The sequence below is a fragment of the Channa argus genome, chromosome 11 (genome assembly GCF_033026475.1).
Source record: "Channa argus isolate prfri chromosome 11, Channa argus male v1.0, whole genome shotgun sequence".
Classification (NCBI taxonomy): domain Eukaryota; kingdom Metazoa; phylum Chordata; class Actinopteri; order Anabantiformes; family Channidae; genus Channa; species Channa argus.
Genome location: NC_090207.1, coordinates 15,044,218 through 16,037,500, shown reverse-complemented (window position 1 = coordinate 16,037,500; position 993,283 = coordinate 15,044,218). Strand labels below are relative to the sequence as shown.

Below are 993,283 nucleotides of genomic sequence, written 5' to 3'. Positions count from 1 at the left end.
AACAGGAAAATAGTTGCTCTAAAGAATCTGATATAGCCTTGTTTAATCAATCGCACAAATCAAAATGTAAAGTATTTAAATCTTTTGACTTCTACAGAGAGAAAAGCCTGTATGCTTGTTTAGAGAAGTGAAGGTCATTTTGAATTTGAGCTATGGGTATTAATCTGGGTCTAGGGAGTTAATATTTTAACCACTTCTCCATTTTTGTTTACAAAGAGAACCATGCTTTCTTTTTAGTATTTTAATGTAACTATTGAAAACGTTTTGCTCATGTTGTGTTACTGGCTGCATTATTATTACAAACAAAAACAGTCTTAAGACAAGGGCCACTGTGTTTCAGGTCAAAAGGGTTTGTTTCCTTGGGACCAGTAATGTGCTCAGTAAATTTCAGAGAATTCACAACTAGACTTTCTTTAAGTGGAACATTCTACCTAATGGTAAAGTCAGAGGTGCAAAAAAGTATGATATTCAGTACATTTGTCGACCATAGAAATGTTTCTCAACATGCCAACTCACACAGCAAAATTTTTCACAGGCAACATCTAGGGATCAAATACTAGCCGGGCGAAAACGGCAGCATTACAACAAAATCTATTTTACCATTTATCTCATTATATTGACAAGGAATTGGCAACAGAACCAGTAGAGGCAGTTGTAAAACATTTGCACTATATAATCAGTTATGTATTTGTAGTTTAAATGTCGCTCTGATTTACTGTGTAGCAAGCTAAACAAAATTCCTCATAACCAGTAATCACTAACGTCTATGCAGTACCGTTTTGAATTTAAGTTTTGAGACCTCATCCCTGGTCAAAGATCAGTGGTTTTTGTCCCTTCCGGGGTCGCCACAGCGGAAAGTTTCCACACACTGATTTGGCATGAGTTTTAGCCAGATGCCCTTCCTGCAGCAACCTTCTCATTTTAGGCAGGCTCGAACTGGCACCAAGGTGACCCTTGGTGGCTGGGCGGGGCCACACCAACCCAATGTCTACCACTGCGTCACCAGGCCCCCTTAGACATTATCCCTGGTGCTAGCTGGAAAGTATGTAGTGTTGTCTAATAACAAGTTTGACTGTAGAGGTCACATTTAAACAGTTTGGTGGGACCCAGGAGCATTTGCAATCAAGTTGTGACGATATTAGTAGGAAATGTCAGACTTAGAAATTGATTAAGAGTCAAGAAGACTTTTCAGTATGTATTAGTCTGTATACACCTACACCTTTTATTTGAAACTGCTTTATGACATGTATAATTACTACTTAAATGTCTTTTTAAACCCAATCTTATTTTCACAGGGTGTGATCGGTGTGCAGCTGGTGGTTACTATGGTAATGGCCAGTGTAATTCAGAAAATCATACCTCATTATTCCTTTGCAAGATGGCTACTCTGCAGTGGCAGGTAATGTAGGATCTTGTACATGCTGTTTCAGCTAGTTAGTCATAGTGCTACAGTTGCATTTCCTCAGTTTTCTTGCCTTCTTAGATGTTTGTTCGACAATGGAGATCAAAATGTTTACTTAGACAGTGATGTTTTTTTGTTTTTTTAAAATAGAAGAAGAAAAAGAATCATTAAACTCTGCAAAGATTTAAAGGGCATCAAAACATTGGTATAACCCTAGAGGATGGTGAATAAAACTGTGGCCGCCTAATTTCCTCTAATTAGTGCCACACATGTTTTTCAGTAAACATCTTCTTGGAACACATTTAATAATGCATTTTTTTAGGGCACACATTTTTTTTTTTGCACAACTTTACCCTAAGCAGGAAGCCTGTAGCACCCCTACAGAATATTTTGTAATTAAGTTTCCATAATGAATAATATACAAGGAAAAAAAAGAAGCTGTCCTCCTATCTCCTCTACCACACAGCGTGCTTCTAAAGATGCTCTGGCAAAGGGTTTCTAAACAAAGTTAAAGAAGGTGGCTGAAATCTTCAAAGGATGGTCTTAAATTAGCTCTTATTTCAAGCTCAGTCCTTAAGGACCGATAGCCTTGCTGTTGTAAAGCCTCTTAGGTGCTTTTTTAGATGTTTATCAAAGTTGCTGGTGTAAAGTAAAGCTCTGGGAAATGTGTGTTGTATGAGAGTTAATCATAAATCTAAGAGCTGTAAGAGACTGTTAGATTCTTGGAATGAAGTCTTAATGCCACTGCTTTCAAGAGCATTTTTCAATAAGATTTTAGAAATTATTGCCTTTATGGAGTGATGTAAAGGCAATTGAAGCCTTTAAATGTAAGTCAATTTTCTTTATTCTTACTAGATATGCAGAATATTTCTTAAACACTGTTAAGGCCAGATCACTCATTTTTTTCATCTCCTCTTTCCATATATAGCAGTATCAACATAATAAATCATTTTATACTTTAGTACAACTAATGAATCCTTAAGCTATATTTTTTCTGCTGGTCCACAACTTTAAAATATCAGGTTATTGTGGCTGTGCCTGTCTTTCCTCGTTCTCACTCTTTCTTCCATGTTTTTGTATGAACCAAATATCACATCTCCTTCCTTTTCTTTGTCCACAGTTTGCGGTGGTATCAGCACCCCACGGAAGAGGAGTTGAGAAGCTTAGCTGGGAAACAAAAAGGACCCAAAAGGAAAGACAGGTAGGTTGGGGGGTGGAATGAGGCAGGGTTCAGAAATGAAGCAGGTCTATTGTTTTGGGGCTGGGGAGTGTAGTGGCAAAGAGGAGGTACGAAAGGCACCCCTTTCATCAGAGAGAAAAAGAGATGAGAAGCAAGACATTTGAGATGGATGGAGACCACAGGCCCGTCAGCGAAGAGATGATGTGTTTATGTGGCTCATTTAAGACTTGTTTGAAGTAAGGAGACAAAAGTCTGTTTTTGTTGTTTACTCCCTTTTATAGCTTTCCATCGGGGTTTAGAGCAACTCAGCTTAGAAGTGCCCCTGTCTGGTGGATATGAGGAAAGTTGGTACTGTTTTGTGGAGCCATTACTTTTTAGGCTATTTTCGGGGATGGCAGTTGGATTGTATCCATTCTAAAATCAAAGTATCCCAAACAGCATTATGACTTCAAAGTGGTCAGGTGTCAAGCTTTGATTCTGGAAGTTGATTTTCCTTCAAGGGCACTTTGCTATTGGGAAAAAAGACTGTTCACTTTTCTGACCTGCAGGTGAAAGTTGAACCATATGTTGAATTCAGTGCTCTTTTCTTTTGTACTCTCCTTTTATAAAAGTGAATTGAAATTGAAATCAAAGTTAATCCTTACCATGTCTGGCTCCTAACTTAAGACGGTTTTGTAGCACAGCCGTTTCTCTGACCCTGTATGAGGCAGGTTAAGGCTTTCTACCACCACATGTTCAATAATCCCTTAAAGAAAAAGATGGACCACTGTCCTTTTGCCAGCTCGTGCCATGCAGCTAAATTCGCTTTTGTTAAGCGTCTGACTCCCTCGGTGAGGGGTGAAGCTGAGCCCCTTTTTCTCCTGTCAGGTGCCTCAGAGATGAAATCTGTCCGGGGCATGTTTGGTCCTAGAGTCTTACAGTTGTATTGTCCTGTGAATCCAGCGCACCCACAAGGCTGAACAAACAAAGCCCAGAACTGAGGAGCACACCAGACACTTCAAGCCTAAAGAACAGCCCTTCACTCGCCTGCTGTTAGTGGTTTAGCACTGCCGATGTATTGCCCTCATTGGTCATGGATGAGCCCTAGTGAGTTACTAGTAATAAAAATAAATAGATGTCTGCCAACCACAAATTTGAGCCATATTTACCTAAACTTGTGGTTTTAATTACATGCGGTCTATGCTGTTACTCTATTGTACTCAGGTAATGGTCTAAAGGGTGTTGTATGTTAGAGTTCCTGCTTTGTTTTCTGACTCTAGCTTCTCTTTTCTCTTTTCTTACTAGAAAATACAATGGTCACATAGACAATAAGCTTTTGACAGTTCCCAAGGACATAGACTTACAGCTGGAGACAAAATGCATCACAGAAGTCGACACATTAGGTACAAATCTGAGATGTCTTTTAAACTTAATGCTAACTTCTCAAATAAACAGTGGTAACATTTCTTGCACTGTGCTAAAAAATACTGTATTTGATTAAAATATACTTGGATTTCATTAGTTTCTCTGCCCCCCCCCAGCTTTGCACTACTTCCCAGAGTTCCAGTGGCTGGTGGATTTCACAGTAGCAGCAACTGTGGTCTATCTGATAACGGAACTGTACTACAGTGTGGCTCAGCCCTCAGGAGAGATGAACATCAGCGTGGTCTGGTGCCTGCTGGTACTTGCATTTGTCATGTATCCTTACATCAGTCACACTTTACATATTGATTATTCTGGTTTGTTTGCCATGGTTTTAAATCTCATCAGTCAGTGTTAAATAAGTGTTTATCACAACTTAATGTACATCAACTTATTGATGCTGTACATACTGCACTCACACATTTGACTATGCATTGTTTACTTCCATCTTATAAATATTGTAAGTTAACATGTCTTAGTCTGCAAAAGAGACTAAATCAATCCGGATTGATTGTGTGAATGCAGTAGTGCTGGTGAGAAGCTATAAAACGAACTGCTAAAGCTTCTACTAGTTTGATTGTCTGCACCTTTATGCGCCACGGCTACCTGCTATTTTGCTACGCTGAATGATGGTTAAATAATATGCATTATCCCTGCCACCAACCACAGGGATCAATCTTTCCAGTACTCCCGGTTGGGCCCAGCTCACTACGGTCGTATGGTGTGTCATTTCCTGCCTACCTCTGAGATTGGAGACCCAATTTTCACAGCCCAACAGACTGATGTGCTTGGGGGGAGGACAAGCTTGGGGAACCAATGAAATGGGACTACGAAGATGAGGGAATATGCTGGCTCAATATATGTTTTAATGGGACACTTGATTTCAGTTTTCCTATTTCAGCTGTGATGACATGTTAAGGAACAGCTGTAATTCAGCTCTATTGCTCTGTTAACCTTTTACTGATGAACCAGGACCAACATGCTCCCCTTGCCCCACCCCCCTTTTACTAGAACGTATAAATGTGATTGCGTATCCTCATCTTTGGCCTGTGTTAACAGGTGGTATACTAATTGTAGGCACACACTCCATGATCAGCCTCCTGCTGGCTCTAACTTGTCTGGAGTTTATACAGCTGTCTTCACAGCACTGAATAAAGGTTAGAGGAAGAAAGAGGACTCCATTGGATTGAATACTGTTCTTGAAATGGACTGAAAGGGAGTGAAAAATTGGCACACTGTCACCTAAAATGGTGCAGGAACTGAGAGTGTCATCTCCGGAGCGACCAGAGTTCACTTTAGAAACATCCTCTGTCCGTGGCCTCCTGGGCAGTGTCGATTGGGGCAGAGTAAAATAGTATTACGACGACACGATGGTACACAGTGGTGCCAAAGACCCAAACGTTTGTAGCCACACATGATGGATAGAAGGGTTAAGGGGTTGAAGGTTCACAGGGGCTTGTAAGTATGCACATGCTTGTATAAAGATGAAAAACATTCTGTGCAGTGAATAGCCGTGTGTTTTTTGTATTGTTGATAACTGAGGCTCGCTTCTGTGTCCCTGGGAACCTGTAAAAAGCAGTAAAATGTTTCTGTGGTTCAGATTTGCTTTATTTGCCTGTGTGCTTCTAGACATGTTTTTCCTTGACTCTGTCCCTACAGTAAGACCCTTTTCTCTCTAACGGCCCACTACTTTAAACTAGAGGAAGGAGGCGAGCGCTCACTCTGTATTACTTTTGCATTTTTCTTTTTTGTCAAAGCCATGGCCATTCTCATAGTCACTGAAAACTACCTGGAGTTTGGTTTGGAGACAGGTGAGTGTTCCATTGTGTTTTTTTTGTTGTTCTTTTTTTTTTTTTTTTTTTACAAATGACCCGTTAATAGGAACCAAACTTTATTACTTTTAGCATCAGTGAGTGAATCCCTGTAAAACATTTCCTCATATTTTAGGTTTTGCAAACTTCTCTGACAGCGCGCTACAGTTTGTTGTTCACCAGGGCTTAGAGTCCCAGTAAGTACAATATCAGTATTCTCATGGTATCATTTTTGTTTTCTCTGCCTTCATGAATTCTTTATGACTCATGAAACTACAGTAGTATCACACTGTTTTTCTCTTTCACAGGGGTCCTATATCGAAACTCACCTTCAAGCTGATCCTAGCCCTGCTCTGCTCTCTCATTGGAGCATTTTTAACTTTCCCTGGTCTGCGATTGGCCCAGATGCATCTGGATGCACTCAATTTGACCACAACCAAATTTACACAGTGAGTCGCCTATAGTAATTGTCTTCAGTGTTAACTCATGTTTATTTTAGATAATAGATTTTTTTTTTCCCTTTATCTTTAATAACAAGGATGGAGAAGTTTTAATGTCACCACAGCCTTTTTGGAAACATGACCTTTTAGGATCAGTTCTGATATGTGTATGTTATCTTACATATTTTGCTAGCATGTTTATCTAAAATAAAAGCATGTATATTTCATTTCATCCGAAAGCCTGACTTTCTGTCCCTTGGAGTACCATGAATGAGTATATTGCATACTATTCGGTGTGCGTCAGATATGAGAGACCACCCTGTGAGTCGGATGAAGACTTTCTTAGTTGGGGCAGATTTCTATTTCAGAACTCCCTAGGTGGCATGTATCCAACCATGATAGGGGGTGCAGTGCAGGGAGCAGGTTGCATCCCGATAATCCACTTTGGCATAGCATAGTCTCCAAAATGGCCTCCTCTTCCATTCCCCCCTTAACTGTCATGGGCTTACATCCTCAGACCCTGTCACTTGCAGGGATTATCTCCAAGCCCCTCAACATCTGTGCTTTGGTTATCTTCTCACTACTCTCAGTGAAAGTTGCACTGATAAAGTTGACCCTATTTCTCACTCTTAACTTCATGTTGAGATTAGAAAGTAAAGGTATCTGTAAGCTACTCAGTTTTCTGTGTAAATGTATACTTTTGAGTAAATGTTGTTAGATTTTACACTTCTTCTTCACCTTTCCTTTCATGCAGAACTTTACTTCATATCAACTTCCTGTCCCCTTTTATAATGGTCCTGCTGTGGGTGAAGCCCATCGCCAAGGACTACATAATGAACCCCACTCTTGGAAAGGAGAGTCTGCCTTTGTAAGTTGAAGTAATTGTCTGGCTGTGAAAATTTTTTAAATGTCTTGTCCAGGTGTATAGTACATGCACTTCTGTTTCAAATACTAATTATGTATAACATTTTCTCCTGCTCATAAATGCTCTGTTGTAGTTGTTAATTGCCACTGAAACCCTTCCATTCTTGTTGAATATACCATTTATAAGATTATATGTAGTTACATTGTAAAAGTTAACTCCAGACTAAAATGCTGCAGCACATGTGTAAGATTGTCAATGGTGTATATGCCCACACCTCTTCTGTCCTTCATAGGCAAGTCAGTTAAAGTCCCTTGATTTATAATGCACCACACAGATAGGAAGGATAACACAACATTACCAAGCTCTGAAAATAAAACTAATGTGGTTTTGTGTTGAAAAAAAGATGCAAGTTTTACAACAGGACTTATGAAAATTAAATTCAAAACAGTTCAGTGTGCAGATGAATTAACAGCAATAGTCATGTTTTCTACTTGGGTTAAATTAGGACCATAATAATTTTTACCATTTACCTAAGAGAAATCTGTTCTGTCTCCAACTGTTGTCACTTGTTGGGTGATTATTCATTCAAAGAAGTTTGAATTCATGGGTCTTCTGCTAACCATGACTTTGATAGCATCAAGGCCAACTTGACTGAGTCTGATTCCATGTTGCTTTTATCTCCATTTCACTCTCTCTTCCTTTTTTCTGAGGTGTTTATGGCTCTTTTGTTCTCACTGTCTTTACTTTATGTCTCATCTCTGCTTACCATCCAGAGGATGGAATGAATGCCTTATGTGTTGAGCAGTTGAGGAAAACCCTCATCTCTTTATCATCTCTCTCTCACTCTTGTCTTGCTATTATATTCAGAATGACTGAGCAGACGTATGATACATTGCGGTTATGGGCCATCATATTGATGTGTATGCTCCGGCTCGCCATGATGAGACATCATCTGCAGGCCTACCTCAACCTAGCCCAAAAGGGTGTGGACCAGATGAAGAAGGAGGCGGGGCGGATAAGTACCGTTGACCTGCAGAAGATGGTGTGTAAAATAACTTCAAATATTGACCCTGATTGTACAGAGCTGACTCAATGAAAGGGCTGTGCTCTGCGGAAGAAGAAAAAAAACAAAAAGAATGTCTATAATAGTGCCATTAATCACAAGTAGTCACATTTAAGTAGCCTGTTCAATCCATTTTTGGTCCCCTATTAAAATGTACCTTTACTGAGTTTAATTACATTACCAGTGTGATGGTTGCATGAACTGACATAACCTAATATCACTGTTATTGGTAAGTAGCCTGAGACCCATGTTATGCTGTATCTCTGCACTAGATGTTTGAAGAGATTCTTTCAAAGAAATAAAAAGCAGCTGTCAGTTATAACTCCCAAGTCTCGCAAGATGGTCGCTTTGTCGTAGCTCCTACTAACATTGTTTCTTTAATTTCATCCAGGTTGCACGTGTTTTTTACTACTTGTGTGTCATCGCACTACAGTATGTGGCACCACTGGTAATGCTGCTGCATACAACTTTGCTGCTAAAAACCTTAGGTGAGTCATGGATTTCACAATAATTGTTCAGTTTAGAAGCTCTTTATATTCCGTAGGTTCTGGTTACTTCATTTATTTTGCTCTCTCTATCGCAGGTGGACACTCCTGGTGGGTCTATCCTGAAGAAGAACTACCTTGCATCCATGAAATGAACTCTGACTCTGTGATGGGGGCAGCACCCACAGCAGCCCCTACACCAGCTTCAGTGGTAGAAACAGGAGCCCGGGCCTCAGTTGCACAGCTCTCAGTGGCCCTTGGAGGCTTGCGGACTGTTTTCAGCCCCTTGCTTTTCCGTGGCCTCTTCTCCTTCTTTGCTTGGTGGATTGCTGCCTGCCTCTTCTCCACATCCCTATTTGGCCTCTTCTACCATCAGTATCTCATGGCAGCATAGCATCAGCAGCCCATCAGTGACAGTGACAGCAAGGCTCCCACAGAATTACTGTGTATGCAGCCTGATCAGAAATGACTGGTTGCGGGCAATGGAATCCTTTTATGACTTTGCTCAACACCTCCTCCTTCGTTTCCTCCCTCCCTTTAACCCCTCAATAACTGACTATATCATTTAAGCCTCCTGTGCTTCCTCAACAGATGACTCTGTGAAATCATTGTTTCTACTACCATGACCACTAAATTTTATTTGGAGAAAAAGGTTTCCAAATCCTAATGAGATACTAAAGACTACAGTATGAATTAAAAGAAGAATAGGCATTGGTCAAGCAGTGGTCTGTTGGCATAATAATGAAAAACTTCCCAATGTGCTGTATGAAATTTGAATGAGGTAAAATAATGTACCTTATGCTGGTTATAAATAATAGTATATGACAGAACATGGTGTGGCAGTCCTGCTACTTTCCACCTACATTAGGGGAGCTGGTGGGCAGAGCATAATTTATGTGCTTTTTAACACTTGTTCACAACACATCATGCAATGAGTTTGCATCATCTTCAGATTCATGATGTCTTTTATTTTATACAAGTGCAGCCTCTGAACTTTATTGGGTGACACGTATGTGCATAGCCTTGATATTAAGTCACCCAAGACTTAGTTTATATCAGTAGGACTAAATATTAGAAAAAGATCCTTTCTGTGTAGTTCAGTACAGTTGAGGAGCTGCACAAAGTACTTTCACTAAAATTACCAAACTCAGCTCTAAAAAGACAAAAACTTTAAATTATTGCCTTCATGACCATGAGATTTATTGTACACTGTTATGTTAGATTTCATTTGTTTTAGTGAGATGTATTGCATAAGTGTGTATCTCAATCTGTATCCATCTAATGCGTTGCTAATTTCCTTTTGATACACAGTACATTTGTGCCAAAGAATATCATTTAATCTGGAGATGTTCATGGAAACAAGTGTGGGACTTCTTGTTGGCCTAAAATCACTTTAACTTACTATTTCTTAACATGTTCCTAAAATTAAACTGACATCTGCCACACCTGAGTCATACACTTGGCCTTTGATTAAACCTTTTGAAATTTGTCTTCGAGGAAAAACACATTTCTAAATTCCATTGCCACAGATCACAAAAGATTTTAAAAGTCTTAAAGTGTTGCAGCAACTACTAATAGGTCTGTTTAGAAGAAAAGGAGGGAGGGGCAGCCAATCGATATTCCCACAATTCTTAATTGTGAAGAGCTGTGAGCTGATCGTGGTTAGAGAGTGATTAACGACAAAGAGTTGTACCTGCTGAGGAGCAAGAGGGGACACATTTTGGTGACTTGAAGCGGATGTATTTAAATATGTCTAATTGAATTTATCATTGAGGACAAGGTTTTAAAATTGCATTTGTATCACTAGACAGTGATGTTTAATTTGCTTTGTATCCTCATTGGTTTTACCTGAGCCATTTATAAAGCAACAAGAGAATTCAATGCTCCTTTTGAGCAGCAGTGATTATTCAAAGGGAGGACAGCATTTAGGGCTCAATCAAGGTTTGTGCTTGTGTCCTTTTGTCTGTCAACATGTATACGATCTCTGCTGTAGGTCAGCTGTAATCTGAAAGGGCATTGTGATTAAGAGGAGATGTCAACTACTGTTGATAAGCTATTGCCTTTGTGTTCTGCTTACCTTTTTTGTACTTTACCCATCTGTTGCTTTTGAAGTCATTCAAGAGCAGTCTCTCATTTTTGTAGTGGATCAAATTGTGGATTTTTAAAATGGTGCCAAGTGAGTCTGTTTCCCCTGTCCCAGTGGCTGTAGATTGGGTGTCTGCTAATGTTTGAAACTACAACAGAGCTACAACTATATGGCCTTTTGTTTTCTGTCGATCCATCTTGATAAAGAGGGAACTAGTTTTGATTCACAACAACATATAATGGTGTTTACAGTGACTGCACACTGTAATTCTTTGTTGGGTAAATGTTCGCACAAGCAGTCACTGTGCTGATGGTGCACTGGGCCAACTTGATTGCCCAGTGTATTCAGGAATGTAGGGTACATGGTGCCAGATTACAGATCACACAGCCTTGTGGTTTTCTGGCATATCATACTGTCGAGCTGTACTTCAAAAAGTCCAGCTCAGATTTATGTACAGAAAACATTTTACAAAGTCAAGCAACACCATATCACAATTTAAGCTCTTTATGTTGAAAGTCTTAGCTTCAGTTTGTGTCCGTTTCAATGATGGGGAATATGCACATAATGAATGTATTGATCCAGCCTAATTATTAGATTGTTTTCATAAAAATTATTTGTATGGTAAGTTGATTTAACACCCCCACCATCCTGTACCTCCTGAACTCTTTCAATTTGTTAATTCTACTTGTCATACTAAATTTAAAATGTTCTAATGACTATATTTGATTTTTATCTTGATTTCTTTTCTTTTTTTTTTTTTATTATGCATTTCAAGGCCTGTAAACATTTTTAATATTAATGGTAGACACTTTAGTTTGTTATTGGAGTGCATAATGGCTTCAATCACTTTTAAGACTGTTTGACAAATCAGTTACAGAACAATTTGTTGGTTTTTTTTTTTTTTTTTTTTTTTTTTTTTTTTTTTTAATTATCTGGTCTTTTCAGTTGAGAGTAGCTGAGATGCTTTCAGAATTCATTGGTCTTCTGTTTGTTACCACTGAAAGTGTTTATTATTCATTGTTGGGCTCAGAGTAAATCACACACATTGTTGTCCATTAATGTATTTATTTCTGCTTTAGAATTTGTCTTTAATAAATTGTGTTCTTTACTCTGTTTTTTATTTGTTTTGTTTTTTTATTTAACCGCTATGCACTTCTGCCTTCTGCCTCAGTCGCCTTATACACACATCAGGCACAACATTAAAGCTGCTTGTCTAATATTAGGCCCCTGTTGTGTAATCAAAACAGCACTGACATTTCTAGGCATTGACCCCCATAAGACCTCTAATGCTGTCCTCTTGTATCTGGCACCAAGATGTCAGAAGCATATGCTTAACATTTGCTTTGCCAAGGCAACGCTTTGAACTCTTTCTCATATTCCTCAAAATATTCTCAAACAACATCTGCAATGTTGCACAGGGTGCATTGTTTTGCTGAAAGAAGCCATTGCAATTTGTTCTGCATCAGTATTTAGTTGGGTGGTACACATCAAATTAACATTCACATGAAAGCCAGGACCCAAGGTTTCCCACATTGCCCAGAGCATAACACTACCTCTGCCAGCTTGTCTTCTTCCCATATTGCTTACTCTTTCCCCTGGCAAATGATGCACATGCAACCAGACTTCCACATTATGTGGGGGGAAAAAAGTGATTTATCACACCAGGTCACTTTCCTCCGTTGCTCCATGGTCCAGTTCTGAAGAGTCTACAATAGCCAGTCTACAACTACCACATTTGTATTGGGTGAAGACCACCGGAGATGGTCTAGCCATCATAATTTGGCCCTTATCAAAGTTTTTGCCGTGTAAAATACCCCATCTCTTGTAAGACAGTCAGTGGTGTTGGAGAGCCAACTCCCGTCAAGGATGTAGACGGACGGGAATTTATTTTGATGGGTACACCATGTGGCCAATCACATGTGAGGACAGACTAGGATCATGCCAATATGTGAAAGAAGGAAGGAGGGCAGACATTTCATAATGTTAAGTCTTTGGTCTTAAGTCTTTTATTTATTTGATTTATTTGCTGTTTTTTCTCTCCACTGTTGCCTAGGGCTTGCTCAGGGGGGAATTGTTGGGTTCTCTCTATACATCTTTATAGTCTTGACTTTATTCTGTAAAGTGCCTTGAGATGACTTTGTTGTGAATTGGCGCTATATAAATAAAGTTGAATTGAATTGAATTGAATTGAATAAAAAATTGCTTATCAACACACAAACCATTCATAATTGCTGAATTATGCTAAAATATAAGGCTCCAAGTGATACTAAATTAAAAGCCATTTGGGAGCCATAAGCCTCTGCTCCTTTGGGGGAGCCGAGCCAAAAGAACCAAATCTTTGAAAAGAGCTGGAACTCGCATCACTACTATGAATGTTTTTAGCGCCAGCATAACATGCATATTTCAGATAGCTGCAAATGGAACTGGAGATCAAACCAACGACTGTGGGATTGATGGACAACACACACAGTCACCCCCACTATGTCAATTTAAATATTTAATACATCCATATTCATGTTGATGAAGAAAATTTGAGTGTGGAAAAGTGTTAAATAACTTTATTAAAGTAGTGATTTTTTTTACCTTTTTAAAAAAAGAAGTTTTTAGTGCTTTGGCCTTGCCAAGCCATTTGTGCTTGCATATTATATTCAAGCACAATATCGGAACATTATGATATGATATGATATGATATGATATGATATGATATCAAATGCACTTGAGACTACAAGCACATAATGTCTTCTTTATGCCAATGCTACCATTGCTGTGGATGTTTTCTCTATATTTACAGTGGCTTCTTTTTGGGTATTCAAGGTCTCAGGCTCAGGGATTTTATATCGTGTCTTTTATGATGGTGCTTAGTATATTGTAATTGTATCTGCTTCCATGTACTTGTGGAATATGTCCTCGCGTAAATAGGCATTGATTTAGGCATTCAGTGGCAATCGATTTGCTTTTCTTAGTTTGGCATCTCTATTCTTGTGGGAAAGGTTAGAAGAGTTGATAGAGGGATGCAATGACAGACTCTCCCAAACCCCTTATAATGCACACTATTCTCTGGGAATAGCACTGGGAATAACATTGGGACAGTTAATACAGGCCTTAAGTGCCATTGTCCACATCAGCTAGAAAACTGGGCCAGTGCATTCATTCATAGGTAGACAGATCAATAAGACAGCTTCCAAAACAAACCAGTGGAGAGGTTTCTTTATTCCTCTTGAGTGGGGCCTATTCACGGATGTCCCTTCTCTACAGAACGTCTTGGAGCTCCACTTTAGGAAGGGGAGCTGAGACCCTCCCACCTCTCTGTCCACAACACAACCAGAAGAACTGAGAAGCTTCTGGAGCAGTGAGGCTATAATATTGAACTCTCTGTCTGACACACAATGGTAATCCCACCCTCATGTCAATTGTGAGAAGCAGTAGCCATACTTCATTGCTGACCTGACCTTGTAAAGAGAACTCTTTACATTGCTTGAACTCTTCTGACCTGTTTTCTTTTATATATATATATATATATATATATATATATATATATATATATATATATATATATATATATATATATTTTTTTTTTTTTTTTTTTTTTTTACAAGGATACCTCTAAACAATACCAAGGACGAGAAAAACAGAATCGACTACTTATTACAGATTGGTTGACTAAGTTCAGCATCAGGCATTAATACACAGAATTATCATATTTTTGTTACCATGACAACCAACAAAAAGGTAGCACAAAATATTTAAGGCGTCTTTACATGCAGCAAGCAAGCAGGCTTTTTGAAAAACTGAACTGAAAAAATTATATAATAGTTTAAAGCTTTAATAGTTCATGCATGTCTCCAAAATGCTAAATTGTTTGAATTTTATAAAGCAAAACCAAAACGAGCATGTATTGACAGAATTCTTATTTAATAGACAAAAAAATTATGTATACTGTGGTAAATGCAGTAACATTCCACAGTGTATTCAAGCTTTCTTCAGATAACACTCAGAGAAATCAAGACACAATTAAATTGCATTAAAACACAATCATTACATTTACTGATGACCAATAAAGAAATAAGACAAATTATGTAAGATTTTAGGAGACTTTGTTTAAATTACACTGTCTCACCTATATGAATGTGGTGTCAGGATCATAACATAATGCACCGAAGGGGTCACATTAAAACGCATTGTGAAAAATCATTTGTATTTTTATATTTGTTCAGGTTATCCCACGACATACGTACAAATTTTTATTGTTCGTCATTCACATACCCCTATTTTGAAAAATGTCCTGTATTGATAAAGTTATCTGTGCGTTTCAACTTAATTGAGTTAAATATGCACGAGTGCAAAACAGATAACGAAAAATCAGTGAGGAGGGGGAAAAAAGAGATAGGCATTTCACCATGCAAGGAAAATGTAAATCTCGTCATGGTTAAAATTTGAGCTCCACTGCCTCGTGCTAGAAATATGAAATGGCTGACTGCCTTTGTGGTAATCACTGCTGCTCTTACATGAATTTATCTCCAGATGAACATTGTTCCTTTGGGGTTTCCATGCTTCATTGTTTTAGGCCCTTTAATTAGCAGCCTCTTGATAGACACTATAGCACAGACACAGCACTAAGCACGCTTGATTGTGTATGTGTGTGCATGGTGTAGCCACATGTTTAGTTCCTAAATTAACTGGTGCTCTTTGAAGCTCTTTTTTAATGTAACATATAATAAATTAAGTATTATTATTTCTAATACATATTGTCATTTCTATAATATTGAAAATTAAACTGGGGTGACGGTGCAGCTCTTCATTCTCTCAAGCATCACCACCAAGACAATTGTTTTTTATATTCTGTGTATTGTATATTTAATCTTTGATTTACTAAAACCTTGCTGAACTGTTCCACAGATTCATTCTAAATGAATTGGCAATCTGTGTACGGCTTAATTTCTTTCTTATATTTTGTTGGTAAAAGGCATCAGGCTTACAGAAACCACATAATTGATTAAATAAATTATATATGTATGCGTGTGTCCCATTTCTCTTGATGAAAATCATACTGTAAATGGCTTTCAACAATAAGAACCAACAGAGTGGACTGCCCCCTAGTGCCACCAACTGAGTGTGACAGTGTATGGAGGGGGAGGGGGGGAACTGGCTTGCTTTGAGCATTAGCAGAATGCCAGCTTTTCAGTGTCTTCCAATCAGAGAGCACCTTGGTAACGCCTTCATACATCCAATGGAACTAGGTGGTGAATGCAAATTCTCCAAGATCAAGGTTTCTCCTTGGCAATGGTGCAACACTTGTTTCTCTCCTTTTATGTCCGAATGATGATGGTGATAATAAGAGGGGAGGACAGGCCTAAGATTGAGCCAAAAGAGGAATGAGCATCGATGAGATCTTTGATATGGAATGCTGCATCATGTGATATTAGTGTCATTCATGCAGTAGGTTGATTGACAGTTTATTAGGAAAATTGTGAGAAGAGCACCACTGTCTTCATCCATTTTTCATGTTTCAATTGCTGACACTTTGATGCACTTTGGCAAATATGGTGCTCAAACTAGGACAAACGTGCTGCATTTTCTTCTCAGGGTTTTCCTCCTTTCTGTTCCAAAGAAAGAATAGATACAGTAACAAACATTTTTCTGTAATTGCTTTCTTTGCAGTTTACACTGTAGCAAATGCACTTGTATGAACACGCATACACAGACAGCTGAAACCTGCACCATTTTTGCTTTAGGAATCCTGTTGATCTGCGTGCCTCATGTCCTACAGACTTAATTTTCTGTTCTGTGTTTTATTAGGTAAATGACGCACATTGCATTCAGAGAGTACTTCAACCCCCAGGTCTTCTCACACATTGCTGTAAAGCCAGGCTATGATCCTAATCAGAACAATGTAACTCTGCATTGTTTAGAGGAAATGTAAAAGCAAATTCAATGAAGACAGCAAATTCTGAACATTAGTCTTGATAAAATAATTAATTTATGTGATAAATGGATTCTGCATGATTGTATATACTTTCCTTATAGATCGATTTTTAGGAAATTAAGATGGGAATTTGAAAATATTTTTAACCATGCACAATCACAGAACAGTATATCTTTAGTCTGTATACTACCAAACTTGATTGGCAAAATTACAGGGTTGTAAATTTTGGTTTCCTGTATTCCCTAAAAACAAATTTTATCAGGGCTTTTTTAATGTGTTGTTGGATTTGTCAGTAATGACAGAAATGACCATCATTATGTCAAAGATTAAATAAACATGAGTAATGTAATTTCCATAACATTTGTCATCAAAATTCTAAACATGACCTTTTTCAGACAGCTCATATCCATTTGATCCTGTTTGTGTGTGAGAAGGTCACATATTGACACCCTGTTGCTTAAAATGACCTCTGACCCCTCTGTGTGACCCACTGGTCACAGGTCTTTTAGAGGAGTCTCAAGGGAAATTGATCCCTGGACACAGGCCCCCAGATTCTCTTAGAGCAGAAGACACATACTGTAGCTCCAGTCTCTTCTACTACACTGTGTACACGCAAAAAGAGAGATAGCTGTTTGTGCCTGAGACATGGCATACATATTTATGCCATATGCATCAAGAGTGAATGTTTTGTCAAAAGATGTTGCAAAATGCAAAACTGTTTGTGTGTGAGTTCGTGTCTGTGTGTGTGGGTGTGTGTGTGTGTGTGTGTGTGTGTGTGTGTGTGTGTGTGTGTGTGTGTGTGTGTGTGTGTGTGTGAAGCTCTATATATACTCAGGAGACATACCTATTGTAAAAGAAAAAAACCTGGCAATATTTCACTGAAGAATAAGAAAAGGGAACAGTTAGAGAAAAGCATACTTTCTTTGTTATCAATTTTGTTTCTAATGAAAGACTGAGTATTATATATCACCTTTATCACATTAGTGAATATAACATAAAAATGCTCAATTCCTTTTGAAGGTATTTCATTTATTCTTCCTACAAAAAGACTATTACCTGCAGTGACAAATGCATATTAAGCAAGAAAAGAAACTATCATTCATCTCCTACCATGCAAAGCTGTAAATTATGGCATTATCTCTGCTGGCAAAAAAGTGGAAGAAGAAAGAAGAGCCAAGGTAAAGATGGGGGAGGGTTGGAGAAAATAAAGAAAAAAGGGCTAACCCATACACAAAAACACACTCTTCAGCTTGAAGTCAATGAGAAAGATTTGGCTTTGGCTTATCAAACAGGGTCTGTCAAATTTATTTCAAACATCAAGAGACTCTCCTGTTTCCAGTGACATCCATCAGTGCCCTGTTTGGGTTCCTGTGTGGTCAGAGTCCTGGACACAGGCTGAGAGTGGAGAGCTAAAGGACACAGGACTTTGTGCATGTGTGTGTGTGTCTGTGTCTATGTTGGAGAGAGGGATATCTGAAAGAGGAGTGGTTGCCAGGGCACACGGGCCGATGGCATTCTCCAATGTCTGGCATCCTAGGGTGCAATGGGAGCACTAGTCCTCGGTAAGTCATCAGTGGAGGTGAAAAGCACTGTCACAGAGATGAAAGAGGGCTTCCCCCCGTCTTCTGATCTGTGAAAGAAAAATGAAAAAGACGAATATGTGGAGAGAGCAAGGGAAAAGGAGCGAGCTGGAGAGAGTTTAGAGAGCGTAAAATCTCTCTCACTGTATTTCATGTCAATATGTCTCACATTTGAAATCCTTATTATAGATTGGGTGTGGAAAAAGGGATGTGCTTTCATTGTTCAGTGACATGTCCCCTAACACACACACACACACACACATACACATACACACACACACACACAGACACACTATTCCTCACCCGGGCGCCTGTGCCACACCACCCACCCCTGTCGTTCTGCACGATGTAACCTAGCAACTATTTAATTAAAATAGCATCAGCAAGGATAGAAGCTTTTTTCCCTCCCTTGCAAGGATTTCCTCCAATCTCAGTCCCTCTCAGCACACCATGAATCAAAACTGACACCATGTCTGCAACTGTATTGTACCACTTACATCTTCTTTTTTGTCTTTGGTTATTTCCACAATCCATATAGCCTGCATCATTGAGACCTGATTGGTAGAATACACCTGATGTCATACACTGTATCGAGTGTACTGGCACTATATCTGTGCTTTAACTGGCCAGAGATTTAATGCAGCACATTATTATGCCACAGAGTTGTACAAACAAGGCCATCACCTCTCTGTCCTTCAGCGTAGTTTATTAGGAATAGTCCTTCAAGCTCCTCTCCTCCTGCTCTTACACTTTTTCTTTCCCCATGCCTCCTTTTCTCTTTGTATGCCAAATCACAGCACCCTCTGTTTTGACCTAAAAAGAGGTGCCTTTTACCAGGCTCTACATATGTGCCAAGCTTGGGCAATGCAGAGCAATTAGAGGAAATGTGAAGCAGCTCCACATGTCAGCGTACATTGGACTCACTGTCAGTCAAACCACATCCATGACTCCTCTGCTCTGAGAAACAAACAATGGAGCAATATTCTGGTTCAGGACTGTCAAAATAGAAGGCCCCATCTCTGTTCCTCTCTCTGTCTTTTTTCTCTCTCTCTCCCGTGTGCTTTCTGCAGCTAATGGATACCCTGATGTGTCATAGAGCGGGGAAGTTATCTGGCCTTGATTTTACGTAATATAACATCCTGTATAAGACATGTGCAGCAGAAGGATACACATAGCTATTTCTCTCGATAGGGGGACCTCTGTCATTATTTAAGTCATTGTAAATGGCTTTAATGATCCTCTCTCCAAATGGATACAATATATGGCTGACCTCTTCTTCAGGTACATTTATGCTTTCCACCAAAATGACATGATATTTCTGCCTGTTATGTCCTTCTTTCCCTCTTTTCTCATGCACACTATTTCCATTTCTGTCGACCTGCAAAACCACTCCATATATTGCAATTCAAACAGACATTTAAGGCCAGTAAAAAAAGGAACAGTTAGGAAATATGAAAGGATAAAATCACATATGCACTTCTATCTAATAGTAACTGAGAAATTCACTTTAAACCCAGTTTAAGGGGTTGCTGGCACTGGACCATTTAGTATTATCTGTTCAATAAAAAGTATCAATGGATAAAAATCCTCTTCACTTGAAGAATATATTCAGAATCCCAGCATGTGTCTGATTGACTTCAATAGGACTGGAGACCAAACTGATTTGGATTTAATCATACTCTTTTTTTCATCAAACCCTGATTTAAAAAGTGATTAATATGGGGATTGTTAAAATTATATTTTCTGGCCAAAAATGTTTTAAGTATATAGACAAATTAACAATGAACAAATGCTTCTTTTTAAGTAGAAGAAACCTACTGCGGTAATCATTTTTTTCACAAGAAAAACAAAACAATTATGTTTATAAAAATGACACATGTTAATGCGGTAATTGTGTTTATTATTGAGGGGCAGGTGTGAAATATTCCTTCATTTTCATAAATGTACATACACAATATGGATCTCTAAGATTAATTCTGTTACTGTCTGAATTTAGCATTGCCTATAGCCCATTGAGTATGTAAATCTTTGAGAGTGTGTGTTCACACAGTGATTTGCATAATGGCACATGATTTTGACGAGCAGGACGAGAGTGAGGGACCTCTTGACATTTTTATAATGGCACTTTACAGGGTGGACAAGGTTGGGGGTAGGGTGGGATATGAGAGGCTGCACTGGTGGAACAAAATATAGGACCTCCACTGTGTCTAGCACTCATGAAGCAAGACAGTGTCCTACAGTGTGTTCTGTTATTGAACACACTGTGCTTCACACAGAGCTGCCTTGAAAATGGTCCCTCGAAAAATGGAAAAAACAAAACTGCATACAGGATGATGCCACCAGTAACTTGGCGTTTGTATTTAAAAATGAAAAGAAAGAACAGTTTTATATGCACCTCCTGTAAATATTACTCAACTATTCAATCAAACCTTAATTATTGACTTTGTGATTAGATTTGTGTCACGGATGAGACCTTAAACTGCACAGCCTGTACAAACACGCTGTTTAATATTGTATATAAGCTGCCTGACAGAAAAGTAGAGCATTTTTCATTAGTTTACCGCATTTTTACTGGGTCACATCCTCTGAGATACTCATGTTGATGCGCTAAAAATAATTTCAAATTTTCAGAGATGACAGTTTCACATTTCTGACATAGTAATTAGTAATAGCTTATATCTTAATTTGTCTCAAATCCCCATTGTGAAAATAATATTTTCATATGTTTATTAAGAAAGCATTTTATGCCAAAAATCTACTTATGGATGTTCCTCCTGGGTTGGATCAGTCAAAGTAAATCTAGCAAACATATCCCTTGTCAATACAGATGAGATAGATAGAGTCCCAAATCACAGAATGGGGCCATGTACGGCCGACACAGAGGCCTGTGGGAGAGGCCACCAGCAAATTAAAAGGTCATGGACTTTGATGGCTCTCCCTTTGCACTGACACACGCCCCTATGTCTTCTCTGAGTGACACGTGCAACAATGCAAACAGCTCAGACAAAGCTGCGGCCTAGGGCCATATGCTGCGCCTGTGGCCGTCCACAAGTCCCCCATCCATTCGTCCGTGGGAACGTGGTGTAGACAGAAAGGGTTGTCTGGGGTGAGGCCCTTAACAGATTTCCAACAATAATTTTTTGTCAGGTAGTCTGAAATGTGACATGAGAGTAGTAAATGTGATGTAGCTAGTCCTGAGAAAGTAAATGAGCCAGGATTGTTTCCAGTGCACAGTGATGGATATGTTGAAGGTTGCAGCTTAGATTTTATGCATTAATACCAGTAATAATAAAGCAAATTCATCACTGTTGTTGGCCAGTTTAAATGAATGTTGAAATATGTCATCTGTATGCTTTTGGAGCTTATAGCAAGTGCAGATTCTACAGTAGCCATGGTACACTGTTTTATATACTTTGGTGATTAAAAAAAATTTAGCACCGCTAAGACTGCGTCCTAATCTCAGGACATTGCTGGCAAATTATTTCTACACTATTCCTAGATGCATCTGTTATTGTGTGCACTCTTGAGTCCCTATTTTTCAACCTGGTCGCACACCCCTCTTACTCCATCCTTCAAATCCCTGTCATCTTGACATGCATACACACTCTCAAATGTACACAGACACCTCATTAAAATGCATAAAACCCTCACACACACCCCTACCACATGCATTAATTAGCACGCTGGTAACAAGCTAGCCTCTCCATTCACACCCTGAGCCTCTTTCATTAGCATGACAGTAGCTAGCAGTGGCCAGCGGTCCATAGGCTGCAAGGGTTTCTCCTCAGGGCCCCTGATTAAAGAGAGGACCCCTAGGACGCAAAGCTCTCGATTCCTTTCATCATTGCACCCATGCAGCGTCTCTTGGATGATCCCCGGTCTGTAAACTGTCAAGCATACCTGTTTCTATAGGCTCGACCCCCTCTCTTTGACTCTCCTCTCCATCTCTCCACACTCCTTGCTCCCTCAACTCACTTTGACCCACTCCAGTGTACTTTCTTCCATCTCAATCTAATTGTCACCTCCTATCTCTCTACAGAAGATCCTTATGGGCATTTTTTTTCCAATATAGCTTCTCTTTACACATAGATGCAGATCACACAGGAGTACTATTTCAGGCTGCCTCTTGGATTCACAATGGCCGCCCCAGATGACCCAAAGAAGGGTACTCATTCCATAAAGACATATTTCTCACTCCTATAGAATCCACCTTTCTTCTTAGCCGTGAGAGAACTGGACAGCCTTACACCTGATGTACAGGGTGGCTATCATCTCCAAGCCTCACTCATCAGGGTCTCCCTCCACCCAGCCTAGAACTCAAGGCAAAACGTCTCATTATCTGTGGTCCTTGGAAGAGAGGCACTCAATTGCAAATTCAGTTACACATTCCCTTTGAAGGGAACTAGGAGGCAAAGAGAGGAGAGGAAGGAGAGAAAGAAGGCATAGGCGACGGTTTTAGTCGTAGGCTGAGGCCTTGGACCCAGAGGGAGGGTGAGCAGAGAGGGAAATAAGGTCTGCTGAGGCAGCCATAATTTCATGGCATCATTACCTCTATGGGCTGGAGATTTATGCTAATGCCATTTCAGGGAAGACATGCTGGACAAAACGGGTTTAGGGGGTCAAAAGGAAGCTCTGTAGTTGCTTGGCCATGGAATAGGCTGTTTTTTTCTAGCACTGAACATTTATGTCAGTGTCTGGTTTTCAATTTGTTCAATTTGTATTACAGATCCCTTTAATTTAATTTTCATACTTACTCGCAGTTGAGCAAGAATACTACTATGTACGAACGGTGCAAGGTTCTGGTTGCCGCTCTTTTGTCCGTGTCTTAAATATATAGCGTGGCAGCATTCCACGAGACTCAGTACCTTACCTCAGCTGACTCCTGACATCCATTTTGTGACTCCCATGACACTGCACTTCTCAAGCCAGTCAAAACTCCATCATAACTTCACACCAGTCTAGACAGAGGTGAAAATCAGATTTGGTTCAACTGGGTGATACTTTCTGCTTCCCCCACAAAGCTGAGAGCTAAGGTGGATGTCTTGCTAAGCTCTATGGTGGATTCAAGATTGCTCTAAGTTGAGTGGTGTAAGATTCGTGTTCTGGACCCCATACAGCTCCAGGATAGCCTCCTGGAGCTCAGGAATGCTGGTCTGAGAAACTTGCAGTGTGGCAGCCTAAGACAGCACTGTCACTCACTAATGATGGTTGTATGACAGTGGCTACATGCAGCAGGGGGCGAGCTGACTTTCTCCTAACGAGGAACTGTCTCACAGAGACAGGTCAGGGGTGTGAGGGCCAAGCAGATATTGTAACATAACGCATGACACACAGATGAAGAAAATGTCATTGTCTGTCCCTACTGCCAGAACAGAACTAATAATTAGGAATAGTTGATGTTACTAAAAGCAGGCAGGGGTGTTGACATCCAGCAGGGTTTCATAGGTAATGGCCAACACGCAACAGCATAGAGGTTGAGGTGCAATAATGTGGGAATTGATTGGCGCTGACCTTTCACTGATTCTGCATTCTGACCTATTGATCATGACACCTATTGATCTACCTTTCTGCTGGGTTCTGTTGCAACTGTGGACATCAGAGGTGAGATCAGTGGTTCAGACTTGCAGCCTGTTGAGATGGAAAGGGGTGGATAGATAGTTATCATCAAGACCACCTGTCATTCCTCGTGCTCCCTCAACAACCTCATCAGAACTCCTGATAAACACCACAGGAGGTCAGGCTGTGGTAATAATAAACCAGTTGAGAGGATAAGGACACAGACAGAAAGGAAATAGGCTATGACAGATTTCACAGTGAAATGTAAAAGCACATATGACACTATCAAGTGAATGCAATTCCCCCATCTGATTATTTCATTGGATCAGCTACACCTTGACAGTAAATTTTGATCATGAAAGTGTAAAGGCGTTTTTGCCGTACAATCAATCCAGCTGAATAAAAACTGTAGCTATATTTAACCCCAGCAGTACAAATTTAAATATTTCAGCTTCAAAAACTAGGAACCACTTGTTTTAACATGTTTCTGGGTATTGACCACAATACAGCAGACTATGGTTTTAACAGCCCGACTGTGTAATTTGATTTCATTCCAACATTTTCAGAAATGGTAAGAAATCAAGGAGAGTGCTGAGTTTCTCAGAAGAGTAGTGTCATATGCTTCCATAATGAAGGGCTTAAGTTTGTTTTTAAGAGGTGACATGAGAATAAACAACAGCTGAATGCATCTAGGGCAAACCTAGGTGTCAGGAAGGGACGATGAGGTGATGTGATGTAGGCCAAAGTAAAAGGTACATTTTCACATAAAATTCTTGTTAATACTGTCACATAATTTACAAGAAAATTTGCTTCAGACTTTATGTAAACACAGCAAGAGCTTAGATAATTTCCCTCAGTGTTTATTTTAACTGACACATGCGGCTACTGAATAAAGCTATTCATGTCAGACAGTTCTCTCTAATTCATTTACCATCAAATTTGATTGCTTTGGCATCATATGTGTCTGCACTCTTCACGTTTTCAATCAAAACACGACATCGTACTTCATTTTAAGCATGTTTCACTTACTGTGTTTTTTAACTTTTGCTAAGAAGTGCCAATCAAGATGAGGCCATACATTAAGTAGATGATTTGACTTTCATGCAGGAGTGTGCTCTTCACCTCCAGACACTGATACAAATTTGTGAAAGTGTGCATACTTTAATATAATGGCTGTCAAAAGTCAATTTCTTCCTCCTTAAGCCATCTCTCATTGCTGCAAATTGAACTGTGCCACGCAGATACAAAGTGTAGAAAGGGTCGCACACAAATGGTGAGAGCAAGGAGGAAACTGTGTGTCTGTATAGTAGGGTGAGCACTTGTGCCCTACGGCACACTGCAGGGGCTAAAACGTTCCTCCACATCAATGCAGGCAGCTAAGAGACTGGAGGCATACATGGGATTACATCCTGTGCTATTGCCCTAGGCAGTCACCGGGAGAGGTCCTCACACATACAGTAAAAGTGCATACACAAACACATGCAGCATAGTGGCTCTGAGGTGCAACTACATGCATAGAAACAAAATAAAAGATTGTGTGCTTATTGTATTTTCTCAAATACTAAGATGCATTACAAAGAAATATCTAATATTTCTGGCTTCTTTTGGTCACTAATGGAAAACTTTATACCTCTCTCTTTTCCTGAGGCAGTCAGCAGGTGAGTATCTTAAGAAAACAAACAAAAAAAAGCAATGAACTCTGGAGTTTTCTAGAGGTTTATCTTGATCTGGGGAACCGTTGATTCAGAGTGCAAACAATCATTCAAGACTAAGTTTCAAATTAGGAATAGTATACTATCTGTAATACAATAGGTGGCATATCTAAGTCTTTTACTCCACCGATCAACACCACAGACACAAACACACATGCAAATAAGTCGTCTCTCAATTTCTCTCTCCCAAACACACACACGCACACACACACACACACACACACACACACACACACACACACACACACACACACACACACACACACACACACACACACCTACACACACACACACGCACACCATAAATGCACAGCAGGTTCTCTGTGGTGAGCAGATGAAAGTATTTTGCCTGCTCTCTTCTTTGCACTGTGCAGTAGGACCCAGGGGGTGTTCTCAACAGTTCTCAACACTCCCCAGATAAACAGCCAATTGCACATACACACACAGTAATGTGTAATGTGTGTCGCAAGTACGTAAAAACTTGGTAAGTACTGACAGGTCAAATAAGGGCAAGAATGTGCTCCAGTTAGTAGTTTAGTCTAAAGAGAAATGCAGTTCCATTTAAAACATATAATCATTATATAGGCAACTGTTCTCAGCAGACCATAAGATTAAAATCTAACATGAAGTTTAAGTTTTTGGCTGTGATTTCAGGTACAGTTAAATATTACACATCTTTGAAATAAATCCCTATTCAGGTCTGGGTTAGTTTATGTTTCACCTTACACCTTTTGATGTGTTCTCATCTCAGCTCAAAGAGATATATAAAAAAAAATGTCAGAAACATTTCTCTTACTCTTTCAACCCTTGAGCCCATTAATAGTTAGTGCTTGCAGTAATTGTGATTTGAATGTAACCCCAAATCTGGTTAATGAGAGCAGTGATCCATGAAGGGAGCACAGGTAAAGTGCTTTTAACGAGAGGGCCCTTATTTCACCAGCAGAGAGAGGAGCAGAGAGGAACGGAGCTGCTATTTCACATTCAGCTTCAAAGCAGCGCTTCAAATTGTGCCGGCGAGACTTCATTTCCTCTTATCTGCCTAGTGTATAGGTCCTCCAGAGTGAGAGTGCACAGAGTGAAAATGTGAGGGAATGATGGGTGAAGATGTATAGAGCACACAGCGCCACAGAGAGACGGTAAGACTCAAATTAGCTGAATATGAGAAGGAGAAATGGAGGAAGTTGTTAGACATTACAGCTGTGCGCTCGGGAGTGTGGGCTCGATAGTTATGTCCTCCTCCAGACAGACCTTGAAAGATATTTCATAGTGAGGAAAGTCCACGCTATTTATTTCACAGGGACTCTGCTTGCACTTGTATCTACATAGATGTCATATCATCACTGCCTTGGCTCAGGGCTCGGCTTTGAGTTTCAGGCTAATAAGCCTCCTAATAAACATGTTTTGTGTGTTCATTGGATATTTTGAAGTGAAGGCTCAAGGAGGTGGTGCTAAAAAATAAAACTGTATAACTACCTTCCTTTGAAGTAAATGTTAAAGTGAAGACAAATTTAAAGCCTAAAGGGAAACATATACAATCACCAGAACTCAAATGGGTTACCAAGCCTTTACTAGTCAGAAGCATTCGACTTCAACATTATTGTACATCTAAAATTGTGTAAATTATGGTTCGACTGAAACCGACATATTTGCTACATTTTAACTGAGCTCACAAAGATTCATTTTGCTTTTATGTTCTGCTCATACTGGTGTCATATACAGCTCTGGCTGAAAGGTCGAAGCCCTCATTTAAGAAAAACAGGTTTTTCTTTTCTTTTCTTTTCTTCTACTCTGACAAATCTGTCTGATCCAGTATGACAAGATGTTCAATGTATATAACCCCTGTTCAAATGAAAAACCTTTGGTGGGATTAGTGGCAATAACCCCAGACAATTAGAGATCGGTATGCATTTCTTTCGTTTTGTTATCATTTTATTTGGGAAGCTCAGTGCTTTACCTTCCTTGAAAAAGATGTCAATCCGGACGGCAGCAAATGTTCTTCAAAAACCTGTACACAGCATTAATGGTGGCAACAAATGTGCTGGTTACCTGTGTGGTAAGTTTTTTTGCACCCTCACACCATCTCAGATGCTGGCATTTAAACTGTGAGCTGGGTAGAAAAGGCAAAAATGATTCCTAAAAAGAATTTCAAAACTCAACTCACCAGACCACAGGACAGTTTTCTACTTCACCTCAGTCCAGCTCAGTGACGATGGCTTGGATCTCAGATGGTAAACTTCCAACTGGGATGCAGAGGCAAACTGTGTTTACTAACAATGGTTTTCAGAGGTGTTCCCATACCCTAGTGCTTTCCATGATGAATTGTGCCTGTTTTTCAGGCAGTGCCTCCAGAGACCCAACAGAGAGAATACCGGGAAAGCACCAGGACCAGATGGAATTCCAGTGTGAGTCCTAAGAGCCCATGCTAACCAGCTAGCATCTGTGTTCACAGTAATATTCAACCTCCTCTTTATCCCAAATAATTACTCCCACATGTTTTAAAGTCCAGGTGAGTCCATTATTGTTCCTATCCCTAGGAAACCCTATCCTCCTTCCCTTAATGATACTCCCCTGAATACTGCCCTGTAGGCCTGACCTCAGTAGTAATAAAGTGCTTTGAACTTTGACTCACCCATCATCTCCTCACTACCTGACATACTGGACCCATTCAGTTTGGTTATCGTTCGACTGATGATGCCATCTCTCACCCCCTTCATCAGCATTTAATTCTATAATTCTCTTCACACTCACAACCAAGCTGGAGCCCCTTGGACTTAGCCCATCTCTTTGTCAGTGAATTTCCAACTTCCTAACTGTCTCAGCCTCCCTTACCCTCAACACTGGAGCCCCCCAGGTTGTGTCCTGGGGGGCTCCAGTGTTGAGTCCACTGCTGTACTCACTGTACACATATGTCTGCATGGCCACCACCAACTCCACCACTATCATCAAGTTTGCTGACGACACTGTTGTGGTGGACTAAATAAATGACAACAATGAGAAGGCCTACTTGAGAGATGAGATTAGAAACCTGGAGATCTGGTACCAGAGGAAAAACCTCCTCCTGAACGTCAGAAAGACTAAGGAGTTGATACTGGACTTCAGTTGAATGTGTGAATGCAAATACCCAAGTCTGTTGGCCCTGACATTATTCGGATTTTACCCAACCAGCCCTAGTGGAAAGTCCGGATTATCTCCAACTGAGCTCATTTGTGAATAGAGGAGGTAAGAATTCATCATTACTGAGTCGGCATGTTGATGACGTCCATTTACGCAGGTGAAGAACTCATTCATTCATACAAACACAACAACAATGTTCAACTGGAGGGACAACAAAATTCGTGAACTTCTGTCGGTAAGGGCAGATCTTGAAATTGTCAAACAAGGAACAGAACAAGATTCTGTGGTATTTGACCAGATTACAAAGCAAAACACTATCACTTCCGCAGCTTTGTTTTTGCATCATGTCAGGTCAGAACCTGATCCTCCAGACATTCTCTAGAGTTCATGTCTGAAACAAACTTTGGTCAGAATCTCAAGTGAACCTGTAAATATATTTTCTCCAGTATCAATAGTAATAGCCACAAAAACTTTGTAAAAACAATCAATTGAAGTACCAAATCCTGATTGTAAATGTATAAGTATCATCATAGTATGAATGGGAATGCTGCATTCATTTAAACATTAAGAAATTAAAGTTTAACTATGAGCTGGGCCATCTTTTATAAAATGGAAGACAAAAAATGTAATGCAAATAAAAGCCAGTATTATACAACACTGACAACCTAACCTTTATTGGCAATATAGCCTTCTTTCCACTGCTAGTGTTAATAATGAAAGGAAATTTTTTTTAATTTTTATTGAATTTTAAGTGTTTATCTACTAGCCATGTCCTGACAGCTACTATCCTATCTAACTAAATTAACATAATTATTTAGCACATTAAAGGCGGCTGTAGCTCAGTTGGTAAAGGCAGTTGTCTACAGACAACAGGGTCAGTGGTTCGATAGCTGGTCAAAGTGTCTCTGGGCAAGACACTGAACCCCTAACAGCCCATTCCCCTCCCCAGCTGTGCAGTGCCAGTCCAAGCCCAGTAGAAATTGGGGTCAGGAAGGGCATCCGGCGTAAAAACTGTGCCAAATCAGCATGCGGACAATGATCTGCTGCTGCGACCCTGAACTCATGGGATAAGCCGAAAGGACAAAAAATAAATAAATAAAAATTAGCACATTAAGGGAAGTAGGGGATCTTCTTACTAGCTCCATCATTTTGGGGGCCAAATAACAAATCAATCTTTCCACATTTTTTTATTTTCACAATTAAATTCCTAGAAATTGAACACTGTTGTATTTAACTGCAATCAAAAAAAGTGTGGCTTCTTTCCTATGGTTGGAGTCTCTCTTTTACAAATTGTGTTTGGCACAGTGGAATGTGATGAGATTTCATGCTTTAATCATAACAGGTCACTGGGTAGTGAAGATTTTGTGAGGAAAGTATACACATTCAGTCACAGTGTTAAGACAAGCACTGAAAACAACAATCAATATCAAGTTTTGTTTGTGTGTGTGTGTATGTGTGTTGAGAGGGAGTCTGTTCGTATCATCAAATGTTCTTCAGCACATCTTTGTGTTTCTGACTTTAGAAATGGAACTAAACTGGAGCAATCTACACATTGAGGACTGTGCTTCAGGCAAGGCACATATAAAAATATATATTTTGTCAGTAACATCTCCTGGTGTTCCATTACGCAGTGAAAGAAATCCTAGTGGGGAACTACAGCCAACTTGAATACCCCCCCTCCATACAACAAAGTATCTTGGACTAGAGAAATACTGCTGGAAACCTTTGAGGTTGGATTGAATGAATGAAAAAAGAGAAAATGTCACCAATTCCGTCTTCGAAGATTTCAGATAGCGAGTCTGACAATGAAAGTACATCAAAGGGAAATGCAGACCCCACAGTCTTCAAAAGGCACTGTGAGCAGCACATTCAGGGTTATTAAATAGATGAATATTGACAGGGTTTTTCCTATTTGAGGTTAACAGCACCTTGGCTATCTCCACAGATCCAACAGGACCAGAGAGATGGCAAGCACAACCAGGCACTCTCCACCTCCCAGTTATTCACAGCAGCCTTAATTGACAGGCAAAACCCTACAATGGCTCTTTCTTCTCCCTCTCACCTTCGTGCTGCTAACTTTGCCCACTGGACCAAGCTGTTGCTGAGCCAATCAGGGGAGGTTTTGTTTGCTGAACTCCAATATGTCCTTCAGCACTTTGGCCCCATTCATCTCGCCAAACAATCCCCCTAAGAATTTAACTGGTGGGCAAACACACAGCACATGGGTAATGATGGGGGCACCTTGGCAGTCTGTATGAATATTTACCCTGTCATCAAAGGAGGAGCATGCATATAAAGGTATACCTACACTCCCAAGTTCAGGTTCAGGCTTTGGAAATGTAAGAGCGAAAGAAAGAAGTGCATAGTCCTCAGCTCACACAGCCTATGGAACATGATAGAGCCTTAAATCTATGGAATATGGTAGAAAATTAGCTTGGTTTGTTAACTGTGCAGGCACAAAGAGGTTGTTAAAAATGTCAGATCTATGAATAAATCCATTCGAAAATAAATGACACCCACCCACAAGTCACAGCTATTCAACAAGAGATATATGAAAATGTTGTAGTGCATCCAAAGTACCCAGGACTTCTTTTTTTAATCTAAAGGATTATTGCCCTCTTTCCACAATGAAATTGAAACAAAGTTTGGTTTGGAGTTGAGTAAAAAAAATTGACCTAACAATATTCTTCTCTGATTAACATCTAAACCATCCCTACTCCATTGTTCAACACCTGATAAACTCAATGCATAAGGGCAGGGAAACAATTCTGCTACAGAGGGAAGCAAGAAAATAGCTGCGATCAGCCACTGGATTGCAATGTTTAGTCTGTGATTTGGAAGAATGGAGAGATTCTATTAGGCTAGTTCTTGTGACTGATGTGCTACTGGTAATATGTTCAGCCCAGGTAAACTTTTGAAGGCATGAATAGATATTTATTGGAACCTCTACATATAGCATTCAGGAGCTAGCGTGGTCTATTGGAAACAAACAAACCATGATTCACCATTTTTTCCCTGTCTAAAAATTATCATCTTTGCCAAAGTCTTTTGTTTTTTATTCAACCATAAGCAGATTGTAACTATGTATATTACTGTTAAGAAAAAAAATCTACAACAAAAAAAAAAACAAAAAAAAAAATCATTAAAATACACAATTGTTTGTCAGTTGTTCTCCACAGGCATGTTTCCCTCTACACAACACATAAAACGCAAGTACTGGAATAGTAAAACTAATTATAATAAACCTTCTTTAAAGAGTGAAAAAAATTAAAGGTGTGTGGATTTTATTGATATTTAACTCAGGGATAATGTCAAAACAATGTAAAGATGTTTTTATGCTGTTTTTATGTAAAGCTAATAAAGGTTTATTAGCCATCCAACTTCAAAAATTATTAAAAAGTTATACATTAAAAATGATAAGCATTAACTTTAACACTTTTCAGTGTCAACAGAACTTGAAACATTATGATCAACACAGATCAGGTTTACTTGAGCATTAATTAACAATACGATTGAATTTTAGACTGAAAGCACCAACACCATCCAACCTGAGATATATTTTTTCCCACTGAATTTTCATCCTCGATTTAAAAATGTTATTCTGTTTTATTCAAATTTTGGACTAAATACAGCCATCATCAGCATAACATATTACTTAAGGTAAATTGTCAGGAACTGCTGCAGCAAAATGACCTAATCTAACCAAATGTAGTGTGCTGTGTGATAGGGAAGACTTTTACAACCCCCAAGGACCCCCCCCATAGAACTGCCCCTGGCTGTATGCACCCAAATACACACACACACACACACTGGAACAACAGGCAGACACTAAGTCATTCAAGAAAAAAAGTTAAATTAAGTTAACTGACATTACCAACACACTGGGCAAACTCTTCAAATGTTTATATGCGAACATGTCAGGGGCCAGCTTTAGCTAATGAGGAGAGCAAAGCTCACTTTAGACAACAGCTGGACTGTTGAAGTCAAACGTGCTGGACATATTGTTTTTAAATTGCGAAGAATAAAAAACACAGAAATTTGTGTTAAAATGTACGGACTAAACAGATGTCAATAAAATAAATACTCAAGTAAAGTACAGACGCTAACTGTAAGTACAGTAACAAACTATTTGTACGTCATACCTCTGCATGCAACCCGCAAGCTTTTCTTTTCACGGAGAATGATATATTGTGTGTGTGTGTGTGTGAGTGTGTTCGCCCTCACCTCTGAAAGCTTGCGAGCAAGCTTCCCTCTTAGATCAGCAGAGCCCTAGTCACACGTTACTGTACATGTTGATTCCTTTGCACAACCAGACTCCTGTAAACCTGTCAGAGACCCTGTAGATACAAGCGGGCTAGCATGAAGATAAGGCTGACCTTATTATAAGTAGGAACATGGGTTATATTTCTGGCATGTAAACAGAGAAAAAGGTGATTATGGCAGAATGATAAGTTTTATTTATTCATTTTGCTGATGTCTATTTATTATTCAATAGTTCAGCTTCAAATGACATTATAGGACTAGAACAGGCAAAATGTACATGCAGATCAACTTGAGGAAAGGTGCAAGGAAGATGGAATATGTGTGTTAACATTGCAATATGAGCTGCGACATACATAAACATAATGCATCTTTACTAAATTACTAAGTAACTAAAACATACACAAGAATTGTAAAGGAATTGCAATCAGAATACTTAATGCAAGAGTGTTTTCTTTATGAGCAGTTTTCAGTGAAATGGGTCCCACTGTAGTGATTAAAAATATCAATAAATCATATTTTAATAAGTAAATATTTAAAGTGCTCTAATTGTGCCTCACATTGCAAAATTAGGATTAATATTCAGTGACCACTGAAATCACTTCAGATTATTATTATTATTATTATTATTATTATCATCTTTCAACTTTTATGCCTACAAGTAACATATTTGTATTATTTATATGGAAAGCACATTACAATCCATATTATTGGTTAAGAATAGCTAGCATGATTACAAACCCTATATCTTTTTATGATACACCTTGGTAAATTTTTTGTTCTTTTTGTTTGTTTGTTTTTACAACATGTACTGCTGCCCCTGCACCACTAAAATTTAAAAAATCTTTTGTAGCGAACGTGTAAAAATATTCTGATACTTACACAAACCTACTGAGGTGGGTAGTGAGTGGGTCACACATCTTTCTCTCTCTCTCTCGCTCTCTCTCACACACACACACACTCACACACACACACACATACACACACACAGACAAAGCCCTTTGTACCGTCTTCCACACCACCACTCCTCCAGGGGCCAATACTGTGCTCCAAAGCCCTTTAGAAGAGCAGCAAGCTGGAAAATGACCCCATGCTGTCTCCGCTCGCCTCAGCCCCGCCTGGTTACGCCCGTTTCTCAGGGACCCGCTGAGAGTCCAATACCCCTAGGCCTCCCTCTCACGCCACACCATCTCCCAGGGCCAAACGTTAACGGGGGCTCCTCACTGCGGACAAAGGGAGCCGGGAAACGTGGGAAAGAAATGTCACAAGGCTCTCTGACAACCAAAGTTCGACCCCCTGACCTCCAGGGCTGGTCCCACTGGGCCTCTTTATGTAAACACAGAGCGTCCAAACAAAAGCAAACTCTCTGTTAATCAGATTCATAACCCACGTGAGAAGACGTATAGAAGCTAAGGTGTTGAAGATTTGAACTGGTAGCTCCTTTTTAATTTTAATGAAAAAATAATTTATTGAATATATATTTATGCTGACGGCAGAGCAGTATAAATGCATATCTGTTTTCATTGTGTCTATAGTTTATAATCTAAAACTGCTACTGAAAGATACTGAAAGAGATTGAACAGATCTATTATACTTTATTATTACATAAATTAATATTATTTACTACTTGGGATTCATTATGGTCTTGATGTAGTGATTAACCAGACAAAGACTGGACAAGTGTCTGCTGTTTCAACTCCCCACAGCCTTGTAAACTGTCCTGGTCATTTAACCTCTAACCTTCCAGCAGTGTCTCTTCCCAATCCATTCTCTCTCCATATGGGAGATGTAGGTCAAACAAGGATATGGTCAGACACGGCGCACCCTCCAAGGGGTCGAGGGGGAGTTATTAAGCAATGTTAGAAGGACAATTTGTTGTGGAGTGTGGGGTTAATGAAGAAATTAGTGTCACTAAGCAATGTTTGGCTTAGGCCCAGAGTAATAATTTGCTATCTGCTATATAAGAACTACAAAGTAATATATAAATGTTTTGTACAAAATTAGCATGTATTATAATAAATACTACTATTAATACTACTATTTCTACTAACAATAATAATATTAATTTTAAATACAAGTGCTTCCATTAAATGAGTATCAGTAACCACTTGAGGTCTAAATAAACTAGTTTTTGTGCATAGATCACATGATGATAGTGTTGGGCAGTGAGGCAGCTGGTCATCTTACTTACAAACAATGGGCCTAAACTGTTTGCTCAAGGCTTTTGATAAGGTCCCATTGATGACCTCATCAGTACAAGTTTCTGTCAGACCACTGTGGTCACTAGAGGTCAGAGTTTGCAAACCAATCACCATGACCCCATTCCCAGGAGACTATTACTGACAGACTCCTGTGCTAGTTAGTGGACATCATTAAGGACTTAGGCTGGACAAGTGAAGGATTAATGACCCTTGACACAATGAGTTGTTAATGCTACTTTTCTCAACATAACCTTGCATTTAGAAGTGGGTTCTAAATGGAAATCATGCAATACTGATTGCAAATAATCACGAGGATGTAGTAATGGTCCCATGTGTTAAAGCTTTGTGTGTAACAATGACATCACACCAGTTGTACAAGTCTATTGTCAATATCAATTTAAACCACCACTGAACTTGATATACTGTGAGGATATAGTAAAAACAAATACAGTTTTTTAATGCAGGGGATGAATAAAACCACATAGACGTCACTGAATTTTCTGTTCAACACCTGACAACATAAAGCACCGTGATAGAAAGCATTTTAGTTTGAAAGGGGGGCAAAATATGCATGTCAAGTCATTAACAATGCAGAGCTGTGAGTGGAAAACAATAATTAACTCTCTAGATGGGGTCTTTAGAGGGAAATTCTTTGAGGATTGTATTTTCCAGCGTTGATCTCGAGGTTAAGTATTCTGCATGGAAATAGGGGGCTAGAGGTACAGCATTTCCTGACCACAAGTTACATTCAGGATTAGCATGTTAATATGTGTTTTGTATTATATGGGAGCATTTGAGCATTTCCATGGTAGTTTTCATATGAATTAGCCCCATCACTTGGGTTCTATTTTCCATCCAAACGCATCACAACTACAACTTCTTGCGTAACAGCTCACTTGCTGCCCTGTCCTAACTAATCCCAGCCTCCCCATATTTCTCCACCTCCTCCTCATCGTCGCCATCATCACCACCATCATGAATGATACAAACCGCAAACCTACACAACTGTCCCATTTATATGATTATAGATGAGATTCTGCATTGTCCTACATCTCCTTGTAACCCCCATGAACATAAATCTGCCTGCATGGTCTGTGATCATTTATGAGCACTTTACATGAAGATCACTCTCACAAACAACGCCCTTCAGCCAGTGATGAAAGCCAAGCATCAAAGTTGAAAATCAATGTCAGGTTATGAGACTCGTGACAGGGCCTGTTTTTATGTATATGATCACATACTGTGTGTAAAGAAGATCTCCAAGGCTTCTGGGTAGGAACACTGTGAGAGACAGTTCAATCCATTAAGGCGATTGAGATTTTTCGCTACTAGATACTCAAGTAATGGTACAGTACATCGACAACTTTTTGAACTGACCTTCAGGTTCAAATAGACATTTAAAAAGGGAGATAGCGAGGATTAAGGACAAATCTTGTTATTTTACAAATCTAATTTAAGGTCATCTTCGCTTTTTCCAGTCCACAGAAAAAACTTGAGTGATGAAGAATGTAAGATGCAGGTTCAGGTTTCTTTAGGTCTAGGCACAAAAATGGAAACAACCAGCAGTCTCTGGTGTTAATGTCTGATGTTCTGTTGAACTATCTATCAACTATCTTCAATGACTTTCTCCTTTGCTCTCATCATAATTACTACACTTGACAAAGGACTTTGTTACTTGAACATAAACATATTGTATTTGAATTTGGGACACTTGCAGAATTGATTCTGTCACTTTTCCAGACAATCAGGAAAAAACAGTAGAAAAGAAATCATAGTAAACTTGACAATCACCACAGGGTTACTACAGGGTTATTCTCCTTCCTCTGCCGCCTTCACGCCTTCAATGCCTGGCCTTGACCTGGTGCTGTGACTAGACCTGGACCTGGCGGTGCCCAACCAAGTGCCAGCTCAGATCAACACCCCACTCTCTGGCTTGGGCCAAAGATTAAAACACATCTCCCCTTTGCCTACTTACATCTACAGCCAGCTGTCTAGCCAAGCATACCCTATGCGTCCTCTTATCCTCTTCCTCCTCCTGCCTCTGCTTTCTCTCTCATGCAGGGGACCAAGTGTGGCATGCAGGGACAAACCTGAGACTTAAAAAAAAAGAAGAAAACTGGAGGGGAGGGACATCGTGGGGTGGGGATAGTGAGTAAGAAAAGAGGCAAGGAAAAAAAGAGAAACGCATATTGTACTTTTCAAATGGATGGGAAATGATTCGCTGGGATTTGCTGACAATTATACGGTGGGGTTTAATCAATTCGGACCATTCAGAGTGTGGAGAGGGCTGATCCCCAAGTACAAAGGGGCAGACAGTGGGAGGGCGGTACCTGAGAAAGCGCCGGCCTGGTGTAAGTAACATGAGGCAACACTCCCCTCCCTGCACATTGCACTGCAGCATATGGCCCCTCTCTGAACTTATTAGCTGGTGGATTAAGGCCAATCGCAGAGACCCAAGGGCCTGTTGCTGGCTCCATCACACTCTCCCTTCTCCCACTTCACACCCAGAAATGAAGTTGAGTGACAAGGGGCATTGTGTTGGGCACGTAGATCACCACACCCCTCACTTACTCTGTCATGCGGTGCAGTTTGATGAGGTTATTTGGAAGAGAGAACAAAATCTGACTATAAACCTTAAAACCACAGAACACACACACACACACACACACACACACACACACACATATATATATATATATATATATATATATATATATATATATATATATATATATATGCTTAAAAATTACTGCTTTGTGTTACATCAGAACAGCTCCCTTCAAACATATCTACAGCATATTATTTCATGAGATAATTTCAGCCTTTTCCTCAGACCACTATGGTAAAATACCTGCAAATTAGCAAGATGCTCGTCTATGGAGTGGATTAAAAGCACCTGAATGTGAACACACAGATTAGCCCTGTAGATATGAAGTCTAATTAGCATCTCATTGCAACACGACATGCAAGCTCAACATGAGTGCAGACACGCTGAGAGAAAATGCTCCATTGGCCAGAGGTTGATTATAGGCCCATTATGCACACAGTACTTAGTGATGGGATGAGAGTAGGAATTAAGAGCTTGATGGCTACTGCGAGGGGACCTGGGCTGAAGTACAGGGGTGTTAGCAGTCAACAGGGTCTTGGGTCTACAGGAGGGCAAGACTCTCAGATGCCATACTGTAGTTTGTGGCTTTTCTGAGTATTTGTAGGGGGAGATTTGACAAGAGAGAAGCCCCCCATTTAAGCCTTCATTTGATCTGGCAAGCGGCAGGTGATCTTCTGCCTCTTTTTGTGCAAGACCACGGGGGTTTGCCGACCCCTCATGACCTGTCTTACCTGTTGCCCTTCAGGATACCTCATTTAGAAAGGAAGAGAGAACCTAATTCAGTCCTGGGTATCCACCCATTGTGGATCTCCACCTGGCCACAGGGTTGCAGGGTCAGCTCCACACTGAGGCAGCAGGGATGCTTGAGGCCTGTTTTGCTAATCCCCTCACATACTGGGAGTTGGTGGAGGACCCAAAGGTCAGAAATGGAGCAGAGGATCCTTCTTCTTGGCTTTTTTTAAAACAGGATTAGAGGCTCAGCAGGAGCGGGTTTTAAGGAGCGAGGCCTCACACTTGGACATCTTGAATGCATTTCTCAGAAGAAGGCAGTCCATCTTCTATCTGGTCTACTTCTCTCCTGAGACCACCTGTGACCTATAACGTGACCCAGCCACAACTTATCCTGACGTGCACGGGAGCTGTGAGTTTAGTAGAGGTACATAGTTGACATCATGCAAATTCCCCAATAATGGAAAAGCTCTTTTCCTTTTTATAGTATTCTCCAAGTGTTTGTTTGGTTGCTTTCAAGAAGGCGTTCTCGTTAGGTAGGAGATGAACAGTTGATCTTTAATGAGAGGTGAAATCTTCTCCTCTTTTTCCCTGCAGGGTGGTTTGCTATGCCTGATTGTGAATACCCCCCACTCCCTTTGTTAGCTTTCATGTGTGTCTCATCACTCGTGGGTGACTGACTACTCATCAAGAAGAGACTCTATCTTCAAGAACCAATGATTAATGCTGTTTTCATACTAAGGAACAGACCTTGGTTTTCCCTATACAAACAATAATGCCACAGAGGAAATGTAGGTAAGATAAACCCACAGGCTGGTGGCTCTTTATAGGTATAAATATAAGTCAACATTCTAATAAATACATCTATTTTAAAGTTCTCCAGATACACCCTACATGGCCCAATCTAACCTGCACTTTGTTTGTCACCATTTCTGATTTTTTCTTCCAACCTTTCCTCACAACAAAAAAGCCACACAAAACCTTTTTTAAGAGTGAATAAATATAGCAATAAAACAATGAATGAACATAAATATTCTATGGGACAAAATGCAAAGCATTAAACCATTAACAAAAAACATTTGGACTTCATGCATGTGGCTCATATTTGACTTCCTTCCTTTAGTGAAAATAATAATAAACATTAGTGACATGTCAGTACAATCTTACTAATGATGCTTGTCATGCTCAAGAGCATTTAGCAGAGGGTATTAGATAACCATGGTGATAAAATCTAGAATAGCCTCAATGCAAGGGCAACTGTTAACATTTCAGATTAGCTGGACGCTGAACCTTGGGGTTCATTTGGCTGCATTTACTTCCATTATCAAGTGAATAAGCAGATCCAGCTGGCAGAGATCCATTTCGCCCCCTACACTGTAGCACTCTATCTCTGTCTGAGCCCACTCAAATCACATTAGCCAGTCAAATCAGGTTAGCTCCTTTTTAGCGTCAAACGCACTTTTAATTCAAAGCATCACTTCATTGACATCAGACGTGTTGGCACGCCAGAGCCTGAGTGCCAGTGCCAGTGCCGCTGCACTGATCCACATCCACTGGGGTCAGACAGATAAGGATATTGAGGCTTCCTGCATGTGTGTGTTTGTGTGTATGTGGATATTTAGGCTTGGATGAGAAGAGTTACTGACAATCTGGCAGTTCTTCACACTGATGTGTGTTTGATGGTACACACCGCCCGTCATCGGCTTCTATGACCTAGTGGGTCAAGTGTGTGACAATGTGCTGGTTTTGTGCAGCTGAGAACCACAGTTTGTTGGGAACGGGCTGGTGGGGGTAAGGACAAGAGTGGGGTTGGAGCTGAGGACAGGTGTTGTGTCCAGGATGCCAATCTTGCTGGTTGTTGTAGGGCATGAAAAAAAAGACACCTAGCACAATGTTTTCCCTTTGTTTTATCTTTACATTGATTTTCAGATTTATTTTAATAATTTCTCTGTATTTTTAGATGAATGCCTGTCAAAAAGCAAATTCTTTCTTTATCAAAAAAAGTATAAAATTGATGGTTCCTATCCATATGTTTCTTATTTATTTCTGACCCACTACAAAACTCATGTAAAACCCAGGCAAAAGTAACACCGTGTCCTATCTATAATAAATTAGGGAGATGAATGCAGCACAAGAGAACATAGAATCAGTATGTTGCAGCTTTTCACTGCAAGGGCTTGGTGCAGACATTGTTAGAATCCAGCAAGAAACGAAGAGGGATTAATCAACAGACAGCTCATCTTATCCCCCTTACTGTCTGTCCATTTCTATAATCAAAAAGTTCCAAGGAGTAAGGCTTTGTACAATGTGCAAATAAGAAAGCGATCGACATCTTAGAGGGAATTTTCTCAAGGCCCCACACTAAATAAAATTCCCTGACCATACAATATATCAAATACAAAAAAACAGAGATGCAAACGGTTTACGTTGCAAGAACCCATGGATTTATTTTTAAAAAATCATACTGTGTTTTTCTTCACCATATTGGAGATATTAAAGTTTATGTGATACTTCACTATTTAAGACATTCTACTAATACCTTTTAGATCTCTAAAATCTTTTTCCTGTGTATCTTCTCGTATTCTGCAGTGCCAACTTGTTTCATGCCGTAAATATGTAACAATTATGCCCTTGAAAAAATCTAAGACTCGAAGGTTATTATGATTCGTATACATGCCAGGAGGTGGAGTCACGTAGTTTGATCGTCTGTGGGAAACAGTAGAGTGGGTGGAAGAGGTGCACAGGAGAGAAGTTAAAAAGGCTAAAAGGCTTGCAATGTAAATGTGTGAGTGTATGTGTGTTTGTGACGCGTTAGCTCAGGTCGTGGGGGTAAAAAGAAAGTCCCTATATCATAAGTCATTACATATTAGGATGAAGACTTGGGTTTAACTTAGAGTAAATCTACAGGGAATGAATAGAAGACTATGTAATGTCCCCTGAAGTGATTAGGACAGTTGTGTGTGCATCTGTGTGTATACTGGGGTAGTGAAGATGGAGACACAGTGTGGTTTGCTAACCCTATTCTGATAAACGTGTGGGATGTGACGATTGTTTTGGAGCCCCAGAGCTAATCCACCCAGGACCCTCACTGCAGCCCGTGGGCCTCCTAAGTGCCTTCCTCTACCTGTCTGTCTCTATTTTTCTCTCTTCTGCTATTCAAACACTCCATGACTGCCTGAATAAAATGTTGTTGTTTTTTTTCAATGTGTGAATGTGATTATTTTGTAGAAAATCCCACAGGTTAAGATTAAGGTTAGAATTAGCCTTGACATGAAAAAGTATGAGCAAAAAAATAAATTTGATTTGATATGTGTTGCACATACTTTACTACAGACAGCACATGAAAATTCTCCAAATCAAATTCATACCTGACTGTTACCCGGTCAACCATTAGAAAAATGTGTTTTTAATTAGTTAAAAAAAACAAAACATTATCACCATAATTTTGCTCACAAGTCCATCATTTAGTCACCCGCAATAAATCAAATGCACCATGTCCTCCTCTGCTGAAACTGAAAATTAGCTGCTACGTTACAGTACAGAGAGAAGAAATACGACAATCACTCTGCTGCAACACTGTAATAAATGTGCTGAGCATCAACAAACAGACATTACAAAATGTGTGAAATATAGATGACACAAACACTTTGTAAATGAAAATTTTGCATTTGAACTGATGAGTGTTGCAGTATGCAGAGCTGGAATCAAATAAAGATTGTGCTAGAGGAAGAAAAGTGTGATGCAGAATCCGAGTGTGATCGAGCTGAGCAGCAGACGGAATAAGGTGGTTTTGATCAGGAGTTTCTCTGGGATAATTGTCAGAATCTGCTGTTTGGAAGATGACTGACAAAAGGAAAAATATGACAGTGAAATTTGTTGAGGAAACATGAAAATGTGTCAAACATCCATCAAACAAAGGAATGCAATATTTATGGATCCTTGAAGAACCTCTCTCTCAAATTCACACACATGCACTCAGACACACATGCATATTGTCAGGCTGCATATGCATATTGTTAAAGTCTTCTCAGTGTCTCCTCTACAAATCATTTCCCATATTGTCATGTGTCCCTGTAACATTCTTTCATAAAAGGATTAACATGCAAAACAGCCTGTTTACATAACAATGACAAGAGTGTTAAAAAAAATCCATGCTGGAAAAATGATTGGGATAAGCATATGAAAGTTTTAGGACATTTCAAGCAGATGAGAGAAGATTTTTTTCCACAATAATATAGATGACACCATGTTGTGGATTACTACGGGTAAAGAAAAATACACTGACCATTTAAAATATGGAGTATTTATTAGGTTTCGGCAATTGAGTTCACATATGCATATTTAAAAGCACACATATTTTGCACTTCTGTATTTTTTCCTTTTCATTTCTATTATATTTTATACAGATTCTGACAATGTAGTAGAATTTAATTGAATTACATATGTTTTTGCATATCAATTTAAAGTAAACAGAAAGAAAGAAAGAAAGAAAGAAAGAAAGAAAGAAAGAAAGAAAGAAAGAAAGAAAGAGAGAAAGAAAGAAGAAAAAGTCTTGCACCTTTTTTTAAAGATAAGGCCCACTGATTAATTACAGCTATCTGTCTAAAAACATCCTAGTATGGTTAGACAACCTTTTGTCCCTAGCCTTGTCCTTCTTTCTGTCTCTTTCTTTCTTTAACACATACATACTCACTCCCAAACACACACTCACACACCTACTAAGAAAACAAAACCCCACTAATCATTTGAAGCCTGTGCTTTGTAGGTGGGGCCCAGTCATTATAAGGCCTCAGCAGTGTGGTTTTTTGTTGGTTTTAGCTTTGCATCCTCAATCAATCGCTAACAGGAAGAGCTTTAATAAGGGTTTTAATGCAGCTGTACAAGAGGTGGGCTGGCCCATTGTCTGGGTCTGAAAGGCTGATCGGAGGGGAGTCCTCTCGCGTTTCTTTACATTCACCTTCTGGGCCCTATTGGGTCTCTTTCTGAAAGAAAAGCACAAGGGAAATGAATAAGGAACACAGGCAAAGTGTGGGTACGCTCAGCCAGCCTATGGGTTAATCAAGGAGCTACTTGTCATCTTCACAGAGCCTCACAGTTCTGGCGGTTAAGCTTTCCTCTTCTTTTTCCCATGCCAATTCAGACACACTGAGGAGCTGTGCTGGGACAAACAACAGTGGGCCATAACACAACCATGAGCTAATGATATGCTACTCTCAAATGAATGTATGAAGGGGGCAAGCAAGGGTGCTGGGAAAGGAGAAAGACAGTGAAAAACTTTATGAGTTGAAAGGAAACACAATTTTGAGAGTCTGAATGCATGGAAAATGAACAAAATGAAATCTAAAACAGATTCAAACATTTATTGCACTGAACAAAAAATTTGTTTTTTAGGAAGTTATATTGTTTAATACAAATACTAGTTACACACAAGCACCACTGCAGCCTTGCACAAATTGCTGTATACAGCAGAGGCTCCGATTCAGCTATGAAACTCAAACGCTTCCTTCAGAGATTTAACACATGCACAACTTGCTGAGGTGATGTAACTTCAGACCTCAGCAAGACCTTGGATTTCTAAACAAAATTTTTAAGTACATTTTCATCAAGAAAATGGTATTTGCAGATGTACGCGGAGCCAATGCACAGTTTCTATTAAACCTATTAAGTGATGCTCTTACCCCATCTAGTGTAAAGATAGAGTAATTCACATCATCAACACAAGTGATTGAGTGTGTATGTGTGTCTGTCATTTAGACATTTAGAAACTTTAATAATACAACAATGTAATATTCTGATTAAGACAAAAACAGAAAAAACTGGAGATGTGTTCAATGATTGGAAACACAATTTGTATCATTATTATTATTATTATTTACCTGTATTGGTAAAATTTCTAAATGACAATAAATATTATTTTATAGTTAAAAATCCGGTATATAAATCAGGTAGTGTAAATTCAGAAATGCAATGTTGCCTTCAGAATTAGAATTTTAAAAGAAAAAAATTAAATTCTTAAAAATTGCAAACAATTAAATATTTTTATTATTATACTTTCTACTGGCATTCATTTGTTTAAATCAGATTTAACTTACCAACATGTGTTCTGTAAAAAAGTTCAACCCAGCATTTATGACATTTCCAGGATTAAACGTTTGCAATTTGTGCAGCACACAGAGTGCTTTGGAATTATGCGTGTACTTTAAACATCAGATTTGTCAGAGACAATGTAGACTGGTGACTAATGGTTGATCCACCTGACAGGGCTTTTTGTTGAAGTCCACAGGAAGTCTACAGGAAGCCTTCAGCCCCTCTCCAGCAGCGATTGATGCACTTATAAGAATGCCCTCCAACAAAAGGGATGGTGGCAATTAGGAAAACAAAAGAGGGGAGGGTGCCAGCGATTATAGCAGGGGCACTTCAACAGCCAATACCCGTCAGAAAATATCCCTTCTAGTGGTTAATCCATGAAAAACATGTTTCAGTGAAAGGTCTGTTATTATTATTAACGGAAATATGAATAAAACATTATTCATTAAAAATGTGGATGTGTATATGTTTGTTGTACTAAATGTGATGTTATTTTTATATAATAAACATGAAAAAGATATGTTTTGGCATTTTTCTTTTGTCTGTTATTATATTTGTCTGTCAATATATTTAGTTTTGTTTCTTGGAATGAATGAGGCATGAAAAATGTGAACCTGTGTGAGTAGAAAATGGAAAATAACCACTGTTAAATTCATAATGACTGCATTTAGACGCGTTTGAGTGCGCACAATAAACTAAATTCTAAATGAAAAAAAAAAAACACTGTATGCACATGCAAATTTATTTTCAGACACACTGTTGTTTTCGAGCTTGTGTACATTCAAAAGCTTATTTTGTCTTATTTGCAGTGTTTGTGTGTCGATTTTTCTTAGACACTTACTGCAGAAGGTCACAAAATTCACCTTTAAGTCCTGAAAATACCCTGCCTAATTTTTGCTGTCCTTCAGGAGCAGCTTGGCTGCCTCCTTTGCATTTTAATGTAGACAAGCTGGTTATTAAATCTTAGATGGCTTTTTTGTCTGAAATAAATGGTTTAGGTTGCTGGGCAACCTGACTTGATCAAACACAGTTCCCCTCCCCATTTTAAAGCTCATAATTCTTCGTCTATATTCAGGCATAGTTCTTAATTAGATTAAGATGCATAACCCCCACTGCAATCACATTTACACTGATGCATGAATTTCTGCCTCCCTTTCACTCTCTATCCCACTCTGTCTCTCTCTTATACACACACACACACACACACTAATAAAAACTGTAGCAATCAGGGCAAAAGTAATGACTTTTGGGGGGGTTGTTTTTAAAATTAAGAGTGTGTTTGTAAAGCAAATAGAATTTATTTTAAATGTAAAATTTAGGCCAGATGTTGTGTACAATTCACTGTAATAATGATTACTTTGTTATCAAAATTGGAACCCTACCATTGCAATTATGACAGAAATTAGACAAATATTTTGAGAATAAATTAAACATTTCAAAAGAAAAAAATCTGCCATACCATTATGGCACACAACAAAGAGCCCAAGTACATTCAACGTGAAATATGCAAACACACTTCACTTTTTGGTCAAAAAAAAAAAAAAAAAAACAGAAGAAAGATCAACGCCAACAAACTGGCCATACATCACTCTAGTTGCATTATGCATACACGTTACACCTAAAGGGACTGGCTATTTCGATTTGCAAGGACATTGTACAGCGATGTGCAAAGGGTTATTTGAAGGACTTGGAACTTTGCACTGTGCAGGACTAGATTTTCAACTGAATGGCTGCACCTAAAAATCACTCTGTCTGTCCTTTTCTACACTCCACTCAACACCAAGGTGCTTCGAACGATGGAGCACAATGCATGTTTTTCACTCCCCACTGATTTAAATCATAGCACCCATTTACAAATAAGCATGTGTTACTTTGTGTTCTAAATAAAACATTTCCATCTAACCTCAGTGAGGTAAAAAAAATGAAAAAGATTTCCGCACTCGTCTTCAAGGTAAAATTAAAATGGGTCATCAAATTTCATCCAATTCTCACTGGTCTGACTGTGGAGGATGAAGTTGTATGCATATAGCAAACCAAGGACAGTTGGATTTGCCATAAAGAGCATGCCATTTTTGCTCTCCCTAGAGCTATGGCTTTGATTGAATCCTGAAATGAGTTGAAATGTCACAAATCCCTGCCAATATACTAGAAATGAAAATTTGCCTTGGGGTTTTAAGGTTCCCATTAAGGGTGTGCTTAACATGTTCTGTTAAGTGTGGCTGGAGTGCATCAAAAATACAACATAATTACGTCTCTCCGTGCACTCAAGCAAATCGTCCCTAAAATTCCTCGATGCGGAGCAAGTCTCATTGGTGAAGTGCAAGCGAGCTCGGGATCAGGCCTTGACAGGACTGATGAGAAAGAGAAGCCAAGGGCCAGCTGGACCCAAATCCGAGTGGCAATATTTGTGCAAAACGTGAGCAATTCTCATGTCCGACTGGTACAAATAAAGCTTGATAAATCCTGTATTTTCCTGCAGAACAATTGTGATATGAGTAGAATCACCCCCCCGAAAACACACACCCAAAATACCTTCTTCAATTTCTTGTTTTATTAAAAATAATAAACTCTGCCTGTATATCAGTATCTCCTTTCACACTGGTAATGCCTGTCTTGCACTGATTTGAAACAACTGCCTCCTTCTTCTCTATTCCTCATCTCTCAGGTTGTATTTTCAGGAAAGAGGAAAATGATTCTCCTCACTGCTTAGTATTCACGTCACGTAAAGTGGGTCTGTGTTCCTCATTTAGTTCTGTACTGTACAGCTGGGGAGCTGTCCGGCGCACGGCGGCAGTATGCAAATGAGTCTGGATTTGAATGGAGATGGAGGTAGACACAAAGCTCAATTAGAGACAGACAGAGAGAGAGAGATGGTGGGGGAGTGTTGAGTGTCTGGAGGGGAGGGGGAGGGGAAAGAAAAACCCTGGGCTGCTTAATGCCAACCTGAGGAAACCAATGTACGGACACATTCAAATACAAAGGCACACACAGATTCAAATGCACTTAAATAACCAGACAGATTTCTAAATTCTTCAGACAGGCAGCTGATCTCTGAGGGGCTCAGACAGCTCAGCTCTGTGATGCGTCTCGGTCACATCAATCACACCGAGAAGATCCCACATCAACCATATCACACATATACCGTGAAAACAAAAAGGTATCAGGCATGCACAGGGGCACTTCCACTTCCCCAATGTGGCAAAAGATTGTAAGGTGCACGGCGGCCATTTTGTTGTTAGGTGCTACTCGGTGCCCAGCAGCAGTCCATATCACCTGACCCAACGCCTGCATGAGTGTCCTTGGAGGAGTGTCTGACATCAGTGCTGCCACCCATGGTTGCCATGGCAACCACTGCACAATGTGGGATAGGGGGGGTTGCATTTGTGCACGATAGAGGGCAGAGTAATTAATATGCACATATAGGGAGTTTAAATCAGGATTTAATTGCATTTGTTGGTGTGTGAAGCCCAAAAGGATGGAACACGGCAGCGACAATAAGGACTATCAAGGGAAAAAAGAGTAAAAAAAGAGAACTCATTGGTCAGAAAAATAATTTCCATCATTGTCAAGGTTATTTATAAATGATTTTCTTTCATACAACAAAGTAACTAGATGAAACAGTAGAGAGGTGGGCCACAGGCTGACGCTCAGGCTTTTCCCCTCTCTCCTCAATATTATCAACATCAATTTCCAATGCTGTGTACAGCCAAGATGATACATCAGTCTGTCAGTCAACTCCTGAATTTTAGCTCACTTTATGCCATTACAAGCCATTCATCATAGCTGGAAAACTTTTCATATGAAGCTGAAATGTAACTGTCAGGAGTGCAGAATTACTCGGGGAAGATGAGACTAACTTGATCAGGGAGGCTCAAAGATCATTCAACTGATCAGGTGATGCAACAAAATCATCAGTCTGATTTCCCATAAAATACTGCCTGTCGGTTTATGTAGGCACATGTTTTACTCAGTGACACACATGTCTGACCCCTCACACACATTCATATACAGCCACTCTTACTTGCTACCTCACTATCAATAGCATCCAAGCGTTTCTTGTGGAAGACAGCAAGCTGCACTAAGGCTCATTAAAGTCAAAAATAGGAATAAAAAACAAGATAAATAAAAGAAAAATCTTGTTTAGGTTATTCAAATATGAAATGAAAACAGAAATATAATCCATCTGCGCCACACAGCAGAAATGTAAAATTGCAAGAGGAAGGTGTTTGGTTTAAAGTGACAACACAAAACCGACGTGCACACGTTCTCGTGCACGCACGGCAGCATTATTTATACACCCTTCCAGCGCGCGCACGCACGCGGGCCCACATACAGTAAACGTTGCAGTGGTCTCATCAATAATGCATCGACGCTTCATGTTTATGCAATCTACGGGGTAAGACTGAGCGATGGATAGCCTCCAAGAGCCAGGCGCTTTGCCAGCCTATCACACTGAGACCCCAGACATGGAAATAAAAGCCTTGTCCGCCTGTAAAAAAGAGGTTCAAATAATAAGACAGTTGTCAGCACATACCTTTGCGAGATTTAGATTTCTTTGATTCTGGTTTAGGTTGTGCAGGCTTGAAGGACTTCATGATAACGCTGCACTAAGGAAATAAAACTGTAGCTGTGGTGATATGCAAATTACCGGCTCCCGCTGAATGCACGGGCATTTATTATTCATACATTACTCATGTTTATGCAAATTACGGTATACAGAAACACTGGTGGGGGTTGAGTGTCTCCGTCTAAACATACTGTGTGATTCAATTTCTGTTATGCTTTTCCATTTGAAATGATCCAAATCCAGGCATTTGAGCAACATAGTCATGAAACAGCTCAGTTATCGTGAAGTTTAAAAGTAGTCAGAAAATAAATAAAGGAATAAAGAAAACGAAAAAAAATTCATAATTGGTTTTGGTTGTTGTGTATAACTCCATAAAGGAGTATTTGCACACCTGTGTGCGAATTGTTGACGCGCAGACAAAAAAAAAAGCCTCACGACTAAGGAAAACAAGCACAGTCTGTGAAATATTTATTGGTGACCTTAAGTACATTAGGTATAATTATCACTTAATGTTATTTTTACCGGGCTGTATTTCAGCCAGCTAGGTTGGTATTTTAATTGTTTATTTAGCTTATTTTAAATCATGTTTGTAATGAATGAATCGGTGTCTTCTGCCAAGGCGTATACAATCTCGTTCAACAAAGTGAGATATTTCATTTTAGATTGGGTATTTCTGATGTATTTCTAAGGTGTAATCAATAAAATAGCCAAAAAAATATGCTTTTCTTAGACTTTGCGTGTGTGTGTGTGTGTGTGTGTGTGTGTGTGTGTGTGTGTGCGTGCCTCTGCGTGAGCGTGAGAGAGAATGTCCTTGCGCTGTCTGCAATTACGGTAGCACATACGTCATCAAATGCCGACGACGGTGATGTAAAGCAGAGGCGACGCTCTTCCTTTTTATATCAGTGTTTTGAAATCAAACAGGCTGTTGCTAACTACTATTCTCTGTCGTGGATGGACTAACGTATTTTTATACATAAACATGTAAGTTACTGCAAACCTTTCAGACTATGATCAGTAACTTATCACGTTACTAATCCGTGTCCTCTTGCATTCTTGTAATTGTTTTCTCCCACTGTTTTTGGACATTTTAGCTGTCATTTACCCGCAAAAGAAGTCATGTTCCACAACAGCTCACAGAGAAAATACTGGATTTTCAAAAGCGAAGACGAACTAGAGCATATGAGACGCAAGGCCAACCAGAAATTCCGCAACAAGATACTAGAAAGTGGGAAGGTAAGTTATGCGTGGTACATAGAAAACTATGAAATAACTAAAAATACAGTTGACAGTTTGCCTCCTTCCATCTCCCCGTGTTACTCAGCATGGGGTGAGCGAGACCATGTTCTTGGAGCGCCATGAGGAAGACGTTTTGTTGAGACACTATGAGAAGAGGATGCTGGACTTCTGCAACGCTTTTAAGCCTGCAATGCCCAAGTCTGTGGTGGTATGCACAAAAAGTGTTTTTTCTCAATCTTTACCGGTGCAGTGTGACCTCAGTGGCTGTAAACATGTGAACCATTTGTGTCTGACCTGTTCAGGGTACGGCCATCATGTACTTCAGAAGATTCTACCTGAACAACTCTATTATGGAGTTCCACCCTAGGATTATTATGTGAGTAGAGCTGATCATGGCAAAACTAAGCAGCAATATACAATTTTTAATGGGAATGTACAATCAGAAAAAGCAGTGCTTTGTACAGTGTAGTGGTAGTATATTCACAATGCTTAGTCATTAATATCTTTCATCTGGTCCTTTGAGAAACCTAGTACAAAGTGTGAATTATGTACTTGCTCTGTCCTGAATTTTCAGAAGGATTTAAAGCGGGCGAAATTGCACATTGACTCGATTGCCATAAAGTGGGTTTTTTTTAATGCACGGCTCAGATGTGCTGTAAACAAACACTGTTTTCTGCATCCTTTTAGTTTTTTAGTATGCAACGTATTTCAAACTCACCTTTCTATTTTAGGCTGACATGTGTATACTTATCCTGTAAAGTGGATGAGTTCAATGTGTCCAGCACCCAGTTTGTGGGCAACCTTCAACAGGAGACTCCAGCAGGACAGGAACGGGTCCTGGAGCAAATCCTGGAATATGAGCTGCTGCTAATCCAACAGCTAAATTTCCATCTTGTGGTCCACAACCCCTACAGACCCATGGAGGGCCTGCTTATTGACCTCAAGGTGGGTGGACTTGTGGAGAGCAGTTCACTTTCACATTACCATTAGTCTTTTCTCTTAAAATGTTTGAGTGCTCTTACCTTTCATTTTCAGACAAGATTCCCTACCCTGGAGAACCCAGAGTCACTGAGGAAGAGTGCTGATGACTTTCTGACACAGGCAACAATGACAGACGCAGGGCTGCTATTTTCTCCCTCCCAGATTGCTTTGACTGCTATTCTAAACAGCGCCACAAGAGCCAGTCTCAGCATTGAGAGGTGGGTCACTTGTACTCAAGTTACATTATATCAGTAGTTGAAATTAGGCACATTCCCATACAGAGTTGCTATTAGATACATTTGGAACCCTCTAACGCTCTACCTTCCTGCGACTATAGAGTGGTCCTCAAACAATCCCCCAGTTGTTGCTCACATGTCATAGTCTCCTTGAGCAAGACACTGAACCCCAACTTTGTTGCTCCTGGTGATTGTTGGCCAGCTTCATAGCAGCTCCCACATCGTTGTGTGAGTGAGTGTGCGTGCGTGGATGAATGATTGTGAGTGTGAATGGGTGAATGAGAAGCAGTGTAAAGTGCTTTGAGACCAATAGGTAGAAAAGCGCTATATAAGTGCAAACCATCTACCATTTGAAATATTAGGTAATATTTAGCTCAATTTAAAAGTGTCATGTTTTCAAATTAAAATTTAATGTGGGAAAAGGAGAATTCTGAGAACAGACTGGTAGTTCAGTTAACTATTGGTACAGTAATTAAAGCAAAATTACAAGAAAAATTAGCATTCTTAATGGAAAACTACCCTTTTTATTACTTCAAATGTCCAGCTACCTGACTGAATGCTTGGCATTAAGAGATGACAAGGAGACCCTCTCAAAGATGTATGACTCCATGAGACGTGAGTAAACTGCACATTCAGTCTGACACCACAAGATGGTGATATTAAGCTTGGTTTTGGGTTTCACTCTTATTATGTTACAAAGAACTAGTCACTTCTAAGATTTAAGTAAATGTTTTCTCCGTTTGTGCAGGGATGAAAACACTACTAAAGAAATATGAGTTTCCTAAACTGGATGTTGTAAATGTTTACAAACAGAAGTTGGAGAGGATCCATGTTGAATTTACCATTTCAAGCAAGTAAGGAATAAAAGTACTTTTTTCCCTATGGAATACTAGTGTGCAACAGCACATTTGCACATTAAATATATTTTGTGGAGGTGAGAAATCTTAAGAACATTTAAAGAACGTTTCTTTATTGTTGTATGAAATTATTATTTTAGTGTAATTTATTACAATTGTTTGTTTCAGTATAATGGTTTAAGTTTTAGTGTGTAACTTTTGTAATCTTTGATTTAATGTCGATACCCTACACCCAAGTGATCAACTCCAGGTTTCCGCTGTCAAAACAAACACACAGGCTGTCATATGTAATAACAGTTTTATTTTTGCTAGGTTGTATCTAAGATGCAAAAGGTTCAAGGTTCAGTATCAGGTAGAAAAAATAAAAAGGAACACATCAGCTGTATGAAATACAGAAAGGAAGTACAACAGCACGCCAGATTTCTACCTACATCACCCATATACCACATAGCACATATTGGTATCGCTGATGAGGAGACTTTTAGGCTCATTCATTATCACTGATCTGTTAACACTTGGTGAGGTTGGTGAGGTCTGTGGTATTGTAAGTGCAACTACAGTAAACATTTTGGTAAACTCTTGAGCTATGACAGGCACAGATTCAGACTTTGCAGCTGCTCAGCTGCCAGGAGGCACATTAGGCCAACCATAATTACTTTGAAGTTGATAAATCTGTGCATGGCATGACTTCTCATGAAGAATCTATATGAGAACAGTCGGTGCACCACCTGTGATGGCAGGAAGGAGAGACTGCAAATGCGTGAAAACTTTTGTTCACATCCCCAAGGCATAAAGGGAGTTCAGGTCATGTTTGTTAGAGCAGCATATACAGTATGTAGGCCCACACAATATAGCAGGATCCATTCATAATTAACACATGCACAGGACAGGTTACAGATACCTCCTACAAACTCCTAAGACTATCTCTCAGGTCTGTTCAGCTATATCATCCACAAAACACATTTTACTTCTAAGTATAATATTGAGAAACAAAGCAGCATATAAAAATGTAACAAGTGGCTGCAGTGCTGCGTGATAATTCATACAAAGACAATGGAAGTTAATGGTTTGAAGGAAGAGCTTATCATAAAATCAGGTGAATGTGGGCAAAAGGATGCAGTGAAAAACTCCAGTTAAGGCTTGTGTCATTTTAGAGAGAGGTGCTATGTTTAAATTCCCTGATGACAGCAGAACTTTGTACTTCAATGCTTTGTATCGCCTTCCCTCTAATGTCCTCAATAGCTGGTTGGCCCAGGTTATGAGTGGCTGTCAGTGCACCCCATGTCTGTCACCAATCAAATGTCTGAGGGAGTGGCAGGCATACTAGGATAAAAGTTCACATATTTCTGCAGTTGACTGTAACTCAGGTCCATCTTCATAGTAATAATCTCTTCAAGTTCTTATGTGACAAGGTTTCTTGTCAAAGTTGGATCAGCTCAACACACACCGTCGGTGTCTGAAGCTGTTTGGGAAGGGCTTTGGACGGACACTATTCAGATATGCAGCAAGTGGTTTCCCATATTGCATCCAAACTGCCAGAAATTGAGGCCACATTCTTATAAATACAGACTTCTTCAGTCCTGCACCTCACTTGAGGAGGCCTCACTTTGGCTGGCTGAGTAGTCCCGGCTACCACACTAATTCTCATGTGGAAATCCGCAAAATTTACATTACCTGGATGGCAGCAGCCAATGACATGATGGTGCACTCTGTCCTGTAAGATAAAGTGAATAAGTTTGTGAAAGGTAAAAGATTTTGTTTATTAGGTCTGTCAAAGTCTGTCTTAATCCTCACATGGTTTAAACTAGTCTAAAGTGATGAAGACAAAATGAAACTACAACTACTAAAGATGAGGTCACAGTTTACCTAAATGAATAGTGATCATGGCCAGAGGGGGTTGGTTACATAAACACTGAAGATATGGATCAGATTTCACCAACTAATTATGGCTTGCAAAGACGACGTGTGTGAAGTGTGTCGCTGACATTTTTGTATTGTAGCAAACGAAAGAGAGGATATGAAGATGATGGCCATGTAGCGAAAGAACCCCGTTTAACAGAAGAGGTGAGACAATAATGGCAGCTACATGCTAACATGTAGGCAAACTTTACTCCAAAGGGAAACTACGTGTTTTATGTCGGGTTCTTCCAAAATCAACTCAACTTTGTTATATTTCAGGAATGGACTGATGAAGACCTGATGTGACGCTCCAAGTGATTGTGGAATCAAAGATTATTTTTAAGTTATTATACAACTTAATTCCAATAATAAACTGTGACAAAAGACCAACCATGGAGTGTAAAACAGTTCGACTGTGTACATATTGACTTTTAACATGACATTGCAGTTAATATTAGGTTATGCCTTTGTTCTGTGGAAAGAATAAAATATTTTTCTACATATTGTGTCATGTTTCTGTGTTTTAAAAACAGAAAACTTGCATACATTTGTCAGGGAGAATGAACGACTCCATAATCTACTTTACAAAAACGGTTTAATAAGTGCATGCATGTCTGATACAGTCTGAACTATTCCAAAGTACTGCTGTAAACACTTTCATTTTACTTGGTTTCACTGATTATATGTCAGGTTTGGCATTGATGTTTCCAAAAAAAAGACTTAACCAAATAATAAAAAAAATAGCTGATACAATTAGAGGGAGAAAAAAAAAATTCAGCTCATCTTACTTATATACTCATGATTCCAGCAAGAGAATTTATTCTTTATATAAAATAACCATACTTTTCTGAAAGAGTTTGTTCCAATCTAGAAAACAGAAAGATATAGAAATGGTTGTTTCAGGACTTTGCAGATATTGTCAAAACCTTGAAATAAATCAGTCGCTAATTAAAGTATAAAAAGCATATCAGCACTCAGAATCCAGTTACCAGAAAAAGGGGCAAAGAAAATTAGCTTCTTCATGTCAGTTTCCTCATAGTCAGCAGGAAGGTGAAGGTGTGTATGTGTGTGTGTGTGAATAGACTTTGGCAACCTGTGCTGTCAAAACACATAGTGGGTACAAAAAAACACCTTTTTTTTTTTAATGGCCCTCATGTGAAACAGACTGAAACCCAAGTCAGAATCATGAACACAGTTTAGGAGGGAAAAATATTTTTCCTTTGCATACAGCTATCAGTCTCTGGTGCAAGTTTTTCCTTTTTTTGATTTATAATTTTTTTAAGTACTGTGTTGGTTGTTGAACACGACTGCTGTTGTTGCATAGCTCTCTTGTGAACGAGACAAGATGACAGGTGGGTGGGGAGTGGCAGGATTATCGGAGGAGGACATGGTGGTGGTGGTGGTGGTGAGGTTGCCATGGTGATGAGGGCAGAACATGCTAGGTCTCCTCTGTTCTCTACTCCAGTGGAGGAGAATTGACGGAGGATGGGAAGATGGGAGGACAGGTGGTGTGCAGTACTACCTGTTGCTGTTAGACATGGCATACTGAGCCTGCTTCTGCTGGAGGAGCTCTGTGATGGCCAGCAGCTTTTTCAACACATGCTGCCAAGAGGAAACAGGAATTAGATAATCCTCCTAAGGTAGGACAGCATAAAATGTCCCGTGTGTGCAAAACTGTGATATCGTTAGTCTCTGACCTGCTGTGCCCCTCTCTCATTGCTCAATGTCCGGAGCTCGTCTGAGTGTGCGGCACAGAGCTCATGCAGTGCAGCCAGGTCCCGGGACAGATCCGTCCTAAAGTGCTCTGTGGCTTCAGGTAGGTCAGGTACGTTCTAGAAACACAATCAATGATATTTCTAAACTGATACATATTTTGGTTTCTCTTTTTGATTACAAAATGTAACAGTAAAAAAATGTTCATCGGAATTCCACAGAGGCTGCTTTATTTCCTTGCTTTAGTTGACCGTTAGTCCAAAACCCAAGATACTGAGGGTATTCCCCAACATGACAGAAATGCATCAAATCCCCACATTTAACAAGCAGAAACCAAAGAAGGTTTGTCAATTTTGTATTCAAAAATTATAAAAACAAATCATTTTGAACACACTTTATAAATTTCAGTCAATCAAATTGTCATCTTCTCAGCTATAAATACTTAACCAAAAAGCACCAAATGTGACTTACCCCTAACTCATCCAGAAACATGATCATTCTGTGTTTGTTGTTTTTGATAAATGGGTTCACACCCTCCATGTACGGTTCCTGTGCAAAATGAGAACCCAAGCTGTCACATACCAACAATGTTCCAAAAGAACTGCTGAGATGTGAACTATTAAAACATTTAGGAAAGAAGGGTTTATACCTTAGCACCAAATTCTACCAGGTTGGCCAGGTTCTGAACAGACTTGGCCACCAGTGTGAGGGTTCTGCCTGCTGTTGAAGATGGAGGGTCTGTGACAAGATACGATGGTGAAAAACAAACATAACTGTCATATGGCAAGTGGGAGTATGTTCTAAGTACTTCTGTATTAATGCTTACCAGCAATAATGTTGAATGTTCTGGGGTTGAGGATGGCTGGGCAGATCAATCTTAAAAAAACAAAGCCACTGGAACAAGAAAAGACAGCAGACAGTTTTACAATAAGGTTCAGTTGCAGACAAAATGATATGTTGAGAACATGATAACTCCTATAAGAAGTTTGTCCAACTTTAATTATTATTAACTGTTTACCTCACAACTCTCGTCCGCATAGTGTTATTAGTGGGCCATTTCTGTTGCACAGACTTTTGCAGACAGCCATAGATGAATCTCAATGTCCTGGATTGATCATAGAGAACCGATTTAAGTGATCTACCCGCAAAACAAAAAGATTCAGTGAGTATATGAGTGTTTGTGCTTACGGTGGTAGGATCTCAGCAGCCATGAAGATCTTCTCCACAAGCTCAGACAGTATGTTCAGGAGATGAATCAAGTTCAAGTTCACATCCTCATTCTTCTCCAGTTTGGAAGGGTTCAACTTAAAACAAACATATGAAAAGACAAAATGCAATGAATGAAATGTATAACATTGTTGGGAACTCTGAGAAACATTTCATCTTCCTTTACAGTAACCACCGCAAAGTATATTGTAAATATATGGTAACCGCTAAATGCATTTGTCATATCTGCTATGTTTAAACTGAAGCAGCACATTAGATGTTAAAAAACCGAAACAAAAAAACTAATATAGATTATTAGATGTTAAATTTGTCACAGCAATTGCACAAACGCATTGAAATTTCCACAAGAACACAACAGCACCCTTGGGACCTAACCCATGTTGATGCTGTGTCACGATTGTTCTAAGCATCTGCATAAGTATCTTCTGCAACTGAACCTTTGGGGAAAAGCATCTGCAAAATTACAAAATATAATCTAAGTGCAATGCTGTGTGTGGGTGTGGGTGTGTGTGTGAGAGAAAGACGGAAACCTTTTGCAGGTCTTTACCTCACATGACTGTTTGCTCTCCATGATCTTGAGGATGGTGTCTTTGAGAGCATGGTTCACAAAGGGTGTAGCTGTGGCCTTCATGTACTGGTCCATCAGTGTACTGGCCAGTGTGGTTGCTCTGAACAATGTTGTGGCTTCATCTGGTAAAAGCGCACAAGCAGAGGAGATTATGCAAATGTTTGGACATGTGGTTGCACGCGTTTCTCAACAAACTAGCCAAAATAATAAATAATAGGCGAAACCCCACAAAACACTGCTGACTAGGTAGAGTTACAGCACATGTTAATCCAGAATAAGTTCCAGAGGAAAATGTACAAATTACTCTTTAAAGTTTGTTTTTTACCCTCCATATTAATCTCTCGGTCATTGAGTGTCCTTAGTAGGGGTGCCTCAGCGTTCTCGTGTCTAAAGATCCGCAGAAGCAGACTTGCCAGTAAGCCACGGTCCTGACCACACACATGAGCCAGAGCATAGATAACATGGAACTCTTTCTGCAAGATCATCTGCAGAGGAAACAAAGCAATGACATCATTGACATTTTAGGTGAAAAACAGAGCAGACAGTTAATGGAGACTGCAATGAAAACCACTTTTCAGTGAATCAGACCTCTTTGAACTCAAAGTACTCCTCTTCAGGCATGATCTTCTCCATGGAGTAGCGGGCACGTACACGTAAAGACCCAGGCTCGATGCCCTTCAGAGGCACATGGGAGCTGAGGGGGAACCACTCATCAATCATCTGACCCTTTTGCAAGCGATTCAGCTGGCAACGCATAAACACTGAGTGGGAAAGCGATCCAAGTGTGGAGAAAGACAAAAAGAAAAGGTGTGAGTCATAGAATGCGCCAAAAAGAAAGAGGTGAATGTAGAGACTTTCACCAGCTCTATTTTATTTTTTTATTTTATTTGGAATATACAGAGATACATACAGATGTCACTTTCTTTGCTCTTTTTTGTTTTGTTGCTGAGGCTGATTTCAAATCTGTTGATTTCGCTCGACAAGTCACTGAAACAACAGATACATTTTGTATTTCACTAAACAAGAGGAAAAAGAGTTAACCTTTACAACCCCAATTCAAAAAAAGTTGGGACGATGTGTAAAACGTAAATAAAAACAGAATCCAATGATTTGCAAATCTAATCAAACCACATCTTATTTACAATAGAACATAAACAACAAACAGATGTTGAAACTAAGAAAGTTTACTATTTCATGGAACAATATTAGCTTATAAATCTTAGTTTTTACGTATTTTATATACGTCCCGAATTTTTTCAAATTCGGATTGTATACTATATACTACTACTGCTACTACTACTACATACTTTATTGTATACAACTATAGTTATATCCATTTTACATTTTCAGCCAACTAGAGTGGGAAAAAAATTAAATAAACACAGGCAGAGACTTACTCAAAGTTGAACTCTTCAGTAAAGACGGGGTTTTGCCCCTCCCTGGGGTGCGTCTTAGCCACCTGCACGCTGTTCAAGTAGATATTACAGTAGGGGTTGGTGAAATACTTCACTGGCAGCTTGTGGGCCTCCTCCACCCACAGCATCAGGCTGCTCACCTGAGAAAAACATGCGAGTTCCCCAAAGCAAAATAGACACAAGCAGGGATAGATTGTAATAAATATTCAGCCCTATTTACAGTTTTTTTAAAACAATAAACGCTTCCCTTTGTTAAATCGTGTTAAGATATTTTAGCCTATTGCCTAATGATGAAAAACAGGTGATGTCCAACAGTTACAAGAACTAGTCCCTCTTTACTTCTGCAGGGTTTTCAGCCACTGCTACCCCCACCTCATAAGCTGTCTTCCCACTCTGGAGGATCAGACTGCTCTAATTATATAAAACCTGTCTGTCTCATCAAAAAGGAAATATGATAAAGAGTTCTTCTAATATTTAAAAACTTTTTTTTAAAATAAAACAAATCTTATGTACTTTTGCAACTAATAAATATGAGTGATGTGAAAGCCTCAAAACAAAACTTACCGTCCAGCCACATATGGGTTTATGCTCAAGCAGCAGTGACTTGTCTTACAGTTACACAATGTACATTTTAGTCTTTCGATATTAAAAAATAATGCTGCTGTTTCAGATAGGAACTTGAGCCCTTTAAAACAACAAATTAACATTGAGAGGGACAAGTCTTTCAAATCATGTGGCCATGTGGTTAAGTATTGTTAACATAAAATGTTTACTCCTTGCAATATTTTTTACATGATTGTTGGATGTGTTACTACTGCTGCACTTTAGCTACAGGAACACACACTGGCTAATGGTATTTGTACCTGTCTAAGCCTTTTGTTGGTGGTGGGCTGAGTGGTTTTCCTTAAGTTGCTGCAGAAGCTTTGTAGGCATTTCATCCAATCCTGCAAAAACAGAACACAACATGGTCACAACACTTCTAATAAAATATTTGTTGTCACTGTAAGAACTTGGAACGATGTTCACCGTTCGCATTATAGTTGTTTAATATCATAAATAACACAATTTGCTCTTTGTCAAATACAGAGGTCCTGATTAACTCTTTACCCAACAACGTAGGGGATCCTCAGTATCTAACAAAGAATCAGAAGTAGAGCTGCAAACATTTTATTCAGATAAATGAGACAAACAGTTCACAGCACTGCACCTGCTTTTCTTAGTTTTATATTGCTTAAACATATGTGCATGTGTTTCTACCCCGATGAATAAAACAGTTACAGTATAAATGACAGAGAGGTGGTGCTTTCTTATCACCTGTGCCTGCTCTGGAGCCTCTCCAGCAAAGTAGAATATGTACTGTTCCTCACTAAAGTGCTGGACAACAATCTGGAAACAGTTTGGCCTGAAAAAGAAAAATACGACACATTGCAAATTATGTTTTTTTGCACATGGTGCCACAACACGTAAACATTGAAAATAGACAATATTTTGGCATCTCACCTGCCAAACAGACTGTCATGCACACAATACACAGAGCACACACTTAGGTCAATCAGCCCTTTGGGTTTGGTGGCTCTCTTCTCACTCTCAAAATAGATAAGCTGGGCATCGTTGCCCTCAAGAATGAAGTAAAGGTTCTTCCACCGTTTGCCTTTGCCTGAAGGGGAGAGGAACCAAAATAACCTTAATTATAATGGTAGATCCTGACCAACCTGAGCAACACTGACAAATGCTATACAAGCTCAACGTTACATGTACCTTTGTTGAACAGGAGGTAGCCTTTCTTAACAATGTTTTTGTAGAAAGCATCTTTTGTTTTGCGTCTGATAGTGTTATAAATTTCTCTCCCATCCACTGTGTCAGTGAGTACTTGTTCTTGTTGCTACAGGAAAGATAAAAACAAATTAAGCCATCACATAATCACAAATGCAAAACTCAGTCCTATTCCAATAACTGTATTTGTTATATTACATTGCTTCTGTTGCTCTATCTGATGCAATATATTTTCTACAGAAAGTCAATTTTTGCAGTGAAATTTGGACCAGCATTTCCTTTTCATTCATTATTAGTCATTAGTTAGTTTTCATTTATGCGTTCAAGAATTTTCAATCCCCTCATATTGTCAAATGTCATCCTACTAATTCTAACAAACACAATCACACAGGCTCAATGATGGCAGTATACAACTGTACCTGAACCGAAACTGGGTCTTTGAGGTTATAGCCCTCAACAATCTGTTCTTTCTTGTAATGATCAATGATGTCTTCAACACTGTCAAAGAGAAAGAGCAGACAAGATACCATGCATCAGTAACTGCAATTCAAGACAGTAAGCATCAGTAGTCTCATTGTAAGTCAGACTATACTGCAACCCATACCTGTTATAGTACCTCCCTCCCATCATGTACTGATTGTTAGGGGTGGGGGAAATTTTAAACCTTTGGATGTTTTCATTGGTGCGAAAAAAGAGTGAGTAGTCTCCAGGGGTGTTGTCTGATGGCCGGACTAGAAAGCTGCACACTTGACCAACTATGAAATAAGACAGAGCAAAAGAATAAAAGAAAAGGACAAATTTTAATCCGGGTTAAGCAGTGTATTTCAATAAACTGACTTTGGTTGAATTTCTGACAAAATAGTATCAGTGAAAATACCATTGATAACAGGAACTTAAGCCTAAAAAGAAAAAGAAAGAAAAATAATACCTGTCATCAGCAGGTTGTAGGCCTCTTGTTTGGTGATCTTTCCATGATACCACCTGTAATAAATCCAAAAAGGAGCGAAAAGACAGAATTAGCACAAACTCCAAAAACTACTATTTCTTTACATTTTCTATTCTCTTAAAAGAAGACAGAGGGATGCTCACACTACTTGTTAATTTGAATGGTATGGTTAAGGGTAGAAAAATTAGTTATATACATGCCATTTAGCTCATTAAAGAAAATGCAAAATGTAATTAATATCCTAAGGGCAAAGTTAACTAGGTTGTGTAATTAGGGTAAAGGGAAACGCTGAACTAACAAGAGTGGATATCTAATGATATATTTTCTCAAATATACAAGGACTTCCTAAAATTAAGCTGAGCAATACCACTGCATCATTCTATTGAAATACATTTTTGTGAACGTACTACTTCAAGATTTTCCTATTTTTTAGATATTAAACAGTGCAATAAAACATACACTTTTCCCTCATGTGGATCCTCCTCACGCCCCTGAAAAATACCAGACACAGAAATATGTCAAGATGTCCATTCCGACTGAACCAAAAGCTTAGATTTTTGTCACTAACTGTCTGTTATCACATCACTGCCCAAGTTAAAGCCATTTTGCATATTACCACATTATACAATGTTTACTATACAGACACCACTAAAAGTTTTATTATTCTATCTATTTGCTTTCATGTTTTGAAACACATTTCGAAAAAAATTCTACGACTTTGCACTGTACTTACCACTTCCTCCACCAGATCCTCTACAATGAGGCCTTGCTCCTCTGTGCGAACATTGGTCACCCACATCCAGCCATCATCCAGTTCATTGTGAACAATAAACATGTCCCCTTTTAGGAAGCTGAAAATTCATTGAGTCAAAATGGGTTTGAAGAGAAACGTTTATTATCGTGACATTGTGCATTGCACAAATGCAAAAATACATTTGTAAAACACAGACGATGTTATAAGAAATGTGATCTTAAAGACATTTTGAAATCAGGAGATCCATAACCTGATCCTTCCAAACGAGAAACTATAGTGATTTTATTGTCGACTGTAATATCAAAACCCTACCAGTAGGTGTCTCCTCTGACTCATAATGTTTAAGGTATATACTACATGTCTATAAACTCAGTTAACCCTGTGACTCACTAGCAGATTCAGGGTTAGAGGTTGACTTCAGACAGATGTTTATCAGATTTAGGAAATCAGGGATAGCTAGGGTCATCAGTATGTGTGTCTACTGCAGCTTAATGACAGGGACAAGGCTGTTTTTAATGAACAAGTCAGATGATGACCATTAAATGATGCATTGAAAGGAAGCGCAGGCCTGTGGAATACAATTTTTTCACTCCAGGCCTTAAAAATTACAGATTTTATTTATCCGACAGCACCTAATTTCAATATGAAAATGTTATACTACAAGTGTAACACCAAAAAAGTATTTTTTGAGCAGATGTGAACAGGTACTTACCTGATCTCATCAGTATCTGGCACTTTGGTGTATGGAAGTATGGCCCTGACTCTCCTCCTGTCTTCTACAGGCTGTGGAAAAACATGCACCCAAAAATAAAACCACAACCCTGTTATGCCTATTCTACCACAACTGTCTGTTGCTGAAAACAAAACAAAAAAAAAAACATTTAATTCCAGAAAGTTAGCAGGTTGACTTTAAGTTAACTCAGAAATGTATCAGAGTTTAAAGATGTGTAGAAAAATATACATTACATCAAATAAAGTTCATTTTAAATACATTACTGTTTATTCTCAATATTAAAAATGTGTGATCACTGGGTAAAGTTCTAAGTTAGAACAACTAGCTACAAATCATATTTTATGATGGTGCATCAAAATGCTACTATCAAGCTAGCAAGATTTTTTGCTTATAAGAAGCAAACCATGTTTGTGCATGCTGACAGAAAAAAATTGCACAATTTAAGCCTGTATCAGGCGTCTTTAGCCTACTGGGGAAAATTAGGACAAGGTGCATTTCTCATTATTTACAAAAAACCCTAATAAAAAGCAAATATCAAGTATTGTCATTTATTGTAAAGAGTTTAGAATAATGCAAACATTTCAAGAAATGCTGCAAAACTTCAAACATACTGAAAGTGCCTTTTAAAACACTAATATTAGTATAACAGTATTTTGAATCTACTGTATACCATAAAGTCAGTTTTACCTCCGGGGGCGCCACTGGTGATAGAAGCTTCTCTCCTTTCAGTAGGCAAGACACATAGCTGTAGTAACCAATAAGGTCTGATAGAGAAGAGAAGCGCCGCCCACCGATGTAATAGTCCCCACACATGGCAATTATCCTTTTAGAAAAAACAACAACAACAACAAATATTAAATAAATGCTCGTTTATGTGCAGACAAGGTAATATAAATACAAATACAAACTTTTCTAACATTTAAATTCGGATTTGACAGTACATTTCTCCGTTTGGCCTTCATCAACATTGTTTTTCATCGCATTTCTTACATTTACATTAAGTCATTTAGCAGACGCTTTTATCCAAAGCGACTTACAAGTCAGGTACAAGGCAGCAAAAATCTAAGTCAAGGTGAAAACATCAAAGTCCTATCAGAAAAGTCTTGACAGTTCGCGAGATGCAAGTGTGAGAAAGAGCAGATAGGATTTTTTTTTTAATAGAGAGATTTAAGTGAATAAGAAGATGCATATACCAGCTCAAACAAAATATCCTAGAATTAGAAATATTCATAGTATAAGAAAGTAGAAAGCTATCTACATTGGATTTCAGACAGAAACAAAAGAATGCTAGTCTGCCCTGATGAATTGAAATATCATAGAAAATTATATTGTGACCAAAATTAAAACCTGTAAACCATTAAAGCGATTGACTAGTGTAATGCACAGAAAAAGTAATGCACAGAACTGGACCATTCTTAGGCCCCTAAGAATACTTGTCTGCTCATCAGTTCAGTCAATGTCGATTAAGGATAAAAATGTAAAATGCTAAGATTCATATGCTGAATATATAATATAAGAACAACAGCTATTAAAGTGCAAGTATCACGTAATTCACTTTATGGTTATAAGTCCCTCCGTCATTTAAGCATTAATAAGATCACGGCCCAACACTAAACTGATATGGGTGCTTGTTGCTTTCAAGTTTTGTTACCTAATTAAAAAAATGCATTTCTGGAAAAAAAATGTCTGCAATGTGAATTTTCTTAAGCTACAACCCTTATATTTACTAAGGTGTAACATTAGCACTTGCATGTTAGGCATGAGCAGAAAATACAAAAAGAATCTACAGACTCTAGTTCACCGTTTTATTTACTGTAAGGTTGCAAGTACTGCTGCTAACAAATGCACTGTCCTCTTTCTTTAACTGGAAGTCCACCCACACACACTGCATGAAAGTAACGCACATGAAAGTAATGCACACAGTTTCCCACAGCATATTTTTTCTATCCTGTTGTTCCCCCTACATGCTCTGGCAAGCCACCACCCCTCATCGAAATCATGCAGGCTCTTGCAGGGATTACAGACTGAGACCTTCAATGCTTGTTGCATGTTTTATGTCATACCTGAAGTGGTTGACCACATTGGTCATGCTAAGAAAAGACAGGACAAAGGAACCGGGCCGGCGGTCACTCTCCCTGATGAGGTAGCTGCCAGGGTTTCGAGCCTGGCGGAGCCGCTCCTCAGCAATGGTTCTGTCTAGCTTGCCATGGTACCACCTGTGAGAAAGACAAGAAGGACTAATTAGCAAAGCACAGTACAGCCAATTGATTTATTGGCTAAATCATTGTACTGCTGGGAAAAATGGCTGAAAAATACTATTACAATTAATTAAAAAACACATCATATTATAACAATCTAAACAATACAATACACTGTGTTGTATTTCTGTTGAATGATTAGTTTCTCAAAATGGAATTTAAATAGAACACTTACATCTAACACAATAAATGTGGCAAACAACAACCTTCTTAGGTAACCATAATGGGAGGAGGACATCATTTGTTCTTTTGAGAGGTCAACACTCTCGTAAAAAACACATAAGTCAGTTATTACCCAGAAAACATGAGTGTAACACATAGGAAATGACATGACATCTTGAAAGATAATGACACAGAGCAACAAATCCTTTGAAGCTCTTCGCAGTCCAGTTCTAGAAAACAACAAGGAATGAAAATTGTATTTAATAGCAAGCAGAAAACACAATATCTGAATTGTAACAAATACTTGAGACACACCACACAGACAAACAAACGCTTTCATAGGAGTACAACCTAGTCATGGGGATGTTCTTCAACAAATGAAAGGGGAAGCACTTATGGGCTTAAGTTCAAAATCTTTTATTTTTCAGTTTGCTGCCTTTTGAATTAAACAGAAGCCTTAAGAACAACACTGGTTAAAGTTTCAGCAAGTGAGGGTGAACTTGACAAGGCCTGCCAGCTGAGGTACAAAACTAACACACTATTTTCCAAATTTAGGCCACTGGTGACTGGTGAATGGAGGGCTGTGCCTGGAAAAACATCAAGTGCTGAGAAGATAACCGAGGTAGCCTAGCACTTCTTTTCAAATGAGACCCTCTGGTTAACGTGAGTAGAGGTACAGAACGTGTAATGATATGTGTTCTATCATGGAGTAAGCTGGAGAAGGTTAGCTTAAAAGGACAGAGTTAAGTGTATGTGAAGAGGCTTTGGGGGGATTTGGGTTAGAGGAGAATTGAAGAGGCCGATTGAGAGCAGTTGGGAGGCCAAACAACCTGACTGGATCCTACTGCAACTAATCCTGAACAAGCCACAATATATAGGATGTCTCAGAACAAAGTTCCGCAAACCAAAAAGTCTACATAAATTGTTCGGCAATATAGGAAAATAGAAGTGATATAACAAGAAGAACCATCTGAGGGCCAGTTACTGTTATAATTGTGATAAGCCAGCCATGCAAATGCAGCATGTTAGGCTGTTGTGCTCATGTCAAACTGATTCTGGTCTGTTTAGAGCTGCTAACAATAGTAACATATGCTATTTACCATGACTCAAAAAAGAGCTATCCACCACAGAGTCTAACCAAGACAAACTACGTATAGAAGCTCTGTGTTAAACATGAGTGCATCACTGTTTAATGTGCAAAAAATAAAAAATAAAAATGAGAAAAGTGGTGAATTTAGTTTAGTGGTGAAGTTTTTGTAAAGCATAAAAACTGCTGGTTTTGAGCCTTTTTGTAAAGTGAAAATCATTTACTAGATGGACAAAGTAAAATTAAACACAAAACTAATAATATTTGTTATAACACTATATCAAAATGAAGAATTGCTATTGTGCTGTATTATTTCAATCAAGATAGCCACAGTTATGCAAAGTTCTCTCTGCCTCCTAACAATTGTCCTAAATATCTACATATCTATTGCCTACAACCATTAGATGACATATAGCAGCTATGGTGAAGAAAGCAAAAGGGAAAAATAATTCACTGTGCAACTTTCCGTCAAATGAAACAAAGATTGTTGGAAAAAGATGCAGAAAGAGCGAGCAATAAAGAGTAATCTCAGCAGCAATGCATCCAGAAAGCAGCCAAGTCAAAAAAAAAAAAGAAAAAACCTAAAAAATAAAAAGCAGAGGAAGTGGATGATCAGCTGCAAACGATAAACACACCCATCAATCTATTCATCGAGACTGGTAGGTCAGGTTGTGTAACATTCAAGCTTCACGCTGAAGTATCAAATTCTGTACTCTGGGGCCTAAGCACATTAATTAGTTGACTGCTAAAAATGCAACAGAGAGTGCTTGTCTGTTACTAAAATTACTGAATTTAAAATAAAAACGTTATGTGACCAATGATGGATGTTATTAAAACTTTGGTTGAACCCAAAAATATGATCAAAATGAAAATTTATTGGAAAATGGAAAACTTTTAAAACCTAACATTACACAAATGAAATGTGACTTTTCTCTATACGCAGCCTCTTATATATGACTCAGAAATAAACAAACAACCAGTTACACACTTGCTGACCTCAATACAGTTATTGCAGAATCTTTCAAGCAGAACACTGATACAACATTCTGTTACGCATTGGGCTGTTGAATTTAGCATGTTAATAAAATGCATAAACCAGTCTTGTCTCTCAGGCTTATTATAATTAGTATTGATTATTAGCATTCAGCACAAACTGCACTGGATAACATGATGGTCAAGGCTGCTTTGCTGTATTTTCTGTGTAGGCTGCTGTTCATCACCATCAAGCACAATTTACAGTGTTTCGTTTTCCTGACTTAATTCAGTGCTGTACCATGATTTCGATATGATTTCGCTGCTGCCATATCAACCTCTGCCATATGTATTTGTTCAAGTACAGTGCCTAAAGGTCATCATGCATCAATATTGCAGCCTTGTGGATGGACATGACCTGTGGTTGTGTGTTTAACAAGTTTTTGGTAGTGTGAAATATGCTTTGCATTGATAGTGTACACCACCACCATATATAGATTTGGAAACAAAAATAGATCCAGAAGAGTAGCCTGCAACTTTGTATATGAGCTACTTTTATACTTAACTGCCTGTGATGAAACGATGATCTGAGTGGGTAAATCAGACAGGAAGAGTGTTATGATAAACACACTATGAGCACAAGTTATGACAGTGGTGATAGGATACAGTTCTACTATTAGCTTGAGGAATGCCCTGTCATGCCAGAACATGAAAAGCAAGCAGCACAGTGACATCCTGGTTCTCTCGTCTACTGGCGATAACCTCAGGATAAGGCATTTATTTCTATGCATAGGGTCCTTCCATTGTCAAATGAAACAACGAATATTTTATGGTTAGAAATGAACAATTTATTAATCCTAGAGCATGGCATTGTGACAACTCATAATCTTTGGAAAACAAATGTGCTGACTACACTAATCAAGTCACAAATATCTGGTAATGACATCACACCAAAACATAAAACATCTGGTGAAGTGAGTGAGCAGCCAGAGTCATCTTTGGTAGAGGCCCTCAGAACCCCACCGGCCTCATCCAGAACCTTTCAAACAGGTCCCCCATTTAGTAATTTGATCACAAGACACGAAAAAGTTAACTCTTTCAGATGTTCCAGGGAACATGCAAAGTATTGGATGGACATGCATGTCCACCTATATGTGTCATGCTGTCAGAAAAAATATAACAGCACACAACTGAAAACATGCCCAAGCCTAGTGAGCTTGGGCAAGATGACAAAATATAGGGCTTAGGCTGTAGCAAGCACAGCAGTATGATTTATTGTTTAGACAATCTTTCTTGCTGTGAATGCTTCAAATCTCCTGCATCACAAGAGCTCCGTCAGGACAGGCGTGACATACCGTTTGTAGATGTATATTGCACTGACCCACATAAACTTTCACAACTGTAGTTTTCCCACCGTTTATAGCTTTTATCTAGTAAAAAGCAACATGTGGCACAATGCAGTTAGAGGAAGAACACAGAGTGAGTATATATATACTTTTCTTCCTGTGCCGATATTTAAGTCAGGAAGAGAAATTACATAAAAATATGGCCACAAATGACCGATATACCAAAGAAAATATTTGCAAAATAAGATCTAGAAGATTCACAGGATTTAACCTGTGACCATTTACAAACCATTTACAAAGTAGTAGACTAAAACTGAAAAAAAAAAAAAAAAGTAGTTTGAGACACGTGTTCGAGGGGCAGCCAAATATGTCAGTTCATTTATAGATCCCATCTATCCACCCGTGTCCCTTTTGGACCTCTGGACACAACAGAGACAATATGAAAATCAGATAAGATTTAGCTACAGCATGCAAATTAGGCTTACTCTAGTTTGAGACTCAAAACCAATCTTATGTGCTCTGACCAGTCCTCCCCCTCTTACCCCAAGTTGCTCCTGTTGGGTCAGGTGAGCAGCATGCATGGCAGCTGCCTTCATCGGTGTGTGAGTGTGTGTGAATGGGTGATTGAGAAGCAACATTGTGAAGTAACACTGTAGCGCTTTGGATAAGAGCATTATATAAGCAGGCCATATAATTTACTAAAAACTTGGTCTTCTCTGATTAGTGAGAAAGGCTTACTCAAAGCATTTAGAAGAGACTATTTCGGCACTATTGCCAGTGATGTTCATTGCGTCTGTGTCCATATGTGGCTTTGGCAGTGCTCCTCCACATTAAAAATCAGTTATGGAGCAAATCTCTATTGAAAAATATTTCATCAAGATCCTACATGTATTTATACACTACGGTGGTAGTGACCCGTGGCAAATCTTGAGTTTTGCTGCTCCAAGTACTGAAGGTACTGACAGAACTCTAAGTTGCTCCAATAGATCTATTGAAATCACAGGAATAAAACTGTTCTGAGGGACTGTAAAACTGATTTGAGTCCATCTGATGGTTTTACTGGAGAATAGGTTCAAGTTGTTTAACAAAATCATCTAAGCAGCAGCAGAGAGATAACAAGAAAGCCTCAGGTGAAGCTGATGTTCGTATAAAACATTTTGATACCGAAACTGATACCTTGACTTTAATAATGCTTCCAGATCAATGCTTTTGGAAGGAAATTATATCATGTTATCTTTGATATATTTTATATTTTTTATCACCTTGGCATTTCACACTTAGTCTTACAGTAAACCTATTTACTACAAATTAAAGTTGTCTGCTATTATATCAATGATAAAAAAACGTATGAAGGATGGCTAACATACCACTTGAACCACTTACACTCTGACAAAAATTATGACAAAAACTTTAGAACAAAATGTAAACAATACAAATATTTTAAATCCAGCATCATGTCACTATCGGATGCTGCATGCTTATTGGCTTACTGATGCTGATGAGATAGTATTAAAGTGATTCAGTCAGTGCCATAAAAGTATTTAGAGTTCAGTACTCAGCCCAGGACGTACATCACTTACACTGACACAGGTGCGCTGATATTTGTCTCATCATCTTTGGAAGAGAAGTAGACAGCTCCCGCTAAAATTTCACCTGAAAATGTAGCTTTATCTTTTAGATTTTTGAGGGAACTGTCTTAAGGCCTATTTTTAAATGTGCAACTTAAGTTAGTTTTTTCATTTATTTCACTTGCGAAATGGAATACAAAACTCCATTGCCAAGATATAATTGATTTATTTTAAATAAATGGGCACCAAAAATGTTTAATACATACCAGTATAACCACTTTGTATATCCCCACAAGAGGAGTGTGCGCAATTACTTATAGATGAATAATAACAATTATATTAATTGAATGATTGTAGGAAAAATATGGGATACTTATACTCTCTGGGGAGAACGGCGTCATCCCACGGTGGAATCATTGCTGAAATACTACAGATGTGGGAGCAATGACAAGCTAATAATAAATGTAAAAAAAACTGAGCTCAAAATGAGAACAGCACATACTCTGCTGACCAAAATCATTCAACCATAACTATTTTTAAAAAGTAATGATACCCAGAGTATGATGGGTAGGACTTAACCATTTATTAAGCCTCAATTAATGGATTGCTGAAGCAGCTGTACACAACCTATTCTTTTAACATATACTACACTAAATACTAAACACAGTAAAACTAACGCTTTGTACCTATATGTTACAACATGATGTAAAAAAATATACCCATCTGTCTCCTGGAATCATGTCTCTAGGCAGTAATACTAACAGGACAGACACAGATTGCCGGGACTTGAGTTGGAACTTCTCTCCGTCAGTCCCTTATTAAGCTCCTATGTGACCTCTTTCTCTCCAGTTTCTGTCTCTTTTTCATCTTCTTCTATCTTGATGGATGTGGCTGCGCTGAAATTTGTCCCTCATTAGTATCAAATAGTAATGAAACATTGCATTACTGTACTGTGCTGTAGGAATTTGTGGAGCTACCAACTTTCTAAATAAAGCAATTCTACACACAAATTAAACACCCAACTAAATTCTTAAACAGAAGTAGTGTGCTCAGTTAGGTTGTTTTGACCATGACCATATTTTTAACATTTAATTACATATGTAATATGACCTCTTCTGACTTCTGTGTGTCACATCTGTCACAGTTATGTGATAAGACAAGATTGGAACTTTGTAAGTGTTTTACTATGCAGTGAATACTTTTACAAACACAAGTAAGGAAACAAAAAGAAAATAAACTTGACACAGAAATGCACAAAGGATATTCCTATTTTAAACAAACAATACTAAAAAAAAAAAAAAAGAAAACTACAATAACACTGATTCCTATAACAAAAACATTGCCTAGTTGTCAGCCGTTTATACCAGTCCATTGTTGGACAGGCATGGTAAGAGCTGCTGGGTGATTTTATGCTCCACTTACGCCGAATTCGCCCTCTGCTGCATTTCCCTCCTCTGTCCCGTGGTCTCACAAGGTGCACCGACTCCACTGATACTGCTGCTGGCCAGTCAAAAGCTGTGAACTCCGATGTGAAAAGAAAAGCAAAGAGGTCTCTAAATCCGTACAAACCATGATGATGCGACCCTGCTGCCACCCTGATACAGTCATCTCCTGTCATTAAGGTCAACAAGCAACATCCATTGAAGTAAATGAACAGAAGGTCACCGAGATGCAAACCTACACCCGGCATGCAGTCACTTGTGAAACTAATTACAGTGAAACTAGATGTCTGGTTTTTGTGCCCTGCTTAGAAAGTCACAAATGCTGATCTTTCAGAGACTGTGGTACAGCCAGACTGTACCACTGTAGTCTTGCTCCTTCTTCATCCTCCCCTGACTTTCTCTTACTCCCCTGTTTCTCTCTCAAAAAGCCACACATCATGAGCATGCTTCCTATTGGTTTTTGATGCAGCAAGGGTAAGGAGTGGCATCCCTGCATACACTTAAAAGACTATGTGAAAACACATAGTCTGGGCTGCACGTTAACATTCAAATACACAGACATTCATTAGTAGACAACAGCCACAGTATCTTGTGACCCCCACAGTTCTTAAGAGACTTGTTGATACACGGCTGCCTTCAAACAGTGTTCAAAATCAAAATGCACAGTGGTGTAAAGCTTGTTTACTCTGAAAAAAAAAGTCAGATTTCCACAGCAAACTAATATTTATTTTAACAAAGGAAAGTAGACAGCTGTTGATGACTTACAGCAGCTGTGAATTTGTTTTGGGGCCATGACTCATCAAGCCAACGTCGAAGGACCTAGCACCAACAAAGACAAACTGCTGCATTGGGTCATGCCATCTTCATTTTGGCAAACAAGTGATGCTATAACACACTGCAAAGACTGAAGCTGATGGGCATGTAGCACTGCACTTTCTGGGCTTGCGTGAAAGGAAGAGAAGGTGGATGACCTGGGACCGCATTTATACGACAAATTGATAGTTTTCCATCTTCACCACTCTGTCTTACCACAGATATATAACTACGTCTAATCAAGAATATGTCTGAAAGGTAGATACAAAACAGCATAAGTCGTATTGGCATTAATATCATATTCTCCTCTGGCACAGTAATTTGATAAGCTGAACAGCCAATCAGAGTGGTCTCAGTCACACATTGGTCAATGGTCAATTTCACACATGGGGCCGCACCACAAAGATTAGACAGACTTGCACTCCCAGAAAGCCCAATGATGACTGACTGTCGGCTTGGTGTCCCAGCTCTTACACGTGAGATATTACCCCAGCTTGTTACTTAGGATAGGACAGTGTCACCACATAGGGGCTGACATAACTCATGCAGATGGAAAGATGGGAAAGCACCATCAATGCATCTTTGGCTTTACTCAGACTGGATGCTAACCATCCATCATCATTTTAATGCCTAGCCAGGCAAAATGGTACCGAAGTCAACATCTGAGCTTTGCTGTAGTGAATCAGCCTCCCTGAAATTACATTATTACATCAGGGATAATAGGCTTCACCTTCATCTACACATAAAGAACTCCCTTGTGAGTTTTTGATTTGTACTAGCATGGGTGCCCATCTAAGGCCTGCAGAAATAAAGACACAAAAAGTGTTGGAACACTGAAAAAGTAGCTGTGTGACAAAATGCAAACACAGTTTAAAATTGCGTCATGTCTACCACCTTAAACAAGAGGCAATTAGGTAACACAGAAGTGTTTCCACAGCCAAAGGCTAAATCTGGTAAACTCATTCACAAACACAGATCTACAAATCCAACTTTTGTTTGTTCCCCCTTGTTTCCCTTCCTCCTACCACCACCTCCTCAGGGAAACCCTTTATGGCTTAAAATCCTCTCTAATCTTCGTGGCAACTCAAAATCGGCGACTCATTTCCCAACATGTTTTGTGTAAGCTGAGGGACTGAGCCTGAGGTTTGTAAAAGTAACGAGAATTTGTACTGTTGGGGCCTCCTGATGTCTTTGCTCGTCTCTTCTTTATAGCACTAGCATGAATTCTTAATGCAGTGCTGTAGCCATTGTTTATGAATGACAAACTGGATTATGTAGGTGTGAATGAATGTGTCTGCTGTTTGCCTCACTCACTCTCAAATGTTTTTTTTTTTTACACTAGAGTACTCTGCAACCATGCCAAGTTTAGCTTTCACATTCACTGTGCAACACACCGTGGGGCTAATTCCAAATGTGTGGAGGTTTTCCACCATCATTCTTCCAACACAGACTTTGCAGGTTGCTAACATACCTCAAAGGAATACAAGATCAGTCTTGGTGTGAGCCACAGGTGTGAGCCACAGGTTAGGGCAGAAGTATACAATCTAAATTTTGCACATATGCAAAGACATGCAGAATATGTTTGGAGATTTTGAAGCGAGTGTTTCTGTTATGCTTGTACGGCAAATGTTTGTGCCCACAAGGGGGCAGTGTCGCATTTAGCAAACCATTATTTACTGAAGATGTACAATTAAACACGAAGTAGAAAGTAAAGTTACGCCAGTTTAAGCAAAATCTACTGTTAGAAATAATTACTTTCTCAACATAGGTTAAGTCCACCAGAAATCTTAACTAACACAAAGTACCTTGTAGAACTTTAAAGAACTCACTTTCCCTCACAGATTTTTTTAAATTGAAAAAGTTCAAGCTGTTGGACCAGCTGTCTCCCCAGCTCTGTCACCCTAATGCGACACAAACACACACACAAAACGAAACTTCAGAACGCAGCATTTTCTGTCACTATACAGTTAAAATCTTTGCACCAGGCTTTCTAAATAAGTCAGAAGTTGAAGAGAAATCCGATAACTCTTCTGTTATATGTATACACAGGTTTCCAGTAACCACGTTAATAAGTACATGTAAATGCCATTCTCTAATTACTCTAGAAAGCTGATTTCTCAATGTATTCTGATTATTTAAGTGCATGTAAACGCAGTCAGTGATTGAAGACTGTGACACACCACGCTGACGTCAAAGAAGTAGCCCCAGTGAAGAACAACTGCAGCATCAGCTCGCATTGCCTTTGTCTGTGCCAACAAGTGGCGTTAGAACACACTGCCAAGAGAGCCAATGAGTATGATACCATCATCGATGTACTTACAGTCAGCAACTAAACTAAACCTCTTTTTCTAGCTGTTTGCTAGGTACATTTGTTTGATTAACTATTCAAGATTTTGGAAGTCAGTACATCATAAGCACAATTGTTGTCACAATCCTTCTACATATCTTAACTCTTTGCTAGATTAATTTGTTTGAGCTTGTCAAAGTCAATCACTATAAATTCCTAAAGGTAGCTCTTTCTTTAATAAATATGATCATATGTTTCAAAACATCTACAGGCAAATTTGATGTGGCCTCATTTGTAACATTTCCTTCTAATAATACCTAGAATCTCTGAAGAAATGTGACCAAGCTTTATGGTCCATTCATCACCACTACAAGCAATTCATCAAAACCACAAACCCCCAAAAAAGAGGAAATGCTTGTGTTTTGTTGCCTATATGCTTTGCAGTCATGGAAAATATCTTACAGTAGGCCACTGAAAGAGAATAAATAGATTTCATTTTGACTCCATGTCTAAAGTTATGTGTGTTAGTGAACATGAAAGATAAACATCTGACTAAAGTCACTCATTGTGAAACAAGCAAGCCCAAAGAAAATCAATGTCATTCATGAAAAATTGACAACTGTTCCACTGACTCATTGTCAACTTTGCAAGCTAATAAAGTGGAATGCATAAGCAAAGACATGAATAAGTAGGACAATATGTAAAAACTTGGAAATTAGCGCATATTTAATTAATTGCACTGAGTGTTGTTCACTACCAGTACAGGCAAGACAGGCAGAATAATGGCCTTCTCCTTCCTCTTTAATCTGACAGGGAGATATAAGGTGATTCCTAAAATAACAGCTGAATCCACACTTTAGATACAGTCACTTCCATATCTCACAGTATGAGGGTCAGAAATGACAAAGCTCAGCAGTTCTCTAATGAGACTAACAAATGGAAGTGCTGTATTTAGGTTATTACAACACCAGCACACACGGTTTTGGACATGTGCTTCGGTATATGCTGGCGAAATTCATAAAAATGGCTATAATTAGAGATGTTATTCTATAATGGAATGCATAGGATGCACTATACATGTTACAATGGAGAAACATTTTTAACTAGCTTCACTTTAATCTCAAACGATATATTCCTAAAAGGATTGGTGCTGGCTTTACGTAAACCAGAAGAGTAAAAACAATATTTTTCTTTAATCCAATTTCTAGTTTCCGTTGGCTAGATATAGAATTTAACTGAGAATAGGCTACTATTGCCGTGACACACTAACAGGTGTTTTATGGGGCTGTTGACAAGGCAGTGTTTGTGAATACCCTGATTATCAGGCGATCCATGCATATTGCCGGCAGCTTCATTCAAGCTTGACTCCATATAGTTGTAAGCAAAGACCATGCCCATGATGAAGGCATGACACCTGGATTTTGATACAACAGGTAAGGCATAGATATTGACGGCACCTACTTATATACTGACCCTATTCAGGCCTAAGAGAGCAGTTGCGTCCTACAAGTCTGATCAGAGTTCTTTATGGTGAGAAGACGCCACAATTATAAGGTGGATGTGCTCATATCATTGAAAAAGAACCAACAATACTTAATAACAGTGCCTCTTATATTCATTACATTATAAAGAGATAGTATTCATCGTGGTGTTTGGATTTATTATTTGCATATTTACTTATTACTACCCAAGTTGTGCAGTGGAAATATCTTGTCTGTTTACATTCAGCTTTCCCTGTAGAATAAGATGCATATCAATATATTCCACAAAACGCCTTTGTATTTTGTGTGTGAATTACTTATGGATTAAGTGGAAAGTTGTCAACAAAGAAAAATACTTAAATTGCGCTTTTACTCTAAATAGTCTGATTTTAAGAGTCATGAAACAAACATGAATACCGTCTTGTGGGTGTCATTTTGAACTGAGATATTTTCATAGTCATATCTCTTTGGGTATTAGGTTTATTGAATCCAGATAGCATACAGAGGCATAGTATACAGAGAATTATTCCTGGGGAGAAATGTATATCATAACTGATTACAACTGACTAAGTTACTATTGAATCTGCAGGTGTCAACACCAAGTCAGATTCAGACCACAAATTCATGACAGCAGGAAGGAAGTGAACCTAACAAAAAAAGCACAGGATGCTTAAATATGTTGATGCCTAGGTGTCAATGAACACCATGTAATTTTTCTTGGTAGTACACTTACTGGTTTGTGGGAGGCGCAGAGAGGGGGAACACAACCTCTTCTTCCTCATATTCCGGTCCATCCTGCATGTCGCTTTCATCCATATTGCCGCCGAGCACCCCACAGCCTGGAGAGGGAGGAGGAGGTGGTGGCAGTGGGGGGAAGACTGTGGACCCATCCGGGGCGGTTGATGTGGGTGAAACCCGACTAGCTGGACCCTCCGATGTGGGAGAGTAGCCCATGCTGCCCACGGTCCCTGAGCTTGTTCCTTGGAAAAGTGAATGTCCGCCTCCTGCTCCGCCACTCCCTGCTGCGGAGTGCAATAGTCCGGTCACATCCCCAGAAGGCATGGGATACATCATACTCATGTCGGGAAGTGAGTCCGGTGAGGTGTTTGAATGTTGGCGCAGGGGTTGTGTTGGTCCTTGTCCAAAATCACCAACTCGCACTCTGCTCGACACGGGATAGCAGGGGAAAGGGGCCGTCTCCGGGCCTCCTCCGCCTGCCACCCCTGTCCCTGTCGTGACCGAGCCAGTATCCTCACTGCTGACCTCGGCAGCCATCATCTTAGAAAAACACGTAGAGGGGAAAAGTCCAGAAGGGAACCTGCCCTTCCCCTCTGTTGTTACAATACTCCTTCAGTGTTTGTGCTCCGGGGAAACAACAGCAAAAGTTTCTCAATAACGCGTTTCGCTAGCCAGCTAGCGTTAGCCGACAAGCTAACTTAGCTTACTTGGCTGCACTAGCAGGCGTTAGCTTTACCTCGCAGTCGCTCACTGCAGGATAGCCACGCCAACGCTAGTGGGATGGCTAGCAGCTTCGAGACACTTGATGAGCTCTTGCTTGCTATGTCTTCATTGTTTCCTGAGTTTAAAGTTCACAGGGGAACACTTTCTGGGAACTAGCATTTAAAATGATTTACATGAAATATCAATTCACCAATATATCCTGTTTTTCGGTCGGACTTCACCCTCGGCACCAGGCAGATCACTTGTCGGGGAGCGTTGTTTTATTGTCACTGTTGTGTGTAATCCCCGTCTTTTTTCCAGTGTTGTTGTTTTCTTTTCTTCTGAGTTTCCAGCCGTTTCGAGTAAAGTCCAAAAGCGACCCAGTTTTATTGCCTACATCTCCTGAACGACAGGCTGCTCTTTGCAAACTACCATGGGGTAAAGATCAAAACATTTTTTTTATTACGTATACCAGCGGAGTTCGCCTTTATTTCTGGATTTCAGGGTTGCTGGCTGGTCCGCTGCTGCGCTGCTTTTTCTCCCCTCCCTCTCTCACTGCTCTTCAGTCAGCGAGCAGACACAGCCAAGTGAACACCGAGCGGCACCGGTTCCATCCATGATATCTTCAATCAATATTCAGAGAAAACAGATTTGTACCATAGGTTACATTAAAAAAGATTAAAAGTGATATATAGATTTAGAAGAATTTATTTTTCACGGGCAGTACAATAAAGAAACAGATTTCTAGCTGATAATCAGCAAAACGCAGCGCAGCTTTTGGTCAAACCAGACTTCTACACAATTTTATTTTCCCACGTGTCTATATTCGGTACATGTTTTAATTGCTTTGAAGGCAATCAACCATAAAGGTCACTTTTTCTAGGCATAGATATAAAATATGGGCTGTAAAAATGGACAACAGAATCCCACTTTTTTCTTGACTGTCCTCCCTAATCTGCTGCAGTCTTTCTCATGGCAATGTATGCTGCTTCGGCTAAAGATTGTCAGTGGTTTTGGCTGATATCATTCAGCTTTTCACTGCCTAGGAATAGATAGTAGTCATTCTTTGTTTCTGACTGATGATGACTAAATTAAATATGCATGGTCTAGTATGGGGTTGTAATTACCATTTTGATACAGTGATGAAGATAATCTGAATATAGCTCTGACTTTGTGACAAATTCTGTCCTTTCATTCTGTTCATTTTAAGTAAAGGCTGTTTCATAGTGATTCAACTCATTTGGCCACGGCAGCCTGTTGGATAGACTTTACCAAGTAGCAGTACAGGTAGAAACTCAAACTAAAGACCAGACTAAAGACAAAAAATACTTAAGTGGCCAAGTGCAGAGCAGCATGACCAGGAAAAGCACCCTAAAATAACTGTACTTCGTTGTTTGCCTAATGTTTTATAAAAAAACAAAAATTGCAAGAGCAAATATGGAAATTTGGTAGTGTGTTATTTTTATTTTTCTAGACTTGAACATGAGTTGTATGAGTATGAGCTTGTGAACATATAATGAGGGACAATTACATTAGAAGTTATATCAAGGTATTAGCAGCTGGATCACTGGCATTACTTTGAGAAAATGTAAGGTTGTTTTATTATTTCACTCTTAGCGTTTGACTTGACATAGCATAGTTTGATAACACCAACAAAATATGTGTAATATGACACATTAACCTAGATAACTAACCTGATAAGAAAAATCAGCAGACATAAACCAACCCAATGACATGTAGATCGAGCACAGTGAACTTCTTCTTTTTCACGAACTTATAATGTGGGCTTTTAAATACCCCTAAAAACATTCCTAAGTCAATTAAAGGCTGGTAAGTTGATTGATAAGCTTTAATAAATTAGCATTGGGGCTAATCCTTCCCCTGTGGAGCTTACATGTTATTGAGCAGCTACAGCAGTGGGTCACTGTTGTTCTCTGCTTACCATCTCCTCTCATGCCCACGGGGCAGCTGCCATCACCGGTCCACCTCTATACTGATCTCTCTCAGAGAAACCAACACTGTAAAACATGCCGTCTGGATGTGTCTTTTAATTTATTGTTGTTCAAAAGAGGTTTACTTCCTAAGGCCTTTTTTTTAATTATTTTTAACCCCTCAAGCACTTTTATTTTCATCATGTGATTTAAAAATGTTCTTCATAGATATAGTTGTTCCAAACCTGTGTATCCAAACTATTGCTGATTTACAGTGTTTTCTGATCTAATGTGTCAGACAATCTATCAGTGACCCTCTCCTTCACTCTCCCTGATTTTCTGAGTGCCCCTCTCATGATTAATGTCTCCTGACACACGCTATGACAGAAGTAGAAAGACCAGGGCGTGAAAATGCTATACTGCCGCTGAAGAGGATGAGTACATTGTTTTCCCTTGGGTCACTTGGGGAACACTACATTATAAGCAATGGTTTTCTTTCAGTCATCGGACACGGAAGGTCTGTGAACTGTGAAATCTCAAGACTGAGATTGACTTGACATGTAAGAGCTTCTCCACATGAAGCAGGCAAATACTTAGCTGTAACATGCAAACAAACATGCACCACTAGTTGTGGTCGTACTCTCAGTCATGCTCATTAAGCACATAGAGAGCTTCAGTTTAAGTGAGCTCCTGAAGTTGCACAACATCCTGGTCCCTTTTTTAATGAAGACATAACTGCCTTTGCATTTACTGTATATCATCATTTGACCTTTTATATTGGAGTAATCTGGAGAACTGGGGTCATTTTCAGTATCTGTCACAGTGTAACTGCATCCTGTGGATCCTCCTGCATTGAAAGAGGATGTGGCTAATGCTTTTTTTCCAGGCAGACAGATGATGTGAGAGAACCAGATTCATACCTGCAGAGAGTTGGACTAACCATTGTCCAACTATGTTTGACATCAATCACTGACTCTATGTGTATAAAATAAGTTTTCTTACAAATAGAGGTTAAATAATTGAGTCTAAACTCCAACTGAGTCTAACTTCACACAATAATTAATGTATATATTAAAATACAAAACAGTGTAAAGTCCAACTGATGCATGCATGTGTAGTGTTTAATTACATCTTTGACGTGAACTGTGTATAAGTGCATGTGATGTGTTACAAAAGTGGCACTGACAGACTGCTAAAGTGAAAGAATAGTGTGTAAAGGAGAACTGCAGGGCAGCCTGACTGTTCTGCTCTGTTTCACCAATCTGCAGTGTCAGATATGATGATGAGCACCGTGGGAGCCCGAATTGGTGTCTGCAGAGGGCTCCCATCCATATTTATTATGAGTTCATTGCCCTCAGAGAGATAGCACATGGGAGGATCTCCATATTTGAAGGCCTCTGAAGATAATGACGTATGTTTGCATTTACTGATAATGTGACATTGCTGTGATAGGAGAAGCACTGCACCTTTGAATGTACAGTAATTTATATGATAAGCTCTGTTGCTATGACAATAACCAGCCCACAATGTTAAATATTATTGAATTATCTAGAGCATATAGCTGTTGTTTCTTGTCTCTGTTAGTTTGAGTAACACATTATTTTATTCTGAACTCAGAAAAGGTCTCATATGTGAGCAGACTGCATCAATAAGCATGGTTTGAGCATGCATGAGTTTTTCATCCTCTGCAGTTAGTATATAGAAGGTAAATGTCATGCATTAGATACAGCTGAAATGCATCAGTGGGTGTCACATGCAATATATGCATTTAGACTTCCTTTCTCAGTTTTTTTTTTCTGGTTTCCTCCTTACACGTTTGTGTTTAGCAAAGTCTTCATAATATGTGTTTACCAGCTCATACCTCGATGTCATAGCTGAGGTGAGTGAGGTGACAACCGCACATTAGCAACCATGTTCGAAGTCCCTCCTTTAGTGCAAGAGCCAACTAATCTTCTTCATGTCCATCAAAGGGTATTTGTAGGCACATCCGGACTCATGTGAATATTTCATTAGATTAACATGAAATTTTAAAAAAGAGAGTGAGTGACACATGGATGGATAGCGTGAGCAAAGGCCTCCAGGAGTAGGGGACTACATTTACAAAATTACTTCTATGGGATTTATGAACACCATGTCGTGTACAATCTTAACCACATCCTCAAAGTTTAATTAAGAGTGTGATTGAAAGAAGTGATATGAAACTTAAAGTAGTTAAAAAAATAACTCCAGTGAGCATGTTTCTCAGAACATCTTAGATTGCGCTAGAATGGTTTTTGCTTAAAACACTTCAGCTTGTGGTAAAATCCACACTTATCATTCACAACAATAACACCCCATGGTGGTTTTGATGTTGTGGTGGACAGGGTTCAGCATGGGAAAAATTTGATGTTCAACAGGTGTCAGAACACAGACCGAATAGGGCTGCAGAGCTGTAGGCTGGTCACTGGTTTCACATGCTGAGAACACTGTCAAATATATCTATACTTTGTACATTTCATGTTATCAGTACACCGTGATGATAGCAATCCACACCATTCACAGTAAGTTCCTCCTTTGCATAAGATGGGTCCTTCTGTCGCTGAACAGAGTGTGAAAGAGACAGAGACAGAGGCCTGTTAAATATGTGTATGTGTGTGTGTGCAGCATACTCTTGCATTTGTTACCCTGCCCACTTGTCTTGTAATATATTTTCATTGGTGCCTGATGAATCTTACACCGCTGTTGTCTTAATATGTGCAGTATGTGCCTACCCAGTCTCTGTGTGTTGTCTGCTCTATACCTCCTGCATTTCCCAAAGGGAGGTGAAGAAGGCAGATGGGGAGGCCACAGCAATGCTCTATTAGTGCATAACTGCAGGTTATGTGTGTGGTGGTGTGAGCACATCCGCAATAATTAATGTATATATTAATATACAAAAGAGTGTAAAATAAAAAAAATTGTTTAGAGACAAATGTTGATAACAGTCAATAGAAACTACTGGTTCAGTGTTTGCTGCCTTTTCTCTGTCATGTTTTGTTTTTTGTTGACACATAGTGGAGGCCAGACATAATCTAACCAGGACAGCGCTCCTTCACCCGCTGTGGTGTACAGGCCTGTTTTTCACTTTCTTTTTTTCAGAGGGCAAGCGGGGGAGTTTGCAGCTGCCACTCGAATGCACAGATGGGCAGAGTGTGTTTGTGTGCGTGGACGTGTGTGTTGGGGTGTGGGGGTGGGGTCGGTGGGCATGAAAGCACATTGGAACGCCTTTGCAGGCAGGCACAACTTTTCTCATTTAGTATGTGAGGGCAACTCAGACAAAGGTGAAGGAATTAGAAGAAAATTTACAATTACATACAACACATTTGACTACTTGAACTTTGTGATATGGACTCAAATTAAGTAGCTGGAGTATTTCTGAACAATCTGCACTGGTACTAATACACTTTCCACATTATTCATCTCATGTTTACCGATACAGAAGCACAAGCAATGATTTCTACTCTAAATGCCATGGTGTCTGAGAAAACATAACGTTATGAGGGAACTATGGTACACCGTATATCTGGAAAGAAACATGTTCATATTTTCTCTTTTTTTATGTTAAAAGCTGCAAAAAGAACAAAAACATTGTCTTTGTCTCTCCTTCCAACATCCACAAGCATTCAGAAAATCCTTTTAGAATTTAAATTATTTTCAAAGATGCATATTGTCAAAAATGACAATATGCATTGTATTCCCCTGTGGCCTTAAGCATATACACTAACTGGCCAAGTCATGAGGTAAACCTGTACAATCTAATGCAATTCAATACAGCAGGCCTGCCATAAACTCTACATGTACAAGTTTAAAATATCTCAGTTTTTAAATTGAAACTGCAAGAAAGGTCCTAATTCTTATATGTGTTTTAATGGCAGGGCTGCTGCATTGGATTGCATAAGACTGCACAGGTGTACCTAATGAAATGGCCAGTGAGTGGACTGTAAATAGTTTTTTAATGGTGTTCTTCAGTGAGAGAAGAAAAGGCTTGGGTTGTCATCAATAGCTATTTTGGCAAAGAGCACAAGTCCTCTGCTGTTCATTTATGTGTTTAGTATTTAATCGTTTTACATGCTGTATCGATCTATCTCATTGAGATTATTTGTGGGTTTGTGCATTAGGACGTCATTACTTCATTAGATAAACACACTGTGGCTTATTTGGGAATATAGATGTTGATTCAGGAATAACTCAAAAAACTGTGAATTTTCAGCTTATGTGATGTCTGCCTACAAATTTTGCATTATAGTGCCTTGTCATATTGTTTAAAAAGATGCTCTTCCAGATGGGCTCTGGAGGGAATAAAGAGCACTTAAGCACAAGTAGAATGACAATTGATACTCCACAGACAGACTACTATTACAACTAATGGACTGCATCAATAAGAGAAGATACATTCAGCTTGAGGTTTAAAAAAAATATTTTACTGATTCAAGTTAATAAGCCTAATTTACTTGGCTCCTATTCAGACATATGATGCCCACAACTTCCCATTTTATATGACAAACCAATTTCACTTGTTTTGCAGGATCAATATTTGCAGAAAAAAAGGCACACAATATAAAAGGAGAAGGTGAAGGATGAAGCCCTTCCACTATATGAAATGCATTATGTGGCTCAGCGCCCATGTTTGAGGTTGATGATCAGATGATATCACCCGGGCACCAATGGTCTGGGCGGATCCTTTTCCCGTCTGGGGTTTCCATGAGAGATGGACAGCAATTCCCTGGGGGCCAATGAAAGGGCTGTCATTAGAGGCACTTCCTGTAAAAACTTACTTACAAATATCGGACTCATAAAACACATAAGTGTGTGTAAGCTTTTGTGTGAGTGTGAGAGAGAAAGACATAAAAGCATGATCTTGTTCAGCAAATAGCCATTGTATCTGAGACATAACACAGAGTCCACTTGTTGGGTTAAGCCTGAGACAAATGGACAGACTGTATATAGTAAAGTGTAAAATTCCACATTCCTGTGACCTTTATATTAATGAAAAAGATTTTATTACTTCCCAAAAACTGGAAGAGTTTTGCCCGAGTATTTTATCGCCTATACAGCTCCGGTGTATTGGTTTGCTGCATCAGGTGATGAGTCACAGCCCAAATGAGGCTATTCCACCCATGCGGACATGCAGGCTGACATTTGGACAACAGCTGAGACATCATACACCCCACTCTGCATGACATCATCTGCACTCTTTTATTTTATATGCCTAAGTAAGGGGGGAATATCTCTCTGGCTAAATTAAGAGAGCTGTTGCTCATCTAACTAGTCTGTCCCATAACAATCAGCCAAGAGAATTTCTGTCAATTCTGTTTGCTCTTTTTTACACCTGTCTTCATCTTTTTCCCTGTTGTGTTTTCATTCTACTTTTTATTCAACAAAATATATTTGCACTACTCTGTCATCTCTTTGTGTCCCCTTGGGGTCCTTCCCTCCTGCCTCACCTCCCTACAGCACCTCAGGCCGTGGTGATGTGTATTGCAATCTGCAGCCACAGTTGTCTCCTGTCTCCCCAGGCCTCCCCATCACCCGGTACCCTCCCCTTGTGCTTTTAGGCCCTTCTGTTTAATTCATGAGCTTCCTGTGGCTCCTGTCATGTTTTATCGGGGCCACAGGAAGGCGGAGTGTAAATAATGGAGCATCCCAAAGACATGTTCAACCATGTGCTCCCACAGAGAGGACAGGACGACTGTCTGTGTTTCTGTGCTTCTCTGACACAGAAACACTAACATTATTTTTACACATACTGTATGGTGAACAGAAAATATACTAGGACATGCTGCACAAAGGGAGCACAGCACATGCTGTGTTGATGTACCACAGGTCACTAGACATCTTATTCTTTGCACATCATACACACATGCTTATTTAAGCTAATTAAAATGTGAAGAAATATTACTTTATTTACAAATTTAGCTTTATGCAGAGATCTAAATTGCATTGTCAAGTATGTTTTTCTTTTATTTCTAATTTTAAACAAGTATGGTTTGCAATGTATGTGGTGTGTATTTATATTATTCTGCTGTTTCAATGGACTGCATGGTTGTAGATAATTTTCTTCTTAAAAAACAAGCTAAGGTTCATTTATCCAACCCAAAAAACATTCCACCACTACCACCATCTTCATCATTGATCTCCTTTTATTGGGATTGTTCATATCAGAGGTGGTTTCAAAGCAACATACCCTCAATGATCTTCTGTGGAATCCTCCCTTTAACACCCTAAGAGAATGTAGCAATCAATGTGAGACAAGATGAAAAATCAGGCTGGCAGTAAGGAGGCAAGGCCCTCATGTAATTCTCATAGGGCAGTCTTTGGACACAAGTATTTAAGATGATCTGTTTGTTAAACATAGCTGAGCAATTTCTCAAACACATCAAAATCCCTTCCCCGCTCAAATATGGACCTTTAGGGTATTTGTTCTGTGTACATCAATAAACGATGGATCAGTGTAAGAGAACTTGACTCTGGATATTATAGTAAAACTCCAGGAGCCAAACAAAGTGTCCTTGTAATTTGTTTCTTTTTTTTCCAACATCATTACTCACTCAGCAGGATTTCTGTGTTATCGGTTTTCAGGGCTAAAGGGAAGGTTCACAACTTATTATGAATTGGACAAACAAGTGAGTGATGTATAGGGGCTCAATGCTGTGCATTTACAGAAAAAAATTTAAAAACCAAAACTTTTTCTCAGTTGCAGAACAGTAAGGGCATTTGTTAAAATAATTTGCACAAACAGCACCACAGAATGGATTACCTGCAAAAATGCTTAGCTTGCTCAAAAACCTGCTTAAAAAAAACACCTCAGTAAAAAGATTTAGGTCATACTCAGGCATGGCTGTGTTGTACCGTGCCCAAGAACAATTCTCCTCTTCCTCCCGTCTTTCCTACTGGCCTGCCCTCACATCAGAGTGGTCTCTCTCAGTGACAGGACCAGTGTAGTACATTTTGATCAGCATCACATAAATAACCAGTAAAAATGTAAACAACCAACACTTGTACCTAACCATTAACATGAATGTGCAAAAGCATTTACCATTTGTTGAAGAGAATTAAGAAAAAGAAATTACTTATACTGTATGATGTTCACATGTGAGTAACTAAACTGTTATTCTGAGGATATTTATCTAGGATATTTCTTTATCTCTATAGAATGATCCAGAGTAGGAGAGGTGCATGTGTGCAGATTTACAGTGGGCATTGGTCATATTTAGCCAGTGAGGATGTTTTTACCATCCCACTCATACAATCCATGCAGACAAAAATGTGACACGGTCTGAGGTAATTAATGCGGTGTCAGCTTCCTCAGAGTAATGTCCTCCCACATGTGTACATATCAGAAGGGCCTGTCCTGTGTGCATGTATGTGTGTACTGTGTATATGTTTATATTAGGAACAGAGTGAGACACAGATGTAAAAGTCATGACAGAAGGATAAAAATCAACACAGGAAATATCCTCAGAATAAAAGTGTAGTTACCCACCATGTCCTCTCTGACCTATGCTATGTTCAGCAAATCTTCTACTTGCTGCCTGTGCTTCACAATAACCCGTGTTACCCCCCACACCCACTTCCCACTGTTATACACGGAGGTGTATTTTGTTTAATTCTGCTTGATCTGGCTCCCTGTGACTATTGATCCATTTAATGTTTGCCAGGCATCACTGGAAAAGTAGTTGCTTCGGGATTTTAACTGGTCAAATTAAAGGTTTTTTTGTGTGTATGTGTGTACATAAACTTGTGGTAAAGGTAAGCCCTTATTTTTTGTATTTAAAATATTTTTTATGTGTAAAGAGAAAACAAAAGTTGCAATCAAGTGTTTGGCACAATAAGTATGGAAACAGCCAGGCATTTATTGTAGGCAGTGTACACAAGTAAGACAAAATAATATAGCTCATGTCTTATGAATTACATTTATCAACGCTACAGTTTCCTTGTGAAGCTCTTTAGATTATCCAGTGGTTTGACAACAAGCAAATTATCCCTCTGAAAAAAGTACCATCACACATGAATAATGTGTGACAACTTTATATTATGGAATAGATTAAATTATAAATCAACAGATAGTGTTTAGCGACATAAGGTGAGTGTTTGCGATGTATTTGGCATAATCCTCTCCCTGGAATGGAAGCCATAAAAAGTGTGTTGCTCACAATGTGATAAAGCTGGGACTCAACAGAGCATCTCCCATGGGCTTCCAAGAGTAACACTGTAGGAGGCTGTTTCTTGTGTTAAGTGGAGGACTGATAGTGGATTAGACAGCTCTGTGAAAAATAAGGGTACTGCAGGTGGGGAAATCTAGGACAGAGCCATTAGAAGAGGAGAGATATTTATCTTATGCACTTAATCCTTGTGTTTCAGCAAAAATACACTAAGCACCTTTGTTTAATATAAAATGGCTTCTACAGCTATTACATTGCCCCTTGCCAGGATTAGCTTAATTTTCCCAATAGAAAATTATATTAGGTATAGTGCATACAGTATAACCATACTACACCATATACTACTTGTTTTTGATTAAGGAAGCCACTTAGCTGAACCTGTAGCCTCTCTGGCAGTCATTGTAAAGATCTTGATGCTCATGTTTAGACAGGTCTCAGTTTGACTGGAAAAGGCCCTAAAGCAAGGTGTGTGTGTTTCACCAGCGGCAATCTTCACTAGAAACCTGGAGCCAGCAGAGGTTTTTGCTTGAGGGTAAAACTTGCTCTACAATTAATTAAAGAGTATTTTATCCCCTGCTTTTCCTAGCGAATGTTCTTACCACCCACATATAAAAGCACACACTCACAGCCTCAGAAGCGTCCTTGCACCTTGCATGGATTAACTGCAATCACAATATATAAATTTTCCCTCCCTGATGTAAGACTTTGCTGCATTTTTAAGATACTGAAAATATAGCAGTTCTTCTGACACACCTTGGGATTTAGAGATCAAAAATAAGGGCTCAAGACAATGCAAAGAACCACTCCCTGTGGACCTCAGTGGTGTTTTTTCTGGATAATAGAATAGACAAGAAGTTCTTGATGTTGCTCGAGGCTTTTTGTCTTCAAAGGAGATGCAATCCTTTCCTTCACCCTCTATCAAAACACTGCAAATATGCCTCAGTATGCCAACTGCAGTACAACGAACGAAACTGTTTGTGGCTGTTCATCCTCCCTTGTTTTCTACCATAATGGCGGCTTATGAGGATCCTAATCCAGGAATGTGTGAACACAGTGCATGCACACACTCCTGTTCCTGTACAGAGTGTAAACAAAGGATATGCTCTCTCTTACTATCTCATACTTCGATCATGCAATTATAATTATATATCATACAGAATTTAGTGGGTGTATTTTTGAATGTGATGTTAATGTTTATAGGATTCTGTGAGTGTGTGTAAACTGCTAATGACACTGAACATAAGTGAAAGATGCCCACATGTAAATGGAGACACCTTAAGAGAAAATAATGGCTATGGCCCTCGGATAGATAGATAGACAGATAAACAGATAGACAGATAGATAGATAGATAGATAGATAGATAGATAGATAGATAGATAGATAGATAGATAGATAGATAGATAGATAGATAGATAGATAGATAGATAGATAGATAGATAGATAGATAGATAGATAGATAGATAGATAGATAGATTTAGTTTTCATTAAGGGAAAGTCTGTCTTTTATCTCTGTGCTATGTTTATCTTATAACTGGCAAACCCAGACTCGCTAATCTTGTTCTCTTCTTTCCTCCATCTGCCTCTTTATTATCCCCTCTCTCTTTTTATTTTCCTCCATGGACCTCCCCAGGCCAGTGGCATCCAAAAGCCTCTTTATGAGGGCCATAATGAGAAGTAAAGCTCTGCATTCACTCTCAGTGCCTCAGGGGCCTGTTGCCTTTCTGAGCTTAGTTTCATGTCCCATCCCATTCAGAAGGGTTGACGAAAGAGCATGGTGCACCAAAAAGAAGAAAGCAAACAGCAGACAATTCCTAAAAAAGCCAGGACACAGCCTGTGATGTGAAGTGAAAGAGATACAAATTGATCTACAGATGAAGCTGTTACCACTAACAGTAAACAGTATTACTTCTAAATAGATATTATAAGTGATATAGTTATAGTCATGTTATATAATGATATTATAGTAGATGCACTGGTGTACAAGAACTTTTAAAATTTCACCTATTTGTTTAACATGACTCTTTTTAAGTCATGTAAAGAAGCAGAAATCTACACCGGTCAGCCAAAAACAATATCACTGTTCTTAAAAATGAAGGAGAATGGTCACAATGGCACAGTGTTCAGCTACACAGCCCCATACACATCAAAATGTGCAACACTTTGTGCAGAGGTGGTAGAAGTATACAAACTCCTTACTCATGCAAATAATGACCTAAAACTTCTTCACTACGAGTACTCTTTTACTTGAGTAAAGATACTAGGCAGATCTTTACGTGCTAATTGCTGTCCCACAATGAAACATCAGTATTTATTAGTAAATAATATTTTATAAAAACATACCTTTTTCTATATTAAAACCACAAGGTGGTATTTATGTTGTGGCTGATTTGTGTTTTGAGCCATTTTATCTGTAGGAAATATGTGGATAAAGCACACTCTACTGGTCAGATGTAGCAAAACAACCTAAACAATCTAAAACAAGAAATATTTTGTCTGAAGAATGTACCATTCTTCTGCAAAAAATCTAACGGAATCTATTCAAAAATATTAATCTTAGTATTAATTAAAGCAAAAATTCAACAACAAAAATTGCACATAAAGCACAAGATGCATTTAAGAGATTATTATGATTTTTGACTCTTGCCTCACAATATTGCCCATAATAATGAGACTCACGTCCCACTGGAAAGACAACAATGCCAACAGTCACAGAGCTGTGTCTTTGTAAGTCTGCCAAACAGCAGAGAGCCTGCACACACACACACACACACACACACACACACACACACACACACACACACACACACACACACACACACACACACAGAGACAGAGACATAGGAAGAGTTGTCAGAAAGAGAAGGAGCCTTTGTTGCTGGTAAACCAAACAGTCATGGCGCACAAAATCACATGTTTTGATTTATTATGTGTGTGAACAACCCGTCAACCATAGGACGTTATATACAGACCAGTAGATGGCACTGTAACATCAAACCTTCAGCAACTGTCCTCAGTATTTCAGTAGTAAACAAACAGGAAAATATATCTCCTTTATGGGACATGTCCACTCCACATTTCCTCTCAAATTAGGGAGAAGATTGATGAGAGTGGAAAAATTAAATGAAACACATGTAGATTAAAAAAAGACAGTGATAAGAGAATTTGCTTATAGGTTTTTAGAACAGTTTGACAAAAGTAGGGCATCTTTAAATAGCAAAAATACTGGCCAATTACATCTCAAAACTAAACACATGGCTGACGGTGACTTACAAAACAGCTTTTCAAATTCAAACACACGAAGCAGTAATTTGTTATAAATGCAAATGTGCCAAGCAAAACGTGTAGCCCACATAATGAGTGTTCTTATATCTTGGGAGCAATGAGAAGTAAAGTAGAGAAATTACGACCTTTGTGTTTGGCTCACGCTATGACTTCCCTATTGCCTGCTTCATGCAGCAGTAAATAAAGGTAAGTGTACAAAAGCTTAATTAAATGACATAAATCCTGTTTATGACATCTGGGCTTTACTGAGCCACTAAATTGTAGGGAGTAGAGGCCTGTGGTGTATATATGTGTTTCTGTGTACACCCCTCTATTCAGCCATTTCCAAACACACAAACACACACTCTGCCACTCTATGCATGCAGAACATAAACCCTCGTCCCTTCTCTACAAGGAACAGCTTTATTGTGGCTCTTTGCTAACGTCACTTTCCCCAAAACTGTGAACAGTCAGAGCAATAATTCATCTGTTTCATTAGAGCTGAGTGTGTATGTGTGTGTCTGAATAGGACTCACACAGACACACCACAGACAGCTGAGACAGCTCCAGTCAATGTCCATGACCCTGCAACCATAAGAGAAAGCATATAATGAGCACAGACAACAAATATATTTATGTAAAGCTAAACAGCCTTCAAAGATGTGGGTTACATGTTGTAAAACCTGGTGCACTGCAAATACAGGATTTAGGGGACATTTACTCAGTTCCTCAATATAGAATATATAGTAGCTACTGTGTCTGCCACCACCAGGACCTGCCTCCTTCTCTCTGTCTCAGCAGTTTCATCCAACAAGCACAATTTCTCATGATTGATTGATATTAGATTGAAGTGGTTGGCTGTTGTTTCAGCACCATTGATTTCAGCAGGAGCTGCAGCCGAAGATTACAACACTGATTGCAATTTTTTAATGGAAAGTGCCAGAATATCCTAAATTCTTTCTGGTGAGTTCACGCAGAGTGTTTTTGCACCATTAGCAACCCTCACAAAGACAAATTGGTCACATTACCACCTGCCTAATGTTCATTTATTATTTGTAATAATAAAGTGGCATGTTTTTGTGCTCTCCTGAAATTAATCATATTGTACAGCACATACCCTTTAGAGAAGATAATCGGAACCTTTGTGCCAGTTATTAACGTGCATATGTGTTGAGGTGCCGCGGAATCAACTAGGCCTGCTCCTGTTGGTTTCAGTGGAACAAGTAATAAAACATGGATCCACTGTATGTGCCGTAATAGCAGGCCACCTCCTGCCCAATCAACTGTGGACCATTACACCTAGATTAGCTGTGTAATTGATAGATATTCCCTACATATTGAATGGGTATGCAAGGCAGGGATGATGAATCAGGAGCAGTGAGGGGCTGCAGTGTCTGGTAAAAGTTAAAGATTGTATCGATTCACCAAGAAATAAAATGAGATTGAGAAAGGAATGAGGATGAAAAGTAAAAGTGGCAAGCAAGTGGCAAGAAAGTATCGCCTGAAAATACAAACACTTACCTACATGCCGTAAGGTAACCTTTTCTAATATGGTGCTCCAAGGTGGGCACATAGGATAAGAGAAAGCTCTGTTAAAAGCATGCGTGACCGAGGTGACTGTTTGATATTACAGGTGAAAGTGAATCAAGCAATCCAGAGAAAGATCTAAATCCTAACTACACTAGTGGAACAAATGAATAATTCACAAGCAGAAAACGTTCTGTTCCCACCAATATATTTTCAGATTTCTCAGACCATAGTGAAGCAGCCCATAATTGCTCAGGGCATGAAGTAGTACTTAAAGCTCAGAACGATGTAGATCAGAATTCAGTGCACACTACAGTGACAGGCACCACCAGTAACCGGTCCATTATGCTAACCTCCAGGAGACAGGGTTGCACTGTAGCAGATGAAAAAGTTAAGAGCCCATAATGCTTTAGCGCTGCTCTCACGTCGCTGCGGGCTATATCCTACATGTACTGTATGGCAAAAAGTGCAAAGAAGAGCTTTTGAATCAAAGGCATGAGAATTATTGCGCTAGTTAGAATTTAATGGAGACACATAAAGTGTGTAGCTCAGTGTTCAAGACCTCAGTGAACTGCTAGCTAGAAGGAGAAATGCAGCAAAAAAGCACAGAAGGGGAGAGTTTGATCCAGCTAGAGCAAATCTTTAAATTGATTTAACCATCGCACTGCACTGTGGCATCCTGGTTAGCCTCAAACTGAGAAAAATGAATTCTCACACAATCACCAGGGCTCCAAGACAAAGAGATCAAACACGAACAAACATGCACAGGAGGGCTCAGTCCTCCATCCTTCCATTCTTATCTTTTCTTCTTCAGCATTATGTCGGAAGTGTGATTCTCCGTAGTGAAAGTGAAAACTCCAATTTTGGGTCCAGCTCAACTCCCCCACCCCTCTTAGTGGATTATTACTGTATGTATCTATTCTCTCAAAGGTCAAGAGAAGAGATTTGTCTGTCTATTGCTCTATACTGTCTCTCACACTAAATCCCATTGGTGTCTGGGCAGAGATGATAGAGGAGTCTGGCCCTTCCCTCCCTTACTCTCTTCCTTCCTCCTCCCCCACTCCAGACATTTCTCCCTCAATTGGTCATTCTCTCACTCAGTCACTCAATCAGTCTTTTACCCTGTCTTTTCACCCTCATTTACAAGAGGGCACAGTAAGCATGTTTTTGTATTGTTTCATGAAGTTTTAGTTGTTGTAATCGTCTCATGATAATCAGCCCGAGCTACAGTCATGCATGTTTTATAAAACACAAGAAAGAGAAAAGTAAGTTAAGCAATTATTTGAATCCTATTTTGCAAGTTTGAGTGTCTCTCCTCTATTGAGAAGCCTTGGCATACCAACGTCTGTGCATTGTTTTCTCACTACATCAAAAGCAGGTCCTCTCTTCTGCTTATTCGTTAATTTTTTTTTGTTCCCAGGCCACCACATCTTACTTTTCTCCTTTTGCAGCTGGTAGTGCAGATTTGATTCAGCATTTCCAGAGTTCCCAAACTCCCTGTTGCGTATTCCCTTTGCTTTGCTCACAGATGGCTGCTGAGGGGGCTCCAGGGAAGCTGGGCTTGCATGGACAGATTGGCTGGATACTCAGCTATAATGTGTATTAACCAAACCCAACAGACTCTCAATTGTTTTGCTTGTTCTGTTCTTGTGCCTGTCCCTTTCCTCACCCCGAGCTTCTGAGTCATGTGCTCTCAGAAGATATGTTGGAACTTTTCATCTTATTTGTTATGAGCTTCACTAAAGTGTTAGACTGTAGTTTCTTTAACTACTGGATGTTTAACAAATATTTAACTTAAATTTTGGAGACTGTAATTGCCTCAATGTGACAACCCCAGGTTAAGGATCAGGCCTTTCTTGAGGGTGAGCCCACAACACATTAAAACACTCAGAGGTTAAATAAAAGTGGTGGGCGGCATAGTTTAATTAGACCATCTTTTCTTGCTCCGTAAGCCAGGCCATTCACCTTCACTTTAGCAGACCTTTTTGGAATCTGCGAAGGAAAGTAAATTAATGAAGCATTGAAATTTCCAGCCAAGTAAAAGAGGAGTGCTTAAGAGTGAAATTCAGGAAGAGCAAAAGACCAATTCACTAACAATCAAAGAGACCCAAACTAAAACGCTTCCACATTTCATTAGCGAATGCATAGACTTTTGCTATAACTCAATACGTTCAAAAATACAAAAGTATTAATTTCATCTTGCCGTGAGGTATTTGACAACAGGGCAGCCTGTGTGTGGCAATATAAGCTAGGTGCCATAAATGCCTGTTTTATACTGCTGAACAACAGCTGCTGAAAATGCAATTAACTTCTAAGAATAGACATTCAGAACAAAGACACTTCAGAACGAAATCACATTTAAAGTCAAAGAACTAAGCTTAATTGTGTTACCAGGCTTTGAAGGTAGGTGAAATTCAATTTCAAACTCTAAAGGACCATAGCTGCATCAAATTAAGCCAACATACCTTATCCAACTTATTCCTGCAAAAATTACACCACAGTAATGAAATATTATGATATAGCCACAGGCTAAGCTTTTCAAGGATAGATGAAAACATTTATTCAGAATGAGGGCACTCTATGATATGATGACATTGCATCAAGATAATACTGCTGAGAACGCCTTCTTTAAGAGCTTAACGATAGGTTAGATCTCCACTGAAAGTGATGAAACAACAGTGAAATGCTGGAAATTTGTGGCTAAAGTTCTGTGAGGATCAAACAAATAATATCTTTGACTTTCATATATTACTTTATTACCTGTTCTTTCTAAGGTTAGCATTGCTTAAATTGTTGAAAAGGAAAAAACAACTATATATATATACATATATATATATATATGTATATATATATGATTTACTTCATCCACTTTCCTTGAATATTTTTCTTTTCTTCACTTTTGCAATGCACCATTCAAGAAGCTCTGGAGTCTTGGAACCCTCAGGAGCCAAAGGGCTACATGTTCTATTCAGAGTCACTTTTCTCAAAGTTTGAAAAGAAGTCTGCTTGCCGTAAGTTTGGATAAATAAACCAAAGTGTGAAAGATGTGATGGAGATAGCAGGACCCAGGGTGAGAGAGAGAGAGAGAGAGAGAGAGAGAGAGAGAGAGCGAGAGAGAGAAAAAAGACAGGTGACAGGAATGTTTCTCAGTTGGTTGAGACAAAATTGGCGTCAGTGTCTGTGCATGAATTTAGGAAGCCCATATTTGCTTCAGTGTCGTCCGTGGGTGCTTGTCAGTCCTAGTGAGGTGTGTATTTATACTTTATTTTGGCATTATCTATGAGTCCTTTGTGCAAGCTCCGGATTTCTTTTGCAGAGTGGAGAGTCACTTGCTTCCTACGTAGAGTCAAGTGTGATACTTTTGATTGTGTTTCCATGAGAGTATTCTGAAATAGGAAGAGCCACATGTCACATCAAATAGCTGTTCCCTTCGTGTCCATTGGCTCTGGACAAGGGAGAAAAAAAATTGTTGTTTAACATTGGTTAAACCATGATTTCTGATAAAAATGGAAATATGGAATGTCAGACTTTATGCACATACACTCCTTCCTCAAATGCAGTAAAACCTGCAGTGGACTTATCTAGCTGTGATGCTGCATAAGTTTTGTTTTGGTATTTGTTGTACACATGGCTTCCTCCTGAAGTGGTTTGATCCTTCCCATTACAGATTCAGCAAATGTTTTTGTTCAGTCAGCTTCCTCATTTGCCATGCAAGCAGAGCTGTCAGGAGGCCACAATCTTTCCCTCAGTCAGTCCTTATCATGCCTCCTCTCATCCATCCGTTTTCCTTCCCCTTGCTTTTCCCTAAGTGGCCACTCACCCTTGCCATGCCTTTGTTCATTAAATTAACCTAGGCACCACTCTGATTGGACCAGCCAGTGGAAAGTCAACCTTAACCTCACTTACTAATTGGATATCTTGGCCTCTTCTGGCAGAGTGAACAGGCTTTTTGTTTGTGTGGACCTCCTCTCACATTAATATCAGCCAGTAACAGTCTGACCTGTGAAGAGGCTTTTCACTCTGCGTCTTCCATCTTTATAATTGCAAAAAGGAATAGGATAATTGTGTGTTTCTCATCTGATTAGCCTGCATCATAAAAGCTGAAAGATCTAATAAGATGAACAAAATACAAAACTCTGCATCGGTCTGAATCTTAGTATCATAATTAAATAATAATAATAATTAAATAATAAAACATGAAACAAAGCTTTAAGTGTCTTAAACGATGCTGAGAAAGATTTATATCTGCCGGTTATTTTATCATTTGAAAGTACCAGAGCGATTACTTGTTATTCAGTGGTACATTTAAAAATATCGAATTTGTACAACAAATATTTTATTTATTTAGGATTCAAACACATAAAAAATAATAATAGAGGTATTTGATTTGTTTGAAATATTGAGTTAGTCTTGTGAGGCTTTGTGGCTGAGGTCCTGTGCGCCATGTGGTTCAGTGGGGCTTTGAAAGGCATCATTCACAGACCCAACTGAACTCAAGCCAATCCGAATTGTGCCTGCTCGTTTCATCCAAGCATCTGTGGTGTCCAAAGAACATCCTGGAAGAGACCAGTCTGCAGAGAAACAAACATTCTGAGCACCCCGTGCTCTCCTCTGCACCAGTTATCGCTTTCTGTCTCTGCAAGACACAATCCTTTCATTCATATTTCTCCAGCACAGTCAGCACAAGCCTTTGTGACTTGTATTGTATCTCTGTTGGTCCTCTGTTCCCTCCGTCAAAGAAAACAATTATTGTTGCATCTCTCCGTCTGAACAAACACTCTCACTACGACTATGTGAGATCAAATTGTGTTTTTATGGACTCTTACTGTTCTGCTTTGAGCTTTATTCAATGAGTTTGTCAAAGTTTGACCTGCCCCGTGTTATGCTATTAATATAAATGTATGTCAATCAGAGGAAATGTGTCCAGGAGAGAATAAAACAACTAAAAACTTGTTTAAACTATTACATTTGCTGATTGCAGCAGAGCCATTATGTCATCACGTAGCAGCTGTGACCTTGACACTGACAAGTATTTCAACTCCCCTAGTGCTTTTAAATCACCACAGCCTATTAGTTTGTCTTTCTTTGTCCAGATGGGGGCGCTATCAGGCTACTCAACAACACCACAACAGTACACCATTACACAGCTTCTCTATCTCGGGAGACTGCTGCAGAACTACATCAGAAATCTTGCAAATATAGTAAACAGAGTTGCAAAAAAGTATTAAAGTGCTGACTCTGAGACTCTAGGACAGTGTTTGCTCCCAATGGGAAACAATTGTAGAAATGCTTCCAGAACCTTCCTTCAGCCATTTTTGGATATATCCATTAATAACTCTCTGTTGTCTTATTTCAATCCAGCTGTCTGTTAGGTGACAAAACATGGAAGATGTATCTAAGTGTGCTCTGTCTATGTGTATAAAATGAAGTCGGTAATTGCGTGATTACTAGCCTGCATATATGACACAATTTAATTAAGTCTGCTCAGTTTCTTTTTTCAAATTATGCGACCATAGTTAAGAAAGATGTCCCAGAAATTGGCTGCCACAACAAAATGACACATTGTTTTTTTTTTTTCTGAAAATGCCTTTGGACTTGTGTGTGAATACTGTATACATATTTTAGCAGTGTTCTTGTGGACGTACTTGAACAATGTTTGTGCATCTGTTTTGGGGGCTTATGAGTGTGCAAATGTGCATGCAAGTATGCAGGCTTTATGGGGGATGCCTCTCAGTGTGTGAAATGCCGTGGGTTGAATGTCTCCAGAGAGAGAAACGAGGGAGAGAGAGACCACTGGAGAGCAACAGACACATTTCTGGCCCAGAAAAGGTTCAAATATTTCTCTATCTGTGGGAGGAAAGAAAGCCATGGCAGAGAAAACAACAACAAATGATCAACTGCACCTATATTTTTTCCTGCCATCCCCTCTCACTTTCCATCTCAAGTAGTCTCACATTGTCAGATCTTATTCTCACACTACATTTGCACTGTTCCGTCACAGCAGAAAGCGTCATTACAGAAAAAAGATATCTTCACCGTTGCTTTTTGTCTTCATGTAGATAACTTAACAACCAACTCAGTCCTGGTGAAACTGAGAGCATTTTATTACAATTAATAGTCCAACTGACATTTATATATAGCACCTACTGTTTGTGCATAACATATACTCCTTCATGAAAAACAATAAATAGGCAGGTAAAAGAGCTTAACAACACGATTAATGTTTTAGCGAGGTATCACGAGCGGCAGAAAAAATACTGAATGGAAAATGTAAATAATTAAGCACTCAGTTCTAGTTCATATAAAATTATTCGGAGTGAAAAGGGCAAAATTTAAAATGCACTATATATTGAATGAGTTAACAGATAAATGCACATCTATCCAAATCTGGCCCCCCAGAGGCATTAACATAGGGCTTAAAGTGGGCCTAAAGTGGACATGACTATTTAAAATGAAAAGTTTTTCACCCCAAAACTTACTACTATTAATTCTGGCAGCGTGTAATGTGTGTTACATTATTGAACCGAAGACTTTTCTGGGGTATAAAGTAAGCTGGAGGGGATGTAGAGATTGTGCTGGTTTTAGATCTCAACCTGGGTCCCTGCCGAGACTTTGCATGCTTTATTTTCGTTTTAAAATCACTCTACAAAAGACCTGGAGTAAAACATTTTTGCTTTACATTTGCGATATATAAGCGTGTCTGTGTGAGTGTGTGTGTGTGTGTTTAAAATTTTATGAAATTTTATAATTTTCCTGTTTTACATTTTTCGAAGACGGATTATTAAATGGCATTGAAGTCTCTTGCACCCAAGTGAGTTGACTTAGTACCCTATCAGCATTCATCCCCTTTTGAATAAGATATTCTGGACTAATCGTGAGGAGTTGTAGCTGAGACTGTAAAGCTCTACTCTGAAGAAGTGGTTATAGTGGTAAAAAAGGATGACATTGTGGATTGTAAAATGCCAAGGCAAATTTGTGTTTGGATTTAATGATTGTAAGGATGAATGACATGTATTGTTATTCTCTTAATATACTATTTGTATTTTTTTACAATTCTTTTTATATGTTCTTAGATCTCTCTTGCAAAGGAGATTTTGATTTCAATTGGATTTACTGATATAATAAAGCTTAACTAATTTATACACTTTATCTTCCTGCACTGACAGCTCTACACTTCTCCTCAAGTCAGCATCTTTGAAGAAGAGAGTGGTAAACAAAGAAGGTAGGAGAAGAGGATGGGCTTAGCAGAAAGCATGGGAGTTTGGGAGTTCAGCATGTCCTTGAAACTTCACTGACTGACACTTCATTGTCAGTGTTTTTCAGCAGCTGCTTTCACCTCACCGTGACATCATGCTGATATGATGGGTAGGCCACATCGAGGGCTTCCCCGGTAGTGGATGCAATACATTGATTGGGTGGTACAATGAAATGCAGCTGTGCATGGTGTTTACAACAATGCGCTGATTAGAACTCATCTGACTCTACCAGAGGGGTGATTTATTCTGTAGAGTATTTGTCAAGCACCCAATAAGTAAATGTTTATATAACTGTTAGTCACTATTGAGTCCACTCACATCAACTTTATAAACATAAAGTTATAAACATAATTGTTTGACTGTAATACTGTGGCTTGATGTGAAATCTGCCTCTTACTGAGGACATTCAATAAAACGTCAAGTCATTTTATAAGATGGCTGCATATGCCTTCCACCAAGCTAAGCCCACTATCTTCTCCTGTGAAGTGCAAATGAGTCTATAATTAGATTCTAAAATTGAGATGCAGTAAAGTCTATTATTGAACAATATACAGAGGCTGCAATGAATGGCCAAAAATACAGCAAATAGGCTGATTTCAATATGTGTAAGAGAATATTCAACTATACTGTTGTTATATTTTCATGACTAAAAGGGGAAATAAAAAACAGTGCAAGTGTGGCATAAGGCTTTCACCTTTAAAATTGTATGCAATGCAGCAAGCAATCTTAACCTATTCATTTTATTAGTATGCATCTGTATGATGTTAAACAATAACTTAATGGCGATGAGCTGATATGGAATTGATCTTTAATGACTACACTTTGTTTTAATATGTGCCTGTACACCAGGGAATGTGAAGCATTTGGAAGAACAATTACATGAATGAATATACAATATATGAAGATATAAACTCTGGCAAGCAACACACACACACACACACAAAGCATATGTACACACAATAGCACTCCCTGTTTTGTTTTTTGTTTTTCCATTTTCTTCCACACTTACATTCTAAATGCAGAATGACAAACTCCTGCATGAGACTGTGTACATAATCTTCCTGTAATGTATTCTTTTTCTTTCTCCCCCTGCTCCTTTCTTGCAACTCCAAGTGCCATGCAGTGAAGATATGCCAAGCCCATATAAAATCTGTGATCGAAACACTGTGGGCACCGCAGGGTCTCTCCTGCAACTTGGCTTTGCCAACACACCCCAATGTACTTTTTCCTAAGTCACCAGCACTGCACTGCAGCTTGGTCCATGGCCAGGTAACACCATTGTGTCTAATTGGTCCTCACTGCTGGAGCCTGGCATCAACTAGGACTCTTAAAAAGCCAATTTAGAGAGCTTAAAGAAAGAGAATGGATCAAACATTTATGATAAAAAAGGGCCCAGTGCTTAATTCATGTTTTTTACTCTGGGACGACCAGAAAATCTGACATCCTCTCAGACCTGATCTCTCAAAGTGTCAGTGCCGGTCTAAATTTGTACTCACGGCAGGAGCAAAAGTGTGTCTTGCTATAGTCTTTTTTCCCAAAGAGGTCCAAATGTTGCGGACAATCCTAAAGCACTCTAAGATCTCGAGTGTACTGCAGCACCCAAGCTTTTGGAATATTGAAAGTGCTAGCAGTTCTGTTCATACTGCCACAGTTCAGAGAATGAACGTAGAGCTTTTACATGTTTACTACTGGAAATAGCACACTGGACAGAATTATCTAATTTTTAGAAAACAAAGTGACTCTGGACATTGATTGCTGCTGTTGATTAATTGACATGCGGGATATGAATAAGGAATATAACTTTATACACTTTCAAGCCAAGATGAGTGCTGATAATCAAAAGGCGTCCTTTGGATAGAGTATCACTACAGTGTCACTAATGGCATTTGAAAGCTTTTTTTATGTGAACAGCAGAGTGATCTTTGAAATGCATTCAAAAGAGTTAACAAATATATATACAGGCTTGCACACTTTGTGATGGTTCATTATATTCTGATAAAGACCATTTTGGGTAAAGATCATTGTTTGATAAGATAGGTGAAACATTTTCCATGGTAAACAGAAAATAAAACTATAGACATCACTGAGCTAAATGAAAATTACATGCATTAGGTGGCATTGATGATTTCCCATTTCCCACCTTAATTTCTTAAAAGGAACTTGATGCTCCAGCTGTATTATCACCTCAAGGTGTGTCTAAACAATAGGATGAAGAACTTGAACTTGAAGATTAAAAAATGTGTGGCATTTGTGTGCACTGCTTATGAAGTTTAATATGCTGTAATAGTGTCATGATTTAAATAATAAATACATTTCCATCTACCCTTGAGCTACCAACAAAGGTCAACATAGTATAAGAGCCAATGATACAACCTACCTAGAGTATGAAATATTGGCTGTCAGTTGTCGACCCCAATAAATGGCCGATAACTTTATTGCCACCGAGCAAGAGCTGAATGACCTGGATATTCCTCCATTCAGGCAGGCCAGAGGCACAGCCAGCAGAGCTTCATTATAAATGTAAGAGAACACAAAACCACCTGACAGGTTTACAAGTTCCAAGATGTGTGTTTGTGTGTGAGTGCACACAATCAGCGAGGGGGTTTCATAGGGTAAACGCCAGGTTCTTTCTCAAGTTTAAAGATGGACCCTTAAGGTCTTTTCTTATTTCTTCAGAGAAACCCAGGCACCTCTTTTATATGCAGTATGCCTTAACAATAATAATAAAAAAAATAACTAACCTTAACTGATTTATAAAACTGACTTCAGGCACAAAGTATACCCAAACACAGATACACAAAAAACTTTTACATTATCCTTCCTCGCAAATTGAGCATCCACACCTTTCTTTTTTAATACCTTGTCCTTGGATAATTATAGCTAGAAGCACAGGGTTAATTGAACTGAAAAAGGTTATTCAGTAGAGTTCAGCTGAAGAGCTAAGCAATAGAGAGGGGGAACAATACCTATCAGAGTTGTAAGGACTGAATACTTCAGTGCAAGGCCTCTCCCATAGACTTTCAATTTCCACTTTATTCGTCTGCTAGAGGTTCTGCAACAAAGGATTTAAACTTACAAAATTATGGGCTCACCTAACTTTTACAATATGTTATCTTTATGTCATCAGGCCAATCGTACACAAACGCATATTAGGATGCGCCAAGTACTTGAATATAGATAATATAGGTTGAAGATAGATAATTATTTTACAATTAGAGACCCTATTCATGAATCTCATCACTTCCACTAAACATGAGATTAACAAACTATCATTGTGACAAAAAAAATGTTGGGTTTAAAATCGCTTATTTGTGTTAATGTATGTTATGTGTTTTTTCATGTAAGAAAAAAAAAGAATAAATAGGACATGTTCATATTTGAGGAAGTTTTATTTACAAAGACATTTAGGGGATTCCCATTTTTTGCCCAGACAGAACTCCGATGGATAAATATGCTCCAGCTGAAAACCTACAGAGAGAAAAAGAGAGAAAGGCATAAAGTGATAAGCTGACTTTTACAGATCTGATGACAGAAAAGGTTCTGAGTAAACACCAGTGAAGGTAAATGTGACAACACCTGCTCAACCGGCTCTCATCTGATACACATTAATGTCTGCTATAAACTGTCATTAACTGCAAGCTTATCTAAACAACATTAGCAGCAATGTGAACCTGCATGACATTTGTTATGTCACTTTCAGACATACAGGTAATTTATTTAAGATACGCCACTGAGCAAAAAGCTAAAGATGTTCAGTGAAGAACTGCTGGCATTTTAATCAAGGCTGAACTAAATGTCACATCATCCTGACATTTTAATGAAGGAAGATATGCTAGATATGGCAGTCACAATTACCTTCAAGGCTCCATAATAGCACTAGGCCGTTTTATTTCTTCAGGATCTGATGTCTAACGACAATGAAGGGGAATGCAAAGCCACTGCCGAAGAACACCACCATCATGCCCAGCAGACGCCACTTGTTCTCAATAGAAAATGGCAGGTTCTGTTGAGAATAATTTGATTAATAAGACTAAAACTTATCTCAACATATGACGACGTCCTTAATCTTTTCATTAACCAATAACAAGTTTTTAGTGTGTCCAGAAATGTATTCTGATAACAAGTGACTTTTAAGAGATAAACGTCTGTTATAGTACATGTAATAGGTGAGTGAGACAACGGTTATACACTGACCACTGTGCGGGATTGGTTATTTCAAGTATTTTTGTGTGCAACAAAGAACAACATGCTAAAACAGAGGGTTTTTTTCCCCCCTCATGATTAAAAGCATTAGTACTTGTATTATCCAGGATGCAGCTGTGACCTTACAGCAATCAGCCGGAAGTAACTTTACAAAACAAATCGGCTGAAATTTTATGTACATTACTTTTAGATTCGATTTTTTCCCCCAACTTTTTAAAAATTAAGGTCTGAACCACATTTAGGGTATGCAAACATTAGAGTAATTGTGTATGTCCTTATTCTGACGTGTGCTGCTTGCTGCAGCTAACGCTAACTAGTTAGCAAAAATGAACCATCTCTTAGTCATAAGGCTAAACTAGTCACCAGGGTGTCCCAGTCTACCAGTCAACAAATAAACATAGGTTATCCCACTATTTAAAATGCTTTTCCGCCTCGTAACTTAGAAGAGAAAATACTGCCTGTGGACAGCTGTCCTAACTTAACAATCACTCTCAATCCACGTACATGACCTCCAAGTAGCTAATGCTAACTTGACGCTAGGCTGAGGGTACATACACAGACAAGGCCGCGACGGAAAACATCATACACACAAAATACATTTTATACATAAGCGGTGCTCTTACTTTCCCCGGTCCTTCAGCATAGTGTGAAGAACGAATGGCGGATGTTGTAAATCGTCTTACAGCTTGTCCCAGCATGATTTCTTCTATTACTCTCTACAGCAATGCTATGTGCGACCTTGTTCCTGCGAGCGGTTGAGCGACGCCTAGGATTGTGGGAAATAAAATTGCCGCTATAACACATGGTAGATGTAGTTTTAAAGCACCAAAGACCGACAGACTCTCTTCATTAGCTTTCTAATGAACCTTTCATTACTATTCCACTTCAGACCGCGTAATGTATTAAGTGCATGTCTGGTATCTGGTATCTGGTATCTATTCCAGGTGTAGATTTATATTTGCCATGTAGTGGAAAGACTTTGAGGTTAGACACGATGCTGTTGAAGTCCCTCAGTAGATATGTTTGGAAGTTTCACCTTCATCTGTCATCGTCAGACTTCAAGCTGATCAATTCGCACTCTATTTATATATCTTTTCGGATGAGCTGTGAAGAACTGAGGGGTGGCTGTTCCTCAGAAATCAGAATAAATTAACCAATAAGGCTAAATGACTTCGAGTGGAGAATTGGTGGAGATTGAAATGGGCTTAGCGGATGTGAAGACAACAGATATATCCCTGTTTCATCTCTAAACACTGCTAAGCAGAGATCTGGAATTACAGGCCTGACTCATATTTTGAAACACATGTCCTTGTGGGCTTCATTAGAGTAAAAACTATTGTTTGACTATGTATCTGCATTTTCCAGCCTTCATTGCAGATACATCACTGCTATGGAAATTGAGCAGATATAATGACTGATGACCCTACCTTAGAATAGCTACTGTTAGCTTTTCATTGCTAAATGCTAGTGGGCTTTACGATATGTAACTGTAGAGAATATAATTTTTTTTTTTATGATGTAGAGTGCTGATTATTTAGAATTCAAACAGATGAATATGTTTCACTGTCATGACTTGTTTTTCTAAAGACCCTCAGGGTGAAAATGAAACTAGAAATTTGTTTATTAGGTGGTGTGTGTACACTGTATTGTTAATATAATATATTCATCTGCTACCTTTCACCTGAGTTGCTTCTCATTTGTCATGTCCTCATGTTTGCCCACATCATCTTATTGTTCTATATTCCCTTCTAGAGAGTTTGTGTTTGGCATCACCACTTTCGGTTTGCATTCACCTGCGTGTTTGCTTTGACATGTAAAGCATGAAGAACGTCTCTCGTATTCTACTGGGTGAGGAAGAGTTCAGTTCATCAATTTAATGCAAATGCCCACTCCTAGTTTTGGGCACTGTCACTCATAAGCATGAGTTGAACACTGGTTTGACATTTTAATGGTTTCAAATACGATTTATTATACGATTTGTAATGTTTTCAGAAAGAAGACCCCAGATGACAAGTGCACCATATGGTGAGAGAAATTTAGAAAAAGACATTGACCGCGACATGAGCATGGTATCATTACCTGATCCTGATTCTGGAATTATCCTCAACTTTGTCCCAAAATTAGCAACATATTCTTTTAAATGTGCACATGCCGAACATACATTTGTTGTTACTCTTTCTTTATTTGTTTTTCTGCTGGCATTTATTTTGTAATATTGTGTGGGATCAGATATATCTACTTTTCTTGATGGTGGAAAAGCTTTATTAGCAAGAAGGCCGTCTCAGATTGATAAAAAAAGACATTCATTTTATTCCTTTTGATAACCTGGGTTAAAATTCCCTTTCTAAAATCCCCTTGCCCTTATATGCTCCAGACTGTTGTCTTAATGGTCTTCTTTCTTTTTCATTTTAACACATTATTTGCTCACAGCAACATAGGAAATTAGGCATTTGAAAAAAAATAAATTTAATTTCAAAACAATCAATTTACTTCTTTTGTTTGAAAGCAACTGGGAGTGTTATGAAAAATACATAAACAATTTCTTTTACTAATAATAATGAGCCCAAAGTTATTTCTATCCTTTTTTTGTATGAATCATTTTAATATTATCTGCATCTGATGGCCTGAAAACATTTTTGCAATGCAGTCAGTATTTTATTGCAGAAAGAGGGGAGGAGTACTCTTTGTTATGAATGAGGAAAATACACAAATCATGTCTGAGCAACTTAAAGTAATTGTTCACTAAATTAAACTCTGGGTTTGCTGACTTTTTGAAGTCGACCTTGGGAACACCTTCAAAAGCGCTGTTCTGAGTATTTTGAAAAAAGAGTAAATTAACTCTGTGATGCTTTCTCTTATCACACAGTATATGAAATGCTGTGAGTCTGGGGTGAATAAAAACATTTAAATGCAATTTATGCATCCATTCATGATGAACACAGCCTTTAATACATAACACTGCTGTACAGTAATAGCAGTTTCCTGTAACCTTGACCTCATGTCAAATCATGTATTGTTATGTATTATGTGAGCTCCACGCTCAGTGCTAGCAGGATCATGTCTTAGTACAAAGTAAGTGTCAGTGTTGTCAGCTAGTAAAACGCTGTACTCCTGACAAGTCAGTGGGGGAGCTCTGACATTGTCTGCTATGATGCCGACAGTAACGGTAAGCTGGTTACCCCTTGTCATATCCATCAGCCGGGTCATCATCTGGCCTTCCGCCACGTGTCTGTGCTTTATTGCCAAAGCAATCTGTTAAAACGCAATGAAGGATTGGGAATCTTCCCAGCGCCTGGTGCCCACGACAAGCAATGTCATCAGACCCTACTATAAATATTGATATTATTATTTGTCATAAGGCGGGTGGCACAGTCCTTAAAATACATCCTGCTTCACGTTCTCAGATTCATCCATCCTGCCTGTCTGCAGTGTTTGTTATTTTTGTTGACTGTCTTAATTTCCCTGCTATTGACTTTTCTTGGCTTATGAGCAAGGCTGTTTTAACAGGAGTACTCTGTCAATAGCCATATGACTGGAAAAAGGAGTGCAAACATAGTGTGTACACAAATACACAAGGCTGCCATCTTAAATAATAGCACACATTCTCATTTAAGTCGGCAAACTGGCATTCAGTGAAACCCGGGCTTGCTCTTTTGTTCTATAAACAAAGCATGCACATCACTTTGCATGACAATTTAGGATTGTCTGTGTATACTTATAATACATCAGTATTTGGATTCAGAGATCCTTATAAAAATGTGTGGCAATATCATATAAATATCTAACTTTTAGATAACTGCTTTTTGTAGTCACCAACCAATCTGCTAGAGTATATGATGAATAACGGACTACACTGCCAAGGTAAACAGCATTTCTTTTCTTCTGTATCTCTTTCCCTCTCTCTGTGTGTGGATTTTTACTAACTTTCACAAATGAGTGGAGAGGTAATGGCCAATCTTAATCAATGAGGACAGTTCCTTTTGGCAGCAGCACTCTCGGGTTTAAGGTTTCTTGCATCATTGACGCTGACAAGAGCTGATTTGCACAATTACAGTGTTTGTGAGATGTGAGCGAGAATAGAAAATTCTTATTTGGAGGGAAACATTATGGGTTTTTTTTGTTTCCGTGGGCAGTGACAAAAGACAGCATTTCATCAGATATTCAGTTCAGCCTGGACAGGTGCATCAGTTCTTCAAGAGACTGAAAGGAAAGACTGATTGCACAACTCTTCAGCTTCCTTCTATTTCATTGCTCTGCTTTTTAATTCTCTAGATATGTGCCTCTGTCACTCTTTTTTTAGGTTCACAAGATTGTATTGTGTAGGTGGGATTCCTTTTTGCATTCAAACTACAAAGCATGCATCTGTATACACAGAAACAACTTTACTCACTAGCCGTTTATAGGATGCACAGGATGGCATGATTTGGCATTCGTCTTCAAAGTGGATTAAGGACAAAAGTGAATAGATTATCACGGACTTAGCAAACCATGAGCTTAAGTATCACAGACTGAACCCAGATATATTGTTTTGAGGAGACAAAGACAGTTTCCTCCTAGTTTTTTAAAACTGGGGGAAAATGTTTGACTCCACTTTTGGCGTCAGATGTACATATAAATGTAGTCACTATGTTGAAAAAAATTCATTCAGCAGGTGAAGAATAGAAACCAAAGTTGTTTCTTTTTACTGTTATTATATTCTGCTATGCTTGATTTCAGCCTAAATGAGTATTTAGAATTGCATTTATACATGTATAATTATGCAAAAGATGATTCTGTTATACAGAAACTCCAAGCAGAGTAGATGTTTAAAAAAAAACCTTTACAAGGTCAGTCTTTTTCACTGTTTGGCTGCATTCACTTTATTTTTCCTTTGGTCTGCTTCCACTTTTTAGCTATTTGCCTGCACAAGATTCTCAGTGACTGAATAACTTGTAAGTTCTGTTCCATTTTACCCTTGAGGCATTGCAAAAACTTCAAAAGGTGTGTTGGAAAAATCATTTAACTTTCATTCAGTTTAGCAGAATTCTTGTGCCTCTGGCACAGAGTTCTTTTTTTCAGCTGGTGAAGAGTAAAAGTGGGAACTGAACTTTGCTTTGTGCCTCTGCAAATCACAATAGCTACAGTAAAAAGTAAAAATTGTGTCCAAAGTGAACAAGTGGAACAGAACACTTTCACCATGGGAGTGTATGAGCTTTGTGTGTTTAGTGAGTGTTTTAGAAGCTTTGTAAAGGAATATGGGTCAACCCCTTGGCAGAGTGGTAAGCTCTCCCACCTCACAGCTAAAAGGTGGCAGTATCATAACCCTGGCCAACCTTGGCCTCTCTGTGTGGAGTTTGCATGTTCTCACGGTGCTTGCCCTATGATGGCTGGCATTAGCTCCAGCCCCCTGTGTGACCCTACACAGAATAAGTGGTTACAGATAATTGATGGATGGAAATGAATATTTTGTGCACTTGTGAAAGTTAAAACTGCTGTAATTATGCCTGATATTACACATCTGTGTGAATTTGTTTCTCTCTTCTCCTTTTTTACATTATTCTTACTGTGTTGTATTTGTGGTTACACATTTGTAAAGCCTTCACAATTCATTAATTATACTTTGTTAACCATGTCTATGAAATATCTGTTGTCCTTGGCAATTCCAGCCAGTCTATTGAAGATGAGCTGTTGCTTTGCCACCCTGTCAAACATGAGACAGAGTGCCACAAAGCCACCTGTCAGCAGGCCGTTAAGCGAAGCTCCAGGCTGACCAAGGACTGACCGGGAGCATCTGTGCCACTGTTTGTGTCTAATACGCTAATGAGAGCTGTCAAGCTGTCGAATTTACTCCCGTTGCCCTCCGGCACTAACAATGGCACCTTCAATTTGGCTGTCTTGAGTGACATTAACAAACACAGCCACAAAGAGAACAGACGTGTGCTAGTGACGCATTATACTGACATGTTTCTAAACAAATAAAAAAGGCACAAACACAAAAACACACACACACACAAATACAAGCCTGAACACACAGGAAAAGAGAGGGAGAAAGAGAGAGATTTGTTATTTTTAATAATGGAGTCGGGTTTTTCGCCTGCAGTTACTCAAGGTAACTATTGCTCCTCTTGCAGACTATAGAGGCCAGTGTTGCTCATTCACCATCAGAGAAGCTCCCATCCACTTTAAATGAATTAAACAAATCTGGAAAGACCTAATAATGCATTTATTCCAGAGTAAATCCCTAAAAAAAAAAAATTATCCCTTAACATATCATTACATTCACATCACATTAGCATTCTTCATTGATACCATGCACCCAACTCTGCAGCCCTCTACCACCTCTAGCAAAGAGTAGTACATGTCAGCTAGTAGCAGACAGTGCGTATGTGTGTGTGTGTGTGTGTGTGTGTGTGTGTGTGCGTGCGTGCGTGCGTGCGTGTGTGTGTGTGTGTGTGTGTGTGTGTGTGTGTGTGTGTGTGAGAGAGAGAGAGAGAGAGAGAGAGATAGATGGAGAGAAAGAGGTCTTAAGGCGCTCCACTCTAAACCTGCCAACCATCCATCAAACACACTCTGCTTCCTCTCAGCTCACTTAACATGTTTCCCCCTGCAGTATACTGGACTCTGACCTTGTTCCACAACAACAAAATCTTCCTGGCAAAAATAAATAAATAAATACAAAACACACAAAAAAGAATCAGTTGGGAAAACAAAGATTCACTCTGGGAAGCTGGCTGAATACTGCCCGCACTCTCTACACTCTTCTGTTAGTAAACATGAAATAAGTAAGGCTCATGAAAGACTATCACATGCTGGAAGTGTATTGTGCTTTTCCATTTAAGAAGAAAAAGTGTTTTACAAGAATATTATTGCATCCAAATGTGCTGGCCTAGTAATTGGTTTAACACCTAGAGTTCACAGTCAATTTGCATACAAACTCTTCGCAGAAGCATATTAATAACACAATGTCAGTCTGATGTGTTATCAACAGCAACATGTCCTCAAACTGCATATCAGTTTGTTGACATTTCTCTTCTTTTATCTTAAATCTACAGTATCATACAGATTGTAAGGCCCCTTCAGCGAATGTATGATGTGTGCTGTTGACCCAAAAAATTTAAATAGGATTTGATCAGAAGTAAAGCTAGTCTCCCATGCTTTACCACTTGAAAAACACCGGACTTGATGATACCATGGCTTTTCCACACTTGAAAATAAATACATGTTCTATATCTGTATATAATATTTTAAAACATCCAAAACTTCATGTCCTTGTGTAAGTATAAAAAGAGCAAAATACAGAGACTTCTAAACGTTACAGTATGATTTTATGGTGGATTCAAATATTGCCAGATGTCAGGCAGTGATAATGAATCTTATGTGTGCAGATGTGTATGCAGATGTAATGTGCGCACACGGTAGAACAGCATAACTGATGCATTTAAATTCTACCAAATGCTGCTCATGTTACAATATGTGGTGAGTTTTTTCCTGTTGTTATAACTTTAAGTGAAATTGAAAAAAAATGTACAGGATTCAATTTTTTAATTCCATCTCAACAGCTTTCTCCAGTGTGTTTTTATGTAAGCTGCATGTAAATAGGGTGGAAATCTGGTTTATGGTTTAACATATTAAACATCACATATGTCCTACAGTGCTTTTGACAGACGTTCAGCTCATAAAATGCATTTTGCAGATTTATAGTATGAATCACTCTAGGCTGTTTGATGTAATGAGTGGAAACAGTAGGGTGGCTGTTTTTCAATGTAGGCCTATTCAAAAAGTTGCTTCTCTTTACAGCTGAGGTCGTGGAAGTTCATACTGGTGGAGAAATTTTGGACCTTAGCTTCAAGTGAATATTATTCGCTTTTTATCTTTGTTGTAGCCCCTTTAAAATCCCTTTGACATTATTCACAGTATTTCTTTTGAGGATAGTCTCCTTTCAGTGCAACGGCAAAATGCCAGTGAAAAAAATCTGCCTAATAAAGAAATGAAATGTGTTCCCTGAATAATTAATAATACAAGAATTATAATGTTTGCATGTGACAAAACAAAACAAATGTGTGTTTTGATTTCACTTAATTTCCAACACTTTCTAGTCCTCTTTCTAGTGAAAAGTGTAAACATGGAAGTCCTTTGAAATTTTCAGATTAAAAACAGCTGTCCTCAACAGGGTGACTGGAAACCATTTTTTAAAAACCTCCAAGCCACCCCCCTGTCAGCATCACCACGGGAGAGCATGTGGGTGTTCTGGGAGTCTGATTCTTTGGAGAGCTCCAGTGTGCCAGCAGCTGACAGACCCTTTTTATTCTGCCAGAGATCAGACTTTATATCTGGGCATGTGAAAGAGAAGCAAATGCCTGGTGAAACACAGGTGGAACTGTCACACACCTGCTTTGGCACTGATTTTGATTCGTTTGCCTTGTTTAGCTTGGTTTGGGAGATTCAGAGCACTTGACATATGGCTGGGACAGGTGCATCGGAGACAACGTGGGTGAAAAGCAACTGCTGAGATCCTCTTTGCTCCTTTAATGATGCTTGGTTGACATTCAAAATTCTTTCATGAAACATATTAGCATCTTCTGCACTTATGACTCACGAGCTGCTAATGGTGTAATCTATCTCACAAACCCAGTTAAGCTTCTAGTTTGGCTGCGATTTCACTAAATGGAAGTCAAAGTGAATCCTATACGTCCTTTATAATCCACAAGCAACCACAGCCAGCAATTAAGCTCCTTTTGCAGCAATTTGTTAACAGCACTGACAAATATGGGAAAATAATTTAAAAATTCCCAACAACATGCAAATGTAATACTTGATCCATGTTTATCTGTTCAGTGTAAAGGACTAAGACACAAGGCAAATGATTTCCAGCTGCAACAGCATACTTCAAAGAGTCCAGGATTGTTGTAATTAAAGCAGGCATAGAATTCATTATTATGCTCATAAATCTTCCCTTGATTTCCCCTTGCTCACCACGAATAGGCACAGTTGTTACTCGGTTTCCTCATTGCTGACTTAAAGTTAAATATCAAACCATGTAGTATATACACTGTGCTTTTGTTTATCTGTAGTGCTTGTAATAATTACATTAATATAAACTTTCATTCAAACTTTCATTTTTTTTCATTCTGTTGCCTTTGTATGAACATGATGGTCAGTAAGTGGTTTTCTAATCTCAGCTCAAAATGTCTGACAAATGTGTCATGACAAATTGTCTTCAAAAGAATCACATCAATAACATATTTATAATTTATTCTCAGCCACAGGCGAGGAAGTATTGTTTACTTAGTTTGTAAAATAGTAAATTATAGTTTAATGCTGTCTTAGCCCAATTACATATGGGCTATCGCTTTTTCCATCCATCCAATATTTGGGTGGACAGTGCTGATGTTACAAAAAAACATTTGGTCAGCATTTATTCTGGGATTTATGTTCATCTGCCACGTCCATTTGTCATTTTGAATGTACGTTCAGTGGCCGGGCTTTTCTCCATCCTCAGGGCCTGATGGATTGTTGACCTTCATCAGTGACTTTCTGTCACTGCAGATGTCTGCAGCATTCCATTCAACTCAGGGCAACTTTCCGAGAGGGGACAGAGGGGCACTGAGTCATTCAGCCAATGTAAGCACTGTGTTGCTTGACTGGGAAAGACACAAATATTTGATGAGTCCCCCAGCAAGCACTACATTAAAGATGCAGCACCGTGTCTGACACAAACTCTGCAGCAGCTTAAGGACCAGTTTACTCTGACTTGGCTGTGATCAGTGCTCTCAAAAACAGAGCACAAAACAAAGCTAAAGAATTGTCTGAGCAATTCATACTCGACTCAAATGTGAGAGAAGTGTGGGTTCATCTTCTGGCCTAAGTCTTAAACAACAGAAAGTTTAGAAAGTGGAAACATTCTGGACAATGGACATAAGGGCATGGTGTCTTTCCTTGGATTACTGTAGATCATCATCACTGTTCATCAGGAGCAGCTCACTATTGCTATTGCCATTTAAGTGACACGTAGTCTTTCCAACCTCCTGTCAAAACCTTGGCTTTGGGTCTACAGCTGTAATGTGTCTGACCTGCCATATACAGGGGGTGGGGCTGTCTTGGGTCCCTCGCCTCTTTCCAAGTAAATCAAAGGTGCCCCAATCAGCATTAAATAATAGTCATATTGTGGCCAGTAATATTTAATATATATATTAATATATATATATATAATATATATTTATTTTTTAATATATATTTAATATATGGTATATATGGTATATATTATATATATTTAAGTCCTCTGGTTAACCCTGCAATTTTGAGTAATAACTATGGACTGTAACTTCTTTATGTTGTAACTCATTCCTATTTATCAGTAGTTGGTTAAATCAGGCAATTGCATGGTGGTCTTACCCCAGCGTAGTAAGCCTAAGATGATATAATAAAGTGTGAAATAATTTAGACTAAGTCGCTAAAAGCATTTTAAGATGCTGTGCGGGGGATGAGGCAGCTTTGCAAAAAGAAAAAGATCACGGCTGCAGAATTAGGATGAGACAAAGTCCTTATCTGCAAACGGGGAGGAGAAAAAGAAGAAAAAAAAGAAATTTACACCCATATTCTGAACCTGTGCTGTATTTCATTTCACACAATTATGCCCAACCATTTGCCTGCAGTTACATTCATTGAAAATCCATCCCTGCGTTAATGGAATCATAATGATGTAGTGTATGCCGTGGCACCTAATCAAATGGAATTGATTTAAGTTGCTTTTTGGCCCAGGGCCCTTCCAGCTCAAGGGCTCTGCTTGTGTCTTCTGTTTCTCTGATGGTCCCTGGCTTTAGGGAACAGACTCGATAGACTGAGAGTATGTGCAGACCGGCACGTGTGTGTAGCAGAGACTGTTAGCAATTTTCTTACAGTGTACTGCTGGGTTTGACCCTATAAGTTTATAACACACTGTGTGTAGATGCTGGGAGGTGTGTTGGTCTAGCAGTCATACAAGTTAGCGGAAATGTGGAGGACTACGACACAGATAGAAAGACGTTGGCTGATGGTTGAACTAGGCAGCCTATGCATGATGCAGATTAATCTTTATATATCCATTTATGCATGGACTTCATCTTGCAAAGTCCCTCAATTCAAAAACAAAAAAACAAACACTCAGTCAAGCTAATAGCTGTGAGGATGTGCTTAGATACAGTTCAACGCTGAAATACTGATGATGACTTGTGGGTTTTGGAATGTTGGTGGAAGTAGAGGAGACAAACCTCCTTTGCTGCCCCTAAAGACAACAAACAAAAGTGCCCACTAGGTGCAGTCACATTAAAGCAAAATGATTAAATGTCCTCCAAGGTGCCAAAATAAAGAGAAAACTAACTACGAATGTTTTTAATGTCTGTTTCAATTGTGGGAAAGCCAGAAAATAAAATGACTTATTTGTTATCATATGTGACAATCTGAAATGATAGGATACATCATGCCCTTGGTGCCCTTGCAGTGAAGTGTCTTTATAGAAAAAAGTGTCTTGGGCTATGAGGAATTCAGCATTATGTTGATCTTAACAAAAGCCCAACAGAGGGTGTACTTCCTGTTGCATACTTCTATCATTACATCAGGGAAGGGGCAGGAAAAATGACTGCAGACCCCTTACATCATGGACACAGCCTGTTCAAATTCCTCCTATCTGGCAGATGCTACACAACCTCCATACAAAAAGACTGAAGCCAACCAGCAATTCAAACCAGTGCTCTGAGGTGGCAGTGCTAATCACCCCACCACAGTGCTTTTTTGATAAAAAAAAAAAAGAAAAAAAGAATTTCTTACATTCTTAGCTTTCCAGAACTGTGAAGGAAATCTGTGGACTGTAAGCGAGGTTTACCTATCAAACAACAAACTTCAGCTGAGCACTGTCCACCTCAATGCTCACAAAACTGCTCTGCAAGCCAATTTTTACATAGCAAGGGCACAGGTTGCATTCAGCACACTGACTAGGCTTTTGTGAAATGGCTGCCAGTCTGACGACTCTTTCACAGGGGCTTCTCCTCTGAAAGAGAAAAAGCACTGTCAATTAAAGATGTTCTTTAAAAAAAGTAAATATCTTCTTCAATTAGATTCCCATTCAGCATGGACACAAAATAGCTGCAGATTTCAAGAGCTGCAGAATTCAAGACTGAATTGAATCAGCAAAGCATACAGCAAAGTGTATTAGAATATGTGAATAAGTTGGTGCTTGAGGTGGAGTTGGCCAAAAAGAAAAGGCAAACACAGACAAAATGTACTGTGGATAGAGGGAGAGTTCTGCACATCCACAAAAGCTCATTCCAGCAATTCTGCAATCAGATTCTCTGAGTCCTCAGTGATGAGGTGGAATCAGATAAAGCGCAGACCTTACATGAAAACACAACGTTTTTCCTCTGCTCTGTGAAAGCAGGCAGTCAATTGTGTATGACAAATTGAGAGCACTTTGCAATGCCCTTTGCCAAGCTGGTGCAAAATTAGTTTCCCTGCCTTTTTTCTCCTGTCTCCCGATCGTGGACACCCGAGTCTCCCATTTCTTGCACACCTTGCAAACACAAAGAGAAAGTAGTGACATTTATTGGGCCCAGGATTATTTGTATTCCATCTCTTCCTTCACTACATGTCGGCTTTTATGAGCTCACTCAGGCGAAACATTAAAGAAGCTCATTTTTTATTAATCCTCACAATGACAATTCAAAGCTTCCAACACGCAGACTTTACCGTGTGTGCTTGCACTTTCTACTTTGAGAAATCAGGTTACTGTCATTATTTTTTAAACATCCCTTGGTCGTTTATAAAGTTTTGCAACATTTGGGCTTTTCGTTTTGTCAGACGGGACAAATAAGAATTATTGTACATGGAGAGATGAAATAAGTTGTTTCTACATATAATGTATTATTATCTTGCTTTACATACTGTTGCATAAGAGTCTGCTCTCACTTGGGGGTTTAACCTTGTTATGTTGGCACTGCAGATCATCCTGTCAACTTGGAATCAACTTGGAATTAATTAACAACAGATGAACATGAGCAGGTTTTCCCCCATTTTTAGTGTTTAGCTTTTTAGTTTTTAATAAACAATATACATCTGACCCAATACTTATTTAGTCCACTTTGCATTTTGAAGCTGCCTGAGGTCTGTTTAACAGTTCATCATCTGTAAAAACCCTGAGGAGCGATGCCAAGACCCAGTCAGATATTACACTGCTAATCTGCTGGAGGGGGGCATTTAAGCAGTTGTGAGGTCACATTCTGATGTACGTAACATTACGGCATCGTTTTATCACTTGATGTTGTATTTCAAAATTCAAACATGTTCACAATCAATACTGGGACCAGATTATCATTTAGACAATGATGTCAGAAGTTTATTTAGTCTTTTCACATTCAACCCCACATTCAACATGTAGCATCAATGCATTTGGAGGTTATTAAAGATTCATTCAATAATAAAGATTCATTTTCTACATTTAGTAGAGTTTAGAAACATCAGCAAATTTTAAAAAATAGGATTTGCTGGCATTATTGTGTACCTTATACAGATATACACATTGTGTGTCTTTACACTAAATTAAAACAGATGTTAATTGCTGCAACCTCTCATTTAAAATTAGTATTTATTAACACACCAGAAAAAGGAGATGTGACAAGCACACTGTAAACGTACCCACCACAGCTCTACAGCTAGTGAAAACATCTGCTACTGATAAAACAAACTGCATTAATTTCATTGTCAACCTATAATCACGACAAACAAACAGATCAATGTTCATAGGTTTTAAACAAGCCCACATGCTGATGACAGACATCTGACATCTTTTGAATGCTTCTTTGCAATCTTGATTCAGCTTTGAGGAAGCTGGAGCCTCTCAAAACAGTCATTGTCTTTCTCTGAAAAACGTCTGCATTGGGCAATCAGATAATAATCTGTGTAAAATCTGCTTCCAAATATTGTTTTGTTGTTTTTTCCAGCCGTATCAAATAACAACCCAATTTATGACTTGACTATGAAGCTACTGACAACTTCTGATGTACAAATCTAGCTTTACTTTTGTTCAAGCAGATGCTAACACTTGTCCATCACATTTGATTTTTTAATTTCTTTTCGGCAAACTGCAAAAGGGACATTTGTGATTAAGGGAGAGCCGTTTCATTTGAGCATCAGTGAAAAGCATCAAATGTTTCTTGGACAAATAAGACTCCATTCTGAAAGGGTGGGAAGCGGACAACAGCGGAGAGATAAAAAGTTTTAAAATATCAAAAAAATTGGGACTGAGATCTGAGAAAGTTAAGAGAAAAACTAAATACTACAGGAAAGGGGAGGAACGCTCTGTCATCATCGACAAAGTAACAAGAAAGAATTAAAATACTAATTCCGAAAATGAAAATACTCTTTAAACTGCACACACAGTTGTTACATTGTGTGTTAGTTCAAAAACAAGGAAACACAGTAACAGTGGAAAATGTTCAGTACAATTTAAACTTTCACTGAGAAGCTCATGCTACTTTTAGTGTTTCAATAAATTTGGGTGATAATTCAATACATGCAGAATAGGGTGTGGGGAGGGGGTGATGGGTTGTAGCAGCCACTACTTCAAGACATAATGATGGATTATGACCAAACCAGGCTGCACGTGGAAGTGCACAATCAGCTGAACGTAAGCCACAGGCTGAGAGTTTCATAAATATGTATGACATCTTACATATTGTTAACCTCCTGCAGTGAATTACAGGTCTGCATTATCAATTCAGAAATGCATAATTCTGCTGAGGTACATTTGAAAAGCAGCTCACTTGAGCTGCAAATTTGACAAAATAGTCTCACTGAGCAGAAGGACCTTAAGTGCCTCACTTGACTTTCAGGTGGATACAGAATGAGATCAAGTGACATTTTATCCCCGGAGTTTTTTACCTATCAAAGTACAATTTTAAGAATCCTCATGGGAGACTTTTTACACCGTGATAAAGAACTTGTAGAAAAAAGTTAGCAAAGTCCAGACCTGGTGATAGGGAGGGTGGGAAAGAACTGCAGAACAATATCTGTGGCAGTCCCTCTAACAATCTCGTTTTCACTTTCTGAAGCAATCACGGGCCAGCAGAGCACAACTGCACTGCAATTAAGCTGTCTGTGATTTTTAATTAAAACTAAGAGGCGTGATCCGTCTAAAACTTTGTTTGCCTTTCAGGCAATACAAGTTATCATCTTCATAATGGATACGATTATAATGCTGTATGAAAAATGATCCCATTACTATTCACACTTTCAAATAATATAGAGCAGGCAGAGAGAGACAAAATAAGTTCCTTTCTCCTTCCTTGCAGTTTGCCATCCAAACATTGTTACAATTAGGACAATAATTGTAATAGAGACATGAATTATTCAAAGGTGTGAAGCAGTTTCATCTGTACCTAGTAGGCACAATCAATACGCTGTCTGACACCCTCACCAAAGCAAAGTCCATTACAAGTTCTAATGCATCTGAGTAGCTTCTGAACCAAAAAGCAATTTAATGTTGATAACTCCGGGGACTGCACAAGAGAAGTTGAGAAAGACAAATAAAAAAAATAAACAGCACAACAGCGGGGACACATAGCCCTCAGGGAATCAAGCCTTTACTGTACAAAACAGTTGACTCTCAAAACTGTGGCTGTTTTAAGGTTTAGTCACAGGATAAAAGAATGTGCGAAAAAGAAGAAAAAGCTGAAAGAGAAAAAGAGTCAGACCCATAAAACAAAGTGGCGTTCTACAGTCTTTTGCAGAAAAACAGGATACATGGACCTTTGACAGGCTTGCCTCTACATCAGTTTGTCCCATTTTTCATGTTTAGCTGGGGGTTTATTCGGACATGTCGGATGAGCTGTGCACTAATTTATGTGAATGGTTTATTTCACATCAGTAAATATAACATTGTTGGGTTATTGGTTATGCCAAAAAGGAAAACCAACTAGGGAAGCATTATAAAGAGGAAAGAGCAGTTATTAACTGCATGTTACTTAATTTTTTCTTTTTCTTCCAATTGAGCTCCACTCCAATTTTATTTTTCATTCGGCCAGCCCCGGGATTGAACCAGCAACGTTTTGCTCACAAGCTGACTTCTCCAATCTTTAAACCACCACAGCCTCGTCATATGACATTGTTAATATGACCGTATTGATCACTGGTCGGAAATTTGCGCTGGCAAGCTTGAAGCAAGCCAGCAGCATGTAAAGTAATTCAAATTTGAATTATTGGATTCAAAACATGTGGTCATCCACTCAGCATATAAAGTCAATAAAGGTAACGCTATCATGGCATCATCACATGATCATCACATCATCACAAACATATTAACATATTAATTTGCTAATACCCAAACAATGTTATATTTACTGATGTGAATAAACCATTCTGCATAAAGAGCACTTTGACTTTTAGTAAGTATGTTTTGGAGCTTATACTTTTGTACTTTAACATTTTGAATGCAGGAATTTTACTTGTAAGTGTTTCTATAAGTTGGTATTGATACTTCAATTTAGGTGAAAGCTTTTAAGTAGCGCTTCCATGTGTCGTATCACAGAGTGGAGTGTTAGAGTCTAAAATCGAGCTCTTATGCACTATAGTGCAATCGCTCTCAGAGGTCCCATAGAAATGTTCTCTCCTTCCCAAGAGAATTCCAAATCAAAGTGTCCCCACTGTCTTTTTTTCCTCCTGGTCTTTTCAGTTGACTTTACCTTTACCAAACAGAAAAGTGTGTGATTCTGTTCCTTCACTGTATGGGACCAGTCTGATACCTTCAGGGGCTGGTGCTGATGGATTGCTGCTGCTTCAATGGATCAGAGAGGTGTCTTAGAGTACATACATGTAGGAAATGACCATGTAGGTAGATAGATCATCAACATTTACACAAACATGTGCTGCTCCTTGCACAACAAATACAATTTTTTAAATGTATTATATAAGTGATATTGGTATTTGGTATTTATGGATATGTGTTTTCATAGAAGACTGCTCCAGGTATTGTATTCTCTGTAGGTGATGACCCACAGTAGTTACTGTAGCTAGAAAATGCCCCATGGTATATGTTGGTATTTACAAGGGACTTTCATTATGACTGATTTCTTTTTTGCACATTCAGTGCAGTTTGCATTAGCTTATGTCAGCAAATGACTTCCATTTGATCCAAAACACCCAAGATCGATTTACTCTGCAAAGAGGAATAGCCCTATTTGAAATATTCTAATGCAAGTTCTGCCCTGGAGTTAAAACAATCAAACAGATGTATTAGTCAGTGCTACCTCTCTATTCCTGCCAGTCTGAATACTTCACTCTCTCCCTTCTTATTTCCTTTTAATTCTCTAGGACTGTTGGTCTTCATTGGCCCTTTAGCTTCAGTCTGTTGTGGGTATTAGAAACATGTTAACAGAGAGATGAAATGTAATTCATCAGGGCTGACACCAAATCTCCAGAATGACAAGGCTTCGGCAGGATCTTAGACTTTATTGGCCAGGAGATGAATGGACCAGAGGAGTAATTCAAAGTGAAAAATCAGTCCTTTGAGAAATAGATCCTCTTATTCCAGGCACTGTGAAAAATTCCTATTAGAAAATAGAGCAGTTTTTCTCCACCACCCTAATTTACAGTTGGCAGTTAGGCGACACACTATACCTTAACTGTGCAATCCAATTGCTTGGAACCAGATTGATTTCGAAGGTAGAAAATAACAATGATAATTCCTTTACTTTCTAGGCAAGTGTTGTGTCCCTTGCACACATCTCTCGAGACATTTAAGCCAAAATCTTTAATTAGATAACATACGTTTTAGCTAAGTTTACGGAGAAAATATTTGAAGACATGCAATTTCAATAATTATGACCTGAAACTTAGGACTTGTAAATAACAAATAGTCCTTCTCCGTGATGAAGAGGTATTCACGTTAGTAGCTTTTTACAATATTCATGTCATACTTTTGAAAGTTTGTAGTAATTTACAGCAAACACTTAAACTTTCAAATCCAGAAATTATTATCGGTACTGTTATTGCTTGTTCAGTGTTTGAAATCAAAAAAATTTAAAATGGACTTCAGGGAAAACTAATTTTAATTAGTGTAACTTACCTTAAGTTTCCCAGCCTTGTCTGTTTCTGTCACCATCTCTGCTCACTGACATGGTTTTGCAAACCAGAGCTCAAGTTCAACTAGAAGAGACGTCGCCACTAAGAATTTGCGATGAACATTTATCCATTATCTGTAGCCGCTGAGCAGGAGATGAGGTACAACCTGGACAGGTCACCAGTTTTGCTCAGGACAAACACAGAGAGAGACATATGCAGATATACAACCATTCACACTCATAATCACACCTACAGGCAATTTAGAGTCACCAATTAACCTACCATGCATGTCTTTGGACTGTGGGAGGCAGGAGGAAACCCACAAATGCACAGAGAAAATGCACACAGAAAGGCTGCAGCCAGCCAGGATTCAAACCTGGGACCTTCTAGCCGTGAGGTTGGAGTGGTAACCACTCCACGACTGTGCTGCCCTGCAATGAACGTGATTTATATTAATAATGTTTTGGCACAGACTCAGATGATGGTGCATCTAAGGCTGAAGCAGATCCCGGCTCAGCATTCTGCAGGAAGATGTCTGGGAGTCTGGCCCAGTCAGGAGACTTGAGCCTTCTGCTGAGTGGAGTTGGGATGGTGGAAAAGCAAGAAAGATAATAGGGAAAAGGGGAGTTTCTAAATGAGAAGAGACACAATAAAGGGACTGAATGTGTGCAGTGATTGGATGAAAAATGAAATGGACAGAAAAGAGTGACTAAACCAGAGAGGTGTGTGTGCATCTGGCTCAGCTTTAGAGCTGAATGACAGGAAGGTTCTGTTAGTTATATTGGACACGTACTGAGTGGAAGTCAGTTGTATATCGGTTTCCTTTATATCACAAACACAAACTCAGAAATTAACTTAGAATACAGACACGTTGCCAGGTAAAATTTTTTATTCTTTAATAACTTAATCTCTATCATGATCTATCATCTAACAGTCCACTCCATATGATTTTTGGTGATAACACAATAAAGAAAATTTTGATTAATTTCCTCTGTAGACAACATGATCTTTTGTCTTTGACAAAGGTTAAGCTTTCATCCTTATATCAATAATTAGATTTGTAATGGGAAAAATATTGTGAGTAAGGGGAACGTCTCTGTGGTCTCTGTGGTTAGGTGAGCAATGGATGTTTCACTTTGCCCTGCTACAGCAGTAGAGCAGCACAGCAGTAGAGAGATTTTCATTCCTCAACACTGAGATTTTTAGGTTGATGGTCCAGAGCATAATGTTCCGCATTGTATTCAGGGTGAATAAAAGCAAGTCATATTTTTCTTCTAAGCACAGGACATAAACAAACCATTGTCCCAGCTCAGATACAACATGCAGGACAGCTGGTGTAAAAATGATTCATAGTGTTAGTTCATAATTTGTACCACCTGTTCCTAAAAAAAAAACTGAAATTATGTTTGACAGTCCTATAAAATATCCAGTAATATTGTCAAAATCTCATATTGGTGCCTTATACAATACAGTACATGCCTGAACACAACCAAATACAAGAATTATTGTCTGAATTATAATACAGTGGCTTTAAAAAGGTTTTGGTTTAATTTGGGTCCCCACATGATACTGCACTGAAGTAAGGTGAGGATGCTTTTCAGTAAATTGTGTCAGAAATACATTTTTTCGTTTACTAATCAATTTCATCCAAAGTTCAGATAAAAATAAAATCCTTCTTTGAAAATAACAACCAAAGTGGTTGTTGCAGGCATCTTGGAGGACTTCCTGATGTTCTTCCATGGATTTAGGCTGTCTCAGGAATCTCAGACTGGTTCTGTTGTTTGATCAGACCTCTGTGGGAGCCTTAGCATCCATTACTGGCCTTCTTGTTTTTCTTGTTGCTGAAAATAGTTCTTTGTGACTCTAGCTGTATTGTCAGGGTTGTTGCCATCCTGAAGAATTAATCTGGGACTAATCAGACAGATCCCTGATGATGCTGAGTGATGGTTAGGAATTTAAAAATCTAAAGGGAGTTTAATGTTAGCAGTACTGCATGTGGTGATATATATGAAACCCACATTAACATGCTGCATATTACACTAAAATTAAAAAGCCAGCAACTATGAAGTGAATATAGACATCTCTTTATCTAAGTCAATTCATTTTACACAACAACAACAATGATAATAATTATAATAATTATTTGTGTCATCAAATTATTCTAAGAGGACTTAAAATTGTTGACTTTTACACATGGTTCTGAAATGATCCTGGAGACATCAAAGAACTAATAACATTCACATTTATTTTTATCACGGTATGTAAAATGATACAAAAAAAAAAGATTTGTGTCCTCTTATCACCATGGCATTTTCTAAAGCGAGTCATCACACAGCAACTGAGCTCCTGTCTGACACAGTATGGCTTAATTTAACATGGACAGAAATTCAAAATATCAGGAAAGGCAAATTCAGATTGACTGAAGATTCTTAGTGTCTCTTGGCACTTCAGTGACATGTTAGCTGCCGTTTTTTTTTTTGTTTTTTTTTTGAGGATCAAATGGTCATCATCAGTTCGTATTACTCTGTGGCATTTAGGAAACAGGAGGACATAATCTTCCTATGCTGCATCTCCTTGTAATCACCTTCTCCCCAAGATTAATGATAGGAAATGGGTCTTTAGACAGAGATGAGTCACCCAGGAAGATCAGCCAAGTGGGAGAACATGAAAATGTCATTTTTAAAAAACTGGAAATCATAGCTGCCATCTACAGTATGTGTTTCTATTTTCAAACAGCTATTAAGCACAGAGGGCAGAGAGGGTTGGACTTTAAACACCCTGTGTCCTCTAGTATTCCAGTTAAATAGCAGATATATGTTACCTGCTGTGGAGATACAGTGATGCTTGTAATAGGTACACGAACCTCCTGCTGAAGTGACCTGCTTGTCCTCTTGGGCACCTCCATTGTCGGATAGTTTTTTCACTCTTTTATTCATTATACCATGGCCAATATTCTCCCCAGGCCCCCATAAAGGTGGATAAAACCTTCTATTACTGGAAAGAAAAACATGCAGCTAGTTGAATTGGTTTCTTTGCAGGTGTTTCTGTGCTAATGTTTGTTTCTGGAAACAGGCCCAATAGATAGTTTAGAAGAAATTGGAGAATTTTTTTATACATTCAGTTTTAGTTGCAGGTCTGGGGACATATTGTGCCCCACTGGAAAAAAAAAATTGGTATATATATTGGGAGATTATATGTTTCTCTCTCCTCCTCTCCTCTCTTTGAATGTGATGGACAAATGCAGATGTATAATGCAATGTTCATTTTCTATTTTCCATTTCATTTAAGTGAACTGTCAAAATGTGAAAAAGGTGTCAACTCCTTCTGGTTAACAAAATGAGACAAGATCAAGATGAGCCTGGAGGAAGATACATGTGATAGATCTCTTTATGTTTTAGATCCAATGAGACTAACCTGTGACAGATGCAGTCTCTTTGCGTTTCCCTCTGTCTGTGTCAAGCTAAATGTATTAAAAACCATTGGAGTGTTTTTTGCATCAACACTGTGTCATATCACATTAGCAATAAGCCCTCAGTCTCTCATGTATCCTTGTGAGGGAAGTTCAGTTTATGTGTGAATTTATATTGTCTGCCCATCAGTGATTCATTTCATATAACCTCTGTGTGTCTCTCACTGTAATCACTAATGCTGGACACACTGGCCTGAAGATGTGATGACAGGAAAGCTGCAGTGTGTTCTACTTGGGGCTGGAGGACAAAATGACTCTGCTGTTCCATAGTGGATTACTATGCTTTCCTTTCACATTACAAGACTGTTTTAGCTTTGTCCCTGAAAGGTTTAAAGCTGTTTTGTGAAATAATGATAGCTGGCTTGAGACTGAAAAATTACTCCCAGATTACTGGTTAAAGAAGAAGAATTACAAATATGAACAAGGCTCTTCCGTTACTCATAGTTTAACTTTTAAAATGCATAGTTTAAACTTTTAAAATTAGACGAGTCAATACAAGAGACAAGATGCTGATTTTGCACTTTCACCTCGCTAGTTCTAATAAAGTTGTGTCAAGTCTGTGCAAGGTGATACACACCTCTACACCAGCACAAAGCAACAGCACAGTGCAAATAATGAAGTTGTGAAATATTTGCCTCAAATAACATAAAAAAAATCTTAGACACTGAATTATGTAATTATGATCAATTACCATTTTTAATTGCTGTAAAAGTGTATTAAGTTTGCTTTTTAACATTATTCTCTGGGGAAAAATATAATAATATTACACTCACTTCTACTTACACACTAATATTGCAACTAATAAAATCACCAAGCTTAAACTACACTTTGGCTTTTGTACCTGTCAGACACATCCTAGAGTATGTTATGGGACAGTTTCCTTATCTGGCTTAAAAAAACTACCAGTTGAACCTGTACTGGCCTTTCCTTGTCTTTTTTTCAGATCGAGCCAGTAATATTCTGAATATTGTGTCAGGCAGCAGGTAAAACATTGTTGGAGGTGACACCCTGCATAACACACAATCCCTTCAAACAAACAAGTAAAAAATGAAAAAATAAACAAACAAACCAGGACATGATATATATACTGTATTTAAGCATATCAGATCAAGCACACACCTGCAGAAATCCAACAAAACTCAACTGATCACTGTGGGTGTCACCCTGACTATAAACTGCCAGATGAATGATTATTATTGATGGTGCTCTAATAGTGCAGTAAAAATCTAAATGAACATTAGGCACTGGCTCACAAAATTGGAACTGTTGTTAATTTATTTTGCTAATCTCCTCTCTACATAACAAGAATGATTGCAATGTCACTTTGACAGGCGTGCTAACAGATCAGCTTACGGCTGATCAATAATATTGTGGTAAAGTCATGCTCTCGTAATGTAATGCAACATGTACTGTAAATTGTTTTCACTACCACTGGACCTTTCCAGGGTTACTGCCTGAAAACATGCGTAAAACAATTTTAATTGGGATGGTTTGTATCACATGCTGCACAAATTCACAGGAAAAAATGCTGGTAAGTGAATTAAAACCCAGCTCTTCCACAGTTGGGACTTGTCAAACAAACAAGGTGAAAGCAATCACGGTAGGAGTCAGATGGGTTCATTAACTTTCATATTTGTTCGGATTTTTTGGGAAAAAAAATCAACCATGTCAAGCTCTTAAAACACAGTTGGCTAATTGCAAATTGTGCATTATCCACAGGCAGGATGCTTTTCTGCCATCATCCGTATTGTTTCAGTTTTCACAACCAACAAACAACACAAACAATGTTTATTTTGTGACTTTGTTTTTGCTCCTGCCTCCCCCAAACGCACACACACAAATTTACTCCCGCATTCACATGATTTAATAGGATTGTGTCATACCGTGTCGCTGATGTAAGATGTATCTAAATGTTTATGTGGTGCCAGGTCAGCAAGGCCAGTGGTACAAATTGAGAGCCAATGAAAGGAAATGTCATCTGCATGACTCTCACATCACATCGCATCACGCTGCTCACAGCATGACAGCTTTTTAGATATGTTGATTTTTTTGCAGCCAATTTACTCAAGCAAACCAACTCAGAGTCCTTTGGGTTTGGAAATATCAAATGCCTGTAACCATGGAAACAATATTGAACAGAAAATAAGAGTCAGCTGTTGATAATGCTGCACAGTCAAGATTAGACTTTAAGTTTTTTTAGAAATAGTTTAGGTTTTGTGCACTTTTTCACATTAGGAACCATTTAATATGATAAAAACAAAATATTTACAGGGTGTGCATTCATAATATTATGAAAAACTGCATACAACACAATTTTCTCCAGCCACTTTGTCTGACTGCGGTTTTGAAGTTGACATGGTTATTTTTAGGGATTCACAGCACGTTAAGAGAAGATTGTCTGGCTTAATACAGAACAAAAGGAAGTGGAGTATGTCTAGTAGATTCAACAATTTTAGAAATTTTAGAAATTTACAAGTTACGAGTTAACCCTACAGTCAATTTTGATGATGATGGATTTTTTTTACTACCTGAAATTAAAATTTTAATTCCAGACAGAATTAATGAAAGAATAAATACAAAATAACACAAAATAATCAAATCTGTTCACATTGAATAATTGTTCTTGATTTTTCTACTTAGATTTTCTTTAAATGACAACAATATACTTACATATTTTAGTTGTCACACACAACACATAGCACTTACTAAAATATATAAAACATCTTTATTTTCTATTCCTCTTCCACCTTCTGGGTAAAAGTCAATGCCTGAGTCAAACACTTAGGGGGTGGCTGTATCTCAGCTCGTAAGGCAGTCGTCCCCGGAAGATATTGCATCAGGAAGGGCATCTGGCATAAAATCTGTGCCAAATCAACATGCAGACAATGATCTGCTGTGGTGACCATGAACTAGGCAGAGGAGAGAACTTGTGCCCCATCCACCGCACGACCCTGATTGTTTTGAGCTGGTTAGCATTTTTCAGAAACACAGACAGCTTTTGCTTTTTTACTGGCTGTGACCAGCAACAGCTGACTTAATTTTGAGAAACCCCTAAACACGGACTGGCCACCGCGAGGGGCACTCCTATAAACAACACTTTCCCCCAGGGTGCAGGCCAGCACGTACACCTTGTACAACATAACAAAAACACCTAACAGAACCAGAATATTTAAACACACCTCGAATTGTCAACATAACACAAATTACACACATTCAACACTTCAAAAACACAGAACTAGTTACACGCCTCTACCCATAGTGCCCCAGGTCCAACTATGCCAGTCCGCTAGCTGGTTAGCTAGCCAGGCCATTAGAATATATTTTTATGCCGTATGTCAACCTAGACATAAAAATGTTCAAATATATATCCAATTTAAAAGCAAGTGCTCATTTATTTCAAGAAGAAATATTCATTGATTTTCCCACAAAGTAGGCTGTACATTCCGCTTCTGAAATCTAGCTCTAAGAACCTTTTAATCAGCGGCTCCATCTGTACTGGGATTAATTACATTCTTAATGAAAAAGAGGAGAAAAGTGGCCTCCCACGTCTCTTCTTCCTGAATTACCATTTTCTGGTGTAGCACTATTAAAGATGTGGATTTGAGGAATTCTGGGCATTTGAGATAAATTTAGCTGTTTTATATTATGTTTTAGTCCCGTTTAGCTAAATACATATTTGTGTGATCCATGAAAGTAAATGCATGTTTTTTGCTGAAATCCGTAGGGAAGATCAGTTATTTGTGTCGTTCATTTTGTCCTCATATAAACTGCCTGTCATATTTCATTTTCAAAGCTGAGGTTGAATGCCACAAGATGCACAATGTGGCTAACAACAGAAACAGAAGATTAACATTTAATACAAAATGTCAGAATTCACTTATCCTTGATTCAGAGTTCACTTAGTAAACAGCAGCCTAAGGACCTCAGGTGAGTTTGAATTTCACCATGATCAACAGTGGCTTAATTTGCCATCACCTTAATCTTCATTTTGGATGTCTGAATACTGTAAATAAAAACCCACCCAAGGAGGAAGGGCTCCAGGGAAGTTTATTGTAAATATGTTCTGTTTTCCCAGGATGTTATCTATACGATGAATGTAGACATTCAGTAGACATTTTTACAAGGTTTGAAATGAAAGTCTGACATGGTTTTTAGGATGTCTTGTTAGATAATAAACGTCACATTATATGTCGGATATTTTAACAAAGCCAACATGAGTTACATGTGAAGATGCTAAAGGCCAGTTCACTAAGGAACAGAGAAAGAGTTTCTTCATTTGCATAGTCAATTTGAACCATTTCTGGATGACTACAATTGGTTCTAGAAAGATGTGGACATATGAAACCTGTACAGGACAATGGTGGAGAAATGTTCAAACTAAGTCTTAATTTGATGTTCAGACATATAAGTGATTTTTAAAATTGAAACAAATGTCCAGGTTCCTAAACCTGAAATGAAAATCAAGATCAAGATTCTGTCTCATGTAGATGTTTAGATAATGAATTTAGGACCATTTTATATGTCTGATAGTTTAAATTCAAAGTTCACAAAACAGGCCTTGACATTAGAATAAAATAGCATAAAATATAACAAAGATACACAGTAACATCTAGAGTGTGTTTCTTTCAGACCTCCACCTTCAACCTTTTCTTTTCTCAAGACATAGAAACCAACTGTTGAAGCAAGGACGATACCTAAATCTGGATATCTATTAATATCTATTAATAATTGGTTTTGTGGATGAACGTCCAGAGGCTTTCTTGCACATTCATAGGCCTCCTGATGGTCTTAAAGACATGTCCTTGTATTGCCTTTTCTTGTATGGCACTGGAAATCTGAAATAGGTCTTCATAGAATGTCCAAATACTGTACCCATTACCTACATCCACAGATAGATTCCAGAGATAAATAATGTGGGGATTACGATAAGTGGAGGTCTGCACTCACCTTGATGTGCTTTAAAACATTAGACATGAAACAATTGAGCCTATACAACTGCACAACATCCTTCCATCATCTGTACCTGCTTATCTTATTTAGGAAGGCAGGGTACATTCTGCACAGGTCACCAGTCTATCTCAGGGCTAACACAGAGAGACATACACAGACAGACAACCATTCACACTCACATTTGCATGCAATTTAGAGTCACCAATTAAGCTAACTAGTAAACTGGAGAACCTGGAAAATAAACGCAAGCAAACTCCAAACAGAAGGGATGTATGAGGCCAGGGGGGCCTTCTAGCTGTGAGGAGGCAGCACTAACCACTTCACCTCCTTGCTGTGCTACTGCACAATATAAAAGGATTTATTTCAAAAGAAACACCAAGCACCCCCCAGCATAGTCCAGTATTGTAATTATTTACGTAATTATTGTTAAAATAATCATTTGCTAAACACATTTTTTTGCAAGCTTGTGGGTGGGTGTTTTAATTTTGGTATGAGTTTAGACTAGAATTTCTACAATTTTTAACCCTCTATTGGGCAAAGGGGCCTTGTATTGTAACTTAAAAACATCACCCTCGCATCTGTAAAACTGCTTACCATTACAAAAAAGGACTGGAATTGATTTTAACAGGTGATCAGAGTCGTCTTGTTTGAAAGCAGTTTTCTAACATGATTACATTACTTATTTGTTTACAATGTTTACATTAGGTTTGAAATGATTCTCACAATGTTTTGGGGTTTCATGCAGTGAGTTATTGCACTAGTTTTTGCACTTTATTGTGAGCAAAAACAGCTTTATTGTGATTTTTTTTAACCCTATGGAGTCGAGGAACCGTTTATGTTAGCTTCTTTGACTTTGATTTCCTGTCTAAACATTATATCCATGAATAAGCCTTCAGGATTTCAATTTAAAATGTCCAAGTATTTTAAGGAGTGCCCTATAAAGGGTTAAACTGAAGAAAAACCCAAATATATTCCTATATCATTTTTCTAAAAAAGCCGGAGCCCCAAAACCTAAAAAAAGTTTTTATGTAAAATTCATCTGAACCCTTCTAATCATTGAGGAGAAGTTTGAGGCTGGTGGGTTAGTGCTGACCTGTAAATCACAGCTAGGCAATTATAAAAAGGAGCTGGGGCCATTAGGAGAGAGGAGGTGTGTGAGTCCATGTGTCATTTTGACTTGTGGAGATTTTATCTCCTTCCTACTAAACTTACCTAAAGCTGCTACTTTTGAGGAGGGAGGAAACAGGCATGTTTCCTGAGAATAAACTTGGAGTTTATTGACTCAGGCATTGATTTTTACCCAGAAGGTAGAAGAGGAGTAGAAAATAAAGAATTACCCCTTTCTATACACAGAAGTCTGTTTTCATAAACTAGTTGTTCCCTCCTCATTCATGCGACAGCTGTATAAAAGTGATATAATTTAGTGTATAATGAGGGCAAATCAAATACGCCAACATAGAGTATTCAAACAAAAGCCTGTTTGTGTTTGGGACACAACCTTTTCTTCATATCATGTACAATGCACCTCTGGGTGAGTAAGTGGTTCAAGTCTAGATACTCCTCCAACAACAAACTGCACTACATGACTGCGACTAACACATTCTCTGCCTCAATTTTTCATCATTAAGGGTAGGTCACATTTTCCACTGGTCAACACTGAAACGATAAAACCCTGCCAGAGGAAAATGCTACATTGCCAGTGCAGAGACACTAACACTGGACTATAACAACTGCCAAACCCCTAATGTGTACTATTGCAGCATACTATAGAAATATCTTACAAACTTTTCAGATGGTCCAATTCCTAACATTCTTGAGACATTGCTAGTTAGTAATGCTCAGTTATCTTTTTATTGCATGTATTTAAGGCCATTTTCTTCCATGTTTCTCATCTGGTAGCCTTTCCCATAATCACTTGCAAAAAAAAAAAAAAAAGAAGAAATACACAAAAGCGAAGTCATTAAGATGTATGAATATTGTGTTGATGAAAACGATTGTGTGTTGGACAGAAGGTGGACAAAATAAAAAACTAATGTGCTTTTTAAGAACTTATTGAGTTAGCCTTGTAACTGATAGAAACCAAAACATTTTATGTATGATCTGAAAGGTTTTCTTTTACTGCTCTTTTTTCCTTTTACGAAGGCAAAGTTTTGGCTGGTCAGTTGGACACAAGTATGAATCTACACAATGTATGAAAGGGCAATGTGTCCATCGCTTTCACAGCCTGCTGTGCTTTGTTCTGACACAGAACCAGTCTATTACCTGGACAAGCATCTGTTAGGTAGAGAAGATAAATGATGTACTAGTACAAGAGCAGGCCCAACTTTTCAATCAGAGACACCTTGAAACCGTTGAATCTAGAGTAGAATGCACTGCACTCATGCTCTACACGTGTCCCACAATGAAGCTCTTTAGGCAACTGATTTCCTATTGGTCATGAATCTCTTTTCAGTAAAGCATCATTTAAGAATAAAATCACAGAAACTGTATGTTTACAGAATTCACTGGCAAATGTCACTGACCCAGGTGGACAAGTGAAACAGAGCACAAATCTGACCACATCTAAACCCCGTCTGTCAGTCATTCTGCGTGTAGTGAAATCCGACCAACTTTCTAAGTCTGAGCTCCACCAAAGCCTGATTTTCTGCATGGTGTTGTTAAATGATGTTTAATGATTAAATAAAAATGTATATAATTTTTAGCAAACTGGCTTATTAAACTCACATTTCACGTCATGTTTCAGGACATGTAAATGTAAGTGCAGTATTAGCTTTAACTCTGTGTTGGTCTCTGATAATGATACACTACAGCTGCCCACTTCAGATTAAAATGTCACAATACAACCAGTAAGAATGAATCAGAGCAACGACATTGAGATCTTTGAAACCAACAACTAGTGAAAGGAAGAATTACTAAAGAAACTAAAGAGTCAGCCCAACTGTACATTATGTGCTTGTATTTATCACTGTGGGTGATCCCATTTCAAATTATACATAGAAATATGAACCATTAATAGTGTGAATGGAAGTCCTAAAATATTTTCAATTCGGAAATAGCAATTACTAGGTATACAGAACTTTAGTTGTGCAAATGTAAAAATCTAATCAGTAAAGACTCATACTCAAACAATAATTTATCCATTAAATATGCCTGAGTAGAACATACAGTATGTAACCCAGAGTGTACTGCATGAAACAGATTTGTTCTTCTCCCTTTGTTCTTGTATTTGCAGGATTCATCAGATCTACACGTGTGACTGCATAGACATATTTTGGTGTAAGTAATTCACCTCTGCTATTTAACTCACAATTAAAGGAGGCTTGTTCTTTTGGGCCAATCATTAATTCCTGTTGTGCACATTTAACCAATTTGATTTTGACTTGACTTGATAGTAGTCTTCTCTTTAACATGTACAATAGTATGTACTTAAATCATTCTTTACTGCAAATGCATTTGGAAGACATCACAGAACATGTTTTATACTTTAAAAACATTTATCTTTGAGGTATAGTTAAATAGAACATATAATAGTGTGTTCTTGTTAAGAGATGTGATTGTATTATGTGTGATATGAAAGATCAACATGATAAAAGTTTTTGCCAAAGGTTGTGAGTAAGGAAGAAAGAATGAGCATGTGATGTCTATAAGATATTGTATCATGGGTAAAGAATGGCTATGGTCTGTTATCTCACAACAACCTCATTCTTGGCTTTATGCACACCCCACTGCTGAGCCTGAGCTGAAAAAAGACAGGGATGAGGGAGACAGATAACAGTAGATAACAGTAATTAATTACTTATCCCTAATGGTTCAGTGGTTTATGTAGTCGTGTAAAGAAAACAAATGGAACCAATTTGATATGAATTAAAATAAAAGGTGATCTTGCACTTTGATTAAAAAAAAAAAGAAAAGAAATCTGGACTGAATCAACCAACTGTCTGTGGTGGATGTGTCACTCTGTGGCAAGAGACCCACTCCTGCTGTTTCTGGGAGGCACAGGCAGCTTTTCTCTCAATTCCTCCGCCTGCCTGGTGATACCAGCAGGTTACATTGCCACCTCTTAAACTTGGCTCCAACCCTGAACCTTTAAGGTCTGTCCTCTCACATGAGCACCACAAACAGGAGAGCAAGCAGTCTCAAAGATGCAGATGCAGTTGCAAAGATGCAACTTACAAATACTGGACATTTTGTAACAAAAATCAAAAGTAGTCCAAAGCCTTGTTAATAGTTACAACTTTTGATATTTACTGCAGGCCTCCAAAAAAGAGGTGGGATCTGTCCTAAGGCTACTTCATAAAGTTAGACAGAATTTGCCAAAGACATGCTCACAGCAGCCAGGGGCATGATCTGTATCATCTCTGTAGCTCTTCTGTAACCATGATCATGATGGGGTCTGAGTCATGTGCTTGGCCTCAATTAAGTCACCACAACTGTTAAAACGTAATTACTTCCTATGTAAAAACAGAGATGCAATTCTTACCTAGATACTATCCTATAGGAGAGGACAATGGTTGCCCTAAAGTGCCTGACTGTAGAACATGTAGTAGTGTATAAGTGAAGACATATTTTCCATTTTGTGTTTTGTAAAGCCAAGGTTTGAAAAGTGCAAAGCAAACTTCAAGACTATGTCAGTCAACACCAAAGTTCACCTTGGTGGATGCAGTTATGCAGTCAGATCCCTAATTAACCAAAATGCTGCAAATAGAGAATAATTTAATGCGACTGGCCTTGAGGTGTACAATGGCATTTACGTAAAATCTTAAAGTGCTTTCAGGACACAATAGATATTTTCTGCTCTCCTGGAAAGGAAGTATGGCATTAAGAGATTAGTACATGACATATTCTTTAATTCCTTTGTGCTGCAGCTGGCTCTTGGCACATCATGTAATCAGCCCCATTATATCGACATGTGCAATCAGCTGCACAGCTGGAGTTTTTCATGACCTTCTACCACAGTTTATCAAGACAAAACTGCCACAGCACTTTTTTCGTAACATTTAAGGCTGATTGTGATTGCCAATGCACCCTTGTCTTGATTGGGTATGATTACATTTCACTATTACATTTATGAAAATCCAATAACCTACAATTAGTGCAACAATTAAAAAAACGCTGACTTGTTGTTTAAACAAACCTTATCTAGTGAAGCAAAAGCACTGTCCTTATCAGCCACGCACGGTAAAGCATTGACTCCACTTTATAGTTTTGGCATTTTACTTACTAGATATGTGACATGAAACTCCCCATTGCATGTTTGATGCAAGTCTGGTGGGTAAATTCATGTGAATTGTATTTGCACCTGCTGGTGTTATTATCTTATTGAAACCCCTACATCAGTAAGGACTGAGAGAGGACATGACTCTATCCTATTTTCCAGCATCAATGCTCTGATGTTCCAGAAAAGCATCATTTTCTTCCCAATACTCATTCTCTTAATTGGCACATCGAGGCTACTGCATTTGGACTTTATGTTGTGAGAGTGAGTTTTCTTCAGTGTGTTGTAGCTGTTGTCTTGAAGTGAAAGATGAAACGCAAAACAACTAAAGAAATTGTTTATGCAAAAAAATAAATGAAGGAGCCTAAAGGGCCACCATCTCATTAAGTCATTTCCATTACAGAAACACACAAACATTCTGTTGTAACAAAACCTAAAACAATTCTTGTCCAACTTCCATGAAGAACACGAAATACGAACACAACGTGGCCTTGCAAAACTTTACACTGGGTATGAAAAACTTTTGCCTCTATCATCTGAGTGATGTCTTCAATAAAATTTTTAAATTGGTTATTGACCGTTTACCACCATGGTGCAAACTAAATGAACAGTTAAAAGGCTGGCATGAAACATATCCTTGAATCGAGCCACGATTACAAAAATGTAGCCCTGAGGGCTCAAATTTCCACCGTATTGACCAACTGACTTTCAAACCAATTTCATATTTATCTTCTTTGGGTTTAATTTGAGGTGAAGTGAACAGCTGATCACATGGCCCATGCTGCCTTCGATGTGGTCTCCTTATCATGGGCAACATCCTGGCACAATAGGTTACTTTTGCTTATATTTTGAAAATCCAGCTTTGTGCTACTCCAATATACATACACTCAGTATTCCCTCACTCAGTGTTTAAGAAAGAAATAATGCACCATTTACGATCAGTATTCTGCCCCGCAAAAAGTGAAATAAAATAATCAAGTATTAAAGATGATGTCCGGAATATCGGCTACATATTTACATAAATATCAAATTGTTCTTCTTCATGTCTTGTATTATGTAATTGAAATATTCTCATTGCACATGGCCTACTTAATTGGAGATGCATGAGTTGAGTTTCTGTTGCAGGACCACATCTTTCACACTTCCTTTGTTAACTCCTTACATTGCTATCTTGTCTGTTTTATGTATTGGACTCCCATAAACGAAGCTCGACAAATTAAAGGCACCACAAGGACAGCTTGCCTATTCTTCATGCATGAAGAAGAGCAACGTGGAAGCCCACAAAGTATATTGTAATTTACACCCTAGAATGTTCTGCAGACATTCACTCACAGACACTTAATGCTTAGCTGTCCCGATTTTAGACTTGGACCCAGATGCAGAGCATAGGGAACAGTTCAGTGTGTGATAAATGAGGCTTAGTATAGAAATATTATGACATTAGCTATGATTGGGCAAGAAAGCCTTTGTGATCTTTAAACCTGTTTCATGAAATGACCTACATGAAGACTTGGAACCTTTGAAGTAGTTCCTACCTCTGTCTCTATATGATTATAAAGCTTTAGATACTGGAAGATTAAACTCCAGGGAATTGGTATTACTTTAAAAAAGTTCATTCTTACTTTTTGTGCTTCACAGTGGTTGCTGAATCCACAGCATACTTTTAATTGTGTGTGTGCGAGTATATCTGTGTGTGTGTGTGCGCGCGTGTGTGTGTCTGTGTCTGTGTGTATGTGTGTGTGCATGTCTCTGATCTCCCCCACCAACTGGATTATAGGACAGTGGAAAATCGTTTTGGAAATGTGACACCTCCCGTGGTTAGCCTGGCATTTTCTAAAAATGCTTTCAGCAATTTACTACCTTTCCTGGTATTGCGTTTATCATTACTCGAGGTAACACTGATATTGCTACTACAGTTACTGTAGAATGTTCTGGCTACACCATAGAAAAATATACATTCAACATTTAATTATTTTGCAGCTTGAAAAAAATCCTTTAGTACACATTTTTTTCAAAAATATTGAAAGAAATTTGTAGTAAAGGACATTGTTGTAAATCTGAACTTGGATTGCTACTTTGTCCAGTCCATTTGATTTGGGGCTCAAGATGATACTTTATTTAAGTTAATTTTTCAAATAAGTTTCAATTTACACGTCTGGACTAGATAAAACACATACAGCAAATATAATTAATGAATTAAAAATGTTCATGTATATGGCATCTAGCTTTAGGCCAGATTATTGCATCTTAATTTTTTACTTTGACAAAATTTTTGTAATTTTTTATTACTTTTTTTTTACTGTACTTTATAAGTTACATTCTGTGTCTGAGCTAAAATCTAATGTGGGCATGCTCACATGATCATGATGTTTATATCTGTTGTGTTCAACATCTTAGTTTATCATGTGATGATCAAAATGTGCAAGCAGTGAACTTTGGTGTGAATGATTACAAGTCTACCTCCATATTTGGACCTGACTCAGAGAAATAACGTTTCATATTTGAACGCAGTTGTTTAACAATACACCAGGTTTACCCTTGGTGGGGTGGGACTTCAACCCACGGCCTTTTGTATCCCAACCAAATTCTGTACCACTGAGCCACCAGGCCCACCTTCTGCTGTTCTTACACACAGCGGTGTTTGTTTCTGGAGGAAAAGTGTCCTTATAGTTTCAGCTTTTAGGTCAGTGCTGAGTTCAAGGTTCCGTAAACTCTTCACGTTTCCGACCTACGATGAAATCTCAGTCTTCTCAGCGGCTTGTGGTTAAGACCTCATTGTACGCAGCCCTGATCATGTCGAGTTCTTCTTTCATAGCCTTGTCTTACATGACAGGAAGACAGGGGGCACTGTCCTTTACGTTACTTTCTTTTATTTGGCACAGCTCTCCAGTCCAGCCCTCTTACATGTACTGTGTTTGTTTATAATTTTCTGGTGAGGACAATAAAGTATGCAGCGGCAACTTCTGACTCCTTGACTCCTTTGGTTGTTTAGTGTATTGCCTCCCCCACCCTCTGGGCAAAGCCCGACTTGCCCGGGGGGGGACATCTTGTTTTTGTGTTTCTCTAGCTGGAACTCAGTTGTGAATTTCTCCTGGCTATATGTGCAACTTGCAACTCCTCATAATCTTTCTGAAAAAGTTTTTTCTTCTTTTGCTTGTGTTCCTTTACCTTAACGCTGATCTTTGAGGCACTGAGGGTCACAGCATTAGAATACTTATCCAACCCCTCCAAATCCAACAGGTCATTAAGCTTCATGTTTTCTTGATGAAGTGGATTATACACCATCTGGTGCTGATTGTGGTCATTTCTACCTGCTATAATTCCCACCTGATGGGTAATTCTCTTCCTCACAGTTCAGCGGTAAGTTTTAAAATGTCTGATAAAATAAGATTACATGAATGGACTTAGTCACTTGATGATCCCACAGAATTTGTTGTTAGATCTTCAAACTTCTATTTCTGCATGCTTACATTCAGAATCTGAAATTTAAGTGTAAACATATATCTTGCCATTCAAAACTGTATAAACTTGAACTAAAAAATAACTTGTAGGATTTATATTTAATTTGAATTTTTTGAAAACCTTGACAATTTGCCCTATGCATGTTTAAGTAAATCTTACTGCTGAAATATCAAGTACAAGTTACTTACCAATATTAAGCAAATGTACTAATCACAATCTGTGACATTTATGAAATGTTTAAGTAAATTCTCCTTAATTATATTTAAGTTACTTGTTAAATTCATTTTAACTGCTCAAGTAGTCAGATATGTTCAGAAGTATCTGTATCATCAATATAACAAGCAAACCCTACTATTTAATGTTATGAAGGAAATAAGTAGATTTCAGTATATTTTTATGTTGCCTTTCTGACTGTTAAATGCTGTAGTAGTTACTAAATGTTTCTACAAATGAAGTAAACTGTGAATTTGTTTGGCCTATTTTTCAGCTTTGGATAAATACAGGTATGGGTTAGCAATGAGTATTCAGCAGTAGTTGTTAATGCAACATAACTCTTTGTGAAGGAACTTAAAAAAGAAATAACTGCGGTGAGAAAGGCTTCTAAAGTGAGTCAGTCAGGATACTCATAAAATGGGATGCAAAAAGTTCAAGATTTTCATATGCTTCATATGCATGCATTCACAAAATGACTTGTAAGAGCACGGAAAGGGGGTTGGATTGACTGCTACTCTGCATTGCAACACATTTCAAGCTTGGTGCAATCGAATACAGCAGCTCTGCCATGAATTCTACTTTTACAAGGTTACAATGATTTCTCGGTTTTTAGGTTGAAACTGTCAGAAATGTGATATTTATTACTGAGGTCATAGTGGTTAGTAGAGTCGCACCGTAGTGCATTATAAGAAGAGGTGGTTCTAATGCTTTGGCCCCCTCATTCATTTTAAATAGGGTTAAGCCCAAAACCCTAAAAAAAACATGTAAAAAGTGGCTTTACTGTATATTAGATTGGTCCTTAGGTGTGGCAGGTTAGGGTTGGGCAATGGTATTGCATGTCTTGCAGATTTATGACTGCATGTCCTCATCTCCCCGTGGGTCCCTGTGATAGGTCAGGACATCTTTTATCATAAATACTGGGCTTTATAGGAATGCTGATAACTGCCACTTCCAAAAATATGAGAAAAATGTGAGCTATGAAACCTGAGATTATTGTGCTTGTGTGTTGTGATTGCATAGGGTTGTGTAGCTTGATAGACCAAAAACAAGCTGCAATTCAGCATCTGACAAATTCTTTAAGCGCCCTAAGGCCTATGTTTTAAATGACACTCTGCGTGTTCATTAAAACATTAAGGACATGTGAATTTAACTGATGGTGCTCCAGCCATTGTAAACACTGCTTTTGCGCGATGCATGAAACTCTCGTACAAGGTGCCCTTCACATTGTTATCTGATTGGCTGGCTTGCTCTCTTTTAGCCAGTAGCTCTAAGGTTATTATGTAGTGCACTGTAATGAAATAAGGTATACTTTATACTGCTGCAAATGGTGACACACCTGTGATAAATTGCCACTGTCCTGTAGATGTCCTCTTTGTGGATATGGCCTAGATGACATAAAAAAATAATTTCATTACCAGTACCTGTCGTACATGTGCGGTGGACAAAAACAAAGCGCTACATCAGGAAATTCAACTCTTGCAAATCTGACATGTATTATTTGTAATCTCTGTTCATCTTATCTTTGTCTTTCAGCCTTACTGATTGGTCAGGTACAGAAACATGGTTTTATCATGTCTGTATAGCTGGTAGGGAGAATTGCATTTAAAGCTGTGCTTTTAAAGGTTTATTTAAAACAACACAGTAGCTTCACACATTAAACACTCTTTTAAAAAATCAATTCAGCACAATTTATCTACGAATGGGCATCGCTCTCTATTTAACATTCACTTTGAACATTCCCAAGGGCAACTGTTTGAGTGACAAGCATTCTGCTCCTATAATGTTTCTAAGCAGGCTGGTATCCCATATGATCTTTCAAAGAACATTACTTTAATTCAGGAAAGGAAAATGGGCTGTTGTCTGCGATTCAGAGTTGTGGGGTAAATTATCCCAAGAGGGTTTCTCTGAACTCATCAAAGCTCTTTCCATAGTTGTCTGCACTCTAATTGGGCAATGCTGAGATGGATTACTAAAATACGGCACCGTATACAGGTTCCTAATCGGAGTAGTAGGAGAAAAAAAAGTCATGTTCTCTCTAGCCTTCCTTGTTTCTGGCCAAGTTTGTTCCCAGAAATGATAGCTCAGCATACAATAGATAGTCTCAACATTGTGATGTTTTATTGTGAGAATAATGCTCCAGATTGCCTTTGGGGTGGTTCTGCCAACTGTATCTGATATTGGGGAAAATATTAAGTATTGCAATTATGCTTTCTGGTTGAGATAGGCCCTTGTACCTATTTTTTTTCCCAGTCGAATTGCTTACTTTGGGATAATTAGTAATCGTTAAGAGATAGGCAATAGGGCATTTATGCACTGTCACGATGCACTGTACCAGACATCCAAGTATTAAGTGGTGCATCATTAGCTGAGAGGTCAGCAGAACTAGAGCCCCTCAGAGAGTCCCACCAGTAAACTATACCTCTGTTAGCATCCAGAGGAAAGAGGGCGCAGTGCTGATGTCAAAGCTTTTCTGTTGCTCCCTTATAAATTACATTTCACAATTTAAGATGATCCATATCAACTGTAGATAGTTAGAAATCTTAATCACAAAAGTTTTACAAGAATTAGAATAAATTGTGGATAACAATGAGGGAAAGTTTCACAATATTTCTGTAACATGACTTATACTCACACTTATAGTTAGATCAAGTTATTTTTACAATAAAAAAAAATTGTATATATTTTAGTAGATCTTATCATAAGTGGTGAATATTTTTATATCTCACTTGTCAGAGTGTCAAACTCAATCACTTTCATTTCTTTGATCTGCCAGATCAGATTTGGCCAGTAGCTGTACAACTTTTGCCTGTAAACTTGTTTGTATGCACATTTGGGGAACAGCATCGTGGCCCATGACGCGATGTCTGTGTTGATTAATGTAAGTGCATTGCCACGGGGTTCGGCAAACATTCCCCTGCACAGCTTAATCGTTAGCAAGACATTTTACCTGTGGTAGTTAGACCATTAGAGATGGCACATGGTGTAATGATGTCTGTACACTTTAGTGTACCTTGAAAAAGGTCACTTGACTGCAAAGGTTGTTGGACTGAACTCTGTAAAAAGTGAGAGTTTCCGCATACTTACTAGACCTGTTACATACACAATACTAAATAAGAAAGAAGAGCTGTTATTTTCACAGAATACAACTTAAAGCATATTAGTATGGGAAAGTAGTTCCTTGCTTATTGAATTATATAACTTCTGTATGTCTTTTTGTTATCCCACCTTTAACAATGTTATGTAAGGATGAAGGTTGAGGTTAATTGGAAGCAAATTGTCTACATCAATATCTGCCAAAAGAAAATGGCTTTAGAGTGAAGCACCTCACCTTGTGCATTGGATCATATGCTTTTTCATTATGTAATGATTTAGTCAAAAAGCTGGCAAATGCAAGGACAGATGGAAATATTTTAAGTCCAATGAAAGATTTTAAGGATCCAATCATGTGAGTCAGTTAAGAAGCATAAGTGCTGCTGCAGTCAACTAGCTTTATGGGAGTGTCCAAGGAGTAGCAGGGCTGCAGTACGTACATTTTCCTGCACACATATCATGTGATATTGGATTTTTATCTGCACAGTTTTAGGTAAAGTGCCAATAGGAAATAAATTAAAAAATGTTCTCACATGCCACTGAAGTTGAGGTTTAAAATGTATTTGCATGTGATATCTTTGCAAATGCAGGGCAGTTGCACCAGGGAGATTGAGGGCGACCTGAGGGAGTCTGCCATGGGGTCTGTGAAGTTACTTTAATATTATGATCTAAACTATTGCCTGAGGCAATTTTATATCTCACCAGTGCCCCTGCTCACCATCCTCTCCTGTCTGAGGACCAGAGGGCCTGTGTCAAATTGTGTATGTGTGGTTCTTGATGGGGTGTGTGTTTTTAAATGCACACCAGCAAGTGTGAAGAGGGGTCTACATGTCATCCCCGCTGCTGTAAGGGATCTTACATGTTCATTCAGTCAGCATAAAATCCTCACTAACACTAGCAAGTGGGTGTGCCCCATACAGCCCAGGGGGACAAGGAAACCTGAGTCCATTCAATAAAAATGAAACAGATAAAAGACCCAAGCTACTGCGGGTAAAATGCAAGCAAAGCAGGAGCTGTCTGATCCTGCCAGCTCCGCTAAGGTCATGAAGACCTTGGTGGTCGAAGCTTTAATTTGAAATAAAGGAAGAATGAAGCGATTTGGAAGCCTCAGGGGTTGGAGGTGGCTGTGTAGGAAGTTCTACAAGAAAGAGGACAATTTTGTTTAACCATAATAAAATTGATGTTAAAACAGCCACACAATGGCACTGAAAGAATGGGGAGATCAGGGTTTTTCTGGTATCTCCATCAGAAGGAAAAGGAATAAGAATTATAGTTAGTCATCTTTGTGGTAAATAGCAAAGAAAAATCTTAAGAAAATCTTTCACATTTCATGTGACCTTTGGGATCATGAACAACACTATAAACTATTTCCTTCTCAAATATCAAAACTAAGTTCTTGAGGCTATGGAAAAAAAAATACTATCAACTATGAATTATGAACATACTATGAACCTAAATGGAAAAGTAGAATGTGGCTAGAAGTCTCATGATAAACTGAAAGAAAATGTTAAGTTAGCAATTAAATCTTTTAGGCAGTCTGATTAAAATCTTAATATGGCACATAATGAAAAAAAAACATTAAACATCTCCTGTCTAATGTTCATTTTAATGGTCATTTAGCTGAAGCCAACTTTCAGATCTTCAAACACAAAATTCAGGCATCTGAGTGAATTTTACATCTGTGGTAAACTTTCAAGTTTTTGTGCCAAAATTGCAAAAAATAGCTGAATGACAGGTACTACTTTGGGTATGAAGTCTTCATGCGACATCAGCAATTACAGATTGAGGGATTGATATTATAGAGGAGGAGAGTCTTCACATGTTTAGGAAATTCTAATTCAAACTATACAGAAACTGAGAGCTTAGATCTTTAGAGAGGTCTTCATCTTTGATCTAAGAGGGTGATTTTTGATCATGTAATACATTGGCAAGAGTTCGACCTGGTGTTTTTTTCTCTTATCTATACACACACACACACACACACACACACATACATAATACAGAAACTGGATATGTGCATAATTTTCAAGCTGGCAGGTTTATAGGGAAATCTGACATTTTGCTTTAAAGTATTACATTGTCAGGCCTTGGGAGGGGATGTTCCTCACATATGTAGGCAATATCAGCTATCACAGGAGTAGTAAATTAATTGCATGGTCTATTAAAGAAGCTAGTGAAGAACTGAGGGACGTGAAAAACCACATAGTGAACAGGCTAGCAGCAGTTGATTTTGAAAACAGAAAGGGAATGAGAGGAAGATTTATCCAAGTGTGACTATCGGGAGCTAAAAGAGAAACACCTGACAGAACAAAATGATAACCAGGCGCGATATTTTTTATCCAGGTTTTATTTCTTGAGTGACACATATTCCCTGCACATGTTTCATTGCATTCCCTTTGCCTGTTACATGGTGAGATGAACATGGAATTAGTCAGATGCCTCGGAAGTAGGCCAAGACCTGTAGAGCACCTGTCCTTTTGAGTGAGTGAGTAATGCAAAGTGATCCATGAATATATATGCATGCACCTACTTGCACACGTGCACAGTCATACACACACAAGAAAGTAATGGACCCGCTGCTGAAACCTGAATAAACGATTGCCCTTTGATACAGTTGTAGCTGTCAGAAGCTAGGCGGCATCATTGATGCAATGGCGAGAAATCCCAGCAGTTTGAGTTTTATTTGTTTTGGAGTTGGTGACAGCACAAGCCAGAGAAATTAATTTGTTTCATCAGAGAATGTGTCTAAACCAATGCACAGCTGCCACCAGTTACTGTTTTTTCATCACGCCCCTGTGAACAGGACATCACTTCAAGCAACAAAGTTCACTTAATTGAAACACTTGTAAACAGAACAGTAATGAAAATAGAAGAACTGTACTCCTAAATGTCATTTCATTCACTGAAGTCCACTTCCAAGAGTTTGTCAAAGTGAAAAAATCAATTTGAACTTTCTTTCTCTTACTCACACACACACAACATTTCCACACAGAAGCATAGCCCACTTGCTTCCAAGCCACAGCTCGTGCCTTCCACTGTGGGGCTTCCTGGAGTATGGGTAATCTGAAACATTAAATCACCATTGACAGAGCAAGTAAGAGGCAGATAGACTGGAAATGTTACAGGACACTGAAGGCACATTTTGTCATATTACACCTTGGAGCTCTACATGCCATTTGAGCAATCAATAACTGGATATAAAACCACAGGGGAAACGCTTCTTGTTTGAGACGACTGCTAAATTAACTGGTTTGTGACAAAGAAAAAAAAAGTAGTGTAGTTTAAAATGAGATAACGTTGAAATGTTGTAACCCCTGCAGACAGTATCATTTACAGTCAAGATAATATTAAGTCTTTATGGTGCAGATACATACATATACTTTTTTTTAAACAGCATCCTACATTTATATATGGATTGAGTAGACATTATTGAAGGTGCGTGGAAGTAGTGATACATTTGTGGTGTTGCCACCAAGCTTATTGGCATTCTGTAAGCTTGCAAGACAGGGGATAATGCACACACAGACAGATGAGTACCAGTGAGAAAGGAGAAGTCTGCACTGCTCAGGACTCCTGGTAAAGAGGAAGAAATATGAAGTAAGTGGTGGTGAGGGGGTTAATAGTTTGGCAAGACCAGATGAAAACGGGAGAGAACAGAAGGGAAATATTTAGTGGCATTGTGTTACTGTGGAGGCCAGTTGGGAATGTCCCAACACAGGGATTGGCATTTAAATTTAGTGCAATGTGAAAGAGGTGAGGTCATTTTGTGTCTGGGAAAGGGTTGTTAGCACAGAGCATGAAGATAAATTACAAAGAGAGCCATTAGATTGGATGGGAAATAAATCACAAGGTGTGACTGTATGTCCAGTGAAAAGTATATTATGCACTTACACAGCACAAATGGACAAATGCAGTTACCAAATTTTTACTGCTCACACTGTCAATAGTCTTGCTAGTGATCTTCTCATATATATATATATATATATATATATATGAAGTGTGATAACATTTTATTTATATATATATATATATATATATATATATATATATATATATATATATATATATATATATATATATATATATATATATATATATATATATATATATCAAACTGATTAGTTTGTTAGAAAATGATGTTGCACTAAATGCCAAACAATTGATGGAAGTCGATCTCATTATTTTGAAGTGGCAAAAAGAGTAAAACAAAGTTTAAAAAGATATATAACAATTGCATAATCAGCCAACAAAAAACTTTCATTCATCATCAGAGGTAACAAAAATGCTAATGGACATCAACGTGCTGAAAATGCACTAAATGTGAAATTTGTATTAAATATGAAAATATATGAATGCCAGTTTTTTGCACCCAACTGTATATATTTAAAATGACTGTTTTGTAGATCCATCCATTATCTGTAGCTGTGTATCCTGTTTAGGGTCACAGGGAGGATGGAGCCTGTCCCAGAGGCTACATTCAGCGAGGGACGCGAACCCACAATCTTCTAGCTGTGACACAGCAGTGCTAACCACCCAACCTGCGGGATTTAAAATTAAATCAGCAACACAGTAAATTTATAGAAGGTGCCTGAATACTTTCTAAATCCACTAAATATTGTATGTAGTGCTGGAAAAATAGGAGTTAGAAGACTGGGTTGGGTACATGATAAAATAAGACAGACAGAGGGGAAATTGCAGAGATAGCCAATCGCTGGGAGAAGCGTGATAACATCTTTCATAACCATTCAAAATAGACACATTGTTTCAGACATTTTTTCACAATATGATATACAGTGAGATACTGTGCTGCTTTGTATGGCTTTTTAGGTCATTTTTTTCCAGTAACTGTAGTGATTTCACTTCCCTAGACAAAATTAATGATGTCTGAGGGAAAGATGAGGTCAAGTCAACACTTTATGTGACAGGCATCCTTACAGGTCAATTAGCTGCACTTATAGTAAAGGGTGTCATATTAACAACAATGTTGAATGTCCTCTTTAGTACCACCTACTATAGGCCTGGTCTGATTTTGCAAAGCATCCGAGAAGCAGAAAATAACTAATTCTGTCACATAACCCAATTTTTCAAAGACCTTGCACCATGGGGAAAGAAAAAATGGGAAGAATAGAAAAGCTACCCCTTACCACCAACAAGGAGTGATTTTTCGTTCTAACGGATGAGAAGGGAGCATATTTCCATTCCAAATGGGCTCAGAGTTATTAGTCATGTTAGTGGGTGTTTGTCACAGCCATAAGCACAGCAAGAATTAATTGTTGAAATCGTGCCCCACAAGCCAATTTGTGGTGTGCAAATGACATTTTGTTAACCTGAGAACCTTAATCAAAAGCACTGAGATGGGGCACACCTAGCAAGTGTGTTTAAGCAATGCCAACAGGTGCAGGCTGACTAATTTGGAAAGCCCGCCAGCTAAAGTAAATGATAAGATTGATGAGAAGATTTACCATTTACCATGTCCACTGGCAAATTGCTAAAACACACCCACAGAATCAGAGCTGTTATATATGCATGCATTTCAACTCAAACCAGTATATTCAATATGTTGTGGAAAAAATTCAAAGCCTTTTCACAGTGCATCAGTAAGATATAACAGGCCCACTTAAAATCACAACAGGTGTTGACTTGAGTGTGGGCGGAACATTTTGCATTGCCCTTCCATTCACAACAAATTTAATCATGTGCTTAATTAACAATTGTAAACACTTAATTGCCAATATTAGTTCGGAGCCTGTGCCTGAATGACTTTCACACTTGATAAATAGTTGTGTGAAATACGATAAGTTGGGTGAAGTGGAACATAAAAAACTAATTTGATGCTCATGAATACAATCCAATTAACCTCCTTCAGGCTTTTTTATATTTACAGCAGGGGATAAATAACATGATTCATGACCTCAGGGGGGAAAAAAGCCTGCAGTGACTAAAAGCAGTCAGGGAACTCAGCAATCCCTAGAGAAGGCTGATGCAATTTGCTTTTCTAAAAGAAATGGCGAAGATATTAATGTGCTGATTAAACATTGGTCATTATATGGTTTAAAAAGTAGGGCTCTACTAATTGTTATGTCTCAATTGTATTTCAATATAAGAAAAGCACAAGGGGATGTGTAATCATCAAAGTGTCCTGCTCATAACTCCTACTGAGGACTTATTTTAGTAACAGCTAATTTTTACTGAAACCCATTTTTCCCCACTCAGTGAGACTAAAGTCCTTTTCAGGTCTGGACACTGCGCAGAGTTGTAACACTCAGTGGGAGACGGTCCGAGTTGGAAGCGTTTCCCGTTGGGAGAAACTCTGCTTGATTTCACTGAGGGATGGTGTCTGGCCAGAGAGGGCAGGAGGCAAAGATACGTAGAAGTAGTCCGCTGCTGGAAACACAGAGTTTGTTAAGAGCACACTGAGGCTGAGGAGTCACCTGATAGAAATGCATTAAATTCTCCTGACATTGAGGACAGTCCAGCATGGCCCACACACAGGCTCACTTACATCATCCAGACTTTGTAGGTGTGCAGGATGCAGTCTAGCTAATGTCTGGATCGTCCGTCTCGGACCTTTGCTTTCTCACATGCAGCTCTCTGGGTAAAGCCTGGAGAAGTTCAGAGTGGCAGTGCAGCTTAATTGACCTCCCCCCCCTTTTTTTTCTCGCACCCTTCTCCCTCTATCACTGGCCTTGTCTGGAGGGGTAAATAATTTATGCCTCTCTTCTGGCATTGTGAGAAATTTATGAATAGAAGAAGCAGAGGAATGGTTGTATTTTTTCTTCCTACTTCTCAGTACCCTTTTCTCAGACTTATCTATATATCCTCACCAAGGTCAAAATAAGTGTATATTTTATAAAGATGGATCACTCTAGCAAAACTCTTATATTCAGACCTGGCCAGTGCTCTCCATGCCAAGATGCACTCTGGCCTTACACTGAGCCCCAGGACACCCATTTCTCACTGTACACACTTGTGTGTCTCTGTGTGCATGCATGCCTTTGACTACAAAATATGGAGCATTAACCCCTGATTTATGCCATAAGCTTACCAAACCAACAAGTGCTAAGAAGGCATATGGGTATAAATACAAATCTGAATAAAACATGCATTTGAAACACAGCACTGGGATTTACAGTGAAAGGTCATAATGAGAATCAGTACTGTCTGTTAACATAGTGCACTCTTTCCACAGCTTACATTTGAGCAACTCCAAACTCCATCCAATTATTGTGATGTACACTGAAATAAGACAATAGGAAAAAAATACATTCCCTCATTATATTCAGAAATATATTTCGAAAGGCTTCTGTAAACTGTGCTTGGCATGATATTCATTCACACTTAGCAACACACAGGGAAATGAGGATATCCCCGTCTGCTATCTGCTAACATCTGTCAGCTCATGTGTATATTTAAGCCTATAGCTGTACAAAATCCATTCCAGCACAAAGAAAAAAGTAAGGATCCCCACCGAGACTCAGAATAGACAAAATCCTGAGACACTATAATTTAGATTCATTATCATTTTTGTTGTAAAAAAAAATATTAGAGTAAAATTTATTTTTTAATTGCTGCATTAGAAGAATAGTGTACTGGTGGACCTTTTAACAGAATGGGTGATGAATTAACTTCCCAACAAAATAATGCTCTTTAATAAGAGTCAGCGTCGCATAATTTTAAGATGGTATTACTGCTGGAAAAAATTCAAGCCTACTGTACACTGAAAAAATAGGAGTGTTGGCAGAAGTGTTTAGGGACAAAATTAAAATACACTGGGATAACAACAATTACATACATAACTGTAAAAGCTGGGTGCAAACGTTTACATGTCCTCTTTTTGAAATGGCAAAAATGTAAAACAAGCATTGTTTCTTCCATCAACATAATATTAATGCACATTCAGCTAGTGCAATTCTTCCTTCATCCCCTTTAGTCCATTTACCAGGAGGGTTGAAATCTTTTGCACCCGGCCGTAAGTGCATTTCACCAACAGTAACATTGTGAGGCTAAATACATCCGCCTGCGTTTTCAAGTGTTATCTATTTGGATGAAACCCAAACATGTCTTCAAAATAGAAAGATTGGAATGGTAACAGACAGGAACTATTTCACAGGCAGTCTGCAGATAAACATGAGAGATGTATGTCTAGAAACATGAAACATATGGATTTGTATCTTTCTGTCTGGATAGAATGGATCTGACAGCAGCAGGGTCAAATGGCCAAAATGAACAGGTAATAACTCCGAAACAAGTTTCATTGGGAATATTATACTATTTTCATTGACTGATCTTTTTTTTTTTTTTTTTTTTTTACAAATTAAATTTCACTTTCTATAAATATGTATGTCTTGTTCCAAAAACTCAAAATTATGTTTTTATTAATTGTTGTGCAACATGACTTTTTGCTTGGTTAATGTGAAATAGTCAATAGCATCTTAGCACTAATATACAATATCCACTGTGCCTGGGTCTGACAGTTTTCATAGAGATTTGCAGAAACTCTGGAAAAATTATTCCAATGGTCCCTAGTTTCAACCAAGACTAAATCTAATGAAGTTTCATATTAATTAAATGGGCCTACATATAAGAAAGACGCATAAAGGAAGTGGGAAAAAAGAACTGACAGCTTAATTTATTTGTCTATCTACAATGAAAACAAAAAGTAGAAAAAAAATTTGTATTAGGTTACTTTCTTGTCAACATGAGTTAATTAAAGACAAATATCCTCCTTACAACCTCTCCACATGCTCCTCACCCACTTCCTCCCTCTCCTGTCATCCTCAACTAATTCGCCCAGCGCCCAAGTGTCAGGGGCCCTAAGTCGTATATTGGTTAATGAAGCATGTAACCTGCATTTCTCCTTCCTCCACTTCCTGCCCTGGGTGACATGTGCTGCTCTTCTGTGCTCTTCACTCCATACAGCATCAAGGGCAGTAGCACTGGGAGGCAGCTTAGTGTTCTCTGCCTGTCTCAACAGTTCTTTTCAAGCCCTGCCAAAATGCTCCTTGGGTACTGTATGCAACATTGCTCGGTGGCCAAACACAGTTTATGGAGGGCACGTCCACACTGACATACTGTCTGTCAGCACAGCTTTGTCATACAGATTCATTGTGTCTGAAATTTTGATGGGTCAATTCACAGATCATCTATTTTTTTCTGAATACATATCTGAGAGTAAACATCCTTGGCTGTTTTGAAAAGGACTTACATGAAAACAAATTTTAAATTAATTTGAAGTCTTAGCCAGAAGAACGGAAATTAATGTCATTATTTGTCTGCATTACTGCTTGCATTTGTGCCAGACCTTTGATATAAAGACGTGTTTACGTTGAGTTGTTAAACCTGTCAACCTGGAGCTCATTAATCCTTGAGGATTTACCTGCAAACAAAATGGATTTCAAGTTGTTTGAGCAGCAAAGACACACAAACAGAGAGCACACACCCACGTAAATGCAACTCAAGTCAAATTACACACGAAATTCTAAAATTGCATTTATGCAATCATACACATATTCATAATTACTGATTAAAATAACCCCCCCACACACACTGTGTATGTTTTTACACACATATTCATATCAGCCACATATTAAAAAAAATATAAATTATAACCATATTTGTGCAGACATTTTGTAAATGTTATGATTCAAAGTTTTACTTTCCCTCTTACTCTTTGGTATGGCTCATTTTTACTGACTTGTTTACTGTTTTGAAGTCTGTGCCCCCTTGCTAAAAGGTCAGCGCACTTTACTATTACGTTCTGTGAGCATGAAATTCCATTTTACCATCAGAGTCAGCCCCACTCATCACTCAAGCCTGATCTTAACTCCAGATTAGATCTTAAAGTTATGGTGTGCATTGTACTCACACCAGTGTTTTAAATATTCTGACAAAAGTAGTCCTGGCACATATGTGCCTGTGTCCACACAAATGTGGATACTGTACATGTTGACTGGTTTTGTCTTTAATGCATTCAGTGACCCTCTAGAAGCAGCTGAGGTGTGATCAGTAAACCTTTCTTACTCAATTGGACACATTCACTATAAAAAGTACAACACCAATTCAAAAAAAGGTGGGGTAATGTGTGAACATAATTAATCAAAGAATCAAATGATTTGAATTTGAAACTGAGATATTTTAACATTTCATGAAAAATGTATGTAAATGTAATCTTTTTGAATTTGATGGGAGCAACACATATCAAAAACGTTATAAGAGGGTGATGTTTACCATTGTGTAGCTTCCCCTCTTCTTTTAACAACTGTCTGTAAACAAATGGGAAGTGAGGAGACCAGTAGCTGGAGTTTAGGAGAGGAATGTTGTTCCCATTCTTGTCTGATGCAGGATTCTAGCTGCTCAGGAGTGCTGGGCCTTTGTAGCTGGATTTTCTTGTTTTATGACGCGTCAAATGCAGATTCTTTAGCTGCACACACACGCACGCACGCACACACACACACACACACACACACACACACACACACACGCACACACACACAAACACACAAACACACAAATTGTAATTCCAAGGTCTATTATCCCAGGTAGCAATTTCCTGTAAAGTATGACCCACTGACCACTTGATCCTTTTCAGGAGCTAAAAGTGAAATTCAATTACTGTTTTTAAGTTTTATTTTCAACATTAGAAGCAAACGTCAGACCTAGTCATTTCAATTAAACTCTGGCTTATTGAACTATAACTGCATTCTATTAACTTTATCTTAATTACTTCTTAGTGTCCTCTGTAACCTTGGGGTTGGCAATGCAGTCCAGTGGCTATGAAGTGTTAGAGGTAGAGGTTTACAAGAAATCACAGCTTACGTGGGTTTTTATATCTGTAATATAACCCAGTTCTCTCTTTAAGATCAATGGACTAATTCAATTTATACTTTTAATGTAGGGCCCCTTGGGAAATGTTGGGTGCTGTGCAGACTTTTCTGTTGCTGAGTAGGTTTTGGACACTGTAATGATTTGTAAGTCAAGTCAAGGCAGAGAAGTTATAGTCTATCTGAGGTGAAATACACAAACTGCTTGGATCTCATTGATCTCAAGGCAGCAGAGATCAGCACTGTAGCTTCTTTTTCTCTGCTGATGTAGAGGCCATGAACTTGTAACCTTTTGCTGTGTCAGCCTGTGTGGGTTTAATTCTCAGCAATCTGCAGGGTCATAAATGATGCTGGCTTAGCAATGTCATTGGTATGTTACACTATTTTAAATTACAATAATTCTCACCACAATGCAAATAACTTATAACACTAAAACATAGTTTATTTTAGATGATAAGAGAAGCATCCTTAATTAAGAATATACAGCTGTGTATCAGACAGTATTGTAAATTGATGTCATTTGTGTCTTTCCTGGCTGCCTGATGTCTTCTCCTTGTTTTGTCAACCTTTGTTTTTGCTTTTCTATTTTGTTTGTGAAATGAATGAATTATGCATTTAGGAGGTCCAGTTTGCATATTGAATTGTGTTTTTAAACAAAGATGATACTGTTCACTATATTAAAATATGCATCACAATTTCTATTAGAATGATTAAAATTTTGTTTTCTCTTGTCTATATGTGGGTTTTATGCCTAGTTGTTTCTGAATTTTGATTACTCTTTTAGAGAAATTTGTATCATCAAGTATTTATTCCCTCAATCGCCCTCTCTCTCTCTCTTTCTCTCCCTGCCGGTCCTTACCGCCCATGCATGAATATACTTACACCTGAGTAAGCATGCTATCATTCATAACACCCTCAGTCTGGGCAGAGATAAATAATAAACCGGGCACAACTGTATAGGCCTCATTTCATATGCCATTTCCATTTTCTTATCAATCACTTTCCTGACTCTTTTGTGGACTATCATTCAATTAAACACCATTATCTGTTTGTATGCTGGGGGAATTTTGCACACCTAAACTGCCCCACAGGGCTCAACCTTTAATCTAAAGCAAAAACATAATTAATCAGAGGAATCACTATTATGGAAAACAAACCAGTTAGGAAGACGGACTTTATCAATTTTCTTTAATTAAAGAAATTACTTCAAGGGAATGTGATGTAATTTTTAATTCACAAAAACAGTACTGAGGTACAGAGTGGAGGGACTTTGAAACATCACTGAAAGGTGTTAAGCAGCAGGGTTTAGCCTGGAGTGTGTTGATGAGGATTTAATTTAAGAGGGATCAGATGACATGTTTGCTCAACCTCTTTTTATCCTGCAGTGCTTATGAATACATGACTGCAACTCATATAAATAATCACTGGGATTGTTTAAAAATTACCGTTAATTTTACAAGAGGAAAGAATAAATGTCAGCTTATGGCATGTTTTTAGAATGTATTCATTACTGGTAAATACCTTGTGAAGAAAACTTGTTAATTCAGTAATAATGTATGATCTAAGTTAAAATTGTTGTCACCAATGTCAATGCATGTGTGAATGACACACTGCAAGGCCTCAGGGCCTTTTCCACCCCGTTGTGATTCCCAAGGCATCAACATCCGTTCCTCAGTTTCTCTTCCAGTCCTTTGGCGTTACATATTGATACTAAAGGTGTCACAGCTGTGAAGCTGACTCATGTTGCCCTGGTGATCCGCAGTCTCTTCTCCCTGCTCTGATTTCCTCCCTCCTCTCGTCTTTCTCCTGGTCCCTAATGAGCGTTCACCTGTTGTCCCCCCCTATATATGCCTCATTCACCTGTCCCTCTTTGCCAGAACGTCTTCCTGCTTTTCCTTAGTAATCTGCGAATCGCTGATCTAAGTACTTCATCTGGTAATATTTTGCACAAGCCAGAAGAGTTAAGAGTTTGATTTTCCTTCTTCTCTGGATTTTTGGTTAATACTTTCTGCTTGTTTCTTACTTTGGTTTTTTGTTGTTAGTTGGTTGGCTTGCTGTGTTTTTGTCTCCCTGTTTTTTTTTTCCCAAGCACTTTTAGTTGTCCCGCACCCTTTTGGTCTCCACTGCAGCACTGCCGCTTCCCACCCTGGTGAATAAGAGATCTAGTTCCTCAGATTATTCCCGTGCCATAGACTATTATTCACCTCTGTCTCTTCTCCTCTTTCAGATCGCCCTACCGCTTTCCGGACACCTCCACCACGCACTCCTGCCCTGAATCGCCACCCCCGGCTGTCCCATCCATTACACATCACCCCCCTCCCCCCTCAATAAAACTCTTATTGCCTTCTACTCCTGTTTTGCTCCATTTTGGGTCCTACTAATCCCTAAAACCTGATAAAAGGTATCAGTTTGGGTCAGTATGAGATGCACAGTGATGTCAGCCAATTATAATAGTAACCCTAGAGCATTGAGCACTAAACTTCTTCTTCTTTTCCTTTCGGCTGCTCCCTTTCAGGGGTCGCCACAGCGAATCATGTGCCTCCATCTAACTCTATCCTCTGCATCCTCTTCACTCACACCAACTAACTTCATGTCCTCCCTCACTACATCCATAAATCTCCTCTTTGGTCTTCCTCTAGACCTCCTGCCTGGCAGCTCCAACCTCAGCATCCTTCTACCGATATATTCACAGTTTCTCCTCTGAACATGTCCAAACCACCTCAATCTGGCCTCTCTGACTTTATCTCCAAAACATCTAACATGAGCTGTCCCTCTGATGTACTCATTCCTGATCCTGTCCATCCTCGTCACTCCCAAAGAGAACCTCAACATCTTAAGCTCTGCTACCTCCAGCTCTGCCTCCTGTCTTTTCTTCAGTGCCACTGTCTCTAAGCCGAACAACATTGCTGGTCTCACCACCGTCTTGAACACCTTTCCTTTCATTCTCGCTGATACTCTTTTATCACACAACACACCTGACACTTTTCTCCACCCGTTCCAACCTGCCTGCACTCGCCTCTTCACCTCTTTTCCACACTCACCGTTGCTCTGAACCGTTGACCCTAAGTACTTAAAGTCCTGCACCTACTTCACCTCTGCTCCCTGTAACCTCACCATTCCACCTGGGTCCCTCTCATTGACACACATGTATTCTGTCTTGCTGCGGCTAAGCTTCATTCCTCTGTTTTCCAGAGCAGACCTCCACCTCTCTAGATTTTCCTCCACCTGCTCCCTGCTCTCACTACAAATAACAATGTCATCTGCAAACATCATAGTCCAGGGAGATTCTTGTCTAACCTCATCTGTCAGTCTGTCCATCACCAGAGCAAACAAGAAGGGGCTCAAAGCCGATCCTTGATGCAGACCCACCTCCACCTTAAACTCCTCTGTCACACCTACAGCACACCTCACCACTGTCTTACAGCTCTCATACATGTCCTGCACCACTCTAACATACTTCTCTGCCACTCCAGACGTCCTCATACAATACCACAGCTCCTCTCTCGGCACCCTGTCATACGCTTTTTCTAAATCTACGAAGACACAATGCAACTCCCTATGACCCTCTCTGTACTTCTCCATCAGCGTCCTCAAAGCAAATACTGCATCTGTTGTACTCTTTCTAGGCATGAAACCATATTGCTGCTCACAAATGCTCACCTCTGCCCTTAGCCGAGCTTCCACTACTCTTTCCCACAACTTCATTGTGTGACTCATCAGCTTTATTCCTCTGTAGTTGCCACAGCTCTGCACATCTCCCTTGTTCTTAAAAATTGGTACCAGTACACTTTTCCTCCAGTCCTCTGGCATCCTCTCAGTCTCCAAGATCTTGTTAAACAAACTAGTCAAAAACTCTACTGCCACCTCTCCTAGACACTTCCATACCTCCACAGGTATGTCATCAGGACCAACTGCTTTTCCGCTCTTCATCCTCTTCAATGTCCTCCTCACTTCACTCTTACTAATCTTTGCTACTTCCTGCTCCACACCAGTCACCTCTTCTACTCTTCGTTCCCTTTCATTTTCCTCGTTCATCAACTCTTCAAAGTACTCCTTCCATCTTCCCATCACACTCCTGGCACCTGTCAATACATTTCCATCCTTATCTTTAATCACTCTAACCTGCTGCACATCCTTTCTATCTCTATCTCTTTGTCTGGCCAACCTGTACAAATCCACCTCTCCCTCTTTAGTGTCCAACCTAGCATACAAGTCCTCATATGCTCTTTGTTTGGCCTTTGCCACCTCTATCTTCACCTTACGCTGTATCTCCCTGTACTCCTGTCTACTCTCTTCAGTCCTCTCAGTGTCCCACTTCTTCTTAGCTAACCTCTTTCTCTGTATACACTCCTGAACTTCCTCGTTCCACCACCAAGTCTCCTTGTCCGCTTTCCTCTTTCCAGATGACACACCGAGTACCCTCCTACCTGTCTCCCTGATCAAATTAGCTGTAGTAGTCCAGTCATCTGGAAGCACCTCCAAACCACCCAGAGTCTGTCTCAGCAAATCCCTGAAAACTAAACGACATTCTTCCTTTTTCAACTTCCACCACTTCGTCCTCTGCTCTGCCTTAGTCCTCCTTATCTTCCTCACCACCAGCATCATTTTACACACCACCATCCTGTGTTGTCTGGCTACACTCTCCCCTACCAATGCTTTACAGTCACTGATCTCTTTCAGATTACAACGTCTACACAAGATGTAGTCTACCTGAGTGCTTCTCCCTCCGCTCTTGTACGTCACCCTATGTTCCTGCCTCTTCTGAAAGAAAGTGTTTACTACAGCCATTTCCATCCTCTTTGCAAAGTCAACCACCATCTGACCTTCTGCGTTCCTGTCCTGAACACCAAACCTGCCCATAACAGTCTCATCACCTCTGTTCCCTTCACCTACATGCCCATTGAAATCTGCACCAATGACAACTCTCTCACCTCTGGGGATGCTCTGCATCACTTCATCTAACTCACTCCAGAATTTCTCCTTCTCTTCTAACTCACATCCTACCTGTGGGGCATAACCACTCACAACATTGAACATCACCCCTTCAACTTCTAGCTTCAGACTCATCAACCTGTCTGATACTCTTTTCACCTCTAGAACATTCCTCACAAAATCCTCTTTCAATATAACTCCTACTCCATTTCTCTTCCTATCTGACCCATGGTAAAACAACTTAAACCCTGCTCCTAAGCTTCTAGCCTTGCTGCCTTTCCACCTGGTCTCCTGGACACACAGTATGTCCACCTTCCTTCTCTGCATCATGTCGATCAACTCCCTAGCCTTCCCTGTCATAGTACCAACATTCAAAGTCCCTACTGTCAGTCCTACATTCTTAGCTTTCCTCTTCTCTCTCTGCCTACGAACACACCTTCCTCCTCTTCTTCTTCGTCTTCGACCAACAGTAGTCCAATTTCCACCGGTACCCTGTAGGTCAACAGCACCGGTGGCGGTCGTTGTTAACCCGGGCCCCGACCGATCCGGTATGGAAGTCTTTGTCACGATTCGCATGTTTGATTTGGCATGTGTTTTACACCCTTCCTGCCACAACCCTCTGCATTTATCCAGACTTGGGACTGGCACAAGAAGACACTGGCTTGTGCCCCCTTGCGGTTGCATTAGCATTGAGCACTAAACTAATTAGCATATAAAGCTGAAAGTCCTCATAGTGAGGTGATGAAGGGTGTGACAGGCAGGCCCTTTTTTTTTTAAAGCATGATGGGTATCAATTTTAATTTGACACCTTTGGAAATATGTTTTTAAAAATAAGCATTTTTTTTTGTTTATTCACCAGTGTAATTATAGTTTGATAATTTTTTTGTTTACTTTATATTATATTTATGTTGAAAAAGGCAAAGATCTGCTAGTTTAAATGTTGATTCCTTGAGGAAGGCCATGGATTTTGAAAACATGATTCAGAAGTATTTCAGTGATTTCCAGTTTCCAGTATTTACTTGATGGCAGAAGGAATGACACCAATCTAGTACCTTGGAACTGAGCTGACCAGGAACAAATAGAAGTCCACTGGGACAAGCAGAGGGAACTGGAACATTAGGCTGGGCTCAGGACACCTCTTCTTCAATCACCAGCCAGGTGAGAACAAAATGGACAGATGATGGTTAGATGAAATTAGGTTACTCATGAGCAGGGGAAGCATCAAAGGTACCGGACAGGGCATCAGCTTTCGTGTTTTTGTGACCTGGTTGATAGCTAAGTTAAACTGAAAGTGAGTGATTTAAGAAATATCAAATATCAAATATCTTCGTTTTTGCACAAAATCCTCTTCTAATTCTTAATAAAGTAATCGTAGTCCAACAATGTTCAACTTAAAGTCACTTACTGCGAAGTAAAGACCTTATACTGATAATTAAATACAAACATAATAATGATTCACACAAATTGGCCCTTAAGTTTGGCAGCAGAATATGATAAATCTGTGAGATATAAATTAACGTTGATTAATTTATTTTTCTTGATTGTTCAAATTGATTCTAACAAAAGCTGTTTGAATGCAGGTTTTTTTGTTAGACAGATATCAGAATGAGCTTGATTTCCACTTAAGTAGGACAAGTAGGGGTCATTCACTGCTTCGGTGATAGAAAAATTCAAAGACATTAACTCAAAAGAGAAAGATGTCTGGATAACCTTTGGTTAGATAATATTTAACTTTAGTTTTAAATGTACAACATCCAATATTAGTTATTTTAATATGAAGAGGTATTTGACATCTGACATTTTACATCCTTTAAAATAAAATGAGGCGAATCAAAAAAATTAACTTAAATAACTTTTTTTTATTTTTCACACTTCCCAATTTTTAAACAGAAGTAGCAGAGAACAGGCTGCTTAAATTCAGTTGTAAGTCATTACATAGGAAAAATTGCAAAATTTAAAAACTTGCATCCTGTTTTTCGATGAAAAAACAGACAAACTTTCGCTCTTTTCCAAAATATCCAAAACAATTTTTAAAAATGGCTGTGGGCAATTAGGTGAGAAGAACAACAAAGTTTTAAGGTGCAAAGAGGTAGCCACGTACGTTTGTAGTAAGCACTTCATTCTGTATCATTATATCAAAGCAGGCAGCATTTTGCTCATAAACAGAGTTGTCACATGCCGCTTTTTGTGGAACAACTTTGTCGCACCACAGAAACAGGATATTGTCTATGAAAGGCAAAGTAAACATTTAGCAATGGAGGAAACAGTCTCCTCTTTGTCCGGTGTAAGTGTGGAAGCTGCCACTAACAACTAGACCTCGATTATGTTTCCCCCCCACCACAGGTAAGAAAGATTAACATAAATTATGTATAACGTCAGTTGTGATGCAATATAAATGGCTATTATGGCGGAACTTTAATCCATTTTCACTTTCAGTCTATTTTGTTGGCTCTGATTTAAAGCTAACCAACTTAGCCTGTAAGTCACATATTACTAAGCCATTGCTTATAACAGTAATACTGTTTACTTGTGTGAGATACCACATTACATAACAGGTTAAGTGCTGTCTTGATGTGTTCAGGGAAATTATCAAATGTAGATCACATAATGCAGTCCAGGCTGTTTGGAAGCATCGAGAACCCAATATGCAGTTCCTACAGATAGGCCTGACTTTTTAGTGTTACTCCTTATAATTTTTACAATACATGTAAACAGTTGGCTAATGCTACCGTTTCTACTGAGACATGGGTCTTACAAGGCTACTTTAGTTAGCCATAGTGTATAGATGCTGTAAGCTTAGGTCAGAGTACAGTTGTTAATGGACTGCAGGAGAGAGGGTGTACTGCCAGGTTGTGCTTACCTGTTGAGAGTTACATGCATGTATTTCCCTTGAGTTAACTTGTGTTTAGGGTCAGGGCAAGGTTGGGCTTAGGTTAAAGTCAGGGGATACAATTCTTCTAGGCATGCAATACTTCAATTGTGATTGAAATAGACTCTATAAAGTAGTACTTGGCCATGTACCATTTGTGCACGGTTAATGCTGATTAAACACAAGATGTAAACCATCCTATCCTTTTTTGTTATACAGCACAAACTCATTCTACAGGTAAAAGCACCTGGCCAGTAAATCTTTAAAGACTGTGACTATAAAATATAAGAGTTGGTGGGATATTGTGGCATAGAAAAGATGTTAATGTTTCTCAGGATCCTCTTACCTTTTTTCCTTTTTAGTGCCCGCCCCCCTCTTTGTGGAAGATGACATTGCCTTTTGTGGCATCACCCATTGCTTCAAGGCAAGTTTGAATAAATTATTGAATGCACCTCAGGAAAAGCGTTTATTGACTGAAAAGTATTCAGACAACATAGCAATCAAACTGAGCTTAGCCTAAGGATATTTCCATATTCTTTTCCTTAGTGGATGGTTGAAGAGTACTTGCAGATTAAGAAAAGAATCAGGAGCTGCAATATATTAGAAAACTGATCAAGGTCAACTGTTTTGCAAATAGATGTTTACATTTTTTGATGCTCAATTTGCTGCCAGAAGAACAGAACTTCTGGGAGAAATGTCTGTGTTAATATGGAGAAAAATGTATGAATGTGAAGGAGAATGCTGGTGAATATAAATTCAATGCAACAAAATAAAAAAACATAATGAGGCAGTTAGTGAAAGTCCCAGGTGATTATCAGTCATCATCATCAAATGTAGCAGAATTTCATTGTTATATGCAGTTGCATTTGCCCCACATCTTAAAATTCTGTGCATTGGCAAAATGTACAAACTAAAAATAAATATGTATTTAAATAGCTCAACACAACTAATGCTGCAAGTGGTTCCTTTAAAGTCAAAACAAACTACAACTTGTAATGAGTTCTGCAGTCAATTATTCAACCTCCTGAACAGAATCCCTCATAACATCAGAGGTATTGTCTCAAGCACATCTGATGCAACTATTTGAGGGCTTCATTAGTTCCACCAGATGTGCTTCAGATACAACACATCAAATGCCTGAACTAGCTTGTTTGTGTGTCATGTTTGACTGCATGTTAGAAATATGGCTCCATTAAAGGAATTGTCAGAAAAAGCAGATCAGAGAAGAGAACATTTTGTGAGAGGCTGCTAAAGGAACAGTGGCTACCTGGAGGTGGCAGAAAATTTAAGCTTTCAATGGCTGCAACCAGATTTCTAAGCAAGAAGTCGAAGGAAAATCCTTAAGCGATTGAAAAAGACCTGCAGCAAGACTTGTGTCAACAGGCATCAAGGTTTCTTACTAAAATTCTGAGATGTGTACTACTATTGACCTAAAAGCACGTGAAAAGTTGGGTCTGATATGATCAAAATTACATAAATAAGTCATAGAAATTTTAGGATTCTCTTCTGTGGAGCAATGAAACAAAACTGGAGCTTTTCAGGACTATAGATCAGTGGTATGTTTGGAGGAAGAAGAAGCATGTGGGCAAAAGACCACCATGCATAAAGTGAAGCATGGTGGTCGCTCGGAGATGCCCTGGGGCTGCTTTCCATTCTCTGGCACTGGAAACCTGCAGTATGTGGAAGGAAAGATGTATTCAACGATATCAAGCATACTTCTAAATCCTCCAAGACTTGCTTACAGTAGTCTTGGAAGCTTCGAGAGTGGTCGTCACTGTCACCTGAATTAAAAATCTCTTGTGGGATTAAAAGAAGGTGTTTCCACCGCATAAACCCCAAAATATAAGTGAACTGGAGTTAATTGTAAGGGATGGACTCAGAACCCTCTAAAACTAAAACTCATCATCTGTGCTACAGCACTCCTAGTTGAGTGCTAGAAGAACCCCTATTGATTTACTTTATGTCTGAATGAGATACAACTGAAAGACCTGCAGCATTAGACTGTAAAGACATCCTTGTGCTTTGATAGGTCATAATTTAATATCGGGATTTAATCCTGTAATCACGCTAAACTGTCAGAAATTTAGTCAATCCCAAATTCGGCACATCTAGGATTCACCTAATAGCGACTTGCACGCCGGCCACTGCAGTTTGACCAATGCTGCAGTTGTACAGGCATTTCCTTCTAGACTGAAGCTTTGTATTAAAACAAACCCTTCCAGCTCTGTCTACAGTTTAGCTAAAACTGGTAAAATGAAATAAAACATTAACCTGTTTCTTTTTATCAGGTCTGCGAAAGAAAACATACAAACAAACACAACTCTTGCCAATGGATGAGCCAACACATTTTTCTCTCCCCTCTATCCACACAGACCTATTTCTAAAATAACAGCAGTTCACTTATCAGTGTGGGGAAATTAACCTTACTTTTCCTGTTTTATCATCAAATAGCGTGTCAGTCTTGTGTTTATGAGATTTAAAAGTATGAGGCATTAATTTCAAGTATCCAAGATAATTATTATCTTTTTTTTATGTACCTTTGCTTTAGAACTGGTGTATCTCAACACCCTGCACTGTGAAAAGAGGTGTTATCACATACACAGCGGATTTCAAACCTTTAGAGTTATCGGTTTGACTGCACAAAGTGTTTTGGAGAACTGCCCCTTCTAAGCTCCTCTGATCCCATTTTAAATTGCTAAGTGGGTTTTTTCAGACTGTTGTGTGGAAAGATTCCAACTGCTGTGTAACTGCTGCCAATAGAAATGTTCGAAATGAGGAAAGAAATTATTTGTATAAATCACATTACTGAAGTAGGCTACATATAAAATTATTTAGCTCTGCAATGCTTCTATAAAGTAAGGTATGTTTGGAGTTATACATTGATAAAGAGAGAGGAAATACCAAAACTGAATAAAAATGACTGAATTGGTTTATGGTGATGCATGTCAGTCTAACTGCATGTCAGCAAGTCAGTTTCAGAGTCAGTGAATGAGTTGATAAATTAGACCTGGGTTTAGAAATCAAGGAAGGAAAGGAAAAACAGAGCTGGGCATACAGAGAGAATGATGAGGAGCAGTGTGGATTTTAGGTATTTGCACTAGGCTTAGCCTTGGTTAGGGAACTAATACCTCAATTCAGGCCAGTATAACACTCCCATTTCACATATTCATCTCTGACATGCAGACAGCCCTTAAGGTGTGTGTGTGAGAGAGAGAGTAATGCTCATGAGCCTAGTTTTATTTTAGCCCCCATGAGGCTCTGCTGAATTTGTCATACTGCGAAGTTGAATTCTTGACAGCTTCAGAAAGCCACGGAGTTGGGTTTTACATTGGTATATTCGATACTTTTAGCCCCTTGGTGACGGTTTATGAGTTTTCCTCTGAGACAATATCAAACATCAAAGTGAATGAGGGGAGCAGTGTAAAAAGGTGAGACAACTGTCAGAACTGATTATCTGTAAATGTGAGGATGGATTTTAACTGTTTTTTTTTTTCAAAATGTAATGAATTTGTAATACTTTAATTGGTCTTGATGTCACCAAAATTCAAATGTTGCATACCATGTTGTGTATCCTGTTGTCCAATTTAAACACGAATCACTTTAGTCCCATGATATGCTCTCTCTCTGCGAGTCTCTTTCTATTTCTGTCACTCTGTCTTTAAATATCCTCTGGTCTATTTTAAAGGCACAGTGGTCTCTTGCCAGCTTAAGCACCGTAAGCAGCGGTTTTAGAAAATTCCACTGAGGTCCAAATTCACCAAGATTGCACTTCATGGGCAATTGACACATTTTTACAACTTGGCTCCTTCAAGTCAGAGCACTGAGTCGTCATCTTTTTCAATAAGAACTTTATGTAAATTGAGTCTGGTAAGTGACTCAAGAGTTTGCCGTGATTCATTTCTTCCTGCTCTATCCACAAAACCAGGGAAAGGGAAGCATCTGGCAATAGAGCCGCTGCTGCTTTGTGTACCATCCAAATCTTTATAGAACTCCCAATGTAGTTTCTGAGTTTGCCATCCACTAATTTAATAGACAACAGTGCAAACAGACATACAAATGTTTTCACTCAGCGCTCACCATACACTGCCCCTACTTCATATACATGCTGTGCATCACATACTAACCATCTCACAGGAGGCTTTAGTGATGTGTGCTATATAAATGCAAATGATGCAGGACACACACTTATTCCCTTGGTTCTCAGGAAAAGAAAAGCAAGCAAAACTGCATTTGTTTTTTTTAACTAATGTCAAACTCATACCACTTTTGTGTTTGTCTTTTTTGTTTGTTTTTTTTTGTCTTTTTTGTGTTTGTGTCTTGCGTTTTGTGGTAGACATAAAAGGCGGAGAAAGGTGGAGAGCCGCCGCTCTCACAGGTCATTAACAGCTGTCGGGCAGTAACACATGACATTCTGTGTCATTTCTGAAAGGTCACACAAAGACAAGGCTGCTGCTGGGAAATTAAAATGTAATTCATGTTCCCATAATAGTGTTTGAGAGAGGTATAGTTCTGTTGTCATGTGAGAAGCTTAAATTACAAGCACCTAGAGGTAACACAAAATTATAATTAAGATGCTATCACCTAAAATTTTGTCGAATGAACTGAAGGAAGCGTTAAATATCTGCTGTAGAAGGATTTTATTCTGAGTGTATTTTTAAAAGTTACATTTTAATTGTACATGGAGTAAGACAATGCTGGTTAATACTGATTACAGCACCCGATTCAACATGTGTGCTCCCTAAAGTAGTACAAATACCAATACTGCAATATCCACACAATTGCCAATAATACTGAAATTTATCTATTAAGTACAACACTAGACATTTAGTACAGATAATTGCAACCTACAAGCTTGGTGTAAAAATCATAATCAAACCTCAAACCATCTTAACACAACCAGACATGGATGTATAAATATGTAAAATGAGTAAAGAACATCATTGTTGCCTCGTCAAATAGCTTCTCGTATACTAATTTGTTGATTTGGCTTATCTTTAGATAATGTCAGTATTATAGAAATTAGAAGTTGAGGTTTGGTTTACACTGAAGGTAGCAGGCAGGTAGCAGTAAGGTTTGATAGTATTAGTTTACTTTTAAGTTTATTTTATCTTCTAGTGTAATATGTGGAAACCAGATATCATTTACAAAATGGCAATACACAATAAGAAATTATGAATATGTAGCAAATGTAGCAAATATCATCACATCGAAAATGGAAAAGGTTTCATTTGCCATTATGAATAATCATCGTTGCTCTTATTGTACAGTATGTACTGTTTAGTAAATCTGCAGCTCTGTACCACAGCTGCACGTGCTGATCTCTACACTTCACTACATTATGTCTTCTAACTTTGATAGCAAAGGTATAGTTTAAGTTAGTGAACACAAACTGCCAATTTTATTACTAAAGACAACATTTCATTTTCTCCAAAGACTATCAAAAGCTGTATCAGGGTACAGAGTTAAAATCAATTTAGAACAGCATGCCACTTCATGAAATGATATGACTTGTCTCTTCGCCAATCTGAGGAAGCCTAAGGAGAATGTGGGGGCCTAGGGAGCAATAAACCACTCTTAGCATGACCGAGAGAGAATTTAATGATCCAAGAGAGAAATGGAAGGAAGGCTGGGTGTCTCCTGCTCTGTATGCTTGACAGAGCCCCACAAATGAGATTTATTCCCATCAAGCCATTCAGTCACCAACTTAAAACAATCACAAAAAGCCTATATTGGATGAGTGCTCTTGCCAAAATACACATCCCACATTCCCAGCCTTAACAGTTATTTTATACCTCTATCAGCCAGGTGAATCATAATATAAATTCTCTGGCCAACTGCCCATGGATTTAACCCCACTGGCAATAATAACTCTACTATATCAAATTCACATGAGGAACATGTGGACTGTCATATATCTAGGTTCAGTTTCAGCAGGATTGTAGTCTCGACTGAAGTGATATAGGCCTGAAGCCTGACTGTTGTAGCTCTGTGTGAAAATATTTGTCACAGCCTCAAGCTTTGGAGGAGATAAGTTATCTTATTGCAGAACTTTTACCTGAATTTATTTTTTACTGACACAAAATGAATGCTTTTAGGGAACACTACCAAAATCTCACAATACAATATATTTTTTTAATCAATACAAAACATGTTTAATTCTTTTTCTTTAAATGTTAAGCAATTCTTTAAATGTTCTTTAAAAATAATGATTGTAATGGATGGTTTAAGGTGCGTACAAAACATTTATGTGACTTGAGAGTCTAGCCTCTTTGATTGCCATAGCGGTTAAGTATCCTTATCTGTGACAACTACATAGGTTGTGCCCTCCCTGAACAGCCGACAATGCAGCAAAATAGCCATGTGATATCCTGAGAGATGTGATTACAGTCCAATGACATTGAGCTTTCCCTTCTTTCATGATATTGCAAATACCTATATGAATGTATGTAATGTGTGTATTTTGCAGCACCAGCTGTTACAGTATTTTTGACCTCGTGTTCTACTGATGCCTTTATTACACTGTGAGTTTCCAAACTTGGACATGTACTCTATCATGGCTCCAGTTATCAGCAGATGGTCAAAGATTCAGGAGGACAAAGGCCACCTACAGTAGCTGTACTATGCGACTATTAGAGTGCACAGGGAGTACTTAGATGAGACAAACATACCAATTCAATTTTGTATGTTTGCAAATTTATCCTGTCTTTAATCATATTAAGAAATGTAAATTGATTTTTCTGGTAAAAGATTGACAGCTTGGAGTGTTTTACACAGTCACTTGTTAAGCTAAATGTCAAAAGCGCCTGCTGAAAAGCAAGATGCACAATTTTTCTGACCTAAAAAAAATAATGTCAACTATTAAGTGGAATTTGCAGTGTTAACTACAGAATACTTCAGATTGACTGCAAGTTGTGCATGATTTGGTTTGCCATCAACAGCCTTAAGCATTCAGAGGCAATCTTTTAAATGCCCAGCTTTGGAATTGTGGAACAAAAGGCAGCGTAAGTGGATGGAGCTATGCTGTCACTTGATGAACCCATTCAGATGCTCATTCCCCTTTTGAGCACACACTGGTTTTGAGTGATGTTTGTTTCTAATCACAGTCGGAGGGATAAAATGGAAGTGCAACAAAATTTAATAACCAGCTCATATAACACAACTGAAGCTTTCCCAAGCTTTTTTGATCTGAATATATACATATATCCAAGGATGGGGGAAATTTACTGCAAGGATAAAATGAGACTTGGTTTAGTAGGCTGATCCCACTAGTTACTGTTTTCCTCTAACCAAATTACCCCAGTGCACATGTTGTCCATTTGTCTGTAGGCAATAAAACAATACCTCTAAAAACAAAAACATGCCTACATGAGTAGAAGTAAATCAGACAGAGCATTACCTGCTCCGATTACCCATTGTTTTACCTTACTTCATATGGTGTGTCCTTCAGGCAAACTCACATTTCCCTTCTTCCTGTATGCTTGTACATACACAACTTGAAGCATAAAATCCTTGTTCCACTCCGTGCCGCAGTCACAATAGCCTGCATATGCAGCTATATTTGTGTTATTTGGATTATTTATTTTGGAATCTATTATTTATTCTTGGTGTGTACCCTTTTTTCCTTGGCTATGTTTTGTTTTTCTCTGGGACTTTCACTGGTTATTGTACACCACTCACATTGTTTCTTTACTCGTGTCCTGTTTGATTTTTGATGGAATATCAAATCCGCTATTCTCGAAACTGATCTTCAAAATTAAATATGAATACAGCTGAAAAGCGATGCTCGATGAAGGGGATGAAACGGGGATTTGTTTTCTGAATGTGAAAGAATTTGACTTTAAACTGTCCCATTGCCTGAGGAGAGGAAAAGCTGGTGTTTGAAATGCCTCCACCATACTACAGTTGGTGGGGTGGTAACACAGCCTCCACAGCCAGCAGTATCAACACAGTCAACTTTCTGTCTCTTACATCTACATGGTAGATTCTTGTCCTCATTTACACATCAGTATCTGTTTGATCACCATCAGTCATCCAAGTTAAAAGTGGCAGCCTTGCATTTAGGCCATGGATGAAGATACAGCGATGTTTTAAGCCCATGCATACACACATCATTATCCTTTCCCTTTCCTTCTAATTAGTCAATTGAAAGGACATCTGTGTAACATCTACAACACATTAGTGTTTCCCAGTAGATTTGCTCTGGTACTAGTACCATGTCAGTCCACTGTAGCCTCTTTTGAGCAATTACTGAAAATTCTGTTTTAACTTCATCTTTAATTTCATGGATCATGTCCACAGTTTATGATTAATCCACTGTCATATGACTAAAAGTTCTTTTTTCTTGCACATTATAAGATGTGCCACAGCACCTGTTTTGTGGGGACCCTCTGACAACCGGTAAGGCAGCTGTACCTGAAGGTTTCTTTTAGTTTCTCTCACACCAAGTCATTTCATTTCTTTCCCCCTACTACCTCAGTGCATTTGATATAGATTTTGTTGTGAGTTCCAATCAATACCTTCATGCAAGATTTGTGTTAGCTGCTTAAGCCAAGCAATATGCTAAGCAAGTAGAAAAGAGCAAAGGCTGCAGAATGGCTTTGATAAATAACTAACATTTGTTACAATAAAACATTAAAAAATATTTGGCCTAAATACAACCCCAAATAAAGTCACTGTTATTTGGAAACACTTTTGATTTAATTTCTCATTTGCAGAAAATGTTATTAAGCAGTATGGGTCTTATGGTTGTAGTGCTTACTAATATTTTATTGGGGGGTATTATGTTTGCTTTTGTCCATCTCCATTATTCCTTCTCTTTTTCATCATATCGGCAGAAAGATGCTCTTCTAACTAACAGCCAAAAGGTATGATAGCAGGAAATGCATTCTGGGACACAGTGACACCCCAATTATCTGCTGGCAACAGCAGGGTTTGCTCCTTGTAGTGTTCTTGGGTTGTGATATTTTCTTTTTCAGCTCCCCCTCAGATATACTGGAATGAGAGGGGTTGCTGAGCAGGGCACTTTATAAACACCTCCTCTCGATTACTGTGACCACCACCCCTGGGCAGCTGAATGGAGCTGGGATGGCTTCATCACTTGAGATCCAATGCTGTAGATCAAGTCCCCAAATGGCCATCTTAACTCAGCTATCAATCTCTGTTATTGCCTTCCACTGACGCCAGTGTACAGGAAAAATACAATGTGCTGCCATCTAATCAGTGTGGTGCCGATAACCAGATGGTAAACATGAAACAATAGCTCTTGTGTTCCCCGATTTAGGTTTGTGTTCAGACAGAAGGGTGTTATTGGTGATCAGTGTTGTATGTTGTTCAGTGTTAGCATTCAGACTGTGTGCATACGTTCTTAAACATGAGACTGTGCCTGAAACAAATTTACCATCTAATGAGACTCCGGGTTTATTCCTGATATGCAATGCACTTTTAACTGTACACTTTGCTAACTGTCATTACGAGAGGGAGATGACTACGACAAAAGTAAATTAAACTGTAATTGTGACAGTTACTAAAACCAGTGACTTTTTACTGGACAATTAAGCAGAGATCAGTTTGTACATAGTAGTTTTTCAGTGTCTAGAGATAATGCCATTAAATGTGTAAGGCATGAGTCTGCAGAGCACAGTGAGATATTACATACAGTATGTGGGTGCTTACAAAAAGACACATTTCTGAGTGCATTATATCAGTTCATTGCCCCTTTAGCTTGAAAAACTCGCCTTGCCATCAATAGAAAGTGTTTGCTTTTTGTTAGAGGCCCTGCACACACCCACACATGTCCGTATTAATTTATTCTGACCAGAACCCCTTTTAGGTTGATGTTTTGCAGAACTATGTTAGGGCCTTGCTAAGGTTACCAAACTTTGTAATAACGAAGGAAGGATAACTGACATTCTAAAACAGGAGCAATACAACTGATAGATAAAGTCCGAGCATCTGTACACACTCACAGTCTCAAGAGGACGCCGCTAATCAGCCAGTAAATTAATGCAACTATGTGGGTGCACTGTAGCATCAGTTGGTGGGGATTTTAACATACAACTTACACATGTACAGTAAACTCTTCTACAACACTATTTTAGTGGTGTAAAAAGATATAAGGGCAGACTCCAGTGTCAAATCTTGTGTTACTTTTATATTGTGGGCTTCCAAAATGTACACTTTTTTATTTATTTTTGAAGTATTTCTCTGACAAGAGCTTCAAGCTCCAGGGACAAAGAGGTTCTGAGCAGATAATTACTCTTGTAAACACACGTTTTTCTGTTATTGCACCTATGCATTATTTACAGAGCTAACAATACAATGTTAAACACCAGTTAAGTTTGTTTAGGCCTACAGGCTTTTTACACTCGCAATGGGAGAAGGCGCAATCTGTCAGCATAGCCTTGGTTTATTTTAGTTACAAAAATGAAAGCAAGGATGGTTGAAGATCTTGCAAATCTTATTTTTGACAAGTTAATCACATTTTATCCTAAAATGTTTTGAGTGATCTATTGTTCCAAATACACACATGGATGCAGTTTTCCTTCCTTAACCCATAAACACATGTAATAAAGAAATGGACGCTTGTACAGCTCTTTTACCAAAAGCTCACCTGGCCCACCAGGAGCAACCTGGGGTTCAGTGCCTTGCCCAAGGACACTTCGACACATCGCGAAGGGGGTCCAGTGAATCAAACCCCTGCCTTACCAACTGAGCTATAAAGCTATGCATGTACCATCTATATGAAGGTATTTAAATGTATATATGTCATAGCTTAACCTGAGGTTATGTTATTGCTTAAGTCATAAAAAGCAGACAGCTCATTTGTAGATTCTTGTGCACTGTGCTAGTAATGGCTGATGTGACCTCAGCCGGCTAGCCTCAAGCAAGCATGAAACATGAGCTTCAGTGGTTGTTTTAGCGCACTTCTTTCTAACTGCACATCTCTAGATTTTTTTTCGGTTAGAAAATTGACAGCACATCACCTGGGGCAATTTATCAGATTCAGATCAATTCTTTTTTTTCTTTTTTTCACATAACTAGTGTTTTTTTACAAACCTGTAAACAGACTTTGATGTGCAAAAATCACTGGAGTTTCCTTTTAAATCTAAAGCCAAAAGAAATATAAATATCTGAGAGTATGATTCCCCGAGTATCATACTCTCAGATATTTAATAATTATAAATTATTGAACATATATAATATATAACAAAAAACGTCCATTCATCATTACACTTTACAATTCTCTTCCATCTTCGATTTCTATATAGTTTTCTTTGCTTGTAGAATATTTCCAAACTAATTGCAACTTGTTAATATAGCCCATCACAAGTTTAGTTATGCTTCACTGAACACTCAGTGTCATAATATAGTTATGAGATTGCCTTTCTTGGGCTGTTTGAGTCTCTGAAAAACAACACAAGAAAATTTGCTTTCACGTTTCAAAATCAACCAAAATGGGCTCATCTGCTTAATGTTGAATGTCATAAAAAAGTAAAAGGTCATACATCTGTCACAATTGTTTCTCAAATGATTAATGCTTTGTATTTCAACCAAAGAAACCAAGATGGCATGCTTTCTGATTTTCCAAAACCAAAGTGGCAGATGAAAGAATATTTCACGCGTTTGGGTTTAACCTTTTCCGTCTGTAAGCATTGAGAATGCCCTGTCATTAACATACAATGTAATCCCAATGCCAGTTTACCGAGCTTCATTTCAATTCATCTGATCCCTTTATGTAGTGACCTACATGTGAGTCCAAATTGGCTCCTTCATTAGAAGGACACAGGCTGCCCATGATGTTGACGTGGAACAGCATTGTGATTTTGTTTCACCTGTTGCTCAGTATTAATTGATGGCTCTACTTTTAGCCATGTAATACTGTTCAGTAGATGGTAAAATCGACTTTTTCTGTATATTAATAGTCTGTCCAACAGTTTATAACTGACTGCTACACTGCAAAAACAGCTCCAGTAGGAACTAGAAAAATATACTTAAATGTGGTCAAAATATCTTGCTGATGTGGTATGCAAATGTTGCTTGGTTGGAATGTCTTAAAACACGCATAAAAATCTAGTTTAAGGCCCATTAGGACAAATTGGGTCATAAAAAAGCCCACATTTCTACAGTTTGTGCTTATTACAAGCAATGAAACCCCAGTTATTAAAAATAGAACTACTTAAACTGAGCATTTCATCTGAGCTGACTTTAAGAATTTATATTTTATTCTAACATTTAAAATGGAAAATAAAAACATTTTCTCAAAAAACAAACAACCAAAACCATATATATTTTTTTTGTTTTGTTTTGTTTTGTTTTGTTTTGTTTTGTTTTGTTTTGTTTTGTTTTGTTTTGTTTTGTTTTGTTTTGTTTTGTTTTGTTTTTTATTATATTTAACATGCATTTTGGTGTTGGAGTGATTGTGGTCTTTTTGTATGGTTTGGATGTTCTCCCACAGTCTAAACACATACATGTTAGGTTAACTGGTTACTAAATTGAATGCTTTTTCTGACTTTGTATGTCTTTCTGTGTTGGCCGTGAGACAGACTGGCAACCTGTCCAGAGTGTATCCTGCCTCTCGCCCTATGAAAGGTGGGATAGGCTCCAGCCCCCTCTGTGACCCTACACAGGAACACATGTGAACAATACAAACTCTTCAAGCTCAACACGTGTAACACACTTAAAAGGCTTCATTCATAGTGACAGTCACTCGGACTAGAGATTTGAGTTAGAGTCTCTGATTATTGTGTAATCTCAGTTTGTTCGTCTAAGCAGATAAACAAATACACCTTTGTCTTAACTTATGAAGTAAGGAAGTTAGTTGTATCCAAATGAGAATGGCAACTCACAAAGGTAGAATACAGTAACTATAGCTGCTACTGCTACAGAGCTAATCAGAGCCACAGCAGCTGCAGACCCACAAACATCTCTTACTACAACCTCCAGCTGCTGTAGCTCCATCACAATAACAGCATTGGTTTGAAACTACTTTCTAAGCTAAAATCTTGTTCCAGTTCAATATTAGCAGAATATCCTATTAGGAAAAGTTAAATCCAAAAAAGTTATATACCATGCTTGAGGAGATTCTTCTATCTTTAAGAGAGAAAATACAACTTTGCTTATTAGACGTAGCTTATTTTACTTTCTTTAAAATTTTTGCTGTGTACTGTATGTGGTGTAGATAGACAGAACTCAAAAGGACAAATTTGAATGAGTTTTGACCCTGAACATTTCATATGGTGCCACTAGTAGCACAAAACTTCCACTTGTCCAACACTTCATTTCATGGCAGGATTCCAGTCATCTCTTTTTCTAAACTCTGTAACTTGCTCCTGAGTGACTACAGGTCTTCAGCTGCACTCTTGCCAAGCATACATTAGTTGAAAGGTAGGGTAACACCTCTATACTGTACATACTGTACTATATGTCTGTGAAAATGCTAACACAGACAAAAACTTGACAGGGCTAACACAGACAAAAACCTGACAAAATTAATAAGACAAAAACTTGACGGGAATAACACAGACAGAACTTGTCTCCTACTGACAAGTTCAAGACCTTATCTTTGTGCTTTTAGATTGTTGAAGAAAAAGAGCTCCCAGAAAAAAGCCAACTAAAATAAGACTCTTCTGCCTGTGAGGCCACATATCTAATTACTGTGTCATTTCTGATTTGTTTCTGGTAAATAATGACCATGGCAGCCTCATAGACCATTAGAATGACTATACATTTTTATTCTTATAACAGCTTTTGAGTCCTGGCTTTTTGCAGTACACTGACAAACACTTATTAAACGGCCACACTCATAGAAATAGGGTAAGTTATGAATTCTGACTGGGAAAACTCAGTATATTACACCTTATGCCACAATGTCTGGGCAGCAGAAGTCTAGTAATAAAATATTGACCCTTTGTGTAAACAACAGTGCAGACATCTGCAGAACATTATCTGGACATTTTGTGTGACAATTGTTCATTTTGAACAGTTTATTCCAATAAACTATACTGTTCCTTAATCTTAGTTTGAATGAATTTGCATCTGCATGTACATGACCTTTAGGGGGTTATACTTCTGAACATGCTACAGCATCTGCAGTGAATAGGGATGAAAAGATGCAGTGTTTATGCACAAACTATTTTCAAGATGCCAAAGGAAATACACACGCACACACACACACACAAACACTGTATATGCGCAGAGGAGACCAGAAACAAGCACTGAAATACTCACACACAGTTGTGTACAGTACAATGGAGCAGTGCCCTAAGACATGAGTGTAAATTTACTAAACAAGGTTTAATTTTGTTACCTTGCTTACATGGGGGCAATTACAATTATGTGATTTTCAGTCACCTACTTTCCCAGTAATATCTGTATTACAAAAGAAAATTCAGAGATTGGCTTAAGTTTTTCTTTAAACCTTCCCTTCAGCAACTTCAGATATTAAGTCTCTCTGTGAATGAGCTTTGGCTTTGTTTTGTTTGGAGAAAACCACTTAAAATCCAAAAGAGTTTTAAGTGGGTAAAACCTAGCCCTGGTTAACTGAACTGAACATGGTGTTTTTAGAGGAGGGTCTACTGTACACTGTCTCTGGCACAATTTCACCGCAGCTTCATCTTAACTATAAAAAGTAATGGCGTCTGAATCGACTAAAACTATACGAAGGGAAAGATAAATAGTACATTTATGGCTTTGAAACTTCCAAAACAGCCTCCTGAGAGCAGTTCATAGCCACTGTATTCCTACATGGATATCTAAACATATTGCAATACCCAAGGTTGAATTTCAGGAATCTCACTGCTGTGTCTTCGGATGAAAATAATAGTAGATGCTCTGTGATTCTTGGACATTCAGTTCTTCTGTCTGGGTTTGTGGGCAACATGATGTGTGTTATCACTTAGTATGTGGGATGAGGATCCTGAGCTATGTCTGGTTTCACATGGACACAGAGAAGAGTAATAGCCAGATAGTTCTGTAAACTGCAAACAGCTATGACATTGCTTTGAAATAAGGAGGACATTTAGCACTGTCATTTTGTAGAAAAGAAATGGTAAATTAATAGCAATAGTAATGACATTACAGTCTTCTTGTCTTGCTTGTATATGCTCCTTGGTAACAGGACTGCGTCTGCAAGCAGAAGGCGAGGAGAGAGATGAGCCTGTGTGTCACATCCAGGAGCATGAGTCATTTTCTTACCAACATGTAGCAATGAAGCAGCATTTGTTATTTAGCCTGTTACACAAACAACACACGGAGCCACAGATGGAGGATCATAATGACTAAACCTGATTTTCTTGTAAACCCATGACATACATTACAGCACAAGGGTTGATATTTCATAGATTGGTGTTCTTTGCATTGTTCAAGGCTGACAGACTTGACTGGGGCATTCTGATCAAAGGCTAAATATGAAAAATGACACATGCACAGAAGTGCAGAGAGGTAAAAGATCTCCTAATGTACATAATTAGAAAATAGATTTGTAAAGGCAGACGTGTGTTTTGAGCAGGGACTTGAGGGACCGTGCATTCAATAAACAGAAAAAGCCTTCACTGAAGATGTATTAGGTTTAGACCTCGAGTGGTGGTGGGCTGCCAGCTGGTGTCCAATAACACAGTATATGAGACACTGAAGGTATGGGCTGGTTAAAGGGTTTGAAATAAAAGCAGTTTTAGTGCTTTTATATTTTAAAACATCTAATAACATTAAAATCAGACTTTTTTCTTTTTTTTGTATGTAAGCAATGGTCAGGGTGGAAATAAACTCAATTTATATAAATAGCTAAGTCGACTAGACTCAACAACTAGATTTAGTTTCCTCCAGTCTGACTGGTGTTTAAAGAACAACAGACAGCAGAGAGCAGCAGCACACTCATCATGTGATAAATGCCGGGAGCAGGCCTTTCGTGTCAGCACCGGTTCAGGTCACCTGGCCAGAAACAGGAGCTCACTAACTTTGATTAATACAGTGTGTGTTTATGGATCAGAATGCCAGTATTTAAATATATCAGTCTTTCATTATTCTAGTTTTCCTCAAAACATCTGCCAGTGCACAGTCCACATGATGTATATCACCCTGTGCAGGTGCAGCAAAGCTTTATTTTATACCTGGAAGAAATCCTTGTGTGACTGGGGCTACACTAAACTACACCAGTTAACAGAGAAAATCTATTTTTTCACCCCACTGTTGATCTTTTTCTTACCCTGGGGATGAGGGATGAAAAGACTAGTAGTGACAGTTGTGTGCACTTGTCTCATCATTTTTCTGAGTGACACAGAGCAAGGAGAGACCCAGCAAGCAGTGAGAATGCTAACAGCATGGGGAAACAACCAAAATAAGATTTTATGCAAACCTTCGTCAGGATGTAGTTCATCACGTTCATAAACACCATGCAGGCATTTGGCCACCCTATTTAAAATGAATAAGGTGGCCAAAACATTAGAGGCACCTCTCCTTACAATGCGCTCCAGTACGACTCCACCACACACTTTGACCTTGTTAATAAACACATATCAGAAGTATCATCTTTCTGACAGTTTCAACCTAAAAACGGAAATTATAACCTTGTAAAAGTAGGATTTCACTGTATTGCATTGCATTTAGTTGCACAGGTGGTCATACTGTTGTGACCGAGCAGTGTAAAAGATAAACCAATACATTTAGTAAAAATTGGTGCACTTCTACAACATATTGTTGTAGTGCACTTTTTTGAAGGTAACTTAGATGCAGTTCTTGTTTTGAACAAACAAAATTGGTATAAATGACCAAAGAGGCAGTGGTCAATCACACACTGGAGGAAAATGTCAACTCCTTAGAAATAGGAAATGTTTCCTTAATCTCATATTTCACATCTACTAGCCTCTATTGATTTTCCACAGCTGAGCTGATGGCACATAATAGTGACTGTTGTCCTGCCTGGGCTTGCACATTAAGATTGACAGAGATTTCATGCGGTCAGACAGCCCAGAAGGGGACAGAATTAAACAACTGGACATTAGTCAGTATATTTCCCAAATAGAAAAGAGCAGAAAATAGAGAAAATGAAAGAATGTCCAAGTAAACCACTAAGCTTGTTAAAGTTCTGACAGCTCACCTGGTGGGTGTCAGAGGCCCTAAATCCATTCAATAAAATGAACAAAAGCACTCCCAGTTGTTTGTCTTTCACAGAGAATCCATTAAAAAGTTCCCTCTTCCTTGGTTTACAGTGCATTCTGCTTGTACCCAATAAATCATGCCTCTGTCTTGGGCTTTTGCCTGCTGTGTGCTTCCATTTGTACTGCACCACTTTAACAATGTGTCTGGTACACACTTATCATATGTTGCACAGAGTGATGATGGTAAACATCAATCAAAAAACAATTTAAAAATCAGTCATTGATTATTGCTGTCAAGCATTTTAGGGCAAGTGTCAAGTTAAGCTGATGCTTTAAGCTTTCCAGGAAGAACAAACTATATAACAAATGGAAAATACAATTTGGGCAGTGTTGCAAAAAATGAAAAAATAATGTTCATGTCTGTAAATCATTAAAACATGCAAACAACAAATTCAATGTACTGAATACACGATCTGACCAATGTATATTCTGTAATTTCAATGATTCGGTCCTTTTTCCATGATCTTATTTAAATAAGTGTTTCCAAAATCACTTTGGGAAGATGCCTGTAACACACTCAAAAGACGATTTATGTAAAACTTAGGAGTCAGCAGTTACCAGACACAAAACAATCAGCCAAGATTTTGTAATAACATGAAAATAGATTTTAAAACCCATCTTTGCAAAAACATTTATCTTCTTGTCAAAACGTACTGTCCTGGGTGCAAAGTTTCCAGTGACTTATTTAACTTTCAGAAAAGACATGACTTGCCAAAAAAAAAAAAAAAAGCCTTAGCCCAACTCCATTCTGAAAATCTAATGAGGACAGTGAATTTGGATGAGTAAGTATTCAATTTCAGAATCACCAGCGATCCACCATCTCACTGACTACAGTGGCATCAATTTGCTGCCTCACATATTTTGTACCCGCAGGGCAGAGATTAAATGCGAAATTATTGGACATCTGTCATATTAAAGAAAGTTGAAATGTCCCTGGGTCTTTTGAGACTGCAGGAAATGAAATTACAATGACATGACAAAATGAAAGCAGGTGAGGCAGTCGTGAAATTTGACAGTGCTGCAATATCAGAAGCATTAAATCAGATGTTTTACATCAAATTTCCCTTTTTCTTTTTGACTCTACATCTCACTCTTACTGTCTGACTTTGGCTCACTCAAATATACTTCTGAGTCTTTCTGTTGTCTCTCTTTCTCTGTCTTGTTAATTCTGTCAGAAATCATCCTGTGGCACAGACAGAACTGTTTCGATTGTGATCTTGCAGCTTCTTTGTTTGATAGTGTTTAGCCCTTTGCGCTGAACATACATCATTCCTTCTTTTCTGCAAATGCTGAACACGGGCTTTTAAATGGTTAAAAGTGTAGCAGCTGCAAAAGTTTTAACAAATATCTACTTTACTTCCTTTCTTTCTTTTTTTTGGTTTCCTTCCTCAATTACTTAGAACTGTTCGTCACTCTGATGTGGAGGTGCTGCCTTGAGGATCAGCAACCTGATTAATTACATCTGCAAGAGGCTCTACCTCAGGGGGTACTGGAATAGTCTGCTTGGGATGGTCTTGATTTAAGCTGTAGCAGCATTTTACCCATAATAGTACGAGGAAGGTCAATGAACAGGAGTCCTCAGAGGGAGGGGGCAAGAGAATGAAGGACTTAACATCAGATGATGGATGCAGGTGGTAACACTACAACATTCCCACAGGAACAAGGAGCTTGGCCTTAAAATAGAAGAAAATAAGTAAATACACATTATCTAATGAGAGAGACAAATCAAGTCATCAACTTTGAACTCTGTTGGCAACAAAAGTCTAAATGACTGAGATGTATAAATGTATAGTATAGTATGTACGGTATGTGCAGGCAAGTAGTGGCCAGGGTGTAAGAGCATATGTCAATTCTTAAAGCTCCAAATAATCCTACAATTGAATAAGGCTTGGACAGTAGCACAGAGCCATGGCAGCTGAAACGAAAAAAATTTACTTTGGCTCTTGGATTTACTAAAAGCACCGAGATAGAGCACAGGTTTAGAGGGTAACAATACACACACTGGCAAAAAACTCATTTCTGGATTTGTTGCTCATCTTTTCAAAACTCAAAACTCAAACAATGGAAAAGTGAGAATGTGCTTCCAAAAGTTTTTTTTTAGTACATTTTAGTACATTTTGTGGGAAATGTATTAAAAATAGCTTTTTGGATAATGCTGCCTGACAAAACTTTTCCAGCCGTGCTACATTGAAGTTCGGTGTAGTGGGTGTTTCACACAGAAGACTTTAACAATGAAGTCTAAAGATGTGACATGTGTCCTAAGTGTGTTTAGGCAAAGGTTTCAAAAGTACACACATTCTTTACTTAGTACAGATACTTATATTAAGGCTCTAGTAAAGGCCCAAAGTACTGTTTCAACTTTTTTACTCAAGTAAAAATGAAAAAGGAAGGAAATGTAACTATCATATAAAAGTAAAAAGTAAATGTCTACCAGCTGTTTCTGTTCAAAGCTAACTGGACCTTGTGTCATATTAATCTATTGTGTGAATCAGTTTTCAATGTCTGCACCACCACCACTCAATCTGCAAGGCTTTATTTTATTCAATGGTTTTCGGGTTGTCCCTTCAGCTGTCAGCACAGCTGAACATGTTCCGCACATTGATTTGACATGTGTTTTTAGGCCAGATGCCCTTCCTTCTGCAACCCTCCCATTTTATGCGGGCTCGGGACCGGCACCAGGGTCACCTATGGGTGGGGCCACACTTTGTTGTCAATCCTGTCAATCTTAAGAGATGTAACTTTTCAGATAATTTATAAGCAAACCTGTAGGAAGCCTTTTCAGTATTTACAATTTTACGAAAAAAGCTTCAGAGGCAGCATTCTTTTTATTTCAAACTTTTTCACCTTTCATGTTTATTTAGAATTGAACCATTTTATTTAGCCTTGTCTTGTAAAAGACATTTTGTCTTTCAGTACAAGGGTAACAGTGTGATCCGTTTTTCCAAAGCCTAACTACACCTCTATGAGCTGTCAACTAGTTGCACAATGAAACTCTTCAATCAAACTGATCATGAAACCTCTGATCTTGGAGAATTATGAAACATCCATGAACATGCAGTAACACGTTGAGCCATGTTACCTTCAAGCTTACAAAGATTGTGTGTAAAACTATCCCCCGCCCATTTGTACTTTGCACCTTATTAAAACGTCCAGGGCTCTTACCATCACTGGGGCTAATAGCTAATTCTACTTTATGAGCTTACTGGGAGCTCGCCTTCTTGAAATAATGAACATTTTCCACTCATTACTTTTGTAATTGATGTGGCTTAAAGCACAAAACCAACTCCTCATGTAGATCTCCTCCCAAACGTTAAATAGGTCTTTGGGAAATACTATGAACTGGACGACCGAGATCTCCATGAACAATGTAATTCATGGGATAGTTGCCAATCGGCTAATTTTCACAAATTCTTCACCCAGATAGGGTCTTGGGGCGACTGTGGTGCAGGAAGGTAGAGCGGTTGTCCACCAATCTCACAGTTGTTGGTTCAATCCCTGGCTCCTCCAGGTCACATGTCGAAGTGTCCTTGAGCAAGACACCAACCCCAACTTAGTTGCTCCCGGTGAGCGTTGGCCAGCTGCATAGCAGCTCCCCCCATCTGTGTTATGAGTGTGTGTATGATTGTGAGTGTGAATGGGTGAATAAGAAGCAGTGTAAAGCGCTTTGAGTGCCAATAGGTAGAAAAGCGCTATATAAGTGCAGTCCATTTAAGAATGCAGAAGAAGCGCTGGAACAAACAAGCCCAGACTGTGTGTCTATGTTACTTTTTAAAGATGCATGTTGTACAGAATGACACAGCCAGTTCTGTAATAGTCCCTATATATGACATCATCTACAGTGCAAGGACAGTGTGTCTCTGCATTTCTAATCTTTAGTCTTACACATTGAGAGGGGAAAGTGTTCTGAGAGGCCCCTTTAAACCAAAATTGCAAGGACTCACTGTGCAGTACATCTTGATAAGTGATGATTTATTTGGATGCATACAGTATGTAACCTACAAGCTTCAAATAGCCTATGCGCAGATAAGATAGCTGCGTTTACACTTGCTAAAGGGAAGCAGTACACAGATAATTCATCATTATTTTGACACACAAGAAAGAAAATAGAGTGGGAGGGAGGCAAAGCTGATGAAAAGAACTAAAAAATGCACTTTGCCTTTTAAAGAGGCTCTTTTGAGCTCATACAGTAGCAGCCAATTTTTAGGCTTTCTTTGCTCTGTATTATTAAAATTAGACATATTTTTGTAGAGCCAAGTTGTTATTGAAATATTACAACTATTAGTTTGTGTCTAAAAAAGCACAGAGAACATTTAATAATTTAGCTCACACATCTTCCTCTATATTCACAAACCAATCAGTCCCCTACTTCACCTGCCCCAGGGATCTGCTCCATCACCCACCCTCAGCCTTTCCCCTCTCACTTCTCAGTATTTTTAACAGCAATCAGGCAAAATTAGTTCTTGAAATTTATGAGTGATTGCTGAGTGAAACAACAACATTCCCTGTAATGACTTGTACTCATTTATAATAGCTTTCCAGTCGATTTTTAAAACACAGCCACTTCAGTGATGCTGATGATGCTGAGTCAGACACCTGTCAGAAACTTTTGCACCTAAAGTGTTAAAAACATGTAAAGGTTTTAGGGAGTTTAAATGGAAAACAAACAAACAAACAAACAAACAAAAACACTCACCACTTCACAATATACTTGACTTATTTATTTGCAAAAAAAAGGTCTATGAATGAAAAATTAGAGTCTGTATTACCTGCTGATTGCATCAGCAGTCTATGTTTATCACCCCATTTAATCCTTCCAAAGGTTTAATAGGAAATTCACAGGGAAAATTGCACGGACGATTTGAGTGAGTTTTGTTATATAATTAAATTAATAAATAAATGACGTTTTCTGCTTCACTGATGAGACAATGAGTAAATTTCTCCACCTTTGCATACCATTAATTCTCTGATTCAGGGATATATGCAATGAGAATTATTCCACGTCGGTGCGTGCCAGTAGAAAACCATGAAAACTCTCTGGTTGTGAGGTTAGCTAATAGGCCCTCCTTGGAATTCAAATGGCAATTGTAAATTGTTCGCTGATAGAATTCATCATTACAGCTATGCCTCCAAGAAACTGGCACGTTTTGCTTTTTTTCTGTGTGCAAATAACAACAAAAGCTGATCTTTAGTCCCACAGAGCAAAGATTGTTAGATGATTAGCACTTGTGTATATTAGAGTCATGGGAGAGGAAGTATCACCGTGGTAAAGTGTCATCCAGATCATACAGACGATTAAGCTTCTGCCTCATGTTCATTATCAGTTGCTTTTCTAACTCATTGGTGCCAATGCCATTTTAAAAGACACAGAGGGGGTGACTTTAACCATACATTTATTGTGCAATTAAAATGATTGGTGAGATTTTTATTTTTCCCACATTGATACTTTTACACCACACCCACCTTAAATTAAACTAATTATCCACAGCAAAACAACTGCAAAATGTCCCATTTGTCATTTTACTCAGTGCACATTTTTATTTCCAAACTTCCCAAAGGACTCTGAATCAATTGGTGCCAAACCATGTTCAAAGTCCAGTTTCCTCGAAACATTCCCCGAAAACTTTTAACTGCACCAAAGTGAGACAAAGAGACAAATACAGCTCAAAGACATGCACAGTTTTCCCCCATCTTACAGTGAGTCAGGCTTATTTCTGTTTACAATATCATCTCAAAAGGAGCTAGAACCAACACAGCAGAAACACTTAATGGAGGAAGCGAGCCAGCGTGCTGCAGCAGACATGGCCACCCGAGTGCCTCAAAGTATACAATGTCTGTATTTTAATTGCTTCCACAGATGGTCTGTGGGAGCAGCAAGAGAAGTATTTACCTGCTAAAACCCCCTTATTAACACACTGGATAAAATGGTCAGCAGTGTGGCCGAGAAAATTAGTGGAATATCAGTTTACAGGAGGCGTGATCGGTGTTGGATTTTTCTCAAGCTGAGAATACATTACTAAGGGTCAGAACAATTTATTTGTGCAGCGGTTTGTTGTAGGAAAGTCACAAATGACTCTACAGAGAAAACATAACACAGAAATAAGAGGGGTACAGGGAAATAACACTGAGGTACTGTATAATGAATCACACAATCACAGGTGAAAGCAAACTAAGACCTAACTTGTCGGCACCTCAGATCATTAAGAACCTCCGAACCAAACAACAAGTCACACCAACAATACAAGTTGCATTAGCATTGTTACAGTAACACCAAGGTTTCTTCACTGATTTGATAAGATAACAGCCCCTCACACTCGTCGCACTCACAGAGTGCCAAGGGTGCAGGACACACCCGAGCGAAGAGGCCGACAGACGCCCCTTGAGAATCCCAACTCCAGCCGACAGTTGGCTTGGTGGGTCCCAGCCTTAACAAGAAGATAAAGAGCCATCTACTTTGGGTGCTTTTATAAATAGGAAAACCAGTTTACTTTGATTCTTTTGGTGTGAAACTGTCATATAAGCATGAATTCTAACATATGTGGAGATGACATATCGATTCATTACATTACATATGACTTTGTAATGTAAGTATGAGTTTTTAGTGCATTGATATTAGTGTTTGTTGTCCTAGCAGGAAACAAAAAGTTAACTAACATGGACTAAGCTTTTACTTAACTTCTTCTTCTTTATTTTAATATCCAGTTTATTTAGGAATATTTATTAGTCTGTGAAATTCTACACTTTATTAACAAACAAAATAAAACACGAAAATATACAAAATATGATATATTCAGATTTATGCAAGACAATTCCTTGCAAATAGTGTTGGTTTTAAAATAAATATTTATTACTATGCAAAAATATTGTTTATATTATTTTTGTATTGTCCTTTTTTGAGAAAATGATCAAAAAACAGAAGAAAATGTAGTGTTTTCTGCAGGTTTTTGTCTGAGATAGGATTAAATAATTCACAACCTTTTGGTAAGTGATTTTTTTTTTGCAAAGGTTATGCTTGTAGGGAACAGATTGTACACAATTGCTGCAGGGAAGAAGAATTTAAATGAACAGAAGAAGAACACACTGTCTGGATTTGAAGCTCCTCAGCTTGGGCCACTGAGTATTTTTTATTTTTTTTTTTCAGCATCAGAGTTGTGCTTGCATTCACAAATCTGATGAGGATATAATGCAGGGACAATTCAGACATTTTAATTTGGGGTGGCCAGAGCGGGGCTTATGCTCAAAATAGGGTGACACATTTTGAAATCATTTAAAAGGTTTAAACTCAAAATTGAAAACCTTTTTTTGAATTATAAACCGTACATTAATAGGCTAATAGTGTGTTTATTTAGTAAGTGTTTGCTCAGTGTCAGAGATGCCAAATATATAACTAATATCTATGTAAATATCTATTGTATCTACTAACTCCAAATATTCATAAACAAAAAGAAGTAGAGAGAAGCAAAAATCCATCTTTTGTAAGGATAATCTGCCTGGTTTAAATTGCTACAAAATGTTTTTGTTACATTTACTCTAATGTAATATTTAAAATAACCTTAAATGTACATAATAAAAGAAAAAAAATTATTAAGTAATTTATCTAATTTTTCCAATGGCAAATCTTTAAAGGATAATTTGTTGTGCCTGCTCCATGCTTTCATCTAAAGATCTGTTGGAAAGACATTCAAACAAAAAAGCAGGGGCGGAAATAGAAACATTTCTCTGCAAGCCCATATTGTGAGAGAAGCCCTCATAGTCTTTTTCATCCCTCTCCCTCCCTGGAGGTCACCCGGGAACAATTTGTCAAGCTATTTTTCCATGTCATAGCCTCCAAAGCTATAATTTCCTCCTGACAGTGGAGCAGCGCGCTGATGGGCTGGTATATCTATGTGTTGAGATTTGCTGTTGGACCAGGTCAGAGCTGAAATGCTTGCTCATGCAGTGCTCCAGGTACTAGACCTGTAGAAACTGGTTAGTAAATTTTTACCTAAAGCTCCAATAAAAGCCAATGTTTCTCATGCAGCGTTAGAACAGCTCAGATTAGATTTGTTCAGGAATCTAAATACTTCTGACTCATTGGCTAAACAGAATATTTTAACAGCCGGTATTTTACAAGCTATTAAAGCAAAAGTAATGGTTTGACGATTGTCATCAGATTTTTTCTCTAGTTTAAATGTTATGTTTATATATTTTTTTAAATTTCTTTGTAATTTTTTACATCTCCATAAGTTTCTGACCATGCTTTGGTTATGGGCATATTTGACATTTGTGAGACTTGTGTGCTAGAAATTAATATCTATGGAAGAGAATCCAATCACTCATTGATACTTGAGCTATCAATGGTGGAAATTATTCTCTGTACAAAGGGATGTGCTATTAATCGACAACCCTGATGACCCTGCTTCTTCTTTTATGCTGTGGGTCACCAAAAATGTTGTAGTTCCCATTGAAATGGAAAAGAAACCTTGAATTTGTTAACTGAAGAGAGTCTTCTTTGCAGATTATGATACTGCAGATACTTCATCTCTGTAGTTGGAACAGAACAGCAAGCTTCATCTTGTGTGTACCCTGAGGTGCTCCTGTAATTCCGCATTGTGTTTCTCCAACCACTGCAAAACTTCACAATGATAAATTTTGTGTTCTTTACAATACAAATGTGCTAGCAAAGAAAAAACAGTGAATCCCGAAATGAATGTGTATCTATATTACTTGTGCCATGGATGTTATAGTTAATGTAAATTTAATGTATCATTAGGATTAAAGCAGCCACCAGAAAAGACCTAATCTGTCTCAGTATGTAAATACTGTATACATCGACATGTGTAATGGAAGTGGAGAAAAGTCACCCATGCCAAAGGCTTGATCCCAAAATGGTAAAAAGAACTGTTGGCCCTGCGAGCTTCTTTATGGCTTATGAGCTTTGCCTTATCAGTAGACTGGAACTCCTGGAGTGTGAGATTTATAATGCAGCTGGGAGAGTGTGGGTAGAGGAAGGCATCGTAGCTCAGGGCTAACACCTGATAGATCTGTCATATATGCACACAGAAGCACACCATCACACAGGTGTACAAGAAAAGCCAAACTGTTTTGAAGATGACAAAAGCTCATGTATTGTACAGTAAATATGGTCTTCGTGGTTGTCCAGTTGAAAACAAAACAGGAATGAAATAAGTGCTCAGCTTGAATTTAGCCACTTCTAACCCATGTACAGTTAAAACCCGAGTAGAGGCAACTTGTGTGCTGTCACAGGTGTAAGCACATTAGCCAAACAATATGCTCTGTTAATCTAAAAGCCACAGGAGGCTTTTTCCTCTCAACAGCATCGCGGCGGTTGTCACATACAATCCGCAGGTCTATAACATTCAGTGTATTTGACATGTACAAAGGTGAAACCCTGACTCTGCACTTTTCCCTGGCTCCTGCTTAATATTTCAAATGCTGCAATCTCACGTCGTTGGACAGAGGGCAGGCCTGCCAGCAGAGTGCAGGACCCCAAACAGACTTGAGCAATGACTGACACCCTAGAGCTGCCTGCTGCAGTACGCCCAGCCAGCCCAGAGCTGATCGATCACATATTTAGCTACAGCAGCACTGGTTTGCCACTTTTACAAATACCAGAGAAGAGAGATGGATACTTCCCCTGTGTTCACTATTTCCTTGATGAATTGTTTCCTGGCAGTTTTCTCCCACATTCTTTATTTTGGTACATTTTTTAAATATCCAGCACAGCTGAATACCTGTGTGTGCATTTTGAAAGACGATGAACAAGGGATCTGTCTAAACTGTATTTTATAGTGGCGACACAGCCATTGGTTTGGTATTATATAAGAGTGAGTCGATGAGCCACATAAACAGCATTGGGAACAGTTTGTTCAATAAAAAAGAACCTCAGAAGGATTCTTTGCTCAAACAAATGCAATGATTGAAATGAGCAGATGATGGTAACAAACCAAAGAGGACTCAGCTACTCTAAGGCAACTTTCTTCATCACAGTCAAATGTAATAAACCAGTTTTGGATTTTTTGTATGCAGTGAAAATTAGCCGGTCATCAGTTTAGCATGGTGACTGACTCCACCCAGCAACAAGGTCATGAGTTAGATAAGTTCTTCTGTGTGGGCCTTTCAGTTTGCAACAGTTCCCTCGAGGTCCAGACTGATTCCCACGGTCCAGACGTGAAGACCAGGGGATGTAGAAACTCTAAATTGCCTCTAGGTGTGAACGTGCTGGCCTGTGTACCCGCTCTGATGCACTGACAACCTGTCTACTCGTTATCTCTGCATTTCACCCAACATGTGCTGGGTAAATCCATCAAATCCATTGTGGTGTCAGCAGGAACAAGCAGGTTAAGAAGATGGATGGAAAATGTGCTGTTCAGAAAACATTATTACACTCTTTGTTCAGCATCAATTTGTCATCATGGTGAATTTAACTTATTTTTAAAACAGGTTTTATGTGAAGTATCTAAAACCTTAGAAAAAGGTTTTCATGTTTAGAGCACAACGTTTACTGGTTGTGGAAATTAGTAAGACACAGGTTCACAGGACCTATTATTGCAAACTGTCAACATTTATGCGAGGGTTGTCTCTCAGTTAGCATGCAGGCAATAATTCTCTACATGCAGTATACTGTTAAAACGGAACATATGAATAACTGGAATATTACACAGGCATGGGTATTTGTGTAAAAACATAAAACTAGTAAAGGTTGAGTAAATACTGTAGGTGAGATTAATATTCAGCTAAAGGTATCAAAGGTCTCAAATCATCAAAACATTAACAAGAATTCATTGTTTTAGGATTTAAATGTGTTTATTTTAAGCTCAGTAATTCAATGATTTCTATGTGTAAAGACATCCTGTGCTTGCCAGTCTCTGCCCATCGCTTTTCACAGTTGCTTTCTGTGCAGGTTATTTTCACACATTTCCAAACTGATAAGTAAATAGTGGCATAAATGAGTGTTGTAGCTATATTTATTCAGACAGTAGGCTGCCATATTATTTCAGTTCCTGAATTGAGTTTGCTCCAAGGATTAAAGGTGTTGCATTTGCTTATAGATTGAACATCAGACTGTTGTTGATTGATGCTACTTGGCCCCTGATAGACAACAAATAGTCGCCTGTTCTCCAGTGAGCTGAAGTGCATTATGTCTGTCTGCCTGCCACAGTCAACGTTCACATTAGATTAGATTACTATATAAATTAATTGTTGACAGAATCCCAATATCTACCTTGCCGTGAAATGACATGAGATAGACAGTGAAACGTACATTGACTGGGGCTCTCAGTTAAATTGTATCTTTTCTAATTTCTGTAAAGCCGATGTTCAGACTTTGGAAAATGACATTACGGTCATATTTGTAATATTTATGTTAAATAATACACTATATATATAATATATATAAAATGTAAAAATCTGATACAGGAAGCCTAAAGAAATTATAATTAACTGAATATAGTTTTAGGTGAATAGTCTAATGGTATAGTAGATGAAAACAATTAAATAGTTTAATGTTTAAACTGATGCAAAGTGCTTCTACCGCTCGCTGTTAAACAAAGCTTTCTAGACAAAGGCCAAATGATTGTTATTGGTCCCAGCAGTGATGAGAGCTTTAATGTAAAGTGCCATAACAACACAGACCCTTGAAGCTAGTTTTCACAGCTGAAAGCAACTTCCTGCTGTTCAAACCCATTCTGTTTTTGATTTATCAACAGAGCGGTGTGTTATGTTGTAAGTTAGATCATAGCCAGCACAGCAGTATAATCCACACCTGCAGCTTCCAAGGTCAAAGTTCAGAAGAGTCCATAACTTTCACATTATTATCTGATTTGGGGTTGAGCTCATCCTTCACACTTAATTTTGCTGACCCACACCAGATGAGTGATTATCGTCCTATTAGGTTCAGTTCTATATTTACTGTACTGTAAGCAAAAGTGGATGTTATTCTAAAGCTCATTTGTATGAGTTGCAGGTGATAAGAACATATTACATTCTCATGCATTCATTAGAGATGAGGTCAGATGAAATTTTACCAACTATAAATCCAGTTCTGAATCCAATTCATGTACACAAACCCTCGGTTACTCTAATCAGTTACTTTATGAAAGGTCTATTTCATTTATTTCAGTGCAGTACCAAAATAAATGAACCTTTTTTTTGGTATAACAAAACCTTTTACAATGAATATCCGTCCAGTAAATATTTGATGTTTGTTGCAAAATGCACTTACTTACCTTAAGCTGAACTGGTTGTTGTATTACCACATGTCACAGAATCTGATGACTGACAGAACACAGGCTAACCCCGGTGGTGGGGTAGGACTTATACAATGATTACTTTAATACATGGGTTGCTAGAAAAATATTTAGCTCCCTAAGATGAAGTTATGGGGTATCAAATTAAATGACAAAATCTTTAATTCTGCAGCCGTTGTGTTAACTTTGTAACATTCAATCTCTTCTGCCATGTTTGTTGTTAACAGAATTATTACAAGGTTGTTAAAGTCTTTAGTCTTTTTTTTTTCCTACACTGAGACCAAATAAGGTGTGAATAAAAGATTCAATAATGGATTTGTTTGACCACAGAGCTTAACAAATCTGGGTATTTTGCCAAGTTAAAATAAAATTCAAAATAATCAGCTATTAGACCTCATTCTTTGAACAATGGCACTAAAATCAATGTTTTCCAATCTTTGTATGTGAATATTTAAATATGTGAGTAATAAATCCACAATATTTTTCTGTTCTTTGTTTTTGGGTAGAAAAGTCTAATGTATTTTTTTTTCTTTTGCAAGTAAGGGCAGACTCTAAGCAGTTGCATTGAGCAAGAAAACCTCATACTACAGTATGCCTGAAACATCCTCCAAAGGAAATAAAAACAAAACAACTACACCCTTGGGCAACAAGTCATGCATAAACAAGTGTATGATAAATTATGCACCATTCATAAATGATTAAAGAAAAACTCCAAAACATATGGCTAACCTACGTTAGCCCTTCCGGGTCCGAAAATGATTCTAAAACTCTATCAAGCAACATGCAGCTACAGTTAAAAACAGTTCAAAGACCACCGCACACAATGAAAAGACATTTTCTACTCATAAAGAAAATGGCAAATGAAAACAAATTGCTCTCAGTCCCTGGGCTAACTTTCAGCACAAATTTATAAAATTAACCCGTAATCGCAGGGATAAATCAAATGATTTTGCTTCTAAGTGAAAGATAATAACAGTCTAAATGAAACTGAGAACAATAGTAATGAAACGCTAGACCCAGAAACATTTTTTTAATTAGTCTAAGCTCATCCACGTTCTGTGAACAACTTTGTCTTTATCCTTTGAATTGAACTGTTCATTATTTTTAAATGAATAACACTCCAAGTCTCCTGGATAGTGTTTATAAACACTATGTGTTTTACGAAATGGTTTCTAACATAGTCTAATGAAGTTTTGGGATAGTTCCTACTGATCTATAGACATTAGACATTATACACATAGGTGTTTCTGCATGTATCTTTCTTTAGTAGCAGCGAATACATTTCCACAAAGTTTTAAAAAGACCAAATGAAAAATTGCATTCAACTCAGGAAACGTAAAGGATTAAAATGAAAGACCAGACTGTGTAAAAACTGCAGAGCAGTGAGTCTTGAACGAAGGTTCCTGCTGGGTGTCTGAGGGGTTGGCTGCCCCATGTTCAAAATGCCTCTTTTGTCTAGTTCTTCCCCACTGATTTGTCAGGTCAGACAGTCTATCTTGATTAGACACATTGGAGCAGAAAGAATTAATCTCTTCAGAAAATACTCAGAATGATAATTACAGGTTGTCACTATTCACCCTGTTCATTCAAGTGACTAGTGTAATTGGTTGGAGGGAATCCAACCGTCTAACACATACTCAGCCTGAGGAGACAGTGAAAGACACTGAAGTTTACTCTCAGGAGACCCGAGCTGTAGTGGGTCAAATATCCCCAGAATAACCCCCTTGTATTTGCATGCAACAAATTTAGGCCAAAACAATAAAAAACAAATTGTTGTTATTTTGTTTAAGTTCTATAATAGGTGAATATATCATTTGGTTTTTATTCCTCACCGTTACACAAAATTACAGATATACATAATAAAAAACTGTGATTGCAATTAGATTACCTGTATAAATAAGACTTCCCCCTGTTCTAAACTCAAGTGGCAGGGTTTTAACTGACTCCAGGTGTGCTTGGTTTTATTTAGTGTAGATGGTTAGTCAAATATTTAAAACGTTTAACAAAGGTAGCTAAGATCCAGTTTGACTGTCAAGCCCCTCAGGCTTAGCAAATTTGGGCTAGACATGTATTCAGAGCTAAGAACAAGTAGGGAGCTCGGTTGGTTTAATTTGGTCCTAGTGAATCAAAAATAGTAACAGATCCAGAATCTTTAACAGATTCATCAAACTGAACTCTTAACAGATATTGTGCAGTGGTTTGCATTTGTATCAGGAACCACCGCGGCAGTTAAGATACATGCTTCATCTGTCAACACACCAAAAACCCAGTGAATTAAGACACTGTTGGTAAGGTTTTGTTTACACCTTGACAATTTCATCTCAGAAACAACTGTCAGCAGGGATGATGCTGCAAGTACCTTCATACAGGGAAAAAAATCCAACCCCTGTCGTTCACTGTCAAGTCATCCTCCTGTCCACTGTGTCTGTGTGACTAAATGATTCGGTCAAGTAGCAGCTCTGTCTTTTATTGCTTTGTGAAATGGTACTCAGCAGTTGCCCTGTGAGTGATAGCCGGTTTCTCTTTCTGTTCCCCTTGTCCTTCAGACCACTGGGCCTCTAAGACGATCTGTCTCAGAAGATGGCGTGTTTGTGTGTGTGTGTGTCTGTGTGTGTGTGAGTGAGTGTCTGAGAAACTAAGTGTGAGGACTGATTACCTAACGGGACTCTGGTACATTCAGATGGTGCCCCTGTGGTCTGTGATGGACTAGCCAACCTCCTTCACTGTTTATCACTGTGTTTGTGATAAGCTACTATAGTTGTTGTTGCAGGACTTGAAAATGCCAATCTGAGCAGTGATGGATTTTGGGGGTCTGTCAGTTTGATAATATTGTATGGCCAGACGTAGATAAGAGGCACAAATGTCATAAGTCAATAGTTCACAATATAAATTGCCCCCATCAGGAGATTATTAACTGAGGGAGCATTTAGTGAAGTGAAACGTTCAATAAATCCATTCATTTTAGTTATGGGTGTTTGACTCGTGTTTGTTTTATCTAATGTGTTCGCAGTAATTTCATATGTTCATATCATATTATTTTCCAACACATTTTGTAGCATATCATATATGCTATACTGTATGTACAGGCTATCTACAGAGTCTTATTGATTCCAGGCAGACACACTTATCATTGGTATTCATGCCTAAGATATTGATGAAGTTTTCCGTCCACTGCCGAGGTGATTTGCATTTAAAATCTCATTTTTATGAAGGTCAGGATAATTTATTTTTTTGCGGAATAGACACTCTTTATGTATTTGTTTAATGGAATATGAATCACTTCACACCTGAGAAATGAATAGATTCAGTAGTGACATTTCCAAGATCTGTTCTTGTGGTAATAGCATAATTTGGAATTGATAAATGGTCAGGACTTTTAATGGAGTTAAAATAAGGTCAAAAACAACTTGAGCATCATTAACTATTTTCTCATTTTAATTGTCACATATGGTTTTCTAAATGATTAATAATTAATTGTCACTGAGTTGTTTGCTTAGGCAGTCACCACTGCAGAAAAACACTGAGTCTAGAAGACTAACAACTCACTAATTCATTATCAATTATGTAAGATAATTGTAGTGTAAAGCTGCATAAAGACAAGAATATTAAATTGTCAGTGTGATGTTCAGAATTATTTTGGTGGCAGACTTTTGTCAGCACCCACAGACACATTATATGCAATAAGCAACTGAAGCTAATGCTCAGACTTAATTAATCCACCCCCTCTCCCTGCTCTTACACACACAGCCTTTGTTACAAAATTGCAGTAAATGAATATACTCTGCTTGGTCAAAAGGGCAAGATTAACTCCAAACTTTTAGGAATCAGGTATCTAAGATAAGATTAGACATTAGGATTTTGGAGCATTTCTAGAAAAACAAATTATTTTAAAAAGTTCCAAACTGTATATTTACCATGACCCTGTCTTGTTAGAAATAACGTGAGAAAAATAAAAGATATGTTTGATAGAAGCACCTGTGTATGATATAATCAGTCCACAGCACAAGTCAATGATTAGTTTTCTTTGTCTAATTGATGCAATAACAAAATAATTAGATTGTACACACTGTCCCTTTACCTATCAATTACATTTTTCCAGTGTATCACCACGTTTCCTCACAAGAAACAGAAAACATTACCATCTCAATAACATGAAGTTGACTGTACAAAGTAACTCAAATGATGACCACACGTCCTCATACTCATAGGACCTTACTGTTTATCAAATTTTAAAAAGTCTTTTTCATCATCCTTGCCACTAAAGCAATATAGAGCAATATAAAACAATATAAAATGTGTTTAGCTGTAAAAAACAAATCATAAAATTGGTTATTAGATGTATGGCAGAAGAGAGATAAAACAACACTCACTTTTGCAGGATGGTGGATTAGATTCTGTCACAAGAAGCTGAAATGATGAAGGTAACAAGTCTTCATTGCACAGCAAATGAAAGTACTATGGAATTCATTTATACAGTTTAATATATGTTTAGACAAAGGTAGAGGTGCATTTCATGATACATACATGTGGTATTATTGATACAAGAAATCAATACATACATGCAGTGTACTCTGCAGCCTTGGAGCCAGACAATTACAGAATAATCTGTAGGCCAATGACATTAAATGGGATTGTAGCAGATTATGCAAAAACATAAAGGAGGGAGTAAAACACATTATGTGCAGATTATAGTAAACCCCATAATCTGTTTGTCCTAAATGGGCTTTGTTCACTGAAAGCCACAATCCATCTGTCCCTTTGGGGCATTGTTTCCTTGATGCCATCTCCAACTGTTCAGCAAATCTAACACTATGCATTTTCACTGCACCAGCTCCGTACTTTGTCAGTGTAAAAAATATCATGTGACCGTCCACAGCTATCATGGTAAACACGAAAGGCTCAAAGCCAATTAGCATGTGGCTCAGTCAGGACTTGATGCCAGTCCGCTGCTAAAAATATGCAGACCTGCAGCTGAAGAAAACATAACTCAATTTGTGAAAAAGCTACTTAACCACTTATAGCAATTTGTGGAGCGTTTGCTGATTGACTAAATGAGGTAATCCACAGTTTTAGTTCTCGGCAGGTTGCTTAATGCGTGTTCAGTGGGTATGTTTCGTTTTGTGTCAGGTGTTCCTTTCTTCAGATGTTACAAATAACAAAATATTGGGGAAAAAAGTGTCCCCCGTGTCTTTCACATTTATGCTTATGGCCAATAAAAAGCTATATTTTTGTTTTAAACTGTATATGTTTTTGTGCCCTTGTTAATTAGAGTGTTTGTATAAATTTTATAATGCCGTAATCTGCAATTTTGCAAGTGACATGGGAAAAATATAGTTGCATGGTTTCAAGCTACTGCCTAAACATAAAAGAGTCTGTCCTCTACTAAAAATACGATTAGTCCACATTGTGACAGCTGCGTGCTCACAGATCAACATAGCTACAGTAGCTATTGTAGTTAGTGACCTCTAATGGCCAATTGTAATAAGAATTTGGGTGATTTAGAGCAAGAACTTTTAAGAATGGATCAGTATACAGATGGATCAGAAAAAGACTTTATAACAGCAATTATAGCAATTAGCAATTATAGACATAAAACAGTACATATAAGAATACATTAAAATAAAAGAACTGTTAAGTGAGGGACGGGTTTTTAGGGAAGCAGTGTAAAAAATGTATTTTGTGTTATACCATAACACAAATTTTAGTTAGTTCAGGTTCTTACCCACAAGATGGTATGAGTTAGTCAGTGATATTGATTTGATGCATTGGCGTCATTTCCTGTGTCTAAAGATTTTCCGAGAAGCCACATACAGTTGGAGCCACTCAGACAGTGGAGTCCTCCCTCACCTGCTGTTGAAATAGTTTATCATCTCACCGTGGTTGGGTTTTTTTGAAAATTCCAGACAGCTAAGGCAGTCACAGCTGTAATCACCCACTGCATTAATGTTGTGGAACCTTGTGGGTGTGCACTTCACAGACATCACCACACTTCTGTGTGAGTGATGAGAGAAATCATTATCATACAGTCTGCCTCCTATTAACAAACAAAGTGAAAATTATGACTCATTGTTGTGATAATCTGCGAGATATTCACACCGCTTACACATCGGTGACGTGTAATATTGAACATGGCAAACTGAGCAATGCACTTTTTTAACGTTGCAGAGATGTTAATATTTTTAACAAGTAAAGAAATGAGAGCATGAACTCTGTTATGCTTTTCACCTGCTTTGTGTCACCCAGTGGACACCTACAGAGAGCAGCTTCCATATCTAGTACTGACTGGCAAATAGCTGGTGAGTACTCTTAAGCAAGGCACTGAACCATTAAACTATTGCAGGGACATTATAAAGTGCTGCTACAGGACTGATTACATTTGCATATGTACAATTGTAATACTGTTTAATGTAAAGGTGCACAATGAAACACCAGTGAACATGGTGCTAGACTGCATAGATCATAACAAAGCACACTGGCAAACACTTCAAAAATAAGAGCTTTAACAGGCAGGAGTGAGTGTCATATCACGCTGCACTGTATGCAGACAATAGCTCTCTGAAGAAAAACACCATTAGCAATTGGCTGCTCTTCAGCAGGGTTGTGGGTTCAAGGAGAGGCAGGCTAATGCCAACAGGCTGATGGGTAATGTAACATGACAATATTATTGTGTAGGAGGGCACACTTGGCACTTTTCCCCGACCATCTCTGCTCCACCCATCTCTGCTCCATTACCACGCACAACACAAAGATGGTTCTCTTTGTGAATGTTTCCATCAAACGGGCCTACTGTAGACATAGTGATAAACACATGAAAGACAGAGAAAGATAGCAGCAAAAAGTCCGAATTAACAGGCAGAGAACTCGCTAATGCATTTTCTCTTATAGGTTATTTTAGCTTGGCAGGCTGTTAAGAAATGAACTTATACTGTGCTATTTAGCTGACTTCAGTCAATAAATGAATGTTGGCATAATATATTTGAATTTTTGAATATATTTTGCTTGTCCTTGCTTTTTGTTTTTTATCTAGCTCAAAATACTCCTGATCACAAGAACAGAGGCCAAAGCTATTATGTTCATTTACATGATGTTCGGATTTTACAGTAAACAATTTTCTGCCAATTCAGTCCAAGTCACTCTTCTGTGGATGCTCTTTAAAAGGATTTGTAAAGAATACTTAGAAGGATATTGAATAATAAAAAGTGAAACATACTTGTCTTATGTTAAGATTAATGCAATGATATAAAGAGAGTAAATTACTCATTTAAATAACCTTGCTTAAAATAGTGTAGAGCTTCATTAATCTTCATGCCATTTCCAAGGATAAATGGTAGAAGTAATTAGAGCTAATATGAATTTCATTTCCCCTCTATTTTGTGAAGTTATTATTCACTATCTGTCTGTAATATAAAAAAAGGGGAATGCGGGATTTAATATAAATAGTAGTGGTATATAGACTGAGGTTCTTATGTGTTTTATCCTATAGTTTTTGAATCTAAAACAAAAATCTTCCCTTCCAAAACTACAGTGCTTAGTACAGTAGCAGATTATCTACATTAGTACTTAAAGTACAAAAGTAAAAGTATTCCACTAAAAAACACACTATTTTAAACAGTAACAATTATAGAAATAATGGTTAAACATGTACAGTAATTAATAATAAAATAAGATTCAAAGATCAATGTCAGGAGCTGTTTTTATCCAATTTTATTTTATTTATCCAATTTTTGTTTTCACAGGTGGTTAACACATAATAATACAGCCTTTATTAGTTCATAATATGTTATGATGATATGATGATAACATGATATGAAAAACATATAATTTATTATTAAAACCATGGCTGATTTGTTTCTAATTTTTTAATATTGCAATTATGAATTTAGCTTTAACATTGTAAACAGAGTGATACTAAACATTTAAAGATCAATAATCATAATTTATAGACCTTAAAGCTATTTTGTTGATACACAAACCTAAACAAACACATTACATGTTCAAACATTAACATACATAATAACATACTGTGATTCTAATCACACACATATACACGTGTGTGTGTGTGTGTGTGTGTGTGTGTGTGTGTGTGTGTGTGTGTGTGTGTGTGTGTGTGTGTGTGTGTGTGTGTGTGTGTGTCTGTGTGTCTGTGTGTCTGTGTGTGTGTGTGTGTGTGGAGGGTCTCTGTGTCATTAAAACATGACAACCTGTGGGTCTTAAAAATGTGGTTGTTGGTAATAAACATGTCTGATGCTTTTATGATGATCTATTTTTAGTTGGATTTTGTGGTGTATCATTTAGGAGTTTGTCGGAGGCCTCATGAAACGTAAAGTTGGTGCCATCTACTGTAGTGGTATGTTTGCAAAATTGTCAGATAGTTTTAATTTTAAGCACAGGAATTGAATTGGAAGTGAATTTCGCATCAATTGGAAAGTTTTTTGGTGCCAGCTGCACAGAGGAGCTGCAGAAGGTGTTTCCCAGAAATCCAACAGGACAGGTGACAAATAGGTAAGAGTGACAAAACCAATTAGAATCACAGTATGTTATTCTGCTAGAAAAAACATTCTGCTAGAATATGTTTCATATTCTATATGAAACATCAAATTGATATCATTGGTAATTGTGATACCTGGTTTGTACTGACACTGTAGTGGTTGTACTGGTGAAAAATTGTGATATGGAGACAACACTGCAAGGGCACGTTGTGTTGCACCCTTCGTCAAACCCCTGTTTTGTGTTTTGTGTTGGAGGATTTAATTCAGACTGTTCCTACTTTTGTTTTCTGCCTTCAGAGTCCGTCAAGTGCCAAACGCTACTGGTAATTTAACACACAGGACAAGGCAAGAATCCTATATACCTTATAATAATTCTAAGGATGTTTGTCAAGCCTCACATGCTCATGGTTGTGCACACATTGCTGCTGGAAAAAAAAACAATCCTAGGGGAGACACTGAGAGAAATGTCTTTGTAAGGTTGGGTTTAGAATCCTTGATCAGCTTTGAGTATCTGATCTTGGACACTGAACAAGCCACAGTCTCTATGAGCTCACTGGCTACTCCACAGATGCCGTTGAGCCACACATTTAACCTCCAGCTTCTCAAGCAGGGCTGCTCAGTAGCCAGCTGTTAAAGGTTTGCATTTATATCAGGCTCCTTCCAGGTGTCAATAAACATTACGGTGCTGAGTGAATGTTGAAGCAGGCTGTGTGCTTTCATCAGACAATCTTCAACCTTTCACCTAAAAGGCATTTGGACTTGCCTATGGTCCAGAAATAACAAGAATAAACTAAGCATAAGTTTGATGAAATAATATTGCATTGAAAGTCCAAATAGCATGATATTACTGCAATAGTCCTCACTTGACAATCTACACAAACAATATCAAGGTGTATGTAAATAGTTTTATTGTTTCGTGGAGAGATGTGTGCAGGAGATTAATGTTGAACCTGCCACAAAATGATGGAATATAGTCATCAAAATGTCGTTTATGCTTGTGTAAAAGAAAACTGCTCTGCCACCTGTGCCCCAGTTGTAGTCAACAACAAGTGACACACCTTTTCCATAAACAAAACCAGCATTTGTATGTTGTGTGATTATCAGTTGCTACAGATTTTTGGACACACAAATATGATCAGTAAATATCTATTATGTTGAAAGATTTCTGTAAAACAATTTGTCTATTTTCTGTGTGGGCCAGGACCATTACGTTTGATTTTTTTGATCATTTTGACAACTGAAAGACTCTTAAGCAGTGTTGCAAATGACTTTTTTCATTTCTTTTTGTGTTTTCAGCCAATTACGGAAGCTCTGGAATGACCCAGGTTTGGTACAGACATTGAAAGATGAAGACTGTGACACCACTGTTACCTGTGCAGTTTTAATTGCACTGAGGCAAATTACACATTCCTGTGAAGTTGTTAATTTCGTTTTTATGATTCCAATGGATCATTCACCTAAAAGCATAAAATGGAGAGAAATTTTCCAACAGGGTTCTGTCACACTAATAAGCACAGATAATGGAAATAGAAGTATGCAGCCCACCAAATAAGCAGCTAAACAAGATATTTGAGTGTAGTCCACATTTAGAGCCACTCTGCTTGAGACCTTTTTCTGTCACCTGTTTACTTGTATTTGCAAAAAACTGTTGTTGAAATCATGGCACAAGCAAACTCCCACAGAACAGTGTAGGAGTTTGTCAGTGTAGGACCCCAGTGTCCAGTTTCCATCCATCACCTGACTTGAAAAGAAAATTCTTTATTTACCTCGAGATACTCAATAATAAATGCCCTTAATTCGTGAGGTCATGTATTATATCATTTTCAAGGCTTTGATTTAAAAAAAGCCATTATCATCATAAAGTAATTTAAATGTTTGTTCTTTTAACTGTCATTGGGCATCATTAAATTAGACTGATACAGTACTATTATTAAAATTGAAAGCGATAGATGTGCATATGGCAGCCTCAAAACGAAAGGCTGCTGAATGCTAAACCATCATTTAATATACTCATCTGCAACTTCTGCCAAAACAAATGTGAATGCAACAATCCTGTTTTCTCTTTATAGTGGTGAGATGTCATGAGCAGTTTCAGCTCTGGTTGGTCAGGAACATATGTTTTGCACGAGGGAGTTGAGAAGCGATGTATTAGTACAGTACATTTACAGAGGGAACTGTACATCTGCTGAAGAAGTGTTTGTGAGCAAGAACACAGAACTCATACATAACTGATGTCCCATCATCAATCTCAGTTTTAACACGCAATCTGAAGCTGGAATATGTCTTTTGTTGCCAGCTGATGCATGTCTTGTGTGGCAAGATTGTTGCTTGTGTAAAGCAATGTCTCCCTCTGAGCTGAGTATTTTATCTCTTTGATAATATCTGTTAAAAATGAACACGTTAATAACAAAAATTAAAGCCACAGTCAAAGGAAAGATCTGCACTCTGCACTGATACTGATCCCAGCAAATATTGGAGCAACATTACATTTTAACAAAAATCTTTGTCAGGTATTGGCAACCGAACACCAGAAAGCAGATTAGCCAGTACAAGGACGCAACAAACCCACTGCGCAGGTGGTTGTGACCAAGGTCATAATAATAACCTGAAAGTAAAATTTAAATTTAAATTGAAGCTGTGGCACTTGGTGTTGTTTTTGTAAACTACAAATCTAAAACTGAGAGTATACTGAAACCATCAACAGAAATCTAAATAATAACACAGTGGTGTTCCCACGCAATAGGAGAAGCAGGCAAACATAGAATGATACATAAAAAATAACTGACAAATGCACATTACATATACTATAGTGCATAAAATTTTAGATATTCAATCAGACTTTATAATTTTTACATCTCTACATACCATATAATTTCAAATATGTACAGTAGGGATTAAGAGACAGGTGGCTGTGGCGCATATGTTAGTCTGTTGTCCACTAATTGCATGGTTGGTGGTTTGATCCCAGTCCATTTGCTGAACCCCATTGGGCCGGCTGACAGTTGTAAAGTGCTTTGCCTGTTGTTAACACTTAAGTGTACCTCACTTTTCACTGTTTATCTTCGGATCTCAAAATGGGCATTTAGGAGAAACGTATGAGCACTAAAGCTCCTTTTTTTTTTTTTTTTTTTTTTTGGCTTCTTCAGTTCCAGGTGTAATCTCCTTCAAAATAAGCTGATGTTTTGTCCATGTTTAAGAGTAACAGTCTGGAAAAGTTTCCGATTCAGCACACTCAAAATAGGAATGTGATTTACTTCTTCGGAGACTAAAGAGAGACAATTACGTTCCACTGGGCTGACATTAAAGATCAAAAGCCTTCTGTGACAGTGTATAAGTATTTTTGCTCTCCTTAAAATGTGCATAAGCTTCTTTGAGCTGCCCGTGCATCTGTACAGCTGCACTGAGGAAATATTCCCTGCCAATACATCTAAGCCACTTTGCTCACCTCGGCAGGGTGGAAGAGAGAGAGAGAGAGAGAGAAAAGGAGATAAGCACTGTTAAGAATTTCATCCAGTAAAAGATTAGACCACATTCAGCCACACTGAAGACATGATGTGAGGAAAAGAATTTTTCTGAATATACTGTAAAGCAAAACTGTCAGAACTGACTTGAAACATCTTAAAATAAACTGGAAATAAACAGAATATCTTTTTTTTTTTTAAGAACCATTTGTGAAATAAATCTGTCTGGTAATGCACATTAACTGAGTTCCTATTGAGGGTTTTCACAATGCAGCCGACGTCCACTCTTTAAACTGTCGACCACTTGTTATAAATGTACTGAATCTCCATCCATGATGCTGAAAGTCTTGCTGCAGGATTCAGCCCTGTTATGCATTTAGACTGCCTTCTTACATAAGTATTACCACACTATGCTGTGAAAAGACGAACAATAGCTTGGCTTAATGAGCAGTGAATATTTGTGTGCGCTTGAATTTAAGCCACTCTAGACAGCTTTACAGTTGATGGGATTCTTTTTAGCATACTCAGCAATATGTTGATGCCTTTTTCTCCCTGCTCTTTTTTCCCTCCACTCTCTTCCCTCAACTGCACATAGAGCTTGGGTTGTGCCGCTGCCTTAAAGGTGCTTGAAATGCATGGTTCTGCAGCACACCGCCGCAGTTAGACCACAGAGAATCTTCATCAGGGTTCACTCAAGGGCAGACAGCATTCATCAGTGAAGTGCTCTGATGTGAGATTTGAGCCGCTGTAGCTGTCATTATGGGTCACAAACCTCTTGACAGTATTGGAGTACAAAGTTGCTTTGACCACAGAAGACATAAAACAATAGTATCAATATGGCAGTTCTTTGTTGTGTGACAGTGAGCCAGCAAAGCAACCAAAAAACTATTGAGGAAGTCCATTATGAAACTTGAAATTGGTTCTGTCTGGCTGCTTGACCGTTTGACTTTCTTTTCAGTTTTCAGAAAGTCCCAGACAGTGCAGACAGGCAGGCTGGGTTTTATTTTTCTAATGTGGGTATACTGCATGCCTTCACAGTCTTCTTGTTACTGTGAGAGCCTTGGATGCCAATAAAGATAAACAGAAATGAGCGTTAACCTCTGCCACAGAGGTTATGTTTTTCATCAGATTAGTCTGACTGTTCGTTATTACAGTATCTCAAAAAATACTCTTTAGCAGTCAGTACTAATTAGAGGAGCATTAAGTTGTGGATCAGGAAGGAAATCAATAATTCATTTAAAAAATCTTTTTCATAGCTTTTGATCAAATTTGTGTTGTCTCTCTTTCATCACATTCTCTGCTTCTTGACTTTAGTCAAGTGAAAAATAAAAATTAAAAAAACAAGTTTACCTGAGTCTCCTTGTGAGATAAAAACAAAAGACAAATGTTCATCCAGAGCATTTGTGTCAAACTCTTTATATTTATTAAATTAAATTAATTAATTAATGTATTCATTTATTTTTTACAATACATGAAAGGGAAAAAAGAAAAACCTAAGTAGGATGTCTAGACTGAGAGCTTATAATATCTTGATCTCATAGCATCAATCCACCCACATCAAGGTCTTCTTCCCATTTCTGTCAAAACCATTTTTAATCTGTTGCTTTCTTTTCTTTCTGAATTTCATCTTCACAAATGACACAGTTTTAATGGGCTGCTGTTCTCCTGCTACCCCAGTTGAAGGAAACGCCTTAATTTATAAGACTCTTGATTCTCCCATATTTGTATATATATTTTTGATGTTCAGACTGACAATTTTTGGAGACAAATTCAGGACATCAGATGAAGTTATCTGTTATTCAGAAATCAGGCTACAGATAATGGTTTTTGCTACGTTTTGTTATATAACCCCAGAGAAAGGGAAACCTGTTGTTTTCTCTTTACCCGCGATGTTCTCATTTCATTTGCACTGCATATATTTGCATGGCATACATGAGTCATACTTTTTTCACATTTGTTTCGTGTTAATAAACAAGAAGGAATTATTATACGACACTCTTTGAGATACAGTAACTAAAATAGATATTTTATTGATAGTGGATTTGCAGCTCAAGATTTGTATCATTGTGAGAACAAGATGTGTTTCTTGTAGTTGAGATAAAATATAACTTGTGTTTATTGCATTTCCTTACATTTCCCCTGACATGTTAAAGAGGCTAATCTATTTGCCACAACCAACCAACTATTACTACCCTTCCAGGTGGTGACAGCACCAACTTTGCTAGTTGAGGTCTGGCTTTGAGCCTTAATGGCTACAGTGTTTCTCCTCTGTGCCACCAACAGAAGATTTTCAGTTAAAACACCAAGCAAGGTGTTTTAACTGAAAAGGTGTTTTAACTCAGGTGTGTGTGTGAGTAGGCCGCGATTTGTTAGAGTTTAAGATGTGTTGTAGGGCTGAGAGATAATGTAACATTGTCTCGAGAACTTAAACCCGAAAAATAAAAGCATCTTTCATACAGTAGCTGTGGAAGGTATCATTCCTCTGTTCTAATTAACTGTATGACAGCTATGCCAAAAATAAACACAAGGACTGATTTGTTTCAGGCATGTGTAGATGGGGAAAATGATTTTCAGATAGAACACCCAAGTCTGTGGGGAGTGAGACCCTAAAAACTTGCATAAATTACTGCAGTGCATTGTACACAGAAATCTCTCATTTCTCTGTGTAATGTGACCTAATTTTTTATACCTGGGGGACGCGGTAGCATCTTTAACGCCCCCTCTTTCTCTCATTCTAACACTTATGCAGAGGGAATGCGTTGCAGCAGAGCACAAAACAAGGACAACGGGGACTTTGATGGCCTGAGGGAAAATGCAGGTCAGCACAGGTCAAAATCTGTTCTGTGTGTGGTGAAACTGTGAAGTCATTAGGGAGCTGTAGCTTTAGCTGTAGTCTAGCTTTTTTCCTCATTGCCACTTTCCCATAAAGGTTTGACAGTTGAAGAAGCTGGGCAAGTACAGTCTCTCCCTTCTCAGCTGCAGGATCATAGGTGTCATGGTGGCCTCCCTCACCAGTCTCCTTCCTGCGCACTCACTTCTTGATGACAGCCTGCTCTAGGCACATTTACGCCTGTGCCATTTTGCTTCCATTTCAATCTGATGGATATTACTGTACTCCAAGGGATATTCAGTGACTTGTCCATTCCCAGACCAGAACCTCTTTGCAGTGTAGTGCACTTTCACCTTCAGGATGTAGTTATTGGGCAGGATTACTGACTTACCAATATTTTTAGATAATTTACTTTAAATGTTAGAGACATGTTTCCACTTTGACATTAGGGATTCTTTGACCCTCTCTGTTGATCTGTGTAAAAATTTGCATATTATATGGACCATAATTCAGTGTGATTCAAATAATGTATAAATTTCACAATGTAATATTTCTCAAGAGCTACATTGTGCTGTTTGTGATCTTACTGAACTTGAAGATGAGTTGTTTTTTTTTTTGCATGTGCATGTCAGGAGTCATCTTGCTGTTGACACTACGTTGATGAGCTGAGTTTGCTTTTTAATGAGGACATACAGCAGCCTCCTTGCTTTGGTAAGATTTGTTGAAATGCATGGCAACTAAGAAAGATTATCTATTATCTATAGGTTTGTTCATGCTGTTACTGAAAGTTTTAAGTTGATGGGACTGCATGTACATTACCTCATAGCCATGTTACAGTAGACGTTTATTGTTGTGTCTGCTAATTACAGTAGCCCATATGGACCCTGGAACCAAATAAATCCAGTGAATTAAAAAAAGTAATGTTGTTGGAAGTGATATGTTGATGTTTAGAGTTTGTTGTTCTGCCTAGTGCCCTCGAGCGGCCAAAAATCTGTTACTTTTAACGGATTTTTAAAATTTTTAGCAACGTTAAACCCTTTATTTAAAAGTGGTTTTAAAACTGTTGTAATTAGGCTAAGAGTGAGGAGGCTAAAGGCGAAGGGATCAATAGTGCATAATCTGGAGCTCAGTGTTTCTGCAGAACTATTGTCGCTCTGAAAGCAGGGATAGTTCCACTTAACAACTTCAAACCAAATAGAAGGAGGGTTTATGGATGAAGAGCTGATATGCAAACAGGGATGGCAGGGCAACAGCAAGCAATAAACATGCTAATTTAGGACAGTGTAACAGTCACTTATCTGCAGCTGAAAAAAAAAGTCACATCAAAAATGGCTCATTCTCTACACCTCTGCAACAAACAGAGGCAAGAAGTTTGCAGTCACAGCATACATTATGGCATGGGGTTGAGTGCTCCAGCCCCTGTTTGTTTTCTAACTTCCACCCAAAACTTATCAAATATTAAAGGGGGATTTTGATTAGAATAACATAATCATCACTTGGCATTTACATATAAAGTGTATGCATTCAGAGGAATAATGCTTCTGCTCAATGATGGGATAATATTGTTCATAGGAAAAGTCCAGAGCCTTACATTTCTCTTGGCCCTCACTGGTGTGCGTGTGTGTGACTGTGTTTGCGAGTTTACAGTGGGTGTTTCTGTGACTCAATGAATTTAAACATCTGAAAAACAAAATATACCTCAGTTCATTTCAGCATTTTAGTATAAAAAAGTGTAATTTTTCTAATGCATTTTAAATATGCACTCCAAGGCTACATCTTTACCTTGTTACCTTGTTACATTGACCATAGTTCGAGGTTTTCTCGTTTCTCACAAGGTTAGTGAAAACGGCTGTTACTGTGTTCACACACATTCCATTATCTGTTTTGATTGCTTTGCAAGTATTTATATACTTTTTACGTGTCTTGTTTAATTGTCAGTTCTTTAGCAAACTGGTAACTGGTTATTGAATGAGATTAATACATTAATATTGCAATGATGTCTATACACCTGTCATTTACATTAGTCTTTATTCATTCACAGCAAATGTACTCAGTCCTCATTTTCAAAGTTCAGTTTTCATCTAGATATTATCTAGTTTGATGAAATGAACAGTGAAGTGAAATGTATGTGTTTAATCTGAACTGTGTGCTGCCTCAAAGTGCTTTGTACAGTATACAGTACTGTACAAAGTACTGTGTAATATTTACAGCTGAGAGTGTGGTAATGCCTTGTTCTCTTATATTTTGCATCAGCTCCTTGTTCATTTCTTTTGTAGAGTGACCAGCCCCCTTTTAATTCAGCTATCAACAAAAGTAAAACGTCTGTGGTGGGTATTTAAAATGAGATTTCTCACCACATTTTCATTACAGTACAATTTTATTATCTTGCAAGATAATGGAAGCACATTTTATAAAGCCTCTGGTGGTTCTGCACTGTTCTAAGGTGTGATGCTTTTACTCCATGATGAATTTCTGTCTTGATGGAAATGGTGTTTTCCATGATGACAGTGTCCCTTTTCACCTGGTGATTTAAAAAAGCATGACAGAGATGTTACAGAATCTCATCAACAAGCAGAAATAATGGCAGATGAATTGTGGGCGATTCTAAAAAGGGCATTAAAAATGATAGAGTGCCAAGATGATAGCTCACTATCATTTTGTGTTCTGCTGCTAACTTTGGTGTTGCCCTTGACGAAATAGATGAACCCAGAATACACCAAAAGACACACAGAATTATGATATAGATGTATTTTTTGACAGTGTTGTCCATCTACCCTTCTCTGATGAAGCTTACAGAGCATCGCCTGAAGACTTCCTGAATTAAAGATGTGCTGAAGTTCCAATTCTGGAAGTTCTGACTCAGAACATCAATGTGTGAGCCAAGTGTCTTTTGTGTGAGTTAAAGAGTGTGAAAACAGGCTTTATTCCTTGTACAGAAAATTGGGTAATTGTGACCTTGCATGTTATTTCATAGATTCTAAAATCATTCACTTGAATTACTTAAAGTAATTTCCTCAAGTTAACAGTGTTGCATTACCAGCAATCCTTGTGCCATCAGCAGTCTGGCACGGATCTGTCTGAGTGTAATTCCATTTGTTTTGGCTGAGGGCTTACAGTATTCTCTTAGTTTCATATATACTATACAGTTAATGTATGTCATGTTTAATCCTTGCCAGCTTAAATGTCACAAAATTTAGATCATCATACAAGTCAAGTCTTAAAATATTTTCTAATACCACAGTGCAAACATGTGTACATACAATTTACAGTGTATTCAATGCCCTGTGGTGTTGACACACATAAAATATTTAGCATATCTTTAGCTGACAAATGTTTGTATCTCATGAGATTTCTTGCTTTTGTCTATTTTTTCTCTTAATATTACCTTTGTCTTTTAACTATATTTCACTGCAGCTCCCTGCCTTCATACCCATCTGTCCATCTGTCATCATTCCTCATTTCCAGTCAAATGTTGAACCATGGGAATCTATGAAGTCATCCCAAATCTCACTTCTGTAGCAGGTGCCAGGCACACACTGTCTATTTGATAAGCACTTAGATTTCCAGCTAAGATTCCTTCATCAAAAATCTCCAGGGGGGTAAATTCAATTTTCATTTTAAAGTATTTCAGGTGTTTTGCAATAAGCAGGCCCAGGTGCCAATGTAATGTAAGGAGCCATCTCTACATGTGTCACATTTATGTTGATTATTTGGTCGGTTTAGGATAATTCCACGATCGTTAACAATTGTAGTGATGCTTTATTGTAATATGCTTTATTGTACCTAGTGGGGAGGACGCCACTGGGAAGTTTCTCTCGAGCACACACATGCACACATACAGTGTGTGTATATATATATATATATATATATATATATATATATATATATATATATATATGTGTGTGTGTGTGTGTGTGTGTGTGTGTGTGTGTGTGTGTGTGTGTGTATGTATGTGTGTGTGCATGTGTGCATGTGTCCGGTGTGGTATACTATGATATAAAGTATTATATTTTGGTTCCCCAGCATGAGGCATGAGGGTTGAGGGGTGAGGTAAGGATGCTGCTTGGGGTGAAAGGTACAGATGCATGCAGATCTCCTGGAAAGAATTGAAAGTTACCGTAGTTTAAACTACTGATGTGACTTATGCTTTATGTGGATATTGTGATGTGTGTTTGTTCATTTACTCACTCGCAGCATGTCTGGCTTTTCCGATGCTTCGAAAGACACCTCACAGTATGATGATACAGAGGAGTGATCCTCTGACAGGAAACTCCATCATCTAATGTTGTCAGTGCAGTCAACAGAGATCTCAGTGGGGCTGCCAAGATAATGCATAAATCCATAATTACTTATCGGTAAAATATTGAAAATCAATCCAGTGTTTCCTGAAAAGTATCTGAAAGGAAGTGTGTACTGTATCATCTGAAAAGCATTTGAGTTCTGTTATTGAAGATTTTTGGATTAGAGCTAAACAAACTTCCTGCCACTTCATGTCTGCATCTGTGTTCATTCACTTGAAGCTGAACTACACAATTTAAGTTGACAAATAGGTGTTTCACAAGAACATTACAAAGTAAAAGTACATATTTCTAGTGATTATAGTTTTTGGCATGAGCTTCAACATGAATTTGTAATGGTCTGGAGGTGGACAAAATGTGTGCACACAGACAACCATTGCGAAGATGTTGCACTATTAAAATGGATGTATTTCATTGTTGGGGTAGGATTAAACATCCAGGATGCCTTTATAATCCACTCTTCTTAACTAGACTAGCATCAGTTTTGTATTGCAATGGATGGCGGCACCTAACCCAACATGACTCTTATTGGTTTTGAATTTTCTTGCAAAGTCTGAATCTAACTTTTACAGAAAACAATTACAACGTTGTCGAAGTGCTGATTTTTATGGTGGGGTATTGGAGTTTTTATTAAGCTCCACTTTGCTGTGCTCACTTGTATAAGTGCATTTTGTGTGATATAATGCAAAATTTGTTGCTCATTTAAACATTAGTTTTATAAATATTCCCAAATCCTAAACAATCCAGTCTTTTGATGGTGTAAGTCCATGTCTCTTATAGTGTAGCTATTCAAAAATACATAATGCCATAATCAAATAGAGAGAACAAAGCTCATGTCACATATCACTGTTGTAATTTCACAGCATCATTGGCTATCCGACCTCCCTGTTATCACAAATAATATAAATGTGAGTGTCTGCCCATAATAAAATGTGCTGATACAAAAGTGCCGCATGAATTATTAAGTAGAATGAGTAGGAACATGGTTTCAGACTGGAAACAGTGATTTTATGATCATATGAGTGGTGGTATAATTTGAGGGAAATAACAGGGGGAGATTATTTTTGTTTTTTTATTATTATTAAAAAATGTAGCATGTTTTGATTGGGTGTCTGATTTATTTAATCAGTTACAAATAAGCTCCAATTTGCTCAGTAAAAGCATGCATTTTCATTTATAAATAACAATTTTGAGGAGCATATGTTATTTACTTAATCTGTTTTGGCAATATGTAAATGAATTCACATTTTCAATTTTGTGGCTCAAGCAATCAGTAATTATTTCCAAAATGGAGCTTCTCTTCCCTTGATAAATATCTACAGTTTAATTTTTTCCCATTTTCGGAGCTATTAGGCAATATTTTTAATTCTGTTTATGATCACTGTGTGCAAAACAATGTATCACATCATTTATTCACTTAATTGTGTTGGAGTCAGTCGGACTGAGGAACTGTAGTGTATTGTATTGAATCCGCTGGCTCTAATATAATGTAAGTCGCACTGGTGAAACAATGAAATGTTGGCTTGGCACAGTAATGTTTTATTAGGAAGTGAAGTATTGAAAATCTGTTCAGACATGATAAGTAGGTTTCCTCACACTGCTTCTGCCTAAGCCAATCATCGTTCATTCATGTAGTGTTTGGTTACTTTTCTGCCAGTGTCCCAGGACCTGGCAGAGCACCAAAAATTGGTGACTTGATTTCCACTTAGAAATACATTCAAGGCTCACAGATGGCAGAGCATGGAGCAGTACAAATCAGCAAATTTGCATCACAGGAGTTTTGGAGTGTGTGTGTGTGTGTGTGTGTGTGTGTGTGTGTGTGTGTGTGTGTGTGTGTGTGTGTGTGTGTGTGTGTGTGTGTGTGTGTGTGTGTGTGTGTGCTCCCATTGACCAACTTTAAATTGGTCAGGAACATTAGCTGCATGTGTCTTGCTATAATCTGTCTATTTTAAATACAAATATCCTTAAAATGAGTATTTTTAAAGGTTTCTATACCTGCCAACACTCTAGGCCAAAATCTAACATAACATTCATTGAGGTCTTTTTTCAACGCATTTGTTTTGGCAAAGCATCATCCTTGAAGTTAACATTGAAGTAGTTATTTCTAGCACACGATAAAATATGTCTATGGATAATGTTTGGCTCTCATACACATTCCCTTTATTGAAATACAGACAACAAAGTGGGTCAGAAAAGGTAAATTATTGCTCTGCTAAATCTGTAATGGGAGAATGTGGTTGGTATAAAGGCCTTAATTCAGCATAAACTGGGGAATTATGTACAGTGCTGCTGCTCCATTCTAAATTTAGCATTACATCTTCTGCAATCAACAAAACATCAATCTCTGTCTCGGTGTTGTATGCAGACAGTGTGTGTGTTTGTGTGTCTGTGTCAACATCGGTGTGATGTTCCCCCATGGAGGTTAATAGTAGGTATCAACCTCCTCTGACTGACATCCTCTTGCACCAGATGATAAACAGAACAATATGCCTTTGGCATGTTTAGCCAGAGGAAGAAAAATAATTTGTGAAAAAAATAAGAAACACATCCGTTTTACAGTCTTTCCGTCATAGACATACAGTAGTTTTTTTTTCCTCTCTCTATTTGTAAAGTTGATTTTGACTTACTGGTTGCAGTCTGGAAGTGACCCTGTGAGGTGGTCATGATAAATCAGTTCAGAGTGAGACAGTCACATAATTGTATCAGGGGAAGAGAGATGAAGTTTCAGAGGTTTAGAGGTTTATGTTTACCAGGGCTAGAGAAATAAGTACAGAACCTCTGACAAGATGTCTCTGAGTTGGGCTGCCAGTGCCCAAACAAAATCCTAAAAGTGTTTTATAAGACCATAGTCAAAAGTGAATGTTAGCCTGCAAGATTGGATATTTTGTCAGAGAATTTTTGTTATTTGGGTAATAACTGTTATTGATGTGGTTAATATAAATGTATTTGTGACAATTATGCTAAATATCAGCAAATCCTCATGATGGTAATAAAAAACATTTAATCCGCTTGCAATTACAGAGAACAGTGTTTTTTCTCCTTTATTTTTATATAGTTCACATCTTGAGGCTATTGCTGACTTTTTAAAGGCAGAAGGTAAGCATGGAATACTGTATAACTGACCTCACACTGACTTGAATTTCAATCAAGTAAAATGGATTTTTCTAAATAAAAACACCAGTATTCCCCAGTGCAGTTTTCTTTGCTCTCGGAAAACCAGAATCGCTATTACTATACACTGCAAAATACATTTGCATGCATCACATATAAACTAGAGTTCATAAAACATTTACAAGCATGCCTTCTTTCTGTCAGTTTTATGAACTTGGTTCATTTTTCCATCTGGGCTCTTTTCATCCTGACTGTGTGACATCTTACAGTTAATCAGAGTCTTTACTCTGTTTCAGCACTGCCTGTGACGGATAAAATTACTCTCATATCCTGAGGAATTTGCCCGGTGAGTGTTAGGTTGTAAATTCCTGTAAAATTCCCTTTAAGAATCAATAGGATCATATCTTTCCCCCAAGTTCCTGTATTTAATATAAACCATCTCAGTAGGTGGAGAGCTGTGTTACATGGGATGGGCAGTGGTTCAACAGGAGTCATGTTGGATGCTTTGATCACAGATATTGTCTTACTTTCAGGTCTAGTCAGCATCAGCCATGTTATGTTCTTTAAAAAGCTGGTATGATCAACAGTCATATAACGGGCAACTAAACAGGTCAGACAGACCCATGCAGCCTTGAGGGTGAATAATAATAGCACACTGGTCTGAGTGGTTGTGTTGTGATAGCTTTTAAAGTGGTCTTCATCTGTTTACGGTGAAGTCATATTAGTAACACTGTATCATACCAACATCTACCTAAATATTCATGTCACGCCTCAAGGGAACATCATTTTAACAGTGATGCTCTTCAGCAGTTTATCAGAATTGTTTTTAAATTATTGTAAGTGTGATTCATTTTCCCAGTGTTTTCAAGTTTTTTTGAAGATACCTGCTTTATATCATAGACGAGAGGAAGTAAGAGTCATGATAATGCATATGAAACCTGAAACCACATTATGATGTACAGTTTTTTACCAACAAGTTTCCAAAGAGTTATTTATTTCATTGTGACATGTTATTTATAACTACTCTGGCAGCCACTCAGCCTTTGATATCTCCAGGCACCGTTTCCTATTAATCTGAAGGGATCCTAAATTTACTTATTATGATCATCCATTCAGCACTGCCTCAAGAACTACCCAATCTGCACAAATGCCAAAGCCATAAAGAGAGATCCTAAAGTCTCAAATTCTATGCAAATAAAATCAGTTGCTGCTGCAAATGTAAGACATCAATGGCTCAGCCACATCTGATTATATATTGGGTTCATTTTATAGCCCCCTTTGATAGAGCAACTGTCTGCAGCAGTTGGAGAGCTAATTCCCACTGTAACATGCTTGCATGAGCACAAACCCCCAGAAACCCCATTCATTCAAGCTCCTTCTCTACTCTGCCCAAGACATAGAGAATCATCTCTAATGATATACAACCAGGGATGAGGGGAGCACACCAAAGACAAAGTCATTTACATATCCTACATGTTCTGTTTGCACTGCTTCCATTTATCACCACAGACATCTTTATGGATAGGTTTTTCCGTAGGTGAGTGATATTAATCAAGCACAGATCCAACATGGAAACAGAGAAATCAGAAGCCAGAGGTTAGCATCTTCTCCACTGTGTGGTGAAAGCCCATGTCTTGGGTATAATATTGCATGCAGATAAACTGTACGAGTAAGCAGAAATGCCAACGCAAGGGAGCACAGTTTGTGGAAAGCAGGTTTCTTGGACTCAGCATTTTGGCTTTGCCCGATGTCCTGGATTATACAGTCCCCTGTTTTGTTGTAGGCGACACAGTGATATGTTTGCAAGAGGCAATGTTAGTTTTAATTTTATGGTCCGGGGCAATGGTCAACACTAAAGAATAAAAATGAAAAAGAAAACTGTGCTAGTAGCAGAACACACATGTGCGCGCCATAAAGCCAGCTTTTAACAACCATCATCGCTAAGCCTCGGGCTCTATGCTGTAGTCATGAGAAAAGGGGAAGAAATTTGTTATGTTGGTTTACAATAGTTCCAGTATGAGTGAAATCACACAGGCTACTCTTGATATTCACATCACAGGTTCTGTGATAAAATACACAACAGCAGGGGCCACTTGCTGTTGAGATCGATCCTTAAAGGACAATTTCACCATTTTCAACTTTATGGTGTAAAAGCACAACAATGCTTTTAAATGTCCCTCTGACTCCAATGTATTAAAATATTTCTCTGATTCTACCTGAAAAACTCTTTTTCATCATTAGGCATTCAGATGATGTCATCTGGAGCGGTTCTGGAAAAGGAGGTTGACCACGTTTACAAACTCCGTAGTAAGTGCGACAAGATGACATGATCTGAATTTAATTTTCCTCCAAGTGATTTCATCTGGAGGCATTTTTCAGTGAGAAGTACAGAGATATTTTGAAAGTTAGGTTATTAGGAAAGTCAGAGGGTAGTTCAATGGCATTTATGTACATGTACTACCCAAACTAGAACCAAAAGAAACAACTTCAAAATCAGTGAAGGCTTTCTTTAAGGTTCAAGGTGAGACAAGTTTGCAGGACTCTGAAAGAACAACTGCACACTAAATCTGCTGTAGAGGGAAGACAAATGTTCCCCTGACCTCTGTGGGTTAAAAGATTCAACTGTATTACACCAAACATCACAGTTGGTTGCCAACTATAATTCCACTTTGTGACACAATACCACTTGACTTTTGCACTACAGTAGGTGTGAATACAGCTACTGTTTCATAAAAATACATGTAAAACATTTTCATCCTCAAATATGTTTCACTCAGTGGTCCAAGACCAAAATAATAAGCTTACAATAATTGGCTATATTTCACATTTTGCTTGAAAAATGCCAATAGTCCCAATTTCTACCTCTACTGTACCTTTCCAAAAAGCAAATAATGTCTACATTAATAATAAGCAATTACACATTTAGGGAACTGTAGTCACTGCACATACTGTCATGTATGTGCATTGATTAAACACACACATACACGCACATACACACACCTACACAATAATTAACATAGCCATGCTTAGCAGACACACCACATTGTGACACATTCATGTTTGCAGAATTTTTGAATGTGTTGTCTCAGTTGACATGTCATTGATATGAACAATGAAGACACATCAGGACCACACACATAAGCACCTACAGGGACACTGTACACATCAGGAGTCAGGCTCTCCTGACACCCACTGCCAGTTTGTTGTGGTGTTCACAGTGAGAAGCTGCAAGGAGGGAGTGACGATGCAAACACACTGTTCCGAGGGAGAGTGATTGCATTGCACCATGAAAGTTGTCCAGTAACAATGCCACATTTGTTTCTTCAAGGTCTAAAACATTAAAAGACAATGACATAATTGGTTTTCACATCCACAGAAGAAGGTGGCATTTATCCGTCAACAAGTTATAGCATTTGAAGGTCAATTAGGGATAGCACAGACCATCTGCAAGATTTACACATGAACTCACTGAGTGACTGCATCTCACATTTTTTACTTTTATAATGTTCAATTTAGGTTCAAGTGCTTTAACTTGCATTTAACACATTAATTACTATATGTGTGTGGAGCCGTGGGCTCCACCCTATTAGAAGGTTCAGTTAGTTTCTGCCTCAGATGCTGTAATTACATGTAATTAACAGGGACTGCCGGAGGACAGCTTCACACAGGTTTATCATTAAAGTGACGTTGAAAGCTTTAGCCAAAGCATAACAGTGAATTACACACTGTAGCGTGCAGTATTTTCACAGTTCTATCAGAAAAAGCTAAGTTAAACAATAGTACACAGCTTAAGCTTGTCTTTACTTCAGAACAGTACCTTCATAAATGACATTAGAGTCGTAGTTCTCTTCTCATCTTTTTTATAAAGGTGCTGGTTTGTAGGTTTTGTTACCTTTATCTGATAGTGGTATTCAGACCTTACTCTCAACATGAAAGCAGATATTCCAAAAATGTCAAGTCATTACTTTTAACCATCTTAAAAAAAAGCCGATAGACATTTCATTTTAGGACCAACAAGAACGTCTGTAATCTGATGACATACACTCAAAGGTCAGCAGCAAAAAAAGATCAAATGTCACTTAATCATGGTCCCCGACAGTTACCATGTGGGCTGGTATTGCTGACAACTCTGTCTCCACAGGAGGTAAAATCATCAACGCAGTTGGATGTAACTGTGTATAGGTAGAGCATTAATAATCCCAAATACTCAAACTTCTAAATGTTCTGTAATACTTATTGCAGCACAATTAAGCCTCCACATTTTTTTGAAGTGAATTTTACTCTATGGAACCACGTAGTGCAAAGAGTCAACGCTGTTCACGATATTGTTCATCAACAACCGTGTTTGTCTGTCAAATGATTTTACTGTCATGTCTTATTTGTTAATCTGTCCTTGCCTACCTGGCATGTACTACCAAAGGGAGTTTCGTTTCCTGAGTTGAGCCTCTCAGGCATCTGCAGTCTCAGTCTTCATTTAGGCCAAGAAAGTCCCTCTGATGCATTAACTGCTGTATCCGCAAAGCCCCAAAAGGCATGACTGGCACCTGACGAGATAAAAATGCAATTAAAAAAAAAAAACTTTTTGCTCACTGCATTAACTTTGGAAGAACTAAATATAGATAAGCATTCGACCAAACTAGCCTTGTTCCAGCCCTTAACCCGCATGGCCACTTTTCAAATTTCTCAAGTAATTTGGGGGTCTGGTGTTCTTGTTCTTATGTGAAGAAGAAATCAAGCCACAAACTACCTGTGAGAATGAGACTGGAGCTAGCGACTTATCAATCTGTGTCAGAGACAGAAAATGGGAGCTGGATATTCCAACATGCTCAGGCAGTGATGTGACATTATGCATGCAGACCTCCTAACATGAACCACCCATACTAAAGATGAAGTGGGCAGGAAAACGCCAGTTACCAGGGTTTGAAGTGGCACTCAGTGGTAAGTGCCACTTTATACCCATTGACAAGCCTTCTTGAAGCGGTCTACAGATTTTTCTGCCAGATCCAGTGTTGGCATTGGATTGAAGTAGATACAGAGATGCATTATAGAATGAATGAGGTAGAAAACAGATTCTGATGTGTAAAATCAGTGAGAGTTTCCCATTAACATAACTTTTACATATGCATTAGCAAAAAATATATATTTTCTTTCATGTCCATTCTTCCTGTTGAACTCTAGAGACTCTAAAGAGACATACAGTAACACGTTACTTACATTTTTCCCACTGATCTTAAAGTCTCCATTGCAGATGTGCACAGTTTGCTGATGTTTGCAGCCAGATTTGACTATGTGAACATGGTTGTGCTTTTTTAATACCTTTCCCTTCCTTTTATTTATTTTGTTGTTTGTTAGTGATATTAATATTCAACAGAGTACACAACCACTGCTGTACTCGGTCAGTTTTTTAGCTCATCTCTTTAACTAAGCAGACATTGACAGCACCACAAATAACACATAAATCATAATAATTGAAATGCATCTATTGTTGCATTAACTAATTTGCACTGTATTTGTGAATAAATGATAGCTCGGGTACCTTTAGCACACAGCGTTACTGAACACAGTTTTAAACCAGTATTTTTAAATGTAGAGTGGTTTAGATGATGGATGGATAGACTTCTAAAGCAGCTAATCCCTTCAAAATATACTATGAGATTTGAATTTATTTTACATGACTTATTCTGGCACAGTTCTTGAAAATCCCATAATACTCCAGGTGGGATTAAGCTAAACTGCAGCAAGACAAAAGGCTGAGAGAATGAACTGTAGTCTCTCTCTTGTACGGTTTCCTTTCATTTTCACCTCAGATGAACTTCATCCTTTGCCCCAAGTATTTTCATCCATTATACAGAATCCCTGTGTGATCCTGTGGTTTGGAAAGTGAATGATGTTTGATATTTACATTTTAAAGTGGTACATGCTCATGTTCAATGTGACCCACAACATTTGCAGAAACTCTCTCTTGAGTGACAAAAACACTTCAGAGAGAGGCTGTGACAGGAAACCAGAAAAAGGGTTTGACTGAATGTAGTATTTGTTTGTGTGTTCTCTATTGTTTATGTGGGTGTTCTCTATTTGTGTGTGAGGAAGGAAAGACAGAGGATCAGTCAAACAGAAATCCACTCTGGGAAAATGAGAAGGTCAAACTTATTGGCTAGTCGTGAGCAATGAGCTTTATTTTAGAGAAACGATGATCGTTCAAAGTGACGGGTTCAGCTGAGACAGGCAAACCGAACGGTTACTCATCAGTTGTAGTGACAGTGAGATGCTGTGTGTGCAACAGGGAATTCATTTTCTCCAAAGTGCTTTGGTGAATTTGGCTATTAAACACGCCCTTTGGGGTCTCTGATGTGCTCAAAATAGCTTTATGCTGTCAAAATAATTGTCATTAAAAACAGCCCTTTATGCTATTTCAGTTTTATAAAGATTACTTGTAAACTTAGTTTACACACTTAGTAGTTAGCAGTGAATATAAAACGTTTAAATACAACAGAATGTGTAGCACTGTAATGACCTGGGAAGATATACATCTCCTGTGGGCGACTGTGGCGCAGGAAGGTAGAGCGGTTGTCCACCAATCTCGCAGTTGGTGGTTCAATCCGCAGCTCTTCTGGTCACATGTCAAAGTGTCCTTGAGCAAGACACTGAACCCCAACTTGTTTGCTCCCGGTGAGTGTTGGCCAGTTGCATAGCAGCTCCCCCATCGGTGTGTGATTGTGAGTGTGAATGGGTGAATAAGAAGCAGTGTAAAGCGCTTTGAGTGCCAATAGGTAGAAAAGGGCTATATAAGTGCAGACCATTTACCATTTATCCTATGTGTACTATTATCCACACACACACAGCCACAAACTCACTCACAATGCCAGTGCCAAATGTAAATTGTACATTTTCACAAGCAAGTAAGTTCACATTTATATCAAAAACAGTTCTTCAGACAGTACAAAAACTGTAACTTTCCAAACATTAGTTCATGAGCGCTGCCAACACCTACTGAAAACACACAAGCGATATCCAAACAAGTGGTGTCAGTATCATTTTGTCACATGGGAGCTGTGCTTTGTCTCAGGTCAGTGGTTCTGTACAGTGCTTCTGCATGCATGAGTGCATCTAAATGCTGTGATTTTTAACTTTTTTATTCATTTTGTTTTTCTTTTAGTTCAGTTGAAAATGTAATTGGGGTTAACTTTTTTTTATGATTTTCAACATGCCAAAAAAAAATAAAACTCACCAAAGACAAGTTAAACCAGAAGTTCAACTTGCCTGCAATTTGCAGCATTATAGGATGCAAAAAATGATAGAATTCAGTTTAGTTTGGTAAAATGTTCACATCTATTAGCAATAACATCAGACTACAACCGAGTACCATAAGGGAAACTGCATGGTGACACACAACTCATATTTTTAACCAGATATTAGAAAACAGAGAAGAGAGCATAGAATATTTGTAGATCTGTTTTGAGAAATGCCATTTTTGAAGTATACAAATCAATATCTGGGGACAAAAAGGGAGAATCATTTAGGGAGAATCCATTGGATGTAAACAACCCTCACCATCCACCTACATGGAATCTTTGGTGGGTTTGGCCAAGGCAGAGGTACTATTACAAGGACCATAAAATCGGTCTTGGAGCAAAAAAACTGAAGATGCCACTTACTCATTCGCCCTGAACCCTGAGCACTGTTCAAGCCCCTGTTTAAACCTAAACTTACAATGACAGTGATTTCAAAGTCAAACCGGATCTAGGCGGCCACCAAAGTTCTCAGGTTGTTAACCAATGGAATCTGTGCTCTTCTGTTGGAAACTCTTCCACTCTCCACTGTGAATCTTAGTTAGTTTATCTTATTCCAAATGACATTAACAAAGTGAGTAGATTTTAAATTAAACTTTAAATAAATTTTTACTCAGTTCAGTGCTCTCTTTCAATCACATAATTTGTCCACTTATGTATGAAATGAAGTTGGCCTGTTTGTTGTCTCTGGGGGAAAAAAAGATGAGCATGAATTCAGTAATATGCAGTAATATCTCTGTTGGATATGTGTATACGCAGGTTTTATTGAGCTTTAAGTTGACTGGCCACATTCTTTCAAATTTGAAAGAATTCTTTCAATTATATTCAATTTGTGTGTATGAAGAGGAGGCACAATTAAAATGCTGAAAAAAATATGACAGGAAGAATATAATTGTTTGCTGCGTCATGGAAGCATACTGTTGAAGAATTTACTGTAGAATTTTCATGAAATGGTAAAATCTTCTTATCGATGAGGAAAAGTAGACTTTGTATCACCGGCTTCGCTTAAGCCTGCAGTGTGCTAATTACCCCATGGCTTCCTTGGTTCCCACAGCTGTTACCTAAATCTCTAAGCAAAAAAAAATATTTTTGGAAGGCTTGTGCTGTTCAAGGATGGATTTGGAATTGAAACGGAAAAATGTCAACTGTTTTTCTTTGTTAAGACGGGGTGTGAGAACACTGAAAATCCTCCAGCTAGCAGAGAGTTACTTACTGCCTCACAGGGGCAGCCAAGACAATCACTATGCATAACCTCTGAATTATTTACATATACCGATGGCAGTGCCTAAACACTGCTGTTACATGCCTGACAGGGCAAGAATGGACATCAACATCTTTTGGCAGCTACCGTATCATTTTACAGTGTTCATCCTCAGCCCATGTGATGGTGGAAATGAGCTACAGTATCAGCCACCAGGCCCGATATATTGATCAGAGCCCCAGGGACAGAAGGTGCTGTCATGTCAGTGGACATCTCGGCTCAGCTTAACATATTGATCATTTAATAGTTTTTGCCAAGGCAGTCAATGTCGATGCAGAGATTAATCATTAACATCTACCTTCTCCTAGTCTTTAGGAGTAGCCCTGCAGCATACATCTTTTAAAGGCACAGCATTGTTTGTATCAACTAAAGTTTGATTAAAAAACAAACCTTTTTTTTGTCATTTGATTACCTAACATGAAAATGCAGAGCTTAAGAAATGCTAGTCTCCAAGGCTCTGTTGTCTATCAACACGAGTTAAATGAATATCTCTGTATAGCTTACTAATACAAGGGCATTGGATTGTTAAACATACCCAGATGCCTGTTTCTATAATAAATGAGTTGTACATGCACAAAAAAGAAGAAATATCCCTAGATTGTTCTTTGCCCATGTCTTAAAGTAGCTTCTTTTCTTTCTTTTTTTTTTGGCCACGTGCATCACAGCTGTCTTTGCTGAGTATTGACCTATTAATTCTATGTTTTCCATAATCATCCATTAATATCATTTAAAGTGTACATTACTCATTATGTTGCTTGGAAATTTATCTGAACTGAATTTTTGCCCACAAATTATTAAACGATACATTTAAACTTACATTTCCAGCAGAACTTACCTTTCCTTATCTGTGACATTTGCTGTCACCACAGTTTGTCAGCAGCTTCCTCTAGATAGTTAATAATTCAACACAGGATAAAAAAGAAGTTTTTACGTGTGAATAGGTAAACACTGGAATACTGTTGTTTACTCACCATAAATGGAAGCTTGATGTAAAGTGTCAGCTCTTGTTTCGCTCCTTCATCTCCTTCTTTTCCACCCACACTGCCTGTGACTGCCTGTGCTTTGGTTTAAGATGTATCATCATCATCATCATCATCATCATCATCGTCGTCATCATGGTGCCTGGGCTGTGGGGGGAAGAAACAACAGCTGTTGGAGTTCAGAGGCACAGAAACATTTACTCACACTTTAAATCCGTGGTTTAAATTTCCACCGGAAAACAATGACTTACTGTAATTTCCACACAACTGAAAAATAAATGTTGTCTGACAGACTAAAGCCACATGGCAACTAGCTTATTATCTCCAAATAGTTTTTTTTTTTTTCTTGACTTTTAAATCCATGCAAACCATGATTGTGAAAAGTCCTTTCCATTTGCTAACAGCCAGTAAAGTTTAAGGTAGTTCAAGGATAGGGTCCTATTTTAAAAAAACAGTTAGGTACCCAGAGGCCTAGGACCCAGGCCTCAAGAGATCCATCCAAAAGATGTAGCCTATGTAAATGATGGAGGTCAAAATCACAGTCCTGCATTAGGTCAAGAATGTATATAAATGTTTATCTGAAGGCAATAGAAGGCTTCAGCCTTCTTAATCACTGATAGTAGGTGAATCTCTTCCAAAGTTAAAAATTTTTTAAGTACAGAATTCCCTGTTTATGTTACTTTTCTTTTAGGGCAACTCAACAGGGTTGGAGGAAGCACAGGAATGCAGAGGCTCTCCTGTAAAATAAAACTAAAATAAAACATGACCAAAAGATAACATATGATGTCACATTGTATTTAGACCTGTAAGTAATAGCACAAGGACAGTGGATGTTTGTCCCCATCATTTCATCTGAAAAGTGTTTAGGACACAATTTTGACATGTTACAGGTGGAGCCGGAAATCAACCCAACAACCGTTGACTGCTCTTCATATAACTTCTCTCAGTCTCAGTCACCACACAAACAAGTAATTCATACACACGTACACAACAAGCAATAAACACACAAATGTGAGACTGTCCTTTAAAGAATGACCTTTATACAAAAGGTCACCTGTACTAGCACCCTAGTACAAACAGCACATTTTTATTGCTCTGTGATTTTAAGTCACTCTAATGATCATGAGGATTTCAGGTGACATATAAAATAACTGAGTCTACATAGAAAAGGGCTTGAGGTTAATAGATTGGACTTGAACACAGTGGACCCCTGTCGTTTTCCACTGCCAACCAACAGTCAGTGCTCTTCTTTTAGCCATGACCATGTCACAGCCTTAAGCACTGTTGTATTATTGTCACCACTCTGATGAAGGCCTAGTGGGCATCCTGCTGGTTCACTCCTACTGTATGAGTCATATCCGAAAGCAGGGACAAACAGCCTCTGGGGTCATTTATGTTGGAGGACTTGTTGCAAACACACATTATGTGATTCCCAAATCCATTTTGTTTGCAGCCTGATAATATGTGAGACCCTCTGGGTCACAGTAAATACTTTCATGGTTCCACTGGCCTTAAGTAGCCTCAGTAAATGGTTTTATAAGCCATTCACTCAAGCATGATCTCTCCTTACCTGAAAACCTATACCATTATCCCTCACATATTACCAGTGATACAATTTATTTCAGGCTATTGTGGCACAGACCAATGATTTCCTTGATTGATTCTATTTTTTAACACTAAATGTCTGCCCTCACTCTTCAAAGAGAGAGAGTCACCCATGTGTCTATGTCCTTTAGACATGGATTTTACTGCAAAGCTCTAAGAACTCTTACATTAGGAAAATCTAAATCAAGTCCAATTTCCTTATGACTCAAGTTTTCTATTTTTGATCTTGGCTGAATAGATTTTTAGAGGTTTGTCTAGACTGAGGTTAGTACAGAGGGCAAACAAGGGGCAGCTGCCTCTGCTTATGGCTAGAAGCAATCTTCAAAAAGCATTTGTCATCACTGACACTGAGAAAATACTGTCATTAAACATTCTTGTCAAATAGAATGTACATTCCCATTTACGCTTCATAATTGACCATACAGAAATGTAAATCACAAATTAGCTTTTTAAAGGAAAGAAGTGCCAACAGCCACATTATACTGAATACTTAATTTGATCAACCTGTCAGCAAGGAAGCAGCTGATTAATTGTTTGATTGATTGATTGACAAGATCTTAAAATCAAGCTCCATAAATTACAACTTAATTCTCAACATCTATTCAGAACAAGTTTAAACATTTAATCAGTAAAGACTCCTCTTGGTATTTAGCACAGTGCCCATTTGAACGTTTCAACCTATTTTTAGTTCTTTTTTAGTTTCTTTTTTTTTTTTTACAACAATTCCATTTGTCTTTTTTTTTTTTTTGGCTAAAATAAAAATAACAGTAAAAGACTAAATCATTTAGAAGTAAAAACACATATCTACATATCTAAATTATCTAAATAAATGTAAAAATATATAAAGTAAATGCATTTTAATTTATAAAATAGAAATGAGAAAATTTGTGTTTTCATCATCCTTTGAAGTGACTCATGTAAGTCATCACTGATGTAGCCAGCGGGTTGGTTAACCTGAGAGCAGTGCTTAACTCGTATAAATGCACCTGTATCTGGAACTGGAAAGTATAATCACTTTCCTGGCATAGAACTACACGATGAAGACAAAAATACATGCCAGCAACTCTGCAACAAGTTTATTGAAAAGCATGAGTCAGGGCATGGATACAAGAACATTTCCAAGTCCATGAATATCTTTTGGAGCATAGTTAAATCCATCATTAAGAAAACTTCCAGGGAAAAACTCCCAAAAACTCTATTTTAGTGTGCTTTTTCTGGTTCTAGCAACTTCACTAAACTCAACAACATAAAGTGGGTGACACCAGGAAGGAATGGGGATTTTGGGGTAGTGGTGGGGGCAATGGATGAGGGGGGCTTCCTCATATCTCAGTTTCTTACATCATAAATCCTGCTGTCTCATGCAGATGAGCAGTATATTGATCCTTTGCTGATATGTGGCACGGTGGGTTGGAAAATGAGTTTCAAAGATCTTTCGGAAGAAGATCAAACTCACCGGCTATAGATAGCAGAAACACTCCACTGCACTTGTGCTGCTGCAGCTGGTTTTTTATTTGTTTGTATAAAAGTATTACAGTGGTTGCAGTGCGTGACATGTAGCAGCATTTATGCAGACTTTGAAGTTAATTCCTCAATAAGAAGTTGAGTGTCGTGTTTATATATTGTTCTTGCCCCAAGCCTCAGCCAGTTAAAGAAAATATCAGCACAGTCTGAAAGAGAAAACTGAGAGTGAAAATTGTTTAACTTGATGGTTGTTAAAGTAAATCTGTAATCTTAGACGTAACTGTATATAATGTGAGCAAAATATATTTGTGTTAAGACTTAAAGGATACCGTCAGACAAACTATAAAAAAAAATGGAACTGGATAATGTGAATAAAGAAATTCATTTGTAAGTAGAGGCTGCGAGCCCAACAGGAAATTTATTTCCAGTAAAATAACACCATGTTAAGTGCTCTTGATTTGAGGAATTTCTGAGTTTAGTTAAAATGAGCCATGCTGAGCTAAACAAAGAATAAGTGTTAGCTTGAAACACTTGTTTTCATATCCAAATGTTGATGTGTTTTTGTATCTCCAGCTGTCTGAAATGAAATTACTTTGGGACATTGAGTGGCTGTACTGAATTAAAGACTTAGAAGGAGTGAAAGCATACTATTAAATCAGAACTGTGTTACTTGCATACTACGAATTAAGTCAATTCTGTCAGATGTTTGACGTTTAAAATGACTCAAACTAATTTCTTGACTAATTGCGCAATATGTCATAAAACTGAAAGTTTAGGATATCATGAAAGAACATGTCATTTAGTTAAACGTGATATACTTTACATCACTTTATAATACATTCAGCCTAACTGACAAACACTGTAAAGTGGCACATCATTGAAGCATAGCTGACTACCCAGCAAACTCAGACAAATATTATGATTTCCAACCGTATTTAAAATAGAGAGAAGGAAATGCAGGTTTCTTGATGTGGGAGCTCAGGCCAGTGTTTCAGGCAACTATCACATTACCAATGGGATGCAGTGCACAGTGGCAGATCATTGTTATTATGGTCACACAGTAGGGGCAAGTTCTGGATAATGTTCCTTGTGTGGCAGTGTATCTCAGCTCATTCACTTTGGGAAACTTAAAAATAAAGAAATGAATGACATTTTAGTACCCAAATAGGGACACTATGTTGGGAGCAGATTTTTTTATTATTAACATTATTATTTTTTTAGAGATAGAATACAAAGTGGAATTAAAGCAATTGTGCAATTTGCCCGTTATTCGATGACAAAACCCAAAATACCCAAGTAGATTTATAATGAAAAATCACAATCACGGCTCAATCAAATCCTCATTTCTGGTGCATTTGTAAAGCAGTGTATTTGCAGCAGGAAAAAAAGTATAATAATAAGCAGAATGACAAAGAAGGGGAAGGTATTCACTGATGCCAATGGTATCAAGGGCCTGGGACTAGCAGAAAAGAGAGGAGCGTAATAAAGAAGCCTGCTGGGGGAATATAACTCTGCTCTATGTCCCAGTGCTAAGAGAGGAAGGGAAAAGAAGATACAATGCAGTATTCTCTTTGGAATTAATTCACTGTCTCTTCTCCAAGAGCGTCTAATTTAGTGTTGCTTGCCTTCCTTACTGTCTCATTGTGTCCCTCACTTTCTCTTTCTCTCCCATTTTCTTCATCCATCTCCTTTACCATCTTGCTGTTTCCATCCTGCTCTGTGCCTCCACCACCTCCATCACCCTTCTACCCACCACCACCTCCTCTTTCCCTTCACTGTCTCTCATCCTCTCTTTCTCTGCCTTAGGCCTTTGTTAGACTGTCTTTGTGATGAGTGCAGACAGAAAAGAGGGAGGCCTTGAACACGACTCAAGCAGTCTGATTGCGAAGGAGAGCATGAGAACCTGGAGACATGGGGGATGAGAGAAGGAGAGAGTGGATATGAAAAGCCTCTTCTCCCCCTGCGAGAGACAGAGGGAATAGGAGAGGGAGCGTACAGAGAGAAACACAGACAGGCAAGGAAAAAAAATTGGTTATCCCCTTATCCACTGTTTTAAAGAGCTTCACCTCATTAAAGTTGTGGTTATGAAAATGCTGAGAGGATGAGAGATAATAAATCCTCATGCTAATAAAACACGCTCAGTCTGAATTCATACATTTTTAAACCATCAGGTTTGAATTTGAGATTATTGCTTCATCATAAAGGTGCTTGGCCTCCTGTGTCTGTTTGGATGACATGATAAATTTTTGAGCACTTCAAGGTTTGGGTCATTACTGGGAGAGAAATAGTAGCCACTTGTAACTGTGTAACTTTACTAAAAATAAAAACACCCTTTTAGTGTCTGGAATAAAAACAGCAGTAAATGAGTCACATATGAGAAGGTCACTGTGTTTTCCAGCCCGTTGCTCATCCTAAATACGTCCTCGTGGTCTAAATGAGGAGCGATGCATGCTGAAGAGGATTCACTGGTCTGAGCTCAGCCACTCAACAAGCCAAGGGAAAGACAAGGGTGAAAAGAGCAAAAGCCGCTCAGTTTAAAGGAAGACAAGCAGTGGTGAAGTTTAGATACACTAGTGTGGATTTATAGGATCCAGTTGTAGGAGCTGTGTTCAGGGTGTAGTTTGGCTCCAGGAACTGGTAGGAGGTCAAGTGGCCTGTGCTTAGTGCACAGATTTACCAGCAAGCCTCTGTGCTGGTGGCAATTTCTCTCATCTCTTTGTTGTTTGGTTTTCGTCCTCTCTCTCTTTTGCTCTTCGGGACAAATGGGACTGAAGGAAGGAATTTTGTGGATTTTTTTTTTTATTGTGCACTAGTCAGTCCGATAAAAAGGTGAGCTGATTTTAGGAATAGTTTTCTAATCCAACTTGGAACAAAAAATAATACCACCTAAAATAACACAAACTTCCAATGTATATCTTTAAAACAGGTTTAGCGTAAGTCGTACTAAATGTTTTTTAAGACTTTTCAATGCAGAGATGTTCCTTCTACTTAGTAATAATAATTCTTACTTATGGCACATACAAGATCACTATACCAACAAGAATGGTCACCTAGAAGGCACAGCATGGAGATCTGCAACAATTGCAGGTGCCATGATCACACAATCATCTCATTAATATGAAACTACAGATGATTTATTAGTCTTGACCGGGTGCAGATATGGGTCTCTATCAACATTAAAACATGAGACACTTAATATCTTTCATGATTCACAATGAGGAACTTGGGAACACCTCAAGGACAAATGTAGGATGTTGGATGATAACATAAGCCTAAAATATCTGTCTCTGTTCTTCCTTCAGCTGCAGGAAATTCTAAAATGTAGAAATAAAAATATAGTTCATCAGTATGGTGCTAAACAGGATGCATAATGACCTTAAAAATATGCATTCCTGCCGACCAGTTATTGACCTAATGTAAATGTCACCTGAGAAGAAAAAATCAATGATTGAATGTCCTTGCAAGCAAAAAATTCTTACAGTATCAGCATTTTAAGGTTTTGCACAGAGCAAAGACACTACACTTTCTGTCTTCGAAATCAAATTGTGTCACAATTTTTTTGTCCTTTTGGCTTATCCCGTGAGTTCAGGGTCGCAACTGCGAATCATTGTCTGCATGTTGATTTGGCACAGTTTTTACTCCGGATGCCCATCCTGACGCAACTCCCCAATTTCCACGGGGCTTGCACCGACACTGCAGAGCTGGTGATGTGAATGGGCTGTTAGAACATCAGTGTCTTGCCCAGAGACACTTTGACATATAGCTGGGACCGGGGACTGAACCACTGACCCTGTGGTCTGAGGATGACTGCCTTACCAACTGAGCAACAGCCGCCCCCCCAGTTGTGTTACAATTAATATGCTAATTATATTGAACAAAATAGCAATTATTTGCCCTACGTCCACAATTGGTTAACCAGGGATGATTTGAGCTTGCCAAAGAGCAATTGTCAAATTCATTTATCCACAAGTTTCATCAAAATCAAGTCAGTGGACTCTGAAATGTCACATATGGCACATGGAAGATCAGTGTGGCCCCACCCTGGTGTAAAGTATTTTAAAAATGTCATAGGTCTATAGCTTCAGCAGTTTACATATTAGTTCCATCAGTATCTTGTTAGTAGTGTCTGAATGAATGGACCTGAAGTGACCTTTCAACTGGAAAAGCACAATCTACGCCATGGAATTTTCTACCCTACACTGGTGCTGCTGTCATCCATGGAGTCATATGTAACGCCCACACTTTGCCGTTTATATTCTCGGAATTCAAGTAACTTGTGTGTTGTTGAACTGGCCATCACATAGTGCTAAATGCTAATTACTACCTACCCTTGAATAAATGTTGATGTGGACTATGTGCTTCTAGCCACAGTACAGTTGGGGGGATTTGTAATAAGTGGTTTGAAGACATGTTTCACACATGCACTATAAAAACACGATGAAAACGGTGAAAAATAGAGCAACTTTATTTTTGTACTTCTTTATGTTGTTTAGCCAAACATAACAAAAAATCAGTAGGGACCTATCTTTTGTTTTTTTCATATAATGTAGAATTTAGTGCTGTATTTTAAGGTCATAGTCTCTTACTGAAGAATTTTCATGCCCTACTTTTACTCCACAAGGAAAATGGTGCTTGTAGTGGGTAACTTCTTTATGCAAATTGCTCTTTTACTTGAATATTAAGCTGTTGTGCTTCTCCCAACTTTGATTGTACAAAATCTAGAGTGATTTTCAGGTGGAGAGGGGGGTGGAGGACTAGTTTCCATCGGCAGACAGCTCGCCAGGAGTTTCTGCTGTGACTGGTTGACTGACCTGCAAACTGCATTAGGTCACAGGCTTATTTTTGTTATTTTCATGGTACTGTCAAAAGCACAAAGCATTTTTTTAATTTAGTTAATAAATGGATAGCTTCTGAAATGTTTATATTTAATAATGAAAACAAAAACAAAATAATTACAGCGAGGCGTCATAGAGGTGGCATTGTTATTGTTTGCAGTGCTGATTGATATTGTCTCCAGAAAAAGGTCATGAATTCCTACTCAAATTAACACTTGTTCGAACAGTTTTAGGGTTTTATTTTGGAAATCTGGGCCGGAAGGCTTCTAAATCTGGGGATCTTGACAGGACTTTTCCGGGAGCATTAGGCGCGCGCGTCCCCTCTCTCCACTACATCGTACCACTGCGGTAGTAGCGGGGAAGGCAGCAGCGGAGGGGGGACCTGGGAGCCACACTTCTCTTGTTCCCGCACTGTAGATTGAGGAAAACCCAGGTGGCGGTGCTCTCTCTGCCGACTTTATCACCGAGGAGGACTTTACCTGAGAGGACATAAAACCAGAGCTCTGCCAGCGCGAACGAGGGTGAACTTTTGGCTAGTGCTTGGTGTTTTACCACATCTCCGTAACCTTGGGAGTCGAACCTGTTTATTGTGAGACAGAGAGAGAGAGAAAGAGGATGTTACGGTTCCTCCTTTCCATCGCCCTGTGTTTGGGCGCAGCTGTCCCGCAGCACGTGAAAGGTGAGTGGAAAAGTCACTGTTGTTTGTTGGCGATGTCAAAAACATTTTTCACGAGTCGCTCTTTGCCGTGGGAGTAACCCCAGCCACGATCAGTAGCGCTCGGAGCGCCTGCACATGATAAAAGTGGCCAAGTCCGTAGATTTGAACACGCGAACAGCTGAGCAAAGACGTAATGTGCGTCTAAGAAGAGCCTGGGTTATACCTGGGAACACGAGCAGCCTGACGCACGCTTTGCCAACAGGAAACTACGGATTGTAATGTGTGCACGACTCGTTAGTTAATTCGGTTACTTGTGTTTAAAGACACTTGTTTGAGTGGAATAAGCAGATTATTTCCCCCCCATGCATTATATGCCTGCGATGTGGCATCTAATCAGTCTGTGCACCAGGCGCGCACATTTTTTTTAGGTAGAAATGCGCTCTGCTCCAGGATGTTGTGCGTTCTCACGGCGCTAATGCTCGGAATAAAAAGGAGCTGCGCGGCCAGGTATGGTCCCAGTCGATTAAGACAACAAGGACGTCACCCCCCCCCCCCCGAAAAACCAGAAATGGAAAGATTTCTGGCTTGTGGTTTTCTCATAGACCCAGATGCTATCATTTAGGTGAGATATGTTATGATGATCAACCTGTATTAGTAGCGTGGGGGCTCCAGAACTTACTAGAATAACATCAGGAGAAGGTCAGTTGCGCATTGCAAGCCTAATCAAAAACTGTCAGACTGCCTTATGTAGAGAGGAAGTTGTTGAAAGCTCATAGATTTACTTAATCATATCATTTAGGACCGCTGTGGTTATCTACTGATAATATTTTAGCTTTTGCACATCGTCTTCTTTTCCATGAACAGTGCAGAAAATGTGGGATATGTGTAAAAAAAAAAAAAGCAGTGTAGCCTTCGTGGAAGTGGGTCATACCAGCCTCCCTGTCTCTATTCATTTAGCGACATACTTGCCTCAGGAGTCACACATGTCAGACAGACCTCAGTCTCAACACCAGGAGTTTGCCCTAAGCAGAGTTTCTAAGGCTCCCTAAGCCTCACAGTGTCAACTCAGAGTCAGCCCCTTACAAGACATAATACTCCCCGGTAGGCTGGAATAATGAATGCAGTGGAAACACAGGGATGCTGTAGGTCGAGTTGCTTCAAGCTTGCATGAGTTAAAAATACACACTACTCAATTAATCATATCCCTGTTAAATTTGTGGCATTGTTATGGGATTTTTGCCCATCTGTTACCAAAGCGAGTACAGCTGTAGCCCCATCCACAGTGAGGGGCTGGTTTGAGAAGCAGATGGAGGTGGATGCAGGGTGATAACACTATTTAATCTCTATGTGAGCATCCCTATACTTAATGTAGCCGTAATGGTCACCCTGGTAGCTATTTTAGCATAACAACTGCTTCATTGTCTGACCCTGGGATGTTTGGAAACAGGAGAATGTTCCAGAGTCAGACTGAAAAGGGCTTCAAAGGTTTCAAACTCCCCGTCATGAACAGAGAGAACAATTTTGATTGTTGTTATTTTGTATTTTACCAGTTTTGTCATTCTTACATTCCACTTTGCTTTTCTCATTGCTCAAAGGCAGCAGGTGTCTTAGGAGACAGCTCCTAACAAACACTATTGAGGATGTCACAGGACGCCTCTGTCCACTAAAACAAATTGATGGGGTAGAAACACTAACCTTCAGGTAAAAGCGACTGCATTGTTCCAAGCCAGTGTGCAATACATCACTTCCTCTGGTTGGTTACTGGTGCTGACTCTCACACATTGTTTGGGATTCTGCCTGTCTGGACAAAGCATACGACTGCACCCATGGGCCCTGTGTGTGGAAACGCAAAATGCTTTTGAACTTGTTTTGAGAGCCAGTTTTAATCAGTTTTATGCATCTTAATTTTACTCTCAGTGTTTTGATAATGGCTGGGAAATTAGAGACTTTTAGTTAAATAGAAAACCATCTGGAGAGGCAGTGTGATTGTGTGCCATTGGTGCATTGTGATTAGTGTTTATTTGGTGGTCACTGCTCATTTTGCATAAATATTTCACCTGTTTAACGCAGTAAAAGACGATTGTCATGCAACGCGCTGATGTCGAAACACTGTCAGTTCCAGAAGGATTGTGGGATAGGTTTGGCTTGCTGAGCTACTCATTACACTCAACGACAGTCGATTTATTGGTTTAAAACTTGAGGGAAAGACTGACAGAAGGCTACTTCCTTGCTAGCAGGAATGGCATCTTATCCATTTGGTTAAATATTAGACCTGGATGGAAATGAGGCGGATGCAAACATTGGCTGAATATAACACCTACAAAACTGAACTGATTAAATTACTTGGATGCTCCCTGGATGCTTTGTTTTACTACAGTATACATGCAGTATAGGGCATACTTGTCATCACTGCAGATGTATAGGCTACTGTAACATCAGGTAAGCAAGGTGCCACATGCAAGCGCTAATATCTAGTTATGCAATAATTAACGGAATGAGAGAAGAATAATCAGAAACTATTTGTTAAGATTTATGAAAGTCTAAACATTCAAAGTTGTATAGACAATGTCATTTATCCAGAAAATAATTGGCATATCAATTTATATGAGCTTTAATTTTGGCCTTAAAATCTATAACAGTCCTATTCAAATATCTTTACCCTTAGAGATGTACATGAATACACAACTACTGTAGTTTTCTCTCTGCAGAATATTAACGGAAGAGTCTGTGTTAGCCAACAGTTGGAGATAGATGGGAGGTGTTCTCCTTAATGTATGCGCTGCTATGCAGATCTGTCTGTCTATAAGCTTATTACATGCTCGGGATAATGAAGGTTATGGTTGATGTGACTTTTTCTAACAATGACTTACAACCTAGCAGAAAAGCGCCCTCCACTCTGGTTTCAAATGGCACAGTCATCAGTCATCAGAAAGAGGTCAGACCTCTGTCAGATCAGCAGCCATGATAACTAAGCGAATGGAAGCAAGTCACCGGACGACACCCGTAAGGTACATAAGGAGTTGCAGCATGGGATATCAGAACATTAATATTAGACTTTCCATAAAACCCTTTTGCTGCTGTTCCTGTAAAATTGGCTCCTGTCTTTACGGTTTCCGTGTTTGCAGAACCTGATTGGACTAGTCACAGTCAGTGCAGATGCTTCTTAATCCTATTAATATTTCAAGGAGAGTTCATTTGTCTCCTCTGCTGACAGGTTAATGTATACTGTGCTCATTTTCTTTGATGTAGTCAGGCCTCTGTTGTCCTGCCTACATTTCATGCTTGACTTATTGAGAGGGCACTTGAGGGACAGTTATAGAGGTTACAAGGACATGTGCTTTCCAAAGAACTTGAAAATGGCCCTGAAATGAGGATAGACAGCACTTTTTATACATATCTCTTTTTCACATCTGTGTTTTTCCTTGATTTGGTCTGACTAGTTATAACTGGTGACTCACTGGAAATATTTGTGTTCATACATCAGAAAGTGATAATGAGCAGTCTTAAGACACATCATTTGGAAAACAAAAGTCCAACGATAAAAAAATAAAATATCCTCTTTTTCACACAATGCTGTGCCTGTTTTTCCTTAAGTCTTGAATCAATGTCTGATGTTTCTATTTACAAAACATCGACTCTGAATTTTCGCAGACATGTTGAGGTCTACCTTTCACTAAACGCAGCATCCAGCCTCATAAAAGCTGGCTTAAACAGTTATATTTTGGGCTTTCTATCAATGTCAGTGATTGTTTCATGAATTAAAGGCACAAAGATCCACTGAAAGAGTAACATGATTATTTGAAGAGCTGAAGAGACAATTTTTTTCCACTTTTTGTGCAACAGGTCATCCTTTCCTAGTCTGCATCCGGGTTAGATGATGTGACAATCTGTAATGTGTGAATGAAACTCATCATCTGGGTTGAAAGATACTGAAGCACCTTAGCATCGACACCGTTGTTTAAAGCCAAAGATTGTGGATGAGTTAAGAGGTATTGTTCTAAACAAGCAGGGTCTACTGTCTCTGTAGTTTCAAATCAAAAAGAGTGAAATGTCTTCTGTTGTAAAACCATAAGCTGATCTCAGGTCAGTTTCAGAATCGATCCAATAAAATTATATTCATATCACATCAATAGATAAATAGAAACTATTGGTTCTGAATCAGGACCTTCAGGGTTTAAATGAAGTAGCCATAAGATGGCTCAAAGCCATTGCTCTTACTGTGGAAATACAGTCAAAAACCATGCAAACAAGATTTGATATTCTGCTGCTAGGTATAAAGTATGTGGATTTTCTCTGATTTACACTGGACACAAACATTTAATAGACACAGACTAAATAAGCAAATTAATTATACAGTCCTTCAATATTTCAACGATTTGATTTGTCTGTGGCCTCAGAGCTTGGTGTCATTTGGTACTTACTTTCTTTATTTTTGAGCAAGAATATTGTCATCATGTTTTTGACTTTCATCATTTTGCACATTTACAACAGAATGAAATAGCCTAACATGATAAATTATTATGGTGATTGCTTCATTGGCTGTTTCTAATCCTGTCTCGCAAGATCACAATCTAGATCATGGATCATGATTCTGTTTAGAAAGATCATGAAATGATCTTTTAGCCGCATCGCCCACCCCTAGTCTGAATGTGGACATGCTAGTTTTAAGTACTCCCACTGGGTCAAGATTAATGACTCAACTCTCAGAGGCATGAGCAGGCCTACAGACACAGTAACACAGACACACACACACATACACACACACACACACACACACACACACACACACACACACACACACACACACACACACACACACACACACACACACACACACACACACACACTGTGTGTGTGCCAGAAAATGTTTAGGAATCATTTATGAATTTGCTCATAAAGACTCATAGAGACTCAGAACTGTCTTATCTTTGGCCTTTTAAAAAGTATAAAACATTCTATTATTTAACATAATAATGTAGTTATTGGCAATACACAGCACTATAAGATTTGTCTTATGCAGGTAGTCACCTGGCAGGAGTGCACGTAAGATACATACGTGAGATATAGTTCTGAAATTAGTACAGCTTAAAAAAAAAGATGTGCAATGTGCATTTTTAAAAGTGCATTTTACATGCAGCACACAGCAATGACCTACAGCATATCTTATATACTGTAGGTTCTATTTTTCCCTTATGGGAAGTGGTCAGAGTTCATTGTGCATTGCATTAGAAAGCATTACTCCTGAACAATCCATCATCAAATGTGTTGTACATTTGTTAAAATCACAGCTCAAATAAGATTAGAGCTCTTAGTCTAAGAGTTCAAAGAATTGTAGATTTTAGGCATTTTCTTTTAGCTGCTTTCCTCCAATCCTCACATTGGTTCTTATTTTTGCACATAAAAAGGAAAAGCACACATTTTAACATTCTCTCTTCTTGTTAACTTATACTGTATAATCGCTTTGCGGAAACCTAATGACTTTTTGGGATTCAAAGTAAAACACTGCAGTTTGATAGTTTAATTGAGAAACGTCTGACATTTGTGTGAAAGAAGATATTTGTGTGTCTGTCTGCGTGCGTGCATATGTGTGTTTTTAATACCTGGTCAGTGAGTCAGCTTATTAAGATATTGCTAGAAAGCTACGAAGTATGTCTTTTTGTGTGTGGGGGGGGGGGGGGGAAGGGAGATGGGAGGCAGGAATGAAAACCTGACAAGCATCAAGGTGGATCATTATTGCATTCCTTATGTGAGCATGGTGCAATATTTGTATTATAGTGGGGAGTGGCTACTGAGCTACTGAGCACTCTGGACCGAGTCATTTTGTCTGGGCGGTGTCAGAACAGCATCAGCCATTTATTATCAGTGTTGGCCTTGAGTGAAAGAGTCCACCTTTCCACAGCAGATCAATAAACAGAATAAATTATCTTGGATGAAGTGTAATACTGCATTGAGGATAGACGAGCAGTTGTCAGCTAGTTTAACCTTTATTCTGGTTACAGATTCACCAGAGCTGTAACATTTTCAAAGTTTTAAACATGAACATGGATATATGAATGATACACACAGTAGATCTGAATGTTTTATCTTTTCACCAAACACCAGCCCTTGATACATTTTTTGCTTGTTATTTATATAATGTTTTCGATTTTTTTCAATGCTTTCAGTTTCATAGCATTGACAGATGTGTGCAGACCATCCTGCTTCACACTGTGGTTGTCATGGGATGACATTTAATTATTCAAATAAACCCAAAGCTTGCATTGGACAAACATGCTTTAGTTGGTGCAGGCTGAAGTTAAGCCTGCTTAACTCAAAATTAGATTGAGGAGTTAAAGCAATGAGCTTTGCTTTGGTTTGATAAAGTCTCTCCATTTAGTTTTGGAATGGCACTGCATTTTCACTAAGTCCAATCTACTTATTTGAGATCAGATGGGTGCAGACGGGTTAAGTTGTTACTTCAGACAAGCCCTAAGGAGATGTGGCCTACTCATTCTTATTCTAGAGAGATATTTTGCTTATAAGCCCCACATTATAAAGTCCCTAAACCCTCTTTTGCATCATATATACTGTAATAAAGTAAATACTGCCACAGAAGCTATGCAGAAGATGCATGTTCATCTGAATAATTAAAAAGTCTGTCATTAGTTGACAATCAATGATCAGCTCTATCATTTTACTTCTCTGTCCATCCAGCTGTCATTCGGAATGTGTTTCCATAATGTGTAGTAAACACAGGCGTTGTTTGAGGATTTCTTTGTGTACTTTATCTCATTCTCACACTCATCAGCTTTGTAGTTTACAGCATTTTTAACTTATATTTGAATATGTCAGTAACTCTACTGACTATGCAATGTGCTTTACTGTGTGCTTGTATGCACAGATGTGTGTGGGTTTCTGTGCTTGGCGAGGTAACCCAGAAATGTCATCACACAAAGTCTAGGCAGCGATTCTGGCTCTTTTTCTCAGTGTGGATGTGCATCCAGACTTCACTCATCTGCCAAAAAGCAAAACAGCACTGCTTTATTTAGAGTGCTTTTACACCAAATTGTGCTGAATGCCAGCGAAGGGGGTGTTTGGTGAGTGACTGAAAACAAGAAGAAGCGACTATAGGATGAAACTGTAAAAATAGTCTTGATGTGTTCTTTGCATGAATCAGTCTATACACGACAGCCTGTTTAACTGTTGCCAATTGCTTTTCACAAGAATGGTATAAAATATTTCCTATACGTTCAATCATTTAAAGTGGAATTTCATCAGTCCAGATGTTTGAGATTACCCTTTGGTCATGTAATGTCAAATGAGAGATCGGGAGAGGAAAAAAAGATGAAAATCCCTTTTAATGTGAAGTTAAATGAACAGTAACCACTCGCCGTCAGGGTAAAGCCCATTAGAAAAAGGAAAAGGACCGTCTTCTCTTCAGTCCATTATCTCATTCATATATATATATAAAATATGTGTGTGTATATGTTTTTATGGGTGTAAGGGTAACCAAAGAGGAACTGGAGCCCCATTAAATTTAAGCATGTACTGTGGTTCCTCCGTGTTTTAGGCGGCAACAATAAAGTGACACATCAGCCTTTAGTTACTAGACACAGTAGGCCTTGAAAGATGAGGAGTAACAAAGGGCGCCCTGATAAAAATACATAGTTATGAACCAAATGCCAGTATGCAGTGATGCTGTGTAGTAATGGACAGCATTCAGCTTGTTTTACTTTGCTAAAGCTCCTTTTCTTTAGTTCAGTAATGAAACAGAGGTCAAACTGATTGCTGGTCACTGTCTATTTATAGGGACATCAATAGGATGGAGTGTCACAAATTTGGTTAGTCACACCCCGTGCCTAGCTGCAACTGATACTGATCCCATGCGATCACGCCAGGTAGTTAATTCACTCAGTAAGAACACTCGCTGACAGATTTTGGGAACTCAAGCCACTAGCTTTAAACACCAAGTTTGTTACTAAAACCTCTAAGCAAACAGGATCCTGGAATATGTATGATGAATTAAAAGATATAGATATCTCTGTGAAACAGTTTATCGGAATCACGGCTACAGTTAAGTTGGTTTTCCTGAAAGTCTTAACAAAATACAGCTACTCTAGATGTGTGGGATTGAGGGATCATCTATGATCATGACACCATAGTGTACTGTGGATGGATGGATGGAAAAATCACTGCTCACATTTTGTTTCGTTCCCAAGTTGCACATCCAGACTCATCCCACTGACATCTTTCAGCAAGCTGAACATTGTCTTAGTTCTATTTTGATTCTAAACCAGGTAGTCTGTCAGTATGGTCTTTGTATTATTCACCACTGTTTGAAGTATCTGAAATATTTACCACTGTGTGCTTTTAAACCTGACTTAGCTGTTCTAGTTAGTTGTGCTCTATTGCAAATGCAAGTGCAATCAGACTAAAGCAGAGTGTGACCACTTCGTTTATAAATTGTGCATTGCATCTTGAGTAGAGGCTTTAAAGTGTGGGACCAGCGAAATTAGCAGCTGACAAAGTTCAGATATGTAAATCACAGAGTGTATTTTTAACCAGGATCACTGCATTAAAGAGGATCCTTTGTGGGATATCTCAGCCTTTCTCCTTCTGCCTCCCTCTCTCTCTCTCACACACACGCATTTAGAAGTTATTATTATAACACATCAAACCACGGTAGTTAGGTGCCTGGTGCAGCTGGGCAATGATTGGGTTTAACATTATGAATAAGACTATGGAATCAGTTCTGCCTATGCTATGCACTCCTATCTTTGTAATTTGGATCACATGCTTATTTCTCTGACACGTGTCTGTATGTATACATGGAAATATGTGTTTGATAATATATGTGTCAAATATGTTTGATGCTGAAATTCGGTTATCAGTTTTTCATTCATAGTATGTGTGTAAGGACATAAATCTAAGTGTTTTATAGTTTATTTGCTTTGTCCTGCTCAATATTTCTTTATTCAAAGAGGCACAAAATAATCGCTGCAGTATAACATGTTGCTGCCCTGTAATCACCCGTGACTTTATCGTCACTGATAAAGATACTGTACACAGAGCCGTGTTTTGTGCAACACTGGGGCTCTTTAAATAAGTAGCGGCCGCTACATGAAATTCACTGACCAAGGGGTAAACAGGATGAAAAAATTCAATTTATCTGCCCTTTTCAGTTTTCACAATGCACAGCTTAGGCCAGCGGTTTTGAAGTAAGAGTGGAAAAAGGATCAAAAGATATTTTGTAACTACTTTGTGTTATTCTAACATGCATACAGTATGGTGTGGTAGAGAACCCTGACATGCAGCTTCACGGTTTAAATTGCCTCTCTGACCTTAACCACATAAGCAATAGTACATAGAATGTGAAAGACCTGCTATGCAGTGAGACACTGAACGAAGTTTGCAGAGGTGACCCATCTTTTCTCCGTTTCAGAATAATGTGACTTGAATTAACTAGAGCGATTGCTAAGATAAATCTGTGATGATCCATATTTAAGTACAGGACTATTTAAAGAAGGCTTATTTTCTCCAAAATAAACTCACTGTTTTAGCAAGTCAAATTGCAGATTGTGCTGCTTTTATTTCCACAAACTAGAAGTAAGATGAGAATTAGTGAGATTCATAAGTTTTAAAGCAGGTTTGTTTGCATTCAGAGAAGACTACAGTACTTGTTTCCACTTTTTTTACTAGGCAAAACATTTGCCGGCTCAAGTCACTGTACATATTGAATGGAAAAATATGAGAGTGGCATTGATCTTCTTAGCTTTTGCTTAAACAACAAACAAGCATATTTTTCCACACATGCTGCCTTTAATATAATCATCAAGAAGCAAAAATCTGGAAATAATTTTAATTAAACAATTCTTCCACAATCATCAACCTAATGATTGGTTCTTTGAAGCTGTCTGTGTTTTCCTGTCTCTCACATTTACTCATAAAAAAAAAAAAAAACTGCATAAAATGTTGTACTAGCGGATCCTTTGTGAATTTTTGAATAAGAGGGTTGCTCTGTCACACAGTGTATTTGTGTGGCATAATTTCCCTTTCATCCAAAATGCCACATCGAAAACATGATGACAACAAGAGGGCTAATAAGGTAAACATTTAATGAACAGGGTCACTGAAATGCCTTCATGTGTTGTTGAATATGCATTAATCCTTTGAATTAGTGACACAGTTTTCGTCTAAAATGCATTTTCCCTTCACCCATTTTTCTTTTCTCACATGTTAATCTGCAGTGGCACTTTCCATCTCTCTCTCTCACACACACACACACACACACACACACACACACACACACACACACACACACACACACACCTTCCTCCTCAGCGGTTAGTGTGAAGATTCAGATGAGATGTGAGGTTCACTTCTTTATACATGTTTGATGAATCTTTTTATGCTACTTCTGAGATACAAGCGTGAGTGTGGGAGATCGTGTCTGGGAAAAAGGTACAAAAGATGGGAGGTGTCCAAGTTTGTAATGAGGCTAGCGAGGCTCTCCTGGCTCACGAGCAAACTAGGGCATCTGTAATGAGCGTGCAAAAATATGATGGTTGGGGGGGGGCAGAGAAGAGGGACAGAGGCATGTTCCAAAGCAGAACTGAGCCATAAAGTGTAGCATCAGCTGCCCAGTGGATGTTGAAGAAGGAGGTTTCGACAGCGCTCCCACTCAACAGGAGATCCTGAATAACTTTCATAATTACCACTCGCTTCAGCCCTGAAGTATGTCTTTTCCAAGAAGGTCAGCTAGAGATCTAGACAGCTAGATTTTTAACAAGGCACATATAATTTTACAAGAATTTTTAGACAGATGATGTAAAACCCAACTGTGCCAGCTGGTTGAAGAAAGCACTGACTCTATTGTAAACAGGAAGTCCAAGGAACATTTGAAGAAATGTTAGTAAAACTAGGGTTTGTTGAACACAGCTCTCCAATAGCATTAATGTGTTTTTGTTACGTCACCTTAAAGTGTAGACCAGCTATACCCCTAAATGTATACAATAATACCATTGCATTATAAGCAAGACAGTTCTAGTGCAATAGCAGTATTAAAAATAATATTGTTCATTCAGTAAAAAGCTTAATGTCTGTGGCGGATATGGATAATCCGACTTGCTGAGAAGCAAACTGCTTAAAATCAAGTCCAGTTGCCACTGAACATGCACTTTTGGGAGAATAAAATGTTAACTAAACAAATGAGCTTTGCTGGCTTTTAATTAGCAACAACCTGATGTTTATGAGTTATATTAATTAACACAATCCATCATAGGGCCTTAATATTGTGATTCTCCGCCTGTGATTTACAACACAGAGGGGATTTAGACTCTATTTAATTTGGCTCTTTGTTTTTAGTTAAATACGATTGACATGAGACATATGGCTCATCATATTTTATTGTCTGCTCGAAACACAGGTAAGTGTTTATGTGATGATTTAAAGGGATGTTTGCTTTAAACATCTCAATTTAGTTTGGTATTATCATTATTGTTGTTAGTATTATTATTGGTATTAATGTTGTTATTGTTGTTTTTTATTTTGTCATTAAGTTGTAGATGAGTTATATTTTAACTTAGTATTTCCTGTGTCAAAACCCTGATTAATTACTATACTACGTGCCTGAAGGTATAGTAAACATAAAAGTGCCTCAGCAGTTAACTTGCCCCTGAATCGTTTTTAACATTTATCTGCCAAGAGCATCACATCAAATAAATTGATTTAGAATGTTAGACCAGCTATGGACAGTCAAAGGCTGGTTAACTTAAGGCTGAACTTGTGTTGGTGGTGGTGTTGTGGCCAGAGACTTTGATCATAGTATATTTTATTTAGCCAAGAGTGTCACGGCATATGAAAGAAAACTCTTGTGTTGGATCTCCAAGACCACCCGCGCTTTGCCCTGTGGACGTTTTGTGCTGAAGGTTGCCAAATATTTTTTTTAATACCAGATGAATAAGGCATTCATGAAAAGGGGCAGGTAATTAATATTTATTTCTGTAACATTTATATTAGGGAATGCTGCTGCATCATATTGTGTTTTATAGTGGCTTATGGTTGAGCAGCATGTTACAGCAACTCTTTTTATATTCTATATTATGAACTTTAGGCAAATGGAATGTCATCGAAATTTTTATTTATATTTTTGAAATTTTTAGTCCATAGTGATTTCAGGATTTATATAGGTAATGGTTTCACATCAAAAACACTAGAGTCTTTGGTTGCTGAATATTTTAGTGGATCCTCCAGTCCCAGGGCATTATTGCTGCTCTTGCCGAATCATGAGGAGAGGTATTGATCTTATCCTTGGACGAAAGCCTTCCACGCACCTCTGCTTGCCTTGTAGTTGGCTGAGGCATCATGTACAGCAATGAAAGCAACAGAGAACAATGGGTGATCCTCTTATTTCTTTATACTAAAGAAAAGGAACAAAAGTTAGTTAAGCATTTTTTTGTTTTCATTGAACTCCTCCCTTTCGGCTGTGCTCTGTTCTATCTGAGCACAGTTTACGTCTTTACATCACCATGCACTGTAACCTTGATGTTCTTATCTGGTATTTAGGACTCCTGTGGGATTATATTGGAGCACAGTTTGAAAAGTATATTTAGTTTACTCCCTATATGAAGTCAGAGGAGCTGTAGTGGTGGTCTTATACGATTAAATGAATTTCTCAGAGAAAACCCTTTGAGCTTACTCTGACATAAGAGGGTAGGATACCTCTGGTGGGGAAGATAGATCCCCATTCCTTTGAGTTTCATGGTTGAAGGATTTTGTGGCAGCAGAAGTTGTTTTTATGACAAGGCCTCCAAAGAGAAGACTTTCTCTGTGCAAGCCTTTGAGGTGGAGATTGTGTTGGGGGGAGCATCTAACCTCACAGTGGCCAAAGCTGGACCACAACATACTGATTATGGGTGCTGATTCTTGCCCAGGACTGCTGTAGGATTTTGTTTGGCTTGTGCAGAGTGTACACCATATTGTGTGGTAGAGTTGTAATGGACTTGAATCAATAGATTGTTTTAACAACAGATAAATAATATTAACTTAAAAAAAACAGCTTTTATTTGTGTGTGAACAGACCAGAAACCAAAAATTCTATCTAGTCAATAGGTGGTGCCTGAAGCAATCTGACATTGTGTCTTCTCTGTTACTAGTTACACTTTTTGAATGACATAAGGTTTGTCGTTCTGAAAATTACACCATGTCTATACGAATGGGTTGAGTAATATATTGGCTTAGCATGAACAATAAAAACAGGTAGCCTGGTTCTGTTCAAAGGCAATGCACCTTCTAAACTTTACATGTGGTTTTATGTGCTAAAAAACCCTGACCAGTCCTACCAGTCCTTGTGCCAAGCTACATTATACCTGCGGACCCACCTGAGGACTGAACTGTCCAGTCTTTTAAGTTTTTTTCTAAAGTCTGTGTCCATCAACTGTCACAAACTTAAAGCCTCTCCCCCTGAAAGGGCACACTTGACGACAAGTAAACTGTGGGCAACACACCACTGGTAGTTCTGTAGGTAGACAAACCTGGGAGGACAGCAGTTCTTGCATATCCTTGTGATGAAACCAACAATGGCAGCAACTGGTAATTTTTACTTTTTGGGAACTGTAAAGTACGAGTAAGAAAGAGGATCAAATAAATAAATAAATAAATAAATAAATAAAAAAACGCGACAAGATCCTGATACAGACGAGAGGACAAAGCTGCTCCAAATAAGTCTCCCTCTGTTGCAGATGTTGATTGTAAATATTGAACATTAAAAATCTTTGGTTAGGTCTTAGGTGTAAAGACTAGAATCTATACACAGCACACACTTTAAGATTTTCTCTGCTGGCTCTCTGCCCTACACACTGGCATCACTTTAGACCAGGGGTCACGAACCTTTTTGAAACTGAGAGCTACTTTTTGGGTATTAATTAATGTGAAGGGCTACAAGTTTGATACTCACTTTTGAAATAACAAATTTGCTCAATTTACCTTTTAATTAAATGTTATTATTAATAAATAATTAAATTAATTATATTCATCTATCTGAAGTCACTGATCATGTTAATGATTTTTCACAATAACTATCAAATGTGATTTTAAAAGAAGAATAGCAACAACAAATTAAGATGCAGCTCACTGGTAAGTGGCGCTATAGTGAGCTATTTTTTAGAACAGGCCCTCGGGCGACTTGTGTTCCTTGCGGGCGACCTGGTGCCCACGGGCACCATGTTGGTGACTCCTGCACTAGACCAAATAGAGCCGACCACTGGTACGACCGCATCACATTCATAAGTGTGTGCCAGCCTTAACTTGCCAAGATATTTATTTTCTTAGCACTTAAGGTTAGATGACATTGAATGATTCTACAAGACTATTATTAAACTTTGTCTAATTTTTGACTCTCTGAGCAGCACTGTCAAGACAATTTGCATTTGGTTAAGAGCTTAAATTTGCATGTCAAGTTGACCAAAGTTGAGATGACAAGCTGAACTGACTGCAGTTTGAAATTCCCCAGTTACAATTTCTGGTCTGACTGAGCCCTCAGGTTTCGATCTGTTTTGAAACAAGGACATCAATAGCTGGACCTCCCTAAATATTAATATCGTCCCATTCGGCTTCAGTTCTACTAGCTGTATAAATTGGTTTAACTCAATAAGGGGGCAGTTTAAAGGACTGCCCCTAGCAATTGACGGACTTCACAGAAGCAACCAAGGTTTGTCTCCTCTTCAAATGTCCCTGCTACGAACACATAGGTCTGTTTTTACTGCACCAGGTCCTCTCAAAAGCTTTCACAGTCTTAGAGGCCAGTGTACAGCTTTTCACATCCCCTCTCTTCTGTCTCCCTCTTCTCTGGCACCTTTTAATTCCAGTTCACATTCCTGTGTGTTGGGGTTCTTTTTCTCCTTTGTGAAGTATCTGTATTTTAACCGTGGGCTGTGTATATGTTCAGCTTACTTGGACCACACTGTCTGCCTTTCTGCTATTCCATGGATGTTTAGCATTTTCAGCCCTCTCTAAACATCTTCTGTCGCTTTTCCCTCCCCAAGGACGGAGTGAGATTATTCCCTCTAGCTATTACATCCAATTAGGAGGAGGGAGAGTTTCACCACTCTTTTTTTTTTCTGCACTAACGATGTGGAATACAGTAGAATGAGTCAGGATTTTCTCTCCTCTTCTTTGATGTCAACTAATTACACTTCATATACGCACTTGGCAAGGAAACAAAGCTTCAAGTTTAATTCTTTGTCATTTGCTGAACAACAACATGCAGGATGGAAGAAAATCACTTGGGATTGGTGACTTCTTTAATTTCAACTTAAAAATGAGAACTTGAACAATAACTTTACAAATATGTTTATATATGCCGTTGCTGTACTGCTCACAACCGCTGATCATTTCCCTGCCACTCCATGAACTCCAGCAGCTGTGTTGGCCGTGACAGTTATGCTTGGTTTTAAGCAGGGTTTTGTTTGATGTTTTTACATATATTTTACATTATACTGTAAGTTCAAGTAGTGAAGTCCGAAATAGAGTGGTATTCACATAGCTTAATTTTTAGCACATTGTATTCATTGTATGCTCTCAGGAGCAGATAATGATTAAAAAATGTGAAAAAATGTTAATCTTCACAAATTTATAAAAAAATACAGCTACAGTAAAAATACAAAACTATGGTCAGATGAACTCTGGTTGCTATAGTTTACACTGAGATGTGTCTAATACTTTTTTTGGCATGCACCTGTGACAAATGCACTTGGCTCTGTATATAAAGACAAAATGTATATCTGGATAAACCCAAGCCATGAAGTCTTGAAGAACTTTCTGTAAATCTCTGTGATCAAATCAAAAAAATCTAATTGTGAAATAGATGGAGATCTGGAGTTCCTAGAGTTGGCTTTCTGGCCAAACAGAGTAAGTTGGCAAGAAGGGTCTTGGTCAAGGAGTTGTCCAAGAACCCAAAAGGCCTCTGCTGAGATGGAAGAATGTTCTGGAAGGATGATTCTCTCAGTAACACTACATCAATTACAATCAAAGACAGTCAAACAGCATTTAGGTGACTCTAAGAGCATGAGATGACAGTGACCTGAAAGATCTAGCCAAAAAGCAAAAATTGCTGCAGCAAAGGTTTTAAACTATCCCTGAATGGCCGAACTAAAAGCCAAGAGATGAGCCCTAAAGAACATCTTTGCAGAGACTTGAAAACTGGAGTTCAGACACTTTTCATCTAGTCTGATAGATCTGCAAAGAAGAATAATATAAATTCAGGTGTGCAAACCTTGTAGAGACTAACCCAAGGAGACTTGAGGATGTAATTGCTGCCAAAGAAGCTTCTGAAAAGTCCTGAATCAATGATCAGAATACTTCTATAATTGTGAGGCTTCAGTTTTGAATTTAATCAATACATTTGCAACAAAGATCTGTAAACATGTTTTCACTTTGTTTTGCAGTTTTTTTGTCATTTAAAAAAAATTTACAACATCCCAACATTGCAACGCCCAAAGTGAGAAGAAGCATGAATAATTTGTAAAGTGACTGAAAATTGTCTGATGCAGCTCTGATAGGTGTTTGCAGCAAATGCATCCAGAGCCCATGACAACGACAAAGCTGCAGAGCATGTTTGACTAACAGTTCTGTGTACAATCCAATGTGTTTACAGTTGAAGAAATTGAGTAAAATAAGAATCCTTACTATTTCAGTAAAACCCGTATATAGATATTTTTTTAAAATAGGTGTTAACCTTTAGAGATTCGTGTCAGATATTTGAAGCAAACTGGTTTGCGATCCAAAAGGGGCAGAAAATTACCATGACATTTCTGAAAACAGCTTGTGCTGCATAATGGGGTCAGTGTGCTCTAGCACTCTGGGAGCTTATTTGCGTTTGTTTATTGGTCATAAACACATTGGCAGAGTTTGGCTTAAATACATGAGGGTGAAGGAAGCAATTCATTTAGATGTTAACTGTTTCTTTAAGATGGTGGCAGTCTGTCTCTTAAGGAGGCTCTTGCTCCCTGCTAGTCTGCTTTTTCTTCCTCCTTTCTTTTTCCTTTTTCACTACCTACCTCCTCCATTTATCATCTTCTTGGCACTGTTGCAATTATAATCCCTACTTGCATTATCCATTAGACTACACAGATTAAATAAATATACATCTTCTCTGAATTCCCTTACATTCTATCTATCTATCTATCTATCTATCTATCTATCTATCTATCTATCTATCTATCTATCTATCTATCTATCTATCTATCTATCTATCTATCTATCTATCTATCTATCTATCTATCTATCTATCTATCTATCTATCTATCTATCTATCTATCTATCTATCTATCTATCTATCTATCTATCTATCTATCTATCTATCTATCTATCTATCTATCTATCTATCTATCTATCTATCTATCTATCTATCTATCTATGTCTGCAGTGCATGTACAAGCACTGGGATCTGACCACATGTTCATACTGCATTTTTGTTGTGTAAAAATGTGTAACTGTTAATGTGGATTACTCCTTTTACCCCAAATGTGTACTAGTTTCAAACACTACTTATTCCACCTGTGTGCGTAAGCTGCCAGGTTTAAGACATTAACACATGGGTTATAACATTGCTGGCGCACAATAGGACACAGAAAAAACATGGGGCAAAAACATGCCTTAGAAACAACATCTCCCTGCTGAAAAGGAATGCTCGTACATGCACTGCCATGCATATCAGCATCTTTGCCAAGGCATCTGGTCGTCACTCATTAAACAGAGCAATAGCCATTATTCAGTTTGGAATTATTTCTGGAAGAATAGCAATAATTAATCTGTAAATGAATAGTTTTGTTATCCGACTAAATGACATGCAACATGTTTTAATTTTCTATCTGTCTGATGAATCTCTAAAGCTCGAATTTGTGCACAGCTAAAGTTACCAGCCTCAGTGACTGGATTTTACTACAAATGTGTCGGCTTCTGTATTCTTGTGATAACCTCCTATAGGGTATATGGACAATCAATATTGACCATATCACTATTGAGAACATATTATTATAGATGTTATTTGCTGACACTTGGTTTTGCACACTGACACTGAAGAACAGACTTCAAAAAACATATTGATTCTGTGTCGAAAACAAAGTATGAGTCAGGACTTGGGTATGTTATGCTTGGAATAGCAATTTGATGCTCTATTTGACTCAACGTTCCCTCCACGAGGGATCATGTACAGTATACAGTCTGGGACTTTGTGAATGTGAAGCCGTTTTACTTTTAATTTCATTTCACTCACTCACTGTCAAAGGAAGATGACTATGAAAGCACTGCTTTGTTTTAGCCCTGATAAATACATTGTGTTAAATAATAATGTTGTGACCGATCAGTTTTCTTTGAATGGACTGTATTTTAATTTTGTTGTTGAGGGTTTTAGATTCACTGGCTGTGTGAAACTAACAAATCAAAACGCAAATAAATGTGTTTGTGTCATACACATTTAAATATATACACTAAGGTTATATATTACAATTGGCAAATTCATTTTGCCTGTTACTAGATTTCCAAGCAAGTGTGAAGCATGGCAGATTGAATTACACAGAAAAAAGCTGCAAGATGTTTTTTTTTTTTCATATTGTGGAGCCCAGTTGCCAAAATGTTCTCTTTTTCATGTATTATTACATACTTAAGAGTGGTTGAAATGGCATGTAAAGTATTCCTTGAAGCCAAATGAGTTGCAAGGGAAAGAAAATCCCTGATGTTATTTTAGAATGTGGTGTTTTTTCCCCTTTCTAAACCACATGTCAAATAGTCAGTAGCTAATGGAGTACTTCACCCTGTACTCCTGCTTCACTGACAAAAATGTAAAACAAGGATGGATGACTTATTTACTGACGAGATGGTGTTTACCTTCCCACTTGATATAAATAGGTGAGCTACTGCACTTCCTTATCATTAGTTTGAAGAACATCAACAATGCCTTCCTAATTATTGTTGGTATTGTGTTTGTGAGTCAGTTCACTGTTAGCCACCCACTCCATAGCAATATGATTTAATGTTAATAAGCCCCGCTATGGTGGAACAAACACTTTTAAGGGTGATGTTATGTGGGAGATAGATGTGTAATGAGCATCTGCTGGGGGTTGGAGAGTAAGCGTGTGTGTGTGGGCAGAGGGTACAAGGAAAGGTGATATCTGTACACAGATTGCCATATGTGCCACCGTGCAGCTAACTAAATCTTTATTTACAACAAACACCCTTAGACAGTTTCCCTTCTTTTAGAAGAAGTAAAAATGGTGGTCGGCAACTTTCAGCAAACTGTGTTCACACACTTTCACCAGTTTCCAGTCTGCATTTCCAAATCAGTAAGTGAGTTTGTGTCACTTACATTGATAATCTAAAGTATCTAACCCACATTTGCCATTTAGTGTATATAGCAAGTTATTTCAATATTATTCCACAGCTGCCAGACAATGTTGTTAATTACTACTACTCATTTATACAGTAGCTGAAACCACGTGGAACATATTAAACTGAAATTACTTGACTCATAGACTAATTAAACAATGTGGCAACTTGTGAACTTGGTTTGTTTAATAATTTTATAGATTTTTGTTTACTACTGTATCCTGTCACTGGCATATGCTGAGAAAGAAACATCAAAACTCCAATAAAAGTTTCACTGCTTAAGATGAATGGTGTGGGACACGTTAAAGACACAAACAGGATTTGTCAGCCCCAGCGAGTGTTGTCTGGGCTGCCAGCATCGGCTGTGACAGCAGACTGTCATTCTTGATGTTACACTACTAAATGGAAATACAATCCATTATCCAGATTATTTTGGCTTTGTCATGGACCTACTGGCCATGGAGGCCACGGTCGAATCAAACCAAGTTCGGGTTTACTGCTGCCCAGCTATTGTATTCATATTGATTATTTTGCCAGTATTGTAAATAGTTAAAAGGAACTGAAAACTCGTAGTGAAAAACTAGTAGTGACATGAAATGTCACTACTAGTAACTTAGGTGGTAATTCATCTGGATATTTATTTGTGCAGACAATTGGACTGGTTAATTTAAAAAGTCCTCTTCAAAAGAACATTTATCTAGCTGTGCGAAATATCTGTGATCATGACACACAGTGCAGAAATATTATCCGCTGCAGTATAACCTCCTATCTTACACAAAGTGACAGCATCAAAGATCAGAAATATGTTACTACTGGACATCTCTACAGTATAAACGACTGTCATAAGCAACTACTGATCCAACACGCACCATCTAATGGTCAGCGAAAAGCTTGTTGTAAAAAACACCTAAAAAAGTTCCTCCTCATTTCAAGGGTACAATCCAGCCACTAGTCAGTGTCATTAAACACTATAACACTGATGCTGGCTCCCACGACTGTAATGGACGCTTTCATAATTACAGTTATTGCAAACATTGTGTTGACCTCCATCTAGACAAATGTTGATACATCAAAACAATACTGGCGTGTCTATTATGAAGCCCTTATAAGGTTATAGGGTTAATGCTAATGCTAAGCAAACAACACTGAAAAAAATGAACATAACATATTCTATGCAACCTCATCCCACTCAGATGAGCAGCACATTAATCCTAGTGGGCTGTTATTTCTTAATCATTTCGGGGGGGGGTCGCTGCTGTATGAGTGCTCTTGTCATTGTTCACACTATCATCACCCTTCATTAAATCTTTGTTGGTCAAACTTTTTGTCATCTAAAGTAATGCTGACAGAAAAGCACACATGTTGCGGTATGTATATACTGTTAGCAAAATCACGCAGCAACTTTAGCTGTCAAATAATGTTAAGAATTGAAACTTTCACTTGTTAAAATTTAAACTTGCCACATTAAAGAGTAAAAGTATGAGCACAGACCAGATGAAACGCTTTATTAGCAAAATCTTAAACAGAATTTCTCTCGTAAAACCATTGACTATCCCATTTGATTTTATTTTCTTTGTACTAATTCATTGTTTATTTGGCCCATGTGCTGCATACAGAACAGTGAGCTCCATGGTTACAGTGCTATATGGGCTCGTGTTTAGGTTTTTCTTAATCTTTCTACTTTCCCTCTCTCACCTTCTCTGATTCCATTTCTAGGTGTCTGTCAGCTTGCGAAACTGTGATCACATGGTTTTGTGAGAGTTGATCCAAAGTGCATTTCACACTCCAACTCACTTGAAGTTTTCCACTTTCATCTTGGTACCTCATATATAAATATATAAATCCTACCATCTACACTATAAATCCTCTAAATCCTAATGATGCTTTACACAAAAATTTATATTAGAAGCTTGGCTTAACAAACTATGATCTGTGCCTGGCTGATCAGCTTTAATAAAGCTGTGATGTTCTAGGCCTTACTACAGCCTGCTATTAAAAGTAACTATATATTGCGACTTTGTACATGATTGCAGTAAAACATCCATGACATGTTTGTTTTGTTAGTGTAACTCTGATCTTTACACTGAAGCAGATACTGTTGATCTAAAGTGAAACCAGATGATCTTTGTGTTTCATGCACACGGCAAATCCATTCCAGGGCTGCCTCACCTCACAGTCTGTCTAACAAACATCATCAAACATCTCATCTCAATTGCAGCTCTTGCAGCTGGCAAAATGTTCACTGTTGCAACAAGCCACTTTACACATTTTCTCTAATTTATCAAAAATTATAACCCTCTATGTGTGACTTCACCTTTAACAACAACCACTTCTCCTCCATGATGTAAAACTCAACGAATAAGCTGATTTCTACACACATTGCTGTTCATTGATTGATTTATTTATGGTTTACGAGAGAAAGTTACACACTAAAGACAGTGAAAAATAGTTTCTGTATGTTCAAAATTAATGAGATCAGATTTTTTTTCACCTTAGGTTTTTGCGTGTTTTATAAATGAAGACCAAGGCCACTACAGAGGGAGAAAAGCATACAGTAGGCTGATATTTGAGTGATGGTTAGATATATGATTTATAGATTTTATGTGATATAGAGTACAGTAGACTTGCACTTAAACAAAATATATGTTTTGTTTCTATGTATCTATGTTCTATGTTCTACAAGTTCTGTTGAGAATCAGTGGACTTCCATCACACTTAAAGTAATTGGTCAAAAATATGTCTAATTTTGAAGGTAATATTACATCAATGCATTTCTCCAACCCCCACCTGTGATGTTAGATCTATTTATGTGAATATCTTTAATGTACTGTATGTATGTGTGTCCTTCACTCTATACTGTATGTGTGTGTTAACTCCAGGTGGGTTTTGTGTATGAGTTTTGCACTTCACCTGTACACTGACTCCTCAATCTCCACTGAACACCTTTAGGTCACATCAGCCATGTGCTGGACTGTCTGGCTCCCTGGTTCCCATTTAGATTATGGATGATTACTCCTCCCTCCATGGCTGTCAGATTCCACCAATATGTGTCAGGATGGAGCTTATTTTGCATCAGGGAGGTTCTTCTCCAGGGAAGAAAGATTTAAATAAGTCATCTCCAAAAACATGTGTTTTATACATTTATGAGTGCTGTCTCAAGATATAACCGCATGTCAACTGTTTCTTGTACATGATGGTACAATTACAGCCTAATGTGTAGATGGCTTTTGGTGTTCGCCACTCTAGAATGACATTCATGGCCCCACTGCTAAAGAAAATATATGACAACTTATTTTGAGAAGAAAAAATTAAAGATATATTTGATTTGCAATTATTTTTAAACAGAAACATTTAATAGCCAAATGTATACATACCAGCACCATTCGACTAGCCTACTTTTCTAGTTTGGATACCTTTTTGTTGCAGTGGCTGCAACAGCAGAGTGGTTCAAAAGGAGCCTGTAAAGCCGGCTTAGTAGAAGCAGTATCATCTTTGCATCATTCCTAAAGGCATGACGCAATAATATTAATGTGAATAAACAGAAACCCATGTGGCAGTTACAGAAAATCCACCCCTCAAGAAAGATAAGATAGACAGGTGAAACTTTAACTGAAATATTAGACAGTCTGGATTGTAAACTATACTTGCATGTGTTAGTAACCCAACTATCCACTCTTATTTTATCATAACAATGGCACAAAATGAATATCTAGTTTGGCTTCTTAGAGGAAAAGCCATACTCTGAGGTAGATTTATTAACATTAACAGGAAAGTATAAACATCAGTCACTGGCCTCTAATACTGCTGAGTTGTCTACTACCATATGTCACATGGATCTGTGTGACATTAGGCCAGTTTTCCCTGCAGCTAACTTGGAAATTAAACCAGTGTTGATGACTGGTTGAGTAGTTGCAAGTTTTCTAAATCCCCACTTCTGCACAAGTCTGATGTGCTCTTTGCTTCTATTTATGAAATTTGGAATAGGTTTTTGCTTGACAGATAGTAATTGATAGCTAGTGATGTTCATTTCCATAGGATGTGCACTAACTGCTGGCATGTGGTGTTTTGACTCACTTAGGGATAGACATAAGACAAAAATTGTTCCAGCCCAGCATATTGTGGAACCCTCAGTATTGTTTGAACTCTTATGATTCAACACTTGGGAACAAAAACAAAATCCTTTTATGTATTTCCATCTTCCCAGCATGTGTATTTATGTGTGGGTGTGAGTAGTTGTCTGCATTTGGAGGCATGTTTTTTTTTTTTCCTTTTCGATTTCTATTCTGTGTGTGTGTGTGTGTGTGTGTGTGTGTGTGTGTGTGTGTGTGTGTGTGTGTGTGTGTGTGTGTGTGTGTGTGTGTGTGTGTGTGTGTGTGTGTGTGTGTGTGTGTGTGTGTGTGTGTGTGTGTGTGTGTGTGTGTGTGTGTGTGTGTGTGTGTGTATGCACTCTATACAGCATGCATCTTTGGGTCTGGATGTGTTTCTTAACCCTTGTGGTAAAAGAAGAGAGAAAATCGGAAAAAGAAAGCCACACTGAGTGAACTGTGGAATGTGCTTGGTTTGGGGTTTCCATTGGTCTGTGTGGATGGGGAGACACAAAGGAGGGGATCTTCTGTTGCCAGACAGATGAGCAGTTGCAAGACAGCTTGGCTTTGGTGCTTTGTGAAGCTTTCTCTCACATTAAAACCAGTGTTAGAGGTTTTTGGTGACTCTTTAATTTAGTCTGTTTATTACAATGGTGTCTATGTGAAGCACTTCCCTCTTCAATTTGCAGACACTGAGAAAAGATGAATCCATGTGAATTTAAATCATGTGTTCCAATGACATCCTAAGTTTGTGAAAGGAGTCAGCTCAGCTTGACTTGCTAAACATTTAGTAGCTACAGTGCATCCAGAAGTGAAGATGAACTTTTTCCACATTTTGTTATGTTACAGCCTTATTCCAAAATGGATTAAATTCATTATTTTCCTCAAAATTCTACAAACAATATCCCATGATGACGATGTGAAAGAAGTTTGTTTGAAATCTTTGCAAATTTATTAATGAAAAAAGAATGGGAGAAACTGCCCAGAAATAGTTGTGTCAAGATTGTGGCATCATACTCAAAAAGACTTCAGTCTGTAATTGGTGCTAAAGGTGCTTTAACAAAGTATTAAGCAAAGCCATGAATACTTATGTAGATGTGATTCATTAGCAAAGATTTCAAACAAACTTTTTTTACTTTGTCAGTATGGGGTATTGTTTGTAGAATTTAGAGGACAATAATGAATTTAATCCATTTTTGGATTAAGGCTGTAACATAACAAAATGTGGAAAAAGTTAAGCGCTGTGAATACTTTCTGGATGCACTGCACACTTAAACCCCTGAAATAAGGTACCACATTCAATTAGATTGGCAATATAAAAGTTTTTAAAACCCTCTGAGAGTGCTTTGTGAAGTGATTTTATTTTCTCAGCCAAAACAACCACAGGGAGCAGAGGCTGACAGAGCACTGATGTTTGGTTTGTGAAGAGGAGAAAAATCTGCTCTGGTGATGTTTTTCTGTTGTGATTGCAAATGAGACTTGATTCGTTTTCAAAGATGGATTTGAGTACATTTCAGCTACATAAAGTGTTGGCATCCATAATTGTCTCTGTGTCTGCCTCATGATATATGTGGCCTTCACTCTCCATATGCTAATATCTAGTTAGTATTCAATGCTCTGGACAAACGCATGCACATGACATTGAATCATACATCGATCAAGTGAGAATGCTCATTTGTAGCTAGTTACCTGCTTACCTGGTGAAATAACTGACATTTACATATTTTCTATCTATCTATCTGTCTATCTATCTTCTTCTTCTTCTTCTTTTCCTTTCGGCTGCTCCTGTTTCAGGGGTCGCCACAGCGAATCATGTGCCTCCATCTAACTCTATCCTCTGCATCCTCTTCACTCACACCAACTAACTTCATGTCCTCCCTCACTACATCCATAAATCTCCTCTTTGGTCTTCCTCTAGACCTCCTGCCTGGCAGCTCCAACCTCAGCATCCTTCTACCGATATATTCACAGTTTCTCCTCTGAACATGTCCAAACCACCTCAATCTGGCCTCTCTGACTTTATCTCCAAAACATCTAACATGAGCTGTTCCTCTGATGTACTCATTCCTGATCCTGTCCATCCTCGTCACTCCCAAAGAGAACCTCAACATCTTAAGCTCTGCTACCTCCAGCTCTGCCTCCTGTCTTTTCTTCAGTGCCACTGTCTCTAAGCCGAACAACATTGCTGGTCTCACCACCGTCTTGAACACCTTTCCTTTCATTCTCGCTGATACTCTTTTATCACACAACACACCTGACACTTTTCCAACCTGCCTGCACTCGCCTCTTCACCCCTTTTCCACACTCACCATTGCTCTGAACCGTTGACCCTAAATACTTAAAGTCCTGCACCTTCTTCACCTCTGCTCCCTGTAACCTCACCATTCCACCTGGGTCCCTCTCATTGACACACATGTATTCTGTCTTGCTGCGGCTAAGCTTCATTCCTCTGTTTTCCAGAGCAGACCTCCACCTCTCTAGATTTTCCTCCACCTGCTCCCTGCTCTCACTACAAATAACAATGTCATCTGCAAACATCATAGTCCAGGGAGATTCTTGTCTAACCTCATCTGTCAGCCTGTCCATCACCAGAGCAAACAAGAAGGGGCTCAAAGCCAATCCTTGATGCAGACCCACCTCCACCTTGAACTCCTCTGTCACACCTACAGCACACCTCACCACTGTCTTACAGCTCTCATACATGTCCTGCACCACTCTAACATACTTCTCTGCCACTCCAGACGTCCTCATACAATACCACAGCTCGTCTCTCGGCACCCTGTCATACGCTTTTTCTAAATCTACGAAGACACAATGCAACTCCCTATGACCCTCTCTGTACTTCTCCATTAGCGTCCTCAAAGCAAATACTGCATCTGTTGTACTCTTTCTAGGCATTAAACCATATTGCTGCTCACAAATACTCACCTCTGCCCTTAGCCGAGCTTCCACTACTCTTTCCCACAACTTCATTGTGTGACTCATCAGCTTTATTCCTCTGTAGTTGCCACAGCTCTGCACATCTCCCTTGTTCTTAAAAATTGGTACCAGTACACTTTTCCTCCAGTCCTCTGGCATCCTCTCACTCTCCAAGATCTTGTTAAACAAACTAGTCAAAAACTCTACTGCCACCTCTCCTAGACACTTCCATACCTCCACAGGTATGTCATCAGGACCAACTGCCTTTCCGCTCTTCATCCTCTTCAATGTCCTCCTCACTTCACTCTTACTAATCTTTGCTACTTCCTGCTCCACACCAGTCACCTCTTCTACTCTTCGTTCCCTTTCATTTTCCTTGTTCATCAACTCTTCAAAGTACTCCTTCCATCTTCCCATCACACTCCTGGCACCTGTCAATACATTTCCATCCTTATCTTTAATCACCCTAAGCTGCTGCACATCCTTTCCATCTCTATCTCTTTGTCTGGCCAACCTGTACAAATCCACCTCTCCCTCTTTAGTGTCCAACCTAGCATACAAGTCCTCATATGCTCTTTGTTTGGCCTTTGCCACCTCTATCTTCACCTTACGCTGTATCTCCCTGTACTCCTGTCTACTCTCTTCAGTCCTCTCAGTGTCCCACTTCTTCTTAGCTAACCTCTTTCTATGTATACACTCCTGAACTTCCTCGTTCCACCACCAAGTCTCCTTGTCCGCTTTCCTCTTTCCAGATGACACACCGAGTACCCTCCTACCTGTCTCCCTGATCAAATTAGCTGTAGTAGTCCAGTCATCTGGAAGCACCTCCAAACCACCCAGAGTCTGTCTCAGCTCCTCCCTGAAAACTAAACGACATTCTTCCTTTTTCAACTTCCACCACTTCGTCCTCTGCTCTGCCTTAGTCCTCCTTATCTTCCTCACCACCAGCATCATTTTACACACCACCATCCTGTGTTGTCTGGCTACACTCTCCCCTACCAATGCTTTACAGTCACTGATCTCTTTCAGATTACAACGTCTACACAAGATGTAGTCTACCTGAGTGCTTCTACCTCTGCTCTTGTACGTCACCCTATGTTCCTGCCTCTTCTGAAAGAAAGTGTTTACTACAGCCATTTCCATCCTCTTTGCAAAGTCAACCACCATCTGACCTTCTGCGTTCCTGTCCTGAACACCAAACCTGCCCATAACAGTCTCATCACCTCTGTTCCCTTCACCTACATGCATTGAAATCTGCACCAATGACCACTCTCTCACCTCTGGGGATGCTCTGCATCACTTCATCTAACTCACTCCAGAATTTCTCCTTCTCTTCTAACTCACATCCTACCTGTGGGGCATAACCACTCACAACATTGAACATCACCCCTTCAAATTCCAGCTTCAGACTCATCAACCTGTCTGATACTCTTTTCACCTCTAGAACATTCCTCACAAAATCCTCTTTCAATATAACTCCTACTCCATTTCTCTTCCTATCTGACCCATGGTAAAACAACTTGAACCCTGCTCCTAAGCTTCTAGCCTTGCTACCTTTCCACCTGGTCTCCTGGACACACAGTATGTCCACCTTCCTTCTCTGCATCATGTCGATCAACTCCCTAGCCTTCCCTGTCATAGTACCAACATTCAAAGTCCCTACTGTCAGTCCTACATTCTTAGCTTTCCTCTTCTCTCTCTGCCTACGAACACACCTTCCTCCTCTTCTTCTTCGTCTTCGACCAACAGTAGTCCAATTTCCACCGGTACCCTGTAGGTCAACAGCACCGGTGGCGGTCGTTGTTAACCTGGGCCCCGACCGATCCGGTATGGAAGTCTTTGTCACGATTCGCATGTTTGATTTGGCATGTGTTTTACGTCGGATGCCCTTCCTGCCACAACCCTCTGCATTTATCCAGACTTGGGACTGGCACAAGAAGACACTGGCTTGTGCCCCCTTGCGGTTGCATTATCTGTCTATCTATCTATCTATCTATATATAAAGCAGTGTTTTATTTATTTATATATATATATATATATATATATATATATATATATATATATATATATATATATAGAGAGAGAGAGAGAGAGAGAGAGAGAGAGAGAGAGAGATGTGTGTATGTTTGTATGGAAAGTGGTTCATGTTTTAACATATTTCTGACCATCCCTAACAAAAGAATGTGAGTCCTGTTTGTCATCCCATGTGTTTCATGCCCTTGATATTGTGCCTCTGTAACTTTGTTCAGCTTTCAGGTGCATTTTTTGAGCAATTTTACAAGTGATGATGGAGATCGAGGGTTGTGGTAATGATGGTAGACAGACCAAATCTCAGCCATGGTGCTGAAGTGGGGCCTGGGAGCCAGGGATGCAGTAAGCGAGTTATGTATGCCACAGGGGTTAGTCCTACGCTGGTCCAGAATGATGAAAAAACATTGGTCAAAGGGCTAGAATATACATGGGGGAGGGGGTCTAACACAGTGCCACGTTGTGTTTCATGGTGGCAGTGTTTCTGTGCCCCTGTTGGTTACACAACAGGTAGCAGGTGTGTCTGGTTTTATACTTTATGCTCCCTTAAATTACACGTCAAACATTACTGCACATATGGTTGTGCACAGTGCGATTAATAATGTAGTTGAATCAGCAGTGTTAAATGCAGCTGCAGCACTGAATACTGTGACATATTTGTGATAAAGCTAATGTAATTTCCCTCTCTCCCCCTCCTCTCTTTTTTCCTTTTCTGTGTCTCAACAGCAGCAGATGGTGAGGAACCAACTTCAGCAGGTGGGAAATTTTTGTGCTTGGTGGTAACACGATTTCCCTTAATTTGTGTGTGTGTGTGTGATTAGGCAGAGGGAGGGAGAGAGAGCTCCTTTAGTTTCTAAATCCTGGCCAAACTCCTTCCTTCCTTCATTACTACGACTCCAATTTCTATATCGACTCACTGATCACGCCCGGTCGGCAGCACTTATGATTATATCAATTGTTAGTTCCATTCATAAGACAGCCCTTTTAAACCTTTACTAATAGTGTGACTCAGAAGAAATACATCATCTTTGTCTGTTACAGAGGTTTTAGATCGCTTTCAGAACCTCACAGTCCAATACAGTCCAATGATTGCTTTGGATTGATTGCTTTCCTTTTAGTCAAGGTTTCTGAAAACCTGAGTATTTAGACTCATTTCTTTTGGCTACTTTAAAACTCATTCTTATTCTATTTGAGCATTGATTTTTATAACCCATTAGAGAGGCATTAATTTAAAGCAATTTCTATATTTCACAATCTCACTAGCTTTTATCTCTGATTGTACAGTGTGCCCAGTCCCCGAGGAGTGCACTGAGTGGGGTTTGTGCTGCTTTTAGTGGTTGCATGTATTGAGTAGGAAAGTAAAGATCTGTGAAACTTCTGAATACCGTACTTTGTATTCAGAAGTACTGTTTGTCATTGTTGAAAGATCTGATGTAGCAAGTGTTTTATTACAAAACTAAGACCACAGAGGACAACAGTAAACAAGAACCGGATTTATCTTCATTACTGATGTAATTAAAATGTCACATCCTGAGGAAGTACTGTGACTGAATACAAACCTAGCTCTAAGTGCATCCTCATCATTTAATTGTCTTATTATCATTGTATTATTTTTCTTCTAATAATATTAATCTATGCTGTTTTAATAAGAGTGGCTTATTTACTGTAGGTAAGACATGATGTTGTAGAAATCAATGCAGTTTAATTGAGCAATGCTAAATTTAGTTTAATCTCAGACTCAGACTCAAAATATAGACACACACAAGTTTACATGTGCATGCACACTTACACAGATATCCAGTGTATATACATACAGTATGTAGATATGGACAGTATACTAGCTCATTTTTTTAAATTAACCTGAGTGTGAATATTGTAGAGTGTATGCTGTCAAGTTCAGTAAAAATTATAAACAGTATTCAGATTATAATTTTTTTTTTTACAAAAGTCAGAGCACATAATTTGAATGTAATTGTGTGGTGGAATAAATGTCACACCAAAGGCAGGGTTTAGAGATGAAATTTTGCATCATAAAGGGAACGTGAATATCAGTGACTATTCCATCTGCATATTCACCCCAATGTTATTCTTTTTAGATTTTTAAACTATGTTTGCCTACTCTTAATATCCTGTTGCATTTTTTATAATGTACTAAAATTCAACTTGTATTAAATCCTTTGTATGAATACACGTAGCTTTAACGTCTGTAAAGTCCTGTTTGCAGCTAGCAAGAGTAACTGTGATAAATGTACTGTACACTTGGCAGTTAATATGGAAAATGGCGCAAGAAATAATTATCAAATCTGAAAATGACCCAAATTAGTTGTTATTGTGACCACTGACCTAGAACTGGACTTGGAGAGAAAATAGGACAGCGTGACATGAAAGACCAAATTACTCATGACAGGTTTGAAGAATTTAGCATATTGGCTCCTATTTCACAGATTTTTCAACTGCATACTCACAGTTTTGTCTGGGCTGATACAAAGAGGACTACAGCACATTTGGCCTCTATTGTTTTTGGTCCTGTGTTTATGTCTGTCTATGTTCCTACTGATTTGATTGCACAAGTCTGTAAACATTTGACCAGTTACAAGGAATTTGGAGCTACTACTAGAATTTAAAATTTGAGGTTGAGAGATGTTGATATTTTAAGAGGTGGTCTCATAAAAATACAAAAAAACTTTGATGCCAAAGATTTACATTTCTGCTGTTGGAAGTCCAATGAAACATGCTGAGTCTGACCCTTTTGTTGTGTTTTATGGAATAGTTATTTTGCGTATCACAAAAATAAGCCCTGTGTTTATTTTAGATTCATTATTCAATTAAATATTGATTGTCAGTGTGTTAAATGAGCATCATTCTCTTAATGTAGACTGATTTAGTAAAAAATGTATCTTTATTATAAGTGCTTTCAATAAGGACAGGAAATGAGGGATTATAATGGACACTGCTATTTTTTATCATTCATTCATTATAATACTCAAATATCCACAATAAGAAAAAAACACGTGTACACTCAGAATATCACATCGTCAAAGCTCTTTAGGGGCTTTCAGCACCAATACTAGATGAGCTCTTCATGTGCATAACAGTGTCTCAAGTAGTGTCTTAATATTCGTTTGTCTCAATGTAGCATGTGGGTGTAAACATGAGAAAGAGAGAAAACATTGCGCACCTTTTTATTGAGCTGTATTTTTAATAAAACTCATTGCCCATTTTTTAAGGATTGATATGTTGGGAAATTCTATTGTTATTATATATTCCAAAACACATTTATGCCTTGTGTGCACACTGTATGTTAACTTGCCGTTGGACTGAATTTGTGGCATCCACACACATTGTAAATTTACACAGAATGAAGGACTGACAGACTTCTTTACTATGTAATAGTTTGCATGAAGTGGCATAAAATTAAGGATGTTTTTGTCATGGCTTTTTTTGTGTGTGAAATGTGTTGCATGCAGGCATGCATTGTGGCAATGTTGGGTCTAATGTCAGTTCCATAGATTCACACTGTTTCTGGTATTGATTAAATTAAAGTCAATTTTACACTTACAGTGGCTTTACAACTTTACAAAGACATTTACAGCTCATATACGGTAAATGCATGTGTCATTTCATTCCACAATTCGTGTACACAAACACAAATGTGAAAAGCCCGTAGTCTCTGTATGTATGCTCAAAATACTGTGGGTTTCACAGAGAGCATAATTGAGCTTTAAGTTTAGGTGGATAATGAGCAGCCTCCATGCTGAACAGTAGTCCAGTAGTCAACTGCTGTCTGGTTGATTAGGTTACAGCTACTTTGTTTAACCATGCATTGTACAATTTTGCATTACTCACAATGCAAATCAGGGAAATGCATTTTTGGAGAAGACCTTTGGCAGACAGGGACATGGCTTTGACATTTCCCTGACATTTAGTGTCTGACAAGACAACCTCCATTGCTGCTTTTCTGTGGGTCACCCCTGGAATTGTGCTGAACTTACCATGTGAATATTTAGCTTACATATGCTAGACCATTTAGTTTCTGCATGATTTTTTTTAACTACTTTAAACTCCAAGTGCATTTGTCTGACAATGTCAAATGCTGATGGTTGTAAATGGCAGAATGGCAAGAGCACAGGAGAGTAGGACTCCAAGGTCTCACTAAAAGCATGAATCTATGGAGGTGCACGCTGAGAGCAACTTCCATCAGTCGAGGTGAAGGATGCAATGACCATGAGGCTGTGAACCGGTGAAGCCAACATAGAAGAAAAGGCTGGGTTTAAATAGATTTGACACAATCAGCTCATGTCAGATGTGTCAGTGATGTGGCTGGGCCCACATTCAGTGCTGAGGAGCTTCATTGTAAATTTCACACTCGATGCAAGTCAAATGTGTTTTAGATTTTATAAAAAGTTAACAAGGTTGTTTATGGACCTGCTTCCTTTAACTCCATGTAAGATGTAGAAATTAGAACCAAAATTCAGTTTCATTTTTAGGGGTTGGTCTTTAGTTGCACAGTTTAGATACGTCCTGTATCGCCTTAAAATAAAGGTTTTAGTAAAGGTAGTGGATGTAACCGGGGGAGTGTTTCTCACTGGAGCTGTCAGTAGAAGATCAAGACTCCTTCAGTGCTGCTGTACACTTTAGCATCATGGGGGTCCACAGCCTGAACCCCTTCACTGGCATCAGCAGAAAACTTTATCAAGGAATAGTCGGTAAAGCTTTCTTACTTCCACCTCTTTGTCGTACAAAAACAGTTATTTTAAAGTCAGTGCAGGCAATACCAAGACTTCTGTCTTTTTTGGCATTTAAAGTGCCTTGCAAAAGTATTCATACCCCTTGAAATTTTCCACATTTTGTCACGTTACAACTACAAATGTAAATGTGTTTAATTGGGATTTTATGTGATAGACCAACACAAAGTGGTACATAATTGTGAAGCGAAATGAAAATGACAAATGATTTTATTTTTTACAAAGACATATCTGAAAAGTGTGGCGTGCATTTGTATTCAGCCCCCTTTACTCTGATACCCCTAACTAAAATCCAAAATTAAGATTTCATATGAAAAGTATGAATACTTTTGCAAGGCACTGTAATTGTCATTAGAACATTGGTAATACAGTTTATTGCCCACATTTATAGAGGAATGTTTTCTTTGGGTATCTGGAATAGACAAACACAGTGAACTAGAGAGTGTTTAATTAAATCCCGCTTACAAAGTCAAGTCCCTCTTACTGTAACTCCAAATTCTGCTTTAAATTAATGTAATGACATTAGTGCGTGCAAATGTGGAAGGAGCCAATGTTTGTGGCAGCTGCCAGCCAAGATGTAAGAGCACATAGTGTATGTTGCCTTAATACTGAAAATGTCACGCCTTCAGTGATTGATCTGCAAGGAAACAAAGGATGCTTTCCTGTGTTTAACAATCGGTCAGGTTTTCACAGCTGATTGATTGGCCTCTCTTTGCAGCCACAAAAGAAATCACAGCACTCGTGCCGGACACAGCACAGGCTCACATCAATCACTGAGCGAGTGTCAGCTTGTAGAGAGGAGCAGCAGCTGACATTCACACAAGAAACCTGCCAACTCTTCCTCCAGACATGTATCACACAGACACGCATCACACAACTTGCACCCAGAGTGAAGAGAGCATCCACTGACAGCTAGATGAGATCTTCTCAGATGACACACAGTGTCTACTTCTTTGCCTTTTCTGCAAAAGTTGCTTGTTCTTTCATAGATGTGTTGTGCCCCTTCCTGTCATTCATACATGTATCCAAGTCAATCGATGAATGGAGAATTTAGAGAAAATAGCACTTTAGTCCCTAAAATTAATGGAAACTATTGTGCTAGCATGCAGTCAGAAACAGACCGCAGCCACAGAGGTAATGTATATATTCATTATGTTTTTCTTTATTTTCCTAAAAACTAGTATAAATGTCAACCAACTAAGGGCACGATAGTAGCAATAGCAATTAGACACTGTTTTCCTTTTGGCAAGGTTAGTTTGCATCCCCTCTGTGGAATAATTTGATTTAATATTCTCAGTGGAAATCTATTTTTGTGCTGTGTTAATGTGACTGTGGCCTCTGATCTTGAACATTTTAGCGGTCTATCAGTTTTCAACATCGGGTGTACAGCTATGCAGAGTTTCCGTCACCTTGAAGTATTCTTTGTTTACAATTGTCATCCAGCTTCATAAATCACAGCGTCAGTGCATCAATCTTTTTGAAATATTGCTTTGTCATGTTTTTGGAACCTTTTATTTCAAAAAAATAACCCATTTCTGACTCAAAAGTAGCTGTCTTAGAGAAGACATTGTCTCTGTATCTCTCTCACATGCTCACTTTGACTCTCTCTCCCTTTCCTCACTATGCCCCTCTGCCTCTTTCCCTTCATGCTCTTTTCTGCTTTATGCACTCTCCATTAGAGAGGCTGTCAGTATGCCTTGGTGCAACTATAGATCGACGCGTCAAAACAGCCCTGAAACATGTCACCCCCCTTTCTCCCTCAGAGAGCAGGGCTTCTGTAAAAGCTATTATACGTTCCTCTGTTCAACTGATTAGCCACCACTCTCATTATTACTGATACAGGTCCTGGATTTGAAATGGCGTGACTTCGATAGGATTACCTCGTTTGTAATTCATATCCAGAGGCCTGCTAATTCCAACGAGAGAACAATAATAAGATTGCCAGTGGTGTTTATTTATTTATTTTCTTGACTGAGTTCATTTTAAGCCTACACATATTCTGTGTTGGGGCTGGTCTTAAATGGTTGAGCAGATGATGTAGTGTACGATTCAAGGCCGCATGCATTTACTTGACATTGTCAAATTTGGTGCTCGTGCCTGTTCATTTGTCAAATTGACTTGAGGGGGCATCATGGTTTCACCCTTGAGACTTTTTCTTGTTGCTTATCACTTTAAATGAAATAAGAGGCCTGTCAAAGCACAGTTTACCTGTCAGTGGTAAGATATGACTGCAAAACAACTAGAATAGAAATTATAGACTATTGAAAGACAGGAAGCATTTTTTTCCCCAAAAAGGCCCATTGAAGCAAATTTGTTTTAGTTATTCTGTCAGACTACAAGCTTTGGACTGGCCATATGTTATCACATAAACCGCTAGACTTACTTTTCACATCAATCCTTTAATGTTCAACATGCTGAGCTTTAGCCAAGTTTGCATTAATATCCAGTGGGAGACTTCTGAAGTTCCCCCATCCAATTTCAATCCACAAACTTTTGACAGGCTCTGTGCAATTGAACAGCTCTATGTATAAAAGATGAGACAGCTATCGACAGGCCCTTGAGTTATGAAACCAATAACTGCGTAAAGGCCTCATCATTTACATTTTGCCCCTCACTGCAGGTTAGTCCATGGGAGATTTTAGATGGCAGTAACGTGGCACCATGCTGTGGATACTGTCAGTGAAGCATTACATTGCTGCGTGGTATACATTTAGGTGTAATGACTTTGGTTCCAAGTTCCAACCCTTACTTATTATTATTGGTGCCAAAGAGACAAAATAGTGAGGAGAATGGATTAAAAAAGTATAAAAACAAAAAAGTGAAGTAAAAGTGCTCTGACTATGTCATTAATCATTTCCACCATAGCTCTAGGACATTTTTTGAATGATTGTCTTTTTTTGTTGTTGTTGTTCAGAGTTTGAATTCACTAGCAGCTGCAAAAGGTCCCAGTGTTTGCCACACCCAGATCTTTAGGAGAACAATGGCAATGATGAATAGGCTGCTGGATACACACTGTCAGTGTAGGTGTCAGTACAGAGTGGGAGCACCCTGTGATTTACAGTAGAAATACTAAACTGTTTCTGACATTGTGGTGGTGAAATGACAACATGTAGGCTTTTACAAAGGGGGCCAGTTTTCAAAGTGAGAGGAGGTATAAGCACATCGAGGCAGTAACCAAGCAAACAAACCAACAAAAGCATCAAATATTTATAGATTTAGAGATACAGTATCTAAATATAGAAACATTTAGATATTATTCATACTTACAGATACTGATACATTCATTTATGACTGCAGTCCGTGCATTTTAAGAGGCAAGTTATCTTAGTAAACATATTACAATATTGAGTGTATGTGTTTGGGAAGTTTCTCATTGGCAACATTGAATAACCACACATCTCTCTGTATATTGCAGAGTTCAGTTTACACTGAACATACACAAAAATGTCTTCTACACCTGCTGGTATTTTGGAAGTTAAAAAGATTAATAAAACAAACTTAAATTGATCTTTTTCTTATTAAATGTTGAACCATGTATCTGTTAAGACTAGCTACCAAAAGAGATCAAAGATAGATGTGATATATCTCTGTAGTGTCCAGGGACTTTAGCAATACTGGTTGCAACTTAATACAGCACCCGCTGTTATTTAAAGAGTAAATAGCAACACCAATGGGAGAAGGTCAGTTATTAATTATCCAGTGAGACTGTGCTTCATATCTAGTGAACAAGGAAAAGCCAATACTATCACTCAGGAAAACACTTTTTCAGCTGCAAATGATTTGCAGTGTGGAACATAAATACGAAACACAAATTATTTAATAATTGGCTTTTTAAACAAAGATGCAGTGGACAACACTCACAATTATGTATTTCATTGTACTTATTAGTAATTAGGAGATTCTGTTTTTGCTTTGGCATTGTTGATATCAGATTTTTATTTAACAATTGTACTTGTTCCACTCAATGTTCAGCAGTTTACTTTAATGTGTGTACAATGTATGTCTACTGGTCTGAATACATTTCACTGAAATACAAAGTTTGTGGTACCTCACAGCTAGTCGATGCTCTCCACTTAGAACTGTAAGATGAGGTGTTTTCATCCTGGAGGGGACATATTCACTGATTTTAAGACGGTGCCTTGGGCTGCCCTCCAGACCACAGTGACCAGAAGCAGTCACTGGATGCTAGTCTCTCCCTGCTCTGCTGTCATCCTCAGTTTCACCTGTCAAACTGGGCCAACTCAGTGTAATTCACAGCCAATGCACACTTTAGATTTGTCTATTTCAATAGCCAGTGTGTAAGAATGGTTTTGTGACAGTTGGCGTGGTGTTTTTTTTTTTTCATGTACACACAGAAATCAGTGTGCCACACCAGAGTAAGTGGATTACATCCCAAATTATGTTCACAAACACAGAAAACGTAAAAAGGAAAACAATAATCGGGTTCTCACATTATTAACATACTGTTTTAAAATTGGGTAAAAACAGACTTCACTGTTCACAAAACGCTTGTCTCTTCTTTTTCCACTCAGGCCCTTGCCATCCAAACCCTTGCCACAACAGAGGAACATGTGAGGTCAGTGAGACCTACAGGGGCGACACCTTCATCGGTTACGTCTGCAAATGTCCACCAGGCTTCAGTGGAGTTCACTGCCAACACAGTAAGTTGGAACTTAAGAGCTGTGAAACACTTTAAACCTTTGTGTCTCCTTTTATACATTCCCACTGAGTATGATTTGTCTGTATGATTCAAAGATTTTCCCACACAAATAACGACCTTGAGCAGCCATAAATGTTTAACAGCTGACATGAAGTAAATCGCTCTTAAAAGGACGAGTTCAGTAAAACAATAGCGGGTTTGGTAGAGAAAGGAAATACTGAACCTGCTTTCTTTTGTTGCACATGCTCTCAATAATGGTTTTTGCGATTTATGTCATCAAAGTTTATGTTAGAACAACCAGGTTGTTCCTAACCCCAACCCAATTTATGCTCCACCTCTGAACTCTAACCGTGAAACTAAACACAAGTGTAACAAAATGTGAGGCGCACCAACCCCAGGAACTGTAAAATTGTTGAAAATGATTTACTTTATTTAATTTGATAAAGTATTGTGTGGCAAGTTTAAATAACAAACATGAATACATGAATGGTGGCCTATGGATGCAAACATCAACAGTGTTTGCATCCATAGGCCAAAGCTACCAAAGCCAAAAAGCTACGACCTTTGCAGCCACTAGATCTCAGCCTGTTTTAACACCTACATGTATGGAAGACATTGGACTGACATGTTACACACTGTCCCTCCATTTTCATTAAATAAAACAAACATCAAATGAGGAAGGATTACAAGAAGGAATCTGCACTGAGGTTGTTCTGTCTGCATGTGGTGGACCAACGTCAGGTAATTTGTCCTAACTTATTAAGTTATTTTACTTAACACAACAAAACATGTATTAATTATTGCTGAAAATCTTTCTCCAGCACTTCTAAACTTCCACAACTGACACTAGAGCTGTTTAGTTGCTATAAGCAGTTATGAAATCAGAGTGAGTTGTTGTTGTTTTGACGTTTTCAAAAGTTAAGTTACTGTTTTTCTGAAGCAGTCTGTTTCACTTTTAGGTACTGTCAGCAGTAGTCGCTGTTCTCAGCAGTTTTAAAGTCAATTTCACAGAAAATATTAGATGGTGTCAAGGCTTGAAGCTCCATTTACCATGTGTAAAGTCTGTTTTTGACTGTCAGAAAGTGAAACCTAGTTAACATGTCAATTTATTTGAAAAAGAAAGGATGTCATACTGCATGTGGAATCAACACCAGCTAGCCAGCAGCTACAAATATACAAGTGCAACATCAAACCTACACACATATCCTGCATTTTGAACAGATCCAAGGAAGTAGTATGTAGCTTTGTTTGTAAGTCCTAAATCTTTCTAAATCCTGCAGTATGATATATAGGCCAAGTCATGTGGCTGCCCCGCCTGGGTGTGTGCTTGGCTGAGCATTGCATTAGCCTGCACAGCACTAGTTGTTCTTCATTGCTGGTGTGCCTGTGAGTACTGGATTTAATGTATCATGGTGCAGACAGTTGGGTGAGATGGATTCATATTGGTTTAAAAGGTAAAGAGACTTAACCCTCTAAGACTCAAGGCAAATGTTTATTCTGACATTTGCGCCAAGGTTAAAGCCTGTTTACTGTTGTCAGTCATTCTGTGTGTTTCTGTTTTAATAAAACACACAAAACTTAAAAGGAAATGGAACAACTTACTGAATCAACAGTATGTCATTGTATTTGTCTCCAGCCAGAATTGTGAGCAATTGGCTAGTATTCATGTCATAATTCAGTTATTGTTTCCTATTAAGCCCTCAGAGTGCTGAGAAACTGATTTGATATGGACTGAATACACATTAATGTCTGCCAATTTTCCACATGGTCATTACAGAATGGAAGAGAACGGATGACGAGGGGAATTCTGTATTTGAAAGCATTAATAATCAAATCTAGTGTGTGGATAAGCCCTTCAATTAAATGATAAAGGCACATAAATTCCTTTTACAATCACAGTGTTGCTGTCTTTGTTAGTATGCTGTCGGGATAATGAGCTTAATGAGAAGGATAAAAGTGAGAAAAAATATTGGCTGGGAATTCTATAGGATAGGAAAAACAGCACAAAAAAAAAGGATGTTTTAGTCTTGATCAACAGTCTGTCGTACCACGTGTGTTAGTTTAATGAATATCACCCTAATTTAATGGATAGATAACGATGTGCCCCTATTCACTGCTAATGGCAGTTCACACCAGTACATAACTTTTAAATACTGCATCTGTCAATTCGAAATGAATCAATATATTAGTCTTAGTTTTAATAAGCTCACAGCTGCTGCAAAGCAAACGGATGTCTGATTCTGATTCTGTCTGATTCTCAGCATATTTACACTATGTTTTTTTTTATGTTAGATTCAGGATTGTATTGTATTATAAGAATGCCTATTCTGGTTATTTGAACCAGCACTGGTCCAGACTGATGTTTAGCTTTGTATATTGTGTGCTATACAGATGTAGCATGAAATATGTGTATGCCAACCCCGGCTTTTTACTTGCTGCTCCTACTATCTCCTTGCTCTGTCAGAGCCAAATCCAATTTCACACCTTTGAACATTATCCTAAATACATGCACTACATATCCCTGCTTGTTAGACCAGTTTTATGAAGCACAGCCAGGAATGATGTCTCACAGGGACAGCTGGGATAAGTACGAGCTATTTTAAACTTATTTGATGGGCAGATACTTTATGTTGTGTTTTTTTTTTTTTAAGAACGCAGCATTCAGTCACACAGCTTTCTACTTTTAGGACAGACGTCAGACACACAGCTGAAGGTTATGGCATTGTGTTTCACAGTTTCATTTTACTCAGCTTCTTTATATGCAACTTGTTTGCATATGTAACTAAATCTTACTGTGTGTTAATTTTTTTTTCCGTTTGAATTGCTACATAACCTCTGTTAGATACCATTATATGCAGTTTTATTAATAAAAATGTATTCATTATTTTCAAGTCTTTGTAACTTTCGACATACCTAAGGAAGCCAGGGTTAGCTTTGCCTTAGCAGGAAGTGATTTTATTAGCGCTCCTATTAACACAAAGTCATTCATTTTTTGAACAGTGTGACATCATGTGCCTGTGGTGACAAGAGAACAAGTGCCACGTTATTGGGCTAGTAGCCAAAGGCTGTAATGAACTGTCACTGTGTGAAGATTGGGACTGATTGCCTTAGTCATCATAAGGTTGCAGATCATTTTTAGGGCACTCTTTCTCATGCTATCAAGGACAAATGAAGAATAAACTAGGTGGATTTTCAATTGTGAAAAGTTTTTTTTCCCTGCACTGAATTTTATTCTTTCACCATAAGCTGTCTAATAGAGGCCCATCTCATGTTGAGATTGTGAAGCTTGTTCACACAATCCTTTTCCTTCCTTTTAACTGTTGGTTTAGTTGCTTTTAATTTCTCACTAATTTTATGTGGAGCTCACTGCACTGCACTAGGAGAGAAACAGTTTCAGGCCAGAGATTATTTATGCATAAACTTCATTTGGCTAAGTAGACTGTTAGATAACTGGTGTTCATTTTCAAACTCTTTCCATCCTTCTGTGGCCTGAATTTTCAAACTCTTTCCATCCTTCTGTGGCCTGAAAGTCTTTTGAGCAGGTTCCATATTGGTCTTTGATCAATACATGTCTTTGCTTTTGTGTTTGAAACACACCAGCAAGGCAGGATTGATTCAGGCTAAATGTAGGCTTTTTTTTTCCAGAATGTGGCCCTGCATTTGATCTTGTACTGTATTGACAGTTGCTATCATTTATTATTAGCCCTGTTGCCTCCACAGCTTTTTGCCACAGTATAATCAGCCAGTGTTTATGGCTGTGGACTGACAAAGCCACAAGGAGCCATTACTGTTAGTCACCTGGGCCAGATCACAGGCTGCCTTTTATTAGCACAAGAGAAAGCAAGAGACTCCATGCTCACTCTTTGGTACCACATTTAGAAACTGAATTAGAATTTCTCAGCCAGTAAAAAGGTGTCCGGAAGCAGGTTTTTGTTTTTTTTACTTTATAAGATTTGACCAAGCACTCTGACTCTTCGCCTTCATGTTGACTTTTGTTGAGAGTAAACAAGAGAAATAAAAGCCAGACTTATTTTCCACTCATATCTGTTTGTTGTGCACAATATAGTGCTTAAGAACAAGGTGAATGCATAGCCTGAGGAAGCAGGAATGTGTATCAAGACACCTTAACTCCTAAACATTTGATTTTGACTATAGCAATAACTACGACAATTTGTCAGGCAAAGGCAGAGGTCCGACAGCTTTTCCCAGCATCCCTTTTGTTCCTGTGAACATCAACCACTTTACTTTGCTATCGCCCCTCTGAGTGGTTACCTGCACCTCTTCAAGCGAAAAATTACTTGCCCTTCTCAAACCTAACACTGCATCACAGGAGGTGACTTGGCAGCAGAATATCTACGGTATGTTGTATTGGCAGGAGGAGGGAGGGAGGGGGCTCTTGTTAGGCAGCATGTCCTACACTCCTCTCATTGAGGCCACCAAGACAGGACAGTGGGTGTGGTCGGCTCTCAGCATGATTGAGGCAGTTGTTGTCTCTTTTTACCTTTAAGGCTGCACAGTTAAAGTCACTCCAGCAAAGATCACAATGAACCATGAAATGTTCCTTCCCCTTTTGTAGGTGTTTTTAAATGTTAATGGAATTCCATAAGGCCCTACAAACTCCCAAATGCTTAGAGTTAAAAATAGAAATTTTCTCTTTTAACAAACAATACTGGGATGAACAGTGCTTCTGTCCTTTAAACATAGACGTGTTGACCTTTAAACAGAAAACATTTAAATTAATAAATGGTTACAATAATATATAAGCGTGCATTAAGATCAAACGTTATGCCACCTTTATAACCTCATTCAGGATGTTCTCACTGCTGCTTCTCTGATGGTACTAATGCCAAAGTTGAGGTCTAAGTGAATGTTTGCTCCTGTTGTCCAGATTTAATGTTTAACCTTATGAACCAGAACAGCCATATTTTACCAAATTAGCTTGCAAAGTATCCACTGTTTACCAAAAAGAAAAAAAAAAGTTTCCTATTAATCTCAGAGGTGAACTTCCACAAAGTGCTATTGCCGTTTTGTTTATAGCTCTGGGGCAGAGTTGCTCATGTACAGAAAATCTTTTAACTGTCTTAGATCATATGAGCAATATAGCTGAATTTTGTTTTAGGTTGGATTTTTACTTTGAGTTTAAAAAAAAATTAAGTTTTGGGGGCAGGATTAGCTAAATGGATTAAGATTGATTTAAGTGCAAAAAAAAGTTAGCGATAAAGTTCTCTCAAAACTTTCTCATGGTACAGAAGGGATATTTTGTCACAGAAAGTTAACATATTTCCAAAATAAACAGGAGGGATTGGTTTAGCCATAGTGCCTGAGGTCTGCTCTTGTAAGAATAAGTATGTCTCATCTTAATGGCCTCTGGGTTACAAGAGTTGGAAAGTTGTACTAAAATTATGTTAATCTGCACAGCATTAGCATGATTACACCAGTTTGTTTTCTCCGAATAATGAAACACTTGCATGGACTCATAACACATGATCATGTTGGAATATAACCATTTTAAAAATAACAACATTTTATACTTTGACATTATTTAGGTTAGTCACCCAAGATTCTCCAATGTATTTTACAGTACTTCGCAGTGTCATATTTTGTGAAATTCTCCCCTGCTGGAGTTCTCCCAGGTCATCATTGTATCACAGGTAAAAAAATGTGTCTCACTATACGTGAAGTGGCCTCAGATCTGTTGTGAACACTGGCAGCCCGAAGGCTCTCCCCACTGCTCCATTACTGTGATGTAGAGCTGTGTGGAGGACGTGACTGTTTCCAGACATCCTCTCAACATTATATTCACAATCCCACAGCCCACCCACTGCTCTCAGTCTGTGGCTAGAAAGACGCATTTACAGCAAGAGATGAGTTTAGGAAATCCTGTGGGAAGGTTCCATAGTCCACCAAACATCCAAAGAAGCCACCACAATCACAGAGCCTACCCGACAGATGCCAATGATCAACAACTCCTGGAGAGATAGAGTGTGTCTGCACTCTCTTTTCTTTCTCCCAGGAGTCTCTGCAGATCAAAATGGGCCAGCAGTTGTGTTGTTTTAGCTCACTGCACTTTTGGTCTTTTCTTCCTTCAAAGGAGCACGTATTTCTGTCTCTGGAAACAAAAGTTAACCAATTGATGTGGTGGTTCAGCTAGAATCTGGTTAGTCAATCCAACCTCAAAATGTCTTTTTATGTTGTCATTTTATGTTGATGTTCTTAACATGTGTGTGTGTGTGTGTGTGTGTGTGTGTGTGTGTGTGTGTGTGTGTGTGTGTGTGTGTGTGTGTGTGTGTGTGTGTGTGTGCATACATATTGGTATCTTTCACTTCATGCAGTATTTCAAAACAAAACCTCAGCATCCACATTTACTATACACACTTTTTGTATTGCCATTCATTTTGAGGAAGGAAATGACAGGCCATGGCAGAATATAGGAAAGACCAACATAAGTTGTTAACATGTTGTGAATGGCTTCCTTTCATTGTGGTTTTTACATAATTTCTCAGATGCATAAACTAATTTAAACGAAGCAGCCTGTGTTTAAATCTATAATAGATTTTATCTCTCTTTGACTTACTGAGTGCTACAGCTGTTTCTCAGATTGGCTGATTGTCTCCTGGTGAGTTAGGGCTTCTGTGAAAATGGTTTAGTAAACATAGATGTCTGCTATTTGTAACTTGACAGGTGCATAATTATTTCCATTGTTCGGCTGGTGAAGACATACTCGACACTAACCTGGGGTTCGCATTCTGCTGGTAAGGGAGCTCCAAATTTACAGTCAAAATCCCAGCGGGGATGCTCTTGCCCACACGGTCTCCCATTTGTTTACAGTGATCAGTTCCTTTCTAGCTCAGAGGCCCTAATATAGGTGTATCTGCCACATTTCCATGACCAGGGGATAAATGCTGCAAGCACAGAGGTTTTAGGTTCAAAGACCTTAATTTCTGTGCTAGATTCTAGAGGTTATGCAGCAGGTTTGTGTGAGTGTTCAGGTGCTCCTGCAGGTGAGGGTTTTATTTTCCTTGTGTTTTCCCGCTTTTATCAAGATATGCTGTGGGGCCATTTTTTTCTGTCTCATATACATTTGCACTCCATTTCTAATGTTTTATTGTATCTGCAGGAGTCTACTTTGAGAAGGGCATGCTGAATCAGTGGTCACAGATGAGAGATCCTTTTCCAGTCAGATACATAAAGCGTGTTAGCATGTGCAGCCTCTTTATTTGAATTAATTCCTCTGACTGTATGATCATTCAGGAAGATGTAGTTTTGAATTGTATTTAGTTAGACTGAAGGGTGTTTTATTTTTAGCAGTGGGCAGTGATGCTAGGCTCAATAACAGACACACCTGTCAGCGTAATGCCGCACCGACAGCCTCGGGTGATCTTACAGTTATATCAACCCATCTCTAAAACATTTCGAACACAGACTGTACATGATCACCTACATAATCATAGGTTTACTTGAAGGACTGCTGTCTTACATATTTCTAACAACCTTTTTGGACAAGTGTATTTACACTAGTGTTTATTTTTGGAACGGGTTGTTGCTAACATGCTAATGGTTGTTTTTTTTTACCTTTTGTTTTCTTCACTTGGTGCGAGTTGTAGTCATGGTATATTCTTAAAGAATACCCATCATGCTTCTCTGCTGGAAAAGCAACACTGTTCATTCCTCCCTGCAGCGTCTCTTAAATGGGCCTCCATACGGCACATAGATTATGTATAGATTATGGATTATATAGGGTCATATACTCATTTCTAAGCACTGATAACACTCCCATTTTTTAGTAACCAGGATCTGTGTTTGAATCAGGCTAAAAATGGTACTGTGCAAAGAAAGTTATTAGTTAGTAGCTGTTTAAAGAGGCTCACCTATAAATTGTGTTTACAATACAGTAAGAATACTATGATAACAGTATATGTTAATATTAATATTTCTGTCAGCTACTGTATACATGGTTGGTGTGTATTGCTTTTTGCACCTGTGCCTCTTTGTATTTATATGTGTCCACAAAGTGATAGAAACCCTGTCAAAGATCAATGTTGTACCAGTGTCTTTTTTTCTTTGGGAACCCTGCTTGCGCCTTTCTCTATCCCAGGAGGAGTTGACCCCATCTAACCTCTGTCTGGGGGCATTTTGGATAACAAGCTGGGGAAACGAGCTGGAATCAAGTTGTTCAGGGCCATTTGCTTTCTTACACTGACATTGATATTATATTTAGCCTTTATAGATGGAGCATTTAGTTTGACATACTGACATTGACATTTTATTTCCTGTTAACTTTATTAAGTACAATGAATGATAACAGACATTGTTTACCAGGATCCCTCTGTGCTTGGAGCTGATCTTGTTGGTGCTTTATGCATGTTCCTATATCCTCATCTGTCAGTGCTCTGGCCTATCATTGATAATATAAAAGTGATATGTCACCTTCTCTATATGCCCTCAGTAAGCACTGAGTTTTGCAAACCTTGCCAAATAAAAACTGCTGTAGAAACATACTTTAAGTAAGATGACCTTTCTTCTTTGGCAAGGTGGTGCTTTGCTAGCAAAATTACAGGCGAAGCAGTTTTTTCTTCTTATTTTTTTCCACAAGCAACATTGCTGTTAAACCCAAATGTAATGGCATAGAATGCCTCGAGGATGTATAAAATGGTCAGCACTGTGGCTCAAAGTGCAGTCTTGGTAGCGAAACACAATCTTCTATGGAAAGGCCAGCACTTTTGAAAGGAAGTGAATGTGTAGAAGCTTCAGAAGAGGTTGTGCCATAGCCTGGATTGCATCATTTCTCTTGTTGAGAATGAAAGAGAAAATGACAAGAAACAAACGCCTTCAGAAAATGCACTTTGATGTTATGAATAAAAGCACCAAGAAAATAATGAGAATTGTCAAAAAGAAGCCTATTTGTTCGCTGCTGTGTTTTATTTCTCTCCTTTTTTCCCAATCCCCGAGCATCTATTCACCTGGTTTATCCTTCCTGTGGAGGAGCTGTAGGGAACAAGCTGTTACCAGGGCCTAATTATGTAAGGCCCCCCTCTCTCACTTGAGCTGTGCTATCACCTCCTGGCCTCTGCTGTAAGGATGAACCTCTTGGCAGATGGCCAAAACATAAATAAAGATGCAATTCCAACTCCCAGGTGGCAGAAAATAGTTCAACTCCGTCCTGCCCAGGGATTTTGGCTGGTACTGCAAGCTAAAACCAAACACTGATAAATGTTCAGCTTGGCTACATGGAGTTTCATTAACTCAGAATGGTCAGTGCATGGTCTCATTAGTATCAGCATTGTTTTATTACACACTGAGTTTATTCAGTTTTTGATAGTCATGAGAATGTGGAGTTTGTAAAGCATATCATAGGATTTAGATTGATGTCTAAAATAGAAATCTTATTGTATATTTTTTTTTATTTATAAAGATGACTTTCCCAAAAGTCTTTCATGGGGATGATGGCACTTTTTAGCTAAAGCAATCATAGACTGTCCTCTTGTGTTCATTAGACACAAAAAAAGGTAGTTCAGACAGAGGGTCAGAAATGAAATAAATAATAAAATCAGTGTGAAATTACTCCCTACTGAAAGCACTGATGCATCTTAATTTGGTACCACTATCTGTTAAATTCTGCCCAAGTCATTCACAATCTCACCCTTATCAAGACCGTCTCCTCTTTAGTGCATACAAATGTAGTATTTAGTCATGATACAACTTCTTTCTTTAGATCTTTTAAACTAGCCTTACTATTATACACCTTAATTCAAAGTGGTAAATATACTGTAGATTATATATATATATATCGCACTTTGCCCAACATCTTTCAACAATTTCTCTCTGCATCTTACCCCATTTAAATATTCTTGTAAGTGTAGCTTGGTGATGTTAAATAGCTTTTGGATCATCCTCTGTTGTTCCGAGTTAGTATTCCCCTCACACACCTGCTGTGGAGGCTCCATCTGTAAGCTTAAAATGACACTTAAGGCTTTCCTCCGAGCGTCATTTTGCCTCTGAGCCGAGGGCTCTTCACATTCTGCACATGCCAGCTTCAGCGAAGCCTCCCGGTCTGCATGTCTTCAAAATGATGAGTTTTTGCTTCCCAGATACTAAAACCTCTCTGGAATGCATCCTGAGATACCTTTTCAAGGGCTTCAGGAGTGCTGCTGTGAATAACTTCTCAGAGGGCTAATCCCACTTCAAAAAACGTATCTTTGGAATACACTATTCTTAATCCTGCATTCACAGCTTCATGCATCATCATATCCCTTGAAACATACGCTACCACTGCAAAAACTAACCTGGATATTAGATGAGATTGAAGAAACTGGGCAAAGGAGATCAATGGAATCAATACTTATACTAAGCCCAGATCCATATGACTAAGGCGTATATATATCACTGTTAATACACATTTCAAGGGTAAATTAGGTGATGTGGAATATATCCTTAAACTGGTTGTGAGCTTCATCAGACCCCAAACTGGGAATCCTATCATATGTGATGATGGTTAAGGTAAGGACAGGTTGACAGAATAGAGTTTAGAGACAGGCACTTCCTTCTTCTTACAGTATATCTCTGACTCCACTTGGAGAGACAGGGCTTGTCCTGGCTTTGTGTAGTGTGAACTCGACACTTTTCACTGTAACTGGACCTGTCAGACACAACATCCAAGACTGATTGCCTATGTACAAAAATGCAGTGCTGAGGACATGTACAGTAAGCATTTCTTGGAGTACGGTAGCAACACAGAGCTATCTATGCTGGAATTCATGTAGGCAAGCAATAATTTTGTCAACCCGAATACTGTATGTACATTATATACATATCAAGGTGTACTGCATCTACTGTACTGTAATGTGTGAGCATTCAGTCATGAAAAATGAACAGACTCACAGGAGATGCAGTATGAGGTTAGATATGACAAGTGATGCATCTTAACTTTTAGGGGTAATAAAACCTTCACTGCTTCCCAACAAGATATGTGCAGATGGCTCTTTTATCTTCACCTACTACAAGTGGGTTCTGCCTTACATCAAGACTACCAGCAATTAGTGGGGAAAATAAAAATTCACAAAAGAAAACAGAAGCACAACATAGATTAACACTGATTACACAGTACATGTGCTTTATTGGCAGAACATGTGCCTATATATTTTAATATGATATGCAGAGAGGAACATAACATACTTTGAGATTTCTGTGCTTGTTTGAGCATATAAAGCAACCATAGTCTATTTAAATTTCTGCTCTTATGTACAGTATTAACCTATAACTTATGTTAATTACATCCTTGTGCTTGACCCAATAAATCTTCCTTGATAAAGTGGTCTGTCACAGAGCTAATGAGATAATGCTATACATTCTTCCTGATCACACTATCATCCAAGTTGGAAATCACTAGTGTGGTCTTTTTCCTTTTGTTTGCAAACTTTTTTCCGTATTAATCCCAACACCTGCATGATCAGTATTAATCACAAGGCATGATCAGCTTTTTCCAGGGGAACCCTCACAACCAGGAAAATAGGATGATTGCTTCTAAGGAAGTGTTCAAGTGCAGGGGTTAATTATGTGGCAGGCATAAACAACCAGTTGTCTACTTCATTCCTGTTGATCTCTGACCACAAATGTCAAACCACTGCTGTCTGCCTAGATGGTGAGGTCGAGAGGATCAGCTGGTAGTTGTGTGACTGTTAGCTTTGGGACTTAAAAGAGATAAGATGAAACCTCCCCAGGGAAAACTGTGCATGAGTGCTGAACTGAGTCCAAATGCACAGATGAAACACAATAGGGCATATCCTCATGAAAGCACAGTCTTGACTAACCACCAATTGTGTGCCTTACAGTGTCTTGGCAAAGGAAAAAAGAAGGCTTTAACCAATGTTGCCCAACATCTGACTCCGATTTATTGGAGGAACTGGATAAGATACTGCAGGGACTTTACCTTTCGTTCTGCTAATTAAGTTTCAGGGCTTTACAAGTGTGAGAGGATTACAAGCTATTAGCAGGCATTTATTTCAATTATTTGTGTTGTTTTTGGGGGGCTAGTTTAAGCTGCTGTTAATACTGTTGCATATATCCAACTGCAATTAAAATGCTTATATTAAAAAATCTGCATAGAAAATAAAATTGCCTCTCTGCTCTATTGAGAATTACAAACATTATAAACATAACCATGTTTGCAAACTTTTTGTTGTATTTTTAACTGAATTTGTATAAAGCATTACCAATCTCTATGAACCACAGGAGGCTTTCTAGCTGTATTGTGTACCTCTTACAGAATCCATAAGCACGGACATCTCTTGGCTGACACTTCTTGGAGCAGGCAAACAAGTTAGAAGTGTAAAGTAACTTTGGATTATTAGCTCTAGCAGTTTGAACGTGTATAAATGAAGCCACAATCACCAGTCATTTTGCATGTTAGAATATTAATTACTACTACTAACATCATACTGTCCATTCATTTTTGTCCACAAGTATTTTTTCTGTTCACAAGTTTTTAGACCAAGTCTGGTTAGTAAGTCTCACCTGGGCAGCTTGGAAGTTGGTGTTTTCTTATTTTTCAAACAAAATACAAAGGAAAAAAATGCCCAGTGACTTACTTTATTGCCCACAGTGGTTGTTTGTACTGTACCTGCTCTCATACAGTATGAGCCAATAAACCATTTGTGAAGCTAGCGCCACCGTGTCGGAACACAGGGGCCCTTTTTGGCATCACACAAAGAAATTACAGATATAACTTCTTACAATGGAGTCAAAGTGGTAGTCAGTTTTATATGAGATTGAAACTGTTCAGACACAATAATTTGGTGAGGCACAAAAACATCAGTGGTAGGTTAGGTTATGGTTAGGCAATAAATAATTGTCATGTCACTGATGAATCCTCCATGCAGACAAAGGTTAGTTATGGAGTTCCACAAGGCTCTGTGTTGGGACCATTACTTTTTACTTTACATAAGTCTGTATTAGGCAACATTATTTGAAATCATTCCATAAATTCCCATTGCTTTGCTGATGATACCCAGCTATATCTATGGAACCACATGAGAAAAATCAATTATTCAAGCTTTAAGCATCACTAGAAGACATAAAAGCCTGTATGTCCCACAGTTTCCCACTTCTAAGCTCAGACAAAATTGAAGTCATAGTATTTGGCCTAACAATCTCAGAAATATGCTGTCCAACCATACCGTTATTCTAGATGGCATAACCCTGGCCTCCAATACTAGTGCAAGGAACCTTGGAGTTATTTTTGACCAAGATTTGTCCTTTACTTCACATATAAAACAAATCTCTAGAACAGCCTTCTTCAACCTACAGAAAATTGCCAAAATTAGGAGCATCCTCTCTCAAGTGATGCCAAAAAACTAGTCCATGCATGGAATTACCAAGAGATCATATTTCAACTTCACTAGCTTCTCTTCATTGGCTTTCCATTAAATCTAGAATAGAATTTAAAACGCTGGTTCTTACATATAAAGCTCCAAACGGTCAAGCTCCATCATCATCCCAATAGACCACTTCTATTTTGGAATGCAGGCCTACTTGTGGTTCCCAGAATTTCCAAAGATAGAATGGGAGGCAGAGCCTTTAGATGTCAAGCTCTTCTCCTGTGGAACCAGCTCCCAGGTCAGACACCCTTGTTACTTTTAAATCTAGGCTTAAAACCTTCCTCTTTGATAAAGCTTATACTTAGTTATAGTCATGCTGCTATAGGCTTAGACTAATGGGGGACCCCCCCCCTGCCTCGATGCACTGAGCTCCTTTCCTCCTCTTGTACGTCTCACCTCTCCTCTCACCCCACATTTATTTTTCACCACTGTATGACATTAACTTTGTGTGTTCTTTCCTCTGTAGTTGTCTTTTTCCTTCCCTTTCTCACTATCTCTGTCTTTTTCTGTAGGTGTCCCCAGTGTGCAGCTACTGGTCCTACCAACCTGCCCAATGTTTTTTTGTTGCTTTATGTTGCTCTTTTCTTTTCTCTTTCCACTTTCCACCCAACCGGTCAAGGTAGATGGCTGCCCACCCAGAGCCTGGTTCTGCTGGAGGTTTCTTCTGTTGAAGGGAGTTTTGCCTCTCAACTGTTGCCTAGGGCTTGTTCAAGGGGGATTTGTTGGGTTTTCTCTATACATCTTTATAGTCTTGACTTTATTCTGTAAAGTGCCTTGAGATGACTTTGATGTGAATTGGCACTATCGATTGCCAATTGATAATCTCTATCTCTTGGTGATTTTTACAAACAGCCTACTGTGTCCTATATTACAGGATGCCAGTCTCCAAAAATGATCAGTTCTATAACTTGATTAGCATCAGTTCTGTAAGCTATTATCCTATTAGCCTCTCCCCACCTGTTACTGCACAATTATCGCCACAAAGGTAGGCACATAAGGTTAACTTGGAATTTCAAAATTTTTTGTTTAATCTTTGTTCTACATTTATGTCGTCTATAACCTTCCTTTTTGTTAGATTGTGTACAACACATCTACTGTTGAATGAACTGGAACTGTAGCAGTTGCTGTGGAGGTCAGTGCAGCCCAGTGGGGCAGAGGTGAACGCTTCCCTTTGCAAGCCTTGCTCCTGCTCCCAGGACACACCATAGCCAATTTAGTGCTCACAGACAGTATTAGTTCCTGACACATAGCACTATTCATTGCTCTCGTTATTGCCCAACTGAGACACTTTTTAGGGAGCAGTAAAAGAGCAGAGTCAGGGAGCAAGATGATCCAGTGGACCAAAGAGAGTCTGACCAGGGACTTAAGAAATATATTTTGAGGTTGAGTGCCTTAGTTTTAGGATTGACTGAGTTGATTTGTAGAAAGTGACAAAAAAGCATGAACACCTTTGAAAATATCTAAATGTACTTATTTAGATAGCAGTTTAAAAAACAACAACATTAAACTGATATTTCTGGAGAAGGGTGTTGTCTGGCAGCTTGATTTTTTCCATATACTGTAGAAATCTTTACTTCAGAATGTCTCATTAAATTGTTAAACGACGACTGTACCATCATAAAAATGAAGACATCAGTTGCTGTAGTTGTTGGAAATGTTTAAGGCTTTAAAAAGATGTTTAAATATAAAACGGTATATTTAAACTATTATCAATTGCTTTAACTGCCTGGATGCATGCCTGTAACTGCGCAAACAGTTTATTTGTCTGACCACTGAACCAGCACACCTTCCTCTATTTTTATCTGCTTAGCTTTTCTATCTTCTGTCCTCTCCATGCTTCTCTTTACCCCTCTTCACTAATTTTTACCAGGTGGATTAGCTGCAGTCCTTAGCGTAATCCCCTTTCTCTTACATGATATACTAGCAATACAGCACTTTAAGTGTCACTTTTCCAATGCTGATCTCCCAGAGGCTGATGGCCTCTCATAAAAGGGAGGCAAATCATAAGATGGTCTACTATGTTTTGCTGTCGCAGTGTATCGCTCCAGTCTATTTGAGTGGCTTGCCCACTTGGCTCACCTCTGTATTTGAACCCACTGTATGAACATAAGTAGAGTAACACTGTTGTTAAGTATGTGGCTTGATAACAAGGGGTTAGTGATAGTAGTCCAAGCTAAGGATTGTTGATTTTATTTCCTCCTCCTGTGAAATTTAGGCACATGTTACTGTTTCCTTTACACTTATTATACTAAAGAATAAGCTGTATATTACACGTTTTTGGTATCATTTGCGAACATATTCATGTTCATGCCACTCCATTTATTCACAGTTTCAGTAAATGGATTCAGTAGAAGCTTTAAATTGATTATATTGCAGTGCTCAGAAGTATAAAGGCACATTTCCCCATGTGTGTTGCACTGAGGCAGTTAGTAAAGACTAAATATTCCCAGTGCAAATTTCTCTGCTCTGAAATACATTCGTTTGTCATGTAGGCATGTGGTACCATTTATTATTAACTGCATTGTTGTTGTCACACTTGCTAACAATTAATGTCTCTTAAGGATTACATGCATTAAATTTAACAGAAAGGCTGAATGTTTGAATGAAGATTGGCCATTGTGGTTTTTAATAGGACAAGTTCTTAACAGGATCGTAAGGACCCTCAAACTGGAATTAATTAAAGCATAATTCCCCTTGATTTCAGTAACCTCCCATAATCAAGATGTTTCCTTCTTCCTGACAAGTGCTTGTTTGTTCATCTCTGTACTAATAATGGGTTGTCAGTAGGAGGCTAGTTTCTGGTATTAGTCATGATGGCTATGTTTGGAATTTGTAATTATCTCACATTGTCCTGTAATAACTCATTAAAACACACTTGCAGCCAATCCTGAAGCATAAGAGAAACAGCATAGGTAAACATGTGGAAACTAGTTTTAAGCATGATTTTCAGTCCATTAACGACTCATTACTGTATAGGCTGCATGTGATCTCTACGAAGCAGTTAGAAGACTGCAATTCATCCACTACCCCATTAATGACAAACCGGAATCTTTGAGTGATTCTCCTGCTTAAAGGCACCGATCAGGCAGGATTTAGAACATAACAGCTGACCTTGAACATTTTTCATCCAGATTTATGAAATAACATACATCAGATAAATCAGATTTGCTTTATGTTCATTTTTTCCTTTGTATTCGTGATTATGCCAATAATTTAGTAAGATTGGTTTTCCTAATTAAACTAATGCAGCACATGTCCCCAGTCGACTCATACAGGTTGAGTCTTTGTGATACAAACCATCTAGACTCAGCTACAAGGTCCCAGCAGACTGTAGACAACATTTCATCTCTAACCCTGATGTAATTTAGAGAGAAGTGGAATGTGCACACAGTGTGAACTGGGGCTTTAATGGCTTTGTATTAAATGGTTTTGAAAATGTCTTGGGGAACAGACGCTAAAAAACAGCTAAACATTGACGTCCACAAACAAATAGACAATTACAAACCAAGTGTGCAATGGCAAAATGCAAATGTAAGACTACACCCTAATAAAAAAAGTTGTATCTACAAATATTCACAGCTTGACAGGGAAAATAATTGGGTGAATATATTGTACTTCACTCTGTTATAATTTTGGCAAACTTACAGTTTGTACAAACAAAACAATACATACAAAATTATATAATAATTTATAATAACTTTTATAAAATTGTTGAATTGTAGTGTCATTAATAGAGTGAATACAAACATTAGAATTTATTCAAACTACTAAACCCTAAAACCTTAATTTTTAAGTTAAACATAAATTTAACAAAAACAAAACATAAGTAATTTATGATGATATACTATAAGGATAGGTTTTGGCCCTTTAATATCTCATAAACACATTTATGGTCAACTGAATGTCCTCCTGCCCCACACATTGAAAACAGATATTCAAGGAGTCTCAGCCACAAACGAGAATATTTACTGACATTTGTTCTTGACATTCCTTCAGAAAAATGGCTAGAGTGGGCCCCAAATGTTGCTAGTTACTGTTTTTGACAAAACATCACTAAGGGGCTCTGAAAAGTTATGTTTTATCCAACACTGTGCACACAGAAAAGACATATGACTGTAGTAGCTTCACTACCTAAACAGAGACTGACTGGTCTTTGCTTTATTATAAGACTAGATAATGAGCCAATTCCAGCCAAACAGCGAATATATTGTCACGTTCACACACATAAACATTTATTTAACTGAACTACAGCCTTTTACAGTTTACAGTATAATTGCGCAGTAGTAGTGTAGTGCTGTGAAAGTCTGCTCTTTTGAGAATAGACAACATACTATTCATCACGCACTCTCATCAGCCAGGATGCAAATATACATGTTGAGTCACATCAAATTTGTACCATTATTTCCACACAGTACATTTGAGTTATCACCTACTGTATTTCCCTCTACAGTAATGGTTGAGGCAAGACATTTGTAAATGGAAAAAAATGAAATAAATGTAAAGAAATCAAAAAACCTGGAATTAGTTTACATTATAGGAAGCAATATAAATGCTGTGACCATTGTCTAGTAACTGATGATCATATTTACTGTAGATTTGAGTAAATCATTGTATTAGTATTGTATAGTACTCACACTGAGAAGCAAACTAAGTAAATAATTTTTTCTACAAAGAAAGTACACAAGGTGAATCATTCTTAACATTTCAAATTCTGGGTCCATTAATCTCCTAAACTGAATGTGATTCATTAGTTTCAAGGTACCAGTGTCTTTGTGAGACAGAATCAAGTAACAAAGGGAAAATTCAATATATTCTCTATACCAATGAATTCTAATGAGGATGAGGTCTTTCTAATGGCCTATATGTCTGCTGCAAATAAATTAATGCACCTCTTTTTGTTTCTTGGCTTTTTCAGATATTAATGAATGTGAAAGGGATCCATGCAAGAATGGGGGCGTTTGCACAGATCTGATTGCCAACTATTCTTGCGAATGCCCGGGGGAGTACATGGGCAGGAACTGTCAATATAGTAAGTGCTTGTGTTTCTTTTTTAATGTTTGTCTTTTACCTTTTTTACAACTTCCTATTGATTTTTAACAGTTCACCTAATGCTGCAGGTAATTGCACAGCGGCCTGTATTAGCCGAGTAAATTGATTGTTCAAAGACAGTTTGCTACTAATTCCTATAAGGAACATCTCTGCTTTAGTGGATGGTACACCAACCTTTGATGAAATCTTTTCAGAGGTTATGAAGAGTTGAGAGTCTCAAAATCTCAAGTGTTCACGTTTCACAAATTTTTTGTTTTCTAAATTAAATTTATATCTTGACATCCATCCAGATCAGCTTAAAAGAATCTTTAATTCTATTTAACGAAACGTAATGGAGGGCAGCATGTCGGTGGAATGGTTGGCACTGCCGCCTCACCGTTTAAGGTGTGTAAGTTTCCTCCTGGAATTCCAGTTTCCTCCCATAGTTCAAAGACATGTATGTTAGGTTGGTTGGTGTCTAAATTGCTCGCAGGTGTGAATGTGATTGTGAATGGTTATCTGTTTGTGTATGTCTCTCTGGGGGGCCCTGATATACACTGGGGACCTGTCCAGGGTGTACCCCGCCTCTCGCCCCATATTAGCTGGGGTAGGCTCCATCCCCCATGTGGCCCTGAACGGGATAAGTGGTTACAGATAATGTATGGATAGATGAATGAAAAAATGGAGGATTAGATGTACTGTAAGCTACACAAGATATGCAGAAGTATGCACAGCTCATTTATTTGTATTTCATTTAACATCATAAAAAAATCAAATCATCTCTTTCTATTGTTTTTATAAGAAACATGAATAACAATAATGAACTCTGCACTTTCAGAAACAAAGAAAACTTTAAAGAACGTTAATACAATCCTTTCATTGCTGAGAAGATACAAACACTTTGTTCTTGCAAGCTTTCCTTTCATTTTATTAATTCATTTTATTGCCCAGTGGCTGTATTGAAAGAAAGAGAGAAGTTCTGTTTTATAGCAAGTAGTTTCCTTTTTGCAAGATGCCAAAGTGCTCAGAGGGACTTCATGTGTTTATTATGCTATTGTGAGAATTTTGTCTTCTCATTTTAGTAACATGCTAGGATAAAAGCATCAGTGGTCTTGGAGCCCCCGGCCACGCCCACACTATTACTCACAAATTAATTCATCACATTGTTTACCTTAGATGCAGCAAAGTTGTTCTGCAACACACTCAACTCATTAGAGTCAGGAGTTTTGAACAAGTCTGTATTTGTGAATAGATAGGAGTGAAGAGGCAGAGCCTTACTTATTACCTTTATGAAGTGAGTGGAAAACTGAAGGATAGGAGAGGGGAGTAACAAAAGATGAACATATGCTAAGCTGGATTACTTGTTTATTTCCACCACCCCCGCCCAATTACATTTACCGTTTGCACAGTATATTATACAAAAATGGATTCATTCTATTATTTACAAAGTTTGTAAAAGTTACAAATTCTTATTATATGTTTTTTAGGGTCTCAAACACATTTTATTTGACATGAAACGATAACCATGAGATGAAAGTGCTGACCTTGGCCTTTAATTTTATAGTTTTTACAGCTACAGCAGATGAAAGGTGTAGAAACTCAATTTTTATACATATGCCCCAAGGGTATATGGGACCATAAGTCCAACAGAGCTCAAATAATTTATAAATGTAAACAACCCCAAACACCCCTGCAGCTAAAAACCAAAGCTATAACAATTTTTTTTTCCTTTTTGAAATCAATTGTTCTGGAATAAGGCCAAACATATCACAAACCTGTCAAAGAGAAGTTTTTTGTTTTTTTTTTAAATAATATGAATAATAACAAATAGGTTTTACATTGTACTGTAAATGACTATCACCGTCCATTAGAGGCTTTAGATACTAAGCCACTTGTGCTGTCGAGGCTGCTGAATTCAGGGCAAAATAGCTTTTCAAATTTTGTTACCACCCTGTGATAAATCTGTAGTAATAAAATACTGTGGATGAAAACTTTCTTTGATCTTGCAGTTACAATTAGACATTTAGCAGAAGCTTTTATCCAAAGCAGCTTACAAGTGAGTAGAAGACACTAGGGACAACATTAGGGATCAGTGTCTCACCCACCTAATGTAGCAAGGAGGACCAGGAGTTAAACCACTGACCCTGGGGTTTGTGGACAATGGCTCAATGGACTGAGCTACAGGTGCAATTAAATCTTTATGTTGTTGTTTTAATTAAAAAAACTAATAGGTTTGGAGCTCCGTATTGGACAGCTTTAGAGGGAAAAATATCTAGGGTTAATTGTCAAAACACACATGGCCTGTGTACTTGAATAGAAATCTGATTCCATGATATGCATTTCCTGCCAAGTTATCTCATTTAACATGGATGGAATTCAGACATAGTTGCGTCTCAGTTTTGACTATTGTGTGTGGCTGTATGCTTCATCTCTATTGTCCCCCAGCTATTTGTCACAGCATGCAGCAGTCAAAATTCAGCTAAATAATCCTTTGACTTCTGTGCACGTGCAAGGCCGCAAATTGGTGCGTTTCCATGTGCACTTTTCTCAGAGCAGCAAGATGCTGCTGTAGCACAGAACAACCTATTGGATATAATGGGTTTCGGAGGGCAGTGGTGCCATTGTCATGTTGTGTCTAAAAGCCCAATTAGTCTCTCTTAGGAAGAATTAGTAGCACTAATGTTGAAAAAACTAAAGGGTTGCTCCAGCAGTTTGGGTATGCAATTTTCATACATTTAGGGGACATGTGAGTTGACACAGTTGGCAGTTTATTTATTTTTATACCCACATGTTTTGCTGCAATTCTTTTGGCGAGTAAACTAATTCTGAGTAAAAAAAAAGTGGAAGGCCCCTTCAAATTAAAAACATTTTATACACCTTCTATATTGTAATTAATTATGTACTTTTTTTAGTCGTAGGCAATGCCAGGTCTTCAGTGAGCATAGTGTTCATAGGAAAAAGGCAGAATGCCTGGAATGCACTTCTATACAAGGACTCATCATCTTCTCTGAGTTGTGCCTTCAGCCCACGTTGTGTGTGTGGGCAAGTCCCACACACTGACTGGTGCAGGTTAAGCAGTTCTGGCTGTACCAGAAATCAGGATGAAATATTAATCGAATCTATTGGGATTGTGGGATTGACCTATGTCTTTGTGTTCAATGATTATCCTGTCATAAGGAAATTATTTTCGTTCCAGTATCAACTTTCATAAACCAATGGAAAGTGAAAAGTATCCAATCTATAGCTTACCGACATGAATCCACAAGGAGGTGTAACATATAGTAGAATAACACTTAGCAAAAGCTTCCTCACCCTTTCTCTTGGAAGATGTTTGATTAATGTAGGTTAAATGGTCACAGAAAGGTCCATTACTGAAGAAAGCAGGTAACTGATCACAAGCATTGTAAGGGTAAGATGATTATAGAAATATCTGCTTTGATTGGAAGCAAGAGATATTTCAGAATTTCATGGAAAATATCAGCTCATTTTGAATTTGATGGCAGCAACTCAAAAAGTTAAGAGGGGCAGCAACAGGCTAAAAAATGAATTGCCCCAAATCAAAAACAAATGGAGGAGCTTTTGACAACTAATCTGCTTAATTGGCAACAGGTCAGTAATATAACTTAGTATAAAAGGACCATTTCATAGCTACAGAATGTCTCAAATGTAAAGAAGGGCAGAGGTTCAGCAATTTGCGACAAACTGCACCAAAAAATTGTGGAACAATTTCAGAAAACATTTCCTCAACGTAAATTTGTGCAGACTTTGAAGATCCCACCATCTACAGTATATAACATCATCAAAATATTTGGAGAATCAGGAAGAATCTCTGTGCGCAAGGAATAAGGCCAAAGGTCAAAACTGGATACGTGTGATCTTTATGACTTCAGGCAGCACTGCATTAAAAACATGCCTTATTCTCTACTGGACATCACTGCATGGGCTAACGAACACTTCCAGAAATCACTGTCTGTTAACACAGTTCAATCTAAAAAAGTAAGTTAAAGCTGTATCATGGAAAGAAGAAGTCATACGTGAACACAATCCAGAAACACCACCGTGTTGTCTGCGCCAATGTTCATTTAAAATGGTCTGAGGCAAAATGGAAAACTGTTCTCTGGTCAGATCAATCAAAATTTTTTATTGTTTTTGGAAACCATGGATGTTGTGTGCTGCGGACTAAAGAGGTATGGGACCAACCATGTTGTTATCAGTGGACAGTTAAAAAACCTGCATCTCTGATGGTATGGGGGGGCATTCGTGCCTATGGCGTGGGCAGCTTACACATCTGGAAAGGCTCCATCAATGCTGAAAAGTACATAGAGGTTTTACAGCAACATATGCTCCCATCCAGACAACTTCTCTTTCAGGGAAGTCCTTGCATATTTCAGCAAGACAATGCTAAACCACATGCTGCATCCATCACAACAGCAGGGCTTCACAGGAGATGAGTCCACATTTTATATAGGAGAGTTGAGACAATGTGCACTTTACTTTGTTTTTTTGTTTTTTCTTTCAAAGCCTGTCCCCATACAAGAAAAGTGAGAATTATATATGGTCTTGTATCTTTGTTTATTTGATCACATCATTTTAAATCATATGCGTCATTTCCAAGTAAAAACTGGTTTTACTGTATATCTCGATATTATGACCTCGAAATCACCTAATAAATCTGAATTTAACTCTTTGAATAACAATCTTACCAGTATGAAGGCTCTAGTAATCCCTGCAACAAGTCTGCATTAAAAGATTCTTGTTTATGTTAATTAATGGTTTTTATTGGAACATGTTTCAAACATGCATGTAAAAAGAGGGACATCACAACCAATACATACAGGGGAAACACTGCCAGGTGTTTTTTTCATTAGAAAAAAACGTTACGTTTGGCTCCTCCAAACGTAACAAAAATGCCAGGGCCAATAGTTTTGTTTTTGCTAAACACAGAAGACATTTGGTTTTAAGATCAAAATATAGATATCAATTGAAAGTTCCGAATTTCAGCTTTCATTTGATGGCATTTACAGTAGAACTCAGTAGAACCATAGCACATTTTGTAAGATTCAAACTTAAAGTGAACAAACATTTTGGAAAATGCGAATGACAATAAATAGTTCTACTACACTTAGTTGCAGCTATACCCATGATCGTATTACCTTTTTTATTAGATGACCCGAAAGTTTATCTCTTCAAAAGTATTGGGACAGATAGTTTTACAGTAAATGCTAGATGAATAGAGCTTTTTTAAAAAAAAAAAAACAAAACTGCATCATGGGGGTGCTCCCTTTAATCTCCCTTCAGTTTTTTTCTTAGCAGCTAAAATGCATTTTTATTCGGGCTGTCGATTGACTTGGCCAGTTTAAAATGTGCCACTCTGGTGAAGTCCTTTGTTCACTTGGCTGTAGGTTTCAGATCATTGTCCAAGTTAGTTTTAAGGCATTTTTTTCTGTAAATTATTACCTCAGTATTTGTCCTGTTGCTATCATCATGAGTTATACTATCAGTAGGGAGCCATGCAAGCCCAATATGGTTTTGATAATACCCTTTCACCCTTCAAATGTTTTCAATACTTTGGGAGATATTCATGTTGATTTCATAAGTCTATTAAACTTTGTTTCAGATCTTGTGTGTTCCTCATTACAACAGTGGTTTATTTCTTTTTTTGGACATTCCAAGTTGTTGTATTGGTTATATCCAATGTTTGTGCAATGCTTTTTATTGTTTGTTTTTTTCCTCTTGTCATTTTGATCCTGAGAAAAGTGTTTTTCCCATAGTCAGCTCTTTACAATTGATGTTAATATATCCTTTTTAACAACAAACTAAAACTAAGGGAAAACCAACTAAAACTAAGACTAAAACAACATGACACTCCTGGGTAACAAGAAACACCTGTCAGTAGCATTTGCCAAAGTTTTTGCTTAAATAACATTTGGTTCATCTGAAACCATGATGCTATGATCTTCATTGTTTACCATATCAAGGTTTACATTTTCAAAGGTTTAAATGCCATCAAATGAAAGCTGAGTTTCTCAAATTTTTTTTCAATATCCTTCTTTCAATGCATGTCTTCAGTGTACTACAAAAACAAACCAATCGACCCTGCCAGTGCAATACTTTTCAAGGGTTCTGTATATTAGCACATTTAAACACCCAGGTTCTGCACTGTATCTGTATTAAATATTTTCCCGATCCTGCCTTTTCACTACATGCTCATTAGTATTGGTGTGCTGGCATTAATTTCAGTATGGATCTAATTTGTTTTGGCTGTAGGTAGGGCTTGTGGGAGACGGTTTCAGCTGTCACATCATGGTAGTGGTAGTGTTAGTGATGTGTGTTGTCACACAGCTGATTTATGCTCAGGGGCCAATAGGCCAAGGCCCGGGGGCTCACTGCCTCTGCAGCTTTGATGGACGAGTGGCAGGCAGCTCATTAAGAGTGGCCCATCATCGCCACAAGGTGAGAAGGACCACATCTGTCCTGCCAAACGTACACATAGAATATCTTACCAAAGAACTGCCCAACAGGTGCATCTGGACATATGATTTTGAGTGGCAGTAAATTTGTACCTTAGTCCTAATATCAGGTCGTAACAAGGAAAAAAATACATTTGTCCCTGTTCGAGAATAGCCCCTGTAACTCTGTATCCATAAATTGAAGGACGATATTGGTTCACGCTGTCCACAATCTTTACATTTGGTTTTGAGAAATCTGCCTTAACTCAACTAAGGCTCTTCAGATATGCATTTGATTTAATCCAAATTAAAGTATCTCAGCAACTACTGTATTTCATGGAAAAACATGACATTTTGTCCATGCCTTCATGGTTCCCAACCAACAAATCCAAACAACTTCTGGTTCCCTGACCTGTAGAGAACAACCTCTGTAGATGTCCTGATTGCATTTGTAAGTTGTTTTTAGTGCTAGGGAACTAAATGTTTAAGGCCATTAGGCATTATTTGGTTAAAGGATAACTTGGTTATTTTTCAAAATGAATTGTACTCCGCACAATCACCTTATAGACACTAAAGCCAAAACTGAATTGTCTCTACTCACATTTTGTTAATTGTAAGCCTGCAGCGTTTGCTCATTTGTTTATGGTATAGACCCCAGCCAGTTAAACTACTCATATCATGTTTTTATATTAAACCACTGGGTGGTATCGTGACTGACCACTTTATATTCTGATCAATTGCTTGTATGTCTGTGTCCAATTGTGTGGACTTTTGCTTTTTTTTTAAGCAGTGAAAATCGATAAAATATACATATATTGATTATCACTGATTTCTAAGGATTATGACTATAAAGCTAAAATGCAAATGTGGCTGGTATTGAGCAATTTCCCTGTGCGTCCATTACACTTTTTAAAAAGAGCAACTCTCATGTTCTCGCTTTCCAAGCCGTTGGCTTAAATGTATTTGCCTTGTTTTAAGGTAAAAGCTGTATATCCTCAGCAAGACTTTTTTTTAAGATGACTGAGTTAAGTTATCTATCAAATATTGGAAATTCAGAAGCTTCTCCATTTGGCTTCAGCAGTAGTAGCATCCACCCACACCGTCCTCTCATCAGTCAGGAGCGGTGAGTCACACACAAGGAAAAACTAGTCAAGCGAGAGTGATTTACCATACTGGAATATATAAACACATCTCTCTCAGTACACACGCACACACAAAGACATACTCTTTGCTCTTTGCCAGCCTCAAGTCTGTCCCCCCGGACTGTCCTCAGACATTACTCATTGTCTCCCTAGCTCCGTGTTGCCTGGAATCTCACTGTCTTTACAGCTGGATAAATCATGCTAGGCTTTTCTTTTATGTCCCACTCTTCTCTGACTTCTGGCTTTCTTATGTGGTGAAAGTATTCTCTCAGTTCTCAGTGCTGCCAGTTTGTTTTCTGCCGGTATGCATGTGCCTTGTCTTTCTGAGTGTCACTGCTGATTTTGAAATGCTAAGGTGTTTGCTTAAATAAGGGAGATGGCATCAAAGCCTTCTGGTGACCATAGCTCCAGGCTTCCCCTGAAGGCTAGTTTACATGGACACTTACACTTTAGCGGCATGAGGAAGCAGTGCCTCTGGCTGAACTCTTCTCTTGAAATGTCCACATTCATTTGGGATGCTTCCACTTCCTTCAGCTTTCCGTATTTCGGTTTTTAGCCACTTCTGCACAGCTGTTCAATCATCTGTGACCAGAGACATGCTCACAGGTGGAATCGAATGGGCTGATTACATTTTAATCTGATCCTCCACTGTTCTCAAAAACAAGTACAGTACAATACATTTGGTGTCCTATGTTTTATTGATCTAATCACTTTTAACCCTGTTGCCATTAGAAATAAACAACAGGAAAACGGTAGAAGGAATCGCACTCTGATTACAGCAGTTACACAATAAAAAGGGTTTGGGAAATAAATTCAGTTTTGCCAGACATGTGAGGTTTCTACTCAGCCTCATCACTTTAAACTCTGATGGAGAATTAATTGCCTCAAACTGTAATTTCAGGTAGTTTCCCTGTTTAAAACACTTCATTTCCTTTAAAGAGGATGTGAAAACATCCAGTGAACACCTAATAATGCTCTTCAGACTTGTCAAACAATTTAGCTAATGTTGGCTAGTGCTCACTAAAAAGTATCTTCAGCATATTTGGTGCTGGATTTTCAGGTTTTTGGGGTCAGACTATAGATAACAATAGGACTATAAATAAACTAAAGTACTGTCAAGCCACTTTTCCTTGTACCATGAAAATATAATACAGTAATTGAGAGGGTGGTACCTGTAGAATAGAGTATTATTTTGGAAATGTATTTTAAAGGAAAAAAAAGCTCTGCTGTAATTCTTGGTCACAAAGTTAACCAAAAATGTTCTATTAATTAAAACGTAAGCATCTGCCATGCTTCATTCTGCAACTTCAGTATGGCTGTGCCGCTTTTTATGCTTGAGAGAGTGTGGGCTCAAGGAAATGTAATGATGCAGGGTCTTTGCATCCAGACTGTTGAGCTGAAATATTTTTGTCACCTCTCCATAGCACATCTCAGGGAACTGCTTTCTAACTATTTCTAAAAGAATGAGTTGCATATTACAACTTTAAATTACCAAAAATGAAGAGGATTTATTTACAGCTGCGCTACTCTGTAACATAATTTATTCATACTGAAGGATTCTGACCTGGTGCAACATCTGACTCGTCATTGGCAATATGAAACAACAACCCAGCTGCAGTTAAAGTGTGTAGGTTTTTGGCAAACCTGAGTCTTCAGTAATGATGTCTGAGCTGCTTTATAATTATGGAGGCAAACTATATAATTTCCATCCATATCATATCTTGTCTGATGTGTTTTGATAGAGACCCTTATTTTTTGTGTGTTAGTAAGTGAGCAATTGGGAAAACGTCAATGGAACATTAGTGGTAACATCTTTAGACTAGGATTTTATACAGTGTAAGTGTATCTGTGGTATGTGCTATGTTGGTTTTGTGGAGGCTGCTTTTTCCATCCGTTTCAACATGAGGTTTCTTTTTGCAGTTGTTGGATTCCTTAATAGGGGAATGGAAGCACAGAGAAGTACTTGTTTTATTTTAACAGTAAATTCTCTATTGGATAAATATGCCAGAATTCCTTTCCACCACAGGTATGTCCATTAAAATGCTCTTGGTGTGGCTGGGCATCCTGATTGGAATAAGAAAGAAAACAGACTGCTTAAAGATTAGAGAAAAGGACATTTGTCTAAAGCTATGGCTGTTTAACTTGCCACTTTAATGCTGCAGCATGTAGGGTATTTAAAGCTGTTCCAAATGTTGACTTTGGGCATATTGAGATGTAATCGCAACTCCTTGGGAGGAAGCCAGAGGGCACTGTTACTGATGGAAGACATGAAGGAGCAATCTGTTAGGTCTTCAAATGTGGAAAGCATGAAGGACACATCCAGCTGACAGCTGTAATTCAAAAGCATTTTTTTATAATGAAAACATTAGGAATTTTTGGTTTGACAAATCAAAGCAACATTTATAGTAAGAGGGACCCAAACCAGGGTGAACAAATCTCTGTTGACAAAGTAAAAAAAAATAGTCTCCATAGGAGTTGGCAGCAAAGACATAGCAGAGAGTTAAAAACAAGTTGCAGTCCTAATGACTTTCACCAGTTGTAGTGTAAGTACAGAGGACCAATATTTTTTTGTCTCTGATACAGTGAAAAACAAGGATTTTAGCCTTTGTGTTGAGACTGTAAAGAGAAAAATAAAATGTGAACGACCGAGTCACTGACATTACAAATGCTGTCTGGTGGTATTTTAAAATATCCGTACATGTTTTATACACTAATTGTGCTACAATTACACAAATGTGCCTCTTTCTCCCTCTTTTCATACAGAATGCTCTGGACCACTGGGCATGGAGGGTGGTATAATCTCCAACCAACAGATAACAGCCTCTTCTACCCACCGTGCTCTCTTTGGCTTGCAGAAGTGGTACCCATACTTTGCGCGCCTCAACAAGAAGGGGCTGGTCAATGCTTGGACTGCGGCCGAAAATGACAGATGGCCATGGATCCAGGTAAAGAAACAGGAGGGCTGGCACGCAAAGCAGGGCCACAGCCACATACAAATGATTTAAGATACAGACCCACTCTTAATTATACAGTTGATACACTTTTTTGTGTTGGTATTTCTTGATTTGAAACATTTTGTTTGACTTACATTTTAAAGTCCCCTGCTACCTAATCTGACCTAGTTATAGTTGATGGTTTATAGAATATGTTGACTGTGAAAATACAACAGTTTAAACTTTGGAGGTAAATATATTTACTGTAAAACTGAAAGCTCACTTACTGGTAATAAAGAGACATAAAAAGCTGGGAGTACAGGTACAGGTATATTCAAGTGTGCAAAACAATATGAAAGAGCTTAAGTGTTTTCAGCTAGTGACTGGTCCGCCTCATTTTATGGTGATGATTTGCTAATACTAAACTTTGCCAGTTCATGTTTTGACATTTAGTTGTGGCATGGTGACTGTCATTGCTGTATTTTTTGTTCCTGAGGTTCCCTAGCAACAAAAACATTTCCACGGCATTGTAATCATTTCATGTGTTGACAGTTTCTCTTTATTGTGTCTTTTGAACATTGTGATTAACAAATTGCTGTGCTATCAGAACAAGATTTGATTTACAATTTTACACAACACATTAGTTATATTAACAGCAGTTTCTTAGTATTCTTAAAAAAGCACTGAATGTGCTGTAGTTTAACAATTTTTTTTTTTGCTTTTATAAAGTGCTTCTATGACCACCTAAGGCCCTTCATTTATAACAAAACTATGAATAAGAAAATTTTTTTGTCAGCGTCTAAGCAATATTACATACAACTCTCACCTTCATGCTGTGCCATTAGTCAGTGCTTATTGTCAGACAGATCGATGCGATAGATCGCCTGGTGCTTCTGATTTATTTCTGTACATCACATTTCAAATTTCTGTTCTCACTAAGCTTGTCCCACCTCGGCCCCGATGTCTAGGTAATCAATCTAAATAATAATTTCCTATGTGTAATCGTTCAAGATTACTATAACCTGTGTAGTATGTCTCATTACAGTAGATGCATTAGATTTAGGTGATACTGTGGAATCTTCTGCACTTGCCTTACCTTCAGTGATGTGGCTTCAGTATATGAACAGAGACCTATGTAGAGTTGATTTTCTGGATTTATATCAAGCAGCTAGTCATACATCAAGGCCCTGAGCTAAAGGTCTGACAACTGTCAGGTGATGTATAGCTATGTTATATAAATTTGCCTCTCATCTCCAGGTCTCTTTTTTAAGGCTTTGTTCAGTCCCACAGACTCTACAGCATTAGCAGAAAGACAAGATAAACAATGGCTTGTGGCTTGTCCCTTTAGGGGTTACCACAGAGCACACTGCCCTTCTTGCCGCAACCTTCCTTTTTTATCCGGGCATGCCACCGGCACCAAGGTGGCTCTTGGTGGCTGGGCAGGGCCACATCAGGTACGGTGGAATTTGAACCCACGCCCTTCTGGATATAAAACCACTGGGCCACCAGGCCCCTAGTAGAAAGACAAGATGATACAAAGTAATAGTAAGAAATGACTTAGCTAGTTAAACTATTAACTGTTATAAAATATATATATTTTGTATTTTTTCAACATTTCCCTCACCCTAAATGCGTGAAATGAATGAAGCGTGTTGTTATCACATATAGGATAGACAGACAGTGAACCATGAACAAAATATAATAGAAAAAACTACTGTACTCTGTGGAGCGTGGTGGAGAAAGTAAAACAGGGCAAAAATTGATTGGTAAAAAAGAGAAAAAAGATTAAGTAGAGTGAGAGTCAAAATAAAACAAAAAAAAAACCCAGCCAATGTGAGTGAGAGAAGAGGAGCCTGGCACATGGAGAGGGTGAGGAGAACGAAACATGAAACATTCAGCCAGTTTGTTTGACTTTAATGATGCCATGTGGGATGTTGCGCAGGATGCTGTAGGCATTGTGAGTTTCTACAGAGGGCCTGGATAATTGGGACTGACTATACAGGTCTACAGTCATGTCAGAGTTTGGGGATTATGCTAAGAAGACAGAGGTGCTTTTACAGCACAGAGTGATGTGGCATGACTTTGCATGTTTGTCACATGAAACAAGTTACATTAAGAGATGACAAGGACATCAGGATAGGAATCAGATGTGTTTGACAATTTTTAAGGATCTTTTTGGTGCAGTATGTATTTGTGAATGTCAGACAGCTTCAGCCCCCCCACACCTCAACAAATAAATCAAACATCAAACATTGAGCATTCTACTTTGAATAATACATCACAGAGCTGCAGACAAAACATGCAAACGATGTGTTTGTTTATGTGAAAATGTCGTGTGTGTGTGTGTGTGTGTGTGTGTGCGTGCAAGTTAGCTACTGTTCACACATCTATGTACTGTGAGCATATCAGTTTTCAGCCTCACCATGACTAGCTCACACATAAAATTGCATTTGAGCACTCAAGGGAAATATGCTGCTGGTCTGACCAATATCAACAAAATATAGCTCCAGCCGACTGTAGCAGAAGAATGACACAATTCAAATCACTTGTGAGGGCTAAGAGGGTCTATACATAATTTAATGCAACAGTTAATGACATAATGATGCAGCTCCCCATCAGTGTGCTCACTTTTGCTGGTATGTGCCAATATTTACAAATAAAAATAGCCTAGACTCTAATTCTTTGTCTGTCAGGGGAGAATAAATGGCCACCAGTGATGTTAGCGAATACATCACAGTGTAACCTATTTATTGAAACATTCTACAGTCTGTTAGTTTGTTGAAACAATCCTGATGATGTTTTCCCATTACCCCTTATATTACCATCACAGCATGATAGCAATAATAATAACATCAACAGTAATTGAATGCATACTTGGATACATGCACTACAGTACATAGTGTGATCTTTATTTTTATTTGTTTTTATATTTGGAGAAAAGTTTTTGAATCATGCTCTTAATAGAACTTATGCTTAGATAATACTGAGCTGGATTCTCCAGCCTAAAGTTACTGCAGCTCAGTGTTAAGCGGATGTCTCCTGTGAGTTTCTAAGATTGCCATGGTGGCCATCTATTCCCAGGCAGGCCTTCCTTAAATCAGTGACAGTGGTGGGTGGGCCTGTCTATTTCTGCTCCTACTGTCACGGTCATCACGATACCTTATATTTAAACACAGTTGTTAGTAAAAAAGATGGTCGTTTGTCTAGGGGGTAGGTACCCATGATTTCGCAAATGTTCTTACCTTTAAGACTGGGCTCCAGCCCAGCTGTCTGCACAAGTAAGGTTGTGAGCCTACCTCCAACTTTCAGTCTGTCATTAAATGTAACTAGTCACTAGTGAGATGCTGGACCCCTGGCATCTGGCCTGAAGCTTGTTTGTTTCTGCACCGCGTTTTCTGTGTGGTCTGCGTCACTCCTCTCTCTTGCTGGTCCTGGCATTCCTGCTTTTTGCTCCGGGTCTTCTCCTGCATGTTTGTTTATTTAGTGTAACAGGAACATACGACACGAAACACAAAGTCTTAGAGGAAGGTCAAAAACTCCATTGATCCCAAATCAAACGTGGAAGGTTCTTTTTTGTCTGCCTCCTCTCTGTCATCTCTCTTGCACTCTGCATCCGACAAGTGCACAGATAGACCCCAAGTGGTCCTCAAGGACCTGCCTTTTTAATTCCACAAGTGCCATTTTTGTGGGACAGTTTTGTTCTATTAAGTGTATAAGTGTTTTACTATTTTTATATATTTTGGCTCATGGTATGAAATTCAACTAAAGCTTATCATAACTCAATGTGAAATAACAGTGTGAATAAGAGAGAGAGAGAGAGAGAATGCTGTGTTGCAATGCTATCTCTCTCTACTTCTGTCATTTCACTGCTATAGGGCTGTCAGTTCAGTTCTACAGCTTTACTGACCTGCTCACCTCATACTCACTCACTAATACTGCCTCAATTCCCTTAACGGTTTCGATCTTAGTGTGTAATCACACTGGTTATCTTTTCACTTTTTTTGCTCTTGACCTTTGGATGTGCGTGCTTGTGAGGTTTGTTGCTATGTTTGAAAATTTGGAACTGAGTAGTCAGTTTCATTTTCACCCGGAGGTTGCTGCTGTAAATAAATGTTTTTGCCAGTTTAAATATGGCCTAATGAGCTCTGGAGAGCAATTAATAGTGTATAGAGTATAATTACATTCAGCAGCCCTACAGGACAAAAAAAATGTTAACTCACAAATCACATCTTGAAAACCTTTACATTTGAGCCTATTATTTTGGTCTAAACTGTCTAAAATTTGTAATAGTTCAAGTCATTTGCCATAATTCATAATTCTTGAGCTTTTTTGTTTTTTTGTCTTTGATTTTACTTAAAAATACCACATTCAAAAATGTTTACCATTGAGCCATTCATGTGACTCCAGAGGGCTTAACATTGTTATGATGCATAACTTAGATTTGCTTCTTACATGAATTTCCTACAGTAATGAGCTTTAGATAGAGATAAATGCAACAACAAAAACAATGTAATAAGCATCTATCTAATTGTGACTTCTACTTGGTTCTCTAGAACAAAAGCCTGCCTTGTAACAAGCTTCATAAATGATTCCTAGAGAACAAATATGAAATCAGTAGTACCTTGACCTAAAATAATTCATCATTTCCTAATAAATACTGCAGAAAAGTCTGTTCCAGGATGTCTAAGGGTTACATACTTTTCAAAGAAGTGAATGTTTTTCAGAGAGAAAATCGGTTAAATCACACCATGGAAACAAGTGGAATTTTCTTTGTGTTGCAAATGAAGTTTGAGAATGGAAATGATTTGATGTAGAAGTTTTATTTTTTGAGGCTTGTGCATTTTACTCGAGGGTACTCAGTACACTAGATACTGTGTGTTTCTGTAAAAGGGAAAGGGTGAAATGGTGAAAGGTTAGGAGTTCATTCTTACTTTGTCTTCTAAAGTGTTCCTTCTAGTTCTATTTTAAACAAAGTTATCTAAACCAAACCTGAGCTTGCATACATCTGGTAATAACACACAATTCTGTAACAATTTTTCAAAGCAAAGGTTTACACACAGAAAAAATACAGTTGAGGTTGAAAATGTGTATACACCTTGGCTTAGTTTTTAATTCATCTCAACAGTTCATTAGATATTCCCTTTATTTAATCCTGTCCAAAAATGATGCATTTATACAGCTAAACTGCGAATGCAAATACATTACTATATATATATTTATATGTACATTACTATATATATATATATATATATATATATATATATATATATTGATATAATATAATATGATATGCAGTTCAAGCAACTTAAGTGTCTCTCACACTGAGGCATTTCCAATAATGCCATAATCAAACAAATAAATGCATCACTATTAGTGGCAGAGTGACAGAGGTGTGTTTCTGAGCAGTCATTTAAAATGTGAAGGATCACCCCAATTACCCCAGCAGTGGCCTTTTAGTGACAGGGCTTTTAATTAGTGTAAGAAGTATCTATCTCTATGGAGAAAACTGAGAAGAGTGAAGAAATGCTGTGAATGAGAAAGAGTGGGTCATTGCAGCTATTTGGTTTTAAGAGGGCTCCTTATGTATAATTAACTTGTTATATTGGTTTTAGTATGGAGAAGAAAACGTGTAATTTAGTCATATCTCCACAAATGGAAATTGGAAAGGAAATACATGCAGCAATAGAATTATTATAGCATACCCAATTAGTTTTTGACAGTTCAGAAAAGGTTGGTGAACATAAACAGTTGTTTTCTCGTCTTGGATTTGTGTACTATATACTCTAATCTCCAGTGTTGTCAGGAGACACACGTTGGTGGACTTGATCTTCTGTCTGTTTGAGCTTTTGCCTTATTTCATAGCAATGCTAACGTTTTTACACTGGAAATGAGCTTTAGTCCCTAGAATACAATCCTGACTGTTATCACATTCTCAGGGTTTAACTTGCATTTGGATTAACTTTAACTAAAATGGTTTGGGTTCAATTAAACTGCTTAGGTTTCACAAATATATACTTATGTGTATGCAAAACTACACTCAGATAAGGATATTGGTAGAACTCATGACTTAGAAGTGATTCAAACTCTGTTATAGTCTGCCTTTCTTTTTTTAGGTTTGGCCCTCGCAATGTAATGGCCCTTTTCTTAGTGCTCAGTCAATTCTGTGTTTCCACTGTGTTTTCGTTCTGCAGCAATAGAAAATTGGACAGCTGCGTTTTTATATTTTGTGAGAGGGTGAGCTAGTTCAGCCCAAGTGTCTTTATTTCTTAAAAATGAAACAGGTTGGCATTAATGTAATGCCAAAATGATTAATGAATAATTGTCACCATTTATTTGCTTTATCACATTTCTCAGACTGTCACAAGTACGTTACAGTCATATAACACTGACATTTTCCTCTGCTATCCAGCCCCTATTTTATCAGTATTAAAATTCACTGGATAAGAGGCAGTGTGTGTATGTGTATGTGTGCCTGTGCATGTACAGTGCATGAATAACCCACCAAAGCACCACTCTTTAGTCACTGTGGGCTTTTCATGTTGTCACAGTAAAGACAGTTGTCATCGGCTGTCATCAGCTGTTAAGAAAAATAGCAGAGTAACTCTGGAGACTTTTCTCATTCTAATTCACTAGAATTACAGTGTGAGTGATGCACCTTTGTAGTCAACCAACAATGACGAGAGAAAGACATTGACTATAGCAAAACATGGCATGCGTAACATTACTCATACAGTAGGTCTCTGAAGCTTGCTGTACGCCTGTGAATTGAGGCAAGCTATTGAAATGCTGGTAAAAGTGAGGGATGGGACTCCAAAAGCCCCAGCCATCATGAGAGTTATAGGTGGAAACACCTGTCAATCAAAAAACAATTCTCTGAAGTTGATTATTCTTTAATGATTTACATTTCTTGAATCGCGACCAATATGTCCTTAGAAGATTTAAAGCAACACTAAAACTGTCTGCTTTCCTCCATTGCTGTAGTTTCTGCCCCCACGGCTCCTGTGTTGAATAGAATTTCATGGACATGTACCACCTCACAAGACACACACAATCAATGCTTCAAAGTAGCACGTGTTAGTGAATTATGTGGTTAAAGTAAATATAGCAGCAGCTCTAAATTGATGTGTAACGTCGATCATGCTTTGGTAATAATGAGGCTGCTTTGTTTGTGCTAGGCAGGATCTATTGAAGCATTCATCACCTTCCTCTAGTTCTCCTTTCCTCCTGGCTGCTTGTCATTGGCATTATATTGACAGTCTGTGAAGGGTTGACACACTGGATCTAGAGCGGGGGCATTGATTAAATGTTCAATTTGATCATATATATCCTAAATAAGAAGGATGGTCCTGACAGAAAAGATACAGCGGGGGACAGTCATTCCCATGCTTGTACACTGGTCACTTATACACATTTATAATGTGTAAAAATTAAAATATAATGTTTTTTTGGGTGGCTCCACAGATAAACCTGCTGAGAAGAATGAGGGTCACAGGCCTGATTACCCAAGGTGCAAAGCGTATTGGCAGCCCAGAGTACGTCAAATCTTACAAAGTAGCCTACAGTGATGACGGGAAGACCTGGAGAACATACAAAGTCAAGGGCAAAGACGAGGATATGGTGAGACACACATTGGCACACAAGCATGCACATTCATTGTCATCTCTCCAGTCTTTCCCTTCAGCTTCTCACTCTAATACACCAAGACACACACTTATACACTTGCACACAGTGACTAGACGCAATGCACTCCGTCAAGGGCAGGTTGGAGGACATGATGAGATGGCTTTTTAATTAGCTAACACACACCGGGCCCATCTTGCTGCCCCTTACCCCCCTCCACTTTTATGACTTCTAGATTGAATTTTTATACTATTTGGGGATGAAAAGCCACCAAATAGGCAACACAGCATTCTATCATTCCTGACAGCAAACCATGGCTGTCCTCCATTTGGCCAAGCTCTGAATGACCCCAACATCAAAACTTCTTCTCAAATTTATAACACAGAACAATAGGTCTGAACTTCAATATTTGGTGATATGAACTTTGTTCCTTTACTGTCTTTTATATTACAGAAAGCAAGAATGTGCTTGTTTTGTGTAAATTAATGGTACACTAAGCAGACTGAAAATACCTGTTCATGGGACCTGTCATTGAGATTGAAATAGTTGCCCTGATTATTGACCTTTATATATATATATATTTTACCTGCCATGCTGTGGCAACTCCTCCCTTCGTTGCATGAAAACACACTGCTCTATCTTTCTTGCTTGCTCTGTGTACCTAATACTTGCAGCCCATCAGTCACTCAGAGAATTTGTGTAATACCATTTAGGGTCATTTGGATAAACCACTCCAAAAAGATATGGCAATACAATTCGAGCACTAATTTAAAAACACCACTGTTCTTACAAATTACGGGCTTAAATGGTGCGAGAAATTGTCTATTTTTCCCTGTAATTCTAGCTCATTGACCTTGAATGACAGCAATTTGTTGAGTGTGAAGTAGACACTAGAGACAGCACCAGATAGACTGCTCCATTATGGCAAAACTGATCCTTCCTGCCCCCTTGTGCTGCTATTTCATCCTTTGTAACAGATTTTTCGAGGAAATGTCGATAACAACGGTCCGTCAGCCAACTCTTTCACCCCTCCCATTGAAGCTCAGTACGTGCGTGTTTACCCCCAAGTCTGCAGGAGGCACTGCACTTTACGCATGGAACTACTTGGTTGCGAGATAACAGGTAAGTGAGCTGAGCTTATTTGATCTGTTTCATTCAATTGCATATCCAAATTAATCATAATATGAAAGTTACAACAAACAAATGTGTTACTTTGTTGTAACCAGGCTGTTCTGAACCTCTGGGAATGAAGTCCGGCCATATCCAGGACTACCAGGTTACGGCCTCTAGTATCTTCAGAACGCTAAACATGGACATGTTCACTTGGGAGCCTGGGAAGGCCCGTTTGGACAAACAGGGCAAAGTTAATGCTTGGACAGCAGGACACAGTGACCAATCACAGTGGCTACAGGTAGGACGTTATCTGAGCTAAATGTGTTATCTCTTGCAGCTACTGTCAGGGTTAGATCAATGTATTTGATGGCAAATGAACAAGAGACAGCCGGGTTCTTGTAGATAGCTTGATTTTATTCTGTTGAACGATTGGTTTGATGGTTTGTGGTGAACAAGCCCATGGATTTAATTATACAGTCATATTGAAAGTCTTAATTTAAAGACTTTATTTATTTATTCACCCCTCCCCCCCCCCCCCCCCCCTTTTTTTTTTTTTTTTTTTAAATCCAGCACCCAAGCTTTTTAGTCTTAGGTTGCAGCCTACTCTTTCTTTCTGTATCTAGGCAGTCATTTGTTTTTATTACAATAACTGATGACTGAAAATGTCTCCTGAAAGGAGGAAGTTTAAGATTCATATCAATCAGGCTTAATCATGGCCAAATTGGCCTCACATGGCCTCATAAATTGGATTTGTTTTATAATCTTGAAAGGCAGTAAATGCTCTTTACTTTCAAACTGAGGAACCACATCTTATTTGAAGCCATAAAAGGGATAGTATAAAACAAATTGTGATGTGGATCATCGTCTCTGGGAATTGAAGATCAGAGCGATTTCTTTGATTTCTTGGCCTTTCTCTTGCTCTCTGTCCATGCTAACCACCTCCCTAGCAATGACGTAGTTAGCGCTCTGTAGTCACACTGACTTGCCTGGCCATTATTAGATTGCTTGGGTCTTGACACAGATATGTTTTTTATTACACTGAAAGCTTTTTGCCAAGAGCGAGGGTATGCTGGGCTGTGTGTCGGAGGAGACAGCTACTTAGGCAGGCCCCATCCAGGCCAGTAAGCTAGGCTAAGCAGAATTGATTGCTGTGGGTAAAGAAAAACTTGTGGTCTCATATTACATGCTGTGTCTGCAGGAAAAGGAAGATGGTCTACAGGGCCAGTGAGAAAATCAATGGCTTTTACTGCCATGGACTATTTCTGCACATACAGGCATATATAATAACTTGCCTCTGAAAAGTAGGCATTATCAATTATATACTGAAGAGTAATGTTTTACATTACTATTTGTATTACTATTACCATACTTAGTGATGGTCGTTTTCATTTTCTAAACTTCCACAGTCAGTGTCTTCTTTATACTGGTTGCCATGGAAAATAATTGATTCTCAGTGACATTACTGAATGACTTTAAACCTTACAGATTAATGGACTTAATCAGCCTTAATGACAAATTAAGTATTCCTATTAATCAAGACAACTGCTCTGCTGTGAAGTGGAAGAAGTGGGAAACTTTACACACACCAAATATTACACTTGCTGGAATAGCAAACTATGGTGTCGTTAGCCGATATACTAATTGTGCTTTTTAGTCTTATATTTTGTAGGACTTTTTTTGTGGTGTATGCATTTTATTTATTTGGTTTTTAATAATTTTCATTCATCATTATGTTGAGAACATTGCTCTCAGCTGTATAATTACCTAAGAATTAAGGTTTTTTTTCTTATAAAATGCTGTACAATATAATCAAAGAACTGGACCAAGGAAAATTGGAATATGCCAAAGCTAAAGATATTCTAGTTTTGGCAAGAGATGAAATTACACAGTGGGAGATCGAACCAGAATCTTTCAAGATGTTTTTAAGAGACGAGCTGAACCTGACTGAGCTGCCAAGTGTTACAGCTGTCATAAGCTGATTGGTTAATTATGCACATTACATTGCATTACATTGTCCACGTAGCAAAAAGAATAGAGAATGGCTTATTTTCCCAGCTAATCCATCATATGCACTGCAAATTTATTGTACCATACTGTTGTGGTATTCTGTGAAAGTTTATTTTGTTTGTTTTGATTCCTTGTTGCCTTTTTTATTTTTGATGGATTTTTTGTAAAATTCATCAAAACTTATGACTTATGTTTTGCTGTAGTTAACAACAAAGGATCATATTGATACATGATCTTTGTCATAAAACTCTTACATAAAATATGTAGCAGAGACCTGTGACACCAACAGCATGTGGGTATACATGTACTGTAGGTATTTGCAGATTGAAGTAACATTTAAAGAAAAGGACAAACTATGTTTAGGGAATAAGTACCCCTGGACAGAGTTGCATACAGAACATGAGTTTTAATTAATGTCATCATATAATGTAATTGTCCTTCTCTTCTTATTAGGACATTCGTTATTAGTTATTAGAAATGAAGCAAACTGGAGTTTGGCTGACCAACCACTGTGTAATGTTATTGAAAATAAGCTGATGACAGATCTAAGACCTGAGAAACGTGTGTAGCTTGTTTTTGTACCTCATAACTTAAAAAATCCCCGTGGCAATGCAGTAGAATGATTGTTGTGATTGTTGAATTTTAGTGTCACCTTTGTGTACAAGATTGAGAAAAATCCAAATAAATTGGTTTAGCTACATTAGAATTGGCACTGTTCACTTAAAACTGCTTTGCTTGTTTTCTCTCTTATCAAGCCATGGTATGTTGCATATGTTTGTGGTAGATTGGTTCATAAAAAAGATAAACGGAAGTGTTTGTAATACTGCCAGACATATTTGACATCACTGCAGCTTATGTTTGTTTGTTTATTTATTTATTCATCCCACCTTTTACTTCAGAATTTGGAAGTTCAGATGTAAGGTATGTTAGACCAATAACCCTCACTTTTTTTTTGCGAGGCCAGCCATGTATGTGTATTCTTTAGGCAGAAACACTGTAGCATAAACATCCATCCATCCATTATCTGTAACCGCTTATCCTAATTAGAAATATGGGGAGCTGGACACTTTCCCAGCTGCGCTAGGGTTAAAATGTAACTGTAGTGTAATAAAATACCCTACGGTGTAGATGCAGTACCTGGACATGTTTGTCGCTAGAGAAATTAATGACAAGTGTAGGTGTTTTGTGATATGGTGTTGTGTCTTATATAGACATTGATAGTCCCAAATGCATCATTTAAACTGTAATTTGTTAAATTTATTTGTACCCGGTAAAGGTTAGAAAATACACTATGAAAGTAATTCAGTTCTTGTGGTTCATTTTTTATCCCCCGTCTCCAAGGTTTTCACACCCAATTATCTCTTTAAAGTGATAAATATGTGTAGTATGTAGCTCTGGCACCCCGATAATCACCTTTGCCTCTGATGATGCAGAGTGAGCTAAAACCTGTTTGTGTGAAAACTTTGAAGCTACTACAGTAGCACCTGGTACGTTGGTGCTAATGTTAAATTCAAAATACACAGATGTCAGTGCACACCTTAACTAATATGGTAATGTACAATCGCCTGCAATTTAATTATGTGATTCCCTACTCTTCCTGTCACATGTTGATGTGTCCTTTAACACCGAAGTTGGTGTGTGATTGTGAAAATGAATGGGTGAATGAGAAGCAGCATAAAGCACTTTGGGCACCAAGGTAGCAAGGAACTATATGAGTACAGAGATTTCATCATTTACAACCTTGCTAGTACTAAGGTGGCTTCCCCTTCAGCCCTGTCTTCAGAACTGCCCCAAATCTTTATGACATGTATTCAACAAAGTTCTAGAAACAGTCTAATATAAAGCATGATTGCATTCAACAGTCTATCTATCTATCTATCTATCTATCTATCTATCTATCTATCTATCTATCTATCTATCTATCTATCTATCTATCTATCTATCTATCTATCTATCTATCTATCTATCTATCTATCTATCTATCTATCTATCTATCTATCTATCTATCTATCTATCTATCTATCTCCATAAGACAAATGTCTGAATTTGGAAATAAATGTTTCTTAGTCTTTATATATGTATTTTTAAAAAGAATTTGAATATTATGCAAATTTTTTTACCTTATGTGGGGGTGGAACCATATATGGTAACTTCTTGACTTTGATTTCCTGTCTAAATCAGAAAAAAAAATAAAGTTATTAAAAAAGAAAAAATGTCCTCCTATACCCGCCACTAACACTCCAGGATTGAAATTTTGCAAGTATTTCAAAGAGTGCCCTATAAAGGGTTAATAAAAACATTGTATTTCATATTTGATTTGGTCAGTTCTGCTTGTGCTAAAAGCTCTACAACAGGTATCTGCAACCTCGTTACTCTGGCAGTGGGTGGCACCTAGGAGAAGAGGAGATATTGGGGGTGGCCAGTGCAACACTAGGCCATTCCTCTGGGTCCACCCCTGAATACTCAGGTAGGCTGCTGCATTTCAACAATGCTCAGTTGGTACTCTCCTGCTGGTGGCGGTGCACACGGTGCACTATTAATACAAGGCAGGGTTCTCTTGGTTCTCTTCACAACGTAGAGAAATCAGTAATCATTTATACTATTACCCTCCTTCCTATTAGATAGACCCTGCGACCCTGTTATACACACATGAATTTTTGGTTCTATATAATTACAGTATGTGTATGTGTATCAGTATTTATAATTAAGGATGCTGTTACCTTGTATTTAGACTGCATATGGCAGATGTACACAAATGTTGTTTTCACTGTTTGAAGCATGGTTGGACCCAAAAGAAAACATGCAGCTGCAGGCTGTTTTCTTAATCAAAGGTAGTAAAATCAAGCAATCTAAGCAGCTTGAGAAAATGTAGTCAAACATATGCAGAGCTGAGCACACATAACAATTAAGCAAATGACTACTGAGAGAGTGGAGGTTTGCATAGACAGATGATGATGTAAACAGTGGCAGCATAGCAGGTAACACACTACAAGCACATGGGAACATGCTGCTGGAACACACAGGCCCACAGAGAAAGCACAGAAGGAGACAAATAAAAGGAAGACAGAGGCAAGAGGCAAAACACAAGTCAAATAACCTATCACAGTCACAGCTGTAATAACACTGGCAGGAACACCCGACAGGCTCCTGTCCACCGGTGACAGCTGGTTGGAGTGGCATGCAAAGAAAAGGAGCTTCTGATTATTGAGAAAATTGTGACACTCTTATATTGAATGACTACAATGATGGTCAGGGGGATCAGTATAAAGTAGTGCTGAAGATTAGCGTAACATGGCCATTTGTTTCCTGTAATCCATCTGTTTACATCTAACAATGTTAACATGTCAAGGTTAACATTAACAAGGGACCTGCGGTAAACTGTAGCATTATACAAACACACTGTGTTGAAACACTGAAGTGACATTCGTTTAAAAGCTACACCCACATGCAAAAGTCAACATGGTGGTGTCCTGCAGGAGCTTAGCATTGGAAAGATTCATGGCCAGGATACTGGTTATTGATGTTTATGGTGTTTAAACCTAAATGGAGCGGAACTCATTATGCCATGGTCAGACTAGCCTCCTTACCATTAACATTAACACCCTACGCAATCCACGATTTCTCTAAAAAATAAATAAAAATAAAATTAAGTGTGTTTCTTGATTATTTTTTTACAAATTCTATCACAAATTGCTAACTACAGAACAAGACTTGTCCACATCCATAAAACTCAGTCATTATGTCGCTGTTCTAGCTGTAGTCCCCCAGGGTTTAGCCCTCTCTGTCCTGATGTTACTATAGACATGTCTGTAGTTGCTGCAACCCTTTTACTCAGCATGGACTCACTGATGAGCTGTGACTTTGAGGCTGCCACCACCTAGGGCTCATGGGGAGTTTTGTTCTCAAAAGTCCAAAATTAGATATTAGAAAAAAAGTGGTACTAGATTGTTCTTTGAAAGCCTGCCCTACTAATCTTAACACATCAAGGAAATTACACAACATGCTGTTTAAAAAGTCTGGGTTCCAAGGGTGGATTTTTTGTTTTTAACAATTTTAGAAATATCCAGAGGACTTAAATGGGGTTTTCTTATTTCTGAAACTCAACATTTAAGATCTGGATTCTTTTCATCTTCATTTTATAAGTGCATGTCTTGAAAGATGTCTGTCCTTATCCTGTGTTCGGACCAGGCCAGCAGAATGGGAAGGATGAATAGTTCCCAAGCAAATGACTCAGGAGCATAGATGAGGTTGTCCAAAGTTGTGGAAAGAGGTGAAAAAGTGAAACAGCTGAGAAAGAAGTGTACCAATCCATAAATATTGTGCATCCAATGCAGCTGAATCTCTCTTTACCCAAGTGAATCTATTTAATTTGAAGCCCAAACTTCTAGAAATGAAGCAATGCTCTGATCTGAAGTCTGGTAACACAAAGTGGGTAGGATTGGTTATACCAGAGGAGCTTTCCAGCTGGATGAAATGTCAGAGTATATTCTGGTCATGTTCAGGCTGGACACAATACAGGCAGTTCTTTAAATTTATGCAACCCAACATTTGATTTGGAATGATGAATAATCTTGAACTTTTCGTATCACTGATATGACCAAGCTCTTTGTGTCTCATTAATCTAATTAATAAATAAAATCAATTTCTCTATCTGATTAGAACAGAATTTTGTGACTGACTGGCTTCAAACCTAAGTATGAACAATGAATGTCTTTGAAACAGTTTTTTAAACAATCAGTAAAATACATGAATTCCGACTTGACTAAATCCAGATGGTGTCTGGTCATCAGGGACTTCCTCTGTTGAAGTAAAGCATTCAGAGATTGAAGCTGAATTTAGGGCATTTAAGTACCTAAAAATTTGCCACAGCTTTTACAGAGCATTTTATTTGAAGAAAAATATGCCATGTCAAATAAATGTACAATTTTTGTAGTGTAGGGTGCAAGGGGTCTTAATCTTTGTTATGTGCATAAAAATTTTACCTGTCCATTTTATCATTTAGATTTATTCAAACTTCCATTATTATTGAGTTAAGGTAGCTGTTAGATTAATTCTAAATTAAAATGATAGGGTGAGATTTCAGGTTAAAAACAAAATAGGTAAATGTGTTAAAACAAGTACTTCATAAAATATAGTAATTTATATCTAAGATACAGGATCAATTTAAGTGTACTCAGTGGCTCTTTTTTATATTTTGAATAATTTGATTTTCTATTGGTTTTAATTGTTTTAGAATATACTCCTCACAGTCTAGTTGCTTTGAAGTTCTTTATAATTTGTAAATATCCTTATGAATTACAATTGCATTAAAATAATGAAGAAGCACCACTACATGCTAACACTTAACTAAGAGCATTGTCTAAACTAGAGTGGAGGCTAGAAGGAACAATAAGTAGATGTAATGCAAGACAGATTCCTGCTCAGTGCCTGTGAGTATGCATATGTAGTAATCAAACTGGGTATTGTCATTACAACAATTTTGCTGAGCACAGCTTCTGTAATCAAATCGCTACCTCAAATACGACACTGCTGACAACAAACTCTATTTCTTTTAATCAATAGAATTAGCTGGGTGTTTGTTTCATCCATCCACTGAGGAGAATGGCTTTAATTTGCCCCATTGAAACTCTCATCTGCTCGAGTGTTTATGCAGCAAAGATTAAGTGTGTCGCTTTTAAAAACAGACAAGCTTCCTCTGAGGGAGTAAAGGCATTGTAGCATGAAAGGATTTAAGATGGATTACGTCATTTTATATAATCTGGAATGCCAACAATCATGTCTTTATTTCGTGAACAAGAGACCAGTACTTTTTGTATTTACTCATACGGAAAAAACAGGACTGAACGGTGAGAATTTATTGAGAAGGTTGAACTCTCTCTTCTGTCCTTCAAATGTGATCCCCCAATGGAAAAGACAGCCATTACAAGTATGAATTGTTAGGCACAGAGTATCCTAGTAAATTCTGTGGTTTTATTACTGTCATGCTGTATCGATTTGGGTTAAATAAGATACAGGCCCCTGTCCCTGCAGATCTAACCATTGAAAGTTCTAATCACATTAAATACATCCTTTATTTTACCTGCTGCTCAGCTTTTTATCATTATTTGTTCTACTACTCTACACACAGCAACTGAATCAATAGGAACAGCACCTGCAGCCAAGTATTCCTGCTGAACTAATTAAAGAACCAGAATGTTAGAGGGACAACATCTCCAGGTGGTTTCTCTTGCAATCAGTGAGAAGCACACAACCATTTATCCACAGCTGTCATACGGTAAAAAAGAGTCAAGTTTGAAATGTACGAACGCTGGCTTCAGCATACTTTCTCATCAGGCTGCATCTACACTTCTCCGCATGCAAATTCTATCTTGATTCAACCTTCACAGGAGTCAACCAGACAGTATTCATTATCCAACACTGCACTGGTAGGATTACATATTTTCAACTTAGCCAACAATTTGTCAGTGTAAATACAAACACTTAACAGTTTTGTAGTTTTAACACCAACTCCTACTACTGTTTTCAGATATACAGCTATCCGACATATCACCTGCATTGCATCTTGTTTGTTTGCGTTTTCCACCATTTGTTGACAAGATCTTGGCTGTGACACTAACCACTGATACAAAGCTTCCAAGCCAGAATAACAGATGTAACTATGACTGCAAATTGCTCAGCCAACACTTGCTTTTGCAGATGTGCCAACCCAGTTTCAGAAAGGCTAAAACGATAAAAGAAAGGCAAAAATATAAAATTTGCACCATGTACCATGTGTGGAGGAATATAACACTTGGCAAGGTTTTAAATGTGGAGGATCCTCTTAAGGGGATCTGTTTTCACTTGGGCTGATTATACTACACTTTGATTATGTTCCAGATTCAGAACTGTGTTTATTAATTACAGACACTAACACAAACACTTTAATGCCTAATCAGCAAATAGTATTTTCTGGGTTTACTGATGCTAGTGTGCTTTAGCCCTTGTTTTACCATACAGTAACACGGGCTTGGAACCAACTGAAAAAAATGTGAACCTTAAGTTTCTATCTGCTAAGTTAAAGACCACGAGCCCAAATACTGTACAAGCATGAGCTGGAGTGACACTACATCACATTGTAACACTGTAGTATAAGGGAATGTGGTAATTTAAATCTTTTTTTATTGGGTCTAACTTGCTCCAGCAGTTGCATTTTCTTCATCTGATAATGAGGCCACTCTCCCTTCTCTGTTTTCCTTTTTGTCTTTACTGTTCCTCTTCCCTTAATGTTGTTGTTGTTGTTGTTGTGTTTAGTTGGTGTGTGAAACGCTGAATCAATAATTGATCTTACAAAAAGGGGATTATTCTGGGTCAGACAATGTCAGATATGAACCATCTGATACCAGATAAAATACCCAATTAAAAGTTTGATTTAATTAAAACATTTAATACATTAAATACACTATGCAGGTTCAAAAGTGTTACACACTTCTATTACAAATTAATCTTGAACATTATTAAAAAATTCAAAAGGAATCCTAGAGAGCATCTGCACTAATTTGAAAACATGGATGATGTAAATTTTGTTAAGACATTATCATCACAGCCTCATTGTAATCCTTTTCAATGTAGCTCTTTCTTTGCTCTTTTTTACTCAATTTCCCTGAAGCTAATATGTGATTCAATTAGCTTCCAAATGAAGCTACTGGAGAGATGGTAAATCCATCTGCTCCCCTGATTTAATTGGATAGTTTTTACTGTCGCCTCTCTTTAAAAGTACAGGTCTGTTTGGGACTGAGTTGTTATTATCCAGGGAGGCCATCTTGTCCTTCAACACCGCTTACTGATCTCCATCTCCCTTTGTCTACTTTTGCCTCTCTCCCTCCCTCTATGTTGGAACCATTTATCTGTTTTATCTTTGGATGCTATCATGGGTTGGCCTGCTACAATCGGGGGATCTGCAGGAACTGTCAGAAGGGGAGGTGCCAGAGCCAAAATCAGTGCCTCAGAGAGCGGGTCCAATGTGTTCTGCATGTTTATCTTCTGGTTTCAGACGATATCACTTGCTTCCATATGTTTATATCAGACATCTTTGTTGTATGCACCCAGAAGTTTTTGGAGAGTACCTAACAGTAAACTTTTGGCAAGCTAGTATGAGACTTTAAATCAACCACCCAGGGGGTCAAATACTGAGGCTGTGTCAAAGCCATGGAAAGTAAGACACGAGCAAGGTATCGTAACATCAGATTGGTACTGTACAGTATGTGACTCTCAGGGTTTGGCCTATTCTGACTAAAGGACAATCCTCACCTAAAACCCGTTAGAAGCAAGCATTGACTTTACCTTTGTTCAGTATATTAGAGAGCATATCTCTACTAAAAATATTTGGAAAAGCAACACACTGTAGCTTTAAGCAGCATTGGTACAATATGAACCACAGTATTATAAATAAATCAACATAAAAATCATTGAGCACTGTCTTATAGAGGCCATTACTGTATGTTCATAAATCTAGTTTGTATTTTCATGGCTGCCTTTTTATTGCGTGCAAAGCCTGCCATATTTTTGTTTTTGTTTTTGTTTTGTTTTTTCCTTTGGATGCAGAGCTTAAGTACAGTATGTGTATGTGTACACATGTGAAAATTTAATATAAATATTTTACATCTCGTGTGAGAAGCACGAGAAGGGAGAGAGGAGGTATGAACCATTGGCTCACTCAGAAGACGGCATTGTAGAATGTTTATTTTCACATCCTCTATTTTATAGGGGCTTTAAAACCCAACATATTCATTGTCAGCATTGTTAAATAGGAACACCAAGTCCTTTTACATATTACACTTGGTTGATATCCCATAAGAAAGCTTTTTTTTTCTTCTGGCATGAACTACAAATTTGATTCCAGACAAGATCACAGAAGGAAACTGACTACTTTAGATTTTAACAGTGAGTAAGTGTCTACCTTTTGTCTAGTCACAATGAACATTAAACAGACGGTGAAACTTCTTTGAAAGTCTTTTACTAGGTCTGTGTCAAGGTCATTTTTTTTACTCGCATGGATCTGAGTCACTCTCTTCACTCATAGAGAAACAATATGCAATTCACTGGTTCTGCAGATGCTGTTCTCCTTGCTGTAATAGTTCTAAATGATCGGGACCACCATGCCTGATTCCCTTCCTCGGTTCCTGCAACCATTTAGACTTAACTTGACACACATCACTGAGGATTCAACTGTTTTATGGCTGTGTGTTCAGAGTAGCATATTAGAATTTTAGGTAGTGATGTTTATGCTTAATGCACTGGGTTATGATGAAAGGCTGACTTTGTTTTAGAGGAAAATGTAGGATTCAAATAATTATTCTCTAAAGGTGCACCTTTTGATTTTGAAGCAGTTGTGTTACTTTGACAAATTATAAACTGAAAAGTGGTGTTAGAGAAAAGTTAGTTAAAGATGTGGGTCATTTTTTAGTACAGACTAACATAAAAAATATTTGCATTCATAATCAAACATCACACAGCCTCATCGACACTGAAAAAAGTAAGAAGCTCATGAAGTAGTCATATGACAATATGTTACAGCCGTCCATTCTGTAAGCTGACTAGAGCTAACACAGCTGAGGTTGGTGCAGAAATTTAGTCATAAGCCAAAATAGTCCAAAAATGAAATTCAAACCAACATTGTTACAATTCATTCTTAAACAAATACTACAATGTCACAACAGTCCATCTAGAAGTTTCAAAGTATTACTATAAAAACTTTGTAGCTTGAGAGTAAACGTATCACTGGATCAAAGTCATCAGAATATAGACATTAAGATATTTAATTTGATACATGAACATTTTTAGGACTCATACTCAAAGAATGAGACTCTAGAGTCATGGAAGAAGACCTAGAGTTTGGCTAAAAATGTTTGACTAAGCATGAACCTGTTTTTGAAAATATGTTCATGTCCTTACATATTGTTTATTGATATATGGTGTCATGCATAACAAGGCTATCAGGCATATGTTGAAGAGAGACAAAACTGTAGATCCTTATAAAGACAATAAATATTTAATTTAAACTACATGAAACACTGCTTCATGCAGGTGTAATGCTACGAAGACTCGAGTAAAGTGGAGGGGGTAGGAATTCATGCATAGCAATTTTTATGCCACGAAAGAAAATGGCATAAAAATGTGTGCGCTTGCCACCGTTTTGCAATTTAGTGTGACTCACTGCACGGTCCTTTTCCCTTATTTATATCCCCAAAATTTTGGCTGTAAGACGTGCTTTGACCAGCCAACCAGCTGACTCTCATAATGTATTGCCAGAACAAGCCATCTTACTTCATGTCAGGACAGCTCATTCCACATGTTACTTTTCAGCAAATTGTGTTTGACTCACATTCCACATTAGGCATTTCAAAAACAACATTGTTTGCAAATCAAATACCAAGAAAGAGATAATGTTTTAGTTTACGCTGCAATGTGACCTGACCAGTCTAAGGCAATATGAGGTTTTCTCTCTCTGACATTACTTTTACTATCCTCAGTGCTCCAAGGTAACTGAGTCACACACTTCTGACTGTCTGAACCCCTTCCTTTCACTGTGTGAGCACACAGCAGGCATTTATTCCATCTGACATCCCACCACCCCATGTGGAAAAATTGGTCACCAAATGTGTCAGAAAGGAGATGCACTGTGTGTGTTTGTGAGGGTGTTGGTGTTTTATATGTTTGCAGCACGTTTGTTACATGAGTGTCACAGTTAAGATTAAATAGAGACATAATATTAACAGCAAACATTGGTTTATGAATGTGTTTTGCTGCAAGGACCCTGTTCACATGTAAAAGTTGACAACAGCAACAGCGTGACGCAGCATATTACACATGTACAGTACTCGGTCATGCAACAGAAGGTATGAAGGGTTATTCAGGATGTTCAAGTCTGTCGTTCCTAGCTCAAACTTTTTTTTTAATACAAACTTTTTTCTTTTCTTTTTTCTTTTTTTTGACCTGCAGCTATTTATAAATAGCACCATAAATTTAAATAATTAATAAGTCATTAGTATTTTTTTGTCCAACAGTATGAGTTTATGAAGGTCTACAGGCTATTTGTTTGCTACAGTAATGAACAAAACAAACAAAATGAATAAAAACAATTTTTGGTCCAATTTCTTTTATGCTGCACAGCATTTTATATCGGTTTGTGTATTACTTTCATGATACTTGGACAGTGTGCAATCACAAAGAAAAAAACATACATTACAACTGTACAAACTCAGACCCACATTTATTGATTCCAAATTAGATTAGTTAGCTTAGCATTGTGTGACACAAATTGTTTTTTTTTTCTTTGCACTCAGTAGAAACTCAGTCAATTATCTGAGTGGAAATTGTCTGCCTTCAGCCTCATCCCTTATTCTGTTATTCTGTTTGCTTTTTGGGTCAAGGGGGTTTTCTAAAGAGCAATGTGTTTTGACATGTGACATCTAAACTGTGCTCATATAGCAGGCAGATCTTATTTCTTAACTGAAAAGTCTTAGGTAACCTGTGTGGATCTAAACACACTGAGGGGCTATGATGGATCCCACTTTTCCCAGATAGTCACAAACACTCAGTGTCTTCAGAGGCTGATAACAGCTTCTATTGCATAATTAACACAAACTACATCAGTTTAGTACTTCACCTATGTAAAGGTGGGGTCACAAAAGATTAAAAATGGAAATGTAAAACAAAAAGCAGCGGAGCCCAGCACATCTTTACAACCTGCCTTGTGTAGTCCCGTTCAGGCATACTATGGTATGTTTTCGTCTGAACACTGCAATCACATTTATGTTTGAATAAAACAACCACGCTGATCCCCTTTACTGGATGTGGTCTCAATATGTTCCCAAGGAATGTGGATCCACTTTGATTCAGCTAAATCAACAGGTTTTTGCTAGTTTTTCATTTTTTTATGTTGCTCATACAATCGCCCCCGTTCAGAGCAAATGTAAACTCTGCAGTTTTTCCATGTTGCAGAGCAATTTTTTTACTCATAGGAATATTCACTGGTAAAGAACCATACTGTACATCCATGTATAGAATGTGATCTTCTTCCTGCATTTACTTTCTTGTTCCTACTCACAATTTTCCGTGACTTGTAGTGAGGATTTTGGTTAGCCTGGAATTTTCTATGTGCAAAAGGAAACCAAAACTGATGGGAAAATGAAATTAAGTTTTTAAATGATTGGTCCGATGGTTCAGACCAGAGCAAAGGAATCTAAAAAAAAAATGAGTTTTTAATTCACCCAAGTATCTATTATGGATCTTTAAATGCTGGACCTTTAATTTCCTTGTTGCATTTAGCCTAACAATGACTACAACAACAAACAGCAATAATAGATGAAATTTACATTATAAAGATTTGTGCACATCCTGACTTCATTGTATGATAAAGAAAATGTCTTGCTATGGGTTTTGCAGTGCCCCCTATTAAGAAAAGAGCTGTGAAACAGGATGCTTTTTAAGCTCTCATATCAGCTTTAAGCTTTAATAACTGCCCTTTTGTGGGTGTGATGAACCTCAGCACTATCCTCCTCATTGTTCTGTCTGTTTTGTGCACACAAATTCTGATTTCTGCCCTGTGACCTGGGAGAAAAATAGAAAGCGTGGATCACACACCCTTGTATTTTCTGCAGGCTCTGTAGAATAATAAGCCTTCAACACATAGTTAAAATAGCACACTTAGAGGGAGAATGTCTGCAGGATGCTCTTTGCATGTGCTGTATTCATAGAATAGGTAACTGGGCCTCGTGTAGCTCTTTGTAAAGTGGTGCCTCACTGCATTAATCTCACTATCCTGCAATGGCAAAGACACTTGAAACAGGGACATGCTAACTCTCATCTTATGAACAGGGAAGATGAGTGTTTGTCTGGCAGAAGTGCCCAAACGATCCTTCTTCAAGCGGTGCCACCAAAGGGAAGTGCAAATAAGTAACTGACCCTGTCTACCTTTCGATATGCAGTTGTGTTATTGGTAAAACTGGATGCTTAGATGAGAGCTCCATTAATCTTTTTATTTAATCTCACACGCAGCAAGCAAAACCCAAAAATTCATTCTCTTGTTTTATTGCTTTGGAACATCTATGCCACTAGCATTCAAAGATTTCACACACCCCTAGTTTGTCTGGGTTAACAGCTCATAGAGGAGGGATTGGGATTGAGAGCGCGATGGAGGAAAGAACAGAAGGTGGGGGCTGCAAGACGTGCCTTGCTTTAACAAGCTTATCTCGCTCCCTAATTCAGTTTGGGCCATCAAAGTGTTGAGAGCTGGCATCGCTAGGGGCGGTCGTATTTTTTGACCGCTACTTGTGACAGCAATTACAGGTTCCCCTTCAAACGTGCCTTTGTTTTGGTGGCAGACTTGAGTACTTGGGTAGAACAAGATTACCTCAATGTTCTACAACTGGAGCATAATCAAAGTCTCACAATGTGAGGTGTCATGCCCCCTCTAAATCAACCAAGCAGCCCTTGCCACTGTTTCTTTCTGGCCTCTTTATCCAGGGGGTTGTTGTGACATTATTGCCATTATTACAGGTATTCATTTAAAGGCATTCATATAAATCACAGGAAAATATGCCACAGTGCTGTGACAGCTGCATTCAGGGAAGCACAGGCAACTTCCATTTCAAGGAGAAAAGTCATGAATAGTGTATTCACAACAAATGAAGCATGCCTTGGTAGTGTGCAGCATCTGCATAATTGCTTACCTGTGACCACAGCATTGGTAAGAAGTAAATCATGCCTGGGCGCAAACTTCAAGGCTTTTTTGTCATACTTTCATTACCTTAACATTTTACAAATGGAGAATTGGGAGTTTATCCACTTGGATGGCTTTTAGAGAGCAAAAAAACTGCTTTGTAGTTGCTAAGACGTGGTTTTGTCTACAAATGTCAGGACCCAGGCCTATGTCTGCTTACTTATACAGCTTGAGGTCTGCATTTAAGAAGGCCCCTCTCATGGAGAGCAATCCTCAATCTTGAAGTGGCTAAGAAATAAGAGAAGCTCTTGAGAAGTGTTGAACCCTTAGAAGAGAGAAAATCTCTGAGTGAGCTTATTCGACATAGTGCTCAACAAATAGAATTGTATCAGGGTTGGTAACGTATTGCAAGCAGTAAAAATGTGGTGTGATGTGCAATGTGGTGCTCAGCAAAGTGTCAAGACTAGAAGATGGAACAAAACTGAGCCATAACTCATGCATTACTTCAGTTTGTTTGCTTATTTGTTTCATCTGCACAAGAGCATCCAGAGCAGTAGTACACAGTTATACATGGGCCTATGACCAGAACAATTAATGTGATGTATGGCTGCTTCAGTGTTGTGTATATTCAACAGAAGAAAGAAATTTGCATGATTATATTTCTGGTTTTACTTCTAAAATTTACCATTATCTTTCCGTATTACAGCAAAATGCACCCTGTTTTTCACCCTGTATTGACTGCATAATGCCTCATAGATCTTTGAGCAAAGACAGACCATTTTAAACTGACATTTATGCTATTAGAAATGGTAATGCTATCAATTATTCACATTGCTTTACATTAAATATAAAACTAAATCCTCATTTAAAGAATGAGAATCAGATAGGAATTAATGGATAATATTATATTATAATAATAGAATATATATTAATGTGTCATTTTTGGATTTTTAAAAGCAGTAAAGGTGTGTTGTGGTGTACAAAACAGTAACCAATCTGTTTAATGGGATACAGAGATGCATTTTTGTACAGTTTCCATTATGTGTAATGAAAATTACACAACACCCTCTGCTTTATGCTTATGAAAGAACAGTGGGAGTGAATTTTTTATTAAACACTACCCTTGATATTTCATTACAATAACTAGTCATACACAACGGCTTCCTCTTCTTTTTAAGATTGTGGATTCACATTCATTATTAATTTAACATAATTAACTGACTAGAAAAATCTTAGAAGAAGCTTGACCCGTTTTAGGCATAACTGCAGAATATTTTCTGTGGAGCAGAATGAGCTGCTGTAGGTACAGTAAATGTAGTAAAGCACTTGTGCATTTTAGGGTTCATCTGAAATAAAATGTCAATAAAAGTAAGTTTGCATACCTCCTGCTTAACACCCTGCACTTTAAATTGTTTCCAACAATTTAGAATCTATTAAAAATTAACCCAAATGGAGCAGTCTAGCTCTGAAAAGCTGCTGCAGCGTGCAATTTCTGTTTTGCTGAGGCGAGGCTGTGGACTTCGACTTGTTGTTCAATATTCTGTGAATATTTGAAACTGACTTCTTGTGCTCAGTGACTTTATACAGTAAATCCTCTGATAACATCAAAAGAAAAATAAAGATGCTGGCAAATTTACCATCCTTAACACTAAGGACATTTATTATCATTCTCTTCCTCTCTGTTTCTCTGATCTTGTGGCCTATGCTACTCTTAGGTGGACTTGCTTGTGCCGACCAAGGTCACAGGTATCATCACCCAAGGAGCTAAAGACTTTGGCCATGTCCAGTTTGTTGGCTCATACAAAGTTGCTTACAGTAATGATGGAGAGCGGTGGAAAGTCTATCAAGATGAGAAGCAACGGAAAGACAAGGTAAGTAGCTCTGACACACCATTGCTCATTTAACACAAGTTAAACAGGCTTTAACAATGTCTGAAAACATATTAACCAACAAGTATGCATATCCTCATAAAACACTGTATGTAATGTCGTGTGCACAATGTAGACATATCGAACTATTTTATAAAATCAGAAATGCAAGTCGGTTCTGTGTACTGTAGGTACTGTGAGTACTAATGTTTTTTGTATTAAATGTATCAACGCACCAAGCAAAGGGGCATTCTGTAGTAAGAGAAAAGCATCAACAGAAACAAAAACATAGAAGAAACCAGAAAAAGACAAAAAACACAAAGCAGCAGCTGTCAAAGGGACAGGTATTAAGTTGGAAAATGTCCATTTTGGGACCCTTGTGTTTTCTCCTTTTCACTTCCCTTCAGCATCTCCTTATCTGTGGCTCTGAGCTCTGAGTGTGCCTGGTCTTTCCTATTCCCTCTCTCTGGTTTGGGATCAGATAAGACCGTGCTGTCAACCTGGCCCGGCCAGTGCAATGCTGAAAGTCTTGTTTACGGCCCTTCAACAGAGTACACATGTCCATTCCAATTGCCCATGACAACAGAGACAGTCCAGGGCTGCAGCAGCCTCTCTGCACATATCAGGAGAGCTGCAGGCACCAGGTTACAGCTAAGGCTGAAGGCCCTTGTCTTTTAGATACTAGTGGCAAGAGAGGTTGTGATTACTTGTTGCTGTTCACTTGCTGTGTTATTAAAAGACAAGCCTTATTCTTTTGCTTTTTTGTGTATTGGAGATATGTTGACTATGGAAAATTAAGAAGCCAAAATCTAGTAGAATTCATATATATATATTAGACAAAAAAGCAAACATTTTAGAGGTGCTTAAAATTACTACATTTTGCAATAATTGCTGTATGATCAATTATGTAAAGATTCTTTTATAATCTGCAGCATAAATCAGATCATCGTGTCTTGAATATAATCTAACAATTCAGATCATATAAACAATGCTTTATTCTGTATTTAGTTACCATGCTTAACATGAATTAGACACATGAACAAATAATGTGTTAGTCATAAATATCCATATTTTTTGTGAATGTGATAAAGTTTTTTTAGACCTTTATTTGTAGATGATTGGAAATTGAAGCTTGATGGGCTTTATTAGAATGATCTTTAATACACATTGACAATCAGTTGTCAATACAAAGTGTTTGTGGGTTATTTTCTAATGACTTTAGGTCACAAGTTTGCCGTCATAGAGGAAATATGCCATCATATTTGATACTTATCACTTTATCTTAGTTAAAGTTCATGATGTCTGGCATTCTCTTAAAGACTTTTTGGACAGTATGCATGTGATAACCTAAACTGCTTTTTCTACATATTTATAAATTTTTTGTTTCAGAGCGATGGATCTAAAGCAGAAATATGACAGCGTCTTGTTTTAGTAAATAACACCCCTCAGTCGCTACATATCAATTCATGTCCTTATCCTTGTTGTGGAGCCAGAGCTGCAGCCGATGCCCAGAAATATTTTTCCATCTCTGCAGTTCAAATCCCGTGCTTGAGGAGTTTATAATTTCAACACCCATGATGATCTTTGGATACGGGCCACTGCATGCTCAGCAGGATTTTTGCTCACGCAATCCCAATGCTGAGCACTGGATCCTGTCCAACGGCCTGGCAAGCATCATCTGAGATAGCAATGGGAATGGGAGAAAAACATGGGTGATATCTCAGCAACCTATTATGGTTATTATGTTTAATTTTTTCGCCTTATTTTGAGAAGAAAAACTACCCAGTGGAGCACAGCACTTTTTATACCAGATACAAGTCATTTCTGTAATCATCTAAAGCCTTTCCTGCGTTGTTAATGTTGTATAATACAGAGCAGAACCAAGGATAGGCAGTCAGTCTGATTGTGTGCGCTCTGTATTAGAGGGCAGGTGTGTTAAGCAGGGCTTCTGAGAATGTCAATCAGTTTGTCCCTAGACGGAGCCAGGAGTCTGTTCTGATGTATGATTTTTCAAGGTGTTTTCCCCCTTCAGTCAGCTGAAGCAGCCATTAATGCTAGAGGACACATTTGGCTGCTGGACTCCTGAGGCTCCTCCTGCCACACCACAATGCTTGGCTTGGCAGGGATATACTGTGTTTGTGTGGATGTGCATGTGTGTGTGTTTCTGGGTGTGTGTTTTTGAGTGTCTGGCTCAGGCACATTGGTAGAGCCTTGTAAGTATTCTTCTCAGCTCCCCCCTCCAGCTCCTGTGTGGCAGAGGCTGCAGGCAGCTAGATCTAGATTGAGAGAGGAGACTCTGTCGGAATACAGATGTTGTCAAAGCAGAGCACAGTGGCACTGCCTTTATTTATTTATTTTTTTTAACACAAATCCCAAAGACATGTGTATTGCACTCGGACCTGAGTAACAATGCAGTCCATTGTTAAAATATGATTAAACTGGGATGCGTTCCATAGTTAATCATATTGGCATCGCTGAATTCCCACATGAACACACTTTTCCACACCTGGGTCACCACTGCTCTTTTCTGAGTGCCAATATTTACACAGTTGATGGGGGACATCAGGCAGAAAAGTAATTGATTTATGTTTAATACTGTTTTATATGGGTGACACAGGGTTAATTAGACATAAGTGCCTTCAATTCCCTCCAGATCAGGGGGTAACTGAGTGTTAGATAGCCAAGAATACAGTCATCTTAACATTAACCGAATAGACATTTTGTTTTTCTTTTGTTTTAAATATTGTCTGTAATATTTATATCGGCTCGAGAGGGCAAAAAAAAACATACACCTTGCAATAAAGCAGTAATAAAAACATACTGCCAGTTTGCTGGAGGGTTGCTGCCTCTTCTAAGCCTGGCATGTCACCTTTGACCTTTCAATAAAGACATTGCTGACTTTTCCTAGTATCACCACTGCCGGTTCAGGAAATGTGAGGGCAGAGAGCAAAGAGATCCAAGCGACCGGCTCACTTGATCTGTGTAGCAGGTTTAAATAATGAAGTATGGGGGGTGTTGTATGCACACAAGCCCTTCCTTAGTGCTTACCTGTCATTCTACGAGCCTGGAAAATCAATAGTTGGTAGCAGAGGAGTGACTCCTGGGTCAGTCTGAGACACAAACAGAAAAATCTATGCCTGTGCTCTAATACTATTATACTTGTGCTTGATGAAGTGAGACCAGTACACTTAACTACATATAAAAAAAAAGACTTTAATCGTAAAATATGTAAAACAAAAAATAAGTGTGATTATGAGTTGCTAAAGAATTTTTGGAGATAATAAATACTTCAAAGTGAAAACTATAACACTGTTGAAGTACTTGAGTTATAAGTAGTTGGCAACTGACACACATACTGACCACTCCACCTGTCTGATGGTGGTTGCTCTTTCTCTGTTGCTCTGGGGTCAGACAGGCCGACCACAGGTCAGACACAGCGAATTAAGCAGTAAGTATCTCATCAATGCTCAGCCAAAGCCCTAATTCAACCTACCTCTTTTTTGAATGAAACACAATTTATCAAGATATATTAATATTAAAATTACCATTGATGACGTCTGTACATGACGTACAGTGTGGCAACAAACATTGTTTAAAACATTTCTCTCATCACCTTGTTCATGTCTTTTCTACATCCCTTCCTAACATTACCAGTCACTTTATTTATGATTCCTTACATATCCCGGTCCAGACACTTTGTTTTAGAGACATTTCGAAACTTTGCCAGTGCCTTTTTATATTGCGCTGTCATGTGCTTTGGTTGTCACATTACAGTTGTGGCTGGATCTAAAAGCAAATAATTCCATTATAGGCAAATATTACATATTTAATACATTTAGGTTGGATTATTGAGCATTTTAATAGAGATTTAAACCGTATAAAATGAATAAAAGCTAGACTGCAAGGCAGAGGAACAGGGAGAAATGACAGAGGGCAGAATGTGATGTAGGTATATTTGCTCTTCTGCAGATGCAAAGCTTTGCTGACTACAGTTTAAGCACCATGATTCAGTATAGATGAGAACACACACACGCTTTTCAAGTCATTGGATATTGATCTGGGACAATTGCATCTTACGCCTTATAACAAAATGCAACGTGAGATAATTCATTGCAGCTTTGTGTTATGTTACAGCTTGTCTGCAATAAACATATTGTATCCATATTGAGAGATGTGCAATTATAACATTCATTGAGATTTATATTGAACAGTTTTAGAACAAGTGACATTAAACTCAAAATAAAATAGCAACAATAGATTTTCAGTTATATTGTTTTCAGGTTTTCATAACCACAAACATCGAGCTTGAGTGGCCTAAAAATCCATTAGAGCAATTTAACATGGTACCTAGAGAGGCTATTTTGTTGAATAATTACAAACAGGTTAAACATGAGTGGAATTCTCTAAAGTGGCAACATAAAAAAAAAGGAAATCAATGTTGTATCTAAGTTTCTGTGTTTGAAAATTAAAATTTTAGTTTCAGCTTTCAATAATGTTAACTTTACCATAATTGTCTATCTTTATAAAGCTTCTAGTTATTATTATGATGCATGAGATTGCAGAGATTAAAATGCAGCCGACTGAAGGGATGTTATTTGTATAGACAGATTTACACTGGATCAATATGCTAAGAATTACATTTACATTCAATAACCTGGAGACAAATACTGTAAGTGTTTATATCAAGCAAGATTTATCAGTATCAAAAATATATATTTTTTTTTTTCCTTAGGCTCATCCTATTAGCTCAGGGTCCCTATAAGGGTTCTTGTAGTCCACGCATTGATTTGGCAAAGGTTTTTATGCCAGATGCCCTTTCTGACAACCCTACCCAATTTTTCTGGGCTTGGGGCCGGGGCTCACATAGGTGCTGGCTTGCACAACTTCAATGCCTGCCTTTGGGCAGTTTGGGTATTTAGTGTCTTGCCCAGGGACACTTTGACCTGTGGCCAAGGGGACTCGGCGCACAAGACATCTACTGTACTCTGCAGTAGGCAGCCACTCGACTCATTGAGCTACTGCTACCTCAGTATAAAAAACATGAATATTCTGTGTTTGTTAATAAATTTATAAACGTATTTAAGATCGTAGTGTACACACTTGTAACGCACGTGTTAAGGGCCATGATTACCCATGATGTTTGATTGAGCAGATATTGTCTCTTGTCCCCACTGTACTAGCAAATGACATAATACTTAGTTAGTTTCCCATCTAGCAGAAGTGGCATAAATAAATTCATTTACGGATATTCTATATATAGATAGATAGATGGATAGATACAGATATCTATATCTATATAGAAATATAGATATAGATATCTATAATGTGGTTAATATCTAAATTTTACCCTTTGATCCGCTGTCCATATAACTTAAATCCTAAAATCTCTTCCATTCTCTCATGGCTACTGTTGTAGCACTTGTTATAATGAAACCTTGGAGAGTCTTCGCTGTCTAAATCCTGAACTAGCACCTATGATTATTTGAAAGTTTACCGCTAAAAAAGGTTGACGCCCTTCCCCAGCACATGCTTGGATTTAGAACACTGATTTTCTATTCCACACAACAGTGAATCCCATTACATCCTAATTACACAGGCATAATCATGTCTGTTTAATTCAAATGATCATATCCTTCAATGAAGCAGTCCTTGTAGATACAATCTTTTCTAATATACCTCTAATATATCTCCTGTCTGGTAAGCCCAAACTAGCACCAATCTTCTAATAATCAACAACACAGCATTGTGCTTGCCTGTTTGTGGATGTTGGGTAGCCCTTGGACAGTGGTTTCTAAGCTTAACTGATGAAAAGAAAAGTACCAAGAAAAGGAGTGTGTTCAGAGAATGTACAATTATTGGCTGCCTTAGAATTGAGGCTAACATTGGCTGCACTTCATTCAGTACCAGTTGTGGCATGAGGCCTTGAAGGTAACAGTCTGGAGAACCAAGGCAAGAAATGTGCCAGGAATGCCTTGTACCTGCCATCAGAGGTTTGTGGTGTTTCAAAGACATTTCCCCAGAGTATGTTCACTTCTAAAGCATTTGATCTTCAAAGCCCTTATATATACGTTAATGGGTTTGAATAGTTGTTTGTTTTGTAAAGATGAATTAAAACTTTAGTTTTAATGTTAAGAAATAACCTTTTAAAATCCCTACATGCTGTTGTTTTTTTTACAGGTATTCCAGGGGAACTTTGACAATGACACACACAGAAAGAATGTGATAGACCCACCCATCTATGCTCGGCTCATCCGTATCCTTCCTTGGTCATGGTATGGCAGGATCACTTTGCGTGTAGAAATACTTGGATGCACAGAGGAAGAGTGAAGTTCTTTCCCCCATCTTTCTTGCCATTATTCCCCGTCCCGTGGCATACTGGAGTATCTCACCCAGTATTTCAACAATAAACTGTGCAGCCTGTAAAAAGAAGTTGATTTCCAATGGATTTTTCAAGAATAAGTGTTTGGTTGTGGTCGGTTGCTGTGTGTTCTTTTGTACAATGATTTACAACCTGCCCCCGATCCACTTTTGTTTTCTCTCTCTGTTTAAAGTGTGATCTTTGTCTTTTTATTCTTCCCAAAATGTACCATCCTGTTTGGAATGAACTTCTGTAATATATATTGGAGGGGTGGGTTTGGGTGATGGAGTTGGAAAGGGTAGCCTCACTGTGGTTTTAACTTGTTGCCATTGAAGCTATTGTACAGTGTCACTTTTTAACAAAGATGTGAAATCTGTCTGCCGTGCTTCATTGGACATGATTAACCAACTTCATATCATAACTAAACTGTTTAAAATACCACGTTCAGATCACACGTTATCGCACATTGAATATATTTTTACTTTTACCACACTTCCTCAAGCCATGCTTTTACCCTAATGAACACTGGCATTATTACATCAATCAAAACACTATTAATACTCTTGTATTATATGTAAAAGACTAAGAAATTGCATGGTGGGTAAATTATAAATGTATATTATGACCAATCATTTAAAACCTCCACCCTGAGAGCAAATTACTTTGACTTAGGGACCTATTTTTATGTGCATTTTCAAATAGTTCTGAAACATTACAACATACTGCAAAAGCTTACTGAAGATGACTGACAAACAGCTACTGGCACTGAGGCTTATAGGTTGTCTTAATGTTCTCCTAAGCAGTCAATCAACACATTTTCTAAGATAACTGGACTTATTGTTGTTTTTTTGTTTTTCTTTTTTCTCTTTTGTGTCAGCTGTCAGATGCATAAAAATATGTGTTTATTGTCTTCGTGTTGTCTTGGAGATCAAAGTTGAATTATTGAAAAAGCTCAGGATAGATGTCATTCATACAAACCCACACGTATAATTGGGTACCTTCTTAAATCGTTCTGTGTAGTATTAAAAAATGTGTCAAGTAAGTGACAGCAGATACTTAATCGTCCATTTAATTGAAAACAGATACAGTCTTTCATTTTCTTTAATTCCCCTAATATGAAAAAAATATTTCTCAATGGATTAATTTATTATTTATTTTCTATCATCAAATGTCTAATATTAATAATACATTATTACTGTATATGTCATGATGTCAAACCTACAATGATGGTGAACCGTGTTAATGGTATCGAGGAATTATGTATGGACAGCGTCTTTAGTTCAGGGGATTTAAAGTTTATTATACTAGATTAAAGTATTAGAGAAATGAAAAGAGCTTGTGGATATTTTCACTTGACACAACAGCAGCTCTCTGCATGTTCAAATGGTTTTAGGGTGCTAAAATTGTTTAAACATTAATGTTACGGGGGCTAAAACTGCTGTTATGCCCATCGCGTCAACACATTCTATTAATACAGTTTTTACTGCATGGGTTCTGCTGTTGGCTGCATCCTGCAGTAATGGTTGCCTGGTTAAATAAATGCAAGTAAACAAGTACCTGCAGCAAATACAAACCTTACATACCATTTCACACTGCTCAAAAATAGGCCCGGATTACTCGAGTGGTTTCAACTCTGGACTAGTTTTCCCAAAGCTCTGAAGTGCTACATAAAGAGCTGAGGGAAAGATGTCTACTTTTATGTTTCACTTAAAAATCATCAGCTTTCAGTCACTTACATCCTCAATCATTTCTGAATGTAGGAATACAGTGCATTTGTTCTGAGACTGCAGCACGGGCTGAGGGAGAACGTAAAACGTTTACAGGAAACCTGATTTAATTTAATGCTTCGAGCTTTTCAAATGTGATTTTCTGCCCAGATTGGAGTGCCACTGTTATTTTCACTACTTTATATTTAATGAATAAAAATGCATTGGAATAAAACATTTTTGGACTCTAAAGTGATGAAAAGCACAGCAACAAAACATTCGTAAATGCGTCACTTTTAAAGTATTTTGGAGCTTAGTTTTTTTATTGTATGGAGGCACATTGTGATGTTGTGCCACTGCCACCACACTGTCGTACAGTAGTTGAACAGTAACCTGAAAACAAGGTTGATTTATTATTTGGATAATAGTATACTGCACTGAATACTGAAATATTATAATGACCACGATGTGTTTAAAGATGGGGATATCTTGAAAAGGTTCACTCAATCTGTACTGCAGTGTACACTATCAGATTTTGTTATCATTCTGACAAATTGTTATTGATGTGTAATCCCTTAGGTCTATGGATGCACAATAAGCGTGCTCACATCATTTCTCATCTGTCTTCTGTTTTTGTTTTTATTTCCATTTTTCTCTTTAAGTTTTTATTGCCAAATGGCTTGGCCAGCATCTGCTCTGATTGATCTTTGTAGTTAGCTTCCTATTAGCTCTTATCACAGAGCAGGCATGCTACAAAGCCTTGAGGAAGTTTGCATGATGTATGAGATGTCCACAGGCACATTATGTTCTCATATCATAACAATCAAATAGCCTTCACTTTGTACTCACCATCTATTGTCTTGTGCATTGTAAAACTTCCACTCACAGGTTAAAAAGGAGAGCAAACCCATCCTTTTTTTGCTCCGTCAGCTGTTCACATAACATTTCTTACCTCCTCAGTCTGTCAATCACTATGTAGAAAATGTACCTAATATAACGCTGTTTAGGTTCCAGCCTGCAGAGGAAAGTGAGAAACTGTGTACAGTGAAAAACATGTTGCTTAAAACAAAAGCTCTTTCAGTTTGACAAATAAAAAATATCTGTGAAAATGATGTGATTGTATTTTTTTATTCACTTCATTTCTTGAGTATGAAATCACGGGGTCACATTCACCTTCAACAACCTAAAACTAACGTAAACTTTTTGTAAAGGGGAACTTTGGATTACAGGTTATTATCTTGAATAGTTTTGCAGAAGTTTTCAACCTTTTGATTGCTTTCTGCTTTTTTTTTATAGTTGAAGAAGTTGCTATTTCTATTTTCTATTGATAGCGATAACCAAGCTAGAATTGCACACCAAAAACATTGACAACCCAGTTTCACAGTATTGGCAGGTTTTTTTCCAATTTTTATCTTCAGTCTCTGTGCAGGTTAATGTTACAATGTAAAAAAAATAAAACAAACCATTTAACCTTAACTGATGCTTGAAGGAAAGAAAAGGCTGATTAACCAGATGAACATACATAGTATGATGCAGTAACCTCTATCAGCAGCTCTAGTGTGCTTTTTCTTACTGTTATTTACTATTATTATAAGTCTCTTTCCCCCCCACTCTCAACTGAAATGTGTTTTTATGTCTAAAAATTACATAGTTTTTTTTTAATTATTATTTGTATTGAAACAAGTAATTATTGTTTTTGCGGATTTTAAATGTGAACTGTTGCATTTGACAATTCAGCTCAATGGCCTCACTCCCAATAGACAAAAGACATGTTGAAGACATAGCTCTTCCTATGCACTTAAATTCACTTTGGATAAAGGCCAAATGACTAAAAGAAAATGACTATATGTAATGGCACCCCTTTATTCTTTTACACATACATAGATGACAGCTTCATCTGCAAACATCTATCAGCTGATGCCAGGGAGACACACATTTTGTTAAAAATTGTTGATATGCAGACCATTGAAGAGTACTTTGAACTTACACAGTTACACACCTTGTATGCTTTTTTCAAAATAAGAGTTTGTATAATTTACTGTAGCTGGTGAGAAAGTAAAGTTGAATGTTTTACTGTGTCAAATACAAGTCACAAAATAAAGGATCATCAGCGCCACACTTACCCATTCATGCAATTGAGTCATATTTGAAGCTAAACCTCCTTGGATGTTTTTTCTATAGTTTCTAATATCCATTTGAGTCCCAGACTTGTTAAGTGATAAATATATGCTTCCTTCGCTGCCGTTGGAAAAATACCTTCAGTAATGGCAAGATGCATAACATTGATTAAAGGATTCATATACAAATCTATATGACTTTTTGGAAAAACCCAGTCTAGTCCATATAGTAGAAGTGTTCAGAAAGCTAATGATCCTTTCAACTCTGTATTGAATCTCTCTTTCTCTCTCTCTCTCTCTCTCTCTCTCTCTCTCTCTCTCTCTCTATCTATCTATCTCTCTCTCTCTCCCACACACACACGCACACACACATTTTAAGACATTGCACATTGTGGCTAAATAGTTACGGTAAAATGATACTGATATTATTAAATATCTTCCGGATGTATTCCATGTCCATGATACCTGTCCATGATCAACAGGTGTCAGAACACAAAGTATAGCAGCTAAATGCAGATGAGCGTGCCCATGCTGACCCCTCTAATTCCCAAGGCATCAACAACAGCCACTTTGTTCAGTCCTTTGTCAAAGATACTGGTTTGAATCATTCTGAGACACATGGGCCTGTCCACCAAATACAGTAAAAACCCTGGGGCATCAAATTTGATGCCTAAAGCAATGACACAAAGCCAAAAGACTGGGTCAGGGTGGTTGGATGGGACAAGACACAAGACTTCCCTATAGGAGACTACAGTGTAACTTCAGAGGGAAAATTTTCCACTGCATGTACAGTATGTATTTAACATTTTGACTTTAAGTATTTTATTTATAAACTTAATCTTACCCAGAATTTTTGCTGCACTAACCCAGTTGTGTTATGTGTAAAGTCAACCAAACTGTGATGTAACAGAGGTTTTCATAATGAGAGACAGGTACCATGTTGTCAAATAGTGTTGCTCCTAGGGCATCTAGTCCAAAGGGAACCTGTAGCACCTACTGTATAAGAAACAAAAATAGAAACAATAAATGTTAACATTTGATTCTTTGGACGGCGTCATTATCTGATGCTGTGGGATGAGAATATGTTGCAGCGCCTGGTGGTATTAATGTTGTGGCTGATATTCTATGTCGCAAACAATGCAACACTGTGGCTTTAAGTAATCTGCTTATCCTGTCAGATTAAATAAATGCAGTGCAGTCTTCGCACCATTTTGCAAGTGAAGCACAGACAGTCTATAAAAATGTAATTATTTCAATAATTTAAAAACATTCCTTTGATTAAATTTATCCAATCTGACTGCAAATAATATGGCTGGCTGGACATGTTAAATTAGAATAAATTTTTAGAAATTCATAGCTGTTACACTGAATTATTAGTGATGAGTATGATCAGTATGGAATTTATTATTACATTCACCAGAGAACATAAGAAAGTGACAGGAAGCACTGAGATTTTTTCCACCTAAATAATTTATGATAATCTCTTCATAACATTAAGTTGTATGATTATTTTCACACACTGTCTTTTCAATTATACTCATGTATTTTTTCTTACATATTCCAAACATCCTACAATTGAACTACAAAAATTCCTTCAAGATCACAATTATATATGAGTAGCCACACATTGTGTCATGATCTAGACCTCAGTTCCACTTCCTGCCCTGGACTTTTATTTTGTAGCCCCTTTTACCTGCTTCCTGCCTCATGTTTTATTAATCATTCTGACAGTTTTCACCTGTTCCTGGTTCATTTATACCCAGCTCTCCCCACAGTCCACTGCCAAATCCTCTGTCTTGCTCCCGGACAGTGCACCTTGCTCCCTGGTTTACCTGACGTGTTTTTGGATTCCTGGTTCTTGTTTTTGCACTTTGTTGCCTGTTCCCTGTCCAAGGTTTGGGTTTGTTCTGTTTTTGATTGTGTTTAGTTATGTCAGCCTTATATCCTTGTGTTCAGTGTTTTGCTACCTCTCATGACTGATCTTTATTTGATTCCTGGGTTTTTTGGGTTTTTTTGCCCTAAATAAATCTGTTTATCAGTTAACTCCCTCTCGCCATCTCTTCACTTGGGTCTGTCCTTATACAACACCAGACAAATTGTTTTTTAATTCTATGTTTGTGTAGCTGTTTGGAGGTTTCTGTTTCTTGACCTTTTTTGTTTGTTTGTTTCTCTCCAATTTTAACAAATGTATCTTTTATAATGCAAGGAGAAAAATTCTATTAACCCGATTAAAAGGCTATTTGCATTTATTCTCGTGACCCACTGTTATAATTTAGCTTTGCAAATAGATGAAATGAGTCTCCAGATTAAAGCATCACTGCACTGTGTAAACCTGAGGTGCAGAGAGGCTTAGACACATTATTTAGTAAGAAGCCTTCGGTGAAGAATGGATATTTTTTACTAAGACAGCTATTTGTTTGATAGTGCCTTTTGCAAATTGTTTAAAACTGTTAAAACTTCAATAACTACACATGTAAAAAGCAACAAATACAAAACATAGATGTGTGTTTATAGGTATTTAATTACACACAATCTTATCTATTACTATCAGAATTATTATTGCTGCCATTTTTTGGTATTTATTGATACAAATACCAAACTGCTGAGAAAATGTTCTGTTAAATATTGCAGAAGTAATCAAGGCGTGGTCTGGATATCTTTTTAGCACTTTTTTTCTCATTTATAGATGTTAGTTATAGATGTTCTTTCAATGATTTTGAGATTTTAAGATGAGCATATAATGATTCAGAAAGGTTATTTTTAAAAGGCCTGACTGAAAGAGTGAGAAATAAAAAGTTCACACAGAGTGCAATGCAATCTGGAATCTCCCTGACTGCCTGTCAAAAAAACTATTGGTGGAAACATGTTGAGATTAAAGGTCTTGTTCTCATCAGGAGTGGTCCAGCCTATTCTGTAAAATGTTGCATTATCAAGTGAGAAGAAATGACAGAGCCTGGATCATATTAAATGCTTTGCTGCTGTTCCTGTGTGTAACTTACTGACAAGCCTGGCAAAGGAAATTGAAGAAAAGGGGAGGTGTAGCAGGAGCCTCCTGCATGGCAGAAACACCTCAGATTCAGAAATTGTACAATTAAATATTCATTTTTTTGTAATGAAAGCAACAATGATCAAACCTTCCATTATTTTGATGAAACAAATACAAATAGGAGCAACATATATAGTAACAAAACACTAAGGCTCATGGCTGATGATACACTATAGCTTTCATATGTCAACCTGGTAAATACTCGAGGTACATACTGTTTTAACTACATTACATTGGTCTTTGCATATGGCTGTCAAAGAAATGGTTATCAGTCCTATACAATTGTGTATTTGTTGTGCTTTTCATGTCAGTATGTGTTGCAATATACTAGTCAGTGTAACTACAAGAAAATCCAGTAAATCCACAGCAATAAATGTATTGTCAAGGATGAGCAAGCCAATTCTGATCTATGATGGATAAGGTTGTGCTGATATAATAGGTTGCATTCATTTAGTAAATCCAGCTTTCAATGCCGCTGGGCTTGTGATTGTGTCTGGAACTGTGCTTACATGAATATACAATAGGGAGGGATGGCATCGTTTTATTGTCTCACTGATAGAGCCCACTTGGTCAAGGCAGCTATGCTAACAAGATTTACAGCACAGCTACAATTGGTAGATCCCTTCCTAACACTGCACATGTTACACATAAGATGATTTCTGGCACTGATGTTACCACTCCAGTGGGTTTGAGGACTGAAACATACACAATTTTAAAATGTAAGGGATTTTTATTAAAAAGTGCTTTGGACGACAGCCTGTGACTTACAGGGTAAGGACAGTGAATTTACTGTGTACTTATCAGTGTAGCTCCACAGTACCTATACATTTATATTTGTTGTTACTTGATAACAACAAGCAAACTTAGGGGAATAACAGGGTAATAAAATGAAAATAATAAAAATACCTACAGTGTAAGAATTTTGTAGTTAAGGGGTACTTTGTTAATATGTACATGATAAGTGCAAATACTTAAGGTGTAACTACTGTGTAAGTACAGATAGGAAGAGGGTAAGAGGCTCTACTTTAAATTTCACACTTTAAATCTATTCTGTATTTTACTGGGAGCCAGTGGAGAGGCTGTAGGATAAGGGTGATGTGATGAACTGAGGGTGTTTTGGTGATGATGGGGGCAGGTGAGTTTTGGACGATTGGAGCTTATGGAGGGACTTATGGGGGAGGCCAAAGAGAAGTGAGTTACAGGAGTCAATGTGGGAGGTGACAAGGCTGTGAACAAGGATGGAGGCTGTAAGGGAGGTGAGGCAGGGGCGTAGACAATTAGAGTTTTGTAAATTAAAATATGCAGGCCTAGTGATGTTATTGATGTGGGATTGGAATGATAATAAGCTGTGAGGATGACACCCAGACTTCTAACCTGAGGGGAGGGGGAAACAGAATAGCTGTTGATTCTGGGGGAAAAACTGTTAACTTAACTCAATTATTTGGATTTTGTACCAATCAGTAGAAGTCCTGTTTTATCACTGTTTAATTTTAGGAAGTTTGAGGTGAACCAGGATTTTATTTCAGATAGGCAGTTGGTAAGGGTGGAGGGCGTTGAATTAAGTTTCCTAGACATGTAGAGCTGGGTGTCATCTGTGAAGCACTGGAAATGAATAATGAAATTGAGGAAAATATGGCTAACGGGAAAGAGGCAGAGTAGGTGATGAAGAGAAGGGGCACACCAATAGTGATGGAGAAGGGCTTGGAACTAAAGGATTTGGAATTTATGAATGCGGCCTGAGAGATAAAAAGGACACCAACCCGGGGGGGGGGGTGCAAACGATGCCAAAGGAGAAGGGTCATTTGAGGAGAATGGTGTGGAAAACTGTGTCAAAGGCCTCACTCAGATCAAGGAGAATGAGAATTGAGAGTAAAAAGTCAGCGAGTCGAGAGTCAGTTGCGATGAGGAGATCGTTACAAATTTTTATGAGTGCAGTTTCTGTACTGTGGCTGGGGTACAAACCGGACTGGCAAGGTTCATAGAGGGAATTGAATTATAGGTTAAATGGGAGTGGAGTTGAATATTTTGGATCGGAAAGGTAAATTGGAGATGGGGTGGAGGCTATTGTAGTTGTTGGGATCTAAACCAGGGTTTTTCAATTGTGGGGTGACAGCTGCAGTTTTGAAGAGTATGGCAACAATTCCAGAAAAGTTCAGGAGGTCAAAGGCTGAAAGAAGTTTATTTGATAAGAAGAAGAGTGTCTTGGTTTTACTTTCACTGGAACAGAATAAGGCGGAATAATTGTTTGATTTTGTTTGCAAAGGGGTGGATAGATAGTCCAGAGAATATTGTCAATGCTAGAGGAGAGGGTATCAATATTAATGTCCTTGACATTCCAAAATGAGATGAGGTGTGGTGGCTTGATTACAGAGAGGCAGAGTGTGACATTGAATGAGAGGAGGAAATGATCAGTTACATGGAGTTCATCAACTGTGCATTTGGAGGGGGTGAGTCGAGAATATGTCCTTTTGTGTGGGTGGGGAAATCAATGTACTGATGGAATCCAAAATTCTTAAGGCGCTAAGAAAAGTCTCTGGTGAGAGGAAGATTCCTGTGTCCATATGTATCTTGAAATCCCCCAACAATATTACATTTGGTGAAAGAGTGGATAGATGGTGAGTAGAGCAACAACATCATTTAAAAAGTCATTGTGTGGCTTAGGTGAACGATACATTGTAGCAATGATGGTGAGATTTGGTCCCGACAGTTTAAATACGATTCATTCCAATGAGCTGTAAGGTGGCACAGACAATGTTTCACAGGCCATGTTTCTGTCAAACAGAGAAAATCAAACTTACGGTCAGTGAGGGGATCCTGGATGAGGTGTCCCTTGCTCGTGAGTGTTTGTGGATGACAGCGGAGCCGGAGGAGCTCGGCAGCTGTATACTGGAGTCGACCTGCCGCTGGTTGGTGAAAGAATGCAGGCGAGTGCAGACCATAAATAAATCTTGGTGGCCCACACTGTGTACTGCTATGGCTGGATGGGGTCAAAGAGCCAGGTGATGTGTCAGACAGGTAGGCTAATGTTAGCCCGCTCACAGCGTCCGCTCAAACGGAAGTCAATAACACTCAGTTACACTGTGAGTATTCACACCAATCATGTAGTTATTCATAAGTACTCCTTAACAGAATACTTAAACTGTATGTATTTTTCTTATTCTCATCTTGTTACCCTGTTATTCCCCAAAGTTAGTTTATTGTTATCAAGTAACAACAAACATATATCCATAGGTAAGTTTGCAGTACTTACCCTGTAGGTTGTGAGCTGTGGGGTACGAGATTCTACACAACCGGAATTTGTTAATTTGCCAAACTGCTCTATTAACTAAAAAAACTGAGGTGACCTAATAAGAAAACATGAACATAAGTTGTTCAAAAGAGTTTCAGGTTTTCTTATTTGTTAATTGAAATCAGCACTATGGCTACAGCTGGTTGCTGTAAATACAGATTGCTGCTTTATGGGACAAATTTACCCAAAAAGTCTGTTCGGTAATTTTACATGGGTTTGACTTTTTAGTCATTTGTTAGAACTGTGATGTCAATTCTTAACAGCCAGAGAAAAATGTTTAAGCACTGCACAATGTTTGAGCTATATATAGTGTAACTTATCATATGGCTAAATTTGTCTGCATAGTGCTCTGTATGTCACAATGAGTATTCAGGACAAAAGAGTTTCATGTGCCCTGTGATATCTCTCTGTTGTTATCTTGTTTGTGTAGTCTTTGGGGAGTCTTTGGCAGAACTGGGCCATTCTTGTGTGCACTGTTCACCTCTCTAATGAAACTGATGCAAATGTTATTTTGGGTTCAGTTATTGTAGCGGTAGAGTATTGAAGTGGGACAGAAATTACCAGCTAAACAGCTCAAACTAACTCTTGTCAGTTGTTATTGAGGTCAGCTTGGATGCCTTCTCAACTATGGATTCTGAAGGAGGACTGTGCCAGTTGATAAAACATCTCTAGTATCTGTCAGAACACAAAACTTGAACGAAAACTTGAGAAAGACTCAAAAAGGTATCGCAAGGGCTTCGAACAGGCATCTTGGAGAGAAGGCATCTATGCTCCATGTCTCCATGTCAGGAGAGTTTAGACATGATTCACATGCTCACAGGAAATGTATTCTGAAAAGGAGAAGGTTAACTACCCGAGCTAGTTAAGCAGTGCATATTATTATCATTTTATATACAGTGTAAAGACTCTGTATAAAGTCTTTACATCATGCCTGGGCAAGCTTCCATTCCATTAGCATTAGGAACTCTTTGTAATCTCATATTAAGCCTTTCTTTCATCCTTCATGTAAAAAAATAAACATCTTCCACCATTTTTTGTTTGTTTGTTTGTTTGTTTCCATATTCTAAGACAAACCAGCCACTACAACATAAGCTTTTAGGAGTAGAGGTCTTTGTGATTTTATTTTTAAGACATGTCAGAGATGACCTCTGCTGTCTAAATGAAATGTTAAGCCCCTTACACCCATGGAAATTGTGTTCTTTAAAGGCCATATGATAAACAACAAGATTGGATCTGGAGGTGTTTTTTAGCTAGAAGTAAAGAGATATTTTAATATAGGGAAGTTTAATGACATTTATTTATATGTTCTACCCAAATAGAACCAAAAGAAAGTTAAATATGAGTGAAGGCATCCTTTAACTGAGTAAGTTATACAACACACCCTGAAAAAGGCTCCAATCCAAGGGGTTTTGTTAATAGCAATGTTAGAATTAGCCTTGGGATTTTCTTCCTTTTACATTCTGGCGTGCAACAAGGTTTCACTTCCACGCTCTATATTATTTTTAAGTTAAAGCACATAAAAATACATTTTAATTGACTGATCAAAGTTAAAGGGTTGCATCACCCGGCTCAGCATCTCCTCTCTGATCTGGGGAACATTTTAATGCATTTTAGCTGATTGTTGGGGCTGGTTATTTACCAGCATAAATATATTACATTTTACCTATTACTGTGCATTAACAGAGCTCACAATATAGACTTTTATGTTACTCTTGCATAGCATCTTCATTAAAACCGATTTAACTAAAAACCGCCTAATATGAAGAAGTACTTGCATATGTTATTCACATATCTTACACTGATGTTTCTTATAGTACTCATTAATGTAGTCTACTCCATCGGTCTCACGTTGGCTATCCAAACATTCATTTGTCACACTCACTAAACCTTAAGCTAACCTAGATTTAGACAAATTTGAATCTTCAATCTTCTCCTGACCTTAGGCTAGTTAGGCAAAAACCCTTTTTTATGGTTAGACTGAATTAATTGCACTGAAAGTCGTAAGTATACTTTCTGAAACTGGGTTTCCACTATTGATACTGGCAACACATCCTGCACCAAATTAACAGCTCCATGTTCTGCTCCTTCACCTTCATGTTGCATGGAGCAATTCCATTTTTAGGCATCCAGTGTCCAAGTCAAATGTAGTTAAGTGTAACATGCAAACACGCAACTAAACTGAAAAAGGGATCAGACAGTTGAAGACTGTGACTAAGATGCATATAAAATCATAATAACACGTCACAATGTAACACATTACTACATAAAGTAACTGTAACATTAGAACAAAACTAAAATGCATTACGTATCTTTGGCAACACATCACTCCCAACAATGCCCATGACTTACAGTGTATTTCCATCTGAAACAGGCAGTGCTATAATTTCTTTTACTAGTATTAGTAATATTAAGATTCAGACATTTCAAGTATAAAGAAATATAAGATGGCATCTCAGTAGGCGAGGTGGGTCAGGGAAATAAAAAGTAATTTTTTCATTCTTCCCTGTGTTGTTGAAGACTCAGCATTAAAACTCGGGCAGCAGAATGTGAAAGGTTAATAGGGAGAAATATTAAACAATGTAGTCAAGGATCAAAGTGATTGAAAAATTAAAGGAAAGCAGAAGTTGGGAGAGAATAAAAAACTTATATTAACCATGAACCGTTTAAACGGTTTTCCTAGCAGCACGTTACAGTGATAAAGAAAACAATAATTGCTGCCGTGCAAATGTGTTGCATCATAAGACAAAAGATTGACTTACATTAAGCTATTCAGTGTTTAGCATGGGCGATTTTTTTTAAAGATACTGCCACTCATGGCCTTTTTTCTCCATTGAGCATAAATTTGTGGTCTGCTAGATCCATTTGCAGACCACTGGCTCAATTCTAATGTTAACATAAAGTTGTGGCATACCTCATAAATTAATATGCCACTCTATAAATACACTTTTCACAGGAGATTAATTAGCGAAGGGTCTACAGTAACATTAAATTAGGATGTGTCTACATTAACAACACATAAGGCAGATGGCTAGGATGTAGAGCAGCTTGGTTAGCTTAAGCCAAAACAGCCATACATTATCTCACAAGAAGGCCATTAATCAACTTACATATTACAGTGTGTTCAACATGATGCACTGCACAAGAGTACAAGCCAATTGGTAATGAGTACTAACCTACCAAAACACAAGAGTAAAAAGTATTTGCTGTTTCAAGACCAAATGAGATAGATGACACTTTTGGAGATTAGGTCCTTGTCCCTCAGTGATGTGACAGTATGGTAGAGCAGCGGAGTCCATGAAAAATATATAACAAGCTCTTGTGAGCTTGTAGTCCTTGTCAAGAAAAACTTAAAAGCCCAGGGCTTGTGAGAGCTGCTTAACAACAAAGCCTGAGCAGGAATGTGCTCTGAACTACTCACTAATGTAGGTACAGTAATGCTTCAAGCTTTGAGAACACCCTGACAGCATCAGAGTCTGAGCTAAAAGTCCTTGGAAAAAGAAACTCTTCATTAGGTCAACATTTCACACTGGCCTGTCAACTTACATTTCACCTTATACAATCAAACCTCTTTACACTGGATAATGATTTTCAGATGGTTTGAGCTTGAAAATATAATTAGAACAATTAGGAGAATCGTTTTATGTGCTAGGATTTGCCATCAGTTTCTTTTGCATTTACTTACTTAATCATTTTATATGAGATGTTGCTGAGCATTTTATCACAGTATATAGTGTTTGCTGTTGTATTCTTTAACAAGGCATGTGCAGGTATTTATTTCATAACTTTACCCCTTTTGAACAACAGAATATAGCTCTTTTCCCATGGCCACTGGTTCATAAATGTTATCAGCAGGAATGTTGACAGTTTGATGTGATATTAAAAAAATCAAATTCATTATTTTCCTCCTTCTGTACCTCGCCAGCTTTATCTCAGAGGAACCAATTTCAAAGCAACACTTACTGATCCATTGACTTCTAACTGGAGTTTCAGACTAAATGTGACTACTTTTGGAATAAATTATGATAACTCTTTTCCTTTTGTTTATCCTGTAGGCTTATGAAACCCAGCCAATATGTTTAAATACCTCTTTGTCTGGTAGTTCAAACATGCACGCTACTGTAGACCCTCTATGGACCCAATTAGAATCAAATAATACAAACAAAATCCCCCAAGGTAGCAATAATGTGGTTTGGATATTTGTATCTGCAGAGATATGGGGTTCTTTTTAGCCTGAAGCTTTTTACTGCATGTATTCTGTAACCGTACTTTGGCCTTGCATCACTTAGAGTTGGGATTTTGCTCCATTGCCTTATATATAATTTTTGGGCTCTGTAAGACAAGCAAACCCACAACATTGGAAATGTTCAACACTATTCTAATATTTGGTTTTCATAGGATAAAAATAGTTGGATTCATTTGGATTGCTATACTCATCTCTTTTCACATATTATATTGAATTGTTTATAACGACTCACTTGTTTCTACCCAAACACACACAAGATTAACAGCACAATCTGCATAATCAAGTCACAATTGCATTTCAAAAAGTGCAGCATTAAATTCCTTGGTGCATATTAAACCCTCTTTCAGCTGTTGTCAAAGAGTCAAACAGATGTAAGACAAATAATACAATAGACTGTTGGAGCTGATTCTACAGTGCTCACAGTAAACAGACTTCATTCAGCCGACCAGTGAAACGTTTTCCATACGACCAGAGGGATCTTCTTAATTATAATCTGATGAGGATTCTGACATGCATTTTCTTGTGATTTCTTTAAAAAAAAGTAAACATTAAATGACATTGATTTTAGCCGTAAACATTCAATTGCAATTTGATTTATCTTATTATAATATTACATGAAGGCACAACATTATTAGTAAAATATTTTTATCACATTAGAACTTGGTGAAGGCTTTGCTGTGTTTTCTTATTTGTCTTATAAAGCTGTTGATACATTTATTTGCTCCGCAACACTGCTTTACTCTGATGTTGTTTGTCAGGCAGAGGGATTCAAACACTTCTCAATGATCACTTGCTTCAGTGTTTTCATCAAGATTTCATTCATTGCTCCATTTTGCCAAATGTTCCTATTCAGCCAGGTGTAATTAAAGATTTATAATGGTATCATTCCCTTTCAAAATTGTTTAGAGTGACTACTGATCCTTATACCAGGCCACTGGCGCAATCCAAAGACTAAATATGTGTATTCACATGCTTATGAATGAGTGTGTGTAACACTTGGAACCCGTGTACCGACTGCTACAATAGCCAGGCAGCCTCAGAAACTGTATAAGCTGCAGGAGGCAAGCACACAGCGAAATTTAACTGAGGAAGTGGTTTCTTTTTAATGTGCTACTGAGCTTGTCTTCTAACATCAGAGCTGAATGGACTGGCCTTGGTAGGATATTTGATGGGCGATAAACAAAAAATCTAATTCACGATCAGAACCTCAAGGACATTTTAACTAGACTGAGATGGAATCACAGGGTCACTGGAATGGATTTGTTTTTTACTGATAACACAAACTTGTACAATTACAGTAAATTTAAACAACCAAATCTGAAGGGATATTTTTGTGTAAAGTAATTTTCTCATGTTTTTACAATGTCGAGCTAGAGTATACTGTAGCAGATAATGTATTTATTATGTTAATCATCCCATTAAAAACACAAAAAGTGGAACTGTGATAACGGTCATTTGACTATATGAAGGGAAATAGTGTTGCTAAACTCAGATTGATCTGTTTAATTCATATTTTTTATGTGTTTCTACTGTGGTGATACATTTCATGATTGATGATTCCAGTACGAAAGTCAACGGCTATTGACTTGTCCCTTCAGGGTCGCTGCAGCGGAATGTGTGCCACACGTTGATTTGGCATCGCAACCCTCCCATTTTATCCAGGCTTGAGACCAGCTCCAAGGTGGCCCTTGGTGGCTGGTTGGGGCCACATCTGGTGGGGTAGAATTTGAGCCTGCGGCCTTCCGTATCCCAACCCAATGCTCCACCTCTGAGCCACCAGGTCCCCACAATTATAACAAAGCCCACATATACTGCAGAGTTGAGTAGTTAACTTTCTTTCTTTAACACCTATGATGTCCACAACATAATTGAATGTAAAAAAAAAACAGCCAACACTATCTGCATTTTTATATATTTTTCCAGCAGCATCATATAAAAAAGCACGCATACCCCCCCACCCACCCCCACCCCCAGAGTCATATTAGTAAACAAACATTTAAATCCTTGCAGAGTTATAAAAATCTTTCGATTTGCATAAGCTTTTTTTCTCTTTTTGAGATGGCAGAGATCTTACCAAATTGGCATGAAAGCCCAATGAGCCTTTTGGGTGTAGCGTTACACTTCAGAGAGCCTTTCAAATCAACCGCCCTCTCATCTCTGCCAATGAATGCTGCATTTCATTAAAACTTAATGCCAAAACACAGGAAGCAACTCGGTGGTTTTATCAAGAGTGAAAAATTGTGACTTGAAATCCACATCAGGCAGGACAAAAAGACATGAAGAGGAAATGAAAAGGAATAACCACTGATCTCATCTTTGCAGTTGTACATACTGAATATGTTTCATTGCATGAAACATATTCAGAGCTGAAATTGAGTTCAGAGAAATTAAATGGAGCTACAATGTGCGAGCAGAGAATATCATCCTGTGAAAAAGACATAAAGCTGATTGCTGGTTAATGGTTACAAACAGGAGCTAGATTGTAATATTCACATGGGTGGTAAATAGGATTCTGATAACATCAGAAAAGTAGGTTTTCATTTAAAATTTTGTCAGAAGGCCACAAGTCAAAGACAAAGTGCTTTCTTTTAATCTTCTGGGAAATGTTATTTTGTGAGTATACTGAGGGGATATATATTAGAAAGCCAATCCACATTTCTTTCCAGTCTGTTGAATGCATTGCTGTATCTTTGTAAGTATTTTTGCACCTTTTCAGCCTTTTTGGATTGGATTTTATTTCTAAGTCTTTTTTAAAGTTCACACACACACACACACACACACACACACACACACACACACACACACACACACACTCGAACACTCAAATAAGAAAGCAGACCTGAATAAAGAGCCATCAGGTCTGACCTGAACCAAACCCTAAGAAACCCTTAAACCTTTAGAGACATGAGAGGCTAAAGTAGGGAATGTGAAGCAGGATGTGACTAGGAAGAGGAAATAGCCTTGATGCCTGTAATCTCAACTTGGTCAATCAGCAATCAGAGTGCACTGAAACACTAATGAGGGGTTTCAACACAGGATTCAGCACCGCTGCTGCTGATGCAGATGTGATATGACAGTTAAATCAGTTACAGGAGGAGCATTCTCTTAGCCTGTGTAGTGCTCAGACTTACTCTGATTTGAAGGGTTATTTGTGAAAAAAAAATCCCGCAGGTATCAGAATCAGAGGGAAGTAGGAGTCAAACAGCCCTGGAGAAGTGATAATATACATCAGTGATGTGTTAGAACCTCTGATATGAGAGACCTACTTTCATTGTATCATCAGTGATGTGCTGCAGCACGGCCTAACAAATACTTTAGACTTTTAAAATTAGTGATTTTTTGGTTGTTGTTTCTGTCACTTTGACACAGTGCTGGCTCATTATGTAATTATTTTAAATGTGAAGTGAGTTTTATCAAACCAGTCTCCATATAACAATGTGTCATAAATATGAAAGATGAGCTTGCTGGGATGTGTGACTACAATAACATGGACTCATGCATCATATACTGTATGCATCATGTGGCATGGGCAAATAGACAAAAAAAAGAAGAGGAAAACATTGACAGGAACAGCAATACATTTGTCTCTTACCTCCACAAAGAAACTAGAGTAAAGTGTTTTAATAAAGCCGCCAGTTGGGGCAGAACAAGTGAAAACAGTGCATGGTATGTAGTGGCAGTGACTCCAGTCTGGCGGCTGCCTCAATAACCCAACCTAATAACATGGACGGTTAAAGCCCACTATTGCTCTCCAAATGGTGGCATCTGTCCCTGGCAGCTGTCCCTGCTTGTGTACTCATCTGCTCAGGTCAGGCAACCTACCGCGACCTCTTTTGGCTGGTTTGGGGCTCAAACATCACCAGGACTGATGCCTCCAGTTGTTCAGCTACACCGAGAGGTGAACTGCCTTAGCTGCGTCCAGTCATTGCTCAGCCTGTTAGCTCTACATCATGAGCCCCATGTGTAAAACCTCATATTCAGCCATCTCCGCTCAGCAGCAGCCTCTGGTTCAAGCATGAGCAGCTTGTCTTACAGGGGTTAACCAGGTGGGAACAATGAGCTTAGGCTGATGTTTCAAACAAGATTGCATATAGCAGTGTTCTTCTAAGTGGATGTTCTACCAGTGATGACTATGGGCTCTTCTGTCTTCTGTCCATTTTTGTCTTAGTCCAGAGTGTTTTAGCTGTCATATGTATCTGTCAACTTTTCTCTACAAAAAACACTCTGAACTGATCTTTGTAGTTCATGTTTAGACTCCAGATAATGTGAACACATTTAATATTGATCGGTTTGAGCATAGTTAAAGCAGCAAAACACTGTGCACAATATATGTGTAACTTCCACTGTCACACTGTTAAACAGGTTTTTGTTAAGACTCATTCATAGATTAAAACAGTATTTTATTTCATTTAAGGAGGAGATAGTCTGTGTCTTCTGTCAAAAACTGTATTTGTATCTACAGTGTAAAACTCACAGATGCCCAGGTAATCGCAGGTTATTTCTCTTGTTTTTACTGCTCCAAGCTAGAGACCTGCTCCACAATGGACACAACAGAAAAGACAGAACAGGTAAGACAAAAGACTCAAACACTTCTTTAGCTTGTGAGAGCAAAGTGAACAGTTCTGTAATCTCAACTACAATAGTGAGAGTCTAACAAAAAAAAACACATTTAAAATCAAATTTAAATCCTGCACATTAAAATAATTTGTAGTGGCTATCACTTATGCAGATTTTTACTGTTTAGCTATAATTATTGTATTAATCATGTCCGTTTTGGCTTTTTCAGTTAAGTACAGTATTTAGTATTGATTGCTCTTTGCATTAGTAATGTTATAAGCTGCAAGGCTACAAAATTGCAGTCAAATATTTTTTCAAGGCTATTTCACACAAAGTAGGAAGAAGAAGAAAACATCTCATTTGTTGGTTTAAGTGGATAAAAGCAGCATCAAGCAATGACATGGGGGAAAATAAGATCTTCAATTGTGAAATATGCCTTATATCATGTTCTTACGCTGTCTTCTGTGTTTTGATTTTTTGCTTATAGGTTTACCTTTAAAAAATTTATAGCATGATGTGGAAGGGGAACCCTTGTCCCTTCAGGGGTCACCACAGCTGATGTTCGGCACGTTGATTTGGCTTGTGTGGCTCAATGTGCATCTGATAGATAGAGATATGTACTGTATCTGTATACGTTTGTGTTTAGTTAGCTTAGTATTAAGAAAGTTAATTACTTTACTTTAATTTGATATGTGTAAAGTTATTTTATTTCAACGTGCAGTAGCCTATTACACAGATGAACAGTAATCAAAATACCATGCAGCCTGTTGTAGCCACAAATGACTGATATGTAAGTGGAAGCAGCATGTGATGCTGCCCAGGAATACACCAACACTATCTTCTTCGGAGGCATGCAATAAAAACTCAGCTGATAAGAGACTGCAAATTAATCATATTTTAATTATAGAACCATTTGGATTTTTTCTTTGTTTTATAACAATGACATTAAAATAATACTTAACATTCAAGGACTTTATCTGCCCTACAACTACAACCATACAGGGTGCAGTGTTAACCCGTCGTACTGTATTAATTTCATTCAACAGAAAATCCCTTGCAGTTAAAACAAAGCACGAGTATGACAACAGCAGACTTACAGAATTTTTACTTTTTATATTTCATCATTATCTACTTGCCTCGTGTTTAATTTTTTTTTCCTTGGTTTCACACACCTCATCACACCATCTGGCTCCCCTTGCAAAATCTCTCATTTTAGCAAACAAGTCTGCAGGTGAAACTTTCACTCTTGATTAGTTTTGTATCACAGTCATGCAACACAAATATGAACAGCAACATGTTAATTGAAATATCTGTGAAAACGCGTTGCTTCCATGAGCGATCTTCCTCTTTTGTGTGATGGATGTGAATGTGATTATTAACCTGTTACCTAAATGTGAAAGCACAATTTTCAAAATATTCTACTTTCTCCCACTGTTTATCATTTGGTAGCACAAGTTTCATCATGTCGTGGTTTTACTATTTAGTGATAAAAAATGTTGAATTCTCAGCTCCAACCTATGTTCTGCCATTTGCATCTGTGCCAGTATAAAATGGATTCTTTGGCCACTGTCTGAGATGTAAAGTGGTTCCTTGTTGTTTTCCATCATCTCCTAATGGGTTTTAGCACTGACACTCAAAGGACTGCATCTCTTTTGCTTAAAAATTAGGCAATTTACATTGTTGTCATAAACTTTGAGGAGAGTTTGAAAAACATGATACTTGTTAATACTGATCTTCCTCTGTTATATCCAGGCTGAGTATATTACGAATAGAATTATACTAATTCTCCATGAGTAAGTTCTTATTTACACATTTGTATTTATCTAATTACTTTGTTTGCGCTGTATGTGTTTAGTGCACATGCATCAGTTAAACGATTAAAACTCCCTCAAATAATTATGGTGTTGTGCAGTTTTGTGAGGCTGCCTTTAGGTACAGAATCTTTTCTGAGCTAAAAATTAATGTCAGCCTGGTACTGTAGCACATCAATATTTCATTTTTACCACGTTACAGCAGTTTAGCGTGTTAGCATTTGGATATTTGCTGATTTCCCCTGAACTGAAAGTACAGAGGCTGTAATTTATTCAAAAGGAAGCGTACCTAATTTAAAGGCAATGCATTCATTAAAATGAATTAATTTATACGTTTAAATTAAAATTAGGGGTTCATCAAAGGGGAATGATAATTTTGGATGTTGCAAGATATTTCTCAAGTTAGGGAACAATCGTCAATATCAAATATCAAATCTGTCCAATAGCTCTTAAGTTGTAACTGAAATGATCGAGTGACGGACAAACTCCATTATTGAGAAAATGTGTGCTCTGTTTGTATGCATTTAAATTCAGAAGCCTTTTCACACTGGACCAATGAGCCAAGCTGGGGCTAGTAATTGCTACATGTAGGAATTTTCTATAACTCCCATGTTTACAGTACATTTTACATAGATTTTTGCTTAGACTTAGATTCTTGCTGCCTTGTACCTCACTTGTAAGTCGCTTTGGATAAAAGCGTCTGCTAAATGACTAAATGTAAATGTAAATGTAAATGTACATATTTATAAGGCTGCTTGCTGAAGGCATGCAGCTCGTGTGCTCTAGAGTGTCATGGCACTAAAGAAAATGCTCAGAATTGGCGAGACAAGTGCTGTATCTGTATATTTGCTGTGTGTAGCCAGAGCGGACTACACTCCCTCCATAGACAGATGTTTCATAAGGAATAAAAAAGAAGATGAGAAATCACCTGCATCTGCATACAAATCACATTAGTTTAAAGGCATTCAGATGGTGTGGGGCCATGGTGAAAGTGTTATCCTCCTGAGACAGGACCAGGGTTATATATTTAATTGAAAAGGGAACGGGGATAAAACCTTTGGTAGATAAGATTTGGATGGGCTTCATCTTTTTTAGAATTACTGTTACTGTTTTGTCTTCCATATTGTCTTCCATTCTCGCTGTTGTTTTTCTCTCCACTCGCTTCTTCATTACTTATTTATCTCTTGTTTTTGGCATAGCAGGTTCTGGGATTACTGTGCTGGGAATGGAATGACGATGAAATGCTATATGACTATATGATGCCAAGAGGGATTTCTCAAAAATGCTACAGACTGGCTTTAACGCATCAATGTGTTCTGTGTAAAAGCTAATAAAGCAGAGGAGTCTGCTTCCGGCTTTAGAAGTTTGCAGTGTATAAATAAGCATTATCTGGATGGTTAAAAAGGCCATATTCTAAGGATGAGTGCTCTGTCAAGGTAAACTCAATTGATGCCTATGGGAAAACAAGCCTTCAGATGTGCACCTTGCTTTAGCATATTCCGAATAGTTTTTTAGGAATATGAAAGTTAATCTGTGTTACTGTGTGTCTGTGTATGTATTTATCTTCCCACATGAATGTGAGAATGCATTCGTGCTCAAGTGCACTTGAACACAATGAACACTCCATTACAATTCTAACATGATTAAAGAACCTTTCGTGTTGAAAAATCAATGTTGCTGAATCGCTGATGCCACAGAGACCACATATCATTCATCAGGCAAAATGAGAATAGGGCTAACGAGCTAGCGGTGGTGTGCTGCAGTATCGCATTGGCCCACGCGGTCCTGTACGCCGTAATGAGGAGAAATGGCCGAGGCGTGAAAAGAAGCCAAGTGCCGAGGTGAAGGCCACTAATTCTCCTCGTCTGGAACCAGAGATAAGAAACCGATTAAGATTAACAATGTCCAGCCTGTTGAAATTCTAATTATGAGGCACTTTGTACAGTTGCTAACTTTTGTAGGTGGCACCTCACAAAGGCTGTCGGGATATGCACATCTGTCACTTGCATGTGTGTCTCTACAGTCCTCTGTTCAGAGTCTTGGGAGCGTTAACTAATCCTCTTTCTTCATCAGTTTCACATGTCAGTTATTTTAACCTTTTCTGACTTCACATTGTAACTCAACTGCTCTCATCTTCTAAAAGAGCAGCATTTAACTTTTTTTATGACAGCTCAGTGATACTCTGATACACTGATGGTTTCAGCTCTATCCAGACCTGAGTATGTTGGCATTGTGTATCTTAATAATTCAAGTTAATGCATAATAATGTATAATGTGAATAAATTTCATTTTAAAAAGGACAATTCAAAAAGTTGTTGGCTGATACACTTTGATTTTGTTTTTAGTGTTGTGTTTCTACCACCTAGTAAATATATATCCAAGAAATATACATTGATTTGACACTGTATCTCTGAACTTTTTTAGGAATCAAACTTCAGATTCTGCTTTGCTGAATAGCTGGTGCCTTTCATTGAACAGCTGACTGCAGTTGCTGAAAATGCATTTATAAAAACAGTGAAAATTAATTGCAGGATTCGCAGGACATAAAACAAAAAATTAAAAAATTAAAAACAATTGCTGAAATGTCAAAACAATCGAGCAGATAGGATCCATTCTCATAATCAGGCTTAAAGGTAATCAGCACTCACATAGTTAAATGTGGGACTAGTGTTAGAACTCATAAACACTGAATAATGTAAGAGAACGACTGACCAAATCAGCTTCATTTCCATAAAAAGAAAGTCATCCAAAGTCATCCTACTTCCAATTAAACTGCATCATCAATCTTCTGCAGCTAATTGGAGACATCATCAACACCTGTACTAACTGAGGACAGCTAACGCTTTGTACCTGCAGTATCAGCAACCAAAACAAAGAAGGACAAACAGGAAACTGCGAGGAGTTTCTCAGTGGGAGTCTAAGAGCTAGCTGACCGCTGGGTATTCCGTGCTGCTGCTGCCATCAGTTTTGTAATTTTTGATCACTGGAGCAATTTTACTGTAGCTCTTGTTACCTGGCCTAGAACAGAACAGCAGATGGAGAGACCTGAGACTTTCCATTTCAAGCATTTTCTTTGCCATTGGGCAGTAAAGTGCAGCCTCAGACTGCTTCCTAAGCCTGAGGGACAAGAAGCTCAAAGTCAGCTATGTGGAGATGTAGTTATAGGTTGAAGGCTGTTTAAATAGCTCACAGGATCACACATATATAATGTAAACATACTGCACATAAACAGTATGGATACAGTGTATATACACATTGCTGCACCCTGAGCTTGTCTAGGACTCTTTAATAAAGTTGCACAGGCATCAGTACATTATAGCTCAGTTCAACTGTATGTGTGACTGTGAATATCTTAGTGTTCTTTTTATATCCAGCCTTCCCTTCCTCTCCCTTGCATAATGCATATCTGTCACCTGTGCTCTATCAGAGCGACTAACTCTCTTTGTATCAAATAAGTTTCTGACCTGTACAGGACTCCTCTTCAAGACTGGTTGTGCAAGAACACAAACACAGTGATGCCTGCATGATTATAGTTAGATTTTCCAGCTGTTGTAGTTGTTTTCACTGTGCTTCTAGGCTGCCCAGGTCTTCCAGTCTTCAGTTTAGATATTTTTAGATGTCTTTCATTCAATACTACACTTTAGGCGATGGAAGCCCTGTGTGTGCTCTCATATTTGTACCTGCACAAAACATAAGTTAACACTTTTTCTGGATTTTTTTAATCATTACAAGAAAAGAAAATCTCAGTTTCACAGAACATCTTGTTACGAGGGCAAATGTATCATGAAATAGGTTAATGTGAAAAGTTAATAAGAGAATTTATTGCAGGGGCAGTGTTGCCACTGCCACACCGCAGAAGTTAGTGTGAGCAACTCGTCCTTTTTGGGTTAAGAAACACGATTAAAATTTGCTCTTGAGACTGCCATCGCTATGCAAATGTTATTGTAATTGTATTGTATAGTCTGCAGTGCTTTATTATCACAGATTTCGTATTTTATTTATGACAGATTTTTAAATATATTTTAACTTCCTATCATTACACACAGTACATACCTCCACATTATACCACGGTTGACTGTAATATTCAGTGCATAAGGTTACATCTTCCTTCACACTTAAGCCATGATTATGAAATGGTGTTTTTCTTTAGAAGTTACTTATAAGAGAATTCATCCACAGTTTAAAAATTGTAAAATACATTTAGTTGCTGCTATACAGCATATGTATTTATACCATGACCTACTCTAATACAAAGAAAACAATAGTGAGCACACTTTTTACAATGCACCTTGACAGCATAATTTGTTCAGCATTACTAGTCTATCGAATGCAAACCATTCAAAATGTTGTTTTTTTGCTGGCCACAGCGCTGGCATCACTGTCTATGTTCCTTTTTCAGTTTGTGCTTTGAAACCAAATATACACATTGTTTCCAAGTCAAACAGTGCTGCTCAATGGTGCACACAGATATTTCAGTAAATTCTCACAGCCTCCAGCCATGAATTCTGCATGACAACAAATGAGACTCATAAGGCACCGCTTTATCATATCAGCATCTGTGACTCTAAAAATGTCTGTCCAGTTGTTTCACATCAAGCTGCAGCAGTGGGATTTTTCCATGAAGTCATGCCTTATTCCTGAGGCTTTAATACATCATTTTACTTTTTTTGATTCCATTTGTAAAACACTGAAAAAATCTCTCATATGAACAAAAGACTCAGCACATCCTTTGTACAACAAGGAAATTTGTTATTTATATATATAGTTACTGAGCCACAACGACAAATTGGGTTTCAATTTATGTTTGATATGGTTGCATGGTTTTGAACTCTTATTACTTTTTTTGTGATTACTGTATGTTTTGTGATAGCAGATGCAAATTAGAAAGAATGTCAGAAAGAAAGTCAAAGCGTGCACACAGATGTAGATAAAACATCTGCAGGAGAGAAAAAAAAGTAAAAATCAGATGCTTAATCTTACTTCTGACTCCAGCTGGTCTTTCTGACATACTGAACAGCTCAGTCACTGCGGCTGGTATCATCGCATACAGAAACACACCAGCTCACTTATCACACCCGCTTTCCAGCTCAGTGTCTCCCAGTGCACCTCGCTAAACCCCTCATCATCTAGTGCACTGGTGTGTGGCAGTGATTGGATAATGACTCATATGTAAATACTTGAATATTTAGTCTGAAGTTTTTCTTCTTCTCGTGCTTTTGCAGGGACTGCAGAAGTTTACCCACTGCCTTCTCAGAGCTAGAGTTTCCAGGACAACGTAACACAATGTGACCCATTTTATGGTTGTTCTTGAATAGGAGCCAAGGATTCAAGCCCTGCAGATGGCACATTTGCTGTATATCCATTTCACAAATGGTACACAATTCTAAAACATCCGTTGCGTTATGGGAGGTTTTCATTTGCATTATTTAAAATCTAAAGTTCAATAAAACCCCAATGTTGCAAGAAAAAATGCTACCAAATAGTACTTATTGCAGTAAGTGAACGAGTAGAAGTGTATAGTTCTTTTTTTTGTTATAGATCTTGCCCATTTTCCTTTGAAGTGATAAAATTCTGTATGTGTGTGTCTCCCTTTGACCTAGAGCAGGTCACAGGATTAATTGCCTTGGCATTCCTGGTGATCCCTCTTTCACCTTAAGGTTCTTTAAGTATGGGCATCACACATCCGAATGGAAAGTCGTGGTCTGGAAAAACTAAATCCCCCTGAATAAAACACCTAGATGGGAGAGAAAAACCATGAGAAAATTAAACATCAAGAAGGCTACAGCACGACATGAGATGACCTGTGGAGTGCAGATACTTCAGAATTGTGACCCATGCAGGATATTTGATGGTTTGCCTACTCATGGGTGAAAGCATAGGAGCACTCTGGGGGCTTTGGCAGGAAATGTTTTATGATCCACATCTTGTAGGCGTATTGTTTAGCCTGGCAGCAGCACTGATAAAACAGGTATTTCTTCTTGGGGTTTAATGTCCCTGACACAAAATACAAGACTAAGAGAAATCTATAGATTCATGAGGGGGAAAGAAGCCAAAGACACAATATAAACTGTAGTGACACCCAGGCAAGTTTCCCCCAACCATTAAACATGTGATAGTCTCAAGTGTCTTTAAACTGTTTCTTTAAAATTAATTGTTCTATTATCTCTTGCTGATAGGGACCCCTGAACTCAACAACACTGATGTTAAAAGAAAAACAGGATCCATTGAAAGATTTTAAACAAATGGTAATGTGATGCATGCTTGTCTCAGAACAGTGCTGACCCTGATTTAAATATAACTTATCCACTGCAACAGATCCTGCGGTTCTGACCTGGTGTCGTGCCTTTTGGCCATGCTGCAGCATGTTCAATAATGCAGGTCCAGGAGGCAGTAGTGGTGGTGGTATTGAGTTAAGAGCCCTCCACAATACCACTTCACTCTGTCTTCAGCAATCAGAGGAGGAACTAAGGATAATATGAGCTTAAGAGTAACATCAATGTCCAAACATGTGGAGGATATCGTGACGCTAACAACATGCAGACTTGATCAAAAGCGTTTTTCATGTGTGTTTTCACCATGTTCCACTGGAGAGGGTCTTAAAGTGTATACAAGAGTATACACTTAATATCATGGTCAAAAATTGTATTTTCTGTTCCGTGACCATCTGAGATGTAGGTGGAGCTCACTGACCTCACAGCTGGACTGAGAAATGGGGGAATATAAAGGGAGGCCAGAGCTAACACTAAACATAACCTAATGCTTTCCAAACTGACCACTGGGCGTAATCATTACCATTAGATAAGCTTTTCACTGTGGAAAGTCCACTAATGGAATATATAATAACCTTGTTTAAATGCTGTTGTAGGACGCAACTGTTATTTTGGAGACGTTTCAATCACACTGATATAGCAGTGTGCTTTTCGTGTAATGGTTTTGTTTCAGTGTTTCATGAATAAAACAGCATATCTGAGCGAGAAAAAGGGACCTCAGCTTCCTTAGATCAACAAATCCTGACCTCCAGTGGATCCATCTCATGAGAGGGAAATTTCCAAACTTTAATTGTTTAAACTCAGGCTTTTTTTTTTTTGTCTGCCCACCATTCAAACTGCGAGCTGCTTTTAAAGAGGATGTTTACTGTCAAACAGTGATGACTTCCAGACAAAGCTACTATTCATGCTGCTTTGCCTTGTCATCCCTTTACCGATATTCAGTCTATTCCCTTTCCTTTTCAAATAAACTCATTAACTGTATCTTTTGTCATGTGCTCTTTTGAGAAAGCATATAAAAGCAAGGACATAGTTGCATATAGAGCTGTGGTGCTTTCAGGACTGCAGACTGAACAACACAATGTTTCACACCCAGGAGTGTAGTAAAGACTCCCCAATGAATATTCAAAATTAATAAATAAAAAAGTGTAAAAAAAAAAAAAAACTCGGTTCACTCAGCCGTCACAATTCAGTGACACTCACACAGGGACTGTGTGGGGGTAACTCGTTGTTAATGACAGAAATGAAGTGAGCTCAGGTAAAGACCATTATCGCTACTTATCAAGTCTTTAGCTTTTCAAAGTGGGAAGATGAAGCGCTAGATGACTCTCAGATATGGCATTTCAGTGTTTCAAAGAGAAAAAATGAAATTGAACTGAAAAGGTGCCTCCATTTACTCCTACATTAGGTCTTTGTCATGCAGTGGAGTATTTGAGTAAATGTTCTTTCTACTAATACGTGCCTATAGAATTTGCTGGAAAGTAGAAAAAAAAACAAAAAAAAAACTTTTTATTATTTTTTTAGAGGTGCACTATTTAAAAGACTGAGAATCAGGTGAACCCCAGCAATAAAAAGAAAAACTAAATCAAAACACAAAAACAATCTGAAGATCTGTTGGAGTTTATCCTCAGTGTATGCCATCATACTCTCACTTTCTTGCAGCATTGTTTCAGCACACGTATTTATGTAATGAGTCACCCCAGTGTAACATTATGCAATGCACCGCATAGTGGGTGTTTTTCAGTACACTGCTTAGTATAAATATAAAGCCCCCTGCCTACCCACCCCTCTTTCCTTTGTTTTCATGCTTCTTTGATGTAGTATACATTTTTATTCCTGTGACAACAGACATAGACCATAGGTATCAAAGAAGCTGTTCAAGACATACATTATTTTTTAAAACAAAAAACAGACACCGAAATGGTGATGATAAGGTATCAAAGGTCAGGACAGAGAGGGAGCAGAGAATGTGCATTATGAGTGTACAAAGAGCAGTGATTGCTTCCACCCTCTCTTTGTCAGCCCACCTCTTAACTTAAGCTTTTTGCAGTAAGAAGGGAAAAGTGCAAGTGAAGTATGATGTGTCCAATGCTGCCATCTGCTGTTCACTGGATCACACTGCACCTACGTCTACCCTGGACTTGGATGTTAATATGCATGTAGATGGCAAAAGGATATGAAACACGCATTTTCTGCTTTGCAATGCAATTTTTTCTCTATTGAATTTTATGCACATATGATATTAGTGAATGCAATAACCACACAGGTATAACATTATATCTCATCTTGGATTGCTTTTCATTAATGAGTGAGCTTAATACCATAACAATGAGTTATACAAATGTTACAGAATAAGTCCATTTACTCAAGTACTGAAGGTAAATACACTTTTGAAGTACTTCTGCTGCTACAGTGTTTCTGTTTTATGTTCCTTTCACTTTTACGCAACTACTCTTAATATAGAAACCCATTCTGAATATATAATATAGAGTGATTAAAATGCATGTTAATCAGCAGCTGCAGCTTTTGTTTCACACCGGGTCTCCACTGAAACATTGATCTTCTATTTTTACCCCACTGTTCTATCATTATGCTCAGGTTTTTCAAACAAATCTGGACTAAACTCAGTAACACAAATTCAGTACTGTTTAAAATGCACTGATTTCCTGTTGAACAACTTCTACTTTTGTGCTTTTAGTACATTTTACTATGTACTTTTACCTCGTAAAGAATTTGAAACAGTACTTCTACTTGTAGTGGATCATTTATGATGAAAGTATCGCACTTTTACTTGATTTGGGAGTTTGTGTACTTAGTCCACCTGAGTGAATATTGTGTTCTATTTACAAATATTCAGTTGAATCTGAGAAAGGTAATAACTGATATTTCCTTTCCTGATATGTCAGCGCATTAACTGTACAGACAGCTCCACCTACTGTTTAGTCTCTATTTATTATCCACAGCAGCTCTTCTAAATTGCATGCTGAACAACAGCATGCAATAACTGCATCTGTCTTTATTCCATAGATTTTAAATGTAATATACATAGGCATTAAACTCCATCCATGATATATTGAAACACATGAGCCATAAATGGTCTGATGTTTAACCCATTTCCCTCCCCTCATTGTTCTCCACATGTTCTGTATGTTACCTTATATCTCACTACATGAATGTGGGGGTGGTCCCACCCTATTACCAGCCACAGAGAAGATGAACAATTTCCCTATAGTAATATCCATCATGACATTGTCTCCTCAGAGACTAATAAGAGAAAAAACATTGGGCACCTGCAGGCGGCAGTGATTGATGATGTGCTGAGGTCAGTGTGACCAGCCGATTATAGCTCAGTAAGACCCACACTTCGCAGGAAATTTGCAGGACAATGTTGCCATCACACCGAGGTAAAAACACGCAAACCTGCTTTCACACAGCTGTCTGCTTCCTGATGTTATGTGGCATGTAACCCACAGGGTGTCTGTGATTTCCTTTTGCTGTCGTTTGCCTGTTCAAACACACCTCTCACAGCTAGCAGGAAGAAGGGCCTGACGTCTGCTGTGAGGAACAAGTGTCTGCGTCTACACTTTGACAACCTTGTCCTCAAAGTTATTCTTCAGCAAGAGTTAAGTATGCCATGTCTAGAGGATAATACCTGCTTTACTTTAATGTAGTTTGGCTGAAGTTTTCTTTGCCCTTCCTCCTTTCATTAATACTCTTGGCAGGGTGCAGGAAGATGAAAACGTCCAGACAAATAAGCTGCCTTTTGTCTGCCTCAATTCTCTCAGTAGGAAGAATGTAGGTATGCTGAGAAAGTCAATATTGACCTGAGTCTCCCACTTTGTCACCTACACTGAATCATACTGATGGTGTCTCACCTTCGACCTGCCTTATACTTTGAATGATAACTGTTGAATTTCACTTTGTCTGGCATTGTGGCTGCCCTTGTACGTGACTAGGCTGGTCTGCAGATGTCCTAAATAAGTTACAAAAGTAGAAGGCGATAGAGGAAGCTGACTACGTTATGTCTAATAGCATGCATATTATAAAGGTAGTTGATCTTTTCATAAGTAAAACATGTTACATCTAGACAGAAGTTAAGGTGCATTGTCTGTGATTGTGCAAAACAAGTCGTGTGATAAAATGTTATGGTCTATTTTTTCCAAACCATTGCATTTGAGAAAAAGCTGTTAGCTTAGAAAAGCAGTGTAAGCCCAGTGAGTTTTAAAAATCCAATAATGAAAACTCTCATCAAGTATTTCCAAAGTTATGGAATATCTTGAAGTGTGTTGCAATGCACACAATGCATTTTCATGCAAATAGGAAAAGCACTGATTATTAGTAAAGCTTAGTGGTAAAATGTGCAAATCGGTTATATCAGTGGTAATAAATCAGACTTTGTTTTATTTGTTAATATTGGTTGACTACTCCAAGTCAGTTTTTTTAAATAGCCTCACCCTGTGCAAGATCAAAATGTCCCTGTGCAAATATGAACACAAGATTCTTTATTTTCTATTATAGTATGGGTTAATGGTTGAGCATTGATCATATACTTTAGGAAGATTATTATATGATCTGCTGCAATGTACATGTTGTTAAAAGTCTAAATAATTTTAACCTTTATAACCCTCTGTCTGCTACAGTTCACCTGTTGTATAAAAAGTAATACTTTTTCTACTGCATCACATTCTTGTATTCCTCCCATGTCCACTTGCTTTTTCTTTGCTTTGGTATGACAGTAGTTCTATATATTTCAGCACAGGGGATTATTGTGGCCTTTGATGATAGCAGACAAAGTATTTTCCATTGCTCTGGGTCCTATGTTAGGAGCGAAAACAAGCTAGTGCAGTTCAATTGAACTGTCAAAAAATAAAAGCGCAACCATAGATAATTCTTATGAGAATTCACCCAGCAACAAAAAAAAAAGATAGGGTTTGTGTCGTCCGTGTATCAGAGACTGTTGCTGTTATTCTGCTGTCGTCTCCCCCCACTTTTCGTAAACCCTGTGAGGAGAAAGAGAAGAGGAAGACCAAAGCGAAAGGCCTAAAACAAAAGTGCATCAGTGCTTTGAGATTCATTTCTAAACTAACACACCAGATGTGCTTTCTATCTGCCATTTTCTTGTCTAGAGAGAGTTCATTTTACTTTGTGAAGATGTTTTCGGAAAACTCCAGAGTTCTGTAATCCCTGAAAACTTCTCGAAAACGGACCTATCATCAGGTGCACACATGGGAAATCAAATGCTCCTATCCATTCTGACTGCTTCCTCCCTCTGTTTGAAAAATCTGTGCAGGAGCTTCTCAACAGTGTGAAATTACTCCCTTGGGTGCGCAGAGAAAAGGCAGTCAGCCAGAGAATGTCACCTTGATTCCACTCAATGTCCCCTCATTTGTCATGACTCTACTGCACAGTACAGGCACAACTCAAATCAAAATGTAATTTTCTTCTTTTTTTTTTGACTTACCATAAACTGTTTTTGCCGATTCAGTTTTTCGTTGTCATGTTGAGAAAAAACCTTGTAACCTTCAGGGTTGTTTTGCCTCGTCCATGCTCCTTATTCCACTAACAATTTTGAAATGTCTGAAAAGTATAATGTGATATGTGGTATAAACAGTTATTTTCTTTGGAATGGTGCCTCCATGTTATTGATTATTTGCTTTATGTGAGGAAAGAAAACCTTTACTTTCATGTGCACATTATTAGAATGATTGCTTTTTGAAAAATGTGTGAATTAAGAAAAAGGAAGGGGGAATCAGAAATTGGGTGGTGGGGTGGTTTGACGAGACAGCGTAAGTGTTTTTGCGTCAGACTGAGTCTGATTGGTATGAATGTCACATTGTGCCAGAGGAGTGTGAAGGAGAGTCACTACATCTACAGAGGAAGCAGGGGAGGTTCTCTTTTTGAACTCTGCACATTTGATTTGAAGTTTGCTTCCAACTATCACGACTAAGTCACTTCCTCTGGGTAACATTTGATATTTAATGTGAACATGTCACACAGACACGCAAGCACACACACACACTTTAAAAGTTGGTGCTCATTTGTTCTAGAAACATTTTTCTTCATTTCAATGTGCATGTGTAACTGTTGATCAGATTATCCAGGTACACGGCACAGACCGACTGAACACGTGTTCTTTCTATGTGGTGGGTGTGACCGTGAAGTCACATTCTCTCATTACTAATAAAACTACATCTTCTACATTGAGTTGACTCACAGCTGAATCCAAGCAGTTTTTACTGGCTGTGCTTGCCAACCATTAAACACCGCTCACGTGTGCTCTGCGTGTAGACAGTGTGTGCGCACGTTAAGATAATAAGGCAACTTTGTTGTTAATGAAGACAGTGTATATAAAGCTCTATGCTGATATTTTATCATTTATTGAAAATTTGATTTGATGCACAAAATGTAGAATTAAGAAACAGTTGAGTTCAGAATTTGTAGACATGCATTACATCAATAAGTACCATACTGCAATACAATACAAAACTGAGTAATACAAAAGTGTGTGTGTGTGTATGTGTGTGTATGCATCACATGTGCACACAAATGTTAAATCCATGCATAAAACTGGCACTGGCTTTGAGTCTCATTGTGCATGTCTGTGTTTTCGGTGCAGCCGGTCTGTGCTGTCACTGAGCCTTGCCGAGCTTTTCTGTGGGTGTTTTGCTGGCTGTCAGTCCAGCGATCCATCTTATCTCCTCACCAGCTGCAGATTTTCCACAAGCTATGAAGGGATTTTTCTCAAGGAATTGGACGGGGGGTTAAGCTGGAAATTGACTCATGCCATATTTCATTTGAGCAATACAATGAGCATCCATTATTTTATTTTGCAGTATGTTCTTTTATTTGCCCTTTGAGAAAGCCTTAATGAGGAGTGCTGCATCATTCGGCTCTGAATGATAAATTGAAAACATGTTGCTCTATGTAAAAGTCAACATCGTAATTTATGAACATTGCAAATGTGTAAGAGCCAACACTTTATGACAGTTTACTTTTTCAAAATGTTTTTTTTATCAGTCAAAAAAGATTAGTTAGGTTGGAGAAAAATAAAGCATAAAACTAAACACTTTTAAATTGTGGCGTAAGGTTTACAGTTTGCTAAACATCTTTGACTCAGATGTTATTATGTTATTAAATATTATTATAATTTTATTCTCAGAAATTATCCAAAATGACAGATGACATCGCATCACAAATGATGACACATGAATTCTAGTTTTCTCTCCTGTTTGACTAAGTAAATGTCAAAGGTCAGTGGGCACTGAACTGCCACATTATGCCTTTTATGTCTATTTCTCCTCCCAAACTGCACAGTTACTCTCTCAGAATGTTTGAGGCAAGTTCTGCTCCAGATATAAAAATGTCAGTAGTGCAGCTTTATAGCTGTGTAAAGGTAATAAAACTAGGCCGTCTCAAGGCCCCAGGTTTGTCTTTACTGTGTTTATGTATCCTCCATTATTCAGGAACATATATCAGTATTTGTTCTATTTCATTATGCATTCACAAATATAGGACAGTAGAGGAAGTAGAGACGGCTACTATGTGAGTTATAGTGTTGGCATAATTACAGAACAGAGGAGGACATTGATTAAGAGCACATTCGCCATGACTTCAGGCAGGATTTATGTTTTCTAGCAGTATGTTAATAAGTATTCTCTGGACAGCCAGTGATTAACATTACATTCATTATGTGATGTGGCACCTACACATTGTGTCACATTTACATCAACATCTAGTATTTTCCGAAAGTGTGAAAGTGTCTGTATGAATTTTTTTTTATCAGCATGACAGTGTCTCAGTTGTGTTAATGCACAATCTCAGTCGCTAAAAGCCATTACCCTGAGCTAGAAGCCACTGAAAGAGAAAGCTGAGGAACAGTGATCATGTTGGCCATTCAAACAATATTATAATAGTAAGGACACAAATTAAATAATTCTAAAGACAATTACCCAACAGCAGGACTGCAACCATGATGTAGGAGCCCTTGTTTGAGGAGACTGTTTGAAGAAAACACATTCAGTGCAGTTTTACTGCAAGATGCACCGAACCCGATTTCTTTCTTTCTTTTTTTATTTCTATTAAATGATAATTACACTGTAATACTAAAATGCCTTCACATTTTTGTTGAGTCGCTGGTTTTGGTAATGTAGTGTATTTTGTATTTTTATTTAAATGTGACTTTAGCTTTTTTAGTTTTGCTACTGTACTGCTTCTCTAAAAAATGTTGTAATTAGACCTTTACATGTGAAGCATGTTTCCTGGCATCAAGCACAACAATACATAGTAGAAAATTAAGGAGCATATAATCCTAATTTATACATTTTAATGACATGCCAAGCAAAGATAAGATTAGATACCTTATGGTAAATGTTGAATTGAAATTTTGAATTTTCTTCCAAACCATTATATAAAAAATGTGCTCGTCCAGCAAATACAGTACCCAATAATCTAAAGCTGCATGGTTTTCTTGTTATTTTCAATACATATTTAACAAAACATAAAGTGTAATGATTGAGTTTCATGTTTATCCAATTGTTTTATATTTCCAGAGATGCTTTGTATCATAGCTTTTAAGAGAATTAAAGACATATAAGAGGGAAACATATTTACAGTAAATCAGGCAACACACTGTCAACGATGAAGTGTTAGTAAGTAGCATCTCTATCAGCCAGTGAAACCACTCAAACATGAGCTGGAGTCGTCAGCATGTTACTAATTTCTAAAGTTGTTGTTGAGCACCTTGTGAGTAAGTGTGGGTTTAGTGCTGTAGACCTACAAGGCCAGTAGAGGCCAGGCCACTTTAATAGTTGTTTTGCTTGTGATAAGATGATGATTGATTCATAATTATTCAGACAAAATTCTTATAGTTTTTGTTGAGGACTTGAATTGAACTTTGTTGAAATGAAGGGTGTTTAGTAGCAGTCACACGTTTCTTTTATTTACAACAGTTGTTATGTGGTGGTGTACTGGTATTGTCACTCCACAACAAAACCGCACAGTTTTGATTTGGTTTCCATGATAAACATATAGTCTAGGTGAACAGGAACCTCCAAAGCAAATGTGCAAATATGAAATTGATTTGTTTCATGTCTGCTCTGTGTCCAGGTTGTACTTCACCTCTCACCCCAAAAGAGCTGGGACAGAAGCCAGCCCCCTGCGGCCCTGCATAGGATAAGCCAGCTCAGTAGAAGAATGAAAAATTTATTATTTTTCAAGGAAATACCCTTGCCTTTGTGTTTGTAACTGAGAGTTGTCTGGCAACTATCCAACAGGCAACTGTACAGCAGAGTGCCTTTAACAAATCTTACAGCACAGAATATGCAGGCTGTCATTAGAAGAGCATTACGTGTCCTAGTTTCTGCATCTGAATGGATCAGGAAATAACAGCCCTCACCAGCTATCAGGGCCTCAGCTGTGAAGAACTGGTTCTCTCCATTGTTAGGACACCACTGAAGTCAGTATTTGGTGCACTTAATGACTCGAATGTTCCATGTTCTGAAATTTCACCAAGTCTAATCATAGATTTCATTATGACCAGACTTAAATGTTTGTACAGCAGCAACCACAGTAACTGAAGTAAGCTACAGAAGCACTTAGTCAGACAAAGTAGACAGTCTATAATTTATTTACAATGTACGTAACCTTGGTAATGGATAGGGCTCTTGGTGGAGTGAGGCATTTATCCAGGAAGAGATATTGTTGAATCAATTATATGCTGGACCACATGAGTACAACTGCAGATTGTCTGTGTTTCAGACTTGAGAATTATTTTTGTTTTCTAAATGTTCCCACAGAATATTATCAGATAAAAAGAAATTTCAGGTGCCGTTCCTTGAGGCATAAATGATTGAGGAAGAAATAAGTGATTGCTCAGAAATAAGTGGTACCAAATGTTTTTCCTCATTTGTTGTAACAATGGGTCAGTGTTGAGAAGAGCAACAGTTTTTTTTAAAGCTGTGGTCAAAGCCAGTAAAACCTAGAAAAGCCTTCATCACATCATAAAATTAGCTGGCATCAATGGGGGTTCAAGCTAATTCAAGATATATGCAAATGACATTGTGCAAGAAAAGCATTTATTGCTATTTCCGGTTTTATTTTCTTTTATAATAGGATCTTAAAGATTAACCACAGGCTTCAGACACTGATTATCCATCACGTTTCTTTTTTAATTGTTCAAGTCTTTATATGCATTATTTTTATCCATATGTTACCAGTTCCACCTCTTGTGCTGTGAGGCACATAATTTATGATTTTGGAGTAAATGGCAGGACAACTGGTTACGTAATCTCACTGAGATATGCTGAGAACCACTTGTTGCTGAAAGCAAATCTGTGTTTCAGTCTAAGCAAAGCAGCTCATGCTGAGAATGACTCTGAAATGTTTGATATCATGTCCTTTTTTCTGAATCGGCTTTATGCTAGATGTAAGTCACAGAGAATGATGTCATGCTGTCACCAAAAACCTTTCCTGGGCTGAGTAGCACTTTTCATACATTTATGAGGGATTCATGTGGCAAAGAGAGATCATTTCAGACACTGTGACAGGTCAAGTTAAATGTCTATGGAGAGAACTCCTGAATTGCTTCACTGAGTTCAAAGTGAGGAGTGACAAGTTGTGCGACTTAAATATTTCAGGCTGAATCTAGATCTGCCTCAAGAAATTGCTCTGGATTGCTCTCCTTGTAATTTTAGTTTTATTTTTGACACGTAACAACTACTGGGGTTGTGTCGCCAGTGGCATACACTCAAATTTCATAACTTTTACCATTAATTATGTTTAAGTATCTTTGCATAATGCTAGCACGATGAAGTTTTGAAATCCCTTGGTTGGAAACAAGTACGCTCTGCTCAAGTGTTGTAATAAACAGAGCCTAAAGTAAAAAAAAAATAAAGTTGTATATAAAGTTTTATATTTCCAGGGATGCTTTGTGTCATAGCTTTTAAGAGAATTAAAGACAGATGAGTTGAAAGAAATGTACAGTAAATCAAGCAACACACTGTTAATGATGCAGTATTAGTAAGTGGCATCTCTATCAGCCACGGTGAAGCAGTGCCAGTGAAACCACTCAAACATGCGTCAGCATGTTACTAATTTACAAAGTGGTACCTATGATGTAACTGTTGAGCACCCTGTGAGTTAGCTAAGTTAATTTAGTGTTGTGGACCTTCTAGGCCAGTAGAGGCCAGGACATTTTAATAGTTGTTTTGCTTGTAATAAGAATGAGTATTGTAGGTGATTCATGTATAATTATTATTATTATTACTCTTTCTAACCTTATAGTTCTTGTTTGGTAGTCATGAAATTAAAAGTGCTTCATTTTTAGCGCTGCACCATAGCAGTCACACGTCTAGTGAATTTTTATTTGCAATATTTTTTATGTGATGTTGTACTGGTACTTGTACACTCACATCTGCCGCGTCAATTCTTGTGGGGAGTCTGCAATTTCTCCATATATGTTTATATCATCTCCAAACATCTCCATCTCCTAGAAGTAGTAATTCTTTTTTTTTTTAACTAACTGGAGTCTAAACATAAAAAAGGACTGCCAGACAGGGTGTGCATTATCATACTTAAGACACTAAGAAATTGATGGTAACCAAAAACACATTCACAATTTTTATGTTGACTCTGAAAGAAAAACCACCTCAGGGTGGCAATGTGCTCACTGACTGTTCCCATAACTAACAATAAAACAAGACAGATAACAATAACAACCTCAAATATCTTGTTTTTCTGTTTTACTCTCTGACATTTATTTTACCTATAACATCATCAAAATTGATTTTACACTGAGGACCTGCACAGGACTATATGTTTTACTCACATTACTTCCCGTTGGTGTAAAAGGCAGAAGGATAGATTGGAAACACCTTGATGTTCAGTAGCTACTGAGCTTTATTGCCCAGCAGGGAATAACAGCACACACGTGATATAGTCCCCATCTAGGAGAATAATCATCTTATTTTTTTGTCTTTCTCTTTTAAAGGCCAACCTTAACCTCTATTCATTAGGAACGTCTTAATGGTTTCCATAAGGAAAGTTTATCCTACAGCTGCCTCTCTTATCCATTTGTGTACCTAGTTTTATGCTGCAGCTGCAGAATCTGGTTTGCTTCGCAAGACAGGATGAGAGATTGTTAATGTTTAGCTCTTTGAGCACAAAGCTGACCCCCACCCATCTATAAACATGAAAAAAGTTATGATTTCAGTAAAGTGTGAGCTTTTGCATATTGTATATGCCAACAGCACTACACACATAACTTTACTGCTTTGCACAGGGTTTTTGGTGGATTTGCATTTCCATGAACACAATATTTGTACTGTATATTTGAAAATGTGCATATTTTTTGTATTAGTCAGAATGCACTTAGTACAATATTTTGAAATAGTGATGGATGTCCATTATTATAACTTTTAGGAAGAACCCTGCCTAAGAAATTTGCTAATGATAATGTCTTTTTCTATTAAGTAAATAGCACAAATGGTGTATGACTGCATTTGATTACATTTGTTACATGCAGCCAACAGAGGCAGCTGACGTAAGCAGTTTATTTGAACACAACTTTTTTTATGCAGATGTGCAGATGAGTAGATTAGGAATAACAACAACATACAACATACTTACCAGGGGTGACTATTTAACATTAGAAATGTCATAAACAAATAGAATGACACTTGAATGTGAACTTGTCTCAGTTTTGGATTTGAAATTTTTGATTTGAATTCTTTTCTTTTTTTTTAAATCATGTCCTTGACAGCAGCAGTAGCTTGAAGTTATGACACCACATACTTTCTTGGATATTTAATGCAGACATTGTATTTTAAAATCCCAGCACCAATAATCAGGGACAAAAAGGAGTTAAGGCTTAGAACCATCCCTCTCTGGCACTCTCACTTTCTTCACTCTGCCATTGTTCTAATGGCCATGCTGTGTAGTGGACAGGTGGAGGCTTTTCCCACATTGCTGAATGGGGAGGCAGTGAAATGCAGCTGCACATTACTGTTAAAATGGCAGTGGACTTATCCAGACTAACAGAGATACACTGCCCAGAACAGTCCGGCAATGGGCAGCTGTGCCTGAAATCTGAACTATCTTGGATCTAATTGCAGAACAAATTATGGATCATACTGTAGCTTTTGTGCTTTTAGATGTTATGACAGTTTGGGGACCAGCCTCTTTCTTGTCAGTAAAAACTATATCCTGAGCTTTACATGCCTGTGATCTTCAAGTTGTCAACAAAAAGAGTGGTTCCAGTTCCAGTAGAGGAACAAATTTTTTAACTTGTTGCATTTTGTAAAGTGACAAAGAGACATTTTGCAGACAGTTGGGTCACTGCTACAGTACACATTAGTGCACATTAATGCAACCCATCTAACATCTCTGTTTGGGGGCCTTCAGGTCTGCACTCATGCTTTACAATTGTAGGGTGGTCCTGAAACCCTGGCCCCCATCCAGCCTACCCATATTCTTTTCACACCGGCTCCTTAGAGACACTTTTAATACAGCATGATGAGAAAAGAACAAAGAGCTATGTCAGATGGAAGGTTTATGATACACCCAAAACACAGGAAATGTGGGGGTTCATACCTACAAAACATAGTCTTTGCACTTTAGATGACAGTGGGTGGACTGTGTTAACACGCCCTTGTAAAAGTCCCAAGATGATCGTTTTTTGTTTTTTTTTTACCAATAAATTTCAGGACTGTTTGTGAAGACTGTTATATAACATACATCAAAGTTACCATGAGTCATCAACCTGAAACCACAACACTAACCTTGAAACAGATTTTGCTGCAACACTAGCAGTTACGATGCTGGGAAAACCCTTTAACATTGCTAGGAAACCAGTGATCAGACAAAGTCAGATTAAATTAAAATGTCACTTTGTGGAGGTGAGGTTACTTAAAGTGAAAAAGCCATAGTATGGGAAGCAGGTTGCCTTGCAGGAGAATGTAAATCAGCAGCTGACTGAACGTGGGGAAGACACAGACAGAGAGACGGAGCCTGTAATTATTACTCAAGCAATGTTGAGGGATTAATAGCTTTTACAACCATCTCTACACTCAAGGATTATTTTCTGTCAAACAGAGGTCTGTTCAGCAGGATCGTGTAGCGGATGGAACAAATTCATTCTCCTCTCCTATTTCTTCTCTCTTTTCACACTGCTTCCTGTTGTTACACAAAGGATCCTCTGTAAGAAGAGCTGGTTTGTGGCAGTGAAGGGTGGGTGCTGGTTTGAAGAAAGTGTGTTTAGCTAATATTTGCCAAGGCCTCACACCCTTGGATAAACATTGAATTTAACAACGATTCTGGTTCTGTACAGCTAAACAAAAAGCACAGGACAAAACAATACTTTCTGTTCAGCATATTGTTTGAATTCGTGTTTTATATAAAATATGTGATAACTCTATCTGTCTTGGCTATTTTTGATATAGGCTTTATATAAATGACTACAGATATAGGCACTCATTACTCACTTCTTACAGTGAAGGCAGGGCCAACACTCATCAGCTTTTCTTTTGTTTTTGGCTCAGTAATTGGATTTTATGTCTAATCAAAAATAAATGAAGGAACTGTTCAGAAGAAATTACTGCTCCCTTCAGCTAAATCATACACTTTCTTGAAGATGCTTTTTATCATGTAGCATATGTGTGATTGTACCTCTGTTTTTCACTTGTCTTTGCTTCTCATCAGTCACCTTCACCCTCCAACAACATGTGGGATCTATAACTTTACTGTACTACACACTTGAGAAGTCAACACTGTTTTATATGACATCTCAATTGTTACATGTAAAGCTTTCGGTTAACTAAGAGCTTTCAGCTTCTTCATAAGTGATTCCCTCAAGTTGTCTCTCTTTTATTAACAATATTGGGCGGCTGTTTGACTGCGGCTTTTCTTGGCTGTGGTTGGGACCTTGATGTCTACATGAATTGAAACTAATCATGAATGAAAAACACATGAGGCAGCAGTGCTGGCTCCTTGGTTATTCATTAAATTGGTTAGGGGGAAACAATATGCCGTTCAAGTCCACCCAATGTATCTCCTGACACTCTGACCCTTGATATCATAACTGTCATTTGATGCAGATTTTTTTACTCTTAGTTAAAGCTGTTTTGAACCACATTCTGACATTTAGACCCACTTTGGCTCAACGAGTTATTTCAAAATCCAGTGTTTCTCTCTTATTGCAAATCTAATTAAATACAATAAAAAATGTAATAATGATTTCACAGGAATACAATTTAATTAAGTTAAGACATTTTAGTACCACATTCAGAACTGTATGGTCTGCATGAACGCAGACGTTTTTCATTTATACCTGCATGTTACTTTCAGACATTTCAGCAAATCTGCAATAAGTTATATTTGAGTAAATGAGCAGAGGATTAATGAAGAAAAACACATGCAGAAGACAGAAAAGAAACCATTCATCATTCAGATGGTCATGTCATACTGTTAGTTTTAACAGTATTTTGCACTTTCACCAGAGGAAAAGTGAATGCAGATTTGTTTCACATAAATGTGGTCTGTGCTGAACACATTCAATTCCCAGGACAACTGTACATTCTCTAAGTGTGGCAATTGTGGTGTGTGAATGCATCCCAGAAAACCTAGGGAGAAATTTTTAGGCTTTGACAACATGCTGTAATTACAACAGGTTTCCATGGTTTCCCTTGTTTAACTTACACAGCTGAAGCAGAATAGAATTTACGGCTTTCCATTCAAAATATTTAAAGAGCTGCATTTAAGGGACAATAACATTTGATTTGCATCTTTCAGTCCATTTTACCACAGAACCTGGTGTCTTGAATTAGAGTTTAGATGTATTAAATTCTGCTTCTACAACATTCCTGGTGCTCGAGGGGGCCTGGTGTGGCTCAGTGGTAGAGCATTGGGATGCAGAAGACCTCAGGTTTGAATCCCGCCACACCAAGCATGGTCCCGCCAAGCCACTGAGGGGTGGGGCAGATAAAATGGGAGTGTTGCAGTAGGAAGGGCTCCTAGTGTAAAAACTCATGCCAAATCAATGACCCCCAAAAGTTATTGATCCAGCTTTCCAGATGCTCACTGTGTTACATTTGAGTATACAAAAAAATATTTAAGCTGATTTTGAAATTCCTACTTTATCACAGACAATATACACAATTTATTCTATTCATATATTTACAGTACTAGGTTTAGGCCTTACTGACAAACATAGCTCTTCAATTCAATGCCCAATGTTTATGAATGGAAAATGTGTTAAAAATACAACTGGCCATGCAAAATATTTAGCAAAAAGTCAAAATCATGAATTACTTGTTGTACATACATTAATCAATGAAGCAGGTTTCAAGGAATTGTACTGTCTGGGAAGTAGAAAAAAACACATCAAAAAATCAAATAAATCATAAACCCATTTGTAACTTTGTTTTTGACTTGTCGTTAATAATTTTCTAAGTTAAGCTAAACATTTTTCATTTTCCATTTTCAATAAAATCTTGAACACAGATCTCACAGCATAGGCATCACATTGCCCAGGCTGTATAACTGTCTTTGTGGATTACTAAGTGCATTATGGCTACCTAGGCACCATTAGCTGATCTCACACAGAGTGTAAGCAGCATCCATATGTGAAAGTCATGGCTCACATAACAAATTGTGCATGGTGTGTGTGCGTGTGTGTCTGTGTGTGTGTGTGTGTGTGTGTGTGTGTGTGTGTGTGTGTGTGTGTGTGTGCGAGCAACTTGTAAAATAGGCAATCAACACTGCTGCACACTCTTGCTTGTAAAGTTTTTACAACTGATGACGTTCTGAGAAAAGCTAAGACCAATTATTACCATTACAAACCATCTGCAGTTTCATTACTCTAGTTATGGGAAACATGGCTAAAAGAAACGCTGGTAGTAAATATCTGGATTTCTGCGGTTCCATATTCGGCTTTTTAAATGTCAAGGCTTTTATAGAAGTTCATTGCACGTGTTTTGATATGTGAATGGTATTGATACTAACAATTTACATTATCAAAAATCCTAAAGTCAAACTCTCAATCGTAGTTGCTCACTGTAAAACTCCCTGCCAATCTCTCCCAATGGTGAACAGTCACGCTTAATGACATAATATTATATATAATATTAACAGTTGACATAACTGGCATGAATGTGATGACTTTACCAATGTCCTGCAGCTGTGGCTAACATGAACTCATTCATCTGGTGAGAGCTTGTCCCCAACTGCAAAATAAAGCCAATGCTCACATGTAGACATGAGGGAGTGAAAAGCAGAGACCAAAGGTTACTTGAGACAGCAGTACGTAAAAACAGACTCAAACAATTTCTTAATGATATGAAGCTATTCACAAGGTATTTTCTAAATCTGAATATAGCACAGGTTTTATATGATACATTAGTGCCATTGAAACTAAGACAGTTTACTTTTTGGAAAAGTTTTTTAAGAGCTTAACCTGAAACTATAAGTTTAGAAAGAAAGAAGTTTAGAAGTTTTCTTGCTTTTTCTTTGCTGATGCCAAAAAAACGGACATTTCTTATCTGTTACAATTCAGGGAAAGTTGTTAGGGTGCTGGGCACCAAACACAAAGGAGTATAAAACAGTCTTTATAAAGAACATCAGAGATAACATGTAGAAAAAAATGGTAAAACAATGCAAATGCCTCCTGCCACATACCAATATCAGTATCATCAATCCCAAGTTAAATAAAATATTATGTCAAGTTACATTTTGGTGGCTATTTTCTTTTGAGCCTCTTGGAGTTTCTTACTGCTGCACTGTAGCAGTAAGAAATGTGTGTGTGTGTGTGTGTACGTACGTGTGTGTGTGTGTGTGTACATACATACGTGTGTGTGTGTGTGTGTGTGTGTGTGTGTGTGTCACTGACAGAGCCAGCAGATAGATGATGTGTCCCCCAACACTCGAACACACAGTTGTACTTTGCCTTGACCACTGACAACCCTGGCCACTATTCAGTCAGTGCACAGAGATGGAGCACAGAGCAGCCAGAGAACTGAGCATGAATGCCCCCTTGTGTAATGCAATCTCTACACAGGATCTTATGATAAAGAAAATCCATTACACACAATGAGCCGTGCTCTTTGTTCCTCCCTGACCTGATGTGGAGGGGATGAGACTGTGACACACCAGCTGTGTGATACTGTGAGGTACTCTGCTCACGTATGTAGTCACTCAGCACATTTGTTTTCGCGTCCCACCCAGTCCCTCAAAAGCTCCAGTCTCTAACATTGTTTAATACTGGGAGTGACCAGGGTATTATCCTCACTTGATCTTCACAAATATTTTTAAGTCTGGTATCTTCTTACATTATTGCATATAATGAGGAACACATGTTTGGCAGTATGTGGATGTGACCTTGGATAACACATGAAAGTTTTACCTTTTCATTTTCATCCTTATGGGAACATTTATATAAGTGACTCCCAAAGGTCCTGGCATTTCAGATGCTATGTAGCATTCTGCCAGAATGGCTTAATGCCATGATTCAAGAAGAACATGTCAAAGTCAAAGATCTTTTGCTTGGCTCCTATATACAGGAGGAGGACATGGAGGTGAAAGAAGTTGTGCCTATCTATCAATCTATCTATGTGCACTGTATATTTTTAAACAGTCAAAGTGCTGCCTTAAAATATTTTGTTAATTCCAAACATGCAATTTGTTCTTCTAACACACTTGTACGGATTTATTGATTTAGATTTGTTTATTTATTGAACTACTCGGATATAGTTGTTTGAACTTAAAGAAATCAGTGTTGCAATGGTGTGTTTAGTCTGTTTTTTTGTTTTATTGTTTTGTTAAAGTTTTTTAATCTATAATATTTATTTATGAATCATTCGTAGTAGTTCTCTAAAATTAAGTACTAGTAATGTGTGTATTGATCCTTAAATATTGATAGTTATAATTTTAGTATTTTCTTTTCTAAAACTGAAAAGTTTTTGGTAAAAATGCATGTTTTCCTCAACAGAGACACAGTAAAATGTAACTAAACTGGACAATCTAAATAATACCTGATTGACAGGAAATACTTTTCTTTCCACCTCTCGTGCAAACTACAGCACTTTAAGGCTGTGCACTATAGACAGGAAAGTTGCAACAACAAGATGTCAGAAACAAGATGGTAGCAGTGGATCTCTCTAAATCCACTCTAAGACCTGAGACTCATCAGCAACACAGAGTGTGACCATGTTATGAATTGGCAGTGAGAAGAGATTGAGGAGAAGAAAGGTTAGGGAAAGACAGACTATCCTCAGTGAGTCCTTTGGCAGTGGCAGCATCATCCAGCTACTGTACAGAGAGTGCGTATAATTATCCTTCACTGTGGTAAAGTGAGTCACATCTGTTTAGACTTTACTTTGTGCTTTCATGTTAAAACAAGAGAGTTCACTGCAATATCAAATCTACCAAATGCCGACCATCAGTCTCTGTTGTCTGGACCCATGTCTTTTCTCTCCTTTTTTTGAACAAGGTATGCATGAATAATCTCTCTACCACAACATCTAAAAAGACACATTATACCTGAGTCAGTATAAAAGTATCCTGTTAAGCTGCTCCCAGAGACTGACAGCTTATTTGAACAGGGTTAGAGTCTAATTCAATACCAACCTTTGTAAATGTTCATATTGTTGTTTTTTTAATTGTGAAAATAACCAGCCTTGAACTAATTGATCATATATGAAAAATGCAGAAAGTTTCTATCTTCAGATTACAAGAAAACTAACATGCCAAATTAGTTTTTACAGCAACTTAATTTGATGCGTTGATTTAACTCATTATATTTAGTAATACATTTCAAGTCAGAACAACTTTTTACAAGTTCTGACAATAAAACAAAAGATATAGATATTAAGTTAATAAAAATATTTTGTGATCTATCTATCTATTCTCCTCATCCCTTCCCTTGTTTCCCTTTCTGCAACTTGTAATATTAGTCTTGTGAAACATTTCATGTTTCATTAGCAATGAACACAGGAGTTTTTATAAAGCCAAAGTCCAAAGCTGGCCATTAAGCCATGCAGTTTGTCTAGTGTGAACTGCCAAAATGTTTCTTTCAAACATAATAATGTTGATTGCCGTAAAATGTGATTCTATTTTATTTTTAATCCCCTAATATTAACATGTTCATAATGTAGCGTAGATGTCACTTGATCGATTGATAATTTTTGTGGAGTCAAGTAACACTTTTCTTGACTGGACTTATTTTACACCTCTAGCAAATACTGTGTCAACTCAACAACTGGAGTATAAAATGCATTTTATACTTCTGTAAATGTCTTTGTGAAGCAAGACTGAATGGGATCATTGTAACCCCAACTCAGTTCTTTGAAACACATGTGTGTCAGACTATTGTCTTCTCACAAATGGCTGGTTGCTGGGAGGAAAGCAATGCTGCCATTAACCTATTAAAATTTTTGATTATTTTCTTTTAAGTATCTTACAGGTGTTGTCATGGTGCATAGTGCATTTAAGAATGAACTCCTAATCAGCATCATGATTCTGTGCCCTCACATTGGGGCCATTTATGTTTACAATATCACCCTGTGAACTGAGCTTTTGGCAGTTCTTTAGATCTCCAGAGGGAGCTCCTCTGCTGAGATAGAAGGGATGTACCCAGAGCATGCTGGTACTTTAGAATATCTAAACAGAATCCATGAGCTCTGATGTCGTTTCTGCAAGGCAGATGAAAGAAACAGCAAGATGCAGAAAAAGATCTACTACAAAGCATCACATTGTCTGACAGAACCAACCTCAGTCCAGACCAGATACTTGACCTCTGTCTGACTACAACCTGTTTTAAATGCAGGGTTTTTACAGGCAGAAACATGGCTGTGCTAAGGCTTCACCTGTGCCCCAGATTGTGCCCAACCTACACAACCACTTCCAATACTTGTTCAGGCAAGTGGGCACCTGGGTGAAAATCATCAAAAATATCAACTTCACTTATGAGAATGTCACAGGGAACTGCCTCACCATCTTGAATTGTGCAGGACACTTAAAAGAACAGAATCATCAAAATTGTACAGTGAAGGAAAGCCAAACACTCTGATCATTGTTTACTCTTTGACTCACGCCACCCTCTGGAGAACAAACTGGGAGTGATCAGAAGCCTACACCAACGGGCTGAGAGCATGCCTACAAGGGTGGAAGGAAAGGAGAAGGGAAAAAAAACATCAAGGAAGCACTCAAAACCTGCAACTGGAGTATCTGAGAAACCCCAGACTATCTTTAATAAACACCCCATCCCTGTACTTCAAAGCCAATAAGTCACTGAGGCAGAAACTGGTCCTCCACAAAGAAAAAACATCCAGACATACTGTAAGCTACTGTACAGTAGTACATGCATTCCAATGCGAGGAGGAATGCAGAGAGAAACCAACACTGGAGAAACCAAACAGCCGCTTCACTCGCACATGGCACAAGACAGGAGAACCAGCTCCTCAGGGCGAGTCCATCAGCTTCTGAAAGTCAAATGTCACTCCTTTCAAGACAGCAATGTCCACCTTCTGTACAGGGAACACCAGAGTTCTGAATGAGGCATTAAGGAATCGATTTATGTCAAACAGTCCTCTCTTAAGACACTTACAATGTAGTGCTTTTATCACACCTGAGGTGGTTTTATAGTCATTCACTCTATGAACTCATGTGACTTCAACAACACAGATGAAAGTGTATTGGTGGGCCAACAACCTTTAGACCTAACACCTCCATACAGTTTCTAGGCCTGTCTCTCTGAGCCAGTTAGTCAGAACTGATGAAGACTTTCAGATGAGAGGTGAAACATATTCAAACAAGTCCAGTTGCCACAGAACAACACCTTTATGATAATGACCTGGAGGACTTCACAGACAAGATGCAGTAAAAGAACAGTTTGGCTTGTCCCAGCTCCAATACCTCTAATAACAAATAGCCTTGCCTACTTTCAAAGGTAATCTGGATGGCTAAAATTTTTTTTAGAGAAACCACCTAGGCCTTATGTGATGGCTGTCGGCAATTCCAGGTCTACTAGCCTAAATCTGTCTGTTGCCTGCATCATAAAACACAGGGAAAGGTGCTCACAAAATTTACTGTGGAATTGTGAGATGCTGGGGAGGGTGTGTACGAATGACTTACTGTACCATCTTAGAAACTGATGTATGTAATAAAACTTTAAACATTTCCAAATGAGAAGAAAAGAAAGAGGAAGAGAAAGAAAAGGAAAAGTAATGAAAAAAGTAATACATGAAAAAAATGAGGATAGGACAAGTGTGTGCTTTGTTAAATGGCCTGTGTGGATGAGGAAAAGTTACATACAAAAGATGCAAGTAATGGCACAATAGATGTGATGCTAATGGTTATGTTTCACTACCTGTATGTATGTGTGTATGTATGTGTATATATATGTATGTGCAAATGTATGTGTATATCTGATCAATCACTCACAATTTATTTTCTAAGTTGTGTTTATTTTATTTTATTACATTCCTCACATGAATCCTTATAGATCCACTTCTATGTGATATGATAAATGATTATCTGTAAGTTAATTGTTGCTGCCTGCTTTATTCTCCCAGTAGAGAGGAGGGAGTCTTTCATTAATAATGTGTCAAAGGGGGGCCAGTGTAGAGCTGTGCATGGTGATGGACTGAGAGGAGGGGGAGGGATCTTAACCATCCAGCACCATGATAAAAGGCACTTGTCTGGACCTCTGAGGAGCCCAAACTTTCCAGTAGCACCACGGATGGCTGCTGTATTAAGGCTGACAGAAAGAGAGACAGCTAGATGAATACAAATTAAACGAGAAGAAACCTTGTTTAAGTTAACAGTCAGCACTCATTAATAATTACAGCTTACATAACCGAGGGCATATTTTTTTCCTTTTTCAGTTTGATAGTTTTCCTCTTGTGCAACTTTATTGAAGAGTATAAAATGATGAGTCTGCTGCACATGACACTTATCTCCTTGACCCTGGCTGGCATTGCTTACAGTCAGGTGACAAGCTTGCCCTTACTACCAACAGGTAAGAAAAAAATTATGTAAAAATGTTTTAAGATGTAAAATTGTGAATGACTGTATATGTCTATTAGTACCTTTTCGAATGCATGTGCATGTGTGTATAACAATGCTTGTGCCCAGAGAAGAAGAGGAAGAGGAGGAGAATGAGCTGTTTAAGGGACCTGTGAAAAGTGGTACCACAGCACAGGCTTGTGTAACAACAGGGTCATTGTACAGTAGCAGTAGGTAACGGAGTCGTCTCTGGGGTAACACACACTGACACAGTGTGACTCACCAGCAACTCATTGACTTTCTGCATACAGACCACCAGAGCATCGGCCGGCTGGTGCATAAATCACAGAAGGTCTTTGGCCACAATACTGAATTAGGACCACACAACTGATAACAGTGACTGTACTTTTAAATGGGTCATAAGTGCCTTTGTGGATTAAACTAGGCTAGTAGTGCTTCATTCTTTTGAAGGCAAAGTCTTACTAGAGTGCTAAAATAGTCAGAGATTCCCCACAGTAAAACTGTGTTCTGTTTTCTGTCTTTAAAGTCTTATCAGACAGTACCTGCACTCTATCACTAGGATGCTATAATTTAAAAATACACCAGCCTACACTGGGATGGCTGCGGAAACTGTGAGCTTGGAAATACTATAATAAATCTTCTACAGTGGTGAAAGACAAAAAAGGTTGTCTAGAAACTCTCATGTTACATGTATTAAGTTTATTTAATGTGCTTTCAGCAGCCTTGCAAGATGACTCAGTAAATGTCAAATTAAGCATGTCTCGGTTGTCTTCTTCCAGATGGGAGGAAATGGCCTGTCTACAGGGAAAACGGTTTCACTCTGGGAGTAAAAGTTTGTGTTTTTTTTTTTTTTTAGATGTATAAATACAAACGTTAAAACTGCTAGTGCACATATTTATATATATGACCTGTCTGCATTATAGATTGTTGGTTGATCATTGTTCCAAGTAGTGTAACTTGTATTTGTCATGTAAGTATCATATTCTCTGTCTGTTCATGAGCGTTGTCAGTCCTTATACCTACTGATACGCTCTGGCACTGGTAGCTTTTTGAAACCTACCATGGTAACAGGCAGCCTGACAGGAGTGAAGTTAAGATTAATGACCCACAGCTAAACGTATAGACCCCATGTTGCAGCAGCCAAAAGACTCTGTCTTTTCCTGTGAGGTAATAGCCTGTTAAGTCTAGTGCTTACTGTGGTTGTCAGTTACTGAGGCTTGCCTCCATTGCTAGAGCTGGGTGGGTAAATGTCTGAAAATGGGCTGAGGGTGGGGGGCTGAGTAGAAAATGTGTTTAGGATATGAGAGATATTGATGGAACCTTGTATGGTGGTACTGCACATGTGTTAATCAACATGAGTGAAATGAAACATGATTCTGCTGACAGGCTAATCTATACATGCAAGAGGGAGGCTGCATACTGTACTGTATGTGCAGCCATGTGAGCAACACAGACACTTTGTGGTTGTTCTGCATGAGAGACAACAGGAAAGGGTTTATTGGAACTTGGATGGCTGTGTTTGTCTCGGCTGTGCACATTTACACACGTTGGCCAGCAGCAGACGAGAGCAAAGCTGTGGGATGTTGTAAAGCATGTCAGCCGCGCTGTCAAAGGGTGTGGCACATTGTGCACACATTAATATCAACATGCTTCAGCTGCTCTCTGCAGATATCCTTCTTTTCACAGGGGAAAGATTTGAGCTTATTAAACAATTTGTCTCTGCAATAAATTAAAATACAAATGATGCTCAAGGTTTTAACAGCATGATTACATTCTTATAGTAGCAGAATATATAGGTCACTAAGTGGATTTGTTCTTAATTTACTGTCCAGTGCTGCAAAGAAGCAGATGGTTCCAATCTCCTGCTACTACAACCTTTTACAGAGTGAGAGAGAATGGGGCTTTGTCATAAAATGGTAGTAGGTCTTGGCTGCAGCTGCAGAGCTTTTTTACTATCAAACACATGTGTTACTTCTTTGCTGTATTTTCATTCACAGCTACACTGCATGCAGATATTTCAGACATAATCCGAAATAATTTTTGATTTTTTTTTAGATTATTCATTATTAAATGTGGTGATATGATTTGAACTTTGAAATCAGACTCTTACATAAGTAGGTAGGTGTTGGACATATAACAAAAAATGGGTTATTTTACTTCCTAATGGTGCATACGACAGGCTCTTCTTTCCTCTGTGTTGTGTGCCCCAAAAGGTCGGGGCCACATCCTCATGTTGGACATGTGCCTGATGGTAACTGCAGGATCTGCCTGTCTCTCAGTATGCTACTACTGTCTCAGGGAATATTGCCTTCAAGTGCTGGTACATAACCTTTGAAATGTCTAAGGGACATAGTATGTTGTTATGCTTTGTATCACAAAACAATGTTCGCGCAAGAAAGTACAACGATCACTATTTTCATTACCAAGATTGTGATATTTGGAAAAACTTAGGGATAAATCTTGGAGAGCATAACATCTGTTGAATTGGTGATGGCGTCACCGTTGCCTTCGCCTTCGCCAGTGCTTTAATGAGCAGTTGAGTCATTCTAGAGCCCTCAGGTTTCAATTAATGCAACTAGTACCCATGCAGAGAATTTATGAAGCCCAGCAAAGCTCCGAGTCATTTCTCCCTGACAGAATGGAAAAAAAAGGAATCTTGTCCAAACTCCTCTGCACTGCTTTCGACGGCATTAGTAATCAACAGCGGCAAAAGGGGTGTAAGCTTGTAAAATATAATATAAACATTTTACTGATTCGAGGGGTGAGTCAGGTTACTTAGGGTGTAACCGTTTGAGGATAGTCTCTGGGCTGTTAAAGAAATGAAAAATGAAAAATAAAGTGGCATGAGTTTGAATGAATGGTATATTAGGTCTGACAGCAGTGCTTCTGGTAATTAAATCCATATGTATCTCAATACTGATCTAAGCAATACTGAACAAAGTCCAGACACACTTTTACTCTGTGGACTGGGATAGTTTGTGGGTTTTTTTTTTTCAGATTCAGATGATGAGGAGTGTGTGTGGGTGTGCGTGTGTTGGGGACAGATTATGGGCTGGTCAGAGTAGAAGGCTTAAAGCCAGTGGGTCCTATTATTTCTTGTAGTGCCCACATGCAAACTTTTGTCCCTGTCAAAGAGTGAGTGACACAGTCATGGCTCTGGTGTGTACTCAAAGTGGTGCACCTCATCACAAATGCTGGCATCCTCAGTCAGAAAACATAGACAGATTGGTTTTAATACAGATCATACATCTTGAATAAACGGGAAGTGAATAAATCAAAAACAGAGCACCTTATAGTATTTTAGTAAATATTAGAACTGGCAACAGAGACTCATTGGATGAAGTTTAAGACATAGGATTATGGAAACCATTTTAAAGAGTCAAAAAAACTGACATTTGATTAAAAGGGTAAAAGGATTGTCTAGTTTAAACAGTAAGGAAACCAAAAAGATTAAACACAGAAAATAAGTAATAAAACAAACTATATTGATTTCAGCTCGATTGATTACATCAATAATTATTATATTATCTGCTTACTTTTCCAATTGTTGACTAAGTGTCGGACATACTTAATGAAATCAGATACACTGAATGAAAGATATGCACTTAATTTTAGGGTTACTACTGAACAACCAAAGGTTCATGAATGCCAGAAGGATTCAAAAGAGCAGGAAGAAGACTGACTGACTCCAGGGACTGAAGACTCACCGATGCAGAGTGCAATTTTCAATAAACCATTCGCAGTACCTCCACACTTTGATAGTTTTGTGTGAGAGAATGCTTATTACTATAAACACACAGAAGTCATGGTCCCTACTACAGTATAATGTACTGTACCAGTAGTATTGTATAGGCTGACCAATAAGGTACTTTAATAAAAGATATATTCATAATAATATTTAACAAGCATGAGAACAACAAAACTAAATGTGTTCTGTTTAAGCTGACGCTAGAGAGCAACTAATTACTGTGCTTGTTCAGACGCCATGTCACTACAACTGCAGTCAGAAATACCTTGTGGTATCTAATAAATGATGTGCTACTGTACATTTACCAACAGAAACTAAGAAAAGAAAAGGACGGTGTGGTTTTAGTGAGACTTTCTTTTACATGAGAGACTCAAGTTTAACTCCAGCCTAAAGTTGGCTCTGAGGTTGCATCTAAACCTTAGTCCCTTTCACACATGTCACACAGTTCATATGTGAAAGCTTTGATTTCTAGTTTTGCTCTCAGTAAACAAGAGCTCAGGGTAAACAGTGCAAAAAGTTTTAGCCTCTATTTGTTTTTTGTCTACACTCTGCAATGTGTTTTTGTTTCTTTTGAAGCCCATAAAGGAAAAATGAGGCTTAAGGGCTCTGTTTCAATAAAATGCTTTTTTTTCTTTTAAAGTAAACATAGTTTTTACCTGGAAATTACTGAAGCCTGCTGGCATTTTTTAATCTTCATCAGTCAGGCTAAAGGTTGTTTTATGTAAAAGGTATTTCTCCTAATTTGGTGTTTGCTCAAGAGGTTTTTGCTACAGACGTTTGCATTCAACCACAAAACCAAATACAGTTTTGTATAGGACAGGTGATCCACAAACCCTATGGTTATGTCATGTTGTCCTGTTTTGCAGTTGAGATTTTTGGTGAACTTGGTAACAACGTTACCCTGCCATGCCATTATTTTTCCAAAGAAAGCCAGGTCTTTGGTAACCGAATCAAATGGATCAAAGTGGCAGATGATGAAGCATTGAATGAAGATGTCCTGCTTTCAATGGGGTTACACACAAAGGCCTATGGAAGGTTTGAGAATCGGGTCTTTTTGACAATGGAAGGAGATGCCTCCATATTATTAACTGATGTTACCAAGGAAGATGTTGGGCAATACCGCTGTGAAATTATGAATGGAATGGAAGACACTGTGCAAGAGGTCATCTTGAAGATACGAAGTTTCACTGGTAAATGGTTTTCTATATCTATTTATAAAATCAGCTCAGGGTCAGACCTCATAAGTCCATAATCTGTGTGAATCATCATTTTTAAGTATAAGCTAAAGTTCCAGTTGAACAATTGTGCATATTCAGCAGTCACTAGTTATATTAGGGGTGTCTTTCCCCTGTTAAATTGCATGGTTCAGAATCATCCATGCTACCTGACAATACTTCAGTTTCTATTTAAAACTTCCACATATCATTTTCTTGTGGAAAAAGAAAAACACAAACTACTACTTTTCAACAACAGTAAAGAGAAAACCCACTCAGCACCTTTTTTTGTGGCACACAAAAAGGAACTACAGTTTCATGAAAGCAAAAAACATTTACAAATGTATACATACAGCAAATTATTGCTGACATGCAAATAACAGTGAAAGAATTCTATTTGCAAAATAGAATTGCTATTTTATTTTATATTATATTATATTATATTATATTATATTATATTATATTATATTATATTATATTATATTATATTATATTATATTATATTATATTATATTATATTATATTATATTATATTATATTATATTTTCTTTCATGCAGAAGTACAGAGAAGAACAAATTAATGAGTTAGCAAAGCCTGGCCTCCTGAAAGCTGATGGAATAGAAAGACTTGACTCACATGAAGATTCACAAATCACACATACATTCTTAGTTTGTCTCATATATAAATTGCAGTAAATCCATATTAAAAAAAACAAAGATTTTGGGTTTGGAAGATGGAAGTACAGAGGCCAATTATGCTAACTATTGTTTAACATGTGCTGAGTGCTGTATAAACGTGGCTTGGCATTAAAAACAGAATAAGATTTTTAAAAATTTTCTCATGTTCCTTTTTCTCTTCTTATCATTTTCATTTAATCAATTCCGTCTCACCCAGGTGTCGTGTTTCCATACTCCCCCCATCTGGGTCGCTACAACTTGAACTTCGATGCGGCTGTGCAGGCCTGTTTTGACCAGGATGCTGAGGTCGCATCCTTTGAGCAGCTGTTTGAGGCCTGGCAGGATGGCCTAGATTGGTGCAATGCTGGTTGGCTGAATGATGGCACAGTGCAGTATCCTATCACCAAACCCAGACAGCCTTGTGGTGGCTCCAACAACCAGCCTGGCCTCAGAAGCTATGGTCGTCGAGATAAGCAGATGAGCCGCTATGATGTTTTCTGCTACACTTCTGAGCTCATGGGTGATTCATTTATTTAATTTTTTTATCCATCGCTTTGATTACCCATGTTTGATTTGTCATTCATGTTGTGGATTATTCTTTTAGTGGGCTTCCACGAGAAGACACACTGACTTTAAAAACCAGCATGACCAGCACACACACACACAAGATTAAGGCCATTGGATTCAACTACTGATCACCTGTTAAATTTTTCTCTGCTCAGGAGACTTCTATTGGTTGGAGCAACCCAACAGGCTGAACTTTGATGAGGCTGTGCAGGCATGTATAGATGATGATGCAGAGATCGCCAAGGTGGGCCACATATACGCCGCCTGGAAACTTAATGGCTATGATCGCTGTGATGCCGGCTGGTTGGCTGATGGTAGTGTCCGCTACCCCATCTCCAGGCCCCGCAAGAACTGCAGCCCCACAGACCCTGCTGTGCGTTTGGTTGGATTTCCAGACAAATATCAAAAGTCTTATGGTGTCTATTGCTTCAAAGCTGGGCCATCTGGGGATAAAAGACAATAAGGGCCGTGACAAAGAGCCGCAACATCCACAATAAATAAAATCTACAATAAAGTAAATAAGACTTTTTTTAATTAGCATGGATTCAATATCTATCTAAAGCTATAACCTCTTTTTAACCCCTAAAATACAAATATTTTGCGTTACAGCCACATGAAATGTAGCCATAAAAATTTGGTTTTCTATAAAAAGAATGAATTATTTCACATAGACTTTTGAATTAATGGAAACAGCATTAATGTAAGAATGATGTTACGGAGACAAAAACTTTAAAACATGATCTAAGTTTGGTTTTTCCTCAACAGATTGAATAAATGCAAAAAGTTTAAGAGAAAAGCATTTGTGCTCATTTGCAGCTTGTTTTTATTTTATGTTAAGATCTAAAGAATTAAATCATTTAATTTATAAAGTATCAAATCAACAAAAGACATTCATTTCATTATAGAGACTAATGTAACCTGGCCACCTATGTTGAGCTGATATCAATTACAATTATTCATTTCAGCTTGTTTTTCACCATTTACACTTAAGAAATTTGATGGGTTTGGATCAAATGTACAATCTGTGCCTGTGTTAAGGGTTATCATTTGATCTCCTAAATACAATTTAAAAGACTTTCTTTCTATGTTTAATATTTTCATTTACTTGGTAATGGCGTTTGTCTCTATAAGTAGAAAAAAAAGGGAATATAATATATCTTACACCCTGTTGGATTTTGTGTGTGTGTAGTTTTAGAGTGTTGTTCCAAGGATTCATATGTGGCACATAAGAAGAGTAAGATTTCCCTTGAAATGCAGAATGGCCACAGATCTTACACGTTTGTCAACCTTTTGCCAAATAATAAACCAGATTGACTAACTTTAGAAAAACGATATGCGGAGCTAAATAATAATACACCTAAATACAGGTTCAGGTATACAGGTATAAGTAGAACTATATAGTCTCTAATAGTTTCTTAGGACTGCAGTAAGACAGTTTTAGAAACACATCTAAGGGTGAAACACAAATATCACAAAAGTAAATATTTTAGATGTCAATTACAAAAAAGACATATTTTGCATCTGGCTTTTATGTTACATTTTATTTGTATTTGTTGTAACTTTTTTTAATCCTGGGCACTGACATATAGTACTTACTGCAGATTACATGTGGTTATATGTTAGTATATTTTTATGAAACCAACACTTACTGCAAAACATGTCTGTCACACTTGTGCATTTGTACACACTTTTGCATGAACAATGGTGAAGGTATTTTTATATCTTATCAACATGTACCTTTTTCAACAAAGCAGTTTGAAATAAAGAATACAATCTTTTAAAATCTTTGTTTGTAAATCTGTAACTTTGTATCTCCAATAGAACCAAATCAGTATGTATTTAGTGGGGATACAGGGGTTTAGGTAGAGATTTAGACAAGACTGTTTGAGCCAAATTACGTAGCATGTATCTGGCATGAACCCATGTCAATGAGAGGACCTAAGAGACTCTCCTCACATATATTTTGCCTTTGGCATTTTTTTTATTCGGTGCCAGGCTTCCAGCCCACCACTGAGTTAAACAAAATGAACAATACCACATTCTTTGAGAGACTTGTGGGAATGCATGGGAATGGGGTCAGATTAAGGCTGATACAGCACTGAAATGCTAGACAAATGTAAATGTGTTGTATAGTTAAACTCAATGATGGGAGTTATTTTTTCTTTGGATTGCAGTAGACAGCAACAGAAGAAAAAGAGATTTTGTAGAATTTTGCACACAGTTGTATTGAAAGGAAAATTGCAATGATGATATTCAGTTAGATCTGAAGTTATTGCAATAGACTAGCGGTCTGTGCATAGAATGGTGGGTAGAAAAGTGGATAGAAGTCTGAGGAGTTAACCGTATTATTTGACATGAGCTAAATGCACAAAACAAGTATGTGTCTAGCAGTAACACAAGCATGCATTTGTCTTTTGGTTTGTTATGGTGTTAGCAGACTGCTGTGGGAAACTGCTATGTTAGATATTCATTATATCGAACGAGTAATTCAAAACATTTTATTTGGTTTGCTCCTGTGGTCTCAACTAATCAAATATGTGATGAGGCTACATCCCAAGCATTTGTCACTCGACAGGTATATAGATTAAGTTACATGTGATAGAAAAATAGTAGAGCCATTGAGTGATAATACTCTGCATCAGACCAGGAAGACTTTGAGGTGTCTGTCAAGCCCAAAAATTCAGGAAGTGCCAAGTTGCATTTCTTTTCCAAAATAAACCAAAGGAAGCTTGCTAAATCCCAGAGAGTACTGAGTTAAGAGCTCACCCCACGACACATATGCATTGCCTTAGGGAGTGTTTCAGGTTTTTATGCTTGCTGGGGCATCCAAAAGAAGCCTTTAATCGAGTCTAATGACAGAGTGAGCAACAGTGAAAACCACAGTGTCCTAAACTTTCACATACATGGCATTGACCACCTTGATTTTATTATCCTGGTAATGTTGTTTTGTGCTAACTCAGTGTCAATGTGAACTTCAAAGCCTTATTTGGAGGTGGCCTGGGAATAATGGTGATGAGTAATGTACTCAAAAAGCATCTGTTTTTACACTAAGGAGTACATGTACTTCCTTTTTGCTTGGTTACAACTGGTTTGACATTTAAGAAAAGCCACCGTCAACAATGCTAAAGGAAAACTGGTATGCAGTTGTAATGATCTGCAGCATCAGTCATTTCTGCACAACCGTCACTGTCCCCTTGTCCAGTTCTTACTCCATAGTGCATGCTTACTATAATTTGAACTACTGTGAAGGTAACATCTGTCTATGAACAGATTATTAAAGCATGTCTGGTTTTTCAGAAGAATTGACACACATCCAAGACAATGAATGAAGAACTCTGCTATTCTTTACAATATGTTTAGTGTTTCCATGATATAAGTAGTGGGTTAAGGGCAGAATGCAAATCTCTCTCTTATAGTACTGAACAAAGAAAAACTGTAATAATTTAGACTGATAGCACTACCTGCTGGTGAAACCAGTGCATTGCTGATGCCATGCAAAAGTGTAACAGGACCCAACATTTCCGTCAATTCCCCCTCATCATCTGCCTTTTCAAATTAAGGGACAAAACACTCAAATACCAGTATTCCCAGCATATTCCAAATTTGACAATGATCATATATTTGGTTTATTTCTTTGGTGATTTGAAGCAGGAAAAAACTGTTTGATCACAAATTTCCCAAACATTCACATTGTAATAAAACTGTTATAAATATACAATGATTATTATGTGCACATTATGATTGAAACACACACACATACACACACACAAACACACTGCAATTCACAGGCAAAACGTTTCGCTATTAAAAAAATGCTGGAAACCCACATGACCGTCCACATGTACAAATATTTAGTTAATGTCAAAGAACAACATTATTGCAGGTAAATGGGCCCTCTTTGGTCCACTGGCATTTAAAATGTAGCAAGACATACAAGTCCACTGTATTGATAAGTTTTTATCCTCAATTACATCCCATACAGACAGTCTGTGATTGTGGCTGGACTCCCACGAAACATCAAATGTATACGAAGAGCACTGCTGGGCCAGGTGAAAGCATCATATCATGTGTCAGTATAAAACAAGGAAAAAGATCAGGAGCAGCTTGAAAATAAATTATATGCATCTCTGCCTACAGCTGTGACGTTCAAGTCTTAAGTGATTCACAAAATACATTCTCCCATTTGCTGATTTCAAACAGAAAAGTTAAATGTCCAGAAGATAATTATTACAAAGAAAAAACAAGCTACAGCACAACAACAGTTGAGACTCTTTGGTCTCATGTGTGGTTTTTTTTTTGTTTTGTTTTTTTGTTTGTTTTGTTTTTTGTTTAAAAGGAACACATTGTCATGAATGTATTATCAACAGCATTATTATTACTGTAAACATGCTGTAGCAACTAATTTTGAGTTATGCCGTCAACACACGTGAGCAGAAATTCAGCCACATGTCCCTTCTTTCATTTTAAAATAGATCATGGACATCGGTTTCCATCAGTGGATAATGGCTTTGTCGATAACTACTTAGAGAACAATATCTCAAGTTAAAGTGAAAACTATAGTACAAAAAATAGTACGTTCTTAAAATTACTCTCTATAAAAATCTATCAATAAACATAAATTTTGACAAGACAATAATAATGTCCAGTGAAGGTGGAGCTAAGAGATGGTGGTAATTGTTTATTTTAAAAACCTGCCACCACAAAGAAGATATCCAGCAGTTATCTGACCAATCTAGTAAAATTGATTATTAATTATTATTAATCTGGAATCTGAATAACTATTACTAGTAAAACAATGAAACCATTATGAGAATATGATTTGCTATTCTAATATTGAGTCCTTTATAAGATTTATTATTGCCAACAATCCCTCCATTTGTGTTCTTAAAAGCTAAACTTGATTCTCTTCACAAAAAAATAAACATAGAAAATCAAACAGCACAACATAATAAGCGCTATATATCATAATCGCTTCTTTTCTATGAATAAGGAACACTTTGTGACTTCCAATAGCACAGCTGGTTTACAAAGGTGTTAAACAACATTCATAAATGTATTACATTACATTAAGCTAGGTCCATGGCAAAAAAAAATGTCGGCAGTTTAAAAAAATTATGTGAGTACTCTTTGCATTTCCAGTAGCCAGCTGAAAGTATTATGTCCACTATGCCATTGCAATAAAACAGTGTTCCTTTATAAGAAAAGACATGTATCAACATGTTTTTTAATGGCAATTCATAAGATTCCATCGTCATCTAAAATGCAAGAAAACTGCGGGGTATCCTCTTGGGTTCTTTGATGAGTTTTCTCTTCTGCTTTTCTTGAGAATATTTATCCTCTTTCCACACAAGTATCTGCACATGTGTTGTAGTTCTGGGGAATCTCTGCCATGTTACATGACAATCACTGCGTCTTCCACTGATGGTCAGTCCTGTCTCTCCTTCCTCGGTAGCGCTGATGGTGGAAGCGGAGCGTGTCATCCGACCAACTTTTGAAATTGTTAATGCTGTAGAGACTATTGTGTTGATGTCTTCTCATAAATGTCCTCTGATAGTTGGATGCTGTGAGAGAAATTTGGTGTATTAGCTCTAACACAATAATAGTGATAACAGTGGTAATGACAACCATTAGTGCTTATCAAAAGCCTACACGTTACAGTAAAAAAAAAAAAACAATACTCATCTATGAGCAATAATTGCTATACTTACGATATATGCAGGTGATTTTAGGGACATCCCATCGTCCATCCCCACGACAACGGATAGTTGGGACATGCTTCTGAATGAAGCCTTTCTGGCACTGGTACCTCACTAGTGAGTTTATCTCATATCTTTCACGGTTCTTACCAAAGGTACGTGCATTTTCAACCAGAGGAGGCTGGCTACAGGCCACTAAGAAACAGAAGTGATATTACATTATATTTACATTAAGAGAAGACTCCATTAGATTTCTATTTTCTCCTTTGAATGCAGGCATTCAGTAAAGAAAGATATAGTTTGTGTCTTTTTACCTGTGCCCTTCTTGCAGGTGAAGGTGAGGTGGTAGTTGCAAGGAACATCATTCCACTGGCCATCCTCATGCCATATCATCACTACACAATCCTCCCCAGAAGAGAAGAAGCTATCGGGCTGGTTGGGCCTCCAGTTTTCATATTGCTGAAATATGAGTAGAGAATAAAGATCAATACATTCTGATGGATTTGTGTCATTTCAGAGACCTTGCAATAAATGTAAAACTATTTTATGAAACCTTAGATAATTTGCCACATATTACCCTTAAATAGATTTAGATGCTTTACTTTTAGTCAGTTCAACGCTTCATAACCTATTTCAGGGACAGCAATAGTACATTGTATATACTGTACAATAGGTAAATGTGGCCTGCCAGCTAAACAAATTGAAAATTGCTGAATCAGCACATAGTGTTATGACCACCTATCTCCTTACACAGATACAATTAAAAATTAGAGACCCTGTGCTGTTTTGGATAGAGTGTCCCATCACTGTAACTTTATGCCCACAAGAGGGAGCAAGTGTAACTTTCTAGCAGTCCACGTAAACCAAGGCAACTTTTTGACCTCATACTAGTTTAGCTCTGAGGGACCCTTATGGCCCCTGGATATAACACGAGCCAAAGAAATCAACACATTTATACAGTGGGCTTATAAACTACAGCCACATCACTCTTATATTTTAATCTTACATTTTCTAAAATAATTGTTGGTATAATGTTTTAAAACATTTTTGACGCACAATATAGTCCTTCATTAATATATGAATTTGCATATTTGGGTATATTGGTATTAAAATTCCATGCATTCTGTGCTTAGAGCTAAAGATCTATGTGTTGATGAACAACCATAAACTTTTGTCATTTCATCACACACACACAAACACACACACACACACACACACACACACACATTACAGTATGCTTCACATACAGCTGTAGTACTGCAGGGCATTTAACCTGGAACTGAAGCTATCTGCAGTCTTTCAGCACATTCTAGCTTCAAACAGTTTCTTCAAAGTGGTGGCCCCCAACTCCTCCATTCATGCCCTGAGGCTCTGCTAGTCTGTCATTATGGTTAACAAACACACACACAATGACTTCCTGCTCTGCTCACTGCAGCTTAAAAAAATGGGTGACCCATCAACTGCACTGCAGGCCTGCATCCTTCTCAAAATAAACAAATCAATTCAAAATGATGATCTGCACATACACACACACACATCCAAAGACACTTCAGTATGGGTGTTTAAATGGCCTGATGTTAATATAAATAATTTTCCTACAGCGATTTCTGAATGTAAACAATTTCCAATTGTTTAAAAGTAGCTTTGTTTATTATATAGTTAAATCCACTGGAAGTGACCACCCACCCAGGACCCCTGGGCTGCTTCTATCTGTTGTTTTCTCTTTCTGCAGTTTAGCACAGGTGCTGTCCATCTGTGTGTCCTCTGCCTGGTGGCCCTTCCCCCAGGTGGCTGCCTGCTGCTTGGGCCCCATGTTGCATGTGGGGGTTGAAGGGGGACCATACTGTACCTGTCTATGCCTGCCAAGCTCCCCTCTACACAGCGTCACTCAAACCCTCATCTCCCCTCAATCTCTCAGCTGAGCAAAGGTCTCAGTAGGCAACCTGTGCTTATCTTTAATCCCCCGGGCTGTGTCTATGCTTCCCCTATCTCTCATCCTGGAGGATCATCTTTGAAGTATCTGTCCAACATGGTTGCACACAGTAATTAGCCATTTTCCTGTCTTGTGAGGGGTATTTTCAGTAGCTACAACCACCAAAGCAAACATACTAACAGGATGTTTCATACACAACATTGCATTTATCAAGAGTGAGCATTTTTCTCCCTGGTTTACTCAATTGCATTGTATTGTGATTTTCTTGAATTGTTACAGTTACTGGTTTTCTTATGTTGGGCATATACTGATAAAAATCACCCAGCGGTGCCCGAATTAAATAGCATGTTATCCGATCAGATTAATTATCATAGGAGTTAGTTTAGTTGCTTCATATCACTGCACCCAATAGGGTGATATGAGGAAGAGCATACCCCCCTGAGAAAGTTACCAAATTCTCTGAAGACAATGACTCCCTCTAGATGACTGCAGCCTTAACTAGAATCACTTCAAAACATTTACACTGTCTCTCTAGCATGTCTGTTGAGACAAAAATAAGTGAAAGAGAAAGTTATCTTACCACAGGACTGCCGTCAGTCCAGCGGAAGTCGCTGTCAAACATCTTATCATTCAAGCCAATCCACTGGTAGTCCTGTCCAAGACCTGAAATACAGGGTACAGTAAAACAGATTAGCAGATTACGTTTCTGTGTTGCCCTTATATCCTTTTTAGGACTATACAGTTAGGGAAAGTGTAGAAGGAAGAGACAGATTGTGATAGTATGTTTGATGCCTGCATCTGTTTCCTGAATTCCAACTGTAATAGACAACTGGATTCAAGGGTGACTTCACCAGTTTTTAACTTACTTTCTATGGCTTTAGTTTAGGGTATAAATGTACATTATTGCTTTTAAACTTCTCTCTTACTTCCCTATATTCAAACATTCTGCTTCTGGCTCAAAAACTCCTCCAGGTGATGTCATCTGTCACCTGTACTACCCAAACTAGAACCAAAAGAAACATGTTCAAAATTAGTGAAGTCATCCCTTAATGTGTTTGATGTGGCTTTGAATGAGAAATTAAAAAGATCATGTCGTGTAAGATTCGTAAAGTTGGCCTTGAGCACGTTCCTGTACCTAAAATCAGTTATCTTCAAATGCAATCTTTAACTTACGGTTGACAAACTGTTGCTCCTCATGAGAGAGGATGCTGCTGAGATGAGCCCCCTGTATGCGGCATTCTCGCTCTGCTGTATCCCAGTTTTTTCTATGGGGGAAGTACTTGTAGCAATGGCCCTGAAACTTATGCCAACCATAGTCACATGTTTCCGTATCTGAAGAAAAAAAAAGCAAGAGGAGATGAAAAAAATCTTTAACAGATCTGCAAACATAAAATGCATTATTTTTTAAAGGGCATCTTTAGCTGGTACTTCCAACACTTTATCTATTTATCTCGCAACCTTATAATTCATGACATCATTAACAGAACCCTCAAAACCACTCTTCAACCCTTTAGTAATCTCTAATTACTGTCTTTAACCACTAAAAATGAACAATCTTGTGAATTAGTTTCTTCACCCTTTTGTACTACTAGGAAGACCCACAGGACTGGATTATAGCTGTACATTACATTTATTCCAGAAAGGTAACATACATCAGAAACATCAGTTTAACTTTAAATCCAACTATCTCGGCTTGAAATTTAGAATAGCTTCATTGGCGTGTACACCACATCTGACCCTGCTCTAAGAACCAGATTTTTAAGATAGCTTGGAATGAAAATGTGTTAACTGTCTGTACATCTGAACCTTGAGGAAACTAAAGTTTAGCTTAGTGAGTGCTTAAAGTAACCAAGGCTGTGTGAGCCATTGCAGACCTACCGGCAACTGTAAAAAGTGATTGTGGTAATGGGAGAAAGATTGTGTTAATGACTCTACTGATGCCTGGGAAAAACCTAATACAAATCTGGTTAAACTGTTTGTATGTGGTCAGTGACTCATAGTCTTCTTTGTCTGCCATTTTCCTGAGCTGAGTGAATATATTTTCTTAAAAAAAAACAATACCAAATAAAACACATGAACTGAATAATTATTGATTGTTGCACATCATATCAAATGAGCCTAGTTTAGATGGTAGTTTAGAGTCGCTTACCTGATGATGGTAAAATAAACATTTTTCACTAAAGTGAGCATAGAATTAACCACAAACTTACCTTGTTCACAATAAAGCCCAGCGTAGCTTGGGAGGCACACACACGTGAAGGAAGCCAGCTCATCGACACATGTACCTCCATTGCGGCAGGGATTTGATTGGCACTCATCAATATCTACATAAGAAAGAGATGTAATTAATACCAGGATATAGCCAACATAAATCTTTCAGTTTCTACAACATTAAAACTGTTTTTACGGTACATTTTTTGCATCTTGAGTGAAAGTTAATGCAGTTAGATACACAGTACAGAGGAATTGTTGATACACATATACCTGTTTCACAGCGATCACCACTGTACCCAGGAGCACAGCTACAAGTATAGATGCTGCTCCTCTTGAGGCAAGATCCTCCATTCAGACAGAAGTCCTCTGTGCATGAGTGAATTCCTGTTAGTAGAAAAAAAGTTTTATTATACAGGATTTTTTTTAATGAAGATGTGTTGATGTATTCCAATAAAAGCCAATTAAAGAAAAGAACCTGGAATTTCAACAGTCTCGCCAATGACAGTATGCCCCAGATTGATTCCTGTGTCAGACAGGGCAGTGGTTTCCTCTCCTTTTATTGGTGGTTCCCTTTCAATAAGTATGGGAGGTGCACTTAAGTCTTTGCTTGTCAGTGTGTTATCCTCCTCAGAAGACAAAGATACAGTGGTGGTGACAGGTACTACTAACTCTGGTTGGCTTTGCGCTTGAGCTGGCAGCACTGTAGTGAACTCTATAGTAGTTCTTCTGGGTATTTCACTGTGAGGAGAGACAACTTCCTCGGTTTGGCTCAAAACTGCCTCTTTACCAGTGCTATTAACACGGGGAGACTCTTTTCTTGAAGCTATGGTAGCATCTACCTTGAATATAGTCTGAATGTCATCTGCTGACAGTGGCTGTTGCTCCATAATGTGGATCTTTGGTTTCTTTGTTGTCATCAATTCTTTAGATAAACTCTCAGAACTGACTGACCCACTGCCAGGCCTAGTGCTAAGAAATGTGGGTGGCTTAGTAATGGCATTTAGGTGCGCGTCAGTGATGTTCCCAGCTTCATCAACATCTACCTTTACAGTGCTGACTGTGGCCATGCTTTCTTCTGAGCTGCTTTCTGAACCATACTCAGAACTTGAAGATGGTGATGCACTGATGGGAACTGTTGCAGAAGGCATCATGACAATAACAGCTGAAACTGGTTCCGATGTCTGGTTTTTCTGCACTTCATAACCCGAGATTGTGGAATCTGTACTCCCATTAGGTCTTCCATCTTTCTTTGGGAATGGTTCAGTTTTTGCAGCAAGTAAAATCTGATTATCTGTGGTTTTAACTGTTCTGTCTTGAACTGAATCAGATACAGTTTCAGCCATGTATGAAGCATTAGAGGGCAAAGTTTTTACTTCTGTAATTTGGTGCGTTACATGGCTTGCAAACATTGGGTGAGTTGTGGTCAGTGATATGTCCTGAGATGAAAGATCAGTGTGAGGTCGTTGTGTTAGTGTGATCTCTGACTTGACTTGTTCAAATGATTCCTGGGGAGTTGTTAAGTGTTGTACAGAGGAAACTGTTGGGACAAATTGGACTATAACATCAGGCTGTGACATTACTGATGCTGAGGGGACAGCTAAAGATGATTCAGAGTAAGGATCAGCGGTCTGTTCGCTCTCTCCTTGTACGATTTTGGATGACACTTTCTCTTCGGAGGCATCTTGTTCTCTTTTATTTGAAATAGAAGCCACCGGAGTCTCAGTGCTGAACAGTGAAGACATCGTTGGGGAAAGAGTATTTTTTGTTTGCACTGAAAGCCAAGTAGTTGTTTCCTCTAAAGTTTCACTTGAACTCTCTGTCGAAGTTTCTTCTGAGCTTGACTCTGAAGAAGTTGTCTTAACAACTGCTGTTTCTTCTTCAGGTTTTGCTGATTTATCAGTTTCCAGTTTGGGAGTTGTAGATACCAACCCAGGAGGCTCTGTCACTTTAGATGTTTTATTTGTAAAAGGTTGAGTTACTAGACCATGAGTATATGTTTCCTGCAATTTACTGTCTCGGTCTCCACTACCTTCAGCATCAGCTGAATCCTCTTTAATTACAGATACTTGGCTTTGTTCTTTAGCTGTCTTATCTCCTATTAACATGGTTGTAATTCCACTTTGGGGAGTCACATCACTTGGTTCAATTTGTTGACCTGACTCCTTACTTTGCAACACTGGGCTGGTTGTGGCCAGCACAGTTTTCTCAGAGGACATGTCACTGTGGGCCTGATACGTGAATGTTATCTCAGATTTGACCTGTTGGAAGGACGCATCAGATGATGTTTCAATGCCATCTGGTTTTGAAGTAAGTCGTAAGGAAGACACTGCTGATGTAGGAATGGAATCTGTTATAGTGGTGATGTGGTCCTTTGTGCTTGCCACATATGCTGTAGTTAATATTACATCATCACTAGGTGGTAAACTTGTATTTAACGATGATTCCGTCTCCAACGCTGTAGTTATCTTACTTGTTTGAGTGTCATACTCAATGGTCATTGTGAGGGATTTACTTGTACTGAACAAAGGGGATGTTATAGTTGCAGGTGGGGTTGGTGAGAGTTGTTCTGTCTTAACTGTTGTAATTACATCCTCGGTAATCACTGTTTGGTTTTGGTCACCTGAAATCTCCTGATCAATGTCTTGCATGTCAGGGGCAACTGTTGGTTTCTCAGTGCTAAACAGTGAAGAAGCTGTAACTGTCACTGGTTTTTCAAATCTTGTCCATCCATGCACAGAAGTGACTAAAGTTGTCCCTGAGGTTTCCACTGCAGAGCCTTCGTCAGAGTCATCGTAACCTATTGATTCATGCTCAGAGGCTTTACTTGTTGATTTAACCGTGCTCGGTTCAGTAGACACTGGTGTGTGTGTCGTGACTGAACCAGCAATGGTTTGTGTGGTAATGGTAGAAAACTGTTTGGTATCAGTCTCATTAGGGAAAATGTATATTTCTTCGGAGCTTGACTTTGTAGACAGAGTAGTACCTGGTGAAAACTCTGGTGATGATGTGAATGTCTCTTGACTGGATGTTTTCAAACTAGATGCACCATCCACAGGTGAAGAAATTAAAACAGACAAATCAGTTGGTGAGGCACCATGTAAAGTTGCTTGTGTAGAAGTTAAGTAGGTTGCTCTATCAATCCCTGAACCTTCTGCTTCCTCTGTTAACTCCAACTTTTGTGTCGTTGTAACTGCTGTGACACCCCCTACTTCCTCTGCCTGGATGGTTGGATAAAATGAAGAGGAGGAAACTATAGAGGTCCTATCTCCATCAATGATTGCATCATCTTTGGTAAAAAGCTCAGGAGTGGGTGTGACTTTGCTCATACCGACTGTAACTCCAGAGAACAGCTCATCTTCATCTTTTGCTTCCTCTGTGAATATAATGGATGTGCTTGTTGATGGTTTAGACGCATGCAAGACCATAGTAGGCATTTCTTCAGTTTGGTCGGTCTTGGTTTGACTGCTACTGTGAGTAATGATCACTACCTGCTGGTCTGTAATATTATGATATTTAATCGGGGGGATTGAGGTAGATACTATTTCATCTGCCTTGTGTTTAATGCTGGAGCTTGTTATAGTGAAGTCAACTCTTTCGTGAGGCTCTGAGGTTCCAATTGAATGGGGGGACATAGTGGTATAGGGGGGTGGCATTGTGTGATCAGCTATACTAACTTCATCACCTGTGCTTGAAACAGGAGGCACAGATGCTTTATCAATTATGGATATTTCTGTTTCTGGAGTATTTATTTTCTCGAGTACAATTTGTTTTGTAGTAGGTACATTAGTTGTCCGTGCAGGAGAACTTGTACTTGTGACTGGTACAAATGTAGTCGACACGTCTTGAATCTCCCCAGAAATGTCATCATCAGTTGCAGTGTCATCTTTAAAGACCCCACTGCCCTGCTCAGTAAACTCAGTGCTTGTCATGTGTGGAGACTGGGTTGATGACATAAATTCCTGTGTTAGCTGTGTGCCGGGGTGAGTTGGGGATAGAGCACCTAAGATGTCATATGTGTTCTCCTTTTCATCAATTTCAGTCTCATCTGTGGTCACAATAAATTCATCCTCAGCTTTGGTTGTAGTCTCAATGGATACCTCAGAACCAGATCCATCTGAGCTAGATTCCAAATCATCCCCTGACATACCAGAGGTCTCCATGTCAATGTAAGGAGAGGTTTCCTTTGAGGTAAACACAGTCACACTAGGGATTGCCATAGGCTGAGAGGTTTCAAGTGTATATGGACTTGTAACAGTTGTAATTTCTCTCTCACTTTCTTCCTTACCAAATGTGGATGAAATTAATGATTTGAATGTTGTTTTTGCTAAGGTTGTTTGTTCCGAAGAGAGCTGCTCAGCCGTTGTTGGTGTTCCTAGGAGAGCGTCATGAGTGGATGGAGTTACGTCATCTCCTGAGTACTCAGCTTCAGGAAAATCACCACTTCCTGACCCAGACCCTGATGTCAAAATTTCTTCAGTTGTGGTAGATCTGCTGGGGGAGACAGACACTTGGGTAGTATCTGTAGACTCCCGGGTCATGAACTGTGGTGAAGACTGGGTTGATGATTCAATCTGTGATGTGCTGTGATTCTCAGCCCTCTGACTTTCATCTGTTGCTCTTGAGAATGGAAATGTGCTTTGGGATTTACTGAAGTCAGGGTGTGGTACTGAGGTTGGCTTTTTAGTGCTGTAGAAAGATGAAACTATAGTTACTTGAGATTTTGAAATTTCAATTGCTTCTGTTTCTGGTGCTGCTGTCGTTAATAAATGTTTGTCAGTGCTAATTTTTAAAGATGCTCCGGTAGCTGTTCTTGACGTCTCTTTTGTGGCAACCTCTGTAACTGATGGTACAACAGACATTTCATCTGTTACAGTGCCCTTTTTTGTTTCTGCATGCAGTGCTGTTGGCCTTTCTGTGGTGAACAAAGAAGGAACAGGAGTAGTGGCAACATTAGGTGAACGGTCCTCATCAGTAATTAAGGACATTGGTTCTGCGGTAAAAGCAATACTTGTAGGCTTGATTGTTGATCTCAGAAAGGTAGGTAAAGATTCAACTAATGTTAAATCTGTGTCAATGCTATAGTCCAGTGGCTCATCTTTCACTGTAGAGAGTGTAACACTTGCAGACTCTGTGCTGGCAATAGAAGAAATGGCATAGATCTGAGCAAAGGTTTGCACCCCGGATCCCTCTTCATGCTCTGTGCTCTCTGCAAGGGCTGCGGCTTTCTCAGTAGTATGTGGAGATGTTGTAACATCTGTTTTTAAATTTAGAACTGCTGCACTTTCACTTCCAGTAGTTGTCATCACTTGTTTCTCAGTGCTGAATGCAGAAGATGAAACATCTGGGAATAAAGACGGAAGTTCCTTGGTAATCTCCTCAGTGGTAGATGTGATCACAAACTCTATTTCAGAAGTTGCTATGACACTGTCTGTGCCTTTATATTTATAAGCTGATATTGGTGTCTCTGTACTTTTCAAAGTAAATGCTTTAATAGTAGTAGAGTGTGAGCTTTCACTCTCTCTAGCTTCAAGTGAAGCTGTTGCTAGTAGTGTTTTTTCTGTACTGACCACTGGAGAGAGGGTGGTTATTGTTTTACCAGCAGCTTTGGTAGAAAAGTCAGGGGACTGAACAATAAACTCATCATCATCGATGACAGGAATGACTGACACTGTGGAGCTTGGAGGTGTGGGAGATGTTTCCTCTGAGCTGCCGATAACTATAATTGAAAGGCTGCTAGGCTCTGCTGTTTGGTCTTGAGTTGCCAACAAAGAAAGGGTGGATGATACATCTGTTAAGATTTCAGTTTTCTGCCCAGTTGACTTGTCTTCTTCTAGCAAAGTGATTGCAGAAATGGTTGAAGATTCATCACTTATGGAGCTGGATGACTGGTTCTCTGTGTTAAGTGGTTTTTGATGTTTTGGTGGAACAGTAACATCTAAAGGGATTTGTGTGGCAGTTGTGTTTTGTGCTGCTGCTGACTGGCTAGGAAAATCAGTGGGTAAAACAATAGTTGTTGAATCTGTGTGAAAAGTGGAGAGCGGTGTGGTACTTGTAAACATACTACTACTTGTGATGTGTGACACTTCAGTAGAATCAGAAACAGTAGAATCAATGCTACTATCAACAACGATGGAGTCTGAAGCAGAAGGTGACAAACCAGAAGCAAAACTTGAGAATTCTGACACTGTTTCTGTGCTAGTGGAAATGACGACTGAAGAAGTTTCAGGTTTCAGAGTTGATGCAATACTGGTAGGAACTGATTCAACCATAGGAGTTTTACTTCCACCTCCTTCATGTATAATGTCTGGAACAGTGGATGATATGTCAAAGGACAAACTTTGAGTTACTGTTATTTGGGTTGTCACATCAGAGGATGGAAAAACAGATGGTTCCTGAGAGTGTGAAATCATGTCTGTTACTTCACTTCCTGTTGTGTCATGTGACACTGCTGTTAGTTCCTCACTGCTTTGGAGAGAAGACATGACTGTGACAGGAGAGGTCTCTGTGAACGTGTCTTGGGATTGACCATATGAGCTAACTTCATCATCTGGAGTAACAGGAGAGCTTGGGTCAGTTTGGCCAATAATGGAAGTTACTGATGGTTTGTCTGTCTGATCTGTGACAGAACTGTCTTGATCCACAGCTGGAGGTGTGCTTGTCTTTTCTGTACTGAACAGTGAGGAAGCAGTAGGGACTGCAGTGTCTTTGCCAGACATGTCAGTGGGTTCATCACCTGAAAACTCGTCATCTGGTTTTCGGAAAGGAGAGGTTGTCTGTGCTAATGCTGATGTTTCCTCAGTCTGACTCTTGGTATCACTCTCTTGTGGTTCCGGTGATACTGATGTTGATTTCTCAGTACTGGAGAGTGAAGAAGCTGTGCTAACATCTGGCTTTGAAGTGTCACTACTATCAGTTTTGTGGGATGTTGCAACAGCTGGAGACTCTGTTGTGGTGACTGATGAAACTATGGTGGATACAGTTAAAAACTTGTCTGTAAAGTCCAACGTTGTGTCTTCAGAGCTCTCTGTGCTAGTGGAGATGAAATGTGATGTTCGATCAGGTTTCAGAGTTGATGCACTACTGGAAGGAACTGATTCAACCATAGAAGTTTTACTTCCACCTTCTTCATGTTTAATGTCTGGAACAGTGGATGATATGTCAAAGGACAAACTTTGAGTTACTGTTATTTGGGTTGTCACATCAGAGGATGGAGAAACCGATGGTTCCTGAGAGTGTGAAATCATGTCTGTTACTTCACTTCCTGTTGTGTCATGTGACGCTGGTGTTTGCTCCTCAGTGCTGTGGAGAGAAGACATGGCTGTGACAGGAGAGGTCTGTGTGAATGTGTCTTGGGATTGACCATATGAGCTAACTTCATCATCTGGCGTAACAGGAGAGCTTGGGTCAGTTTGGCCAATAATGGAAGTTACTGATGGTTTTTCTGTCTGATCTGTGACAGAACTGTCTTGATCCACAGCTGGAGGTGTGCTCGTCTTATCTGTTCTGAACAGTGACGAAGCAGTAGGGACTGCAGTGTCTTTGCCAGACATGTCGGTGGGCTCATCACCTGAAAACTCGTCATCTGGTATTCGGAAAGGAGAGGTTGTGTCTGCTAATGTTAATGTTTCCTCAGTCTGACTCTTGGTATCACTCTCTTGTGGTTCTGGTGATACTGATGTTGATTTCTCAGTACTGGAGAGTGAAGAAGCTGTGCTAACATCTGGCTTTGAAGTGTCACTACTATCTGTTTTGTGGGATGTTGCAACGGATGGAGACTCTGTTGTGGTGACTGATGAAACAATGGTTGATACAGTTAAAAACTCGTCTGTAAAGTCCAACGTTGTGTCTTCAGAGCTCTCTGTGCTAGTGGAGATGAAGTGTGATGTTCGATCAGGTTTCAGAGTTGATGCACTACTGGAAGGAACTGATTCAACCATAGGAGTTTTACTTCCACCTTCTTCATGTTTAATGTCTGAAACAGTAGATGATATGTGAAAGGACAAACTTTGAGACACTGATTTTTGGGTTGTCACATCAGAGGATGGAGAAACCGATGGTTCCTGAGAGTGTGAAATCATGTCTGTTACTTCACTTCCTGTTGTGTCATGTGACGCTGGTGTTTGCTCCTCAGTGCTGTGGAGAGAAGACATGACTGTGACAGGAGAGGTCTGTGTGAATGTGTCTTGGGATTGACCATATGAGCTAACTTCATCATCTGGAGTAACAGGAGAGCTTGAGTCAGTTTGGCCAATAATGGAAGTTACTGATGGTTTTTCTGTCTGATCTGTGACAGAACTGTCTTGGTCCACAGCTGGAGGTGTGCTCGTCTTTTCTGTACTGAACAGTGAGGAAGCAGTAGGGACTGCAGTGTCTTTGCCAGACATGTCAGTGGGCTCATCACCTGAAAACTCGTCATCTGGTTTTCGGAAAGGAGAGGTTGTCTCTGCTAATGCTAATGTTTCTTCAGTCTGACTCTTGGTATCACTCTCTTGTGGTTCCGGTGATACTGATGTTGATTTCTCAGTACTGGAGAGTGAAGAAGCTGTACTAACATCTGGCTTTGAAGTGTCATTACTATCAGTTTTGTGGGATGTTGCAACAGCTGGAGACTCTGTTGTGGTAACTGATGAAACAATGGTTGATACAGTTAAAAACTCATCTGTAAAGTCCAACGTTGTGTCTTCAGAGCTCTCTGTGCTAGTGGAGATGAAGTGTGATGTTCGATCAGGTTTCAGAGTTGATGCACTACTGGAAGGAACTGATTTAACCATAGGAGTTTTACTTCCACCTTCTTCATGTTTAATGTCTGGAACAGTGGATGATATGTCAAAGGACAAACTTTGAAACACTGATTTTTGGGTTGTCACATCAGAGGTAGGAGAAACCGATGGTTCCTGAGAATGTAAAATCATGTCTATTACTTCACTTCCTGTTATGTCATGTGACACTGCTGTTTGCTCCTCAGTGCTGTGGAGAGAAGATGTGACTGTGACAGGAGAGGTCTGTGTGAATGTGTCTTGGGATTGACCATATGAGCTAACTTCATCATCTGGAGTAACAGGAGAGGTTGAGTCAGTTTGGCCAATAATGGAAGTTACTGATGGTTTTTCTGTCTGATCTGTGACAGAACTGTCTTGATCCACAGCTGGAGGTGTGCTCGTCTTTTCTGTACTGAACAGTGAGGAAACAGTAGGGACTGCAGTGTCTTTGCCAGACATGTCAGTGGGCTCATCACCTGAAAACTCGTCATGTGGTTGTCGGAAAGGAGAGGTTGTCTCTGCTAATGCTGATGTTTCCTCTGTCTGACTCTTGGTATCACTCTCTTGTGGTTCCGGTGATACTGATTTTGATTTCTCAGTACTGGAGAGTAAAGAAGCTGTGCTAACATCTGGCTTTGAAGTGTCACTAATATCAGTTTTGTGGGATGTTGCAACAGCTGGAGACTCTGTTTTGGTGACCGATGAAACAATGGTTGATACAGTTAAAAACTCGTCTGTAAAGTCCAACGTTGTGTCTTCAGAGCTCTCTGTGCTAGTGGAGATGAAGTGTGATGTTCGATCAGGTTTCAGAGTTGATGCACTACTAGAAGGAACTGATTCAACCATAGGAGTTTTACTTCCACCTTCTTCATGTTTAATGTCTGGAACAGTGGATGATATGTCAAAGGACAAACTTTGAGTTACTGCTTTTTGGGTTGTCACATCAGAGGATGGAGAAACCGATGGTTCCTGAGAGTGTGAAATCATGTCTGTTACTTCACTTCCTGTTGTGTCATGTGACACTGCTGTTTGCTGCTCAGTGCTGTGGAGAGAAGATGTAACTGTGACAGGAGAGGTCTGTGTGAATGTGTCTTGGGATTGACCATATGAGCTAACTTCATCATCTGGAGTAACAGGAGAGGTTGAGTCAGTTTGGCCAATAATGGAAGTTACTGATGGTTTTTCTGTCTTATCTGTGACAGAACTGTCTTGATCCACAGCTGGAGGTGTGCTCGTCTTATCTGTACTGAACAGTGCGGAAACAGTAGGGACTGCAGTGTCTTTGCCAGACATGTCAGTGGGCTCATCACCTGAAAACTCGTCATCTGGTATTCTGAAAGGAGAGGTTGTCTCTGCGAATGCTAATATTTCTTCAGTCTGAGTCTTGGTATCACTCTCTTGTGGTTCCGGTGATACTGATGTTGATTTCTCAGTACTGGAGAGTGAAGAAGCTGTACTAACATCTGGCTTTGAAGTGTCATTACTATCAGTTTTGTGGGATGTTGCAACAGCTGGAGACTCTGTTGTGGTAACTGATGAAACAATGGTTGATACAGTTAAAAACTCATCTGTAAAGTCCAACGTTGTGTCTTCAGAGCTCTCTGTGCTAGTGGAGATGAAGTTTGATGTTCGATCAGGTTTCAGAGTTGATGCACTACTGGAAGGAACTGATTCAACCATAGGAGTTTTACTTCCACATTCTTCATGTTTAATGTCTGAAACAGTAGATGATATGTCAAAGGACAAACTTTGAGTTACTGTTATTTGGGTTGTCACATCAGAGGATGGAGAAACCGATGGTTCCTGAGAGTGTGAAATCATGTCTGTTACTTCACTTCCTGTTATGTCATGTGATGCTGCTGTTTGCTCCTCAGTGCTGTGGAGAGAAAACATGACTGTGACAAGAGAGGTTTGTGTGAATGTGTCTTGGGATTGACCATGTGAGCTAACTTCATCATCTGGAGTAACAGGAGAGCTTGAGTCAGTTTGTCCAATAATGGAAGTTACTGATGGTTTTTCTGTCTGATCTGTGACAGAACTGTCTTGGTCCACAGCTGGAGGTGTGCTTGTCTTTTCTGTACTGAACAGTGAGGAAGCAGTAGGGACTGCAGTATCTTTGCCAGACATGTCAGTGGGCTCATCACCTGAAAACTCGTCATCTGGTTTTCGGAAAGGAGAGGTTGTCTCTGCTAATGCTAATGTTTCTTCAGTCTGACTCTTGGTATCACTCTCTTGTGGTTCCAGTGATACTGATGTTGATTTCTCAGTACTGGAGAGTGAAGAAGCTGTACTAACATCTGGCTTTGAAGTGTCATTACTATCAGTTTTGTGGGATGTTGCAACAGCTGGAGACTCTGTTGTGGTAACTGATGAAACAATGGTTGATACAATTAAAAACTCATCTGTAAAGTCCAACGTTGTGTCTTCAGAGCTCTCTGTGCTAGTGGAGATGAAATGTGATGTTCGATCAGGTTTCAGAGTTGATGCACTACTGGAAGGAACTGATTCAACCATAGGAGTTTTACTTCCACCTTCTTCATGTTTAATGTCTGAAACAGTAGATGATATGTCAAAGGACAAACTTTGAGACACTGATTTTTGGGTTGTCACATCAGAGGATGGAGAAACCGATGGTTCCTGAGAGTGTAAAATCATGTCTGTTACTTCACTTCCTGTTATGTCATGTGACACTGCTGTTTGCTCCTCAGTGCTGTGGAGAGAAGATGTGACTGTGACAGGAGAGGTCTGTGTGAATGTGTCTTGGGATTGACCATATGAGCTAACTTCATCATCTGGAGTAACAGGAGAGGTTGAGTCAGTTTGGCCAATAATGGAAGTTACTGATGGTTTTTCTGTCTGATCTGTGACAGAACTGTCTTGATCCACAGCTGGAGGTGTGCTCGTCTTTTCTGTACTGAACAGTGAGGAAACAGTAGGGACTGCAGTGTCTTTGCCAGACATGTCAGTGGGCTCATCACCTGAAAACTCGTCATGTGGTTGTCGGAAAGGAGAGGTTGTCTCTGCTAATGCTGATGTTTCCTCTGTCTGACTCTTGGTATCACTCTCTTGTGGTTCCGGTGATACTGATTTTGATTTCTCAGTACTGGAGAGTAAAGAAGCTGTGCTTACATCTGGCTTTGAAGTGTCACTAATATCAGTTTTGTGGGATGTTGCAACAGCTGGAGACTCTGTTTTGGTGACCGATGAAACAATGGTTGATACAGTTAAAAACTCGTCTGTAAAGTCCAACGTTGTGTCTTCAGAGCTCTCTGTGCTAGTGAAGATGAAGTGTGATGTTCGATCAGGTTTCAGAGTTGATGCACTACTAGAAGGAACTGATTCAACCATAGGAGTTTTACTTCCACCTTCTTCATGTTTAATGTCTGGAACAGTGGATGATATGTCAAAGGACAAACTTTGAGTTACTGCTTTTTGGGTTGTCACATCAGAGGATGGAGAAACCGATGGTTCCTGAGAGTGTGAAATCATGTCTGTTACTTCACTTCCTGTTGTGTCATGTGACACTGCTGTTTGCTGCTCAGTGCTGTGGAGAGAAGATGTAACTGTGACAGGAGAGGTCTGTGTGAATGTGTCTTGGGATTGACCATATGAGCTAACTTCATCATCTGGAGTAACAAGAGAGCTTGAGTCAGTTTGGCCAATAATGGAAGTTACTGATGGGTTTTCTGTCTGATCTGTAACAGAACTGTCTTGATCCACAGCTGGAGGTGTGCTTGTCTTTTCAGTACTGAACAGTGACGAAGCAGTAGGGACTGCAGTGTCTTTGCCAGACATGTCAGTGGGCTCATCACCTGAAAACTCGTCATCTGGTGTTCGGAAAGGAGAGGTTGTCTCTGCTAATGATGATCTTTCCTCAGTCTGACTCTTAGTAACACTCTCTTGTGGTTCCGGTGATACTGATGTTGATTTCTCAGTACTGGAGAGTGAAGAAGCTGTGCTAACATCTGGCTTTGAAGTGTCACTACTATCAGTTTTGTGGGATGTTGCAACAGCTGGATACTCTGTTTTGGTGACTGATGAAACTATGGTTGATACAGTTAAAAACTCGTCTGTAAAGTCCAACGTTGTGTCTTCAGAGCTCTCTGTGCTAGTGGAGATGAAGTGTGATGTTCGATCAGGTTTCAGAGTTGATGCACTACTGGAAGGAACTGATTCAACCATAGGAGTTTTACTTCTACCTTCTTCATGTTTAATGTCTGGAACAGTGGATGATATGTCAAAGGACAAATTTTGAGACACTGTTATTTGGGTTGTCACATCAGAGGATGGAAAAACCGATGGTTCCTGAGAGATTGAAATCATGTCTGTTACTTCACTTCCTGTTGTGTCACGTGACGCTGCTGTTTGCTCCTCAGTGCTGTGGAGAGAAGATGTGACTGTGCCAGGAGAGGTCTGTGTGAATGTGTCTTGGGATTGACCATGTGAGCTAACTTCATCATCTGGAGTAACAGCAGAGCTTGAGTCAGTTTGGCTAATATTAGAAGTTACTGATGGTTTTTCTGTCTGATCTATGACAGAACTGTCTTGATCCAAAGCTGGAGGTGTGCTCGTCTTTTCTGTACTGAGCAGTGACGAAGCAGTAGGGACTGCAGTGTCTTTGCCAGACATGTCAGTGGGCTCATCACCTGAAAACTCGTCATCTGGTTTTCGGAAAGGAGAGGTTGTCTCTGCTAATGCTAATGTTTCCTCAGTCTGACTCTTGGTATGACTCTCTTGTGGTTCCGGTGATACTGATGTTGATTTCTCAGTACTGGAGAGTGAAGAGGCTTTGCTAACATCTGGCTTTGAAGTGTCACTACTATCTGTTTTGTGGGATTTTGCAACGGATGGAGACTCTGTTGTGGTGACTGATGAAACAATGGTTGATACAGTTAAAAACTCGTCTGTAAAGTCCAGCGTTGTGTCTACAGAGCTCTCTGTGCTACTGAAGATGAAGTGTGATGTTCGATCAGGTTTCAGAGTTGATGCACTACTGGAAGGAACTGATTCAACCATAGGAGTTTTACTTCCAGCGTCTTCGTGTTTAATGTCTGGAACAGTGGATGATATGTCAAAGGGCAAACTTTGAGACACTGATATTTGGGTTGTCACATCAGAGGATGGAGAAACCGATGGTTCCTGAGAGTGTGAAATCATGTCTGTTACTTCACTTCCTGTTGTGTCATGTGACACTGCTGTTTGCTCCTCAGTGCTGTGGAGAGAAGATGTGACTGTGACAGGAGAGGTCTGTGTGAATGTGTCTTGGGATTGACCATATGAGCTAACTTCATCATCTGGAGTAACAGGAGAGCTTGAGTCAGTTTGGCCAGTAATGGAATTTACTGATGGTTTTTCTGTCTGATCCTTGACAGAACTGTCTTGATCCACAGCTGGAGAGGAGAAGGTTGTCTCTGCTAATGCTGATGTTTCCTCAGTCTGTCTTGAGGTAACACTTTCCAGTTGTTGAAGTGGTACTGATGTTTCTTTGTGAGCAATGTTGATTAATATAGCTGTGGTAATAGCTGGCATCAAGGTCTCTTTTGCTTCAGTTTCAGTTGGTATTTCTGATATGTCTTGTGATGCTGATTTTGACCTCTCAGTACTCACAGGAGGATGAGTTCCAGCGCTGGCTGTAGTAGAATCATCAACTTTGTCATACTCTGTTGTTTTTGTTTTCTGCATGCTATCCGCACTAGATGTTGCATTAATCTCAGCTGATATTTTATCATTCGCACTCACCGTAGCATTGATTTTCATCTCAGTGCCCTCACTAGTCTCCACTTTTTGGTGAGGTATGTCAGTCCATAGTGAAACACTTTGGGCTGAGTACTGACTGAAAAATTCAGTGAATGAGACCATTGTTGTCTTCATATTTTCAAAGGCACTGTGTAAGGGGGAAGCAGTTGTTGCACTTGATTCATGAGAGGCAGATGTGGTTTGTTTTTGTTTTTTCGCCTCAAGTACAGTGATTTCTTCTTTTTGTGTTTCACCAGTGACAGTAACAGAAATTTTTACTGTGTTCACTGTTTGTACTGTTTGTGATTTTACATCACTCTCCATTGTAGCTTGAACTGTTGTATGCATAGGGTGTATACTTGAAAGTGATGTTTCCATCCCTGCAGGCGTATGGGATGGAAGGCTGGTTGTAGACATGTTCAGAGTTTGAACCCCTAAATCATGGTTCTCTGGTGTAGACATTGGATGTGCCACAACTTTCTCAGTAGGTAAGATAGAAGGTATTTGACTGAGAGTACTTCCTCCCTGACTTGGGACTAACCGCTCTGAAGTTTCAGCCATTCGATGTGCTGTAGATGATGATGTTTCAGGGCGTCCTACATTTATAGCTGGTGTTATCACTATTTGGGATGTCTGTTCAGGAGAGGCTGAACTACTAGATACTAAAGAAGCCACTGAACTTAAGGCAAATTCTTTTGGGGTTTGGGTCTTCTTTCCTCCCTCTACATCTTGAGTGAAACGCTGTGAGTAACTTGTTGTTGATGCTGGTGGTTTCCTATCAGAGGAGGGAGTGGACACAATCTGTGGCACAGACTGTCTCATTTCTTCAGCAGCTGGATTGGTATATGCACTCTTTTTTTCCTTTGTGGCTCCAGCTTTATCGCTGATGGTGTAAACTGTTGTTGATGAAGTAAAACGGGGTTGGTCCAAAGCCTTTTCTGACACTTTTGAGTCACTTTTTCCATAAATTGGTGTACTCCCTGTCTTGCCTACCTCTTCTTGTATAGAAATGGTAATGAGAGTGGAAGTTTCTCTGTCAGTCTTCCTTGTTTGGGTTTCCTCACTTGGTTTGGTCATCTGTGGCCCAGCTGCTGTTACGGTGGGAATAAAGTCAGAAGATGCAGCTGTAAGATTATCCACACCCTCTGTAGCATTTAGTTCAATTTTCTGTGTAGTTTTAGATACAGGCATGCTCTCCATTGCTGAGGCTGAAACAGAGATTGAATCTTTCTCTGGGGGACTTTTTGTGGTCAGCTCATCTTTTTCAGAGATTATGGGAGGAGGTGTTGATTTAACTTTAACTATATCAGGATTATATTCATAAACATCTGGGCTTTCTGTAGAGTTTAGTGTTGCTGTGTATTCTTCTGTAGACTCAGTGCTGTCAACAGGGAAATCAAACACTGTGGTTATTTTATCGCTTGTTCCCAGAGTTGTAAAATTTGTCAAAATCTGGGTTCCTTTGGCTTCCTTTTCATCTGTGCTCTGGGGTTCTGGGGTGATTTCATGTTTATCATTTATAAAGCTAACAACTGGACCAGTAGTTATAGTAGTATGGGAAAAACGGTCATGGTCTCTACTCTGTAGAATGGGTTCACTATAAGCTATGGAGGGAGTGGGATGGTCAGGCACAGGGGAGACAGAATCTTCTGATTGTAGAGTCTGGTCAACTGCAAAGAAAATAAAAGAAAATAAAGGCAGATTGTGACAAAGTGATTACAAAGAAACTGAAATTGTAGTCTCTGGATCAACTAACCTATTTTTCTTAAATCAGAATCATAATTGTCTGTCTCAATAATCAACGGCTTTCGGCTTGTCCCTTTTCAGGGGTCACCACAGTGGGACGTGTTTCGCACGTTGATTTGTCATGGGTTTTTTCACCAGGTGCCCACCAGGGGTTTTCACATCAGAGGATGTGAGACAACATCATGGGGTGGGATTCAAGCCCCCGACATTCTGAATCCCCACTCAATGCTCTACCACTGAGCCAACAGGCCCCCTTAAAGAATTAATTTACATTTTACACAGTAAACCTACTCCTGTTAGAGCCACTTTATGTCATTACAAAGCCATCTTGTTAAGTTGGTATCAACAACAAAGTCTAGGATTATGGGGTCAGAGACTGAATACAACACCAATCTTTGCCATGGTTTACATTGTTTTTTAGGTCAGAGTAGACCCTGGACAGGTCACCAGTCTATCTCAAGGGCCAACACAGAGAGACATACACAGACAGACAACCACTCACACTCACTCACATTCACACCTATGGGCAACTTGAGTGTCACCAGGTAACCTAACATGCATGTCTTTGGACTGTGGGCGGAAACCAAAGTACCTGGAGGAAACCCACGCAAGCACGAGGATAACATGCAAACTGAACACAGAAGGGTGGTACTAGAAATTTACCAAAAAAATGACAGCAAAGGTAAAATTTTCCTTTCTTTACAAGTAAAGGATGATGCATTTAAAGAATTAAACATGTGGGTATCAAACATGTTAATTCATAAACAAAACATTAGGATTGTTCATAAAAAAAATTACAAAAACAATATGTCACAAAGTGGGAATAATAATTTGAATACCACCATGTTTCAGAAGTCATTATGTGCTGTATATTATCTAAATATAGGCCATGAAAATAAGAGAGGTCATCAGCTGCTCTTAAAGTCTGGTGTGTTGTCTTGTTGGAAATAATGTAATGGGAAAGCATAAGATTTATTGTGGTATTACCACATATACTGTAATGTTTTGGTTTTGGAGTGCTCAAATTAGCATTTTTATCACATATAGACTTTGTTTAAGCATAATGAAGAAGGCAGGAAGTGTAAGACACGTACAGTATCTGTATTTGTAAAACGTATTTTTATAGGCAGGAAGTGAGACGATAATTCATCTATTAAATTGACTGAAAAAAGAGGAAGCTGCTGTTTGTCTAAAACATTCCTGGGCAGCTGGTCCATTTGCCAAGGATGACGTAAATTCAGATAAAAATCTTAACAACAGAAATTGATACTATTCCATCAAGTTACACAAAACCCATTTATGTTATTAAAGCTGTTATAATAATACTCAAATTAGTGAACTAACACTAGTACCCTTTCAAGCTAAGAAAAGGACTTGAGTTCACAACCCTTTCTTACAGAATAAGAATTGTTGTGAAAAAAAAACTTTGTTGATCCCCACTGATTATAGACATAACATGATTAAAATAACACTTCACATAGTATATGAAGACTTGCACGGTCATCTGCACTGCTCTCTCTCTCTGCTCCACGCCTCCTTCCCTCTGTTTCCCACAAACACAGATTATTAGGTGCAACCAAGAACACCTGCAATAGTTTACAGTAGGTCTGCAGAATAACACCTGTTTAAAGCCAGTCATGGGAATTCAGGGCTTGGACTAATCGTACTGACCCACAAATAATTTATACTTATATAGATTATCTGTCTTTCTTTTGCACACTGATACACATGCCGGCCTCTTCCTTTAGTTCTCCTACAACTAACAACATCAGCTGGCTGTGTTGAATCTCCCAACTCACATTAAACATGAATGACCACATGAAAGTAGCCCACAGAGGCACTGGCCACCCTTGTCTTTATAATACGGTTGGGCACAGAAATACAGAGCTGGAGGTAATGTTACAAAAAAAACCATGTTCACCAATTTGTCGGAAGATGACCAGTGGCCAGTTAGTTTAGCTTAATATGAAAACTGGAAACAGGATCAAACATCTAACATCTAACATCTATGTTCAGTGGTTACAAAATGTGGAAGCCGGCACCGCTAAAGCTCACTAATTCACACACTTAACACATTTGTCTAATCTGCACAGAAAATGAGGCATTAAAACAACTAAATATTGTTACATTAGTTATTTGCCAAACAATTTCTTGGCCAGGATCAGTTACCAGGCAACTAGCACAGATTCCAAGAAGTAACTGCTTCCACCCAAAAGTACTTAAAGTACTTCAAAATAAAAAATAAATATTGATGTCATTAAGAGTCAGTCTAGCAAGCCATAGTGAACTAAAAGTGAGATATTCATGTGTCCTGTTGGTGGTTTTGTGAAATTGGTGGCTCACACGCAACAGAGTAATATTTACTATAACTCTTTATAAGTCAAATAAGCACTTGTTTAACAGCAAATTTAATTATCAAAAACATATGGGCACTGTTCACATTGCAAATACACTGACAGGTTTTGGGCAATGCAAAATATTCATTCAGTGATTCTTTTAACATTCTGATATTACTAAGTGCTTTGTTTCTGTGCAGTCAGACACATCTCCAACATGCTTCTTCCTGTGGCACAATATGTTCAGAGGTTTTCCCAGACACACTGGGAGGGCAGGAAGAAACATCAAGTGTCTTAGCTGAGTCACATCACATGATGTAGCAGTAAAAGTACCTATAATTACCTACTTTGGTCAGGCAGCCTCCAGCTGTGGCCTTCTCACAGAGAAGCGAGACTTTGCGTTAGTAATGACATCGCCTGTTAAAGTGGTGTCCAGTCTATGCTGAAGACACACATCTGTGCTTACTCAGGTAGACTGCCAACACACCCCTGTTACTGCCAGGTTGGCTGTCAAGAAGCTGGTACGTGCACACAAAAGAAGAGAAATCCTGCACACACAGCTACGTGTACACAGATATACAAATAATATCTACAGTACTGCACACTCACGAACATAAAAGCTATGTAGTGATTACTCTTGGCAACTAAACTGAGTACATGGCCTGTACACAGTGTTGGTAAATACAACAGCAGTGTGAGTGTGTATAAACTAGAGTGCAGATTGCTTCTCCCTCAGGCAGGCTTTGCACCTACCACGAAGCCAGATCAAATTCCAAAAACTGCCAAATGACCAATGCGTTTGTGTTCTCTTTCCTCCAACATGAGCTGCTCCTCAGGGACAAAGAATGAGTCACCATGGCAATGTCTGCAGCCCAGACAGGGAGCCAATTAAAGGAGTAAAAAATTATGCAGCTGCTGTTTCACTATGAGATCATGTGCTGCTAACATATGGCCTGAATGTGTATTTTAGAATTTCAACCAAAGTTATGTCTACAATAACATTAGTTGACATAACTTAGATGGGGAAATTTTACTCATCCCATAAGCAAGCACACTTACAGACTACACACAATAAACCTATCATAGAATGGTCCAGACATCAGAAAACTGTGAGGGCTTTTTTTTTTTGTCTTTTCTCTCTTTCTTTACTTTCTTCTATTGTTTGTACGTGTCAAAATTGTTATCAGCACATCCTAGCTGAAATGACTAAGGAAGTCCTAAGGCTAACCAATCCATCAGCAGCAGTGCAGACTGGGAAAACAATGAAACATGAGCCTGGGGAAGGCGGAAACGGATAAACTTAAAGTAAAGCAAAATATTTAGTCAGCTTGTAATCATGAATACCAGCATGCTATAACTGCTTGTGTATTACTGTATACAGTATGTGGATTACAACGTGACGAGCTAACCATGAAACCAACGTGCAAACATTGTTAGTTAACAATCTTTATGAGTAATAGTAAAATTGGACAGAGAAAAGGACAATCATGTAAATAAAACCAAGTCCAATAGTTCCAACAACTAAGACCCTATACTGTACATCGCCTAATATCCAATCCTTTACTATCAGCAGTAAAAATCAAACCTTTCTTCATTTCAGCACCCTGGACAGCATAGCCTCTACGGACAGCGAGCTTCAGAACAGCAAAATGATTATTATAAACCAGCCTAACACAATGCAGGGAAACAAGGTACCAGATTGCCAAATTAAAGTGAAGCAATGTTATTCCCTGTCCACACGAGCAAATCTGAACAGTATTTAAATTAGAATCATTCAAATTTTTTATACACACATGCAAAATGAAAACATACTGATTGCATGTCTTACCTGATATATTCTGCATGGTGGAGCTCACTTGGGTAGACGGATTAGTGTCCACTGTACCTGGAGAGGTGGTCGTATCAGTCACAGACAAAGCCATAGGCGTGGATGTAAAGTATTCTCTGCCAATCTCTTTCGATTTGTCATCCTCTGTCAGGATGTCACTGCTGTGCTCTGGCACCTGTGTGATGGACTCATCCAACACACTTGTTGATGATGCCACACCTTCGACTGATGTTTCTCCACTGGTAGCAGTTGCAGCTGTGAAAGTGGTCTGTTTATTGTTGATGGGAGCCAATGTTTCTAAATCCTCTGTTTGTTGTGTGGTTTGTGTCATCTCTGGTGGCGCTATGGTGGTGCCATCAGTAATATGATTGGTGTCTAATGGTCTGGATGAGAGCTCCTGTTGAGCCGACTGAGTGGGTGGCATTCCTTCAACATGAATATCAGTCTGGATCCCGTCAATATTTACATCGTAGTCTGGCAATGGCGTTGTTGAACGAAGCCCCATTGTTGAGAGTGTTGGCTCTGGGGAGCTGAACACTTCTTCACTAGTCAGTTCTGTCGAATCACTAGTAGTGAGGTCAGGGGTTATCTCTGTCATGTTCCCAGCACCTAGGAAAGTTTCTATGGTCTTCCGTTCAAGAAACATAGCCTCTGTGTTTACAGAGGTGTCTTGTATAGCAACATCGGGTTGGATTGTGCTGATCTTAATCACCAAGTTATCGTCTGGGTCTTCGAGAGGCTCAGGTACTAATTCTGTTGAATTGCTGTTTTCTGTTTGCTGGGGTTCTGAGTCAGTGTCCTCATGTTGTTCTTTGATAGTGGGTGCAACTGTGGTGATTAACTCTTCTTCTTGGCCTGATGGAGTGAGGCGCGGTGGAGTCATACTGGTAGAGAACATAGATGGAGAGTCTGTAAAGCCTTCTTCCTCCAGTCCAGTTTCAGATGTTGGGCTTAATGTAGCGGTTCTACTCTCCAGTAAAGGAATGGGGGTAGAGGAGCTGATGATGGTGGTAGTGGTGGTCTCTACCACAGACACATCTACAAAGGAAGTCTGGTTGATCACATTCCTCCATGCTATAAAATAAATAATAAAACGTGATTATTTTCAACTGTGAAAAACCATAAAAAAGAATTATTATAATGTCTTCTTTGTCAAAATATTGACTAACCAGCACTTTTTTCTATGGAGTATTGTATATTATACATGTTGACACCAAGCTGAGGTGTGAAACCAATATAAAACAGTTTAAATTAAAACCTCATTTGAACCAACGTTGCACCAATAGATGACATCACCCCTTATACTTTGCAAGTTATTGAAGCTGCCAACTTGTGAGACAAGTCATTTGAGTCAAGTAGCAGTCAAGGAGGAATATGCCGCAGCTGCAATAACAATGTCATGCATAACATAAAGTCCCCAGGGTTAAGTTTTCTAGTTAATTTATTGTGAAGGACTATTAATTTGTAATGTTTTTAACAAATAGCACTACCATTAATTAGTTAACACAATGAATTTCAAAAGAAACAGTGGAACCGATGTTAGTGCACATTGCAGAATTGCATTTTCTGAATCTGTTAGTAAGGTTAATCTTTTGATGCTGTATATATAAGTTTTTCTTTTGTATTTTATCCTAGTAGATTGTTTGTCATTTAAATCATTATGAAAGTGTTCTGTTTTCTGTGAATAACCACGTCCACTCCAAACATTTCCACGTCTGCCTGAAGCGATTCAAATAAAGTAATGAAGGGAATAAACAGCATATAAACTTTAAGGAGGTGTTGTGGTTTGTTAGATTTGCTCTGATTATTTTGTCCTCTATTGTAAACTGTTCCCAATCTCAACAATTTGTTTTATTGCTTTATTAGGTTGTGTCAGTAAACAGCTGTACATGATTTAATTTTTGTATCTTTAAGTAATGGCTCTTTAAGAATATCTAATTAACTTGTCTACTTACAGTATTCTTAGGGTTCCATTAATGTTTAATCCTTTTGTTTCTTTTGAATGCACCTCTTCCTCCCTGACCCTCTGTCCTTCCATGCTCTGTCATTCACTTACACCCATAAAAAACAGCAGTAATAGCTTTAGAAAGCTTTGCTTGGTGATGCATACAGCTTGTGTAAAGCCAGCTGGTGACCATTACATACTAGCCCTTTTTTTCTTCATGAAACTATCTGTGATGTAAGGTGTGACATATGTTTTTCCCCTAACGGGAAAAATTTGTCTTGCTCTCAGAGTAACTGCATTATCTCATATATGCATCAAGCTGTAACTGTGTTTTCTTCAGAGTTAGTCCAGACAATAATTATCCTCCTTTTCCCTGTTCAACTGCCTATTTTATCCCTGATTTTCAGTGTAGTCTATGCGACATAGGTTTAAAACATTTTTCTTTTTTTCAGATATTCTTAGGAGTGGGAAAGCAAGAAACAAAGCAGTGAGTACGACCAAACAAGTGCACTTAAAAGTCACTTAGACATGGGTGTTAATACAACATGAGTGAAAGAGCTGACATGAAACACACAGAGCAGGACATGAGGGCGGCCTGTTTGTGTGCCCTATGAACTCCGTGGGGGCTTATCACCATGAGAATTAGCAATGCTCGGGGGCAGTAAATGTCCAGGCATGGGGCAGCTTATCTGACCAACCTCTCATTTGTAAAGATAGAAAGGGCAGGTCAGGGGTCACCAAGGATGACTGAATTTAGAAGTCCGGCAGTAGCTTTCTCCATTATCAAAACGTCTGCTCTGATAAGTACAAGTGTGAATGACGGAAGACAAACTCTGACAGCGGAAATGAGAGGAGAAAGGTGAAATGGGCCTTAGATAGTGTGATTAAAAAGGCTGAAAGGTGTGGTATTGGATACTTCTCTAAATAGCTCAACATATTTCCTTTGGTTTTGCCCTGGGGAAACTGATTAGGTAAGAACACTCACACATTTTCAGGGCCTATTTCTGTTACATCCCAGTGAACCCTGAAGTGTTACTATTTATAAAGACTCATTACTATAGTCCCCATCCTTCCTGTGGTACTGTAAGTAATTATTAGAGTTTGCAAGAAGTAGTAATTTAAATTCATTCTTTAAATATAAATTACATTTATTTTTAATTTACATTTATTTATTACATTTTACAAATACATTTTCACACCTTCCAGAAATGTGAGGATTATTTGTTATGGTCTGTTTTGTAGTGATGGTTGTCAACCTGTTTGGTCTTATTATTATTGGTATTATTATTATTATCAAAAAAGTCAGGCAGGTACATATTGACTCTTTTACATCAACTGCAAATTTGTTTATGGTGCTGGAAATATTAAACACACACACACACACACATATATATATACAGACTGTTCACAAAGTTTACTACTTTGATTTTACTGTACACTTGCGTAATTTTGTTGATACAGAAATGGGTGGAAAACTAAAATGCAAGGTGCTGATGTCAACTGGACACTGCAAACTGCGAGACTAATCTGGCAAACAGCATGTTGTGTTTATATGTAAATTATTCCTTTGTTTTGCTCGTGATGTTGTCATCAATGCTATACAATAACAAAGCAAGGTACAAGAACACAAACTGAAAAAAACAATGAAGTAGATTGTAAAGACCTTAAAATGTTTGCTTGGCTCAGATGTGGGAATGTGAACACTGGTGCAAAGAAGCATAAAATCAAAGGGTGGAGAGCAGAAGTGAATACATGTAGGAGATGAGATCATAGCTCACTACAGTCCAGGCCTGGTTTTGACAGAGAATGGTCTGTGCTTTTAATCACTGTCTGTATTTTATAAACCAAAATATAAATATATACGCCATATGCCTCACACAACATTTGTTTTGCTTTGTTCTCTTGTTAGTGTGAAGTTACTTAAAAGTAACAAGAGCATTGGAGTCAATTTTTACCTTTAAAACAGTATGCTCCAACCTTCTTAGTTGGTTCCGGAAAGCCGGTTTGATTTCCGTATCGGTACATGGTCCTGACGCCGAGCAGGCCACCCCCACACTTCATTCTGGGCATTGCAACGGGGTGTCGTATACTGCCATCGGAGAGCCAGCCATAGTCACATTTGTCCAAGCCCTGTCGCCAGGCAGCATGAAGCTGGCCGGGAGTTGCCAACACAGCATTTCTCCTCTTACACTCTTCACGGGCCTCTTCAAAAGTCATCTTATGGGTTACAGGAGCATAGTAGACATCACCTTAAATGAAGATGGCAGAATGCATTGATACTCCTGACAGAATGACAGAATGCATGAAGAGCAAAACAAATCATCAGTGATCACAGCAACACAATCTGACCTTATATAACTAACAGATGGACAGTCATTTCACAACAGGGTAACAGATGGAGGAAGATTTCAGTAATAATAAAGTAATGGGTGTTATTATTTTTGTTAGAATAAAGTATTGGTGGGTTATAGTTCAGTAATACACATGGTAGTTTCTGTGCAATGCCTGTGACACAGAGCTGCAAAATACAAAACTACTTAATTTGATGGCACTATTAGGTTAAACCAACAACAACCAACAAAATGCAGAATTACCCGTTTTGACCTATGTCTGCAGTGAAAAATGTATGAAATAACAGCATAAGCCCACCCCTTTCAAGTTAAAGGTTGGTGAAAACATTCAAAGCACACATCAAAACCAGTTTTCCCAAAGGGGGATTTACTCACTTCAGTTCCATTCAGTGGATTTCCTATTCTATTCATTTATAGATTTGTTTGTACTGAGTTACTTGATTGAGTTATTTATTTGAGTTATTTTTTGATTATGACTCTACATTGGTGTGTCTCTGCATGATTGACAACATTGATTGACAGGCAAAGTGAGACATGCCAGAGGAGCAGAGCAATCAAAGCAGCATGTAAAGAGTTTTTTTTTTGCTGTTAGACTTTATTGTTCTGTATAACAATAAAGAAAAAAGGAGGGGAGTCGGGTTCCTGATGGACAAAGGTTTGAACGGTCATGAGAGTAACTTCGTCTGATTCACACTGTTAAGTGGAAATGTAGATAACCGTTTCAATGCATTTATCAATTTCAATGTGTACTTGTAATCTGTGGTTTTCAGCGGATAGATGAAAAACTAAAATGGAAATAGGCAATTTAGCATTTTTAATCTTTGTCCAGGTAGCAAATATAGATACATTTATTCTTAGAGTAAATAAAAAATTATAAAGCTATTGCTTTGGTAGAATATATATATATATATATATATATATACATATATATATATATATATATTACCAAACTATTAGGGGTGGCAAAGCAGGAACCCCCACCATTACCTTTTTTGCTTTACTAAGCTGTAAGGTAAAATGCTCTCTAAGTTTCATTTACTTATCATTATATTTATAACAGTCTCAAATTACAGATTTAAGACTATGCTGACCTTTTAGAAAAATCATGGTGCAAAAACCGGTGACAAAAATCAGAGCTGTGCAGGGAATGGACCCAAGACATCTCCCACCGATCGTATTTGGGACAACAGTAGCTCATTCATTGTTTTAAGCTTAGGTGGGATAGCAATGCAGACAATGTCCCTGGCCTGTCAATGAACGTGTCTGTACTTCCCTTGGGGGTGAATGAACTAATTTACACCTTCTGTGCTTTCTTCCTTCATGTTGTTCATGTGCAGGTATTGCTTGAAAAGTATCTAATTGAGGATACCAGAAGAGTACACCAGAAAGGTTATTGCATAAATAAAAGACCACAGAAAAACAAAATCCTAATTGAAACCAAACATTACAGGAAAACATGACTGAGTGGCTACATGTTTTCAGTTAGTCAAGGGCGTAACCTTTTATATTACCCATGCTGGTTGAATCCCATTGATTTACAATAGCATTGAGATTAGATGCTTTTCACCCAGGAACGTGTGCCCTCTTAAAAATCAGATAAGACACATAAAATGCTACACACTTATTCACTCTACAACAACCAAAACTTAAGTATGTTACATTCTACCTATATATTTTTGCCTGTTAAATAAGATTTTTAGCAAAACTGTATATAGCCCCAATTTAAAAAAAGTTGGGACCATAAATAAAGAATGCAATGATCCACAAATGTCATCAACCCATGTTTTATTCACAATAGAACATACAACATATCAGATGTTGAAACTGAGGGATTTAATGGAAAATATTAGCTCATTGTGAATTTGATGGCATCAACACCTCAAAGTTGGAACAGGGGCAACAAAAGCTGGAAAAGTAATTGCTACAAATCCAAAACAATTGGAGGAGCATATGACAACTAATTAGGTTAATTGGCAACAGTCAGTAACATGGCTGGATATAAAAGGAGCTCAGGAACACTTCCAGAAATCACTGTCTGTGAACACAGTTTGCCATGTGATTCACAAATGTAAGTTAAAGCTGTATCATGCAAAGAACAAGCCATATGTGAACACAATCCAGAAAAGCCACCATGTTCTCTGCACAAAAGCTCATTTAAAATGGTCTGAGGCAAAATGTAAAACTATATTGTGGGCACATGAATCAAAATTTGAAATTCTTTTTGGAAACGATGGACACCATGTCCTGCAGACTAAAGAAGAGAGGGACCATCCAGCTTGTTATCAGCGGACAGTTAATGTTAATGTTCCTCTCATGAGTTCCGGCAACAGGACTCCTCACTTTCCAGACATTTATAGACAGTTGTTAAAAGAGGAGAGGATTATACACAATGAAAACTTTGCCCTGTTCCAACATTTTTGAGATATGTTGCTGCCATCAAATTCAAAATGAGCAAATTTTTCCTTGAAATTTTAAAACGTCTTGGTATCAACATTGATATGTTGTTTATGTTCTATTGTGAATAAAATATGGGTTGATGAGATTTGCAAATCACTGCAACTGAGGTTGTAGATAACAAAAAGCTTAAAGTGAAGCCAGAAGGTATTCACCGCACTTAAATTTTTACAGACTTATTCCAAAATAAATGAAATTCATTATTTTCCTTAAAAGACAATAAGCCAAATTGTCTCAATCTGTATGTTATGGGAACTAGGCATTTTTAAAATTTATTGATAGCATTAGCCAATTTCATTGAACTTCATGTCACATCATGTCAGTCAACATGTTCATTATCTAGATCATATAAAAGCAAAAACAACTGAGACAATGTCAATAAATATTATAATACTAATATTAAGGGCATTGTGTTCTGCCAACAATCTAAAACACATACTGATGTATCCACAATGTCCTCATATCTTTAAACTATCTAATAAAGGCTGGCTGACATCACTGCCTGACACCACTGCCTATGTCTGACAAATGTCACAATCCTGACTAATGGTTATTTAATCACAATTAAAGGTTTGCAAAGGGTGCCAAAAATGAGCTTCTATTATGTGCTGTAACAGTGCTGTACTGTACAAATCCCAACTACAGAAGGCTGACTGGCGGATAGCAGTGTCAAGAGGGATGCTAAACCTCATAAGTCAAGTTGAGTCCATCAGCACTAACAGTCTGGATAATGAACAGACAGAAAAAGAGAGTTGGCTGAGCAGTGAAGACTTCCAATGCACAGTGCCAAAGACATTTAAAACTTCCATTATCACATTTTGTCAAAAACCATTATGATAGAGAACAAATTTGGATCTCTCCTTTAGAGTCACATAATTAGGAGCTAGCCCAAACTTCCCCTTTACAATGTGGAATTGTTTGGCATGAAAGAAATTATGAAAAGGTCACATACTGTCACCAATAATGAATTCAAACAAAATAATATGTGTTTTTCCACAGTGGTCTGACTAGCTATGAAAGAAATTTGCTTTGGCATTGTGATAATTTGGAGGTTTTGTCATTTTAGCCCATTTAAGTTTTTTTTTTAGAATTTAAAAAGCTCAAATAAGTAGCTGACTTACCATAAAGGTTGTCTACATAACAGTATACATCATAGGTCTCTGTAGGATTCCTTAGTCCATATGACCTAACACCAGGTTTACTGTGTAAGTTGCCATAGCAGCCCTCCCTCGGCTTTGTAATGGGGTATCTGTACAAACAGAGAAGCAAAGATCGATTATAAAACATAGGTCACATCATCTTGTTTGTGCGCAAAAATATTTAAAATTGCTCAAAAATGCATTCCATCACACAGTATATGATCAAATAGCTATGTTGTGCAAGAAAACAACTATGACATTCTCTGTACATTGAATTTTTTGGCAGCTCTAATCCAGAGTGAGGGCAATTCGATGTTCAGTGTCTCGCCCATGTCCGAGGACAATTTGACATATGGCCAGGAATATTAAGGAATCAAATCATTCCTCCCATGCTGCCTCTCATGTGCCTCCCTTCCATAGAATAAAAAATGGAACTAACCTCACTGTCTGGTCAGCAATCCAGCCGGCATCACATTGATCAAAGCCATCCTCATAGGCTGCTTTCAATTGCTCATATGTAGCAATGGCTGCACCAATATTTTCACAAGTTTGGACAGCCTTTTTATAATCCAGTGTATACCTGCTGGTGTTTGCTCGGTAGTGAAAGACGACACCTGGAAATATATTGCAATACAAAACAGAAAACATAATGAGTATTTATATAGAAACACCGACATAATGATCTGGAGTTCATGAGCATAATTTTGGTGTCATAAATCACGGCAAATGTCATATAAAGCCACACCATGGGTGAAATATTTGAGTCTCTCAGCTTTTTTGGAAAGGAGCGACTTTACAATAAACCAAGAGGATGAGCAGAATCCTTATGTGCAGTTCACCACAAATGAACAAGATAACTGCAGATGATGCCACGGCCCTGAAATCCCCATATTTGTGGACAGTAAACAGATGCAGAAGATATGATTGATAGTCCTAATTAAAATTGCAGATAGTTGGAAAAGAGGTTGTGCAGATTGTTAACCAGTGAAAACCAAAACTATCCCAGTATCCCCCCACTCCACCCATGTTTTTTACATCCTCAAAACATGAGTTATATCTCCCAGAATACTGCTCGTGTGAGAAAATGTAAAATACATATAATGACACTGAGAACTGGCAATCTCCCCAAAGGAGACTGTAGAGAATGTAAAGTTATGTCATGCTGTATCAACTGCTGAGGGTTGGGGGCACCATCTTGTGAGGTGCTATATGTGCTCAGCCTGCTATGGTTTAATTTTGATGGAGATGAGGGAAAGTCAAGCCAGCACTTCTCTTCTGGCCTACTGTGGCAGCAGCACTAATCGACCATGCCAGTGCTTTTCAGAATCATTACAAAAGTCAAAACACAGCCTCCAGCTCACCAAGAAAAAGGCGTGGGGATCCTCACCACATTTCACATGAAAAACAAAACTTCAACACGTTTTATGACATCAACGTCACATTCTAATCTAGCTCTTGGCTTGGTGGAGATGCTATCTTTACTCAGTAAAGGCAAACTAAAAAGACTTGGTAACACCCACTGTGTGACCCAGCAAAAGAAAAATCCCATCTGACAAGGTGGCACCCACGATGGCGGGGATGGATGTGGTTATGTAGATTTTGCTTTGGGAACACCAGCATTTGGAATGTCATCCACATTTCGGCTCAAATAGCTGATTGGTTTAGATGGATGAACACTGCAGCTGTACTTGGCATGGACAGGGACTCAGAGTCTCATCTTATCCTCTAAAATAAGAACAACTGAAAACTGTGGTTACTGGTGTAACTACTGGGTAGCTGCTGCTATCAAAGTAAGCAGAAGGGCGCCCATAGTTCTCTCATACTGTTTACATTTCTATCACCACTTGTATTGCATTTCACTATTATTAAACCCTTGCAGCAACCCCCTCTACATTCAGATACTATGTTGGGGAAATTATTTTAGAATCTCTTGTTGAGTTCCAATGTGCTGTGGGAAGGATATCATGAATCTCTTACCATTGACATTGAGGTTAACTGTATCCTGCGTGTCTGCAATGCCATACATGACCTCACAACGATATGTTCCTGCATCACTGGCAAGCAGCTTGACCATTGTCAGAGAAGCATCACCAACATCTTCAGGGTGACTGGGTACTGATACACGGTTCCTGTAGATGGACCCTATCTTGATGACCCCATTTTGTGCCACCAGCACTGTGGATTGTACTTCTCCATTTATTTTGGTCCATTTGATCCGCAGGTAATCTCTGTTATAAATGATTGTGCCATTGGGATTTATGATGGGTGCTGAGGTTGGGATGATGGAGAAGAAGCAGGGAAGATTTACCTTCCCTGAGAGAGAACCAGTGACTGGTCTGATCATGGATAATGTGTTGAAGGCTGAAAGACAGAATGCCAAAGGGTTAAACGGTGCTTCAGTTTATTTGAATTAATTTACTACTATGCTATGCTATGTATTTTAAGCTATCAGTGATGCTTTGGCTTCCTTTTACTTTCACTGCCCAACATATTGACATTGGCATGGTGTGACCAACTACACTTAGTCTAATAAAAGACAAAAAACATATAGAGAGAGGGAGAGAAGGAGAACATGCATCATGGCCTGAAAATGGGTCTTGGAAAGTAAAACCTCATCTTTAAAGGAACACATTCAACTCCAAGAGTAGTGTGTTTGCAGCATGGTTGCATGAAGTTAAAGATAATTGGTTAAATAGGATCAGATCCCTTCATCTTAGGCACAGTTCTGTGGAAGTTAGTTTTTCCCTTATAAATAATTGCTCCTTCACCTACAGGAGGACTAACTAATGATGACAGGTAGACCCCCATATAAAACATGAAATGTCATCAGCATGCTGCACAGTGGACGTTAATATGGATTTCTCGCTGCAACTCTCACAACATCCTACAGACCAACAGTTACTATGTTTAACACCCTCCCACCTAAGTGTCTTCTACGTTGAAAGGAAGCGCTCGTACCTCAGTCTCACTCCATCTCTATAAAGGATACAGCAAAGTAAACGGGATGGCAGAAAAACATGAAGGGGAATAAGCTGAATCAAACTTGGGAGAGGAACAAGATTTTTTTCTTTTCTTTCATTTATTAGGGGGCTATGGTGTGGAGAATGCTCTGGCAACAATGGTGTGAGCGCCCCAGAGGCATAAGTGTGTGTGCTTTAACAGGGGGCCTGAGGGGTTAGGCCAGGGTTTTTTTCTAGATGGGAGCAGAGTCCAATTGAAAGGTGTCCATCCATATCCAGACGCAGAGGCAGGCACAAGAGTCCAACAGAGCCTGGGAGTCTGAGGTCTCTGAGATGTAAAGCTCTGTGGCTGTTTCACCACCAACTCTGAGCAAAGTCTTGCAGATTTCACAGAAAGAAAATCAGAGTGTGTGTGTAACATAATGATGCAACAGTGTTTGCTCCAGATACAATGTTGAGTACGGGTGCCCATTAAATGTGACTATGTCAATTTGTTAAAACACACAGTGGTGAAAAGAGAAAGAGAAGGAGTGAGGGGTGAGAGAAGGACAAAGATGAACACAAGAATGGAGGTGGAGAGAAGGGAAGAGATAGAGAGAGTGAGATAAAAGGTAAGAGTAGTGACTGAGAAGGAGTGAAATGCATTGCTCATTCAAAACGTACCTGTTGCTGATACAACTTCGCAGAGACAGTATAACCACAGGATAAGCTTAATGTTTAGTATCATCTGTGGGAAAAGTCATAAAGTGTTTTAAGAAACAACACATTCATTAGCATTATACTTTATTGTGTTTTATTGAGTTTTGTTATTGCATCCACATTTTTTGTTTTTCCACAAACAAGTGGAAGAACTCCAAAACATAAATCATGACATTAATGAGTCTTTAAATCTGTATACTAAAATACTCTTTCTAAAAAATTTACCACTATAAATCTAATTTAAATTGCATTCTGTGAGACAATGCATTGATTCTTCTATTCAAAAGGTGGTGATTCTTTAAAAAGCCAATTTTATTCATTTGTTTCTGTAAGATATGGTGTTTGGAGGCAAACGTGATATTTTATGACCCTGGGTCATTTGTGGGTGGCCAGGCTGAAAGGTAAAACTTCTTGTGGGGTCTAACAGTAAGACAGGCAGACAGCAATGTAGCCACTGCAACATTTGCACCCCACTGTATAAACACAGCTGATGGGCTTCAGTAGGACCTAAAAACTGCTATTCTCTACAAAAACAATCACTATGTATGAAAACCTAGCAATGGAAAAAGAAGATCATCTAAAATATTTTAAGGGTGGCTGGACTATTGTCTATGATTGCAACTAATTCCAGCGTTTTAATATAGTCTGTCCCGACTCAGACCCACCCGAATGGAAACAAAATTAAATGAGAGCAAAAATTCCAGATTTGATTAATTTACAGTTCCAACTGCACATGTGCTTCCCCTTTATGTAAAATATTTGTTTATTGTTTGAAATTATCGAGTTGCATAAAGTTTTCTAGGAAATGGAAAGGGAGCTCAGTTCTAGAGCATCATGGTTGCAGATTTTTGGAATCGTTTTAGAGCCATTTCTATAATGATTTATTTTTCCCTCCCAGAAACACCTGTTGCTGGATAGTTTGCAAAAACCATTTCAGGATAGCATTAGTCTAATCTCAAATCGCAATCTTTTGATTTGTTTAAAATAAATAATTAAAGAACGCGAAGTAATCTACTGTTGGTAGAGCTGAATTTGGACATTCACTTGCATCACTCAATAGTGGAGGTTATCTAAGGACAACGAGGCATCACTGGGTTTGTGTTAAATCATTTGTAGACTGAAAATTAAATTAAATCTAAATAGATTTGCTCTAGTTCATATGAACTAGAGCAAATCTATTTAGAAGATATATAAAAGATATTTTATAGATAAGACTATATATTTTATAGATAAGACTAAATCAACAAGTTCATTATAAGTCTCTTTAGGAACCCTCTCTGGGGTTGGAGCAATAGTCTCAAATGATCATTAGGTTGAAATATAATGGAAATACTTACGATTATCGGTGTGTTATTCCATGAAAAGTACATATATCGACATATGTTCTTAAATAGAGATAGTTCCAGTGCGCAGCATCCGTGCGTAAAATGTACCCAGAAAAGTCCAATTCAAATCGGAGCAACTGCACTTATCTTCCCCGTGCGCCTTTCTCTTCTCCTTGATTCTCCAAAGTTACAGGGATGATCCTGGTTCTGGACGGAGCGAAGGAAAACCGTGAAGTGCTTGCATCCACAAAGTTCAATTTTGCCTAACGCACGCTGTTATTTCGTCAGTGGTAGAGAGGAGGGGCACAGTGCCCATATTAAAGTGAATGAGATAACTTGAAGAGGAGGGGAAAACTTAATTTGGCCCTGTGCCTAAGAGGTAGCTCACATCCCTCTACAATCACACTGTGCCGACATCACGTTTTCTGTCCTCCTGTAGGTATTTGTGTGATTATCGAGTGAGCGCATCCTTACATCGCACGGCCATATATGATCTGTTTTGCTTAAAAGCAATCTTATTTCACACTAAACTACATATAAAAATGGATTATATGTTTGCAACGAATAATCAGTTAACACTGTTGCCATCTGTAAAGCGCACCAGTGATCAGTGGTGTAGACATATCTCTGACTGAAATTCAGTCACAATCCACTGTCTGTTCCAAGAGGGCATTTCTGTCAGTTCTGTGGGGAGGATCTTTCCATCCAACCTACCGACTTATTTTAGACATGTCCCTGGGATGCGCACAATAAACTACACTGCAAATAGCCTAAGTGAATTTGGGATGAGTTCAATAGTTACATAGATTTTAACTGTGGTGTTTTAAGAAGAAACAGTGTCTCCAAAAATGAATTTTAAGTGGAAATGGGGTTTCTCCGATTTTCAACTACTGTCTGACCGAAGTAACTGTAGTTAACAGCGGCTCTTCCACATGGGGGAGAGGCTGGACCACCGCTTATCAACTCATGCCTAATGATTACTATGATTGGCTACTGCTAAATAGGTAGGAGGGCTTAGCTGAGTGAGCTGCGTAGCTCTGTCTGTGGTTGGTTTGTGTGTGTGTGTGTATGTGTGTGTGTGTGTGGTGGTAGGTAAACATCTGTCTGGCAGTGATTATAACTCCCATTGGTGTGGGATAAGATGTGTGTCTTCCGGTTGTTCGTGACAGATCTGCAAATAACTTCATACTTGCAAAGACTTCACTTAACAACTAGACAAAACAGCATTTCTGTAAGAAGACTGCATATAAAAAGGCTTGAGCCACGTGTTGATATGGCTTTGAGTACTGGTATGGTGTAAGATTGTTTTAGACAGATGGACTTGTCAATAAAAACTCATCAGGTTTGGTACTGCAATAGATTGTTCAAAAATAATAATAATAATAAAATAATTGTTCAAAATCATGGTGTGGCCTTCTGAAGCCAGCTGACAGCCAGAGCAGACAATAAGAGACTGTCCCTGAAAGCCTGATGCCCCTATTAAAAAGTCATACCTGTGTGCATTGTAATCAACTCAGGGCTCAGCAATAGTTGCCCACAGAACATCTTTTCTCTGCAAAGTTGGACTGGTCTGGACAGCCAGACTCTAAGAGAGAGAAGGGATGAGAGAAGATGAGATACAGCAAAGGAAGGTGGGAGTAACAGCTTGTCAATTATCAGATAAGTTCCTAACTCACATGTACAGCCTGCCACATTCTTCAGCATTAAGTTTGTAATTAAACAATTAACGTAGAGTAATCCAAAAAATTCATTCTCAGACATAACAAAGGAGCATCAATACAAGATTTTGCTACAGACAGACTGCGTTTGCATACTACAGCTTAATCAAAAAACCTGAGACAGACAAGATTCTGGGTGGAATCTGTCACCTGACTCCAGCAGAATAAACGCTCACTCAGTTTTAGAGTGCTAGGAATCATTTAATCATCTATTTAAACATGCATGATCTATGGGATTTGGGAAGGCCAAATGAAAATTCTTCAACTCCCAATGGAAAACTTCCAAAAGGAGTCACACTTCTCACTTTAACCACAGACGCAATTAGTGTGTGAGACAGTGTGAGACAGTCATTAGCTCAGACAATTAGGCCTAGAGGAGAGAAGACAATGTGGACAGCTGTTCAATCCTTTGGTCTCTGGCAAAGAGGAAGCCAAGATAATAATATATGGCCTTCCTAGCAGTGAGAGAAAATAAGTGAACAGTAGAAAGTCATTACAGGTTTTTCGGTTCCAATTATTATTTTGAAGGCTGTTTCGGTAAAACTGCAATAAAAAACAGGTTTGGTCATCTATTAAAATGCTTGGATGGTATCGTGTCATTTAAGATTACTTAGTTGTTCCTTTACTTTACATTTCTAAGTAGCACCCAGTCATGTCAAAACATTGAAAAAAAAAAAGACTAAATGATTAATGACTAAATGAAAAATTGAGCATATGCCAGAACAGTTTGACACCACTGGCCCAGTAAAACTGATTAAGAATTGTGCATACACAATTTGGTCATTGCTCCAATGAATATAGTTTTTGGAGGATAGAGGCTGCAAGACAGAGGCTGTGCTATAATTAATCTGAAGCAGATGCATACACCAATTGCTCCACGCTGAAACATAGTAAACTGCTACCATTACTCAATGTGTGATGAATAAAATAACATGGTATCTAAAGTTTTTACACACACACACGACCCTGAATACGACCCCGACTGACAACAAAGGCCACTCTGTCTCATAGCTGCTGTGCGGCAGGAAAGTAGGAGTACTCCTGTCATTTCGATGGATGATGGATATCCTACAGGTGCACACAGTAAGTGAAAGATGATGATAAGCAACTGACTGAACATTTATTTCAAGCTGGCACAGCCATCATCACTCTCTCACAAAATATTGGTAACCCTTTCTGCTGATGTATGGCCGATTGCTCTGGACCCCCTTTGTTAGGAGACCATCAGGTTGTAACTTTTATTATTTTATTCCACAAAAATATCCTATATGAAAGCAATAAGTGGATGTGACTGTTACATATCCATAAGGCAAACATATGTATTCTCTATAACATGACAGAGTAAGTGTTCACCAACAAAGACATGTTCAATTGTTTGTTCACTGCAACTCAAAGAAAAACAAGAGTGTCATTTAAGGTTTATGCTAGTGGAGGTAAAAATAGAGGTAAAAATATATTAGCTTTTATACAGTTGTTGTCATTTGTAATTATTCATCTTTTGCTCCATCCAGCTTAGCTTTATGTTGTATATATCTCAAACCTGGGTTTATGCTGTATAGGTATTTACGTTCAGTTATGTCGTTCATCACTGTTACATTATTATTTCCTTGTAAATTCATGCAGCATAATGCCCCTAAAGCTGATGTTCCCAAAAACATGTCAACACATGCTCCAGGAAATTTCTTTGAACAGTAGCTCAGGTAAGATCTTTTGGGCTTGTTTTGCTGTCTTCTTCCATTGACCTTTCTCCTTGAAAGCCAAATGTTTTTCAATTAAGGTTAGTAATATTATGAAATTCTTTAAATATACACAATTACTTCAGGTTTGACATTTGCAAAAATCCCTATGGCATTCATGGCAAATTTTGCAGTTCACTAGTCAAAATTTGTGTGATTACTCAAATTCAGAAAAAATCTTGGTAGTAAAGTGTGATGATGTAAGATGTAGGAAATGCACACAATACTGAGAGGTAAAATGTTTACTATATATATATATATATATATATATATATATATATATATATATATATATGTGTGTGTGTGTGTGTGTGTGTGTGTGTGTGTGTGTGTGTGTGTGTGTGTGTGTGTGTGAACACATTTCAAAACAGCCTTCCATTAAAGCATTCATTGCTCAAACATATTTTCAAACAAACATAGAAAACCAAAACAGGTATTCAAACTGGGTAAAAACAGCCTTCCATTAAAGCATGCTGCCGATACATTTTCTAACTGAATTATTCAGTGTAGTCTGCTCATCTTTCCTCCCAATTGGTCCCATCCAGTGCAGCACGTGTCATGCATTCCTCTATTCATTATCTTCAGTCACTGATCTGGACTTCCATCAGTAAAACACCTTATTGACAGGCTTTATAAAAGGGAGAGTGTGACATTCCTTTGGGGATTATTAATCAGCAACCGCGTGTTGTGGGATTATCACGGCATCTTCATCAGATGTTAAGCTATCATTAAAATCAAAAAAGACAGCAGGATGAATGGCCCAGAAGTCAAAGGTAGAATGATCATATAAAGAGCATGTGTAGGTTACCATAGACTCACACTGTGATGACCTAAAGACCTCAGGACCTAAAGCTGGTAAAGAAGGTAAAAGAATAGGTGGGGAGGTGATGACAACATAACCCTATTAACTCCATTCAGAACACCCCCCAAGTAGAGTGAGGTATAGAAAAGCTACAGAATAAAAGGGCAGATGTAAATGTGAAAAAGGGGGAGGACAGATTATCTTTTGCAAAATGCTAGTTTAGAAAGTGGAAACGAAAGAGATGGCTTATTTCCATAATGAAAAGAGGGAGGAAAACATCAACAAGACATGATGAATAAGCAGCAATAAGGCAGCATTCAGTTCCTTGGTGGTGACACCCTCTTTTCAGGGTGTAGCCTCCTGTCCCTCAGTAGTTGTTACTCTTTCTCTAGTCTCACACAAAGCCAAGACCCAGGGGCTTGGCAGCCAAATTTGTGCTCAGGGCAAAGTCAAACTCTTGAGAAATTGCTTCCATATTCCTTGTCCAGTTTCTCTGCCATGTTCTCCAAATCATTAGCAGCACTGCCATCAGTAGTTGAGGAAGTGCTGGAGGGCGTGAAGTGCTACTATCACATGACCACTAGCACATCTGGGTAATGTCTTCACATCAGCACAAAAAGGAGAAGGCAGTCCTGACTGTTTGGGAAAAGATGACGTCATTAATTGTTCATCTTCTGATGTACTGAGGACAAGAGACAAAGCAGCAAGTCTCCCTTAAAAGCTGTGGCAGGTACTTGTTACAGTTAAAGCAAACCACATGGCAGTAACACACTCTGGCTTTGTGAAAATTGCTTTCACAATCTGGGACTAAATCTAGCATCAAATATGGGTGCCTCCAGGACACTGTTGCCTGGTTGTCACTGTTTTGGTTGTGTATCGAGGTGAGGCTTGACTAGCTTGCCACATAGAAAACCTTTTCTCTAGGAAAGTCATCCAGTATTTAGAGCTATAGTCATGTTGTCCTGGATGACACTGATACATTGAGAGATGGAGGGGTGGGGGTTTAATGGGTGGAGGCAAGACGAGGCTAAAAAAGGGAAGGGAACAGAAATAATATATAATCTGTACAAATAAACCGCACTGCATTTAACATTTAATATGCTGCCCTTCAACATGGAAGTGCACTTTGAGGGAAATACAGTTTAATATGTGAACATAAGCCAGGAACTGATGACACAATCACAGAAAAAATGTGAGTAACAAATAAGGCAAGTTTGTAAATGAAAGAATGTACAACTTATGGTTGTGTTAAACTTGCAAACTTGTGAGCTGACAATAGTCAGACTAGTCATAGTTAGGCCAGCTCTCCACAAAACTATGGTCATTCTTTTGCAGTGTGTCAGCATGAGAAATCATGCAGCTGTTGAATGAGTAAAAACCCCACAACACTATATTCAGCCGGATGTGCGAGAGACAAATCGGAAAATCCAAACATTAACAAAGGCTGATTAATCCCTTCAACTCTGTCAGACCCACCAGTGAGACAATCTTTAAAATACATTTACATTTACATTTAGTCATCTAGCAGACGCTTTTATCCAAAGCGACTTACAAGTGAGGTACAAGGCAGCAAAAATCTAAGTCAAGGAGAAAACATCAAGCAAAGTCCTATCAGAAAAGTGTTCACAGTTCACAAGATGCATGTCCGAGAAAGAGCAGAAAGGATATATATATATATATGGTAGCTCGTTCCACCATCGTGGGATCATTCTGCTAAACGCTTTTGCTTGGTGTCTTCTGTGCGGTGCTGGGACCACCAGACGTCGTTTGTTGGCAGATCGCAGCAGGCGGGAAGGATTGTAGACTTGAATGAGTGAGTTGAGGTAAGCGGGAGCTGTCGAGTTAACTAGCCTGTGAGCAAGAGACAGAGCTTTGAACCTGATGCGAGCAGCTACAGGAAGCCAGTGCAGAGAAGTGGTGTGACATGGGTCTTTTTTGTCTGATTAAAAATGCCAAAAATGCCAAAATGCTAAAAAAGTTTAAGAGTGTTTATATTTTAATTTATTTTATTGCTATATAGAAAAACAAAGGTGGTCTAAGATTAAGAAAATGAGCTAGTACTAATGCAAAAAGGCGCAAGTTCCTGAGCTGACACTGCAGGATTCTGGGAAATGTGCATGTGTGGCTTTTTCATCATCACTGATGACATCTGACTCAACATTCTTTATGCAGGATAAAGGTTGAGTGTAGCACTCCACATTTGTAAGGGAAGTGTTTTTTCAGAGCTCTGTCTGAATGCCGAAACCCCCCCCCCAAAAAAAGTCATTAATGAAATTTGCTGGAAAAGAGAAAAACGTTTCACAGGGCCATAAAACTCTAAGATTAAAATGATTTTTTAAAATTGTTGCTAAAAACTCTGGTTTGACGCCACATTAAAAAGACAATTCTTTAACTGAAAAAAGATTAGAGGGGTTGTGTGTCATGTTAACACTATTTTATTGTGAGCTACTTGAAAATCTGTAACATAAAATCTTGTTTCCTTATAAATTTCCCCATCTAAGCTCATCTACAGATAAGTTTTATTTTTGGTAATGCTACTGTGTGTGGAGACAAACAGCAAACAGTTTCAGAACTTAAGAAATATAAGTACTGGTAGAAGTGGCAAGAACAACTACAGTACAATACCAAATATGGTGATAAACCGGTTGTACTGCTTCTCAGACTAACCTGGGATTTCAATCCTTCTGGGGAGATTCTGGGCTCAGGGTGTGAAGCAACCTTCGCTTCCTTCTCGGTAGTTCGTCTTCATCATCAGAAGACGTCCGGTCCACAGAGACACCCTGGCACACCAGATTACGGCCTGCGTGCAGCATGTGAAGTACACATTCACAAACAGAACTGTTAAGAAAAGCACCTTTGATACTTTGGGACTGGCTTTAACCATCACTGTGCAGCTGTTACTTTGAGCCTTTATTTCATGATGTCACTAACATCCAGTAATGAAGCACCTCAACTATCAAAGCAGTTTATTAAAATTCCTCATGTCTACAGTAAACCAAATTGAGTAAATGCAAATTACTTCTGTACAGTTCCCAGGCTCAAATGTGTTTTAACAATTGCCCCTAAATGAGATCATGTTCATATCTTGTCTTGGCACAACCTGAATGGTTTATCAAAGCCCAATTTGTTCATCTTACATTACTTATACCAATTTTCATTTCATCGTTTGTGGCATATCTGTGGCAGTTTCAGGGCATATTACCCCAAGATAACCTTTTTATTTAGCCCGGGGCAACTTTACACCTTAAGTTCCTTAGCTTTTATCGGGGAGGAGATCTGGCATTCCACACAAGGCCTTTCACACTCATATATACAGCAGACATACAAGCACACCTGTTTGCCCTTTAACACTGCTGCTAGCCTATTCAAATTCAAAGATTGTTAGATAAAAAAGAAATAGTCAGAAGCCTAGAAGACCTAGGATACTGATTAAGTGATAAAAATGAATGCTGCTGCAGATATTTATCATGCAATAAATAAAGACTGCATTGAGTCTAGACTGAGAGTTTCCATCAAATCATCCCTATTATAACTTCTTTCCTTATTTCTTGTACATCTTTATCTCTTTTACCTTAAGTCAACCACATTGTGATTGACTACGTTGTCGCTATCAGATGCTGAACCTAGAAGAAACGGGTCATAGAGAGAGTTTCTCCTTTTGTTTCTTTTCATTGCTCTCTCTTATCAGGGCTCAGCAATATGACATCACAGCATACGCTCCACCCAGGCCTGAGGTTTAACTAGGGCCAAACATGTCAAAGGGGAAATGTGCAGCCCATTATGTTAAGTTTGGGTAGATTTCTAAATGCAAATTACACATCATTCTGATCTGGGTCAACCTTTGCAGTGGCCTACGGGGTGGAGGCTCACACTGAACAAAACAAATGTTCAGTGTTTAAAATTCAACAAAGTTTGCCTAATTTACTTACATGCATAAAGAAATGTGTAAACAAAGAAGACTATCTATTCATGGTATGTTCCATGTAGTCACATTATTGTAAGGGTGGCTATGAATTAAGGAGTCACTGGGGTTATTAGACTGGATCTGTGCATCGTAAACAAGATGGCAAACAATGCATTAGGCATCATTTAGCAATCATTCAACAGGAACATATGGCCTGTTTCCACCACAGTTCTGTTGGCCAAGAGAGAAACACCAGAGACTGATTTGTTGGACAGCTGAATTAGTGTAAATACTACACACACATTTGTGCACAAGCTTGGATACGCACCCATAATGGCTCAATAGAAAGGAAATTAGTAGACAAATTCATCAACACATGGATACAGTCAGAGATAAGGTCAGGGTGATTTTCACTCACAAACTGACAACACAAGAAGGTATTGTAAAAACCCTTCTGAAGTGCAAACAACAAAGTGTGAAAGCCAAGACCCATACTGTGCAATCTAAAACTTCCATCCATCTTCACTGAAGCCAGGAGTGAGCAAGGAGCCGAGGGGTGAGGGGTGTTTGTGCATGCATTTGTGAGTGAGAAAATGTGCAGAAAATAAGAGCAACAACAGGGCCTGTTGAGGTCCCTGTGACGTAAATGTGTTGTGCAAATGTATTAGCCTCTTGGGGTGGCTCAAGTTTGGCTCTGAATACAAACATGGCCATTGAGAGGGCGATCAGCGGGTTATCCCAGCAGAACGTGGCGCAGAAGCAGAGGGAGGTAAGACTCAGCAGATGTGACATCACGCCTGCTCTGCATGATGCAGGAAGGAGACGACCACCTCACAAGCAGCCGTGTTGAAGTAATCACAGCAGATTTCTCTGGGTGGGTTTATGGCTCACTGACAAACATTTCCCAGAACCCAACTACCCGAGGGTAAGGTCTCTGCTTGTGTGTGCTTTTAAGTTTACATTCAACCCCCTGCTTACATAATCAATTATATTCAACTGTCAAGTTTATGGAACTGTAAAATCAGTTAGAGTAAGGCTCACTTACAGAGTCGGCATAATTCCAGAGTCACAATGTGACCTATGACATCACAAAGAGTACCAGGAATAGGTGAATGTCTTGTCCAATATCTGCACAGCCTGCTCCATCGAGTACTGTAAGTGGAAAACTGGAGCACGATGTGTTGCTGGTGCGTCACTGTAGCAGTAAATTCTGATAAAGGTGCCCCATGAGTAGCTCCACAAAGAGTTGTATCAAAAGATGAAGCCTGTTTTCTTCGGTTTGATGTCTTAAGCTTATTTAGCCTCATCTTCCACTGTATCCCACATAGAAACAGAACCAAAAGCCTGGAACCTAAACTGTGAGCGATGTTTCAGTCTGGCTAATATCAATATTGCTGATGCAACATATAATGACATAGGCAAATGTATTTCTTTTTTCCGTATTATTGGCCATAGGAGACATTTTCCTTTTAATGACATGCACACACGCACACACACACACACACACACACACACACGCACACACACAGGAAAAGTACCTGTAATGAGGATAGTTGCCTCCTGAGAAGGATGATAGCATTGAGCTGTCTCATGTGTTGTGTCCTGAACTGCAGCTTTATCACTGAGAGAAATCATACAAATTTATTAGAAGACTGAAAGTCTGTCTTGTATATCAGTGTATGAGGGACAGTGTCGCAAAACAAAGTGGAAAACTTTAGTTAACAAGTGAGTATGCCTCAGAACATAGAGCCATCTTATTTACTGTGCTGGTAAAATCTTCAGGTAATCATCTTCCAATATTCAATATTGAGGACAAAAGACAGCGGCAGAGCCACACAAATGAGCAGCAGTTATGAGTAAAATCTTCCATTCGTACTCTGTGGCCTGCAATGATGGGTGATATAACACAGGCTTGTAAAAGAACACACTGTTTTCTGCAGAGTCCAGAGGTGTGGCAGAGCAAATCTAAAAGCACTGTGCTGTCATTTTCAAAAACAAAACTCACACGTTTTCAACTAAAGGAATGAAGTGCATATGTTAATTTATTCTACAGTTTCTGGTAATGACCACCTACACTCATGAATAGAAAACCAATGTGTATCACTGGTAGCAGCAAAGGTAGCTGGTCATGCTAGAGCATCACAGGAAGAGCTCATCAGTATCCTGACCTTTGTTTCACCTCTTTGTCTCTCTGCTGCTGCCCAGGGGTCTGCTGGAGCTGACGTACATCATCCTGCAGACCTCTGATCTTAGCTTTTTTCTCATTCACCACCATGACAAAATGTGAGTACAGTTCCCTCTCCAACTTCTCCTTATCCTGAACCTGCTGCTCCAACCTAGTGAGAGAAGCAAAGACACCAATGTCAGCATATTACTCATATGTGCATGCATACGTAGACAAATGTGTTTTAAAAGCTGAAGATCATTTTTTGTCTGCCTTCTCAGAGCAATAAGTTAAAAGGAAAGATGCCTGGTGCCTCAACCCTATGTAGACATACGTCAGTCTCATCCTCCATCCTTTGCAACACTCCATTCATTTGCCAAAGATTGAATGTGAAGATTTACAGTTAAACACAAAACAGTTCGAAAAGAAATCTGTATAATAAAAGACATACAAGTGAATCATTTGAAGTTTATTCCCAGAAATCATAAGTGCAGTTTGCAAAACTGGGTGGAACCCTCTGTGCTCTCAAATGGGCGACCAGTGATGATGTCATTCTGGGTGATTTCTGTAGATATACACAGCTGGAAGCAAGAATTAAAAGGCAAAGGGAGCTTGGATGCAAACTAGAAGATCAACAAACAAATACCAGTGCTGAACATGTTAAGAAAATAATTTGATTCTGTCATGGTACTTTCCATTCAAACTCGCCACTACATCTTCTTTTATAAACACACATTTTAATCCACCATCAGGGCTGTTTTGCTGCTCATCCTTACTGTCTCAGTATTAGTTGGTGATCTTGTTTCACTCTCCAGTTCTCCTCCAACAGCTGGAAATTTTTTGAGTCCAGATCTCTGCTGAGCTTTAGGGACTGGGCAATCATCTCTTGGATCAGTTCTTGAGGATCTGGAGCCGGGTGGAACTCCACAGAACACAAATGCACCTGAAGAACAGAGAGAAAGAAGAGTAGAAAAAGAAGGAAAACGAAACCTCAAAGAACACTCGTCTACCACTACGCATATTAGCTGGCATTATTCATTAATAGCTGAGGAAATCAGCATGTAGGAGGACCTGAGCAGTTCACATTTGAACGTGCCTGAGTGGGAGGAGAAAATATGACCTCTCCCACCTGCCCCAGGAGTACCTTGAGATCCTCTGAGTGAAGCGAGAAAAACTTACACAAGAAAGGTACATTTGGTACTTGAATCCTAGGGCTAGAAAACGAAGAAGCAAAGATCAAGAGATTTACGGCAATAATCTGCGGTTTCCACAGTCTGTTCACTGGGAAACATGTGTAAGCATTTGCACATCCCTGTCTTCTCCAAGAAGCTCTGCAATGTAGAGGTGCAACAAACCATTACATCATAATTACATTGAAGTGGGAGACTTTTTACCAAGTCTTTTCTGTCTGGAAGAAATACAGCTTGATTTCATTCGTCACCAGGAAACTATGTAATAGAGCACACAGTTTTCTTTCTCCATTCTTGTCAGGGGTTCTTTCACATGCAGGCTTCAGATGTGATAAAACATTCCTCACTTGGTTTGCACTTTGGCAAGACTCCTTTTTGTAGATCTGGGCTAAACTGCAGCTGGTGACAGAAAAAAATTTGAGATCTTCTAACATTTATTTTACGTGTAAAATGTTATGAAGTTAGTCTAGCCCTTAACATTGAAACAGGACTAAATATACTGTACTGAAAAGGGTTTAATTAATTAAATTCAGAGCGACCTGAGTTACAGAAATAGTCATAGTGCACACACACACACACAAACACACACACACAGGTACTGCTCTGCACTGGGAAAACAGAAGGTGATAAGGTGCTAAATCTTCACTGGGGTGCGTTGAGGTTGCAGACCTGCTGTAATAAAGTCACTATCTTCAAAAGCTCTCATAAAATACTTGTCATTTTTGTCCCAGGTTGATGCTGCCCTGGCATGTCACACAGCTGTTTCCCCTTACACCGCTGAACCTTTACATGGTTCACTCAATGGACATTTGCTCCACATCTCCCCTGAAATTTCATTACCTTTGCTCACCAGTCTGTTTCATTCTATATCATGTTCTTTGATTTTCTTTTTCTCTCAATGCTGAATTTTATTCTCTCTTCTCCACTGTTCTTTCCCATCCCCTCTCACTTCGTCTCTAGATATGCAACATTGTGTGCATGAAACACTCAATAAAAATGTATTTAAAATGTATGTATCCTAAGCAAAACCTATTTAATGCCTGCATTATTTTAATACCTCTAGCAGCTGAAATCCCAATAACTAATAACTTCGTTGTTTAACACTTCTCAATTAGATGGCGAAAATTCAAACTTCTACCACATAAAGTGGCACAACAAATTTTATAGACATGGTTCTAAGATGATACTAATCTTTGTAGTGATCCGACCTACCACCACTAACAGTGTTTTTATTTAAGTTTTATGGTTGAAAAACTCAAACAAAACTATGAACACTGCCATCAGCCTCAGCACTACCTGGTTTTAGTGCTAATTAGCAAACACTAGCATGCAAACCCACTAAACACATACATATTACACCAGCAAAATCTGAAGAATTTTAGTTCTGCGCCACTTTTCCCACTTTTACGGAATTGTAACCCTTTGAAAAAAACCATAATGCACACAGTGAGCACGGGGGGTTGTGTGCATGCTAGTGGGTTTCAAAAAAGTCAACAAACAATAAGATAACAAAGCAGAGTGATCAGTGTACTATTATTACACAGCTTAATCAGTGCTAATATCGCCAACACTCACCCTGATCACAACAACTGAATGGGTAATCTAACTAAAGTCAACGTAAGAGGACACAGACGAGACCACCCAGGATCTAAAGAGGAGGATCCCTGAAGCTCATAAAAATCTAGAGCAACATCAGGATGTCACAGTGATCCGGTGCAGACTCCTCTCAGGGAATTAGATTGAATCTGTGGGACATTAAGCATCATGAGTCATCGACAAGTTGACATAGCTGTTAAGTGTTTGGGAACAGTGGTCCATCACTAATAGGAAACAGTGAGACTAGTGAAGGTAAAGGTTTAGTAATATTGGTTGTGAATTTTAACAGAGTAGAAATGATCATGTCCTCCTGCACAACCTGCACACCACTGAGGGCTACACATTGTAATCCGTGTGCAAACAGGCAGAGCTACAAAGAGTGGTTATCATGAAATCTTTGATAATTTCTTTAACCATGCTTCCATCTCTTCCTCAAACTCGTCCCCATTCTTTTGCTACCTGTAGCTAAATATCTGCTGAGGACTTCTACCAGATGAAAGTAATCTGGCAATAAATCAGCAACTTGTGAAAGGATAATGTAAAGGGTTTGGACTCAAACATGCTGCTCAAACTAATTCTTCAGTTTTAAAGTATGATGTAATACTCTATATTTATTGTACAAGTCTCACTCCATAATGATGTCTGAGACTTTGTCAAACTTTGTCATCAAAGTTTTACAAACCAGTAGCATTTAAGACTATAAATCTTCCTGAGCAATATGTTAACATGATATTATCAGTTTAGTACACCAGATACAGAGTTCTAAATTGTGGAAAGCATAACCGTTATTTACTGAATTAAGATTGGAAATGGCACTCAGATGCTGTTTATTTCTTCCTCTCCTTCCTCTAAATACCAAAGGTTGTATTTATTTCCAGGTGTTTTTCAAAAGACCTTCTGTGGTAAACATGTGACTTCCACTGCACCAGAAGTTTACCTTTATCTTACTGAGTTGCATGGAAAGAGGAATGATGATTTAAACAAGACATAAATCTTAAAATACAGAAGAGCAGCATTGTAATTAGTAATGACACTTTTTAACATTAATTAGAATTGCTTGTTAAAAAATAGAAAAGACTAAAAAGCTCATTTTATCTTTTTGAGCATCTCTCCTGAGGCAGCGATAACGTTAAAGGTCAGTCTGCACACTCTGTTGCCAGCCTCTGCCAAGATGTGGGAGGTTAGACTGTTTGTCTGATATAAGGAACCCACTGCCACATTTTTTCTACCTATTAAAACAACACCAAAATATGGAAATTGTCCTTAAAAGTAGTTTCTGTAACGCAGGGTGGGTTGATTCATTACAGTAAAAAGAATAATGCTGTTAACATTAAGGCCAGAAAGACAAAGAAAGAGAGTAAAATGCTTCCTATATCTACATTTTCTCAGCTGTAGAGCTCATGGTATTGCATATCATCAAGACTGTTGCATAAATCATCCTCTATACCTCTTAAATGCAAAACTTCTTCTCCGGATAAATATGTCCATACAGCATTACAATGTGGTCCAGTGTTTGTGTATGTGTGTGGTCTGTTTGTTTGTGTCTCCACACAGCTAGGCAGACCATAAGGTCAAACCCACACATTAGCAGGGGGTGTAGGTGTGGAGCACAAAGCCAAATGAAGACAGTCCCAGGGAAAATGATACCACAACGCACTGTGGGCACAGAGGACACAAAGCTTTCCTTATCACACCATCCAACAAACTGCTGCAGATCTAACCCACCATTTATTCCAGGGATCAGAGGACAATAACCTCTAATAACTGCTAATCAATCCTACTAAAATGGTATATTCACATTGATTTAGGTCATTTACTACCAAGGTCCAGTCCTTAATCACAAGTACACCAAGGCATGTAAGAGCACGGAAATGCTTCCATTGATTTAAAACATGATAAAATCTGATAAATATATCAAACATGTATGACCCCTTTTTGCTTTGTCTATCTCAAAATAACGACTGTGTCCAAGGGACAAGGGAAGTGAGTGGGTGACCCTGTGTGCATGATGACAAAGAGACAGTGTTCAAGGGTAGGCATGGGTGCTCAGTATGGTAAGTGTGGGCAGTGAATAGAAACCAACTTGTACCATCAGCTCCTTCATCCGCTGTGCAGAGGCGTGAGGCCTGATAAAAAGCAGGAAGTGAGGGGCGACAGCAGCTAGTCCATAACTGATAACACAAATGTTCTCATCAGTAGCAGGCATGTTACAGCGCTGTGCTGCCCTGAAAGCAGACAGCAGAGCACAATACTTAAAATTCTTAATTTTACTTAGACAACTGCCAAGAGCACTATGTTCCAAGAGGTTTGCAGCAAGGCTGAACCACATTATTAACATTCGCTCACATTAGAATGCTGAACATTAACCAGAGCAACTACTGAGAAACTGGAAACGGAGCTTCTTGGTGGTAAAAAAAGAAATGTAACAGTGGATCACACTCATCAGTGTGGTTGGGATTAAAATTTGATTTTCAGTTGTACCACAATTTTGCAGAAACTAAAAGCAGAAAATGCGAGTGGGGGCACATCCAAATCAAACAAACAGCTTTCGGCTTGTCCCTTCAGGGGTTTGCCACAACGGAACGTGTGCCGTACTTTGATTTAGCCTAAGTAACCCTCCCATTTTATCCGGCCTCAGGACCAACACCATGGTGGCCCTTGGGGGCTGGGCAGGGCCACCCTGCGTGGGGATTCGAACCGACAGCCTTCTGTATCCCAACCCGATGCCTCCCTCACTTGGAGTAATATAATTCTTTTAATATAATTTTTTATATACTCCGTGACCATAAACTTTACATTTTTCATAGTTCTGAGACTAGACTAGAAGCTAAATGTGCATTAAGGCAACCCCTTACAATGAAATGGCATGTATACATAAGAAGAGAAGAAGAATGTTTTCTATTGTCATCATTGAGCACGTTTACATGTTACAACGAAATTTGCTGTCTGGCATTAACCCATCCCCCTGGGATGAGCAGTGGGCAGCCACAGGCAGCACCAGAGGAGCTAACACTGAGGATTGCTTCTGAGTCTCAGCCCAGCACTAGCTTAAGTTGCAAACTTTAACTTACTAACTAAGTAGGGGACACAAGGTGATAGACTGGCAGCCTTCTCTATGTCTGCACTTGTATGGACATGCAAACATGCATGTAAGCATGGGCACACTTTGTATATACAGCCCACACTCAGGGAGCTGAAGAAGGAAAAGACAAAGAAAAGAAAAAGGCTCTTATCAACAGTTGTTTAACATTGTTAGATGAAGACGGCCCTGTCCATAAATCAGGCTTTTATGGTGTCAAAGTGTTCCTAACCCCCTGGCCTTCTCCCTCTATCCTCTTCTACCTCTGCAGCAGCCCCAGCACCATGTGGCCTGCTCCCTGGAGCCGACAGCATCCTCACACTGTTTGGAGGAATAACACTAAATTCCACTGAAAGCTCCATGGCCTGTGGTCTCTTGAATCTCTCGCTTTGTGAACTGTGTAAGAGCCAACGTAGCAAAGTATACACACTGTATATAATACCTGTCTCTGAGAGACAGTGATTGTTGCGTAAATATAACAGGAAATGTGCTTTTTTGTGGGAAAGTAAATGTTTACATTAATCCAAGCCAGCTCCACCTTCTTTTAACATTTAAATGAAGCTCTAGCCATTAGACAACTACCACCTGCTTTTGTTGTTGGATGAATGGTAACAAAACGAACAATTCCTATTGTATCTGTGGCTTTTTCCCACAGTGGCCTGAAGGTAATCAATCCTTTCTAATTCCACTATAATGCAGGGCAACTAAAACCTTATCTTTTTAATAACCCTCTATAAAAACGAGACCTTCTTTATGTTCTGCTGTATGTCGTTAGATTTTATCCCCAGGGAACAGTCACAAGACAGAACTGTATGATGTTGTAGAATATAGTGGTGAACTACTGACAGCCAAGGATTACAACTTTGTAAAACCGATTCCTCCACAGTTTCCTTTTAACCTACTAATGGATTTTCTGTTAGATGGTGCATCACTGTATATGACATTTAAATATGAGCAAGTTGCCATTCATTGGAAGCACCAAAAAGCAATTCCAGTGACCATTCAACTATAAAAACACAGTTTATAAAATTTGAATCCAACTTCTGCAGTTTTTGCCTTCAGGCAAAGCATTTGTTTCGAAGGACAAAATTCCAAATTGTTTTCTTGTAAATAGTACAACACTATCGGGGATTCTGTCCATCGAAAACATGCAACCTACATTTTCTTTATTTTGACAGCTGGCATTATGTTAAACTACTGTAAGAAAAACATTTTCTTTTTTTAAAATGCATGATTTAAATTTTAAAACATGACCGTAATAGCTAAAGATTCTCTCAAATCATTTGCTCACCAAAGTGCCATTACAGGTCTTCTGACATGAGAGATGACTGTGATCTGGAGTAAGGTGGAAAGAATACACCTCCTTGTCACCTCTTCTCCTGCCTCCTCCATCTTTTCCTTCTTCACTTCTGGCTAGTGCTTGAAGGAGATCCTCAACATATCTGTCCCTTGAGATTCCAACTTCATTGGCTTCTTTTGTCACCTCGTCTTCTGAAACTGAACACAAACGTGAGGGTAAAACATCATGTTTTCTCTTTTAGACACTTTTCTCATTTTTGCACCACATTAACGTTGAGTGTAAATGCACAGAAGGCATAAAGGTTTCGTCAGCAGATTGCAGAGAGAAACTATAAACATAAATTATCTAGTGATGCATGGATGCATGTGAAAGCCCATTTCAAAGGAAGCTTGCAGAGAAACCAAGGGGAATGTCATCAGCTGTTGCACAGCTGCTCACATGGGGCTGAGGGTCCCAATTAACACATCAAACACAGAAACACTGATGACCCAGACGCCTGCACATAGCTGTCACAACCCCATCTCTGTCTGTCAACTGTGCAGATGGACAGCAATAGAAAAGTAGGGAGCAGTTATGTTCCAGGTGTCCCTCCAGACGCCATATGGAACACTCACTCACTCATTCATTCACTCACTCACACACAGACACACACACTGACTTGCACATACAAAGACAAGCCTTGTAGAAGTTCATATACTTTATACACCTGTAAGCTGCAGCACACGCAGGAGTGAAGAGGGACGAAACAAGGCCATTCCTGTATGTCTAGTCAAAGAGCCAACAGTTACAGCATTATGAGACTGAGGTATAACAAGTTGTCCACACAGTTTGGACAGCCTGATAAATGGTTGACCAAGTGACAACTCAGTCAAGTCAATGATCAAATGTCTAAATTTGTGGATAAAATGATGACAATTGTGGTAAGATAATGTTGTATTGCCAATACTTTGATTGCTCCTCAATTCCTAATGAGTTTTTGAAATCTTTACCTTCTCCAATCCATGCTGAGCTGCCATCAGTGAGAGCAAGTGTGAACCCAGCACCCAGGTCTACAGCCCATTCCACTCGCAGAAAGTAGGGGGTGTCCGGATCACTACTTACGGTGATCTGTCGTAATGTACCGCTCATGTCTCTTCTATGGCTGTCAGACCTTTAAAAAAATAAAGACAGGAATTCAGAAACACTTATGAGACTACTTTTTATTTTTCCAGCAACCATTTTGTTCGGGATATTTCGTAGTCCTAATCTCAGTATTTGGTCCGAGGATCACCTTGAAAAACAGTGGGCCAGTTAAATCATTTTGATGTTGTTAGGCTGTGTTAATGATCCAGTTGCATCAATGTGCCTCATTGTTTCACTTCTTGGATTTTGCAATAAAAGCCTCTCCATGTGTCTTCAGTGGGGGTCTCCATGAGTCAGTGGAACCATGTGGAGATTAACAGGTTTTGGCAGGTTTTTGTGTGGGACCATGGGCTCTCTGACCACCAGTGAGGTAATTACATGCTGTTAAAGATAAACAGAAGATAAAAAAGTCCCAGTTGTTGCCTGTGTACATGTATCCAAAGATATACAGCAAAGGTAGTTTGTAAAGCAGGGATATAATCTGACAGCTAATTTTTCACAACCAGAATTTAATCTGTAGATATCTACTATCTACACAGAATTTACTAAGGCCAGTAAAGCTCTGTGTTGTTAGAAATCTCTAAGTCATACCTATTCATATTTTGGTAGACAGTTTAGTTGAAATATAACATTTTCAGAGGAGCAATTAGTTTAAAAATAATAGGCCAACAAGAGGTATGTTAGTCAAACACATGATTTATGTGTAAAGAATAATGTGAGTAAAGAGAGAGAGACTATAATCTATTGCAACATCTTAACACTTAACACGCTAATTCATCCATGACTATGTCTGACCACAATAAGCAAAGCAAAACCTGTGGAATCACTGCGGTTTGGATTTCTTCATACAGTGAAACTAAAACATTTTTTGCAAATATTTTTCAATGATCAAGATTGTTTGATAATGTCACCTTAAGCTCATGTCTACTGATTTACTGTTGCAGCATGTTGATCTAAGTATTGCATTATCCATGTGAGCATTCCAGAAATGTCCTTATTAATTTGTTAGCTATACACCTCTGAAAAAAGCTTGAGAAACTTTTACTTGATTATGGATGTCCAGGCCAGAACATGTGATTACTGCTTCCACGTGAAGTGAGAGGTGAGATGGACATCTTCCCTGCTTAAGTACAGGGCAAAGTGTGTGGAGATGGAGGGGAAAGAGACAGCTAAATTGGCAGTTAGCCAAGCTGGACATGTTTAAAAAAAAATGAAAATGACTGCCTTCGGACACTGTGGTATAAGTTATGACATGACAGCACTGTTTTGTATTTTTTTTCCCGGTGTCTTGGGCCATATCCTGACAGCACAGGAGGTCAAAATTATTTAAAATAAGACATACAACTGATGTCTCCACACACACAATGCACATGTGCACATAGACAAAGAACTTTGCAACAGATTAAAGTTGACCCTTTGTGTTTCAAGAAAGGTGTGGCTGTACAAAGGGGCTGAACAAGATGAGGGAGCTGAGGGGTTCAACTTTAACCTCATAAAGTGAGCCCAGCTACTCATTAGTTACTGTAACATCTGTTGTGCAAGGCGATGACCCTGTGGTAATGACAGAAGGACACCCCAATTAAATAAATAGTGCTGTCTGTCAGGAATGGAGAGTCGGGCAAAACCTTCAAAGTTAGTCCCGAAGTCTTCCTCTTAGCATCTGTTTAGTTACTCGATCAGCAGACACTATCACTGGAATGCTTAAAGGCATCAACCAAAGCTCCTCTACAGTTTTTCTCACTCTCTGTAATTTTTTTCTTAACCTTTTCATTGCTATTTCTTCTGGACTGCCACATATGAGAACTGCAAGACATAATTCTATGTGCAGGAAGTACAAGGCAAATGAGTCAAAACAGAGCCTCTAATTATGAATATTGTGTTTTAAATGTGTTCACAGAGTAGAATAAGCCAAGGGAGTTAACTGTCTCTGTGATTGGCCCTGACAATTAGGCCAGTCCTCTCACTTTCCTTTCACTGGTCTTTTGTCTCATGCTTTCTCTAGTACAATAGTTTCAAGAAGAAAAGGAAAACTCTGTTATTATGATCAGTCAAGCATTAAAGCACTGCTGCCCTAAACAACAGCAGACTGTAACGTGGTCTTTAAATCATTATTCTCTCCAGGTATTGGTTATATTAGAAACAACATTAGCAAATATACCCTGTATTACAATTAACGTATGGCAGAGGTTGAATGACTAAAGTTGCACTATAACTTGACTGATGCATCTCTCAACACAGAGACAAAGTTTAAAAAAAAAATGAACAATGGACACATATCACTTCTGTTTACAGAATAGACCGATGTAGTGGTAATGGGATAGTGTCATGGTTTCTTTTACATGCACAAATTATGTTTTCTAAACTCTTCTGGATTTCTTGTCATCATGTGGTAACAAAAGCATTTCTGATGGATGATAAGATTCAGATGTGTTTTTTTTTTTATCACTGGGAATCTATTTCTGTTCTCTTTTGTCTCTCCTTCTGACATCCTGACACCACGTCAATCAGCAAAGAAAAAAAACATTCACAAATGCAAACGCAAATACTGTTTAACTACAGAAATCTGCTGCGTGCAATGCGCTTGTACATTAACAGTTTAGATTTGAAATTTATATGCATGTAATAGAAATATATTATAGCCTGCTACACTACTTTGCTTCTTGACTCCTATGGGCATAAACATTTGACACAATGTGGAACACAAAATGTAACGAACAAGCAAAGCATTACCAACTAAAAAAAAAACTAAACCAAAAAGCAGTAAGTACAGAAGTTCAAGATGCTACTACGCTGCATGTTAACCTAAAGGAGTCCTTTTTTACAGAAAATTAGTCCTGCATAGTGAAGTGCAGTAAATTTCCATAATTTAAATTCCTCTGAATTCTCAAGAGAAATAAATTTTACAACAGCCCATAACATATTTCACAATCAAAATTGTACCAATAATTGTTTACAAAGAAAAAGTAATGTGCAACAAACAGCAGTGGACCACAGCCAAGCAGCTATCACAGCAACTTCAGCTCTGCATTTATGAATCACAAGATTAATTTCATCACCTGGGCAATCCTTTTAGGCAAACATACATTTTGTGCCTGCAATAATTGTTCTTTTGATGTTAATTCTTCTGTATGATGTTGCATTTAAAAACTTGCAAACCCTGGATTCAGCTGCAACAAAACAAATCAACACTCAAAAGGAGCACCTACCATTGCTCAAATATCATTTTATAGTTGGCATCAAATTATGGATTTTAATCAAGAGTTTGTTGTTCTTTCAAAAGATAAACCTTGCATATGCTGTGGCAACATCAAGCCTTGATTTGACTCCAGACTTTTGTATGAATGTGTTGTGGCTTAAGTTGGCCAGTTCACTGTAATTTACCAAACTAAACCATATTAAAAGGAATGTGAGTTTTTATAAAGTTTACATGTGCTCATAGAAACCAGACTCTCCATTCAAAGGCATTTTTTTCACCAAGTTTTCACTCACACTCTTGTTGTAAAATATGCAAAACATTATTTATGTGTGGTTTAAAATCTGACAGATTTTTTCTAACATGAAGAGCTCTCTAGGAGTGTCTGGGAAGGAAGCGAAGAGGGGAATTTAGGAAACATGCCTTAAATGCAATCAAGATGCTCTGGTTGTAGGGAGGGGACGTCATTGTGAAAAGTTGGAGTGAAAAGTGTACCACAAAAAATTCAATCTTACATCACCAAGAGGCAACAGGATCTATTTAGGCTATCGACCTATATAAATACCAGTCACATTTCTCTGCATGATAATAAAAAAAGATTATATTTAGAATAGCTGTAAGTCTAACAGCTATTAGTTACAAGTTACCAGTATGCTAAGTGAAATAATTATTTCTGCTTCTATATTATGAAACATTTTTAAAATATACACATGCTACTTAGCTACTTCTGTGAAGCTGTAACGATCAAATAAGTCTATATATTACCTAACGTAAAAATCAATAAATTAATTTTATGTTTATTTAGATGTCTTTCTCTTTAACCAATATTTGGGCGTTAAATTACGTTTACTAACGTTGCCTTCTTCTTCCCATAACTTGGATTTTAATATTTTTAGTCATGTCAAGTATTATAACAACTTCCGGGTTGTGCAAGTGTCGAATAACTAACGTTAGTTGACAACGGGCTTCATCAGTGCCCCATCGTCGCACAAGGCGTTTAATTATTATGATCGGTGCAGATTTATATCAATGGCAAGGCGCCGAATCTCCAGTTTGGTTCGGCTGTTTTCATTTATTACGGTGGTCTTAAGTCATTCGGACGAATTTCACTGTCATTTTTATTTTGGGTATGCACTCATGTGTACAAATTTTCCTCAGTAGACTTACGGTATTGCATGGGCAAATGACTGCGATGTCCGCACGAAGCATGTTTTGTATGATATTGGAATTGTTGGAGTTATTGTTCGCTCTCTTGGTTTTGGACCTCTAGTTTGAACTTTCAACTCATGCTCTCAGCCAATCAGCAAATGAGTTTTCGCAGTGCAGTGCGTCACGACGTTACGTAAAGTCTTTGGTTACGTTACGTAACTTTTACAGAGCAGGAAGTGTGATGTGGCTTTGACTCCTAACAAAAAATGGTAAGTTTGCTTTTTGAAAAGGTCCTGCTGCACCGCGACTTTCAGATATGTTTCATAACAAATGTTTTATGTCTGCACCGTGTCCGTGCGACAAACAGCTTATAGTTGTATTTCGCAGAAAAGCAAACACTAAATGATACTATGAATTACCTTATTAGCTGTGGTTAGCAAAGACTGGCTAAAAGTGCAGCCACGTTTCCGTTTTTAACGCCGCTCGTTTGTTTATATTCGTCTTTACGCAAGTGTCTTTGTGTAAACGCGACAACAGCTGAAGGCATCTCAAATAATGAGGACAATGAATACCGCTGAGAGCTTGGCAGTGTTTTGGGGTGTGTGCCACGTAGCTGCACCATAGTTCAAGGATCGTGCGTGTATTTGTGTATGTGAACGACAGCATAATATCATTTATAAAGGTTGTTTATAAACTAATATATTTTTAAAAATTGTAAGTATTTTGACTGAAAACGGTATATTTTCAAAACTGTTTCAATATAATGATTTGTCTACAATAAGATTGTGGTAATGTTATAGTACCTGTTTGCTGTTTCAGAATTAGTGCTTTAAGTGCAAGAGCAGAAAAAGATGTCTTAAAGATCCTATTTAAAAGGTAAAAGTAAAAAGACATATGAGATTATCCTATGAGAAACCTAACAAACACTCAGTCACTTAATGCAGATATTTGTGTAAAAACAGGGAATCCGTGAAGAGGTGCAAACACATTGCTTTATATCTGTTGAGTGCCATACTTCTTCATGAACTAAGATTAAATCTATTCTAAAGAACTATTTACCATCCCTTATATTGTTATACACTAAAACACTTCTGCAGTTCAGTGTGAATACACATGCTATTTTTCAGATCCTAACTAGGTCTACACAACCCGGTGTAGTATTCCCTGTAAATGGAGAATTACATCAGTGTTACAGAAATGTAACTATGGTGACTTTTTTGTATGACTTATTAAAGTAAACTCTGCTAGATTATGTCTATACTAAATATCTGTTTCTTTTATCTTGCAGTCGGCTATTTTCAACTTCCAGTCACTGCTTACAGTGATTCTCCTCCTGATCTGTACTTGTGCTTACATCAGAGCCCTGGCTCCCAGCCTGCTAGATAGAAACAAGACTGGGTATGTTTTATACTATTGGAAATACTGAACAAAAAAGCTTTTATTTAAACCTGCCCAGTGACTATTTGACCTCTCAAATATGTGTCTTTGTTTATTTGAATGGGAGTCCCTGCTGAATTAATTTGCATGATGAACAAGTCATTGGAGTGTTGCTCAAATTATTTTCACTATTTTGACATACAAGTGAATCGCCAAACACCACTTAATGTTTTTATAATTTTTTTTAAAGGAAAATATAGTTCACTCTGTGTCTCTATCATACTCCTTATGTTATCAGACTCCCGCACACATTGAGAGAAAAACAGCATTTGCAATGTGATTTAGACGCAAGTTAAGTTGTTGTGCACATTATTGATTATGGGTTCACAGATCTGACCTAACACTACACTTGTTAGGTCAGGAGAAAGAGAGAAGCTCTCAAAAGATTGTTTTAATATGCAAGTAGTGGATAAAGGCAGCTGGCCTCTCAAAAATAGCAAAAGCTGCCTTAAAGAAGGGTCACTTCAGTGGCACAATACCACAGTCTCTCTCTAAAAGGGCTTGCATTACGTGGTCATCCAAATTTTGAAACCATTATGTGATACACATTTTTACTATGCTAATGCATCAGTATTTGGGTTTTAGAAAAGTCTTGTACATTCTGCTCCATGCCTCAAGGTCCTGTCACAATCAAGTTTTTAAGTACGTCAATTACAAGTAGTTTATTTTGTTTTTATTGGAATGGTAGCAAACCTCATGGTAACCAGAAAGGCGCGGTAAAGCTGATTTTATTCCATGAAATAATGAAGTGTATGCAAATTGTATTCATCCAACTATGACTCAGAATAGTTACTAAATAATTATCTTAATCAATTTTAGTGGCAGAAATCTTAAAATTTAATTATTACTGCATCCTCATTTTTCATGTATGTACAAATTCTGTGATTCACTTCTAATAAGTCTGGCACAGCCTGGGAACAGCAACACACACTGTCACAAACACTTCTCTCACACACCCCCTTAGAGCCGGGAGGGACATCTTACTTAGACAAACTCATGAGACCGAGAGTGGCAGATGGGATGATTTAATGTTTTTCCAACTTCATTAATTTGATGACTAGGGAGTGAGCCATTGTTTGTGTTGATTTTATGCCACACACTTGGCAAATAACTCTTGTGTTGTAGGGATGGGCCAGAGGGGATAATCTGAGGGGAGTACCATCTCCAGGCAGATTCTAAGAATTTGTGTTTAGAAAAAAAAACACGTAAATAAAAAGTTGAAAAAATGCAGTTTTTATAACTGGGCTATTTGAAGTCAGTAAAAAAATTACAGTTGGGTACTAAAGCTACCTGGTCATTAGGAATGTCAGGAAGGTGGGCTTTTAAACACACAGATACACTTGCAGACACACGCAAGCATAAAGGACTCATCAGGATAGCGATGGCCTGGAATGCTACATTTGCCTCAGCTGTCTCAAGCGATAATTAGACTTGCCCCATGTCCTATTCTCTTTCACAGCTCACACTCCTTACATGGAAACAACAATTGATGGCTGCCTGGGAACGTGATCAGTTTCCTTTAGAGCTGTGAACATAGCATTTCCTATGTTTACTACCTTAACATATCAACACAGCCCTGGCCAGTTGTTTTTGTTTTTTCAACAGATAACTATTGTAACTATTGTAAAGCAGTAACATAAATAGTTTCCAAACTATTGTTTGTAATTTCTATGATTATTGTATCTTTTAGGCTTCTAGGAATTTTCTGGAAGTGCGCCAGAATAGGTAATGCTATATATTTTTAAAATGTATTTATATTTTACACGTTGCATCATACTTTTACCCATATCAGTGAAATGTTGCTAAATAATGCAGCTTTTAAATTTTCATTGTTTCCTTCCTCCAGGTGAGCGGAAGAGCCCCTGGGTTGCTTGCTGCTGTGTCATCATGGCTTTTAGTATATTGTTTCTACAGTAGGTGTCTAAAGGAAATTGCCTGGGAATGGACAGCATGACCTTAGAAGCACAACAGGACCTCCAGTGGTTGGCACTTAGACATTGTAAAAATGGAGACCCATTACCACTCAGTGTAGCCCTGGAGAGAGAAAATGTGTCAGAGGAGGGGTGAGCTGACACTTTCTCTCTCTGCCTGTCTGCTTATGTGGAGTCTTGACCCATGGATGTACACGTTTCGATGGGGCCACTGTTTTCTGTTATCTGGCGTTTAGATTGAAGTAAAAAAAAAATCACACTTTGGGATCAAAGGGTACAATGTTTGTCCACACATTTCAGATTTATCCCCCCATTTGAGTTTGTTACAACTGCATTGACCAGCTTCAAGGATCTACATAACTGTTCCTAATTGATAAGCCATTCACATGGAGAGTCATATTTGTAACCTGTGTCCTGTTCACAATACAGAGCAAACAAAATGATGTTATAGCTTTTCGAGTGTCACATTTGTCTCAAAGAGCTACTGATGTTTTTAAAGTCATTCAGTTTGCAGATATTTATTGAACCTTTTGGAAATCTGGTTTGAGGAGGCTTATTTTTTATTTTTATTTTGCATTTCTTTTGCTCATTTCTTTTGATTAGTGTGTTCTGTGGATAAAGGTTTATGTATCTTGTTATAATGCCTGTAATATGTCATCAAAAATGACTTCAAACATGAAAAATACATGTTGACAACTTAAAACCCTTTGTTGAACCTGTCTCTTTAGTAACTTGACTACTAATTGTATGTGTAAAATTGCAAAAGGTTTGAGATGACCTTTACTATAACCTTACCAGTCATCACTGATCCTCACAGGTTAACTTCAGAGAGCTCTCAGCTGATTATACTTAACACTAAGTATATCTGATATCTGTCTAGCCTTTATTGCCAGATATTTAGTAGTGTAATTGAAAGTAGAATTTTTTTCCCCCCATGCATTCCACAAAAACCTTAAAAGTATTGCCTTGAAGCTCTGGATAAAATTTAGGAGACTGTGGACAATAACCAGTATGTTGTGGAAAATTTACGACCATGTGTAATTGCTGATTTAGATAACAAATCTCCCGAATTCCATTTTTATTACTGTGGACAGCCTCGGCTGCAAAAGAGCAGAATTTGACATAATATGTCAATATTATTCCAAAAGCTGCATGTAACCAACCTAAATTATGTGAATACTACTAGTTAAGAAGAAAGAGTTCAGACATATTTGAGTGTAGTGTCTAAAAACTTTTTTTTTTTTTTTTCAAATTCATACAAATGATGGTAAACTGTATGCTATACTGGATAAAAAAAAAAATCACACTTATGTTCTCTCTTTTGTGGTACAGAGAATTTAGATGGAGGAGGACACTTGTTGACATACTCACTTTTGATATTCTGGTTACTGATGAGTGTCTGGATCCCAGAACACCCACACACAGTCCCTTGTTAGGAAATGTGGATCCTATATTGGTGTGCATCCGTTTTGGCTCTCCCCGAATGAGATAAAGCATCAAGTGATGCCTGGCGGTAAAGTCAGGATTATCAGTCAGTGACGCAGGCACAGGAGACGCTGAGCAGCAGGAAGCTCTATTCATCTACTACTATCTTGGGCAGCTGAGATACAGGTTGGCTACAGGGACATCACTGAGCCATTGAAGCAAACTGATGTCTTGTGTGATGAGGATGAAAGGAAAATGATAGTGAGGACCAGAAGTCACTTAACTCCAGCTGATGATAGCAGCTACTATCATTGGTCTCATTACAGGTAGAGATTGTTGCTGTCTGTACAAAATTTACTTGAGAATATTATTGACATCGAACATCATGCTGAGAAATGTTGATGTTCTCAGTCATTCAAGTGTAGTTATCTGAAAACTCTGTGATTTCAACTAGAATTTCTTCTTAGTTCTTCTATTTCTTTCAATTAAGTCCTATTGCCATCACTCAACTTCCAGGTCATACTAAGAAGGCAAACAGACTTGTAGGCCAGAAAATGTTGCATATGCACATCAGTTGATCTATGACAATAGAGAATATCTGGTGGCAGCACAATAACTGGATGTCTAAAACAACGTTTGGCTGATTGGCTGCTGATTCTAAAGTAACTGTATTCCTGGCCTGATTTCTAGTTAATTCAAGTAGAAGACACTGCAAAACTGTAAGAACCTACTACACTTACTGTGTGAAACAGGTTGGTTTGTCTTCACAGACTTATCGCAAATCGTGTCAAGAATGGATTTCCCTCTCCATTTTTTATTGACATATACTGTTGCAAACCAAAGTTTACATACACTTAGACTGGGCATGACTGTGACACTGTATACACACCTTTAATAAAAGAAAACCTCACAAATACTGCAAGAGGTATGATCAAAGGAGGGATGAGGCATGAACTAATATAAGTTAGTAATACTGCATTGCCTCCAAAATGAAGTTTTGCAAATGCCATAAAATATTTGGAGGCATTGTTGCTTCAGAGCATGATGCTACTACTACGTGCTACAACAATGGGTACAGTGTTCTTGGGGTTGAGAACTTCACCTTTTCTCCTCCAAACATACCGCTCGTTATCCTGACCTACAACTCAATCTTTGTTTCATCTGATGATAAAGCCATTTGTTTTGTCCATGTGAGCAGCTAAAAACTAGTCCATCTTTAAGGCACTGATTAGGAGCAGAGTATATTTTCTTGGACAACACTGGTCATGTAAACCTGCTTGAATGTAGACAGAGACTAGTGTTCCAGCAGCAACTCAGGCCTGTGCCATGATAGTTCCTGGGTTGTTCCTGATCCTCACTGAGCTCCTTGGACTTTCCCACTGTACTGTCTGTTGGTCAATCTACTGAGTGCTGTCAAACAAACCCTTTTGTGTTGGCATAGAGAAGTCGACAGCTGTAATTTTTCCTTCTCGCCCGCTGCGGTCTGCCAACGAACGACGTCTGGTGGTCCCAGCACCGCATAGAAGACACCAAGCAAAACTGTTCAGCGCAATAATCCCACGATGGTGGAACGAGCTACCAAACGCTGCACGCTCAGCTGATTCTCTCCCAATATTCAAAAAACTGCTGAAAACTGAACTCTTCCACATCTTCCTATGCACTTAAATCTTAAAAAAAAAAAAAAACCTTTCTGTTCTCTTGCACTTGTATTTCGTGAACTGTGAACGCTTTTCTGATAGGACTTTGCTTTGATGTTTTCTCCTTGACTTAGATTTTTGCTTGCCTTGTACCTCACTTGTAAGTCGCTTTGGATAAAAGCGTCTGCTAAATGACTAAATGTAAATGCAAATGTAAATGTAGTCTAGCACTGACATAAAGTTAAGAGGCACTGGGCTTGGGAAATTATAAGACAATTTGGAAATTTCAGCACCACTTAATTAATAGGTGTTTATCCTGTATGTTTAGCTTTGAGCCTATGTTGATGTCAAAAAACCCCAAATAAACTGCACCAAATTCTTGCATTCCTTTATTTTGAAATGTTTTTTTTTCATCAACATATTCATTGTGCACTCAGTTAGTACAATAGTTGTTAATTTTTAATTAATTTTTCAAGGGGGAATCAAACCTTTGTACCAGTATAGTTTCATTATTTGTTGATGTTGTAACATGTTGATATTTAAAGAGAGATTTTCGAAACTTCCTTTTGTGGGTACAGAGATAGGAACTTCTTCATGTTCTCAACTCCACACTAAAAGATAAAGTAATATACATAGTAACTCATACCCAAAGTATATGTTCCTCAACATCATGAAACTACAGTAGAAAAGTATCCTATGCATAAACTCTAATTTCACTGCCTCTTTCCTCCGTTGATCACACAGGATAGTTTCGTGCACTCCTTTTGAGGACTTCAAAGACAACCAGGCTAATGGCATCTCTCAATCTCCTGGTGAGCAGGTCAGAGGTGCCCAAGAAGACCTTAACCCTTTAAATTTGTCATTGGAGCCTTTGAATCATAGTAGTGACTCTTCCTTTGGAGGTAATTAAAGGTGAATGGAGGAAATGAAAAATGCAAAAATATAGCTGTTTGGATAGTGAGAATGTTAGTGAGATAATGACAGGGAGACAGTAGAAGAGAGGGAAAGCATACATGAGGATTATTGTTCTCATTATACCATTGTTGTATGTCAGTTATCAACCTCACAACGACCCCTTATTTTCTTCCATGGTTATGTATTTATTTAAAAGTATGCGGCTTTTTAGTTTACTGATACCTAGGAGGGCAACTTCTCTCTTGTGGTTGTTTGAGGTTTCAGCCACAAACCAAACTCCTCTTTAGACATAGTGGATTACAAAGGCCACAGTATGATAGATGAAAAAATGCTTGACATCACATTCATACTTTAAAGCCTTTGTTCTGTCCTCACTTCCTCATTAGGAACATGCAATCTTTGTTTTCAGCCAAATGAGAAGAATAATGTTGCCGGCTGAAAGACATGAATATCCTCCAGGTCTGGGTCAGTTGCAAGACCGATGACTATGTGTTTAAATGATCTTATACTGGACACTGGATAGTTTAAACATTATTACATTACTTTGTGTAATCTCATCCTGAGACCCAAGCCTTCTTGGTCCCTCTAACTCCTTCCACATGTAATCTTTTACCAGAAGTTTAATGGAAACAAGACATAATTTAAACTTGGCCTTGTCAGACGGTTCCCTGTGGCCACAGAAACTGAAGCACTGCATGTGTCCTTTGAAGGTGGCGTTCCCTACTTTTTTAGAGGACATCTAATGCTCATTAACCCAGGGCAGACATTGCCTCTGTGCTTAAAGCTGAAGAGCACCAAAATCAGCTGACATGATGTTTCATTGATCTATGTTAATAATGACACGGGTAAAAACCTGGACACTTTGCAATTTGAATTCATACTTAGGCAAATGAGACATGTTTTGATGAAACTGCAGTTAACATAACAGCAGTGAGCACATGCAGTCAAATAGATTTGAGCAATTTTGAATGTTATTAATACCAACAGTGTTCACCCACTCTCTCTTCCATTGTTCTTTGCTTCTCTGAAACAGTACTTGATACAGTACACTACTTTACTACATACAATACTACATACATGTACAATATTTTTAGTCACTAAAAAATTATTGTTGTTGTTTGTTGTGGTTAAAATGCTGGGGACTACTGCAGGTGGCTTTTTAGGCAAACAAATTAACAGTTAAGTTACATGTTGCTGTGAGGGAAGGCAGAGACTAACAGGCTATATAGGTGTTATACTGGACAATTTTGTTGGTTGCTGTTGAGGCAAAGGTCAATACCTTGTCATTTTTTATTACTCTAACCTAAAGCACACTGGGTTTGTGAGGGTTCTTTACTTGTCTTTGAACATAGTCACAGTTTCTTGTTAATTCTTTGATGAACACATATACATTTGGCAAGTAAAGCAATGTGAAAATGCAGTGTTTCTAAGAATGGGGCTTAAATTTTGTTGTAATCAACTGATCATATGAATGGTTGTGCAATAAAGACTCAAAACTGGTCTTGGCCTCTGTACAGTAAGTGCTAGTCTTATGTGAGGCTTTCAAAAAGAAGCTGCATTTACATTTTATAAAATTATATTTATGTTGATTTTCAATCACAAACATCTGTACGTGGATTAAATGTAACATGTATGTATGGTTCACAGGCTAACTCTCATCACAGTACAGTATAAACTGTATAAAAATGGAGGAAAAAAATCTACTTAAAATTATAATAACCCACCTTCTGGATGCACAGAAAAGGAAAAACAAGAGCTGAGGAAAAAGGTTTGTCTATGTACGAGCTTTCATGCAAATTCCACACACGGGTGATGTTCAGAAGTAGCTACTGCTCACATCTGTACAGTCAGAGTTTCTGGAGAGCACAGAAAGGCCACATGTTGGTGACAAATAAACACAGACTGCAAAAAAATTCCAGTGGTAAATTTTCTGCAACTAAATCAAGATTTGCTTTTCAATCAGTCTGAACACTCAGACCCTCATAATGTGGGGCCTTGTCGGAGTTTTAAGAAGTCTTAAATTTGTGTAATTTCAAAGAAAAGACAATGTATGGAAATATTTTACATTTGAACATTGATTTGAGGGACAGTGCAGTGATGGAGTACTTAGTGCTGCTTAAAACTAGAAGGACCCTTTTTCGAATCCACCTGTTGGCTCTAAGTTTCCCGGAAGTGTGAATGGTTGTCTGACTTGTATGTCTCTCCATGTTGGTCCTGAGATAGACTAGTGACCTGTTCCAGGTGAACCCACCTGCTCCCCCCATAACCCTGGACAGGATAAGCGGTAAAAATAATAACTAAATGGTTGGACAGATTTTGAGTCTGTAGTGTGAAGACTCTCTGAAAAACAGAGTTTTAAGTTCCTCTGTCACTCCCTGTACATCATAGACTGCCTCTGCTTTGGCAGTTTTCCAGACATGAGGTGGGACATGCATTCCTCTCTTTCATCTCTCAGAGCTGGAAAAGAACTGCTCGCACTTGTACTGCTGAGTGAAACTTCCTGGTGAAGAACAATATCAGAAATCAGCAGTGCAGAACAAATGACATATGTTTTACACAATTACAGACACCACACTAATTCATGTACAGGTACTGCATGAGGATAGCATCATCATCATCAAATAATATATATATATTTTTTTTGTCCTTTCGGCTTATCCCGTGAGTTCAGGGTCACCACAGCAGATCATGGTCCGCATGTTGATTTGGCACAGTTTTTTTTACGCCAGATGCCCTTCCTGACTCAACCCTCCCCAATTTCTACCGGGTTTGGACCAGCGCTGCACAGCTGGGGAGGGGAATGGGCTGTTAGGGGTTCAGTGTCTTGCCCAGGGACACTTCCACTTATAGCCAGGGCCGGGGATCGAACCACTCACCCTGTGGTCCATGGACAACTGCCTTTACCAACTGAGCTTTATTAATAGTAATAAATGTTTATTGTATTTAATAGATGTGATTGCTATTTTTATCTGTTATACAGTATATGGATGTTTACGCACAACATTTGCTCAAAGGGTTTGTAAATTAACAAGATTCGTTAGCAAATGAATTGTATACAAATCCAATTCCAGGGCTGCTTAAAAAAATCTTAATCTGTTTGAATCCCTTACAAGATATTTTATTATGGTTAATAAAAGCATATTTGCCAGGACCCTTAAGGTCAATAAGAGAGTAAACCAAACCAAGATTGTGACTAAAATGCATAGCTTAATAAATATCCAAAAGGGAACCAGGTTAGAGTTCATCATGTCACGGTCCTGGATTACATCATATGATCATTCTGCTCATACTCTTAGCATTTTTCCAAATCCCAAATCTTTTGTTAATAAAGTGCATTAGGTCCACATTTTAGTCTAACATCTGTATAAAGTTGATTGTCGGGCTGTAATCCTGGGTCCTGCAATACAGAAATCCTGAACTATCACTAATCAGATTCCATCATAGTCATTTACATATTAGAGACTGTACTGTGCAATGTATGAGGCTGTTCAATGTCATACGTACATTACAATTAGCCTTTTCTTTGTTCAACATGAAGACTGTCTGTAAACATGTTTGATTTATCATAACTCCCCCCATAACCATAACTCACTTTATTGCTCTATAATCTTCTTGGCAGGGACACTATTCTGTCAGTTTTCTACAGCTCTTGTTTTCAATTACTTGCAGCATTTCATCAGTTTTACTATTCTCCATAAAAACACAGGCAGCATAATGTCACTGCTGGTGTTGGACTGTCGTCCTGCACCGATGTTGGAGAAATGCATGGGGTACCATCATTAGGCACGTCCTGGCACAGTAACAAGTATGACAGCATTTCTCCTCAGCTGTGGTGAGGCACAACTGGCCAATATAAACCAACCAACTAGCTTGAAATCATTACTTTAACTATTCTGTCAGATGCCCGTCTTAGGGTCACACTCATGGGTGTAACGTCGTATTGAGAAATACAGACATTAATAATCTGTTGGATTAGAAACATGCAGTTTGTCTGTGGGGATTTAAAGCATAAACACAAAGAGACTGATGAAAACCTGAACAGAAAAAGAATGTTTCTAATTAGTCTACAAGTGTATCGTTGGCTTTTACTTCTTCTCCAGCCACATTTGGCGCACTGGTTCAATTTACAGTTATTGTTCTTGATGGAAACAGCTGTGATGCAACACAGCAGTGACGTTGTACGGGGCCATAAAAACGCCATTTTCACACTGAGCCAACCACAGGATTTGGTGCTGTGCAATGAAAATAACCCTCCTGTCTGTTGAGTAAGAACAGTTCTTTGTGTTTGTGTTCTGCAAACAAAGTTTGAGAGTGAGAACAACAATTAGTGGATAAAAACTTGATTTACTCACTAATTCAGACCAAGATTAGTGCAGTCTACATTCTCAAATGTTAGCCTTTAGTTCCACCCACCTGATCTTACTGCAGGCTGTAATAGAGGGATAATGCTGTCATTGTCCTTCTAACCTCTATCACAAGACTCAGCACTGTAGCTGAATTCCAAAGCTAGCTTCCATGAGCTACATACATTCAATTATTCCATAAAAAAGGCAATGTGCCATTTGGACAATGTGACTGTCTTTATACATCTTTGTCTTGCTTTCACTGTCTAACAATGAAAATCGGTTACGTTTCAATACATGGGATCAAGCATGATGAAAAAATTAAATATCTATTGAATATGGTTGTTCAAAGATATAAGTGTTGTTCAGACATATTAAAAAAATTAATATAATCTGTTATATATCAAAAATTACATTTTTATAACCTACACACTATCTTACTGAGCAATGTTTATTTCTTCATCCTCGTAAAATGTGTTGGAAAGCCAGTGTTTGGAAGAAATAAAGTCTCACTTGCACTTTGACAGCTTTATTTTCTCAAAATCTTTATATATTCAAAACAAAATTATCCACAAATTGATTCTTCTCCAGGGGATGTTTCAAACATGTGTTTGTCAGACTACATAAGCAAAAGAAATCAACAGTTCGCCATAATGTAAAAATGGATATTTCTTTATTTACGTGCTTAACGTGATTGCCTACCACAAACAATCCAGGATAATGTCTCGTGAAAAGTTAACAAACTACAATGACTTGATGGCATTAAAGGCCAGCAACAACTTATTTACAGGTACAGGTATCATAGCACCGATTGTTATGGCCCCTTAAACCACAAGCTAAAACCGAATTTGTCATCTACAGCCACTATTTCCTCTCGTAAAATTAATGGCATAACTGCATGAATAGCAGATGTAACACACAGCTGCAAGGGGGGAGGGAATAAGAGAATAATAATAATCTACAGATGTTTTTAACTGTGTTAAAGAAATCAGAAAAGAAACTTAGACCTATGCATGTAAGAGGGGAGACTAAACTGTAGATACTGGAGCCTATTTTGTTTAGAGAGACAAGTTTGTTACTCTTCTGGGAACTGATGCTTTAACTTCAAATTATTGGACACTGAACTGGACAGATTGCAGGTCAGTCTGTGCATTTTAATATCATAATCAACACCGACACAGAATGGTTTGTATTGGAATTGTAATAATCTTTCTATCTGAAATCGTCGTGCAAACAAATCAACACGGCAGTCGAAATTTCACAGAATCTTCCTGTTTTGAACTTATAAGGTAACATCAGCGAAGACTGAAGTAACTCCTAGACTCAGTCTGTCATACAAATCATGTGGACCCCACAAGATATGTTAAATTCAGACAAATCTATGGCCCAATGTTACCATGAGATCATAGATCAAGCGATTCTTTACAGACGTCATGATCCAACATCCAGCTTTAGGCCTTTTTATGGTCTTCTTTGTCTAAGAGTTTCATTCAGTTCCACACTATCAACAACTTAATTTGTTTTTGTCCTTTCTTCCAGTTGCTCTGTGGATTCTCCTACCCACCATTGTTTTTTCTGTCCATGGGTGTGACTGGTATGTAATGTAATGACGAAAAAGAGTTTCAAATTGCTTAGCGAAGAGGAAACTCCCCAGCCATCATGGTCAATCATGGCGTGACACAGTGGTCTTTAAGATATATGTTGCTAAACTCTACCCGTGGAAAACACATATTCTCACTGCTTTGTGATGTCCAACAGACAAGATGTCAGCTAACAGGGCATCCTCCATCTTCTGTCTATGAAGCCAGTAGTTGTTATTTTGGATCATTCAACTAAAACTGTATCTGCTCAAGAGAAAAATGTTTTTGCCCATATGAGACAAGTTTTTCAAATGTGTGAACTAAGAGAGCTACAAAGGCTCCTCTGTCCCTCCCGGTCTTACAGACATGACTCAGGCTAAGAGAGGGAGATGGTGTCTCATAGTAACAGGCCTCCCTGCTCTTGGCTTTGGCTCTACAACAGCAACAGTAAAAAAGAAACAAAGTGTGTATTTATTTTAGTCCTGTATTCTAAAAGAGTAATAACCATGCTCACCAGATTTTCTGCACTCTATACATGTACCTACGTATATGTTGTCTGTAGTATCAGTATGCTAACAAATTATATAAAAATAAAGATGTATGAAACAACCACACAGTAATCCCTAGTTCATCCACTCATATCCCATATTGTAATATGCGTCTTATGAAAGTGTTGCTTGACAGTTTGAAACAAACAGTGCCAGACACAGATGTATTCAGTTGTTACTCTTTTTACCGCTCCCACACTTAAAATTTTGCACTCATGATAACTGGTGAAAATAATCACCTATGGTTTACAGAGAGTTCAGGAAATAGTTTGCGTTCAACCTAAACACTTGCAGCGGGATGTTAGGTCCTCACTTTGAAATATTTTCCGTTTTCGCTCTTTTGTTTGCTGAAGTCATGAGAATGTTTAGGTTCAGATTAAAGAGCCTGTTCATTAGTCATTGGTATTTAAAGGAGTGGTCTTCTTCATTTTAGGACACCCATTCTGCCAACACTGACTAAATACAAATTTTCAGTCTCAATTTACCTTTATGTCACTATTCAGTTTAGGCCACAATGAGCAGTACTACTGCATGCAGCAATATGCAAGATTTACAGTTATACTTTTATTTTGAACATCTACTATAGCAGCTGTGGCCACACTTGGCACCTACAAATGGGAGGTACACACAGTGCAGTGGTAAGTACCTAGAGATATGACTTTAGAAGACTGGTAGTGTTTGTGTACTAGGATTACAGACATTTGTGGTGTCCCACTCGCCCCTTTGTTCTGTGACCTGAAATGCAGATCAAGGGATGGTAACAAGTTCCATATGAGATCACTTCCTCGCTCTGCTAGCCTAATGTGAGGAGGTAGTATAACAGGACTGCAGAATCCACTGATTTACTCTTTAAAGCAAGAAGGAAGACACCAAAAGATAAATAGAGACTTACAAGCTTGCTTGCATAATAACTTTCTTTGACATTAGGATGTGCATTGAGAAAAAGCCTTGGAAGAGTTTCACTTCCCATCATAAATCATGCAATTGGTCACTGACATCTGGTGAGGTTTATCCCAAATCAAGACTGTAAGTCTTGTGAGTAAAACAAAAGGACCTGCTGATGGAGCTTTGATTTTTAAAGTTTTTCGAAGGGAAAGTACCAGCAGACAGTGTGATAACAGAGTGAAATGCCTAATAAAGGCATCTTCTTGTAGGATCTGACAGACTTTTCAAGCAGGTGAATTTACAATATTTTCCACATTTTTGAATCAGCTTGTTCTTGGCAGTACAGTGCCGAAACATGTTTGTTGCAGAATTATACATAAGTGCAGTCAAGCTACTGCAAGTCAAATTGGCTAGAGAAAGTATTTCACATAGCAAAGGAATGAATGCTCCTCACAAAATGATACATTTTCACAACAACAACAACAAAAAAAAAAAAAAAAACAGCCAGTTGCTATAGGTTAAGAGGCAGTTTCTACACAGCCTTAGCTTCTTGCTCTCTGGAGTTGTTGGTACAGTAAATAATTACTGCGAATAATCCCTGGATGTTAAATGAGAAGAATACACTGTGGATCTTCAAGTAAGTCACAATGATCTGCCAGCAAAATGAACGCATTGTTTGTCATTTCCAGCACTGATAAACACCCACACTCCATTTGTTGATATTTTTCCTGTCCAGATCATTTGGATCTAATTAAAGGCAAAATGTAAACAGTTCTTGTAATCTAAGGGGACCCAGCTGCAAACAGATGATTTACTGTTAATAATAAAATGATAGAGTATTAAACTGGATCGAGTAAGCCAATGATCAGCACTCTGCATAAACATTAATTACATTTCAAACCAATAGCAATGCTGAGTTTCCCATGGATACATACACAAGGGTGATGTGAATTATTGACATGTGTTAGAGGATAATTGACATATTCTCCAAACAATTGTTTTTGTTTATTACTGTGTGAAAGGGTTATTGTCTGTGTGTCGCAGACAAAACGTTTCTGAACAATACCCAAAGGTGCCATCATTTTCACTCTTTAATGCTTCGTGGTGGGACTCTGGATCTCATATCACATGACAACAATAACAACACTCATATCCTCTGCCAGATGCCAGAATGGGATTCCCTAGGTGCTATGGCACCATTTAAAAACTTTCAATTTTCTGCATTAAGGACATAAAGGACATTTGACAAGAAACATTAATTACTCTGAAGTATCAATAATTATGAATTGGAAAGTTCAAAATGAACATTTTTTCAATTGAGTTTGCAGACTTTCTGGGTATGAGCAGTTAAAGCTGTGTTTGTGAGCAAATATAATGATGACTAGAAACTGGAAACCTCATCTAAGAATACCAGCTCTTTGGCTTGAGAGAGAGCAGCTATGTTTGGTGATGACCAGACTCTGCAGTCCAGCATAAGAACCTTATGCCACAGTGGTGGCAGTATTGTGAACTGGGCCATTGTTGATAAAACTGTGAATTGTTAGTTGCACTCTGGGAACTGAAGGTCAACAGAAAGTGGATCGTGTAGCAAGACAACAACCGAAACCATAACCATGCTGTGACGTCCATCAGTCTTTGTCCTGGGCCTAGAGCTTCTTTGTTGTCCAAAGATGATTAAAAACACATCAAGCAGGCACACTTCTCAACGGTGGCATTTTTATTTAAAACACATGGTCAACATATACAAAAGGAAAACAAGTCTGTGTGCCCAGTTATGATGTGGTGTGAAACAGGATGTTATGTTGGTATTGAAGTACATGATCAGATTTGTGAGTTAAAAGAAAAATTAAATAAAATGCATCTTGTTTTATATTTTCTTTTGTTTCATACTGTAAATACAGAATCACATTGTTAATTAAAAAAAAAGACATTGGTATGGAGGATGCATATATTTTGAAAATGCTCCAGGAAATGGACACTCGTTTTTTCCGAGTACTTGAATGATCCATGGTCTTTAATTTATATTGTATAAATTATTTGATTTAAAAATGATTATTTATATATTTGTGTTTTACCTGTCCTTTTCTGTGTGTCAATTCACCGGTCATTGCAAGTCCCTAGTTAGGGATAGGGTTAGGATGCATGCATGTCTTTGGACTGTGGGTAGAAACCCACACAAGCACAGGGAGAACATCCAGACCCCACACAGAAAGGCTGCAGGTGGCCAGGGATGCAAACCCACAACCTTCTAGCTGTGAGGCAGCTGCGCTAACTACTTCACCGCCATCTGCCCTGGGTCAACTTTCTTATGTTTTTTATTTTGTAGCACAGATGAATAAGCTAATCCATGGTCCAGATGGGTGGACATTACCCATGAGTAGAGGTGATTCCCAGTTGTATTTAGTGTTTGTATGAGGATTGAAAATCAGATTATTTTAGAAAATGGCCAAAGTTATCCTTTAGCTTCACTTAATACTTGCAGTCTTCACTACAATGAACTGTACCTCATCTAGTCCCAGAACACATAGTCAGTGGCTTCCATTGTAAAACAATTTCCCTGTAGTATTTAAAATTGTAAAACGAACCTGATAATGGATATGAAAGGAGAATTTTATACATAAAGGCAAGTAATTATAGTAATAATTAGGATACAACACATCTTGAATTTGGTTTTGACCAGAACCAGCAGAGACCCATAAAGTCTGCCAAGACCAGAGCAAAGGCCTCACTGACTAGCTCTTTTCTGTTCTGGTCCCGCACAACAGGCATAAGTAAGAACACATGGTCTGGCAACCAAAAGCCCAAGCAGATCTTGTGAGATGTGATACGGAGACAAACTCTAAAAGGTTTGAATCCACTAATCTGTGCCAAGAGAGCTCTACACACATACAGTGCAGGGCATAAAACGTGTTTCCCCCCCCCTCCCTCTGTGTTCTGTCTTCTACCACCATCTAGTGGTAAAAAAGTTAATTCAGTTTGCTACAGTTCTGCAGCAGTTTTATTTGCTGTGTAACACAACCTGTTGCTACCACGTATCACTGTAGGTTAACTGACAGGTTACCTGAAATATGTAATTGTTAATTAACATTTTTTCCTCTACTGTAGGTTCTATCTTCATTGCAATTACTTAATTCACTCTGACATATTAGTTTAATTAACTTTGACATGCACGCATGCGTCATGACAGCACTAGTGAGCAGACAGTGGGCCTCTGTGTACAATAGATTTGTTCAGTAAGTACTGTACAGTAAAATATAACTTCTTTTATGGCATGCATGATCTCACTCCCGGTGTCTTTTTATCATCAAATACATCAATTTGTCAGCCAAATTGAAAAGTGTCTTTACTCCAACTTTAGTCAGTGCTTAAGAGTATAGGTATATTCTCCCTGACCACCACCAGAGGGCAGTGCAGCTGCTGATTATGGGGAGGTGGCGACCAGGTGAGTGTTTCTCAAGGTCAGTAATACACTTCACATTGATTATCCAAACAGGTAACAGGGTTCTGTAGGTGTACACCAATACGGAATAGACGAGCAGTTAACTGTAGACAAAATAAAGGAGAAGTTATATAATTGTCTTGGAAGAGGTACAGCAGTTCAAAAACATCAACACATTTAAAATCAGTTTAGCCAATTAAATGAAAGATTATAATTAATCTTTTTTTCAAATGAGTGAAAGAATTACTCAGTAACACATCCACCCTACTGCTTATAATTTGCTTTCTTGATTCCAATCACATCAGCAAAGACTAAGGATGCCGTTGGCAGTGGAAGAAGACATCACTATTAATAAGCACCTCGCCGACACACACACACATACACACAGCACACACGGTGGCAGCGATTGACAGAGAGAAGCTTGGTCTGGCTTTAGTTGGAGCTGCAGTGGTTGCACCATTTGCTCACATGCTGGCAGATGCACCCACCCACACACACACACACACACACACACACACACACACACACACACACACACACACACACACACAGAAACCATCTCTGAACTCACCCATGAGAAAAGGATCTGAGCTGTGGAGGAGCTGAGTTATCCGCACACACACACAAACGCACACACACACTGAACGCCTGAACCCCATTGGTCGGCGTCTCTCCACCCCACCGCAGGAGTCTCTGAGGGGTCTGCTGCAGTACTCGGCTCCAGGGGCCTGGAAATGCTGGAATGAGCCATTTTTTCCCCCTTATTTCTATTTTGGGCTCGATATAGGAGGTCCACAAACCTCCCGCATTTTCCACTGTTTCTCAGCATACTGGTTCCCAGTGTAGAGCCTGGTGTAGAGCTTCATTCCCTTCACTGTAGCAGTAAGGCCTGTAGCAAAGAGAGGCAACATGATACCACTGAGACAACAAGAATCTGTGCAATAAGCTAGTGGGGAAGGACGCATAAATCGTGCCTCTGCTGCAGGGCCCAGGGGCAGCTACACAGTGCTCAGCCAGCCATGTAGACTCAGGCCACAGCTAAAAGAATTTGGACTGGACACTTCCTGTAGCCCATTCCTCCCCCTCCAAAAAAGACGACATGATTTAACTAGTGTAGGCTACTCCCAAGCAAGCAATGAATCCATGACCAGAGTTCTTTTGCTTTTAAGTGAGACCCAAACATCCTGCTTTGTGATGACTGCCTTCAATTGTAATGAAAACTAACGACTGTGGCGCTTACATATGGTCACAAACGCTGTGTCAATCAAAAGACAAGAAATGCAATGTGTTTAATAACATGGTTAATGTGGGATTATTTAAAGAACAAGAAAAAAGGATTATAAGCCTGTATATGAAGAGGACAATCCCTCTGCACTCGTTTCATTTTGTGTCACAAGGCTATAGAGCACTCTTTAGATACACCTGAGGGAGAACACTGCAAAATAGAGCCAAAAATAACAGTTCGGTTGTTTATTCTGTCTGTAATTACAGAATACAGTTATGACTACAGTTAAGAAGCAGAACAAAACGATTATATTGAAAAATGGATAGAGGAACTGATTAAAAACTGCTGCGGTTGGGAAACACTAGGCATGTTGCTTTAAGGGACAGTTGTTGTTGTTACTGTCTTTGTTAGTACTTACACCTAAAATAACTATTTAAATCAGACTTCAGTGCTTTATGGCTGCCGGTATAACCTTGTAGAGGATCAACGAGTCTCATCAGGGAGAGCTCTTCAACCTCAGACCTGGAGTAAAACACAGGAGTATCTGCCCACATTCAGAAAATAGAGGGAGGTCCCTAATTCCACAATAGCCTATAGGGCTTCAGATTCATGTAAGAACCTGTCAGAAAGAAGAAGCATGTTTATGAATGAACAAGCTACTTCTCTGCCCGAGTTCAGTGTGTAGTCCAGAAAAGGGATGAATAAGGAGTCCTTCATGAGGTGCAAGCATCATTTTGTTAATATTATGTTGTGTGGGTTTCTACGCATTTTCTTTCTATGCATAAATACATGAATATATATATCATATATTCATATTATTAGGGTATATATATATCCTAATAATATGAAAATAATAAGAAGGGGAAGAAGGTGTAGGTGAAGCGAGGCCATTCGCAGTTTGTGAGCCGTGTACTGTGTCATTTTAAAAGTTTCCCTTCCCCAGCTGTTACACTGGACAGTTGATTGACAGTGTGTGATTTTGATGTTCGGTTATTACGCCTTGGTTTCTCTATCTCTGCGGCCTCGGAGATGGGTATTCGGCTTATTGATAGTGGTGAATGCCAGCGGGCATTAGAACAGCAAACGGCCATCTGCCAGCCTAGCGAACTAGCAACCCCACCAGCTGCAGTCGCAAAACGCCCTACAAAGCAGGACATGCATGCAGCTTCTGACGTCTGCGGCCACACTGCGCTACAAAGCCCAGAAAAACCAGGAGCGGAAACAATGAGAATCAAGCTTATGGACGCCGCATAGGTCCACGACCAGCAAGTTTTTGAGAAGAGGCTGCCGTTAAGTGCACATCAGTTCATTTCGGACGACCGGTTCGTATTAATATTATTCCGTGGTGAAAAAATACACATAAAAATACTCATGCAGGGGCACTTTAATACCCCGACATGGCGACGGCAAGAAAAGGGAGAGAGCTTTTTACTATTTTGGAAACTAGCGCGGACACAGAAAGTACCACGGTGTGCGGCAGTCAAGACTCTCCGCTTAATCTTTCAGCCGATGTGAAGTGGTTTGAAATTCCGTACAGAAAGCCAGACTCGGACGAGGAAGACGAAGTGCGGGAGGAAGAGGAGGAGGAGGACGGCGAGGGGGAGAATGGATTCACGAGCACAGCAGCGGCGGCGGCGGCGGCGGAGGCTGCAGACGCGGCCAGCTTCATCGCAGGAGGAGGCTGCAACATAATTTTGGTCACTGGTAGCAATGGGATAAAGCACGACGAGGAGGAGTACGCAGAGGACTGCTATTATTCTACTTCCACCAACTGCTCTGATACCACCTCAAACGATTCGGATATTGATTTCTCCGATTTGGAGGAGGAGGAGCGCAGGAGTTTTTTCAGCTTTGAGGATGACTTGGACGAGGACTGCACTTCTCCCGACTTCTGGGGTGAACCTGACCAGGTAATTTCAATCGAACCGTTCTCCGCTGTCAGTGGCCCTCAGCACTCGCTGGGGGACGATGCTGACACCCGTGACTATTTCCGGATACTCTTCCCAGATTCTCTTTTTGAACACATGGTAGAACAAACAAACAATTACGCCCTCTATCGGCAAAGGAGGGGTGGGAAATCCGACCCCCACTGGCACCCCACTGATGTGAGGGAGATGAGAGCTTATGTGGGACTGAACATTCTTATGGGCATCAATCAGCTTCCGGACACTGGCATGTACTGGGCCAGTGACATTTTTATAGGCAATGCAGGCTTTAAAAAAACAATGACAGCCAGACGCTTTGAGAAACTCACTCAGTATCTGCAGCTGTGTGACCGTGAGTCTGAGCCTGTGCGTGGGGAGCGTGGATATGATGGTCTCTTCAAAATCAGGCCTCTCCTCGATGTGGTGGAGAACACCATGTGGGATGCGTACATGCCCAATCGCTGCCTGACGATAGACAAGTGTGCTATTGTCATGAAGGGACGTTTCTCCCCCACCCAGTACATGCCCTCCAAGCCCCTGAGAAAGGGGCTGACAGTGTGGATGCTGTGTGACTCACGGTCAGGCTACTGCCACCGAGCCAAGATCTACGTAGGCAAGCCCAGTGAGGATGAAGCAGCTGCCTCTCTGGGCTACAGGGTGGTGACCTCCCTAGTTCGGGGCCTTGAGGGCCAGTACCACCACCTCTTCATGGACAGCTTCTTCACCTCAGTGCCCCTCCTCCAGCGGCTGCTGAGGGATGGTCTGTATGCGTGTGGGCCAACCCACCCGGGACGCAGAGGGTACCCAGAGGTCCTCCGCCCTCGTAATGTAGGAAAGCTGTCCCAGGGGGAGTTCTACCAGTGCCAGCGTGGCAACCTGGTTGCGACGGTGACACGGGATGTCAAGGTGGTTAGCTGCCTCTCTACCAACTCCGCTCCAGGGATTGTGGGTATCAGTCCAGGCCGGCAGCAGCGAGAGACAGACGGGGAGGGGGAGAGTGACAGCATGGACAGCTCAGGCTTGTCATTTGGGGTACCTCGACCTCTGCCACTGCTGTTGTACCAGGAGAACATGAGAGGTGTGGACTTGTTCGACCAGCTGAGGGAGTGCTACCAGGTTGGCAGGCCCTGTAAGAAGTGGTGGCGCTACTTCCTGTGGTTCTATGTAAACCTGTGCATCGTCAACGCTTACATCATCTTGAGGGAGAGCCGAGGGGGAACGCCACCATCAGGCTTCAATGGCAAGCAGTTCACCCAGCGCCACTTCCGGGTGCGCTTGGCACAGCAGTTGATTGGAGACTACCAGGGCGCAAGGGGCATGGAGCGGGCGGCACGCAAACGACACGCAGATTCCCCCATAGAGTACGGACACCGCCTGGAGCGCATGTCAGAGCGCTCTCGGCGCTGCAGGAATTGCACCAACAAGGGACTGCGACATGAAAGTGTGTTCGGCTGCAAGATATGCAATGTCCACCTATGCAGGGGAGGCTGCTTTTCTGAGTTTCATAAATAAAAGTGAACTTTTTTTGTTTTATAAGCTTTGTGTAATCAAACGACTTGTGTCAAAAGACTTTTCAAACAGCAAAACAATTTGTAATTCCAAAGGTTACTACTACAAGTGCACAATATAGTCACACACTTCATGTAGAGCTAGTTTTAGAATAGAAGTATTATTGCACGTACAGTATAATAGATAAACTAAACTAAGAAGCTGTAGATTATTTGAGTTAGTATAGAATGTTTTGGCAACTTGCCTTCTGTAACACTGACAGAATTGCCTTGTGTCACTTTTTTTATACATTAAAATATGTTATTGATTTTATATGAAAAAGAACAAATCCAACTTTTCTGCACTTAGAACAGATCAGAAAACGTTTACTATGGAAGGTTTATCTCTCTCCTTTTCCAAAATAAAAAACTTCATTATGATAAACTGAACTAAATCTCTCTGTATTTATTTACATCAGCATATTTAATATTAAGAACTAAAATAATCTTAATATAATCTGGCTGTTGAATGAATTTACACTGGTTAAAGTTGCATGCTTAGATTTGGTTGCTTCTATTCCTTCACACACATAAAAATCTGTGTGTCTCTGGGCCTTCAAGGGGACACAGCTTGGAGCAATTAGTGAGTAGAAAAAGCCCCTCAGTAATCTACAGCCAAAGGACCTAGTGATGCCATTTCTTTCTCCAACCGCACTACAGACATTGAGCCATCTGTGGCCCTATTACACTGAGTCCAAACCCAAAAAGTGGTACTTGTCACTGACATGATTGAAAAATGGGAGAAAGATAAAAAGTGAATGAAACAGGCTTTTCGGGAAAAGACAGATGAGGTAGAGAAAGCTGAAAGGGTGAGGACCTTTGTTGGCTTAATGTAAACCAGGAAATACACAAGTAATTAAATGAGGGTCAAAGCTGTTCCTGCCATCCTGAGAGAGAAGGTCAAGTGAAATGAATATTTGTTATTGTTGTTCTGTCTGTGGACGTGTTGTTTCATCAACACTTTTCTGACTATTTTGGATTCAGGCTGCCAAGCTAAAGGCTGTATGTAGGCAGTGATAGGCCATTTCAGCAGGTCAGACTAGCTGTCTCCAGTGTCTTCTCTCTCTCTGAGCACAGTGTCTTTCATTCTCTCCTTCCTCAGGCTCTTCTATGCTACCTACACACACACACACACACACACACACACACAGATCCTCCCTTCCCCTTCACTCCGCTCTCTCGCTCTCCCTCAGACGTTCCCCAGCTGGGAGAGGGTTAGTCAACTGGACGCCCATCCTGCTGATCTGTGGGAGCCCCGTGGGGGGTTGCCATAGCAACCGTGGCCGATGAAGACAGGGAGTCGCCAGCAGGCCCACATGGTTGTCATGGTACTCGCTCTGGCTAAGGAGGTGGGAGGTGCCAGAGGCCACACCCCCGTCCCCTTCTCCAGAACCAGGCAAGGCTGTGGTGTGCCAGTGTGTGTGTGTGTGTGTAAGGAGCTGGCTGGTTGACAGCCTGCACACTGTACATGGAGCCAGACTGGTTATCAGGCAGGCTCTTCTAAAGCACAGCCAAGACCACGACTGCTGCCAAAAATGAACCAAACTGCTTCTCTGGAGACGTCTTCATGCAGGTGTAGGATTCAGGGATTAGAGCTGTCACACTATGTTCTGCATCACAGCAAACCACTATGAAAGTTTATTTTCTTTTTTATTGAAGCATCAGACCCACACTGCTGTTTTCAAGCTATGTACATGCAGGTGTTGGAGGATGGATAAGCTAAATGTGTACTGTGCTACAATCGAATTTCTGTTATGTTCTATTCAAACATACAGAACTTATGCTGTAGTTTACATTTATTCAACAATTTATGAGTTAAGTCAGTGATTTTCAGTCAATATCTACAACTGAGTGATTGTACTATTAAAGTTATTACAGATACTTAGAATGATTAGTGCATGTCATTACAATTACATCTCATGTACATTTCCACTCCAATATTAAAACAATTTCAAACAGACTCAAGTAACACATAATGAAGCCATAGCAACAGATGCGAGCTGGAATATGAGTTTCATTTTTCAATTCCTACAATCGCCACACAATTGCATCTCAAGCCTTTACTAGTCGCTTTTGTTCTTTTGTATGATAAATATTGAGAGTAAAACATTGTCAAATTTCTTCTTTGTTTTGTGGGCCGAAGATGAAATGATGAGGTCTTACGTGTGCTGAGTCAGAATGAATCAAACACTAATTTATTTTTTTCTTTTTGTCTCTTTCTCAGGGTAGGTGGGTGTGCTGTATGTTGTGTCACAATAGCCAGATCTAATGTTTCCAGGATGTATCCCAACCATTAAATGTTCCGCACTCAGCACGTTTCCCCTCCTGGGCAGAGAAAGATCCCCGTCTCTGTCAAGAGCATGGGCCTGGTTTCACTTAAGAACCGCTGGCTGGGCAACACATGTCCTGTTGGAATCATGAATGTGCCTTTGTGAAATACTTTCCTCTGTTGCAAAATGAGTTTGTGGACAAGGACGAGCGTGAGAAACCACTAACATCTAACTCTCAGCTCTTCAAGATTCATTGTCTCAGTGATGTAAAGTATGAATGTTCAGTCTTATCATTTATGATTGTGTGGAATCGATGAATGACATTGATCTGTAGTGTCATATCTGTCCATAATAATAAGTGTCTCCCAGCCTTTCACTACTGCAGCAAGGTTTTCTTAATAAGGGACTAGTCAGCTTTTTATACACCACAGGAAATGATTGGGGAATAACGGGTAGAAGTCGAGTGCCTGCACAAAATGTAGCCACCCTCTCTTGATGGGCTCCACTCCCATTGCAACCCCAATGCGTATCCATAGCAAATGCATAGAAGGACTTGTAATGGATTACTTTTGCATTGTGGTGTTGGTATTTTTATTTAAGTAAAGGATGTGAGTACTTGAATTTTAGTACATACGATGAAATACACTAAAATTACTCGACTATAATTATAATCCATCCAGTGCACACGAGAACATACAGTGAGTAAATTCTCTGACACTTTAGATTGTTTGGATTTCTCCAAGAGACATCTAGAGACAAAGTCGTTGTGCAGTGATAATTTGAGTCCTGTCACACCTTGTCATACAGGACAGCATGCATACCACATCTCTAGAGATAGCAAATGTTTTTAACCAGGCAGATTTTTAAAACAGATAGATCTCCTTTGGTGTTGCTGCCGTGGTTTAGGCGAACCCCACAGAACCACCAGAGGGAGTTTGATCTCTAAGTCTTTCGCCGGATTGACATCGAGAATGACCTTCAACAAAAGAACAGTATTTTTAAAAAGCTCAAGCAGCCATAATACAGATGACAATACAAACATACTTATTTGGATTCATTTTTTGAACTCCATGCCTAACTACATATTAAACAAAACACTTCTTAATGAAATCTTAATCTCATGTTTGATTGTATTGTAAGTTTACTTTCCTTTGACTTTGTCACTAAACCAATTCTTACTGAAAGCACTGACTAAACCTTTTTGAGCTGATGGCAGGAAAGAACAGGTTGAGATGTAATGTGACTCGTTTTTCCCACATGCCTCCTTATTACTGTGTGTGGAAAAGCCATAAGGACTCTAGTTTAACCCCTCCTTCTCCTCTTTCTGTCTCTTCTGTTCCTCCTCAACAAACAGCCACCATGTGGTGCTGTTTTCACCATGCATATTCCTCCTCAGCTTCTCATACACTTAAATGTTTAAGCAACCACTCTATGCTCGACCAAAGCGTCTTTTTAAAAATTTAAAAGTGAAATCTTTAAATGACTCAAAGATTGCAGCAGCTTTTATCAGTTTATGGAAAATAACAAAACAAACCTTGTGTTTTGTCTCGGGGTGTGAACATTTGCATTGCTTCATACTATACATATTTTACATTGTTAACTATACTTTATTTGTATTTGTATACACTATAATTACTGTACCTTGAGTCTGTACTCAAGCTTCATCAAGCTGCAGTTGAAGAAAGTAGGTGGGAGCTGTAGAGGGATACTCAGAACTTTGGTTATAGTCTGACTGGTCTCAGCTGGAACAGAGTCCCCTGTCGCGAAGAGGATGTCATTTGTGTGAACTATCCCCTTGGACTTAGCAACAAATGTCTGCTTCTCACACAGGTAGAATTTGGGTGTAACTGTGCCTGCAGAGTTGTTTAGCACTTCTACAGACACTGCTATTGCCTCACCTGTTTTGTTAAGGGAAAAACACCATTTACATCTCAGTTAAATCCATCCAGAAAGATTTATCACATGCGTGTGAAATCTGTTTACCTTGTTTCACTCCCATTTTTTCAGAGGTAACATTCAAAGTGATCTTTCCAGTGCCATAAAATGAAATCCTGGTTGCACATTGTTGCTCCTACAAAGTCACGAAACCAAAATCTGTCATGAAACCAAAACTCTACAAAGCAGTTGAACTGGCATTAGCTGCAGAGCTGATTAATGTAATGATGTTTAGCCTATTATCAGAATCAAATCAAACTTAGTGGAAAGTACCTTGAGTCCAGTGATTATCATTTCCGATTTGGAGGCAAAGGGAAACTCAGCTTTGGTCAGAAAGGGGAACTCTGTCTTGGTTTTGTGAACAAGCCACAGTGACTGAGTCAGCTTTGCTTGCAAACTATATGCAATATTCCCCCATTTCCCCCGATAAGACGAAGGCATATCTCTGTATGGACAAAATCCATATAATCCAATTAAAGGACATTCACCAGGTGTTAAAAGAGTGTCAATGATACATAAAAAGTCCTGTTAAAAGAATTTGGTTAGATGAGCACACGCACATGTTGGGAATCACAAAGGTGAATGGATATACATTTCTTCCAGGGCGGATGATTTCGGAACCTTATAAAAAGAAGATAAATTATGTCAGGCACACATATATTAGCTAGTTTATAAGATATTCATCATGTCACATGATGTCACCTTTTTGCCCCTATTTTTGGCACAAAATACCATACTAACCATTCCCTCTGTTTTTGTCCTGGAGGATAATGTATTCAAAATAAAAATATATCTTCTTGTCGCTGTGAACCACTGTGGCTTCTCCTTCTTGGTCACACCAGGTCACCTTAGCTTTTCCTTTGGCTTTGACCAAAAAACACTGTACTTTGGTTTCCTTGCTCGTCATCACAGTCACTTTTCCAGAGAGAATATCCCCTGGAGAGAAGGTGCCTTGTTCGTTCACCTTGTTGTACTCCACCAAAAGATGTTTCACAGTCATGCTAAGACTTCCTCAAGTAATGTTGTGGAATGCAATCTTTAGTGCAAAATCAATTTTTTAAATGTACTAAAGTCAGGTTTGAAGTGATCCGCGGTGGGATTAAAGCAGGACCTTTTGTCGACTGAACATGCCAGTAAGAGGAGCTGCATTGTGCGGGAGGAGTGGACTTCTCCAGTACATGTATCTGTTTCACATATGATCACGTGACGAAGAGATGCAGGTGCCACTTTCACATAGGTAATGCTAGCCAGCAGCCTTGAAGGCTAAATAAATTAAGAACAACAGTATGGTTGTACTAAACATAACATTACAACAGTGGGCTACACGCTATGTCTGCTTGTTTTTACTTCGATCATGTAGCAGTTCAGGACGAAGGTGGTTCTGTCAGATACTGCTCTGTTCACAAGAACATACCACAGTATATTTTTTTCCCTTAAATGGCCAATTTTTAAAAATGCAGTAGCAAAGAGATTTAATAATTCAACACATTCTAAAATGAATAGACTATTGAATAAATACTAATACTACACTATCCATAGCACTGCAGTATGAGTAGCACATTTTTTATGTTCTGAGCTCTAAAGTGCTCAGTGGAAGGTTTTAGACATTAAAATACTGAAAAGATCAACACAAACCATTGCTTTCACATTGAGCATCTAACTGAGTACTTCTGGTCACTCAATTTACTCACAGGAGACATTACTGCGAGCTGCCAAAAGACAGAGCAGCCACCATGAATTTGGCAGGAGTAGTCAAAACATCCTTCCTTGCAGGAAAAGACACTTTCCATGAAGACAAGGGTTCAAAGTTAGAATGTTTTTGATCCTGGGAATAAACAGGAGACACAAGCAGGACAACGTAACAGCAAGAACAAAAGGGATTTCAGACAAAGATCCAGCCGGGTGCACTGAAATATTTCAGTAACACAGACCAGTGCTTGCAGGCCTAAAGTTCACTCCACATAACACTAGGGGACACCAGTGGCATTGTCCCATTACTGTCTCAGCCTACCTCTCAGAATTGCAATAGCAGTCAAGACATGGTCAGGGACATTAAGGCTAAGAAGACATTTTTGGAAAGCACTGAACTGAGGAGTTTTATTTTTACTTAAAATGGGGTGTTTTATTACACTTTTTCTTTCTACTTCTTTCATTTCAAAAAGGTAATCATTAAATACAAATGCTGGACAGAAATGAACTCAAATAGATGTTAAGAAAGATAAAATGACATTTTAGAGGTTTACTTACAGTTACAATTACAATTACAACACAATTTATTAATTGCAACTCAAATTCATAATTGTCTAAATCTTTGGGCTCCATACAAAAGTGTACAGAGTTGATTTTGTAAGCCATAACTACTGTACAATAAATACTACAATATACTTTTTTATGGACATTCATAGTATTATGTATAGGTAGTTCAGTTCATCACAATCTAGTTACAGATCTTAGAGAGTACTACTATATTGTACAACAGTGTTACAGATGCATTGAAGTGAGATACAGTATAGGTGTTTTAAAAAGAAAGAGGAATACAAGGGAGCATATTTCTGCTGAATGTTCTAGCTGCATCAAAACTGATACTCTGAAACCTAAAAAATATAAAAAAAAGTTGTCCTTAGTGGGTTAGACAATGCTAGGGGCAAGCTGTGCCAAATCAGTGGCAAACTTTTTTAAAGTGCAGTCTTAGAACTGTCAGTCTCAGTGACTGAGGGGTATAACGCATGTGTCCCATAGTAAGTAGGCGGATACACAGGTTGGGATGCTTCTTCTTGTGGTGTGTTGCTCCAGGTCAGCTGGTTTGGGTTTCTTAATGCTTCAACTCCAAAGACCGCAGGAGTCAGACCTGAATCCTCAGGTAGAACAACTATTGGAAGCTTGATCTCTGGGTTTGAAGCACATTTGATATCTAGATAGATCTGTGAAAAAAACAATGATTTTTTTTTTTTGATCAATAAAAGTAAGTGTTTGTGTATTGATTTAAATGTGGCTTTCTTATGTTTCTTGTTCCTTTGCTTTGTCACTAGAGGTCCCCTTTCATTTACCAAATAGGTGTCAGTTTCCTATGTTGTTGTATGAATTATTTTAGGGTCTTTTAATATTTGCATATTGATTTTATAAACAAGAAATCTCCCAAATTTGTTACTAGACAAAACTAAACAATTTAAACAATGAAAAGTGCATGATATGAGTAGCTATTCTAGAAGAGAGAAAAAAGAAAAGACGAAGATTAATCAAACATACAGTATGAACCTAAGAGAGTAAATAATATTTAAATCAGTTTATTGACCATAATTTAGGGCAGTTTACCTTCAGCCTGTACTCCAGCTTGATGATGGAGCAACTCAAAATGGAGGGAGGCAGATGTGTAGGGACAGTGAGGACCTTAGTTACTGTCTCGTCACTAGATGATGCAATAGCCTCTATCTTCTCTTTATGGATCTCATTTGTTTGAAGCTTCCTGTGGCCCTGGGCAAAGAAACTTCTCTTCTCATACAGTATGATTTTGGGCTTCACTGAACGAGTTGAGTGGTTGCGGATTTCAATTGAGAGGTGGAGAGCTTCTCCTGTAAAATTGACAAAAGAAAGCGATTCAGTTTCTGAAGGACAGAATCGTGTGTTCATATTTGTCAGAGCTGCGTATTAAGACAATGTGTGTGTGTGTGTGTGTGTGTGTGTGTGGGTGTGTGTGTGTGTAATAAACATATAATAAACATTATCTCAGCCAGTGGCCAAGGTATTAAAAAAGGTGCTATATTGTTACCAAAGACACAAGAAGCTCTTTTAAAGAGTAAATCTATACCTGACTGAGAGGCAGTGTTTCAGCCTTAAAAGCGGTCATTTCTGTTGAATGCGTGACAACAAACGATGAGAACATAAACATCTAAATCACATGAGCTGGGTTAAAAACCTCCCTGCGGACTTGTGATATACAGAAATTATTTATTTGCTGCTACAGTTCTCTCTTTTTTTTTTACAACAAAATCAATCCTAAAATTGAAATCAACTAATAAGCCAGAATAATTGTGAAAATCTAAATTCCAATTAGTTAACCTTTAAATTAGTTACTTTAAAACAGCATGAAAACTGATGCATTAAAACAACTAAAACCATATAATAGTACTAGAACTAAAAACATACCAAAAAATAGAACAGACACATATAGTGTACTGACTAATAGTTTTTTAAATGTACAATTAGATAAGCATAGACTATTCAGAAATACTATTTCAAACATCGAAATCCTTTCATCTGAAATATACTGTGTGTATTTAAATTGGGCTAACTAGTGGGAAATGTTCCAGTTGTGTTAACTTGATCACGCTTCTTGTTTACTTGTTGTTTAAACCATGCAATGCAAATGATTAATGAGGACCAAGTAATTGGTACTCATCTGACCTAAGCCTTTTAAAGTGCACATCGTGTAAATTAACAGTATGTCAAACTGTTAGAGTCTTGTTAACTGAACACACCTAATCCAGATAATCAGCAGTGGATGTGAAACGAGGTCAGAATATATGTAATGCTGACTTAGAAAATCTGCTAAAACATCATGGGATACTCCAAAAATGCATACTGGTTGCTAATGGTAAGGAGTCATGACATGCACTTATTTATTCTCATGTTTAGAGAAAGATCAGTAGATAGTAATATATTCTGTAAAATAAACGCCTTCTTCTATGGTTTCAGTGGGGAGAAACCAACTATGGGCTGGCGACACACCTTCCTTAGGCCTTCTGTTTACCAGTGATAGGGCAGTACAGGAGGATAGTACTGTGACAGGCTCCCTGTCAATGGTCTAACAAATGTTAGGCAGCCCTTGATTGGAAACAAAGCCATGATAATAACAAAAGTAGCAGATCAGAATCCACTCAGCACACTCAGAAACTTCACTCCCAATATTTAAAAACAGCTGAAAACAGAACTCTTCTTCGCCTTCACATGCACTTAAATCTATAAAAGAAAAAGTCCTTCCTGCTCTTTGTTGCTCTTGCATCTTATGAAACATAAACAATTCTTCTGATAGGACTTTACTTTGATGTTTTCTCCTTGACAGAGATCTTTGCTTGCCTTGTACTTAACTTGTAAGTCGCTTTGGATAAAAGCATCTGCTAATTGACTAAATGTAACTGTAAATGTAAAGTGGTATCCTCTCCGCTCCTCTAAATCAGGAGGATGAAAAGAGGGTGCATGTGTAGGTGCACAGGGCTCTTGCAGAGATGGTGGCACACCCACAGGTGTGATTAAATTGGTATAACCCTAAGCGAAGATGATGTTACATCATTGCAGGTTCACTGAATGAAATAAAACATGTTGTTTTGGTTGGACTTACAGTCTTGCCAACCTGCCAGTAACCTGTTCGGGTCCTGGGTTCCTGGTCCTGTCTTACTGCCAATCTATTAGTTTGCCTTTCTGCAAGCTTTTTTTCCCTACTTCGCAAATAATGTTACGAAAATAAACCTGCCTGACTGCATGCGTACTTTCTGTGTCTGAACAAATAAAGGTCAGGTTCTGGATTACCTCTAGATTATTACCTTGCATGTAGCCCATTTTCTTGGTGCGAACATCCACTGAAACAGATCCTGAGCCAAAAACTTTGATAGCTTTATCCTTGCAGCCATACTGAGGTTCCTAAAAGAACACCTTCTGTTAATGTAAGAGATCTATATCTCCTCTGCTTTGACAATATTCATACATGATAAATGGCAACTTCAACTTGGTTTCTATGACTTTAGTTTAGGGTGTAAATGTATATTAATGCTTTTAATCTTCCTTCTGACTTAACTATATTAAAACATTTCTCTGTTTCTAGCTCAAAACTCCTTTTGAAAATTTTTAGAAGAAGTTTTTTTATAATTTGGAATTTAAATGATGTCATCTGGGGGAGCTCTGTAAAAGCAGGTTGACCATGATTATGAACTCCATTGTAAGAGAAACAAGATAACATAATCTGAACTGAAGGTTCTTCCAAGTGATGTCATTTGGAGGCATTTATCAACTATAAGTAGAGAGATATTTTGATATAGGGAAGTCAGAGGGAAGTTTAAAGGCATTTATGTACATGTACTACCCAAACTAGAACCAAAAAAAAAAAAAAAACAAGTTCAAAATCACTGAAGATGTTCTTAAAATTTTTTCTTAAAATTTTTAAAGATCAATGATTTCTCACCAAGAGCCCAGGAATATTCATGTCTGCCTGAGACACAAATGTGAAGTGGGCTTTTGCTTTTTTTGTCAGCTTCAGTGATTGTTTAAGCTCTGCCTTCAGCTTATGAACAATCTTCCCAATAGAGGTTTTGAAAGACGATGGGATTTTTCTGTAAAATACATTATTAGAACATTTATTGACCTTAAAAAACAGTAAAACATCAATTAAAAAAATATTAAGTGAAGAATAGGCACCTGTCAGGAATCCTGAAGGAAAAAGGAAATACATGTCGACCTTTACTGATGACTTCAGTCCCTGAAAAATAAATTCCTATAAATCTCATTTTTAAACACAACAATTGCTTTAACTTATGTGCAATCCACTGCATATCAAATATTCTTTTCATTTGTATATTACCATCTTGTCTTGCTTGTCTCAGAATATGCTGTTTGATATCATAATACGTTTCATCAGACCAGTAAACGTGATGGTGATCTTGACCATAATGTTCATGCCAACAAACCCGAGCCTTTCCTTGTGCTATAAAAATAAGCGATTGGATTGTCGTTTGTTTAGAAACCTCCACGACTATTCGTCCGTTGATGGTATCTCCAGTTGTGAATGTGTTCTTGCTGTTGATGGCATCATATTCTATTGAGAATTGCTTAACTGTCATGTTCCCCAGCGAAATACCAAAACACACCAAGAAGAAACTGAAGCCCTTTGACACTCTGCACTGTGCTCTGCACTGTTTTATTCCATGTCTAACATGCAAATCTTGTTGAACTGGTTTTACTTGTGTGACACTGCCACACGCAATGAGCAGACAAAATGCATTCATTCCTTTAAACTTACCAGTTTCCATGGTCCATAATCAATGGAATGCACATGGGTCTGGTGCTAGTGACACAAAATATGTTCCCCCAACCTGTCTTTTTAGTCTAGGTCAAATGCTACACATTCTCAATGTGTGACGTGATACATTTTAAAACTAGAGCAAAATCATTTCCACTTATTGTGTGACATAATAGGATTTCAGTCCAAAGTGAGCTACAAGTGAATTAGTTTGAACAAACATGACAATTCAGAGGTATTATAAAATATTAAGAGAATGGAAATATATTAATGACTAGTAGAAATGCTGTTTCTTTCTTTGGTATTCCTAAAATATGAATTTTTGGTAGGGCAAGTGGGCCAAGTCGGTTCACCTTTAAAAATATTTGAATGACTAGATCTGTACTGTATATACAATGTGTTTCGAAGTATTGTACTATTTAAAGAGCAAATGCAGACAGGTAGTAATGTTTCTTATTTGTTATCTTATCCATTTTTTAAAAACTTTTTATGAAAAGAGGTTTGATGGATTTCTTTTTCACCTTTTCTAAAACAAAATGAACACAAATGAAAAAAAATCCAAACAAAACTTTTTTTTATATATTTGCCCGTTCCTTTGTTATCTTAAGCTCATCTTAAGCAACTCCATCTTTAATTAACTTTGCTTGAAAACATCTATGAAGAACAACAAGAAATCATTACAACCTGATTATTATTGTTATTGGACCTAAACTTATGTTGACTGTTTTACAATGTGAGAAATGTGAAGGCTACATTTAATTGCACATCAACACAAAGCTTTTTTTTTTGTACATAAACAAAACAGTATTTACATGCCAAAGCTTATAGTATGTATTTGTATTTGCCTACTCAAAAATAATCAACTGAATTAAAGAGCAGGGAACAATTAGGTGAGTGTGTTTGTTATTCGAAACATCTGATGGATTTTTCAAGTTAGACATAAAGTCATGGTCCGCAGATGGTTTTTAAGTTTGTAAAAACCATATAGTAATTAAGCCTTAAACATCTGCAAACAAGGAACATGTATATGCAATATACAGTATTTAAAAATGAAAAAGCACAGGTCAAGTTAAGCAGGTGTCCAGATGCAACTGCATTACAAGTCACACTTAAAACATATTGCCTTCTATAATTCTTATAATGCAACAGTGTGTTGTATTAGAGCCCCAGCCCAACCCTGATTATTGAAATCTTCTCATAAAAAATGTGCACGTTAATTGCAGAGGCCAGAAATAAGCTGATCAATCAACAGTTCACGGATGTCATAACAAAATGTAAAAATAACACTAACTTTAATTTTCTTTTCATTATCCTTACAATTCCTTAAAAGTACCATCAGTCTCCTCACTGATATTTAGTGCCAACATCTGTGAAAGAAGGGTACATTCCATGTGCTTCATAAGGAGGAGGTGCATCAAATGGTTGAGGTGCTGGTGGTGGCTGTGGCTGTGGTGGTACAAAGCCCCAGACTGGGGGGTTTAGGTTCCCAAACGGTTCAAACCCAAAGCCAGAAGCCGCAGGTGGTGGTTCCATAGCGGGAACATGAGAGGCCGGCAGGATGATGATGGGAAATTTGATCGCTGGATCTGAAGCAAATTTAATATCAAGGTATACCTGTGGAAAACACTGTTGATGTTTTATTCATGCATTTTTTTGCTTTGTGTCTCTAAGAATGCTTGGGGAGATCATTTGTTGAATAACTGTTGAGTTACAAAGAGACAGAGACTGGCAGTACCAGATTTTACAGTACAGTATGAGAGACTACTGCTAATAGTTTATTGGATCATTTTCTGTTCATTTCTCTCTTTTGACAGACCAGCTCATCTGTTAAACATAAGATTACGTGTATAAATTGAGGATGCACCTACCTATAAATTACATCAATTACCTGACTTCACACTATAAAGTTTTCTTTTTAGTAAAATAAGTAAGATAAGTTAGTAAATAAGTCAATAATCGGTGGCAAACTAGAGGCCATTGCTGTACACAATGATGCTGTAAGTGTTGCTAATTTCACAGAGAGACTTCTATCTTTTGAGAGCTGCTTACCCTCACTCTGTACTCTACTTTGATGATGCTGCAGTTGAGGATTGAGGGTTCCACATCATGGGGGATGGTGATGATTCTTGTGACTTTTTGGTTAGTAGAGGGGGGGATTGGGTCTCCCACCTCTTTACAGAGATCCTTCGTATGGATTTTTCTCTTCCCTTTTGCAAAGAAGCTGTGCTTTCTGTACACACAGTATTTGGGCCTGATCTCACGGGATGAGTTGTTCTGTATGCAGGCTAAAACCTTTAATCCTTCCCCTACACATGAGAACAGACATGTTAAAACAATCCTTGGTGCAAAACATTTAACTTTCTATATCATTTTGAGAGCAACTACCTTGGTAGAAACCAGTTTTCTCAATATCCACATCCATTGATACTGTTCCTGAGGAGAAAACTTTCATTTTCTTATCCTTAGACTCATGCTGTGGTGTCTGAAAGAAAAACATATTAATAAGTGTAATTCGTTTAAACATCAACAGAAATTCAGACAGTCAACATGCTAGCTTTTTTCTGGTGTATCATGTAGCTACAAAGACTGCCAGCACAGAAATAACTGTACCAATTAAGCCAAAATATGATGTTATATATTATAGCAAACAAAGATTGTGTGAAATCAATTTCAGTACAGAGCCACAGATTTTAGTTTTACAAGTAAAATTGTTGTGCTTTTCTTTTTTAAATTAGTGTTGTACAGACTGAGTTTACTAAATGAAAACACTCACAGAACGTCTAAAAATGTCCAACCACTGATTTCTTTCCCCCTCTTGAAGTGAAAACACTGAAGATGCAACTCATGCACATACCATTAGACAAGGGACTGTGTTCAGGTCTCCTTTTGACACAAAGGTGATAAAAGCTGAATCTGTCTTGTCAATCCTCAGTGATCTGTGCAGCCTGGCTTCTAAGCTGTAAACAATTTTGCCAACTGAACCTTTGAAGGAGGAGGGTATATTCCTAAAAAACAAGGGCAGAAGGTCAGCAGAAAATGAGAAACTTGTTTATACTTTGAACATGCAAACAAAGCAAGAAATCTAAATAATATGCAGCTGGTCTACAATAAAACATACATCTTTTCTAGGATTTAAATAAAACTATTAAAATAAAAAAGAGGAAAAGGGATGTTTGGTCAGTTGGTCGTCCACAAACCACAGGGTCAATGGTTTGACTCCCGGCGAGCACCTTGCTCGCCAGCTATCGTCATCAGTGTGTGTGAATGGGTGAATGGCTATATAAGCAGACTATTTAATATTTAAAACAATGATTACTTACTCAAAAGGGATCTGAAATGTAAACGGGTAAACGTGGCATCCTGGGGCAATAACACTGCTGTCTGAAAAGGCAAAAAAAAGAAAAAAACATTGTAAGATGTTTAGACTTCTTTTACCTTGAATGTCCTGCCTAGACTCTATTTGGATGTCTATTCTGGACAATTTTGTCCAGAATCAGTTCTGAAGCAGTTTTATAAAGACAAACGGTCCAAAATTCCTCTTGAATGTCATGCTGGTCTAATTTACAGCTGCATGAAGCACTAACTTGAGGTCATTGCTTGCTTACTCCAATGATGGTTCAACCAGTTATTAAAACACTGTTGCCATTATTTTATTCCACCATCACTTTGTATGTACAATGGGTGCATTCAATACAGATATGAAAGGTCATGACTGATGATGTGTTTGTTGGATCACATTTCACGACCAATTTATGCAGAAAACCAGTAAATTACAAATAGTGCTGTTACTTTTTTCTCGCCACTGAATTTTCAAGCTCTTCTTGGAGTAAAGCCACACAACAGGCTCTTGTATTATATTGATATTAAACAAACTGAGAACTCAGAAAACTGTAAAACACTTGCATGTTTCTCCATTGTTGTTTCTCAGTAGTGGCTGGTTGTCATTTCCTAAAACAAAACAAGAAAAAACATTATGAGATTACTAGTAATTGGTACTTCTCATTAGTCTCTTGAATAATATTAGAGTTGATTTAAAGATGACAGGAAATCCTTTCAAATCACAACGTAGAACCACAGAATCTATGAATTTTTGCTTGAAAATGATCAATTATCAAAATTAAATGCATTTTCTGGCTTCTTTTTCCTTGTGAATAAGGAATGCTCTGTTTAAAAAGGCGTAAACACATGTCTTGTTTCATTTGTGCTCTGACTTTTGTCACTGCAGGCTGTTTTTTTTTCTCCGCCATCCCAAACAATTTTTAAAATTTGAAGTCAACATTCTGTTAATTTCTGTTAATCTGTTAAGAAAACACCAAGAAATGTTTGCATGGCAGCCAATCCAAGATTATTTCTTCAAATCTTATTTTAACTTTAATTTCATTTAACCTATAGCATATCTGTCCAAGGAAGCTTAGATGTCAATAAAAGTGGTCTGGACTGTCAGTCAAAAAATAGGGAAGCTATTGGGTAATAAAAAAACCGCTGTAACACCTTATTAGTCCATGTTACATCATTTTATTCCAAAACCAAATCGTGTGTATATAATGAGTAGAGTCAAATGATTATGTATTTGGTTTGAAATATAACACAAAGAAACGGGGAAATGAGAAAATCATTTGCTGCATGCACTTTGGAGATGGTCCCTGACTTCAACCTGTCATTTCCCTGCGAAACATCGGCGGGGGACAAATCATTTTAAATAACTATCGTGGGGTAAAGTAAAAAACTTGTCTCATCACAAATATTTTTGTCTGTAATACACAACAAATCTGGTGGAGACTAGTTTTCTCACTTCAAATGTAATGAGATTGAACTTCGCCAAACGCTAAACTGTCTACACCACGGTGGTACAAAGCAGATATGAAAGCCCACTTACCCCCGATATTTTTCTCTTGAATAAAGTAGTGTTTGAAGCTGAAGTACTTGTCCTTGGCGTGGTAAACCACTGTGGTTTGACCATATCTCTCGGACCAAAGGACATCAGCTTTCCCCTTGAACTTGATCAACAGGGAATCAATTTGACAGTCTTTGACCACTTCCAACGTGACCTGACCCGAAACCCAGTCGCCGTTCGTGAAGGTGTTGATCTCATTAATGGGGTTGTATGTGACTTTGAGACTCTTTACGCACAGAGACATAACGCACACGAAACCTTCCCGAGCTCAGGTGACGCATAGGAAGTGAAGGACGAGAAGAGGGTGTCTGACTTCCGCGATGGGTGTGTTCCAGTTCTCAAGAGGAAAGACTGTCCTCTCTCCTGACTTATTACTGATATATGTCATTATTTATTTATTCATTCACTCATCCATAAGTATTTGGTTAAGTTTTGAAACTTGTGCAGGGGCGGGTCTAGGAATTTTTTGGGGGGACAAACCAGGCACAGTAATAAACATCACTTGCAGGGATAATCTGCCTGGTTGCAACTGCTGCAAGGTTCAGCAGGAACCTACCACCATGCCACTCTTTCAGGGAGTGGCACCTGGGGTTTTTGGGGAGTGGCCAGCCCCATCCCAGAGAAGTTGAAGACTAGAGTGAGGGCAATAAATTAGAAAACAATAATAATGCACACACAGAAAAGGATAGACAATGAAAGGAATTTTAATCACTGATACACAACTTAAATTGACCTTTGAATTTTTATGATTTTCCATCAAAATCTGTACATGAGGGGTAGACATTATATGTATCAAGGAGAGGTGAGCCAGAAGGACAAATGGCTGTAGGGCTTTGTTGAAAGCTTGTGCCCCCCAGCATGTCCGAGTTTGCAAATGCTTCAAATCCATAAGTGGGATAAGGAGGCAGATGCTCTTCATCAGGCCCCTGTAATGCAGGAAGGATGACGATGGGGAACTTGACCTCTGGGTCTGAAGCATACTTGACATCTAGATAGACCTGTTTTGAAGGAATAGTTAGTGCTTATTATGACAATCTCGCAGTCCTGTTGATAACAGATGTAGAAATACATCGTTTTTGTAAGACAAATACGCACCCTGAGCCTGTACACTGCTTTGATGATATTGCAGTTTAAGATGGAAACACACATGTTGGGAGGGATGGTAATGATCCTCCTGACAGTCAGACATGTAGAACAGGGGGATGGTAGCCACCTCTTTCAAGATGTCTTTGGTTTCAACTTTCCTCTTACCCTTCGCAAAGTCACTGTTTTTGTTATACATACAGTACTTAGGCTTAATGTCACAGGATGATTTGTTCTGAATGGAGGCCACAACCTTTATGCCTTCCCCTAAACAAGCAGTGCAGTACTTTATACACAACAGTGGTAATTATGGCACTTATGGCAGTTCTTCTGCTTATATGGAAGTTACATATCAATATTACACCATAAAGCTGTTTACACTACTATTTATACTGCTATGAAACAGCGAAAAGGTACAAGCTGTTTCTGCAAATTATGCTACAGTATTTAACACTGAAGTAACATTTTTAATACAGTTATCACACGAGCTAAAACAGAATCTCACTGCACAAAATAACACATTTCTTTTGCAAAATGCTCATACACTAAGAAAACCATAACAAATTGCAACAAATGCAAATGTTTCCCTCAAACAACACAACTTGTGGTTGTTGACTTTTTCAGTCAGTCACTACACAATAGACAACAAAATACAAACTAAATCTATCAATATCCCAATATGCCATGATGGTTTCACTACAGAAACCCTGCTGCCCTCTGCACATTACTTAATTACCGTAAAAAAGAGATTTCCCACAAAAAAGTTTCTTGATTTACTCATGTGCACGTCTCCCTGCATCCATCTGTCTTTGACATGCTACAGTGAGCTTTTAGACTGGACCAATTCAGACACTCAGTATGGCACAGCATTTGTACTGTATGTTTTCTTAAATGAGAAAAGAAAAGCAAAAATCAGAAACACTTTTTTCTGTACGGCATGAGATTTCATTCTTTTTTTCAATAATGTTCAAACACAGAAAAGCTCAAAACTGTAAAAACTAATGTGAAAATACAGAAAAATAAAAAGAAACCAAATTAAAATTATGGCTGGAAATATCCCAAAAAAGAAACATGAAATACTTCTTTCCCGTCATCTCTGATCCAGACTTGTAAACAGCAACACAGAGGAGGAGTCTTTTGTAGATGGATAAGGATTTATCACTGATTAGAAAATTTTGCTTAGGGTTGCACTCAGCTGGGAACATCTTCTTTTCTTTACACAGTTAAAATAACCAAGTTTTGGGTCACTGAATGTTAACCGTTTTGTAAAAATAAAGTAAAATGTAAAAACTGTGTGAAAGCAATGGAAAACTGCAAAGTGTTCACTTTGCAAGGAAAGACTTTTGATGTGCTAAGAAGTTGATGATGAAGATCAAGTGGATCCCAGTTAAATTAAGAACATCTTAGCAATTGAGAAAAACTGTAATAAGCATTTTAAAGCTACTTTATAGTTGCTGATCAGCAGTTTCTTCAGGCACAAGTAGCAATTAAGGAACAATGACAAATGCTAAAATGAAGTCAAAATCAAAAGGTAACAGTGTCTGCAAACTGACTTAGCAATGTCAATCCAACATTATCAAACTAAGCTTAGCTAACATGCTTACATTGACCCCAATAAGCTGCTGATCATATCAGACCAAGTAGTAGCAAAAAGGCCAGGAGTGCACTGGAAATTCAACTTTCCATTTGTAAGACAACATACAATTTTTTTCTTTTAGACTTCTTTCAGAGTCTATAAAGTCTAGCTCTAAATTTAAACCCTGGCCAATAACTTTTTAATTTACATTTTTGTCATTGTGTGTTTGGTAGTTGAGATCTCTGCAACTTAGAGAACACGTTTGTCTTATGTCTTAAGTAACTATTCCTACGTGTCTCATTTGTTGGCTGTAGACCATAAATATTTCCATGAGCAAAGGTACTTTGAGCAGCAAGTTGTTTTACTGCTGTACATCACACATGATCTATATTCACCTCTTTGAAATCCTGTTCTTGTGCAATATTTACAACCATGGCAACTGTTCCTGATGTAAGGAACTTCATTTTCTTAACAGTGATACTGTGCTGAGGGGTCTGACAAGTAATGTTAAATGTAGTTAGAGATACTGTTATTTTTAAATAGTGCAGCAACATCAAAGACAAGGAGAAAACATCTCCTGTTACAGTCTTGATTATAACGAGTGAATGAATGAATAAGTGAGTTTTTGTATGTATATATACAAGTGTGTGTGCGTGTGTGTGTATACCAACAGTGATAGATAATTTCCTTTGTGAAGATGCGTGAGCTGTGTCTTAGCCTTGCTGGAAGGAAGATGGTTGGTCTTTGTAAGATGTGAGAGCACAATGTACAAAACCGACTGGATGAGTTTTGATTATACTGTCTATATTTGATAATGATTAAGTCCCAAGATGAACTATACTAACATGAAATAAAAATTAAAGGTTGTCTATGTTGTAAAAGAATCTTGTTTGTAATTAAAGTTAAATATGCTTCTATTTAAAGACACTGGTAAAAACATAATGAATCAGTTTAAAGTTGAAATAAAAAAAACAAAACAAAACAAAACATACTGTGCAGGGCTCTGAAAGCTGAATGGGGAGACATAGCCTCCAGGGCCAACAACATTATTGCCTGAAAAACAATAAGGGGCTATTCACCACTAATGATAGTAGGACTTGTAAAGCAGACCATAAATGGATAGATTAGAAGCTCAGTGAGCTTTCTGGTTAGTTCATTGGCCTGAGAAAAGATTGATTAAACAAACTGTTCCTTTTATAACATTGTGTATCTTAGGTCAGTGTCTTGACTTTTCCTAACCCTGCTATATGTATATTTGTTTAAAGCCCCGATTTATAAAATTTACCAGTGAAAATGAAAAAAAATGAACACACAAGAAAACAAACCTGTCTTTTATTCTCTATGTGAAGATACACTTAATATGATGATAAACAATATTGCAAATGAGACAAAAACTGTGTTTTGTTTTTTTTGTTCTTTCGGCTTATCCTGTGAGTCCAGGGTCGCCACAGCAGATCATTTGTACGCACGTTGATTTGACACAGTTTGTATGCCGTGTGCCCTTCCTGACGCAGCCCAGGCTAAAAGTGTTTAACAGATTTAAAAATGAAAAGCGCTGAAACGAGACATGCAATTGTATCAATAGAGGTTAAAACAAACACTGGAAAACAGCTTATCATAGCGTTTTAAAAAGTGCCTCATCAGCAAAATGTACTGATTACAGTCTGATTAGCATAGTTACCCTGGCCTTCCACAATAAGAAATTGCTTGATTTTTAAGTACTTCTCTTAGTATGTTACAGTTGTTTGCCCAAAATGTTCAGTCCTTCTGCTTTTCCTTTCAGCTTTACACGAGTGAATCTGTTTTGCATTCTTTTGCCAGTTCTAATGTAATCTGTCCTGTAATGTGATCACCACTGGTAAAATATTGCTTTGGTTTATGGGACAGTAGCCATGCCTGCTACTCTCAGGTGGGACAGTAAGGACAGAGTTTATTTGAGAGGTGTGTCATTGCATGCAAATAGCACAGGACTTCAACGAATCATGCTCACTGGCTAGATCCCGATAGGTAAATGCTAAACATGTGAGCTCTAAGACTATAAAAGGTCACTGTGTGGAAAGATAATGGAGTATTGTAAACACGTTTCTCCCACAAGCCAACACAGTGGTTAAACAACAGCATGCAATGAATTAGCTCATTTGTACAGTCGCTGTGTGCTTCTACATCATAGGTTACCTTGCGTGGTTGTGTCTAACGCGTCCACAGTTGGGTAGATAGATAGATTAAATGTCCAACTAGTTTATTTCTAAATGTATGGTGCACAAAAAAAACAATGTGAATAATGATACCTGTTTTATTTAGTCTTAGTGGTCTTTTTGTATTTCAAACGTTTGAATCAGATAATAAAACTTTAAACTAAAGCCAGTAAAGAGTTAGATGTGTAAAGTTGCTCTCAGCTATTAACAACCAAAAAAAGTCTGTTATCTGGAGATACATACGGGGCTCATTTAGAGGGACTGCTATCTGAATAGCAAAAAAGAAGCGGGTTTCCAGCAGGAAATTAAGCTGATGGTGTTCGCAATGATACATAATTAGGCTAAAAAGAATTAATTTAGTTTACACAGTAGTTGTACTGTTTTCTCTGCTGAAGGGAGCAAAAAGTAATTTGGTGCACATTACTGAATCAGTTCAACCGAGCATTCAGTTCATGGCAGGTCTTTGCCATCATCATCATCATCATCATCATCATCATAATCATCATCATCATTATCCATGTCATCCCAATTTAGGGCACGTTTGCCCTACTGTGCCCAGACTTAGTCAAATTAAAGAGTGAAATACTTTTCTGTGCAGTTTACTTAAAAAAGTACAATAATGACAATCAGTGACACTTACATTAAAAGACGGGATGCAATTTAAGAAAATAAAATAACAAACATACTTATAAGAATACGGCCAAATTGCCTTTCTCCTTAAATTTACAGATAATCTAGGATTAGGATTTTAGGTAGGCCCTTTAATAATATTTATTTCTTGTCTTTTTTTATCCAAAGTAATTTACAAATTATTCTCAAAGCAAGGAAAATAGTCTTTTACTATTACTTTAATATACTCGTGTAGATGCAATCACATATAAAATATAAATGACTTTTCTTGTACGGAGAACACATTTTTTTGCTTTTACGTGTGATGCTGACAAAGCTGACAAAATCAGGTTTAAGCAGAATGACAATTTGCAGCTTCAATGCCAAATTAGTGTTAGAAATTGTATTTACATTATTGAGCATAAAATAATGAAACAAAGCAAGTGAGTACATGAAAAACATTTGCAAATATTGCAGTAACTGCCAGTTTAGAAACTAGAAGCTTACAAAATAAGGAACATAAAAATATAAATAAAGTTACATCTAATGTTCAGTGTCAAATATCCTCCTTGGTCGGGTGAGACTGACGCAAGTAATAACACAGTGATAATAGAATTGATGAGTGTGCACGGGATTGTCACAGAGGAGGAGATATAACACTGTATGTCAAGGAAAGCCCTTAAATACCATTTGAACATTCAGGATGCTCCAGTTAGAGCAGATGAGGCCCACAGGCCACAGAATGGTGAGGATTGTGTCAGTGTGCATGTGTGATGGTCTGTCCAGTCACTGACAGTGTTTGATAGCCATCGTCTTATTGTTATTGTTGTTTCAGAAGAAGCAAATTATTTTTCTTTTCATGTGGAGGACAAAGACATACACTCTTTGGGATGTGGTTATTTTTTGTGTCATTTTATAATCTTCATTAACATGCTTATTTCATTATACAGATAATTATACGGATGGATGAATACAATACCAAGGATATTCTCTGCACTGAATATCATTGTGATAGGACCCCGGGCACACCACAAGAAGCACATTGTTAAGTGGTTAAAGCCTGAGTAGAGAATCAGTGGCAGAGGCGCACTAGAACAACAATAGACACGATGCAAATGATGAATATTTACATTTAATCTGATTATTTCTTATGTCATCAAATAACTTCTTAAACAGAAAGTATAGGAAACAGTAATAAGGCCACAGATGCAGTGCAGGTCACCCCTACAGATTATAAGCCAACAATTGTTTGAGTTTACTTGTCTGGATCCAGCCAGTAAGGAAGATTAACAAAAGTGTCTTCCATACTAAATACAAATTGTTTACAATTTATACAGTTTATGAATCGTTATAGTATATTGATATTAGGTTTTTACAGTTGTTTTCAAGGAATCAGCATTTTTTTACCCATTAATCTATTAGACAAATTACACAAACAGCAATGACCATTAATCAAACTGTTACTGTAGGATTTTACCTCTGCATGCAATACAGAATGATCACAGGTTCCCCATTTTTAATGTGGTAAACCACAGATTGCCACAATGATTAATGATTAATGTTTAATCATGGATTTGCTAGAATCAGTTATAGACTAATGTGACAAAAATGAATGAAATTCTGAGACTCAAGCTCTTCATTCCTTGTATTTTCTTCTAGGCAGGTGCCTCTAGATGGCACTCTGATGACAACATAGGCCTTTGTTTTTTTTCTATATTTGAATGTAACAAGTCAAAAGAGTTTGCACAACTTTATGTATGTTATCTATAAATAAGTGTGATATAATTGTTGGGTTCATTATTCATAATTAAATTAACCCTGATGTCCTGACCTGAGGCCGAATATCATTACTTACTGTACTTCATCATTTGCTCTCAGCTCGAAAATCTATGTTTGAATAGGAAAATCACAAATTATATTTTCCTCTGAATGGGGTGTTTTAGCTAGTGAAAAGACAGATTGTCTCCACAGAACATTTTTATTTTATTTTATTGGTGTGTCACTTGCTAAAAGACTTTGGCACCTCATTTTCATATTTCAAAACAAAAAAAAATTTGGTGTGAAATAGACTAGATGAAGGTTTAGACACCAAATTCATCCTGAATAAGTGCAACAGTGTGTCTGGTATTGTTGAATTCTATCTGTGCTGTGATTTTTAGCCCATCTTGCTTTCAGCACTTTGTGCACTGAGATGAGCAAAGACAACAGTTTACTGTTTGCTTTAAACAGAAATGGGTTTAGTCTGTGTTTCGGGATTGGGGTGGCACTCAGAGATACCTGCGCCCACCAGCATACAGTGGAAGTGAATGGGATTTCAATGTCAGCTGCAGCATCTTTTTAGTAGAAAGTGGTTCCTTCAGTGCAGTTTGAGGATTATCCAGAGAATCATGAACCTTGTTTCTGTAAAGACGTTTCAAAATTAAACTGGTGGTAATTATATTATTGGAAGTTATTTGATGTGACATTTCAAACCACTAGATGGCACTAAATAGTCTATTTTGATGATCTCCCTGTATCATACAGTGTATAGAACTTACTCACAACATAGCTTGTTATTACAGAGCAATGTGGTGTTTCCCTAAGCCACAAATCAATCATTTCCAAACTACTCACAGAATAGGTTGCACAGTGGCATTTTAAACATAATGTTGTGTTATGCTTTAATAAAAAGTAGTTTAACTGCACTTTGATTTATTGTACACAATGCAGCCATAAAAGGCCGATAATGACCTATTAAGACTGACAGTGCAAGGCATATAAAAAACCCTGGTATGAGTTTTCTCGAGCACATATCTTTTCATATCTGCTGTCTTGCTCTGTTCGAGAAGGGAATAGACCTGCCAGCAGGCTGGAGTGTAATGAAACACAACATATTGTAAAAATGACTTGTCAGGCATTATGTTGGGGCTGTTACAGACATATCTAGGCTATAATATTATCTCCATAACTATGGAGGTATATAATAATAAACATGCCCTTTGGTCATGTGTATGTACTGTATGTTGAAACATATTAATTCAAAGGCAGTCAACATAGGCTAGGGATTTGATAATTACTAAAACACATAAACAATTGCTCACAGGAGCCCAGCAGTCACATGGAATAAATATCCTAGCTGTCTGCAGCAAAGCCATTCTCATGTTGGAAAATGTGGCTAATGCATAATCTATCATATGAGAGCAATGAACAAACTAAAATAATATGTTGAATGATAATAGTTTTTTATCTCTTAAGAGAAAAAAGTAGAGTACTTGAACATCTGGAGGTATGTTCGGGTATGTGCAAAACTGATTTCCAGTGCATTCTTTCTCTTTTTTAAATGTAGTTATTAGTTACATAAAGAGTCTTAGCAACCCAAAGTGTCAAAGGATCTACCAGTTGAACATAATTATGTGTGTGTGTGTGTGTGTGCGTGTGTGTGTGTGTGTCTATGTGTCTTTCTGGTTTGGTGCACTTGCACACAACACCCTTTATAATAGACTCTGACTTTAGCTGTTCTGTTACGAGCACCTATCAGGTTTTAGTTGAGCTCATGGTGCCTGTCAACACAGTAAACTACCCAAACACAGTATCAAGACTATATACACACATACAATCACACACACATCTATCGCTCCATCAATCTCGTTATCTCAGTGATATCACATCTCATTGTTAATTGGATCATCCAGATGGCAGCAGTTGGTATCAAGAACTGGTGGAGTCACTAGACAACAACTTTATTTTTGTCTTATTCACTTTTTTATTTAGCTTAGTTTGACTCCATTCTAAATGCATCTTAACAGACTTGGATACATGAGGTTGTTCACTTAGTATCTCTATAACAGCTATCCTCGGCTCCCATTTTGAGGCAGCAGGTATCCTGCATGTTACATTCATCATCAAATTCCTAGTATACTTGACAATGTTTTATGTGACTTCAAATTACTTAGTTTGTTTTTTAATTAGTTTGTTTTCCTGTCATGTCACCCCTTTTATCAATCCTTGGTCTTTGTGTGCTGAATTCTGTGAATAATGGGTCACTCTGTTGTTTGTTGTACAGGAATAGAGTAGGCATTTCAGTCAGTCAGATCTAAATCCAAAGTGAAGTAAAAGAACCCAGAGGATAAGCCGTGTTATTGATCTGTAGTTTCTACACACCACCTCTCTCCTCTAGTTAATCCACAGGGTCAGATTTAATGACATTGAGGAGCTCCTCTGGCATTCGGCACCACTGCCATTTGCAATTTAGATGGGGAATGGGGGAGGGGGGGTTGGAATGATGCGGGAAAGGAGAGGGAGAACGGGAAAGGATGACTGAAGACAGCAGGAGGATGGGTGCCTTGCAGAAAAACAATTTTTTGGAGGGGAAACAGTGGGTGGATTTGAATACTGGTGGATTTGATACTTTAGTTTGTCTTTAGACTCTATCAATAGGTAAAATCTTTCAAAAAGAATACAATTTTATTATGCTCATATTTGTACAATATATTAGATCATATATTGTACAAATATGATCATAATACAATTGTATTCTTTGTGAAAGATTTTACCTAAATTTACCTTCAGGTAACTGTAAAAACAAAATAGTAAGTACAAAATCCAGATTTGGGTTCAACCCATTCAGTTTCTACCACACATAACAGTTAATGGAAATTGTGTCAATCTAGTCATTCGACTGTCAGATAGAATACGAACAAGGTGAAGAAAGGTGAAGTAAACAATATTCATTTAACCAAAATGTGCAAATACCTTAATGTCTCACTCATATGCAGAACAGAAGAACATTAAGTGATTATATACTTGTATTTGTTGTATTTAAATATTTAATTATTTAAAAGGAGAATGTTGAAAAGAAAGAGTTAACTATGTCAGATTTGTGCAGTTATGTTTTTTTTTTCTCCTTTTTGCCCTCCCCAAAAGAATTCCTGCGGCAAAACAGGAAGCCACAGAGGGAACAGTTGGCAACCCTAATCTTGTGCAGATCCTCTGATAGCTTTCTTCTCCACAAACAATGCCGGTCAGGGCTGAGGAGACTCTGGAAGGGTGTTGAAAGACCTGACAACCAGGCAGAGTTGAGCTCTTTGTCAGCCTCTGACTGATCAAAACTCAGATGTGTTCAAATGTTAGCGGGAAACGATGTTTAGTCACTTCAGAACACTCATGCGGCCCATTGTTTCACCTCCTCTAGTGGTTCTTTTTCTCCTTCTGTCCTTTTAGCACTTGGCGTGTTGCATGTGAAACTGATTTCAGTTTGTCTTTGCAAAAGCACTGGAGCAAATGTTAAGTGTCTTATAAGAACTGTGAGAGAGAGATTATTAGTCTGTCTGCATTTTTATCTCAGTAACAGTCTGTTCATCCAATTATTGTTACATATGAGTCAAAAATAGGATAAGACCTGTTTGGGGTTTCCTTAAAACTTGACCACACGATGAAGTCAGAGTGAAAGAATCCCATTTTAAAAGAGCAGAACAGTTTCTTCATTTGCGGTCAGACTTTAAAAGCTAATACTGCCACCATGATGTCATTACCACAGGACCAATACTACAGCTAATGAGTCAGGAGCAGTATGGAGTCTTTAAACGTAGCCTACAAATCAGTGCAAATGGACAAATCAGTCTCTGTCTGTGTCTCCCTCCCTGTGGTTAACACACAAACACCCCGACACACTAACATAAAATGGAGCTGCCAGCCCACATGCTATATTCATGTCTAAAGTTCATGTCTAAAGTAGTGCTCCATTTCAGAGTATAAGAGTTACCGCAGTAAAACAAAAGACGTGCTTTGTTCCATCGTCAGGCTTAATCCTCCCTCAGCAATTACCGTTCACCTTCCAAAGACCTCGTGGGGAACAGTGCAACACTCTTTCTTTTAAAGCAGGCAGTGAAGCATGAAGACACAGACTTTTTTTCAGCTGGCTATGGTGTAAGCTTTGAACAAACTGTTTTGATACTGCACCTCAGTTGGTGAAAGCAGCAGATATTATCTATGTAGAGCATAATGTTGTAGTCCAATATGGTTGACATAAAAAAAGGTCTGTATTTGACTATGATTGTGTAGCATTTAAAATGGGTGCCAGTAATGAATGGAATGACATGTAAGCAAAGAGAGATGTGCTGATGCACAGAGGGAAGTAGAGAAACTCCCACGGTTCATTAATACCTCGTTTTCCTGGCTTTATTGCTTTAGATGTAAGGAGAATGTTAAAAAAATTGTAATTAGCCAAGATTTTTGTAACATTAAGGCCACCATCATTGTGTATCATTTTAGGACGTCAACACTGATTAAGTATAACTCCTACTACTGTAACTGGTATTAACCAAAACACTGTATAAACTTAAATTTTCAGTTTCATTATTCCATTGCAAGTTATTACAATTCATCTTCAAATGGAAATGAATATATTTAGGCCTAAAAACATTCTTGGCAATCCACCTAATAGTTGTCCAGACATTTCACTGAAAATCAAAAAACCCAACTTTATTGTAGAGTTGCATGGAAACTCATTAGCATTCATCATTTTTTATAGCCTGTAAATGTAAATTAAGGTATGATATTTATTTACATTAGGTTGGTCATTTTTTTTTCTTCAAAATATAACATTTACTTCACTTGGCAGCAAAAATTTCCTTTACCGCCCTAAACAGCTATAGGTGAGTCTTTACGCGTGTTACCATACATACTGTGGCTCCTTCTATCACCAATCTGGTTTGCGGTCAGATTCCTGTTTCTTCCTGGCTGTAAGGTCAGTGAATCGATAAGGTAGAAAATCCTCATATAAGTGTAGACCATATAAAACTAGTGCTAGAAACATAAACACCTTGCCCTAAAATAACAGAATTATGGTTCAAAGTGCAGCTACTGTAGAATTGTGAAGTTGTCTGTTACCACTGGGTCAAATATTTGCCTGGAGCTGTTTGGCTTTTTCAAAACACATCTTCTAGCCAGTGATGAAGATCCTTGATATTAAATCCAGGCGATCTCCTCTCCAAACTCCACTTTATGAGTCAGTGAAGAAAGAGACACCATCACTCAAACCACTGAAGTCCTGCCTCTCACTCAACTTGTTCTCATTTTGTTTAAGAGGAATGCAGCATGTGGGGATTATGAGCCACTAAAACACAATAAAAGACTGGTTCTATTGAAAAACAAACAAACTATATTTTCAGAAACCTGCCTGTGATATAGTTTATATATCACCAGTCCCTGTCCACATGATGCATGTTTGGGACTGCTCTCCGATCCCGTCTCTCACCATACAGCCACTGTAGCGGCAGTTGTTTACATCAGGGCCAGTGGGAGGCTTCTAGACGCAAAGGGTCTGACAGTCTATCAGTGAAAGAGGGTAGTTAATGTGGGCACACAACCTCTGTCCTGACCTTGATGCAGGACCATCCATCATCTCAGCTTAGAAAAGGGATGAGGTTGAGAGGTGTATCCTGATGGAGGGCACTTTAACCCAGGTTAGAGTCACTACGTCCTGCCCAGTACACAGCTGACTTTCCAGATAGTATATTGTTTTTATAAACTTATGTTCAATATACAAACACATGTTTGTAAAGAGAAACGCACTAGCAACTTCAAAAAACTTAGAAGATAATATTTTAGGTTTACCCTGTTTTGTGCTGTTAATAGTAATTTTAATAGTTTTAGATGTGTATGGCAAAATTAAAGCTGTCCTATTAATTTTTTTTTGCCCTTTCAGCTCATCCTGTGAGCTCAGTGTCGCCATAGTGAATCATTGTCCGCATGTTGATTTGGCACAGTTTTTTTCCCAGATACCATTCCTGATGCAACCGTCCCCCATTTCTACTAGGCAACGAATGGGATGGCAATGGGCTGTTAGGGCCCAGAGACACTTCGACATATAGCTTTGACCAGGAATCAAACCACTGACGCTGTGGTTTGTGGAAGACTGCCTTAACAACTGAGCTACAGCCGCCCCCCACTGTGGATAAGAGCAATACATACTAATAAATGGACACACTGAGAATGAAAAGGTGAACGCAATGCAGAATGACTTTTATGAAATGTACTTATTCTTAAGAAAAGTTCAGCAAACCGTATCTAAAAAATTCTACGATCACATAAATGCTTGAGACTTGAGCTTTTAGCAAAAGTGATTTCCACTCTCTGCCTCTCTTGTCCTCCCTTAACCTGCCATGTATATGTTACAGTACTGTCAAGACAACTGACAAAACTAAATTTGTGCTCCCTTGCTAAGATTACAGCGTAACTAGCTGTACACACACACAGTGACATATTATCACGTCATAAAACTGTTTCCTACTTACACATTGAAGCTCAAATGTACACTTAGAAACTAGCACAATGGTGGTTTTTCACTTAAGTTCTTTCACTCACATGATGCTGTACTAAAATGGTAAAGCTGCAAACCTAAAAACTACAACAATGAGCTGAAAGACAGAAAGACAATGACTGCTGGGAGTCAGGTAAGAACTATCATACACATTATAAAGATGATATAAAAATGTTGACAATAGCAGCTTTAAAGTCTTTTTGGAAAACGTTTAGTCTGTTAAAATAAATGTTCTTTTTCTAGTATAGTATTACAGTTTCAAGGGATAAAATAAATTCTAGTAATGTTGCAACAGATGTTTTATATACAAATGTAGGAAATACTACATTTATACGGGGTGGCTGTAACTCAGTTGGTAAGGACCTAAGGGTCAGAGGCTCGGTAGCCAGTCCTGGGTAAGACACAAACCCCCAACAGCCCTTTCCAATCCCCAGCTGTGCAGTGCTGGTCCAAGCCCGGGAAATTGAGGAGGGTTGCATCAGGAAGGACATCCTGCGTAAAAACTGTGCGAAATCAACATGCGGACAATGATCCGCTGTGGCGACCCTGAACTCACGGGGTAAGCCAAAAAAAAAAAAAAAAAAAAAAATTGTACAGAATGTTTATTATTCTTTTTCTCTATAGACTGATATGAGTGGTCACCTGTTACATGTTTGTATGTGTGTGTGGAGTTATACGCCATCTGTGTCAAGGCAATTTGGCTTGTGCTCACTTTCTGACAACTTCAGATTGAAGGCTGGGTTTTAGGGTTTAGGCTAATATTAGGTTTAGTATTAGCGGTTAGAACTGTAGTTGTGAGGGTCAAGATTAGAATAAGGAGTCAATGTATTATGTCAGTGAATGTCCTTATAAAGATAGAAGTACAAATATGTGTGTTTCACCTGAAGATTGCCCACAGTACTGTCTGTTCTTTCACTTAAGCATTTTGTAATCATTTGGTGAAGTGTGGCTTGGGGTCATCTCAGTATTGCACACCAGACAGTGAGCTTTATGCTGGCAGCATAAGACGTGTTGTTTCTTCTTCACACACACATACACACACGCGCACACACACACACACACACCCATCCAATACCCACTCTCACATTTTGTTTTTTGGGTCGCACTCATCTGCAGCCTTATTACCCAGAGTCCTCTGCGGTAGCCCGCCCGGCGCTCCGCTGCTGGAGTGTTCTGTTAGTCACATCAGCACCCAGCGCACGCTCAACCCAGCTCAGATCATCAGGAATTTCACCGATGGAAAACCTGCTCAGAATTCAGAAAAAGGCTGTGCATACATCTAATTGTGATCAAGTTTTGCACTCCGCTCTTGCTCTTTTTATCTGCTTAGTCACAGGATTAAATGCTGTTTCATCTCAAGAGTATAATTAACCAAAGAAATTAAACCTACAGTCTCTTTGCATTCTCAATACAGGATGGCTGTATTTTCTGCCCTCTTAGGTACATTCCAAAGTCTCCAATGTGTAACACTATTTCAATCCTCAATTCGGTCTTTTAGCAGTGATTACATAGCTACAGAGCTCATACTGTACCTGCATCATTATCATTAACATCATATCTTATTTTATGTATAGTGGCCATTACTGCATACAACTCAGTCATTAAAATAAAGTTATATTATCTGCATGGTTTCTGAACAGCTGTCGAGCAGAAATGCCAGAGGCTCCTTTAGTGATAAACCATTTAACAGCTGCATAATTGCTGTATTAATCTGCATCATAGTGTGTTAAATTGTCTTGCAGAAGTTTGTTTTCTTGTGTCTTTCTTTATTAGGGCAAATGAAATCCTGCCTGTAAACACTCTATGACCAGGTTTTTTTTGTTTTTGTTTGTTTTGTTTTTTTTGTATCCAAGAATTTGCAGCTTTTGGCCAAATTGGAAACAAATGTTGTGGTATCAGGGCCAGATGACATTGCTTCTTATTATTCAAAACTTTCAACACCACTATAGAGACTGACCAAATGATTTTTGATCATATTTGAGTCAAAATAATTGAAATGCTTTATTAAAAGGCTGACATTTGATCATTTCTGCAGCACAGCACTGCATCTATAAAATACATAGTATGCCTTCTTAAATCAAAGTTAAAGTTAAACATATCTTTGTTGACTGATTCCCTCCAAAGAACTGACAGGCTATTTAGCAAACAGGCATTAATCTGTTGAGTCAACTGGCATCAGAACAGAAGAGTAGGCACAGCAGGGTTCATATTTTCAGGATTGCTTAACTTTGGGTGTCTGGTAAATCAGCGAGATATAGAATGTTACTAGACATGCTTATTAGGGTGTTTTATGTTTTGCTTTCCTGTTGCATCAGCAGTTCAAAGCAACATTTTTTCCTTGAAATCCAAGTTTGTTTCACAGCCTGTATACTCATGTGGCTGCTCTATTTCCATGTCGAGTCCTGTTAGATAAACTGTGTAACCAGTTTGTAGGTTGCCTCTGTTTACGCTCCTAATCAAATAACGCCTAGAGGCAAGATGTTTGTATAGGCCATATTGGTAATGCCATTGTGCTCATGGAAGCAGTTTTTAACTTTTTTAGCTGGTAGAGTGGGATTTGTAACTTTTTCCAAACCCCTGGTTGGGACACCGTCTTCATCAGCAGAGAGGAGGGGGAGGAGGCAACAGCAACTGTTGTTTGGAGCAGGCAGTTTCAAGACGCCCCTGGACCAGCAGAGACTATGACCAGATTTATATCTCCTCTGCATAAGCTTTCCATGCATACATATGTACTGGAGATGGGAGTCTGTACTGCATGCAATGCATCTGTGTGTGTGTGTGTGTGTGTGTGCTTGTGTGTGTGTGTGTGTGTGTGTGTGTGTGTCTGCGTGCGCATGCGTGCGTGCGTGTGTACAGTATGTGAACAAGTTGAAGCCGTATGGACGATAAGGTGGAATTAAGATCTCACAGGTGCAGAGGATACCTACATCTGCTGCGTAAACTAGAAGAACATCTTTACTCACATTCTGCATGTCACTCAGCTCAACACCTGTTGACAGTCCACCACCGTAGGCCCATATTGATCCTTTGCTGTATTTACTGAAACTGAACATTATAAAGGAAATAAGTGAAGTAAAATATGAGCAAACCAAGAATTGTCACTATATATCCTACTCTCCTCTTTATCAAACCAAATTGAACAGTGATATGTCCTTAGTTCTGAATCTAGCAAGTGTTCATTTGAAAACACTAACACAGTGTGACAAGGTGTACTATTGTTCGTGCTAACTTATTTACTGAGGCACAAGCTTTTGTAAACTTCAGTGCCAATTAATCTCAAGAACCTCTTTTGTGTGAGAGCTTAATCGTTTGCTAATTAGCGTTCTTGCTAACAGACACTCTCAGTGGAAATATACGATTACATAGCCCATCGACAGACTCAGTAAACAAAGGCTGTTTGCCAGAATACCAAAGCAGTTGTAAAGCTGGAGAGGGGCAAATCCCTTATTTGTTTGTGCATGTGTGCACCCTGCTGTATGGGAATATGTGCAACTGAGTGAAAGAGAAAGTGAGATAAAGAAAGAAAACAAAGAGTTTGACTGCACCGATGGCATGTTAACCTTAAGTAAACATGTTGGCTTGTTTATTGGTGACAGCAGTGGGAGTCCAATGGCTAGACAGCTTGGAATAGGCGACCTCCACAGATGGCTTAGTGCTGCAAGAGGCGTAGAACGTGGTGGGTGGACTGAGCAGACTGAAAGAAGCAGGAGGGAGAGAAAATGTGAGGATGGGGGCCGTGGTGCAAAAGGATTGATGTTTGACCCTATGTGACAGATGTGAATACAATTGTTTACAAAATGTTGGCATTCCTTGATAAATACCATATTTTTTTTATTTCTTTTTTGTTAAAGAATTGCAAACACAGCCTTTGTAATATACAAAACATCAAACCCAATATTTTAACCAAATGTGTGGTTACTTTTTATATCTTAATTTAAAAAAAAATTAAAACATAAAAGAACACATTAAGGTTGCACTCAACGCTGGCTGTCTAAATTGGACTTTTATTAAATTTGCAAAAAGATCAAGTAAGAATATAAGGAGTATCTGAGAAACTCAAGAAAAGTGTTTTTTTGAAGAGAGTAATATATATATATATATATATATATATATATATATATATATATATATATATATATATATATATATATATACTTGTTAGAACATGGATCAGGCTATATATTTCTGTCCGAACCCGACCCAAGCCCAACGCATTGTATTTTATGTCTGAACTTTACATAATCAAACCCAGCTCAAACTCAGGCATGGTTTATATATTTCTGTCCAATCCCAACCTAAACCCTGTAGGGCTCAGGTTCAGGTATCAGGTATGGTTTGAAAGTCAAAAGAGGCCATCTACATGCGTGTCAGACACTATTGTCTGCAGTGCAGGAGCACCACAGGGGACAGTTCTGTCTCCATTCCTCTTTACCTTGTACACCTGGGACTTGGACTAGATACAATTTAGTGCCCTGCAATCTTCAGAAGTTCTCAGATGACTGTGTTGTTCTACAATGTATTTAGGGTGGAGTACCAGGATGTAGTGGACGGCTCTGTGGATGGGTGAATCATTTCCAGGCTTGACATCAGCAAAACACCAGAGCTAAGTGGACTTCCAAGGAGTAACTAGTAATAAAACCCGCTCTCCATCCCTGGCAAGGAGGTGGAGGTTGTAAAAGGCTTGAAGTGCCTAGGAGTCCACTTTGACAATAATTTGGACTGGACCAAAACCTTTGCAATGAAAACCACCACCAGCTGTCTTTTTTCTGGAGGCACAGGTCTTTCCACTTCTGCAACACTGTGCTGTGGATGTATTTATCTGTGGTGGCCAGTGCCATTTTCTCTGCGGTGCTCTGCTTGGTCAGTAAAATAAATAAACAAATTAATAAGGGGGTGTCCTGGGGATGGAACTGGCTGAGAGGAGGATGTTGTCCAAACACTTCCTAATCTTGGGCAATACCTCCCACCTGCTCCACAGTGTGCTAGCTTGAAGGAAAAGCATTTTTATCCAAAGACTGATTATGGCCAAGAGCTCCATAACACTTGGTTTATCTATTGTTGCAGATGGACATCAAATGTATTTTTTTTTTATTGCAGTGACAGCAAGGTGATGTAGTGGTTAGCACTGCTGCCTTGCAGCTAGAAGGTCCTAAGTTCCATGTTCTCCGTGTGCTTGCTTAGGTTTCCTCCCACAGTCCAAGGACATGCATGTTAGGTTAATTTATGACTCTAAATTGTGAATAGCTGTCTGTCTGTGTGTGTCTCTCGGTGTTGGCCCTGACTTATACTGGCGGCCTATCCAGGGTGTACCCCACCTATCGGCCAATAAAAGCTGGGATAGGCTTCAGCCCCTACCACCCTGAATATAATAAATGGTTGCAGATAATGGATGATGTTAGGGCGTTTCTTTCCCTCTTTTATTCCATTTGAGCAGACAGCAGCTGTAACAAGGCAAAAATAATTTCTCTCTGGGGTTAATACATTTATTTAAATCTTGCATAAATTTTGCTCCAGATATGGTAACATGCTGTTAACCAAAATTTGGCAACAGGGTTTTGTCTTATTACTGGACAATGTGTGAGTAAGAAGGTAAGAGAAAACTAGGGGGCAGAAAAGATATTAGGGAATGTGTGAATGGAGAGGACAAGTTAATTTAGAGAATACAGCTCTGAATTCACTAGAAGCAAAGTGTACATTATTTCAACTATCTACCTGTCCGTCTTACATTTCTTCTCCTTTGTTTGTGTCACTCCCTCCCTGTTATCACAGCCTGTCTTTTTGGTGGTGCCCTTCACTTTCAGCAGTGGCAGTAACGATCATGATGGATCTTTGAGTTCGTTTGAACATGACAGTATTATAATATATCACCCTTGTTCAGATTTCTACATACCACAACCTGTTAATGTCTATATTCTGTCTTTCTGTCTCTCTGTCTTCCCCATCCTTTCTCACCCCCTCCTCCATCCTCTGGAACGCATGGTTATCACCTGTGAGTGGTTGTCATGGTGATCGACCCCGAGGGATTCATCCCAAAACCAAAAGTTCTGCTTGTCTGAAATAGAACCTCTGCCTCTCTCCAAGGAGAAGGGGGTTCATTTGGCACACGAGGGGAGGCAGAAGGAGAGAGAGATTTCAGTCAAGAGGAGAGGGATGAGAGTGAGGAGAAGAGAATAAGGCAGCGTGCATCCATTCCAACTGGGTCACATCGCGGGAGCATTGCGTAAGCATAAACACTGCTGCCCCTGTGCTATGCCCTTAGCACACACGCATTTGCACAAAGAGAGAGAGCTTACTACTGTCTGGGAATCAGCCGTTTTGTCTGTAGTGTTTTTCAGATCCTGAATGGCACCATGCTGTGGTCCTTCTCTTTTCTCTGGATCTTTTTGCCCAAGTGGATTTGCAATATGCAGCCTGCATGTTCACAGTGGCCAGACCGGACAGCAGCATGACGTAGCACCTCTTTGCTGATGCATATTCAAAAACAAGACAAGAGTATATTCCTACAGTCACCATGACCTTTAGATTTTGTTAACCAGGACTGTTTCTTTGATGCATTACACGTGCACCATCCATTCATCCAGTGTGTGAGGCCTTTAGGGGATTTCAGCTGTTGATTGTGTCAGTTACTCTATCAGGTCATCATTTACACTTAAGCATCACTAGATTTCCCGAACATTTCCTGTTGGTGGTGGAGCAGCTGCACAGTAGCAGAGCTACAAGCAGGAAGGCTGTGTGGCCATATCTTCCTGTTTAACCTCCCTATGCATGCTTAGTTTGTTCTGTACGGGCCATCTGTAGTGCCTGTCTGTCTCCCAGCGTGCTCTGTTCCACACGTCTGGATACCTTAACACCTATGTAAATAAACACCAATGCAAATGCAGCTCATATTTGCAAGAGTTGTTTGCGCAGTGCACTGCAAGCACGTCGGTAGAGGGTGTGATTGTCTATAAAAGGAACAGCCAAAGCCAGTTGTTTAAAATCCTAGCTGGACGGTTTCAAATCCCCCCCTTGCACTGAGAGAATAGAAGGAGGGAGTGCGGATGTGTGTGTGTGTGTGTGTGTGTGTGTGTGTGTGTGTGTGTGTGTGTGTGTGTGTGTCTGTCTGTCTGTCTGTCTGTCTGTCAGACTGTCTGCATGTCAGGAGAGCCTTTCCAATCAGGAAAGGGATTGGGAGACACAGACAGACAGTCTCCAGACAGACAGACAGGGAGAAGGACAGACAGACAAGGAAACAGAGGGGAAGACGGTGGAGCAGAGAGAGAGAGAGAGAGAGAGAGAGAGAGAGAGAGAGAGAGAGAGAGAGAGAGCGAGAGAGAAGGTGGAGCTACTCTGGGAGGGGCGTGGTCAATTACCTGTCACTCACTGGCGGTTGCCATAGCGAGTGGGCGGTCGTGAACAGCGGGACATCCAATGGGAGACGACGCTGGTTGTGTCACCATGGTGACGGGGCTGTGCCCAGGGAGGTTGTGATGGGTTGACAGGTGCGTGACAATCGGAGCTCTCTGCAAGCATGTACGCCAAAGGCAAGAGTAGCAACGTGCCGTCCGACAGCCAAGCCAGAGAAAAGTAAGTTTTATTTATGGGGGAGGAAACCGCGGCTGTGAGGGAAGTTCATGAGCGGCCGGGGGCAGTCACACACGGAGCTGCAGTAGGGGAGGGCACACGGCGCTCCACTCCAGCCTACATGGAGCTCTCTGCTCTGTTCTTGGCTTGAAAAGTTGACTGCTTCGTTTATTTGAGGAAAGATAAGACATTTAGACGGCGGATTTTTAAAAAGCTGTTATCAGACAAAGTAGGGCAGAATTTAACGCGTTGGTTGTTTTAGGTTTCAGTCTAAATCCAGCGACATCCTTCTTGTGATGTCTTGACAATTTCTCTGCTTGTTGTGCTTTTCACATAATTTCCAGGTGTTTCATCCTAAACAGTCTTTGTCATTTTGCGTGTGCGGAGCCTCCGTGTGTTTTACGCGTGTTGGTTCTAAGTAACATGCAGTTTTCTAAACTAGACATAGACGATCGTGTGTCGGCGGTGGAAGCGGCAACAAAGTCCGCGCATTTCACTGCTGGCACACAGCCGCTGTGTGTTCCGAGGTGTCGCTTCTCAGATATTTTGTTGTTGAATGTCATGCTCCACGAGTCCAGTCACCCCAAACAGGCCCACACAGTAATTGTAATAGTGTTTTTTTTAGTAGTTCATTTGGTTCTGTTTACATGTTGCTGATGTGTCAACAAGGACAGATTTGTGCGGTTTTTTTAAATGGAAAAGCTGTGCTGTGCGTTTCTGTGCATTGACAGGGTTCAGAGACTGAAAGAGTTTCACCCGAGAATGGAACCAATTGGGCTTTTTCTTTATCAGACACAAATAGTTTTTTCATTGTAGGAGTTTTGGACATGGACAGGAGAGTATTAATAGAATATCGATTTAGTAAAATGATTATAGGCTGCAAGGTTGTATTGGGAATTTACCTATAAATTCTTAAAATCCATGGGTTATTTGCAGTTTGGCACATTGTTTGTGTCACTTTTCAGCACTGCTGCCTTATCTGCTGTGTTGCATGCTATGTGAAAACCAATACTAAATTTGGATGTTTCTAAATGCACAGTTGATGACAGATCATTTGTGAGGGTGCTTTAAGGTGAAGCCCCTGGCCAGTTGCATTCAGCCAGTAAAACTGTGCCACTCAGGGTCAGATGGTCAGTGAGCAGGGATCGCAGATTAACACTCACTGGGAAGAGCGATGATACTGATGTTATGGCCTCGACTGTGAACAGACAAAATGTTTAGAGTCCTTTTGCCTGTCTGGTTAGGACCCCTACAGCTGATAAAAAGATTGGAATATGGAGAGGGGTATAATATAACATAACTATACAAAGATAAATTTATAGATCATGTCAATCTATTGTTTTTTATAGGCGATGCAACCTGTGTGAGATTATTTGTCGTGGGAATAAGTCCATAAAAGACAAGATTAATAATATCATTCCTCCTCACTCAGATCCTGCTACTCATTTATTGTTTCCTTTGAATCCAGTTCACTCTTGTTTGTTAACAGTGTGACTGAGTGTTCAGCTCCATCCCTTGAGCCCCATTCTTTATGCCCAATCGATATGAAAAGGATAGCAATGAACAGTGTGCCTCTATCGCCGCTTCATCACGTACATTGACAGAGAAAGAGATGGAAAGCTTCTTTCAAGCTTGAGAAATGCTCTGTGCTTTATTACAAGTTTGTTTGTGTGTGTGTGTGTGTGTGTGTGTGTGTGTGTGCGTGCCTGTCTTTGTGTAAAAGCATCTATGCGATAATTTTTTCTTTTGGTAAATTAGAGCAGATACTTATGTTTTATCCAGAACTCCCCTGACAGTTTGAAGGGCAGCTCACCCACGATGAAGAGATTTTGTCAACATGGTTAATTTACTGTCTTTAAAGGAAACATCTGCCTGAATGTTTTTCATGCTGTAGATGTGACACCCCTTTTTTTATAGGAAAAAACAATGTTGGGCTGTGATGCCTTGTTGTAATAATATTATATTTACTTTTCTTAGTAACAGGTAGTGTAAAAAGTTACAAGTAAAGTTTCAGTAATATTAATGCAGATACTCTGTCCAAAACAACTTGTTACAATGTTACTTTTGTTGTCACCACATCACTGATTGATTTGACATCTGAAATTTAATAATCATAGTCCTTCTGCTTATACACCTCACTATTAGCAGCACCATCAGCAATAAGCTGGTGCGAAAGAAATATTTAGCAGCTGGAAATGTTCCCATTACTTTGATTCAAAGCTTGTGGCTGAACACATGATTGATGAAATGTTGTCTGTTTCCATTATTGATTCTCCATACATCTTTCAGGCCCTTTGAAAAAGTAATATAAGGTGTAATACAACAGGTTACATTTGACACTAACTAAAGTGAAGTCATTTTCTGGACAAGTATTAGAGAGTAATATATTATATTTTCTGAATAATCAGACAAACACTGGCAAAGACCAGCTACTTCAGAGGTTTATTGTTCACTAAAACATTTTGACCTTGTTGGATATAAGCCACAAATACAAAAGGCTTCTACAAAGTATGTTGTAGATGAAGAAATGAAAGCGATGTCTTTTGATTTTATTGGAAATGAATCTTTAACAGCTACCAGCTGTTTGCATACATGCCATTTTTGTTCTATAGTGAATTTATTGAACATGCTTACATGACAGATGACAGATACTAGACTGCCCGTTATTGCCGACAATGGACATCTTACTGTTTGCCTTTGCATTTCATCCTATGTTGTTGCAGATCATTTCATTATCTCTGTTTACATATCGAGGCAAGAATGATGTTCCACTGGGCATAAATGTCAAGGCCATGACAAAAGAAAGAGCTGGGTGACAAGAAAACACCAGATGAAAAAGCAGTGAAAGGCAGAAATCAAGCAAGACAGAGTTTCGTTTGTCTCTTAACAAGCAGCCTTGTTTATCAGTGGTGTGTATCAGAGAAGCAGAGCAGGCCCAGCGCTGCCGAGTCTTCAGTTGTTTCTTATTTCTGCAGCCCAGCAGGGGATCAGAGAGTGGGAGAGACAGAGGGCAACAGCAGATTGAGGGAAAGAAGGAGAAGGAAAACGGGACTGAGGGAATTTGCTGGATCATTAGTTTACAGTGTTGTAGTATTGACCTCAGAATGGACCCCTGCAGACACAGGGCTCTAGCGTCTCACCCATTTAGATGTAGAAGCTCTAAATGCAGTTGACCTCTATGCATCTCTGTTCACTGGTGTGTGTGATAAGCTACACATGTATTATATGTTTTTGCCTCACCAGAGGTCTGTATTGCATATTTGGAACATTTATCTGATGGCTTTGTAGTTTGCACTTAGAAATAAAATGCAGTAAAACATGATGAAAATCTTGCTTAACGAGAATCTCAAAATGTTGCACGTTTTTAGAAAAGATCACACTTTAATTGATGTCCAAAGATAGAGATTTACTGTACAGAATTCAGAATAGATTACCAAACAAATTAAAGGAAGCCTTGTTTACTGTGTGCACACTCTTTACCAGCTAATGTTTTACATGTCCCCTGACGTCTTTGTTGTTCATGTTAAAAATGCTACACTAAAATACTTCAAAGGCGATTCAGCCTAAACTGAAAATTCACAGTATGTCTAAGTTTTCATAAATCATTATAGTTGGGGCCATTCAACCCTACACCCCTACACTTCTTCACATTGTGTAGTCTCAGCATAGATTGCACGGTGAGCAAAAAATAACTGCAAAACTATTAGAAACACATTTCATTACTGTACAGTAAAGATGTGACTAAAGCTTATTATGTTGCATACTGAGTTCCTTTATTTAATCTGTATGCTTTGCAGAGGAGGATGTGCAGATAAAGAGAAACAGATGAGTAAGAAGAGAATATTTTAGAAACACAAGAGTAAGAAGGACACTATAAAGGATCGGTTTGCCCTTCATTTACAATTAGTAGTAAGTAGAATACAAATATTTGGGTAAATTGATCCTTTAAGATGACAGATTTTTGAATTACTCTTCAGTAGTATATCATTATACAATGTGTTGTATTAAAATCGAGACACTTGTATGTTTTGAATATGTCTTCATTATGTTTACATTCCGTGTGTGTGTGTGTGTGTGTGTGTGTGTCAGATAATAGGAACTAGGAAGTCTTTCATGTTCCCTGTGTGCCTGTAGTGAACACTCTCTCAGGGTATCAGACATTAACACTGTTCAGCTCTCTTTCCTTCATCTCTCCAGCTGTACCTGTGTTACGGTCTGCACTTGATTTTAATTTGGAGTGACAGTACACGACCACTGACTGTGTACTGCAGTTGTTCAACGAGTGTAGTTTTAGCTCACTAGCAGTTAGAGGACACATTCCACATAGTTCTGGGATTGCGGTCCTGAGTGATTTGCATTGGAGCACATAGTGCACGTTCCTTTCTTTTTTCCTATCTTTGTGTCTAGTTAATCATGGAACCAACTCTGCCTAAAATGCACACACATGCTAGCTGGTCTTTACACTTGGCTCAATTTCTCTTGCTCCGACAGACACACACCACATTTGTTTGGGTGGACTTTTTTGTAGACAGTGAATTTTATTTTATTTCTTCTTAGACATCACATTAATAAACACTGACTGTAAACTCACCGCTGTGAAAAGTCCACCTATTATAAGTGTCATTAGTGATGGTGGCAACCATCAATCTGATGCAGACTTACTGTAAGAATTTCTGGTGCTGTAAGGATCATCATTCTGCACGCATACAAACACACACACACGCAGCTACTTCTGAACCGAGACACCTCAGAATCCTGCCAGGAGGCTGCCAATGCAGCATTGCGCAGACTGAGGCAATGCAATGCATGATGGGAGTGTTTATCCAACAGAAGCAATTCAGGCTGCCACTCTGGCTCTGACAGTGAGTCGCATTACAGCAGAACTACAATAAAAATAGAGCAGTATCTCACACACTCAAACTGTATGCTCACAATGCCCTGTGCCGACGGTGCAAGCGAGTCGGATTTTGTTCGTGCCAGCTGACACCTGATGAATGTAATGATGATTTTTTTTGTTTGTTTGTTTACCACACTTCAATGTCCTTGAGAAATGACAGAGGTGCACTCATTAGAGGAAAGAGAAAGGAAGATCATTTGTTAGAGCGTGAAAAATGAATGTAGCCAGAGGATAAACATGTGTTCCTGGTCATGCTGGCAGATAAAAGGGGAAGTGAGGTATGGAAGATGATCATTGAACTTGAAGGGTGGAAACCAACCTTAAAAAATGTAAAAGATAGAGTGTGTCCAGGTTCGAGGAAGTCAGGTAAAATCCTCATGGTCTAATGCTCCATAATAGCTGCATGTCAGACCTCTGCACTCCATACAAAGTCTCTCTGTGGATCATTTACACCGTTAAGTGACCACAGCTGGTTCTGCTGGCTTACGTCCAGTTACTGCCTAAAAAACCCCAATGAGAAATGGCTCAACCTATAGTGGGTCTCTTCCCAGTTTAAGTTGACAGAGAACTATATTTAAGTCATGAACAGTTTGGATGTGTCTGTGTGTGTCTGTATCTGCTTCTTGCTGTTTCGGGTCAAAAGAGGAAAAACTGCACGTGTAAGTCTGTAAACCCATCTGAGCTGTCTGCTTATAGCACTTTCCCCATATGTTTCATCCCTCAATATCAGCCTCCTTCTGTCTGCTGCGCTGCCTGTGTAAACGTGAACTACAACATCCAGTGATCATTATACAGCTAATAACCTCTTCAGTTCTCATGGGATGCTTGTGAACAACTGTGATACACAGAGAGCTGTCAAAGCTCTTCATTGTTGTCTTTCACCAACCATGAGGGTCAGTGAAAGATATAGACTGAAAGCTGCTGCCACTGTATTTAATCCTCACAGCGCTTTAGATTAGCATCAATCTGGGATTATAAGAAAACCAGACGAGAAATGCAGTTCTGATATGTTTCTTTTTTTCCTTGGTGTACAGAGCTGTCTTCAAATAAAAGTGATGACGACAGTTTGACAAGGCTCTGATAAAAAAAACACTTTTTAACCTGCAGAACACATAGAAGCTGTTAAAAGTCGTCTTTTATCTGCTGGCATACCTCCTAGTCTCTCTCTTATCCCTGCTGCCAGAGATGTAACGTGCCACAGAACTGCTATCAAAGCAGCGGCCTCTTATTGAGCTGTGTGATGCGGGGTGGAGTGGGCGGGGGTGGCCTCTGATCGACGCAGGCAAAAAAGGGGTGACATGTCAATCAACAGACAGGACCCCTTGGAAGGCATCCTCACAGGACACCTTGGGGATCCTTGGGAAGGATTGACGTGACAAAGGCCCTCCGTCGGCATCAGATAGCGTGTGGTACAGAAGGAAGAGAGGAGGAGAGGGCACAGCATCCTGAAAGTCTTTTATCACTCCCCTCAAAAGACGGAGGGTACGGATGACTGAGTTTATCACCCGGTGCTGGTCCCTCAGGACCCCATGGGTGTCCCTGAATGCTTTAGTTTAATTAGAAAAATGCCATCACATCATATCTCTCTTCTCTTCTCTTCTCTTGTTTTCTCTTCTTTTTCTCTTCAATATTTACAGTGTGTCAGTTCGACATTGGGATTGAGATATTGACATCTGGGGAGTGGAGGGTTCAGATTAGTGCAGCGTGGATGAGGATGAGATGTGAAGCAGAGAGAGAAGGTGCATTTCATGCTATGCTTTGCTGGTCATGACTGGAGGCTTCAATCCATGCTTTTGGTTTTTGTTCATGTTGTTAGTGGTAACACTTTTGGTTTTGTCAGGAAGTTTTTTGTTGCCCCTGGTGACACCAAATATGCACAGCTTTGCTCCAAACCACAGCACGGTGGAACCGCTCTCCCTCAAAGCGTTTCTTGTAACTTGAGAACTCCATCCAAACGTAGATGCTGTGGATGGAAACAGCACTTACCTATTATAGGCTCAGATAAAGAGTGCATTTACATTTTAAGACGAAACCTGACCAATTTAGCATCCTCGTGTATTTACATCACTTTTCCAGCTATGGATATTTGTCATCTTTCCACATTTTAATCAAAGTGTATGTGAGCGTTTTATAACACTCAGTTTTACCATTTAAAAACTCCTCTTGTGCTCACCACATTGTAACTGCGGATGTTGATGTGCCTCCACTGCCTACCAAGTATAGTGGAGGATGGTTGGTGGCCTCTCTGCTGATATTCCTCTATCATTGATATGCAAGCTGCACTGCATAGACGCTGGTGCAAGGTTAAGCATGCGTGACGGCCAGGCTAAGAAACTGCTTCAGACACTCTCTCTGTCTGATTCCGTATTCGTTTTTCTCCTGTGCATACAAAAAATACACATTTCTTTTAATGTACCTTCTTTCCTTAGTTCTTCTTTTGTCCCTTTTCTGTTTGTAAAGTTAAACCATGGAGTTCTTTGCTTTAATTCTCCATAAAAAGTACCATCTCTACATGACCACATATGACATATTATAGAGTCCACAATGACATTTTCTCGCCTCTAAATGCAAGGCAGTATATCCTCTTGCTTAGGATTTAAATTGCTGACATAGAGCTCTTGACTTTTTAAGGTCTTCTTAATGCCATTTCTCAACCACAGAGACACAGGAAGGATAATGGAGTGTCACAAGGTATGAAGCTGCGTGACGATGGGCCCTATTGTTGGAATATGTATAATTTGTGCCTGGTTGTGTCTGTTTTAAGTGTGAATTTTCTTGTTATTAAATCGTATTATTCATTGGCAGATATTTTGGTGCATTCATTTTGCTGCTTGTTATTTTATCCCATGTTGAAGCGTGATATATTTCCCTGAATTGTTTTTAGTCACTTATTTGTACTTCCTCCAGAGCCTCTGTGCAGGCTTTAATAGTCTCACATTCTTCCTCAAATTGCTCTAGATTGCCTTCATCTGTATCAGTTTTTTTATCTCATCTTGAAGCTTTGTTGTTCAAAAGAATAGCGGCCTATTAGAGCCCTGTAGAAAGGAATTCTAATCCTATAAGATTATAGCAGTAAAGTCCTCCCAGTCATCTCCTTCTCCTTCTGGCTTTGTTGGAGTTGCTGCTGATTGTGGAATGTTGCATTGTGTGAGTCAAACAATGACCGTGTGCCGTTGGACGGAGAAAAGAGTCTCCCAGGGCATCACATTCCAGGACCTGTAACTCAGAACTGTACACAACAACATGACTGTGGGTTTGAATTTGTGAAATATAGTTGCACAATTGTTTCCTAAACCCCTCCGCTGAACAGTAGTTGCCCAATCGAAGAACAAAACAATAAGACTTGACATTATTCCCTATGAAATGTCTCACAGTAGGACTACAGCAACACAGCACAGTCTTCTTTATTAATTTCTATATCCACTTACTGGGTATTTGCTGCTGAGAATAGTGACTAATTTGTTTGTGTTTTAGCACAATATAATGCACATAGCCACCAAATGAATCATCTCACAACATTAAAACTCCTCCAAAAACAGTGTTGGGAAGCTAACAGCAGCTTAACTATCTAGTTAGCTACTAGAACTGATAAATTGGTTGAATGATAGTTACTATTTCAGCCAGCAAAGTCAACAGCCACTAGCTAGAATTAAGAAGCTTGTTGCTCCTCTAATCAAGGATCCATTGTTTTAAAATGTACTAACTTTACACTGGTTAATATGCAAAATGTGCTGCAATAGAACAGAAGGCTTGTCCATAAGAAAAAGGGGGCAAGACTGAGTATATCAAAATTATTTTTACATTTTCATTAAAACAGGTGGTAATGTAGACACAGTCCTGAAACAATTAGTGAAGTGGATGATCATCAGCAACTGTTTGATATTCAGTGAATGTATCAGGCTCACATACTGTCTCAATACTCTCAAATGTCAGAATTCTGCTTTATTTTTATTTTATATCACGGTGCGAAAAAACTCATCTGGATCTGTACTGAAACACATCTAACAACTTTAAAGACACCGCCCGGGCTTTGGGAGTTGTGAAAGGAAATTGTTATGATTTTATAGATTGTTGGAGAAAATAATGGGATAAATTAGTCAATTATAAAAACTGTTGTTATAGCAGTCCCAGTTCTATCTAAATGTGTTGTGTTATGCAGTGAGGCATTTTAAATTCTTAAACAGTAATCCTTGAAACTGGTACAAATTGGCACAAAGCCATCGGTATATAAGTAGCATATGCATTGTTTTGGGCAATCTTTCCAGTACAGAGTGGAGAATTTTTTGTTACCTTTGCAAGTACTCAGTGTATACTGTACTCTCATAATCCATTACACCCATGTGTTCCTGAGAAACTGTAAAAATAGACTTTGAAAGAATACAGTAATTAACCTCGTATGATCAGTAAGTGTTGTCAAACTGAAAGTTCTGTCTGTAAACAGCAGTTTAATATTCTGTGCTTTATGGCTATGTTGCATTCAAGATTTACTGTAATTGCTTGTAGAGAAAGTTGAACAAGGAAAATACTCCTAAAAATCATTGGTGTTCTTTCAGCTGTGAAATTAAACAAACTCCCCATGAGAGGTGACTCAATCTAAACAAATCAAAACCAATGAAACGGAACTCAAATTAAGAAAGTGATGGATTTGCCTGCACTTTTATTTGATTTATCCACTATTATTTTTTAATAGTTTATTCCACAAACAAATTTCACATGTGGAAAATGTAACTGACTGAAACCTAAATGACATACAGTTACTGGAGTTGGAGTGTTAGTAAACAGTGACCTTACCCATCATGCTCCGTCACCAGCTCTGTCTGTTTCTCCCTCTCACTGATAAGCTGGCATTTCCTGTTATCTCAGCCCTAGGCATTGTTGTCTGCTCTGTGAGACAGTAGAGTCTCTGCACTGCTGACAGAACAAGAAGTGTTTCACATTGTCTGATTGAGCCTGTATCAGGCAGGGGCGGGGGGACGCTTCCGTTTTATTGTATTGTCTGCTCGTCTTAATTGCAGCTGCACTAATTTGCAATTTTTAAGACGTGAGTAAGGGTCACTAGTTAGTCATCGTCCTCTGTTACACTCCACCCACTGAACTCGCACCCAGTGTTTTCACTGATGCACAATGCAAAATAGTTCATTTATCAATATTGTGTTGTATGCACTTCAATTGTATTTGCCTATAGTGACATAAAGCAGGACTGTGACCTATAGTCTATACACATGGTGTACAATATTGTCTCAGTTCGAACTTATGCATGTTAAATGTGTTGTTTGTAAGAAATCGTTGTAAATGAAAGTTACTTCTTAATTTATTAACCGATTCACAAAATAGTAAAATACTTTTGGTAATTGTTTAAGCATTAAATTTACTCTTCAAACAAAACACCAAACTTCACCTAGTTGCTGGTCTTCTTTGTATCATTATCTTAAGGTTTTGAAGTGTTGGCCAAAAAAACAAGCATACAGTGTCATGCTTTTTATTTTTTGTCATGTTTACATAGGGTGGTGGTTTGTACATTAATATGTATCTTTTAGTGTTTAGTTGCAGCTCTGTAATAGTTTGATTACACTGTGTCCTTAAAGCACTGGGTGGAGGTTTGCAACTACCGTTGGACTTGTGGTTGGACAATCTTGATAAGTTGGCTGTTATCAGTCTTTATCCTGTTCACCAAGAAGCTTGAGTTTCTGCAGAACTGATATTTTTCTTCTTTCTCATACTTTATTCTTTGTTGTTGTTATGGGTTAAAACAACTTATTCAGTATTTCCTGCAACTTTGTAGTTGTTAAGTGAGTCAATAGAAAAACAACAGTTGTGCGTTGTTAACGAAAAACCTTTCAGACTTTTAACTACTCGGCTGAATAGGATAAAATAGGAATTCTGTTTTGTCCCTGAATTGGCTTTTGCCCTTATAACAAACTTCTCTTACGAAGAATAAAAATGTAAAAAAAAAAAAGTACTTACATACAGTATATTAATAGAGATAATTAAAGATTGATATTCCTATGCTTCCAATTTCATGCTCAAACATTATAATCATTTTTTTTATGTATATGTTTTTAAAGTGTCTGTTTTACATTATTTATTTTTACCTTTGTATTAGACTGTCCCAAAAAGGGTGGGGGGGACAGGTTTCTGAGATCTCCAGTTAATGAAAGGTAAACAAGATCTGTATGAGGTATGCCAAAGAACGCAGGACGCTTCCTCTCGGTCAGGATATGAGCTTCATTCTTTTGACTTATAATTTTACTTGTGACATTTCACCTTTCCACTAGCAAATTCCTTTTTCTGCAGCAGCACTGTATTTTTGTTACCTTTGCAAGCCATTTGACTTGTTCTGCTGATCAACCCCTCACACAGTTCTGAAGTCGGCCAGCTCGGTTCAACCCGACTGTTCTTAGCCAGCACAAGTTACCCCACTGTTTGCCAAGCCAGTGTTGGAGCATTCGGGCCTGTCACCCAGCCAAAGCTCCACTGAGAGCTTTACTATGTGTTGTGGAAGTGAGAGGGATAAAGGCTATGACAAACATTTGCTCAGCAAAGCAGCATGTGAGACCATCTCAGTGGAGACAAAACACAGAACACGAACAGATAAAACACAGTTTATTTGACTATGAGTGTCTCTCCTCCGGCTGTTTTCATGCAGGATTATGACACATGTTTTGTTAATCTTCAAAGCTGGAGTGAACTTTTCACTCCTCCTCCCAACTCTCAACTACAGAGCTATTGAACCTGTGACTGAAGTCTACACAGAGACCAGTCAGCATCACAGAGAATCAACTTTATATGAATATCTCTATTCAAGTGCTTTGCCTTTAGCAGGAGCCATTAGAGAGTCCCCAGGGGATGCCGTGGAAGGGTAATGGAGAATATAGATTTAACTTGTGACCATCAGCAAAAATGCCAATTAGAAATGCATCAGCGAACAGCCAGTGATAGAGCCACAGCACACTGCCAGTTTGGGATTAATTGAAGGCATGTATTTGACTGAGAAGGAGTCTAATGGAAGCCCTGTATACTCCTATTATATATACACTATGCAATAGATCATATCAATGTTGATAGTTATTTTCTTCTCTGATAACCTGCATGTGGATCAGGTTTTTTTCATGATGCCCTCACAGCAACTTGATTATGCTAAAATTAAACTCCACAGCATACTGATAGAAAACTACAGAAACCTGTCAAAGGCATTGTTACCAACTAGCTTTTGTCTTTATAAAGTGAAAAGGGAGAAATTATCTTCAGGTTCATTTTGACTTGTGCAAATCTAGTGCTAATGCCTCCTGAAGCCTAATACCAGCTTAATCTCTCGCGGAGATCCTCCGAGAAAACGGTGTGTGACGTCAGCAGGCATGTTCATAATATTGTCTTTTTCAGTTTTGCTCACAGGCTGCACCATCACTCCTCTTCGTCGTTCTGACCTCCTCTAGTTGCGCTTCCCCAGCTTCTTTTATGAATCATTTATTCTTTTACTTCTCTGTCCATTTCTCTTTCTCTTTCTGCCCCCTTCATCCTTTTCTCTTTCCATGCTCTTTCTCATCCTCTCTGCCTTCTAGGCCTCATGTCGCTACTAATCTTCATCTTTTATCTTTCTGTGGTAAATTACCGGTTTTCGTCTATGCTCCTTTACTATCATTTCTGCCTTTTTCTTCTTTCCTTCTTACAATTAGTGTGTTTAAGTTTTACTGTACAGTATTTCTGTGTGTGGGTGTGTGTGTGTGTTTGTGTGTGTGTGTGAGATGTGCTTGACGATGAGTTCAATGAACAGCTCAAACAAAGCAGCCACTATATGCAACAAGACTTTCAAACAATTAATCCACTCACACCTAGCTGTCCAACTCCCCTACACAGATTCATTAAAACTGTACTTCTGCCTAATGAAAATGCATCAGGGATTAGTCCAGGGGAACCTGATTTTCCATATAAAGTGATTAGGCCATGATCCTGTCACTGTACCCTTTGTAGACGAGGTGTGTTCATAAATACACCTCTTTTGAAGATGCTCCACACTGGATAAAGGCTCCATAATCCCCACGGTTGTTTGGGCTGTCTTTTTATTGTCTCCGTTGTTTTCCTGAAGCCCTGTGTATTAAATGAATTATTCAGCATTGTAAAGGGTCTATATTTGTCGTTGTTTATCTTGCCTCAATGCCCCCGCCACCCTCATTGCTGCCCCACCACCATCTCTCTCCCAACTTTCATTTGTCTGTATGTCTGTCTGCCTGGCAAGCAGGGCCCATCTACCCGCAGAGGATGCTGCACTTTAATGAATGAAGTGAAGTCATTTAGCAACGCTCTTAATGGCACATAAAACCTCACTGCAAGGCTTGATTAATCAGGAAAAGTGTTTGGCTGTCACACACAGGGCTGTCCTCAGCAGGGGCAGCAGCTTGATCGCTGTGCTCTCTCTTATGGAGGGGTCCTTCTCTATTCTTGCCAGAGTTGCCGGCAGGCCAAGTTGCTAACACTCTCCTTACCCACTGGTGGGGTTTGAGTCATGGTAAGTGCATTGGTGAAGAGTAAGAGTAAGTAAGTGCATTTACTTTAGACTGATGATGTTGATGATCCTTCTTCTGAGTTACAGACAGGTGTCTCTGATATTATGGAAGCACAGTGCAGTCAGGGACAGGACATAAACAAAGCGGTGTTTCCCATTCCCTCATGCAAACGATGCCAAACGGATCATATGACTACAATTTGGGGTAATTAAAATAACAGAAACACTTTATACAGTGCACCATACTCATATAAAGCTGAAAGCCATAAAGCTAGACTGATAAATCACTGACTATAGCTCATTGGAGATATAAATGATCAGTTGTGTATATATCTTTCAAAAAGTAACAATAGATTGCAGAAGCTGCAGAAATGTCAGGCTAGGTTTGACTGCTGTAGTAACCGTGTCTCCACTGCATAGTTTGCCTGCCAGTGTGCACTGATAAGGTGATTTTTACGTTACTCTTTACAATGGTCACATTCTTCAAAGAGGCTCCCAGAAGGCTGACGGAGACAGACACCCATTCCTGCAAATATTTACACCTATGGGCTATTTAGAATCGTCAAACAGGGTGAAGTTGGGCCATGGGAAGAAACTGTCATTTAGAAATGGTTAAGCAACAAATCAGATTTGTGATTTGTCAGAAACCTGAACCAACAAGGCGTAGAAACACACTGAATTTGTACCTCCACTGTAAACACAAATACCACATGTATAAAGAGAGCAGCCATAAATTCCTTTCAGTTCAGAAACTAACTAAAGAATAAAGACTGTAAATTATGATAATTATTATTATAAACTGATATGAGAAGCATTATTGTAAAAACAGTTTTATCTATATCCCCCAGTCCTATCCCCAATTAATATTTCAGCTTCTACCTTAAAATTCAGGTTAATGATAGCATACATCAAGGCAGCTTCTTTTTTAACTACATTTTAAGTCTTTTTATAATGACGACACCTCTAAACTCCATATGTGTTGTTAACTGTAACGACATTAATGTGCAGCTTTTCTACAGCAGCCTTTGTAGTTGTGCTTACTGCTGTAATTGTCTGTATTGCATCATATTCTACAAAATTATATAACATAAAATAGGAAAGTCTGAAAAATCTCCACCACATTGACGATTGACATCTAATGGGATACCAAATTAACGACGCTGCAAAATAAAGCAGAGCATTAAAAATGGTCAAGTGATATAACTAAATAGTATGACTTTATTTCTTCTCATTTCTTTATTATTCCGTAAAGTGTTTCATTCGCTAGAAAGCAAAATACTTCAAAGACTCTATAGCTCTCGGTAGATATTTCACAGCATCACTTTTACTCACATTATTCTTTGCTGTGAACACATAGCACATATTAAAGACAGTAATTTAGTCTCTTATAGAAGGTAAGCATATCCAGGAAATAATTACAGTTTTCAACTTCCTGTTAGTGACTTAGTTAAATCTAGGATTAGTTTTCCATTGTTAATCCCTCTCACAGAACTCACTGACATTTCTTAATAAAAATATAATGAAATTCAGCGGATACTTCAAGGCATAGTGTTCCTATGCATCCCTCATTCTGTCCTGTCTGTATGTTGTGCTTTCAGCACAGTCGTAATCATTTGCTTTTTCTCTTAGAGAATGTTAAGAGTAAAATCCAGTTTAGCCAGGCTGTTTCTGTTGCAGGATTTTGTGTTAATTTGCAGAAGGAGGTCACAGCAGGGTGCTTGGCTAACTGAGACACCGCTCAGTGAAAATCCTCAACATTAGAATATGAAAGTTTACAGATCTCATGACTATTCGTCTTGGGGCTCATTCACTAGCACCCATCACCTACATTCTCCTCATTTGCCATTTTTCTGTGTCTATAATCCCCCTTCTTCACTCTCCTCACTTCACCAGAACCTTTCATCTCTTTCTGCTACGCTCCTGTCACCCCATCACTCTCTTTCTCTTATTTTCTCTCTCATACTGTAATTTTCCTCTGTGGTGGAAATGGAGCATGTTGGTATGGTTCGGTCTCTGGCTTGTTTGTTCTGACTGTTCTGGGGTTTAGTCTGAGACACCTGGTTGACACCTTCCAGAGGCAGTTGTCTACTACTACCACTACTAAACTCCTGCACAGAATTTCATTTTGCTTCTCCAATTTATACAGTTAACTTTTTCTTTGTCATTTTTCTGGTCAACTCAGGTAGTCTGTTACAAAAATGGATTGTCAATTTTTAACAGTATTACCATCCCAAGGACAAATCCCAGTTAACTGAGCAAAATATTGTAAAATGACTGGTCTAAAGACATGTTTATTAGAGATTCCAACTTAACCATTCACACTGATGCTGATCTGATCGGAAGTGCATTTACATGCTGTGAAGCATTTAGCATGCTGGAAAATTAATAAACTAGCAAGGTTTTTTTTCAGCGTTGGGGATTTATTCAATAGAAAAAGTCAACGATAGAGCCCCATTGCGTCACAGCAACAATATTGGTTTCTGCTGGTGTTTCTCATTAAACAGCAATCTCACAAGCACATCTTGCTCCTGCAGTTTTTACACGAAGTCAGTGTGGTGCAAGAGGGACCTCTTGCAGCTTGTCAAAGAAACTCCTCATCTCACCTAATGTTATCCTTGTGTGGGGCAAACATGCACAGAAAGAACATTTTTAGTCCAACAAGAGAAATTAAGTGTTTACACAGCTAAAATTTCCATGTTGTTCAGATTAGCCAAATAAACCACTCCTCTCATTCAGATTAAAAAGGAATTCTGATCAGGCCAGTGTGTTATAGTGGAAGTGTTTACATGACACTTTTTATTTTGAATGGGCTCCTAAACTGTTTATCGGTTAAATATTTGTGTCCGTGTAAACACAGCTAGTGTAACACATCACTAAAATGCACATAGTAATAGACCTAAAAGGGGCCGTATGTGACTGCGCTAAAGGGAGCTGTTTTTAATGGATGGTCATAAACATGTCTCCAAATGAATGATAATGTCAACCTGCATCTGTGTAAAAACACCGCTTTTTGCTTTTAAATTTACAGTGCGTATTTCATGAGCCTAGAATAAGTCTAAGTCATTTGTCAAGTTACCTTTAAGTGGAAGTCATTGCAAGTTTAACTCATTTTATTAAATCACTGTCTTTATTATTACAGTTCAGTTTACAGTAAGAGTGCCAACATGGAAGAGACATCTTTCTCTGACCAGATCACTCGTTGGAACCATTTGTATTCATCACCTCCTGTGGGTAGAAATGATTTCCTGCCACTACCCAAACCCTACCCAATGCAATGGAATTTATGAAAATAAGTTACATTTATAGCTTCTGACTTATAGAGGATAAGAAGCATTCACCCTTTATTGTGTTTCTGTTGTGTAGCAGACTACACAGCAAAATATCTTTGGGAGCAGCTTTAACCAAATATTGAGAAAATACATTATTACTATACAATTAACATACTGATGGCATAAGTTTGATATTGCGGCTGAATTGGTATAGATCTGCTTAAGAGCTGCATCGCTGATGGGGATGGCATGTTTACTGGCAAGAATCGACCTAAGATTTTATTACTTCTCTTTTTACATACTTAACATTTAATTTGATTTTCCTGATTATACATGTGTAGTTAGACTGTGTCAGCACAGTAGCAAGTCTTGTAAATATGTTAAGATGCAGATTCAGATCAGAAGTATAATCACTTTTCTATTTAGTCTTTAACAAGTGTGACATAATCTATAGCTAATCTATAACAGCCAAATCCAATCACTGAAGACCTTGTCTGTTGTGATTTGAAGCCCTGCCAGACTTTGATCGCCATGGCAGTAAATTGATAAGCAGCGATCTATTGGTCCCTCCCAAATGCTGATCCTGGGGAAATAGGTGGGAGTTGAGCTCCAAGATATTCTCCTTCCTCTGCTACCTTGTCTGTGCAGCTCAGTAACAAGGCATCACAGAAGCTGGTTGCTGTTTCTGCCTGCCGCCTTCATTAAGCTAAGCTCTGACGGTTCGAGCTCGCTGGCTGTCTCGTCTTGCACAGGTTTACTAGAGCAACTGGAGTGAGGGTCGACTCCAAATATGAATTTAATTAAAAGTGACTCAAAGAAGACAAAACCACTTAAATTTGAAAGACAAAAGGGTCAGATGCCAATCTTAAAGCCTCCCCACCCCCCCACCTTTTCCACTTGTACCCACTCAGCATCACTACCTCACATGACCCACATGCATTTGCACACCAAACCACACACACAGTTTATCACACAGCAAGGGGAAGGAAACTGGGAGGCACCTGATCTCTTCAATCATCCTGTTTGCAGTTTTGATTAATGTAAAGTGGTTCTTATTTACAACACAAATTGCAAGGGTAGACAGGTCAGAAATAAAAAATGTCTTCAATTTTCTAGTGTATGTCCGACAGCAAGGGCAAACAGCAAAAGAGCTTGAATGTGAATAGATTAATGAGGAGTCAGAAACCATTATAAATGCATTGGCTGCCTCACTTTCAGCACTTTTACCTCAAATTCTAATGCAGAGATTATTTAAAATGACAGTTTGTTTAATGATGAGAGTCTTTGTAATGCTTTCAATTTAATGTGTCAAATTTAGAGGATTCTTAACCTTGAACAGTCCCTGTCTTCTAATCCTCCAGCCTTATCTCTCCTCTGTATTTTGACTCTGTCAGTCAGTTGAGCTCCACATAGTTGGTTGCTTTTTATCAGCGGGATGCTCAGCTGAACAAGTAGTAACTGAACAATGTACGAGTGGCACGGGGCTTTTAGTGTTTTTAAAGCCAATTCACTTGCCTTTGAAGAAATTTGTAGTTTTGAGTTAAAGTTCAATAGATATTGGATGCTTACAAAGTGCCTCCATCTGCTGCTTTGCTGCCTGCCTATCAGTCTTATTTCTGCTCTGCCTACTGTTGGTGTGTGTTAAATACAAAGAGACAGGAGGGAGAAAGAGTCTGATTTAGTCTGATCAGTGAGTTCAAACAGTTGTGTGATATGCTTTACTTTTCTCTTCCTTTCATTTCTTCTCCAAAACTTGCATTAGCCTACTTATCTCTGACACTTTCTAACATTTATTTTCCTTTTATTGAATCCTCTTTCCTCCCACCACTGCCCTCTTCCATCCTCATTTACTTGGTTTTCTCACTTTCTTTGACCCCTTCTCCGCACCAGGACCACAGGTCACATATTCTCCTTTGAAATCATTCATAGGTCAAAACTTTCTGTCTCGAAGGCAGCCACTGGGCGAGGCTGTGTTTTTGCGTGGTAATAGATAGCTGACTGGATACAGGCCAGTGCATGCTGAGGACAAGCTTTCATTTCTTTATTTATTCCCACTGATACAATGAATTCATTCATGCAGCTGTCAGACTCATTGTCATTGCTGTGAATATATCTATTGCGGATACACGAAATCTTTCAGTGTTAATAAATCGTTTTCTAGTCATGCGACTGTAGCTGACATTGGGGTTCACATGGGAGAATGAAGGATTTAGACAGACTGACAGGAAAACGATGCGGAACAGAGTGACTGAACAAGTTCCTAGAAATGTTCAGTGCCTTGCAAAAAAAAAAAACTGGTGCATCTTTTATTCATGTTCAGTTCTCGAGGTGTCAAGAGTTTTGTCAAGTCTCTCATTGTTCCGTTAACCTTGTCCCTGTGAAACGTCCTGTCTCTATCTCTTTGGTTAAACATTACTGCCAGGGTACGGGGGGCCGCAGAGAGAGGAAGGAATAGAAAGAGTGAGGAAAGAATAGAGAGGAAGAAGTTAGCTTCATCATGTCATCATTAAACAACCGTGGCCTCTTGCCTGAAATGAATGCAAAAGGAAAACAGTGTAAGTGAGATGGAAAAGCAACAAATAGCGGAAAGAGTGAGGAGGAAGAAGAGGTAAGGATGAATGTGATGAAGAAGTGAGATGGAAATGCAGGAGAAGGATGGAAGAGGGGAGGGTTCGTGAAGTGACCCTGTACCTGTGTGCAGAGCAGAAAGGTGTGCAGTCCATCATCTTCAGACAGGCAGACATGGATGTCTGGGGAGTTTATTTTTACCTCGAAATAAGAGAAGTCTGGATCTGCTACAGCAGGCTGGTAGCACCTTTCAGTGGGGGTTGTAGTTCAGCTGCTGTTCCCATTTAACCATTCTTTACACCTGACAATATACAGTCATGCGCACACAAATAAACAACCATACTAAAAGCTCTGTGTATGGTACTATGTACATGTTTGTGTGTGCGCGTGTGTGTGTGTGTGTGTGTGTGTGTGTAAAGCTAAAAAGAATGGGGCTTTAAATATGTGACATTAAATTTGTTGATCAACAGAAAACACATACAATAATTAACTAATCATGTATGTCATATTCATACATAAATGGCTCTCGTTCATTTGTTCTGGCTTCTCCCTTGTGAGAATCTCTTCCTGCAGGGTGCCGTTCAGAGTCATTGTGATCTCCCATCGATCTGCTGTGTTGATCATCACCTCACCTCCTCCCTAACCTGCTGTTAGTATCAGCACAGACACACAAGGAGGAGAAGTATTTAACAAATCAAGCCTGTAATTAATTCTTACTGCGATCAAAGCCATAGGAGGAAGTCCATGGAGAGCCTGAGGTACAAGTGCAATGTGCTGCACGGTGCAAACCCACCAAATGTACTTGTGCATTTGCTGCTTTTTCTATAAGTAGGTGGTTTTAGATTTGGGATAACATTTTTTGGAATAATAGACAATTTTAAAGTCTATGGCCTGGCCTGTTGTCTGATATGTTGGGGAATGATTAGTGATCTTAAGTGTGTTTCTTTCTGTTTCTCATGAGATTTGGATTGGACTGTGGCACACTCCTGTCACTGCTTCTGCATCGCTGCTTGGCAATTTGTATCCATGCGTAGGCCCCTTCGGCTTTATTTTTAGCCCATCCAGAGAGAAATTCCCTGTTAGACTAATCTGAAAAATAGTGTACAAAAATAAAATTGTCTTAGGTCCCAAATGTTTTCCAGCCCCAAGGTTGAACAGAGATGGTCATGAACTATTTTTAAGAAACACTTGAGAACAGGTACTGTAAAGAGGTGAATCTTTGTGAATTACGTTCTTGTGTATGTATGCCTCAACTTTTCTTATGTTGTTTAACCTGTTTTTGCTAATCTTAACATCTGTTGATTGAATTTTGATTAAAAACTGACACTTTCCCCTGTGTTTCCCCGTGTTCTTTATTTTGTGTGCAGGTTAGCTCTCTATGTGTACGAGTACCTGCTGCATGTAGGAGCACAGAAGTCAGCACAGACCTTTCTCTCAGAGGTGAGTCAAGCTGTGCTTGTTTGTCTGTTAGACAGCAGAGCCAATGTACTTAATATGTCTACTGTGAAGGGTGATCTGACCCTTATTCTACATGTCCACTGTGTGTAGCAGCTAATGGATTTAGCCTTGCCTTACATTGCTAAGCCAACAAGTGGCAGCAGATGGGCTTTTTTACATTAGTGTTGCATTTAGTGGGGCTGGAGCCTGAGCACATTTGAGTTGCGATGCTCAGTCTGACATCATTCCCTGATCGGCACATCATCGTCTTGCCTGTCTATCTTTTTCGGGCTTACTCATGTCCTTTCATATTCTTCTGCTTTCTCCCTTTCTACTTTCTTCTCTGAGCTCCAAGCTTGTCTTCACTTTAATTCTGCAGAGGTAAAAAGGTGAAGTGGTGAAAATGAGGTCAGTTGATTCTGGTGCTTTGACGCAATTGACAGTAAATTACAATGTAGGAGACAGTGGCTAGAGGGTTGTTGTACTTTGGCCAGAAGAAGAGGAGAACAAAAGAGAGGGGGATGGAAAAGGTTACATCATCAGCTGGCACCAATTCTCATCACTCTGAGTGTGTGTTCGTGCACATGCGCATACACACACCTCTCTGTCTCTCTGACACCCTTTCCTCTCCACCATATCACTTGCTCTCTCTTCCGCAGATGTAAGAGATGAAAAGGATAGGCGGTGTCATATTCAAGTGTGGGAAAGCATTAGCTCAGAGTGCAACAAGTATAAACATAGCCTGTATACACTACACAAGCACACTAATGCACGCACACTGGGTAAACATTACAGTATGCCATAATCTAGCTGGATGGATGGAGTAAAACATAGCTTTAAAGGCTTGTTATCCAAATTTTAACATCCACAACTCTTTAGAGTGTGTCCCTGACCTGAGGAAACAAAAGCCCAGAAAGACATAATAAAAAGTCAGGCCTGAACACCAAGGTGCATATACAGCATAAATTGTCACAGACAGATCAGAAGAGCAGGCAAAAAAGCACAATGTAATTCTGCCAAATTAAATTAATGGTTCAAGCTATAACAATAACACACCTAAACATTAACAGAAAACACAAGGCGAAAAAGCAGGACAGCAACAATTAAAATAAGGGGCAAGAAACTTCAGTTTTCAGTGCACTGAGACTGCTGCAGAAACCGCTAACATTTGCCAATAATCCCGCTGAAGATCACACTGTAGCATGGTGAAGGTAAATGAATGAAGCTCCGCGGACTGCAGACCACAAGAAGACAGGATATGCGGGCACAGTCAGGGCTAGATTTTTCAAGGGGGAATAAAAGAGCAAACCAAGAAATGTCCTGATCTGAACTGTCTGCAATCATGTCGGGACTGAGCCACAGCCAATTACATGTGAGAAATGAGGGATGTCATGCCCATTCTGCAGCTTTTGTACAATTTGAGAAATTATAAGGGAGTAAATCCTTCTGTGCCACGCTGTATGTGGAAATTGGCTGCCTATATTGCTTTAAGTGAAGATGTCTTCTTAAACTAACTGAGACTAATAGCATGTTGCATATAAACTAAGAGAGGCAGTTTCTGACCCCCCCCCCCTAACACACACACACACTCTTCAAAGAAAGCATTCCTTCTACATGTGTCTGATCTGTAGCTGAGGTCAGGACGGTCTGATTGAAAGTGCAGTGAATATGTTTTCTTGTTATTTTAGTGCTTATTCGCACTAATAAAGGAGCCAGGGATACAATTGTTCTTATTTTCTTTTATCTCATGAAACCTTTCAGGAAGGGAAGTTAAAAAGATAGACGGGAGATAATTTGATAAGTTAGCGAGAAAGACTGATGTAAGTTTGTTGAAAGAGAGGAGAAGCAGACAAAACAATAACGTCATAGTCTGATCTAACACCTGCCCACAGCCGCTGTTATAGGTGTGTTTGTGTGTGTGTGTTTGCATGTATTTGCGCATCAGTTACCATTGTGTGGAAGCATAAATCATTCCTACTAGAAGATGTAGCATTAACCTCTGACTTTGTCTAAGTTTAGAAGACATCAGAATGCTTCAACTAAAGTACGTGTCGGATGGTTCAGTTGTTTTTGAAATCTTTTTCACCCACATCTTTTTGTTTTAAGTCAGTGTGGGAAGAGAATAGACATGTGCACTTCACACTGGTGAACAGGTAGATCTACAAATCCATGCAGACAGAAAATGACTATTGTAGCTTTGTGCTAGTTTGGTAAATAACATTGGCATGAGTTGGTCAGACTCTTTTAACTAATAGACTGCATGTATGCGACAACACATCACTGCGTTGCTGTGGTGCACACTGCAGATGGGGGCCAGGAGGTGGTTTTCTGCACAGGAGGCATGATCTCAAAATGCCTGTGTTTGCAGCATTTACGGTTGCTCATAACTACTGCCTCGATGCGGGCAAGTCTTTCAATTCATTCAAAAGTCACTCCTCATCATAACATGGATCAAGGCCAACATACTAGGGGTGGGTACTGAGGTAGGGTGGTTCTAAAAACTGAGTGAATAGATGGTAGGTATCTGCTGTAGAACATCACCTAGAACTGAGCAAATCTGAGGCTGAAATAATTCACTATGATTATAAATAAGTAAAATCTTACTTTTACAGTCATTTAAGGTGGTAAATGTTGCAGTAGCAACCAGGCAGATTGTTCCTGCAAAGGATGGATTTTTACCTCCAACCTTCAACTGTTTATTATGATTTGTTTATGAGTATTTGGAGTTAAAATGGAAAATAAATTACTTATTTGACTATGAAAATTTAATTTAATTTTGAAACTATGAAACTTTAAAATCAAACATGTCGAGTTTTTCGGAATGATTGATCAGGCATTGTACTATTGAGTTGTGTAATCTGTAACACTAAAACGCATTTACATCACACAAACACTTGTGCGCGCACACTTTTGCATACTTGTAAATACACTGGCTTTTAGGCACACATAGACTCACTTATCCACTTATAATTCCATGGCATGATAATCATAATATAATTACATAATGGCACGTGTTGTAAGAATTCCCTTGCATCCTCTCCAACCTTGTACAGGAGGTAATTCTGATGCCTGGCATGTTTTACGCTTAATATGTTTCAGAAGCATCTTATTCTCTCTCTCGTTCTCTCTCTAGATCCGATGGGAAAAGAACATCACATTAGGAGAACCTCCAGGGTTCCTGCACTCATGGTGGTGGTGAGTGCTTTGGTGTCTAATGATTCAAGTTACATGCTGTTTATCTTCTTTGACATTACTGAATAATGTCATTTTCAATCAATTATCCCCAAATGCTTTCCCAGTTGCAGTTTGCAAACTGTAGAGCTATAATCTAAAGCCATCTATTGCATTGATCACAAAATCATATTTATTGCCTTGATGCAATAAACTGTGCCTGTAAAACTGACTTTTACTTTTAAATGCTTGGCTTCACTGTTTCTGCTCTTTGACTGTTTCTGTTTGTTATAGTGTTTTCTGGGACCTGTACTGTGCAGCTCCAGAGAGAAGAGACACGTGTGAACACTCCAGTGAAGCCAAGGCTTTCCATGACTACGTGAGTTTGCTCTGGTGTAGTGTTCCTTCCTCTTTTAATTCATTTTATTCTCTGACTAACTCAGGAATCAATGCTAGGAGATTATATAAAGAGTGTAAGTGTTCAAATTTAAGTAGCATTAATTATACAATACTAAGTGTTGGACGAAATTGTTCAAATATATAGATTAACTTGAAATTATGAACAAAAATGTTGTAACTCAACATATTTTTGTAAAATGTTACTTAATCAGTTTGACAGTAATACCGTTTCATGGTGCACATGATTTTTGATTTAGTTTGGTGTTATGCATAAAAAGACAAGTAACATACTGTAAGACTAGACTCAGAACAGAAAGAAGCTAATTGATAAAAAAGTGGCAGTGTGGGATAAAACTAAAATACAAACAGACCTGAAAAGTGAGAGTGGCCTGTGTGTTGGATATATGGTTTGTTACTGTGTTTTCTCAGTGTGGCTCCACTTTACTTGTGTAAACCCAACACTTCAAGGCATGGGTTCATTCAGACATTTACCATCCAGTAACCTGAATACAGTGAGGAGTACCGAAACTGTTGCAGGTTTAGATGATGACTAAGAGAGAGGAAGTGCGCCTCGTCTCACGGGAGGTTGCAAGGTGGAGGGGTAGAGCGGTGGTCTTCTTTCTCCTGCTTTTTATGTTGTTGTTCTCCCTCTGTAGTTTGAAGCCTGACTCATCAGATTTGTCTGTACTGTGGTTTATTGAGATGTATTGTTGGAAGTGCACAGGTCAGGGCTTTCTGCCTACCCCAGCAGGATCGTCCCTCTTCTTCTCTCTCCTCCCTCTCCGTGGTTCGCTCCCTCTTTCCTCTCAGCTTGCAGTCCCACAGAACTGGCGGGGGCTCTCTTCTCTTTTATCTTCTTGCAATAGGTGTGTGTGTTTATGTACGTGTGTGTGTGTACGAGAACACGCAGGTGAGGCTGCTGATGCTGGCGATGATGATCAGGATGATGAATAAGCACTCAGAGGACGAGGCAGCTATGTGATGATGTCATCCTGGCTCTGAGAAAAGGAGGTGGAGGGCAGCATGACCTCAGGCCTGAGAGACAGGCAGACAGGAGAGAGGTGGAGAAAAAAAATAGGCAGAGGGAAAAAGTCGAAAAGGGGAACAAACTGTTAGGTATTCCTGAAGCACGTCTCAATACCAAAAAACATTACACATTTACAGTAATTAGATTTAATTGTTCTCAAGGTGACAACAACAGTATCGTGTTGTTTCTTCGTATCTTATCGGAATGAATTCAATTCAGAAATCATTCAGAATATATCTTGACATCATTAGCAGAGGCCACCAACAACATCTAAATCTTACATTTCCTGCAGGGATGTAATCAGAGAATTATAATTAGACCAATTGTAATTAGACCAAGGTCACTTTCAATCAACTGTTCCGATGCTGCGCTGCTTCTCAGATCCAATCAGAGGTACTTCCCACATATCTACCGCTCAATTAAAACAAAATGAGGGGACAACTGCGGTGGACTTCATCAGAAAAAGTAGCACATCTTAATTTAATGTTGGTGTCGCTCTTACAGTCTCCTGACTTTGAGACTGATGGAGATTTTAATCAGACATTGTGATGGTAATTATTTTCAGCTAGCTAATTACTGAGTGAAGTCCTAATTAATGCCGGGGAGATGCAGGAGCTCATTCACATCCTTTTTTGTGTCCCTTTCCTTTGATAATTGATGGCATTGTGACAAAGATTTTGACTTGATTTGCACCATTATCTCAGTGTGAACTACCTACTGTAGATACAGTTGGATTTGAGTAAATCTGATTGAAACACCTGCATTGTTTTTATGTTAACTGCATTTACATATGCACAATGTCTTGCATGTAGTTGTGTTGTATATGCTGGTCATATCATTAGATTTTAATGTGAGGGAATTGTCTTCTGGGACTTTATTACAGTCATCTACTGTAATGTTAAAAGAGAAAGATAGAAAAGATTGATGAACAAAGTGAAGAGAGATGCAGTGTTATTGATTTCCATCCTCAGACAAGGCTTTTCAGGCATGAGAAAGGCCGTTTACAGTTCAGTTAAGTGCTTTGTAAATCATGTTCTCAATACTAAATGAGCGGTTTCCATTTGCAAGGGGCCATGAAGTCATAAAAACAAGTTATTTTTAAATTTGTATGCTTTGGCCGGAAATGGCCTTATTAAAGACGAAAGTCAGCGGCTGCAGCTTTTCTGTCTTTGATCCATAAGACAATAATCTATGCGGTTCAGTTCAGTTCATGCCTTTCCACATATTGTGACAGGTTTGATGGTTGAGAACTGACAGCTGTCACACACACTGTAAAATACTTGTGCAGCGTATGCACAAACATGGGTTTGTTTATAAAATAAGTATATTGCAGTATATGAAAGAATAAGATTGTAGTCCTATAGAACTGATTTCTGCAGAAGCAAAAGAGAAGTTTCTCTACTTAGCCAACCTTCAACTAATTTCTGTGATCTTTTACAAAATGTGAGCAAATCGAAAACGTATGAGAAAGAATCAAGCCAGCATGAAATTGCTTGTAAGACCTTCAGTATGGCAACAATATTGAGCATATTAGCAGTATGTCTTCTACAACATTATGACATTTAGACCCTTTAGAATGTTTGCAGTACTGTGAATATAATAGTAAATGTGTACATTTTAATTGAAATGCAAATATCGTTTTATACATATTGTTAAGTTCACTGGTGCGTAATTGTATTTGTGTGTATGAGTAGTTGCATTTTTGACTTTGTATTCAAATGACCATTGCAACTATAATCTATAGGGCAATAACTGCTTACAAAGAGCTCTCTTGCTCAAACTCTCAGCCTCTCTTGCTCAGTCCTAAATGTTAAATGCTGATCGATTAATCAGCTGCATTCAGCACTACAGGCCCTGCCCCAAAAGTTCCCGAACCTTCAGAAAGTGCTGCCCCCAAGGAATTGTTTTTAGATGGTAAAATTAAGGCCTAGAACTGAATTTAGACCCTTTCTTTAGAGTAATGCTACAGTAGCTAACTCCCATGGAACTATGAGGCATTTTCCTATATCTACTCTCATTTTCCTGTCTGCCCCTACCAATAACTGCCTTGCACCACACCTGCTCACAGTTATTGGCTTTCTTACTTTTTCAGCCTCATTAACAAATAGAATCCTGTCTTCCTGACCCAGAGGTCCTCACTTATCCATCTATTCAGATTGAATAGAGAGAGATGGAAGCATGTTGTAATTTGTTCCCAACACGAGTCTAATTCTGTGTGCTTAAATTTTCCATCCTTCCCTCCACCTACATTTCTTCTTTTCTACACTTTCCCACGTCATCCACCAGACCTCTTGTGCCCGGGGGACTGCTTTTGCACATCAAACTACTTCTTCTCGCCTGCTTTTGTATATTTAAACAATTATTTTAAGGAAGTTCCATTCATTCACACAATTCAGAGTGGGGTCACACTGCTAAGGCAGCATGGGGCTCCCAGCAACTTTCTAATGTAAGTGTACAGACCTTGTCTGTAGCTTCTCTACTACTGGGATAGGTACATCATTTAGTGGCCACAACAATTATGGCAATGACCAACCGGCAGGGACCACAATTTGAGTTTGCTTGGAATGCCTGACATCTCTATATTGTTAATGCCATCCACGACCTGCTGTCTGAAGTCCTTGATCTAGTCTTGCTCTATACATGTTCAAATTTCAAAGTTATTATCAGCAAATTCTGGTAGAGACCATTTGCGTGGTGGTAGAGAGGCAGACTTGTGCTAGAAGGGCTGACAAAACATTTTCGGGGGGTGGTGGGAGTACTGATGAAAAAGAGAGATACAGTACCTGACTCCTGATTTGAGGAGATTATCAGTCCCCAACAGTTGTACTGGTTGTGCTGTGCAGCCCTCAGATAGGAAGGTGCTTATTAACTGAAGCAAGTCACTGGTTGGAAATTTGTACTCATGAATGGATCAAGGCTTTAGAGAAGGAGTGGGTATTGTGACTGTTACAGTACATTCTGTGAACTACAGTTTTGGTGGTTGTGATGTTTTAGAGTGGCCAGAAAACAGTAAGTTTGTCAGTTTAACTGTGATTGAGCTTTTAGCTGCATATGTTGACCATCATCATATATAAATACTTAATATGAATTCATTTTTACAAAACAAACCCCTGAAAATTAAGAACAGAAATACTTTCAAGTCAACTAGAAGACAAACACAGTATATTTGTTTTTATTTTCTATGAAACACCACAGATTTTGACACAGTGTCAGTATTTGAAATTCTGGGTGCAGTGAAAGTTAAATGTTTAGCTTTAAAAAAAGACACCTAATAGATATTTACTCTAAGTTACAGTGCACTGAGCTCTCTTGGGCCAAAGTACAAATAATTGCTATTACAACTTTACATTTTGAAATTTATTATTTTGTCTGCCAACAGTCCAAACCCCCAAATATTAAATGTACCAATGCAAATCAGAAAAATATGAAAATGTTCACAAAACCCCAATTTATTTATTTATTTATTTATTTATTCATTCATTCATTCATTCATTCATTCATTCATTCATTCATTCATTAATCAGCAGCCTGAACAGCTCTAAATAACTTAACATGAAGAAAGAGGTTGACAGATGAACTGTAGAGTGAGCAGCAGACATAAAATGCACAGTAGATGCAGCAGCAGTGTTACAGGGAAGCATTATAGCCAGGGGAGCCTGGTATCAATGTGTGGCATCACTGTGGGAGATAGCAGCACACGGCAGTTAGAGGGGAAGACGAGATCGAGAGCCAGTGCCAAGAGCAACCCCCTTTGATAAAAAAGCTGTCTTACACTGCCAGAACTTACATTCATACTCTCTCACTCATGCATGGAAATGTATTCACCCCGCTCAATTTAACAGCAGCACACATTCTGTCTTTATTGTACAGCTAAAGGATACACGTTTGTAAATATGTAACACGCCAAGTTGTTGTGTTCATTTCACAAGTGCACACATAGTGGCCTGCGCTGTCTGTGTGAGGCTGAAGGACATGAAGGCGTGGTGACCCTGGGGTTTAACTGAACGCTGCTGTCTGCAATGACAAACATACACATGGTATTCAGTATAGATGTGTGCTGTAACAGTATACTAAACAGAAGGGCACCATGCTTTTTTGGTTTCTGTGGTCTTCTTGGTGCAAGCTTTGTTGTGCATATCCCTCTGCAGGAAAAACGGTTTCGTTTTTTTAATTACTGATGATCTGCTACCTAATTTTAAACGGATTAATAACACCATTATATTTGTTTGCAGCAGGGGCGGCTGTAGCTCAGTTGGTAAGGTAGTTATCCACGGACCACAGAGTCAGTGGTTCGATCTCTGGTCATATATATATATGTCAAGACACTGAATCCCTAACAGCCGGTTCCCCTCCCCAGCTGTCCAGTCCAAGCTACCAGTGCCGGTCCAAGCCATTAGAAATTGGGATAAGCCAAAAGGACAAAAAAATAAATAAAAATACTTGTTTGCAGCAATGCCAGAATGGCAATATGAATCCACCTTATAATGGCCGAAATTTCCACTTGTATCCAGGGATTATCAAAACATACAGTAAAAGTCAGTCTCGCAACAATTAATTCATGCCAATATTATAGGCCACAACAATCAAAAAAGCTGCATGAAATCCTGCTGGGACTGATGAGTGCAGATTGCCATGAATTCACTGAAAAGGCCTAATCCACTTCTTGCGTGTTTTACCGCGAACGGTCAAGTTGAAAGACTTTTTGCAAAATAATCCCACTGACCATCACTTTGGAGCCGGATCAATTAAAATAAATGTTCCTCCTCAGCAACAAAACTTCTTGCACTGCAAAACTCTTCTCAGGCAGTGCGGCCTCCTCACATCATCCATCAAATCAAATTTCACCAAAACCTTTCTAACCTCAAGTCTGTGCTGAACGATTCTAACTTATATTTCATAGGCTTCTTTGCATATTGTTGCCATTTACATCAGCCGGATTTTACTATTATATATTTTACTGGAACAAATTATAATTTGGTAATGTTTAGTTCCTTAAACTATATCAGTTGTTTTCCTTGGCCTTGTAGTTTTTTGTTTTACACTATTGTTCTTATGTGTCAGGAAACTTAACAAAAAGTGCAGCAAACTGTGGCACATATTTGTTAAGAAAAGTGGCTGAAAATTCAGTCGTTCCTGACTGCAGCAGTCACTAAAAGCTCTATGAGATACTAGTTTATTATCTGAGTATGGATTAGCATAAAACAAACCCGGGAGGGAAGGGCTTAATTCAGGGACATGAAATGCTAGCCTGAAGTTAGACCAGTACCTGGGACTGTGTACATGTATGCGCATGCATGAAACTAGAGAGCAAAACAGAGAGGACAGAGACAACCTAGAAACAGAGAGATTGTTGGCTCCAAGCATTGTGGGTAGCAAGCTGATTCCATCCAGTTGGGAACCAATGGGGGTTGGGGAGACCCCTAGTCTGTTTCCAGGGAAACAGAGCCCACCCCCTCTCTCTCTCTCTCTTTCTCTCTGTCTGTCTCTCTATCACACACTTGCATGTTCCTTCTTGGCAGTGTTGAGGAGGAGGGAGATGTGGAGGTGACTCACTGTAATATCATTGCTATGGCAATGAAGAGCAACCAGAGTGAAGGGAAAAAAATAACGGGAATTTCCATAGGCTCAGGAAACATGGAATTGGTTGTGTGAAACAAAACAAGGAAAATATAGTGAGCACTATACTGTATATTGGGCTTTATATACTCTTCTCCCCTCTGGATTCCTGCACTGCTCTGACCTTTCTCTCTCTTTCACATAAGCATTTTTTTCTTTCTGTTTGTCTGCATTTCTCTTATCATCTTCCTTCCTGTTTTGCTGGCCGTGTTTAACTCAGACCGCTGGTCTCAGAAGAGTGTGTTTTCCACTGGCATGTTACGCTGAGTCATGTCACATGCGTGTTTGGACATGTCGAGGTGGACTGTTGACACAATGTGATGTTGACACGTGCACTCTTTTTGTAGGGGCAAACATGAGGGCGGCGTGTAGAGCAAAGGGGAGAGGTTAACTGAGGACAGGGAAAGACAGAGCACAAACTGTAATGTATACTTTGACAATGGTTGTTATTATTTTTGATTATGAAAATAAGGGGCTTAGTCAGAGGCTTATGTTATGTTGTTGTATCCGTATTAGTAAAGTTGCTGGCAGAGCATTCACACATGCATCCTGATCCAGAATTGTTCCAAGGCTATTTCTGGTTCTGATGGATGGAGTTGGAAGTATTTAATCTCTATAGTCTGGGATGAAATGCTTTAGTTTGAGTCAGTCAAAGTGAGCATGTCTTTTGCACATTGGAGACTGTGTACTTTAGCATTCAGTGGGAGGAAGTTTTAGAAATGCTGTACAGATTGTATGCATGGAGGGGATTAGAATTAATGTTTCAGAGCTGCAGAAGTGGTGGGACTATGCAGGAAGAGCAGGCGGGTGGAACAAGAATGCTGACACAATCAGACCCGGTACGTTATCTCTTTGATCCCAACTAACCCCAGTGTATTTTTTGCTGTTGTAGACACCCAGATCCTTATCTCGTGCTCTCCATTCTGTCTGGCCTTCTAGCACTTGAAGGACTGAAAGACGAGACACAGAAAGTTCCTTCTCATTAGTTCATAGTGTAGTTTAGATTGGCAAGTATTAGTTTTACCACTTCTGGTAAATTTTCCAATTCCAATCCTCTTTTTAACGGATTGAAGCACCAGCAAATTCAACACGTTTTCAGCCCACAGCATCAAATAATGATGCTTCCAAAGGCTTCCATGCCTTTGGCGTATTATATTGATGCAACAGGTACCCTTTGGCATCACTATTGACATCATGGGAACAATGGTGTCTGATATCAATGCTACGGGTACACTTCAGTGTCAGCGCCAAACAGGTACCCTAAGTGGCAGCTTGTAATGCAAAGTGACACTTTCTGACACCCAGAATGAAAATGGGCTGTTGAAGCTCTGGGAAAAAACAGAATTGCAGGGTTAATGATCCAATTGCTGGTTCTTTCTGAGGACGTGTCATTGGGCAAAACACTGAACCCTAAGTTGACCTTGTGTGTATTCCTTATGTAAAATGTAGAATGTAAAAAGCGTAACATTCTCTTCTCATCTCAAGCTGTGGCTCTTAAATCTCTGTGTCTGTCTTCCTTTTACTCCCCTCAGTCCATCTCCCTTATCTCCTGCAATGTTGTTGAACCAAGTGAGATAGTGGTGGGAGAAGTGTGGCTCTTCAGCACCAAAGTGACTATTATTTTCAGCTCTGTATGTGTATCTGACAGGGCATCAGCCTGAGGCTCCACCTCACATATTATGCAGCTTCTCACAGCCTAAGAGATGTTTACAATGGTCGATAATGACATCAGTGATAAAGGGAGCACGGCCAGCGGCCCCCCTTCATTGTCGCCCCCTGTGTAGCTGATATCACCCCACCTGTAATCATCCAGTTAGGCCAAATAGATTAGGGTTATGCTGCCATTTTACCAGGCAATCATCTGTAATGTTACACTGGATAGTCTGGGTGATTTGGGGAATTCTGTTGAGGAAGATAATGTGTTGCTGAAGGTGATAAAAACTAAAATGATATCAGGCCCCTCATATATTTCACCTTTGTGCTCTGGTCAGTGTTAGTAACTTTAATCAGATGTGCTGCTCAACAGTAGGTGCAAACAGTTTTTGTTGGGAAACACATTTCTGATGTATTGATGTAAATATTTGCTTTATTGGAAAAATTATGAACTGTTACACTGCAGAGAGTGGAACCTAACATGAAGTATTTTAAATTAAGGCAGCATATTTTTTTTGTCTGATTCTAATTATTTTTGCAGTATGTAAGAGCAATCCACTTGCTTCAAACTTTATTGTCCTTAATTATCTTAAAAAAATATTATAACTTGTTACTGTCCTTGAGATGCTTGAAACTAGACTAAAATAATTATAAAGCAGTTTAACGAAACTGATAAGAAAATCCTTCTCACATCAGCAACAGATACTGACCAATGCTGTTTAATGTCTGGTCATAAATCTTTGGGACTGTTACCATAATGGTGCTTTTCTGATGATCTGAACATGCTTTTTGTTGAAATGTGTTTTTTTATGAAACTTTAAGCACATTTCCCTACATATTATGATAATATTCAGTTCCTAAATAATTTCTTTGTATCAGACACTTTTTTGGTTTTTAGTCTGACTGCCCTAGTTTCAAAATATGCATGGGTTCTTCAAGACTAGATTTATATTTTATTCATTCTACAAAGTTTTGGCAAATAAAATTTTACTTCTTCTGTTGCCAGATAATTTTATTTATTTCAAGTCATATTTCCCGCAGTTTGTTACTGATTTATAACTATTCTTGAGAGCTGGGCTTTTGCAGAATCCCGTAGGGTTTGGTTTTGTATGAACATTCAACAAACTGTATGGGATGAGCAACAAATACTGTGTGTCATAAAAAAAGGAGCAATTTATGGAATGTATTTAATTTAGTAGACATGTGTATGTGATTTGTATTTATTGCCTCTTAGTGGCATTAACTTTAGACATCTTCACTACACAATGACACAATGAAAAACTTGTTAGTTGAGACAATACATAGTTTGGTTTAAGTCTTGCCATGAGTTTTGTTGATCATAAAAAATTTTTACCAAACACTTGTTTTAAATTTTGTGAGCAAAGTGATAAAATTACCACTAAACACAATATTACACTCTCATAATAGTTTTTTTCCCTTAACAGCTCAAAGTCAGCTAGAGTTTGTTGCTAAACAGCAGAGATCTCGAATAAAGTGCACAGATAAAACAGTTTTTTCCACTTACTGCTGTGTTTTACTGGAGTAGCATATGGCATGTTTTGGTTAGAGAGGGAGCTCTGAATGCCAGACAGTGATTTTAAGCCTATCTGCCTTGAAATTGAAAAGTGAGTTTGGCTAACGATTGTACAGTGGAGCGTGTTGATCTGTCTCTGGTCGCCACAGGAGACTGTGAATAATACATGGTCAAAAGAAGAGCACACCCATTCTCATCTCTATGCTGCTAAACACACTTCTTCTATGTCTTTCTCCTTTATTTCTGGGCTGCTTGACAGTTTTGTGCTTAGTTAAAACCCTCGGTTAGAGAGAGGGTGGTTACACTTTGACAGTGACTTAAAGAATACAAAGATATGTTCTGTGCATATACTGTATACACTAATGCAGAAATCAATCTTGTTATTGAGTTTTTTCTATCACACTTTAATGCGTATGTGAATGTGTGTTTTGCCTGAACTCTGTTTGTATGTGTGTGTATCATGCGGACTGGTAGCTACTCTTCTCTGCATTTTCCCCTTCCCTTGTTCAGGAAGTGGACTAATGGCATTTGAGAGGATGGAGGGAGCGGGAAAGAGGGTGAGCGAGGAGGGAGGGAGTTCCTTCCTGTGATGTGTCATTTAGATCCTGTTGTAAAACTGGTGGCCTTGAGACTCAGTGGTAACCCTCCCACACCTCACTCTTGTCCCCAGCCAAACAGAATGAGACATGAGATTGGTTGTCAGCTACAAAGAAATGTGTATTTACTGCAGCAGTATAGCTTTCAGTACATGTTAGTAAAGACGTCCCAATCGTAAGTATCGTCATCTCTGCCGACTCAGGCATATTTTAAGCATCCGTATTGGCCAACATAGAGCGAAGCAATTCCTATCTATATTTGGCTTTATATTTCTTTTATTTGTCCCGTTATAAAACTTGTTGGTAAAGTCTCTCTGAAGCCGGTGTATGTTAGTAGTCAAAGATTATTTCTAAGTGAAGATGCTTCATTGAGTACCACTGTTGTACAACCACAAGTGGATAGAGTGTAGCTCCAGAGAATCCATCAGAGTGATAGGTATTCACTCTAGGGGATCCCATTATTACAATAGTCCAATTTTCCTAATTATTCCTCCTTTCATATCAGTTATTCAAGCTGATGAACCTAATATTTTCTAAACCTTGTAACCTTTTAAACCTATGATGTTTTTTGTTTTTTCATTTAAGTGTTTGTGATCGAGTTGATCCTGGAAAATATAGTTTGTCAGTTATTGAATACATTTTAATAAACCTTTACTGTAGGTAAATAAAAGCAGGCAGATATGTCTGATATGAGCATCTGATCAAAAAATTGGATTGGGACATTGCTACATGTTAGAAAGAATTCATTGGTTTCCCGGTCTTTTTATGAGATCTGTTGACAGCAAGAAAAATACAGAATATTGGCAGCTCAGAGCTTAGAAAAAAAGAGAGAGCTTGTTTGTGTAAAAAGCAAAGTGTGAAAGACAGAGAGGTGGAGAAAGCAGACAGCGACCAACGCAGGTTGAGGCAGAGGAAGAAAGGGAGAGAAAGTGGAGATGAACAAAGCCCTTTGAGATTCCACTCACGTGTCTCCGAGTGTCTCTTGGTCTTGGATGAAGATGACTCTCCACCTTCACACACATACACAGACTGAATGCATGCATTACACACACACATTAGCGAGGAGCATAATAGGTAAACATACAGGAATAAAAGAGTCTGTGAGTTATCTCATTAAGTATTACTGAGCCCTTTAGTTTGATGGGATTAGTGTAGTGTGAATGTACAATTGGGAAAGTGTGATTAGGTTGCAAAGTAGTGAACTGTAGTGTAATTGCACTACATTTAAGCGTCTACAGTTCCATCAGCAGATTGTTGTATTTTCTACAGGAAATAAACATCGAAACATTGACTTACAATGTTTTCAGTTTACATGTTTATTTATCCTTTTGTTCATTATGAGTCAACGCAATATTTCACAGTGCTGAGAGCAAAAGATGCCAAAGTGTGATTAAGGTTGGTTGTATATCAGTCAAGTGCATCATTTTGGATGCAGAAAGATTACACATGGCTACGAATGTGTAGCATTATAACGACGCAGTGTTGCTTCTTCCTTTTGTTTGTTTTAGTGTTCACGCATTTGAACCAGTGCTTGGAGAAGTCAAGAGACGGTTCTCCTATGAAATACGAGACAATATTGTTGTTTGTACTGTTCTCGAAAAAACGGTTTTAGGAGATGCATCTTATCACTCGCCTAACCCTAACCTAACCCACCTGTTTTCTAACCCTAACCAAACTGCTGTGTTTTCACATTTTTAATCCTGCATATTTGAGTGTTTAAGGGCAAAACGAGTGTAAAACGGGCACCATTTTGGCTCCATTGTAAAGAAGAGCAGTCGCCATTTTGTCAAAAGTGTGCAATTTTAACAGATGACTACCTTTGAAAGTGCTGGTGATATTTCAACCAACGCTTAATAGATCCATGTGAGAGGGTAGACACAACATCTTTGGGCATTAAAGTGGAAAGACTTATTGCAATTAAACTTGTGAAAAGTCATTTTCACGTTGACATGTGACACAGTACATTTACTAATTGAGGAAAAGGTCGCACACAAATTACAAAACAAGTCTTGTCTTTATAGTTTTTAAACCCTGGATGTTTAAATCAGTTTTTACTTTTTTTCAGACTCATCTTTTTGTCTTCTCTATGTCGACACTGCACTTTAGTGCACATTCAGTAGTATTGCAGTGTGATGTACTCTGTAGGTTGTTGTGTATGTCCGGTATACTGTAGCTCTCTCCTCGAGGACGGTAGTTTGAATAATTAATGTAACAAATGTGTTTGCTAGGAGATTCAGGTGTTCATCTGAGGACACGCGGAGGCTGTTCCACTGCCTCAGGTTTCATCACACACACCTTTTAGTTACGATGCCAGTAACTACTAATGTAAGGATCGTATTATACAGTACATTGTGATAAAAAGAGCAACTCATTCAACAATTTGATGAGTCAAAAGGCTTAATGTAAAGGGGTTGCTGAATGGAAACATGGATGAATTGATTGTGTTGTTTTCAGATAGTTAAGACTGAAGTCTGTGGGATCTTTATAATGACAGCAGAGAAAGAGAGAATCCAGCAAACTAAAAAAGAGGAAGCAAAGCACTGAAGCAAACAAGTAGTAGATACTTCAGCTGGTATAAAGGGAGAGGTCAGATAATTCGGAGGGGCTGTGACAGGATGCAAAGGTGTTGCATTAGTCCTAGTGGATTAAAATTATTTCTTGTAGTAAATAATACTGTATAATGTTACAAAGGGAGAGAGGTTTAATTTATTAAGGTCTCTGAGTCCTAAAAATGGTCAAGACATTGTTGACAATTACAGTTCAACTACATAATAGCATATTGTAGACTATGATATATGATAGTCTACAAAATCTATAATATGGTGTATCAGTGTTTAAAGGCACCAGCTCAATATCTCATTGTTCCCTCTCCTGGCCCTGAAAAGTGTAAACACTGATGCGTGAGAAGTGTAAATGATAGACTCATTAACAGTGTGTTACAATCTGTGTGCCTTTCATGTTGACAGAGGTTTAAGTGCTGAAGTATGTTGAGATTGGCAGTATTTTAATAGAACTGGCTAACAGGAATTTACCAAGTCAAATTTAGATTAAAATACAGTAAATATTAGCTTCCTGGTCAACGTACTGCTGTGCTGGAGCTAATATGAACTAATTGGCAATATTGATGTTGTCACACTACATGAGGTGACGCTCTGCAATCTCACTGTCAACGCAAATTATCAACAGCCACGAATGACTGCACAGTTTTTGAATGGAGAGGTATAGCTAAGCTCTGAGCACATGTTTAATGTTTCTGTTAATGGTTTTCTAATACTAAGTCGTAACCAGTGCAATAAACATTAACAGCTGCTCAGATAAGTCCCTATTACCATCCACAAGTAAGCTGAAATTAACACAATCACTCCCAGTCTGTAGAGATACCAGCTCTTATAAGTGTAGAAATCCTTAAGCTTTATCGACTGTTTGCCTCTTTGATGACTTGGATGCAGATGTTGTTATCACTGTCCTGTTGGGCTGACTCTGTAGATTCTTCTCATAGTGCTTTTGGTTTGATATAGCGTTCCTATGAACTCCTTGTACAGTAATTGTTTTCACACCCCAACAGATACCACGGTTTATTGGCTATGACAAATTACAAATAACAGATGGGCAAGGATTAATCAAGGTTTCCAACTTTTTTTATTTAGTTAGTTTTCTGTGTCCAACGTAAAATCAGATTTGCAACGTTAGAGATGAGTATTTCGTACGGTACAGTAATCTTGCATGCATATACTGTAGCCAATTTGAATGTTTTGCCAAAATGTGTATTAAATGGAAAAGTTTGGAGAATTTAGCATTTTTTTTTTTTTTTTTTTACATTTGAGAAAGTTAAGATTTTGCCTACCTGCACCTCTAAGGTTTTACACTCCACAAAGTTACTGTGTCAGGCCAAGAATAAGCATTTACTTGCGGTTGTCTTGAGACCTGACTGGAAAAAATACGTACGGCCTCTGTTCTGAAGAAGCCATTCAATTGGTCAATTCGATTTTTTGTAATATTGAGCGATGGTTATTACCATTGTTGCCAGTGTTGTTTTTGTTTTTCATAGATGGACCATGGTGCTGGTTTAGGGGCAGCAGATATCCTGGCATGTTGTTGTTTTTCCCTTGTCGCTGTATTTGGAAAATGCTGCTTTGTCAGCAGGTCAGGTAGATTTTTTTCCACCCCCAGTTCTTCTTTTCCCACACAAACACAAACAAACATCAGGTGCACTCACACACTCAATGCCACATGCACACACATGCACGCTCATAATCTCTGCTTTGTCCTCTTTTCTCCTCCTTCCCTCCCCCCTTTTTTTCGTGAAGGCAAACTCAGCAGACCTCCAGGCTGCCAGGGAGTAAAGGCATTCTGGGTAATCCAGGGTGTGAAAAGAAAGGGGGTGGGGGGGGGACTCACACGAAACATAGCACACACTTGATGCTGTGCATGATGTTGTACACTCTGACAAACATAGGCACGCACAAACAAAGCAAATCCAGTCTCTCACCACTGAACCATGGAGCTACAATATCCATCTGTGTCCATCTGCACATTCATCTGCTGAGACAAATAAAGGCTCTGTTTGCAGCAGAATATGGAATAAAAAACCTGCACAGCATCCTGTTCCCTGTTGCCGATTGGGAGATAAGAAGACGAATAAGGGAGGATGAGGGAATAGAGAGGATGGTGGGGGGGAGCAGAGGAGGATACAGGAGTGTCGTCAGTCTGCTTTTATCTCAGCTCTGATTAAACCTTGTTCCTCTCTGACCTAAAAAGTCAGCTGGCGGAAACTTCAGAGACTGTGGGTGAATTTCTCAGGAGCTCTTTACACCCAGCCAATGCCTTCAGAGAGACAGACAAAGTGAGAAGGGAGATCAGAGAAACAGTACACAGAGTGGCCAGACACAGAAAAACATACACATAGAGACACACGTGCTCACTGTTCCCACATGATAATACACACACTTCACCTCATTAGGAATACAGATACATGTATATATATCTGTATTCCTAATGAGGATGAGGTCTGTGCTGCGTGGTAACTTTGGATAAGTTAGGAGCACAATGCTTACAGGAAGCAGACAGAGGCAGTGGTGAAATGTGCCAGCACCACCCGTCTGGGACAACAAAAAACACAAGGTATAAAAATAAACCTGGGCCAGCAAGGCAGGGCATCTGCAGATACAGGAAGTATCCCAGAGAAGGAGAGACATCAAGATAGAGAGATGGGGGAGATATTTGGATTGATATTTTTGTTGTTTTGGTTTTATGACTCTCGTATTGTTTTATTCATTGCAAGATCAGTATTGTATTGTAGTCATACTGCAGTAAAACAATACTTGGTCGTTTTCCATTCCTGCTGAGAAAAATCTGTTTAAATCTATGTCATTTTGTGCGTTTGCATGTGTGTGTACATGCGTGTGCCTCTTTCAGAGTGCTGCAGCAGCTCCTAGCCCTGTCCTTGGGAACCTTCAACCAGGAGAGGGCATGCCAGTCGGGCCAGTCCCTCCAGGATTCTTTCAGGTATAGTGGCTACACACACACACAGAAATACACACACACACACACACACACAGATATGGGTCTCTAGGTCACTTACACAAACAGTGATAGATAAAAAGGACACTCATGACCCATTGTTCATCTCTGGGCCTCCTGTCTTACTAGAAGTGTTGGTGAATTACTGTTTTTTTTTTCTTTCTCATATGTAAGTACTTAATTCAAAAGAATTCACACATATTGAAATGTATATATGAGTGTACCTTCAAATATGTGTACATTCTGCATGTACATTCTGCATGTACATTCTGCATTTCACAAAGACGAAAGAAAAGTTTTTCTGACACTAGAAAAAAATCTCTCATCGACAAAACACACATGAAGCATCGCCACATATCATATTCGTTCTCCTTCAGAAGAACTCTGCCAGTTGTACATTGATTAACCTTCGTTATCATTCAAACTCAAACCCTCACATCTGACAAAAAGATCAATAGCCTTCACACACATTTCTCCACTCTTCTTTCAAATATCTCAAAACTGAGTCCGAACAGCCTTTTACATCTCCTTCTAAAGACCACTTGTTCTTTGATGACAAGGTCCTATCAGAACCTGTCATTTAAAGAAATACAACAATTACCATATTGCTAGTTCGAATCAGAATCCAGAAATTTCATTGTATTTCACTGGACCAGCTGATTTTTGTGATTAGCAAGGGAGAAAAACATGACACATTTAAGAGCTACTGCACACGAGCAATGACACACATTTTTGCACATATATATGAACAGGTTTCTGAGTAACTGACTTAATTAATGATTTTATAATTTATCCACTCATTTTTAAACTCTATATAATTAACTGTTGCATTTATTTATTCATATAAGAATTATTCCAAATCATTGTAGTAAATGAATATCTGTGTGTCTTCTCCTATTATGGGTCTTCAGCACAGCTTAGAGATGAAAAGAGGGGTGATTAAAGAGAAGGCACTGATCAAAACAAGTGGACCATTGCTCTCTAGTGGCATGCTGAAACATTGCCTCCGCACACGGACATTTTTCACCACCGTGGCGTTGGTTCAGCAGACATAGCAATGGCATTGCTACTGTCTGTGGCGAGAACCCACTCACAGCTGGAAAAAAGCTTCTCACACATAAACTGGCATCATTATTCGCAAACCTCATCCTTTATTTCCTCGTTCTTTTGCCATAAATGCAGTATAATAAAAATGTGGTCTACTTCCCCACGGTGCTGTCATGGAACTGTGGCTAAAGGGACGTGAGCCCAGATCTCAATATTAGACTTACACAGCGGGACTGGCGTATTTAGGAGACTGAAAACTTCCCATAGTGCTCCATGCAAGCCTGAATGGGGTTTCAGACTCCTGGCGTGGGAACCCTGGACTGCATAGTCTGTCATGCATCCTTGTTTTCCTAAAGATTCTTCTTTTTTAAAATCTAATTTCAAAGTAGGCACAGTATAGACTTTGTTCAACATATATTTTATATATGTTCCATTAAAACACTTTGCTTGTGTATCACCCTCTCTTGAGTGCGTTCTAGTGTTGAATAATTTCGACTTGGACAAGCAGCAACTCAGAATGCTTACGATACTGTACATATAGTAGCTCCTTCAATCAGTGTTAAGTAATTTAACCTGCATTTTTTGGTTTGTTTGTTTTCAGCCATTTATGTCACCTCGGTACCCTGGAGGACCCAGACCACCTCTCCGGTTACCAAATCAGGTAAGAGCCACACTCACACAGCAGTTAATAGAAATGGACAGTACCTGTAGGACGGCAATGACAATGCTGCTGATATATCCACTTTCTTCTGTAGGGACTTGGAGGAGTCCCTGGTAGCCAGCCTATGTTTCCCAGTGGAATCGACCCCACAAGACAGCAAGGTACCTGTCAACATCCAGTTAATTAGTATATATTTTACCTTTAACATAAAGATATTTTCTTTGAAGGATTTTACATTTATTCACAGAAGATCAGTCTAACAGGCGTTGTTATTGTTAGTGACGGTAAACTCACGATGAACTTGGCTACTGTTGTTTATACTGAAGTTGCATTTTTTTGGTCCTCTGGATTATCACAGAGCATGCTTCAGTTAGAGCTTAGTTTGGCTATTTTTTTATGGGATGTGAAAAATAAGATATACCTTCCTTTGTCATCATAAAGAAAGGAATAAGTCTCCCAATGAGATAGTATGGTATAGTATATTTGTGTGTTTTTCTTTTTTGCGTATTCTACGGCATGGAAGTATGAGATATATCAGCTTCTAGCTTCACAGAAATTACTTGTTAGCAGGATGAATTAGTTGTTAGTTTTGTCCCTTTGTGGGTTTTTTAACCGCACTTCCATCTACTCAAACTACTCACTCCTCCAGGCAACACATAAATTATGCATATGTAAAAACCCTCAGCATGTTTAGTTACTGTTCAGTTTAACATTAGAATGAGAAAACTCTGTAATTAAAGTAACTGTAAATTTTCAATCTAGTTTGGTGCCAGACACACAGGTCTCAGCATTTCAGAGATCCATGTCCCTCTGGGGTTTTAAAATACTAAAATGTCCAAACAAAGATATAATATACAAAACCCCCAAAATGAACAGAAGATAAACCCCTAGATTTCCCCTAGTCTGATAAAGCCTGTATCCCAAATGCAGTGTTTTGAAACTGATGGCTGCTGATAGTTTGACCTTTTTGTCTTTGTCTCAGGACATCCAAATATGGCAGGACCAATGCAGCGAATGACTCCACCCAGAGGCATGGTACCACTTGGGCCCCAGGTATAGAACAAATGATTTGTGCAGATATTTACAACATTTGTTTACTAGCTTGTAGACATTTTAGCTTTTTCTTTTTCCTTTTTTAGAACTATGGAGGTGGGATGCGGCCACCACTGAATGCCCTGGTTGGTCCGGGGATGCCTGGCATGAACATGTGAGTGGCATTTACATAATAGACAGGCATACAGAGTGTTAGCACTGCACTACGTTTGCACAAAAGACAAAACATGAAAAGGCCTGTATCTTTTTTTTTTGGTGAGCAAAATCCCCTGAGTTCCCTAACTCAACAGGAGAACAATAAACTCAAATGTCCTTTATCACTCACTAAGGTGCAGTAGCTTTTAAATACAGTACAATTTTACTGTATGTTCTTGATTCTCAGACTTGTTGGGGTTGAGCTGGGTGCTGGCTTTCTTCTTCTTTGTATTCTTTTCATACTTGTTCCCATCACCTCTCTCTGGCAAAAGAACAGCTTGTTGTTGCCAACTCTGTCCAAATGAATTAGAAGCAAAGTAGCTTGCCAACAGCAGACAACCTATGTGTGTGTCTGTGTGTGTATTTGTATGTTCCAGGGGACCTAGTGGGGGAAGACCCTGGCCCAATCCTCCAAACTCCAATTCAGTAAGTGCTCTAACAAAGAAACCAAACAGAAATGTTCACTTGTATTTCATTTCCTTATGATTCCCTTTTGTGTTTTGCAGACCCCATACTCTTCAGCTTCTCCAGGAAGTTATGTGGTAGGTGCAGAAAGTGTGAGTTTAAGGTTCTGTCTGCTGTAAAGACTGTGACCCATCAGTTCAAGAATGAATATTTTGGAAACCACAATTGTAATTTCAGGGACCTCCAGGAGGAGGCGGCCCACCTGGGACCCCAATAATGCCAAGTCCAGCAGGTATGGGTGTGTGGGTTGAGGGGGGTGGGTCTGGGGGGGGGGGTACATTTGATTTGCTCTTTTATTCCTTTATTGTTTCTCCCTTTGCTTGGCAGATTCAACCAACTCTGGTGACAACATGTACACTATGATAAACACCGTTCCTCCAGGTGGAAGCCGACCAAATGTGAGAAAGTTTTTGTCAGTAAATCAAATCAAATTGTCCAATGTTATGTTTGTGCAGATCACACATTTTCTGAGGGTTGGGGGGAGGTTAGGTCAGGTTACAGAGGTCCATTTCTCTTAGTCTAGTGTAATTACTGTTTTACAGTAAGTACATTTTGGAATATATGTATCATTATGTTGTGTATGTTCCACTCAGTTCCCTATGGGCGCTGGCGGTGATGGTCCATTAGGGGGAATGGCAGGAATGGAGCCTCATCACATGAATGGATCATTAGGTACAGGAACAAGTAGCTTGTGTGTCTTGAATTGACAAGGAATCTCTGGTTATGTTATGACTAATTGTCAAATAGTGCAAAAAGCTAATTTATTTGATTGTTATCATTTATGTGATTATTTATATTATCTTTGTATCTCTGTCCCTCTCTCAGGGTCAGGGGATATGGACAGTCTCCCTAAGGTAAGAAATAATATAGACCTTTTTAACCCTTGACTTTGCAATTGCAACACACGCCTGACTTGTGCTATAGTACCGATTGACTTACCTTTGTACAGAACTCTCCTGGTAACCTAAGTATGAGTAACCAGCCGGGAACCCCCAGGGAGGATGGAGAGATGGGAGGAAGCTTCCTTAACACATTTCAAAATGAAAGTGTAAGTTTATTTTTATGTGCTTTATGGGATCAAACTGGTAGTTCTGTTTAATGGTTTGGACCATTTTAGAAAAATGTCAAAAATATTGATTTTACTCACTAAATGTGAATCTACAGCCAGCACTAAATACTTGCTGTGTAAAACACTTACACATCTTAAATCTTCTACTGTCTGCATAATGGACATTAGCTCTCATTTTGTTTTTTACATAAACAAAAATTGTATAAAAACAAGTTATAGTTTATGTGGGTTATGTTGAAGATGACCGTATGGCCAGGAGCAGTGACTATTCACTGGTTGCCTTGTTGTGACAGTAGTTAAGGTAAAGATGGCATTGTATGTCGGTATAACATTTAAATTAGTACATCTAAATTAAATGAGTGCTATAGGACGTCCAAATGGTGGATTTCTCCAAATCTTTAACATTTAGAAGTTATTTCCTGCATTCATGCAAAAAGCTGGCTTAATCCATAGCATTTTTGAGGGATTTCAAATTCAGCATACTAGTGCACAACACTGTTAAATAAAATCTCTCCATCTCATTTCTGCAGTATTCTCCAAACATGACAATGAGTGTGTGAAGATTTGGGAAGCAGATAACCTCAGATGCTCAGTAAACTGGTGTGGACTGGTGAAAGGCAGAGACCAGATATGATGTCATCTAGGCCAGTGACTCCTTCTCCACTTCCACGTGAGCCAGGACAGTTGCCCCTGGCTCAATCCCTCTACTACCCTTTCATGGTTTCTGTCCACGTCTCTCCTGTTTCTTCTCCCTTTCTAAATGGTGACTCTGCTACATTCATCAGTTCTTCCTCTTCAGCTATGACACTGTACAAAGGAACCAAATTGAGACAACCCAGAGGAGAACTCTTTGTATATTTGCATATAGTGTGTAGGAGACTGTGCACACTCTCAAGTTACAGACCGAGGTTTCTGCCTTTTGCATCATATCATGGAGTTCATGCCCAAAAACAAAAGGCCAGTATCCTATTAATCCTAAACCTTAAATGGCCAAACTGTCTATATCTTTGGCGAACAAGAGATATAGACAGTTTTAGAATAACTGTGTTCACTATGGATAGAGAATTTGAGATACTTTACAATCATATTAAAATTAGGTTTATTTGGAGGCTTGTGCAAATATTTTCAATTGTTTGATATTCTAAGACCACTTACATTGCGCTTTATGTTTCATAACACAAGTTCTTTTTAATTCCATCTCAAACTCAGCTGAACACATCTGTCCTCTTGAAGCAAAAGAAGTTCAGAGCTAAGTCAGCTCTTTGTGGAAACTCTAATCAAAATTTACAAAAAAACTTTAGCACAACCTGAAATATATTTTAGCATATTGAATTTGAAGATACAGTTAATGATCACTGTGAAAAATGGGCTTTGTTCAAGGATTAAAGGGAGACGGTGTAAATTTTGTTGTGCATTAGCCCATGTTGCCACAGGTGACATTTATAGAATAAGAACAGATATTAAATCAAAGTTAAACTGCAGCAATCATAAAGTCAGTAAAGAGGCTTAATTATGTCATTTTTAAAGCATTATATAGCTAATGTTTGTTATATTAGGTAACATTTAGCAACCAAATGCTACCGGTCATACCAAAGCAAGTGAGATTGTAGAAGCAAAACCCCTAAGTGTATTGAATCGGGCAGTGGTGCATTTTATTCTTTTTAACAGAAAGCCCTCGTTGTGATCACACTGTAGGACCCTGAGCAATGCGTGGTTTGCCAAGAATCCTTCTGAATTGACATTCTGTTGCATGCACAGGCATAGGACAACAAGTTTAAGATGGAAACAGCAAAATAGATTTTTTTTTCATATGCCAACACAGCATTACCTAAATAGAGAGGACAATGAACTTGTAGATGAGTAATTTGTTGCTTTTGTTTGCTGCGGACTCTCTGATGTCTACTTATTAAACCTGTAGCCAATTTACGTGCTGGAGTCACAGAAATGGGTACATTGTCTGGATATATCTGAAAATATTAAAAAGAGTGAGAGACAGGTTAATAGTATGGATAGCAAACTGTAAGTCTAAAGCTTATGAAGTCACCTTGGTCACTCAAACTTGTCATCCGGGTAAACTGTGATCTCGGTGTGATATAAAAGGTTGGTTGGTACAGAAATTCAAAATAAGCTTGTTTTTAATCAATGTTTTAAACTTTTTCACTGCCCAAGATGTGTTATCATCATGTCGATATGAACATGCTCCTTCCCCCTCCCTTACTACAAAGTGTACAGCTCACAAATGTAGCTCCTCTGTCTTGTATGTGTATTTGATATTATGATTATTTAAAGAAATATCTGGAGAGAATTATCGCAAAAGGAGCGATGGACTGTTGATGCACCATCAACTGAACAGAGGTATTTTACTTTGTTTTTGTGTTAGATTTAAGCCATAAATGGGAGTATAGGAAGATGCATTTGTAAATTGGATCATGTTTTTATGTTTGTGGCATTATGTGGGACTCCATTTGTGATGTGTTCATTTTCTCTTTTTTATTCTTGTATTATGTTTTTGTAAATACACAGAGAAGTATTTCATGGTTTTTGAATTTGCTGGTATAAAGCTTCTCTTCCCTTAGTCCAAGTGTCAGCTCCTTTTATTTGCAGGCCCTGCAGGGATGTGGACAAGAAGTTTGGGTTGTAGTTAAGTGTGGTTGTAGACATTTTACATGGAGACAAGTTATGTTTCCAACTTGCTACTAGAGCAGTACCTCTGATACCCTTAACAACACAAACTGACTGTTATTTATTCCAAGAGGGCTGGCGCCTCTTAATGACGTTTGACATTTTGGTCTAGTAGAGACATTAAAAGGTTTGTAACCAGATAATTACTGGGATAATCAGGAGACAGACTTCTGGCAGAGATTTAGATTTACGATTAATAACGCTTTAATATTTATGATACAGCCAACACCCGTGACATGAGAGGGATATCAACTTCGTCACCAAACGTTATATTAGATAGGGAATATGTATACATCTATATTTCCCTATTTTTAAACTATTGCTTTAAGTGAACCAGGCCTATGCAGTTTAATCAGAAAACCAACCATCCAAACACTTGTTGCCTCCTATTTTACTGAGTCCTTTCTTTTTCATGGATCACATATCACAGTAGCTGGAGGAAGTGCAGTAGCAGACTTACATTTTGATGTATACACTGCACTGTGGCTGGAATATGGTATAAGATAGGGAGCTGAATCCTTTGGCAGCATGAGATCAAAAGAATTGTCTTCAGAAAGGTTTAATGTGACAGCTATAGCCAACTGTATAATCTGCACTGTAAAATGTGCCTACTTATTAACTTAAGCCCCATAATGACAACACGACGTGTAAATTACATAACATACTGTATACTGTGCTTGTCAGATAGTTTGATTGTTTCATATTGCATGAGTGCATCTCTTTCATTCCCTCTTTGTCCTCAAACCCACAAAGAGAAAGAGTGAGACTGTGATCACCCACAGAAGGAATAATTTATCTTGCACAACAGGAGACAGTTGAAGGAAGTGTGGGTGAGCTTCTGACAGAACCACAAATACCACAGTATTTCCCTCAAGTTACATGATGATACAGCACCAACGAGCTTTCTTACATCCAGGCCATAAAGAGCTACTGAAGCCTCTGGAGAATGGAAGTCGGTATGTTGTCCTCAGGATTTACAATCAGTACAAAGCAGAATCGAGCTTAATTTAACTTACCGCTTCTCCAAAACTTCCATTTTTTGTTGTGTAATCTTCGTGTCGTGGAAGAGGACATTTATGTGTATTTATGGAAAAGAGGCAAAGAAAACAGGTAAACATGAGTTCAAAGAGAAGCATAGTGGGAATTTTATACTGAAGTGGTCACTGCTGAGAAACCATCTCTGTCTTGTGTTTGAATTTTCCCAAAAGCACAAATCAGGTCTAAATGTTCAGTTGTTTTACAAATGAAGGCAGTAGATGACTGCTTAAAAAAGGGGATGGTTGGTGTTTGGAAAGTCAAAGATAAAAATACTAAGCAGGGTTGTGGACTGCTTCACATTATTTATGTAACTCAACAGTCTTTTCACGTGATGTACTTGTCAGGACCCCTTGAAGAATGGCTGTGAGAAACCTACGCTGAAAGGCAACCCTTTCAAAAGTGTCACAAAAAGAAGAAAAATGTCAGCCTTTAACCTACTTTTCATTCTCAGAGAATTGGGCAACTTCATCTTGCTTTTTTTTTTGTTGTTCTTTTGGCTTATCCAGTGAGTTCATTCCGCAGTGGATCATTTTCCGCATGTTGATTTGACACAGTTTTTAGGCCGGATGCCCTTCCTGATGCAACCCTCTCCAGTGTCTACCAGGTTATTATTAATATACATTATCTATTAAAACGTTTACTGCAAAGAGGAATATGGAAAGAGGAACTCCAGAAATAAAACACGACACCTGTGTCAAACTATTGTCAGTCAATACAAATAAAGAGCATCAGACTCCCGCCCAGAGAAAGACTCATGGAATGTAGGTTATACCCTGTGCAATTAACATTGCAACTCCTTATTATGAAACATATAAACATACAGTGCTACCACAAAATGTCCTTGGACTCATTGTCTTTGCCTGACAACACTGTATGTCTTACAGATCAAACCTTCTAGAAAAAGTAAGATGAATTTAGATATTTATTCCCAAATAGTCACAAAAATCATTGTGCAAACAAATTTCCTACATGTTAACTGCTGATCATCTGAGAAAGTCAGTTTTCTATTGATGTAAGTGTGAAAGCATAATGTTGTTTTATTATTGGTTTTAGTAATGATGAGTTTCTTTTTTGTTTTTCATGTTTTGAAGTCTAGTGTTAAAGAGATTAGGACAGGAGAGGAAGTGTGTGTGTGTGTGTGTGTGTGTGTGTGTGTGTGTGTTTTCTGCCTTTGTGTGTCTGTTGTGTGTGTCAGACTCTGTCCAGGGGGGTGTTCACATATTGAAAGATGTGGGGGTCCTGCTATTCAGACTCTGCCAGCTGCTTCTTATGCAACAAGATAAATAGAACACAAGCCCCTGCTGACTGTATGTGAAAAGTGAACCAAAGGGAAAGAAACATTGAGCCTGTGTGTGTGTGTGTGTGTGTGTGTGTGTGTGTGTGTGTGTGTGTGTGTGTGTGTGTGTGTGTGTGTGTGTGTGTGTGTGTGTGTGTGAGTGGCCCAGCCCACCGTCACAGAACACATCCCCTGGTTCCTTTGAGGAGACTCTAGCTGGCGGGATCCCTGACATTAGTGTTCCTCTCCGGCTGCCTGCTGTCTCCAGACATGGCCGCACAGCTGGTTGTGGCTCTGCTGGTTCTCACCACCTTGGGTGCCGCATCTGAACTGGACTGCAAAGAACTGGTCAAGCCTCTGGTACTGGACAACCACAGCCCTGTGAGTATCAGTGATCATTTGTAATGAGCTTGTCATATGTGTGGGGGCTTTGCTGTGCAGTGCATGTTTTTGTGACTGAAGACTAGAATTTTTTTTGAGTTAACTTTGCTCTCATTAAAGTGTGCTGCACATGAGTTTAAACAAGGGATTAATAATTAGGATTAATAATAGATAGTCTAAAAAGTGTTATTTAGCATCATCACTTTAGGTTAGTAAAACAAGAATATCTGTTTTTCATGCACTTTAGTGCACCTCAAAGCTACAATACCCACTAAACAAATAGAGCCTTTGTTAAGCATCACATAGTCCAGGAACCGTTCTTAAAGCTACGCATGATCTTCCTCACAAACAGCATTTCTCAGTTGCTCAGTCGTCACGATCGTATGCTCAGTACAGAACCTTGTGTATGTTATGATGTTCATCACAATTAAGTCTGAGCACAGATCCACATTAGCAGCCCAGTCATGTCTGTGGTTGTTTTGCCTCCGTGGTGGTGTCAGGTCTATGGAAAGTGGGTGCTTCATGTTGGGTCGTGGGACCAGCCTGGCCTGAAGGGCGACCTGGCGTCGGTGAACAGCTCCTGGGTGGAACTGTCAGCTTCCCCAGACAGCGGAGTCATCACATTCTACTGGGCCGACCGCCTGTAAGGACACTGCTGACTGCTGATGATCAGTCACATGACTTGTGTTTTGTAAATCACATTGTTATGTTCCATTTTCACTAACGTATAAATGATAAAGTTGACTGGAGTTTACAGCTGTATTTTGAAGAACTGATGCAGATTGTTGCTCCTTTTTCTTGCTTCTTATCTCATCACAGAAACGACAAGTGCCTTCAGGGTATAGCCAATGCCACCGTCTCAGGGATGGCCAGCCACACCGCATGTATGCATCTTGAAAATTTAAACCCTGAATCCCCCACCTCTCTTACTCTCTCTCTGTGCTGTGTAACGATATGTTGTGGGTGATGCACGCACCCGAAGAATACTGTTCTTTTTTTTGTGATGCTTTGTTCATACAAGCAATTAAAAATAAAAATCCTAGCTCCCCTCGTTCATTCTGGTTTTAATCTTTGTTTTTGTTTTGGTTTGGTCTTTTGTTTTTTTTCACAGATAATATCAATGGTCACACTTCATATCACGATGGGAAGTATTATGAGACTTGTGCTGATTGTCTCTTGTCTGAAGACACCACCCTTCTCCCAGATGGCAAGTCAAAGGGACGTTACCTTTTCCTCTTTAGTGAGTTTTTTTTTAACCTCCTTTAACCTAGTCAGTGTTTTGAAATACTATTCTACTCCCTGTCTCTGTTTTCTGTCCTTTGACCTCTGGCTTTACACACATCCTCAACCTTCTGTTTTATTTGTCTCACTCAAGCTCGAACCGGCACTCTGGAGTCATCCGAATTGGAGACATTCAAGAAGCAGGCGGAGTGTCTCAATTTCCTCCCAGAGTACCACTTTGTAGGCACAGGTCTGTCGTCATCTCGGCTCTGAATCTTTCTGCCACTAAATGAATTTTATGAAAGCAAATAATCCTCATTCTACAATGTTTATTTCAGATTTATGTCCAGATGACAGAGAAACTGCTTCACTTGCTGCTGAGAAAACAGAGTACAATCAAACTGATCCTCTAAGAAGCTCTAGGAAGTGACTGTGAACAGCCTCCACACACCCAAACACATCCAGTTTAACATGTACATCTACTACATAAAGAGGGTAGTGTTCTAAACTGTGTAGTTATATTAGTTTTGTTTAGTAAATCTGAAATCTGGAGCCTGAACAATCCACTTTAGTGCCTCATTTAATGCCTCCACTGTTTTGTGTGTGCTGAATAAAAGCCAATTTCTGACTCCCTTTGAACTGTATTTGAGTAATTTATTTCTACGCTTCTTCAGAAAAAGTGTTTGGCATTTTATTTCAACCACAATATGAGACACTGTGCTGATCCACATGTCAAGATTATATGCCTCATAAAACAACTACAGCACTTAAATGTAAGACTTTTCCCAGAAACCTCCACAAAGACTGTTGCTGGGCAACGCCGCTGTTGGGGTGAGAAAGAAGACGTCAAACTTTTTAACTGTCGCCACAAGGAGTCCACGCAGCCCTCCAGGGGAACAACCTTCATCTACTGATGAAAAGCTGCTTCAGATCCTTTTTAAATGTCTCAGTGGTCCAAGTCAAGTCGTGGCACTTTGCCTGAATTCATTCAGGAGCAGTAGCACAACTATTCAGCGCTGAGCATGGCCCTGAGGGGTCATTAAAAAACCTATACCAGTGCATTTGAGCATGAAGCCCCCCCCCCCCCTCTCCTCACCCATGCAACACTTGCACAACAAGTTTTTTGTTAGAAACTCCAGAGGGAAAATGACTCAGTGTTTCAGAAGACTTTTGTTGCAGGTTCAGCAACATCCTCGGCAGTGCTGCTGTCCCTTATTCTTGTCCTCATTTCTCTGTTGGACTATGGCTCTGCCTGTTGTTGTGTTTCTGTTGGCTCTCACCACCCTCAGCGCTACATCTGCTCCTGACTGTAAGGACCTGGTCAAACCTTTTATGCCAGTGGACCCCAAAGTTGTAAGTTGTGCTTATAATGCTTTTTGTTTATGTCAGTGTTGGTTGATTTTGTTTAGAAAGTGTATTAGCAATAAGCACAATCAGCATATATACATTCATCTTGGCTTTTTTACATGCAGATATTTGGAAAATGGGTGTACGTAATGGGAGCTGGTGACCCCAAGCCATACCACAAGGCACTGGAGTCTCTGAAAAGCTCCTGGATAGATTTGTCTCCCACTTTTGACAATCAAATTTTGACATTGCGATGGGGAGATCACTGCTTGTAAGCATGATGATTGAATTTAAGCAGAATTGTCCCTGAAAAAAAATGTTGCTACACTAATTTAGAAAGTCATTTAAAACCTTTACACCGGAGGTAAAAATCTAATTCTGTCAACTTGTTTGTCAGTAATCGCTGCATCCTGGGGGAAGTAAATGCAACAGTCTTGGGACTTGCCACCACATTTCGCAGTGAGTGAACATATTAAATACATGTGATGTATGTAACACACAAAAAGAGATAAAGATGTTTATGTCTAATATTGACAGCATAAATAGCATTACAGTATAACCCCACAGCAGATCTACATATCAATAATATTGCATAATGATTTGTCTCACTATTTTGTGCTTTTAAAGAAAATTTGTCAGACCACAAAGGACATATTCTCCAGACTTGCTCTGACTGTCTCCTGTGGACTGACACCTTTCGAAATGGGGATGTGACCGGCAGATACATCCTGCAGTTCAGTAAGTCCTGTCCTCATCAACACATTTGTCTGAGTTTTAAATGTCCATACCTCTTTTAAATCCCCCCCCCCTTCTCTTGTAGCAAGGACAGGTAACATAGCTCTCAAAGATGTTGAGATTTTCAAGAAACAGCTTGGTTGTCTGAACTTCCCAGAAAAGTTTCATAGTTACGACGGTGAAACAGGTCAGTGACTCTTCAGTAATCGGTATTTGGTGTATTTAAAATCAAAGATGAACGTGCAGGTCTGCAAGTATGGTTAGAATTTACAGACATTACCACAAGGTGGAGATGTTGCATTGTAAAATGCCACATTTGAACTTGATTGTACAATATGTCTTTATACAGCAACTTCAGTTTCAGTAACTTCATAAAAAATGTACATTTTCAGGAAATGGAGTAAACACTCTCCATGATGATCAGGGAAACTGTGTCAGTTTCATCTGTCTCTCTCCGTCTTATCTAACTCAATTTTTTCCTGTATTCCAGAGCTGTGCCCCGATGACAAAGAGAGTACAGAGTGAGCAGCAATACAGCAAAACGAGAAATGCAGCAGACTTTGTGTAAAGCACAAATAAGTATATTGTAGTAGTTATGTTTTGACCTAAGTATAAATGATATACAGTAATACAAACTTCATGCACACGTTTTGGTTTCACAAATGCCAGTACACCAAGTGATTAACAATTTTACATATTTACTTATACAAAACCTATAGCAGATGAGAATATTCTGAATTTCTTCATAGACATAACCTGTGGTGTCATTTGCAGTTACCTTATCAACTGTAATGTCATTCTGATTAAAGCCTTATTAAAATTCATGAATTGTTTAAATTCTATGACTTGTTGAAAAGATGAACGTTCTCCATCTTGGATAAACTGCTGCTGTCTGTCTGCCCGCTGGTTCTTGTGCTTTGTGTTTCTGAGCTGCTCTTCACCTGTGCCTGTCGTCTACATCTAAACAGTGCTGCCACTTGCTTCTGGCACTGAGAGGAGCCAAAGTAATAGAGGACTGGATCCAGACAGCAGCTGAGACTGCCCACACACACGGAGAGCAGGTACAGCTCATAGGAAGTGTCACTGGACTTGTGGTGCAGCTGAACATAGTGAACCATTAGGATGATGTTGGTGGGGGTGAAGCAGACCACAAATACCACCAGCACAATCGCAGCCATCACCATGGCCCTGGTCTTCCTAAAGCGGTTCTCCACATTTGCTGCTGCCAAGGCCTGGATAATACGTACGTAACAGACGACAGTAAAAACTAGAGGAATGAAGAAGAAGACAGAGGAGTAGATGGGGAAGAAGTAAAGATAGTAGGTTTGTAGTTTTTCTACATCCTGCACATCATGGCAGGTGGTGATGCCGAGGTCTGACAAATACATGGTCTGCCCTGAGATCAGCAGAGGGGCTCCACCTGCGAGGGCCAGCAGCCACATGGCAGCACACACAGCTGAAGCAGTCTGGGGGCTGCGCCACGTCAGAGAGTTCATGGGGTAAACCACAGCCAGGAAACGGTCGATGCTGATACAGGTCAGGAGTAGGACAGAGCAGTACATGTTGGAGTAGAAGGCTGCCGTCACAACTCTGCACATGAAGGAGCCATAAATCCAGTTGTTGCCATGGTAATGGTAGGTGATCTTGAAGGGAAGGAGCAGGCAGAATAGCAGGTCAGCACAGGCCAGGTTCAGCATGTAGATCGCTGCCGGTTTTCTGGGACGAATGTGATGCACAAACATCATCATGGCAACAAGGTTGAGGGGTACGCTGATGATGAAGACAAGGGTGTAAACAGTCGGGACAAAGGTTGTTGCCAGGCGACCCTGGAGGAAAGCCTTAGCTTCTTCTGAGATAAAATAGTGTTTCTGGGGATGAGGGTGTGAGCCGTGGTGGCTGTGCTTTTTCAACTCCTGCTCTGAACTTGAGCCAGTTCCCACATCCTCTGTCAAACTGTCCAACACATACAGCTCAGTATTGTCTGCTGACACATCGGTAACGATCAGAAAGTGACCAGTGAATGTACGTGGACCAGACTCGGAAACTTTAAACAGACAAAGAGCAGAACACATCCATCAAATGTATTCAGTCAAAGCAGAATTTTGGTTTCATTAGCAAGTTGTGACAAATATACCTAGAATCTCTGGATAATACTTAACACTGAAATAGGTTTAATTGTTTAGTTTTTTTATTAATGAGAAACCTGTATATGGCTGGTAGAGTTATAGACTTCAGGCATCTTAGTATTAATGCAATTATGTATAGATAGATTTCAGAAAAATGGTTAGAATGTTTGGTTGAACTGGTTATCCGTTTATCTTTTATAACCAGTGGAAGTTATTGATATTGTAAAAAAACAAAAATATTGCATTTCAAAAGAATACCACACTAAAGTAAAGTCCTACATTTAAAACACTATAACACTGAAAACTAATTGGTAGAGTATCAGCAAACTTTAAGACTATTCTTTATGCAAAATTGTATTCATTATTTGGTTTTTAATGATGCATGAAGGAGCATCTACAATGTCTGTGCTTTTTAAATTATTGTATACATGTATATACATACACGCCCAAGTACCTCTCTCTCTCTCTCTATATATATATATACACATACATATATATATATACACATACATATATATATACATACATATATATATATATATACATACATATATATATATACATACATATATATATATACATACATATATATATACACATATACATACACATATACATACATATATATATACACACACATATACATACATATATATACATATATATACACACACATATACATACATATATATACAAACATATATATACATATATATATACACATACATATATACATTATATATATATACATACATACATATATACATACATATATACATACATATATATATATACATACATATATATATATACACACATATATATACATATATATATATATATACACACACATATATACATATATATATATATACACATATATACATATATATATACACATATATACATATATATATATATATATATATATATATACATATATACATATATATACACACACACATATATATACATATATACATATATACATATATATACACACACACATATATATACATATATACATATATATATATATACATATATACATATATACATATATATATATATATATATATACATATATACATATATACATATATATATATATATATATATGTACATATACATATATATATATATACATATATACATATATATATATATATATATATACATATACATATATATATATATATATACATATACATATATATATATATATATATACATATATACATATATACATATATACATATATACACATATATATACACATATATACACATATATACACATATATACACATATATACACATATATACACATATATACACATATATACACATATATACACATATATACACATATATATATATATATATATATATATATATATATATATATATATATATATATATATATATATATATATATATATATATATATATATATACACACACACAACCGGCTACCAGTTTTTCCAGACAATTACACTTTTTAAGTTAACTGATTTATTCACCTTATTCCCAGGGAATTCTATAAAGCAGATAAGTCTTATTTACTGTGTGAAGCATCTATAATTGCAGCCTACTGTATACACAGTCCTGCATTTACAAACTTCATGGCGTACAGTCTTGTACTTCCCAATAAGCTGTTGGGACCTTGTGCAATAGTTTAAGTTTTACACGTTTGTTGTTAAGAAACTTACCATTTTTGGAGGCGATTGCAGAGCTCTGGAGAGACATCAGTAACAACAACCCCACAAACAGGTGAACCATGGTTTTACTCTATATGTTCTACACTTACTGTGCAAACAGGCTGAGAGTCTCCGTTTGCCAGAGGAGTCACTTCATTGTTTTTCTGCCAGCATTAAACATGTTATTACAGTGGAGATACTCCGCCTCTTCCTCACTGCACCAGGTCTCCTCCCTATTACTATGAGATCTGTGAACCAGTGATCTTAATGTTCTGCTAAAAAGGTTTTCCCTGTTCAACAAGGGATAAATATACTCTACATAAATAATGCTGACATGTAAAAATTAAGACACGTAATTTATTTTGCACATTGTTCAAACATTAGAAATCACCTATATACTAATAATACATATTAAAATACATTAATTGTAACCTTTACATTTTCTTTTTATTAATTAAAAACATTAAATGCTTTTCTGCAATTTTATATATATATATATATATATATATATATATATATATATATATATATATATATATATATATATATATATATATATATATATATATATATATATATATATATATATATATATATATATATATATATATATATATATATATATATATATATATATATAGTAAGATTCATGAAATTCAGATGGAACTAAACACCATCCAGTATCATCTGATGTTTTGACAAAATTAATTTTGTACAAAAAAATTCAGCACTGCTTGAAGGCACAACATGCTTCCTGCTCCACTTCTGCCGTTTTCCCCTTCTTCTTTACCTTCTCATTTTCCATAGAATTTTTTGTTTAGGAGGAAAATGAGCAAATTGACGTTCACTTTGGCTTTGTCAAACATCTTCATGACGGCCACACCTTCGTACTGCAGCTGGAGGAGGTCCTGAGCACAAAATACATGCAGAGAGGAATTGAAATTGAGGGCTACAGATATGGTACAAATATAGAAGGTTTACAAACAACCTAAGTTGCAGCCTGATTATTGCATTTATGGTTACAATGTCTACCAAGACCTATCGAAACAATGTGGCTCTAACTTTAACAACCAATTTATGGTGTAAGACATTTATTCACCATTAATTGCTTTTATATTAAATATACAAATAGATAGTGTATTAAAATACTGTGTGTGTTGGTACTGTTGTCAGACACTGAGTCAACTTCTGTCCTGTTTTATTTTGTGAAGCTGTGATGCACATGGGAAACGTTTACCTGGAAATGAAGCTGAACTTTTTCCATCTCAACTCCCATAAACTTGGCCTTCACTTCAAAATCCCCAACTTCCTCAGTGGGTGAAATGTCAAACATAACATTTTTGAACCTGAAAGAGGAGAGCGACAACAGTGCAGCCTTAATAAGGACAATAAAAGTAACAACACAGCAAACGAAAAGAGGAATCCTTAGTATTTAGAGGGACTCTGATTAGTCCTCAAATCAGCACATTTTGCCCAGGTTGAATGTATTGTCCAAAGACAAATGATATTTGTTTTTTTTATTTATACATACAGTACACTTTTCAACATGTTTAACTCAAAATAAGAGCAGTGTAATGACCTTGGGAAAATAGCTGCAAATGTGCAATTGTTTTACAATTGATTAATCGTTTCAGTAATTATTACAATATGGAACTTTTGAGAATTAGGCCAGCTGTTGCATGACACTATAAGTCTATCCAGTCAGGCCCAAGTACTGATCCTGTGTAAAGGCTTGTGGAATCTCATTGATACGCAACACAAGGTTTAATCTTCTCTGATTGGATTGAAAGGGCGAGCCATGGTCAAAAACCTTTAGAAGGGAATTTGTCTCTGTCTGACTCTCAACTGAGAGTCTGTGACAGAGGAGGCGTTGACAACTCCTTTGCATACTAGAATAAGTTATAAAACATATAAATAAATGTTTGGAGAAAAAGACATACTGTGACGCAGCTTTTAATACTTCTGTCTTACTTGTGATGTACAAAGTTTTTTTTTTTGGCAAATGTGAAAAGATGATGCACACTACAGTAATTTGCAACAACAATGTTGGGAGGAAGTTTTTATCATAAAAAGCAATTAAAAAAAATGTACCTGTATGTCACAGCTGAATTATGGAAATGTCATTCAAAAGAAGTGTAATGTTTGTTTCATACTAATCATGAAAAGGTCAACTCACTGGTTTGTCTGAAGTCCTTCTATCTCCAGGATGACTCCCTTCTCATGTAGCTTAGCTGCAGTGTACTTCAAAGACTGCGGCTTCAACCTCTTACTGCCTTTATCATCTCCTTTGCTGTCCAATTTTATAGATCTACGCGAATTCCTGGACATGTCAAACAGAAGTAAATTATGTAAAATCACAACAAGTCTTGCCACATCCATCAAACTTTCCTCAAAAATGACCAGAAGCAAGAGCCTTAACTGTGGACTACAAACTGAGAATGATGTTTAAAAAAAACATATACGGTGTTAAAGATAAAAGGCACAACTCACTTTCTGTTAAGATTATCAAGGCAGGTCTTGATATAGGTATCGTAGTAGTTCATCTGGTCCTGGTAGAAGGCAGCTTTCGAGTTGAGTGCTGTCAGGGTCTGCTGGAGCTTTACAAGCTCGGCCTTCCTCCTCTGTCTGTAGCGTCTTTGGTAGCGAATGTCCTGTCAATTACAGGCTTTTAGAAATAGAGAAGCTGAAATACATTTGCACTTCTGTGCTGCATCTACACAGAGCTAATGCAAGTGGCCTACACTGTTGTGCGGTCTGTGTCGCTCTGCCATTACTCTACCAAAACACTAGTTGGTGGTGTTGTTTCTAGCACTGTGGTGGGTTTTTGGTGTACTAAATACAATGGTAACTGATGTTTGAGTTGGAGCTAACAGGTGTTGAACAATACTTACTTATAATAAAATTAATGCAATGCAGAAAAAGTGAGAAAACATTAGAAGAGTTTGTCTGTATGACCTCTGAAATGATGGAGGCAGAAGGACCCGGTGGACCCAGCACAGTGCAGTTTAGTTACTTTTTATGTAGTTACCTATGCATTAACTACAGGATTCATTTCATGTAGAAGCAGAAATTAAGCTTTATAAGTTGCTAAATGGATGTGTCTTTCTATGTGAAGAGTTGCTTATGTACCTTTGATATGTCATTGATGAGATCCTGGTATTTGTTGCCAGCAGTGACAAAGCCGGCCTGCTCCAGGTTACGAAGGTTCCTTAGGATCTTTCTCTTCTTCTGCTCGAGAGGCAGCTGGCTGTCCTCTAGTACTGCTGGGCTGCTCTTAAGACCCTCTGGCGTCTGAGCATCCTGGACTGCCCTGCGCTCTACAATCATAGTATGCTCCAACTCCTTCAGAATAAATGTAATAAGAGCCAAAATTAGCATATTATGGTGCAAATGCGTTCAAAACAGACTGCATAGTCTTTCAGATAAATGAAAATGGATGTTTGGCATATGAGTAAGGAAAGAACAAGTACAAGACTATATCACCTGTGGTGCAGTAGCTGGGGTCTCAAGAATTTCAGGCAAATTCTCTCCCGGTTGAATCCGAACCACATCCACTATTAGCTTTTTTGTCCTGATGCACACAATCAAAGAAGACCTCTCCTTATTATATTTTACAGGTACATGTAAAACGTTTACATTTTTCTCCGATCGTAGATACAGTAATATCCCCTTTTCTTTAGAACTTAAATTTATCAACAAGTTTCTAGCTGTCTTTGTTCCCCTACTAACCTGAAAAATAAAAATTGGAATATTGGATTAGTTTTTAAATTGTAACCAGGCTCATCTTTACAAACTGTTTATAACTATTGCAATAAAGTTCTTTAATTTTCCATTTTCTCATAGTGCTCTGTTTTGTATTTCTAAAATTAGTTGTCAGTCTTTTTTTTTTTTTTTTAAAACATGGCCTAAATAATTTTTACAGACACATGCAGATATTAACTCACACTTACTTTTACTATTTAAAAATTGCATATACTAGAAAACTAAGAGACCAAATGTCTGCACAGTTTTAGAAAAGTAATCCTGACGGATACACGTCTATAAGAAAGATAAGCCTGGCCACCAAAAACTTTCCTTCATGGGCAGGAAATGATAGAGGAGCAGGAAAGACAACAAAGACACATGAGATATAGACCATATTTTACCAAAGGAAAAAAAAAAAAAAAGGATACTGTGCATACTATGGCATTTATAGCTATCAAACACTCAGATGGCAGTTTCATTTTCACATCCAAGTATAATGATTGTGGTGAATAGTCCTACAATAAATTCCAGCTTTGTTTTAAGGATCAACTCTATGGTGAATATTGGATGAAAGATTATTTCTATTGTCCAGCCAATTTATATCTGTAGGGCTAGGTTTACTAATAGAAATACTTCTCTTTATAATGTAGTAGCTAATACGCTATAGCAATCAAAAACAATTAAACTGTTAAATCAACATGTCTCTAAAAATTGTTTCATGAAGGAAGAACATGTCACAGGACTGTTTCACTAACATCTGTTTAATAAACTGACAACTGAGTGTCTAATGATTACTTCTGCCTAAAAACCATCTGAGTAAAGTCAAAGTATAGATTTTTAATGTAGGGTCCAAAGAATTATATACATTCTCATAATAACAGACGTGACAGGGTTGCAACATCAAATGGTGTGAGTGGACAAGCTGGACAACAGGCTTTGGATTGAGGATTTCATCTCAGCATTATCCAACATAAACATACTTGGTCATGAGAGTCTTCAAATCTTTGTCGTCCCCTTCCAGCAGCTCAAACTTGCTTGTCAGGTTGAGGGAGATCTCTGTCTTCACAAGCTGGCTCAGAGCACTCTCTCTGTTCGGGTCATTTGGGTCTACTGCTCCTTCCCCTAAAATGAAGCAGCACAGTGTGTAAAAAAAAGTACACTGTAGTCCATTAGTGATTAACTTGTGAATTACAATATGTAAATAGGGGCTTGTTTGACAATACCAAGCAATGCTTCTACATCAGGGACATCTCCCAGGTCCTGCAGTAGTTCATGCAGCAAGTCATTGTGGTCTGGAGAGATGGCTTCCAGATGTTCTAAAAGCAGCTGAGATACAGATAAAATTAGTCCTCTACAGAAAGCTTCAATATTTATTACACAATTGGTTTATTGATTTTTTTTTTTAACAAACATTAGTTTAAGGTATTGACTATGTAGTAATACATTTAGGTGCTACATTTAATACAATAAAGACTTGTATAGATAAAATGTATCATAATCTCATTACATTTTTTTTTCTCCTTTGTCCACACATTAAACAAGAAATACCATTATCTTAGTGTTCAAACCAACACACACATCATCTCTGTGTTAGTCACTGCTTCTTTATGTGTAGGGTGAAAGAGATGACAACATAAAACAATGAGTGGCTAGGAAGCATTTAATTGAAATTCAGAGGATTATCATAGAGAAAATAAAGCCAAAAGTGGCCACAATTGTTGGATTCCCTGGTGATGCTGGGTTAAAATTTAGCATCATAATATTTGGGGATTTGTTCACATTCAACATTTTTGGAATTCTTTTTCCTGGGAGAAAAGCTGAATATGTAAAATAAAGGGAGTTAAGAGATGAAAATAACATGAAATTAAATAAAAAGACACTCAGAGCAGCCTGACATTTCAATACCAGCAGCTGCAATTCAGAACAAGCATCCACTGCACCAACAGAAGGACATATCTACTGCATCTTCAACTTGCTTGTTTTTACCGAGTGGGTATTGATGATCTCCTCTATTGAGATGTAGATGACGGGTTTGCTCAAAGTCACCATGTCTGAGTATTCATCAATATTGAACTTCTCCTCAGGCTCAGGAACATCACAAGCTGACTGAAAAAATACCCTGGAAGAAGAGAACATCAGTACCTTGTGGTCAGTATCAGAAACATAGGAAAACATTGAAAAAAATTAAAAATGAAGTAAATCATAATAGTACAGCAAATAAGAGAAATAAAGTCATACTTTAATTAAATGCCTTTGTCATTACTGTGATAGCAATTTCTTTTCCAGCTTTGTTAAATTGTTTAGAATGACTTGCTTTGAAGAAATGGCTTTATGTGGATTTCCAGTAAGGATGAGTAAAGCACTTTAATATTGTGGGGCAGATCCAGTAAATGCAAATGCAACCGCAAGGGGGCACAAGCCAGTGTCTTCTTGTGCCAGTCCCAAGTCTGGATAAATGCAGAGGGTTGTGGCAGGAAGGGCATCCGACGTAAAACACATGCCAAATCAAACATGCGAATCGTGACAAAGACTTCCATACCGGATCGGTCGGGGCCCGGGTTAACAACGACTGCCACCGGTGCTGTTGACCTACAGGGTACCGGTGGAAATTGGACTACTGTTGGTCGAAGACGAAGAAGAAGAGGAGGAAGGTGTGTTCGTAGGCAGAGAGAGAAGAGGAAAGCTAAGAATGTAGGACTGACAGTAGGGACTTTGAATGTTGGTACTATGACCGGGAAGGCTAGGGAGTTGATCGACATGATGCAGAGAAGGAAGGTGGACATACTGTGTGTCCAGGAGACCAGGTGGAAAGGTAGCAAGGCTAGAAGCTTAGGAGCAGGGTTTAAGTTGTTTTACCATGGGTCAGATAGGAAGAGAAATGGAGTAGGAGTTATATTGAAAGAGGATTTTGTGAGGAATGTTCTAGAGGTGAAAAGAGTATCAGACAGGTTGATGAGTCTGAAGCTGGAAGTTGAAGGGGTGATGTTCAATGTTGTGAGTGGTTATGCCCCACAGGTAGGATGTGAGTTAGAAGAGAAGGAGAAATTCTGGAGTGAGTTAGATGAAGTGATGCAGAGCATCCCCAGAGGTGAGAGAGTTGTCATTGGTGCAGATTTCAATGGGCATGTAGGTGAAGGGAACAGAGGTGATGAGACTGTTATGGGCAGGTTTGGTGTTCAGGACAGGAACGCAGAAGGTCAGATGGTGGTTGACTTTGCAAAGAAGATGGAAATGGCTGTAGTAAACACTTTCTTTCAGAAGAGGCAGGAACATAGGGTGACGTAAAAGAGCGGAGGGAGAAGCACTCAGGTAGACTACATCTTGTGTAGACGTTGTAATCTGAAAGAGATCAGTGACTGTAAAGCATTGGTAGGGGAGAGTGTAGCCAGACAACACAGGATGGTGGTGTGTAAAATGATGCTGGTGGTGAGGAAGATAAGGAGGACTAAGGCAGAGCAGAGGACGAAGTGGTGGAAGTTGAAAAAGGAAGAATGTCGTTTAGTTTTCAGGGAGGAGCTGAGACAGACTCTGGGTGGTTTGGAGGTGCTTCCAGATGACTGGACTACTACAGCTAATTTGATCAGGGAGACAGGTAGGAGGGTACTCGGTGTGTCATCTGGAAAGAGGAAAGCGGACAAGGAGACTTGGTGGTGGAACGAGGAAGTTCAGGAGTGTATACAGAGAAAGAGGTTAGCTAAGAAGTGGGACACAGAGGACTGAAGAGAGTAGACAGGAGTACAGGGAGATACAGCGTAAGGTGAAGATAGAGGTGGCAAAGGCCAAACAAAGAGCATATGAGGACTTGTATGCTAGGTTGGACACTAAAGAGGGAGAGGTGGATTTGTACAGGTTGGCCAGACAAAGAGATAGAGATGGAAAGGATGTGCAGCAGGTTAGGGTGATTAAAGATAAGGATGGAAATGTATTGACAGGTGCCAGGAGTTTGATGGGAAGATGGAAGGAGTACTTTGAAGAGTTGATGAACGAGGAAAATGAAAGGGAACGAAGAGTAGAAGAGGTGACTGGTGTGGAGCAGGAAGTAGCAAAGATTAGTAAGAGTGAAGTGAGGAGGACATTGAAGAGGATGAAGAGCGGAAAGGCAGTTGGTCCTGATGACATACCTGTGGAGGTATGGAAGTGTCTAGGAGAGGTGGCAGTAGAGTTTTTGACTAGTTTGTTTAACAAGATCTTGGAGAGTGAGAGGATGCCAGAGGACTGGAGGAAAAGTGTACTGGTACCAATTTTTAAGAACAAGGGAGATGTGCAGAGCTGTGGCAACTACAGAGGAATAAAGCTGATGAGTCACACAATGAAGTTGTGGGAAAGAGTAGTGGAAGCTCGGCTAAGGGCAGAGGTGAGTATTTGTGAGCAGCAATATGGTTTAATGCCTAGAAAGAGTACAACAGATGCAGTATTTGCTTTGAGGACGCTAATGGAGAAGTACAGAGAGGGTCATAGGGAGTTGCATTGTGTCTTCGTAGATTTAGAAAAAGCGTATGACAGGGTGCCGAGAGACGAGCTGTGGTATTGTATGAGGACGTCTGGAGTGGCAGAGAAGTATGTTAGAGTGGTGCAGGACATGTATGAGAGCTGTAAGACAGTGGTGAGGTGTGCTGTAGGTGTGACAGAGGAGTTCAAGGTGGAGGTGGGTCTGCATCAAGGATTGGCTTTGAGCCCCTTCTTGTTTGCTCTGGTGATGGACAGGCTGACAGATGAGGTTAGACAAGAATCTCCCTGGACTATGATGTTTGCAGATGACATTGTTATTTGTAGTGAGAGCAGGGAGCAGGTGGAGGAAAATCTAGAGAGGTGGAGGTCTGCTCTGGAAAACAGAGGAATGAAGCTTAGCCGCAGCAAGACAGAATACATGAGTGTCAATGAGAGGGACCCAGGTGGAATGGTGAGGTTACAGGGAGCAGAGGTGAAGAAGGTGCAGGACTTTAAGTACTTAGGGTCAACGGTTCAGAGCAACGGTGAGTGTGGAAAAGAGGTGAAGAGGCGAGTGCAGGCAGGTTGGAACGGGTGGAGAAAAGTGTCAGGTGTGTTGTGTGATAAAATAGTATCAGCGAGAATGAAAGGAAAGGTGTTCAAGACGGTGGTGAGACCAGCAATGTTGTTCGGCTTAGAGACAGTTGCACTGAAGAAAAGACAGGAGGCAGAGCTGGAGGTAGCAGAGCTTAAGATGTTGAGGTTCTCTTTGGGAGTGACGAGGATGGACAGGATCAGGAATGAGTACATCAGAGGGACAGCTCATGTTAGATGTTTTGGAGATAAAGTCAGAGAGGCCAGATTGAGGTGGTTTGGACATGTTCAGAGGAGAAACTGTGAATATATCGGTAGAAGGATGCTGAGGTTGGAGCTGCCAGGCAGGAGGTCTAGAGGAAGACCAAAGAGGAGATTTATGGATGTAGTGAGGGAGGACATGAAGTTAGTTGGTGTGAGTGAAGAGGATGCAGAGGATAGAGTTAGATGGAGGCACATGATTCGCTGTGGCGACCCCTGAAAGGGAGCAGCCGAAAGGAAAAGAAGAAGAAGAAGATCCAGTAAATGCAAATATTCTGCCCCTGTCTTTATTTTATGAGTTTGGAAAAGTCTGTTTTGTGCCATTTTTGGTGAAGATATCTCTCAACCACTGAAACATCAGATTCTTCCTTTGCCAGGTTTCCCTGTACCGTGTCAGTTTAACACCGACCTTCCAAGCTAAATCTGTTTATCAGCAGGGATTAATTTAAATTTTCATACTTCTACATTCATTATTATAAGGAGCACTTCCTCTTTCTTTACCTCACATTGAAACTAAAGCACACTGCAAACGGATGACCAAACCTTTTAGCTAGGCATTTATAAGATAAATCCCATTTCTACAGTAAACATGTTCCGTATCAGATATTGAAACACAACTCTTCTGTAAATATTAATTGAGTGCTTACTTAAACTTCTCGTATGTTTGAGATATGTAGTTGTTCATTGGCTTCATATGTTCATTCTCCCCCTCAAAGAGCTTATTGGCAGCTGCATGCTGGAGCATCTTTGCCACAGATCCCAGGTTACGACGTTGGTCTATGTGAAGCTGCCCTCCTGCTGACACGTCAATTATGTCAAAGCCATCAGGTGCCACAATGGCTGGGTTCATGTAACGGTAGTAAAGCAAGTTTCCTACAATCTGCAATGAAATCGAGAATAAATCAGGTATTTATTTGTTTTTTTAAATCTTTTCATCTCAGCACAGTGAACAGATGTAAACATACAGAATGGGGTGTATGAACAAATAGAGGTAGACTGTACTGGTAATGACAAAATACAAGTATATATCAAATACATTTCAGGGAGTCTACCTTCACCAGCTCATCTTCTGAGGCATCTGGAAACTTCTTATGGAGGCTGTTCTTCAGAACCTTTGCTATGTATCTCATGCCATAGCTACATGCAAAACAAACACCATTGATAGAACATCAAACACAAAACAACATGCATTCACGTACAGATAGAGCAAGGTCACAACAGATAATTTGATATTTAACATTATTATTTCCAACTTATTTTTATTTTTTTTTTATAGGAGTATAGCTTTTAGCACCACCTAGTGCTGCAGGCAGTGCCATTTTTTTAAAAGATAGTTGTGTCTCACAAAGCAAAGTTCTGTTTGGGTTCCTGAGTGAATGACTGGATAACTGCTGGTACTACTATAGCAATGAAAGCAATGATTATCCAAGATTATCTTGTAATGACCCAACATGCAGTGGAAACCTTAACAACCAGAATGAGTGGCAAATGACATGCCAAAAGCATATTATCATATCATGCCTAGTCCTATTTTTCATGAAGCTCTAATTATGTTGTTGAAGTAATAATGTAAAAATAAAAATGAAAAACTCAAATTGGTGGATGTGAAAATAGACCATACATACATACATACATACATACATACGAAATATAATAATAAATCTTATAGACCAACTTTTTTGCTGTTCTCTACTTTTATATTATTTCACCACAGAAAACAAATATTGATTATAAGTAACACTGCAATTGCAGTTTTATAGCTTCCTTGACTTAAGGGGTTTCCTTTTGAAACAATGGTGAGGCAGAAAGCAGGAAGTTGACAAAATAACATGGGCAGCTTAAAATAGGATGCTGTACAGCATAAAACCCACCCCAAATTATGGTTTTGTGACTTGAAGCAACACCTCTCTCATACAGTCTTAACATATCTAAGTTAAGTACACACTAAGGTAGCATGTATTGCATCTTAGATGTATTAAGACAGTTTCATAGTGCAATGTGTAAAACAGGGAGAGACTTAATTCCTACCAAGTTCTGAATAACTACGCATTTTCAAGGGCAAATAAAAAAAAAAAGAAAAAAAGCAAACAATTATGCTAGGACAATCAATACATTAAAAAAAAAAAAAAAACAAAAAAAAAAACACACACATCCTAAAGCATTGAACCATAACAGTCACAGATAACACAACTGGCAAGGAGACACTGGCACTTAGCAGTTCCCACAACTTACGGTATATTGTCCAAGGAGGACACAATGGAGTTCAAGACCTTATCTGTAGCAGTCCGGAGAGCCAAACTAGATGCCTCTAACCTGTTGCGTACTTCCTCATGTGACATGGCCTGCTCAGGAGTCACTTCATAAGGCAGTTTGCTACAAGAAAAGGCAGAATTTCAATGTGTAAAAAACCTTTGTTGAAATAATAATAGTTTTAAAAAGGTATTGTACACCCTTGTAGTTGTTGGGATAAACCGTAGTCAAAGACTTTTTTTTGGTAATCAAAACGTGTATGGACATAAGAAAAAAACGAATGTAAACAAAACAAACCTCTACAAAGAATGTTAATTCATGCCATACTAACCGGTGGGGGATGGGGACCCCACTTTGTAAGGTGCACAGTCGGTCTGTTGCAGTGGTTACAATAGGTTAACTCCATACTCTTTGTTTTGTTTGGCTAAACAAATTACTGTGGTAGTAGGTCGGCAGATCTACTGTGGAAGTGGAATTGACGCTTTTCACAATCATAACAAGAGTCAAACCTCAGATACCAACTCGCCAACAGAAATGCATGGGGGATTCTCACAATAATGGTCATGAAAAAATTAAACAAGGTGTGTTGCCAACTTTACATTCTCTACAAGTACATACAGCAGTAAATGACAGCACGGTACCTTAAACCTCCAGTAACAGTGTTTGTCATACTATATTTTCTTATCAACCCCTACCTGGCCTCCCCAGTAGCTGTCTCCAGATGGTTGACCCAGGCTTTGTACACATCCACAGGGTTGGTGTTGATACCCAAACTCTTGTCCTCAATGATCTCTTTGACCACTGGAGCCAGCAGCTGCCTGAGTGTGTTGTGGCCTCGTGCACCTCTGTTGAAGCTCACCACCATCTTGATGACGGTTGGGTTTCCAGTTACTATTTCCTGGATCTGGTCCACCTTAGAACTGAAACATGTGGAGAACATGGTGTTAAGATCACAAGTTTCCATTAAACAAAGACATAGAGAAAGCTAGGTGCAACTGTATTTATGGGGAATTCTAAGCTCATCTAATTTAGGTTTACCTACACAATCAGCATGTCTTCTAACCACCATATCGCTACATACAGTAGTTACCAAGTGCAAAATATGTAAAGTGGACTAGTGGAGATGATTGCAAAGTGTTGGTCTGAGTAGCAGTTCTCACTTGATTTCCTCCTCCAGAGCAGTCTTGAAGAGTTTGAGAAGCAAATATTCCTCTCTCTGATTAGAGGCATAGTTGTACAAAGTGAATATCACAGTGTCCATAAACTTAGTGGACTTGTTTTGGGGCATCTGGAAGATCAGCTTGGCTAGGTAGGATGGATTGGTCTGAAGCAGAGGGAAGAGAGAGGGGGAACACTTTAGTGAACTAATGAACTTACGATTATAAACCTTTTAGAACTAGGTTTATGTGAATTGTTTAAATTGGGGTAGATGAGGTTAGACATTCTAGTATCACCTGTAGCAGGTAAAAGAGATGTTGGTAGGCCTCCAGTTTCCTTCTTTTGCCTTTACTAAGCCCCTTGATACCCAGTCTGTCTCCTGAGGTAAGGTCATCTTTACTGGCCTTATTTTTCTTGTTCTTCATTTTCTTACTATGGGACACAACATCCTTGCCAAAAAAACATCAATTAAGTGATTAGAAAAACAAATTGGACTGGATAAAGTGTTGGGAGCATCTAATTGCCAAGTAGCACATTTAACTTGGCATTATCAGACTATTAATCATGTTGAGGCTCTGCTTTTATTGTAAACATTGCAAACCTGTAGAGTGATCCTGTTCTTCACCAGCAGTCCAATCTTTATGTCCATCAGATTTAGATCTTTCTCCATTTGTTGATTGGAGCGGATCTTTGTGACCACTTCTTCCCTTAGCCGTGTAACTTCCTGTTCTTCCTGGAGATCCAAGGCGCTCTGCTCCAGCAAGTGAACAAACTTACGCACCACTGACAGAGGAGGATCCTTGGCTCCCGCTAAGATTAGGCAAATTAAAATTACAATCAAAACAACTGCTCACATAACCACAGCACCACCTTCTAGAATAATGCGTAAACTGAGAGGCTGGCTATTAGATCAACTTCTTTTGGCTTGTCTGTTCGGGGGTTTGCCACAGTGGAATGTGTTCCACACGTTGATTTGGCTTGAGTTTTTAGGCCCGATGCCCTTCCTACCACAACCCTCCCATTTTATCCAGGCTCGGCCAAACCTGGCGAGGTGGAATTCGAACCCGGGGCATTCAGCATCCCAACCCAATTAAAAACATTTTAAATTTCAAAATCATTAGTGCACATGAAAAATTATCTGGGGAAGAAAGTGTGAAGTGTGATGACTAACAGCAGTCAGATAATCTCAAACATTACTGGTGTGTTACTATAATGCATAACTAAACACTAATTGAACCAACGTTGCAATGACAAAAATTTATTTAAACAGTCATTTATATTTTTATGTCACAATATTGATATTTTAATCAATATAGCTCAGGTCTAACTGCAGAGGTGTAAAATGTATTTGACTCACTCAGGGTTCTGTAGTCATCTCTGGCTTTGTTGGCTTTTAAGAAAGCCTGTATCTTCACAATCTCTTTTTCCTAAAACAAAGATGACATTAAGTCCATAATGTGACATAAATAAATACAAATTCTGCTCAGTGATACTAAATGATACAATAAGAGTAAAACTCACGTGATCTCTGAAGTACTGCAGCCTCTGATTGTATTTACGTTTGGCTTTCCACATTTTCACCACAGACTGGATCTAAAAACAAACAACATTTATTTTTATTATTAATAAATGCACACACGCCACTGTTCGTTACATGCTAAGGTTCTCTAGTCAATACTAAAATAAACAGTTCTCTACTTACTGAATATTTCATTAAAACAACAATGTGTTACCTTGACAATGGAAGCAATGTTTTTCTGAAGCAAATTCCTCCTCTCTTTGTACATTTTTCTTAGCTTGTAACCCTTCCAGTAAGCCTGCAAAAAAGAAAAGTCATGCTAAAAGGTGTGGGTGTTTTACATCTGTTATAGTGCAATATGTATTAGACTAAATAGTCAATGCATCCTCTTGGTACTAATTTTAAGTTGTCAAGTCTGCATAAATGCCAGTCTTACATGCCATTTGTTCGCGGTTGTCATTTGAAAATTGAGGAAAGAACAAGCTATAAAATCAAAATACTCTTCGTATAGTACATTAAAACTGAATCTCACTATATCTCTATTGATCTACTAATGCTGCAATAGCCCACAGCCCAATCAGAAATCGCTGAAGTGGATCACCTTTCTGTCAGTCACTTTTCCCCATCCATAGTGGAGTCATACACTACCTGCAATTTGACGACACGTGGCTCCTGTTGATGTAGATATTCCAATCTCTGCACGTACTTTTTCCTGGCCAGGTAACCTCTGATCCTTGCCTGCAGCTGAGTCACAAAGGACTCGTTGGCCAACCATAACTGTTCCCGGTTGTATTCTGCAGTCACACAGCTGATAACACTCTAAGGAGACACGTCGTATTTTCACTTTATTTAGGTTTAATAATCCCACGATATTGTGATTAGGTTTTTTCAAATTAACAGTACAATTTAAAAATAGCCATCACTTCACTATATACTAAACCAAGTATTAAATATATCCCTTAACATTACATAACTGAACAGTATAACTATGCAATACAGCAGATGGTACCTGTATAGTCTCTTTACTGAGCTGACCAGAATTGTGTTCAAACCCTTCAGGCTCTTCCCAGGTGCCCTGTTCAGTGTCCAGGTTATAGTAGTAGTCATATATATCCTTGATGCAATGTTTTACCCATACCCTATCGGTGTTGCCTGAGGGAAAGCAGAAAGTTTTATTGAAACCTACTCTTCAATTATTGTATATATTGTAGTGTGTTCTATGTATGCTATAGTAATACAGGAAACTTGTAAGTCCAGTTACCTTTCATTGCACCGTTTGCTTGTCTCTCTGCCAGTTGAGCTTGGTATGTATCCGCACATTCAGGGAGGACTGCCTTCAGTCCTAGACCAGGAGGGAGCAAAGCCTCCAATGTAATCTGGGAGTCCCCTTCAGCCACTTTTTTGTTAATATTAGCTACTGCTTTAGCCACTAGCAGAGTAAGCAAGATTGAACCAAGAAGAGGTTGAGTGAAACATGAAAAACAACACAGTAACTGCAAATCAATAAATAACCTGCATGCAAAGAATAATGCATGATAGGCAACTTGGTTATTAATGCCATATCAGCACACAGGCCATCTACATTACAATATCTATGCATCTTATGTGGATGATATGCCCATATTAATGCAAAGGTTTCATATGGCATTACTATAAAACACATGTAAAGCTAATCCTGTGATTTCAATTTTAAACATCCGTAAAGTAGCAAAAAGCTGAACTGAGCTTATGATAATGACAATCAAGTAGTAAGTTTGAACTTGGGAATACATACATGTGAGAGCATCTTCTTCATCAGTGTTGGCTGTGAGTATGGCGTCTTGGATTTGGTCCAGCCACAGTACTGCAGATTCATCTCCAGAGCTCTATAGTCAGAGAAAATGCACAAGGTCACTCTTCTTTTCAGACTTGAGATCAAACTACTCCTAAGGCACACGAGGCAATGTAATGTGTAGCTGCACAATACTAACTTGATATCAGATTATAAATTATTTGAAACAATTTAGTAAAAGATATCCAGTGACAAGGTTAGAAATTTTTGCAAGTACACTATGAAATTTACTCAAGTTAGGATTGTGTTTTTTTGCAGTAGCACTTAACAGCAGAACTCATGACTAACAGTAAACAAGCTGCTGCCATTAGAGCAACAGCAAATAGTGGGAAGTACCATTTCCCCTGTGTCCAGAGTTAAGATCTAAGGAAGAGGGAAAAAGTAATAAATAATGGTTAATAAAAATTATTGTAATAAACATCCATAGTAACCTCACCCCCGTTACACAAAAACCAGTGTAACATCACAAGTATGAAGAATGTTTATTCAGCTTGGCTTCTATATTTGTTCTCAGACTACTTTCAGAGAACTCTGGCAGGAACTAAGGTATCCCAGACCACAAGGCGAACTGGAAGGAAGTCGCAATTAAAACACACCGATTAGACTAAATTTGGCTTTTTCCCCCCCTTTACATCTGCATCTACCAACTCATTTCCAGCAGATTAATCATAGACTGAGAACAGGATCTGTCTTGTCCCACCTATGTCTATGTATCTATTTTGTCCTTGTAACAGTTAATTACAAAGAGTTTTTCATCATGTAAGTGTACCATCATTTCATGATCCACAATAACTGCTAAATAATGTGACAGTTTTGTATTTGAGATGCAGAAGGTTATGGCAACTCTGAAAGACCATTATAGTAGTTCAACACCTGAATTTACTCATAAATGACACATTACTTTAAAACCAAAGCCCCCAAATACATTACACCATAATTAACCTACCTAAGAGTAATCTGTCATTTGTTAATGGAGCACAGCTGTTAATAAGTCACAAATTAAGCAGTGACCCCGTGCCCCAGTGAGTCAGTGGGAAGTCACTGACGCACACAGGAAGGAATTCAGTTTTCAAGCCTGGACAGGAAGCACACTCCCACATACTTAGCTGAGCTTGATTCCACATTGTTATCAGTTCTACCGTTGTGCTGCAGAGATGCAAAACAGACAAATTCATCAGTGGAGAACTACTATATCTACTGACAAGCAACACCGAGAGGGGTGAAAACAAGAAACCTTTAAAAACTCTGATAAAAATTGAAGACCAATATGGCCAAACTTGTGCCTGGATTACTCATTTGTGTGGTGGCAGTCCAGACGATTCAGCACGATGGTAAGTTTATTAAAATAAAGATTACCAAAAGGATATTTATTTAGGTCAAATTTATATTTATGCTTAGACCTCTTTTAAAACATTAATTTATTTTGTCATGAAAATCAAAAAACTGGTTAAGGGCACATATCCTTAGATCAAACACAAAATTAAATGATGGAGTACTGCTGTACATACAACTATAATCCCGAATAAAAAATATTACATTGAAGACATGTAATAATCTATTTAATAATGCACTAGATGACATGATATAATAAAAGTTGTTTTGAAGGCCACAAACGCTGTTGTTCTACCTATTTATAGGAAACAGAACCTTTGCCAAAACCAACACCTCATCCAATGCAATACCAAAAACCTTCAAGGGATGGACGTACGAACATCACACAAACAACACAAAGCAGGTGTCAGCACTGCTCCATCCCAGCACAATCCCTTGGCTCTATGTGAATCCAGAGGACCCAGTGATTAACTATACCACAGGGATCTTCAGTACCTGGATAATACCTTATTCTTACATCCTGGCCATGCTGATTGGCATCCCCTCCAACGCCTTTATTCTGACCTTTCTCAGAGTCAGACTCAAAGCCAAGTCTTTGTTCACAGTAGTTCTTTACCTAAACCTGGCTTTGTCTGACCTCCTGCTCCTGCTTTCCCTAGCACTGCGTGTTCACTACCATTTAAATGGAAACAACTGGATATTTGGGGAAGTGTCCTGTCGGCTTTTGACAGCCTTGTTTTATGGCAATGTGTACTGTTCAGCTCAAACTATAGCATGCATCAGTCTTAAGCGCTACATGGCTGTGGTCAGACCGTTTTTGTACAGAAGACTGGCCAAGACTACGATGGCAGTGTGGACATGCTTAGTTTTATGGTTACTGTTCGGGGCTGCAATTGTGCCTGAGCTCCTGGTCAGGCAGAGCTACCAGGTTACCCAATTGGGAGTCACCACCTGCCATGATGTACTTCCTCTAGAAGAAAAATCGCATTCTCCATTGGTGCCATACAGGATGATGATGGTTTGTCTGGGATTCATAGTGCCCTTCCTCATATGTGTCTTTGCCCATGTTGCAGTGGTATATCACCTAGGTCAGTCGGGTTGTGACTGGAGACCTTTTATCAGGGTCAGTACTGTGGTTTTCATCATCTTTGTGGTGTGTTTCTTGCCCAGCAGCATCCTGCATATCACACACTACATCCACCTATTTTCCAGTGGAGATGACAGACTGTATGGATACTACAGAGTAGCAGTTTGTCTGTGCTGCTTTCACAGTTGCCTGGATCCATTCCTGTGTTTCCTTCTTTCGAAGACAGCAACCTCAGAACTACATTTCATCTCCCTCCGTGGTATAAATCAGACACCAGTAGCTATGACTTGAGACTGTATGTGTGCACAGAATTCAACCAATAATGGGACACAGCCACGAAGCACAACAAATAAATACGCCACTCTGAATTCAAAAGGATAATACTACAATCTGTGTTCCACGTCTACAACAACCACCTGCGTGATACAAGCAATCTACGATGTACACCCACAACAAAATTACAGGCTGGGAAAGTGTTATTTCAGTGACAAAGAGTCAATATTTTCACCAGTACAGCTCATCCTCTAATTTGCCTTGTTAGAGGAAATTGCAAGTATTTGCAGAGGTACATTTAAAACACAAAGCAATTCAGATTCATAACAATGAGTTAAAGTTGTGGCATGTCTTTATATCACTGCTTTGCAGAAAAAAAGAATGTATACATACACACACTTACATGGCAAATAAGTTGCTTAGTATGCTGTAAGACATCATGGTAATGTTTGGCTGTGGCTGGGTTCACCCTTATTAGTTTGGCTGTGGGCAGGCACAAGGCTGCAAGCGTCTGCTGATGATCACCAGAGTTAAGTGCCTCATTGATCTCAGCTATAGCAATAATGCCTGAAGGCAGAGAACAAAAAACATCTGAGATCAGTTTAATGTATATACTTAAATAATAATTGTGTGTTTTGGAAATTCTTATTGCAGGACTGTACCTAAAATTAAATTTTTTTTGGTCATTTTATTTTCTCCTTAGAATTAAAACTGCTGGGCTAAATGCCCTTTTAATTAATAAATTATAAACTTAATTAAAAGATGGACCATGCTAAATATGTACACTAGAAATTTGCAAAACTTACGTTCATGCTCTTCCTGGACCTGAATGTTGACTGTGTCAATGGTCTTCTGAACATCATTCCAGGTGAGAAATTCTTGGCCCTTGACAAGAGCCTCAGCACGCAGTTTAATCAGTGTGTCAGCATACCTGAGGAAAGGTTTCAGAACAGTTTCATGAGATTAGATCTGTCACCCTGCTGTTGAAAAAAGTACCTGGGAAGAGACCTACAAAGGAGGGCAGCCACTGTTAACCAAAAGAAATTTTGCCAATAAGCTACTTTTTTTTTTTTTTTTAAATTAAACTTTTTTTTTTATCCTAATACAATACAAAACTCCAGCAACAGTTACAACCAAATAGCTAGAAAGTCAGATCTGTGCCAGCATTAATAGCTGTAACAGCTCACAGATCATTACTTATCTTATCATCTTACTGTAGCTCCAGAACAGCTTTTTGGAAGACCGTAAAACCTGGCATCTTTCTCGATGTGATATCATCAGAATAAATGCTTGCAAAAGAGAGGCCTTAGTTTTAAGTTGCCAACAAATTGTGGGCATACAACTGATGTTCTTAGAACGTGATCTGTGCAAATTCAGCGATATATTTTGCTCAGCTCTCTGTTTTACACCTCTCTCTTACCTGTTGATGTTGTCTTGGTCTATGTTGGTGAAGCCTAGTGGAGAGTCTGTAAGTTGCTCAATCACAGCCTGGGGGTCTTTGGTGTCAAGCACCTCATTCAGCACTGCTACAGCTGACAGCATCTCCACAGCTACACTCAGCTCCTCGGGGCTCAGTCCAGACTAGTAAACATTTAAACGTGGATCACAATCACAGAATCACATTTAGTGTAACTACATTATATACAGAATCTAGCACTGACCTCCCTTATAAGTATTAACATATTAGTACGAGTCTTTTGCTCCAGATGGAAATGTCAAAATTTTTGTCATGTTGTCTCACCTGCCCCCCTTGTAGCTGCAAACTAAAGAGCTCCGCCTGATAGAGGTTGGCCGCACTTTGGTAGACAATTGGCAGTTGTGCCTCTGGGTTCATCAGCTCCTCCACTGTCTTTACTGCATTACCAAGACGAATGGCTCTATTGATCGCAGCAACCGCTTCAAGTTCTGGTCAAGAAAGTTATAATAATCAAATCTACATGAATTCAACTTTCAAAAGGCATCTCAATATGAAAATTTGTTCTCATTTTTATGCTGCCAATTTTAATACTAAACACAGAATAATTTCTTATAAAGACCTAACCTAATAATAACTAAGTACTACTTATTTACTTAAATACTTCATTAATGCTCACAAAAAAGGAGTAAGTGTGTACTCATGGAGAACTGACTAGATTTTACTACTAATATACATCCTTGGTAATGTTAGTTACAAACAATGCTTACTTCTTCTCTCTGCCTCAGCAAAGTCATTGCAAGAGCTGACAACTCTTTGAATCTCATCTTTGTCCAACACCACAGCCCTCCCTCCATCCTGCAGCACAAAATTTAAAGTACAATGGAGATAAACCACCAAGATCCCGTCATTATTCAGCACACTTTAATGCAAGCCTGTCTATACTAACTGATGTTGCAGTGGAGGAAAACTTATTCTCTGAAGATGTGATTCTATTTTTTTTATAACACATATTTCAGTTTGTAAAAAAGCAATGACTGCAGCTGCAATTCTTTATTCCTGTATCTCCTCAGACAAAGAGATGGTTTATTTTATGTATCTCACCTAAAATAAACACAATTAACTTGTGTCAGTAACGGACGAGCAAACAAACTCATACCTTTGATTTATGTTGGCAGTGGGTGGTAAAATGTTCCAGGTACCAGCTAGAGTTTGACTCCTCAACACCTAACAGGGCCAGAGCTTCAAGCCTAAGGGCAGCTAGCAGAGCAGCCTCATCCTGCGTCGACACTGCTCGATTTACCTGCATCACTGCTGCCTCGACTGGAGACGGGAAACCATAACGGACATCAACGAGGGATAATCTGTTTTCTTTAGTGACAGTCATGTATGAGAGAAGGTCCTTACTATTGACAACGTTGATGCAGCCCTGGATCTCCTGCTGAGTCAGCAGCTCCTCATACACATCTCTTTCTTCGGTAGAAACTGATGAGCGCTAGTAAAGAGAGAAAAAAATACCTCTACATACAAAAATGTATAATTTTTACATCATATAGCATATAGGAGTTGCATGTTTTACAGATCACATTTAGCCATTTGGTGGAATTAGATAGCTCGGTTTTTGCAGTATTTGTAAAAAGAATGGGAAGTAAGATGCCGGTTAATTGGAGGGTTAGTGTTCAATAAAGTACAACTGATATTGCAGCTACTGTAATGTGCCATCTGTCAATGTGGGTACCCACCTTCTCGTTACTATAGGTGTCAGCATTAGACAGTGCCGTTATATAAAAGACTACTTCAACATACGTTGAATTCAAGGTTAAAATGTTTTATTTCCTTAAACTTGGTTTGAAGATTGTGTTAAGAAGTTGCCATTAGGCTTCTTACCCTCCCCGAGGACTGATCCTGCTTACGGGCCTTGGCCTTGCTTAAAGTGTCCTGGTAGTCTTGGGCCAGAGCTTCCTGGGTGTTTTTCAGCATTGCATTAGGATTTTTCAGGGCTCCCACTGTCACAGATGCTTGACCCCTGTCAACTGCCTCATTGATGGCAATCACGGCAGCATGCACTGAAGACAACAGAGTGAGTGGCAACATTTTAGTGTTGGCCAAAATACATTAGAAAATCCCACCAGGTATGTCAACTCTGTCAAATGTCAACTATTAGAGTACTTACATGCAGCTTCATCCACTGAGAGCTCATTGGCCAGGATACCACCAATCTTACTGAAAGCTGGCATTTGAATGCCATACTTTTCAAGCTCACTTCTCATGTTACTGATCTCTTCCTCTAGAAAACAGATACATGTAAGTAGCAGAGAAAATTACACTTTTTTTTGTCCTTTCCGCTTATCCCATGAGATGAGAGTCACCACAGCGGATCATTGTCCGCAAGTTGATTTGGCACAGATTTTTACGTCGGATGCCCTTCCTGACTCAATCATCCCCAATTTCTACCGGGCTTGGACCGGCACTGCAAAGCTTGGGATGGGACTGGGCTGTTAGGTGTTCAGTGTTTTGCCCAGAGACAGTTCAACATAATAAAATATACATTAAACCACTGAGCCTGTGGTCTGTGGAAGACACACCTCCACAATACTAGCTATTTTAGCTATACTACTCATATTTCCAAAAACATTTGATATTTTTCTCCTCAATTTCTAAACACAGTGTGATTTAAAGAAGAGTTAATACAACACAGGGGTAAACTTTCCCCTGTTCCAGCTTTGTTGAAATATTAGTTTTAAATGATTTGCAAATCATATTGTATTTTGTTTATATTTTACACACTATCAGAGGTTTTTGGAAACATAGCTGGCATGGATTCTTAAAATATCATTGGAACTGCACAAAACAAAAGAAATAAATCAGGATTTTAAGTACTGTATATCTATATCTAGTCATTTTTTACAATGTTCTAACAACCGGAATTATTATTTGTCACTTCCAACTACATGTGGTCATAATTAAATTGTGTAAATCTGCTAAAGTCAGCTGTTAAAATGTTTAAAAAACAAAACTCAGTTTCACCCTTTTTTAAACAACACAAATATTGGACACACACCAGACAGACAGAGGAACAATAGATCTGTCATACAGGAGGAAGGATATAAATATGTTATGCATTTAGTCACAGCACAAACAAAGTGCAGAGCCTCATATCAGAGCAGAGATATATTGGGAAAAGTTCCAACATGCCTCTGAGTTTAAGGAAAGTATCTGATAAAATAGTGTAACCAGACACACTGTTCAGCCACAAATTGGTCTCAATATCTATCTCTCGATAGATATACACTGAATAATTTAGATGTATTTATTTTGTTTCACTATGTTTCCTATGCTATAGTATTTCTGTTGTACAAATGTTGCACTGTGCAATGTCAAATGCATTAAAACTGTTTTTGTGTGTCCTAAACACTAATAATTAAATGGCTAGGATGATTCAAACAGAGTTAAGCAGGAGAGCGCATGCTAACATTTTTCTGCTTAATTATATCCCAGAAAGACTTTTACTCAACTGCATCATTGTTAATGTAGCTAATAAAAGATTTGCATATGCCCTAAGGCAACAATCTTTTTTTTTTTTGCTATATCTTTGTTTTAAGACTTACCTGTAAAAGCCACTTTCCCTAGCAGGTCCTGGATCTGTGGTGCAATACCCAGTTTGAACAAGTACAAGCTGAAATAAAAAACAGAATGTAAAATGTAATTTATATATTAAAAAAAAAAAGAATGAAAAGTTCAAAAGATTCTGTGGATCTACAGTCTCATAGTGAAATCTAGTGCCTTTTTTGGATTTGTTTTGTTACTTCAGGATTTTTCTTGTTCCCGCTGTCTCCCCTTGAGGTGTCATACTTTCACCACAGGGGGGTACTGTTACAACAGATTCCAACATTGACAGCACATCGCAGGCTCAGTCCACCACTGAGCACTGAATTCAACAAGCAGGTGGCTGGAAACTTCATAAAACTTTCATCTTCTCACAGGTAACTGATAAGTGATAATGAATTATAGATATTTAAGGCAGGTCTGTCATTTGCCCTGGTCTGAATGAAACAGTTGTAGCTGCTCATCTTGCCCTTTGGTCACGGTTTGTGTGTAAACATGAAATGCTCTCTGACCCTGGCACACAGGGGGTTTAGACAACTAATATCTACCTACACAAAGGCTAATGTTGCAATGTGCAAGCAGCTGATTTAGTCTGATACACAGTAACATCTGACGGGTTAATAAAGTTGGCCCATTACAAGCCACAGAGGTTACAGACAATCAGCTGACAAGCTTAGAGCAGCTTGCTCTCTACAGAATGTGGATCACATTTTTTAATTCCATGTTGTCCTTTTGGGTTTAGACAACAAATTAAGTGCTGCATGTCTCCCACTTTGTCAGAAGACACATGCAAGCTACAGATTTTCTCTGTTATATTGAGTTCCCTTTCAATTTTCCAGCAAGAGCATGTCCTTGTGGGACTTTAAGCTGGAGTTGCAGGAAGGAAGAGCACGTGTGTGCATTGGGGGGGGAAGGAAATCAATTCTCTTAGGACCTGACCAAAACACTACAACAGAGAAAACAATCTAAGCTACTTGTATAGCCACTCCCTAAATCTGTGTTTGGTTGACTGGTTGGGTCAGATAGATAAAATTGTGCCTTCAGTTTATTCAGTCATCTCAACTGAAAAACAAGGACTTAAGCAGGCTAATCAAGCCCCGAAGGCTTATGAACATAACCACCAAACATCTGCTTCGGTACAACCAGCTAAATGGTTTGAGATAAACCATTAACCCAGTTATTAGAGGTCATAAAAATATCCATGTCTGACAAGAAATAACATTTTCAGGTTCCTGTTTCACATCACTTACCAAAAAAAAAAAAAAAAAGCATTTCTGCTCCTGACATATGAATTAGAGGTGAGTTTAATCGACAGATAAAGAGGCAGTGCACCCTTAATAAAGAAATTATACAAACATTTTTGTGTATTTGTTATTATACATACAGGCTGTTCTCAAACTCTGAAACAGTAACCACTATATGTCAAAGTCAAGCCCCAGTTGCTTACACTGTGCCGCAGGCACATTAAGTAGCCTGTCACTGACAGGATTTCGTGCACATTACTGGAGCACATACACATTACTCAGCAATAACAAACAAATGCAATGCGTGCTGAATCTGATCTGCCCAAGAGCTCACAGTTTAATTCTAACTACCAGATACGAGCTCTTAGCCTTAAGGTCATCTATAACAAGAGGAGTTTAATCCAGTGGGTTTTTTTCACCTTCTTGGAAGTTAAATTACACCCAATAGTCAGGTGTGGCACCTTCAGGAAAACAAAAATGGGTATGTTACCACTGTGGAAACGAAAGGTTTTAGAGATAAGTGAGTAATTTTGCTGTTAGAGGAAATAAATGAAGTTTGCAAAATGAAAATTCGCTGTTTTTGGAATCCGTTTAGTCTTACCTCAGTGCATGAATGCAGTACACAACCTTAGGCATGTTTTTGCGATCGTACACATCTGTCGTTTCAGGATAAAATATCTGAAAGTTGAAACAATAGTCACTCTTCATATATCAGTCTCTTGGCACTCTATTCTGCTGCAGCCGTACAGCAGCACACTATTTATCACAATGTTCCCTCTAGTTTGAACCCCTAGATGCTTGAGAAGAGGTCAGCTTATTAATAAAAACACAAAGAACACAAAGAAAAAGACCGAAACCATGGCATCATTTTGTAAAGAGGGCTGTGTAAAACTGTTACAAGCTGCGAGTTACAAGCTTTACAATTCACAAATGTTCATGTTGCTGTTCTGCTCCTTTTATCATCATTACAAATGCATTACATGTACAGTATGTAGTGAAGTTTGAATAATGGTGAACGCTTTAAATTTGCAACTCAAAATGTTCAACTCAGACATTTGCGATGTCTGAAGTGCATCAAACACAGTATAGGTATTACTATAGCCACTGGATAGATTTTTTTCCCCAAACATGTTTAAAATTGTTTTAGAATAGATCATAGAGTAAAGATGGCTTATATTCTGTCTAGTTGCATCTACAAATTCTTTCATCTTTCATGGTTTCTGCCCTCTAATGTGATAATATTTTAAACACACACAAAAAAAGGGTTTGTTAAACAGGAAGCAGGTGTATATCACTGATGGCTGCGCAAGCCCCTTACTTTTGGGAGGCCCACTGACTCCATTGCTCTGAGCCACTGCACTGTGTTGTCAGTATGTCTGAAGTGCAGCCCTTTGCTCTTGAAATGAAAACATGAGCACAGACAGAAATGTAGCCATTTAATAAAAAGGGAATGGAAAGAAATTGTTAGAAAAATGTGCAATTAAAATCCATGATATTGATGTTAGGGATATTAGGTATAACCCATTAGAATTTATAGGTTGTTGTAATCTAATGCATCAATAACAACAGACAGACATGTTAATAGTCCATAGTCTTTAAAGAGGCATTACACCATGTAACCCCACCCTCTTCTCCCAAAGCTAGCTCATTAGCATCTTTAATATACTTTGGATATAATGGTCAGAAATATTTCTACTATGCATTGCCCCTTTAAACACATGCAACAGTTAAAATAACCTCATGCCCGCTCCTGAACTTAGTTGCTGTCTGATAGACAAAAATAAATGGTCAAATGAAGGCTCAGAAATCTAACTAAAAAATTTTGGTCAGACACTGTTGTATTTGTGTGTTATAGCAAGGCTCAAACACTTTACCTCCTTTGCTGTGTAAATCTGTTTAAACTAAAGAGCTACAACATGTCTTCCTTTCAGCTATGATGCAAGCTAGTGAAGTAGTTTAACTAGGCTCTTACCATATGACATTGGAGGTCAGTTAAATGTGACAAAGCAGAAATTTACCTTATAACGTGATTGATCTTTGTCATAAATCTTTTTCTCAGACACCATTTTGGGGGCAAAAAAATTTGCAAGTTTGCCAAGATAGACACCATTCCTCAGTCCCTCCTCCAGTTCTGTGGTTGTAGGCAAATCCTCATCTAGGCAGGCCTCCATCCACCTGTATACACAGATAAATCATAGAAAAACTGTCAGAAGCAAATTTAAAAATGGATTGCCTGAGAGCCCCACTTATATACACTGCTTAGATTTTATAGTATTTAGCAAACATGTTCATGAATTATTGTGAAAGCTAAAAAGTGGATAACATCTTAAGCTGATGCTCAACTAGCTGCAATGAAGATAAAATAGATAAAAAAAATAAATAAAAAATTGTCCAAGTAACCAGTTTCATTTCAAGTGAAATCTTCAACACATTCCTGGCTCAAATTACTGACTTTAATAATCATGACTACTACGCAATGGTTACATTCAGAATATACACAAATGGCTGACTATTTGTTTATCTTTCCTCCTGAGATCTACAGAGTGCAGAGCAAAGTTATTAGGTTTCTGAATTACTGCATGTAGTCAGCAAGTCAATATTTGATTTTTCAACACATGGAATCCTTCCATTCCCAAGAAAAAGTAAAGGCAGTGGTAGACAAAAATGCATAACATAAAACATACCACCACTGTTCTGTATGTCATAATTAATATGTCAGATTGATAATTGTGTGAATTTTATTTTTAAGCATTTTTGAGCAAGAATTTAAAGCAAAATTTTGTGTAAACATACAGTAATACCATGACATGTTCAGCTTTGATCTCAAATCTATAAAAGACACTTTTAGAGCTGTTCATTTGATTAGTGTTAAAAGGTTACACACCACAACTACAGTACGTACAATGTTTATTTATTATTACACACACATCTACACACACACACACCAGAACCTTTGCTGCTATAATTAACATTTTTGGTGACACACAGAAAACAAAGTAAGCTGCTGCGAAGGCGAACTAGGCATTGTTACAGGCAACACCCACACTGAGCCCAGCATACTTTTGGATGGGGGCTGTGGACAGATGTTCACTTTGAGCTCTGAGACTAAACAAAGGTTAGTTTTCAGCTTCCTTGCCAAGTAAAAATGTGAGGTTAAAGAGGTAATCATTATCTAGCCTAAATTCTGGTGTTTACATGTTAAGAAAAAGGAAATTAGCAATTTGATAAAGAATCAGTATGTGTTAAATTAATGTTAATCTTCTTTTAAAGTGATGCAACTTCCATTTCAAATTTTGAGTAGTGGCTTTACGGCAGTTTCTACCAGAGTACTCCCAAACTTATTACAAAATATCCATTCCAAAGAGCTGGTTAATGATTTCTGAACTTGGTAAAAGTTTGTGTGTTACACATTATTCTTACTCCTGGAGGTGACACAGTATGTAATACTATGGTTATACCTGTCCTGATGGTTCCACAACTAAACAAACAAAAACAATAATGTGCAAGTTGTTACTAATTTTTACAACTGAATGCATCTCACGCAATCACTAAGCACATGCATATAAAAGTTTCAGTCCTAGCAGAAACTCCTGCCTTCTTTCAGTCTTACAGAAATAAAGCCTTCCCTCCCATGTCCATGCCCACAGACACCTTGTTTAGATTAATTAAGGCTGTGTGGGTGATCCAGTGTGACAAATTAAGAGTCAGCAAATTAAACAACCACAACTTATAATGCAGTGTCAACACAAACCCAGTGATGTGTGTACATTATACACCTTGAGGAAAAAAGAATCCACATAATTACACCAGCTGAAGCTGACTTAAAAAAAATTAAGACATGTAAGCTTGATTTGCCAACTCCACATCTGAATGGTGAGTTACCGGCCACCCTACCAATATAGGCATGATGCAAATTAAATTCAAAATAACTTATTGAGTCATAGGTTTCATATCTCCATAAATGTGACACTATAGCTGTAGATCATACTCAAGATTACCAAAAAAAAAAAAAAAAAAAAAAATGGCGGGAACATGAAAAAAAAAAAAGTCAGATGAACATCCGGCATGGGTAACAGAGTGAAATTTCATTTCCTGTACTTAAAACAATGTAGGGACAACACATCTCCTGAAGCAGGACAGGCTTGCACTCCTGTTTACAACACTTTAAAGCAGGTCTTCCTGGCATTGTCCAATCTTGGACTCACTGGGCTGAACAAAACATGGTTTTCTGCATTCTGAGACACAAACTGGCCCATCTTAGTAATAACATCAATAATAAACTATACTCCTTTGCCTTCAGCAAAGCTGCAGCTAAGTCATGCTGGTCATGAGTTTTGGTTTGTGACTACAGTATTCGTTTAATGACAAACAAACAAACAAACAAATAAATAAATAAATAAAAAATAGAAATGTCAACCATCAAATGTTTACTCTCTGATGAGGGTACAAAGTCTTGTTTCAGAAGCTGTTGTATATTTGTTCACCCACCCCCCCCCACCTCCCTAGCCCCTAACGATTTTTTTGGTCCTCACTAAGTTGCAAGCACAAACACACATATACACTTATAAAGATGCTTTGTTTTTTAATACTATTTGCAGGACATTTATGAGGGGCCGTTTGAAGACTTGGTTTTAGAGGTAAGGTTAGGGCTTGGGTGAGGTTAAATGTTATGGCTGAGATAAGGGTAGGGGCTTGGGAATGAATTATGTCAATAACTGCCCCCACAAGTAGAAGATTGTGGGTGTGTGTGTTGTTTGAGGGTGTGTCTATCAACAGACAACCACACCAACAAAACAAAGTTAAAAATCTACTCAAACTGAAAACAATGCAACTTGGCAATCGACTGTATATCTCTGTAAGATCTCCAGTGATTGTAAATACAGTAAATATGCAAGTTGTACCATAAGACCACATTAAATCAGCAAGTCAAAACACTTTCACATCATCTATGTCATTTCATATTAAATAAAAGTACCACTTTAACAACCAGCAATTGTAATTACTTAGTTAACGGAGAACTTAAGCTTATTTCTGTGCATACTGGTTCACAATAATAACATAACAAAAGTCATCATAATTTTTATCAGTCAAATATTTACAGTGAAAAAAAGCGCTATGGAAGGTCAGGTTGAATTGTCCTTAACGACTGCTGAAATCTGTATAAGCGACATCTTGATTTAAAAAAAACACAAAGATTTATTGTAAATATAACTCTTGAGAATGAACTCACTTTAGTCTTTAACTTTGATATTTTTAAAACTATTTTTATGTGATGTAACCAAGTTAAAGTAATGTTTTGGTTTAGAATATTTATAATAATTATAAAATGTATGTCACAATTCATTGTAATCCAACAGGTTAAAGACACTAAACCTTGGTATAACAGTAGGTATAACAAGTAATGAGATAATGTCGGTGCTCAGTGCTGACAGATGTGGACTATTGCCCTTTGGCATGGTCCAATACACCAAAAGAAAGAAGAGATGCCTTTTTGCAACAATAATTGTCATATTAATTAAAAAGATTAATTATTTACCTTGGGAAAAAAAAACACATCAATAAGGCACAGACTATATTACATGGGCCAGATGTGTTTGTTAATGGTTTGTATTTAGTATACATGGAGCTTGTTGGTGTACGTTTATCCATCTGCTTTAAAAGTGACGGATGGAACCCATTTCACATTTTTTAGCACTTATCAATTTGGACAGCTAGAGGTCTCTTGTGAAAACTTGTTGAACAGCACTGGAGAGTTAGGTGCTTCTGCTGCATTTTTATTTCTTGATATTTACTAACTATGACTACATGAAAGATTGTCAGAATGGTGGAGCATAACAAGTGAAGTAAAGCTTTTTTAGAACAGAGAAAGGGTGAGCTGGGCAGAGCAGAAAGGGCTGATTCCAAGTCTCACATTAGTGGTAGCTTAAGTTGCACACTGTAGCTTGAACCATGGATTAATTGCATTTAACTTTCCCCATGGATCTTAAGAACACTAGCTGTTACCATACTAAATAAAATAAACCACACAGATAAAAGTTCAGATACAATTATAAGGAAACATCATCCCTGTATGGACAATGTAAGCAAAAATACATCATCCTGGTGTAGTCATTTAGCTGCACAGCGTGTAATCTATACTGGAGGAGCAGCTCCAGTTAATTTGAAAGTACCCATCCTGGGAAGTACTCCAAAGGTTTTCCCCAACTTTTTCACCTAAAACAATTTAAGATTTGTGACATTTAAATCCTTGTGATTTGTGTTTATTAAACTAATTGATGAAAGATAACAGCCCAGGTCTAGTCAAAGATTAACTTCCTCACAGCAGTTTCAGTGACTGCTGACTCCTGACCCTAAGGAGCAGAACCTAATCCTGTGCTGTCAGTGGCTGACAGCTTCATTAGAGGTCAGTCTTAATCCTAATCAAGGATGACACGTTTCTCAGAATGGGTCCCACTTTACAATTGATAAGAGTGATGGTGAAATCAGCAGAGGTGAAAAAAGGACTCAAATAGAAATAAAGATACTGAAGTTAAGTAAAAGTATTTATTCATCTTCTTTACTCAAGTAAAAGTGAAAGTCTAGGCTCTGAAATGTACCAAAAGTATAATAGCATAATAATATAATCTGAAGATTATTAAGCCTTCTAACTTCAAATAACAGTAACCAAAAAAAAGAAATAACAGCATTTATCCTACAAACACAACGCGTCTTTCTATGAACAGCTCCTTGTGACTGTAAATCACTGAGACACAACTTTTCAAATAAGTTATAAGCAAACATGTAAGGAGCCTCCTGTAGCTAGCGTCAAAAGTAAAGCTACTGAAAGATTAGAGGTGGACTGTCCAGATTAACACACTAGTTAATATCAACTGTCCCTGCATGTGGATAATTGCTGGGCATAATAAGAAATAAAGTAATGAGTCCGTTATGAAAATATAAAAAAGTAGAAAGTACTGTTCCTAATTTACAGTAAAACGTAGGGAGTAAAAGTAAAAAGTTGTAAGAAAAATACAGTAAATACTTGGGAAAAGTCCTGATACCTAAAATTTCCACGCAAGTACGGTAATGAAGTATTTGTACTCAACTACCTTGCACCTCTGGTAATCAGTACCAGAAAGAGGCCAGAAAGTGAAAAATTTTGTGTGTGTGTGTGTGTGTGTGTGTGTGTGTGTGTGTGTGTGTGTGTGTGTGTGTGTGTGTGTGTGTGTGTGTGTGTTGCATAGTGGTTGTCTTGAGGTAGACTGGAGCATTACTAAAGCATCTGCTCCCTAGCTAGCCTTCCATCTAATGTCTACTGTACTGTACCAGCTCAGTAAAGAAACAGAAATGTGCCATGATCTAGGTGTGGTCTGATTATACTGAATGACTGTATGTGCACTTAGTGTAGTCTAGCTATCCTTAACCCTCTACTCAGACTCTGATTATCCTGGGGCATAACCAGGTAATGTAGGCAATTTGAACAGTGTTTATGGAGTCAAAGTGCAAGTTTAGCTTTCAAACACTAACCTATGATGTAAAAACACACACACACACACACACACACACACACACACTTGTATGAGTGTCCCTTGTAGGCCTGGCTGTTGAATCACCACTGGATTTAAGTATAAACAATCCATCCTGGGAACTTATTTCTGTGTAAATAGGTGGCGGTGTCACAAAATCAGTGTGTTAAACACAGGTAAAGAATGATCCCACTTCCTTTTTTTTCTGTTCAGATAAATGCCTTTGTGACGAAGACAGGAAGTGGTTTAGTTTGGCTTTGCTCAGGCACCTTACAACACAATCTTTGTCAGGTTTACATCGTCTTTAGAACAAAAAGCAAAAATAAAAATCAGAGTAATCAGGAACAAATATATCCGCTAAAGCTACAAAGGAAAAAATAAGTTCCAGTTGTTTTTTCCCCCCATTTGAATATTTCAGCAATCAGTTATATTCAGGGTGCAGTGGAAAGGCAGACACTCTTTCCACTCAGTCAGCACCTCCCAGCACACCTTCTCATGACTACTTACAGCTCTGCGTCATCATCTTATGTGCTTGCTGATTCTGCCTTTATGTCATTACAGCTGCACGCTACAAACATTATTTCAGTCACAGTCTGCTTGGTTCCTTTATCTACAAACTTCACTTTCTCTCCAACACAGTATTTTCACAACAACTCCCTGCTGTTTTGATACCATTTGATAACTACGCACAATCTTTAAAACTGTGCTACACAAAGGAACATTAAATAAACCCAGAACACATCCAACATAATTCCTAAAAGCTCCGAGTTGTGAGAAAGTCCGCATGTGCAACTCTTATCTTTTAGGTTTTTCCTTACATCTGTGCCTCCTGCCCTCTTGTCAGCTCTAAATGACTCCCCTGGTCTTACCGTTTTGCCTCCTCCAGGTGGCACAGGTACTCATAGGCAATGTTCTGCCGTCTCCTCTCATCCATCTCCTCTGCTGACAGCCTCTCATCATCCTGGATTGCTTTAAAAAAAAAAAAAAAAAATGTAAATTAAAAAAAAAAAAAGCAAGCAAATTAAAAACCACTTCTCCCTTTTCCAATTTTCAACATAAAACATGTTTTCTTGTGCTTTCCTGTCTTAATTATACAAGTCTACAGTTAATAATGTTTGGCCCAACAATGAAATACAAGATGTACAAACTTTACCATAAATAAAAGATAATTCATTGCTTTCAGCATTTTGCTATGATTGTAATCAATCTCCTCATCACAAAAATACTTTCTCCACAAAGAAAACTTTATTTGTGTTTGTGTGACATAAAAAAACAAACATATTTTGCTGATGCTTATTAGATGCTTTAATGGAAAACTGTACTAACATTGCAGAATGTTACAACTACTGCACAGCAGCCAAATGTTACTTTTGGTGTGGATTCTTTGTTCATCTGAATTTGGATAATATAGGTCAATTTTATTAAAGAGTGCACATAACAAGTCAAAGCAACAACACAAAACATGGCCATTTTTTTAATGTTTATTTTACTTGCCAGAAGCTATATTGCCTCTCGAAAAATTGTACTACACCCCCTGCATAACTTTATGATAAAAATTAAATGCACATGCAAAGCAGTCCCAACTGAAAAATGACTTCTGCTGAGAGTTGACATTTACCTGCATCTTAATGAGATCTTCACCCTCCAAGTCTTCTTACCTCGCTCTAATCCAATCAAATCTTTTTATTTCGGGCTGACTGAATGGACAACCTCAGACCTGGGGGCTCACAGAAATTTCTCCTACTGGACGAGCACCCTTTCTCAGGTTCGACTACAGTCTAGCAACAAGTGTTTTTCCACTGTGAAGTGTTCTTTTTATGGTCCTTTATTAGGATGGAGGAAATCAAGTAAGTTAAAATAAAGAAGAAACAAGGTGTGTATGCAAAATGCATAAATGCATACCACATATCACTTTTCTGTCTAAGGGCGACAACTCTACCACCTCTAGTGATGCCAAGTTGAACTGATAAAACGCTCACTAGGTCTCAATATAGGCTTGACATATACACTAATACTCAGATGTGAGGCATAACACAGGTCAAACACTTCCATAAACACTCGGTTGGTATTTTGTTTAGTATACCTCAGTAAAGATTCTGCAGTCTAATAAAACAGTCCTGCAATGAACAAAGATTATAATCCTCAATTGTTTGTTGATTCAAGTGAATGATCATTTTGGAGGATGTAGTGTGTAATGCTTTCAAACTGTACTGCACTTCAAAGAAAAGCTTTTCTGTTATTTAGCCTAGCCTTTTTTATAATATATTATGAGGTGGACAAAATAATGGAGATACCGTCAACAACAGCGACATGTTCCAAAATAATCCTACAGTTCACTCTGAGACAACAACAAAAAAAAAAAATTAGCATTTACTATTACTTTTAGCTCAGTGTGCCCAACGGACTGACAACTGGTTGTATAAGAACACCTCATAAGCTCTGCATCTGGTCATACAATCACAGATCAGTGGTCCCACTGTGCAGTAGACATGGATGCAAATCTGTATGAACATTAATTTCAGAGGCAAAGCAACCCCAGTGCAGCCATTACACACTACCCCTATTGAGTGACTCACTCACTTCCTGGAAGAGACGTTCTACACTCCTGCACCGAGCATTATATTTAGCTAACTCTCAGGATGGTTTTGTTGCCTGTGTGTCACAGGACCACTGGACCTGAGTTACGGCTTCTATGATTATGACTCATGCTTTTGTTTAGCTTCAGGGCTATTCTGTCGAAACTTTGGGGGTGGGGTGGGGGAGGAAATCAACGTTTCTTTTAGGACAGTCCATTTTACAGGCAAATTGATCAACTAAGGTTCGTCTGACATTTTTTAAATAAACTTCTGGGAATGACTTTGCCTGGTTCCCAGGGGTTTCCCAGGGGAATATTCTAAAGACCTATTTTAAAGCTCCTAACTCTTATCACACAGTCTTCCACATCTGACAAACATCTATCAATGGCCACAGCATCAGGTAGGGTGGGCTGTATGAAAGACCACATCAGTAAAATTCAATAGGGCAGGGCAGAGGCAAAAATACTGCACTAACAACATGATTGATTTGTGCTATTACTTAAAGTTGTACTTTGCTCACAGATGTTGATATGTGACAGCATACCTACAGTAAACCCTAACGCAGTCTTAGCTTTTTTGCCAGTTACCTCTGGTTCATTCTTAACATAGTCATGGAATCTGTTACAGATTTCTCAACAGCAGCAAATCTTCAGGTTAATGATTAACCTATGGGAAAATGCCTTATGTGTTAACAGGCTGATACTGCTATTGAATAAATAGATAAAATCAGTGTGGTGCATTGAGGGGCCCTATCAAGGAAAACTACAATCAAACTGTTCAGAGGTCAAAATGTAGGATTATGTGCAGCTCCCTCAATTCCTAGCATCTAAGGCCCTGAACTGACAAATGTCATAGCTTCTAATTTTAACAACCAGCACGTGAGTACTTCACTAAAAAAACTCTTTCCTTGACAATTTGTTAAGTCTAATTCTCATCTGATCACTTCACATTTCTACTTTCCGCGTTTCTCATACAGTGCCACACCTACAGAAGGGTTCTTGTGTTAGCGGAGCCAGGTGAAGCACCTGTTGCTCATCAGACATCCCTGTGTGGCGCTTTACATTAGCTCCTAGTTTTCCTCTGCCCCTCACCTTCCAGAGACAGCACGTATGGCCTTAATACCAGACAGAAAAGGTGTCACTTACTTCCATAGCGTGGCTTCTGTAAAGTTGTGGTTTCTTCATGGTACATCCTGCCTCGTTTCCTCCACTCGTGAACACGTCTGAACTGGAAATAACTTCAGTTTCTAAGCTAACCTTACAGCAGCCAGTCCGCAATGTGCCGCTCCTCTCAAAACACACTGATGTGAATAAAACAACTGGCGTGGGTAACTGGAAAAGACGCCGTCAGTGGGACACAGCAGTTTGCAGAAGTTTCATAAAAGCGTCACCTCTCAGTTGCAGCAGACAAGCGCCATGCTTTGTGCTTATTTGACTTGACTCCTGATCACACTGCTCCTGGTCCTGCTTATCTTGGCCCTGCTACGCTCCGAAATGACATGATTGACTGCACGAGACATACAGCTGAAGCAGGTTGCACCACCTGCTGGTCAAAAGTTGGCTCGTGCCGCGTTCACTGCCACTGGGGAACGCATAACTCCCGTCGTCCTGCTGTTTTATTTAGACTTATTTTATAATAATTAAACGTGTGTTTTCATAATATTCATACAGTCTGTTTTTATTGTCTCAATACCTATATTGCACGTGAAGCATTGTCTGCTCTTTTTTTTGTTCCCTTTTATTAACCGTTTTTCTCCACAACTTTGGCTCCAATTTCAAGTGACAGTAAAACAATATTGACACTCCGCAACATTCAGTTTGCTCTGCGCAACATGACAGTATTTCACATTATTTTTCCTACAAATGGAAGTTGAGCAGTTGGTTGAGGAAGTATTCAAATCTCTTCAGTTTGCAAATTATATTTTTGTTGTTGTTTATTCAACAGAAATTCCCTTAACTGGACATTCAGCACCCAACATCTTTTAACAATTCTGAACACCCTCTTCAGGAAACTTTGGTGCCACCCAAGTAGGATTGGTGGTCCGATCCCCATACTCTCCATTCTTCAATCCAATTGGGGATGTATTTTTATTTATTTAGCCTGGTGGTGAAAAGTATATGCTTGTAAAACATTAGACATTTTCTGTTGAATATTTTATATCCACAGCACAAATTTCTGTTGAAACATTACTGTACAGTTATTGTACTTTTCCCTAATGTTTTAAAGTATTGCTCAATTTATGGTTGAATTCATATATTACAGGAATATTTATGTTTTTTACACATTAATCCAAAAATGTCCTTGTATGAGCTAACCAGGGTTTCCTCTGTTTTTGTTTATGTTGTGTTTTGTAAGGTTAGTTAGATTAAGCATTGTAGAACCGTACTGAAGACGTCATCATTGGCGTCATATAAATGCCTTTTGACCTTTTCAGGTTGTGTAACTAGTCATAGAAACAATGTTATGCAAAGTTTGTTACAGGAGATGTAGTTTAGCTCAGCTTTTTGAAAGACCAGACACAACTATAGGAGCTACAAGGTACAACTATTAGATCAGTTATTATTATTATTATTATTATTATTATTATTATTATTATTATTATTATTATTATTATTATTATTATTATTATTATTATTATTATTGGTCAGTTTTTAGAGCTGCTAGTAAGACTATAGAGTAGTGGGGACCGCAACAAGGTAGAAGTGAAAAGTTTAGTGTGTAGCTGTGGAGGCACACGGTTTCAAATCTTGTTCAGTGGAACTGATTTGTGAACGTGTTTGTTTGTGAAGATGTTGCCCGTTGTATTAAAGAGGCACATCAGTGCAAAAAGGAAGCAAAGGGCAAGTGACGGTGTAAGTCCTGAAGACAGTGTGTCTGTAGTGTCATCAAGGAGATCCAGGCAATCCCTATTTATTTTATTTATTTCGTTTAGGGATAATCAGTGTCAGAACGATATTACTGAAATTTTGGATAAACACCAAACATTGTCAAAACATTCTCAACTTTAGTAGAGATCCTCTGGACTATAGACTCTTCATCAGAGCATTCAAACACGGGTGGAGAATAGAACGGAATGATAGTGAGCGGCTTTATTTTTTAGAGGAGTACACAAGTGGTCAACCCAGAGAGGTAGTGGAAGTAGTTTTCACATGGAACCAAGCCAAGGATACAAAAAGGCCAAGAAACGTTGAAAGGAGTGTTTTGGTAATGACTATAAGCTCTCCATAGCCTACGTGGAAGCCCAGGTCGTACTGCACCCTCACTTTGGGAACACATAAAGTGTCCTTCAAGTATCAAACCAGGGAGGGAAGATGGTAGTCAAAAGAGCTTCACCACCACTGCAGAGCAAAGAAATATGCAAAAGGATGTAAGCGTAGAGCCCAGCTCTAAGAAGAAAGGCCCTCAGAGTATCATCAAAGCTTCGCCTAAGATTTGAATGTTTTGCCATTGGTAACATACCTTTGAACACTTTAAAAATCTCCTTAATTCTTCTCACAAGGATACGATACATGTCCACAAGAGCAAAGGCTTATGCTTCAGGTGTCTGAAACCAGGACATATGAGTAAACCCTATCAGCGAAAGTAAACTGCCAGATTTTTACTTTAAAAAAAAATATTATTACTTTTTTAAAAATGTTTTTATGCCCCATATGTATATACTGTTTTGACAAATGAAGTTTTGAAATTCATGATAGTGATGTTTCGTGAAATTAACAAATCCATCGAGCAAATTCTAAGGCCCCTGTAACAGGATTGTCAATTTTTTAAAAATCATGTAAATACATTTAAACACACCAAATCTACTTATAATAAGATGTCATCTAAAATGTGTTTTATAATAAATGTCAGTTCCTGAATCTAGAAATACTAGTCAGAGTGGAAAATCATTGTTGCATGAATACATTTCTTGAGATTTTGTTTTTCATCTGATCAACAGATAAACCTCTACTTCATTTCTGCCACTAGATGGAAGTATTACTTTGAACTCATGACTGAATGACAACTGGCGTACAGGTACTGACAGTTGTCTCTGCATTACTGAGAGCTTTTACAGATTTTCTTATCTATCACGTTTATATCAGTTCAACAGCACCACAGACTATTGGCCTTCAAAATTAGTTGAAAAATATTTTTCATTAACTTTTAGAAAAATAGGATTAATTGCAGAGCTGTTCTATTTTACTAATCTTTTTAGGTTTACACTGCAATAGTTTGAGTACTGTAGATATCTAATAAACTGACAGCAAAGCGTACTTATGATTATTATGTGCACATGTGAAAATAACTATTTATTGTATCACAGTAATGATCTATATGAGCCAAGGTGAATAAAATAAATTCTAGGCTTGAGATATAGGTTGTAAAATAAAAGCACAGCATAATTTGCTAGAGAACATAACTTATATTGTATATATCTTTAAAAGCAGCACAGTCTGTAGTCCCTGCTATTTCCAGTTGCTAACATTATTTACAGGGATCATTTGGCAAATATTTCTTCACATTTCACATGAATCTCAGAATAAACAGCTCAGCGATCCTATGATTGATGCATTCTTCACAATATCCACAACTTTATTCTCCACATACATTTGATTACCTCCATACAATGGATGAAGATAACTTACTTACAAGAGTGATACATTCACATTTTTCAACAAAAATCTGAATATTGCCATCATGTTCTGCCAGAAGAATTTACAGTACAAACAAAAAACAAGTTTTCTTACATACATGCAAGTTTTTACACACACACACACACTTACACACACACACATACAGAACAGATGATTAGGGGCTTAAACCCAACGACACATAGAGGTGTACAACAGAGATACAACAGATGGACTTTGATCATTTGGACTCAAAAGGAGACATTTGAGTCAGTCAAGGAGCTTATACATAGTATATAAGCCAGAACTTCCCCAATATCAGCTTTGATATGTACATAATATTTACACTTGCATCCACAGAAAAGCCCACACATACATTCTACGACTTTCTCGCTTACAAACATACACACACATACACACACACACAAACACACACATACATAAATACAGTACATGTAAGCGTCACCCCAAATATCTTTTCTAGCAGGGAGATCTGTCACTAACCCAAGTCTTACTACATCTGGAACCATCCAGGACAGCCCTGGTGTTTTTTAAGCTAGTGACAACAGTCTGTAGCATTGGGTCATAGTCTTATATGCGTTCTTATATCAGTGCATTTATGATATGAATTTCATACTTTTGTTTAAAAATATTTAAATCATACAGTCAAAACATATCTGCTGTGCAATAGCAGCACAATTCATTCTGTAACTAACTTCACAAAACATGAGGTTTATGGAAAATGATGGGTACGGTATAACTTTAGAAGTTGAGTTTTTTTATGTTTTATTTTTTTTATTCAGTATCCTTGAGACAACCAGCTACAGTGCAAGGGCAAGCTACCTTTACACTGCAAACTCTCACAAATACAGAGAAAGCAGAACACAGGCTGGTAGCCACAGAAAATACAAACCACAGGCACAAATGAAACAAGATTGAGAGCAACTAAATTGTTATATGTACATTAAAACTTTCAAGATGTATTTTATAACATATTCTGATAATTGTATATTGAGGTTCTGATGATACATAATAACTACTAAAAGACAGGTCATGTCTTCAAGTGTGACATTATTGCAAATTTGCAGATTTTACACATAAAAGTCACAACAAATGAAATAGCTCGAATTTATCCTCCAGTTTGTTTTGTTTGTTTTAAACAGTAAAAAAAAATCCTTAAGACATATTTTCTATACCCACTTCAAATTTCATTATACCATTCAATGTTGTTTTCTTTAATATATGTTACCAATTAGTCCACATTGTAAGGTGGTTGTTATTTGAATTGTTATTGTGTAGACATGCATGTTAATAACTTTTCATGTTATTTATTTATTTTTTAGGAGAGGAAGTAATTTATCTAACAAAAATAAAATATTATTAAAATAGGGATCTGCTGGGATGTCCAACAAAATAGATGACCTAAAAAAATCTAAGCTGATAAAAGGACGCATTGCCACATTTTTACACACACACACACACACACACACACACACACACACACACACACACACACACATATATATATATATATATATATATATATATATAATACCATTATTGTAGTGTATGTACTGATTTTGTATTCTGTTTTGTCTTTTTGACACTACATGACTATGGGCAGGCTGCTCCAGTTATGGAGAGGCACTTTTTAAAAAGGCCATTCAGTATAGGAAGCAGACTGACATGTCATTGTCAACAACACAGCCACAAGCAAGATTCAACACAAACAAAAATCTGAGAAAGAATCTCTGTATAATTCATCATCCAACTTCCACAATTACACAGCATAAAATAAAATCTCAGATGATCCAATTGTTGGTACAAGAAAATAATATTTTTATATGGCCTTTTAGATTCTAGGTTGGATACGTAATGCAAAGGGCTTGGTCTCCTATGTGAAATATATATTTTGAGAAGGTTGCAGACAATCTGAGTAAATGCCATGTTAAGCAATAGGATGGAAAGTCTACACACATGGTACAGTAGATGTCTGTTTTAAGACATGTATTTGCACATAGAGTACATCTACAGTATGTTGGGCTTTGGGTGTTTTATGTATAGCTGACTTTCTGCACAGTCAACAACCTGTCTTGTCTACATGAGTCCTGTGGGCAAGCCAGCTGTCACACAGCTGTCTGATGTGTCTGCTCTGTCTGATCATATATTAGCTACGCTGTGGCACAGCAGGTTGGCTTGGCTCATTACAGCTTGTTTTTCAATTTTCTCCCCATCTGGCTTGTCTTAATAAGACTGTATCAATATTAAAAGGCTTGAGTTTTAACCATACAGTGACTCCACACAAGGTTATAACTGCAGCTGGAAGGTGCAACCAGTAACTGAACAAAAAAACAAAGTTTCAGTACCAAAACTTGTGCGATCTCTCAGCTCTGCCATGTAAAATCTTCAAACATTGCATTTATAACAATACTGATCCTATTGTCAATTAACGAAGAATTTAAGATAATTAAGCTAAACACGTATGAAGGAAAGGGCTTTTATTCAGTTTTACATTAGCACAATATGATTACAGATATGTATGAACCAAGCAATTTGCACTCCTTACCCAACCCTCCCTGCGCTTCTTTCTCAGACTTTGTCCAGTTTGTATTCCAGCTGATACATGCCATACTGGTATTACATTAGGACATTTGCCCTGGTGTCAGGCAATCTGAGTGCAACCAGCCCTCCCCCAACAAGCACAGTTGAGGCCATAAGGATGGGGATGGCCTTGGTGATGCCAACAAGAGAACCAAAAATTAGGTTCCCTAGGACCGCTGCGAGTTTACACAGAGCATTGCAGAATCCAAAGCCAGTTCCTCTGTGAAACAGACAGGGACAAACCAAGAGAGTGTAAAATGCATTAAGGTTAACTAAATCACCACCATGTTTGTAACTTAAATACAAAAGCACATAGAGCATACAGTAGTACTGCATTATGAGGTAGAAATAAATACACAAAAATATCTGTAGTTGCTCCCCTCACCTTCTGACTGTAGGAAAAGACTCAGTAGTGACCACATCCAGGGAGTTCCATGCAGAGATGCTCAGGCCATTGTAAAGGCACAACATGAAAATCATCATGGACTCACTGGTGCCAAACCAAAGGAAGAAACAGCTAATGCCTGAAAGGACCATAGAGCCACCTGATGGACATACAAACACAGCAAGAGTGAAGCGGCATGAGCCAGAGGAAATGGGATTTATTTTAGTAATGTTTTTGCTAAATCATAGAGCATAATCAAAATGGCCTCTTACATCCAACTCATTCATCATTTCAGAATCATACTGTTAATGTAAGGCCTGCTTTCATTCCCCAGTCTTACCCAACATAGACAGACGCCCAATTTTATCCATTAGAAGGGCGGACACAATGTTGCCAGGCAGAACAGCTAGGGTCCCCAGGAAGTTGATGAAGTAAACCCAGTAGGCACTGTAGTCATCATCAAATGTCATCTGACATCCCGTCTTGTTGTGGGTGAACGTACTATTGACCACGTCTGTGCCATCTATCAACTTGGATTCATCTATGTCTGCCCAAACCCCCCCAAAAATTGCCATTAGCAATAATACATCTGAGCTTCTTGCACATCAGTATGCTGTCGTGTTTCTGGTTTTGCTTTGACACAATTTCACAAGATAAATCTGAAAACCATAAACTAAATATACCACTCTAGCTGTGTATTCATATGGCTTTATTAATATTTGATCCCAAGGTGTCACCTGTGTTGAAGAAGTATGAATCAATGAAAGTACAGTTATGGAAGAAGGAGCCCACCGATGTCACATCATCAAAGTAGCAGTTACGAAATGTAGAGTCAATGAAGGTGACAGACTTCAGCTTCATATTGATAAATCTGAAGAAACACAGTTACATTCTCCTTTTAATATTTTAACAGTATAATTATAGTCCATACACTCATATTTTGTCTCCATCAACCTACTGACATAGTACCAATATATTCATGATCGTCACTGTAACTTCTCCTACCGGTCATTAATAAAAAGGCCATTTTTGTGTATCTGGTTCTCCAGTGTGAAGTTAAAGGTGAAGTCTTCAATACGCTCATCATTGTGGATCTTTACTTTGGAGGCATACTCATCTGCCTGAAGGTGTTTAATGACATCAGGGAACCATACTGACAAGCCATAATACCTGTGAAATACAGTATAAGTATAGAGTGATATGAGAATATCACGAGTCAACTTAAAGAATGCTGATTCTCAAATGTGCAGAGATAAAGACACAGAAGATAAGGAGACACCAGTGGTTTGTGTTTCATTTTAAAGAATGTTTCCATTTAGTTTTTTCTCACTCTGCTGTCCCTCCTGTCTCTGCTCCTAATGAGACACCAAAGCAATATTGATCCACAGACTGTGACTGATGTCAAGACAATGAAACCTCTGCACAGCAGAGGCTGCCTGGTTCCATTATCTGACCAAAGAAACGACTTGTCCAATTTTTCTATGATACAAATGACATCAGAAAAGGAGCTCACCCAAATGACAGTGTGAACCAAACTATAGCTAGGCGCATCATATTCTCCCGCATCGGGTAGTTGAAGCACTTCATAAGATTTAGATAAATCTAAAGACAGAGAAGAGACTTGCTGCACTTTAGGTGATCACAAAAGAAATTTGGGGTAACTTAGGCAATGGATTAAAATCTGAAATATAAATGCCTGCAAATAAGCAAAGAAAGTATTTACCCCATTTATTTCAGCCTTTATCCTAAAGAAAGCCTTGGAAACTGGGTTGCCAGACTCTGACTCCATTTCAACAAGTTCATCCAGTTGTTTGGGGATCTTGATTCTGTTAACCTAGAAAATTAATAATTGAAAACAGTACTGCAGTTACATATTACAGGACAGTGTCAGTGTAATCTGCATACAGGTATTGTTCTTTTTTAATTATTATGCAGTATCAGGAATATCTTTAGTTTCCCACAGGCATAAAAGGCACAACTAACATGAGAAATGTAATGGAAAATTACAAAGGGTCGCCACAGCGGATTATTTGTCCGCATGTTGATTTGGCACAGTTTCCCCAATTTCTACTGGGCTTGGGACGGGCAGTGCATGTCTGGGGATGGGGATGGGCTGTTCAGTGTCTTGCCCATGGACACTTCAACATGACCAGAAAGCGCAGGGTGCAAACCTCTGACCCTATGGTCGGTAGGTGGCCCCTCTACCAACTGAGACACCCCACATTACTGTGTACTACAGTATATGATCAATTGAAGAAACTTGTTGACTTAGAGGCTTTCCCAAAGTGCAGCTTACACACCAAATAAGCCAGAATGACAATTTCAGAACTTTCATAATCTAGACATGATCCTGCATGGTGAACGTGTTAAAAGCTGTCCCAGCTGTGGCAGAATATAAGCCTCTTTGCTTCCTCAAGCATCAAGAAACCCAGCCAAGACAGCGCTCAGCAGACACTTACAGTGAAGACTTTCTCTGGTTGCCCACGCGCTCGCATGTTGGTGTCATGGATCTGTTTGAGGATCATCCAGGCTTCATCATGTTTTCCCACCTGCCAGGAAGGCGGTAGAGAGAGAAGAGGAGCTACATTTACAGGATCAGCACTCAATCAGCTGTCTCATATATTGTACTTAAATACAGTCCTTTAATTTCCCTAAGATGGGCAAAATAATGAGAGTCACAACAGTGGTGACACATTTTACTCTAAAGGGTAATTATAGCATAGCAGCATATTGTCACAAATCTCTAGGCTTCCAGTTTGCAGATAGTGTACATACAAAGGGCCTCCTTAAAGTGTTTTGGATGACTCACATCACGATGGACCAAAAAAACATCTGCATTTACCCTTCATTTCCTCATAAAGTATGCTTTTTTATTAATAGGTGTGGACAGTTGATGACAATGACACAGCATCATGATGCAGTTACTACAGATTAGTGACAGATCAGACAAGCTGTGGTACAAAATCTGTAACAATTTCGAATGATCTGTTTACCTCAAGGTAGAATCTTGGACTTTCAGGCATGAAGGTGAGTGCCACCACAGCACACACACAGGGCAGGGCACACACGACCACAAACACTCTCCAACTGTGAAACTGATATGCTGAGCCCATGCTGAAACTCCAACCTGTAAAGAGTGGCACACAGCAGCATTGGCAATATGGGCATTTCAAGATGGATCATATGGCAGAACATGACAGAAGTAAATACATTTAAATACTGACGGAAATTATAAGTGATTGAGTTAAGACATAAAGCAGCCTTGACTGTTGGCTGGTTGTGGATTACTTCTGCAACTTGTGAAAACTGTACTGGTTTGTCTTGCTAAACTTGTAGAAAACTGTTAATGTACATACTCAGCAAATTCACAGAAGAGTTAGCATTTAATTTGGAGTCAGGTTTTTGCCTAAAGAGAAGTCCAATAATTAATGCTCCACCAATCTACCTCTGTAAGGTGCTCTGAGCTTCGGTAAATTCAGCCGTTAGTCACTAACCCTGTCTTCCATTTTGGAAGCCTACAGGTGGCATATGGTGGTTCTTTGTAGTTCTTTTCCGAGGAAACAGCTGCTTGCTAGAACTGAAGACAAGGTTGATGGGTGCAGAATTTGCAGGCCAGAAAAACAAAACAATGAACTAGAGGTTCAGTGTGTTACTATGAACAACATGCTTCACGTTACTAATAATGAAATTCGGTAATTCGATCCACTGCTATAAAAAGATCAATTTGCTCTGTTTTATTGTTTTAAAAGCTCTAGGACCTAACAATTACAAACACGGTTGCATTAGTGGGTAACATGATGCTGAAATGCCAAATTTTGCATGTAGTGTAAAATATAAATCCAGCATATTGATTTTGTTTGGTACATTGTGGTGTTTTGTCATGAGTTTAAAGGTGTCAAGTGAAAGTTCACAAATCAAAGTCCAGCTAGTCCAGTTTTTCTTGAGCACACACGTTGTTAATTGGCATCTCACTTAATGTGAATTGAATTATGCACAAATGCTCGGTCTTTAACCCACAGGGGCAATATAAAAGCAAATAAGATTACTTAATACATCTCAAAATTATCCTTTCAGAAGGTAGTGACAAAAAAATAAACATAGTGTGAAACTGCAGTGCATAGCCTTATCAGAGGGGAACTGTGCCACTTGATCTGAGAGGCTGATTCTAAATGTTATGTGTGAATCTCATACTGTGAACACAAAGGGCCTGTAAATGAAAGATGGTATTTACATGAGAGCACTTCACAGCCGGAGCAGACTGTAAGCTCAGAGATGAATGGCTCTGCAGAGGAAGCTTAGAGAAGTGCGCAGGGACGAGTTAATTGAATGTGTGGGGAAGGAATTGAGTGTTTTCTGCTAGGTTAAAACTTGCTGCACCTGATCTCAGCCCACAGGCACTCTCCCAGACTCATTAATCACTGTAATGTCCGAACACACACACACACACACACACACAAACACGCACACACACACGCACACACACACACACTGTGTTAACTCTTACAAAAGAGGAGATGCATGCATATACAAAATGTGTACATAGACATACATAGAACCCATTTTATTGGCTGCTCACTGTATACTACAATGAATGTACAATAATTCACAACATTATATCCAACAAATGTTTATGGTATAGCATGAAAAAAATCACAGTACAATAAAAGATTATTATCATGTCTCTCCGTGCAGTTTGGTCACAGATTTTCATCCACCACACACCTTATATTCTCTCTGACACGAAAAAGAATCTTTTGTGTGCTGTATTCATCCTCCACAGGCTTCTGCTGTCATGTCAACACATGCAGCGTTTAAAGCATCAAGCAGTGTCAAACAAATCCTCAACTGGATTAAAGAATGGTGGCAGGAACCTTCTTACCATACAGCAGCCGACCAAAGTGATACTGTACCATACTATTGCATAGTTCACCATCTGAAATGTGTGAAACAAATACTATTTGCAGGATAACAACGAGAAATGATTTTATGTGCTGCAGAACAAACTAAATTATAAACCAAGCCAAAAAGCTGTAGTGCTCTTAGTGAATTCATTTTTTTTTTTTTTTGAATTTGAGCAAGGAAGCACAGAAAGGGGTTGCTGTGCCAGTCGTGACCTCCCACGTCTCTCAACAGATCGTGCCTCATGGAGATGCTGCTCCAAAGGGAATAGCACCATTATCCATCAACAGGCGTAGGAGAGGAGTCAGGGGGTGGGGAGGGGTTAACACTAATGGTTATGCCAGAAAAAGGCTGCTTGAAATTAATCTCACAGCATATTGAAATACAGCTTTGATAGCAATGCATATCAACTACTAAAAACAACCATTTTCAAAGGAGAGTGGGTGTCATAAGCGTCTGTCATAAGAAGTATAAATGGATGTACCAAAGGAGACCAGAGGGACTAAAATGATTGTCTTGGTACAGTAGAAGGCAGAAATCAAAAGAAAAGAAAGAAGAAAAAAGGAAATGCGAATAGAAATAAATTACATATATATTTTTAAATTTACCCTGTTTTTATATTTGCTTATGACACAAAAGCAAGACAATGTGATAATGAGAATATGTATTTAAGTGAGTGGGTTTGGATCATGTCATGTGCATTCCCATTTTCTCTGACTCGATTTTTGTACTTGTTTTTCTTTCTGTGCGTCTTTGAGTATACATGCACATCTGGAGTGACTCATGAGTGAGAAAAAAGAGAGCAAGAGACAAAAAGAAGAGAGAAAGAAGGGAAGGAGTTCAGCAGTGAGTGCTTTTTCTACAGAAATGTGGAATGGCTTCCTGCCCCTAAGGGTAAGTCTTTCACCCATGCCATTGGAAATCTCATTACAGGGATAATGTACATAATTGACTAAGTCTATGGATGACTGAGCCAGCAGTCCTACAACACTTCCAGACACAGATACAAAAATAGTAGACAGACAGACAGACAGACAGACCTAAGTGTGCAGTTCTCATAACCTATTACCGATACGTATACACCCATTAGCCACAACATTACCACTGGTGGTCTAACTAATGTCATGGAGAACATGGGTCAGCATAGGCCCTCTGAGCAGTTCCACAGCTTCATACACAGCAAAATGTGATACACTGTGTATGTGAAGTACACAAACCCAAAGCTAATTAAAACTGCCTACAAATATTCTCCACTATCACTACCGTTTCAAATCTTTTGCTCACTCAAAAAAAAAAGTTTTTTAAACAATACTAATCATGGCAATTGTACATTAATTACTGTAATACAAAATAAGGGGCAAGGATCACAGTTATTAAAGGTGGAGCGGATTTTATCACTTTATATGTTGACATCAGGTTAACACTTCGTGGTTCATTAGTTCATAATATATAATATATATAATATCATATTTTAATAACAAAACCACCAGGTGGCATTGATGTTGTTGCTAATCGGTGTATGTCGTAAGTGAAAGACATAAACCTGTGTGCGCAGTAAGCTTTTTGGTTAAGGAACTCATCAATGTGCTGTGTGTGTGTGCGTGTGTGTGTCGTTGTGTTTGTATTTGGGAGGGGTGCGTTTGCTTTATCGCAAACCTCATGATCAGTGATGTCCCATCTGTTTTTTTATGTGTCTTTCTGCTTGTGTGTGTGTGTGTGTGTGTTTGGATGTATCTTTCTGCGTGTGTATGTGTGTGTTTGGGTGTGTCTCTGTGTGTGTGTGTGTGTGTGTGTGTCTGTGTGTGTCTTTGGGTGTGGTTTTCTTTGTGTGTGTGTGTGTGTGTGTGCGTGTGTGTGTGTGTGTTTGTGTATGTGTTGTAACTCAAATGACCTCCACAGTGTCAGATGTTACTGTCTTCAATTTCCCTTGAAGAAGAACTGTATATGGCTACAGTGCAGTAAAACATCATCTATTCCACTTACAGAAACACATACACACACACTGTCCCTCCCTCTCTCTCTTTCACTGACGTCACAGGTGGGCTAAAGCATAGTCTGGTCATAAATCACCTCTAGCTGTAGCTTTGCCCTATTAGAGCAAGGAGAAAAACCTAATTATGCTTGATCAAGAAGAACACTCTGCAGAGACAGGATGGAGAGAGAGAGTAGGGGTAATAAAAGGAAGGACAGAGGTGGACAGAGAGAATGGGAGAGTACAAAACAAGAGGAGAGAAGGAGGAGAAGAGGGAAGGAACAATAGGTAAAAAAGAGGCATTTAAGTAAAAAGGATGTTGTTCCTATTCATGATGAGTGTGGCTGATATCTGATGTACAATTGTCACAAATAGCAGCATTCTGTGTCCACTGCAGGACCCCCAACCCCCCCTTCCAGGATGTGGCCATGCATGCATTAATCACTTAACTTCTGTCTGTCTTCTGCCTGCAGCCACTCAGAGCTATGAAGTGTTTTTTTTTGGTTGTTTTTTTTTTTGTCTCCTGGCGTGGAGAACTGGTGCCTTAACTTACAGGCAAGGCCCATGGGGAAGCTTTAGAATTTGTAACCTTTAGTCAGGAGCATAGCACAGAGTGACGTTGCCAAGTGCCCTATTAGCATTGCTAAACGTAATCCTGGTAGGGATCTCAAAATAATTGATTTTACAACATACGGAAACTGTAGTTTTCTCTTCATTATAAATACACTCCCAAGCATCATACAACATCCAGTTCCATCCATTATCTGTAACTGCTTATCCTGTGCAGGGCTGCTGGGGGCAGCGGTCTTAGAGTGAGAGGCGGGGAACAACCTGGATAGGTCTCCAGTCTATCTCAGGGCCAACACAAAGGGACATACACAGACAGACAGAACACTATTCACACTTACATTCACACCAATTAAGAGTTAACAATTAACCTAACATGAATGTTTTTGGACTGTGTGAAAAAATCTCACCATAGTGTGGTATGATGGCCCAGGCCATAGCAGATGCATAGATCTCTCCGATCATCCAGAACATACACAACCAGCTGAGGTGTTCTCCTCTTTTCTCCCTGGACAACACCTCTGCAAAGAAGGAGAATACGATGGGCACAGCACCTCCTATCCTACAAGAACCAAACAGAAGAGGAGTGAGTGTGAGTAAAAACAGGACAGAAACTGAATATTGTTCATCTGTGTTTTACATTTTTCACATATAGCATTGGCATTTATGATTCTAAAGCAAAAGAACAGCACAGGTAAGCCTATGTCCTCCAAAACAGATTAAAAAAACTCCTTAGTGTCAATTCCTCACGATTTGAGACAAGTCACATTGGCAGTTTTGACAACCTTTTCAATTACTCTGAAGGTCTCCGGGGAGAATGTTGCAGATGCAATTACTAAATTAGCTTTTAAAGGAGCAGTAACCACGCCAAAAAAGAGGACACAATAATTCACAGTTTGCACCATGTTTCTATGCCACAAAAGGACACACTGTCTTTCTGAGGTAGAGTATTCATTTTCACATACTCTGCACCAAACAAATGTCCTTCACTAAGCAAGAATCATAACTTAGACATGGCTGCTACTGTAACTTGCTGCATTGTAAAAACAGAAGAAAAAAACTGCATCTGGTCAAAGAAGAAGCTTGAGAGACAGATGTCTCCACCTTTAACTCTCTGTAGTGTAGTAAGGGATAAATAAGCTTTATGTGATCATTAAAGGAAAAGGTTTCAAGCATTTCAAATATGGCAATTAGTGTCAGAGGAAACAACTACGCGACTTATACTCAGTAGAGTGACAGTGACATGCTGGTAGAAATACTCTTCAAACTAGTTTTTTCCTCAATGATATTACATTTTTACTCACAACAAATGAGCACTGGTGTACACACATTTGGACAAGTACACTAATCAGATATTCTTTGCATCTGGTTGCCAGAAAAGGAGATTTTGCGTCCATTTGACAGGACTTTCACAAATCATTTAAACTCATGGTCTGACACTCTCGATGGCCCCTGAAACACTTCCATTAAGTCAGACTTACCCAAAGCCAGCAATGATACGGCAAAGAAGGAATATGCCATATCCCTGAACAAAAGAGGACAGGAAGGCGAAGAAGCCATTTGTAGACATGCAAATAAGGAGGCATTGTCTGCGGCCCACTTTGTCAGACATCCCTCCCCAGAAGAACGCTCCAACCATCATCCCCAAGTAAACAACACTGCCTGAAAAGAGAAGGAGAGGGAGGTGTGGTTTGTCCTTGCCTTATATATAATATACAGTGCATTAGCTGTATGTGTTTATGTTTGTATAAGTTTGTATCCTTGGGAATCTACATATACTAGCAAGTCAATTTTTATCTGAGACCTTTGAGTCACATTCCACACACATTTTTTTCACACAGAGTTTACTAAATTATCTTTACAAAAAACATGTCCTATTTAAACTTACAGTATTTAAACTTACAATAAATAATATTGTAAGTTTGACTTAGGTAGTCAAACTGAATGAACAGCTTCTGATGGCAAAAATAGCTGTTCCTTCACACACCAAGTGCATACAGTATAATGCTAGCTTTCATTTTTGGGCCGGTTGGTCGATGTACATCTACTATTGACTCTCTCTTTGTCTTTTTAGTTGTTAATTTTCGACAATTTCTGCAGGATATTATTAGAATACTCAGTTGCTCGATGCCCCACTGTGTTCACTGCCTGGATGCTTATTTTGGCAGTGAAAGTTTAACCAAACAGCTACGTTTGCAGCAGTAAAATTAAATCAGTAAGTTACAGGATGTTATATAGCTTTATGGAGCAAAGTTCAATGAAAAGAAAAATGTGGTATTTTCAATATCTTATATACATGTATAAGTGTTCATGTGATCCAAGTTTATATAAAGACATTGATGATAGTCACTTTGACATATACAGCACACCAGTGAGATTCCCAGAAAGCCACTGTTTTGTTTTTCCACAGCACAACATTCAGGGCTTTTAAGTGATAACAGCATTTACCATAAAATAATACCAACTGCAGTAAATATTAACTTGGGGTGACATTTAAAAAATATTTCAGTAGTTGAAGCCACAGTGTGGCTGCCACAATGACTCCTAGCCAAGAAGTGCTTCCAGACTTGTATCTCCTAAATCTGCCTCCACAGGCAAGTAGTTAAGTGTCAAATTAAAAATATGGAGCAACATTAAGCTTGTGTCTCCATTACTGCTGAGTGTTCATCAATAAACTGGAAGTTATGTTGAATGACCAGCTCCATAAAGGGGGAAAAACAGAAACAACTGCTTTATATAAGGGCTGATATTATTCAATATTGCCAAGTTAGACATTAGCACTGAGCTTTCTCTTTTCTTATGACAAGAAGAAAATATTGCAATAAGCTCTGGTAATTATGCAACCCTGACAAGAGCCTAAAAAGTGCAGCACTGTCTAATGACAGTGAACCTGAAATCCCAATTGAAACCCTCTTCCCCATTAATGCGGTCTAATATACAGTCTATGAAGAACAGAAAACAGGCTCTGATAATTGAGGAATCGAATGTGAACAGTAATGCAGGGCAACTTTACAAAAGGGTCCTGTGCTCTCTTTTAATCTCTCTCGTCACAATGGGATCAATACTCCAACAAAATGGCATTGATTTCTCACTCTGATCACGAGTCTGCTCTGGAGAGTGAAGCCTATTATTGTTACTTTAGTCGGAATCAAATGTGGCATTGTGTGATTAGCAGCCTTCATGGACATACAGTGTCTGCTGCAAAAACTCCATTGTTTCAGGTCAAAACAATATTTACATTATGGGATAATATTACAGTACTGGTTTATCCTTATCCAGATTTATGTAAGCCCATTGATTTAAACCTGTTTTAGACATAATATTTTATGTCCACACAAAAAAGGGAGAACGCAAAAGTTGCAGCTATGTATGGAGTGATATGACACAGCTCTTGGGACACTTTGTTTATCCCATTACAATAATCTTAAAAGCAAGATGCATTTTCTTACTGTAATGTCTCAAGTTGGGTCTCCTCTTCTCTTTTGTGGGCAAATATCTGGTAGACTATATTACTTTGGGGGTCAAAACCTGACTATCTGTCATATTTGGCAACCATAGATACATACCTAAAGGTCCCATACATTAAATTGTAAATTTGCCATTAGCCTTCAGTCTATGCACAGTTTATATTTGCTTCTTTGAAAAGAGGCTACATATATAGGGTGCACAGACAAACACCCATCAGCCTCTCATTCAAATGTCATGCATCCAAACACCCAACAGGCATTTTGTCAAGGTACTAAACCTTTAAACTGTTTGTTTTATTGTTTGTTTATTTTGGATATTTTAATTATACAAGAAGCAAAAAAGAATAAACCTCTGGTTCTTGCTATGTCAATGCCCTTTTAAAAAGGAATAAAAATGAATGGCTTCTGAATACATCCCTCACAGGATAGTCAATTACGTAATGATGTTATTGATGTTCTGTCTGACTTGCTGCACAATTCCACAGAGAATAATGTCAACAGTGCCTGCATTTGCAGGAGAGAGCAGTGTTCTCTTAGTGTAAATCATTTCAAAAATAGCACAGACATCCTTTAACATTGTAAGGTCCTCACTAAAAGATAAAACATAGTTTATGTAACATTAACCTGTCATTATTGTACAGGTATGTTTACAGAATCTTCTTTACCCAATAATGGATCCCTTTGCTAATTTATTTGCAAGTCATGCTCACTTTCAAGTTGATATTAGAGTGATACAGTCATGTTTTAGGTAGCTTTTTGACTCTAAACAAGCAGTTACAACCAGCAGTATATATTTCACTATACTAATAAATTGTTTCTTTTTACATTTTTTAGCATTTCATTAGATTGATGCTCAGGCTACAGCCCATCTGTCAACAGGGAACCATTTAGGATACGGCTGGACCACGAGAGCCTCAACAAGACCATTTTAATTAATGAAACCTCTTCCCTGAGTGCTATCACCAGGACTGGCCCGTCATTGATTTATTAGGGCTATACATGTAGGAAGGACACAATCTATATACTCCCATTCCACCTAATTTTAAGACAGAAATTTACCTCTAAACCAGTGAAAGGAAAAATGTGAAGGCATGATTTAATGTACAAAAGAACAAAAACACATTTCTAAAGCACTGTTATACAGTTTAGAAGCAAAACTCCTTTAATGGATGCCAACGGATAGAAACATTTCACCGCAAGAGTGTAAAATACAGCAGAGTTTTGACTTGATGACCTATATAGACTCTGAGCACCAGCAGAAAATGACAGTGTGTCATGAGACCTCTCAGACAGAAGCAAAAGGTTTTGCCCCATGTCACTCCACTGAGATGTCAAAACACATCTCCAGAAATGATAAATATTCAGCAAAATCACATGCATGCTGTAAAAACATGACAAATTTTGAGCAGTCGCTCTTTTGGGCTAAAGTATGACGTGAAACAATGCTACAAGTGTACACATAAACACACACAAAGAACAAAAGAGTAGTTCTAATACATAAATGAATCTATTACAAATACATTTAATTTCTGATCCTTTCCTCCTCAAGAACATTGAGGAGGAAAAGCAAGAAATGAAATACATGAAAAATTTGACATGGAGCAGGCACAAATGCCAGCAGATATAATACAGGATAAGTAGGAGAAAGACGGGGGGGATGAATTCGGTGAACGTTGGATAGGGTCAGAGAAAGCAAGTAAAGGCGGGAGGATGGGGAAGACCCTGGTGCAGTCTTTTCTGTCCTGTCACAGAGCCGTGGGAGAGCTGAGCTACATCACGACCTCTTCTCTGATTTCATGCTTTGATGCTTTTCACTCTTAGTGTTGAAAACTGTTTCAGCATCGACAAACACAGGTCCTGCTTTATTCCTAATGATGACCCTATCACACAACAGTAAGCTTGCTCCACACAACACTGTGGTACAGCACCTCTCTCAGTTTGAAATTCTACTCCGTCTTTCAGTTTTTCTCTTTTCATGCTCTGATTTTGCTTTAGTCATCTGTTTTCCTCTTTTTGCCGTTCTTCGCAACTTTCCCTCCCTTTGTCTTTGTCTAAGCTTGTGTCCTCTCCTATTGCTTTCCCATTTCTTGGCTCATCTCTCATCATTTCTCTTGTTTTCTCCCCCTCTTCACTCATATTCATTTCATTCTCCTCTTTCATTCCCTCTCATTTATTTGCTTTGGTTTCATCTTTGCTCTACTGTCATCACCTCCTTTACACTGAGCAGCATGTAATCACATTCGTACTACATCGTGTCAGTTTGATTGGATTCATGTCTCTGTCTTGTGCCGCCTCCTCAAAAAGAGGGATTGAAGTTTTGTGATATCAGTGGGGGAAGGTTTTCAATTAAATGTAGAACTAAGTAACTCATTGTAGGAGTTAGAGTGCAGGGTTTAAAATGACTCATTCACCATCAGTACTGATCAGACCTTCATTACATTGAAGACTGGCTATAATTCCCATTAAATATAGTAATGCTACGAACCCCTGATCAGGCCCAGGAGTGAGACATGGTTTCTTGGTAGCTGATATTGCTGTTAGCAGCAGGTTTGGTCCATATGCACGTGCAAACACACATACAGTCCTGTCACCCCCGCCCCCCCTCCCCTTTCCTGTCCCACACGCACTTTCTCCCACACAATGTAGAGCTGTACTCAAGTAATGAAATCTCTGCAGTGACGCTGCGATCTTACTGCAGTTTAGCCATGCTCAACTGCCCCTGGACCGCGCAGCCCCACATAGCCTGCCAGCTGGCTCACACAGACAGGGAGAGACAGGAGGGGGGTTGATGGAAGGGAAAAGGGGAAAAGAAAGGCAGAAGTAATGGAGAGATGGATCTTGAGAGGTGATGGAGAGTAAGCCTGGGACAAAAAGAAGCCCAACAAAGGAATGCTATAAGACATACGAAAACAAGAAAGGTGGGGGCAAGTATTGATGTTAGAGAAGGAACAGTTGCTTTTAAATAAAAACAAGAAGAGCTGAGCTGAGAGTCTGCAGGAGAGATGAGGGGAGTTTCAGCAGCGAACAGAACAAATAAGTAATGATAGGGTGATGTGTTCCCATTGTCTGTTGTGTCTGAGATGAAAGCTAAGCCTCTCCCTCACATTGTTGGTGTACTGAATCTTCCACCTCTCTGCTGTCATCCCACCCACACCTCTCTCCCCATTTCTCCTCTCTAGCTTGGCATCTCTGCCTCAAATCTGCTCCTCCTCTTCTCTGCCCTGTTCATCACACGTATTGCTTTTTACAGTGTGTTCTCTTCCTCCCACTTCCTTCCACCATCATGCACTTTAAGTATTTAAAGTATTTCACCCCTCCTACCCCAGCCCTCCATCTTTTATTCCCAATTTGAAAAGATTCCTGTGAGTTCAAGACACTGGTCAAATTAAATTCAGGAATCTAATCAGTGTGTCAGTCATCCGTCCTATTTAGGCCTTTGCATTTTTCATATAGCATTACCCCATTAGACTCAGATCAGTCCAATCAGCTCGTCTCCATTATGTGGCTAATGGAGCCGAACTGTGCAACTATAACAGGAGTCCAGCTCCGTTGGAACTAACCCTACACTAAATAGTTATTTTCAAAACTACTGTATGTACTTGAATTGTTTTTAGTGTATGTAAAATGTACAAGCAATAAATATAATAATGGATTTCTTGCTGTATTTGCAGATTTAGGAATATGTTTCATTATATTGTTTAATGGCCAATTCCAAGTAAACTAAGTGTAGACCTTATACCATTTACCATTCTTTGTTCCTTTGAAAGCTATTCTTGCCACCCCCAGACCACCATGATGAGGATATACTGTATCTGTGAAATAAGAACTTTGTTGTCCTAATTGGAAAACAGTGTGGTATAATTGCTGTTTAAAAAATATTTATACAAGTTATATACATGAAAAAATAAGATTATCCTGATCAAATTCAAACACAAAATTAATTGGTTGTTTATTTTTACACCTTGAGGCATTAAAGTATTGCCGCAGCACATGTAAAACATCACCTCACTTTGTTTTGTTGGCTGTAATTAAGTGTAATTACTCTGGAAAACTAATAATGGATACCAACAAGGTCACAGTAATCATGTACGCTACGCTCAGACAAGCAGACACACACACACACACACACACACACACACACACACACACACACACACACACACACACACACACACACACACACACACACATACACACACACACACACACACACACAAAGCATGTTCACCTCAACAGGGAGGAGCCTCGGGGCAATCAGCAGGACAAAGGAGAGGAGAATAGGGAAGGATGGGAGAAGAAAAGAGAGGCACGTAGAATGAAGGGTGAGAGGGGTGAGGGATGGAGTCACGAACAAGAAGAAGCAGAGCATAGAGCATGAATGCCTGCAGGACTTAGCTTGGTCGGAAAAGAAAAAAGGAGTTTACATGTATACTTGGAAAGAGTATGATAAATGAGGGTGCACCATCCACAGCCCCTCACAGACTAACAATTTAACATGTCTAAGTTACAGTATATGTACTTTCAATCTAAGAAATCTATTTATTTAATATGATAGATGTAGATTATATATGTAATATGTAACAAGTGAATATTGGTTTAAATTAAATATCTATGTATCTAAGAACTATGGTAAAAAATAAATATATTTTATTGTGATAGGATGTGTGAGTTTCTTTTCTGTACATTACATTAGCCCACTCCAATTTTCTTTTAACTTTCTTCACAACTTCCTTACTCAAAGATGCTCCACCATATCAATTGTGCGTCAGATGTAGCAGTGCACTTGATGAATGGCCATGTCTCACTGTGGCAGTTAGTATCTAAGGGCTGTGTGTCTGATTTAATGTCCTCACCACTCTGGTACAGACACCGTGAGTCAGCCCCTGTACACAGCTCAGAGGTGATGGATTATACACCTGCAGTCATTGGGACTGTTGGGACACCTGCTAAACATACAGGACACATAGGGAAATATTAGCTCCCCTCTTAATCCTGACACCAAGACTATTGCACCAGAACATCTCAACCATGTGAAATGCAGCTACAGTGGGGGAAAAGTGTGATACACACTGAACAGTGCAAATACACAGAACTAAATTTGTCTTTTATGAAAAACAACATCAGTGTGTGACAAATTCTCATCCTGAGTAAATTGACAAAATAGTTAGTATACTTCATAGTTTGGATAGTTATTTTCGATGCAGATCTTTCTGAATCGTTAAATACAGTTAAAGTGTGATATGTAGCTACAGTAGAGTATTCTTAGGGTGTAGTAGGTGTAAACTACTGATATTGAGAATGAAGTAATATTGCACTATGTAGTACTCTTCAGGCTTAGATAACCCTGATGATCTCAGTATGACACCATTCCTCATTTCAAACTTTAATTACATAAAATTGCAAAGGTCTACAATCCTTCTTAAAATGTCTGCGAAAACTATTTAGAATCTATTTAAAATGTTATTGACTGTTGTCACCAACTTTATATTAAACAATAACATAATTCTATGTAGAGTAAAATCACTTACCTAGCCATCCCGAGCTAGAATTGGGCACACACATGTCTGTTTCTGCACTGGGTAGCACAAATCCCACCACAAACACCTCCACCCCATCTGACATGAGTGCCAGCCCAAGCACCAGGAACAGCTGCCACTGAAACCTCCCGTGACCACACTCTTGAATGATTAGCTCATATTGCTGGGCCAGCTCCTCCTCATCAGCCTGTCTCTCCTGTTCCAGCTCCTTACGGTCCCTTGTGGCATCTGACATCGGCTGCCCCAGTGCCACCTGCCCCTCCTTATGTTTCCTGTCTCCCGCTGTGGGAATCCCCTGGTACTCGCCCTCATAGATCTCATCCTCATCATCGTGGCCCTCTGTGGCATCGCTGGAGCCCTCCTCATTTTCATTGTAGCCCTCGCCATCCTGCCGAGGGGGGTTCCGGTAGAAATCTTCATCTTCATCCTCCTCATCCTGGAATCGGCTATAGTTGCGGTGGGATGAGTACTCATCGGTGGCACGGTCCACCACCTTGTTGACCTTCTTTGCTGCATGTCGTTTGGCCTCCTTGGCAATTACCTTGGCCCCTTTAACCAGAGAAGTCCTATTGTTGTAAGTGTCCTCCATTCTGGCTCCACCAGTAGGCCTTTACAAGGGTTCGGAGGGTACTTAGAAACAGTCAAAGGAAGGGAAAGGGGCAAGAAGGGTAAATGTAAGCTGATGGGGGTTTGGAAGTATAGATCAGTGGGTCTTGAAATGCAGCAGGGAAGAAAACTCTTGAGTCTTCAGTATCCACAGGAAATGACCCTCAATGGCTGTGGCAATCATCGGCCAGGCTGCAAGGGATGAAAAAAGGTGGATAACAAAAAGGAGAATAAGCAAGAGGAAGGATGAGGTAGAGATCAGGGGAAAAGAAAAAGAAAAAAGACAGAGAGAGACGTTCATGAAATTGTACCTGCAATTTGCCTCCTTTGCTACAACTGTAGCCACATCAGATTAACAGGTGACACAACCCTCTTTAATCTTCAACTGATCAGAATTTGTATTCATTTGGAGCAATTAAGTGTTTATATTTAAAATGAGCATGCATTTTTTAGGAGCACTCTCTTTGTTGTACACTTCATAAGCCGACCTTAGTTTTGAAGAGATGAGCTTTTCAAATAGAGATCTGCTGACTCATAATCAGCTCTGAGGAACAAAAACTAATAAACAAGGCTCTGCCCGAAATCAATTTGCCCCCAGTAAAGAGCTGGTTTACTATAATGGGAGTGACAATCCAACCGGAACGGCACTGTCGTATTCAATCCATGCAAAGAAAGGAGAAAAGGAGAAACAGTTCTGAGTGGATACATACAGTGGATAAATGCACACTCAGACACAAGGACATAGAAACACCCAGTAAATATCTATTCTCTAATGCCTAATTTTGTGTGTTTAACATAAACTGGATCACATGTACTTGTAAGAGGAACACAAACACACTCAAACATGCCATGCACATATGTGAGTTTGCACATAGCGTGGATGGGGAAGCCCTTTCTCATATTGGCAGGCGAGGGCTGATGAGAGGGAGACCCCGGTGTAACAGTGTGAATGAAGTAACATGATTTCATTCATCAGTCCATTATCACATAACCTCCACAGGCTCATTCTGGCCAATTTCTCATAGTGTTATTAAACAAATACAAAATTATCATTCTGGATGAATATAAAGTGTTTATTTAGGAGTAGGGTGGGGGTGGTAATACTTTTCCAGTGTGTGTGTGTGTGTGTGTGTGTGTGTGCGTGTGTGTGTGTGGTCAGAGCTGTCCATTGAGTGCGCTTCCCGTGTGTCTAGGAGCTGCTCACCACAGCCTCTAATGAACAGTGAAGCCTTGTCAGGAGGACACAAATCACAGGGCCAGCTCCAGCTCCCATTGTGCAATTTTACTGGGCAAAATGACACTACTGATTCAAGGTGACTCTACTAATCCCAGTTGGCTCATTGGATGACAATCTGTGAATATAAGGTCACTCCTTTACACATAGATTAATCATTTTTAATACCCCCATCGACACAAGTGGTGCATCAGATATTGTCCAAAGGGTGGATCATAATAACAACAGCTTTTTGTGTGTAAGTTTCCAGTGTCAGTGGATCATGTAACAAGTGGTTAACTTGATAGGTGACATGATTTTGTATCCTTCTCTGTTGCTTGACTAATAGTAATGAGTATTGAAAGAGAATGGTAACCTGCATACTGTACATTCTAGATTACAGACTACAGTAGCTTCTTGTCTACAGTATGTAGATCCTCTCTGTTGACTGCAAGTTTATATAAAACAAAATTGTATTTTTATTCAGAGTTCCATAGACTCAAACCCTGTAAGAAATTTATTGGTGTCACTGAACTGTTGCCATTTAGTGTTTTGCTCGACAAACACATTTTACTTAAATCAAGCAAAGTACACATTAATTCCTTAAGTGGTAAAGGAGGATGCCGGTGGAAAGTTAAGTGTATGGTGAGGCCTGCTGCCACTGGAGATAAAGCTCAGAGGACACCAAAAGCATACAAACAACCATCTACACTTGACCACATGTGACACGACCCCGACACCGCAGAAAGCCTGAGCAAAGAGAGCAATCACAATCAAACCACCAACACTATGAAACAAACCTTTTTTATTTTTACTCCACTTTATGCTGCCTTTCCTTTCAGTTTTGCTCCACTTTCAATCAAATCCAGCATCCACACAACAAATTTCTTTTCTAGTATACAGTACATATCTTCTTTCTCATTAAATATGGTCAATACATGCCATCATCACCAAACCCCAAGCATTTGTTTATGAATAACAAACCAACATAATGAGGAGGAAATGCACAGGAACTTAAAGTATAGGCACACAGTATCAGGCTATAAGTAGACTCTATTATTACTGTATACCATAGCTGTGAATCATGTGAGAACGGCTTCAAATAGGCCTTGATCTGGCCATAGCCCCTGTCTTTATGATGGATAGTGGCCCTGCTTTCCTTCAACCTCTTTAAAATACCAAAAAAAAAGAAAAACAACTCGCTTCTGTCCGAAAAGTTACAGGAGTTTTTGGACAGGTATCCAATCATTTAGAGAAGGAAAACAAAATTGATGCATGTTTGACCAACTCTGCCCATCCTAACAATCTTCCCTTGCTTAAATGAACCATTAGTTAAGGGTGACACAGTAATTAAACCAGTAATAACAATTTTGACAGTGAAAAACGTATACCTGGTGACCACCATCATAGCTAATTACACCGTCTGCATAGTAAGGTCTGTTTCTTAATAAATACACACATTTATGTGTATTATATTGTTTGTAAAATGTCAGTAATGGCCCTAAATAGAAGAACCTAAAACACAATGAAATATACTAAAAACAAACTATGTTCTTGTTCAGGAGATCAATTCTGGTTCTAAACATTCCAAGTTGCTTGACCCTCCAAGACAATTACTTAATGTTTTTATGAGAATCTGAAGCAAAATCAATAGAGCCTTTTTTAGCTATGCTTAGTCTGATAGTCCAGACACTGGGTTTTCCACAGTGCGAAAAATAAGTAATGATGCAAAACCATGAGAAGAGCAGAGGTCCTTTGTGTGTAATGTTAATAATGTTAGTAATAACTATTGTTAGTGCAGTCTTCTTCTTCTTTTCCTTTCGGCTGTTCCCTTTCAGGGCTCGCCACAGCGAATCATCTGCCTCCCTTTAACCCTTTCCTCTGCATCCTCTTCTTTCCCACCAACTAACTTCATGTCCTCTCTCACTACATCCATAAATCTCCTGTTTGGTCTTCCTCTGGACCTTTTGCCTGGCAGCTCCAACCTCAGCATCCTTCTACCGATATATTCACAGTTTCTCCTCTGAACATGTCCAAACCACCTCAATCTGGCCTCTCTGACTTTATCTCCAACACATCTAACATGAGCTATCCCTCTGATGTCCTCATTCCTGATCCTGTCCATCCTCGTCACTCCCAAAGAGAACCTCAACATCTTAAGCTCTGCTACCTCCAGCTCTCCCTCTTGTCTTTTCTTCAGTGCCACTGTCTCTAAGCCGAACAACATTGCTGATCTCACCACCGTCTTGAACACCTTTCCTTGTTAGTGCAGTGAGTATTATAATAATGCATAGTAGCAGCAGCTTTGTTGACACAGCACTTTTCTGCCTTTTTTGCTTATATTTAAACGTCACCTGACCAATGAATTGAGCCAGCTTTCCAGTTTATGCTCCTTGCTTCATGGGAATCATAAATGCTTTCCATGTCATTCGAGTTTGACTTGTCACTGTCCTGCCCTTTTAAAGGCACTCAAAAGGACAGTGGCTTGAAGTCTGGTTTGTTCTATCAGCAGCAGAAAGAGCAGGTCCATTCTCTAAGTGGGCAGGGCCACACGTAATTCCATCAAAATGGAGAGCCCTTGACCTCATCTGGTAGGCAGAGGGCCAACCAGCCTGGGACGCCTTCTGTTAGAAGATTTCATCAGACACTGATGCCATTACTGACAAAGTGGAGTGGGGAGGAAGAGAGGATGAGAGAGAGAGGGGTGAGGGGTATAGTGGTGCCCGATTAAAAGGACTAAGGGAGAGATGATGAAAATAGTTAAGGAATAATTGTAGGGTAGGTAACAATGGACATAATTATGTGTCCACTTTAAAAGCACCCAAACCTTTTATTTAAAAATAAGAAAAAGGGACCAAACTTTGAATCCATTTAAATCATAATATGTTACAGCAAGAAAACAAACTTTGGTAAATGAAAAATACGAATATTTCCTATCACATGCTGAGGAGCTACAAACAGTAAACTGTCGTCACGTTTGGTTTTTGCATCAGGCTGATGTCTGTTTGATCTCCCTGGTAAACATATGGTCCTCCTGCATTGCCAGACCCCACTGCTGACACAATACAGTGCTTACTTGGGAGATATAAAACGTAACATGCCACCACCACTGTTTGGTGCCTGTGACGCAATAAGAGATTATGCAAAGGATGTAAGTGATGTGGCACATTTTCTGCTGATTTTTACAATGAATTGGTCCTTTTGTAAAGCTAAATGTGTATGTGTACCTAGCATGGACAAATGTTGCAAAAAAGCCCAGAAGAAAATACTAAGGCATCTTTAGTCCTCTGTGTAAATTACAGCATGCAATGTCTTTCATGAGATTCTCAAAAATAGTATAAACTGTCAGGTTTTAACATGCCCCAAAAATGTAACCTTTTAAGTCTACATATATTTGAACAAAATGTACATATAGATTTACTTGTGAATTCTCTGCTCCATTGTCACTGACACAGTGTACGTGGAATCTTTTCTGCTTCTCATAAAGGAAACACTGTACCAAAAAATGTTTTACTCCTAAAATAGCATGTGTGACGCTGCATAAAGTTTGGGAAAACTAGCAAAATTTCAGGAGAGTGAGATGTCACCGAGCAACGAGAAATACAATCTGAATCACAATAAGGTTCTTTTTTACAGTGGGAAAAAAACACCCTATATAAAATTGAAATCAGTGATGTGTGGGCCACGTAAATTGATTCTGCAATCACTTTTCCTTATCTAACACTTTTTTCATTGATGGACGCCCTCAGACCAAACCTAGCAGGACTACTACAGCAGCCTTTGGATTGCAAACAAAGCACTTTGTCACAGATTTCCAGTTCACCGGCTGTGTGCCTGTCAATCCCTCACTGCCTCTTGAGGTGCAATTCACGGATGAGTCAGTTGCCTGCTCTCGCATCCTCTTCTCTTTCTGGCAGCAGTGCAGAGTGCTTTAACTGCCCCAGGTCAGGTGGGTGGATGGCACTACAGAACGCACAGTCCTCAAAAACCCAAAACTTTGCTCATGCCATGCATTTCAATAAAGATATGCTGTCGAATGGAAGATGGATAAACTGTGGTCTCCAGTCAATACCTAAACCTTTCAAACTAAAAAAATCAAATTACCTGGAAGACTATGTAGCTTTAATCTGATGATTTTCTGAGATGTGTATCATGAATCCACCAAGATTATGTCCACATATAAAAAGGTATAAAGCCTGATGAAATTCTATTGGTTGTATCAATTATTATGATTGTAGGCTACTTTCAGCTAATGATGGCAATTTCTCGCTACTTTTCCATGAGGCATATAGAAATCTTTTAGTGCTCCCAGAGAAAACAAAAGAACATGAAAGACCCTTAAAAGAAACAATCCTAACTTTTAACAAAAGATATACAACGCTTTGAATAAGGAATGAGGCAGCTCTGTCTCCAGTTGGAGGTATCATTAGAAAGATGCGAGTAAATTAACAATATCCCGTGTACGCCGCAATACAATTGGTTGCAAACAATGGAAATTGAAATTAAAGGATTTCTTCAATTTGGAAGTGTTACACAGGCAGCATGTGTTCCGAAAAAAGTAATGACTTACCGTCATTTATGGCGAGGAGAGTGGACTGATCCGATAGTTGGCCATTGCATCAGCTTTGGCTTTATGGGGAAAAAAGTCTAGAGGGATTTTTTTACTTTGAAAAAGGAGCAGAGGTAATTGCCAGCGCACGACAATGCTTTTTTTTCGATGCAGTCCTCTTTAGCTGCAGCACTTTAGGAAAGGAGGGAGCGACAGAGAGAGATGGTGCTGGGAGGAAGGGAGAGGGGGAGGCAAGGGTATGAGGCGGGGGAGCGGCGGGTATGGGCAGTGTAATCAATAATTGTATTTCACTGAGTGACGCGGGTAATTCTGTCTGATGGAACAATCCTGTTACCGAATGACGTGAGACCCTGCAACGCATGAATGCTAAGCAGACAAGAAAGATTCAGTTCCAGCAGGCTCCAGTCGGTGCGTTCGCTCATTCGGTGTAGTGCACAATCAAAGACTCTTTTTTTCCGTCTAACACAATATACCTAAGTATATACCAATATACCTACGTGACTGAAAAAAAAAAAAAAAAAAAAAAAAACAATTAAAAAAAAAAAAAAAGGTCTGGATGTCTGTTTGAGCGCAAACTAAGTTAACTGGAAAATCTGCTGCTCCATCGAAAAGTTTCTGGCTCCTTAATGCATGTGAGTGGTTATGATCTAAATTCTGCGATGGTGCAATGTTTCGCCTTTTTGTCATTTGGTGCCTTCAGTCGTCACTCTGCAACTTAAACCATGACTGATTTCCAGTAGATCTCACCTTAATATGCAGCATGGACTCTGAAACCCTGCTGCGCATTTCAACGGCTGCCTCTGTCCGTGGTGCTGACCGACGCCTGAGTTTGGGTGATGATGTTTTAGAAAGGAAAACACTTGTTGTGCACGGTCTCTACTTTTTTTTTACGTTTTTTAACGTTGAAAGTATTCTATCAAGAGAAGAAAGTACAATATAGTGCAATAAAGGTAAAGGTAAAGGTATGTTTGACTCTCTCAATAAATGCTGGCAAATTAGTTCGTTATGATGGAAGGAATACAGTCCCCCAGATTGATGCAGTGTTTCACTTAACAAAAACATTGTTCTGTTAAAACAATGGCAGTTGGCAATGGTCTTTGTAATGGCAATTACATGCGTTCTCTTGAGTCACATGTCCTGGTAAAAAGATTCGACTTATTTCTGTGCTTAGGCAGGACCTCTAGCAATTATCCAAAATGAGTAAAAGCTTATTTAGATTAATCACTTAATAAGGTTAAGTGCTCACATGGCTGCACCCCAGATAAAACTACCATGTAGATGTATACACAATCAGTCACAACATAAATACTGGTGGTCTTAATATTATTATGAAGGACAAGGGTCACCATGGCCACTCTGAGCAGCTACACTCTTCTTACTCTTACTCTTCTACCAAAAATATCTTTTACTCAAGTAAAAATACTAAGATAAGATTATCCACATTTAGCTTGAAGTACAAAATTCAAATTATTGCACTAAAAATCTCTGTATTTAAAAGAATAATGATTATGGTAATTATGGAAAATGTTCTGTAATAAAACAAAAATGGCCAAAGACCACAGTTGATAAAGGTGGAGCTTAATTTAACAGCTTTATTTACTGACAGGTGGTTAACCGATAATGATACATCCATGTTCATTAGTTCATAATATTTTTATAAAAACATATATTTCATATTAAAATCAACACACAGTGTTAATGTTGTGGCCAGTGTATTTATCTGAGTTTAATTTGCCAACCTACGTAACATGATTGTCAGAATAATTTTAAGCACAGCAAAGCACTTAGTTGGTAGTAGTTCGTATAGCTGCAAATGATGGCTAAAAGGGGGGTAATACTATTTTCGAACAACACGGAAATATTAAGCAAACCTGTTACAAAAATTGCACAACCTAACACAGACTCTTAGAGATAAGTAGGCTTTTTACATGAAGTGTGAGACAGTAAGAGAATGTACCTGTATGTGAGATACTAACACCTATAAAAAAAACATGGATAGAGTAAGGGAAGGTAAAATGAGTTAATAGACTAATAAACCACAAGCACACTCTTTGGTGTACTGTATTACATCTGAATCTTTATTCTCAGTTTTTAAAAAAATGAAACCCCAATTGTAGGAAATGATGATAAAACTGCAGCCTTGGTGTGCATTTCCTTACTGGAACACCAAGACATTGCACTGACTGTAGTTGTGCATTGTATTCACCACAGGAAATACTGAATAGGATGGTAAATGATGCATACAGTGTGCACAAAGACATGCACAAAAGCATGTAAGAGCACAAACACACACACACACACACACAAAAGCAAGAAAGAGACGCATCTATCTTTTTCCTCTGAATTTGATGATTTACAGAAGCACTGACCTGACACTTGGGACATTCTCTGCTTTTTATCCAAAGATGGGAGACAACCCCCCTCAAGCCAGAAGACTCCATTTACTACTTATGAAGATCTGAGGAGCACTTACCTTAATGTACAAGACAGTAGGATGACACACACACTTTGTGAGGACATGTATTGACATATTGCATTACACTATAGCCTTAACACAAACTTAACTGTAGCCTAAACCCTAAAACCAAGTCTTAAGGTCTGTGAGAAAGTGAGGCTGGAAAAAATTTCCAAAAATATTTCCTCAAAATGTTTTTCATTCTGTCGCTGTGTGAAAAACTCTCACCGCACACACACAAGGTGGTCTCATTCTCTCGTCTCTTGTGAGACCAATACATTTCTTTTTGTCAAATAAACATGGAAATTGTTACATTACAGTTTTTCTCAATTGCTAAGATTTGTTTAATAAAACCAGGATCTTGAATTTCATCATCACCTTCTTGAGACATAAGTTTTCTCTTGCAATTGTGTTAACAAATTTCTACTGGTTTCATCCATTTTTACAACCACTTTTTAGAACAGTTAATAAGAGTGTCATTGGGTGAACCCAATATTTGATTTAATTTTATTTGTCAAACAAACAGAAAAAGAGGAAAACACACGCTGAGAGAAACCACTTGCAAAGTTATAAATCCCTAATGCATATATGTGCACTTAAAGATCAGTGCACTTAAAGATCTTATTCAATCTAGAAAAGATGCCACCTCTGTTTTGCTATTTGCAAGACTGGATCAAAGATGACAGAAAACAGTTGATGTCAATGAGAACCTGTGGCCTAAGAGACAGGAGCAAAGGGACTAAATGCAAATTTCAGCGTATTTTATGTCTTCATTTTGATTTTGTGATATTTAATTTGATTTCTTTTTCTTTGATTTCTGATGCTGTGCAATAAAGTTTCTGATTTTAGGTGACATTTAATTTTTTAATTTCATTGAAATAAAGAATACAGTAAAAATGCTGTGCCATGCTGAGTGTCCAAATTAGTCTAGTCTAGATGCTTACGGTAGAGCTGGCACAGTATGTCAAAGACACACTGTACTTACTTACATACTTTGGTGCAGAAAGACCAAGAATTAATCAAGATTTTTTTTTCGAAAGCTCTCACAGTATTTCAATAGGCCATCTCAAAAATGTGCAGGTACAGAGTGCAGCAGAATGTGTTATCAGAAAGTGTTAATGTGATGTTGTGATATAGAGAGCTGTGTTTTGTATTTGTTGTATATTGTGTATTGACTGATTGAAAGAATGTACTGTATTAGTTTGACCACAAGTTGTGATTTTTGACGGGGAAAATTTGTGGAATGTTGTTAAAGTTTAGTTAGCCTGAGAACCTATACTTTATGTGTGGTGTGTATTTTAGGTTCTTCTTGGCATTTCTGAAACTAATGAAACCTATTACATAAACAAGACATGATCCAAAAATTATAATCTCCTTACTAATGAAATTGTAACACGTACAAATCATGCATTATGCTTTTACACAAACATAGAAGTTGTAGTACATAGTAGTAGTAATTCCTGTTGCCATATGTACCCTACTGCCTTATAATCTAAAATGAAGTAATAGCTGGATTTCCAGTTTCATAAAGACCTTTAATTAAGAAACAAAGGTTGACTAAAATACTGTAACTGTGTACTGCTGATCTTCATCCAGATTATAACAAACGGATGCAGACACTGATGATAATTGTTTGTGCCTTGTATAGATAGCATAGATAGCTCAAGTTCAACGAAACTGATCATAATAATGACAGAAATAATCCCTCCTGTTGTAGATTAACTGGTTGTTAATAATATGCTACCTGAGTGTGAACAATGCAGTCATGTAGTCAAACCTCCTAAAAGCTAAACAAAAGGACACTGGTGTCACTGATGGAAAGATGTGATGGATTTGAGTGGCCCAAGGGGGAAGTCCTGCTCCATCAAACTGTAATGAAAACTAATTTGAAAACAACATGAAGCTATGAATAACTCTAAGAAGAGTTCTGGCAACACTGTGTTCAGTGAGAGGTCATCATTGTCACATATGAGAGAAAAATGGGTTGATAACACTACGATTGATGATTGCACATTAGTTGTTGTCTTCAGGAGTTATGGCTGTCTGTAAACACATCTGACTAAAAATCGATCAAGGGCAGAAACTATTTTACACCAAGCTTGTCATCTGTCGTTTCACAATGGAAATGCAAAAGATGAGATGCAACAGATATAAAGCGTTTTTAAATTTTTTATTTTATTTTATCAAAACAGCACAAAGTCTATTTGTATAAGAAAATTATTACCTATTTTTTCTTCTGTCTGCCATTGCAATGTCCTGATCTGTCTAAGGTACCTGAGCTAAAATACCAGGGAGAAGAAGATCAAATGGATTCTGATTATTGTCCCGGAACAGATTGAACTATGAGAGACGAATGTGAGCTGAATCCCATTTCAGCTCACAAGCACCGGTTTCTTTTCCTGAAAGGCAAGTGGGATTTTAAAAAAGGATCAACAAAAGGGTTTGAGGCAGGAGTGTGGCTTTAATCTTTAATCAATTACCTTTGTCCGCAGCAAAATGTAAATATTATATAGAATGACATAGACGATGACTATGGTCAGTCTGTATCCTAAACTCAGGTTTAAGCCACTGAGGTACTATCTTATACATTTCTTTGATGTTTATTGCTTTGTTTTAATTAAGATCTAATTGATTGCAGTTTATATGTCAGGCACTAATTTAATGTAATTTAATGCAAATGTATTGGGCAATTAAAAGGAGACCATTAATAGCAGAGTTGTTTAGGGCATACAGAATACACTTACGAGTACAGAGACTGGGTAGTACATCACAATAATAGTTAGCTGTTACATATTAATAATATGTAATATAATACAATACTGAATATGCTGTGAATTTACATTGCCTGGCTGACGACAATGCTTACGCAAGCGCTGTATTTGACTACATCTTGTCAGTTGTTGTTAGAAGAACAAGCAGACAGGCATAGGAAATTTGTAATCCAACATCAGAGGTCCAATACTAAAAGCAGAGAACCTTAAATGCTAAGGTGGGACAACAAAAAATACATACTAAAAGAGAAACTGTGATGAACACATCACATCGTCAAAGGTTTTCAAAATATCTAAATCCTGTGCTTGAAAATGGAAATGAGTAATCTGTGGGAGCCACAGCTTCCTGTCATTCAACAGGAAACCTCCACTCCCCACCGAGCAGCAAGGATTATCGTCTGCGCCTCACTGTTCTGGTTCAAATTCATAGCCTGCATCAGCTGTCAAGAAATGTAATAATAAAAAGAGTGCGTGTATGTGTGTGTGTACTAAGGGTATCTCTCCCAGGCCTAACTTGCGCCTAAGGGATCATTCTCTTTATTTATGGTATTATTTAATGATTGATTTCATAGTTTGACCTCAACATTTTGTTATGAACCAATCAGGGAATATGATGATAGTAAAGTACTCAACTAAAGTACAGCAGTCATCCAGGTTGTGCAGCGGCCCTAGTCCAAAATTACTGCCTGCAGCTCATCTATGGCTGAGAGGGACCATATGTCCATTCTGTTTGGAGTATGTCCACGCTGAGGACTGCCAAGCCTTTAGGGCTACTTCACATATGTGTCTTTATACCATTCAGCACTGGGTTCTCGGGGGTTAAGACACTTTTGTAACATCGATTGTGAGCTGATGTGTTCTATATTTGCCTAGGATAAAAACAGAAATTGCCACAGGATGGGTCACATGTTGGTGGTATTCTCTAAAGACATATACTTCTTTTAATATAGAAAGTGTGCTTCCTTATTACATTAAATTTAATCAGAAAAACCCCAAGCAGTCAGATAACACATAAAACAGGAAACTGAACACAGCTATGATTCCCCCACCAAAGAAGCATAACACTGCCTTTAGCTGTAATTTGAACAAGATTATACAAGCCGTAATGTAACTTAATGTATTTTATAATTAAACCAAGGATATTTTAATAAAGCATGCTTAATCCATTAAGTAGCCAATATACAAAAGTGGAGCCAAAAAATGTATAATAACTCTAATTGTTCCTCATTTGACTTAAGTTTGGAAACTACTATAATAATTAATTGGCTGTCAGAACTTTAAATTATTCTGAAAACCAGTACAGTAAACACATCCAGTTCGCAGCAAATTTTCACACACACACACACACACACACACTAGAAACACAACCTCATATATCTATTCTACATTAATGTGAATGAATGAAATCCTAATCTTTATTGTTATTATTATCCTGACTTCCGCCTGCGGTAAATTTTTTAAATTAGTATTATTCTGACTTCCGTCTTTCGTGTCGTCATCGAATACATCATAAATGGCGTCACATAATTGTCATTTAAGTTTTTGTCTTTGAAATTTTTAAGGCTAGTAGCTTTGAAGTTAACCTAACCAGTCCTAAAAGTTCAGCTTTTACAGCTTTGCTTGGAAAACCCAGCGCGCTTCACCGCGGAAGCATTTTTCAATTTATATCTGGTATTTAATGTTTTGTGTCCTATGACACGTACGGTTTTCTTTCCATTTCTTGTGAAATAAAGATCACAGTAGAAAATATTAATAGGAAAAAGAAAAGTAGAAGACGAAGAAGAAGACGGAACCCCAACCAAGCACCAAAATCACTAAAAAAGCCTGTGCAGAGCTTTTTATTTGAACTGCAGTAGAACCCGCAGATGAGCTTGGCGTTGTTACGATTACTATTGCCATGGAAATATTTTACCCAATCAGAGGTCATCTTACAGGAACCTTTGCACACAGAAACCAATCGGAGTATCTGTAGTTGAAAAGTAGGTCAGTTTGAAAGAGCGAAGCCAGCGTTTCCCAACTGACGATTAAACTTATGGAGAATGTGAAGTGTGTTATCTTGCACAGGTGACGCTACATAAACCAGGTAAAAATCTCTGAAAGCAGAGTTATTGTCTATGCAACTAGAGGAAACGTTATGTAGTTAAGGTTCTACGTTAATGGAGACCGAAACAGGTTAATTTAACATTAGTTAATCCGATTTTTAGCTTCTAAAATGGTAACGTTAGCTACTTATTTATCTGCTTAACGTTGGCTAGCTCACTGCATTCCCTCTGTTTAACACTAACTGGAAATTGTATAGAAGTCTTATTATGTATGTTTAACTGAAAACGTCGCCTGTAAAAGAGCATGTAACTTAAGTGCAATTCGCTTTGGTTTTGTCCATAATTAAGACCACAGTTATAGCTCTTTTTTGGTAATCTCCCCTTTTTCTATAGTCTAGTTAGTTCACATAAGTTAAAAAAAAAAAAGCCTGTCAGCCTGTTGTCGAATGTGGCAAATGTAGAACAATATCTCTTGAGTACACCTGACGAAAATGATTGTGTGTTACTTACAACTCAAACATTTTACAGACAGTGCATTTTTTGTCAGATTTCTGACAGGCTCTGTGGTCTGATATCATTATCTCATCTGTTTTGGTAGTGTTTCATTAAACTAATGCTATTCCAGTTGGTTATACCGTATTTTTGACTAGATGTCCTCAGACGGAGAGGAATCAACCAGTCCTGTTTTGCCCAAGGACTCGGATCGGGGCAGCTCTGTGTCTTCTGAGCTTCAGGTAATTTTTTTAAAAAGAAACACCTTTATGTAATTGGGAAATATTGTGTAGTTTATCTTTTTCTAAACATTTGGAGTTTAGTGGCTTTAAGCATACCCCCCAATTCGACCATTTATTTAGATGACTTATAAACTGAACTGTGAATAAGCCCATTGTATTTAAAGTTAAATGTACAACTATTTTAAGAATGACAAGTTTGTAGATGTTGGACCTGTTTAGCCGTTTGTGATGCTTGCCCTGATGTATTTCACTGTAGAGCTGCATGGAACAGAACTTTTTGAAAACAGGAAGAAAATGACTAAACTGCTATGATTCTAACCAACAGCAATAATGGCTACAGAAATGAACTTTAATGAACTCCTACACCCTTTTTTTTGTTTTGTTTTTTCCTTATGAATTAATAGGATGAGTATGAGGAGCTCCTCCGTTACGCTGTGGTCACCCCAAAGCATGAGACACTCACCAGTTCTCATATGCAGCGGTTGGGCACCTTGCATCTATCTGCAGATTCCCAGAGTTCCCAAAGAAAAAATGACACAAAATCACAGCGCCCAGCAGGTATCATGGGTTACTCCTCTATGTTGGCTACATTTACACAGACTCATTAAGCCTTTGTGACAGAAACACAGCTTGAACCCTTCCAGAAACTGCTCCATCATATGATCATCTGTCAAAAAGGATTTGGCATCACCACATACAGAAGCTGTAGCATCTGTTTATCAGACTCTTATTTTTGGCTTATCAAACCAGTCTAGTCAAGATCAAAATAATACCAATCTGTCAGATTTCACCCCAGAACTCTGTCCCCAGTGATGCCGACATCCTAAACAGTTCATCAGGTTTAGAGCTTCAACTGGCATGGAGTAGTGAACAGGGATGAGGAAATCAGACAGGCTGATTGGTAATGATCTCTTGGCACTCTGCCTGTACTGCTCTTCAGAGGGCAGGCTTTCTCTTCCCCCGGCAGGATTTAATTAAGATATTGACATAAATGCATTCCTGGCTCAGAAGTCATGGTTGTCTTATTTAGCCTTCCTACCACCACATTTTTTATCTTTCTTTTTATTTTATTTTGTACTTCCCATGTCAGAATTCTAGCAAAATTTCATTTTTGTCTCTTTACCACTTAATTGTGCATTTTTACTAAGTTCATTCACTGCCTCTTCTCTTTTCTGTCAGAAACTGCCACTGAAGCTAAGGATGGGAGGCAATCTAGTAGGAGTGTGAGATCACAGGCCTCTCATTCTATTGCTGAGCCCTCCACAGACTCAAGGGGCTCTCATGGTAAATTTAATTAAAAATTAGATAAGATTATGTGTGAAATGTAACTGTGTATTAATGTTTCTTCAACATCAAATAAGCTTAGAAATCAAAGATGTAATATTGTTTCATTTTCATAGTGATAGTCGGTCTATGGTTCTGTTTTTCATTTGCTTTGTTTTTAGCTGAGGAGATGGGAGGCAGGTCATGTAGCAGGGTGTCTATGCTCTCAGGTGCTTCCTCAAATCAGTTACAGACAACATCTAAGAGGTCAAGCAGCCCAGACCCTGTTGAATCAGCTGTGAAAGAGATGTTTGTCTCGGAGCAGAACATAAGCAGGATGGAGAACATTTTAGACATGTGGAGCAACAATCTGAAGGTTAGTCTGCTCGCCAGTACTGTATAGCTGTTCTTCTACAGTTAGTCAATTTAATGTATCTCATTTACTTTCTGCTTGGGTGCTCTTTGTAATCATTAGTGCATAGCTATAAGCTGAATAAGTACTACTTTCAAATCTACAATAACAGTAGTGTCTTGGGGCTCAGTAGTTTAATTTTAAATAGACCAAAGCTGGTAGTTTTATTATTTGTAAGAAAAAGCTACATTGGTGTTTAATTGCGAAAATGTATTTTTCAGTTAAATTAAATATTCTTTTAGTAGAAATATATTCAAAAACTGTCAGCAGAACAGATATATTAGCTTGGAAAATTTTGAATGGCTCACTCTTCTACTCAATCAGGGAATTTTAACAACTTCCGCTTGAATAGCAATGTTTGCAGCATTCTCAATTGTTGTAATTTGATACTGATGAATATATGAAAGGCTGTAGAAAGTGGTGGAGATGTAAGATCTGCTCCATAAAGTCAGCAGAGCATTATTTGAGAATTTAACCATTTATATCTTTGTAACCTTATATTCTTTAAGCAAACTTTCTGAATGGTATAGCTTGTCTTTGAATGCAATTGAAATGTACTTTTAAAAATTGTAACCAAATAAAAAAAACTTTAATTGAAATCCTATGTCAAATATTGTTAGCTATTATAAAATTAATCTGTCATATAGTTTTCAACTGTTGTCATTAAAAACCCTAAGCAAATTCAAACGTAAAAGAAGTGAGGGTATTATGTATTGGACACACTGTGACTGTCCTATCCTCTACTTCTTAATTAGTCAAATGTGCTAATGGAGCTACGGAAGTGGAAGCTGACCTTCATCGAGCAACACAAGCAGGAGAAGAGGAAAGAGGAGGAGAGATTTGCAGCCCAAACAGCTGGCCTAAAGACGGAAATAGAAAGCATAAAGGGGCTGCTACACACCTACGAGACTTCCAACCAGAGAAAAGATGAGGTGACAACATATGCTTTCTCCAGTGACGGAGAGTGGGGTAACTGGGGTATCTGCACATTTTTTTGTCATATGCCCCTAAATTCAGAAGGCAGCTGTCATTTCTAACTTGCTGTAAAGGAGATAAGCATTTGGGAGAAAAGAAACTGTGAACAAATAGATGCTTATGTTTAGTCTTAAAAACTTGCATGGTCAATTTAGTCCCCGGTGCATCAACTTAGCCACTTACTCAGATTAACTGACCACTGTCCTTTGGCAAGTGGAGCCATAGAAGTACTTATTCCATAGTTTATAATTTCATGGCCCTTAGTCAAAGACACAATCTTATAACTTCATTTGATCAGAGGCGACCTGAAATATAGGTACATTTTTCCTCACCTAGAGAGATGACTTCAGTACAAAGTGTACAGTCATACCCCACTCTCCCCTTCATAATGTGCTGGTTGATTGAACATACATTAAGTAGCAGGCTTGGTTTATTTTACAGTAATTTAATTCTTTTTAAGTTTTGGTGTAGGGCTTGGTGGACTTATTCCACGTCCAAGCTGTTAATTCCTTATTTCTGTTTGTGTTTAGACTGATAGGGTTGTTGTATTTGTCCTTCCTTAGGTAATTATGAACCTAAGCCGGGTGTTGAACAAACAAAAAGATAAGCTTGAAAAGATGCGGGCCTTCACCCACTGGAGACTTCAGCATGCTGCAGCCAAAGAAGAGGTATACATGATGTTGTGGTTTTTCCACGGTGTTGTAGATACAGTGGAGATGAGAATTTTACTGGCTTTTGTTAAGAATGTTAAAACCACTACAGGTTAAATTCCATAGCTTCTTTGAGACAAGGAGTCTATTACTTGGTAATTTGCACAGCGTTCATCTTTGTTTAATGTTTGTCACTGATTTGAAGCATTTAACTTTGATTTGAACTCGTGCTTATACACTAAAACTTTCAGGGACAAGCCGAAAGCCGCTGAGTTTAGAAGATCACATTACTCACACAGAGGAAAAACTATTTACCGACTTGAAATTTATCAAGAAACAAATATACACACACAGATTATTTACCATTTTACATATCATATGGATTTCATGAAATATTCAAAGGGCATTTATTAGGTATTATAATGGTGTAAAACTACTGTTTATGAATTTGTCTCAACATTTCTAGATCACTGCAGATACATTTTAATGATCGGTCTCACAATGTCACTGCACAGTGAACCTGTATATGTTATTTTTTACACTGCTCCTCAAACAAGATGTATGCTCATAAAATCTGGCACCACACTGATTTAACAATCTATTCCATTTCATACTTTAATAATTTAATAAGAAAGCACAGAAAATGGCAGTGTTAGATTTATTTTTGTATATCCACAAAATATACATAGTTCTTTCCAAAATGGAAAAGTGGATGACTCATTTTTGTCTAGACCATGACACAGAAGTGCACCGCAAGACTATATGGACTGCACCTGCACTAGAATGAATCATGGGTGTAATTATTTCCTTGTGAATATTTTCATGGTCTTGTGCATCCCTGCCAGGCTCATGCTGCTCAGATTGCACAACAGCACTATAATCTGCAGCTGAAGAAGAAGGTGTGGTTAGGCTGGCACTCTCTGATCCAGAAACACTGGAAGGTCAAAGTGGAGCAAGCTTGCCGTGCAAAGGCTGAAGAGGTCTGCACCCGCCTGTCTGCGGAATATGAGGCCAAGCTGGCCGAGGTAAATAGTTGAAGGACCTGAATATGGAACTGGGCGCAGGTGATGCTGTATTGGTAATTCATAACCGACTCTACCTCAGTGGTGTTTCACAGCAGGAGCAGCACTATGTAGTCAGTACATTTACAGGGCTGAGTCATGTGAAACCAACCAAAGTACTATTTTTATTGGTTACTTTTTTACATAATGTATACACACATTTTAAATATTATAGTGACTAATAGCCACACTAAATGTATTGATCACCTAAATCAGTATTGAGAGAACATTGTGAGATTTTGACCTTTTACGTAAATGCACATGAGCAAAATTAGACACTTGGTTACAACATGTGTTTTGTGAGCAAAAAAAAGAGTTAGACATTGCTTAGAGTTTGTTGCGACCTGCCATTTCAGTTGTGGTGGTGAGCTGATGAAGTTTTTTTAGATGAGTTGAAAATTATTTGCATGGTGACTAAAACCCCCTATATGGTGCAGTGCAACCATATATATTTTCTTGTGAACAATCAAAAGATTTTCTGATCTTGAAATTCACCACAAGTTGCAAACCAATTGTAAACTTGGTGTATGTCCAGGTACTTTTGAAGTCTCAAAATTTGGGCACTGCATGCTAAAAGGGCTATATTTTTGAAAACATTTTATCCATTGATTTATTTGACTGTCCATTGATTTTAACTGACTGTAGTGAAGCATAGAGCCTAACGGTCAAACATATATCTAAAAAAAAAAATTAAAAAAAATGTTCAAATGCTTACAGTGTGGAGTGGGTGTATAAAAAGTGACCATGACAAAACAATGACGGCAATCAGGCAAATATGTTATATTGTAAGCAAGAAAATGAACAACATCGTCTGGTGTTGTCAGAATTCTATACTGTAAATAACTTATTATCGCTATCTGCTGGTGTTTCCACAGCACTATGAGGCCATAGAGAAGGCCCACGCAGAGATTCAGAGGCTACAACAAGAGCGAGAACGTTATGAGGAATCAATGAAGAAAGCATTCATGAGGGGTGTATGTGCACTCAACATTGAGGCTCTCAGCATGTTCCATACCACAGAGGGACCCCCAGAGCAACCTCCAGTTCATAATCAGCATGGTCTGTAACAAAACCACAGAAACCACCCAAAGTACTTTTAGCACATCCAGTCTAACATGTTCACATAGACAAGACAAACTTTAAAATCTTTAAAAAGAGTGCAGTTTTGTTTTTGTGCTGTTGACAGTTACACTATATAGATTTATGAATAAGTTGGGTAGATATGTACCTTTTTTATTCTTTCCAAGTTGTGCAGCTTAGGAGTTCTTTGAAGTGCCACAGAAGGACTGGCTGGGAAAAAAAGTTAAAATAAAGTTTTACGTGTAAGTTGCCCTCGACACCACACAATAGATTTATGGTGTATGCTGTTATCAGCAAATTTGCACCCTGCCAACAGCATGTTGCACCAACAGTCAGGATTTGTCAGATCAGGCAACACATCTGCCATTTTCGGTCAGCACATGGCTGCTAAAGCTGGATCTTAAAGCTTGTGCAAATGAACGTGAGCTTAGTCTTGTGCTCATTTATCTGCTTTCAGGTTTAATGAGCATTGCAACCCGAACTGCATTTTAATATCTAAAGTCAAACTGGACCGCCAACTCAATTCTCTGTTTTGTTGCATGGATTTTTTCTTTATTGTGGTTTAATAATAATGCATTTTGCCAGTGAAAATAACAGCAATTAAATACAATTATTAATTATATTCTATCTGTGTTCATATTTGATATATATCATTGCATTTGCCAACTCTTGTGTGTGTAGTTGGAACTGGCATCTCTGTTATATATTGTGTTTAAAAATTGTTCTATTAATACTGTATATCTTTAAACAAGCAAGAGATACTGATAAGATTTTAGGAATCTAAAAAAGACTGTCACATATAATGTATGTGCCAATATTACAGTAGTATTACAAAAGTAAAACTGTTCCGCCAAAGTGAAGCCAGTGAAGACTCTTCAGGACAGGAAGACAGGATTAGGATGTTGTAATTTGTTGTTTAGGAAAGATCCAAAACATTTCATCCAGTACTTTGTTACATGTTTTTTGTAACAAACGTGTATCAATGGCATATATTTTGCCAAAATTTGACTTAGTTTACCACTTTTTTTACTTCCGTAGATCGTCAGGATGAGGCTGGCTCTGCCACACTAGTGCAACTTGAAACTTATCCAGTCTCTTCCACAGGATTCAGCCCTGTCCACTTTGATCGTCCAGATCCTCCCAGTCACAGTGAAGCAGAGGAAATTGTGAGACAGACTCAGACCTTTCTGGATTAGTTAATCCAAATTTGTAGTTTTATTTGTATAATTTTCTTTTTCTTCAAGTTTTTGTTTTATGAGTACAAATTTTAAAATGAAAACTAAAGATGTAGTGTTTATATTTGCCGCACAACATCTAAATCCAATTCCTGTTCCTGTTTTTGCCACTTATCTTGTCCTCAGGTAAGTTGTGGTGCCTCCATATCCAGGTCAGAAATAGTGCCCTCGACTACAGTGGTACACAGCTCACTCCCCCTCGGGAGAACTGCAAGCTCCCAGGTTAGCATTAAATATGTGGCCCATAGGTTTGGGTACAGTTCTATGTAAACTCACACATTTATAACCTATGTTAACTGTTTCAGCTCAATGGTCGTATCATCACAGCAAGTCAACAAAAATCTTCAAAGACTGTAACGGCTCGTATTACTGCACGGCCTGATGTTAGCAAGCCTGCTCGGAGCAACCTACAAGTGATGGGTGTGGCTCCACCCATGAGCTCTGTGATCGTTGAACGACATCATCCTGTTACACAGGTATGGGACAGTTTTCATCGCCACTACATATTGCTATCTATATGTTTTTGAGTTTTTATGTGTATCACAGTTTTTCTCCATTTAATGAGCATCATTTCAAGAAATGTCTTCTTTCCTCTACAAACTCTAAACACAAATCTTCACAACATTTTCCATGTCAAAGATAAACTCAAAACCTTATAATGTTACGACAAAACCAAACTTTGCCTTCAGATTTCATACAAAAGCCAAATACACAAACCATACCATTACACACTGGTGGGATAAATTTATAACAATATTGTAAAAAACACATTTTACAAAGTGTGGTGACAGTTTTCTTCTTGAACAAGTTCTTCACATAATTGAGAAAATGCAAACACGTTTATATTTTCAGACTGTTCTCAATGTGCTGTAGTAAATTAAACTGAAATTAAGTGAAAATCTAAATTACTATAAAAATATGCAACTTATAACGAACATGTGAATTGTGAAATAATGTCCATATACTGGGTATATTAATATAAAGTTTATTAATTTAAATATACTAAAAAGCAGACATTTGGAAGATGCTTTTATCCAAAGCTACTTACAGAACAACTTACAGTTGGTACCGAGTTTAGCATTTTTTCATCATGTGTGAAAAGAATGGGATTGTGTTTAGACTACTGGATGTTTAGTTAACAGGGCAGGTAATAATGTTTAAGCAATTGAAAGAAAACTAAGTTTTATGAAGCTAAAAACAAATATTTTTGTTTGTTGTGTATCTCTTTGGTTCTTACAGCTCACTGTTGGTCAGGCCACAGCTGCTAAGTTTCCACGCTCTTCCCAACAGGGCCACAGCTCCACTGGCGGCAGAAGAACACACACAACCACGTGCCATGTACACTCCATCAAAGTAGTTGACTGACCACACATACACATATCACGCATAGTGATGCTCGTGGATCTAGATTAAAAATGTAACATATTATATGCAATGATCTTATGAAGGGTTTCATGTTTGTTTTATTTTGAGAACATTGTCATTTTCAGCCTCCTTTCCTGAACGATAGTTTTTCTAAAGAAACCATTATAGGTGTTTATGTATTACCTGCACAGGACATTTATTTCTATGAAGACATGTCTGTTTAAGTTATACAATAGTGAGACAGGTGAGTGAAATCACATATTTAAAATATTTGTACTGAGTCTGACCTTCCAACATCAGTGGTTGTTTACTAAACCAAAGCCATATGTTTGTAATCTAACACACATTTTTATTTTGAAATAAATTATTTAGTGCTAACTTTCTTCACTGATCAGTAGTTTACAATGATGTCAACATGGAGGCAGTTTGTCAGTCCACATGTTGCAGTATTCTTCATGAAATGCTGCAGCTCTTACTGCTAGCACTCTCTTCCTCTGTCCGAATTTTATCTGCGAGAGAAAAGAAAATTTTCAGGAGAAAAAAAAACAAAAAACATTTATAGATTCTTCATTACATAGTCGTGGTTGAAAGTTTGTAGACCCTTTACAATTTCCTCTTTTTCTGCATAAATATAACCTTAAACATGTACTGAGTTTCACACACTTCCTAAAAGTAGATAATAACCAAGTTAAACAAACAACACAAAAATAACACTCCTTTCATTTATGGCAGAATATTTTTTTTCACGCACAAATAGTAAAATATAATTTTCCTTAGTAAATAATAAACTAGTGTATTTGTTTTTGTCTCATTTGTTTAACAGACTCCGTTTATCTAGTTTTAAGAGTGGCACGAAAAGCTATTTAAGATTTAATTCATATTGGTGTGGAAATAAAGACAATTCTAAAAGGTTTGCAGACTTTCAATTGCCACTGTATTAGTTTTTTTTAATGTCTGGAATGAAGGCACCTGCAGCTTTCCTGTTCCCTGTGGCGATAAGGCCATGGTAGAGTTCTTTAGCAGGGTTCTTTTGAGCTAACTCCTCTCCATGGAGCCAGATCAGCAGCATTCTGTTTCCATGCTCTTGGTAGCTTTGCTGACCTGTGGAATTATTATGGAATTATGGAAACGGCTAATGATTAAATATTTAAAATATTTTTAAGTGCATTGGATAAAAAAATTAATAAAAAAAAAAAACAACAACTTTGTATTGCCAAATTTTATTTGTGTTGAGATATTTGAACTAAAACTGGTTATTTCAAAGAGTGCCGGATGCACAGAAAAGCCTGTCCAAGCACCTGTCCACTGCTCCTCAATGGCAGACATTTGCTCCTTAGTGAAGTTCCATTGTTCTGCCAGTCTTTTCCAGTCTCCTGGTTTCAGGAGCTCGTATGCCAGGCGCCAGGCCATTGAACGAAGCTGCCTGGTTTCATAGCGGTGGTCCAGTTTAAATGTTAGTGGATTCTCGTTGTGAACGCTCTCATTAAGCTCAGGGTTGGCCTGAAAGGGCAATTAAATCATGTCAGCAGATTGATAAAGGGCACAGAGTACAGGGGCATGAAGAGATTATTGGAATAACACTCGCACACATAAGATTAGCAATATGAATACCAGTTAAGCATTTTTATTCACATGTGGAAATATTCAGGCCTATTCTTAATTAAATTGAAGGTAAATTGGCTGTCAAAGCTATGAGTCATCTTTTTTACCATAGATGCTTTAATATTATTAGAGAGGAGCTAATCAAAAATATGACATTAGGAAATAAATAATTTTTTGATGACTGTAATTTCAAGACCTCAAAAATAGATTATGGGACATGTGAAAACAGTAGAAATTGCAAATATAATTTCAGTGGCTCTTACCATCCTCCAGGCATAGTATCTTTCTGCTTTAATGATCATGTCCACAATAATCGCCTCATTTGCTCTGGCTGCCACACCCAGAGCTGTCTTACCCTGCTACTCCAAATCCAACATGTACAACAAAATAAGCAAAATCAAGTTAGAACTGCAAGGTATTAGGTTTAGAATTACATTGTCTCTACATTTTCATTTTCTCTTGCTGCTCTTGTAGCTAAAATAAATTGGTAATGCTTTAGATTACAGCCCGCGACTTACAAGGTAAGTACAGTGAACTGTGGTGCAGGAAAGTAGAGCGGTTGTTGGTTCAATCCCTGGCTCCTCCGGTCACATGTCAAAGTGAGCAAGAAGCTGAACCCCAACTTAGTTGCTCCCGTTGAGTGTTGGCCAGCTGCATAGCAGCTCCCACATCGGTGTGTGAGTGTATGAGATTAAATATTACTTGTTAGGTGTGACCATTTATGATGTAACTACAAATAAGAAGGTTTGAGGCTCCACTTCCTCACTACCTACTTTATAACAGGCAACAAAGGAGTTTAGATTTATTTTTGACAAAATAGCCATTATGCTTCTATTTTTATTTCCTCAAAGCATGGGAAAACAATTTTAATCAGTTGAACTTAGTATGCTAAACAACGTATTGATTAATATTTAAATATCACATGATCGGTGCAATAGGTTAAAAGTGGAGCCTCTTAACCTCCTATCTGTAGTTACACCGTAAGTACAACAAATAAGGGCGGTTGTTTAAAGTGGAGCCACTTATCTGTAGTTCCACAGTAAGAATTTGCACTTATATTTAATAAGGACTCTTTAATACATAATACTTACACTGTAAGTATTGTACACTGTAAGGTATTTTTCTTATTCTCATCTTGTTACCCTCTTATTGTCCAAAATTAGCTTATTTTAAAGTAAGAACAACTGTGGAAGTGCACCGTTGTTACTAATAAGCTATACTTGCCCTGTAAGTAGCGGGCTGTTGCTCTATGAATAATTGGACTACTTGGTTGGTCAAAATGTTGTCCTAAAATGGTGTGCACATATACAACATCACTATTAAACAAATATTGCAACTACTCTGCATTAGCTCTTGAGATGGTATTAGAATTCTTACCCTATCCTGGAGCGTTAGGTCCAGACCAGCTTTAAGAAGCAATTCTACAACATCAATCGTGGCAAGCTCTGCTGCAAGATGCATAGCCGTCTGGGACCTCTAACAGTTTATAGCACAGGACAGCACAATAAAAGGCAACAAGCATCTTAATTTAATGTGTATTTTATATTAATTTACTTTCTTAGGGTTCCCATACCTTATCTGTGACATTAATGTTGCACCCTGCCATCAATAGAGAATGGATGACTGGGATGTGACTGTTCTTCACTGCTAGGTGGAGAGGAGCTTCTAGGTGCTGAGAGCACAAATATAATGTTACACAACACATGCTTTGATATTGAATGATTAACAGGAGAAAATATGAAGAGAGATTGATCTGTTTTAATCAGAAAATTATTTAAATTGCATAGTACTGCCACCTAGCTTCTGTTTGCTTACCTGATTCTGAAAGTCTGTATTGGCTTTGTACTCCAAGAGGAGCTGAACAAGAGATGTGTCCCCTCTTTCTGCAACTGGATGGAGAGTGCTATCTTTGGTCTAGAAGAGAGGAAATTCTGTTGTATAGGTTTAGATTTGAAAAAATGATTTTATTGACGTATTTTGATATTGCTCTAAGGATTAACCCCCTAATTATATAGTGTACCACTGTTAGGATGTTTGGGTCACAATTAGCTTCCAGCAGAGCCAGAACACATTCTTCTTGCCCATTATCTGCAGCCTGGTACAGAGCTGTTTTACCATCCTGCAACACAGAAGATCCATCAGAAAAAAATCATTACTGGTTCTGGATAACCACAACAGAACCTCAGGTGGGAAGTACAATTTAGCACTTTGGGCAGAAATTAGCAACACAGAACATGTTTTATCACAGTAACCACTACATGTTTGATACATCTTAATCCAAAAGGGAGTCATCATCCAGCAGTGGATTAGCCGCTAAGCATACACTGTCACAAAGCAAACCTTGATAGAGTGGATGTTTACTGTCATTGTCTACCATATTGACTTCATCCCGTGTATCAAAGCTCTGCAGCAGCAGTTGGACAGTGTCCAAGTGGCCATTCCTGGCAGCTAAGTGCAGGGGCGTGTCCCCTCTCTGGCAGAAGGGAGGGAGGGAAACAACTGGCATCAAAGAGTGTTTGAGCTTTCTTGCAGGTGTGACACACAAATTTGCACTCATACACATCTGAACATGAAAAACGTATATACTGTAAATAAGTGAACTAAAATCAAGTCCACACACACCTTGTTGGGCTTCATAGTGGCCATTTCGTATGGATCCATCAGCATCTCTAGCATTTGAACACACCCGTGCTCTGCTGCTAGTGCAAATGCCCGGTGCCCTGACTGAGACGTAAGAAGTGAGGTTCAAACAACCTGATTTAGTGCATGTACTTTGGTAGGCACTTAGCCTAGAAAGTGAGTAATAGAATTTAATGAAACAGAGTCAAGTAGATACCTTGTCATCTTTGTCTAGTTCTTTCATCTGCAGGTCATTAATAATATACTCTACAATGTCAGTGTGGTTGTTGATAGCAGCACAGTGCAAAATGTTCAGTCCTTCCTGAGGCAAAAAAAAGGCAAAATTTGTTTTTAAGTTACACAGGTATATACAATGTTATTTAAAAAATTTAACTGGGTTTGCAAGAGGAAATCAAAAGATATACAGTATTACACACACACACACATATATATACATAAACACATGAGAGCAAGCATGCTTTTTAGAAATGTTTCACAAAAGAAAGAATTTTTTTTTTTCTATTGCATAGATACAAAACTCTTCCTGCTGCTTTACCTCATTTTCAACCTTTTGTTCTGCCCCAGCCTGCACTAACAATTTCAGGATATCCAAACTGCCAAACCAGGCAGCCAAATGAATGGGTGCCACACCATACTGTCAGAAATAAAACACAAAGTGGAAATATGAGATTACTTTAAAATATTACGTGAGCCATGGTATGAGGCTGAAGTTTTCAAATGCAGCCATTTCAAACCCTCTCACCTTGTCCTTTTGATCCACCTTGACCCTGCGCTGTAAAAGAAACTGGGCTGCCTCCTTGTTTTTGCCAGCTACTGCATAGTGAAGGGCAGTCCTATGATTCTTTGACAAATAGTATGTTATCCATTTAGGAATTGTTTCACCAAAACTGTCACTATGATATAATAAAGTGGAAATAGTTTGTCATTATATACCAACCACATTCTTTGCATTGGCATTTAGCCCTTTAGAAAGAATCTTCATGTTCTCCACATCATTGCGCTTAGCTGCTTCCATAAACTGCTTCTCCGCATCAAGCACTACAGAGCAAAGCATACCAGAAGGTTGTACATAGGGCATATATGTAACTATAAATATAGTCAACACTACTTTAAGGTTGTACTTGGATGAAAAAGTGGGTTTTTGTGCTTTGGAGGAGACCCCCTGGGTTTTAGCCTTGTGAAAATATACCTTTTCTTGGAAAGGAAGTCAGTCCTCCACAATGAATAATGATTAACTCCAGCTTTCCGAGTATAAAACCAAGAGCTTACAGTACTTCTAGAAAAGTTGTTGTTCCTGTATACTCACACATCTCTTTATTATCAAAGCTGTTGTCTGTCTCTTTGTCCGAGTCCTTGTCAAGTACGAAGTCAGCAAATCCTTTCACAGTCTCCGGTCTCATCCAGCTTCGAGGGTCCAGATTCTTAGGACGATGCTTCTTGATCATCGCCTTCAAAGTCAAAGCTTTATTTTCCATTAGGAATTTCTTTATGTTACTTCTTTGTGTATCTAAGACAGGCGTAATAAATGACCTAATGTATCCGAAAGCAAACCCAACGAAACACCTGAAGAAGCTGATCCCAAAAGAGATAAAACAACTCTGCATAGGCCAGTTTTGTGTAGTTCATGAATTTCATGTGACAACAGCAACCGTTGAAATGAAGTGTATGTCTATTTTTCCTAATGCTAGAGGGCTGATCCTTGTTTACTTACCAGCTCACACCCTTGAAAGGTCTGCTGATAGTAACATTGTGTGTTTAACAAGACACACTTTGACCTGTTACTTGACAATTAAGTGGCATAACTATGACTTAAATTATTTTTTAATCATGTCATGTGTAACATGACCATGTTATACCAAGTGTTGTTGTTTTTTTTTTTTTTTTACTTTCGCAGTGCTGTTTACAAAAGATTAGCATAAAGCTCTAACAGCAGTTTAACTAGTTTGTCCAGGGAGGTTTGACTATATTTCCGCACACTCTTTTGGTGTTTTGTATGTTTCATATTCACACAAGCTGTTAAAACACAGCTTTCTGCTGCTCCTATCTGATTCGGGTCTTAAACCAGCAACACTTTAACTTAACATAAAATGTAATCTTTTTCCCACAGTGACATTTCAGCAGAATGGTAATTTATTGTAACTTCCATTTACAAGATATATTAATTTAATTTTTAAACACATTAAAATATTATTAATTGAAAAGCCCAATAAATATAACAAGTATTTAGTGGACAAGTCTTAATAAAAATATCTTGCATAAAATCTAAAAACAGTGGCAATTTTGCATGTAAAAAAAAAACCTTATGATATACAGTTTTTAGTATATATTGAAAAGAATTATGCTTATATTCACTGAGAAAAAAATGGCAACACAATATGACAATGACAAAATGGTCATCTTTCATATCTTGTCTAGTGCATGTCTCATAAAAAGCAAATAGGGCATATTAGTGAAAATTTCTCTCTTGAATGACTCTTATATGAGCAATCTTATAAATTTAAAAAAATAAATACGGCATTGCTTGTTATTGTAGAAACAGTTTGAGCCAGTGGGTCTGAACGTCACTGCAAAACCCTGTCCAAGTAAATTAATGGACTAGGGAAAGCATTTAATTTTAAAATCTTTTGTAGAAAAATCCTCAGGTCTTCCAGATGAGGTTGTGTGCATGGCTGTCACCTGAAGAACTTGTCAATTGTCTTGTGAGGACCGAGGCCTTTAGCCCTCTTTGAACAAGGACAAGATGGTGAGTCTCGTCTAAAAGTCAAGAAATAAACATAAATGTATTCATATTACAGCGGTGTGGTCTGCAGATACATGTCAACAGTCTCACCTTTTGCTTTTGCCTTTACTTGCTTGCCTTGGCAGGAGTTGGCCTCCATCTATGAACAGAACAGAAAGAGACACTCGTGGACTTGGATTAAAAAAGGAAAAGAAAAAAAAAGGGGGTGGGGGGGGTGTAAAGGACTTAAATTCTTCTCTGGAAAAAAGATGACATCAACACAGGAGGTACACAATTGCATCACCTCTTTGTGGATATAAAGAGTGCAATTTCCAATCCAGGCTTGTTTAAGAGGAAACCAGGGTGCTGTTCATTGTAGGAAATGAATAGGTGAGAAAGTAATTTAGCCATTTCCAAGACTAGGGCAAACAGAGCCCCACACTGTGAAATAAGATGTCTTTTCTGTAGGAATCGATACAAACTTCTCACCCAATGTCATTGTCAGTAAACAACAAGGTCATAGGGCACTGACACACTCACAAACAGACACTTCTGTTAATCTAAAAAATGTCACACTGCTAAAACCTAGAATTACTAAAAGGAATGTATCGGTGCAGCGCAGAGAAATGCTGTACATTTAGGTGCAGGAAACACTGATATACCTGGAGCCGCATGGCACACAATGCAGAATTAATGACCGGGTTCCTGTGAAGTGACAAAGTTTTGAACAACCTCATTTAATACACACACACTTACCTACAGCCTTGCTCTTTGTAACTGAAGGTGGATTTATGGGAGATGATGTCTGTCCATGCAGCTCATGTAGGACGTCCTGGTTTAGACACAGATCAACATGGTGGTTGAAGACATTGAGGTCATCGGTGTCCTGGGTCAGCTGACATACAGGGCAGATGAGGACTGAGCCTTTATCATAACATGCCTGAGGCAGTTTTGAGACCATGCTATTGTTGTGACCACTGATCGACAAAACCATTTCATCAAAATCATTTCTTGAGCTGCATTGGGCTTCCTGCGGATACACTCTTTTTGACTCCAAATCTTTCGCTTCAACTTTACACTCCCCATTCCAATTCTCCGCCACTTTATGGTCAATGTCAAATTCCAAATCTGACTCAGAGTCGGGATATGCGCTTTGATTTGGCTTCCTAGAGGCAGTACTGAGACACTGGTCTATGTGTCCATTGAAGACATTCAAATCAGTCGTTTCAACCTGCCTGAAACACACTGGACAGGTGAGACTCTTTGACACTGAGCTACCACAGCCTGATGTGGATGCATGGGTCTCTATGGAGAAAATAATGTCATTTTCCAAACAACCAGAGGCTTTGCTCTTGTGAACTTCTACTGATGACTCTATACCATTTTGAGCATGAACGTCTATGGGAGTAATCACAGAGACATTCTCCCTCTGTCCTTCCTCTTGTGTGCTTGACTTTTCTGCCAGGAGTTCCAGTCTTTTGGCATGGGCCCTTTGGAAGAAAGACTGTTGATCACTAATCTGGCCTCCCTCTAACCCCTTCTGCTTAATCCGCCAGGGACCTCCCTCTTGTTTCTGGCACATATGCACTGGAGGAGGACCACCAAAGCACCAAGTTTGAATAGAGAAATCAGAGATGGGCTTTTTCTCAAGCTTTTGATGCATTTCTTGTGTAAAGCCAGTGGAGTCAGCTTTGCCTGGTTGGAGAAAGCTAACGATGCTCTTCTGCAGGGGCTTTTTATCATCCAAACTGACAAAAGCAGAAATTCGAACACCTACAAATACAAAAACAAATTATCTGCAGAATATATCAATATTAGTGCAATCTGTCTTAATATTTTCACACGCAGCATGTCAAAAACCATTTAGATTTATTTTAAGCTAGTTAAATTAATAGATAAATCAATTAAATTGCTGTATTTAATTACCCATGAGTCTGAGTCTGAGTGGCTGTGGGCTTTCATTTTCTACTTCCGTTTTAAGTAGATCCTTTGCAATAGCAAATATCTCATCCACTGTAGCAACAGCATATGGCACCGTTGATGCCCTGGTTTTAACCTCAAAGTTCACATTCTTAAGCTTCAGTGTCACTGTTTTACCCTTCACAAAAATGGAGAAAAAAAACAAAGTAAATCGCATATTAGAGAAAGCTGTCATGTGCCGATCAGTGTTACTGTATGTAAGGAACATAAACAGAAGAGGTGGAAAGCTGCCTAATCTGTAAAATTATTGATTGGTTTGCCAGAATGCATTTTAAGAGTAACCTAGCACAAAGCACTTCCATAGTAATGTGATCATCTCTCAAGGAGACATTTCCAAGGCTTATAGTAGCCCCTGCTGCCTTCTAATGGCCCTCCATTTCCTCAAGCTATCAAGGCCCCAGCGGGACCTAGGCAGACCATCACCCTGATGGTTGTGCCAAGGAATCTACACTGTAGTAATTTCTTTAGCGATTTGAAAAGGAATGGACAGGTTGAGGTAATTGTATCAGATTCGGTTTGTAACCAGCAATTCTAGGAGGGTTCGAAAAGAAGATAGTATTTCTTTTTTTCCATCAATAAAACCAATTTTTACAGAAATGGACATTGCCAATATTTAAATTGATTGGCATTGTCCATTTCTGTTCAAATATTCCCAGAACTTGCCCTATTTCACTGCTTTTTGCACACTCTGAGACAGTCATTAAGTGTTTCATGATTAATCCAAGCTGTGAATACTATGCCTTGTGTATAATTGGTATAACATAAACTGGCAGCCAAAGACATTTTTAAGAAAACCTACTTGTCAAAAAGCACAGAGGTATGTTTATATTAAAATACAACTACAACCCTAAATCAGTACCTTCAGACCTTCTTTCTTCATATCTCCTGCCAAGTCATCACAGAGCTCCCTACATAAAGACAATTGCTCCTCAACTTTACTCAGTTCTTTAAAGGTCCTGTAAATGTTAAATGACAGAAAAGATTGGGCCAGAAAGGAAAGAAAAGCAAGTTAGAAGGATGAACCATAAAAGTGGCCATTTGTCTTTCAAAGAACATTTAAACATATATTTAAAAAAAAAACCAAACCTTTCTGTACTTATGCTTTTTCTTTCTTCATGTCTGTATGAAGGCAAAGACAATGAGTATTTTCTCACTTTGAACTTGGCTTTTTCCGGTGAGTGTTTTTAAACAAACACACAATACCTGGATATATATGTGGAGCCCAGACCCAGGGAAATCTGCATGAAATGATGCCAGGCTGTCTCAGAGAACAACAATGACAGCAATGCCATCCGTTGGCCAAGATGAGAACAGCAACTGATCCCTAGCGCATTGAGCATCTTTTCACTCACTTTCCCTATGCCAGAAACCTGGTAGAAAATATAAACATGTTTATACAGATTTTCCTTATATATATTTTTACCTTGTCTGTAGCACATCACCTTCACCAAATTTAAAAAGGTCTGGTTAAAAAAAACACAAGAAAACACTATAATATTCTAACATCATTCCACAATTTTGCAACTACAACACCATAAGACTGTTTATGTTCTAGTTTAAGCAATAAGTATCGTACTTTGCGAACTGGAAGATTCTGAATGAAGTCCATAACTGCCTCTCTGGTGGAGGGGAGTCTGTATTGGCCATTGGGCTTTTTCTTGTCACTGCAAACCTTGGCAAGCATCAGGTTTGGAGCAATTCCTAGAAAAATGATTTGCGCATTTGAATAGTGTAATTGTAAATAAGCAGTTGGTAAAACATGTTCATCACAATTTTAAATAAATGTGCAGTTTTATTTTTTATAAAGAACAAATATTTATTTAACTGGCATTTCATGTGCATGTTTGGTTTTAGAAGAAAATGTAGGTAGTGTATGTAATATTAATCCAGTGAAACTCAAATGCAAAATGCTTAACACTCTGGTGAGGAGCTGGAAATAATGTGAATAGAAATAATCTTCTCACAATAACAATTTTTACATAATTACCATATAACTTCATAGAGAGACAATAATGGATAGGGTTTGATTAATCCCATCAGAATGGTTTCACCCCCCACCTGCACTGGCGGTCAGCATGGTCTTTTGCTCGATGCGGAAGCGCATCTCTTTCACCGCTTCTTCAACAGACGTCCCAAACACCTCAACAGCCATAGCAGCACCACTGACACCTTCAGAGCCTATCAAGCTGGGAGAGGAGCTCGGGCTGTCCTCAAACAAGACTGGAGAGAGGTCTTTTTCCTCTTGCACTGCCTCCTGAAGATGCTGAATCTGCTGTTTGACTTTACAGAACAATAAAATAATCGGATAAGTTTCATACCATATCAGAAACTTAACAGTGCATCAAGCCACTGAAATGTCTGTCATATTGTCTGGTGGACAGTAACTGTGACAAAAGCTGCAGTTACATGAAAACAACACACCACAGCATCTAATCATTGTACATTTCTGGATAATTAAGTCCTGCCTGAGGTGCTGCCATTGGCGTGGTAGCAATGTGTACGAGATGATTCTGGCCAGCTCTGTCTCTTTTCCAGGTGGTCTGTAAAGTCCAGATAGGCTTCATCCAGGCTCACTGGCTGGAAGTGAGGGTCATAGTCCGCAAAAATCTCCCGGATCTAACACAGAGATACATATTTATGTGCACCTATTAGTTTAGGAAAAAATTACAGAGGCTCAGTGGTATTTATTTTAAAGTATGTCTATCTGTGTTTCCTCATCACTCTCACCTCGTCACTTACTGCTCTGTATTTATCAAAGTTAGGTGGAACAATGACTAAGTTGGGGCAGAGTTTCTTTGCAATAAAGCCAGGCATTGCAGCTCGGACCCCGTACTTCCTGGCATGGTAGTTAGATGTTGACTGAAAAAGAAAAGTTGAGATTAAATACTTTTACTAATTGGAAAAAATCTGTCTCAAAGTCTGTCTGAATCTTGAATTTGATTTGAAGCCATCCCTATAATCTTGACACTGAATTAAAACAAAAGGATTTGTAATTTTTACAGTAATGTGTAATGTATCATTTCATGTTTTTGAGTAATGGAGTAATACGCAGAGTGTATATATTATTACATGCATAAGCTATGAAGACTTGTTTGTATATTGTAATTTATCTCAACATTATACTATGAGAATCACGCTTTGGTGACTTTTATACCCAGTCATGTTACTGACCTAATTGGTTGTCAAATGCTCCTCCTTTTGTTTTTAATTTGCAGGAATTAGTTTTCCAGCCTTTTTTTGCCCCTCTTTTAACTTTTGTGCCATCAAATTTAAAATGTGCTAATATTTTCCATGAAATGGTAAAATTTCCCAGTTTCAACATCTGATGTGTTGTTTATGTTCTATTTTAAATAAAATATGGTTTGCAATTTGCAAATCATTGCATTCTGTTTTTATTTATGTTTTACACATCTTCCCAACTTTTTTCAATTGGGGTTGTATTTTCCCACATAATAATTTTACTCACCAGCATGCTCATGGATCCTACAGCCATGGGCTTATCCTCCAGCTCAGGACAGTCTCTCATCTCCACAGCAGCATAGAAAGCATCCATGTCCACATGCACAATTACACGGCTTAGATCACGATTCCTCTCCAGCTCTAAGGCCACTTTCTCCACCTAGACAGATAAAATAGATTTTTAAAAAAGTATAATATATATTTGTTGCCTGTTTAATGTCTACAAATGACTGTTTAATGCCAACTTTACCCAGATAACACATCTTACCTGAGCTTGTGCTTTCTTCAGCTGTTCCTCTGTGATCTGTGCCTTTTGGAGCATCATTTTCTCAATGCGTTGGTTCACCTGCTGCTCTCTCTTTAGCTCATTCTCATAAAACCTAGATCCCTGTAGGGAAGATCAAGGCCAAGGAAGACTTACAGATCCAGTAGCACATACATAATGAAAAGCTACAATGACATATACATTTATCAGACTGCATCATTACACTGGGAATATTAATTGTTTGCACTAGGCTGGAGACAATAGTATCTACTGAACCTTTGATGTCTCCATGATGATCTTGTTGATCTTGTCCCTGTCAAGACCTTCCATTCCAGCCTTGTTGTCATTGAGGGCCATCCTGGAGAGGAAGCCCTCTCCTTTGGATAATGCAGTCCCATTCTCCATCCTGAAGAAGGGGCTCTTGTTAGAAAACAGCCCAACATACCATCACAACACTCTTTTCATTTTACTTTATGCTATGCATCAATTTATATGTGCGTTAACGCTTAATTAGAAACCTACCGTTTCACGTTAAACTGGACGCAAACAAGCAGCGCCCTAATGCCCCGCAAGTTTTTGAAAACATCAACAGACAGTTTTGGCGGAACTTCCGGCTACGTTAGTCTGCACCGGAAAAGGCGGGCCTGTCTTATTTACTGCTATTAATACATACAAATTAGATTTATGTGAAAGTTGTTAAATTGAAAATCACTAAATGAGAATTTGAAATCTCACTGAACCATTAAAAACTTTCCAAGATCACAATCTACCCCTTTTATCGTTAGGTAATATTCGTAATATTTACAAATAAATTCTTAAATATTTATTTTAGACTTTTAGACTTTAGAAATTGCGGGTGAATTTTCTGATATGTGAACCCCCTCCCACCCCCCAGAGGTGGATGCATTCTCCCATAGCCCTTGACCTCTATGCGTTTCTGCCTGATTGCCTGGTTGCTGGGGCGTGTGAGAGAAGAATGTCCCACTGGGATCTTGGTAGCTCAGATGCCAGTGTGGAAACCATGTCTATCAGTTGCTGGCAGGCCAGTCCTGGTATTTCCCATGGCCTGCTGTGTGGAGCACGCGTCCGCTATATGGCATGTCACATTAATAATGTCACAAATCACATAAAGCCCCCTTTGGCCCATTCAAGTAGTATAAATCAATATTCAAATGTTTTACTATTAATATAAAATGTCGTCAGATAAATTATGTGTATATGTATGTCGAGAAATTGCAGTAGCAACATTAAACAAAAGTGACATCAGAACAAATTGTGAAGACTTCGTGGTGTTGACGTGTGATTTCCATGACCTGATTTTTGGAACTAGTTTGAGTCCTTTAGCGGCCTCGGGTGGTTAAAAATAGTCCGGACATATCGTATTAGATAAATACGTTTATTAAAACATGTCATTTTATAAAATACAGTTACAGTAATGTGAACATAAATAAAATTTTAACCACAGAATGAACCTTGAATAATAGTAAATATTTCTTTTGGACTGTTAGACTTTAGAAATTGCAGGTGAATTTTCTGATATGTGAACCTTGCGAACTCAACACTGCGTTGTCACCATGTTTAAATTATCCCAAATACCCAGAAAGAGAGAGCTACAGAAAAAACATTACATACTTGAAATAAAAAATATAATATAAATAATATAAATGTCGATCAGGAGAACATGCAGCAGCCTTGCAGTCACCATGTCAGCCAAAATACAAACAAATAAAACTTGACCCAGTTGATTTACTATTTCAGACATTTGCAAAATGCAAGTTAAGTAATTAAAAATAAAACTGGTTCCGGTGTTTTTTTTCTTCCAAAGCAAAGCGCTAAAATAATATTAGTAAATCCATCCAGGCATCCTGTGTAGGTTCGCGGGGGGGGGGGGGGGGGGGGGGGGCTTTCACTGCTGTCATAGGAAGAGAGGCGGGGTACACGCTAGACAGCGTCGCCAGTCGATCTCAGACAGGCACAAACAGACAACTATTAACACTCACACGCATGGACAGCTCTAGAGTGGACAATTAATCTAACATGCATGTCTTTGGACTGTGGGAGGGTCGGTCGGGTAATATAAGTTAACGTTACATCACATTTTATACCCACCATAAACGTGGGTATGGATATTTAAGCCAAGTAAAATAATATATCCCCTATCTGTGCAGCACATGTATTTGTGGATTTTACTTCATTGTTTTAGGAAAAAAATAATGCTTTTAATTTGAAAGAAGGCATGTTTACTTTCCCCTGCAGCCATCATTGCGCTGCACTTGACACTGCTCTCTATAAGGTACACAGTAAAGCGTGCTTGCAGCTCCTCCTCCTCCTAGCCTGAATGAAGACAAGCTAGTCGTCCTAAGCTACTGCTAACTAAAATGCGGACCTACTGGAACGAAACAATCCACTTCTCGTAATCGGATTCATTCTGAGATCCAGCGTTACCACGAAGGCCTTTGTTATCGACCACTCTTTTAGGACGCTATTCGACAGCGGCGACGCTAGCTAACGGGTGACAAGTTGCTGACTGCTAGTTAAGTTTACGTTAGCTAGTTGCGTCGTTTGACAGCTAACGCTAACTAGCTAGTCTGATTCGTATTCGACGTCAGTTTCAAAACAAAGCCCGCAAAACTGAGAAGTTGGAACTGTACTGTCATCTCTGGAAGCGTTTGCAACAAGAAAATATACGTTGGTCGAAGTCATTTAAGATACTTTAACGCTTTTCAGCTGATGTTTTGACACTGAGTTTATGCCGACAAAGCTATTTTGCAAACATTACGGGGAAGTTAAAGAAGCTATCAGCGGGGTTGGCTCGGACTTTGTTTGCAATAATAAACTAGATAACGTTACTTAACCCAGTTTGTAGTGTTAACGTACGTCTTTTTGTCGATAAAATCGCATTCATCTTTGCTTCGAAGCTTTGATTTAAATGTCCGAAAAGAGCTCATCGTCCGGTTCGGATGAGGATGTGGACCCGGAATCTGGTCAGCCCGTGGAGCTCGGAGGGGTTTTAAGCAAGGTAATGTTAGGTGAATCGCTTATAAAGGTTCCTATTTTGTGCTACAGAAATACTTATTGTTTGGGTAACAGTTATTTTAATAAGACTATAATTCAGATCCAAGGGACCATTACTAATGGTACAGTAACAGCAAAAGTAATTCATGTCAACACGTAAATCAAACTTTGTGCCCTTTTGTGTTTACAGTGGACAAATTACATTCACGGATGGCAGGACCGATGGGTCGTGTTGAAAAACAATACTTTAAGCTACTACAAGTCGGAGGATGAACGGGAGTACGGCTGCAGGGGGTCTCTGTGCCTCAGCAAGGCTGTCATCACAGTAAGTGTTTTCTGTGGCTCTCCTGCTCTCTAATGCACAGTTAGAAGGCTGAATGAGCGTAGCACCTGCTCACAATATGGCTTTAAGAAAAAGAACCATGACATGCTTCGTTTTCTACAACAGTGTTTCTTGTGTATGGTTAGCTCTGTAGTAGGTCTCGTGGTTTTGTTAATGTATTTTCCTGTCAGTAGCATGAAGTTGAACTTCTATTCCTTCAATCCCTGCTCAACATAGAAAGGTAAACATTAACCAGTAATGAGGCTGTTATTATGATTACAGGTGGGACTGAGACCTGTATTTTAGCAGGCTTTTTATTTCTTTCGTTACCAGTCACTTGAGTGCATTGCAGTTATGGCACAGTTGTGGTTGTTTTTCACCAAGTGTTGAAAGATTTTTCCACATACTTTTAAGATTGTACCTGTATTCTCCTTATGCAGGCCTCCTGGTGGTGAGATAAGCTGAAATCCCTCCAACCTGGTTAAACATTTACTGTTCTCCCTGAGCACACCGCCACCAAGTACAGAGGCCAAACAAATGGTTTCACTGTGATTTGTGTAATAGGATTATATGATTAAAAACTGGATTAACACAACAACACTGAAAGTTTAGAGTTAGTTTAGTCTAAGCAGTTTGGTTATTTTAGTGATTATTCCTGTGTTTGTTCAGATCCGAGTGAAACTACTCAATAGTGTTTTGCAATTGTGTTTTATTACACATGCTCATTAATAATTAGAGCTGTATGACCTGCACAGCTACTTTCTACTCCCTCTCCCCTTTACCTACATCCAAAGCCAGTACTGTCTAAGGACACCATGGTATGAGGAGTCAAGAATGCAGAAACAAGCCTCTGCTTCTCTTCTTGCCTAATTTAAGTCTGTTAAACATTGTGGAGCTACAGAAACACACCAGACTGTCCCCACTGTGCTTTAATATTTGCAGGATTTGCTATAAATTATTTTATATATGCAGATATTTCTAATTATGGAAGCTTACTTTATTTTCTTGTAATCATGGAGTTGTCAAAATCTTAAATCATTCAAAGCTTTTTCTCTTAATTGGTATTTTCCAATTATAATTTTGCACTAAGCAACCTTCTGGCACAATAGTAAATATTTATATTCCCGGTGTTACGATCATAAATATTGTACAAACATGTATACACACACATTAGTTTAAAGGTGACTCGCATAAGACAACACTTGAGTTTTACAATATATATATATATACCTCTTTTGTGAACTTTCTCTTTTGTAATGTTTGACTGAAAATTACCTCTTTTTTTTTAACACTAAAGGTGCCACAGTACTAAGCAAAGTAAAAAGGCAGAGCAGCAGGGTATAGACCAGTGCTTACACAAGGGAAAAGAAAATGTTCCAGTCAGAATGAAAGCAGTAAAAACTGGATTGTAAAAAAAAAAAATAATAAAAAGTTTATGGGCTGTGTCTGATACAGCACAGTAAGATAGACTGCAGGGATGGAGCAGTGATTCCATGCAATTAATGCACTTGATGTTACCATTGCATGCACATCCTTAAAGTGAAACACTGAAGCTGAAGGGCATTTTCTTATTTTACACCTGTTTCTGGGGGTAAATATTTTCTGCGGGTTTTGGTGACTGTAGTCATAGAAGGCACTTAAAGGTCAGAGAAAACCTTTCACCTATATCAACATGCTGGTTATCCAACTTGTGAAATGCAACACCAGTGTTAAAATGTTATGACAATGTTGCATAAAGTTACACAGGCTAACAATCTGCGCTCAGAGTTGGTGTGTGCGTTGCTGTTGTCAGTGGAAGCAAATTAATCGGCACATGAGTGTCATTCAGAAAATCCAATTAGACTTGGTCAACACAGTGTATTGTCAGCTGACAGAGCAGCTACGGTGCTGCTGGAGGAGTGTCAGATCAACTTTTCCTTTTCTTTTTTTTTTCATTTATGGAACCTTTGGAAAACAAACCTTTCCTCTGCTTAGCGCAGTTTTCAAATTCCAATCTCAGAGGAAACAGGGGAATTCTTTGGTGCCCGTGTTTGGGGGCTGGTCAGTGGTTGGAGCTGGGTGGGGTGCATTGTAGAACGGGACAGTGAAATAGTTTAGAGATTTGTTCCAACAGCAGAGGTTATAATGACCTGAGTTCATAACATTGCTGCTGAAAGAGTATGTTTGTTTTTTTTGCATAGTTGTGCTGTGGTAGTTCAGCGTTGTGTCTGGAGAAAGAAGACATCAGTTTCTCATTAAAATTCCTGTTTATTGTGTGGAAGAGGCTTTTTTTTGTGAGTGATTGAATCCATGTGTGTTCACAACGTGTCATCGCTTCTCAGCTGGTGTCATAAACAGAAGACTGTATAGTAACTACGGAAAATTAGCTTTGGTATTAAAATACAGATGTCTTGTTGATAGTATTTCCTGACATGACTCATGCACTTTTTTTTCTTTGCATTTTCTTTGCAGCCTCATGAATTTGACGAGTGTCGTTTTGACATCAGTGTGAATGACAGTGTTTGGTACCTCAGAGCTGAAGATCCTGACCACAGACACCAGTGGATTGAATCAATCGAGTTGCACAAGGTGAGTTGTTTGTATTTCTCTTTTTTTCAACGTGGGTTTACTGGATCTCCTTGTTGGCTCCTTTTTTTTACTTGTTGTACAGATTTCATTGTAATAAAGTCATGACCTGTTGTGTTAGTTCCTTATGCCCTTGGGAATATGTAGTCGTTTTTGTTTGCCTTCTCACACAATGGAAAAAAATGTTTTGCTGCATTATTCACATATTTTAGTGTTCAGGTTCAGTTTTGAATTGTGGTGAACTCAATGGGATTTGTCTGTTATGTTTAGTGAGCTTGGCATAGTAGAAAAGGGTTTCAAGGACACAGCACTTTACCCTGGGAATGTGAGGAATTTAAGGAGTGAGGCGTTGAAGTGGGGATACCCCCTGTCATCAGATACCAGGCAGCTGCTCACTCTACAAGGACATCATGTTAATAATCTCAGAATAATTTGTTTAAATCAGGTTGTCTTGTCTTACTGGAGAAGTGTTGTGGTTCAGATAGTGTATCAAAGGTTGTATTTAGGTGTGTATCCTATGGGTGTCTGATTAGTCAAGGCTCAATTGTTTCATTAAAACCTTTATTTGGTTGGTAACATTTTCAATATTTGTGGCACTTGGAATTGTTTCAAATGTTACACATGACGCTATAGGCTAGAAGACCAGATGGCTTTATAAGTTGTAATCTTGTAAAGAGAAACAAAATGTATGACACATTGAAATACATAAGCTAGTGTATATATCATTCAAATCACTCCACAGAAAATTTAAAAAATGGACATTGCTTTAACGGTAACTTTGTCTGAAATCCAATTAAATATTGTGCATTATCTGAATGGATAATGAGGAATAAATGGCTAACAGCTAATGCATGTATTTTTTTCTTGCTTGTGTTTGCCACATTATTACAGTAGCTAATAGTCATAATAGGTGAGGGACCACCATGCAGTCAAAGCCCTTTAAAAATAAATAAATAAATAAATCTGCTGGTAAATTGTCATTAGCCCTGCTTCTCCACTAAAATGGTGCTGTGGTGTTGGTGATGTGTCAGTGGCATGTCAGTTTATTGTGAGTGACCACAGGTCTCTGATTTGTTAACAATGATATGAGAGTATTTCAGGGTTATGTTTTTGTAACCTCAGGAAGCTTAGTGCCGCACTGCCTGCACAGGATTTGCAGTAGTAGCACTGCTCCCAAGTGGATAGATAACCACTTGCAGTTTTCTGTTTTGTTTTTGTTTGTTTTCTTTGGTTCTGGAGTCCAATTTTGCAATATGATTTTTATTATTATTATTATTTTTGTCTGTTTTGTTTTTTTCTTATGGCCTACCCCATCTACTCAGGTTCACAACACCAAATTGTGTGGTCCACATGTTACAACAGTCACCAATTTTGGTGGGCTTGGGACTGGCACTCAATTGTGTGCTGGCTTGCACTGTTGGAATTGGAGGGACACTTTAACATTGTAACTTTTACTTGACCAGGGACACTTTAACATTTTTTATGGCCAAGGGGAGTCAGGCAAATAACTGGCAACCCTGCAGTCAATAGGCAAGCCACTGTGACTCCACTATATGTGCAATAATATATATTTCATAAATTGTTTAACAACTAAAATACAAGCTGTTTATACTGTACAGTCAGCTCCACACATATGAGTTGTACTGTATGCATCTAAAGTTATTTATTAAACTACCTATTTAATTATCATTTATCTAACTATACACATGTATCCTTTCTTCTCCCCTGCTGCTAGTCATATTTTTTGTGTTTGTTATTGCCTTGCTTTGTTCATGTTTGTTGGTTGGTAATGTGCATCTTTCTTGTTATTTTTACTGTAAGTTAAATTTTTACCAGTGTCAAATCTCTTTTATGTGCCAATATACTTGCCTTAGAAGGCTGATTGTGATTCTTTTGATTTATGAACAGAAAAGGGACTTTGGCTTTGATCAATTTCTCTTGCACTGAAAGGCTTTAGGAAATGGTCATGGCCAGTATGAACAGGAGGAAGGTGACTGCACCTGACAATTAACCTGACAATTAATTAAATAATTAAATTGTAATGATTACTTTACTGATTTAAACTTGCTTCTTATGGTTGTGGTTGGGGAAGTACATGTATATGAATAGTAATAAATGTCCACCTTTTCTGTATTTGAATATCTTTCTACTTCTATTTGTAAAACTTGGCTAACTCTGGCTAACATGACCTGAAGGATTTGAATCCTCCAAATTATGTCATCTGGAGTTTTTCAATTCAGATGATGTCATCTGAAGGGGCACTGGAGAAACAGTTCAACAAAGATACAACTTCCATAGCATTAGCAACGTAATGAAATCATCAGATCTTCTGATAATATCATGTAAAGAAGAAAAAAGGCAAAAATGAATTTATTACCACTCCCAACAGAACCAAACTGTAGGATGTAAGTTAAAAATGGGTGAGGTCACCTAGTAAGCATTCACGTGTTTTTCCATAAGTCGGGTACAAATTATGTCACAGCATTCAGCTTTTCACAGTTACCTTTTAAAGTGTTGTACAGTTTATTGTTTTGCCCTGTTTAACTGATTCTGTTTTCATCTTAGTGTCCAACAGCTATAAATGTGCTTTAACACGGACTGATCAGGTCATTATTACAAATGTAAAATGTTTCTTATGTGATGCTTTGAAAAAGCACTTACCATTAATTTGCAGAGCCATATTACAATTGGTCTGTTGTTTAGAGAAGAAAGTGATTTTTGTCCATTTCTGTTTTTATGTGTGGGTGTGATGTGCTGGAGGTGGGGAAAGTTGTGCTAAATTCAGGGGGGTTAAGTGCTGCTCTTGATGAATAATACATTTGTTTTATTGCCTGTTCTCACAGAAAAAAAAAATCAAGATCATACAGGGAAGACTATTCCATTCTGTCAGATTCACAGGGGTGGTATGAGAGGGACTAAGGAAACTCCCCTGCATTCATTTTACTTCAGCCTGAGTCTGAGCACTATTGGCCCAGGTCAGGCTTCAACAAGAGGACATCAGCAAATCAGATTAAGAAGCGGTGGAGTCACGTAGACAGAAGTAAAGCAGAAGACCAGACAAATGTTATTGCCTGCCTCCTACTCTCTGCCTCGCTGTCTCTCTCTTTCTTTCTCGCTGTCACAATGTGTGCAATAGGCTGCTTCTTTCGCCCACCCATTTGGTACTTTATTGGTTTATCACACAAACAACTCCGGACAGCCCTCGTCTCTCTCTTGCTCTAATGCATACTGTACATGCATGCACCCTTAATTTTCACCCCTCTCTCTTCCACACACACACAAACACAGAGTCACTATTTCCTGTTCAGTGATGGATGCTAGACATAAAGATGGACAAGATGAAAAGGTTTCACAGATTAGGGTGTGTGCTCTGTTGATATATCTACGCAAGACAAGCGGATTGCATGTTTGTATGTGTTTTTGAGTTTATGTGCATTTCTGCAGAGTAACTGACCTGCTTTGCTCTACCAAGGAATTCCAAGACTCTCCTTTTTTATTCAGTGTCTCTCTTCAGCTTCATCGTTTCTGCCTCTCCAATGCTTCAGAGATGACTACTTCCCCCCCCCCCTCCCCCCCCCCCTTCTTTTTTTTTTTTTTTTTTTTTTTTTTGCTGCTATCTATTATGTGGAAAGCTAAGCTGAGCCTTTATGGCTTCTCTTCTCCCCAACCTATTTTCCCTTCTGTTCCTCAGTGAGGTGTGTCCAGGGAAACACGAATACTGGATTAAAGCATCTGAATTGTCAGAACACTGGGAGTGTTGAGGCAGCATCTGGGCCATGTTGGGGCCAGCAAACCGGCGGGACTGCAGCAGTGTCCTACTCTGCTTTGGCTGTTGGAATGGCCGAATGGTGGGCTTATAGCATGCTGGCATGCTGCTTGCTCACTGTCACTCATCACTAAAGTTTATGATATGCCATTATTCAGATATAAATGATTACTCTGGATGACTTCTTTGCGCTTGTCCAAAGAGTGTAGCAATTATTTTCTTTTTGCATGCATGTCATTTTTCACTTGATTTGCATAGATGGACTAGCTTGACTAGCTTTATCATTGCTAGTCTCTATTGCTAGTCTCCACCGCATGTCAGTCCTTGTAAGTCCTCCTTTCTTTTATTATTTTTTTTAATTAAAAGGTTTTGCTGCATATTTGTTTGCTTGCCAGTGTTTTTAATAAGAGCTAATCACCTAAGAATTAAAAATACACAGTGGTTGCTATGGTGAGTTACTATACACTTATATCATTACTGTAACAAACTCGTGGGTGAAGATTCTGTTTCACATATTGTGTATGAGTGGGTATTTAGTTTGCATGGTTGTGTCATGTAGCTGACCAGATGCATAAAGTCACAGATTGGTCTTTATCGCTTCATGGCAGTGCATTGCTATGCCTCTTGGCTTCTGCCCAAACAAGCAATAGTGTAATAAATATTTCAGTACCATGAGTAATTATCTCAGGCTGAAGCAAAACAGATTCTTTGGGCTTAAGAGCTCTATAGAACAGCCTATAGTCTGTTGCACTTGTTTAATATTTATTTACTCATGAGTGTAAATGCTTAACTCTCATTCTAAGTTGTCTTGTTTTAACAGGAAAAAGATTGCACTGATGCAGAGGATGATATAGTTTAAAAGTATTTAAAATCAGTATTTATCCTATTTCCTTAAATAGTCCCTTGCATTTACAGTGTAACTATGTTAGTTTAAATTTGTGCAATATAGGATAGGAGTTGGAGTTCTACAGTTATATAAAATGACTCTGCTTTTCGTACTAAATCTTTGTTTCCTAACATTTACTTATTGGTAAAACAAACCTGTGTAATGAATAGAAAATCTATCATTATCTCAAACACTACAACTGAGCTCACTATCTGTTCACTATTCATTATAAATTCTCTGCCACCTCTTTGAGTCAGATTCAGTGGCATTTGTGTGTTTGTCACCTGACAGAAACCCCTTTGGTTTGCTTACTGTTAAGAAATATATCTTTGTGCTTGTAGTTAATATAGTTACCCTTTTTTGTATTATATGTTGCAGTAATTAAATCTAAACTATTCACTAAATCTAAACTATGCACCAAATCCAAGCAAATAAGGTTATAAAACATGCAACTAACATGTTAAGGTCTTTCAGACTTTACCCTGTAACACCTTTTTAAACATTAGCTTTGTACCAGTATGAGTTTACATGTTGGGCTCTAATACGTGTGTGGAAATTTCCCGTTTTGCTCTATTGTACCGGATAGCAGTTAACAGGTGTATGTGGGACAAGTGTATTTTGCTTTGGTGGGGTTGTCTGGGTGTGCATAAACATACAATACAATTGTCACTTTTACTGAGTAAGCAGTCACAGGCATCGCCCAGTCTTAAGTTGGCAGTTTAGAGGAACAAATGCTGTCACTGCCACTCCCTAATGGTCATAGGTCTGTTTTATAATGCCATGTTAGACAGTACAGTGTATGTTCAGTCTTGCACAGTATTTTTCTTCAGTAAGTTGAAATCAAACTTCGATGTGTTCACTTTGGAATAGTGTGTAATTGATGTTGTAGTGTCAGGTCCACTGGCTGGTTAATAGGCTGTTATGCATGTGTCTGTCTAGGCTGAGTCCCTCTCAACAGACTGTGCAGGTTTACATGCTGCTCTGATCCAGCTCAGTATTACTCAGTTGTGCTAACTGCTAGGGTTGAGCTTCCTCTTGTCTTTTTACAGTTGATGAGCAGTAGTCTCTTCTGTTAGTTTACAGATTGTTCAATGTATTTTATTTAATTACTGATCTGGTCGCTCCTCTTTTCTTTGTTGTTCTCCATACTTTTTTGGTTTCTTCTAACCCTTTTACCCGTCGTCTTCATCATACATGCTCTCTTTTGTCCCTTGTCTGGGTTGCAGGCCGAGTCTGGTTATGGCTCAGAAACGAGTCTGAGGCGCCATGGCTCCATGTTGTCTCTCACCTCCGCAGCAAGTGCCTTGTCTGCTACGTCAACATCCTCCTTCAAGGTAAAAACATGCTTTGAAGATGTTACAAGACATGTTAGCAGTTAATATGTGACCATGGGTCAATTATAATTATGTGTATTTGTAATAGTGCCTTGGGGGCCTGGTGGCTCAGTGGTACCACTCAGTGGGTCGGTACGCAGAAGGCCATGTGTTCAAAAAGGGAAAAAGCTGAACCTTTCATCTTTGAATACATATTATTGCCTTATCGTTGAGACAACAGATTTTTCTGACAACCATTGTTTTAATGTTACATCTTGTTGACATTTTGTTACCTGTTTCTCTGTACTCGCAGAAGGGCCACAGATTGCTTGAGAAGTTAGCCGAAATGGAAACTTTCCGTGACATCCTGTGCAGACAGGTGGACACCCTGCAGAAATACTTTGACTCCTGTGCTGATGCTGTCTCCAAAGATGAATTTCAGAGAGATAGAGGTAAGCTGTTACTTAAATATACTATTGAGAAACTTAAATTAAGATTTTGTTTCTTTAAGGTTTGTTCTGTTTTACCTAAACAATTTGATATCAGGAGCAGGAATTAGTCTTGATGTGTACTGACAAACTATTTATAGATTGTGAGCTTCTTTACTTGGCTCATTCAGTATGAGAGCTAAAGAAGGGTGGTTGGTAAGTCTCAATGGGAAATTAAATAAATCAATATCCACTTACAGAGCACCTGTGGTATGTTTTAATGTTTGAGGAAAATGCTCAAGCTTACTTTTATATTTTACTTGCTCTTTTAAGAAGGTTAAATGAACATACTTCTTTATCTTTGCTGTAAATTAGGATTTTCATCAACAGTTGTTCAATTAAGAAAAAGTAGCATAATAAATAAATAATTTTGTAATTTGCATAGGAGTTTAGACTGTTGTTTTCTTTCCAATAGAGGAGGAGGACGAAGATGATTTTCCTACTTCTACAAAATCTGATGGTGAATATTTTCACAACAACAATGGCAGCAAAGAAAAATGTGAGTTTATCTCTATAAACTTCTGATCATTCCTTGCTCATTTGACATTATTTGTAAAATCATTTATTAAACTAAGTCACATTAATGTGCAAAGTTTGAATATTTTATTAAATCATCATAAACTTGTAATATTCAGTTATAATTTTTATTTTTTTCCCCCGAGTGTTTTCCCCTGCCAGTCCCAAAGGTATCAACGGGATAGACTTTAAGGGGGAAGCCATCACATTCAAGGCAACTACAGCAGGCATTCTCTCCACCTTGTCCCACTGCATCGAACTAATGGTGAAACGAGAGGAGAGCTGGCAAAAGAGATTGGACAAGGTAAAGTCTTACACTTTATTCAATGAAACTCACTGTGCAGTGTCAGTATGCAGGTCGGAGATTGTGGAGAGAATTGTTGCTTTCTATTGTCTTTATCGTGTGTGTTTCTAGACTCTGTCCTGTTTTACCCCTGTGTACTTGCACTCGTGCTGCTCTCCAATACTACATAGGAAGTGGAAATATCTGTAATTTAGAGCTCTTTTAGGGTAATTGACAATGACAAAAGTAAAGCTAACTTGAGGTCTTAAGATCTACTTACTAACAGGCATTCTCATTTTTCATATCAACATATTTTAAATACGTTTAATATTTGGAACTGACATGGGTGACAACCAGGAGAGATCTACAGCAACCAGAGCTTTACCTGAAGTTATTTTACCTCTATATTAGTCAGTAGACTCTACAGTCCACTTGTCTCCATCTATGATCTCACCTCAAGTCTGTACTTTGTTCATGTTTTTTTTTTTCTTTCTTTCATGAAACCCTGGTTGCTGTCATATCTTGTCAGAAATTCCACTTGTCAGGTGTGTGTGCTCCTTCTAGAATCTCAGAGACTAGGAATCTGTGACAGTTGGTGGAAACAGTGCGCTGTCTTTGAAAGTCTTCAAGTGTGTTCCCAGTACTATTCTAAATGTAGCAGTGTTTGCTAGTGTCTCTCATCAGCTCAGCTGTGCAATAGATTTATGAGGGTTTTACTGTCCAGCAAGTCATGCTAGAAACATTTAGTACTCGTATCGGTACTTGATATCGGCAAGCACCCAAATGTAAGTACTTGTAATTGTACTCACTCTGGAGAAAAAAGTTTTATCAGCACAAAATGTTTTTGTGTGTCACGTTAAGGCGCCTTTAGCAGGACATTTTACATTTTAATATAAAAACAAATAAGTGTTATTTGGAGATATAGTTTCCATCCAACCACCAGTTCATATAAAGCATGAAGTACTCTAGGTATTGAGTATAAGGTAATATAACAGAAGGAGTGCTTTATCAACATTTCAAAAGTAATGAAGAACAGTTCAAGTTCTCAATTTCAAAAGTCTAGATAACTGAAAAGTCATTTATACTGGGTGTAAATGTAATAGCTATAAGAATATGTAAGTCAGACTGTAGCAATTACTCATGATGAGCTTTAATCCTTCTGTTATTTGGTCATTTTGTGTTATACAAGTTCCAATAACAATCATAAATGTATCGATTTGGCTTTATCTAGGAAGTGCTCTGTGTCAGTAATGGTATGCTTTTTACAACTCCTTTTACATTGCTCCACTCACCTGCTGTTGTCAAACCAGTTTTCTCTCTCTCACTCTTTCCCGTCTGTGTGTAAAGGCAGCACGCCCAACCCTAAAAACGACAAAAACAGGGAAGTGTTCCCAGTTACTTGACCAGTTACTACCTCAGTCATATCTACAGTGTATTTAGCTATGTGTGTGAATTTTAGCTGCCAATGTGTAGTAAAGAAATACAAATAGTTACAAAACCCATGCTGAAGGAACGAGACACGCCTGCTCAGACATGTACGCAAAGTAAATAGGAAAATGTCTGCTCAGACTTCATGGTACAGTTGGTGGAAACTTTCGCACAAGACAAGGGCAGAGCAGCTCAAATACCAGAATAAGAGATGGATACCACTACAGACCTGCAGCTTTTCCGTCACAGTAGGTCTCTGTCCTTCTAGCTTGCCTAGTCTGTCTACACACAGCTGGCAAGACGACCACCTTCTTGTGTATTATATGTCTGTGCCTTCCTTTTACACTTAAGTTTCTCTCCAATTCAAGTATTTTCTCTGTCCTTTCACTTGTTGCAGTGTGGAGTGGTTTCAGCAGAGCCAAGTCTATATAACACATTGTATTTTATTTTGTTATTCATTTTCTCTACCAAAAAGACCAATAGCTTAGGCTGGTTTGATAGGGTGTTTTTGATTTTAAGCAACAAATGGCAAATACAATAGATCACATACTGAGAGGGCCAAATGTCTTACATTTCTCATTGGATAGTGTTTTGTGTAACATACTCGAAGCATATGTGCTTCTTGCAGGTAATGAGACATTAGGTAAAACCTGTTTGAGAGTGCACTCACCTGAATGAAACGGTGAGCTTTCTTGAATGACTGACATACAGCTACCCCTCCTTAACCATTGAGTGTGTGTGTGTGTGTGTGTGTGTGTGTGTGTGTGTGTGTGTGTGTGTGTGTGTGTGTTTATAGGAGCTGGATAAGAGGAGGAGGGTTGAAGATGCCTTCAAATCTGCTGTGCATGAATTAAAGAAGAAGTCACACTATGGAGGCCCAGACTATGAGGCAAGATGATTGATTCGAGTCTCAACATGTGGATCATACTGCACTTTGGTCAGGGCTGTATTCACAGGATTCCTGTACATCTGACAACACTTGTTTGTTGTTTCCTCTTCAAAGGAGGGGCCCAACAGTCTGATTAATGATGAAGAGTTCTTTGATGCAGTGGAAGCTGAACTGGACAGACAAGACAAGATAGAGGAGCAGGTGGGATTACAATTTGTTATTCAAGTTATTCTTTTTGGACCGTGTAATTCACATTTTGAATGTATAAATCAAATGTACATTGTGTGTGTACAAGGCATAATAAATCACTGACCATTTGTCATCCATCTCTGCCTTTGGAAAGGGTTAAGGTACCTAAGCGCAGTGACAGACAACACACACCTGCACAAGAGGCATTGACTTTCTCTGTTCTCTATTGTGTGTTTTATTAATTTAATCCCTCTTACCACTTATTCTGTGTCCTTCAGTGCCAGTCAGAGAAGGTCAGAATACCTCGACTAACTCCGGTTCCTCCTGGAGACACCTACTCCACCATTGGTACACACCGATTTGCCAACAAGGTGCTCAACACATTTCTTGGATTGTCTTTTCTCCATTCCCCTTTTTCTCAGTGCTGCTTTGCGCTAAAGGCTCATTGTGATTTCTACCACTTATCTATCCTGTTTAAAGCCTAGCAAACAAACATCAAGTGTGACTTTTCTAAAAAGTCCTGCAGCTTCTGTTTTAATAACATGGTCTCATAATGTGTCCATGCTCCCCCCATTCTATTCACATGCAGAATCAGTTTGCACTTATTGCAGTTTTTTGATAACTTCCATAACATCTTCATATAAAATATCACTTGAACAGGTTGTGATTGTTTGCTTCAGTCTGCTACAGTGGAACCACTTTCTGTTTTGTTCCTTATTTCTTTCTCTTCCATTCCTCTTTCTACTGTACAGCTCCATAGCCATTCTTCTTCCCTGTCCTCCGTTGAGCTAGTCAGTGCTTCAGATGACATTCACAGATTCAGCACACAGGTACTGTATTTAGTCAACAGAGGTAGTCAGAGAGAGCATGGGTGTCTATTGGCCAGTCTCCCCAGGATTTCACAAACATTTTTGTGCTTTTAAGTTTTATGTTATAGTACAAAAACCTTTAGCAGTGTTATGTAACAAAAAGATGCATGATTTTGAAATTACTGGACTGACTGATTTGTTTTTTAGATTACATGTGTTGTCACCATACCTCTGATAGAAGTCTAACACTGCATGACTGCAGATTAATAAAACCTCTTCATTTTTCACCCCCTCCTTTTCCACAGCATGAATCCGGCATAAATCCAGTCTAATAATGTATTGTTGGGATATGAAGAAGACCCCCGACCATAATGTAGTGTGTAATATGCATTTGGTCACTGCTAAGTTGCTAAAGGAAAAAAAAAATTCAGTTTGCCTTTCACGATGTTATCAGCACCTTTTATAATATGATACCTGAACATGCACTTGAGCTTAACAACCCTAATACAGTGTATTCTTTTTTTCTCTGGACTGTGTCCTGTTTCACAGCATATCAAATGGGAAAGTAAAGACCATGAAACACTCTGAAACATACGAATTTAATGAACATGGGCCTGTCTCTTAGGTGGAGGAAATGGTGCAGAATCATATGACTTACTCTCTTCAAGATGTGGGCGGAGATGCTAACTGGCAGCTGGTAATAGAAGAAGGAGAGATGAAGGTGAGTACAGAGGAGAGACAGTGCTTATGAATAATTTCAATCGTTTGGAAGCTGTGAATATTAGGATCTTCATATTTAGAAGGTACTATAGTTGATAGATCAGAAGCAGGGAAAATCTTTGACTAGCAGAGATTTGTAGTGAACCCATTTGTCTCAAACCACACTGTGTCACAGGTGTACAGGAGGGAAGTGGAGGAGAATGGTATTGTGCTGGATCCTCTAAAAGCTACACATGCTGTGAAGGGCGTGACAGGACATGAGGTCTGTCACTACTTCTGGGACACAGCTGTGCGAATGGACTGGGAGAGTAGGTTCCCTTTTTCAGGCGTCCAAGTTATTTCAACACCATTTAACTTTCTCTCATTTAACCCCTCATAATCTGACTGAACTCTTTCTCCCACAGCCACTATAGAAAATTTCAACATTGTGGAAACCCTTTCTGATAATGCAGTAATTGTTTATCAGACACACAAGGTAAACTGAGCTCGTGGTTGTTTTAGATATTGCTGAAATGCATTGCACATATGAGTAAAATTCTACAGCTGATGTGATTGCCCAACCGTATATCTCTGGCTGCATTTCAGAGAGTGTGGCCTGCCTCTCAGAGAGACGTGCTCTACCTGTCAGCCATCAGGAAGATCCTACCAACAAATGAAAATGATCCAGACACATGGCTGGTCTGCAACTTCTCTGTGGACCATGATAAAGCCCCTGTAAGATTACTGCATTTCACCTATAATTATCTAAGTGGGTCTCTGGTGTTAAGTTAGCGCAGTTATCTGAAACGTATAAGTCTGAAAATACTACATGCTGCTTGGGCTCACTTATCTAGGCTTTGATTAAAGTTTCACCTCTTAACCTATGTCAGCCTGTCAAATAAGCTACAGTGAGATTTGTGGCAGCTTGGGGATTGTTTGCATTTATTTTTTTGTTTGACTTTCAGCCCACAAACCGCTGTGTTCGTGCCAAAATCAATGTCGCCATCATCTGCCAGACGCTGGTCAGCCCACCAGAGGGTGATAAAGAGATCAGTAGAGAAAACCTCATTTGCAAAATCACCTATGTTGCCAATGGTAAGATCAGGCTGCAATCAAAGCCTCTCAATCTTATATGTCTGACTTTATACTCCATAGAAATGCATTCAACCTACTGTATCCGATTAGCTCAAACTGTTTTGTTTTGTTTTTTTTTTATTAAGAAATATTAAATATATTTTGTGTTAGCCAAAGGAAAACATTAAAGTCCAGCTATTCAGCTGTCACATCAGTTTAAATAAATACAAATTAAATGTTTGCTTGAGTTTGCACAAACAATATGAAGTTACTTGAGTGGATGATAAGGTAGTTGGGAATAAATTAATAAAAAAGCTGCAGGTTGTTTTATTTATGCTCTGACATTCACATCTCATGCAACTCCACCCTTATGTGGATTAAGCAACAGTATGACCTAATGTATAGTTCTTCAGCTTGTTCGTTTTCAACAGAGGGACCGTAAGGGCCATATACACTAATGATGGCAAAAGTTGATTTTGTTCATTTAGGAATGGGAAGAGTCAGAAGAGATACTGTTTGCAAGATTAAGCATGCTTTTGTTATGAGCTGCTTGAAAGAGGTTTACAAGGGTTGACCTCAACTTAACATTTACACAAAGATAAATAAAATTGACAAAAACGAAACAAGTGGAGCCAGCCCATGACGCAGTTGCATCCGGGCAGCGTGTTTGAGCAGTGCATGATTCCTAACATTCATGATGCTGCGGAGTTGTTTACAACATTTCTCAGAAATCAGCCAGGAGGGTTTCTGCTATTTTGTCTTTGTCCAGTTGAGACTGACACTATCTGTGAAAGGTAGATGGTCTGTGTGCTTGTGTCTTTTTAATATCTGCCAAGACTTGCACAGCTTCCTCTCTACCTCTGACTTCCTGAATGTGAGAAGATTGTAACATGATGCAGTGCTGAAGAAGGAATCTTTCAATCTATGTCAATTTGTTTAGAGAAACTAAAGCAGATCATGGGAGGGAAAAAGTGTGGGGGAGGGGAATCATACTCTGTTCACACTAGAGGGCAGCCGAGACTGCATTCTGTGGACTGAATCTGTACACTGTGGGTTTATGATAATTAGTTTTATCTGAGTTAGTATGTAGACACCTCCTGATGACTTTTCTCTGTGTGGCTGCAGTAAACCCAGGCGGCTGGGCTCCAGCCTCAGTCCTTAGAGCTGTGGCCAAGAGAGAGTATCCCAAGTTCCTGAAACGCTTCACCTCCTATGTCCAGGAGAAAACTGCTGGGAAAACCATCCTCTTCTGAACACAAAAAGGTAACCAAACATCAAAACATATCTTACATTTGACCTGAGAAAGCAACTAATTACAGCCAGTCCATCAACTGAGTGTTATCATTCTTTCATTTCCGGCCTATTGACTTTAAAAATGTCATCCTTATTTCAGATCTGTAGTGAGCAGAGGTTGCCCAGAGAACTGACAGTGTTGTTCAGCATTGAACAGACTCTAGACTCCATGACCCCATTTTTTTTTTTTTTTTTGGTAATTTAGGATGTGTTATCAAACCAATGTGTGTGGGACACCTGATCATCCAAGATGTCTCACAGGAAAACAAGAGTTTTAGAGCTTTATCGGATTGGTGGTTGTCTGCCAAGCCACGTTATAATAACTTAACACCATCTTTTGGTCATGGGTAAATATGTATGTAAATTCAAGCGTTTCCAATTTACAATTATGTGCTTCTTTTTTAGTAAATAGTTTTGTACATTTCTTATGATTACATACTTCTACATACTTGACTTTTTGGGTTTGCTTTATTAACTAATATTACAGCTACTTGTTTTGTTGCTGCTAAAGAAAGTACCATGAGAGAAGACAATAGATATATTGACAGGAAATTAGAATTGTGGTACAGAGTCTCCTCTCTCTGGCTTCTCAGATCCCTCTTGTGATGACTCTCTTTGCAGTTTGATGGAGGGTCAGAGCCTAAAGCTTTGAAATCTTTGCATTTCTAGATTGTTATAAAGCAGCTTTCAGAGAGCACTGTTGACACAAGGTATTGTACAGATTTAAACCAGACTAAAGTTTCAGTTAGTTTACGTGTATGTGCAAAATGTGAACTGACTGTTAAATGCTTGAATTTCATAGCTCGAATGGGAAAAGAAAATCTGAAGCAGGACATAAAGAACAAGTCTAATTAACTCATGTCGGACAATGTTTTTGACACAGTTAAACAGATATAGAATCTTTGATGTGGTTGACTGTTGTTAGTAGATGCTAAGCTCAGGTCGATTGTCCATGTGTATCTGTCTTTAACCTTAATTTCTCCCATTTTTTCTGACAGATGCATGTATGTACATGTGACCAGGCATGGCGTCTGATATTAAGATTGCTCTCTTTGTTTGAGAGATGTGTGGATACATTTCATTGTCCCTAGTTTGTTTTCACTATAATCTGCCCCTTATGAGGCAGACTTTTGTCCATTATGAGTGTCGTGGGTTTAGTAAATTAGTCTTGCTGCTATTGTGCAGACTAATAACGTTAATCTATAGTACTTTGTCATGTTCACCCTATACCCCCAGTCACTCTTAACATTACATTTCATATGCCACACTACAGTGCAGTGGTCCCCTGCCCTTTGGCTAAAATACTACCCTCAGAATGCTTTAGACACAGAATGAACCTGAAACATCCCATCTCTCACTGAAGAAAAAGCTTAGATTAAAGGTCAGCATTTCATATCATCTTACCTCAAGAGTTACATATGTACTCTGTTCAATGCAATGAAAAAGTTGGGGATTTTCTAAAGACCATGTTACCATCATATTTTCAGTCTGAGAGGTCGGGGGTTAGAAAGGATCTGGACAATTGTTTTGCTTATGACTACAAGAATGCATTTAGTGTTTTTAATTGATATTTTGTCATTCAATCTAAACAGTTTGTATATTTCTAAGTTGTACATCTGAAGTGTTATTGTTTGCACTAAATGTAATGCAATTTGACAATGTTCTGTAAATTAAAATTGTTATAAAAACAAAATTGAGTAAGTGTTCTGCTGGTGGCCTACTGTGAAAAAAGGGACTGATTTAGAAATACACAGCAGTCATAATTGGCTGAATTTGCTAATTGAAGTTGGACATTAAATTTTAGCACTTTATTTATAGGACATATATATATTTATAAATATGCATTGTCTTTACATTCAGCAATGAAAGTGTTTTTCAGCAATGATGAAATATTGAGATTTACTTAAATTATGGTCTCAAACTGATGTGATCAAGGAACTCAACATTTATAGTGGGATTCGATCTTGATGAAGAGGCGAATCAGACAGCTTGTTAGGACAAGATGAATGTCTCAACGTCTTGAAGAGGACACTTATTCGTTGTCAAAGGATATCCTGAGTAAAAGCATCTTCAGTCATGACAAACCTCACAAAACTATTAGCTTCACATCAAAAATGATTTACAATATTCCTTCATTGTCTCTGTGTATGTAGTATCACTGACTTACAGAGGTTTTAATTTGTAGAGTAAAAGTGCATTTTCACACACCCAAATCTGTGCTTATATCAGGTAGCCCACCCACCTAAGCGGTGTCCTCAGAAAAAAATTTTGCTCACAGTAATCATAACCAATGTCAAAAGTGCCTTTTTATCCTGAGCAAGTGCATTGTCCCTCCGCTCTGTGCTTCGTCCATGATCTAGCATCTGTCTTTTCTCACGTCCCTTTACAGCAGCTCTTTGCCAGGGATCCAGGTTAGTGTCAGGGCAGCACAAATAACAGCCCACTAAGGAAATTGTTGCCACTTTAACTACGTCAGTCTGTGCTCAGCCTCTATAGCTTTGAAGTCTTTTGTCATTTGTGATGACTGACTACAAGCTGGCTTGTGTCCTTTCTGTAACAACAGAGTCCCTCTTCCTCTGGGACAAAGATGATATTATAAATTCACTGTAAACATTTCTCATCTATTCAGCAAGTATTGCAGTTGCAACATTTAAGTGTCTTTCACTTTTATCTGGACAGGAGAACAAAGTCTGATGTGCATCTGTCCTGTCCTCAGATATACATGATATGATTTTGTGGAGGCCATTAAACAGGTTACATATTTAAAAAAAAAAAAAAAACCTAATGGCACTGCATTGATGATTGGTCTAAAAAGCAACACTGAGCCTGAAGTTCATCAGACACATTGTTCCTGCAAATATGCATCATTCTTGACTTTGCTTTGTTCCTTTAGTCCATCAACTGGCAGAGAAGCTCAATCTTTTTTTGTGTTGGCAATACAAGTGGCAACATGGATCTAGCAGCACTGGAAGTGGCGTCAAAGGCCAGTGGGGCCTGTCCAATGGAGTGTGGCGATTGTCTTATGTTTGACAGGAGGAAATGAAGGTTTTAAAACTGCTCTTTTCACTGTATGGGAGAGAAGAGGGACAAAAAGGGTGATTATTAACAGTTTAGACCTGTTTTCTGAAGGTTAACTAACTTTCAGTAAGATATGTAACCAATTTCTAAAGAACTAGAGAGACAAGTTACAAATTCCCAGCGGTGATCACATGGAGAAATAACTCACCAAGTAGACATCAAGAACAGATCCATCATCACGGTCTATGTCCACATCCATGGTGCTCTGCTCTGACGTGAGGCAGATGGCACTGTCTTCCAATGTAAACGTGGAGCTGGATGCAATGTCGTCCCTGGAACAAAAGCCAAAAAGAGATGGTACTGTATTAATCTGTGGAGCAGACAGGGCTGAGATTTTATTGTCTAAGTCAAGGGCAATAAAACTGAGGCAGCTGTATAACCGTGCTTGATAACTGTGGAAATATACACTCTAAAGAAACAAATCATACACTAATGATGGTAGACTTGTCTTGTGTCAGGCAAGTGGAGGTCTCAGCTGAGAGCTTGTTTCCGAAAAATTGCTCACAGCAAATTAACAAAATCTCCTAAAGATTAGCCAGAATTGACCACAATGTGAAAATAGAGAGAATAGGCTCACATAACATCTTAAGAGATAATGGTTTCAGCTGGAGGGAAGAAATACAGTACAAACAAACCCAGGACATGGAAAGTATATTATGTGTTCAGTCCAATGCTGTTCTGGTTCAACCACCAGGTGGCAACAGGAACACTGTTCTAAGGCTGACTCTCTAATAAATTCAGTCATGTGTTTTTACTCTTTTCTGACATGTGATTGACTAATTTTTTGGTTTTCAAAGTCAAAACACTAATTTCCAAATGCCAAAATGCCAGATTGAAAGAATGAAATTAAAGTAAATAAATAAACGTAGAAGATTCAAGTTATCAGGTTTGTCTTAAAAAAAAAAATAATAATCATCCCACCCTGAAACATCACAAGACAAGGTGTTACTACTGTAACAAACCAGCTGTCAGACAAGGATTATTGTTGGTGAATATACAGTCCCCACTGCATCTCTGCTGTCATGGTCTTTCTGTAGCAAACTGGCACCAAGTAAGAATATGTCAATGCCACTGTTTAAATATTTATGAAAACAGTTGACAGAGCATTGTGAGGGCAGCAGCAGGTGACTGATGAAGGGACAAGACCAGGCAAGTCAAACAATGGAGAGTCAGAAAGCACGCAGAACCTGACACTGTTGGAAACAAGGAGAGATAACAGACAGAAAACACGTAGAGAACAGAATGAGCGTTCAGACATGAGGGAGAATTAAAGTGTCCTCTGCTAATGGCAAGGCTATGTAGTAAAGGGGGAAGCGACAGCAAGCAAATTATTCTCTCTTTTGTGAATACATTTTGCTTCCAGTAGAATTATTCTCCCTCAGTGTCCTATAAGTGAAAGAGGCTAATGTACACACTATCACTACTCTTCTTTGGACTGTCCATATGTTGTGTGGGAAGTGTCTTTATGTGTATTGGATGCATGTTGAAATCCAGAGGCACCACCTGCTCCACAACACAGGTCATCATGCAATGGAGGAGCACAGAGTGTAGAAGCATGTGTGGGCTGGATGTGGCCATTCACATGCCTTCCTTCTCATCCTCATGGCCATATCGTGCACAGGAACAATGAATCATGATTTTACAGTAAGAAAGTCTGAATTCCACCCCTAGATCAACAGCATCTTGGCATAATAAAAGCAACCAGAAAGAACGAAAATGAGAACAAGAGAATGTACCTCTCCTCTGGTTGACTGTCCACATTGACAAAGATGGAAGACGTGGAGATGGTTCCCATTGAGGAACCTTTATAGAAGGATGGGTTGACAGGGACGAGATCAGGACGCAGGTACGAACCAAACACAGCTGAGGAGAAAAACATTTATATGCATTTGATCTCTGTTACAGGAAACCAGGGCACACATTTCTACATTTTTTATCTTTGTGTTTGAAAGTTACTGTTTGATAAACACCAACACAGACTCCAAACCTTCTCAGAAATTTGAAAGCTCCTTTAGACCTGCACATTGTGCAATTTTCTTCACAGTCTAAGTAGTACTTCCCATAATGAGTAAACTGAACGTGACCTATGAACTTAGTGGTGTTTCCTTTTTACTGTGTGAATGTACATTGACTAACATCGACACCCACAAGAAAAGGACCCATTATCAGTATGATCAATACAGTTTCATATACCAAACAAACTGTATTAGAAATAATTGTTCTTGTAAAATCTGAAAAAAGTACCAGGATGGAAATTAGATTTAAAGTGACTGATTCACCTTCTATTGCTCTCAGACACAAAACTACCAAGTAAGATAGATTTCCTCGGTCCTCTTTGTGACTCATTTAGGGACCGTAAAGAGTTAGCAGAATTGAAACAATACAAATTGCTTTACAATATATGTTGTGTCACAGCTGGAGACACTGGTGGAAGAGCTCTCCGATTGCAAAGAGAATGACACATGACCATATGACCTCTTTTTCTATTCCACACCCTCTTGTCATCCGGGGGGGCTTTGGCTAACAATCCTTGATCCAATCAGACACAAAGGCAAGGTGCTGCTGCTGAATTGCCAACATTGTCACCCTTTATCAGATTGTGATCATATCATGACAGTTTTCCTGCTGAGGAAATGTTGAGGTGGACATTTTTATGTCCGAATAGAAGTGGATGTTTACAAGTTTCTTAAAAAGCTCTAATAAGCCATGAAAAGTAAAATGCAAGTGAGGTTATGATGGCAGATTACAAGTTAGTTTGGAGGATAAGGGTGAATGAGCTTGTGTATTGTGTGTATTGTATGATTAAATAGTTTTTTTAATACTTCAATGAACAACAATAATGTTGTCAAACATCCAAAATAACCCTTAGGATGAGTGAGTTGTTTTGTATACCTTGTCCATCCAGACTGGCCAGGCTCCGGGCTCCTCCCAGCCTGTCCCTCCTGTCCTCGTTCCTCTCATCTGCCTGCGATGAAAGGATCTCCTGAGAGGACGACTTTAGAGCTGAGATGGAAGTGCGGGTCCTCTTTGAAGGGGAGAATCGAATTGCTGCAGAGCAAAAAGAATAGCAGCTCAGGGAAGCAGAGTAAGAGGAGGAGATAACTGACGGTTATCTGTTAAATGTCAACACAAAGAAATTTCAACACTTTGCCTCAAAACTAGCAATAAAGTTAGTGACATGTAAAAATGCACAAAGACATTCTATTCTGCCTTGGCATTGTGTAATAACACTAGTTATACGTCTAAACTTCAAATGATTGCTTCAGCCATGTTAGTTCCCACATGGTTACATAACATTTGTTACTATATTTAATGTTACTGTGTATTTCCAAAACAGCTTCCTGACTTTACCTATGCAGCCACATGCCCACCCTCACTCTAATCAGTCATGCATGCCTGAAATTCCCACGACTGCCCCAAACAAATTCACTGTTTTCCTCCACTTCGCAGCAGGCAGTTTCATATATAAACATGAAGCCTTTAATATTAAAGGACAATTTTATACAACAGAGTTTAAAATTGAAAAGGTTGACATATCTGCACACATTGATTCATGTGCCTCAAATGCTTGTCCAGCATCTAAATATGGAAGACCATTAGAGACAAGAAAGAAAGGTGCACAATACAAGGAAGCGATATTCTAGTTATGGTTTCAGTTAACAAAAATTGCTTACGGCTCATCTAATTGTGATACAATGACACACCAGTGCCAAGCAGCAAACAATAAAAACTGGCTCCAAACTCAGGCTCTCCATCAGGCCAGGGTTTCCCACCGTATGATTCCTGGCATGTGAGCTGCCTTCCCCCCCACGTGTGAGAATGATCGAGCCGCATACTTACGCTGAGTCTTCCTGAAGACCCGTGTGCTCATGAACTTGAGAAAACGGCTGGCGTAAAACCCAGGCCGGTGTACTGAGACAGAGTCCTGGGGACAAGCAGAACACGCCCAGCTTTTATCAGACAGTATGTGACCAAATAAAAGGCTCATTCATAAAAGAAGCAGTGTCAGATTTGGGCGAACTATCAACTTACGCCATCGTACACCAGGGCTTTCCACGAGTGTTCCAACTTTTTAATGAACCTGGGGAGAAACAAAACGAACTGAGCCTTTGTGACAAATATACCTACTTACTTAACGTCCGCTTTATGCTTAATCAAACTTCCCCCTTGGCACAGAATCAATTGAGTCTTGTTTCGAATGATTTTTGCAGAAAATACATCAAAGTGATGTGTCATTTAGCCTTTAAAGTCTTGTTTTTGAGCAAGCCACCAGAAATAAAATGCAAGATAAATGGAGAGATATTGGGCCTATTCATCCTTCCTCTGTGGCCCAACTTTAACCCACCCACTGTGTTCAGTTGATGCCTCCACCAAGAAGGCAGAGCAGATTTATCTGATGCTTTTAAATTATCAAGAGTTTAAAAGGCTAATGAGCTCATCCTCTATTACCTGACCCTCTTGCTCTTTGACAAAAAAAGAAAAGAAAAATAACATTCATGTGTCAATAAAGAAGAGTGACTCCTGTGTCCATTTCAATTGTGTGGAGGAGAGAAAAATTTAGTTTTTTTAAGAGTGTTAGTAAAGTGGCTTGTAGCTCTTTTCCTCAGCACATGGTGATTATTCATTGCCAAAGGGCAAGAATCAGCAGAATCAGTTACTGGCTCCGGTTACTCAGTTACTCAGTTACTCAGACAAAATCATGGTGTAACTCTTAAAACGATTGCAACCTTAATTGGTTATTGATAAGGCATTTTACTTTGATAAACTGACATTGCTGCACATCATACAGTCAGACGTAAATGGATTCCATGAACTCAAAAGTCAACAGTTGCCGCATCCCGTATAAAACCAAAATATCAGCAGGTCTATATCATCTCATAAAGATCAATACCTGTAGGACTGTAGAATATCTATAATCCCCAGGAAGATGAGCAGCTTTTCATCTTTGTGTGTTTTGGCAGGGATGCCACCCATCCTGAACCAGAGTAAAGACACACAAGCAGTCAGAGAAAAGTCACTGTTCTTCTTCAGCAATGCTTTAAACAATGTTCAAATAAAGACTATTTACTTCAGCACTTTTACAAGTGTTTGTAAAAGACACACACGCAGTTATTACGTTCATGTGCATTGCTGTAAGGACGCATAGCAGTGTCAGTGTTAGTATTTGTGTACTGTAGCTATGGTTATGGCAGAGTCTGACTGTGTGTACGCTGTTCAAGTGTCCTGTCTAAGCTTGGAGCAGGGTTGTATAACTGTGGCTGGGACAGAAAAGGTGGAGATTAAGCCACAGACTGAGGCAGTGTGTGTCTGTGTGTGGATAATGTGCGTTTTCATTAAGCTGAGCCGACTCACGTGTCGTCTGTGGTAAGGGCTTCAGCAGCCTTGCCGTCTCCCTGGATGGACTCCATGGCTGTGGAGTAAAGGACCCTCTGAGCCACAGGTCTCCTCCCATCCCCTCCAGCCTGGCCCGGCTCACCGCCCTCTCTCAGGCTCTGGTCTAAGACATGCACACCCAACAGCAGACTGTAGTCCATGATCTTAAAACTCTCCAGTACCTGTGGCAAGTTTTCACAAGAAATGCACGATAATAGTTAAAGTCACAAGCTAGATACCAGATTATTCTCACGATAACAGATTACTCAGCTACGTGATGGCAAATATACTGTATCAACGTCATGAAATGTTTAAAAAAACACACCCAACGCCCTTCAGTGTTTCCAAGATCATTAAGCTAGCAAAGGGAAATCTCTGTTTAAACCAGTTTGGAGCTAAATAAACAAGGTGTTTCTGCACAGTGAGCCAAGTCTGAGGAGCTTTTCACTCTGTTTCTCTGAGACCCTGCGACTTCAGCAGTCTCACATTGAGAGGGAGAGAGGGTCACTGCCAGGTAGCCAGGCTTATCTCATGACCGACATCAGGAACTGAACTGGTTTCCAGTTAATTACTTCAAAACATTTACTTCTGCTGATATAGTTTCATTCAGTTGTAAATGCTGTTTGCATCTGCAATAGCAACTGATGTATAAAGTCATAGACTCACACACACACACACACACACACACACACACACACACACACACACTACAGACTTAATGACTCAAACACTGGGGCTTTTGTCTGAGCTTTGCCTGTTCCATATCAAGGATTTGCATCCCTTCACTCCAACTCCCCCAGTCTATTCAAACAGCAGCCATTTTGAATCGAGCCACACACACCAGGCTGCCTACAGAAGGCCATTACTGTGTGTCCTGGCCCCGGCTTTCCCAAGCAAACAATCCAACCATCTCATCAGAAAGAAAACAGCTGCGTCTCCACGGTTTGAGCAAACGTTTCTGAAAATTACTGTTTATATGTACAGTTATAGAGAAATACCAGTGTGTGGAGAGCAATATTACTGATCCTTAGAGGTATAACAGCAAAGTGTTTGGGTCTTTCCCCATGGCAACTTGTCCTCTGCTCTCATTTCAAACACAGCTCAGTTTTCTCACAGTGAATGGGAAAAGCTAATCCCAACATCCTATGGGAAGTAAGCTTTGTCACAGCATCTTGAACAAACATTAGAGGCTTCTCAATATACTCCACCCTGAAACACCCATCTACCTCATTAGCGCTGTAGAGCTCCCATCGTTCTGGATGGTGTGCCTCACTCGGCAGTGACACTAATGCACTGCAAGCTTTCTCCAGTCTGAGGCTGTCTGCCGAGAGACCGAACACAAAGCCTCTTTCAATCCTTTCTGTAAAAGCACTATGCTTTAATTACTGGCTGTTATTACCTTAGCTTAACAGTTCCACATAATAAGTTGGCAATGCTTTATTTTTCCCCTATCTGTTCCTTATAAAACATGTTTCAAACCTAAAACCTCTTGTCTGGTAACTTTTAATTAAGTCAATTTAATTATTTCTGCATTATCAAATGAAGTAGTTTCACCAATCTTGCAGGATCATTGTATTACACACAATTGGATTTCACAAACCTACCAGTCTGTAGATTGTGCTCTCAAAGTGGAAAAAAAAAGTTTGTGATATTAAATAGAAGAATCACTCGATACCATTATAATTTAAAATGATCAATTAGTACTTGCAACAACTTTGAAGATCAAATATTTGGCAAAAGGGCAAAACAGAAGTGCACATTTCTGTTTTTTTTACTTTGACAGTAAATACAAAGTCTTCATTCAAATTTATTTAGACAATAATGTACTTTTTTTCTAGGCCTGTGTAAGTAGCAGGTTTTATCCATGTATTACTGTAAAAACAGAATATTCTGAAGATGGTTGAGGAAAATTTTAAAATGTCATTATTGTTAAAGATCCAATGAGTAGTAGAATGTATGCCTGCATTGTCTGAACTGGGATATTTCTGCACTAGTCTGAAAGCATCTTGGTGTCCTCGGTCCTTGGCTGTCCCCATTATGACGAGGTCTTCCCTGCCAAACACGCAATGTGAACAAAACAGCTTGATCGTCAGTATCACTCTCCTCATTATGTTTGTCTCAGACATGACTGCTGCACAGTCACTGTCCTGCAATTTGGACACGATGCTCTTCTTTTACAAATCACACACATGCTCGTATACAGACACATGCACACACACTCTACAATTAAACCCTCTGTCTCACTCTCTCTGTACAGTAGAGTTCAACATAAATTATTAATGCCTTGTGTTGTTTTGGCTTTTGGCGAGTATCAGGGGAGCTGCAGAGTAATGGAGAGAGGAGACTTAAAAGGAAGAGTGTGTGCCCAGCATTTCACTAGCAGTGTCCCACATAGCAGAAATAGCAGATTTTTTCCTCATACTCTTCATCCTCTCAATGTTCTGCTGCCAGCCTCGACTCATCTCTATACCGCAATATTCAATTGAATAAATCACACTAATTTAAGTATATTTTTCCTAACTATGTGTATTTTCATAGGACAACACTCCGCTTCCACTTCCGTGTTCCCTTCACACCCCTCAGCCCCTGTTGCTTGGCTTCTGCTGACCCCTCCTCTGTGTTTTGGTCCACAACCTCTGGGGTGACAGGGTTAGCTGCTTACTCATGGAAATGGATAGTGATTCTGCTTAGAGGGCACTTTGATTCCCGCTCAGGAGGCAAACACAGGAAGCCATGACAATGAACTATAGAGTGTAGAGCCTCTAACAGCTGCTGCTCAACAGTCTCACTTACATTTACAGTATATCATTCCATGCAGGATTATTTCAACCAATCCTCCACGTGTATGAGCGTGCAGTATTTAAAACATAAAAACATTGCAACATTCACCATTCTTTTTTTTTAAACATTTTACTCTGCAACTACACAAAAATTAAGCACTTAAATATGCAAATACAAATACCTTGTTTATATGTACAGGCCTCCCTGTTTTGCCAGGTTAAACATTAAGGAAGTACTGACTTAGCAAGAGGATGTCATTTTGGGTGCATTGTGATTAAGCTAACATAAAAAAACAGAACACAGAGAAAGAAAGCATACTGGTTAATGATAGTGAGAAGGGCCACAGCCAGAGGAGATCACATGAAGGTCATCTGGATTTTCTGATAACCTTACATCACAAGGCCCAAATGCTTGTGATTGACATACTGCTTGAATTAAAAGGTGGGAAAGCAACTGTTTTTCACAGCTTGTTTACACAAGATTCCTGGAAGGATTTGCCAATTTCCCAAAAGAGTAACACAAAACCACAAACTACACTAGCAGGAGCAGAGACTCTACTACACCAAATAGATCATTTATTTCTATGTGTAGATTTATTTATTTTTGATAACACAAAGACGAGTTGCCTGACAGGTTAAACTCAACAGACCCACTGCATCATATTGTTCATTACCACTAATTTTTCTTCATAATAAAACCCATCAAGGTTCTTCTATTCTGACACTCTAAAAATTTAACTGTTAAAGCTGAGACCAGTGTAATTGAAGCCATTTATTTGTTGACTATATGGTGCCATAGGGTGAAAGGTGTGGCTGTCTGGACAGGTCCAGCAGTAGCTCTGTCAGGACACTCTTCTTCCTGATCTCTGATCCTTGGGTTCACCTTTCAATTAACAATTGTCATTTTCTCATCATCCATAAAGCTCTTAAAAAGCAATTTATCTTAGTCTATTCCTGTACTGTTCTCTCAGAATAGTACAGGAATGGACTATCTTCCGCCTATTTAGAGAATTCCCTTTAAAATATTTATTGTACAGTTTCATCATGGTATGAATGTTTAACTTTTGTTTTTAGGTAAAATAAGGAACCACACGATATCCCTCAAGTTAAAGAACCATTAGGCAGAACCAAAAAGTTTATTTGTACACATAAAAGGGCCTTTCTGTCTAAAGGGTCTTTGACTTCCTGGCTACTGAAGAGGGAAGTTAGTTTAAAGTCTTAGTCGGGTTATTTTCTAAAAACATTCTACCTATAAACGTGCACCCCAGGTTGATTTAGCATTTTCCTTTGACCACATTAAATTGCCAATTGATGGGGAAACACATGACCCTTCTCCTACTGACTATGCATAGACAACCAAGCCAGCCTCAGCAAATATGCAAAAAAAAGGGGAGGTATGACATCATTTATCGAGCAGACTGAAGCTTTAAAAGTCGACTCTGTCGCAGAAAAAGCAGACAACAGTTTCAGGAAACAACCCAACTGGACTTATTTGTCCAACCAGACAAAAAGGTCCTACTGTTGTTAACACAAAAATGCCACACAATTGCCAGTTTCTGTTTGATTAGGGATATAACATTGTTTCTACCAGAGCTCTGTTTTCTCACACACACTACAACATTAAGCCAACATTAACACAAGTCTTACTCTAGAGGCTGGTTTAGAAAAGCCCCACGTTAGAAGGTGGGAACTGCTTTTTCAGTTGAGGGGGTGGTAAGTTAATCAACAGTTCATCTCTGCTGTGTTTTAAAAGCCTGGAGGCTCATTTCTTGGCTACATCTGCAAACATGTCAGCAAAATCTGAAACACGTTCTACATGCGCCTTCATGTCTCCACTACTATGTGGTTATCACAAACAATTGCTCTAACAATAATTTCATGTAGATTGACAAATGACAAGAAATTCTGAAGGGAAATAGCTTATCTTTAGTCTGTGTCTGACAAGAAATCATCACATCTCTCATTAAACTCTGACTCTGACCATCTATCAAACAGTGTCCCAGTCTCAGTGTTAAAACAGAGAAGAAAGCAAGCCATTACATTAGCGGGCTACCATTGGAATCCCTCATACTACCAATGCAATGTCTTATTCACAATCAATCTTTGCATAGCTTTTGTGTGCTGACATGAAAGCACAGAAGAGGGAAAACTGAGACTGGGAAACTAAGAGGTTAGACCGAAAACACAGAAGTACACTGTGGTTCTACTTTTAAGCATCAACCCTACATATTTCAGACACACTGTTCTGAACTTGTACACAATGAGGTTAACTTTCAAAGCCACATGTTTTGGTGTTTAAGCTTCCATAATCAGAATAATTAAAAGTCATTGACATCCACTGAAGAAAATTTCAGCTCTCATATGGCACGTGTGTAATTTCCATGGAATGCAATAGAGCAAAGGAATAAAGGTGAAGAATTTCACAGAACTATACTTTGGAAGGAAAGTATTCTCCTAAGAAAATAATGTGAAAACCTGAGCTTAGACAGTATTGTTTGAAGCACAGCTTGATTTTATCTAATAATACAGTTGTGATAAGGCTTTCAACGTCAAAGTCAGTCCAGTGAATATACAGAGATTCCACACATTTCTATAACTTCTTACCCGGCAGTCTCTCTGCAGAGTCTTCATTAGGTTGTTGTATGTTTCTGCATCAAAGTAAAGCCCCTCCTCATGCATGTCCTGGAAGTCCAGATCTTTGTAGGTTGGACAGGCCTTTTCTCTCTCCTTCCTGGACGCTCGTCTCTTGTAGGTGGATCCCTTCAGGTCATATTTGTAGTGCATCTTGACAGAGCGAGGCAGCACATTATTCATCACCACCAGTCGGATGTTGATGCCTCCAGACTGGATGCAATACAGGCCATAAAACTTAGGCAGTAGTGTGCGTGGATTCTGGTTCAGGTTCTGTGAATTGCAAGGACAGGATACTTTAGCTTCACACTGCAGAGAACTGCCTCAATGCGCATGAATATAGTTTCACTATTTAGTTTCACAATAATTGTACATGCTTTCTTGATACATGTGGCTGATAATGTGTAAATATATTATGTTGAAAATTGACTGAGACACTTTTAGCATGGTGCCAGTGTCGTCACAGATGAACATTCAAAACATCTCATTTATGCCTTCATCAAATTTAACACTAAGAGGGCCATTCCGTACTTAGAGGTGATATTTGTCAACCTCATCAGGTGCTCAGTGACATTAATTCTCTTACCATGTAGTATCCAGGCAGCAGTCTTTGGAGGAACTTGGCCTCTTTGTGCTGGACGGTTTTGATAATGAACTCATCATCGCTTGTTAGGTAGAACAGAGAGCCGCTGGCCCCTGGGTTGGTCAGCTCAATCAAAGGCTCATTTACCAGCGAGTACTGGGAAAGGAAAAACATCACAAACACACCAGATTACCTCTTCACATGAGCTCAGAGCGCTAGAATATAACCAGGGACATTTTAAAAGAAAAACACATCTAAACAGATCAACTACTACATATTTGGTTTAATTGATACTCAAAAGAAAATAAAAATTGTTTTTTAATACAGAAATCACCAGATTTCGCTTCGAATGTCTGTTGTTGTTTTAGTTGCCTGAATCTTCCCCAGATGCTGCCCAAAAGTTAAAAAGTTCATTATTGTCAAATATAGCACTGTATCAATCAGATTCACTTCACTTGTAAACAAGGGCAAGTGCAAACAAGTGCAAACCATGAAAAACAGTCCACACTACATAAGTACACCCTGCACAGAATACAATGCTGTCCACATACTTTTGGCATCCCATACTTGGCACTTGTTTCAGTGAAATAAAGTCTCTGGTTGCATTTGCAAATACAGTTCTGTTGAATATAGAAGTTCTGTTTCTGTTTCCCATCAGTCTAATGTTTATGTTTGGCAAGCTTCTCTGTTAACTATGGACATTTAAGCATTGCTGCTAGCTACAGAGCTATAGCATTGCTGAGAGCTACAGAGCCCTTCATGAAACAGGAGCAATAACTGCCTGTTATTTCTCCTGGAACAGGAAACACTGAGAGCTTTCATCCCAATGTGGCAATCAACGTGTGAGTGCAGCCGACTGTTGAGCAGCGTTAGATGTTAACCAGTGCCTTATGAGAGCAACATGTTCAGAAGAAGGAAACACTGGAGGGATCCACTCTTGCTCTCCAGAGACTCTTCCACTGATGACTGTTGCCAGTCGCGTTGAGTTCAAGCACAAACTAAAGTTCAGGATGCGATGTGTGTGTTCTTTCTCTTAATTAGAATCTGCTGTGTGGCCTCTAAAGAAATGCATTCATTATCACCTCAAGGACGTCAATCATGAACACATAAACTAAGCTGCTGTGCCTTATGCCATCCTTCCTCTACTGCCTTGAAGGTACATTTTGTCTGTGCCTTTTCCAGAGGATTTGTCTTTCACTTATGCAGAAATTAACTTGGGATTATTTTTTTTAAAGGCTTGGAGTCAGAGGGAAAATAGAAATAGTGGCATATAACATGATAATGCCCAAACAAGATTACACAAAATGTAATTTTGTTCCAAGCAAGAATCAAATGTTCAAGACAGGGATTACTGCGACAACAAGGTTTTTAAATAAGGTTTTAAAATAAATAAACATGCACTGTGGCATGTAAAACACAAATATAAACACATGACACTAGCCAACCAAGAGTTTGCTGACAAAATATTTTCAAAAATGTGCAAAATGTTACATTACCCACCCACTACAAAGTACATTCGATTCTGTCACATTTAAGTATGAACTGAGGCAGAAGATGAGAGTTCAGTCAATGTGAAGTAATTCACAAGACAGACAGACAAAATGTGCATGTTTAGAAACAGTGGGACTAAAAAAAGACTGGGTAGTTCATGAGGTCAAATAAATCACTTACCAAGCAGACTTAAAGTGTGGGATATAGCAGAGATTTTTAAAAGATGTTTAGTATACTGTTGAGTCACATTGAACCTAACTGCATAACGCAATAGTTTGACAAGTTGGATCTTTTTTTTTTGCTGAGAGATTGACAGCACGCTCAAATCTTGAAGCTGCAGTAAGCAGGTGGGTATAGGTGGCCTTGCATATAGACTGAAAACAAAATATCTGAGGGTGAGAAATTTCAGCTACCAGCAACCTCTAAAGCTCACTGATTAAATATCTAGCTTGTTTAATCTTGATTTGACTTCTAAAACATCCAACCCACACTTTCAACAGTGGCAGAAGGACTCAAACTATGAATGGAAGTATGAAAATATGACCGCCAGGTTTTAATCTTACCAGATAGTCATCTGGTTTGATGCCAAACAGATCCCTGAAGTAGCGGAAGGCCAAGGGGGCGTAGGTTTTGAAGCGGAAGTCCGGATAGTGATGTGCTGGAGTCAGGTTGCTTCCCTCACTGGGATATGTGATGAATACCAAGGACACACACACGCACACACAAAAAAAAACACAGCACATGAATTAAAAAAAGGTCATTATTTTATTAAATCAAGATACCCATTAGCACATACAGGTGCTCTCCAGGCATGGATTTAGCACCATGAAAGAGAAACGGGACACCTCATGAAAATATACCTCACTAATGCCAAGGTGATATCACCTATGAGCAACACAGATTCACCAGCATGATAGTAACAACTGGCCTATGGATTTCTTCGCCTAGAGACTAAAGAGGGCTCTTGTTACTGTATCTAAACAATATCAAACAACACACAAGCCTTGACTCTGTAAGGGAAAAAGGGAATAACAAAAAGGCAAAAAAAATAAGAATAAAGACATACACAGTAACCTACATTTTGTGTTGTCTAGTCGGGACAATGGGACGTTCTCACACAAAGACTGAACCTGTTTTGTAACTAACCTAACCTGTATCCTGGGGGAACATTGGATAAGGTTAGCGAGTCAGCCCGCAAATGTTGAATCAAATAAATTCTCGCTGGAATCAATTGTAGGTTAATAAAGTTCTGTGTTTTCCAGGGCACCTCAAAATCTGGTTAATATTCTTAGGACTTGGATGGTTTTCTGGGTAAAGAGGCTGCTGTGTTGTTGTTTTCTGCTGGAGCTACATTCAGTAATGGGATACAGTGTCAAGCTCTGATGTGTAACCCTATACCTGAGATTTTTGTACAATGAAATCTGACAGCTGTGTTTGGTGTGTGAAGGCAACAACAATTATCTGTCATTAATGACCTATGGCCCGTGATGGTAACACAGGCTTCACATGGAAACCTTTTTAACAACCGGCAGGAAGGAAGGAACCCCCTGGAAGTGTTACGTTCAGTCTAACGACAGAGCCATCTACAGTACGTGTGCATCTGTCTGTGGAGAGATGTATACTGGTTGTCAGGGATACATGCACCAGGGAACAAAAAAAACTCTGTGCGTGTGTATGTGTGTGGGTGTCAGAGTGATCTGCGACATCTGCAACCATCCAAAACGATTTTGACAAACAACAGTGAAAAAAAATCTCCTCCAGAGTGGAACAAAAACAAGAGAAGAAGGAGAGTAAGAAGAGAGGTGACCATTCTGTTACAGAACAGAATGGTTAAATGAAGTAAGGAAGGAAATAGTTACATCAGACACTTTGTCAGACATTTGTTTGTGAGCTGTGTGAGCCTCTCTTAACCATGTAGCCTTCATATTTCTTTGATTTAAAGTGGCTGCCATAGTGAAAAGTTAGCCTTAAAAATTACTACAACTATTATTTTATTCCAATACTGTGTGTGTGTGTGTGTGTGTGTGTGTGTGTGTGTGTGTTAGAGGCTTGACAATGGCTGAAGATGGAGAATTGTGAAACAATTCGTATTTTGTCTAAATGAGCGACAGCAGGTTTTAACACTCATCACTGTAGGGCAAACACCAAAACTAAGAGTAATGTTTGGCTGTTGCTGAGGAGCAGGACGGTAAAACATCAACATGCGTGCCAAGACAGGGTTTGCATAAACCATACTGAGTTTGCATATCCTAGTTCAGCATCTCAAAGGTAAATGGATACATTGCCTGGCAGGGCTGTAGTTCTCGTCCTGGCTGTGTCCCCCACACATCTTGCTTGTTATCCACTTTTAAATAATTATCGTATGACGTTAAAGATATTCTAATAAAACAATTTCACATAGGAAATGTAAAAACAATTAATACCTCAAATACCAAACTGACTTTAGGTCTGTTATACACAGTGACATTCTGTGTGAATTTTTCATAAAAATATCAACACCATTTTCAAAAAAGCTGTGAAACCATGTAAAAGGTTAGATAAAAGAGAATGCATTGACTTTTTGAGACATTGTTGCTAGGTTCAAACTCAAAGTAAGCACATATTTTTAGTTTTACCATTTCACATGTTTCCTCTGTACTATTTATAATCAAAGTAACCAAAAGCATTTTACACAATGTCCCGACTTTTCTGAAAATAAAGTTTGTAGATACAGTATGGGGATTTGAGGATCACCTCTGCCTTAATGATTGTGAGTCACAAATTCAAGAATTCCTGGGTCTGTTTTTGAATTATATTAAATGTTTCTTTATGCTGATGATATAATTGTGACCACAGCATGAGGTGACAGAGCAGCTGTACACTGACATATATTTTGCACTGTGGCTGTAAGTGGCACACAGAAAGCTGATTTGTTGGCCGGATAATCCAGTCCCTTTATCCCTGCATCATGCCTTAGACTAGTAAAATTCATGCTGGCGGCAGTTTGTGGAAGCAACATAATTTCTGTGTTCTAGTTTTCCAGTGCCTGCTGTTTTCATTGGTCATAATAAATAACAAATAAATAAATAAATAAATTATTACAAGACTTAGACATAATATTTGAGCAGGCAGAGGTTCCTTTCCATGTATTTGCAGTCAGGAACCTGTCACAGCCAAAGAGCAGTCTATTACCAACTACATATAGTCTGTTTTAATGAAGGCAATCTCTAATCCATGAACTCTGGCTACACAATTTACTCATTTTTTGAAAGACAAAATGAAGACATAATAAAGGATGTCATGCTGTGTATAGAAGCTGTTTGTGTAAGTGTGAACATGGGTCTGAGTGGTATGACACTGCGTGGCACTGACCTGGGCAGAAACACACTCTCCACCACATAGAAATCTTGCATTAGCACATCTCTGTCAGGCTTGGAGGTGAGGTTACCCACTGTATAGCCAATTCCAAGCTGAATAGCCCCTTTCAAGGCTGATGATGTGGTCTAGATAGAAAACAGGAGCATCGCATTAGCTTGTCTGTTGTCACTGTCTCACTGTCAATGATATCCCAGTTATATTCACTAATATAATTAATTTAATTAATTAATATACATAATGCAGATTATGTTGTTGTTTTTTTTTAAGGGGGGTTTAAAGACTTTTTAAAGCATTGACCAAATTCAAACTGAGACATAAAAAAAACACAAAACAAGAAAGCAGGTCTTGTATCATGTGCACAGTAAAGTATTATTGTGTACTTTCCACAAAAACACATTAAACTAAAAAACAGCTTTTGCAGGCTGAAATACAACCATATTCTTGTCTTCTTGCTACAACAAAAAGACCTTTCACCAGTGTTTAGCTCCAGTCTTAACAGTGGTAGCCAGTGTGGGAGCCATGTAATGTTACATCTTGAGAACTGCTGCCATGAGCAGTGACGTCTAAAGTTTAAAAAAAATAAATAAATAAATTTAAAAAAGAAAGCGTGACCAGCACTTGACGGCTGTTTGGCAGCAAGCCCTGGCAGGGCTAAGGACATTATGTGCTGCAGAAGGACATTTACAAGGACTCATGTGACTGTTGGGCTTGTTGGCTCTGAACAGCAGCATTTCAAAATAAATCTTATGGAAGCAGGTTCACATTTGTCAAAAGAGGGAAATAAATCCAAACACTGAGGCTATTTAATGAATCAAAAGGTAACTTACCTTCTTGTACGTTTTCTCTCTGCTTGTGCTCCAAGGCCCCATTCCATTTTCTGTTGTTGTTGACATCTGAAACACCAAGTAATAGAATGAAGAACAAACTGAGTACAATAAAGGTACAATACCACTGGCAATATATTAAATGCAGTATTCTGAGAAGTCAAGGGCATAAATGTACCTTGCCTAATAAGTTTCGCCCAAGAAACAGCAATCAGGGTGACATTTCTTGATTATCAGTTTGAGTGATCATCAGGAGGTCTGGATCTGTCAGAGGACCCTGTGCAAGGGAAAAGACACACAAAGAGTTATTGTTACACAATAATATTAATGCTTACAGGCTCTGCTCAAGTGAAGCTAACTCAGAAGTAACAAGCAGAGGAAGAGACTGAAAATGCCCACCAGCAAAAGTCCCTTAATTAACAAAATACTTGTGTGCTTTTAGTTTGAGGCCATTTAAATGCCATTGCTCTCCCGTTAATCTTTGTCTGATAGGAAAGGCAGCTGAATCTATTTCTACACTGGCCTGCAGCAGAAGATTGCTGCTTTGATAGTCACTCATGTGTGGTGTAGTAACCATCCAACCTCCTCTTATTAGAGAAAGCACACAACACTTTTAAATTGACAGGCATTTTAAGGATGTTGAAAAAGCAACACCTCGCAAAACGAGCAGAGCAGCAGTGTGTGAATGAGGTGTAGCTCTGGGACTAAAACTTATCTGTTGGCACTGTCCATCCTGCAGCACAAGCAAGCCCTTGCCAAGAAAATACCAGTCAGCCTTAATGTACTCATATTTTCTTTGCAAATTTCACTGCACTACTCCCAGTGTCTCCCACTCATTATCTCTCCCCTAGGTGTTTAATTCCTAAACCTCCAGAGAAAATAAGGTAGAATGACATTAGTCAGTGAAGCTGTGACATAACGCAGTGTTTTTCCTTGGAGTAACAGGGGAAAAAAAAGGGAAGTGAGGAATAGAATCTTAACAAAAATACTGGTAAAATCGGGTCTTTGATAAGCTTTGGTAAGTCTGCAGCCACCACACCACCTGCATATAAATGCATCCGCAGGTCTCTGAGCCATGAGTATTGCACAATGTCTTTCTGCTTCATCAGCCCTTGCAGTACCATGTCCTCACGTCACCTGCTATGTCAACAACCCCCTCATAAAATCAGAATCTACTGCCCTAAGAACGAACACCTCTCAGGTAAAAGGCAGATCATCACTATGCAGCTGAATGTTTTTATTTTGAAAACTACAGTGTAGTTGTGTTGCCCTGTACATAGGATTTCATTGAATATATTGGCCCCATGTTCAAAAATAGTTTTCAGAAGGAGAATAAAATGTTTTGATAAGTACATTTTCACCTATGTATTCAGCTTTTTAAAAGAAGCATGTAGCAAACACTAAGCTTTTATCTGTAGACTGAGCCCTTATCTGGGCACCTGCTCTTCTGTTGCTATAAACACAGAGACAAGACCAATATAGACACATTTTGGGTTAAGGCACATACAGCTATGTGCCTTTGTTTGAGTCTTTGCATCATTTGTACAATCACTTATAATATTTAATATCCTGTTTTCCTTTTACATTAATTAGGAACACAAAAGACATATGGTAGTTCAAAACTTCTCAACACATTCTGAATGAAAAGATTATTTAAGCAGCATGACCGAAAAAGTACAAGAGATGCAAAAGTCACCTGTAATGGTTATCACAAACTAAAATCCCTTTATCAATCAGGTGTTGATCAGCCTGGGCTGTCACACCGTATGACTGGCTGTGTGCTTTGAATCAGAGGAATGTTAATAACGGTGCCTCTCTACCCAGGCCTGAGTGTCACTTCTAAAAAGGGACTGTTTTGACCGCGCTCTCTCACCTGACCCCACAAACCAGCCGGTGCTTTAACAGACTGTTTCCAGAACAATCCATGAGAGGCCCGCAGCTGCAGGAAACAACAGCAGGTCTGCTTCAACAATGACATGCTGACAGATGGATAGACACATGGATGAAAACGGATGGATGAATGATGCTAATCAGCCATGTCTTACCACTGTCATACATGCCAACTGTGTAAATCCCTGGTACACAGAAGTATAAAAGGAAAACGAGAACACAGGTTCTGTACACTGTTAAAATGCATAAACTAGTACCAGAAGTCACAATTAGTGTCTGTTTCTGTGCCTCTGATTTAAGACATCACAGTAAAATGTCTGCACAATCTAGACCAGAGGAGCAATTGGGGGGAATAAGCAAAAATACATTCTGTGTTCTACTTTTTTTACACATTTTTTTCAAACTTGGAGTGAACACAAGTGAAATACTACAAGCAGAAAAAGTATCTGTAACTGTCCAGTAAAATTGTAACGGACAAACTCACTTCAGCTCTAAATGCAACTGGATCTTTGTCGAAACTCAAACTTTCCTGCTGTTCTGTTTTTTATAAAAGCTATAGAAAAAAACGTAACTAACTTACCTCTTCTCGTCTTCACTTTCCCTGCACAAAAACAACTCTCTTCCCGCTAATACTCACGCCCTTCTTAAGAACATTACCACCCTTCAAACAAACACACTTGAGTGCAGATCAAACATGGGCTCTCATGCCACATCTCCTCCACAGTTTCAGGGATATTACCAAGGGTGCCCATCAGCCCCTGTGGAAATCGACTGCCTGTAGCAAAGCTTCTGGCAAGGACAATATGTTGCTGAAAACAGAAACGGGGCTGTCTGGTATAATAAAAATGCAAACCCAGTACATATGAACTGTCAAAAAGTAGCAATGGTAATAATCCTTTGCTGTTCCCAGTGAGCAATGCAGTGGCAATAACATTAAAGGCAGATTAATCATCACAAGCTATGCTACACATTTTATCTGTATCTAGTTCTCTACAATATGTGAAACAACTCCAACTCATACAGAAAAGCATTTTCAAACAATCTGACTATTACATCAGGGCTGAGATGTTTTAAGTCAAGGCAGCCTTCACAGTTTCAGTCCCCAGGACACAGACACTACACATAGGTTCCTTGTTGTTCTGCTTAGCATCAGTCCCCAGATACGATTGGATTACCGCAGCAGACTGGAGACATAATGGAGAATCAATAGCGGACCAGGGATGCAGAGTGCTGAGGGACTAGACTGCTGGGCTTTGATGACCTCCACAATTCCCGACTTTGAGATAGTAGATAAGCACAGAAATCTGGATTTGGAATGATACAATCCAGAAGATGCACAGTGAGCCATCTTAGCTTGCTCCACATATCTGCTCTGATCTCTGACTAAAGCTTAATGAAACTCGGCCCAAGGACAATTTAACTCTGAAAGCAACTTTTCACAAAGTAGTAATCATTATCCCAGGACCAGGTAAAATATGCGGCAGTAAAGTGTGTACTAACAAATAAAATAACAACTTTAGGTAGGGTATGTACGTGTCTGTCATTATATCATAAATATATAAATATAAATAAATAATGGTCGTACAACTTAAAACTTTTTTAGATTTCTTTTAAATTAGAGGCTTGTTAAAGCTGTTATTAGACAGCAAACAGTATAGAGAGACAGGAGACCAGGGCAGAGAGAGAATGAGGGGTGTAACATAAAGTACCAGGTCTGCTACCCATGAGTCAAACTGTGGATGTTGTAGTGACACGGTAAAAACTTCAGCTACTCGACTACCAGTCGGACAACAATAAACTAATACTCTGCAGTTTTCCACACCTCAAAAACAAGCGCATCTGTCTTTACTTTAGCTGTTGTGGTCACTGTATGTCAAGAATTAAAAACACTACAAATGACTGAACGATGGTCAGTGGGGGGCTGACGGAGGGAGAAGAGAATGACCATGTTTTTGTTCAGTCAAGCAGAAGTATCTGCTGGTCATTCTCAAAGACACAAGAGTGGATAACAATTCGGATGCTCTGCCCTTGTTCCATCCATTTCACACAGACCATCTCAACTGAAATAAAAATACACAGAACACAAACACATGTCAAATGCACACTGTGTCAACATGCACATAATGTATACTGCAAAAACAAATATACAGGTTTGGTTTTCCTGTAACACACCCACCCAACGTAGACAAACACCATCTTCTCAACCAGCTGAAGCTCTAAACAGCAGGCAGGTACTATTTTGAACTGCTTTTAGTGAGTTCAATTCCATTTTCCAGTCAATTCTTTTCCATGTTGCATTCCATTTCCAAATACTCTCCTGAGGTGTGTTTTTCATCATCTCTCTTTAGGGACATGTTGTGTTGCAGCTCAGGGTGGTGTCTGTCTGCATAACAGCAAACACTATGGAGCAAAGCAGAAAATGTGTTTCATGTGTTCATGTTTGTGTGAGGCTGTATGTCTAAACAAGATTAAATTGTGTACCCACACCTGCAGCTAATGAGGATGGATGACTGATTGGTTGTAATAACTCCTTCATGTGAGCATCCTAAAGTATCTAGGCACCGACACGGCGTGTAGCTGAAACTCAGGGGACAATGTGGTCAGAAGTTTTAAAGTTATCCTGATAAAGTGAAAGTGAAAATTTTAATTCTGACATTATGAAGTGAACACCCAGGTTCATCGTCTGTGCACTGTGAATGTTTTTACAGAGTTTTCAGACCAGCACGGTAAAAATACAGTGATTTATGTTTTAACAATGTGATGCGGCAAGGCGTGGCATGAGAGCTCTCCGCACTGAATACAGCTATTATGTACAACAGAGAGTAGCGCAGAGTGTACAGTGTGTGTGCAACTTCCACCTAGTAAATCTGACGATTTGGTTTAGTGGGCTCCAAGGTATTTATGAGAAAGATCGGTCAAATTCTCCAAGCGTGGACTTTAACTTGCCATTCTGCATGTGAAGATGGGATTTGACCTTTTAGCAACAGCACATCAAAAAAATAATAATAAATAAATAAATAAAACAGGTGGGAGGTAAAGATGGACAACTCCTACAGAGTGCTTTGACCTTTCAGATGTGACATGAACAGAAAAAAAATAGCTAGATAAAGGGAGGGAAGGGAACAAGAGATAAAGGAAGACAGTAAGGTCAAGAAACTGTCGTAGTTTAAGTTAATAAATTTAATATTTACTTGGCTCCCTGATTTTCTCAATAATGATGTAACACCACATGGTTATTTTTCCCTGCACAGCAGATAAGAAGAGCATGTGGTGATAGTGGCAGTATGTAAAACAACATATCCGTAAACACAGTTAATACATTTTGTTTTGCACGATGACATGAATACAAGAAACCACTGGAGAGGACTCAGCCTGAGTATTTGTAATTCACAGACCGTCTTTCTATAGTTCCACTCTGCATGAGAGGAGGAGGAGGTCGCCCTCGGTGTTCAGACCGTCACGTGATTAAACTGAGGGAATGAAGTGGGGTAAGAGAAACATAGACACAAGTATACAGAGAGAAAACAGACAATGTTCTCTAAACACACAGAAGCAAGGAGAGGCTGCTCTAATGGAGCGATAAAGCACAACACTCTTTAAGACAAGGGCTTAATACAAAAGGCTGACTAGTCTAACATCACCTATAATGGAAACTTGATCTGTGGAACCACAGGAACAGGAGAGACTGGGCGATCACATCCCACTCCAGCCTAGCTTTATTTTATTCAGCCCTGCCCTGGAGTCCAATGGAGTCATACTCTTCACAAAAACTGTGATCATAACTGGCTGGCTATTATTCTCAGCAGTCATCAATCATGGGTGAAAGAGTTGGAGCGATTGCCCCGTCTTTACTGATCTAAAGGCCAAGCCTGGCAAAAAGAAAGACGAGATATAGAAAACTTTGGACTTTTTTTCTCTTTGTTTTCACCTATTTGTCATGACCAGACCCTCAATATCCTGCTGGCTAACAATTTAATTTTGTCATCTCTCCTTCCTACTCTCTCAATCTAGCTCCCTAGGGTCCCCCAAGTGGGCCTCTGCAATCCTCGTCATTACCAGGTCATGTAGGAAAGTGGGAAGGTGGGAGGGGGACACTGACAGCCCAGCAGGCCCAAAACAACAACAAGCAATGACAACAAACATCACAACCTCTGAATAATCTGAATTCCAGCAAGGCTGCCAGGCTAACCCTCAGCGAGCAGCTTCCAACCAACCAATCACTAGACAGAGAAGAAAAATTATGCCTCAGTCAACACTGCAGGCTTCAAATGGAAGATTGTTTGTTTTAATCCTCTTAAAAGCTGGTGCCGACGTACTGCAGAGGCCAAGAAGGGAAAAGTCCCATTTGGAGGTTGTTAAGATCAAAGTGATAATACTGGGAAAATTCGACATCCAGAATCAGATGCTACAAAGTAAATGAAAAGAACGGACATTGGCATATGTTGACTGTCTCTCCATTCCTAAAATATTTCTCTACAAACTCTTTACTCTTAAGGGGGCACAAAAAGTCCCTGCCATAGAGGCAGAGCCATTCTGGCTTTTGGTCAAGCTTCAAAATCTAGTTCCCATAATACAAATCACTAGGGTGTTTTCTTTATGTTCACATCATACAAATAGGTTAATGGTCCTGCTACTTCCTATCTTGGACTTAAGTCTTAATACAGAGTTATAGGACGCTTTACTTTTTTTAATATGCAGAGATTTTCCCATACTTACTCCAAAATCCTTTAAGAATCACAAAAGACAAACGATTTTTGCTCGCACTACTAATAGCTAAATGCTTGACCTTTATGCAAAAAAAATTGGTGGAATGCCATGTAACTATTAACCGCAATAATTTCACTTTCAGCATGAGCAAACCAGAAACCAGTCCTTGATCACTGCCATCAAAATATATTTAATGGGTGGGTTGCTGCAACTGTGTGCTAGTACAAAAAAAATTTGTTTTTATTTAAAGCTTTAGAGACAACACACAGTAAAAATTGTAATATTATTTTTCCACGTTTCTACAGCAAATGACAATTATGAAAATATTTTTATATAACCTACATTATTTAAAATAACCGCATAGTACTTTTATATTTGGATCACAACAAATCACATGACCACAGGATAAAGGAAGTGGCTGTGAGTTAAGGAGAAGATTCAACTTAGATACAGTTTAGGTGCTGTGCAGACATCTTATATCGTCTAGGGTGAACATTGATCCCAGTACGGGTAATAAATGCCTCAGTTAGTGCAGACTGAGCCCTGGTACTGTAGTATATGGTACATGCTGACATAAGTACACCCTGACCAATGAAAAAGCACAATAAAAGTGATAACAGAAACAGAGAGGTAAAGGTGAAACACAGCTACACAGAGGTGTCTAAACTAAACCTTGGCAGATCAATACAATATGGTTTTTAAAACACCCAGTGACCACAAAGCATCTCTCATTCACAGGTACACAGGTCATGGAAAAAAAAAAAAAGAAAAAAAACCATCAGATTGTGTTTAAACTATATTGAGAAGTCTTGGAGAACACCAAACATGCTAGGTAATGCTTCAGAAATGTTATGACCAATAAGTAACAAGAATATTGCAGTACATAAATACCAGAAAAAAAATATATTTACTTATACTTATTTTAAAAAATATGAAATTCAAAAATCAATGTCACATTTTCTGTTTACATATTGTTTTGACCTTGAGGGTTCTGATCGTGACATGAAGGACAGCATCAATCGCCGGCTTGGAAAGTAAAGCATGACAGGAAACAAGAAAAGCTTGATATGGTGCTGAATGTCCCAAGATAGCAACTTGTGGAAAAAACAAACACATTTCAGGTCATTGTGGCTGGAGCAAAGCACATTGGCACTTCAATGTAGAATATAACCATAGCTTATGAGAGAGAATCCCCAGAGAGAAGAACTGGAATGGGTGCAGTTTGCAGAGAGGTCACACTAAACACACAAAAAACATTACAAGGTGCTGGATTTCATTATCACATAACAGAGAGGCATTTCTTATCAGAACATCTTGAATGTGAACATGGGTCACACCCCTGTTCGTGGACACGGGGCACATTAGTCAATCAGACCATTATCATGCACGAAAGACGAGAGCGGAGGACTACTGCCCAGGCAGTGACTTACATAACTGTCTGAATGAGCCTAATTTGCCTGGTATTTTGGTCCTGTCACTACTGGGATCCCATGGTACCACATGATCACAGTATACTGAGTGATCTTTGACCCAAAATCACAAGACAAGACAAACAAATCCTACATCTGTTAATTATTGAGCTATGTCTTCCGAAAGCTCATACACACTATTGTTCGAAAGGTTGGCCCTCTGGTTTGAATCAGAGTTGTTGATAAATTCTTACAGATCCTTTCAGTATCACAACTTCATCACTAATTTATAATAGAATCGGATACACCACAGTAAAAGGCCCAAGAAGTGGAAAGAGCTGAGAGTCCCAAAATAAATATGATTTGTGTTGACAAGGTTTTGGCTCTACAGTGCTGCTGCATGTCTGCTGCTATTCAGATGGAAAATACAGTATTACATAACATGGGGATGCTGTACAATCTGACAAGTAGCATCAGTGCAAGGACAGCACACCATAGTTGCTCAGGTGTGAGAGAGAGTGGAGGATTTGCATGCGCCATTTCCCTTTCAAACATCCTTTGGGACAAGCTAACCAACTTAGGCTAAGCTTGGACCAATTCTACTTCCACTCACTCAAATAAGGAAAGAAACAGGAAGTTCACAAAATGAACCCCGGGCTCATATTAATGTGAAAATAAGTCCGATTTGTATGAATATTCATTTAATCCAACTGTAAGGATGTCACACTTTGATCCACATTCGTGACTGGGTAAAGAGTAATTATTTTTTAAGGAACAATGCCCAGACACATGACCTCAACAAAAAGAAAGAGTTCAGATTCACTGTAACTAGATGTTAAACACAGTGTAAATTAAACTTGCTCACACAGTGGTGTATCCAAATGTTCTTCCTCTGGATGAATGCAGATTAAGATTCATTTTCGACAGTGAAGGAAAATATAAAACTGCAGCTGCCTCTTTAATATTCCAGATCTTCACTATGACAAAGCTAAACTCATCCTCAGACACACAAACATTTTTGGTCTATTTCTCAGTCACGCCCTGTGAACCTTCTGGTGGTTGGATGGATGAGGGTGAAAGAAACATGACTGTGAACTGCCAGGAGGAGAAATTTAGCACTCGACTGTAAAGAGCAGTGATAATGTGATCCATGCTGAGGCCAGCACAGCTCAGACAGATAATAAAGAGAAAATGTGTCACCTGGCCTAAGCAGCACATATTGTGCCAAAGGAATTTAGCAGCTGTATGGCTGTGTACATGCTTGGCTTGAAAAGGTTAAACTGAGCTAGTCATGTCCTGGTGTTTACAGCATTTTCCAAACATCCAAGAACCACAGCATATGCATTATTCTACACTCATACTACTGAGTTTTAAACAAGTGGCCTTCCTCCTCAGTTCACTAATGTGTTACACAACCTTCAACATGCTTGCCTCATTTTCCGTCAGACTTCCAGTTTCTCGAGAAATTTCTCGCAAGACGTGCTGCAGACATAAACAAACAACTTGTTCATTAATTAGGAAACAACAGCAACAACAGCATTCACCAAAAAGTGAATGTTGATACCACAAACAATACACACTGGAGAGCAGTTTGGGCGCAAATAGACAAGGTTTAAAAACACCAACAAGAACATTTTCAAGGGTGAAATGCAAAAATGAACCTGCCAACCAGCCAGCACAGTAAATCTCACCACTTCACCTACATATGCGTGACCTAACTTTATGGTGAAAACGATCGTTTCATGAATGTATCATGTCAAATTCAGCGACCGAACTTAATCAATAATACAACACACAGCATATTCGGAGATGGAGGAATTTCAGCCTCTATGGTGAAGTCAGGTGCGGCATATTCAGAGACTGACACCTTTTTAAGAAAATGGACAGCTGGGGACTTGATTCGGTTGTAGCGCGCACCTGCCCAGTCTCACCTGTCGTGACAGCGCCTGAGAAGTGACATTGTAAAACACGTAGCGAAACACTAATAAAACATTTCCTTTCGCGTGATGCAGCAAACTCACAGTAATCTTAAAATCCACTCGTCTTCTTCAGAGTATAGTCGTAGAGAAATATTTTCCACAGTGGCTTGCTCCAGTCCTCGCACACTGTCCTCCCCTCAAGCAGATGTTCCCGAATCGAGGAATGAAGGAGGTAAATAACAATATGTGTTGAATTTATCCCCACTGCAGGCTGACTGTGCTTTACTGAGGGGTCACTCCTCCACTGAGAGCAACAAGAAGCCTGGTGCCTCTCTATGCTCCTGCCCTGCCTCTTTGCAAACACTGTGCCATTCAGTGCACCACTGGGTACTAAACCACTAAGTGAGACCCACACGCCCTCTGCAGGCCGGAACAACAAATGTAAACGAAGGGACCACTTTTCTTATTTCATCACCTAAACTTAGCGTTCCAGTAATAATGTTATTATCTCCTCCAATTGTGTAAGAAGTTAAGAAACCCTTTTCGTTTTCAATTTCTTCAATCTTACTTTCTGGTTGCATGATCAGAGAGCTTTGGGATCCTTTGATTCATTATACACTGCACAAATACAACCCCAATTCTAAAAAGATGTGTAAAACATAAATTAAAAACAGAATGCAATCAGAATGCAAATCTCCTCAACCCATATTTTATTCACAATAGAACATTATCAACATATCAAATGTTGAAACTGAGAAATTTCACCATTTCATGGAAAATATTAGCTAATTGGATGGCAGCAACACATTTCAAAAAAGTTGGAACAGGGTGATGTTGCTAGAGTTTTAGGATATGAATGTTGTCCCATTCTTGTCTGATGCAGGATTCAAGCTGCCCAACAGTTCTGGGACTTTGATATCACATTTTTCGTTTTATGATGCACCAAATGTTTTCTATTGGTGAAAGGTCTGGACGGCAGGCAGGCCACTTTCCAGCCTTCACAGCGTTCATCCATCTACGGTTCTGACCACTCTAACTTTACAACCTGACTACCTGCCATTCTGGTTCTGAGTGATAGCGCTCTCTCGATCCTCTCTGTTGACTACTAACGTTTGATGTTAAGGAGAATGAGTATTGCCGCTTACCCAAAAAGAAACCACAGATTACCACAGATTCTCGTTAGCATGATATTCTATGGAGGAACTTTTAACCATGTTATGTAAATTATGTATAGAATCTATCTCTTCTACTAAGACCATTCTCCATTCTTCCCCATAACCACCTGCCATTCCCCATTCACTTGAGTTTTATTCATTCTATACTTGAAATCCCACGAGTCATTGCTGAGTTATTCACCTATTTACTCTCTCATATACTGGAGAACACCACCACCTAGTGAGAGAGTCTACTACATCTCCATCCTGCTTAGCCAACTGTTACTACTAAAACCTATTGCTTACCATTTTAAATAAGGTTTGGCCCAGAAAACATGGCATTTCTGGATCGTGTTCACATATGAGTTCTGCTTTGCATGATACCGCTTTAACTTAACATTTGTGGATTTACAGATAGTGATTTTGTGAAGTTTTCTTCAGCCCATGCAGAGATGTCCAGTAGAGAATCAGGTCTGTTTTTAATGCAGTGCCGCCTGAGGGCCCAAAAATCACACTCATCCAGCTTTGACCTTTGACCTTGTCCCTTGCACACAGAGATTCCTTCTGATTCTCTGAATATTTTGATGATATTGTAGACTGTACATGGTGGGATCTTCAAAATCTAAGCAGTTTTATGTTTAACATGTTCTGAAATTGTTTTTAAATGTAGTTTGTCTCAGATTGGTGGCCACTCTGGCCATCTTTGTGTTTCTGAAATGCTCCTTTTTATACACAGACATGTTGGTGTTGCCAATTAGTTGTCAAATGCTCCTCCATGTGTTTTTTTATTTGCAACAATTACTTTTCCAGCCTTTTGATGCCCCTTTTCCAACTTTTTTGAGATGTGTTACTGCCATCAAATTCAAAATTGAGCAAATATTTTCCATTAAACGTTGAAATTTCTCAGTTTCAACATCTAATATGTTTATGTATTATAGTGAATAAAATATGGGTTGATGAGATTTGCAAATAACTCTATTCTGTTTTTAATTTACTTTTTGTAATTGGGGTTGTACATGTGGAGGTTTTTACAACAGTAAAATAAATGCAGCCTGTTTATATTTTCATTAAAAATATATTAATAATAAACAGAATTGGGTTGAAGAACTTTGCTCCTTTTTCACTCTGAGTTGCAGATAGTGTGTTCCTTGTCCAGTCTGCTATGATCATCTTGAGTATCTCTAATAGTGAAAAAGAAAACATCTCTGTGAGCATTTTTACATCTAAGTGTGTACATAGTATGAGCTATACAATATTTATGGGCACTAACCTCACACTGGTGTCTGTTGCTCCTCTCTTACAGGTTTGGATTAATTCCTAAAACAAGTCCATAATAAACATGAGGACATTTAATATTAATGTGAATAAAATAACCCTGTATACTTCAGTTACCTGGTTGGCTGCTGGTTTGTTCTATTTTGTCTCTTTTTATAGAAATATGTTAGCACAAGGACCAGTAATACCAGTACTAAGCCTGTGAAACAGATGGACATTTAAGATAATTGTATAAAAAGACACTAAATACAACACATCAGCATTTGAAAGATAAATATTTCTGTTATAAGCAAATTAAAATGAAAAGGGATGGCAGAGTAAAAGCTAGGCAGATTAGTAGCAAATGTCATGTTTTCTAAAGCTTAACTTTGAATGGAAGATGTGGTTAACAATATAAGTAAAATATATATATTTTTTGACAGTCACTTATCCAGAAAGGTCAAGGATTGCATAAGCAGATAAAGTAATAATTGTGTTATAGCCTAGCAGCACCTGCAATGACATGACATGAATGATAGTATCTTGTGTGATTTGTCTGGAGATCTTGCACACTCTTCGTGGTGAGAGGTGATGAGGGGGTAGCTACAGGGAAGAGAAAGAAACTCCAGTCGTGATAAGTTAAAAAGAGCAAGCATTGTGATGTCAAATGTGTATTTTTAGCTTACCACTGGTAAAATCACAAACGCTGGTTTGATCTATTTGAGAAAACACAAAGTGTTATTGGCATCAGTCACTAAGCATCAGGTTGTTATCAAGTTTTTTAATATACAAATTTTTATGTTCAGTCAGTCAACTAATATTACATACTGAGCAGATCTGAGTAGTAAGATTTTTCATATTTTTTCAAGAATTCACTAATTTAAAATCAATGTAAAGTGACAATTAAAATGTGCACAATTTTAGCATTGACCATATAGTTTCCTTTAACAGGAAATTATTAACATATAGCAGCCTCAGCTGGGACATGTCCTGACATAAAGAATGTGAAGCAGCAACAGCAGTTTCACCAGAGTACAGAATATTTAGAAGTAGAATATTTAGTTTTGTCAAAAATTGTCTGATATGAGGTGTACACAAATAAAAACACAAAATCTGTGCAATCTGTCATTTTGCGGGGCATTAAAAGGATAAAAAGTTTAGAATAATTAAGTTTTAAGAAATTACAAGAAAATTATAATGTAAGGGGTTTCATAAAGAAAAAGTAAATACCTGTACATTTTTCAGTCTTGATATAACTGCCCCCTTCAAAATCGCAGCTACCAGGTGTATCAATAGAAACGAATGCCCGACCTCCGTGCTGGCAGACAGAATTTGGTGGTGGAAGGTCTGTGCAATCTGTGATCGGAGTGATGAGTAGCTCGTCGTTGCAGAATACTTGAGTCACGTTGGCGACACATCCTGGATTACTACAGAAAAACACCTGCAAAGATGTGTTTCCACCTGTACCATCGCACAATATTTTAATAATATATCTCAAAGATTTTTCTTTATTTTGAGTACAGAACAGGAGATACGGCTGACCTGGTGCGACAGGAAAGCACAGGGCAAATTGAGGAGCAAATGACAGCAGAAAGCTGTAGGCCAGGTCTGCCAAAAGAAACAAACAAACAAAAAATACATTCAAGAGTCTCTTATGGTTATAATATAGCAATGGTGAAATGTCAGAAACCTACTGTTCATTTTGGAGTTCAGCTTCCTGGAAGAGCAAACACAAATAAAGGCCAGTGTTTCCTCTCAATGTTGCTTATACTTCCTGTTGGAGATAGTTTCCCATCAATATCTTATTGTTACAGAAACCATAAATATTCTCTAGACTGACACCTGGCAGTCTTGTACTTTATTGAGTTATATCTTAGTTCACCACTCCCTCCTCCTTGTTTTGCCTGAACATGTTCTTCCTTTCCCATCAACTTTGCCTAACCTCTTCTCCACAGTTTGGGTCTTTGTATTTATCCATTACTCCTTTGGCTTTGCAACAGTTTCCTTTCTACTTCCCCCTTCTATAGAACCTGAGACTTGTCGGTCCTTCCTGCCCCACAGTATGACCACAGCATTGACTCTCTTACATTCTGCAGTTGATTAAACAGTATGTTACATCTGCTCATTCTGTTTGTACCGATTTTTGTTTTTGAGGGAGGGACCTGAATAGTGAACCTTATGTAGCCTATTTTTAGCTTGATTATTGCGATCGGTACAATGTTATAAAATCAAAAACGAACTTTGTGCTTGACTTATTGCCTTTCTTTACATTACTGTCATTGAATTCCCATGAACTTCTAATATTATTGGTAGTCTAACTCTACAATGCATTTTTACTTCTCTGAGTGCGAAAAAAGCAAATAATCTAAACGCAGCAAACTTGAAAATGCAATCACGCTGAGTTACGGCTCGTTATCGCCACAGTCTCTTGTTGTCAACCTGACAGCTGGGGCTGCATCCCTTACGCTCATGTTAATTCAGTAGGTAGACGATAAGTCTTTGATGCTCTGTGACTAATATCTTTGATATTTTGTCTATGATCTTTATTTACCTGCACAGATCGAAGAAGACAAACCGCGGCGCACCGATGATGATGGCACGATCAACAACAGTCTTCAAAGTTGTTCTTTTCTACAGCTCGTGAGTAGAAAGGAAGTGTGATTATCTGCACAGTCTGGCTTTCCCGGCGTTAAGAGGGGGGGCGTGATTTCAAGAAGATAGCGGCCGGCAACTGTATGTTATCGCTATTTAGATAAACTCCCGTCTCCCATTAAAAACATGCAAAAACCCTGTAAGGTAAAACCCTGAGAAATAAGAGCCGGTTCCACTCAAGAAGCCATAAGTCCCATCTGTACGGTTCTGATGACCGATAAGACATTAACAGACAGCTCAACTGTTAATGCTGAGTTCAACGTATTTAAACAATACTAAACTTGATACCGTTTATACCATGTAAATGCCACATAAATCAGGCGTCTCCACAAATCTAAAATGTTCATGTACAATGTATGTTTTTTATGAGAACCACTTCAACAACCTGATTTCTGACAATTTACTTTGAAAAATCATCAACATTAAGTTCTTCTATTCACTGATTGACCCATTAATTAGTAGCAATATAAATGTGATTAATAATCCGCATAAGTAGCATAAAAGAATGCCTAAATGTAGTTAGTCTTGCTAAGGTGACAGACTAAACACTAGAACCATTCAGCTTTGGACTTTTCAGCATGAAAGTTTCATCTGTCATTTTTGTGCTTGTGAGTGTTTTCATATGCTGTGTGCAGTCCAACTGACACTCAGACATTTGGGTGTTTATTACTGGTATTTAATGGTATATTTTGACATTTTATTCTTGTTAAATGCAAAACTGCAGAATTCAGTCTAAACTAACATGTGAAGTGATCAGTCTTCATACAATCATCACAGTCCCAGCACAAATAGCAATAATACATTATTCTTCCAAAAGAGTTTTTGAGTAGCAAATCCTCTATGCACACCTATTCTACTTCCCAATTCCCCAAAGGCCTCTGTAAAAAACAAACAAACAAAAAAACAATAATAAAATAAAAGACATTGTTTAAAGTTAATAGGTTTCTGATAATTTGATATGGAGAACATGTTCAGAAAAAAGTCTCTCTTTAACAGAAGATATGAAGAAGAATGTCTCTTGCTCCTATTTTGCTTGTTCCGAGCATTTTAAGAAGGGCTGGTGAAGGGTTTGATGAGACCGAGATCCATAGCTTTGACCAGGCATGCGCGTGCGGCATCAATGGCCTCCTGTTTGCTAGGATTGTCCTCCATCTTGGCAACCACAGAGAGGATTTCCAGCAACTCGCTCTCAATCAGCTTTTTGGCCAGCTCTTCGTTGTCTGCGTTGAGCATGTTGAAGACAACCACAATGCCACGGTGCTGGATCTTTGGGTTAGTATGGAGACACAACCTCTGCAGAATCTCAAGCCACTGGGCAGTCTGTAGGCACAGATGAGTCAGAATTAGTTTGAGTTAATTAAAAATAATATGTTATAAATGGAAAGTTAAGCATTAAATTATGGTATTATTTACAGATAATGACTTTGTAATTACTATAGATTAACATTCTACATTTTGCGGTGTGAAATGTTTTCAGTTGCAACGGTGGTAATGCAGCACTAAATGATAATCAAAACGAAACAAGGATTAGTGCTTTTACCACTGACATTAAGTCTAAAGTCACATTTAATCTGAAAGTTTCACTAAGGTTTAAAGTTCAAATTATGGGAAAGGTATAAGTGAGCTGCAGCCTTATCAGGTGTTAAAAAGGCTAGTGTTGTACACATGTTATACACATGTTGCTGCAGACATGCCCTTAAAAGAGACTCTAAGGTGACAGCGTAAGGTTTTTCACACTAACAATTCCAGTGAACACTGCTGCACATACCACATGTGTCATCTTGGTGCAGAGCTTCTTCTGGGCAGCAGTGATCATGGCCAGACCTCCAGCTGCAGCTATCTGAAGTTTCTCGTCATCCTCGCCACTTAGTAGCACCAGCAGTTTCAGCTTGTCATTGCCATCTTCCAGGTAACGATCATGGACCTAAAACCCATAGAGTAGAAATGTTTTATTAGGTTGTGATCGCGCCGTTTGTGAATGTGTCGTCTATTACTTTGTGAGGCTTTTAGCTTCTTGTCTGTTCTCACCTCTTTACACGTCACAAGGTTGCACATGCATTCAGTGGCAGCCCGTCTGATCTGGTCATTCTCCTCAAACATGTAGTTCTCAATCTCTGGCAAAGCTTTCTCTTTTATAATCTTAGATCTATAAACCGAATACAAGTAAACATTAAAAAACACATAAAAGCAAAACCTACATGCTACAGTGAAATCACTTGTGCAGAAGCTACGAGACATCACAGGGACTCCATTATCTTGTGAAAACATCACCTTAGTTTTTCACTGAAACCAGCTAAGTTGGTGAGGCCCCTCAGAGCTTCATAGTTCTGTAGTCCATCTCTATCTGTTTGAAGGAGACTAACTAAAGGACGCACAACCTCATACACCTGCCAAAGAAAAGACATGGATTGAATTTTCCTCAAATTTCCTACTATGAGTTAAACACCAAATCAGCAGAGATGTACACTCAGTTCTGCTTCATAGGAGCAGCAATCAATGTTGATGATTGTAAGACTGTTAATCACAGACCCAACCAATAAGACAATAAAAAGCATAGATTAATTTGTCAATATTGTCAACTTCCACCACATTGAGGGAGAGAAACAGAATAAAATAAAGACAAAAGGAAAGCAATGTAAAGATTAAAAGAAGAAGTGAGAAATGTGAAGTGACAGTAAGAGTAGGGTGAATGTGTTGTCTCAGTAAATTTCCACTTCTATATTCAAAGGATCTCTCATGCAAATAAAGAAAGTGGTTACTTTTGCATGGCTTACCCTTTCACCAGGAAAGGCAATTTCTGGGTTGGAAACAGCTGCAATCTTGGCAAGGGCATGACTGGCTTTTACCTTACCACCATCTGTCCCTTCCAAGGCAAGTGGTATCAAAGCCTGAGGGCAAGGACAGAAGAGATGGTTTGTTAACTGTGATATTATTTCAATTAAAGTAGCAAAGTTACTGTGATTTGTAATAACAAGTCCATCCAGTGAAGAGCAGTAATCAAATTGTCCGGTCTGTGACCTTTTGAGATGTGGAACATGTATGAAGACCTTTCTCTTATTGAGATTACATAGGTTCACTTGTACATTGATGCAATCACTCACCTTTCCCCCACCTTGGGCTACAATAGTACCACAATGTTTGGGATTCTCAGACAATGCCAAGAAAACCCTAAAAAAGTAAAATAAAATAGGTTTAGCAATTACATATTTCTTACCAGTATTTACAAGTAAGACATATAAATTACAATTGAGGTGAATGTATATGTGCACTGTCTCTGTCGGGGGGAGTCACATTAAGTAATTTATTTTCCCTAGCTAAGCCAAGTAAGAATTATAATAGGTTTTTCAGCATGATGTAACATGTGGTGAGTCAGATATTTGGGGGAATATCTATTGACACAGATGAATGCTACATCATTTTGTTTTTTAATGAGATGCTTCCTCTTCCACCTTGCTAACATTTCCTTGGTCTGGTCGGTCAGAATGGAGTTGTCTGCTTTAACCATGACAGCAAGAGCTGATGTGACTCCGGCCTTCAGCAGCCTATTCACTCTCTTCTCAACAAAGTCCTTCTTATCCTGAGAAAAAGAAAGTGCACAAGTGTTTGTGGAAGCAGACATAAGCGTAACATTTCCAGTATCAAAGCCTATTTCTACAGTATGTTCTACTGTCCTTGTTAAAACAAAACTTGGTTCACTTTCTTGCTTTGTACCTTGGGGTGTTGCTCAGGCACATGTTGCTTTGAGAACTTGGCAAGTTGAACCAGCTCAGGGATGATTTCCTTCTTGTCATAGCTGTTAGTGCAGTTAACCAGAGTGCAAGCCACTGCATATAGGATTGTCTTATCCTTAGACTGAAAAGACATGGGAAGAGGATAGTTTAATTCTAATGTCTAATCAGATATAAAGTACATGTCTGTCATAAATGTACATACCTTGGCCAGATCAAACATAGCTTTTAGTGCGAGTTCATCTTCAACAAAGTCATCTTTTACATCAGCATCATTGGTCAGGTAAGCAAGACCCTCAATAGCCCACTTCCTTGTTTTGGTATCAATCTGGGGATTACAGAGCCACCTAGAATAGAAAAAAAAAACAATAGTGCATTTGGTGATGATGTTAAATATTACTGTACAGTGACATTTTGTTACCTATTGTAAGGAAAAACAATATATGTGTCAAATAAAATGACATACTAACTAATTATGTGTTAAGTATATACTGTATTTCAGAAATACTGTTGCTAGTTGTCACTCATACTTTCCATACATACACTCCCATTGAGTAGAAAGTCATTTTAACCATCTGTGTGGTAGTACTCACTTTCTGCACTGCTTGGCCAGCTTCTCTGTGGAGCCCTCAGCAAACTGCCTTAAACTGTAATCATCACCTCCAGCTGAACCCAGTTTACAGAGACCCTGGAAAGGACATAGATGTGATGATGCATACACATGCACACAGACAAAGCCTTGGAGCTGTATATTGTAATTTAACATTTGTATTAGTGTGAACAAAAAAAAAGTTTGTAGTGTAGTTGAGTGATGCTGCTCACTATACCTTTCTGTTCTGTCTTGTATCGGTTATACTTTTAACTGTTGTACTGTTATTCTTTAATGTGTTTGGACTGTCTCAACAAATTTTAATAATTTAATTTTTCTGTTTGAAAAATAAAGCTCTACCATTTTCTATTCTTTTTTTTCCAGACAAACTCACCACCAGTGCACGAATTTTAATCCTCTCATTCTTAGTCTTCTTGTAGATGTCCTTGAGCAGAGACACACCGTTGGTGATGATGAAGGTGGCTCGGCTCATCTTTGTGGAGGCATGGATCAATGCCTCAACAGCAACCATCTGGTCCACCTCACGCTCAGAGCCACACAGTGCCACCATCATCTCCATGATGCCTTGCCGTCCAACCATGGCGTTTCCGACATCGAAAGGACCTTGAAGCAGTCCTGAAATTACATTGATAGCATGAAGGGTCTTGTCCATGTTGTTGGGGTCAATTTTGGATCTGTGGAGAACGAAGTGAAGACAAGGGGGGAGGGGACATAAAAGTAAAAGAAGAAGGTGAGAGGAAAAGAGGTGACATTTTAGGTTTGGTCTTCGTTTTGACAGTTTTGGCTACAGCATGGCAGAATGGAGGATCTATAATTTATGGACATACTTGATGTATTCATCACAAATGTCCCTAAAGTTGTTTCTTTCAGGATCACATGTGAGATCATCATACAGCTTATTAAGGAGTACACTGGCAATCAGCTGGGTGTTCTCTGTCAAGGGAAGCTGGTCTGGCAGTTCAGGAACTTGGCCACATACCTTCAGGATTTTCTTCAGACCTAGAGAACAAACACATATATGTGTATATAGATATTTGGTTAATAGGCCATGTAATGGAGTCTGTGATTCAGCAGAGGGCTGTAGATCACAACCACATAAGTTATTGTATGGAATCTGCCTGTTCTACCGTGATCAATAGTGAAGAGAGTCCTGCTGTTGTCTCTCTCTTTCTTGTCCTTGCGAGGTACATTTTTGGTCAGGAGGTTCAGTGCCTGGTCTCTGCCATGGCCAGACACCTTTTTACTAGCAATCATCTCCAGCAGAGAGAGGAGAATGGTTTTCAAATCTTTAGCTGCATCTGCAGAAGGACAAAATTATAACTGTGGTTTGTATGACTCACTGATGATTGTATAATGCTTGCAGTAGTGTCATCAGAAAAAAACCACAATGGGCATAGATAGCTCTGTCAATCTGTCTGTGATTCTACTAGTTTTAGTCTAAGATTAAAAGATAAGTACTGAAAAAGAGTAATGTTTTTTAAATAAATCAACTTTTTAAAATTACAAATACAAATGAATATTCTGTCTCACCCAAAACCAAGGCCTCTTCTTTCCCATATTCCCTTGAATCCCCACCAGTGAGGGAATCATTGATACACTGGAAGAGGTTGCAGGCTGCCAGTGCAATCTCCTCATTGTCAATGGCCATGATGCTACACATCTTATCAACACCCACCATGTGAACAATGGCCATAGCCTGTTTAGGAGAATTAAATGAAATATACATTTTGTGTGGAAAATACCATATAAATAATATTATTCATATTTAACATCATACAGGCAAGAGTTGTATATGTTGAAACTACCGTTTGTGGACTCTCACCCGAGCTTTGTGTCCTGTGCACATTCCTGAAAAAGTACGAACTGCAGCCAAGATCATCTCTGGTTTCCCAGTTTCTATCATGTTGAGCAGCAGAGGCACTCCATTATTCTGGAAAATTCTCTCGGCCCCGGCATCTTCTCTCGACAGCACAATCAGGTTGTTGGCAGCCTAAATAAAAATAAACTACAGCTGTATAAAATGACAAAAGAAAGAAGACTAATGTTGGTTCTTATTACAGGAAAAAACCCACTTTTTCCTTCTTGTCCTTCTCAGATTCTTCATTGAGGAGAATGTCAAACATGGTCTGTACCCTTGAATCTGTGGAGAATGTTGTTTTGAGCTGGGAAGAAAAACAATTATCCAGAAATTAAACTTTCATAATTTCCTGTCAAAGCAACACTGGACAATATCCCACTAACATGCATGAAATTTGGTTTTGGTTTAACATAACTACATTTTTCTTTTCCTTTTGTATTTTAGCAAACATATCATTGCTAAATAAATCTAGTATTGCTGATTTATTGCTATAGATTAGTAAATGCTGAATTTATGTAAGGTGATCTATGTATTCTACTATCCAAACAAGTGTATGTGTGTGTGTGTGTGTGTGTGTGTGTGTGTGTGTGTGTGTGTGTGTGTGTGTGTGTGTGTGTGTGTGTGTGTGTGTGTGTGTGTGTGTGTATTGTTCCATTAAACACTGACCTTGGCTTGGATTTCTGCCCCCAGCCTGCGGAGGGTCTCCAAGAAAGTCTTGTTCTTTGGCTCAAGAGTGGCGCATCTCTGCACATCCTTGAAAGCCATGTCAAGTTTTCCCAACTTCTCCAAAGCTTGGCATCGTCGGTACAAGGCTTTAATGTCTGCAGCATCAATATCAATTGCTAAAACAGGGTAAGAGCATATTAAGAGCAGGCTTTGGTTTAAGTTTTACAATTAGTGCTGGTTAGTGTTAATTTCTGTATTTATGACTCTACCTTTAGATGCATCAGATGCTGCACTGGCATAATTTTCCTGAAACAAAAAAGGAAAAATTTAAGTAAAAATCTATTTGCCAAAATAATAAAGAAATATTCTTTGTCTTATGCCTGTATGTTCTGCTTTAAAAACTGCTTACCTTTTTTAGGTAGCATGCAGATCTGTTTCTGTAAATGACAGCGAGCACTTTTTTGTCCTTGCATTCTTTGATGGCTTTTGTGTAGCACTCGATGGCTTTTTCAGTATCGCCAGCCTGGAAGTGTTTGTTTCCTTCCTCTTTCAATTGGATTGGGTCGCCCATCTTTAAGGAATTTATGCAAAATCTATGCTTACTTTCTTTATGTGTAAAACATGACATCGACTTAACAGCTAAAGCAAACTTAATAATTTCTATATCATCCATTAATCAAATGAAAATAATATTTTAACTTAAAAAACCCACAGTTTTCATACCCGTCACAGATTTCAATTATTTAAAGTTAATGTTGTGACTGACTGACATAGTTCAAAGAAGGTAAAGGTTAAAAACAAATCTACTGAACAGTTTTACATTTTTAAAACATAAAGAGCATAACCCTCGAACCAGAGAAACAGTTGAAAACCTATACAGATGTAATGTAGAAAATGTAATTTCATATAGAGAAGAATATTTACAATCACCTTTAACATGTTTTTAACAAGTATTTGAAACTACTGTAGGGTTATAAATGTTTTCACTCTCACCATTCTTGATCAGTGTCCTGATGACCTGGGTATCCTGTAGCAAATGGCCATGCACATGCTATCTCTAACTTTAAATGGCCTCTCCTCAGGCCTTATTTGGACATTGTGTCGTACCCTGGTCAGAGCCTTGCAACAAATGTCACTTTTCCGATTGACAGACTTGTACGTCTCCCCTGATAGGCAAAGTCTATCTCTCTCCAGGCATATGCTCTACACACTGTGACTCTAAAGAGAAGGGAAGCTGTACTGTACCTTTAGGATTATGTTGTGGGCCTTGCTTGGTACTCTTCTATATTCCTTTCTGTTTTTTGTTCCTCCGCAGATGGTCTGGACGTTGACTCCTCAGTGTCTGTTGCAAATTGTTTTGCCTTGTGTAACCTTCCCCCACCAACACCTCAATTTATATTTATAGTGAGTCTCAGTGAGGTAGGCTAGAACTACGATGGGTTATACAGGATACATGCCGGTTCACGTCATGCACACAAAAGCCCATTAAACCACTTTGTACTAAAAGTAAGTATAAGCAGTGATCATTTGCAAACCAGCAAATATGTGTTTGGTGTTTTTGTGTTATCCAAGGTGTTTTTAAAAAGAAAAAGTTAAGTTCTATTCAACAAATCATATTAGAGTGACCCCCTCAAAGATGGTCTGCTCCTGATAAGGTCTATTTAGGGCACAGACAGCTGGGAAGTCACCAGCAAATGCCTGATACCAAAGTGTGTAAGAGGAGGGGGTAAAGGGGTGTGTGTTTATGGAGACATGGGTGGGGGGGGACACTGACAGCTGTAGGACTACAGACGAACCTGGTAGCTTCTGGAAGGAGAATAATCCCCATAAACTGGGTTAAAGCATTTACAGTAAAGCACTATATCAAAAAAAGCCTATATTTGGTTAATCTTAGCTTAAGATATCTGAAAATTCTCATGAATTTTTACAGTTGTATTGCTATAGTTTGCTGATTTGGTGCAGATATTTAATCAAATCCGCCAATACAAGCTCAACAAAAGTTGTCTACCATGTTTTCCCTGTAATGCTCAACTACCCTCTTATGTGCATGAATATGAACCATTAAGCAAATATAGTAGTTGACAAACAATTACTGAAGTTTACTTCAGTACTCAGGATTTGTATTTGTATTTGTATGTATGAATTTATATGTCTGACGAATTTATTGTATGTTTTTATCTGGATGAGGGAAGAAAGTGAAATTATCTTAACACAGGGTTTATGGGAATCCATTATTTGGATTTGGATAAGGAAGAGCATTCAGCTTCTGTTATAAAGTGATACTAATTAGCAACACTAGTATCTCTTCTATAGCAGTGACATAACTAGCATGTTTACAGTTCATAGTGCTTATTGAACCACATCTCAGAAATCCAGCCCTAAACAATTTCAAAAATGTCCACAGCATACTATGAAATGTAAACAATTTAAACTGACAAGTCTTTCTTAAGGTTGAAAGTGCATTTGAAATGTCTTGACCATATTCAATATGTGTTTTTGGCTCCACGAATTTTATCTGAGTACCAGGCTTAAAAGATGACATAATTTGTGATTAATTTGTTTTCTAGAGAGCCTTATGAGGCCAGGGACAAGAGGTGCAGTTGACAGGCAATGAAAATTGTGAAATACTTAGTATAGTTTCTTCTTTGCTCTCGGTGTCCTCCATAAAATTTTTGTTTTGCCAAATGCATTTTGGTGATTTACTTTAATGGGATAATGTTAACTGTAACTTACAGTGGATGTGTAGGTCATTGGCATAGGCTATAATACAGGTCTATAGACAGCAGACTATAGACTGTACAAGAATTTTTGAGTCGTGTTCATGGAAACACTGGCGTTAGCTCCCTATTAAATCATCCCGTTCTCATTGGATTTGGTTTAGCTCTAAATACACTTTAAGAAACTTCTTACAAACTACCTCCTTACAAAATGTATCTCGGGCACGACCATAGAGGTTTCCGGATATTATGTCTCCGGTGATGACTAGTTTATCTTATCTCTCTATCTCTCGGTGGACTCATCGCGTCCTCTGCCCACTCACCGGTGGGCGTGGACTATGCTGCTTCAGTAGGCGCAACGCTTACAGGGATCGTTATGCTCATCCAGAGGGCTGCGCAACATAGTCATAGATGCTAAGGTTACAATACGTAACCATCGTTTTTATTTTGAAATATACCGCACCGGAAACACTCGGCTGTTCTAGGCATCTATGTAATGTTAGCTCATTTCTGTTGTTTGAATCTTCCTCCCCAACCAAAGACTGCTAGCCTAACACAAAAAAGCTGCATACATCCGCCTTATAATAAGTATATAGCCCTGTTTCTGTTAATCATTTAAGTAATGTAGAATGGCGTCGGTTTTTGGGAAGATTGTCGTCGGTACTTATGTAGAGATAAAGCGCAGTGATGGTAAGTTTCACCATGTCATTTTTTTCCGTTGCACTGACCAAGTTGTGTTGTACTGAGATCTTTGTTGCTGCGGTGCTGTGTAATATAGCAACCGTTGTTCCCGGTTGCTGAGCATACGGCTCGCGTTAGCTGCACGAAATCGTTAACATTAGCTTTTAGAGCAGAATGCTTAAACTTGGCCAAAGCCCTTTGAATGAACCCTTTAGCAATGTTTGCTAGCTAACAATGACAATTCAGAATGCAGTTTGCGGTTCATACATATTATTAGCATAACACTAATAGTCGTCCGTTTGGATTTAAATTAAGCAAAAATACTAGTGCCAATGCTGCCTAGTTATATGAGAGGAGTGACAAACGCCGAGCTAGCTGAATTGCAAATCAAGCTAGCTTAAGTTAATGGTAATTTGACAGAGGGCAACATTCGCTCGTGAGCAGCCAAGCGCTAGCTGAACGGCTAACACCAGCTAATGTTGCCGGCATTGTCACATTTCAGCAATGTAAGGCTAATGCTGGGGTGAAACCTAAGCACGATCCATGTAGTTTCTGTAATTCATTTAGTTACGCCAAATGTTTGAGGAGCTAACTGGATTAGCTTTAGTTGTTATGGAAACCCTCTAGCCTTTTGTGTACAAAATCAAGTTAGGAGAATAATTTTTAACATTTGACGGGCCATCTGTTAATTTTAGTTAGCGATAGCGCCAAAGACAGACCTATGCCAAAGTCTTGGTGACCACCGAGATGGATTTTGTGGATGATAGTGTTTTTTTTTAAATGTTCTTAGCTAATTAGATCACTCTGTGACAAAGTGTTTTTATTTTAGATCATTTAATCCGATGAGAAAATATTGAAAAAAAACACAAACTGCAGTGTATGAAAGCCCTATGACATGAGAACTGTATTAAGCACCTAATGTTATCTTAACGGCCATGAAGAATACACCCAGCTTCTTAAAGGGTTAACAAAGAAGTAGACCAAGAAAGGGAGAGGCAGCTTTTTGTGTGATTCTTCTCTATGTGAATATTAGCTTTATTCTGCCTGACCTGTAGTGGGAGAGAATTGCTTAAGGGACAGGCAACTAAACATGACTGAAAGTTTTGTGTCATTAGCGTTAGTGCCTGTAGCATTAGGCTACGCCCAGTAATAGTACTTTGCAATATGCCCTTTACACAACAAATACTCTTTGGAACAAAAAAACTTTCAGAGCTAGAGGCACAGGTGTGTCTTTATTGACTGTACCAGTTGTTGATGATGTCCTTAACTCCATCCTCACCTAGACATTCGATTATACTTTCATCTGTACGCTGAAATCAAGGGAGAGTGTGGAAAAAAAAAAAAAACAGGCCCAGACAGTGAAGCACTCTTTTCTGCCCATTTCCCTGCTGGATGGTGATGCATCTAGAGCAGGGATTGCCCTCTCTGGGGGTTGGCGACAGAGCTGGTTCAAATTCAAGCCAGATTCAGGCTATTAGCCACCACCCCATCTGTTGCAGCCAGCTCCCATGGTTTTGCTATGACTCTTTGCATTTTATCCTTTTACATTCAGTCCTTTCTCATAGAGACTAATTGTGCTTAGTTAATAGGCAGCACCATAACTGCCAGTGTGTTCTCTACACACAAGTATGGTTCCTGTTTTGTCTAAGTTTAGGATTAGGGCAATTTATTATCTGGCATTATTTTATATGGATATATAATTTATGTTGTTAAAGCAGTTGAGAAACAAAGGCCACCTACCAGATTAGTTACTGCGGTCTGTATTTTCTGAAATTGTGACACATTGACAGTTTCATAAATAGGTGTCTTTAGTTTTGTTGTGAAACTGATGTTTAAGGCTTTGTTTCTGCAGGCAGGCTTAGCAGAGCTTGGAGCACAACCCCCCCCCCACCTAAGCCCCTTGGACTATCGGGAGGTGTCAACATACCCACCCGTCCAGATATTAGTCTTAAACTAGGACATGGTGGACAGTGCAGAAATTATCATTTACTATAGAACAAACCAGCATTTGACTTAAAATATAATATAGCCATAAGCATACAGTGTATATGTGAAGAAGAGGTAGACAGCACATCCTCCTTACTGAAATCTGGAGGGAAGTTAAATGTTTCCTTCATCAAGATGCTCAAAGTTTACAGCTACACAACAGTGTCTGTGGAACACATATGTATGCATTGTCAATGTCACTGGACATCTGCTGTGTTATTGAACCTATTTGAAGACTCTTTACTTATGCTTAAATGATTAATGATGAAATGTTACTCAGAGAGAAAGGTAAATGCATTTGATAAACACCTTTGGATTTTGACTAACCTCCTTTGGATTTGGACTATCCTAAAATTATCCTTTGTACACATTTGTAAATTTTGTAGTTTAGATGTGTCCCCTGCATGTCCTTTGCTGAATTTGGTGTGACTGTGTGCTCTATTGTTATTATACATTTTGTACTATTGGTAATGTTAAAAGTTTACAGTCTGTTTATGAGAAATTTCATTAAAGTGTGGTGGTTGATACAACAAGAAGCATTTTGCTTAGTCAGCATAGTTGTTAAGAAACCTATCCCGAATAATATTTATTTATGTCAAGCTTGATTATGGTTGTAAGTTGATTACTGTCTGTTCTGTTATTTCCATTAGAGTGGGAGGAACTAAAATGTATATATTGCAGATATGAAAGTGCTTTACATTTGCTCAACAGGTCCCAAATTTAACTCATAGTAACTAAGCAGTCAGACATGTTTACTTTCCTTCATTTCTTCTTTTTTTATTATTAACAAATAACTGTTAGCAGGGATTTAGAGAGCCTGACTTGACCCTCTGTTGTCTCTGTAAATCCTCTTGAGTGCTGCAGCCACCACTACAGCATAGTGTGCTCTCAGCAGAGGGATGACTCCAAGTACCACATGCTGCCTTTCTTGTTGCCAAGGTTTTTCCTTTATCCTACTTTGTCACAGACCAAGATTGGGTTAATTGGACTGATATTTGTTTCTAGCTGCTTTTCCAAAAGACGGTTTCCAAATAACAATGTAAAAGGACTTGGATGCACAGTCAGAAAGGTGACGAACTAAAGGAAAACTCGAATAAATAAGCAAATCAACATAGCAAACCAAGATGCCTTCGTGCAGACCACAAGGAGGGTGACACAATCTTTCTATGTTTAAAAATTATGTGAATCACATGACCAAGGTTTTACAGCAACCAGACCTTTATATAGTTAAACACCTGACTATATAAAAGATTTCAGTTAACTTGGGGAGTTATTGCCAAGGTCCATTGAAGCTGCTTTGGCAGCTTGTGTTGGCCTAATGCCTTTTTAACGTCTCCCATCAGTTTGAATGGAGTTGATGCAAAATGAGCTGTGTGTGTGTGTGTGTCTCCCTCTTTTTTTTTTTCTCTACTACCAGTTTTGCTATTTCTGCATTTTACTGATGTAAAACCATCATAAAATGTAGTCAAATGCTTAGCAGCTAGGAACACTAAAAGCATCGTTGCTCACTAGCACCCTGTGTGTCACTGAATAATGGATACAGGAACATAGTGTTTTCCTGGATGTACTGGAAATTTACAACATAGATTCAAATAGACAAAAATGGGCGGGTTGAGCTGAGACTCTACAGCTGGTATTATTACGCTGGAGAAAGGCATAGATGCTGGCAGCAGCAGCTGTGCTTGTTTCTGTTATCAGTGATTCTTTGGAACAGGTCATTAGCAACCCTCCATGGTCAGATTTGCCTCCCCCTGTAGCCATGCTTTCACATGAGACTATAAGGAACCAATTTCCTCATGGTGTTTAAGAAAAATAAAAATAATGAAAATGCAAAAATCTTTGTTAGTTACAGTAAATGTGAGCACAGACACTATTTGGTTTAGTAGGGTGACAGCAACAGACATTACACCTGTGTGCTGAGCTGTTTTTAGCTCTTTTCATTGACAAGTTAAGGCTGAGTCATATGGCCAAAATCACATTCACAATATTAATATATACACTTTCCCAAACTGATTTAAACTAAACTATAATTTATGACAAAGACCAAATTGTTAATGTACATAATGCATGATGTAATGTACAAATTGTTTTACTACAGGGTGCATTATTATTAATTTGTAATATGGTAATATAAGACCCTTTTGATGACACAATAATTAATCTGTAAAGTAACAGACAATAATATAGAGTCATTGCCAGACAATAACAATACAGACATATAATGGAAAACTGAAATTTGAATGCAGTGTTCAGTGGAGGATTTAAAACATGACAGTTTTTCAGGTTATTCCACCTTGTAGCATTTTCAAAAAGGCTGTATTTTACCACACCTGTATATAGGACTAATTCAGTAAGCAGGTGGTAATTCACCCTGCTAATATACCAGTCATTCAGTAGTGAAATCCAGTTTATGTATGTAGTGTAATATCTATTTTAATAGTAAAACCAAAGAAAGGAAATGCTTGGTATTATGTTATTAAATGTTATTATCATCATTGCTACCATTTTTTCAAATTGGTTTTCAAAACCTGATGACTTGCACAGCTTCTGCAGCTATTTTAAAGATTTGTTATTATCTTTGAAAACAGGGAATCAAGTAAGCACTGCCTTTACTTTTTAGTATTATTTTGACCGTCTGATGACTTGAATTTACCTCTACTCCCTTTTTTATTATTACTTTGACAGGACGTATACACCAGGCAATGGTGACCTCACTAAATGAAGACAACGAGAGCGTCACAGTGGAGTGGATAGAAAATGGAGACACAAAAGGAAAAGAGGCAAAATACCATTTATTATTACTCAAAGCTCCAGTAGTGACAGCAGTAGTGTGGCCTTATTTAGCAATGAATAATACATTCAGAGGCATTTGGGTAGTAATTACACAATCCTCCTGTATGCACGGTGGTTCCACCAGACATAACCATCTGTGTACTTACTATAACTCTGGCCATATCTCCCATACAGTGTACTGTAATAGAGTATCACACTACTCAGCAATGTAGCGTCATTGTGTTCTGTTTCTATTATACTATGTATTAATGTTTAAACTACTACCAATTAATTATATACTTGAGAAACAATACTTAATTAATTATTTAAGTATTTTATTATTCAATTAAATAGGACCATGAGGTCAGTATTTAATAAACTCAACATCGTCCCATGGTCCAAAGTTGTCTCTCTGGTATCAAATACCTTGTCCAGTCCTAAATGTAGCAGCTAAATATTCTTGGTTTTCTCATGCTTGCAGCAGCTGGCAATACTTAATCTTCTGGTATTTACAATTTTTAAAAACATATTTAACATGGAAAAATCTGTTAGACCAGTCAGACTTAAGACATATTATTTCACACAAAGATTCAGTGTTGTGAAATATGCTTTCACAGTTAGATGACAAACACAATACTTGTCTACTTAAAGTATTCAGTCAAGATAAACAAAGTTGTGTAGAAAGTTAAAAATGCTACTAATGTGAGCAACATATTTGGGAGGATCACTGAAGGGCGGCTGTAGCTCAGTTGGTAAGGCAGTTGTCCACGGACCACAGGGTCAGTGGTTTGATCCATGGTCAAGGCTATGTGTCGAAGTGTCTTCGACCTAACAGTCCATTCCCATTCCCAACCCCAGCTGATGACTTGCCCGGTAGAAATTGGGGATGGTTGCGTCAGGAAGGAAGGGCACTGAAAACTGTGCCAAATCAACATGCAGACGCTGACCCTGAACTCATATAGTAAATATACAGACACAGCATGCCCCTAAAGCTGTATGTGTATTACCATACATGTAGTGTATTTGGTACAAATAGTCCTCTATTTCTGTTCAGATTGACTTGGAGAGTATATTTGGACTTAATCCTGATGTTGCTCCAGATGAGGAGATTGTCCCTAGTCCAGAGACTCCACCCCCACCCACACCAACATGTGTGAAGGTCAACAAAATTGCCAAGGTAAGTACAATTGTCCTACATTAACTGGCCACAAATACAGTCAGTTTTCTCCTACCATCTTAAACTCTATTCATATTGTATGCATCTATGCCACTTGCTCAGGTAGTTACATGGCTGCAGTCTACTGGAACTTAAATATAACCAGCTAACTGGTTGCGTACACTTTGTGTGGCTCACAGTAGATTTTGGCTGTTCCAAATTGTCACATAAATGGTGGAATTATTTTGCTAAATATTACTGTTGTAAATTAAACTCTTAGTGTTTTCTTATTAATTTTCACATGATTAGATAATGTTGCTTAAATATGTTATTTTACATGCATAATTTACCATTTATTTGACTAGAATGGATTAGGGTTATGTAAGCCTGGCCTGTAACAACTTGACAATTGAAGTACTTTTTTATTTGGTATCTCCGATAAAGTAGGTACAGTATGCAACCTGTAAAAAAAAATTATTAGCACAAAAATAAAAAATACAGCAAGTTACAGCTTATGTCGTTTAAACCAAGCCTACTCTCATTGTTTTAATATATTGAAGATTTGAGGTTAAAAGTGTCAAAAAGGTAATAATTCTATTGTTTTAGTTTAGTTATCAAGTATGTTTTAGTTATCGAGTTAAAATTGTGTGTTAAACAAAATAAAAACAATGCAATGATTTGCGAATCTCATCAACCCATATTTTATTCAAAATAGAACATAAACAACATATCAAATGTTGAAACTAAACTAAACTTTCCATTTCATGGAAAATATTTGCTTATTTTGAATTTAATGGTTTAACACATCTGAAACTGCAGACTGGAGTGCAATAATTCCTCTGCTGTGAAGCCATCCTGTTGTGATGAATGCAGTATGTGGTTTAGCATCGTCTTGCTGAAATATGCAAGGCTTTCCCTGAAAGAGATGTAGTCTGGATGGGAGAATATGTTGCTGTAAAACCTCTATGTACTTTTTAGCATTGATTGTGCCTTTCCACATGTGTAAGCTGCCCACGCTACAGGCACTAATGCACCCCCATACCATCAGAGATGCAGACCTTTGAACTGTCCGCTGATAAAAAGCTGGATGGTCCCTGTCCTCTTTAATCTGCAGGACACAGTGTCCATGGTTTCCAAAAACAATTTAAATTTTTGATTGATCTGACCACAGAACAGTTTTCCATATTGCCTCAGAACTGTGTTCGCAGACAGGGATTTCTGGAAGTGTTCCTGAGCCCATGAAGTGATGTCCAATAGAGAATCAGGCCTGTTTTTCATGCAGTGCCACCTGATGGCCTGAAGATCACATGCATCCAGTTTTGACCTTTGGCCTTGTCCCTTGCGCACAGAGATTCCTCCTGATTCTCTGAATCTGTTAGATAGTGGGATCTTCAAAGTCTTTGCAATTTTACATTGAGGAATATTTTTCCGAAATTGTTCCACATTTTTTAGATGAAGTTTGTCACAGATTGGTGAACCTCGTCCCATATTTACATTCCTCTCTGAAATGCTCTTTTATACTCAGTCATGTTACTGACCTGTTGCCAGTTAACCTAATTAGTTGTCAAATGCTCCCCCATTTTTCTATGATTTGCAGCAATTACTTTTTTACCTTTTATTGCCCCTGTGGCAAATTTTTTAGATGTGTTGCTGCCATGAAATTCAAAATGAGCTAAGATTTCCATGAAATGTTAAAATATCTCAGTTTCAACATCCTGTATGTTGTTTAAGTTCTAATGTGAATAAAATATGGATTGGTGAGATTTGCAATCGTTGAATTCTGTTTTTATTTGTTTTGCACATCGTCCTAAAATTTTTTTAATTGGGTTTTTTTTTAAAATATATATATATATATATATATATATATATATATATATATATATATATATATATATATATATATATATATATATATATATATATATATATATATATATATATATATATATATATATATATATATATATATATATATATATATATATATATATATATATATATATATATATTATATATATATATATACACACACACACACACACACACACACACACACACACACACACTTTGATTTTGAAGGAACGGAGGCAATGGAAAGAAATTTAAGGTGTTTAAATTTAACAAGCTTTCATTAAACAAAAAAAGTAAAATTTTAAAATACTGTATTTACAGGTATAGGAAGGAATATCTTAGGAATCATGCAAGGCTATTCGTGGATGGAGTGCAGATAAATCAAGTTTCTCTCTTCTTTCATAGGAATACTAGTTGATGAGATGTTAAGTTGGAAAAGAAATTAACTGTTTATAATAAAACTGTTAAATCATCGGGAATCATCTGCCACCTACATTTTTTGATCAGTATGGCTTGTCCATTACGTTTTTATGTTTTTTGATTGGATTTATGATTTATCCTTAATTGATTATGTTGTTTGGGCAAGCACATACCCCTCTAATCTCCAAACTAATATAATCTGTTTTCTTTGATTTAATTTTGTGAACAAGTTTGGGGAGGTTCATGGTATAAGCTTGCAGTTTCTTGACCTCTTCATTCTTATTTCCTATGTGTGTTTGTACTTTTTTCTACTTTAATGCTGTTTTATTTGCAAAGAAACTAAACTAAAACTAAAATAACTATAATTGTTTTAGATCTCCAGTGGAATTAAGGTTTTTGTTTTTTTCTTCCAAGCATTTTGAAATTAAGAGACATGTCAGTAAAGTTGTATATCTGGCCAATGGATTTTAGTTGTTGTATGAACAACAATGGAGGTCTACAGAACAGACAAATGAGCTAATCCACTTTTCGGACTTACAGACATTACCTGTGAGTAGAGGCAATTCAATTCTAGTTTTAGTGTCAGTATGGGGGTTAGAAACATGATTTATGGAGAAAACATTATCTTTTGAGGGTTTTAAAGTCATCATAAGAAGTTTGTGGTCAGCATTAAGACAATATCAAATGATACAGAGATTCACCTAAAATTGGGGATTGTAGACACTTTAAGGTTGATCATAATCATTAGATCAATTACACCAACTGTAGCTTTTGTTTTTTTCTTGCAGAACCGTCGAACGATTGCACCCAAGAATGAAACTCCATCCAAGGACAATAGAGGTTTGTTTCATGCAGATTCTCTGGAAACAGATGAATAATATTCATAATATATTACTCTGAAATCTTTGAAGTTAATTTGTAAATTATATAAAAGGAATGAGGAGCATATGCAAAATATATAACTCACAAATGCTTCCAGATTGTTGAGGCCTTCTGCAGTATGTTACTGTGTTTCACACAATACTAACCTGTTACTTGATCAGTTATGATAAGCTGGCCTAAGTTGAATACAGAAGTGCTGTGTTAGCAGCATATAAGTCAAAAGTTCTCTTTTGACTAAAGATTTTGTTTTTTAGTGATTCCAACCCGAGCCAGACCCCTACAGCCTCCGCAACCAGAGCCAGCACCGCCACCTCCATCCCAGCTGCCTGCACAGCCCACTCAAGCCCAGACACAACAGCAACTTCAGAATGGTAGCATGATTGAAACAATTCATTTTTAACAAACTTGACCTTTTTGTTCTGTAGTATTTTTAGGCTAAAAATAACTGAGATCAGTTTATTTTTTTTTTTGTTTTTTTTAGTTTAATGTGTTGTCAAATGAATATTAACAAATTCAATCACATTTTAACATGTACAGCATTTTTGATTAATCAATGTAGGACCTATGAGCGCAACTATATATATATAGCTTCTCATGTTTTTTTTGACCACATATTTATCACAGAATCCTCACATCACCCCATATCAAGAAAGGAGCTTGGACAGCTTTGTATGTATTGCCTGCATGCTTCCCCTGCCCTCAGTGCTTAAAGCTGATTCTAATAGAGCTCCTGATAGAAGCTGAGTGTCCTCTAGTCTTGCAAGAAGATTGTACACCCCCATTGTCTGCCAAAACTATTCAGAGCTGTGGTGTGGTGTTGAAGTAGCACACATGCAATCCATCCAGCAGACAGGCTTTCTGGGCATTAAACAGGAATGAAAAAAAAAGTCTGTTCTGCTGTTTGACTGTCTTTTCCCTGTCTTGTTTCTACTGAGCCACACCGAGCATATGTGGAAAACCCTGTGCGCCACTCCTCAAGGCTCAGGCAGCAACAATAATCTTATTCTTTAGCCTCTATTCCTTCTAAACGCTCTGTGTTACTTAATGAGCTAAGAAGAGAGTGACGGAAATCCTTCCTTCTGTCTTCTTTACCCCTCAGCTCCCTCACTCTCTGCCTGTGAGACAGAGAAATGCAAAAGTAGTGATGTTGCTGCATCATTCTTCTACTACCTTTTCCCGGTGCTGACCAAGCTCATCTTCTCTCAGATTAGAGCAGTGTTTTAATCCCCCTGCTTTGATACTCTGGGTGTCTGGGAGACAGAAGCTAGTAGGAGGCCAGGATTGTACTATAAAGCTTCGGCTAGGCTTTCTGATGGGAAGCCGGGGTCATTGCAGCCAGCCTGTGCTAGATCAGATAACACTGGTTTTATGAACTGCAAAGAATCAGAAGTGGCTTTTACTCACATTTGCTAGTGAATGTTCTCTTTGTACAGTTACTAATCCTTTTTGATTCACCTGGAATAAGACTAATAAATGGGTTTGGTGTGGTGGAAAATTTGGAATAAACTTCTGGTTGGTTGAAATAATGTATTGAATCGTGGCAAATTTGAAATTTGTCGTACTTTCATTGTGATTGCAGTAATAAAAAGTGCATACTATAAATTCTTAGTGATGCATTTTAGTAGTTTCTCCCACAGTTCTGTTTCAGGATGCAGATAGATGGAGGAAATTAGGGGAGCAAGTTTTAAATGATCTATAAAGGCCTTTTGTTGGTTATGTAGAGAAAGGAGCCAGTGTTATACTGGAGGCACTATGTGCCAGACACTGCATCCTGGCCTGTGCTTGAGCATTATCACTGTTCTGCTTTTGAATATAACCCAAGGTCTCCATCTGTGTGAACGAAGAACAAGATAAAGGAAAGACTCGTTTAAAAAAAAAAAGAATACAGCTAAATCTGAAGGAAAAGACTCAGAATGTAGAGGAAACTGATGGGAAGAGGTATGGAAGAAGGCATATTCTGACAAAGGTAGTATAGTTACTGTTTCTCTTATGATGACAGCAAGGAGGAAGTCAAACTGTGTGAAGGAAGTGGAGAAACTGCAGGAGAAGAGAGAGAGGCGTCGGCTTCAGCAACAGGAGCTCAGGGAGAAGAGAGCTCAGGTACATCAGTGTTACTCAGATTTCCTAATTGAAAAGATATTTATTGAGTCCTGATGTTCCTGACATTGAGCTAGAAAATTGAAAGACATGAGAACAATTTCATTGTATATTAACCTGACATCCCATGCTGTCACTGTTTCTTTGTTCTCTTTCAGGAGGTGGATACCACCATCCCTAACTATGAAATCTTGTACATGATCCGAGATTTCAGAGCAAGTCTAGACTACCGGCCCCTGACCACAGCAGATCTGGTGAGGAGAGACTCTGGTTTCTTCTTCTCTCATTATTGTTAGATGTTGGCTCTCAGCAAAAAATAATGAAATGTCCTTCACTGTTGGAATGTCCAGATTGAAGAGCACAGAATATGTGTTTGTGTGAGGAAACGTCCACTCAACAAAAAAGGTGGGGTCCTGCGTTAGTAACAATATTGGTCTTGATAAGAGTCATTAAATTTACGTATTTAAAATGTGTTTCTCCAAAGTGTTAGAGCAATTGAAAGTCTTGCTTATGATATATTCCAGAGTTGACTATGAAGGATTTAGATGTAATCACCATCCCCAGTAAGGATGTGGTGATGGTTCATGAACCTAAACAAAAAGTGGACCTGACCCGCTACCTGGAAAACCAGACCTTCCGCTTCGACTATGCTTTTGATGACAGCACCGCCAACGAGATGGTTTACAGGTTTGTAACAAGTCAAAAAACTAATCAGGCTATTGGAGCTGTCTGTTTCTTAGGTTACACATGACTAGTCAGTTTGATGAAAATATTGCACTGTACTAAATTATTGACTAATTTGTTTTTTGTGCACACAATGGTTGGATGTTTTTTGTGTTTTTTTTTAACACAATATACTTTTACAGACAGAGTAGTAAATAAATGATGCTTTTTTTCTCCCTAATCCTGCAGGTTCACTGCTAGACCTCTAGTGGAGACCATATTTGAGAGGGGTATGGCCACATGCTTTGCCTATGGGCAGACAGGCAGTGGAAAAACACATGTAAGTCATATACACTGACTGCTTCGAAAAGTCACAAGCTCATGATTCATAAGTGATGCATGCACGTTGTTCCTGTTGAGAATTTGCTGTACTTAATTTGTCTGCACATTTTTACAAGTATTTCAAATTTTTAAATATTTACATTTTTTGAATACTCAATTGCCTATGTTTTTTTTTTTTAGACAATGGGGGGAGATTTCTCTGGGAAGAACCAAGACTGCTCAAAAGGAATTTATGCATTAGCTGGTAATTCAACTGTCTATGTTTTCTGTTATTTTGTTCTGGTGAGGAAAAGGGTTTCAAATATAATTTGTGTAGTTACTGTCTTTTAACTTGCTATGCTGACAGTTTTAGATCTTTTCTTGCAGCTCGGGATGTATTTCTCATGTTGAAGAAACCCAACTACAAGAAGTTAGACCTGCAAGTGTATGCAACCTTTTTTGAAATCTACAGTGGAAAGGCAAGTGCTATGTAACTATTTGTTATTTTTTAGGTTCTTTTTAAAGCAGTTAAAACGATGCTGACAATGTATATGTTGTTAGGTATTTGACCTGCTGAATCGTAAAGCTAAGCTGAGGGTGCTTGAGGACGGGAAACAACAAGTGCAAGTTGTTGGTCTTCAGGAGAAAGAAGTCAAGTGCACAGAGGATGTTCTGAAACTCATAGAAGTTGGCAACAGCTGCAGGTGTGACAGCTGAATCTCTGCTATTGGTAGCTCCAGAGACTGAATGTCTTTTATTTATTCAGTATATATTATTATGGTCCCATCATAAAAAAAACTCTCTTCTTTTTGTCCACCATGACAAAAGTTATAGTAGAATATGTTCATTGTTCATGACAAAAAATGGAAATTGACTCACATTTTGTGTCTTTTCCTTTGTTTTTGTTCACACTTTGTTCGTCTGCATCTCTTTGTCTTCTCACTCCCAGAACATCTGGGCAGACATCAGCCAATGCTCACTCTTCTCGAAGCCATGCAGTCTTTCAGATCATCCTTCGGAGGAAAGGGAAGATGCATGGCAAGTTCTCCCTTATCGACCTTGCGGGCAATGAAAGGGGGGCTGATACCTCAAGTGCTGACCGCCAGACACGTCTGGAGGGAGCTGAGATCAATAAAAGCCTTCTGGCCCTGAAGGTTTGTTGAGATGGAAGAAAAGTACCAGTATTAATGTTTGGTGACATTACTTTTTTAAATTTTTCCCCACATAATGTGTTCTATTGAGGAACAGTAGTAACATGCATCTCCATTTCTTGTTGTTTCAGGAATGTATCAGGGCTCTTGGGCGTAACAAGCCCCACACTCCATTCAGAGCCAGTAAGCTCACCCAGGTCCTAAGAGACTCCTTCATTGGGGAAAATTCACGCACATGCATGGTCAGTACATTCTTTACAAATAATCAATCTCCATGCTGTCATATCTCTTCCATAGCTTATATGAATCTGAATGGTCTTCTGTTGGTTCAAACAGATTGCAACAATTTCTCCTGGAATGACATCTTGCGAGAACACACTGAACACACTACGCTATGCCAACAGGTGGGAATATGTTGTCCTATAGTGATTTGGATCTTATCTGATCAATGCTGAATCCAACCAGTTATTTAAAGTTATTATTTTAAGTTATGAAACTATAGCTCCTTTAATTCAGTAGTAATGCCAGTGACATTTGTATAAGTTGAAATTAGCTGTACCACTGAAAAATGTCACTACCTAATGTCAGTAGCTCTGTTTAACTCTGTTGTATCCCCTCTCACTTCCTTTTCCTGCTTTGTTTCCCTTTTCTCTCCTGCCCTCTGCTCCTCTGTGCGCTGGTGCCGCTGTGTAGAGTGAAGGAGTTTGGGATTAGTCCGTCAGACATCCCCTTCTCCCAGGGCAGTCAGGGGAGTCGCTCTGACCACTCACCCACCAATACTTTTGAGTATGATGACTTTGCTGCTACCTCTCCCAGCAGGTCAAGCACTCCCTTAAGCACAGCACGGCATAGCACAGCAATGCATGCACACACAAACAATGCATTTGGTCCCTGCAGGTATATATTACATTATGATGCCGATCCATGAGCTCATTTTTACGGCTTGCGCTCATTTCATTTCTTATCCTTCCTCTCCTTCATCTGCATGATGTGACACTTTTCATTCTCCCGCCCTGTTTGATTTGTGCACTTTTATCTTGGACATTATCTTCTTTTTGTGTTTTGTTTGTTTTATTAGATTTTTTTTGCCACACCGATTCCTGAGGAACATTTCATTTTGTTCATGTGGGTGTGTCTGTTTTTGTTCTGTGTGATGCAATCATTGGTAGGGCCTGGGACAACTGTGTATGCTTGATGTAATTAGTCAGAACAAATACATGGCCTTTCACAACTTGACTTAACAAGGTTTGGTGCCTTAAAAGCAACAGAGCACAGTCGACAAAGCTGTTCAGCATGAGCATCCGTGTTAACCTATTATTTGAGCCAACTCTCAGCAGGCAATCCCTCTCGTGGTCCTAATTAATTAGCGCTGTACCTGCAGGTCAGGTGCAACATGGAAAAACCTTATCAGCTTTGTGAGGCCTTAGTAAACACAAGCTCTGAATGCATGTATCAAAAACGGCACCCTGTAACAAAATTAAACTTGGCCTATATGAGAATAAAGCTTATGCAATAATTACATTAGGGTTGTGGCACTGAAAGAACCATCTTTGCTCATGAATGGTGTCGGTGTTTTCATGATGCCACCATCACTGTTTGACCCGCAGTTAAGCCCACACCCTGAATTATACTGCGGCCATGCTCAAAAAGTGCCTGCCCTGTGAATTATTTGGTTCTGACCACCTCAAGGTCTCCCCTCTGCAGGGTGAAGGAACTGACTGTGGACCCCAACCAAGTCATGGACGGTGGTCGACCCAACATCCAAGCTGTCAACCAACTAGATTTTTTGGACGAGGAGTGGCTGAGTATCTCACCACAGAGAGATGACCTTAAACTGCTCTGTGAGCAGAATGTAAGTACACAGGGTCACTTCTTTTCGAGAAATGGACAGAAACATTTTACTCTGGTAATGGAGTGGGATATGTAGATAACTTCTTATATATAATAATATAATAATAATATAATATTATAATAACATATAATATAAGATCTCATAATGTAGCAGATAGTGTTACATTTCATTTTGTAGGGGAAAAATATTTACAAAATGATTTGGTACAGTCCATACTGAACAAAAGAAAATATATGGTATGTATGTATGTAAAACATAACCCACCCTTTTCTCCAAACTGCTATAAGTACACATGCACTTACACTTAGTGGATTGGAGTTTTGTTTGTTTGTTTTTAAGCCTGATATTAAATGAGTGTAAAGTAAAAACCTGTAAAATACAGGCATGTTTCAAGAAGCTAAAGAGCCTCATTGGCTATAAGAAAGTTATAAATGTGTGCTTTTATCTAAATTTCATACATTTAAACAGCGATATCTCCTGGAAGCCAGCTTTGATCTGTGATATCAAGAAAGGCTTCTGTCACTGCTTTAGGTTTTGTTGTTAGTAAAGTAATGTTATCTTTTTAAATATGTATGCCAGGAGGAGGAAGTATCTCCCCAGCTCTTCACCTTCCATGAGGCAGTGTCTCAGTTAGTAGAGATGGAGGAACAGGTCCTGGAGGACCACCGAGCTGTTTTCCAGGTCAGAACATAATGAAGAAAACTTGGATAAATTTCACTTCGTAATTTTTTTTCTGCCATTAGTTTTTAGGACTTTTCCAAACTTTTGAATGAAGGTGATACAATGTGTTGTGTTCTCCATGTTGTCCTTATATAATGTCATTCTTCTAACAAATACATGAAGGCTGTTATAATTAAAAGCTAATTCTTCTGTGTTGCCAGTACTCTTTCTTCTTGGGCTACGATTAACTTGTATGTTTCCACTGTGGGCAGGAGTCTATCCGGTGGCTGGAAGATGAAAAAGTGCTGCTGGAGATGACAGAGGAGGTGGATTATGATGTGGAGTCATACGCAACTCAACTAGAGCAGATTCTAGACCAGAAGATAGAAATCCTCACTGAGCTCCGAGGTATGACTAAAGCTGTGGACACACATTTTGGGACATTGCTGAAAATACATTCTGCTTCAACTAACACCAAAACCCTTTTTCTGTCTCCATCTCTCCAACCTCTCCTTGCCAGATAAAGTGAAGTCATTCCGCTCTACACTCCAAGAGGAGGAGCAAGCCAGTAAGCAGATCAATCCCAAGAGGCCACGTGCTCTTTAGAGACTGAAAAGATTTAAGTGGCACATGCAGACACATAACCACTGGATGTTTGGCACAACCTGGGCTGTCACTAGCACCTGTGAAAACACAAAAAAAGACTGATGTAACAACATACTCAAGGAATTGCATTTGTTGTAATCCCTCTCTTAACAAAACTGGGTGTCCACTCACTTCGATCCTGTTAGAAAACTTGAGAAGGAAAATAGTTTTGCTTCCTTCCTTTTTAGTATTTTTTTTTCAAGGAGATTGTTTAGTTTTCCTCTTTCTGTAATTCTTAAATTATTTTCTTTTATACTTGTTTGCACTTAAAACAAAATATTTGTTTTAAGCAGAAATCTTTATTGCACACATTTTAAGGTTTACTACACAAAACCAGTATTTGAGTTCCGCCCTAGCTGACATGTCTGCATGTGCACCCTGTGATTGCTTACTGTATCCATGTCACTGTCCTCAGTTTTCTGCTTTTGGGTCCTCAGTTTGCACTGTAAAGTCAAATCTCTTTATGAGCAGTCTGTTCATATTTCCTTTCTTCTCAGAGTTTTTACCAGTTTGGAGGAAGCCTTCAACTACAGTTGTGCTTCTTCTCTGTCTCTGACAGGTTTTTACATGTAGTTTGCGCCATGTCATTGTATGTGGCAGATGACTTAATTCTTAATATAAAACATTTTTTTTCACCTCAGTTTAACACTTTGTTATAAAAACGAAATTAGAAAAAACTGCTATTAATAAATGTATAGTGACGACCACGGCCGATCATTTTCAGTGTTTGCACCAGATGTAATGCTGGATGGATTAATTCGATTCATGTGTTTCATTTAAGTTTTGTGACGATTATCCAAATAAAAGGACTGAATGACTTCCAATAAGAGCCATCTTGTACCACCTTTGAGTAGAAAGGGATTAAGCTGTAAAACCTAAATGTAGAAGAACCACATCACAAATTTTGTAAACAATATTTTATGCAAAGATATCTTACTTTCAGAGGTGGCAGGAAACCAAGATTTACTCAAATACTGTACTAAAGTACTATTTTTAAGGACTTTACTGAATATTTTAATATTGTACTTTTACTGCACTACAATTCAGAGGGAAATGTATTTTTTTCTGCACTACATTTGACAGGTATAGTCTACAGATGTAGATTCTCAGTGGACAATATACAATTAAATTAATGTTAATTACACACTCACTGGCAACTTCATTAGATACTCCTGTACAACCTAATTCAATCTAATACAGTGGTTCTGCCATGAATTGGTGGTGGTGGAGTTGTACTGGAGTGCTTGGAGGTGGTTCTAATGTTTTGACCATCTTATTTAAAATCTACTACTATCCTTTCGGCTTATCCCATGAGTTCATTCCGCAGTGGATCATTGTCCGCATGTTGATTTGGCACAGTTTTTACGCCGGATGCCCTTCCTGACGCAACCCTCCCCAATTTCTACCGGGCTTGGACCGGCACTGCATCGCTGGGGAGGGGGGATGGGGCTGTTAGGGGTTCAGTGTCTTGCCCAGGGACACTAAGACATTTTTAAAATAAGGGGGCCAAAACATTAGAACCACCGATGTAATGCACTCCAATACAAGTCCACCGCCCAAATTGAGCTCAATAATAGTACAATTTCAGAAGTAGGATTGCTGAAGGTGTATGGATGTCCTTTGACACCAGTGGACTGGTCACAGTATGTGCAGCCAAAAGCACACACCTGTACATTCATTGTGACAGCTGATTCCTCCTGTAGCATCAAGGCAAACACTGTAATGTAAACTTATTAAAACATGTTAGACCAGCAGATACACATACGGAGTACTGGGCGAAATTGTAACTTAGCAACAATTTCAAAAGTACCGATTCCGATACAGACTTTCAAAATAAAATGTGCAACCTATGCATGTAGTTACACAGTGTAACCACCATACAGCAGTAATAGCCTGTGGACTGATATAAGCCAGGTGATTTGTTGCTTTGCCTCAGTCTAATGATGACGTCTTGCATGAGGTCACAACACTTAACAATTAATAGCACAGGGTCTAACACACAAAAAAGGATTGGATTCAGCCAAAACACAGCAGGAAAACAATGATTTTAAGAGGGTGTGCACACCCACACGGTAAATATTACTAAATGAATACATAAATATTTACTAATTAAAAGGTAGTAATTAGTAGATGTAGGCTTATAGCCTGCTACACAATTTTGTGAGAATCATATTGGCACCGAAAATTTAAACATTGTGGACAATGTTTTTATTTTAAGATACCACACATACTCAAAAAACACTTGTTTAATATTTGCCACATCCTTGATTTTTACATCATTCTGAAAACCTGTAGGTTGTGTCTAGTGTAATCATCCACCAGAGAATATTTCCAACAAAGGAGAAAATTGTGCACACACTGACAGGCCCTGTACCAACCCAATGGACTTGTAAACTTTACATCTCCAAGAGTCCATGCATCCCCAGTGGCATGTTGGTATTCATATGGGTAGCATAGCTCAATGTGAGCTCCTTAAATGCATCCTCCAATATTGTTTGTACATCCAAATATTTCAACATCTGAAATTCAGTTCTTCCAACCAAAGCTCAACAAGAGGAAAGATTAATCTATCTCTTTCATCTGCCCAATATACTCTGTCCTCCAATAATGAAAGCAGGGTTCTCACAGGTGGTTTCTTCAGTTCCCACTGCCATTTAAGAAAAGTGGATCCCTGCAGAGTTGAATGCATGAAGCAATCTGAAGGTGAAGAGAACACACCTCATTAAACACAACAAATCAGTAATTTGTTTTAATTTATTCGTTCAGGAAAATGAAACAAGCAGGAGATTTGCCCAGCTTACACCATGAAGTCATCAATGTCCATAGACCTGGCTCGTTTTTCATTGAAACCAGCCTCCAGTAAAATGCTCTCAATCTTCTTGCTGATGCTGAAGTCTGCTGGGACTTCCTACCAAGATGGAGCATACAATTCAAAATGGTCTATAAGTGATCTTAAATGTGACTTCTGCACTCAAGTGTGTAAGAAGGTGCAGCAATGAGCAAGAGTCGAACATGTCTGACAAAGTTGTACTCTGGGATTTTCACTCACCACATTATGTACAGAACAGTGAATTTTGTAATTCTTTTCAAGCAGCTGTTCCACTGCAGTAGACCTGTAAATTATAAATCAACATGATTGTCTGTCTTTTTTTAAACACGGTTGTTTCACACTGCAGGTGGAACATAAAATTGCAGGAACTCACTTGAAAGCTGCACTGAGGGTTTTGTTTTTCCTTACAAACGCTATTCTGACCAGGCCATCCCATTCCTTTTCAGGAGAAAAAATAACATTGATTAATGTTTAAAGTTTAGCTCTTGTTCTGCCTTCTCACTGGATTCAAGAGTCAAACCACACACATCTTACCTGGAAATTCACTGGAGGAGGAGGATTTTTGGGTTCTATTCGGACAACACTTGATTCAACTTTTGGAGGAGGGCGGAAATTATTCTTCCCAACCTGAGAAACAGGAAGACACGAGAACTGAGAAACAAAAGCCTGATGAAGATTTAGCATCTAAAGACAACTAGAGAACTGGTGCGAGCATGTGTGAAACATCCACTAGTACACACTGACCTTCATGAGGTGATCTACTCGAGCCAGCAGCTGTGTGTTAATGGACAATCTGCAGTACAGCTTGTCCCCAGGTTTGGCAACCAGTCTCATGGCAAACTCTCTCTGGAACATCAACACTGCACATCTGAACACAAGTAAATTAAAAAGAAGTGCTAAATGCTCAATGCAGACATGAGAAGAACACACACTTTCAATAGAACTCTAGTTGTTTCTTACCTGAAGAAAGGTCGATGCAGCAGAAGCTTGAAGACAAACGGTGATGAAATCTGCACGAGTAAGGGTTCTCGGGTTTTAGATAAATGTACTGAATGAGGCTGAATCAATTATACATACTGCCAAGGAAAACATGCCCTTACCTGGTAAGGTAAATTAGCCACACACACATCAAAAAAAGGCAAATCAGTTTTTAAAACATCTCCAACTAATATTTGAAGTTTGGTCTGCAGGGGTCTGTGGGGAAAAAAATAGATTTACTACAACAAAGTCACTTTTATTTAATTGCATATACTATGCAAATATATGGGGGTACAATGCAATTGTTTCCACTCACGTGCACTGTACTCGTTTCTGAAGTTCAGCCACCAATCTACAGTCCAACTCACAGGCCACCACCTGCAACAGCCGCAATTTCTGCTTACACTGAACAATTATTTTACAACTGACACATTTATCTTTTACGGATTTGCCCCATTACACAACATTTAAAGGAGCTACAGGTGAAGGATGTTGATCTAAGAAACATGACATCCTGTTGAAGTTTTAATTTTGTTTTGAAATCACATTAAATGCAATAGAAATGTGTTTGTGAAAATGGTGGCTAATGAGTACTATGGAAAAGGTTTATAATGACTTCTGACTAATATCGGGTTCAGCAAGGAGAAATTCTCAATACTGATCAATATCAGCCAATTTTAGTTTGCTCACTCAGCTAATTTGTTTCTTTTGGGGATAAATTAGCATTTATCCCATGTATGCAAAAACAAAAACAATTTTACAATCTCACCTTCTTGGCCTTTTCCAGCAGTTTCACTGTCATGTTACCAGTACCAGGTCCCACCTCCAGAACCACATCTGTTGGCCTCAGGGCAGCCTGAAAAGCACCAGACACAACGCATCATGTCTGTGTGCAGTCTTTCTTTAGAAGATGCTCTTGTGTTTTACTACAGTGTATTAGTAGTACAGCTTACCTTGTCAATGATGCCATTGACGACCAAAGGATTCTTCAGGATGTGCTGGCCGATGCCAGTATTAAACATGATCCCTGAAACAGCCGGCAAGTTGACAACAAAACAGTTACTTATTTGTTAAGAGCTTCTAGATAGATTCTCAACATAATTTGTCTACCACATTTGATTAAAAGATTTGTATACACAAAATAAAAATGAAAACAATATTTGATTACACGTAGAGAATGATATTCCAATACCGTCCTAAGAGTTCCGCAACTACTAACGCAGAAACGTTTTCAACTTGATTAACAATTACTGGTACTTTAGAGGGATCTTAACACACCGGAATAACCACAAGACACCAGAAGTCCAGCTAGTCCTAAACATGGCCATATCTACGTTTTGCAGTGGACCAGTGATAAAGGAACAGACGTGATAACTGCAATTAAATTAACAAGTGGTCTCTGACACTGACCAAATGGGATTGTGGTGTTCTCATATGATGATTAACTTTGGCTTTAAAGCCATTTTGAGCAGCCGACGGTGGTGTTTGCTAAAATGCTAAAGCTGCTTGGGTTAACGTACCTTGATTTTTGACCTCTACATGCTGCCTGCTTTTCTTCTCCGCCTTAACCTTCGGCATCTTGGTTTTATTACAATTAAAAATCCAGAAAACGAAATACAAACAATTATTTAAAAATACTTCTGGGATCGAAAAACACGTGTAAACTCCTTTTCTTCTTTGCTGACAGGATGTACAAATTAATCTCACTCCGCTTCACCGCGTGGGGCCCTCTAGTGGCAACTGAACGTTAAAAACACTGCTTATCAAATAAAGTATACATTAAAATAAAGAAACCCAGTCAATAAAAAAACAAAAACATTTCTGAATAACCATTCTTCAGTTTTAAATGTTTATTTGTTATTTATTGGACAATTAAGCACAGACACATAAATATAAGCGAATTAATTTCTTTCTCTATTCAGAGATAGGAAACTCCTCCAGTGTCATGGCAATGTCTCGAAGCTCTGGATCATCCAGCCAGTTTATTTTACAGGCCAAGAGGATGCCCTGAAAAAAACACAACCATCAATACACTAGCTGCTAGGTTTGTTGTATGCAGCCATCTGAACCTTGTACTGACACTATAATTTATTTTACACATTTATTGCATTATTTACCCTGAGGACATTCTGTGTCATGATGGTCATCTTTTTATATTTCTCCAGGTTTGCCTGACCTTTCTCAAACATTGCTTTGTACTTCTCTAAGTCTGGGTGATCTTTCTTCGACATCAACTCTTCCACGTCTTTCATTTTCTCGTGCGTGAGCCGTTTGATCTCTACACACAAGCAAAATGTTAGTAGCAAATTTGGTCTAATGTCAAAACAAATTACATACATAAAAGTCTAATATGACAATTCTGAAAACTAATTGTTAGTTACACATAGAGCACAGGAAAAACTTAGAATATACCAAGCCTTTTCTTCTGTATTTCTGTAATTTCATCCTGAAGATCTCTTGAATCCTGATAAAATAGCAAGTGAGGATTGGTTATTAAATTAACTATGTCGATTTGCATTAACAATAAAGGCAACAGGGCATTAAAAAAAAATTTAAAAAAGATGGGGATATAGTAAACAAGAAAGTGCTTACTTTCTGAAGTTGTTTTATATGCGAACAGAGAGCCATGGATCGATAACTCAAAGCTTTTAGTGCACTAAAAACAATCAAAAATTAAAGACTATAATTAAAAAAACATTTTTATAAAACAAAGCTGTGAGTTATCTCAGTGTGTTGTGAGTGGACATACTCAGCCTCTGAATCATTCTGTTCCAGCTTTTGTGCAATAGCATGCCACATCTGCATTCTGCAAGACAACAGTCAATTCGATGAATGGTAAAAGAGAAAAGAAATTTAGAATTCATCACCAAAACAAAATATTGTTCTGATGACCATGATCAGTTTACCTGTGTAGTGCCAATCTGCTGTTAAAATGATCTGCCTTGACTCTTTCCAGCTCACTGAAATATTCTGGTCTAGAACAATTCATTAAAAAATGATTCACTTTAATCCGATATGATAGATGATAGATCCAGATCCTTAGGCAAATTTCAATACTCACAAGTCTCTTTCAGCATCAGATGTGCTGCATGATCTCTTACTTTTTCCTGTTAGAGGAAATTTGATATTAATACTGTTTTTGTACTTCATGAAAATCCAATATTGATAGAAATATTGCATAGTTACATACCCACTTGGAGCTGCACTGCCATCTCAAAGCACTGGTTGGACATCTGCTGTTTGATTCTGAAAAGCAATGACGAGGATGATAAAATCACAGCCCTATGACAAGAGCTAATGTGTTTCAATGGCTGCAAGATAAAAATACATGACAAGGAAGTCTAACTAACTATGAATAAAACACTGTTTTTGTAAACAGATTAATAATAAAAGTGTTAAAGTAGATGAAGCTGATGAAGAACCTCAGCATGTCTACAGGTGAGGTATTCCTCTGCGTGGTGGAGCCTTCTGGGGTAGAAACATCATTTATTGCCACAGCCTCCATCTCATGGTTGAGGTTTCCTATATTGTCCAAGGGTTCCATCGCAAAACAGGGAAAATGCTAGTAGGGACAAGCAAATACAAAGAAAAGATAAATTTTATAGACCACCTAGGTTTGATTCAACTAATCATGTGCTATTGATTTTTTTAAAAAGAAATCCCAAGTAATACAGCATGTAGGAAAACGAATTTAAAAGGACGTAAAGTTTAGAGTCAATCTGACAGTACAAACGTGATCAGGCAAACATAACAAATATTGTTGTCAGAAACTATGAACTAGTCACCGTGAGGCAACAATGAAACAGTTACTTCATAACTCCCCTTTAGGTTATAACAGTTCAATAGTCAAGATAAGACTTTTGTAATAGGCAAAAAACAATGTAGCCACTGCATCTTAAGTAATCCTTCCCTCCAAAGTTTGCTTTTATGAGCAAAGTTAAAGCACAACTTAAAGCATAAGTTAACAACTAAAACGTTTTTTTCATAGTGTGACATTAAATTAGGACTTTACCAATAACTAGAGATTCTCAAGGTGGAGCTCTTTAGCTGCTTTACAAACAGCTGGGTAGATTAATCTACTACGATGGTTTGCAATTCATGAAATGATCATAAATTCTATAGCAGAGGCTGCTATTTTGTAGAAAATGTAAGTCTGCTGCAGCACGTTTTTATAACTTTACGTAGGGTTACATTTTTGTATGCAACAAAACTAACTGCAACACAAGTTACTAAGTAATCCAAACTTCTTACCTTTTTAATTGACGATAAAGTTGCGTGTATTTTGCATATAAATAAAAGCGTTACTAAATTTATTTCCAACTACAAACAACTCAAACAAAAATTACCTCTTTGGTCTGACAATTAACGTTATACAGGTTCTTTACGTTACGTTAGGCACCAATCACAGCTGCATTAACTATTTGCAAATCGCTGTTTACCGAAATTATCTTCCCCGGCTGTCAAAACAGCGTTAGTTTTGTTTAGAGCGATGTTTTTAAGCAGAAACCCGCCGGGAAGTGACGTCATCATTCATTCCTAAGAAATACTGCAGCGCCCCTTAGAGCCAGCCCCTGCCACGCTCCCAACATAAACACACAAACTGTTCAGTCTGTGTTATTATTTTTGTGTATGTTTGTATATTTAGTAAGCAGAGACATAAAACAGGCAAAATGAAGAAAATTAGAAATGACATATATAGTGAAGTTCTTATATTCACTTAAGGTAAGGAGAAACAGAGAAGATATGATTCACACATACCCTGCATATTTATTAAGTTATACAATACATTAATGTATAGGAGAGCATTGATATCTGTGCAGGCCTGGTTGTGAATGTAGCACGGACGAGTTTTCAGCAATGACAGAGAGCAAAAAGTGAAGGGTACGAAAACCAATCTGTTGGTGGTTGTGATGCTAAATACACAAGATGCAGTGTGAGCAGTTTTCTTCGTGAATTAACAAATGAACTTAATAAATTACCAACAACGTTGTGAAGGACCAGGCTTTTTATTTAATCATCTCTCTTATCAGAATGAGTTCTTACCTACAGTGTAAAACTAACAGGTCCCACCGAGATTTGAACTCGGATCGCTGGATTCAGAGTCCAGAGTGCTAACCATTACACCATGGAACCACGTGTAACTCAGCGAACGCTACGTGTTACGACTGACAACTGACTTTGTTTAATGACGTAGGCTGTTTGATAGCAAACTTTTCATTATGTGTTTCACTATGTGTTACCTTCGTCAAAAAACAGAGACCGACAATTTGTCACAAATTTATCGTTATTTAATGTGATTGAACGCCTTAGTTCCCACAGACCCAAAATAATTACACCTATGTAAAAATTTTGAAGTGCTTTATAAATCATATATCTTAAGCCTTTAACTAGTTTGTGTACAATTAGCGTGATTTTAAAATCGTGATTTTAAAGTTAAAGTTTCAAAGTATTTCTTATTAGGTATTTTATACTGGTTTTTGAGCTGCTTTTGTTATATCCAACAGAAACTTTGATTGAAAGTTTATTTCCATTTTTGTTTTGAAATATGTTTATTGGTTTTATTTTTTTTTTATGAATTGGTTTGTTTAAGTAAATAAAGCAAGATCTTCTCATGTAGAATTTAGTTTCATACATTTGAGATGTTTTAAATTTTTTAAGCGAACAAACGTGTGAAGTGTGGCCCTTCACTCAAAATCACAAGGTTCCACCGAGATTTGAACTCGGATCGCTGGATTCAAAGTCCAAAGTGCTAACCATTACACCATGGAACCACCGTGGAAAAGCTGACATAAACATGAGAAGAACAAAAATGTCTTTGAGCTGGTTTGTTAAAGTTGGTTTCTTTCTTTAGCTGATTTTAATTAACCATATGTCATAGTGAACTTGCATTAAAATTATTTAAATGCATAAACCCTAAATCAAATCTGTTAATGTGACATCGAAGGAGTGCGAGGACATTGGTCATTGGTCTTCATGGCTTTGCATCAGGTGGAGATATCAGCATAACGTTTTTGCTTGTTATTTTACTGGATTAAAGTGTTAGGGTGCTTTTGGCTGTAGGACCTTATTGGCCCTAAACCATGGAATAGTTAGAGCTAGGATGAAAAACATTGGGTCAAGTAGTAATGGTTCATTGTCCAGTTGCCAAAACAAGAAACAAAACAGAAGTTGTGCTTCACACATGCCAAAAGCAAAACTCACTTCATTGATTCATTAACTCACACCCCTGGTATTAAAGATTGAATAACCAAATAAACTGTGTTGTCAGCTGTTTTAAAAAGTAGAATATATTTGTTAAATATTGAGTTTGATAAAGCCACCAGGGACCTATTTAGGAATGTAAAGACCTTGCACCATCAGTTGTGGACTGAGCTTATCAAAACAAGGAAAACTCTGTTGGAACCCATTTCTCTCTCGCTATTATTAGAGGTGATGCACTCTGGTGAGGGACAAACTTAAATCTGCCTCATGACTGTGGCCATTAAAGGGGAATACAATTTCCATTTCTGTTCTCATCAACAGGCACTGTGTAAACAATGACAACTCAGCAGAGCTCTGCCACCACTAGTTCTCAACCAGATTGCTCGATGCATCTTTCTGTGGATACTTAACGGCATGTTTTTACAGTCTTTTCCTAACATTTATTTCATGGTTACTTTATTTTGTGGAAAGCATTGTTTTTGGATTACGCCTCATTCGTAATACATTTAAATTACTGCAAAGCACTTTATATTAAAAGATCCAGGTATTTCAAAGACTTTTAAAGCACATATACTGCAATCCCATCACAGTCATGATACAGTGTGGTTCCCAAATTAGAACATTGGTCAATCACAAACCACTTTATATAGAACTATGTTGCATAAAAAGTAAAACTGATGAAATATTTCGCACGCAGCCTTATTTATTCGTCTTTTGTTTCTTTTTTAAAAAAGAGCTTGTTTATACAAGCATGCCTGCAGCTCCAGACCCTCTGCAATACACCCAACACTGCTCGAAGACCCAAACGTCAGCACGTCCCTACGTGCCCTGTTCGAGTTCTAATGTTGCCTTCAAGATCTCTCAGATCACAATAACTCAATCGGCTCTCTGCCCCGTTTCGGGAGGATGTATGATGGTTGTCACCGATTTCAATTTAAAAATCACTATAACAGACCAACTCGTTGCATCTTAATAGAATACTGGCAATAATAACAAATACAAATATCTCAGTGTTTCCGTAAGTCGCCTTTCTTCGTTTTAAATAAGCTCGAATAGTTCTCACAACACTTGAAGGCAGCATCTTTATTTTGCTTATGTGGTTTTGTTGGGTAAACGATGGAGAAAACATGGTAACCTCTCTGCGACCATGGTAACATTGCAACCGGACACAGCCCCTTGTCACCCTTTTTTCACGCAATTTGTGTGTTATATTTGAACAATGGTCGTCGCTGTTTTGGGGTGCTGCTACTTCATGATGAAAAGGTTAATAACGGAACACAGCTGACTCCCGGATCGAGTGTTGGACCTGGTCTTGTTTAGTCAGCGAGCTAATGACAAAGCTGCAGGACGCTGGTACACACAGTCAGACATCCGAGTTAAAAGCAGGTGGGCCAGAGATGGGAAATGACAGTGCACTGCTCCAAATTCATTCGCCAGAGAGAAGAAGGATAGACGTTCAGACAGAATCTGCTCAGAGAGGAAACGGTGTTTGGTAAAACGCTGTTATAACACACCGTTTGCAAACTGTGCCAATACGCAACGCCATTCAGCTGTTTGTGTTTCATCACTTTTCAGAAATGTCCTTTACAATGGAGGATAATTTGGAGTTTGGGTGGGTGGCCGTTCGTCCTAATGCGTTTGAGGAGAAGGAGAAACATAAATTCGTCTTTATCGTTGCCTGGAATGAAGTGGAAGGTAAATTTGCTATTACATGTCACAACCGGACGGTGCAGAGGAGAAGCTTTGGCCGGGACCCTCCAGCAGAGGCGACTAGCCAGGATGGGGACAAAACAAAATGGCTTGAAAGTCCTATTAGGACTAATGCGTCTAAGAGCCCCAGCATAGCAGCCAGGGAGGCTCTGATTAAGGGCTGCTGTCCGAAAACCAAGTCCGCCATAGCACCAAAACCAAGTCCTGTCAAAATTCAGACTGTTAAATCTGCGAGATCCCCCGTTAGTCCTGAAATAGAGGTGGTGAGATCTCTAAGAGAGGACCACCTGTCCCCTTCACTGGACAGCTTTGACTTGGAAGAGCTGGACAGTCTGAGTAGGGAGCACTGCAGCTGGGCCGGACTCTTCTCCTTCCAGGACCTAAAGGCAATCCACCAGCAGCTGTGCTCGGTAAACTCGGACCTGGAGCCCGGCCTCCCGGTGTTTCCGGAGGAACCAGCTGGGATGTGGACGGTGCTTTTCGGGCCGGCTGAAATATCCGAAAGTGAAATGGAGCAGCTGTGCTACCGGCTACAGATGTACCTGGGCTATGCGCTCGATATCTGTGGATGGAAGATCCTTTCGCAGGTTCTCTTCACGGAGAACGACGACCCAGACGAGTACTATGAGAGTCTGAGCGAGCTGAGGCAGTCCGGGTACGAGGAAGCACTAAACCGTGCAACAAAACATCTGCAAGAGGTGAGAGCTCCTGTGATCCTCCCACATCTCCACGAACGCAACATCTCTCTATGAAAATAGTCTGTGCATTTCACTATAACTCACATTCACTCAGAGCATCACAATACACTATCTTTCTGTGGTACCGACCAGACCAACCAACTGAGGTATCAGATAAAGAGGCAAAATAAACATGATTGCTCCCAGGCCTGCTTATTCAGTATAAAGACAAGATTAACAAAAATAGTACTTAGTGGTGATCTTCAGTCACACAACCACACAAGGAATCTAACTTAGGCACCATGTTAAATATAGAATTAGTTATATGGAATCTGCACTGGGTTTTAATCACATATGTGGACATTAACCGGTTTCAATATCCAAGCAAAGATCAGCATGCAGAGTGTTATTAGATAAGCTAAAAAATAAAAGCTAACTGCATTTTTCACATAAATCATGAAAAGATCTGAGGTCAGAGAGAGAAGAGGCTACTCGAAGATACAGAATGAAACAAGGAAACACTATAAGCTTTAAAAACATTTGGAAAACAAAATATACAGTCTATTAACAACCACCTTGATGAGAGCCAAAGTGTGATTTTTATGTCATTCCCATGAAAGAAATAAGGGGGAAACCTGTGGATGGGGAAATTCTCTAGATATTAGAAGAATAATTTGTAAAACCAGGTTGTAATGTAAGTAGTTCTGTGTCTCCAGCGTTCACAGCCGAAAGAGTCCAGCACACACACACCAACACACAATCACAAGCACTTCTTTCCTTCAAGTATTAACCTATTGATGCAATGTGCTTAGTCATCTTTTGTGACAGCGCTGCTGCACACAGGTTTTCACCACAAATGTACCCACTGCCAGCGTCATTCAGAATGGACACTAGATATTTTTTACACCTTTTATGGTGGTATTCGCTACATTATTAAGACTCCATTAGCACTGAACATTTTTATGATAAAGTGGAATACAAGAGCATTGAAATCTATATCATAAACTATATCCTGCTGTATTTCTGTCTCTGTTGTTCTGATTAAAATCTCAGTTTTTCTGTCGTAAGAACATAGATTTACATAGATTTAGGGAGAAATTAGCAAAATGTTTGTCAATAAAGAACTATTTCATAAATTTGTGGATACTTTTGAAATTAAAGATCAGATCTGGTTTTACACTGCACCAAAAGGGACCAAAAAAGCAGGATGCTCTATGACTAAAAACAAAAAAACTTGCATGCACGTTTCCACTGTTGTTTTCAGACAGGGGGTTATATGCCTATAGCATTAGGGCTGAGTGAGAAAATAGCTGCAATTATGATTTTTGGCTTCATCAAAGTGAACAATGTGTGGTAGTCCTTAGTAGTTCCGCATGAATTTTATGAACTGTAAAATCATTCAAAATGTCTTAAAACTATACCAATAATGATCAAAATAATCAATGAATAAAGCACCAGCATTATGTCTAAAAAAAATCAACTTACTGCTGCTTTGCATGTTTCACTTGACACAACAAAGACACGAACCTAACCTCAAACTTGCTGCATTCTCGCTCCTCTTACTACCGGAGGCAGCAAGTGATTGATTAACTGCTCATAATATAAACAGTGGGTTTAGATGAATGCATCCTTGAATCATGGAGCCAGACAGTGCCAGAAGTCCTTTGAGAGCAGGTGAGAGCGAGGGATAATGGAAGAGTTTTCCATCCCGGCATCACTTCTGTCAATAACAGAGGATGTATCTCACACACATGTGGTATTCATGAAAGACATTAGTTTAGTCAGTTCTGTAATATGATATATTATTTTCACAGTAATTCGCATGACCAGAATCTCTTCAGCTAATAAAAAAGTGACCAAATAATTGTAATTAAATGTAATTTTCAGACTCATTTTGAGCTACTGTACTTGTGTTATCTTCTATAGTTTTTAAGTTATTCTGAAAATAATGTAAGGTTTTGAGTCCACACAATAAAAGCCCCACCTGAAGTGAGGCCCTCCATTCAAAACCACAGGTTCCACTGAGATTTGAACTTGGATCGCTAAGCCTATGTTTTAGTGAAATGGCATATCAAAATGATTTAATTAAACTAAGTACTACAGCATGTTGTGATTATGGCACTTTAGGTTGTACATAAACAACAACAAAGAAAGAAAAAATATGTGCTGTTTTTTCCATTTTTAAAATTAGAATAAAGTAAAATTGCAACTTTTATATACGCTTGCCCTCTTCAGGACTTCAGCAATACTGTAAGGACATCACGGTCACAGTATAATGAATTGTGTATAAAAGTGTATTTTTACTTTTATTGCAAGAGTAAAAAAGTTTCAAGAGACTTCATCAGTTTACATGGAAGTGTTTTAATGATTTCCCTGTCAAGGCGTTTCCTCTGTGCTCTGCTTTGAATCGAGGCCACGAGTAGCATAGACAAATCAGTCACATGTCATTCCACCCATTCAGTCCCATACCCACTCCCATTCGCACAGTTCTGAAACACACACACACACAAATCCCAGAATTAAATAGACAGAAAACCAGACATAGGAAGTGGTGCCTTCCTGACCAAAAAAAAAAAAAAAAAAACCCACCAAACAGCAGAGTGATCAGTCTCACAGAGTGTGCGCCAGCCAGAGCGGCTTCCTTGGTCCAATTGTTTGGATAAATGTCTGTCACTGTATGGGATTTCCACCTAACCAGAATGTTTATACATCCTGAGGATGAAGGAAGCGCTGCTCATCTTGCTCAGCTCTTTCTTACAACCCAAGCTTTTTTGCCTGCAGTGACAGTGGTCTCTAGTTCATTCAAACATACAGTGCCTTGCAAAAGTTTTCCTACACCTTGAAATTTTCCAATATATTTTCTTGGGATTTTATGTGATAGACCAACACAAAGTGGTAAATAATCGTAAAGTGAAAGGAAAATGATAAATGGTTTTCAAAATATTTTACAAATAAATATCTGAAGTGTGTCATGACTTCTGCTGCACTTACAGCTGCAAGTCTTTTGCAGTATGTCTCTACCAGCTTTTCACATCTAGAGAGGGAAAGTTTTGCCCATTCTTCTTCAAAAAATAGCTCAAGCTCAGTCAGATTAAATGAAGAGCATCTGTGAACAGAAATTTTCAAGTCTTGCCACAGATTCTCAATTAGATTTAGGTCTGGACGTTGACTGGGTCATTCTAACACATGAATACGCTTTGATCTAAACCATTGCAGCTCTGGCTGTGTGTTTATGGTCGTTGTCCTGCTGGAAGGTGAACCTCTCCCAGTCTCAAGTCTTTTGCAGACCCTAAAAGGTTTTCTTCTAACATTTCCCCTGTAATTGGCTCCATCCTTCTTCCCATCAACTCTGACCGGCTTCTCTGTCCCTGCTGAAGACAAGCATCCTCTCAATATGATGCTGCCACTACAATGTTTCTGGGTGGGGATTGTGTGTTCAGGTGCTGATGTGCAGTGTTAGGTTTCTGCCACACATAGCGTTTTTTCATTTAGGCCAAAAAGTTCAATTTTGGTGTCATCTGACCAGAGCACCTTCTTCCACATGTTTGCTGTGTGGGGACTTCTTATGGCTTTCTTTCAATGGCTTTCTTCTTGCGACTCTTCCATAAAGGCCAGGTTTGTGGAGTGCATGACTAATAGTTGTCCTGTGGACAGATTTTCCCACCTGAGCTGTGGATCTCTGCAGCTCCTCCAGAGTTACCATGGGCCTCTTAGCTGCTTCTCTAATTAATGCTCCCCTTGCCCGGCTGGTCAGCTTAGCTGGACGGCCACGTCTTGGTAGGTTTGCAGTTGTGCCACACTCTTTTGATTTTCAGATGGTTGAACAGTGCTCCGTGAGATGTTCAAAGCTTAGGATATTTGTTTATAATCTAATCCTGCTTTAAACTTTAAACTTTATCCCTGACCTGTCTGGTGTGTTCCTTGGAATTCATGATGCTGTTTATTCACTAATGTTCTCTGACAAACCTCTGAGGGCTTCACAGAGCAGCTGTATTTATACTGAGATTAAATTACACACATGTGGACTCTGAAGACAATTGGTTACACTTAATTTTAGTTAGGGGTATCAGAGTAAAGGGGACTGAATACAAATGCAGACCAAACTTTTTAGATATTTATTTCTAAAAACGTTTGAAAACCATTTATTATTTTCCTTTCACTTCAAAATGATATACGACTTTGTGTTCGTCTATCACATAAAGTTCCAATAAAATACGTTTGTGGTTGTAACATGACAAAACGTGGAAAAATTTCAAGGGGTATTAATACTTTTGCAAGATCTCGGCCTCTCTCTCACACCCACACAAACATACATTGATCTTCCTACTCCATTTAAGGGCTTAGTTAATGGCTTTTTCAGTGCTTGCTGGTAGCCTACAGGATTGTTCAGTCTGGCAGAAATGTGTGTGCATTGATCTTATTCCTAGCAGCAGAAAGGACTCTGCTCACTCAGCCGTGGTCTGTGTGCTGAGAGAGTGCACTCAGATATACTCCCTATTATTTACAGTTACACAAAGCATCCTCGTATTCACACAGTGGCCTGCAAGTTTTCATTTAGTGCTGAGTGACACTAAAACATGTATTTAAGCGTGCTCTTCTGAGTTTCATACCCTTGTAGTGAGTTATGAGACACAGTTGTAACCCCATTATACAGACAAGAGACAGTTTAAAACACATACATTCTGCAGATTACATTACAGCACACTACACACAGACACTTTTTAAGTGGATAGAAATATCAACCTGCTCTGCTACAGTACATACAAAGTCCTTTGCAGCTATTATTGTCAACATACAATTACTCATGTGTCTGTATGTACTGCAGCTGCTGGAAAAGCACAAGACCACAGACAGTATGGTGGAGCTTCTCGAGCTATATGAGGAAGAAGATCAGGCATATGGGGATCTGTTGGAAGCCTCCACACAGCTGTACCAGTACCTGCTACAGCCCTTCAGAGATATGAGGGAACTAGCAATGCTATGCAGACAGCAAATCAAGGTGAGTGTTTGCAATTACTTGCTGTTTAGTAGTGTAAGTATACAAGAATAAGTATCAACAAAGGCTGAAGACGTCCTGCTCATTTTTTGGCAGTATGATGTAGATTCTTATGTCCTGGAGAACGTTTTGACCTAAATCCTTTTGTGACCCAGTAATTTGCTAAGACCTCTTGGCATTTTACCAAGCCTCCTTAGCATTTTAAGTCAAGATGCTCTAGTTACAAGTATACATGCAAACATATATTACTAGTGGATTTCTGTAGTCAAAAGTGATGTGTAGCATTGGTGACATCTAACTAGGACAAAATGACAAAGATCATTATGACCTGAATGTTTTTGCTTGTTTTACCCTGTTTAAAAACCATGTGAGAATTTATTCTGACTCTAAGGGTTATTTAGATGCTGACTTGCATATGTAGGTAGATGGCTACTATACCGATTCAGCGTCATATTTCATAATTTGTCAAACATAAATAGAAGTTTACAGGGAATTCCTATCTCTTGGTGTGTATGTTCATGTCGAACTGTATTGTGCTATGTAAAATGAATTCACTTATATATTCTGATTAAGTGCCTTATGGATGGAGTGAGAGTGGGTGAGCTGTAATTGGCAAGAGGAAAGGCTTAGTTCAATCATTTATACTTAGCTTCATGACTCACATATTTTACATCAGTAATAAAAAAAGACATCAGTGTCACATACAGTAACATAAGTCTACAAAGATCATACAGCTTTTATCAGCGATGAATGTAAACGCTTTGCAGTTTTTTTACTTTACAAAAATATCCGAAACCCTTTTTCGGATGTGGGTTTAGTGACATGCTGTGAGACAGAATGAAGCGCTTTACATCTCCTGTTTCCTGCAGTCTCATAGAGACATGAATAAGTCATGTCTGCAGTTCTATAGGTAGGGACAGATTAACTCAGTGGGATCAATAGGCATGCAGCAGAAATGGAAAGATTTAGGAAAAAATTAAAATGCTCCCCTTTATGTGTGGTTAAATAAATCTTGTCATATAAACCCTGATGATATGGCAGTTTTGGTAACAGGCACCGTTCTTGATTGTTTTGTGGACTTTGAATAGGCTTATCACTATATTCCTCATGGGGTTTTGTGGGGGGTATTGCAGGAGTGTGGGATGCCGGGGCCGTTGTTACGAGCCATCAGGTACATGTACAACTGTAGTGCAAGGTATGTTTGTATTCTCAGTAATAAGTCAAACATGTTCCCATTTTGTGTTGACCACTGTCAGTGGTACCCTTTTGGGTTCACATGGTTCTCTCCCGAAAATAGTAGATTGCCCCCTTCGGGTTGGGAATGAGTCACTGCCTTGAGTGAAGGACTTTAAGTAACTTGGAGTCTTGTTCACGAGTGAAGGTAAAATGGATCGTGAGATTGACAGGCCAATTGATGCAGCATCAGCAGTAATGCAGACGTTGTACGGAACTGTTATGGTGAAGAGGGAGCGAAGAGGGATGTAGGAAGGGCGTTATGGATTTGATTAAGCTGAGTTAGATCTTACATCTGATAGGCAAAAAGACAAAAAGTCAAATTTTTGTATAATTTATGAAAAAATAATTGAATTTCCATCACTTACATTTACATTACATTTAGTCATTTAGCAGAAGGTTTTATCCAAAGTGACTTACAAGTGAGGTACAAGGCAAGCAAAACTCTAAGTCAAGGAGAAAAAGTCAAAGCAAAGTCCTATCAGAAAAGTGTTTACATTTAACGAGATGCAAGACTGTGCTACATTTAGTTATAATTAGAATCAGATTTAATGTCCGAGCATGCTAACCTATACAAGGAATTTGCTTTGGTAATGGAATAATGGAGACTTCGTCCAAGTTAGAATGGAAAGTCAGATGCTACTGTGAACAGCTTCTTTTCCAAACCAAACATTTAAAAGTCATCAGGTTAGCTTAGCCAGCTTAAATAACTCTCCCAAATCACCTGTGAAATACTCAGCAGACTCCCTTCCTCTGTGTTTGTTCTGTGGTACTATCTTTGTTATCAGTGCAGTACATTACGGTTGATCATAAGTGAGCGGCTTGGCTGGAAAAATATCAGGTTCAAGGTCCCACCGAGATTGAACTCGGATCGCTCGATTCAGAGTCCAGAGTGCTAACCATTACACCATGGAACCTCCTACTGAAATTGAGGTGGGGAGAGGAAGTGTTAAACTCACACTTGCAGGACTATTTTTAGCCCACAGAGTCAGTAGTTCAGGCAGGCACAGCATGGCTCACTTTTTGGGAATTTTCTTTAGTTATTGAAGTTTTTTACTACATTATGAAGACAAGATTAACAAAATTGAGCTAAAAATAAATGTGCACTCACATTTATCTCATATGTCTAGACAACTTGGTGGTGTCGAGAAGTTTTGACAGAAAAGAAAAAAAGAGTAGTCCTTGTGAGAATGTGTAACTTTAATTAGAGTAACATCAATGTATATTTACAAAAAAAAAAAAGAAACGCTCTACTGAGATCACTGGTTTCAGAGGCCAGACTGTTAACCATTACTACATAGAATCACATAGCTTCATCCTTAATTACCATCAGTTGTCATAATCATATTTTGAATCACCAATTCTCCTGTCTGCACATTTGTAAATTAGGAAGCACAGAAAATAGCCTCAGGCAGTGTTTGACTAGTTCAGGTGTATATCTGTATATATTCTCTATTTCTGTGCATTTGTAAGTGCAAACGAAGGACACAGAGAGAAAATTAACTGCTGCAGTATATTAATAGAAACATTAAATAGTAGATTTTGATGTAAAAGCTTGATTCACTCAGAGTTGCAGTAATAATCACCGGGTGTAATACCAGCAATTCTAAAATTAAACAATGTCTAGATCTAGAAATGCAGAAAAAGTAAAAATCAAACAAATGGTTCCTGGCAACCTGACAGCAGGAAATTGCAGTGTTAAATGATACTGGTGCACTGCTGAGTAATGCAGTGTGAGCTGAGGTGCAGCAGGTTTTCTTAGAGTCAGACAAGGAAAGCTGTGTAGCTCTGTAACCTTTTTGTTAATTTTTCAACTTTGTACTGCATAGATACATCTGTTTTTCTTTTAAATGTTTGAGATTTCAGATTTCTTTCTTTATTAAATACAACCCAAATCCAAAAAAAGTTGGGTGGATTTGTTAAACGTAAATAAAAACAGAATGCAATGACTTGCAAATCTCACCAGCCCATATTTTATTCACAATAGAACATAAACAACATATCAGATGTTAAAACTGAGACATTTTACCATTTCATGGAAAATTTTAGCTCATTTTGAATTTGATGGCAGCAGCACATCTCAAAAATATTTGAACAAGGGCAACAAAAGGCTGGAAAATGAATTGCTGCAAATAAAAAACAAATGGAGGAGCATTTGACAACTAATTAGATTTATTAGCTACAGGTCAATAACATGACTGGGTATAAAAGAGCATTTCAGAGAGGAATGTAAATTTGGGCAGAGGTTAACCAATCTCTGACAAACTGCATCTAGAAGCAAACAAAATAATTTCTGAAGACTTCAAAGATCCCACCATCTACAGTAAAAAATATCATCAAAAAATGAAAAAAATCAGGAGGTATTTCTGGACAAGGCCAAAGGTCAAAACATTTTATCTTCGGACCCTAAGGTGGCACTGCATTAAAAACAGGCCTTATTCTATACTGGACATCACTGCATGGGCTCAGGAACACTTCCAGAAATCACTGTCTGTGATTATGGAGTTCACCGTTCAATCCACAAAAGTAAGTTAAAACTGTATTATGCAAAGAAGAAGCCATATGTGAACACGATCCAGGTGTTCTCTGGGCCAAAGCTCATTGAAAATAATATTTACATTTTACACATTGTCCCAACTTTTTTAGAATCAGTGTTGTATTTGTATGGGCTTTACTTCAAGCTGTTCGGTCAAGTATTTGCTATTGTTGTTTAAGGTTATGGAGACACAGTATCATATGTTTACTTTATTTAAGTAGATTTAAAAATGGCTATTTCGACATTTAAGAGCAAGTATCAATACGTTTAACTCCACATTTCTAAGCAAAATTTAAGTACATCTTGCAATCAGATTACTTTACACATTTCCTGATTTAACACTTTTTCTGTTTGTTTGTTTTATTAAGTAAACAAATCACAAATGAAACAGGAGTCACTTCACCAGACCAGCTACAGGCAGGTTTACTCTCAGTTCCTCCCTCCATAATCTTATTTAAAAGATGATTTGACATTAACAGTGCTCAAATTGAGCTGGTATGCAGGAATTTTACTATTTGGCAAGTTGTGTTGAGTTTGGCCTGTTTGCTGAGATATTCATTCACTGCTCAGGAGCACACACAGTTAAACCAAAAACTGGACTCATGGTCTTTTTAAGACTCAGCCATGTCAAAGTTGATCAAACCATATAGCGACCAGAGCTCCATGTGCACAGAAAAGGATGTAAAGCAGTGCAAAGCGAGTTCTTGGTGTTACTGCGATGAGAACTGTGACAGAGCAGCCCCTGCTGATACCTACATTAATATGATTGCCTGGCTGACATGAGATTTTGTTCTCCGCTCCCTCTGAAGGAAAGCAGCGTAAAGCCCTAGTACGCAGTGGGATCACGCACGACCATAATGCTATAAGATAATCATAAACCTTTACAGTCCTTGTTAAGAGATTTCTGTGGCTTTTTAATTCTGTGCATCCTGAAATTATTTCAAGCTCTCTTGACATTTTATCAGTAGTTGTATCAGTGTTTTATTCTTGTAAATCACAATGCCGTTAGTTAGACTGTTACTATCACTATGTATTGTTTAACCATGAGTAGTTTGACAAAAAAATGAAAAAAGCATTAGATCCTAAAGCTAAAACAGCTTTAACTTATCAGTTCTTCGATTTTCTATATCCTTTCTAGGTGATGATTATGCTTTTGTACGCTGGTTAATTGTGGCATTGTTGACCTTGTGATTCTGAAACTTGATATTGTTGTAAAGAAATCTATATTTGCACAGGGTTATGTGTGTGTGTTTGAATGTGTATATGGTAATGTCAATAGGCAAATACAGTACTGCCAGTGCTCCCATGTGTGGCAGTATAGCACCCTCTCCAGGCCTGCCTTCTGTAGTAAAGCTAAGATGTGACTTAATTTCTAATTTGTCCACACAGCAGGCAACCATTTAACTGTTTTTACCAGCTGAATTGTACTGGTATATACAGGGAAAACTTTTATGTTATTTCTCTGTGTTTTTGTTTAGGTATTTTCACTCTTGCCACTAAATGACTACAATGATTGACATCTGAGGTTCAAACCCCTCTGAATCTCTAATAGACAAACAAGCACTGTTGTCCTGTGGATTGGATGTACCTTTAATTGTCTGCATTGAAACTACTACTTTTTTTGGTATAACCTCAAACTGTTTGTATCCCACCTCCATCTCTAGATGCACTTTATTATCAGCGTTATTATTACATCTTATGTATTTTTTATTTGTTCTCACTGAGGCCTCTCGTTCTTAGTTATGCTGACAAACACATGTCCATCTTCTCGCATCAGATTTCTATGGAGAATGATTATTTGGGCCCAAGGCGGATTGAAGCTTTAAAAAAGGAGGACTCAGACTGGCAAAAGAAAGCACAGGAGGCAGTCCTCAACATCCAGGAGTTTACTGTTAAATATTTTGAGATCACTGCCAAAGCCCAGAAAGGTACAGTATGCCATCACTGTCACTGATAAAGTGTCAACAAAGCAGCAGTATAATAACTTGAATTGTCACACACATACACACACACACACACACACACACACACACACACACAGTGGTAACATTGGCCTGATATTGACCTGTGTGTGGCTCAGAATGGCAGGGCTAATTTGGTTTAGTATTAATGAGACAGTGCTGACAGGCAACTTTGACAGGGACAGGAGGAAACAAGGACAACCTATTGATCAAAAAGCTTTGCCAGCAGACTTTCCCTCTCACGGTAACTGTGCAATGTGCCCCTGCTGATCCCAGTTTTTCTCCACCAATGATTGGTCCATTTGTTATCTGACACTCATTAGATCAAAATCAAATGAGTGAATGGCTTCAAGTGCAGGCAGTGGAAAGAAAGAAGTTGTAATGTCCAAATGTAGCCAATAGATGTCTCCCTTCACATTATTGTAATGAAAGTTAACTCTTGTAAGACCTCAATAATCATCACATTAAAAGAAAAGAAAGCCAAATCCTTTCACCAAAAAATTGATTGTGTTTTCAATGCACTGTCCTGTGAGCAAACATTTCATTTTACTATGTGGAAATTTCAATCGTCCACCTGTACAAATTATTTAGTTCCTGTGTGTTTGTAGGGGCGTATGAGCGAATGAGGGTAGACCAGCGTAAATTTGGTAAATCATCATGGACAGTGGCGGTGGAGCGCATGGAGCGACTGCGCTACTCTGTCGCAAAGGAAACCCTACAGCTCCAGAGAGCCAGGGAGATCTGTCTGGAGCAGAAGAAACACACACTTCGAGAGGAGGTGGGGTTGTAACTTTGAGCACCATGGACGTACACACAGTTGTTTTACAAGTTAGTTTTTTATCCTGTTCCCACAGATGCAGTGTTTGTGTAGCAGTGAGGATGCGATGGCCCTCTTAGACCACCTGGAGACACAGTACTATGAGCTCCAGCTTCAACTGTATGACATTCAGGCTGAGATACTGCAGTGTGAAGAGTTGCTTCTCACTGCTCAGCTTGACAGCATTCGCAGACAAATGATAGGTATGAACCTATTTTGGCTGACATTACTAACTCCTTTTGGATTATTCTGTAATCAAACTTTGATTGCATCATTAAGTCCCTTGAGGTACATTACTTTTTACTATTTACTGATGTGCAGTGTCTGTAAAACATAGGTAATATCTCTAACCACCATGTATCCACAACATAATATATTTATCCACATTTGGTTTCAGAGTGTCAAGATGAAGTAGTGTATTATGACACTTTTGAAAGTGCAGATGATATAAAAGAGGATGATACTGCAGAAAGGGAAGAGTTGCGCAGACTTCAGGTCAATGCTCGACAGCTGGAGGCAAGGAGGGGGCGTATCACTGCCAAGCGCTCCTATCTGAGGAACAAGAGGGTGTGTATCCTTTCAGATCATTTATTGTATCCCTGAACTGTACCTTGGGATCCGAATACGATTACTCCATACTATTCAATATTAGAAATACATTTACATTTATTTAAAATGTACATTTATTTAAAATGACTTTTTTATGATATCTCAAAAACTGGAAAACTGGAAACTGTAGCTTCTATACTCTGCCCGAAACGTATTACTAGATTAATTTTGTTTGATTACACATAAAGTAGACAGATACAAAGCTCAAATGACATGTGCTAGTAAGATGTAATGAGTAAAATGAAAAATGGGAAAAACCTGCAGCAACCTATCCATCTGAACCGCTTATCTTGTTACGGGTCACGGTGGTGCTGGAGCCTTTTCCAGCCAATGTCGCAACCAGTGGCCTAATTTCTTTGCCACAATTGAGAGAGTGAATATTGCCACCTGTACAACGAAAACAAACTGATAAAATATAGCACAAGACACTGACCTACAGGAATTTGTTGCATCATTTGTCTTTTTGTTGGCAATGTGCATGATGCTGTTTGGAACAGTGTTTACGTTTTTTTCTCCCCTTTTTCTGCAGGAGATCTGTGTATCAAACCACAGTCAGAAACAGCAGAAACGTCAAACCATCCACAAGGACTCCATATCCCACCAGGTCCTAAAGGTACCTAGATAGAATTTTTTAAATATTGTAACTGTATACCTACAAAGCATTATCAGTAATGTTCTCCTAAATCTTCAAGCTTAAAATGGAAGAAGAAGAAGACGAGGAGAGGAAGAACAGCAGAGTGAGTCAGGAAAGACAGAAAACTCTAGACAGACTACGCACTTTCAAACAAGTATGTCCTGTGTTATTAACTACAAGTATCCTGACAGTTTTCTTTTTTTTTCTTACTGATTGACGCCTGTTTCTCACTGTGCCTTTCTGTAGCGGTACCCGGGCCAGGTGATTCTGAAGTCTGCTCGACTACGTGTGGCTCAAACCAGAAGAAGAGAGCGTGGAAGGAGCATGGAAATGAGTAGCATGCGTGACAGGGAGGAGTTTGTGGACTCAGTTTGTGTCCAGACGCAGGACCAGCCACTGTTTCTTAGTACCAGCGTGCAGACGGACCCCAGCACCACTCTTACCACTCAGCCTGTCACAGCTCGTACAGCATCTCTTCCTCTGCTGCCAGTGCCTAGTCCTGCAGACTCCGCCTGTTCTCCCTGCTCCCTGTCCTCTTTTCTAGCATCCCCTATCTCACCTCCACCTCCACCACCCCCTCCACCTCCCCCTCCTACAAAGGAGGATTTTTCACCTTCCGGGGGCCCTGGCCAGCATGGGCAGAAGATTGAAGGAAAAGATTCCGCAGAAGAGCTTTCACTTTCCCCACTTGGTCCATTCATCCCTCGCTTCTTTGACAGCAGCCAACTAGTGAGCGCCCGGAAGAAACTGAGGAAGACTCCAGAGTTTGACACCAACAGCAGAAGAGGTACTAAGACTGTACAACAGCAATTTTCTTTATCCGAGTAGCTAATTACAGTAGCCAATCACAGTCTCTCTTGCTTTTCTCTGCATACAGTGAGCTCACCCATGGATGAGGTGCTGGCCTCCTTGAAGAGAGGCAGCTTCCACCTGAGGAAGGTTGACCAGCTGTCCTTACCTCCTCCCAAGGGTGACGATGACCCCAACAGCATCCTGGCTCAGATTCGCAAGGGGGTTAAACTGAGACGCGTCCCCTGTAAAGACAGAAAAGACCAGGGTGATCTTCTGGCTTCCACTGACCCCCTGACCAGGAGCATCCATGAGGCACTGCGCCGCATCAAGGAGGCATCACCAGAGTCAGATTCAGATGACGATGGGCTGGCTGGTCACGACTGGGAAAGCTAGGCTTTTAGGCTCAGGCACAATACATACCGTACACACAGATGCCTGCAATCTCTGGCACTGCACACACTGAAATGAAAAGCATTGTAGAGTGCTGCGCTGTACTGTAAACACGTAACATATACTGTCAATCAGTCACACTCAAGCACACACAGCCCGGTCACACATGTACCTAGTGCCAGGACCAGAGTCATACAGAATATCACAAACTCACCAAATGCTCCAAAGGTCTATGGTCAACCTGTTAACTTGTTTGTCACAGTACATTCATGATCATGAATGACATTATTCATGTTTTCATCATTTATATGATATGTCACTGAGGATTTGTTCTGGCTGTAATGATGCCATGTTTATTTTTTATTAATTGTACTGTTGATAAATGCTGCACTGGCCTTTTGTGTCCATGTTCAGAAACAGCACATAACACAACATTAACAGCAACATGCTGCATTCACAATTACTGTATCCATGAAACTGAAAACCTCATATAGAAAGTTTTTAGTACTGAGAGGTGTGTGAACTTTATTATTCAATGCAAACCATTACACATGAGAAACTGTAACTACAACTGTAGTTGGTAATGTTGGAGATACTATATACTAATAAATACTACTATTACACAGGAATATGATCTGGATTTGTGTCCAGATTGTAACTCTTTAAGCCCTCAAACACCAGCTCTTTTGAGTTTAAACTCAACCTGTGTGCTACGACTGAGCCACACTGTGCTGCACAGCTGGTTATGTCCTGACACATTTGGTTGTGCTAGTGTCAAACAGTACAAGGATCACTGGTTGTCTAATCTACACAAATACTACTGCAGTAAATCCTTTAGGTTGTCAGACCAGATTTGTGCCCTTCCCCCGTTCTTGTCCTCTTCTGGCCTTCGCCCTCAACTCTCACCCCCTCTCAGGGTGAGGGAACATGAATCAACCCATCTGTTCGACGGCAGCATATGGCCAGGCTAGTGGGAGATGGGAAGAGTTTGAATATGTTTATCATTTACTGCCACATCTAACTACTGGGCTGAAGCTGGTCACCAAGAGTAGCAAAGGATTATATGCAGATAGGGTTATCGAGAGAGGTAAAGAGTTTCTGTAGTTAGGTGGGGGTCATGGTTAGTGTCAGTATTCTTTGTGAAGTGTGGGCAGACTTGGATGGTGATTCCCGAACTTTGCATGTGGGACAGTTACGGCAGAGCTGTGAAGCCCATCGTGCTTGTTTGAATGATGGATGGTGTGTGGGAGGCTAGATTCTCTCAGCGCTGTAGGGAGTCACTGTAGGCTTTGGAGCAGGCGGTTGTGATTGATGCAATTTCTCCTGCCATCTTCTTCACTTTCCTTTCTCCTCTATTTCATCTTTTCTAATTCTCTGCACTCAGTGGGCAGAACCACGCAGTTGGCAGTCTGTTACTCACAGTCCTGGAAGAGAAATCATGATCACACACACATGGACTCACGCTACACTCACAGCCAACATGTGCAGAAACATTTTAGTGAGTCCACAGTCACTATGTTTCTATTCAGAAATGGCACTTTCATAATACATACTACAATTTCTGAATCACCTTATTTGTACAGTAAAAACCTTTTTGTTGTTTGTTTATCACTGGTAAAACATAATATCTGCAGTTGCGGCGTTCAAAAGGCACTGAAAAAGCATGTGAAATGGGACCTAAAGACATGGAATGGAAGGACAGCATAAGAGGACCAGTGACACGTTTAGTTGCAAATGATTTCACTCAAATATACAGGTTCACATGAAGTAAAATATGTGTATTCATAAACTAAGCTCGAAGTCAGCCTTAGCATGCACTGTCTTAAACAGCTTTAATGCAAACATTTGTGCATTTTTGCTTGCATTCAGTGCCATTTAAATAATAATAATAATAATAATAATAATGAGTTTCACAAACGTAAAAAGTGCACGTATGGAGCTACGTCGCATTATCAGTTTGGAAATAGTTCTAAAAGGAGTTCATAGTCCTGGGAAAGCAATTCTGAGGCACTTTTACATGTTTGCACAATGTTTTTCTATGGTACCCTTATCATGTAGCCTGAGAAAGAGCTTAAACCCTGAACTAATTTCTTAAGTAAACCTAACCCAGATCATACTGACTTAGAGCTGATTAAGACGAAGGTGTTAGTGTTAAAGTTTGGTTCCATAAGCAATTGTGCTGCAAACCTTTAGCAGACTGGACCCTTTGCCATAACCCAACCATCACCTGACTGACCTTATAAACACAATGCTGTGTGTTTTACACTGACCTTTATGTATAAATAACCTTGACGCAGCTTGTTTGTCAGGTAACTGTTTTTTGTGTTATATTTCATAGCTTCATTTGTATCATATTTTCCCCCCAAAGCATTTCTGTCCTAACTGTTTTGCAATATGTTTGCTCCTGACCTGTTCTCCACACAGGCCAACTATGTAAGGAATATGACTATCTGTCTGAAGTAGCCAATCACTTTTCAAGTGCAATATCAGTATGTAAAAATAAACAAAAGGGATTAAACAACGTAACGGGTCATAATGTGTTCAGACTGACTGCCTAAAATAACTAACTGGATTCAATGCTGCAGTGGTTTTTACACAGTAGTGTATAGACCTACTGTTCTAAGAATATCCTTTTGTCTTCAGTCCTACCATTTTCATTTATTCAAGTTTTATTTATAATCTTGCCCCTGTATTTGAATAAAAGCTTGTGAAGCAAATTTTGAGACTGTCTGTTTCACTTTTGAATCATTATAATTAATGTGTTTTAATAGAAAAAGGGAACAGAACAAATGTGAGTTGAACACACGCTGAAATTTGCAATCACTGTATTTGAATATAAAACATAGCATTTCTCAGTTCACAGAGGTGTGTTCTTAGCCAAGTAGAATTCTTTAAATTCAACAAAAGATTTAGTTTGGCTGAAGCACCAACAGGTATGTCTCCTGATCGTTTTTCTCCACCATTTGTTAAATCCTTTCATCTGCAAACACACAAGTCTCACCAATCTACGAACATCTGTAGCCTGAGGTACCTCTTTAATATCATGAGTTCAAAATTACTTTAAATAGTCAAAAATATTGCCAGTCTTCTCATACCTCTAAATACAATAATATTACCTGCATTTAAATACCATAAGTTACAAAACAGGATAATTAAAAGCTTCTTGTCCACTACTGTACAAAGGCATTGATTAACAATAGCATTAATATTAAGGTATTCAATTTCTGTCATTCAACTGTCAAAGTTGAACTGGAAAGAAAAAATAGGGTAACATTTCCCTTCACGTGTCTTATTCTAGTGTATTAACCAGTTTAACTGCCTGTAATATTTTGAGTACGCAATCATGTTGTGCCAGGACTTGATAATGAAACTGTACGCAGTGAAAAAGTGGGTGCTCAATTAAAATGTAAGCATCATTTCATGTTTCTCTTGTGAGCATATCTTGTTAGGACAAAGCGTTTTATATACATTGAGTGATTTTAAAGGAAGGGATTTAAAGATGCAGTTTCAGATTTTATCAGTACAGGAGCTGATTTAGAAGTTTATATTTTACTTTAGAACATGTAACAGTGTATTTACATAGTTTTCCATAGGTTAATACACAACAATAAGCCACTGCAGGGTGTTACTGCATTTGAGCTATCCATCCATTCACTTACAACATCATCATGAGTACAAAGTTGTCTTATACAGTTCTATAATTATATCATCAGTATTACATCCTGTGTAAAAAAAAAAGAGTAGAAACTGGGTACAGTTCGGTATTCACCAATGAAGAGTGAAAATCTGTGGCCAGTTTCACTGAGGGTGGCGATTTATGAACACATAGATGACACTCTATAAGCCCTTCATATTGCACTACTTTGACCAGACAGGGCTGCCACACAGGTTCGCGGTCAACGGTAGTACACTTTCTGTCATACAAGGGGGCTCAGCTTAAGTTGCATTTGACCTATTTGTGTGAGTTCACTGAGTAGAGTACCTGATATAGTTAGAGGTGTTGTATAGGGCCTGTCTGCTATTGTTCTCTGTGTGTGTGTTTGTGTGAGTGTGTGTGTGTTGGCCTTGATGTCTAAGAACAGGGTCTTCCTCTCACAGCACAAGACTCACACACATATGGTGTGTCCACTTCTGTGTGCTTTAAGGCACACACTATGTCGAAGGTCAGGCCTTGTTCTGAAACACACAACACACTACGTTTGGCAGGAAGACAGGTCAGTTGACTGTGGTGGTGGAAGCAAATCTAACAAGGGCACACGCCATTAAACATTTCAGTGTGGTATGCCTCTGGAAGAATCAGTACTCATCTTTCACGTACGGTTCTAAATATGCAGTAGCACTCTTTTATTTTTGCTTAAGAAGTAAACCATACTCCATTTCCCCGCACCCTTGTGTGTCTAAACAATGCCAGTCCAGGTAAGCAGGTAAGACTGTTCAGTTTGTAGACGGTTTGTTGATAGCCATCCTTTAATTTGCTGTTTCCAGTGACGCTCTGCTGGCAGCCCGAGCTCGAACATCTGTTCCTCTTTTCAGCCCTCTGTAGAGTAAGTCACTTTGGATCAAAGCATCTGCTAGTTAGAGGACAATATTTTGGGGGGATTTGGCAGCTTTGGCGCAGTTCTGAGTCGTAACAGCTATTATTTCCACATGACTTTCAACATTCTCCTTGGGGGGCAGTTTAGAGAGGAAGAAAAGAGAAAGAGGGAGGATGGGGTGACATTGTGATGCTGCAAGCTGTGGTGCAGCATTCTCAGTCATACAGCAGATGGCACTGAGGCACAGTTCTCAAGTTAGCTTTTTGTGAGTTTGTCTGTGTATGTGGGCGGGTAAGGAGGGAGTTGCAGTGTGGCAGCCAGGCATCTCAAAAAATCTGGAAAAGTCAATTCAACCGAGATTATCCCCACACTAGCCAATCAGAAGGCAAGATGAGGTAGTCCCTGTGTTGTCTTGAACTACAGGAGTGCCTGTGGTTGGTTGGAGCTCAATGCTTGCAAGGTAAAAACAGGGAAATAGCTGCCCTTTTTGAGCAAAATTAGATATGGGGCAGTGCAGTGTCTCAGTCTTTTTTTGTGTGCGGTTTGGGAGAAGGTGGGGTGTGGTGGGTAGGACAGTTGTGGGTGAGTTGGGGGTGTCAGGGTGTAAGTTAACATATGGCTCTGTTCGTGAAGCTTAGGCAGCTCCATCTCTAGCTGGCCTCCTCTATGAGTCGAGCCAAGGTGTCTCTGAGCTCCGTGAGCTCAAAGATCTTGCCGTCCAGCAGTTCCAGCAGTGTCCGCAGGCTCTTTCTGAAGTTTTCTTGCTCCTCCTGGTTCTCCTCCAGCCGCTGCTCTGCACCTGCCAACTGTTCCTCAAGCACACGACTGCGTAACTCCATCTCCTGCAAATAGAGAGACAGTATTGTTGGTGTGTTTGTGTTAATGAGGGGCTGTTTGTTTCTGACCTTCTGACATGAATCAGTATTTGTATTATAAAAAACAAAATTCTCTTTAAGGGAAAAATTGTCTTTTTCTTTCACCTACCTCCAGCTTTTGAGTTAGAGAGTCTTTCTGTTCCATCAGGTCATTCATGTTTTCGAGCTCTTCTTTCAACTTCTCCATTTCCTACAGAACATATAGAAAAATAGATGAAATAACTGATTGTAAGATGCCTTTCCATTTCGGTGCAAGCCACAACCCTTTACTCTTTCACTCCCCTACACACACACACCTCTTCTTTATCCCTTAGCGTAGTCTCCAGTTCCTCTATGGTTTGGTTGAGTTCAGTTTTCTGGGATTTGATTACCGGGGTTTGGTTGCTCTGGCATTCAAGCTCTGTCACCTGAAAGGACCAGATGGACATTTTGAGTGAGAGAGTATATAACAGAAACCAAATCTCTTTCATGCCCAGACAACTCTACCTCATGCTTATAGTCATCAGTTTTTTTCCCCATCATCTCATCTTGACTTCACACAATCTCTTCCAAATGATACCACCTATTTAATTTGAGTGAATTAATCATTCATGTAAACATGTACCCCTCACCCGTTTGTGTAGTCTCTCTGCCTCCTCCTGGTAGGCAGCCAGTTGTTGTTTCCACTGTTTGACATTGGCTGTGGACTCCAGCAGAGCTGCAGTTAGTTTGGCATTGTTCCCTTTTAGTGCCTCCAGTTCAGCCTCCCAATGTTTTGTCATGGCAGGGCTGCATAACACAGGAACATGTAATTTTACCACAACAGCAACATACGAGGATAAGAGCTTGATGTCCGATCTAATTCTGCAGCATCAAGTCATTACCATGGCTGTAAGACTATTTTGTGTGTGTTTCTGGTCAGTTTGTGTCTTCTTGTTTGAATATCTTTGTACTCAGTTTTGAATCCTTGTGTTTTTCCTTTTTCGCTTTTTACGACATTTTGATAGTGAAGCCTAGCTCCATCCATGTATGCATCGTTCCTCCAGCAAGCACTCTGGCTGCAGGTTGGCACTTCCCAGCCAGTTGCTCTCAAAGCAACTGTCTGCCACATGAGTTGTAATCTGAGATTATATCCTCAGACTGGCTGGAGCCTAATCGGGTTCAGCTACTCACAGACCAGATGATGAGATGAGTGATAAAAGGGAAGGAGTAAATGGTCTAAATGTGATTGCATTTTCTGTGGGAGAAAATGGTGGTGTAAAAAACACTTTTATATAAACCATCAAGTAAATAGTTCAAGGCTAAAGTATAATATTAAATATAGTGTATGTATGACCACTATAAGCAAATGCGAGTACTGCAGGCATTCATATAAGATTTACATAATGCCAACTCTGTCTCTCACATAATGTCTGACTTGGGCGGGAGAATGTATGAGAGACCTTAATGCTGTAGAGTACCAACATCAACTCAAGCACCTTTGAAAGGGAGCTCCTACTCCCACATACTTCAAAGTAATTCCTCCCAGCAGTGGAAGCACATACACAAACACAAAAGGAAGCTTAGCTTCTTCAAGGAATGATGAGGTTCTGTGCATGACCCATTACAATGGTGTTTTCAGTTTTGATCCACCCCCTCACTGACACACACATATATGCTCACTAACTGCAGCAGTACTCCACTATGCAATAACACCCACTCTGTAAAGTGTAAAGTCTGAATTCACTCAGGACTCCCACGGCGCCTTGAGTTCTTACACAACAGCCACCCCCTCTGTGAGTGCAAGTGTGTCTGCGTGTGTGACGCATAAGAGAGAGAAGACACTTCATCCTACACATGCACATACTAACTGACACACAGGCACATACACACGGAGCGATGCTGTCACCAAGGCACGCAGCCGCGCCAATGTATAAACCCCACACACCGGCTCGGAGAGCAGGAGAGCAGGCGAGACGTCAAGATGTGAAACTGGAGAGAGACAGAGACAGCAAGGGAGAGTGATAGAGGGAAAATTATCAGAGAGAAGACTACAAGGTATTTTGACACCGGTGTTCATCTTCATTAACTGATTCTGGCTGAAAGGTTTCAGGAGGGCACCTGAACACAATTCCAGCTGAGGACAGCAGAGCAGACATGAAGCTGTGCAAGACATATGGGGGGTAAGTTAGCTGCTGCTGTGTCACTTAACTGCTCATTGTAAAGATGTGATTATTTAAACAAAATAAATGTCTTATTGTGAGGAATTGGTTACATTTTCATTTGCTTGTCATTATGTAATTTGATGATGCTTAAAATTAAAGAGCCAATTGTGTGACGTTTGACCCGAAGAAGCGTTTATTTCCTGTTTGTATCAGCTTAAGATTATGTGAAATTTTGCTCACTGTTTTTGAGTAAAATTAACATTTTTCACTGCTTTAATTTGTGTGATGTGAGAAATATAATGCCACCTAAAACAGAATGTGTTATGACAGGACACAGCATAGGACCAGATTTTGTGCGGTGTCTGAATACTGAATGGGTTTGTTTTGTAATTTGGTCATATCCTGTAACACTGCTAATACACCATGACTCCTGAATAAAACATCAGAAATCTGTTTTGTGCTTTACTACATCTTTTTCAAGTATAATTCGGTTTCTAGGCTCAATAAAGCTGCCAAACACAAAGCATAAACTTGTGTGACATACAAGAATTTTCAACAGCCCTCTTGTGTTTCTGCGATGTCCTGACCATTATGCATTGTCAGGTAGGTCTTTGCTCCTCACATAGCCCTTCAAGTTGCAGGGATGCAGAGCAGTTGCCATGGCAGCACCGGAGGAAAAAAGGCGTCATGGCACCCTGAGGTATGACATCAGCCCTGTTTTTGTTTACACAAGCCTACCACAAACCCACCGATGGACACCTACATCCTCCAACTTTAGAAGTCCATTCACATGCAGTAGAGCCAAGGCAGTTCCAACAAAAGGTCTTCCAATATTCAGAAAACCATTCAAAATGCTCCATAGCAGACCTGCCAAACACACTTACATCCTGCAATATGAAAAAAATCTCTCACAGCTTTGGATACAGCTGTCTCTCATCCCTTCCTTCTTTTGCTCTCTGCACCCACACATACCTGCCTACACAGCCCTGCTAAGCAGCAGTGGGGTGTATATGGCACTCAGATAAGTCATCATCTAATTCCTGACACACAAGAGAGAAAATCCAAGATGATGATAATGTTCTGCTGAAAAAAGACAACACCTGTGTCTCCATGTGTGTTTATAATGTTGTTACATACAAGTAAACACGTCCCAAATCCATGATAAGTACTTTTATTCTAATATATTGGCTTTCAAATCAACATCAGGCTTAGACACTTTTGAGCAAATTGTCAGATAATGTATTTAATTGCAGTTTGAGGTACATGTGAGGCTAATGTTGCTACTGCAAAAAATGACAGACATGTGAGATGATACCCAACCCAGGGTAGGTACTAAACTGAAGTCCAATTCAGAAAAAGAGGATTATGTCGGAAAATATGTGGATTGTCTTTGCATCTATCTTCTCTGCATATGCCTCTGAGATGAAGTATGAGACTAAGGTTGGCTTGTTACGTCCACGCTTGCCATCGCGAATGCTGAGTGTCGACCCCATCTCCCACGCATGCAGCATTAATAGACACATCAGCAGCAAGGCTGCAGCAGCCGGTGGGTGTCCTCTCTACATCCTGCTTTCACTGCACATCTCTGTGTAGCCTAACGGAGTTCATGATGTAGCAGAGAGAATTTCTAAGCATTTGCACCTCAGCCTGCTTTTACAGATTCAACACATCTTCAAGTGTCTCTAAAATCTCTAAAAAGTTCTTTAAAAATATTAAACTCTACATTCAATCGCTAATAGTTAACCAAAAAGAATAATACATTAAACAATTGATTGATAACTTTAATTAATAAGTATCGCAGCCAGAGAAAAAAACAAAAGTGGCAGAAGTTACAGAGATTTTACAAATGAAAAGACCTGTGTGTGCAGTCAACTACAAGTAGCAGTAGATAATAGGACCGAACATTTCCTCTCCTGAGGAAAAAAAAATTTCAGTCACTCAATTGATCATTGCCCATGCCCTACTGTTTATTTTATTTATTTCAGTGAGTGTGTGCAGTTGGTCGATGTCTGGGTATCAATGACTCATTACAGACTTTATACAATATACCTCTCCATGTGTCGCTACCTCTCCTCCCAGTTTCTGACGCAACCTCTCTGTATGTCTGTCTGTCGGTCTGGCTCTTTCTCATCCTCCCACTACCATAGCATGTTATATAAGTCTTACATAAATGCTTTATGACACCTTTTTGGTAATGGACCTTATAGCCGCACCTCTTCACAAAGTCTTTAAAGACAGCACACATTTTTACATGGCACGTTGACCTCTTTATCTTACACAATGCAAATCACCCAGCATTGACAATCACATGGCATATGAATTATCCATTTGAATAACAGGACACAACAGGACACAACCGATATATATATACAACAATAGTGGTGCATGCATAGAGGTAACACTATCGCATACTCTGTTATGCATACAACAAGATAAAAGTCAAAAGGTTTGAAGTTGCATTTTAAATGTGTTATTGCATTGAATTAGGCAAACATAAAACTAACTTAATATATGTCCAAACATGCTCAGATTGAACAAAGCAAATAACTTGACTAATTCGTCATTCCTGAGAAACACTTAAGGTTACATCTTTTGCTGGTCTGTGTGAAGTGACAGTGTGTGAATGCCACGGATTTGATTCAATGAAAAGTCCTTTAATTTCATTGCACCCATTTTCTTCTTCACTGGAGTTTTAGTACGCTGTTGTAACTTATTAGTTTGCTGACCTGCAGGCTCATGCCTCATGGAATGTTTGTCTGAACACTTTTTGTTTTGCGCAGTTATAATGTTGCAGTAGTCAGGACTTGTAATGACATCCCTATCAGAAAGAGCAGACCCGACAAGTCTTAAACTGCTCCCTAGAAGGGGGAAACATGAGAAAGCAGCGGTGAATAGAGAGAGTTTACTACTATGCTGACATGCAACATATATAGGTGCAGGCAGGCAAGAAGACAGAAGAAGGTCTAAAAAAAATAAATTGGTTGTCTTTTGTTCCTCCGAAAAACAACAAAAAAGAGAATCTGTTTTATTACAGTGTGTGAAATGTCACTGTGACAGTGAGTGTATTTGGTCAAATTACCATCTCCACTGTAGAAAACGTAACAAAACAGGACAGTGAACAAATTACAATGTGGTATGTACCTGTGTGCGAAGGCCAGTGCGTTCTGTGCCGGCTCAGGACGGGTGTCTGTGTTGGGAGTGGTGTCACAGATTTCATCTGTCCCGTTGATATTTTCCATAGGCGGAGTCACAGGGGTCAAAGGCGAGGAGAGCTCGCCGGCTGGAGACTCCTACATGTGAAACAAAGTCTTTTAGCTGTCACTGCCAGTTAGAAAATAAATAATAAATCGGATATTATTGAAATGTCACAGTATTCTCACTATTAGTCAGTATAGGATAACGCAGAAAACAACGTTTAAATGCTCAAACATTTACATCTGTACCATCTGTGATATTTCCATAGCAACAAATACAAATCTGTGTCAGTTATTTTATGTAATGTTTAAATATTGTGGTTTAAAAAACTTTAACAAAAGCTAAATTATTTTGTTCTAAATGGTGACTGGTTAAATTTTCAGAAAAACAGCTTCAGACAAACGGGAAATTATGCATTTATCCACTAAAATGGCAGCACTTTAGGCTGTAAATTATTTATTATTATTGCATTACCTGTAAATTACTAATCAATAACATTTATATGTATTAGAATAAAAATTGCGATAATTAAGTAATTGATTAAATGTTTTTTTTTATTAACAAACACAAGTGTGTACATAAATTTGTATGAACTTTTCCAAATACAAGCTGACATGAGAAATGGCTGTGTGTGTATTTGGGGAACATGGGGCTTTTGTCTCTCACCCTGATAAAGCTCTTGCTGCTGTGCTGTTTAACATTTCTGTATCTTAGTGAGCAGCTCCTTGAGCCTATAGGCTATTAAATAGTTCACTGTAGCACTGGGCAATTGCAGAATTACAGATTAATGCTTATCTTTATATCCCATACAACCACAGAATTATACACGAGAAAAATAATTTAGCTGCTGAACATACATAAAACAAAGCTATTACGATTCACAATACAGTAGCAGTGGTGACATTGCCTGTACGTCGCTAATAGACAAGCAGGCAGGCAGAGATAAGAGGAATACTATGGCTGATGTGACATTTTACACTTCACATTAATTAGTATACCATTTAATATCTGTTCGCAATGCATTGCCATGGGGTCTGGCCTTTTGAGATCAACATTTTCAGAAGCATTTGGCTGATTGTTTTCTAGTGTTATTGGAATAATTGTTCACTCTAAGTTTTTAATTTACAGTATATAGAGGAAAGAAAATACAGGATCTGGAAGTTAGAATAAAAGCCAGCAGGGATGTGGGTGAAGCACTAACTTTCAGTGACACAGAGCTTCAGTACATGATGGCAGGCCTGTAGCAGGAAAACTGAAACTCTTAAACCTTCAGTTTCACAGCCACAGTGTGGTTGGTGGCCAATGCACATGCAGCCTTCAACCCCTGAAGAGAGAGAAGCTGTCCACTTGGCTTCATTAAAAAAGCATCCTCCCATGGGAAGCACAAGCTACTGTAGCATTTCAACCCATGTTGGCTGCATCATTAACAGTACATGAAACAGACTGTAGTTGTAGTGCGCTCCTCTAGCCTCCATAATGAACAGACGAGGACATGAAGCCGGTTAACAGCCTTTAGATTAAAGAACAAATTTCTCTGGGGATTTTCCTCTGAAACAAGCTAATTTTCTTTCAGATGCAGTCACACATGGCCTAAAACACTCTATTATTAGATACTGCACACAAACAAATACCTAAAATACAGGCTAATTATGTTTTCCAAATTATGGTGAGTCCACAAACAGCTTTGTAGTTTCTTCCAGTGTGAGCAGAGAAAATGTATCATATTGGTGTATACTGTTTCAGGACCTCGGTGTCAGTATCTCCTACAGGGTCATGCAGGATTGGAATGTAACCTAGTATAGTGAATCAAGTACAATTTTTGGAGCTCTTGCACTTCACTTACATATTTTCTTAATACATCTCACAACAAAACAAAAGTCCCCTCACAATTACATGTTGTACTATATAATTGATTACTTTTTACTAAAGAGTAGACATGATGCATTATTAATCGAGAAATTCATGATTTTCATTAATTTGCTTTACTTATAATGGAGTATTTTGAAAGTAATGTGTTTGTAAGTAAATTTGGCATTTGAATACCAGTCCACCACTTCCATCAACATTTTGACATTTTCCACTTAAAGGCACATTTGCATATATTTGCTATAAGATTTGTATTACCTGTTCATGAGATGCTTATAAATAACATGCTTGTGACAAAGGGCCATGATTGGGCTGACAATACTGGGGAACTTTGGTTTTTTACCTGAGAAGGAGACGTGGCCATGTCCATCTTTTCTTGACTTTTCTCTTTTGCAAGACGGGCTGCTTCTTTATACTCCGCAAACTTCTCTGCAAACTGGACACAGAGGAGAGACATTATTATGGACTGCAATTCATATAATACTGCAGTTTAATCTGTTCAGAGTGTGTATGGGGACACACACACACACACATACACACACACAGATAGATCAGTGTGTAATAGGTCAAGTGTGAAGCCCCAGGAAAGGAAGAGCTGTTCCCAATAACAACTCACAGTGCAACTTAGAAAAGAAAGCCTTTACCCATAATGCCTCAGCAGAAACATGAGCTAACTAGGTCATTGTTTCTAACGCTTGTATAACACACACAAACAAATACAAGTTAAGCTTTGGAAAAGCTTTTCACAAACGCTTTTCCTTTAACCAGATGTTGACAGTGGCTAAAGTCAATCTCCAAGGTTATTTTTGTTGAGAGCTGAGATATATCCAGAGAGACTGAAGTGGTAAGGTGAGATCAGCTGAGGGGCTTCGAGCAAATATAAACACTCATCACACATTATGCACAAGTATAACTTTTCCCTTTAGGGTGCAGTTCATCACTGAAGCTACTCCCACAGTTTTACAGACTAATTTAGTATATACTGTACTGCAGAGAGCTGAATGGTGAGGAAATCAAATTGACAGCTCTGCAGGAGCCAGTCTTCTGTCTGATATTAGTTAGGTTGCACTGAATAACTCAATTTCATTTCACTTCAGTGTAATATTATAATTCTGTTACAGCCATCTAAATGCAGTAGTTCTCAGTATAAGTGCTTCAGGAGTGTTGGCACAGTTAGCTCACAGTATTTAAACTTTAAACCAAGAAAAAAGCTTCTAAATGGCAGATAAATACACGTCAAAGTTCCTGTGTAATCAGTTAAACCAAACATGCTCTACATTTGCCAAATTGAAAAAATTGAAAAAAAATAACAACTCAATAATAACTCATCAATAACTCAATATAATACTATCAACACTAGATTAGAACAATATTGGATTTGGTGGATACAAAGAGCTATGTCTATCAGTATGCATTATTATTAATTAAACAACAATAAATTATTAGGTAAATATTTAGTTGAGGAAAACCTGGGGAATGAATATATTGTAAATACGTATATTGTCCGACACTGCCTAATTAGACAAATGTGCACCTGGCCACCAAACAAAGTACTGTGTATGGCTGGTGCAGTTCATCTGTAAGCTGTTGTTGTTGTTAAATGTACTTAAAATGTCAAAGTAAACCTAACTTATTAGTCCCAAGTGTTGCTAGTTCAGGACGTTGAACAAGGAGGACTGCACACAGACTTAATATTTTCTTTTTTATTCAGGCAACACTGTCTGCTGTCCATCTCCTTGGCTTTAAGAGTCCAGGGTTGCCAGCTCCAGCTGGGTGCTTCTTCATTTAAGTTTAGGAAATTAACATCTGAACTGTCCACCTCCAGGTCCCAAGGCTTATTAATGTTGAGTACATGAAATGAAACAGGAAATGTCAACTATTGTTATCAGCCTCTCTATGCTTGCTTTCCTCAAAGAGAGAATCTGCCTATAGTGTTAAGCTTTGTTGTAATGTGTGTGTGCTGTGCTGGCAGTGGGGATGCCGTGATCCTCCCCAGTTCATGACAGAGCTTATTCATACTGCAGAGGAGAACCACCGCCTACTTACATGCACATACACGTGCCAACACACGAAAGTGAACCCACACATATACAGTATTAAACTTTCATAAACACATAGAAAAAAGCCTCATTAGGACTGACTGCCAGGCAGATCCTACACTTAGAAGAAAACACTGTATGTACAGTAAAAAAAAAGCTGACTTGTCATCCTCTCAGGGATTGGGGGAGAAGTGATTGATGTTTTAAAGTTTATAATAGATATGATTTATGTGTATGTGGGTGGGTTGATGGGGGCGGTACCTTGGATAGATGATGCTCAGTGGAGAATCCCAGACCGTAGACAGTGTTAGCTCGACTGTCCGCCCACTGACCAAACTTCTGTGAGGTCTTTGTAAATGTCATGTTGGGACTGATGGTGCTGTTGATTATTGCCTGCAAGACAGAAGCAGCCCAGTTTAAATGTACTAACTTTATTACTGCAGTGTGTGTGTAACCTCTTAAACCACAGCATAAGCTTTTTGAATGTCTAAGTTGAGTTTTTTTGCACAACAAATCAGAATAACAGACAAAAGTATCAATGAAACTAAAGCTCAATTTATTTAATCATTATCAGACTCGGCAAAACAAGTAATTGATTAGTTTATTAATCAATTTTCTTTTCTTTTCTTTTCTTTTCTTTTCTTTTCTTTTCTTTTCTTTTCTTTTCTTTTCTTTTCTTTTCTTTTCTTTTCTTTTCTTTTCTTTTCTTTTCTTAAAGGTGTTTGTTATGGTATTCATTTAATTTTCAACTGAATATTGTTGTGTTTTAGATATTGTTCAGATAGTTGGTTGGTTGTTGGTCAAAACAAGGTCTGTGAATCTTTTGGCTAATTAAGCTGAACATGTAATGTTTTATAGAGTAATTGTCTAATTAATTTTAAAAAATATTGATAGATTAATTAGTTATGATAATAATCAGCAAACCATACTACTTTTGTTTAAATTTGGATGTATGTGTAAAAGACACTGGAAACCAGAAAAGCATATATGCAACTTCAAGGTCTTGAGTGTAGTGTCACACCCTCCAACAAAATAACACCCAGCTTAGCAACCCAAAAAAATATTTGAGTTTTACACTGAAAATCTATAGGCAAAATGTATGGGTCCTACATCAGTAAGCAAACACAGTGAAAACACACACGGTATATAGAAGGCAGAGCAGAGCCCTATATGATGAAAAGGAAGTGAGGAAGGAGATGGCAGCTCCAGACAAAGTAACAAACACATAGTAACAAATTTGGTGAAAGCTTAAAAACTAAAACAAACAGGAACCACGACCCGGGTTGTTTTATTTTAAATCAGTCTCACATACACCTTCATGTTTAATACTGAGTAAATCACCAAATTTGCCACAGAGGACAGTTCCTAACAAATGCAGCAATTATTCCTGTTTGAGCAACATTTAATAAAAACTATAGTGCCCAGCTGTTGGACCAGGGGTTAGTGAAATAGACATTGATGGGATGGAGAGACAGAATAATAAATTGTTTGTTACAAAATATAATTAAACTTTCTTTTTTACACGAATTGAAAAATTAATGACTGATCAATTACCATGGTTGTGTAATAGCTGAGATTGCAGTTGGGATGTGTTTTGGGCAGGTAAAACTCATAAGTGTGGGTTACAAAGTTGTACAATTTAGGATAACTAATTAATTTAATTTGGTTTACTCACACTCGATCACTGATTTTAAACTCTGTTCTTCCTTTTACTCCCATTACTGTTTCACATTTTACTAGTTTTCTCATTAACATGGTGTCACTCTTCTACCAAACATTCTTCTCACTTTTATATCTGTTTCTCTTATTTAACTTCAGCCCTACTCTCTCTAAAACTGTCCACGAGTGTGCATGTGTATGACTGTGTGCCTCTCCCTATAAAGAATTCTTCTTGGGCTTTAGTCATGCTAAGCTCTAACTCAATTATAACATGTCCAGCAGAAATATATTTGTCCTGGACCTCAAACAAGAATATCCTGATACATAAGGTAGAGACTCTGACGTCCAGACTAGCAGATACAGATGTGCACTCACAAATACATGAACAGACATGCTGAAATGTGAACTGTCAGTCTTGAGACAGGCTGCAACACTGAGCTCCTTTAAGATGTGTCTGCACATTAGTGTCCAGTACTGAGGTTATTAACACCATTAACACTCATTAGATCATAGTGCGAAGGCTGTTTGATGTGTGATGAGGTGATTATACTGAAACATCTGAAACAAATCAATACAGTAAAACCATGTAAGTTAGCTAAAAACTAAAAATATCCCAATACATGCAGTAGGAATGGTATAATGAAATATCCACAGCTCACCTTGGTACCATCCAGGCTGATGATGCGGTAGACATTGCGCGTGCTGTCATAGAAGTAGGAGACGGTGACAGCATGCTTGCTGGTGGGCAACCAGTTCTTCTTAGTGTTGGGGTCAATCTGGAAGACGTGGGCCCTCGTACTGTAGATGGGCTGCTCCCTGAAGGGAACGAAGAAGAAGTGGTGAACCTCCTTGTGCCTCAACACCAACGTCTCACCAAACCCACTGCCAGCACCAAAACCCCTGCCCAGGGGGGAGTCAGATCGCCCTGGCAACCGAAGTACCAATTCGCCCTCCTCCATAGCTGCACCACGGAATGATAGCAATCACAGAACTTCTACATAAACTCACAGCCTTGTATAACATGGATTATGAGCTAACTGCACTAAACTACACAGATTCCTACACACACCTTCAGTCTATATTATCCCCTACATACATTAGCTCAAATCTACATGCTAAATACATGAAGCTCTCCAACTGAAGCTCTCTCTGTCTTTGTCTCTGTGTAAGGCAGCACCGTCTCTCCCTGCTCTGATATCGGAATGTCTGCAGCAGCTAGAAAGGGTCACACAGGAGACCATGGGGGAAAAAGGAGAGGGTTTAAAGCTAAATATAGACAGTAGGCCATGGTTAACTACTGTACACACCCCACAGAGCTACAGTTTCCAGATAGACACATACATAATACATAAACATCTGCACACAATGCTACAAACATGCTGGTTTATACATTTGTATTTATGCACAAGTGTGTTAGTGGTTGTTTGTAGCTTAGATCAGAATAACAACTCCAAGATGAGTTCAGTATGGATTATTTAATTCCCTACTGACCCCAGTGTGACACTTAAACCAGCGTTTAGCTGTTAATGGTATGAAGCTAAACTGATCCAAGTGAAGATAATAGAGCCATCTTTATTTGCTGACAAAAAAATCACCACTTATTCAACGCTACCTTCACCCTTCATTTATCCCACAGTCCTTGGTTTGCTCTTACAACACCCCGATATATTCCAGTATTGTTAGGGGGCTTTTTGGGTATTATGTACAGTCAGTACACACACACACACACACACACAGTACAAAGCGCACAGTGCAGAGGGAGATATTCTGGGCTGGCAGTGCTGGCAGAGCAGGAGATAGAGAAGTGCTTACACTGCACTGAGGGGGTGAAGGGGGGACATCAAAGGCTTGCTGTATAAACGAATATTAAAATTCAGCAGTAGCACCCCTCATGTGTGTGATTAGCCAAGACTGGGAAAGAAAGAAAAACATGGAGACAGGAAGAGACAGAGAGAGGGAAGTTTGACAGAAAGAGAATGATGGGGAATGTGGGGAGTATAGAAAGTCAAAGTGAATCTGGGATGATTAATGCCACTCCACAAAGCTGCTTGTGGAGTGCTGTGTGCGAATTATCATAATCATCGACAGCAGTGTAAGTGGTGGAACTGTGAGTCATTTCAACTCTCTCCCTGCACACATCACACAACCACGGCCTGTCCGTATGATCTGTGCAAGAGCTGCTTGGTAACTGGCAGCATTTTTCATTGCATAATTTGATGGAGCTGTGGCAAAATTTGCACTTCTTGTAGCTTGATTGTATGTGTACCAGACACAGCAGTGTTCTTGTGCTTTGATTTTTACATGAATGCCTGTGCCAAAGAGTTCTCTTCCAAAATGACACCCACCAGTTGTCAAAAAAAGCTGCATCTATTCCTACAAGTGAACTTTTAAAAGACAGTAAAATAAATGATAAAAGAAATAATTTGATTTAAGGCTAGGAGTAAATATTATTTCTCTATGTATTTCCTTCCTTAAAAGCACATATATCTACTAAAGGAAAAGGATCAGATGTATTAGACCTGGGACAACACAGGGGTCACTTCAGAACATGTTGATCCCCTGCAATGTAGTTATGCACTATGGCAGTAGCGTGTAGGCTAGATGGTGGATTCATAGATTTAGCAATAGTGAGACAGAACGCAGCAGGGAATGCCTTAAGAGCCCATCTATTTTTCATCACTGCATGAAAGAAGTATAAACAAGAGAGTGAATGTGGCAAACAGAAGCAGTACAGTCTAGCATAAGGGTGAGGTGGGAAAGGTCAGGGAGGGCATGGTGAGAGGAAATGGAGGAGGAAAAAAGCAAAAGCGAGAGTATAAGTTAGGGCGTCATTTCAGTGGGATGTAAATAGGTGGTAAAAGATAAAGTGTGGAGTAGAAAGAGGAAGAAGGAGGAGGAAGAGCTATTTAGCATGCAAAGTGTATTGCGTGACACAAGGGCAGGTGATAGAACACGAATGTTAAAACAGAGACAGAAGACAAGCAGAATGTAAGAGGGAGGGAAGGAGAGTGATAAAGTGAGAGATGGAGGGAGGGATGAGGAGAATGTGGAGGAGGTGATGGATGTAGGAAAAGCTCCAGTACTGATTAACTCACGCATCTTCTCTGAGAAAATGATGGAGGTAGTGGGAAACTGTGGTGTACACAATTATATGAACTATGACTGTGTGCTGCTCACATCGATCACACTTGAGCTGCTTTAATGATATATTTTTTTTTCAGTTACCTCTACGTTTATTTCTGAATTTATTTGTTCCAGTTTTGACATATTTCTGCTTACACCCCAGTACAATTGAGGTGATTGAAAAAACAAACAAACCTGAAACACTTCAACAGTAAAATCTCTTGTCAGAAACAATGCCCCTGTTTTTTCTGATAACCCAGAGTTTCCTTCTTTTTTAACTGAGACGACTTTCTACCAAAGTAATATGTAGTGCCCAATGAAAATGTTAAAACCCGTGAAGCCGCCTCACAGCTAGAAGGTTGAGGGTTCACACCCCAGTGTAGAGTTAACATATTCTCCTCCTGCTTGCTTGGGTTTCCTCCAGGTACTCGGTTTCAAAGACATGGATGTTAGGTTAATTGGTGACTCTAAATTTTACGTGTGAATGTGAGTGTGAATGGGTGTCTGTCTTTGTGTGTCTCTCTGTGGTGGCCCTGAGATTGTCATGTGACCTGTCCAAAGTGGACCCCACCTCTCCCCATATGAAAGCTGGGATAGACTCCTGCTTCCCTGTGACCCTACAAAGGATAAGCGGTTACATTCAATGGATGGATGGATGGATGATATCTGTGGTGTTAAAATAATAGGTGTCAAATAAAAAAATAAACAAAAACTAGATGGTGAGATGCCACTTATTAAAATATATCTGGCTGGGGCTCTTGCCTATTGGCTACACATGTTAAGCTCTGAACTAGTGCTCACAAATGATTTAACATAAGAATTGAACAAACATACACATACGCGCACACACTCATTTATTACTTTTTAACAACATGTAGCCAGTTTCATATACCTTCACTGGGCATCTGGGGTTTGATGCACAAATCTTTGAGATGCGGAGTAATCATTTTATACCACAATGGCTGGATTATATCTTTTACTTAAGCATGTCCTCTTTGACTGTGGATCTGTCCCTCTTTCTGCAAGCTCTGACAGTGAAACAGCAGGATAATGGAACAATGCATCTCAGGAGATTTCACCTGCCACCTTCACCTTTAGCCCTCCATTCTGTAGAAATTGTCCTTGTTTCTTGAGTTTTTCATTCCTTCAACGGAGTGGAACTTGAAGTTGAGGAGATCTTATTTAAGGTAGCGAGAAGTCATTAAACAAAAAAGATCCCTGTCGCTCCATCTACTGGGAACAGCTTGGATGACCTGAGATGTACCTGCCTGTGAACACTCAATCGTTCTCTGTCTCACACCCACACAAACAAGCAAAGACAAAGGGAGAGAAACTGAGTTTATCTGCCCAAGGAAGTGAGAGCGCTCCAAAGAGAGTGTTGATAGGCATCTCCAGTTCTCATGAAACACTAATGCTCTCCTCTCTGCCATCCCCATTAGAGCTGTAAGAGGCTTGGTATTGAGCCACGAGACCGGAAGTGAAATATGACTCTTTCTGTCTGTGTCATTACTGCTAAACAGGCGGCCAGACAACAGATCTACCCCATGTACACTTTCATATCATCTGCACCCGCACACTTTCAGACTTTAACTCACACACAAACTGTTTGCAGTAAAGGGCTTTGAATCGCAGTTTGGAATTTTATTCCATTATGGATCAGTTGAGTCATTGAGTCAGTTGCATAACAGTAACTTAGTCACCAGTATGGCAGAGCCCAGTGGAGAACTGAAGTTGAGTGGGAGGCCAATGAATGATGTGCTGCCCACACCGTAGGAGGACAGAGTGGGTGTCTGGGGGGGCCTCCAGTGTATTGTAAATAATTAATGCAGGAGTTTTGGCTGTTGCCTTAAAACGTACAATGCCTGTAACATATTGTTAACCTCCCGCTGTGCAATTAATCACAGGAACTGTGGGAGACAGCTGTTAATGAACGGCAGGCTCAGTGGGGGAAATGGACCGCTGTGCTCAGGGTTAAGAAATATGCAAATGAGCAGCACACACTAGGCGGATATTTCAGTGATGGGTGCCTGTTGTTGAGGATGGGTGGCTGTCACTTTGCTGCCACAGACACCGGGAGCCATTCACTTGACTATTGTGCAACACTGTAGCTACTGACATTCATATATTGTCCCCAGACCTCTTTTACAATAGGACCTGGAGCCAGATGTGGAGTATATTTTAGAACACAAATCTGCTTGGGAATATTTTAGAAGAGTCGCTGTTGTCTTCTTTCAGAATTACATAATGTAGGTGCAGACTAAACAGTGGGAAAGAAAGACATATTTCTTTACTAACCATCTTCTAATCCAGAAATATGGACTTGTGAAATAGTAAAGCTCCTCGTTTCATTTTGGTGAGCACACCCAAAAATCCCTTTACATGTAGAACCCTCAGCATTCCCGCTTCAGGAATCACTGCAGCTTAACCCCTTGTTTTGATTCTTAAAGTTTTTATGATAGGGGCAACATCTAGACCAGAATTTGTTCGCCAACATGCTAGGCCTAAATTATATTTCTACATTCCTATGAGAGCATATTGAGAAGAAAGAGGCTTAAGGTTCCATATTCACTTGTGCAGTCAGAAAATCACTCAGCCACACATGTCACACATGTCAGCCTAATGTACACCCACCCTCATCATCATGTAGGACAGACTAACACATTTTTGCATACACCAGGGTTATTATTGTGTTACGCCTGGTGTGGTTTCCATGGCAGGGAAGTTCATACCCTGTGAGGCATCTGCAGCTGATACAAATACAGAAAAGAGGGAAAGGGAACTAAGTCTGATTGTGGGAAAATAGTCACACTTACCCCATTGTTGTGGTCGAAATGAAAGGCGACACCTGACCACTGATCCTTTTTGCAGACAATAAAAACGAATCTATCGTACAGACTGCTGCGTATGAAGGTCTTCTATCTACACGACAGCCTCCCCTGTGTCACTCTCTGTGTGTCTGCAGGAATTTGATGGCAACTGCTCCATTCTCACCGCAAGAACTCACACATACATGTTGTTATACACATGGCACGAATATCAGATCTTCTTCCTCACGGCCGGTGTTGAGCGTTTGGTGATGAAGCAGCAAGTGCAGTAACAGCAGCGCAGAGTCCCGTGGAGATTCGACAGGCTCCCAGCTGTTGTCGTGTAAATTACTGATCCTCGCTGGAAGGGTGGAGAGGTCTTGGTGCCTGAACTGGGAAATGGAACCCTCATTTAGCCAGTAGATAACGCACAGCATCACACAGTGCACCCGCGTCTAGCATTCTCTCTCTCTCTCTCTCTCTCTCTCTCTCTCTCTCTCTCATTACCATATAGGCTCACAGGCTACACCCCCACTCTCGTCTATACTGCCATTATTTCACAGCTAATACGCACACTTATTGCCAGTGCATTGCTATAACAAAGCCGATTTCTGATGGAGCTCTGACTGCACCCAAAGTAGTCTTGTCCTTCTGCCACATTTGGTCTTTTCTGCCTCTCTTTCTTTTTCATAGTGATTCAGGTGACAAATTCCTGACCTTACCAATTCTGATGTGTGGAGACGTTTACAAATAGATTGAAATATCTCACAGTTTATATACTGCAGCTGTATTTGTGCTTTATTGATTTGAGCATATCGATAGATGTTTGGCGCACCCCGCCCCCCGGACCGCTCCACATCTGGTTGATGCATTCGCTTCCCTCCTACTCAGATCACTCTCAGTATTGAACTGCCTACGTCACGACACCAGCCTCCGCAGTGACGTCACTCTGTGCTCAAGGGACTATGTCCATATGACACTTTGTTGATTTATGATTTTTGCTTAGTAGCTTACTCACCAAGCGCTTAACGATTTTTTCTAATGAGTGTTATATACAATGTCCTTTTATTTTAATGTTTTCCGGATATACAGTTTGTTAGGTTGTAAACAATCTAATAAATAACCCAGTTCGTGCTCCATTATTTTTTGTCAATTACATCATTTGTTCTTGGTTCTCTGCGTTTAAAGTGTCTGATATATGAACAATTAATGAATAATTGTTCGATTTGTACGTTTGTACCTCGTCATTTTTTCATTCTTGTACTTCTCGTACATGTTATCATAAAACAGTGTGTTTTATTTTGTGAATGTAAATGTAAGCTGGTAAAACATTTTGCAAATTTATAAAGTTGGTCACAGACTCCGGAACTCAAAAAAGGAAAAGATGAGGAAAACATTATTTTTTTTAATTCACAACACCAAATCAAAAACAAAACAATACAGGGCAAGGGACACAAGATAATAAATAAAAGACATACAAAACAACGCAAATATATGTGGTTGCGTATACAGAGTGTTTGTGCGTGTGTGTGTTATTTCTACTGTTCTGTGGGACGGATCGGGAGTAGCAGGGAATAAAGGGCAGGAATTAGGGAAGAGAGGAAAGAGAGACAGGAAGAAAGAAACGAAAAGAAAAGAAAAAAAAGGAATAACTAAATACATTAATGTATAACTTAATCGAAAGTTAAACATATAGATGAATAAATACAGGTAATATGTCTATTACTACCAAGATTTCCAAGACCAAGGGATGGTACTGTGAGTGTGTCCGTAATGTACCAATAGCAGCAAAGCGAAATCGGGGCTCTATCCATCCTGTTATATTGCTGGTTGTGACTGACTGATATTACCTAGCAACATGAGTGTGTGAGTCAAAGGGAGTTTACTCTGTGTTTATTCTGCTTTTGTTTTTCTATATTCGCTGTGTCTTGAAAGGTTAGGTAAATCAAGAGGTGTATGTATATGTGTCGATGACCTCATCTATGGCATCATATACTGCCTTTGAGGTTTGCCTAGTCAGTTGTCAAGAAAACGATGTTTGTTTTTTCAGTTTGTTGGAGCTAACGGAGGGGAGAGCAACAAGGTAGTGGTCGAAAGTTGAGTGTGTACCTGTGGAAGTACACGGTTTCACACCGTGTTCTGTGGAATTATTTTGAGGAACGGGTTCTGAGGAATTTATTTATTATCATCTCAATTGTGGAACGTGGAATTCAATAAATGTTCAGTGTTTTGTCATACAACGACCTCTGGAATGGATAATTGTTGGACCAGCGGACACGAGTAAGCCTTCCGCTACAATGAGAGTTGATCAATCTTCTTTTCCTTTCGGCTGTTCAGTTTCAGGGGTCGCCATAGCGAACCATCTGGCTCCATCTAACCTTATCCTCTGACTCCTTTTCTCTCACACCAACTAACTTCACGTCGCAAACTCTTGGCTTTCCTCTTCTCTCTCTGGCAACGAACAAGCCTTCCTCTTCCCCTTCTTCGACCGACAGTAGTCCAATTTCCACCGGCACCGGTGGCGGCCGTTGTTAACGGCCCCGACCGATCCGGTGTGGAAGTTATAATCCGCATGTTTAAATTGGCAGGTTTTTTACGTCAGACACCGTTCCTGACACAACCCTCTGCATTTATCCAGACTTGAAACTGGAACTAGAACACAGTGGCTTGTGCCCCCTTGTGGTTGCATTTCAACGAGAGTTGTAATCAGATATACAGGTGTAAGCTCACAAAAACCGTCTTTCATTTATTGGCTACTTGCAGTGCCTTTCAGTTCCATTGGTTTATTGCAATTGCCATCCTATTACTGTAAAGACACCTAATAACAGTTGGAAGAGAACATTCCAGCCTGAAATTAAATATTGAACAGATCGGTTTGAATGTGAGAATTTGAACAATGCATTCCTCAGCCGAATAGACAAAAGAGACTGAGCTGAAGATATCATATAGAGATACATCCTGGAACCTCTCAGCAATGGTATTCAGGAATGCAAGAGTACAACTACACACATATATACACAGAGTAAAAAAATGTCTATGCCTATTTTTCATTTATTTTACTGTATATTGGTATTGTTACAGTAATCTAACAAAAGTACATTTTGAATGGATTGGGCCTTTTAACTGGACCACGTCCCCTTTACGTTGAATCCCATTCCATTACGTCACAGCACAAAGCGGAAGTATGTACGCCCGCTATTAGCCCCTTCAGTTTACATGCATGCAATTCGGTAAGTGTTTACGGAATGTGAGTTCAGTATTCGAGTAAAAAAATGAACATTGGTGCATTTCTATAATCTATATATAACCGCCTTTGATTTTAGATTGTAAAGCTGACAATGGTTGAATTAAATCGCGTAGCTAGATGCAGTTTAACGAGAGCTAACGTTTATGAGCTCGATATATAACTTAGCCTCGTCACTTGTAAGTTTCGTTTTCCTGAGTGGCTGACTTGTGGTGTTTTCATTACCGTTGGTAAAAGAGTTCTGTAATTATGGGCGCCACGGATGTAATGTTCATTCTATTTTCTTTCGAATCAGCGGAGTTGATGCTGGAGCTCCGTGAAGAATCGCACCATGTACCCCCACGGCGTTGCACCGAGACGGTGGTCAGCCTACAGCGACGGCCTGTACCCGCAACCCACTGCATCTAGATATTACGATTACAACCATCAAAGCATAGAAGGTGTCAACAGGTGATCCGGATGAAATTTTTAAATAGTCACTTTCTGGGACCTTTGGGTAACTTAAGATCGTGTCTTCCTCGAAGTTGGTTGTACGAAGCTGGTAGGGAAAAAGTGGTTAAGCAGATTTTGGGTTTTTCATGTGTGGACTAAACATTGGGACAACGTAAATCTAGAGAGTGTTTTCTGAATTAATCGCTACTGTTCATTAACGTGTTCTTGTGTTTTGGTAGCTTCTATGTTCCTAATCATGGGAGGCTACCTCCATATGAATGGAAACCAACGTCACCTTCTCCAGCCCCTCCTCCTCCCACACTTATGACCAATGGGCGCAAGTATGTCAGTGTCCCATTCAATTGTTATAGTGTGGTTAGTCTTTCTCTCCTTCTACGTATTCTTTACACTTTATTTTATGCATCCTTGCCTTTGACATGTCTATGATATGTTTCTTCCAGGAGGCGGAATGATGAGTACAGTCCCCATGCTGTAAAGCGCCAATGCTTGGACTCCTCTCTCCAACGACGGATAGGCTCTCCTTTAATTCGTCTTCCTCCCCCTTGTCTTCCTGATCAAGTAGTGGCTGGGTCTATGAGATCCTCCTTGGCTGGTTATCCCATTCCACGCTCCCATTCCCACCCTCGGGTGATTACTGTCCCAGAGACCTCCAACAGGCTGAAGGCCTACGCTAAGGACAAGGTATAAACAGATGGCCTTAACCTACAGCTGACATACAGCAAGTCAGACAGTGTGATAAAAGCATCTGACAAATTAATGCATGTAAATGTTTTTGTGTGGATATGCTTGGTTTAGTCTGTGACACGTGTTTATGTTTTCAGCTGAGTGATCAGATGGTGGAGCTGTTTGAGGCGTGCCAACAGCAAGATTCTGATTTGGTCAAGAAGGAGATGTGTCGAGCTCGGTTGCAGCAAGACATACAGCGCATTTATGCAGGTGTGTAGGAAATTTACCGTCACAGATGTACTGATGTTCTTTTCATTCTGTGCTTCTCACTATGTGTTTCTCTCCTAGTGGCACGGCTTTACTTGACTGGATCTTCTATGAATGGATTGGGCTGCCGGAGCAGTGATGCTGATCTCTGTCTGGTCCTTAAGGGAAAAGTATGTTTCTCTGCCTCTTCTCTGAATGTCAAAATGTGTAAAATGTCCAATCACAGATACCCACTTCCTTTTGAATACCTGCATTCTTTTCTGTACTTTTGTGTTTCAGAAAAGACATGAGCCTATTCATGTACTGTCTGCCCTCCAAAGGTTATTCAGATCACTCTGTGAGTAATGTGATATATGTGTGTTTTTATGTATGTATGTAAGTATATGTGTGTGTATATATATATATATATATATATTATATACACACACACACATATATCCTTTTTTTAATAATATTTAAAATATCAGGGTCCTTTGTAGGCCTCAATAGTACAATTTACCACTAGGTGGCGCAATTCACCAAATAAAAAAAGAGTTTCAGGTTTACAGAAAACGAAACTTTTATAAATCTTGTGTTTGTTATGATTTATAGCTTATGTGGAGCGGGCGCAGCTAATCAGAGCCAAAGTGCCCATCCTCAGGTTCAGAGAGAAAGGCAGGTAGGAGAAAAAAAGCTAAAATCTGTGTTTACAACATCATCATTAATCAGAAATACATGTTATTATGTTTTTTAATTCCCCCTGTGCCTCTTCAGTGATCTGGAGTTTGATCTGAATGTTAACAACATAGTGGGCATCAGAAACACATTCCTTCTCAGGAGTTATGCCTATGGTGGGTAACAATAATATTGTTTTCTTTGATAATAACAAAGTTAGTGCTGACTGTGACCCTTCACTTTATTTAAAAAGTGCAATTGTTTCTGTAAAGGAGGCAAAGACGTTTCTTATGTTGACCTGCTATGTTTGTGTCAAAACCCTCAGCTGATCTCAGGATTCGACCCATGATCCTTGTTATCAAGAAGTGGGCACGACACAATCAGATCAATGATGCCAGCAAAGGAACGTTAAGCAGTTACACACTGGTGCTGATGGTCCTGCACTACCTCCAGAGTTAGTACAGTTATACACACACATACAGATAATTAGAATTCCCATTGTACTTATCACTTGTGTGATTGTCATTATGCATATGTTGTGTTATTTACCCTACAGCTCTCAATGAACCTGTTGTACCTTCTCTACAGAGAGACTACCCAGTAAGTGTCCTCATTTTGCAGTCACAGAAATTTGCTTTCCAGTGAGTGAGTTGGTGTGGGGTCAGACACTTCTGCACATTGATTCACATTCTGTACCACTTTCAAAGAATGTAACTTATGATTACAAAATGCTGTGGTAGGTAAACTAGGTCACATATGTTTAAGTGTATGTTATTCAGTTTTAAGTCTTTGCCCTTTTGTCTTGTGATTTGATTTTTAGGAGTGTTTTAATCCCTTCATGGACATTGACATGGTTCCAGAAGGACCCAAACATGTCCCCCCTTACCTCTCAAGAAACCAGTTGTCACTGGGAGAGCTACTTCTGGGCTTTCTCAAATATTACACAGACTTCAGGTATATCCTAAGGACATTTCATTACAGAGTTTAGTCTACCCATGTATTTTTTTAAATCTTTTTTTGCATGCTTCATTTCATTCCTTGTGTCCTGCTTCTCTTGCAAATTTGTTTTCCCTTTCCAGTCCCATAGCTCTTCTCTCCCTCCTCTATCCTGCATCCTCTTTTCTGGTTTCATGTTTCTGGGAGAGGGGCAGGAGCAGCTGGGAGATTTGGCCTTACACAGCACTAACATGACATACCATGATTCTTGTATTTGCAGTAGGTATTCTGCTCCACATTTGCAAGGTCAAAATAAAATTTAATACATAAACATACACAGACTTTAATGTTTTACAGTATCTAATCCGATACACCCATGTTTAGTTATTACATTTGCTCTTGATGTACAGCTTGTATTTGCTTTGACAAAAAATATACATTTTTATATGTTCACACCATCTTTTAACCCCCAGCAAGATATTATTTAGGTTAACATGTTGAATTAAATTCTAAATCAGTTCGTGTATGGAAGTCAGTTGTTCACATTTTGTTGTTAATTAGCTCAGATCTGCTAAGCCACCAGCCTTTAGAATCATGAAAGTGTAACTTAAAATTTGACAATTCCTAGAATTGTATGAAAATCTGATTACAGGAGGCAATTAGAGGAATTCCTCTGTTAGAGGAAGGAAAGCGAAATAAACAAATGGGAGTAAAATTACAGAAACAATAATTCAACTTTGTAATGTAATCAAATCTAATCAGTCTACAGAATGTTCTTCAGAACAGTCTTCTGGCTTATCCACATGGCCTTGGGCAGCAATGGTTTTTGGTAAAGTAGTGGCTTCCTCCCTGGTGTGACCTGTTGAACATTCTCCATTTGTTCATCTTTATATGAGGCAGGACCTTCAGAACTCACACCTGTTTATCATCTCAGTGATTTGAAACATGTCCCTTTCAAATAAATTGATAATCCAAAAGGTTCAAATATTTTGCAGCAGACACATATTTAAGATTAAGTAGTTTTTCTTCATAAGTTAATGAACAAGTAGTTTTAGAACTTGAAAATCCGATCACATTTGTGGTCATACATAGAACAGCCTCACCAGTAATTTTGCAATGTTGTGATCACAGCAATTCAGTCAACCAATTCAATTCCCCCATAATTTCTGTGTGAAGTTGCAATGTAAAACATCAGAAAAATCTGCAACATGCATCATAATGTGTTAGAAAAGCCATCACAAGAATGTCCACGAAATCATGGGGGATTTAAGGAAATAGAAAAAAAGAGTTTTTTTCAAGTGATACTGTAAGTAATAAATAATTCCTTTTTCTGTGTCTTGGAGGTGGGAAAAACAGGTGATCTCTGTCCGAGAGGCTAAAGCTTTGCCCAAGACTAATTTTCGAGAGTGGAGAAACAAATACATATGTGTAGAAGGTAAACATTTGAGTGGTCTTACAGTACCACTACACAGTGCTACATATTCAGCAACTGATAGTAATTGTTTGTGTTTCAGAGCCATTTGAAAGAAATAACGTTGCCAGGGCAGTCCATGAGGGGGCCAAGTTTGATGCTATTAAAGCTCAGTTTGCTGAGGTACAAGTTAATCCTGACAACTGTGCTGACATCATATTTTCCTTTTTCATCCACACCACTGTGGACCTTTTATGAGTTAATCATAATCCTCCTGTTTCTCTTGTGTTTGTGCAGTCATGTAGGGTACTACAGGAGATGAAAGACCTGAATGCGATCCTCCCAGTCAGAACCATTATTACCAAAGAGTCATCCGGGAGATAAGGAACCCTTCTAATTAAATGAGCCAACTGGAGTCTTCTACCTCAAGATGACCCTGTGCTCAGAAATGCTGAGCGATCGTTGGAATGTGGTGAGAGGAGTCCCTACTGTCTCTGTACCTTACAGACAAACAAACTCTGGCACTCAAAAAGCCCTGGATGTCTGCGTAATGGTCTCACACTGTATGTCTTGTAGCAGTAACCATGAATACACAGACACACACTTATTTCCTCTGATCTCTGCTATTGTTACATCCAAGATGCACATTTTCTGCCACATACATACAGTATATATAATGCCCGTCTGCCTTTTTTCTATTTTTCTAGGACAGTATTGAAGCCATTGTGGGTTAAATATTTTTTTCTACTGTTGCACTAAATGCCTTCTCCTTTTTTATCATTATCATCATCATCATCATTATCATCATCATCATCATGTTTAAATTTCTAAGCTCCTTTGAAAACTGAGCTTGTTTATGAGGGATACTGAAGTTGGTATTATAATTTAAATGGTCCTGGGACACTGGGGTGGCTTTAAAGTAGTAAGGCTCTGGATATTTACCCTCCTTGATATCAAGCTTATGTCTTGTTAATTCTCAGTTAACTTGAAGATTTTACACCTTTAGTCTGACCTTTTTTTCCTCTGACATCGGTTTTCTCAGTTGTTTGTTTTACATTGTCTACATCACTGACTTTTAAATGTTTATTTAAAAAATTAAATGTACGAAGATGTATGATTGTTTTCACTCTACCTTTCCGAACAGTATGTGAAGCCCACTGATTTCTTGGCTATTCTAATAGAAGTGCCAACTTTATATTAAATTGTAAACTGGCAGAGTTTTTTTGCAGCTGTCATTATTGTTCAGATATGCTTACAATGTATTTGACATTGGGAGGTTGTTAGAAACCTTAGTATAATCCTATGAACGGCTTACTGGTAAATTCTGGGGTATGGGATGGAAATGGCATTGTAAATGGTCTGCACCAATATGACGCTTTTCTACCTATTGGCACTCAAAACGCTTTACACTGCTTCTTTTTCACCTATTCACATTAACAATCACACACTCACACACCGATGGGGGAGCTGCTATAGAGCTGGCCAACACACACCAGGAGCAACTAAGTTGAGGTTCAGTGTCTTGCGCAAGGACACTTCAACATGTGACCAGAGCAGCTGGGGATCGAACCAACAACTGCAAGATTGGTGGAGGCCCGCTCTACCTTCTTGCGCCGCAGTCGCCCATAGTGTAATTGTAATTGTCATGTGCAACTTGTACATTTCACAGTAAATACTTTTTAACCCATCATCAAATATTATTTAAAAAATAAGCACTTTTAACCTGGAATAGATTGGCCAGGCTGTAGCTCAGTTGGTCGTCCACGGATCACAAGGTAAGCTGTTCAATCCCTGGTCCCAGATATATGTCGAAGTGTCTCTGGGAAAGACACTGAACCCCTAACAGCCCATTACCATCCTCAGCTGTGCAGTGCCGGTCCAAGCCCAGTAGAAATTGGTGAGGGTTTCAACGTAAAAACTGTGTGGCGACATTGAACTCACAGGATAAACCGAAAGGACAAAAAAAAAGAACCTGGATTAGATTGGCCAAAACCACAGCATAAAACTGGGACCAAGTTTAACCTATTTGGGGTCACTTGGGGTTATGGCATTTCACCAAGCCTCACATTTTCTCTAAAACAAAACCACAGTGGTTTGTTATTTAAAAATAACAGTATTATTTGTCAGTTTGTTACAATACATGAATGCAACAAACTAAAAAAATAACTTTTCAGGAATTTATTTGGTCAGCATTTGGACTCTTAATATGCTTTGGTTTAAAAGACATGTAGTGTTGGTGGTGCCAGAAAACCTACTAACCGTAGCTGGATAATCCACCGATCACACTTCATGGTACAGGCCCCTGATTAAATACCTAGTCCCTTTGGTGTGTTTTTGTTCTGTAGTTTGATGCCTTATTACACATAGTTTTACGGCTTCTGCATAGTGCAAGCACTGCCATGTAGATGCCTTTCAAAAAGTACATGTGCACATGTGTGTCACCCTGTTTAGCTGCAGTCCAGCAGGGATTCAGAAGCCGGGGAAGCAGGGGGTACTGTTTCACCACATGCGCTAAATTTAACTAACACAGGGGATTTTGCTCTTAAAGTCACATTGTCTCAGTCACACTGCCACACACAGGAGAAGCTATTAATGGTCATTTTCCCAGCTCTATAATTTTGTAATATTTGAAAATCAATTTTTTTTATTAAAGTCAGTTGTTTGTATGCTTAACTCAACTGCCAGTGAAACCTTTCACATCTTACTGCTTTGCCCTTCTTTATCACTACTCCCCTCTTCTCCCCACTCAGGCTATTTCTGTCCCTCGCTGAGTCAGATGGACAGCTCCCAACTTAGAATGACACAAACAGACAGACTACTTCTCTGTATTCAGAGTGTCTGAAAACATAAAAAAAACTCTAAAATACAAAGAATAACAACACTGGGAACTGCAAAGAGAAAGGGGAGAGGAATTTATCAAGATGGATGAATGTGAAAGTTTGGACTCAGAGCTACAGGAGTTTCAGATTGAAGCTTACGAGGCCATCAGCCAGGACGATGAAGACGAGGTGGAGGAACTGCAAAACAGGTGGTTTACATACTGCATCTTACAAGCCAAAAAAATGTATGTAGTTAAGTGGTGTTGTCTGCTGGGAGGTTTTCGGATTAAAAGGAATTGAAATCAACAGAGCTCACACACATTTTGCTTCATAAAAAAAGAAACACTGGTCTTATTCTTGCTCAAACCATGACTGGACTGATGTATTTATGTTACACATGAATACTCTTTCTTGGGGTACATAAAATAATTTAGATTATACACGGAATCATCAGGATGGCACTGACAGCTTTAAGCTTATATTTGACATTATTATACGTCCCATATTTTACCTCTCATTTATCATGTTTCATATTGGGTGTTCTAGTTATCTTTGCCATGTCATAAATAGTAGAAGACACTGATATGTTGGATATATCTGAGAAGGCCAGGCATCTCTCTAATATTACAGGAGTGACGCTTTAGGACGTCACCTTAGTATAACCCTGCTGTGACTGAGCTGTTCAAAGCAGTAGAGACAGCTCAGAGTGCACTCAAACATTCATTTTTTAGCTCATCACTGATACTGGCAGCCTGGCACCAGCCACCTGATCTAATGCTAGAGATCAACACGTCACAAGTAATCTCAAGAGAAGATCAACGGGTGTTTTTGTGTTTCTGCCTATATTTTGTAACTTGCATCAATTCTGCAAAACCTGAATGTTGGCACATGTTACTGAGATATGTTTTGAGTTGATTCATTGGTTTGTTCTCTGCTTGCATTTCCACAAGCTTTGCCAAATGGATCTCCTCTTGCAGGCATAAGGTTTTGTCATGACCGTCCTCTTGTGAAAGGCAAGAACAGCTTGCCGTTCTTATTCAAACTCTGTTCATTCCTTTCTCCTTCAGTCTGCGCGAGGTTGTCAAGGACCAGTCAGTGAAGCCCAAAGTCCAGTGTCTAATGGTGGATCCATCGTTCTCCATGGTAACAGTTCAAAGTGAGGACAGTGGTATTGTTTGGGAGACAGCTTCTAGCCGCTGCTCTACTCCCTGGGCCTCTGAAACTAGTTCCATCTCAGAAGCTTACAGCATGGAGGGCTCTGGAGCCGCAGGAAAAGTCACCATCATTTTCGATGAAGACAAAATAGTCCGCAGGAAAACAAAGTCCGGAGGAAGGAGCAGCCGGCTTGGGGACAGGCTAAGCCGACCTGGTAGTTCAAGATGTGCTTCAGCTCTGGGAGTGGAAAGACCCGAGATGGCAGAAGTTTCTCTTCCCAATGTCAAACAGGAGACAAGTGAAGCAGAACCAGACTTAGAGGAAATCAAAAACAAAGATCAGCAGTTGTTTAGTCTGATTTCAGAAGGTTATGAGATTCTCAACATCAGAGTCCCCTCCAAGCTACCCACTGTGGATGAAGAAGAGAGCACAGAGCTGCAAGACAATTTGGTTTATCTAGACCAAACTCCAAAGATCAAGTCTCGAAACCACCATGACTGGACACAGCAACAGAATCACGTCCTGCCAGAGGAGGGGGAAATGCAGGTTCAAAAGGAGGTATTTATTGATTTATCTGCTTTAGTTCAGTGCTTTGTATAACAAGGTATTTCATTACTAACACCACCTATTGATTTATTTGTCCTTTTCTGCCATTTACATGCAAATAACTTAATAATATGACTATTAAATTGCCATTTTAAACACTAAAATTGTCCTCTATGGATTGATTTGCTTCAGCCTTCAATGCAAGACTCTCCTCAGCCATCAATGGACACAGAGCTTGGACACACCGCTACTCAGAAAGAGAGCACCAATAACATTGACTACTTTGAGAAGTTTACTCTTTTGGATGAGGTTGTTCCTGGCGAACAAGCTGCAGAGCTGCAAGTGGAGGCAGAACAGCCTACTCCCAAGCCCCAAGGAGAGGGCCCAAAACTTGCTAAGGAGACAGCTAGAGACAGCCTATCTGCATCAGAAGAGTCCTTTGTCTTTGTTACAGATGTGGAGATAGTTGGGGAACATCTGGATGAGGTATTTTATGGAGAGACACCTCCTGCTGATGCTCTGCAGTGGAGAGAAGATGAGGAAGAAGCAAGCATGAGAACGAGACGAGAGAGCCAGAGATCAATGAAGGGGAGTGGTTCAGTGTTGTTTGAGAGTGAAGAGACCATCCTCACCCCCATTTATATTTCCCCTGGACCTCCCAAGATCATTGATCCCATCCTTCTAGAGGAGCCCACTGCCATGTCTTTCATGTACTCAGACCTTTATGAGGATGCTGTAGGTGAGAGGAGTAAGAGCGATGAGGAATACTCTGAGGCAGAGAGCGTGGTGTCTGAAAAGTCTTATAAAAGACGTTTGTCAGATTCAGAGGAGGCAGACGGGTACCTGGAGAAGTTTATTTTGAAGGATGAAACTCCTACAGTGGAGGTTCAACCAGAGTCAGTGGAGGAAGAGATGAAGGGGAGGATGATGTGGTCGCAGAGTAAGTTTGAAATGACGGGATGTCTAACAAGAGTGGTTGAAAAAGGGAAAGAAGAAGAAGACAAGAAAAGAACAGAGGAACCAGTAACACCAAAGATCAGTGGTAAAGATACGAGTGATGATTTAGAATCAGAGGCTTTTCAACAGAAAGGAGATAAAATCACAGAAAAGGACAGGAAAAAAATACATCTCTCCATGGCTGAAGAGCAGGCTGTCACAGATCCATCAGGAATATCCATTCAGGACTCTAAACTGCGAGAGGGTAAGATGAGGGATCAGGAAATTGAAGTAAAAAGAGACCAGACAGATCCTCCTGAGAGCAGCAGCAATGAGCCATATCCTGCAAAAGTAGAGAAAACAGGAGAAGGTGGAGAGCATCAGAAAGGAGAGGAGTGTACTGTTGAAACTGAGCAGCTGTGTCAAATGCAAAAAGGGATTGAAAGCACCAAGGATGTGCACGTAACGCAAACAGCAATAAAGTCACCTGTAAACACTGAGGTGCTTGCATCAGTGGTTAAATCTGAAATACAAACAGAAATAACGGAGGCCAAAGCAGAGGCCTTAGCTGACGTCAAAGAACCTGAGAGTGTAAGACAGGAAATACTCACATTGAGTGAACCTTCAGGTGAAACAGAGACATCATGTGATAATTTACAGTGTGAGGGAAAAAAAGCAGCAAAGGTTGTTCAGGAAGATGTTGCACCTGTTGATGTCATCACTGACTGCGATTCAGAAGTACACGCAGTGGTGGAGATAACTGAAAAAGCAGTGAGTGAAAAAGAGATGCAGACCCAAGTCCACATTGATCTGCAACAGGTAACAAGTATTGAGACAACAGATGTTCATAAAGGAGATAAAGACAATGAGGCTTTGATAATGGGAACAGCGGGGAGCAAGTTACCTGAATTGATTAGTGAAACTGATCAGGAGTTTAAGACTGAGAACTTAAGTGTCATCAAACCTGTGATGTCAGATGTCAATACAGACTCACATCAGAAACACCATGAAATCCTACAGTCTGAGCAGCATCAACAAGAAGATTCAGTAACTGACTGTGAATCAGACAAAGCAAAGCTGATAACTGAAGTCAAAGCCACAATATCTACAGGAGATATTGGTGTTGCTGTTAAGGAGAGGGTGAACGTAGGTAATGAGTTAATCCTCCTTGTCCCCAAAGGACAATCTATAGAGATGGACGTCAACATTGATCAGTGGTTGGACAAGACTGCAAGTGTCTTAGTAGCTCCCCCTGAACCTGTTAACACACCTAAAGATACAACAGAACAGTCAGAGACTCTTCAAGAGCCAATGGAGGAAACAAAGACAGAGCCTCCATTGGAAGTAGAAGCAGAAGATGGTGTTAAGGAGGAAGAATTACCTGGAAATTACTTAAACAGGAAGTGCTCATCACCAGCCCCAGTGGCAGAGACTCACACAGAAGAGCAGAAGACAAAAAGAGACTTGGAAGAAGGTGAGGGTTTATTTTCCCCTCTGAGTAGCTTTACTCCCCTGGAGGATTTATCGAAGCTGCACAGAGAGATTTTACAGTCAGAAGAGGCAGTTGTAGAGCAAGAGACAGATAGGGTGAAAGAGCTTCCAGAAACAAAGATTAATAAAGAGCATGTGGGTCCAGATGTCAACCTATACAGAGAGGATATTGGGCAAAAGAGGGAGGAGGGTGAGATGGTTACTGAGGCTTCAGAGGTGCCTGTTGATGAGTTTGAATATGAGATTATATCTAAAGAGGATGCAAAAGAGATCCCTGAATCCATAATACAAACAGAACTAGAGGAATCAAAACGTGAGTCTGATGAGGACAGAGATGAGGGGATGGAAGTGGAGCTGGAGATGGGGGAGAAGATACTTGAGCTCATTGAGGCTGACTATGAAATCATTGATGCAGAAGAGGAGAGTCAGGCTCGATTAGCGGCTGAGCTGCTGGGGATGGACTGGTTCTGTCTCACCTGTGGATGTCTGCTGTCAGAGAATGACCACATTTCTGGAGAGCATCACAGCCACAACATGAAGGCTGTGGACAAAGCCTATGAGGAAATTAAGGTAGTGTACAAGATAGGTGTGCAAACTGTTTGTATATGTTGTGTATTTATGCTAACATTTGTTATATTATTCCTTCTAATATCTGAAACAGTCTGCTGTATAAAGTACAGGTGTGGACGTGACATAGAACAGACAGGAAGCATTTATTGAGTTGAGTTGCATCATGGGAAATGTAGGAGCAAATGTTTTTGAGCTCCACCCTTAGAAGGATTAAAGGTCTTGATGATTAGTTTGATTTTTCAAATAAAACTGTCTTTTGCTAACCTTTCAGTTTAGTAGCTTTAAAACAGCACACAGGCATGGTAAAACTAGAAGCGACCTTCAATGATTAGAGAGGTCATAAATCTGCCATCAGTCCTAAATTAGTCCACTCTAACTTTTCCATGTACAAGTTGCATGTTTTCATGCTGCTGGCAAGCTGCGGCCAAGCACATTGAATTGTTGTGATGTAATGCTCTGCTTTGATCGGTGGAAAGGTCCAGTGTGACAGCATCAAGTGGAGGGTGATATGTACTCTGTTCACATGCACTGTTCTTGCACGCTGTCCCTCTAGGTCATTCAACACAGGGACAGACATTTGCCTTTTACTAATTGTTTTTAACATTGTGACAAACCTAATCTAATGATTTTTGTTAAATGGTCTGCACTTATATAGCGCTTTTCTACCTGTTGGTACTCAAAGTGCTTTACACGACTTCTCATTCATCCATTCTCACACCGATGGGGGAGCCGCTATGCAGCTGGCCAACTAAGTTGGGGTTCAGTGTCTTGCTCAAGAACACTTTGACATGTGATCGGAGGTGATCGAACCAACAAAATGTGGGGTTGGTGGACAACTGCTCTACCTCCTGCACCACAGTCGCAGTTGTTGTTTATGATTTCTTAATATTATTTTTTTGTAATTAGAGAACGCCCCTCACTCTGCATCTTATATTAGGTGAGTTAATTCTCTGTGCATTTGATAGACAATTGCATTGAAGTATCAGGCATCTAAATAAAAGGGAAACTGGAACAAACTGATAATGACCAAATGTGATTCTCAGATGATATGTGATCCATGACTGGTGCATGTGTGATGTTGTATTTCTGTGAAACATTGACTGCTGCACCATTAATAAGACAAAGCACAAACATATAATACATGTCTGATTTAAGCACCAAGTAACTCTGTCTATTCAGAAGCTTATCTTAGGGGAAAACCGATCCTGTCAAGTTTATCAAAGCAACTTAGCAAAACTGTATCTGGTCCAATTCTCTGACCTAGAATGTACATTTCACTCCTATACCTCTTGCGACACTGATGTGCACAAACATGCGCACACCTTCACACCTGTTTCCTGACTCTTGACAGGCAGTCAGCTAAGGATGGAGCAGGGTGCGTTTAATGACCACAGTTTCTCCTAATTTAATTTGAGCCGTCAGTGTTCAGGTGGTGACAGGGGATTGCTGCTTTTCTTCTATCTGGAACATCCTGCATGATAATTCCCCTTAAACCTGCAACACTTGTGCACATTTGCAGAGTAATTTTTACAAAACAGTGTAAATAGTTTCTAACATAATAACAACTGAAAGGTGGGTCCATCTCCATCACCTTAATAAAACCCATGTTTCTGACAATGGTTCTTGATGCATGTTTAGGGTGGGTGTAAGTTTGTTGCAACCTTAACAACAACAGCGTTCCAACAAAGATCTTTTGCTGTATATTATTAAAGGATATAAAATACTGTACCTCTGCTATTTTACCTACATGTGTTTGAACAACAGGAGAAACTGAGTGGCTGGATCTCAGATCTTCAGGGGAGATCAGAGAACATTGAGGACTTGGTATCTGAGCTGGAGCTGGCCTACAACTCTGTTGAAGTAAAATGCTCACTTCGTGATGATCACATGTAGAGCATGCAATGATATTGGAATATAAGAATGCAAAAGAAAAAATATTGTCAATATAATAAAATAGCATGAGTCTTTAGCACATCTCTTTTAAATGTCACCTTCTCTTGACCAGGACCATTGTAGGGACAGTGAGGGAGCGATGCAGGCACAGAATGAGGAGATGATGGCTCTGGTGATGGAGCAGTACAACAACATGTCTGTCAGCATGGAGGAGGAGAAGAAGGCCAAGCTGGAGCAGCTATATGACCAGATTGTCTCCTTTCAGGAGAGCATAGACTCTGCCAAGGCTACTTTAGAGACCACAGCCAGAGAGGCTGAGACTGACGCAAGGGTGAGTCCTGAAAAAGACTTATTCGTTCATCCATACTATCACGGTCGCTCAGGTTTCTGCTAAGTTTCTAATAAATCCTTCTTCAATTTGCTCCCCCACTAGTCACCTGAAGATATATGTGCAAGGTAATGTACTTTTAGTGAATGTAGTGTGTTTTCCTAACAGCTACACATTAATTAGATAGTGGAAAACAGTGCAGCATGCTGCTTGGCCTGCAGAACTGTAATCACCCAGGGAGTTTGACACTGTGCTGAATATGAACATGTAGGAGCAGGTTTAGTTTAACTTTTGCAACACCAAGTTAAAATTAAAAAAAGAAGGGTTTTACCATTGACTTGTGGTTGTATAAGTTAAATGTTGTGGTTGTGTGGTCAGGCTCGAGGCAGCTCTGGACTCCACCATATCACTGGAACTGTGTCCCAAAGGATTACTAGTATTTGATGACTGCACCATGGGCAGCACTTCCAGTTCACACCTTGCACAGCACAAGGGAATCCCAGGTACGAAGAGATATTAATCCTGTGCACAGCTGTGCACTCAAAAACATTTTATCCGCAAAAATGTCAGTGCACTCAACTGACTTTTAGATCTGTACTTTAATAATAATTGTACATGAATCAGTTGCCAAGCAATGCACATGCATTGTTCATATTTATACTCAGCCAGTTGAAAATCACACAACCAGCATACATCACTTTCAATTTGTTATATGACCACAGTGTAACATATTCAGCAATATTATAAATATAATCAATAATGCAATTGCAATATTTGAAAAAACATATACTCGCAAAGATGTTTGTCCTCTAATTTGCAGCTGCCTAGTCTTTGTAACCGACAGGAAGCTTTAAAAAAACACACTGACACATAACATTAATGAGCGAGCCTAAAGAAGCTTTGCTCACAGACTCCTTCATTTACAATCGTTAATAAACTGAAGATCTAAAAGGTCCTTGAGTTACCTGGAATCCCTGGTATGTCTGTCAACATACCACTGCACAGACATGTTAAACATGTTAAATCTACAGGAAGTCTGGTGTTATGTCTCTATATGAAGTGGTAATGAATCTGATATATCTCCTGATGTTTGCCTCAGTGGCTCAGAGGCCCACAGTACAGCCTCAGGAGCAAGGCTCAGCCACCAGCACCAGTGTCACTGTTTACTGGAAAGTCAACCCTGAAGATATCATCAACTGCTTCCAGGTCTACTGCATGGAGGATCCACAAGGAGGTAAAACTGAAAAATCATGGATGATACATTTCAGTTTTCTTAATAGAAATTGACTTTCCTTACAGAGATTAATTATGTTAATGCAAAATGCATTTATTTGGTTGGTTTATTTAAAGCAGGTTAGATGTTTTTAAGTATATTATCTTTTCTTTAAGTTATAGAACACTTTGAACACCCCGAGTTACTAATTGTCTTTGTTGTTGTTTCTGTTGTTCACAGCTGTGTCAGAAGAGTACCGCGTGACAGTGAAGGAGAGTTACTGTGTCCTGGAGGAACTGGAGCCTGACAGGAAGTACAAGGTGTGGGTGATGGCTGTCAACCATACCGGCTGCTCTCTGCCCAGTGAGAGGCTCACCTTCAGAACTGGTCAGTTTGGAAACTGGAGCATTTATAATAATAATACTTTGTTGGATAAAAGCCTGTTTTCCATTTTATTGCTTCACAGACAGGAGTGTAGATTGTTTTGAGTAGTGGTCAGTGGTGATTTAATATTACAATATCTACCGTTTTCCCCAAACAGATAACTCTTTGAATATTTATTGTTTTGTTTCTAACAGCTCCATCAGTGCCCGTGTTTGACACAGAGCACTGCTCCATCATGTGGGATTCAGCCATGCTGAGGTGGAACTCAGAAAAACAGAGTCCAGGACAGAGTTACACTTTGGAGTACTGCCGCCAGTATGAACTGGAGGGAGAAGGGCTCAGGTGGGTCTCGTATACTGTATTGTACTGATCTAACCTGGAACACACACTGTAGGATTTATGGTGATTATTTTTTATTCGATTCTTATCAGTGTCTTGGGAATCATGAATGACCCAAAATGCCTTTACTGTTTGCTCAAATATTGGAAAGTCCAGTCTGTTTGAAAAAACAATCTAAAATAATTCAGAAATGCATCTGTTGTGAAAATATGAGGCCACAAAAGCACAAAACTAACTGGTAAAAACTGTAATTATTCTCATACACTGACATTGTATAAAGGTTTATGTTTGTGTGATGTGCTCATAGGTCAATCTCAGGTATTAACAGCTGTGAACAAAGGGTTCTCCTGCAGCCCAATGAGAGCTACCTGTTTTACATAAAAGCTGTGAATGAGGCTGGAGCCAGCGAACAGAGCGAGGCTGCACTCATTTCCACAAAAGGTACAAAACACACACTTAAACATTCTTTGTAGTTGTTTTATATGCCCCTTTCTCTTACCTGTTACTGTTTTCAGGGACAAGGTTCCACCTGCTGAAAGACACAGCTCACCCTGCTTTGGAGCTGTCAGTGGATGAGACCACTATGCATTATTCCCAGGACACATATGAAAACATGCCACTCTCAGACAAACAGTGAGTTGAACCTGGTTTATCGGCTTTTCCCCTGCCACTCTTCTCATCCAACCTTCAAAGAATAAGCATAAACCAGATTTGTGTCCTTTTTAGGTGTCCATCCATCCTGGGTGAGTTGCTTCCGGCACGAGGGCGCTACTACTGGGAGACCACTGTGTCAGGAAATACAGCTTACAGGCTTGGAGTGACATGCAGCGCAGACAACAGAAACAGTGCACTGGGGGAAAACAGATTATCATGGTGTTTGCAGTGTATCCCTACACCATCAGGGTATGCATAAAGAATTCCTCCCGATTCTCGACAATATTTTCCATCATTGCTAAAACCTCCACCTTTGGTTTATTTTTCTTGCAGCTACAGGTATCAGCTGCTCCACAATGATGTTCAGTCCAATGTGTTCGTGATTGAGATACCTGATCGTGTGGGTACTCTCCTGGATTACCAGCGCAGTCGTCTGTCTTTCTACAATGCCCAAAATGGTCAGTTGTTAAGTACCTTCAGCCAGCATTTCACCCAGCCGTGCCATGCTGCTTTCGCCCTGGAGATGCCAGGCAGTCTGGAGGTCTGCATGGTGCTGGAGATGCCAAAGTTTACAAAGGACAGTTAGCTCTGCCAACTACTGCATCCCACATAAATGTCGGGTTTACAGTTCATGTTGGATATTTGTTGGTTTCTTGCTCTTAATAATTAAAATGACCACTGTTTGATTACTGAGAATAGTGTACCTATATAAGAACATTAAACACACCAATACCCGTAGTAAATGCGGATGACATGATCTCATTTTCTAAAGAGACAATGTTGATTGTTTGGTGTGTTTTAAAAAAACAAACTAAATACTTGATCAGCATACGACTAAAAGTACTGAACCAAAAACAAAAAAACACAGTTTTTTAATAATAGAAATGAAAATATTTTGTAAATATCAAAAACATAAGCACTGGAAATGGTGATGCCGGATACAGCTGGATTAAAATTAAGTGGCTTGAAATGTTTTCAAAGATAAGTGTTTTTTTTTTCTGTTTGCCACGGAGGAAGTGAAAAACTGGATTATTTTGTAATTTTGTATGCTGAAGTGATTGTTTTGTACTGTTTTGTAAATGTTCTGTGAATTATTCATTTTAAGTTCTTGTTTTTTCTCACTGTAAGGCTCCATTCACATATTGAAGTCAGATACATTGTGTATCAGTACAGACACAAACAGCTAATAGTCATCCCAATGTTTACTAAATAAGTGATATTTTCATGACTATATAGCCCTTTTTAATCTGCGTCTATTTTGAATAAATAACCTTTGTAAACACGTGATCAGTTTATAACGTGTGATTGACAGCAAATACAGAACAACTGTTTTCCTCTTCCCGTCTGATTTTCTCATCTGAGCTGAATGAAGAGGATGATTTTTTCTTTTTGCATCCCTGGAGTCACAGTTTGTTATGACTCAGTCATTCTCCACAAGAGGCTATCAATAATCTGTTGGTTTAGAATACCCGAAAAATTTATTTAATCTGTTTAATTAGAACACAGGGATAAAATGCAAGGGGTTGGTGACAAACTTTAAGATAAAAGAGCAACAATGTAATTACTGCAATGTAATTATTATCAGACTAAGATGTGTAAATTTATACCTAATCTATGCATTTCTTTCCACTTAGAAATTTGTGTAATTATTCATACATTATTCAAGTTAAATATGGGCCAAATTATGAGTTAAATGGGTTTATTCTCAGCTGCTACCAATTCCAACTTCTGCTAAATCTATCATACATTTAGACTTCCAGATGCCTTTTATGACTCATTGCTACTGTAGATTTGTGGTCCATACAGCTTGCTGAGTTAGATGGTTTTCCAGGACACATGTCATTTCACTGTCCACATTATGAAACTTTTAAAGGCATTTATACCTTTCCCCCCTCATTTCTGGGACTAGAACTGGGATGATTTTTACTGTAGCTGAACATTTTTGTGCTGCACATTTAATTATGTTGCAGCTCAGTTTTTGCACATCTGAACAGAGGGTTCTTTAATACTATTTGATAGTATTTAAACTGGTAGACATCTGAGAAAGACAGGCCATTAGCAAGTGCATTTGCTCTCACAGTGTGTACAATTTTCAGGTACTTGTATATTTACTATTTTCATTTTATGTGACATGTCACTGCAGTGAAATTTAGAAGGAAATACTGTAGTTTTAACAACATATATTTGACATAATTATTTACAAAGTACTTTGCAGATGCCCAATCCATGAATCCATTGTCTTAACCATTTCTCCCATTCAGGGTTTTGGGGGTGCTGGAATCTAACTGGGTGAAGGATCACCAGTTTATCTCATAGCCCACAGAGAAGAGAAAAATTAAAACCATTAAAACAGTTCTTACTAGTTAAAATCAGTTCCAGTATTACCAGCTGCTGTTTGTTTTCATACCAAGTCTCTAGGTAACAGAGTTTACCCACATTTTATAATTTACTGGAAATGTTATCATGTTTGTAACCACTGAAATTTTATTTGCAGTTTACAGCACACAATACTTTGTCATTAAAAAAAAAGTTTGCTTTCACTGGTGTGTAGCTTCCAATATTAACTTTTCTTTTACTGCCACTAACTACTGGGTAAATTAATGTTGGAGGTTTTGCCTAATAAAAAATCTCAGAAATAAAGTTTAAGACGCAGTTCTCTCCTTACCCTAATCCTTCATCACCTTTGACAGTTTCAACTTAAAAACTAGGAAATTATAACCCTGTAAAAGCCGAATTCATGGCAGAGCTGGTGTATTGGACTCCATTAGACTGCACAGGTGGTCATATTGAAGTGGCCGTTAAATGTAATTCAACAATAAAGCTCTGATCTTGGCTCCAGCAATGTTTACAGATGCATTAAATAAAGAAAAGAAAAGGACAGTTATCATGGTTGGATTATCATATTTATATTTCATCAAATTAAAACAGTTCTTACTCTGAACAGCAGCAACAGAAATGACAATGAAAACTTAACTTAACACTTATCAAAATTACAAAAAGGACAATGAGCATTTTATCACCAGCAGTCATGAAGGCATACTGCACTGTTATGGTCCAACAACACATCATAACTGGCAGCAAACATTTTTTTGAAAGTTGGAAGAGCAGTGTCATTACTGGCAAAAAAAAAAACAACAACAACAAACAAACATTAAACGGAGGGGACAGAACAAAAGTGGATGAATGCCCACACACAGCGTGTACAAAGCAGCACAATTTCTGTATCAGACTGTCAAAGAACAACAAAAGGCAGCCAACAAGATATTCCCAAGTGGCACAGACATTTCAATTTAAAATGAGCAAGAAATAAAGAAGGCACAGCAAATGATAACCACAGAAAAAACAACACAGAACAAAGACACAAAAATGATTTTCGAAATCATGGCTAATAAAAGTGAGTGAATTGTTAATGAAATAGATTATCACACTAAACAAAGGAACTATGGCTGACAGCCACATTTTTATCTCTTATGGGCCTTGTGAAAACCCTCAAACACACTTTAAATATTTTATGTAAATAAGTTAGTACAGTGTCTAAGGCCCCTCCATTAGCTTTGTAAATCTGGCAAAGATCATGATTGAGCTTAAAAGCCCAATCTGGAGAAAACAGATAAATTGGTCAAATTTAAATCACAAACCTATTTACAATTATACAAGATATATAAAGCAGATGAGGTGAGAACAAAGCTAAATAAGTAACTGGTTACTCCTATAGTCAGTACTGCAAATACATACATAGTGGACATTTGGACGTAGATTTATAAAGTCAAGTAGCATAAGGTAACTAATCCAATCTTGATATAAGATAATCCAGACTCACTTTGTTCTACTTCAGTACGTCTCTGTATTTAACTTTTCATTTCTTTTAAAAATTGTCATTTCCAAATGGAGCATCAACTTTAATGTGACAGTGATCATGTGAGGAAAGAATTCAAACAGGACATACATGATGCCTCAAAGAAAACTCAAGAAAACTAGACAAGTGATCCACTCAGAGGTTAAACAGTGCCAACTATTTCCCTTCCTGGACTTTTTATTTCATTTGAACTGTCTGTGTCTTTCTCCTTGAGCACAACTTCTTAACATTCCATACTTTACCACAAAGATGCACTTAACCTTTTTTTTCTGAAACTTGACACATCCACTTTTCCCTTTTCCTTCAGATGGATATCTTAGAAACGTATCATCCTTACACTGGGGTCAAACTATGTCATACTTGTTACAATTATTACATTATTTCCCATTCAAGCTGTAGTTCAGTTTTATGGTTTTAATGCAAGGACGATAATTCAGAGTAGGAGAACCACCTTTCATTCGCTGTCCCTCCTGGTTTTATAAGGCTGGATCATGGTTGAAAGATCAGGGGTTAGGAAGGGTTGGAGCTCTTCTCACTGGCCAAACTGGGTTTAGGGTCTGGTCTGTGGGGTTTGTGTTGAGGGCTGCTGCGAAGGTTATTATCCATCTACAGTACAGGGTGTAGCATTTAGTTAGGACATACACCGATAAGCCATTACATTATGACCACCTGTGCAATTGAATGCAATCCAATACAGTTGCTTTGCCATTTTATAATGTTATAAGTTTTCAGGTTTTAGGTTGAAACTGTTAGAAAAGCGGTAATTCTGATATGTGTTTATTATTGAGGTCAAAGTGGTTAGTGGAGTGCATTATAAGAAGAGGTGGTTCTAAAGTTTTGGCTACCTCATTCATTATAAAAAAGGGCTGATCGGTGTACATACAAGAGCAGAGAATAAGGTTGCAATTATTTGAGGAGAAACACTGCAAACTTTATCTCAGCTGGGATTGTACCTGCCAAAAGCTACTACAGACCCATGCAAAGGAGAGAGAAGGAAAGCAGAAGCACCTTTTGTATCAAGTTGGACTCTTTGTTTACAAGCTGAGTTAGTTTCTGCAGGTTGGCATCCATTTTTTCTTGAACAGGCGGGGTAGGACCTGGAGAGAGATGAAATATAAGAACAGCAAAAGAAGAAATAGGACATCACAGCGAATTAGTGCAAAAGGAAGCGTATTAGTTGAACACCCAGAACTGAAGCACATACAAAGAGCAACGGTGTGCTGAAACAAAGATGTGAGAAGAAAGGACAAAGGAAAGTGCTAATGATGTCGGTTTGCCAGCAAATGTAAATATTTTCATGGGTCTTTGTGTGTTGATTTTCCCGAACTAAACACCCCAAAGAGTATTTCCAGTGTGTACAGTGTTCTTACAAGGGTGGTCTGAACTGAAGTACACTGCAAGGATGCTGTCGCAGAAGCGCATAAGGTTATCCAGCTGTCTGAAGTGGCTTTGCAGGGGGCTGCTGGGAAGACTGGCTTTATGGAGTGGCGCCACAAAACCAAACACAAAGGCATCCAGACTGGTTGGCCTATGATCAAAACCAGGTGTGTATACAAAAACAAAGTCAGGCACAATATTGGGGTATTAGATATGAATATTAAAATTAGTATTATTTATATTGTGAGAGTGCTTTACAGATCCTCAACTAGAATGAATAATTCTCTGTACATAAACATTACAAAGCCTTTTCCAAGCCGGTTTTCTCAAATACACTTTAATATGAGAAAAATCCACTGGGCAGCTTGAATCAAATTTTATAGCATACCTAGTGACTATTGTGAAAGTTCCAGAATTTCTGCTATTTTTTGATGCAGGGGGACACACTCCTGACAACAACTTCAATTAAACAGACAGACAATATCTTGGTATCCTTTGACCCCTTTTGTCCGTTGTGTTTCCCCTTAGCTTTGCATATACCTGCAGTATACATATGTGGTCCTTCAAATAAATATTAGATTCTGCAAAGTAAGAACTCACGAATTGCCAAAGAAGTAGTTTGCTGTTCCTAGTCTGTAGGAGAGGAGATTCAGGCACTCTTTTGCATCACTGTAGATCTGAGGCAGTGAGAGTGAGAAAGATTTAAAGCTGTGAAATGAGGCCTTTCTAGTCGCGAATGCACAACGTTGACATGTTGACTATCTGACTGATCAGCATTTACCTTTCCCTCCACCTCAGTGATTCTGTGTAACGGTGCCTCTCCTCTGGTTAGAAGGATGCGGGAGAGGGCGGTGTTGGCATGGCGGCTAGGGACAAGAAAGTTAAGAGGGAACGGCGAACGTGAAGCAAACCAAGGCCGTGTCAGATTGGCATAGTTTTCTGCATCCACCCAGAAAGTGTGCAACTGTGGGACACAAAACATCACTCAACATTTACTGAACTCACAGGCTTTTGTTTGTCAGGGAACAAGCAGAAGAGAGATGTTGTTACTAGAGCTGGTCGCAGTTTTTCTTCCACCAAAGCGATGTAGGCCATGGTGTCTGCTCCTTGTCTGGCAGTCAAATCATAGTCTGCATTAAACCTCTGAAAAGAAAAAAAATCTGTTAAAAACCTCATTACAATAGGTCAACTAATTGTGCTCAGCAGTTTTGATGACACAATACCCAGGTGTGAACAATGAACAATGAGGATTCTCAACATTCACTTGTACCTGTTTCCTCAGAAAGTTGAGAATGTGTGTTGGTTCTTGAATCGCTGTGTCTCCACAAAGTAACTCTGGGACTGTAGCTGCAGGTTAAACAACAGGTATGTTACTATAGTGATGTAAAGTCTACTTTAATATATTTTAAATATTATGAGGGAAGCACAAAGTGATTTATCCACATATTTTCAGACAATCTGACCAACAGTAGCTCCCCAACTTGATCTGAGCATACTGCTACTTTGACCCAGTTTTCTAGTTCTCTATTTTACTCCTGTCAGAGGTTTACTCAAATCCTTACACTTGCCCATGTATTCTGCTTCAAACACATCATCCTCAGGGGCAAAAGGTTCGCTTGCTGCCTCACATATCCAATGCACTTCCAGTTTCCATTGTAATAAAATAATCAGTGATCAGTTCTGGCCGATCAGTGTATAAATTTGACAAACATCCCTTCATCAACCACATATGTTTAACCAAGCCATCCACTTGTGGTGTTCCAACCAGTGTTATTCATATAGAAAGACCCACCTGTTAGAGTTTTCCATGTCCAGTCAATTGGAGAAACTGTAACTTTTGCTCCAGAAAACTTGGCGTATGACTGAAAGACAAACCACACACAGACGTATCACAAAATAAGATGTTTAGGGAAATACTACTGATCTTTATACAGGCCCATTATTGGTAATGCATTTTATTAAAAGAACCTTGCAACAAAACTGAATGCAAACAACAATCTGGATATATGGCATTGACTCTCATTTGTCACAAAGGACCATGATCTAAAGAAGAAAGAGTAAAAACAAGCCAAAAAAACCTCCCAAAACATTTACGTGAATAATTTAAAGCCACAATCAAAGATTATTTTTGATTTATTACTTAAATATTTTGTCAATTTTTAAGGGTATAGCCTAAATTGTGTTCAGCTTGGGAGATTTTGTAAGATTTTTATTTTGTTCAATTCTGTTCAACACTAAAAGATCTACAATGATATAAAAAGGATAAAAGCAGCAGATCCTCACATTGTTAAAGTCAGGACCAAGTGTTTTACATGGAAAAGCACAACACAACAAAGAAGCCCTAGTTTCTACTATAAATAAATGTTAACTTGACTGCTTCCTAAACAATATCTGAATAATTTCATTTAACATACTTTAATTTAGCAGTTTCATAGTTTCCTGATAATCTGATGTGTTATTTATATGCGAATAATGTCAATAAACCACCACAAAACAATGCAAATGGAAACCCAATAGCGGCACAATACCAACCTTTGCAAAACTAGAAAATATTTTATAATAGGTGAGAGAATTAATCAGTGTCACCTTGTGGCAAGATTCGTAACTACATGGACTCGCTGCGGCAACAGTCAGCAAACAACGGGACATTTACCTCTTAAGGTTTGTAACCACCTTGGGCACAGTAAATAATTACGTAGCAAAACTCGAGAATCAATAATCAATCATCACAGACATTATGATCGGCGGACAGTCAACAAGCTGACCGAGAAGAGACCAATCTTAGCAACAGGAATGACCTCTGACAAACAGCCGCACACAGAGCAGAGACCATGCAAGCAACATAGCTGTTATTTTCGGAGCTACGAACAACATGAAATCAAATGGGAATATAATGTTTCTCTATTTTTGTCCAGCACGTTGACTCAGCTGATGAGCTAACAGTTGTCGGTAAGTTAGCAAGGAAGCTACCCACAGAGTCAAAGACGCAGAGAGAACCAGAGAAAGAAACCTGTCGTCTTAAAAGAAAGACAGGATAAAATTACAGTATTGTCTCAAACAACAGAAACCGTTACCAGAACTATCAGACACTCGGTGTGGACGGAAGGCAAACCCCAGTCTCCTCCCCAGCATCTCAGCTCCATGGCAGCCGCCATGTTGGATTCTTGGATGGACCGGATGACGTCACGAGGTAGCTGTGACATCAGTGCCTGCCAAAGTAAGAAATTAAATTGGATGAATAGACTTAACATTGGATATATGACGACATTTATAATGTACTTATAATATCATAAGTGACGAAACAAACATATGACTATTTACCAACATTGTTTAACCACAAGTCACAAATTACAGTCTTATGAGTTGTCCCAGTAAAAATTAATTGCCTATTTGTTAACATGACGCTTTACCTCAAACAAATGCTAAGTAAATGCTCCTTTTCCTTGGTACCAAAAGAAGTGCTGAGTCAAATCCACGACTTTTGGCTTGTCCCTTCAGGGCTCGCCACAGATGGCTTGATAGATGGGTGGGGCCACACCTGGTGGGGTGGGATTTGAGCCTGCGGCCTTGTGCATCCCAACCTAGTGCCCCACCCAGTACTGAGTAATTTATAAATTTATTGACACACTGAGCACATAACAACATGAAAGTTTAACCCTTGAGGAGATCTGCTAAGATTTAATATGAACATGTGTATTATAAGTCCATGACAGCTGGGCTGAGGATGACTGTGCGATTCGATTAAAAGCTCAAATACGAATGATCCTTTTTGTATTTGACTTATTTCCAGCATGATGTCTGTTCCAGGGCTGACTGATGTTTGGTCAGGGACCAGACACACAAAAACAGGCAGCTATCCTGTGATAATGGACAGAGGAAAGGTAAATGCCTCTGTTTGGCTCATACCAGCAGCTGAGATGTGAAATGAAGGTTAGTAGACAAAGCTTTAAGAAAAGTACCAGACATTTATCATGGAAAGTTTCCAGAGTTAAAACTGTCTTAAGTCTAATTCCTTTTGTTGTTCCGTTCCCACGTTCTCCGACAGAAGGAATTTAGAAAAGGTTTACAGAGGTTTGCATAGCAAGTTAAATGAAGATTTAGGACAGCTGGCATAGTTATACAGTCAACCAGCTTACTGAAGATGAGCTGGGACATCAAATCCATATTTATGACACTGCTTCTGGATGTTTGTAAAAAAAAAAAAACAACAATTGCCAGATGGATTCAGGTTTTCCTCCCCTGAGAACCAGGCACAATCCATTTCAGACATTTTTCTTAAATTGGCTGACTGTACAGAAGCTGATTTAGAGTACCTTTCATCATATTACATCATAAATCCGCAGACATAAATAAAAAATATTTAGCTGATACTGCATAAAGAATGGAGAACTCTAAAAGTTCTTATTACAATAGAATAGTATGAATGATGCGTTTTTTTAAATGTTAACGTTATTTTTTTGTTTACTGTTTACTGCATGTAGTAGTACTACTTCAGCTTTTACTAATAATATTATTCGGATAATAAGAGCATGGGAATACTCCCACAAACTCTTAAAAGGGTGTCTGCACTGCGCCCCTTTTGTAACAGTAGCATACGAGGACCCTCCCCTTTACTTTATAAGCTGTGTCTGTGACCATAAACCCATCTCACCTCAGCTGAAATTTGGCTTCAAGGTTTGGACTTCTTCACCATTCTGTGGGTGATTGGTCTGTGACGCTCTTATCAATCCACAGGAGAAAACACTTTTCAGAAATAGTTTTTCTTTTGTAATTGTGTTCCTCTCTGAAGCACGGAGGATGGAGATATGTAGCAGAGCAGCAGCTCTGTCTCTGCTGCTGCAACAGCTGGTGCTCACTGTTACAGCTCAAGGCACTAGTAAGTACTTCGCCATTTAGTCTCCTTTGGAAAACATTATACGCTGTATGGTACGTTTCTGTGTACTGCACATGTTAAACCTCTATACATCACCATTTCCATTAACCTATTCCTAACACTATAACTTTAAACATGCAGCAGACCACAAATAACATAACTGCAAAAGTCATAAAGTTGGCTTATTAGTGCCCTGCACAGTGTGATGTCCAGGCTCTAGTGACAGACTGACCTAAATAAGTCCAGCCTTACGTAGATGGTCAAAGATGTGTAAAACTCCAGTTTGTCTGGAGTGTAAACAATTTTTTTTGTCATATAGTGGAATAGGATTAGTCACTAATATTATTCTTAAATCCATTTCATGGCTGTGTACAAGTGTTTTTGGTTTATACTGTATGTACCTCTAAGGTTTGTTTCAGTGGAAAGACTTTACTGCTGCTCATTTCTGCCGCTTCAGTCTACCACTCCATAAAACACAGTGGGATACAAACATGAATGCACACTTACATAAAAAGGTGTGTGCACACAGACATGCACACACACTGTTACACATAATAAAATACCAAAGTGCACTGACTTAGCAGTAGAAATCCACAGTGCACTGTAAACCATTGCCATTACAGATGCAGAAAACCCTCCACTAGTATTGAAAAAAAACAAAATCAACCGTTAGTTGTTGTGTTGAACGTTTCTTAAACTTCCTGCAAATAATGACTGATGACTATAGTGTATGTCTTTTACATTTCAGTTATGGGACAATGGATCTACAGAAGTGTTTTAACATTCCTCTTCTCTTTCAGTCTATGATCTGCTGGTGTCTCCAGACTGTCTGCCAGACTTGCTCCAAGGAAGCCTAAAAAACAAAGGGGAAAACGAGGCTTTCCTCCTTTCTTCCTTCAGGCTTCAAAACATGGCCCCCACCTCTCTCTACAGTGTCATCAACCCCAGAGACAACACCAAGTATCTGGAGCTCAGAGTGCAGGCCAAACTAAGCAAGGGTGAATTATTATAGTGACATAAAGTGCAATCGGAAAGTTTTAGACCCATTTACGTTTTTCTTTTGCAGTCTGATTCTACAGTTCTAACATTTTTTTTCTCATGAATCTACACTCAGTACCCCATAATGGCAAAGTAAACACAGAATTTTAATGTCTTTAAATTTATTCAAAATAAACAACTATAATATCACATGTATATAAATATTCAGGCCCTTTGCTCAGTACTTTGTTGAAATGCCTTTGGAAGCAATTATAGTCTTGAGACCTTGACGCAACAGGTTTTGCACACCTAGATTGGGGAATTTTCTGCCATTGTTCTTTGCAAATCCTTGCAAAGAACAATGGCAGGTTGAATGAGGACTGTCAGGGGACAGCCTTTTTGAGGTCTCTCCGGACATGCATAATAAGGATTAATAAGGTTAACAGTAACACGTTCACCGAGTTGTCCCTAAACCATTCCTGCCTTGTCTTGACTGTGTGCTTATGATTTCTGTCATGTTGGAAGGTGAACCTTTGGTCCAGACTAAGGTTCTGAGTGCTGTGGAACAGGTTTTCATTGAGGATATCTCTGTACTTTACTCCATTCAGCTTTCCACTAACCCTGACTAGTCTCCCAGACCCTGCTGCTGAAAAACACCCCCACAGCATGATGCCTCTAATTTTCCTATCATGCCTCCACCATGCTTCACTGTATGGATGGTATTGTGCAGAGATAAGCGACTCCTGGTTTCCTAGACACATAATGTTTAGAGGCCAAACAGCTCAATCTTGGTTTCAACAGACCAGAGAATCTTGTTTCTCACAGCCCCTTCACTTGCTTTTTTACTCCAAGTTGGATTTATTGTGTGTTTGGATTGAGGAGCAGTGGCTCAGTGGTAGAGCATTGGTTTGGGATGCAGAAGGCCATGCACTCAAATCCGACTCCACCAGATGTGGCCCCACCTAGCCACCAAGGTCCACCTTGGTGGCAGTCCCGAGCTTGGATGAAAAAATGTGAGGGTTTTGGCAGGAAGGGCATATGGTGTAAAAATTCATAATAACATGCCAAATCAACATGCGGAACACGACCCCTGAAGGGACAAGCCGAAAGTCGTTGATCTTCACCGTGCTTTTGGGAACCCATGGAGGGCCTTCCCCAGATCTGTGCTTTGCAATAATCCTGTGTCTGATCTCTGAAGGCAGTTCCTTTGACCTCGTGGCTTTGTCCTGATACAGTATGCATAGTCACCTGTGAGGCCTGCTTTAGAGACGTGTGTGCCTCTCCAAATCATGTTCAATCAGTTTCATTTCCCACAGGTGGACTCCAGTCTATGTGTAAAACATCTCGGCAATGACCAAGAGAGGCACCTGAGCTAAATTTCAAGTGTTGTTGCAAAGGGTCTGAATACTTAAGTAAATGTGATATTTCAGTTATTTGTTTGTTTGTTTTTTGGAAGTTTTAATACATTTAGATTGTGTAGATTCATGACAAAAAAATTATTTAAATAACTGTAGTATAAGGCTGCAACATACAAAAAAAGGAAAAAATTGTAGGGGGTCTGAAAACTTTCAGAATGCCCCATATATGTAGCAGAGTCTGTGAGATCTACAGACTATCAGTTAAACACCATATAGGTTTTAACCCGTGTTCTCCTGCTGCCTTTCTCTGTCTTAATCATTCGTTCGCTCCATCTCTAGTGACCATTCATTACCAGAATACCTACAGGGGATTTCGCACGACCAGTTTCAACTATCCCCCCCTGGCAGATGGCCAAGAACACCATGTGATGCTACATGCCAGTGGCCTACAGCATGACCCTACTCGCCTCAACATCTATGTAGACTGCAGACTGGTGCACACTCTTGATGATCTACCAGCAGCATTTGGATCACTACCACCTGGTCCCAACAAGGTGGCACTTAGGACCCTTGAGTCAAGTGGACAGGTAATTTGTAGGTTTATTTATTATTTCTTTATTATATTGCAGATGCATTCTGCATAGGTACATCACATATTATAGACTAAACATAATAACATGGTTTAATATGACTGCATTTAAACTGTTATTTTTTGCATTCATTCTTTTATTCCATTCTTGTGTAAGGGTGAACTTACCGACTTGAAGCTGGTGATAGGGGACACTATAGACAATGTGGCCACTTTGCAGGACTGCAATGTGGATCAGGGTGAATCTCTCCAGCTACTGGGTGAGATTGGAATTGACATCACCTGACATGCACACACCCTATAGATGTGTAGGCTGTGAAATAGCTTTCTGACATTCTTTGATAATGGAGAAGTGGTGGAACCATTACCATTCATTCACATGTACAGTATAAATGAATTCCAAGAACTAATATTTATTGTTTATAGACATAAATCATATTTCTTTCACACTTGCTTTATTCATATTCCCTCTTTCTGATTTCTGAAAACCTCTCAGATGTCCAGCGAGGCAGGATTGTACACGACCAGACCACCATGCAGGAGCTGAGGAGCATGCTATCTGAGATGAAGACGCTGCTCCACCAGCAGGTAACTTGTTCTGTGTGACATTCAGTCATTTGGCATATGCTGTTATCCAAAGGGATGTACAAGACATAGAACAGAGAGGATTTTAAAAAAAGATTTAAGTGCATGTGAAGTTGTGGAAGACTTGTGTTTTAAGCAGTTTTTTAAGCAGTTTTTTTTCTAATAAAATAACACCCAGTTGTGTCCTGAGCAAATAGAAAATTGTTCTCAAGGTTTGGAAAATCCATTAAGACTACACAGTACGCAGTATACATAGTATTTACATGAAATTCAAGTAAATACTTGAATTATGTGGTTATGTGATGTTGTTTGCCACCCTCATAGCTCATTCAGATAAAATGAAACACACATTTGTTTAGATGTACATTAGGATTAAATTTAAAAAAAATTGTTTTGGAGAAATATGGAAAGGTCCCTAAAAGGTCCCTGAAGACTTGGATTGCCTACTTTTATAAGTGGAAGAATGTGGGCTGAGTTTGTTTTTCTTCAGAGTGTGATTGGTTTTGTAATAAAATCTACGATTCTTTTTGAAAATTGAGAAACCAGACTGTTAGGGCCCGGTCTCTTCTCTGGAGCTCTCTTGTGTCAAGGCTTTATATAACCACACCAACCGACAGCTGAGTAAAAGCAAAAATTGGACTTCCACCTCAGCAGCAAGAAGTGCATGATTTCAGATGATAATTTAAAGCGGCAGATTTGTTAAGAGACACTGTGTCAAAGAGGGAGCCTGAGGCAATCAACTTATCAAACAGACTGAGAGAATCCTGTATGAAAGGACACAGATCACTGGAGATTTGCTTAGCAGACACACATTTTATTGGGTTATTGAAAGATAAATTAACAGTTAACAGTTTATCCTGATTCATTCTACATTCTCTTTCTTTGTGATCAAGATTAAGGAGACAACTTTTCTCAAGAATACTATTGCAGAGTGTCTTGTCTGTGGTAAGCAGAACAAAAACTCATAAAGACAAAAAGTCACGTTTAAACAGTGCTGACACATTTTCCACACAGTGCTTGTATAGAGTATACACATCCAAGTGTGCCCTCAGGTCTCGGGGGCAGTCCAACCAACCCAGGCCCAGCTCCAGCTCCAGGTCCAGGTTCTCAGCCAACTATCATGCAGCCTCAATGCCCACCCGGGACCTGTTTCCAACAGAATATGTGCATTCCATCAGAGTCGGGGGGTTTCCAGTGTGCCCCTTGTCCTGATGGATATACAGGGGATGGAATGCACTGTGAGGATGTCGATGAGGTATGGATTATATGCGTCTAATCTCTGTGCATGTGTTTCTTTCTCTGTGGCCACTAAGTAATAGTAGAACCAAATAGCTGCTATCTGCTTTATGTGTGCAATTTAGTGCCAGTTTAAACCCTGTTTCCCTGGTGTCCCGTGTGTGAACACTGCTCCTGGTTTTCGCTGTGAGAAATGCCCTTTGGGATACACTGGACCAGAAATAAATGGGGTGGGAGTGTCTTATGCCAAGTCACACAAGCAGGTACAACAAAAAATCGAAACACTCTATAAAACATTATTACTTGACATATCTGTCACTTGGCAAAATATGAGTCTTTTATTAAATACTTTTTTCAGGCATGTAAGGATATAGATGAATGTCTGGGACCACCTGAGAATGGAGGCTGCACTACCAACTCACACTGCTACAACACTATGGTAAAACTGTAGACCACTGAAACTAATGCATGGTTATCACCACGCTTTTTTGTAGTTGAGTATCCCAGTTTCCAATGCTATTGTTCTCATCAGGGCTCCTTCCGTTGTGGAGAGTGTAAAAGTGGTTACACAGGTGACCAGGTGATAGGCTGCCATGGTATACGGCTTTGTCTCAACGGTCAGCCCAACCCCTGTCATGCCAAGGCTGAGTGTGTCATAGAGAGAGATGGCAGCATCAGCTGCATGGTAAGATATCCGACCCGAAAGTGCTTAGGATGTCAAAAACATTTAAGAAAAATAAGTATTATTAAATGTCCTGACTTATTTGTGTGTGTCAGTGCGGCGTTGGCTGGGCAGGCAATGGCTATGTTTGTGGAAAGGACACAGATATCGATGCTTATCCTGACAGAGAGCTCCAATGTGAAGACAAAAACTGTAACAAGGTACTTAAAATAAGTTGTTTTACTGTACATTAAATTTCAAATAAGTACATACGTATAAAAAAGTACAAAAGCACAAGTACTTCACTAAGAATACAAGGAATTATAAAAAGCATACGATTTGATTGTTGATAACAAATGTGCTAGTCCAGATTTGTTTGAAAAAATTTCAAAGGCGAGAATTTACTTCACTGTATGTACTTAGTTACTCACTCAGTGACTTACCTCTGGTTTTCCTGTGTTGTTTCCAGGACAACTGTGAGTTTGTTCCAAACTCTGGCCAAGAGGATGCAGACGGGGACGGGATTGGTGACAGCTGTGATGATGATGCAGACAATGATGGTATAATTAACTCTAAGGTAGGTGACCAGAGATTTTATGATTAGGAATCTCTTACTGAGCTCACGCAGACAACCTATGCAGAAAGTCTCATTTGTGTCTTCTAGGACAACTGCATGCTCATTCCTAATGTGGACCAGAAGAATAGTGATAAGGATATTTATGGTGACGCATGTGACAACTGCAAAACAGTAGAAAATCCCTTGCAGAGAGACACAGATCAGGATGGGTTGGGAGATGAATGTGACGATGATATGGATAATGATGGTAAGTGTGTCACAGTCCTAGTTTTCTGATTGCTGTGCATTACCGGATGTAATGACAGGGACATAATTCAACATCTGCCCGGTGGCACAAATGGTCAGAGTCATTACAGTTACTACACCTCCCTAAGTAATGATTCATTATTGGTGGAGGTGTAGTAACTGGATGACACATCTTTTATTATATTACTGAGGGGAAATAAGTTTAGGAACATAATGTACATTAAAATAGCTTATAATCATCATATTAAACAGTTACTGGGTGTTATCCAAACCACAGTCTGGGCTGAAGTGTCCAGACAGTACAGTTCTGTTTGAAGTTGCAAACAAGGACATTTTTGTTGCTTTCACTGAACTGGCAGTGCTTTATCTGCCCAAAAACATGTTCCTGGCTTTTTTTTGTGTATCTGTTTCCAATTCACATCTTCTACCAGTTAGATCATCGGCTTACAGGGAAACAAGTCTAGCATAATTAAAAGAAAACCTTCAAACCCCAGAAGAAATCCGCGTTGAATGTTAAAATGTTCCAGCTCACATACTTAACTTGATTGCTCTTTTGAAGCTCACTTGTTCCACTGGAACCAGTTGAAAATTCTTGTTGTTTGTGTTCCCACGTGTTTACCGTTAGGTGCATGCACATGTTGAATGTTTAGACTTTTTGACCACCACTGTTCATTCGTTTTGAGCACCAACCTCATGAACATTTGGTCATGTCTTTAACTGCGAGGCTGGATTGCTAAGTGCTTGGTCATGTCTGTCTCTTCTCTAAAAAGTATTTTTCCACGCTAAACCTTCGCCAGGCAATAAAGGCCACTGGAAACTATTTTACCTTCATCTCAAACCAACACTGCCATCTGGTGATGCATTTGACAGACTGTGTCTGCAGCCTCTTTTCTCTCATTTCTCTTAACATTTTTGAACAAAGTAAAATACTGTATTTTTTGTGTTCACAGGATTGAAGAATATTCTTGACAACTGCCAGCGAGTCCCCAACCCAGACCAGAGAGACAGAGACAATGATGGCGTGGGAGATGCCTGTGACAGCTGTCCTGATGTGCACGACCCTAAACAGGTAACATACACAACAACTTGAAAACAATCATCTGCTGCCCTAACTCTGACCAGCCAGGTGTGTTTTGTTTCCCTGCAGTTTGACACGGATGATGACCTTGTAGGAGATACCTGTGATGACAACATTGATAGGTAGAGTCTGTTGATTGTCACTTCCTATGGTGTGAATGCATATGGATGTATTTGCTTTAAGTATTTGACCTGCCTTCCATTCTCTTTGTTAGTGATGGTGATGGCCACCAGAACACAAAGGATAACTGTCCGACAATTATCAATTCCTCTCAGCTGGACACTGATAAGGATGGAATGGTTTATAAAAACTTCTGTTTCATGAATTCATGGCTGGGTCTTTAAACCACTTCACACACTCATTCACTTTATTTTTTACAGGGAGACGAATGTGATGATGACGACGATAATGATGGCATAGTGGACGAGGAGGACAACTGCAGATTAGTTGCCAATCCAGACCAAGATAACTCAGACAGTTAGTGTCACTTGCTGTTCAGTCCTGGGTGTGTCTGCATATCAATATGTATCAATATACTATGTGCCGTTTTGACGGCTGTGTGTTTCCCGCACTTTGTCCTTGTTTTTCAGATGACAACGTTGGAGATGCATGTGAAGGAGACTTTGACAAAGACAGTGTAATTGATGTAATCGATCACTGCCCAGAGAATGCTGAGGTCACTCTGACTGACTTCAGAGCCTATCAGACCATAGTGCTGGACCCAGAGGGGGAGTCTCAGATTGACCCTAACTGGGTGGTTCTCAACCAGGTAAATGACAAATGTTAACCCCCTTTCTGAGCTACACTCTGTTTGAAAAGCATCTGTAATGTAGTGGTAAAACGAGAACTTGTTCCTGTGATTTTCCGTCCATATTCTATGCTAAATGAACGTTCTGGAAAGATGTGAACACCTTGAAGTAGTAGCCTTGTCAGAATGAACCCACAACATGTTATACGTGACATGTGACAGTGCAAATTCTCACTTTTTCTCCTGACAGGGCATGGAGATAGTACAGACCATGAACTCTGACCCTGGGCTGGCTGTAGGTAAGTGCAAAATATGTCCCCTATGCTCTCACATCCCCATCTGTTCTAAGTTGAGATTTCTTATTTCCTTCTGTGTGTCCTCCCCTAATCAATGACATTCACATTTGTAGGCTACAAAGCCTTTAGCGGGGTTGACTTTGAGGGAACGTTCCACGTAAACACGATGACAGATGATGACTACACTGGCTTTATCTTTGGCTACCAGGACTCATCCTCCTTCTACGTGGTGATGTGGAAACAGACAGAACAAACCTACTGGCAAGCTTCGCCTTTCAGAGCGGTTGCTGAGCCGGGAATACAACTTAAAGTATGTGGGGGACATGTGTTTACTGTAATCTGTTGTCGCCACCAGTATCTCTTACTTCATGTGGTTGTGTTGCCAGGTGGTGAAGTCTAAGACAGGTCCCGGGGAGTATCTGAGGAACTCCCTCTGGCACACAGGAGATACCCCTGACCAGGTCCGTCTGCTGTGGAAAGACCCCAGGAATGTCGGCTGGAAAGACAAAGTCTCCTACCGCTGGTTCCTCCAGCACAGACCGCAAGTTGGATATATCAGGTACAGGCAGATACACATCATCACTTAGGGACTTGCACAGCTTTATTCTTTGATCTGACTGCTTTCATCTTGTGCATATTCCAGGGCTCGCTTTTTTGAGGGTTCAGACCTAGTGGCAGATACAGGAGTGATAATTGACACCAGTATGAGAGGAGGGAGACTGGGGGTTTTCTGCTTCTCACAGGAAAATATTATTTGGTCCAATTTGAAGTATCGATGCAACGGTGAGTGTTAAAGGTCGTTCAGTCAGCCGTGTAATTTAGGTATGCTTATGAGTTTCATTTTCTTCTTCATTCCCACAGACACTATTCCTGCTGACTACCAGGATCTCAATGGCCAGAATGTAATGGGAAGTGAAAACATAGAACTCCATGAAGGTTACAACTTAAGCCCTGTTTAAAATGTGGGTAAAAACAGCAGGGCTGCACTTTTGAGAACAAAAAAGAAGAAATAATCAATAAACTGTTTTGGTGAAAGACTTTATTTTAATTCTGTCAATGCAGTAAAAGTGTCTTAGTGAAAGGATGGCAAAAAACGGGGCATTATATACTTCTAGGTTAGGTTCTATGTATATCTGTGTGCTAATCCACCTTAATTAAATCTGCATTTTATGAGTACTGTTTAAGATAATACAGTACAGTTTTGAAAATACTGTATGTTCAATAAAATCACTTTTACAGATTCACAAATTTAAACTAGATCACTCATTACCTGTATGAAACACTGGTGAAGAAACACACCACATGGTGTTCACTGGATGTTTTATTGATCATTTAAAAAATATGAATCACATGGCACTTGTTCCTGCATGTTATGGTAGTACACAGCTTTCACAGTGGGTCCTGCTGTATGATTTTGCTTTTGTTATATATATATCAAAGATGTTGAGCACCATTTCATTTCTACATTCATACCAACTGTCAAAATTTAGATATATTTCCAAAAAAATAAGCCATGACAGAACCTGCAAGTATAAACCAAAATTAAAAAGTAAAAAAAAAAACAACACATAACCTTACCCAGAATGTACATATACATTATAATAGAACATACTGTATTAGAAATACAATTAGACAAAAGATGAATATACTGATTTATTGATAAGTGTGAAACACAAAAGGACTTGCGACAATGTGCAATATGTTGTATTTTTATGCAAATAGAAAATTGTTTACATATGTAACAGATAAAGGTCTTTGTTTAAATTGGCAGTAAGTTCAACATCCAGTGTTGAATTACTAATAACACTCCTATCTTATTTTGACCATAATTATGAGCTGACACAGGTAGCAAAGACAAAGCAAAAAGCCTTGATAAATTTACCAATAATAGAGGACTTCGATGTCTATGCATTTGCCTGTTCAGGCTATGTTCTCACTGAATGTAAGTACATACTGTTACTGTAACACATCAAACAATCTGTAGATTGTTGTTTTCTGACATCTACCTTTGGCAAACGTTCCTCATCTTAGCAGCTCTTCCAGAGAGGCGGCAGCAGTCCCCTAATTTGACCCTTATGTAAGGCAGGGTAATGTGACAAGCACTGCCCTGTAAAACCATGATAATGACTGGAAATGTACACATGGTATGGATTTTCCTAGGAAAAGGTGCTCAAAGCGAGCACTAACAATCACAACATCTGAAATATTATTCTTATATTATAAGAGGAAACTTCACAACACAAAAGCGCCGGTTCCATTGCATAGAAAACGTCTACAAAAGGATGCAATATAACAAAACACAAACATATACAGCTTAAATGTGAGCCTGAGAGATGAGTTTTTAACAGAGTCAAGGAGAAATTGATTTACACCACTTTCCTTCTTTGATCACTTAAGAAATACATAAATACAACTTCTTTCGTAACATCTCTAACTTGATATAAATTTTCCCCAAACTTTGCTACAACCTTGACTAGCATGACTCCAAGAAAAGCTGACACACACAGGAAATACTTTGCTATGCAACTTCAAGTTTGAGATAATTAAGTCTATAGGGTCTATAGGGACTGGATTTCAAACCTGTAAGTAATACAGAACTCCATAAGTGAGTGGTAGTTATAAAAATACAACAAAACTTTAAAGTATTAACAGTTTAACTTTATAAAATGAGTAAACACTAGCATAAAACCAAGGCAACAGATAATCCTCCAAACTGAATGCTGAGGGTAGTGTATTCTTCTGTTTCATGGTAAAAGGAGTTGGGTTATTTGGAGAGATGGCCCCTCAGCTGAGTACGAGAGCTTGAGGATGACACATCACAGGAATGAGCCTGACCTTGGTGGAATGATGTGTGTCCTAGGCCTCAAAGCGCTTTGGACAGATCATAGGAGCAATGAGGGTCCACATGTAGAGGATGAGACAGACCCAGCAGGAGGCCATCTTCAGCCAAAACACTGACCAGCTGCCCTCCAACAGCTTCTCAATTTTATGGTTATCATAACTGCAAAGGGAACGCATCGTGAGTGGAAAACTAAATGGTTAAAATACACAATTACTGATTATCAACCCAATCTTAATTAGAATGTAAAGATCACTTGGACATTTTTTCAATGAAGGTGTAGGTTAGACATATCAGGAAAACCCCAGGTGTTACACATATAATTAATGGCAGCTCAGTGTCCCAGGCTGGACAACATAAATATGGAGCTGCCGTCAAAACCTCACCTAATTACTTAAATCAAATACAGTTTTCGAACTATTGCTTCAGGTTTAAAGTCAAAGTCACAGGGTTACTTACTGAAACCAGTTGGTGACGGTCATCATGACATATAGTGATCCCAAAAAGAAAACAAAATGAAAGTAGGGGTAACTATAGACTGTTCCTTCTCGTTCGTCATACACCACGTTCTGGCCGGCACCACTTTTCTCTTCATCACAATCATCTGGAAATTGCAAATGGGGATCACTAAGACTATAAACTGCAAAATTAAGACACTGTCTTCCACTGAACCAGGAGAAAGATGCAAAATCAGGTCAATTCTGAACTCATTAATTCAAATCATACTCAATGACTAGATACAAGACTAAGTGTAAGAGCTGTTATATTATTATATATAATATAACCATTGTCTTCCAGCAGGTGGCAGTGAGAGCCTTTGAAAAATCCCACTTCTTTCCAGTGCTGCTTCACTGTGTCACACTAACCTAGTAACAGTGACATCATCCACATTTGCTGACCAATGCTTTCTCACCATGCTCAGCCTGGCTGAGCAAAAGCAATGAGCATAGCTCCTCTGTGTGCAAACACTATGAGTGATGACATATGCATACACACTGGACATCCAGAGAATTACAGGTGAATTATTTGACTTTCCTTACCTTTGTCATCTCCAAAACAGAAACAGCAGCGAGCTCTCTAAAACGTAAAGAAAACAAACATTAACTTCCAGCACAGAGTGCGAGTGCTTGATTAGTGGGGATTTCAAGTCCTTCTATTAAGTTTATCCACTCTGCATATTTTATCAGACCCCACCTAGTGATCAGAATATTTGTGCGTTTACCTCAGTCTCTGGCTCACTGTTACGATACACTCGGAGTGCTGCAGAGCTTCGCCTGGTGGTAGACGTCAAGCTATAGGAAGGATGGGCAAAGAAAAGCAGAGAAATAAAAATAGATGGAGGAAGAAAAAGGTGCATGTATTTGTCAAAAAACTGCAGTTTTAGATTTTAATTTATGAGTTTATAAATGAAGTGAGTGAATGAAATGAGTTTTAGAGTTTCATTCCCTAATTCCCTCTTCTTCAGGAAACAACCACAAGAGTCCTCCACTTTATGGGAAACACATGTGAAGAAATCATAGCTCAAAAAACAGCCAATCATACATTGCCTCTCCCGAGTTGTAGCCAATGAAAACTATTCCGTCTCTGTCGCTAAAGACTGCCATATAATACTGTACAATGCCTAAAACAGGACTGTGGTAATGGATTTGAACTGTAGTCTCTGAAATATCTCTTAACTCTACTAATGTGAAGATATTACACTAAAAAGGAAATACTGTATGACAAGAAAACTTGGTTTGCACATGTGTAGATGCTGAGACTAGGAAAAAGGAGATGCATAATTTTGTGGGTGTGTGTGTCTTACCAAGAGTAAAGAACACAGGCAAACAGGATAATGGTTCCCACAGCAGTTACAATCTTCTTTTCACTCTCCGTCCCAGAGTTGTAGGGAAATACACACACAGTTGTGTTCACACCATCTTTCTCTAGAACTAGACAAAGAAGTGCAGACACAGATGGATGAGGTGAAAGTAGAAGTAGAGGGAGTATTTCAAAGGAGGAGGGATATTGTAAAAGAGCGTTAGCAGTGGTAAGAAGCAGGGTGAGTGAAAAAGGAGAATGCAACACACATTAGCCTTACACCCTTAATAACAGCATGCACTACATTGAAATTTTACTAGTGCTGATATTTTAATACTATACTGTATTTTCTTTGGCACAAGTATGCAACTGCATAGTAAAATCCTCTTGACAACTACAGTGCAAAAAAGACCACTGGCGATGGAAATACCACCCAATATTTCAGACTCTACAGTTTAATTTGATTTTAAATTAGTTTTGAGATTTACAAACAAACTCTAACCTTTCTTTGGTTTTAAATGTAAGATGCTTTTATTATTTTTCATTTGATTAAAATTTTTCAATCTTAAACATTAATTCCTTATGTGTTATGACAACATTAAACATTGGACTACGTCTCTATTACTATTATTCTCAAATATAGTTTACAAGCAGCATTTGTTATGGGAAGGCATTATGTCATTGTATCAATAAGAATTAGTATTACCAAATTGTTATCTTGCAACTCTTTTTTTATATGCCAACTGCACTATATTTAACAGTATTTTGCTATATATATATATATATATATTATATATAAAATTAAAAAACTGATAAATGCTGATGTATCGTTATTGATCATAAATTACCTGCTTGTAAGCATTAAATCAGCTTCACCTTTACTAACTTCTTCGGTGTTGACGTTGTGGCAAATCAGTGTAGCATCACTATACATTTTAAAACTGTGCCTCAAAAATAAGCTAGAGATGGAGGACAAATCCGATTAATTTATCCTGCATGTATTTGTGAACTGCAAGTAACCTGATTTCTTAATTGCAAACGCCTTACCTGAGCACTTGACGGTTTCTGTGAATAACCTGGGCACTCAAGTGCATGCAAAATTATTGCATCAATAAGCCTAAACTATGTAAACACAAATTACACCCAATGAGGTGATACGCAGTAATGCCTGTGACTGCCAAGAGGTAATCAGTGTCTGATGATACTCACTTTCTTTCGGTTTGCTGGAGAAGGCTGAGAAGGTGAGGTACATCACATACACACTGATGACTCCTGGCTGCAATAGACCTGAAGTGGGCTGCACTGCAAGGACAAAAAAATAAATACAGGGCCTTCATTTAATTGGCTATAGTGTCAGAGATTCCTGATTTGTTTTAAATGTATTTTAGAAATGTTGCATCACAATTTATGTCATACTGCGTAATTATTTGTAAATTTCTCTCTGTGACAAAACAAGGAATTTATTATAAACACTGCCTAAATGCAAATGACTCCATTCCTGTAACACACGGGCAAATTAGATAATATGTTGAGAATGAGAACAGGTTCTTACATTTCTGTATGAACGGGGAGATGGCCAGCAGGGATACAATGAAGCACAGGCCACCATTGATGCCAAGGAAAATCTTGTTAAGTAAACAAGCCTCAGGGTGGGTGTAGAATATACCCATGAAGACCACAGCTCCTACCGCAATGCTGAACAGCACCAGAGTCACAAAAGCCAGAGCAGCATACCACACCCGGTTATACGTCACTCCTGAACTCCTGCAGACAGACAGAAGGAGGGAGAGAAAAGAGACACAAGAAAGGAAAAACACAACATGAATAAGGGTAAAACAAATTAAATACGTAAAAAGAGATTACGTGAAGAGGGAAAAAAGCAAGGAAAACAGACACAGAAAAAATTGGCCTAAAGAAATAAAAAAGAAACAGAAACAGTTATGTTTGGTGAGTTCGTTTTGCACCCTGAGTGAAAAGAGAAGACAGGTTTACAGCTGCCTAAGTGCTTTCACATCAATTTTAATTTGTGTTGGAAATTTAAGGTCTTGCTAAATAACAAAAGTCTGTATGAATGCATATACTATACATATTGAGAGTTGTAAGTTTACTTACAACTTTGTTACTGAACTATTTAAGGCTTCTGGAACTATCTACTGTGGTACTTGTGTCTGTGAAGGAAACAAGAGGGAAACTTATGTACACTCCTGAACCATATGCATCCTGTGAATCTGCATAGGGTGGGCTTGCTGCCAAGCCTCCCCGTCTACCTACAAAAACAAAGCTACAGGACTCCCCTCGTTTTTTTAATCGAAATAACCCCAATGAAGAATATGTCCCACCCTCTGAGTTTCTCAACAAATAAAAAGCACTCCATTGATCTTACTTACAGGCTTTCCATGCTTACATAAGTGAACCAGACTGAGCAATTGGGATTAAAAAGACAGGAAGAAAGAGAAGACATGTTGCTCTCACCAGTTTGTGTTCCATCTGTGTGCAAACTCCACCAATAGCATGAGCTGGATCAGCAGGAAAATGGACCCCCCAGCAGCTCCTACATAGCGCCACACTGTGGCATTGAACAGAGGGACAAAAGTGGAAAATTATCTGGCTGAAGGCATAAATCCCATATTAAATCTGCTGCATCTGGTATCAATTTCAAGCAGTGAGAGTACTGACACTGAGGTCCAATTACAAAAGCGTATTTTTCAAAGTGTTGTTTGCTTTTGATTGTGCAAGAAATTGTATATTTTTTACCTCTGGTTGTTTTTACTTTTTTAGTTTATGACCATTACAATTCATCGCTAAATGATTTATATACTTGTATGTATTTTGATAAGTAACTAAAAGTTTACAGTACTGCTGTCACATTTATACCTTCCAGAAAGGTTTCCTCTTGTGGAAGGAAGAAGCCTCCAGCACAGCATGCCACCAGCAAAATAAATTTCAGCAGCCAGAACCTAACATATAAAGCAGCATAACATTAACAATTGTACATGGAAAAAAGGGAACTTGAGACACGAGAAATGAAAATAATTAAATACAAAACAATGACACAACACCCTCAGCAAGACCAAATTTTGATGCAAAAGGCCCCCCCCAAAAAGAATTGTGCCACTACAGTTTGTAACAGTGACAAATATTCAGGCAGAATATGATCTGGCTGGTAATGAAGCGGATATTTAGGTTGATGTCATTCTCGTCAAACCACAAGTCATGTTAATTGGTACCCTGCCGAGACATCCCTAATTACATCTTGCAGTGTCTAAATGTTTAAACTCTAACAATGAATCTAATTAACATGAGTAACAATGAAAACCCACTTACTTATAATAAACCTTACTTCACTTACATGTAGTTTGGCTTCTGCCTTTATATTAATAGACAACACTTAATGTTCCTACTAGATATTACTGATAATAAACCAGCTAATACTGGCTAACGAAACCAACAAACAACATAAATGCGAGGAAAAACATGGCTTGTTACCCGTTATGTACGACCGCCCGGCAGCCTGTGCTGTTGTTCACTCCAAGGGTGAAGATGAAGAAGAAGAAGAAGAAGCAGGCCATGCCAAAACACACCTTGTAGACGGACGAATAACCAACCAGAGTTTTGCAGTTTTCTCCTGCATTCATCTTTTTGCACAATTCACTGTAAAATGGAATCTGATTGACAAGGATAACACAGGAGAATATATAAATTAGATCATTAGTGTTGAAGGAAAAAAACACCTCTGCTTGTTTGTGTAGTATGCAACTTCTGAAACCCAATCCAATGGTGTCTATTCAGCGTCATGCCTCTAAAAGAGCAGAAAGAGAGAACAGGGAGGGACGACAACCCCTCTTTCTCTCCATGAAGCCCTCTTTCATCCCTCATTCTCTACAGGCTGTTAGAGGGGCCTTACAACTAACTGTCAGTGTACACAAACAAAAGACACAGATGAATAAATTAACCGCCTTTTGTCAGCAAGTCAGAGGGACTGGGATAAAAGAAAAGCAAAGCATGCACAAGCAACAGAGAAATTCAAGGAGATCCTTCTTAACACCAAGTTTGAAGATCAATTTCAAACTATAGTGAGTTGCATTTGAATTTTGCTGTGGCCTTTTGCCTGTGACAATGAATAGCCTCTTTCATCGATACCCCAACTGTAAAAATATAAATGACACTCAAATACAGTAAAATGGCTTCAAATTGTGAGACAACTACAGAACTTTTACTTTTAGATAATAAATTAAATCACTTTTTGGTAAAGTATTTTTGTCAAAGTTATACTTATGGTTGAAGGGCCAGCAGATTGAGTTGTCATCACCTCAGTGTGTTGCACAGTCCAGAGCCAGATCAAACTATAGAGTAAAAAGCCTATTTTGGAGCTTTTGTCTAATGGTGAGGACCATATTAGCATGTCCATGGTGTTGTGATTAAGGGGGAAAGGGCCGACTGTTTCAAACTGCTGTAAATCTCTTGAGAAAAGACCACCTCTCTCATATGCACAATGGCTGCTCTCTTAGCAGGGACTTCCCACTGTGCTTCGCGTGTGTGTGTAATTCAGCAGGCTTTGCGTGGGGCAATCAGAGGACATTTTGTGCATGGATGGGCCTTTTACATGGTTTGCCTCTGAGAAGACACAGTAGAGTCATTTTATTATTGCATTGTAGACACTGGCAGAGAAAGAGAGAAGACAACCTTGTGAAAAAAGATTGATGGAAAAATCACTGTCTTTATACACCATTCTTAATTTGCAGTAAAGCTTGCTAATCCAAGCACAGCTAAATACATCCCATCTCCATACACATTAGATAGCCTCACATCCCACAGGATTAGGCACAACTCCTTTCATATGACCCACCCTGTCTCCTCTTAATAATTCAACTCTTACACATAATGTTTACCCTGTCGATCAGTAGGAATATTAAAAGAAAAAAACAGGCTCCTCCTGAGAAGGTGCAAAATCAGTTTGGACAAGAAGTAATAGCAAAACAGAGCTGGAAACAAGACAAAACACTTGGGAAAGCTAAACAGTCTGACCACTCAGAGCTATCAAGTTAATTTAATTTTAACCAGTCCTGCTGTGGCAGAGGTTCAGGAAAAGATAGCTGCGGCTAATGATGAGGGATGAGGAGGGCAGCCAGCTAGTGAAGAAGCAGTTCAGTTCAGGTAGAAACACAGTGAGATTTTAAATTATTGTTACTGTAATAGTATTGTATCATTTAATAATTAATTTCATAAACTGTAAGTGTGAGCAGTTAAATGGTGGAGTGGGTAGCACCGACCAAGGCCTTTCTGTGTGAAGTTTGCATGTTCTCTCTGTGTTTGCATGGGCTTCCTCAGGGTACTCCGGTTTCATCCCACAGTCCAAAGATATGTATGTTAGGTTATCTGGTGACTCTAAAATTGCCCCTAGGTGTGAGTCTGAATGGTTGTCAGTCTGTTTATTTATCTCTGTGTTGGCCCTGGGATAGACTTGCGACTTGTCCAGGGTGTATTCCATCTCTCGCCCTACAACAGCTAGGATAGGCTCTAGACCCTACACAGGTTAAGCAGTTACAGATAATGGATGAATGAAACTGTGAGCATGAACAGTGTAAGCACACAAATAGTGTAATAAGGGGTTGAAAGAATTTAACACAGTAGAGTATTTTGAAGCTGTTTATACTTCTTTGTTTCTCTGCCACAAAGGGCAAATAAATTATAAAATTATATTTTAAAAATAGGTTTCCCAAGACCAAAGTTGGCTCATTACACAACATTAATTTAAAAATTCAAAATCCAGTGTGGAGCTCTGAAATAAATATTAATTATCTCCCTTTTCTTTAGTCCCCCTCCATGTCACTGTGTTTCTACCACAAGTTACATCTGATGGCTCTTTCACCTCATTTTAGGTACGAGTCAATTTCCGTGACGTGAAGTTTCAAAAGAGAAGTGGCTCGTTATTGGATCTTCTCAGCCAACACTAACTCTTTTCTTTGTAAGCCAAGCCATTTAAACAACAGTATCAAGATTTCAAAGTATTAGCTTTAATTCAATAGTTTTAATTGGTCACAGTGTGACATTAACAAGGAGGCAGTGGGAAATCCCATTCCTCAAATTAAAAGGTATTTTTATGTCTCAAACAGACATAAAAATACATCAAAAGCCTGCTAATTTATGTTAGAGTTTGCAAAAGAAATTAGGGTAAAATAATATCCAGTTGTGATTATTAGGAGTAATAATGTAGTTTAGTAAGGGAAGGATATTTTTAGTCTATATTTTCTGTGTGATTTTAAACCGTATTTTTGCAATTTGCAAACAGTTATCTGTTAAATTATGATATTGATTTGAAAATAATAAATGTAAAGCACTTACTTTCATCTGAAGTAAAAAATTTGGGGCTTTAAATTTTTTTCTTAGCTTTTATTTCTTACCTACCTTTTTATAATGAACACTTTCAACCAAATACAAAATTTTCAATAACATTTCTAAACATACTTCCAAACTTCCATACACAGTGGTTCACTGAGTGTCCTTATTTCATTGGGGTTATCCTGAATCTTCTAAAAAGAAAAAAAAAAAACTTTGGACTTAGGTAAATAATGAACTGCATAGTTTGTGTTTTTGCACGTGTGTTGTTAGGAAACACTTCCAAGTATGTGCATGTGTACATTTTTAGGGTGAGTGCTACATCTCCGGTGATTTATGTACTCACATTTTCTCTCAAATGCTGCTCCACGGTGGGGGACATCATGATGACGCAGATGATGGTCACCAACAGGAAGTATAGGGCGTACATGACTCGGGTTCCTGTGGATTGCTTGATCTTTGGGCAGCACTTGCAGCAGCATGAGCAGGCTGCTGAGCCACAGCAGCAGGCCAGCTACAAGCAGAGTACAACAAAGAAAAGTGAGTACAGTACTGATAATATGTTTAAGGGGTCTTCGGTGGTGGGAGGAGGGTTTTAGGTGCTCATTTTACATCCCTATCAGCTGTAGAACTTACATTCTGACCTAAGGTGTGTAACACACACAAACACACAAAAAGGAGAAGCAAGACAAAAAAAAAGCCCAAGGATGAAAACAGAAATGCAGGGAACAAAAAAAGTAAAGTAAATCATAGAATTTATATTGAGAAATTAAGACAAGAATAGGCAGATTGTTTGACATTTGACTGCACCTATAGCTTGGGAGACTATAAACTAAAACACAGAAGGAGAGGACTTTAATTCATTGAACACTGAAGTTGTTTGTTGGGTATAGCCCAAAATCATAACAGGAACATACTACTCTTAACTGTGTTCAGGATGGAACGTTAGAAGAGTAACAAACACTTGGTACACATGGTAAACAAAGTATATAATATCTAAGGTTTTTCAGTTTAAAGGTTGAAGGTTTTGTGGTAAAATGTTGTGTATGTTATTAGTATTATCTGGGACATACTTCTCTTTTCAGAGTTTCAGGCTTCACAATCATACAATAACGGCTACTGAAATGTATCAGAAGTCTAAACCTGAAGACAAAATTACATAACTAATTACCATAACAAATCCATTATACAAAAACTTACTATAGAAGAAAGCCTGGCTTTGTCTTTGCTCATTCATGATTTCTATTACAAGGAACAAATCCCAATCTCTCCTTCACAGAAGCGAGCCTTGGTCAGTGCAGACAGAGAAGTTTCTTGTCCACCCACACACACACACACACCCACACCCACACACACACAGGTCCTGTACTCTATTTAGGAAAGAATATGCTCTATAATTTTACGCTCTATCATCCTTCAAGAACCACCACATCCTACTTGTGGTCTCCTACTGCTCAACCTGCTGCACACGTACTGTTGGGGCAAAAGGTGTAGCTTTGTAGGGTTGCATGCAATTTCTTTTTTATATTACCTCTTTATGGGAGGCAACACAGACATTGAAAATGATAACAGAAAGATTCTAGTGTGGGTTAGATGTCAAGGCTAGTGGATGTGAGCTGTAGGGAACGGTTGTCTGTAGTGGCTGTTGACAGTATTAGGTGAAGGTAATATGTTATGGTCAGAGAGGTAGTGACTTGCTAACAACTGCTCACCCATTAGTGGGAAGGTGGCCATGAATGTGGACAAATGTTCTATAAGAGCTGCGTATTCCTTGGTAGCATCGGCATGAATAAAGGCCACAGTTAGCTTGAAGGATGCCCCATGTGTGAATGCCACAAAAAGATTGTGTTGTTTTGACAATTCTTGTATTTGTTTAAAAATATAGGTCTCTGCACTGCTCACTCTGCTTCTACTGTACTTCATCTCTTATTTACATCAAAGTTAACACTTGCACCTTATAGTTCATTTGTATCTTTGTGGGATTATTGTTACTCCCTATATTGTAAATTCTAAAACAAGTTTTATGGATGTGGCCCCTCCATCTACAACTTAACAAGATAAGCCATCTCCTTTGTCCCCACTGCACCCCCATGTTTTTTTTTTTAGATGGGTGATTAATTTGCCACTGTCAGAAAGTAAGAATCAAAATATGAGGGTGTTTAGATTTCATTAGTTTAGGGGCATTTCACCAATGGATGGCACACACTAATGGGGCACAACGGCAAACTCTGCAGAGCTGATAGAGTTGGAAGGGTATCCTGGAGAGGAAACTATCTCCAGGAATTCCACAAAATGCAGATACAAAAAGAGTTTCCATGGTAACAAACACTGACCCTACCTACTTTATAGGCCACTCAAGCCCTCCTCCACTGCCTGCTTGCCCCACCATGTTGGTGGTTGACAGGTGGCTGGCGGATCTGCAGTGTATACCCCTAATTCTATTGCAATGTCAACCCCCCACTAGCCTGTCATATTGCTGCGGCCGTCCACCAAAAGACCAACATCCCATGATACAACAAACACTGAACAGCTGAAAAGCTACTTGCAAGGTATAACCAGGTCCAGAGTTAAATTAAGCTGAGGCTCGCACAACACTCCACTGGGGTCACCCAGTCATAGCACACAGAGAATCTGTAACTCTCAAGAGACAAAAACTTATCTTTTTCTTACTCAGCCTAAAGCTCCATTTAACTCTCTTTCCTCCGAACTTATTACCTAAATGATGACTTTCGTCATCTCGTCTTTATCCCCCTCCAATATTCTAATTTTTACCATTTTATTGTTATTTTTAGCTGCCCTTTAAAATTACTTACACTAGCCTAAAGAAATTAAGTTCAAAACATCCACACAGACACATACACCCGCTTAAAACTTTATGTAGACAGAATGGATAGAACAATGCACTGAGAATTCTCTCAGGAAAGGAGCAATGAAAAGAAGTGGCAAAAGAAGTGTTGACTTGGTCAACAAGGTTTCCGACCTACAGCTGGATGCTTAAACAACAAATGTGATACACAGATAGGCAGTCCTAAAACCACAACTATGATTACATTGTGCACAATTTAACAGTGCCTTGATTAAAAAGGTTCATTCTATTTCCCCTCCCCCATTCTCAAACGCTTTAAAGCAACAACAATGAAATAAAACAGGAAACAAACTAGATCACGGTCAACTCTGGTCTACATAGCCGTGCAGGCACAACGGCTTGAGAAATACAAACAGACACAGTAAGCTTTATAATAAAAATTCAGAGGAGGTAGAGAAATAGAGGATTTAAGGCCAGTTAAAAATTTCCTTAACTGAAACAAGTCACCCTACTGCTTACACAGGTTGGGAACTGAGGACATATTAATTTGATATAAAAAAATCTCACCCATAGACAAACCTAAATTAAGTAGTTTTGGTACTTGTATTTCTTACCAAGATAGAGAAAGATTTGGTTCTTGATGTGACTGACACAGACCGTCTCTACCAAGGTTTTACAAGAGAAAAAAAAACTTTCATCAGCTGATATGAGATTCTAAATTATTTATCAGTAGTGGGAAAATAAACACTAGATGCACACCCAGGAGCACAGTGTTTTCCATGGAAAAAACAAAGTAGCACAGACAGACATGACTCACAATTGAGATTAACCCTTTCAAAACAATATGACTGGAAGAAGGAAGAATAAAAAAATTAATGGCTGCAACAGGGCTGGTTTAAGTCTCAACTTGATTCAGACCATCAGTGTGGTTTATTTAATTAGGATATACAGTCATCTTTATGCCCAATTCTTATTTAACGCTATCTAATTTACGTTTTGTAAGATAAGATATAGCTAGCTGCCCTTCTACCATGATAATTCACTGTCAGTAAAAGCTTACAGATATTATGTTCAATGCAGCCGAGTAAAAAAAAAAAAAAAAAAGGGTAAGAGTAAAACATTTTGTAGACCATAACATCCTAAATTAGAGGCTGGGCCAAGCTCCAAATGAAGATCCACTCCATTTCTACTCATTTGTGATGGACAGTTCCACTTTTTTCTATTTAACTAGGCAGCTGTACATACACAGCAAAAATGTATCACCACTTTGTTTCCCTATACACAAAGGGAGATCTTTGCTTGCTTCTTGGCAAATATAGCCCCTAACTACAACCAACAGAGTGAAACTCTAGTCCAATGTACAGAAAAGAAAGAAACATATATTTAAAAAACGATCTGAGTTTAAGGGAGACATGAAAACAGATGGCAGAAATGAAACATTTAAATGCAAAACAACCAAAGATAATGGGCCAAACAAGAAGAGGAAAGACAGTGTCTTGTCAAAAAACAAGCACTATCAGATCAACAGATGCAGGCTAATCCAGAAGCCTGTTTCACTCCACCAAGTCCGACTTCAGCTACACAGAATAACAATTCCTAACCACAGCTTTACTGTAAGGCAGCTGATAATAATGGCATCCTCTGAAGAGTTGCTAGTATTTCACATGGTTACATCAGCACTTCCTTTGACAGAAAATAATTACAGGACGCAGTAAGATGTGAAGAAGAAGAGGCTGAAAGAGACCATGCTGTATGGCGGATCAGAGGGAAACAAAAGACATTAAAAGCTGCCAATGATGTGTTTGTAATAGAATAAACTCCAGCTGCTGCTGACCACACCTAAATTCCTAAGGGGAACCTGAAAACAGCAGACATGAACGCTATTGGCCAGTAAATTTAATGGAATGACCGACCTGTAATTTTTCTGGAGGAGACCCCTACATATATTTAGTGGCTGTATTCACTTTTTTTAAAAAGTAAAGTGGTTTTACATCTCATTAATAGCGTGATATTACATTTACTTCACCATGACCTTAGCAGCAACAAGTCAAGCCAACTTACATTTAAAATGTTGCTTGTATATTTACAGAGGTCTGAGAGTGGTTATTTGTCTTGCTCAAGGATAATTTATCAAGAATTCTCAGTGAATGGCAGTCTCTTATCTTTAAAGTCCACCTGACACATGTAATCTGCCAACTTTGTCTGTACTGCCTACAGACACCACGTGGTTTCAGTCCTGTCCCACATTCATAGTCAATGCTTGCAGTGCTTTGAACAACACCCTGTAGGGAGTATCACAACATGGCATACATCGTTGATCCCAAAAAAAAAAAAGGAGGTCCTCCCAAACCCGGCCTGCACATCGCTCCAGATCTAACCAAGCAACACACATGCTCCCTCTAATTTCCAACTCTAAGAAGAAAAGTAGACATTTTCAGACCACACATATATTTGCGCTAAGCTAAATCTCCAGAGGGAAAACCGTTAAGTACAAATAATACTCCCAAATGGAGATAATAAAACACATAAATGGAGAGATGGCAGCAGATCTACAAAACAGTGACAGTAAGGCAGAAAGAGCTGACATTTTGCCTGCTGAGTCCTTCCCCTTTTTCAGCTCATTGAAAAGGACAGAAAGTAGAAGTCGGCTCCCCTTACATGAGTAATGTGTCTGTGTAATTACACAATTACATTCACACACACACACACACAATTTTAAAATAGTACTTTTCATTACAAAATAATTAAAAATATCCTATTTCCATAAAAGACACTAGCTTGCAACCTTTAAACGGTGATTCTGAAGCTTCAAAACTAACCTAAATATCTCACAAAGATACAAACAAGTGCAACAGTACAACGTTGAGAAGACGGGAAAACCACAATGCAGACGCACTCGGGCAAGTGCTTGGACTGTCAGCCCGCAGTGTTTCAGTAGCCATACTTGTAAAGCCATTCAAACAGTTAGTTTTGGTACCTCTGTTGTTGGCGCTAACACCTAGCTAACCTAGCTACTCTGCTTTGTTTCTCTTTGTCTCCCAGCGTTACTGCCGTGGAGGTATGTGGTCGGTAAATGGGGACATTTTAACCTTTTCTTAAAGTTGAATCATTTCGGTAGCTGACAAGGTACAATACAAAAACATCGCATTCATTTCATCTTGGCTGACAGCGATGCGAAGGGTAAAGACTGGAATAACGTCAACAATCAGCGTTCGACTTCTAACGCTCCGCTGTCACGTATTGAACCGTCAGCAAAAACAACACTAAGTATGCTGGCAATTATTCCTCACCTGCGACACGCAACACGGAGTACACATTTTGTGGCAAACAATAAATAAAATCCACTTCACGGGGGCAGGACGAGCTGGCTGTTGTCCTCGGACGTTTTCTTCTTTTCCGTGTAATCAGCTCCACACAAGAACAACGCGGCTATCCTCCTCCTCCTGTTGGTGTTGCGTGCTCGTCCGCCGCCGCTGTCTCTCCTCTTCCCGTCCCTCTCCTTTCATCGTGGCAGATTCTCCTCCCACTGCACATCACCAACAAAAAGCCAAAGCCGTGGCCTACTCCCTCTGAACTACATGGAAAAATCCTTATGGCTCTCTTTGAGGCCACAACAGATGTTAGATGTAACCTTTAAACCCCAACGTCATGTTGTATTCACGTTATGAATCTTATTAAGATGCAATGTAAACTAACAAAAACAAATCACTACTCGGACACATTAGATATTCTAGTAGCCAATACAGTAAATACAAACTTGCTGCAGTCATTATGGTCTACACTCACATTGGGGAAGTGTAAAGATTAAAATCCGTATTTTGGCTTTTTTTTTCTTTTACATTTTAAGAGTTTGCCGCATATGCATGGTGGTCACATTCCGATAAAGGTAACGAAGCAACAGTTCATCAATGTAGCTGTAGTAACCTACATAAATATAATCCTGCCTTGAAAACAAATATACATCTATCAGGAGTGCTATGAAACGAGAAAGCATTGCAGAAACGGAAAGAAAAAAAAAAACACAAAACAGTAGCAACACCAAAAAGAACGTGAAATGATCCTATAATAAACGTCTCATAATAGGCATGTGTATAAGACAATGCCTCACAAAGTCATCCATTGTTATTTTGGGATGCAGTTCTAATTTTTGTTGCAATAATTATACAGGCTAAATTATTTTCAACGGCCCTAATTTGTAATATCATGTACATGTTCCCATGTAAAAAAAAGTTCAGGCAATAACAGAACAGTGAGTACTGCAAATCAGCAAAACCTTTTTACAGTTTGATAAAAGCAAACACATCTCTCTTGTCTCTTACTAAGATGCTGAGTAAAGAAACCACAAGTATATTTATGTCAACTTCAACAGGTGAAAAGGCAAAGTAAAATATGCAATCAGTCTGTACTTTGTGGACTGTATGGGTGTGTATATTTGTGAACTGTGGGAACATTTCAGTCCTCTTAATCCTTTCTTACTTGAACTAAAGATTAATAAATACAAATATTACTAAATCACAGACTTTGATAGCGGATTATTTAATTATTTAGGTCAGTCACATTTTGTCTCAACCACAGCATAAACCCCACCATTGTATTTACCTCATTTATTAGTCTTCCATACAAAAAAAATACAAAGAAACCAACATGAAATGAATCGCACATCTTCGTTTGGTTGTTCTCTTTTCGTGTCATATAAATAGACATATTGGAACAGGCTCCAAGAGTTTAGGCATCAATGAAGGAGCGCCAGCGCCATCACTGTTGACCACAGACAGTCTCTGTTGTACATCAATTGCTGGACTGCTGGACACATCAGCACCTAAGGGGTTAATCTTAGGTACGATTCCCAATTCATGTAACAGCTACAGCATCTATAATGTCCTATAATCGACTATGTCTGAGTCATTCTTTTTCCCCACAGGTTTGGAATTTCTTTTTTTCCATTCCAGTAAACAATCCTTAGCAATGTGGAAAGCTGAGCCACGTAGTGATTTTTCAGGTCGCATGTGGTCAGAAAACAAGCTTCTTCTTCATGACAGCTAAAAATAAAGCAAACAGTGTTGTAACAAACATTACTAAAAAAAGTGCTTTAGCATACAATGACTTTGCACATCTTATATGTTCAAAAACTAAATGTACCACATACCTACTCTGCATGTACAAGTAAAAAAAGTCTTTAATGAGCAATCTGCTAACCACCAAATTTTCCAAACCAAGAGAGGAACTACAAAAGCTTTGAACCTCGCAATAACACCAATGTTGTGCATCAGTTAAACATACCCTCCCACAATTCACTATACTATACGTGTGTACTTTTTTTACTTCAGTATATACTGAATGTTAAACTGTAGTTAAAAGTGGAGCCAACACCCTTTGAATTGCTAGGTTCAGTCCAGTGGTACTCTGGATTTATCTTGGTTTACGTAACCATGACTTCACAGGAATCATACTAAGCAAAAAGATCACAAAATACTATGTGTAGTTTTGATCTGACTTGGATGGTTTAAAATCTTTCAAAATCAGCCCCACACATTTGTTGTAGACACTTCCACTTGTCAAACCACACTTTTACCATGGTAACATTATTACTATAGATTCTCCTAACAGTATTCTATGCACCAGTTGGGCGATTCTGCGTATGCATGGAAAACAACAGCTTGTATTATGTGATCATTACTTGTCTCCAGGCCTTCTATTTTCCTCTTGAGCCCGACCTTTTCCTTCTCCCTCAGAGCCTCAGCGGAACAGTTGGGTCGGGGAAGCTGGGGGCCAGGAGTGGGGCCAGGCCGATTACTGAAGTAATTCATCTTCAGTGCCTGAATAATAACAGATTAATGGTCACATATGTTGAACCATTACCTGCAGTTCGGCAATCTTAAGCCACTTTCAGACATGGACTCTAGAGAATGTCAGTAGGATCAGGTCCTGACATTGTCTGGAGTTTAAAGTACACAGCATACTCTATAGCCCCTTTCATCGTAATTCAGACATTTTCCAGACTTTCTCTGAGGTGGGTGTATGTGTGAACGCAAATGCAAAAGTCTGTTGGCCCTGACATTACCCGGTCTTTACCCATCCTGCTCTCTAGTGCAAAGTCCAGATTATCTCCACCTGAGCTCATTTGTGAATAGAGAAGGTGATACTCAGGGGGATTCACCATGAGTGTCACCATAAGTTTGTGGGCGTGTTGATGACGTCCATTTCCTGTAAAAGGAAAGCTTTGTTTTTGCATCATGTTCTGCCCCCTACTTGACGAGCCCAAGCACTTGGCCAGTTACCGTAGTATTTCTTCACAACTGAGAATGCAACTCACACAGACCATACCCCGATGTTGGTTACATGTCTGAAGGGGAAACTCCAGACTATGAGAGTTCATGTTCTAGTTCTAGAGTTCATGTCTGAAAGGCGCTTAAGAGTAATTCAGGCATGTATAGAAGGAGTTAAAAAGCAGGAAATTAATAAAATATCTGTGTGAACAAAATACTGTGATACAACAGTATCTGTGATCCATTTTTATTAGCTCTCCAGAATGTCTTGTTATGGCACATATGCAGACATGTTACTACATAGCTATTGTTGGGTGCAACATTTTGCATCGCCATATTTTGAAGTGTCAAACTGAGTAAAACACAGATTTTTTTTCCATCAACATATTATTTAATGCATATGCTGCTAGTACAGTTTATTTAAAATGTATTAATTAATTCATCAAAGGGGATGGAGACTTTTGCACATTTGCATTATTCCATTCTGATAAAATAACATATCCACCAGAATATGCTTTAATTTTATGTTAGGGTTATGTTTAGGTTTGCGTCCCCTTTTATGCCATCTCAATAGAAATCTTACTACTTACAAAAAAACTTCAAATACATAATGCACTGTTCAATTGTTACTAGTAATAATCTCAATTTATTTGTTCATAATGTAAAATACTCTTCTCAATACTCAATTATTCAACTATTTAAGAGTCAACATAAACATTGTGCTTTATTGAGCTTATTACCTCGGTAGCTGTGGTCCTTGTCGAAGGGTTAAAGGTGAAGAGACCCTGTAGTAGCTCTAGTAGGTCATCTCCAGCTGCACTAAATATATGTTCCAGAGGTGTACCAGGAAAGATTTTAAATGACACGTAGTCTGGTAGACTACTTAGTCCCTGCAGAGATATTTCAAAAAACAAATGTATAAACAAATCCTCAGATTAAATAAATTTAAAAAAATAAAAAATAAAAAATGACAGATGTAAGTTGGGAAAAAACTGATACAAACAGGCCATGTCTCCTCTGTGGGTGTCCCAAGAGCTTCAAAGATCTTAGTTAGCTGGTCAAGATCTGAGTCTCCAGCAAGGAATGGCATCTAGAATAAAAGGAGACACACAGAGACCAGCATGGATACAAATATAACAACATTCCCTGTTACTATATCAGTATTCCATTGAAGTGTTTATATACGTGTTGGCTGTGTATACCCGAAGGAGTAACTCTGCCAGGATGCATCCCACTGCCCACATGTCAACACCCACACCATACATCCTTGCACCAAACAGGAGCTCAGGGGAACGGTACCACCTAGGAAAACCATCAATTATTAAATTTAATCCCTAGCTCTCAGATAGTCCATGACACAGTAAAACACACCTCTCCTTTATTAGGCTTAAGTCTGTAAAAATGGAATGAAGCCTTTAACACCAACACAATCTCATTTGCTGCAATCCAATCATGTATCCGATCACATGTCAACCAGTCCCAACTTCAACTCCTCAGGAATTAATGTAATACATTAAAGCACATGATTATTCATTGTCTAAATGGACAAGCTGCTCTAAATGGTTTCCAAAAAGTATAAGTGAGAATAAATGAGCAACAATATAGGTTGTGTATCATGAATATCAAAAGATGGAGAAACAGTACCGACCTGGTAACAACCTGATGTGTGTAGACCCTGTTGGGGCTACCAAATGCTTTGGCCAAACCAAAATCAGCCAACTTCAATACTCCATTCCCATCCAACAGAAGATTATTGGGCTTCAGATCCTGGTTACACCAAGTAACAAAATATTCATTATTGACTGCACATGTGTATATGGTAAAGTAAAGTCAAGTAAGTATAAAAGCCCTTACCCTGTGTAGGACCCAGTGTTGGTGCATATACTCTAATCCCTGTAGAGTCATGAGGATGTATGCTTTGATGTTGGCTGGAGTCAGGACTAGGCTGGTGTCTTTGATGATCACCTTATACAAAAAAAAAAAACAAGGCAAATAAACCAAACATCTAAAAACCAATAACCTTGAGCCATTTCTTCATGTTTTTACATAGGTGTAGGTCACAGAGGTTACACTAAGCAGTGCAGATAAGAGAAATAAATACAAGTGAGATACAAGCCAGAATAAGTTGACACAGCTGGAGCCAAAACAGAACCGTTCAGATTCAATCTGTTAACCAGAACCTTCACTGCTCTAATAACACTGACTACAGTATCCTATAATGCAACTATACTAAAATCCTCCAACATGTGCTGTAGCCAATAAGGTCAAACTGTCAAATCTTGTGTCTTGAAAATAGGCTTTCAGCAAAGGTTATAGATGAGCATCACATTGCTTAATCATGTCTGTCTTGTCTGTCTGCTGCCAGTGAGCAGCTAATGGCATCAATTCATTGTTTGGCCCAAGAGCAGAGTGATATTGATTTTTTTTTAAAGCGCAGTTATCTTGTTTTGCAGCGTTCTATTAGTGTGTGATGTATTGATGGCGACCGCCAATCTGGAGCCTTGCATGCTAAAATAAACCGAGGGAGGAGGTGGTGAAATTATAAAAGCCTAAGAGACCTCATAAAAGCACTTAATGGTTCAATTAGAGCACTTTCAGTGCTGCCTTTCTCATCCTATTTTTCTTGCCAATATATTGCCACCTGACCTCACACCTTTTAAATTAAAGTTTTCCCCATATCGCATTCTTTGTCCTGCACTACTTTCACATTATTGCAAGCTGAACATAACAGCAAATACATTCTTATCGCAGGTGTCACGTACCTACAATAGATTTGTGTTCTTTCTAATCTGTGATCTGTAATCTGGGACTGTGATTACAATAAATAAGTGATGTATATTTCCATTCATCCCAACAGCCCATTTCCCTCCCCAGCTGTGCAGTGCCGGTCCAAGCCCGGTAGAAATTGGGGAGGCTTGCGTCAGGAAGGGCATCCGGCGTAAAAACTGTGCCAAATCAACATGCGGACAATGATCTGCTGTGGCGACCCTGAACTCACGGGATAAGCCGAAAGGACAAAAAAAAAAAAAAAAAAAAAAAAAAAAAGAAAAGTATATCTTCATTCAGAAATAGGGATACGGTATGGATAAGAAAATGAAACATTTGCATAATGTGATCCCATACTTAAGATTATAATTCAGGTTTACATCAAGCTTTGAAACTGTGGTTTATGACCTACTAAATCACACACACTACTATATTAAAGAACAATATGATATTTCAAAGTTCCTCAATAATAACAAATAATAAAAAATGATATCTTTCCTAATTAATTATTAAGCCTGTGAATTGTGATGTTTTCCAGGACATACAATTATAATATTATGTGTATTTGGAGCTCTGGGGATTAACTCTGGGGATTTACTCGCATCAAGACAAATTAATAAAGAAATTAGCAAGGACCAAAATCCTAATATTTAGTTTACTCATATATGAACAAAACTAATATTTTTAATGGGCTAGTGTATTGGACCAAATAATTGTATGCACATGGGCCTTCTATGTCATCTACAATGACAAGATTGGCTATCTCACCTCTAGATCGGTTTCCATGAAGTCAAACACCAGGCTGATGTTAGATTTGTGTCCAAAGGCATCAAGTAGCTACAATGAAAGTCAAATAATAATGCTTAGTTCAAATAAGAAGAATACTTACAATATAGAAAACAAATCACTTTGTGTCTAAGTATTACAGTATTACAATTATATGAACATGAACATGAAGCATATGTTGATATACTGACTATTTACCCACCCCAATAATATTTGGATGATGCAGCTCCTGCAGCAGTTTGATTTCTCGGAGAGCTGTTCTATTGATACCTATGAGTAAATATTTATCGTCATTAACAGGTGGTTTATTATGAAATGCTCAGAGTGGCAAGACTGTTAAAAATGTACTTTTGCTCAGTCAGAAATTACCATCTTTAGCCTCGGTTCTGTGGCCAACCTTAATCTGCCAGAAAACAAAGAAACGGTTTAGTGATAAACATCAGTATAGGCTGAAGGGGCTAACAGAGTATTCATTTGTTATAAGCTTGCCTTTTTAATGGCAACAATGGTGTCCGTCTGCTTGTCTCTGGCTTTGTACACTGTGGCAAACTGGGGATGAGAAACAGAGACCAATAAATAGAGGAAAAACAAGGCCACAAATACCTGTATTTTTTACACGGCTGCTGAGAGCACACAGCATGCATCCCCACAGGGCTTTGTTGACATTAGCAACAAGCTAACGGCTTTTAGCATTGTAGAATGCCTTCTACACATCAGACCACAACGTAACAGGGATCCCCGAAGAAAGAGGTAAATTCAGAAATCATTCATGTATTTTTTGCTTACCTGTCCCTCTCCGAGGAAATCAAGTTTCTCATATCGTTTAGCCCTGGACTTCACATCAAGCGCCATAGCAGCAAACTGTCAAACTTCACAGGGAGACACTTCCTGCCTTGTTAAAGGTCCACAAGTACTTTTTCCGGGTTAAAGGAGACTTTAAATTGACCAATATCGCCACCTACCGGTTTAATCTGTCCAACACGGAGAGCACAGGGAAGCTCTGCTAAATCTGACGCTAATTTTACTTTAACAATGTTAGAAGTTCTCAGTTTTTAAGTTGAAAGGTGAACTTTCTACGGTGTTTATTATTGAAGTGGTTTGCTCTCTCTCTCTCTCTCTCTCTCTCTCTCTCTCTCTCTCTCTCTCCCTCTCTCTCTCTCTCTCTCTAATGTTGTGGCTTATCTGCATCATACATAAAGAAAACCTAACATAACAAATTTCTATGCCTATGATTGCTATTACAGCATTTCAAAATAATGATGCAATATGTAGCGCTGTAGTGTTTTTGTTCTTATTTTCATTCTTATTTTAGCATTGGTCTCCTGGGACTCTCTTCTGTCAGTTAGGAAGGTTTTGTGATCCATGCACCACTGAACACATCTCTACATCCCATCTCCATAAACAGTAGATACTCTCACATCCCACAGGATTATGCATGGATCTTCTCCTTTGACCCACCCTGTTCCTCTCTCACACACAAACACACACAAACACACACAAACACACACTCACACAAACACACACACACATACACTCACACAGACTATCATTTTCATGTTTAGTTTGAAAAGAGGAGTGTGAAGGACCGGCAAGCCTAATACAAACCTCATTCTACTCTAAGATGCATGCGCATTCATATCCTGACAGCTCACAGATGTCACTGACAGGACCGTATGCGTCAATGCAAGCATGCAGAGAAAAGGAGAGAAGAGAAGAGAAGAACATAGCTGTCCAGTGGCAGACATAACTCAGACACAGTCCTTATAGACCCATAGCTAAGTTAATGTGACATATTGCTGTCATCCTCTAATTCTGATATGATTTGAGGGCATTCTTGGGCACCTTCCCCTCAGTCTGTCTTTGGGGCTGGAGACGAGATAAGTAGCAGCTGAGTTATAGAGAGATATGAGATTCTAGTGGCGTTTATGCAGTTTGTTACAGTAAATCCCATGATACCTATGGATAATATTATGCACAATAATTCACTATAGTTACATGTCACATGAGCAGATGGTGACGCTGTTGAGCTTGTGTGTATGTACGTCTGTTTGACGGGCAGGAGGAGAGTGAAACCACAGAGCTGTTTATCAAACTCATAGGAAGTGGGTGTTGTTGAGCGAGGACGTGTCGCACCACCACATCCTGCTGCTGGGAAGCAGCTTCAGACGGGACAGTGTTCACACAATGTACAGTAAACAACAACTGCGGACCAGGTGTCTTTCGTTGGGTGCATGCTCATACATTCTTGTGTGGTATGGGGCCACCTCATACTTCCCCCTAAAAAAACTGTGCACTGATTGTAAAGCTTAATATTCTGGAAAATCGTCTTTAAAAGGAGAGAGAAGAGGAGGCAATTTGGGTGATAAGTGTGTTTTTTAATTTCTTCTTTGAATCACCTTACTTAATACACATGATGTTAAACAAATTCACAATTGTTTTAAGCCACCATCACCACCTACAAACCTTGTATGTCACATTGAAACGCACAAATCAAGTTGTTTATAGAAGTGTAAAAATACAAGAGGAAAGGGGTTTTTGTGAGCAAAAAATTAATCATGATGGGTATTAAAATAAGTCTGTCTCTTGTTGTTTTAGGTGGTCACCTATTTTTCCTTTTGAGATATTAGTCAATAATATGTATCCCCTTTATTAGGTGACTATACTGGAACCACTGAAATGGTTTAAATGGAACTTGATGACTGAATGAATGAATGATTCAGCGCTATCACACTCAGTGCTGTATCATACACCTGCTTCACATCTCTCGCTTTACTTTACTCACAGAGTCTCAGGGGAAGTGGCAGTGCCTTCTGTCATCTAGGGAGTTTTCCTTCTTTGTTTCTGTTTCTGACTCCCCCCCAAAACACACACACACACACACACACACACACACACACACAAACACACACACACGCAGCTGTATCTGACCACATGCACAGTTATAACACAACAGGATGTTGTAGGGTGGATGTTTGAGGTGTGAAGGTTCACACAAGTTGTGACAAACAATATGTTTCTGGGAACTAATTATTTATTATTCATGTGTCTAATAGATGTTTAAATGTTCAATCTGTTGCTCTTTATTTTTCCTTCCCTCTCATATTAAAGCATACATTGAATTTGAAATTAAATTTAGCAATGATTAATTTTGCCCATTTCATGTTTATGTCTTTAGTTTCAAGGCAATAATAAAGCAAAAGGACAAAAAGATACATTCATTATCTTCCTTGCTGTTGTTTGTTTACAACCAATGCTGAGATTCATCAAATCGTTGCTGTCAGTCCTGGGCTGCATTGTTAGATGCCAGAAATGTCTGTTTGAATAAATATTAGGGTTTTTTTTCTCCACTGTCTTGCTTCAGCATCTGAAGCATCAACATACACTGGGCCTTGTGAAGGACTTCAAGATGAGCCCACTTGATCGCTCGGCTCATACAGAGACAACATTATGATAATGTCTCTGTAAGTAGCAGGGGGATGGGCACAATGTCATCTTTTCATAGACGGAGCTGGTGGGGAGTCCACAGTCAACTGCATTTAGGGTTGTCTTTGTTGTTGTCTTAGCTTCCATCTGCATTGTTGTTATGTTCCAGCCTGCATCTCCTCTCAGACGTTGTTAGCGCTCCCATTAGAAAAATGGAGAATAAGGTCATGCAACAAATCTTGCTCTTGCTCTTGATTTGTTTGTATCTGGCCTTAAATATGTAAGTGTGGCTGCATGTGCAAACTGCCGGTAGCCACTTTAGAAACTTAGGAGAAACTCCAACCCTAACCCTCTCCTCCAATAATTATAAAACTGTTCAAAGGAAGACCTTCTACCCACGATGCTATGAGTACACTGAATGTCAACTAAATGCAACTAAATGCACCAATGTATTCGAGCCAGGTACCTTTTCACAGTAAATGTGTTGAGAATAAAAGGCCAGTCTGGTTTATCAGAGTGTACTATCAGGAGCTGAAGATAGCCCCAGTGGTATGTTGTCCAAGAAGTCATTCACTTCATTAACCCAGCCAGATCACTGAGGCCTCAGTAATCAACCTTGTCACACATCCCATTAACTTCTCAGTCTATCAGCGTGGCCCTCACTCCTTCCGACACACAGAAGCACGCACACACACCCATAGACAGATGAACTTTTGTCACACATTTCTGCAACACACAAGTGCATGTTTTAACACACAATTACATTTTTTCTTGAGTGCTTTCACTGTCTGTTCACATGCAAAGGCATTTTGTCCTGCACACACACATATACAGATCCTCACCCTGTCTGTATGTCTGTCTTTCTCTATCTCTCTCGGTTAACTGCATTCCCAGGGGTCTCTCAGCTCTGATGAACCCTTTGCTGCCCTGTGAGATTAGTGGACTCCCTGAGAAAAGCCCTTCATTGATTGAACATGAGTCTCTCCTGCTCCCAATGTCAGCTCAAGGTTAGCATGTTGACTCTCTTTCTCTGGTATAGTCTAGTGCTGTAGCTTTGAATATCTCTGTGTTGTTATTATTTTAGCTCTGCCAACTCCACTGCTTATATTATTCATAAAGACAGTAAACCAACTATTGACATTCACCTTCAGAGTCTCCCTTTGCTTCTCATCTCACGCTTTCCCTTCAATGGCCTCACTTAAATAATTTGCCCAAGCATTTATTAATTGTTAAGTTGTTTTTTTTCCCTTTTCACCTCTTCATCTCAATCTCCTCTCTCCCCATTGATGAAACCACAGAGGAACTGTTGCCACATAAAAGCTATAGCATTTGGTAAAGTGGTTTGGCTGAGATTCACTTTTATGTATTGCAAATTTGACATGGGGAAGCATTTACTTTGCAACCCGTGTTAGGGAATGAAGATCAGTCAGGCAAAAAGGCAGGAGAGATGAAGGAATGGGGGCAGCTCACAGTCTGTAATAGAGAGTCAGATAAATGGCTGGATCAGGAAGACAGACTTATCTTTTTATGCTGAACTTGATGAACATGAATGATGCTCCAGATTTCCTGTAGCAGTGAATAGAGATGAAAGGATTATCTAGATATTTAGATCATTCAGACAGGAACGTTGCCCTGCACTGCTGTCTCTTTCCTCCCCATCATAATTCAATATTTACAGTTTAAGCTGGAAAACTGCTCCCTCTTGGCTGCCTGTATCTGGTATCCATGGCAACAGATTCAAGAACAGAGTGCTGTCTCTGTGTGTGTGTGTTTGTGTATGTGTGTGTATGTATTAGTGTGTGTATATGTGTGTCTGTGCGTGATGTTTACTGATACACTGCAATTGATTGGTTGTTGGGGAGCAGCTGTTGACCCCTCACTCTCAGGGGTCTCTTTGTATTCTAGCACATATCCCAAATCAATAAACACACATGAATGTGAACACACACAAACACATACACACATTTAATTCTGCATTTATGAGGGCTTCATTTTTTTAAATGCTAAAATCAACCCCCAATTAACCCAAATTTAAAAAATAACTGCAATCAAAACTATTATTTTGCACGGTACATATAGAGTTATGTTAGCTTTTGATGTCCACAGAGATGATTCATCTATCAACATTTATACTGTGCATAAAGACAGCTTTTGAAAGGTTTCAGTCAGCCAAATCTTCTCGCCCCTCCTTATCTATGATGACATAGGCAAACCTAAGCAACCTAGTTTGTAGATAGCCTTCAAGGATTTATATCCATCAGTAAATCTACTTCTCCACTGAACGTTAAATCCTGAAACAATGCGGAGTTACAGCACGCCTTTACTAATTTTAAACTTGCTTCTTTTGGTTGTAGTTTGGGTAGTTATGAAGTAAAAATGCCTCCAGATGGCATCACTTGGACGAACGTTTAGTTCAGATTGTTATCTTGTTGCTCACACTTTGGAGTTTGTAATCACAGTCCAGCATGCTTTTCCAAAGCTCCCCACGATGACATTATCTGAACTCCCAATGATGAAAAACTACTTTGGTGGACGTCATCTGGAGGAGTTTTTAGCTAGAAGCAGAGAAATACTTTAATAAACTTAAGTCAGAGGGAAGTTTAAAAGTATTAAATGTACATATACACCCTAAACTGAAACCATTGAAAGCAACTTTTAAATTGGTGAATTAGTCCTTTAACATTAAAGCAAGGAGCAATACTAGTGTTTTCATAATCAAAATACACCACCGGCCCCATGCTCATAATTAGGGAATTAATAAATGGACAAAAAAAGAGTTGTAGCATTGCTATAAAAACACTCCTTATAAAATAGACCCTCTACACACACTTATACCAACATGCACAAACACACATAACATACATAACACGTTTGTGAATCTAGCATGTGTAGGGGGGAAGTGGGGGAAGTGAACAGCAACAACACCGAAACTGCTGATGGCAGTGCTGATTTTTAACTACAATTTTGAAACTATATTGAGTGTTTACATGCTAGTGAGCACACAATCACAATCCTGCTAATGAACTGTCTCTCAGCGGGTGCTCTGCTCACACACTCACACACATGCCAAAGATGAGTTACAGCTAGTAACCGTGGGGCACCGAGAAAGAAAGGTCATCTGACATCATTTGCATGGCTTGTTAATGTTAAAAGATGTTTTCCATACAAGGAAGGTCAAGTTTTGCATGGAGACACTATGTAAACATAACTTCCGACGTGATGAATTAATGGAACAACTGTGGCTTGTTCATGACTGGTTGATGTGGGTTTTCCATCCTGCTGCAATTTGACATATTAAGGGGAAAGCACCGGTGTGCACGTAGACACAAACCCACACTTTAATCTGCCTTCATTCACCCACTCGACCCCACTTACACACCCATCTTGAGTTCCTCTGAAGCAAATGTGTTGGCAGAGTGTATTACACCTCACTAAGCACATATTAAAATAGATCTAGCTACAGTCAAATAGCATTACCTATCTCAAATAATTCCTGTAGTTGTGGCAAACCATTACCAATTCAGAGAAAAGTGCTAAACCTCATTAATAGATTGGCCGTAGGTTTGCAAAATATTTCATGACATGTTTCAAAACTCCTGGAGGATGTGCAATCGAGCAGCATTTGATAAGACCTATCTATTTAGTAATGACTCAGCAGAGGTTAAATTATTGTCTATTGTCGATATTTATAGATTCAATCTACTGAGTTCTGTTGAACTGGAGAAAATCTGATTTGGATGTCTTTGTTTCCTCTTTATTTAAATTTATTATTTAGACAATCTGATCTGTTTTTATTTAATCATTTCATATATCTGGTGTATTTGTTTTAAGCATTTTAGTCTGACAATCTAGTCTTGTTACAATCATGCTCTTATTTTAGCTACCCTTATTTTATGTAAATTATTTTGAGTCCCTTACATTTTAGTGACCTCTACATGTAGCTATGAGATGAGATGCTGCTATCTTTACCAGGATGCTCCTGTGACAGAGCAGTTTAATCTGAAGTTAAGTGAGGTTCTCTCCTTAAATAATCCACTAAAATTGAATCACTGGAACTTTACCATTGGGGACCATAGATGGGTAAATAGTACCTGGGGACTGGCAGGTGGTATTCTAATGTGATCTGGTTAATTCGGCAAAAGTATGGTTACAGGCTGACAAAACCAAACAGTGTTCAAAGTAATAAGCTTAAACATCCCATTTTGAAAACTTTCTGTACATAGTACATTTTTAAATGCTTCACCAACTCACCAAGTTGTTGCTGTTTTACGGATACATTAAGAATCCATGAAAATATACAGACATGTATCTGAAACTTCTGAAAAAAAGAGCAAAACACTTCTCTCCTCACAGCTGTGACTCAGTCAAAACAACAAGCATTTCGCCAGATGTTGCTTTCCCACTTTGCATTAGGCTACGTTGAAATAACATCATGCCCATGAGAGCGCTCCCGCAGGAGTAGGCCCTGGGAATTAATGGGAGGTTGCAAACCTCCTGGCAGCAAAGTGCATTTGCTGCCAGGTGGAGGCGATGTCGCTCCTCCTTTCCTCTCCTCTCCTCGTCTCTCTCTCCTCTCTGCTCTACTCGGCCAGAGCGTTCAGTCTGCTGGGTGAGATCATTACCAGACACCAGGCTCCGAGACCTGACATTCACGGTTTGGAAAAGCAGAGAGACACACACAGAAAGAGAAACCCTTGACCCGATGCATCCGACGACAAAAAGCCACCTAAACCACCGTCTTCTGCCTCGGGTCCTCTGTCTTTCGCGCTGACGGCTCAAAGCGCGCTCTTGTCGACGTTTCCCCGCTGGATTTGGGCTTGTAGTCTGATGCGGGCTTGTTTTGACTGCAGTAACAGCCCTGCTCACCCCTCCTCCTTTACCAACCGGGTAGCGGATTTACGAGTGATCTCGGTACCGTGAAGCTCCTCGAGTGACCAGCGATCCTGCAAAGCATCGGGAACGCACCGTGCACCGCCGCGACTCTGCACCTTCAATCCGCAAAAGCATCTAAAGATCTTATTTCAGTGACGAATTGGAAATAAGCACCAAGTTTCCGTTTGGATTTTTCCCCTGTGCGGCTACCTTGCTTCTGTCATCAGATCGGCTGCACATCCTATTTTTTTTTTCTCTTCCCAAAGCACCGTTGACGCCATTTTCCTCGGGGTTTTCTGTCAAAAATATACATACAGATATTGTGGCACTGTTTGACAGCTTCCCAGGAGGCTGACATCCCATCCCTCGCTCGAGTAGAATGTGTCTAAATGGATTGTAAATGATCTTGATAAAATATTTACACGTTAGAGCCGAGAGTTTGACAACATTAGACATGGGTAAGTAGCCCCGGTTGACTGGCCACATTCCTCACCTGAATACACCTCCTGTAAATGCGTTAATGTTTATATTGATGTTATTAGCCGCTGCGTGTGTGGCTGCCTGCTTTTTACGTGCCACTTTAACCTGCAACCTCATATATTTTGTCGGTGCCATTTTTATCCCTTATAAGACATGACATATGTGAAATTGCATGTAGTCGCATGCCACTAAATTCATCTAGACACACGCACGCGTGCACATACTCACATTAATACGTGCACATCTAATCATTAGTCACCCCAAATACTGTACCACAAAGTCTTCATCTACTATTGGTGTGGTATAGCTTGTTAATTAGGCGACAGTAAGATAAAACAGCTAATTGGGTCAATGGGATTAAGTGTCCACTACACATTGATCAAGGACCAGCTAATCCAATGCTGTTCACGCTCTTAGTTCAGTTGGTTTTCCACTGGGATGGACTTGAAGCTTCACTAACAGTGATAGTCCATCACATAGCATCACAGTCTGTAAAATACCGCAAGCAGGTGATTGTTTCCCCTTTGGTCTGTCATGACCTATGTCACATTGTATTGTAATGTTGTAATGAATGATTTTGGTTTGGATGTGGTTGTTATGCTGCTTCTGGTGGAGTTAAAGAGCAATTGATGTTTGACACCAAATGTTTTGGAAGTTACAAGGACACTTAATATGTAAGGAGTGTGTTTCATTTTTGCCTTCTGCATTCGTTGTTGTTTATTTTCATTTGAGGGACAGAATCCACACATGCCACTTTGGCGATTAGGGAATGCACGTTTCCATACAAATGTGGCTTCCACGCTGCATCCAGTGGGCCTCCTCCAGATTGGTTTCATATGGCAGAAAAAGTGTCGCTAAATATAATGGCTATTCTTGGGCTAAACAATAATGGCAGTACATTATGGTTACTAGCAACCTCAGAAACTTCTCTAACAGCCACATTAGCAAAAGATAAATGGAGAAATGGAATGGGTTTCTAGGATATATGGGACTGAAAGTGTGGAAATGAGTATTGCATCAAAAAGAACACGTGCATGAGAATAGAGGCAGCTGAAAAAGAAAGATGTGAAAAGATTGCAAGAAATTGGGTTGTGGAATGAGTGAAGAGACTTGGATGGAACCATTGATCTTGTTTACAGATTTGAGTGAGTTGAAACTCCTGCAGCATATTTGTGGTGTAAGAGCATGAAGCAGGCTAATAAACCACCTATTAAGTAATGAGATGTCCGTGCCACCTTTAAATTAAAGCATGAGAAATCGATTAGTTGTATCCCCTTCTGAGCTGGATACCTCGGGTCGAAATAGGATCACAGAGAGGGGGGAGGAGGGAATGTGAACGGGATCCAAGGACAAATCTAACTGTTGGCAGGCTCTCTTAACAGAATATCAGCACTGGAGCACCTTTTGGCAGAGCGCACAGAGAGAGGGAGGGAAAGAAACCAGTGGAGGGTAAAAGGAAAGAGGTAGCATAGAGAAGAGGGGAGAGAACAGAGGTTGGGGGGGATGAGGTGTGGGGAAGGAGGAAGACAGTTGGGGAGTAGGGGAGGTGTTTTTGCTGACAGCCATTTTGTGGCTTCTGCTGCAGTTAAAATGGTTTAACATTCATCTGCTTCTGCACGGTAGTTAGGTGAGGAAGGGTTTAATGCCACCTGGCATATGGCTCATCTAGAGGAGTGTGTGTGTGGGAGACTACACATAGAGGCTGCAAGGCCATAAGAGGAAATCTCTTATGGCTGTCACACGCTTGGTACTTTTTGATTGTCCTTTTCACTGCCCTGAATCTTAACACAAGCTTGTGCACTCCACGGTGACTATGAAAGGGTTTTGTTCCTTATGATCACCTAAAAGTGTCTTTGCTGTGAGAAAGGTAAAAAGATGGTTTCCTTCACCGTGCTCTGCTCTGAGGCACAGAACTAATAGACTTCCTGTATGAAAACTCATGCCCACTGGATTTGGAAGTACTAGAAGGCTGGGGCCCTTCCTTTTGATTTGTCTCCAACCAAAGATTGGATCCTCCTAGAAACACTGGTTTACATGATTGCCCCTTCACAAGAGGGTTGGAATAAAAGAGATAAATGATAAATGAAAATGGCAAACAGACAATGTTCATCATCCCGCTGAGATTCTCATCTACAGCCAGGGATGGCCGAGCCTTTACTACACTCTGACATCAAAGAAAGGATGAAAACAGGAGACTCTTCACCTTGTGCAATCACATGGGTGTTTGGAGTGCTTGTGGGTGTGTGAGTCTCTGTGTGTGCGCATCTGTCTGCATGTGTGTTTGAGCTATTTGTGAGTCCACCTCAGGCACTGGGCTGCTGGGTATGCAGCCTTAAAAGGTTGTGTTTCTGCTGCCATCTCACTTTCACTCTTCCTGTGTTTCTCACTCACACTCGGGCTCTTTCTACTTATGTTTTGTCTGCGCCTGTATCATTCTCCATCTCCGTTCTGTCCATCTGTACTCCATTATCATTGCTTTATCTTTATTGTTTTCAAAGGATGAGGCAAAATGTTGGAGTAGTGTCGTAGTCACAGCCTTTCACATCCATCGTAGGGAATGACCTTATGCTATTTGAGAGGGAAGCTGGTTAGTGCTGGAAGTTTTGAGAATATAATAAAGCTATTTATGCAGCGAGTCTGGCTTCTTACAATCACCCTGCTGTCTGAGGCTAGTCGAGGTGTGTATGTGTGTGTGCCAGTGCGTTTGTGTGTTTAAGAGAGAGAGAGAGAGAGAGAGAGAGAGGAGACAGTGAGGCTCATGCTAGCTAGGCAAGGGGGGCCCGAAGAAGGGTCAGTCTTACATAAACTCTTAGCCTCTCTGCCAGCAACAGAGAACTAACATGGCTTAGGGCACCAAGCAGGGAGGAGGAATAGTTTTACTAATGTATAACACCATTTTATAGTTTTAGTGAAGGGGTAGCCTACTGATCACCACCTAAAGTGGACAAGTTACTTTTTAATAAGTGTGCGTGTGTGTGTTGGATGTTGTGGTTGGCAGCTGTGTCTTTTTCCTGTCATTGTCCTCAGTCACTTAACAACCAGGGTGGCTTTCACACATGCCTTTAGGGCGAGTCACCAAGCTGACATTAGGTACTGCGAGGCTCCTAGAGGACCAAACAGGGCCATGTGGGCACTATACAAGAACGCTGGGACTTGAGTTTTGCATGTTTCGGTCAATTAAGTTCAAACTGCCTATACGGTACATTACTGCTGATTTCCACTGATTCCAGGTACCTAGTGGTTTTATTTATTTTAATAGAACATGCAAATCATCTTGCTGATTCTTTTCTGACAAAGTTAATCCATCAAAATTTTAGAAATTCTGTAGACTCCTCATTTTTTGATTTGTCAGATCAATGTACGCCTTGTGCTGTTTTGTAGAGAGTAAGGTGTGTATTGAACAATCTTACTGGGCATGTTTGGAGGTTTCTTGCTTTACATGGTTTGGCATTGTGCAGGTAACCTTAGGATCCCACCTAATAATGAAGTGAAAATAATGTAACTATGACACAAAAATAAAGCACTCTGACTTTTCAGTGTGATGATGGATTGCCCCTCTGAAGTAAGTTTAGAAAGTTCCTTTTCATACTGCATTTAATGAATGAATCACTGACAAAATCAATGCCTTCCAGGAAGGTGGGAAATCAATCTGGAAACTAATTAGTATGCATTGGAAAATGGTTGGCGGTATAAAGTCAGGCTTGAATAATATGGCAATTCAGAGTTCATACGGTAAATATGCAAAACCACTGTTATTATACTCTTAAGACTTATTCATGCAGAACTACCACTATGAAGCTCCCAGAACATATGTCAATAACTTTTATGAGTCAGTTTTGAAAGAGTGTGGTTTAAGGCTTTAGATAAAGTACATAGAATCAAGTGTTTTTCTTTTTTTTTTAATCTAGCAAATGCACTTGGAAAAGCACAGTTCACTGACTTTGACCTTGGGGTTGGACACTGTTTGACACTGACATGTTTGTTGAAATACCCCTGTTGATTATGATTATTAGATCATACTGTAAGCATGTGCTATGCAGGCTGTTGGGTATTATGATGGGAATCAGCTGTTAGACCAGTAGTATGGGCTGGTACAGGAATAAAATGTAAAATGCCTTCAGTAGACATTTCAGCGAGTGTATTAGCCAGGGGTATGGTTGGTTAGTTGTTGGTAAATACTGCAAACCTTTTGTGATCTCTGGCCAATGTTCATATGCACCAATAAGCTTTTATGTTAGGTATGTCTGCAAGTCTACTCTGGGTTCACGTCAGTGTAAATGGTGTCAGTCTAAGCTCAGTGTGTGAGACAGCATTCCCCACTTCCAGCTCAGTCATGCCTCATGTCATATTGACTGATGGGATTCCCCGGAGCTGTAGTGAGAAGTGTAGTCCACTGTTTGTTTTGATTGCTTTTTTTTTTTATACGTGTGCAAAGTAAGCTTGTGTAAGCTTGTGTAAATGCACAGACACACATACACACAGTATGTGTGTTTGTGTGACTGTGGAATATAGCATGCTTGCATATGCAATGATCCAAAAAGGAAAGGAAAGATGAATGCTCTGAGAATTGTCTAATGCAGGTCTTTCTCTAGATAGCAGAAATAGTAGCGGGGGGGCAGAAGTCTACTTGATGACAGCCACACTGTCATATGTATGTGTATTTATTTGCATAGGTCTATGGTGTTTTTCATGCATGTGTGCAGCAATGCCAACACATGCGTGTGTTGAACAGTTCAGGCGCTGGTTTTTCCAGACCAGCTCGTAAACCACATCTGGGGAAAGAATTTAGATTCCTTTCCTCCGTCTTTCTCTGCTGCCTTCCCTTTTCCCCCTGTGTGATTCCCTCCCTCCTTCCCTGCTCTGGTGAAAGAAAAAAAAAAACAGAAGTCAGCTTCTTTCATTTTTTTTTCTGTCTTGTGTCCTCAGGCTAACTTCAGCCTGGTTTTAGAGCAGAGAAGAGAAATGTCTTATTTTGCACTGATCGCTCCAGCGTCTGCACAGCTTTGCTTCATCTGCCGCAGGATGAAGGGATGAAGGATGAAGTGAGGGAAGATTAGCAAAGACTGAGTAAAGAAGAGAGTAGGGAGAGAAAAGGAGGCAGGCTGTTGTACGTGTCAAAAAATTGGTTTGTTTAAGTGAGGCACAAAATGCAAATGAGAGCAAGGCAGCAGTTCTGTGATGAGCTTGAGTGTTTGTCTTCTACATAACAGGCAGCTAATGATGTTGATGTCAGCGGACAGGCCTGTGCTGAGAGGAGGTGTTGGAATGGAAGCTACAGGGATGAGTGGAATGCTTTAGTTGCCCCTCTTTTACTAAACACATCATTCACTTCTTTTTACTCTCTGTGCAGACTGTCCCTGGCTTCACTGTGTTCCTGTGGGACAACCAAACCAACCCCAGTAGCTGATTGACAGCAATCAATCAGATTGACAGACTACTGTTCTCTAATTTCTCATTGGCTGGCTGCCACAGCTTTACCCATCCTGACTGGCTCTGGCGGGAGCGTGGATGGAGCCAAGGGATCTGGTTGGCTCGACCCGACCCAAAGAGGCGGAGTTACAGTGTGGCAGAGTGGGGTTAAATGAAGAAGACCAGGAAGCAGTAGGGGACATCGGTTTGGCACGCAGTGCTGACGTGATTAATGGTGCCATCAGTGAAGGAGAAGGGCTAGAGGAGCAGGGGGAGGGGCTTCTGGAAGAACAGGAGTTCTCCATCAAGGAGGCAAGCTTCCAGGAAGGAAGTCTAAAGCTGAAAATCCAGACCACCAAGCGCACTAAGAAGCCCCCTAAGAGCCTTGAGAACTACATTTGCCCACCGGAAATCAGGATGACCATCAAGCCTCCAGTCGGAGAGGGAAAAGGGGGGCGGCAGGGACGAACAGGAAGTGGGGCAGGAGCAGGGCGGGGTCCAAAAGAGGAAGAACGAGGACCCCCCAGAAAACGGGTAAGAAGTCACCATCACTGTAAATTATGCCATTTCTGAGTTTTTTTTTTTTTTTAAAGTTGGTGTGCACTCTTTCATGTATAGTATGTGTTTCATGAGTTGAGTTTTCACTCCTGTGGCTTTTTTTCTATGTCACCATCTCACTTCCTCTCTCATACACTCCACATCTCTCTCTTTCTCTCTCTCTCTCACTCTTCAGTAGCTCCTTTCCCTGCTTGCTTACACGGGGTCAAAGTTTGCTGTGTAATTGAAACCAGTCATGACTAGCTGAGATCACACAGTGACACATGCACACCAGCACGCAACACACACTCACATAGGAGCTGAGAATAGGGCTGACATAAGCATGTGACAGCTGGTGTCTGCTCTCTCCATTTGTGGTTATATCTCCACTCTGCTCCTCTTCTCTCCATTTTTCTTTCCTTTAATAAAATCAGCTCTTGTGGGTCACACCCCTTCACGCTCCTTCTCCTCCATCGCACCCTTTACACACTGCACTGGTGTTTGGTGTGTGTGACACTGTGTATGTACAGGTCCCTGGGGGAATCTAGTGTGTGCAGTGTGTGTTGACCTACACAGTCATGTTGTGTCCAATCCTGACAGCCATCTCAGTGTCACTGAGCTCGACAGGCCCAACGGGAGTGAAAGCGTCATATTGTCAGCATGATCCTGGGCTGTGTTTAGTCCAGTTGTGCACCAGTTTTGGGGTTTTAAAAGTCCTGATTGTTATTTTGTTTACCAATAACTTATTTCTTATATTTCTTGAAGACAACGTTAATAAAAGAAATACATTCAATTAAAGACTACATGCCTTTCATTCTCTAAGTTACCTGTAACCTCATGAAACCAGTTGTTTAGAGATGTACTGTACATACTTTATATGACTGTTGGGGAATGTACCGTGTTTAAACACAATTGTTGATGTTTTATCTTTTGAATTACTTTTTAGTTTTCAGAACTCAAATTAAACAAGGAAACCAGTTTTGGGTTAAACTAATACCTACAAGTAGACAATTGCTTGTGGAGACATATCATTGCAAGTAGCTGTATGGAAAGGCCAAAAAGGTTGAGAACCACTATTCTACATGTATGTCTCATGAAGTAACTAAACCACTCTGACACTAGTGCTCATAGTCTGTGTGGTGATTAAAATAGGAGCAGCCAAATTGGAAAGAAAACATGGGTGTTGGTATGTGAACTGCAGATTTTGGTGTAGCCCACAGACATAATTTCAGCTCACTGTCTGCAAAGTGTGTCTTGTAACAACAAATCAGACTGAGTCTATCTGACCTGCTGTCACTTTTCTTTAGATTTGGGGTAAAAACAAATTCACCTCAAAAAATTTTCAGGTTTCTGAATAGAGAGGGCCGCCACTCCTAATTGAGCTCCACTGGTCGCCATTTGAAATCCCACGGCTACAGTGTGATTGACGGAGGTTGTCATAGTGACATGGGCAGCAAGCTGGTCTCTGTTGCGGTTTGGGGAGGGGAGGAGGAGGTGTTGGTGTTGATTCAGATCAGTTTCAACCCTTCATCCCCTATGCTCTGTACCTCAATCACACACCCTCCCCCATCCCACTTCCCTTTACCCCTTGCTCTCCCCCTACAACCTTTCCCTCCAACCACCCATCACCTGCCACCCCAAGGGTGTAATACAGGCAGGCTCAGTGGAGAGGAACGGGTTAAAGAGAGAGGCTGGGCTACTTTCTGCCTCCCCGTCTTTCTTTCTCTGTGTGTGTGTGTGTGTGTGTGTGTGTGAGGTTAAATACTCTCTTTGTGGTGTGACTGTGTGTCAGGAGAGGAGGGGAGGTGAGGGGGAGAGCAGATGGACAGCCTCTCGAGTCTCTCTGGTATTGTCTCCACGTCCCTTTCGCCATTTCTCTCTTTATCTTCTATCATTCTGTCTTTCTTCACTTTCCCCTCAGTCTCTTCTTTCCTCATGCCTTGGTCTTCTTGCTCACTCTTTTCATCAGTGTTTTCTTCCTCATCCTCCCTCTTTCACCCTGTGTTCTCTTGTAGCAGATGGCAGCATGGGGCAGCAGCAGCAGCAGCAACAGAGCAGAAGCCAGAGTGTGAGCAAGTGATGGGGAGAGGAGTGGGAAGGGGGTTGTGGAAAGCGGAGGAGGAGGAGAAGGGAGGTGGGGGTCAGGCATATGGAGAGCCTGGTTAAGGGGCCCCCTCAGAGGGAGTCTGTATGTGCGTGTGGCAGTGTGATGAATAGAGCAGGGGGAGAGGCAGGATACAAAAGATGCCCATTAAGACAGAGATTTGACTCTAATAGACAGAGAAGGGGAGAGACAGGCAGATAAGTCAGCAAACATGTAGAACAGTCCAAAGAAAGACGTAACAAATGTGATGGTTTGACCAGTTTTATTTTTGTAGCAGCCTAAAAATATGGCGTCAAAACTGCATGACAAAACTTGGACGTTAAAGTATGAAGCAACAAAAGGACAAATTTGAATAAAAATAATTAAAAAAAATCTTAATCAAATCATGTAACTTGTGACTTGTAGTTTAAATGTATAGATACAAGTAAAGTTTAATCCAGAATTACTTTATCTGAAATCACCGCTTTGATTTGAGTCTATAAATTATCAGTATCAAGTGTATGTAGTATAGTGCCATCAAACATGTCTAAAATAGAATGATGGCCATGCTGTTGACAAGCTTATAGAGCAATGTGTTATATTTTATAGATTCAAAAATAACAGCCATGCAACTCTGCACCCGTCAGTGCTAACAGAAAATGCCAATTATAGATAATTGTTCATTATCTATATGTAATATGTAGTAAATTCTCTATATGTCGGCTATGAAGTGAATAGTGAAAGAAGTAGAGGAGAGGAGAGAAGCACATTAATAGTCAGAAAAAGGAATCTCATCCTCTTATCATCTTTATAACAGCAATGTAAAACCAGGGGGGTCAATGAGCACGCTTGTAGTGTCAGAAGAAAGACCCACACACAGTCATAAACGGGATATGATGGGCTTCCATTCTCTGTCTCCAGTTGACATCACACGCATGCTGACCATCCTCTCACACACAGTTCTTTGTCTGTATACGCTGTGTGTGTTTGGAAGCTGAATGTGTGTGTTCTAACTGATTGGGTCTTGGGTCAGCCACTGCATCAGTCTTCCACACACATATGCCCACATAGACACAAACACACACATAGACAGTTATTGGTCCAATGCCTGCACATGGGGGAGCATACTCAAGCTAAAATAGATTCTCTCTCCCACACACACATAGACAAGCACACACACATACACACAAATCATGTTGAACAGTGATTGCAGTTAGAGAGAGTGTTTTCCTGGTTATCTGTCCAGTTCTCTGGACGTGCCAAATGTGGCTCTTAATCCATTTCACTATCTGTGGGGAGAGATAAGCCAGAGCTTTTCCAGGAGTCCAGCCCAGGTTGTGTGTCATTGTTGTATTTATGTGTGTGGGTACGCGTGTGTATGTGAAACCCTGATGCTAGGCATACACTTATCTTGTCTTGACAGCCCCTCTGCTTGGTGGTCCCCCTGGCTCTGTGTGTGTGTGTGCGTGTGTGTGTGTTAGTGTGTGTTACTGCTTGGTGGTCTCTCAACAGTGTCTAAGATTATTGTGTGTTAGTCAAGTACATTCACAAGGAAATTAATGCTGCCACACCAAGTGTGTGCGCACGCAATGCTTGCACATCTGTGTGTGTGAAATGGTTAGCCCTTTGATGTTAGCTTTTTTTATCCCTGGCTGAGATGGCGGTTGGTGACTTGAGGGACTTGATGAGCTCATAAAATAGGAGCTTGTGTGTGTGTCTGTGTGTGTCTGTGTGTGTCTATTTGTCCGTGTGTCCGTGTGTCCGTTTTGTGTTTACCCATGTAGAGAGCAATCTTTGACTAATTTATGAATGTGTTTTATGAAAGTGTATTAACATAAAATAACCAAAATTAATATATCCTGACCAAACTTTTATATTGGACTTTTGTCTGTCTCTGTGGAGAAAATAGCCAGCCTTTTATTTTTGTTTTTGTTTTGTATGTGTGTGTGTGTGTGTGTGTGTGTGTGTGTGTGTGTGTGTGTGTGTGCACTCTTTGAAAGAGCTGGAATGCTTTAAGGGGCGTTTCCCCATGCTCAATGGGGGATGGGACGTGTGTGTGTGTGTGTGTGTGTGTGTGTGTGTGTGTGTGTGTGTGTGTGTGTGTGTGCGCCTGCTTGCTGGGGAGGGGTGAGTGATTTAGCACCACTGAAACACCAGCTGTCCATCTGTGTCTGACCCCCATACACAGCCTGTACACATTTCACACAGTGATAGACACACAGACACACACACACACACACGTATATCTCTTCTCCTATCTAACCTCTGATCATCTCTTGAGTATATCTCAAACCTATAGGAAGTCCAGGCAAAACACAAGCTGTTCAGCTGTCTTTCTCCCACCAAACTCATGCTCACACACAGTGCCACACACAAAAACATACACACATCACGTTACACTAAGCAAGATTTCCCCCTAATCAGCTCTGGAGTAGTGCTGGTGCTGCAGTGTATCCACAATGAATGACTCTGCAAGGTCACTCCTAGTGAACACATGTACACACACACTCACACATGTAGACACTAAGACACACATAGCCACACAAAAGAGCGCTGGAGGCTGGCAGAATAAGAGATGAACTTTGACCCTGTTGGACATTCAAAAGTCAAAGTGATAGCTGGACTCCAGTTTTGTCTAAGCCTCTGTGTGTGTGTGTTTGTGTTTTTGTGTGTGTCCAGTATTGTTTGTTTGTGCGAGTGGGTCAGGGTTGAGACAACTGGAGTCTGGCCTTTGCTTTCTTACCCTCCGGGTTGAATTGTGTGTGTGTGTGTGTGTGTGTGTGTGTGTGTGTGTTTGTGTGTGTGTTTAGGCTGACCATTTGGTTGGAACTGTAGCTAATTTCTCAATCAGACACACACATACCATCTTCTCAATCCTTCCCAAAGGTCAAGCTTCATTCATTCACTATTGTATCCAGTCCCAGTGGGTTGCTGTTCTTCTTCAGGCAGATGCAAGCAGACTACAATAGCCAGTCTAGCTCAAGTTACATTTTAATGAAGACCTGAGGTAGCTACTTGCACTTAAAGAAATGCCAATTGCTTAGTCAGGGAGCAGTAACCAGTGAACATGGCCATTTTATGTCACTGAATATTATTTTTTAAATTTTAGCTTTTAAGAATAACAACAACATTTTCAGAATGCCTCACAGGTGACATTTTTACACCAATATGCAATCATTCCTTAAATTATTCAAACTGACAAAGCAAAAAAAAAACAATTCTCATCCAACTAAAATACAACAACAAAAGAAGATGCCAAAATTGTAGTGGTTTTGATATGGCATCATGCATATAAATGTAGAATCTATGGAAAAAAAATACATGAGCTTGAATTTGGTGTTTGGACAGCGGTTGACTCTGAGTCATAAATGTGGGATTATCTGGAGGACGGCCATGTTTGATGTCCCCTGCGGTCACGAATGATGTTGAGTCACAGCATCATGTGATCCTAGTGGCCACTTTATTAGTATGGCTCCATCATGCCTCTGCCTCTGTGGTTAGACAGTGTGTGTGTGTATGCGTGTGTGGTGGTGGGGGGTTTGGCTTTTGGTTTGGAGAGGATAGAGGGTGATGTTTGGTGCACAGGAGGGAAGGAAAGGCGATGATAGGATTCAAACGAAAGGAGAGGTAGGCGCAGAATATTGACTTTCACTGTGTCTCACTTGAGGCATAAGTGTGTTTGTCAGTGAAATCTGATGGCCCCCTCAGCTGTCTAGTACGAGCTTTTCAGCGTGTGTGTGTGTGAGGGTGTGTGTGTTTATCTGAAAGCAAGAGATATGACCATGTAGATGTGGTGTTCAACTCTCTTCTTGCAAAAATATGTCTTTTTTTTCTGCGTGTCACTGTGATTTTTAATAGATTTATTGGCATGGCAAATGTTTAATAACATTTTAAAACAGCATTAGTATTTTCATTAGTTGGTTTGAAGACATCACCAACATATAAAATGTTTTCCCAATGACAATATGTAATCATACAAATGATAGTGTATTTGTGTCTTTTGACCCAACTCTCTGCTCCTTTTCAGGTCTTTGTACCAGGCTTTGTAAAATAATCCGTCTGTAGTTCTGCTGTTTATTTATGCTCATTGCCTCTTAAGTATGGATGCAGACATGAATAAATTATATAAATGTGTCTCTCTGTCCTTCTGTCTGTGTATCTGTCCCATGGGGTGCTCAGACTAAACAAACAGCTGTGTTTATGAGGCAGGGAAGAGCCACAAGGGTCTTCTATTTAGTGGTCCATTTCAACACACATACACATGTAAACTCACATGCACACTCACACACACTTCCGAATGCCCAGGGCTCCTCATCTTCTACCTGTCCTGCTTTGTTGTGTTTTTGTCCGCTTGTTCTCTCTCTCTTTCTCACTCACTCTCTTTGCCCCTTGTACTCAGTGCAGTGCTCACTCACTCGCCCGTTCTCAGACTGAGAGGAATGCCACTCTGTGTGACCTCTCACCTACAATAAGGAGGGGTGCTGGTTTAGATGAGGGAGCAAAGGGGCAGCTGCAATCATGTGCCCAGTCCTGGAAGGAAACACATACACACAGAACTGGGTTGTAAGCTATGTAAGCTAAATGCACACACTCAAACCGTATTGTTGTTTGTATTTTTTTTTTAATTTGCACCAATGCAGTTCTACCCATAGAGCACTGCTCTCCCTTTGTGGCTGTCTGAAAAATTGTAGAATGCTATGCTTTGATCTGCGTGTGTGTGTGTGTGTGTGTGTGTGTGTGTGTGTGTGTGTGTGTGTGTGTGTGTGTGTGTGTGTGTGTGTGTGTGTGTGTGTGTGTGAACGCACGAGTGGAGTGCAGCCTCACACAAAGACGTTATTGTTGGTGCAAGTGGGCCTGAGGGGAGGCGGGCAGTCTGATTGGTTAAGACTATTGTGTCTCACTTTGCCCATTCTTCCTGTCACTGAGGATGTCATTACAGTGGCTCTCTTACTCGCGCTCTCTTGCAAGCTGGGGATCATCTGAGGATATTCGCTAAAACACACTCTGATGTAGACGAAGTAATCAAAGTGTTATTTCATAAGCTTTAAACTTGAAGGCCAGACCCTACAATCATTCTTTAAGACATGGTAATTCCTCTTTCAGCAACTGTTTGTTGCTGTGTTGTTGTGTTTATCACTTGCAAAAAAACAAATTTCTAGTGAAATAATGGTGCAACCAATGCTTTCATTTTGATTAATATTTGTGTATGTGTTTAGGCTTATACAATTAGTTTTTCAGTCCATAAAATGCCCATTACAATTTCAACCCAAGTGAGAATCTTCAGATGTTATTTTAAATAAAATTGTATGTAAAGCTAAAAACATTTTAGCATTTTTGCTTGAAATGACTAAAATAAATCCTAAAACTATTATCTCTGTGGGACATCCTTTAGGTGATATGGTGCTGGCCATGTAATTGCAGTCGACTGTCCCTCTCTAACTGGCCACATTTCTGGTCAGCTTTGTACCACACACTCTTTCAAAATACTAAAGAAATATCTCGCCTTCATTTTCTGATGATTGACACTCTGCAGTGCAATTATATTTTGCCTTTGCTTTTTTCAGATGGGAAAAGATAATGTACAAAAATGTATTGTTCCCCAAACATGTATAGAAACTAATTTCTTGTATGTTGCCTCAGACACGTTGCATTACAGTGCATTTTTTGTCAATAAATATTGTGAGACTTGTTCACTGCTGTTGCAGGCCACTGTTTGCCAGATAGGAAGTGTTTAATCTTAGCCCAGTTTCTGTCTTGAGTTACCCATCATTCCACACAGGAAGTCATCCTTTAGAATTTAGAGCAGCTCATTGGCTGTTAATTGTTTCCTGTTGTACAGAAGTGGCAAGATTGAGTCATATGGTGCAAAGCATGTTTCTTTGGTGTTTATACTGTGTGTTGTCCACATGTGTATTTACTTCCCCCCAATAGATGCATTGATTAAAAAGCATTCTGTCTTATTCATGAAGAACTCTGACCTGTATTAGACTTCTGCTTTCACATAGCTTGACTGTGTGTGTGTGTGTGTGTGTGTGTCAGTGCACACGTAGCGCTTCTTACTTGTGTATATTTCCTTTGTGCTGCGCATGTGTGCTAACTGAAATGCATAATGCATATGAATAGATTTGGCAGTGTCCATGAAAGGAACAATTGCTACATAATCGCTGTAATAATCACTATGAAAGAACTCTTCTAATGTGATTCCTAGCACTATTCATCAGCAGGACACACATATGCCTGCACACAAACCATTAATGCTAATAGCAGGGATTAGATGTATACTTTGTGTAGCATGTAAATGTCTCTGTCATTACTGCGCGAATGAAAACCTTCAATTGCACCAAAATAATATGCTTCAGTTTAGCCAATCACAGGCTTTTGTTCAGATTGAGTCATCTACATCTTAGTGTTTTTTTAAGGCAGTTGGTTGTTTTGCTGCTATCTTTAGGGGCACTCACTCCAATCTAATGGATTACTGCTGTGGACGTTAGAGGGAACATTTTACATGTGGCTTCAGGGGAACATTTAGCTAAAGGGAAAATGTGTATACTGTAGATCATGCTCAGGAAAGAGGGTACATAACAGCATGTAGAAAAGATCATACATAAGAGTTTTGGCCTAAATAATCAAGTCCCTTTTTGCTGAACTGTGGATGTAGGCTGAACACTTGTGGAATTGCAGCATTAATCCAACAGTGGAACTCTTGAATGAGGCCCAATTTTCAAACTTTCCCACCCAACTTTCCCAGAAGATACTTTGGCTGGCACAGATGTCACCAGATCTGAGATAGTAAAGCATTGGCAGTGCACTTTAAATGAAAACAGACACAAAGACACACACATACACACAATTTTAGGCAGTGGGCCTGATCCCAGTGATCCACAGACTGTCCCACCTTGACACCCTCTCCTTTTCCTTCCCCTTTCCCCTCCCTCTTTTCTCTCCTGCTGTGAGTCTCCTCAGGCGCATGAATGGAAGTCTTTATTCCCTGGAGAACTGGTGGGAAGAACGAGAGAACGTGAAACAGGGAAGAGGGGGTAGCAGGAGGGAGGGGGCAACTCTGTGAGAGTGGCCACAAGATCAACACATTGCCACAGCTCCTCTTTCTTCACCATCTCTTTTCCCTGATTTTCTCTGTACTCACTCCTCCTCCCTCCCTCTCATTCTACCCTGTTTTAAGTGCTGTGGACACAAAGCCGTGTTAGTATTCATGGTGTTTGTTTGCAGAGGAGCTGTGTGTGTGTGTGCGTGTGTGTGTGTGCGCGCGCGTGTGCGTGCACAGAGCTGTCAGAAACACAGATCACAGAGAAGCAGCGCTCTGAATGAAGCTGGAGCGAAGCGGGCTTTGGGGGGAAGAGGAGGTGGTGTTAGTTCCCACAGGGGGAAAATGGTCAGCTCCAGAAAAGAAAAAAGAAGAAGAAAAGGAGAAATTTGATTGGGGGAGGGGGGCAGTGCACGAGGCCAGAGGGGCAGAGGGAGACAGCATGGTGTCAAAGCCAAGGAGAGTGTGTGTGACAAGGAAAGAAGAAGGTGAAAGGAGAGGCTCATATCAATCATAAGGTTTTTGGAGGGAACTAGTTGTAAGCGGGTCTAGGCACCTCTATTCTTGTTTTTCTGCTGGTAACACCCCACCCCCTGCACATTTCTCTCTCTCTCTCTGTGGCTGTGTCTCTTTTTCTCTTTGTGTGTCTGTCTGGACAGCTGCCCAGTTCCATACACAGGGAAAAATGAAACACTCTAACCACCGGGCGTGCAGCCAAATAAAAGGCTGCGAAAAACTATTTGAAGGGCAGCATGTTTGTGTGACTGTGTGTGTGTATGTGAGAGAGACTGTGTGTGTGTGCAAGGAGCTTGTGTATATGTTTGCTGGGGTATATGTGTGTACATGTGTGCTGGATTGTGAGATTTGGGTGTGCCTGTTTAGGGTGTTCTTTCCCAGTAATATGGTGCAGCCAGAGTACTGTGTGTGTACTATTGTGTGTGTCTGTGTGTGTGTGTGTGTGTGTGTGTGTGTGTGTGTGTGTGTGGGCGCGTGTGAGGGAGAAGTTCCACTCTGAGGTTGATTTTTTTCAACAGGCTGTAGGAGAGGAAAGGACAGGAGGGGCTGTCACATACCTCCCGTCACATCAAACTGAAGGATAGAATAGTGCTACATTTTACATTCAAACCTTGATTTACAACAGCGTGCTGAGTGCAAATGTTGCATTTAGACACTCATTCACATATTTGTCAGTAAATATATAATGACTTATTTCCAAAGGTCCTTTCAGTTGGGTGATTGCAGGGCTTAGTCACATATTATCCATGACCTCCTCAACTGCACTCTGACCTTATCTGAGGGTAACATCACTACTGGAAAGGAATGTGCAGGTCCATATCTGTTTGCTTTCAGGTGTTAAAGGGCCTAAGTGTTACCAATTCATGCTGTTACAGTTCTGACTCAGAGCAAGATATCCAAGAAATGGTTGTTGACCTAGCTGTGGAGTATGACCCTTAACCCCTAAACATAGCCTAGAGAGCCTTGAGGGGAGGGAGAGTGCATCAGTTGTACAAAACATGCTTTGGGCCTGGTTTGTGTTTCTTATCTATATTTGATCTGAGGGGACATTGTAGAAAAGGTTGCAGACTCACAGGTCTTGTGCTTGTGGATTACTCCACGGTCAGAGTCCAGCTAGTGTTGATTTTATGACCACTGCCCCCTGCTGCCGGCCAGCAGTAACACAGGGAGATGTAGGGAGTCTGTATTTACACAGCAGGGCAGTTTATGATCAACAGAGAAATATCAGTCAATTTGCAAAGTACAGCAACAATTTTCTGTGGGATACATCTATACAGTACTTGACAACAGGGCCTCCAAAGATGTGATAAAAAGGCAAAGCAAAAATATTCAATAGAGAAAAGTGAATATTGTTGAAAGAACATTGATTTAAAGTCAAATGAATGACCAACAGTGACTCTGGCAGGAAAAGGTGAGAATAAAGAGATCTTTTCCCACCATGATGAGCACAACAACTATGGGAATACCTTGATCCATATGACCACTACTTACATTTGCTTCTGTGGATATCAGACAGTAAAATGTTTCCTGGAAATGTTTCATAGAATGTAAGAGGCATAAAGAAGGGAAGAGGGAGGAGAGGGTGGGAGAAGGGAGGAAACTAAGAACAAAAAGCTGAACTGGTGCCAATAACCCAACCTCAATCAGAAGAGCAGTGTGTGTGTGTGTGTGTGTGTGTGTGTGTGTGTGGGGGGGGGGGGGGGGGGGGGGGGTTGCTTTCTTCTCTGTTGCTCTTCTGTCTGTAGTAGAAAAGCTGTCCTTGCCGTTCTTTAATATCTCTCAGTGGTTGCGTTGTGGTTAGTGGGTAGGGTGCATTTTTTTTATATATATATATATATATATATATATATATATATATATATATATATATATATATATATATATATATATATATATAAAGTGTGTGTGTGTGTGTGTGGCTGTCTGTCTCTCTATAACCACCTCCATCTCCCTGTCTGTCTCTTTTTCGGTGCCCTCCTTTAACCTGAAACAGCAGGTATTCTAGGACAGGTTAAATGAGAAAGCAAGTGTGTATCAGGTGTCTGTCATCTTATCCCTCTGTGGACTCAAAGAAAGTCTTCTCTAGTGTCACCACACACATACACACACACATTTCAGAACTGAAATGATACCATAGCAATGTGTTCAGGAAATAAATAAGACACCTTGCTGTCATTGCATTCAATAAAACGAATCAGAGTGGTAGTCCATGTTATGTACAGTTCATGTGTCAGGGTTTGCAGCTTGCATTTAGCACTGTAGCGTGTGGAAGTACAACACGAGTGTCACTGTCTGACTACTGATTGGACAGGTGAAATAAAAAGGAGAAACTAGATTTTATTGTGGCGTCTGAAGGTAGTTATGGAAATGAAAGTGTAGCTGGGCATTGGTACAGTAGGGTATAAGATTGAAGAGTTGAAACACTTTCTCTGTGATAAGAAAGGTGTTCATGATATATTTCATCCTTTTCTTGGTCGAAATATCATCTAATAGGTCTAGATTGGTTTTCTGATTTGACAACTAGCATGTGCTAAATATGTGATTGCAGGATTTGCTAAAGCCATGGAAACCTGTCCATCTTCAGAATGCATTTGTGACTGTGTGTGTGTGTGTGTGTGTGTGTGTGTGTGTGTGTGTGTGTGTGAGCGCTTGCATGTATGTGTACATGCTGAGAGGCAGGCCTGTGGTTAGGTTACATATCCCTGCAGCGCAGCAGAACAGTGTCTTGTTGCGTCATACTGAGTCTGTTAATAACAGGCTAAACCACAAAGGCCATCCACTGCTCTATTTCTCATCTTGCAGCAGTACAGTGATGCCGCAGTGATACATTAAGCGGGGTTATGTTGTCCAGCATATACATTTTTACCCGGACAAATGTAAACTTTGATTGGTTGCTGTCTACTGAAAAATGTAGATAAACTGTGTCATAGTTTAGAGACTTATATTGTGTGAGCAGTTTGTGTATTGACAGTATCACAGTATATTTTTATTTTATGACTTTTACAGAAGTGAACGGAACAGGGGTTATCAACAAAGTAAATATAAATACTCGGGCTCTGAGGCAGCCAGGGACACGCCTATGGCTATGGCAGGCTACTGTGCACTGTGGGCACTCTGACACCCCCAGCTCTATCCCCACCAGCTCTCACAGCATGCAACATCCTTGCCACAGGAATTTAATTGCTCTGTAAACAAGGCTTTTGTTTTGTTGCTCACTGTTTGCACATGCAGACGAGATGCATTAAAAGCTTCAGTCCTGCTGAGAAGAGAGTAGAATGAAGTATCAGAGCACAACAAATCACTGATTTGATATGGGCTGATAAAAAGAAACTATACAAAGAAGTGGATGATGTGGACTAATGTTATGAAGACAGAGAATGGAGTAGTAATAGTTGTAATTTTATGATCACATTATCATTATCATATCATTTGCTTATCCCCACATCTATATAAAGCTGTCCTGTGGTTACATTTTATGTTTAGTAACTAATGATTGTTTCTCTGTTCTTCCGTCCCCAGACATACGAGCGCCAGTTCAGAATGCCGGAGCAGAGAGAAGGAGGCCTGCTACAACTACTGGGAGATCACACCCCACCCAAACACCAGCTTCGCAGCCCTCTCCTTCCTGCACACACACAGCAAACACATCACAACCTCACACAACAATTCCAACACACTCATGCACACCACCACCAAATCACTTCAGACTGGATCACATCTACAGCACCTTCTCCTCACCCGGCCAATCCTGCAGAGTCTGAGCCAGCCAGAGACTTGGCAGCAGCCAGTAGGAGCTCTTTGCTCGATTCAACCCAACCTTTCTCACGGACAGTGACACGAAGCCCTTCACCTCAAAGATCCCTGACTCCAGACCTGCAGTTGCCAGTGGTTACAGATGCCAGTATTCTCAACTTGACCTCTCTAAGCAGGTAAAGTTCATTTTCATGTGCGGTGAACCTTATCATTAGCAAAACATGCTAGAAATCTGCTAGAAACGAACTATGGTACAGTAAGCACAAGAGATGGTGGGAAAGTCAGTACAATGCTGTATTTTGATATTTTGTGAAGTGGTATTAAATATTTTTTATTCATTTCTCCAGGGGTAGGGGTTTACAAGAGGTCAGTGAACAGCTCTTTGGAAACATCAAGAGAAAGTATGGTAGGAAGGACTCCCAAAGGATGCTTTCTAATCCCCACAGTGCTGATACACCTTGGGCAAGACAGTCAGAGAAAGCACTGGACAACCCAAATAATTTAGAGGACAGGCAGAAATACAGGCAAGATGAAAAACCTGAGCGGTTTCATGTAGAAAGAGAGGAAAGGAGAAAAGAAGAAAGAGAGCGAGCAGCTGCAGGGAGGAAAGGAGATGAAGAAGACAGAGGCTTGCCCATGCTGACAGAGGAAGGAAAAGGAAGAAAGAGGCGAAGGAGGCCTTCGTTCGATGAGTCCTTTTCTACAGAGGAGCAATCACAGCAATGGCAGGACTCTGATGCTACAGAAAAGCACCACTCTTGGCCCCCAGAACCCAAAGTGGCACATAAAATGGAGACTCACAAAAATGATTCTCGACCCACAAGTCAAGCTGATGTTAGTGGAGAGAGAATAGAAAAAGCAGAAAGAGCTGATAAAGGTGATAAAAGAGAAAAAGGAGATAGGGTAGACAGGGCAGAAAGAGAGACAGTTACAAATGTGTCTGAACCAGAGTCAATTTTAAGTGCAAATAGAATAAAAAAGAACACAGTGGGTCGTCCTAAAATTAGCACAGACACCCTCAAACACAAAGAGCCTACTCACTCTCAAACCAATAAACCCAATCTTAACACAAACCCCAGAATCCCTAGCCCAAACCCCAGCCCCAGTTCCAGAGGCAGCATCAGCCCTAGCCCCAGCCCAAAAGCCAGGTCTAATATTAGTCCTAGTCCCAGTCCAAGACCCCGTGTGGCCTTGAGTCCTAGCCCCAGCCTAAGCACCAGCTCCATAGCCATTTCCAGACCAACAAAAGCCAAGGACAGGTGGTCGTACCTGAAAGCTAAAAGCCATGCCAACCTCACATCACCCCAGAGAGAAAACCGTAGTAGCCCCTCAAGCCTAACTGACCCGCCCTCAGCCTTCCCTATCACTCCCTCCAGCCCCCTTTACACCAACACTGACAGTCTGACCGTCCACACACCCATCAAGAGGAAACGAGGACGTCCCAAGAAACAGCCACTCCTAACAGTGGAGACTATCCACGAGGGTACCTCCACCTCCCCTCCAAGTCCACTGGCACAGGAAACCTCTTCAGGGCTAAGTCGCAGGAGAAAGACACATACTCTAAACACAATGGTGCAAGTTGCCTCCACAACTGCCAGTGTCAGTTCAAATAGTCTGAAGCTAAAACGTGGCAGAATCAGTTCCAGGCCAGGGAATAAGATTAAGCTGGGGAAAATGCAGAGCATCCTCAATGAGATCCTTTCGGGTTCTAGTCACAACGGCACTCTGAAGTCGTCTTCTGCCCCTGTTACCTCAGCTATGAGTGCCATGGCATCTACCATTGAAGCTCGTCTGGGAAAACAGATTAATGTCAGTAAGAGAGGAACAATCTACATTGGTAAGAAGAGAGGGCGGAAGCCCAGAGCAGAAAACCAAGGCTCTAACCCTCCTAAAACCACTAGAGAAAAGCCCCCGCTGTCCTTATCAAGTCTCTATGAGAGCCCTGTAGTGCCTTCCACCAACTCATCTCCCAACTCCAGTGTTCCATCCATAAGAACCAGTCACTCCGATGCAACTATGCCCAGTTTGCAGCCCATCTCAGCCCTGCCTTCCAAGCCACCAGGCAGAAGTTTCCTCTCTGGTGGGTGGAAACTCTCTCCTCCACGCCTTCTGGCTAATTCACCCTCCCACCTGTCTGAGGGTGCATCAGTAAAGGAGGTGACTCTATCCCCCATTAGTGAGTCCCATAGTGAGGAGACGATTCCCAGTGACAGCGGGATTGGGACAGACAACAACAGCACCTCAGATCAGACAGAAAAGGGTCCCGCCTCTCGACGCAGGTGCACAAAACGTCTACTACACTTATAAATATTTTGAACATTGATATAAAGCTTTTCTTTTTTCATATTTCATAATGACCCATAATCAAAAATGTGGTGGTTTCTTTCATGTTGTTTTTACACAGATACTCATTTGATCTGTGTGGATTTGAGGCTGCAGAGGTAGCAGCTCTGGAGGCATCCAACAGGGGCAGCAGAACACACTGTGAACGTCAAGTAAGTGCTGTTGACAACTTTCTGTCACAGCATGAAAAAAAGCAAAAACATCATCGGAGGAAGCGGAAGTGCCTACAGACCCGGGATCATCTTCATTTTCTCTCTGAATTGGAGGAGGTTAGAAACACACGTACACTTGCAGAGTACTTGTTCAAACACTGTTGACCAGGTACCATAATGTTTAAGTGCATAGTGTGTGGTGCATTTGCCTAATGTTTCCTCTTTTAAACATTTCTGTAGGTGGTGTTAAAACTCCAGCAGCTACGAGTATCTCACAGACGATACACCTGCTATCCCCAGCACCCATATCCCTCCATTTTCCGCCTCAACTTCCATCACTACTACCCTGTTACTTACGACACATACCCCTGTGACTCCAGCTCGTACCTCCGCAGGAGTGCTGATTTGAAGGCAAAGAGAAGACGTGGCCGTCCAGCCAAAGCCAGTGAGCCAATTACATCAAAGCTGCCTTTTGTTCAAGGATATGGCTATCCGCTGCCAGGGGGAAATTACTATGCAGCACCATATGCGATGCCTTACGCACCTCCTCTGAGTCTGGGCTACTTTCCCCCTGCCCCCCCATTTTACCTGCCCCACCACTCACTAGGACCTGCACCTGCATCTCCCTTCATGAGGCCTGCTGTCCCCCCTCCCAAGGCTTTCCACTCTAGTGGACACTCTAAAATCCAGCCAGGGACAAAGCTTCGCTCTGCTAGTGGCCCACTCCAGGGGCCCTCTGTTAGAAGTGAGGGCCTGGGCTCCCTAGGCAGTGGCAGTGCAGGTGGGATTGCAGGGGTTCGTGTCCATAAGAGGAAACACAAGCACAAACATAAGCACAAGGATGAAGCCCTCCTTTCACCCCGAGACAGACAGGACCTGGGGGGGCTCTTCAGTGGAGCTAAGACCAATGCACGTCTCAGTATGCTGAGTGACAGAAGGGACTTGACCAGTCAGGGCTCTTCAAAGCATCTGGAGAAGCAAAGGGACAGTGGTAGAGGCTCAAGCCTTGGATCCAGCTTAGGGATGTTTGAGCAGGACCAGCTGTCCACACACTCTCTTGTGGAAAGTCAGTTCCACACCCATCAGGCTGGGCAGCCAATAAACAGCTTCATGAGTGTCTACAGTAACCAATCACAGCGGTCGGAATCAGCTTCAGGCCTTTTTTCAGGATCACGGGACGATGAGTGTGGTGGGAGGAGCAGGAAGATGAAGCTTTCTGTGTTTGGAGATCAGGGCTTAACGTCATTCCAAACTGCTAGGCAAGAACCAGCAGAGATGAATAAGTGCTCTAGTCCCTCCCTGACTGGTAAGAACCTCTTACATTAGGATTACCTGATCCTTTTTTAAACTACACTGTGTACTTACAAGCAAGCACACTGCCCTTTGACCATTATTAGAAACCATAAAACAATGTTTTTTTCTCTGTTTTACAGAGACAGTCTGGTAGATTACATGTATTTGTTTGACTAATTTGTAATAACCACCTGTTGCTTGTTTCACTTCATTTATAGCTAAAATTCCTGTAGCTAACTCACAATAAACGAACGTTAACTTTTCACAGGTAAGCCTTACCTGTGAAAAGTTTCATATTATAGTGTGAAGCATAAAAGCCCAAAAGCTCAAAGGGTTGAGCAGAGGACCATAGTACAGATCTGCTTAAATGGCAGAAGAGATATGAGAAAAAAAATTTAGAAATAGAAATGTATTAATGAAACATAAGTACACCTGACACTGACCAATATATAGTCACCACAAATGTCTCCCAACCTTGAGTTAATAAAAAATGCTATTTGAATGAGAGGTGAAACTTTCAAGTCCACTTCCCTCTGAAAAGGCACCTTTGTGCGTTCTTTTTCCTCACCTGCTTGACTACAGGTTCATCTAATGGGCGAAATAGCTTGTACAACTAGTCCTCCCTCCTGAGAGGGGACATGAGAGGAATATGAATATTATACAGTTAAGTACATCATGTTACCTTGTAGCCAGTGCCTCCTACATTACAGCAGTGGTAGCAAAGACATGCTTGGTGTTAAAATCCATTTTGTGTAATCCTAACTTGCCGAGGTTGTAGAATGTTAACACACCGTGGCTAAATCTGGAGAATGGTAGAAATACATTATTCTCTTTCCAATAGTAGGCTATTTCCTGTTGTAAAGACTTCATCACATATTTAAAAATGTAAGCAGGGCTTTTCCCATTAAATGTAGGTGCAAGCCTATCCATCAAGGTGATTCCTATTCATAAACTTCCTTTATACAGTATTATTAGGATTAATTCTTGCTTCTAAACTGTGTATTTTGTTTGTGTATCTTTGAATGTGTACTTTTGGTATATTGTGTATTCTGCTGTCTTTGAGCACATCTGGCTGAGGATAGCGAGAACGTAATGCATGGATGGAGATGACTATAATTCACCAATCTCCCCTCTCTCCCCTGCCTCCCCTCCCTTCCTTCTCTCCTGCCAATGCCTTTGCCAGAGATATATTATTCACACAGTGTGATTTATTTTCTACAGACATGCCGTAAAAGGCCCTTGCCTGTGTTAAAAGAGCTGGCTGGCAGCCAGAGGTTTAATGACTGGGGCCTAGTCCAGTGGTGGGGAGGAGAAGCCACGGGCTCAGTTAGAATACACCCCCCCATCCCAGGGGATCCGGGACGGATGATTCATATACACACCATCTACCCACCCCACCTACCCCCCTATCACGTTATCCCTCCAGTTTTGTTATACGTCTTCTGCCTTCCATATTTTTCCCTTTTCCCCTTGTGCTGCTTCTGTAGTTCTTGCCCTTGCTTCTCTCCCACAGTCCCCATATTCACAGACTTCCTGTTGTTCCATTGCCTCTTCCTCCCCCTCTTTTTCCTTCTTTCCTTTCTCTTTCTGCTTTTTTCCTTCTATCCCCTCCCCCTTCACCCCCTATTACCCTCTCTTTTCCCCATTCCATCTGCCCCTCCTCTAGCATGACTTACTGCTTCTCTTTACAGCTTTAGCCCAATTAAAATACATGCGCGTGTGTGTATGCATGCCACACAACCATTCATGTATGCATACACATGCAGGCATGGACTTACTGACACACACACACAGACACACACACACACACACACACACACACACACAGATATATAGGTCCTTATCCACTAGGTGATAGAAATGCAAAGCTTCTGTTACCTGAGCATGCAACTGAGTTTTGTAAAATAATTAGTTCATAGTGATCTAAAATGTTTTATTTTCTCATGTGTGTGTCTGCGTGTCTAATCAGCAGGTCTCACTACAGCTGACATCAATCTGTCACATTCATATTTGCATAAAAGGAGATGATTTAGTGAATTAATGAGAATCATTTTCTTTATATCACATGACTTGTTCAAACAGATGCATGCACTTCCATGCATAGAAACACTAAGTAATAGACGTCAAGGATCACTTTACGCTGTCTGAAACCTGGTCTCAGTCAGAGGGAAGGAGATAAGCATGTATTTCTGTGTAGCGGTGGCTTCCCATTCTACAGAGAAACAGGTCCTCAGTGCCATACAGCCCCTCACACCACTGAAGGTCACCGGTTTTATGTTCTGTGTATGCAGCTCATTAATTTCTGCTACTTTGTAGTGTGTGAGTATGTGAGCTGAGCATGTGCACACTTCTACGCAGCTCATAAACCACTGGTACTTAGTGCTTTGTTCATTAGATTAATTTCACTGTCTGTTCTGAATTTTGAGCAACAAACGTGTGAGATGTTCCTGTGAATTTTAACTGGAGAGCGGTCAAACCACTCTCTATCTTTCCTTGGTCATAGTTCATTAGCAACTCACGATAAATCACTTTAATCTAGAACTTTTAATTTGGTAAAATTACCCTTTAGTTTTTTTAAATAATAAAACAAAATTGTATTGCATATTTGTTATGTATCTGCTTTTTCCAATGCCTTATGGAAACTGGAGCTCTAAATACGAGTGACATATTCAACCCAAAGATGTTTTGTGCAGGACTTTTTACACATTTTTCTGCAGACCAGCCTGCCATATTTTGTCTATAAAAATCAGATCTGTTTTAGTTTAATGTTGTCATCGTGTGTTAGAGCACTGCAGAAACCTGCTACACTGAATCAGCAGGATCCTGGAAGAAAAGAGATGGTTAGGGACTCCAGGAAAAGGAGTTAAAGCTCAGGAAAAGGAGACCAAGCATGTTGTCTGCACACTGCTTAGGGACTGGTGGTTGATTGTGCTTTTCCTCCATTTTGGCTGTGGCTCTGTCTGAGCCCTGGGAACAGCGCCCAGACACAGAGGAGGGGGGAGCTAAGAAATGGGACAGAGATGGGAAACAAAAAGAATGACAGACATGGACCAAGACCGGGAAGTGTTTTTTGAAATAGAGAAGGAAATGAAATGGTGCAGTGTTACCAGTTTAATTGAAAATTAGAGAGCAGCATATTACTGCCCATGAAGAGAAGAGTATATAAGAGAATGAGAGTGATGGGGAAAGGGGGAAAGATAAAGGATAGAACAGCATGTAAAGGGCATACTGCCCAGTTCACCAGTGTGAAGGAAACAATATGGTTCCAGTTTCTTCTGCTCAGCCATTCTGAACTGCTGAATTCATTATTTGTGCACGTTCAGCTTGTGAGAGTATGCATGTGTGTTTTTGTATTTGTATCTGTGTGTGCGTTTAGCTTTTTGGCAGCCTGTGCTCCAGATGCACAGGGTTGTTATTGTGTAGCGACATATTAAATGGTTGAAGGAGACATTTTTGTGGGTTTCCTGCTAGCAGAATGGGATCTCCTTCTCTGCCCTCTCCTCCCTGCTTTCTAGTAGACAATTACAGGATAGGATCTGCACTCCTGGCTCAGCTGGGTTTTGAAAGGCTTACATGAATATGTCAAAATTAGCAGGAAGCTCTTGAAGTAAAAAAGATATTTTCTTCATGAGCTAAATTGGCATGATGTCTTTCCTGGCCTTTGCAGGGCTGCTAATTTTGATGATAAGTGATAAGCTAGGATGAAACCCTTATCTCTTTATAGACCTTGGTTTACTATACATTTATCCTGTGATGCCTCACCTCACTAATGCTTGCTCTCTCCTCTCCCAGGTGTTCCCAGTAAGCGGAGATATAAACGTCGTGAAGTGGAGCAGATTCAGAAGGACGTCAGGAGGATGCATTCTTTGAACTTTGAGCATGTGCAGAAGATCCTTCGTGCTAAGCGCCTGCAGAGACAAGCCAAAACAGGAAACAATGTCATCAAAAGAAGGCCTGGACGGCCCCGAAAACAGCCCTTAGAGGAATCAGAAACGACAAATACGAGGGAGGAAGATCGAGTTGATGGTCGGGGTTTGGACATGTTGGCCAGTAGGAGAGCGGATGGGAGAACTCTGGGAATGCCTGTCCTGGAGAGGTGCGATGACCTGCCAGGTAGGCAGAGCCTCAGGCCAAGCTTGACCCCCGAGCCTCTGGAATTCTCCAATCACGATTCTATCTCAGCAACAATTGAGACTGTTGTACATCAAGCACGGTCGGTGCCTACGCTGGCGAAAGGGTTGAAGCGCAGAGGCAGGGGCCACAGCAGGGATGAGTTATGGGCTCCGTCCAGTCACTAGACCTGAAGGAGAGAACAACTCTGTAACCAGAGAGCATATAACAGAGCCTGTTTCAAGCCTACTAGATGCAGTGCCCTTAATTCTGGGACTTCTAGATGCACTTTGACTTTGTTTCTTATCTCTAAATTGTGAGAACTACACTGGGTCTGTGGAGGAGCAGTAGGGTGGAACACATGCGTTACCATACCTCTGTTTGTCAAGCCCAACCAGATATGAGCCTTTTAAGGATTTCTCGGACCTTCATTAACAATGGCACTATATGGTACTATTTGATACAGAATCTGATGCTATAAAGTGTGTGGTACTTACAATAGTGTAGGATATTATGTAATTCTTCATGTATCTGATACAGTGATGTGTATGGTACTTTATGATACTGTATCTGAATGTGGCTTTTGCCATATATTTACCAGCAGGGGAAGGGGGAATGGTTAATATAAAACTGTGCAGCTCTGCTTATTATTGCCTCTCTGAGGAAACTTGTCAAAGACATGTGGGATAATACAGCAGTATTTAATCCACCTTATCCTGTTACTTAACCATATGTTTGCTCCCACCTACATTTGTACCTTTCTTGTTTTAATGTTTGCTCTCTCCGAGAAGTAACTAATACTTCCAGGCAGCTTCTCACACCTGGTCCCCCTTCCTGGTTGACACTCATCCCAATTCTTTAGCCCTCCCTGGTGCCTGCCGCTCAACTCCATCTCCCTTTGTCCTCTCATCTACTCCCAGTCATGTTTTACATCTCCCACTGCTTGTGCTCTGTTGACCTACCCCCTTGTCTCATTTATTTCTCTCTCTCTGCCTAGGCCCATCCTGGGTAATGACATAAAGGCAATATGGTGGATGAGGCTGTCCCAAACTGTACATAGAAACAAAGTCTACTGTTGCCTGCCTTGTAACATGGGAAACCAGCTCATAGACATGTACTGGAATACAGTATATCAAATAGAATTGTTGTACCATAGACAAGGAAAGTTGTGTATTGTTTTATAACCAAAACCAGGCATGGGTGCGACTCAAAACTAATTTGTTTTTAGACAGAAATAACCACATGTATTCATTCATAAACTCATCATCATGTGCTTATCCAGGGGCATTGCATATAGGAGGAATATCAGGTGTGTTTTTGGTAAACCTTAAAATTGGTTTAATGCACTATGAAATACCATACATTTGCATCAATCAAATGCAGCACTTACATGCTTGTTCCAGCCTTATGTTTTGGCCTTTGATGGTGTGGATATCCATTCCAGAGAGCATGCATTATTTTAATCAATTTGTATATGCAGGCTGCGCAGCCAAAAGCGTCGAACCGAAGTCCCAGTCTGAATCGTTATTGGACAGTTCAGCAGAAGAGGGCTCACAGTCAGTGTTTTTGGAAAGCTAATCCCAGTCTTTCTACGTATCATGATTTTCAATCCGTATTCCCAGAAGTATTTTTGAAAACTAAATCCAGTATTTAGATTTAGAAGCCAAAGTCTTAGTATTCAACGTAAGGATGTATCATTTAAAAGTACTGAAATCAGAGTTCGACAAACTCTCCACATGTTGGCACCAATGTAAAGCATTCCTATGTGCACTCTAGAATGTAGCCATGTTGGACTTTTTGTGTCAGTATGTTAAGTCTTTGTTAAACTCTGTGGCTTTGGATAGTGGTTGGTATTTCCTCAAATAGGTATTTCAAATAATAAGCAATGTTTCTTCTGCATAGTTGTTAAAGTTTCATTTATGGAAATTCAGTTTTCTTTTGGTGGGGGTGGGTTTCTCAGTTGCAGCAGTTCAACTTGTGCCTTATGTTTTTTTTCTCACCAATTACATTTGACCTGAGAAATATCAAAGATTGCCCCAGAAATTGACCCAAAATATTCATGATTGTGCATATGACGCATGTGTCTTAGTCATTATACCCCTGACACTGCCTATGTCCCTTCACAGCTTCCAAAGTAAGCATCCTCTGTTGCCAGGCATCCCGCCTGTTTCACAGCTTCCTCCTAGGATTCTGATTGATTTCGTCATGACAGAACTAGTAGGACTGTACTGATAAAGATGATATGATATTACTTTATTTAATGTTACATTCTGACATTCATACTGCTTTAAAGCAATGGTGGAAACAGAAAGGTCCACTGTGACACATGTGTTTCTATACAGCAGTATGGGTATGATCTGCCCATTATATCACTAGTTATTTACAATGTACAATTTGTTATATTTACCTGGCCGAGGTGGAACGGAGGAGGTTGTCATGGAAAACACATTCTTGTATATCGTTGTTTGCTATGCATCAGGCCATGCCTGGCAATGACCTTAAAGGGAATTTCTGTTCTGGGTCCACCCTTCGACAAAGAGAAATAAGTGGTCTTATTTACTGGATAAAATTAATTCATGTAACAAGAATTGTGAATAATACCAGTAAGTTGTAATAAGTTGTGCAGAAAGTGACTATCATTTCATGAAAACTATAGTTACTGCAACTCTATGCAGTACAGCCTTAACCAGATGTAAAACTACGGTACTGAAGTGTTTGTTGTAAATAGTGTTAGTATGTCCATCCTGCACGGATACCGGTTGAGCTCGGCTATGCTGGGATTGTCTCTTAAAACCACAGTAGACCTCTAACTATTAAGACTGCTAAGACCCAATAAAACCTTAAATGACTACCCTGATCAATGTTCATATTTTAAATTATTTGAATGATGCATCTTTACAGTCTTCTCTCCAGTCTATTAAATAACACAAAAAGCTAAATTTATTTGCCTTATCACACCTTTAAAGGTTCTTGGATGATACAAGCTCCACTATAATGTAGTCGACCAAAAATAGAAATCCCTGCTACCTGGCAGCTGTTTTGCCTGCAGTGGCAATAGGCTGGGAGCAGTGCAGTAGCATGAAGAGTAAGCAAGATGGTTGTGTGTGTGTGTGTGCGGGGGGGGAGTTCTCAGTGGAAATGGCCAAAAATACTCTTGCTCTAATGTTAGTGTGCTTAACCTTGCTTGGCTAGCTGACTTTCATTGGGTCTGCAGTCTGTTGTGGTGAAGTTGAGGTCTAGACTTGTGGTCCATGAGGTGTAGAGCATGCAGTAAATGCTCGGCAGCTTACTCCTCCGTACTGTGGTCAGTCAGCGGTCTCTGATGTACGAGTTAAATACCCCAGGTGTTGTCTGTCCTGTCTGTCTCTCCTACCAGCCAATGCTCCGGTGCCTTCTAACACTGACAAGTATTGTCCTAATCCAGAGCTTTCACTCTACACAGAGACTGCAGAGGGGATGTGCTGTTAATAGGGTTCAAGGTCACTGTTGTTGTATTTAGCCCAGTAAATCAGTGGCTGGGGTGTATTTACTGTACTCCACATTTACCTGTTCGCAACAGCAACAAGGATGGGATAAAATGGCACCTAAATATTGATAACCTCCCCATTCCCTGTGCAGCATGCTGTGACGAGTGTCCTACAAGTGGAGTGAGGGGTCATGTGAGACAGCACCTCATAAATGTACAGTTCTAAGCTATAATGTTGTTCAAACCTGAAAGTACAGATTAAGCATTGAGAAAACCAATAAATGTACTTCTTTAGAGCACAAAGTGAGCTCTTCTAACAGTGTGGGCATATTTTAGTTTGTATACATAGTGTATTTGAATCTTTTTCTAGAGTGGGTTTCATTTATTTGCATGCTCAACTTGATTGTATGCATAAATATTTTAGACAAGCCGAAAGTTGAATTTCAATTGAATTTGGAGCAAGACTTGTACATTGTTTGATATGTTTCTTTTTGTAATGAATTTTTTAATTCATGAAGCATTTTTGTACATTGTATGAATAATAAAAACTGCAAATATTTGACATATAGAGTAAATACTAGATGTGCATGCATATGCATATATCCTTCACAGTATGTATGTGTAAATGTACACATATATTTTGTATTTGCATTTGCTGGCATACAGATATATGTCTTAAGCACATATATACATGCAATATATATGTATATCCATGTCCGCTGGCATGCTTTTGGTCATGTTTATCTTTCATGATCTTGTAGGTTAATTCTTTCTTTTTTTTTCTTATTTTTCTCTTTCCTCAGAAAGAAAAGCTCATTCTTTTGCTACCCTTCTGTTGGCTGGCAGTGTTGAGCACTTATTAAGAAGAACTACAGTTGAAGTTGTTCATGTTATCCATTGTGTGAAATAATAAATGACTCTATGGACAGCTGATTGTGGCACTTGTTTTCTTATTCTTTGGTAAAACTGTATCAGATTTAATGCTCTGATGTCCTAAAACTCCTTTGACAAGATAAGCCTGACTGGCTTACTCTGTGATTAGAGACCGTTGAAATTTTGCATGTGTGTGTTTGTGGGAGTGAGATGACAGGAGGACTTGCTACACTGTTTGTGCTGAATGTCAGATGGTCTGAGTGAGTGAGTACTACTTCACAATGTGTCTGCTTGTTGTGGTTAAAAGAGGGAATCCTCTAATCAGATTATGCTACAGCCTCACTTAGTCACACTGACACACACATACCTGCACACTCTTACACTCTCACTTGTTCATTAGCCAAGCCTACATCTCCAAATCCACCCTGCATTAGCCCATCAGTGTTAGTTCTAGGTGGGCCGGGCTGCAGGCTGCTCTGTTATTGGACAGAGCTGAGTGGGAAGTGCCCCACAATTGGCTGTTGCCAACTAGTAAAATTCTTCTGTTACCATGGTTGCAGGGTGAGCTGCCCAAATGTGTCTCAGAGTATCTAGTGGTGCTGATGGAACTGTTGGCACCGCCAGTGTTGCACTGAAGAAAAAACCCTCTGATGGAAGTCAGTGCTGCATCCAAATCACTCTCCTGATGCCTATAAATGAGCACACATGTCCCCCTTCTACCTCCTGCACAAGACAGAGGATGGAATAGATCACAAGAGCTGTGATCACAATGAAACAGCACAGAGAGCCACTTCTTGCCATAGCTACACTTAAAAGGAAAGCAGCATTATCAATCTGACATGCATTGCATAGATGTTTTCACCAGCTTAGCATCACATGTATAGCCAAGGATGGTTTGGTCCATGGCACAGGCTCCAGGTAAAAACATTATACAACGTGATCACTAATGAGGTGAAAGGTAGTGGTGGTGAAGACAGATAATACAATTAAAACGGGTTCCTGGGTCAGTGATAAATAGGGGTATTCTGTTAGTATAAAGAGTTATATGTAATATATATATAAAGCACATATTAATTAGATTTATTAAAACTGCTTCTGTGGCATATTTCATGTACATATGGAAACAATGTATTATGACAGGGCAGTAGGTGCAGCCCCCATGCTGGACAGAACAAACTCGTGGAAATATACTGAATTTAGAGTGTCATAGAGACTATGGAATCTTTGCTATTTGTTCCAAAAAAGGTTAAAAAAATCCAAAAAACCTGCAAATGGCAGAAGTAATTCAGTACAGGTACACAAAAACAAAATATTTGAACAATCAGAGTTTAATGGAAATGCAATAGAGGAGGACTGTACTCAGAAAATGTAGGAGGACGACATGGTTTATGAAGTGTGCTGCTTAGCTGGAGCCTGTAGGTTTACTATTCTCAAACTTAAGTAAGCAGTTTTTTAGGGAAATTGTTTCAAAATTTGGTAGGTTCTCACTCCTAGTTCACCTCTGCATTAAACAATGTAGTACTGATGGAAACTGCAGTATGGCATCTAAAAACATGTACTGTCCAAGGTGACTAGTCACAATTCTTAGTGTAACAAGCAATATAGAGAGGAACCTGTCAGCTGCAGAATAAAGTACAATATATAGTCACCACTTCTAAATTGTCTAGTTTATTAAACTCTGATTTGCCTAATGTGCTGTTGTCAGGCCTCATAAAGGTAAAAAAAATCTGGCATTGCTCCCATAATGACCAAGTAATAAGTAGTTTACACGTCTTACAGGTGGCTTCTCTCCTGCTTAAAATTCTTGGTTCACAAGTTCACCGCTGTTTGTATAAGCATGCGTATCATCTATCTTTGACTGTGAGAATAGTTTTACTCTGATGAAAGGTGTAGATAACAACATAACAAGTTTTGCTTTGATGTACAGTCCCCAATAAGAGCCAACATGAGGTGTCAGTACTACAGAGGCTGCAAAAACTATGGGAACTGGTCAGGCATAGACATTTAATCACTGTCCAACAACAGCTATGGCCAACAATGGCCGAAAATGTTCCATGGCACCCAACCAAGAGTAGAAGGACTTTGAAAATGCTAGAGTTTATCATAGATGGATTGGGCAGCCCCTTGATGATTATACTCTCAAATTGTTAAATCTTTCTCCCAAACTCGGCCCACTTCCTAAATACCAGCATAAATCAGTATTTTCCCACAGCAAAAGTCCTGGTAGCGTATTTTTTTTAACTCAAATGGACAAGTATGGGAAGATGAATCAGAGCCGGCTTTGTTGTTGTCTGTTTTAACCCTTGGCAAACCCACATCTGTAGCAAAACTCTCTGAATGAGCTCTAAACTATCTCAGTTGTTTGTGTTAACTGTTGACAAGTCATCTCTATCAATATGCCAACAAATCCAGCTTTGCTGGCAAAGGAACACCTTGGGAAGTTTCTAAAGGTCTCACACCGATGATATTCAGAGTCAAGAAGCACAGAGTGAATGCCACTGAATTTTAGTGAATGTGTCAAACCACCAACAGACAGAGCTATAAATTTACAACACACAGTCCTGCAGTCCAGGCCAACTAACCAGGAATCCTGCCGTGCAACCAAGCACCCCCCTCGATTTATCTCTGTTGGTGTTACAGAGAATGACTGTAGCTTGTGTTTATGAAGATAGATAGAGTAAGGAACATCTAGAGGCACCCCCCTTCTTGCTCCCTCCTCTTTCTTTACCCACTGCTCAGTAATGGCAGTGATGGGAGACACCATCTGGTGGTGAAATGTATCAGTGCGTCTTCAGCCCTTTAAAGACCCCGTGTCACATCCACGGGAAACAGAGCAATCGACTATCTCACACTGGTTAAAACAGGAAATATGATAATACACAAAAACAGTTTAAGAAAAGGAAGATAAAATATTTTTATTTAGATCTGCATGATATCATTCTAAACTATAACCTCATGCTGGCAAACCTGCACAACCTCAGTACTTTATTCATTGATCCATTTCAGAGATCAGTCCAGGAATCCCTGTAGCTGGAAGTTGGTTATGTCTGTGTGTGTTGCAAAGGAAAAAACACGAGAGATATGACAGAATGTGTTCTGCATGGAGCTGGCCACTGTTGCCACGGTGACAGTATGACTCACAGCAGTTGGATTTGGATTCATAGCAGCGCCTTGTTTTGTGTGTGTAATATGTGAGCACAAGCATGTGTGGAAATGTAGCTGAATATATGTAAATTCTTTTATATACAGTAAAGGTGTATATTTCTGTGCTTGTGGGATGAGAAATGAAATAAAAAGGAATTTTCTCTGTGCAGAGAGTAATTGTCCACCTTTCTCCTCTGTCACAGTGAGAGCTTTTGTTAGCAGATTGCCACTGCCTGAGTCTTATTAATGATGCCAACACTTAAGTAATGTGGCTTTTTGATGACAGCAGTAACACAGACAAGCACACACACACAAACACACACACACATACACACACACACCTTGCTCTCCCTCGCTCTCTCTCTCTCTCTCTCTCTCACACACATACACACATACACACACCTCCCCCTCAATCCTCCTAATAAGCTGTCTCTCTGTCTCCTGTAATTTGGCAGACAAGTCTATTATATGATACAGTCATATTTTATTAATGGACCCCCACAGTGAACACACACACCCCATAGTGGATGAGATTATGTGACGCACAGGGTGCGTGTCTCTGTGTTTAAAATGATTTCAGCTCCTTGTTCGTTTTCATCTGCACTGTTTGTCCGCTGTGTTCTTAGTACTGGGCTGGAAGTCAGAACCACAGGCATTTCTGCTGAAGTTGGCACCGCTCCTCCACACTTCATTACACTTCCATCAGCTCGATGATACCATGGAACAGTGGAGCTTCAAAAGGCCGAAAACAGCAAAATAAAAGACAGCATTCAATTACAGAGTTAAACATTTCATGGAAATATTCTTCTTGTCTCCATCTCTCTCTTGTCCTGAGCTTTGTGCAGATAATTTATCCCATATGTTTCAGCAGTGCCAGGCATTTCAAGCTCTGTGGTGAAGTACACTCCTCCAAGAGTAATTTGCTTCAATGATATATTACCCAACACATTCAGTGTTGTTTTTATATGTCTGCAGTTGTATTATAAAGTGTATATACCGCTCTATGAACTATCTATAGATAAACATGCCTAATAATAAAAGTCTACAGCCATGCCAGCTGCTAAGTGTGACTGTGGCCACATACTCATGAGGACAATGCAACATGCTAATGATTAGTGAGTATCATTTTTTCCCATGTTCAGGGGGGTGGCTTTAGGTAAGGGAGGCTGTAGGCTCACTTGGTAAGGGAGTCGTCCATGGACCACAGGGTCAGTGGTTCGATCCCCACTCCTGGCTATATATCAAAGTATCTCTTTGCAAGACACTGAACCCCTAACAGCCCATTACCATCCCCAGCTGTGCAGTGCCGGTCCACGCCCAGTGGAAATTGGGGAGGGTTGAGTCAGGAAGGGCATCTGGAGTAAAACTGTGCCAAATCAACATGCGGACAATAATGCGCTGTGGCGACCCTCAACTCACGGGATAAACCGAAAGGACAAACAAAATAAATAAATACTAATTTTCCCAATGTTCACTCTGTTAATCAGTGTGTTAGCATGCTAACAATTCTACTTAGAGCCTTCAAACCCACAAATGTGAACTTATCTGCTAGAAGATGTGAATGCCGCACTGTAAATGATACCTACTATGACCAACACATGACAGCAGCCATGGTCCTTGACTATAAATTCAACATAAGCCATGAGGATTAGTGTCCTCCACAAAGAAGAGGTTCCTTAGAAGTACAACAAACTGTCCATAAGAGAAGGTAAGAGAAGAGAAGCCATCTAAAGTGGTTCCTACACTGATTTTATTTTTTCCTTTTTACTGTACATCACTTTGTACTTTGCTTGATAAGTGCTGTATAAATAAGCTATTATTATTATTACTTTCAGCTGTAATTACACAAGAGCAGACCCACCAAGGCACACAAGAGTAATGCCCAGGGACTAGTGGACCTGAGAGCAGTCCACAGAAACCTTCCTAAACAAGATCCAGTGACCATCACAATATCTGACATCCAAGAGAGGGTCTCAAGTATGAAAAGCTGAACAGCACCAGGCATGGTTAAACCCACCCTCTTAGTTAACTGAAGGTCAGACAGTCCTAATCCTGAAGGAACCCCCCCTCCCGGCGGGCATCATAGCGGCTAAGATGAGCAGGCGTTGGCTGATCATGGCTCAATACATGAGCAGAGCCCAGATAGGAATTGTTAGTAACACCAGAGGAGCAAAGCACCAGCTACTGCTACAGCAGATAAAGGAGTCACTTAAGACAGCAAGATTTGACACGCTAACCTGTGAAACCATATGACTCAATGCTTTGCACATGGCTCCTCGAATGTTTGGAACTATGCAACATCAACAGGACTCTAAGAGCCTTCATCAAGAGCTCAAAGACGATGTGAAAAGAACCCTAGAGGCCAACTTAAATCCATCTGCTCAAGTCAACATCAAGGAAATGCTCTGTTCCCGCTGCTGTTCTGCATTGGGCTGAAGCCACTCACCAAGATCATCACCAAGAGTGCGGAATGTAGCCACCATCGGCCATTTCCTCTACATGCATGACATCAAGCAATCTTTTGATTACATCTGCAATCTATAGCACCAAATCATCCAATAATGGCAAATCTTGAAACGTTGCAAAACACCTTTTAATGGTTTATATACCCCACACACAAAGTTTCATATTTTTGTAGTTGAGAACTGTCTGAGAACTCTCATTGATAAAATGAATTCTCCAACCTGTAGCAAATACACACACATGCAGACACACATACAACGCAGACACACACACACACACACACACAAAAACATATTAATCGTCTAGATTCTGGGTACCCCACAAGCAAACACACTCCTTCCAAATTTGCATAATTGTAGATTTTGGCTTTTTCAGGGCGATCAAAGAGTGGAGGTGCTGCTAAGCCAGTGTTTTAGAATATCCATTAGCCAGAAATACTGTAATACGTTAAACAAATCATTAGTCATTATTTATATACTATCACTATCAGTTATTATATGTTTAAAGTGTTGACTATCAGAGCATCTGGATCAGCCCATGCACATAAAAGCTAATCTGTTCTTTCTGACTGAAAACTTCCTCCTAACAAGTTGAGGCCAACAGTCGGCAGACTGTTGAAGTGATTCGTTTGTTCTTCTTTTATGCCTGTAGTGGCTTGTCTTCATTTGGCCGATGACAAGGAAGTATTATCAGATTGTTATTTCTCCAGGAAATATTGTGGAACAGAGGAGCAAGATAATAGGATATTTACGGCAACATTTGTAAGTTTGTGGATGCAATGTTACCCAAACACATTTCTGAATGTATGCAACTACGTAAACTTGCCTGCGTCTGTGCATTTTCATGTATGTGTTTTATAATGAAGACGAGTGAAGCTTTGTCAGGTACTTATGAAGGGTTGACACTGTGTGGGAGTTACATGCTGATAACAAGCATATGATTAGATTCACTGGACTGAAACTTAGTGGTTAGTCATTAGACACACAATAATGTTTGGTTATTTAGCAACATATAAAAATATTCGGAGGCAGCAAATAAATGAAAACACCTTGAGTGTGTCAAAATACCTGTGTGTCTGGGAGATTAAAACTGTGAAAAAAGATAAACAGCTCCCACCCAGGAATCAGGACCCCCCAGGCAGCTTTGATATTTGCCAAATAATGTTGTCATGTTGTGAGGAAATTACCTGCAACACAAACATTTATGATTGTATTTTTAATCTTTGTGATAAATGCCTAATGTTTGAGAAATAATAGATATTTACAACCCTTAGGCTTCCACCACTAACTATTCTTATGAAATTGCCTGATAAAGGACAGCATCCGAAATCTGGTGTCAGAGTTTAAAATTTGGTCCTGCAAGTGTAGGTCATGTATTTTTGGGGGTCCAGAGGCAGAAAATGCTTGAGTGCCACCTCTGTAGGAACCAGTTGGTAGAGGCTGACCTCTGCTGCACCTCTGTGTGGAACCAGTGGTGTTATTCTCCCAGTCTATGTCAGTTCCAACCGTCCAAAGCACATTACATAACTACACCATTATTTTTCCATCCCCTACCACTGTCTGACTGACATAGCAGGAGAAATACAGATCCAAACAAGGCAATAATAATGACTCGCTCTTCTCTTTTGATCAGTATATTTGTCATACCTGTCTCTCGATTTTCTACTTTTACTTCTGCTTTAAGCCGCGAAAGAATCTCTGTTTGTCTGCCCCACCATAAGTTGGTTCTCTTTTGCAAAATTTTTTGCAAAAGCTTTTGTACACTGGCTTTTCATTAGTTCGTTTCCCCAGCTTTGAGAATCCATGCTGCATGTGTGTGCACTGTACAAATGTCTGTGTATTCCTCTGTGTGAATGCATGTACACATGTGCGTGTGTCTCCTGATTCTCAGAACAGTATTATTGTAAACATATCATTTAATGGGAAGAGTGGTTCAGGTTGTTGGCTGGCTGCCCTGCTTTCATTTAGAACAGAGCTGCCAACATCTGGACTGTGTCAACACTCACTGATAGTGTGTGTGTGTGTGTGTGTGTGTGTGTGTGTGTGTGTGTTCTGGGGTCCCTGCATCGGCCCCAGAGCTGTCAGCCACTGGATGGGGAACAGATCTGCTCAGATTAATCAAAGGTGTAGTATTAATAAAAGAACCCTGTTCGTCCATGCCTTCAGGCGGCCATTTTAAGAGCCCGGGAGAGCTGCCTTGCATCTTTTTGGATAAGCTGCAGTCACACATAGGTACATGCACACAGCCAGGGAAGGTTTTTAGCTGAAACAGCTATGATTGAACTATAAATGTAGAGGTTCACAGGGTGAAAATGATCTTTTGCGGTTGTTCGTTGGTTTACACTCTGTTTGGTAAATTGTGGTCATAATGTTCCCTTTATGTCCCCTTTGGACAGGATGTTGTGTTTGGTACTGTATGAGCTGTGAGAAAAACCCAGATGAGAATCTGTGAACACCCTGAAAAACCCACAAATCCAACGGAGACACATAACGCATTTCAGTGCTGAGTGGAACAAAAAGGGAAGGAAAAGAACACAACTTACCTCATTACTTTATGTAAACTGAGAGCAGATGCATTGGAATTATTATAGAGAGGCAGATCAAAAAATTATATGGGGTTGGGTGTTTATGTGTGTGTGTGTGTGTGTGTGTGTGTTTGTGTGTGTGTGTGTGTGTGTGTGTGTGTGTGCGTGCGTGTGTTTGTCTGTGTTAGAGAAAGAGGGGGGCCTTTAAAGACAGAGAATGAAGACATAATAACAACTATAGACTAGTTATTTTAACATTTGCTCTATCATGCATCTTGCATTAGTTTCAACTGTTGCTTGTGCAAAGCCATGGCTAGAGTTTCCTTCCTTTTGTGGTGGAGTAACTACATCTTTAAACACACCCATGCAGACACACGCGCACACACAAACACACACACACACACACACACACACAAAAGTGTATTATGTTGTGGTTTTTCAAACCATAACACGCTTTTCTCTCTGCAAAACTTTCTTCTCTTTTCCTCTTTGCTCAAATTTATCTCTGAGGCCAGTTTCTGTGTTAATGTTATGTAAATACCATATTTGTGCATGTGCATTGATGCTTGCATTTGTGCTCAATGCGTATAGGTAAATGTAAATGTGTTAACATAACATTCTCCACTGAAAGAAAGGGGAAAATAGTCCCCTTCAGCTTGAGCTGAAAAAGTCACCCAGCAGTCTGTGTTGTTGGCTCTGGCAGGCTATCTGATCCAGCGTCAATGGACTAAAGATATTTGGGAGTAGTGAGCACTGGTGTTACTGCTGAGCCCTGGGTAGAGCTGGGCTGAGATGTATTTGGGTTGGCTGGCTGAGGGATGAAGCCTGTTTGCCTACCGGGGCCGAAGGCTCTGCAGGGGGTCTGCCTAATCTGCTGCACCATCCGACAGCTTAATTAGTATTTCGCTGCTGCGCTCACATACAGTCCGCACACACATATATTTCCTCTCTTTGACACACACGCACACTGGGGCATAGCTCGTTACTCTAATAAAGAGCCATTAGAAGGTTAAATGTGGGTCTCATTAAGATTAGTCATTTTCCACAATGCATAATAAGGCTCTCTTGTGTGATTATGATAACTGCTCATATAGCTGCGCCAGTGAAGACCACAGTAACTTTTGCAATGCTCATTTACCGTGCCATAGCCTGGGATTTGGACAGTCTCCCGCTGAGAACATAAACACCATGAGAAATGGTTATAGTCACAGTCAGTGTCAGAGTGCTTAAATGTCATTACATGATGGTTTTTATGTTGTGGGTGCGTTCTACACACTGTAACTTGTTTGAGATAATTTTGATGAGCTGTGATCCAATGGACTTAAAGAGGAAGAGGCTTGAGAAGGATAAGCTGCGTGAAGAGGGGTCTAGATTAGCTTGAATGGATTTGGAAGCACTTGTGGAAGCTTGGACTAAAGGCTTTATTGAAATGTCAGAGATTTTTACTTCTCTCATTTCTGAAGATCCCCATCCTAATGCCTCTACCATCTGTTCGAGAGCAGAGGAACGGACGTTTATTAATGCAAGAGAGCGAGAAGGAGAGAAAATGTTGGCATGCCACAAAGATACATACTGTATACTTGCTCTTTCCAGCCTTCATCAAGTGCTATCTGATCCAAACAGTGCTCTTGTCTTCACTTGGACTCTAATATCATTATTCTCCTAGTCACGGTCACATAAAAAACAGATGAGAATGAGCCATAAAGGGGAAAGTCAAAAAGGAATTAAAATATTGGAGCTGCCAGTGTTTTGAATTAGTGTTTAAAGCCTCCAGGCAACTAGAGCTGGAGGAACAGAGAGCAAGAAGCTGTGAGAATGTCAAACAGCAGACGGCTTTACTGACTCAAGACATGGATTAGCCATCTCAAGCCTTGTTTTAGGAGTTACAGTATTACTGAACAGCCCATGACTAACCTACTGTGTAAGACAATGTGTTAGCTGCATGTCAATTAGAGGGATTCTCTTCAGCAATAGATATTGGAGCTGAAAATTAGCCGTTTAAGTGGCCGACAGATTCACTTCCCCATCTCTGTCTCTATAAATATTTCAACCAAGCTCAGCTCAGCTACATGCATAAAAATGAAACAAAAAGACTTATTTAATGCCTTCTGTTTTAGAGGTCGTTTACAGGAACATCTGTGGAAGGGAATTTGCATTTTGAAATCTCTCACGAAAGAGAAAAACGTCCTTATATCAAAAATGCCAAACTCTGTTCCTGTGACACCTAATGGGAACTGCCCACAGCTATGATGTTCAGATTCATACAATATGCAGTGATTTAATATTAGTTTTCTTTTTGGCAGGCCATCTATCTCCCTGCCTGATAGCTCATTTAATACTACTTCTGCGCCTCTGTGTAATTTGTAAATTTGCCCATGATAAAAGAAAGTTGATTTTCACCTTACTTTTTGATGTTTTTCATCACCATAATTCATTGTAATTGATCATTTATTTGTTCACAGTGTTTGTAAGTGGTCTTCTGCTACACAGCACTGAGTTATTTATCATGTTTACCCTAGTTAATGTTTATGATAGCTTGTGCAATGACTTTGTGGTTATGTTGTGCTGTGCAGTCTTTATGAGTGAGATTGACTGTACGTGAGCAATTTGTTTTGAGTGACACTTTGCTTCGCTTGGAGGGAAACTTGCTAATTTACTGTCTCTCAAACAGATGTCACATTTAGTCTCGAACATTCACATATGCCCATATGTGCTTACATCAGTCGTGAGTGAATCTTTCTTTGTCACAGAGAGTTGCAGTTTTCAGCTGCAATCCAGCTCCACTGTTCATTCATGAACCTTAGGAAAAAATAACTAATAAATAATAATTTCTTCTTTTTTATCTTTTTTATCTGCAAAAACAGGTTACAGTCTGCTGTCTTCATTTCTCCATCTATAACAGACTGAGCTGTTCTTACAGAACCGGGTCACTGATCAAATCACTTTAATGTGAAACACTGTGAAAGTATCAGGGTACAGTCTACTCTCCTCAGTGGCGGTAATGCCTCTGCAGCAGAGGTGCATCTAATAAAGAGAAAGAAAAAATGTTTTTACAGCTAAATGCTGCTTCCACTATGGACAATCAAACATTTATATTTATGTTATAATTTTTTAGTCACCAGAGCAGGAAGAAATGTGTTCATTATTGAAAGTAACAGGCCACTATTATTCTCACAATGTGGATTTTTCGAGCACATCACTGTTGCTAACATACATTGTCAGAAACTACCTAAATCTTATGTTCATGGTGCACTACTGAAGTGTGTGTGTGTGTGTGTGTGTGTGTGTGTGTGTGTGTGAGTGTGTTTGTGTGTGTGTGTGTGTGTGTGTGTGCGCGCGTGTGTGTGAGTGCCTGTCGTGATGAAGAGTTGGTTTGGCTGAGTGCCATGCAGCTGGAAGCCATCATAGAACCAATTACGTTCTGTCTTTGCTCTCCTTTGCTCTCTCTCTTTTCTTTCCTCCTCCACCTCCTCTGTCTCTTTTTCTCCCTCTCTCATTCTCTTCATCCTCCCCCCCACTCCTATTTTCTCTATCTGATTTTAATTCTGTTGGCCTGACTTTTTGTGAACCAAGAGTTAGCTTCATAGTTCACCTACCTCCATCTTTGTTGCACCAATTGATGGATCAAACATATTGCCCCCACCCCCAATCATCTCCAATCCCTTCTTTTATCCTAACTGCTTACCCTTCCTCAGATTCAGCTGTGTAATGTTTGTAAAAGTTACTATGTCCTGCCAACATGGTGTATGGACCAATATACAGTAACGTGTTTAAGCTCCATGAGTGAGAGCAAGAGTGTAAACAGTGATTACAGACTCTGGGCTGAATAAATGTGTCACCAGAGAAAGAGAGAGAAGCAGTGAAAGATGGAGGAAGTGAGAGTTAACAGTGTAAACAAATGAGGAGTGTAATGAGGATAAAGCACCACTGTGAACAAGTAAGTCTTTGTCTACTCATACCTGCTCTCTCTCTATCTCTTGCTCTCTCTGTCTCTCTCCCACACACACACACACACACACACACACACACACACACACACACACACACACACACACACACACACACACACACACACACACACACACACACACACACACACACACACACACACTCACTCACACACACACATATACACAAACTCCTGTATATTATGTGGGATTCTGGGAAGTGTGGTTCATTAATTGTAATTGTGGAGTACATTAGTTCATTTACAGTTGTTGGCAGAACACAGTAAAACAAGTTGGTTTGAAGAAGTGTTTTCCATGCTTTGGCCAGTTTACCACTCATTCTATAAAGTATTCAAATTAATAGATACACTTTTTATCTTTTTATCCCTGATCCAAAGAAAGAGGTTTTTTCATGTCAAAGTAATACAGATGTCTACAAAGTAACTTAATTTAATTTAAATATAATGCAGAAACGTGGTGATTGCAAAAGTAGTCACCTCATCACACCCATTCTTCATCACAGGTGCAAATAAGTGGTTTTAGAAGTCACACAGTTAGTAAAATGGAGATCCCCTGAGTGTAGTGAAGTTGTTTCAATCGATTGTAGTACACTGTAAATACAGCTGTATCTGTAAAGTTAAACAAGTGGTGTATCAGAATCCTGGTCACAAAATACACCATGAAGAAACAACAACAAGCAACTCTGCAAAAAGGTTATTAAATAGCAGAAGCCAAGGGATGAACACAAAAAAATCCCAAATCACTGAATATACTATGAATGAAAATTAAATCCATCTTTGAAAGAATGGAAAGAATGTGGCACAGGTATAAATCTTCCTAGAGCAGACTGTCCTCAAATTTGGAGTGACTCTGCAAGAAGAGAACGCTGATGGAGTCACAGTCTTCAGCAGCTGAGATGGGAGAAACTTGACAGAGAAATGGTAAATGTCTTCACTTATATAATGCTTTTCTACCTCATTGGTACCTTAAGCACTTTTTGCACTGCTTGTCATTCACACTCATATTCACATACACATGGGGGAGCTGCTATGCAGCTGGCCTGCACTCAACGGGAGCAACTAAGTTGTCTATCTCAAGGACACTTTGACATGTGACTGGAGGAGCCAGGAAGCAAACTAACAATCCTGGGGTCAGTGGACGACTCCTTTACTTCCTGAGCCATAGTAACAAGAATGACAGGTTGTCCAGGTTCTTCATCAGTTGACACTTTAATTTATTTGAACCCTCATTTGCAATTTCATACCTTGATCAGTTAACTTTAACCGGAACAGTGTTACTTACAACTACTATTTTATAACTATGCTACTCCTCAAATTTACATATCAGTTTATTTGAAAGCTGTTGCACCTCTGATTCCACAACACATAGTTATGAACTGGCACAACGTACACTTCCCTACCACTAAAGGTGGTCTTTATGAGATGACACATCTAGTTTATTTTATATCATAAAATATTTAAACAGTATATTGTGAAAATATGTTTTTATACCTATTTATTTTGCTGTTCCTGCTGTTCCTCCTGGAAGTGCACAATGTGCACTTCCAGGAGGCAAAGTTGCAAAGTTGCAAAGGCAAGCGACACCCCAATAGCAAAAGACTGAGGAAAGTAATCGGACAATAATCATAAAAAAGAACATCTCCCAGCACTAAAAGAGGCTGCTTATTCTGAAAAAGTAACAAGTAAAATACACACACACAGACACACACACATACACACATGCACACACACACACACACACACACACACACACGCACACAAATACACTCAGATGGAGATGTGGCCAGGCGTCAGGCCAGATGCTCGGAGAGAAGGAAACTTACATTCTTGTGATGGAAAGTCATGAAGTATCAGGTTCCATAGACTCTGGCAGAGGCTGGAGAGCCCCCTCACCACCCAAAACCCTATCACACACACGCACACACACATACACACACACACAAAGAGTCAGAGAGAGAGAGTAAGGGTGAGAAACAAACACATGCATAGGAGTATACTTAGTAGCCCTCGCTGCCTCTTCTAATCTTGTCAGATCTGTTTTTCGGCGACATTTGGGGAAATGCGTCTGTTCTTGAAGCTTGTCTTGATTAATTAGTTTTAATTTAATTTAATGTCTATTTAAAAAAAAAATTAAATAAAAAAAACACTCTTTGTGAAGAAGCTTTTTAAAGACACTTGGATGTAGGCCTTAGGTGGTTTAATCCAATCTGAAGCATAGTTCAAATGATGAGTGGAGAAAAGCACACAACTTGTGTAAGTTGTTTTCTTTCCACCAGATGTCAGTATTAACCTTTTTTATCTTTATGCCACTGACGCTGCGAGGGCCTGGCGCTCAGTCCAATGTTCAGATTTTATTAACTCCCAGTGAATCTCTTGAATTTAACATTACAAAAGGATTTATAAAGACAACAGTAATAGCTTTAATTTGCAACAATTTAAAATCACTTTGTAGTATTTGTAATGTTCATATTTGTATTAAATCTGTTACCCATACGTAACAGTTACAGTTGCATGTCTCTAATCTAAAACTATATTAAACTATACCACACCATCACAATCATATGACAATCTGTGAATCTATGAACATTTTCCAACTGCTGGCAAAGTGATAAAGAAAAACAGCTGCTATGAACAAATAAAACTGACCTGAAAAGCAGGTTTGGTGCTTTGCAATTCAGCTTATACCTGGGAGTATAAGCTGAAGTGACATGTAAATCTGCTGGTGGAGAAGGCGATATATGCTTTGTCATTCAGTTGCAGCCACATATTAGCAGAGCTGTCACATAAACACTTCACTTACTTCACATATCAACGTTGTCATGTTGAACACTGTTTTGTCTCAATCTGTATTTTAAGTTTGGATATTAGAACTTTGAGGATAAACATACCTTCTGAGGAAATTAAAAGACCTCATTGTTTAAATAGGATTCACAGTGAGGACACCTGTCATGGAAGTACTGTTGCAGATGGGTGCTGATGTGCAGGGGTCATTCCTTACATACAGTGCATTTTCCTGTTTTATCATGTGCTTTTTTAAGTATATGAATCATACAGAAGGTGTCAACAAGAAACATGATTTAGCTGTTGAGAGCAGTAAGTATAAAAGCAATGTGTTCAATCAATTTATGGACAAATATTAGTGTAACTGTAAAGAAACATAGTCTACGATATTACTTAGATCGTTAATGATTGCTCCATTACCATCATCCGAAAACTACAACAAATTACTCACTATACTGTAGTTGTGGGCACTCTGGGCAATTTCTCATGCTGCATCTGAACCTATAGACAGTCATAATCCCTGTACCTGATAGGTGAAGAGTTAGGTGATAGGTGAAGAAAGATAGGTGAAGAAAAAATTATTTCAAATAGCATTGTGGATTTAACTATTCTAATCTTTACTTTTGTCTGGGATGAATTGTTAATTGGTAGTTTCACATACTCTTTCAAGAACTACAACAAGGACTAATTGCCACTGAACAGCACTTTTGGGATTACTGTGACCTGGATGAAGGAGAATCTTTACAGAAGGCCTCTGGAGTTCTCCTGATACACCTGTAGCTGGTTGAGAGGGTTGCACTACAATGTTTATACAATAACGTACAAATATAACAAATATTCCCATCACCATTTCCATAATACCAGATTGGTAACTTTTAATTTCCTCCCACAGCACTTGTTACATAAAGCAAAAGAAAAGCAGCCACTCAGCAAGCATCTAGGGAATGTTTGGCATTTACATGTCTGAAGGACAGAAAAATCTAGATTTTTAGCAGGTTTTAAATAGGAACTGTGACAATGTTATCAGATTTAACATGTTTAAAAGAAATTTAAATCTGAGGAAGCAGAATCAGTCATTTTTCTTTCTCAAATTGCTTCAACATAACCTCCTATTTAGTCTTTTATACAATTTACACATTATCAGACTTTGTGTTGCTTCCTCTAGTGCCACAAAAACTATGATATTTTATACATTAGAAATGTAGAAGCTCTCAGTCACCAAGACATTTGAACAAACATGTCTGTAAAATCAGTGGAATTCTTCTGTTGAAAAGTCTCCCATGTTAGACTGCTAATGGTAAGTGCAGATCATTTTCTGGAGTCCTGACAGAGAGTTTGACAGAGATGACAAACCTTGACTTCACCTGACCTCGGCCTAACCCTATTTGTGTCTGTCAATGTTAGGGAAAAGGCTGAAGAAGCATGTCTACAGATGCAAGGGCATAGCAAAGATTATCAATGCTGAGTAGATGAGGTGATGTGAGGAAGAGGCGGGGAGGAGATAATAGGTTGGGTTTTTTTCTGCAATCTGTTGCTATAAAAGTCATCAGTAGAAGTCTGTACAGCTGGTGAGAAGCTAGCAGCTCATGCAGTTTGTGCCTCTTGGACATATGCCTGCATCACACTGCACAAAGGTAGGATAGATAGATGTGTGTCTGCTAATCGTCTTCTTATTTTAACAGCGATGAATTTCAGATCACAGACTACAAAAACATTTTGATAGTAAATGTAAATAAATTAATATTTAAAGGTTGTCAGTTCTGCTCTGTAATAAACCCTGAAACAACCTCCTATATTGTCTTTTATACAATTTACACACTGTCAGACTTTGTGTTGCTTCCTCTGGTGCCACAAAAAGTGTGATATTTTATACATTAGATAATAAGAATTGCACATACAGTATGTAGAATACGGTATGAACAATAATAAACTCTGAATTATAGTAAAAAGTTTGTCTACAAACCAAAAAGAATACTTTCACAGAACATCACATTTCCCATTTATTTCATACACATTTTTAAAATTAAGGTTTAATAACTGATGCAATCAAATAGGCAATAAATACATTTCAATTAATATTTTACATTTTAGATTTGAAAGACTTACAAATATATGTCACTGATGTAGTGTATAAAGATATACTTTATTTGCTGTTGAATGATGCCTTTTCCTCTGTTCTTAGGATATTCTAAAGAATATCACTTCTACTCCACTGCCCACCAGCTCTCCTGCCATCATTTTTACTGTATGTCAGTGCTAACAATTCATATGTAGAGTATAGGATAACATGTGTATATTTTTTCTTTAAAATGTAATTTTATAATCAATTTCTCTAGGAACTCCAGCCACTCATGGCACCCCATGATTTGCCATTTGAACATGACAGCTCCCAGGGTCCTTCACCCACACAGGTGAAGGACCCAGTGGAGCCTGCAGGACACACAACTCTGCAGAGGGCCTGGGCCCACCTCCTGAAGGGAGTCTCCTACTTCTCTGGAGACATGGAGGGGTTTGGAAAATGGATGGAAAGTAAGTTAATACTAACTGCTTACATCCTAAACTACAGTGCAGCAGTGCAACAGTGGTACATTTAAAATGAATGTACAATATTTATACATAAATGATAATACCTGTGAATGCCACTGCTATACAGAAATCATTCAATTCAATTCAGTCTTTATTTATATAGCGCTTTAAAAACAACCAGGAGTTGACCAAAGTGCTTTAAAACTGCTAAACTAAAAATCTAAGCAATCAATTACAAAAACATAAAAGCATAAAAGTAAGAAGAAAACAATGACAAAATGATAAAAACAATGTGATTAAAAAAAGAGTAAAAAAAAGATTAAATAGTTTAAAAACATACTAAATATGTCCTTACTACTAAGAATCAAAAGCCAGTACGAACAAATGTATCTTCAGCTTAGATTTAAAACATGCCAAATCTGTAAAGCAGCGGACGTCAGGTGGTAAAGAGTTCTACAGTTTAAGAGCATCAGCAGCAAACAAACGATCTCCCCACTTTTTACAGCTGGATCTCAGAACTTTTAAAAGAAGTTGACCAGATGTCCTAAGTACTCTGCCATGTCATGTTTGGGAAGAACTATTAATTCACTTAACCAGAGCGGAGCTAGACTTTTATGAGCTGTAAATACAAACAATAGTTTAAAATAAATTCTAAAATGTACTGGAAGCCAGAGTTATGTGTTCACGCTTGGGGGTGCTGGTTAAAACTCAAGCACCAGCATTTTGAGTGGGTTGGAGGCGAGATACTGAGATTGTGGGAGCATATACAGTGAAAAGAGGACAGGGCCGAGACTAGAACCCTGCGGCACCCCATAGGAGGGAGACACACAGGAAGAGGATGTGTCTTCTATCATTAGAAAAAACTTCCTATTGGCTAAATAGGACTGGAACCACCTAAGAACAATGCCCACGACACCTACACACTGAGCGAGGCGAGAGGTCATGGTCCACAGTATCAAAGGCAGCTGTAAGATCCAAAAGAACCAACACAGCAGGATTCCCCGCATCAACAGATGAAAGAATATCATAATGAAACCTTAACAAAGCTGACTCATGCTGACTCGTGTCAAGATCTAAAGCCAAATTGGAATTTCTCAAAAACGTAATTATTTTCCAGAAAAGATTGTAATTGATTAAAACCAACTTTTTCTAGAACTTTTCAGAGAAAGGGAAGATGAGACACAGGTCTAAAATGAGCTAAAACTGAGTTATCAAGGTGAGTCTTTTTAAGAAGTGGCATTAGCACCGCATAATTATAGAAATTAAACGGTTTCCCAGCTTTCTGATAATCTGACAAAGAGTACTTCAGAATATCCTGAGATAGATCCAGAATAGCAGCGCAGAGTTAAAAGAAGAGATAAAATCCTCATGGCATGAGTGAGAAACTAACACCCCCAGTGGCATAAATCACAGTGACTGTGAAGGCGGCAGCAAAGTCTCCAGCAGTTAATGAAGTAAGAGTATGATGGCGACAGGCTGGAATATGGCGTTTGCCCATGGACAGGGGGACTGCAATCTCAAATATTACGGGGAAAGTGATGCGACATGCCTGACTCACAAATTTCCTGAAGAGAAACAGAAAGGCTGCAGGAGATGACAAGATACAGAGTGTGTCTGTGCTGATGTGTGGGTCTCTTTGAGTTCAAAATAGTCAAATAAACTTTTTAAATCATTCGATCAGAACTCCTTCTGTTCTGTTTTTTTTTTTTATCTTCTAGAACAGTTCATCTTGCTGCAGGTTCTTGACTGGGTTCTGCGTGGAGCTGCCCAGGTAATGTTCGTCAACAACCCTCTGAGTGGCCTCATCATTTTTGCAGGCCTCATCCTACAGAACTACTGGTGGGCTCTTAACGGCTTTGTGGGCACACTCTTTGCTACCATTTCTGCCCTCATTCTACAACAGAACAGGTTTGAACTTTTTCTTTTTTACTTAATAGATATGGCATAAAAAAAGTGTGAATTTTTATCAAGATCCTCAACGCAAGAAATTGCAACCGCAACAGTTCTGCTTCATATACTGTAATAGAAGAGTGCTGACATGACAGATGATGCAAAAATTGAACACAAGTAGAAAACGTCCCTGTGGCTGTGCAGTGTGAAATGATTAGGTAAGAAAATGATGTAATGATTTCTTTCATGAATTATTTTCCCCTCAGGGCAGCAATAGCGGCTGGGTTGTATGGATACAATGGCATCCTGGTGGGTCTGCTGATGGCTGTGTTTTCCAATGCAGGAGATTGGTACTGGTGGCTTCTGCTACCCAACATCTTCATGTCCATGATGTGGTAAGCAGATAATAAAAATGAAAGTTAAATGTAAGCGGTAGATAAACCTAAGTACGACACATTAGAGTTATCACTGGTCAGGTGACTGTAGCAAAAAGTCTCATATCAGTAAAGGATCTCAATAACCTGATCTCAGTCAGCTAAAGCACATCAGTTATGTAATGATGTTGGTCAAATGAAAACAAAGGGTCTAATGGTATCACATTCAGGCAGCACGCTGGCATCTGTGGTCCTGACAGGTATAAATATATAAAATCTGCAAATGTGCAACTTGAACTATTCTCAGGTATGTCAGCATGTGATGCACAGAGCTTAACCTTCAGTGACTGGTTCAAAGGGCAAACCATTTAGAATTCTTTGCCCCTTGTTATTCTGTGAGTTTGTGTCATGACAGACGTTGACAGCAACTCTTCACGTTAAGTGATGAGTTATGTAGCGTATAGCTACTGAACAAATACGGGAAAATGTTGCACAGTGTAGCTTTAAATAAACAACTGTTTCTGTTAAATGTCACTGTGTTTCAGCCCAATTGTGTCTAGCGCCCTGGCATCTATTAACAGCCGCTGGGATCTGCCAGTTTTCACCCTGCCCTTCAACATCCTCGTTTGTCTCCACATGGTTGCCACGGGCCACTACAACAGCTACTTTCCTCAAGTCCTTATTCAGCCTCAATCATCAACACCTAACATCACCTGGGCTACAATTAATCTACCAAAGGTCAGCGGCAGGTCAAAATCTAACTTCTACACACTGTAACATTTTGAGCATAAGCTAATGCATCATTACAATCTCACCTCAGATTTGTGTCTGGCTAATAGATTTGAGTTATGTCATCACCTACATACCTAATTGTAAATTGTACATCAAAGCTACGAAGTTAGTTAAACAGATGCCAGTAAATCACTGTGGTCATTTAGTGCAAATGAAAATCGTGCCCGGTTTTGTGACTACAAGTTTCCTGTCCATTTTCTGTAGCTGTTTAGGTCAATTCCTGTGGGAATAGGTCAGGTCTATGGCTGTGACAACCCTTGGACAGGAGGAATCTTCATTATCTCGCTCTTCATCTCCTCCCCTATCACATGTGCTCATGCTGTCCTTGGATCTGCAGTTGGAATGGTTTCAGGTGAGAGGATCTCCATCTGTAAGTAGTAAGTAGGTCCGTTAAAAGTCAATAAACCGCACATGTAGGACTTGATTCCTCATTTACTACATGATATTGTCAAGCCACAATCAATGTGCTGCGGATACCTCCAAAAACAACAGTTACATGCGCTAACCAAATTTAACCCGAGTTTAGCACCTCTCTGAGTGTTGATTTAACATTTGTGCTTGTTGTGCAGGTCTGGCTCTGGCAGCCCCTTTTGGGGACATTTACTTTGGCCTCTGGGGATATAACTGTGTGTTAGCCTGCATTGCTATTGGTGGAATGTTTTATGCTCTCACCTGGCAGGTGCATCTGCTCGCCATTACGTGTGGTGAGTAGACACCCACAAAATGACAAGAATCTAATTCAAATATAATGATTGCATGACATATAATCCTGCAACACTGGCAGAGTGACCAGTTATTTGTAATCTATGAACAAACCCACATCACAGTCACCGTGTTTCTCTTGTTCTCCTCTGCTTTTCTCAGCTTTTTTCTGTGCATATCTCGGATCAGCCATTGCTAATATTATGTCCAGGGTAAGTACACGTTTTTTCTCCCTGCCTATTTAAGTCAGCTTATAATAAATAGAAGTCACTAACTTTTTTCCTTCTGTAGTTTGGTCTGCCGGCCTGCACGTGGCCTTTCTGTCTCTCTGCTCTCACTTTCCTCCTTTTAACAACGGGGACGAATAAGATCTTCAAGCTGCAACTGGCCAAAGTCACCTACCCAGAGAAAAACCTCTGTTTCTTCTGGAAGCTGAAGAAACAGGAGAAAAAAGAGAAAGCTGAGAAAGAGACTAAAGAGAGGGAGGAGGAGCAGAAAGCCATAGAAGATGAAGTATTACAAAATGAAAAAGAGCAACTGAGACTTGAACTTGAAAGATTAGAAGAAGGGAGAGTAGCGAGTGAGACATCAGAGCAAAAATTATGAGCCACACAATGAAGATCATGCACCCGTGGTAGGGCAACAGGGCCCTGAAGAAGAAGAAATCAGATTAGACGTAGGCAGAGAGAGGGAGCGAGGGAGCAAGAGTGGCACTTTTAAATGTATGAATAATGTAAATAAGTGAATCTGACTAATTTTCCGGGTGAAATAGTTGATGTTTTACTGGTTGAGTTTAGCATACATTTTTCTATAAAAACTGCATACTTATAAATGATTTGTCTGGAAATGTATGTGTATGGAACACTTCATTAAAATCCATTATGAATTTATGATTTAAAAACTCTCTCTGTATGAACCCTTTTTCTTGTGATATGAGCAATTAGTATACAAATGAGCTATTATATACTCACTGGCCACTTTATTAGGTACACCTGTACAATCTAATGCAGTCCAATATAATCATTGAGGTCATAGTGGGTAGTGGATTGCATTATTAGACGAAGTGGTTCGAATGTTTTGGCTACCTCATTTATTTTAAATGTCTGGCCAAAACATTAGAACTACCTCTTCTTCTATGCAGTCAAGTAGGACTCCACTACTTCAATAATAAACAGAAAGTAGAATTATCACCTTTCCAACAGTATTCAACTTAAAAACTCAGAAATTATAACATTGTAAAAATAGAAATCATGGCAGAGCTGACGTTTTGGATGGCATTAGATTGTATAGGTGTACCTAAAAAAGTGACCAGTGAGTGTATAGACAGCATTCCATGGACTGTACATGATAGTACACTAACATATTAATAGGCATGCTTTACATATACTTCATGTATAATTACATTTCAACACAAGAATATACAGTAAAACAACTAGAACTCTGAGACTGTTTATGTTGGCACCACCAGTTGGACAGGGACAGTGTGTGTGTATGTGATGATGTTTTGCAAAAAGAAATTATTCTTGAATATTGGAATTTAAAAAATGCCTTGCCATGTTTAACGTTTTACTGTCTTTTTGAGGCTGTTTACAAGTAATGGTATACCTAGATTGACTTTTTAAAAATTGGCCAGGACATAAAAGGCTTAAGTCATATTTTATGCAATTTACACTCCTACACTATTAAATATTCATGCTTTGGTTGTAGTTATGTAACAAGTTCTTGGTGGTATTTTGGTGCAGACAGCCTTGATGGTTGGGTGGAGCAACACCTGGTGGGATGAGATTCGATCCTGTGGCCTTCTGCATCCCAACCTAATCCTTTACCCATTGATTCACCAGGTCTCCCTTTAGTAATAACTGTACATGCTCTGTCATAATTGCCATAATCAGTATTGGCTCAAGTACACTGTTTTCTTAGTGGAGTACTTTTAGTTTTGTACCTGTGACCAAAGCAATGTAGATTCACTGAGAGGCCTCCTCTCTTTTTCATGAATGCCCTGATCAAATTTACACGGTCAAGACTCAAGAGTCAGTGCACTGAGCAGCTTCCACTGGAGCAGTTAGGGTTAAAGTCCTTACTCAAGAGCACCACAGTGCTCCCTCAGTGAGGGAGGAAGAGTAACATTCCACCTGCAGTTTGGCCTGAAGTGAATGATGCTTAACAACCTAATCGTATTTATTGAATACTGATCTAGTTAATACTGATCTCCACTGTGTTTCTGAGCTGCTGCCAGCTCAAATACCTTCTGAGAGCATATCTTGAGCATTTAAATCAAAACGTAGCATATCAAAAGGGCTAACTAGATGATTACATATTCCCTGGACCTTACCATTGTTAGATGGCATCACTGTATATTACACAGATTGCATAGAGGAAAATGTGTGATTTTTGAGTTAGATCATAGTAAAGACACTTAAACAACCCTGGCTCAACTTGCATAAAATCATCTAAACTTTCACTATTTAAATCTACTGAGAAACATATTGAATTATGCTTGAGTAAACATGGTTCATACACTCCAATGTCTGTGGACAAGAGAGAGAAAAGTTGGCATGGGCTCTGGAGGTGCAGGGCAGGAACTATGCAGAGAAGTGGTTATTCAACGTTTCCAGACAACTGCTAAAGATTTCCAGAAGTGTATTAAATGAAACTAACTCACTAGCCGAAGCTCTGAGGCGTTTAGAGACTCAGCCAGCCTTATCAGGCAGCATGTAGAAAGATGTCTTTTGACGTGATTAGAAAAAACTGAAAGCTCACCTGTTTGCCAACTTTGATTGTATAATAGGATACAAGGGTAATGACACTACTAGCAACTTTAAAGTGCTAAGTTTAACTACTGAAAATGAAATAGCGTCCAATCACATAGCTATAAGATACAAAATTGGCTTTTAGTCAGACTGTATCCCTTTGGACTAAATCACAATGGTCAAGTCTCCCCCTGCAGTTGTACAGGAGCATCTCAAACTAATCACCAAGCAGGACAGGTTGGTAGCCTTTAGTATGAAAACGTCTCTCTCTATTGTATAAAATTACACTTTTGTCATTCTATGCTTTAACTGAAGGAATAAGATGTATCAATGTGGTGTAAAAAAATTCTGTCATATTATCATAAAAAAACCCATGAGCACATAGTGGTTTTCAAACTGGGCTTTTTTTTACGTATTTTATCATTTGGGTTGCAAGGTTACATAACCCTACCTTTTCTAGAAGTCACCAGAGTTTTCTTCCTCAATCCAAGCATGTGAGATGAAGTATGAAGATATGTTTTAGCGATGATTACATAACTGTACCCATACTGTATCTAGCCAGAGGATTTCCTGCAATTTGTGCAAATATATAACAAAACTGCAAAGTTATCCCTTCTTTTAAAAAAAAACAAATATAGTGAATTTATTAGGACCAACACAACAGCCACAAGCTCTATGCACAATGTCAACTGACTGATGACCCAGGTTATAATGATTTCCACAGTTTCCAGGACCCACAGCAGCAAGTGTACCGTGCTGTCTGACACACAAAGGATATCATTATTCCTACCTTTGGTGTTCCAGCATATATCTATGCAGTCTACAGGCAGACAGCTGTGTTGCTGCAATCAAATTCTAAATAAGCTAATAATTTCCATGAAATGGTAAAATATCTTAGTTTCAACATCTGACATTTTGTTTATGTTCTATTGTGAATAAAATATGAGTTGATGAGATTTGCAAATCATTGGATTCTGTTTTTAATTACGTTTTACACATCGTCCTTACATTTTTGGAATTGGGGTTGTAAATGCAATAAATAAACTTCCCTTTGCCTTCCATAGATCTATATTAGGTCATTTCATCACTCATACTGTGATGTTTGTAATCATGGTCAACCTGCTTTTTCCAGAGCTCCTCCAGATGACATCATCTGAACTCTACTACTAATGATGTAAATCTCTGGAGGTGTTTTTCACCTGGAAACAGAGAAAGTCAGAGCAAAGTTTAAATGCATTAATGTACATTTACAGCCTAAATTAAAGCCATAGAAAGCAAGTTCAAAATTGGTCAAGTCACCCATTAAAGTACAGTGTGAAACATCTAATGGTTTTGTTCTAATATTATAAGCATATAAACCAAATATTTGATGTAGATGTTTAGCAACAGCAACATTATAATTTGTGGTTGTTTAGGAGTGGGTCATGCAGCACAAACTGTTTACATTTATTGTAGCCTTCAACAAATTTCATTTGGCCTTCCAGCGTTTTTCACTTTCAAAATTCTCACCTGACACTCACATTTCCTTATTTACTTAAGACTTTGTACATAATTCTTTGCATATCACTTTTGGTGATCAGAAGTTATGTAATGTTTTATCTCACTGAATTATTAATGGATCACTGTGACCTTAAATGACTCTGCTGATAGTGTCATGCTGACGTGTGTGTTTAGCAGGACTTCATTGTTTAAATGGTTGTTGTGCTTTCAGAACTATCTGTGACTAAATGGGACAATCAGTGATTAATTGATAGACTGGTTGTGTAACTTGTGAGAAACAAGCTGCATTTACCATCTTGATAGCATTTGAGTGTTGAGATTCCCTTTTTAAATGTTGAGACTTCAATCCCATTTAAATCTCTTTTGTATATCTGTATCATCTGTAAGTGTTCAGGTCTTCTGACAAACAATCACAGAGGCCTTGAGTTTTGATTGTACTTCTATTGGCAACGCAATATTAATCTGACAGCCAAAATTGCTTCATTTAATTAGTTTTAGTATTTTGATTAGCTAAAATTTCTCAAACTTTATACAGGCGACACATTTATGATATGTGGTGGATGTGTGTTGTACAATCTAGTGTATATTTATTAGCTGGTATTTATTAATTCCAAAAGATGATTTGTTGTATTATATATTTAGGGCCAGGGATCACAGAAGATCAGCCGTGTAGGTTAATTTGGGTGTTTTTGTATTGCTTTTTGTTCCTGTTGAATAATGAACATTGACCTTGTAAACTTAACTTAGACATATATAACTCTGTGAAAGGGCATTGTTACGATATCATCATAATTTATACCGCCATAAGGGCCACACTGTAAAAATTGAGTTCTGAATTTTTGCATAGACTTCTTTAAACTGCAAACACAAAATCTGAGAAAATAGTCTAAACTGATGATTTTTTACAATAGTGTTAATCATCTCCCATAGCATGTTATAATTAGATTTAAAGAAATAAATGGAAACAATGCTGTAAATACACTAGCATACCAATATTCTCACAATTCAGTGCTAACGTGCTGATGTTAAGCTAGAACTGTATATCTTATAATTGAGTATGTTGGTATAACATCGTAAGTAGCTCAAACGTGCATAGTCCAAAACCACAGCTGATGCTGACTGGGAAGGAGGTAAAATTGTGGCCTGATGTTGGTGCTTGTGGAAAAAGTAACAGTCAGACAATAGCAATTCATCCTGAATGCACCATGAATGTTAGTCTCAAATGTCCTTACACTCCAACCAGAAGCTAAGATGAGGAATGAAGCCTGTGTTCTGTGCTTATTTGGTTGTTTAGATCCCCATCAGTTACTGCTTACAGTTACTATTCTTCCTGGGGTCAATCATCCATTCCTACAAATTTGGCTGTACTGAGCGCCTTTACAAATATCCAGTTCAACCCTTCTACAAAAAGTTTGATTATTTCAGTCAATATTATTTTAGGGAAATTGTACGGTTTAAAATTATTAGTATTATCAACCTAAATATTGTCTGAGAAAATACTTTCTCGCCATGTTAATATGTAAGTCCTCTCATGGTGCTCCACTCCAAATATTTAAAAAAATACCAATCTAACAAACCGAACATGACCGTGTGGAGTTCACACACAAGACAAAGACAAGACAAATTAGATAAGACAATTTACAGACTCAGACTGGCGACTTGTCTAGAGTTTAACCTCACCTCTCACCAAATGACAGCTGGATTCCTTCACAGGATAAGTGGTTAAAATTAATGGATGGACGGATCAATACAAAACCCTCAATTGTCTTCAAAGTTTATGCACTTGGACTGTTTGGCCTAGAAAGAAAGTATGAGAGGGAAAACTCTGTATGATGTCTTCCATCTGTGTGGCACTTGGCCAAGTCTTCATCACAAAGAGAAACAGATTTTGTAAAACACACAAAATACACACTCAGTGGCAACAGTTTGCCCCAGTAAATTAAAATGCACAAAACTTGCAGTTGTCTGTCTCTAGACAGCATCCTCTTGGTGCTATGATCTTTGGTAGCAATGTAGATATTTCACATACATTTCATGCTCTCAGGTGATGGATGATGAGATCAGTCATTCTTAAAAATCTTCAAGTTTAGAAAATGAATAGGCCTTTGATTTTGTTTTTTGTGCTACTTGGATTTCACATGGTGGTAATGCAGACATTAATTCTCTTGTGGGCTCTGGTTCTGTTCCTATTATGGTGTAGTCATTGACCAGGATTTTCATTCAGTAAATGGACCTTCCAGATTCAGGTCCATTTAATAAAATCACTTGAAACAAATTAAATGCACACAGGTGTACACACATATTTTTATTTATTTATTTTTTCTATCTGCTTATCCTGTGAGTTTAGAGTCGCCACAGCAGATCATTTGTCCACCCGTTGGTTTGGCACAGTTTTCATGCCGAATGCCCTTCCTGACACAACCCTCCCCAATTTCTACTGGGATTCAGGCTTGGGACCGGCCCTGTGCAGCTGAAGATGGGGACAGGCTGTTGGGGGTTCACGGCCTTGCCCAGGGACACTTCGACATGTGTTCAGGAAGAGCAGGGCACAGGCGCAAACCTTCGATCATATGGTCAGTAGGCGGCCAACTGAGCCACTGCTGCCCCCAGGTGTACACACATATAAGCCTTTGAAAAATCATAATGTCACTTAATAGAATTTGGATACAGCTTAACATGATTTGAACTGTCACTGTTTAAGAAGTTGTATTTTAACAAACAATATTAGTATAATTACGTGTTTACATCCATAAAGAACAACCCACCATATTCACAAAACAACTTTTATTTATATTTTGTTAACATGATTAGCAACACAGTTTCAAAAGTTTTGCAGCAATTCATCCCAGTGCAGGACAATCTGATTAGGTTTACCACAAGTGGCAACAATCCCCTCACCACTGATTCAACAACTTTGACTAAAACTGTACCTGATCAGTAAGAGTGAAAAACTTATCACAACTGACTCCACATGGCCTGTTCTTTTCTAATCAAAATATGGTGGTGTGCTATTGTGTAATAAAACTGATTAGTTGAACTTATCTCTGGCTGCCTGGAATACAGAATACTCTACCACAAAAAGACAACGAGCCACACTTATTTGTATTCAAAGGCCATGTTTAAATGCTTGTTAAGTACATTATCACACACTCTGTGAAAATATATTAGACTGCATTGAACACAGCAATAGCAATACTCTTGGCAATCTGTAAATCTGCAATATGCTTATAAAACTGGTGTCTCTTTTTTTCTATCCTAGCAACTTCAGAAGGACCATTTTTCTGTATTGTGACCATGCACTGCCAATGTGGAGAAGGTGTCAGGTCAAGAAGGAGTCGGGTGCGTGTGATGATGGTGTCCTTTCTTTTTCAGCTTAACCAAAATATAATGGGTTACGGTTCTCTCAGTAGTCCTCATCCCATGCAGCCAAAACAACTAACCAGTAGTAGTGCCAAGTGCAGACACATGTACACGACCAAGCCTGAGGCAGAACTACTTGTGACAGAACCTGAATGTCACTTATATTTTTGAATACATTTCTGACAGACAATGTTTTACATAAATGAGCAAATAAAGCTTTATGTAAAATAAAAATATAATAGCGAAAAAAACAATATGTAATAGGAATCTCCAAAGAAAGATCACCCTATCTATTAAAGATCAGTTATTCTAAACATCATGATGGAGTGAATACGTATCTTTTTAAATAAAGCTCAGGATGAGTGTACAACTGTGCTTGGAAAACATCTTGAAGCTGCAGAGACATATAAAAACACTCAATAAATAGCTAAGCTTCTATTCATTTTCAGGAGCAACACAGCTAGCTATAATGGAAGTAACTTTAAACCTTCTGTAACTTCAATTTGGCTGATGAACAGCTTACTGGACAGATAAGTCATGCCCAAAGTAGACCTTCTAAATATTCTGTATCTTCAATATGCACATTAGCCCTTAAAACACTAACATTCATGAGCAAAGGACCTCCTTGCAGTAATCTTAATTAAGGAAATACAGTAAAAAGTATCTGACCAAGTCTCTTGATCAACTGTATGTATACATGTTTATGTACACATTTCCTCTTTACATTATATACACACAAACTCACACACAACAAAAAGCTATTCTTAAAATAATAAAAGACAAGATGTTCAAAGTGTAAAACCAAAATCACAGCGAGAACAGATGGATAAAGGGTTTAGAGTATTTACATTATAATTACAAGTTTACAAGCCCGTGTAGCCTGTACAGTGACTGCACTGCAGACAAAAAAACACAATTAAACTAAAACTTATTTGACTGAGCTAAACCTAGCTTATGACAGAAGAATGGAAGAAAAATAATTATTCGGCTCCAGTGTGCACTGCCTGCTCTCATAAGACACATTTTGGTTAACTTATGCGCACTGCTGTGTTACTCCACACAGCGAAAAGGTTTTTCAGTACATTCAGTTAATGCTAACACAAGTTTGGTATTTTTAATTATCAATGACACAATCTTGAAGACAAACCATGCCTAAATAGTAAATGCTTCAGGTTGTGTGAATAATGATAATACAGTTTCATAGGCAGCTTCTATTTCTACACAGATTTCCATACTGTAATACATCAATAAAAGGTAAATGTATTTCTAATTTCTGTATGTCTAAAGTAACGGGGATTTTGACTCAATGTTGAGGAATCCCTGACAGCTGCATCTACATATATGTTCAATAGTTGACAGTGAGTGCAGCACTGAATGACACTGCATACAGTACATAGACTTGTGGCCGCTATACAGCTCATACAGTGAAGTGCTTGAGAGCAGGCTCAGCAAAAAGAGAGTGGGTGAAGCATGATTGTCTGCTCAGGCATGAGCACTATATGAAAGCTACAGAGAGGTTTGGTCGACAGCATAGTGTGTGAGGAGTGCGTGTTTGCATCTGACAACTCCCTGTCAGACACACAATCAGAGCGACCCTGAGCTAACAAAACAACTGAGAGGACGAAATCTCAAAAAATCAAACACTTTTTACAAACAAACACCTTGAGTTTTACACACAGGCAGAGCATAGCCTCTGTCTTTGATTAGCACTCTGGCCTGGGTAACAGGAGTCGAGACACATTCCTACTATAGTGCAAACATTGCTGCTGTCTTGACAACAAACCCCAGTTGCTGTTAGCAGGGCGGAGACTGGATAGAGCACCTGTATTAGAGCCATTTTTGCAGTGTAGGCAGGTTCTTGTCCATCCAACGCTGGTTCAGCCTTATGGTTTCCAAAGCTTCCTGCACACTCCTCATCTGAGAGCCATGCTCCTTCAGGCTGGAGAAAAAACTCTGCACCTGCACAACACATAAAACACACTGAGATTAGACATAACAGAATATATGTAACACTAAAAGCCTTCAGAAACTATTGTGCAGAAACACTGAGTTACAATGCAGTAAAATTGCAAAAATAATATATTACAAACATACTTGATTGAGGTGTGTCTGTGTGGAGAACTGAGAGGTGGCAGATTTGATGATTGTCTGGATGGAAAAGGAGCCCACAGGGAACCTGGTTTATAGAACACAAAAGCACTAATGCTGTTTTATCTTTTAACCAGTGATCACTCAGTGATAACCTGTGCAGTGCCTTGCAAAAGTATTGATACGTTGTCCTTTTCCACGTTTTATCGCGTTACAACCACAAACATAAATGTATTTTATTGGGATTTTATGTGGTCGACCAACACAAAGTCATACATAATTGTAAGGTGAAAGGAAAATATAAAATAAAATAAAATATATTAAATGTTTTTTACAAGTTTTTTACTAATAAATATCTGAAAAGTGTGGTGTGCATTTGTATTCAGTCCCCTTTACTCTGATACCCCTAAATAAAATTAAGTGGAACCAATTGTCTTCAGAGTCCACCTGTGTGTAATTTAATTTCAGTATAAATACAGCTGCTCTGTGAAGCCCTCAGAGGTTTGTTAGAGAACATTAGTGAATAAACAGCATCATTAATTCCAAGGAACACACCAGACTGGTCAGGGATAAAGTTGGGGAGAAGTTTAAAGCAGGATTAGATTATAAACAAATATCCTAAGCTTTGAACATCTCATGGAGCACTGTTCAATCCACCATCTGAAAATGGAAAGAGAGTGGCACAACTGCAAACCTACCAAGACTTGGCCGTCCACCTAAGCTGACAGGCCGGGCAAGGGGAACATTAATTAGAGAAGCAGCTAAGAGGCCCATGGTAACTCTGGAGGAGCTGCAGAGATCCACAGCTCAGGTGGGAAATTCTGTCCACAGGACAACTTTTAGTCATGCACTCCACAAATCTGGCCTTTATGGAAGAGTGGCAAGAAGAAAGCTATTGTTGAAAGAAAGCCATAAGAAGTCCCCACATAGCAAACATGTGGAAGAAGGTGCTCTGGTAAGATGACACCAAAATGGAACTTTTTGGCCTAAATGCAAAATGCTATGTGTGGCAGAAACCTAACACTGCACATCAGCACCTGAACACACCATCCCCACCCTGAAACATTGTGGTGGCAGCATCATGTTGAGGGGATGCTTTTCTTCAGCAGGGACAGAGAAGCCGGTCAGAGCTGATGGGAAAATGGATGGAGCCAATTACAGGGCAATGTTAGAAGAAAACCCGTTAGGATCTGCAAAAGACTTGAGACTGGGAGAGGTTCACCTTCCAGCAGGACAACGACCATAAACACACAGCCAGAGCTGCAATGGTTTAGATCAAAGCATATTCATGTGTTAGAATGATCCAGTCAAAGTCCAGACCTAAATCTAATTGAGAATCTGTGGCAAGACTTGAAAATTTCTTTTCACAGATGCTCTTCATTTAATCTGACTGAGCTTCAGCTATTTTGCGAAGAAGAATGGGAAAAACGTTCCCTCTCTAGATGTGAAAAGCTGGTAGAGACATACTGCAAAAGACTTGCAGCTGTAAGTGCAGCAAAAGGTGGTTTTACAAAGTCTTGACACAGGGGGCCTGAATACAAATGCAAGACTCACTTTTCACATATTTATTTGTAAACAATTTTAAAAACAATTTATTATTTTCGTTCCACTTCAAAATTATGTGCCACTTTGTGTTGGTCTTTCACATAAAATCCCAATAAAATAAATAACATCACAATATATATAATTTTAAGGGGTATGAATACAGTACTTAGTATGAAGTTGACAAGGGCCACTTACTTCTCTATGAGGCGTTCCCAGTTCTGCTGTATAAAATCCCAGGCAAACAAGGAGCCAGCAAAGCTATTGCACGCAGTCTTAATGACCAACGGCAACTCTTGTGTTGGGATGATATCTCCCTTCAGAGCTGCATTTAAAACCCTAGACAAAGTAATAAATAAAGAAATAAATATGTAGCAAGTAATTTCAAGACAAAAATTGAGAAGAAAGTTTCAGGATTTTTATAGAAACAGTGATTCCACAAAATAGTTTGTTCACCAACGACCACTAAAAATGTGATTTTTGTATTGTCCAGTTGAGTATCTGTTCTAATAGTGCAGAAGGAAGGTGTGATCTGCACATTTCTGTTGTAGAATATGCTTAACTATTTCATTTTAAGAGCCATGGTATGACTTACTCAATGAGAAAAAAGCTATGTGGACTGCACTGCACATATGCTTCAACTGTTTATTATAGGTAAAGATCAAATTATCATGGTTATCAATATTATCACGGTGTTGATAAAATACGCACAGAAGGTTTAAGAAATACTGATATACAAACTCTTTCTCTCTCTCTCGCTCCCTCTCTCACACACACGCGCGGACATACACACACACAAAGCCTGTATGAAGCAGAAATTAAAGATGCATTATTATCCTCCCTAAATATTTAAATGCATCAATTCTGTAATCCCACAGCTCAATGTGTATGGGAACTGTTAAAGGAGTGTGAGTCCATACAAGAGTAGGTACAGTACCAGCATCAGTTTGCAGCCAGCACATACACCTAAGCATCTGACATTATATTTAGCAGGAGTCTATAAGACACTTCATCCTAACTTGACACTGGATAGCAGTGGTAAGCTTTAAGAGAGGGAGTTTTTTTTTCTTCAGCACAGTAATCAACCGCAGTTACAACAATTAAATTTTTTAACTGGCAATACTAACCACTGTTAATGTTTCCATGGTTTACCGTGAAACTTTTAACTGTTTCTTCAATAGTAAGAACCAGAGCAAACTGTATAGTAAGTACTGTAGGAGTTATTGGCGCAGCATGTGAAATGGCATTGAAATACATTCAAATTCAAAACTGTTCATCACTGATGAAGAAAAGATGTTACTGCTTAAGCAAACACTTACCATACTAAATATTGTACATTCTGAGATGAAGCTAGGCCCTGTAGCATTTTTCGCTTCTCAGCATCATAAGTGGCAAGTGCATATTTGTCGTGCAGAGTCGACCAATCTGTATCTGACTGAGCAGCTACAGTGAATACAACTTGCTGCAGATCACCTGGTATCCTACAGAAATACAAAGAGAATGAATAAATACACAAACATATAAAACACTTTTTAAAGTGATAGTACTGTGTACGGTGTGCTGCTGCGCTGTTGCATTTTAGGGAATTACAGAGTACAGGTCACCCGTGGAGTGTTCCCTGCAAGTGTTATTCTTTACAATTTTTAAAAATATGCATCAAAAGAACTGCTTTTTTTTGATGAAGGTTCTCAGTCATCCAGGTTTGGATCTGGAGACTGAGTCATGTCTACACGATTTTTTCTTGGCAGGATATGTTTCCCTACTCATCCAGGTGGCTTCTTCAGCCTGAGGGAAAGTGGGCTAGGTCAGCCAGTTATATTCTTTAGGGTAGGCTTTTGTTTCTCACCTGGCCTGAATAGGCTTTTGGATAAAAGAGGAGATAGAGGGTTGAGTTATAGGGATGTAATGATCAGGACACTTAACACCCTTCATCTTAGTGATGTTTTTCTATATTTATTTTGAACATTTGTTTGTAGCTACTTGTTATTACCTTAATAAATGTATTGTATTTCAAGAGTGAAAAAAATATATTGTCACATGCATAGCATTACAGCAAGGCGATGAAATTTGGGTTGTTCATGTTTTCTCTTGAGTTCATGTGCTTAGAAACAAATTTAAGATTTCTTTTTTTCACCCTACTTTGTGCACAACAAAAGCTAAACACATGTTCAACCCCTCTCAACCCCCCGCAAGTTGTACCTCTCTCCAGCCCTGCAAAAGATTCTTTCGATTGCTAAAAAGACGTTTGATCCAATCTGACCCTGATGAAGATTAGCATAAAGCATGTTTCTTGGGTGCTTTACGTACCGAAAGGTCCCATTGGAGTCAACATACTGTTTGAACATAGCTCTGGCTTTCTGAATGCTGCTGTTATGATTCAGATCACATGCCATCTTCAGCAGAGTTGAGCGCAACTCCTGTTTAGACAAACTTGCCTCCTCTTCCCATGTTTGTTTTTCCATCAAAGAACCAAATTGATCTAGAATATAATCCTGTTAGATTTAAGAAAGAAACACTACTATTAGTTATAGTATTAACAAGAACAATGACAATCTTACAAATTGACTGACAACAATTTTTCACATGTAAGATGTTGCATCCAATATTTAGAAAAATTGCATAAGTAAGACCAGATTTACCTGGAAAATATTAGCTCGTTCTTTAAATGTTATGTTTGGTATTTTTTAAATTTAAGAGATTTACATTTTTTTAATTAAGACATGATATTATGATGGTTTAGTATACGCTTCTCAACGTTTTTTGTAACTTTTAAAACTTCTGATAACTTACCTTTTAAACCACATTGGCAAATTTCAACATTATACTTTTTGTATGACATCTATAACACTTCCAGAGCATTCTATCAAATCTAAAAAATGTTAAAGATTTGATAGTAAATTATAATATAATATGAATAGATTTGATGGATACTTCTTAAGTTTACATGAGAGTGTATTCATATGCACAGTACCCTCATACGAGCCACAAGATTCTGCTCCTGTCTTTTATCAAGCAGCCTGAGGATACATTTGAGCTGTAACAATGCCTCAGTCACGGGAGCAGTCTCAGTTTCATTAGACATGTAGTTTAACAGGTTGAGGACCTGACGAAAGGATACACGTCCCAATCTGTTGACAACACCAGACAGTAAAGGAGATGGCAGTCAGAAAAGGAAAATGGAGTACAGGAATTAGAAAATATATTTCATCATCTCATCATTTATTTTATAACTGAATGCATTGAAAAAAATGTTTTATACCTGGAGAGAGCAAACATGTTGTGTATGAGAGAGGCACGGTCCTCATGTGTGAGAACACGGACATTGTTAGACAAAGCCTCTATAAGAGCAGACCAGCCCTCATCTGCGTAGTGGATGATGTAAAAGCCTGTGTTTCTGTAGTTCAACTTCAGCCACTTTACACTTTGTGGAAGTTTAAAGGTGGCTGAACACACGTGGACAAAAACACACACACACACACACACACATTTACCATTTTGCACATTAATGAGATTTAAGGTGTGTCTAAACAGATTGCCTTTCTGCTGTGTTTTTCATTTTGCAACAAATTCAGCTGTAATGGACAATGTCTATTCTACTGCATTTCATGTATGCATTTTAAAAATACAAGTGATCATAACTCATTACTAGCTCTTAATGCCTCCTGACATAGCAAGTACACCGGGTTGCTGTTTGTCTAAGCTACACCTTATGATTAGAATGTGTTTATGTTAAATGTTAATATTTTGTGTTTTACCTGACTTGGTCTTCAGAGTGAACATCTGTCTACACTCAGGGGACAAACTACAGCTGTTGTTTACATATGTCACTGGAATACTCCACAAGCTAAAAAGAGAGAACATCAGAGTTTGGGTTGTGGTGCAATTAGAAAATCTTTCTGTGTGTATTTGTGTGGCAATGTAACCCACCTGGATGTATGTGCAGCATTGTCAGATGTTAGAAGGAAAGGCTCCTGTGTGAGAGTCACCTGATCTCCTTTGCGACTTATAGTGACCAATGGAAAGCCTTTTTGTGATGTCCATGAGCTCATCATCTCTGACAAATTCTGGTGCTGCGTTGAGACCTCAACCTAAGGACAAGAAAAGACCTAACTGCTGATGTCCACAAAATTCCCAATTTTGTTGTTAGGCTAATGTTACAATACTAACCGATTTTTAGAACTGGAAGTATTGTGGCAAATGTTCAGATGATGTATAAACCTAAGCAGACTGCCATTAAACTGAGGGCACGGGGTACACGCTCTCTTGACAATTATACAATTTACTGTCTGTAACTAATTTTTCCTTTGCTTAGACTTCCCTTAAAGGGGGATAAGTACATCATTAATAAATTATCAATACTATAATATATTTCAATAATTATTACAAGTCTCCCATATCACTGCCTTTTTATGCTGATAATGTAGCTCCTAATTTATTTTTCTGTAATAATAACACAATTAACCAGATGCAGCTGTCAGCAGTTTCATGATGACACACTGCTGAGAGGGTTAAAGTACCCAGAGATAAAAACTACTGTTGAGTCCAATAACATACAACCCCAATTCCAAAAAAGTTGGGAATCTGTGTAAAACATAAATAAAAACAGAATGCAATGATCTGCAAATCTCATCAACCCATATTTTATTCACAATAGAGCATAAACAACAAATCAGATGTAGAAACTGAGAACTTTAAATATTTCATGTATTAGCTCATTTTAGCTCATTTAAAATTTTTATGGCAGCAACACATCTCAAAAGAGTCGGAAGAGGGCGATGTTTACCATTGTGTAGCATCCCCTCTTCTTTTAACAACTATTTATAAATGTCTGGGAAGTGAGGAGACCAGTTTCCTGAGTTTTAGGACAGGAATGTTTTCCCATTCTTGTCAGATGCAGGATTCTAGCTGCTCAACATTCCTTTGAAGATCCCACCATCTAAAGTATATAATATCATCAAAAGATTCAGAGAATCAGGAGGAAACTCTGCGCACAAGGGCTCAAGTTCAAAACTGGATGCATGTGATCTTTGAGCCCTCAGGCGGAATTGCATTAAAGACTTCCAGAAATCACTGACTGTGAACACAGTTTGCTGTGCAATCTGCAAATGTAAGTTAAAGCTGTATCATTCAAACAAGAAGCAATATGCGAATGCGATCCAAAAACGCCGCCCTGTTCTCTGGGCCAAACCTCATTTAAAATGGTCTGAGGCAAAATAGAAAACGATTCTGTGGCTTGTGTCCCCTTGTGGTTCCATTGTGGTCAGATGAATCAAAATTGAAAATTCTTTTTGGAAACCATGGAAGCAGTGTTCTTTGGACTAAAGAGAAGAGGGACCATCCAGCATGTTATCAGCAGACAGTTTAAAAGCCTGCATCTCTGATGGTATGGGGGTGCATTAGTCCCTATGGCGTATGCAGCTTACACATTTGGAAAGGCACCATCAATGCTGAAAGTTACATAGAGGTTTTAGAGAAACATATGCTCCCATCTAGACAACGTCTCTTTCAGGGAAGGCCTTGCATATTATGCTGAGACAATGCTAAACCACATGCTGCATCCACCAAACCAGCATAGCTTAACAGGAGAACAGTCCAGACCAAGAGAAAACACTTGGTGCATCATAAAATGAAAACTCCAGCAATAAAGGCCCAGGATTGTTGAGCAATTAGAATCCTGCATCAGACAAGAATGGGACATTTCTCTCCTAAAACTCCAGCCACTGGTCTTTTCACTTCCCAGATGTTTAAAGAAGTTGTTAAAAGAAGAGAAGGTGCTACACAATGGTAAACATCGCCCTCTTCTGATTTTTTTGAGATGCGCTGCTGCAGTTAAAATTTAAAATAAGCTAATGTTGAATGAAATGTTCAAAGTTCTCAGTTTCAGCATCTGATTTATGCTCTATTGTGAATAAAATATGGGTTGATGAGATTTGCAAATCATTGCATTGTTTTTTTACGTTTTACACATCTTCCCAACTTTTGTGGAATAGGGGTTATAAATAAATATAGCAAAAAACGTTAAAAGCATTCACACACCTGTGTAAGGCTGTTCCAGAGGTCATCAGTGTCTGTGTTTGAACCAGAGAATTGTTTTAGATATTGAATGATACCCTTCCTGAACTGCTGCTTCCCTGGCAGTGAAGCATTTAGCATCAGTAGAATGGAGGCACCCTGAAAGTCAGAAACACACATCATCTGAGATCAGACCCAAAGACAGATTGTACCTGTGAGCCAGGTCCAGTATAGAAATTTCTCCCATGGATTTCAGTTATTTAATAAACGCTACACATATTTATTTTTTTGTAAACAAACAAATATTGATTCATATAAATCCAGAAATCAATCTTTGCTACACCTGTTCTCATTAACATTAAACATGTCACATCTGAATATTGTTAGTATATACTTGTTACTTGTCGTATGCAATTCAGTTAAGTCTGCATAGTTTGTAATATTTCTACTTTGAAAAAAATGTTACCTGGTCAATATTAGCTGTCTTGAGTCACAACCGTGACATACTGTAAATTGTTGTTTATGTGAACCCTGTTGTGATTCAGGTCAGTCAACAGTGAATCTAGAGGACACATCTGCCAGACTCTGTACACTGTCCTGAGCTCCAGGTTTGTTGTTGAAGAGAGATTATCTTGACTATGAGAGTTAAAGCTATAGAAATCAAGTGTGTGGATTAATTAATTATTTATTGGTGGGTAGCTAACGCTAGCTAACTAGCTAACAGCTGTCTGCAGACATCAGAGTGATGTCTCATCAACCCAAACACTGCAGATAAATTATGCTAAGTAAGCAGATTTTCTGCCTTGTCTGCCCTCAAAGTTATCATTAAAGTAGATATGCTGTAGTTAGTTTAAGCACCTGCTGCTGACAGTCCATGCTTGGAAAGCATTTATTTAAATACATATTTACATTATTTTTGCTCAACTGTTGGGCACATGTAGGCCCAAAAAAATAGTAATATAATGTTTTAGTCATTTCTATTTGCTAAAGTAAGCAAATCCTTGTTCCACAGGTTTTCAACTAGGAAATTAGTTTATTCTGTTATGTGAACTATACACAAATTTAAAAAGCAACAGTGTTGCTTACATGATGACAAAAAAATAAATTCCTAGATTCTGAGAAGCACTTAATGCAATATTGCTATTTATCTGATGTGAGTAAATCATAAATTAGATCGAGAGTTGTACATACACCACAGTATGTACAGTGCCTTGCAAAAGTATTCATAACCCTTGAAATTTTCCATATTTTGATATGTTACAACTACAAACATAAATGTATTTTATTGGGATTTTATGTGGTATACAACACAAAGACAAAGTCATACAAAGTTTTGAAGTGAAAAGAGAATAATTTTCAAAAATTTTTACAAATAAATATCTGAAAAGTGTGGTGTGCATTTGTATTAACCCCCTTTACTCTGATACAACTAACTAAAATCCAGTTGAACCAATTGTCTTCAGAAGTCAACTAATTATTAAACTAAAGTCCAGCTGTGTGTAATTTAATCTCTGTAAAATACAGCTGTTCTGTGAAGCCCTCAGAGGTTTGTTAGAAAACATTAGTGAACAAATCATGAAATCCAAGGAACATACCAGACAGGTCAGGGATAAAGTTGGGGAGAAAGATTAGGTTCTAAAAAAAATATCCTAAGCTTTGAACAGATCATGGAGTGCTATACAATCTTTCATCTGAAAATCAAAAGAGTGTGGCACAAGTATAAACCTACCAAGACTTGGCCGTCCACCTAAACTGACAGGCCGGGCAAGGGGAGCATTAATTAGAGAAGCAGCTAAGAAGCCCATGGTAACTCTGGAGGAGCTGCAGAGATCCACAGCTCAGGTGGGAAATTCTGTCCACAGGACAACTTTTAGTCATGCACTCCACAAATCTTGCCTTTATGGAAGAGTGGCAAGAAGAAAGCCATTGTTGAAAGAAAGCCATAAGAAGTCCCCACACAGCAAACATGTGGAAGAAGGTGCTCTGGTAAGATGACACCAAAATGGAACTTTTTGGCCTAAATGCAAAATGCTATGTGTGGCAGAAACCTAACACTGCACATCAGCACCTGAACAAACCATCCCCACCCTGAAACATTGTGGTGGCAGCATCATGTTGAGAGGATGCTTTTCTTCAGCAGGGACATAGAAGCCGTTCAGAGTTGATGATAAGATGGATGGAGCCATTTACAGGGCAATGTTAGAAGAAAACCTGTTAGGATCTGCAAAAGACTTGAGACTAAGAGAGAGGTTCAACTTCCAGCAGGACAACGACCATAAACACACAGCCAGAGCTGCAATGGTTTAGATCAAAGCATATTCATGTGTTAGAATGATCCAGTCAAAGTCCAGACCTAAATCTAATTGAGAATCTGTGGCAAGACTTGAAAATTTCTTTTCACAGATGCTCTTCATTTAATCTGACTGAGCTTGAGCTATTTTGTGAAGAAGAATGGGCAACTTTCCCTCTCTAGATGTGAAAAGCTGGTAGAGTGGTTCTACAAAGTATTGACGAAGGGGGGCTGAATACAAATGCATGCCACACTTCTCAGATATTTATTTCTAAACAATTCTAAACAGATAACCATTTATCATTTTCATTTACTTTTGCACAGCACTGTCACTATGCACTGATGGGTGTATTAAATCCACATATAAGAACAAGCTTAATAATGCTTAACTAAATCAAAATGTATTTACCAAAAATAAAAAAGTTCCGTACTATTTATTTGTAATATCCAGCCCTTTAAGAAACTGTACCTTTTCATAGGAGACAGAGTCAAACATCTCTTCCACCTGTTCCTTTGTATTAACCTCCGTTGACACAGCATGGGAGGAGTTTAGTGCATCTTTGTCCAGTGCCCTGAATCGCCGTGCCAGGAATGAATTACTCTGCAAACAAGCACACATTTGCTGTAAAGGCTCATGCCGAGGCATACAACTTTATGTACTTCAGCATATATTAGAATTAATTAATGAGTCACATATGTGAACTCACAGTATCCAGCTCAGGAAAGATCGTCTGCAGTGACATGTGCTCCATGTAAGTTGCAAAGCCTTCATTAAGCCATAGGTCACTCCACCAGCTCATAGTTACCAGGTTTCCAAACCACTGCATCATAACATCATAGATAAATCAGAACCTGGATGATATTCAGGGTTTTAATCACTAACACAAAGGCAAATACATCTACCTGATGAGCGAGCTCATGTGCTATGACAGAGGCAACTACTTGTTTTTCCAGAGGAGAGGACTGTTTGTTCACCAGTAGACTGGTCTCTCGGAAAGTGATGAGTCCCCAGTTCTCCATGGCTCCTGCCAGAAAGTCTGGGATGGCTACCAAATCTATCAACAGTAAAAAGGAGTATATTAATACAAAACACCTTTATTTGTTTTATATTAAGCATATCAAGGTTTGTAAACGGGGGAGAACAAAGAACAATTTGAGGGGAATACATTTAGACGCGGTATGAATTATGCAAGCATTTGTGTGCTTATGTGTTGGGGGGTGTACTTACCAAGTTTTTTTAGAGGGTAGTCAGTTTCAAAAAAGTCATTGTAGAACTGAAGCAGTCTGGAGGCAGTGTCCAGAGCATAGTAAGTGTGCTCCTTCTTCTCTGGCACGGAGTAAACAGACACCTAAAACCAACCATATTCATCAACCAGAAAGTTAATCTGCAACAATACCACCTTAGCGAATACTAAATGCCAAAAACATATCTCAAACCTACCAAAGTATTTGAGACTGTTTTGTTTATATTAGTGAAGTCAGCAACAACGAAGGCCACCAGGTAGGTGCTCATGTTAACACTTGTTTTTTCAAACTCATCCAGAATAAGGCCATCAGCAAGTGGAGTAGACTTAGCCTGAAACAAAGAGCGCAGGGACAAAATGACTATCAGCTATTGTTGGTAGTACACAGCAGACTAAAACACATTTGGCATGTTGTCAGAGACCTGTGCAAAACAGCACTGCAAATAAATACAGTACCAATACAAAATTTGTTGGCTTAACTGGGTTCATACTAATAATTTAGTCACAGTGAGAACAGGTAAGATTCACAAATTCCTCGGAAAAAGAAGTGACATAATCAAGAGAGTGATTTGGAGAGAAGAGGACTAAGCTGTGTCCATTGAGGAGATCAAGAAAGTTTCTCAGTCATATAAATGTTACTTTGCTAGTGGATGTATTGATATTAAAATCTGTTTCATATTTTATATGCTAGTTGTTACTGGATAAGTTATAATAAGACAATAAATACTCACTGATGGTTGCATAGTACTGAGTAACTGAGCTGGTGTCTTGCTTAAGAATTATCCTTGATAAGTTTAGAAATATTCAACTGTTTAACTTGTGGCTTCAAGGGGTTTTATTTTCGAAATACATGTAATTCAATATAAAATGGTAAAACTGGATAAAAACACATTGACGACAGCAGTTGGCATATGAAATATGATTTTTTAAAAGTTAGTTCCATATTGTGAATAGAAATAGATCTCATCCTAATGTTACAGTACCTTAGGCATGTTGGAAAGAGTCATGTAGTTTAGTTTTCTGCTGATTTTAATCAGAAAAGATGCTTTAAAAGCTGGCTCATCAAAGCAAGGGAAGGCCATTCTAGCAGAAAGTGGCTCAAACTGAGTTGCAGCTAGGACCCTGGGGATAACAGGAAGATGAAAGGGATCATGCTGAAATAGTAAATTGGATAAACACAACTGTACATTAATTAAGAATAACCTTTGATTTCAGTTTTCTTTGTCTGGTGATGAGTTCAACTAATGATCATGATCACCTCTATACAGGCTTTATATATAGATCTTACTTTGCAGCACACGATTCAGCTGTAGTGAATTATGTACAGCAAGCCAATCTGTCAAGTGTACCTCTTGTTTCCACCTTCATCAAAGTATGAGCTGTTATAGAAACCGCCATAGGTGTGTGAGAGGTTTGCAGAGTAATTCAGGGTCAAAACACAGTGCTGGCCTTCTTTCAGCTCCTCAGAAAACTTAACAGCTATCTGGTCTCTGGGTTTGTACTCCAGGACAGTCACATCACTGGCCTCCCCATTATCCAGCTGGAGGAGAGAAAGTAATTTATAAGGTAAAACACAGATAACAAAAAGGAAAGTTTGAATCCATTATATTTTGAAGTAAAAATTAAATCTCAGTATATAACTCGTAAGGCAGACTTTGCTCATAACATAATATCAATATCATCTATACTTTGTCATTATAAACTACACAATTTCCTTCCAGTCCCACCTTGAAGGTTGCTTTGGTAATGCTAAGATTAGCACTGTGAAGGACAACGAGCTTGGTGTTGTGAAGCACAAACATGTTGATAACAGTGCAGCCAGTAAAGGTCATGCTGTCAAGGTCAGGGTTCAGGGTGATGTCATAACTCAGAGGATGTATGCTGCGAGGCAGTCTGAACTGCGCCCATGGAAACAGTTGACCATTCGAGGACACAGGGTAAATTGTCTCTAATGGAGTCGTGTTTGGCTTATGACAACCTGCCTGCAGAAAGATAGAGAGTTGGGGCCATGAAATTGGTTATGACCAAAAATAAAAAGTAAAAGATTCTGTCAGAGATACTCGTACAATGTGTTGGAAGTTATGGTTTGTTATATACACGTGGTAAAAAAACTATATGTGTTTCTTACTTTGGTAAAAGTGCATCCAGGTAAGAAGTAGAGTACCATGGTCAAAGAGGCTACAATCACAAGGAACAACACACATACAACCATTGTCCGGACTGAGGGTCGTGAGCATGACCTGGAAATAGGAAGGGTTTTCCAATGTTAATTTTGAACTTAATTACTTTTTTCATAAAGGATAAAAGGGGAATTTAAATATAATACTCTGTTGCTCAACTTACTGGACAAAAATGGACAAATGTTTTTAAAGTGTAACTGTAAACAAGGTTTCCAACAAGACTTTCAATTGGAGATTTCAAAAACGTAACTAAAGCAGCTGGACAGTTACAATAAAGTCTGGAAGATTGTTTTATATCAACATATTACACCGCACTTATGACTTTTTTAGTGCATTACCTGGGTAGCGCTTGTCTAGTGTAAGGGGAAGAGCTGGATCTGTGAGCAGAGCTACGGTTCATAAAGGTCATGCCCAGCAGACGAGCGGAAGACTCACAGTCCTCCTCATCCTCATCCATGTCATTCTCTCCCAGGCCTCGCACAAGCAGCCGTGAGGTACGAGGCTCATACACCACCTCATCTGGGTCAAGAGCAGGAAACGTCTGGAGAGAGCATGAAAGCTACACTCTGATATTATCCAGTCAAGCAGTCTTTCAGTGAATATTAACAACTGGACAGCCTTCCTAGCTAAATTAATTAGCATAGGGTGAGACATCATGTGAAGAGAGTGAGGGCAGAGACAGTAATTATGAAAAACAATTAACACATAGAAGGATCTGTCAACAACCAGCAGGCCACGGATGACTGGTTAAATCAGAAGAATGAAAAGAAAAACACTACAATATTGCATTTAAACTTGCAGTTTATGGTGAAATAAAGATCTAGAAAAGACAAATGCAGAAGGGGACATCCCCTAAACTTAGAAGAGGAATAAGTTAAATTGCAGGGAGACACACTGAGAAAGGGTGCATGGTAAAACTAAGATGAAATTTCAATTGTTTCAGAAGGGAAAATGTATCATTGCATCTCTCAGGAGAGAGATAGACAGTGTTTAGTATAAACTAATTGAAGATTTAGCCTCTTCAACTTGTTAAAGCTGCTTTTATAAAAATTATTACACATTTATAAATCGTTGCAGAAAAATGACATGGGCATACTGGAAATGTAGTGGAGTCTTTGGCCAAATCCACAACATCAGGCTCTTCTTCAAACAAGCTGTTCTCAATCATATTCCTTGGCAAGTTGGCTTGCTCTGAAACATACAAAGAAAGAGAACCCCCACAGATTTTTAAAAGGGGAACTGGCAGAGATGAGGGACAGAGAGCAGAAATCTAGTGATTACAGAAGCTTACACACAGTATGCAAGTTAATTTTATGTACTGTCCTTTTAGAGTCTCAGAGATTCCTAAAGAGCAGACTGTAGTGGCAGCAAGTCTCCAATAAACACAAAAGTGTGGTATTGTCACTAAATATGCAGGCAACATTAAACCACTTTTAACAAAGCATTGAGTTTCTTCAGTTTCCTGATAAACCTCCTGCAGTATTTCCCATTTCTTTGACCTAGATAGAGCAGATTCATCAGGCTAGTGAAACAGCCATTTTAAAGCTCTGATATAAAAAAATCTCTTATAACAGAAATCACCCTGTTTATTTGTGCAGTACCAACAAGTAAGTTAAAATTCCTTCAAAGAAAAGAAAAAGCAAAATAGTGAATATTCATCACCTGACAATGTTGCATTCTACTGAACTTTACAAAAGTCGGCATTTCTACAAACTTGCATGTTCAGAATCATGACAATCATGAGAGTTAAAAACCCATGATTGTTGTAGGACAAAGCTTAATGCTAGTAACTACATTCTCCCCTCATGATTTTCTGTCAGCCAGATCCTCCTCCTGGTAAGTCTCAAAACAATCAGAGGCATGTTCAACTTGCTAATTAAATAATAACAAAAGCAGAAAAACGCTATGCAATGCACATCTCCAATTTTGTCTCTCAAATTCCAGTCATGCTTTTAGAGGCTGAAAACAATGTTTCTTCAGTCTCAGTTAGTGATGGATTTGAGTGAAAAGCAAGAAGAGACTATAAACACCTACTGAATATGCACTTTTCGCACAAGGACAAAGATGACAAACTATAGAAAGCCCACAAATATAAGGGTGAATTTAACTTCTTTTCTGTTCTGTACAATGTTTTTGATATGACAGTATCTGCTGTAAATGTCTTTTAATAGACTAGGTGCTAAGTAGTAGGTAATGTGTCATGTCCACAGAAGGATATGGTACAAATAAGTTGCACAAAAGCACAACAAAGTTTAATGACTGTTCTACTACTGTAATAGTCTTGGGAAAGTTTATTGCCATAACAATAAACATTTGTAGAAAAGTGTGCCTACAATACCATCCACCACAACACAACAATAACAAAATTATGTACATGCAAATCTTTAAAAATTCACAACCTATCATCATTGTATCTGTAATACCATACATCATATAAACTATATTATAAGTAGTAGATACTGATCTACAACATTGTTATCTGTTGGCTGATTTAAGTAACTAAAAGAAGCATCTGCTCCTGATCAAAAATGTGATTATGAAATCTGAGCTTGGTCTTATACTAAAAATCACTAGCATACAGCTGAGACCATACAAAAAAGGAAGTAAAACTACTCCTATTTCAGCAAACCTAAAATGAAACATCCTCAGCCTGAGCCTTCCTGTCAGGTGTTTTATTTTGTGCACTGGCCATTTGTTTTACTAAAGCATTGGATGTTCTGGGATAGCAGAGTTTATAAAGCTGATGGCTGCTAGAGGCATGATCTGATATGACTTAATCAGCATTCCACCCCAAGACAAACTATAGCAATTACCAAACAAAGCAACTTATTAAGCTGGGAAAAAATGTTGTTGTCCTTTTTCAAATACAATAAAAGATTATTGCCAATATTCGTTGGGATTCACAAACGGCCCAATCGGTTCTGTGTATATGAGATAGATTAAAAAACATGACATGCCCCTGCATGTCAACAGACTGGCACTGCGATTAAGTCAGCTAGCTTCTGAGAATCCCTCAACTCTTTTTAAAAAGAAGAAGAAGAAGAAGAATCGAAATACAATGTAATGCAAAAATGGCTTTATTGTCCTTGCAAGGAAAAACCACCCTTTCATCATGTGTCCTCGGGTGAATGTCACACTCAGTGAACTTTTGTCCCATTAAGTTCCTCTCCAAATATTAGCTTGCCCGCTGCTAACGCTAACGTTCTTAGCTTGCTGTTAGTGTACCTACCATCTTCCTTGCTTACCTGTACTGTCAAATGGATCCATGGTACGATACTTCAGGCAGCCCCTCTTGTATAGGTTTTACAGCAGCTCGACGGACGAGATATTTTTATAGCTCACCACAGCCCCACCGCAGGATATCGGTGGCTCACAACAAACAGTAGCCGGTCCTCGCGGTCCAACGTTAGCTACGTAATAGCTAGCTTGTTACAAGCCAACTTCTAACAATTGTAACTGACTCAAAGACATCCGTTTTACTAGCTGTCGTCAGCTAGTTTCAGTAACTTTGTCGCCACCATCACTGTGATTTAAGAATATTGCTTCGGCACGTTTTCGAATATGAAAACCTACGACAAAAACTTTAGAAACAAATCTCTAAAACACTCGGTAAAATAACAAACAACCAAATGTCACTTTCCTTCCCCCCCACCCAGTTGTTGACAACCTCCCGTCAAATTACAATTCTTACATCCTATAGGGCGATAGGACAGGGGGGCAGGGCCAGACCGTCACGCTCACAACAACGACAGAAACGTAGACACGCATTTTGATTTACAAAGCATGGCAGGATATTTTATTGCTTCCTTTCTTGGAGGCTAGCCTCTACTACTACATGGTAAACCTCCACTTATTTACATTCCTTACGATAAGAATAAGACAGAGCCTGAACCCACAAGCAAATGGTTACGTGACCAAACTATCTCCTGCTCTGTCTCACACACCCACAGACACACACACACACACACACACACTTTTTAACAGACACTTGACTGACTTGAAAACCAAGTAAATGAAGCGATGCAAGTGAAACAATGAATAGCCTATTTGAAATCTAAGCAACCCAAAAACAATTACTTTGGAAAATAAAATGTATCCAAATCAGTAATTTGTCTTAAAAATTTGATATCAATGTGTTATAATATTAATTTGTATGATTATTATTTTACAGTTGACCCAACCACCACTCTATTACAAGCCCCATCCCTCTCTTATCTTTGACTACAGAGCAGGGTTGGTAGCTCTGTTTTTCAAAGGAGAGCTGATTGTGACTGTGGCACAGGAAGGTAGAGCGGTTGTCCAACAATCTCACAGTGTTGGTTCAATCCCCGGCTCCTCCGGTCACATGTCGAAGTGTCCTTGAGCAAGAACCCCAACTTAGTTGCTCCTGGTGAGTGTTGGCCAGCTGCATAGCAGCTCCCCCATCGGTGTATGAATGTGTGTGTGATTGTGAGTGTGAATGGGTAAATAAGAAGCAGTGTAAAGTGCTTTGAGTGCCAATGGGTAGAAAAGTGCTATATAAGCCACTGCAGCCTCTGTACATGGGGGGTCAGTGGGCAGTAGTACAGTGCAAAGAAAGGTTTCTGGTGTCAGTCGCTGCCAAAGCAGGTGCCTTTCCAACAGCCCAGACCAAAAGCTCAAACTAGTTCAGCTCCGAGCATCTGAATTTAGGATATTTAACCCCAGTTTATACTCTGTGGGCTGCTTTACAGTGAAGTAACAGTGATGTCATCTGACAACACATGGCCCCAAAAAGTCTTGTCATTGTTACTTCAGTGACAATTATATCATATGACAAAATCAGACATGAAAAAAAAATCTGATGGATAATATTTCCACAATGGATTAAAAAGTGCAAAATATACAATTTTCATGTGATTTGGGATTATGGTAAATAAATGTCTCAGAGAAGTTAGTGGGATTGCTGATTCGCATTACTTTTCTAATTCAAATCTTTGAATTCAGTGTTTTGTTTTGCTTTTTTTGCCCCATTACAGTGTGCTATGGAATGGAACATAATGCATCTGTCACCTGTTACTACCCATTTGTACTTTCAGATTCAAATTCTTCCAGTTTGAGACATTTCTCTACATTAGTACATGTATTCAATATTTTTTAATCTCATTCATACCTTTCAAACCCTTCAATTGTGATCCTAAATGATACATACATTGGCATACATTATAGAGCAGAATGTTCAATTCAAATCAATTCAATTCAATTCAATTCAGTTCAATACAATTCAATTCAATTCAATTCAATTCAACTTTATTTATATAGCGCCAAGAACACACAAAGTTAATGTCATACAGTGGGGACAAATAAATGTGGGATGAGAGGACAGATGAGAGGGACGAGAAGAGGAAAGGAGTTCAGTGCATTAGGGGTGGGTCCCCCAACTGTCTAAGCCTATAGCAGCATGACTTTAACTAACTATAAGCTTCATCAAAGAGGAAGGTTTTAAGTCTAGTCTTAAAAGTAACACAGATAGAGCTAGAGGCTCTGAAACAATATCTACAGGAGACCTTTTCAGAAATCTCTTTTCAACTTGTTCTCCCTTTCTCTTTATATGTTGTTTATCTTTAAAATATGGAACACAAATGACAAGCAACAGATAAATTGGCTTCATTGCAAAATAAAATCATGTCATCCTGGAGATCTGAACTCCAACAATCATTCAAGTTCCATTTCTAAACTCTTATTTCAAAACAAGTAACATCATTATGAGGTCACAGAATGGGCTAAAATTCCAACACTTTCAGTATATCATGTTTGAGGTCACATATCCTGCATGTGATTATAATTATTACACATTATTTCTCATCAAACTGTCTGACAATTACTCCTGTTTCTTTTGTAAGATGTTAAATACAAATTGAGTGGGTTTTTTTTTCATTAACTATAACCTGTTGTAGGGATGGAAATATTTAGAGGTCACTACAGCCGCGGAGGTGGAGGGTGGAAACAAGTTGAGCACAGCTTTCCCAAGGCCCAGCTTTTACATGTCAAGTCCTTGTATTTCATCCCTAGAGCGGAGCATTCGCCCAGAGATGATCAGTGACTCAACTTATGCGAGCAGTGACATCATTTGTGATGTCATATCTCAAGCATAGGACTGCAATCACATGATTTCACATTACACAGATTATGATTGGCAATATATTGATGAGATCAATTTTTCTGTCTGTCTTTCAGGCAACTTGGCTGGAAGGAATTTTAGTTGCATATACAGTACAAGTTTCAGCCACTATAGGTAAAGGCTTTTTTTGGAAATGCTACAGTGGCCAATGCAGTGGCTAATATGTATTTAAATCTGCTGTCTATCCCAAGCTGTTACCTGGGGCTTTTGGATTTGATTAATTCCTTATTTTTAGAGAGCAGATAGATATTATCAGTGAACAAGTTTTATAATAAAAGCAAACATTTTTTAGATCATTGTTAAAGATTCCAAGGCCACCAGGTCATGTTTTTCCAAAAGGTTCCTCTCAGTGGCAACTGGGTTTACTTGTGTATTGTGAGGATCTGAGTAATTGCAGACTTTTGCTGTGAGACAGGACTTTAAATTCAGTGAAATTGTGAAATAGTTGACACGTTGATGGTCACCTGTGGGTTTCTGTTCCATTCAACTTGTCAAATCTTTTAACATGAGGAAGGTAGGAACCATCTTTTTGGGCTTGTTGAGTATGGTTTAAAAAAATTGTGAACCTATACTTTAGGTTCTCTCCTGCATACTTTTCTCCACACACACACACACAAACACATACACACAGAGAATACATCTATTTAAACTTCAAACCCAGTCACCTCCCATCCTTGTGCTGTCTTTCACACCATTTGCTCATTCAACCAGTTTCTCAGAGTCTCTAAGTTTCTGTGAATCCAACGAATATTTTTCTCCATATTGTCCAGGGCAACCTGGGTAGCTCTCAGCTGGGATGTCTGTTCTTTGATGGACTGAAAGAACAGCTGCACCTAGGGGTGACATACAGATACATTTCTGTCAAGGAGATAGCAAAAAGCTTTGTGAGGTGAATTTTACTTTTAATACAATGCAGTGTTTTGTCAGTGTGTCACATTTAAGACAAGCATGTCTATCACACTATCATTTTATTCGATTAAATATTTCTAATGCCAATGTCAGTATATATACTAATCCGGTATAATATGATTTCTACTGCCATGAATTCTACTTTTACATGCTTATAATTATAACGTTGAGCCTGATCAGTGTATAAAGAGCATTCTGATATATCCGTGGTTATCTAAATTGCATTGTAGAATTTAAAGTAGTGCAATGTAAAAATACAGCAGCGCATTGCATTCACCAAAGATAAAGAAATTGAGACCCTATCTCATAATTACAAGTTATGTTTCTCGTAATTACAAGATCCGTGTCTCTTAAAAAGGTACTTACATCTCTAAGTTCGTCTGGAGATGAAAATTGTCCTGTGGTGCCAATGATGATGTTTCTTATACAAAATGAACCCAACTGGAACCTGCACATCAGAAAGACAACAGGGAAGTCACAAATATATACACTATATATAGATTATTCAAAGATTTCCCTAATGTTGATCGAATACACATTCTGTTGCTTGTTATAATAAAAGCTTTATCAAATTACTTGTGGAAATTACGTGCGAAAACAGCAATTTCATAGCATCACATTGTTTGACAGTTTAAGGTTCATTTAAGTATCTCAACTATGTTCTACGAACTTTTGAACCAGTGAGTCCCAGTTCTTTTTGACAAAGTTCCAGGCAAGGTGATGTCCCCGCGGGTTCTTAGCCACCATCAGGATTAGACTGGACAGGTCCTGGGATCGAATCATCTTTCCTTCCAGACCCAACTGTAGTAATCTGCAACACAAAAACATAAATGAAGTTAACTTAAAATGCTACAATTATCTGTCATCTGAATCAAAGTTGTTATAGCATTTGTGATGAATACTAAAATTAAACTTCTGAATTATAGAACTAAAGTTTTAGTTTAAGTTTTTAAGTTTTAAGTTACTTTTTCAAAATAGTTAACACACATGTCAAAACAAAGGTCAGTAAAACATTTTGTTTGCAAAATGGTCATCCACAAAATGCTCATCTGCTAACAAAACATTAAAAACATGCACCAAATGCACAATTTTCCCTAAAACAAGAGAAATTGTAGTCAAACTTTTGGACTCTTTTTATCAGCTCTTTAAATCAAATCCCAATATCCCATGATTATTCAACTAGAGATAACAAACTTTGCTGCACTCTACACCCACACTTTTTTTGAGAAGGAAATATACAAAAAATTAAAATGAAGACATGAAACACTTAATTTTACTTTTAGTCCATTTGTTCTTGTCAATTAGGCCACATGTTTTTATTAATGCCACTGCTTTCCCTTGACCTTATCCAGGCAAAAAAGTGTCATCTTTTATAGATGGATTAGGACTGATTACTTACTGAAGAATTTCGCATAGGCAGTCGCAAACATATACACTAAAGATACACTATTTTGCAAGTAATCTCTTTTAGCTGGAAATGTGTTCTTTCCTTTTGTACGACACAGCTAATTAAATAAGGTTTTGCGTCACCGATTGGCATGTGTGTTTTGAAAAAACTTAGAAATTGAGAAAAACTGTAAAACCATACTGTTCTTCTTTTACTTTTGGCTGTTCCCTTTCAGGGGTCGACATAGTGAATCATCTGCCTCCATCTAACCCTGTCCTCTGCATCCTCCTCTCTTGCACCAACTAATGTAATGTCCTCTCTTACAACATCCACAAATCTCTTCTCTGCTCTTCCTCTAGACCTCCTGCCTGGCAACTCCAACCTCAGCATCCTTATACCAATTCACAATCTTTCCTGTGAACATGTCCAAACCACCTCAATCTGGTCTCACTGACTTTATTTCCAAAACATCTAACATGACCTGTCCCCCTGATGTACTCATCCCTAATACTATCCATTTTTGTCACTCCCAAAGAGAACCTCAACATATTGTGTACTTTACAATAATCTGTTTTGGCCACATGATGGCAGCATTAACTGCATGGAAATATGGTAGAAGAGATTCTGTACCTTTGCAGTTTGTTAGTATCTCTACTGCAGGTCAAGGCAAACAGAATTTTTTGTTTTTGTGCTGCAGATATGGAAATGTTGTATGTGTGTAAGAGTGAGGCCCATCCATGGTCATCCTGAGCTCCAACTGAATACACAGTCACAGCCACATCAGTGGGTAAGCTATAAAATCAAGCACAGGCAAATTAGAGACATGATAAAGTAATGTATTATAAGGGCCAGAAAAGCAAAGTGTAGCTTTTCTGAGAATTGTACATGTGTTAAAATGTAATTTAGACACACAGACTTGAGCGTTCCATTCGACTGAAGCCAGTCTTTAAAACTCTGACGAGCCTGCTCCAGGCAGGGTGGATCATCCAGATGACAAGCCAGTGCCAGGACCTCTGACCTCAACCGTCGTTCTGACACAGAGCCACTGTCACTCCATGTCTGCTGGTTAATAACACTACGGAAAAATCGCAGGATGTACATCTATTTATAAAAAAAACACAGAAACAACATCCGACATTAATTCAGGTTTATACAGTTACAAAACGAAAATATCATGTGAACTTTGCACTTTCTCCTTACTCCCAGTTTGTGTGTCATATCAAGCTCATTCCTTTTCTCAATCATCCGATAAAAGAACTCCAGATAACCCAGTCCTTGAAGACGAGGTACTGTGTGTGTCTCCACTTGGAGATAACCAATAAGGTCTAAGGCTTTATTGATTGGCAAATGGCCTGCCCTTTAGAGAGATACAAAAATATTTGAACACAAACATGCACAAATAAAAACTTTGTCTTCAAGTTGTTCTTTCATGCACATACCCACAAAAACATAGACACACATATATGCTTACGTCACCAATTGAAAGGCATTGTGTATCAAGTGAGTCCTGTCTTTGTAGCTCATAGCCGTGTGGTTTTCCCTTAGCAGTTGGGTCATCACATCCCAACCACCTTCCTCATAATGTACCACATAGTAGCCTGTCATGTCCATGTTCACCTTCACCCAGTTGACTTCCTCTCCTATGTGTATACTGTCTAGAAAGCAAAAGATAAAATTCAAACCATATCATGGCAAATAAATGTAGTTTATATTTAGCACATTCTCTCTTTTCTCTTACCTGTGTGTGTTGTCATCAGGTGTCTGTGTATGGCGCTGGAAGCATCTGTTTTATATGTCAGAGGGATGTGCCAAAGGAAACTATACAACGGGAGAGTAATTTTAAAATGCACAGCCTACAATTGAAATGGGAGCATTTTTTGAAATTCAAATCTTGCTGACAATGACTGCATGTGCACACTCACCCTTTTTGCAGTGTGGGCCAAAGAGGGTCAGAGGGCAGAGCTGTTCTCAGGAACCTGTCTTGTCTAAGCATCAGACGAGGGCCCTTTCTTGTTACTGTGACCAGAGGAATACCTTTCTGAAGAGTCCAAGTATTCATCATGGCTGTTAGGTCAAGATGTTCACCTGCAAACAGATACTGTAGAAAACAATTGGCAATTAATACTCTTGATCACACCACCTACAGTAATCTTGTAATATCACATGATAGGTGTGACATCTGTAGAGGTTAACATATGAAGACATGTCAGAGAGTAATAAAGGTTTACTCACTGCATTCTTAGCAGCCTGACTACTGCTGTAGCAGTGTTTGCCTGAGATGAAGTCCTCCTCTGAGCATGTCTGAAAAATAATACAAAACATTTCAATTTAAATTAAAATGCTTGATTATTTTATGCATGGTGACATTTCATACCTATCACATGCAGCGTACCTTACATAACAAGTGACTGTAATACACTCTAATCTTTAATTGTGGCTGTTAGTTTTTATTCAGCTCACTACAGTAAACATTTCACTATGAGTGATTTTAAACTGGAGAGTGGTAGTGTAATTCATCATTCTGAAAACAATGTCAGCCTTAATTATCATCTGTGTTTTCTTGGTTCATCGATTATTGTCCAGACTGTGTGTTCTTTTAAAAACAGTATCTATTTTAAGCAACTATCAGAAAAGAGATTTTGCACCATAATGAAATTACTGAAAGCAATATATATATGGGGCGACAGTGGCTCAGTTGGCTGCGTGGCCGCCCACCGACCATAGGGTCGGAGACCTTTTTTTTTTTCTTTCAGATGTATGTATTATAGTGCAGCCAGACAAGAGGATAATCTGTAAAACCTTGCTACTGGCTTTCCAGTTTAAAAAAGATTGCTCTTTACTTCATCAAAGATAATTTATATTCCCATAAAGAAATAGTCTGCCAATGTACATCTATATTTTAAGAACATAATTTAAACACAACTCTCCCCAGTTACACTTATTGATTTACAAAAAGATTACAAAGGAGTCCACAGTGCATTACACATTGAGTATAATTTGTCTTCGTACATTGACTAGGCTGTCCCACAGGTCCTGGTTATGTGCATTTTTGTAGCTGTACTTGCGTAGGTATCGCACTATCCCACGTTGAAACACTTCATCTGTCAGAAAGTGCCGCAGCATATGTAGGATACATGCTCCCTGGTGGGAGAGGGATAAAGAAGGGGTATATAAATCAAAAGTCACGACCTGTTATGCTGCAGATTGGTTTCACAGCTGTTTGGCTGTTGTTAGTGACAAGTATGAATAAGATTTTTTTGGTTAGATGTTCTGTAAATATAGAGAGATAAAGATTTACAGTCGTGTGGATTTAGAGGTTGTTCTATACTGTTTCAAACATAACCAGGCTAATCATAGGACTAAATGTAAACTAATATTTCTAAAAATGGTAACATTTATTTTATTTTTATTTTATATCATATTCTTCCTGTGTTATTTTTAAAAACATTTCCACAAATACAGTATATTCCCACTATCTGATGAATACATGTATAAACAGAAAACATACTTTGTCATAGGAAACTGTGTCAAACATCTCTTTGATTTGGGTGGGGTTCTCTGCTAGGCTGGATATTGGTCGAGAAGAGTTTAGTGAATCATGACCAACTGCTGCAAAACAGGTGTGTAGTAGATATTCCTCCTGCAAGATTATGCACAGACCATGACAATTAAGGTGAAATCTCTCAGTCAATTATCAACACATTTTCAAATTAAAACACTAACCACTTTGAGGTCAGGGTAGGTTGCCTCTACTGAAATGTATTCCATGTATCTGGCAAATCCTTCATTAAGCCAGATATCATTCCACCACTCCATGGTCACCAAGTTACCAAACCACTGCAGGAAGGATTTAGAATTTTACTGTATTCATTTGATTCATTAGCACTGGGACTACTGTAGATAAATACACTTAATTTTGTGTGTCATTAGGCTGCACATACAGCATCACACACTCACCTGATGGGCGAGCTCATGTCCAATCACCATAGTTACCCAGAGTTTGTCAGAAAGAGAGGAAGTAAGGGGGTCAAAGAGAAGGCTGGTTTCTCTGTAGGTTGTCAGACCCCAGTTCTCCATCGCACCAGACTGAAAGTCTGGGATTGCTATCAGATCTGAGAGAGAGAATACACAGATTATGAGACAGAATGTTGTAGAACAAAATAGGGATTATTAAAGAAATGTGGGTAGCGCTTTAGATTACAACCCAGGACTTACAGGGTAAGTACAATAAATTTACTGTGTACTTATTGGTAACTACAGTGTACTTCCATAGTACCTATGGATTTATATTTGTTGTTATTTGATAATAATAAGCTAACTTGTGACATAACAGGGTATCAAGATGAGAATAAGAAAAATACCTATAGTGTAAGTATTTTGTAGTTAAGGAGTGGTTTAACTACAGATAAGAAGAGGGTAAAATTGTCACAGGATGGTAGAGGGGTCATTGGTTCGATCCCCGGCTCCTCCGGTCACATGCCAAAGTGTCCTTGAGCAAGACGCTTAACCCCAACCACCCATCAGTGTGTGAGTGTGTGTGTGATTGTGAGTGGGAATCGGTGAATGAGTAACAGTGTAAAGCACTTTAAATACCGACAGGGAGAAAAGCGCTATATAACTGCAGAGCATTTAACATTTACCATTTAAAAGGTTGTTTAGAATTTACAGCCATCTACAACTCATTTTGAGAAAAAAGACAGCAGCGCTAACCCACGCCTATCATGTGATATTTAATTATTTATCATTAAGTTGTTTAGAATGCTAAAATTTAACTGATTTCAAATGGTTTTTCATGCTTTGAGGCAATAACAATAAAGGAATAATTGCAATTTATTTTCCCAAAAATTAAACCCCTTTATTACCTGTTGTTATTCTGACACTGTAGGTATTTTTCTTATTCTCATCTTGCTACCTTGTTATTCTCCAAAGTTTATTTATTGTTATCAAGTAACCACAAATATTTATCTATAGGTGCCACTGTTGTTAGTAATAAGTACACAGTAATTTCACTGTACTTATCCTCTAAGTTGAGGGCTGTAATGTAAAGCGTTAATATATCTATCCATATATATATATATATAGAGAGAGAGAGAGAGAGAATTTTACCTTGCTTGGGTAAAGGAAAGCGAATGTTGAAGTACTCCTCATAGAAGTCCAGCATTTTGACAGCAACCTCCAGGGCATAGTGGGTTTGCAGCCACTTCTCTGGGGCAGCATAAATGGAAACCTGCAAATACACAACAGCCTTGAGAATATAAATGCTGGGGAAAAAGTAGCATTCTTGGCAAATAATAATGCAGGAGACACACCTGCACCCCAGAAGATGTTGTGGCAGTGACAGATTTGAAGTCACAGATGACAAAAGCTACAAGATAAGTGCTCATCTTTACACTGGTAGCAAACCAGTCCTCAAGCATGCCATTGCTAAGTTCAAGTGTCTTGATCTGGAATGCACACATTTTATTATAGTTATTTTCACACACGTTTGAAAACAGTTTGTAGATGACATTAGGAAATTGCACATGTGAAACACTCACTATGGGCATGTTGGACAGAGAAATGTACTCTGGGCTCCTCCAGATCCTTACAGAGAAGTTGGCTTTGAAGCTTGGCTCATCAAAACAAGGAAACGCCATGCGAGCGCTCGTGGGCTCAAAATGAGTTGAAGCCAAGGTTCTAAAAAAAAAATAATAATCAACAGAAATTATTATACAGACAATGGACCATTGGGCAGTATGGATTCATTCATCCTCTTTGTATAATAAATGTATCTTAATAACTGATCTATGAGGTAAGGTTATTGTTTTAACTTTAGGGTGTTGCCTTTTTCCAAACTTAATCCAGAAATGCTAAAGACGCACTTATTTTAGGGACAAAACACCTGGCTACGTATATTTCAGTGCAGGAGAAGTGCCCTTGTTTTTTGAAGCTATTGGACAGTAATGGAAACATTTTTCCACAGAAGCTGTAAAAGAATAAACCTAGTCTCACCTTGTCTCTCCTGTGCTGGCTCTGTAGGTGCTCCTATAGAAGCCATAGAAACCTTCTGCAAGTTCTGCCCCAAACTCAATGTATAGAAAGTATTTTTGTCCTGTGGTGAGGACCTTAGGAGAGAAAATGCCAATCTGCTCATGGGAGGGGTTGTGAAGAACTGGAAGAACCTATAATATTAAGGGATGGGAAAAAGGTGGGTTCATTTTAGGTAACAACAACAAACAGTGTGTGAAAATAACATTTTGGCATTTTCAACTACCTGGTCAGACAGGGGAGCAAAATTCTGGTCCAATATGATCGCCTTGGAGATCTGTAAACCTTTGCTGTGTAAAACAACCCAGTTTGTGTTGTTCTGGACATCAGTTTGGATCTGCACTGAGCCAGTAAAACTGAGATTTGTGAGGTTGGGGTGCAGGATGAGTCGGTAGTGAAGAGGAACAATGTACCTAAGATAAAGAGATGGGTGTTGCTTTGACTCAAAAGCAGAGGTCCACAAATTTCTTGTTAGTTTCCTGTATGTGATCATAAAACCAGTGTGTGAAGATTACCGTGGCAGGCGAAGACGGCTCCAGGGAAAGGACAGATTCTCAGTACCCAAAGGAGATTGTTCTCCCGCAGGGTGAGGAATAGCCTGTTGCGCACTCTCTTTGGGCTGAACCCCAGCCAGAGACACGTAAAACAGAGATAGCACTAACAGCCCAACAAGAACCATTCTGGAGGAAATGTCCCTAAACCACACAGTTAAAATAAAGGCCAATCCACGTGAAGCTAGTACTAAATTCACTGTCACATCCAAAACACAGAGAGAAACTAGATAACCTGATGTAAGAGAGGGGCACTGGAGAAAAACGTTGGGGTACTTCTCCTCTCAATTCTGCAAGACATTAGCAGACAACACACATCATTTTGTAAAAAGACACAGTATCAATTGAGACAATGAAATTATTTATTTTTTGTGCTCTAGTGGTAGCCTGATTATTTGCTTCCACTAGACAGGTCTGTGTTATGGTTTCTAAGTTGTTATCTTCAGTGAAAATGTGAGATAAATCTCACTGGGTGACAAATTACAGTTGACTTTGAAGACCTTTCTCACCATGGAACACTGAAAATGGCCTACTTCCACCAAATACCCCAAGTCAGTCACTTATTTATTGGCATTTGCTCATGGCTGACTGCTGTTATTCTTTCCATGCGAACAGAATAAGATTAGGACACAGCTATAACTGCAAGGTGGCAGCAGCTGCAAGAAGTAGAGCTGCAGTTCAAATCGGGTTGCACAGACAGCCATGCTGTTCCACACTGAAGGGACTGAGCTGTTAGACACAAGAATCTTGAGCAGAAATTTAACATAGTAATGCAAGTTAGTAAAAAAATACTGGTCTTGTGATCGCTTCAGATGTCAGTTTTGTAAGTGTCAGAGAGCTTTACCTCAGTCATTAGCTTCACCATTCTTTTTCTTCCTGTTCCTGCTGTTGAGTTTCACTTTCTCTTCTAAGCTCCCGCCCACTGCAGATGCGTATGTGTGTGTGTGTGTGTGTGTGTGTGTGTGTGTGTGTGTGTGTGTGTGTGTGTGTGTGTGTGTGTGTGTGTGTGTGTGTGTGTGTGCGCGTGCATGCGTGCAGGTGTGTGTGTGCAGGAGTACCCCACAAGAGTGTTGTGTAAAGTTCTGGCAGTGTTGATATGATCAATTTCTTACCTCAACTCTTAACAGCCATAGGCAGGTGTGTCTCCTGTTCAAAATGTCTCCTCACTGTCTTTCTAGTGTCCACATCACTGTCCTGTCCTCAGGCTATTCCTTTCCAGTAAATGGAACATGTGTCCGACCTCACATTGTGTCTTTATCCCTTGACCGCAGTCATTCTGTGGGTGTGTGTGTGTGTGTGTGTGTGTGTGTGTGTGTGTGTGTGTGTGTGTTAGTGTGTGTGTGTGTGTGTGTGTATGCGTGTGTATGTTGGCATAGCGGTGGGAGGAACCATTGTTAGTATAAGGTCACAACAATGTGACATGCCAATCCCCCACAATGCAGTGCTCCTGCTCTTATTTCACACACTCACGTTCACAAGGTGCACAAATACACACACTCACACACAGACAGGGCAGCAATCAGCCATCATAAAAGTCACTTTAGTTGAACAAGACATGACTGAGCCTTCCAGGAGTCTCTTTTACCTTCCAATCATCTATTTATGGACAGGTGAAAACTTTACATTTTTAACATTTTTGTTTTATAAAATTAATTTACATATTTGGAGTTGTATCTGGCAATAATAATAATAATAATAATAATTAATTGCACAAACTGTTTAATTATTTAGTGTTGCGCAATGCATTTGAGGTATTTTGATGTTCACGTATGATGTTCTTTTATAAACTGAAATACAAATATTTTATAGAATAGGCTTCATACTATTTACATTTTCTGTACTTGCATTGTTGTCTTTGAATCAGTGCATAGCCTTATTTTAGATAGGCATATAATATGGTCTTTCCTTATTTATATGTACATTCTGTGTTTGTTTAACTGTACTCTTCTGTATGTGATCCTTCTTCATCTACATGGGTCAGGAGGGGTAGAGGGTAATATGCTGGCATCTCTGGCCCCTCCAGTCCACCTGTCAGGGCAGAGACTAGGCTGGACCCTCCTGGTCTGTGTGGTGAGTGACATTAGGAGAGGGCACCTAGAGGTCAGCTGGAGATCACCATCAAATGACCACATGTTTGCTGCACCACACAGCATAGCTATGAATAAGAAGCATCGTGGTCACAGTGCTGTGGCAATAATCACAGTGGCAACCAGGGACTGGCCATCATTCAGCTGCTCTGTGAGTCACAGAAGACACCCAAAAGTCCTCAGGAAGCACCAGAGTTCATCATCAGGTATGTCTATAGCTAAACACATTGAGCATATCAGTGTGTTATTATTTTCACAAATAAATCCTTTCACACAATTATTCTTTCAGATGATGAAAGCACAATTTGCAATAAAGACGAAGACATACAAGGTATTTCTATTGTTTGCAAACATTTAAAAAATTTTGACTCATATAAGATATTGCTTTTATGTTTGTTTGTGTGCTTTGATCTTCAGATATTGGTGTGTGGACAAACACGGTGATTGTAATGGTTATGAGGCTACTTCTCATGAAGATCATCATCTTTAACACCCTGATGACTATTTATGCTGTTATTAAGTGGTAAGAGTCAGTGTGTGTAGTATATTATAGTAGTGCAATAAATGTAGTTTGGTCATATATATGGTAAATGTATATTTGCTAAAGTTGAATTTAAATTAAAATCATATAACTTTACAATGTTTTTGGCTTTTCAGACGGTTGGAAAAGAAAGTTCTCTCTTACATTTTGTGACCTTGAAAACAAACTAACCCAAAGAGAGGAGACCTCTTTCTTGTCCACACAGTGAAGTTTCCTGCACTGAATCAGGACAAGTGTGGTATTGTCATTGTGGTTGGCTTCATGAAGACGGTCTTATACAGAGCATTAAATTGTTTTTGGTTTTTTTTGTTGATTAAATGTGTTAATCCACTGTAATAATAATAGAAGAAACTGCTCTCAAATGATACAAATCTATTGTCGCGCCATTTTCTGCCTCTTTACAATGGCATCCCAGGTGTCACTGACTGTGGCAGTTGAAAACAGATCATGTTTGTGAGGTCAGACCTGGTATCTGATCAAAACCTAACCTCAGACAGATGGGTTAGTGCACATAATGTGTGTATGTGTGTATTTTTGTGAGAAGATATTTGTGTAGAGTCCTGCTTGTCTTTAATTTTGAATTCATTACTAATACATTTTTTGGGAAGTTTACATTATCTTTAATATTTAGTACCCATTGTTTTGTTTTATTATAATCCTGTAAATATAAAATTAAACAACAGGAAATACACTCAGGCTTTTTTGAATTTATTGGTTTTTAAATAAAGCACTTGCACACAGTTTGGATTTTTTTTTCTTTTTTGAGAGCCTTAAGTAACACACTGACATAGCAACAGAGCACCACTAGGTGGCAGTACATTTACATCTGACATTTGTTTTATTATTATTCAACAGCAAGAATATAGAGCTTAACTTCCTCTACAGGACACTACGTTCATAAATAAGTTAGGTATTATAACATTTACCAAGCATTCTTCACCAAACAGACACTCACACATGATGTAAGAGATCACAATGCCAAAAACTGAGATTAAGCTTATATGGCTAAACAAGAAGGGTAGAATTCTACCAGATTTGACATGTTGAAAAGGTTCATGGTCATAGGGGTTGACATTTCTACCAGGTGTCAAATGGCATTCAATTCCCACAAGACAATGCTGAAGCATAAATCTCAGCAGACCCTGGTGAAGTCTCCTCAGTATCTTACAGCAGCTTGTCTATTCTGGTGGGAGGAGAAAACCAGTCTACAGTAGGACGTTTAAAACAGGGGAGAAAGAGGCTATGTGGAACGTAAGGGTGCTGGTCTGGGAATGAGTTGTGAGTTCCTGTGCACATAAAAAACATACATAATCTGTTTTAGGCTTAAATTAAAATAAAAGTATACATGAGCAGGTATCATCACATACTCTTGGTAAAACGTTGATAGAACCTTTAACGTGATTCTCAAATGAAATAAAAACATCCAAACGTGTCGTCAATAGGTTTAAAAAAAACTAAAAAACACTGGTTCTTCTCTCTCACACAAACGCACACACACACACACACACACTTGAGGAAAAACAACTAATTTATACAGTAACAAAATGGTTTCCTTGACAATTTTTTATAATACATTCAACATAACATTACACTGACTGACTTTATATGAGATTTAGAGTCAAATCAGCTACTGGAAGAATGAACTTTAACACAAATGGCAAACGGCAGCTCCTTGTATTCAACTAACTTTCACTCAAAAGAATGAAAATCCAGGATTTGAGCCTTTGAAATTTTGGAAGAGGAGAGTAAGTGAGAGAAAGAAACACTGATGTGGATTTGTTAAAAAATTTAAATAAAGTGCTTCTGTTCAAACAAACATCCTCTGTCTGAGGTATTAAAGAAAAATCACATCAAATGGCACCAAAAAAACAAACTTTACACAATCAAACTGTGTAATGAAGACAAAAACTATTTACAGTCTGGAGTGTTCATCCACACACTAAATTGACCCGCGCAAAAACGTGTCATTTGCAATGGCATCCCGTCCAGTGATGAACAGCCTGCATACGCCGTCGTCTTTAGTTGGCAGATTCTGGCAGGTAAGATGTAGTTGTTTTCAGTCTCTTCTATGCCCCCTGAGATGTCTGCCATCTCTTCTACAAAAACCTCTTCTTCTAAGTAACTGTCCAGCCTGCTGTTTCTTCTCTGCATGAGACAGAAATCAGTGCTCAGTATCAGTGCTAAAACTCTCTCTCTAGTGCACACATATACAAGCCCACACATATGGAGGCACACACAAAGACACACAATGCCAATTTACATCAACGCTACGCTTAAAGCACACAGCAGGAGGAGAACGAGCCGTTTAATTGGTTGAGAATCAGAGTGTAAGGCAGAGGTGGCAGAGTCACGGGGGTAGATTCTCCATCTATCTCGATGCGGGTGGAGACTCTCCATGTCCTTCTGGGCACTGTACGCCGCCACTGTGAAGTTAGCATCCCCAGTGGTCAAGAGATCAAACACACAGGAATGAAAGTAAATGTCCCGCACCTCGAGCTTCTCCCTGCAGCGGTCCTTTGCCCCTTCTAAACTGAAATCCTGCATGGCACCATAGGGGTAATCTTGTGTCTGTGAAGCGTAGTTGTGCCAACGCAGCTGCTGAAGCTGTAGGCCAAGTGCAGGAGGAAAGAGGGGGAGTGGGAGATGCCCTCCTTGGTCAATGCGTTCTCCGCTGGGGCACCCGTTCAGACAGAGCTGCAGGTCCTGGGTGGCATCATAGGCCTGGGCCAGCTCCTCTGGGATCCGCACTGCCAGGGTCAGGTAGCGGCCCAGCTGGCGAACGATTACAGTTACACCAATGTAGCCAGCATGCAGCTCCACGTGGCGCCCTGGGGTGCGCTCAGAGATCCACAGAGCTCGGACCTTCCCAGTTGCACCGTCTGCACCAGCAAAAGTGTGAATAGGGTCTCCACTGCTTACAGTGCCATCATCAAAGGCAGCAGGAAGGTTATCTGTAACTGCCTGGTAGACCCTCTGATCTGTGCAACCCTCATAGGGTTTGAAGATGATGGTGATCTATAGTGGGAGAAAAGGAGCCATTTCAGTTTAACGTGTGCTTAGTATATCATAGTTTCACACCCTTAAACCACTAATCGATTCATTGAGAAGAATTACCAGATTCCTTTATTTTGAAAGTTATCAGTTGTTACAAGCCTGTATGTAGAAGGTCTCAAATTACACAGGTTACTGACTCTCATCACACTACAGCTGAGAAATGACTAAATTACTTTTTAACAAGTTGTAATTTGATACAGCTATGCAAACATGCTGGCACATGCACACACATACACACACACACACAGGCTTCCAGTGGTGAGTGGAAGCAGTGGATAAAGGGTGTGGTGTGAGCATTACGGTTAGCACTAGCATCATAGTTCCGGTGAATGGCTGCTTTGTTCACATGACAGCTGTGAGGAATGAGGCCTAGCAGGCCATTAGGCCTGCAGGGCTGTTAATGTATGTGTATGTGTGTGTGTGTCCCTAATAATTGTGACTAATAACTTGCCCCACCTCTGACACAAGGTCAAACCTTCAGCTCCACAATGTAGCAACCCTCCTATTTGCTTAATTTGTGTGTGTGAGTGTGTGTGTTTCTGCCTGTGAGTGCATGGCTAAGTGTATGCATGGGTGTGCATGTTTTTTAATAATTAAAGCTATCGACTAAGCTTGAGAGGGCAGATCATCAGGGGAAACATCAACATTGCGTCTTTAACACCACAAAGATCACCTTGTTTGGCTCGTCATCCATATGATGGTGTTTGTTAGTGTGATTGCGTCTGTTTTGTCATACTGGGACAAGAACCTTTAACACGCATATTGCCTTAAGCTGTGTGCAAGGAGTGCCACTTGTGAGACACGCACACACACACAAATACTTGCAAACAGGCACACAAGTAAACAGTGGCTCCTTTCACACATTTCATTCCATGTTATTAGAGGTCAGGCTATATGCAGCCATTAACCAAGTTGAGTTTCCAACACTGCTCCAGTCACAAGAGACAGTCACAAGATTGGGCTGTTTGTCTCACACCTGTAATTCTGTGGAAGCCAGAGACACAGAGAACTGAAAGGGACTGATGGAAAGAGAAAGAAAAGTACAGCAGGGAGAGAAACGTTTTTGGGTTTTTTTGCCTTGTGTTGTTAAGAGTACTCTGAGGTACAGAAAAGCAATTTAGAGGTCATTATAAAAATGTTCTTTCTCTAACACTCACACACCCATAAAAACACCAGATGCTCTCATTTGGGAAAGTCTTTTAGCATTAATAACAGCAAATTAAAGCCAATTTCCCTCTGCTTCCCGCTACACAAAATTTCCCTTCTCACCTTATTGGTTGCTGTGGCACTGGAACCTGTTACCACAGGCACATTCGTGACCTGCACCGACAGATAGTCATTATCAATGAGAGGCCATGCCCCCTCCACCTTACAAGTCTGGAAGCTGTCCTTAAAGGTTCTCAGGTGTGGGTCCCCGAACAGTCCGCAGAACAGGTACCCAGGCCGTGAATGGCTGTGGCCATGGCTGTGAGTGTGGGAGTGTCCGTGAGTGTGTGTGTGGGCATGCTGGGTACGGCTGTGGTAGTTGCAGGGCTCAGGGTGGACTTCCGGGTGCGTGGAGGATGTGGGGCCGTCCCTGGAGCAATTCCTCTGGCTCATGAGGTCAGAGATGCCCAGCACAGCCGAGTGGAAGACCAGGTTCCCACGGCAGGACTTGGCTGTCCTCTGGGTGCAGGCTGAGTACGAACGTAATGCCTTGCAAAACTCGATGTGAAAGGCATCCACAGCTGGTGTTAGGTGAGAGGTGAGGGAGACAAAGTCGGTGGTGCATTTTTGGATACGACACTGAGGGGTAGCCACCTGGCACTCACCTGGGGAGGACACACAGATAGAGTCAGAAATATTTCCAGAAGGTAATAAAAGTGGGTGTAAACCACTCAAAAGAAACATAAAAATAAAAAAAAGTCTAATAAGTAAGGTATGAAAAGACAGAGCTGGATGTTACTAGAAGTAGAAAATTGATGAGCTCAGAAGACAACTGAGGTTATTGTGTGAAGCAGGCTTTGAAGTGAAACACACAAAGCAACAAGCCTGTTACAATCCATCCTAATAAAATTGGAAAAAGAACTGGCCACAAGTTTAAGGTCTTGATCAATCAGCACCGCTGCTATGTGAGCGTAATAAACCTAAAGTGTAATAAACCAAAGAGCAGACAGGGAAAAGATAAAGAATGCTTTCTCACAAGAAGTAAGATAATACTACTTATATACGCAGGGAGCACATAACACATAAAGTGTTAGAGAGAGAGAGAGAGAGAGAATGAAACACATGGTACCAAGCATACAAATCAGCATGACTTGTGAATATTTTAATGTTCTCTTTATTGTAGAGATTGTGTCAGGAAGCTGTTGTAATGCTGCGTGACTTTAAAAGAGAAAGTATACAATCAAACATGTACTTTCTATAAATATTCTTTATGATTTTTGTCCTGTAATGCTTGTTTCCAACAAGGGTCAAACCACCCTTTTATATCATAGATCATCAGAGAGAGGGGGAGTTAGAGCAAGAGAGAGAGAGATTAGAGACCAGACCTAATGCATCAGTCACAGCGTGCTCCTATTAGATTAGGCAAGAGAGAGAGTATGGGCCTCTGCAGTGTATGGGCAGCTGCACGCCCAACCAGCCACACGCACACAAAAAAAAAGCTATCTTGCGAAGAATTCTGACTGTGTTTCTGTTAAATGCACACTGTGATCTTTAGATGGTGGCGTGGTCTCCTAACAGTCAAGCCCAAGAAGAAAATGTGTTTTTTACTGGAATCAACAGGCTGTATGTCACACCATCGCATCACATCCAAAGGTTGCCACTAAAACATAAACACACACAAGCAAACAGCACATTCCAGCTCCTCTTTGTGCATTATTTTGATGTGGGGGCCTCATGGAGATAGGTGCCACCAAATGGGGGCAGTAGTGGTCTAAGTTTCAGAAATCAGGGTGCAGGTATGGACCCCTACTTGCACCATGCTTCAGAATCTCTCTCCTGCCTGTAAAATACTGACACCGACCCACAGACACACACTTAGACACATATACACAGGCTGTCTTCCATGCCAGCCACCACTGTACAGACAGTGTGAGAACTGAGGACACACTGTGTCTTTGAATGGTGCACCAGCAGCCTCCCGCTTTCCTTCCTATCTGCCTTACAGTACCTAAATACCATTCCCAATCTAATCACAGAGGGTTTATTCTTGTTTGGAAGGGTATGAGAATCATGGGCTGATCTAAAGACACAACAAAGCCCGTTTTCACACACAGTTGAGTTGTACCTGAAGAATAGAGATCAAACTGGTGACTCAAGTGAATGTTCAAAACTCTCTGATGACAAGCATCTCTTGAAGTTTCACACCAGCCCTCGTTGTATCGCTATTTCTGATCCTGCACTCTGGATCCAGCAAAAACAAGATTTTCATCCTTTAATTAATATTGTTCTGAAACCATATTAAAGCACAATTTTCACATTTGTTCTTCAACGCCTCCCATGATCCCCTTTTCATAAAGCCATCCTCTTAAGCTCTTTCTCAGTATGCGCAGCTGTACTTTTATATGAAAATCCAATCTATGCATTTAAATAAGCAATTTATGGTAAATTGAGCTGAAGGGAATACAGAATTGTCTAGAAAATACTCAGGAGAGAAAGGAGAACTCTTCATGTAAGGATTAATGCACGAGAGACATTCAACACATCCAGACCCTGGTATTGTTCATCCCTTGGGGTAAGTATCTAATATAGACACAATAAAACAGTCAGCAATGCCCACATCATTCCTTCCATGTCCTACCACAATATTAATCTCTTTCTTCACACCATCCCCCTCTTCCAGCTGCTTCTATCATCTCATAGAGAGAATTTCTTCTTTTGTCTGAACCCTTTTTTTCCCTGGTTTGAACGATTTGCCTCGATCAGCACTATTCTGTTTTCAGCTCGCTTAGTCTGGCTCCTATTCTCCTCACCTACTGGTCATCCCTGTACACTTCTCTACTGTCAGAGGTCAAAAGATTCAGCTGAATCTCTCAGGGTTGGTTTAGCTATTTTTTGTCTCCCTATCCATCTGCTTCCAACTTCTCTGATCTCTGGAGACATGAAAAGGATGTACTGGGATCATCTCTCAGCTGAGGGAATGGCTTGTGAAGTGCTTATTGATCACCTTGTTGTGTGTGCACTCTCTTACACACTGAGCTCACATCACACAAACAGCTCTCCAAGCTTAGAGATATAACACTTTACAGGAGCTCCCAACACTACAGGATGCACTTTCTCTTGACTAGACACTGCAAACAATAGCCAACAACTCAGACATTCCTGCCTTCCCATCTAAGCAGTCACATGGACCTGAAGAAATGTGTCCAAATCCTCTAAAAGTTATAACAAATAAAACATTCTGTTAGGCCAAACAGACTAAATAATACACATTTTTTCCAGGTGACACACATGCAGCAGAAGGTGCCAAAAGGGTCTTTAATGTGAAGTGTGAAGTGGGTCTGGCTCTGTTCCCACCAGCCTGTGTGCAGAGGTGGTTTTGTCCCGCTGTCTGAGTCGTGTTAAACTAATTACCGTAGGTGTGACTGTTCAACAGACAGCCACAGCAGACCCCCTTGCACACACAGCACCACACTGACCAAGCCAAAAAAAAAAAAGCTGGATCCTGGAAAGACATTATACTCTATGTTGAACAACCTTTGTTTTCTTTCTTTTTGTTTGGCTTTGATGGGTTTGGATGTTTTAACAATATCCCATAAAACGATGAATACAAAAAACGTCCAGTTTAGGAAAGCATTAGTTTCAAAATCTACCTGGTGGAACTATAACCACCTTTATGACCCTGTCCGTTATGACGCATTGACTTAGTCAAATTTACAGCCCTGATACTAACTTTTAATTATCGTATTCGCCTCATGGTGTTTCTTTCTCGATTTTGCTCGGATTAAAGCTTATATGCGAGCTATTAACATGGGGAGAGGTAGTCACCCTCTGTTTTCTTCTTTCCCCCTCCTCCATGAGCCATTAAGAAGCAGACGGGAGAATGACGGCCCAGGAGAGAGGGGGAAGAAACTCGATCCGCGCTCTGACTGCTGCACTGCCGCTGGAGAGCGAGCCATTGTGAGGCAGTTCGGGGCCCAGCACAGAGACTGGCCACACATTTAAAAATAAAGTATCTTTGAGTACTAATAAATGCAACATAATGACAAAAGCTGTTGTTACTGTAGTTGTAGCCTACTTTGCCCAGCGCAAAGCAATCAGTCCAGAATCAGAAAACAAAGTGCGTACATTTACATATTTGTTTTGGTTGTGATCTAAAGACGTGCAGTTGTTGCACTGCTGAACAGTATTTGGTTACCTAAGTGAGCACCGCAGGAGAGAACGATGATCAGCAGCAGCAAGGGCAGGAAGCGGCGCACCAGAGACGGGGAGGCGAGGCGCTCAGCCTCGCGGCAACAGCATCCGGCTCTCCCCATCCCCGTCCATACAGGGCCAGGAGGGGAGAGTGGACAGACCCCCGAAGGGCGAGGAGGGGGGCTGTCCAGGCCTTCTCACTTCTTCTTCTTCTTCTTCTGCCTCTTCTTCCTCACTCTTCGCTCCTTCCTCTCCTGCTCGGGTGCGCAGGGGCATTAAAACACAGCTGCTCCGCGGAATTCAGGGCGGAGGGGGTAGGGGGCAAAGAGAGAAAGAAAACAAAGTACAACCAGAAGTCACTCCGACGACACTTTCACTTATGCCTTGTACAAATCCACACCCCAAGTGATTTGATTGCGCTCCCTCCGCGCTCGGACTGTCGCCTTGATTACGATCACTCAGTGCTCACTCCTCTCTCGTGTCTAACACGCACAATCACATCCCTGCCTCTCTCAGCAGGCCGGGGTTGCTCATCCACTCCTCCCATTTCACTTTCTCCACCTCCTCCTACTTTGCCCCTCCAACAAATCAATAAAAAAATCAACCAAACCCTGCTGGCGGAAAACCCGCCTACCATGACAGAAAGAGAGAGAGAGAGAGAGAGAGAGAGAGAGAGAGAGAGAGAGTGATCACAAAATGATGAAGAGGTAAAGAGAGATAAAAAAGTAAAGGAGCTAATAAATCACAGTGTACAATAATGCGTGTCTGATGTAATGCTCCAACGATGGAAGGAGTGAAAGTTGATAAAGACAAACTAGAGTTTCTGAGACATTTTATATTTTTCTAAACAATAGACACACTAGGCTGCCTAAGAAGGGAGTTGTAAAATTTGAATTCATTTGTCACAGAGAAATAATCTGAAAAATACCACCCTAGACACAAAACTAATTCAAGTTCAGGTTTGTTCAGGTTTTTATGATCGTATAAAACAGTCCAGCATTGTACGCACCTTTAATTATATTAAAGCTGAAATGATAACTTCATCTAAAGTTCTACTTTGACTTGCAACTTTTTATACTCTTTTTAACATTTAATGCAAGATGATTTCCTGTTTTCCTCACTATTGTGATATTATTCTGCTGTAGCAAGCCTTTGATCAATTTGATGCACTCACCAAATGAGCTGGATGTTCTGCAGAAAAAATGTTGTTGGTGAGCATATTTACCATCGCTGTTTGATGTTTTATTTTATGTATGAGTTTCTTTATCCAAATTCATTATGTTGCAGTAAGAAGTTATCCACAAACGTATAGTTTGGACACGTTTTTATCTTATCTTGCTTTGCCAAAAAAACACAACAACAAAGAAAAACTATGTAAATTATTCTGTAGGAGGCATTAGGTGAGCCTACGATTTAAACAATAATAACAGACATTGAAAACTAAATACTTTGCTATACAAAGTATGCAAAACAGCCAAAACTTTACCATTGTTCCCTCGACCTTGATAAATGAATAACATCACACCCATGTATTTGAACATTTTTATTAGAAAGAAGTTGAACCTCATCCAAATTCCTTTTTTTAAAAGTACATTTTATTGAGCTGGACAGATTTCAAAGCAAGTGCTGGAGCCTCTGCAGTTCTAGATAATTTTTGACCAAGTACAGAGTGTGCGTTCTTCCCATCAAGTGTGTTGAGGGTGTTTGTACATTTTATATGCACAACTGTTTTCTGCAATCCTTCAGTCTCTACCACCTGGGCTTAACATGTGTGTGTAAGCTTACAAACTACATATGTAAGTGTCTCCATAACTTTGACTACAACAAGCAGACCTTCTCTGTGGCTGGTATTTTAGTGTTGTGTGTCATAGCCAGGTAGTTTCACCCTTCCATGTTTCACATGACTCAAACCACATGTACACTCACATCACTGCCTGCCATAAGTTTAATAATGGTCCCTCACTCCCTGCTGGTTGTATCAGAAAAATAAACACATGCAGTCATTATAGAGCTCATATAGTGATTTGACAGTAAGTGTGTCCAGAGGAGATGATGTGTGCAACTCAAACAGACTCTGATATTAGATTATATTAGCTTCCTGTTTGTGCCAGAAGCCTCTGATCTCACCAATGAGAAAGTGTGTGTGTGTGTTTGTGTGTGTGTGTGTGTTTGTGTGTGTGTGTGTGTGTGTGTGCATGTGTCTGTGTGTATGTGTGTGTTTGTGTGTAAACCACCCATTAACTCCAACTTGACTAACTTGACAAAACATGTTATTATATGACTAAAAATACACCTAGTAGTATAGTATAACATTATACAACATAACACACTTTTGCTAGAAGTATTAGTTTAACATTGTTGCACACTTTTCACTTAAGAAAATTTTTTTTTACCTTTTCTGCTGCTCTCATGCACTTTGTCTCTGGCTCATATCGGGCCACAATGTCCTCTGTTGCATATTGTTTCCCTCCATTTTATTTGCTCAATTGCTTGTTTTCTCTGTACTGTTGCCTTAGAAATATAGGCAAACACACACACACACACACAAATAGCTCGGTCTTTGGGCTAACAGAACTCTTCACCAGCATCATCAAAAAGCTAATGCGAGAAAAGCTGCTGGAATTTTGACGTTCGTCTTTCTAGTAGACCTCATCTGAAGAACACCCTACTGAGACATTTAGTGCTGTTTAACTTCAATTTGCTACCCAGCTGTATGTCCTCAACACAAAAAACTCAGTCAAGAATTAAATACATAGGATTTGGACAGTTAGACAGCCACGCTAAGCAGCGACTTAACCTGCCACTCATACTCTTTTGCATGATGTGGCACACTTGGTCAGCATTTCATTTATGGTAACTCTCTGAATATAGACTGGTTAATTCAATTACACGTGTGCATATGGTGCTATTCATCATTACTAATTTCATATTTCATTCTAATCACTCATCCGCCTACATCGACACACAGAAACCAAGATGACATATGACCTTATTCATGGAGTTTAATTCTATGTTTCATAGTAATTCATTTAATCAATTACACCACAGCTGAGACCTGAGAGAGGAGAGAGGAGTACACTCAAACTAAATCATCCACAAACACACACTCTGCCTAGTTATGCATTCATACACTGCACCTCAGGCACAAAGACAGTCTGTTTCTGTGTGTCCAGTTTGTCTTCACCTCCACACCTCTGCCTCCCTTCCCCACTTGTGCTTTTCTCCACCTCCCCCTCACTCCACACCAACTGCAACTAGCCCGTCATTCAACAAGCAGCTCTCACAACACCATGGTGTGCACATTTATACATGTGTGTGTCTGTGTGTCTGTGTAAATGTTAAGACTTTATATTGTTGAGTCAAAGTCTGTGTTTAGGAAAGGAAAAAAATGTTGCAATTAATCTCTCTCTCACTCACACACACACACACACACACACAAACCCACACACACTAGTAGAAATACTGAAAGTATATAAGTCCTTTACTTAAGCAAAACTATCAATAGAAAAGTGTTAAGCTAGTCTTACAAGAAAAATCTATAATTTATTCTGGGATCAATATTACTGGGACATTTAAATTGGTTTTCATTCACATCTCATTCACATTAAATTGGTTCATTCTTTTAAAGTTCAAAAGCTTCAATGTTGTTATGATCATTCATAATTAGGTCTATAAATCGTATTCCCTTTAATAAGGGGAAAAAAATATTTAAATTGTTCTTAATCCATAATAACTTGTCAAATTAAACAAAAGCCACTGCACATTTCCGCTTCAGGAATATAAAAAAGTAAACTTAATTTTAGATGCTTCAATCTAATTTGCATTGATTTGAAGACAGGCTGTGATATACTTTCTGCATTAGTAGCGTGATTTCACATATTTTGAGAAAATAAAGGGTAAGAAGCTAATTATAAAGTTGATTTAGTTAATAAGAAGGAGATATTTAAAAACAAATATGCCAAAGGTTTTGAATGAAAACTGTTAAAAAGTAATAATAGCACTCTTATAAATGTTTTGAGACACTTTGAAGTTAAAGCTACATAATTAAATGATGTGGATAGTAAAAGTACAGGTGATATTCAAGTAAATGTACTTAGTTACATCACAATTAACACTACTGTGTTCAGTAAACCTCTAGTCAATCTTGTGCGAATTACCACAACACACACACACAAAAAGCACACACATCCTATCCTGACTCACAAATGTGTGGTAAAGGTAAGAGGGGAGTGCAGATGTGTGTGTGTTTATATTCCTGATGTGAGACGATAACATAAAAGATAAAATCCCGGTATCAAAGCTTCTTGTAATGCAAGTGGAAACTCAATCTTATAATAGCCAGTTTGATAGCAGTTTCTGTCCCCTGACAAACTCATGTTCTGTTTTACCTGACTGCACATTCCATCCACTATTACAAAGAGAAAGAGAGATACTAGTTTCAGGTGCTTCTATGCAAAAAGTGTCAGAGTGGGAAAAGCGAGAGCACTTATCTTAGGGTCAGTTTATCTTACAAAACACTGAAGAGAAATACAGAGTCCTCAAAGAACTCACATCAGTGGGAGAGGATTCCTTTAATGCAGGGCAGAGAGGGAGATTATCAAATTGATCCTTCTCTTCTTACACTCTCAACCCTGGTCTTATTATCCCAGAGCAGCCCGCTGATGTGCACTGATTGACTGGTACTGACGTAAAAACAAAACATTACCAAGACACTGTAGTTCAAAATAGAAAGAGGTGAGGAGAGAAAACAGATAAAAAACATGATAGTGCTTTTTGTTCAGATTCTCCAGAAAGTTCTAACTTTCCACTAACATGTTTTTCTCAACTACATATATTTGACAGCTACAAGATAAAAACTTTGCTTGCGTGTTAATGCATTCATGATTGTCTAATAATATATTTGCTTTGCAAGATGGACCAGTACTCTAGTAACTAGCACATGTTGCTGAGAATACTCTATCTAATTGAGAATCCTTTTTACATTGTGGTATTACAACATTTAATTGAAAGATTGAAATATTTCTTCAACCAGTGAAATGCATTTCTATTAAGTGATAGGATCAGGATATCAGCAACGATTAAATCAAAACCTGATATGAAATTCACCAAATAGCTGCAGAAGCAAACCTGTCATCTAAGGTGTCACTGCACCACAAGAATGCTTTCCTGTTTTAGCTTGACAGTGTATCATTCATTGAAAAACAAGCCTACCAGTTTTGTAGCGTGTATTAGACAGAAATAGCCTAACAAACAACAAGCATGAATAAATCTGGAAAAAAACAAGACACATTTGACAAACTGATACTTTATTTGTCTCATCATCTTTGTCTTTTTTTGTTTTCTCCTTTGCTCAGCTATCATTTCATCCTTTGTGTAAAAACATCTCAAGTGCACACAGCTGCATCAGACAGCACAGTCAGTGACAACGGAGTCTCTGTTTTCTCCTGGTGCACACACACACACACACGAGTAAGAAAGAAACAGCTGAAGGATGTAATAGGGCAGATGAGGATCATGAGGTTGCAGTTTAGATTGGGTCAGGGTGAAACTTCGGCAGCTGTGAGACAAAGATGCGTTATTAAAACGTCTCCTCTCCCGCCTGCAGCTTATTCGGCAGTGAAACTTGTTTTGTCAGTCAGTTTGCCAGTTAAGGTTTATTTAAATTAGCAGATGCCTTGTGATACTGCCAATTCATTTTTTGCCATACGAGGCCAGCTTTTGTGTGGACAAGTTTGTTACTTGTTACTAAAAACTAAAAACATTTTCAAGCCTGTATGTCTGATCATGAAAGCAGAACTAGTGCTAATTGTACATCTAGTTTGTAATCCTTTGATCGCATCACGTACAAACATCCCATATTCTCTTTGTGTGTCTCACATACACACAAGCAGGTTATTTTGTTGATGTACTGTTCTCCACACTTGCAAACACGTGCTGTAAGCTTCTCAGATATTTTGAGTCTTGCAGCACAGATGGCCAGCTTACATCTCCTGCTTGGCCCTCTGTATCCTGCAGTGGTAATACACACACACACACACACTCAAACAACCACACAGAAAAGGCAGACCATCTATAAATCACTCGTGTGTCACAGCCATATGCTCATACCTGTCGGTGAGGAAGAGTCCAAACACAGGTGAGCATCTTACATTCCAACAGCCCACGATCTGACAGACACACAGAGAGGTGGGGCGGGGAAGCTCTTCACCCCTCTCTCTTTCCTACATCCAGTTGTGAGTGCCTCCCCCCCGTCTTCTCACCATCCCCTTGCCTTCCTTCCCCTTGGGATAGAGTGCTTGCAGAATGGCAGATGGGTGGAATGCATAATACATACACTATTTGGGGGAGCTGGGAGGGTGTGTGTGTGTGTGTGTTTGTGTGTGTGTGTGTGTGTGTGTGTGTGTGTGTGTGTGTGTGTGTGTGTGTGTGTGTGTGTGTGTGTGTGTGTGTGCTTGCCTAGGTGTGTGTGTAGCCAGTCCACAGGGAGTAGGCTGTGGATTCATTATAGATCTAATGGTTGTGTTTTAGACGCTACACCGTGCCAATCTCATTTGAAGTGCAAAAGCCAAATGAGTGTGAAGCGTTTCATTACTCATGCACTGTGTGCACACTTGGTCCCCCTCAGGTCATGTGAGGCAACAGATTAGTGATGCAGTCACAACTTTCAAACTGACATGTCAGTATAGTTATATATATTTATGTGTGTGTGTGTGTGTGTGTGTGTGTGTGTGTGTATGTGTGCGCATTCATGTGTGGACTTTGAAGGACATTTAAGATGGATGATAGACTGACTTGATTAGAATCTTTTGTTCTCCATGGTTGCAGTTCTTCTGCCTCCCTGCTCATGTAGTCCAACTTTATTTCCCTAATTACTGTGATTACAGCAAGATGAGGCCTATGTATCATAATGTTGTGTAATTAGCACTCAATTGTGAACTAACAAGGCCTCCTCAGGCATATGTAATGGATTTTAGATAGACAAGCTGAGCTGAGGCATGACTAATAAAGAAGAGGTAAGTATGATTAAAGCCTCCTCTCTGGAAGGAGGATCCTCTTGCACAAAGCAAAAGTATGGGTCAATCTGTATTTTTGTGAGAGAGGTTCATCTAATCACTATCCTCAAAAGCAAGTCTCTCTCTGACCATTTACCTCCTTGGGAGTAAGTGGGGAGATGTTAGGCCAGGGTTATCCCAGGGAAGATAAAGGTAGCTTGTTAGCTGATGGAGGCAAAGCCCACCACAATAAGAAAGGCAGTCTCAATTTAAGCAGACAAACAGCAAGGGTGGGGGGGTCGATAAGGTAGAAAACAGAGTGAGAGAACAATGAAGACAAGACAGAACAAGATAGAGCTGGCAGGTAACAATTCTCTGGAGATTCATTAGGCTTGTCAAAAATGTTGGCTGTGAATATGCTTGCAAAGCATGCTCCTTATTGGGCACGCGCAAACGTACACAAACATTCACACATAAAAGGCGGGTTGCAGCAGGTGTATAGCACTCTCATCTGCTGACAGGTAGGGATGAAAGCACAGTGGGGATGGTGGGACTTGGAGTCACACTGTGAAGACAGCAGGCTGTGCATGTCTCCAAATGGCTGCTGCGGGAATTAACATATCCTGACTGGCGTTAAGTCCTGTGCTTTGTGGCATGTTATTGATGAGTGAAATATATATTTTTATGTAAATCAGGCAGAAATTTGGGGTTTTTGAGACTATAAAAACAGAAGCTTCTAGTTAGCACCTGCTTCTAGTGCTGTGCAACATTTAAGAAATAAAGTGAGCTGTGAGTGAGTGTCAATATGCGAAAATGCTTTCAGTGCATACTTAAAGTAAAAAGACAATAAAGTGTATGTTTCAGTTAGGAAAGACAAGTTGTCATATATGTTCTTTGTGATTTAAGTTTCACTGTGCCCCTTTGTTAAGTAAGAATGTACACATCTATGTATTCCACCAGCTGGCAGAAGAAAGAATCACTGCTGACTTTGTCAATTTGTCTGGTTAAATAGCGCTTAAAATGCTGCTGAGTGAGTGTGTAATAAAGTGAAACAGTAGATACGTAGCACGTTTTCTCACTAGTAAGCTCCTTGAATAGGAACCAATTTGTACACAAGACGTTTTCTTCCTTTCACTAGCTGGTTGTCTTTGAGAATAAATCGAAGAGTGTGTAGTTGCTGTTTGTTTAGCTGAAAAACTGATGATGAAATCATTTGAAATGCATGATGCAAGCTGCGTAAGTGGAAGAGTCCTTTGTGTGTATCTGTGCATGCATATGCATGTTCTTCTTGGCACAGGAGTGCAGTGTGTCTGGACTATGGGAGGCTTGTAAATCCCAATGTTTAGGTGGAGAAGAGGATCACCATCTGATTCCCCACCTGTTCTTGCAGCCGTTTCTCTGTCTGTTAGAAAGTGTTACTGTAAAAACAAACACACACAAACACACACACACACACACACACACACACAAGCACTTACAGGTATGCTGATAAGTGCATATGATCAGTTTTGTGACAATGAATACATGCTTTTTTTTTTTTTGCAGACAAGAGTCCAGTTAATGAAGTGCCAGTTCCCATATGCTGCCTCTCATCACAGAGAGGATCTCAGTGGGAGGGAAACTCCAAACCAGCAGCTGGAAGCTAGATGACTGCTCCACATGTTCATGTGTTACTGGAGATCCATAACGGCTGACCGTCACAGCCTGGGACCCATCCTGTGCACGTGGGAAAAAGAGAAGGAAAGACAGAGGCAGGGAACTGCCTATAAATATTTATTCATCAGTTCAGGACAAGTATTGTATTTCTTCATTTTTGTGACCCTGATGTGTAATGAAAAACATTCCCTCTCTCTCTCTCCCTCTTTCTCTCTCTCCCTTTTTTCTTGCAAGGACATTTACTTACACACTTATAATGCACACTTTGACATCTACTGACTGACTATTTAGTTTTACCTTGTTTTCTCTTTAAATGATGCATCTCTTTGTCTGTCTTCCAGAGGGGACTCAGCTGTGGGCTCAGGATCAGGGGACTATGTTACCGTGACAACCGGACATCACCACTGAATGCTGACTCTAAAATAACAGACTGAATAATTTAGACAGATCCATTTTTAAACTGCATGTCAATTCACATCACTGGACACAGACACCCTGCTTGGCACCCCACAGACAGGCCCACCCAGGCTCGATGATGGGTGTGGTCCAGTGCCAAAAAACTAATTTAACAAAAGTGTGGCTATTAGAGCCAGAGGCAGGAACCATGAAAAAGAGATTAGCTTTATGTTGTACTGCCTCTTGAGACAAAAAAAAAAATGTTTAGAATTAATATCTAAATTATAAAAAAGTACTGTGGCAGAGTAGCAGCATTATTTGCATCTACAGTATACAAATGAATGGTAAGCACACACAGCAAAAGACCCATTAAATTAGATTTTAGGTCTTGTTTATTCATTACAATACAGAACTGAAGATGCCTGTTTGGTGTTTATGCCACAGGGGAGGAAGGCTAGCATTAATGGAAGTAGCACATGGCTCCTTGATCAAAGCCTAAAAGACGTCATCTATCAGGGATAATTTTCATGTCTAATTTTCTCATTCAACTCCATAAAAAAAGACCACAGAAATTAGCCTTGATGACTGACCATTCATCTACATGAGACATTGCTGCAATATGATAATCAGTAGATCTAATTAATTGAGGCAGAGTTGTAATACATGGTATATCAAGAAGTAAAATCTAGGACAAATTAGAGTTTAACAGCGGGGTCCACATATGATTTAGCAAGGAAACTAAAGTCAGTTTAATTTCATTATTTTTTATAAAACATGCATAATTTGGAGTATTTTACCTAGTTTCACATCATTTATTATTTCTTATTATTTTTTATTTAAGCAGAAATGACATGTCAACACAGCACACAATCCTTCCTTTCACCCTCCCAAGATTTCTTCTAAATATCAAAATGTCTACAATTAATTTATGTTCGCACAAATAAAACAAGACACAAAGTAAAAACAGACACACTTACATTCACATCACCCAGTTTCCCTTGGTGGCTTATTCAAATGGAACTTCAGGCTGTGAACCAAATATTTGCACACATGATTTATTCTGCTTTCCTCAAGGCCTGAGTGTTGAGACATACTCAGACACCATTGTGTCTGCACGTGTGAGTTTGGGCGTGAGTGGTGCTGCAGTGTGTGTCTCTATTATTTTACAAGCTCATACACCCACTCATACGCCCAATCACCAGAGGGCTAAAACGGCATAACGGAACAGGGGAGGTTTAGTTTTGTTTTTCATTTAAATCATGTCACATTATCCTCTCTAGCTCTCTCTAAAGATGGTCTTTTATCCAGTTGAATCATAAAAGCCTAAACGTAATCATGCCTTAACTGCTAAAAACAAACCATTCAAAAAATGAATTTGTAAGAATTCATAGTCAGAAATTTAGTTGTCAAAATTATATTTATGTTATATCTGTGTGTTATATCTGCAGTAATTATGACTAAATGCAAATATTCTTGGGGACAAAAGGAACATACAACCAATATCAATGTATGCCAACTTCTAATCATCACATCAACAAGGCCTCAGTGAAGGCTTTTAGATTTTTTTTTTGTACAAAATCTACATTTCTAATTCAGCAGAGGAACATCATTTACATAAAAATGCCTTCCAGCTGTCTTTCTTTCTCTTATTTTACTCTGACATGATATTTTGAATTTGACCTTATTTCTTGGTCTGGGAGTTTGGGAGAAGAACCCTCCTGATGCACCCTGTCATCCCTTTAGTATCACACACACAGACACACACAGACGCACAGACACACAGACACAGATACAGAAACACACACACACACACCCACGCACACACATACAAGAACAAAAATGTGAGCTCATGCAGACACACCAATCATATTGTGTGTCAAACTATTTTAACAGTGTGTAGGTCCTAACAGCTGTCGTAGGAGGTCTTGCATTAGGTCATGGAAAAGCTACAACAGCATGACCACCTGGGAACCACACACACATACACACAAACACACACAGAGTGTGAAAACCACTGGGAGACACACAGCAGGATTGATCTCCCTCAATGGTATTGATTAGCCTACCCCCAACTCAGACCAGAAGAGACCAGCTGTGTCAAGCCATTTACTTCCTAAAGCGCTCTGACTGCTGTGTGGAAGATGAAAATAATGATGCTGTGAGCATCTTCTCTCAGAGAAATTCTGAGCTGGAAAAGGGCAGGAAGTCTCCTGGGACACAGTTACCTCAGATGACGGTCGCTCCAAGCCATTTATTTTAACCCACACCCTGGTCCTGCTGAATATGTGTTTACAGTGTATGCCTGTGCATGTGTGTGCATGTGTGTGTGTGTGTGTGTGTGTGTGCGTGTGTGTGCGTGTGTGTGTGTGTGTGTGTGTGTGTGTGTGATATGCTGTGTGTAACAGTTCCCGGGGCTTATGGCTCATCTGGTTGGTATTTGAGTCTATTTGATCAGCTAGTCTGTCTGTAAGAAGCAGCTGTGTGTCTGTGTGTTCGTCTTTCTGAAACTTTGCATTTGGCCCATACACACTAACACACAAGCACTCTACTGGAAATAACATGAAGTGAAGTAGTTTTTTTAATCTCCCAGAACAGGACATTTATTTTAAATCAATAATAAATATATGAAAAGGTTTCTTTTGCAAAGCTACTAGCTGAAAAACTTAGAAGCTCCTGAGACAAAGCTTATTAATCTTTACTAAACTGAGGAAAGATTCGTGAGCTGCTCTGTGTCTTCTTTCAGTTTTTCGCTCTTTTTATCACTGGTCTATCTAGTGCTGAAGCAAAAAATCTGCAGTTATCCAACTATTAACTTTGTTTCTTCATTATATTTCAGCTAGAATTAGGACAATATGAAATAATATATTGTTCAGCTGCTATTTTCACATTTACCTATAAAATACTCAAAATACAAAATAGTAATAAATTATGACTTGTTTTTTCCTTCTCTGCAAGACAAATAAAAAGAATTCTAAAGAATAAAAAGAAAATATGAGTTTTCCTTACTGTTATTCACAGAAACTCTCTTCTTAGAAATGCAGTCTCTTCATTACTGAAATAGCAATTAATGTGAGGGAGTAATTACTTCAGTAGGATTTCAAGGCTCATTTTGTGTTTGTTCAACGTCTTACCAAAAGTTTATTGGAAAGTTGAAAGTTTGCTCTGTTTCTCAGTAAATGGTCCAGAACAGATGAAATTGCATTGGAGGAAAATTGCCTCATTTTGTTCAGCTGGAGGCATTGGGGCTAGTTTGAAACTAGACTGTGAATACCTCTGAAAGCTTGCTAAAACATATCTTACATTTCCAGTCATCCAGCAGACGCTGTTCTCCCAAACAACTTACAAGTAGGGGTGGGCGATTGACCTAAAAATATATCACAGTATTTAGCAGTTTTTATTTTTGCTGTAACAATACAAATTGCAATTCAATGATGGTGTAGTTTAAAAATATTATTTTGGCCACATATCACATTAGCCGGGAAATCCTAAGAGCCAAGCAAAAGCTCAGTAATCTAAAATACGTCTTTAGTATCAAATACTAGACTATGAATAAAATATCTCACTGAGGTTTAGATTTCCAGACAGCTGTCCATCGTTATGCTCTCCTGCTTAAAATGTAACTCTCTTGATCTTCAGTCTCTCTCTTACTCCCCCACCAACTTTTTCCATCTTTGCCCTCTCTGTATTTTTGACAAGCTGGCACATTCAAAGGGCACTGTCAAAACTTCAAACTTTGTAAAATATAGATACAGAAAGAGATGTACAGAGCAAAGGGGGGAAACGATGAATGGTGAGAATATGAGAAAAGTGTAAAAAAAGGTGAAGATAGAGAGTGGAAAAAGAACTTTCTGTAGTAAAAGACACTAAAGTGTGAAAGGTTTTTCCTTTGTTTGATGTCCTTCCCTCGGGGGATCTGTGGCAGATCATGCTGCAGAGCCCCAGTTAAAAGAGAAAAATGACAGGAACCATTTCTCTTTTTTTCTCTCTATGGCCCTTCAGGATGATGGTTGTTTCTCTCTCTCTCTGTATATGTGACTGTGTCAGAGAGGGAGAGAGAAAAAGAGGTAGAGAAACATTCTGTGAAAAGCAAGAGTAAGGGAGAGAGAGGCCTTAGGGTCTAATAAATAAAGCCAGCTGAATAGTGGGATCCTGAAGTATCTTGCATGAGTAGACAGGTGTCCATAGCATTCTGGGGCAGAGGTTACAGTCATACACATCAGTCATCTCATATAACACACACACAAGCAGAGCTGAAATTACCAAGAGACAAAACCCATTTCCTCCTCTTGCACCTCATTACATGCCACCACCCTCTGCTTCATATTTTGTTTTGTTTTTAAAAAGATACTGTGCATGCTGTGAAATACTGCTGTGATCAAATAATGAGAGCGAACAGCAACCCAAGCCGCTTTTGTAAACAGTTTAGCATTGATTACTCTGGCATTTATTGTGTTTCACTGTGATTTCCTTTCAGTTTATAAAAACAAAAAAAAGGCAGGCACCTCACCACACAGCGATGGTGGCCCCCCCTAGTAACATTAGCATAATAATAATTCACAGGCTGGAGTCATGGAAATTAAATAAAATTGTGTTCTTTTACTCTGCAGGATGCAGCCAAATTCTGCCAATACATGCTGTTATTAAACATGACAGATGTGAATTAAAGGCCCTGTGAGCAGGGAAGGAATCCTACTTCTTATACCACCTTTCTCAAATAACTAAAAAATTAAGTGTGTTTGCACGAGGTGTTTGTGTAACCTGTGTAATTCTGGATCAATAGTTTAGTCACTGTAATATACAGGAGGTCCTGACAAATGGAGCTGTCTATTTGTTTCTGGGATAAAACCAGAGCAGTCAACCCTCCATCATCTGTTTGAGCCATTTTCGTGTGTGTGTGTGTGTGTGTGTGTGTGTGTGTGTAAGCCTCCAGGTTACGGATAGGGGAATGCTGCATGCTTCTCTACTCTGTCCTTCTTTTCACCCTTACAGATGCAGAAAAATGAACACATAGACATACACATGCACACACAAATACACACTCGTACACACTTGCAGACAGTCAAAGAGTGAAGGGTCCTGCAGAGTTCATAAGCTAGTGAATAATAAAAGCTTCACACTGTAACGGACAGTTTTGCTGTCTGCATGAGTGTGTTCATGCACATGCAAATGTATGTGAGTGTACTCTCTTTGGCAGCTAGATGAATTATTCACTGTTTACTGATGAGGAAGCATTTAGGCTCCTAGGGGAGACGCACAGAAGCAGGCCTCACCTCGCCCCTTTTGGCCTCTCCGTCTCTATCGTTCTCTTCTCTTCCTTCCCTCCTTTCTACTCTCCCCTATCACACTGTCATCGTCTCTCTTCGTTACGGAAGCTCTTAGTATCTGAATGACGCCTTTGTGGGAAAACAGCGTTAGTGCAGAAATACACTATTTGTGGTTTTCTCGTATTTAGCTCCAAATCTCTTACTGTGTGATCATGCTGACCTACTTGGGAGACAATGTTCTGATAGGAAAAACTATGTTATGACGGAAATTCTATTTGCATGTTATTAGAAGAGAAGATGGGACTGGGTGCTTCCTCTGCCATAACTAAATTGGCATCACTTCACTGACCAGGCTTAGACATACAGACCACATAAATTTGTCCTAATCATTAGACAAGTAAAATCTCTTCTTTTACACACAAATATGTACATACACACATATTCACATTTGGTAAAACCCAGCAAACACACCCACTAATCAAGCTGCTATTACCAGAGGAGGCTTTCACACCTGGGGACCAAACTCCTTTCATCTAATTGGTCCACTGAGAAAATCTCTAAGCTGTTCACATCTGCAGGGATGGATTCACACATATATGTACCCACACATATGCACACACAGACACACAAACACACACACACATGCTCTGAACCAATTGGTGCAGGGCTCCTTAGGCAATGCACACAGTTTCATCCTTTCCTTTATCCATCCTTTATCCCATGGTTCATCCCTCGCTTTCAGCTCCATCGATCCCAATTACCACAACCAAGGACCCGAATCCCTGAAACAGAACCTCAACACATACGCAAATATAGTGCATTTCGCCGCAGTCCAACTTCCACCGTGGCAAAACCAAAAGTCCTAGCTTTTTTGGCTATTGGTACCTTTCCTATGTGTGTGCTTGTGCATGTGTGTGTGTGTGTGTGTGTGTGTGTGTGTATAGAATTGGGTGGTTTCCCATCCGGAGCAGCCGTTGTGCTGCTTATTAAACAAAGGCTGTCTAAAGCTGTCCTAATCCTTTCCCATAGCTATCCCTGACTGCACATATAGACACACACAGGTTTCTGCACAGTTACTGAAGTCCAGTGCTCAGCAACACATTTTGTCCTCTGTCAACCCCTAGACGAGAGAGAGAGAGAAAGCGAGTGTTAGCTACACACTACACATTCTAAAGAAACTGTGCGTGTATATGTGTGTGTGTCTGTCTGTTTCTGTGTGTGTAGCCAGTCCACAGTATGGCACACAGTACCACCAAAGCAGCACCAAACAAAACCCTGTATCATCTGTTTATAAACTCCTCAGACTTGTCTTCCATCCATACTATGATGTGACATGCAGTACTGCTGAAAAACTCCCTATAGGGATTCACAACACCAATGTAAGTCCATCAACTTATTTACATCACCTCATTTTCGGTGTATAATAGTTTTGGAGGCTCGGCCCACAGGAAAGCTTGGCTTGTAAACCAATGACCAAAATGTCTAGGGAGATTCTCAGTCATTCAGGTCATGTAGGTCCAATTGCCACAGCCCAGTGGAAGTGTGCAAGAGACTTACTTCGCCTGTTGTATGAGGAATTACAATAAAAGTTGCTTTGTGCAGGAATTGAATAGATCACATACATTTTATATTATTAGTTGTTGTCACAGACATATAGCCAATTTTGATCTCCTGATTTTTTTATTTAAATACTCATTTACAGTATTTAGTGTACAGTTTATTACAAAGCTTAGCAGCATTCAACCAAACCATTTATAGAAAAAAGCTATCTCAAGTTTGCATTTCTTCATTGTTTCACCTTGACAGAGAGGAGAGTCACTGGACTGCCTGACGCCTGATAACTAAGTCGTATCTGATGTTAGATGTATCTGTATTTATTTTACTGCCAGCTAGGTAGTCGGGGTTATCTCCAGTCATTCTAAAGAAACTCTGTGCATGTGTGTGTGTGTGTGTGTGTGTGTGTGTGTGTGTGTGCGTGTGTGTGTAGGTCTGCAAATGCATGTGTGTAATTAGGCTTCTGTGTTTGTGAATGTTCGCTCACTATATGTCTAAATGAGACTGAAAGTGTGTCCCTATCTATGTTTGTGCACAGCTGTTTGCTGTGATATTATCAGCCCTGATGTGTGTGAGCATGGCACACTGTGACTTTAGTGATAATTGAAACATACACATTTTCTATGGCCATCTCCATGGAGCTGTGTGTGTGTGTGTCTGTGTGTGTGTGTGTGTGTGTGTGTGTGTGTATGTGTGTGTGAAAGCAACATTGACAGTACAGATAATTACCTTAAAATGTGTCTGTACTCTCAAGTCATCACTTATGGAGATTACATCCATTGACTTGTTTTATGCATTCATACACATACACACCCCATCTCTCCATGTCCCTCAAAAACACACACACTCTCTAAAGCAGTGGAGATTTGAGAAGGGCTGAGGCTATTTGAAGAGCTGCTTCAGACACACGCTTTCCCAAATAATTTCAATGCATCTCATTGAAGTGTCCTCAACTCGGACACAGCTGTGATGGACAGATGCACATTTATTGCACACTCTCACATTTACACAGAGCTGTTGCTTCAAAAAAGTGTGAATTATGTGTATGACCAAGAAGTGCATCACCACAAGCACCTCTTTGTTTCAACACAAAGAGCAGGTCAAAAACATCATTAGTCTCAGGCTGTAGCACACACGTACACTCTTCAGACACACACACACACACATACACACAGTTGTATAGAAGCTAATACTATTGCCAGTAGGTGTTCTAGGCCCAGTGAGACTCCGAAGCAATCACTGCACACGCGGTAGGAAGAGAATCTCTCTGACACACACATGCACACAGAGTAGCAGCATGTTTACCCCAAAAGAAAGATATTGAAGATTAATGAAATAAAGAGGGGGCATGGAAGGAAACAACAAAAAGAAAGGGAGAGTAAAATTGTTTACATTTCTTTTGTCCAGCATGTACAAAGCCACAAAAGGCAGACCTTTCTGTAACCTTGTCCTTAAGAGTCAAGGCATAAATCACTGTAAATTGTGTTTGTTCACTCTAATCCAACTGGAACAGTGCAGTCAGCACCTATGTGCACATACCCTCTCAGACAAACATATGTGGGTCTAAACCTGGCCTCTTTTCTGTTTAAACCTGTAAATTCACATCAGCCTCACATAAAGCTCTGACATCAGCTTTTAGAGAATATAAAATACACACTTAGGTCTGGTTTAAACACTTCAAATAGTTGAACTTGCTGTTTTGCATCAGTAGTTATGAATTGATGCACTTGCAGCATCACCTAAAAATTAGACATTCACACACACACACACACACACACGCACGCACGCACACACACACACACACACACACACATACATGCTGTTTAGGCTCTTCAATCTCTCACTTTGATTTTACTCTTTCCCTCTGTTTGCATGACTGCATGGTGTAATCCCAGTCAGGCCAGAGGAATGTTCCTGTGTTGTTCTGGTGTCTGAGCTTGTATACACAAACATCGAACTGTGAAAGCGATAGACGGTCGCTTAGATGCATGTGCACAAAGCGAGAGTGGAAAACCACAGAAGAGGAGCGATGACAAAGAGATGTTATACCTCGCCATCCCTCCTCCTCCACCACCCCCTCCTTCCACTCTCCTCCCATCCCCCATCATTCATTCACAGGCATCAAGGTCAGACCATGTTACAAATGAAGCACTGCTCCACCCCTCTCCTATCCACTTTACAGACACACACTTATAAACACAAACACACACACACACGGGCTGACAAACACCCACAGCTGTAACTCACTGCTTGCTGTGACATCATTAATACAACACAGTGTCCACAGTGACATCATTAATAAGAGCTGGGGTGCTGACTTCTCCTTAATGGCTTCCTAAATATGACAGGCCTGACACATTGTCCATGTGGTGGTCCTGTGTGTGTATGCATGTGTGTGTGTGAGTGTGTGCGTGCGTGTGTGTGTGTGTGTGTGTGTGTGTGTGTGAGTGTGCGCGTGTGTTCCTGACTAGCAGAAAGGCCCATGCATACACTAGTGCCTGATTTACACTGCAGGATACTGTTTGCAGGGTGCAAGCAAATGTCAGCCAAAGCAAGGTTTCTGTCTTTTTTGAGCAATTAGGGAAACAGTGTCTGTCCCATCCAGTGACACAGCCTCACATGCTTACAGACACAAATGCAGAAAGATGCACACAAAGACTGTGCTAGTTTCCTGGTTGATGGCCTTCACTGAGCTGAAGATGGATTGTGAATAATTAGAGAGATAATTGCCCAGCCAGGGGAGAAAGGGAAGATCAATGACTGATCTTTGAGTGAGTTTGTGTGTATGGGGAGGGGCAGTAGTAGAAGGACAAATATATTTATCGACTCTCTACATGTAATTTTGGGTGCTACTGATTGTAGAGACCATAAAGCCAACACCAACTTGCATTATTAAAGCTGTGCACAATATGGTCCAGTTACAATATAAACTAATAGACATGAGCTCAGAAATTCAGACAGTGCTCTACATATTAAATAAATATATATATATATATATATATATATATATATATATATATATATATATATATATATATATATATAGCAGTGTAACAGATAGCTACCAACGGTGTTGTCATGGAAGTAAAAACCAATTGGCTTGGAAGTAGTGTGCACATAAAAGGAAATGTTACAACGGAAGAGTGTTTCATCCTGTGCCTTTGTTCAGTCTGACATCAGTAGAAACAGACTTCCTTGCCTTCATTTGGCAGACAAGATAGAAGGAATAGAAAAGTGCATGGCAGGTCAGACTGCACCTGCTAAGCAACGGATATATTGTCATGGCAAGGCTTCTCGTTCTCTCTGTTTCTGTCTTTGATAGACTCACACACACACACACACACACAAACGCATGCCGAGACGCAGACACATGCATAAATCTATGACAAAAGCTTGATCAGAGCCTCCTGCTTCCTCCTAAACTTCTTCCAAATCTTTGTCTCTCTTTTACACTCCTGCTGCTCTCTCTCTGTGCTCCTCCTTTCACCTACTTCTCCTCACTCAGACAAAGGTGAGCACACTTCAGATTGAGAATCCGACTGGGGCCCAGCGCGTGCTTATTATTAGCACATAAACTCTCACACACACACACACACACACACACACATCTATACACACACTCTGACATACATGATGAGTTGCCTACACCTCCCATGGCAGCCAAACAATGAGCCTCACTGACATTCATCTCCGTCGTATTTATCTCCTGGCAGAAAAGAAAAACGCAGTGGGCCTTGCTATCTGCGAGCTCTTTTCTTGTCATTTTCTCTATGCCATGCATTTACATTTCAGTCCTTTAGCACCTATCCCTATTCACAGTCCTCAAATCTAGGATCCTTTAATTTAGTATCTAGGCTACTAACAAAGGCAAATAACTAAGACAGCATCACTGTCATCACTATTAATAGAAGTTCCTCTGCTGTGCATATTTTTAAGGGTCATTATAATATGTGGGGCAGACACTGTGGGGAGGTGTCTAACAGAGGAGGGATAAGACATAAACTGTATAAAAGGGGGCAGCTGTGGGTGTAATGCTGTACCAGATATGCAGTGCCAGGTCAAACCCGGACTCGGCACACACATCTCCATATGAAAGCACCTCTGTGCGACTCAAAACACTATGTATGCATTTCTAATGCAGCTCAAATACAGAACTGGGAATTCATCCACTGCTACATGTGAGTGTCTGTGTTTAAGCAGGTGCTCAGACGACAAATAGTAATCACTCTGAATTAAGCTAGTCTTGTCTACACCTGCCACAACACATATCCACTGGCAAATACTCCATCCCTGAATAGGACAGGTCATTTTTTGAGCATCCATCGAGCCATGTCATCCAAATAACAAAGGAAGCAGAGCTGTGATAACTAGGCGTTCACTCCTCTAATTACAGCTAAACTGGTGTTAAGCAGTGAGGTTATGATGTCTAAATTGGGTTCTCACAGCATGCCACCTTCCCAGTTTGAATTATAAGAGGGAAAATCTCCAGCAGCGCAGGCTTGTCTGTCTTTGTGTCTTACTGCCTGTCAGTCGATTCATGATCTCAGACTGGAACGGGGCAGCTTACAGTAAAGCTGGAAACTGACTGACAGCTTAAGTCAAAAACATGAAATATGTTATGTTTCACCACCTCCCAACAGATGACACCCTAGGGAAGGGTAGTTAAGTTTAATGGTTTATTTAATTTGGAGACGTGTGTGTGCGTGTGTGTGTGTGTGTGTACATGAGCCTTCGTGTGTTTATTTTGAAGTATGGAGGCATTAAAGTTGCAACAAAGTTGTGTGGGCTAATGACTTCATGCACAGTAAATTGGCCAACCTGGTTATTTCCATGCAACGCTTACTTATGCCAACTTGGATCTACCACATGCACATTTAGAAACAAACACGCTAAAAGCTGAATCCTAACATTCAATCTGGCTGTGCCAGATATTACTTTCTGCTTCCAAGCTGTAGTACTGAGGTATGTGTCTATTGTTGAAGAGTGTCATATAATCTTTGGGTGCTAAAATGATAGAAACCGTACATTCTAGCCAGAAAAAGACTTACATCTGGGGAAAATGAATTAAGAATGTACAACCAGGACAACCAAATAACCTGATGCTAGATTCAAAATGCATTTTGTGGATGCAAGCTTTCTCCTGAGGTGCTTTATTCCTTCAGCTCCAAAGGCGTGTGGCATTTATTTTTCACAAGTTGAAACATTTTCTACACAATGATGTCTGAGTTGTAAACAGCATGAGGAGTTTCAAAGGAAACTCTATCAAACTTTGTGGGAAAATAGCTTTTTCAGCAGAGTAATATAATGTCCATGGATGACTGTGTGCACATTAACAGAAAAATGGCAGCCACAGAGTGACAAAAATGAGAAATAACACTATTATGCCTTCTCTGCAAAACACAGAGAGCCATAATGGAATAATCTGCTAAACACATTAACTAAACATTATACTGTCAGAAGGTGGTTGATATACCAGTATTACTGAACTGTAGGGGAAGTGTGATCATCAGTAGGAGTTCTGCCACTGCAGATGTAAAAAAATCCTTGAGGATATATAAAGATACCCCCACCAAACACACACACGAGTACAGTTTATTAGCTTCTCCTTCTTTTTTCTTTTGGCCCATAAACAGATATGTCGGAACAACATAACACTGACTGGTAAATCCAGTTATCCTCCAGCCACAGAGGAAATGAACTGGACCAGGCCATCTGCAAGTGAAGTGTGTTTAAGAGTGTTTTTGTGTGTGTGTTTGTGTGAGCCAGAGGGAACAGAGTAGGAGTAGGGTAGGGATAGAGAAAAGAGAGAGAGAGAGAGAGAGAGAGAGAGAGAGAGAGAGAGAGAGAGAGAGAGAGAGAGAATGCCAATGATGCTCATGTATTATTCATGAGAGTGCAGAGAATTTGTGGAATAAAAGCTCTTTCAAACATTAAGCAAAAGAGAGAACAGCAAAGTAAGGAAAGCAGTGAGGCTGAAAGTATGACTTCACTTGGCTTTCTACTGTTTTATCTCTCTCCTTCCATCTTCCCCTCTCTCTTTTGTTTCCATTCTGAATGTGTCAGATGGAAGACAGCAGTGCAAGGCACTGAAAGAGTCCCAGACAAGAAGAGAGGGACAGGGGAAGAAAGGGATGAAAACAGGAGGAGATTATCAAGATAAAACATCTCAAATCTCAAGATAAATGCTGAACAGGAGAAACTTTTCACCCTTTCTGATCTGTTGGCCGTGTGACTGACATTTGGATCACAAGCTGACACTAAATTCTCTCCATTAGTCTTTAGGGAATCTCACAAATAATTTAAAAATGTTTTTTCAAACAATGCATTAATGCAAATGCATAAACAGTTCTTGACATAGGACCAATTCTGACCAATTATGTACAAACACAACAATGAGGGCCATGTGTATTAATCTACATGAAAAGAATGCACCATTTTTAAAAACAAATGTTCACACTATGATGTCCCTTTTTTGAACAGATGTTAATACAAATGTGTAATTAATTAAATTTCCATTAGACTCTAGCAACAAATTTTCTTTTCCAATAATGGAAATTTTAATTGCACTGATTGGTCCCAAGTGGTTGCTGCAGGGAATACGTTCATTACAAATGTTCTCATTATAAAAGTTTTTCCACATGCAAAGGCTGGCAAATGCAATCAAAAATGCACATTCCTTGTCAGTGCCAATGCAATGCTAAACTAGTGCTACATTCTTTCAAGTAACCTTGGAAATAACAATACATGTTCAAAATATAACAGCTCAAAAGCACCTCAGTGCCTGTTCAGTCACCAAAATAGAACAACCAGTGTCTGTAACCCGTGAGTGAGAGAACCTGTTTGCACAATGGAGGCAAACTAAACAAACTGTTCTGCTTCAGGCTGTGTGGACCATTTTCCATCTCACTACCACCAGCAAACTGAGTGCACTAAATATTCGTCTGGAGCACAGTGAGAGTGTGTTTGTGAGGTCAGTCCCATAAAAGTGCACCAGCAGGTGCCTGCTACAGTACATCATGCAGACTTATGCATTCAGTCATACACACAGGCACACACACACATACAAATACACACAGCACACATGCATGATTGAGTTGATACATCCTGACTCCAGAGCTCATAGCTTGTAAGTGCTGCTCATTTCCTCAAAGAACCTCTAAGGAAAAAAGCCAGAGACATTGAGACTTCTCATGTATTTCCCCTTTGCTCCCTCAAGTGTGTGATAATTCAGATCAAATAAGGTGTTGTGTTAGACATAAGGGGCAACCATAACAAATATTTATGCCATTCATAAAACCATAGGCCCAGGACAGATGAATGTAAGAGCGCAGACTCACTTTCTCCACATGTCTTATTAAGATGATACACTGTGATGTTGCCTGGTTCTGCTAGGGGGGGTCTAGTCAGGGCTTTCCTACAAGCACTCTTATTGGCTGGCCTCTGGGTGACCTGAAGCTGCTGGGATGTCTGAGATGTCTGACATGATTCTGAGGAGAGCAGCATGATGCTCTGAGGTTACTATGTTTGCAATAGTGGTTGCAGGAGAGACTTTTTCACCCACTTACAGATGAGCAAAAAAATGGGTCAAGTGCCTGGCTGTCATTGTCATTGGAAGTGTGTTAGTGTAACCATGGTATTTTGTTTGACAGTTTCAGCGTAGTGCTTCCATTCAGATCATCTGTACGGCTCCCAAAGATCCGTTTTGAAATGCAGTCTCTCAAGTCCTCCCTAAACCTCTTAAACCACCGGGAGAAAACAAAAGTTGAAGGGCTGCCCCAAACTTATACGTCTAGATGGATTATTATCTAAAATGAATTTTGAATTTTAAAATGTGCTGGTAGTGTAAAGTATTGTCTTAGTTTGATCAATTTACATTTGTTAGCTTGCAACAACAAATCTAATGCAACCACAAGCAGCCATAATCCACTGTTTTTTTTGTGCCAGTCCCAAGTCTGGATAAAAGCAAGGGGTTGTGTCAGGAAGGGCATCCAACGTTAAACACATGCCAAATCAAACATGCAAATCATGACTCAGTCGCAGCCCTGATTAACAACTACCGCCACTGGTTCTCCTGCAGAACGACAGATGGTGGTAGACTCTTCCAGAAGTCGCAGGAACATAGGGGTACATATAAGAGCGGAGGTAGAAGCACTCAGGCCAACTACATATTGTGATGATGATGTAATCTGAAAGAGATCAGTGACTGCAAAGTATTGGTAGGCGACAGTGTAGTAAGACAACACAGGATTGTGGTGTGTAAAATTACTCTGGTGGTGAAGAAGATAAAGACGACTTAGCCAGAGGAATAAAGCTGATGAGCCGTACAACGAAGCTGTGGGAAAGACTAGTGGAAGCTAGGCCAAGGGCAGAGGTGAGCATTTGTGAGCAGCCATATGGTTTTATGCCTAGAAAGAGTCCAAAAGATGCAGTGTTTGCTTTGAGGATGCTGATGGAGAAGTACAGAGAACACAGTCACAATCGGCCATACAGTCATTAAGTGCGTGCCGGCCTTTAGAGACACAATGTATTTTGATCATTGTTGTTGAACTGCTCCCAGTGACTGACCTAAGTGAACAGGGGTCAACACTAACCGTCATCACAGTTTTTGTTTGTAAGTTTTTTTTTATTAACCTAATTTAACAAGTTGAGTGAACTCAATCATTTTAAGTTAAAGAATAAAGTCAAAGCAACTCTTGTTTCTAAGATCCAACCAGAAATTTTAAGCTGAGTTAACTTGAAAATAGAAAACATTAGATACTAATGTTATGTTAATGAAAAAAAATCAGTTCATTCCAGAATTTACCGTGAATATTCATAGAGAATTCATTAAAATATGTATTCTCTGGGACCCATGGGATTTGCATGGCTATTTATTCACCCGTTTCCAACCACGTTCACACACTGATGAGTGGTTATGTACTAGCTTGACCCAACAGGAGTAAGTTCAGTGTCTTGCCCAAGGACCATTTAGTATATCACCAGTGGTAACCTCACAAATGCCTCTGTGGTCCTCATTCTCCTTACTACTCTTAGCCATTTGTTTGATTAAACATCTAACTCCCTATAAATCCTAGTTATCTATGTATAGCATCTTTTTTGTTATGTTCTTCATAGTGGCGCTCACTCTGCTCTCTCTTCACCCTGCAGTCTATTGCTCTTTGGGATTTTCTTCTTCATCTTCCACACCATCCCACTTCTGATCCATTTCTTCACTTTTACTAATTTTCACATTTCTCTCATTTTCAGTCAGTACTGTCACGCTACCATGTACTAAAGATGAGAAAGTTAACTGTGATCAGCACAGATGGAAGGACACCTGCCCTGCAATGGTCTTTTCAAATGCTGCCTCTTTGTCTTTCATGCCCTCTTGCAAGCCCACAAACACACACAGTAACTTCAGAGAGGAAAACCTGGGCACAACATGAAGGGACATTCTCCTCCCATGGTGCAGTGGAGGCAATGTGACTGATGGGATGGGGAGAAATGGGAGTCAGATAAAACAACAATATGGAGCCATGGAGGCAGGTCAAATGTGTGTGTGGGTGTGAGGGGCAGAGAGATGGAATTGGAAAGAGACAGAGGGGGCAAACAGGGAGTGGTTCACACATTTGGCAAGTGAAAGTAGCTGTGATGATTCCAGCAGAGTGGCCTTATCTGAGTTTAGATGTGCGTTTGCCTGTGGTAAGTGTGGTCCTGTGAGGGTGAGGGAAGGCCAGTCTTGGGTCTGTGCTTAAGGCCCAGCATATATTTAAATTCTATGAGGAATAATGGAAGGCATCAACCAAATGTTTGGCTAATAGGTACCAGAAAATAATCCCAGGTGACAGATTTTGCAGCTGGACTTGCCACTTGCTGTAGGCTGATGCTGTCCATCTGACAATGCAAGTGTGCGGTCAGTACTCAGGGCAAGGAAGGACCTTGCATATATATATATATATATATATATATATATATATATATATATATATATATATATATATATATATATATATATATATATATATATATATACATACACACACACTCACACTGGGTTAGTTTCACCCAGGGATTTTAAATCTTATTGGAGGAAGGACTTGTTCTGAAACCCTATAGCAGTTTTTACCCATGAATAGTACTTTTAATTTGATTTCAGATGTATCACCATACCAACATATTAATAATTAAAGTTTTTCTTTACTTTAAGTAGAGAACAAATTAGGGCTTCTATCCATGGTGAAAATGAAAAAGACTGGTGTGTTGAACAATACATTAGTCCTCAGATGAGACAGAGCAGTACAGGCCAGTAGGCAAACACACAGCAAAGCCCATTACAACTAGTTCAAATGAGGTTCCTGACATCATGCATGTAAATGAGGATAAGCGGAAGCCCAAGTGTACAAAAACAGAGAGACACAGACATTCACAGGGTACATAAACCCAGACAGAGTAATAAATAACTCAGGACACACACACA

General features: G+C 38.9%; 42 protein-coding genes, 1 long non-coding RNA gene, 2 other non-coding genes and 1 pseudogene across 101 annotated transcripts in view; 19 read left to right on the top strand and 27 right to left on the bottom strand.

Annotated features, from left to right (window-relative positions):
* tmem161b (transmembrane protein 161B) overlaps positions 1–11,848 on the top strand; it is an 18,011-nt gene extending 6,163 nt beyond the window's left edge. The window contains exons 2-12 of the mRNA XM_067521368.1: positions 1,296–1,399; positions 2,523–2,603; positions 3,867–3,964; positions 4,103–4,259; positions 5,643–5,794; positions 5,931–5,991; positions 6,103–6,243; positions 6,989–7,102; positions 7,967–8,141; positions 8,554–8,650; positions 8,746–11,848. Of these exons, the coding sequence (XP_067377469.1) occupies positions 1,296–1,399; positions 2,523–2,603; positions 3,867–3,964; positions 4,103–4,259; positions 5,643–5,794; positions 5,931–5,991; positions 6,103–6,243; positions 6,989–7,102; positions 7,967–8,141; positions 8,554–8,650; positions 8,746–9,041 (1,476 nt within the window). The 3' untranslated portion in view covers positions 9,042–11,848. The remainder of the gene's footprint in view (positions 1–1,295; positions 1,400–2,522; positions 2,604–3,866; positions 3,965–4,102; positions 4,260–5,642; positions 5,795–5,930; positions 5,992–6,102; positions 6,244–6,988; positions 7,103–7,966; positions 8,142–8,553; positions 8,651–8,745) is intronic.
* A 3,023-nt stretch (positions 11,849–14,871) lies between these two features.
* On the bottom strand, positions 14,872–34,027 carry LOC137136325 (uncharacterized). Its single transcript, XR_010915578.1, has 3 exons — positions 33,761–34,027; positions 32,843–32,955; positions 14,872–18,286 (listed from the first exon to the last, which is right to left on the bottom strand). It is a non-coding gene; the product is annotated as an uncharacterized lncRNA (long non-coding RNA).
* A 15,890-nt stretch (positions 34,028–49,917) lies between these two features.
* ccnh (cyclin H) lies at positions 49,918–54,780 on the top strand. The gene is made up of 10 exons (XM_067521108.1): positions 49,918–50,051; positions 50,162–50,303; positions 50,392–50,514; positions 50,609–50,682; positions 51,038–51,251; positions 51,342–51,505; positions 52,068–52,138; positions 52,272–52,377; positions 54,381–54,444; positions 54,559–54,780. The coding sequence occupies exons 2-10, from the start codon at positions 50,187–50,189 to the stop codon at positions 54,583–54,585; spliced, it is 960 nt and encodes a 319-aa protein (XP_067377209.1). The 5' UTR covers positions 49,918–50,051; positions 50,162–50,186; the 3' UTR covers positions 54,586–54,780.
* A 77-nt stretch (positions 54,781–54,857) lies between these two features.
* LOC137136088 (ras GTPase-activating protein 1) lies at positions 54,858–78,830 on the bottom strand. Of its 2 annotated transcripts, none has more exons than XM_067521106.1 (25): positions 77,558–78,830; positions 65,472–65,624; positions 64,096–64,231; positions 63,388–63,458; positions 62,655–62,772; positions 62,381–62,412; positions 61,904–61,956; positions 61,580–61,730; positions 61,395–61,473; positions 60,961–61,084; positions 60,703–60,859; positions 60,517–60,604; positions 60,066–60,146; positions 59,185–59,342; positions 58,698–58,774; positions 58,376–58,548; positions 58,113–58,272; positions 57,767–57,909; positions 57,181–57,296; positions 57,011–57,097; positions 56,819–56,886; positions 56,642–56,730; positions 56,464–56,541; positions 55,977–56,111; positions 54,858–55,881 (listed from the first exon to the last, which is right to left on the bottom strand). In XM_067521106.1, exons 1-25 carry the CDS (start codon positions 78,100–78,102, stop codon positions 55,798–55,800), a joined length of 3,156 nt encoding a protein of 1,051 aa, XP_067377207.1. In that variant the 5' UTR covers positions 78,103–78,830; the 3' UTR covers positions 54,858–55,797. The 2 variants fall into 2 exon arrangements, with proteins under 2 accessions (XP_067377207.1, XP_067377208.1); XM_067521107.1 differs by lacking the exon at positions 77,558–78,830 and adding an exon at positions 65,842–65,858.
* Positions 78,831–103,790: 24,960 nt separating this feature from the next.
* On the bottom strand, positions 103,791–105,409 carry cox7c (cytochrome c oxidase subunit 7C). The gene is made up of 3 exons (XM_067522334.1): positions 105,247–105,409; positions 104,276–104,423; positions 103,791–103,888 (listed from the first exon to the last, which is right to left on the bottom strand). Exons 1-2 carry the CDS (start codon positions 105,319–105,321, stop codon positions 104,307–104,309), a joined length of 192 nt encoding a protein of 63 aa, XP_067378435.1. The 5' UTR covers positions 105,322–105,409; the 3' UTR covers positions 103,791–103,888; positions 104,276–104,306.
* Positions 105,410–231,030: 125,621 nt separating this feature from the next.
* On the top strand, positions 231,031–332,874 carry LOC137136392 (EGF-like repeat and discoidin I-like domain-containing protein 3). 4 transcript variants are annotated; one of them, XM_067521705.1, is made up of 11 exons: positions 231,031–231,400; positions 260,500–260,526; positions 269,048–269,176; positions 269,857–269,916; positions 287,464–287,577; positions 297,931–298,112; positions 305,562–305,717; positions 306,698–306,842; positions 306,947–307,131; positions 324,255–324,410; positions 330,585–332,874. In XM_067521705.1, the coding sequence occupies exons 1-11, from the start codon at positions 231,337–231,339 to the stop codon at positions 330,732–330,734; spliced, it is 1,368 nt and encodes a 455-aa protein (XP_067377806.1). In that variant the 5' UTR covers positions 231,031–231,336; the 3' UTR covers positions 330,735–332,874. The 4 variants fall into 4 exon arrangements, with proteins under 4 accessions (XP_067377806.1, XP_067377807.1, XP_067377805.1 ...); XM_067521704.1 differs by having other exon boundaries at positions 231,032–231,400; positions 260,497–260,526; XM_067521706.1 differs by lacking the exon at positions 260,500–260,526.
* A 47,614-nt stretch (positions 332,875–380,488) lies between these two features.
* On the top strand, positions 380,489–388,805 carry LOC137135890 (hyaluronan and proteoglycan link protein 1-like). The gene is made up of 4 exons (XM_067520629.1): positions 380,489–380,805; positions 385,428–385,751; positions 386,671–386,973; positions 387,176–388,805. The coding sequence occupies exons 1-4, from the start codon at positions 380,715–380,717 to the stop codon at positions 387,481–387,483; spliced, it is 1,026 nt and encodes a 341-aa protein (XP_067376730.1). The 5' UTR covers positions 380,489–380,714; the 3' UTR covers positions 387,484–388,805.
* On the bottom strand, positions 388,266–430,407 carry LOC137136198 (uncharacterized). The gene is made up of 15 exons (XM_067521339.1): positions 430,154–430,407; positions 428,781–428,844; positions 427,135–427,518; positions 425,597–425,771; positions 425,140–425,267; positions 421,169–421,462; positions 417,269–418,342; positions 397,339–413,028; positions 397,134–397,247; positions 396,860–396,973; positions 395,823–395,981; positions 395,230–395,312; positions 393,031–393,175; positions 392,729–392,911; positions 388,266–392,581 (listed from the first exon to the last, which is right to left on the bottom strand). The coding sequence occupies exons 1-15, from the start codon at positions 430,184–430,186 to the stop codon at positions 392,424–392,426; spliced, it is 18,798 nt and encodes a 6,265-aa protein (XP_067377440.1). The 5' UTR covers positions 430,187–430,407; the 3' UTR covers positions 388,266–392,423.
* Positions 430,408–433,940: 3,533 nt separating this feature from the next.
* LOC137136396 (DNA repair protein XRCC4-like) lies at positions 433,941–453,258 on the bottom strand. Of its 4 annotated transcripts, none has more exons than XM_067521715.1 (9): positions 453,113–453,228; positions 448,901–449,133; positions 448,620–448,780; positions 447,622–447,827; positions 441,242–441,408; positions 440,470–440,637; positions 439,840–439,922; positions 437,065–437,197; positions 434,328–436,248 (listed from the first exon to the last, which is right to left on the bottom strand). In XM_067521715.1, exons 3-8 carry the CDS (start codon positions 448,756–448,758, stop codon positions 437,073–437,075), a joined length of 888 nt encoding a protein of 295 aa, XP_067377816.1. In that variant the 5' UTR covers positions 448,759–448,780; positions 448,901–449,133; positions 453,113–453,228; the 3' UTR covers positions 434,328–436,248; positions 437,065–437,072. The 4 variants fall into 4 exon arrangements, with proteins under 4 accessions (XP_067377815.1, XP_067377816.1, XP_067377817.1 ...); XM_067521716.1 differs by lacking the exon at positions 453,113–453,228 and adding an exon at positions 449,798–449,862; XM_067521714.1 differs by lacking the exons at positions 434,328–436,248; positions 448,901–449,133 and adding an exon at positions 433,941–434,317 and having other exon boundaries at positions 453,113–453,258.
* On the top strand, positions 453,229–457,165 carry tmem167a (transmembrane protein 167A). The gene is made up of 4 exons (XM_067521717.1): positions 453,229–453,363; positions 454,383–454,492; positions 456,222–456,256; positions 456,378–457,165. Exons 1-4 carry the CDS (start codon positions 453,361–453,363, stop codon positions 456,446–456,448), a joined length of 219 nt encoding a protein of 72 aa, XP_067377818.1. The 5' UTR covers positions 453,229–453,360; the 3' UTR covers positions 456,449–457,165.
* Positions 457,166–473,406: 16,241 nt separating this feature from the next.
* On the top strand, positions 473,407–476,309 carry LOC137136664 (piggyBac transposable element-derived protein 4-like). The gene has a single exon (XM_067522273.1). It carries the CDS (start codon positions 473,857–473,859, stop codon positions 475,894–475,896), a length of 2,040 nt encoding a protein of 679 aa, XP_067378374.1. The 5' UTR covers positions 473,407–473,856; the 3' UTR covers positions 475,897–476,309.
* Positions 476,310–477,639: 1,330 nt separating this feature from the next.
* LOC137136837 (arrestin domain-containing protein 3-like) lies at positions 477,640–481,270 on the bottom strand. Its single transcript, XM_067522585.1, has 6 exons — positions 480,878–481,270; positions 480,697–480,757; positions 480,410–480,581; positions 480,185–480,272; positions 479,843–480,099; positions 477,640–479,177 (listed from the first exon to the last, which is right to left on the bottom strand). The coding sequence occupies exons 1-6, from the start codon at positions 481,134–481,136 to the stop codon at positions 479,049–479,051; spliced, it is 966 nt and encodes a 321-aa protein (XP_067378686.1). The 5' UTR covers positions 481,137–481,270; the 3' UTR covers positions 477,640–479,048.
* Positions 481,271–482,214: 944 nt separating this feature from the next.
* Positions 482,215–487,553, bottom strand: LOC137136540 (arrestin domain-containing protein 3-like). 2 transcript variants are annotated; one of them, XM_067522003.1, is made up of 6 exons: positions 486,705–487,553; positions 486,542–486,602; positions 486,309–486,456; positions 485,674–485,770; positions 483,449–483,705; positions 482,215–483,057 (listed from the first exon to the last, which is right to left on the bottom strand). In XM_067522003.1, the coding sequence occupies exons 1-6, from the start codon at positions 487,150–487,152 to the stop codon at positions 482,812–482,814; spliced, it is 1,257 nt and encodes a 418-aa protein (XP_067378104.1). In that variant the 5' UTR covers positions 487,153–487,553; the 3' UTR covers positions 482,215–482,811. The 2 variants fall into 2 exon arrangements, with proteins under 2 accessions (XP_067378104.1, XP_067378105.1); XM_067522004.1 differs by lacking the exon at positions 482,215–483,057 and adding an exon at positions 483,089–483,338.
* A 146-nt stretch (positions 487,554–487,699) lies between these two features.
* On the bottom strand, positions 487,700–492,331 carry LOC137136541 (arrestin domain-containing protein 3-like). Its single transcript, XM_067522005.1, has 7 exons — positions 492,019–492,331; positions 491,046–491,090; positions 490,463–490,523; positions 489,997–490,147; positions 489,528–489,624; positions 489,192–489,448; positions 487,700–488,756 (listed from the first exon to the last, which is right to left on the bottom strand). The coding sequence occupies exons 1-7, from the start codon at positions 492,278–492,280 to the stop codon at positions 488,487–488,489; spliced, it is 1,143 nt and encodes a 380-aa protein (XP_067378106.1). The 5' UTR covers positions 492,281–492,331; the 3' UTR covers positions 487,700–488,486.
* A 448-nt stretch (positions 492,332–492,779) lies between these two features.
* On the bottom strand, positions 492,780–513,310 carry LOC137136197 (arrestin domain-containing protein 3-like; annotated as a pseudogene).
* Positions 512,916–560,613, top strand: ssbp2a (single stranded DNA binding protein 2a). Of its 2 annotated transcripts, none has more exons than XM_067520399.1 (17): positions 512,916–513,364; positions 533,963–534,035; positions 537,166–537,227; positions 537,498–537,582; positions 553,444–553,533; positions 555,197–555,256; positions 555,351–555,417; positions 556,239–556,309; positions 556,396–556,463; positions 556,882–556,930; positions 557,011–557,061; positions 557,147–557,201; positions 557,297–557,367; positions 557,563–557,641; positions 557,795–557,823; positions 557,919–558,017; positions 558,569–560,613. In XM_067520399.1, the coding sequence occupies exons 1-17, from the start codon at positions 513,309–513,311 to the stop codon at positions 558,596–558,598; spliced, it is 1,095 nt and encodes a 364-aa protein (XP_067376500.1). In that variant the 5' UTR covers positions 512,916–513,308; the 3' UTR covers positions 558,599–560,613. The 2 variants fall into 2 exon arrangements, with proteins under 2 accessions (XP_067376500.1, XP_067376501.1); XM_067520400.1 differs by having other exon boundaries at positions 512,920–513,364; positions 557,011–557,046.
* A 2,619-nt stretch (positions 560,614–563,232) lies between these two features.
* Positions 563,233–565,269, top strand: LOC137135810 (saxitoxin and tetrodotoxin-binding protein 1-like). The gene is made up of 6 exons (XM_067520403.1): positions 563,233–563,415; positions 563,916–564,058; positions 564,235–564,299; positions 564,527–564,655; positions 564,791–564,886; positions 564,975–565,269. The coding sequence occupies exons 1-6, from the start codon at positions 563,305–563,307 to the stop codon at positions 565,064–565,066; spliced, it is 636 nt and encodes a 211-aa protein (XP_067376504.1). The 5' UTR covers positions 563,233–563,304; the 3' UTR covers positions 565,067–565,269.
* A 502-nt stretch (positions 565,270–565,771) lies between these two features.
* On the top strand, positions 565,772–567,542 carry LOC137135809 (uncharacterized). Its single transcript, XM_067520402.1, has 6 exons — positions 565,772–565,989; positions 566,109–566,254; positions 566,381–566,442; positions 566,611–566,721; positions 566,804–566,905; positions 567,209–567,542. The coding sequence occupies exons 1-6, from the start codon at positions 565,783–565,785 to the stop codon at positions 567,241–567,243; spliced, it is 663 nt and encodes a 220-aa protein (XP_067376503.1). The 5' UTR covers positions 565,772–565,782; the 3' UTR covers positions 567,244–567,542.
* f2r (coagulation factor II (thrombin) receptor) lies at positions 567,450–571,074 on the bottom strand. Its single transcript, XM_067520398.1, has 2 exons — positions 570,556–571,074; positions 567,450–568,762 (listed from the first exon to the last, which is right to left on the bottom strand). Exons 1-2 carry the CDS (start codon positions 570,623–570,625, stop codon positions 567,558–567,560), a joined length of 1,275 nt encoding a protein of 424 aa, XP_067376499.1. The 5' UTR covers positions 570,626–571,074; the 3' UTR covers positions 567,450–567,557.
* Positions 571,075–571,173: 99 nt separating this feature from the next.
* On the bottom strand, positions 571,174–606,869 carry iqgap2 (IQ motif containing GTPase activating protein 2). Of its 2 annotated transcripts, XM_067520497.1 has the most exons (39): positions 606,511–606,869; positions 603,659–603,758; positions 597,303–597,459; positions 596,603–596,680; positions 595,886–595,962; positions 594,043–594,110; positions 592,608–592,721; positions 592,322–592,500; positions 591,842–591,929; positions 591,594–591,757; positions 591,205–591,292; positions 590,762–590,925; positions 590,441–590,601; positions 589,827–589,951; positions 589,424–589,587; positions 586,665–586,691; positions 586,272–586,362; positions 585,759–585,926; positions 585,507–585,649; positions 585,146–585,316; positions 584,712–584,795; positions 584,500–584,571; positions 584,336–584,405; positions 583,580–583,788; positions 583,275–583,427; positions 582,981–583,144; positions 582,516–582,740; positions 581,803–581,943; positions 580,623–580,707; positions 580,218–580,450; positions 576,274–576,406; positions 575,511–575,613; positions 575,268–575,409; positions 574,027–574,114; positions 573,673–573,885; positions 573,034–573,194; positions 572,720–572,863; positions 571,781–571,889; positions 571,174–571,451 (listed from the first exon to the last, which is right to left on the bottom strand). In XM_067520497.1, the coding sequence occupies exons 1-39, from the start codon at positions 606,554–606,556 to the stop codon at positions 571,338–571,340; spliced, it is 5,016 nt and encodes a 1,671-aa protein (XP_067376598.1). In that variant the 5' UTR covers positions 606,557–606,869; the 3' UTR covers positions 571,174–571,337. The 2 variants fall into 2 exon arrangements, with proteins under 2 accessions (XP_067376598.1, XP_067376599.1); XM_067520498.1 differs by lacking the exon at positions 586,665–586,691.
* On the top strand, positions 587,477–589,430 carry f2rl2 (coagulation factor II (thrombin) receptor-like 2). The gene is made up of 2 exons (XM_067520501.1): positions 587,477–587,659; positions 587,966–589,430. The coding sequence occupies exons 1-2, from the start codon at positions 587,596–587,598 to the stop codon at positions 589,036–589,038; spliced, it is 1,137 nt and encodes a 378-aa protein (XP_067376602.1). The 5' UTR covers positions 587,477–587,595; the 3' UTR covers positions 589,039–589,430.
* A 3,043-nt stretch (positions 606,870–609,912) lies between the features above and the next one.
* On the bottom strand, positions 609,913–636,228 carry sv2ca (synaptic vesicle glycoprotein 2Ca). Of its 2 annotated transcripts, XM_067520499.1 has the most exons (13): positions 635,793–636,228; positions 629,395–630,201; positions 621,881–622,061; positions 620,810–620,961; positions 615,955–616,088; positions 615,421–615,510; positions 614,685–614,795; positions 614,475–614,563; positions 613,967–614,131; positions 613,699–613,832; positions 613,302–613,508; positions 612,962–613,121; positions 609,913–612,796 (listed from the first exon to the last, which is right to left on the bottom strand). In XM_067520499.1, the coding sequence occupies exons 2-13, from the start codon at positions 629,990–629,992 to the stop codon at positions 612,613–612,615; spliced, it is 2,205 nt and encodes a 734-aa protein (XP_067376600.1). In that variant the 5' UTR covers positions 629,993–630,201; positions 635,793–636,228; the 3' UTR covers positions 609,913–612,612. The 2 variants fall into 2 exon arrangements, with proteins under 2 accessions (XP_067376600.1, XP_067376601.1); XM_067520500.1 differs by lacking the exons at positions 621,881–622,061; positions 635,793–636,228 and having other exon boundaries at positions 629,395–629,525.
* A 6,739-nt stretch (positions 636,229–642,967) lies between these two features.
* poc5 (POC5 centriolar protein homolog (Chlamydomonas)) lies at positions 642,968–653,039 on the top strand. Of its 3 annotated transcripts, none has more exons than XM_067521850.1 (13): positions 642,968–643,101; positions 643,686–643,794; positions 644,199–644,352; positions 644,974–645,078; positions 645,240–645,433; positions 646,225–646,401; positions 647,008–647,112; positions 647,940–648,119; positions 649,031–649,214; positions 650,340–650,401; positions 650,597–650,692; positions 650,776–650,946; positions 651,710–653,039. In XM_067521850.1, the coding sequence occupies exons 2-13, from the start codon at positions 643,711–643,713 to the stop codon at positions 651,833–651,835; spliced, it is 1,638 nt and encodes a 545-aa protein (XP_067377951.1). In that variant the 5' UTR covers positions 642,968–643,101; positions 643,686–643,710; the 3' UTR covers positions 651,836–653,039. The 3 variants fall into 3 exon arrangements, with proteins under 3 accessions (XP_067377951.1, XP_067377949.1, XP_067377950.1); XM_067521848.1 differs by having other exon boundaries at positions 650,274–650,401; XM_067521849.1 differs by having other exon boundaries at positions 642,993–643,101; positions 643,711–643,794; positions 650,274–650,401.
* ankdd1b (ankyrin repeat and death domain containing 1B) lies at positions 652,208–657,917 on the bottom strand. Its single transcript, XM_067521847.1, has 15 exons — positions 657,384–657,917; positions 657,015–657,115; positions 656,820–656,918; positions 656,613–656,711; positions 656,274–656,378; positions 656,060–656,161; positions 655,812–655,910; positions 655,458–655,556; positions 655,253–655,351; positions 655,011–655,109; positions 654,815–654,913; positions 653,701–653,796; positions 653,134–653,335; positions 652,805–652,936; positions 652,208–652,344 (listed from the first exon to the last, which is right to left on the bottom strand). The coding sequence occupies exons 1-15, from the start codon at positions 657,679–657,681 to the stop codon at positions 652,289–652,291; spliced, it is 1,785 nt and encodes a 594-aa protein (XP_067377948.1). The 5' UTR covers positions 657,682–657,917; the 3' UTR covers positions 652,208–652,288.
* Positions 657,918–658,184: 267 nt separating this feature from the next.
* polk (polymerase (DNA directed) kappa) lies at positions 658,185–665,113 on the bottom strand. 4 transcript variants are annotated; one of them, XM_067521844.1, is made up of 15 exons: positions 665,023–665,113; positions 664,777–664,906; positions 664,504–664,623; positions 664,243–664,395; positions 663,504–663,635; positions 663,242–663,392; positions 662,835–663,056; positions 662,353–662,477; positions 661,980–662,239; positions 661,863–661,895; positions 661,636–661,732; positions 660,723–660,894; positions 659,553–660,569; positions 658,908–658,956; positions 658,185–658,831 (listed from the first exon to the last, which is right to left on the bottom strand). In XM_067521844.1, exons 2-15 carry the CDS (start codon positions 664,903–664,905, stop codon positions 658,750–658,752), a joined length of 2,742 nt encoding a protein of 913 aa, XP_067377945.1. In that variant the 5' UTR covers position 664,906; positions 665,023–665,113; the 3' UTR covers positions 658,185–658,749. The 4 variants fall into 4 exon arrangements, with proteins under 4 accessions (XP_067377945.1, XP_067377944.1, XP_067377947.1 ...); XM_067521843.1 differs by having other exon boundaries at positions 658,185–658,800; XM_067521846.1 differs by having other exon boundaries at positions 661,980–662,146.
* Positions 665,114–666,788: 1,675 nt separating this feature from the next.
* Positions 666,789–685,728, top strand: LOC137136676 (ceramide transfer protein-like). Of its 5 annotated transcripts, none has more exons than XM_067522296.1 (18): positions 666,789–667,519; positions 667,706–667,840; positions 670,289–670,405; positions 676,281–676,388; positions 676,681–676,819; positions 677,271–677,354; positions 677,518–677,675; positions 679,879–679,971; positions 680,086–680,172; positions 680,439–680,531; positions 680,913–680,990; positions 681,595–681,690; positions 681,865–681,997; positions 682,094–682,164; positions 682,275–682,403; positions 682,634–682,763; positions 683,868–684,005; positions 685,034–685,728. In XM_067522296.1, the coding sequence occupies exons 1-17, from the start codon at positions 667,430–667,432 to the stop codon at positions 683,993–683,995; spliced, it is 1,869 nt and encodes a 622-aa protein (XP_067378397.1). In that variant the 5' UTR covers positions 666,789–667,429; the 3' UTR covers positions 683,996–684,005; positions 685,034–685,728. The 5 variants fall into 5 exon arrangements, with proteins under 5 accessions (XP_067378397.1, XP_067378396.1, XP_067378398.1 ...); XM_067522295.1 differs by having other exon boundaries at positions 666,791–667,519; positions 684,136–685,728; XM_067522297.1 differs by lacking the exon at positions 680,913–680,990 and having other exon boundaries at positions 666,791–667,519; positions 684,136–685,728.
* A 100-nt stretch (positions 685,729–685,828) lies between these two features.
* On the bottom strand, positions 685,829–714,454 carry pip5k1bb (phosphatidylinositol-4-phosphate 5-kinase, type I, beta b). 3 transcript variants are annotated; one of them, XM_067522301.1, is made up of 15 exons: positions 714,180–714,444; positions 704,336–704,429; positions 704,156–704,221; positions 703,323–703,453; positions 700,535–700,652; positions 698,484–698,636; positions 697,871–698,170; positions 692,466–692,668; positions 692,005–692,088; positions 691,146–691,194; positions 690,954–691,038; positions 690,006–690,161; positions 688,850–688,976; positions 687,262–687,385; positions 685,829–687,101 (listed from the first exon to the last, which is right to left on the bottom strand). In XM_067522301.1, exons 3-15 carry the CDS (start codon positions 704,219–704,221, stop codon positions 687,099–687,101), a joined length of 1,599 nt encoding a protein of 532 aa, XP_067378402.1. In that variant the 5' UTR covers positions 704,336–704,429; positions 714,180–714,444; the 3' UTR covers positions 685,829–687,098. The 3 variants fall into 3 exon arrangements, with proteins under 3 accessions (XP_067378402.1, XP_067378401.1, XP_067378404.1); XM_067522300.1 differs by having other exon boundaries at positions 704,331–704,429; positions 714,180–714,443; XM_067522303.1 differs by lacking the exons at positions 685,829–687,101; positions 687,262–687,385 and adding an exon at positions 687,392–688,306 and having other exon boundaries at positions 704,331–704,429; positions 714,180–714,454.
* A 5,343-nt stretch (positions 714,455–719,797) lies between these two features.
* Positions 719,798–727,371, bottom strand: unc45b (unc-45 myosin chaperone B). 2 transcript variants are annotated; one of them, XM_067522294.1, is made up of 20 exons: positions 727,245–727,371; positions 726,409–726,570; positions 726,269–726,305; positions 726,000–726,175; positions 725,548–725,637; positions 725,298–725,465; positions 725,006–725,171; positions 724,603–724,773; positions 724,303–724,474; positions 723,849–724,149; positions 723,459–723,553; positions 723,071–723,212; positions 722,849–722,989; positions 722,587–722,714; positions 722,239–722,305; positions 721,912–722,025; positions 721,409–721,524; positions 721,166–721,283; positions 720,906–721,061; positions 719,798–720,457 (listed from the first exon to the last, which is right to left on the bottom strand). In XM_067522294.1, the coding sequence occupies exons 2-20, from the start codon at positions 726,568–726,570 to the stop codon at positions 720,185–720,187; spliced, it is 2,793 nt and encodes a 930-aa protein (XP_067378395.1). In that variant the 5' UTR covers positions 727,245–727,371; the 3' UTR covers positions 719,798–720,184. The 2 variants fall into 2 exon arrangements, with proteins under 2 accessions (XP_067378395.1, XP_067378394.1); XM_067522293.1 differs by lacking the exon at positions 727,245–727,371 and adding an exon at positions 726,993–727,115.
* A 1,724-nt stretch (positions 727,372–729,095) lies between these two features.
* LOC137136672 (kinesin-like protein KIF2A) lies at positions 729,096–746,488 on the top strand. 8 transcript variants are annotated; one of them, XM_067522283.1, is made up of 22 exons: positions 729,096–729,406; positions 734,069–734,163; positions 735,210–735,332; positions 738,371–738,422; positions 738,719–738,835; positions 739,089–739,133; positions 740,464–740,564; positions 740,720–740,815; positions 740,912–740,966; positions 741,086–741,248; positions 741,474–741,564; positions 741,747–741,810; positions 741,933–742,024; positions 742,107–742,249; positions 742,495–742,699; positions 742,828–742,938; positions 743,033–743,100; positions 743,390–743,593; positions 744,401–744,548; positions 745,128–745,229; positions 745,481–745,616; positions 745,729–746,488. In XM_067522283.1, exons 1-22 carry the CDS (start codon positions 729,346–729,348, stop codon positions 745,812–745,814), a joined length of 2,358 nt encoding a protein of 785 aa, XP_067378384.1. In that variant the 5' UTR covers positions 729,096–729,345; the 3' UTR covers positions 745,815–746,488. The 8 variants fall into 8 exon arrangements, with proteins under 8 accessions (XP_067378384.1, XP_067378388.1, XP_067378387.1 ...); XM_067522286.1 differs by having other exon boundaries at positions 729,097–729,406; positions 743,390–743,482; XM_067522285.1 differs by having other exon boundaries at positions 729,097–729,406; positions 743,390–743,515.
* A 1,558-nt stretch (positions 746,489–748,046) lies between these two features.
* dimt1l (DIM1 dimethyladenosine transferase 1-like (S. cerevisiae)) lies at positions 748,047–751,367 on the bottom strand. The gene is made up of 12 exons (XM_067522291.1): positions 751,182–751,367; positions 750,615–750,688; positions 750,431–750,517; positions 749,978–750,039; positions 749,784–749,877; positions 749,644–749,693; positions 749,428–749,551; positions 749,218–749,310; positions 749,057–749,121; positions 748,903–748,966; positions 748,655–748,761; positions 748,047–748,550 (listed from the first exon to the last, which is right to left on the bottom strand). Exons 1-12 carry the CDS (start codon positions 751,237–751,239, stop codon positions 748,508–748,510), a joined length of 921 nt encoding a protein of 306 aa, XP_067378392.1. The 5' UTR covers positions 751,240–751,367; the 3' UTR covers positions 748,047–748,507.
* Positions 751,368–751,499: 132 nt separating this feature from the next.
* Positions 751,500–754,167, bottom strand: cenph (centromere protein H). Of its 2 annotated transcripts, none has more exons than XM_067521403.1 (10): positions 754,008–754,167; positions 753,084–753,223; positions 752,852–752,907; positions 752,723–752,768; positions 752,568–752,636; positions 752,411–752,467; positions 752,254–752,317; positions 752,074–752,125; positions 751,779–751,939; positions 751,500–751,668 (listed from the first exon to the last, which is right to left on the bottom strand). In XM_067521403.1, the coding sequence occupies exons 2-10, from the start codon at positions 753,203–753,205 to the stop codon at positions 751,576–751,578; spliced, it is 720 nt and encodes a 239-aa protein (XP_067377504.1). In that variant the 5' UTR covers positions 753,206–753,223; positions 754,008–754,167; the 3' UTR covers positions 751,500–751,575. The 2 variants fall into 2 exon arrangements, with proteins under 2 accessions (XP_067377504.1, XP_067377503.1); XM_067521402.1 differs by having other exon boundaries at positions 753,913–754,166.
* A 555-nt stretch (positions 754,168–754,722) lies between these two features.
* On the bottom strand, positions 754,723–754,794 carry trnaq-cug (transfer RNA glutamine (anticodon CUG)). Its single transcript has one exon. It is a non-coding gene; the product is annotated as a tRNA-Gln (tRNA).
* Positions 754,795–755,360: 566 nt separating this feature from the next.
* Positions 755,361–755,432, bottom strand: trnaq-uug (transfer RNA glutamine (anticodon UUG)). Its single transcript has one exon. It is a non-coding gene; the product is annotated as a tRNA-Gln (tRNA).
* A 1,535-nt stretch (positions 755,433–756,967) lies between these two features.
* LOC137136222 (junction-mediating and -regulatory protein-like) lies at positions 756,968–774,924 on the top strand. 3 transcript variants are annotated; one of them, XM_067521388.1, is made up of 11 exons: positions 756,968–757,354; positions 757,438–758,270; positions 763,075–763,248; positions 768,792–768,942; positions 769,584–769,753; positions 769,830–769,995; positions 770,190–770,359; positions 770,931–771,014; positions 771,094–771,189; positions 771,282–771,822; positions 771,913–774,923. In XM_067521388.1, exons 2-11 carry the CDS (start codon positions 757,440–757,442, stop codon positions 772,218–772,220), a joined length of 2,691 nt encoding a protein of 896 aa, XP_067377489.1. In that variant the 5' UTR covers positions 756,968–757,354; positions 757,438–757,439; the 3' UTR covers positions 772,221–774,923. The 3 variants fall into 3 exon arrangements, with proteins under 3 accessions (XP_067377489.1, XP_067377488.1, XP_067377490.1); XM_067521387.1 differs by having other exon boundaries at positions 756,968–758,270; XM_067521389.1 differs by lacking the exons at positions 768,792–768,942; positions 769,584–769,753 and having other exon boundaries at positions 756,968–758,270; positions 771,913–774,924.
* Positions 774,925–775,027: 103 nt separating this feature from the next.
* homer1b (homer scaffold protein 1b) lies at positions 775,028–795,079 on the bottom strand. Of its 5 annotated transcripts, none has more exons than XM_067521391.1 (9): positions 794,446–795,079; positions 789,169–789,325; positions 787,112–787,243; positions 785,155–785,247; positions 782,892–783,040; positions 778,239–778,395; positions 777,924–778,034; positions 777,737–777,817; positions 775,028–777,594 (listed from the first exon to the last, which is right to left on the bottom strand). In XM_067521391.1, the coding sequence occupies exons 1-9, from the start codon at positions 794,448–794,450 to the stop codon at positions 777,403–777,405; spliced, it is 1,077 nt and encodes a 358-aa protein (XP_067377492.1). In that variant the 5' UTR covers positions 794,451–795,079; the 3' UTR covers positions 775,028–777,402. The 5 variants fall into 5 exon arrangements, with proteins under 5 accessions (XP_067377492.1, XP_067377495.1, XP_067377494.1 ...); XM_067521394.1 differs by lacking the exon at positions 794,446–795,079 and adding an exon at positions 792,525–794,370; XM_067521393.1 differs by lacking the exon at positions 777,924–778,034.
* A 1,612-nt stretch (positions 795,080–796,691) lies between these two features.
* Positions 796,692–803,282, top strand: tent2 (terminal nucleotidyltransferase 2). 7 transcript variants are annotated; one of them, XM_067519853.1, is made up of 15 exons: positions 796,692–796,716; positions 797,976–798,130; positions 798,352–798,453; positions 798,574–798,814; positions 798,955–799,069; positions 799,148–799,236; positions 799,346–799,403; positions 799,658–799,724; positions 799,820–799,896; positions 800,046–800,174; positions 800,277–800,320; positions 800,541–800,674; positions 802,000–802,091; positions 802,171–802,250; positions 802,365–803,282. In XM_067519853.1, exons 2-15 carry the CDS (start codon positions 798,012–798,014, stop codon positions 802,449–802,451), a joined length of 1,434 nt encoding a protein of 477 aa, XP_067375954.1. In that variant the 5' UTR covers positions 796,692–796,716; positions 797,976–798,011; the 3' UTR covers positions 802,452–803,282. The 7 variants fall into 7 exon arrangements, 6 of the variants coding, with proteins under 6 accessions (XP_067375954.1, XP_067375953.1, XP_067375955.1 ...); XM_067519852.1 differs by lacking the exon at positions 796,692–796,716 and adding an exon at positions 797,582–797,666; XR_010915467.1 differs by lacking the exons at positions 796,692–796,716; positions 802,000–802,091 and adding an exon at positions 797,582–797,666 and having other exon boundaries at positions 802,365–802,434.
* Positions 803,283–804,424: 1,142 nt separating this feature from the next.
* On the top strand, positions 804,425–815,682 carry cmya5 (cardiomyopathy associated 5). Of its 2 annotated transcripts, XM_067519848.1 has the most exons (15): positions 804,426–805,095; positions 805,954–806,599; positions 806,780–808,997; positions 809,430–809,584; positions 811,349–811,444; positions 811,590–811,808; positions 811,911–811,933; positions 812,184–812,308; positions 812,905–813,039; positions 813,259–813,405; positions 813,597–813,744; positions 814,049–814,182; positions 814,257–814,374; positions 814,468–814,644; positions 814,729–815,682. In XM_067519848.1, the coding sequence occupies exons 1-15, from the start codon at positions 804,989–804,991 to the stop codon at positions 814,979–814,981; spliced, it is 4,701 nt and encodes a 1,566-aa protein (XP_067375949.1). In that variant the 5' UTR covers positions 804,426–804,988; the 3' UTR covers positions 814,982–815,682. The 2 variants fall into 2 exon arrangements, with proteins under 2 accessions (XP_067375948.1, XP_067375949.1); XM_067519847.1 differs by having other exon boundaries at positions 804,425–805,095; positions 806,780–809,584.
* Positions 815,683–817,285: 1,603 nt separating this feature from the next.
* On the bottom strand, positions 817,286–822,824 carry mtx3 (metaxin 3). 2 transcript variants are annotated; one of them, XM_067519861.1, is made up of 9 exons: positions 822,703–822,824; positions 821,421–821,490; positions 820,899–820,975; positions 820,679–820,771; positions 820,410–820,592; positions 820,229–820,305; positions 819,622–819,779; positions 819,260–819,348; positions 817,286–818,857 (listed from the first exon to the last, which is right to left on the bottom strand). In XM_067519861.1, exons 1-9 carry the CDS (start codon positions 822,781–822,783, stop codon positions 818,762–818,764), a joined length of 924 nt encoding a protein of 307 aa, XP_067375962.1. In that variant the 5' UTR covers positions 822,784–822,824; the 3' UTR covers positions 817,286–818,761. The 2 variants fall into 2 exon arrangements, with proteins under 2 accessions (XP_067375962.1, XP_067375963.1); XM_067519862.1 differs by lacking the exon at positions 819,260–819,348.
* thbs4a (thrombospondin 4a) lies at positions 822,705–834,061 on the top strand. Of its 3 annotated transcripts, none has more exons than XM_067519849.1 (25): positions 822,705–822,845; positions 823,419–823,558; positions 824,418–824,504; positions 825,302–825,499; positions 827,177–827,424; positions 827,584–827,686; positions 827,923–828,014; positions 828,905–828,956; positions 829,064–829,266; positions 829,373–829,510; positions 829,606–829,686; positions 829,780–829,932; positions 830,025–830,129; positions 830,378–830,485; positions 830,573–830,732; positions 831,682–831,800; positions 831,879–831,931; positions 832,024–832,108; positions 832,190–832,286; positions 832,400–832,578; positions 832,808–832,856; positions 832,967–833,163; positions 833,240–833,412; positions 833,497–833,636; positions 833,715–834,061. In XM_067519849.1, the coding sequence occupies exons 3-25, from the start codon at positions 824,426–824,428 to the stop codon at positions 833,810–833,812; spliced, it is 2,910 nt and encodes a 969-aa protein (XP_067375950.1). In that variant the 5' UTR covers positions 822,705–822,845; positions 823,419–823,558; positions 824,418–824,425; the 3' UTR covers positions 833,813–834,061. The 3 variants fall into 3 exon arrangements, with proteins under 3 accessions (XP_067375950.1, XP_067375952.1, XP_067375951.1); XM_067519850.1 differs by having other exon boundaries at positions 822,734–822,845; positions 823,436–823,558; XM_067519851.1 differs by lacking the exon at positions 824,418–824,504.
* A 95-nt stretch (positions 834,062–834,156) lies between these two features.
* Positions 834,157–850,177, bottom strand: serinc5 (serine incorporator 5). Its single transcript, XM_067519858.1, has 12 exons — positions 849,925–850,177; positions 844,175–844,342; positions 840,979–841,157; positions 840,367–840,449; positions 839,965–840,058; positions 839,045–839,256; positions 838,702–838,794; positions 837,497–837,623; positions 836,915–836,984; positions 836,733–836,769; positions 836,152–836,296; positions 834,157–835,854 (listed from the first exon to the last, which is right to left on the bottom strand). Exons 1-12 carry the CDS (start codon positions 849,949–849,951, stop codon positions 835,710–835,712), a joined length of 1,380 nt encoding a protein of 459 aa, XP_067375959.1. The 5' UTR covers positions 849,952–850,177; the 3' UTR covers positions 834,157–835,709.
* A 974-nt stretch (positions 850,178–851,151) lies between these two features.
* On the bottom strand, positions 851,152–857,371 carry cdk7 (cyclin-dependent kinase 7). The gene is made up of 12 exons (XM_067519860.1): positions 857,239–857,371; positions 856,942–857,001; positions 856,822–856,855; positions 856,655–856,722; positions 856,435–856,503; positions 854,755–854,865; positions 854,549–854,667; positions 854,103–854,202; positions 853,904–853,990; positions 853,641–853,790; positions 852,312–852,450; positions 851,152–851,673 (listed from the first exon to the last, which is right to left on the bottom strand). The coding sequence occupies exons 1-12, from the start codon at positions 857,302–857,304 to the stop codon at positions 851,645–851,647; spliced, it is 1,032 nt and encodes a 343-aa protein (XP_067375961.1). The 5' UTR covers positions 857,305–857,371; the 3' UTR covers positions 851,152–851,644.
* Positions 857,372–864,499: 7,128 nt separating this feature from the next.
* setbp1 (SET binding protein 1) lies at positions 864,500–896,864 on the top strand. Of its 5 annotated transcripts, XM_067520227.1 has the most exons (8): positions 864,500–865,205; positions 870,578–871,170; positions 884,334–884,743; positions 884,915–886,846; positions 886,972–887,179; positions 887,303–888,368; positions 888,938–889,018; positions 892,148–892,288. In XM_067520227.1, exons 2-7 carry the CDS (start codon positions 870,736–870,738, stop codon positions 888,970–888,972), a joined length of 4,086 nt encoding a protein of 1,361 aa, XP_067376328.1. In that variant the 5' UTR covers positions 864,500–865,205; positions 870,578–870,735; the 3' UTR covers positions 888,973–889,018; positions 892,148–892,288. The 5 variants fall into 5 exon arrangements, with proteins under 5 accessions (XP_067376328.1, XP_067376324.1, XP_067376327.1 ...); XM_067520223.1 differs by lacking the exon at positions 888,938–889,018 and having other exon boundaries at positions 864,502–865,205; positions 892,148–896,864; XM_067520226.1 differs by lacking the exons at positions 870,578–871,170; positions 888,938–889,018 and having other exon boundaries at positions 864,502–865,205; positions 892,148–896,864.
* A 16,361-nt stretch (positions 896,865–913,225) lies between these two features.
* On the top strand, positions 913,226–918,967 carry slc14a2 (solute carrier family 14 member 2). The gene is made up of 10 exons (XM_067522546.1): positions 913,226–913,317; positions 913,866–913,928; positions 914,020–914,212; positions 915,928–916,117; positions 916,366–916,494; positions 917,019–917,211; positions 917,470–917,617; positions 917,835–917,969; positions 918,130–918,179; positions 918,259–918,967. The coding sequence occupies exons 1-10, from the start codon at positions 913,270–913,272 to the stop codon at positions 918,571–918,573; spliced, it is 1,464 nt and encodes a 487-aa protein (XP_067378647.1). The 5' UTR covers positions 913,226–913,269; the 3' UTR covers positions 918,574–918,967.
* A 6,019-nt stretch (positions 918,968–924,986) lies between these two features.
* lnpep (leucyl/cystinyl aminopeptidase) lies at positions 924,987–944,598 on the bottom strand. 2 transcript variants are annotated; one of them, XM_067520482.1, is made up of 22 exons: positions 944,179–944,598; positions 942,030–942,124; positions 941,272–941,492; positions 940,882–940,993; positions 940,481–940,735; positions 940,103–940,293; positions 939,737–939,875; positions 938,951–939,085; positions 938,738–938,858; positions 938,413–938,564; positions 938,217–938,330; positions 937,979–938,110; positions 935,244–935,378; positions 933,135–933,295; positions 932,963–933,051; positions 932,467–932,650; positions 932,179–932,335; positions 931,515–931,699; positions 930,527–930,688; positions 929,406–929,546; positions 927,672–927,753; positions 924,987–927,536 (listed from the first exon to the last, which is right to left on the bottom strand). In XM_067520482.1, the coding sequence occupies exons 1-22, from the start codon at positions 944,198–944,200 to the stop codon at positions 927,405–927,407; spliced, it is 3,117 nt and encodes a 1,038-aa protein (XP_067376583.1). In that variant the 5' UTR covers positions 944,201–944,598; the 3' UTR covers positions 924,987–927,404. The 2 variants fall into 2 exon arrangements, with proteins under 2 accessions (XP_067376583.1, XP_067376584.1); XM_067520483.1 differs by having other exon boundaries at positions 941,272–941,474; positions 944,179–944,597.
* Positions 944,599–946,184: 1,586 nt separating this feature from the next.
* On the bottom strand, positions 946,185–957,213 carry erap2 (endoplasmic reticulum aminopeptidase 2). Of its 5 annotated transcripts, none has more exons than XM_067520489.1 (22): positions 957,059–957,213; positions 956,182–956,236; positions 955,911–956,090; positions 955,622–955,808; positions 955,360–955,529; positions 954,906–955,044; positions 954,678–954,812; positions 954,475–954,595; positions 953,326–953,480; positions 953,092–953,205; positions 952,877–953,008; positions 952,378–952,509; positions 951,601–951,669; positions 951,291–951,466; positions 951,107–951,186; positions 950,840–951,023; positions 950,569–950,725; positions 950,285–950,469; positions 949,999–950,160; positions 948,652–948,792; positions 948,348–948,429; positions 946,185–947,905 (listed from the first exon to the last, which is right to left on the bottom strand). In XM_067520489.1, exons 3-22 carry the CDS (start codon positions 956,072–956,074, stop codon positions 947,759–947,761), a joined length of 2,832 nt encoding a protein of 943 aa, XP_067376590.1. In that variant the 5' UTR covers positions 956,075–956,090; positions 956,182–956,236; positions 957,059–957,213; the 3' UTR covers positions 946,185–947,758. The 5 variants fall into 5 exon arrangements, with proteins under 5 accessions (XP_067376590.1, XP_067376589.1, XP_067376588.1 ...); XM_067520488.1 differs by lacking the exon at positions 957,059–957,213 and adding an exon at positions 956,791–956,854; XM_067520487.1 differs by lacking the exon at positions 957,059–957,213 and adding an exon at positions 956,456–956,838.
* A 2,053-nt stretch (positions 957,214–959,266) lies between these two features.
* rgmb (repulsive guidance molecule BMP co-receptor b) lies at positions 959,267–967,544 on the bottom strand. The gene is made up of 3 exons (XM_067521837.1): positions 966,970–967,544; positions 962,898–963,439; positions 959,267–961,589 (listed from the first exon to the last, which is right to left on the bottom strand). Exons 1-3 carry the CDS (start codon positions 967,085–967,087, stop codon positions 960,831–960,833), a joined length of 1,419 nt encoding a protein of 472 aa, XP_067377938.1. The 5' UTR covers positions 967,088–967,544; the 3' UTR covers positions 959,267–960,830.
* Positions 967,545–993,283: the final 25,739 nt, after the last annotated feature.

Coding starts and splice junctions, on each gene's coding strand:
- tent2 (XM_067519853.1), top strand. CDS start 798,012: ATGTACCCCCACGGCGTTGCACCGAGACGGTGGTCAGCCTACAGCGAC. Junction 798,131..798,351: donor AGCATAGAAGGTGTCAACAG/GTGATCCGGATG, acceptor GTGTTTTGGTAG/CTTCTATGTTCCTAATCATG. Junction 799,897..800,045: donor TCTCAGGAGTTATGCCTATG/GTGGGTAACAAT, acceptor CAAAACCCTCAG/CTGATCTCAGGATTCGACCC.
- LOC137136540 (XM_067522003.1), bottom strand. CDS start 487,152: ATGGAAACTGGTAAGTTTAAAGGAATGAATGCATTTTGTCTGCTCATT. Junction 485,771..486,308: donor TGAATATTCCTGGGCTCTTG/GTGAGAAATCAT, acceptor GTGTTCTTTTAG/GAACCTCAGTATGGCTGCAA. Junction 483,058..483,448: donor AGCTGGAGTACAGGCTGAAG/GTAAACTGCCCT, acceptor TTTTTTTCACAG/ATCTATCTAGATATCAAATG.
- homer1b (XM_067521390.1), bottom strand. CDS start 789,468: ATGGAGGAGGGCGAATTGGTACTTCGGTTGCCAGGGCGATCTGACTCC. Junction 785,248..787,111: donor CTGAGCATCATCTATCCAAG/GTACCGCCCCCA, acceptor CTCTGTGTCCAG/TTTGCAGAGAAGTTTGCGGA. Junction 783,041..785,154: donor TGGCCACGTCTCCTTCTCAG/GTAAAAAACCAA, acceptor TTTCACATGTAG/GAGTCTCCAGCCGGCGAGCT.
- LOC137136672 (XM_067522283.1), top strand. CDS start 729,346: ATGGCGTCGGTTTTTGGGAAGATTGTCGTCGGTACTTATGTAGAGATA. Junction 741,565..741,746: donor CAGGCAGTGGAAAAACACAT/GTAAGTCATATA, acceptor TTTTTTTTTTAG/ACAATGGGGGGAGATTTCTC. Junction 742,250..742,494: donor GAAGTTGGCAACAGCTGCAG/GTGTGACAGCTG, acceptor TCTCACTCCCAG/AACATCTGGGCAGACATCAG.
- ssbp2a (XM_067520399.1), top strand. CDS start 513,309: ATGTACGCCAAAGGCAAGAGTAGCAACGTGCCGTCCGACAGCCAAGCC. Junction 555,418..556,238: donor CGACCCCACAAGACAGCAAG/GTACCTGTCAAC, acceptor TCTTTGTCTCAG/GACATCCAAATATGGCAGGA. Junction 557,202..557,296: donor AATAATGCCAAGTCCAGCAG/GTATGGGTGTGT, acceptor TTTGCTTGGCAG/ATTCAACCAACTCTGGTGAC.
- LOC137136541 (XM_067522005.1), bottom strand. CDS start 492,280: ATGTCTCTGTGCGTAAAGAGTCTCAAAGTCACATACAACCCCATTAAT. Junction 491,091..492,018: donor TCAAGAGAAAAATATCGGGG/GTAAGTGGGCTT, acceptor GTTTTGTTTTAG/GAAATGACAACCAGCCACTA. Junction 489,449..489,527: donor GAAAACTGGTTTCTACCAAG/GTAGTTGCTCTC, acceptor TCTCATGTGTAG/GGGAAGGATTAAAGGTTTTA.
- rgmb (XM_067521837.1), bottom strand. CDS start 967,087: ATGGGGAGAGCCGGATGCTGTTGCCGCGAGGCTGAGCGCCTCGCCTCC. Junction 963,440..966,969: donor CTCCTGCGGTGCTCACTTAG/GTAACCAAATAC, acceptor TGTCCTCCCCAG/GTGAGTGCCAGGTGGCTACC. Junction 961,590..962,897: donor GTGCCACAGCAACCAATAAG/GTGAGAAGGGAA, acceptor CTCCCACTATAG/ATCACCATCATCTTCAAACC.
- LOC137135890 (XM_067520629.1), top strand. CDS start 380,715: ATGATGAGTCTGCTGCACATGACACTTATCTCCTTGACCCTGGCTGGC. Junction 385,752..386,670: donor GAAGATACGAAGTTTCACTG/GTAAATGGTTTT, acceptor CGTCTCACCCAG/GTGTCGTGTTTCCATACTCC. Junction 386,974..387,175: donor CTACACTTCTGAGCTCATGG/GTGATTCATTTA, acceptor TTCTCTGCTCAG/GAGACTTCTATTGGTTGGAG.
- lnpep (XM_067520482.1), bottom strand. CDS start 944,200: ATGGATCCATTTGACAGTACAG. Junction 941,493..942,029: donor AAGACTCCACTACATTTCCA/GTATGCCCATGT, acceptor ATCAGAGTGTAG/CTTTCATGCTCTCTCCAGAC. Junction 932,651..932,962: donor CACTCTGAAGACCAAGTCAG/GTAAAACACAAA, acceptor ACGTGTGTTCAG/CCACCTTTAAACTTCCACAA.
- LOC137136088 (XM_067521106.1), bottom strand. CDS start 78,102: ATGATGGCTGCCGAGGTCAGCAGTGAGGATACTGGCTCGGTCACGACA. Junction 61,731..61,903: donor CTACAACCTGCTGATGACAG/GTATTATTTTTC, acceptor CTTATTTCATAG/TTGGTCAAGTGTGCAGCTTT. Junction 61,085..61,394: donor AAGACCCAGTTTCGGTTCAG/GTACAGTTGTAT, acceptor TCTTTCCTGTAG/CAACAAGAACAAGTACTCAC.
- LOC137136392 (XM_067521704.1), top strand. CDS start 231,337: ATGTTACGGTTCCTCCTTTCCATCGCCCTGTGTTTGGGCGCAGCTGTC. Junction 269,177..269,856: donor TGGAGTTCACTGCCAACACA/GTAAGTTGGAAC, acceptor CAAATGAGGAAG/GATTACAAGAAGGAATCTGC. Junction 305,718..306,697: donor AGGGCAAAGACGAGGATATG/GTGAGACACACA, acceptor CCTTTGTAACAG/ATTTTTCGAGGAAATGTCGA.
- LOC137136198 (XM_067521339.1), bottom strand. CDS start 430,186: ATGTACTTTTCATGGAATAACACACCGATAATC. Junction 418,343..421,168: donor TGGAGCATACTGTTTTAAAG/GTAAAAATTGAC, acceptor TTTATTTTATAG/CATGGAGGAATGTGATCAAC. Junction 392,912..393,030: donor CACCTGCAAGAAGGGCACAG/GTAAAAAGACAC, acceptor TCTGTTTCTTAG/TGGCCTGTAGCCAGCCTCCT.
- LOC137135809 (XM_067520402.1), top strand. CDS start 565,783: ATGACTCAGTGTTTCAGAAGACTTTTGTTGCAGGTTCAGCAACATCCT. Junction 565,990..566,108: donor TGCCAGTGGACCCCAAAGTT/GTAAGTTGTGCT, acceptor TTTTACATGCAG/ATATTTGGAAAATGGGTGTA. Junction 566,722..566,803: donor CAGATACATCCTGCAGTTCA/GTAAGTCCTGTC, acceptor CTTCTCTTGTAG/CAAGGACAGGTAACATAGCT.
- dimt1l (XM_067522291.1), bottom strand. CDS start 751,239: ATGCCGAAGGTTAAGGCGGAGAAGAAAAGCAGGCAGCATGTAGAGGTC. Junction 749,694..749,783: donor TGGCTAATTTACCTTACCAG/GTAAGGGCATGT, acceptor TTACTCGTGCAG/ATTTCATCACCGTTTGTCTT. Junction 748,762..748,902: donor ACTGTTCTGTACATAATGTG/GTGAGTGAAAAT, acceptor CCATCTTGGTAG/GAAGTCCCAGCAGACTTCAG.
- erap2 (XM_067520489.1), bottom strand. CDS start 956,074: ATGGTTCTTGTTGGGCTGTTAGTGCTATCTCTGTTTTACGTGTCTCTG. Junction 955,530..955,621: donor TTGCTCCCCTGTCTGACCAG/GTAGTTGAAAAT, acceptor TTAATATTATAG/GTTCTTCCAGTTCTTCACAA. Junction 950,726..950,839: donor AATGCCTTTCAATTGGTGAC/GTAAGCATATAT, acceptor ATCTCTCTAAAG/GGCAGGCCATTTGCCAATCA.
- LOC137136396 (XM_067521714.1), bottom strand. CDS start 448,758: ATGAGCGGTACATTACGACAGATCACCGTAAGTAGTGATCCGGACACC. Junction 439,923..440,469: donor GACAAAGAGGTGAAACAAAG/GTCAGGATACTG, acceptor GATTTCTCTCAG/TGATAAAGCTGCAGTTCAGG. Junction 437,198..439,839: donor GGCAACTATCCTCATTACAG/GTACTTTTCCTG, acceptor TGCTGCACGCAG/GCCGTAATCTGGTGTGCCAG.
- LOC137136837 (XM_067522585.1), bottom strand. CDS start 481,136: ATGACTGTGAAACATCTTTTGGTGGAGTACAACAAGGTGAACGAACAA. Junction 480,273..480,409: donor TGATAATCACTGGACTCAAG/GTACTTTCCACT, acceptor GTGACTTTGTAG/GAGCAACAATGTGCAACCAG. Junction 479,178..479,842: donor AGCTTGAGTACAGACTCAAG/GTACAGTAATTA, acceptor CTTTTGTTGAAG/GTCATTCTCGATGTCAATCC.
- slc14a2 (XM_067522546.1), top strand. CDS start 913,270: ATGCAGTTTGTGCCTCTTGGACATATGCCTGCATCACACTGCACAAAG. Junction 916,118..916,365: donor CTCATTCTACAACAGAACAG/GTTTGAACTTTT, acceptor TTTTCCCCTCAG/GGCAGCAATAGCGGCTGGGT. Junction 917,970..918,129: donor TCTGCTCGCCATTACGTGTG/GTGAGTAGACAC, acceptor TGCTTTTCTCAG/CTTTTTTCTGTGCATATCTC.
- iqgap2 (XM_067520497.1), bottom strand. CDS start 606,556: ATGTACCATGAAGAAACCACAACTTTACAGAAGCCACGCTATGGAA. Junction 591,758..591,841: donor CTGCATCAACGTTGTCAATA/GTAAGGACCTTC, acceptor TCCCGTCTCCAG/TCGAGGCAGCAGTGATGCAG. Junction 572,864..573,033: donor CTTGATAATCTTAACAGAAA/GTGAGTTGTGCC, acceptor TGACATGTCCAG/GAATTCGCGTAGATCTATAA.
- cdk7 (XM_067519860.1), bottom strand. CDS start 857,304: ATGGCGCTTGATGTGAAGTCCAGGGCTAAACGATATGAGAAACTTGAT. Junction 856,856..856,941: donor CCATTGTTGCCATTAAAAAG/GCAAGCTTATAA, acceptor GTTTTCTGGCAG/ATTAAGGTTGGCCACAGAAC. Junction 853,991..854,102: donor TGGCAGAGTTACTCCTTCGG/GTATACACAGCC, acceptor CTTTTATTCTAG/ATGCCATTCCTTGCTGGAGA.
- unc45b (XM_067522293.1), bottom strand. Junction 724,774..725,005: donor AGAAGAGGCCTTGGTTTTGG/GTGAGACAGAAT, acceptor GTCCTTCTGCAG/ATGCAGCTAAAGATTTGAAA. Junction 722,990..723,070: donor CTATGTTTGATCTGGCCAAG/GTATGTACATTT, acceptor ATGTCTTTTCAG/TCTAAGGATAAGACAATCCT.
- serinc5 (XM_067519858.1), bottom strand. CDS start 849,951: ATGTGTACTCCGTGTTGCGTGTCGCAG. Junction 837,624..838,701: donor CTCCAGCAAACCGAAAGAAA/GTGAGTATCATC, acceptor TTCTTTGTCTAG/TTCTAGAGAAAGATGGTGTG. Junction 836,297..836,732: donor CTGTTTTGGAGATGACAAAG/GTAAGGAAAGTC, acceptor TGCAATTTCCAG/ATGATTGTGATGAAGAGAAA.
- LOC137136222 (XM_067521388.1), top strand. CDS start 757,440: ATGTCCTTTACAATGGAGGATAATTTGGAGTTTGGGTGGGTGGCCGTT. Junction 769,754..769,829: donor AACACACACTTCGAGAGGAG/GTGGGGTTGTAA, acceptor CTGTTCCCACAG/ATGCAGTGTTTGTGTAGCAG. Junction 769,996..770,189: donor CATTCGCAGACAAATGATAG/GTATGAACCTAT, acceptor ATTTGGTTTCAG/AGTGTCAAGATGAAGTAGTG.
- polk (XM_067521843.1), bottom strand. CDS start 664,905: ATGGAGAATGGGACTGCATTATCCAAAGGAGAGGGCTTCCTCTCCAGG. Junction 664,624..664,776: donor TCATCATGGAGACATCAAAG/GTTCAGTAGATA, acceptor TCTTCCCTACAG/GGATCTAGGTTTTATGAGAA. Junction 661,896..661,979: donor GGCTCCACATATATATCCAG/GTATTGTGTGTT, acceptor GCCTTCATACAG/ACATGAAGAAAGAAAAAGCA.
- setbp1 (XM_067520223.1), top strand. CDS start 870,736: ATGGAGCCAAGGGATCTGGTTGGCTCGACCCGACCCAAAGAGGCGGAG. Junction 884,744..884,914: donor AACTTGACCTCTCTAAGCAG/GTAAAGTTCATT, acceptor TCATTTCTCCAG/GGGTAGGGGTTTACAAGAGG. Junction 888,369..892,147: donor CTCTAGTCCCTCCCTGACTG/GTAAGAACCTCT, acceptor CTCCTCTCCCAG/GTGTTCCCAGTAAGCGGAGA.
- LOC137136664 (XM_067522273.1), top strand. CDS start 473,857: ATGGCGACGGCAAGAAAAGGGAGAGAGCTTTTTACTATTTTGGAAACT.
- thbs4a (XM_067519849.1), top strand. CDS start 824,426: ATGGAGATATGTAGCAGAGCAGCAGCTCTGTCTCTGCTGCTGCAACAG. Junction 832,857..832,966: donor TGACCCTGGGCTGGCTGTAG/GTAAGTGCAAAA, acceptor TCACATTTGTAG/GCTACAAAGCCTTTAGCGGG. Junction 833,164..833,239: donor AGCCGGGAATACAACTTAAA/GTATGTGGGGGA, acceptor TTGTGTTGCCAG/GTGGTGAAGTCTAAGACAGG.
- cox7c (XM_067522334.1), bottom strand. CDS start 105,321: ATGCTGGGACAAGCTGTAAGACGATTTACAACATCCGCCATTCGTTCT. Junction 104,424..105,246: donor ATGCTGAAGGACCGGGGAAA/GTAAGAGCACCG, acceptor TATTCTCAACAG/AACCTGCCATTTTCTATTGA.
- f2r (XM_067520398.1), bottom strand. CDS start 570,625: ATGGTTCACCTGTTTGTGGGGTTGTTGTTACTGATGTCTCTCCAGAGC. Junction 568,763..570,555: donor TGCAATCGCCTCCAAAAATG/GTAAGTTTCTTA, acceptor GTCTGTTTAAAG/TTTCCGAGTCTGGTCCACGT.
- tmem167a (XM_067521717.1), top strand. Junction 454,493..456,221: donor CTAGATAGAAACAAGACTGG/GTATGTTTTATA, acceptor TGTATCTTTTAG/GCTTCTAGGAATTTTCTGGA. Junction 456,257..456,377: donor CTGGAAGTGCGCCAGAATAG/GTAATGCTATAT, acceptor TCCTTCCTCCAG/GTGAGCGGAAGAGCCCCTGG.
- cmya5 (XM_067519847.1), top strand. CDS start 804,989: ATGGATGAATGTGAAAGTTTGGACTCAGAGCTACAGGAGTTTCAGATT. Junction 805,096..805,953: donor GTGGAGGAACTGCAAAACAG/GTGGTTTACATA, acceptor TTTCTCCTTCAG/TCTGCGCGAGGTTGTCAAGG. Junction 813,040..813,258: donor CATGGAGGATCCACAAGGAG/GTAAAACTGAAA, acceptor TGTTGTTCACAG/CTGTGTCAGAAGAGTACCGC.
- ankdd1b (XM_067521847.1), bottom strand. CDS start 657,681: ATGCAGAGTTGTTTTATCTCTTTTGGGATCAGCTTCTTCAGGTGTTTC. Junction 653,336..653,700: donor GATACTATGCCTGGAGGATG/GTAAGAGCCACT, acceptor TTGCCCTTTCAG/GCCAACCCTGAGCTTAATGA. Junction 652,937..653,133: donor CATTGAGGAGCAGTGGACAG/GTGCTTGGACAG, acceptor ATAATTCCACAG/GTCAGCAAAGCTACCAAGAG.
- ccnh (XM_067521108.1), top strand. CDS start 50,187: ATGTTCCACAACAGCTCACAGAGAAAATACTGGATTTTCAAAAGCGAA. Junction 51,506..52,067: donor GCCAGTCTCAGCATTGAGAG/GTGGGTCACTTG, acceptor TCAAATGTCCAG/CTACCTGACTGAATGCTTGG. Junction 52,378..54,380: donor GAATTTACCATTTCAAGCAA/GTAAGGAATAAA, acceptor TTTGTATTGTAG/CAAACGAAAGAGAGGATATG.
- LOC137135810 (XM_067520403.1), top strand. CDS start 563,305: ATGGCCGCACAGCTGGTTGTGGCTCTGCTGGTTCTCACCACCTTGGGT. Junction 563,416..563,915: donor TACTGGACAACCACAGCCCT/GTGAGTATCAGT, acceptor TGGTGGTGTCAG/GTCTATGGAAAGTGGGTGCT. Junction 564,059..564,234: donor TTCTACTGGGCCGACCGCCT/GTAAGGACACTG, acceptor ATCTCATCACAG/AAACGACAAGTGCCTTCAGG.
- poc5 (XM_067521848.1), top strand. CDS start 643,711: ATGTCCTCAGACGGAGAGGAATCAACCAGTCCTGTTTTGCCCAAGGAC. Junction 645,079..645,239: donor AGACTCAAGGGGCTCTCATG/GTAAATTTAATT, acceptor CTTTGTTTTTAG/CTGAGGAGATGGGAGGCAGG. Junction 645,434..646,224: donor TGTGGAGCAACAATCTGAAG/GTTAGTCTGCTC, acceptor CTTCTTAATTAG/TCAAATGTGCTAATGGAGCT.
- sv2ca (XM_067520499.1), bottom strand. CDS start 629,992: ATGGAGGACACTTACAACAATAGGACTTCTCTGGTTAAAGGGGCCAAG. Junction 614,132..614,474: donor TGGTTCACACTGTCATTTGG/GTGAGCTCCTTT, acceptor TGTATTTCACAG/GTATTATGGCTTGTCAGTAT. Junction 612,797..612,961: donor TCTTTTCCTACAGTCAGAAG/GTGAGGGGAGCA, acceptor TCTGTTTCACAG/AGGAACTGGCTTTGGATTCT.
- f2rl2 (XM_067520501.1), top strand. CDS start 587,596: ATGGCCAAACTTGTGCCTGGATTACTCATTTGTGTGGTGGCAGTCCAG. Junction 587,660..587,965: donor CCAGACGATTCAGCACGATG/GTAAGTTTATTA, acceptor ACCTATTTATAG/GAAACAGAACCTTTGCCAAA.
- mtx3 (XM_067519861.1), bottom strand. CDS start 822,783: ATGGCGGCTGCCATGGAGCTGAGATGCTGGGGAGGAGACTGGGGTTTG. Junction 820,772..820,898: donor TCAACTTTCTGAGGAAACAG/GTACAAGTGAAT, acceptor TTTTCTTTTCAG/AGGTTTAATGCAGACTATGA. Junction 820,306..820,409: donor TCACTGAGGTGGAGGGAAAG/GTAAATGCTGAT, acceptor TCACTGCCTCAG/ATCTACAGTGATGCAAAAGA.
- LOC137136676 (XM_067522296.1), top strand. CDS start 667,430: ATGTCCGAAAAGAGCTCATCGTCCGGTTCGGATGAGGATGTGGACCCG. Junction 679,972..680,085: donor ATGGAGGCCCAGACTATGAG/GCAAGATGATTG, acceptor TCCTCTTCAAAG/GAGGGGCCCAACAGTCTGAT. Junction 682,404..682,633: donor TGGACCATGATAAAGCCCCT/GTAAGATTACTG, acceptor TTTGACTTTCAG/CCCACAAACCGCTGTGTTCG.
- pip5k1bb (XM_067522301.1), bottom strand. CDS start 704,221: ATGTCAACAACAACAGAAAATGGAATGGGGCCTTGGAGCACAAGCAGA. Junction 691,195..692,004: donor GATATTCTACAGTCCTACAG/GTATTGATCTTT, acceptor GTTTCTCCCCAG/GTTCATTAAAAAGTTGGAAC. Junction 690,162..690,953: donor GGTCTTCAGGAAGACTCAGC/GTAAGTATGCGG, acceptor TTTGCTCTGCAG/CAATTCGATTCTCCCCTTCA.
- cenph (XM_067521403.1), bottom strand. CDS start 753,205: ATGGAACCCTTGGACAATATAGGAAACCTCAACCATGAGATGGAGGCT. Junction 752,908..753,083: donor TCACCTGTAGACATGCTGAG/GTTCTTCATCAG, acceptor ATTGCTTTTCAG/AATCAAACAGCAGATGTCCA. Junction 751,669..751,778: donor TGACACAGAATGTCCTCAGG/GTAAATAATGCA, acceptor TGTTTTTTTCAG/GGCATCCTCTTGGCCTGTAA.